At 43.8% G+C, this 1153433-nt stretch overlaps 4 protein-coding genes and 1 long non-coding RNA gene across 5 annotated transcripts; 1 reads left to right on the forward strand and 4 right to left on the reverse strand.

Moving 5' to 3' along the window:
• Window positions 1-37310: 37310 nt before the first annotated feature.
• On the forward strand, window positions 37311-764247 carry gmds (GDP-mannose 4,6-dehydratase). Its single transcript, XM_067995743.1, has 14 exons — window positions 37311-37398; window positions 41531-41658; window positions 79212-79292; window positions 198682-198726; window positions 211820-211907; window positions 214775-214884; window positions 341159-341351; window positions 344933-345037; window positions 373003-373130; window positions 644492-644617; window positions 645746-645864; window positions 688564-688660; window positions 763293-763361; window positions 763753-764247. Exons 1-14 carry the CDS (start codon window positions 37311-37313, stop codon window positions 763813-763815), a joined length of 1440 nt encoding a protein of 479 aa, XP_067851844.1. The 3' UTR covers window positions 763816-764247.
• On the reverse strand, window positions 424089-429160 carry LOC137335139 (uncharacterized). The gene is made up of 3 exons (XR_010966343.1): window positions 428962-429160; window positions 425197-425336; window positions 424089-424439 (listed from the first exon to the last, which is right to left on the reverse strand). It is a non-coding gene; the product is annotated as an uncharacterized lncRNA (long non-coding RNA).
• Window positions 764248-776488: 12241 nt separating the features above from the next.
• Window positions 776489-779216, reverse strand: LOC137332945 (forkhead box C1-A-like). The gene is made up of 2 exons (XM_067996995.1): window positions 777568-779216; window positions 776489-776735 (listed from the first exon to the last, which is right to left on the reverse strand). The coding sequence occupies exon 1, from the start codon at window positions 779148-779150 to the stop codon at window positions 777714-777716; it is 1437 nt and encodes a 478-aa protein (XP_067853096.1). The 5' UTR covers window positions 779151-779216; the 3' UTR covers window positions 776489-776735; window positions 777568-777713.
• A 158385-nt stretch (window positions 779217-937601) lies between these two features.
• Window positions 937602-942146, reverse strand: LOC137332956 (forkhead box protein F2-like). Its single transcript, XM_067997006.1, has 2 exons — window positions 941165-942146; window positions 937602-938294 (listed from the first exon to the last, which is right to left on the reverse strand). The coding sequence occupies exons 1-2, from the start codon at window positions 942144-942146 to the stop codon at window positions 938131-938133; spliced, it is 1146 nt and encodes a 381-aa protein (XP_067853107.1). The 3' UTR covers window positions 937602-938130.
• A 67030-nt stretch (window positions 942147-1009176) lies between these two features.
• On the reverse strand, window positions 1009177-1011097 carry foxq1b (forkhead box Q1b). Its single transcript, XM_067997018.1, has one exon. It carries the CDS (start codon window positions 1010794-1010796, stop codon window positions 1009819-1009821), a length of 978 nt encoding a protein of 325 aa, XP_067853119.1. The 5' UTR covers window positions 1010797-1011097; the 3' UTR covers window positions 1009177-1009818.
• Between the last annotated feature and the right edge of the window lie 142336 nt (window positions 1011098-1153433).

Consider the following 1153433-nt stretch of genomic DNA (forward strand, 5'->3'; position numbering starts at 1 on the left):
ACTCTCGGGCCTCCCACTCCCTCTCCTCCGCCTCATCCGCTCTCGGGCCTCCCACTCCCTCGCCTCCTCTCCTCCGCCTCATCCGCTCTCGGGCCTCCCATTCCCTCTCCTCTCCTCCGCCTCATCCACTCTCAGGCCTCCCACTCCCTCTCCTCCTCTCCTCTCCTCATCCACTCTCGGGCCTCCCACTCCCTCTCCTCCTCTCCTCCGCCTCTTCCGCTCTCGGGCCTCCCACTCCCTCTCCTCCTCTCCTCTTCTCATCCGCTCTCGGGCCTCCCACTCCCTCTCCTCCTCTCCTCTCCTCATCCACTCTCGGGCCTCCCACTCCCTCTCCTCCTCTCCTCCGCCTCTTCCGCTCTCGGGCCTCCCACTCCCTCTCCTCCTCTCCTCTTCTCATCCGCTCTCGGGCCTCCCACTCCCTCTCCTCCTCTCCTCCGCCTCATCCACTCTCAGGCCTCCCACTCCCTCTCCTCCTCTCCTCTCCTCATCCACTCTCGGGCCTCCCACTCCCTCTCCTCCTCTCCTCTTCTCATCCGCTCTCGGGCCTCCCACTCCCTCTCCTCCGCCTCATCCACTCTCGGGCCTCCCACTCCCTCTCCTCCGCCTCATCCGCTCTCGGGCCTCCCATTCCCTCTCCTCTCCTCCGCCTCATCCACTCTCAGGCCTCCCACTCCCTCTCCTCCTCTCCTCTCCTCATCCACTCTCGGGCCTCCCACTCCCTCTCCTCCTCTCCTCTCCTCATCCGCTCTCGGGCCTCCCACTCCCTCTCCTCCTCTCCTCTTCCCATCCGCTCTCGGGCCTCCCACTCCCTCTCCTCCTCTCCTCTCCTCATCCACTCTCGGGCCTCCCACTCCCTCTCCTCCTCTCCTCTCCTCATCCGCTCTCGGGCCTCCCACTCCCTCTCCTCCTCTCCTCTCCTCATCCACTCTCAGGCCTCCCACTCCCTCGCCTCCTCTCCTCTCCTCATCTGCTCTCGGGTCTCCCACTCCCTCTCCTCCTCTCCTCTCCTCATCCACTCTCGGGCCTCCCACTCCCTCTCCTCCTCTCCTCTCCTCATCCGCTCTCGGGCCTCCCACTCCCTCGCCTCCTCTCCTCTCCTCATCTGCTCTCGGGTCTCCCACTCCCTCTCCTCCTCTCCTCTCCTCATCCACTCTCGGGCCTCCCACTCCCTCTCCTCCTCTCCTCTCCTCATCTGCTCTCGGGCCTCCCACTCCCTCTCCTCCTCTCCTCTTCCCATCCGCTCTCGGGCCTCCTACACCCTCTCCTCTCCTCTCCTCATCCGCTCTCGGGCCTCCCACTCCCTCTCCTCCTCTCCTCTCCTCATCCACTCTCGGGCCTCCCACTCCCTCTCCTCCTCTCCTCTCCTCATCTGCTCTCGGGCCTCCCACTCCCTCTCCTCCTCTCCTCTTCCCATCCGCTCTCGGGCCTCCTACACCCTCTCCTCTCCTCTCCTCATCTGCTCTCGGGTCTCCCACTCCCTCTCCTCCTCTCCTCTTCCCATCCGCTCTCGGGCCTCCCAATCCCTCTCCTCTCCTCCGCCTCATCCGCTCTCGGGCCTCCTACACCCTCTCCTCCTCTTCCCATCCGCTCTCGGGCCTCCTACACCCTCTCCTCTCCTCTCCTCATCCGCTCTTGGGCCTCCCACTCCCTCTCCTCCTCTCCTCTTCCCATCCGCTCTCGGGCCTCCCACTCCCTCTCCTCTCCTCCGCCTCATCCACTCTCGGGCCTCCCACTCCCTCTCCTCCTCTCCTCTCCTCATCTGCTCTCGGGTCTCCCACTCCCTCTCCTCTCCTCCGCCTCATCCACTCTCGGGCCTCCTACACCCTCTCCTCTCCTCCGCCTCATCCACTCTCGGGCCTCCCACTCCCTCTCCTCCTCTCCTCTCCTCATCCGCTCTCGGGCCTCCTACACCCTCTCCTCCTCTCCTCTCCTCATCCGCTCTCGGGCCTCCCACTCCCTCTCCTCTCCTCCGCCTCATCCGCTCTCGGGCCTCCCACTCCCTCTCCTCTCCTCTCCTCATCCACTCTCGGGCCTCCCACTCCCTCGCCTCCTCTCCTCATCCACTCTCGGGCCTCCCACTCCCTCTCCTCTCCTCCGCCTCATCCACTCTCGGGCCTCCCACTCCCTCTCCTCCTCTCCTCTCCTCATCCACTCTCGGGCCTCCCACTCCCTCTCCTCCTCTCCTCTCCTCATCCACTCTCGGGCCTCCCACTCCCTCTCCTCTCCTCCGCCTCATCCACTCTCGGGCCTCCTACACCCTCTCCTCTCCACCGCCTCATCCACTCTCGGGCCTCCCACTCCCTCTCCTCCTCTCCTCCGCCTCATCCACTCTCGGGCCTCCCACTCCCTCTCCTCTCCTCCGCCTCATCCGCTCTCGGGCCTCCTACACCCTCTCCTCCTCTTCCCATCTGCTCTCGGGCCTCCTACACCCTCTCCTCTCCTCTCCTCTCCTCATCCACTCTCGGGCCTCCCACTCCCTCTCCTCCTCTCCTCTCCTCATCCACTCTCGGGCCTCCCACTCCCTCTCCTCCTCTCCTCTCCTCATCCACTCTCGGGCCTCCCACTCCCTCTCCTCCTCTCCTCCGCCTCATCCACTCTCGGGCCTCCTACACCCTCTCCTCTCCACCGCCTCATCCACTCTCGGGCCTCCCACTCCCTCTCCTCCTCTCCTCCGCCTCATCCACTCTCGGGCCTCCCACTCCCTCTCCTCTCCTCCGCCTCATCCACTCTCAGGCCTCCCACTCCCTCTCCTCCTCTCCTCTCCTCATCCACTCTCGGGTCTCCCACTCCCTCTCCTCCTCTCCTCTCCTCATCCACTCTCGGGCCTCCCACTCCCTCTCCTCCTCTCCTCTCCTCATCCACTCTCGGGCCTCCCACTCCCTCTCCTCCTCTCCTCTCCTCATCCACTCTCGGGCCTCCCACTCCCTCTCCTCCTCTCCTCCGCCTCATCCACTCTCGGGCCTCCCACTCCCTCTCCTCCTCTCCTCTCCTCATCCACTCTCGGGCCTCCCACTCCCTCTCCTCCTCTCCTCTCCTCATCCGCTCTCGGGCCTCCCACTCCCTCTCCTCCTCTCCTCTCCTCATCCACTCTCGGGTCTCCCACTCCCTCTCCTCCTCTCCTCTCCTCATCCACTCTCGGGCCTCCCACTCCCTCTCCTCTCCTCATCCACTCTCGGGCCTCCCACTCCCTCTCCTCTCCTCATCCACTCTCAGGCCTCCCTCTCCCTCTCCTCTCCTCTCCTCATCCACTCTCAGGCCTCCCTCTCCCTCTCCTCCTCTCCTCTCCTCATCCGCTCTCGGGCCTCCCACTCCCTCTCCTCCTCTCCTCTCCTCATCCACTCTCGGGCCTCCCTCTCCCTCTCCTCCTCTCCTCTCCTCATCCGCTCTCGGGTCTCCCACTCCCTCTCCTCCTCTCCTCTCCTCATCCGCTCTCGGGCCTCCCACTCCCTCTCCTCCTCTCCTCTCCTCATCCACTCTCGGGCCTCCCACTCCCTCTCCTCCTCTCCTCTCCTCATCCACTCTCGGGCCTCCCTCTCCCTCTCCTCCTCTCCTCTCCTCATCCACTCTCGGGCCTCCCACTCCCTCTCCTCCTCTCCTCTCCTCATCCGCTCTCGGGTCTCCCACTCCCTCTCCTCCTCTCCTCTCCTCATCCACTCTCGGGCCTCCCACTCCCTCTCCTCTCCTCTCCTCATCCACTCTCGGGTCTCCCACTCCCTCTCCTCCTCTCCTCTCCTCATCCACTCTCGGGCCTCCCACTCCCTCTCCTCCTCTCCTCTCCTCATCCGCTCTCGGGCCTCCCACTCCCTCGCCTCCTCTCCTCTCCTCATCCACTCTCGGGTCTCCCACTCCCTCTCCTCCTCTCCTCTCCTCATCCACTCTCGGGCCTCCCACTCCCTCTCCTCCTCTCCTCTCCTCATCCGCTCTCGGGTCTCCCACTCCCTCTCCTCCTCTCCTCTCCTCATCCACTCTCGGGCCTCCCACTCCCTCGCCTCCTCTCCTCTCCTCATCCGCTCTCGGGTCTCCCACTCCCTCTCGTTGGGTTTCCAATTTTTGACATTTTAACTCCCCCCCGCCCCCCCCCCGAATCCTCTCCCCCACATTCTGGGGCCATTAAAATTCCCCCTCAATAATGCTGTTCTACCATTTGACTCCAAACTTACATAAGGCATCTTGCAATGAAAGTTCGTTATTTTTCAAAATGAGTCCTTGCTGTGAGTTTGTGTTTTATCGTTACACTTTATATAATTTCACTTCATTTTAAAATGATCTTTGGATAAAACCCAACACTGACAACCAATATGACCTTATCAAGATAACTTTGAAACTGACCTGTTCCAATGTAATTAGCTATCAAATTGTTACTTTATTTATAACTGGATGACTGCAAGTATAAAATCTATTTTCTTGTGTCCCCAGTATCTCTGAATCTAATTTATTTGGACCATAACCAATTCTGTACAATCTTCAACCATGAATATCGACCTTCCTTTCGATGCAAACGTCTATATATAAAAGTCTTGCATCTAATACACGTTCACCACATCTCAAAGTGCCATATTGTAACACTTTATCATAGTATCATAATATGGTACAGCACAGAAGGAGGCCATTCGGCCCATCTTGCCTGTGCCGGCTCTTTGAAAGAGCTATCCAATTAGTCTCACCCCCTGCTCTTTCCCTATAGCCCTGTAAATTTTCTCCTTTCAAATATTTATCCAATTTCCCTTTGAAAGTTATAATTGAATCTGTTTCCACCACCCTTTCAGGCAGTGGATTCCAAATCATAACAAATCTCTGCTTAAAAAAAATGTTTCCTCGTGTCGCCTCTGTTTCTTTTGCCAATCACCTTAAATCTGTGTCCTCTGGTTACTGACCCTTCTGCCACTGGAAACAGTTTCTCCGTATTAACTCTGTCAAAACCTTTCATGATTTTGAGCACCTCTATCAAATCTCCTCTTAACTTACTCTGTTCTAAGGAGAACAATCCCAGCTTTTCCAGTCTCTCCACATAACTGAAGTCCCTCATCCCTGGCACCATTCTAGTAAATCTCTTCTGCACCCTCTCTAAGGCCTTGACATCCTTCCTAAAGTGTGGTGCCCAGAATTGGACACAATACTCCAGCTGAGGCCTAACCAGTGTTTTATAAAGGTTTAGCATAACTTCCTTGTTTTGTACTCTATGCCTCTATTTATATAGTCCAGGATCCCATATGTTTTTTTAACAGCCTTCTCAACTAGTCCTGCCACCTACAAAGATTTGTGTACATACACCCCCAGGTCTTTCTGTTCCTGTACCTCCTTTAAAATTGTACCATTTAGTTTATATTGCCTCTCCTCGTTCTTCCTACCAAAATATATCACTTCACACTTCTCTGCGTTCAATTTCATCTGCCATGTGTCCGCCCATTTCACCACTCTGTCTATGTCCTCCTGAAGTCTGTTACTATCCTCCACATTGTTTACTACATTCCCGAGTTTCGTGTCACTTGCATTCCTTGAAATTATACCCTCTATACCCAAATCCAGGTTTTTAATACATATCAAAAAGAGCAACGGTCCTAACACCTTAATGTGTGACATTTGAAAAGTGTCACACCTCAACATGTCACCCTGCAAACTGTTCGTCACACTTACACCGAAATGACTAAACACTGACAAATCACAACTGAAATGAAAAGGAACACTACCAATCAATAATTGGTAATTAACAAACAGCTACCCAAAGCAAGAAGCATCAGGGGTGGCTGTTATAACACTTCCACGTACTTGAGTGAAGTTGAACAACATTTTTATCTGAATGTACCAAAGTTCAGTCAGTTTTGAACTCGTCCTGTTCAAATCTATTCAGATTTGTACTCTATGTCTCTATTAATAAAGCCCAGGATCCCAGGTGTTTTTTTAACAACCTTCTCAACTTGATTTGAACACCTGGAATTGCCACTTGGAGTAATTGTCCTGTCCGATCCTTTCAGCACAGATATATTTTATTTAGCTGTGCTAAAGGAAGATTATAAAATCCAAATCTAAAAACATCGGGGGTGATTTTAAACCCCCAAGAACGGGTGGGTTGAGGGCGGGTGGGAGTTGAAAATAGTTGGGTTTTTTTGGGTCGTAACCGCAAAATTTTCGGACTTTGCGTTCCCAGTAGGAAGCCTGTACTTTTCCGGGCCGAAGTTAAACCCGGAAATAAAGACGGGTTGCGGTCGCGACCCAAAAAAACAACTATTTTCGACTCCCGCCCGCTCCCAACCCACCCGTTCTTGGGGTTTAAAATCACCCCCATTATCTCCCTCAATTTTTTCTTGTATGTTCCTGTGCTTGGGGCAATCTTGAAAGCATTTTGTTTGTGAAGTAACAATGCCGGCTATTAAAAACATCTATGACCAGCCCATTAATCTGCAACGACCGTCAATCACAAATTACTTTTACAGGTTGGTGGGGGGGAACGACAGGGGCTATAGTAGTCCCGTAGGCACTCATATCTTTGATTAAAAATCTTTTTCTCCACCCATTGTTCTTCCTTTCCCACCCGCCCTGCTCCAAAGGTTTTTGACATATTCCTGGTAAGATTCCACGATGCTGGGCTTCCCTCAGGTACCTCCCCCAAGTGGCATGTTATTTGTGTCTTGACAGTGAGCATCGGCAAGCTATTCAATCACAGTTGGGCGACACAGTTGAGCATTAATCCTGGTCCTTAACCAATGCCCACATGTCCCACTTCCAGCCTGAATTTCTGAGCAGAAATCAGGAGCAGGAACCTTGGCCAATTCCCCCCCCCTTCCTTACTCAGGGACACGGAGTGCTTCCCTTACCACCATCCAGGAAGAGATCAGGAAATTCAGCATGGATAAGGGATTAAATCTTGGTCCCTTCTGGTCCGTGTGGCTCAGGTGTTCAATGTATAAACTAATTGAGCTGAGCCGCTTCTGTCTTTAATATGTCAGCATTGTTGTCTTTCTATCAGTGAAATTATTGTTGCTATGTTCTTTGAAAATTTAATCATAGCATATCATAGAATCATAGAATCATAGAAGTTTACAACATGGAAACAGGCCCTTCGGCCCAACATGTCCATGTCGCCCAGTTTATACCACTAAGCTAGTCCCAATTGCCTGCACTTGGCCCATATCCCTCTATACCCATCTTACCCATGTAACTGTCCAAATGCTTTTTAAAAGACAAAATTGTACCCGCCTCTACTACTGCCTCTGGCAGCTCGTTCCAGACACTCACCACCCTTTGAGTGAAAAAATTGCCCCTCTGGACCCTTTTGTATCTCTCCCCTCTCACCTTAAATCTATGCCCCCTCGTTATAGACTCCCCTACCTTTGGGAAAAGATTTTGACTATCTACCTTATCTATATAGGACAATCCACTTGACTTCAGATAAAATTCTTCATGGTGGCAGTGGAAAAACTCACTTGCTGGGTCTTGTGGAGTCACAGTGGTAAGAAGCAGGATGCTCACAATTCCCCACATGTAGAATTACATCGAAATTGCAACATCGAAACAGGCCCCGTTTGGCCCAACCAGTCTGTGTTGGTGATTATTCTCACTGTTCTTCACACGAGACAGTGGTGCTAATCCCACGTGCCTGCCCTTTATCCCCCTTACTTTCATCCGCCTATCTAACCTATTTAGAATTTCCTTCAATTTTTTTTAACCCAAATGTACCACCTCACATTTACCGACATCGAATTGTACGTGCCACTTTTCAGCCCATTCCACCGCCTTATCAAATTCCCCTTGCAGCTCCCTTATCCATGCAGATTTGTAGTCCCGGGCCTCAGTCTGCCCAGATTAGGACGATTTTCTGCCATCCTGGCCACTGCCCACCTGATTCCTGCCCTGAGTTAAAATTGAGGCTACTATCCTCATAGTCCTGGCTTGCTTTCGTTAACCCTTTCTTAACCTCTTTCCTTATTTTTTTTGCCTTCTCTCTTATTTTTTTAAATAATTTTTATCATACCGATAGGCCCCACATGCCATCTGCTGCAATTTTAGTTTGTTTCTAATCTCTTTATTTAACCATAGCATTCTCAAATGTCTGAAGTAGTCTCCCTGTATTAATGGTATATGTTTTCTCTGCACCTTTGCAATCTCCTTTTTAAAAATTCCCATTGCTGCTCGAAAAATATAAGATAAATATATGGGGAAAAATAAAATCTTACAAAACATCATTTGCTTTTCCAAAAAAATAGGTTAGTTTGGTTCTGTTGATTTCTCTATAACTATGAAACTTTTGGCAGCACATTGCAAGTGTAAAGATATCTTTTTCCTGAATGTCCTACAATTTTCTTGGGAACATTTATTGGCGTAGCTTGAGTTTTTGGCTTGGCAAGTCCCATCATGTTAGACATTTGGCTCAGCTCAAACTTAAAACAGTCTGGGAGACCCTCCTTTGTTAATTCGTTGAGAACAAGGGATTGTGTTACAAGATGATGCATTTGTGATTCTTTTGCTGGTCAAAATGGGGCTGATTTCCTTATTTGGGCTCAAGATGGGTACAAAGGAGCCTGGTGTGTGCGTCTGCACCAATCTGCTATTTCACTGTGTATACGGCACTGGGATAAATTAGCCTGTTAATTGCCACAAAACGAGGGAGCCACCTAACGAGGACTGAGCGTTGGATCATAATCCAGACCTGAAGCCATCCAAATTCAGTCATTTCAAGTCTTTGAGAGGGCTCAAAATTGGCCAACTGCAGTTCACTTGAGTTCAGGTGGAATAAACCTGCCCAGAGGATTAAAACGTGCCTCAAAATCTGCACAGGAATTTTGTGTATTGCACTGCGGTTTCCTGTTCTCGGAGCAGATGGCGGGCATATGACTGCTGCTTTTGCCTGGAGGGCTGTTTTTTTTATAATTCCTATCACTACAATCAGGTCAGGGGGCTGATCCCGGCTTATCCAGCAGTAGAGTATGCCTTCATTTCATATGGGGCTGAGAATGGGAATTGGATCTAACATTCTGAATCTCTCGATGGTATTGATGAGCTGATCAAAGCAGGACAAGTAGCTGCATCCAAAACCCTGCCTGTTTGGAGATGTACCCAGGTTCATGTTGCAAGTCAGAAATTGAAACCATATAAAGGCTGACATTATGAATTTTCTTTTAAAACATCATCCCATAAAATCCAAAAGAGCACTTGATTCTGGTGGTGCACTGGCACACAGCACAATGGAACATCCATATATTATAGAATCATAGATCATGGAATGTTGCAGCATAGAAATAGCTATGTTTGGCTCATTGGGCTCAATTTTAAAACAGAAGTCCGGGTGCGTTGGGAGCGGGCAAAGAAAATCGTGGGGTTTTTTTAGAGCGGGCGGAATTCCCGGCTCCAACACGCTGAAGAACACGTACGACCCAGAGTCTGGGTGCACGCACCGTTGCCGAACCCGGAAGTCTCCCCGCTGGCAATTAAAGCCGGCGGGACGATATCTAAACCAACAATTCAAGTACTTAAAGTACTTGAAATGCGTATGAACGTAATTAATTATGCTGGCAAGCGATTTCAACGCTGCCTCAGCGTGTTTCCCGTGCTGTGGGAAACACGCCATGATGATGGAGTCGTGTTTCAGGCGGCAGCCACTTGGACATTGAAATGCCTGTTTGACAGATGGGGATAAAAGGTGAGTTAATGCAGCAGGGCACTCAGTTCTCTCAGACAAACTTTTGGCTGGGAGATCTTTGCGTTTAGACTGAAAATTCTTGGTTTCCACTCAGAATTGTTCTGTTGACACATATTTACCAACTTTTCGGACCCCCTCAAACTGACCATCAGGATGGGGGGCGCCATGGCTGCATTCACCACTACATCCGAGGACGAGCAACATCACCAGCCTCACCAGGTACGGCGTGCACCTCCGCCACGTGGAGCTCCACAACACAGTGCTGCGCCACAGGGACCTGCACAAGAGCACAGAGGGCAACAACAGAGAGAGCGACATTTCAGGAGGCACTACCCTCGCCACAGGGTCTACAGACCAAGGCTCAGCTTCCTGGACCTCTCTGAGGAGCAGTGCATACGAAGGCTCAGAGTCAGTCACCAGGTGGTCTCAGACATATGCAGCCTCCTTCATGCCGAGCTGCTCCCGGCTGGGGCTGGAGGCATCTCACTACCCGTCGCTGTTAAAATCACCACTGCCCTCAACTTCTTAGCCTCCAGATCATTCCACCAGTAACATTGCCGGGGTGTCTCAGTCATCTGCACACAAGTGCACAAGGCAGGTCACCGACGGCTTGTTTCGCAGGGCTTCGCAATATGTCAACTTCCCCATGGACGACCTCAGCCAGACGGAGAGGGCAGTGGGATTCCACGCTGTGGCTGGCTTCCCACGGGTGCAGGGTGTAATCGATTGCACCCATATAGCAATACGAGCACCTCCACACGGTCCAGGACTGTTCATCAACAGGAAGGGCTATCACTCCATCAAAGCTCAGCTCATCTGTGACCACCACAAGAGATTCCTTCACAACTGCGGCAGATTCCCTGGCAGCTGCCACGATTCGTTCATTCTGAGGGAATCTAACATCCTGGGCCTCTTCCACGTACCGAACACCCTTAAGGGCTGGCTCCTCGGGGACAAGGGACACCCCCTGCACACGTGGCTCATGACACCTCTGAGGAACCCCATCACCGAGCAACAGCGTCGATATAACGACAGCCACATCGCCACCAGGTCTACATTGGAACATGCGATAGGGTTGGTGAAGATGCGATTTCGATGCCTCGATCGTTCTGAGGGAGCGCTTCAATACGCACCAGACAGAGTGGGTCGCATTATAGTGATGTGTTGTGTCCTGCAAAAAGAGAGGCGTACCAGTTGAGGGGGCCCAATGCCCTTATCCATCATCCACATCTGCCACCCACATTGAGGAGGAGGAGGAGGAGGAGGAGGAGGATATATGTTAATGATTTGGACTTGAATGCAGTGGGCACGATTGGCAAAATTGCAGACGACTCAAAAATTGGCCATGAAGTTGAGAGTGAAGAGGATAGCTGTAGACTCCAAGAAGATATCAATGGGTTGGTGGAGTGGGCGGAAAAGTGGCAAATGGAGTTCAACCCGGAGAAGTGTGAGGTAATGCACTTAGAGAGGGCAATCAGTAAAAGGGAATACGCAGTAAACGGGAATATATTGAGAGGGGTAGAGGAAGTGAGAGACCTTGGAGTGCATGTGCACAGGTCCCTGAAGGTGGCAGTACAGGTAGATAAGATTGTGAAGAAGGCATACGGAATGCTCTCCGTTATTAGCCGAGGTATAGAATAAAAAGCAGGGATGTAATGATGGAACTGTATAAAACGCCGGTAAGGCCACAGCTGGAGTATTGTGCACAGTTCTGGTCACCATATTACAGGAAGGATGTAATTGCTCTGGAGAGAGTGCAGAGAAGATTTACAAGAATGTTGCCAGGGCTTGCAAAATTGCAGCTACAATGAGAGATTGGATAGGCTGGGGTTGTTTTCCTTGGAGCAGAGGAGGCTGAGGGGAGACTTGATTGAGGTGTACAAAATTATGAGAGTCCCAGATAGAGTAGACAGGAAGTACCTGTTTCCCCTGGTGGAGAGTTACAAAAGAACATAAGAACATAAGAAATAGGAGCAGGAGTAGGCCAATCGGCCCCTCGAGCCTGCTCCGCCATTCAATAAGATCATGGCTGATCTGATCCTAACCTCAAGTCTAAATTCATGTCCAATTTCCTGCCCGCTCCCCGTAACCCCCAATTCCCTTTACTTCTAGGAAACTGTCGATTTCTGTTTTAAATTTATTTAATGATGTAGCTTCCACAGCTTCGTGGGGCAGCAAATTCCACAGACCTACTACCCTCTGAGTGAAGAAGTTTCTCCTCATCTCAGTTTTGAAAGAGCAGCCCCTTATTCTAAGATTATGCCCCCTAGTTCTAGTTTCACCCATCCTTGGGAACATCCTTACCGCATCCACCCGATCAAGCCCCTTCACAATCTTATATGTTTCAATAAGATCGCCTCTCATTCTTCTGAACTCCAATGAGTAGAGTCCCAATCTACTCAACCTCTCCTCATATGTCCACCCCCTCATCCCCGGGATTAACCGAGTGAACCTTCTTTGTACTGCCTCGAGAGCAAGTATGTCTTTTCTTAAGTATGGAGACCAAAACTGTATGCAGTATTCCAGGTGCGGTCTCACCAATACCTTATATAACTGCAGCAATACCTCCCTGTTTTTATATTCTATCCCCCTAGCAATAAAAGCCAACATTCCGTTGGCCTTTTTGATCACCTGCTGCACCTGCATACTAACTTTTTGATTTTCTTGCACTAGGACCCCCGGATCCCTTTGTACTGCAGTACTTTCCAGTTTCTCGCCTTTAAGATAATAACTTGCTCTCTGATTTTTCCTGCCAAAGTGCATAACCTCACATTTTCCAATATTGTATTGCATCTGCCAAATCTCCGCCCACTCACCCAGCCTGTCTATATCCCCCTGTAGGTTTTTTATGTCCTCCTCACTCTCTACTTTCCCTCCCATCTTTGTATCATCTGCAAACTTTGATATGTTACACTCAGTCCCCTCCTCCAAATCGTTAATATAGATTGTAAAGAGTTGGGAACCCAGCACCGACCCCTGCGGAACACCACTGGCTACTGGTTGCCAGTCCGAGAATGAACCATTTATCCCAACTCTCTGCTTCCTGTGAGATAACCAATCCTCCACCCATGCCAGAATATTACTCCCAATCCAGTGATTCTTTATCTTGAGCAATAATCTTTTATGTGGCACCTTGTCGAATGCCTTCTGGAAGTGTAAATACACCACGTCCACTGGTTCCCCTTTATCCACCCTGTACGTTATGTCCTCAAAGAACTCAAGCAAATTTGTCAGACATGACTTCCCCCTCGTAAAGCCATGCTGACTTTGTCCTATTAAATTATGTTTATCCAAATGTTCCGCTACTGTCTCCTTAATAATAGACTCCAAAATTTTACCCACCACAGATGTTAGGCTAACTGGTCTATAATTTCCAGCCTTCTGCTTACTACCCTTTTTAAATAAGGGTGTTACATTAGCAGTTTTCCAATCTGCCGGGACCTTTGCCGAGTCCAGAGAATTTTGGAAAATTATTACCAAAGCATCCACAATCCCTACTGCCACTTCCCTCAAGACCCTCGGATGTAAGTCATCAGGTCCAGGGGATTTATCCGCCTTGAGTCCCATTAATTTACTGAGTACCAATTCCTTAGTGATTTTAATCGTATTTAGCTCCTCCCCGCCTCGAGCCCCCTGTTTGTCCAGTGTTGGGATATTCTTAGTGTCCTCTACCGTAAAGACTGAAACAAAATATTTGTTCAGCATTTTTGCCATCTCCATGTTTCCCACCATTAATTTCCCGGTCTCATCCTCTAAGGGACCTACGTTTGCCTTAGCCACCCTTTTTCTTTTTATATAACTATAGAAACTCTTGCTATCTGTTTTTATATTTTTTGCTAATTTATTTTCATAATCTATCTTCCCTTTCTTAATCAATCCTTTAGTTACTTTTTGCTGTCTTTTGAAGACTTCCCAATCTTCTATCCTCCCACTAAGTTTGGCTACCTTATATGTCCTTGTTTTTAGTCGGATACTATCCTTGATTTCTTTACTTAGCCACGGATGGCTGTCATTTCTTTTACACCCTTTTTTCCTCAGTGGAATATATTTTTTTGTAAGTTGTAAAATAACTCCTTGAATGAACACCACTGCTCATGTACCGTCTTACCCTTTAATCTATTTTCCCAGTCCACTTTAATCAATTCCGCTCTCATACCATCATAGTCTCCTTTATTCAAGCTCAGTACGCTTGTTTGAGAACCAACCCTCTCACCCTCTAATTGGATTTGGAATGTAACCATGTTATGGTCACTCATTCCAAGGGGATCCTTAACTAGGACATTATTAATTAATCCTGGCTCATTACACAGGACCAGGTCCAAGGTTGCTTGCCCCCTTGTTGGTTCAGTTACATACTGCTCAAGAAATCTATCCCTGATACACTCAATAAACTCTTCCTCAAGGCTGCCCTGCCCAATTTGATTTGTCCAGTTAATATGATAGTTAAAATCCCCCATAATTATAGCTGTTCAAGAATTAGAGGACATAGATTTAAGCTGATTGGCGGAAGGATTAGAGGGGACATGAGGATAAACTTTTTTACCCAGAGGGTGGTAGGTGTATGGAATTCGCTGCCCGAATTGGTGGTAGAAGCAGGGACCCTCAACTCTTTTAAAAAGTACCTGGACCTGCACCTAAAGTGCTGTAAGCTGCAGGGCTACAGACCGGGTGCTGGAAGGTGGGATTAGAATGGGCACCTGGTTGTTCTTCGAGCCGGCGCGGACACGATGGGCCGAATGGCCCCCTTCTGTGCTGTATCTTTTCTATGGTTCTATGGTTCTATAGGAGGAGGAGTAGGAGGACGAACCATGGGCAGAGCAGCGGCTCACTGGCTGCTCGTGAGGCAGGGAGTCACTCATATGTGAACAGTTCTCATAAAATCAGAAAGTGTGAAGAGTCCAGTCCACACACCACCTGGAAAGAGCAGCGCCCACACCAGCTCCCCCACCCTCTGCATAAAACAGTCCTGCAACTACACATACACCCACGGTAAAGTGACCCACTGGGTGGCATCAAGTGTCACTGTTCATGGTGAAGCTCATGAAAGGGCCCTACCACAAAAGCCAGTCAAGAATGGGCAAGACGTGGCAGTAGTGGTGAGAATGATAACATTTAATGTGACTTTAACATAAACCAAATATAAATGAAAAACATGACAGTCTGTCAGACACCCTTGTGCAAACCCTTCGTGATCACAAATCCTTCTCTTCCGACTACTCCTGCGTGGTGCACCCACTGTGGCTGCAGCAGAGGTAGTGGCAGGTTGCTCTTGTTCATGCCCTGACTGCTTATCTGCTTTCGGCTTACACCCTCTGGGTTTCGGTGCCCGTGAGGGCCCCTCCAAAGACTGCTCCACCTGCACCTGTGCAGGGGCAGACTCGGCCATCTGGAGAGGAGGCAGCATTGCGGGTACTGGTTGAGAGGGGGGCAACGGGTGAGACGTGGGAGCGCTTTGAGTGGCGTCCCCACTTCCATGTCCCCTTTGCCATCATCCCTCCCCTGGGCCAGGTCCACATCACTCCTACCACTCTGCTGGACAATAGTTCAGAGGACACTTGTAATGCCTTGGAAGGCAACTTCTAAAGTATCTGTCAATCTGTTTAAGGTGGCAGAATGTTGTTTACCCTGAGTCTGAACGGCCGTTGTTAGGGCCTGAATGGACTCATTTGTGAGCCACGCTTGAAGCTCAATGGAGGCTAGCCTTCTCTCCATCGCAGACACTCCCACACTTACCTGCAACACTATCTCAGACATTTCCACAGTTATGTGCAACACTATCTCAGGCAGTTGCTCACGTTCTTGTGACATTATCTCAGAGATTCCCTCCCGTACCTGTGCCATCATTCCACTCATGCAGGAATTGGACTCCTCCATCCTCTGTGGAGAGTGCGTGTGGCACCTGTTCCAGTACCTCGCAAATGTGCTGCTGTCCCTCGATCATTCTCCTTTTAAAGGATGGCCCCTGGGTTTCAGCATCTGCGTCCAGCTGACCAGAGCCTGGAGAGGAGTGCTCCCACTGATGCGGACTCTCCACAGCTGCCCCTGCCATCAGTGTTCACTTGTGTGTGGTGACTCACCAGGTGGCAACTCAACTAACTCAGTACTAGGACCCACCGAGGTGTATCTGCGCTGGTGGATGGCTCGCTAAGATGTGACTGTGCACCCTCAGAGGCCGGGAGCTCCTCTGAGGAATCACCCTCTGCCGTCACCGTGGTCATTGAATGGCCTGTCAGAGAACAGAAGGCAATATTAAGCATCATCACAGATATATCATGTTGCGATGAGCATACTGAGGTGTTCAACACACCAATCACTGTTAACATCAATTCATGTTGTGTGTGATGAATGTTAAAGTTGTGTCACCAGGCGTTTGTGGGATGCCAGTCTCAGCGTCCCCGATGGACAGGCACTCGAGGGTGTGGCTGATCTCCAGGACCTCCTCCTCCGCGTCTGTGAGGACCACTATTTGTTGTGGCCCCCCTCCAGTCCTCGCTCTTTCGCGTGCATTTTGCGTTCTCTTCTAGAAGGGGAGAAAGTACAGACGTGTGAGTGAGTGATGGTGAAATGGCCAACCAATGAATGCATTGGTTTGCATGAGGCTGACCGTGGAAGAGATACATCAGAGGGTGAGTATGAGACAGAGACATCACATTGGATGAGGATTGGGATGAGTGGTAGTGGTGGGGTGAGTAATGGGGAGGTGAGGAAGTGCTCAGGAAGTGCAGGTAAGTTGAGGATGAGCCTTAAGTGGGTGTGATGGAGTAGTGTTGGCAGTGCAGAATGAGTTGGGGGGGTGGGTGGGAGGGGGTGATGTGGAACACAGAATGCAGGAGAATCAATAAATGTACTCATTTTTGCTGAGCTAGTTAGGTCATTGAAGTGCTTCCTGCACTGGATCCAAGTGCCGCAGATGTTGCTGCTGCTGGTGACCTCCTCTGCTACCTCAGGCCAGGCCTTCTTGGTGGCAGAGGCAGGGCACTTCCTCCCGTCCGTGTGGTAAAACAGTTCCCTCCTCCTCCTCCTCACCCTGGCCAGTAGCTGCTGCAGAGAGGCATTGCTGAATCTTGGAGCAGCCTTGCCCCTGTGCTGCTCCATTGGGTCTTCTTGTTCTTTGGTCCAGCAAAATCTATTGGAGCAATGGCCCTTTAAACCCAGACACTCCAGCTGACAGCCCGTCATGTGGGTGCGCAGTCCACCCACTGCGAGGCTTTTGGACAGTAAACCCGGAAACAAGATTAATGGCCACCAATGAAGTCGTGATCGCGTGGGGAAAGGCAAGTTTTTATTATTTGGGTTTGCCGCGCGCCCATTGACCTCTGCCCACCTCCCCCCCACCGGCTGCCAACCCCCCACCCTTTTAAAATTGAGCCCACGCCCTTTTCCCATACCCTAATTTTTAAATTATTTATTTATCTACTTTCCTTTTAAAAGCTATTAAGGATTCTGCTTCCACCATTGTTTCTGGAAGGGTATTTCGGGGGTGAAACTGATTTACGCCATTGGCGTAATCGACAGCCTGTTTTACACAGCGGCCATTTTCTTTTCCATTGAAGTCAGTTGGAAAATAGAATGATTGGCTGCCAGCCCGTTTCGCGCCTCTTGTGCAAACCAGTTTCAGTTCCGTTGGCTCAAATAATGTATTCTTTCTAATCAGGGACGGCTAAACAAAAATCATCTCCATCTCAATCTCAGAGTAATTATCTTAATATGATGAAAGAAGCGTGGAAAATGAAATAAAAATATAGGCTGTTGAAATTCGACGTGGTGAGTTGTGCCGTAATTTACACCAATGGGAAATGATGACCTGTTTGCACCAGAATTTCATGGATCGGCTCATTGGAGCAGTCGTTAGCGTAAAATAGCAGTAATGCGCTGAGGTGCATGGAAATAAGGGTGCAGCCTTTAAAATGACAGTCCTGCTTGAAGATTGCGGCAGCAGCCTAGGGAGCAGCTGGTAAGGAGGAAAGATGTCCTCTTAGGTCAGGCAGCTCGCCCGTGGCATGGCCTTTGAAATGGACCGGGCCTCCAGCTCGCATGCTCTGCCGACCGGCCATCCGAGAGTTAAAATCTATCTTCTGGACTCATAAAGGAACGGGTGCTCGTTTTTGCGACCGACTTACTGGGGGTAATTTTCACATTCACCTCTTGGGCAGTGACATAGTGCCCTTGTTGCCCACATAGAAAGAGGACCTCCAAGTCATCATGGGCCATTTCTCGGCTGCTTGTAAGAAATTTGGCCGAAAGAAGTCGGGAGACGGAAGTCGTATACCAGCCTGCCCCTGGAAAACATGATGTGCCGCCCAATATTACCATCGAAGGGCACACACTGCCTGCAGTGTGGACAGGTTCACCGACCTAGGAAGCACCATGTCACGTGGCACACTCCTAGATGGTGAGGTGAACCACAGATTGCTTAAAGCCAGTCGTGCTTTGGAAGGCTCCATGTGAGGTTATGGGACAAAAGGGGCATTAAACTGACAACAAAACTTAAGGTCTACAAGGCAATAGTTGTAACATCCTTAATATATATGTGTGCAATGGCTGGACCACTTACAGTCGTCACATCAGAAAACTCAATCACTTCCATCTAGGTTGCCTCAGAAAGATCATGAAAATTCAATGGTGGTTCAAGATTCTGAACACTGAAGTCCTCTGAAGAGCAAATATGCCAGGCATAGAGGCAATAGTAAAGGCGAAGCTAACGTGGGCTGATAATCTAGCCCAAATGCCTGATATTAGACTACCCAAGAAGGTATTCTACGGTGAGCTGAAACTTGGTAAACTTGGTCTCGTGATTCAAACGATATAAGGATTGCCTAAAGGCCAATCTAAAAAAACGTGGCATCTCAACTTACACATGGGAGCATGATGCTTGTGACAGAGAAAAGTGGCAAAAGATGATTCACGACGGCACGACAAAGCTTGAAGAAAGTCACATCCAGCTAGCCGAAGAAAAGAGAGCCAAAGGAAATCAAGGAAAGATCAGCCCTCAGGTTAATCTGACATCCGGTGTCCTGTGTTTGGGGAAACGTTCCTCGAAAACTTGACATATTAGAACTCAGAACCTGTATTAACTGGAGATGAATCATCGACTGTCATCATCGACACCGATAAAGAAACTACCACCATCATCATCATCATTTCCTTGGTGCACTTGGTGCTGAATCACCTTTGTTGGCAAGAATCTGTCTAGTTTTTTTCTTGAAACCGATTCAGGTTTCTTGTTCCACCACCTGTGCTAATAATCTGTTCCACACACCACTATTTTAGTAAAAAAAAATTCCTCCTGCATTTGCTTTTTTTTGTGCTTAAATTCTGTACACAACAGGAAAGATTACTTGGATCCAATTTGTACAAACCTTTCCGATTTTAAACACTTCTATCATATCCCCTCTCAGTCTTCTCTTTTCAACAAAGAAGAGACCCGGGATAGACAACCTTTGCTCATACGTCATTCCCTTTAGTTCGAGGATCAACTGTGTAGCCATTCTTTGTACCCCCTCCTTAGGGAGACCAAAACTACACGCAGTACTCCAGATGTGGTTACATCGGGGTCAGATAAAATTTTAAAATGACCTCTCTGGATTTATATGTTATACCACTTACATCCCAACATTCCGTTTGCTTTTTTGACAGCCTGGGAACATTGTGCTGATGATTTTAGTGACCAGTCCACTAAAACCTCAAGATCTTTCTCCTGCTCCGATACCTCAAGTACATTCCCACTTAGCACACAATCCACATCAATCTTCCCTCTGTCAAATCTCATAACTTTACATTTCCATGTATTAAGCTACATCTGCCATTTCTGATTGGACTTGTTAAGATCCTTTTGAATTTGTGCGCATTGATATTCATCATTTGCCACTTCTCCCAATTTGGTATTGTCTGCAAATTCGGACACTTTGGACACAGTCGCTTCCTCTAAATCATTTATAAAAATTATAACCAACTGCGGCCCCAACTCTGAACCTTGTGGCACTCTGGCTTTAACCAGATACCTGCCCATGCACTACTACACATTGTTGTCAACCCACTCACCATTTGCCAATCCATTTTACTACGTTCCCATCTATCCCATGGACTTCAACCTTATATATTAGCCTATGAGGTGGAACAGTGTCAAATGCCTTCCTGAAATCCAAGTAGATAACATCCACCATCTCTCCCCCATCTACCAGATCTGTCATCGCGCCGGACAAGTGCCAGGCAATGACCATTTCCAATAAGAGAGAGTCTAACCACCTCCCCTTGACATTCAATGGCATTACCATCGCCGAATCCCCCACCATCAACATCCTGGGGGCCACCATTGACCAGAAACTTAACTGGACCAGCCACATAAATACTGTGGCTACAAGAGCAGGTCAGAGGCTGGGTATTCTGCAGCGAGTGACTCACCTCCTGACTCCACAAAGCCTTTCCAACATCTACAAGGCACAAGTCAGGAGTGTGATGGAATACCCTCCACTTGCCTGGATGAGTGCAGCTCCAACAACACTCAAGAAGCTCAACATCATCCAGGACAAAGCAGCCCACTTGATTGGCACCCCATCCACCACCTTAAACATTCACTCCCTTCACCACCGGCGCACAGTGGCTGCAGTGTGTACCATCCACAGGATGCACTGCAGCAACTCGCCAAGGCTTCTTCGACAGCACCTCCCAAACCCGTGACCTCTATCATCTAGAAGGGCAAGAGCAGCAGGCACATGGGAACAACACAACCTGACAACCTGCACGTTCCCCTCCAAGTCACACACCATCCCAACTTGGAAAAATATCACCGTTCCTTCATTGTCACTGGGTCAAAATCCTGGAACTCCCTTCCTAACAGCACAGTGGGAGAACCTTCACCACACGGACTGCAATGGTTTAAGAAGGCGGCTCACCACCACCTTCTCAAGGGCAATTAGGGATGGGCAATAAATGCCGGCCTCGCCAGTGATGCCCACATACCATGAATGAATTAAAAAAAAGATCTGTCATCTCCTCAAAGAAATCCAATGAATTAGTCACCTCCAATTGCTAAAACTGTCTCTGATTAGTTCATACCCCTCAAGATGTTCTCTTATATTATCCCTCGTAATACTTTCAAACACTTTCTCTGCAGTGGAAGCAAGGCTTACAAGTGCATAATTTGATGGTTCAGCCATTGCCCCTTTTTTGAAGACGTGAGTCACATTGTTATTTTCCAATCCTCTGGAACTTGACCCCAGTCCAATCAACTCTGCGAAATACTAGCAAGAGGACTCGCAATCGTTTGAGCAAATTGTCGCAGAACCCACCCAATTTTCATCCCATTGATTTTAATGGAATGAAAATCTGGCAGGTCCCACAAATGGCTGGGTGTTCTGCTCAGTCAGATCGCCACCCAGGCAGTGGAGGTGAAAATTACCCCCGTTGAGTTAGGTGACGATTTATGGCGAGGTCACGCAAGGACAAAGAGGGTTGATGTGTTGTAATAGTCTAGGGAACTTATTTGAAGGAATGGCTCTTTATCTGAAAGTGGGGGAAAAGTGGGGTCCAAAATCTCTCAGTGGACTCACATTCACTCAGAAGCGGTGAGAAGCAAGTCCAAGTCTCTTGTAGGCAAAATGCCAAACACATTGCTGCATAACGTCATTCTCAGCTGCAGAAACCGCTAGTGAAAGTCTCCACATGCTTCCAGCTTCACGAACTCCTCACTTCTGCCTGTTTCAGCTGATCCTGCCAACAGGTGCACCTTATAATACTCATTCTGACTGATCCTTAGTGCTTTGCAAGTGTGGAAGCAGGAAAATCAAAGCTGCAGCGCCGCTGGCTCTCATTATAAAAGGTGCACATGAGCTCACTTGGCACTCTGCGGGCAGATCATAGAAAGGCCAAAAAAACACAAGGGAATTCGAGGTGATCGATTTTGGGGCAGAAAACCAGCAGAAACAGCTGCCACTCCACCGTGCTCTGATTAGACACAGTACTATGCCAAAAACAACTTGGAATTTTGGGACCGTAAATTTTTAGTGAAGTTTTAAAATATCTTGAGGTAAATATTTCACCTAAATTGGTCCTAGTATTGGTATGAGTTTTACCACAAGGACATAATACATACAAAAGCAATTAGATAATGTGCCAGGATTTGCTGGCAAAAAAAACGGCGCGTTTAATGGCGCTCGCCGTTATTAATGTATAAATCATCCCGCAATTTGTGGTGAGGAAGAGATACCTCGTGAATTGCGAATCGCCACAAATTGCGGGACGATTTGCACCACTCCTCATTTATCCTCGCGAAAACAGCATCGCGCCATCAACCTCCCCGTGAGCTTTGAGAAATTGTTGCATTTGTGCATTAATTAGCAAATTAAACTCACCGCAGAAAGTTAGGGCCAGCACTTAACAATGTAAGGAACCTTTTAATGATGAGATTTATGTTCCTGCAGTGCCAATCAACCTCTCCGGCCCAGAAAGGGAACAATTGAAACTGTGGAGTCTCACTCCTACAGGTAGTAAATTGTTCCTAGAGTGTTTTAAAATTTTGCATTTTTATAAAAATGTTCTTCCCTTTCCTTTCTGTCTCTTTTTTCTCTCTCTCATAATCCAATCTTTCTTTCCCTCGTACCTGATTTGACTCTAATTCACCCTTCTTCCTTCTCTATCATTCCTCTGCTTCTTTCTCAATCCTTAAATTTCATTGGTGAAGGTCTGTTTGTCCTGTTGTTCACCACGGTCCCGATGTCCCATCCCCCTCACCGTGCTGTTATTAGCTCGCACTTCCAGAAACTTACAGGGCAACACATTTTCGAACTGAGGGGTGAGCAAAAAAGTTTAACTAACGGGGCACGAGATCCCCAGCTCCAGCAAATTCTGGGCCATTGTAAAAGTACAAACATGGCAATGCAACATGGCATGGTGGTGCAGTGGTTATGGTACTAAACTAGCAACCCTAGGAGTTCAAATCCTGCCATGACAAACTGAATTCATATAACTCTGGTAACTTATGGACTAGCACCAGAAAAATGACCATAAAAAAAATGAAGTTTCACTAATATCATTCAGGGAAGGGTGACTTGAACCCCCATTCAGTCTGGCCTACATGTGACTCCAATGCCACATTCAGGGCAATTAGGGATGATCAATAAATGCACCCTTTCCAGTGTCATCCACACCCTGAGTAAAAAATAATAGGAACACAGTTTCAGGTCTCTTGATGCCTATGACAAGCTATGAGTCATTAAAATGTAACTAAGATGATAATGGAAGTGGTACTGTTCTGACAAGGCCTATTCATCCTAAATTGCACACAATCTAAAAAAAGCCTTGCATTCCACTGGAATCCCTGGGATCTATCTGTTACAGTATATGGTTGTTTGACTACATATGTCCAAAAATACCGTGAATGATGCCCATATTTTGTAAAATGATTCCAGTTGGCCAAGAACATCGTTTTTGTCACTGTCTTAAAAAATTGTTAAGGGGAAGGGAGTTAGGAGACTTCCAATTTAATAGAATATATTCCTTGGCTTCAATGAATAATATATATTTTATCTATTAATTTTGCCGTGCATGCATCCAACTGGGGCTGAGACATGAGGGCCAGAAGGAAAACAGCTGGCTTAACTCTAAGTGTATAAGTGTATTTATGTGTTTTAAAATAGTTGAATTGTTAAGCAATTCCAAAGCAACAACATACATGCCAAAGTTAGCACCACACCAATAGCAACTGGATGGATACTGAGTACATATTTTATTTAAAATTGTTGTATATGGGCAAAGAATAAACTTAGTCAATCTTTCTCAGCTTTTTAACATTGCAGATAGATTTTCGAACAATTGTAGCCTAATGTCATATTCCTTCTATATCATTTTTCCTACACTGAATTAGTGACCAATAATTCAACACTAAAAGGGAGTGTCTTGAGCTTTCCTGCTGGTTAATGGGTAAATGTGCCTGATGTGGTGTTCAACCACCGAGAGTAGAGTTTCCCAGGTTTGATCCTTGGTCCTGCTGAGCTGGACAGCAATTCAGGTGCTATGGCCAGCCTCAATACTCCTAGTTACAGGCTGGGAAAATCTGCGAGGGTTCCTGCACCACCGTCTTGATCCTTGTGCAAAGTATTGTCATCTCAGGACAAGACCCGGCTTGGCTTTGATGCTCTCCGTCATTGAACAGCCTCATGGTCTAGCTCTCACGTGGGCCCTGAAATTCCTGGGGTTACGGTCCTGGGGGAGGTTATGCTGGAATTGGGTTCAACGGAGTCCTGCAGCACTGACCTTGACAGAGTTTGCAGGGTCAGTGGGAGAGCACCTCAGTTTTATGTGGGTCTATAAATCTATCACCAGGACAAGGGAACTGGACTTAGTTCTACAAACACAAGGGGGGAAATTTTAACCTAACCTACCTGGTGGGGAACAGATGGGTTTTGGATCAAAGTCAGTGGAATGTAAAATTGGGCAGAGTGTAAAACGAGCAGTCGATCCAACAGATCAGTTTCCCATTGGGCGGGTTAGGCTAACGTTACCCCCAAGAAACTTTGGAATCGACCTATAAAAGCACCAGTATAAAAGCAGCTGTCCATACCCTGGTAAACAACACAGCTTAGGTCAGTGCCTTCAGGAGAGCAGTGGAACATTGACAGGGCTGGGAGTAAGTAGAAACTTCTTGCTATAAACTTTGGATTTGAATCTTTTTTTCAAAAAACCCGAAAAGTTAATCTGTAAAAACATAGACAGGTGCACTGAAGATCAAGGGGTGCTAAATTGGGCCGTGTAGCGCCCGTTGTTTCCACCATGACGTGCGCCGGACGCCATCTTGGTATAGGTGTTAGCGCAGGCGCAGATAAGGACCACTGGAAGCATGTAAAGTAGGGACAAAATGGCTTCAATCAGTGTGCAACGCTGATTTAAAGTGATAGACACCATTTTGGGACTTAACGCTCAATTCAACGCATAGTCTGAACCACCTGAACATGTCTTAAAGTGCCTGGAGGACCCCAACCATGCTATTTAAAGGGACCATGCAGGATTTACAGGTTAATGGCTGGATTATTGCTTCTGGCTGCTGAGACTTTTGTAACTATTTTTCGAGGTCTCCTATACTTGAGTACTAGGACTAGGGGACTTTTTTTAAATTCGTTAATGGGATGTGGGCGTCGCTGGCAAGGCCGGCATTCATTGCCCATCCCTAATTGCCCTTGAGAAGGTGGTGGTGAGCCGCCTTCTTGAAGCGCTGCAGTCCGTGTGGTGAAGGTTCTCCCACAGTGCTGTTAGGAAGGGAGTTCCAGAATTTTGACCCAGCAACGATGAAGGAACGGCAATATATTTCCAAGTCGGGATGGTGTGTGACTTGGAGGGGAACGTGCAGGTGGTGTTGTTCCCATGTGCCTGCTGCCCTTGTCCTTCTAGGTGGTAGAGGTCACGGGTTTGGAAGGTGCTGTTGAAGAAGCCTTGGCGAGTTGCTGCAGTGCATCCTGTGGATGGTACACACTGCAGCCACAGTGCGCCGGTGGTAAAGGGAGTGAATGTTTAGGGTGGTGGATGGGGTGCCAATCAAGCGGGCTGCTTTGTCCTGGATGGTGTCGAGCTTCTTAAGTGTTGTTGGAGCTGCACTCATCCAGGCAAGTGGAGAGTATTCCATCACACTCCTGACTTGTGCCTTGTAGATGGTGGAAAGGCTTTGGGGAGTCAGGAGATGAGTCACTCGCCAAAGAATACCCAGCCTCTGGACTGCTCTTGTAGCCACAGTATTTATGTGGCTAGCCCAGTTAAGTTTCTGGTCAATGGTGACCTCCAGGATGTTGATGGTGGGGGAATTCGGCGATGGTAATACCGTTGAATGTCAAGGGAAGGTGGTTGGATCCTCTCTTGTTGGAGGTGGTCATTGCCTGGCACTTGTCTGACGCGAATGTTACTTGCCACTTATGAGCCCAAGCCTGGATGTTGTCCAGGTTTTGCTGCATGCGGGCACGGACTGCTTCATTATCTGAGGGGTTGCGAATGGAACTGAACACTGTGCAATCATCAGCGAACATTCCCATTTCTGACCTTATGATGGAGGGAAGGTCATTGATGAAGCAGCTGAAGATGGTTGGGCCGAGGACACTGCCCTTCAGCAAGCAGTTAGGAAGGTGAATGGTATGTTGGCGTTCATTGCAAGAGGATTTGAGTACAGGAGCAGGGATGTCTTACTGCAGTTATACAGGGCCTTGGTGAGACCACATCTGAAGTATTGTGTGCAGTTTTGGTCTCCTTATCTGAGGAAGGATGTCCTTGCCATGGAGGGAGTGCAACGAAGGTTTACCAGACTGATTCCTGGGATGGCAGGACTGACGTATGAGGAGAGATTGGGTCAACTAGGCCTATATTTACCAGAGTTTAAAAGAATGAGAGGTGATCTCATCGAAACATATAAAATTCTAACAGGACTTGGCAGACTAGATGCAGGGAGGATGTTCCCAATGGCTGGGGAGTCCAGAACGAGGGGTCACAGTCTCAGGATACGGGGTATGCCATTTAGAACCGAGATGAGGAGAAATTTCTTCACTCAGAGGGTGGTGAACCTGTGGAATTCTCTACCACAGAAGGCAGTGGAGGCCAAGTCATTAGATGTATTCAAGAAGGAGATAGGTATATTTCTTAATGCTAAAGGGATCAAGGGATATGGGGAAAAAGCGGGAACAGGGTACTGAGTTAGACGATCAGCCATGATCATTTTGAATGGCGGAGCAGGCCCGAATGGCCGAATGGCCTAATCTTGCTCCTATTTTCTATGTTTCTATTTTTTTATGCCCTGAGGAACTCCTGCAGCAATGTTCTGGGGATGAGATGATTGGCCTCCAACAATCACTTCCATCTTCCTTTGTAAGGAGTCGCACAACACCAGGTTATAGTTCAACAGCTTTATTTGAAAACACAAGCTTTCGGAGCTTTGCTCCTTCGTCAGGTGAAGTCTGACGAAGGAGCAAAGCTCCGAAAGCTTATGATTTCAAATAAAGCTGTTGGACTATAACCTGGTGTTGTGCGACTACTTACATTTGTCCACCCCAGTCCATCACCGGCATCTCCACATCACATCTTCCTTTGTGCTAGGTATGACTCCAGCCACTGGAGAGTTTTCCCCCTGATTCCCATTGACTTCAATTTTACTAGGGCTCCTTGGTGCCACACTCGGTCAAATGCTGTCTTGGTGTCAAGGGCAGTTACTCTCACCTCACCTCTGGAATTCTGCTCTTTTTGTCCATGTTTGGATCAAGGCCGTAATGAGGTCTGGAGCCGAGTGAAACTGAGCATCGGTGAGCAGGTTATTGGTGAGTAAGTGCCGCTCGATAGCACTGTTGACAACACTTTCATCATTTTGCTGATGATTGAGAGTCTAACATAGCCTAACATTTAGAGCCAGGATGTGCAGGAGTGAAGTTAGGAAATGCTTCTATATGCAAAGGGTGGGAGAAGTTTGGAACGCTCTTCTGCAAATGGTAGTTAATGCTAGCTCACTTGTGAATGTTAAATCTGAGATTGATAGATTTCTGTGAACCAAGGGTATTAAGGGATATGGGGCTAAGGTGGGTATATGGAGTTAGGTCACAGGTCCACCATGATCTAATTGAATGGTGGAACAGGCTCGAGGGACTAAATGCCACTATCACTTGCTACCTCTTGATATGCGCCAACTTCTCCTACAAGAAAGCGGGACGTGTGTCTGGGAGATGTGTCTGTCATGGTTGAATAGCTGCCAGTTTGTGTGGCCTGTAAGTTGTGGGTGGACGGCTTGAAACAGTGGTAATGTGTAAGGGTGAGAGGAAGCATCTGATTGGAAGAGTTGAGTTCTGATGGAAAGAGTTTATTGGTATGTGGGTGATGGGGGTGTAGTGAGTGGAGCAGTTGGTGGGAGACGCCACTTGACAGTTGACCTCACTCACCTTGACCACTCATGTCAAAGCATTGAACTTCTTCCTGCACTGCATCCATGTTCATGATGCTGTGCGCCTGGCATTGACTTCGTCTCCCGCTGCCTCCCACTGCCTTTTGGATATATGTCTGGAGGGCCTCTTATCCCCCCGCCTCCCCCACCCCCTGTGGATATAGGATGTCCCTCCTTCTGTCCCCCTCTTGCATCAAGGTTTCTCAGCATCACCAGAGAACCTTGGTTCACGCACTCTCACAGGCCTGGTACCAACACAGGTTGGCAGATTGGTGAGGTCTGGCATGCAGATTGGAGGATGTGGGATTTAGTAGTGCACAACCTTTATTCAATGTTTTAACATAACTCATTCGTGTGTAAACATAGGGATGGGACCTACATCTGTGCTTTACACGAGCGATGTCTGATCTCCGTTCAGACTCCGTGCAGATAGCAGACTGTTATTTTCAGCAAATAATAGGTACCAGCTACCTTTAAGAAATTTCTAAGAAATATCCACCCTTTAAGAGATTAGGCTCCCCCTGCTGGTGGAAAGTGCGAATTGCATTGATTCCACAGGCAAGGCCTGGAATGGAATGCTGATTGCAGGTTAGTACTCAGGCCGGCTGAAACATGCTTCCTGCCTGAGCAGGGGTCATTGGGCACAGGATAATCGCGCATCACACTACCCGTACCCAAAAATGGCCCGTATCCAATTTTCTCCCCCAAGATCTCCTGTTGTTATGTCATCAAGCTCTTCATTTGTAGAAAACAAGCAGAATGACCTGGGATTCAAACTGTAACCTCGATTCAAATTAGTGAAATGATTTTTTAAAATGCTTAATTTCAAATGTAATGTAAAACCTTACAAACCACATCTTAATAACAACACCACCGAAGAGATTAGGAAAGATCAGGTTCAGTGACGAAAGGGGCATGAGGGAACAATTTAAAACAAATTAAAAACATTGTCCTGGACGATTGCATGAAGCTGCACGTTGGAGAAGGATTTCCATGACTGAGCTGTGGGAGGTACAAGTTGATTTATAAAGGAATATATCTCTGGTTCTTTCCATGGAGTTTCTTTGGGACAAAGCTTTGAACTTATGTCTCGGTTTATTAATATTTTGAAAGATGTTTGGCTGTTGAGTTTTTGATGGGTATAATTTATTGACGTTTACTCCAGATTTCCCATCCAACCACCAGAATTGACTGTAGTCTAATTAATACCTGAGGTATATAACCAAGCACTCGCCAGCATTAGATGGAAGCACAAGTTGTCGAGCTTCTGCTGCATTTTATTAGAAAGAAAGAATTAGCGTTTACGTAGCACCTTTCATTACCTCAGGACATCCTGAAGCACTTTCCAGCCAATGGAGCGTTTTGAAGTGTAGTCACTGATCTAATTCCAGGGAAACGCGGCAGCCGCTTTTCACAGTGAAGTCCCTCAAACAGCAACAAGATAAATGTCCAGATAACCTGTTTTCAGTCATTTTGATTGAGGGATAAACATTGGCCAGGACACTGGGAGAACTTCCCTACTCTTCTTCAAATAGTGCCATCAGATTTTTTTACTTCCCCCTAAGAAAGCAGACAGGGCCTCGGTTTAATGTCTCATCCAACTGACAGTGTCAGCCAAGTGTCACGTTTTAAAGTGTCTGGAGTAGGGCTTAAACTCCTGACCTTCTGACTGAAGAGGTGAGAGTACTACCACTGAGCCAAGGCCGACAAATCATTAGCCTTCATTATCCCTGTTTCCAGTTGAATGGCTGAGTGCAAATGCTTTAGCAAAGTACAGCTAACTTTCTCTCATTTTATATTTGCTTCTGGCAAGGATAGTTCTGAATTCATAAAAGGTTTCTTTTTCATCTGCAACACCAATGTTGCTGTGTTTTGAGAAGAAATAACCATTTTTCTTCCATTGGGTCACAACAGAAGCAGCTGCCTTTGGGCATGGTGCAGTCACTGACTTGTAGCTGGAGAGAGAAAAGGGCTCCAATTATGCCTAAGTAGGCAAAATAAACTGATCTGTCTTACTTTCAACTTATGGGCAATATGCATCAGCAAAGGGGCCAAAATACATTAGCATCAGCCCAAAAAACATATGTGTTGCTGCTTGAAGGATGATTATTTATGTCAAGTTGGAGAACAGATTTCAAGACTGCAGTGACTTTCAAACATGCACAACATCAATATTAAAATAAAAGTTTATTGTGTTGGAGTGCAATTTGCCTTGGTCCCACAATCACCATGAAAGACAGAAACTAGGCACAAGTAGTTTCCACAAGAAGGAATGAAATAATATAAAACTGTTTACTCTCACACAACCCAGACCTGACTATTTGTGCCACTTGGGAATCATCTTACATAAGGAACTTGGATGTTGAGCTTAAAAATATACATACAAAATATTTTGTGTCAAGAAACCAGGCTGCATAGTGGCTTGGCATATTGTCCTTTCATCTCTGAGAGCTAGAATTAAATCCAGCCCTGCATTATCTGATGTAAGCCTTTCTGAGCTATTAGTTCTAACTTACAAGCACAAAACTGCGCATAATTCACATTAATCAGCATCAAGACGTCAGTCTCACTCAGAGAGGTTTCAAGGCGTCGGAAATTTTAAAATATCACACCGGTCAGTGCGAGGAGAGGAACATTATTATGAGGTTGGGCAGAGTGAGTTTTGTACTGCACCTAGCCCATGTTAACCTGACCTCAGAGCATTTGATACTGACATCTGCTAGAGAAAGGAGCAAAAGTTCCTTTCTCCAGCATTGATGTCTGTCATTTAATGAGCACTAAAATAAATGCAATAAAGCGTTATTTTACATCAGCGTACTTTGTAGTAATTAGCTGCATGAACCATATTTGCAAGACGAGCACTACTTCTAATGAATTGCCATTAAAGATAGGCTTACATGTCTCCAAGAAACCTCTCCAAGTGTCTCACATACTATGAGTTACATTGAAATGCAGTGACTATTATTATTTATGCAAACCCAGAGGTAGGTTTATGGAAAGCTTCCATTACAAAATCATTGACATCAACAACAAAAGAAGCTGCAAGACATTTTGTGCTGTTACAAAACATGCTGGGCTGGATGTTCCTCTGAATTGCTTCCCCTGGAGCCTTAGTGGCCTGAGGTGACTTTCCTCCCAGTGAAGCTGCTGCTCCTGATGGATCAGCTTCCAGCAGCCATTCTCTTGCAGTAGTAAGGGATGCTGGACCCATGTCTGAAGCTCCCTCTTGTACAGGCATTGGAGGGGATCTTAAGGAAGTTGGCTCAGTGCCACTCTCAGGAGAGACAGCAACATCCTTGTAGCCCACTGGTGCTGAGCACAGGCTCAGAGGTGCGACTGGCCAGCGTCATCACAGACCAAATAGTCCCATTGAGGTCTTGGGAAGCCTTGTGAAAGTGTCCTGTTCGGGGCATCTACTGAAGCACTGTCAGCTGTAACTCCAGAAACTACCAATGTCTTTCGCAGCTCTTCCTGATGCCACAGAAATCTCCCAGGCTATCACTTTCTTCAGGGTGTTCTGCAGGTTGTGAGAAACTTCTTGCAATGTACTTGTAATGTCCCACTTGTCCATCATCTCAGCCATGTGCATGGAAACCGTCTCCACTGTGTCTACATGAGATTGATGTTCTCTAATCACTTTTCTTTTGAAGACTGAGCCCCTAAGACCTGGGACCCTGACACTCCTTAGCCAAGGGCAGTCATCTCTCCACTCTCCGTGGAGCAACGGCACTCTCCCCCTTCCAGCTCCTCATGCTCACTAGTCCTCAGTGAAAACCCTTCCGATTCGCTAACTACTTCTTCCTGAGCTGGTGCTGAAGTCTCCGCTTTCCAAAAACACACGTGCCCCTTTAAATGGCTGCAGCACTGAATTTCCCTCCCTGCAGTGACAGCAAACCTGTCAAGGGTGGAATCATCACTCCAAACTCACCCTGCATTGCAAATGAGGACCCCAGACCCTGGGAAGAACACCCAGCTCATCACTGGTGGAGCCACATGAGTGGGCTGCAGACCAGCCCCATCACTAACCTGCCGATCGGAGAAAAATCCAGCCTACTACGTGTTTATTGATACATAAGAACATAAGAAATAGGAGCAGGAGTAGGCCAATCGGCCCTTCGAGCCTGCTCCGCCATTTAATAAGATCATGGCTGATCTGATCCTAACCTCAAATCTAAATTCATGTCCAATTTCCTGCCCGCTCCCCGTAACCCCTAATTCCCTTCACTTCTAGGAAACTGTCTATTTCTGTTTTAAATTTATTTAATGATGTAGCTTCCACAGCTTCCTGGGGCAGCAAATTCCACAGACCTACCAGCCTCTGAATGAAGAAGTTTCCCCTCATCTCAGTTTTGAAGGAGCAGCCCCTTATTCTAAGATTATGCCCCCTAGTTCTAGTTTCACCCATCCTTGGGAACATCCTTACCGCATCCACCCGATCAAGCCCCTTCACAATCTTCTATGTTTCAATAAGATCGCCTCTCATTCTTCTGAACTCCAATGAGTAGAGTCTTGCCTTAAACTGTTCGGCCATGTTACATTCATTTGGAACATCATTTATTAGCGGGCGTTAAAAAAGCTCCTATTTTTTTCACTGGTCTTCCCCACTTATATTCCAAGCCTATCATAAATCAAAATCATACAATATCCTTGTTCTCATACATCTTCTAATCTGTTCAAAACATTCCACGGAATTCTTTCAAAATAGTAATTACTGAGAAATTTATGGAATAATTATTCACTCTCCCCAAGGAGGAGAGATGCCAGCCAAGCATTTGCAGTAAATTCTTTAATGCTGTCATAATTTTTTGGAGATAGAACTTGTAGTAACTGGTGAAAAGTTAAAAGGACAGCTAAAGTTCATCAAAGTTACCACTGCGTCAATTTTATTCAAAACAGTTTGACAATATAGCCCGAGACAGACCTGCAGGAGATATGGTGGTGCTGACATTACTGTCAAAACCTGAGAAAATCACATCATTTTAACATACACTTAAATTGTGCAATTTTAACCAATGTAGAACAGGTATAATATTAAAAATTCACAAGGAACTTAAGTTTAGCACAATTTTTACTCGATATCCCTGAGTTTCTGGAATGCTTACAGTGTGTAAATGATTTACGAATTGAATTGGCCCTTATTGAAGATGTGGCTTATCATCTGATTCCAAAACCATTTTATGGGTCTGTACCTTTGCATGGCATCCAGATCCTGTGGGCGTTGTTTGTTATCTGCCTATGTACAGAGATTGCATTGTGCTGTGACATTTATTTGCAATCCGATAACACTTTCCAGCAAATTGCTTAGCATACAATTAGCAGAAGGGACCCAATGTCAATGTAAAACCTGTGTGAGCATCCCTTTGGCACAAAGGCAAGCAGGATGTGAGTGCCATTTGCAGTTTTGTGCTGGCGCAAAGATGAAAACTGACGGGAAATTAAAGTTTTTGTCTTTCTCTGCCTTTTTGCCACAAACAAACCTATTAGTGTTTTTTTTTAATATATGTAAACAATTTTACAACACCAAGTTATAGTCCAGCAATTTTATTTTAAATTCACAAGCTTTCGGAGGCTTCCCCCTTCGTCAGGTGAACGATGTGAATATATAAACAGGAATTTTGCTATTTAAAGTGTGCTCTTTCTACTGTTCTTAATTTTTTAAATAGAGGGACATCTCTACATTGGAACAAAACTAGTAAGATCTTGTATATCTTTAGATCACAGTATCCTGACAACATGACCTGATCATACTTTGCCTTTAATTTATGAATTGGAAATATAACAGCTATTTTAACTTTCAATGGATCTGAGAGACTATTAAGTTTAATATGAATCTGACTGTTGCTTATCCTCTGAATTATAGACTTACTTTTTTAAAATTACTTTTCTATGAAATGCCTTGGGATATTTTTCTGCGTTAAAAGCGTTACATAAATGCAAGACATTGTTGCCCTTGTTGCTAGGTGCTAACATATTTAAATACAAGATCAATGCTGATTTTTTTAATAGACAGTTCGGGTAATTTTCCAACTTCATGGTCTTGGCGGCGAGGTTTCCCACTGGAACTGGTATGTCCAAATCTTATGACTTTAAACAGATGATAAATTTTAGCGTAATCTTTGCATATAATATGACATTTTAGAGTACGAGCATAACAACTTAAATTTTCCGGAACAATTTTATTTTTCCTGCAATTTAAAGACCTATATTTTCCTCTCTTGTGCCACATTGTAATGGAAATTTTAAAAGTACATGAAAAAGTGAGCAGAAGTAGGTTTTTTTCAGCAAGACACTGTGGGCAGGGGCAGAAAATGCTGTAAATTCTAAGCTAATGGAAAATGAAACTTCTTTCTCTCTTTGTTTCAGAGCCTCTAAAATCTCATTTTCATCAACTTTAATCTCATCTTAAATATATTTTAAAGATATTTTTAAACAGCTATTATGGTTAAAATGCACTGAATTCAGCAGAGTGATCTAATGAATATCACTGTCTAGTCAATCAATGTCTAGCTCTTTAGAAGGAAAAATATTTCTGCTTTTTTTAAGAAAGTTTGTGGTGTTGTAAAATTGTTTACAATTGGTGTTGTAAAATTGTTGTTGTAAAATTGTTTACAATTTTTTAAGAAAGGACAAGTTGTGCAGCATACAGCTTTAAATCTCCTGAGTAAAACCTCGGACATTAAGTAGCAGGCAGGAAAGATAATGGGCAATTTATCTTTAACCGTTATAGGTATCCTGTGGCATGTTTTCTTTCTCTTTTCTGAAACATTATCAAAGCAAAAGACGTATAAAGTAGAAACTTGCATGCTCCCTTTTTTTAGTTGCTACATTATAAGTAATGCCCCATTTTTCTATTTCAAAAATGTTGTGACGTGTCTTGCCTTAGTTATGCTCATTTTATTATCCCACATCTGTCACACAGATAACATCTGAAAGGTCACTTGGAAGTAACTCATGACCTTCTTCATCACCAGAGCTTCCTCTGCTGGCACTTCCTGTCCAGACTATACAGAGAAAATTAGACTCTTACAGAAACTTCCAGCACCATGTCAGGAAAAGAAGATACCTCAGTTAGCCAATGTGTAAATACCTTAAGTCCTGTGCCTCCCAAGAGTGGCACAATGGACTGCTGATGAGGAAACAGGACGTGGCCTTATCGTGCAGACCCACTGACATTTATGCTTGTGGACTATAATAAAAGGATTGTTTGGGTGTCTGTGCGAGGAAGATTTTCTTGTATCTGTGGTGGGAAAAGAGCATCAGAAAGCTCTGAAAGTCATTCACACCCAGCCGGTTGATAAATGAAGTGCTGCACACAGAAGCTAATGTTAGCTGAAGAAATCTGACTCATAAACAAAAAATACTGGCACTGATTGTTTTAGTCATTTGGCTCTCATTCATTTAGATTGTTCTGACGTTGATGACTGAAAATTCACCAACACTTGTAATAATAATAATGTTAAGTTAAATGCATACACCAGTGAAACCTGAATTCTACACATGCTAAGCATAGTTTAAACAGGATATAAGCAGTTAATGCGGCCGACACCCATTAGTACCTCAAACCGGGTGCGATTCCAGCGGTACGCACCAGAACAGAGAGGCCCGACGACCTGAACTAAATTTGTCCTTGGGCCTCCCTCATCATAATTCAGGTGAGCAGCGGTGCCAATTAGATGCCCCGACACTGCTCGCCTGTCTGGGCCCAACCAATTTTGTTTAACGCCGAGGCCCACAGGTAAGTCCAGGAGGGGAGGCGATCGCGAGGGCAGGCTGACGGTGGCCTGCAGTTGTTTCATGGAGCCAGGAAGAGCATTCCTGCTCCTTCCACTCGACAAAAAAAAATCAATATTACGGAAGTTTTTCTCAGTTAGGTTTTTCTCAGTTTTCTCGCTAGTTAGGCAACTCAAGACCCGGAAATACAAGGTGGAGCTTGAACATCATGGCCCCGATATTACCAGGGAGGGGGGATGGCAGCGGGGGGGGGGAGACTGGGCGCGTGGGTAACCCGCCCAGTAAAATCGGTCCGTTCCCCACGCGATCGCGGGTAAATTGAAGCCACTTACCGTGGGTTTCCCGTCGACAACCTGCGCAGCGGGCGGACTGCGCACCCGCATCACAGGCTGTCAGCTGGAGGAGCCCTATTTAAAGGGGCAGTCCTCCAATGCTGCTCCTGCAGCAAAGAACCAAAATTATAGAATGGAGCAGACCAGGGGAAAGGCTGCTCCCAGATTCACTGATGCCTCACTCCAGGTCCGACTGGATGGGGTGAGGAGGAGGAGGGAGATTTTCTACCCGGCGGACGGGAGGAAGTGGCCTGCCTCTGCCATCAAGAAGGCCTGGCTCGAGGTGGCAGAGGAGGTCACCAGCAGCAGCAACGTCTCCCGCACCTGGATCCAGTGCAGGAAGTGCTTCAATGACCTAACTAGGTCAGCCAAAGTGGGTACACTTACTCATTCTCCTACACTCTATCTTCCACATCACCGCCTCCATCCGACATCTCCTTCTGTACTGCCAACACTGCTCTATCACATCACTCCTCACGCCCACTCAAAGCTCATCCTCAACTTACCTGTACTTACTCACCTCCCCAATACTCATCCCACCACTACCACTCAACCCAATCCTCATACAATGTGATGGCTCTGTCTCATACTCACCCTCTCATGCATCTCTTTCACGGTCAGCCTCACCCAAACCAATGCATTCAGTGGTTGGCCACGTCACCATCCCTCACTCACGCCTCTCTACTTTCTCCCCTTACAGGAGAAGAAAGCCCAGAATGCACGGGAGAGGGCGAAGCCCGGAGGGGGGCCGCAACATCTGGTCGTCCTCACAGACGCAGAGCAGGAGGAGCTGGAACTGAGCCGCACCCTCGAGTGCCTGTCTGTCGGGGACGCCGAGACTGGCACCCAACAAATGGCTGGTGACAGAACTTTAACATTCAGCACTCACAATAGCAAATGATGTTAACATGCCTTGCCATCTTCAACATCTGTCATCATGCTTAATATTGCTTTCTTACAGGGCCTTCAGCGACCACCATGACGGCAGAGGGCGATTCCTCAGAGGACCAGCCGGCCTCTGAAGGGGCACCGTCAGATCTGAGCCAGCCATCCACCAGCGCAGATACACACACCTCGGTGGGTCCCCGTCCTCACATTTTACATCATTAAATAAATTTATACATCATTAAATAAATTGAATACATCATTAAATAAATTTAAAACAGAAATCGACAGTTTCCTAGAAGTAAAGGGAATTAGGGGTTACGGGGAGCGGGCAGGAAATTGGACATGAATTTAGATTTGAGGTTAGGATCAGATCAGCCATGATCTTATTGAATGGCGGAGCAGGCTCGAGGGGCCGATTGGCCTACTCCTGCTCCTATTTCTTATGTTCTTATGTTCTCACTTGGCTGGGGTCGCTCGTGGTGAGTCACCACACACAAGTGAGCACGAGCAGACACTGGTGGCAGGGGCAGCTGTGGAGAGTCTGCGTCGGTGGGAGCACTCTTCTCCAGGCTTTGCTCAGCCGGACACAGATGCTGAACCCTGGGGGCCATCCATTAAAAGGAGAATGATCGAGGGGCAGCAGTACATTTGCGAGGTGCTGGAACAGGTGCCGCGCGCACTCTCCACAATTGCGCAGAGGATGGAGGAATCCAACTCCTGCATGAGTGCAATGGTGGCACAGGTACAGGAGGGAATCTCTGAGATACTGTCACAGGGACGTGAGGGCATCTCTGAGATAGTGTCGTGGGTATGTGCGGGAATGTTTGCGATGGAGAGAAGGCTAGCCTCCATGGAGCTTCAAGCACAGCTCACCAATGAGTCCATTCAGGCCCGGACAATTGTCCTTCAGACTCAGGGTGAGCAACATTCTGCCGCCTTAAGCAGGCAGGCAGATACTCTGGCACTAGCCTTACAAGGCTTCACACATGTCCTCCAAACTGTCGTCCAGTAGAGTGGTAGGAGTGGTGTGGGCCTGGCCCAGGGGAGGGATGATGACGAAAGGGGACATGGAAGTGGGGACGCCACTCAAAGCACCCCCACGTCTCACCCATTGCCCCCCCTCTCAACCAGTACCCACAATGCTGCCTCCTCTCCAGGTGGCCGAGTCTGCCCCTGCACAGGTGCAGGTGGAGCAGTCCTTGGAGCGGCCCTCACAGGCACCGAAACCCAGAGGGCATAGGCCCAAAGCATCTAATCGACCAGGGCATGAACAAGAGCAACCTGCCACTACCTCTGCTGCAGCCACAGGGGATGCACCACGTAGAAGTAGTCGGAAGCGAAAGGCGAAGGTTTTGTAAGCACAAAAGGGGATGCACAAGGGTGTTTGACGGTTTGTCATGTTTTTTATTTATATTTGCTTTTTGTTAATAGCACATTAAATATTATTATTGTCACCACTACGGCCACGTCTTGGCCATTTTTGACTGGCTTGTGTAATAAGTCCCTTTCACGAGGTTCTCCATGAACACCCACATTTGATGCCACCCATTGGGCCACCCTACAGTGGGTGTATGTGTAGTTGCACGACTATTTTGTGCAGGTGCCTGTGGTACAGCACCGTGTTGTGGAGCTCCACGTGGCGGAGGTGGACGACGTGCCTGGCGAGGCTGGTGATGTTGCTCGTCCTCGGATGAAGTGATGAATGCAGCCATGGTGCCCCCCCCATCCTGACGGTGTGAGTTTGAGGGGGTCCGCAAAGTAGGTAAATGTGTTTGCACAGCAGAGTTTAGGGTATAAATTAAGCATTTTGAGTGGAAAGACAAAGGTGTTGCAGTCAAAACTTTGTCTGAAGTGCCCTGCTGCAATAAATGAGGTTTTCCCCCCAACTATCAAATAATCCTTTGCATCTCCCACTGGCTGCTGGCTGAAACACGTCTGCTCCAACAGGGAGTGTTTCCCACAGCACGGGAAACATGCTGAGGATCCATGAAAATTGCATCCCTGCCAAAATCGCCACTCAATGAGGTCTCTCAAGTACCTCAAGTACGTAACTAACTATGTAAAGCAGCATCCCGCCGGCTTTAATTGACGGTGGGAGTCCCGCATTCGGGAACTGCGCTCGCACCCGAACGCATCACTGGGGAACCCGGAAGTCAGCGGGTTGGAGCCGGGCTCCGAACCCACTCCAGGATTCCGCCATTTTCAGAGCCCCCCCGCCCCCAACGCACCCTCTCGGCCATCCGAAAATCGGCTCCCATATGTCCCAACTAGTCTAAACGTATTTAGGAGTGCAGATCTGAAATGGGCGCAGGACCACAGGAAAATAGGAACAGGAGTAGGCCATTCAACCCTTCGAGCTTGTTCTGCCATTCAATTAAATCATGGCTGATCTGCTTCCTTACTGCATTCACCCATCTTGGTTCCATATCCCTTAATATCCTTGGCTAGCAAAAATCTATCGATCTGAGATTTAAAATTAATAATTGAACTAGCATCTCCTGCTTTTTGTGGGAGAGAGTTCCACTCTTCTACCACCCTTTGTGTGAAGAAGTGTTTCCTAACTTCTCTCCTGAGCGGCCTGACTCTGATTTTAAGGTTATGCCCCCTTGTCCTAGACTGCCCCCACCAGCAGAAAAAGTTTCTCTCTTATCAATTCCTTTCAAAATCCTAAAAACCTCAATCAAATCTTCCTGTAACCTTCTATATTCCAGGGAATACGAGCCTAGTTTATGTAATCGCTCCTCATAATTTAACTCTTGGAGCCCTGGTAACATTCTGGTGAATCTGCGCTGCGCTCCCTCCAAGGCCAATATATCCTTTCTAAAGTGCGGTGCCCAGAACTGTACACAGTACTCCAGATGGGGTCTAACCAGGGCTTTGGTACTGGCCTCTGATCTGCTAAATTGGTTATCGTTGCTCCCATTTTATGCCTGTCAAACAGGAGCAACAACGTTGAATTTAGGCCCGAATTAGTTTACAAATCAACATAGTATGAGGTACACTGAACTTCACAACGTTTCTACTGTTTCTGCTTTATGTCACACATTTGCTTGTGTAACAGAAGCAGTTCGGACACTATAATATACTTACACCCAATACTGCACACAGTTCCACTTTTCTTAGCTCTTCTTTGGGACCCCGTTCTTCCCCATATTTCCAACAGGAGACCGGACAGATCGCCCACCGGCCGATAGAATTTGGAGCAGTACCAGGTTCTGACTGGATCCCGTCCCATTTCTTAAATGCAGTCGTTTTTTGGAGGGGTTTCAAGTGGATCTTCCGCTTCAAGGGACGTTACTGGGACAGTCCCCCGATTACGCTGGGAATTCCATCCATTACGCCCTCATAAGGCCTCAGCAGATCTCTTGCCAGCTGAGAGTCAATATGAGCACAATTGAGGCCTTCTGAAAAGTGCCAAACCTTTACCAAGCAAGGGTAGTGAAACCCACATTAGATCAATTACCTTTAAAAAAATTACCTCTTAAAGTCAAAGACAAAAAAAACGAACCTATCATTAGGGGCTTCCCAGGCATCCTCATCCAACCTCAGAGCGGCATGGCACTGCTCCAGGTCCATATCAGGGCACACATGGACATAAGAGCTGAATTCCAGAGGTGCGGTGAGAGTGACTGCCCTTGATATCAAGGCAGCATTTGACCGAGTGTGGCACCAAGGAGCCCCAGTAAAATTGAAGTCAATGGGAATCTGGGGGAAAACTCTCCAGTGGCTGGAGACATAACTAGCACAAAGGAAGATGGTAGTGGTTGTTGGAGACCAACCATCTCAGCCCCAGGGCATCGCTGCAGGAGTTCCTCAGGGCAGTGTCCTAGGCCCAAACATCTTCAGCTGCTTCATCAATGACCTTCCCTCCATCATAAGGTCAGAAGTGGAGATGTTCGCTGATGATTGCACAGTGTTCAGTTCCATTCGCAACCCCTCAGATAATGAAGCAGTCCGAGCCTGCATGCAGCAAGACCTGGACAACATCCAGGCTTGGGCTCATAAGTGGCAAGTAACATTCGTGCCAGACAAGTGCCAGGCAATGACCATCTCCAACAAGAGAGAGTCTAACCATCTCCCCTTGACGTTCAACGACATTACCATCGCCGAATCCTCCACCATTGACATCCTGGGTCACCATTGACCAGAAACTTAACTGGACCAGCCATATAAATACTGTGGCTACAAGAGCAGGTCAGAGGCTGGGTATTCTACGGCAAGTGACTCACCTCCTGACTCCTCAAATTCTTTCCACCATCTACAAGGCACAAGTCAGGAGTGTGATGGAATACTCTCCACTTGCCTGGATGAGTGCAGCTCCAACAACACTCAAGAAGCTCGACACCATCCGGGACAAAGCAGCCCGCTTGATTGGCACCCCATCCACCACCCTAAACATTCACTCCCTTCACCATCGGCACACTGTGGCTGCAGTGTGCACCATCCACAGGATGCACTGCAGCAACTCGCCAAGGCTTCTTCGACAGCACACCCGCGACCTCTACCACCTAGAAGGACAAGGGCAGCAGGCACATGGGAACAGCACCACCTGCACGTTCCCCTCCAAGTCACACACCATCCCGAATTGGAAATATATCGCCATTCCTTCATCGTCACTGGGTCAAAATCCTGGAACTCTCTACCTAACAGCACTGTGGGAGAACCTTCACCACACGGACTGCAGCGGTTCAAGAAGGCGGCTCACCACCACCTTCTCAAGGGCAATTAGGGATGGGCAATAAATACTGACCTTGCCAGCGATGCCCACATCCTATGAATAATTTTTTTTAAATGCTACCAGTGAGCCCTTGCAGGTGCCACCATGCAGATAACTCCATCACATTGGCAGTATTTCATACAACAAGGCATTTACTGATATCTTGCTGCACAAGTAGACACTGTGTGGACACAGTGGTAATAAAACGCAATGTACTGCCCTATAAACCCTTTCTGCATGTTAGCTTAGTGTTATTTTTTACCCCGGTACTTCTCCTTTGGTGATGGTGGGTGTTTTGCATGTTCGACATCCTAATCTTGTTCTCCTTTTAGTTGTTCGCCTTTTAGCAGGATTAAGTGAGGTCGATGGCTTCGGGTGTCAATGGGAGCCTCTTGGGATAGTGCCTTTCCTCCTTATGCAAGGTCGCAAGATTGCATTGCAACTGGTGCCAACACATCTGGTATTGCATGGCTGGCTGGCATGCTTTTCAGCACATAGTGTCATTTGGGGTGGCGGGGGTGGTAAACTGGATGGGCCAGATGTGGCATTGCCCAGAGAGATAGCGGGTTCATAATGGCTAATCAAACCACAGCCTTGCTGCTGGGCACTGCCTCAGTATGGCCACTGACCTGCGTTGGGGCAGACATCTGGGCAGCCATGAGGGCAGTGGATCCCTGCATAATGGATCTTTCACCCAATTCCTCAGCATGTTGAGGCTGGATGAGAGAGCCTATTGTAGATTGGAGTCCAAGATCTCTATAGCAGAAGTCTGAGCAGGCACAGAGATAGTCTGACTGGGGTTAGCACTGAGGACTCCACTGCAGATGGCTCGTGCGTTACTGTACACTCCATGGTGGTTTTCAGTTATATTGAGCGATCATGTGCGACTGCACACATATATGGGAGGTGGATTCCTCCACACTTTGTGGGGTGCATTGCACACACTCGAATGACTGCAAAGAAAGTTGGTGCTCAGATTACAGCATTTATTTATATGCAGGCCTGGTGAAGTGCAAATCCCTAAGCTCTATAGCTGTAGAACAACATGAGCTGGGTCCTGCTCCTCCATTGCCACCACCACTGCTCCTGACCACTTGTGTTGAGTGATTCACCTGGTGCTCAGACTCATCATCCAACTCACCCAGGCGATAGAGCGAGTGAGTGATTCAGTGTGACAATCCTGCGGGACTGCACTGTAAGAAGGTTGAGTTGCAGCTCTTCTAACCCACGGAGAAGCTATGTACATAAGGGAAAACCAAGGAGGTGGGGGAGGAGAGAGGGAGGTGGAAGGTGAAGGGCAGTTGTATCATTGATGCCAGTTCGATATATTTAACCGTGTTTGGAGTTTTGTCTGGAAGAAGTCCAAGATCCTGTAATCTGCTGCTCATATCGACCTTCACAATTGGTGGGGAGAGCCTGAGGGCCATCAGTTTTCTACTTGTGAATTGGGACTGGGCAAGTGACATGTCAACTCACAAAGAAGCAGCAGGCAGAATATCATCTCATTGGGATTAGGAATCTGGGGAGGGGGACTTTTCTCTGTTATGTACATATTGCATTCATAGGTCTATCTCGAACTATTAAATCTCTCCAGCGTAGCAGTTTCACACATTTAGTACAAATATCGAATAAGGACAAATTTCTGTCAAATATCTAAAATCTTGCTTTATAACACCGTGGATTAGTGCTGGTGAAAATAATAAGCCATTGCAGACTATAACGTGCCAGTTAGTCAATTGGACATTGTAATTTTTAATGTACGGTGTGTACAAAATTTAATACAAGCCTCATAGAGTGGGGGAACGGGACAGTCAGTCCACCCCATTGATTGGATGTATTGAATCTTCGTTGTTTAGATTTAAATCTCAACTATCATGGTTATATAGAACAGAAGCTTGTTGTCACTCCTAGCAGATTCATAGAAAATCTCCGTAACTCTGAGAAGACTTTAAACGTATAATACCAAATTGCACCGAGGGCTGTAGGTTTGACAATCATGGTTGACGTAATGTCAGTTAACATAAAATTTGAATGTCGGTGGGAAAAATTCAGTCAGGATTGTCTATCAATTGAGAGTCTGTCAGTGTCTTTCCTGCTAGGCCGTGATTTCATTCATCAGTAGGGGATCACAATTTGGCTTGTATGACCGGGTGCAATTCGAAACAGATGCTGGATATTCCACAGTGAAAGAATAGCTCCTCAGAAACAGGTTTTAGTCAGACAGAAACCTGGGGATAAATCCATTGAACCACAGAAAGTAACAGCGCATAGCCCCTTGGTTATGTTTGGTCTGCATCAGAGAGGGGGGGGGTACAATTTAGAATAGCCAGATAATTACTTGGGGACACGACTTTACTCAAGAATGTTGAAGAACAATTTGAATTGATTGGTTAACCAGCCTCTGGCAATGTGTCAGAGATAAATGATTTGTTGAAACTCGGACATGAATTTTCCACTGTTTTCTGACAAACATGGACAGACTGATATGATTACACATTATATTGACACACAGGAGACTGTAGAGTTGCCAACTCTGGTTGAAAGTATTCCTGGAGGTTTCATCACATGACCTCCTGCCTCCAACCGCCCCGCCCCCACACTCCCGTCATTGGACACCCAACATGTCCATCCTCACAGCCTTCCCACGCCATTTGGAAAGTGAAAAGGTCTTCATTACTCAATTGGTTGATTCTTGACTGTCAAACAGCCTTTATTCCCATCTCCAATATTTTTATAACTAATAAACAGAAGTGTTGAAAGAAAATTTAAAAAAACACATCATTTTTTTTTAGTGCCTCAATGATTTTTCTCCAGGGCAGCTCACAGCAGCATCCTGGACATCAATCTTCAATTCCTGGAGACTCCAGGCCAAACCTGGAGGGTTGGCAACCCTAGGAGGCTGTCCCCGTTGCCTTAACCTTCTCTCGCAGGTCGCTGGCAAAAATGTATTGGGAGGCCGACATGTTGAGAAGATGCTAGCAGATGTTATTGAGCCAGTCTTGGTCCCATGGGTGTTTCCTGTGATCATAGTCCCAAATCTATCTAGGGAGTCCAGATTTTGCATTGACTATGGAAGATTGAACGAGGTGACCGTAAAGACAAATGACTGAGTAGATAACTCTTTAGACTTTCTATCAAAAGACAAGTATATTAGCACATTGGACATGGTTTCTGGACAGTAGCAGGTATCTGTACATCTTATCCGTACCATCACGAGAACTGGCTTATGCAATTAAAACTAATGACCGCAAAATCCAGCAACTCCAATCTACTATAATATACTATGGGATGGAGCGGCCAATAATGTTCGAAATGCCTTATTTAATGAAACGGGTAGAAACCCTGAAAAGCGGAGGAAAGGTTTCACGCAAAGGAGAGATTCGTGTTTTAAAAATCTACCGCCCGCTCCCCATTTAAAGTCACACCCGCTGAAACCATGCTTGGAGACTCCAGAAGTATCTTGGTTGCAAAGCTACTTGGGGGTTACCAGAACACTCTGAGGATTAAGAGACTCGGCAGGAATCAGAGCTCGCAAGACGTTGGACGAAGAATGTAAGGCACGTGATCGAACAGCTCTCGGGTTCACCAGAATGATAACGGGGCTAAAAGGCAGTAATCACCAGGCTTTGTTCTGTGATCTTAAAATGCAAAGGATTCGAAATTGTCTTTTCCACACCGCCTGAGGAAGGGGAAAGCCCCCGAAAGCTTGTGGGATTAAAAATAAAATCGTTGGACTATAACTTGGTGTTGTAAAATTGTTTACAATTGTTAACCCCAGTCCATCACCGGCATCTCCACATCGGGGCTAAAAGGGTTATGTTATTAGGACAGGTTGCATAGACTAGGCTTGTATTCCCTCGAGTATAGAAGATTAAGGGGTGATCTAATTGAGGTGTTTAAAATGATTAAAGGATTTGATAGGGTAGATGGAGAGAAACTACTTCCTCTGATGGGGGGAGGCGGTGCAGCAGCCTCAGGGCGTCCATCGGCTGCCCGATATACGGCCAAATCAACAGTTATCCCCATAATTCCTTGAAAGCGAGAGTGCCGGTAGATAAAGCCTTAGAAAAGGCCGGTAGCCTTTTCAATTTTATAAATAGGGGCATGGACTACAGAACAAAAAGTTAATGATAAATTTGTACAAGACAATAGTTAGGCCATAATTGGAAAGACTGGGACAATTTCCACTGGAGGATAAAAAGCTGAGGGAAGATACAGTAAGAGTTTTATAAAATTATGAAGGGTTTTGAGGGAGTGAATAGATAAAGATATCATTGCATCTTTTAAGGAAATAGTGGATGAAAATTTGAAGCAGCGGATAAAGCAGGGCTATGGGGAAGACTACAGCGCTCGAGCAAAGAGCTGGTACAGACACGATAGGAGGAAGTTTAACTCCAGCAAAAATCGGGCAGATCAGAAGTTAAAATCCAAGCGATACAGCTACCACTCGTCTCCCGCGCCGCAGTTATTTTAACGCCGCTGTTTTCCTGGGTGACGGAGGCATCCACCAGACCTAGGCGGGCGCCTCATGAAAATATCCAAACATATGTCTCACCACTTCGATAGGACTTTGACACTATTTTTAACTGCCTAACTTTCAAAGGGGAATTGGATAAATGCTTGATCGCTGGGTCAGTGGGCCAAGTGCCAGCCACAGGAGAATGGGTGCAAAGCGGTAACTGCATTTGATACCAAGCTGCCATTGAACTCAAGAGCTATCTATATCTATATCTCATCACCCTCTCTGGGTGCTGCACACCCATCTTTCGTTATGACACTTCTTCCACAGATCCAGCACAGCAAATGGGGTGGGGGGGGAGGGGAGGGGGGTGATGATGAGGAGGAGGAAGGGGAGGAGGAGGAAGAAGAACATCAAAACCTCTTGATCGATGAGGATGATGATAACGATGAGATCCTGCCCCAGTGACCACTGGCATCGCTGCATCCCCCATCAATTTCCCCCCTTTCACCATCCACCTTCTCTATCCCACGCACCAGCTCAGAGACTGTAACTTGTTGAGATCAATATCCCCACCGCAGAGGAAGCCGGAGGAGCGGGAAGTGGATGAGATCTCGCCCATTCCCCAGCAGACTCCGCATGGACAGCTTTCCTTGACTGAAATGGCGTCTGACTCAGATCTCCCGGGTCGTGCTATGAAAAGAAGAATGTTTGATGGACATCCCACCTCACGTGCAGGCACTGAGGTCACTTTCACAGGATGTGTGGCAGATGACATGGACCACAGTGGAGTGCATGTCCCTCATATGTGGTAAGATTGGGGTAGCTTTTGTCCTTATTGCAGACATCACTGGAGCGTTTAGCAGCTTCCTTAGAGTCTGCAACCGTCCACTCCGCAGCAGTGGCCCAGGTTAAGTCGATGTCTCTTCCTCACTGTAAGCGCAGACTGCAGCTCTGGACGTCTTGGGATGTCACGTGGGGCTTTCAGGAGCTGACGGGAGCTGCTATCCTGCTAAACCATCTTGAACCTGTCAGGCGTTGGGATATTTTCTGGGAGACAAGGTGTACCTCTTTCTTCCATGGCTCATAACCGCACTTTGACTACCAAACTCAGCAACAGAACATCACTTGCTCTGAGGCCCATTGATGAAGTAGACTGGTCGTTGAAAGGACAATAGAGATTGTGAGAGTGAAATTTTGTTGCCATGGTAGACCTGGAGGGTCGATGCAGTACGCTCCCAAGCATGTCTCTCGTACTTCCATTGCTTGCTATGCCCTGAGACAAATAGGGGGAGTTAGAGAGTGGGGGAGACAGTGACTGAGTGTTTTTCCTCAGCTTAATATGAGTTCTTTATTCAAATTTTTTAAATAATTGAGTTTAGTATTAAAAGTTGCAATTATCATGTTTTGTATATAGTTAATAATTAGAATGTTTACATTATGTTTGAGACAGACGCAGTGCCCCTGATATTAACAAAGAGGCGCGGAGGGGGGTGGGGGAGGGTGCAGGGGAGCCCGATAGCGGATGAAGAACTTGGCAAGGCCGGGGACGTGGAGGCCCTGCCGATCCTAATGGCAGGGCCTCAATTCTGTAAATCACATCAGACTCCTGCCCGACAGCAGGCCAGATTGATCGCCTGGCCGGCGAGTGGGAGCAGAAATTAAGGGGCAAGAGGCAGTCAGTAGGGAGGGAAGGCTCCGGGCCATGATTGGGCGGGGGTCGGGGGGGGGGGAGTGGGGAGCTTGAAACATCTGGACCACGATCGGGAGGGCGGGGAGCCTGAGATAATGGGGCCATGATTGGGATGGTGGTGGGCGGGGAGCCTGAGATAATGGGGCCATGATTGGGATGGTGGTGGGGGGAGCCTGAGATCAGAGCCATGATCGGGAAGCGTGAAAGATCGGGGCTGCGAGCGGGAAGGAGAAGGCCATAGGCTTTCTTGTGAGGCCTGGGAAAAGTACTCCTGCTCCTCCGGGCCCAAGAAGAGCTTAAAAAGAGGCAACATTTTAAAACTTGCCTGGGCCTCTTCTGGCTTTGTTGCTGTTGCCGGGTGCAGACAGCGTGGGACTTCCTTTGTGGTGAGTTTAAAAATAAGTCACGGCACCGATTACATCATCGGGCCATGACTTTTGCATGTTAATTAGGCCCCTGCCAGCTTTTAGCGGGAGACTCGTCCAGGGCCTCAATCGCCACCGTTAATAGTACAGCGGCTGGGAATGGGGATGGGTTGGGGTCGGCTTGCTCGATCCCAATATTTTAAACCCCACCCCCTCCCCTCCCGACCCTGTTCCGCTCGTCGGCGAAGGGGGAGGTTGTTAAAATCAAGGCCAGAGATACACTGCTAATAGGAACCGGGGGGGAGGGGGTTTTAATGGCCAAGAACTGGTGGGATGGGGGCAGGTCGGAGGTGAAAATACCTGCTTTTGCGATCGCGACTGCAACCCGGCTCCAACGCGCCCACTTCCGGGTTTAACGTGGGCGAGTTTGGATGCGCGCGGAGCCGAATTGCGGAGGTCGAATCCCCAATTAGTGCCGGCGGGCAAGTCGTTAGCGGGGCCATTAAAGTCGTTGAGATAATTGAGGTTGGAATTTTTTTCATTGATTCTGAAACAGATTCCAATTTAACTCCTCCAGCACGGGTTTCCTGGGACTTCTGAATCTCACCAGTGAAACGGAGGCGAGATTCAGCCGCAGTTAATTTTGGTTTTTGACCTTGTGATTGCTTTACCTGAATAAAAGGTCCGTTATTGCAGCTGGTCTCTCAGTTCTCGCAGGCAAATGTTTGGCTGAGAATTCTTGTGTTGAGGCAGCTTTAGCAAAACTTTGGAGCCTTTCAAACTGACAAGATGAGGATGTGGGGCGCAATGGTTGTATTGTAGAGGACATCTGAGGAGGAGGAAAATGACCATCCATGGCAGCCATGTCGTTCTGTGTTGGGATCTGCCGGTGCAAAAAAGAGAGGTGCACAACAAAGATCTGGAGAACGGCAGAGGGAATAGCTGAGTGGAGAACAGCTGAGAGGGGAGCAACAGAGGTCGCAGGAGGCTCTACCCATGTGAAAGGGTCTACAGACAGAGGCTGAGCTTCCTGGACCCCTCTGAGGAGCAGTGCCCATGCAGGCTGAGATTGAGTCGCCAGGTCACAGACACCTGCAGCCTCCTTGAGAAACAGCTGCTCCCTGCTGGACCTGGTGGCCTCGCAATGCCCGTCGCAGTAAAAGTTACCGCTGCCCTCAATTTCTTTGCCTCTGGGCCCTTCTGAGATCTCCAGGGTGTGCCAGTCATCTGCACATAAGTGTATAAGGCAGGTGATGGATGGGTTGTTTGCCCGAGTGTCCGATTACGTGACCTTCCCCCGCGACATCAGCCAGAATGAGCGGGCAGTGGGTTTCGCCTCTCTGGCAGACTTCCCACGGGTGCAGTGCACAATTGATTGCACACACGTGGCAATCCGAGGACCTCCACATGAGCCAGGAGTTTTCATAAACTGAAAGGGTTTCCACTCCATCAACATACAGCTGAAGTACGACCACAGGAAGAGATTTATGCAGGTGTGTGCCAGATTCCCTGGCAGCTGTCGTGATGTGTTTATACTGCGCTAGTCCAATATTCCAGGCCTCTTACAAACAGGAGACAGACTTAATGGCTGGCTCATTGGAGTTAAGAGATACCCCCTGCTCAGATACCTGCCCTGACTGCCGCGATGCTTTTGGCCCACGTCTTCGGGGGGGTGCGCAGGAGCAGATTCGGCCATCGGGAGAAGAGGCAGCATTTCGGGTACTGGTTGAGGGAGGGCAACGGGTGACACGTGGGAGCGCTCTGAGTGGAGTTCCCACTTCCATGTCCCCTTTCACCATCATCCCTCTCCTGGGCCAGGCCCATATCACTCCTACCGCTCTGCTGGGGAGCAGCTTGGTGCAGATCAGTGACACGTTGTAAGGCCACGGATAAGGTATCTGTTGTCCTGTTTAAGGCGGCAGACATGTTGGCATCCAAAGTCTGCACGGCCGAGGTCATGGCTTGCACAGACTCATTTGTGAGCCGTGCTTGAAGCTCGACGGAGGCCGCCACTCTCACCGTTGCAGACATTCTCACACTTACCTGGGCCATCAATCCTCTAACGTTGGAGTTGGACTCCTCCATCCTCTCTGTTATTGTGGAGAGTGTGTGTGGCACATTTTCCAGTACCTCGCAAAGTTGTAGCTGTACCTCAATCATTCTCAATCTCAACGATGGCCCCCGGGGTTCAGCATCTGTGTCCAGCTGAGCGGAGCTTGGAGAGGAGTGTGGCCCCTGACGCAGACTCTCCACAGCTGCCCCTGCCACTTGTGAGTTGTGAAAACCCAACTAACTGTCTAACTGGACTCACCAAAGTGCAATTATCTGTGCTGGTCGGTGGCTGTATGTCCTGTAACAGGTGCACCCTCAGAAGGAATGAGCTCCTCTGAGGAATCGATATCGTGCATCTCCGCACATTCCTTTTCTACGTGTGAAGGTCCTGGCAGACAAAAGAAAGCGATATGAATTGGTCATGGCAAAGTAACAATCTTGGCAATCATCATACTCAGGTTTCTCATGGTTGAGTCATTGATGGAGTAAAGTCATCATGTGTGTGAAAGATCTGTAAGGTCCTGTCATCAGGCATCTGTGGGTTCCCAGTCTCTCCATCTCCGATTGAGAGGGTTGCAGATGTCCAACTTATCTCCATGGCTTCCTTCTCTGCATCTAACAGCTGGACTATTTGTGGAGAATCATCTCCAGTCCTCGCCCTCCCCCTTGCATTTTGCACTCTCCTCTCCTACAAGGGGCAAAAGATCAGACCTATGAACGACTGAAGGTCACGTATTCACCAGATGGATGCAGTGCATTTGTGAGGGTGACTATCAGACAGATACATCGGAGGGTGACTATCAGACAGATGCATCAGTGGGTAACTATGAGACAGATGTATCAGAGGGTGACTATCAGACAGATACATCGGAGGGTGACTATCAGACAGATGCACCAGAGGGTGACTATCAGACAGATGCAGCGGAGGGTGACGATGAGACAGATGCAGCACATTGCATAAGGACTGGGGTGAGTGGCAGTGGAGAATGGATACATAGGGAGGTGAGGAAGTGCATAGAAAGTGAAGGATGGGTGCTGCTGAGACTTAAGTGGGTGTGACGAGTGAAGTGCTGGAGTAGGCTTGGCAAGACAGAGTGGGGGTGTTGGGGGGGGTGTTGTACCCCACAGGATGTAGGTGAATCAGCACGTTAATGACCTAGCCTGGTTAGGTCATTAAAGTGCTTCCTGCACTGCAGCCAAGACCTGGGCACCGTGCTCCCACTGCTCACCTCCTCAGACACGCCTTCTTGGTGACAGGTAAAGGTTTCTTCCTCCCATCACTGGGGTAAATTATCTCCCTCCTCGTTCTCACTGCACCCAGCAGTACTTCCAGCGAAGCATCAGTGAACCTGGGTGTTGGGAAAGTAAGCTGTGAGGAGGACACAAAGAGTCGGCAAAGGGATATAGACAGGTTCGGTGAGTGAGCAAGAAGGTGGCAGATGGAGTATAATGTGGGGAAATGTGAGGTTATTCACTTTGTTGGAAGAATAGAAAAACAGAATATTTTTTAAATGGTGAGAAACTATTAAATGTTGGTGTTCAGAGAGACTTGGGTGTCCTGATACAAGAAACATAAAAAGTTAGCATGCAGGTACAGCAAGCAATTAGGAAGGCAAATGGCATGATGGCCTTTATTGCAAGGGGGTTGGAGTACAAGAGTAGGGAAGTCTTACTGCAATTGTACAGGTCTTTGGTGAGATCTCACCTGGAGTACTGTGCACAGTTTTGGTCTCCTTATCTAAGTAAGGATATACTTGCCTTAGAGGCGGTGCAACGAAGGTTCATTAGATTAATTCCTGGGATGAGAGGGTTGTCCTATGAGGAGAGATTGAGTAGAATGGGCCTATATTCTCTGGAGTTTAGAAGAATGAGAGGTGATCTCATTGAAACATATAAAATTCTGAGGGAACTTGACAGGGTAGATGCTGAGAGGTTGATTCCCCTGGCTGGAGACTCTCGAACTAGGCTGTATAGTCTCAGGATATGGGGTCAGCCATTTAAGGCTGAGATGAGGAGGCATTTCTTCACTCAGAGGGTTGTGAATCTTTAGAATTTTCTACCCCAGAGGGCAGTGGATGCTGAGTCGTTGAGAATATTCAAGGCTGAGAGAGATAAATTTTTTGGACTCCAGGGGAATCAAGGGATATGGGGATCGGGCGGGAAAGTGGAGTTGAGGTCGAAGATCAGCCATGATCTGATTGAATGGCGGAGCAGGCTCATGGGACAGTATGTCCTACTCCTGCTCCTATTTCTTATGTTCTTATGCCTTTGCTCTCTTTGAATCCATTGGCGCTTTTCCTCCTTTCTCCTCCAAAATCCATTTTTGCATTGGCCCTTTAAATAGTAGACTTCAGATTGCGTTATTTGGGTGCGCAGTACGCCCACTGCATAGCTTGGAGACGCAAAGCCTGAAAGCAAAAATAATTGGCTTCAATTAAGTTGCGATTCCGAAGTGGTCACTTCACTTCCAGATTTCCTGCAGGAAAATCTACCCACCCGCATTCTCCGCGGCTCCAGGTAAAGATCGTGCCCAGAAATCTACCAGTCAGCCAATCTTCACATTCAACACCCAGTTATAGCAAATATTAGCTCCACTTTCCACAGTTCACCAAACCAACACAGATGCCAGATCAAAGTACTCCCCTCCGATGCTGCCAAACTCCAGCAGCCGTGCTCCAGTGTTGTCAATTCCATGACCCCACCCCAGTTCTGCCAAACCACAGGAGCATTTGCCAGGGCTACCAAAGCCCAGGAGTGTCCTCATTATAACCAAAGCCCAGGATTGTCCCCATTATAACCAAAGTCCAGGACGGTCCCCATTATAACCAAAGCCCAGGACTGTCCCCATTATAACCAAAGCCCAGGACTGTCCCCTTATAACCAAAGTCCAGGACGGTCCCCATTATAACCAAAGCCCAGGACTGTCCCCTTATAACCAAAGTCCAGGACGGTCCCCATTATAACCAAAGCCCAGGACTGTCCCCATTATAAACAAGGCGCAGGACTGTCCCCATTACAACCAAAGCCCAGGACTGTCCCCATTATAACCAAAGCCCAGGATTGTCCACATTATAAACAAGGCTGAGGACTGTCCCCAATATAACCAAAACCCAGGACTGTCCTCATTATAACCAAAGCCCAGGACTGTCCCCATTATAAACAAAGCCCAGGACTGTCCCCATTATAATCAAGACTCAGAACTGTCCCCATTATTACCAAAGCCCAGGAGTGTCCTCTTTATAACCAAAGCCCAGGACTGTCCTCATTATAAACAAAGCCCAGGACTGTCCCCATTATAACCAAAGCCCAGGACTGTCCCCATTATAACCAAAGCCCAGGACTGTCCCCATTATAACCAAAGCCCAGAATTGTCCCCATTATAATCAAGACTCATAACTGTCCCCATTATAACCAAAGCCCAGGAGTGTCCTCTTTATAACCAAAGCCCTGGACTGTCCCCATTATAACCAAAGCCCAGGACTGTCCCCATTATAACCAAAGCCCAGGAGTGTCCTCTTTATAACCAAAGCCCAGGATTGTCCCCATTATAACCAAAGCCCAGGACTGTCCCCATTATAACCAAAGCCCAGGAGTGTCCTCTTTATAACCAAAGCCCAGGACTGTCCCCATTATAACCAAAGCCCAGGACTGTCCCCATTATAACCAAAGCCCAGGACTGTCCCCATTATAACCAAAGCCCAGGATTGTCCCCATTATAATCAAGACTCAGAACTGTCCCCACTATAACCAAAGCCCAGGAGTGTCCTCTTTATAACCAAAGCCCAGGACTGTCCCCATTATAACCAAAGCCCAGGACTGTCCCCATTATAACCAAAGCCCAGGACTGCTCCCAAGTACACTTGAACCCAATTTCCCCTCCCCAGTACCGTTAAATACCAGATATCACTCTCCAATCCGCACATCTTGCATGCCAACTTGCGGTGTGCTCTCAGCTTTAAAAATGGTAAAAGAGATAAATAAATAAGCTGTATTCATATAGCACCTTTAATGTTCTCTGCTTCAAAGTCAAATAAATCAGTTTTGAAGTGTAGTCAATTGTTTTTTTAAGGAAATGCAACTGCCAATGTTTGCACAGGAAGATCCCACCAATGAAAATTGTGCAGGCTATGGCCACAGTCTTCCACTCCTCCTTAGGTGTGGGGACGGTGCCAGAGAAGTGGAGGATTGCAATTTTACACCCCTGTTTAAAAAAGGGGAGCGTGATAAACCCGGCAACTACAGGCCGTCGGCGGTGGGGAAACTTTTAGAGACAATAATCTGGGACAAAATTAATTTGCACTTGGAAAAGTATTGGCCAATAAATAAAAGTCAATATGGATTTATTAAAGGAAAATCACGTTTGACTAACTTAATTGATTGAGTTCTTTGATGAGGTAACGGAGAGGGTTGATGAGGGTAGTGCGGTTGATGTTGTGTACAAGGACTTTAAAAAGGCATTTGATAAAGTTCCACATAATAGAAATTAACATTAAAGCCCATGGGATTAAAGGGACAGTGACAGCGTGGATAAGAAATTGGCTAAGAGACAGAAAACAGAGAATAGTGGTGAACGGTTGTTTTTCAGACTGGTGGGACGTATACAATAGTGTCCACCCCGGAGTCGGTATTAGGACCACGGATCATTTTAATATATATTAATGACTTGGACTTGGGTATAGAGGGCATGATTTCAAAGTTTGCAGATGACACGAAACTCCGAAATGTAGTAAACAATGTGGAGGATAGTAACAGACTTCAGGAGGACATAGACAGATTGGTGAAATGGGCAGACACATGGCAGATGAAGTTTAAAGCAGAAAAATGTGAAGTAATACATTTTGGTAGGAAGAATGAGAAGAGGCAGTATAAACTAAATGGTACAATTTTTAAGGGAGTGCAGGAACAGAGATACCAGGGGTGTTTGTAAACTAATCTTTGAAGGTGGCAGGACAAGTTGAGAAGGCTGTTAAAAAAGCATATGGGATCCTGGGCTCTATTAATAGAGGCATAGAGTACAAAAGCAAGGAAGTTATGCTAAACCTTCATAAAACACTGGTTAGGCCCCAGCTGGAGTATTGTGTCCAATTCTGGGCACCACACTTTAGGAAGGATGTCAAGGCCTTAGAGAGGGTGCAGAAGAGATTTACTAGAATGATACCAGGAATGAGGGACTTCAGTTATGTGGAGAGATTGGAGAAGCTGGGGTTGTTCTCCTTAGAGCAGAGAAGGTTAAGAGGAGATTTGATAGAGGTGTTCAAAATCATGAAAAGCTTTGACAGAGTAAATAAGGAGAAACTGTTTCCAGTGGTAGAAGGGTCGGTAACCAGAGGACACAGATTTAAGGTGATCGGCAAAAGAACCAGAAGCAACATAAGGAAACATTTTTTTACACAGCAAGTTGTAATGATCTGGAATGCACTGCCTGAAAGGGTGGTGGAAGCAGATTTAATGGTAACTTTCAAAAGGGAATTGGATAAATACTTGAAGGGAAAAAATTTACAGGGTTATGGGGAAAGAGCAGGGGAGTGGGACTAATTGGATAGCTCTTTTAAAGAGCTGGCACAGGCCTCCTCCTGTGCTGTACCTACTATGATAATAGCAAATAAGATGAATGACCAGTTAATCTCTTTAAATGGTGTTGGTTGAGAGAGCAATGTTGGCTACAACAAAAATGGATAGGTAAAGGAATGTATATGAAACACAAAGGCCATTCATTTACAGTTTTATTCACATAATAATGGACAGAATTGTAGAATTCCACTCCCAAAATGCCAGATAAATCCCACAATACCATTTAATAAAAATAGAATTTATCTTATTCGGTCACTTTAAATCAGTGGCCCTGATCCCATCCGTCACATGGCATAAACATCCCTATCGTTATAAAACAGGAGATCTATTAAAAAGAAAGACAGTCTTGCACTTACATAGCACCTTTCATGACCTAAGGACAAGCAGTGAAGTACTTTTGAAGTTTAGTCACTGTTGTAATGTAGATACTATTAATAGTATCTGCATCCACTTCCTCTTTTTCATACTTACTTGCTGTGTCATGATCTGGTCATACCTGGTGTAACAAGTTTCTCATGACTGGGGTAACACCTGTCACTTATTTAAATGCCTAGTCACGTACTTACTTTGCAGTGCAGGCCTCCCGACAGTAGTTCACTGATGAGCCTCTTCTCCATCTCCCAACCTCCGATGCCAACTCCAAACCAATCCGTACCCTTGTTTGCGGCCTTGCTACCAAGCCTCCAACCTCACATTACCAAATCTTCAAGTGCCAAAATGGGTTTGAGAACAAAAACTGTGCAAAGAATCGTTGGAAGATCTTCTTAATTAGCATGAGTCAGTTTTAAGCTCTAACTCTCTTGCCTGCCGTTGTCATTATTTTCCAGGTGAATTTTTCTCTCCCTCTCATCTGCTTTGATTTCTTTAAATACAGCAGAGAAAAAGGGGGAAATTTTAAAGGGGGGTTAAACTGGTAAATATGGGACACCCGCCCCCAACCCGCCATTAACGCACCTACTCCCGGTTCAACCTTGGCGGGTTTGGGGGTGTCCGAGTAACTCGCTCTGGAGAGGCGGGTCAGTGATTATAATATGTTAATGAGGTTCCGTTCCTAAGATTTGGGGAGCCACTTGCATTTAACAGCTGAGACACCGGGCGATCGGAGAAATCGGCAGGAATGGGCCGGAGAGATCGGGAGGCTGGAGAAATAGGGGGGCCGGAGACATAGGGAGGGGGCAGAGACATCGGGGGGGGGGCAGAGACAGAGAGGGTGGGGGGAGACATCGGGAGCGGAGAAATCGGGGTTGGGGGGGGGGGAACGGAGAAATCAGCAGGAATGGGCCACAGAGATCGGAAGGCCAGAGACATGGGGGGCCGGAGACATGGCGGGGGCAGACCCATCGGGAGGGGCGGAGAGATCAGGGGAGTGGTCCGGAGATATGGGGGGGGTGGCGCCGCAGACATCGGGGAGGCCGGAGACATGGGGGGCCGGAGACATTGGGGAATCGAAGAGATCAGCGGGGATGGGCTGGAGAGATCGGAGTGGGGGTGCCAGAGAGATTGGCGGAAAGATTAGGGGAGGGGTGCGGGTGGACAGAACAGGGGATCCGGAGAGATCGGGGGGGGGGTGGAGACATCGCGGGGGGGAGGGTAGGGGCGCGTAGATAGATCGGGGGGGGGTCCAATCGCGGGGAGGGAAGCAGGTTTTCTTGGGGGGCCGGGGGAGAGGGGAATCACTCCTGCTCTTCCTGGCCCACGAGCAGCCCGTTCTCGCCTCCCTTCAGTTGCCGGGTTATCCGAGCCCTGGGAAACCCGGCCCTCAGGCGTTAAATTTAATAGAGAAGTCAAATTTGAGGAACGCAGCCTCATTAGAATATTTAAATGAGGGATTTGCCTCTGGAGAGCAGGTTAGTCGTCTGCAACCCCCAACCCACCTCCGTTAAAACCGGAAGTGGGAGTGTGGGAGGCGAGTTTTCCATTTTTGCGTTTTTTAACCTCCCCCTGCCCCCAGCCACTCTCCCGCCTGTACTGGGAGGTTAAAATTCCACACAGCCCTACCCCCATGACACAGACATTAGAAGGAAAGAGAGAGAGAGAGAGGGAGGGAGAAAGTGAGACAATGATCTCAGGGAGATAGAGATATCATAGAAGGGTAAGAGAGAAAAGAGAGAATGGGGAGAGAGAGTATAACAGAATGAGAGAAAGACAAAGATGAAAGGGTGAAAGAACTCACGCTTAGCAACACCATGGAGTTAAATAAAAATCAGAATTCCATTTGCCTTTTTTGTGGCCTTTTCTACCTCCACTTCCATCTTTAAAAATCAATGTACCTGCACCCTCAGCCTCCTTGTTCCTCCACTTTGCTAAGTGTCCTACTATTGACTATTTATTCCCCTCCATTGTTCCAAAATTTATTATTTCATATTTCTCTCGGTATCAGGTTTCTCATTTAATTTTTGTTTCGCTTCTTATAAAATGTGATTTACAAAAGAGCCAAAGGCGACATGAGGAAAATCTTTTTTCCGAGTAGTTATCATTTGGAATGCGCGGCCTGAAAGGGCGGTGGAAGCAGATTCAATTGTGGCTTTCAAAAAGGAATTGGATAAATACTTGAAGGGAAAAAATTTGCAGGGCTACAGGGAAAGAGCGGGGGAATGGGACTAACTGGATTGCTCTTACAAAGAGCCGGCATGGGCTCGATGGGCCGAATGTGGCCTCCTTCTGTGCTGTAACCATTCTATGATTCTATGGGTGCTACATTGGGCCGTGTAGCACCCATTGTTTCGGCGCTACACGGCCTCTCCAACATCGAAGATGGCGTCTTGGCTGCGCACGCACGTTTCCAGCGTGACATGCGCCGGATGCCATCTTGATATAGGAGTTAGCGCTTGCGCAAATAACGAACGCTGGAATCATGTAAAGTAAGGAGAAAATGGATACAATCAGTGTGCAATGCTGATTTAAAGTGATAGACACCATTTTGGGACTGAACGCTCAACTCAACGCACAGTCTTAACCCCGACCATCTGAATGTGTCTTAGAGTGCCTGGAGGACCCCAACCAGCACTATTTAAAGGGACCATGCAGGATTTACAGGTTAGTGGCTGGATTATTGCTTCTGGCTACCGAGACATTTGTAACTGTTTTTGGAGGTCTCCTACACTTGAATACTAGGACTAAGGGACATAGTCTAACATTTAGAGCCAGGAGTGAAGTTAGGAAACACTTCTACACGCAAAGGGTGGGAGAAGTTTGAAACGCTCTTCTGCAAACGGCAGTTGATGCTAGCTCAATTGTGAATTCCAAATCTGAGATTGATAGATTTCTGTGAACCAAGCTTTAAGGTTTATGGGGCTAAGGCGATTATATGGAGTTAGGTCACAGATCAACGATGATCTCATTGAATGGCGGAACAGGGCTGAGGGGCTAAATGCCACTGTCACTTGCTGCCTCCTGATACGCGCCACCTTTTCCTGTTGGTCCCAAGTTTGTCTGGGTGATGTGCCTGTCATGGTTGAATAGCTGCCAGTGTATGTGGCCTGTGAGTTGTGGGTGGGCAGCTTGCAACAGTGGTAATGTGTAAGGGTGAGAGGAAGCATCTGATTGGGAGAGTTGAGTACTGATGGAAAGAGTTTGTTGGTATGTGGGTGATGGGGGTGTAGTGAGTGGTGTAGTTGGTGGGAGACACCACTTGACAGTTGCCCTCACTCACCTTGACCACTCATGTCAAAGCATTGAACTTCTTCCTGCACTGCATCCATGTTCATGATGCTGTGCACCTGGCATTGACTTCGTCCCACGCTGCCTCCCACTGCCTTTTGGACATATGTCTGGAGGGCCTCTTGCCACCTCCCCCCATGCGGATATAGGATGTCCCTCCTTCTGTCCACCTCTTGCACCAAAGTCTCTAGTGCATCATCAAAGAACCTTGGTGCTTGCACTCTCACAGGCCTGGTACCAACTCAGATCAGCAGATTGGTGAGGTCTGGCGTGCAGATTGGAGGATGTGGGATTTAGTAGTGCGCAACCTTTATTCAATGTTTTAACATAACGCATTAGTTTGTAAATATTGGGACGGGAGCTGCATACGTGTTGTGCATGTACGATATCTGATCTCCGTGCAGACAGTAGACTGTTATTTTTAGCAAATTACAGGCACCAGGCCTGCCTTTAAGAGATCGGGGCTCCCCCTGCTGGTGGAAAGTGCGAAATGCATTGAATCCTTGCTCAACGCTGATCCGGAACACTGCTTGAAGGTGTTGGGATAAATGGTTCAGTTGGGATAAATGGTTCATTCTCGGACTGGCAACCAGTAGCCAGTGGTGTTCCGCAGGGGTCGGTGCTGGGTCCCCAACTCTTTACAATCTATATTAACGATTTGGAGGAGGGGACCGAGTGCAACATATCGAAGTTTGCAGATGATACAAAGATGGGAGGGAAAGTAGAGAGTGAGGAGGACATAAAAAACCTGCAGGGGGATATAGACAGGCTGGGTGAGTGGGCGGAGATTTGGCAGATGAAATACAATATTGGAAAATGTGAGGTTATGCACTTTGGCAGGAAAAACTAGAGAGCAAGTTATTTTCTTGATGGCAAGAGACTGGAAAGTACTGCAGTACAAAGGGATCTGGGGGTCCTAGTGCAAGAAAATCAAAAAGTTAGTATGCAGGTGCAGCAGGTGATCAAGAAGGCCAACGGAATGTTGGCTTTTATTGCTCAGGGGATAGAATATAAAAACAGGGAGGTATTGCTGCAGTTATATAAGGTATTGCTGAGACCGCACCTGGAATACTGCATACAGTTTTGGTGTCCATACTTAAGAAAAGACATACTTGCTCTCGAGGCAGTACAAAGAAGGTTCACTCGGTCAATCCCGGGGGTGAGGGGGCGGACATATGAGGAGAGGTTGAGTAGATTGGGACTCTACTCATTGGAGTTCAGAAGAATGAGAGGCGATCTTATTGAAACATATAAGATTGTGAAGGGGCTTGATCAGGTGGATGCGGTGAGGATGTTCCCAAGGATGGGTGAAACTAGAACTAGGGGGCATAATCTTAGAATAAGGGGCTGCTCTTTCAAAACTGAGATGAGGAGAAACTTCTTCACTCAGAGGGTGGTAGGTCTGTGGAATTTGCTGCCCCAGGAAGCTGTGGAAGCTACATCATTGAATAAATTTAAAACAGAAATAGACAGTTTCCTAGAAGTAAAGGGAATTAGGGGTTATGGGGAGCGGGCAGGAAATTGGACATGAATTTAGATTTGAGGTTAGGATCAGATCAGCCATGATCTTATTAAATGGCGGAGCAGGCTCGAAGGGCCGATTGGCCTACTCCTGCTCCTATTTCTTATGTTCTTATGCTCTTATGTTGAAGGTAAGTCCTCAGGCCTGATGAATGTCTAGTTCTGCCTGTGCAGGGGCCATTGGGCATGGGGTAATAGTGGATCGTGCTACCCCCGCCCAATAATAGGCCCTATCCAAATTTTTTTTCCCCGTATGCATTGGTCCCTCCATACCACACAGTTTTGTTTCCTGGCCTTTTTTAAACTTGTTCTTGGAGTGTGAGTGTCATTAATAAGGCAATATTTATGACCCATCCCTAGCTGCGCTTAGGGCATTAGGAGCCAACCACATATTGTGGGACTCGAGCCATATGGAGGGCAGACCAAGTAGGGGTGGCAGGTTCCCTTCTCTAAAGGGACACTTGATCCAGTTGAGTTTTTATGACAATCCAGCACCTTTCTGGTGCTAGCCCACAATTTACCAGATTTATTGAATTCAATTTAATAACTTACCTTAGGAGAATTTGAACTCACAACTGCTGCGTTACCAGTCCAGTACCACAAACATTAAGTCAAATGGGTGAGGGTGGGGGGGACGAGGGGGGGTGCGGGGGGCAGGAAGAGAGGGAAACTGGAATGCAATCTGCTCTGAGGCTGTGTCAATGCTGCTCTTCAGCAATCATTAGAATTGTACAAGAACAAACCAAGATGACTCACCCTCTGCTTCTCCGTCCCTCCCTTTGGAGAGGTACTAAACTTTCATTTGGTGGCTCACCCCACTTGAGATCAAGAACCTATAGAATGAGGAAGTGTGTCTTAAGAACCCACATTGTAACACTCTCTTTCAAAGTGTAATGCAACTATGTTTGTTTTGTAGAATTTTCTAAATTTTAGTATACTCAGTGTATTTTATATAGAAAATAATTCAGCAAGACAGCCAGAATACAGACTTTATTTCATGAGCAGAGGCGCCCAGTAACTCATGAGTCCTTTGGGGCTCGTGACTTACTGGGCTTTGACAAACGTGAAATAAACTCCGCATTCCTGCTGTCACGGTGAATTATCCTCCTTTCACCTTTCTCTTTTAATGTAAGCCTCAATTTTAAAACTGCAAATTCATTTTTAACAGGAATTGTGATAAAAAAAATCTGTATTGGCTTGCTTTAAAATATCATAAAATTTACAGCACCATTATGTGATGCAATTGGATGCGTGCCATGGTGTAACAGTTCTGAAATTTAATTCATGAAATATACAACGTATATTTTTATATATATATATATGTATGTACTGGATCTGTAAACAATGTAATATATCAGAGCATTAATCTTACATAAGTAAGTTGACAGCTCTAATTTATTACCAATAATTATAGTCACACCTAGCAGACTAAACATGGCATGGTAGTAATTCAGTGTAATTAGAGCCACCTGCTAGGGAGTGGAAGAGTTGAGCCAAACCATTTCCTATTCATTACCACGTGAAATATATTATATCCCAGTCATACATTTGAAGAATTGTCTTCTTTCATCGCATTTTTTTTTACTATTTTTTTCAAGCTCCAGGACTTGTTCTTGGAAGAAAATGGGAATATTTTTAAACGATATAATTTTAATACTAGATAGTGAATGCGAAGAAACAAAGGTCATGAAATTCCTCAGATTGTGGCCGACAATTGCCCTCCAGTGCTGCTCGTGCCTGATTTTGTGGGGTCAGTAGGCGGGCACCTCATTTGCATGGGTCAGGCAGGTGCATCTCTGATGCCCGCCTGCCCGTGCCTGCCAGAAGCTCTGGTGTGGACCCACCTGAGGTGAGGGGGCAGTGGGAGGGGGGGCGTCTGAATATCCCCCTGACCTGGCCATGATCCTTTCAGCCTTTTGGGCAAGGAGAGGCAATCTGCACCATTTAGTTTTAAAGTTATTTTATAGGGGGGGGGTCCAGGCTGCTTGCCTCGGCCTGGACCCCACCGGTGGGGCCCACTTACGCCCTGGTGGAGGCCAGTACGCTTGGCATGCTGACCACCACTACAACACTGGATGCTGACTTAGGCAAGGGAATTGGGAGTCCTGACTGTGGGAGTCTCTGCCCCTGGCTCCACCTCCTGGCCGTCATTTACCTTGTAAAAGGTGGGATGGCATTTAGGGAAAGGGCAGAGTCGCCACATAACTGACACTCTGCCACTTTCCTGAAGGTTCTGTCAGTCTCCCACCACAGTTACTGCAGACGAGCACTGGAAACCCTGTGGAATTTCAAGGCCAAATTTGCAAACTCAATTGACCCAATGTGTAGCTAGTAGTTCTTAAATTATTAGCATTTGACATGAGTTCCTTCACCCATTGTCAATTATAGTCTGTAGGGCTGAGGGTGGGACTGCTGCTCCTGGGCTGCTGCGTGTACCAACAGTGAAATGAATTGGCCTTGACAAGGTCAGCTCACTCACATTTTAGTGAGGCACTGACTACTGGGGTTCTTGTTTGAATTTGCTACTATCGCTAACATCTGCACTGGAAATGCATAAGGGCTGGGGATGGAATTTTAGGAGCAACAAGCTCTTAAAGGGCTGCTGCTCTGCAAATGAAGAAGTGTAGAAATGGCAGCAACAGCTCCCATGTAATGTGATAAAGGACAAGTACCAGAGAACATCACTCTAGCAGATCTGCAACACACACTGTTACGACCCATAAAAATGTGCGATCTCTGATAATGTCGTGTATGCTGACAGTTCTTTTGCTATGTGGCAAATTGAAATAGTTGGTGAGAAATGCTGTTGTATTCAGAGGTCCTGATGTAAGGCTGAGGGCAAAGAGGTTGATGCTTTATTTGGACATACATGAAAATGGCTGTTCTGCTTTATGATGGATTACTTAGAATTACATAGAATGTACAGCACAGAAGCAGACCCAAACTGGTGCTTATGCTCCACACAAGCTTCCTCCTTCCCTACTTCATCTAACCCCATCAGCATATCCTTCTATTCCTTTCTCCCTCATGTGTTTATCTAGCTTCCCCTTTAATGCATCTATGCTGGCCGCCTCAATTACTCCTTGTGGCAGCAAATTCCACATTCTAACCACTCTCTGGGTAAAGAGGCTTCTCCTGAGTTCCCTATTGGATTTATTAGTGACCATCTTATATTTATGGCCCTTAGTACGGATAACGCAGGACTATTGTGATGTGCTATAATATAGGCCATGATTTCGAGTGTTTAGATCCTGCAGATTTGCCATCTGTTATGTAGTGCTGGGCACTATAGTAAGCTCAAATTATTTTTGTTTTTTTGCTTCCTGCAGAGCTAAGCATTTCCAATTCATGGAGCATTACAAATAAACACAAAGTGGCTTACTATTGATTCTAACTCATTTCCTACTTAAGAAGTGGATTTAGCTGCCTTGGTGCCCTGGTAGGTTTTTATGGTGTTATGGTGCACGGTACACATTGCATACAGGCCTTTATTAATTATTTTCCAATAAAATACACTGAATGATATCAAAAATGGCAAGCTGCCGCTGAGGCAAAATCTGGAGTTCAAAGATTATGCCGGTCAGGTTTATGATCTTTGCATCTGTATTGTACCATATGAATCTCAAAGCAAGGCTTATTGTGCCAAGCATGTAGCACTAAGGAAGTGATTTATTTTTAATAAAACATATTCTTTTAATATCTAATTCATACTAAGTTAGGTATAAAGTGCTGTGAAAGGAGTTAATCTAATATTTTTTAAAGCCTCACTGACATTGCAAATGCCTTAGAATCAGAAATTTATGGCACGGAAGGAGGCTATTCGGCCCATCGTGCCTGTGCCAGACGAAGAAAAGCTATCCAGTTTAATCCCACTTTCTAGCTCTTGGTCCATAGCCCTGTAGGTTACGGCACTTCAAGTGCTCATCCAAGTAGTTTTTAAATGAGTTGGGGGTTTCTGCCTCTACCCCCCTTTCAGGCAGTGAATTCCAGACTCCCACCACCCAATGGGTGAAAAAAAATTTCCTGAGCTCCCCTCTAATCCTTCTACCAATTACTTTAAATCTATGCCCCCCTGGTTATTTACCTCACTGCTAAGGGAAATAGGTCCCTCCTATCCACACTATCTAGGCCCCTCATAATTTTATACACCTCATGTGGTCCATATGTGACCAATACCCTTTAATTGTTTAGCCATGTAACCATTGTTTTTTACTTAGTAAAAAGAAAGAAAGAATTTGCATTTATATAGCACCTTTCACAATTACAGGACGTCTCAAAGTGCTTTACAGCCAATGAAATACTTTTAACGTGTAGTGAACTGTTGTAATGTAGGAAACACGGCACAGCTCACAGCCAGCTCCTACAAACAGCAATGAGATCATCTATTTTAGTGATCTTGGTTGAGGGATAAATATTGGCCAGGACATCAGGAGAACGCCCCTGCTCTTCTTCAAATAGTGCCATGAGATCTTTTAGTCCACCTGAGAGGGCAGACTGGACCTCGGTTTAACATCTCATCTGAAAGACGCCACCTCCAACCTGCAGCATTCCCTTAGTTCTGCACTGAACTGTCAGCCTAGATTATGTACTCAAGTCCTGGAGTGAGGCTTGCACGCATAACCTTCTGAGGCAAGAGTGGTACAAAGTGAGCCAAGCTGACACATTGGGATACGGTTAGGTGTCATCACAGATCGCTGTAAATTCTACCATTGACTAAAAATGGATGTATAAGTGGGCAGGAAATTGTATTTTTGCCCACAGACTCTTGTATTGAAATTGATAGTGAATTGGTGAATGCTTACAGCAAGAGGCCCACACCTCTGCAATGTTGCCTGCCTCCACTCATACCTCACTCCCAACTTTACTGAGACCTTTATCCATACTTTACCTTGATTCATTTTCTCCAGTGCCCTTCCAAACTCCACCTTATGCAAACTCCAATTCTGTTGCCCACATCTGTCCCACTCCAAGTCCCACCATTGATCCCCTGGCCCCCAAATTCAAAATCTGTGACCTTGTTTCTAAATCGCACCATAGCCATGCCCCTCTGTATTTCTGCAACCTCGAGTGTTCTGCCCATGACCTTCTGTGTATTGCAGCCTCCCTTCGCTCCGCCATCAATGGCAGCTCCTCCAGCCGACCCTTTGGAACCCTCCTAAACCTCTCCAATCTGCTACTTCTCTCCCTTTCTGTAAATGCCTGCTCAAAGTCCGTTGCTTTCCTATGCTTTTGGTCATCTCTCCTAAACCTTCTATTGCTGCTTGGCATCCATTGCTCCTTTGTGAAGAGCCTTGGTAAATTCTAATACATTAAAGGTGCGATATAAATGCATGCTATTGTTTCTTTTCCTGCCTTTATCTGCTCCCGTTGTTTTGAATGGGAGAAGAAGGTGAATAGTTGACCAGTCTCCATACACTAATCCCAGGTAAAAGGTTTCTTACGGAAATATTAAAAAAAGTAGAATTAACGCAAAAAATTACAAATCAAGAACGTTTTAATCAAAGTATTACTAAAGTGAGATGCAGGGGGTGATTTTCCACTGGGTGGGTGGGTGGGCAGTTAAAATCATCCAGATTACTTACCCACCTAGAGCTTTGGGGAGTTGACCGTTTGGGATTTCAACTGGTCCCGATGACACGTGATTTTCCAACCAGTCAGTGTTCGAGACCCAACTGCAATTTTAACTCGGCAGCCTGAGAGGAAAGCTGCAGTGACTTTCCTGCCAGGCCAACCTGATGGTGAGGAGAATCGGGGTCAAAACAGATCCAAAAAGGTCTCTTTTTATTAAAAAAAATTTTTTTTGTTACTTGCTTGTGGGGAGAAGATGAGCAGGAGTTCCGTTCTGGGCCCACAAGTACAGCCTCGGCTTCCCCTGCCACAGACTCGCCCCCCCACCCACCCCCCGACTCCCCCCCTAATAATTGCGAGACCTCTGCGGGTGACCCAGGCAGCCGATCCCGCCACTTACCTGGTCTTGGCGGGCGGCGGCGGCCGATCTTCGTCCGCTTCCGGCTAGACTTCCTTCCAGGAACGGGTTAAATAGGGTTGCCAACTCTGGTTGAAGGTATTCCTGGAGATTTGACCATGTGACGTCTGACCATGTGACACCCAATCACGTGACATCTGATCACATGGCGTACGGTCATGAGATGTCTGCAACTGTTATAGCATTTAACTTAAAGGTCACGTCCGCTGTAGTTGAGTATCTTTGTTCATGGTTTCGTATCAGCAGCTGTTGTGAGAGAAATTCCAGGAACCAGGAGACAACCCGTGAGCAGGCGAAGAGGGGAAAGAAAGGGCAGGGAAGAGGGGGAAACCAAAGATAAGGGAGGAATTCGTAGAGCATAAACCAGATGTGGGAGGAACTAAGATTCCACCAGTAACTAATAGTAACTCACTGAATTTGCACCGATTAATAATAATATTGGTAACATTCAGATTCCCTTCATGACCGATGGTAATACAATAACTCACTGATAGTAAAAGGTGTAATGGCCCATATCCTACCTGTAACTAGTAATAATCCTACAACCTGCTGATTCTCACTCTGAAACCACAGCCAAAAATCTCACAAGGTCTGATCAGGCTCCTCAGTCGATGCCACTTTTAACTGGCCCGATCTCTCTCCCTATCTCCTTGGACTCTGGTTTGGACTCAGGTGAAGGTGACAACTCTGAACTGGGAGCCTCAGTCAGAGCTGATCCGTACTTGAATTTCACACCGTCAAAACCGGATGGCGCTGACCAAGAGATCGCACAAAGGGCAGTGGGCTCAGTGTTTGGGCCACTTCTCACAGGGCACATTGTCCTGAACTCAGCTCAGCACCGACATTTATAAACTACTCCCTGGGCTCGGACTCAATAAAGGAGAGTTTTCATAGATGATAGAAATTACAGTACAGGAGGAGGCCATTCGGCCCCAGTGCCTGTGCCGGTGCTGGGGCTCTCTCCTGTAACCGCATTCTCCCCAGATCCTTCATATTCCTCCTTTTCAAGTATTTATCCCATTCGCTTTTAAATGATGTTCTAGTCTCTGCCTTAATAGCCACTTGTAGTGAAACATCCTATGGTCTTAAACCTTACTTCTCCCTACCATCTTGGTTCTTCTGGTGACCATCCTCGGTCTTCATTTGAAGTGATGGAGGGGTTTACGTGTCTGATATGGAGTCAAGAGTTGATTTGTCATTTTTCTCTCTATGTTGTGATTTTTTTTTCAGTCTACTTTAGTTTTCTCTGTTCTGATTTTCTCGTTATCCCTCTGAAAAACTCAAGATGGCTCCTGGGCTGGCAGCTCCCTCGGGAGCTCCTTTGCTGTGCAACTCTATCCTTGGCCATCTGTTGCCACCCGCTGACCTTTCTCCCCCAACCTCCTCTCTTGCACTGTTAAAGTTCCCCATGCTCCAATAGTGGGTGCTTTTTAGCCCTAACTACAAGTTCAGGCTGCAAGTTTCAAATTACCTGGGTCCATTGCTCATCCCCCGACCATGCCTTGTTTTCAGCAGCGAGCCCTGGATCTTTGCTGAAATTTGCTGGACTTCTCTGCCATCAAGACCATTGCGTTCCACTGGACTACACTGTAAGACTCAGCTGTTGTGACTCTGATCTGCTATTCAGTTGCATAAGTTTTAAGGTGCCCCTCTGTGCCTCTCTTGGCAACCTCTGAAGGGCCCATCAAGGCACTCATCGATGCCTCCTTACGAGCAGCAGCCCCAACTGCCCCATCGTACTCTCTCACCGACTTTCCCACCCAGCGCGCCCGATGGGGGCTAATCTTGCCAATCTCCTTCCCGTCCCACTCACCCCTCCCAGCGATGACCCTGTGGACTCTGCCAGAGGATCAGCTATCACCGCCCCTCTCCACATCTCCCTCCAGAATGTCCGTTCACTTGTGAACAAGGCCCTTGCCATCCATGAGCTTATTGTGGATGATTGCATCGACATCATGGCCCTGACGGAAACCTGGCTGATGGGTGATGATACCTTCCCCCTTAATGAAGCCTCCCCCCCACCCCGGCTATATCTTCCACCACTTGCCCCGCCCAGACCACCGCGATGGCGGTGTGGCCCTTATCACCAAATCACACCTTGGTCTGTCCCCGTACTCCTCTGGCACCTTCTCTTCCTTTGAGCATCTCACCCTGTTCCACCTCTCTCAGCTCTCCTTTAAAATCCTCATTCACCACCGCCCACCCAATTACCATGTCCAGTTTCTCACCGAGATATCTTCACCGCTTTCCTCCCTCAGCCTCTGCACTGGGGGATTTCTCATCCTTAGTGATTTCAACCTCCACCTCAACACATCATGCTCTCTCTCCTCTGATTTCACTGCCCTCATTTCCTCCCTTAATTTCTCCCTCCATATAAACTCCCCGACCCATATTCACGGCCACCCCCTCGACCTTGCCACCTCACATGGCCTCTCCACCCCCATCATGTTATTCATGGATAAGGCCATCTCTGATCACTTCCTTGTATCCCTCTCCACCCACATTCCACTTCCCCCTCCCAATCCCACTTCCTCTGTGTCTACCCCTGGAAAAAAATTTCCGCCAAGTCATTGACCAAGTCCAGGATCATCCTGGAATGCAAAGATAACCCTCGGCTTTTCTTCTCCACTATAAACCGTCTTCTTAAACCCCTCTCCCCTGCCCCCTCTACCCTCACCTCCAACATGTGTGGGGAGCTCATGGACTTCTTTGTCACTAGGACTGAGACCATCCGTTCAGCTGCCTCTGCTGCTTCCCTTGCTTCCCCTAGCCCACCCAACTTCCCCTAAGGTTCCCCCCTGCCCTAACCCTCAACTCACATCTTTTTCTAGTTTCTCTCCCATCTCCCCTCATGCCCTCTCCAAGCTCATCTTGTTCGTGAGATCCACCTCCTGCTCACTCGACCCTATTCCCACCACTCTGCTGACCACCCATCTTCCTTTCCTGTTCCCTCCCCTTCAACTCTGCCGTCATCATCCCCCTCCTCAAAAAACTTACCCTAGACCCCTCTGTCCTTGTAAACTACCACCCCATCTCCAACCTCCCTTTCCTCTTCAAAGTCATTAAATGTGTTGTCGCTTCCCAAATCCGTGCCCATCATTCCTGCAACTCCATGTTTGAACCCCTTCAATCGGGTTTCCGCCCCGCCAGGGCACTGGAACGAACCTTATCAAAGTCACAAATGACATCCTATGTGATTGCGACATAAGAACATAAGAAATAGGAGCAGGAACAGGAGTAGGCCATATGGCTCCTCGAACCTGCTTCACCATTCGATAAGATCATGGCTGATCTTCTACCTCAACTCCATTTTCCCAACCTATCCCCATATCCCTTGATTCCCTTAGTGACCACGGTAAACTATCCTTCCTTATCCTTCTCGACTTGTCTGCAGCCTTTGACTTGGTTGACTATACCATCCTCCTCCAAAGCCTCTCTGTTAATTGTGTGATTTACATCAATGAGTGTTAATTGTATTCAGATGGTGGGTTTCAATTGGGGACTCTCTTGTACCCTTTTTATAGGAGAGCTTATCTAGGGTGTAGTATGTGTGTGTAATGTGGAGCTCTGTGAATAAAGGTTTGGAAGCAACTGAAGTGTAGTATTTTATCCTTCACTGCTGGGCTATCCAGCTTGTAACACTCTCCTCCATTGTCCAGTTGGGTGGGACTGTCCTCATCTGGTTCCATTCCTATCTATCCAGTTGTAACCAGAGAATCACCTGGAATGTCTTCTTTTCCCTCTCCCACACCATTACCTCTGGAGTCCCCCAAGGATCTATCTTTGACCCCCTCCCATTTCTCATTTACATGCTGCCCCTTGGCAACATCATTGGAAAACACGTCAGGTTCCACATGTTTGCTGACAACACACAGCTTTACCTCACCACCACCTCTCCTGACTCCTCCACTGCCTCTGATTTGTTACGTTGCTTGTCTGACATCCTGTATTGGATAAGCAGAAAGTTCCTCCAATTAAATATTGGGAAGACTGACGCTATTGTCTTCAGTCCCCACCACAACTCCGCTCCCTCGCCACTGACTCCTTCCCCCTCTCTGGCCACTGTCTGAGGCTGAACCAGACTGCTCGCAACCTTGGTGTTCCATTTGACCCTGAGCTGAGCTTCCAAACCCATATCCGCTCCATCACCACGACCGCCTACTTCCACCTCCGTAACATCGCCCGTCTCCACTCCTGCCTCATCAAACCTGTTGCTGAAACCTTCATCCCATGACATTGTTACCTCGAGACTTGACTATTCCAATGCTCTCCTGGCCGGCCTCCCACCTTGCACCCAGAGTAAACTGAACTCATCCAAAACTCTGCTCCCCGTCTCCTAACTCGCACCAAGTCCCGTTCACCCATCCCCCCTGTGCTCGCTGACCAACATTGGCTCCCAGTCCGGGAATGACTCAATTTTAAATTTCTCATCCTTGTTTTTAAATCCCTCCATGGCCTCACCACCTCCCTATCTCTGTAACCTGCTCCAGCCCTGCAACCCTCCGAGATCTCTGCGCTCCTCCAATTCTGGCCTCTTGCGCATCCCCGATTTTCTTCGCTCCACCATTGGCAGCCGTGCCTTCAGCTGCCTAGGCCCTAAGCTCTGGAATTCCCTCCCTAAACCTCTCCACCTCTCTACCTCTCTCTCCTCCTTTCAGACGCCCCTTAAAACCTACCGCTTTCGGTCACCTGGCCTAATATCTCCTTATGTGGCACGGTGTCAAATTTTGATTGATAACACTCCTGTGAAGCGCCTTGGAACGTTTTACTACGTTAAAGGCGCTATATAAATGCAAGTTGTTGTTGTAGGTTCACTTTATCACTCTAAACTGGAGACTCGATATCGTTGTTTTGGTAGCATGGCTCCTTTTGTGCCACGCTGACCCTAAAACACCAATGTTTTCCTGTACAACTCGAGACCATAATGGAGATTGAGAATGGATAGATGCCTATGGATTAGTGCAGCTCAAAACGGTATAAATGAAGTGAAATCATACCCACAGCTTTTGAGATAAAGAAGGGAGGCGTCTGGAGGGTTGAACTCACCCGACTGTAATGTGTGTATCTTCTACAGCAAAGCATCCTTTGTAACCTCAGGTGTTGGTCGTATGTTCAGCTTTATTTAACCTTTAATAAACATTCAAACGTTTGACTGCATCTTGAACTCATCCTTGGCCTATAGGCAAAGGACTGGAGCCTTTTGTCTATATTATTACAAAATTCGCATTCCTCATAATGTTGTGACGTGGTAGAATAAATCTGGTGGGTTGAAATAATATTTCGATAGGTATTGACAACGTTTCAAAATTACAAAATATCGACGTTCAGAAATAAGTTTGAAATGAATTGAACTGAAGGTTGCCTCGGTCTGTCATTTTTCCATGAACTTGCAGACAAATAGACCAGAGTTGTACCAAGGTTCAGTTAAACTGAGGAGAAATGCTGACTAATGGTTTGCTGAAATACAGGGACAGACAGGCTGGAACATAAGCAGAGACTGAAAGAAATTGCGTGGGAGAATTAGAAAGGAGAGGAGAAATGGAGACAGGCACAGGGAGAGGACTATTTCTTGGTATATTTTGCCACAGAGTATTTATAAATCTCAGTCTGCTCAGAAATAATCCACAAAGGCTGCAGTATTCCCAAATGGTTTCAAACATTTTCTAATATTGCACAGTTGTGAGATATTTATTTATTTTACATTATGTACTTTATCCAGCAAAGTCTCACAAGACTGGACTCCCTGTGGTTTAATTTCCCCCAGTACTAAAATCTATCTGCTCAGTGTGCATTGGGACATGTTTGTCCATTAGAAAATAATCATGTTAAATGTTCATAGCTGTAAGTGTTTACTTCTCCAGTATTATACTTCTGCTTTGATGCCTCGGGACTTATGAGAGAAACTAAGAGAAAATGTATTAAAATGTTATACATTAGTCGATCTCCCTTGGCCTTGCACACGGAGGGCAGCAATTCTCAACTGCCTCTCGCCTCTTTCTCACCTGAAAAACATACGGCTGGCAGTGGAAAACAGGGGAGCACTTCTGCTGCCCCTTGAGTGCCTGATGTAATTTTCAAGTGGGCCTATAAATGAGCGTTCAGCACCCCCATCTGAAACAGGCAGGAGGCTGTTTACTTTTGCAAAACAATTTTGCAATTTTCAGGTACAAATGGGCGGAGTGTACACTCTACCCATTTGCACGAGGCGGTGAGCGGCCTTCGAGGTCCTGCTGCAGGCTGCTCCAAAAAAGGCCCAGAAATTTTTGGGGAGGAATTTTTTGTGGAACAAGGAAGAGCAGGGTGGGGCCCCTGATCCACGGGTTTTCCCATCCAACCAGTGTAGCATTCTGCCTGCTTTCGGTCCACCCGGTGCTGGCTTCGAAAATCCTACTGGGGAGTCAAGACCAGGAGCATTTTTCAGGTCAAGCAGGGTTACAAGGCGGGGAGATAACTGAATCAAAGTGGGGGAGGGGAGAGGAGGGAAGGGAAGAAGGAGAAAGTGAAGGGGCAAGACAGAGGGAAAGGATGAGGAGAGGGGGGAAAGATTAGGGATCAGGTGAGAGGTAGAACTTAGGAGGGGGAGGGAAGGGGGACTGCACAGGAGGGGAGAGGAAAGTAGGGGAGAGGAGGGGGAGGCAGAAGGTGGGGAAGGGGGTTGGGCAAGAGGGAGGACAGGTGGAGGAAAGGAGAGGGGGTAAGGGGAAGACAGAATCGGGAGAGGGTGAGGATGCAGAGGGGCATGGTGCAAAAGTGGAGGAGGGATGAAGAAAGGGGAAGAGTGGAGTGGAGAGGAGAGGGGCAAGATGGAATGAGGGAGGGGAGGGGAGGAAAACGGGAAGAGGGGGGAGAGAGGAGAAGGAGGGAAGAGCAAGAGAGGGATGAAAGAAGAGAAGGACAAGGAGAGAACAGGAGGAAGGGAAGAGATGAGCTGGGGAGGAGAGGAAAGACAGAGAAAAGGAGGGGAGGGACGAGGTAAAGTGAGAAGGAAGAGGAATGAGAAGCAAAGAGGGGAGGGGGCAGAGAGGCAAGGGAGGGGTGTGGAAGAGGACAATAGCTGCAGAAAGGTGGAAAAGAAGAGGGCAAAGTGAGAAGCAGCAAAAGGAGGGGAGGGTGATGATGCAAGGGGAGAGGGAGGGGCTGAGAAGAGGGAAAAATGGGGGAACAACAGCTCAGTAGGGTGGAGTGTGCCAGAGGGATTGGTGTTGGCGAAGGGGTTTTGCCACAGTTCAATTTTTGATTCAGCGGGGAAAGGTTTTTTTCCCTCGGTGATGGAGGGAGCGGAAAACAATATCATTTTGCTGATTTTTTAAAAGCTCTTTTTTCCCCACTTCTTTTCAATAGTTGAGCAAAAGGGTGTAATTACAGTGTAATAGGTTTTCATACACAGTCTACATTATAAATGTGGACATAAGAATTTATAATACATAGAAATAAATAGAAACCACAACTACAGAAACAGGTCATTCGTCCCAACCAGTCCATGTCATGTTTACCCTCTTATGTAAGCAAATAATTCTAATCACATTTACCCATCCTGTTCCCATATCCCTTCAACCCTTTTTGTTCATTCACCTATCCAATCTAATCTTGAATGTTTTTGCCTCAACCACTAACCCTGGAAGTGAATTCCAGAGCCTCACAACTCACTCTGTGTGAAGAAGTTTCTCCTGCCGCCTGTTCTAAGTCCCTTATGTTTAATGTCAGCTGCGGCTCAGTGGTAGCACTCTTGCCTTCTGAGTCAGAAGGTTGTGCGTTCAAGAACCCAACTTGAGCACTTCATCTAGGCTGACACCCCACTGCAGTACCGAGGGAGTGCTGCACTGTTGGAGATCCTAACTTTTGGATGAGACTTTACACCGAGGCTTCACCTGCCCTCTCAGTTGGATGTAAAAGATCTCATGGCACTATTCGAAGAAAAGCAGGGGAGTTCTTCCCGGTGTCCTGGCCAATATTTATCCCTCAACCGACATCACAGATTATCTGGTCATTATGTCATTGCTGTTTGTGGGTCCTTGCTATGTGCAAATTGGCTGTCACGTTTCCTACATTACAACAGTGATTACACTTGAAAAAGTACTTTATTGGCTGTAAATCGGTTTGGGAATGCCCTGAGGTCGTGGAAGGCACTATATAAATGCAGGCTCTTTCTTCCTAAGCTTCTATCTATGGCTCCTGGTTCTTTATCTCTTAACTATGGAAACAGTCTACTTCTATCTACCCTGCCCCATCTTTTCATAATTTTAAACATTTCTATTATATTGCCCCGTAATCTGCATTGTTCTAATGAAAAAGGTCCCAATTTTTCAAGTCTTTCTTCCTATTTGTATTTCCTCATACCAGGCAGCCTCCTAGTGAATCTGCTTTGTACCCTCTCTAAAGCATCAATATCCTTCCTTAGTGTGGAAGCTAATATTACACAGTACTCTAATTGAGGCCTTATTAAAGTTATATGCAGGCTCATTATTACCGCTTGGCTTTTGTATTCTATCTCTCGCCTCTTGAGACGAAACCTAGAATTCTCTTGGCTTATTTTTACAGCCTTATGAACCTGAGTTGCTGCCTTTAATGTTCTTTGAACCAATATCCCCAAAATTGCAAATATGCATTTAAGGGGAAGCTAGATGAGTATGTGAGGGAGAAAGGAATAGAAGGATATGTTGATAGGGTGAGATGAAGTAAATAGAGTGGGAGGACGCTTGTGTGGAGCATAAACACTGGCATAGGGCCGAAAGGTCTGTTTCTGCTCTATTAATCTATGTAAATCCCTCTGCTCTTCCATGTTCTCTGTGGGAACTCCATACGTGGAAGTGATACGAGTTCTTCAATAATTGTCAAATATCTCTGCCTGAAAGTTAAAAAAACTGCATATAATTCAGGGGAATGACAAGTTATAAAAGGAGCAACAATAGACATTTGTTCATTAACCCAGCAGGAGGAGGAGGCAATTAAGATACTGGCATCCCACTCAGCTCAGGCAATGAGGGAAGGAAATGTTGGAAGTACTGTGCCCAGGGTTAGTTTGTGCAGAACAAGTACACAAGAATGGTAGTGGAAGTGGAGAAGGACGACTCTGAGCAGAGGCTAAGGAAATGTCAGCCTCTGGCTGAAAAGCATTCGGATGATGATCTCAGTGGTCTTGCCATGAAAGAAGAGAGCTAGCAAGAGGCACCGTAAAACCTCTCTGATGGCAAAGCTGGCGGCAGAGTCCAATGCCATCCTTGGTGACAACATCAGAGAGGGCTTCTCAACAAGGCACAGCAGCCTGGAGTGAGTGGCAGCTGCAGGAACCTCTACTTATATCCCACAGAACATAGAGGCCTATAGGCAAGTAATCACCTCCAATGTGCAGGCTTTGACTGGTGGCATTCAGACCTTGGGTGACAAATTGATGAGATAAATAAGTACCTGATTCCAACATTTCCAGGGCACCAATTTTGGAGAATTTACAAGATTTGGTTCACTCTTTCCCAGGGATTAATTCCATAAGGTCTGTTTTCACACAGATTTGTGGCAACCAGTATCCTGACCCATGACCCATGGGAGAGCAGATGGCTCAGAGGAATCTGCCTTCCTTTAGGACTGCAGAACCAGAGAGTTCTCTGCTCAGATGCCTTCACGGGTGGAAGAAAGCCAGCAGGCCAAGGCTGTGGCGATTCCAAGCTCAGAGAAGTAGTCCGTTACGGGTCAATCCCAGGACCCAACGGCTCTGACAGCAGGGCTACCTCCAAGTCACGGCCACTACTCAGGTCACAGAACCCTCAGTAGAAGTGTCAGAATGGGACTGAAGGAAAATTGAGAAGTCACATGTTGTCATGATGTTCATGATTTTTCTCTTGAAAACATGAAGTTGCACTGGACCTGAAAATGGTGGACTTGAAGGGCCCTCATGGGACATCTGCTTTGTTGAGTGTTTTGAATGGTTGTACATTTAGATAATGTGGAGTATTGAGGTTATTACAAATATATAGCTATAATATGATTAGATGTTAAGGAAAGTCTCTTTGATGAGTTTGTCTCGTAGCCTTCTCCTAGAAGCTGTCTGTGACCATGCTGTGTCCTCCTCATGTCTGACTTTTTCTGTCTCAGGGGATTCAGCTTCTGACTTTATCTCCTCCTCAGAAATCTCAATTTCTAGCTCTTTCTGAAGAGCAACATTGGAGAAGACGCTGCAGGTCACCACAATTCACAAGATAATATTAGGAGCATACAAGGAGGGATTCCTGGGCCTATCTAGATATCTGAATCTTCCCTTTAATTTGAGTGCAATTGTGATCTTTGTTATGGCAATCCTTTTCTTCATTGGTTGTCCTTCTCAATGGTTCTGGAAGCCATGGTGGTATTGGATATCCCTTGTCTCTAAGAAGCTAGCCAGCATCTTGTCTTTGATTCTGAGAGTACACGGATATTGGACTACCAAAGGATGAATGAACCATGGCAGCTCTCTGCATACTATGCACTAATGTGTAGAAACCTATGCCTGTAGTCACACATTAATTGGACATTAAGGAAGTGAAATTTCTTTTAGTTCACATAATGGCGTGGCATGGATCAGGAGCTTATATGGCCCCATGAGTGGGATCTATAGTACTCATAAAAACACTGCAATCAAATAAAAAAATTGGTCTACTCACCCAATTGTTTTGATCTTGCATCAAATGTAATGAAATGTACTGGGAAACAGGACATGAATTAGTTGCCTTATGCAAGAAGGAACTGACCTGGCAGAAACTACCTGTTGCCCCCAAAATGCTCCAGTTGCCAGGAGATTAAGCACTAAAGTAACTTTCTGAGCCACATTAATAGCTGTCATGTTTCTTGAGGAAGTTTGCAGATCTCCTCGCAAAGCTCTTTTGGGGCTTCTTGGCTGAACTTAACTTATGCAAACTTCAAGGGATGTATTCAAATAAGATCTTGTCAATCCCTACACCCTGAGGGCTGTGTATCTGTGAGATGATCTGGATTTCCTGCAGTGATGCCATATGAGTCTGGTCTCCTGGATTCTCTGCTCCTCCAACATATATATTGTAAAGAGGGGAATCCCAGTGGGAAAGCCATACTGCAGCCTAACAGTATGCTTTTGAGAACTTTCCCAAACAAAAAAGTCTTGAGGGAGACATGACGCTAGGAGCCTCAAAAAGTAAAGGGCAAAAAAAACAATTGATGAAAGTCCAATCCAAAATAAATTTACTAGTCTCTCCATAACAGCAGAATGAAACATGTAGGAAGGCCAAACCTCTAGGATTGTCCTGGAGTCTCCAGTAATTAAAGATTGATCTCCTGGACACTGCTGTGAGCAATCCAGGAGAAAAATCATAGGGGCATTAAGAAAAATTGTGTTTCCTTTCATTTTCTTTGAACACTTTTGTTTATGTTATAAAAATATAGGAGATGGGTCAAAAAGGCTGTATGACTTGGCAGGGTAGTTGGAGATGGAGGTCATGTGACAAAATTTCCAGGAATATATCCAACCATAGTTGGCAACTCTAGAAACACAGCATTTCACCTTTAAGATTCCTACATCAGTCTTCCACAGCTGCTGTTTTAAGATACTCCTGCTTTATAGGTGTCATATCTGAGATTGATAGATTTTTGTTAGGCAAGGGTATTAAAGGTTACTGAACCTAGGCGGGTAGATGGAGTTAAGATACAGATCAGCTATGATCTAATTGAATGGTGGAACAGGCTTGAGGGGCTGAATGGCCTACTCTTTTTTTTCATTTCTTTATTAAACATTTTTTTGTGTTTTAGGCCCCCCTTTTATAAGAGGTGGGGGGGGGGGGGCGGGGGTTAGGGTGTGTTTATGTGCAGAAAAAACAAAAAACCTAAAACAAGTATCAAATTAAAATTTTATTATATCGATCCAGGATGCACTCCAGCCCCTGCGGTGCCCACTGGTCGCGGAAAACCTCAACCGTACCGGCAGACACCGCGTGCTCCCTCTCCAGGGCCACCCGGGCGCGGAGAATTCCGCGGAAGAGAGGCAGAAAAGTCGGAGCGACCGCCCCCACGGGGCCGCGTCTCACCTGGACCTGTGGATAGCCACCTGGGACAGGCCCAAGAGGACGTCCACCGACTCCCCCCCCCCCCACTCCCCTCCCCCTCTCTTCCCCCTTCCTTCCCCCTTCCTCTCCCTCCCTTCCCCCTTCCTCTCCCCTCCCTTCCCCCTTCCTCTCCCTTCTCCCTCCCTTCTCCCTCCCTTCCCCCTCCCCCTCCCCCTCCCCCTCCCTTCCCCTTCCTCTCCCTCCCTTCCCCCTTCCTCTCCCTCCCTTCTCCCTCCCTCTCCCCCTCCCTCTCCCCTTCCCCTTCCCCTTCCCCCCTTCCCCTCCCCCTTCCCCCTTCCCCTCCCCTTCCCCTTCCTCTCCCCCCTGAATGTCCTACTCCTGCTCCCATGTTCACAGGTGGGAGAACAATAGCTGCACTGCCAGTCCGTGCACCTCCAGTCCTGCTGGTGTCGCTGCGGCTGGAGTAGAGCGGGAGTCGGAGGCGGGCAGTTGCTAGGGGGCGGGGTCTCAGTTGAGGCCGTTGCCACTGAGCGGCTGGCCCGCCTGGCGCTTCCTTCACAACACGGAAGTTGCGAGTCAGCACGTCCAGTGAGCAGGAGAAGGGAACCTCGAGTTATTGCGGTGTCAAAAGCGTGCCGAGAATAAAACTCGCCGGCGATGGAGCAGCTGAAGTGTGCGGGCGGCGGCGGCGGCGGGGGCGGTGACGGCAAGGCCACATCACCCGGAGACCCGAATGGAAAAGCGAGCTCAGGAAAGTGGCCATCGTCACCGGCATCACTGGACAGGTAGGCACCGGGCGGAGGGAGGAGACTCACAGGCACATGCCGGCATCCCCAGAGTGTGCGCATCAATCGCTTCATTGCAGTCAACTCTCTACCCTCTCCTCTCCCTCCTCCTCCTCCTCCCCTCCCTCCTCCTCCTCCCCCCCCCTCCTCCTCCTCCCCCCCCTCCCCTCCTCCCCTCCCCTCCCTCCCTCCTCCCCCTCCCCTCCCCTCCCCTCCCTCCTCCCCCTCCCCTCCCCTCCCTCCTCCCCCTCCCCTCCCTCCTCCTCCTCCCTCCCCTCCCTCCTCCTCCTCCTCCCCTCCCTCCTCCTCCTCCTCCTCCCCTCCCTCCTCTTCTCTCCCTCCTCCTCTTCTCTCCCCTCCTCCTCTTCTCTCCCCTCCCTCCTCTTCTCTCCCCTCCCTCCTCTTCTCTCCCCTCCCTCCTCTTCTCTCCCCTCCCTCCTCTTCTCTCCCCTCCCTCCTCTTCTCTCCCCTCCCTCCTCCTCTCTCCTCTCCTCCCCTCCAAATAACCTTTTAGATCGATGTTCTGCCGGTTGTGCACTTCCACGTTTTGCTTTCATTACTTTCGTTTCATCACTTCACACCTGAACCTTTAACCCCCATCCCTCTCGTTTCCCCCTAGTGCTGAATTACCGGCTTTGTGTTTCCAGCATTTTGCTTTTTAATTTAAATGTTATTTAATCTCACATTATGACAGCTTGAGTATCACCACCTAACCAGGCAGGTAAACTTTACAGGTAAGTAACGTGCACAAGGTTTGAGGTTATTGACCATTTACTTTGTTTCGGTTTGATGTGGAGATGCCGGTGATGGACTGGGGTGGACAAATGTAAGGAATCTTACAACACCAGGTTATAGTCCAACAATAAAACTGTTGGACTATAACCTGGTGTTGTAAGATTCCTTACATTTGTTTCGGTTTCACTGAGGTGGTCAGAAACCCAGTAGACTTGCTTTTTTGTTTCAGCAGACTATACATTAAACTTTGAATGGGATAGTTTTTTTCTCCCCCCACCCCCTCCCCCCCCCTCCCCAATTTATATCCCACAAATGAAGTTGGCTGAGCTGGTTAATAGTATGAGTCGTCATGTACTCTGTGCCATATGGTGGGTTAGTAATTAAAATTCGAAGAGTCAGATATAAACTTTAATTGCAAATGGGAATTAAATTGATGGAATGGTTCTGGTGATATTGCGTAAGACTATTGCCTGTTCTCAATTGAGATACCATCTCCATGAAATACAGAGATATTAGTGGAGATACTACATGTAGTATAATTAAAAGTTTTAAAAAGTTGATCTTTTAAATGCCAGGTTTTTGAAGTGGAGTTCAGTTTTTCTTATTCTGCATTCAGATTTGGCTCCAAGAGGTGATGGGAAATTAGATACCTGGGAACATCTGGAAGGCATAATCCACTTGAGGATAATATAAATTGCTAGAGCAATACGGTAGTTTATAGGTGCAATTGAATCATTTCCTGTTATCTGTTGTATACATGATGCACATTATTCACTTTATTGAGATCTGTTGTGGTGGTAACTTTCACTCACACTAATGAATCAGTGATCACTGACATGCACAATGGCACATTGGAAAATGAATGATTGTGACATTATTGAAAATTTATTAAGAAATAGTTGTCAGTGATTACCATGACATTCTTTGACTTGCATCATATAGAAAATGTAGGGAGGGAGAGGCTTGTGTAGAGCATAGACACTGGCATGGACCTGTTGGGCCGAATGGCCTGTTTCTGTGCTGTGCATTCTATGTAAATCTAAAAAAAAGAATAATAGCTTGTGGTGAATTATAGCACTGCAGTTAATCAAAAGCAAAGTTCAAGGCTGATTTATAGCCTTTCATTTGCTCTCCAAGGACTCTTATTTTGTATATATGCTACAATATAATACTTATATTATACCTTGATAATTCTGGTAAGCTTGTATTGAATATGTTGCAAACCCCAAAATTTGAGCGAGGATGTCATTGTTCGCCAACTGCATAAGAGTACCTTTGCTGTTGATGTCCCCCGCAAAGCCCACCAATCGACTGAGTGAAAGTAAAATAAGAACAGCTCCCACCAACTGCAGAGTAGATGGGAGCAATTTCCAGCTGGTAATCCCATTTTGGGATTCAGACGACATCTGAATCTCTTAGGAGGGTACAATACTCACAGTAGTGTGGTGATAATGAGTTCGACTCCTGTCACAGCAAGTTCTGAAATTGAATTCAATAAATCTGGTAACTTTTGGGATAGGACCAGAAAGAAAATGATCATCAAAGATTGTTGTAAAAACTGAACTCGTTCACTAATGTCCTTCAGGGAAGGGAATGGCCACCAGTACTCGGTCTGGCCTACACATAGTCCATACTACAAGGTTGACTCTTAATGTCCTCTGAAGTGACCTAGCTCCAAAAAGAAGACGCATGGTCATCACCATCTCCACAGGGCAACCTAGAGATGGGCAACAAATGTGGCTGTCACCCACAAGAACAAATATAAAACAAATCTCTTATTCTCTAGAATTGTTGGGAGTGTTTTTTTTAAATGAAATTGTTTTCTTACTATTATATCCAGGGGTTGGGGAGTAGGATTGTACAGGGTAAAGGTAAGAAAGTTGTTGGTGATATTGAACATTGAGGTATGTTGTAACATATAGCAGATTCAAATATAACATTTTGTAAAAAATGGCTAATTAGTTTGAGTACTGTTTTGTTTATATTGTATGAACGTTACTTGCAAGTAGGCTACTGACCGTGGACTTGTTCGTGCAAGTAAATGGGTTGAATAATAATGGGCCAAGCCAGTTATGCAAGTCCCACTCATGAATGGAATAAATTCTGGTTCACTGGCTTGCAATCAAGTACCTTGTACTATAGATGCAATATAAAGCCTAAAATGAAATACAGTGAGGTTCGTATTAATACCCTATTAAAAAAACAGCAGGTACCTGCATGCTTTACTGGTGGTATGCTTTCCCAAAGTCAGGGTGCTTTTAGATTGGATACAGCTTGTGAACCAATATTGCATTAAAATGAATCAAAAGCAGATGTTATGGTGGGACAAAATGGTTGGTCTCCGAGTGGGGCAAGATCTTTCCTTATCTTATGAGTTTGGGAAAATTCACCTTTCAGGAAGTGAGAAAATGGCTGTTGTCCAGCACTGCTACAGATCTGAGATGGAAATCTGTGGAGCAGTCACCCTTCCAGAAAAACTGGCAAGTTTACCTGTGCTGTAATGCAGCATGCTTTGTTGGCGGTGTTTTTTCCCAGGGTCAGGAGGATTGAAATTGGCTTCCAGGCTGATCCAAAATTGCCCTAATTGCAATGAATAGAGATATTAGGTAGATAGCTCTTCCCTATCAGTGGTAAGATAGTATGTTTTAAAAAAAAAAGCTTGTGACATTGCACCATGGGCTGTAATGATTGGAAAAGAAACCTGCTTAGTAGGTAATATATATCTGGTCAAAGAGTTACTTTTGCGTTAATACTTACGTGCATTTCATATTTGATTATACTTGCCTAGTTGAGTGTTGGGTTGCTGTAACACAATCCAGTTTGTCTAGTCGTAAGAACTATGAAATTATGTTACAGCTCATAATCATGCTCTCAGCCAACAGTAACGTAGAAGATAACACTCTGAAATGCTAAGTTACAGTACAGTGCTAGCAGTAATATTCATTGAACTTGGTGCATCTTCTTCCTCCCTCCCTCCCTCCACTGTCAGCTCTGTCAAGAGTTCATGACATTCTGAGATTTAACATCAAGCTTGCTTTCAGACTATTTTTGTTAACTAGATAACTATTTGTTTTGTTAACCATACAAACTACGTTGGTAGTGTGGGTGCTAAACACTGCAGATATTAAGCACTCTCCATACATTGTGAAAGCAGGTGTCATAGTGAATGTTTCATGCTTCAATGGTGGTATTGGTGGCTTGAGGGGAGGCCAGATATGATCTTGCTGCCAAATTGTGTTTCATAGAATCAAAAAGCCTAGAAGGGGGCCATTCGGCCCACCGTGTCTGTGCTGGCTCATTGAAAGAGGTGTCCAATTAGTCAAACTCCCTTGCTCGTTCCCCATAGCCCTGCAAATTTCTCTTTTTCAAGCATATACCCAATTCCTTTTTGAAAGTTACTATTGAATCCGCTTCCACCACACTTTCAGGTAGTACATTCCAGATTGTAATAACTCACTGCATTAAAAAATTCTCCTAGTTTCCTCCCTGGATTTTTTGCCAATTATCTTAAATCTGTGTCCTCTGGTTACTGACCCTCCTGCCAGTGGAAACAGTTTCTCTCTATCTACTCCATCAAAACTCCTCTTAATTTTGAACACCTCTATTTAAATCTCCCCTTAACTGTGTCTGCTCTAAGGAAAACAATCCCAGATTCTCTAGTCTGTCCACATAACTGAAGTCCCTCATCCCTGGTACCATTATGGTAAATCTTCTCTGCACCCTCTCCAAGGCCTTGACATCCTATCTAAAGTGTGGTGCCCGGAATTGGACACAATACTCTGGCTGAGGTCTAACCAGTGATTTATAAAAGTTTACCATAACTTTCAACATAATAAAATGTGTGGTTCACACATGTGTTAGCGCACATTTTCTGCTTTCAATGTGCTATTTCCTCCACACCTAACATATTTCACGCTATCTGTATTTGGTCTTCTATCGAATTGGTGTATGCAAGCATTTGTCATGGAAGCAGCTTGAGGATTTGTGAAAAAGTGTGAAGCGTTTAAGCTTGATGAGCATTCATGGTTTAAGTATGGGGACAATGTGGTCACATTTTCAAGTACATGATGCGATATAGTAATTGGGTAACAACATTTGAACTTTGGGAGCAGCCAACTGGATCAGAGTGGTCTTTTCGAATAACTCTACATTCCCTTTTCTTCAAGCAAAGATCATAGAAATGTGGTGCGTTGAAGGAGCAACAATAGCGGATTGCCTGTGATTTATTTCCCTTCTCTTAATATGTTAGGATTCTGATGTCAAATGTGTGAAGGTATTAAGTGGAGGCAAAGCACTTCTGTATAGGTAATCGGGTAAAAGGTGAAGGGAGTCACACGTTAGTGTCTCCTCCTCACTTTCCAGCAGCCAGCTTCAGATTCTGTATTGGCTGAGGGCTCCAAGTATTTGTCTGAATTTCTGCCTCCAATTTATGGGGGATTCAGCGATGGTACTGCCATTGAATGTCAAGGGGAGGTGGTTGCACTCTCTCTTGTTGGAGATGGTCATTGTCTGACACTTGTGGCAAGTAACATTTGCGCCACACTTATCAGCCCAAGCCTGGATATTGTCCAGCTCTTGCTGCAGATGTGGGCACGGTCTGCTTCGTTATCTAAAGAATTGCAAAAGGAGCTGAACACTGTGCAATTACCAGCGAACAGCCTCACTTCTGACCTTATGATGGAGATAAGGTAATTGATGAAGCAGCTGAAGATAGCTGGGCCTAGGACGCTGCCCTGAGGAACACCTGCAGCAATGTCCTTGGGCTTAGATGATTGGCCTCCAACAACCACAACCATTTTTTTTGTGCCAGGTATGAAACCATCTTTGTGCTAGGTATGACTCCAGCCACTGGAGACTTTTCCCCCCTGCTCCCCATTGACTTCATATTTACTAGGGCTCCTTGGTGCCTCACTTGGTCGAATGCTGCCTTGATATCAAGGGCAGTCACACTCTCCTCACCTCTGGAATTCAGCTCTTGTATCCATATTTGGACCAAGATTGTTTTGAGGTTTGGAGCTGAGCGGTCCTGGTGGAACCCAAACAGAGCATCGGTTTGCAGGTTATTGGTGAGTAAGTGCTGCTTGATATCACCTTCCATCACTTTGTTGATGATTGGGAGTGGGCTGATGGGGCAGTAATTGGCTGGGTTGGATTTCTCCTGCTTTTTGTGCATAGGACATAACTGGGCATTTTCCCACATTGTTGGGTAGATGCCTTGTTGTAGCTGCACTGGAACAGTTTTGCTAGAGGCATGGCTAGTACTGGAGCCCAGGTCCTCAGCACTACAGCCAGGATGTTGTTGGGACCCGTGACCTTTGCTGTGTTCAGTGCAGTCAGCCGTTTCTTGATAACACGTGGAATTAATCAAATTGGCTGAACGCTGGCATCTGTGATGGTTGGGACCTCAGGAGGAGGCCGAGATGGATCATCCACTCAGCACTTCTGGTTGAAGAAGGTTACGAACACTTCAGCCTTGCCTTTTGCACTCACGTGCTGGGCTCCGCCATCATTGAGGGTGAAAATGTTCATGGAGCCTGTTCTTCCCATTTGTTGCTTAAATTGTCCACCAATATTCCTGACTGGCTGTGGCAGGACTGCAGAGATTTGACCTGATCCATTGGTTGTGGGATCGCTTAGCTCTGTCTAAAGCTTGTTGCTTTCACTATTTAGCATGCATGTAGTCCTATATTATAGCTTCACCAGGTTGGTACCTTATTTTTAGGTACACCTGGTGCTGCTCCTGGCATGTTGGTCTTCACTCCTCATTGAACTGAGGCTAGCCACCTGGCTTGATGGTGATGGAGGAGTGAGGGATATGCCGGGCCGTGAAGTTTACAAATTGTGGTGGAATACAATTCTGCTGCTAGTTCTACACCATTCCTAAATATGCCAACCATTTTTTCCATTGTACAATTCTTTACACTAATCTGCATTAAATTTCAACTGTCACTCAGAGTTTATCTAACTCCTTTCTTAGTCCCTGGCTGTTCCCATGACTTGATTCCTTTCCCCCTCAAGCTTGGTACCTGCGAACATGACCACTTCACCTTGAATTTCTGAACCAAGTTGTTATTATAAATTGAAACATTCAAGGTCCCAACTCGATAACATCACCCCCCCCCCCCCCAAACTAATAATTACCTGTTGTTTCCTTCTTTTCTGCCATTTTTTAAATCCATTTCCAATTGTTAACTTTTTGTCATGATTGGTGCAGTCACTCTTGGGATTTTCCGGGGCAGAATGGAAAGCAACTTACCTTTAACATAGAAAACACCCCAAGATGCTTCAAGAAGACTACTTAGAATCATAGAAGTTCTTTTAAAATGATGTATCCTAATGCAACACATAATTTTATTTCAGTTGTATTGCTTGTTTTGAATTGTTGACACTCTTAACGTTTGGTCCCACTTGTTACGATATATGTAATTTGTTTTCTTGAAGACAGCAGGTACCATGGGCAAAGCAGCACCCCTGTATTGAAGCTTATGTTCCTGTAAGCTGAGCAGGCTAGATTACTGGTTTCAAACTTATGTTTGCCGTTCAGTTAGTATCTACCACCCATAGAATAACACAGAAACCGCCCATTGTGTCTATGCCGGGGTATTTCTTCACATGAGCCACCTCCTCTGAACCCACTCTCCTTATTCTTCACATTCTTTATTATTTCTCTTATTCAAGCAACGATTTTATTCCCTCTTAAAACAAATAAATTCTGGACTCTACTTCAGCAATGGTTTGTGGCAGTGTATTCCACATTTTAACTGCCCTCTGTATAAAGATTTTTTTTCTAACCTCCACTTCAACTCTTTTTATGATTTATCTTGAAGTTGTATCCTCTAGTTACTATCTCACTGATGAGTGGAAACAACTTCACACTATTTACCTTAGCATAACCCTTCACAATCTATTAGGTCACTCTTGAACCTACTCAGCTCTAGTGGAACAAAAAGCACACCTCTCAAGACTCATTTCATACATGCACGCTTTTACTTTTGCCCTTTGATTCATATAGGTCGATGATATCTAAATTTCAAAACCGGTGCAAACTGTGGCACCAAGTGTTCTGGTTACAGTACATTTATTTTCTGATTTTGCATGATTGCTTCCAAACATGCTTAGCAAGGCACATTACTTTGTACTTTCAGTGCAAAGTATTCCTCACAGAAAGATTGTTTAAAAATAATAATTTTGAAATATCTCCTCTCTAAGAGGTGACATCTAATACCCAGTACTGAACCCTTTGGTATGTCTATATATGCATTTGTATAATGTCATAATAATAATTAGGGTATTTAAAAATTGAGAGAAGCTTGGTTCTTACTAAAGACCATAGGTTGTACTATTTGTGGGTGGTCACTGTCAAGTGCTGGGTGGTGGTTAAGTAACCTGGCCACCTCCAGAAAGTGCTAGTGTCTTCAGGTGGATGAGCACCTGGAGGAGGGCTGCAGGACCCTTTTGGAGGAAATGCCACCAAAAGGCGGATGAGCTAATCCTTGAATTAGCCAACGGCATCCACAACTTGTAAGCCATGACGTAGCTGCAGTACGTAACAAGTCATTGAGAGAGCACCCAGAGACAGTCCAACACACAACATCAGGGTTCATGCCCTTGCCTTAAGTACAGGGTACAGAAATTCCCAGAGAAGAATTACCACCATGCATGATAAATAGAGCGTGGAGGACAGTCATAAAAGCTCTGCCGATTATCGACCAGTGATGATGATGATGAAATTAAGCTGAAAAATAGGCTTTCCTAGTTATGCAGTAAACCTTTTTCATGGAGCCTGAAGAGTTGAACTGTGAAAAGGAGCTATTGACTTACTTCTTTGGTTTATAAAGGTTTTGCTGTCCCATATTGTGGGTGTTGAAGTTCTTTATTGACTCTGGGGTGACTTTTTGAAAGACAATATTAAGGTTATGTTTGAAAATTGCAGTTTAAGTACAGAGGCTTTTGGGACACAGTTTGTTGGGTGAATAATGACCAGGCATGCTATAATGTTTAAATATTTGTAAATTTGAGTTCAGAATATCACACGTTTAACTTTATGAAGTAAGGTACAATATTTGTTTCATAGTTCTATTGAATTTAGAAACTTCTTAAATCACTCAGATTTGAAAGTTTTGCAAAGTTTTTTAATAAAATGCATAATTTGCAATTTTGTAAAAGTCATCTCCATGTTTTACCAGAAGCAAATAAGAGCCAGATTCATGGGTCACAAGAACTTGCATGAAATGTGACCTATGTACTAGATTTTACCATAAATGTCCTGTTCTATAGATTACGATAATATATGAAGTTTATTTTTTATATCAGTATTCTGAGTTACTAGTTTTAGGGCAATATTTAATGGCCTTATCCCCTTTGTGGTTGTGGAAAAATAGCCCTGTATTTAGTATATTTTTTAACAATAATGTTTAAATTAAGCTCACCAGGCAGTGGCTGTCCCCCACAGCAAGGCTGCATTCCTTGTTTGTAGCATTTTGGAGATATGGGGCATAAGCATGTTATTTAATTACAGTACTTAGCCTTGGTTCCCAGTTGCCATCAACTGTATTTCCCCACTGAAAGTAATTAGCTGCAGAGCGTACTAGGAAAAGGGCACCAAAAACCGTGGGAGGAAAACAAGATGGCAGCTGTACATAAGAACATAAGAAATAGGAGCAGGAGTAGGCCAATCGGCCCCTCGAGCCTGCTCCGCCATTCAATAAGATCATGGCTGATCTGATCCTAACCTCAAATCTAAAGAACACAAGAAGTAGGAGCAGGACCCGGCCACTCAGCCCCTAGGCCCGCTCCGCCACCCACAGGGCCTTGACCGATCCGAACTCAGCTTCATGTCCAATTTCCTGCCCGCTCCCCGTAACCCCTAATTCCCTTTACTTCTAGAAAACTGTCTATTTCTGTTTTAAATTTATCTAGTGATGTAGCTTCCACAGCTTCCTGGGGCAGCAAATTCCACAGACCTACCACCCTCTGAGTGAAGAAGTTTCTCCTCATCTCAGTTTTGAAAGAGCAGCCCCTTATTCTAAGATTATGCCCCCTCGTTCTAGTTTCACCCATCTTTGGGAACATCCTTACCGCATCCACCCGATCAAGCCCCTTCACAATCTTATATGTTTCAATAAGATCGCCCCTCATTCTTCTGAACTCCAATGAGTAGAGTCCCAATCTACTCAACCTCTCCTCATATGTCCACCCCCTCATCCCCGGGATTAACCGAGTGAACCTTCTTGTAGTTGGGAGGTCAGTCACCAAGTCATGAATTTAAAAAAAATAGGGAAGATTTTTCCCGCAGTTATTTAAAGATATAGCCACTGTATCTTGGAGTTAGCAAACTAGCCGTAGTAACTTAATGACAGTTTCAGGCAGGAGAAGACCTTTGGTCCATCAAGCCCACCATAGTGCATTTCTAATCCCATTTGTTGACAAGATTCTGTATAGTTCCTTCTTGAAACCCATTAAGGTTTCTAGTTTCACCACAGTGCTGATAATCTGTTCCACATACTTATCATCCCTTCAGTTTAAAAAAAAGTTCATCCTGCATTTCCTATTTTCTTTTGTTATCTGTAAATATGAACCCTTGTGCTTAAACTCTATACATGGCAGTAACGCTTACCTGGATCAAACTTGTTCAAGGAATGTTAAACTCTTTTATCATATCCCCTCTCAGTCTTTTCTTTTCAAAAGAGAAAAGACCTAGGGTAGTAATCTTTCCTCATAGTCATGAAGCCCAGGAAACTGATTACTATTTGTGCTTGTATTTCATACTTGCTGGTTTGTCATGTTTGAATTTCATTGGCCTGGAGATTCGGAAAAGATTGTTCTTAGCGTTCTTACCTCATTGGTGGATAAATCCTAAATCGGAACACCGATATCTGTTACTATGTGCAAATTAATGGGGTCAAGGCTTTATATGTGCATACACGCCAACCACTAACATTTCATGCTGGCAGTCAGCAGAATGGGGACTTGGTTAGTGTGCCAGTGTTTGCTGACAAAAATCAGCATTGACCAGACCCTTGCCCCTCATTCTCAGTCCTACCTTGGTCAGGTAACGAATAGACCTCTTCCCTCAATGTCATTCGTAGTGCTAATAGCACTTATTAAAGCCTCTGTGTACAATCACTGTAACCGCCAGTGCTACAACCCTCCCATAACTCTCCATTCTTCTGATTCTGGCCTCTTGGGCGTCCCCTCCCCCCCCCCCCCCCCCCCCCTTACCCCACTATTGTGCCTGCAGTCACCTAGGCGCCATGTTCTGGACTCCCCACCCTAAACCCCTCTGCTTCTCCACCTCCCTTTCCTCCTTTTAAGAGCTTCCTTAAAACCTAGCTCTTTGATCAAGCTTTTGGTCAACCCTCGAAATAGCTCCTTCAGCTCATTTTTTCCCATATGCTTCTGTGAAGCGCTGTGGGGCATATTATCTATGTTAAAAGTGCTATATAAATGCAAGTTGTTGTGTTGGTGCTACTGATATGAAATTTCTGCTTATAGTGTACAGAGGTTGTAAACACTACCATTAGTGTTAGGTGTGCTATTGAGGGCAGCGGGTCCAGCCAATTCAGTGGCACCAGGATTCAGGTAGCAGTGGGATGCGAGGAGGTGAGGGATGGGGGAAGGGGTTGCGATGGATGGATGGCAATAAAAGGGGGAGAGAAGGTTTCAATGAGGGGGAGAGGGGAATGAATGGTATGAAGGGAAGGGGGCAGGAGCTGAGAGTGGCACTTTGGTACGGGAAGGGTGGAAAATGCCAGCATTAACTGGTGGGGAGGAAGAATGCCAGCATGATCTGTGGGGGTTGGAGAGGGGAGGGGAGGGGAAGAAGAGCGCTGAGTTGGAGGAGGCGAAGAGTTCCAGGTTGAATTGCGGTGTGAGGGGAGGGTTAGAGAAGGAGAGGAGGTTGGAAGTTGGATGGTGTACACTGTCTGCATAAACGAGGCCTTCAAGCAGTAAAGTACAGTTGAACTGGGCTGTATGTGGGAGAATGACTGTTGAGTTAACTTTTGGGGAAACGATGGTCTGGTTGATCTGTTGAAAATCCAACTGTCACTTTGTCTTTCCTTTTTTGCAGAATAAAAATTCATTAGTTGTGAAGTAGAAAAGAGCTTAAACCCAAAATTCATAATTTTCAATGTAAAAATTCAAAATTGTGCATGGGAGCAGGTCTCTGAACTACTCCAGAAATGCACCACTAATTTTGGCACTTCTGCATTTTTGTGTGTTTATTTATGTTTTTATTTTTCCAACAGAAGTGAAGGAATGTTGTGTATACCTTTGCCTTAAGTTACAAAGCCCTTATTTCTACTTGGTTTCATATGTCATGGCCTTATAATCAAAAGCTTATAATCAGGGTTATTCTTTAGTTGTAACTTTTGCGGCTTCTCTCGCTTTTTTGAAACTGTCAGCTCTTGCTAGTTTCCTAGGAAACATGCATATTTGTGCCCTCTGAGACTCCATGGTATGCACCTAAGTGGCTCATGAAGGCAAAATGCTTGCATACCCTTGTTCTAATCCAAAAATACTGCATTCTGTGCTTGAGATCATGGGTGTAATTTTAATCCCCAAGAACGGCTGGACTGGTGGCGGATGGGTAGTAAAAATAGTTGATTTTTTGGAGCATCCGCATCCCGGCTCCAACACGCCCACTTCCAGGTTGAACGGAGCCACGTTTGCATGCGCTCGCGCGCGTCAGAAACCCGGAAGCCCCGTCCCCACTTAAAGCTGGCGGGCTGATACTTATAGGGGCAATGTACCACGTTGTGATGGTTGAGTGCTTCATTCAGGCCCAACAAGCTCATCCTGCGCGATTGGATCCCTTGATCGGCCGACCGTACCCTCCTCCCCGCACCTCCACCCCCCCCCTCCTCCTAGCCTGCAATGGCCAAGACCACCCTTCCATAGCTCCAACTCCTCCTATCTGGCGATGTCGTCCGATCACCTTCCGGCCTGTGATGTCCTCAATGGCCCCCCAACCTCTCCCCTACCACTCCCAAAGTCCTCCACGGCCTATGATCTCTCCCTCTCTCCTCTCTGATTCGTGCTAGCCTGATTGGCGTGAAACCCGGAAACAAAATTTATTGCCTTCATTAAGGTGGTGATCATGACCCGTTAACTTAACTTCCAGGTTTCGCGTCCGATTATCTCCCCCCCCCCCCCCCCGCCTCCATGTTAAAATCATGCCCCATGAGGCTAAAGTAAAACTGACTGGCTTTTTTTTTAAGAAAAGAAAAATATTGTGCTCTTTTAGGGCCTGTTATACTGTTGGTACAGGTCTTAAATTATTACCTGTACAGTGCATCACCAACCTGGAAGTCTCAAGTTATCTTGCTGGCTCCACATTGCTTTTTAGGCAGAGATAGCTTTGCACATATGCAAAGTGCTGCTTACTGGCATTTAAATGTTGGGATTCACTGATAGCTCAGTTGGTTAAGTTGAACCATTTGAAAACTAGGTAAATCCCAGGTTCAAATCACAGTTTCTGCTGAGTTACCTGACATCAGCTAACATGCTGGTTAGAGGCATGGCAGTTGGCCGTTCCGACCCTGGGTTAGGGAGGAGATAATTGGGCAAGGTCCCCACTCCTGATTGTTATCCAGTGACTGATGTTGGAAGTGCAGATGTGGACCAAATCAGACTAGATTGTCATGCATCTGTAGTTGAATGGCCTGCCAACATGCACTGTCTAGGCTATTATAGAGCAGCATCATAGAATGTTATAGTTTGGAAAAAGGCCATTAATCCCAATGTGTTCGCGCCGACTTCCTGAAGGAGCTATGAGCTTAGTCGAATTCTCTTATCCTTTCCTTACACCCTTTAAAATTTTTCTTTTTCAAATATTTACCCTCTCCCTCTTTAAATTCTGTTATGGATTCTTTTCTACCACTGTTTCTGGTAGGGCATTCCATGTCCTAATAACTCTGCATAAAAAATATTCTTCTAACCTCTCCGCTCTTTTAATGATAAATTTATAAGGGTAAATTTTCCTTCGTCCTATGCCTGCCCCCAGGCAGTGAGTCAGATATACGCCCTACCTGTGCTGCCCCAAGATTTCCTGAGGCCTCCCAGCAAGCATATCTATTCTAATGAGGTAGGAAGGGACATTTCCAGCCTCCTGCCTCATTCTCGGATCCCAACGTTCATTCAGTGAAAGGACATCTGTGGAAAGCTGGCACAGTGCATGGCCCCTGGACCCCCGTGGACCAAGGTTTCTTCAGACTTGAAAGTGTAACCTAAGGCAGACTTGGCCTTAAAACCTTGTTAGGTGACAGGATAGAGGAACTACATCCACTAAAGAACGATCTTGCATTCATATGAAGAGTCTGTGAGGTTTCTGGGGGTAGGCCAAAGAGTACGCAGGCAGGCAAGTATAAACATGTCTTGTTAACTCCTTTCTCACCAGTCCCCTTGGAGAGCAATAGCCAAAAGTCCTCAATCTCAGTGGCCAGAAGCACAGCTGTAGGCCTGAGGCATGCAGCTGCACTCACGTTTTCTCCCTTTTGTACGGGTGCATGGCCCAGCCCATGCCATGCAAAAACAGGGGCATCTGCCTCCTCACGTGCACAGTGCCCATGGTGGACTATCTCCCACTTACTCTGGTTACTGACTGCCAGTAGAATTAGCTTTTCCCCCTTTATCTTATCAAAACCTTTCATAATTTTGAACACCTCCATCTGATCCTCTCAATGTTCTCTTTTCTATTGAAAACAACCTCAATTTCTCTAGTCTTTCCTCATAACTGAAGTCCTCATCCCTGGCACATCTTATTAAATCTCTTCTGTAGGCTCGACACTCATCCTGAAGTAACTGTAGCCCAACCAATTATTTGTTTTGGTTTAGCATTACCTTCTTGTTCTTGCGCTCGATGCCTCTACTTATAAAACCTAGGATCATATGCTTTTCTACAGCTTTATCAATTTGTCATCCAACTTTTAAAGACCTGTATCTGAGCCTGATAGTTTCTCTTAGGAACATAGGAACAGGAGTAGGTCATTTAGCCCCCTCGTGCCTGCTCCACCATTCAGTTAGATCATGGCTGATCTGTACCTTAACTCCATTTACCTGCCATGGTTCTGTAACCCTTAACACCCTTGTCTTACAAAAATCTTTATCACTCTCAGTTTTGAAATTTTCAATTGACCTCGCTCAACAGCTTTTTGACTGAGAGTTCCAGATTTCCACTACCCTTTGTGTGAAGAAGTGCTTCCAGACATAGTTGCTGAACAGCCTAGCTCTAATTTTAAGGTTATGTCCCTTGTTCTGGGCACCTCCACCAGAGAAAATAGTTTCTCTCTATCTACCCTATCAAATTCTTTAATCACCTTAAACACCTCAATTATACCATCCCTCAATGTTCTATACAAGCCTAGTCTATGCAACCTGCCCTCCTAATGTAACCCTTTTAGCCCAGGTACCATTTTGATGAATCTGCGCTGCACCCCCTCCAGGGCCAATATATTTTTCCTGAGGTACGGTGCCCAGAACTGAACACAGTACTCCAGATGCGATCTAACCAGATCTTTATATAACTGTAGCCTAACTTCCATCCCTTTTGTATTCCAGCCGCCTTTATGAAGGCCAGCATTCCATTAGCCTTTTAAATTATTTTTTGTACCTGTCCACCAGTATTTAGTGATTTCTGTACATGGACCCCTAAAATCTCTTTGTTCATCCACAGTTCATAGCTTTTCACTATTTAGAAAATACTCTGATCTATCTTTTAGGTCCAAAATGGATGACCTCGCACTTCGCCACATTGAACTCTATCCGCCACAATTTTGCCCACTTGCTTAATCTATCAATGTTCCTTTGCAACTTTCTGCTCCCATCTACACTACTTACTGTCCCACCTAACTTAATGTCATCAGCAAACTTGGATATACAGAAAGAAACAAAGACTTGCATTTGTATAGCGCCTTTTGTGACCTCAGGACGTCCCTTTACAGCCAATGAATTATTTTTGAAGTATAGTCACTGTTGTAATGTAGGAATCGCGGCAGTCAATTTGTGCACAGCAAGGTCCCACGAACAACAATGTGACATCGACCAGATAATCTGTTTTAATGATGTTGGTTGAGCGATAAATATTGGCCAGGACACTGAGGAGAACTCCCCTGCTCTTCTTTGAAATAGTGGAGTGTAAGCCTAGATTTTGTGTTCAAGTCGCTGGAGTGGGAATTGAGCCCACAACCTTCTGACTCAGACGAGAATGCCACCACTGAGCCACAGCTTACAATAAAGCTTTCTATTCCTTCATCCAAGTCTTTTATAAAAAGCTGAGACCCCAGTACAGATTCCTGGAGGACATTACCAGCCACATTCTGCCAATTGGAGTACATACCCATTATCTCTATTCTGTCTCCTACCTCCTAACCAACTCCTTACCCATGTCAAAAGCTTGCCTCCAATTCCATGCGCTTCCATTTTTCCCAACAGTCTCTTGCCTTATTTAATAATATCGAATGCCTTCTGGTAGTCCATATAAATAATATCCTTAGACACTCCCTTATCTACCATATTAGTGACCTCAAAAAAAATTCAACTAGGTTAGTTAGAAATTACTTATCTGTTACAAATCCATGATGGCTGTCTCTGATCCGTTCATAAGAACATACACATAAGAAATAGGAGCAGGAGTAGGCAATATGGCCCCTTGAGCTTGCTCTGCCATTCAATAAGATCGTGGCTGATCTTCGACCTCAACTCCACTTTCCCGGCCGATCCTCATATCCCTTGATTCCCCTAGAGTCCAAAAATCTATCGATCCCAGCCGTGAACATATTCAACAACTCAGCATCCGCAGCCCTCTGGGGTAGAGAATTCCAAAGATTCACAACCTTCTGAGTGAAGAAATTCCTCCTCATCTTAGTCTTAAATGGCTGACCCCATATCCTGAGACTATGCCCCCTAGTTCTAGACTCTCCAGCCAGGGGAAACAAACTCTCAGCATCTGCCTTGTCAAGCCCCCTCAGAATCTTATGTTTCAATGAGATCACCTCTCATTCTTCTAAACTCCAGAGAGTATAGGCCCATTCTACTCGATCTCTGCTCACAGGGCTACCTTCTCATCCCAGGAATTAATCCAGTGAACCTTCGTTGCACCACCTCTAAGGCAAATATATCCTTCCTTATATAAGGAGACCCAAACTGTGCATAGCACTCCAGGTAAGGTCTCACTAGAGCCCTATACAATTGCAGTAAGACTTCCTTACTCTTGTACTCCAACCCACTTGCAATGAAGGCCAACATGCCACTTGCCATCCTAATTGCTTGGAGTACCTGCATGCTAACTTTGAGTTTCTTGTACCAAATCCCTCTGGACACCAACATTTAATAGTTTCTCACCATTTAAAAAATATTCTGTTTTTCTATTCTTCCTGCCAAAGTGAATAACTTCACATTTCCCCACATTATACTCCATTTGCCACCTTCTTGCCCACTCACCTAACCTGTCTATATCCCTTTGCAGACTCTTTGTGGCATCCTCATAGCTTACTTTCCCACCTAGCTTTGTATCGTCAGCGTATTTGCCCAAGTGCTCAGTCCCTAATAACAGATTATTGTAAACTTCCCCACAACAGACATTGGACTAATAGGTCTATAATTTCCTGGTTTATCTCACCCAACCTTCCTAAATAATGGAGTGACATTGACAATTTTCCAATGTAAGGGGACAATTCCTGAATCAAGAGAGTTTTAGAAGATCGTGTCTAAAGCATCTACAATTTTCTCACCTACTTCCTTTAATACCCTGGGGTGGAAGCCATCAGGTCCTGGAGATTTGTCTATCTTCAATCTCATTTTCTCCATTATCACATTTGTTTTACGTATATTAAATCGAGTAAGTTCCCCCCCCCCCCCCACTGTGATTTATTTTTATTTTTCCTCATATCTCTGGTACTTTATCCTCTTCCTATGCTGTGAAAAAGATAAAGTAATTATTTAACAAGTCTGCCATTTCCATTTTTTCAATTAATTGAGGCTGGATATTGCTGCAGAAATCATAGAATCATAGAAAATTTACAGCACAGAAGGAGGCCATTCTGCCCATTGTGTCAGCACCGGCTGAAAATGTGCCACCCAGCTTAATCCCACTTTCCAGCACTTGGTCCGTAGCCTTGTAGGTCACGGCACTTCAGGTGCACATCCAGGTATTTTTTAAATGAGTTGAGGGTTTCTGCCTCTACCATCCTTTCAAGCAGTGAGTTCCAGACCCCTACCACTCTCTGGGTGAAAATGTTTTTCCTCAGCTCCCTTCTAATCCTTCTATCGATAACTTTAAATTGATGCCTCCTGGTTATTGACCTCTCTGCTAAGGGAAGTAGGTCCCTCCTATCCACTCTATCTGGGCCCCTGATAATTTTGTACACCTCAATTAAATCACCCCTCAGCCTCCTCTGTTCCAAAGAGAACAACCCCAGCCTATCCAATCTTTCCTCATGGCTAAAATTCTCCAGTCCTAAGACCATAAGAGATAGGAGCAGGAGTAGGCCATTCGGCCCCTCGAGCCTGCTCCACCATTCAATGAGATCATGACTGATCTGATTTTTACCTCAACTTCACTTTCCCGCCTTTTCCCCATATCCTTTGACTCCCTTGCTGATCAAAAATTTGTCTAACTCAGCCTTGAATATATTCAATGACTCAGCCTCCACAGCTTTTTGGGATAAAGAATTCCAAAGATTCACGGCCCTCTGGGGGAAGTAATTCCTCCTCATTTCCGTCTTAAACGGGCGACCCCTTATTCTGAGACTATGCCCCCTAGTTTTAGATTCCCCCATGAGGGGTAACATCCTCTCAGCATCTACCTTATCGAGTCCCCTCAGAATCTTGTTTGTTTCAATAAGATCTCCTCTCATTCTTCTAAACTCCAGTGAGTATAGACCCAACCTGTTCAATCTTTCCTCATAAGACAACCCTTCCATACCCAGAATCAACCTAGTAAACCTTCTCTGAACTGCCTCCAATGCAAGTATGTCTTTCCTTAAATAAGAGCACCAGAACTGTACGCAGTACTCCAGGTGTGGTCTCACCAGCAGTTGTAGCATGACTTCCCTGCTTTTATACTCCATCCCCCTAGAAATAAAGGCCAATATTCTGTTTGCCTTCCGGATTACCTGCTGCACCTGTATGTTGACTTTTTGTGTTTCATGTACGATGACACCCAGATCCCTCTGTACCGCAGCATTTTGTAGTATTTCTCTATTGAAATAGTATTTTGCTTTTTTATTTTTCCTCCCAAAGTGGATGACTTCACATTTTCCCACATTATATTCCATCTGCCAAATTTTTGCCCATTCGCTTAACCTGTCAATATCCCTTTGCAGACACTTTGTGTCCTCATCGCAACTCGCTTTTCCACCTTTTTTTGTATCATCAGCAAATTTGGCCACAAGACACTCTGTTCCTTCATCCAAGTCATTGATATATATTGTAAATAGTTGAGGCCCCAGCACTGAGCCCTGCGGCACCCCATTAGTTACAGATTGCCATTTTGAAAATGACCCTTTTATCCCGACTCTTTGTTTTCTGTTAGTTAGCCAGTACATTATCCCCAACACAATGAGCTCTTATCTTGTGCAGTAATCTTTTATGTGGCACCTTATCGAATGCCTTTTGGAAATCCAAATATACTGCATCCATTGGTTCCCCTTTATCCACCCTGCCCGTTACTTCCTCAAAGAACTCTAATAAATTTGTCAGATACAATTTCCCCTTCATACAATCAAGGAGAGTCAACATGGTTTTATTATGAGTCTCCAAATGTCTTGCTACTACTTCCTTGATAATGGATTCTAGCATTTTCCCGATGACAGATGTTAGGCTAACTGGTCGAAAGTTACCTGCTTTCTGTCTCACTCCCTTCTTGAATAGGGATGTTATGTTTGCGGTTTTCCAATCCGCTGGGACCTTTCCTCCCTCCCCTTTGCCCCTTGATTTTCTACTATTATAGGTATATTATTAGTGTCTTCCACTGTGAAGACAGATACAAAATATCTGTTCAATTCCTCTGCCATTTCCTTGTTTTCCATTATTATTTCCCCAGTCTCATCCTCTAAGGGACCAATGTTTACTTTAGCTACCCTGTTCCTTTTTGTATACTTGTAGAAGCTTTTACTGTCAGTTTTTATATTTCTTGCTAATTTACTCTCATAATTTATTTTCTCCCTCTTTATTATTCTTTTAGTCATCCTTTGCTGTTTTTTAAAGTTTTCCCAATCTTTGGGCTTACCAGTAATCTTTGCCATGTTGTATGCTTTTACTTTTAACGTGATACCATCCTTGACTTCCTTAGTTAGCCATGGTTGGTTCACCCTTTTTGTGGAGTCTTTCCTTCTCACAGGGAAATATTCTTGTTGCGAGTCATAAAATATCTTTTTAAATGTTTGCCACTGCTTATCCACCATCATACCATCTAATCTGTTTACCCAGTCCACTTTAGCCAAATCCACCCTCATTCCTTTATAATTGCCCTTATTTAAGTTTAATACAGTAGTTTCAGACCCAAGATCCTCGCTCTCAAACTGGATGTGAAATTCTATCATGTTCTGATCACTGATTCCCAAGGGATACTTTACTTTGAGATCATTAATTAATCCTGTTTCGTTGCCCATTACCAGATCGAAAATGGCCTGTTCCCTGGTTGGTTCCCTGACGTATTGGTCTAAGAAACAGTCCCTAATACACTCTATGAACTCCTCCTCAGGGCTATTTTTGCCAATTTGATTTGTCCAATCTGTGTGAAAGTTAAAATCGCCCATGATTATTGCATTACCTTTTTTACAAGCCCCCCTTATTTTCTGATTAATGTTTTGCCCTACAGTGTAGCTACTGTTAGGGGGCCTATATATTACTCCCACCTGTGATTTCTTTCCCTTGCTATTTCTTACCTCCACCCAAATTGATTCGACATCTTGACCTTCTGAGCCAAGATCATTCCTCACTATTATACCAATTTCATCCTTTATTAACAGAGCTACCCCACCACCTTTACCTTTTTTCCTATCCTTCCGAAATGTTAAATAGCCCTGAATATTTAGCTCCCAACCTTGGTCACCTTGCAGCCACGTCTCCGTAATGGCTACGAGATCATACCCATTTGTTTCTATTTGTGCCGTCAATTCATCTATCTTATGAATGCTGCACGCATTCAGATAAAGAACCTTTAACTTTGTCTTTTTACCATTCTTTCCTACCCCTGCCCCATTTGCTCGTGCACTCTTATGTTTGTTCATTCTGTCCCTTTCAGACACACTCTATTTATCATTAGCCCCATCACTTTCCTGTGCTACTTCCTTGTCTTTTCTCTTTATCAATCTAAACTTCGCCCCAACTGAGCCCCCCCCCCCTATTTTTAGTTTAAAGCCTTCTCTCCCGCCCTAGTTATTCAGTTTGCCAGAACACTGCTCCCAGCATGGTTCAGGTGAAGCCTGTCCCAATGGAACAGCTCCCTCTTTCCCCAGTACTAGTGCCAGTGTCCCATGAATCAAAGCCACTTCTCCCACACCAATCTTTGAGCTACACATTCGTCTCTCTGATCTGATTTACCCTGTGCCAATTTGCTCGTGGCTCAGGTAATAATCCGGAGATTATCACCTTTGTGGTTCTGCTTTTTAATTTAGTCCCTGGCCGCTCAAACTCCCTCAGCAGAACCTCTTTCTTAGTCTTACCGATGTCGTTGGTACCTACGTGGACCACGACAACGCAATCCCCTCCCAGTCCAAGTTTCTCTCCAGCCCTGAGGAGATGTCCTTAACCCTGGCACCGGGTAGGCAACACAGCCTTCGGGACTCTTGCTCTTGGCTGCAGAGAACAGTATCTTTAACTATACTGTCGCCTACTACAACCACATTCCTCATAAAAATAACAGTATGTTAACGACGCACACCGTTATTAATATGCAAATCGGCCAGCAAGTTCAGGGGAATAAGAGATATGCAATGAGTTGCAAATCTCCAGAACTTGCTGGTCAATTTACGCCGCTCTGATGTTTTCTTTGCACAAATGGCATCTTGCCCTTAGCCTCCTCGTTATTTTTAGTAACTTGTTGGACTTGCACATTAATTGACCATTAAACTCACCGCAGAAAGTTAGGGCTGGAACTTAACAGTGTAAGTACCTTTTTAACAAAGCGATAATTGTTAATGCAATGCCAATCAACCCCTCTGGCCCCCGAAGTCTCATTCTTGCATGTAGTCAATTGTTGTTAGAGATTTGAAATTTTTTCATACTTTTCCTTTCTGTCTCTCTCAATCCAATCTTTCTTTCCCTCTCTTTATTTCTCTTTCTGTACCAGATTTGACTCTAATTCACTCTCCTCCGTCGTTCCTCGGTTTCTTTCTCAACCCTTAAATCTCGTTGGTTAAGGAGATGCACGTTTTCTCCCGCTGTTCGCTCAGGTCTCCGATGCTCCCGTTATCAGCTTGCACTTCCAGCAAATAGCGGCCCAGAAAACGTCAAGCTGAAGGGTGCAGAAAAAAGGGTCTAACTAACAGCATGCACTGCGAGATGCCCCACTCCAGCAAATTCCGGCCAAATGTTACCTGTGTCTATCTTTAAAAGGCTCATGTTACCTTACCTACCTTCTTTCTCTTAATACTTGTGAAAACCTTTAGTGCTGTCCTTGATATCCCTTGCAATTTTTTTTCTCGTATTCCCTTTTTGCAGCTCTTACTACTTTCTTTGTATCCCTTTGCTGTTCTTTATGTCTCTCTACTTTTCTTTGCATTTGTATTCTTCGCTTCTAAAATTTTACTATACACTACACATTTCCCATCCTTATTCCTCCCCCTCCCCAGCCCAGAATGTACCACTTCACATTTTTCTGCAATAAATTTCATCTGACATCTACCTGCCCAATTTGCTAACCTATCATGGCCTCCTGAAGTCATTGATGGGCCTCTTTATAGTTAAGCACAATCCCTATTTTTGTCTTCTGCAAATTTTGACATTGTGCACCACATTTGCGTGTATGTTTTATATCCCTCTAGTCTGAAAGACCTCCATTAACCACTGTTCTTTGTTTTCTGCGATTTAGCCAACTTCCCATCAATGCCACATTTCCTCACGTGAAGAATGGCCATTTGCTTGAAGTACTAGAGGGTGACTGGTGCCCTTGGAAGGAGTCAATCAATGCTTTTATCAGAAGAGATGGGGAGGGAACAAAATAAGGGGAGACTTTCCTGGGTCTGTGCCTAGGTGCACTGGGTCAACTTGATGCAGCGAGTATGAGAGAATCAGGTGGGTCGGAGAACACGGCAGTAAAGGAACCTGCCCAATTTTCCTTCCGTTCATTTAAATTGGATGGGTTCCATTGCAGATGTATGCTTCGACCTGCCGAATCTTTCAATGTTCATTGCACCCAGGCGATCCAGTACGCCCTCTATACAGACCAAGGAAAATCTCCCTGTTAACTTTTTACTAATGATAAATCAATTAAAATAAAGATTACATTTTTAAAGTCCTTAAAATTTAAATGCATTAGTATATCAGTGCAATAATCCAGCCTCTTAGAATTTTGCACCGCTACAAGACTAATTTCTGTGGCAACCAAATTCTGTGATAAGTCTGTCCTAGGTTGAATGTAAGGAATCTTACAACACCAGGTTATAGTCCAACAATTTTATTTTAAAATCTCAAGCTTTCGGAGATTATCTTCTTCGTCAGGTGAGTGAGTGAAAGGTTCTAAAATCGCATATCTTATATTAGGCTGGGACACCATCACACCAATCAAAGGTGTCGTTGGTGTTCAGACAGGTTAGCCACGGAAAACAGTAGGTCCCAGTATGCTGAATACACATTGTGTCAAATTACACAGACAGAGAGAAAGAGACCCAAAAGGCAGAGAGAGAGAGAGAGAGAATATATTAAAAACAGATAACTTTTTTTTCCCTTGCTGGTGGGGTTACGTGTAGCGTGACATGACCCCAAGATCCCGGTTGAGGCCGTCCTCATGGGTGCGGAACTTGGCTGTCAATTTCTGCTCGATGATTTTACGTTGTCATTTGTCTCGACGGGCCACAGCGAAGAATCGCATAGACCTCCTCAGAAGACAAACACGGGACGCAACCAACAGAGTACCCTTCGTCGTCCAGTACTTCCCCGGAGCGGAGAAACTACGCCATGTTCTCCGCAGCCTTCAACATGTCATCAATGACGACGAACACCTCACTAAGGCCATCCCCACGCCTCCACTAGTCGCCTTCAAACAGGCTCCCAACCTCAAACAGACCATCGTTCGCAGCAAATTACCCAGCTTTCAGGAGAACAGCGTCCACAACACCACACAACCCTGCCATGGCAACCTCTGCAAGACATGCCAGATCATCGACACAGATACCACCATCACACGAGAGGACACCACCCACCAGGTACGTTGTTCATACTCCTGTGACTCGGCCAACGTTGTCTACCTCATACGTTGCAGGAAAGGATGCCCCAGAGCATGGTACATTGGCGAGACCATGCAGACACTGCGACAACGGATGAACGGACACTGCGCAACAATCGCCAGACAGCAGGGTTCCCTCCCAGTCGGGGAACACTTTAGCAGTCAAGGACATTCAGCCACCGATCTTCGGGTAAGTGTTCTCCAAGGCGGCCTTCGAGACACACGACAACGCAAAATCGTCGAGCAGAAATTGATAGCCAAGTTCCACACCCATGAGGACGGCCTCAACCGGGATCTTGGGTTCATGTCACGCTACACGTAACCCCACCAGCAAGGGAAAAAAAAGTTATCTGTTTTTAATATATTCTCTCTCTCTCTCTCTCTCTCTCTCTCTCTCTCTCTCTCTGCCTTTTGGGTCTCTTTCTCTCTGTCTGTGTAATTTGACATAATGTGTATTCAGCATACTGGGACCTACTGTTTTCCGTGGCTAACCTGTCTGAACACCAACGACACCTTTGATTGGTGTGATGGTGTCCCAGCCTAATATAAGATATGCGATTTGAGAGCCTTTCACTCACTCACCTGACGAAGAAGATAATCTCCGAAAGCTTGAGATTTTAAAATAAAATTGTTGGACTATAACCTGGTGTTGTAAGATTCCTTACATTTTTCCACCCCAGTCCATCACCGGCATCTCCACATCATGTCCTAGGTTGGGGAGATCTCAGTGTAATATTTTTTAAAAATACTCTCTCTTCAATATAATAAATATTTTTAAATACGGTGTAAAAACTATGCTTTTGTTTAGGAAAAAATTAAACTATTTAAAAAGCTTTTTGTGATATTTAGCCTCTACACAGCATAGTTATTTACACCATAGCTCTCACTTAACACTGTTTCTTCACCTCACTTTTCACTGCTGCAGGCGATACAGCTGTGTGTTAAATGGCAACTGGTTAAACTGATGGCTTTTTTTGTTTGGCATGCTGGCATTTACAACATTGTAACGCATAGTATAGTTCACAGAATCTAAGCATTAAAATGGTTTTCGAACTATTTTTATCACTGCTAATTTCCTAGAATGTTTACAGTGACAATGAGTCTTGTGCTTGTTGATGGAATGATGCCGTAAAATTCAATAATGGAGATCCATGGTTGTAATTTTAAAACTGAACGCTGATGTGGTCGTCGTAGTAGGCGATAAATGCTGGCACTTTAAATACTTAGACCACAGAGCAAAAGATTGTGGGGAGAGGAAAGTGATGACCACAGCAATTTCATGCCTTGCACAATTCACTTGCTAGGCAAGTCGCTCAGTTATCTATCCCCATTGATTTTAGCTCCTTAATCACCTGATTTAACAGAAATCATTTGGACTCTCCGCTTCTGCAGAGTCCACTGACTAAGGAGCTGAGATCAATGGGGTTTTGATAACTGAATGGCTTATCTAGCAGGTGAAATATGTAAGGTATGAAATATATTAGGATTAACAAGGTGCAAATCAATGGGGAATGTCTGATTGGTGCCAATTGATACCGTTTAGATTGAGAACACCAGGGGTTCATTCAATTTCATTAAAATGGGGAAAAATGACAGGCAGGAACAAAAAATAGCAGGTAGAGATTCTGTAGCACTTTCTGTGACAGTAGAATCATGGAATATGGGGGACCCTGGCAGTAATTAGTTTTGATGAGGGAGAACTCCAATTTATGGGACTAAAAACCATTATTCCTTGTTGATGGTTAATAGAATTCTTTATTCTTTTGCCAAGCTCCAGCTGCAGGTTTTGCTTCTTGGACAACGGTACATTGATTTGGCATTATGAAATAATATAATGTGTCTAAAATCCCCTTGGACAATTAAGAATAAATGATTAAATCAGACTAGCAAAACATCAAATTCAATGGCAGGTGAATATGTTTCATACAAGAACAGGCAAGGAGAACAGAGTGGAAGAACTTATTGTGCTGAGATGAAAAGAAAAAAAACATTTCAAAAGCTGAAGTAAAAATACAACATTTTGGAAATACACAACTGATCCATCACCATTCAGAACCTGTATTTTACCACTTGTATGGCACATCAACTTAATTGGCTACAACAGCTAATGTATTCAGTATATTACTTCCTGGCAATCTACTGTTGATTATCACTCAATAAACTTGCAATTTTTACTCCACAATTATTAATCTTCAGTGTGGATACTTTCATGCAACAATGTGCACTGGCCAGGAGCTTCCATCAGCAAAGCAACTTTTGGCAACAATACAGGACCAAAATGGAATAAAATTATCTGCAAGAATTTCATATTATAAATTAAAAAGAATAATACATATCAGGATGTGATTTCAAGACTGAAATTTAATCCCATAGTTCATGTAATGACTATAAATCTCTCAGGTTTCTCTGTTACAGTTTATGATGTTTTTTGAGTCTCCTATATTAAACCTCGTGAGGTTCTTGCCTTGTAGTCTTTTCCAGATATCCATTGTTCTCTGCATCTATACCAGTATCAAATCTACAAATATACTTTCAGGCAGTGTGTAAAGACTCTGAAATATCTATAAGGAGTTCATTATCAAAAATTGTGAAGTGAGAGAATGACCAGTTTAATATATTAGGAATGGTTAATAAAGATAATTGTTCTAATATGAATTTTATTTTTCCTTGTACTATGGATCATCATGTGCTCCATGTGCAATGAATGGAGTACATTTTTCAGAAAGCACAGACATTTCTAACTTCATCCCTCCCCTCTTTTTGTGCGCATTTCAGTTCTAGAGGATGGAATACTTTTCAATTTTTCACATCTTGTCTCACTCGGTTCGATATCCTTCAGAACAGCTTGCTTGGCCTCATTTGGTTTCTTGTCTTCATCAATTACCTAGTAGGTGTCTTGAAAAGTTGTGTTTGCTATTGCTCAATGGCGTGATTACCACCTCCCTGTCTGAAAGATTATGGTTACTGAATCACTGAAGGAAAGCAAAAACAGAATTGGGTAATGGGATTGCAAATATGTTGTTAGAAGCAAAATACTGCGGATGCTGGAAACCTGAAATAAAAACAGAAAATGCTGGAGAAGCTCAGCAAGTCAGGCAGCATCTGTGGAGAGAGACAGAATTAATGTTTCAGGTTGAAGACATTTATTTTCTGGTGTTGTAGCCAATTAAATTGATGACTTGGCCAAACCTGTGCCACACAAGTAATAAAATGTTGTTAGCTTCAGCACTGAGAATAAGAAGTTGGTAATTCTGTTGGAAAAGACTGACAATGTTATTGCCTGGTCAGCTTTAAAGATGGTCATTTAGCTCCTTGTCTTTGTTAACATTCCTACAACATAAAAACAAATAATTGGTGAGTATAAATACCCTCAAATCTTTCCTCATAACTATAGTTTTTCATAGCTGGCATCATCCTAAGAGGAGATTGAATAGAGATTTTAAAAATTACTAAGGTTGTTGAAGGGTAAATATGAAAAGGCTAATTTCCCTGGTTGTGGAGATGGTGACAGAGTCGTCATTTTAAAATTGGCACTAAAAGAGTGAGGAAACAGAGGAGGTGAAATTCCTTGACATGTGTTGCTGAAGCATGGAATTCTTTGCCAAGGGAGCAGTTTAGGAAGAGACTATTTCATCTTTCAACAGAAGAGTGAATAAACATTTGAAGCAGATGGTACAGGGCCTTGGGGAGAAAGCAGAGCAGCTTGATTAGTTTTGAATTGCTACAGCATAGAGCTGGCACCAAAACGATGGGCTGAATGGCTCTCTTGTGTGCAGTAAACTTCTATGATTCATCTACGATCTACATTGGCTCCCCATCCCCCATCGTATTCAATTGAAAACTCTTGTCCTTGTTTATAAATCCCCCCATGGCCTTGGCCCATCCTATCTCATCAATTTCCTCCAGCTCTATATCCAGTCCTGAAATCTCCACTTCTCTGACTCTAGCTTTCTGTGCTTCTACCTTCCTGTCCTTTAGCCTACCATTGGTATCCATACCTTAAGCTGCCTCAGTCTTACTCTCTGGACCTCCCTTCCTAAACCTTTCCATGTTTTTTGTCCTCCCAGCTCCTGAGATTTGCAGCTCAATGGTTGGTAGTGCTGTGATGCTATATGAATAGGCGCTGAATTAATTAACGACTTAGATGACGGAATAGAGAGCCACATATCCAACTTTGCCACCGACACAAAGATAGGCAGCATTGTAAGCAGTGTAGATGGAAGCATAAAATTACAGAGATATTAATAGATCAAGTGAATGGGCAAAATTGTGGCAAGTGTGAGGTCATCCACTTTGGACTTAAGAAGGATAGATCAGAGTACTTTCTAAATGGTGAAAAACTCAAAACAGTGGCGGTCCAAAGAGACTTAGGGGGCCATGTACACCGATCATTAAAATGTCATGGACAGGTACAGAAAACAATCAAAAAGGCTAATGGAATGCTGGCCTTTATATCTAGAGGATTAGAATACAAGGGGTTAGAAGTTATGCTACAGCTACAGAAAGCCCTGGTTAGACCACAGCTGGAGTACTGTGTTCAGTTCTGGGCACCGCACCTTAGGAAGGATATATTGGCTTTGGAGGGATTTTTAAAAAATATTCGTTCATGGGATGTGGGCGTCGCTGGCGAGGCCAGCATTTATTGCCCATCCCTAATTGCCCTTGAGAAGGTGGTGGTGAGCCGCCTTCTTGAACCGCTGCAGTCCGTGTGGTGAAGGTTCTCCCACAGTGCTGTTAGGAAGGGAGTTCCAGGATTTTGCCCCAGCAATGATGAAGGAACGGCGATATATTTCCAAGTCGGGATGGTATGTATGCAGCGTAGATTTACTAGAATGATACCTGGACTCCAAGGATTAAATTACGAGGAGAGATTACACAAACTAGGGTTGTATTCCCTGGAATTTAGAAGATTAGGGGGTGATTTGATTGAAGTTTTCAAGATATTAAGGGAACTGATAGTTTCTCTCTACCCTATTTCTGCTGGTTGGGAGTCGAGGATTAGGGGACGTAGCCTAAAAATTAGAGCCAGGACTTTCAGGAGTGAAGTTAGGAAATACTTCTACACACTAAGGGTGGTAGAAGTTTGGAACTCTCTTCTGCAAATGGCAGTTGATGCGAGCTCAATTGTTAATTTTAAATCTGTGATTGGTTAACAAAAATCTATCGAAGGTATTAATGGATATGGAGTTAGGTCACAGATCAGCCATGATCTCATTGAATGGCGGAACAGGATTGAGGAGTAAAAGGCCTATTCCTGTTCCTATGCCACAGTACCATCTCCTTAATGTTGCTTTTCTTCCTCTGGCATGTTTGCATCCTGTCTTTGCCACATCCTTCCACAACAGCGCCCCATACCCACAACCAGAACATATAGCCTCCAGGCTCAATCCTTAGCGCACCCTCTTTATGGTCCCTAAGGCACTAGATTCACTGATCTGGAGCCCTGGACAGATCTCTTCCCACGCTGGTGTCCTCCACTCACCATCTGACAATAGGGCCTCTGTTCTCCAGCTGCCACCTGAGGCTTGAAAAGAATGTACCAGTTGCTAGCTAGCAGTCATGGCCATAACCATTGCCTGCACTTCCCACTGACGAGAGAGGAAAAAAAAGTAGATGAGGAAAGGGAGAGAGATCCAGCAATGCAAAGATGACTGAGAGTATATCTTGCAATCCACTGCCATGTTTTGTGCACCCACCAAAAGTAAAAAATCTACCACACAATTTTTATTTCCACTTGAAATGTGATAGTTATGTGGTTGAGTACTGTATTCAATGTATTACTGTTTTTCCCCAAAGTTAATCGGCTGCAGTAATGTAGGTAATAAGTTATTTCAGTTTCAGTGTAGAAAAATAAATGATTCAATTTCATGTGATCGTTTTAATTTCAGCTGTTGAATTGCTGATTGTAAAAGCTTAAAGTTGGACTGCTAAAAGTGGCTTGATGGTTTTGAAACATCTGCTTTGTGTATGTATGTGTGTCCATCTTGGGATCTCCCATAGAATTGCACACAATAAATCAGAAATTATGGCCTCTCTGTCTCTCTCTCTCTCATCTGTCCCTGTTGTCTTCATGTTGTCTTTTCTCTTCTGCTTCTCTTTTTTTTCTTTTCATTCAGTAAGATGATGGTGGGGTGATGTTGCAGAGAAAGCTGCTGGCTAAATTTTCCAGTAGGGGTTATGCAGATCATGTGGTCACCAGTTGCTCCTTTCTCATCCTATTACTCATGCTTACTCTCACCCCCTCACTCTCACTGTGCCTCCCACTTCCCCTCTTCTCCCTGCTATCCCCTTACTGTGCTTGCTACCCCACAGACTACCCCAGGCATGCCAGGGAAGATGATCGGTTGTTGGGGGGGGTGGTGGAGTGGGGGCAGGGAAGAAGATTGGTAGGGGGTGTGGGGAAATTGGGAGGGGGGGGAGGGGATTTTTGGAAGTTTTGAAGTTTAATTCAATAAGTCTGGTAATTTGTGGCCTGTTTTAAGGAAAATAAGAATGAAAATTTCTTTTTGGCAACCAAAGGTATTAAGGGATATGGGCCAAAGGCAGGTATATGGAGTTGGATCACAGATCAGCCATGATCTTATCAAATGGCGGAGCAGGCATGAGGGGCTGAATGGCCTACTCCTGTTCCTATGTTCCTATGCTTGATTGTTGTAAAAACCCAATTAGATCACAATTACCCCTCAGGGAAAGGAGCTTGCCACCTACATATGATTCTCATTCAACACTATGCAGTTGACTCTTAAAGCCCTCAGGGCAACTAGAGATGGGAAATAAATACTGCCTTGTCAGTGTCACCTACTTCCCAAGAACAAGTTTTTTAAAAAAAACTCAGGCGTTGTGAAATGATACTGAGAAGGATGACATGAGACGCATTAATATTCATTTAAGCAGCAGGAAAGTCAGCAATCATCCTAATTCCAGTCTTTCTCCTTTATGAACACCTAATTTCAGCCTGTTGCCCTTTCAATCCAGCTGATGATCCTCATAGTTTGGTACTTCCGGCTGTAATTTTAAAATAGTTCTTCACAAAACCTGCAATTCCTTCAATTCAATTCAGTCCAACACGTTCTGGAGTTTACTATCTTGTTTTCCACAGATAAATACAGAAACTAAATTATTGGCAATACATACCAGGCCCATCAGTATCTGAAAAGACTGTCAGAACACCTGAATTATTAACCTGTCCTTTCTGTGTTTATGCCAGATTTCCAACATTGGCATTTTTTACCTGTGCATTAATCAAATCTGTTGCTGTCCATTCCTTTTGCTTTTTGTGCTCTATATACATTATTTTGTACTGTTCTTTCAAATTGAGTACAATTTGAAGCTGACTAAAACTTTCTATTGCCTATTTTCTCAAACTGGCGTTATTTTAAATTTAGTGCAGAAGAGAGATATTTTTCTTATTTGTGAAGAATAAAGGTAAGACAAGGTAGTGTAGATGGAAGCATAAAATTATAGAGCGATATTAATAGATTAAGTGAATGGGCAAAACTGTGGCAAATAGGTTTCAATGTAGGCAAGTGTGAGGTCATCCACTTTGGATCTAAAAAGGATTGATCAGAGTACTTTCTAATTGGTGAAAAGCTCGAAACAGTGGAGGTCCAAAGAGACTTGGATACCTGTACATAGATCATTAAAATGTCATGGACAGGTACAGAAGATAATCAAAATAAAAAATAATAGAATGCTGGCCTGTTTTTTTAAATTAGTTCTTGGGATGTGGGCGTCACTGGCAACGCCAGCATTTATTGCCCATCCCTAATTGCCCTTGAGAAGGTGGTGGTGAGCCGCCGCCTTGAACCACTGCAGTCCGTGTGGTGAAGGTTCTCCCCACAGTGCTGTTAGGAAGGGAGTTCCAGGATTTTAACTCGGCGACGATGAAGGAACAACTATATATTTCCAAGTTGGGATGGTGCGTGACTTGGACGGGAACATGCAGGTGTTGTTCCCATGTACCTGCTAGGTGGTAGAGGACGCAGGTCTGGGAGGTGCTATTGAAGAAGCCTTGGCAAGTTGCTGCCGTACATCCTGTAGATGGTACACGCTGCAGCCACAGAGCGCTGGTGGTAAAGTGAGTGAATGTTTAGGGTGGTGGATGGGGTGCCAATCAAGCAGGCTGCTTTTCCCTGAATGGAGTCGAGCTTCTTGAGTGTTGTTGGAGCTGCACTCATCCACACTCCTGACTTGTGCCTTGCAGATGGTGGAAAAGCTTTGGGGAGTCAGGAGGTGAATCACTCACTGTAGAATATATGACCTGCTCTTGTAGCCAGAGTATTTATGTGGCTGGTCCAGTTAAGTTTCTGGTCAATGGTGACCCCCAGGACGTTGATGGTGGGGGATTCGGTGATTGTAATGCTGTTGAATGTCAAGGGGAGGTGGTCATTGCCTGGCACTTGTCTGGCTCGAATGTTACTTGCCACTTATCAGCTCAGAGCCTGGATGTTGTCCAGGTCTTGTTGCATGCGGGCACGGACTGTTTCATTGTCTGAGGGGTTGCGAATGGAACTGAACACTGTGCAATCGTCAGCGAACATCCCCATTTCTGACCTGATGATGGAGGGAAGGTCATTATTGAAGCAGCTGAAGATGGTTGGGCCTAGGACACTGCCCTGAGGAACTCCTGCAGTAATGTCCTGGGGATGAGATGATTGGCCTCCAACAACCACTATCATCTTCCTTTGTGCTAGGTATGACTCCAGCCACTGGAGAGTTTTCCCCTGATTCCCGTTGACTTCAATTTTACTAGGGCTCCTTGGTGCCATACTCTGTTAAATGCCGCCTTGATGTCAAGGCCAGTCACTCTCACCTCACCTCTGGAATTCAGCTCTTTTGTCCATGTTTGGACCAAGGCTGAAATGAGGTCTGGAGCCGAGTGGTCCTGGCGGAACCCAAACTGAGCATCGGTAAGCAGGTTGTTGGTGAGTAAGTGCCGCTTGATAGCACGGTCGATGACCCTTTCCATCACTTTGCTAATTGAGTGTAGACTTATGGGCAGTAATTGGCCAGATTGGATTTGTCCTGCTTTTTGTGGACAGGATATACCTGGGCAATTTTCCACACTGTCGTGTAGATGCCAGTGTTGTCGCTGTACTGGAGCAGCTTGGCTAGAAGCGTAGCTAATTCTGGAGCACAATTCTTCAGCACTACAGCCGGGGCCCACAGCCGTTGCTGTATCCAGTGCACTCAGCCATTTCTTGATATCACGTGGAGTGAATCGAATTGGCTGAAGACCGGCTTCTGTGATGGTGGGGATATCGGGAGCAGGCCGAAATGGATCATCCACTCGGCACCTTTGGCTGAAGATGGTTGGAAACACTTCAGCCTTGTCTTTTGCACTCACGTGCTGGGCTCTGCCATCATTGAGGATGGGGATGTTCACGGAGTCTCATCCTCCCGTTAGTTGTTTACTTGTCCACCACCATTCACGACTGGATGTGGCAGGACTGCAGAGTTTTGATCTGATCCGTTGGTTGTGCAATTGCTTATCTCGGTCTATAGCATGTTGCTTCTGCTGTTTAGCATGCTTGAGTCCTGTGTTGTTGCTTCACCAGGTTGGCACCTCATTTTTAGGTATGCCTGGTGCTGCTCCTGGCATGCTCTTCTACGCTCCTCGTTGAACTAGGGTTGATCCCCTGGCTTGTTGGTAATGGTAGAGTGAGGAATATGCTGGGCCATGAGATTACATATTGTGCTGGAATACAATTCTGCTGCTGCTGATGGCCCACAGCACCTCATGGATGCCCAGTTTTGAGCTGCTAGATCTGTTCTGAACCTATCCTATTTAGCACAGTGATAGTGCTACACAACATGTTGGATGGTGTCCTTAGTGTGAAGAGGGGACTGTGTCTCCACAAGGACTGTGCGGTGTCACTCCTACGAATACTGTCATGGCCAGATGCATCTGTGACGGGTAGATTAGTGAGGACGAAGTCAAGTAGGTTTTTTCCTCGTGTTGGTTTGCTCACCACCTGCCGCAGGCCCAGTCTGACAGCTATGTCCTTCAGGACTTGGCCAGCTTGGTCAGTAGTGGTGCTACCTCTTGGTGATGGACATTGAAGTTCCCCAACCAGTGTACATTCTGTGCCCTTGCTACCCTCAGTGCTTCCTCCAAGTGGTGTTCAACATGGAGGAGGACTGATTCATCAGCTGAGGGAGGGCGGTAGGTGGTAATTAGCAGGAGGTTTCCTTGCCACGTTTGACCTGGTGCCAATAGATTTCATGGGGTCCAGAGTCAATGTTGAGGACTCCCAGGGCCACTCCCTCCTGACTGTATATAACTGTATTGCCCCTTCTGGTGGTCCGTCCTGTTGGTGGGACAGGACATACCCAGGGATGGTGATGGAAGAGTCTGGGACGTTGGCTGAAAGGTATGATTCTTTGAGTATGGCTTTGTCAGGCTGTTACTTGACTAGTCTGTGGGACAGCTCTCCCAATTTTGGCACAAGTCCCCAGATATTATTGAGGACTTTGCTGGGTTGACTGGGCTTGGTTTGTCTTTGACGTGTCCGGTGCCTAGTGATCTGTCCGGTTTTATTCTTATTGTGACTTTCTGTAGCGAGATTGTACAACTGAGTGGCTTGCTAGGCCATTTCAGAATCAACCACATTGCTGTGGGTCTGAAGTCACATATAGGCCAGACCAGGTAAGGACGGCAGATGGGTTTTTACAGCAATCCGGTAGTTTCATGGCCACCATTACTGATGGTAGTTTTTTTAATTCCAGATTTTATTTAATTGAATTTAAATTCCCCAGCTGTCGTGGCAGGATTTGAACTCCGGATTACTAGTTCAGTAACATAACCACTATGCTACCGTACCCTTTATCTAGAAGGCTAGAATACAAGGGATTGGAAGTTGTGCTACAGCTATAGAAAACCTGGTTAGACCACAGCTGGAGTACTGAGTTCAATTCTGGGCACCGCACCTTAGGAAGGATATTTTGGCCTTGGAGGGAATGCAGTGTAGATTTACTAGAATGATACCTGGACTCCAAGGGTTAAATTACGAGGAGAAATTACACAAACTAGGGTTGTATTCTCTGGAATTTAGAAGATTAGGGAGTGATTTGATTGAAGTTTTCAAGATATTAAGGGGAACTGATAGGGTAGATAGAGAGAAACTATTTCTGCTGGTTGGAGAGTCTAGGACTAGGGGACATAGCGTAAAAATTAGAGCCAGGACTTTCAGGAGTGAAGTTAGGAAATACTTCTACACGCAAAGGTTGGTGGAAGTTTGGAATTCTCTTCTGCAAATGTCAGTTGATGCCAGCTCGATTGTTAATTTTAAATCTGAGATTGATAGATGTTTGTTAACCAAAGGTATTATATGATATGGGGCTAAGGCAGCCCTATGGAGTTAGGTCACAAATCAGCCATAATCTCATTGAATGGCGGAACAGGCTTGAGGGGCTAAATGGCCTACTCCTGTTCCTATGTTCCTACCTTCCGATGTGTATCCCCTTAGCCGATCAGATTGAAACATGTTAATAAGCTGCACAGAGACTGAACCAGGAAGTGTAAGTTACAATAGTGAATGTCAAATGTCAGTGTCAAATTTCAATGTCAAATCAGCTACAGAAAGTGAAATAAAGAGAGGGTCATAAATGTAGAATTAAGACACAGAGATAAAAGAGAAAAAGAAAAAGTAAAAAAAATGAAAAAATCTGGTGCAACAACTTCTGGATTTCCGCGTTTAACTGCGCAAGTGCGATCGCCAGAAATTGCTCTACTATTTCACAGAAATAACGTGAGCCCTGTTAGCCTCGCCTTTATTTCCACAGGAAAATCAGGCCCATTATTTGCCAAAGGTTGATTAGGGAAACATAAAATATGTATGAGGGACATTCTCAACTGTGCTCTGTGACAGGCAGCAATTCACAAACATATGTTCTTGGAAACCAATCAATTTTCATCGGCTACAGAAACAGTTGAATTTAACAAGTAATGTAATCTGGGACAAAACTGCACTTAATCAAAAAACGAGCAGTGTTTAATGTGCCAAGTCACAAACAATAATAGTTAAGATGGATATCACTGGCAATATTTTATGATGAATTTCAGAATCTGCAATACAATTTCACTTTTATCATTAATGGGACTTCACTTTACAATATTGCGTTAACATTGGGCCAAAATCTACTGTAGTCGGTGAATGAACGGCACCTGCTGTTCATTAGACTTGCCCTTGGCCATTTAATTTCAGTGAGACTTTGCACTGCAAGTTGCTGTAAGTGGGAGATGGAAATAGCACGGTGCCCTCTACAGGGCATCTGGGATCTGAGTGAACAGGGCAAGCAACTGTGTATCTCCTTAACCAATCAGATTGAAGGATTATGAAATAAACAGCGCAGTCTGAACCAGGAAGTGCAAGTTAGAATAGTGAATTCAATGTCATATCAGGTACAGAAAGCGAAATAGAGAGGGAAGGAAAGATTGGATTCAGAAAGAGAAAGAAAAAGTAAAAAAAAAATTAATTTAAATTAAAAAATAATCTCTAACAATTAAAACTTGAAAGAATGAGACTCCACACTTGTAATAGTTAATTTTCATGCCAGAGAGGTTGTTTGGCAGTAATTAAGACTTATCATGCTGTTAAAAAGGGTACTCGGACTGACGTGGATAAGCCCTAACTTTCTGTGACGCGTTTAGTTCGTATCTACCATGCAAATACAGGAACTTCACGCACTCGAATGGTGAGTCAGAGAACAAGACGCATTTTTCACAAAGCTAACGGTGGAGCAGCGCATCTCGGACAGCAATTTCTGGATTTTCGTGTTTAACCGCGCATCTATTCTCCTCTGAAGTTGCTGTATGATTTGCGCATAAATAGCGGCGAACGCTGTTAGCCTCACCGTTATTTTCACAGCAAATTCTGGGCCAATATTTATCACATAGTAGTATTGCTATTTATTTCATTCTCTTGTTTCTATCTTGTGTAATCTTTACATTTCACTTAATTGTTCCTTTGTTTTTACCTGTTGTGCTGCTTTTCTTTCTTATTCATCATCTGCCATTTGTTATTGATATATATTCTTTAACTTTTATTATGAGACGTATGCTACATGTATAAATATGGCACGACATGTGCAGGCAATTAATGTGCAAATGAACAGTACAACTTACAAATAAGGACCATATTTCTAAGCTGCTAGTTTGATTATCATACAAGTTTCTGAGGAGTGGTGGTAGCTGGAAGTAGGGGTGGGGGCACGGGCGAGTATATTTGATGTTGTGAGACTCTCCCAAGTGAATTAAGGATTGCGATAATGCTTTTAAGCACAGCATTATAAACAGTGTGCCCATAAGAACATAGGCCCTTCGAGCTTGCTCTGCCATTCAATAAGATTATGGCTGACCTTCTACCTCAACTCCACTTTTCTGCCCCATCCCCATATTCCCTGATTCCCTTAGTGTCCAAAAATCTGTCTATCTCAGTCTTGAATATACTCAACGACTGAGCACCGAAGCCCTTGGGGTAGAGAATTCCAAAGATTCCCAACCCTCTGAGTGAAGAAATTTTTCCTCATCTTGGTCCTAAATGCCTGATCTCTTATCTTGAGACTATGACCCCAAGTTCTAGACCCTCCAGCCAGGGGAAACAGCCTCTCAGCATCTACCCTGTCAAGCCCTTTAAGAATTTTATACGTTTCGATCACCTCTCATTCTTCTAAACTCCAGAAAATATAGGCCCATTTTACTCAATCTCTCCTCATAGGACATCGCCTCTAAGACAAGTATATCCTCCCTTTAGGTAAGGAGACCAAAACTGTACAGATAAGACAATACGGGGTAGATTTTAAACATTGGCGCCCCAGTGTAAAAGTGGTATTATGGATTGTCCACCCGGTTTTAAAAAAAGGCCCGTTTTTTTATTTCCATTGAAATGAAAAGCGGGCGGTCTCCAATGAGTGGCCGATCTGAAACGTCAGTTTTATTCCTGGGCGGCAAGTTGCAAATCCACCTTATGTGTTGATAGTTAGTATCCTGAGGAGCTAGTCCATTATTGGTTAGCTGGGAGTACATTAACACAAAATGGGAATATACCCTCCTGATTACCAGCACATATTCTTCATATTCTCTCCCAACAGTGCAATGGAAGATGTGTCAATGAATAATTTACTGAAATAGGTGTTAATTCACAGGTAATATAATGGAACCTGTGAAAAATCTTTTAAGTAACATTATCAGTTACAGGGTTCATTTGACAAAGTTGGTAGCACTTTCACCTGTGAGTCAAAGGTTTATGGATTCAAGTCCGATGCTAGAATTTGGGTACATAATTTAGGCTGGCACTGCAGTGCAATTCTCAGGGAGTCCATTGTCAGAAGTGCCATCCTTCGGATGCAATGTTATTTCTGTTGTTTAAAGAGGGCAGTAAATATCCAATGGCATTGTTTGCAAAAGAGGAGGGTGTTTTCCCATTCTCATGTCCAACATTGCTCCCTTAATCTGACACCACCAAAAAGAACAGCATAACCTGTCAGCCATGTCATTGCTATTTGTGGGATCCTGCTGTATGTGAAATAGCTGCCATGTTGCTTACATAGGAACACATAAATGGTGTGGAAAAGGTAAATATTGAAGATTACTTCAAATTAAACTGCAAGAGTATAACAAGGCGTCACAGGTTCAAATTAATAAATGGCAAATTTAGGGCTAGTACCAGGAATTTTTCCTTCATAGTGATCAACGTGTGAAATAGACTCTTGGACAGATTAATTAAGGTGAAAACCCTTTAAGAACCTATTGGTTGCTGCGGTACGATACTTCAGGTTCATTCTGGATGGATGAACTAAGAAGGACCTAATGGCCGCCTTCATCCATAATTATATTGTGATATAAATCCAAGTCTTTTAGTTTTGGTATAAAGGGACACCAAATCAGCTACACTTCAGAGCTCTCTCCTATTCCCATGTTGCTATCTATTACTCATTATTTGTGTCTTTGTTACCTTTCTGCAGTCAATTCTATTTAATAAGGAACTGAATAAGTAAGTGACAATGGAACGACATACTTTGTATTAGAGATGAGTGAGAGATAGATAGTTATGGTCGGACGATTTGATTTAGATAAATGATAGAACTGGGATTGAGTAAATACGAGGACAAATTACTGAGCAGAAACCGTTTCCACATTTTGCCAAGTCCACAAATTTGAGCAGGGTGTTTTCTCATTCTGCTGGCCAACATCCTGGCAGAGCTGGCGCACTGCCACTGGTGTGGCTTGGGAAAAAATATATTAAAGCACATTATTTCAACTATTGTGTGCCCTCAACATTTAGCTAGTATTGGGTGCCTTTCTTTTTCTCTCTCTCTCTCTCTTTGCAGTTTTCTGGCTCCTACCTTTTTGCTCGCTCCTTGTTTGGATGTGCATATTTAAATGCAGTCAACTCGTGCTTTTTTTTATTATTGTTTAATGCTTTTATTATGTTTTGTCTTTATTGAACCCAATTTTTATATTAGTTTCTGTATATATTTGGAGATATTTTCCTAGTTCCCAGTTCAAGTGTAAGTAATTCATTTGGTCTCTTTCTCATTCATTTATTATTTTTATAGCCAGGACCTGCTGGTTCTCTCCTTGCTGTTGGCAGTGAATTTCATTTTGAGACCCTGATGATTTTGCAGCCACTGGAGTGGTTCAGATCAGTCTGGTTTTGATATTTTGTTGTAAGGCCTGCAGTATTCGGTTTTTAAAAAAAAAAACCTCAAGACTGACAGAAACCTGGAAAATTAGACTTTTGCTGCCTGGTTTACATTAAAAATAAAAACATATAGCCTGCTCAATAAACTGGCTGGCCAAAAACAAGACTGGTGGCATCTCTAAAGGAGAAAGGAAAGATTGCTGCAACAGTCAGGTAGCTGAACTTTGCTAATTTAGCAAAGCTGAAACAATCTTTGTTATTCCTGTTGCATTTTTGGGTTATTTTGCCCTTTTTACTCTAGACATTTTTGGCTTCCTTATTTGACTACTCTCATAAGTGCCCAAGCTCTCTCAATCCTCAAGAGTGTTTCTACTTGCCCTGATATGTAGGTAGAACATCATAGAGCACCTAGCATTACAAACAGATAACTTTCTTTTTTGGATTACTTCAGCCTTTAGTTCTTTCCTGTGACTCCGCAGGATCCCATTTACCTTCAAAATTGCAGAATAATACTACTCTAGATTTTATTTTAGTATTTAACTTTGAAACAAAATTGCTAAAGCGTAAATAGAACAAACACATAGTAACAAAACCTATTTTAAGAGTAGCAGTTAAACTTTGAGCTCCTCGTATAGTAGAAAACAATGAATAGTACACAACTCTGGTAAAACTAGGCTATAATTAATTTTCTTACATTGGTTCTTTTCCATTTTTTATCAATTTACCTTTTTTATCTACTTCAACTAGCTCTCGGACAGACTTTTCCCTTTGAAGGTTCTAGATCAAACTTAGTGATTTGAAAAAGGCAGGCTAACAAATACTTAGTGCTTTATGAATTTAAATAACTGTCTTTTAAATTCAAATTCGAACATACATCTAAACAAATCACGCACCGTGCTTGTATTTGAGTTGATATGGCTTGGCTCCTTCCTCAAGCAAACTGCCTGGAGACCAACAATATATCAAGTTAAGCTTGGATACGATTTCTGTGAGTGAAGCTGGTTTTTAACTCCAGCATGAAAGTAGCCAGTACCAAGCTAAAGCGAAGACAAAAATGCTTCATTTTTGACGCATCTCTGTTATGAGCTGGTGTACAATGACAGCGTTTCTGCCTTACATTGGGTTGCTCTGTGCCTAACCACACAGGTCTAGCCTACATTGAAAATGCAGTGCAGGTCTTCAGAAGCATCGCTTTGCCTAAGTATTCAAAGTAATTTCTAGGAAGCACAAGCAGTAAATCTGGGAAGAGCATACTCCAGTTTATAATATGTCTATATTATTTCAGTAAAAATTATTATAAACTATATAAAATTATATTCTTTTTCCCTCTCAAAATGTATTGCTGCGTACACATTTGCAAGACTTTCAGGTTGCTAACATTCAAGCTATAACTGGCAAAATTTTGCAATTCTTAAATCTTCAAATGATTGAATTTGCTGTGTTAGGTATATAGTTTACAGCTTATTGAGTATAATGTGTAGTATTTAGTGAATGTTTAATTTGGAATTTAATACCATCAATATACTGACATGATGTCTGTGCAATGCTTGCGGAACTGTGAATTAACAGAAAGCATGAACCACTGGCAGCTTTTTGGACATTTTGAAAGAAAACACAACTATAAATTTACAACAAATGGTTCTCGTACAGTAATTTATTATAAAGATATCATTGCTTCAGTGCTGGTGGTTATAGTTGCCAACTGTCAGTTTAATTCTATAACCTCACCTTGTCAGACTAGGGCACTAAAATTGCTAGCCGGAAACCAGGGCATTTATGAGGGAGTTCCTGTTATTGACTTAGATTAGATGCCAAGTCTGGTGTGGGACTTTGTTCTCAAGTGCTGTTCTGACATACTGCATTCTTCAAAATTGTTTTTTTTAAAGAACCACTGTTTTAAATTACTTGAATTGACCATTGTAAATAAGTTTATATATGGCAGTACCTTGTGTGCCATGATATATTTACCACTTTTTGGACTATAGCAACCCTCTATGTGCCCTTTAAAATCTATCAGGTGATTTTTTGATCCCTAAAGGAAGAACCTGAATTCATGGAGACCAGTTTTCATGCACCCATTACCTTTTTTCATCAAGACAGCAGTCAATTGACAGGAGGTGGGTCAATGACTCCAGTGGTGAATGAACTGTGCCATACAGACCAGGAAGTTCCCATATTCAATTCTTGGTCTGGAATAAGTGTCCTGGGTTGAGGATAGGAGCACTGCAATAAACCTTAATTTCCCCTTCCTCGTCAGGGCATCTAATCAGCCAGGGTTTTCATTCGTTATTGCTTTCTAATGGCTCCTGGTTTGGAGGGGGGGGTGGTGGTGGTGGGGAGGGTGTTAGCATTGGGTGAGGACAAGATCAGGCTCAGCTGTAATGGCTCCTGTGGAAAAATAGCCTGCTGACGGTCAGCGTCTGGGCTCACATTTGAAGCTATTATTTTTCTGTGCACTTCAACCAGGGAATGCTGGAAATCAGGAATTGGAAGCCTGGCTGATTTTTCTTCTCCCTAATTTGGGAGCATTAATTAATTCAACAGCTGTTTGTATGAATTATAAACCCTGCTTTCATTTGCTTCTAACTATAGCAACCTGCCAAGTAATTTCTCCTATAGGATATTACAGTGGGAATACAAATTCATCTGAGATTTAGGTGATCTTGCAACCAGATATTTCCATAGCATGTTGTTTATTAATATACATAGTGATCAGACTTTTAGCCTTGTGTTCTGCTTAGCTGCACACCATGGAACTTTGGGCTCCATAAAATGTGTATATATAAAATGTAAATCTATGTCCCCATTAAGAAATAAGAAATGTGGGACAGCTTTGTGAAATCACTCTCTTGGCGTGAAGCCCCCGCAAAAGTGCACTTTGGGAATTTAGGTGTTGGTTCACCATAATTTTATGTCCTTTGATTTTAACGGGCATCTTGGGGGCACTTGCCCAAATTCCTTATACGCATTTTTGTTGGATGATGCTCAAAGCTGGAAGGGTGATTTTTAAAAATAAAATGACCCCTGATAAATGCAAATTGGCCACTTGGGTTGTTTGGCCAGGACTCAGGGTTGCCAGGGCTCTCGTGGAATTCATGGCCTATGTTGTGATTTTTTTTTTACCTTAAATTTTCTGGATGGAAATAAAAGTTGATTTGCCACAAGTTCAATCCAAATAGCACATAATATTTCACCCACAAGGTATTTAGTATCTGATACATCAGCTACATTTTACTTTTGTAAGTCTGTGCTTAAAGAAATTCATGCAGTTACAGGTTCTTTGTTAATTCTATAACTCTGTATTGAAATCGCTTCCTTCCCTGCATTAAGGATTGATATGCAATAGGAGAGCAGAAATATGTTGAAGGCTAAAAATTAGAAATGTTCCAATGCAAAATTTTGTAGGATCGAAAAATAAGTACTTTGAAGGGGAAAAACTTCAAATATTAATTTCCAAGATCCATTGCCACTCTTGGCAGCTCAATGAGTAAATGCACTGTGTGGTGAACTGAATCATACAGATCTGGAAGATCACAGGTTTGACCCCTGCTGTGTGCTGAGTTAGCTAATTTCAGCTGAGGTGTCAATGGGGTCGTTTCATTTGGCTTCAGCATCTGGGAAAAAGCTATTTATTTTAAATGCACGGTAATTTTAGAGGACTTCTCCAGGTTGTGTTGTACCTTGATACAATTAAAGTTGCTCGGGAGCTTTGCTGTTATTTTTGAAACACAGCACTTCTTTGTTTTGTTGGAATTCATGGCCCATGTTGTGGTTTTTCATTACATTTTTTGGATGGAAATAAAAGTTAATGAATTTGCTGCAACTTTAGGCCAAATGGCACAAGTCTTCCACCCACATGGTGTTCACTCCCTACAGAAACACTTTCACAGCTCAATTTAAATGCTGGTGAAGAGAATTATCCAGTTTTGTTAGTCGATATTTCAGCCTCAAGTAACCATTTGCTAACAAGGAACTGATTCTTGTGCACAAGTAGTGCATTTTCTTCATTTCAGTGCTCTGTCTTTAAATTGGATTCATTGTTGAGCCACTCCTTAGTCTAAGACATTAGCAAGTGACTTACTACTGAGATTGATTAGGTGCAAGGGGTACAAAGCAAGAGGCACTGACAGCACATCAACAGTAAAATGTGCAACAGGCGTTTTTGGATTTGATTCACAACATTGCAAAAATGTTAAATTGAGGACTTTTTTTGGGGAGGGAGTGAAATATTGAAGGTGATATTGATTCAGGAGCAAGGTGATGTAGCTAGTTACAGCTCCAACATACTGTGTCACAAAGTTATAGAATGTGGATTTCTGGCTGATATTCCCCACATGATTAGCACTTGGATTTACACTTAGTATTGTGGGAAAGTGCAATTGGTACTTTCTAACCGGAAGGGAGAAAACTCAGAGGGAGGGATCCTCTGAGCTGATCCTGTGCACTTCATAACCAGTTATGGATAAACGGAGAGCTGAGAACAGGCCTCCTGCCTGCTCTGTTGACTGGCTTGGAAAAACACAAAATTGCAAAAATAGGTCTTCAGAAGCAGATTAAATAGGCCTCAACGTAAAAATATTTTTACTCTTAATATTTGTGCAACATAATTAATGGGGTAGAAATTGCTCAGAGTGACGAACCAACAGAGCTCGCCGCTCCATAGATTTGTACTAACTGACTAACTTACTAATTTTTCTTCGGGCACTTCCTCGAATAGGAAGCGGAGAAGAGCCCGTGTCAGTTTATGCAAAGCTGGGACCCGAGGAGAAGGGAGAGGGTCGATCTCTCCCCTCGATCAATCAGATCGCAGCATTTTTGACCAGCTGCGTTAACTGTCTCTGCAGACTTGGAATGTTAAACCAGGAAGTGAAAGGTACGACATTAAAATCAATGTAAAAACAGTTATAGACAGCAAAAAAAGAAGGTAAGAAATAATTGAATTAAATAAAAGAGACAGAAGGGAAAAGTTTTTTAAAAATGTATTTTTAAAATAAGGAGTAATGAGACTCCACATTCTTAAAAGTAAATTTTTAGTTGTTTGACAGTCATTAAGACTTACCACGTTGTTAAAACTTAATTTAGTCCTGTATTTTTTAGTGTACCTGTTTTGTGGCATAATTAGTTACTTTCCAGCTGGGCAGATAACCAAGTCTGCACTTTTTCAATGATTTCCCTGATTGCAGCCAGCAATATCCCTTTAATTTGAAGCTGTCATATCGCCGGCGAACCAGCAGGAGCAAGTTCTGGATTTCCGCGTTTCACTGCGCATGTGCGACTAACTCACCGTTACTTCGCAATCAATTTCTGCCCCAATGCTTTGACATATCATCGGTTTAGTGCATATAGACCAATCAGTAAAAACTGGAGTGTCTGCTTCTCCACCTACATTTGGATTGATTTCAAATTGAATGTTTCAAATCCATCTGGAAATGTAATATTTGTTCAGATGGTATGTTGGTTTTGAATGCTTCTCACCTGTACTTAAAGTGGAAAAATAAAACGCTAGGACAAAACCAGCATAATTTTTAAAAATGAAAAATGTTTTTGGGTGACATAATTTCAGAGTGATTTAAATTTTTTAACGAATGTTTCCCTCTGTGCCTGGTTTGTATAATGTTTATAGTATGGCCAAAATAAACATTACAAATTATGAAATAATTAACGAAATAACAGGATTGTCACCAAATAGTCTAGACCAAATGCACCTGACATAATGTCGACAGTCTTCACAAGTAAATTTTTTTGGGTTCAAGGTGAGGAATGTTAGTGCTGAGGAATGGAACACTTGCTCACTGCAGGCATTCAGTGTTGGCATCAAAACGTCTCTGGTCAGTTATAGCACAGGATAGGTGCAGGTGAAGCCCCCTCTGCTTTACCCAGCAATGTGCAATAACCTCAATGACGTAAACATTTGCTTCTTTCCCGCATCATCCTTGCTTTGTCTCTGACTGAGATTGCTAGTTTAATGCTAAATGAGGAGCAGATTAATGCTGTGAGTCCAAAGCCACCAGGAGCTGGATTGAGGCTGCCGAAACTTCTTTCAAGTAAGAAATTTACATTCCATCAATCTAAACTGGAGTTAAACTTAGAGATGAAAGGACAGTGTCCGATCCAACTACACCAACCATTCGCCATAGAAATATGTTTAACATTAGACTTTTTTAATTGAAAAAAATATATCAAACAATTCTTTTCAAAGATAAACTGATATAGTTCCACTAATTAGTTGCAATGTGCTACCATAAAATGCAATGCCTTATCCAGAAATACCTGAGTTGGGGAGGGTGTATGTTGAGATTTGCATCTTTGCCAAGCCAGAAATTTCTGACTGACAGGTTGACTTTTTTTTATTATGGGCTCCTTGGTAGCCTGGCCCTGGAAAGGTGAAGGTTTGTGTGGGGATCTGATGGAGTGCCCCTTTGTGCTTCTGCTGTGAGGAACGCTGCCTCTGAGGCAGGTATACTCGCTTCGACTGGAAACAGGATTCAGCTTACCAATGATTGGGGGAGAACGAACGTCACGGAATCAGAAAAATAGGAATAGGAGGAGGCCATTCAGCCCCTCAAGCCTGTTCTGCCATTCAATTAGATCATGACTGATCTGTTCCTCAACTCCATTTACCTGCCATTGATCCATATTCCTTACATAATAAAAATCTATTCCAGATTTCCACTACTCTGTGAAAAAATGCTTCCTAATTCCACTCCTGAATGGCCTAGCTCTCATTTTGAGATCGTTTCCTCTTGATCTGGATTCCCCCGCCAGAGGAAATAGTGTCCCTGTATCTTCTCTATTGAATCCTTTTATCATTTAAGCACCTCAACTAGATCACCTCTCAACTGTCTAAATTCGAGGGAATATAAGCCAAGTTTATGCAACCTATCCTCATTATTTCACCCTTTAAGCCCTGGTATCAGTTTGGTGAATCTGTGCTGTGCTCTCTCCAAAGCCACATATCCTTCCTGAGATTCTGTGCCCAGAACTGAACACAGTACTCAAGATGAGGTCTGACCATAGCTCTCTACAACTGAAGCATATCTTCCTCCCCATTGTCTTCCAACCCCCTTGAGATAAAGGCCAACATTCCATTAGCCTTTTTACTTGCTTTTTGTACCTGTTCACTAGCTTTCAGTGATTTGTGAACCTGGACACTCAAATCCCTTTTTTCCTCCACAGTCCCTAGTCACTTGCCATTAGGAAAATATTCAAATTTGTCATTCTTGGATCCAAACTGGATGACCTCACACTTCCCCACATTGAACTCCATCTGCCGCATCCACTCACTTAATCTGTCCATGTCCCTTTGTAACTTTGTGCTCCCATTTACACAATTTACTGTGCCTCCTAACAGTGTCATCTGCAAATTTGGATATACAACTTTCTAATCCTTCATCCAAGTCATTGATATATATGGTGAAAAGCTGAGGCCCCACTACAGATCCCTGGAGCATACCACTTGTCACATCCTGCCAATTAGTGTACATTCCCTTTATCCCTACTCTCTGTCTCCTACCTCCCAACCGATTGCTGATCCATGTCACAAAGATCATTACATCCTTGGGATAGAGTCAGCTGAATATTCTTTAGTATGTTTGAGATGTTGCCCTCTGTACTTTACAATTCAATTGACAATAAAATTCAATTTTATGAAATTGAGATCTAGATCTCTTGGAATCACAATAGTTGATGCTTATTTTATCGTTCCAGCAATCGATCTTTATTTAATTTTATTTTGTTAATTGAAATCGTGCAAGTGGCCAATAGAGCAACAAGCAAATTGTAATTGACTGTGAAAATACTTAATATAAGGTTGAATGCCTTTTGTATTCCTTAAATAACAGATGTGTGCAAAAATATTTGCAATGTTTTATTCTAGCTGTATACAAGGTACCATATTTATGAATAATCACAACATAGTTACTCTTACAATAAACTTACTGGAAAAATATGCTTTAAAAATTGAGAATAGTGCACATGCAATGAGCACTTACATTTTCTTCCAGTCAATCATTTTATAATAATTTAATCTATGTTCCTATGTCTGCTTTCCAAGCCAGTTTGATTTTATTTTATTCCTTTTTTCCATCAAATTGACAAGTTATTCAACCACATTGGGCATCGCACCTGAGCCAGAAGCTGTCACCATAAAACATATACGCTTCCAGCAGGTTTTGCCGCATAGTGTTCAAGTGCCAATTTTTGGCCAATTTTTCATTTTCCTCTGCTTTTTGTTTTCCCCTTCCTAACCTATGGATTCTGAGGCCAATGCAGCACTCTGCTGCTGCCATGCTATGATCAGCTACCTCAGCAGAGTCTGGAGATTGATCTCGGGACATTATTAGTCTGTATGATTCAGCTACTCACTCTTTTATCCAGCTGACCCATCATGCTCTACCGGTTTGATTTTAGTGCAGTAAAAAGGTGAGAAATTTCTCTTCCTAGCAATACAGTGCAGAATAGGTAAAAGATGATTATGCTGTTTGCCATTTTTTCCTGTAATATAATTTAGAAATAATGATGCAGTGGGAGTCTAAATAATTCCTGAGTGTGAAAGTACTCCAATGCTTTTTCTTGCCAGTTTTATCCCTTCCCTATATCCCCTGTAGTTGTTTTTACTCTTTGCTGGGATGGGTGACCCTTGCCCAACTGGTCGTCATTTGTGTGTGTGACTTGATAGCGATGGGAGACTCTAGAACTGCAGGAGGCATCACTGCTGTGTCCACGCATACACTTTTTCAGCTGAATAGAGATCAGGGGCCCGATTTTAGCAGGGCTGCGGGTTCTCGGCGGATGGGCTAGCGGGCGCGTGGGTAACACGCCCGGTGAAATTAGTGGATTTCCCGCACAATCGTAGCAGGCAAACCACTAATTGGATCCACTTACCTGCTCCTCCGGGTTCCCCGCTGCTGATCTGGGCGTCAGGCGGGCTGCACATGCGCAGTAAGATCTGTCAGCTGGAGGCGCTCTATTTAAAGGGGCAGTCCTCCACTGACAGATGCTGCAACCAATAGCAAAGATGACTGCATGGAGCAGCCCAGGGGGAAGGCTGCTCCCAGTTTAATGATGCCTCACTCCAGGTATGAATACATGGGGTGAGGAGGAGGGGGAGGACAGAGATCTTCCCCCCGGCGGCCGGGAGGAAGCGGCCCGCCTCCGCCACCAGGAAGGCCTGGCTCGAGGTGGCAGAGGGGGTCACCTGCGCCACCAACATATCTCCCACCTGCACACAGTGCAGGAGGCGGTCCAATGACCTCAGTAGGTCAGCCACAGTGCGTACACGTAGTCCTTCCCCTACACTCCGTCTGCCACATCACCGCCCCCACCCCACATCTCCTTCGGCACTGCCAACACTACTCTGTCACATCACCCCTCATACCCACTCAAACCTCATCCTCATCTTACCTGCACCTACTCACCTCGCCAGTACTCACCCCGCCACTACCACACAACCCAATCCTCATACAATCTCATGGCTCTATCCCATACTCACCCTCTCGTGCATCTCTCTCTCGGCCAGCCTCACTCAACCTGCCACCACCTGTGCTGCAGCCACAGGGCATGCATCACATATGTGCAGTAGGCAGTGTAAGGCAAATGTGTCGTGAGCATGAAGGGGATGCACAAGGGTGTTTGAGGGTTTGTCATGGTTGTTACTTATATTGAATTTCAGAACAACTCACATCACACATTATATTGGCACCACTACTGCCATGTCTTCGCGAATCCTGTCCGGTTTGTGCAATAATGCCCGCTCCTGGGTATCACTGAGGACCCACCACTGATGCCACCCATTGTGTCAGTGCAGAGTGGGTGTAGGTGTATTTGCAGGGCTCTTCTGCGCAGACGACTGAGACACATCGGCGATGTCCCCGGTTGCACCCTGGAAGGCTGCGGAGGAGAAGTTCGGGGGGGCAGTGGTGACTTTGACAGCGACAGGTAAGAAGATGGTGCACGGGCCAGCCAGGAGCAGCTCGGCATGAAAGAGGCTGCAGATGTCCACGGCTACATGTGGAGTGACTCTGAGCCTCCGTGTGCACTGCTGCTCAGAGAGGTCCAGGAGGCTGAGCCTCGGTCTGTGGAACCTGTGGCGAGGGTAGTGCCCTCTGCGACGCATCTCTCTCTGCAGTAGCCCTCCCTCCTGCTGTACAGGTGGATGTGTCACAGCACTCTGTTGTGGAGCTCCACGTGTCAGAGGTGGATGGCATGGCCGGCGAGGCTGGTGATGCTGTTCGCCCTCCGAGGAGGTCATGACTGCAGCTACGGCGGCCCCCATCCACAAGATGTACATCTGAGGGGGTCCGCAAGGTAGGTACATGTCTCCGGACCCCGGGGTAAGTGTGCAGGTTGGTGACTTTGACCGTCAGGAGGAGGGTGGTGGAGGCCAAACTTTGTCCCAAGTGACAGAGTGGCCTCCTGCAATGGGTGAGGGTCTCCCCACCCCACCTGTCAAATGGACCTTTGCAGCTGCCACAGGCTGACAGCTGCAACACGTCCATTCGAGCTGGGAGTATTTCCCCCAGTGTGGGAAACAGTCCCATGTTGTTCAAAAATCCCACATAGTCCCTTAATCAGGTCAGTTAATAACCTGAAATACCTAACTAAATATTGTCAAGTGGCATCCCACTGGCTCTAATTGCCTGCGGGATTCCCACCAGCAGGGGCTGCGCGCGCACGCCGGCGCGTCAGCGGGGAACCCGGAAGTGGGCGGGATCGAGGCGGGATCCGTTCCCGCTCCTGGATTTCCCGATTTTTGGGGCCCCCCCACCGAGAACACACCCGATAGCGGGTGGTAAAATCGAGCCCCAGAAGTGGGAATCCTGGTCAATTTCCTTAACCTGGGGGCACTGAGGCCAATTGTAGTGTCCTTACCACCACACTGCCTGAGATTATTGAACTCCACACAGATTGGGGATTGAACCTGGAACTTCCTCATGGCTTGATGGATAAACTGGGGAAAGCTATTCGCGCTAAACTTTTTTTTAACCGAAGCAATTGCAATATTTCCAGCACTTATTTTTTGTTCGGCACTTCCTAGTAAATCAACAGTGCCTTGTTTTAAATCACAAAAGGCCTATAGCCACGTCATGCCAAAAACTACAAGCTTATATTGTTGTTCAGTGATGCAGAAAGATGTATGAGTTAATGTTTAATCTAACGGGAAGGTGTGTGCATGTGATTATAATTCCTACATTCTCTTTTTGTTTGTCACTCTTCCAATCTGGGTATATTTTAAGTGGGTTTTCATCTGGTGTGTAACAAAATATGATTCTTGTAGAGCAATCTGTATTCAGGGTGAAGCCGCTCAACACGCGTTGAAGATATGTGAATTCCTCAAGTTGTGTCCAGAATTGCTGTAAATGTGCTCATGTCTTGCATGCTTATCTGTCTCTAGATTCATTCCATCCCTAAGAGATAGTTGGAATTGCATGTAGCTTCTGCCAAGTTTTTTTAGGGCCACCAAGGGAGCTGTGAGAGCCCTCTGATGAAATAATATTAAAAATTTAAGCTGATTTACCCCTCTGTGGATAATGCACAGCCTTGTAGGTTTAGAAATTTGAGTTTTATTTGCAAAACTATTATTTTACCATTTTTCTCCTAAAGGTTGCACAACTAAAGTCATTCCTGGATCAATAGAAATTATATTGTTAACACTTCTATCATTTGTCTGAACAATTTTTAAAATAATATCTGTAAGAGCTTTAAATCCCAAGTTACAAAGGGGTGTGATGCAAGAAGAAATGTTGTTAAACATTGCAGACATTCTGATTGCAATGATTATATTCCTTTCATTTTTTGATGCATAAGCAAAATGTCAATGTCACAATGGGTAGCTATTTATAAAGTTTGAAAATAATTGATACTTGCTATTTTTTTTCTGATAGTTTTGATATTTTAGTATTTTTAAACAAGTAGTGAGGAATGGACTTGGAAATATGGTTCAGACAGTGTGAGAGTACCCAATTAACATTAGTAGCAATAAATTCATTCTCAGGGTGCTTTAATTTCAGTGATACACCTTAATGCCCACCCATCAAACTGCCGGGCTCTAAGTTTTTGCCAGTTACCTGAATTAGGACTTTGTGGTTCACTGCATAATTAAGACATTAAGAGAACATGGTTAAGGAGTGCTGTCTTTCTTAAAAAGTGATAAACCTCATTTCATTTGTTTACAAGCACAACACAGTTATACAAATCACATTGATATGCATCATTATATCACTTGTATAATGCCATCGTGATGAATTGTCTCAAACTTTAAAAAAAAACATGTTTTCCAGAAAGTTAGTGCCTGTTTTTTAATGATGACTTCCCTAGGGAGAAACAGTGGGTGCAAACAGATAGTGTTGATTCATCTAAATGCAAATTAGATAGACTTCTTTCAGAAAATAATATTTTGGGATATAGTATATGAGTAATTTGGGACGTGACCTATGGTAAGTGTAGCATGCTTGAGAGAAACAGGTGACTTTAGAAGAATGGTTCCCAAAGCTCTCCACCACTGGGGTTTTCCTTGCCTCCTGTCTGGCTGCTGTAGACTAATTGATAGAGATTGATTGACATGCTTAATCAACGACTCCATTATTATTGTATCATTCAACTACCAGGATGGTGGAAGACGAACTGGATGGACCTTGGTGTCTTATTTCGTCCAGCAATTCCTGTTCCTATGATTTGTAGTCTTGATTTTTGTTTTAATTGAGCACTGATTGTGACACTTTAACTTCTGAGGAACTATATTAATGCAGATGTATTAATCTGGAATATATGTTCAGAAAAGTTAATGATTTGAGTACTAAAAATACAGTGTGTTTGTCTTTTTAAAAAGTTGGTTGAGCACCCCCTGCTGTAACTTGACTGACATTTATCCTGTAATATTGCTCAAAGCCACCTGTTCACACAGCAGTCTGAGGATTTGCAGGTGTTTCTATTTGCTGTTCTGCAGGCGTGAGGCGAGATCGAAATCTCTGTTGCCATCTACAGGTAAATTTACTGAAATAGCAAACACAAAGAAAACTCAAGTTATTTCCTAAGAACTGCCGCAGGGGATGCTCGATACCATGTTAACTTTCTGTTTTCAAATCAACCGGTGCTGATAATAAGCTGCTATGTTCCATTTAGTAATTCTTTATTGTAGACTTTTGTAATTTTGATTTGTTCATTTTTTTTTTGTTTCTTTGCATTCCTGCATTTTTCCCTCCTGTCTTATCTTAATTTTTCTCCATTTGTTTTTATGCATCGTATCGCCTATTTGTGGACAGCTATCCACCTCAGTCTGCTGATCTATTCTTCACACTGATGTACCCGCCTTACCATTATTGGCTGGAGCATACCATGGTCTGTTTGCTTGTCAGAATAGTTTGAAATTTGCTTAGTCGAGCATTGGCGAGGAGTGCCACTGGTCTGAGGGAAGAACTGGAGCATGTGTTTTGGTTTTAATACTTGGAGTAAAATTGCTCAAAAGATTTCACCTTTCTTGTGTTTACAATATTTTAAGTTTGCAATTTTGGTGCTGTCATAAACAATCAGCTGTTGTGCAGTGAGATTTAATCCTTCAAAATCCCAAACCATTTACCGTTAGTTTGTAATGCCAACAGGTGGGATGATTTTGTAGAAAATTTATCTTAACCTTATCGATTTAGATTTTTCCAGAAATCATCCTGAATCAATTTTAGTCATCTAATCTAAACAATTTATATTTATTTTCTGAAAATGCCAACTTTTTTTCATACATTTGGAGGCAAAGATTCTTCCGTTAAATGTTGGCCAAAATAATTGGAAAAGCTCATTCTCCGTCACCTACAGACAAAACCCCTGTTTTGAAAATTGCCCACAGGCCAACATGTCAATTCCAGCCATGTTTTTCTGGCACCAGATTAACAAATAGTCCAGATTGTTGAGTTCGGCATGAAAATCCAAAAATTGTGCAACAAGGCATTGGAAAAAAAGTGACTCACTAATAACTGCCTGTAAATGACCTTAATTTCACCCTAATTTAACTTTTTTTCCAGGTGCCTTGCTAAATTAGCAATATTTACCTTTTGGCAAATCTGGACAAAATGATAGTTGCCGCTGCTTATAGCACTGAGCTGCATTCATCAAAAAGCAAGAAGCAGTTAAGTGGTTTCTGTTCAGCAGTTCATAAAGGACTCCTGCTGATCAAAGATTGTGTTGTGTCATAATGCACGGTACTGGTACTTCAATCCGCAAATTACTGTGGTTTTGACTCAGCCTTACCAAAATATTACATAACCAGTGTAGACAAGTTAATTTCTACAGAAAAACCATGCTCTTGCTTTGGATATTTTTATTTTATTCCAAGCAATATAATTTCATAGTAAAATTCCTCACTGAGTGCTGGGCAATGGAATGGTTACAAGGAACTTAACTCAGCAATGGCCTTTTTAAAAAAAAAACATTATAATAGTGTTTATATTTAATCTGCTGTATTATTCTAAGAGTATTTTTACTATACCTCCATTGCAATACACAAACACTAAACATAATGAAAATGTTAACGGTTCAAGGTGCATGACTAACTTTTTTCTTTTTACTCCAATGTACAGCATTAATGTACATCTCAACATCACCCCCCTTCCCACCCAAACACTTCGAGTGCCACATTGAATATTGTGACTGTATGCAGGATGACCATACAATTTTCTTTGTATTGTACCAGAAAATATGTTTTATTCTCTATCTTTAGGTTTGCACTAATGCTGATTTCTTAAGCCTTTATGTTAAACAATTATTTGATGTATATTTCTTTAATGAGGAAAAGAGATCCTTTTTTTTTGCATATAAAACCTCAAGTGACTTATATGACACATCTGTGATGTGAATGGGTGCACAATCAAGCAAAAGTTTTAAAAATTGGAGAATTGAGAAAAGATGAAATGCAGGGAAACAGTCTAAATAACTACTAAAGTGAATCAGTATGCTTTTCTTAAGGTGTGTTTTTCTTAAGGCTGTTATTTTTCAGTGTGTGCTTTTACTAAGGAAGGAGCAAGTTACACAGAGATTTAAAAAAAATACAGATGCCAACATTTATGGGAAATGTGTTTAGGTTGAAAGCTATCGTTCAGATTGAGCATAATTTTCCGCCTCATTAAATTGACCGAAGAAAAGTCTTGACTGATTGCATAGATCTTTCAAGATTGAAGCTATAGGATTCACTAAGTATTCCAATTAGAATGTACTGTTCTACGTAAGATGTATAAAATACACAATACCAAAGCAGTTTTAACTTAACCACCTGCCTCAAGAGGCTCGCAAGTGCCTTTGAGAAAAGTGTGTGGCACATTTTCAATGGTGCTATTTTCTTCTGTGAGATTGTTCCTGTTGCTTTATGCAGTGGTATTAAACTGTTGCATACTTTTTGTGCGTATGAATGGTCTCTGACAAAAATGTTTGGGAAGCCGTTTGACCCTTTGTACCTGTGCTGGCTCTTTCGTAGAGCAATCCAGAACTAATCCAGTACCCTACTTTCTCCCCATAATGCTGTATCTTCCTCTGCCTCAAATTATTATTCATTTTTCTTCTGAAAAATGCAATGTCCCTTGCTTCAGTGACTCCCTATGGCAAAGCATTCTATACTCCTGTAACTTTCTGTGTAACGAAATTTCTTTTTGATCTCTTGGGAACAAATTCCAATTGACAACCCTTTCTCACTGACTCCCCAACCAAAGGAAATAGTTTTCCCTATTCATCCTATCAAAACCCTTCAGAATTCTAAAAACCTCTATTAAATCTCTTTTCTCTGCTCCAGTGCAAATAACCCCAGTATCTCAAGTCTCTTCTCATAACTGTAGTTCCTATTCTTGCCATCAACCCGGTGAATCTACACTGTATGGCCTCCTTGACTTTAATGTCCTTTCAATAATGGGCCACCCAAAACTGCACACAGTACTGTAATTATGGCTTAACCATTGCCGTGTACAAATTTATCATTAACTCTTTGCTATTGTATTTTGTGCCTCCTATTTATAAAACCCAAAAAGCTGTTGGCCTTTCTTATGGTTTTATCGACCTGCCTTTTCAGGGAACTATGTCACATTTTCATTCCCAGTGAGTAGGTATTCTGAATAGGATAGGAGTGTAAGTATTTCTATGGTGTGTGATATAGATTGTGTATACTTTAACTTATTCTGCTGGTGTCTTAGCTTTGTTTGAATAAATTAGCACAATGCTTTCATAGCACTACAGGTTATGCTAACAGCAAATTTGTGCAGGCTTTGTTTCCCCCAAATTAATGGGGTGGATTTTACTGTGACTGTAACGGTGAGGCTAACAGTGCTCACCGTTATATGCAGTCTGAGATGCGCTGCTCCTCCGTAAGCTGCGCGAAAACAGCATCTTGCCGCCTGGCTCCCGGCGTGAAGTTCCTGTACTGATGTCGTAGATACAGAATATAACGCCACAGAAAGTTAGGGCTTGCCCATTCCAATCTAAGTACTCTGGTAAGTGTGGTAAATCTTAATTACTGCCAAAGAACATCTCCGGCACTGAATATTAACTTTTACAAGTGTGGAGTCTCATTCCTTCAGCTTTAGATTAGTGTTAGATTTTTAAAAAAATGTAACTTTTTATTTCTGTCTCTTTTTTTATTTTTCTCTCTTAATCCAATCTTTCTTCCCCTTTCATTATTTCATTTTCTGTATCTGATTTGACAATGAATTCACTATTCTAACTTGCACTTCCTGGTTCAGACTGTGCTATTATTAATGATTCATCAATCTGATTGATTAAGGAGATACACAGTTGCTTGCCCTGTTCACACAGGTCCCAGATGCACTGTAGAGGACGTTGCGCCGTTTGGGTGTCCTGCTGACAGGAACTTGCTGTGCAAAACCCCATAGGAAGTCTATGGGCAAGTGCAAGTCTAACGACCGACTGATGCCATGCGTTCGCCGCTCACAGCAATATCTGGTCCATTCTAATGTATCTTAGGCCATAAGAAAACATGTTGCCTATGTTCCCGTTCACTTTAGAAGCATTTTTGCAATAAAATATATTGTTTTTTTAAAAAAAAATACTCAGCTGAAGAACAGTATCAGTGAAATTATATCTTGCATTTTAATAAATTAGCAGTTTAATTCAGTAATGAAGATTATTGAAGTTATACAGAATGTGGTCTGATAGTGTAGTTAGAGAAACCATATACATAGCTTGAAAAGTGCAAAATACATTCAGCATTCCGAGGTAAATCAGTTTAGCATGTTGGCTATTTTTGAACAATTAAGTGTATTATTATGTTCCTAAATCAAAAAAGAATTACTCCCATGGTTTCATTCCATTTTTGAAACAGTTTGTGTTCACTTCTCTCAAACTACTTGGGCTGCACAAAGCATGTTCTATGTATTAATGTACAGCTGGGATCATATTTTTTGAGCTGAAGAAAATGGCCCTTTGTTCGTGACAAAATTTGTATGTAATTTTAAAAAAAATCAAAGTCAAAGTATATCTCAATATTCCACGATGTGTATTGGTGTTGTAAAGGTTATGATTAAGGGTTTCCTATGGAAGAATTACAGAAAGAGACACAAAAATCTATACTCCGTTCAAAAAAAGAGGTATTCAGTCACTATTTACGTCTGTGGGTTCTGTTTTTAAAAAAAAAATATTCAGTGCACTTCAAGATTTCCGAAGAGGACTTTCTGGGAACATATTATTAAATGCAGATAGCTACAGAGTTCTGTTATTTAAATTGAATGTCTAGACAGCAGATACACTTTACTCTTGTTACCGAAGAAATGACTGTGACAGGCCTCTAGATTAGTGATTTCTCAGGTGGGCTGAGTGCAAATCAGTTGCAATTAAACAAGTGAAGTCATTTTCTGATGATAAATGGCTTTGCTTCTTTAATGGCATAACTATGTCAGCCTGACATTCGTTTCCTGTGTTGTATTTTGCCATGGCTGCAGCCAGGAAGAAAAGTAAATTGTGGAACTTTTGGGAGATCAGAGATGCAGCTTCAAAAATATTCACAGTGTGTGCCTTTTGATATGTTGGGCTGACAGGGAAGCCAACTGTAATTCGACAGAAGAATGATTTTGGTTGTGGCGATCGGCAGTTGCTGTCTGGTAGTGGCAGGAATCGGGATGTGGTGTCGGAGACTAGTATCTAGAATGTTAATTACAATGTGATAGGGACTCTTGTTGAAAATATAAACAGTAGAGTGTGTCTAGATTTCTGGGACAGATGCAGTGATACAACTGCAAAGCTTTTGCTCCAGAAAATGCATAGGACAAATGTTATGTCTGCATCCCAAGGGTTTGATTACTCAGCCACTGATCAGGTCTACAGTCATATTATTTGCATTGAAACTGTGACAATATTAAAGCAAATAATAATAAGAAAAAAAACTGCAAATGCTGGCAACTGAAATAAAAGCAGAACATGCTGGAAGCATGTAGCAGAGAAAATACAGATTAATATTTTGGATGTACATTCTTCTTCAGACCAGGACCAGGTTCAGATATAGGGTCTAGATCAGAAACTTTAACCTGTCCTTTCTCTTTTGAGATGCTGACTGACTTGCTGTGTATTTTCAGCATTTTCTACTGAATTAGTGCTCTGGCCATGAGGTGTCACTCATTACATGCAGAATACTTGTCAGTGTACTAATTGTCCCTATGTGTTATCTGTTAACCTTGTAACTAAACAACACATTTAACCAGTGGTATTGATTCAAATAAGTGATGTGGAAACCCTGAGGAATGCAAAATGGTATGAGGATGAAGCCAATAGTCTGAACATGCAGGTTGGGATTCAAATCTGTTGACAGAATCTGTTTCTCTATGGTTAGAAAGTAACTTTTTAATTTTGAAATACTACTGGATCCTCTGCAGTGGTTTTCAAATTTTCTTGTATGGCACAAGCCCTGAAATGTTGACACACTGCTGGGGTCTCCTTTTTCCTAACTTCCAAAGGACAGCGTCAGTCAGGGAAAGTTTGGTGTTTGCAGAAAACATTATTTATTATTATATATTATTATGCCATTTTTTTATTTTATATACAATACGTATAAAACATGACAGTATTTCAACCAAACTAGAACGCACCAAAATCTACTGATCTCTGGTAACCCCTAGAATTGCCTCAGCTCCAGGGACCCCCAATTTGAAAATCAGTGATCTACTGTGGTGTTGCTTGTGGTGAGTTAGAGGATATGTTTTTTCTGAAGTATTGTTGAGGACATGATGGTTGTTGGAACCACATTTATGGATAAGTTTGTGACTTTGGTGATTATTTTTTGTGCATAACTTACTACATTTTATTTTTACCTGTATATAGCGAGGTGGGTGAGGAATTGTCTTGAGGTTGTAACAGTATTTTCTTTTGCTGAAATAATATTGGGTAGAATTTGTTTTAGGTAGAATGTCTTTGGAACAAAATTGAAATGGGAGGGAAACGTATTGCATAATATAGTCACTGAATAACAAAAGTAAAAAATAACTAATGAGAAAGGAGAAAACCATTTAATCAGTGAGGAAGAAGTAAATTGAGTTGTGGCTCAATGTCACAATATAGACAACAAATTCAATACACATCAGAAATGTTATGACCAAAATAAATATCCATGAGCTGCCTATTTCTGCCTCATTTGCCAATCTTGATATTGTGCCCCTTATATCAGAGAGAATATGGTCCTAAGACTGACCCCTGGGGGTCATCACTATTTACATCCCTCCGATCAGGAAAATGTTCATTAACCATAACTCTCTTATCTGTCCTTCAGCCAACTTTCTGTCCGTGCTCCCATGTTCCTTTTAAGACTGTGTATCTTAATTGTATCAACACACGACATCAAATACCTAACAAAAAACCATATACACAACATCCACTGAATTTATTTTATCAATACACTCTTATTTCCTCAAAGGTGTCCAACATGACTTCTCTTTTATAATTCTCAATTAGGTCATGCTATTCTAAGTGAGTATAACTTTAACCCCTTTTATGACCTCTGGAATCTTGCCCACTACCAATGTTAGGCTAACTGTTCTGCAGTAATCAGTTTATCCCTTTCTCCTTTCTTGAGCAAAGGGGCAATGTTGGAAAAACTGTGGTCAGCACCTCTGCTATTTGACCTCTTTCAGCATTCGAGGGTGTGTGACATCAGCGTATGGGGTCCTTTCCACTTTGAGTTCCACCAAATTCTTCAGTACTACTTCATTATCTATAGTTTTCCTATCTAACTGCTCCACCCCCTCCTCTTGTACCCTTCAGATCACGTTATCACAATCTCTATATAAACCAAGCCAAAGTACTTGGTTAGTATCTCTGTCATTTCTTCATTTTTCATGAAGATTTATTTTTTCATCTCTAATCACGCACTATCCTTTTTTTTAACTATTCTTTTTACTTTGTGTATTTATAAAATCCTTTTCTATTTCCCTTTATGTTGCCTTCTAAACTTTCTTTATACTCTCTCTTGGGTATTCCAATCCTCTATATTTTCCACATTCCACTTGATTTTCTGTGTTGGTGAGGCGGTCTCTACCGTTGGTGTTGACCTATTTCTTTTCTTTTATCAGGGTCTTGATGTTGGAACCTGCTGCATTCTGCCAGTTTTTCATGCTTCCATTTCTACGTGCATCATCCCCCACCTGCTTCAGTTATTTGCACGTTCTGAGTCTCATATGTCTTTTATTTCTTGGATTTCTCTCATTATTATGCCTTCTATTGTCTCATGCTGCCATTTAATCATCTCTTGTTTTCCATTTAAGCACTTTTACAAGTCATTCTGTTTCTTTTCTTGTGTGTGTATCCCCCCCCCCTTTCCCTTTGTTCTGGTTCTTTTTAAGTGTGGTTCATCTATAATATCTATCAGTTTTGACACAGGGTGCACATCAAAAACTTCAATTCCTCTGTTCTCTCTACAGATGCATCTTGACCTGCTAAGTGTTTCCAGCATTTTAGATTTTCAGCATTTGCAGTTTTTTGCTTTTTGTTTGTATTGGAGTAATTGTGTCCAGATAAGGCACAGATAAGGGTTTCAGCAACAAAGGGGTTGAGGTATGGTCTGTGTTGCAGAGGTGTAGCTAAGGGGTCTTTGTAATGGATGGGGTTAAAGTTCGAACAGGATACGAAGGTTGAGCATGTCTGGTTTGGACTGAGCTAGTGGCTGTGGAGGGGTATGGAATCAGTGGCAAGGGAGTGAAATTTGTGGTGGTGGTTGAAAATGATGGATTTGGTCTTCCCACTGTTTAGCTGGGGAAGTTGTGACTCATTCATGACTTGGTGTCGGACTGACAGCTTGGAGACAGTCGATAAGTGGTGGAGAGGTAGAACTGAGTGTTATCAGCATACATGTGGAAGCTGATTCCAGATGATGTCACTGAGGATTAGCATTAGATGAGGAAAAGGAGGGGGCCAAGGATAGTTTGTTGGGGGACTCTGGAGGTGACAGTGTGGGGAAGGGAAGAGAAGCCATTGCTGCAGATGCGCTGGCTGTGTTCAGATAGGTAGGAGCAGAACTATGCAAGTGCAGGCTCATGTAGCTGGATGACTCATGCGAGGGTTTGGTGGAGGATGGCATGGGTGAACGTGTTAAATGCTGCAGAAATACTGAGTAAATAAGGAAGGTTGGCGTACCACAATCACAGTCACCAAGGACTTTATTCTTTTCCAGTGAGACAGACGAAGCCTGTCTAACCTGTATAGGCCACTCCTCCTCCGTTAGTATGTGTAATGGGATGTTTTAAAGATTGATGTCTTTATTACAACACATGCATTGTCCTTTTAGAACATGATTCTTTGATTTTTATTTTATTCGTTCCTGGGATGTGGGCGTCACTGGCGAGGTGATCATTTATTGCCCATCCCTAATTGCCCTTGAGAAGGTGGTAGTGAGCCACCTTCTTGAACCGCTGCAGTCCGTGTGGTGAAGGTTCTCCCACAGTGCTGTTAGGAAGGGAGTTCCAGGATTTTGACCCAGCGACGATGAAGGAACGGCGATATATTTCCAAGTCAGGATGGTGTGTGACTTGGAGGGGAACGTGCAGGTGGTGTTGTTCCCATGTGCCTGTTGCCCTTGTCCTTCTAGGTGGTAGAGGTCACGGGTTTGGGAGGTGCTGTTGAAGAAGCCTTGGCAGTGCATCCTGTGGATGGTACACACTGCAGCCACAGTGCGCCGGTGGTGGATGGGGTACCAATCAAGTGGGCTGCTTTGTCCTGGATGGTGTTGAGCTTCTTGAGTATTGTTGGAGCTGCATTCATCCAGGCAAGTGGAGAGTATTCCGTCACACTCCTGACTTGTGCCTTGTAGATGGTGGAAAGGCCTATGGGGAGTCAGGAGGTGAGTCACTCGTGGGTCAATAGATGCACCCAGTGTTGATATTCTTCAGTGAGAATCATTGTTGCATGTGTCATCTACTATAATCACCTCCATTGCATTAAGGCCTGTAGTATTTCAGAAGTACTCCACAATGTGAAACCACAATTTGAGTATTTTAAGTATTGTATTTTAGGTGTGAGAAAAGGATGTGTCATCATTCTTCTGTTAAAGTTTTCCTTCATTGCAATATTGGGGCAAGTTTCTGGAGGTCAAAAATTTACCAGATGATCGAATGATATCTCAAAACAACAACAACTTGCTCTTATATAGTGCCTTTAATGTAGTAAAATGTCCCAAGGCGCTTCACAGCTAGCAAACAAAATTTGACACCCAGTCTCATAAGGAGATATTAGGACCAAAGCTTTGACCAAAAGCTTGGTCAAAGAAGTAGGTTTTAAGGAGCATCTTAAAGGAGGAGAGAGAGGTGGAGAGGTTTAGGGCCTAGGCAGCTGAAAGCACAGATGCCAATGGTGGAGCGATTAAAGCTGGGGATGCGCAAGAGGCCATAATTGGAGGAGTGCAGAGATCTCGGAGGGTTGTAGGGCTGGAGGAGGTCAGAGAGATCGGGAGTGGCGAGGCCATGGAGAGATTTGAAAACAAGGATGAGAATTTTAAAATCGAGGAGTTGCCAGACCGGGAGCCAATATAGGTCAGTGAGCACAGGGGTGAAGGGTGAACGGGACTTAGTGCGAGTTAGGATACAGGCAGCAGAGTTTTGGATGAGCTCAAGTTTATGGAAGGTGGAAGAAGGGAGGCCGGCCAACAGTGTATTGGAATAGTCAAGTCTAGAGGTAACAAATGCACGGATGAGGGTTTCGGCAGCAGAAGAGCTGAGGCAGGAGCAGAAATGGACAATGTTACGAAGATGGAAGTAGGCGGTCTTGGTGATGAAGCGAAAATGGTGTCAGAAGCTCATCTCAGAGTCAAATAGGACGCCAAAGTTGCGAACGATCTGGTTCACCCTCAGACAATGGCCGGGGGAGGGCTAGAGTTGGTCGCTAGGAAACGGAGTTTGTGGCGGGGAGCGAACATAATGGGCTCAATTTTCAAAGTAAGGTGGGGGGTGGGAGGTAATTGAAAATTGCCACCATTTTAGTCCCGCCTCCAACCTGCCCATTTCCAGTTTTCAAAGGGTTGGGATGAGGGGCGGGCGACCAATCTGCTTCCGGGAGGCGGGTCGGACTTCAAAACCTTCCAAGGGGGCTTGAGGCTTCCATTTTTCACTAATTCCTGATTTTAACCCTAGGGGGCTGGGAATCCCGGGCCTTCTGTTTTACGCCTCGTGAAAGGCGGCGAGAAGGCCCGAGAGCAATAGGTAGGTGCCGACACAGCTTCTGGGCCTGGAGGAGCAGGAGTGCTTCCCCCACGCCCAACAAGCCTCCCTGCCACCGCGCCCCACACCCCCCCCCACCTGGTCGCGCCCAACCCCTCCAATCGTGACACCCCCCCCCAACCCCCCCCCGGATCGCGACCCCCACTCTTTTTTCCCCCCCCCCCCCCCCCCCCCACCCCCCGATCGCGGACCATCGACCCTGATCCTCCTCTGATCCTCTTCCGGCCCTCCCCCTCAACGATCGTGGACCCCCGATCCCATCCCCCATGACTCGCGATCCCCATGCCCCTCCCCCCCCCATCCATACAAAGATTTACCTGCAGACTTAACTGAACGCGTCCTCTCCCTGGCTGGTCTCCCATCCGACTGAGACCAGCCTGTCAATCGGCCGATCAGTAGGACAGGAAACCAACAAATAAAAATAAAAGAAGTCCTTACTTCAAAATCGTAAGGACATCCGGGAAACCCGTACTAATGGGTTTCCTGACCTCCAATTGACATAAGAACATAAGAAATAGGAGCAGGAGTAGGCCAATCGGCCCCTCGAGCCTGCTCCGCCATTCAATAAGATCATGGCTGATCTGATCCTAACCTCAAATCTAAAGAACACAAGAAGTAGGAGCAGGACCCGGCCACTCAGCCCCTGGGCCCACTTTGCCACCCACAGGGCCTTGACCGATCCGAACTCAGCTTCATGTCCAATTTCCTGCCCGCTCCCCGTAACCCCTAATTCCCTTTACTTCTAGGAAACTGTCTATTTCTGTTTTAAATTTATTTAATGATGTAGCTTCCACAGCTTCCTGGGGCAGCAAATTCCACAGACCTACTACCCTCTGAGTGAAGACGTTTCTCCTCATCTTAGTTTTGAAGGAGCAGCCCCTTATTCTAAGATTATGCCCCCTAGTTCTAGTTTCACCCATCCTTGGGAACATCCTTACCGCATCCACCCGATCAAGCCCCTTCACAATCTTATATGTTTCAATAAGATCGCCTCTCATTCTTCTGAACTCCAATGAGTAGAGTCCCAATCTACTCAGCCTCTCCTCATATGTCCACCCCCTCATCCCCGGGATTAACCGAGTGAACCTTCTTTGTACTGCCTCGAGAGCAAGTATGTCTTTTCTTAAGTATGGAGACCAAAACTGTATGCAGTATTCCAGGTGCGGTCTCACCAATACCTTATATAACTGCAGCAATACCTCCCTTTTTTTATATTCTATCCCCTTAGCAATAAAAGCCAACATTCCGTTGGCCTTCTTGATCACCTGCTGCACCTGCATACTAACCTTTTGATTTTCTTGCACTAGGACCCCCAGATCCCTTTGTACTGCAGTACTTTCCAGTTTCTCGCCATTAAGATAATAACTTGCTCTCTGATTTTTCCTGCCAAAGTGCATAACCTCACATTTCCCAATATTGTATTGCATCTGCCAAATCTCCGCTCACTCACCCAGCCTGTCTATATCCCCTTGTAGGTTTTTTATGTCCTCCTCACTCTCTACTTTCCATCCCATCTTTGTATCATCTGCAAACTTTGATATGTTACACTCGGTCCCCTCCTCCAAATCGTTAATATAGATTGTAAAGAGTTGGGTACCCAGCACCGACCCCCTGCGGAACACCACTGGCTACTGGTTGCCAGTCCGAGAATGAACCATTTATCCCAACTCTCTGCTTCCTGTTAGATAACCAATCCTCCACCCATGCCAGAATATTACCCCCAATTCTTTATCTTGAGCAATAATCTTTTATGTGGCACCTTGTCGAATGCCTTCTGGAAGTCTAAATACACCACGTCCGTTATGTCCTCAAAGAACTCAAGCAAATTTGTCAGACATGACTTCCCCTTCGTAAAGCCATGCTGACTTTGTCCTATTAAATTATGTTTATCCAAATGTTCCACTACTGTCTCCTTAATAATGGACTCCAAAATTTTACCCACCACAGAAGGAGGCTAACTGGTCTATAATTTCCAGCCTTCTGCCTACTACTCTTTTTAAATAAGGGTGTTACATTAGCAGTTTTCCAATCTGCAGGGACCTTTGCCGAGCCCAGAGATTTTTGGAAAATTATTACCAAAGCATCCACCGTCCCTACTGCCACTTCCTTCAAGACGCTAGGATGTAAGCCATCAGGTCCAGGGGATTTATCCACCTTGAGTCCCATTAATTTACTGAGTACCAATTCCTTAGTGATTTTAATCGTATTTAGCTCCTCCCTCCCCTCGAGCCCCCTGTTTGTCCAGTGTTGGGATATTCTTAGTGTCCTCTGCCGTAAAGACTGAAACAAAATATTTGTTCAGCATTTTTGCCATCTCTGTTTCCCACCATTAATTTCCCGGTCTCATCCTCTAAAGGACCTACGTTTGCCTTAGCCACCCTTTTTCTTTTTATATAACTGTAGAAACTCTTGCTATCTGTTTTTATATTTTTTGCTAATTTATTTTCATAATCTATCTTCCCTTTCTTAATCAATCCTTTAGTTACTTTTTGCTGTCTTTTGAAGACTTCCCAATCTTCTATCCTCCCACTAAGTTTGGCTACCTTGTATGTCCTTGTTTTTAGTCGGATACTGTCCTTAATTTCTTTACTTAGCCACGGATGGCTGTCATTTCTTTTACACCCTTTTTTCCTCAGTGGAATATATATTTTTTGAAATTTGTAAAATAACTCCTTGAATGAACACCACTGTTCATGTACCGTCTTACCCTCTAATCTATTTTCCCAGTCCACTTTAATCAATTCCGCTCTCATACCATCATAGTCTCCTTTATTCAAGCTCAGTACGCTTGTTTGAGAACCAACCTTCTCACCCTCTAATTGGATATGGAATGTAACCATGTTATGGTCACTCATTCCAAGGGGATCCTTAACTAGGACATTATTAATTAATCCTGGCTCATTACACAGGACCAGGTCCAAGGTTGCTTGCTCCCTTGTAGGATCAGTTACATACTGCTCAAGAAATCCATCCCTAATACACTCAATAAATTCTTCCTCAAGGCTGCCCTGTCCAATTTGATTTGTCCAGTTAATATGATAGTTAAAATCCCCCATAATTATAGCTGTTCCCTTATTACATGCCCCGACTATTTCCTGATTAATACTTTTTCCAGCAGAGTTGCAACTATTAGGAGGCCTATATACTACGCCCACGAGTGTTTTTTTCCCCTTATTATTCCTTATCTCTACCCAAACTGTTTCATTATCCTGATCCTTTGTCCCAATATCTTTTCTCTGTATTCCAGTGATTCCTTCCCTTATTAACATAGCCACCCCACCTCCCCTTCCTTCCTGCCTGTCCTTCCTGATTGTTAAATACCCTGGCATATTTAATTCCCAGTCGTTGTCACCCTGCAGCCATGTTTCTGTAATGGCCACAAGATCATACCCATACGTAGTTATTTGTGCCGTTAACTCGTCCATTTTGTTACAAATGCTACGTGCATTCAGATAAAGAACTTTCAAATATGTTTTGTGACACTTAGTTCCTGCTTTTTCCTTTAACACTTTACCTTTTACTCCATACCTTCTGTCCCTTCCTGACACGCTTTCCTCTGTCTCCCTGCTCAGGTTCCCAACCCCCTGCCACAGCTTTGATGCTGGGTTAATCGCCTTACGCCTTCTAGTTTTTATTTTATCTGTCATGCCTGAAGTACACTTTCTTTCCGCTGCTCCATGCTTTTCCCTTTCACTTGTTCTTGAACAACTGTTTGTACTATTTGTATTGTAGATTTCCTCTGGGTCTTCCCCTCTCTTGCTGCTCTCAATTTTATTCCCTTCTGACTCCCCGCTCAGGTTCCCATCCCCCTGCCACTCTAGTTTAAACCTTCCCCAACAGCACTAGCAAACACCCCCGCGAGGACATTGGTCCCGGTCCTGCTCGGGTGTAACCTGTCACGCTTGTACAGGTCCCACCTTCCCCAGAACCGGTCCCAATGTCCCAGGAATCTAAATCCCTCCCTCCTACACCATCCCTGCAGCCACGCATTCATCCTGTCTATTCTCCTGTTCCTATACTCACTAGCACGTGACACTGGTAGTAATCCAGAGATCACTACCTTTGAAGTCCTGCTTTTTAATTTATCTCCTAACTCCTTAAATTCACCTTGCAGGACCCCATCCCTTTTTTTACCTATGTCGTTGGTACCAATATGGACCACGACTACTGGCTGTTCACCCTCCCCCTCCAGAATGCCCTGCAGCTGCTCCGTGACATCCTTGACCCTAGCACCAGGGGGGCAACATACCATCCTGGAGTCACATTTGCGGCCGCAGAAACGCCTATCTGTTCCCCTTACAATCGAATTCCCTATCACTATAGCCCTGCCACTCTTCTTCCTCCCCTCCTGTGCAGCAGAGCCACCCGTGGTGCCCCGAACCTGGCTCTTGCTGCTTTCCCCTGATAAGCCATCTCCCCCAACAGTATCTAAAGCAGAATATCTGTTTGAGAGGGAGATGGCCCCAGGGGACTCCTGCTCTACCTGCCTAGTCCTTTTACTCTGCCTGGCGGTCACCCATTTCCCCCGCCTCCTTCCCGGCTCCGTTTTAAAATCACCCCAGTGGGTTCTCTCTTCCCAATATTTAGTTGGAGGACATTTCTGCTCATCCAATACGGACAAGTAGCGTGACAAATCAGAAACAGTGGAGGGGTCGAGAGAGGTGATGGTTAGGTAAAGCTTGTGTGTCCTCAGCATACATGTGGAACCTGACAACAGAACAATGTACCACTAAACAGCTGTCTGGTCTATATAGAGGTTTCCAGTTTTTAAATATAAATTTAAAAGGTGTCTGATGCAGTTGCTTGGCTTGACATTGGGAAGAGCAAAGCTATTGTCTTTGGTCCCTGCTGCAAACTCTGTGCAGTCACCATTCCATCTACCTCCCTGGCCACTGTCTCTGGCTGAACCAGACTCTTTGCAACTTTGCATCAGAATTAAAATGTGGATGTGTATGAAATGCTGAATAGATTGCTGTATCCTATAGTCTATACTGAAGCAAAAATATGTACCGATAGAATTTTTAAAAATTACAGATTCACTTGCAGTGAACTGGTGTATTCAGTATGTGGAAAAATAAGTTTAATGTATTTAATCATTTTTGTACCATGCACGTTTGATAAACTTTTGATCTACTGCAGGTGTGAAGTTATTTCCTGTATGCTGTGAAATGTGTTTATACAGCATCAGTATCCAAAACAGGTATGAAATACAAAGCAAATTGCAGATTAAATGATGAGTGTATAAAGAGGAAGTTTGCTTTACTGAATCTGATGTAATGAGGAGGGGATGGGGAGTTGCTGTGTTTTAATTGTGTGGAATATGTCATTTTTCATGAGTAAACATGCAATTAACATGGTTTTTGGGCAGTGTCATGTTTTTACTGCAGTTACTATTTTCCAAACAGTTGTGAATTGTTTCTTTAATGTAAAGTTTACACATTAAATGTCAGACCTGTAGACCAGTTTGGATGGTCTCCAGTAAACTTTCCTTGCAGGTGAAGCTGTTCATCAAGAGACCGTTTGAAGTCTACGGTATCCTCTAAGGAAAACAGGTTAAATCATTATTTATTCTTAGGCTTGCTTTGTTTTTGGGTTGAACTGGTTAAAATGAGTTTAATCCTCCCCTTCCTTGATCAAAAACAGTTGACATTTATCTTTATTTTTCTTTATATTGAAAAATCACCCTAAACTGCATTCTTTAAATTTAATTATTTCATAATCAGTTGAATGATTTTACTTTTAATGATGTCAAATTAGGTTAGAGATTCCTTCATCTTGTTAGAAAGAGAAAAGTTGGCACAGGATTGCTATTTGCACAAGAATTAATGGAAGTTCAAAATTTGCAGATGACACAAAACTTGGAAGTGTAGTAAACAGTGAGGAGGATAGTGATAGACTTCAAAAGGACATAGACAGTCTGGTGGAATGGACGGACGTATGGCAGATAAAATTAAACGCAGAGAAATGCAAAGTGATACGTTTTGGCAGGAAGAACGAAGAGAGGCAATATAAATTAAAATGGTACAATTCTAAAGGATGCAAGAGACCTGGGGGTATATGTGCACAAATCTTTGAAAGTAGCAGGAAAGGTTGAGAAAGCAGTTAAAAAAGCACATGGGATCTACTAAAGCTGTTGGACTATAACCTGGTGTTGTACGATTCCTTACATTTGTCCACCCTAGTCCATCACTGGCATCTCCACATCATTTATAAATAGAGGCACAGAGTACAAAAGCAAGGAAGTTATGATGAACCTTCATAAAACACTGGTTCGGCCACAACTGGAGTATTCTGGGCACCACACTTTAGGAAGGATGCGAAGACCTTAGAGAGAGTGCAGAAAAGAATTACTAGAATGGTTCCAGGGATGAAGGACTTCAGTTACGTGGATAGACTGGAGAAGCTGGGGTTGTTCTCCTTCGAGCAGAGAAGGTTGAGAGGAGATTTGATAGAAGTGTTCAAAATCATGAAGGATTTAGATAAAGTAAATAGAGAATCTGCTCCCATTGGAGGAAGGGTCGAGAATCAGAGGACACAGTTGTAAGGTGATTGGCAAAAGAACCAAAGGCGACATGAGGAAAAACTTTTTTACGCAGAGAGTAGTTATGCTCTGGAATGTGCTGCCTGAAAGGATGGTGGAATCGTGGTTTTCAAAAAGGAATTGGATAAATACTCGAAGGGAAAAAATTTGCAGGGCTACGGAGAAAGAGCGGGGGAATGGGACTAACTGGATTGCTCTTACAAAGAGCCGACACAGGTTTAATGGGCCGAATGGCCTCCTTCTGTGTTGGAACCATTCTATGATTCTAAGTTAATCCATGTGTATTTGGACTGAACACAGCATTTCTACTGAGGTGAGAAAAGTTTTAAAAAAAAATTGGTTGCAATTTTAATTTTTTGAATGGAAAAAAAACCCAAGAAAATATAAATGGATAAAAAATGTCCAAAATAAGTGTTAAAATTGGTTTTAAAAAAACACTAAAACTGAAACTTTTATATATGGTAGCAGGATTTATTGACTAGTGCTATAACTGCACAACATGTAATCTTGAACAGTTGCACCTGGAAAACATTGGCAATAACATCTTGGGTGAGCTTTTTGTGTATCTTTTTCCTCCATAATAATTCCTCTGTTTAATGCAACCAGAGTTGAATAGGAATAGATTTAGTCACTCTTGGGGTGAAATTCTCTGTGGACAGCAGACCATGGAATGAAATTGTAACAATTTACAATGAATCCCCTGATAGCCCCTTGTGGAACTGAGGTATGTTGACCAACTTAGGTGAATGTGATGTGGAGATGCCGGTGATGGACTGGAGTTGACAATTGTAAACAATTTTGCAACACCAAGTTATAGTCCAACAATTTTATTTGAAATTCACAAGCTTTCGGAGGCTTCCTCCTTCCTCAGGTGAATGTGGAGGCTTCCTCCTTCCTCAGGTGAATTTCCACGTTCACCTGAGGAAGGAGGAAGCCTCCGAAAGCTTGTGAATTTCAAATAAAATTGTTGGACTATAACTTGGTGTTGTAAAATTGTTTACAACTTAGGTGAAGATCGATTTTCCTTGATTTGTGCTGGTTTAGCTGTTTTCAGCTTGGGCAGTCATTGGCGTGCTGTTGTTCACAGTGTCTGTATGCTAGCAAGAAGGAAAAAACTTCAATCAGTGTTCCGCAGTTTGCCGTTCAGTGATCCCTGCTAGAAAGTTTGCACGTGTGGATGTCAGATGTGAAGAGAAATAGACTCAACTGTGATGTTGTCCACAGTCAAATAGTCTACCAATGTTCACTGGGCCCACACATGAAGGATGGCCATTTAGGAGATGTTTTGGAGGGTGGGGGCTAGTGCCCTTGGAACAGTACCCTAAAGTAGTCAAGACATTCAGAAGAGGAGGGACGAAAATGGGGGGGGGGGAGATAATTTTCATTTTAGATTTTTAGAAACTTCTTTGCTTAGAATGAGTAAGACTTGCAATTCTTATTTATAATTGTGACACCTGATTCTGGTTAGAGGCAAACCACCTTGAGTGGATTTGAAGTAAGTAAAAGACCAATTACAGTCGGGAAGTTATGGGCTCATATGTAACATTAACATTTTTTTTTCCTCCTTCTGTTCTTTTGTAGTAATATGGAACCATATGCATCTTTGCTTTGGAGTGATTCCATTTGGAACAAGTTCGATCCTGCTCCTTGTCGTAGAGAAACTGCTTCAACAGTGGACAGGTTTTCCAAATTAAAAAGATTTTAAGTGTGGCCTAGAGTACTTGGCTGTAAAATACTGGCTCTGCTAAATTCCAGTGTTTTTAAAAAAAAGTACTCTTGGTTTTCACTTGATGTCATTTTAACCTGTCTGCCGTTAAAGTTTTAACCTGTCATTTTAAAGATTTTTAAAATTGTTTTCCTCACATCGCACACCTTTCATTGATTCAGCGTGTGACCGACCATGAAACCTGTTGCCACGTGACTGCTGATGTCACTCTGTCATCAGCTGCTGAGGCAACTCGCCTTCTGATGGTTTTCCCGCCCTGCCTCACATCCTTATTTTTCAAGCTTGTTAGTTTTGTGCTCTGGACTCGTGCCTGCCACAAACTGAATTGAGGTTGCCCAAACTTATTTCACTAAGACAACTGACAGAGTTTTCTGGATTTGAATCTTTGTACTAAGAGTGAAAGGGTAATGACACTAACATCCCGGACTCAAATATTTTGATAAATGATGAAATTCAGATTTATTATGTGCTGCTGGCTTCCATCATAAGCTGTCTGGCTCAAACTTTTGGATATAGTAAGTTGATGTTAAAGACCTGAATAGTTTCACAGTAACATATAGTGAGCATTCGAGCTCTGTCAGTTAATTTTGCTTGCCAATATCATGTGAGGATTGGATGCACCAAGTATTTCACAAAGATTGTAGTTTCACATTTGTCAAAACATGGTATGATGATAAGCGAGCACATTTACATTCAGCTCCTTTGACTGTAAAGTAGATGAACATACTTCTAGGTATATCTATTTACATGGGGCTCCACTACAAATCAGTTGACTTGTGGATGTTGAACATGTAGGGGGTAATTTTAATCCCAAAGAGCTGGTGGGGTGGTAAAAAAATTAGTTTTTTGAGGTGGGACTGGGTTTAACCCAGGCGCTTATGGATGCGTGTGCACATCCTATCCCGTCCCCACTTAATGCCGGCAGGCGGATTGTTAAAGGGGCATTGTACCTTATTACGATGGTTGAGGCACTTAATATTTTGTGTATTAAAAAGATAAAACCAATTCAACCTTACCTGCGTGAATTTCCCATTGCTTCTGATTCACGTGAGGTGAAAGCAGGCGAGGAGGGCTGGATCCATGAGACGAATGCTTTTGTTGCACTGCTTGTGGGCCGAACAAGCTCACCTGGAGCAATTGGACCCCTCCACATCCCCTTTCCGCCTCCCGAATGGGAGACTCCCCCGATCTGATCTTCTCCAAGGCCCTCCCAATGCCGTCCACGGCCCAAGATCACTCTCTCCCTCCTTCCCTCCTCTCCGATTCGCAGCTCCTTTCCATCCCGATAGGCAGCCAGCCTGTCAATCTGGCTGGCTGTTGCATGGGAAACCCGGAAGCACAAATACTTACCCTTTTAATGGAGTTGCGACCGCAGTACACGACGCACTCACTTGACTTCCGGGTTCCCCACGTGAACACCTGCCCACGTGCTGGGTTTCCGGCTCCAAGTAGAAATCATGCCCATACTGTCTGTTGTCCGTTACAATGTTTACATGAGCTATGGACCTAGCAGCAAACATTTACTCCACATTGACCACTGAAATTACCATTTTTCCAGGAGCAGTCCATTGATTGGAAATGTACTAGGCCAGTGACTTTGAAGCTATTGTGTGTGGGAATCCTCTACAAATATTGACATGTTCCTGGGGACTCCCCTCACCCTACTTCTGAAAGATAGTATTAGGTGCTCAAAGGAAAACAGTGTCATCATTGCAGAAAACATTTATTGTTAATATTTGGCAACAGAAATAATGCACTGGCAGGCCAACAAATACAGGAAAATACAAAAACTGATGGCAGATTAGCAGAAATCTGTAAACTTTGTGATTCCCTAGTGAATCTCACAGGGTTTAGGGCCCCAGATTGAAATTCAGAGCAGTAAATCATTGAGCAAAAAAGTTTGTAACCTCTTAACTACTGGACATTCACAGCCTGTATCAGAGACTCGCCCCCCCACCCCTGCCCCCCCCCCCCCCGACATCTAGTTTATAGTCCCTATAGATTGGGAATTTGTGCATATTGTGAAAAGGTAACCATTCACTCACACCTGATACTTTACTTTTGTGTAAACTCCTATGCAAGTGTACTGGATAAATTGTTTGCTATGTTTCTGCAACTTGGTGTCTTGCTTTCAGCTGCTAGCCTGCTGTGCTCTCCATCACGAGATACAATTTAGCGCAGGAATGCACAGGGCACTGGTGGAAGTACTGTAGCTGAGCATTTTCAACTGCTCAAGTTGTCTTGTCCCTTGGCTCAGCTTGGAAAATCCTTTTTCCATCTTTGCTCATCAGGCTGCCTCTGATCTAACTTATCCGTCTGATGTTAACTACATACCTGCTTTGCCCTCACCATTCAGCAGTCATCCTTGGATTTCCTTTCTGGATTCAGACTCTCCAGGCATCTCTGGTCATTGCCCGCTCATGGCATTTTCCTGGACATCCATCTTGTTTGCATTTTCTAGACTCTCACCCAACTGGGTTGTCTACAAACCATCTCTTCCTTTCTCCAAACGAATGGTATATATTTTCCTTCCCAAGATTATTTTATTTTCCTTTAATTTGTTCTGAGCCTCCTGCTAAACTAGTTTCCCTAATTATTAACATTATTATCCATTTTCATCTCCATGTGCAAAATGGATGCTACCCTGAATCCAGGCTTCTATACCTTTCAATTTGCTCCTTACCTACTTCTGCACCATCTTTTCTTCTTTGTCCCTAACTCTCAAATCTTATCCCATATTCAGTTTCTCTTCCATTAAATTCTTCTTGGGCCATTGTGATCAACCTGTAGCTGTTCTTTATTCCAGCTTGGGTATCCTCTGACTCAAGGAATATGCTGCTAGATTTATCTAATTAGACACCCTATTGCCCTATTTTCCACTCCCAGTACATTCTTTGCTGGCTGCACCCCTGCACGGTAAATTTCTCAGATCTTCTCATCTCCAACTTTTCTTTCCTTTTCAATGCTTTCTACATCTTCTACCTGCTCCTCACTGACCCATCACATGATTTCAAGTGATCCCTTCCCTTCATGTCACCCTCTAAAATATCTGCTCATAAGTTAACAAGTCTGTTATCATTCATGTAATGTTTCATTTTGTAACGGATAGTCCTTTGAATGCAGCACAGTATCCTATTTGCTTTAGCTATAGCTTTGCGGCATTAGTCGTGAATCGTTGGAGAATTATGAACTATGATACCAAGAGTCTTATCATTCACCACAGGCTTCAGTACTGTTCCTGGTAAGGTTAAGTATGCTTAGTGCTGGTCCTGCTCACATACATAACACTGCACTTCTCTAAGTTAAGTACCATTTGCCAAATGCAGGCCCATTCTCCCAAAACATCGAGATCTACTTGCAGTTGTTTCGTCTCCTCCGCAGTTTTAACATCTACACGCATCTTTGTATCATCTGCAAACTTGCGGATCATTCCCCCAACACTTTCATCTAGATCATTAATATACAGATGTAAAGTGCATAGGCCCGAACACCGATTCCTGTGGGACACCACTGGTAACCGGTCTCCAAGCAGATCCAAAGCCATTGATAACAATTTTCTGCCTATGGGCGTGCAGCGAATTCTTAATCCACTGTAGCAGTTTCCTATTAATTCCACAAGATTCTTTTTTTATTGAATAACCTGTTATGAGATACCTTATTAAATGCTTTCTGAAAATCCAGGTAGACAGTGTCTACCAGGCTACCTTGATCTACCATTTATATCAATGCGCTGGATGAAGGAATAGAGAGTTGTATATCCAAGTTTGCAGATGACACTAAGTTGTGTAGATGGGAGCAGGAATTTACAAAGGAGCATAGACAGATTAAGTGAGTGGGCAGGACTGTGGCAGGCGGAGTTCAATGTGGGGAAATGTAAGATAATTATTTTTCGTTCATGGGATGTGGGTGTCACTGGCAAGGCCAGCATTTATTGCCCATCCCGAATTGCCCTTGAGAAAGGTGGTGGTGAACAGCCGCCTTGAACCGCTGCAGTCCGTGTGGTGAAGGTTCTCCCACAGTGCTGTGAGGTAGGGAGTTCCAGAATTTTGAACCAGCGACGATGAAGGAACGGCGATATATTTCCAAGTCGGGATGGTGTGTGATTTGGAGGGGAATGTGCAGGTGGTGTTGTTACCATGTGCCTGCTGCCCTTGTCCTTCTAGGTGGTAGAGGTCTCGGGTTTGGGAGGTGCTGTCGAAGAAGCCTTGGCGAGTTGCTGCAGTGCATCCTGTGGATGGTACACACTGCAGCCAAGGTGTGCCGGTGGTGAAGGGAGTGAATGTTTAGGGTGGTGGATGGAGTGCCAATCAAGCGGGCTGCTTTGTCCTGGATGGTGTCAAGCTTCTTGAGTGTTGTTGGAGCTGCACTCATCCAGGCAATCACACTCCTGACTTGTACCTTGTAGATGGTGGAAAGGATTTGGGGAGTCAGGAGGTGAGTCACTCGCTGCAGAATACCCAGCCTCTGACCTGCTCTTGTAGCCACAGTATTTATGTGGCTGGTCCAGTTAAGTTTCTGGTCAGTGGTGACCCCCAGGATGTTGATGGTGGGGGATTCTGCAATGGTAATGACGTTGAATGTCAAGGGGAAGTGTTTAGACTCTCTCTTGTTGGAGATGGTCATTGCCTGGCACTTGTCTGGCGTGAATGTTACTTGCCATTTATCAGCCCAAGCCTGGATGTTGTCCAGGTGTTGCTGCATGCGGGCATGGACTGCTTCATTATCTGAGGTGTTGTGAATGGAACTGAACACTGTGCAATCATCAGCGAACATCCCCATTTCTGACTTTATGATGGAGGGAAGGTCATTGATGAAGCAGCTGAAGATGGTTGGGCCTAGGACGCTGCCCTGAGGAACTCCTGCAGCAATGTCCTGGGGCTGAGATGATTGGCCTCCAACAATCACTACCATCTTCCTTTTGTGCTAGGTATGACTCCAGCCACTGGAGAGATTGCCCCCTGATTCCCATTGACTTCAATTTTACTGGAGCTCCTTGGTGCCACACTTGGTCAAATGCTGCCTTGATGTCACACTCGGTCAAATGCTGCCTGATGTCGGGCAGTCGCTCTCACCTTACCTTTGGAATTCAGCTCTTTTGTCCATGTTTGGACCAAGGCTGTAATGAGGTCTGGAGCCGAGTGGTCCTGGCGGAACCGAACCTGAGCATCAGTGAGCAGGTTATTGGTGAGTAAGTGTCACTTGATAGCACTGTCGACAACACCTTCCATCACTTTGCTGATTGAGAGTAGACTGATGGGGTGGTAATTGACTGGATTGGATTTGTCCTGCTTTTTATGGACAGGACATACCTCGGCAATTTTCCACATTGTCGGATAGACGCGAGTGTTGTAGCTGTAGTGGAACAGTTTGGCTAGAGACGCTGCTAGTTCTGGAGCGCAAGCCTTCAGCACTACAGCCGTGTTGTTGTCGGGGCCCGTAGCCTTTGCTGTATCCAGTGCACTCAGCCGTTTCTTGATATCACGTGGGGTGAATCGAATTGGCTGAAGACTGGCTTCTGTGATGGTGGGGATATCGGGAGGTGGCCTAGATGGATCATCAACTCGGCACTTCTGGTTGAAGATAGTTGCAAATACTTCAGCCTTCTCTTTTGCAATCACGTGCTGGACTCCGCCATCATTGAGGATGGGGATGTTTACCGAGCCTCCTCCTCCAGTTAGTTGTTTAATTGTCCACCACCATTCACGACTGGATATGGCAGGACTGCAGAGCTTTGATCTGATCCGTTGGCTGTGAAATTGCTTAGCTCTGTCTATGGCATGTTGCTTCTGCTGTGTAGCATTCATGTAGTCCTGTGTTGTTGCTTCACCAGGTTGGCATCTCATTTTTAGGTACGCCTGGTGCTGCTCCTGGCATGCTCTTGTACACTCCTCATTGAACCAGGGTTGATCCCCTGGCTTTGTTGGTAATGGTAGAGTGAGGAATATTCTGGGCCATGAGGTTACAGATTGTGGTGGAATACAGTTCTGCTGCTGCTGATGGCCCACAGCGCCTCATGGATGCCCAGTTTTGAGCTGCTAGATCAGTTCTGAATCTATCTCATTTAACACGGTGATGGTGCCACACAACACGTCGGATGGTGTCCTCAGTGCGAAGACTGGACTTTGTCTCTACGAGGACTGTGCGGTGGTCACTCCTACCAATACTGTCATGGACAGATGCATCTCCAATGGGTAGATGGGTAAGGATGAAGTCAAGTAGGTTTTTCCTCGTGTGTTTGTTTGCTCACCACCTGCCGCAGGCCCAGTCTGGCAGCTATGTCCTTCAGGCCTCGGCCAGCTCGGTCAGTAGTGGTGCTACCGAGCCACTCTTGGTGATGGACATTGAAGTCCCCCACCCAGAGTACATTCTGTGCCTTTGTCTTTCCACTTTGGATCCAAGAAAGACAAATCAGAATATTCTGTAAATGAGGAGATACTAGAAACTGTGGAAGAGCAAAGGCATTTGTGGTAAAAGCTAGTGTGCAGGTTCAAAAAAACTAATGAAATGTTGGCCTTAATCGCAAGAAGGTTGGAATACAAAGGGTAAGATGTTATGCTTCAGTTGTACAGAGCCTTGGGCAGACCCCATCAGATTTGTACACTGAACCTCAGGAAAGATTAATGATACAAGGGCTTAAAGGGTTAATTTTGAGGACAGGTCGCATAAACTTAGGTTGTATTCCCTTGAGTTTGGAAGGTTGAGGGGTGATCTAATCAAGGAGTGTAAAATGATACAGGGATTTGATAGGGTAGACACAGAGAAACCATTTCCTCTGGTGGGGAATCCAAAACAAGATGGCATAATCTTAAAATTAGCACTATGCAATTGAGGAGTGAAATCAGGTAGCACTTTTTCCACACACAGGTTAGTGGAAATGTGGAAAACTCTCCCAAAAGGCTGCTGATACTGGGTCAGTTGAAATTTTTAAGACCGAGATCAACGGATTTTTATCAGATAAAAGGGTATCAAGGGACATGAATCAAAGGTAGGTAAATGGAGTTGAGGGACAGATCAGCCATGATATAATTGAATAGCAGAACAGGCTCGAGGGGCTGAATGGCCTACTCTTGTTCCCATGTTTCAATAACCTGGTGACTTTTTTAAAAAAAATTCATTCAAATTAGTAAGACAGGACCTTTTTTTTCCCAGAAGCTATGTTGGGTACCCTGATGACTCTTTCTATGTCTAGAGCATCTCTTATGATCCAGCTGTAACCCATCTTCCCTTCCCACTACTGCTCATACGTATCACTGACCAGCACCACCAGCTCCCACTAACAGGACAGGAGTAAACAGAGAACATGACATAAAAGGAATAGGGAAAAAAGACAGAGAGAAACAAGAGTGTACAGAGAGTGGTAAAACTGAATGTACCACTGAATTATCATCAACATCCTGGGGGTCACCATTGACCAGAAACTCAACTGGACTAGCCACATAAATGCAGATTGGAGGCTGGGTATTCTGCAGCGAGTGGCATAACTCTTGACTTCCCAAAGCCCAGTCCAGGTAGCGTAAATATTTTTGAGAAAGGCTCCAGTTCTGCATTTCATTCCAATTGTACAAAATTGAAATTGGCAAATTATATTCATGCTAAATAAGAGCCATGCTTAGCTCCACTCTATAAAATCAATTTGGATCAATATTTCATTTGGCTGCATTTGAATTAAGAATTTAGTGTTAGCAATGCTTGACTCTTTGAGAACAATACTAGCATTTCAGCAATGTTAGGATTTTTCTCGTGTAATTCTCATCATGCTGTGAATTATGTGATGTTCTTTGCTACTTTCTAACCTTTGTCACCAGAAAATAATTTTTGCAGATGTTTCTGTGAAGGACAAGACCTACCTATTTTGAAAGCGGAAAAGCGCTTCGATGTTTGAAAGCTTAAAACTACATGTGAATCAACGTGACCTCGTATGAATTTATTCCCAAATACCACATGGTTGCACTAACTGCAAAAAGCAAAAATCACCCACTGATCCTGTGGCTTTTGGCTGCCACGACTTTGTTTGATCTACGACTGTGCCTTCTGTTTAAAATGAAATCCTCGCTAGGCCACTACCTTCTTACAGAACTTCAGTTGTCTAGTTAACATACACAAAATTGCTATGGAACTCATTATCAAGCAGTTCTTCTGAATAAAGGTTTTTGAACTTATTTTTCTTTCCCCCTCCCTTGGAGGGCACATAATGCGGCAGACAAAATTTCCTCTGGCTAGTCATTTTATTTTACTGTCGTACCTATTCAAAATAGAATCAAACGTTAACCGTGATATGCCAGTTTTTAAGTGCTCCATAGTCCATTCTGGCATGAGGAGAAACTAAATGCTGAAAAGAACCCTATCCTGGTGTGATAACTTTTTCTTTCTTAGGCATGTAAACAACAACATTGTCTGTTAATCAGACTGGCCAAAGGTGGGAAGTGGTATTCCACAAGGATTGGTGCTGGGACCGCTCGTTGTCTGCCATTTACATAAACGATTTGGACTCTGGAATCGGAAGTACAATTTCAAAATTTGCAGACAACACGAAATTGGGGGTACAGTTATTACTGAGGAGAACTGCGACAAAATTACAGGAGGACATTAATAAACTTGCAGAATGGACATGTAATTGGCAAATGAATTTCAATGTTGATAAGTGTGAGGTGGTACATTTTGGTAGGAAGAATAAAGAGGCCACATACTCCTTGGAAAATAAGAGTCTAAATGGGGTAGAGGAGCAGAGCGATCTGGGGGTCCAGATACACTAAAAGTAGCAATGCAGTTAATAAGGCTATAAAAAAGCAAACAAAGCACTGAGGTTCATTTCTAGAGGGATAGAATTGAAAAGCAACGAAGTTATCTTAAACTTATTTAGAACCTTGGTTAGACCACACTTGGAGTACTGCGAATAGTTCTGGCCTCCATATTATAAAGAGGATATAGAGGCACTGGAGAAAGTGTAAAAAGATTTACTAGGATGATACCAGAACTGAGAGGTTACACTTATCAGGAAAGATTGATCAGGCTGGGGCTGTTTTCTCTAGGAAAGAGAAGACTGAGGGGTGACCTGATAGAAGTCTTTAAGATTATGAAAGGGTTTGATAAGGTCGACATAGAGAAGATGTTTCCACTTGCCAGAAAGATCAGAACTAGGGGCAATAAATATAAGATGGAATCATATCATATCATAGAATGATTACAGCACAGAAGGAGGTCATTCAGCCCTTCGAGCCTGTGCTGGCTCTCTGCAGCAGCAATCCAGCTAATCCCACTCCCCCGCCCTTTCCCCGTAGCCCTTCAAGTACTTATCCAATTCTTTTTTGAAAGCCATGATTGAATCTGCCTCCACCACCCCCTCAGGCAGTGCATTCCAAATCATAACCATTCGTTGTGTCAAAAAAAAAGTTTTTCCTCATGTTGCCTTTGGTTCTTTTGCCAATCACCTTAAATCTATGTCCTCTGGTTCTTGACCCTTCCATCAATGGGAGCAGTTTCTCTCTACTCTACTTCATGATTTTGAATACTTCTTTCAAATCTCCTCGCAACCTCCTCTGCTCTAAGGAGAACAACTCCTGGTAGGTCTGTGGAATTTGCTGCCCCAGGAAGCTGTGGAAGCTACATCATTAGATAAATTTAAAACAGAAATAGACAGTTTCCTAGAAGTAAAGGGAATTAGGGGTTATGGGGAGCGGGCAGGAAATTGGACATGAAGCTGAGTTCGGATCGGTCAATGCCCTGTGGGTGGCGGAGAGGGCCCAGGGGCTATGTGGCCGGGTCCTGCTCCGACTTCTTGTGTTCTTTAGATTTGTGGTTGGGATCAGATCAGCCATGATCTTATTGAATGGCGGAGCAGGCTCGAGGGGCCGATTGGCCTACTCCTGCTCCAATTTCTTATGTTCTTATGTTCACCCCTGGAACCATTCTAGTAAATCTCTTTTGCACCTTCCCTAAGGCCTTGACATCCTTCCTACAGTGCGGTGCCCAGAATTGGACACAATATTCTAGTTGTGGCCGAGCCAGCGTTTTATAAAGGTTCATCATAACTTCCTTGCTTTTGTACTCTATGCCTTTATTTATAAAGCCCAGGATCCCAAATGCTTTTTTAACTGGTTTCTTAACCTGCCCTGCCACCTTCAAAGATTTGTGCACCTATACCACCAGATCTCTGTTCCTGCACCCCTTTTAGAATTGTACCCTTTAGCTTATATTGACACTCCTTGTTCTTCCTACCAAAATGTATCACTTCGCACTTCTGAGTTAAATTTCATCTGCCATGTGTCTGCCCATTCCACCACCTGTCCACCATTCCACCACCTGTCCATGTCCTCTTGAAATCTATCCTCACTGTTCACTACCCTTCCAAATTTTAAAGCACAAATGAAAAATATAAACCGCTGTGCAAAAGCTCAAGATCCATTATGTAAGTTATTATACCACTTTGCTTCCTTGCTGGTCAAGTATATCTCCCAGGTAAATGGAAACTACATTTAGACTAACAATACTTTTCCCAAATAAAGGTGCTTCTGAACATTAAAGTTCAGTCACTAATAAATCCAATAGGGAATTCAGGTGAAACTTCTTCACCCAGAGAGTAATTAGAATGTAGAACTCGCTACCACAAGGAGTAGTTGAGACGACTGGCATAGATGCATTTAAGGGGAAGCTAGATAAGCACATGAGGGAGAAAGGAATAGAAGGATATGTTGATGGGGTTAGATGAAGAAGGGTGGGAGGAGGCTCGTGTGGAGCATAAAGACCGGCATGGACCTGTTGGGCCGAATGGCCTGTTTCTGTGCTGTACATTCTATGTAACGTGCACTTTTACTGATTTCCTTCCGCTTATAAAGGTTGCTGAACTGTACTAAATAGCTATCTTTCAAATAATGGAATATAACCTTTTCAGTTCTGAAAAGCCTCACACCATGGTCTTGAATTAAATTATTATTCATGAGAATGCGCGTTACTCAGTTGAACCTCTTGTGGATAGGGGCAGAGCACTGTACCAGGCTGATGATTCAGGCCAAAACCAAGTTGCCTGATTTAACCTGGGTGAACCTAATGTAAAATTTGGGAGTTTGGTTAAGACAAATATCAAAGCTTTTTTTAAATTTGAAATATGGATTGTATACTTTCCTGGTGGGAAAGTCGTATTTCCCACCAGGAACTGGGAAAGAATGGCAGAACTTCACTCGAATTATCACGTGGGTTTGATAGTTCATTCATTTGAGGTCAGGATGTGACGTACATAATCCCTATGTGCTCTGACATTTTTGTTAGTCAGAGGAGAGTTTGTAATGTTTGTCATTTTGGCTAAGTGACAATCCTGCTGCAGGTGCCCTGCATTGTTTACTGCTTGAGGATGGAGAACTATACATGTAATAAAAACATTGTCTGTATGTGTTTTATTTAAGAATGGGAGGATATGTAAATTGTTACAGAAGAACATGGAGTGTGGAATATTCTGGTCCCTGGTTCCCTTTTCTTTGTACTTTTGTTTCAACAAGAGTTTACACATTTTCTCAGGTCTTGATAGAATTCAAAATAATGAAGTACAAGCTGTTCTGTAGGTTACTTTTATTTGGGCTAATTTCCTTATTGAAATGTTTGTTTATTTTACCACTAACATAGGGTGTGCATTAAATTTGAGCCATTTAACGGTTGTTCCATAGTCAGTGGCAGATACAATGGGGCAGAAATCGCTCCCAAAATAACGATGAGCTCAACAGCACTCTGTTAGTGGTGAAATGATGGAGCAAGTTCTGGCGTTCACACATGTGCAGTGAAAAGTGAAAATTGTGACCTTGCTTCCAGTGGTTCGCCGGCCAGCTTCAAATTAAAGGAATATCGCCTGCTAGAATCAGAGAAATCATTGAATTCATTCTCTCATTCTATAGAAGGCTTGTGTGTACACATACATTCATTTCACACCCTCCAAAGATGACAAAAATTAAGCCATAAATGAGAACTGTAAGGAAATACCTTTTTCAGACATTTTTGATGTTTGTGACTTCATGGAGCCTATGTAACTTTCCCAGCAGCATATATAAAAGTTATCTATTTCAGGTATTTTTCATTTCCAGCTTCAGACAATCTTCTGTAGCTTATTTGTGTCAATAAAGAAGTAATTGTTTTATAATTTTGTTTCATCTGTTTGATCTTCAATATGCATTACATTCCAAGGTGATTAAGCCTGTGGATCATATCACTTGATTTACATAAGTGATCTGGGCTGGTAATTTCCTTGGAATCTGCCGCTGTCATTTTGTTGGAAGTGCAGTAGAATCCCCGTTTACGTGTGTAAATGGGATTTCTGATGGAGTTCTGACAAAGTTGCAGAGGCAGCTCCAAGGAGATTCCCAGTCTTGGATTCAGAAGTTCAAGACAAAGTGGTCAGATTTGCAGATGATAGCTAACGAGAAGGGCCAGTGGAACTGGATGCCGGAGCTCAGAAATTACAGAATAAGTGGCACAAAAATACGTAAATCAGCATAACAGTGGTGAATGCAGACAAGCGTAAACTGCTGCACATGGGAAGGAAAACCCGGTGACATACATCCTCCATGAATAGTGTCAAAGTATTTAATAATGAAACTGAAAGAGACCTAGGAATCTTAGTAGACTTGACACTAATCATTCCAACCATTGCAGCAATCAACAAGCCAATAGGATGTTGAAGAACATAACCAAAAGCAATAGAATAGAAGTCAAGGACCTAGACATTCGGCCGCTAATGGAGCTACTAAGCCTCCAATAGGGCGGGCACGAAGCGCAGACATATTTCCATCTGGAAGTGTGCCGCCCACCATGTTTGGTAAGGAGGTTGCGCTGGCAGATGAGCTCATGCAGGCAATGTTCAAAGGCAAGAATAATTTAGGTAAATTAGGGTTCTGTGCTTTGTGCAGGACCCATTCTAGATTTTCAATCGCCACTGAGCTATGTCACCAGCTGCAGCCACAACTCTAGCCTCAAACCAGGGCATGGACAGCACTGCCTGTAGCTATTAAGGTCACAACTGCCTGTAGCTATCAAGGTCACAGTCACTCTCAACTTTTGTACCACAGGCTGCAACAGCAACATCCCACAGTTCACTGTACTCAAATGTATCAGGGAGGTCATTGAGGCTCTCTAAGCCATGAGGAACATCTCCTTCCCTGTGGACAGAGCAAAGCAGGATGAGAGAGCACTAGGTCTTCCATATATGGCACCACACTTTAGGAAGAATGTCAAGGCCTTAGAGAGGATGCAGAAGAGATTTAATAGAATGGTACCAGGGATGAGGGACTTCAGTTATGTGGAGTGACTGGAGAAGCTGGGGTTGCTCTCCTTACAGCAGAGAGGGTTAAGAGGAGATTTGATAGGTGTTCAAAAACATAAATGATTTTGACAGTTTCTCCTTATTTACTATTTCCAGTGGCAGAAGGATTGGCAACCAGAGAACACAGATTTAAGGTGATTGGTAAAAGAACCAGAGGCGACATGAGGAAACATTTTTTTACGCAGCGAGTTACGATGATCTGGAATGCACTGCCTGAAAGGGTGGTGGAAGCAGATTCAGTAGTAACTTTCAAAAGGGAATTGAATAAATACTTGAAGGGAGAAAATTCACAGGGCTATGGGAAAGAGCAGGGGAGTGGAACTAATTGGATAGCTCTACCAGGCATGATGGGCCGAATGGCTGCCTTCTGTGCTGTGATACTATGGCAGGCTTCCTCAGGGTGCCACTGAATGCACATTGCCTTACGTGCTCCCTATAAACAGCCTGGCATCTTTATCAATCGAAAGGGATTCCACTCCCTCAACATACAGCTGGTTTGCGACCACAGGCAGCGCCTCATGGAGGTCTGTGCCCATTATCCCAGCAGCAAGCATTTCATCCTGCTTCAGTCCTCTGTACCACCTTTATTCCAACCAGGCTGCCATGTTACAGGCTAGCTATTGGGTGACAAGAGCTATCCCCTCCGAACATGGTTCATGACTCCTGTCAGAAAGCTGTGCACAGCTGCAGAGCATGCCTCCTATGAGAGCCATGCTGCCACAAGGAACATTGTTTGTTTGATAATCAGTGTGCTCAAGCATTGCTTCCACTACCTGGACTGTTCTGGAGGAGCTTTGCATTACACCCATGAATGGGTATCCAGATTTGTCGTCTTCTGCTGCATGCTCCACAACTTTGCCATCGTGAATATTGGGTGCTGCCTGCATATACATTAACCGGTGCGTGCAGTGCACGCCTTGCCCCTTGTGCGCCTGGTTCTGGGCGCGATCGGATTTCTAGGCCATTGGAGGTAGTGATCAAAACTGTAGGGTGCTCAGGTCAGATCGTACCTTTAACATTGTATCCAGTTCTGGTTACCAAGAAACAAGGGAGTTATTCAAGCACTGGAGGCAGTGCAGACAAGAACCAAGGCTGATTCCTAGAGCCAGGGTCTGAGTTATGAGGAAAGACTGGAGAAACTAGGACTTTGGCCTGGAAAGGAGGCATCTTGGAGTTGATTTTATGGAAATATATAAGATTGTTAAGGGAATGGAAAAAGTAAACCCAAAATATTACTTTAAACTAAATTGCAGGAATAGAATAAGAGGACACAGGTTCAAACTAGCAAAAGATAATTTTAAGAGTAATATCAGAAAATTATTCTTCAAACAAAGAACACTCAACTTTTGAATAGAGTTCCAGGTGGAGCAGCGGAGGCAAAAACCCTGGAATCACTAATAGTTGAATGGTACAGCGAGGGGACTTCATAATCTTTCTGGATGAATGAATTAAGAATGGCTTTTCTCATTGAGTTGATCAACTATAGTCAATGTAGAACTTGTCTTTCAAAGGGTCCTCTTTCCAGAGAGGTGAGAGCATACAGTTCCTACTATGACTCGAGAAGAATATGCCGCAGTTCAGAAGGGTTCAGAGGCCAGGATATAACCATAGAGTTAGCGGACACTATTCTATGGTGCTGTACGTAAGCTTCTTCATGTGCCCACTATAACTGAATCTCTTTGAAGATTGGTATCTAATACATTTTAGGGTTTCTTTTACCTTTTTACTCTTTATTTTTTGATTTCCATACTTTGGATTCTTCTCATAGGTGAGTCCTAGCTCTTTACATCCTCGAATGTTTTTACTTGCCTTGGTATCTAGGTAAGTTTCTTGGTGCATCTGGGACAATGAACAGAGAACCCTTTTTTAAATTACTTCAGCTTGGACAGAGTTGATTGGCCGCCTGTTCCTGAACCTGCCCGGTTTTCATTTATTTCAAAAGAAATGAAAATTACCCTCAATAGAACATAACATATATTTTAACAATAGCTGTTAATCAAAGCTGACTCCTTGTTGTAGTAGAAAATAAATAATTCACAACTTTCATACTAAGCTAAAATTTAATTATTGTATGTAATTATTCTTTTGTCCCTATTATTTCACCAACTCTGGAAGTGTCTGGCTTAGCTAACAGCTCTGAAACTTGCAGATCGATTCATTGCAAAGATTACCAATAGAGTCGTCTCTTTGAAAGCCCCAGGTAAATTCACTGAGATGAAACGGATAGGTTGATAAATACCTTTTGAAATGGTGACTGGAAGAAGCAGAATTTAAATAACTATCTGCTAAATTCAAAAAGCTACAATCAGACATGTATTTGAACAAATTATGCAGCATGTTTGTATTTGAAATGAGTGGCTTGGCCACCTCCCTTAAGCAACAGCCCAGTGACTAACTAATCTTTGCAACAATGTATCAAGTTAGGATATCATTTTGTGAATGAAGCTATTTTTCAACCTTTTATGTACCATGTCAGAATTAAGCCCATCCCAGCTGAGCCTTAGACAAACGTGGTTCATTTTTATCAGTCTTTACTATCTCAAGTTGCCATAGGTTAAAGTACATTCAACACCCAACAGTGGTGGGCACAGCAATATCATGTTGCCTGGCCTGTGGCAGCAGTCCCCGCTGCCTAGACTTAGTGACTAATACATTCATACACGATGGGAGCTGACTTTGAAAGTCTAACCACATGGAGTGTGGAATCTTCTTATCACTTTGCAGCATGTAAACAGACTCAAGCTTGTAGAAGTTTGGATGCCTTTCAATCACTTTGTGAATCCAACACACAGTGGAATCATGAAAGTCTGGGTGACAATATGATTGTGAACCATTGCATTTGAATACTGTGGAGGATTTAATCCTTGGACCTCTGCCATGACAGCATGCTGATGTGGCACTTATGCAAATGGAATTCTGCCTCCTTTCACAACAGATGCAGAGAACGAGGTGGCGAATATTCTCAGCATCCCACATGAATAGATCTTCCACTCAAAGGTGATCTGTGCTGCTTTTGACAAGTGGCGCTACCTCGAAGTAGGCCTCATGGTTACGTTCCAGAATGAGAGGCTACCAGAGTTCTGTTCAAATTTCCAGCTATCTGGGAAGTGGCCCTTTTCGGTCTGTCAGTCAACTGGCACGGAAGTTACTGTTGCTCCCCATAGCATAGGTTATTCACAAGATTCGGGAAGAGCAAATCAAACTGTTCTTCAGATCTCCTGACTCCTAGCTTTGACTGCCTCATTAGGATTTGGTACAGAAAGAACCTACTATCCCAGATCAGTAGTTGAATCTGGGACAGTGACCCCCGGAGTTTTCATTTGGATGGACTTTTGAAATAGTCTCTAATTTTCTTTCTGACTCAACACAGTTTGGAGCTATGGTACTGCTTGGAAAAATTCTGTTTTTTGCCCATTTTCTTTCATTCACCTTCCCCTCGTTCAGTGAGTTCAGTGAGTTGGTCACACCGCAGATAAAAATTACTGAGGGAGATCGTGAATGGGTGACCAACAGACAGAGGAAGAGTAGGAAGGCAGTGCAGGGGTCCCCTGCGGTCATCTCCCTCCAAAACAGGTATACCGTTTTGGATACTGTTGGGGGAGATGGCTCACCAGGGGAAGGTGGCAGCGGCCAGGTTCATGGCACCGTGGCTGTCTCTGCTGCACAGGAGGGCAGGAAAAAGAGTGGCAGAGCTATAGTGATAGGGGACTCGATTGTAAGGGGAATAGACAGGCGTTTCTGTGGATGCAACCGAGACTCCAGGATGGTATGTTGCCTCCCTGGTGCAAGGGTCAAGGATGTCTCGGAGCGGCTGCAGGACATTCTGGAGGGGGAGGGTGAACAGCCAGTTGTCGTGGTGCGTGTAGGCACCAACGATATAGGTAAAAAACAGGATGAGGTCCTACAAGCTGAATTTAGGGAGTTAGGAGTTAAACTAAAGAGTAGGACCTCAAAGGTAGTAATCTCAGGATTGCTACCAGTGCCACGGGCTAGTCAGAGTAGGAATGACAGGATAGCTAGGATGAATACGTGGCTTGAGAGATGGTGCAAGAGGGAGGGATTCAAATTCCTGGGCCATTGGAACCGGTTCTGGGGGAGGTGGGACCAGTACAAATTGGACGGTCTGCATCTGGACAGGACTGGAACCAATGTCCTAGGGGGAGTGTTTGCTAGTGCTGTTGGGGAGGGTTTAAACTAATGTGGCAGGGGGATGGGAACCGATGCAGGAAGTCAGTGGGAAATAAAGTGGTGACAGAAACAAAAGGCAGTAAGGGAGAGTGTACAGAACATAACCGGACAGATGGTCTGAGAAAGCAGGGCAAAGACCAAGGGAAGTCTAGATTAAACTGCATTTATTTCAATGCAAGAAGTCTGATGGGCAAGGCAGATGAACTCAGGGCATGGATGGGTACATGGGACTGGGATGTTATAGCTATTACTGAAACATGGCTAAGGGAGGGGCAGGACTGGCAGCTCAATGTTCCAGGGTACAGATGCTACAGGAAAGATATAGCAGGAGGTAAGAGAGGAGGGGGAGTTGCGTTCTTGATTAGGGAGAACATCACGGCAGTAGTGAGAGGGGATATATCCGAGGGTTCGCCCACTGAGTCTATATGGGTAGAACTGAAAAATAAGAAGGGAGAGATCACTTTGATAGGATTGTACTGCAGACCCCCAAATAGTCAACGGGAAATTGAGGAGCAAATATGTAAGGAGTTTACAGACAGCTGCAAGAAAAATAGGGTGGTAATAGTAGGGGACTTGAACTTTCCCAACATTGACTGGGACAGCCATAGCATTAGGGGCTTGGATGGAGAGAAATGTGTTGAGTGTATTCAGGAGGAATTTCTCATTCAGTATGTGGATGGCCTGACTAGAGAGGGGGCAAAACTTGACCTCTTCTTGGGAAATAAGGAAGGGCAGGTGACAGAGTGTTAGTGAGGGATCACTTTGGGACCAGTGATCATAATTCCATTAGTTTTAAGATAGCTATGGAGAAGGATAGGTCTGGCCCAAAAGTTAAAATTCTAAATTGGGGAAAGGCCAATTTTGATGGTATTAGACAGGAACTTTCAGAAGTTGATTGGGAGAGTCTGTTGGCAGGCAAAGGGACGTCTGTTAAGTGGGAGTCTTTCAAAAGTGTGTTAACCAGGGTTCAGGGTAAGCACATTCCTTATAAAGTGAAGGGCAAGGCTTGTAGAAGTAGGGAACCTTGGATGACTCGGGAGATTGAGGCCCTAGTCAAAAAGAAGAAGGAGGCATATGACATGCATAGGCAGCTGGGATCAAGTGGATCCCTTGAAGAGTATAGAGATTGCCGGAGTAGAGTTAAGAGAGAAATCAGGAGGGCAAAAAGGGGACATGAGATTGCTTTGGCAGATAAGGCAAAGGAGAATCCAAAGAGCTTCTACAAATACATAAAGGGCAAAAGAGTAACTAGGGAGAGAGTAGGGCCTCTTAAGGATCAACAAGGTCATCTATGTGCGGAACCACAAGAGATGGGTGAGATCCTGAATGAATATTTCACATCGATATTTACGGTTGAGAAAGGCATGGATGTTAGGGAACTTGGGGAAATAAATAGTGATGTCTTGAGGAGTGTATATATTACAGAGAGGGAGATGCTGGAAGTCTTAACGCGCATCAAGGTAGATAAATCTCCGGGACCTGATGAAATGTATCCCAGGACGTTATGGGAGGTTAGGGAGGAAATTGCGGGTCCCCCAGCAGAGATATTTGAATCATCCACCGCTACAGGTGAGGTGCCTGAAGATTGGAGGGTAGCAAATGTTGTGCCTTTGTTTAAGAAGGGAGGCAGGGAAAAGCCTGGGAACTACAGACCGGTGAGCCTGTCATCTGTGGTGGGTAAGTTGTTAGAGGGTATTCTGAGGGACAGGATCTACAGACATTTGGAGAGGCAGGGACAAATTAGGAACAGTCAGCATGGTTTTGTGAGAGGAAAATCATGTCTCACGAATTTGATTGAGTTTTTTGAAGGGGTAACCAAGGAGATAGATGAGGGCTGTGCAGTAGACATGGTCTACATGGACTTTAGCAAAGCCTTTGACAAGGTACCGCATGGTAGGTTGTTACATAAGGTTAAATCTCATGGGATCCAAGGTGAGGTAGCCAATTGGATACAAAATTGGATTGACGGCAGAAGACAGAGGGTGGTTGTAGAGGGTTGTTTTTCAAACTGGATGCCTGTGTCCAGCGGTGTGCCTCAGGGATCGGTGCTGGGTCCGCTGTTATTTGTTATTTATATTAATGATTTGGATGAGAATTTAGGAGGCATGGTTAGTAAGTTTGCAGATGACACCAAGATTGGTGGCATTGTGGACAGTGAAGAAGGTTATCTAGGATTGCAACGGGATCTTGATAAATTGGGCCAGTGGGCCGATGAATGGCAGATGGAGTTTAATTTAGATAAATGTGAGGTGATGCATTTTGGTAGATCGAATCGGGCCAGGACCTACTCCGTTAATGGTAGGGCGTTGGGGCGAGTTATAGAACAAAGAGATCTAGGAGTACAGGTTCATAGCTCCTTGAAAGTGGAGTCACAGGTGGATAGGGTGGTGAAGAAGGCATTCGGCATCCTTGGTTTCATTAGTCAGAACATTGAATGCAGGAGTTGGGATGTCTTGTTGAAGTTGTACAGGGCATTGGTGAGGCCACACTTGGAGTACTGTGTACAGTTCTGGTCATCCTATTATAGAAAGGATATTATTAAACTAGAAAGAATGCAGAAAAGATTTACTAGGATGCTACCAGGACTTGATGGTTTGACTTATAGGGAGAGGTTAGACAGACTGGGACTTTTTTCCCTGGAGAGTAGGAGGTTAAGGGGTGATCTTATGGAAGTCTATAAAATAATGAGGGGCATAGATAAGGTAGATAGTCAAAATCTTTTCCCAAAGGTAGGGGAGTCTATAACGAGGGGGCATAGATTTAAGGTGAGAGGGGAGAGATACAAAAGGGTCCAGAGGGGCAATTTTTTCACTCAAAGGGTGGTGAGTGTCTGGAGCGAGCTGCCAGAGGCAGTGGTCGAGGCGGGTACAATTTTGTCTTTTAAAAAGCATTTGGATAGTTACATGGGTAAGATGGGTATAGAGGGATATGGGCCAAGTGCAGGCAATTGGGACTAGCTTAGTGGTATAAACTGGGCGACATGGACATGTTGGGCCGAAGGGCCTGTTTCCATGTTGTAACTTCTATGATTCTTCTGAAGGCATCCGTTCCTTACTGAATATGGTTCCACAGATACCAACTGCCCTTTGGTTCCTCACCCAAGTGGGCCATTATTCATTTGTGAGCCTTGATGGTTAATAAGTTTGCAGATGACACCAAGATTGGTGGCATTGTGGACAGTGAAGAAGGTTATCTCGGATTGCAACGGGATCTTGATAAATTGGGCCAGTGGGCCGATGAATGGCAGATGGAGTTTAATTTAGATAAATGTGAGGTGTAGGCACGCTATTTGACTGCAGGTGGCATCATTGCAAATCCTGTCCTTGTCCAAGATCAATATAGGCACATTTCCAGCAGAGATTGTTCGATAACAAATTAGAAGCAGGAATACTGGCAGATTTTTTTTTTATCCTTCAGCCCAGGGGCTGCCTTAATGAGACAGAATCAACCCTGGGATGTGCCAGGTCTGTGTGGTTCAATTATTTGTACCTAAACCTGCTGAATCATTGGAGGATTTGTTGTTTTAAGTTTGTTTGATTCTAGTTACATTCTTTTATGTTAGTGCTTGCTGGTTACTGCTGAATTCTCTGGATAAACTGATGGTCTGCCTCAGAATGAGGATGTTGCACAGCTGATCCACGTGACTGCTCAAAGCATTAGTTTCCTAAAGGGGAAATTTTCATGGGCTCATGGCAATTCCTATTTCTCTATGCAGGTTGAACTCCTTGCAAGAAGTGAGGAGGACTGTCTTTAGTAAGTAATTAACAGTCCTGGGATAACCATTTGCCACCAGACTTACCAAAAGGCAGATGAACTGTATTTTGCAGTAGCATAGTGGAACAGAAACTGTTAAGAAATGTGATGTGACTTTCAACTTTCTTAGTAGATAGGCCTTAAGTTGACCTTGAGAAGGTTTCCTCACTTTTCCTGGGAAATAAACTTACAAAGCTGGGGGAAGTGACCTTTATACATGGTGCAGGATGGGAGAATCTCATGTATAATGTCAACAATATTCTAAGGAGGTATTTCCTATATGATTCTCCCTACTACTGACTTAGACTTTCTTCTAGTAATACATGGACAATATTTTCATTTGAAAAAGGAAGAAAACACTACAGGTTAAGTAGTTTCACTTTCTGAGCAATGCTGTAGAGACGTACCTGCACTTAATCTAATATGAGTTTATTTTAACCTCTTTAACAGGTGATCTGTTTTTGGCCATTTTTTTTTAAGAGTGCTGCCTTCAACTTGTAGGTCTATAGGACCTGCCTTTCTTGTTTTCTTTTCCCTGCTCACTCCCTAAAGGAAAAAAATCCTTTCATGCATTTTGTATCTCTCCAGAGGTTTTGGTGAGATTGAGAACCAGCTGTGTGGGAAATCATGAATGTAATCCATGTCTAACCACTAGCAGTGCAGCAAGTTAGTGCACGAATATCCTTGCCATCAGCCTGTGGAGAGTCACCCGGTGCAAGCTCTTCCTGCCACTTTGTGATGCACTGTATTAGTGTACCAACATTCTGTGCCACTAGGCTATTCCAGAAGCTTTTAATTAGAGAGTTGTCAATTAAGTTACTCGAAAGGGGAATGAAAGTCTAGATTAAGTACTACTTGTTCAAATTATTTCCCAACTTTATAGATTAAAAATAATACACTCAGCAGAATTTTTTTTTAAATTGCAAACATAAATGTTATTTGCATGGAGGCCTTTAAGTCTCTTCTAGAATGCTAGTGATGCTACCAACAGGGATTGTGCCTGTGCATTCTGGATTGTCTTTATAAAAAATGCTGAGGGTCATGATTTCAAACCTAGGAGCTGCTGTGGAGCCATGAGACCGCCAGAACCCATGCTATTGGCGGGTAATCTGCATCCCCAGCCAAAAGCATAGTTTCTTGGGATTCTGCAATTCTCAGGCTGGTTTGAAGTTATGACCCCTGCTGTTACTTATGGACCTCTCTGTCGGTGCCATCACCTGAATGACCCAGCACGGAGGGAGACCCAACTCTAGGACCTCCACGCTAGTAAGAAAATTGGTGATACATTTTAACTTTCACCACCGGATAGAAAACTGGTGGTAGCGGATTGGCCACCCAATATATTTCTCTTGAAATCAATGGAAAGGAAGGTCAGGCGAGGTTTATAACAGGTGGTGATCTGCTACCGGCAGTTTTCTGCCCGGCGATGAAAGTTAAAATCTGCTCCTTGATGTTTTTACAAAGGTGTCAAACAAAATTCTGCTGAGTCTTTTATTTAGTGCTATTAAATGGGAGGGTACTTGGAACAAAATGTATAAACTGTAGACTTTGCTTTTCCTTTTAATATGCAATTTCTTCTACTTTCAACAAAATTGATAAATTCCTTTCCCTGATGAATCTTATCTGTTTCAAAAAATAGAGCTGTTGGAAATTATCCCAACATCTGTAGGCACACCCAGAAATGCAAAACTGTCATGTGGGAGTTGGAGGAGTTACACAGGCAAATTAAAGGCAGCAAAAACTTCTAGTATTGAAGCTTAATAACAGTGTATTACATTTTTATTTGCTGCGTAGTAAAGTTGGTGGTCTTAGTCTGAATGTTGAAAGTGTAGAAGCATTAAACTGGTTTTCAGTAGCATTCTGAAGAGGTAACCTTTATTGAAAGAAACAATTCAAAGGTTTGAGTACAATTTCCCCAATGCTGTAGGTGATCCATTTATACTGACATTTGTGTGTCTCTGTGTACTCTTTTCTCATCAAATTTTTGACATTTTTGAATGATTTCTAAAACCTTTTCTATCAGCACACTTTTTGCTGGAGGCATTTTGTCAGCTTTGCTTGCTTTTCTAATTCTACAGATATCAAAAACTTCAGACTTTGAAGTCCGTGGCTGAGATTTTCAGTTTAAGTTGGGTGTCCTGTAGTTTTGAGAGGTTTGCATGCACTTTGAGAGGGAAAAATTGATTTATTTTCCTAATTTAATATCCTTTTGATAATTTATGCTCATATTGCGCCATAACATTTGGTATAGGACTATTCATAATTGTAATTCGTTAGCAATTTGAAAGTTCTTGAAACTGTTATTTTGTAGGTAGAACAGAAGTAAAATTATGTCACCAAAACCTGTAAAGGACTTCAAAATAAAAAGAAATTGCCTAGTGCCTAGTGCATTCATACAATGAATACAGATTCCTTATGTTGGAATTAGTTAATCCAAATCCTTTATAGGTTCCAGTGAATTTTTCAGCTGTGTTGTCATCATCTTGTACTGTGACGCGCATCCCCTCCCGCCCACCTCCACCTGCAAATTAGGGACGTTGGCTCTGACTTGGTAATATAAGAACATAAGAAATAGGAGCAGGAGTAGGCCAATCGGCCCCTCGAGCCTGCTCCGCCATTCAATAAGATCATGGCTGATCTGATCGTAATCTCAAATCTAAATTCATGTCCAATTTCCTGCCCGCTCCCCATAACCCCTAATTCCCTTTACTTCTAGGAAACTGTCTATTTCTGTTTTAAATTTATTTAATGATGTAGCTTCCACAGCTTCCTGGGGCAGCAAATTCCACAGACCTACTACCCTCTGAGTGAAGAAGTTTCTCCTCATCTCAGTTTTGAAAGAGCAGCCCCTTATTCTAAGATTATGCCCTCTAGTCCTAGTTTCACCCATCCTTGGGAACATCCTTACCGCATCCACCCGATCAAGCCCCTTCACAATCTTATATGTTTCAATAAGATCGCCTCTCATTCTTCTGAACTCCAATGAGTAGAGTCCCAATCTACTCAACCTCTCCTCATATGTCCACCCCCTCATCCCCAGGATTAACTGAGTGAACCTTCTTTGTACTGCCTCGAGAGCAAGTATGTCTTTTCTTAAGTATGGAGACCAAAACTGTATGCAGTATTCCAGGTGCGGTCTCACCAATACCTTATATAACTGCAGCAATACCTCCCTGTTTTTATATTCTATCCCCCGAGCAATAAAAGCCAACATTCCGTTGGCCTTCTTGATCACCTGCTGCACCTGCATACTAACTTTTTGATCTTCTTGCACTCGGACCCCCAGATCCCTTTGTACTGCAGTACTTTCCAGTTTCTCGCCTTTAAGATAATAACTTGCTCTCTGATTTTTCCTGCCAAAGTGCATAACCTCACATTTTCCAATATTGTATTGCATCTGCCAAATCTCCGCCCACTCACCCAGCCTGTCTATATCCCCTTGTAGGTTTTTTATGTCCTCCTCACTCTCCACTTTCCCTCCCATCTTTATATCATCTGCAAATTTTGATACGTTACACTCGGTCCCCTCCTCCAAATCGTTAATATAGATTGTAAAGAGTTGGGGACCCAACACCGACCCCTGCGGAACACCACTGGCCACTGGTTGCCAGTCCGAGAATGAACCATTTATCCCAACTCTCTGCTTCCTGTTAGATAACCAATCCTCCACCCATGCCAGAATATTACCCCAATCCAGTGATTCTTTATCTTGAGCAATAATCTTTTATGTGGCACCTTGTCGAATGCCTTCTGGAAGTCTAAATAAACTACGTCCACTGGTTTCCCTTTATCCACCCTGTACGATATGTCCTCAAAGAACTCAAGCAAATTTGTCAGACATGACTTCCCCTTCGTAAAGCCATGCTGACTTTGTCCTATTAAATTATGTTTATCCAAATGTTCCGCTACTGTCTCCTTAATAATAGATTCCAAAATTTTACCCACCACAGATGTTAGGCTAACTGGTCTATAATTTCCAGCCTTCTGCCTACTACCCTTTTTAAATAAGGGTGTTACATTAGCAGTTTTCCAATCTGCCGGGACCTTTGCCGAGTCCAGAGAATTTTGGAAAATTATTACCAAAGCATCCACAATCCCTACTGCCACTTCCCTCAAGACCCTCGGATGTAAGCCATCAGGTCCAAGGGATTTATCCGCCTTGAGTCCCATTATTTTACTGAGTACCAATTCCTTAGTGATTTTAATCGTATTTAGCTCCTCCCCCACTAGAGCCCCCTGTTTGTCCAGTGTTGGGATATTCTTAGTGTCCTCTACCGTAAAGACTGAAACAAAATATTTGTTCAGCATTTTTGCCATCTCCATGTTTCCCACCATTAATTTCCCGGTCTCATCCTCTAAAGGACCTACATTTGCCTTTTTCTTTTTATATAACTATAGAAACTCTTGCTATCTGTTTTTATATTTTTTGCTAATTTATTTTCATAATCTATCTTCCCTTTCTTAATCAATCCTTTAGTTACTTTTTGCTGTCTTTTGAAGACTTCCCAATCTTCTATCCTCCCACTAAATTTGGCTACCTTATATGACCAATAACAGTATTTTAAAGCTATTACACCACCTAATTTGTTTGCTGAAAGTTTTTTTTTTAATTTAACGTAATCTGTTGTAATGTTTGTTTGTAAAATTTTTAACCTGTCCCTTTTACTAACTATGTGGAATGCATCTTAATGTTTGCCTACAATATGCAAGAAGTTTCATCTTCATTTAAAATCACGCAATACATTACTATGAAGTTAAAAGCATTTTGCAGCAGACTTAAGTATTTGGTACATTTTTAAAAATCTGGGCAATTCTGAGGTGGATACTACTGTGATTGAGTAGGCAGTGCTGGGTCTCATAAATTGAATATTTATGTCTCAAGTCAGAAGTGTTGGGAACAATGATTCTAAACTAAACATTATTGAAACAATAATGGTTTTTCCAGCAATTATTTATTATTTAACGTTTTGTTGGCCAAATATATACTTGTGAGTGAGCACTACTAAAATAATATTGAAAAGTGACCACTGTGGGGCAGAGCAGCTAAATATATTTGGAATCTAAAGACTTTTAGTATTGAATTATTCCTTTAGAAAATACAATTGTGTGCCTAATGGAAATGCCTTAGTGTGAATTAAATATTTTCTATAACCAGTCGAATGAAAAAGTAAAGAATATAAACTACATAGGAGATTGAATTTGTTGGTTCAAGCGCTATAAAAAAAATGAAGAGGGTTTAATTTCACAGCTATGAGTAGGGCCAGGTGGCAGGTTGGGTCCTGTGATCATAAGGCAGATTAAAATGATTGTTCTAAGCCATAATCAAATATATACTGTTTCAATTTTTTTCAAGCGTTGAAAGGTTCTAAAAATATTTTTCTGATTTTTGTCTAATTGGGAATTTACAGTCAGTGCTAAATGGTAATTTTGCAATACAGAATTTATTCCAGGAAAGACCTGATGACTTCTGAGTGAAAAAGTCAAAATTAGCTGTCGGTGTTGATCTCATGAGTGGATTAAGTTCTATATTCTACAGTTGTTTAGAGTGTTCTGTTTGTTGGGAATCCAGAAGATAATTTCACGTTTTAATCAGAGTGGGGGCCTGAGTGTTTGTAGAGCTCTGCAGTCTTTTTTTAAAAAAAAATAATTTACTGTGTAAAAAACTTTGAGATGATTCAATGCCATGCCAAGGCAAGCTCCTTTCCTTCCATCTTTCCGGGTGTCCTTTTAACTCGAGATATTTGGCTGCTGCATTCAAAACTTTAAATGGGGATTTTAGTTAAACAGTTTGGGCTGTTACAGCTGCAAACATAACCTTGTTTTACGGTTGGTCATGTATCCAATGAAAACTTTTAGCCCCGTGACTGAATAGTGGGTCAGAAGTTTTGAGAGATCTTTGAAAATGAATTCTGCATGCCACAAAGCAATGCGGATGCTTTAAATATCCCGTTAAAGCGCACATGTTTTGCTCTGAAATGCAGAACTGATCTTGAAAGAAAATGTAAATTTCTGGACTATTATTCAGTTGTGGAATGAAAAATTATTATCTCCATGACCAACTATGAAACTATGTTTAACCTATACCCCTGTTCAGAAGATTTTAAGTGTGGTGGCGCAAGAACTCCTGTGGAAAGGAAGGGAATAATTCCAGTTGTGATGGTATTTTGTAACTTTAGAATTACATTTTTAAGTAAGAACAGTATTCAGCATGCCAATGGTATGAAGTTGGTTGTGACCAACAAAAGCTGAGGCTGTTATTGTCAAAGAAGGAAACCGAGAGCCCCCAATATGATTGATCAGGTAAATGTGTGGTGTGGTACCAGGGCATACTACCAAAAAGTCCCAGGTTTGACATCTGTTTTGTGTTGAATTAGCTCTCAGCCGAGGCAGCAATTGCGCTGCTACAACTCGGCCGTGGAGGGGGAAAAATAGATTAGCTGTGGTTCCTGTCCCAAATTGCTGCCCAATAGCTTGGCTGGAAAGTGTGCGCATGTGAATTGAGCTCATCTGTGATGCTTTCCAAGGTAAAATAACTGAACCGTACTGTCTGAACTCATGGATAACGGATGGTGACTTAGGTGAGGCAGTGTAGAGTGGTCAGTGCGTGGGGGTGGGTGGGGGCGGTGGTGTCAGACCGAAGGAAACTGCAGGTCTAGCTTTCACTTCGTTACAAACACATGCTCGAAGTTTAGTACATGCATTTCTGTGTATAAAAACATATTCTTCATTTGATTAAATGTCACATATCACTGATAAGGTTAGAAATGCAGCTGTGCAAGTGCAGGAAAGCCCGTTCCATGAAAAATAAAATATAACATTTGTATGTTTGTTTTTGTTGCTGAAATGTTAATTCCATGAAAATAAAATTCTGAAACTTTTTTCAGTAGTTTGCATTTGTATCCTTCAATTTATTTTAGGTCTTTTGCAGGGTACCTCTATGGCAGCTGTACCTTCAGCTGCCTAGGCCCTAAAGTCTGGAATTCCCTCTCTAAACCTCTCCACCTCTTTACCTCCCTCTCCTCCTTTAAGACTTCCTTAAAACCTACCTTGTCACCTGTCCTAATATCTCTTTATGTGGCTCGATGTCAAACTTTGTTCGCTAGTCGCTCCTGTGAAGTGCCTTGGGACTTTTCACTACGTTAAAGGCACTATGTAAATGCAAGTTGTTGTTGAAGGAAGAAGGCTGTGTATTCCTTTGTATTTAGCAACTACCTTTGGTAGTTTCCTAAACTAATGCAAAGTAACCAGTGTTCACATTCAACAGACATTCAGGATGACAGCAGCGAATTGGCATTTTCTGTTTCCCTCCAATCCTATCTTAGGAATTTTGTAAAATTCTGTTGCTGCAAACACAATGTTAGAAAATACACTGATGTTTGTTCTTAAATTGAGACATTTCCTGAATTTAAAAAAAAAATTGCATCGTATAATTTAGAACCCAAGCACATCACCATACTTGAGAGGTGACTCATTTAATTTTTGGGCATCGGAGTCATTCCAGCTTTGAAGTTTCATGCCAGGACTTCAGTGTTCATAACTCTGGATATTGTATTAAATCCCTACTGGGACTCCTGCTGTTTCTGATGTCCACTTTGAATATTTAGGACAGAATATTTATGAAGACTTTCATTACTTCCAAAGCAGGAGTTTAGCATGTATTATCAATCCAGAGAAGAGGCTAATGCAAGGCAGTGATTTAACTATTCTCGTTACTAAATATTTACATGTTCAACACTGACTTTGTGCCTTTTGATAATTTGCTTTACCCTGAGCTAGAATGAATAAATCATTTCTAAAAGTACTGACAGATGCAAGTGTGAAGCCATGATAATTATTCATTTTCAATACAATTATCTCACACATAAATTGAAAGTTCAGTAGATTTTATGAATAAAGTAATTAGTTGATTTCTGTTGAGAGGAGTTTCAATTTTGTAAGAAAAAAGACATGAGCACATTATATCAAAAACGCCTGATTAAAAAATTCACCTTTCTATTGTTGCTAGTTATTTCCAAAAACAAGACATGGGGTCAAACTTTTCCAAATTTCGTATGCTTAAGTGAAACATACGAACAATGACGGACAGGAAAAGCCCCTCTGGTCCACCCAGCCTGTCGCACACAATCGTGATACCTTGTGTATCACAATATATACACTGCCCACCCCACCTAAAACCATGAGATCTCCTGGGAGAGGCAAAAAAAAGATTAAAAATCCAGGCCAATATGGGGGAAAAGATCTGAGAAATTCCTCTCCGACCCCCACCCCCGAGATGTTCGAAACTAGTCCAGGAGAGCATTCTGGCCTGATAATTCTATGTATTAGCACCCCAGCGAGGAACAGGTCCAGCTCTCACTTGAAGGAATTCAGTGAATCACGTCCACTACACGAATTGGTAGCCTGTTCCAGAGGTCCACTATTCTCCGGGAAAAGAACTGCCTCCAAACATCTAACCTAGATCTGGCCTTATACAACTTAAAATTGTGACTCCTGGTCCTCCCTAACCTATATAATTGGAACAAATTGTCAACTCGTACATAATCTATTCCTTTCTTCATCTTATAAACCTCGATCAGATCGCTATTATTAGAGTCCCAGCTCTTTTAGCCTAAAAGGAGAATGTACGAAACTCAGCAAATTTCTAAAAACTGCAGCAAAATCCATATAATAGTTAGCAGTTCAATATCTCCTTCAGATAATCTAAACTTCTTTCTGCTCAGTTTCAGTACATTGGGACCTTTTATAAGAAGAATTGTTTTTGGTCCTGCCATAAACTGCATGCCCTTGCCAGTGACTCCTTTCCACTTCATGGCCATTCGCTCAAGCTCAATCTAACTGTGTGAAACCTTGGAATCCTATTTGATTGAAAGCTGAGCTTTAAACCACACATCCTGTCCAACAAAAGGATTGTTTGTTTCTCCATCCACCTCACTCCACCCAAAGCCAAGCCCTTATGCACGATTTTATCTCCCTTTTGACTCGATTTCTCGAACATTCTGTTTTTTGGCATGCCCATCCTCTACCTTTGGTGAACTCCAATTTGTCCAAAACTCAGCTGCCCTTTTCCTGTCCTGCATCAAGTCCCACTCACCCATCACATCATCACTGACCTGTACTAGCTCCATGACTCCCAATGCATTTAATTTGAAATCTTTGTCCACACCTTCAAAGCCCTCCATAACCTTGTCCCACCTTACCTCTGAAACTTCCTCCAGCCCCTTGACCCCTCCTCCACCAATTAGTTCTTCAGCTCTGTCCATTTGTGCATCCTTTACTCCATCTTTGGTGGTAGACCATTCAGCCTCCTTGACCCTACTTTCCAGACTTTTCTTCCTAAACCCCTTTTCCTTTCTACCCCTTTAAAAACCAAACTTTCAGATATTTCTTCTTAATCTCCCACCTTGTCTTGGCATCCATTCCTTTTTATATTTTTCCCTTCTGTAAAGTTCTCAGGATTTTTTTTACATTATAGGTCATACATATATATGACCCTTAATGTAAAAATGTAATATATATATATATATATGACCTTTAATGTTATTGTTCCTACAGGAAATTTAATGCCACTGAAATAACTGGGGAAAAAAATCTTTATTTGACATATAAACTTGCTGTTACCAAGATTGCTTGTAAATGGAATAGTCTTGAGTATATGCACTAATTATGTGGACCTTAATGCATTGCCAATTAAATGGAGCTTCGTGAGAATAGTCAAACTTAATTGCAAATGATACGTTTGGTGATGCAAATAACAGATTTATTTCTGACAAAAGGGGTTGTATACCATGCAAACTTGGCATTTTCTGCAGTGTTTTGTACAAAAATGTGGCGTGTTCAACCAATCTAGGCACAGGTAGGCTAATGCAATCAAACTGCAGTACAGCAGACTGGAATTGAGGAAGTAAGATGCTTCCTTTCAAATATTGTGGGAGTCGTTTAGGTGGAGTGTTGTAGAGTAAGTGGTAGACTCTGTGTCATAAGGTTTTGTAACACAGGACATCCACCCAACTTTTAATTACTCTCAAGTACAAATTGTGGAAGTTCAATCCTTGGTTGGATTTGATCCAATTTTGGGCTTCTTTATCAGATGCCAAATTAGTGGAAGGTCTGCCTGAAGTAGAGTTCCTCAGCTCCTCTAGTCCCTTCCTGTCCCTTAATGTAATCTAAGGGAAACAGAGTGGAGTTGCAGTTCAAATCACATTAGATAAGCCACAATATCTCGGTGCAGGTTCCATTCACAGTCTACGATTTTAGTCTTGGCTGCAACCTAGTGCGCCTGATATATAGTACTTAGTAAGAATGCAAAAATGTAGTCATGGCATCGGTTTTTAACACACTGACAGTATTTTTTCCCTCCTTGTGAAAGAGATCAGATATGAACAGTACATTTTAGCCAGCACTGTGATTAGTGGACTCTGTGCGTTGGTCCTGGAGATGTGCTTAATAACAGGTGCTTTCTTTTCCGTCTCAGTGCAAGGTTTCTCTGAATAGCATTACAGAATTTTATATAGTATATCAAGCTAAAGCACAAAGCAACAGTTCAGAGTTCTGAACTAATGGTTTTCATCACACAGTAGTCATTGTCCAATCCTGGGAAAGACAGTTGGTCAGTTTAGCACTGGCAACTCAGAGTTTTCTGTTACACAGTCTGTGATCATTAATAAGTACTGTGATCTGAAACTAGTCAATAACAGCCTTTTAGCTTCAATCCTTTAGTGTCGACTCCACAGGAGAATTTCAGTTTTGATTTATGACTTTATGTGGAAATTGTGCTCTTCCTTTACTTGTTTTTAAAATATGAAAGTGCCATTATGGGATTCTAGTTCTTCAATATCCAAAATGATAGAAAAACCAGATACAGCAACGTTTAAAATGTTATTTTGTTTCCTCCCCCGCGGCCCAGCAAATTAATGCAGTGAGCAGCTAAAACAAATCGGGTACATCCTGCGTCTGATCCCCAGTCTCTGCTGAATTAGTAGATCTTTGCTGGGGTGATGTTAGAGGCACAACAATTGGCCTCAGTGTCCGTGGATTAGGGTGGGAAAAATTGTCCAGAGTTCTGATTGCTATCCAGTGATCCCCTGCTGGAAGTGGGCATGTGTGGGTGTTGGGTGAGCATAGGATTGGGTTTGGCTGTGATTTCCCCATGTTGTCTAGGCTGACATGTTAATAATGGCCTCTCAGCTAAGTAAATGGAGGAGACCTGGTGCTCGAGGAACTGGACCCAGCAATGAATCAGCATTTTCAGGAAAGGAAGGGATCGGAGAAGATTGTGAAAAATAACTGAAATGCATTCTTGTATCCAGTTGTGAGGGATTTATAAGTACTGCATGCTCTCCAGCACAAACTGGTTGTATATCTTTTTTTTTGTGAAGATACGTTATTTTTTTCTTTGTGATTTTCTCTCATTCCTTTTATTTTCCTGTTGTCCCCAGGCCATACACTATGTGTGGCTGAAAGGGTGCTTGGGCAATCCACTGCTGCCTGTGCCATTATTGTTCTGGGCACCTTTGAGATGGGCAGCTGTGGCCTGGTGGCGGTCTCTGATTTTCTTCTCCCTTGTGGCATGGCTGCAACGGGCAACTCCATTGTGTGGAGAATTGTAGATATGAACACCCACTTGATCAAGAACTTCTCCCATTTGCCCAAAGCCGAATTGGTTAAGGCATTTTTAAATGCATTTATTATTTGCATTGGTCAGCCATTTATTAATAGTTCATTTAAATATTGAAGATTTTTAAAAATCTGGTAAACATGCACTTCTGGGGGTAAATTTTAACCCCCAAGAACGGGTGGGTTGGGGGCAGGCGGGCGGGTGGTAAAAATACTCCTTTTTTGACATGGGACCGCATCGCGGCTCCAACCTGTCTACTTCCGGGTTTGACCCAGATGGGTTAGGATGCGCGTGCACTTTCTGACACAGGGAAGTCCCGCCGGCACGTAAAGCCGGTGGGCCAATATTTAAAGGGCTAATTTAGGTCTTTAAAGTACTTAATCCTATTAACTTTTTGTGTATTGAGTTACACAAACCATTTTAACTTCTCTTGAACATGTCTCCCCTGACCTCTGAAACACGCCATGGAAACGGAGGCGGGTTGCAGCCGACCCCCATTTGGACCTTTAAACCAGTGATTGACAAGTGAAGAAAAGGTAAGTTTTTGCAGCAGGGCAATCATTTCTCTCAGACAAACCTTGGCTGGGAGTTCTTCGTGTTTAGACTCAGATTTGTTTGCTCATGCTCAGAATTTTTGTGTTCGGACATATTTACCTACATTTTGGACCCCCTCAAACTGACCACATCAGGATGGGGGGTGCAATGGATCTATTCCGTAGTTCATCTGGGGAGGAGGCACTCCCACAGCGTGCAGTTCTGGGAGTTGCAGGTCCACAAGACAGAGGTGCGCCACAAGGAGCTGCAGAAGAGCAGAGGGGGGGGACCAACAGAGGGGCCGAGGTCGCAGGAGGCACTACCCACATGAGAGGGTCTACAGACGGAAGCTGAGCTTCCTGGACCCCTCTGAGGAGCAGTGCCTACGCAGGCTGAGATTGAGTTGCCAGGTGGTCGCAGACACCTGCATGCTGCTTCGTGCAGAGCTGCTCCCGGCTGGGCCTGGTGGCCATGCTTTGCCCGTTGCACTCAAAGTAACCATTGCCCTCAATTTCTTTGCCTCAAAGATCCTTCCATGGTACCACTGATGACATCTCCAAGGTCTCTGTCGTCTGCACGTAAGCGTATACCACAGGTATTGTTTATTTTCCAGGGCATTCAACTATTTCAACTTCCCCAGCGACGACATCAGCCAGACTGAGAGGGTAATGGGTTTCAACTCTCTGGCTGGATTTCCACGGGTGCAGGGTACAATTGATTGCACACATGTAGCAATCCGAGGAGCTGCGCATGAGCCAGGACTGTTCATCAACCGAAAGGGATATCGGTCCATCAATGTGCAGCTGATTTGCAATCACTGGAAGAGGTTTCTGAAGATGTGTGCTAAATTCTCTGGCAGCTGCCATGATTCCTTCATTTTGTGCGAATCCAACATCCCGGCCCTCTTCCACACACAAGACAGACTTGAGGGCTGGCACCTTGGAGACAAGGGATATCCCCTGCAGACGTGACTCAAGACACCTCTGAGAAACGCCACCAATGAAGCACAGCAGCGGTACAACGACAGTCTCATCATCACCAGGTCTGCCATTGAACAAGCCATAAGAAAGCAGAATATGTGCTTCAGGTGCCTGAATTGATCTGGGGGAGCCCTTCAGTATTCACCAGAGAGGGTGTGCAGAATAATAGTCGTGTGTTGTGTCCTGCACAACATCGCTCAACAGAGAGGGTTACAGGTGGAGGATCTTGAATGTGCTCATGAAGCATCCGCACCTGCTGGTAGCATTGAAGAAGAGGAGGAGGGGGGAGATGGGAGACGAGGATGATGAACCTGTCAGAAGAGCAGTGGCACACATGGCTGCTCGTGATGCCAGGGAGTCACTCTTATCTAATAGGTTCTCATAAAGAGATGTACAAAATGAAGATAGTGAACGATTCGGACTGCCTGGAACAACCACCAATACCACCACCCACCACCCCCCCCCCCCCACCTCAAACTGCTTGCACAAAACAGTCCTTCAACTACGTGTACAGCCATTATAAACCCGCCCATTGGGTGGCATCATGTCTTGGCGTTCAAGATGAAGCTCATGAAAGGACACTTTCACAAAAGGGACTCAAGAATGGAGAAGACGTGGCGGTGGTGACGACAATTATAACATTTAATGTGCATGCAAGAAAAAACAAATACAAATGAAAAACACATTCCCTTGGCAATTACAAAACCTTAGCCTTCCTATTCCTACCACTTCTACGTGGTGCATCCCCTGTGGCTTCGGCAAAGGTAGTGGCAGGTTGCTCAGGACCCTGCCCTGACTGCTGAGATGCTCTTGGCTTTACGCCCTCTGGGCTTTGGAGTCTGTGAGGGCCCCGTCAAAGATTGCTCCACCTGCACCTGTGCAGGGGCAGACTCGGCCATCGGGAGAGGAGGCAGTATATCAAGTACTGGTTGAGGGGGGGGCAACGGGTGCGACTTGGGAGCGCTTATAATGCAGTCCCCACTTCCATGTCCCCTTTTGCTATCATCCCTCGCCAGGGCCAGGGCCACATCACTCTTACCACTCTGCTGGACAAAAAGTTTGGATCAAATCTGTGATGCTTTCTAAGGCTACGTCTAAAGTAGGTGTCTGCCTGTCTGCATCCTGAGTCCGCATGGCCGTTGTCATGACCTGAATGGACTAATTTGTGAGCTGTGCTTGAAGCTCAATGGAGGCTGCTATTCTCCCCATCAGACTTTCCCACACTTACATGTGCCACAATTCCACTAATGCTGAAGTTGGACTCCTCCATCCTCTCTGCTATTGTGGAGAGTGTGTGTGGCACGTTTTCCAGTACCTCGCAAAGCTGCAACTGTACCTCAATCATTCTAACCACCTCCCCTTAACATTCAACGGCATTACCATCGCTGAATCCCCCACCATCAACATCCTGGGGGTCACCATTGACCAGAAACTTAACTGGACCAGCCACATAAATACTGTGGCTACAAGAGCAGGTCAGAGGCTGGGTATTCTGCGGTGAGTGACTCACCTCCTGACTCCCCAAAGCCTTTCCACCATCTACAAGGCACAAGTCAGGAGTGTGATGGAATACTCTCCACTTGCTTGGATGAGTGCAGCTCCAACAACACTCAAGAAGCTCGACACCATCCAGGGCAAAGCAGCCCGCTTGATTGGCACCCCATCCACCACCCTAAATATTCACTCCCTTCATCGGCGCACAGTGGCTGCAGTGTGTACCATCCACAGGATGCACTGCAGCAACTCGCCAAGGCTTCTTCGACAGCACTTCCCAAACCCGCAACCTCTACCACCTAGAAGGACAAGAGCAGCAGGTACATGGGACAACACCACCTGCATGTTCCCCTCCAAGTCACACACCATCCCAACTTGGAAATATATCGCCGTTCCTTCATCGTCGCTGGGTCAAAGACCTGGAATTCCCTTCCTAACAGCATTGTGGGAGAACCTTCACCACACGGACTGCAGCGATTCAAGAAGGCGGCTCACCACCACCTTCTCAAGGGCAATTAGGGATGGGCAATAAATGCTGGCCTTGCCAGCGATGCCCACATCCCATGAACGAATAATAAAAAAAAAATTCTCAACCTCAACGATGGCCCCAGGGATTCAGCATCTGCGTCGAGTTGAGCAGTGCTTGGAGAGGAGTGCGCCTCCCGATGCAAACTGTCCACAGCTGCCCCTGCCACCAGTGCCTGCTTCTGCTCAATTGTGAGTGGTGAATCACCAGATGAAAACCCAACTATCTGCCTAACGGGACCCACTGAAGTGTGAGTATCTGCGCTGGTGCCTGGCTGGATGTACCATGGAGGAATGGAGCTCCTCTGAGGAATCACCCTTTTCCATGGCGCGCGCCCCCTCATCAATCCTTGAAGGCCCTGGAAACGAACATAAAGCAATATTAAGAAACATCACAGACGTTAGTTTGCAGTGAGCATACTGAGGTGTGCAACTGGTCAATCATTGACATCAATTCACGATGTGTATGAAGGATATTAAAGTTCTATCACCAGCCATTTGCAGGGTGCTAGTCTGGCCATCTCTGTGTGGCTGAGCTCCAACGTCTCCTCCTCTGCTTCTGCCGGGCACTATTTGTGGTGGCCCCCCTCCATCCTACTCTTCTCCTGGCATTTTGCGCTCTCTTCTCCTACAAGGGGAGAAAGAACAGATGTGTGAGTGAGTGAGTGAAGGTGACATTGTCACCCGATAGATGCATTGCTTTGGATGAGGCGGCCAATGAAACAGATGCATCAGAGGGCGAGTATCAGAGAGATTCATGATATTGCATCAGAATTGGGGTGAGTGGGAGTAGTGAGTTCACAAATGGGGAGATGAGTAAGTGCACAGAAAGTGAAGGTAAGTTGATAATGAGACTTAAGTGGGTGTGAGGGGTGATGTGATGGTGTAGGCTTGGCATAATAGTGAGTTGGGGGGGTAATGTACACCACAGGATGTCGGTGAATCAGTAATTGTATTCACTTTTCCTGACCTGGACATTAAAGCGCTTCCTGCATTGCATGCATGTCCTTGCCACACTGCTCCTGCTACTCAGCTCCTCTGCCACCTTGAGCCAGGCCTTCTTGGTTGCAGAGGCAGAGCACTTCCTCCTATCACCTGGGTACAGTATGTCCCTCCTGCTCCTCACACCGACCAGTAGCAACCCACGAGAAGAGTCGTTAAACCGACATGCTGGCTTGGTACTTGGTCCATATCTTCAAATTCCTCCTTTCTCCCTCAAAATCAATGGTTGCAATGGCCCTTTAAATACTCCAGGTCCCAGCACAAGATTCGGGTATGCAGTACGCCCGCTGCGCAGCTTGGAGACGCAAAACCTGAAAGTCTTATTAAGGGTCTTTAATTGAGTCGCAATCACTCGAGCTAACGCAAGCAAAATTTTTCGGTGTTTCCCACACGACTATTCACCTCCCTGCTGAGTTCCCACCGCCATATTAAAATTCTGCCCCTGATGTCAGCAGAATACTTTCTTGAATTGAGAAGCTAGCATTGAAATTATCCAAGTGCCTTTTGTTTCTAAATGTTTCTCCCATTGAATACATATTGGAAGCTGACATGTTTAAAGTATGCAGTATTATAGAGGTTGCTGCTACAATTTAAAATGTTGTACGGGTCACCACAGTGCTGCTCGAAAGCCGTGTTCTATCAAATAATAGTACTGTATGTGGATTAACGGCTTGTGATTTTTCCAACTGGTTTTAAACAAAGATTCACAGAAGCTAGGCACACACTTTGTCTTCAATTTTCCATAACCTACAAGGGAGGGATAATTGGAAAGCAAACCATTTTGGTTGTCACAGATCTTGCAGCAAGTCACCTGCCCTCCTGAACAAGACAATAAGTACATCATACTGGGGAGGCCGTTTTTAAGTGTTAATGTAAAGAGAAACTAAATTTTAAAAATAAATCTGTACTGTAACATAAAAACTCTATTTGTGAGAGCAAAAGGGCAGCAGTTGTTGTGTTCCAATTGTTTTGAATGGAATTGATGTGACTTTTCAATGTTTGATTACAGTAAATCAAAATAAATGTGGTAAGGATAAAGAAAGGTAATGGCTTATACAGTTTTTTAATGTCTAAGGCTAAAAATTTAAGTGATTCATCTTTAATATCCTTTTCATTTTGCGTGGGCATTTTCTTATCATTTTTTAATATGTGAAATGAATAATTTCTTCTGGCAAACAACATAATATGGAAATCTCATATCAAATTTGTTCATAAGCTGTTGGCGAGCTGCTGGTGAAGCGTTTGGGTATAGTCGTTGACCGATAGTTGAACAAGCCTTGTCTGAGCATGTGTGATTATATAATCTGGTAGCACACTGTCTGACGGACATCTAGCTCCACATGCAAATCTTTTAGGTGACCTTTTAGCCTGAATTTTAGAGCTGGTTATAACCGCCAAAAGCTTATGAAATTATATTTCCAGGTAATTTGTTTGTGAAATAATAATTAATAGTACCCATTTGCTTAATGCTATATATATATTTAGATCGCTATCATCTTCATTGCTTTTCATCTGTATTTTGCTATCTTTGGCACATATGTTGTGCTCCACATATAATTACAAGAAAGTGAAAATGGGCATAAAGAATAATAATGTCAGTGAGTAATTTAATTTAAACGCAGTAATTTAATTACTCAGTTACACTGTGTAATGGTGTGTGTGTGTGTGTGAAATTTTTAAACAATGCCTGCTTGAATTGTGAAAAAAATCCAGCAGCACAATTATAGGGTTTGCCTTTCTGAACTTGGGTGTGCCTGGAGAGAACGTTGCGAACTTACCTGCCCTCATTCAGCCTCACCCTGTACATTAAGTGCCCAACACACACCCACTTTGCCATATCTAACTGCTTGACCTCATCCTCACGAGTCATCACCGCCTTTGAGGTCTCAATTGCTGACGAAGCCATGTATCATCCTGTTCTCATCTTCCTCAACATCTTTATTCCACCTGATCACCCCAACCTTTCCATTCTTACCTTCCTCCCTGGAAAAATTTAGCCCTCTCAAGCTCTTGCCAGCATCCTGTCTAGCTCCCAACTCTGCCTCCTACGACCCATTACACGCCACAATATTGCTATCTCTGTAACCTCCTCCAGCCCTACAACCCCCTGAGATCTCTGCACTCCTCCAATTCTGGCTTCTTGCGCCTCCCCGATTTGAATCGCTCCACCGTTGGCAGCCATGGCCTAGGCCCTAAGCTCTGGAATTTCCTCCCAAAATCTCTCCGCCTCTCTACTTCTCTCTCCTCCTTTAAGACACTCCTTAATTCCTACTTCTTTGACCAAGCTTTTGATCACCTGTACTAATATCTTTTTATGTGGCTCGGTGTCAAATTTGTTAAAGGTGCTATATAAATGCATGTTGTTGTTGCTAAACAGCTGCCGTGCATCTGTTTTTGAGGATTCCTATCAGACCCCTTGTTATCTCTCACCCCGAAGCTCCCCCTGGTACTTGTAGCCCTCAAATTTGAGGATAATAAGTTTAAGTGTACTTGGCTTGGCCATCCCTACCAGATATTGCTTGACCATCTCAAGTACTAGCGTCTCCCCTTCTCTGCTGCCAGTTCCTCCTACTACTCCAAGATCATCCTGGATATGAAGACCACCCCAAAGCCAATTGCTTTGATTTTGCTCTGCCACCCTATACATCCTCATGTTTGGTGTGAGAAGCTCCTGGATTTTTTTTGTCTACAAAGTCCAGGCCATCCATTTGGCTGCCTCAGCCTTCTGCTGTTCTGCTGCCTCCTTAGTTCCTGAGCACCTCCTACTCCTAGCTTCCCCTGAACCAGCCCTGATTGCCTAATATTCTACATTTCCCACTCCCGTTAGCCCTTCCTGACAGAGCTTCTGACTGCACAATTGTCTGTCCTTGGCACAATGCTTGTGAATATCACCAGCTGTTCCCTTTCTTCAGGCACTGTTTCCCTCTTCTCTCCCCCACCATGCACCTTTAAAAAGCTCAGGTCAGACCTTCTAGAACTACAGTCCCATTTATACCTTTCCTTTTGTCTCTAAGTTATTGGAACACTGTGGCAAGTGACTCACCTCCCGATTCCCAAAGTCTCTCCGCTGCCCACAAGGTACAAGTCAGGAGTGTGGTGGAATACTCTTCACTTGCCTGGATGGGTACAGCTGCAACAACACTCAAGAAGTTCAGCACCATCCAGGACAAAGCTATCTGCTTAACTAGCACGTCATGCACTAGCCTAAACATTCACACCCATTCCACCACGTGTGGTTGCAGTGTGTACTATCTATGGGGTGCACTGCAACAATTCGCTAGGGCACACCATCCTGTCATGAACATATATTACCATTCCTTCATCGTCACTGTGTCAAAATCCTGGAACTCCCCACATAACAACACTGTGGGAGTACTATCTTTACACAAACTATAGCGGTTTAAGAAGAACACCCATCACCACCTTCTCAAGGGCAACTAGGGAGGGGCAATAAATTGTCCTTGTCAGCAATGCCCACATCCCAAGAATGAATAAAACAAAACTGTAGCCATCCTTATCAAAGTTATCAATGATATCCCGTACAATTGCAACCACAGTGCGTTATTCCTGTTAATCCTCCTTGACCTTTCTGCTGTTCAATATGGCTAACTACTTTGTCTAACACCTTTCCACTGTGGGCCACCTCCTTGCCATTGCCTGTTCAAAATTCTGTTCATACATGTCCCAAATTAGTTTGCTCACCAGCAATGGCTTCTTCTCCAGCACTGTACAATCACCTCTGTTCTCCAAGGTTCCATCCTTGGACCTCTCCTTTTCTTCACAAGCAGGCTGCCTCGCGGTCATCTTATGGGGTCAACTTTCATATGTTTGCGGCTGATAACTCTGCTTTATGTCACCACTACCACCCTCCACTCCATTACTTTTGATCTTCTACATTGTTCCAGTGAAGCTCCACACAAGCTTCAGGAACAGTATCTCATCTTTAAGCTCGGCACTCCAGCCCTTTGATCTTAATATTAACTTTAATAAGATCTAACTATTCCCTCCATTGTCCCCACAGCAATGGGTGTTTGTGATGTTGGGAGGCTATGTCAGGTTCCAGGGGAGGGAAGGCTTGTTGACATTTGTGTCAGACACACTTCTTCAAAGCACAGCATGAACCCACTGTGTGAACCTGTTCTATTTCTCTTCTTGCAATTAGTGGATCCATCGTACTCCCATTTTGCTTGCATTTTCTGATCTGATATCTGCTACATTTGCAACTTTTTGTTGTATTTATTCTACACGGACATATCATGTCTTGTCAAACTTCACCACGACTATTTGGACATTCTTTTGTCCCTTCTATATACCTACATTATCTCGCTGATGATCTTTTATATCACCTCACTGTTTACTATTAAGCAGTTTCCAAGTTATTTATCACATTGACTGCGTCTGCAATTGGTGTACCTGTTGGTTTTTTCACCCTCTTCCCCAGTTTTTTAAAACTTTTTTTTCCAATCTTAATCTCTTAACCTTTAATCTGATGAAGGTTACACACCCAAAACATGACTTTTCTCCTTGCAGATGCTGACTGACCTGAGCATTTTTTGTTTTTATTTCAGATTTCCAGCATTTGCAGTTTTTCCTTTTTATTTTCCTATTGCAGTGATATATTACTGCCTATCTAGCAATGTCATAAGTGAGTTACCACTCTTTGCAGCTAAACATTGTCAAGACCAAAGCCATGCTGTTTCGTTCTTGGTAGAAATCTTGCACCCTTAGTGTTAATTGTATCCATGTGATTTATATCAATTAATGTTAATTGTATTCAGGTGGTGGGTATCAATTAGGGACTCTCTTGTATCTATTTATAGGAGAGAGATTATCTAAGGGGTGCATGATGTGTAAGGGGGATCTCTGAGAATAAAGGCTTGGAAGCAACTGAAGAATAGGTTCTAGTAGTCTATCCTTCACCTTGCTATCCAATTTATAACACTTAGCCCCATAATTTTCCTAAACACTTCCATCTTGTCACATCTTTCCCCACCTTCAAAAACCTCCCAAAACCTAACTCTTTAAAACAAACTTCTTCAACCATGCTTTGGGACACCTCTTCTAACCTTCCAATTCCTGCTCAGTGTCTGTTCCCCCTTTGCGCAATACCTTAGGACATTTTGCTGTGTGAAAGGTACTATATAGTGTAATTGTTGTATTACATTAGGATGAAACACTGCTGGTCACAAGTCTGTAATGGGAGTGTATAGGGTTATAAATTATAGGTATCACACTAAAGTGCATTGCCTTAAGTGTGATTTAATTTTGTCTGATATTTTGGTAGCAATTGATTGGTTGTGAAGCGTTCTGAGATGTCCTGAGGATGTGAAAGGTGTCATGTAAATAGAAGTTCGTTTTAACTCGTCATTGTAACCATGAGATGCGATCATCGTGTTCATGCATTTGTTGTAATATATGAAGCAATATTAAAAAATGTGACCTGTTGTCATGTGGAGGGCATTTTTTCAGGCTCCAGTCCTCTATAGCTTACCATCAGGAATTATCTTCTAGTGGCTCAGGATAATTGTATCAGTGTCCTACCACTGCCTGGTGTACATACTACTTTCCAAATGTGTTCTTACTTCAATGGAAATTGTGTTCTGTAAATTCTTATGCTGAATTTTTTAAACTTCAGATTAGAGAAATGTGTAGATCCTATGGCATTATTCGAAGAAGACCAGACAGTTTCCCCAGTGAATATTTATACCTCAACGAACATCACTAGAACAGATTATCTGGTCATTATCTCATTGCTGTTTATGGGATCTTGTGCACAAATTAGCAACCACATTTCCCTATATTGCAACAGAGATTATACTTTAAAAGTACTTCATTGGCTGTAAGGTGCTTTGGGACGTCCTGAGGTCGTGAAAGGTGTTATATCAATGCAAGTTCTTCTCTTTTTTTCTTTCTTTTTCTACATCTATATCTATATCTACCTACCTATCTATATCTACCTACCTATCTATATCTACCTACCTATCTATCGATATATATCTATCTTCAGTAAAGAATGTCTGACAGAATTTTATTAGGAAGTGCCAAGGTCAAAAGTTCGATTGAGTTGTTCGGATAGTTCAGAATGGTGAAAGGGTCATGTTGTGCTCCATCAGATTGGGATTGGTCTCTGTTGCAGTTGGATGCCATGGTCAATTGCAAAATTATGCAATACACAATTTGAGAGCCTGGAGCATTCAGGGGCATACTGTTGCCCACCCCCCCCCCCCCCCAACAACCTGCTCAGGCATTACAATCTGGATTTTTACTTGCCATTGCTGTGCCCTGTAATGCCCCTCGTGGATGCGTGCACTTAATTATACTGTTCTCCTGTGAATCACCTGGGAAAGTGCACTAGTGTCCTGAGCCATGTTGGTTGTATCAAAGTATGTAGTAATGGAAATTGTAATATATGATGTCACTGTGTTGTTACATCTCATTTAAATGTTCAAGTTGTAAAGTGGGCAGGCACTTAGAATAGAATCATAGAAGTTTACAACATGGAAACAGTCCCTTCGGCCCAACATGTCCATGTCGCCCAGTTTATACCACTAAGCTAGTCCCAATTGCCTGCACTTGGCCCATATCCCTCTATACCCATCTTACCCATGTAACTGTCCAAATGCTTTTTAAAAGACAAAATTGTACCCGCCTCTACTACTGCCTCTGGCAGCTCGTTCCAGACACTCACCACCCTTTGAGTGAAAAAATTTATCCTCTGGACCCTTTTGTATCTCTCCCCTCTCACCTTAAATCTATGCCCCCTCGTTATAGACTCCCCTACCTATGGAAAAAGATTTTGACTATCTACCTTATCTATGCCCCTCATTATTTTATAGACTTCTATAAGATCACCCCTAAACCTCCTACTCTCCAGGGAAAAAAGTCTCAGTCTATCCAGCTTCTCCCTATAAGTCAAACCATCAAGTCCCGGTAGTATCCTAGTAAATCTTTTCTGCACTCTTTCTAGTTTAATAATATCCTTTCTATAATAGGGTGACCAGAACTGTACACAGTATTCCAAGTGTGGCCTTACTAATGTCTTGTACAACTTCAACAAGACATCCCAACTCCTGTATTCAATGTTCTGACCAATGAAACCAAGCATGCTGAATGCCTTCTTCACCACCCTATCCACCTGTGACTCCACTTTCAAGGAGCTATGAACTTGTACTCCTAGATCTCTTTGTTCTATAACTCTCCCCAACGCCCTACCATTTCTTGCATCACGAGCCAGTTAGACCAGAAAATTAAACAAAGGCAAAGATAGGTGGGGAGCAGCACATCATGTCCTTGTCCCAATTTCTGATGTGGGACTGCATGGGAAAATCTGGGCCATTGTGCCGGTAGGATCCTCTGATGGAGGTGATTCAGATTCCACTGTACATGTTTTGGCAAACTTAATTTGACTTTTATTGTAATAAAACCTCAATCTCCCGCAAGTGTGTTTGTCCTCCTCCAACTTGGTCTATATAAGGACAACACTAAACATGCACTATCTCAATACATCAGTGCATGTAATACTGTAACAGTGGAGTTACCGATTTAAAAAAAATTAAACTAACAATATTAACAAGAAATTAAGTACTTGTGATCATTTTCTACATGAGCATAGAGTCCATATTCTTGAAACAGAATTTTAGTTTCTTTGAAGAAGCGAGCATTTTTTTCAGGCACTTGCAAAAAATAAATGTAATTGCGATTATTGAGCAATGGCTGAGCACTTTAGAATTTGCACATTTTGCTTGTGTAGTTTGGAAGAGTTTTTTGTTCTCTGCTGCTCTTTCCCACTGTCTGCAAAGCAGTGCTCCTATCACTTGATAGACTAGGAAATGAAATGAAAAGGAGGTTGGTGCTATCGCTGTACCTCCATGTTCCAGTAAGAGTGGAAACTGCGAGACAGCCTGAGTGAAGGTGGGGGGAGGGAGAGACCAGGTTCATTTCTGATCTCTTTCACCAACTGTGTAAGGACTGTCCATTTTTGTACTTTATTTTAAATTGAGACGTGTGAATTTTTACCCCTCATGGATATTGTCAATTGTTAACATGAAACCGTTAAGTAGTATTTGCTAATTTAAAGAAAAAAAATCGCATTTTCCACTTGACTTTTGCCATTAGAGTTAGTTCTTATTCTGTACACTCCTTACAATACTTCTGGTTTTGTGGAAACTTGGCGAATTTAAACTTTTTTTTTAGCATTAATAGCCCATGATGTGTGGAGCCTTGAGATTTCTGAACTTTAAATTTCAGAAAACTAAAATGTATAGTGCTGTGCACTCTGTGGAGAACTAATTGTATAAACTCTTCCATATACAAGTTTTGGTTTCTGGCCTAGTAAGTGCAGTACATGATATATGTATTCTATATTGTCATTTCACAACTGTGATTCACAGGACTTTGGTTGCACATTTAGTACTAACAAGTATTTACGCCGCAAACTTCCAATATCTACCGCACACCAAAATCCAGTGTGCCTCCCGTGTGGACAGATTGTATGCCGTTGTTACAAGTGAGAGTGTAGATGGGATTATTCCAGATGCACTTTAGGTGGAAAAATAGGGAAGGGAGTAAAACTGAAATATATAATGTATAGTTCATTTTTAGACCTGTGATTATGTAGTGAAAATTAAAGATGAACATGTTATAGGGTGACTTAAGTAGTTGAGTCATTTCAGTCTTTTGACTGTTCTCAGCTAACTGAAGTGACTAAGGATAACTCATAACTGTTATTTGGCATAGCCGAGGCATAGAATATAAGAGCAGGGAGGTTATGCTAGAACTGTATAAAACACTGGTTAGGCCACAGCTTGAGTACTGCATACAGTTCAGGTCACCACATTACAGGAAAGATGTGATTGCACTCGAGAGGGTACAGAGGAGATTTACGAGGATGTTGCCAGGGCTGGAGAATTTTAGCTATGAGAAAAGATTGGATAGGCTGGAGTTGTTTTCTTTGGAACAAAGGAGGCTGAGGGGAGATTTAATTGAGGTATATAAAATTATGACGGGACTAGATAGAGTGGATAGGGAGGACCTGTTTCCCTTAGCAGAAGGGTCAGTGACCAGGGGGCACAGATTTAAAATAATTGGTAGAAGGATTAGAGGGGAGCTGAGGAGAAATTTTTTCACCCAGAGGGTGGTGGAGGTCTGGAACTCACTGCCTGAAAGGGTGGTAGAGGCAGAAACCCTCAACGCATTTGAAAAGTACCTGGATGTGCACTTGAAGTGCCGTAACCTACAGGGCTACGGTCTAAGTGCTGGAAAGTGGGATTAAGCTGGATCGCTCTTTTTCGGCAGGCACAGGCACGATGGGCCAAATGGCCTCCTTCTGTGCCGTAACTTTCTATGATTTTGGAAACTTAATGAACTTTCCATTGTACAAGGATTTTCATTCTGATCTATTAAATAGTTCATTGTTTTCCATATATGATCTATTCCTGATAATTCAGTGTTCTTGCACAAAACATTGAATTATGAGATCATTTGAATTAACATCAAATTAAAGGTGCATCTTTAACGTCCCAAGGCGCTTCACTGAGGTGTAATCAGAATAAAATGGATGCTGAGTAAAAGGAGGAGACTTAAGGAGAGGCGACTGGAAGCTTGGTCAAAGATATGGGTTTTAAGGAGGACCTTAAAGAAGGAGTGTGAGAGGTTTGGAGAGGGAATTCCAGAGTGTGGGGCCTAAACTGATGAAGGCACTGCTGCCAATGGTAGGGTGTAGGGAGGGATGGGATGCACAAAAGGTGCAGAGGAATGCAAAGTTCTGGGGAGGGGTTGTAGAGCTGAAGGAGGTTACAGAGATAGGGAGTTACTGTTTGGCTGATATGGAATATGCACATTCTCCCTGTAGGGTAAACCCCCCTTTGTTAAGTGCAAAGAGTTTGGGTGCAGCTTGACGAGAGCGACTTAGGAGCACGGGAGTACGGCTGGAATTGAATCAAGTGAAAGTATGCAGCCTACCAGCTGGTAATCTTCTTGCTGCTTGTTCACCAGGGTCACCCAACCCATCACATCTTTGGTTTGCAGGGTTATTTGGAGCTAGTGGGAAAAATCCCAGTGACAGGCATGCCGCTCTGGGTCCCATCAGTGAGACAGACTGGCTGGTCAATCATTATTTAACATTCATTGTAACAATACAAACCAGCCTGGGTGAAAATTTGTATTTTTTAACTAGCTCAACAATAAAAATTGGACATTAAACTTTAAATATATTGCAATACTTATTCATGTGTATATAATTTTGGACATGAGCAGTGAGTTTCTAACCTTTTTTCATTCTTTTTTGTCTCCTTTAGGATGGCTCGTATTTGGCAGAATTTCTGTTGCAAAAGGGCTATGAGGTGAGAATGCAGCTTTGACTGGCTGGTTTGACTGCATTTACCCAGTTTCCTGTGTTGCTGTACTCTGTGTGTATTTTCCAGTGAAGTCCAGATAAATAATCTCGGCTGTAGAAAGAATATGCAACACAGCAAACATTCTGTGCCCAGTCATGGTCTTTATTATCACTCAGATCTGTTGCTACATATGTCTATTCTTAGGGAAATGCTATATACGCTCTTTCCATACAGTCAACAACACCAAGTTGCATTTATATAGCGCCTTTAACATAGTAAAACATCCCAAGGCGCTTCATAGAAGTGTTATCAGGGTCTGCGAGATCATCAATTCTTCCCCTTACCCATTGTAAGAGAAAATAACATCATTTAACTCGAGTAGTGAATTTCTTTTTTTAGCTTCGAAGATGCACAACCATTTTTTCTGTGGTTTATCATCTGCAAAAGTATATTTCTAAAGTTTAAAGATTTTAGAAGAATTGCACATATGTATCAAACTAGTGACCATTTGTTAACAGGATTCCATTAATAAATTAAACACTAATCACATCTAGTAATTTATAGTGAAGGGAGAATTTATTGATATAGTCACGTAATCCAGTCTATCTAAGGTTGATCCCTAACTGATTTTGGACCAGATAGTCCAGTTTTTGAGTCAGTTATATATTAATTTCTACAATGTAAACTGGACACCAAAAGTATTTTCTAAATAAGTCTCAGCAGTATGGCCAGCTCTAGAACTCAAGCCATGATTCTTTCTTCTGCTATCCCTGTTTCCCTCAGCCAACTTCAGACAGTGAAATTTGGCCAACGACAACACAACAATTTATTTATAGTGCCTTTAATGTAATAAAATGCTCCTTTTAATGTAATAAAATGCTTCACAACAGCGTAAAGAAAAATATAGACATTGCACCAAAGAAGGTATTAGGAGGGGTGGCCAAAAGCTTGGTCAAAGAGGTGGATTTGAAGGAGGAAAGGGAGGTGGATGGGTTTTGTTAAGCAATTCCAGAGTGCAAAGCTTAGACAACTGAAGGCAAATCTCCCAGTGGTGGAATGAAGGGAAGTGGGTGCACAATAGGCCAAAATCAGAGGACGGAGCATTTTCGAGAGGAAGATTGTAGTGCTGGAGATGGGGAGGAGTGAGATTATGGAGAGATTTAAATATGAGGATAAGAATTTTAATTTGGCGGCATTGGAAAACCAAGATCCAATGTAGGTAAGCAAGGACAGGGGTAATGTGTAAGCAGGACCCAGTGCATGGGATGTGGGCGTCGCTGGCGAGGCCGGCATTTATTGCCCATCCCTAATTGCCCTTGAGAAGGTGGTGGTGAGCCGCCTTCTTGAAACGCTGCAGTCCGTGTGGTGAAGGTTCTCCCACAGTGCTGTTAGGAAGGGAGTTGAAGGATTTTGACCCAGCGACGATGAAGGAACGGCGATATATTTCCAAGTAGGGATGGTGTGTGACTTGGAGGGGACCGTGCAGGTGGTGGTGTTCCCATGTACCTGCTGCTCTTGTCCTTCTAGGTGGTAGAGGTCGCGGGTTTGGGAGTTGCTGTCGAAGAAGCCTTGGCGAGTTGCTGCAGTGCATCCTGTGGATGGTGCACACTGCAGCCACTGTGCACCGGTGGTGAAAGGAATGAATGTTTAGGGTGGTGGATGCGGTGCCAATCAAGCGGGCTGCTTTGTCCTGGATGGTGTCGAGCTTCTTGAGTGTTGTTGGAGATGCACTCATCCAGGCAAGTTGAGAGTATTCCATCACACTCCTGACTTGTGCCTTGTAGATGGTGGAAAGGCTTTGGGGAGTCAGGAGGTGAGTCACTCGCCGCAGAATACCCAGCCTCTGACCTGCTCTTGTAGCCACAGTATTTATATGGCTGGTCCAGTTAAGTTTCTGGTCAATGGTGACCCCCAGGATGTTGATGGTGGGGGATTCAGCGATGGTAATGCCGTTGAATGTCAAGGGGAGGTGGTTAGACACTCTCTTGTTGGAGATGGTCATTGCCTGGCACTTGTCTGGCGCGAATGTTACTTGCCACTTATGAGCCCAATGTTATCCAGGTCTTGCTGCATGTGGGTTCGGACTACTTCATTATTTGAGGGGTTGCGAATGGAACTGAACACTGCAATCATCAGCGAACATCCCCATTTCTGACCTTATGATGGAGGGAAGGTCATTGATGCCTAGGACACTGCCCTGAGGAACTCCTGCAGCAATGTCCTGGGGCTGAGATGATTGGCCTCCAACAACCACTACCATCTTCCTTTGTGCTAGGTATGACTCCAGCCACTGGAGAGTTTTCCCCCTGATTCCCATTGACTTCAATTTTACTGGAGCTCCTTGGTGCCACACTCGGTGATATGATGTGGGCAGCCGAGTTTTGAATGAAATCAAGTTTAAGGAGGGTGGATGTTGGGAGGCTGGCCAGAAGAGCATTGCAATTGTGAAGTTTGGAGGTGTCTAAGGAATGGATGAGGGTGTCAGTGGCTGTTTGGTTGAAGTGGACCGCAGTGGTTTAGGAGGGGGAGATGTTGCAAAGCGTAGCCAGACAGGGAAGCTTTGGTAAGGGGCTTCCTCTTATGCCCTCTCCAACCTTATCTTGTCCATGAGACCCCCCCCTCCAGCTCCCTTGACCCCATTCCCAATTAACTGAGGATCACCAAACTTCCCTTCCTGGCATGCTAGCTGATATTACATAGATTTGGATAGAATGTACAGCACAGAAACAGGCCATTCGGCCCAACAGGTCCATGCCAGTGTTTATGCTCTACACTAGCCTCCTGCCACCCTTCTTCATCTAACCCCATCAACATATCCTTCTATTCCTTTCTCCCTCATGTGTTTATCTAGCTTTCCCTTAAATGCATCTATGCTATTCACCTTAACTACTTCTAGTCGCGAGTTCCACATTCTAGCCACTCTCTAGGGAAAGAAGTTTCTTTTGAATTTTCTATTGCTTTTATTAGTGACTATCTTATATTTATGGCCCCTAGTTCTGGTCTCCCTCACAAGTGGAAACATCATCTCTATGTCTACCCTATCAAACCCTTTCATAATCTTAAAGATCTCTATCAGTCACCCCTCAGTCTTCTCTTTTCTAGAGAAAAAAGCCTCAACCTGTTCAATCTTTTCTGATAGGTATAACCTCTTAGTTCTGGTATCATCCTAGTAAATCTTTTCTGCACCTTCTCCAGTGCCCCTATCTCCTTTTTATAATATGGAGACCAGAACTGTTCACAGTACTCCAAGTGTGGTCTAACCACAAGTTTAACATAACCTATTGTAAATGATTCCCTCTTCTTGGGTACTGTCCCCCCTCCCTCTGAAAACCGCTGTCATCACCTCCTCAAAAAATCCACCCTTGAATCCTTGCAAGCTCTCCATCTCCAACTTCCCTTTCCTCTCAAGTCCTTGAGCATGTTGTCGCCTCCCAAATATGTGCCCATCTTTCCTCTAACTCTGTTTGAAACTCTCCAATCAGATTTCTGTCCCTGCCACAGCACTGAACTGGCTCTAATCAAATTCACAAATGACATCCTGTGTAACTGTGACCCTGGTGCATTTTCCCTCTTTGTCCTTTATCGATCTCTCTGCTGCCTTTGACACGATCGACCACACCATCTTCCTCCAAAGCCTCTCCTCTGTTATCCAGTTCAGTGAAGCCTCCCTTGCTTGATGCCACTCTTAACTAGACAGTTGTAGCAAGAGCATCTCCAGTAATGGCTTCTCTCCCCCCCCTTGTGTCATCATACGAAGACGTGTACACTGATGACACCCAGCTCTACTTCTCCATCACTTCACTCAACCCTTCCACTGCCTCTTGTCAGTAAATGAATTTAAAATGAAATTGTAACCACCAGACAGCTCCGCTTTATTTTATATACATGTGTGTTTAAGATAGAGGCGATTAGATTTTGAATTAAAATGCTATGCAGACCATCAAATTGTAGCTGATGTTACAACACTAGCAGCCTAATTAACCTTTTTACAAAAACAATCCTACAAGCCCAGTCCTGTGAAAGCAATGCAGTCAGGTGATAATGAGGTAACATTCCTTCAATTAGATGAAAGGCCTTTATTGGCCCACTAATGTTACCACTTGAGGTTGTTTGTTTTGTAACTTTCCTTCGGCACAATGTTATAATTGGCAGGTGTGCTGAAAGTCACATAGGCTGCAGCTTCAAGACTTCAATAGAGAGAGCTAGCAGCATGGTTGAGTTTGCACCCCCAGGGTAAGAAAGCTGATAGTTACAGTTAAGGTGGAACATCTTCTGGTGTCTCCCAAATTTGGTAATTATTAATCTGTTTAGTTCACAGATACAGCAATTTAAATGAAGAACTTTACTATATATCTGTAATATTGCATGAATGTTATAATATGTATTATTTGTAGAATCTTTTACATGATATATCTTTTGTATTCATTTAGTATATGAGTTGTAATACTGTGGGATCTACATTTCAAAAAATAATAAAGCCTGACTTCATGGGGGACTAAGGTGTGTAGAGTGTTTCATTGAAAGTCTCAAACCAAAAGCAGATAATAAGCAGATATTGCAACACTCTATGTTGTCAGCCATCATCTTTGATCCCTGCTCCAAATTCCGTATCCTTGCCACTGATTCCATTCTCCACCCCCCCCCCCCCCCCCCGCAAACCCAGCCACTGTCCACTGTCTCAGGTTGAACCTGACTGTTTACAATCTTGGCGTCCTATTTGATCCGGAGCTGAGCTTTCGACTCTATATACTCTCCATCACAAAGAACTGCCGACTTCCACTTCCGTAACGTACCCTGCCTCAGCCGACCTGCTGATGTAACCCCCAACCATGCCGTTGTCATCTCCAGAATCGGCTATTTTCAATGCTGTACCATCCTCCATGTTCCACCCTCCATAAACTCCAGCTCATCCAAAATGGATGCTGCCCGTATCCTATTTTGCACAAAGTTCTACTCACCCATCAACCCTGCGCTCCCCAACCTACATTGGCTCCTGGTCACCCAATGCCTCCAATTTAAAATTCTCCTCCTTATGTTTAAATGCTTTCATGGCCTCATTCCTCCTTATCTCTATAACTGCCTTCAACCTTCCAAGAAGTCTGCATTCCTCTGATTGTAGCCTCTTCCTTCACCCCATTGTTTGCGGGCATATCTTCTTTGCCTAAGCCTTACGCTCTGGAATTCCCTCTCTAAACTTATTCACCTCTTCTCCTTTAAAAGTCTCTTTGAAGCCCACCTCTTTGACCAAGCTTTTAGTTACCCCTCCTAATATCTCCTCCTTTGGCTTGACGCACATTTTTGCCTGATTACACTTCTGTTAAGTGCCGAGGGACATTGTTTGAATTAAAGATGCACTATAAATTCAAGTTGTTCTTGATGGAAAGTTTGGTATTGTAGTTGTCAGCCTTTCAAAATTTTATTTACTGCTGTCAAATATCTAAATATTTTCTGTAACGCCATCTTGTCAAAATTGGAAGATAAAATAGCTGGAAAGAATGCAAATAGGAACATTTAAGAAAAAGTGCAAAATTAATAAGAAGAGCACTTTAAGGCTTTTGAGTTGAGCTCAGTTGTGGTGGAAAGGATTATGAAAACGATTAGCTTAGTATTCAGTGTATTCTAAATATATACCTATACCTTCTCTCTCTAATCCTTTTTGAGAGTTGATAGAAAGTATCCTCTCACCAGAAAGCCATAAACCATATTGAAAGAGCACACCAATGAATTAACTACCATACTTTTCATAAACCATATGTGTTATATCCGAGACCGTGGAATATAACAAATAGCCGTCACAAAAAATCTTAATGTGAGGAGAGGTTTGCATTTTACTTTTTTCAGGAAATCTTCGGTTTTTCTCAATTTTAAAGTTTTTTTTCACCTCTCAAATGTTTTAGGGCTTCAAGAAGTCTTTTTAAAAAAAAAACTGCTCATCCTGCAATCTTAACCAGTTTATGGTGTTTTTGTGCACATTTTGTTATAGCATTAAACCGTATAACCACTTAAACTGGCATAATAACTTTTTTTTGTTGTTAAGGCAATAGTTGGTGTCGTGGATGAGTCCATAGGAACATAGGAACAGGAGTAGGCCATTCAGCCCCTCATGCCTGCTCCGCCATTTGATAAGATCATGGCTGATCTGTGATCTAACTCCATATTACCTGTCTTTGGCCCATATCCCTTAATACCTTTGGTTGCCAAAAAGCTATCTATCTCACATTTAAATTTAGCAATTGAGCTAGTATCAGTTGCCGTTTGCGGAAGAGTGTTCCAAACTTCTACCACCCTTTGTGTGTAGAAATGTTTTCTAATCTCACTCCTGAAAGGTCTGGCTCTAATTTTTAGACTGTGCCCCCTACTCCTAGAATCCCCAACCAGCGGAAATAGTTTCTCTCTATCCACCCCATCCGTTCCCCTTAATATCTTATAAACTTCGATCAGATCACCCCTTAACCTTCGAAACTCTAGGGAATACAACCCCAATTTGTGTAATCTCGCCTCGTGACTTAACCCTTGAAGTCCGGGTATCATTCTAGTAAACCTACGCTGCACTCCCTCCAAGGCCAATATGTCCTTCCGAAGGTGCGGTGCCCAGAACTGTTCACAGTACTCCAGGTGCGGTCTAACCAGGGTTTTGTATAGCTGCAGCATAACTTCTACCCCCTTGTACTCCAGTCCTCTAGATATAAAGGCCAGCATTCCATTAGCCTTATTGATTATTTTCTGCACCTGTCCCCGATTCAATATTAGTTTTCTTGGGATTTCCGGCATGCTATCCTCTTTTTCTACTATAAATACTGATGCAAAGTAATTATTCAACATGTCCGCCATTTCCCCATTGTCAATGACAATATCCCCACTTTCAGTTTTTAAGGGGCCAACACTGCTCCTGACCACCCTCTTTTTCCTAATATAACTATAAAAGTTCTTCGTATTGGTTTTGATATCCCTTGCGAGTTTCTTTTCATACTCTCTTTTTGTAGCCCTTACTATCTGTTTTGTGACCCCTTGTTGATCTTTGTATCTTTCCCATTCGCCAGGATCTGTGCCATTTTTTGCCTTTTTGTATGTCCTTTCCTTACGTCTGATACTGTCCCTTACCTGTTTAGTTGACCATGGCTGTTTTTTTTGGCAAGTAGAGTTCTTGCCCCTCAGGGGTATAAACCAGTTCTGTATCTCGTTCAATGTTTCTTTAAACATTTCCCACTGATCATCAGTCGTTTTACCCATTAACAGATTTGCCCAGTTTACTGTGGACAGTCTCTGTCTCATCCCATTGAAGTCGGCCTTACCCAAGTCTAGGATCTTAGCAGCTGATTCACTCTTTTCCCTTTCAAACACTACATTGAACTCGATCATGTTATGATCGCTATTGGATAGATGTTCGCGCACGGTTAAGCTGTTAACTAAATCTGGTTCATTACTCATTACTAAATCTAGTATGGCTTGCCCCCTTATTGCCTCTAGGACATACTGCTGTAGAAAACTATCCCGGACACTCAAGAAATTCACTACCTTTCTGACAGTTGCTACTCTGCTTTCCCCAATCTATGTGAAGGTTAAAGTCCCCCATTAAGACCACTATGCCTTTCTTACACGCTTGTCTAATCTCTGCATTTATACAATCTAGCACTTCAGAGCTGCTGCCAGGGGTCCAATACACAACTCCCACTATAGTCTTAGATCCTTTCCTATTTCTCAATTCAACCCATAAGGTCTCTGTTGACTGCTTACCTCTCGTTATATCCTCCTTTATCATTGAATTGAATTCATCTCTAATCACTAAGGCTACTCCTCCCCCTCTTCCATTTTCCCTATCTCTCCTGTAGACCTTATAACCCGGTATATTTAGTTCCCAATCCTGACCATCCTGCAGCCATTTCTAAGTAATAGCTATCATGTCATACCCTCCAATTTGAATTTGAACCTGTAGTTCATTTAATTTATTCCTTATACTCCGTGCATTTGTATATAGAACTCTTAGTTGGGCCACACCCTAGCCTGACCTTCAGCTTTGATGCTGGGATAATCGCCTTACGCCTTCTAGTTTTCACTTTATCTGTAGTGTCTAAAGTACACTTTCTCTCTGCTGCTCTACGCTTTTCCCTTTCACTTGTTCTTGAACAACTGTTTGTACTTTTGTATTGTAAATTTCCCCTGGGTCTTCCCCTCTCTTGCTGCTCTCAACTTTACTCCCTTCTGACTCCCCGCTCAGGTTCCCATCCCCCTGCCACTCTAGTTTAAACCTTCCCCAGCAGCACTAGCAAACACCCCCGCGAAGACATTGGTCCCGGTCCTGCTCGGGTGTAACCCGTCTCGCTTGTACAGGTCCCAACTTCCCCAGAACCGGTCCCAATGTCCCAGGAATCTAAATCCCTCCCTCCTACACCATGCCTGCAGCCACGCATTCATCCCGTCTATTCTCCTGTTCCTATACTCACTAGCATGTGGCACTGGTAGTAATCCTGAGATCACTACCTTTGAGGTCCTGCTTTTTAATTTATCTCCTAACTCCTTGAATTCACCTTGCAGGACCCCATCCCTTTTTTTACCTATGTCGTTGGTACCAATATGGACCACGACTACTGGCTGTTCACCCTCCCCCTCCAGAGTGCCCTGCAGCCGTTCCGTGACATCCTTGACCCTAGCACCAGGGAGGCAACATACCATCCTGGAGTCACGTTTACGGCCGCAGAAACGCCTATCTGTTCCCCTTACAATTGAATCCCCTATCACTATAGCCCTGCCACTCCTCTTCCTCCCCTCCTGTGCAGCAGAGCCACCCGTGGTGCCATGAGCTTGGCTTTTGCTGCTTTCCCCTGATAAGCCATCTCCCCCAACAGTATCCAAAGCAGAATATCTGTTTGAGAGGGAGATGGCCCCAGGGGACTCCTGCTCTACCTGCCTAGTCCTTTTACTCTGCCTGGCGGTCACCCATTTCCTTTCTACCTGCGTAATCTTTACCTGCGGTGTGACCACCTCACTGAACGTGCTATCCACGATAGTCTCAGCATCGTGGATGCTCCACAGTGAATCCACCCGCAGCTCCAGCTCCGAAATACGGTTAGCCAGTAGCTGCAGCTGGACACACTTCCTGCACACATGGTCGCTAGGGACACTGGTAGTGTCCATGACTTCCCACATAGTGCAGGAGGAGCATATCACGGGTGCGAGCTCTGCTGCCATGACTTGCCTTAGACTCTCAGACTCTCCTCCCGCTCTCGGTCTCTCCTTTTATACTGTCCTCACCTCTCAGACTCTCCTGCCTCACCTGCGACGTCGCACGGTAGTTGTCTCTTGTTGCAGGTCTGCTGCTGCTTCTATCCCCACTCAGTCTTCTGCTGCTCAGGTCTGCCGCCGCTCTGCGGAAAAAGTTAGGAAAAGCAAGACAAAGCAGCACCTCCTTCCCCCCACTTCACCGAACTCCCACTCTTACCAAACTCTGAGGTGTTCACTCTGTGCTCCGCTGCACTCCGTGCACGGTTAACACCAACAGGCCCCTGTTTTTCTACTGTTTGTGACTCAGATACGCCAGGCCTGCCCCACCTTCAGGAACTAGTTTAATCTAGCTAACCAATTAACTAACTATAGCAGCTCTCTCTGCTGAAGCCTGACAGAAACTTAAAAATTTAAACTTTAAAATTGAACTTACAATTGATAGCAATTTATACTAGATTTTAAAGAGATTAACCCTTATACTCCCACACTTACCAAACTCTGAAGTGTTCACTCTGTGCTCCGCTGCACTCCGTGTGAAAGATTTATTTATTGAAGTCACAGTAAAAGTTTTATGTATTGTCAGTCTTGGCTCAGTGATACCACTCTTATCTCTCAGTTAGAAGGTCATGGATTCAAAGCCCACTCCAGAGACTTGAGCACATAATCTTGACTGACACTTCAGTGCAGTACTGAAGGAGCGCTACACTGTCAGAAGTGCAGTCTTTCAGATGAGACGTTAAACCAAGGCCTTATCTGCCCCCTCAGGTAGATGTAAAAGATCCGAGGGTACTGTTCAAAGAAGATTAGGGTAGTTGTCCTCATGTCCTGGCTAACATTTATCCATCAACCAACACCACCAAAATATAGATTATCTGGTCCTTTTATCTCATTACTTTTTGTGGGACCTTGCTGTGTGTGTATTTGCTGTGTGTATATTTGCTGAGTGTTTCCCTACATTACAACAGTGACTCCACTTCAAAATTACTTCATTGGCTGCAAAGTGATTTTGGATGACCTGAGGCTGTGAAGGATGCTATATAAATGCATATTCTTTATTGTGTACTGGAATGTTACTGTACGTTCTACAATCCATGATCCAAATTACAATGGCTGAATGTGCAAGCTTTTTAAGATTTGTAAACTTGGACTCCCAAATCTCTTGCTCATCTACAGTTCCTTGTATCTCACCATTTGGAAAATACTCCGATTTATCTTTCTCAGTTCCCTACCTCCCAACCAATTTTCAACCCAAGCCAAAAGGCTACCTCCAATTCTGTGCATTCTCATTTTTGCTCATAATCTCTTGTGTGGAACCTTATCGAGTGCCTTCTGGAAGTCCATATGGATAACAACCATTGACACTCCCTTATCTACCTTATTAGTGACCTCCTCAAAAAATTCAATTAGATTAGTCACACCTGACATATCCTTAACAAAGCTATGTTGACTCTCGCTGATCAGCTCATATTTATTCAAGTTTTCAGTCACTCTGTCCCTAATGACACATTCTAGGAGCTTCCCCACAACTGATGTTAAACTGACAGTCCTGTAGTTACTGGGTTTCTCTCTCCCTTTATTGGTTTAGAGTCCTTTCTACAGCCCTGTTTATTTTTTCAGCTTACAGTGGTCCCAGCCTGGTTCAGGAGGAACCCGTCTCAGTGGTACAGTTCCTTCCTGTCCCAGTACTCGTGCCAGTGTCCCATGAATTGGAATACCTCTTTTCCACACCAGCCTTTCAGCCACGTGTTCACTTTCCTGATCTATTGGTCTCTATGCTAGTTAGCATGTGGCTCATGTAATAATACTGAGATTACCGTCGCATAACCATGAGGAATGTGTGGAGATTGACCAGCACTTTTTCTCTCAAAAGAAGAGTAAAACAAAGTTTTGCACTGGCATCCTTCCTATTCAATGTTTTCATCAAGGACATCTTGAATGGCATCATAAAGGCGGGCTGAGAATGTCTATTCCAAGCATTTGTAAAAGAATTGTGGTGTTTCTTTTCTCAGATGATTTGTTGTTGATGGGCTTGTCTGCTGCTTTGACCACTGGGTTTACCAGTTGCATATGGTTGTGAGTGCACCCATGTGCTGTTTTATGGCCTTTGATCTGAAGATAGTGATTGGAAGATTCATAAGTACCAGAGATTTTGGGGATGACAACTTTAGCTTTGTGACAGACTTTTGCGATCACACTGAGAAGGGACAAAGATTCTCATGGTCTTTCTCGTCTCTTCTAGAACTGTGAGGTAAAAAGGGAAAATGGTTACAGGAAAGAGAGGTTTGGAGTATGCTGACTTATCACTCAGCACCTTATAAGAGATGTTAATCCCCCAACAGATACATCTTTTTATCAAAGCCCCTTACGTGAGCACCTGGATTAAGCAGTTGGTGATGACTAAGCCTGGAACACAGCTTTGACCTTGGATGCCGAGTCTATCAAGGTGGCTGGCAGGTCAGAAACTTTCCTGTATAGCTCCTTCTGTCATGGTGAAGGAAGATAACCATCAAATAGTTGTTGAGGAAACTCTAGGGCTTGGGAAGACAGCAGGCGGAGACGTTACCTGGAGGCCAGGTATGCAAAGCCATGGTTGTATAACCAGGTTTCAATGCCTACCTTAATTGGAAAGAAGCAAGCATTTGCTGTTGAAGCTCTGCATCTCTAACTGGTGGAGCCACCATTCATTGGACTGCATTGTGTGTCATTGCTGTGGTCAGAAAAATGATGCATGCTCTCGTATTTTATGATGAGATGTGCTGGTCATTTTGCTGCTCAGGAGGAGTTCTTGGTCCTTGCTGTCTGCCTAACAAGAGCACAAATTAATACGAACAACTGACTGTCCTCCTTGGAGGGAGATAAGTGAAGCCTCTTTCGTGCCAAATTTGGCTCCAAAATGACGCATCAGTTAATAGGAGCTTGGAACCAAGTTGATCCTCTATGACATACTTGGTAGTCTAAACCAGGGAGGTCCACCACGCTCCAGGGCATTGTTGATGATTGACCAGCCAATGAGGCTCATTGAACAAACTTGGAGGGATAGACCATCCAGTTTGACACCAGATAACCCTGAAGTATCTACTTCAGGGTATCTGGTGTCAGACGGGAGAAGCACCAGGAAGCTTACCAATGCTCTGTGCTAGAAAGTTGCATGATTCTACCAGATTAAGCTTCAGCAATACCCCCGCATACACCTGGAGATACTCTTGTCAACTTGCGCCTCACTTCTCTGGGCTTAGATGTGTGGGATACAACCCTACAGGAAAGTAGTACACGCTCCATATCAACAACAACAACTTGCATTTATACAGTGCCTTTAATATAGTAAAATGTCCCAAGGCACTTCACAGGAGCATTAACAGACATAATTTGACACCGAGCCACATAGGTGACCAAAAGCTTGGTCAAAGAGGTAGGTTTTAAGGAGCGAGTTAAAGGAGAAGTAGAGAGGCGGAGAGATTTAGGGAGGGAATTCCAGACCAAGCAGAAGTTCTACTTATGATTTCTCAGTAGTTTGGTTTAGAGACTCTTGAGCATGATTAGGTTTCTGCGAGTGTCAGATACCTAGCTGACCAAAAAATTCTGTAATGGCTTATATGCCAACACATAATACCTGTGATACTGAAAACAACTTTGCGTTAGGAGATAAGCACTTACTTTTCATTGCTATTACTTTTTTGGGAAACCGATGAGTTATTTTAGGAACAGTGTTTATTTTAAGGGCACTCTGTGGCATTTATTGGTCAAGTAGAAGTTGTTGTGTTGCATTCCTCCTGCACATTTTGTCCTTTGAACTATAATTTATTTTTGGGTCTACTAATAAGACTCAATGAATGATGACTAGATTTAACATCTGTTTTTTTTGTTGTACATTTCTTCTCAGGTGCATGGCATTGTACGTCGATCCAGTTCTTTCAACACTGGGCGTATTGAGCATTTGTACAAGAATCCTTGCACGCACTTAGAAGGGAGTAAGTTCATGTTTGTACATGGTTGATGCTTTTTTTTTCTTTTACCATTTAAATTTTTCCCTTGCAGAATTTACTGCCCTTTTTGACTTTAGTTTCCTGTACGACTGTACTAAAACAAAACTCTCTTTTACTTGTTAATGTAACACAAAACCCAATTTGGTGGTATGACAGGTTTTGAACCAAGTTTTCATTTTGTCTTTTTATTTGTATTTATACACAGATTTGCCACCTCAGTCCATCTGTAAAACTGTAATAGCAGTTATTGGATGCATTTTATTAGGTTTTAAAATTACATCAGTCCTTTTTAGATAATATTGGTGGTGCAAAGCTATATACTGGCACAGATTCTGGTTGTTGCAAAGTTATGTTTTAATACTGTGATGAGTTTTCCTGTTAATTGTCAATTTTTTTTTTAAAAACCCTTTTTGTTGAGTTCTGTTTGGCTTGTGTGTTAAATTCACTCAGACTCACACTGATGTAGTAATATGTAATGCTTTGGGCAGGAGAAGTCTGTTGGTCCATCTTGCCTACCCGCCAAGCTTCCCATCAGATTCCTAACTGTGAGTCTGGTAAAAATAGCCCTGAATCCTATTTACTAACAGGAATTTGTCAAGTCCATTATTAAAATCTGTCATGATCATCTGTTCCACATTTCTACCATCCTTTTACTGAAAATTTGTTGCTTACATTTTTTTTTGACATCCATATCTTTTAAATAGTGATCCCTAGTCCTCAAATCCTGCACCTCGCAGAAGAACTTTTCTGGATCTAATTTCTTCATACTCCTTTTAAAAAAAATTTTTAAACCCTCTGTCAAATGCCTTTCTGTTCTCAAAAGAGTACGGTCCCAGGCTAAACGATCTGTCCTCATAAATCAGCTCTCCAAGTTCAGCAATCAGCCTCAAAGCCCTCCTCTGACCCTCTTCTGGTAGCTCTATATCCTTGTGAATACAGAGTCCAAAACTGGAGACTGTATCCAGATGCAGTCTCACCAATGCCAGATACAACTTTAAAATCACCTCCTTTGACTTATGTCAATATGAAATGTTATTAGTACAAAAATAATGCAACAGCAATATGGGTTAATCTTATTCTAAATACAGTTTGTTAAAACCTAAAAATTGAGTTGTCCTGGTGAAAGGGTTAAGATATAGATGAGCAGTTGAGACTGTGTGGGCCCTTCTTCAAGTAAGAAATTCTTAATTTAACCCAATTTGTTTGTAGAGCCCCACAATAAAGATATAAAATAACTACTAGTCCCTGTAATCAAATATATTGTTACAGGAATGTCCAGTTGATTAACTTACTCCGAGGAGCATATTTTGAAAAATTCTGATAACTCCTATTTCTAGAAATTGTTACGAGATATCATTTTTGGAAATAGGTATTGAAGTGTAGTGGTTTTCTCTACAATTATGTAAGCGTTTGCATTTATTTATTGTAATCGTCAAAACCATAGGCCGAAGTTAGCACTTAAAGAAAGTGTTCCCATCATCAAAAAGTATGAAGGAACCTATATTTGAGAGGGAATTACAAGGTTGTAACCTAATCAAAGGGTTCCAATGATGCTCTAAACTTGAAAAGCAATTTAGAAGCTTCTAGTTGACTTCTTCATATCAATGAGATTCATTTTATATATTTAATGTGGGAATTTGAGCTTGAAGTTCTTATGTATTTGTTTACTTTAGGCAGTAAAGCCTGTTGAATTATCATAGAATCAAAGAATAGAGCACAGCAGGGATTCATTTGGTCTATCATGCCTGTGCTGGCTCTCTGAAAGAGCTACCAATTAGTCCCACTCCTTTGCTTTCTCTCTATAGCCCTGCAAACATTTTCCTTTAATTTGTAATTAACTTACTATAAAGGATTCTGATTAAATGTTTTATTTTTCTTGTAATAACATTAAGAAACTTCTATATTTAGAATATACTTGAAAATCTACCATTGGGCTAATGCAGGTAATGCAAAAAGATGACATTTTAATTTGGTGATTCTTATTATCGCCAACATATTTAAAATGGACTGAGTATTTTAATTCTATAATTGTGGTGCCAAAAGGAGCTGTCACTGTGCCATCACTGTAGTAGTGTCCATTCAGTTAATGCAATTATATCCAATATGGAGAATGAATTGTGTTGTGGTTCATTTTTGGTCAATCGAACAGTAGTTCAAGGGCACCATTGAAGTCATACATGTAAGAAAGTGAAAATATGGAACTTTAGAACAATGGGATGGGTGAAGAGAAAGAGTTGTAAATTATAAACAGGAAGTGTGGAAACAAACCTAGCTGTGAACTGGCTCTGGTCCAGCCTTCTTTCTCCGAATCATTCTCAGTAGGAATATCGGACCACTGACTGACTGGGCTGAGGCATTAAATTATCTGTGCACTTAATTTTTTCCCATTTTCTCCAGTACTCTGTAATGTATTAAACTTTTGTTTTTCCAGCCTTGATTCTAGTTGGTGGTTATTGACTCGAAGTTTTGAATGCCTCATCATTAACTTTTTATTTTCATTAAAAACCTTCCATTCAAATTTTTTTGAATTATGCTAACATTAAAAAGACAACATCATTGTTTTGTCGACAGTTTTTCTGGATAATTAAGCTGTTTGGATATTTTGTAGCACTAATATAGTAGTTCCTCTCTAACGTTCTCGGATGGAACACTACTGTTCAATTAAGTGTTATCTTCTATTATTGTTTCATTAATAGAGAGACAATAAAAAAAATACCATGTCTGTAACACAACCTGAACTACTTTCAGTTTGACTGCAAAGACAATGGTTTGGAGAATTTTCATTGTGTTTGCATTGTTGATTTGGTAAATTCTAGACACTGTCTAAACTAACTTGGGCTTTCAATTTACAGATATGATGCTGCACTATGGGGACCTCACTGATAGCACGTGCCTAGTAAAGATTATCAACGAAGTGAAACCCACTGAAATCTATAACCTGGGTGCACAGAGCCATGTTAAAGTAAGTGATTTTGAGCAGAATATTGTATTGCCCTTCAGTTCATATCTAGAACATAAACTTAGTGGGACTTAAATGCAAAAACTCAGCCTGAGCGATCCACAGTGTTTTACAAGAATTAGGCAATTATCAAATTGTGCTGATTGACACAGCTAAAGAGCTAAAGTAAAATTCATTGGTGATAAAGACCCTGCAATATTAAAATGGTTACAAATCTAAACTGCAAAAAGAAGCACAGCACAGTACAGAGACAAATATAGAACCAAGAGCAATTTAGTCTCAATAAGTTTTTTTTTCTTTTTAAGATCTGGTTTTGTAATTTATGTAAGTGTAACATGATGTTTTGATCTGAACTTTATGGACACTAATCTGTAGTTTCTCCGGCAAAACAGTCCAATCTCAACTGAGATTGGGCTGTTTTGCCAGAGGGTAAATTTCTGCACATGGCAAACACGTCAGAGAAATAGTCATGGTCCGACATCTCTTTTCTCTGATCCACCTTACCCTGAAAAAAATTATTTGAGAGAAATGATTTCGATCATTGTTGAAAAGGGCATCCAATTAAGTTGTTGACCAGAAGATTGAAAAGTATTGAACCCTGATTATCCTGTGAAAAAAACAATCATTTGTTAGTTTATAGCTACAATGTTCCTGGAATAAAACCATGCTATTTTTTTTAAAAATGATAAATTGTTGCTTTTGATAGACATTTATTAGAGCTTAGTGGTCTAAAGGGTGGATTAACATGGTTACCAATTAAGGCTGAAGAATTTGGTTAGGTGGGATGACAGCAAGTGATGATTGGTGTATCAGACTGGATGTCACAAGGATGTCAGGAAGTGGGTTTGAGGGTGGCATAATAGCAGACAGATATTTTGGGTGTGACATGAGTCAGGAGAAGTTGCTATGAAAGTGCAGTAACTCCAACAGAACTGTGACAATTAATTTACATGAAAATAGAGTATAAGGGATTACTGATTCTGTTTAAATTGTACTTTATGATAAATAGAAATTCAGCACTAAACTCCCAGGTTGGTAGCTTAGTGCTGACCTGATCAACATTTAAACCCTGCTATTCTCAGTGAACAAATTGATGTGACACTCTGGCACAATGGTAGATGGAATGCAGTGGCGTGGAATGATAATCCTTCCATAGTGGCCTGAGGAGAGAATCTATATGAAACCAAAGGAACAGGAAAAAGGCCATTGGCCCATTAAGTCTGTTCCTTCCACAGACCAGCTATCATGGACTGTACCCAATTTTGTTTAATCTTCTGAGGAAAACTGTACCACATTTATCTTTGCCTTCCTCAAAGATAAATTGTGAAAAACCTCAAAGATCTTAACTAAACCTTACATCCTCCATTATTTATTCTTGACAGATTATCTTCATTGGCATGATATTTCCATGGTTCCAGCAACTCGTTATATAGGGCCTTCAGTTCCATTTCAAACCACACAGTCAACCAGCCCTTTTCAAAATAAATCTTTTGATACTCCTTTTGCTGGGAGTCTATTCTCTATAATCACTATTGTATATGGAAAACTATCCTTCCAATCTCAAACCTAGCTTTGAGCCAAATCCATTTTATGATCAAGGTCTCCGTTTCCATGTTGACGGGCAAAGTTAAATATCTCGTTTGCTTCTATACTATCCTTTCCTCTCAGCGTTTTATACATTTGGATTGCGCTTCATCAGTTCAGTTCCGTTATTTTCTCTTTGTAAATTAGGGTCTTAAGTTCTAGGTGGGGCCCACATCTGCCTTTCAAGCAAAAGTGCATCTGTTTCATAAGAACATAAGAAATAGGAGCAGGAGTAGGCCAATCGGCCCCTTGAGCCTGCTCCGCCATTTAATAAGATCATGGCTGATCTGATCCTAACCTCAAATCTAAAGAACACAAGAAGTAGGAGCAGGACCCGGCCACTCAGCCCCTGGGCCCACTTTGCCACCCACAGGGCCTTGACCGATCCGAACTCAGCTTCATGTCCAATTTCCTGCCCGCTCCCCGTAACCCCTAATTCCCTTTACTTCTAGGAAACTGTCGATTTCTGTTTTAAATTTATTTAATGATGTAGCTTCCACAGCTTCCTGGGGCAGCAAATTCCACAGACCGACTACCCTCTGAGTGAAGAAGTTTCTCCTCATCTCAGTTTTGAAAGAGCAGCCCCTTATTCTAAGATTGTGCCCCCTAGTTCTAGTTTCACCCATCCTTGGGAACATCCTTACCGCATCCACCCGATCAAGCCCCTTCACAATCTTATATGTTTCAATAAGATCGCCTCTCATTCTTCTGAACTCCAATGAGTAGAGTCCCAATCTACTCAACCTCTCCTCATATGTCCACCCCCTCATCCCCGGGATTAACCGAGTGAACCTTCTTTGTACTGCCTCGAGAGCAAGTATGTCTTTTCTTAAGTATGGAGACCAAAACTGTATGCAGTATTCCAGGTGCGGTCTCACCAATACCTTATATAACTGCAGCAATACCTCCCTGTTTTTATATTCTATCCCCTTAGCAATAAAAGCCAACATTCCGTTGGCCTTCTTGATCACCTGCTGCACCTGCATACTAACTTTTTGATCTTCTTGCACTCGGACCCCCAGATCCCTTTGTACTGCAGTACTTTCCAGTTTCTCGCCATTAAGATAATAACTTGCTCTCTGATTTTTCCTGCCAAAGTGCATAACCTTACATTTCCACATGGTACTGGCCCTCAACATTTAGATTTGAGCCTTATTCCTTTTTTTGAATATCACAATGACATTTACTGTCCTCTAGCCCTTAGGTTCAACTTGTATATTTAAGAAATTCCTAAAATACTAACCAGAGACTCTCCTATTTCCTTAAAGATTTTACGCTCTTATTTTAGAATAAGTGTTTATTGTAGGCATTTATGTGGTTTTAATTCCCTGTGCTTCTTTATAGCACATGATGAAATACCTTAGATTCTCGATGTAGTGCTTTATCATGTACTCAGGGCATCCTGTAACTCATCACACCCAATGAATTTCTAGTGAAGACAGGCAAACACAGCAGCCAATTAGTGCACATCATAGAATGATACAGCACAGAAGAAGGCTATTCGTCCATCGTGCCGGTGCCAGCTCATTGAAAAAGCTGTCCAATTAGTCCCACTTTCCTGCTCTTTCCCTGTAGCCCTACAGTTTGTTTCCCTTCAAGTATTTAACCAATTCCCTTTTGAAAGTTGCTGTTGAATCTGCTTCCATCACCCTTTCAGGCAGTGCATTCCAGATCACACCAACTTGCGTAAAAAAAAAATCCTCATGTTGCCTCTGGTTTTTTTGCCAATCACCTTAAATCTGTGTCCTCTGGTTACCAACCCTTCTGCCACTGGAAACAGTTTCTCCTTATTTACTCCTATCAAAACCTCATGATTTTGAACACCTCTATCAAATCTTTTCTTATCCTTCTCTGCTCTAAAGAGGGCAACCCCAGATTCTCTAGTCTCTCCACATAAGTGAAGTCCCTCATCCCTGGTACCATACCTGGGATGTGAGGGTTGTCCTTTGAGGAAAGATTGAGTAGAATGGGCCTGTACTCTCTGGAGTTTAGAAGAATGAGAGGTGATCTCATTGAAACACGTAAGATTCTGAGGGGGCTTGACCAGGGTAGAGGCTGAGAGGCTGTTTCCCTGGCTGGAGAGTCTAGAACTAGGGGACATAGTCTCAGGATAAGGGATCGGACATTTAGGACTGAGATGAGGAGGAATTTCTTCCGTCAGACAGGGTCATGAATATTTGGAATTCTCTACCCCAGAGGGCTGTGGATGCTCAGTTGTTGAGTTCCTTCAAGACTGAGATCGATAAATTTTTGGACTCTATGGGAACCAAGGGATATGGGGATTGGGCGGGAAAGTGGAGTTGAGGTCGAAAACCAGCCATGATCTTATTGAATGGTGGAGCAGGCTCGACGGGCCTTATGGCCTATTCCTGCTCCTATTTCTTATGTTCTTATGTTAGTTCCAGTAAATCTCTACTGCACCCTCTCGAAGGCTTTGACATCCTTCCTAAAGTGTGGTGCCTAGAATTGGACACAATACTCCAGCCGAGGCCTAATCACTATTTTATAAAAGGTTTAGCATAACTTTCTTGCTTTTGTACTCTATGCCGCAATTAATAAAACCAAGGATCTCAAATCAAAAGCATAATACTGTGGAAGCTAGAAATCTGAAATAAAAAGAGCAAATGCTGGAGCAGCTCAGCAAGTCAGGCAGCATCTGTGGAGAAAGAAACAGAGTTAATGTTTCAGGTCAAAGACCTTTCGTCAGAACTGGAAGATGTTAAAGAGTTAAAGTTTTTGAGCAAGTACAGAGCCGGGAAAAGTGGGGGGGGAGTGGAAGAAGGAACAAAATGGAGGGCCTGTGATTAAATGTCAAAAGGGATGATGGTGTAAGGCAAGGAATGTGGTAATGGGACAGGTTAAGAAACAAAAGATTGATCAGGAGTAGCTGTAAATGGCAGCAGCAGAACTGTAATCAGCACCTGCTGACCGAAAAAGTGGGAGCAGTGGTTATGATCTGAAGTTACTGAAATCAGTGTTGAGTCCGGAAGGTTGTAAAATGCCTAATCGATAGATGAGGTGCTGTTCCTCGAGCTTACATTGAGCTTCATTGGAACGGTGTAAGAGGCCGAGGTCAGAGTGGGAGTGGGACGGGGAATTAAAATGGCAAGCGACCGGAAGGTCAGGGTCACACTTGCGGACTGAGTGGAGTTGTTCAGCAAAGCGATCACTCAGTCTGTGTTTGGTCTCTCCAATGTAGAGGAGACCGCATTGTGAGCAGCAAATACACTATACTAAATTGAAAGAAGTACAAGTAAACCGCTGTTTCACCTGGAAAGAGTGTTTGGGGTCCTGGAGGGTGGGAAGGGAGGAGGTGAAGGGGCAGGTGTTGCATCTCCTGCGCTCGCACGGGAAGGTGCCATGGGGAGGAGAGCGGGTGTTGGGGGTGATGGAAGAGTGGACCAGGGTGTCGTGGAGGGAGCGGTCCCTTCGGAATTCTGAAAGGGGAGGGGTGGGGAAGATGTGTTTGGTGGTGGGATCGCACTGGAGGTGGCGGAAATGGCAGGGGATAATACGTTGAATGTGGAGGCTGGTCGGCTAAGGACTCTATTCCCTCCTCCCAGTTTCTCCGTCTCCGTCGCATCTGTTCTGACAATACCATCTTCCGCACCAGTGTTTCCGATATGTCTTCCTTTTTCCTCAACCGAGGATTCCCCTCCACTGTAGTTGACAGGGCCCTCGATTGCGTCCATCCTAATTCCCGTACTTCTGCCCTCACCCCTTTCCTTCCCTTCCAGAACCACGATAGGGTCCCCCTTATCCTCACCTTCCTCCCCACCAGCCTCCACTTTCTGCTTCAAATTTCATCTGCTATGTGTCTGCCCATTTCACCAGTCTGTCTATGCCCTCATGAAATCTGTCACTATCCTCCTCATTGTTTACTACATTTCTGAGTTTCGTGCCATCTGCAAATGTTGAAATTATGCCCTGTGTACCCAAGTCAAGGTCATTAATATATATCAAAAAGAGCAGTCATCCTGATACCAGCCCCTGGGCACACCGCTGTATACTTCCCTCCAGTCTGAAAACAACCGTTCACCACTACTCTCTGCTTTCTGTCCCTTAGCCAAATTTGTATCCACGCTGCCGCTGCTCCATTAATCCCATGGGCTTTAATTTTGCTAATAAGTCTATTATGTGGTACTTCATCAAATGCCTTTTGAAACTCCATATACACAACTTCAACTGCACTACCCTGACCAACCCTCTCCGTTACTTCATCAAAGAACTCAATCAAGTTAGTCAAACAGGATTTGCCTTTAACAAATCCGTGCACTAACTTTCATTTATTAGCCCATCAAAATCCTGTAAACTGTAAATTAAGTTAATCCGTTTTTGGTAGTGTTGGTTGAGGCAGGAATATTGTCCAGGATACAGGAGAATTCCATGTTCTTCGAACAATACCATGGGAACTTGGATGTCCATCTGACCAGGCAGATGGAGCATTGGATTAATGTTTCGCTGAAAGGCAGCACCTCCAGCAATGCACTGAAGTGTAAAGCTAGATTATGTGCTGAAGTGCATCTTGAACCACCAAATTCCTGACTCAGAGTGGAGAATGCTAACAACTGATCCAAACGGAGGATTGATGAAGAATTTGTCTAAAGCTTTTTTTTTTGTCCTAATATAATTCTTGGATCCATTTATTGTTATTGTCAATTTACCTCACTCTTGCTTTTTTTGGTTATCCTCAACTGACCTTCGCCTGTCACTTTTATTTGTTTGCTTGCATCTATCTGAATATTTCTTCTCAGGCTATTGGGTTATTTTGATTTCCTTATCCAGCCACTGTAGATATGTAATACTGTGAAATGAAACAGATATAATTTCTTTTCACATCCCTTGATGTCATCTTTTTCAAAAAAAAAATCAGTCTTTCTTCAAGTGTTTTTTTTTCCCCAATTTTCTCCGTCTTTCTAGAAGACGCTTGGGGCTTGAGTGCATGAGTGCGGCATGCGGGGGCTGGAGTGAGCAGCAAACTTGCACCATGGTATTGCATGTGGCCCGGAGAGATTTTATATCCCGGGACTCATTTAAAATTTGGCCATGACCATCCTGTCCATCAGAATGGATATTGCTACCTGACCGATTGGCGGGAACGGGATTACAGGTGGCAGAAGGCCACCGCTGGGGACCCAAGGGAACGTTACCCAGAATAAGGTAAGTGGTGAGGGAGTATTTGGAGGTGATCACGGTGTTGGGGGAGGGAAGCCCAGGGTACAGGAGGCCCAAGGTTTCCTGTTGGACCAGGAGGCGCACTCCTGCGCCACCTGGTTCACAAGGAAACCAAGAGAAAATGTAATTTGCTGACTTTTCTGGACCTCTTCTGGCCCTGCGCCTGTTTGCCGCCAGGTTTCACTGGCGATTCTGATACTCAGTGCGACTCGCATGATCTCGAGTTAACTGCATCATAGGACCTCCCCTTTGCTTGCCAGCAGTAAGTGCCTCGATGTCCTCTGACACCTGGGACTTAAAGTGGCGGCAGCCGGGGGCGTGCAGGGATGCAGAGGTAAGTACGCTGCCCCGGTTTCAACCACTTAGCAGCTCCTTTCTCGTCAGTTGCAGTGGGGTTAAAATTGGAGTTCCTGATTCGTACAGGGGTACTGTTCCACAGGTATCAGTGGACCTTCGGTACCTCACGCAAGTTTATATTGTGTGGATAGTGAGTGTTGGCAGTCTATTTGATTTTTTTTTTTATTCGTTCACGGGATGTGGGCATCGCTGGCAAGGCCGGCATTTATTGCCCATCCCTAATTGCCCTTGAGAAGGTGGTGGTGAGCCGCCTTCTTGAACCGCTGCAGTCCGTGTGGTGACGGTTCTCCCACAGTGCTGTTAGGAAGGGAGTTCCAGGATTTTGATTAAGGGGGTGATGACATCAAAGCCTGATCCTGTCCTCACTCAATAGACACGTATGGGGCAGAGTAATGGGCCGGAGGGGAATGCGAAGGGTGGCTGGGGGGAGGGAGGGAGGGAGTGTCGCGAGCCTTGTGGGGTGAAGAATGATTGGGGTGGGGGGGGGGCGAGATTCGTGGGCCTTGTGGGGTGAAGAGTGATTAGGGGGTGGGAGGGAGCAGCAGGCCTTGTGGGGCAGAGAGTGGCTGGGGGGAGAGCAGGGGGAGGGGAGGGGAAAAGATTGTGATTGGGGGGTAGTGAGCAATCGGTATGTGGGGGGTGGTGTCGGGGGAAGGGGGGAGGTGCAATCGGGGATCGCGGAGCCTGGAGATTGGAGCCGGGGGTGTGGGGTAGATTGGGGGTCGGGGAACCTGGAGGTCGGGGATCTCGGCTTGGAGTGGTGGTGATTGGGATGATGCTTTACAGGTAAGTGACTTAGTTTTTTTTTGCAGGCGATCTTTAGGCATGGCTTCCCTGGGTGCAGCTGGCACTGGCTGCCTCAAGGAACACCAATGTTGCAGTGGGGACCTAAAGCAGGCATTAGGCCCCCTTATTTGCAAATGCAAAGGGCAGAGCGCCAGCTTCTGGCGTGGATAAAGGTCATCTCTTGTTTGTCCTTACCCAATATAGGTCCGGCGCACTTCCAGTCGGAAGTATGCGCATGCTTCCTGCCTGACGTTTTGGGGCCTTGGGAGGCCGCGTAGCGCATGTAAAGCTGCCGCTATGCGACCCAATTTCTCGGCCCTAGAGACCATAACATAGGATGAAATTAGTAAACACTTAGAGAAGCATGGGCTAATCAGAGATAATAAGCATGGATTTGTAAAGGGCATGTTGTGATTGACTGATTTAATCTTGTAAGGAAATCAGAGTTTATAGCTAATGGGAATGTGGTGGATGTTTCAGAACGCATTTGGTAAGGTGCCACATAAGAGACTTGTCAGAAAAATTATGGCACGCGGTATTAAAGGGAATACATTTACATGGATAGAGAGAGAGAGCAGGAGCAGAGATTTAAATGGCGTATTGCTGTATACTAAACCTCGTATCCCATCTGCCCTAACTTACATGTTGCTTGAAGAAGCAGTGCCTTAAAGAAAAAAAGAAAGATTTGCATTTATATAATGCCTTCCATGACCTCAGGCCATTCCAAAGCGCTTTACAGCCAATGAAGCACTTTTGAAGTTTAGTCACTGTTGTAATGCAGGAAATGCGGCCGCCAATTTGCACACAGCAAGGTCTCACAAACAACAGCGAGATAAATGACCAGTTAATCTGTTTTAGAGATGTTGTTTGAGGGATAAGTATCGACCAGGACAATGGGGCTATCTCCCATGGTGGTCTTTGAAATAGTGCCATGGGATCATTTACATCCACTTGAGAGGGCAGACAGGGCCTTGGTTTAACATCTCATCCAAAAGACAGCACCACCGACAATGCATCATTCCCTCCATGTTGCATTGGAATGTCAGCCTGGATTTTGTGCTCAAGTCTCTAGAATGGGGCTTGAACCCACAACCTTCAGACTCGAGAGGCGAGAGTGCTACCACTGAGCCAAGGCTGACACTTATTACATCTATGGTGTTGCTTCATAATTTTACTCCTCTCTTTGGTTGTACTTTTAACCTCTGGGATATTGAAATCCCAAGTAATTATTATAATCAATTTCTGCTGCCACACTTACTTGTTTAAACAGTAATCCATCTACTTATTAATCATGAGCTGACAGTCAAAAGCAGTTGCTAGTCATTATTTGGTTGCCCTTATCATTACTAATTTCTGCCTAATCTGCTTCCTCCAGCTTTCAATGGGGCTATTCTATTTCCCAAACATGGCATATTGAAACAATACTGGAAATACCAGCAGGTTCATCAGCATCTGTAAAGAGAAAGGACGGGTTGATATTTCAGATGTGGACTCAGTCAGTACCTAATTACAGTTTGTGTTTTTTGTCTTCATGTTGGTGAGACTGGTCTATGTCCATTTTAACACTTGCCTACATGGTTAAAGGATAGTACTGTGATGAGTGGGAAAGCAACTCATAAAATGGAATAATTATTGCCATAATTAAACTTCAAAATAGAATTTAACATGTTTTTTGGACCTGTTAGAACCTACCAAGCATTGTCACACTAGATGAGCACAGCAGTACACGAGGACCCTTGTCACTGTGTGCAATCAGTTTCCACAAATTCAACCACTCAGTAAAACTTACTCATAACCACAGTATTTGTGCACTGTATATAATGAAAGTAACATATGAGAATGTATTGTAGCCAAGGAATAATTGCAATAAATATTTTTTTTAAAAAGGGAAGTGTTTAGATATAGAAGTTTGTAACGGAAGCTCTGCACTCAGAAGGGTAATATACAATAATTCTGTTTTGTGTCCCTCATTTTTATATTTTGTAAAAGCAACAGCTATAGCTATTCTTTAAAAATGCATTGCACACTGGCTTGTCTTCAGCATTCTTCTCATTTTCCTGTATCCTTTTAGCATCTTACCTATCCTTAATAGTGCCGAATGCAGATTGTTGTTGAAGGATAACCAGTATTAAAAAAAAAGTTCTTCCTATTTGGTGAAATCCTTTGTGTTGTTCTGATACAAAATGACTGCCTATTAATATTGTGTTTTTTTTCCCCCCATTGGCATTTGTATGTTTTGTATGTGATGTATGACTTCAGAGACATCTCATGTTTCAATAAATGGAATGTTCGTCTTCAATATTTTTACATGTATATATTTGTGTTGGCTGCTGCCTCCCAGAAACTACAGTCCTCTATATGTGTCTCACTTCCAGTTAATTAAAAATGGGTCATTCTGAAAGTAAGAAAAGAAAATAATAGGAAATTAGTCTGGTTTCCTATAGGAAACACATGAAGATAGAAGTGATTCTTACAATACAATTACAGTACTGTAGCAGCATAACTTGCATAGAAATATAAACACATGTCATAATGAAGTATGAAATTTGTCTCTCATAATGTATTTTTTTCAAAAACCTTGTGTACCAATGACAAGAATACTCAGCATCATGTTAAGAGGAAGTCCATTTTAATGTGTGTTACCAGTTACTTTGTTTAATTGAAGTGCTGAGATGAAATTTATATGGGGCATGTCTGGTTAATAAAACATTAAAAATAGGCCCATTTAGGGTGGGATGGTAGCACAGTGGTCCTGTATAATGGAGTGGTAAGACATGATTTTAACTAGTGATTGTGTATAAACTTGAGCTCATCCAAAACTTTGCTGCCCATATCCTGACTCACACCAAGTCCCGTTCGTCCATCACCCCCGTGCTTGCTGACCTACGTTGGTTCCTGGTCCAGGAACGTTTTGTTTTTAAAATTCTCTTCCTTGTTTTCAAATCTCTCCATGGCCTCACCCCCTCCTTATCTCTGTAATCTCCTCCAGCCCTACAACCCTCCGAGATCTCTGCGCTCCTCCAATTCTGGCCTCTTGCTCATCCCCAATTTTAATCGCTCCACTGTTGGTGGCTGTGCCTTCAGCTACCTAGGCCCTAAGCTCTGGAATTCCCTCCCTAAACCTCTCTACCTTTTCTCTCCTGTTTAAGATGCTCCTTAAAACCTACCTCTTAGACCAAGCTTTTGGTCACCTGTCCTAATGTCTCCTTATGTGGCTTGGTGTCAAATTTTGTTTGATAACACTCCTATAAAGCGCCTTGGGACGTTTTACTACGTTAAAGGCACTATATAAATGCAAGTTGTTGTTATTGTATTAGGATGGCCGCAGTCAGGAGGGCAGGGGCTGATCATAGGCTAAATGCTCCTCTGCAAGGGCAGAAGAAAAAATGACATGGTCACGTGGCGATCTTTTGATGGCTGTCTAAAGATTAGCCTTGCGAAAGGCCTAAAGCCAGGTCCCCTCCTGCCAATGAGATGGTGCATAGCATGGAGACACTTAAAGAAAAAATAAGGGAGAAAATTAAATGTAAAAATGGGAGTAGAGTAAAAAGAAACAGTCGTTAATGATAAATATATATTTTTTGATAATACATAGTGGTGAATAGTAACATAGTTGATTCCCAGTTGAGTAATACCTAATGTGCAGAATCAAGAAGGGCTCCTCACAAATGGAATATAATGGGCATTTCACCGTTTCTCCATTTTGTATTCTATCCATGTCACCAGCACTAAGACATTATGCTATTTCCATCCATTGACTATGAATGGGGCATGGGGGAAATCTGGCCCAATATTGTTTTCATACATACGTACTTAACAACCGCCAGAATTTTATGCAGACAGCATTTCAGACTTGAGTGTCCGTTTTTTTGTGGACAAAAATCAATGCCATTCTCCAGTTCTCCCCTGAGCCCAACCTAAAGCTGCTTCTCCATGGGATCAAAACTCTGCTGCTTGCTGTGGGTGGGAATTCCTGATCTTGTGAAACTACTGAAAAAATCAGGAATTCCTGCCCATATTATGCAGCAGAGTTTCGATCTCCGGAGCAGTAGCTTCAGGTCGGGCTCAGGAGAATCTGGAAAGAACGTTGCCAGAGTGAACTGAAGAAGAGTACCTGTTTTAACTGGGCAGTATATGGGGAGAATTGAAGAAGGGTGTAAGGGTAACTTTGTGAACTGGAGGGGGGAATAGTAAGGGGGGAAATTGGAGCAAAATGCTGGTGTGAACTAGAGGTTTGTACTCAATGAATGCCCCCGCAGAGGTCGCAACCAGAAGAAAGGTCTTAAAGTGAAACTATACCTGGACATTTCAACAAATTCTTACAGGAGCTCCAAAAAATCATAACTGGACCTTGAAAAACGTAGTTTAATTACAAAGGGTGTTTTATAGCAATGTTAAATTCTTTTTAGAAATTTGAACAGCTGTTTACAACGATAAACCTTTAATGAACATTAATCAATGTTAGGAGCCATTGGAAACCTGAGTTAAACTAATGTACACTTCAGCAAATGTTACAACATTGGCAAACTTTGACAAATTTAATTAAAGATTTAACCACTTTGAATGAATTTTTTTTTCCTCTCCTTACTGCCTCTAGGCACCTCACTTGGCCTCAGTGCCCTTTGGCCAGCTGCTGGGACCGGAAAGATGGGGCAGGGTCGATAGATGCCAGGCAGATGAATCATGGGCCTGTGGTCGGTCCATGCTGACGGCCGTGTGCTCCTGGACCACAGCTGCTCCTGCCTGCCATGTACAGCTGGCAACGTGTCCGCTGTTGGAAGGCTGAAGCCCAGATTGGTGCTGCCCTTCCACTGTAGTCTTGATCCCCAGCCACAGCCTGATGGGAAGTACGCTGGCAACCGTCAGATTCATCCCTCACCTTCAGCACTAATGTGCATCACCCTCCCCTACCGAGGGAACTGCTACTTGTCCCAATGCAGCAGTCACCTGCAGCCCTAACATCGCCTGTGCAACATTGGTGCTGAGCATCACAGCAGACTCGGAGGCCGTCCCCGCAAGAAGCTCCATGTTATGGCTGATGGAGCCCAGAGTCCTCATGCCCCTCTGATGCTCCACCTGTAGGTGCCACTTTCAGGCCTGCAGCTGTCAAGTCACACTCCACCAACTCAGCAGTCCGTGGCAACCTCTCTCCTCCACCTCCTCAGAGTCTCCCCGTTCCCCAAAACTGGATTGTGATGCTGGAGAGCTCACTTGGCGTTGCAGTGCTTGCTTGTCCCGGTGCTGGTAACCGGTTACGGGACAGCCGGTGACTCTGACTCTACTTGGGAATGGCCTGAAGGTGGGGAGGTTAGGTGCACTACCAGGAAAGAACAGAGGCTCTGGCTTTCCATCGACCCTTCATCTGGCAGCTCAGTGAAAACATGTTGCACGACATAGCCAGGGTCTGTGTGCTCCAACTCCTCCGGAAGCTGCTCCCCCTCCCTCTCCCCACTCTCACCTCCTCCTTCAACTCATCTTCCTCCTCCTCCTCCTCCTCCACAACGACTGCCTTCCAGTGTCTTGAATGATCTGCAGAAGGAAAAAATAGAGGGTTAAAATAGTTATCTTTGCCAGTGCTGAGATGCCCCATGGAGGGGAGGGGTTGGGGGGGGGGATGCGGATGGGTATGGGAAGCCTGAGCCCCTGTCCTGGAGCATTGAGAAATAGCAAGCGGACAGGTACCTGGCTCTGGACTGAGCCACTCAACAGTATAATTAATTTCAGGGCGCATTTCAAAGATGTATGATGATTAGAACAGACTATTTAGCACAGCATCAATTGCAGAAATTTACACGATAGGTACAAAGGATATGTTTCTTCCAGACTTGTGTCATTAGCTGTCAACCATTGCTCTCTGGTATCACACTCACCTCTTGATTCAGAAGATCATGGGTTCAAGGCCCACTCCAGAGACTTAAGCAAGTAATCTAGGCTGGGACTTCAGTACAGTATTGAGGGAGTGCTGCACTGTTGGAGGTGCCAAGACCCCGTCTGCAAGCCCCCCCCCTGCCCAGTGGAGGTAAAAGATCCCATGGCACTATTCGAAGAAGAGCAGGGGAGCTCTGCCGGTGTTCTGGCCAATATTAATCCCTCAACCAACACTAAAATCAGATTATCTGGTCATTCATCTGATTGCTGTTTGTGGGACCTTGCTGTATGTGCAAATTGGCTGCTGTGTTTCCCTACATTCCAACAGTGACTACAGTTGAAAAAACTACTTCATTTGCTGCGACGAGCTTTGGAATGTCCTGAGGTGGTGAAAGGTGCTACATAAATTCAAGTTATTTCTTATTCTCCAATTTTAATCATGAGTATGTTTTAAATATCTTTCACCTCATATTGTTTCAGGCTGGTTACTGTTAACAGCTGGTCTTACAGTTCGCAAGTGCTCAGCTCCTCTCTGTTCATTTAATTCAAACTGTAAGTTTAAACAGTGCCGGTGAGCGAAGTGGCACTCAGTGTTCACTGACTGCAAAATGTTTCTTATGTAAAAACAGATGTTACAGATTGAACTCAACATCAGTCCTTGGACCTGATCGTGGCCTGTTCAGGTCTATTACTCTGTGGCATGGGAAGAGTTTAAAAAAGATCAGATCTTAAGCCCAACCACAGTCCTTGACTACAGATCCCTGAAGGTAGCAGGGTAGGTAGATAAGGTGGTTAAAAAGGTATACGGGATACTTTCCTTTATTAGCCGAGGCATAGAATATAAGAGCAGGGAGGTTATGCTTGAACTGTATAAAACATTTGTAAGGAATCTTACAACACCAGGTTATAGTCCAACAGTTTTATTTGAAAATAACAAGCTTTCGGAGCTTTCCTCCTTTGACAGATGTGTGAAGGGTTTCCATAAAAGCACCGCATATATAGTCACAGAACAATGCCTGGTGATTACAGATAATCTTTCCAACTGCCCGTTATCATACCTCTGCATGGATGGTGTTCAGACAGGGGAACATTACACCCAAGACCACTGAATACGCAAGCGGTCAGATTACAAAGACACAGAGAGAGAGAGAGAGAGACACAAAGAATGGCCACTTGTATCAAAAACAGATAACTTTTTTTCCTCCCTGGTGGGGTTACATGTAGTGTAACATGAACCCAAGATCCCGGTTGAGGCCGTCCTCATGGGTGCGGAACTTGGCTATCAATTTCTGCTCGACAATTTTGCGTTGTCGTGTGTCTCGAAGGCCGCCTTGGAGAACGCTTACCCGAAGATCGGAGGCTGAGTGTCCTTGACTGCTGAAGTGTTCCCCGACTGGGAGGGAACCCTCCTGTCTGGCGATTGTTGTGTGGTGTCCGTTCATCCGTTGTCGCAGTGTCTGCATGGTCATTGGTTGGGCCACAGCTTGAGTACTGTGTACAGTTCTGGTCTCCACATTACAGGAAAGATGTGATTGTACTAGAGAGGGTACAGAGGAGATTTACGAGGATGTTGCCAGGGATGGAGAATTTTAGCTATGAGAAAAGATTGGATAGGTTGGGGTTGTTTTCTTTGGAACAAAGGAGGCTGAGGGGAGATTTAATTGAGGTATATAAAATTATGACGGGACTAGATAGAGTGGATAGGGAGGACCTATTTCCCTTAGCAGAGCGGTCAGAGGGCATAATTAATGTAATTAGTAGAAGGATTGGAGGGGAGCTGAGGAGAATTTTTTTTTACCCAGAGGGTGGTGGGGGTCTGGAACTCACTGCCTGAAAGGGAGTGAGAGGCAGAAACCCTCAACTCATTTAAGAAATACTTAGATGCACATTTGAAGTGCTGTAAGCTACAGGGCTACGGACCAAGTGCTGGAATGTGGGATTAAGCTGGATGGCTCTTTTTCGGCCGGCACGGACACGATGGGCTGAATGGCCTCCTTCTGTGCTGTAACTTTCTATGATTCTATGAGTTGGTGCTTACTGCTAGAGCCACGTTTACTGTGTGCTGTAAGAGTAGTAGTATTGTTTCTGGTCTTTAATATAAGAATCAACACAATTCTACTCCTGTCTGCATTTACAGAAGTTACTTGCATGAATATTTGCATTGTTTATATAAAGGGCAAATATTTAAGCTCTTTTTTTCTTAATTTAAAAAAGAAATTCGGGTGTTAAATTACATTGTGGATTACCAGCATACAAATGCTGCATGATTTTGTCTAAAGTAACACTATTCAAAGTAAATATATTCCATTACAGTTCCATTTGAAGGATAGAACATATTTTAAACAAATGTGATGAGAATATTCGAACACTACTTGTAATTAAAATATCCATAAGGAGCAAACCAAATTCCCTATTTACAATGAACTCAAATTTGTTTCATTATTTTTGCAATTTAAAGAAAATGTGCCTGGTCTAACCTGTGACAGTCAACAAGGGAAGGTCATGCTTTAATAATTTAATTTTGAGGAAATTACAGAATGTATAGGTCAAGGGAAATGCAGTGGATATCATACATATGGATTTTCAGAAGGCATTTCATCAAATGCTGTATGAGTCTTGTTAAGAAAGTTAAGGCGCATGGTATTAAAAGAAACGTAGCTGCAAGGATAGAAAGATGGCCGTGAAAGGAATGTGGGGATAAATGGATATTTTCAGATTGGTGGCGGTGTGTCCCAGAGATTTGTGCTGGGATCTTTCTTTTTTTAATTTATATAAATGATTTGCAATCAACGCAAGAGGACTCATTGAAGTTTGTTGATCACACCAAATTGGGGACATGGCAAACTCAGAAATGAAAATAGAGAAGTTTAAAGGGGGGCAAGGATAGAAGTTACCAAATTTCTAATATGGTTTTGAAGGGGTCAACAATCGAGACTCAGGATTATCACTAGAAGAATGAAAGGGAAGTTTGAAGAAATATTTTCACAGAGGGTTAATAGAATGTAGACTGCTTTGAGGAGACTGGAGTCTTTACCATCATTTAAAATAGAATTATTTGAAAAGAAGGAACATTAAATGATACAGATTAAGAACATGGAAATGCATTTAGAGTAGACAATTCCAACGTAGTAGCATCCGGAGAGACACGGAGGGTCAAATGGCCGGTTGCAATGTAAACTATTTGTCCTCATCAGTGTTTAGAGATGGGAATCCTGTTAGATGGAATTCATTTCCTCTGATGTTATTGATGATATCAAACATTTGAGTTTAGGTATACGCTATGTAACATAAAAACCAGCCCCTACTGCACTGCTGACTTTCCATTTTCTACAGTCTATCTTTACCTCAGCGTAACTTTCTGAACACTATTTTGTGCTTAAAGGGTATTTATTTTAATATGAACTCGTGGTTGGTAACTGATTAAGATTGCCCAGAATCATTTCACTTTGAACTGTTAATGGTCAAAGGTGATATTTAAGACATATTCTGTATGTCTAAGCTTGAGTGGAACACAGCAATGAAATAACCCACCTTCTAGCCATTCATGAGAGTTATTAAGGTGAACAAGAATGTATCAGGATTTTTTAAAAAGTGAATTTAATTGACAAAGGAATGATGTGATTTAAAAGAAAAATAATTTATCTTAACAGAAGCATGTGGTGGTAATCTTATTGGAGTCAGTTGTTAAAAGGCTTCACTTCATACTCACTTATTTTTATTTGCATGCCCGTGTAAAGTGACCTTTTTAACATGAAAGTAATATTTCTGTTTTTACAGTAAATTACATTTTTGTAGACTCGTAAGTTACTGTGGAAACAAAAGTATCACTTTTATCTGAACACAGTTAGTCATTTCCTTTTTGAATAGACAGATGGCAGCAGAGTGCCATGTATTGTTAAGAAGCTGGCTGCTGTGCATGTACTGTGCTGTGCTGAAACATCACACTGCACTTTTAGCCTATATCGATTGTACTCTGAATGTCTTCTACTCCTGGCACCAATTAAGTCAAGCAGGCTGGATTGATAATTAACACTGAAGATGAGGTGGAATAAAGAAAGCAGGTGGGATTCTGCTGTGTTGTGATGGTTCTATATTTAAGTCTCTGTTTTCTTTCTTCCCTCTCCTCAACTCTGCTTGGAGAACTGATGTTGGTTTATATAATTGAGCTTAACTGGGGGAAAAGTGCTAGTTTTTACAGGTCAAATTGGCAAGATAAAATATTTATAGGAAATAGTTGTGGAACGTTCTGTTACTGAAAACATAGGGCTGCCTCGGGTTACGGTATGGTTTGGCTAGTGTGCATAGCTTTCAGTCAAGCAAGTTTAAAAAGGAAATGTCAGCCCATGAATCAGGCAGGCATGTCTTGGGAATGTTCGCTTGTCTCGCACAAATCTCTGCCAGCATTTCAGAAAAGCTGCACTGCTGCCCTTTGTGTGTGACGACAAAAATGAGCAAAACTGGTTTTAGCTCTGTGTTCTGTAATTCATAAAGAATCTAATTAACTACTTGTTAAGAGTAAGAGCCTGACAGCGCAGAATGACTAGTTAGTAATCATGTATTGTATTATTCATATTTGTGTTTGTAGCATTAAAACTGTAACCATGGTTTCCCACAGGTGGTTTTATTGGCCTTTTCCGCACATTGAGCTGGGAACATGTATCTTGCTTCATGTGTCTGATTAAAACTGAATAGGATTATAGTTTTGAAATCATTTTTATTAGAAAACTCTATAGGGAAGAATTCAGCATTTTGTATGTTTTCTGTCTTGCAGATAAAGTGTAATTTTAGGGTAAGGTGAATTTTTGATACTTAAAAGTTGTCCACTGTTGAAAAAGGGGTGTTAAGAGGCACCTTTACACTTTCACCACTAATCATAATAACATGTAGCGCGTGTTTGGGAAACAACAGTTAATAAATAGACAAAAACAATTACATTTTTAACAGGTGAAATATGACTTCTGTTAGTGAATAACTTGGGTGACTAAGATAAAATAAAAACAATAGGTTAACCTTGTAAATACCATTACAATGACACATTATTCTATGACAATACAAATGTGCTTATGGGATTAGAAGTGATTATAAATTTAAAATTAAAATATTGAAGATGGCAATAAAGATGATTGCTTTTATAAAAAAAATCCATTGTTTACATTTTGTTTGTACTGGAGTGTTTTGAATATAAAAGTGAAAATGCAGTGCAGATTTTTGCAGGACAAAATCAAAAGCAGGTATGAACCATTGAGTAAAATTAATATGTTTGGAAAAAGGATTAAATTTCAGTTATATCATGTGGACCTTTTATATAGAGATTGAAATTGTTGTTAACTAGATTTGCCTCTAACCAAATGAATATACTGAGAGTTAAGACAGGAACAAATTAGGACTTAGTACAATGTACAGTGTACAAGTAGCCAGCAATAAGATGATATCAAGTTTATTTATAAAGGAAGCAGGTGTGATCCACATTTTGTATGTACTCACTACACTTCAGGTCAGCAGTTTATCCCAGTGCACCATTTGTAATCCAAAGCCCCTTTATTGGGGCAGAGAAGATTTTTTTTGCTATAAGTTCCACAATTTATTTTTTGTTTGAGTAAAATGGGAGATTTAATTTAAATGCAAATGTTTACAGACAAGTGATAATGTAATAAATTTTCAAAGGGTTTGCAAAACTCTTAATGATTCCTGGAAACTGACCTACGGCATTTTATACAATAATGGATTGCAATTGTTTTGAGTTGAACCTGCCAATAGACACTTGGCCCAGTGTGAAAGTTTACAACCGTATGTATGCAATCAATGCAGTGTTAGTGTTTTGGCACATGCATGAGCCTTTGGATTTTCTTATACGTAACTTAGTTAAACTATTTCTGGTTTAAATTATGTGATCTCTGTGTAACTCTTTACTTGCTGATTTTGTTTTTGAAAAGAATTTTATGTTCTTAAAATTGAGCAAGAATTTAAATGGGTGATTAAGTTTTTTTAAAATGGATATTAGAGTTTTAACTATTGATGATTATAGCAAGGCTTGATTGTGTAGGACTTTCTCTGCTAAAGTGTGCATTCCTTGTGCCTATATTTTGTGCTTTTTAAAAAAAATTGTTATAATGTTTAGCTGATCTTAATGTTGGTGAGGCTCAACCAACTTTTAAAAAATTATTTTAAATTTCATTTTAATTTTTTAAGTTTAAAAACTTGTCTTGTTACTTTTTGATACCATTAAGATTATGCAACTTAACTTTTTAAATTAATGTACGTGCATTTAATGTGAAGCTTGGCATTAAAAAAAAATTTGCTTTCCTTTTGGAACTCCAGCTGTATTTATACACTGTAGACATTATGGGTGGGTGGTAACACTGAAACCTGGTTCACACACTTCAGCAGAGAAAACCTCAGAACTAATCTGAACTGGCAGAAGTAACCTCCTGTAGTAGGTGAATATACTCAAGTACAACATAATGCAACGTAACAAATTGCTATCAGCACTGTTGTCATAAAGTGCATCACCATGTTCAGTAAAAGCCAGTCAATATTTGTCAAGTTAGTGTAGAAACTACCTGCTGTATCATTTCAAACATGCCTGTTTGTGCCCACATTTCCTGCCAGCTCCTCTTTCAGTTTTTCAAGTGATACAGAGTTGGCTCAGAGCTGTCAGGGGAAGCGGGCACAGTGTGCTGAGGCAACAGCCACAAAATGCAGTACTTGGAGCATTTGTTGATGCATTGCACAGAACTGTTGCAGTTACTATTCGAGCTCTGTAAATGTTTTGTCATTTGTTTATTGAAAAAGATAATAATTTACACATTCATAAGGTAAAAACATTACTATTTCCCATAAAGCGGGGGTGGGCACACCTAATTTAATTGCAGCACCATGCTGAAGCTATGGAGCAAAATATTATGTCAGCTTTTGCTCATGCCACATGCCCATCCTTGACCATAAGAATCATCAAAATCTATCTTATTCAGAAGTTGGCAAACTTTTTTGGATCAAGCCCCACTAAAAAAAAACTTTTAGCCCCCTATGTGTCTTTTATCTAAGGATATTGGTACTGGAAGTCTGCAAAACAATGTCTCTGCAGCATGCACTTATAATTGTTTGGGTACAGTGAACTCTGAAGGTAGATTTGCCTTGAGTTGGTACTAAGCTGATATGTGGGTTCTGTTCATGCACATTACAAGCCCAAGATTGATAAAGGACTACATACATTTTAGTAATCTATTTTAGCCCACCTGCTATTTGAATAATAGCTGGTATCACTTTATAATGAGTAGACTACACAGGTGAACTGGCTGTTTGTGATTACCTGCAATGGCCATATGTTGCTGGAGAAATAAAATTACAGCTTTATTCTGGTGCATGCTTAAAATCAAAATGTGAAAAAAGAGAAATTTGGTTTAGAAAAATCAAGGAGAATTTAATAAGCTGTATTTTTGTTTTAAGAAGATACCATAAGTAAGTTTTATTTGCCAAGATCAAGTAACTAAACTAAACTGTGTTTCTGGATTCTTACCTATGTCACATAACCATGAACAGCATTTTAGTATCGTCAACAAGGATAGGGAATACATTTCCTTTGACCCAACTGGATTCTGACTTTTTACAAAAATCTGTTTTTATTGCAGTGCAAATTAATTTTTGCCATAGTAATCTGCTAATTTAGGGAAAAACACATAAATATTGAAACTTTTAATCACTACAGAAATATTTTCCCAGGAAACGCTGCACTGTAAGGGTAATAAACACAGATTGAGGATCAAACCAACAGTTTATGCCGGTTTGTGAACGATGTTTAAAGTTCCTGTGAGTTTTAACTGCTGGTCTCTATGGTGTAAAATATTTATAAGGCTATAGTTTGTTTACGTTATTAGATTGAACTTCATTTTTTTCCCATTTAGAAAAATAATTTATATAACTGCTTGTAACTTCCCAAAATTCAGAAGTGTGTTTTTTTATCAAAACACTTTTAGATTTTCAAACTGACTGAATTTAATCAGATTAGTTTTGTAAGAGCAAATTTATTTGTGAAAGAATATTTTACAGTCATTTTTATGCGCTTTAATTTTTATAGTGGTTTAAATATAAATAATTTTATCAGTGACTTTATTAAAAAAGTATTTTCTGCTGAAGCTGGAATCCCTATGTTACTCAAGTAAAATGTGGTTTCTACAAGAGATGATGCCCTTTTGTTGGACTTTTAAATTTTAAAAGAACTAATGGTGAAATTCCATTTTTTATGTTCCAAATTAACTACATTATTTCTTTTCAAAGTTGCCAAATTTGAGCAGTTTGATAAGAAAACATACTTTCCTAAATTCATAACAAAACTTCCCAACTGTATTCGAAGTCTAAAAGCCCAGAAAATCTACTTCATGGCATACATGGTAGACTGCTTCATTTCGGATTTGTTATGTTAAATTTATAAATAAAGACTTTGTTTTAATCATGTTAGTACATGTTACTTTAGAAAAGATCTCTGTGGAATTGAATTGTAATTGTAACTTGTGTGCGTAATTGCACATAATGAGCTCTGGACATGAATGGTGTTGTTCATAGTCCTCTTTCCTTTCTTAACGTCACTTTTCTTTAGAGATGTTTAACTCCTAGATTACTCTTTAAAGGTACAGTTTTGTGATGAATGCAATACCATGTTACAAGTCTCAAAAATGGGAATTTCACCACTTCTTTTAAAAGATCAAACCATTACAATTTGTGACCTTTTTGTTTAGTTCGTTTTTTGGGCCAAGGAGAGGAGGAAGAATATTTTGACTTTAACAGTAAGTTTTGAAAAGGGAACATTTTCTGGCCTGACTCTCTGAAGGCTCTCAAGTAATATCACTAGAAATACTCTCAAACCCAGGATTATTCTTGTCCTTTTAGCTATTTATGTTCATTTATCTCATTATTTTCTTCCTAACCAGTATCCCTAATAATATAAGTACTCATTTTTTTTTAAAATGCAACAATAAAAAATAGAAAAGGGAGGTGGATGGAAACTATAGGATGAGAGTTAGTCCTAAATCCTTGCAACTCTTCATTTAAAAAGGATATTGAAGGTGATGTGCAGTTAGAAAAAGTTGCAAAATAAACTAAACAGTATAAACTGTAATATTTTCCTAAATTAATTTAAAATTGGCATTTTTGTCATTTCATAGAGCTATTGCAACCTCTCAAACCAGGTGAACGCATATGTATAAATAAAATTCCTAAAAATACATATTTTTAAATATTAAACTGGATTGACATAGGGAAGCATTGTTCAGTATTTACACTGGGTAAATAATTGGGTACAGTAGGTGCACTGTATCTCCTACTTTACATTTCATACCAATAAAAAAATGTATTCATTGCAACTGTAAATATGAAATCTTTTGGTTAGTGTAAGTTCCAGCATATGTGTAGAAGCCGGTGCATTACTGTAAAGGGCCAGTTGCAAGTTTGGTGTTCATTTACTTAAGTGGATTTTTAAATAGCTGAATAGAATTTAGTAATTTGATCATAAAATAGATTCATAGGCTTGCGCAAGTCAGGTGCATTGAAGGACATTGTAAAGGCCCCAGTTTCTTTGGTCCATTAAACACCAGTAGCTCTGTATTAACAAAATGATTATCCAGAATAGTTGTTATGAATTGTATCTCTGTAGTAGTTTTACAATTTGAATTGCTCTATGTAACTTAATTGTAAACTACATTTGTTGGGCAGATTTCAATATGCAAACTAATATTACTCTCAATGTTCTGGGGAAAATACAAATCTCTTTAATTTTTGAATTTATAACGAGTTCAATTTCAATGTTTATAAAGATAGACATTTGCAGTTCATTTATATTGGATCTGTAAGGCTAGCTGTCATTTGCAGAAAATGCATACGCACAGACACAAATGGACTAATGGTATTATTAGGAATCATTTATGATTGACAACAGTTCTCACAGACCTCATGTAAGCAATTAGTGAATGCTTTTATTTAGAATTTTTATTCATCATAACTTCGAAATAGAACTTTCTTGGGATCCTGTCATATTTTTGAATAATGTCAATTTGTACAATAACGTGTAGCTTTTGAGAGTGAGTTACATCATTGGTCACCTTAAAAAAAAAATTATTTACAAAGAGTTGTGACCAAATTTAACATCGTTTTGCTTATTTTCGTTAATTTTAGGCATATCAATATTAACTGTTAAAACAAATAACACTTGGAGACTGGCTTGGAGGGGTCACTGAGCCTGGAAATGCAGAGTAGCTGACAGAATTATTGGAAAGTACCTGGGTTGATGACTATCATTTCAACTGGATCTTGCTTTTAATTCAACTCTTTCAACAACAATAACTTGCATCTGTATAGTGCCTCCAACATAGTAAAATGCCCCAAGGCACTTCACAGGAACGTTATCAAACAAAATTTGAAACCGAGCCACATAGAGAGATATTAGGACAGGCGACCAGAAGCTTGGTCAAAGAGGTAGGTTTTAAGGAGGGTCTTCAAGAAGGAGAGCGATGTAGAGAGGCGGAGAGGTTTAGGGAGGGAATTCCAGAGCTTGGGGCCTAGGCAGCTGAAGGCACGGCCGCCACCGGTGAGTGATGAAAATCGAAGATGTGCAAGAAGCCAGAATTGGAGGAGCGTAGAGATCTCTGAGGGTTGTAGGGCTGGAGGAGGTTACAGAGATAGGGAGGCGTGAGGCCATGCTGGGATTTGAAAACAAGGATGAGAATTTTAAAATTGAGGCATTGCTGGACCAGGAGCCATGTAGGTCAGCGAGCACAGTGGTGATGGGTGAACGGGACTTGGTGCGAGTTAGGATACAGGCAGCAGAGTTTTGGATGAGCTCAAGTTTATGGAGGGTGCAAGCTGGGAGGCCGGCCAGGAGAACATTGGAATAGTCGAGTCTAGAGCTAACAAAGGCATAGATGAAGGTTTCAGCAGCAGGTTTCTTATTGATATACTCATTAACTCCTCCGAGCCATTTCTTTTGTTGTGCTGTTGATACTTGCTCTGCATATATATTTCAAGTGTTGGGAATAGACAAAAAAAATCCAAATTACTTTCTTTGTCTTAACTTTGATTTTTAAAAAGCAACAATAATAGTAAAACATATATATTTTTTTAAAAAACCCTAAATTGCTGGACCACAGTAACTCTCTAAGTAGAGAGAACTTGTTTCAGCAATTGTACTCCATTACTGCACTACAATTAATTTACCAGTCTTGAAGCCTACTTTATGAAGATTACCATATCTGGTTAGTTTTCAACATTTGTTTCAAGCCAGGAAATTTTCCATTTTTCTAAGGTTTCAATGTTTGTCAGGTAACTCAAGCAATTAAAAGTGTTAGGTTAGTTTACAATTCCAATGTAATCAGTGTTAATTAGTTAAAGGGATGCCGCTATTGCCTTTTAGGAATTGTCTTAGGTTGCTTTGACACTGGCACTGTTTCAGTTTCGATTCCAGCAAACCAGCCCCTGGATTTTAAACTGCTAAATCCGCTCCTTTCTCCTGGTTGAAGTCTCATAAATCCAGGAAAAACTGGATCTATGTGTTTACCATGAGAATGAGGGAGCTGGATTAGCAACATAAATGTCGAGAACTGGCTCACAAACGCTGGTCTCCTGGAATTTGAACTGAAACAATACCCGTTATAAAAGTAATTTTAAACTTTACCCAGTAAAAATGGGTTGTCCCAACAATGGACCTGGGCAAATCCTGGCTGGTTTACTTTTGGATTTCAGCTGGCTGCATGAGATATGCATCAGTAGCTGATACCATTAGCACAAGTATTGTGCAATGTAAACACAACTTTAACATGTTTTTTTATCGAATTCTGCCACAATGACCATCGGTGAACAATTCAAACTGGTACTATTCAAACTTTTGCTGATTTTTCTTTAGTTGCTTTATTTATGCTCACCCTTTATCTGTCTATCTGTCTAATTTGAAAATGTATCTTGGCAAGCATGATTTGTGATTCCTATCATCTGCACCCAGATATTACAAACCTGTACTAGGTCCTTGCAAGACAAATGATCCCGATGGCAGTGCTTTAAATATCTCTAGTGCAGCCTTTATTACAAAATTAAGTGATTTTTATTTTGCTCGTTGGAAATCAAAGGAATAGACTGAATAGAGGTGATGAACTGTTGGAGTGAATGTGAGCTCCCATGTATGATGTGTGCAGTTTGCCTTGGCATTGTATACTTTCTGCTGCAAAACTTACAATAATAGCTGCTGTGTGATAGAGGACGTAACTGCTGATGATGTATAATTCATCCTGCTTGTGTAGTGGGTGGGTATTATCAAAGGGTAAAATTTTGTTTCCCTGCGAATTTGATGGGTCCTAGTGCTTATAACTATTGAGGTTGAGAATGCATTCAGGGTAGTCTTTTGAGGGTGTTCAGAAGCTGATGTAAAGCTGCTCTACTTCAGTGAATTCTCAGTATGTGTTTATTTTATACATTTACATTTTTTGTTGTAGCTGTTTGTTTCTACTAGCCCCTTTGGGATAGGCTCAGCCTGTGATATGGGAGCAGTCTGCAGATTATGAGGTGGGAACATATGGTTCTAGTAAAATCCTTTAAACCTGTTCCAAAATATAACACTTTCAAGAGCAGAAAATGCTCCCCCTGTCCACCTCCCATCAAAAAGTCCAAGTTGAGAGAAAAGTTGTAAAGCAAATGCTTTCCTAGATGTGTTAACTTTTGCCACCTCTTATTGCCATGGAAAAGCAATAGTTCATCCTTGTATTTTATAATTTAATGATGTTAGTGACAGCTGATATATCACATTTAGTTTTGGTAGTAATGATGAATTCTTGACTTTTTACCGAATTGTGCTTTATAGATTTAATAAGTATTTTCATAATTTTTTTTAAAATACAATTCTGATTGTGTAGAAATTCTCAATACCACACTTAATTTCTGTTGTTGTTCCATTTTGTGTGTTAAATACTGACAATTATTTTAGAATTTTGCTTTAATTCCTGTTGGATTATCTCTTTTGGTATTGTACAAATGTTCTGGCTCTGAGTCACTTCCGCTTGTAGTAAAGTTTTCTAAATCTTGCTTGTGCATTAATTACTAATGTTTCTTAAAAATAATTTTGCTAAACTTCCTATTAAATTTTAATATATTACATTCCAACATGCAGCACGTTAAGCCCTGTTAGTGCCATGTGATGTGTTCTATGCCTCTGAAAGAGTTAAATTGTATCCCAACTGCAGAATGTTCCACAAATGTGAACATTTGAAGCAAAGATAAATTTGCAAAAAACCAACTGACGTAACATGCTAGTTCCATTCGGGATATATGACTTCAACCCGAAATATAGGTTTATGATTGTGAAAAGAATGACAGGAAGATGGTGTAGTAAAATGGTGCAGTTCCACAGACTACGGTACATTGTACTACATTTGTTATCTAGAACTTGCTGCATTTATGCCACTATGCACACAGACCCTGCTAATCTACAGTCTCTCACTTCAGTCAAGTCATTGTTTAGTCTGTTGCGTAAATGGAAATACTTGTAGGATTGTGTTCTTTCCCTCGTAAGAGAAAACTTTTCTGTTTTCATGGAGGAAACAACACATTATTATTTACATTACTTGCTGATGTACTGTAACTTGTTTGCATGTTTTGTAAGCTTTGCAGATAGGGAGCTGATTAAGAGTCACATGATGCTTTCAACTATTGGTCTAATATGATTTTTTAATTTGTTCTCCGGATGTGGACAAAGCTGGCATGGCCACTGTTATTGCTCAACCCTGGTTGCCCTGAGAAGGTAGCGTTGGGTCGACTTCTTGAACCGCTGCAGTCCTTGTGCTCTTGATGTTCCCAGGATGGTGTTAGGGAATTCAAGGAGTTTAACCCGGTGATAATGAAGGAACAACGGTATATGTCCAAGTCAGGACGGCGTGTGACTTGGAGTGGAATTCTGTGGAACTCGGAGGTGATGCTGTTCCCAAGAACTTGTTGCTCTTGTCCTTTCTGGTGATAGAAGTCGTGGGGCTGGGAAATACTGCTGCAGTAAGCTTAGCAAGTTGCTGCAGTACACGGTGTAGCTATACTGTGCCAGTGGTGGTGGGGGTGGATATTGAATCCTGTGACAGGGCAACTGATCAAATGAACTGCTTTGTCCTGGATGGTGTCGAGCTTCTTACGTGGTGTAGCTGCACCCAAACAGGTGAGTAGTGAGTATTCCATCACGCTCCTGACCAGCCTTGTCGATAGTGGAGAGGCTTTGAGGGGTCAGGAGCAGTTACTCATTGCGGAATATCCAGCTTCTGCCCTGTTTTTGTAACCATATTGTTAATATATCTGATGCAGTTAAGCTTCTGGTCAGTGGTGAGCCCCAGGATGTTGATGGTAGAGGAATCAGCAATGGTGATGCCGTTGAACATCAGGGAGAGATTGGACCTTTTCTTGTTGGAGATGGTCACTACCTGCCACTTATGCGATACGAATGTTATCTGCCACTTTCAGCCCAAGCCTGGATGTTACCTGCTGTAGACTGGCATGGGCTGTTTCTTTATTAGGAGTTGCGAATGGAGCTGAACACTGCAGAACTATCAACACAGTCCCACTCCTGACCTTATGATAGAGGGAAGGTTATTAATGAAGCAGCAGGAGATGTTAGGGTAGAGGATGTTTCCCTGAGGAATTCCTGCAACAAAATTCTTGTGGCTATGATGACTGGCCTCCAACAACCATGATCATCTTCCTTAGTGTAAAGTATGACTCCAGCCATTTGGAGAGTTTTCACATTGACCTCACCCCCCCTTGACCTCAGTTTTGTCAGGGATCCTTGGTGCCATACTGTCGAATGCTGACTTCTGTCAATGTTTGGATCGAGACTGTGATGAGCTCTGGAGTTGAATGGTTCTGGTGGAACCCAAACTGAGCATCAGTGAGCAGGCTATTGGTGAGTATGTGTCGCTTGAGGGCAGTATTGATGACTCTTTCTATCACTTCACTGATGACTGGGAGGAAGTTGATAGGGCGGTAACTGGCCATGTTAGATTTGCACTATTATTTTGTGGATAATTTTCCACATTGTCAGGTAGATGTCAGTTTTTACTACACTGGAAAAGCTTGCCAAGGAGGATGGCTAGTTCTGGTATGCAGGTCTTCTGCATTATGCCTGGATGTTGTCAGGGCCCATAGCCCTCACTGTTCTAGTGCACTGAGCCGCTTCTTAATGTCACATGGCGTGAACCGATTTCTCTGGACACTTACAACTTTGATAGTGGGGACTTAATGGGATCATCCACTTACTACTTTTGGCTGAAGGTGCTTGCAAAAGCTTCAGCCACCTTTTGCACTAATGCTGGGCTCCTCCACAGTTGAGATTGGGAATGTTCATGGAGTCTTCTCTCCTGAATAGTTGCCTGATTGTACACCACCATTTTTGACTGGGTTTGGCACAGCTGATCGGGTTGGTTATGAAACGGATTAGTTCTGTCTATTGGCCACCGATTTCTGTGTTTATCATGCAGGTTTTGTAGCTTCACAGGGTTGGTGTTTTATTCTAAAGTAAACCTGATGCTGTTCCTGGCATGCTCTTCACTCCCCATTGAACCAGGTTTGGTCTTCTGGCTTGATGGTGTTTGAAGAGAGAGATATGCTGAGCCATGATGTTACAGATTGTGGTGGTGTACATTTCTGCTGCTGATGGCCCACAGTGCTTCAAGGATGCCCTGTTTTGGGATGCTAGATCTGTCATTAGTCTGTCCCACTTAGCACAGTGGTAAGTGCCATACCATATGATAGAGGATGTCCTCGCTATCATTGTACCATTTATTTTGGGAAGCTATAAACATAATGAACATTAATAATTTACTATTGAATGTGATTTTTATTTCATATATGATTTTTCCTCAAACTCTTTTCATGTTTTGTTTGGTGCAATTAACATTTCCCATTATTTAAAAACAAGTCTGTAATTGATCCGTGAAGCAGCCAGATACACACTTTTAAACCATAACAATGTATAGTTTGTGTTTTTTTTAAATTCTGTATTAATGTTTGGTTTTTACATAATACAAGTGTAAAATATATTTTTCCACCTGAGGTCAAAGAAGAACAAAAATGAACTAAAGCAGCAAAAAGCAGCATAATAAATGGTGATGCCAAGGCAGTGATAGAGATGAAACTGGAATAATAAGGCTCACCTATGAAGGTAGATGTGGGAACCCTGTTTTTAGTGGATTAGGCTACATGTGTAAAGAAGAATGTAAATATAGAGGAGTTGGCCATAATGATCAAGTTTCTGTACAGTTAAGATTTTGATTGTCAGCACTATTTAAGCCATAAATTTTGGGAAGATTGATTGCACCCTCTTTGAGTACCTCTTTCTGTCTTTCTCATTTTTTTCTCACACGCACACACACGTGCACTCTATCTCACACGCACACATGTGGAATATAAGCTTGAGATCAATTATCACCCTAAAGTTAATTCATGGCATTGAGTTGATTTTTATGTTTTTTAATAATATACAAAGCATGTAATGGCATTGTTTTATTCCTTTTTTGTGCTGACAGCTGCAATCAGTATGATTGTCGATGAGTGATGCTGCTTACACTGAAGGAATGAGCATCTGATATCTCTAAGTTTACTAGGAATTAATTTGCAGCTTATTATGAGCATTTTATTATTCTATGTTTGTGTGTATGTATAATTGAGACAGATAATGGCTAAAGTACATTACCACAGGAATGACATTTGGCAGAAAAAAACATTCCAGGAACAAATTTTGTATTGATTCTCAAATCACTCTGTTTATGAAAGGTTAGCATGCGTGGGAGTAGCTTAAGCACACAGATGTTACATAGAGACACACGGCCTGTGCTTAAGCTTCACTCACACTATGTAATACCACAGGAGTGTTGTGCAGTTTATTTATTCTAATCTTTAATTTTGTACGCTTTAACATGACACTTACAAGGAATAATTTTCTTGGGTGCAGTGGATTGCTCGGGCGCAGAAAATATCAGAAAATTGCATGGCTCGGAGCACATACCTGGAATGGAACCTACTGGTTTTTCTGCTTTAGAGCCATGATCACCAATCTAGCTGATTTTCCAATACTCGCACCCAGGAGATGCAGTGCACCTGGGTGCAGACTCAAGAAAATCCCCCCAGGAGTGTCTTATAAAAATTATAACTTGAATGTAGTAACCACACATATTAAGAGCTTAAAATTAGAGCTTGCATCGTATTAGCACAGGTAGTGGAAAAAATATATGTTGAATGGTGGGAAACCTCAAAAAATACTTGAGGGCGTGGGGCCAGAGAGAAGGAACTAAATTTTGGTGGTAGCTTTAATCTTTTGAAGATGATAGTGACATTGAAACTCTTTTTTTAAAAAAACAATGCAGGACCAATATCTTGCTTTTCTGAGGCAATACTGCAAACAACAGTGTTGACTACTAAAGGTCCATATTGAAAAAAACTTGGAATATTTGGAAAAATCTGAAATTTGTTCCATTTCAGTTTGGTCTGTAAATAAAAAAAGCCTTCTTATTTGGTGTCGGTCGAAAATTGCGGTATTTACCTGTTTTGTGGTACTTGTAATGCCATTTGATGAGTAGTATGAAAAGTCTGCCTGTTTGGTTTCCATCAGCAGCTTGAAAGAGAGTGGTATATGTGATATTCTTTCTTTTGGTGGTGCGATATGTTGCTGTACCAGTGCTTCGTCAGAGAGGCAAGATGTGATTTTACACCTGTGATTCCTTACATGTTGAGTTCCTGGACTATCTCAATCCTTTGTGGGGGTGTAAGTGTTGAGTGGAGGCCAAGCACTACCTCACAGGGGTAGGGTTAAACTGGGTGATAGTTGCATACCTTCTGGCAGCTGGTTGCATCGGTGGAGGGTTTGGAGCAAGCCATTTGCCCTCATTCCCTCTCGTTTAGGAGTGTCGTAGTTTGTGTGCGTAAGGTTCATCCACAGCAACATGATACCACATCAGTGTGAAATAGCTGTTTTGATAATGTGAAGGATACATAAATTTAAAGAATAAAATTGTTTTAGATAAATGTTCTGTCAAAGGCATGTCTCTTAACTGTGTTCCTTTTTGTTATGAGACACTCTCATTTTAAGATATTCGTTTCTCTTCCCCTTGATTATCTCTGTGTCGGTTACCATCTCTGACATTGAGAGCAGGCAATAAATTGGCGTAACCTGGGCTGGGGTGGAAAATCAGGCGGCGTGCTATTCTGCAGCACCCCACCACCCAATACCTTTTCTGGGATTTCTGCCTGAAGTAACGTCAAGTTTAGAAATCCGTCCACCCAAATATGGCCAGGAATATTATAATGGAAGGCAAATGGCAGGATGATGTCATAAGACGTATTTCCTGTCATTTAATTCCCAACAGAGCTAACTGCAAGAGACTGTGGGCTAGAGGGTGGGCAGTTAACAATTAAATGCCTCGTTAACCTATTGCAATTGATCACTGAGCAGTAGGATGAAGTGTGAATTTTAAACACCTGAAAGACCCTTTCTGGAATCTTTTGCTGGCCAACCTACACTGTGCCAAGGCACTCCAGCGAATCACTCCTCCCCCACCTATGACAGATGTCTGGGCAGTGCCATAAATGGGTCCTGGTGCTTGTTCTCAATATGTAGATAACGCTGAACCTGGGAAATGGAGGTGGGAGAGATGTTGCAGAGTGACAGCAGGTCGTGGCTGAAATGGGCGAGGGGAAGAAAATGTCTGAGAGAACACATTTGATTGTAATAACCAAACAAAATGTGAAGCTCATAAAATTAGGAGGGGCAAGTAACATTTATTTTCAGTTCTTTGCTTTGATCTAAACCTCTGAAAAACAGTTAATTGCAATTGCAGTGGCCCATTCTATCTGCCTGCTCTTGTTAAAGCAATGAAAGTGAAATAACAAGAATGGCTTAACAGATCCTTCTCAAACCTTCTAGGAAAGATCCCCAGAGGAGCAGCTTGTTTCTTATCAAAATTAAGTTGTGTATCAGATTTTTTTTTAAAAACAAAATGATAAAATACCTCCCTCATTTTTATCAAAACAAGTGACTCAAGTAAACATGTGGAGAACAGTCTCACCGAATTTCACAGCTCAAGTCTTTATTGAATATATATATCTGTTCTTTTGGAGTCGACTTCACAAGGTGACAAAATAGATACAAATAAGTGTAGCCATTCAACCTACCCAAGCTTATCCAGAAAGAAAGAACCTCAGGTCCTCCCATCACCGCACCTGTTTCTCCAATGATTCTAAGAATTTTGTTTCAACTATCCTACCAGTAACCATAGAACCATAGAAAAGATACAGCACAGAAGGGGGCCATTCGGCCCATTGTGTCCGTGCTGGCTCGAAGAACAACCAGGTGCCCATTCTAATCCTACCTTCCACCTTCTAATGTGAAGAACTTTCTCGCATCAGTCCTTAATACATCTTCACTAGTTTGCACCTGTGCCCCCATTGTCCTACTGTCAGAGGAGAAAATAATTCAGCTCTTACACAGCTGGCAGCCTCGACTTCAGTGGCACTTCAGTAGATACCAAACTAGGAGAGGTGGTGGATTTGGAGGAAGCAGCGCAGACATTACAAAATGAGTTGGACAAAAATATATTAAGTGGGTAGAACAGTGGTAGGCGAAATTTAATGGACAAGTGTAAAGCACTACACATAGGAAGGAAAAATAAACAACACAGGTGCTGCATGGATGGTGTTGAAATGGCCAAGAATGAAGCTGAAGGAGACCTAGGAGCCTGGGTAGACTCAACATTAAATATGTCCAACAACACAGATAGGACATTGAACTACATAACCACAACAATAGAATACAAGTCAGAGGAGGTAATGATCAAACTTGTATAGTGCTCTGGCCAGACCGCACCTTGAACATTGGTCATCGAGGAACATTTGAGTGCTGGAGGCAGTGTAGAGAAGTGTCACAAGGCTGATCACTAGTGTCAACGGTCTGAGTTATGAGGAAAGACTGGAAAAACATGGCATTTCAGCCTAGAAAGGAGGTGTCTCACAAGTGATCTTAGAAGTATATAAGATCGTTAAGGCTATTGGATAAAGTTAATCTGCAGGATTATAACGAGTTCAAACAAGTAAAAACAATTTTAGGATTAGTATCAGGAAATTCTTCTTCACACAAAGAGTGATCAACATGTGGAATAAACTTCCAGGAGTAGTGGAGGCAAAAACCCTAGAATCATTCAAGAAACAATTTTGTGCTTTAATGGGACGGAGCGTAGGATTTCTTTGGAAAGACGAATTAAAGCAAGCTGAATGGCTTTCCTCATTCATTACTCTGTTGGGATCCAGAGAAAAATTCTCCAGAGTTGTGTCTCATTGAAGACAACTAGAATCTGTGTTTGTAACATGATGAAGATCCTTACAGCCCCATGACCCTGGAAGAAATGAGCAACTGATTTTAAGAGTGAATTCTTTTCTGTCTCATTTAGCTTCTCATGCTGCTAAATCAGATATCCATTTGGAGCGTAACAAATTATGATGTCCAGAACTCTCTTTGCTCTGTTTGGTTGAAGACCTTGACCAATTCAGAGTCTTGGGCACTAACAGGTGTCTGGGGATACAGTTATGCTCGGCACTTCTATAGTTTGGGTCACAAGAAAGCGCTGTTTACATTGATAAAACTATCTACTTAATGGTTGCAAAATTGCAGACCTACAAAAATGTTGCCATAAGGATGAGGGAGCTGATTTTAGCAATGTAAATAAATGCTTTTCTCACAATCTGAACTACAGAAGGAGAAAATATAAACGTGCTTTGGGATCCACTCCCAAATCCAGCACATCTCAAAGACTGCTGCTACCCATGACAGTTTTCAACATGTCTTAGCTGGTTTGCCCTCTTGTTTACTGCTTTACTTTCTATTCAGCTTTGTGTGGAGTAACTAAAAAATATAGAGGTCAAAAACCTCTTTTCTTTCAATAAACTGTACACATGTTTCATGCCTCCCCCCCCCCCCCTCCAGCTTCTTGTTTTCATTACTAACCGCCTGCTTAAACCCCTATCCCCTGACCCCCTTCGCTTATGGATGTGTGAGCAGCTCATGGATTTTTTTTTGTCACCAAGATGGAGACCATCTATTCAGGTACCTCAGCTGCTTCTCCCCTCTTGCCCATCAAGCCAAATCTGCCTCCAGGTCCTCCCACCCTTAGCCCTGAACTCCCATCTCTTTCTCTTTTCTCCCTCATCTTCCCCCACCCACCCCCCCCCCCCCCACTCATGCCCTTTTAGAGCCATTGATATTAATTTGATCATGCTACCCAGAGTCTCAGGAGGAGAGAGCTTCAAATCTGTTTGAAAGCATAAGTTGCTCTGCGTTATCCTGCTGTAATCTTTCCTTCCTGTCTTTTCCCACCCTTCAGATAGTCAACAATATTTCCACTGCCTGCTCCCTATCTCGCATTGGTGTGACTGTCCTCTCAAGCTCTCACTGTAAAAAATGCTCTCCTTTGATGTGTCAGATTGTCTCCATCTCTTTCTCAAGTTCTGAAATTTTGAGCTTGAGCAAATTGAATTGGTGATAGTCATTTAGAATCATAGACTATTACAGCACAGAAGGAGGCCATTCGTCTCATTGTGCCTGTGCCAGCTCTTTGAAAGAGCTATCCAATTAATCCTAATCCCCTGCACTTTCCCCATAGCCCTGCAAATTTCTCCTCTTCAAGTATTTATCCGTAGAATGTTTGTTGGAGTCAACGCTGTCCCACATAATGGGCTACTATTTGAAGTCCAAGCCCATGATATAGATGGGAATATATTAAAATGGATTGGCAAATGGTAGATTGGGTGGTGGACAACAATGAGTAGTAGTGCATGGGCAGGTATCTGGTTGGCAGCCAGTTGCCAATGGAGTGACACAAGTTTTGGAGCTGCTGTTGTTTATAATTTTTATAAATGAGTTAGAGTAAGGAATTATGTCCAAGGTGTCCAGATTTGCAGATGGTATCAAATTGGGAGCAATGGCAAATGATGGCTGTCAATGAGCACTAACTCAAAAGGATCTTGACGAGCTCAATCAGCAGGTGCAGTTTAATATATGGAAATGTAAGGTTGAGATTTGGCAACAGGAAGGTTAATGTGGATTATGTGCTAAATGGGAAAGTACTTGAGGTATTAGAGCAGGAGAGGTCACTAAAACCATCAACATCATGTCCACAGACTTTTTTTTAAAAAGTAACATGAAGAATGTTGGGTGCATTGCAAGGGGCACAACACATAAATCTAAAGAGGTCATTCTAAAACTTTGTGAAACCATATCGGGAAAACTGTGTATAGTTTTGGTCTCCTTATTTTCAAAAGGATATTCAGTCATTGGAGGGGGTACAGAGAAGAGAGTACACTTGATCCCAGACTTTAAGAGAATAACTTATGAGGAAAGGTTGACTTACCCTGGGTCTTTTCTCTCTTGAAAAGAGAAGACTGAGAGGGGATATGACAGAATTGTTTAAAATTAAGAAAGGTTTGGCCAAATTGGATTCAGGTAATCTTTTCTGTTATGTACAGAATTTAAGCACATAGGGTCATATTTACAAATTAAGAACAACAAAAGAAACTAGGAAATGCATGAGGAACTTTTTTTACTAAAAGGGTGGTAAGAATGTGGAGCAGATTACTGTCACAGGTAGTGGAACAAGAACCTTGATGGATTTCAGGAAGGAATTATATAGATTGTTGTCAACAAATGGGATTCAAGGTTATTAGAAAGCTGAGCTAGATGGACCAAAGGTTTTCTCCTGCATGAAACTGTTGCTCAAAAGACCCACATCTTACAGGAATGGCACATCACTGTTCCTCCCTGTGCTGCCATTTTCAGGTTTAGTTAGTTTTTTTCTACTTTTAAACTTAATATTACTTACTCCCACGCACCAAATTCCTGTTTTAGATCGCTTTACTCTCACGTTGTTCCCACCTCACTCAGTAATGTAATCTCGGCTCAACATTGTTCTATTCACTCTGATGCTACATTGGTTGGTTGTGTCTGAATTGCACATTGTACAAGCAATGTGTTGTAAGATATATTAAGACGGCAGTCAAAGTAGTATTATGGTATTAATACAGCTCCTGAGGTACTAAAGGCATAATCATAATAGCCATGCTAACTATATCTCCCGTAACATACATTATTCCACCTCCAAATGAAATCTAGTGGCACGTAGCTACAACATATTTTATGTTAGAAGTATTTTTCCAATAACATTAAAAGTTCTTTTGTTGCAGCATCTCAGTGAGGGAATGGCTTCCTTATTTTTGACTGTAATGTGTGATATAATTTCCTTCTAAAGTATCTCGATGTATTCCACTGCGCAAATGTAAATTGAGCCTAATAGTTATGTAAATTAAGTGATTAGCCTTTATTTGCTAGATCATACATAGTAACCATTTCAGAGCACTAATACAAACATAATTCCCTCAATGATCGAATACTCTTGGCGCTCATTATCCAGGCTTACATATTTCAAATTGCCCCATGGTTAATGGATTGAAAGGCTGTCAGCAACCAAGGTTCCCGATTCCCCGATCATTCAAAGTCATTGGTGAGAAAGCCTGATCCCACATCACAGTGTGAGTAACCACATTCAGCAGAGGAGGCAGGAAAACACGATGATTCGGGTGAAGAAAAGATTTTCCCCAAGGGAAAAAAGAGGCAAATGAACAAATGTACCACATAAAATTTCGCATAAATCTTTCAGGAGTGTACTGTTGCACGGAAAAATAAATTACATGCAATATAGAGGGACTAAATTGTTACAACTTAGCCTCTTCTACACCAGAATCAGTGCAGACGTATTGACATCCTGGAGTGGCACATGTGTGTGTCCTTTTACATGTGTTGTAAATGGCAAGTGCAAAGGATATGATTAGATAATCTCTACCTCTGCACCCTAGAAAGAAGGTACAAGAGGGATCATCTTGAGGTTTATAAAAATATTAAATTGTACAGATAAGGTCAACCTAGAATATTATTTCTAAGCAAGTCATAAATTTAAATTACTGAAAAATAAATTTAGAGCAGATAACAGAATTCTTTTATTCTAAAGAGGCATTAAATGTTTGGAATGATCTGCCAAGCAGGAAACCATTGGAAAAGTCATTAGGAATGTTGAATGTGTATTTTGGAGCTAGGCTGGGCAGGTTACTATGCTAGAAGGACACATTTGATGGGCTGAATGACCAGTCATGTCCTTAACAGTTCTCGCATTATGATTAGGTGAGCCTGATGGTAGCCTCAGCTGGAGCCAGCTAACTAGAATGCACTTTAGTGTTTCAATCATACGTGTCAGTCATTTATGTTTGTTTGCACTAAAACTAGAATTTTAAATTGCTATTTCTCAATCCGATAATTTAATGTCACTTTTACACAAGATTTTACCTGTTTAACCAAAAGACAATCATTTAATTTATGTGCTTTTCTTAAAAAAAAGGAAAGGTCAAAAGGTTCATGGAATTTTTTTTAAAAGCATAAACACATTGATGGATTTATGTCTAACAGTACTAAATAATGTACCTTTTCTGTCCTCAAACTTGCTGAATGCACTTTACAGTGGATGCTTTTTAAGATCATCTCTGATAGGGCCACCTCCTGGCTCCACATATTCTGTCTAGCTGAGAGGCTAATATCGGCTTAGTAAACCATAAAACCTTAGTCTGTGCAATTGAGCCTGCAAATTATACAATAAATCAATCACCACACATTGCTATAGAAAAGCTATTTCGCTAAAGGGTTTTCCGGTACATTTTACAGCACCAGGTAAAAGCTGTCACCTTACTCTGCCTAACTAGTAATCTGCAAATGCCTTTGTCAATGAGAAAAAGTTGGATGTGCAGTGTTCAGTTGCGCCTAGTTTTGCTTCACTGCACAAACTCAAAAGACAAAGTATTGGCACAACAAACACAGCAATGCTTAGCTGCTTAAATATGGAGCTAGAAATCATAGTTACTCATTCCAGTTGATAATTTTGAGTGCTTTATTCTCAGTCTTGGCTTGATGGTAGCACTCTCAGCTTTAAGTCAGAAGGCCGTGGGTTCAAGCCCTACTCCAGAGACTTGATCACATAATCTAAGCTGACACTTCAGTGCAGGACTGAGGGAGTGCTGTAATATCGGAGATGACGGGGGGAAAGAATTGGATAAGGGCTGTTTTTGGGCGCAGGTAGCGTGATGTGCTATTACCCTGCGCCCAATGACCCCTGCGCAGGAAGGACGCAAGCTTCGGCCCACCCGAGGACTTACCTGCAATCAGCGTTCCATTCCGAGCTTTACATGTGCAATCAATGCAGTTCGCACTTTCCACCACTAGGAGGAGCTCAATCTCTTAAAGGGAGGATGTTTCTCTTAAAGGTAGCTGGTACGTGTTATTTGCTGAAAATAACAGTCTACTGTCTGCACGGAGTCTGAATGGAGATCAGACATTGCATGCGTAAAGCACAGATGCAGGTCCCACTCCTATGCTTACACACTGATGAGTTATGTTAAAGCATTGAATAAAGGTTGCGCACTACTAAATCCCACATCCTCCAATCTGCACCCCAGACCTCACTATCTGCCAATCTGAGTTGTGCGCGCAGGCGACCCGAAGACGGAAGTCCTGCAGGCAATTAAAGCCGGTGGGTTGACAGTTAAAGAGCCAGATGTACCTCATTGAGGCATTTAAGGCACTTTACCTGTGACAGATTAAATAATTAGAACGATTTTTAACCTACCAGGCCGGCTTGCCCACCGCTTCTGATCCCCGCCCCCACACCCACCCGGCATTGCAGCTCCTGACGGCAGCCAGCCTGTCAATCAGACTTGCTGCCGGGCGCGAAACCTGTACAGGATGCCAATCACCAGCAGTCAAGATGCGATCGCGCCGGAAACGATAAGTTTTGTTCATGTGGGTTTGCCACGCGCGCATTCACCCCTCCGCTGCCAACCCGCCACCACTGTAAAATTGAGCCCAAAGAGAGAGAGAGTGAGACGCCATCCAGCGGGAATGGCAGATCGGTGCGGGGGGGTGGTGGGGAGAGAGTGGAAGATCGGGGGGGAGAGGGGGACAAGGGGGAGGTGAAGAGGGGGAGATCGGTGGGGACAAGGAGGGGGAGATCGGAGCAGGGTGGAAAGGGTAGGTTGGTTTTGTTTTTTAACTTTGTGCAATGGTTTGTTATTTATTTTGTTTCTTTTTGCCTGATCCGGTCCTACACGCTTGGTTGCACCAGGCATGAATCAGAAACCATGGAAAAGCAGCCCAGATAAGTTTAAAAATAGTTCTAACTACCTAATATGTCACAAGTAAAGTGCCACAAGTACCTCAATGCAGTGCATTTGGTTCTTCAACTTCTGGATTCGGGACGTCCGCATGCACGCGCGCACACACACACGTGCTTCTGTGGGGAACTCGGGAGTCGGCGGCTTGGAGCGGCTTCCAAACCCGCTCTGCATTTCTGCAATTCTCGCAGCCCCTCCCGCCCCTAAAGCACCCGCAATTTACGTTTAAAACCGAGCCCATATTCTTTTCTCATTCTAATTTGATTTTTTTTTGAAACAAGTTGAATTTTTAAAGCAAACAAAGCCTCTTTGAGGGAAATGGATCGGGAGGGAGGGAGGGTGTGGTGGAGGTAAACAGATTGAAGGTGAGACGGTGTCGGGCATCTCACCACCTGCCCTCGGGGGAGCAAATGGGAGGCGAGTGAATGAGGAGTTAAGGATGAGGTGAATGAGAGTAGATTGAGGGGGATGGGAGGGTACAGGGTTGAACAGGGAGTTCAAAGGGGGAAGAGATATGGGTAGTGTTGAGAGTGAGGGAGTGGTAGGAGTAGGAGGGAGTAATGGGAAGGTAAAAGGTTAGGGGCCACGTGATGGAAGTGTGTGGTGGAGGCAAAGCGAGGGGAGCCTTTGAAGGTCACGTTTTCCGCACGACTCCCCACCCTAAAATAGAACATAGTTGGTGACTCCTTTCTGTGCCACGCTACCCACCGCCTCCCACCCAAAAGGAGGGACGAAAAAGACAGAGTGAGAATCTAAAAGAGTTAGGGAGAGAAGCAGAAGAGAGTAGAAACGGAGGTAGAAGCGGAGAGAAACAGTGACACAAAGACAACAGAGCAGATAAGAGACCGTACTCTCCCAATAATATGTAACGCCACAGGAAATCAATTAGTATATATAATATATACTATATATACTCGTGGATCTCCAGTGATATTCCATAGAGAATAAAAACTAAATGTAGTAATTAGGTGAAGTGGAGTTTGCGGCTGAGGGACAATTGGATCAGGGTGCGCAGGTGTAATTTTATATAATATTTTGATATATATCGTTAATTAGCACAACTTATGACAATTTAGGATGTGGAGATGCCGGTGATGGACTGCGGTTGACAATTGTAAACAATTTTACAACACCAAGTTATAGTCCAGCAATTTTATTTTAAGTTCACAAGCTTTCGGAGGCTTCCTCCTTCCTCAGGTGAACGTTGTTGGAAATGAAATCCTCGAAATGAAATCGCATTTATATATCACAGAACAATGCTTGGTGATTACAGACAGTTTTTTCAACTGCCCGTTGCCAAGGCAATCAGTGTGCAGACAGACAGGTGTTACCTGCAAGGTCTCCGAATATACAAATCACCAAAAATCACGCTACACGTTACCCCACCAGCGAACAAATGTTATCTGTTTTTAATATAACAGGTCAGTTGCTGTCTTTTCTATGTTTCTACCTCTCTATCTCTGTTTTTTTTTGGGTTTTTTTTGGTGATGTAAATCGATGGAACACTGGTGTGAGGGTATAATTACTTTCTGAATATAAAATCTTACTTCCAGCTGTCACGATTTTGTCACACTTCTGCGTCATTCAATAGGCAGTTTGCATTATAAATGTGGACATAGGAATTTATAATGTAATGCTTGACGTAAAAGTATGACAACGGGAAGTAAAGTTTTATAGACAGGAAGTGTGTGCAGATGTAAGATTTTTAATGCAATACTGGTTGATCTCTTGTGGTGTTGCACACAGCGATTCAAAACCAAGGGTAATCTTCAGGTGAAACAGGATTATACATTTCTATGTCCACTTTTGATAATGGAAATTACTTAAGTGAGCTTGTCACAAAATAATTACACTGTCCTGCCAGTGATAACTCAGCACCACCAATGGCAGGAGGGTGTAATTACATGTAACAAGTTTACATAGGCAGTTTCCATTATCATAGCATCATAGAATCATACAGCACAGAAGGAAGCTATTCAGCCCATCGTGCCTGTGTCGGCTCTTTGAAAGACCACTCCCCTGCTCTTTCCCCATAGCAAATGTTATGTTATAAATGTGAACATATGAATTTATAATGGCAAAATAATATAGGTAGAGAAAGCATTGGGAAATGGAAATTTTCAGAAAATCAACCGCCGAATGGCATTGGACTGTGCAACTAGTTTTATGTTCCATTATACCGCATACGTGGACAGCATTTTTATGATTTGCCTGTGTTGGGGAACTTCTGAAACTGGTAGTTTTTTGACTCACGAAACCACTTCATGCAACGTGTGATACATGCGCGTACAAAATGATAGCCTTTTGGTTTTTCCTGTCCTTCCTGCTAACATTTTTGAATCAGTTACAGTTATTCAGTCTTTGCTACAACATCCAACTGTTGAAGATTACTGTGATTAGAAAAAGAACAATGATGGTTTTGTTCACTATTTTGTATCCCTCTATAATGTGAGTATCAGCATCACTTTCTCACCAACACTTGACCACATAATGCAATAATTCTTTCAGAAAGAAAGCACCAGGTTTCCTCTGTGGTGTGTCCCCATGAATAAAGTCATTTCATTGTTGTAATCTCTTAAAAAGTAACTTAACAATACTGACAAGGTAACAAGTAGCATAAGACCTACAAAAGTGCTTTATTTCAACATAATGACCACTGCACTACTTTTCACTAAATGACTCACAATTGTAATGTATTATTTATTAATTCCCCATTTTTCTGGAGTGTTTTGTTTATAACACAAGTCCTGTTATTTTTTTAAATGGTGCTGGTTGCTTTTCATTATCTTGAAGATTTTTACGCTTTCTTATGTTGCATAGAAGTGGGATAGCTGAGGAGTTGATAGCATTGATGCTGCGGTTCATCAGAGGTCAATGCTGTTGATAACGTGCCTTGCAATTCTGGACCCCTCACTTGACATTGGGGATTCAACGAAATAAACCTGAATGGGGCACTGTGGGCAGAAGGAGCACCAGGAATATAAATGAAGGGCTACGAATGAGGGAGAGGCAGACCAGAAGAAAAAGATGGTGGGGGGAGAGGAATAAACTGGGGAAAAAAGAGAGAATAACCAAGATGAAAGCGAATAAAAGTAAGTTGAAAGGATCAGCAGGAGGGGGTTGGAACATGTATGGCAGCATTGTAAGTTATTCCCAGAAAGCGACTCATGAGACCCATGAAGCACTGCCATTGCTATGGAGCATCCGCAAAAATATATTTGATACATTTTTAAAGTCGTTTGTGATTATGAATTAGAGAAATCCAAGAACTTTCTGAATCTATCACAAACTTGGCAGAAATATTTTTTTCAAAGTTGTTCCTATTTTAGTATATAAAAACATAAGAAAGGATGGAATGATCACATCTGCTCCTTCCACACACCCCATGCAATCTATCCTACCATTTAGCCCATCACACCTATTGAATCCCTCCTGAGAGAAAATTCCGACATAAAAAAGGCCCCTGTTTTCCAAAAGGTAAGCAAGTGAAACTTCAGAATATCTATCCATCCTTTACATTATTTTCTGTTCGACCTTGGTCCTACACAGATGACCGCCACTGTTTCACGTAGAGAATTTCATTATCTTAGTTTATACTTCAGTTACATATTTATGTAATTCTCTTTTTGACAGAATCAATTAACACAGCATCCTTTACTTTTGCTAGAATAAGTTCTTTACTCTTAGGAACAAACGTTCTGGTCTCTCTTCAAGTGGAAGGAAATTCTAGGAGGAATACCTTTTGTTACTCTGCCTTTTTATAGAAGAAAATAATAGACTGATGTGAATTTCTTCAATTTCTTTTACTTGTTCTTGGGATGTGGGTGATGCTTTCAAGGCTACATTTATTGCATGTCCGCAGTTGCTTGAGAAAGTGGTGGAGGGCTGCCTTCGTGAAACAGTACAGTCCTTGTGTTCGCACAAGGGTGTCAGGTAGGGAATTCTAAGACATTCAGATCTTGAGTCCAGCAGCAGGGACACCAGTGATCAGCACTGCTCTATGCTGATTGATGTCAAGCTTCTTGAGTGTTGCTGTGGCTGTACCCAATTCAGGCAAGTAAGTAATCCATCACACTCTTGATTTGAGCCTTATAGATGGAGAGGCTTTGAGGGTCAGGAAATGAGCTACTTGTTACAGTGTACCCAGCCTCTGCCCTACTCTTGTAGTTGCATTGTTGATATGACTAGTCCCATTAAGCTCCTGTTAATAGTGATGACCCCAAGATGTTGATGGTGGGAGACACAGCAATAGGAACATAGGAATTTCTAGACAGAAAAGACCAAGGTCCATCTAGCTTGCCGTCTTCCATTCTGGTAGTTGCATGATACAGTGATAATGGACTAATGACAGCAATCAGTCTCTATCAATGAATCTACAACAGATCCAGATATGATATGAGGAAGACTCCAGTGGTGGAGAGCTTTGGGAACCATAGGTCCAAAGTCACCTGTTCCTCCCAAACATGACACTCACCACGTGGCATGTCTCAAATTACTCATATGCTATATCCCAAAATGTTATTTTCTGAAAGAAATCTATGTAATTTGCATCAATACCAGCTGCTTTCACCGTCTCCCGAGAGAGCCTATTCCATAGTTTGACCACTCACTGAAATATTGTTTCCGCAGATTAGTTTTGAATTTACCCCTCTTCAAGTGTAGGCCGCGTCCCCTGATTCTACTGCTCTTGACAAGGTGAAATAGCTTGTCATGGGAATGGTGGTGCCGTTGAAGATCAGGGGAGGTAATTGGGCTTTTTGTTGTTGGAGTTGGTCATTACCTAGCATTTACGTGGCACAAATGTCACCTGCCACTTATCAACTCAAGTCTGGATGTTGTCCAGCTTTTGCTGTAGGCTGGCACGGACTGCTTAATTATTAGAGGATTTATAAATGGAGCTGAACACTGGAATCCTCAATTAAGAGGCCCACTCCTGATCTTATGGTGGAGGGTAGATCATTGATGAAGCAGATGAAGATGGTACGACTAAGGACACTTCCCTAAGGAAGTCCATTGAATCAGGGTTGATCTTCTGGCTTGATGGTGATCAAGACGTGAGGGATGTGTTGGGACATGAGGTTACAAATTGGGGTGATTTGCAATTCTAGAATGGTGAGGACGAGGTCAAGTAGGTCGCTCCTCACCTTCTGACACAGGCCCAATCTGGCTGCCATGTCCTTCAGGACCCGGTCAACTCAGTCAGTGGCGGTGCTACTGAACCACTCTTGGTGATGAATGCTGAAGCCCCCACTCAGAGTATGTTCTGTGCCCTTGCTTCTCTCAGTGCATCCTCCAGCACTGATGGAAAAGTGTCAGTTGAGGGGGAGGGTTTGGGTGATTGATGGTGATGAACAGGAAATTTCCTTGCCTTTGTTTGTCCTAAAGCTATGAGACTTCATGAGGCCTGGAGTTAATATTGAGTACTCTCAGTGCCACTTCCACCAGCCAGTGACACTTCCACTGTGCCCTCACCTCTGTTGGGTCTATCCCACTGATGCAATAGAACATATGAATGGATGTTGATGGAGGAGCCTGAAATATTGGCTACTCGATATGATTCTGTGAGTACAGTTGTGTCAGACTGTTGTTTGACTTGTCTGTGGGACCAGTCCTCAGATGTTAGTGAGGAGGTCTTTGCAGTATCACCTGGGCTGAGATTGCCTAAATTCTGATATGACGTCTAGGTCATTGCCAACAGATCCATCCAAATTTAAAGAAATATTTGACCTTTTGTAGCAGTTGCTAACAAATGAGTCACGTTCTAGGTCACTTAAGAGGACATTGAGAGTTAGCCACGTGGTGTGGGGCTGGAGTCATGTGTCGGCCAGATCAGGTAGGAGTAGGAGTGGCAGGCTCCCTTCACTGAAGGACATTAGTGAACCAGTTGGGTTTTCAACAGTTTGGCAGCTTTGACGGTTGTTCTTCTGATACTAGCCCCACAAATTACCAGATTTATTGAATTTAGCTTCAACAACTCTATGGTGGAGTTTGAACTCACAACCTCTGGCCCGGTCGGGAGGTAATGGTGGCGGGGGTGGTGGGAGCGGCGGAGATTGGGGGGGGAAGCGTCAGCCCGTGTTCTTTTACTGTGCGCTCGGGCAGAGCCTCAAATTAGGCCTCTTATTTTCATATGCAAAGGGCCTAACGCCTGTTTCAGGCATGGGCACTGAGGCTGATTTTTTTTGGCCTTTACCAATATGGCGGGTGGCGCACTTCCGGCTCGTAATGAAATGCGCTTCTGGCCAGCCATATTGGAGGCTTAGGAGGCCGTTTAGCGCCCGAAAAATGGGCGCTGCGCTGCCAAATTTCTAGGTCCATATCTTTTCTTTCCCCTTCCACGCAACTTAATTTAATTTTTTTCCTTTTATCCTGTATTCACGAGTGTAATAGCCTGTTTACCTCTACCTCTGTACCTTTCAGGATTTGGATGATCTGGATCATGTTGTTCCACCCCCTTACAAAAAAAAAAGAATCTTCTTTTCTTCTAGGAAGATGAGTCAAGATCTGTCAGTTGACCTAATAACTATGAGCCCTAAGATTCCTGGTCATCCTCGTTCTCTTTAAGGTGGTTGATATTAATTTGATAATTTATTGGACAAATGTGGCAGAAGCTGAAGCTACTTCTCCAGCACTCTCCACTATTTAGTTGGAATTATGAAATGGTTACAGCGCAGAAGGAGGCCATTCGGTCCATCGAGCCCGTGCCGCCTCTTTGTAAGAGCAATCCAGTTAGTCCCGTTCCCCCGTTCTTTTCCCTTAGCCCTGCAAATTTTTTCCCTTCAAGTATTTATCCAATTTCATTTTGAAAGCCACGATTGAACCCGTTCCACCACCCTTTCAGGCAGCGCATTCCAGATCATAAGCGCTCGCTGTGTAAAAAAGTTTTTCCTCATGTCACCTTTGGTTCTTTTGCCAATCTGTGTCCTCTGGCTCTCGACCCGCCAATGGGAACAGTTTCTCTTTATTTACTTTCTCTAAACCCTTCATGATTTTGAACACTTCTATCAAATCTCCTCTCAACCTTCTCTGCTCTAAGGAGAACAACCCCAGCTTAATTACCCAACATAATTACCCAACCTGGCAATATGGAGAAATCGGTAGGGTATGTCAACCTTTTTAAAGAGACATTTTTAAATTTGCTTCTTAACAAGCGTGTCCATTTACATTTGTGTGCATACATAATTTGAGATTAATTTATCATTGTTTATCGTTGGGGAGTGGATTTGTACTCTCATGAGTTTGTGTACCATATTTTTTTCCCCCTGTTTTGCACCCTGATGGCCTATTCCAGCCTGTGCACCTATCCAACAGGGCCTGACTGACCATTTCCAAGTCCATTGCTACTCTCAGTTAGCTGCTGGAGGCACAGAAAAACAATGCAGTGAGACCCCCAATACAATAAACTTTTTCTGCAAGGGGAAACATGTCCGTAGCTTGGCATCTCTTTGCACTCGGGGGCTAATATTTGGAAGTCGCAAACTGGGAAATCAAACCTGAAACCCTGCACGCTGTGGTGTTTTGCATTAGTGTACCTTGCTGTCCCAATATACTTAGACCTTCAGTGAAATTTTTGGAGTTATCATGAATATCTAGTACAGGAAAGCAATTTGTGAATTAAAATGTCAACTGTTTTGAAGTATTATTGGGCATTATTTTTTAAAACTATAAATCGTGCATACCATATACAAGACTGCAATTTTTTTAGGTTTGTTACTAATGTTCCGTTTGGATAATTCCTTTGGGTAATTGTTACTGAATACAGTACATTATGTTCTGGGAATAACCTCTGTTTTAAATATTTATTATGTAATGGAAAACATATGGCAAAATAAGCATGATCGCATTGGGCAAATTAGGGGTTGGTTCCTCCAGAACCTTTGACTAAAGATAGCATGAAAGGGCAGTGATTGTCACATTTTTGTACAATAGTCCTACTTAACATAATTATTCTTGTACCTTAATTATCTTGGAAGTTTAAAGTGTGGAAATGGTTGAGGTTGCTTTTCAGGAGAAATGCTGAGTCAGAAATTGCGCAGAGCTGCGAGGCCATGCTCACCGCAGCTCCTGCGAATTTAATTAATGAAAATACTTACTGCGGTTTCTGTGGCGTCGAATTTGAAGTTTAAACAAAATGTGCGCTAACAACCCAGCCTCTGAGCAGCGTGAGTTGCCGAGCGGCTGGAAGAGTCTGTGAGGGGGAGATACGCCCACAAAATCTGTCAGGAAGAGAAGTCACGCCCACAGATACAGGCTGCATTGCTCAAGCAGACAAGCAGACTAGCAGACTTCATTCATCGAAAGTTAGTATAATGGATATTATTGTAAATAAAAGTTTTATTTTTTTTTCTATAAAAAGGCCACAAAAAAATTGAATTAAAGAGACAGAGGCAAAAATAATTTAAAAATTTAATTGTTCAATTTTTTTAATGATCAAAAACGATTCAAATAAGGTGTAATATTTCACATTTTTAAAATTTAATTTGTAATTATTTGTAATCATTAAGACTTACCACGCTGTTAAAACTTAGTTTAGACCTGTATTTTTAAGCGTACCTGTTTGATGGCTAATTAGTTACTTTCCACCTGGGCACATTAGCGCTTCTTCAATGATTTCTCTGATTGCAGCGTGCGGTGTCCCTTTAATTCGAAGCTGTCATATCGCCGGCGAACCAGCAGGGAGCGAGTTCACAATTTCCGCGTTTCACTGCGCATGAGCAAACGCCGGAACTCGCTCCTTCAATTCGCCACTCAAAACGGAGAGTGCTGTTGAGCTCACCGTTATTTCAGGAGCAATTTCTGGCCCAGTGTGTCTATAATTACTGCCTGGGAACCTGTACCCACTCTCCTCTTGGGACTCATTAATCGTTCTCTTAGGACCAAGCCTCCCATTAATTTTAATATCTTAAGCAGTTCATATACATTTCACCACCCAATATTTAAATTCTAGAGAACAGCAAGTTTTACGGCATGAAAAATATGGAGTCGCATGGAATGAAACTTGTCTGACAGGAGAAAGGAAAAGAAGTGAAAATGGGATGTCGCATTTTTGATTGGAGCATTAAATAGAAATAAATGTAGAAAGTGCATTGTTTCTGCTTAAGGATAAAAAAAATGATCCAAAGCTCCATTTTTTAAAAAACTTTTTATAGCATTTTAACAAAAACCTGACAAAAATTACCACGATTACAGAAATAAAAGTTGGTCAAATGGGCATAATAATTCAGAAACAAGCATTTTTTTCTTTTTTTAAAAAGGCCTTATCTTTCAAAGAAATTATTTAATGGTAACTTGTGATATTCACATGCAAAGCTAAATGTGCTGGTGGAAGACAGTCTGATTTATGAGAGGTTGGTTCTTCTGAAGCACTTGCGATTTAATATTTGTGTCTTGAATCTTAAAGAACTAGATGTGCTGATAGGAGACATGCTGATTTATGGAGGCTCAGCTCTTGCTGAAATATTTGTGATTTACAATGATCAGCATACTCACCATTCCACGTGTCCTTTCTTCCTTTTAATATGAAGAACTCGCCCTCATTTGTCCTCTCCTCCTCCCCCTGTATTTCTGAAGATGTGGCTACTATACCAGTCTATACACCAATACAAAATAATAAATATTTAGTGATGCTAATGTCAACAATTTTAAGTTTTAGTATGAAGAGCACTGACCAGAATTAATTTAAAAAGGTGGAGGAAAATCTAGTGTGTGAAAATTGTGAACAATATTACCTTTTGTACTTTAGCAGACTGTCTAAATGTTATTTTTGGACTTCAGGGATTGAAGTAACGACTCATCACGTTTGCTATATTTAATTTTCTCTTTTAATTTTTTGTAGTTGTAAGTTACTTTCTGCAGGAAAAGTTTTAATTTTCGGTTGTGCAAAGCATAATTTGCCGTATAAACAAAGGTGACTTTTGTCTGGCTATGGAAACGAGCCAAGCTACTTGACATGATGACAGGTGTGATATTATTTAGAGCTGGTGAAATTTAGGGCTGTATGGGTGCTTTGTTTTCCCTAAGATTGTGTTTTGACTTGCATATTTTTAACTGCCATTGTGGTATTAACCTTTTTATTGAATGGAGAGCAAGGGATATGCCTGTGAGAGCCAGTCAAGAAATCAATGTCATTTTCTTTCTCCTGCTTTGTTCATCCTGTATAAATGTTTTGTGAAGAGGATTATTTTAACAGATTTTAGCATTTATTATGTTGCCTAGACATTGTTTTAAATTGATCTTTAGAAATAGACATGAGGGCCTAGAAATTCGTTCGTGCAGCGCCTGCTTTTTGGGCGCTGAACGGCCTCCTCAGCGCTCAATATGGCGGGCAGGGAGCACATGCTCTTTACGAGCCTGAAGTTCGCCGCCAGCCGTATTGGTAAAAGCCATTAATCGACCCGCAGTATCCATTGTCTGAAAGACGCGTTAGGCATAAAAGTTCGGGAGAGCGGCTGAGTGGAGCATACAGCTCGGGGGAAGCAACTGAGCGGAGCATACAGCTCGTGGGAGGCGGCTGAGCGGAGCATACAGCTCGAAGGAAGAGGCTGAGCGGAGCATACAGCTCGAAGGAAGAGGCTGAGCGGAGCATACAGCTCGAAGGAAGAGGCTGAGCGGAGCATACAGCTCGGGGGAAGCGGCTGAGCGGAGCATACAGCTCGGGGGAAGAGGCTGAGCGGAGCATACAGCTCGGGGGAAGCGGCTGAGCGGAGCATACAGCTCGGGGGAAGAGGCTGAGCGGAACATACAGCTCGGGGGAGGCGGCTGAGCGGAACATACAGCTCGGGGGAAGAGGCTGAGCGGAGCATACAGCTCGGGGGAAGCGGCTGAGCGGAGCATACAGCTCGGGGGAAGCGGCTGAGCGGAGCATACAGCTCGGGGGAAGAGGCTGAGCGGAGCATACAGCTCGGGGGAAGAGGCTGAGCGGAGCATACAGCTCGGGGGAAGAGGCTGAGCGGATCATACAGCTCGGGGGAAGAGACTGAGCAGAGCATACAGCTCGAAGGAAGAGGCTGAGCGGAGCATACAGCTCGGGGGAGGCGGCTGAGCGGAACATACAGCTCGGGGGAGGCGGCTGAGCGGAGCATACAGCTCGGGGGAAGAGGCTGAGCGGAGCATACAGCTCGGGGGAAGAGGCTGAGCGGAGCATACAGCTCGGGGGAAGAGGCTGAGCGGAGCATACAGCTCGGGGGAAGAGGCTGAGCGGAGCATACATCTCGGGGGAAGAGGCTGAGCGGAGCATACAGCTCGGGGGAAGAGGCTGAGCGGAACATACAGCTCGGGGGAGGCTGCTGAGCGGAGCATACAGCTCGGGGGAAGAGGCTGAGCGGAGCATACAGCTCGGGGGAAGAGGCTGAGCGGAGCATACAGCTCGGGGGAGGCGGCTGAGCGGAACATACAGCTCGGGGGAGGCGGCTGAGCGGAACATACAGCTCGGGGGAAGAGGCTGAGCGGAACATACAGCTCGGGGGAGGCGGCTGAGCGGAACATACAGCTCGGGGGAAGAGGCTGAGCGGAGCATACAGCTCGGGGGAAGAGGCTGAGCGGAGCATACAGCTCGGGGGAGGCGGCTGAGCGGAACATACAGCTCGGGGGAAGAGGCTGAGCGGAACATACAGCTCGGGGGAAGAGGCTGAGCAGAACATACAGCTTGGGGGAAGAGGCTGAGCGGATCATACAGCTCGGGGGAGGCGGCTGAGCGGAGCATACAGCTCGGGGGAAGAGGCTGAGCGGAGCATACAGCTCGGGGGAAGAGGCTGAGCGGAACATACAGCTCGGGGGAGGCGGCTGAGCGGAACATACAGCTCGGGGGAAGAGGCTGAGCGGAGCATACAGCTCGGGGGAAGAGGCTGAGCAGAGCATACAGCTCGGGGGAAGAGGCTGAGCGGAGCATACAGCTCGGGGGAAGAGGCTGAGCGGAGCATACAGCTCGGGGGAAGAGGCTGAGCGGAGCATACAGCTCGGAGGAAGAGGCTGAGCGGAGCATACAGCTCGGGGGAAGAGGCTGAGCGGAGCATACAGCTCGGGGGAAGAGGCTGAGCGGAGCATACAGCTCGGGGGAGGCGGCTGAGCGGAACATACAGCTCGGGGGAAGAGGCTGAGCGGAACATACAGCTCGGGGGAAGAGGCTGAGCGGAACATACAGCTCGGGGGAAGAGGCTGAGCGGAACATACAGCTCGGGGGAAGAGGCTGAGCGGAACATACAGCTCGGGGGAAGAGGCTGAGCGGAGCATACAGCTCGAAGGAAGAGGCTGAGCGGAGCATACAGCTCGGGGGAAGAGGCTGAGCGGAACATACAGCTCGGGGGAAGAGGCTGAGCGGAACATACAGCTCGGGGGAAGAGGTTGAGCGAAGCATACAGCTCGGGGGAAGAGGCTGAGCGGATCATACAGCTCGGGGGAGGCGGCTGAGCGGAACATACAGCTCGGGGGAAGAGGCTGAGCGGATCATACAGCTCGGGGGAAGAGGCTGAGCGGAGCATACAGCTCGGGGGAGGCGGCTGAGCGGAACATACAGCTCGGGGGAAGAGGCTGAGCGGAGCATACAGCTCGGGGGAAGAGGCTGAGCAGAGCATACAGCTCGGGGGAAGAGGCTGAGCGGAGCATACAGCTCGGGGGAGGCGGCTGAGCGGAGCATACAGCTCGGGGGAAGAGGCTGAGCGGAGCATACAGCTCGGGGGAAGAGGCTGAGCGGAGCATACAGCTCGGGGGAGGCGGCTGAGCGGAACATACAGCTCGAAGGAAGAGGCTGAGCGGAGCATACAGCTCGGGGGAAGAGGCTGAGCGGAGCATACAGCTCGAAGGAAGAGGCTGAGTGGAGCATACAGCTCGGGGGAAGAGGCTGAGCGGAACATACAGCTCGGGGGAAGAGGCTGAGTGGATCATACAGCTCGGGGGAAGAGACTGAGCGGAGCATACAGCTCGGGGGAAGAGGCTGAGAGGAGCATACAGCTCGGGGGAAGAGGCTGAGCGGAGCATACAGCTCGAAGGAAGAGGCTGAGCGGAGCATACAGCTCGGGGGAAGAGGCTGAGCGGAACATACAGCTCGAAGGAAGAGGCTGAGCGGAGCATACAGCTCGGGGGAAGAGGCTGAGCGGAGCATACAGCTCGAAGGAAGAGGCTGAGCGGAGCATACAGCTCGGGGGAAGAGGCTGAGCGGAACATACAGCTCGGGGGAAGAGGCTGAGCGGAGCATACAGCTCGGGGGAAGAGGCTGAGCGGAGCATACAGCTCGGGGGAAGAGGCTGAGCGGAGCATACAGCTCGGGGGAAGAGGCTGAGCGGAGCATACAGCTCGGGGGAAGAGGCTGAGCGGAGCATACAGCTCGGGGGAAGAGGCTGAGCGGAGCATACAGCTCGGGGGAAGAGGCTGAGCGGAGCATACAGCTCGGGGGAAGAGGCTGAGCGGAGCATACATCTCGAAGGAAGAGGCTGAGCAGAGCATACAGCTCGGGGGAAGAGGCTGAGCGGAGCATACAGCTCGGGGGAAGAGGCTGAGCGGAACATACAGCTCGGGGGAAGAGGCTGAGCAGAGCATACAGCTCGAAGGAAGAGGCTGAGCAGAGCATACAGCTCGGGGGAAGAGGCTGAGCAGAGCATACAGCTCGAAGGAAGAGGCTGAGCAGAGCATACAGCTCGGGGGAAGAGGCTGAGCGGAACATACAGCTCGGGGGAAGAGGCTGAGCGGAGCATAAAGGGAGCCACAAAAGGAATCTAATGATATTCCTATATTTAGAAAGGGAGATAGAATAAGTCCAGGGAACCACAGACAAATTAGAGGAGGCAGAGGGCATGGTTGAGGCACTAAATGAATACTTCACGTCGGTCTTCACTAGAGAAGAGGATGCTGCCAGTGTAGCAGTAAAGGAGGAGGTAGTAACGATATTGGAAAGGATAAGAATAGATAAAGAGGAGGAACTTAAAAGATTGGCAGTACTCAAAGTAAAAAGAAGTCATCCAGTCCAGATGAGATGCATCCTAGGTTACTGAGGGAAGTAAGGGTGCAAATCGCGGAGGATCTGGCCACAATCTTCCAATCCTCCTTAGGTTGTTGTCCATAGAGCAGAGAAGGTTGAGAGGAGATTTAATCAAAGTGTTCAAAATCGTGAAGGGTTTAGATAAAGTAAATAAAGAGAACCAGTGGACACAGATTTAAGGTGATTGGCAAAAGAGTCTTGGGGCCTCAATTATTCACAATATTTATTAACGACTTAGGTGAAGGCATAGAAAGTCTCATATCTAAGTTTGCCACTGACACAAAGATTGGTGGCATTGTAAGCAGTGGAGATGAAAACATAAAATTACAAAGGGATATTGATAGATTAGGTGAATGGGCAAAACTGTGGTAAATGGAATTCAATGTAGACAAATGTGAGGTCATCCACTTTGGATCAAAAAAGGATAGAACAGGGTACTTCCTAAATGGTAAAAAGTTAAAAACAGTGGATGTCCAAAAGGACTTAGGGGTACAGGTACATAGATCATTGAAGTGTCATGAATAGGTGCAGAAAATAATCAATAAGGCTAATGGAATGCTGGCCTTTATATCTAGAGGACTGGAGTACAAGGGGGCAGATGTTATGCTGCAGCTATACAAAACCCTGGTTAGATCGCACCTGTTGTACTGTGAGCAGTTCTGGGCACCGCACCTTCGGAAGGACATATTGGCCTTGCAGGGAGTGCAGCGTAGGTTTACTAGAATGATACTCGGACTTCAAGGGTTAAGTTACGAGGAGAGATTACACAAATTGGGGTTGTATTCTCTGGAATTTCGAAGGTTAAGGGGTGATCTGATCGAAGTTTATAAGATATTAAGGGGAACGGAAAGGGTGGATAGAGAGAAACTATTTCCGCTGGTTGAGGATTCTAGGAGTAGGGGGCACAGTCTAAAAATTAGAGCCAGACCTTTCAGGGGCGAGATTAGAAAACATTTCTACACACAAAGGGTGGTAGAAGTTTGGAACACTTCTTCCGCAAATGGCAATTGATGCTAGCTCAATTGCTAAATTTAAATCTGAGATAGATAGCTTTTTGGCAACCAAAGGTATTAAGGGATATGGGCCAAAGGCAGGTATATGGAGTTAGATCACAGATCAGCCATGATCTTATCAAATGGCGGAGCAGGCACGAGGGGCTGAATGGCCTACTCCTGTTCCTATGTTCCTGTGTTCCTAGAAACTGTTCCCAAAGGCAGAAGGGACGAGAACCAGAGGACACAGATTTAAGGTGACTGACAAAAGAGCCAAAACGACATGAGGAAAAGCTTTTTTACGCAGCGAGTAGTTATGATATGGAACGCGCTGCCTGAAAGGGTGGTGGAAGCAGATTCAGTCATGGCTTTCAAAAAGGAATTGGATAAATACTTGAAGGGAAAAAATTTGCAGGGCTACAGGGAAAGAACGGGGGAATGGGACTAACTGGATTGCTTTTACAAAGAGCCGGCACAGGCTCGATGGGCCAAATGGCCGCCTTCTGTGCTGTAACCATTCTATGAGTCTATAATAGACTTGTTAGCAAAATTAAAGCCCATGGTATTAAAGGGACACAAAATTGGCTAAGGGTCAGAAAGCAGAGAGTAGTGGTGAACGATTGTTTTTCAGACTGGAGGGAAGTATACAGTGGTGTTCCCCAGGGGTCAGTATTAGGACCACTGCTCTTTTTGATATATATTAACGACCCAGACTTGGGGAGTACAGGGTATAATTTCAAAGTTTGCAGATGACACAAAACTTGGGAATGTAGTAAACAATGAGGAGGATAGTACTTCAGGAGGACATAGACAGACTGGTGAAATGGGCAGACACATGGCAGATGAAAATTAACACAGATAAGTGTGAAGTGATGCATTTTGTTAGAAAAAATGAGTAGAGGCAATATGAACTAAATGGTACAATTTTGAAGGGGTGCAGGAACAGAGAGACCTGGGGTTGTATGTACACAAATCTTTGAAGGTGGCAGGACTAGTTGAGACGGCTGTTAAAAAAGCACATGGGGTCCTGGGCTTTATTAATAGAGGCACAGAGTACAAAAGCAAGGAAGTTATGTTCAACCTTTACAAAACACTGATTCGGCCTCAGCTGGAGTATTATGTTCAATTCTGGACACCATACTTTAGGAAGGATGTTAAGGCCCAGAGAGGGTGCAGAAGAGATTTATTAGAATGGTACCAGCCAGGGATGAGGGACTTCAGTTATGTGGAGAGACTGGAGAATCTGGGGTTGTTCTCCTTAGAGCAGAGAAGGTTAAAGGGAGTTTTGATAGAGGTGTTCAAAATCATAAACGGTTTTGATAGAGTAAATAAGGAGAAACTGTTTCCAGCAGCAGAAGGATTGATAACCAGAGGACACACCTTTAAGGTGATTGGCAAAAGAACCAAAGATGACATAAGGAAACATTTTTTTTACACAGTGAGTTACGATGATCTGGAATGCCCTGCCTGAAAGGGTGGTGGAAGCAGATTCAATAATAACTTTCAAAAGGGAATTGGATAAATACTTGAAGGGAAAAAAATTTACAGGGCTATGGGGAAAGAGCAGGGGAGTGGGACTAATTGGATAGCTCCTTCAAAGAGCTGGCACAGGCACGATGGTCCGAATGGCCTCCTCCTATGCTGGACCTACTATGATAGGTCCCTTATCTGCATGTGCAAAGAGACTAACACCTGCTTGAGGCTCCACTGCAAGATTGGTTTGCCAGCTGCATTCTGGAAAACCAGGTTTATATGCGGCCTTACAAGCGGTCCTTAAGGGACTGCATTGTAGGCTGCTACAAACAAGCTAAGTTTTAAAATATACTTACATGAACGTGGGGCCAGAAGGAGCAGCAGTGCTCCTCCCAACTCCACATTAAAAGAACGTGGCCGCAGTTGGCTGCTCCCCCCCCCTCCCCCGTCTCTGCTGCTCCTTCCCCCTGCTGACCACCGCTCCGTCCCCTCTGACCACCCCTCCCTCCCAACCTTCCTCGAGGCGCCCACAGTGAAGCCAGCAGCGGCCTGATCTTCAATGACTCTTCGCTGGTGAGCTGCCTGGCTACTTTCTGCAGCTCGCTCGCTTGGTGGAAATGAGCCCAATTTCTGGGGCGCCCCGTGCCTCATCATTCAGGCACAAGGGTCGTTTCCTGCGCACACGGAAATGGGAGCGTTTGAATTTCTAATCCGAGGTCTAATAGGAAGTGAAGTTATGATTATCTAGCTACATAACTTTTTTTATATTTATAGCCACTTTAAGTTGGTTTACGTTTGCTTAATTACCTGAAAATGAAATGATTGCCTTGAAATTACTCTCTGCAAATATTAGTATATGAGCTCTTAACATGTTTGTATGAAAATCTTTTGTCTATTTATTATTTTAGGAGCTTGTTTAAAATAAATGGCTCACTACATTATGTAGCATTACTTAGTATTTACAGCACAGAAACAGCCCAACAGGTCTATGCCGTGTTTATGTCCTCACACCTCACTTTATCTCAGCCTATCAACATATCCTTCTATTCCTTTCTCCCTCATGTACTTATCTAGCTTCCTCCGTTAAAGTAATCAACAAAGGAATTCAATACAGTTATGTTAAGTAGTTCTTCGGTGATATTTGCTCAGTATAATTGCAAGGCCTAAGATGCTACGAATTGTTTGATCTAATGTATACTTTGTATCAGGATACCCTAATTATTGTAGACACTCATGCATAGCTTCTACTAGTCTTGCTGGTGTATTCTGGAAATGGTTCTCTTCCTTGAGGAAACGTGAGTGATTCTGATAGAAAGAAGAGGAGCTTTCAGTATTGTGGTGTGATGTGTCTCTTCACTTCTAATGACGTACTATGTCCCAAAGCATAGCTTTCTGAATTAATTTATCAGTTAATACTTCAAAAGTGTTAGCTTGAATATGACTCCAGAAAAGTGATGCATTCCTCAAGTACAGACACCATTGTACTGACTAGTAGTCTATCAAAAGGGCTTGTCACATTTTTTTTGTTGAAAAAGGTTAAGTCTGGGGTATGCACACAAAACAATGCGGTGAAGTCCTCCCTGCATGCTTATCAATGTGTTTAGTGCTACATAAGTGTTGATGCAAGACTTATCAAGGCAGTTTTGGAAATATCACTGGCCATTCCAAGTATCACATGTCCACCCAAAACAGCTTCTATCTTGCCGGGATCACTGGTTCTGAAAAATACCTTTCAACTTTCCTAATGGTTGTGTTCAAAATAAAATACATTTATTAACCTGTTCATTCCCATCTTTACCTCACACGCTCTTCTGTCACATAGTGGGCAGGCAAGTGACTTGGTCCCAGGCCAATGTGACCACTAGGAGGTGCAGGAGATTGATCTGGCTGTCCTCCATCCTTGCACCCAGCCAGTGTCCAAGGCTGCAATCGTTACCTCTTTTTCACAGTTGTGAATTCATAAGTGTTCTTGAAATAAAGTATTACAAATTGTGCCGATAATCATAATATAATTTTTGACGTTGGTGTCAAAACGCTTGCAGCAGTACTTTGAGAGTGTTAAAAAAAAACAGCTAATTTCTAGAGTGGATGATTTATATGGCATCAAAGCGGTATTATTTGGGAAGCAGTTTCATAGAAATGTTGCTACAAAATTATTCACCAGCCTTTGTGCTTTTTATAATACAATTTAATATTTTGGGAAGAAAATTATGGCAAGTTTAACAACAAAAATAAGTAACTTATTTGCTGCTAGACATAGGGAGCAGAGTTCATGTGTTCTTACTTTATGGGCGTTTGGCTTCAAACCTGCCTGGTCATTGGCAACTACATTGCTAATTTGTGTAAGCTTTATCTTTAACTCCACATAATTATTGGCCTATCAAACAAAATTGTGAAGCTGTGAAAGTTGAATTGTATTCCTTCAGCACGTGTTTAAAGAATGTTTTTGTATTGTGGTTTTTAACGAATTGCAAAGATTTTAACCTAACATAATTTATTAAAAGGTTTAGAAATAAATAAAATTAGGGACCAAGAAAAATAAGCATAAAAGTGGTGTTATTCTAAAACAAATCAATCATATATATTATGTGCCGATATATTTATATATATATAATTTTTAAAAATTTAGGCCAGACTATTCTCAAAGCTGTATTGTAATCTTGGGTTTCATCTGGTGGTTATAAACTACACAAACTTCAATATTGCAGCTTATGATGTTAACTAAAATCCTCAGTTAGATTACTGCTTCCTAATCATTCCCAGTATTCAATATTCTCTTTTTAAATAACTTGCTTTACTTCTTTTTGGTTTAGTTGCTTCAGTTAAATGAGAAGTAAATCTAGGAGAGTCGAATCAGCACAAAATAACTCCCCGCCCCAACTGTACATTAGTAAAATTGAGGTTTCCTCAGTATTTTGAATCACTTTTCCTTTAGCAGAAGCTTGGAGGATAATTTTAACCCCCCACGACAGGCGGGAGAGGGGCGGGCGGGGGGGAGGGGTTAAATCGGTAAATATGTGATACCTGACCCCAAACCACCGTGACTTCCGGTTTAACCGCGGCAGGTTTTGGGGTGTCCGAGTAACCTGCTCTGGAGAGGCGGGTCAGTGATTGTAATATTTAAATAAGGCTCCGTTCCTCAGATTATGGGAGCCATTTGAATTTAACGGTTGTGGGCCGGGTTTCCCAGGGCTCGGGAAACCCGGCAACTGAAGGGAGGCGGGAGCTGCCGGCCCCAGCAGGTAAGTGCTTTTTCAGCGCTGCTTGTGGGCCAGGAGGAGCAGGCATGCTTCCTCTGATCCCCATCCCCCCAGCGATCGGCCTCCCTTCTACCGCAGGCTTTCGCAGCCGGCCAGCCCCTCAATCTGGCCGGCTGCCAGGTGGGAAACGGAGTAAAGAAAAATGATAATGAGGTCCTGCCGTTAAATTCGGCAGGACTTCCACATTGCCGGCGTTTCCGGATTTTCTGGCTGCAAACACATGCCCTCCCCCCTCCCACTCCCTCTCCGTCTCCCCGTAAATATCGTGGCCTTGATATTTCAAGTTTCCACTCATAGCTGCAGCTGTTCTACTGCACTGCCTGGCCAATAATAGCTATTCAAGTCTCTGGTACCTCTGGATTGCCAGTGAGGTAAGTCTGAAACCCCATCTTGCATTAAAGTGATTTTTCTTTTCCCTTATATTCCCAGTTTTTAAAGATGACCTCAACAAACCTTACTGCAAACTCAGGAAAGATCACCTTTTAAATTATTTTCAAAGCTGGCTCCTATATTTGTTGTTTTTTTCCCCCTGTTGCAAAATCGGTCCCAAAAACAAAACATTATAATAATTTAAAATGAAGAAAAAATAGTGGGGAAAAATACTCTGATCCCCAAATTCTTTTGAAGTATAACCTCTGAGCTACATAGATATTAGAAAGATAATGATGGAAATTATTTGCAGTGGTTTTTTTCTGCAGCGACATGCATTAAATGTGGTTTGTTACAAATTTTAACTTGACAAGTGTGTCTGAAACATCACATTTCATGTAAAAAATTGCCTATACCTGTTGCACAGGAACCTATTGTTCAAAACTATTTTTGGTGGGTAGAATGTGTATATAAGTAACTCTGGTGCGTAGTTATTGTGTGAATATACGATGATATATTTCAGAAAGTAGTGATATATAGAAATTAAACCACGAAGCGATGTTGATGTTTCTGAGACACGTACAACAGTAGCCCTGTTAGTGTCTCCCGTCTGAATTTTTTCCTCTGTGCTTGACTGAAGGCATTTGCTTTACAGAAGTCCATGGCACTCTGCAATCGTGCTCCTATTTGCAAATGTCAACCATGAATATTTTTGAACAGAATTCTAAAACAACATTTTGATGCAAAGTAATGGATAGACTATCTGATTCAAATTTAACAGTGCAGTGATATTTTATAACGGCTACACTTGCGCCACTCCAAAGACTTCAGCACATAATCTAGGTTGGCATTGTCGGAGGTGCCACCTTCCGGATGAGACATTAAAACCCTCTCAAGTGGATGTAAAAGATCCCATGGCACTAATTGAAGAAGAGCAGGGAATTTCAATATTTATCCCTCAACCAACACCTAAAAACAGATGATCTCATTTATTTCATTGTTGTTTGTAGGACCTCGCTGTATGTAAATTAGCTGCCACATTTCCTACATTACAGCAGTAACTACACTTCAAAAGTACTTCATTGGCTTTAAAGCGTGTGGGGAAGGATGTCAGTGAAAGACACTATATAAATTTTTTTTTCATAAAATATGCTTTATTCATAAAATTTGCAGCAAAACATACAATACAGTTGTCATATCACATTCCAAACGTACACAATACAGATTATACAATTTGCAGGTTACATCAAGTACAGACAGTATATAAATGCAAGTTCTTTCTATTTATAAAATAGTTGTGAAATTTATTTCCTTTATTTACAATTTTATTATATCTGCAAAGCATTGTCTGTTAATTCCTAATGGTGAATATTGCAATGTTGTGGATTCTATTTAGAAGATCTGTAAAGCAGGAAGCAGGGTTATATCGCAGGGCTTTACTTTTTAAAGTGATTTTATCTATGGCATACTGCAATTCTCAGTTCATATCCAGTGTGAATTTAACCTCAAAATTTGCAGCAATCATCGATGCTAATTGGCTAATTTACATGTGTACTAGGTGGACTATATTGGGTCTAATAGTCTAGGCTGAAATTTCCCCAGTACTTATAAACATATCGGCACCAGACAACTAAATACCAAGGAATTCCTTGATTGCCAGGGTTATAATTAACAAGGACATTTGGTAACTGAAGGTTTTATTTAGCAGAATACCTACTGATACTTCTGTCAGCTCTAAATAAATGCTGTATAACAAGCAATTTGTTACAATATGGTAAAGAAATAATGAGTTGTGGAAGTAGTGTGGTTAGTGTTTTCAGTTCATTTGGAATGAGAAGAAAATGTAATCTAACTTCCACTCATTTTATGCTTAATTGTATCGTAAACATAAAAGAAAAAACTGTGAGCACATCAGTAACATCTCTGCACCAGGAAAAGAACAATCGGCCAGACACATTGATAAATATTCATTTGAAATTAGATAGTTACAGAGCATTAACCAGCGGCAAAGATATAAAGGAAATGCTATGCTTTACAATTATCTTACAAAAAATGATGCAACTAAGGGTGCTTCGGATATTTATTAGCAATTAATTCGGAGTACCGAAGGAGGATTTTGGCACTGAAATTTTTTTGGAAAGTTTTTGTTCAACTTAATAGAAGAACTTAAAAAAAATGATTCCATACGTTTTCTTCTACTTTATGATCTACTCAAAAAGTGTCTCGGAAAGTATTTTTGCAGACATTTGACAGATGTGTGTGAAATTGAAAAGCTCAGTGTGACACTGGGTCCTTAAGGGGTTAAGATAAAAATAGGTGTTCTATTCTAATCCTTAGGAGCCAGATTACCCGTAAAATGATGAATTCCTTTCAATGGGAGCCCTCTTGGTACATTATTCAGAGACTTTGATTAGTGTGTTGAGTCTAGTCTCACATCGTAAAGGCACGCACTATAACACCTGTGAAGAATTAGCGATAGCTTTCAGTAACTCACACCGACACTGTGATATCGCATCACTGAGAAAGTACTTTATTTCTGATGACATGATGTCATTGCACTTGCATGAAATCGCATAGATTTAAAAAAAAACACTGCTTGGTTGAAAAACCTGTCATCCTTGAAGTAGGATTTTGAACAGTGTAAATACCAGAGTCATTATGCCCAGACATGACAGCATGCTGCAGGATTCTTCAGTGAAATCAGACATACAATACACAGAGAGCTGAAATGACAATAACATGATTGTTACATGGTGTGCAACTAAGAAATGGGCATGTCAGCTTAATACCTGGGGAAAAATGCCATATATATTTGAATTTAGAAAGGTGACAGACAAAGGGCCGGATTAGCTTGCAAATTATAGCCTAGTGATATTGTACTTATGTTGTAAACTGTTTGTATGTAAACGTGTCAAAACGATGTATTATGCTATGCTATTATGTATAAAAGGGGAATGTGTGCAAATCGAGTTCTCTTGGAGCAAGCAACGGATCCCAAACTATAACTTGGGGCTGAAAGGTCGGTTACTGTTATGGTGAGCTGTGGTTTGTGTGTAAGTGTCAGAAATTGCTGCAGACCACCTGGGTTTTTTTTGAGACTGGGCTATTGTCATTGCGCCTTGTTCTAGAGAGGTGGTGATGCTGATATGGAAAGAAGTTTCAAATCAGACACTAATTTGAAACATAAATTTGGAGGCAAATAACCAAAATGAAGTGCTTTTTTGGATTCTGAATGTTTTGTATCTAACGATCTAAGTTTTATTAAAGGAGAATGAAACTCTAGTACTCTATATGTTAACTCTCAGCCTAACACATGTAGCTTTCCACAGTGTATTCAAATGGAGACAGCTAAATAGCCTAGATCTCTCTCTCTCTCGTATTTTTAAAATAAGTTGTGTGCAAAATAATCACATTTGAAGGGATTCCCCGTGGACCTCAATTATTAGCCTGCATTTACTTGTCAAACAGTGTAGCACACGTATGGTTGGTCTGTTTTCAAACGTCTTTAATAAAATTGAGAGTCAGGTACAAAACATTCAAAGAGTCTTCCCGATTCCGCCCCCCCCCCCCCCGCCCCCCCCAAAAAAATGAGTGACTTGCCTTGAGCAGAATTGCTCAAACTGAAACTTGCTGTCGCATTAGAATGCAACTTTTAAAAACAAGACACTGGGGAAAATTTCCAATAGTCTGCAGCAATCTCTAGCACATAATAGCTTGCCCAGCTGTACAAAAACCACAGATAAGTGGGATAGACTTATAATTGAGCACCGAACATTCATTATACTTACTCTTAGGATTTCTTTCTCCCTTAAATAAAAGTATGCAAAATACTCAGAATCGCGGAAGTCTTGACCTCCCAATTGGTAAAGCTGTTAGTTCACACCCCAACTCTTGTATATTGATAGTATAATTCTCCTATCTTCAGTGAATGAGTTTGGTTCTCTGCTGGGCCACAGTGTGAGCACTATATTGCATTGGCGCATAGTATGCTAGATGGGAATGAGAAATGGATAGGACTATTCCTATTATGCACAAGCATCTTCACCTCTCACACAGCAGTATTACTGCCAACTGTAAGGCTTCATGCTCAGGGCAGGAAGTGGAGGATTAGTAAGATTTAAAGAAGTGCGTGTGGGTTGGGTGGGGTAACAGAAGAGATCCAAATAAAGATATACATGGCACACCTTTTAGTATGTGGCACAATGGTGCAATATGTTGGAACTTCAATGGACTGTGCCACAGAATGGTTGGACATGGATTCAGAACAGTATTGGTGGAGAACCAAAGCAAGTTGCCTGTTCACTTTCTTGGTCAGGAGTAGTGTGGGGGGGAACAAGGGGAATGGGGGAGAAAAAAACAAATGAAATAAAATCTGAGAAAGGCTGGGGACTATAAGGTTCGCAATAGCCAGCTTCTTTCCACAGCTATGCCGATCACTTGTAAACAGGGAAGTGTAATTAGCCATGGCTGGCTTGGAAGTGGGGTGAAAAACCTGAGTGCAGCCTGTACCATTTAGCTGACCTTGTCATAAAAATCCTTCCTACAAGTACAAATACCAAACAGCATTCATGAATTTTCCAGTAATACTTTTACAAATGCAGCTTCAGTCTATTCATTGGAATTTGCTGATTAACACAATAAAATTCCACCTATCAGATTGGACATGTTTTCTAAACTGAATAGTACTGACTATAGGTTGAGTGTCTCCCGCATTCATCCTTGATTCAACATTCTTTCTGAAGAAATATCTCTTCAATAATGTCAGTTTATATATACCATTTTCAGGCTTCCATAAATAAAGTGCCACCTATATTCACCTGGTATTAAAGATGAAAGGCATAAACAAAAGCAGAAGTGATGTAAACTTGCCGATGAAATTAAAGTGCTGTACAAAATCAAGTGTCTTCATTCCCCCTGACATTATGCAGACTGAAGTATATTTTATTTCCTGAATGACTACATGTTAAATCACTGCAGAAGAATTACTGACAAAACAAACTGACCTAAAAGTCCACTGTCTCAAATCTGACCAGGTTTGCTGTAATTAATGAACTTTCACATTCTTCCTTTCAGAATTTTGGTGTCTCGACCTGTTTTGAATGTGGCTGCAAAAGTGAACTGCCAAGCTCCTGTCACATCCAGTATAGTCTGTGCTTAACTGAAATATTCTCTGAGGCAGGTCCAGCTCGATCAGTATTGGTTGTATATAATTTACAGTGTTTTTGTCTCTTCATGGTTTATGGCCTGACATGGGGATTTTCAAGTCTGTCATTCTACTGTGATGGTAAAATAGTTCTGATTTTGAGTGGACCACCTACACCGTCTGTCTGTAATTTGAGCATTGATTGATTTAGTACCATCTCGAGAGCTTGGTGTCAGCAGGACAAGTTCTCAGAGAATGTTAAATGCCTGCAGTTACTGTATTTTACACCAAATAGAAGAGGTCAGTAATTGCAGGTACAGTATATCTTGTTCAGATTTTCCATTTTCAGATTAGTAGCTGCTGGAATATATGGTGTAAGTGTATCCTTTAAAGGCAGAGTTAAAATAGTTCAGACTTTGGTCACACATAACATGGTGTTCAATTTCAGTTTCTGAGCACTTCGTGTAATGGTTGCCATTGCAACGGCGTTAAAAAATCAGATCGAATTTCATACTTTGCTGTGAATGACATTTGTGAAGACATGGAATGGTTTAATTTTGATCATATCTCTTGGGTTAGAATCAGCCAAAAGCTATTAGCTATTTTTAACAAGAATAATAGGTGGTTGGGGGGGTGGGGGTGGTGGTGGAGGGAAGCAGGGGCTTAGCACTCATGTCAGAGGAGACCACAATGCCTATGTGTGACAGCCAGGAAATGACTGTGAATGTTCAGTGCTACAACTGCAGCATTCCTTCAAAATTACACAACCGCTAAAAGGTAACTTTCATTGATTAGCTTGCTATCCACAAACAAATGCTGATCATAGAATGGTTACAGCACGGAAAGAGGCCATTCGGCCCATCGAGTCCATGCCGGCTCTCTGCAAGAGCAATCCAGTTAGTCCCACTTCCCCACCCTATCCCCGTAGCCCTGCAAACTTTTTCCCTTCAAGTACTTATCCAGTTCCCTTTTGAAGGCCATGATTGAATCTGCCTCCACCGCCCCCTCGGGCAGCGCATTCCAGATCATAACCACTCGCTGTGTAAAAAAAGTTATCCCTCATGTCACCTTTGGTTCCTTTGCCAATCACCTTAAATCTATGTCCTCTGGTTCTTGACCCTTCCGCCAATGGGAACAATTTCTCTCTATCTACTCTGTCTAGACCCTTCATGATTTTGAATACCTCTATCAAATCTCCTCTCAACCTTCTCTGCTGTAAGGAGATCAACCCCACCTTTTCCAGTCTATCCATGTAACACAAGTCCCTCATCCCTGGAATCATTCTAGTAAATCTCTTCTGCACCCTCTCTAAGGCCTTCACATCTTTCCTAAAGTGTGGTGCCCAGAACTTGACACAATACTCCAGTTGTGGCCAAACCAGTGTTTTATAAAGGTTCATCATAACCTCCTTGCTTTTGTAGTCTATGCCTCTATATATAAAGCCCAGGATCCTGTATGCTTTCTTTACCGCTTTCTCAACCTGCCCTGCCACCTTCAACGATTTCTTCACATATCTCTCTGTTCCTGCACCCCCTTTTAGAAATGTACGCTTTAGTTTATATTGACTCTCCTTGTTCTTCCTACCAAAACGTATCACTTCACATTTTTCTGCGTTAAATTTCACCTGCCATGTGTCTGCCCATTCCACCAGCCTGTCTATGTCCTCTTGAAGTCTATCACTATCCTCCTCACTGTTCACTACCCTTCCAAGTTTTGCGAAGTGCTCAGGTTCTTTCCGTGTCTGCAATAGGGGTGAGTACGTTGCTGGAACAAAATTGAAGACTCTCACCTCCCTCTGGAAAAAATTATCAAGTAGGTTGTAACTGTGCAGAAAAAGAAGCTGATATTTTGCAATTTTTCTTTGAACCCAAATTATCCCCACTTGTTATACAGAGTATAGTGGTTACCAGGAAGTGATTTTAGTGAAGAGTTCTATCATAGCAGAGTTAGAGTGGCTTGCAGCAATCACCTGAACCCTGAGTTTAAATTACAGCCTCTCATTATCATGTTTATCATCTTTAGAACATTTGATCGCCTGTGGCATTGCTCACTGCCAAAAGACAAAATTGTCTCTTCCTGTGCTTTTGTCTTGGGCTCGGGCAGCAGCCACTGCCGACCACGTAAAAATAATATTTAGTCAAATACTGAACTTTGTTGCCTAAATGACAAGAATTACTTTTATTGGTTGGTTGTTTCATAGTTTCAGATAAAAGCTCAGCACACTTCAGTCATTCTGCTCTCAGACTTTTGAAATTTCACACCATTAATATTTTTAAATGTTCATTATAATTTATTTAGTTATTAAGGAAATGCAAGATTGTTTAAAAATGTGTTACAAGAAGACATTTCCATATATTTATTATTTATCTCTGCACTGCGGGAGCTGATGCTGAATGCAGGCCCAAGGCATGGGACATTGTGGGATAAATAGTTCCTGAATCCTAGGAAGGATTCAAGGCCCAGGTGAAGAATCAAAGCTCCAGTAATGGAGAAGACTAACTTGGCACTCCTGTTTGCACCCAGAGAGAGAAAAAATAACTCCTGTTCCTATTAGTGTCAGAACTTCAAGCTTGCTTTCAGGTTTCTGTGGGAAGTGAAAGGAAAAGCGAAGAGAAAGAAATAGAGACACACGTAGAAACGAGGGTGAGGAAATATATCAAGGCACGTGGAATGGAAGACCTACGGACAGAAAGAGAGAAACACAAAAAGAGAGACAAGCTGTCGGAGTCGTTCAGAGACAATGTGAGATATCCAGAAGAACGAGGAGACAGAGGAAAGGAGACGCTTGCAGAAAGGGTCAGAAAGAGAGAGCAGTGAGATAGAGAGTAAGAGTGGAGGCCAAACAAAGGAAAAGAAAGGGAAATGGAAAAGTTAGAGGATAGGGGCAAGTAGAAAGGCAGTTCTAGGAAGTGACACAATTTTTTTTTTGGATGTGAGCAATGCCACAGGATATCAACTAGTAATTATAAATGTTTTCCGGTTGCTCTTGAACTGAAGGAGGTAACGGCAGTATTACCTGGCTAGGCCATGTTCGACAGGCTTCTCTCAATTCAGATTGAATTTGGCTGTTGCACCTAAGTGTTTATGCAACCAAAGTTAAAACTCATGCTGGTATTTGTTATTCATTTGTGGTGGATGGCATGTTGGGACATGTTAAAACATTTCAAACAATATAATATGTTTCTTTTATCTACTGTATTTTTGGGGGATGAAGAAGTGGTTCGACATCCTCATGGCTCCCTGTTATTTATGAATGAGAAGCATGGATATGTGAACTTGACAGATGCTGGTATTACAACAGCTTACTTTGAGTACAAACCTACAAAATCATGCAGTATTATATGACAACAAAGACATCTGTTACACATGAATCACTTTTCATAATTGAAGAAACTGCCTTGTAAGCTGCCTTTCCCATTTTATGTGACTGGATTTAGTAAATATCAGGGGCCAAGGGGTAAATTTTAACCCCATGACCGGGTGGATTGGCGGCAGGTGGGAAGGGGAAAAGGTAAAACCCAACCCTAACTCTCCCCCAGCCCGCCCACTTCTGGTTTTAACAGAGGCAGGTCGGGGGTGAGCCTCCATTTTAAAAGCATTTTAATTTTTAACTCCTGGGGGCCGGGATGCCCGGGCCTTCGGATTCTTACCAAATAGCAGGAGGCGAGAAGGGCCTGATCAACTGGCCTTTATTGCACTGCTTGTGGATCAGCAGGAGTAGGAATGTTTCCCGCGCCCACCCCTCCGTGTCCGACCCCCCCCAGCCCATGTCCGACCCCTCCGCCCGTGTCCGACCCCCCCCCCCCCCGGCCCGTGTCCGACTCCCCCCACGCCCGTGACCGACCCCTCCCCGGCCCGTGTCCGACTCCCCCCACGCCCGTGACCGACCCCTCCCCGGCCCGTGACCGACCCCTCCCCGGCCCGTGTCCGACCTCCCCGCCCGTGTCCAACCCCCCGGCCCGACACCCCCACCCATGTCCGGCCCCCCTGACCCAAGTCCGCCCCCCCACTCCCGAGGCACGACCCGCCTCCCTTCGACAGTCTCTCAAACCCCCCCCTCATCCCCGTCAATCTGGTAGCCTACAGAAAAAATTTGAAAGACACCCCTATGTCAAAATTGTAAGGATTTCCGAGACACCCATACTTCCGCGTTTCTTTCCGGAAATCCCCCCCCCCCCCAGCTCTCGGGGCCTGTGTCCTTGAAACACGCAGTAAGGCATACTACATTTTTCAAGCAATGTTACATGACTATTTTGGATAGCTACATAGCTAATTGGGATTAATGAATGATTGATTGTAGAAGACCCAGTGTCTCCTGAAAATACCCTGAATTATGCAAGTCTTTTACAAGAATGTAGTATCAAGTTTTAAAAATGTTGACACAAAGTTAATTGCTTATTTTTCAAAGCAATAAATTAAGATGACAGGAGAAACAGGAGCTCATCTGGGCCAGCATGGATTTCTAAACTTTATAGAATTCTTTGAAAGAATAAAAGAGGTTAGATAAAGAAAATGCAATGGCTGTCGTTTATATGGATTGTCCAAAAGCTTTTGATACAATACTACATTAAAAAACTTGGGTAATGGCACATGGAATTGAGAGGAATGTAAACACAATTTTTTTGTTTGTTCTTGGGATGTGAGTGACACTGGCAAGGCAGCATTTATTGCCCATCACTAGTTGCCTTGAAGGCATTGTGTCAACCACACACTGTGGGGGTGCAGTCACATGCAGGCCAGATCAGGTAGGGATGGTAGTCCTTTTCCTGAAGGACATTCGTGAAGCAGTTGGGTTTTTACAACAGTTCAGCATCTTTCATGGTCATTATTTCTGCTGCCAGCTCACAAATTACCAGATTATTGGGATTTGGGCTCATGACCTCTGGGTTGTTATCATAACCAGTACGCTGCCATACCCGATTGAGAGATGGTTAGAGGAGAAAGCTACGGGTACAGGTCAAAGGAAATATCTTGGAATGGAAAGATGTGATGATCGATGTTCCACAGGGATAAATTATCTGGGTTTTGGAGTTGTGGGAAAAATATGGAAATTTGCTGTTAGTGCCAAATTGGAGGAATAGTACAAATTATGACTAAAATTATGAAGGACTGCAGGAGGACATAGGAACATAAGAACAGGAGTAGGCCATTCAGCCTCTCGAACCTGTTGTGCCATTCACTGAGATCATGGCTGATATGTATCTTAACTCCATCTCATTCCCTAACCATTAATACCCTTGCCTAACAAAAATCTATCAATCTCAGTTTTGAAATTTTCAATTGACCCCCAGCCTCAACAGCTTTCTGGGGGAGAGAGTTCCAGATTTCCACTACCCTTTGTGTGAAGGTTATGAGGATGGATAGAACGATGGCAGATGTTCAAAAAATGTAAACAGTGCATTTAGTGACTGAAGCAGGACCATGTCAACATTTGAAAATAGGTTAGATTGGTGGTTGAAGGAAAGAGGAATAAAGGGACATTGGAAAAGGGTGGGCACATGGGTTTAGGACCACTGTGGAAGATAAACACTAACAACTAACACAGACTGGTTGAGCCAAAAGGCCTGCTTCTGCGTTGTAATTTCTGTGTAATTCTATGTGAGGATATAACACAATATGCAAATAATGGAATGTCAAGGTACGTTATTTATAGAATTCATATTTCACATGTCAAATGCTTAGCCATCTGATTATTCACTAATGACACTTTCTTTTAAATAATGAAAGCCTCAGGGACCTTTGAGGCATGCTACAGACAAAGCTGCTATTTTCCAATCTTATTTTTGGGCCAATATGATTTACATTGATCCTTATTTTAAAATTCCAAATGTAACTTTTAAAAAAAATACTAAAGTAAACTACAAGAAGGAAATTGTTTAAAAAAATTAAATATTTTTAAAAAAATAATCTGTTATATACAAATTAGAGTGCTTCGCATTTTTGTTCCAGCTCGTTGTGTTGAAGAACACTTCAATTTTGTTTTTTTTCTGTATCAATTTTTACATCTTCTGGGGTAGTCAACAAAATGTTTGGCCCAAATAAACTCGGCACGTGACAACTATTCAGAGTAATTCAACAAAATACATTGCAAAAAAACCCACTTATTTTCAATCAGAGGTTAAAGTGCAATTCATTATTGTTTTTTGAATCCATTCAGTGTGATATTGCAATTTGTAGACTGGGGATGCTACCTTAGCTGCAGTGCAATGCTACTTTTTTACAAGACTACTTTTAACTATTGCAAGATGGATTCTGTGACCAAATATCACATTGTTATTGTCACTCTACTCCATTCGTATTTCTCTAAATCTCTGTTTACTTTTTCCATAGGGTTTTTCATGGCTTTCTACCTCCAATATGCACCCTCTGCTTACTGCTTGCTCGCTACTCCCTCCACTCTACCATATTGATCTTTCAGTCACTATGCCTCTGCCCTCTAGAATTTTCTCTTTGAATCGCTGTACCATGCCACTTATTTCACTCTCTTCAAAAGCCTTTTAAAAACCTTAAACGTGCTTTCGGTCCCTCTCATCTTAATCTACCCTCATCCACACTCGGTGTCCTCTTTCTCCGACTTGGGCTTTGGGATGTTTCCAATGTGAGAGGCACTATATGCAAATGTAAGTTGTTAACTTATTTTTTTCTTGCTCATTTGTTGCGTGTTTGAGTCCACCGGTTTAATGCCACCTATACTGAGACCGATGTGTTCTTTGTGACTGTATGTTATTTTTTTCCGTTGGTGTCTTAGTTTAATGCAGTGCCTGTGTCTTCAAAGAAATAACTTGCATTTATATAGCAATTTTCAGAACGTCCCAAAGAGTTTTACAGCCAATAAAGTACTTTTGAAGTACTTTATTAAGTATAGCTAAAATTTTTGCTTGAAAATCAAGAAATGGACAATAGCATCTCAGGAATCCTGCACAAAAGCACTGAGCTGCCAACACTAAAGTAAAATGCATTCCTGTTCAGCAACTTTTTTGGCCTCGGTTCTGCTGTCTGTTTTTAACTGTATGGCTTCCTTATCAAAGCACTTTATCAGAAGGGAGTGGATGTGGGTTAACCACCTCACTCAACTTTACTTCCCAACAAACCATTTATGAGCAATTGTCAGCCAACAGCATTGTATGCCAACTCTACATGCAGACTTTCTGGTGTTCTTCAGCTGCACGGCACACAGGTGTGGGTGAGTAAAAATTTTTAGTTCGCATTTTAAAGGAAAAGTATCCTTTCTGCTTGTAATGTTTGAACTTTAAGTCTCTTTAAAACAAAATCAACATGAATAGAAATATCTTTGGAGGACAATTTTCTACATGTGATGCAGGTGAAGAATGCAGTCCAATGAATGTGGAACTTTGAAGTGATAACAGATCATTCTGATTAATTTTAGCTGCTACTACTATGTTTCCAGAAGAACATTACCAAACATGATGGAATTTTAGTGATAAAGTTGATTGAAAATAGAGGAGCTGCTGTGTTGCTGGTTGCAGCTCTTACGCACATTACACTTGCTCTAATTTCCCCTCCCCCACTGTGATCGTGGAATCATAGAAAGGTTACAGCACAGAAGGAGGCCATTCGGCCCATCGAGTCCATGCAAGAGTAATCCCGCTGGTCCCATTCCCCCGCCCTATCCCCGTAACCCTGCAAATTTTTTCCTTTCAAGTACTTATCCAGTTCCCTTTTGAAGGCCATTATTGAATCTGCCTCCACCACCCCCTCGGGCAGTGCATTCCAGATCCTAACCACTCGCTGTGTAAAAAAAAGTTTTTCCTCATGTAACCTTTGGTTCTTTTGCCAATCACCTTAAATCTATGTCCTCTGGTTCTTGACCCTTCCACCAATGGGAACAGTTTCTCTCTCTCTACTTTGTCTAGACCCTTCATGATTTTGAACACCTCTATCAAATCTCCTCACAACCGTCTCTGTTCCAAGGAGAACAACCCCAGCTTCTCCAGTCTATCCATGTAACTAAAGTCCCTCATCCCTGGAATCATTCTAGTAAATCTCTTCTGCACCCTCTCTAAGGCTTTCACATCCTTCCTAAAGTGTGGTGCCCAGAACTTGACACAATACTCCAGTTGTGGCCAAACCAGTGTTTTATAAAGGTTCATCATGACTTCCATACTTTTGTACTCTATGCCTCTATTTATAAAGCCCAGGATCATGTATGCTTTTTTAACCGCTTTCTCAACCTGCCCTGCCACCTTCAACGATTTGTGCACATATGCCCCCAGATTTCTCTGTTCGTGTACCCTTTTTAGAGCTGTGCCCTCTAGTTTATATTGCTTCACCTCGTTCTTCCTAGCGAAATGTATCACTTCGCATTTTTCTGTGTTAAATTTCATCTGCCACATGTCCACCCATGCCACCAGCCTGTCTATATCCTCTTGAAGTCTATCACTATCCTCCTCACTGTTTACTAGCCTTCCAAGTTTTGTGTCATCTGCAAATTTTGAAACTGTGCCCTGTACATCCAAGTCCAAGTCATTAATATATATCAAGAAAAGCAGTGGTCCCAGCACTGACCCCTGGGGAACACCACACCTCCCTCCAGCTGAAAAACAACCGTTCGCCACTCCTCTCTGTTTCCTGTCATTTAGCCAATTCTGTATCCATGTTGCTACTACCCCCTTTATTCTGTGGGTCGCAATCTTGATGATAAGGCTACCAAGCGGCACTTTATCAAACACCTTTTGAAAGTCCGTATACACCATATCAACTGCATTGCCCTCATCTACCCTCTATGTTATCTCATCAAAAAACTCCCTCAGGTTAGTTAAACACGATTTGCCTTTAACAAATCTGTGCTGGTTTTCCCGAATCAATCCACACTAGTCCAAGTGACTGTTAATTCTGTCCCGGATTATTGTTTCTAAAAGTTTCCCCACCACTGAGGTTAAACTGACTGACCTATAGTTGCTGGGTTTATCCTTACACCTATTTTTGAACCAGAGTGTAACATTTACAATTCTCCAGTCCTCTGGCACTACCCCCATATCTGTGGATGGTTGGAAGATTATGGCCAGTACCATCGCAATTTCCACCCTTACTTCCCTCAGCAACCTAGGATGCACCCATCAGGACCGGGTGACTTATCTACTTTAAGTACACCTAGCCGTTCTCGTACCTCTTCTTTATCAATTTTTAGCCCATCCAGTATTTCAACTATATCTTCCTTTACTGAGACTCTGGCATTTTTTAAAATTCGTTCTCGGGATGTGGGCGTCGCTGGCGAGGCCGGCATTTATTGCCCATCCCTAATTGCCCTCGAGAAGGTGGTGGTGAGCCGCCTTCTTGAACCGCTGCAGTCCGTGTGGTGATCTTCTTCCTTGGTAAAGACAGATGCAAAGTACTCATTCAGTACCTTGGCCATGCCTTCTGTCTCCATGAGTAGATCTCCTTTATGGTCCCTAATCGGCCCCACCCCTCCTCTTACTACTCGTTCGCTGTTTACATGCCTGTAGAAGACTTTTGGATTCCCTTTTATGTTGGTAGCCAGTCTATTCTCACACTCTCTCTTTGTCCCTCTTATTTCCTTTTTCACTTCCCCTCTGAACTTTCTATATTCTGCCTGGTTCTCACTTGTGTTATCAACCTGACATCTGTCATATGCCCCTTTTTCCGTTTCATCTTACTCACTATCTCTTTTGTCATCCAGGGAGCTCTGGCTTTAGTTGCCCTACCTTTCTGCCTCGTGGGAATGTGCCATGACTGTACCCGAACCATCTCCTCTTTAAAGGCCGTCCACTGTTCAATTACAGTTTTGCCTGCCAATCTTTGATTCCAATTTAACCGGGCCAGATCTGTTCTCATCCCATTGAAATTGGCCCTCCTCCAATTGAGTATTTTTACTGTACAGTGGTCAGTGTCCTTTCCATAGCTATTCTAAACTTTATGATACTATGATCGCTGCTCCCTAAATGCTCCCCCACTGACACTTGCTCCACTTGGCCCACCTCATTCCCCAGAACCAAGTCCAGCAATGCCTCCTTCCTCGTTGGGCCGGAAACATACTGGTCAGTGATGTTACAAAACAAAATATGTCTAATGACTAGGAGTAAATGGGAAATCCAGTCTATATGTAAGAGTTTGTAGGTCAGGTCATGCAAATTTAGATGGGGCATTTTCTCACCAAGTTATCCCACTTGATCGATAGTCATGTTATGAAGTTAGATTTATTTTCCTGTACATATAGTAATTTTGATATGCGTTGCATTGCCTTAAATGTGCTTTCAGTTGGCATTTGATAAGATGACTTGCTGTATGCAAAGCTTGAGGCACATGGTATTAATGGTAATGCCGCCACATGTCTTACCTCAGTGGTGGGCAAACTATTAGAATCAATACTGAGAGATAGGATAAACTGTCACTTGGAAAGGCATGGTTTAATCAGGGATAGTCAGCATGGATTTGTTCAGGGGAGGTCATGCCTTACAAATCTGATTGAATTCATTGAGGAAGTGACAAGGAGGATTGATGAGGGTAGTGCAGTGGATGTTGTCTACATGGATTTTAGGAAGGCATTTGACAAGTTCCCACATGGCAGACTGGTCAGAAAGGTAAAAGCCCATGGGATACAAGGAAAAGTGGCGAATTGGATCCAAAATTGGCTCAGTAACAGGAAATAAAGGGTAAAAGTCGATGAATGTCTTTGCGAATGGAAATCCGTTTCCAGTGGTGTGCCACAGGGCTCAGTGTTGGGTCCCTTGCTGTTTGTGGTATATATTAATGATTTGGACTTGAATGTAAGGGGCACGATTGGCAAATTTGCAGATGACACAAAAATTGGCCGTGTAGTTGATAATGAAGAGGATAGCTGTAGACTCCAAGAAGATATCAATGGGCTGGTGGAGTGGGTGGAAAAGTGGCAAATGGAGTTCAACCCGGAGAAGTGTGAGGTAATGCACTTAGAGAGGGCAATCAGTAAAAGGGAATACGCAGTAAACGGGAATATATTGAGTGGTAGAGGAAGTGAGAGACCTTGGAGTGCATGTGCACAGGTCCCTGAAGGTGGCAGTACAGGTAGATAAGATTGTGAAGAAGGCATACGGAATGCTCTCCGTTATTAGCCGAGGTATAGAATACAAAAGCAGGGATGTAATGATGGAACTGTATAAAACGCTGGTAAGGCCACAGCTGGAGTATTGTGCGCAGTTCTGGTCACCACATTACAGGAAGGACGTAATTGTTCTGGAGAGAGTGCAGAGAAGATTTACAAGAATGTTGCCAGGGCTTGAAAATTGCAGCTACGAGGAGAGATTGGATAGGCTGTGGTTGTTTTCCTTGGAGCAGAGGAGGCTGAGGGGAGACTTGATTGAGGTGTACAAAATTATGAGGGGCCCAGATGGAGTAGACAGGAAGTACCTGTTTCCCCTAGCGGAGAGTTCAAGAACTAGAGGACACAGATTTAAGCTGATTGGCGGAAGGATTAGAGGGGACATGAGGAAAAACCTTTTTACCCAGAGGGTGGTGGGTGTATGGAATTCACTGGCCGAATTGGTGGTAGAGGCAGGGACCCTCAACTCTTTTAAAAAGTACCTGGACCTGCACCTAAAGTGCTGTAAGCTGCAGGGCTACGGACCGGGTGCTGGAAAGTGGGATTAAAATGGGCACCTGGTTGTTCTTCGAGCCGGCGCAGACATGATGGGCCAAATGGCCCCCTTCTGTGCTGTATCTTTTCTATGGTTCGATGGATGGAAAGATGGATTCGGGACACAAAGCAGTGTAAGGATAAATGGGTATTTTTAGGTTGGTGGAATGTGGGTAGTGGTGTTCCCAGTTGGGCTTCTCTTTTGGTTTCCACTATATAAATAATTTGTATATGAGCACAAGAGTTGGCTGATAATTCCAAATTGGGAGGCATGACAAACTGTGAGGAAGATTACAGGAGATGTAGACAGGTTAGTGAACTGAGGAGATAGGTGGCAGGTACAGGTCAATGTAGACCAATGTGAATCAGCACATTTTTGGGAAATAGAACTGTGAAAGCAAGCATAGTCTAAAGATGGTTCCACTTGGCGGGAGAACAGAACGAGGGGCCATAAATATAAGATAGTCACTAATAAATCCAAATAGGGAATTCAGGAGAAACTTCTTTACCCAGAGTGTGGTGAGACTATGGAACTTGCGACCAGAAGGAGTAGTTGAAGCGAATAGCAAAGATGAATTTAAGGCGATGTTGGATAAACACATGAGGGAGAAAGGAATAGAAGGATATGTTGATGGGGTTAGATGAAAAGGGTAGGAGGAGGCTCATGTGGAACATAAATATCGACATGGACCTGTTGGGCCGAATGGCCTGTTTCTGTGCTATACATTCTATGTAATTCCATTTAAATGGTAAGATTCTTAAGAGTGAGAGAACGGAGAGATCTATGGATATAGGCCGAGAAAAGTACGGTCCCTCTGCTTGATTAGTAAGGCCTTGAGCCTCATTTCCATCGAGCCAGTGAGCTGTGTGGAGAGTAAGAGGCAGCCTGTCAATTGGCAGTGTAATTGAAGATCGGGCTGCTGCGATGCTACCCGTGGCCCACAGGTAAGTGAGGAAGGGGGAGGGGTGACCGGATCAGGCCTGTGGGGTGGGGGCATGGTGGGGAGGGCCGATTGTGGCGGGGGGGAGATGGGGGGTTGCAGAGCAGTTGGCCGGCAGCGGCCTGTGATCTTTGAATGTTGGGGCAGGAGAGCTCCTCCCGGCTCCACACTCTGGTGAGTATATTTTAAAACCATACCTTGTTGGCTGTGGCCTAACAGGCAGTCCCCTTAAGGACCATCGGGTAGATGCATGTAGACCTGGCATGTAGACCAGGCAGCCTCAGGGCAACCCAATCTGGCAGTGGGGAACTCAAACAGGCGTTAGCCCCTTATTTGCATATCTACACAAAGGGCCCAACACCTGGTTCATCATGGAAACGGCACACCTTTACCAATATTACGGGCAGCGCACATCCGTCTCCGAATGAGTGTGCGCTTCTTGTCCGCCATATTGGAGGTCACGGATCCTAAAGGTGGGAGGGGAGTAGAGGTAGGAACGGATATTTAAAAAGAAGCCATACGGGATTCTGAGTTTTATACTACAAAAGCAAGAAAGTGATGTTGAATTTGTACAAGACATTTGTGATGTTGGTCAGGCCACAGTTGTAGTATTGCTTGCAGTTCTTGGCATCCCTTTAGGAAAGACATTAGAGTTGTGGAAAAGGTACAGTGAAGATTCACTGGAATGATACCAGGAACGAAGGATTACAGTTATGAAGAAAGGCTCAAACAACTGAGGCCTCTTTCTCTTGGAGCAGAGAATGTTAAGGGGATCAAAGTGAGCTTTTTAAAATGATGAAAGGTTTTGAGATGATAACCAGTGAAAGGTTGTTTCCATTAGTTGACGAATCAGAAAAACGGGGGCAGAGACTCAGGACTATCACTTGAAGAATGAAAGGGAATTACATAGAATTTACAGCATAAAAACAGTCCATTCGGCCCAAGTATTCTGTGCCGGTGTTTATGCTCCACGCGAAAATATTAAAATAAATGTTTTCACGCGCACAAGTTAAAGGAACATGGAATGCTTTACCACAAAGGATTATTGAGGCAAAGCCTATAACATCATTTAAAAGGGAATTGGATAATTATTTAAACAGGAAAAATATAAAAAGGTACAGAAAATAGGCAGAGAAATGGGATTACAGTCGATAGTTTATGCTGAATACCAACAACAACAAAAGCATGCAGGAATGAATGGCCTTCTGTGCTGTCATTTATGATAATTGATATTTGCAGAGCAAAGTAATAATGATTTTTTAAAGTTGGTCCTTGTAGTTTCTGGTGGTAGAGCTTTAAATTCAGAGGACCCAGTTAGTGGAGCTCTTCCAACTCCTGCTGGCGAGTTACTGCTGTAGGATACGTGGAAATCGCACAGCAACTTCAGGCGAGCGGCAGATGCGCAGTTAAACACTCAAAATCCGGAAGTTGCTGTCTGAGATGCGTCACTCTGCCGTTAGCTTCGCGGAAACGGGATCTCGCTGTCTGACTCACCGCTCAAATGCATTGAGCGGCGTGAAGTCGATGTATTTGCGCAGTAAATACGAACTAAACTCCCCACAGAAAGTTAGGGCTTCTCCATTTCAGTCTAAGTACCCTTTTAATGATGCGATAAATGTTAATTCCTGCCAGTCAATCTCTCTGGCACTGAAAATTAACAATTACAAGCGTGCAGTCTCATTCTTTCAGCTTTAAATTGTTGGAGATTTTTTTTTAAAAATGTAAAATAATTTTTTTTTCACTTTGTCTTTCTTTTCTGTCTCTTAATCCAATCTTTTCTCCCCTCTCTACTTCTCTTTCTGTACCTGATTTGACATTGAATTCACCATTCCAATTTACACTTCCTTCTCAGTCCTTGCGCTGTTAATTTCATAATCCTTCAATCTGATTGGTTAAGGAGATACCCAGTTGCTTGCCCTGTTCACTCAGATCCCAGATGCCCTGTAGGGGGCGCTGCGCTGTTTCCATCTCACACCTCCAGCAACTTGCAGCGCAAAATATCATGGAGTTAAACGAGCATGGGCAAGTCTAACTAACGGCGGGCGCTGGTCGCTGAGCGGTTACAGCAAATTCTGGGCCAGTAAATTTAAGATTTTCAAAAACATTTTTTTTATACAGGAGAAAAGTTGTGCAGTAGTTTTAGCACTGATATATTATTGGTGGGTATTCTCAGCACAGCATTTGCATGAGTGTACTATGATGGCCTAATTATGGTTATTTGCACTTTCATTAAACATATTTCAGGTCCTAGGCAGGCACAGAGTGAGGGCCCAGACAGACAGGAATGCACAGAAGATATCCCAACCTCCATGGGTTGTTTTGGGTTGGGTCACTTTTTCTGTACAGTGGGGGACCAATGGTGGTGTTTGTTCTCATTGGTGTTAACCCGTTTCTCCCTATGCAAGGGTGTGTTAACAGACTTATGAGAGGGCACTTGTGGTTTAGGTCTCCAGGAAAGGGAATCAGTCTGCTTGATAGTTCTCCAATTCTAGACGGAGCCAATATATCATGGGCTCTAACTGGCATATTCCCCGCATGTCCATAATCCTTAAGTTTCTGGTGGGATGCATAGAGTTGCACCACAGTGGGGCAGGGCGGGGGTTTATTCATCTCGCAGTGAGCTATGCTGCTTTTTGTATCTCAGGCAGATCTTCCACTCCTGGAGATGGGTGGTGTCCACAGGGGAGTGGGTCTACGGGGATAACTGAGTGGGTCATTGCCTTTGTGACACCCTGGATCACTTCCCAAAATGGTTGGATTTGGTGCACTATGGCCATATCCTCTCCAGCATTCATCTAACAGAGAAGGGCAGAATCTATGAAGTTTATGCAAGAAGTGTTGGGTGTATGAAATTTGAGTTGATCCTCGTGTGTTCCACTGCAAACAATGGTTGTGAGGTTTGTTCCCATATTCTGTTCCATTCTTTTTCTGTTATTTGGTGACTAGAACCTACTCCTATGCTCCTTTTAGACAGTCTGTTGGTTCTTCAAAGTGGAGGTGTAGGGTAGACATATATTTACCAACATATATTGGACAATGTACAGGGAAGACATATATTTAGAGGTATCGGGGGCTGAGATGGTGTAGTGTCATTGGCCTGTGAAGGAAGTACTTGATTTGGAAGTGCCTGAATACATGGGTGGATTTTTTCCATGTTTTGTTGAAAGGACAAGATTTTAACCTTTTGAAAAGCTGGCTGCTCCTGGTCTTGCCCTTTTCATGTCCGCTCTGAATCCACGTAGCTCGTAAATCTGGGACAATTTTGATGGCGATTGTAGGGAGGGCTGACAGACTCCGCAGATTCTTCAGTCTTGCAACTTAATTGAAATTAATTTTGGATGATTCTGATTTTTCTCATACTTTTACATTGGCTTTTACTCTATAGAATCATAGAATCATAGAAGTTACAACATGGAAACAGGCCCTTCGGCCCAACATGTCCATGTCGCCCAGTTTATACCACTAAGCTAGTCCCAATTGCCTGCACTTGGCCCATATCCCTCTATACCCATCTTACCCATGTAACTGTCCAAATGCTTTGGACATGGTGCCATCAGTGTAAGAGTTGAAATTTGATCAAATATCTGATACCATGTTTTAATTCTTAAATTCTAGATAACTGTGAAATCCTGGAGGAAGCCTTGGTGTGTGTTTTGCTGCAAAATTACAAATTTGTGAAGTGGCATGCCACGTTACTGTACAGAACAAATAGGGGCAAGGGATCAGGTTTGATCCCTGGTCTGTGTTTTCAATCTCAGTGGGACTGCATAATTGACTTCAGCGTATCTGAGCTGGGGTTGGAACATTAACGACGGTCCCTGTTCCTGATCAATATCCAGTGATCTCTGCTGGAAGAGTGAGTGTGTATATGTGTGTATATCAAGGTGACTGGATTGGGCTTGGCTCTGATGCCCTCATGTTGAGTAACAGAGACTCAGTGTGCAGTCTCTTACCTGAGGAACGACCACTCAGGTAAGGTACTCCAGCATGAATCAGCAGCTTAAAGAAGAAGACAGATAATTAGGAGAGAACATTGAATGAGAAAAAAAATAGACCTCTGAGTATGTATATAGATTTAAGCTCAATACAATAATTCGCAATAACTGACATTTACAATAAGTGCTTTACAGAGAACTAAACCACTAAATAATGTCAAACCGTCTGACCTCTAAGGTCAGAGGGCAAGTGCTTAATGTAGTCTAACATAAAGAAGTAATTTATTTTCCTGTAAATCACTCCTGGTTTGTTTTATTCCTACCTCACATTGTTTAGTTTAGCATTTTCTATTTAAAATGATATGTTTATCTTTATAAAGTAAGTGTTTGTTCTGTTTTGTGCAGACTCATTGGTCCAAAGAAGTCCGATGCTGAGCATTTCACAGGCTGATGTTGGGTGAGATGTGCATACAGTATTGTACTTTACATCAGTACTCAGCAGCTAGGCAGCAAAAAGCAGCACATTGGTCATGGTGAGAGCAGCAAAGTGGAAGAGGACAAGTTAAGCAGGCTTGATGTGGAGAGGTTTTTGTGGTGGTCTGGAAGGCAATGTAAACACATGTGGAAAGCTTATATTCTTTGCAGAAATAAACCATCAGCCCACGTGTAATAATAGGAGAGATGTGGCTTTTAAATTCTTGGTGTATAATCATTTTAAATGAAGGAAACTACGGCCTCGATTTTTACTCCGAGCTGTGGAGGACGGTGGGGTGGGGGGGAGGATTTCCGGACGGGTAAACCGGAAGTATGGGTCTCCCTGACGTTCTGGCGATTTTGACGTCAGGACGTCTTTTATTAAATTTTTTCATTAGGCTTCCCGCGCGACAGCCAGATTGAGAGGCTGGCTGCCTGTCGGATGGGAAAGCAGCTGGGGAGCAGCTGCAGGTAAATCGGACATCGGGAGGAGGGGAAGGTGGGAGTGGTGGTTGGGGCCGGACATCGGTGGTGGGGGTGGGGGTGTGTTGGGTTGGAGACATCGGGGGTGGAGACATGGTGGGGGTGGAGGCGGGTTGGAGAATCGGGGGGAGGGCGGAGACATCGGGGGGAGGGATCGGAGACATTGGTGGGGGGCAGACATGGGTTTGGCGGGGTTGTGGGAGGGAGGCAATGACATGTCGATTCGCAGCAGGTTGGCTTGTTGGACCTGGAGGAAACATTCCTGCTCCTGGTCCACATGCAATGAAATAAAAGCACTTTCCCGTTGATCCGGGCCTTCTCATCTCCTCTTCGGTGGCGAGAATCAGACGGCCCGGGAATCCTGGCCCCCCAGGAGTTAAAAATACAAAAGTCATTAAAGTGGATGCCCGCAGCTTCCTTAAAAGATTTTACTGACTGACCCACCTCCTGAGAGCGGATTGGTCACCCGCCCCGCCCCAACCCCCCTCTGTTAAAACCGGAAGTGGGCAGGTTGGAGGCGACTTGGCGTTGGGTATTACATTTTTACAATTTTTACTTCCCCCACCCCCCCACCCCCAACTCACCTGTCCTTGGGGATTAAAATTATCCCCTATCTCACTGAAGATGGTGGGATTTTTTTAGACTTTTCAAAAAAAAACCAAAATTTTAATTCTCAATATATGACTGTCTCTGGAGTGATTTTTTTTTGGATGGCGAGGAAGATAATGCTATGCCTAGACACCCACAATAGTTGTCTTCGTGAGCATACAGAGGCTTTTATTACAAAAAGAATATTTTTATGACTTTTTCATTAGGAAGGTTCCTGTAAGCAAAAGAACATAAGAAATAGGAGCAGGAGTAGGCCAATCGGCCCCTCGAGCCTGCTCCGCCATTCAATAAGATCATGGCTGATCTGATCCTAACCTCAAGTCTAAATTCATGTCCAATTTCCTGCCCGCTCCCCGTCACCCCTAATTCCCTTTACTTCTAGGAAACTGTCTATTTCTGTTTTAAATTTATTCAATGATGTAGCTTCCACAGCTTCCTGGGGCAGCAAATTCCACAGACCTACTACCCTCTGAGTGAAGAAGTTTCTCCTCATCTCAGTTTTGAAAGAGCAGCCCCTTATTCTAAGATTATGCCCCCTCGTTCTAGTTTCACCCATCCTTGGGAACATCCTTACCGCATCCACCCGATCAAGCCCCTTCACAATCTTATATGTTTCAATAAGATCGCCTCTCATTCTTCTGAACTCCAATGAGTAGAGTCCCAATCTACTCAACCTCTCCTCATATGTCCGCCCCCTCATCCCCGGGATTAACCGAGTGAACCTTCTTTGTACTGCCTCGAGAGCAAGTATGTCTTTTCTTAAGTATGGACACCAAAACTGTATGCAGTATTCCAGGTGCGGTCTCAGCAATACCTTATATAACTGCAGCAATACCTCCCTGTTTTTATATTCTATCCCCCGAGCAAAAGTACTTTGTAAGACTGGTATATCAGAGAGAAAAGACTCACATTCGGACAGCACCTTACAGCATCTCTCAGTAATGTCTCAAAGTGCTTTGCACATAATGAATTACTTTGAAGTGCACTGGCAAATGTAGGCAAATGCATAAATTATTCAGGTGCATAGTCACAAATAACCAAAATAGTCTTTTTTGATGTTTTGTAATTTAAAGAATTATGTCTGCCAGCAACTCAGGAAAAACATGACATTTTTTTCAGCCTTTTATCCCCCAAGGCAAGACTGCCCCTTTCAAGTTGGCATGTTCTGTGTTTTTACTGTTTCAATTCAAAGTTCTGATAGACCAGCTGATTCCAGTTTATAATCTCCAGCATTTATATTCAACATTTATACCGGGTTAAAACTATTCTCCAGTATTTATGGATTCATTTAATGCTATGTTTCTCCTGTATATGGCTTCAGAAATGGATTGAAAATAGAGGCTTAAAATAGCTATATGTTACTATGGTTACCAATCAACAAATCATAAATAACTTTAGGTCTACTGTAAATCATTTTTTGTTTCTGGCTTATCACTGTTTCATCAGTTGGTTGAGAACAGTAAGCAAAATCATGCGCAAGCTTAGAGATGTTGCCATTTTCGTAAGAATTTTGGAAAACAGAAATTTGTTGCCAGGTTTGGAAGGGAAATGAGAGTTTGTCACAGATATTGAAAAGGCCTCATTTTGTTCACGGTAATCCAACTACTGTACAGTGCTAGAGAATTATTTAAACTGATGGGAAACAATTCTGCTATAATGTTAACATATGTTTTGAGACCTTTTACACAGTACCTTTTTATTTACAAGTAAAACTACTAACTTTGTTTGTATCTTGCTGAAATGCACGCACATAATAAAAGTACATACAGGCAAGAATATATTTTTTTTCCCTTTTTTGCTGGTGGGGTTACGTGTAGCGTGACATGAACCCAAGATCTTTGTGGGGCCAGGAAACCCCACCAGCAAAAAAGGGAAAAAAATAAATAAATAAATTTATGTTTTTAATATTCTCTCTCTCTCTCTGCCATTTGGGTTTCTTTCTGTCTGTCTGTGTAATTGACACAATGTATATCCAGTGTACTGGGACGTGCTGTTCTCCGTGACTGGCCTGTTTGAATAACAACAACACCTTTTGATTGGTGTGATGGTGTCCCAGCCTAGTATAAGATATGCGATTTGAGAACCTTTTCACTCATTCACCTGATGAAGGGAATAATCTCCGAAAGCTTGTGATTTTAAAATAAATTTGTTGGACTATAACCTGGTGTTGTAAGATTCCTTACATTTATAAATATATTGTAAGATATCCTCCCATGTTTGGACCTGAGCACCCTGTGATTTAAGACCAATCTCGCCATCAAAACTCAATATAAAATTCAACAGTTGAAAGACTTACAACTAACTTTAATGCCCTTTTGCTTTCTTAATATTAATTTTGAGTACTATTTATTTTTAAAAACAATGAGGGCTTGTTTTTACATTCAGCGAGGTTTGGGTGTGAGGCGTTACAGGGTGAATGCAAAGCGCAGTCACAGGTACAGAGTTCAGGTGACAAGGGTGGAAAGCAGCAGCTGGCTGGCAGGAGTGAGCGAAAAATTGGGAGTCCAGAGGCTCCCTGACTAGCAGGTAAATCGCTGGAAAGGGGCTTTGACACGGTCGCACAGGACAGGAGAGAAGGGAAGGGAGTCCGGGGAGGAGGAGGCTGTGACGTTCCTTGTGGGGCCTGGAGGAGTACTCCTGGCTCCTCCTGGCCCCACAAAGAAAATATTTCAACTTACTTGGAGGGCCTCTTGGTCCTCCCGACAGCTGCTGACCTGCCTTCCCCTGGCGGGAAAGCGGCAGCAGCTTCCCCGCTCAGGCCTGAGTTAAAATCCGATGGGACCCTGGTTTGCATAAATGAATGAGGCTGCCACCTACCTCCGTCGATCTGCAGTGGTGGTTAGAGAGATTTCAGCGGGAATGAGGCAGTGTGGCTAAACACTTCATTGTAAAGCCCCTCCGTCTGGGTGGGCAGTGTTAAAATTGCCTCCTAAGTCTTGATGACACTGTTGGGGATAGACTTTGCAGGCGAGGCTACTGAGCCTGGTGATGCAAATGGAGTGAACTTACTTATCATGTGCATAGTTGAAATGATAGGATTCCTGAAGCACCATGAGTTAATAACTATCTATTGATTTGATTCGCAGCTTAATTGCACTGTCAAGCTGAATAACTCCTCTCAGCCCATTCTCCTGATAAGGTTGTCAGCACTCACTATCCAAACAAATACATATATTTTAAATTTTAAAAAATCAAGGAGTGTAAAAAGGAGTACTAATTGTAACAGTTCGGATAATTTTATTTCTGCTACTGTAAGTACTGGCGATCAGAATGTGTTGCAACTCAGATCTGTTACTTTGAGTTAGTATGTTGCATGCAAAGAATAGCTGAAAATGAATTTAACTTATTAATACATTATCTTAAAGATTACATTGATTGATGTGGTGGAACAAATCCAGCCATTCTTTCAGAAGAGCAGTTGGGTGAAGGCAAGTGATTGCAAATATCAATGGGAAATGGGCAACATTTGGAGCTGAATGCAATTATTCAGCAATGAATGTATTTCCTTTACAGAATAGTCGTGAAACAAATGTGTCTCTAGTTCAAAGTTAATACATTAGGATTTTGACTTTTATTTCAACAGTGTGGCCAAGGGGATGTAATACAGTGTGCTAAGGAGTGGCAGGACATAGATTCAGACCTGAGTTATGTATCTCAGCAGTGCAATTGTAAGCAGGTCGCCACAAGGAGGAAAGGAAAATCAAATGGAGAGTTGCACTGGGCTATTCTTCCATGTCCCTTAGCCAATTATCAGAGAGCAGCATTTATAGAGGCCTGGGGTGTGTGACTGACCATATCTACATCTAGGGATATATATGTAGTAAACCATGTTCTGTTTTTGAATTAGGGATGGGCAATAAATGCTGGCCTCGCCAGCGACGCCCACATCCCATGAACGAATAAAAAAAAAATTCCAAGGCCAGCCAGATGGACTGAATTTTTTCCTCTGGTTCTGTATATTCCTATGTTCCTAATTGTGTAATTAGTTACTAAAATAATGTGATATGAGAAACTATTTGGGGATAATTTTTTTCCATCGTAACTTCATATATTACCAATTCCATTTTGTTTCAAGTTATAGCTGATCAATGTACTTCGCTGTATATAGTGCAGAAAAGATTGTCTACGATATCAATGTATGAATGCTTAAAACATTTGTATGACATTCTTTAGTGTGCTAGGGGAGGCGTTAACCCATTTAAAATAAACATTCCTGCAATAAAATGGGAGACAGAGGAATGTTATACAAACATATTAAGTGTTCATCCACCAGGATATTCCTGATGGTAATTTCCAGGCTCATGTTCCTGCATGCATCCTACAACATTTTGTTTGGTTCAAGCTTAAATTAAATTGAAAAGATGGTAATCTGTGAGTATAAAAACCTAAATACATGAACATTGAAGAACATTGCTTTTATTCATTTTACATCAGACTGGCAAATATTTTTGCTGCTGTGTTCATGTTATTAATTTTTTTCTTAAATTATATAAATGTGTCTTGAATGTGTGCAGTAATATCTGCAAGATCAATTCATTAAAAGTTTGGCAAAGATATTAATTTAATTATCTTGTTAATTTTGTGTTTTTTTTAACTACAGATTTATAAGCCGTTCTAAAATAGGCATTCAGTTCACTATTTAATTAGATCTAGGCAATTGCTTTATTTGGAATGGTATGGGAGGTTTTGAAACGGGAGTGTTGCCTTGGTAAAATAAATAAAAAATTAACTACTTGTGTTTATTAGCTATTTAAATTGGGGAGTTGCTCATGCAGAAACTTGGAGCCTTGACCTCATTGATGTCTCGTTGGGAGCCAGTAACCATGGCCCTCGGATATGATGTAATAACTTGTGAAGCACTGAAAGCCATAAGTATCATGTACTATTCGTTATTGTGGAAGTCAGATGCCAAAAAAATTAATTTTAGCTAGCAATTATGGAACCAGGGAATTATTTGACATTTGCCAGTTGTGTGACACACTGCCAAAAACAATGAGTGGAATCATTAACGAGGATTGCGCAATTATGTGACGATAAGAGGCATGTGCCTATTTGGTGCATCTAGTCCTGTACTGCTTGTTGTTCTAACTGTGTTCATCATTAATAGAAAGCAGCGTGTACACATCCTGTAACCTTATTTCCTTATTTATTGTGGGTATCCTTCCTTTACTGAGATACACTTCCTTTGTAATAAAGCAGTGAAAACCCATCCTTCATGTAAACTTTATTTGGACAGTCTCTCACTTTGGTATCGTCACGTAAACCTTTGAGGTCGAGTACAGCATCAACTTCTCTGACTGCATTACTACACTTAATATTCACAAAAAACACTGAATATTATAGAAACTAGACAACTGAAAAACTGGTAATGATATATAATAATAAAATATATTTTGTATTTAATATGTGGATAACAACAGAAAGCAGTTTGACAGAACCGTAATAAGGGTGGATAAAATTAAACTTGGTGGTAATTGAGAGCATGAAAAACCTGGAGAGTATATACCGCAGAACCAACAAGCAAACCAGAGAATTCCTGTGTGCTAATGCATGTTTCAACAATGCTGGTTCAGCAAGTAGTGGTTTACGTTTGCATTTGAACCTCAGCAGAGAGGAGACAGAGTGTTTCCAGGTGATGAAACTGTCTGATGTGCGCTGCTAGTATTTGTATCAGAATTCATAGATTTATATTTAGAATCTTGAGGTAATACAGCTCTTGTACTCGAGCCAAATCATCATGCTCGCAATTCTTGCATCTGGGACTGGGTGGCACAGTGGGTTCGAACATTGTCCTTCCATCACTGGAATCTGTTTTGAAGCTAACACATATTGATGGAATGAAAGCCTTCTCTGCTGGCCAGCTATAATATTCCAAAATAAAATGAGTTAGGGCAATCTCAACCAAGTTTTATATGGGCACAATGCACAAAACTGTCTATAATTCAACACAAATTGGAACTAAAATTGACATCTCACTCACCATTGCCAAAAGAATAACTGTTGTGGGTAATGTAAATGCCATAATGGTGTTGTAGGTGGGGCTTTTCTATGATTAGTGTAGAGGAGCTTTACAGTGCATCTAGTTCATGTTTTACCTGACCTTGGAATGTTTGATGCTACCAGTAGGTGCCATCATCCAGTACGGCCATCTCACAAGAATTAACAATCAAAGAATCCAAGAAATTCTTGTGCTACTCTGACTATCTTGTAGAGGGCCGACAGCCTGAACACATTTCATGGATGTTGTCGAGGATGGACTCTGGCATAGAGTAGGCCAGTGTTATGAAGTACTCGCTGCCTTTGGCCTGCACCGAGTACAGGAGCAAGAGATTGGTTTTCTTTGCAGCTTGCCAAACGTAACTAATATTTTACCACGTCATTTTGTGCAGCGCTGAAGTTGGTGACTCTAGCAAACAGGACTTAATGGGGGTTAAATTGGACCGCGTAGCGCCAGTTTTTTAGGCGTTACGCGGCCACCTAAGGTTTCAAAATGGTGTCCAAGATGCGTGCACACACTTCCGATCGCACAGGAAACCATGTTGGTAAAGGGGTTTGCGTGCTCGCCTAACGACCGCCGGCAGTATGTAGAGCAGGCAGATCATGATGTGGATCAGTGAGCAACCCCATTTTGAAGCCACTGCTGCTATTTTGGAACTCCACTCTCCAGCCTACGCCTTAACCTCGCACAGCTGAACACGACGTTAAACGGCATGAAAGACTCCCCACCATCGCTATTGAAAGGGATCATGAAGTACTTACAGGTTAGTTGCTGGATTGTTTCTTCTGGCTGCTGGTCAACTTGTATGCGTTTTTGGAGGTTTCCTATACTCGGCTAAAGTTTCAGTATTCCACAGGGAGTGGTCTGGCTGGTCCTGCAGTCCTTTTTGTGCCATTTAAAATATTACGCTCAAAGAAGTTGCTTCCAGACATGGGTGGCCTGGTAGGGTTTCCTCTGGGTATTGAACATGACTGGGAAAATGGAGAGGGGCCACGCAGAGCAGGACAAGCTGCGAGAAGAGGGAGGAGGAGGAGCAGGGCACTCAGCAGGAGGCCATATCCGCAGAGCGTCTTCAAGGAGCAATTCTCTTACCTCAACTTCAGCGAGGACCAGTGTATGAGGCGTCTTCACTTCACAAAGGAGGCAGTCACTGAAATCTGTCAACTGCTGCAGCCGTAATTGCAGCCTCAAAGCAAGGTAAGGACAGCATTACCTGTGGCTGTCAAGGTCACCGTGGCTCTTAATTTTTATGCCTCTGGCTCCTTTCAGGCTGCTGCTGGAGATATAAGCAACATCTCACAGTTTGCAGTGCACTGCAGTATAAGGAAGGTCGCAGAAGCTCTCTATACAATGAGAAACACGTACATCCCTATTGCCAAAGACAAGTAGGAGGAGCAAGCACTGAGGTTTTGCATGGACTGCAGGCTTCCCCATGGTGCAGGTTGCCTTGCGTGTTCCTCATCTGAACTCTGCCATATTCATCAACAGAAAGGGATAGCACTCCCTCAACGTGCAACTGGTGTGCGACCACAGGCAGTGCATCATGCAGGTCAATGCCCACAATCCTGGCAGCCGTCATGATTCTTTGATTCTGCCACAATCCTCTGTTCTACCTGTATTCCAACCAGCACGGCAAGTCAAAGGCTGGCTAATGGGCGATAAGGGTTATCTCCTCATGACATGGCTCATGACTCCGGTCAGGTACCCACACACACCTGCACAGCAGGTCTACAGTGAGAGCCAGGCTGCCACACGGAACATCATAGAACAGACCACCAGAGTCCTCAAGCAACGCTTCCGCTGCCTGGACCACACTGGAGGAGCCCTGCAGTACTCAGCGACATGCTACACAACCCGGCCTTTATGAGGGAACAGCCCTTACCATCACCCATCAGGCGAAAAGCTGAGGAGGAGGAGGAGAAGGAAGGGGATGAGGAAGAGAGGCTACAACATGGACAGCCCCTTTCTGCCAGGGCTCTTTGTGATCAGATTATTCATGAGCGACACCAGTAACCTCAACCAGACGTCCCCATTCACCAACAATCCCACGCTCCTTACCTTTCCCCTCTCAATGACCGTCAAATCGTCCTCTTTCTGACAACACATATTGGTTCCTCCCTCAGTTTACCGCGGAAATAAAAGCCATCACCAAATTCAAATTCAAAGTCAAATCCAAATTCATCAAATCAATCACTAAATAATAAATACAAAATGAAAGTATTTACCCCTGTGCATTCCCTTAGTGCCTGTATTCTGTGTGCCTTTACCTTTCCTAGTGCTCCTATGAGGTGCTTCCCTAGTGGCTACAGCATGGGAGGTAGAAGGTTATTGACCTTCAATGGGGGAAGAGTGCAGATGGTCTTGGAGGACGACCTTGAGCAGTTCTGGGCCCGGAGGGCTCGGCTTCAGACGGCACCATCTCGGCCTGGGCTTCATCAGACTGGGACTGACAGGCAACAGCAAGGGCAATAGTGGAGTGGCAGGGGTGGGAGCAGGAATGCTCTCATCCTGAGAGGGGACAGCAGGAGCCACTGCCATTCTCCAGGGACGGTGCCTCAGCAATCCTGGTGATCTGTTGGAGAACAGGTTGCTGGACTGTTGTGATGCTTTGGAAGCTGCTCTCAACAGTGGCACCCAGATCCACGATGGAAACATTCTGAGCTTCCGTGGCAGCAGTCAGAGCTTCGATGGAAGCTGTTTGTGCTGCGATAGAAGCTGTGACCTCGGTCATCAGCTGCTCCATCATAGTGGGTTCCACAGGTGTGCTGATAGAGGTGACCACCCGTTCCACATGGGAAAGGATGGGCCCCAAGCTCTGTGCAAAGCTCTGTGCCAAGTTGCAGCTGGACTCCTCCATGCTCCTTGATGTTGTGCGCAGTCTTTCTGGCGGGCTTTCCAGTGCACCAAGCATTTGGTTGTGCCCATCAGCAGCCTTCTGCAGCCTGGGCCATTGAAGTCCTCATCTCCAGTGCGTGACCTCACCCTCCGGTGAACTGGCAACTGCGGCCTCCTTTCCCTCGTCCCGGCTCCTGCGCACTTGCGCCCGGTGTCTCACCACGTGCAGATCCCGTCTCTATCCCAGCCTCTAAAGTACGCGCAGTGATCGTCTCTGAGCTGGTGGCTGCGGGTGTAAGATCGAGTGACGGTGTGTCTTCATCATCATCATATCGTCGTCTTCCTCTGCCTCCTCTGACTGGGAAGGTTCCAGTTCTTGGGTATCTGAAACGAAAAAGGGTCAAGGATTGGGTTGTGTTGCGGGGAGAGGAGAAAGTCAGAAGTGCGTGCTTACACCATCTGCAGCTTGTGAGTCAGAAGAGATTGTGGGATGAGGGAGAAGTGGGAAGAAAGAAGGAGGATTAGGTACGCGTAGACCCTCATCATCGATGCTTCCAGCGCCGCCAGTGGCCACGGCCTCAGCAATGCCCCTTCCCATGATGGCCAGCACTGTCTCCTCCATGGGGGTTAAAATATGCCCAGAAACGTGTCCTCCTTCAGTTTCTTGCTGTTGCCAACTGTTATATTCCATCTTCTCCTGAAAGAAAGAGGAATTGTGTTTCAGTGAGTGTCCTGCAATATCTTTGTGTGAATTGGCTGTCATGGTTGAATAGCTGCCAGTGTGTGTGAGGGTGAGGTAGAGCATGAATTGAAGTATTGAGTTCTGATTGTTTGAGATTGTTGGTAGATGGGTGATGAGGGTGGAGGGTATTGAGTAGTTGATGTGGCTACTGGTGCAGCTCCTAGGATTTGCCATTTGAAGATTGCTTGTACCTCTCTCAACTCTTGTCAGATCATTAAACATCTTCCTGCACTGCATCCATGTTCATGGAGCTATACTCCTGGCATTTACCTCCTCCGCTACTTCCTCCCACTGGGTCCTGAACATTTATCTCGAGGGCCCCCTGCCCTCTTGTGGATACAGGCTGTCTCTCCTCCTCTCCACCTCCTGCACCAAGGCCTCCAGTGAATTATCAGAAATCCTTGGTGCACGCTCTCTCGCAAGTTGAGCCACCTTGACAAAATTCTTCAAAAATCAATTCACTTCCTGACACCACTTCTCACAGCCACAATGCACCTCCCCTTTGAGAGGTGCAGGCTGCCTTTAAATAGCGCTAGTCCCTTGTGATATCAGGCCCCCTGCTGATTCATGCAGCCAATGAACAGTGTGGGTAGCACTGGCCGCACGCAGCAGTCATGCAAATCAGCACGCAGCATCAATTTAACCTGCTGCCTGCAGCCCAATGAACGGGTGCGGGTTAATCACGGACCGCGATCCTCCCGCTCATTTTCGGGGGTTATACAATTTAATCCCCCAAGTCTTTAAGGATACCATTCCTAATGTTTTCTTTTACTTGTATGCTGGCAATAACTATCATCACAGCATATGGAGGATATTCAGCCCATCACATCTGTGTCACAGCTTGGTCTCCAAATGGAACCATGCATTCAAATCCCAGTTTGTTACCTATTTGGCAAGCGCACATGATTATTAAGTCGAGGAGCTGAAAGTTTGTTCCAAATTAAAACTTGGCATCCTTATAAAGAAAGAGAAAGATATATAGATCATGTTATGTCCTCCTTGTATCCCAAATCACTTCACATCCAAATAAATTACTTTTCGAAGTTTAGCTTCTGTTATGTAGGAAAACATGGCGGCCGATTTTGGTTGAGGGTAGGAACTGAGAACAGACAAGGCCAGCTCACTCTCCAAAATAGGCAGTACAGTCTACACTTAATTCAGTAGCTTAATTCAAATTATTTGATCATTCATTTTTTTCAGCATTAGATTCCCAGTTTGCTGTTACTTACTTTGCTTAATTCAAATTATTGACGATTCAATTTTTAAAATGCAAAAATGGCTAAATTATCGGGAGTAGATTGCCCTGTTTTACATCACCGAGTGAAAGTGAGGCAGTCTTGGTAGGGTGCTTGACGAGGAACATGCAGGTTACATGTCTCATCTGCTGTCCTAACCTAATGCCTGCTGTACTGCGATACTACTGTACTCTAGTCAACCAATTATGAACCCAAGGAATGCTATCAGCTTTCAGAGTGCTAATAAAGTGTTTTCATATGTTTGCACAGCGGTCACAACGTCATAGCATTATTATATGATTCCATATATCTTCAGCAAGAACGTTCAAGTCAGCATTATTCCGAATTCACTTGCACCCTAGTGCCTCCACTTTGCAATTATTCTTCACCTGTCCACCGTATATCATCAGAATTTAAAAGAAAAATTCTTTAATTGCCGTTCTCATTGACAAATGCAGCCTTTCGGTGCCAGGCTGTAATTTAGTATGTACGTCCTATGCCTAGAATCATAATTATGTTATGGCGCAGAAGGAGGCTATTTGGCTATTGATAACTGTGCTGGCTCACTGACACAGCTATTCACTTAATCCCATTTCCCTGCTCTTTTAGATTTTTCTTTTACAAATATTTATCCACTTCCCTTCTGAAAGTATTTCAGGTTCCACTTCCATCGCTCTCTCTTATTAGATCATTCCATGTCCGAACAACTCTGGAGAAAAAAAACACTCTCCTATCCTCTCCTTCCATTTTTTTGGTCGTCATCTTAAATCTATGCCCTCTAGTTACAAACTTACTGGTTGGTGGAAATTGTTTGATTGTCTAGTTCGATGATCAGGTCAGTAGTCAGCATCCATTGGAGCATCCTCAGTTTTACCCTGGACAGACGGCGTGGTAGAATTCATACAGAACATGTTCCAAAGTAGAATGACTGCTGCTGCTCAACATGTGTGAAGGAGAATGCTACAAAACTTTATGCCCAGTAGATATGTTTTACAGAAATGCATAACAATATAGATACAGGAATCTACTTACCTAAAATTACAGTGAAGTGTTTAGATTAAAGAACACAATGTTAAGTAGCATTTAGCAAAAGCAAAATGGTTATAATGGGAGATTTTAATTTTTACATTGATCGGGAGATGCAAAATAGTTTAAGTCGTAATGACATCGAATTTCTAGAGTGTATCCGGATCAGTTTTCTGAATCAATGGCTCCGATATTAACATGGAGACGGGATCTGAGTTGTGGGGGGCCTCCATGTTAATAAGATAGCAGGCAATTTTGTGGGATGCGTGCAAATGTCCGATTTCGACAGGGATGCCTCCTTATATTTTTATTTCCGGGTTTCGAGTCTCCGCTGCGTATGAACGGGTGTGATGCGGACCCTCATAATGCGATTTCACCTCGACTACTTAAAGGACCACTGCACAGATGAAATTTGGAGGAGTTGTGTGCATTGTATGACGTGAAGTAGAAGTTACTATGGGTTCAGGGAGGGGAAAGGCTGCGCCCCGATTTAATGAGGCGTCCCTTGAAGTACTGCTGGGTACAGTTTGGGCAAGGAAGGAGGTGCTCTTCTCTATTAACCTGGGGTGGGGGGGGGGGAAACCCTGTTGCCATAATGAAGAAGGTGTGGCTGGAAGTGGCTGAAGAGGTGAGCAGCAGGAGTGTTGTGATGAGGTCGTGGATCCAGTGTAGGAAGCGTTTCAATGACCTAACCAGGTCAGGAAAGGTGAGCAAAGTTGCCGATTTACCTACATCCTGTAATGCACCCCACCCACTCTGTTTTGTCACTCGTACTCCATTCACATCATTCCTGACACCCACTTCAGTTTCAGCAGCACCCATCGTTCCATTTCAATACACTTCCTCACCTCCCTTTCCTCCATCCACCTCTGCCACTCATCCCAATCCTTATGTAATCTGAAACCACCTCAGTCAGCTCCCCCCGATTCTCAACGCACGTCCTCAAATGCATGCCAGTGACACTCGTGATGCACCTGCCTGATTGTCACCCTCACCGAATGCACTGCATCCATCGGATGCACACGTGCCTTACAGACACTCGTAGGTCTGGTGTACCCCCTTGCAGGAGAAAAGAGTGCAAAATATAAGGGAGAGGTCCGAAGGTGCACCTCGACAGATCGTGCAGAGCAGAAGGCACTGGAGATAAGGGGTACGTCACTGTCCCTGAGCATCGGAGATTGAGAGACTTGAACTTCATTGCTCTGCTTCAGTGACAGAATTAGTCTCTTAGTCCCACATCTCCTACAAGACTAAGTCATGTTAACTTGAATTCAGCACCGAATGAAATATGGTCAGCATAATCAGGTGCATATCAACATTTTTACATTCCCATTATAAATCACCTCTGTCTCTTCTCTCCTCCAGGGCAGATGCTTCCACCTTGGTGGGTCCCATTAGACAGCTAGGTGGGATATCACTTGGTGAATCACACTTCACGTGAGCACGAGCAGGGCGTGGCGGCAGGGACAGCTGTGGAGAGTCCGAGTCGGAGGGCTCACTCCTTTCCAAACTCTGCTCAACTGGACAGAGATGGGGGCCCATCATTGAAAAGGAGAATGATAGAAAGTCAGCAGCAACTGTGCGAGGTACTGGGAGTCCTGCCAGGCAAACTGTCCGCAATGTCCCAGTGGATGGAGGAGTCCAGATCAAACATTTGTGGATTGACGTCGCAGGCCATTGCGAGACTGTCTTCCGTTGAGAGAGTGACCTCCTCTGTGGAAGTTGAATCATAGTCCACTAATCAGTCCCTGCAGGACCTGACCATGGCCGTGCAGAGTATGGATGCCAATATTTCTGCTCCCTTAAAACAGGATGACAGATGCATGAGTCGTGGCCTTAGAAGGTATCACTGATCTGCTCCAGGCTGGTCTTTCGCAGAGAGGCAGGAGCGATGTGCTACTGGCCCAGGAGATGAAAGAGGGAACTCCTCAAAGCGTTTCCACATCTCACCCGTTGCCCCCTCCCCCAACCCTAACCAGTACCCGCAATGCTACCTTGTCTCAAGTTCTCCCAGTCTGCCTCTGCACAGGTGCAGGTGGAGCAGTCTTTGGTGCGGCCCCCACGGGCTCCAGCACCCAGAGGTCATCGGCCGTGCACACCAAAGAAGTCAGAGCAGGGATCTGAGCCGCCTGCCTCTACCTCTGCTGAAGCCGCAGGGGTTGCACCAATTAGAAGCGGTAGGGAAAGGAAGAGAAAACCATTTGTAATTCACCGAGGGTGTACACATGGGTGTAATTGAAAATGTGTTTTACTATTTTTATTTTTTAAGTCACATGAAATTTATTACATTGTACCACTTTCCTGTGTTCACCATTTTTGCCTGTCGAGTGCCAACTCGGGTTTTCAGTTGTTTGATGATGAATGTGAAAACATGAATTGACTGAGACCAATTGGTGCATCTGGAATGAGTGGATGGTTGGTTACAGGACTACTTGTGTAAGGGGAGGGGAAAGAGGGGGCCAGGGATGTGATAGTTATTTTGGTCTAGCGAGACTAACTGAACCTTCGAGCTGTTAGACCATTCCTGGTATCCCGAGCTGCAATGTGATCGGCTGGTCTAGAGTTGGGGACCCCATCTTCATCATCATCCTCCTCCTCCTCCTCCTCTCCATTGGAATCCTCATCATATAAAGAGTGCTGAACGGCTTGTTCCTCCTCCACCTCTAGTCCTCGCTGCTGCGCTATGTTGTGCAGAACGCAGCTCACCGCGATTATCCCGGAGACCCTCACTGGTGAGTACTAAAGGGCACCTCCAGACCGGTCCAGACACCTGAAGCACATCTTGAACATGCCGATGGCTTGCTCAATGACACATCTGGTTGTCATATGGCTGGTGTTGTAGCGCTCCAGATGTTCATCGGTGGGGTTCCTCAGAGGTGTCACAGCCGGGTTTGAAGGGGGTATCCTTTGTCTCCGAGCAGCCATCCTTCAAGGCAGGTTCCAGGTCTGAACAGGTCGGGGATGTTGGACTGCCGCAGTATGAAAGCATCATTGCAGCTCCCAGGGAATCTGGCGCAGACCTGCAGGAACCTTTTCTTGTGGTTTCACACCAGCTGAACGTTGATGGAATGAAATCCCTTGTGGTTGACGAATGCTCCTGGTTGATCAGGTGGTGCTCGGATTGCCACGTGTGTGCAGTCGATGGCACCCTGTACCTGTGGGAAGACAGCCAGAGACGCGAATCCCAGTACCCACTCATTCTGACTATTGTCATCACAGGGGCAGTTTACATACCTCCTGGCCCTGGGAAACAATCCATCCATCACCTGCCTTATGCATTTATGTGCAGCCGACTGCGAGACCCTCGATATGTCTCCAGTAGCGAACTGGAAGGAACCAAAGGCAAAGAAATTGAGGGTGGTGGTGACTTTCACAGCGACTGGTAATGTGTGGCCACCAGGTCCAGCAGGCAGCACATCTCCTTCTAGGAGGCTGCAGATGTCTGCGACCACCTGAAGTGACAATCTCGGCCTTTGGAAGCACTGCTCCTCCGACAGGTCAAGGAAGCTGAGCCTCTGTCTATAGACCCTGTTAGGTGGGTGGTACCTCCTGCAACCTCGACCCCTCTGTTGCTCCCCTCTCTGTTGTCCACCTGCAGCTCCCTCCACAACACGCCCTTGCTGCTGATGATACTCATTCTCTTCCTCGCCCGAAGTCTAATCAAAGGCAACCGTGGCACCACCCATCATGATGTTCTCTGTGTGAACATCTCCGAACTCTACAAATAAGTCTCTCACATCAAGAACTCTCTGCAAACTGTGTCCCAGAGAGAACTGAGAAAGCAGCTGTGAGCACTGAGCACTGAGCCTTTATTCAGATCGAGCCTCCTGACCTTTAACCATCCCGATAAAGTGCCGCTCAATCTCGCCTCTGTTTCACTAACTAGTTTAATCCGTGCAGGAGGCATTAATTTCAAATCACTGCCAAAATCACATGAAAGAAGCTTCATTTAAATATCATAATGATGGACCCACCTCTCCAGAGCGGGTTACTCGGACGCCCCGATATCTGCCGCTGTAAAAACGAAAATGGGCGTGTGCGCGGCGGGTCGGGGTTGCTTCCTGCGAATTTGGTGATTGACCCCCACCGACCCCCTCTCGCCTGTCGCGGGATTTGATGGGGGGGGGTGGCGGGGTTGATATCAAACCTAATATGTTTTAGAACCAACATGGGAACAGGCCATATTAGATTGAAGAGCAAACATTCCACTTGTACAATCAAGCAACCATGTCAACGTATATGGTAAGACGCAGTATAAGCTAAAGGAAGTGACTTGCACGAATGCCAAGGGAAGTGGGAATCCAGTGGACTGGGAAAGGTATAGAAAACAACAGAGACACAAAGAAAATATTAAGAGCTGCAAAAAAGGAATAGGAAGGAAAACTTGCAAGTAATATAAAGGCTAATAGTAAAAGTTTTTATAAATATATTAAGACTAACAGAGTGGCTAAGGGAGGTATGGGCCCATTAAGGACAGACGCAGGTGATACAGTATTACATAAAAAATGAGAGGATATAATCTTAAAATTAGAGCTAGGAGTGAAATGAGGAAGGATTTTTTCACACACAGGGTGGTGGGGCACGCCACTCAGTGCATTGTCTCAGCCTAACATCATTCCCTTCTCATTTAAATTCCTTATCCAGATCCAAGTTTTGCCGAGGTCCCACTTCCATGGGTTTGTACAGGAGCTTACAAACTGGATCTTTATCAAAGGCTCTCTAGAAGTCTAGGTTTACTATATCATGGGCGCTTTCCAACATCCACTTGGGGTGTCACTTCCTCAAAAATGCCGCGGTGGTTGGTCAGACAGGACCTTCCCCCTTCTGAAACCATGACGATTACCGTTTACTAGGTTGTTTTCATATAGGTGCTCCTCAACTTTGTTTCTACGTGATGTAGTTAACTGAGTTTGTTTTATCACCTTGCTGGAATCAGGGTACCAACTTGCCTGATTTCCAAACCATTGGGCCATCCACCGACTCCTTCATGATGACTGTCAGCATCATGACCCTAGCCTGACTTAGGATCCTCGGTACGTACCACCTGTCCCTGGGGATTTATAGGTTTTAAGCCTGTCTGGGATATCCATGCAAGTGATATCAAAATCATTAGGTTTAGTGGTAGAACTTCTAATTGTTGTTGATATGCTATGAGTACTTTCTCTCGTGAGCACTTCCAGGAAATAATTATTTGGTATGTTAATTATTTCTGGGTCATTCTCAGCCTCAATGCTATTTGCATTCTTAACGAATCCAATTGTTCTTTGGTAACCCTCTTGTTGTTCGAATACCCAAACAATGTCTTACTATCACATTTTTACAGCTAGGCCTTTAAAAAATTGTCAGAAGACATAAAGAAGGGTAAATATGTTGCATATAAAATACTCACCGTTGTCTTGATTTTGCCAGAATATAACAGAACTGAACCAGATAACTGCATAGTCATAAAATTTGTAAATAGATTTTTTAAAGTAGAAAGGTACAGTTTATTTTATTTAAATTAAAATCAAAATACTGTGGATGCTGGAAATCTGAAATTAAAACAGAAAATGCTGGAGCAGCTCAGCAAGTGAGGCAGCATCTGTGGAGAAAGAAACAGAGTGAACGTTTTAGGTCAAAGACCTTTCGTCAGAACTGGAAGATGTTAAAGAGATAAAGTTTTTAAGCAAGAACAGAGCCAGGGAAAGGGAGGGAGGGAAGGAAAGAACAAAAGGGAAGGTCTGTGATAGTTTAGAGGGCAGGAGTGATTAAATGACAAAAGGGATGATGGTGCAAGGCAAGGAGGGTGGGAATGGGACAGGTAAAGAAACAAAAGATCGTCTAGAGGAGCTGTAAATGGCAACAGCAGAACCAAAACCAGCACCTGCTGTCCAATAAATTAAAAAAAATGGGAGCAGTGGTTATGATCTGAAGTTATTGAGTGTTGAGTCCGGAAGGTTGTAAAGTGCCATGACGTTCCTTCCCAGAACCATGATAGGGTCCCCCTTGTCCTCACCTTCCACCCCACCAGCCTCCACATTCAACGTATCATCCTCCACCATTTCCGCCACCTCCAGCGCGATGCCACCACCAAACACATCTTCCCCTCCCCTCCCCTTTCAGCATTCCGAAGGGACCGCTCCCTCTGCAACACCCTGGTCCAATCTGCCATCACCCCCAACACCCACTCTCCTCCCCACGGCACCTTCCCGTGCGAGCGCAGGAGATGCAACACCTGCCCTTTCACCTCCTCCGTTCCCACCGTCCAGGGCCCCAAACACTCCTTCCAGGTGAAACAGTGATTTACTTGTACTTCTTTCAATTTAGTAAACTGTATTTGCTGCTCACAATGCGGTCTCCTCTACATTGGGGAGACCAAACGCAGACTGGGTGATCGCTTTGCTAACACTTCCACTCAGTCCGTAAATGTGACCCTGACCTGCCGGTCACTTGCCATTTTAATTCCCCGTCCACTCCCACTCTGACCTCTCTGTCCTCGGCCTCCTACACTGTTCCAATGAAGCTCAACGGAAGTTTGAGGAACAGCACCTCATTTTTCGTTTAGGCACTTTACCAACTTTCCGGACTCAACACTGATTTCAATAACTTCAGACTGTAATCACTGCTCTCTTTTTTTTGTCGCACTGCAAGTACTGGTAATGGTTCTGCTGTTCCCATTTACAGCTCCTCTAGACGATCTTTTGTTCATTTACCTGTCCCATTACCATCCTCCTTGCCTTGCACCATCATTCCTTTAGTCATTTAATCACTCTTGCGCTCTAAACTATCACAGACCTTCCCTTTTGTTCTTTCATTCCCTCCCCCACCCACCCTTTCCCTGGCTCTGTACTTGCTTAAAAACTTTGGGGGAGAAATTGGATAGGGCCTGTTTTTGGGCGGGGGTCGCGTGATCCGCTATTACCCTGCGCCAAGTGGCCCCTGTGCAGGCAGGACGAGACTTTGGTCAGGCCTGAGGACTTAACCTGCAATCTGCGTTGGAAATCAGTGTGGATTCCATGCAATCTGCACTTTCCACCAGCAGGGGGAGCTCCAAGCTCTTAAAGGCAGGTTGTCTGTTCGAAATTTCTTAAAGGTAGCTGGTACCTGTTATTTGCTGACAATAACAGTCTGCTGTCTGCACGGAGTCTGAACGGAGATCAGACATCGCACACGTAAAACACAGATGCAGGTCCTGTCCCTATGTTTACACACTGATGAGTTATGTTAAAACATTGAATAAAGGTTGCGCACTACTAAATCCCACATCCTCCAATCTGCACGCCAGACCTCACCAATCTGCCGATCTGAGTTGGTACCAGGCCTGTGAGAGGGCATGCACCAAGGTTCTCTGCTGATGCACTAGAGACCTTGGTGCAAGAGGTGGACAGAAGGAGGGACATCCTTTTTCCAAGGGGAGAGGGGGCAAGAGGCCCTCCAGACATATACTCAAAAGGCAGTGGGAGGCAGTGGGGGATGAAGTCAATGCCAGGCGCTCAGCATCACGAACATGAATGCAATGCAGGAAGAAGTTCAATGCTTTGACGTAAGTGGTCAAGGTGAGTGAGGTCAACTGTCAAGTGGCGTCTCCTACCAACTGCACCACGTACTACACCCCCATCACCCACATACCAACAAACTCTATCTATCAGTACTCAACTCTTCCAACCAGATGCTTCCTCTCACCCTGACACATTACTGCTGTGCAAGCCACCCACCCACAACTCGCAGGCCACACACACTGGCAACTATTCAACCATGACAGGCACATCACCCAGACACACATTCTGCTTTCTTGCAGGAGAAGGTGGTACATATCAAGAGGCAGCAAGTGGCGGTGGTATTTAGCCCCTCAAGCCTGTTCTGCCATTCAGTGCGATCATGGTTGATCTGTGACCTAACTCCATATACCCGCCTTAGCCCCATATCCCTTAATACCCTTGGTTCACAGAAATCTATCAATCTCATATTTAGAATTCACAAGTGAGCTAGCATCAACTGCCATTTGTTGAAGAGCATTCCAAACGTCTCCCAGCCTTTGCGTGTAGAAGCATTTCCTAACCTCACTCCTGCACGTCCTGGCTCTAAATGTTGGACCATATCCCCGCGTCCGAGTATTCAAGTGTAGGAAACCTCCAAAAACACTTACAAATGTCTCCGCAGCCAGAAGCAATAATCCAGTCACTAACCTGTAGATCTTGCATGGTCCCTTTAAATAGCACTGGTTGGGGTCCTCCAGGCACTCTAAGGCACGTTCAGGTGGTCAGGGTTAAGAATGCGTTGAGTTGAGCGTTAAGGTCCAAAATGGTGTCTATCACTTTAAATCAGCGTTGCACACTGATTGTATTCATTTTTTCCTTACTCTACATGCTTCCGGCATTCATTATCTGCGCTAACTGCTATACCAAGATGGCGTCCGGTGCTCGTCACGCTGGAAACGTGCGTGCGCAGCCAAGACGCCATCTTGGCACTTCAGGAGGCCACATGGCGCCGAAACAACGGCCCAATTTAGCGCTTTTTATCTCTTTAACATCTTCCAGTTCTGACAAAAGGCCTTCGACCTGAAACGTTAACTCTGTTTCTTTTTCCACAGATGCTGCCTCACTTGCTGAGCTTCTCCAGCATTTTCTGTTTTTATTTGATTTAAAATTGGTTAAACAAACTAAATTAAAGAAGAGGCTACTGTAGTTAGTCATTTGATAAAGTTTAATCAACTGGTGCAATCAGTTCTCATCCACTTGTGCCACAAGTGAGCTCTGTCTATTAAAGTGCGTTATAAAGCTGCATTAACTTTGCATTTGAACGAGCCAACACAATTTTCATTCTCCAGTTCATTAAGCTCATAATGGCCCTATAATAAATTTGACTTGTCACATTTACTGTTCTGAAGATGTTTAGATTAAACTGGGAAAGTGGGCTCTCATGGTTGTGAGGGAACACAAACTATAAAATGTAGAACGTTTGGGCCAACTGTGTGTGAAAACAAAAGTTGACAAAAAGTCCTTTGGGATTGACTGGCACTTCTCCTAGCCCAGCGGAGAGCAGAGGAGGTGTTGGAAAGACACCCTGTAGGAGGCCTTGAGAAAGACCAGGTGGCAGGACCGTGATCTTCCTCCCATCCATTGTAGACAGCTGCAGCCAGTGTCATTAAGGAGGTGTGAATTAATTTCAGCAGTGAATAGGTGTATAATGAAAACTCATTAATAACAAAGTGTGACATTGCAAAATATATTCTTGAAAGTGTTTCGGCATAATCGCAAAAAACGTCCTCCATTTCAGACAATTCTTAGAAGGCAGACTATTTTGATAAAACTGGTATAACTAGTTTAAACAAAATAAAAACTGATGAATGTTCTCTTTATGTAACAACGGCCAATATATGATGGTGTCATTTTTGTGTGTAAAGGCACTTTTACTTTAGGTGAGTGCTGTCAATCTCAGACGTGCAGATCTATCACTATCGAAAATACCCTTCAATGTAAAAGAATTAACGTCTTGGATACCCGAAAGCATCAGAGCCTCATGTTTCATTAATCTTGCAAGTTGCTGTCTGGTTTCCTTTTAAAACTAAGCTCGTGGTGCTAGATTCCCTCCTTTTTGGCAGTGGGATTTATAGGTCTCCGGCCTAAACAAGTCTTGATTGGAGTGTTGGTACCAGCTAAAGTAAATATGGGAGAATGGCACATTGGAGGTGTTGGTCTCCATTTGAGTGCCACTGCACGCCATCCTTCTAAACAATGTAAAACCACCATAGTATGTATATAGAACAGTAGCACAGCATTGCGTATGCTGCTTCTATCTACCAGTTTGCAAAAAAATTATTTTAAAGCCATTCATATTGCAAGTTTGCTTCAGATCAGGGCAAAGGTGGCGAACATAAATAGCTGTCGCCAGACTGACGGTCTTGCTCTGCTTTGTACAGGAAATGAAGTGGGCCCCCCCTCCTCAAAAGCCACTGACAAAATTACTGGAGTGAAAGAAATACTTCTGAAACTTTTTTAAACACTGTGCAAATGACTGCTGCTTGTCTACACAGTTTCTAAAACTTTCTCCACAGTTGCAAGTTAACTACAGGGAGAATATAATCCTTGTCGGTGTTTTTACTTTTGTCCCAGGTCTACAAAGTCCAATGCCACTTTGTGATTTATAAGTGATGGTCTCAAGCAGCTAGTTCTGCTATATAATTGGATGATCGGTTTCAGTGAAAATTACTGTTACTTCTCATTCAAAAAGCACAATTCCGTGGATAAGTGAAATTCCAGTTAATTACAAAGAAACAAAAAAGCACTCTCGACATTCTTTGTCAGAAGCGTCCCAAAATGCTGCACATACAATGAATTAATTTGAGTGACTTGTTATGTAAGCAAATGTGTCAACCAATTTACCCATTGTAAGATCCCACAGGCAGAAATTGGATGAATGACCAGTTAATTGCATGGTGTTAACCAGGACACTGGGAGAACCTGCTTCTTTTCTTTGAATAGTGTAATGGGATCCTCAATGTCCACCGTAAACTACAGAAATGAGCAGAACAGGCATCAGTCCATTTCATCTAAAGGGCAGCACCTCTGACAATGCAGCACTCCCTTAGAACCACACTGAAATATCAGCCTAGTTTATATGCTCAAGTCCTGGAGTGGGACTTGAAGCCATGACCTTCTAACTCCAATAAGATTCCCACCAACTGAACCAAGTGGGCACACAGAGTAAGAGGATGTGAAGTTTGGTTAAACATTGGATTCCTATTCATTATGCTGAAGTTCAAATTCAAGTCTTGGTGGAAGTAGGAACTAGCCTCCTCCATTGGCATGCTTTGTTGGTTTTTAGCAGCACTGTAAGTGTACCTTACAGTAGAGTGGCCCATTCTGAGATGTTTGGAGAGGGCAGAAGGGAGAAGTAAGATGGTCAGGAAGACCTGTATCTGTATCAACAAGGACACCTTCCATCAGTGAATTACCTGCATCAATATTAGCACTTCCAAAACAAAAAGCAATTCACTGTGAAAAATGTTTTGAGCTGTTTTGATGTGAAAGACACTATGCAATTGCATTTATGTTATAGAGAATAAGAAAGATAATAGCCAGAGATAAGTCAATGTTCTAGTTTGTGCTGTCCTATGCCCTAGAGGAGGATGGGAGACAAGGAAAAAAAGCTAAAATTTTGGGGAGGGAGAAGATGGCTTGGTGATTCAAGTACCATGTTCCTCATTCCTCCATCGCCCATTGTATTGTCACAGAATGGCCTCGTCAAAGACCATGGAGATGTCCATGGTACCTGGGTTCCAGAATGCTCAACTTTTGGAGGCTGTAAGAGTGATTGGGAAAACGGTGACCAATTACATGAGTTTAAATTTTTGATTTAAAAAAAAATCTTGGGATGACCTTAAGTTGCCTTCATTCTGAATTTGGAGTTTTTGGTAGTCGTCATTTTTGTTAAGCAGTGGTAGGATGGTAACAATTTGTGGCTATCCAATTAGGTTTGAGTGATTTATAGGTGCTACACACACTAAGAATCATTTTGTTGCTTGTAAAACCACGTTATTAGAATCAGTCCAGAGAGAAATGGATTATATTTAGTTCTGAGCTAAGCTAAAAGCATAAGAGCTGAAGGTGACTCTTGGAGGAATTCATCTATCTGTACATTCTAATGTTATGGCTTATTTATGCAGTACCCCATATATTTGGTGTTTTTTGAAGTATAGATTGCTTGTACATAATTTGACCAAAAAGATATACTGCTTTTGAAGTTAAATTGATCTAAGATGCAGTATTAATTTGTGAGCATTTGAGCCATTTGCAGTCAAGGTAGTGGCTGTTAATGCTCTGTGGACTTGGAAACAAAGATTGCTTTCTCTTGTTGTTTTCTTCCAACTTGTTTTGAACCAAATGATTCATCAAATGGTGAAGATTAAGTGGAGGAATCTGCCAATTTGTAAAATTTGACTCCTCCTAATTAAAGCAAGGCAACAGGATGCAGAGTTCCTGCCCTGCACCTGATTAAAGCCAAATGCACTGAGAACAGCTGGATTTGGGAGGAAGCAGTGAGCTGTACTCAGCTGGGGGTGTAAGAGGACAAGGAAAAGGCCAGAGTAGGCTCAAGCAAGCTGATGATAGTTGCTTTGTTGTCACCTTCTTTTGAGTTTCCAGATAGCACTGTAGAAATCCTGCGCTGTTAAGAGATAACAGAAAGGACACATTGAAGCAGAACCTGAACACTGGCAAAACATTTAGCCGTCATCGAATTTCTTTTCATGTTTTAAAATATTTTGTAAAAGGACAAAATACCTGACATAGTATGAACTTCAATCTAGGTTTAAAACTCTTTTTGTACACTAATCTGATTTCCATTTTCATTGTTCATAGTGTAACTTTTAAAAAATAAAGTTTCATATGAAAATACGATCTTGTTCTTACATTGTCGCATCATGGATGTGATCTGCTTATATCACAGAATTATATATGGAATGTTTAGGTCTAATGACCCGCACAAATGTGTTTTAAATACTAATTAAAAACAAAAAAAGTATCTACTGCAGGCCATTGCTCAAAATGAAAGTTGTCAGGATTCATATTTAGGAGGAACCTGAATTTTTTTTTTGTTATTGATGTTGCTAACTGATGCTGTGCCTTAGTGATTGTAGATAAATAAAACTTTCCAAATTTCACTCACATACTCACAAAACCTGAGTGTGCTAGTGGCAAGTTAATAATGCACCCTAGCAGGAGCATGGTAAATGTTACCAGCCAGTAGGAGTAAAACCGTAAGCAACAGCAATGCTGATTGACAGTCTTGTGTGTACCACGAACAGACCTCTGGCGTTTGAAGCCTCCAGGTGGTGCTGTTGTTGAAGTCCCAAATTTAAAAATATACCAAATACTTTTATGGAAAACTGTTGAAATAAATATTTGAACCACAAATACTTTGTAAGCAGTGTGGAACTGTATATTTTGTTAATTTCATCCACCCCATTCATCGTAACCTAATGGTGTAGAAGTACACCAAAACTTCTGATTTTTACACATGCGGTACACTGGTCGAAATGTTGTCCTAATTGTTCCAGCCCATATCTCCATGTTGTTTTTGTATTGAATCTCTTTGCATCAGTACTAGGGAAGAAATTAATTCCCAGTATTAAACAAGATTTGTCACACTGGAATATTGAATTGTTTGTTAGTCAGAAATATAAATAAATATTGTTCTGTTGAAAGTCACATTGTGTCCTATCCCCACTGTTAAATTACAAATTCTTTCAATATTTAATGGGATAAATTAGTACAGCATATGTTTTGAGACGTGCAGTATGTGTTTGGAGCATTTATTTTGTTCAAATATTCGATGTGGTGTCTGCCAATACGACGTATGTGTATTGAGCTGGAAGATCTCAAACAAGATCCTCGGATACGCATTTTTATCTTCCCTGTCACCGCACCAAAATAGATTGGAGAGTACTCCAGTTTAATATTTAAACACTTAAGATGACATTTCTGAAAAATGAAGATAAATTTAGCTGAGTTTTGTTTTTAATTTGCACCACAACTATGAAAATGGATTATGTAAGCATTTAACTCTTGTTATTTTATTAGTATTTTAAGTCTCCATTGTATGACTAATAATATACTATAATTAGTACAAAGATAAAAACGAAGAAAGGCACCATGCAGTTTGTGTCTGTGCTGTGCAACAGTGAGGGGTTTTATTGTGTTAATAAAATGCTGAAATATTCCAAATGTCATTTAAAAAAAAAACTGAAAACCCTAGTTGAAGGTCCAAAGTCCATATTGCGATACACCACTAAGGTTGAAAAGAGTATAAGAAGACCAGGTAATTAAAGAAATGATGGCTACTCTTGACACCAAACTTTTTAAAAAAAAAGTTTGTAGATTATTGTAGCAATATTTTGCATTCAATTGAATCCATTCATATGGGGTGGGTGATGAAATAGCCGTGTTTGCTACTGCACACTCGGGCAAAGAAGGTGAAATAGGTACATGTAGTATGTTTGAAGTCTGGCAACTTACTCTTAACTACTGAATACAGGGTTGCCCATGCTGTAGCCTGCATTGGAATGTGCCTTACTGTTGGTAAACACTACCAGATTACAAATAGGTTAATTAGTTTATTCAAACAATACTTTGGGTTAAGAAATTCAGAGTAACTGCAGTGTCTTGTGGTCCCAGTGCTGTTTAGTATGAAGCAATAATATATTGCAAAGCTCTTTTGGACGTATGCATGTGTTGAATGCTGTTTTTCAAAAAAAAAATTATTAAAACAGGGCAAAGGAGAGTGCTTCGTTTTTTTAATTGTACAGAAGTTTCTGGTTGTTTCCAATATGTAATTTCACATGAAGAGTCATAAAGACATTGAATTAATTACTAGGGAATCGAATCGGCTGAATGGATTTAAAAGACAAAATATGTTTCTGGAGGAAGGGAGGATTGAGGGATAGGGTGAGAGGGATATGGTTAAAAAGGGATGAATTTGTTGGGCTAACCAGCCTTTTCCTGTTAAGATTTCCTATGTTGCTCGTTCTGCATTTGTTGACAAGGAAATTGCACTGCTTACATGGAAACCTGTTTAGTTCAGCTTCCTTCCCAATGAGACTTCCTTATTGGGGAAAAGAAAATCACTATATTTCAGAATTTATCAGTAAATTCTCCCAATTTATCGATGCATTCTAAAACTTAACACCAATGATGTTTGGTACAATTTAGAGAACGGGTTGGTGATACAACTTCCTAGAATAGGTGATATACAGCTACAAAGTCATAAAAATAGAGAAGTGAGACTTCAGGGCCAATGTGACTTTCTTAACAGAATTAATCCATTGCAATATCTGAGTTGTATTAAAATGAATAATTCGGTTTACTCTCAACAGAAGTACATATCCATTGTCTTCAGAGCACGAAATGTATATAAAAGGTGATTAATTATTACAGGATAATACTTTTTGTAGAATGGGACTCTTTATTTTAAGGTAAAGTTTGTTTCCTTCTCAGAAATGTCACTTTAACAGGAACCAACTTCGATGACTAGTTTGAAGAGTGGAGAGAGCTTCAGATTCAGCAAAAATTTAGACCTTGGTTCACCTCACCTTGGTGTTGCTCCTTTCAAAATATCTATTCAAAAAGTCTCTAATCCCATATTATGGCATTCTATGTTTCTATGCTGACGTTGCCAATGGGAATTTGCATCGAAATTTCTTAGTGAGCTCATTTGCTCACGCCAGAACGTATAAATCGGTGTAAAAGAAGCGCAAATGGAGGGTCACCAATAGGGGCGCCAAGAAACTCAGACGTACGCCATCCTGCAGAGGAAGGCTTGGGAGTCGAAGCTAAGTGTAAGATTATTTCCCCTTATTAAAAAGCCTCTTGACGTGCAGCTCTTCCAAGAGGTCTTGGTATGACCTGTGGTGGTGGCTAATGGCGAGTGGGCTTCTGTCTTCCGCCATGGTGCCCCACTTTCAGCCTCCTGCCTATGCTGCTACTCTTCCTCTCCATTATTATGCAGAACATGGGTACGCCCATTGGGAAGGTTATTCCAGCTGCTTAGTCCTACCGGATGTGTTAATTGGGAGTGGGGGGCGGGAGGAGAAGAGAGAGAGGGGTCCGGAATATTTCTGGTGCACTGAGACTGATGGCACTTTGGTTAAGTCTTGGGAAAAAAAATTAAAATCGCAATCACAGAAAGTCTGGGGCCTCTTCAAAGGCTGAAACTCCTCAGTTACACCGATGTCAAGTGATTTTGGTGCCGTATTGTGCCTAAACATATGGGCATAAAGCTATGCCAGCGCTTTTTTAAAATTCGTTCATGGGATGTGGGCATCACTGGCAAGGCCAGCATTTATTGCCCATCCCTAATTGCCCTTGAGAAGGTGGTGGTGAGCCGCCTTCTTGAACCGCTGCAGTCCGTGTGGTGAAGGTTCTCCCACAGTGCTGTTAGGTAGGGAGTTCCAGGATTTTGACCCAGCGACGATGAAGGAACAGCGATTTATGTCCAAGTCGGGATGGTGTGTGACTTGGAGGGGAACGTGCAGGTGGTGTTGTTCCCATGTGCCTGCTGCCCTTGTCCTTCTGGGTGGCAGAGATCACGGGTTTGGGAGGTGCTGTCGAAGAAGCCTTGGCGAGTTGCTGCAGTGCATCCTGTGGATGGTACACACTGCAGCCACTGTGCACCGGTGGTGAAGAGAGTGAATGTTTAGGGTGGTGGATGGGGTGCCAATCAAGCGGGCTGCTTTGTCCTGGATGGTGTCGAGCTTCTTGAGTGTTGTTGGAGCCGCACTCATCCAGGCAAGTGGAGAGAATTCCATCACACTCCTGACTTGTGCCTTGTAGACGGTGGAAAGGCTTTGGGGAGTCAGGAGATGATTCACTCGCTGCAGAATACCCAGCCTCTGACCTGCCCTAGGAACCAGAGTATTTATATGGCTGGTCCAGTTAAGTTTCTGGACAATGGTAACCCCCAGGATGTTGATGGTGGGGGATTTGGCAATGGTAATGCCGTTGAATGTGAAGGGGAGGTGGTTAGTCTCTCTCTTGTTGGAGGTGGTCATTGCCTGGCACTTAATGTACAGATGTAAATACAGGAAACTCCTGTGATCTGCTCTTTTTGCATGGGGCGGAGCTATGTTAATAAGCAGCAGAGGGTTTTGGTGGACATATTGCTGAAGCGGCAGAACAGATCAAGGAAACTCGCCCGGAACGATGGCCCCAATATTTACGGAAAGGCGGAGAGTGAGCACGGTTGCCGGGGGTGAGGGGGAAACCCGGAAATCCCAGGAAGGCGGAGGTCCTGCTGAATTTAACGGCCGGCTGCCAGGCAGGAAAGCCAGCGGCAGAAGCCCACAGCCGGGGATAGGCCCCAACATTTGGCAAAGATCGAGGATGGAGGGGGTGCGGCGGGGCGAGGTTTTGGAGCACGGAAATCGCGAGGGAAAGAGGGAAAGATCAGGGGTTTTGGGGGAGGGTCAGCCAATTGCGGCAGCGAGGAGAGGCCGTGATCAGCAGAGGGCTTCCTTGAGGGGCTGGGGGGAAGCACTCCTGCTCCTCCTAGCTCACAAGCAGTGCTGGAAAAGTACTTACCTGCTTGATCCAGCTGCTCCCGTCTCCATTTTGCTGCCGAGTTTCCTGAGCCCCGAGAAATCCGACCGGCCACCATTAAATTTAAATCAGGCTCCCAATTGCACAGTGGGAGCTTGATTTAAATATCATAATGAAGTGTCCTCCTCTCAAGAGTGGGGCACAGACACGTCACGCAATCCACCATTGTAAGAACGGCGACAGGTGCGTACACGACGGTTTGGGGGTAGCGTTTCGCGATTTTAAAATTTTTAACCCCCCCCCCCGACCTTCTCCCGCCAGTCGTGAGCGGGTTAATATCGACCCCGAAGTTTCAGCCTAAAACCGGCGCAAATCAATGATACCCGAAATTTCCTTGCTAAATATTGGCACTGTGCCACTCTTATGCTGTAGTTACGCAGAAAACTCTGAGAAAATTCTGGGCCATTGTTATCCTGAGATTGATCATTTCCTGCAGTTTTTAGAAAGTGTAATTAAGATAATTAGTCAATAATTCAGAATAGTTTAACGCACCAGTTTCCATTGATAAAGGATGTAAACCACTATTCCTTATGGACTATTAAGTGATGGAAGCTTTCTCTAAGATGAAATTCACTTGTAATCGTAAAATGTTCTGAAAGTAATAAGAAGGAGCAGAATAAATAGTGAAAATTGGAGTTAAATTTGCTTTGTTTTTCAAAACCATTTCTAAATGCATTTTTCTGATTTTGGTGTAAGATTGGTCACACTTTTTGCAATATATTTTGAATTAGGGGTGTATGGAGGGAGGGGGATGGGTCTAGCAAATGATTGAGAGGACTCTGACAAACATCAGAGCCAATGCATGCAGAGGAATTCCATCAAATAAAAAACTGCAAAGGAATATTGAACAGTGGATGTCTTGCCAGGCAGATACTCTGGGCTCTTGCCTACAGAGTCTGAAAAGAACACTTACTACTTAATTCATCACCACTTCAGAACACTTCAGCCTCACATACTTGAAAGGTTAAAGCATTAAATAGTTTCTCACCAGTGAAGGCTGTACTGCGTCTATCGCAGACTGGCTTCTCCAGTGTTGACATGCAGACCATTTATGATTTCAGTCCTGTACAAAGTCTCAGATTTATTGTGTCATTCTGATGGCTAAAACATTTTTGTCATGTTGAGCAGGTTAGTAGCTGATGGCAGCAACCAAGGGGGTGAGTTTTTAAATTTAATAATGAAAAAATTATTTTGTAACCGATTTCTAGTCAGTGTATAAAGCAAGACTGAATAAAAAGAAACATGGAATAAATGAAAGGTGACTCATCTTGAATGAATAAGTATTAAATTTAGCTGTATATAAAAATAAAGTGCTTATCCATGTATCTGCCCACAACGTTTGGTTTTAAACGAGGACCGACTACTTTATAGATCTTGGAACGAGTTCCTCGGTAGAGTCTCTCAGTTTAATGTTGTGGATTCAATGTGGATGGTGTAGCCCTGGGGAATTTACACACAGCATGTGTACTAGGCACTGCTGATTTTTATAGCAGCTTAGATTGTAAAATTTACAAAATAATTACAGCAACGAGGAAACGAGTTACAGAACAAAAGCATAGATTATGATCAGATTTTGCAGAATATAACAAAAAAAATCACTATCCATGGGACCCCAACCTCCCCCGCCGCCAAACCAAATGGCGGTGATGAATCTGCAGTATTGAAATGAGAGACTCTTGGAGTCTACAGAGGAGCTGTTGAGAGAGTCATTATAAAACAATACAGATGGCCATGTTTTTTAAAACCCACCAGTGTGGTCACAAACAGGGATGACTACTTTATATCTTACATAATTAGCACTTATCTCCACTCTGATGTCCTTGTCTTGGAGTACTCTTTTTTTTAAATAAAAAATAAATAAATTTTAAGGAGCTTGTCCAAAATACTTCCAGTATTAAAATATTTTGGCTTTGTCCCCTGTAAACTCACACCCTCCTATCCTCCCTAAACCTCTCGCTCCATATAAACTCCCCAGCACCTTATTCACGGCTATCCTTTTCTCCTCACCATTTCTCATGACTTATAAACTCCAGTGGTCTCAATCACTGCCAAAGTCATCTCCAGCCACTTCCTTGTATCCCTCGCCACCCATACCCTCCTTCAAACCCTCTCCCTTCAGCATCCGACCATGAAAAGTTTCTCCAACTTGCTTACAACCACATTTCTAACTCTCAACTGCCTAGCTTTTTGTCTTCTATGCGGCTTAATACCCTGATGCTGTTGACTTCCTCAAAAACTCTTTAGCCTTCAGCAAAACCTTCACTCTCTTTCGTTCCCTCCCAGTCCCCCTGGTACAGCACTCATTTCCTCTGCCTCAAATCACAGGGGAACAAACTTGAGGGAACCTGGTGTTTAGCCATTCACTGCCAGATGTGGCTTCTCCACATGAAGCTATATCCAGCCCTCCACTGTCAAAACTGCCCCCTATTCTAGGATTATCCTTGATGTGGAGATGCCGGTGATGGACTGGGGTGGACAAATGTAAGGAATCTTACAACACCAGGTTATAGTCCAACAGTTTTATTTGAAAATCACAAGCTTTCGGAGCTTTCTCCTTCGTCAGGTGAAGTGTGGGATTCCATGAAGGTTACCGCATATAGTCAGAGAACAATGCCTGGTGATTACAGATAATCTTTCCAACTGCCCGTTGTCAAGGCAATCAAAGTGTACAGACAGAGAGACATTACATACAGGACCACCGAATATACAAACGGCGAGAACAAAAGACACAGAGAGAGAGAGAGAGAAACATCCGAAAGGAAGAGAAAGAGAGAGAATGACCAGTTGTATTAAAAACAGATAACTTTTTTTCGCTGGTGGGGTTACATGTAGCGTGACATGAACCCAAGATCCCAGTTGAGGCCGTCCTCATGGGTGCGGAACTTGGCTATCAATTTCTGCTCGACGATTTTGCGTTCTCCAAGGCGTGCCTTCGAGACACACGACAACGCAAAATCGTCGAGCAGAAATTGATAGCCAAGTTCCGCACCCATGAGGACGGCCTCAACTGGGATCTTGGGTTCATGTCACGCTACACGTAACCCCACCAGCGAAAAAAAGTTATCTGTTTTTAATACAACGGGTCATTCTCTCTCTTTCTCTTCCTTTTGGATGTTTTTCTCTCTCTTTCTCTGTCTTTTGATCTGGCCGTTTGTATATTCGGTGGTCCTGTATGTAATGTCTCTCTGTCTGAACACTTTGATTGCCTTGACAACGGGCAGTTGGAAAGATTATCTGTAATCACCAGGCATTGTTCTCTGACTATATGCGGTAACCTTCAAGGAATCCCACACTTCACCTGACGAAGGAGAAAGCCTCCGAAAGCTTTTGATTTTCAAATAAAACTGTTGGAGTGAAGACATTCCTTTTCTCTTCCCCCTGCACCCTCACCTCTAACAAGGGCAAAGAATTTATGGATTTCTGCGTCACCAAGATAGATGCTGTCTATTCAGCTGCCTCTGCCGCTTTCTCCCTCCCCCATCACTTTCCCTTACCGACTAAGCCAGATGCCCCCCAATCCTCAACAACAACAACAACAACTACTACTTGCATTTTTATAAGGCCTTTAATGTAGTAAAACGTCCCAAGGCTCTTCTCAGGAGCGATTTTCAAACAAAATTTGACACCGAGCCACCTAAGGAGATATTAGGACATTGGTCAAAGAGGTAGTTTTTAAGGAGCATCTTAAAGGAGGATAGCGAGCCAGAGAGGTTTAGGAAGAGAATTCCAGAACTTAGGGCCTAAGCAGCTGGAGGTACAGCCGCCAATGGTAGAGTGATTAAAATCAGGGACGCTCAAGAGGCAAGAATGGAGGAGCGCAGAGTTCTCGGAGGGTTGTACGGCTGGAGGAGGTTACAAGACCGGGAGGACCGAGGCCATGGAGGGATTTGAAAACAAGGATGAGAATTTTAGAATCGAGGCATTCTTGGACTGGGAGCCATTGTGGGTCAGCGAGCACAGGGGTGATGGGTGAACAGGACTTGGTACAAGTTAGGATACGGGCAGTAGAGTTTTGGATGAGCTCAAGTTTATGGAGGGTGGAAGATGGGAGGCCGGCCAGGACAGCATTGGAATAGTTGAGTCTCGAGATAAGAAAGGCACGGATGAGGGTTTCAGCAGCAGATGAGCTGAGGCAGGGGCGGAGATGGGCGATGTTACAGAGGTGGAAGTAGGCGGTCTTGGCGATGGAGTGGATATGTTGTCGGAAGCTCATCTCAGGGTCACATAGGACGCCAAGGTTGCGAACGGTCTGGTTCAGCCTCAGACAATGGCCAGGGAGAGGGATGGAGTCAGTGGCTAGGGAATGGAGTTTGTGGCGGGGACCAAAGACATTGGCTTTGGTCTTCCCAATATTTTGTTGGAAGAAATTTTTGTACATCCGGACAAGCAGTGTGACAAATCAGAGACAGTGGAGGGTCGAGGGAGGTGATGGTGAGGTAGAGCTGGGTGTCGTCATCGTACATGTGGAACCTGATATTGTGTTTTCAGATGATGTCGCCAAGGGGCAGCATGTAGATGAGAAATAGGAGAGGGCCAAAGATAGATCCTTGGGGGACTCCAGAGGTAATGGTGCGGGAGTGGGAAGAGAAGCCATTGCAGGTGATTCTCTGGCTACGACTGGATAGATAGGAATGGAACCAGGCGAGGGCAGTCCCACCCAGCTGGACGACGGAGGAGAGGTGTTGGAGGAGGAGGGTGTGGTCAACTGTGTCAAAGGCTGCAGATAGGTCGAGAGGGATGAGGAGGGATAGTTCACCACGGTCACAGTCACATAGGATGTCATTTGTGACTTTGATAAGGGCCATTTCAGTTCTGTGGCAGTGTTGGAAACAAAATTGGAGGGATTCAAACATTGAGTTGCAGGAAAGATGGGCATGGATTTGGGAGGCGACAACACATTCACGGCCTTTGGAGAGGAAAGGGAGGTTGGAGATGGGGCCGTAGTTTGCAAAGACAGAGGGGTCAAGAGTGGGGTTTTTGAGGAGGGGGTTGATGGCAAATTTGAAGGGGAGGGGGATGGTACCTAAGGAGAGGGAACTGTTAACAATATCAACTGACATGGGAGCCAGGAATGGAAGTAGGATGGTCAGCAGTTTGGTGGGAATAGGGTTGAGGGAGCAGGAGGTGGGTCTCTTGGTCAAGATGAGCTCAGAGAGGGCATGAGGGGAGATAGGAGAGAAACTAGAGAAAGGTGCGAGTTCAGGGATAGGGCATGGGGGAACCACAGGGGAAGGGAGGGAAGCAGCAGCGGCTGCTGAATGGATGCTCTCAATCTTATTGACAAAGAATTCCATGGGCTCCTCGCACTTGTTGTTGGAGGTGAGGGTGGAGGGGGCGTGGGAGAGAGGTTTAAGAAGATGGATTATAGTGGAGAGGAGAAGCCGGTGGTTATCTTTGCATTCCAGGATGATCCTGGAATAGTGAGCTGTTTTGGCAGAGGAGAGCACAGCCTCCTACCACAGCCATGATCCCTCTCTATTTTCTCCCGTGCTCTTTTCTAAGCTCATCTCATCCATGAGGCTCACCTCTTGCTCCCTTGACCTCATTCTCACTAAAGGCCTGATACCCAACTTCCTCTTCTCATCCCCACACTACCCAACTCTGTAAATGGTTCCCTCTCACCTGATGCTATCATCGTCCCTTTCAAATCTTCCATCATCACACCCCTCCTCCAAAAAAAAAACCCACCCTTGACCCCTCTGTCCTTGCTGTTACCCCATCTCCGACCTTCCTTTCCTACCCAAGGTTATTGAACATGTTGCCTCTCAGCTCCATGCCTTTTTCTCTCACAATTCCCTGTTTGAATCCCTTCAATCTGGTTTCAACCCGGCCCACATCACCGAAACAGCCCTAACCAGAGTCACAAATGACATTTTTTGTGATGCCGACTGTGGTGCATTCTCTTTGTGTCCCCTTTGATATCTCTACAGCTTTCAAAACGATCGACCATAGCATTCTCTTGTCTATTTTGGCGGGACGGCTTTCGCTTGGTTTCACCCTGACCTATTCACTGCCTCTGTGCCGTCTGACTGATTGTCGGATATCCAGTTTTGGATGAGACTCAACATGCTCCAGCTAACTATGAAAAGACAAGCATCATCTTTGCCCCTTTCCACAGACTCTGCTCCCTCACCATTGACTCCACCAATCTCCTTAGCCACTGTCACAGACTTTACCAGACTGTTTGTCCCTACATTCTCTCCAACACAAATGCAGCCTATTTGCACCTCAGTAACATCACCCATCCTTGTCCCTACCTCAGCCCTTCATGCCTTTGTCACTTCTAGACTTGACTACTTGAATGCTCTCCTTTCCTTTTCGCCTCCTCGCTCCACAAACTATAGCTCATCTAAAACTCTTTTGCTCATATCCTATCTCAAAAATTGCAGATGAAATGAGACTCAAAGACAACAAACCAAACAGAATGATATAATCAACCATACTCTGCAACCGTTTACCCAGTGCTCCCATCCTTGCAGACCTAGATAAGTTCCTGGTCCACCAACATCTCAAACTTAAAATTCTTGTCCTTGTCTTTAAATCCCTCCTTACTCTTCCTTACCTCCCGAACCTCTTTCAGCATTAAAATTCCCTTCCTCGATCTCTGTTTCTCTTAACTCTGGGATGTTGTGCATCTCTTTCTCCTTTCATCCACCATTAGTAGCTGTGCATTTAGTCACCTCTGTTACAAATTGGATAGCCAAGTTGTGAAGGATAGAATACTAGAGCCTGATCTTCAGTTGCTTCCAATCCTTTATTCACAGATAACCATATTACAAGCTCCCCACCCTAGATCAGCTCTCATATATATGGATACCAGAGAGTCCCCAATTGATATGCACCACCTGAATGTAATTTAACACTAATTGATATAAATCATACAATTAACAACCTCACCACTTTCTGGAATTCCCTCCTCAAGCCCCGCTGTCTTTCCACCTCCCTCCTCTCTTTTAAGATCCTCCTTAAAGCCCATCTCTTTGATCAAGCCTTTGGTCACCCCTCCTGAACTCGCTTTCTTTGGCTCAGTGTCTATTTTTCCCAATACCTCTTTGAAGCACCTTGGGACATTTTCTACATTAAGGTACAATAGAAATGCTTAGGCCCCTTTGTCATCATCTTCCTCATTGTCTCTTCTTCCTCCACTGCCGCTGCGAATGGAAGAATAAATGATGAATAAAATTTTAATTGGGATTTATTTTTAAACAAGATTTACTTCAATTTAATTGGACTGTGCAAGGCAAAAGGTTGCAGAGTATGGTTGATTATATCATTCTGTTTGGTTTGTTGTCTTTGAGTCTCATTTCACCTGCAATTTTTGATATACAGTGTGATGAATTTGCTGAAAATAAGCAGGCAACCCAATGTCTTTCTCACCAACTTAAAGTCAAACAGCAAAAATAATTATTCAGTTTACAGGCATACAATTGTAAAGACGACTGAATAAGACATTACAAAACGTGCCATTTTTCACAATGTGGACTTCAAAAAAACTTTAACATGTGGATTAACAGCAAAAGGGGAGATAGGTTTCTGTAGAGTTGAATTAATTCATATATTCACTACAGTTTTTGAAAGGTTATCGTTATGAGGTCAATAAATTGTGGGTAGGGTTAGCTAATGGTTATAGCATTGGGTAAGCAACCCAGAGGTCATGAGTTCAAATCCCTCCATGTCAAGCAATGAAATCAAATTCAATAAATCTGACAATTTTTAGGACTGGTGCTGGAAAATGACCATGAAAATTGCCAGATTGTTGTAAAAGTCCAACTGGTTCATTAATGTCCTGCCACCCTACCCAGTGTGGCTTCCTCAGGGCAACTAGTGGGGGGGGAGGCCGGGGCAATAAATACTGTCTTGCCAGTATCAACCACATCTCGAGAGCAAAAGATTTGCTACGAAGTTGAACTGGATGTTTCATGTGCACTCCACACATTGACAGCCACACAATCATCAGATTGTATTGATTGCACTGGTGTAAGGTGATACAGTGAGCATTGGCTGTAATGTGTTCTGCATGGCATAAATCTTTAAACTTCAATGCTGTTGAAAGGGTGACGATACAGTCTGATTTATTTGCCAAGGGTGTGGAGAACTACATTGTAATTCAAAACAATACCCATGACAAATTTAAAATATTGTCCTTAACGTAGACTTTCATCTCCAACGGTGTATAAAAATATATAATTCGGTACATGTGCCTGACCTCTGTGTGCTAGGTATAGTCCTGACCATTGATAATGATCATTACTTTATTAATTAAAATGGAAGCTCATGTATGCTTTAACTTTATTACAGGTGTGGTTGAATTGGTTTATACTGAAGAGTTGTCAGTGACTTAAGGGCATCATTCTGTGAGACTTGCCAGCTTGGTCAATGAATTTTGAAAATCATAACTCTTTGCTGTGTTCCCAATGATTGTAGGCCATTCTACAGCAACAGCAGTGCCTACCACGTGTCACCAATTTTAGGACCAGGGAACTTTAAAGACACTTTGTTTTATTTTTATAAACAAATTAACTTTATTTTTAAATGAATATATTGTGTCCTCAACTCTCTAGAGGGCACTGAAAGCTTTGCAAGGGTTTTATTTTTCAAAAAATCCATTATCTCACCCTTAATGTACCTGGTCCTGAGTTCACACAAATCAGCTAGTATGACAATCATTGTATCTGCTATTACCTTTTTCATGGGGTAAGGGTAGTTTTCTCCCCTGATGTCTTGATCATGGTGATTCTCGTTGGGGTTTGTTGCACCAACTGTCCTCTTGTACCTTACTCAAATGATCATTCTTCACGTATGAGTTACACAGTGCATGTCATCAGGCTGTTCAACCGTGGAGTTCATCACACTTGAGCCCAATTCTGCCCTCACCCAGCATCCACACGCACGTACATCGAGCAAGGGGTCATTGGACAGCGATCAGAGGTGGGAACCCAGGCTAAATTTACCCCCTCTCTCCCCACTCCCGTTATTGAGACACTAAAACCATTTGTAGTGCCCCCATTTGGTATCTTGGCTGATATCAGCCAACTCAGCACGAACAAGGGATTAAACTTGAGATTTTCTTCAGTCTGAATAATTCAATACTATACCATGTGTGCATTTGTATATATCATGCTTTCACTGAGCTTAGTCTCTCCTCATTCACGTCTGCCTCTGTCAATATTGCTTTATGGCTAGAATGTCCAGTCTTTTGGAGCAGTGGGACAGATGCAGATATGTTGACTACCCAATTTATGTATTGTTTCTGGCAATCATTTGACCACTGCACTTCCCTGGGATTCAGGCAAGTGGGTAAGTTACAGGCAGCAATATCAGCATTGAGTTTGGTCAGTCAAGTTAGGCACAGTAGCATTGGTGGCCACTGCTTTTACAGCTTGCTGGAAAGAGACCCTGCAGATAGTGCCTTATGCTGAGGGGTGTCTGATAGACTGTTGTTACTGACTTTCTGTAGTGTCTTGGGGGAGTACAGACGCTGGCATTCTCGAGCTCAGCAGCTCTAACTGTGCCTTTTTAAGGGCTCTCCTCATTTGCTCCATAGTGGGCTGGTCAAGCTCCGCTTCCAGGAGAGAGTTGCACTGACTGAGGTGAGTGCTGTGAGTGAAAAGTGCTCACAGATAACACTGCCAACTCTCAGTGGGAACACAGCAGGCTTCCCGCCAGTCGGTGCTGGGAATGAAAGGTGAATATAGGACTGCTGTGGTCTCATTAGGAGAGCTATTTATTGGAAGCAGACCATAACTGGCCCAATGGCTGGGGTTGAACAGCCCCGCTTTACCCGATGAAACGATAGATGGAGAGAGCATGCAGCTACAAAACCTATGCAACCAACCTAGATTGAAAATGGCAGCACTGGCAGCGTTACCAGGGAATGCTATCACACTCGACATTTGTCAATTGCAATATATGCTTAATTGCCAGACTTCTGCCACAACTTCAATGCTAGAGAGTCTACTGCCAACAGTAAATCGAAGATGTGGAGATGCCGGTGATGGACTGGGGTGGACAAATGTAAGGACTTGCACAACACCAGGTTATAGTCCAACAGTTTTATTTTAAATCACAAGCTTTCGGAGCTTACCTCCTTCATCAGGTGAGTGAAGGGTTCTGAAAACCCAGCTATGCGTTTTCAGAACCCTTCACTCACCTGATGAAGGAGGTAAGCTCCGAAAGCTTGTGATTTAAAATAAAACTGTTGGACTATAACCTGGTGTTGTGCAAGTCCTTACAACAGTAAATCTAAATGTATGTTTTAATCATTTATTGTGAAAGCTTTGTTTTAAATAAGCATTTTGTATTTCTGCATTCAGTTGTTCACGTTTTCTTTCTGAATTCCTTGTATTAACAACCTGGGGGTTTAATTTCCTCTGATAGTGTACTGATTAGCGTTTTTAAGTAAAATTCCACTGTCTGCTATTTTAATGCACTCATTAACCCATCAAAATAAAAGGGTTAATGCAATGCTAAAATAGCATTAAATGGAATTTTACATGAACACATTAATCAGTGAACCTCCAGAGGAAATTAAACCCTCATAAGGTATCAGAGTCCTAATAACTGTTAAAGCTGCAGGGATATAAATTTATTGCCAGAGATTGCATAAAGGGAGGATGCTGAACTCCCAGTGACAATCTTGTTTTATGACTGACCTAATGAAGGTATTTGGAGGGAAGAAGTGTTGCACAGTCGAACAATTAAACTGAGAAGTAATGATGGCAGAAGCCATTTGGCTGATGTTTTTGTTTTCCTTTGTAAATGATATATAAAATATAATTTTAAATATTAATGCATATAGGTTAAATACTGTCTTTCTTCCCCAGCCCCAACTAATCCTCCTGTTTAGGTCCTTCTGTCATCAGCTATGAAGATGGGTGTTCTGGGCAATGTGCAACAGATAATGAAGATCAATGCTGCTGCCTAGATAAGGGGTAGATGAACGTAGTACAGGCCACACCTTGCTGTTTTGTCCTCCCTCTGCCAAGGTGGCGAGATGCTTCATCCATAGTGCTCTTAAGAACTGTCAGTTGTTGCCCAGTGGATGCAGGAAAGTTTGGTTTCATTTGAGATTGACACTAAAATTGTCCTTTGCAAAGTGAAATGCTTCTCAGATGTTCAAGTCTTGCTACGCAGAACGCGGTAGCCCAACAGCTACTTCCAGCTTTCAACCCAGAAATTACTGGTGCAAGCAACACCATCAGGGTCATTTTAACCTAAGCCACCCCGCGGGAAACTGAGGGAATTGGGTCGGCCACCCCTTGTATACCTCGCCTGATTTTACTGTCCACTGACTTCAATAGAAAGTAAATTAATGCAGGTTATAAAACGGGTGACCCAGCCAATCCCATTTGTCTTCCGCCAGGCAGGTTAGGTTCAAATTACCCCTTACATGTATGGCACTATCTAATATGGCTCCAACCTGCCATTCTGCAGCGCTGATTTCAATAACACTATTCTCGGCAAGGTTAGGTAGTTTTCACATCGAAGAACTTGACTGAGTGTCAGTTTGTTTGAAGCTGTTAACAAAATGTGCTATTGCAAAAAGCACTGTAGAGTTGCAATCTGCCACCATGTCGTATACTTCAGTTGTTGTCAGTAAACACTGAAGGTGTTCGAGTTACTGAGATTGCTCACTTCTCTGGTAGTGATGGTGGCGTTTCCAATTTAAGAAGATAGATGATGTTTTAATCAAGTAGTAATATTTGTTTTGATTTGTATGGCATACTCAATTCAGATGTGTTGTAAAAAATAAGTTCTCTGTAGTCAAGTACTGAAATGGTTAAATTAATATTCAATTAACTTTTTATCAACATCGTGTTTCTTAGTTCTTTTTTTCGATGGGAATAAGTTCAAAAAAATGTTAGAAAGCCAGAGTTGCTCACCTCCCACATTTTGCACTGAGTCTTCAACTCCCATGATGCATATAAAGAAAAATGAATTGGATATCGATTTACATCTCTGCACTGCTGTTCTCAAGTGACTGTGTGCTCTTTTGATTTTAGTTAAAAGCTTTGGACACAGCTTGAATTTTACCTCCTAGCCAAACTTTAAAGTTACAATAGTGTCACTAATCATAAAAATCACAGCATTTCCAACTAGAATGTTCATTTGTTCTTTCGTAACCCATTCCTTTGGTCAGTATGTATTCAAGCAGCCTGTGATCTTCAGTGCAAAGCCATAAGGAACTGACTGGTAACTTTTCTGCCATTTCAAAAACTGCAGAAATTGTGAACAGTAGGTTGAAGATTGTAATGAAAGATAAACAGCTTGTGCCATCGAGTCTTGACAGCTCCCCCACTCCATCAAATTAATAATGAATGGTTGAGAGATAAGGGGAAATGATGGGGAGGGTATACTTTCCTGACATAGTTTTATGGACAATCTGATTCTCATGTGCAGTTTTATCTCTCACAGTCCTCCATTTCATTCCCTTATCTGATGATCTGTACATTCCACTGATGAAGTCTAATAAAAGTGGGGGTAGACAGAGAGAATAGGTGCTAGCCCTAGCAAGCCATTTTACTGACTGCTGATGTCTATACGTGGCAGTAAAGCTCATTGGTGCCTTAGCCACTTCCTAAAAAAGAATTAAGATTGAAGACCTTGTTTAAGACCAAAAAAAGTTATCTAGCTTGAGGACAAATGGTTAGCCAAACAGATACTGGATTGTAAATTCTATGTCTGTCATTACAGCCTTAATGGAGGACCTAGACTGCGGCAGTAATTTTAGCTCTCAACAAAAATGAATACTAGGGGATTAGGTTGACATATTAATGCATTTAAAATGAGAAATCTAAATTCATAAGAGGTAAAATGGATGTTAAAATAAACTAAGCCAGTCAACTGCATATCTATATTGTCCGCTTGTTAAAATGATGAAGATGTTGATTATGATAGGTCTATCGTTCAGCAGAGGTAACGATACAGTAAAAGCTCCAGCTTTTTGATTTTTAAAACCATTTTTGAGCTATTTTTAATGCAGTTTTATTCTTTAGGTTCCTCCCATGCATTATTCTCAAGCTGAGCTGGCAGAGAACCTGCTTCCAGTCCTCTGCCAGTAGTGCTCTACAGCCGGTCAGTAAGAGGTGCATGAGAATGAACCAGGATGAATCTCTCTCTGCACCTGTGTGGGTTTTCTTTCTAATCTGTTTCTTTACCTTCTCTTTCTCCCTCCTCTCCCCAAACCAAAACTTCCTTCATTACAAGATGATGTTGATGGACTATTTTTGGGATTTTATGGAAATTGCGTATTATTTTCAAAAGAAAAAGTTTTACAATGGTTTATCATGTGCCCTGTACCTCCTGAAATTTGAGATTGGCTTTTAAAACAATGTTTAATTTTGGTTTTATTTATTGCTCCTGTCAATATTTGTTACATTAAGTAGAGATTTTTGGGATGTTTTACTATATTAAAGGTGCTATATAAATGCAAGTTGTTGTTGATTATGGATCTGCATTTGCACACGTGATTAATATGGTAAGAATAAATAAAGAACTTGTATTTATATAGTTCCTTTCACATCCTCAGGACACTCCAAAGCACTTTGCAGCCAATGAATTACTTTTGAAGTGTCACTGTTGTTTTGTAGGGAATCGCAGCAGCCAAACTTGTGCACAGCAAGGTCCCACAAAACAGCTGTGGGATAAATAAACAGTTAATTTGTTTTTGGTGGTGGTTGTTGAGGGATAAATATTGGCCAGGACGCCGGGAGAACTCCTGTGCTTTTTTTTCAAATAGTGCCGTGGAATCTTTTAAGTCCACCTGGGAGGGCAGACGGTGCCTCAGTTTAACATCTCATCTGAACGATGACACCTCAAGTGTCAGCCTAGATCGTGTGCTTAAGTCTTGGAGTGGGGTCTTGAACCCACAACCTTCTGAAGGGAATCTTTAATGACAAAATTAGCGATCCTTTTTGCTACCTAACTGATACACATTTTCTTTAATACTACTTCAACTGGACACTAATTTTTGCTTAATCCTAATGCTCTTGGACTCACTAGACTTATTTTGCAATAAATGCTCATTTTCCTTGTAAACAAGACTTATTTTGCAGTAAGTCTTTCTGCTGTCTGTGAGTGAACCTTTATTTTTGTATTTCCTTTAGATCTCCTTTGACCTAGCAGAGTACACTGCAGATGTTGATGGCGTTGGTACCCTGAGACTCCTGGATGCCATTAAAACCTGTGGCCTTATAAATACAGTGAAGTTCTATCAAGCCTCCACCAGCGAGCTCTTTGGCAAAGTACAGGAAATTCCACAGAAGGAGACTACGCCGTTTTACCCTCGGTCACCATATGGTAAGTACTGTAATGTATTTGTGTGCATTGAGTTCATGTTTTGAATAGAAGTCATTTGGATGGAAAATAAAGACTGAACAAAGTGATTGAACTTGTTGAGAGATATACCTTTATAAACTTGCCAAACAAAACTAATTTTCAGGTATAGCCTAAGGGATGGAAATTACAAGTCAGTTGGTCAGTTTTAAAAAATAAAACCTGTTCATTTCAAATATTAAATTTAGAACAGTTAAAACCGTGGTGCAGATGACAAATGTGGAGATATTTAGAAAATGATGAGATTCATACAAATTGTGTCTTGTGTGCACGAAAATTTGTCAGAATGTTAGCAATAAATTTATCTTCTATCTTAAGGACGCTGGCTGCTTTTTTTTTGAAGTTCTGTTCTCTCCAATTTTCTCCTTCTCTTCTGAAGCCATTGATTCATGCTGGGCTACAGTTCTGAAGGTTCTCTGTGGTGTTACATCAAAGTGGCTGTTCTTCATGTGTGAGCCTAAGCAGTGAATGCGGGCAGACTGTTTCACTGTGACTTTCACAACTCAGCCCAATCATGTCCTCGACCAAAGTCTACATGTGCACTTTCCGCAACTCAGGGGTCCCCTGTTGCTACCTTGGCTTAAATCAGCTAACTCAGCACAGACTGCGATCAAACTTCTTGCAGTAAAGGCTAAAACTGAGATTGTTTAAATTAAAGGTTAATACTGGGATTTTTCTGCATTTATTCTGGGAGTATCAAATCCCCCTTTTTTTACTTCTAGTTGCTAGTCACACCCCCCTGCAGCAGAGTGGTAGATGGGTGATCTCCCTATTAAGGTTGCTTTGAGCCAGTGCCTGAGAGTTGTGCAATAGTAGCTTGGTGAAAACCTCTGCCTCCATTGTTTTTGTCCCCCACAGCAATGCAGCTGAAACCAGCAATTCAATGCAGTAATAGGAGATGGCAGGTATACTGTGATGCCATAGCTGACACCTTTCAAACATCACAGTAATGTGCTTAAATTGAGCCTGGCAGAAAAGTTATAGATTTTAAAAGCAAAAGCAAGCTTCCCCGATGACACAAAGAGATTATGCAGTGAGTAACTTACTCATATAGACAAGGAAGGTCCTAGATGCAGTCTCTAGTTCATATTAAGTTAGCTGATCTCAGCTGAGTAGTAATAGAGATACTACCATTGGCCTTAGTCTCCCAGAGTTAGGACAGCGAAGTTAGCAAGGGATCCTGCTTTTGATTGCCGTCTGGCAATTCATGCTGGAAGTGGCCACGTATGGACATTAGACAACGACAGAATCAGGTTCAGCTGTGATTCTCCCTGCAGTTAGATAGCCTGCCGGCGCTTGGCTTCATGGCTTAGAATCATAGAATGGTTACAGCACAGAAGAAGGCTATTCGGCCCATTGTAAGAGCAATCCAGTTAATCCCATTCTCCCGTTCTTTCCCCATAGCCCTGCAAATTTTTTCCCTTCAAGTATCTGTCCAATTCCTTTTTAAAAGCCACGATTGAATCTGCTTGCACCAATCCAGATCATAACTATTCACTGCGTAAAAAAGTTTATCCTCATGTCGCCTTTGGTTCTTTTGCCAATCACCTTAAATCTGTGTCCTCTGGTTCTCGACCCTTCTGCCAATGGGAACAGTTTCTCTTTATTTGCTTTATCTAAACACTTCATGATTTTGAATACCTCTATCAAATCACCTCTCAACCTTCTCTGCCCTAAGGAGAACAACCCCAGCTTCTCCAGTCTATCCATGTAACTGAAGTCCCTCATCCCTGGAACCATTCTAGTAAATTTTTTCTGCACCCTCTCTAAGGCCTGCACATCCTTCCTAAAGTGCAGTGCCCAGAATTGGACACAATACTCCAGTTGTGGCCGAACCAGTGTTTTATAAAGGTTAAATATAATTTCCTTGCCCTTGTACTGAATGCCTCTATTTATATAGCCCAGGATCCTGTATGCTTTTTTAACCACTTTCTCAACCATCCCTCCCACCTTCAAAGATTTGTGCACATATGCTCCCAGGTCTCACAGTTCCTGCACCCACTTTAGAATTGTACCATTTAGTTTATATTGCCTCTCCTCATTCTTAAAATGTATCACTTCGCGCTTCTCTGTGTTAAATTTCATCTGCCATTTGTCCGCCCATTCCACCAGCCTGTCTATGTGCTCTTGACGTCTATCACTATCCTCCTCACTGTTTACTACACTTCAAAGTTTTGTGTCATCTACAAACTTTGAAACTGTGCCCTGTACACCCAAGTCCAAGTCATTAATATATATATAAAAAAAGCAATGGTCCTATTACTAACCCCTGGGGAACACCACTGTACACCTTCCTCCAGTCCGAAAAGCAACAGTTCACCGCTACTCTCTGTTTCCTGTCACTTAGCCAATTTCGTGTCCATGCTGCCACTGCCCCTTTTATTCCATGGGCTTCAATTTTGCTGACAAACCTATTATGTGGCACTTTATCAAACGCCTTTTAAAAGTCCATATACACCACATCAACCACATTGCCTTCATCAACCCTTTCTGTTACCTCATCAAAAAAACTCAATCACGTTAGTTAAACACAATTTGCCTTGAACAAATCTGTGCTGACTTTCCTTTATTAACCCACACTTGTCCAAGCGACTATTAATTCTGTCCCGGATTATCGTTTCTAAAAGTTTCCCCACCTCCGAGGTTAAACTGACTGGCCTGTAGTTGCCGAGTTTATCCTTGCACCCTTTTTTGAACAAGGGTGCATCATTTGCAATTCTCCAGTCCTCTGGCACCACCCCTGTACCTAGGGATGTTTGGAAGATTATGGCCAGCACTCATGCAATTTCCACCCTTACTTTCCTCAGCAACCTAGGATGCATCCCATCCGGACCGGGCGACTTATCTACTTTAAGTACAGCTAGCCTTTCTAGTACCCCCTCTTTCTCAATTTTTAGCCCATCCAGTATCTCAACTACCTCCTCTTTTACTGTGACTTCAGCAGCATCTTCTTCTTTGTATTATCAACCTGACATCTGTGATACGCCCCCTCTTTCTGCTTCATCTTACTCTCTATCTCCTTCGTCATCTATGGACCTCTGAGTTTGGTTGCCCTACCTTTCCCCCTCGTGGGAATATATCTAGACTGTACCCGAACCATCTCCTCTTTAAAGGCCGCCCATTATTTGATTGCAGTTTTACATAAATAATTTGTGTCTCAAATTCTGGCAGCGATGGGATTCGAACCCATGCCCCCTTAATCCAGCGCCTTACAGCGGCTACACTACCACTTATATGTGAATATAGTCATTAGGGCAAAGTGCCAGCGAACGCCTTGAAACTGTACTCCAGCAAGGTGGTAAGCCTTCAAGGAATGATATGAGAAAATTGACGAGGTGAAAACAATTAAAGAAAAAATGAAGGAAGCTTGAGTACTTCCTACAGGCTTTTCTCATTTGTATTTGGGTCAGGTCATCTGTTATTACTGGTGGATCTGTTAGTAGTGAATTATTACTGAGAGGTGCTATTTGTCAGATTTCAACTCATTTTACTTCAATTTTAGAAATGAACATTGCTGACTTGCAGGTTGTTTTCTTTTCCTACAGGGGTAGCCAAGCTTTACGCCTACTGGATAGTGGTGAACTTCAGGGAGGCTTACAACCTTTTCGCTGTCAATGGCATTCTTTTCAATCATGAAAGTCCAAGAAGAGGTTAGAAAAGCTAATGCATTTAATATTTTCCAATATATCTCTGTTCTTAGTGATCAAGAATTTGGGACATTGCTTCAGGTTTGGAATGAGTTAGGATTTTTAAATTACGACTGTAAAAGTGTGTGTTAATATAACCATTTAAAGTTGGAATCTTTAACATCTCAGCAGAAGCTTAGAACATAAGAACATAAGAAATAGGAGCAGGAGTAGGCCAATCAGCCCCTCGAGCCTGCTCCGTCATTCAATAAGATCATGGCTGATCTGATCCTAACCTCAAATCTAAATTCATGTCCAATTTCCTGCCCGCTCCCTGTAACCCCTAATTCCCTTTACTTCTAGGAAACTGCCTATTTCTGTTTTAAATTTATTTAATGATGTAGCTTCCTGGGGCAGCAAATTCCACAGACCCACTACCCTCTGAGTGAAGAAGTTTCTCCTCATCTCAGTTTTGAAGGAGCAGCCCCTTATTCTAAGATTATGCCCCCTAGTTCTAGTTTCACCCATCCTTGGGAACATCCTTACCGCATCCACCCGATCAAGCCCCTTCACAATCTTATATGTTTCAATAAGATTGCCTCTCATTCTTCTGAACTCCAATGAGTAGAGTCCCAATCTACTCAACCTCTCCTCATATGTCCACCCCCTCATCCCCGGGATTAACCGAGTGAACCTTCTTTGCACTGCCTCGAGAGCAAGTATGTCTTTTCTTAAGTATGGAGACCAAAGCTGTATGCAGTATTCCAGGTGTGGTCTCACCAATACCTTATATAACTGCAGCAATACCTCCCTGTTTTTATATTCTATCCCCCTAGCAATAAAAGCCAACATTCCGTTGGCCTTCTTGATCACCTGCTGCACCTGCATACTAACTTTTTGACTTTTAGATTCTCTATTAAATTATATTCTCACATAACACTCTCCAAGAGACTGAGCAGTAAAATAAATTCATTTTAATTTTCACTTCTGTTGATTTACCCAAATAATTCTTTTTTTAATGAAAGGATTACTCAATTTTTTTCCCATATATACAGATTGATTTATTCCTGCTCCAATAAATTCTGCTTGCACCCCAGGTTTAGGTCCATCACTGTTGGCTCCATGCTTCCTCCTTCAGGTGGGAGGATTATCTTTTAGCTTTATCATAGGAACATCAGAAGGATCATAGGAACAAGAGTAGGCCATTCAGCCCCGCGAGCCTGTTCCACCTTTCAATTAGATCATGGCTGATCTGTACCTCATCTCCGTTACCCGCCTTTGCTCCATATCCCTTAATACCCTTGCTTAACAACAATCTATCCATCTCAGTTTTGAAATCTTTCAATTGATCCCCAGCTTTTTGAGGGAGAGAGTTCCAGATTTCCACTACCCTTTGTGTGAAGAAATGCTTCCTAACATCACCCCTGAGCGGTCTAGTTCTAATTTTAAGGTTTTGCCCCCTTGTTCTGGACTCCCTGGCCAGAGGAAATAGTTTCTATCTACCCTATCAACTCCTTTAATTATCTTGAATACCTCAATTAGATCGCCTCTTAATCTTCTGCACTCAATCCTAGTCTATACAACCTGTCCTCATAATTTAATCATTTTATCCCTGGTATCATTCTGGTGAATCTGCGCTGCATCCTCTCCAAGACCAATATATCCTTCCTGAGGTGCGGTGCCCAGAACTGAATGCAGTGCTCCAGATGGAGTCTAATCAGAGCGCTGTACAGCTGTAACATAACTGCCGCCCCTGTGTATTCCAGCCCCCTTGAGATGAAGGCTAACATTCCATTAGCCTTTTAAATTATTTTTTGTACCTGTCCACTAGCTTTTAGTGATTTCTGTACTTGGATCCCTAAATCTCTCTGCTCCACAGTTCCTAGCTTCTTACCATTTAGAAGATGCTCTGCTCTATCTTTCTTAGGTCTAAAGAGGATGACGTCACACTTCCCCACAGTGAACTCCATCTGCCACAGTTTTACCCACTTATTTAATCTATGTTAATTAATGCACCTAATTAATGTTTCCTGCTCTCTTCTGCCTGTCTGTGGACTAATTGCTCATTTTACCGAAGCATAATGACCTACCCTGGCATCTGAGCTCAGCCCCACTTTATGTATAGCACATAACGTGAGAGAAAAACTGCAATAATGCAAAGCAAACAAAAATCTTTCCTAATTTTATTTCCAAGGTGTCAAACAATCTTGCATTGATCGTGCAGATAAATTTTGATAATCCCATGTATAGAGCTGATGTTGTCTTTATACGTTTGGGTAATACAGAATTATTGTAAGATATTTGCAAAGGCATCTTTGGTAAACATACTTGGTACTGTCTTGTATTTCATCATCAGTGCCTAGAATTGAAATAGGAAAATTTAATAAAAATACAAAAATAATCCATATGTTTCAAAATATTTGATGTGGCTATATGATCACTAACTCACAAATCTTTACTTGCTTCATTATCCCATTAATTGGTACTTTAAATTAGACGTATATATGTTTAGTATACACAAAAGTTACAAATTAGATAAAACATAGGTAAGGATTGTAATTTTAAGCATAACGTCATTCATAGAAATTGCTTGATCCATTTAAAACATCTTAAGCCTACCGTTTTTACCATTTTACCATTCCAAGTAGTGGGAAGAATTTACATTTATATAACACTTTATTAGGTCTCTCAGAAATGCTCCAAAGGGCTTCGTATATGGTGAAAGACTTCGAAACGGGTCACTGGTGGGTGGGTAAACGTGGCAGCTAATTTGTGCACAGCAAGGTCCAGCAAACAGCAATGAGATGAATGATCAGTTAATCTGTTTTTGTTTGAAAGAATAATGTTGGCCAGGACACAAAAAGAACTCCCTGCTCCTCTTTGATTACTGCCATGGGATCTTTACATGACTCACTGAAACAGGCCAACGGGAGTTTGGGTTAACGTGTCATCGAAAGGACAGTACCACTCAGAACTAGACTGAAGTGTCAGGCCTTGCTTTATATCTTAAAATCATAGTGTGGGGCTCAAACCTGTAATCTTCTGACTCCTGGGTGAGAGTGCTGCCGACTGAGCCAAGCTGATATGACAAGTTGAGTATACTTTAAAAGAATGAATTCAAAAAAATACATATTTATTTGCAAAAGAAGAATAACATGATTTGCTGTCTTATCAATTCAGTAATCATAGAATCATAGAAAGGTTACAGCACGGAAGGAGGCCATTCGGCCCATCGAGTCCGCGCCGGCTCTACGCAAGAGCAATCCAGCTAGTCCCACTCCCCCGCCCTATCCCTGTAGCCCTGCAATTTTTTTCCTTTCAAGTACTTATCCAGTTCCCTTTTGCAGGCCATGATTGAATCTGCCTCCACCACCCCCTCGGGCAGTGCATTCCAGATCCTAACCATTTGCTGTGTAAAAGAGTTTTTCCTCATGTCACCTTTGGTTCTTTTGCCAATCACCTTAAATCTATGCCCTCTGGTTCTTGACCATTCCGCCAATGGGAACAGTTTCTCTCTATCTACTCTGTCTAGACCCTTCGTGATTTTGAATGCCCCTATCAAATCTCCACTTTCTCAACCTGTCCTGCCACCTTCAACGATTTGTGTACATATACCCCCAGATCTCTCTGTTCCTTTACCCCTTTTAGAATTGTACCCTTTGGTTTATATTCCCTCTCCTCATTTTTCCTACCAGAATGCATCATTTCACATTTTTATGCGTTAAATTTCATCTGCCACGTGTCCGCCCATGCCACCAGCCTGTCTATATCCTTTTGAAGTCTATCACTATCTCCTCACTGTTTGCTACCCTTCCAAGTTTCGTGTCATCTGCAAATTTTGAAATTGTGCCCTGTACACCCAAGTCCAAGTCATTAATATACATCAAGAAAAGCAGTGGTCCCAACATCGACCCCTGGGGAACACCACTGTACACCTCCCTCCAGTCCGAAAAAAAAACATTCACCACTACTCTCTATTTCCTGTCACTTAGCCAATTTCGCATCCATGCTGCCACTGCCCCCTTTATTCCATGGGCCGCAATCTTGATGACAAACCTACCATGCGGCACTTTATCAAATGCCTTTTGAAAGTCCATGTACACCATATCAACTGCATTGCCCTCATCTACCCTTTCTGTTACCTCATCAAAAAGCTTTATCGGGTTAGTTAAACACCATTAGCCTTTAACAAATCTGTGCTGGCTTTCCTTAATCAATCCACACTTGTCCAAGTGATTGTTAATTTTGTCCTGGATTATCGTTTCTAAAAGTTTCCCCACCACCGAGGTAAAACTGACTGGCCTATAGTTGCTGGGTTTATCTTTACACCCTTTTTTGAACAAGGGTGTAACATTTGCAATTCTCCAATCCTCTGGCACCACCCCCGTATCTATGGATGTTTGGAAGATTATGGCCAGTACCTCTGCAATTTCCACCACCCCCTCAGGTCGTGCATTCCAGATCCTAACCATTTGCTGTGTAAAAGAGTTTTTCCTCATCCACTTGATGAGGTCATTGACTTTGGATCAAAAAAGGATAGAACAGGGTACTTTCTAAATCATAAAAAGTTAAAAACAGTGGATGTCCAAAGGAACTTAGGGTACAGGTACATAGATCATTGAAGTGTCATGAACAGGTGCAGAAAATAATCAATAAGGCTAATGGAACGCTGGTCTTTATATCTAGAGGACTAGAGTACAAGGGGGCAGAAGTTATGCTGCAGCTATAAAAAACCCTGGTTAGATCGCACCTGGAGTACTGTGAGCAGTTCTGGGCACCGCACTTTCGGAAGGACATATTGGCCTTGGAGGGAGTGCAGCGTAGGTTTACTAGAATGATACCCGGACTTCAAGGGTTAAGTTACGAGGAGAGATTACACAAATTGGGGTTGTATTCTCTGGAGTTTCGAAGGTTAAGGGGTGATCTGATCGAAGTTTATAAGATATTAAGGGGAACAGATAGGGTGGATAGAGAGAAACTATTTCCGCTGGTTGGGGATTCTAGGAGTAGGGGGCACAGTCTAAAAATTAGAGCCAGACCTTTCAGGAGCGAGATTAGAAAACATTTCTACACACAAAGGGTGGTAGAAGTTTGGAACTCTCTTCTGCAAACGGCAATTGATACTAGCTTAATTGCTAAATTTAAATCTGAGATAGATAGCTCTTTGGCAACCAAAGATATTAAGGGATATGGGCCAAAGGCAGGTATATGGAGTTAGATCACAGATCAGCCATGATCTTATCAAATGGCGGAGCAGGCACGAGGGGCTGAATGGCATACTCCTGTTCCTATGTTCCTACTTCCCTCAGCAACCTAGGATGCATCCCATCCGGACCGGGTGACTTATCTACTTTAAGTACAGCTAGCCTTTCTAGTACCTCTTCTTTATCAATTTTTAGCCATTCAATATCTCAACTATATCTTCCTTTACTGAGACTCTGGCAGTATCTTCTTCCCTGGTAAAGACAGATGCAAAGTACTCATTTAGTTCCACGGCCATGCCCTCTGCCTCCATGAGTAGATCTCCTTTACGGTCCCTAATCGGCCCCACCCCATCTCTTGCTACCTGTTTACTGTTTACATGCCTGTAGAAGATTTTTATGTTGGCCGCCAGTCTATTCTCATACTCTCTCTCTTTGCCCCTCTTATTTATTTTTTCACTTCCCCTCTGAACTTTCTGTATTCTGCCTTGTTCTCACTTGTGTAATCAACCTGACGCCTGTCATACACCCTTTTTTTCCGTTTGATCTCACTCTCTATCTCTTTTGTCATATCTAATCTGGTAAAATATTTGCCAGCATTAATTTTATCTCAAGGATCATGGACTGAGGTTTAATTGAGGAGATTTCATTGGTAAAATTGGCCCTGTAGAGCCTATAATAGGGGGTGAAGTCAGCCAACGCTTAGAAAGGCAAGGGCTATTCAGGGCTAGTCAGCATGGATTGGTAAAGGACTTGAATTTTAGTTGATTATTTTAAGGAAATTACAAGATTGTATAGACAAATACAACGTGATGGATGTTGTTTGTATAGATTTTCAGAAGATGTTTGATAAAGTACCATGTAAGAAACTCGTTACCATTCATAAGGTACATGGTATTAGAGAATGCAGCCACGTGAATAGTTAGTTAGCTTGAGGGAAGAAAGCAAAGAGCAGGGATAAGTAGACTGGCAGATTGTGGGTCATGATCTGTCCTGGGATGTTTGCTGGGACTCCTTATTTTTCATTTGAATAAATGATTTCGACACAGACACGAGAGGAACGATATTGTCATTTCTCAACTGTCCCAAATTTGGGGAATGGCAAACTATGAGGAAGAATGCAGGAGGGAATAGATCAGTGGAGAAGGAAGATGTAATTCTATTCAGAGAAGGGTGAAGTAATACTTTTTGGGAATGGTAATATTCTTAATAGAATGGAGGAACAGAGCTATCTAAGGGTAAATGTGTAAAGGTGGGAGTGCAACTGGAAAAGGCTATATAAAAGGCAAATTATTTTAGCCTTCTGGATTATAGATAAGGGCATTAAATATAAGCTATGATTCACTTGTAAATCATAGCCTTGGTCAAACCCCAACTGGAGTACTGTGTTCAGTTTTGGGCCCTGCACCTCAGGAAGGATATATTGGCTTTGGAGGGGGTGCAAGGCAGATTCACCAGAATGAGAAGGGGCTTAGAGGGTTAAATTGTGAGGACAGGTTGCATAAACGTGGCTTGTATTCCCTCGAGTATAGAAGATTATATAGAAGAAGGGTGATCTGATCAAGGTGTTTAAAATATTAAAAGGATCTGATGGGGTTGATACGGAGAAACCGTTACCTCAGATGGGGGAATCAAGATCAAAGGGACATAACCTTAAAATTAGAGCTAGGCCATTCAGGAGAGAAACCAGGAAGCACTTTTTCACATAAAGGGTGGTAGAAATTTGGAACTCTCCTCCTCCAAAGGCTGTGGATGCTAGGACAATTATAATATAAGATAGTCACTAATAAATCCAATAGGGAATTCAGGAGAAACTTCTTTACCCAGAGAATGGTTAGAACGTGGAACTCACTACCAAATAGAGTAGTTGAGGCGACTAGCATAAATGCATTTAAGGGGAAGCTGGATAAACACATGAGGGAGAAAGGAATCAAAGGTTATGCTGATAGGGTTAGATGAAGGGTGGGAGGAGGCTCGTATGGAGCATAAACACTGGCGTGGATCATTTGGGCCAAATGGCCTGTTTCTGTGCTGTAAATTCTGTGTAATTCTATAATGACTAGAATTGTCTGGGATTATTCTTTCCCACGAGGATAATCCTGGAGTAGTAGGAAGGACTTGGCTAAGTGGGGAGATCCAGATTTAGATGACCAGGCTGGTTATATGTCAAATGTGCTAGAGTTTGTAGCCCTCAAATTTGAGGCTGCAGAGGCATGAATTGTAACATGAGGAATGGCAGCTATCAGAGATTCAGGAACTTGAGATTCAGAGCTGGTTAAGGAAGCTGTTAAGCAGATCGACAGCATTGCCATGGCAGATGGAAGGATAAATAAGAGGAAATTGGGAGTTCTAGAATCTAATGGTGAAGGAGCAGGGGGTGGGAAAGCTTTTCCCAGAAGTGGAGAATGAGTATAGGGCGGATATAGATGTTGAGTAAGGTGAACTGGTCAGAGAGAAGCCTTCAATTATTGAAGTTCCAGTATTGGCGAGGCCTTGTCATTCTGAGTTTGATGAGGTCGCTGTGACTGGGGAAGTTGATTTACAGGTTGAGATTGAGTGAGGATGGGATGGTGAAGCAATCTGGGGAAAGGGGCCAGAGGAATTTAGGTGGTGAAGATTTAAATCTGCAAAAGCATTAAGAGGCTGGACGGAGAGCTCCCTGAATATGCAGACTGGCTCTCATTTCTGCCCACTGTGACTTGACATCGTGCATATTTGAAACTGGTGTTCATACAAGCTTAGAGTTCTCTTTGCTCGGCACTCACAGAATATCACAGGAGAGACTCTCAGCAGCAATGTCCACTTTCACAAATGGACTCCATAGCAAAACTACTCATTATCTGCAGCAAATGGGGTAAGCTGATAACTGGTGTCAAGGCAATGTTTCAGAACAAAGGTTACCGAGGTTACAGGAATGGTAGCTCTTATTGGCCTGTGAATTTTCTGGAAAAGAAAGTTTCTTTATGCTTTCCCTCCATTTCCTTTCGTACCCAAGAGTATCATACAATCCAAGAAGAACAAACCTCAATCACCTTCATATCTCCCCACTGGCTGAGGAAAACTAGTTTTTTGGATCTTCTCAATCTGAACAGTGCTGGTCATATCAAATCTTATTCACATGGGTGATAGATATGTGACAACACCCCTCAGTGCTACCATTCAATAGCCTGTCACTTGAGAGGTCTGCCCTAATGCAACAGGGTTCCCTTCCTTCAATGGGAAAGCCCTTTCTGGCATCCCAAAAAACTTGGATCTTAAAAGCCTGGAATGCCAATTGAAAAAAGGTTCATGCATTTAACAGAGGCGTTCAAAATCGTGAAGGGTTTTGACAGAGTAAATAAGAAGAAATTGTTTCCAATGGCAGAAGGGCACAGATTTAAGATAAGATGAGGAGAATTTTTTTTATGCAGCGAGTTGTTATGATCTGGAATGCACTGCCGGAAAGGGTGGTGGAAGCAGATTAAATAATAACTTTCTAAAGAGAATTGGATAAGTACTTGAAGGGGAGAACATTGCAGGGCTATGGGAAAGAGCAAGGGAGTGGGACTAATTGGACAGCTCTTTCAAAGAGATACATAGAGGTTCAAAGAGGTTCATGGACATGATGGGCCAAATGGCCTCCTTCTGTGCTGTAAGATGCTATGATTCTATTGGTACTAGAACTTGAATTCTGTGCAAAATCCATCCATTTCTGTTCATAAGAAAAGCAGTTCTGATTAATGATAGAGTTGCTTGTACCTCCAGGCTGTAGGTGGGTCTAGAATGAAAGTATTATTTTTATTAAATGTTTACAATTGGGTGTGACATTTCAGCTGTCTTGTATGTACTATTTAAAGATACTTTTCAATCATGGTTTGTTTCACAGGTTACTGAGAGTTCATGTGGCTGTCGTTGCACTCTATCACCTGACCTTGGTACAGAGTTTAATTGGTGAACACTTAATCATGTCCAGATTCACGAAGAGTGCCTGGAAAGTCAAAACTTTTATTAGCAATAACCTCCTGGGATTTGAGTCAAACCTTTCATCTAAAGTTTGTCACATTTAAGACTGTTACCTGGTTCATTCTTATTTCAGCATGTAGAGTTAATGAACTTCGTGGCTTGATGTTTCTGCCATCTTGTCTTAGAGCTTCCCTGGTGGCTTAGCTGGCACTAAGTCGTTGAGCAAAAGAAAGAAAGAGAAAAAGACTTGCATTTATATAGCGCCTTTCACAATCTCAGGACGTCCTAAAGTGCTTTACAGCCACTGAAGTATTTTTGAAGTGTAGTCACTGTTGTAATGTAGGAAATGCGGCCGCCAATTTGCGCATAGCAAGGTCCCACAAACAGCACTGAGATAATGACCAGATCATGTGTTCTTTTTTTAGTTGTTGGTTGAGGGATAAATAAATATTGGCCAGGACACTGGGGAGAACTCCCTTGCTCTTCTTCGAAATAGTGCCATGGGATCTTTTACATCCACCTGAGAGGGCACATGGGGCCTCAGTTTAACATCTCATCCGAAAGACGGAAAGACAAAGAGGAAGATCCTGTGTTTTATCTCCAGCCTATGTTTAAGCTAGCGGATCTCAGTCAGAGAGACAATGGGGGCTGGATTTTCCTGAATCCGTTCCAAAAGGGGTGGGACTTCCACCCACCATTAAAACCTTGTCATGACCCTGACGCAATTTACTCCTTGGACCTTATGCAGGGCAGACTCCTGGGGAGGAGGGCGTGGCAGTGCTGTAACTAATTTATCTGAGTTTCATTCATCTCGAGATACCAGTGAAAAATTTTATTCATCACTGCATGCCCCTTCTATTGAAAGGAAGTGCCTCTTGAGGATCACAGAGCTGTGATAATTTGTATGAACAGAACAAAAGGCATTCTGCAATCAGGACCCAACTAGGAGGACTCCCTTCTAGAGTGAAGTCCTTTACACTGACGCTACATTTTGTGTAAATGCAGCAGTAGGTAGACTCGTTCCACAACCCAAATCACTGAGAACATTTATATAGCATCTTTAATGTATTAAAACGTCCCATAGCTCTTCGCAAGAGCAAAAAAGGAGGAAAATGGAAGATGAGCAAAAGAAGGAGATATTAGGAGAGGTGACCAAAACCTCGGTCAAAGTGGTGGGTCCTAAGGAGGAGAGGGAGGCAGAGGGAATTTCAGAGCATGGGGCCTAGACGGCTGAAGAAGCGGCTCCCAATGGTGGACCAAAGAGAAGGGAGGATGTGCAAGACACCAAAGTCAGAGGAACGGAGAGTTCAAGTAAGTGGTTGTATGGCCGGGGAAGGTCACAGAGATTAGGGTGGGGACGAGGCAATGAAGGGATTTAAATATGAGGATGAGAATTTTAAATTGGAGGTTTTGAAGTACCAGGAGGCAACGTTGAGCACAGGGATGATGAGCGAGTGGGAGTTGGTGCGGGATAGGATACAGGCAGCACAGTTTTTGATAAGCTGAAATCTAAGAAGGCTGACCAGGACAGGATTGGAATAGTTGAGATGGGGAGGTGACAAAGTCATGGATGAGGGTTTCAGCAGCAGATGACTTGAGGTAGGGTTGGAAGTAGGTGATTTTCGTGGAGGTGTCGTGGTGAATGGAGGGTCAAAGGCTAGGCTGTGGACAGTTTGAAAATGCATCGTAAGGAACTTGGGGAAGAGTTCTTTCCAAAGACGGACACAGAAGGAGGTATAGGAATGTGGGTGGTGAGGGATACAAAGAAGTTGCCTGATCTGTGGTCAAGACTGTGGGAGTAGAGAAGCCATGTGAGATGGCAGTGTTGAAGGGTTGCCGTGAATGTGGTCGGAGAGTTTTCTGTGGAGGGAAAGGTTTAGAGAGGACAGTAGGGCAGGGAGATCAGAGGAGAGAGGGCAAGGGGAAATTGAAATCACTGTGAATGAGGAGTTCCACAGTCCAGACGCTGAGGGGGGAAAGGGGAGGAGGATATCGGTGAAAAACCTTGTCCAGAGCCCCACCAATGAGGATTTTAAAGGAGAGGCGAAAAGGGTGGAACAATGTGAGGTACTCAAAGGAGGAGAAGGTACTAAGATGGTTAGGAAGAGAGACCAAAGTGTGATAAGGGCCACACTGCCACTATGGTGGTGAAAGTATAGCCAGGAAGGGAGGCTTCAGTAACAGTCAAGGTGTCTCGCTATTATTGAGCCCAGTTTCTGTCAAAGCCAGAATGTCAATGCAATCATCCACAATAAGGTCGTAGGTGACAAGGGCCTTGTTAGTGAACGGACATTGTACATTGTGAAGGGTAATGTGAACAGAGTGTATACAGTGGTGACCCCCAGGGGTCAGTATTAGGGCCACAGCTCTTTTTGATATATATTAGTTACCCTGGATTGGGTATACGAGGCAAAATTTCAAAGTTTTCAGATGACACAAAACTTGGAAATGTAATTAACAGTGAGGAGGATAGTAGCAGATTTCCAAAGGAACTGGGCAGACGCATGGCATATGAAATTTAATGCATAGAAATGTGAAGTGATACATTTTGGAAGGAAGAATGAGGAGAGGCAATATAAACCACATGGTACAATCTTAAAGGAGTTGTAGGAACAGAGAGACCTGGGGGTGTATGTACACAAATCTTTGGTGGCTGTTAAAAAAAGCAAATGGGACCCTGAGCTTTATAAATAGAGGCATAGAGTACAAAAGCAAGTTATACTAAACCTTTATAAATCATTGGTAGGCCTCGGCTTAGAGTATTGTGTCCAATTCTGGGCACCGCACTTTAGAAAGGATGTCAAGGCCTTGGAGAGGGTGCAGATGAGATTTATTAGAATAGTACCAGGGATGAGGAACATCAGTTATGTGGAGAGACTAGAGAAGCTGGGATTGTTCTCCTTAGAACAGAGAAGATTAAGGGAAGATTTAGTAGAGGTGTTCAAAATTATGCAGGGTTTCGATAGAGTAGATCGGGAGAAACTGCTTCCACTGACAGGAGGGTCGGTAACCAGAGGCAAAAAAACCAGAGGGGAAATTCTTTTACGCAGTGAGTTGAAATGATCTGAAATACCCTACCTGAAAGTGTGGTGGAAGCAGATTCTATAGTAACTTTCAAAAGGGAATTGGATAAATATTTGAAAAGGAAAAATTTGCAGGGGTATGGGGAATGAGCAGAGGAGTGGGACTAATTGGATAGCTCTTTCAAAGAACTGCCACAGGCACGAATGGCCTCCCTCTTTTCTGTAAGATTCTATGATTCTATGAAAGGCGATGGCTGCTATTCAGTGGCAGTGTCCAGGAGAGTGGGATGGGAAGGAGGTTAGCCCCAGCGGGCGCTGGGCGGGACGGTCAACAAGTGAGGTATGATATGGCAGTTTGGGTCGCAGCCGCAGAGTAAATCTGAGAAGCCTGCAGTGCAAAACCTCTGTTCAGTATTGGGTTTCCCTAAAGTTTTGTTCCTGTAGGAAACTAAAAGATTGTACCCAGTTACAATGCTTTCCATAGCATGATTTTTCCTCTCTTGGATGTTTGGTGTAGAGTCTGAGCTACATTCACAGAATGAGGAAACTTATACTCGCAGGGAATAATCTAATATTTTTATCTGTATGTTTCTTTCATTTACTCCTGGAATTAAAAAAACCTAAGATTTCCAGGAACTTGCAACTTTCATTATTACACATTTTTCTTTTAAGTAGCAAACATTTACAATTAATTCTGCCACAAAATTTTATCTCGCAAAAGCTGGCCTCTTTAAAAGAAAAAGTTCACATTTTTTCCAATGAAATGTTCAGAAGAAGTTGTACAGTAATTTAACGATGAAACAAACTGAATCCTCAAGCTACCATTTAGTTTCTCTGTTCAGAGTTCAACAATTGCAGAGAATAAATTATTTAAAGAAAGCAGGAATCAGAAGTGACCTTCTAAGATGTGGATTACCATGGGAGTGATAAACACAGAATACAAAAGTTCAAGACTGGTGGATTTAAAAAGGGTAAAATCTGGTGGCTAAGTTTAGTCCAGTTTTTTTTTAAATGGGAAAAAATGTTCTTGAGATGCTTTGGTGGCACTTCACTCACAGTGACGATCCAATTCAACATACTCCTTTTATTTTGGTCTGCAATTAATCATGCAAAACTTTTGATGTAATTTAGGAAACCCAATGTGGATGTTGACTATAGTTAACAGTCTACTGCGTTTGCTAGTAAGGTTCATAGACAATGGTTCTGAGTATAACTACATTTATAAATATTGCAGGGAAAAAAACAAATACCTTCAAGGTAAAAAATTGTGAACAACAACAACAACTTTCATTCATATAGCGCCTTTAACGTAGTAAAACATCCCAAGGCACTTCACAGGAGCGTTACCAGTTTCTTTCAAAACTGAGATGAGGAGAAACTTCTTCACTCAGAGGGTAGTAGGTCTGTGGAATTTGCTGCCCCAGGAAGCTGTGGAAGCTACATCATTAAATAAATTTAAAACAGAAATAGACAGTTTCCTAGAAGTAAAGGGAATTAGGGGTTACGGGGAGCGGGCAGGAAATTGGACATGAATTTAGATTTGAGGTTAGGATCAGATCAGCCATGATCTTATTGAATGGCGGAGCAGGCTCGAGGGGCCCATTGGCCTACTCCTGCTCCTATTTCTTATGTTCTTACCAAACAAAAAAGATGGATTGTAAACATTTTGCAAAGAAGTACTGTGGTAGTTGAAAGTATCTCACTTTCATTCTGGACACACCTATAGCCTGGAAGTAGTACAAATAACACCATTAATCCGAACTGTTTTTCTCCTGGATGAAAAGATGCCTATTAGATATTTTCATATGGTATCGAGGTAAATACTTGCATCATAAACCAAGAGGTAATTTATTGCCACCATATTTAGGCACCATGAAGTGTTGCCATCTGTATTTGTGTTACTTGGTTGTCACAACAACCAAAAATGGAATGAATAAAATGTAACTGAAGTAAGTCAAAAGGCCTACGGTTGATTTCCAGGCCAACAGCCTTCCCAGGACCAGTTTCACTATACATAATTAAATCTTGTTGCAGTACTCTAGCTGTGACTTCAACATGTGATAATAAAATCCAAAATAAAGTTGATAAGCAAGTCTGTCATTATTTGCTCATTTAAAGAAAAAACTTATTTCAATCAGAGGAGAATGTATTTGAGAATAAAACATTGCATAATGCACACTGTTCATAGTAAATCATACTATAATACTGTTTTATCCTAATTGTAGCGTAGGGTTCTATTTTTATTTATTTATTTAGCATGTGCAGACTCTGCATATCATTCCAGCCATCTTTGAGCATTGTCATCACCAGCATACAAAGCACGTGGGCCATCAGATAGTTTAGTTAGTGGGTATGATTCAGTGATATGGGACATGGTTTGTATTGCTCCACAAGGATGTTTATTATCACGAAGGCTCTGTCGGTGAAGACTTGAAGCGCACTGTTCCTGTCCAACGGTTGAGAAGTGCCCAACTACAACGTGGCCAGTTGAATCCTGGTTGACAGTCTGTAGGGTCAGAGAAGATATGGTGATTTTTAGAAGTATCTGCTCCCAACTCTTCATGCCAATAAGAAAAAGCCAAAGGAATCAGAAAAGGTTGGCTATTTAGGGTGAGAGTCAACTGTTGGTGGAGAGAAGAAATCAAAGTGAACCAGCAGGTTTGGCGATTAGGTTAATTCAGGTTTTGACTTTCTGAACAGTTTTCAGTAGATTGTTTTGGTAGGTTTCTGGCCGGTCGAGCGTGACGCCCAAGTAAACAGGCTGAGTATCCTGTTTAAGAAGTTGACTATTTAGGATGATAGTGAGCGCCAGTATTGTGTAAGTTGGTTGAAGGTGCCATTTCAGGCAGTACTCCACCATATGTTTCATATCATTAGTGAGGCTGGTTTCGAGGGAGGTGAATTCACTAGCTTGAGTAGCAAAGGGACTGTCATCAGCATAGATGAGTTTCCGCGTTTATGTATAGGTTAAAGAAGAGTGGTACTAGAATTGATCGCTGAGGGAGGCCATTGATTTGGTATCAGCACGAGCCATGTGTACACTGACATGTTGGTCCTGTAGCAGTAAGTTAACCAAGCAGGTGGTCCAATATGGCAGGAGTCTCGATATTTTTGCCAGAAGACCAGTATGCCAGACAGTGTCATAGACTGCTGTTAGATTGAGGAAGACAATATCAGTCTTAAGACTTTTCTGAAAGGGTTCTATATAAAATCATTGATCTAGACCAGGTAAATGAATATATAGCATACTTTGATTGTTGTCACTTGACATCAGAACATTATTGAAAATGTGGTGTAGCTGTGTCCAAGATTTGTAAATCTGAACACAGTAATGTAGGATTTTTAAAAATCTCTTCTTAAAATGATTTTAAAAGTATTGAATTGCCTGTTGATGCCATTTTGGCTTTTTAAAGGACAGCTTTTTGGGTTAATGTTTTAAGTTCTTTCCATAAGTGGACCTTGACCACTAGGATCCAAAAGCTTTACCTTTTCAATCTGCCGTTAGCAGTAATGTGTACCCCAAGGATTAACAATTCATCTGTTTACTAGACTAAATGTAGTCTTGTGCTATCCTGCCAATACTGTTTGAATTGGCGGATATTAAACACAGAGCAGAGTTCCTATAGGATAAAACAACAAACTTATTTGTCTACAATTAAATTGTGATGGCAAGCAAATTCTAAAAGTACAGTTTATCTGAAGATGCATACAATGAAAAAAAATACATAATGAAAAAATATATAATGGGCCTAATACCCTTTCTAAGAATGACTTATGAAGAAATATGACAGTTTTGATGATTCATCACACAATCTGGCAGCTCTGAAGTTTTGACCTGTTGTGCCATTTGCCGTATCGGCGTATGGTATCATAATGTCGCATGTTGAACAGAATTCAAAACAGAGTCTTTTGGTAGCCTAACAGAATTCTAATAGAACTCTTTTATTTTGAAGTACAGATTTACAGTCAAACTTAAAGATATTACATTCAAATATACTATTGATGTACAAATATACAAAAGCATACAAATAAGTACATTATACAACAGGAGAGCAAAACAGAATTCACACTATATACAGAAGGCAAATACATTTCTGACTCTGGGGGGGTCGATTTTGAAATGGTGGTGGGTTGGTAGCAAACCTGCATGAACAAAACTTACCGTTTCCGACGCGATCGCGTGGTGATTGCTAATGATCAACGTCCTATCCGGGCTTTGACCCCGGCAGCCAGCCTGATTGACAGGTGGTGGGGGGGGCAAGAAAGAGAGAAAGCGAGACGTCATCCTGCACTGGAACGGAAGACCGGGGCGGGGGAGAGTAGAAGATCGGGGTGGGGGGGGGGGGGAAGAGGGGAAAATAGGGGGGGAGAGAAGATCGGGGTGATGAGAGAAGATTGGGGTGAAGAGGGGGACATCGGGAGAACATCCAGGGGGCGAAGAGGGGAGATTGGAGACGGAGACATCTCTCACCAGGCGTGAATCAGAAGTGGTGGGCAAGCCGCCCAGGTAAGTTAAAAATCGTTACAATCACTTAATCTGTCACAGGTATAATGCCTTAAGTATCTCAGTGAGGTACATTTGGCTCTTTAACTGTCATCCCGCCGGCTTTAATTGCTGGCTGGACTTCCGGTTTTGGGTCGTCCGCGCGCACACAGGTGTGTCCTTGGGAAACTCGGAAGTCGGCAGGTTGGAGCCAGCTTCCGAACCCAAACAGGATTTCCGCGATTTTTGGAGCCCCCCCGTCCCCAACGCACCTGCAATTTCCCCCTAAAATTGAGCCCAGGATGTCCAAACATGTCAATCAGTAATGAAGTAAACCACTCTGACCTTTGAGTCAAAAACCATCGTTTTTTTAATTAAAAATGTACCAAACAAATTCACACATTGGTGACCTTGTCAATAATGATTGTCTGGTTTTATGTCTTGTTTCTGGCGACTGTTCATTGGTCAACCAACATTGGGATTGGATTGCCATAATCAAAATTTCAATACCAGTTGCAATTTTTCATCTAGTGAGCAAGACAAGCAACTACTTATAGTTTTTGTTCATGTCAGTGAGATGTTTAATCAGTACTGCATCCTACAGATCTATTTTATAAGAAAAATAATTTATTAATCTTCATTTTGTGTTCTTTCTTGAAGTGACATTTTCATTCAAGGTCAAGGATGTTAGCACTGAGGAATGGAATGCTCTTTATTCTAGTATTAACATCAAGCATTCTCACCTCAGCAGTTGCACAACCATCTACAGGGCAAGCTCAGACTGCACCACTATTAACTTTTCCGGATCCCATACCTTCTTTATGACTTATCTGAGCATGATTACCAATTTGTTGCCAATTACTGTCAAATTATGGATATTTTTGTCCTACTAGAAACGTCTTTGCCTTCTGGCAATTTGCTGCACTTTTCTCCTTTCTTGACTCCTAGCTAGAGTACAGTTCCATGGATGTTAGCTGTCCCCCAATGCACCAAAGTGACCATTGCTTAAGTGTAAGATATGTTATTGAACTTCAAGGGGCATAACAGCCATGTCTGATCCTCTGCACAATGAACCGATGTCTTCACATAAAGCCCTTCCAGCAGGGATTGTTGGACAGGAAGCATGAATCTTGGCAGCTTTTTCCCCCTCCTCTCCCCTTCCATAATCTGTGGCACCAAAGCCATTTGTTGTGCCCCTACTGTTGTACTAGCTGAGATTAGCTAACTCAGCACAGTCTGAGGATTAAGGAACTTCAGTCCCATGAGACTTTTGTAGCAAAGAACAGCCAACCACCTCTTGAGATACTGGCCGTCAGATTGCACCTAGAAGAAAGAAAGGCACGCTAAGACGCCAAGGGGATGCACAGTGTCAGGAAAGAGTAGGTTGGCTTCTGGTCACTTTGGAGTTTGTACCAAAGGCGAATGCACAGTTATGTCATGCAGTGTTATTTATAAAGGTTAGAGTCATACAGTGATCATTTGTGCCCCTTGCAGCAGCCACTAAGGAGTCCTACAAGTGATGATCATCCCGATGCTCTCCTCCATGTACTTCTGCCTCCAAAGCTGCTAGGGTCGTCTCCTCGGGAATGATCATGTTGAGGTCATTTTATTTGGTGATGTTATGCAGGGCACAATTATGCTGAACACACAATGCTGCAGAGTCCTTCCTGATGTGTCAAGGCAGTGAAAATACCCCTTTAAGACACTGATGGTAGAGGCATGTGCCTCATTATCATATGCTCTTCCACTGTTGTTCATGCAGCTCTTAATGCATCATTATCCATGGGAAAAGAGGGTGCACCTTGTTGCCGACAAGTCATCCATTAACATGATTTTCTTATGTGAAGGACTCAGGGCCAAATTCCAAAGAATGAATGCATTGTGACAACTTCCAGCAAATCTCATGTTGGCATGGACGATTCTTTGCATGTTGACAGACGCAATCTAGACATTGAGTCCACAGGCAGTCAGAGGCAAGTTCGACATGGCCTAGGTTCAAAGCCACAAAAACACTCGTCGTCATCTGCACTAATTGGTACTCAAACTTTCAGGCTGAGAAACTCCTCACTTCTGCCAGGCTCAGCTGATCCTTGCAACAAGTGTGCCTTATCTTCCCATCCTAAATTACCCCTAGTGCATGACGAACATAACTTCTGGAAACTTGGAATGCCAGGCCTACTGGCCCTAATTTATGCATTGGGACTCAGTGAGCGGGTCACAGAAAGGTCCAAATTGCTATGGCAAATTCAACCACGTCATTTTTAGGGCAGAAAGTCAGTGGGAATGGCATCCACCCTAATTTCCAAGCCACAAAAAACATTTGCCCTTATTTTAGGCCAAAAATGACTTGGAACTTTGGAGTCATTAAGGTTTTTTTTAGAAAAATCACTAGCTACTTCCAGCATCTTGTCCCAAGCTCAACCTGATTCAGATGTTGCAAGTTTCTTTTGTTGTTTGCAAAGCTTGAGGAAAGAGTAAAGCTACTTTTGAACAAACACATAGACGGTATGCTGGCCGGTTATCTTTGAATGTGGTTGGAAGTCATTTAAATACAGGAAGTCCCAGTAACTCTGTTTTGGGGCTATTTAAGGAGCTGTTTGAATCTGGATCAGTTTGGAACGTCTGTGCATTAAGTTCAGACTAGCGTAGCTCCCGCAGCGATAATAAATACAAGAAAGGGAGCACTGTGTGTATAAAGTGACTTGCATCTCAAACAAGTTTCGAAAAGTGGTAGGTAAATAACATTAAAATATTACATCTGTAAGGCCTATATCTTTCAACAACAGTAAGCTGCATAACACTTTTATTTGTGTCAGTCAAGTAATGTATTGATTCAGTAAATCTGTTGTATCATATATCATAGCAGGTACAGCACAGTATGCTACCATTTGGCCAATTATGCCAGTGCCAGCCCTTTGAAGGAGCTATCTAATTACTCCCACTCCCCTGCTCTTTCCCCATAGCCCTGGAAATTTTTTCCCTTCAATTATTTATCTGATTCCCTTTTGAAAGTTAGTATTGAATCTGCTTCCACCACCCTTTCAGGCAGTGCATTCCAGATCATTACAACTCGCAGTGTAAAAAAAATGTTTCCTCATGTCGCCTCTGGCTCTTTTGCCGATCACCTTAAATCTGTGTCCTCTGGTTACTGACTGTTTTGCCACTGGAAACAGTTTCTCCCTATTTACTCTATCAAAACCCTTCATGATTTTGAACACCTCTATCAAATCTCCTCTTAACCTTCTCTGTTCACATTGTTCACCTGACGAAGGAGGTAGCCTCCGAAAGCTTGTGAATTTAAAATAAAATTGCTGGACTATAACTTGGTGTTGTAAAATTGTTTACAATTGTTCTAAGGAGAACAACCTCAGCTTTTCCGGTCTCTCCACATAATTGAAGTCCCTCATCCCTGGTACCATTCCAGCAAATCTCTTCTGCACCCTTTCTAAGGCCTTGACATCCTTCCCAAAGTGTGATGCCCAGAATTGAACACAATACTCCAGCTGAGGCCTAACCAGTGTTTTATAAAGGTATTACAGCAAAAAGGAAAGTTTTGTTTAGGCTGCAGCGGGACCCCAGTAAACATCAAAAACAACCATCCAACTCCCACAATACTTATAGCAATGCCACAGGAGATAATGTACTACATTAGGTCATTAAGTCCAATACCTGCTCGTGTTCTGTCATAGAAAACCCAAATTCTGTCTCCAAATTCTAATCTCTTGCTACTCCTGTAAATGCATATGGTCCTCAGTGTGTTTCTGAGCTTCATTCCTACTTGGTGTGGATGCTGGCTATCTGCCTTTGTACAGGCAACAACAAAGGAGGGGATGTGGGTCTGTAGATGACAGTTTTCAAATATGGGTTTGAATTAGAAATTGGTTGGAGACTGGACATCTGGTCTATTAGAACAAAACAATACCATTTTGCTTCTTTCTGCTGCTGCTAAGTTTACATAATGGACTGTTTGGTAAAATCTAGCAGACCGTAGCTTGACAAACCAGTGTGCCTAAAATTTTGTGACAACTCCTGACAAAATCAGGACAGCAAGACTTGAGGCTTTTATTGAAATTGTAACATCCTCGTCAATCTGGGATATCTGAGAGGTATGCTCCTGATAGATAAATGGGTGGTGAGTTTGCCAACTCCTATGGTGCATTATGGATATCAGATTTGGTTGCTGGCATTATGTCGACAACAACAGCATTATTAACAGCAGGGAGTAGCTCACCCATGTTGTCCCACCAAATAGTTGAACTGATTCTCATGACAAATTAATTTCACGAAAGGCTAGTTTTCCTCCAGTAATTTCTTTAAAAAAAAATTGAATCACAAATAATTTGCAATGGTCTAAGTCTGGGTGAAACTAATTTCCTCATACCAAGTCCCATGTACAAAACTGTATGTGCAGAAAAGTTCCAAGGCGCTTCACAGAGGCATAAGGAAAATCGCACGCGGATGGTGTCACCAAGGGGCAGCATATAGATGAGGAAGGAGAGAGGGCCAAGAAGGAATCTTTGGGGTATTGGTATGGTGGTGGGGAGACAAGCTATTGGTAGAATGGACAATGGAGCAAAGGCATTGGACACAAGGATAATATGATTGATCATGTTGAAGCTTTGAGAGAGGACAAGAAGGGATAGTGTCCCACAGTCACAGGGGATGTTGTTTGTGACTTTAATTAGGAAGTCTTGGTACTGTTGGAGGGGCAGAAACCTGATTGGCAAAATTGAATAGGGAGTTGGGCACAAGTCAAGAGATGACAACATGTTCAAGGACCTTGGAAAAGAAAGGGAGGTTGGAGATGGGGTGGTTGTTAACGAGGATAGAGGAGTTGAGGGTGGGCCTTTGGGGAGAGGGATGATAGCAGTTTTGCAAGAGAGGGGACAGTGGCTGAGGAGAGTGAATCATTTACGGTATCAGCTAGTATGGGGGTCAGAAAGGGAAATTGCATGGTGAGATGGATTGGTACTATTTTAGCGTTACAGATCAAGTCAAAACACAGGGCGGCATGCTTACTGCAAGCGACAATTGTGCGAGCATGAGCCAGTAAGACCATACCTGCAGAAAGGTTTGGGACTGCTAAGATACCCTAGGAAGACCAAGAGATATTGCAGGGCTCAAATTTTAAGATTAAATGCAACTCTGCATTTAGTCCAGTCTAGAGATGGCTGGAGTAGAGTCCAGGAGGGTCAAGCGTTAGCAGGGGATGTCCTTTCTAATAAAAATAATTGATCCTGTATCCCGCAACTGAAGTGGCAACACCTGTATCCTTTGAAGTTAGCAAATGGTTCCGAGGCATCTTTCAAGCCCTATCTAATTTAATCTGGATAAATACAGCCCTTTGTCCCTGTTGGTTTCTTATTAAGCAGCTTTGCCACCATTTTAACTACTTATCTACACTTCAGTGATGCAATTCTCCAACATTTGGTGCTAAATCCAGGGTCTTTTGTTGCATTTGCATCTTAAGTAGCAATGGGTACCTATACTAAGGTTGATTGATGAACTGTCTTAGTTATGAGTGATTTATGAAGCTTTTCTTCAGACATGCAAATCATAGAATCATACAGCACAGAAGGAGGCCATTTGGCCCGTCGTGCCTGTGCCCACTCTTTGAAGGAGCTGTCCAATTAGTTCCATTCCTCTGCTCTTTCCCTGTAGCCCTGCAATTTTTTTTCTTTTTCAGTATATATACACTTCCCTTTTGAAAGTTACTATTGAATCCACATCCACCATCCTTTCAGGCAGTTCATTCCAGATCATAACAATTCGCTGAGTTTAAAAAAAAATTCTCCTTATCTCCCCATTGGCTTTCTTGCCAATTGTCTTAAATCTGTGACCTCTGATTACCAACCCACCAGTTAGTGGAAACAGTTTCTCTTTATCTATTCTATCAAAACACTTCATAATTTTTAACACCTTTATTAAATCTCTCCTTAACCTTCTTTGCTCAAAGCAGAACAACCCCAGCTTCTCCAGTCTCTCCACATAACTGAAGTCCCTCATCCCTGGTACCATTCTAGTAAATCTCCTCTGCACCCTCTCTAAGGCCTTGACATCCTTCCTAAAGTGTGGTCGCCAGAATTGGCACAATACTCTAGCTGAGGTCTAACCAGAGTTTTATAAAGGTTTACCATCACTTCCTTGCTGTTGTACTCCAAGCCTCTATTTATAAAGCCCATGATACCATATGCTTTTTTGACAGCTTTATCAACTTGCTCTGCCATCTTCAAAGATTTGGTACGTAAACCCCCAGGTCTCTATGTTCCTGCACCCCTTTAAAACTGTTCCATTTAGTTTATACTGCCTTTCCTCATTTTTCCTTCCAAAATGCATCACTTCACACTTCTCTGCATTAAATTTCATCTTCAATGCATTGAAAGATTGCCCATTTCATGATTCTGTCCATGTCCTTCTGAAGTCTGCTACTATCCTCCTCATTGTTTGCTACATTTCCAAGCTTCGTGTCATCTGCAAACTTTGAAATTATACCCTCTATATCCAAATCCAGGTCATTAATATATATCAAAAAGAGCAGTGGTCCTAATACCATCTGGGGGACACCACTGTATACTTCCCTCCAGTCTGAAAAACAACCATTCACGATACTCTCTGCTTTCTGACACTTAGCCAATTCCCTATCCATGCTGCCGCTGCCCCTTTAATTTTATGGGCTTCAATTTTGCTAACAAGTCTATTATGTGGCATTTTATCAAATGCCTTTTAAAAGTCCATATACACAACATAAACTGCACTACCCTCATGAACCCTCTCCGCTACTTTGTCGAAGAACTCCATCAAGTTCGTCAGACACAATGGGCCTTGAACAAATCCTTGTTGGCTGTCATTCATTATCCCATGTTCTTTCAAGTGACAATGAATTTAGTCTCAGATTATTGTCTCTAGAATTCCCCACCGCCAACTTTAGGCTGCCTGGCCGGTAGTTCCCTGGTTTATATCTCTCCCCTTTTTTTGAACAGGGGTGTAACATTTGCAACCCTCTAGTCCTTTGGCACCATCCCCATATCCAAGGAGGATTGAAAGATTGTGGCCAGAGCCTCTGCAATTTCCACACTTACTTCCTTCCCTCAGTAACCTAGGATGCATCCCATCCGGACCGGGTGACTTTTCTACCTTGAGCACTGCCAATTGTTTTAGTAACTCCTCTTTATCTATTCTCATCCTGTCCAATTCCTCCTCCTTTACTGTAACATTGGCAGCATCCTCTTCTGTAGTGAAGACAGATGCAAAGTACTCATTCAGTACCTCAGCCATTCCATCTGCCTCCACAAGAAAATTTCGTTTTAGGTCCTTAATCGGCCACATGTATCCATTTTTTGTGAAAATGAAAATCAGTGGTCTTGTATATAATATACAAATGGGACTGTTTCTTATAACGAGGCACTGATTTACATTGACTGAATAAATTAGATTCTGTTTTATTGCATGGGATTCCTGGATTTTTACCAGTGTTTTAGGAATTGCTCATTATGTATTCTGCATTCACCACAGGTTGTCTAAGTGATTGATTAAAATTAAAAGTTAAATGTAAATTTTAATTGAAGACTGAATTAACATGCAATTGTGAAGCAATTTCAGCAGGATATTTTGTTTATTTACTTAATTGCCCAGCCATGAGGGCAGATGGGTCTCACTGTAAATGGCATTTGGGGGTAAGCAAGCATCCCCTGGGGTGACTTACTTTGCTGGTTTTCCTCTCCTCTGTGAGGAAATGCAGTCAGCATCAAACTGTGACACTAGAACTAAGATGAGGGAAATGTGAGGGAAATCACGTGCAAACTTGTATCATAAAATCACAGAATGATACAGCACAGGAGGCTATTCGGCCCATCATGCCTGTGCCAGTTCTTTGAAAGAGCTATCCAATTAGTCTCACTCTCCTGCTCTTTCCCCGTAGCCCTACAATTTTTTTTCTTTCAAGTATTTCCCGATTCCCTTTTGAAAGTTACTATTGAATCTGCTTCCACCACCCTTTCAGGCAGTGCATTCCAGATCACTTTGCCGATCACCTTAAATCTGTGTCCTCTGTTACCGACCCTTCTGCCACTGGAAACAATTTTTTCCTTATTCACTCTATCAAAACCGTTCATGATTTTGAACACTTCTATCAAATCTCCTCTTAACCGTCTTTGTTCTAAGGAGAACAACCCCAGATTCTCCAGTCTCTCCACATAACTGAAGTCCCTCATCCCTTGCACCATTCTGGTAAATCTCCTCTGCACCCTCTCCAAGGCCTTGACATCCTTCCTAAAATGTGATGCCCAGAATTGAACACAATACTCCAGCTGAGGCCTAACCAGTGTTTTATAACGGTTTACCATAACTTCCATGTTTGTGTACTCTCTGCCTCTATTAATAAAGCCAAGGATCTCATTTTTTTTAACAGCCTTTCATCTTGTCCTGGCACCTTCAAAGATTGGTGTACATACACCCCCAGGTCTCTCTGTTCCTGCACCCCCTTTAAATTTGTACCATTTAGTTTAAATTGCCTCTCCTCATTCTTCCTACCAAAATGTATCACTTCACACTTCTCTGCATTAAACTTCATCTGCCATCTGTCTGCCCATTTCACCAGTCTGTCTGTGTCCTCCTGAAGTACTATCCTCCTCATTGTTTACTACATTTCCGAGTTTTGTGTCATCTGCAAGCTTTAAAATTATGCCCTGTATAGACAAGACCAGATCATTAATAAATATCAATACTACTTAATTGCACCGCAGCACACTGAAGCACCAATGTAGTATGCCGCCAGATTTTCAGTTCTTTGAAGACCCAATTATTACAGTTGAGATGGTGGGGGAGGGGAGGGGTTGTCTTCTTGCTTGCAGATCTTTCATCATTAGTGCAGTGTTCGCTACAGTCTGAAATGGGAGAGTAAAACAACAGCAAAATTGTGTCATCAAGACAAAATAAAATATTTTAGCAGTCGGAAATCCACTTGGCTTGCTTTAGTATCATCTGTCTTGCATACATTAGCTGTCAAACTCGGGCTCAGATCAAAAGCCTTTGGAAGGTTTCTCTAGTTTACAATAAAAATGCACAAAGGACACATTTATGTTGTAAAATGCCTGCCTGCCAGTATTTTTTCAAACACAATTATAGTCTGGCTAATTGCCAGACTTTTGCTCTTATAAAAAAGAAAACAAATTTTGTTGACAACAGTGCTTCAGCAAATACTTTTTGTATAATTATCATAAATGTAAAAGGCTAAGGAAAATAAACACTCACCAAAAATGCACAATACAACGTAATTTTTTTACCTGAGAAATGAATACTTTTCAGAAAATGTACCTATAAGTTTTTGAGTACCTGCTGTTAAATAGTGTTGATTTTGGCAGTCCTTGGCAAGCAAATTAGGTGTAATCTCTCTGATCTCAGTAGTCTGTTCAGTCAGCCATGACATTCTCAGTGTCTGTCCTTTTTGCTTCTCGGCTGTGTAAAGCCATGGCTCAGGCAATTCTCTGCGGGAGTGTTGAAGATCACCCAGTTTAACAGCAGATGGCAGCTAGTGAAAAATGCAGCCACCAAGCTAGAGTTCAAATTGGGTTCAGGAACAAAGTTAACTTGCCTTCTGTTGATGAACCTATGTTATATTTTAATTGATTCCAATGCGACTTCCAATTAAATCCAAAATCCCAGTGATTACATTTCACCAATTCATATTTTTATTACAAGGCAGGTTTAATTGTTATGTTCACATATTTATAGTGGAGGAATTTTATGCCTTAAGTTCCAGTTTGTCATTAGGAATCTGATGACCAATTTATTATATGACTTGGTGGCTGAGGGAAAAAATTTAACCAGGCTTGGTGGTAAAAAAATAATTAAAACTCACCAGTCCGTAATATGATGTGGAGATGCCGGTGATGGACTGGGGTTGACAATTGTAAACAATTGTAAACAATTTTACAACACCAAGTTATAGTCCAACAAATTTATTTTAAATTCCACAAGCTTTAAAATAAATTTGTTGGACTATAACTCAGTCCGTAATAGACAGTAAGCGGGCAATTTTATACTTCTTTGCGTCAATATAGTTCGAGCACTTCACTAAATTTTAAAAAAGGCCTTGTGACCTTAGGTGGGTTGTATAATAATTTAAATGTATTTTGTACAGTCCCCACCACTTATACTGCCCATGGTTATTGCGGCCAGCTGTTTATACGGGTTACTAATGTTAACCATTTGCCATTCCCAGAGATGTCAGTGACAAAGGCACCGCTTATACCGTATTAAACTCGCTGGCTAAATTTGGGCAGACACAGCTGTTCAATCAGCTGTTCGCACCTAGTTAAGGTGCGATTACCTTGGCTACTTAATCCCCTGTCGTTAGTGTCGGGTTACAGTTTGCATTAATAGCACAGACTGCAGCAGTAAACATGGCTGGAAAGAGAAAAATGATGAGCCTCAGCACAAAAATGGGCCTAAACAAAATGGACGAGCTGCTGAAGACGAGCCAGCGAGTCCTATCGCAGCACCTCGGCCTACCTAAATCTGCTATCACTGGTTTAGAGACAGCATGAGCAGCTGTTCACTGAATGGCGTCCTTTCACTGTCCACCTCATATAGCGGGCAAATGGCGTTAACACGAGCGTACTCTATATAACGGGGACTGTATCTGCTTATAACAGGCTGCCTTTGTGTCGAATTAGTGACATTATCTGATATATTAGTCAACTTGCCTAAAAATATGAAATCACTTTTAGTACTTATGGAAATGAATGTTATGTCACATGTGTTGTTAGCTTTGTATTACTGGATTAGATATTGCTACACTAAACATAGTGCTGTAATGTTTCAACTGATATCATTGTTGGCAATATATTTGATCATTGGATCCATTTCATGTAATCCCTTTCACCCGTTGGTTCTGATAATTGTCGTTATATGGTACTGGCTGATGCTGACTAATATTTTGTTTTAAAATTGTTTGACGTTATCAATAATGGTGATTTTTTAAAAAAAAGTTAAAACTTACTTCTTTCTAATTTTTCCATTTTTAAACTTCAAAATTTGTGTGTTAGGTGTTTATAGGCTGTCAGTTGCATTGATTTTTATTGGCTTAGCTCTTGAATTGAAGATCTAAATAATAAATTAAAAATTATTAAGTACCTTCTAAAGCGGATTTATAAAGTCGTTAGCTGTGTAAATGGAGGTCTTGGGTTTCAAGCTTCTGGGTTTACTCAACTGACAAATGATACCATAATACTAAAACAAAACTAGTAACTCTTAAAATGTTAAATTCATTTTTGTTTCTATTTTCTTACAGTTAAACAGCCGGAATAACTATACTGATGTTATCTGTTATCTTTGTTTCAGGGTCTAATTTCGTAACTCGGAAAATTAGTCGGTCGGTGGCTAAGATTCACCTCAGACAGCTGGATTGTTTTAGTTTGGGCAATCTGGATGCCAAGAGAGATTGGGGTCATGCCAAGGACTACATTGAGGTAGGCCATTGGCCAGAGGCTGTTCATAAATAGTTCCCTGCCTGGATGATACGTTTCACGCATCATCTCAAAAAAATTGCTTGATCTGTATGGTGTATCTTGTGAACTTGTGCCAGAGGAGAGTTGCTAACACAGTGTACAGTCAATTACAGCCGAGGGAATTCAGTTCCATGGTGGGCTACCCCAGTCCTGACCTGACTAAAAAACAATCTTTCTCTTCATTCAGAACAGCTATAAGTTTACATTTCACTGGTAACAGACTGCCAGAGGGTCATTCTGAACCTTTGACAACATCTTAAGCTTTTTCTTCCCCGAGCCCTTTTTTTTTCCCCCTTTTCTTCTCCTTGGATACATGTATAAACGTACAAGGATGTTTGCATTTTAGAATATATTCAATTTCACTTTCCACTCTATAGTGTGGAGCAACTATGGAGACTGCATTTAGCTCTACTAGACAGCAGCAAAAAATAGTGTCTGGACTCGGCTAGCTTATTTCCCTCAGTTGGGTCCTGACAGGTTTCCTGTGCTTACAATGCTATTTCTGTCTTTTTGAATCATGCATCCCTGGGACACAGACACTGGTTTTCCAGAACTATTTACGTAATTTAAACAGAAGCTAGAAACCTACAAAGCAAGAAAATCTGACAGTTTAATAAGGGTGCGGCAACAAGTTTATGGTAACTGCCTCTGTGTGGGTTTACTTTCTATGTGAAAGAAAGCAGCGAATCCAGATGTCTGCTACTGGTAGTACAAACACCACAGAACTTTATACTGATGATATATTTGGTTCCTACTTAACTTTTAATGATAGACTTAAACTGTGCTTTTTGCAAATGGTATATAGTTAAACCAAATTTTTATCCTATTAGTAAGGTCAGTCTGCAATTACAGACGGAGGGAGAAAATTATAATTTTCTTATTTTATGCTGCCTCGTCAAAATGTTCCTGTGTTAAACCTTTCCTAGTACATGTAGTCTTTGGCATAAGTGTGCTTCGATGGAATTTTATGCAATCTGCATCTACCTCACAAGTTGAGGACGATTGAGCAATGAGCTGAGCAAATGTCTGCTTCAAAAGATTCTATTAAACTCACCAAAGGTCCAATTCATTAGATTTTATTAAATTCAGGTCTTTTGTTGTTATTGCTGCTGTTTCATAATCCTAATGAAAATCTAGCACTCGTAAAGATTGAATGAGTCTGGTTTAAGATAAATGCTGTGGTCGCTAACAAATAGCAGTGGAAGAAGCCAAAAAAAATACAAGAGCAACCATTTTTTTTTATTAAATTTGGCTAAAAGTCTAGGTTATTTAAAAAAAAAACTCAAGTCTGCACTGATCTTATCTGCAGTTTCTGCAGGATTAAGGCTGCCAGTGCTGTGCACATTTTACTACAGTGTGTCTGTTTCTTAGTGTTCATACTTTTGAAGTCCAGTGGAAAGGTAGGTGAATAAACAGCAAAATCTTTGTACTATTTTATTTATTGTTATACGGAGGCAAATTTTAAATATTGTGGCCGTTCTTACTGCTGCATTATTATAAAATCTATACATTTGAGATGATATATCTGGTTATAATGAACATTCACGGGCACTTCAGTATATATTTGGAATACAATTGTGCACACTCCATATCCATGTAGTTTCTGGAGGATGTAAGCTGGAGGATATATTGGACATCACCAAGAATGCCTACTCCCACCTCTGTAACATCGCCCGTATTCACCCCTGCCTCAACACATCTTCTGCTGAAACCCTCATCCAGGCCGTTGTTACCTCTGGACTCGCCTGTTCCACTGCTCTCCTGGCCGGCCTCCCACCTTGCACCCTCCGTAAACTTGAGCTCATCTGAAACTTCGCTGCCTGTATCCTAACTCGCACCCAAGTCCCATTCACCCACCATCCTTGTGCTCGCTGACCTACCAGCCCAGCAATTTTAAAATTCTCATCCTTGTTTTCAAGCCTCTCCCTATCTCTCTAGCCTCCTCCAGCCCTACAATACTCCGAGATCCCTGCGCTCCTCCAATTCTGGCCTCTTGTGCATCCCCGATATTCGTCGTTCCACCATTGGCGGCTGTGTCCTCAGCTGCCAAGGCCCTAAGCGCTGAAATTCCATTCCTAAACCTCTCCACATTGCATACCTCTCTCTCATTCTTTAAAATGCTCCTTTAAACCTACCTCTCATCTGTCCTAACATCTCCTTATGTGGCTCGGTGTCAAGTTTTGTCTGCTAATGCTCCTGTGAAGCGCCCTGGACGTTTTACTAATTTAAAGATGCTTTATTAATGCAAGTTGTTATTATATTTTGCATGTTCTTATTTCAGATTATGTACTGGAAGCTGTAGCCTTCAATACTTTTTGTAATTTTTTTTGCACCCTCAGTTTTCAACAACCATTGTTTTTCAGCTACTTATTCACCTATACCAACTGTCTGCTTTTAAGAACACAGTAAGGATAATAATTTTTGGAGTTATGTAACATCCAGAATAAGCAGGATGGCAGAGGTATAAGTGAATACAGATCTTCATTGGTCTGGGCTCAGAATTTACGATCATGGTTGTGTTACTTGTGTATACATTGGCTCCACATCAGCTTGGAACTTTATTCCTTTTGAAGTTCTGCTACTGCTACTTCCCATCACCCTTCAACTAGAGGGAGGATGACCTGAACCATGGTCCTCTCCTTAACTGTAGTCACATTAGCTGTAGTCAACACTGACTGGTTTTTGCCTGGGCTAGACTGGTTCTGCTTGTTTTTTGATCTCAAACCCTCCCCACTTCGAAATGGAACGCATGACTGGCACACATTGCCCCATTAGAAGTCTGGGAAAAGAATGGAGAATCTTTCCCTCATGTTGCCCCTGTAAATGCCCAATTTTGAAGGACAGTAAGAATATGGAATCAAACTCTCGACTTTTTAGTTGGGAGTGTAACAGATGCTGACCTGCTCTGACAACATGCGATTTTAAAAAAAAAATGTTTGTCCTTTTTTTTCTCCATTTTTCTCTCCTGAAGATTTTGGATGGAGGGCGCTGTCCTTTACTTCATCCAAACGACCATTCTCAATGTGTGAGCCTAAACAGTGTGGGCTAAAGAAAAGAAAGACTTGCATATATAGCACCTTTCACAACCTCAGGACGCCCCAAAATGCTTTACAACCAATAAAGTACTTTTTGAAGTGTAGTCACTGTTGTAATGTAGGAAACGCAGCAGCCAATTTGCACGTATCAAGGTTCCACAAACAGGAAGAGACAATGACCAGATAACCTGTTTTTTTTTTAGTGATGTTGGTTGAGGAATAATTATTGGCCAGGTTACCTGGGAGAAATCCCCTGCTCTTCTTCAAATAGTGTCATGGGATCTTTTATATCCCTGAGAGGGCAGACGGGGGCTCGGTTTAACGTCTCATCTGAAAGACAGCACTTCCGATAGTGAAGAACTCCCTCAGTACTATTAGCTAGCAGAGAGGCCCTGCAACTAATCCCAATCCTGTCCTCACTTGACATCTTCACACATAATTTCCAGAGGGGTCAGTGGCTCGTGTTCAGGAGTAGGAACCCTATCTGATCTCCCCTCCCTAACCCAGAGGTGTTGAGGATAGCATCCTTACGAAGGCCCCAGCTGAGAATAGCTAATTCAGCACAGATTGAACCGACTTAGGATCTTTCCAGTCTGCGTGGAACTTGCCTTAATTAGCGGAGCCACTGGGGGAGCTTCTGGATGCATCATTGAACACTCACTATTCAATGTAAAATCATTTTGCACATGTGGCTGTTTGATCACTTTTATTGCTGGTTAACTCCCAGACCTGCACTCTTCAATCTTTCTACATGAATTCTGTTTATTTATTTTGTTTTGACATAATTATTAATAAAGAGCATATTTTAAACTTTAAAAATACACCTATGAATGTATGGAATTTTTAATATAGATTCTGACTATATTTCATGTTATATGGTAGCCATAAATTTCAGTTTTTAATGCTCCTTGTGATGCTCCGAAGATGTATTTCACATCAATTTACATTAGTTGTGTTTGGGATTTTTATGGACGAGGCAATAAAATAAATTGTTTTAATCTGAACTTTTTAATTACTTTGGTAGAAATGGTGCTGCAGCTGTACATAAAGTGAATGAGGAATCAAATGGGGATAGACTTTTAGATGCTGTTCTATTAACAATGGACCATCATATTACAACCCATCTGATTCACTAATGTCCTTTAGGGAAGGAAACCTGCCGTCCTTACCCGGTCTGGCCTATATGTGACTCCAGACCCACAGCAAGGTGGTTGATTCTTAATCGCCCTCTGAAATGGCCGAGCAAACCACTCAGTTGTACAGTCTTGCTACAGAAAGTCGGACGGACCATCCGGCATCGGACCACTAGGCACCGGACACGACAAAGGCAAACCAAGCCCAGTCAACCCTGCAAAGTCCTCCTCACTAACATCTGGGGACATGTGCCAAAATTGGGAGAGCTGTCCCACAGACTAGTCAAGCAACAGCCTGACATAGCCATACTCACAGAATCATACCTTTCAGCCAACGTCCCAGACACTTCCATTACCATCCCTGGGTATGTCCTGTCCCACCGGCAGGACAGACCCACCAGAGATGGCGGTACAGTGGTATACAGTCAGGAGGGAGTGGCCCTGGGAGTCCTCAACATTGACTCCGGACCCCATGAAATCTCACAGCATCAGGTCAAACATGGGCAAGGAAACCTCCTGCTGATTACCACCGACCGCCCTCCCTCAGCTGATGAATCAGTCCTCCTCCATGTTGAGCACCACTTGGAGGAAGCACTGAGGGTAGCAAGGGCACAGAATGTACTCTGGGTGGGGGACTTCAATGTCCATCACCAAGATTGGCTTGATAGCACCACTACTGACTGAGCTGACCGAGTCCTGAAGGACAAAACTGCCAGACTGGGCTGCGACAGGTGGTGAGCGAACCAACATGAGGGAAAAACCTATTTGACCTCGTCCTCACCAATCTATCTGTCGCAGGTGCATCTGTCCACGACACAATTGTTAGGAGTGACCACCGCACAGTCCTCGTGGAGATGAAGTTCCATCTTCGCACTGAGGACACCATCCAACGTGTTGTGTGGCACTACCACCGTGCTAAATGGAATAGATTCAGAACAGATCTAGCAGCTCAAAACTGGGCATCCATGAGGCGCTGTGGGCCATCAGCAGCAGCAGAATTGTATTCCAGCACAATCTGTAACCTCATGGCCCGGCATATTCCTCACTCTACCATGACCAACAAGCCAGGGGATCAACCCTGGTTCAATGAGGAGTGTAGAAGAGCATGCCAGGAGCAGCACTGGGCGTACCTAAAAATGAGGTGCCAACCTGGTGAAGCAACAACGCAGGACCACATGCATGCTAAACAGCGGAAGCAACATGCTATAGACAGAGCTAAGCGATTCCACAACCAGCGGATCAGATCAAAGCTCTGCAGTCCTGCCACATCCAGTTGTGAATGGTGGTGGACAATTAAACAACTAACTGGAGGAGGAGGCTCCATGAACATCCCCATCCTCAATGATAGCAGAGTCCATCACGTGAATGCAGAAGACAAAGCTGAAGCTTCAGCCAGATGTGCCAAGTGGATGATCCATCTCGGCATCCTCCAGATATCCCCACCATCAAAGAAGCCAGTCTTCAGCCAATTCGATTCACTCCACGTGATAACAAGAAACGACTGAGTGCACTGGATACAGCAAAGGCTATGGGCCCCGACAACATCCCAGCTGTAGTGCTGAAGACTTGTGCTCCAGAACTAGCCGTTCCTCTAGCCAAGCTGTTCCAGTACAGCTACAACACTGGCATCTACCCGACAATGTGGAAAATTGCCCAATTATGTCCTGTCCACAGAAAGCAGGACAAATCCAATCCGGCCAATTACTGCCCCATCAGTCTACTCTCAATCATCAGCAAAGTGATGGAAGGTGTCGTTGACAGTGTTATCAAGCGACACTTACTCACCAATAATCTGCTCACCGATACTCAGTTTGGGTTCCGCCAGGACCACTCGGCTCCAGACCTCATTACAGCCTTGGTCCAAACATGGACAAAAGAACTGAATTCCAGAGGTGAGGTGAGAGTAGACTGATGGGGCAGTAATTGGCCGGATTGGATTTGTCCTGCTTTCTGTGGACAGGACATAACTGGGCAATTTTCCACATTGTCAGTTAGATGCCAGTGTTGTAGCTGTACTGGAACACCAAGGCAGCGTTTGACTGAGTGTGGCACCAAGGAACCCTAGTAAAATTGAAGTCAGGGGGAAAACTCTCCAGTGGCTGAAGTCATACCCAGCACAAAGGAAGATGGTAGTGGTTGTTGGAGGCCAATCATCTCAGCCCCAGGACAATTGCTAAAGGACTTCCTCAGGAAAGTGTTGTAGGCCCAACCATCTTCAGCTGCTTTATCAATGACCTTCCCTCCATCATAGGATCAGAAATGGGGATGATTGCTGATGACTGCACAGTGTTCAGTTCCATTCGCAACCCCTCAGATAATGAAGGCAGTCCGTGCCTGCGTGCAGCAAAACCTGGACAACATCCAGGCTTGGGCTGATAAGTGGCAAGTAACATTCGCGCCAGACAAGTGCCAGGCAATGACCATCTCCAACAAGAGAGAGTCCAGCCACCTCCCCTTGACATTCAACGGCATTACCATCGCCGAATCCCCCACCATCAACATCCTGGGGGTCACCATTGACCAGAAACTTAACTGGACCAGCCATATAAATAATGTGGCTGCAAGAGCAGGTCAAAGGTTGGGTATTCTGTGGCGAGTGACTCACCTCCTGATTCCCCAAAGCCTTTCCACCATCTACAAGGCACAAGTCAGGAGTGTGATGGCATACTCTCACTTGCCTAGATGAGTGCAGTTCCAACAACACTCAAGAAGCTCGACACCATCCAGGACAAAGCAGCCTGCTTGATTGGTACCCCATCCACCACCCTAAACATTCACTCCCTTCACCACTGGCGCACTGTCCACAGGATGCACTGCAGCAACTCGCCCAGGCTTCTTCGACAGCACCTCCCAAACCTGCGACCTCTACCACCTAGAAGTACAAGGGCAGCAGGCGCATGGGAACAACACCACCTGCACGTTCCCCTCCAAGTCACACACCATCCCGACTTGGAAATATATCGCTGTTCCTTCATCGTCGCTGGGTCAAAATCCTGGAACTCCCTTCCTAACAGCACTGTGGGAGAACCGTCACCACACGGACTGCAGCGGTTGAAGAAGGCGGCTCACCACCACCTTCTCGAGGGCAATTAGGGATGGGCAATAAATGCCGGCCTCGCCAGCGACGCCCACATCCCATGAACGAAAAAATATTAATTTAATTCCAATCATTACCTTGTTCTGTAAACCTTTCATTAATGGTGTTGAGTGTACCAATTCCTCTCTGTTAAATGTGATTACAAAACTCCATTACGAAACATCATGTAAGTAAATGACTAAGAGTGTAAGAGAGGTTTGTTGTTACAGTGTCATCACTCACCTGCAGGCTAGAATGGTTGTACTGTTGTAAACTGGTTACTAAGAGATTTAAAGAACAGTTTTCCTTTTGCTGGCTGTGCATATTTTAAAGGAACAGTGCTGTGATTTCACATGTGTCTTTGGCACCCAATTTACATTTAATTTTGGGCTTGTAAAGCAGATCTGATCTTCTTACAATGACCTATCCTCCTGCCCTTCATGATTACTTGAGGTACACGCAAAGGTTCCGTCTTTGAATCCCTCGTTTTGCTCATTTGCACGTTGCTCCTCAGCCACAGATCCAGGGACTTTGTGTCAGCTTTCACATGTTTGCTGCAGGCAGCCAGTTTTACTTCTCTGTTACAGCCCTTAACTCCACTGCTATCATTGGGCTGTCAGATTGCTTGTTCAACATGAAGTCATGGATGAGCCAGTTCTTACTTCAAATTAAAATCTGCAATCCTGAAGCCCAATCTGTTTGGCTTCTGCCAAAAATTCCATACAACTTTGGCCCGGAATCCATCCCTCTCCCTAGTTGTCCGATAAAGTATGATCTTAGTGTCTTGCTCGGTTAAGCTGAGCTTCAAACCCTATATCCAATGGCAAGACTACATGTGTTTCATATGTGGAATATCAGTCACCTCTATCTTTACCTCACCACCGCACCGACAATGAAACCCTTGCAACTGGGCTGAATTGTCTTCTGCCATCAGCCACTGCTGTATGTCCCCTGTGTGCTGGATACTTTCCTGGTGTGGGGAGAGAGGAAGGGCACACCAGGTAAAGGGGCAGGCTGCTAAGGTGAAAACAGCATGGGAGCCTGAATTTAAAAAAAAATTGAATGGTGTCCTTCCCTTTGGGAAGGGATGCTTATGCACGGGCTCCCAGCCTGCTTCACGCTCACTGCCCATATTGTTGTTCTTTGAGTTCCTTGGGTGCATTGTAGGATTCAGGCATCTGCACCCCATTTTCGGGGCTGTTCGCCATCATATTATCTGCCCAAAATGTATTTATTTGGAAAATGCTGGAAAAGCATGTTACATCAGTGGAGATGTATTCTCATTTTTAAAATCCATCCCCATTACCACTTGGTTAATTTAGTGTGTCTACCATTTTTCATCATTAAGCCCCTCTGTGTTCCATGTAAATGGCTTTACCTGTTCAGATTCAACACATTTCCAGCTGCCAAAAGCAGGCAACTGAAGTAACCGTAGGATCAGGTATTGGAGACAATCGTTGCGTTTCAGATTTCCAGCCTTTGAAAATGTGGTTATTCACAATGTACTGATCTACTGATTTTAAAGGAACAGGGTGCTGATCATCAAGGAATCAACATTTTCCCATTTTTGTGAGGCTGTGATGGTGACCAAATTGAGCCCTCCTCACACTTAAAGTTATGCAAATTAGACTCACACCTGATTTCACATCTCACTCACCTGACGAAGGAGAAAGCCTCCGAAAGCTTGTGATTTTCAAATAAAACTGTTGGACTATAACCTGGTGTTGTAAGATTCCTTACATTTGTCAACCCCAGTCCATCACCGGCATCTCCACATCACATTTTTCTCAGCAGCTTTTCCCTGTGGTGCTGAGCACTCATATAAAACAGACACAAGAGTGTTCAGCTGATTGTTGGTTACAAAGTTACATTTGTTTTCTCCTGACTCGTTAGTTCAAACTGCATTTTCCTTTGTCAGTGATTTCCTTTTGCTGTGGAAGGCAGATATTTTGCATCGCAAGGCTTTTAATACCACTTTTTTTTTTAGAGCAGCCTTACTTGCATCTGCAATTTCACTTGCAGCAAACCTTTCAGGATGGGAATTCCTTTGGCGTGGGTCCAATTATATTCCACAATTTGGATGAGCAAAATGAATTCATGAGGGGACAGCAAAGCTAAATGCGGCCAAAGTTCAGACATTATGCTCACCGTTATCCCAGGAACCACATTTATAGATCCCAGACAGGCCTACCTAAGCATGTCTTTGCTGCCTCTGCTTTCCGAGGGAGACTGTCGTTTAGCTATGTCATCTGCTGGTTTGCAGACAACTTCGACCTCTGCACATAACTGTGAAAATCACTGCATTAAGCTTTAATGCAATTTGCATCAAGCAAGTAACAGACGTCATGTTTGCAAGGGCAACATCTTCTTCACTTCCCCCATGGAAAAAAGGCATCAGCTTGACAAGGCACAACACTTTTTCCCAAGTGTCAACTTTCCCAAGAGTGTTGGGAAGTTTAGATGACATCCAAGTGGCTATCTGAGGTGGTATTACCGTCATGGCCTACATGAACAGAAACAGCTTCCATGACATTAGCTTGTAGGTGGTTTTGGGACCAAATGAACAGCGTTGCCTGATATCATGGAAGCTAGATAAGCACATGGGGGAGAAAGGAATAGAAAGCTATGCTGATGGGGTTAGATGAAGTAGAGAGGAAGCAGGCTCGTGTGGAGCATAAACACCAGCATTGAGCAGTTGGGCCGAATGGCCTGTTTCTGAGCTGTAGCCTTGATGTAACCTCTGATGCCACTAAGCTTGCACCAGTCCATCGTGCTTGTATTATTCAAAGGCACAGGGAGACTGGAGGGATGACTGCTAGGATATCAGGGCTACTTTCTTCAGCCTAGGCAGAACATAGGAACAGGAGTAGGCCATTCAGCCCCTCAAGCCTGTTCCGCCATTCAGTTCGATCCCGCGGCTAATCTGTATCGTAACTCCAACTACCTGTAACCCTTAATACCCTTGCCTAACAAAAATCTATCAATCTCAGTTTTGAAATTTTCAGTTGATCCCCAGCCTCAACAGCTTTTTGTGTGAAGAAGTGCTTCCCGACATCACCCCTGAACAGCCTAGCTCTAATTTTAAGGTTATGCCCTCTTGTTCTGGACTCCCCCACCAGAGGAATTTCTCACTACCTACCCTATCAAACCCTTTAATCATCTTAAACACCTCGATCTTAATCTTCTATACTCGAGGGAATATAAACCTAGTCTATGAAACCCGACCTCATAATTTAACCCTTTTAGCCCCGGTATCATTCTGGTGAATCTGCGCTGCGCCCCCTCCAAGGCCAATATATCCTTCCTGAGGTGCCGTTTCCAGAACTGAATGCAGTATCTCCAGATGGGGTCTAACCGGAACTCTGTACAGCTGTAACGTAACTTCCACCCTTTGTATTCCAGCCCCTTGAGATAAAGGCCAACAATCCATTAGCCTTTTTAATTATTTTTTGTACCTGTCCAGTAGCTTTTAGTGATAGAAGTCCCGAGTGTAGAACCGTTTCAACTAAGTACCCGTTCAGGCCCTGTACAAATAGCTCTGTCCAGTTTGTCAACATGGTGTGGCCCAATAACCACCATGCCATTCATTGCTCTACTTTAATTACCATGCTAGAGCATACTGCTACCTTAATATGGTTGTCTTAAAAACAGCACTCTGGTTGAAGGTAAAATAAAATTTGTTTACCTACAAGTGAAACAGGAGTGTTCCTAACCTCCTTTTGTATTTTTTACATAGAATTTCATAGAATTTACAGCACAGAAACAGGCCATTCGGCCCAACAGGTCAGTGTTTATGCTCCACATGAGCCTCCTCCTGCTCTGTTTACTTCATCTCACCCTATTGACATATCCTTCTATTCCTTTCTCCCTCATGTACTTATCTAGCTTCCCCTTAAATGCACCTATGCTGTTCGCTTCAACCGCACATTCTCACCGCTCTCTGGGTGAAGAAGTTTCTCCTGAATTCCTTATTGGATTTATCAGTGACTGTCTTATATTTATTCAGTGAACTCAATGGGGAAGATTTTCAACTTGCCGCCCGGGCATGAAACTGGCATCAAGGTTCGGGCGCCCGTTGTAGAAACTGCCCGATTCTCATTTCCGTTGATTTCAAATGAAAATGGAGGGTGGGGGAGGTGGCGGTTCTATAATGAGCAGTCGAACTGAGACATAAGAACATAGGAACAGGAGTAGGCCATTCAGCCCCTCGTGCCTGCTCCGCCATTTGATAAGATCATGGCTGATCTGTGATCTAACTCCATATACCTGCCTTTGGCCCATATCCCTTAATATCTTTGGTTGCCAAAAAGCTATCTATCTCACATTTAAATTTAGCAATTGAGCTAGTATCAATTGCCGTTTGCGGAAGAGAGTTCCAAACTTCCACCACCCTTTGTGTGTAGAAATGTTTTCTAATCTCACTCCTGAAAGGTCTGGCTCTAATTTTTAGACTGTGCCCCCTACTCCTAGAATCCCCAACCAGCGGAAATAGTTTCTCTCTATCCACCCTATCTGTTCCCCCGGGCAAGTTGAAAATGTACCCCAATAAATCTGATCATTGGTGAGCTGGAACTAGAAAATACAACTTAACTGGTTTTAAAGCAATTTTCACAAGATTGAAAGTCAGTTCACTAAGAGCCACAAGCTAAGAGGAAGTTTAACCGTAGAGTGACCAGTCATGAACCAAATGATTTGGATTTCAACTACCTGTAGATTGTAAAAGAGGGACGATTGAGGGAGGGACGAGCGAGGGATGGAAGGAGCTCCGCAGTTTTGAGCTCCAATGGAAAGGGAGGGATAGACAGAGCAGGAGATGGTGCAATCAGTCTTTTTTTAACACGGGTGAGGATGCAGGGAGGAATAATGTGTAATATCTTAGGGAATGTTTTGAGGGGCACAATTGTCAAAATAACTTGGAAGAATAAGTACGGTTAAACATGGCGGATGAGAAGTTGTGAATAGATTGGAGTGTTAGCAACGAGCATCCGTTTTTTCCTTATGCTTCCGCGAAGCGCCTTGGGACATTTTTTCTTTGTAAATGCAAGTTGATGTCGGTCAATGTGTGAAAGTGTAAGCTATTTCATTGCCACACACACTGTATTCTGCAGCTTCATTGTCCGCAAAAGCTGAAAGATTGTCTCTCTCGGTGCACCAGGTTACATTTCTGTTCGTGCTATGCACCAGTAGGAATAGTCTGTCCTGGTGTGGGTATGGAACTCCCCGGGTGTCAGCCTTAGCTCAGTGGTAATATTATTGCCTGTGAGTCAGAAGGTCGTAAGATCCAAGGCCCACTCCAGAGACTTGAGCACCTAATCTCAGCTGACATTCCAGTGCACTACGGAAGGAACGCTGTACTATCAAAAGTGCCATTTTTCGTATGAGACGTTAAAACCGAGGTCCTGTCGGCCCTCTGAAGTGGATGTAAACAATCTCATGGCATTATTTAAGGAAGACCAGGGGAGTTCTCCTGGTGCCCTGGCCAACATTTATCCCTCAGCCAACATCACTAAGACAGTTTAATTGGCCGTTTATCTAATTGCTGTTTGCGGGACCTTGCTGTCAGTATATTGGCTGTCACTTCAAAACTACTTAATTGGCTGTGGTACCTTGGGACATCCTGAGGTCAAGAAAGGTGCTATATAAATGCAGGTCCTTTCTTCTTTCCTTCTTTCCTTCCTTCCTTCCTTCCTCCATCCCTCACATGTCCTCCCAGGTTATATGCCAGATCTTCTGAGGTCAGACCCCCACACAAGTTTTAATAGGCTCCCTTGTGCATGTGAAATGAGTGCAGGAGGCATGTGATTGGCCAGTGCATTGAGAAGAGCAGGAAATCAGCAAGGCAGCAGCTCTTAAGGAGTTATTGTTCACCATTAAAGGTGAAAGGAATGCATTCATTCTCTTGGTGATCTCCATGTGCACAGCCCTTCATCTCCACAATGGGCACCATCCTTTGTAGCGTGACCTCTGAGACATTGTTACCACAAGCATGATTTGTTTTTCCATATTTCTGTTTCCCACCATTATTTTCTCAAATACATTTTGAGAAAGTGGGATTAGGCTGGGTGGCTCGTTTCCGGCCGGCGCGGACACGATGGGCCAAATGGCCTCCTTCTGTGCCATAAATTTTCTATGATTCTATGATTTAACATAATTATTTGGCTAAGAAAAATAATCCCCTTACCTTTAGTGGTGAACAACAGCCCATTAAGAGCTGCTGCCTTGCCGATTTTCTGTTCTCCCCCAACACACTGGCTAATCGTGTGCCTTCTGCACTCATTGCACAAAATTTGTGGGAGGGGCTGACCTTACAGGATCCGGCAAGTCGTGCTCTCTGTGCTCCACCCCCGAGCCGGCCCGTGCTCACCTTGCTTCCAGTACTGATTTTGATGGGATTTCAAAATTTGCATTGCATTGTATATCTTTACATTGACGTTATTTTCAATTTTGGCGGTCCTAAAATAGCCCAAACCTTATCAATTATGGTAATATATGGACTGCTTCATGAATAGTTACACAATTCTCAAAAGAATCATTTTATTCCTTTTCGATGTTGGTCATTCCTAGGCTATGAATTCGGTATTACACTTGAGAGGTGTACAGAGTTTCGTCTGTTTTGACGATCTGCTGTGGGTTGTAGCAGTTTGCCAAGAATAATATTTTAATTTAGCTTTTGTATTTGTACTGAAACTGTTGGTGATTACCTGTGCCGATTATAACAGGATGAGTTTTGATACCTTCATAAATATTCATTTTTTTTTCTTTACCCAAATAAGAAACCAAACTATTGGTTAGACACTGTTAATAGTGGTGGAACCCATAGTAATTATATAACATAAAAGAGGAAAATTGTTTGTCTGGACTTCTTCTTTTAAGAGTGACTGTCCAATGGAGTGATCATTTGCACTAAGAAAAAAATAATCCACATGAGGATTGAGATATGATTTGATAGTTGACATAAGATTCCACTGGAATTAATTTTAACACTGTGCTAATATTTCCAGATTTTTAGATTTTTGACTAATTGGCCTAGGAGGTATTTTTGGTTTAAATGATAATATGTTTTCAGAATCAGGATTCTAAGGATTATACCCAAAGGGCCAGCATCTTTTAACTTGACAGAGAAAAAAAGCTGGAAATGCTGGAATAAAAGAGGACTAGTATTTTAATAAGCTGTCCTAAAAGAGCTCGGCCAACCATCAAAACTGTTATCCATATCATGTTGAGACAATGGGAGGTCATTAACATATTCCAACATTTCTTAGTAATATTCATATATGTAGGCCTGGATTTTCCTTGCTGAAACCATCCTGGTTGGCTTCCATAGAGGTACTTTGGCGAGTAAAATGGAGCATAGAGGCTTTCCACTGAAAGTCCACCCCAAAAAATAAATGTCATGATCTCTCTCCTGTGCCGTAACCTTGAGCCGTCCGTCCCGATGCATGAAGATGACAGGGGGCGTGGGTTAGTCGTCCACGGAATTCCCCTTTCCATCCATTGACCACCCCTAGAAATCAACTGCATTATAAAGGTGGCGGTGTTTGGGCAGAATGGTGTCCCAGATGCGGGGAAACATTTGAATGTCATTGGTCACACGGTGTAGCAATCTTGCAACAGTGTTTTGGTTGGAAGCGACCTGCAACCTTCTGTACTGAAAGATACTTACTGAATTTTGCTGCCAATTTCAAGAGAGTTCCTTTGGCGAAGTAATGGATTTTCCTTTTGGGATACCCATTGTTCTTGTGCTTTAAAGAGAGGGATGATGAAGACATGGAGGAGGAGAGGATGGAAGCCTTGAGAGTGCACCATCATTGCACGCAGGCAACAACGACCTATAGGTATTCACACCACAGGGTCTAAAGACTACAGAGGTCCCATCTGGATTTTTCTTATAAGCAGTGTCTTAGAAAGCTATCTTTTCCCTCAGATACAATAACTGAGATATGGGAGTTGTTGGAACCTGACTTACGGCCTCTTCCCACCATGGGCATTGCCTTGTGAGTGGCTGTAAAGTGATAACAGCATTGAATTTTTGTGCATCCAGATGTTTCCAAGCAGCCTCTGGTGATATTAGTCACATCAGTTAATCAGCAGTGCATTGGTGCATTACACAGGTGATTGATGCTCTGTTCAGGCATGCCTCTGAGTTCATGGACCCAATTAAGGTGAGATACAAAGGGAAAGCAATCAACTTCTTCTGAGTGGCAGGGTACTCATGTGGCATTAAAGGCCCCGTTTGAAAATGTCATGAACAGAATGCGATTTTAGTCACTGAACAGTGAGTGATGTAAGCTGTCTCATTCTGTATGAAAATGCATGCTTTCCAAGAAGGAAGAATGATACTTAGACAATCCAGGAGACCTGCACTGCTCGGCCAGGGCAAAGTAAGGATTGTGATAGGAAACCAAAGGTACCCATTTCAGCCATGGCTGATCATCCCTTTCTGTTATCTGAGGACAGAGGTTAAAAACAGGTACAAAGAAGCATCGCATGCTACACGAACAATAGTTTAGCAGACCATCGGGATTCTCAAGTCATTGCCAGGATAGATCAGGGGGAGCCCAGTACAATCCAGCAAGAGTCTTCAGAAATGTAGTGGCTTGCTGCATCTTCCATAATTAGGCCATTACAAACAGATTTGGCCTCCCATTTGTGCCACATAAGTGCCAGGTAATGACCATCTCGAGCAAGAGGAAGCCCAACCATCTCCCCATGACTTTCCAGAGCAACACCATTGCCAAGCCCTCCACCATCAACCATTGACCAGAAGCTGAACTGGACCAGCCATATCAGCACCATGGCTACAAAAGCAGAGGCTGTGTATTCTGCGACAAGTGGCTTACCTCCTAACCCTTCAAAGCCTCTCCAGTGTAATGGAATGTTCACCACTCGCCTGGATAAGTGCTGTCACAGCAACACTCCAGAAGCTCGAGACCATCCAGGACAGAGCAGTTCACTTGATTAGTGACCCTCCCACTGGATTTGTAGTGGCTGTAGTATGTACGATTACAGGATACACTGCAACTCACCAAGTTAACTTCAACAACATCCCACCCTTGAGACCTCTACCACCAGGAAGGACAAAAGCTGCAATGTCATTGGAATATCGTCATCTCCAGGTTCCGCTCCACATCATACTCCATCTTGACTTGGACATATATCACCATTCCTTAATTGTTGCTGGGTTGAAATCCTGGAATTCTCTACGAAACACCATTGTGGGAGGACCATCACCACAAGGTCTGCAGTGGTTCAAGCAGAAGGTCCACCATCACCAACTAAGGATGGGTAATAAATGTGGCATTGCCAGCATTGTCTACATCGTGAGAACAATATATTTTTTTAAATGAAGAGGAAGAAGGTGGAGATAACCAATCCCCTGATCAGGATGAAAGCGCCCAGGAGAGAGAGGTGACACGGGACTACCTGCTGCCAGGAGCGCCCGTTGTCAGGCAGGACATAATCACCAACTTTCTTCACTGGAAAGTGTGCACTCCATCTGCATACCGCTAAAAGCCTTCGATTATCCCTTGCTTTGCTCTCAGATGGCCATTGTCCAACTTTGATACCTCTAATACCCTCTCAGGCAGAGGACATTTACAAATCTTAATCACCATTTAAGGAAGATAACAGGAGGCCTTTAATGAAATAATACACAAACACATTTACTTCATTATACCCTTCTTTTCCTCCTCCTCATCGCCCATACCTACCCCCCTGATCTTAAAACTCTCTTCACATGTGAATCTAACCTCATGCTCCTACATGGTGCTATCGCAATGTCAGGGGTTTGTGAGGGTTGTGGCTGGGACTGTACCAATAGAGACCTCAAGCACTGAGGTGGCACTCATCTCAGTGATGCCAATACCTTGCAGAATCTGCTTCAAGTGTCTTGTCGGCTGCGTGACCAATGTCTATCAGGCCCAGGTCAATAGCTCCCTCTTGTCATGTGCTGGCATTGGAGGGAGCTGGATTGATGCAGCTGCACTGTCACTATCATGAGAAATGGTGACATCTGCAACCACCCCTTGTAGCCCACTGGTGTTGGGCATGGGCTAATGTTCTGTAACAGCAGGCTGAACAATCCCAACTAAGTCCTTAAAGCTAAGGTGCTCTTCAGGTGCTATCTATGGAAACACTTGTCGGCTGCCCTTAGGACTTCCTCCTGATGTCTTGAGGCTTCAATTGGTCGCACTCACCAGGGTATTCTTGAGGCCTTGCTGTATCTTCCTCATGGTGTTGCAAATGTGATTGCTGAAGTCTTCCAACTTATCCACTGTCTGGAACACATGAGACGAGCCTGCCTGCACATGAAATCTACACTGCCAAGTCATAGATATTTTGAAGACCGGGCCCCTGAGATCTTCATCCTTAAGCTTCTCAGCAGAGGGTAGTCATTTCTGTACTCTCCAGGGAGAGACTGCCGTTTCATCACCATTCCCTCCCAGCTCCACCTGCTCCGCCATTCACCCTGTGATATAGCCTCTTTCTCACTATTTACCTCCTGAGTGGGTGTAGCTATGTTGGTTTTTTGAGTAAGTAAGTTGGAGTCAGTGAATCGGGTGCAGGTATGAGCACTGTGGAGCTGCCAGGCTGCTCATCAGTTCTTTCTTTGTGAGGGACGCGAAGGACATTCATTTTAGGCGGGTGCACTCTAATTTGTGAATCAGAAGATGTGACTGAACAATCATTGAAGTCTTTCAAGTAATCAGAATGTCTGAAGACAGAAAACACTCAATACTGTAAACAATGCATCCCATTACCAACCTGAACCTGGCAGGCCTCCTCCAACTTTTCCATCTCCCGCTGCTTCCCTGGTGTGAAGGCTGAGAATTGAAGAAGTTCCTCCTTGTGTCTGATAGTTGTCCTTTTTCCATCCAAGGCACTCATTTGCCTTTGGTTATGCACATGCTTTTTCTTTGCACATGGACATTCCATTGTGAGAATTTTTCAGGTATCGGCAATGTAGCAACCTCTTCCATTTTCATTCAATCGCTCAAGCGGGAATTGTAATATGGGTCAGTGGAACGGGAGGAGAGGGACGTGCGGCTGTGAGGAGGTGTGGTTGGCAAGGGTTTCTTGTGCTTAATAATTGTCTTATTTATTTCTTTGTTTACACTGTGTGGCCATGGAAAATGCGAAAATGAATCACGATTCCAGCATTATTTCAGCATCTGCATGTGCACTTGTGCCTGAGGAAGGAGAAAATCTCCGAAAGCTTGTGAATTTAAAATAAAATTGCTGGACTATAACTTGGTGTTGTAAAATTGTTTACAATTGTCAACCCCAGTCCATCACCGGCATCTCCACATCATCTCTTGCCTTGACCAACCTGGTGAGGTTATTAAAACATTTATGACATTGAATAACAGTTTATGCGGTGATTGAGGTGGCACTAGCTGTCTGAGCTGCCTTCCCCCCAAACTGCCTGAGCCTCCTTTTTCTGGGGCTTCCTTTTCTGAGTGCCAAAGTGTTTTTCTTGTCTTGCTCTTATCTCTGCCAGACCTCCCCCACAGATTCACAAAATCTTGGGCTTTGACCATTGTAGGCCCTCCCGAACTCACTCCACTTCCTGTCATTGGAATTGTTGCTTCAGCTCCAGCTCTGTCTCGCACTCACTCCGTCTCTCGTTCTCACTCTCTGTCTCTCTCCCTTTCCCTCTGTCTCTTTATCTGTCTGTCTGTCTGCAACCCCCCCCACCACCACCACCCCCCAATGGCTCTCTGTGCTTCTAGCCCTTTAAGCTGCAGTTAGACCCAATTTTCCTTCCTTCCTCCCTCCAGCAGCAGAATATCAGTCAGGTGTGGGATTCCAACTCTATACCTGACTTGCATACTACATTAGTCCCACCCTAATGAAAATGCAGTCAGGTGCCAGTGGAATCGCAAGAGTGCACAGGAATCCTGCTCCAGCATTTCGCCGATGGGCCCAGAAAGATTCGGGCCCGTGATGTTAGAATGGTTCCTTCTCACTCAGCACAACAGGGCTGGGCTGTATGTGGGGGAGGTTTTTGATCAGAGGTGGTCGGTCTGATTGGCAGCTCAACTGCCCACTTTTCAGACATGGGGAAACTGGGGAAGGGTCAGAGATCAAGCTTTAGGTTTCCTCTGCAGCTACGTAAGGACACACAGGGAGAGTCTGCAGAAAGTCTGCTGAGATCTGGGAAGGGAGTTCGACAAAGGTCTGTGAGGTGTCCCTACTTAAGCTTAGTGCCAACCAGTTTGAGAAATTACTGACCAGGAAAGTATATTTAAGTGATAGTGTGGCGTGCTTTGTTATTTCTATGTTACAAGGAGTGTTATGAAATAGGTTAGGGTTTATTATAATGTTACTCTTCTTATATTGTATGTAAGATAAATCAATCTGTTGGTTTCTAATTGGACTTGACTCACTAAAGTGTACATCTCTTCACCTTTTGGAAGATAACAGAAATGGACAGGGGGTGTATGCAAGATTACAGTATCCAGTTCATACGACAAGGAATTTTATTATTACAAACCCAGATTATATTATCCTGTAATTAGTTATGGGCCAGTAAATGTAAATTCTGAAGAGATGTTGAACCCAAGATTTGTAACATCAGGATTTGTTTTCTGTCTGAGTACACAGAATATCTCTTTGGTGATGGTGAGCTCAGGCATTTCTTCATTGTGTAAATGATTTTTGTAACACGAATGCTGCTGGTCATCTGTGATTGCCACTACTAAGATATGCTACTTTGACCAATAATGTGGGCTGGCAAACCCCAGTACAAGAATTTCTCTGCCGCATGTAATAATTAGTAACAACAATTTCTAAAATTTGTCACAACTTCCTTTGTACCTGATTCCAATTTTTTTTAGTACCTCATTCCATCCTTGCTCTCTAAGTACCTTTGACTATATTTTGCATGCTAATGATTTTTGACCACTACCTCCTCTTTGGCAAATGTGGCAAGCAGACATGTCCCTGATTCCATTTCCCTAAAGTCTCCAACCTTATTACGCATCCATACTTCATCCCCATCAACTAAAGAGGCATTTCGCCAATCACCTTTCTTACCATTCAGTTCTGACCTCTCTTTCCTATTCACTGACTTATTTTACCCGAACCTAACCATGCTATCTAATTGACCTTGATCCAATTCCCCAACTGGCCATCAACCTTATTCTCTTACAGGCCAATTTCCCATCTGTGCAATTCTGATCCTGCACTGTAACTTATCTGACCAGTAAAGTCTTTAAATCTTGCTTTAAATAAACTAATAGTTAAGTCACTCTTTAAAAATTTACAGATAATCTTATCTATCACAGTGCCATTCATATTAATAATTAGTGTTGCAATGACTGTGGTCACAGATAAGGGAAACAGCATCACTCAATAGAATTGCAGATTATAGATTTTTCTGTTTCTTAATCAGTGTAGGTAATTATTAGATTTAATAAAACATTCTGCTTGCCATTTTTGGCAAATGCTCATGTGAATTTTGTCCTGCGCATGTCGTATTATTTTATGGTTTCTTTTCTCACATGTGTTTTTCACAATTAGTGCACAGTTCTGAAAGGCCCTTGTCTCACTGCCTTTACTGCAGGAAATAATTTACTTTGAGTCGAACATTTTGGCCTGCCAAATTGTTGGCCCTAAATACTTCTGGTTCCGCTTCATAGCTTTCTCAGAATTTTTTAATGCGTGGTGCTGTCTTCTAGGCTGCTGTGCTTTGTGTCTTGGTATGTTTCTACCACATCCTTTTATGGATGAAAAGGAAAATAATACCAGTAAAGCTGCTTTTTCTCAGGAAGAAAAACAAGACAACACAATATCTGTTTAGCCTGTAAAGAAAATGTGTTGCAAGTTCTATCAGCTGCATGGTGCATAGTAGCACCTCACAAATTGCCTTAAAAATTAAGCAATTAATTATTTTATCACATCTAATGTGTTTTTTTCAGAATTATTATTTTAGGATTGGAAATTGCTCATATGAAAATTATAAAACTGAGGAGGTACCAGAGAGACTTAAGCAAGCAATATTAAATACATGTCCTAGCTCAAGATGAATAATATTTTTCTGAAGCTAAGTTGAAAATGCATTGAAGTCGGCTTTCCTGCGTAAAAAATAGTAAAGGTACAGGTGGTAAAAATTTAGTGTCCCATTGGGTAGAAAATGAGGCCCATATTCGGTTTTAAATTATATGTTGGTTAATCCCTGCAATGTGTAGAATGTCTGTACTGTATTTTTAGATTGCTATAAGCTCCTGCAAACTTGAGTTTTAATTTAGGTTCTGCACACTGGTCTCATTCACAATGAACCTTAGTCATTTTTTATAATTGCAGTAATCTAGGTCTGATAGTCCCCACAACTAAAATGGCCACGCACATGGAGCTCCCTAGTTGCTTGATCTCAAATGTAAGAAATTGACCTGAAACTGACAAGTAGATTATTGAAAAAGGGAGCACCGCAACTTTAAATCTTGTTAATGTAAAATCTCCAGAAGAATTAATTTAAGTGATCAAGTTGCATAAATTTACACGGCACTGAAAGCTGACTGCTGGGCAGAAGCTGAGGCTGCAGACATGGCAGGTATTAGCTTGAGATCAGTACCCACTTTAGGGCAGTGTGAGCAGGCAGCACTAAGTTATACTGCTAGTTCCGCACCACTGTTCTTGGAGCTCTGTTGATGTGTAGTTAAATATGTACAAAACTCTGCTCATCAGTATTGAGGTAAGGGGATAATTTTTTTTAGTTAGTGAAGAGCAGACTATACTCTTTTACTAATACTAAAAGCTCAAAGATCAATCCAGCAAACGTGTATTTAAAGTTTAGAACAATGGCTTCATGCTAGTTGCAGTCATATTGTAGCGGGGTGTGTAGCTGAAGGAGTGTGAGACTTACCTTCTCATGATAGTCCTACTCATTTCAGCAACTTCATCCCAGTGGCACAACAGATTTTGTGTTGATGTAGTGTGAAAATTGATTTTCCATAATGCAAAATCTACAATATCACTGCCTCTGTAGACACTTACTCAGCGGGATGGAAGGCTTTGTCGTCAATTACAGAGCTACAGAATGGACTTAAGTTTTACTAATCCTTACCTTTTGTTTTTAATCTTACTTTGTGTACTTTTTTTAAATTTTCATCTTTGTCCCTTCAGGTTGCCCTTGCTCCGGTGGGGTAACAGAATAAGTGTACTGCAGGTGTGTCTGTGGATATCATCAGTACAAATACATGAAGAGCTAATTCGTGCTGCGTATATTGATTGACAATATCAGTTCATCTGTGGTCTGATGGAATGTATTTTAACTGTGTGGTACAGTCCCCACCATTTATAACGGGTGTGTTCATGTGGATGTGATTTTCTCACTATTCGCGATGGCCAGTATAACTGGATATGGTGAAAAACCTGTAGTTTTAACAGGGAGTTTTCACTATTACCACAAATGTTGGAACAGGCACATCTTCATGGGGATTACCAACACAGTCCGTAATACAGGAGATTGCAGAAGGGGCGGGAGATGGTGATTACCATGTGAGACTCTCCGTGAATGTGGGAGAGTTGCTAGGCTTGCTATATATATAGTGCTATGCCCCAGTCTTTTTTTTAAAAACTGCTGATATGCATCCTTTCCTTTGGCAACCTGGAATCAGCATCTCAATTTAACCTGGAAATAAAGTGCTTCTGTGATTCTGAAGCATCTGTCTTATTACTTTGCCTATTCAATTAGGTGATGCACGACAATCCTTGCTTTTTATTCCCAGGTTGGGAAACGGGTGGAGAAGAAACACAAAGAAATCTGTTAACTGACAGGTTTCTATTGAAGTTGTCTCACATCCTTGTGACCTGTAGATCACTACTGAAGAAACCAAACGAGACTGCATGCAATGCGACTACTGGACCTTTATTTAAATCATTTACTTATGATTGTTCTTGCTTCAGTCGACCTTAAAGAGGTGCGAACATGAGTAAGGACAGCTGTTTCTGGACAAAATATACCGAGCGCTTAAGACACTATGACCAACAACTTTGAAATTGATTTTAATGCAAATAGTTGATGGTTTTCACTTTTTGGTCGATATAAGTGACTGCCTGTTTTAAACATAGACATTTTAAGTGGTGGGGACTGTACTTACTCTAACGACTTAGATGACCAATCATAGAATCTTACAGCACAGTAGGAGGCCATTCGGCCCATCGTGCCTGTGCCGGCTCTTTCAAAGAGCTATCCAATTAATGCCACTCCTCTGCTCTTTCACCTTAGCCCTGCAGTTTTCTCCCCTTCAAGTATTTATCCAATTCCATTTGAAAGTTACTATTGAATCTGCTTCCACCAGCCTTTCAGGCAGTGCATTCCAGATCATATCTAACACAATACAGGAAAAGGGAATTTAAATAATAGTCCGTTCTGGGGAATTGCAATTTTTTCATGGAGAAATAAACTCAAAACCTCTGAATTCCTAGTTATATTTTACATTTTTTATAAAATGGATTGGTGTCCATCATTAGTAACAGCTTTACCAATAAAATACACTGCTTGTTCAGATATCTATAAGTATAACGCCCTTTTTCCCATTTTACGAACCGCGCATGTACTGTTATTTTGTTACCTATGCAGTTCATGCATTTAGCTGCAGAGATCAATAGATTAAATCTTTGTAAATTATGTAGGAAAACAAGGATGTGAGAAAGTAGTTCCCATCAATCTTGTATTGTTCCATAACCACAGATTAACTCTCTGTTTTCATTTTGTGGATAATACTTTCCACTCAATACTTTCCTCCCAAATTATATAAAGATAGTCGTGAAAGCAGAATCCACAATAGCTCTTAAAAGGAAAATGGGTAAATATTTGAAGAAGAAAAATTTAAAAGGAGGCAAAAAAAAGGCAGGAGAATGCGATTAAATGGATAGCTCTTTCAAGAACTAGCATATGCGCAATAGGCAGAATGGCCTCCTTCAAAGCAGTGAAGTTCTATCGTTCTGTAGTCGTTACTGTGGAATCATTATTACTCACTACTAAAGACGACCACTCACGCCAACAAAGTTGGGATTGGTTCATGGTTAATTCTTACCAGTAGATACTTCATCATTGCATCTTACATTCATATTGAGTGTACACATTTTCATGTAAATAGGGATCAAACTACCACCTTAAGGTGACACAGTACTGCAGATCCAATGCATAAAATGCTATCCACATGCAGCTAACATCTTTCATTTAAATAAGTTTACATAAAAAAAACCCTTACCTAGATGCAAAAGGTAAATAGCTTGGTCGCACCACTTCATGATTATAAATGGATTGAGCCTGATTATTGCTCTAAGGGTCATAACTGTGTTACTCTACAGGAATTACAATGCTGCTTCGTTTATTCCAAATATATGGCACAGCCAGCATTATTATAGGTTTAATATGGTAAACAACCGACTGACACAGTTTTAAAAAAAACAAGCACTCTAGGTTCTTTTGGTTTTAATGTGTAATGTTATTGCTTTGTGGTACATGGAAACGATTTGGTTCCTAACTAAAATATAAATCAGTTTTAATCAAACTATAAATCAATTTTGTGAAGAGTGTGGCTAGTCATTTGAAATCTAAAGAAACCGGAAAATTCTCTTCTCTTGAGCATGTGTTATTCAGATCAGTTATCAGTGTCAGAGGCTCGTTTAAAAACTGGCTTTGAGACAGTATGTTGGATTACAACATTTGACTCACCTTGTCAACCCACATTTTCTTTTAAAAAGGTAGAATAATTTACTGCTGTTGCACTGGGCACTCACTCTAGGTCCCATATACTTATTGCATGCACCTCATTATAGGATTTTGTGGCGGGTTATGACTTACTTCCATGTTGGGAGTGTCTCCCCAAGCTAAGGTAGAATTGTTAGTTGAACTAAATCTAACACAAAGGAGGAGTTGAGAGAAGCATTCTCAACATCGGGGTGAGTGCCTATGTGTTACCATTTTACAGCTTTCAGAAGTTGTCCCTTTTTTTTTTACTGGTATTATGCACTTGGAAGAATGGAAGATGTTTTTCAAAGCATTTAAGAACACTGGAATCCAGCCCAGACCGTCAGGTCTGACCGTTGCCATGGAAAAAGAATGTGATATGCATGAGGGTGTATATTTCAGACATCTCAGAATTTCTCCTGAAATGGTAAATAGAGTTAGGAGTGCTGTGACAATGTCAAAACTTTACTTGGAAACTAAAGCCTCAATTTTAACCATGCCTACCCAGTGGGAACGTTGCAGACCCGAGGTTAAAATGATGCCTGGAGAGATCCCGCTGCACTCCTGCAGTGTTCACCCGCCCTCCCCCCACAATTTTAACTCCTGGGTTTTTGGGAGCGTGGAGGCCAGCCACCAAAGGCAGGTGGGGCCTCATTAATATTCAAATATCGGGGTCTGATGATGTAATTCGGACCCCAATGTAATTTTAACTCTGATATGCGCAAGCAGAAGGTGCAGGAGTGCTCCCCCTAGCCCAACAAGGGAACCTTAAGCCTCCACTGCCCGGGCTTCCCCCTCTTCTCTGGCTGCGATCAGCCCGGCCCCCCCTCCTTCCTGACTTACCTTGCCGAGGACTGTTTCCTTGGGTTCCTGATGTTGCCCTAATTCCCGCTCCTGCCCACCGGCATTAACGTCATTCCCGCTGGTTCCAGGTGGGAGACAGTTCAACACTATTTAAATGAGGCCCAGGAGTTAAAATGGCCCAGGTTTCATACTGAACACTCCGTGGGGGGGTTTCTGCCCGCACCTGAACCCTCTCCCCTCCCCCTTTCCCAGAAGTGCGACGGGTGCCAAATTGGAACCTTGCAATTTCCAAGTGTCCAGGGCATCCGCCTGAAACAACCATTAGGTACCTTGAATGTGCTAATCAAGGGCCTATTGCGTGTTTTAGGACCCTGCTCCCAAAGCCTACAGAAACTGGCTCTGCTCAGATTTTCTGGGTCTACTACGGCCGCCAATGAAGAGATAACTTTTTCGTTTACTCACCCTAATGTGAAGCCAGGAGGAGCAGAAGTGTTCCTTCTGGCTCCACAACAGTACTGTGGGCCGCTGCAGCCCAGGCTTGCCCCACTCCTGTTTTCCGCCCCCCACTTCCACCCCCCTCCGGCTCAATCCCCAACCTATGACCAGCTCAGTGTCAGCCATAATCAGTAAGCTGCACTGGGATGCCCAATTGGCATCTGCAGCTCGCCGATTTAATGGAAATGAGGCCCGAGGCCCAATCTGGAATGCCCCCCTCCCCCCAACTCCGACGTCTTCAGGCCCACTTTGCGCCGGTTGCCTGTGCATGACCAATTTCTCAGCCATGGTGTCCACAGAGGCTTCATGCTTCAGTGCGCCAATAAAGTGGAGAGATGGAAGTTTGACCCATCAACCCACTGAATTCTCAATCTGGTGCACAGTCATAGAGAGGGGCAGAGGAGGACAAGTGCCCAACTCCCTGCAAAGGGAGGGAAATTCAAAGAAGAGTCATCCAGGGTTCTGCTTGTGCATCACCTAGCAGCTGGCTCAGGCTGGGAACAGCTGTCCTGACCTCTCAGCCAATGTGTGACCGGCAGAGAAAATAATGATTTTGTAGTTTCAAAGGAAAAATTGTCCAGGATTCCTCAAAAAAAATGCAACATTAGTTTCATGTTTTTTATTTCAAGCTAAGTGACTCCTGATTTGGTTCTCGAGTAATTTAGTGGGTATTTGCACCACCTGTTATGTTATTGATTCATATAGACCAGGGACATCCCAGGTTTAATCTGCAGTCTGTGATGACTTAGCTGATTTCAACTAAGGAACAGTGCCATTAGCTTCAGCACCCCGGACTTGTAAAGGAGATAGAACTGGCCAAAGATTCTGCTCCTGATCGCTATCCAGTGGCCTCCCCTGGAAAACGCTGGTGGGTGGATGTCAGGTGAGGACTGGATCAGACCCATTGTGGTTGAATAAGCTGGCAAGATCACACCTGAGAAATAGCCACTTCGTAGTAATGTCATAATATCAGGGTATGGTACAGCACAGAAGGAGGCCATTTGGCCCATCGTGCCTGTGTTAGCTCTTTGAAAGAACTATCCAATTAGTCCACTCCCTTGCTCTTTCCCATAGCCTTGAAAATTTTTTCCCTTCAAGTATTTATCCCAATTCCCTTTTAAAAGTTACTGTTAAATCTGTTTCCACCAGCCCTTCAAGCATTCCAGATCATACCAACTCGCTGCGTAAAAAAATGTTTCCTCATGTCGCCTCTCGCTCTTTTGTCGATCACCTTAAATCTGTGTCCTCTGGTTACCGACCCTTCTGCCACTGGAAACAGTTTCTCCTTATTTACTCTATCAAAACTGTTCATGATTTTGTACACCTCTATCAAATCCCCTCTTCCTTCTCTGCTCCAAGGAGAACAATCCCAGCTTCTCCAGTCTCTCCACATAACTGAAGTCCCTCATCCCTGGTACCATTCTAGTAAATCTCCTCTGCACCCTCTCTAAGACCTTGACATCATTCCTAAAGTGTGGTGCCCAGAATTGACCTCAATATTCCAGCTGAGCCCTAACCAGTGTTTTATAAAGGTTTAGCATAACTTCCTTGCTTTTGTACTCTCTGCCTCTATTAATAAAGCCAAGTGCTTTTTAATGACCTTCTCAACTTGTCCTGGCAACTTCAAAGATTTGTGTATGTAAACCCCCAGGTCCCTCTGTTCCTACACTGCCTTTAAAATTGTACCATTTAGTTTATATTGCCTCCCCTCATTCTTCCTACCAAAATGTATCACTTCATCTGCCATGCGTCTGCCCATTTCACAGGTGAGGTATTGGATAGCTGCGATTGGGAAAAAACTGGGGGGGGGGGGGTTGTGGGGGGTGGGGGAAGTATTTAAAATGATTGATATGATTGTAGATGCTGCCATGTGTCTGTGTAGTACAGCTGAAGAAATACCTTTAGAAAGTAGTTTGTTTCAAAAGAATAATTCCTCAAAGTTATTCTCTCAAAGTGAAATGAGAATTTACTTGCCTAAAGCAAAAGGTTTAATATAGGGCCGGATTTGCCCCGCCATTCGTTAGACTTGCATTTGCCCATTGACTTTCTCTGAGCTTTTGCACAGCAACTTCTTCCTCTAAATTAGAGATCCAAACAGTGCGTCGCCCTCTACAGGGCATCTGGGACCTGAGTGAACAGGGCAAGCAACTGTGTATTGCCTTAATCAGATTGAAGCATTGAGAAATACACAGCGCAAGGACTGAGAAGGAAGTGTAAATTAGAGTGGGTGAATTCAATGTCAAAGCAGGTACAGAAAGAGAAATAAAGAGAGGGAAAGAAAGATTGGATGAAGAGAAAGAGAGAAAAAAGAGACTGGAAGGAAAAGTTAAAAAAAAATTTAAATTTCACATTTTTAAAATCTTCAAGAACAATTAAAACCCGAAGGAATGAGACTCCACACGTGTAATAGTTAATTTCCAGTGCCAGAGAGGTTGACTGGCAGTAATTAACACTTATCACATCGTTAAAAGGGGCCTTGGACTTGAAATGACAAGCCCTAACTTTCTGTGGTGCAAATACAGGAACTTCATTCCTTTCAGTGCATTTCAGTGGTGAGGCAGACAGCGAGATGCTGTTTTCGCAAAGCTAACGGTGGAGCGGGGAAACTCGGACAGCAACGTTTGGATTTCCCCATTTAACCTCGCATCGGCCCCTCGCCTGAAATTGCTGTAGCATTTGCGTATAAATAACGGCGAGTGCATTTAACCCCGCCATTATTTTGACAGCAAATTCTGGCCCATTGATGCAAGGGCAAAAAAATGATATCATTATGAAGCAACTGTGATCAAAAATCAACTTTACAGATCCAATACGAATGGAGGACTGGTGTTTCTATTTACCAGCATCGAAACTTCAACTCATTAGTTTAGAAAGGAACAGATTTAATTCTTGATTTAAACAAAACTCCTTAGACCTCAAATCTTGTGCTGTTGTTGTTCACAGTACAACTTGTGTGAGAATGCTTCTTTATACCGCACAATGTGGATTGGGAAGGGTGTTAGTTTTTTTTGCATCTGATTTTGTGGTACAAAAACATTAAAATGTTACAAAATTTTATTTAACAATCAGCTATCCACTCAGCATCCCGAGTACAGATCGTTACACACTATTTGCAACCTCATTCAATGACCATGACTTTGGGTTGGGACACTGGTGAGAAAATGGTTTCACCCTTCCTTTGTTGGAGAGTTAATTTTAAAAATAAACTGAAGTTGCATCAAGGCTATTGGGAACACCTAGGTGCACATACAATATATCAAAATGTCAACTCATCAATATTACCTCTGCTCCCCCTTATCCCCAAACATTGGGAAGACAAAATCTTCCTCATCTCCCACCAGAAGCTCCACCTCCTTCGCCCGCTGCTCACTCAGGCTATATAGCAGATGGCACGCAACCTCAGTCTCCTGTTCAGCCTGGAGCTGAGCTTCAAACCCTAAATCTTAATCATCACCAAGACAGCATGCTCTGTAATGTTGCCTGCCTTTGTCAGTACCTCGACAACCCTCCCGCCGTGGAAACCCTTTTTAACACCTCGACTCAAGTTCTCAAATTACTTCTGCGATCGCCTCCTGAGCTCCTCCACAATTGTGCAAAACTCTTGTCACCCACATACTCTCTCTTACTAAGTCCCATTCTCCGATCGCCCCTGTCCTTGCCAACCTGCCCCGACTTTCAGTCTTCCAATGCACTTGTCTTCGTTTACAGATCTCTCCAGGGTCCCTCTCATAACTCCACCTCTGTGACCTCTTCTAGACGTCAAACTCCTGAGTTTTGGGCAATCTTCCTCACGACATTCCTCACTTGGTGGCGGAGCTTTCAGCTGTGTAGGTTTCATCCTCTGGAACTCCCTCCCTAAACCTTTTCATCTTGCTAGTTTGTTCCCTATCCTTAAGAGCCTTTTCAAAACCTATCTTTTCGACCACGCTTTCAGTCAACTTGCTTAACACTTCTTCTACTGCTCGGTTTGTTCTCTTGTGTAAGGTGCCTTGGGATATTTTATTCTGTTAAAGTTGCTATACAAATGCAAGTTGTTGTTGTCATGCATTGTGGCAACGGGGGGAGTGGCACAGAATATGTTACTGCATATCTCCGCCGAGTTTGCCATAGTAGGTTGTTGCCAGCGTAACAGTCTAAAAGATTTTATTTATGCAGGTGAGGTACAAAGTGTCAGACTCAATTATACATGATCCAACTCAAACAAATAGATGAGTACTGAAGTTGTGAGTCTGAAGATTATTTTTACTTAATCATAGAATAATTACAGCACAGAAGGAGGCCATTCGGCCCATCGAGCCTGTGCCGGCTCTTTGTAAGAGCAATCCAGCTAGTCCCATTCCCCTGTAGCCCTGCACATTTTTTCCATTCAAGTATTTATCCAATTCCTTTTTGAAAGCCATCATTGCTTCCACCACCCTTTCAGGCAGCGCATTCCAGATCACGACTACTCGCTACGTAAAAAAGTTTCTCCTCATGTCGCCTTCGGTCCTTTTGTCAATCACCCGAAATCTGTCTCCTAATGGGGGATGTGACTATCATGTGACTTATTAGCATTGCTAACCAATCCCAGTTTGTGGAAAAAAGAAGAAAGTTGGCAGACAATTCAACAAAATAAAAGCGCGGGATCAGTGATAAAAGGAGGAGCAAGAGAGGAGAGAGAGAGAGCGGAGCGCGGGATCAGTGATAAAAGGAGGAGAGAGAGGAGCGCGGGATCAGTGATAAAAGGAGGAGCAAGAGAGAAGAGAGAGAGCGGAGCGCGGGATCAGTGATAAAAGGAGGAGCAAGAGAGAAGAGAGAGAGCAGAGCGCGGGATCAGCGATAAAAGGAGGAGCAAGAGAGGAGAGAGAGAGCAGAGCGCGGGATCAGCGATAAAAGGAGGAGCAAGAGAGAAGAGAGAGAGCGGAGCGCGGGATCAGTGATAAAAGGAGGAGCAAGAGAGAAGAGAGAGAGCAGAGTGCGGGATCAGTGATAAAAGGAGGAGCAAGAGAGAAGAGAGAGAGCGGAGCGCGGGATCAGTGATAAATGGAGGAGCAAGAGAGGAGAGAGAGAGGAGCGCGGGATCAGTGATAAAAGGAGGAGAGAGAGAGCGGAGCGCGGGATCAGTGATGAAAGGAGGAGAGAGAGAGCGGAGCGCGGGATCAGTGATAAAAGGAGGAGCAAGAGAGGAGAGAGAGAGAGCGGAGCGCGGGATCAGCGATAATAGGAGGAGAGAGAGAGCGGAGCGCGGGATCAGTGATAAAAGGAGGAGCAAGAGAGGAGAGAGAGAGAGCGGAGCGCGGGATCAGCGATAATAGGAGGAGAGAGAGAGAAGAGAGAGAGCAGAGCGTGGGATCAGTGATAAAAGGAGGAGAGCGAGAGCGGAGCGCGGGATCAGTGATGAAAGGAGGAGAGAGAGAGAAGAGAGAGAGCGGAGCGTGGGATCAGTGATAAAAGGAGGAGCAAGAGAGAAGAGAGAGAGCAGAGTGCGGGATCAGTGATAAAAGGAGGAGAGAGAGAGAGGAGCGTGGGATCAGAGATGAAAGGAGGAGAGAGCGGAGTGTGGGATCAGTGATAAAAGGAGGAGAGAGAGAGGAGTGTGGGATCAGTGATGAAAGGAGGAGAGAGAGAGCGGAGCGCGGGATCAGTGATGAAAGGAGGAGAGAGAGAGGAGCGCGGGATCAATGATGAAAGGAGGAGAGAGAGAGGAGTGTGGGATCAGTGAGGAAAGGAGGAGAGAGAGAGGAGCGTAGGATCAGTGATGAAAGGAGGAGAGAGAGAGGAGCGTAGGATCAGTGATGAAAGGAGGAGAGAGAGAGGAGCGTAGGATCAGTGATGAAAGGAGGAGAGAGAGAGAGGAGCGCGGGATCAGTGATAAAAGGAGGAGAGAGAGAGGAGCGTAGGATCAGTGATGAAAGGAGGAGAGAGAGAGAGGAGCGTAGGATCAGTGATAAAAGGAGGAGAGAGAGAGGAGCGTAGGATCAGTGATGAAAGGAGGAGATAGAGAGAGGAGCGTAGGATCAGTGATGAAAGGAGGAGAGAGAGAGGAGCATGGGATCAGTGAGGAAAGGAGGAGAGAGAGAGAGAGAGGAGCATGGGATCAGTGAGGAAAGGAGGAGAGAGAGAGAGGAGCATGGGATCAGTGAGGAAAGGAGGAGAGAGAGAGCGGAGCGCGGGATCAGTGATAAAAGGAGGAGAGAGAGAGGAGCGTAGGATCAGTGATGAAAGGAGGAGAGAGAGAGAGAGAGGAGCATGGGATCAGTGAGGAAAGGAGGAGAGAGAGAGAGAGAGGAGCATGGGATCAGTGAGGAAAGGAGGAGAGAGAGAGAGAGAGGAGCATGGGATCAGTGAGGAAAGGAGGAGAGAGAGAGAGGAGCATGGGATCAGTGAGGAAAGGAGGAGAGAGAGAGAGAGAGGAGCGCGGGATCAGTGAGGAAAGGAGGAGAGAGAGAGAGGAGCATGGGATCAGTGAGGAAAGGAGGAGAGAGAGAGAGAGAGAGGAGCGCGGGATCAGTGAGGAAAGGAGGAGAGAGAGAGAGGAGCATAGGATCAGTGAGGAAAGGAGGAGAGAGAGAGCGTTGAGAAAGCAACTAAAGTGACGTCAGCACAAGGGAAGGAGCTGATTGGTGAGTAGCTGGTGAGTTTTTTTTCCAGTGAGTGTTTTTTTTAAAGTCTAAATTTATTTTTACGTTTAGTTAATCTAATAAATCAAGGCATGGCAGGGCACCTCACTCCCGTGGAATGCAAGGCCTGTGTTATGTGGGAACTCCAGGACGCTTCCTGTGTCCTGAACAACCACAGGTGCAGGAAGTGTCATCAGCTGGAGGAGCTCGAGCTCCAGGTTTCGGACCTTGAACAGCAGCTGGTGTCACTGCAGTGTATCCGCGAGGCTGAAAGCTACGTGGATAGCACGTTTCAGGAGGTGGTCTCCCCAAAGATTAAGAGAGTGCAGGCAGAGAGGGACTGGGTGACCAGACAGACAAGGAGGACCAGGCAGGTAGTGCAGGAGTCCCCTGAGGGCATCTCACTCTCCAACCAGTATTCAGTTCTGAATATTGGTGAGGGAGAGGGTTCCTCTGGGGAGTGCAGCCAGAGCCAAGTCCACAGCACCATGGGTGGCTCAGTGTACAGGCGGGGGAAGGAGAAAGGTCAGGAGTGCGATAGTGATAGGGGATTCTATAGTTAGGGGAACAGACAGGCGTTTCTGCGGCCACAGATGTGATTCCAGGATGGTATATTGCCTCCCTGGTGTCAGGGTCAAGGATGTCACTGAGCGGCTGTAGAACATTCTGGTCGGGGGGGAGGGTGAACAGCCAGAGGCCGTGGTCCATATCAGTACCAACGGCATAGGTAGAAAGAGGGATGAGGTCCTGCAGACAGATTTTAAGGAGTTAGGAAAGAGATTAAGGAGCAGGACCTCAAAAGTAATAATCTCCGGATTACTCCCGATGCCATGCACTAGCGAGTATAGAAATAGGAGGATAGAGCAGATGAATCCGTGGATGGAGAGATGGTACAGGAGGGAGGGCTTTAGACTCCTGTGGCATTGGGACTAGTTCTGGGGGAGGTGGGACCTGTACAAGCCGGACGGGCTGCACCTCAACAGGACCGGGACCAATACCCTCGCGGGGAGGTTTGCTAGTGCTGTTGGGGAGGGTTTAAACTAGCTTGGCAGGGGGATGGTTGTAGATTCAGAAGGGAGAGAAGCAGAGCTGTAAATGGAAGGGAGAAAATTAGTAAGTGAGTTTGGAAGGCAGAGGAAACAAAGGTTAGAAACTAGACAACAAAGGAGTTTGACAGTGCTTAAAGGTATATACCTCAATACAAGGAGTATAGTGAATAAGGCAGATGAGCTAAGGGCACAGATAGCCACGTGGCAGTACAATATCTTAAGTATTACAGAAATATGGCTTAAACAGGGGCAGGAATGGCAGCTCAACGTTCCTGGTGTTACAGGGTTTTCAGATGAGATAGAGGGGGGGATAAAAAGGGAGGGGGGGTGACAATATTGATTTAAGAAACAATTACAGCTGTGAGGAGGGAGGATATGTTAGAAAGATCATCAAATGAGGCCATATGGATTGAGCTAAAGAACAAAAAAGAGAGTGTACTATAGGCCCCCAAACAGTCAGAGGGAGATAGAAGAGCAAATATGTCGGCAAATTTCTGAGAAGTGCAGAAACAATTGGGCCGTAATTGTAGAGGATTTCAACTACCCTAATATTAACTGGGATACAATCAATGCAAAAGGTATAGAGGGCGCAGAATTCTTAAATTGCATTCAGGAGAACTTTTTTAGCCAGTACGTAGCAAGCCCAACAAGAGGGGGAGCAGTTCTGGATTTAATTTTAGGGAATGAAACTGGGCAGGTGGAAGGAGTATCAGTGGGAGAGCATTTTGGTGGTAGTGATCATAATTCAGTTAGATTTAGCATAGTTATAGAAAAGGACAAAGATAGAACAGGAGTAAAAATTCTAAATTGGGGAAAGGACAATTTTACTAAGCTGAGAAGTGATTTAGTAAAAGTAAACTGGAAACAGCTACTACTTGAAGGTGAATCGGTGTCAGAGCAGTGGGAGGCATTCAAGGGGGAGATTCAAGGGGTTCAGAGTAGACATGTTCCCACAAAGAAAAGCTAGAGCCCCCTGGATGACGATGAGCCTACAGGGTAAGATAAGGCAAAAAAGGGACGCTTATGTCAGACACCGAGAGCTCAATATTTCAGAAAGCCTAGAGGAGTATAGAAAGTGCAGGGGTGAAATTAAAAAGGAAATTAGGAAAGCAAAGAGAGGGCATGAAAAAATACTGGCAAGTAAGATTAAGGAAAACCCAAAAATATTTTATAAATACATAAAGAGCAAGAGGATAACTAAGGAAAGAGTAGGGCCTATTAGGGACCAAAAATTGAGGAGGCGGAAGATGTGGGTATGGTTCTTAATAAATACTTTGCTTCTGTCTTCACAAAAAAGGGAACGATGCAGAGATTTTGGTTAAGGAAGAGGAGAAGCGTGGAATATTGGATGGGATAAACATAGTGAGATAGGAAATATTAAGGTGTTTAGCATCTTTGAAAGTAGATAAATCACCAGGCCCAGATGAAATGTATCCCAGGCTGCTAAAAGAAGCAAGGGAGGAAATAGCGGAGGCTCTGACTATCATTTTCCAATCCTCCCTGGCTACAGGTGTGGTGCTGGAGGATTGGAGGACTGCTAACATTGTACCATTGTTTAAAAAGGGAGAAAGAGATAGAACGAGTAATTATCGGCCAGTCAGTCTAACCTTGGTGGTGGGCAAATTATTCGAATCGATTCTGAGGGACAGCATAAATCATCATTTAGAAAGGCACGGGTTAATCAAGGACAGTCAAGGGAAGGTTGTGTGTGACGAACTTGATTGAATTTTTTGAGGAGGTAACAAGGAGGGTTGATGAGGGTAACACATTTGATGTAGTGACATGGATTTTAGCAAGGCTTTTGACAAGGTCCCACATGGCAGACTGGACAAAAAAGTAAAATCCCATGAGATCCAAGGGAAAGTGGCTACTTGGATCCAAAATTGGCTCCGTGGCAGGAAGCAAAGGGTAATGGTTGACGGGTGTTTTTGCGACCAGAAGGATGTTTCCAATGGGGTCCCTTGCTTTTTATAGTATATATTAATGATTTGGACTTGATCAAGCCCCCCACATTCAAGAAGTTTGCAGAAATTGGCCATGAGGTTGATAGTGAGGAGGAAAGCTGTAGACTGCAGGAAGATATCAGTGGACTGGTCAGGTGGGCAGAAAAGTGGAAAATGGAATTCAATCCAGAGAAGTGTGAGGTAATACATTTGGGGAGGGCAAACAAGGCAAGGGAGTGCACAATAAATGTGAGGATACTGCGAGGTGTAGAGGAACAAAGGGGCCTTGGAGTGCATGTCCACAGATCCCTGAAGGTAGCAGGACAGGTAGATAAGGTGGTTGTAAAGGCATATGGGATACTTTCCTTTATTAGCTGAGGCATAGAATATAAGAGCAGGGAGGTTATGCTAGAACTCAATGAAACACTGGTTAGGCCACAGCTTGAGTACTGTGTACAGTTCTGGTCACCACATTACAGGGAAGATGTGATTGCACTAGAGAGGGTACAGAGGAGATTTACGAGGATGTTGCCAGGGCTGGAGAATTTTAGCTGTGAGAAAAGATTGGATAGGCTGGGGTTGTTTTCTTTGGAACAAAGGAGGCTGAGGGGAGATTTAATTGAGGTATATAAAATTATGATGGGACTAGATAGAGTGGATAGGAAGGACCTATTTCCCTGAACAGAGGGGTCAGTGACCAGGTGGCATAGATTTAAAGTAATTGGTAGAAGGAATAGAGTGGAGCTGAGGAGAAATGTTTTCACCCAGAGGGAGCTGGGGGTCTGGAACTCACTGCCTGAAAGGGTGGTAGAGGCAGAAACCCTCAACTCATTTAAAAACTACTTGGATGTGCACTTGAAGTGCCGTAACCTACAGGGCTACAGACCAAATGCTGGAAAGTGGGATTAAGCTGGATAGCTCTTTTTTGGCCGGCACGGACACGATGGGCCTTCTGTGCCGTAACTTTCTATGATTCTATGATTCAGAAAACGCTGGAAGTACACAGCAAGTCAGCCAATATCGGTAAAGATACCAGAAAGGTTATAACGTTTCGGGTATGTACCCATCTTAAGAACTGGGTACACACCCATCATCTGTCTTTTCTCTTTACAGATGCTGACTGATCCGCTGCGTCTTTCCAGCATTTTTAGTTTTCCTTTTTTAGATTGGACATGTCAAATATGTCTTCTTCAAGACATATACTTCTTCAATCATTCTGATCCATAAGCAGCCAATGCATGGCTCCATTACAGTAAAATTTTCACTGGTCCACACAGGTCTGTAGGCAATATCCAAATGCAGTGCACAAATGTGATTGGTTGCTTAATGGTAGCCTACGGAGCAAATGAGGTAAGAAGAAAGACTTGCATTTATATTACGCATTTCAGGATCTCCCAAAGCGCTTTACAGCCACTGAAGTACTTTTGAAGTGTAGTAACCGTTGTAATGTAGGAAAATGCGGCAGCTAACTTGCTCACAGCAAGGTCCCACAAGCAGCAATGAGATAATGATCAGATAATCTGTTTTAGTGAAGTTGTGTTGAGGGATAAATATTGGCCAGAACACTGCGGAGAACTCTTCTTCGAAATAGTGTCATGGGATCTTTTACGTTCACTTGACCGGGCAGACAGGGCCTCAGTTTAACATCTCATCCGAAGGACAGCACCTCCAACAGTGCAGCAGTCCCTCAGTATTGCACTGGAGTGTCAGCCTGGATTATGTGATCAAGTCTCTAGAGTGGAACATGAACCTACAACTCTCTGACTCAGAGGCGAGAGTGCTACCACTGAGCCATGCCTGACACTTAATGGGTAGCAAGTTTGGTCACCATTTTCATCTTTGTTTAATGTTTAAATTGAAAACCATGAGGCAGTGGTGCCAGATAATGGAACATCAACATACAGCACCTTGGAGTAGGACATAGATTTGGTTCCCAATGCCACTGGGTTCGTAAGCTCCACTGCGCCAATGTAGATAGAGGCAAGTCTTTTGCATGGGTGGAGGGGAAGTCATCCTTGGGCTATTGGAACATTTCTTCATGACATTGATGAAGTTTTGGCAGCAGCTCACCCTTCCCCCCACTTGTATGGAACGGGAAGAAAAACAGAGGGAGTTTACTGTCGAATCAAGAAAAATAGAGAACGTTTACTATGACATAAAGATCTCAGTGCAACAGTGCTGAAACACAACTGAAGGCAAACAAATTTGTTCAACTTTGCAAAATGCAATGGTTTTACATTTTAGTAGCAACTTGACTGACTGCCATCTTGATTGAGATTACATATTGTTGCAATTTAACATTTGGGTCCTGAATGATGTTCACACTGAGCATGGTGGTGAATGTGTTATGCCTTTTATAATCAGACCCAGTGAACAAATAAAAATAGAAGAGTTTTTTTTTTAATTCTCTACTCGCCTCCTGAAAATGTGTGATTGGAAGAAAATAAAAATTGTGCAAAAGCAACGCACCCACAATTTTTCACTGGTTCTGCTTATGGGCTCATGACTCATTTTAGGTGCATCCAGTTACATCGCGTATTATTTGCATTGGATCTACACCACAGAAACAGGCCATTGGTCTATGCTGGTGTTTATGCTCCACACGAGCCTCCTCCCTCCCTACTTCATCTCTCCCTATCAGTATAACCTTCTATTCCTTTCTCCCTCATGTGCTTATCTAGCTTCCCCTCAAATGCATCTATATTATTTGCCTCAATTACTCCTTATAAGAACATAAGAAATAGGAGCAGGAGTAGGCCAATCGGCCCCTCGAGCCTGCTCCGCCATTCAATAAGATCATGGCTGATCTGATCCTAACCTCAAATCTAAATTCATGTCCAATTTCCTGCCCGCTCCCCGTAACCCCTAATTCCCTTTACTTCTAGGAAACTGTCGATTTCTGTTTTAAATTTATTTAATGATGTAGCTTCCACAGCTTCCTGGGGCAGCAAATTCCACAGACCCACTACCCTCTGAGTGAAGAAGTTTCTCCTCATCTCAGTTTTGAAAGAGCAGCCCCTTATTCTAAGATTATGCCCCCTAGTTCTAGTTTCACCCATCCTTGGGAACATCCTTACCGCATCCACCCGATCAAGCCCCTTCACAATCTTATATGTTTCAATAAGATCGCCTCTCATTCTTCTGAACTCCAATGAGTAGAGTCCCAATCTACTCAACCTCTCCTCATATGTCCACCCCCTCATCCCCAGGATTAACCGAGTGAACCTTCTTTGTACTGCCTCGAGAGCAAGTATGTCTTTTCTTAAGTATGGAGACCAAAACTGTATGCAGTATTCCAGGTGCGGTCTCACCAATACCTTATATAACTGCAGCAATACCTCCCTGTTTTTATATTCTATCCCCCGAGCAATAAAAGCCAACATTCCGTTGGCCTTCTTGATCACCTGCTGCACCTGCATACTAACTTTTTGATCTTCTTGCACGAGGACCCCCAGATCCCTTTGTACTGCAGTACTTTCCAGTTTCTCGCCTTTAAGATAATAACTTGCTCTCTGATTTTTCCTGCCAAAGTGCATAACCTCACATTTTCCAATATTGTATTGCATCTGCCAAATCTCCGCCCACTCACCCAGCCTGTCTATATCCCCCTGTAGGTTTTTTATGTCCTCCTCACTCTCTACTTTCCCTCCCATCTTTGTATCATCTGCAAACTTTGATATGTTACACTTGGTCCCCTCCTCCAAATCATTAATATAGATTGTAAAGAGTTGGGGACCCAGCACCGACCCCTGCGGAACACCACTGGCTACTGGTTGCCAGTCCGAGAATGAACCGTTTATCCCAACTCTCTGCTTCCTGTTAGATAACCAATCCTCCACCCATGCCAGAATATTACCCCCAATCCAGTGATTATTTATCTTGAGCAATAATCTTTTATGTGGCACCTTGTCGAATGCCTTCTGGAAGTCTAAATACACTACCTCCACTGGTTCCCCTTTATCCACCCTGTACGTTATGTCCTCAAAGAACTCAAGCAAATTTGTCAGACATGACTTCCCCTTCGTAAAGCCAAGCTATGGTAGCGCATTCCACATTCTTACCACTCTTTGGGTAAAGAGGTTTCTCCTGAATTCCCTATTGGATTGTACTCTCTGTCCCTCTCCCTTTCTCTGTCCCTCTCTCCTGGTTACTTTTCATCACCTTGTACTATATCATTTCTAATACAAGGTGAACAACATCTTGAGGACGATGATGATTTTCAGTTGTTGTTGACTTGGTATAATGCAAAAACGTACTCATTTCACAGACAAGACTAATTTCTAGGATTGTGTCGAAAACCCATTATCACTTTGAGGTTGGTAAGGATTCAACCAATTGATACGATTTTTCAAATCAATTGCCATGACGAAAATGGAGAGGGTAAGTACGGTCAGAAATGTTGAGGGTTTCGAAATGGCCAGTAAGTGTCTTTTAAATATCAAACAATAGTCGCTACCAAAATAAGGCTTTTAGTGAGGGTACAATGCAGATTCACTAGGATGCTGCCTGGTATGAAGAAAGACTTGGGCTTTGTTTGTTAGAACAACGCACATTATAGGGTGATATGATAGAAATGTTTAGAAGTATGAAAAGATGGAACAGGTTAGTTAGAAGCAGACTGTTTCCAGTAGCTCAAGGGTCTCAAGCAAAGGTCCATAGATACAAGAGTAATTGTAAGAGATTTAGAACTGAAAGTAAGAGAAACTTCTTTACACAGAGTTGTAAGGCTGCGGAATTCACTTCCAGGGTTAGTGGTTGATACAGAAGCAATGTCAACATTCAAGATTAGATTGGATAGGTGCATGAAGGAACAAGGGATACAGGAACAAGCATTTAGAAAATAAAGACATTCCTGATTTTAGAAGGAGTTGAAAGTCATTATACAGGCGTGATGCCAAGATGGAAGGGAGGGTATAACATTGTTAGGGTTCAGATAGTGTTCATGAGTTTCATTCTGAATCCTTTGAATCATGTTATACCTTTGTAGCATGCTCCTGCGTTCCATTCTTCATGCCTATGAAAGACCTGCCATAATTTGCTTTCTTGGTGAGGTAGCCTGTACTCATTAATTGAATTTTTACTATATATTTACACGATGAAATACCATTAGTTTCATTGTCATCTCACTGATGAATGGTTTTGTCTTGTCAGCTTATCTTAACTCATCATCAACCTGTGTTGAGGCCGATGGATGGTTGAAACGCTGCCTGGTTATCATGGTACAATAATAGTGTTATTTGGATGGAGGATTAACATTTTACAGGACAAAGCAGGCCTGGACACCATGCACACCTGCACTAATTTGAATTGATCTAAAATTTAGATTACTTACGAACATACAAAAATGACGGGCAAGAAAAGATCCACTGGTCCGTCTAGCCTGTCCCACATACTTGAGAGTCCAATGCATATGTTTCGTATCAATAAAGTAACAGCTCAATTAAGACCAACCGCAACCTGTACAGAATTGAAAATGAGAAGTGGTTCCACAATATGCATGCTGTTTTGGAGTTTGACTCGTTTACATTATGCGGTAGATTTCAGAACATCAGAAACAACATTAAAACAAGCATCATCACATATGAACAGTTATTCAAAAATCACAACAAGAACTTCTAGTCATGGACATTCCCCAGTGTCTGGTACAAGCCCTTACAGGCCAGAACAACAACAACAACAACAACTTGCATTTAATGTAGAAAAATATCCCAAGGCGCTTCACAGAAGCGTAATCAGACAAAAATTGATACCAAGCCAAAGGAGATATTCGAGGGGTGCCTAAAAGCTTGGTCAAAGAGGTAGTTTTTAAGGAGGGTCTTAAAGGAAGAGAGAGAGGTAGAGAGGCAGAGAGTTGAGGCAGGGAGTTCTAGAGCTAAGGTCCTTGACAGCTGAAGGGACTGGGGAAGCACATGAGGCCAGAGTAGGATGAACGCAGAGTTCTTGGAGGGTTACAGAGATAGGGAGGGACGGGGCCATGGAAGGATTTCAACACGAGGATAAGAATTTTGAAATACTGATTTTATAATTATGTAAATTACGTAGTTTTCTTAAGTCAGCTCAACGAACAAGGTTATGGGAAGGTTGTCTTTTGTACACTGAGAACTGCGGCCTTACTGGCACCAACCCACTCCATCCTGTTGCTGCAATCATCCCGGCCGCTCCTTCCCACAGGTGCTTTGGCCTCAGCTCACTCCATTCTGTTGCTGTTCAGGAGCCTGCCTTATTCCTAGGGAGAAATAACAGAATAGAGAGGTAAGAAATAGGGAAAGGAGAAAGAGCAGTGGGGAGAGATGGAGAGGACAGCCTGAATCAACCAGAGAAGCAAAGAAGAAATTTGAACATGAGCATTAGAATTGTAAATAGGAGGCGTTAGGGGACTGTAGGGCAGAGAGTACATGGATGATGGATAAGCAAGACTTGGTGGGATTAGGATACGGGCAGCAGAGTTTTGGATGAGCTCAAGATTTTGGAAGGTTGAGGATGCGAGGCCGGCCAGGAGAGCATTGGAATAGTCGAGTCTGGAGGTGACATGAGGTGTGGATCAAGATGTCGGCAGCAGATGGGCTGAGGCAGGGGCGGAGATGGGCGATGTTACATAGGTGGAAGCAGGCGGCCTTTGTGATGGGGAGGATTTAGATCAGAAGCTCAGCTCTGGATCAAATAGGACATCGAGGTTGCCAACAATTGGCTTCAACCTGAGACAGTGGCCAGAGAGGCAGATGGAATCAGTGGCGAGAGAAGGGTGATTCTAGCATCAGGGCTGACGCATTAATGAGAAAATACTATTAAAAACATAGTGCAGGTGTCATTATGAGGAATGTTGACAGTTAACGGGGCATACCAATTTTAATAATATAATAGAAGGAAAGAAAAGACTTGCATTTATGTAGCTAATGAAGTATTTTTGAAGTGTAGTCACTGGTGAAACTTTGGGAAACGTGGCAGTCAATTTTCACATTGTAAAGTCCCACAAATAGAAATGAAATAAATGACAAGATAATCTGTTTTAGCACTGTTGGTCGAGGGCTCAGTATTGGCCAGGACACCGGGAGAACTCCCCTGCTCTTCTTGAAATAGTTCCATTGATCTTTTATGTTCACCTGAGAGGGTAGACGGGCCTCAGATGATTTTATTGATGAATAAAACCAACTGGATCACAAATATAGGTGATGGGGTGGTAGTGACATCATGATGTCTTCAAAGATATCCAGAACTGTAGTTATTGCCATAGTTGTGATTGCAGTGACAGTTTTACTTTAGCATGTTCATTAGTGGCAGTGTAATTGCTCAGGGCATATTTGTGTTTGGCATGTGATATTCTGTGGTATGTGGATGAAGGGAGGAAAAACTGCTTTAAATTTTAAAAATTCCTGGAGTGGAAGAAATTCCTTGAAATCATTCTTGTTGGGTTTTATTTTAGATGCTGAATAATCCAATCCATGTTATGAAATAAATTGGGTTTTATAGTTTGTCCTATAAATCATATATGGTCTGGTGTAATAAAAAGTAGTATTTCAAAAGTTCAAGGCAGTACATTTTAGGCTGGAAGAGGTTTGGGGGAGGGAGTGGTAAATTCTTGGCTAACCCAGAAAATCCATCAGTCTGGGAAGGGATATTAAGGTGAATTTTACACTGGTATGGAAGACACATATGGAGGGGTGAATTTAACATTAGAGTAACATATAGGCGCTGGAGCACACATATTTACACTGGTTTTTATGCCGATCTTGTCGACGGGAACTTGCACTGAAATTTCCTGCGGAGCTGATTTGCCTACGCCAGAATGTAAAAATCGATATTAAGAGGCACAAATGCAGCGCCAGCAATGGGGTAACAGCGGGTGCGCTGCTGTCTTCTGCCATGGTGCCTCACTCTCAGCCGCTTGCCTCTGCTGCTGCTCCTCTTCTTCCATTATTATACAGAGCATGGGTACGCCCATTGGAAAGGCCATTCCAGCTGCTTAGTCCTTCTGAATGTGTGTTGGGGGGGTGGGGGGAGTGTCTGTGGTTTGAAAGATTTTGGGCGTGCTGAGCCTGACAGCACTTTGATTAAGTATAGTGCGGGTCTCAGTAAGAAAAAAAAATCAAAAAATATTGCAAAGAAAATTGCTACCAAACCAGAAATCTCAGTTACACCGATATCAAGTGACTTCGGGCCATGCTGCATCTATATTTTGGGGCATAAATCTGTGCCAGTGTATCGCTGGCGTAAATGTAGGAAATTTTGCACATGGTGGAGCTGTGTAAATAGCAGCAGAGGGTTTTAGCACACGCATCACAGAAGCCGTACAAATGATCGAGGTAATTCACGCATGCCGTGTTTCAGTGTAAAACCAGCGCAGATTTTCCCAGAAAAAAGTGGTGCAACACTGCTTTTACTTCATATTTACCCGGGAAAGTTCCAGGAAGTTTCGGGCCGTAGGGAATGAATTGGCTGTAAAATTGAATTCATACCGGAATGTAAGCTGATTTTAACAACTGGAAAGGACTTAACTGAAGCTGAGAATTTCAGTAAACCAAAACAAGATTTCTCTCATTTATCAGTGCATTGTATCCTTGTATCTGTGCCAATTTTCTCCTCCGGTGGATTCCTTGATGGACTATTCCACAAACATCAGTTATTTTCCGCTACCTTGCCCAAATGGCCATCATTCATATGTGAGCCTTGATGGTGAGCCTGAGCAGGCCACTCAGGCATGGGGCCGTCACAGCCAAGCTCAATCGTACCCTCGCACAAGATCCACACAGCACAATTCGAGCAGGCTCTGCTGGATAGCAATCAAGAGCAGGAGCCCTAGGCAATTTTCTTTTCCCTTTATTAACCTAAAGTTGCTGAGGATGCAACGCCCTTACAGCTCCTTGGCTGAGATTGCCTAACATAGCATATATATATAAGAGATTGAACCTGGGACCCTCCTAGTCTCTGTGTGTCAGTTACATGCTGTGTAAATCTTCAGAGCCATTGGGGTGGCCCAGACATGCTGTTTTTTTTTTAACCTCATGTTTTGTATGCCATATGCCATGTTACCTTACTTGTACTTGCACTTAATGGACTGATTTCAAAATTTAGTTGTTAAGATTCTACTGAGTAATTCCATTAAAGTTCTTCTAGGCAGAAAAGAAAACTTAACAAATTCTTCTTCCATGTTTTCATATAGCTTGAAGTGTAATTGAATCCCAGAGCTTTTCAATTTAAAAAAAAATCTAATTGCTTCTTCAATACAGATCAGATTCAGCCCTTGTTATGCCATAATGTTACCATGCTTTTGTTCTTGTTCATTTCTTAGCCTTCATTAAAGTACTTAGCATTTATAATTCCTACAGTTTTGTTTTCACCAAATGTAATATTTTAAGCTGCCACAGAATCATAATAGTTAACATCTCAATAATAATATTTCAATTGTATCTAAACTGTATTGATAGAATTGATGGCTTTTTCACAAAGCAGTCCTGAATCCTGGGGATCAACTTTTAGGAACATAGGAACAGGAGTCGGCCATTTAGCCCCTCGAGCCTGTTCCGTCATTCAGCGAGATCATGGCTGACCTAACTCCATATACCCGCCTTAGCCCCATATCCCAAAAATCTGTCAACCTCAGATTTAAAATTAACGATTGAACTAGCATCAACTGCAGTTTGCGGAAGAGAGTTCCAAACTTCTACCACCCTTTGCGTGTAGAAGTGTTTTCTAACTTCACTCCTGAAAGTCCTGGCTCTAATTTTTAGGCTATGTCCCCTAGTCCTAGACTCCCCAACCAGTGGAAATAGTTTCTATCTACCTTCTATCAGTTCCCCTTAATATCTTGAAAACTGGAGATACCTGGAGCTGCCTCCATTTACACGCATTTGTTACAGTAGCGTTGTGGGACCAGCTTTGAAGAAATTCACGTCCAATATATTTATTTTGTCACTCATTACTCCACAAGCTCCTTTTACGAAACTAGGTTAACTATAGCAAGCAATTCATTATATTTGAGATTGGACTTAGAATCTGAAACATGTTAAGGATATATGTTGAGAACCTACTAGATTCAGTGTGCAACAACACATCCAACAAGTGCAATTTATAAATAAGATGAGATGGATATTAAATGCACACATAAAGAAAAGTGTGAAAACCACATAGACATTGGAGGCATACAGGAGAGAGAGGAGACAGGGAGGAGGAGAGACTTGTAGAAAGAGTGATACTGACATAATGAAAAGAAGAGTCAGGCAGAGTGACATAGTCACCACACTGAGCAAAGTCTGTGATGGTTATACAGAGCGAGAGAGGTTAGAAGATGAAGACAGAGAAAGCAACGCAAAGAATTAGAGAGTAGGAAAGAATCATGCCCAGTGCTACATGAAAAGAGATTTTTTTTTTCATTTATGCATAAGCAATGCTACATGAGAACAACTATAGTACATTGTGTGTTACATGATATAATGCTACTGTCATTATAAAATATCATATTCTCCAACTCACTATGAGCAATGTCATTGGAGATCAACTGGTGATTTTTAAAGTTTACGGTTGAGGAATGCTATTTGAGAGGATTCTTTTAAACCTTTTTTTTCAAGTTGCCTCTCAATGCAAAGTATTATATTGCACAAATGATAGTTCCAATTCTATAACTCTAGTACCTTGAGAAATCAGACCTCAGGATTGTGAATTAGCATGCTGTTGCTAGTTAACTGTGGTAGTAAAATAAAAATCCCACTATTCTAGAACCAACACATGGGGGGGAGGGGGGCTGCAATTTTCAACTGCCTGAAAAACGGCGGGCGGCCAGCAGAGGAAGTTTGGAGAGGAACCTTGGCTGCCCTTTCGATGTCCAAGGCCCACATGTTGCAATTTTCAGGTAGGCCTGTAAATGAGTGCTCAGCACGCCCATCGGTTTCAGGTGGACCCCTATTTAAATATGCAAATTGGGGTCCTAAGCCCTTCCCCCTTTCCTCCAAGATCCAACCTACCAGTCGGTGCAATCCGATTTCCCGCCCGCTTGCAGCCGGTGAGCTGCAGCGGCGTGCCCGTTTGGCATCCTCAACCCGCTGACTGCATTCAAATGAGGCCCATGCCTGAAAATGGTTCAGGCCTCCCAATGCTGGCTTCGGGCGGGCGGCATGACTTGCCGTGACATGTAATTGATCAAAAGTGGAAATCATCTTTCTGTTGTTAAACTGCATTGTAAACATACTTGTTGATTATGGAATGTGCAGTCCTGTGTGTGTTAGATGTGTGAGGCTGGAAGTTGAGCAATCCGGGTGCACCTTGGGAGCAGCTCCTCTGGGATACCCCTCAGTTAGATTTGGTTTTAGAGCATTTTTTACTTCTTGAGAAAGACATGTTTTCATGCCATCTTTGAAGTAGATAAATAAACAGTTGGCAGCTGTGAGGCCAAAACCTATTTCTCCCCCATGTCACAGGCAGTAATGGCTTAGCAATTAATTGCAAGTGAAACCTTATACCTGAATGCACAGCACAAGTGTAATAAAGTTGGCGGTTAAATAGCCCCGTAAATGTGCTGTCTTGTCATTAAAAGTGTACTAAGCCTCAACTCCCAGCTCAGTGTGGTCCCTATCTCTGTTGGCTTATGAAAGTCACCCCTGTCGTTTTTTTTGAAATAAATATTGTGGTTATTTAAACAGCTTCATGGTGAGCTGTTGAAAGAAACCAAAATAATTACCACACAAACACTGGCTATAACATTGAAGAGCTTATAATTCATGTGGCACATTCTTTTTTCTTACCCTGAGCTCATTCTGTGTGAATGAATGTGTTGAGAAATGTTTTTCGTTAGAAAGTTTTTATCCTTACTCTTATACCAAAGATTGTTTTACTTAGGTGCCCCAAAGCAAGATGGTGTTCGTTAATGTGATTTCTTTGGGAGTGGTACATTGATCCCAACTTACCAAAAACATTTCCCACTCCTCCAGTGCAAGTTACATTATCTTGTACATAAAAGGGAAGATTTTTGTTGTGTAGCGTGTGTTTTCAAATAAAATATCGTAAGGATTATTTTCAGCATATTTGTTGAGATTTGGGAACTTGTGAATCTCTCCAATTATTCCAGCGGAACGAATGCACAATCATGCATATGTCACAAATACGTCGTGAAGCAGCTTGAGACGTTTCAAAGTGATGGGGTCCTTTATGAATGTAAGTGTTCGTACAGTTGAGGACCATTAGTGTCAGCCGCAGTATCACTTGGAGAAGATGGTGATGATGGGCCTGAAAACTGGTAGAATAGCAATTGGAGATCACAAATGGAAGAAATTTATTTAAAGTCCTGACTGGTATCACCCAGCAGGAAATTGCTAAGATGTTGACTTCAAAAAGATTCTCATCCCAGCCAATTAGACGAGTTTCAGACTTTGCTCAAGCCCAAGCATTGGACTTGCACAGCAGCCCTCCTTTGTTTGAAAAGACTATACGGCTCCTCCCTAACATTTTATCCATAAATGTAGGGTCTGCATAAAGACGGCCTTGAGTCGTTTCCTGTAGTTCAGCAGCTACAGTATGCACATGGTACTACTAAGACCACCCTTGGTGCAGCTGCAAGTGTCACAGGTGGTCCTTAAAATCAGACTAAGAAAAACAAAGCGGAGGCTGGGAGGGGGTGGGGTTGGCTGGCAAGCTGCATGGTGGTGGTCTTAGAATACAAGTGGTCAGACAGCAAGTTTCCTTGTGGTTTAGTTCATCTGTATCAGTGGAAATCTACAATTCACTGAATGTATTGTTAAGCAATTACTCACCTGCTGTAAGTCAGTGAGTCCTATATTTTAGGCAATGCCACTACAGTAGAATCACATAGAACAATAAAGCGCATTGTACAGTACTAGTGTGCTGATGTGGTATATTTCTATGTGGGAAGACTATTTATAATCTACATATTATTGCAGATAACAGCAATTACTGGGCATGCACAAATTCCTAGCTATTTACATAGGAAATCAGTTACATTTTTTCAATTGGGAAAATTCCCCAAACCCATAGGGTGCACTTAAAATGCCACTTTTGGTCTTAGATGGAATACTTGAGTTTTCAGCTGTAGGTGTTTTGGGATCTAGGTTGACCTAACAACCAACATTTAATGATCCAAAGTTAGACCTGCTGAACTTTTAAATCGGCTTTATTTGGCAGACATTAAACGAAATCTCCGAGGACATTTTGAGCTAGCTACCAGACTGAATTTATTGAGCAGACACCCATTCTGTTGACAGGGCCCTTCCAGCCGCTCTATTGTATTGTACACCAGTTTAGTTAAGTTACTGTGTTGCACTTCTACTGCACATAATTTCAAATGCCTTTCTGTAATCTAACACCATTATTTGCTAGAACCTTTAAAGTAATGCTAGTGAGAGTTCCTGAACCTTCCCTCTAGCTAAAATCTATATTTAGGTGTCAATACAATCCTGACTGAATGACATTAATCCGTTGAGGACTGTGACAATTTGGCTTTAAAATGTAACGTTTTTGTTCATTTAATGCTGTCATTCTGGTCTTTACATATGTAATAAATGTAGTAATTTTTAAAAACGTCCTTAATTAGCCCACATGAAATGCAAATGCATTGTCACGCTTCAGGGTGTCTGACTCTGCTGTTACAGAGGAACTTTGGTGTAATATATGTTAAAAATGCTACTATTGAGTTAAACTTAGCTCACAAAGGGTAAATTTTCAGAACACCAGGGCTGGGAGATGTAGGTTAATATTAAGATGGAGCGTCTAAACCAGCATGTTTCAGACATAGAAAGTTAGTTTGGACATTTCAGTGATTGTTCACACTGATTCTAGTTGCGAAGGCTTGCTTAATTTGCGCTCAGCAGGCCTAGTTGCTGGGTAGTGTGCTGAGATTCTGTTTCCTGGGCTCAGAATTAACAAAAATGAGAGAAAAACCCATGTTTGGGGTCAGTCAGGTCTAACAAAGGCTACGAGAAGACAAGTCAAAACATTGGTGGTGCAGAATGGCTGCCATGTTTGTTTACATAGAAAATGGAAAATGCAGTGGATTCTTAAATAGGACGAGTATATGAAATAGAACCCGACTGAGTATCACTTGACCATGTAAATATCTCTGTCAAAATCTATCCTTTATTTATTCAGAGAAAATATGCTTTTCGGTTTCATATTTTCACTTGTTTGTAGTTTACAATGTTCAGTATTCAAAGTAGACGAAGTGCCCATATTGTCAATGGTTCGTGCATTATGACTGTTGCTAGGGAAATCTTGCCTTCTGAAGGGAAACTTGCACTTAAATTAACGGTGCTAGCCTGCTTCTCCCTTGTAACATTTTTCACGTGCAGCTGATACAACAGAACACATTTATCAAACAAATCTACAAAAATAGGAAAATAAAGCGAACTGAAGCAAAGGTCATCAAGCTGAAAATTGCCCTTGTTGGAAATGAAACCGATGGCTCTTTCCAGACTCTACCCAAGTCTGACATGAAAATCGTGCCGCTGTTTGAAATGTGCAACATTTCCAGATTTATTCAAAGTCCCTCTCTTAAAATGTGTAATGTCGCAATGGTTTTGTCTATTGCATACAAGTTGTTACCTTCTTCCCTAAGGAATATTTCCCTTGGCTAATTGGACTTTGCTCACCTTCTTCAGGTGGCAGACATGTTATGGTGATAAACTGCATGTAAGGTGATAAACTACAATGTGCTATCTCAGCTAGCAAATTGTAAACAATTTTACAACACCAAGTTATAGTCCAACAAATTTATTTTAAATTCCACAAGCTTTCGGAGGCTCCCTCCTTCCTCAGGTGAACAGTGTGGAAACACCGTTCACCTGAGGAAGGAGGAAGCCTCCGAAAGCTTGTGGAATTTAAAATAAATTTGTTGGACTATAACTTGGTGTTGTAAAATTGTTTACAATTGTCAACCCCAGTCCATCACCGGCATCTCCACATCATCAGCTAGCAAAAGCAAGGAAAGCAAATAGCTGTAAAGCACAGGCGTGCCAAAAATCTGAAAGCCTTTAGTTAAATTGGAAGTAAACAAAATAGCGTGGAAATTGAATAGAGAAATCACAAAACCGGATGCAGACCCTTATCATATGCTGGTGAACAAATTTCCAGTCAATGACATTGTAATTAATTGTAATAAAATGATTTTTTTAATGGATTGAACATGCCTGGACAACTATTCCAGTCCTTCGGGAAGGCAGAAACATATTGAATCTTTAGTTCACTGGCAAGGCAGCTGACTTATAAATGTGATGTGAAAACATACAGGTTTCTTCAGCAGGACTGTTTGAGACCTGAATCCATGTTTAGCCAGTAATATCCCTGTTGTAGTCATTTATATTGAGCTTGTCTGAAATGCAGCACTAGAAGTATATCATAATTTCTTTCTCTGGCTTCCACGTTGCCATCCCATGCTTCTCAAAGCAGCTGGATTGAGACCTCCACAAAGTCTCAATTTCTTGGTGTTGTGGCAGCTTCCTGTAATACACAGACAAACTCAGTTGTATTGCTCCATCATGCATTGTACAACCTAACTGAATGACTCAATTTTAAACCTGCAGGAGGTATTTTCTGAGAGTCGGTCTGTAATGTAGTTAAATATAATAATCAACTCATTTCTCAAAATGAATGAAAGTTAATGAAACAAATATTTGACAAATGGACACCATAGTTTTAATAATGTTTATTTTTTTTAAATTCAGAAAGCTTGTGTATTTTTGAAAAGGTGCACAGAAGTGAATATCGTCATGAGCATTGTGCGAGTGGGACTGATCTATTTGAAAACTATAGCTTATGTTTTAGCTTGCTAACTATAAGGAGGCAGTCAGTAAAAGGAGGTAAATATTCATCATGTATCCATGGATGTGCAACCATGACGCAGTGCGTCAATAAAGTAAATAGTGACTTATTGAACCAGGTGAGATGTCAAGTAGGTTTGTCCCAAGGAAAGAAAATTTGTTGGTGAGTCAAACATGTTAGTCTTGTATGCTGCTTAGCAGTCACTGTAACAGCAGGATTGGCAGTGTGACAACAAGGTTACCTGTTTACCTGCCCCTCCCCCCCCCAAATCAGGGAAAAGATGAGAGATAATATCTTACAAAGTAAGAGGAGTGCAGAAAATAAGTGTTATATTTCAGTTATTCACAATAATCATTTTTTTTTACAAGTTCTTCAAAAATTGAAACAGATTGCCAAGTTTGTGCCATTTACACGAGACCCAAAGGTTATGACCTACATTTGACTGATTGCTTAATCAACCATTCAACTATTCACTCCGTTGAAATACAGCTTTGCCCAATTGATGGGTGATGGGGTTCCTGGGTGGGTCCAACAGACTCCAATGATTCATCTTGATGGTTTTCTTATCATTGTGATCTAAAGTTAGAGTACAGCAGCAGAACGATGAGCAGTTCGGACTATGATACGATTTATGAGCTTTTTAATTGAGAGATATCGTGCTGAAATTAAATGTATATTTAATGGAGCTGTATCATCTTGCAAGACAGAAACTCTATGAGGCCAAATCAGGGGTATTCATTGTGACAGTGTTCATGGAGCTTAAAATAATTTTGCTAATCTTTTGGAACGTGAATCTGCATGCTTTTGCAAGATGATGTACTCCTGGTAAACTTTTTAAAATCTTATATTAAGCTACCACAGAAGAATTTGCATGTAACTGCGTGACAGAATTATTAGTAATAAAGTCCTCTGAATCGGCACAGGCTGTGAGATAATGTTGAGGGATACCTGGTTAGTCTGTGCAGAAATCTAGCTTCCTCAGCCTCAGACAGTTCCTTATGTGCTTGTGAAGGTCAGTGAATTTCTTGTGGTTTTATCTGAAAGAGGTCGATAAGTAGTCTCTCTCTCTCTCTCTCTCTGATTCTGTCTGCTTAATGTCAGGACTGGCTTTTACAAACTTTCTGATAGCTATTGTGAAAATCGTTACCTCTCTGACTGTAAAGTGTGTTTAGATTTACTCTGGATTTATGAATCCGTTGATCTGACATTTAAAGACCAGCGCAGAGTGATCTGGGCATTCTAAAGTGGTTAAGTGTTTAAACTTTTCCTAGCTAATAATTGCTTCGTTATGTTGCTTGAAATACATATCAGCATCAGATCAGCAAGAGTGCACTGGCAGTGCCTTGTCCTCTTCGCCAACATCCATCATTATCAGGTGTCTTGATTTATGTGACATAGTTATGTATTCCGTATACTCTGGAATATCTTGATCACAATCAAAACCCAGTATACACCTTAGGCTACAGTAGTAATGCTGTTACTTTGCATAGCCTCCTTAGATAGGGGTCCTGTATGTTATTACTAAGAATATACAGTGTGTTTAGCCACATATTCAAGAGCCATGTTGTGGTTTCTCAGTGTTCCCACAGTCTGCATAACTGTGTAAAGAATCAACTTCACATATAGTAGCATGGACAGCATCGGCAAGTATTCCCATATGTCTTTTTACATAATGAATAAATGTATCTTTTTCAGTGGGATTGTTGCATCTCCCAAGTTAATCACTCAAAGAGGGTTGGTGCTGTTGAAGAGCAAAGGCCTATTAGTGGTGATCCACCCTTGATGGAATGGCAGATAATGAGGAACATCCTTTTCAAATGCAGTGGTTTAGCAGAAATCCTCAATCTGGCTTTCCTGTGGCTAACATAGTGGAGATGAGTGTCATGATTAGTCCTAATGAGTGACCAGGGATTTATTGTTTTGCAGGAGATAAGCCATGATGAGCTTCCTTGAATGACATATAGGGCTAAAATCTGAAATCTTTTTAAACCATTCTGTGTATCTTCCATTATTTATCCATTTGCATTCTTTCAGTCCTTAGGCCTGAAAACCTGTTTAAAACTAGTTATCTGGACTGTTTATTATTTGGTCATGCGTTTGAGCAGTGGAATCTGGAGGTGCTTCCTATGCTGACATCCACTGCATCCTATGGTGCCTTTCTGTTTACTGCTGAACCTCCCTCCCCAACGCTGAAATAAATCAAAGTTAGTTGAAACTCAGCCGCAATAAATCAAGACCTGTCCGAAATTGGAGCCTACCCAGTCAAACTGTCACAGCTTGGCTTTCACTGAGGATTAATTAAAGGACTGATATAAAGCCCAGATGTGCTTAGGCAGAATAGCAAACTGCCTGGTAGTGGCTGGGCTGGAAACTAGTCTCCCTGCTAATCTGCCCACCCAAGGAGGAGGATAAGAGCACTGAGTCAAACATGTTCTTACTGATTTTATGGAATTTGACTTCAAATGAAAAAAAAAAGCGACCCGGTAATAATTTAACAATAACAATAAATCCAATAAACTACTCCTAGAAAATTGTACGATTCCTCATAAATCGCTCCACTAGATGGAACAACCTATCTCTGAGCCAGAAAAACTGGGTCCCTCAGTTGGGTCTCAACTTAATGAATGGAAGAGTTTGAAGCATCACCACAGTTATATGCAGAACTTGCATAGAGTCCATTCTATTGGCGACAAATGGGCCACAGCACCTACTGTGGGGGAAGAGGGAAAAGAAGAAACCAAAGAAATAAAACAAAAAGTGTTAAATAAGCCAGTTAGTAAAATTGATGGCATTTCTATTCTACTCGGGAAATCATCCAGCTAGCACTGGCATTTCTGGAGAAGGCTGCAATCAGTCAAGCTGTAAGATTAATTTTCTAGGGAGCTTTTGTGACATGCTCTCCGCCTCCTTCCCCTCCTCCTCCTCTTCCTCACCTCCCCTCCCCCCGCAAAAAAAAATCATAATTTTTGACACCTTATTTGATACTTTTCCCAGTATTTTTGAATGCAAGGCATTTTCTCCCTAGTCAATCTGTTGCCTCCCAACGCAACAGCATCTACTACTGTTACTTTCTATTGAACTTCTATTGAACTATTTGCTTCACCTGTTTTTTTTATTTTGCAGAGAGATGTATGTGTTTTGTTCTTTTTACTTTTGGACAACTACCATTTTCTTTTTTGCACAATAAAAAATGACAGACTGAATTTTAATAAGTTGTGTGGTAGGATTGCTTATATCTGTTTAATGTGCATGCTGGCTCATTTGCTTCTTGTGTTTTGGGTCCTATTCCTTGCTTATTGTCCACATGCCCTACAACTGTATGTGTTTGTGGGTGCAGAAATAGCACTGGTGGATGGCTGCTTAGCCCACCGGCTAATTACAGGGGATATAGAAGTCTTCTACCTGTAACTGCAACTAACCCTATTGTAAATACTTAAACATAGAATTTTACAGCACAGAAGGGGAGGGCATTTGGCCCATCATGTGTGTGTCAGCTCTTTTCTTCTGCAATTGAAAACCATACCCAGTGGCTCTACTCTCCCTCCATTACCCTGTATCTTCCTCTCCTTCAACTATTTGCTCACTCTTCCCTTAAAAGATGTAATGGTCTCTGATTTTGGAATTTTCTACCCCAGAGGGCAGTGGAGGCTCAGTCATTGACTACATTCAAAACAGAGATCGATTGATTTCTAGATATTAAAGGCATCAAGGGATATGGGGATGGTGCAGGAAAATGGCGTTAAGATAGAAGATCAACCATAATCTTGTTGAATGGTGGAGCAGGCTCGAGGAGTCGGATGGCCTACTCCTGCTCCTATTTCTTATGTTCTTCCTGTGTCAAAGCATCACATGTTCTCACAATGTAAGATATTTATAGTTCAGAGGAGGTCACCCAAAGGGAAGATCAATCACAAACATAAGTCAACTTATTGGTTAAAATCAAACTTCTACCAATTATTCAATAATACTCTATTATTGTTTCTCCTATTTCTTTTGTTACACTAGCTGGAGAATCCTATTTATTCGTTGACTGATAACACCACTTCCAGGTCCCTTTTCAGGCGCCATAAATCTGTAGGGTGTTTCTTTTAACTATTAGCTCTTCAGAGGTAAGAATCAACCAAGGTTTATTACTTTTCTAACTAATTGGTTTTATTAACATTAAAATGCAACAAGTTTTACAGATAGAGATTCATACGACCTTAATCGGAATTACTCAGAATGACCAATTCTTCTGCTTCGGGAGACTGAGGTTAATTGTCCATCGACATCCTGCGTAATGTTTTCTGGTCGGTCTCCCCGAACTTACTAAAATGGCTGGTTTTATAACCTTCTTGCTGGTGCAAAACAAACTTCTAGTACTTTCCCACTCCCTTTCCCGTGGTTTAAAAGAAGTTGATACGACAGCATCAGATGTATAAAACAGCTTCTCACAGATTTTCAAGGCCTCGCAGCTGTCTTATCTTTAACCTTCTAGATAGTCTGCTGAATAAGACTTTTCCAATGTGGCCAACCTTCTCAGCATGCTGCCTTGAACAGTCAGTTTCAGGTAATTAATCCACATTTCTAGCCAATCCTTTTAGTTTCCTTAAAACTGGTATTTTGGTTTTATACTGAAGTCCAAAATCCTTCAACAACCCTCTGTGTAAAGAAATTTCTCCTAAGCCTTCTCTTCACTCTCAATGACAGCTTTAAAATTCGTACCCTCCTCACTGACTCCCCAACCTGACGAATTAGTTTCCCCCTATTGATCCTATAAAAAATCTTTAGAATTTTTAAAACCTCTATTAAATCCCTCTCAATCTTCTCTATTTCAGTGGAAATTGTCCCAGTACCTCAGGTCTTCCCTCCTAGCTTTGGTTTAACATCCTTGGTGAAACTATATTGTGTGCTATCAACGTTAACGTCCTTTCTGTTAATGAGTGCACTCATTATAACTACACATAGTACTCTAACTGTGGCCTAACATTTATCTTGAAAAACTTTATCATCTCTTTGCTGTTATACTCTTTGTCCCCATTTATAAAACCTAAAATGTTATTGGCCTTTTTTACGGCTTTATTTACCTGCATTTGCACTTTCAAGGAATTATGTTTTTGCACCTGTTCCTTAATCTTTTGGCAGCTTTCCATTGTGTATTCTCCCATTCCTTGTTGTTCCTCCCAAAATATATTAAATTGCAACTGCCGCCTGTCTGCCCATTCAGCTAACAACGCGTCTGTGTCCTCTTCAAGTATTTTACAATTGCTCATCAGCAGATTTTGATACTGTGCTCCCTATAACCAAGTCCAAATCATCTGTATAGATCCAGAACCAAGGAGGACCCAGCACTGATCCATGAAGTATACCACTTCCAACACTTCTCCAATCAGAGCAATACTCATTAACCCTAACCCTTTGTTTCCTGTCCATCAACCGACCTTCTATGCATGCTGCTACATTTTCTCTCATACCCATATCCTGATGTACCTGCGTCAATACCAGGATATCCTTGAGTAGACTGAGTGAGCTCATTGTTTTCGAGGTAGCACTCACTGTCACAGAACTGCTGCTGATGTGGAATAGCACAGCAGCAGTTGGAACTCCTGCTGATCATTCCATTGAGTATTTCCTCACCTTGCCCACTGATATGACTGAGTATAGAACAGTAGACATCTGAGATCTTGAAATCCTTCCCTAATGATTGCCTGTAATTATTCTCAAAATGATTTTCAGCCTGCCATTACAGATTCCTGGAGGTTCTAGCCCAAAGGTTTATATAGCAGCATTGGGAGCATTCATGAGAGATGCTCCTACTGTACTTATGGCTTCCGTAACCGGCGCGGACACGATGGGCCGAAGGGCCTCTATCCGTGCTGTATAACTCTATGAAATTGCTTTTGTGGGAATTGCAGGTTTAAATTTCTATGCATTCCTTTGATTTCATTAGCGGTCCCTTAATTTCAAACAAATTCACTCATTTATCATGTTTTTTGAGAAAATATTGATTTACACTCTCAGATGCCCACATATATGCACTTTAAGCAGGTTCCATTTGATAGCAGTAAAGAACAGGAACCGTAGTTATTTTAACTTGTCTACTTCCCTAGCCCAGGGGTACCGAGACCATTTCTAACTCCCAGCTGCTACTCTGGCTGAGATCATATAACTCAGCCCATTCCGGGAAATGAACCTGGGACCTTCTGACATGCATGGCTCAGTACCACAGCATGATATTTATCCACTGAGCCATAGAACAGGAATTTAATTGAAAGATTCTGAAATTTTTTAAATGTTGGTCAGATAATTGGGTAATAGGGGCCGATTTTCGGATGATGGAGCGGGGGGGGGGGCTCTGAGAATCGCTAAAATCCGGAGCGGATTCAGAGCCTGGCTCCAACCCGCTGACTTCCGTGTTCCCCAGTGACGCGTCCGGGTACGCCCGCGCCTCCCAAATGCGGAAGTCCCACCGGCAATTACAGCCGGCAGGATGATCATTTGCATAGTTTGTTAGATAGTTGAGTGAGTAGACATTTTGGCAGGGGTGCAATTTTGAAGGATCCTCAGCGTGTTTCCCGTGCTGTGGGAAACACTCCCTGTTGGAGCAGACGTGTTTCAGCCAGCAGCCAGTGGGAGACGCAAAGGATTATTTGACAGGTGGGGAGAAAACCTCATTTATTGCAGCAGGGAACTCTGTCACTTCAGACAAAGTTTTGGCTGCAAGACCTTTGTGTTTTCACTCAAAATTCTTACTTTCCACCCAAAACTCTGCTGTGCAAACATATTTACCTACTTTGCGGACCCCCCTCAAACTCAGACCATCAGGAGGGGGGCGCCAAGGCTGCATTCATCACTTCATCCGAGGACGAGCAACATCACCAGCCTCGCCAGGCACGCCGTCCACCTCCGCCACGTGGAGCTCCACAACACAGTGCTGCGCCACAGGCATCTGCACAAGAGCACGGAGGGCAACAGCAGAGAGAGCGACGTCGCAGGAGGTACTACCCTCGCCACAGGGTCTACAGACCGAGGCTCAGCTTCCTGGACCTCTCTGAGGAGCAGTGCATACGGAGGCTCAGAGTCAGTCGCCAGGTAGCTGCAGACATCTGCAGCCTCCTTCATGCTGAGCTGCTCCCGGCTGAGCCGAGCAGCATCTCCTTACCTGTCGCTGTCAAAGTCACCACTGCCCTCAACTTCTTCTTCACCTCCGGATCATTCCAGGGTGTCACCGGGGACATCGCTGGGGTCTCTCAGTCGTCTGCACACAAGTGCATAAGGCAGGTCACCGATGGCTTGTTTTGTAGGGCCTCACACAACATCAACTTCCCCATGGATGACCTCAGCCAGACGGAGAGGGCAATGGGATTCCACACTGTGGTTGGCTTCCCACGGGTGCAGGGTGCAATCGATTGCACCCACATAGCAATACGAGCATCTCCACATGAGCCAGGACTGTTCATCAACAGGAAGGGCTATCATTCCATCAACGCTCAGCTCGTTTGTGACCACCGCAAGAGATTCCTACACATGTGCGCCAGATTCCCTGGCAGCTGCCACGATACCTTCATTCTCCGGGAGTCCAACATCCCGCCCCCCTCCACGCACCGAACACCCGTAAGGGCTGGCTCCTCGGGGACAAGGGATACCCCCTGCACACGTGGCTCATGACACCTCTGAGGAACAGTGTTGATATAACGACAGCCACATCGCTACCAGGTCTACAATTGAGCATGCTCTAGGGCTGCTCAAGATGTGCTTCAGATGCCTTGATCGTTCTGGGGGAGCGCCTCAATACGCACCAGACAGAGTGGGACGCATTATAGTCGTGTGTTGTGCCCTGCACAACATGGCTCAACAGAGAGGGGTGCCGCTTGAGGAGGCCCCATCCACATCTGCCACCCACATTGAAAAGGAGGAGGAGGAGGAGGCAGAGGAGGAGGAGGAGCAACCCAAGGGCAGAACAGCAACTCACCTGGCTGCTCGTGAGGCCAGGGAATCACTGATACGTGAACGGTTCTCCTAACATCAGTGTGAAGAGTCCTGTCCTCACCACCTGGATAGAGCAGCACCCACACCAGCACCGCCCCCCTCCCTGCACAAAACAGTCCTGCAACTAGACATACACCCACTGTAGAGTGACCCAATGGGTGGCATCAAGTGTGGCCGTTCATGGTGAAGCTCATGAAAGGGCCTTATTATGGAAACCAGTCAAGCATGGGTTTTGGTGCCCGTGAGGGCCCCTCAAAAGACTGCTCCACCTGCACCTGTGCAGGGATAGACTCGGCCACCTGGAGAGGTGGCAGCATTGCGGGTACTGGTTGAGAGGGGGGCAACGGGTGAGACGTGGGGGCGCTTTGAGTGGTGTCCCCACTTCCATGTCCCCTTTCGCCATCATTCCTACCCTTGGCCAGGCCAACACCACTCCTACCAGTCTACTGGACGACAGTTTGGAGGACATGCATGAAGCCTTGTAAGGCCAGTGCCAGTGTATCTGCCTGCCTGTTTAAGGCGGCAGAATGTTGTTCACCCTGAGTCCGAAGGGCCGTTGTTAGGTGGACTCATTTGTGAGCCGTGCTTGAAGCTCCATGGAGGCTAGCCTTCCCTCCTTCGCAAATATTCCTGCACTTACCCGCGACACTATCTCAGAGATGGTCTCACGTCCCTGTGACAGCATCTCAGAGATTCCCTCCCGTACCTGTGACAGTATCTCAGAGATTCCCTCCTGTACCTGTACCACCATTCCACTTGTGCAGGAGTTGGACTCCTCCACCCTCTGCGCGATTGTGGAGAGTGCACGTGGCACCTGTTCCAGCATCTCGCAAATGTGCTGCTGCCCCTCGATCATTCTCCTTTTAAAGCTGAGCAGAGCCTGGAGAAGAGTGCTCCCACCGACGTGGACTCTCCACAGCTGCCCCTGCCACCAGTGTCTGCAGGTCCTCCGAGGAATCGTCCTCCACCGTCACAGCGGTCGTTGAAGCCCCTGTAAGGCAAGATTAAGCATGATCACAGATGTGTCCTGTTGCGATGAGCATACTGAGGTGCAGAAGATGGCAAGGCACATTAACATCAATTCATATTGTGCTGAATATTAAAGTTCTGTCACCAGCCGTTTGTCGGGTGCCAGTCTCAGTGTTCCTGACGGACAGGCGCTCGAGGGTGCGGCTCAGCTCCAGCGCCTCTTGCTCCGTGTCCATGAGGACGACTATCTGTTGCGGCCCCCCTCCGGTCCTCGCCCAGTCCCATTCATTCTGTGCTCTCTTCTCCTAAAGGGTAGAAAGTAGAGACGCGTGAGTGAGTGATGGTGACGTGGCCAACCGATGAATGCATTGGTTTGGGTACGGTTGACCGTGAAAGAGATGCATCAGAGGGTGAGTTTGAGACAGAGCCATGATGTTGTATGAGGATTAGATTGAGTGGTAGTGGTGGGGTGAGTAATGGGGAGGTGAGGAAGTGCAGGTGAGTTGAGGATGAGCTTTGAGTGGGTGGGTGAGGAGTGATGTGATGGAGTAGTGTTGGCAGTGCAGAATGAGTTGGGGGTTGGGGGCGGTGATGTGGAAGACGGAATGTCGGAGAATCAGTAAGTGTACTCACTTTTGCTGACCCAGTTAGGTCATTGAAGCGCTTCCTGCACTGGATCCAGGTGTGGGAGATGTTGCTGCTGGTGGTGACCTCCTCTGCCACCTCGAGCCAGGCCTTCTTGGTGGCAGAGGCAGGCCACTTCCTTCTGTCTGCTGGGTAGAAGACATCCCTCCTCCTCCTCACCCCATCCAGTAGCACCTGGAGTGAGGCATCAGTAAATCTAGGAGCAGCCTTTCCCCTGGGCTGCTCCATTGTGCTGTGTGGGTGTTTGCTCCAGGAGCAGCCATTGGAGGTCTGCCCCTTTAAATAGAGCTCCTCCAGCTGACAGCCTATGATGCGGGTGTGCAGTCCGCCCGCTGCGCAGGTTTCCGATGGCAAACCCGAAAGCCACGTTAAGTGGCCCCAACTGACCTGCGATCGCGTGGGGAACGGACAGATTTATTGGGCGGGTTACACAAACGCCCAATCGACCCCCGCTGCCATCCCTCCTCCCCGCTAATATTGGGGCCATAGTGTCTGAAAGTAGTTCCAATCATGATATCATTCCCTTGAAGTTGTTTATTTTTTTTCTGGGAAGTTCTGTGTCCACCTGTCAAGTGGGATAAACTGAATAACTTCATATGGGGTACAGTTAGTGCAGTAAACATTCTGACAAAAACAATTAGGAAAAAGTCCTTTTTGTGTGCAAGTTGCCTGGGCGTAAACTTGTTTGTATTTTTTTGTATATTTTTTGAAAGCTGTGATAGCAGATGTGAGTTGATCATATGATCCGCGTTCTGTATGTATGCATGTTGTACCCAGTCTGGAGTTGAAACACTCTAGAAAGGAAACATTCAGTCCTCACCTGAAACCTGAACCATAAACTTACAACTACCTGCACAGGAGCACTGAGCTTGCAAAGTGTTTGTCTTTCAGATTTGGGGTATAACAGCAGTAGAGCTGGAATATAAAGGTGGCATTCATGTTCAGACTGGACCCCGGACTATGTTTAAACATTACGTGAGGAATGTGCTTTATTTCTGTCGGTGGACTTCACAGTAATTAGGCATACTTTTGCGAGCCAACAATTATGCAAGGAAACCACTACTACTGAGGGGAATAGCAGTGATATAATTTTCAAAGCTTTTGCTTAATATAATTGAGTGTACTATATGTGTACTGAAAGTACATTTGGAAAGCATTTTGGAAAGTTAATGTTTGGCAGTCAAAGTTTTTAAAAAATAAATCTATCCTTTGCCACATGTCTAGCATTTTATCTAATAAATACGTCCAGCATGCACTCCTAAAACATGCCACAGGACTAGCAACTGTATGGAAATCCATGGTATGAAGAGCTTAAACATTTAGTCTCTTTTATTCTGACATGTGTGATGCTACAATTTGCCCTCTGTGGTTTCTAGACAACCACATAAGCATTTCCACGTAATTTATGAACCCTGTATAGTGAATAGAAAAAGACACACTGGACGTACAGTGCAAGATACTTGGATATAAAGTACTAACAGAGCAGGTCCCAGACATGTTCTATCATTGACATTTCTAATGCTTGTTGCTCTTACTGTACGTTCACCAACGTGTTTGTCTACTTTTTTGGAATCAACAGGCATGTAAGGATCTGCTATTTAGGGAGCACCTGTGGACTTTGTTTTTTTTTACAAAAGTACAACGTCTGGCAGGCTTGGAAGAGTTAATACTGCATGTTCATTTTGCATATGTAATTTTTTTTTTTGCAATTTGCTCTTGGTAAGGGCAGGACAAAGTAACCAAAGATTAGGATTTATATTCCTGTGAAAGAGACAATTAGGATGGTCCCTTACCAGTACCTTTAGCCATTTTACAGGCTCCTTCACAGAAACCAAATAACAATTTGTATTATCAGTGAAGGAGATGAGCGAGATATCACTGAGATGATTCATGCCAAAAAATGTACTTTACAAATAATGTAAGCGATTCTGTGCATAGCCATAATGTAATATGGCTCACGAACAGGAACAACTGAAGTTGTGTGCCAAAATAGTACTTCAAACCATTCAGGAGCTTTTCAACGTGATACAACAATATTCTGGCAGAGCAACTGTGGCAGTTCATTGCTTTTCATTCAGTAGAGACAAAACCTAATGATTACGTCTGCCAAATTAGAAATTTAAAATAATCCCAAAACAAACAGAGTGAATATCACCTTCATTATCTTTTTCTTAAAAAAAGATCAAAGCTTTATAAAAATCGTTAATGTCAACATCCCTTTGTTTGTTTTTGTCTTTGTTATTTTTGATTTATTTAATGAATATCATTGTTTAAACAGTCAGTTCTGATAAACTGGGGGAGGGGAGGGGGGGGATGGGTGAAGAAACTGGCAGTGTGAGGGAGCTGAGGTTACGTGCATATTTTAAAAGGGTATTTCTATTCTTGTAAAGTTATCGGGCAGAACTTTGGAGCGTGTACCTCACGTTCACACAGAGCCCGAGGCATCAACGATGGTAGAATAATGTTTTCTGAAATAATTTTTTTCCTGTGGTCCTTCTTCCCTCAATTTAACTAAGGGAGGGGAAGACTTGCATGCAGGCCTTACAGTATGTTAACAAATGCGATTTGAGGATTCCTGTAAACTTCTTCAACATAGATGTTTATGTGTGCTGTTTCATGTCAAGAAGCTCTCTTCAAACATTTTTTTTCTTTTGAGTCGATGGCCCCGATTTTCAAAGGAAATTTGCGGGTGTGTTGGGGGTGGAGAGGTTGCGAAAATCGGGGAAATCCCGAACGGGTGAGGAAGCCGGCCCCGACCCACCGACTTCCGGGTTTCCGACAGACGCGCCTATGCACAAGCGCACTTCCAAAATGCGGAAGGCAATTAAAATTAGTGAAAACAATTTTAAACTTACCTGGGCGGCTTTCCCACGGCTTTCGATTCAGGGCCGGATCAGGCAAAAATAAACAAAATAAATTAAATAAAAAACCGTTGCACAAAGTTAAAAAACAAAATAAACCGACCTTTCCACCTTGCTCCGATGTCCGATGTCTCCCACTCCCCCCGATGTCTCCCTCTCCGATGTCCCTCTCAGCCCCCGATGTCTCCCTCTCCGATCTCCCTCTCAGCCCCCGATGTCTTCCTCTCCGATCTCCCCCTCTCTCCTCCAATCTTCCCCTCTTACTCCCTAATCTTCCCCTCTTCCCCCGATCTTCCCCTCTTCCCCCGGTCTTCTTCTCTCCCCACCGATCTCCCCCCCCCCCGATCTCCCCGTCTCCCCCTCCCGATCTCCCCCTCTCCCCCCTCGATCTTCCCACTCTCCCCCCTCGATCTTCCCACTCTCCCCCCTCGATCTTCCCCTCTCCCCCCTCGATCTTCCCCTCTCCCTCCTCGATCTCCCACTCTCCCCCCTCGATCTTCCCACTCTCCCCCCTCGGATCTGCCCCTCTCCCCCCACCCCGATCTTCAGCGCCCTCCACTCTCTGTTCCAGAGCCGGATGACGTCTCTCCCTTTCTCTCCCCCCCCACCTCCCTCGGCCTTGCACACCTCCACCACCACCCCCCACCACCCCCCCTCCCACCAGCTGCCAACCCGCCACCATTTCAAAATTGAGCCCCATATGTTTAGCTTTATACAGTGAGCCCAAAGTGATACAGGTAGTTTTCAGTACTTTTATATGCTGTGAGTACCTCTTCAAATTCTCCCATTTTATACAGAGAAATGATGTTATAGCATGACTGCAGAAGAGTCCAAGAATCAATAGAAATTGTCTTACTAAAATTCTACAGTTGAACCTGCTGTTGTTTGGCCTCCCTCCCTTCTCCCCCACTCGCCCAGCAGCACAGGAACCTTTGTCTTTGAGTATTTGATCATCTTATTCTATACATTTGCCTAAATAACAATAGTGACTGCACAAATTAATTCCGTTAAATACTTTGAGACATTTTAATTACATGATAAAAGCAAATATTTTTCTTTCTATACCTATCCTTATAACCTTCACTTCATTCCCAATCAAATATTTATCCAATCCCTTTTTTTGACATCGCTAATTGACACCATACCAACCATTTTCACTTGGCGTCTGTTCAACACGTACATTAATCTGTGAAAGGGGGAGAAAATCTGCTCATCTCTCGTCTGAGTAGTAGGTAATCTTTGTCTACCTGACAGTGCCTGCATTTCAAAAAGTAATTTGTGAAGTACTTTGAGACATTTCTCAGAGACTTGACATAGCACCGTATGAATGAAAAGTCTGTCATCCATCCTTTCTCTCTCATTTTGAATCTATGTCCGCCAGTTCTGTTACATTCCAAGTGAAATAGGCTGAGAACGTTCACAGCATCCACGTTAAAATCCTGAATTAAGTCGCATATTGATTATTTTTTCAAAGGTAAAAAACAAATCAATCTCTGTTCACTTCTCTTGTAAGTTCAAGCCCCAGGTCGTGGAATCAATCTTGTCGTTGTTTTCTGGACCCTCTCTAGTGCATCAATGGGCAGCTGTTGCAGCAGGACTAAGCAAGGGCTGAGACAGCTGGGGAGCATGACAAATTTGCCTCAGTAACATTATGGACCCATTCAGCTCATCACGAGATAACTTGCTGTCAGATATATAAAAACAAACCTTCACAACGGTGATGAAAATTGAAAAAGTAAACGTGCAAACCATTTGGATTATTTTTACATGACTTTCAGTTTTGAAGTAAAAATGGAAGAACAATATGGAGTTTTGCTCTCCTCCTGTCTTTGAGAAGACCGTGCGATGGATTCAGATTGATAAAGTTGTGGGAAACAGTGCCAGTAAAAACTGGAGCCCAGGGGGAGCTGCTTTTTTCATATTGTGCAGACACACTTCAATACAGTTAAGATCTGGAGACAGCAGTGGCTGGGATCAGGGGCATAGCCAGGGATCCACATTGTATGAGATTCGGTGTACTTTTTACACCTCACAGTCGTAAATTGGCGAGCTTGCAATACGACAGCTGATTTGCTGCCTTCAGGGATCTGGTTGGAAAATGCTGCTGATCGCTTCTGGATAATATTCTCATTGCCAGTCCCAGTTGTAGCTAATACCTGATGCCTGATTTGTTACAGGAACAGGAATTCCTGCCTATGGCACAGAGTCGGATCAACAGCATCTGAGACTGGCAACGAGATCATCAAGGAAGGAGAATGTAGTTGGGAGAGGGGAGGGTGATTTACTGGGGGAAAGTCCTTCTGTGAAGAGGAACGTAACTGTTCAGTTAGTTTTTAGGGAAGTGATGGTCCAGTTAGTTTATTGAACGTGGGAAAACGGAAGTGCCACCATTTTTTAAAAAAAATTTAAATTAGAAATCTCATCATTTATGCAATTTTTTAAAAATGAAAATGTTTAAAATTAACCAGAATGCACAATTTTAATGCAAAAATTCAATATTTTCTTTGGGAGTATGGCCCCAAACCGCCCCTGGAAAGGAGTTGGTGAAGGGGAGAAGCAGGATTTGGAAGGAGTTAGTGCAGGGGAGAAGCAGGATTTGGAAGGAGATGGTGCAGGGGAGACGCAGGATTTGGAAGGAGTTGGTGCAGGGGACAAGCAGGATTTGGAACGAGTTAGTGCAGAGGACAAGCAGGATTTGGAACGAGTTAGTGCAGAGGAGAAGCAGGATTTGGGAGGAGTTAATGCAGGGGAGAAGCAGGATTTGGAAGGAGTTGGTGCAGAGGAGAAACAGGATTTGGGAGGAGTTAATGCAGGGGAGAAGCAGGATTTGGAAGGAGATGGTGCAGGGGAGACGCAGGATTTGGAAGGAGTTGGTGCAGGGGAGAAGCAGGATTTGGAAGGAGATGGTGCAGGGGAGACGCAGGATTTGGAAGGAGTTGGTGCAGGGGAGACGCAGGATTTGGAAGGAGTTGGTGCAGGGGAGACACAGGATTTGGAAGGAGTTGGTGCAGGGGAGACGCAGGATTTGGAAGGAGTTAGTGCAGGGGAGAAGCAGGATTTGGAAGGAGTTGGTGCAGGGGAGAAGCAGGATTTGGAAGGAGTTAGTGCAGGGGAGAAGCAGGATTTGGAAGCAGTTGGTGAAGGGGAGAAGCAGGATTTGGAAGGAGTTGGTGAAGGGGAGAAGCAGGATTTGGAAGGAGTTGGTGAAGGGGAGAAGCAGGATTTGGAAGGAGTTAGTGCAGGGGAGAAGCAGGATTTGGAAGGAGTTGGTGAAGGGGAGAAGCAGGATTTGAATGGAGTTGGTGCAGGGGAGAAGCAGGATTTGGAAGGAGTTGGTGCAGGGGAGAAGCAGGATTTGGAAGGAGTTGGTGAAGGGGAGAAGCAGGATTTGAATGGAGTTGGTGCAGGGAAGAAGCAGGATTTGGAAGGAGTTAGTGCAGGGGAGAAGCAGGATTTGGAAGGAGTTGGTGAAGGGGAGAAGAAGGATTTGAATGGAGTTGGTGCAGGGAAGAAGCAGGATTTGGAAGGAGTTAGTGCAGGGGAGAAGCAGGATTTGAATGGAGTTGGTGCAGGGAAGAAGCAGGATTTGGAAGGAGTTGGTGCAGGGGAGAAGCAGGATTTGGAAGGAGTTAGTGAAGGGGAGAAGAAGGATTTGAATGGAGTTGGTGCAGGGAAGAAGCAGGATTTGGAAGGAGTTGGTGCAGGGGAGAAGCAGGATTTGGAAGGAGTTGGTGCAGGGGAGAAGCAGGATTTGGAAGGAGATGGTGCATGGGAGAAGCAGGATTTGAATGGAGTTGGTGCAGGGAAGAAGCAGGATTTGGAAGGAGTTGGTGCAGGGGAGAAGCAGGATTTGGAAGGAGATGGTGCATGGGAGAAGCAGGATTTGAATGGAGTTGGTGCAGGGAAGAAGCAGGATTTGGAAGGAGTTGGTGCAGGGGAGAAGCAGGATTTAGAAGGAGTTGGTGCAGGGGAGAAGCAGGATTTGGAAGGAGATGGTGCATGGGAGAAGCAGGATTTGGAAGGAGATGGTGCAGGGGAGAAGCAGGATTTGGAAGGAGTTGGTGAAGGGGAGAAGCAGGATTCAGAAGGAGTTAATGCAGGGGAGAAGCAGGATTTGGAAGGAGTTGGTGCAGGGGAGAAGCAGGATTTGGAAGAAGATGGTGCAGGGGAGAAGCAGGATTTGGAAGGAGATGGTGCATGGGAGAAGCAGGATTTGGAAGGAGTTGGTGCAGGGGAGAAGCAGGATTTGGAAGGAGTTGGTGCAGGGGAGAAGCAGGATTTGGAAGGAGATGGTGCAGGGGAGAAGCAGGATTTGGAAGGAGTTGGTGAAGGGGAGAAGCAGGATTCAGAAGGAGTTAATGCAGGGGAGAAGCAGGATTTGGAAGGAGTTGGTGCAGGGGAGAAGCAGGATTTGGAAGGAGATGGTGCAGGGGAGAAGCAGGATTTGGAAGGAGTTGGTGAAGGGGAGAAGCAGGATTCAGAAGGAGTTAATGCAGGGGAGAAGCAGGATTTGGAAGGAGTTGGTGCAGGGGAGAAGCAGGATTTGGAAGGAGATGGTGCAGGGGAGAAGCAGGATTTGGAAGGAGTTGGTGCAGGGGTGAAGCAGGATTTGGAAGGAGTTGGTGCAGAGGAGAAGCAGGATTTGGAAGGAGTTGGTGCAGGGGAGAAGCAGGATTTGGAAGGAGTTGGTGCAGGGGAGAAGCAGGATTTGGAAGGAGTTGGTGCAGGGGAGAAGCATGATTTGGAAGGAGATGGTGCAGGGGAGAAGCAGGATTTGGAAGGAGTTGGTGCCGGGGAGAAGCAGGATTTGGAAGGAGTTGGTGCAGGGGAGACGCAGGATTTGAAAGGAGTTGGTGCAGGGGAGAAGCAGGATTTGGAAGGAGTTAATGCCGGGGAGAAGCAGGATTTGGAAGGAGTTGGTGCAGGGGAGAAGCAGGATTTGGAAGGAGTTGGTGCAGGGGAGAAGCAGGATTTGGAAGGAGTTGGTGCAGGGGAGAAGCAGGATTTGAATGGAGTTGGTGCAGGGAAGAAGCAGGATTTGGAATGAGTTGGTGCAGAGGAGAAGCAGGATTTGGAATGAGTTGGTGCAGGGGAGAAGCAGGATTTGGAAGGAGTTGGTGCAGAGGAGAAGCAGGATTTGGAAGGAGCTGGTGCAGGGGAGAAGCAGGATTTGGAATGAGTTGGTGCAGGGGAGAAGCAGGATTTGGAAGGAGTTGGTGCAGAGGAGAAGCAGGATTTGGAAGGAGTTGGTGCAGGGAAGAAGCAGGATTTGGAAGGAGTTGGTGAAGGGGAGAAGCAGGATTCAGAAGGAGTTGGTGCAGGGGAGAAGCAGGATTTGCAAGGAGATGGTGCAGGGGAGAAGCAGGATTTGGAAGGAGTTGGTGCAGGGGAGAAGCAGGATTTGGAACGAGTTCGTGCAGAGGAGAAGCAGGATTTGGGAGGAGTTAATGCAGGGGAGAAGCAGGATTTGGAAGGAGTTGGTGCAGGGGAGAAGCAGGATTTGGAAGGAGTTGGTGCAGGGGAGAAGCAGGATTTGGAAGGAGTTGGTGAAGGGGAGAAGCAGGATTTGGAAGCAGTTAGTGCAGGGGAAAAGCAGGATTTGGAAGGAGTTGGTGCAGGGGAGAAGCAGGATTTGGAAGGAGTTGGTGCAGGGGAGAAGCAGGATTTGGAAGCAGTTAGTGCAGGGGAAAAGCAGGATTTGGAAGGAGTTGGTGCAGGGGAGAAGCAGGATTTGGAAGGAGTTAGTGAAGGGGAGAAGCAGGATTTGGAAGGAGTTGGTGCAGGGGAGAAGCAGGATTTGGAAGGAGTTGGTGCAGGGGAGAAGCAGGATTTGGAAGGAGTTGGTGCAGGGGAGAAGCAGGATTTGGAAGGAATTGGTGCTGGGGAGAAGCAGGATTTGGAAGGAGTTGGTGCAGGGGAGAAGCAGGATTTGGAAGGAGTTGGTGCAGGGGAGAAGCAGGATTTGGAAGGAGTTGGTGCAGGGGAGAAGCAGGATTTGGAAGGAGTTGGTGCAGGGGAGAAGCAGGATTTGGAAGGAGATGGTGCAGGGGAGAAGCAGGATTTGGAAGGAGATGGTGCATGGGAGAAGCAGGATTTGGAAGGAATTGGTGCTGGGGAGAAGCAGGATTTGGAAGGAGTTGGTGCAGGGGAGAAGCAGGATTTGGAAGGAGTTGGTGCAGGGGAGAAGCAGGATTTGGAAGGAGTTGGTGCAGGGGAGAAGCAGGATTTGGAAGGAGTTGGTGCAGGGGAGAAGCAGGATTTGGAAGGAGTTGGTGCAGGGGAGAAGCAGGATTTGGAAGGAGTTGGTGCAGGGGAGAAGCAGGATTTGGAAGGAGTTGGTGCAGGGGATAAGCAGGATTTGGAAGGAATTGGTGCTGGGGAGAAGCAGGATTTGGAAGGAATTGGTGCAGGGGAGAAGCAGGATTTGGAAGGAATTGGTGCTGGGGAGAAGCAGGATTTGGAAGGAGTTGGTGCAGGGGAGAAGCAGGATTTGGAAGGAGTTGGTGCAGGGGAGAAGCAGGATTTGGAAGGAGTTGGTGCAGGGGAGAAGCAGGATTTGGAAGGAGTTGGTGCAGGGGAGAAGCAGGATTTGGAAGGAATTGGTGCTGGGGAGAAGCAGGATTTGGAAGGAGTTGGTGCAGGGGAGAAGCAGGATTTGGAAGGAGTTGGTGCAGGGGAGAAGCAGGATTTGGAAGGAGATGGTGCAGGGGAGAAGCAGGATTTGGAAGGAGATGGTGCATGGGAGAAGCAGGATTTGGAAGGAATTGGTGCTGGGGAGAAGCAGGATTTGGAAGGAGTTGGTGCAGGGGAGAAGCAGGATTTGGAAGGAGTTGGTGCAGGGGAGAAGCAGGATTTGGAAGGAGTTGGTGCAGGGGAGAAGCAGGATTTGGAAGGAGTTGGTGCAGGGGAGAAGCAGGATTTGGAAGGAGTTGGTGCAGGGGAGAAGCAGGATTTGGAAGGAGTTGGTGCAGGGGAGAAGCAGGATTTGGAAGGAGTTGGTGCAGGGGAGAAGCAGGATTTGGAAGGAGTTGGTGCAGGGGAGAAGCAGGATTTGGAAGGAATTGGTGCTGGGGAGAAGCAGGATTTGGAAGGAGTTGGTGCAGGGGAGAAGCAGGATTTGGAAGGAGTTGGTGCAGGGGAGAAGCAGGATTTGGAAGGAATTGGTGCAGGGGAGAAGCAGGATTTGGAAGGAATTGGTGCTGGGGAGAAGCAGGATTTGGAAGGAGTTGGTGCAGGGGAGAAGCAGGATTTGGAAGGAGTTGGTGCAGGGGAGAAGCAGGATTTGGAAGGAGTTGGTGCAGGGGAGAAGCAGGATTTGGAAGGAGTTGGTGCAGGGGAGAAGCAGGATTTGGAAGGAGTTGGTGCAGGGGAGAAGCAGGATTTGGAAGGAGTTGGTGCAGGGGAGAAGCAGGATTTGGAAGGAGTTGGTGCAGGGGAGAAGCAGGATTTGGAAGGAGTTGGTGCAGGGGAGAAGCAGGATTTGGAAGGAGTTGGTGCAGGGGAGACGCAGGATTTAGAAGGAGTTGGTGCAGGGGAGAAGCAGGATTTGGAAGGAGTTGGTGCAGAGGAGAAGCAGGATTTGGAAGGAGTTGGTGCAGGGGAGAAGCAGGATTTGGAAGGAGTTGGTGCAGGGGAGAAGCAGGATTTGGAAGGAGTTGGTGCAGGGGAGAAGCAGGATTTGGAAGGAGTGTGCACAATTCTATCTTTGCTCCATAATGCCAAGACTGCACCTGATGTTCCAAATGTAGCTTCATCAATGATCTCTGCAAAGTTAGAATAATTTAATCATCAGATTGTCTTGTGATTCGTGCTGCTGCATGTTTAGCCTTGTTGATGATATCTTCATATTGACTGAATACTACTTCTGCTTCAATTATGTGCCTTAATCCCAACCTTGGAGAAACATTCCCCTCCTCACACGAGCTATTCTCAGTTGAGCTCAATAAGTGTAGCACCAAACTGTGAGGGACGAGAAATTGGTTGCATCTCTATTTGGGAGTTCATGAACTGCCAGTAATCAAGATATCGGGCAGGGGGGAATCATTCTGTTCATTGGAGTTCAGGTCGTGGGGCATTGGACAACTATGAAAGTTAACAAAACGCTTAAAATTTTAAAAACTCAAGCATTTGCTAGCACTTTCAGGGATCTTTGAGATCAGTCATAAATTTTATGGGAGAGAAGACGATGGATAGAAGCAATATTGGGGAATGTATTCGCAACTTTATGCAAAGAATTCAATTTTTCTGGGCTGGTGGGAGAACGCAGTGCATGGAGAGGAGCCTTGTGGCCTTGAATGGGTCAAGATTCTATGAACTGGTCTTTTTGGCCTCCAATTTTGCGTTTGGGTCTGTGAACGAATGTATCATGTTCGTCAACATTACCATCCGCCCAGGTATCATTTAATGTGCAGTTTCGCAATCGCCGCAAATGTATAGTTTAAAAAAACTGAGAGGGGCAATGTTTTGCATATTTGAACAGAGCAAGATATATTAGTGCCATACTACCAGGGGGAGTAATTAACCCAAAATAAAGTGTGATAAAAATAAAGAGAAATATGATTTCTCTTCTTAATAGTACATTGTAATTTTAAATAGCAGCTATTAAACTATACATAGTAGCACTGGATTAAATACTAAGCTACGACAAGTGCCCTCAGTATTGGCTATCTGAAAAAATATCTTGTTACTATAAATATCACGGCATTTCTTTTTTTAAACTGATTTGAGAAACAGTTCAGTGATTTCGGTTCACACAAGTGTGGTTAGAATGTCTCCAGTCAAAGGCTGTAGTCAGCTGATCGGATTTCTGATAGGTTCACTTTTTTTCCAGTAACGTAAATGATCTGTCACACAAATTTAGTTTAATTTGTCTAGTCACACATTTTGTTGTGAAATAGCAATGAGGTTGTATGCCAGCCTTGGGCTATCATCTTTAACATTGGGAATGACTTCAGTCGAGTAAAACTTTGTGGTAGCTGATTTCGAAAAGTGATTCCGTTTTCTGGGATGTCCTGAAATGGCCACTGAAAAAGGGTCTGAAATTCAATTCACAACCATGCACTTTTGCCACCCTCTTTGGGACTTCCCTCTTTGGCCTGGGTTTAATTGCAGGACTGATAAAAACAAGGGGCTTAGTGTGAAACACTGCACAAGCAGCTGGAAGTGAACTGGCGGTACAGACAGGGATCGGGTTTAGAACTGAAGTAAAACAGTGTGGTTTTATCTCAGAGCAATATTCAAAAGTCCTGCAGCTGTGTAATGAGAATGCATATCTAATCACAGCATTCAGAGGAATATCAATCTTCATATTAACACGGCTAAAGGATGAAAGAAACCTATTTTTATCCCTCAAACTTCATTTATGTTTAATTTTACAGAAAAGACAAGAATTTACCTCTGAATTGCATGTGCAGCAGCCATTTGCATGTTCCCACAGAGAGCTGATTGACGAAGCTTTTCCTTGTGCATTTATAGAACACTTAAGCATGTCCTGAGGATTAAAGTGAAGCGAATCCTTTTTGTATTTGAGTGTTGAGAAAGTACCTGAACTCAGAAAATGGCCCTCATCCACTAATTGTTACCATAACACACTTTTTTTTAAAAAAAGGTACCACATTTCTTGACCCAAGCAGACTGGACATTTAAAAGACATTCCAGGTTTTTTTTTGCAATTACACTGCACTGTTCAGTTATATAGTGCCTTAAAACATCTTCAGGACTGTGTAGCATCCTTACATAGCAGCCTATCATTTTTCATAACTTTAATCACAGTAATTGCAGCAATTGAAATTGCTATAGTGTTTCAAACGCTGCTGTTATTCAGAGCAGCATTTCAACTGTTTACTTTTAAATATTAAGCAAACTTTTTCTTCATTTTGGAGTCTGCAGTTACCTGCATCTAACAACTATAAAATTCTATTTTGTTTCCAGACTGAAGGTCTCTGTAGAACCCCAGTGCAACTGTTATTACACTAACAGTACATAGCTCAACTGCAGTATAATTATAGCTTAGAGCTGTCATCACATAGTAACCCAAGACATTCAGCCCCTATGCTTTGTTGAGATACAATTATGTAGTATGAACTTTAATTGTACATAATATAACACTGGTTACTGGATAAAGTCTGTGCCTCTAGAGGAAATACTGTACACAGAATCCCAGAGCATTAAGCCTTCACATACTCACCCTTAAACCCATCACCATCACAAGGCTACAGTGACAAGAAACTAACACTTCAAAACAAACTTCCATTATGTAACTCCCTGCGGAGTGTGTTTAGTAGGCATATAAATAATTGCCTTGAATCCTCCTCCCACCAACCCCAACTTTGCTCCTGGTTTGCTCAAGGCAGCTGGTGAAGGCTACAATTGGCCTTGGCGCCCTCAGCTGAGTCAAGGAGAAACCATTCTGGGTTTTCCTTCCCCTGATCACTATTTAGTGATCCCTATGAGCAAGCACAGGTGCATGGACATCAGGATGGGGCTCAGGTATGATACCCCCTCCCCACCCCCCCATAATCAAGTAGCCTGCTGACACTCGCTTTCTTAGCTTTCACATGAAGAATAGCCACTCGGCCAAGGTACTGGAGGGCAGCTGGTACTTGTGAAAAGTTATCTTTAAAGTTTCCCCAGGCTGTGATGAGAGGACAGGCAAACAACCTGTTTCCAGGTCCTCTTTCTATGCACACATTTGAGCTAGTTACTAGGAGTTGTTTAGGAGTGACCCAGGACAACTTATCCAATAATACCAACAGCATGAACAAATCAGGAATTTGACAGGTGTGAGTCCCACTATTCCATAGCACAGTGCATTAATGTATTGCATCTGTGTTCCACGATACTGTTTAAGTACAGACGCTTTTAAAGCACTTCTGAGGTCTCTTCTGCAGGTAAACTCTCTGAAGACCCTCCCTCTACTTCAGTGTTACACCAGAAACAGCTTCACTGGGATTTCAGGTGCTGGCTCTCGAATATTGTTTACAGAGAGTGTCTGAATTTCCAGATAAATCTGCCATATGCTGTAACTAGATAGCAGTTTCTGCACAGATTTTACCGACCGCTTTACTCCTCATTATCCGTGATCAAAACAAAATCCTGTAAAATTGCAAAATTGCCCTAAAGGCTGTTATTAAATTTCATTAAAACCTGGCAAAAGTCCTGAGAGTTTAACCCCTTAACTGACATTAACAAGCATATGGTTTCATGTTAACAAATGAATAGTGAATGCTTTTCCAAGGAATGCTTGTATCATTTTATGAATGTGCTAACTTGGAATTTATTTCAAACTAAGGCTTCTGGAGCAATTTCTACCAAAATTATATCATCGAGTTACATCGGGTCTACAGCACAGAAACAGGCCATTCAGCCCAACTGGTCTATGCTGGTGTCTATGCTCCACACAAGCCTCCTCCCATCCCTCTTCATCTAACCCTATCAGCATACCCTTATATTCGTTGCTCCCTCGTGTGCTTATCTAGCTTCCCTTTAAATGCATCTATGCTATTTGCCTCAACCACTCCTTATGGTAGCACATTCTACATTCTAACCACTCTCTGGATAAAGAAGTTTCCCCTGAATTCCCTATTTGATTTATTAGTGACTATCTTATATTTATGACCTGTAGTTTTGGACTCCCTCACAAGTGGAAACATTTTCTCTATGTCACCCCTATCAAACCCTTTAATTGTCTTAAAGACCTCTATCAGGTCACCCCTCAGTCTTCTCTTTTCTAGAGAAAAGAGTCCCAGCCTGTTCAGCCTTTCCTGATAAGTATATCCTTTCAGTTCTGGTATCATCTGTATGAATCTTTTTTGCACTCTCTCTAATGCCTCTACTTCCTTTCTATAATATGGGGACGAAGTGTGGTCTAACCAAGGATCTATACAAGTTTAACATAACTTCTCTGCTTTTCAATTCTATCTCTCTATAATTGAAACCCAGTGCATGATTTGCTTTTTTTATGACCTTATTAACCTGCGTCGCTACTTTTAGTGATTTGTGTATCTGTACCCCCAGATCCCTTTGCTCCTCTGCCTCATTTAGACTCTTATTATCCAAGCAGTATGTGGTCTCCTTATTCTTCCTACCAAAATGCACCACCTCACACTTATCTATGTTGAAATTCATTTGCCGATTACTCGCCCATTCTGCTAGTTTGTTGATCTCTTTTTGCATTTTGACACTTCTTTCTTTGTATTAACTACACCCTCCAATTTGGTGTCGTCCCCAAATTTTAAATTGTACTTCCAGTTCCCGAGTGTAGATTATGAACAACAGTGGTCCCAGCACCGATCCCTGTGGAACACCACTTCCCACCTTTTGCCAGTCTGAGTAGCTACCCTTAACCGCTACCCTGTTTTCTGTTTTGTAGCCTGCTTGCTATCCATTCTGCTACCTGTCCCCTGACTCCACATGCTCTGACTTTAGTCATGAGTCTACTATGCGGTACCTTTTCGAAAACTTTTTAAAAATCCAAATACATTACATCTACTGCATATATTACATCTACTGCATTACCCGTTACTTCTTCAAAGAATTCAATAAGGTTGGTCAAGCATGACTTTCCCTTCTGAAATCGGTGCTGACTATTCTTTATTATATTCCATTAACTTTCCTGCCACCGACATTAAGCTAACTGGTCTGTAGTTCCCTGGACTTGTTCTATCACCCTTTTTAAATATAGGAATAACATTAGTCTACCAATCCTCTGCCACTATTCCCTTTTCTAATGAATTTTCTAATGAATGTAATAGTGTCTCTTCCTTTAATATGCGCGAATACAATCCATCCAGATCAGGGGATTTATCCTCTCTAAGTTTGATTAGTTTATCAATTATCTCCCCCCCCCCCCACTTTATATCTTAAATGTCTTTATATCTTTTTTAACTCTTCTTCTAATGTCATGCCCACCTTGTTAGTCTCCCTGGTAAATACTGAGGCAAAGTAACTATTCAATATTTCTGACTTTTCGCTGTCATTACCTGTGAGTTTATCTTGTGTATCCCTTAGTGGCCCTGTCCCTATCCCTATTCTGATTTTTCTTTTGTTATTTATGTGTCTGTAGAATACTTTATTATTTCTTTATATATTCCTTGACAATTTAATTTCATAATTCCTCTTTGCTTTCCTAATTGTTTTTTTTGACTTCTTCCCAACCTCTATGTGTCTATGTACATATTGTCTATGTACTTAGAGTATGCCTTTTTCCTTAGTTTCAATTTTACCCTTATCTCTTTATTCATCTATGACGTTTCATTATTGACTATTTTTTTCTTGTTTTTTTAGAGGAATATATTTCTTCTGAACTCTACTGATCACCATTTTAAATATGGTGTTGCACTATCTCTCTGTCAAATTTTTTTTCCAGTTTTCCTTCCATTCTCATCTCCTCAAAATTAGTTTTTTTCTAATCTATTACTTTAGTCTTTGTCTTACTCATGTCTTTCTCAATCATTGTTTTAAACCTTATTATGTTGTGATCGCTATTGCCTAGATGTTCCCCTACGCTTACTTCTCTTATCTGCTCCGGTTCATTTCCCATTTCTGGATCCAGCAGTGATTCCTCTCTTGTTGGGCTTCTCACATACTGGATAAGAAAGGAGTCCTGTATACACTGTAAAAACTCCATTCCCTTTTCCCTACCTCTTCTTGCCAGTTTATTTGGGGGTAGCTGAAATCTCCCATTTATTATTTATGATTATTATTCGATGTTTTTTACTCATTTCTTAGATCCAAAACATTGTTGAACGTGGTAAGCATGAGCATCCCATGATTACGCTCGTGATTTGCCACGCCTAAAAAATTCTAATCTCAACCAAGCCCATCCGGTGAAGTATTTTCCACAGAAAAGGCTGGGAAATCAGTAGTCGAGGCACTGTGGCCCACCTGCTAGCAGCTGGATACTCAGCAACAATGGCAGAGGTCTGGGAGAAAGATGCATGGACTCTCCTTAGATTGGAAATGTACATAGCACCTGTGGGATGGAGAATGCTTTTAAACGTTTTTAAGCTCATTAGTTCACACGTGCATTCCTCCATCAATAAGTACACAGGAATTGATGCTGGTAAGTGCGGGTGTTTGGACATTGTGTGAGAACAAGCTAGGTTTCAGCTGGGTTTCTACCCATGGTCAGGTAGCCTGCTGACACTTGTGCGGGGGGGGGGGTAATTTTAACCCCTAAGAACGGGTGGGCTGGGGACAGGTGGGTAGTAAAAATAGTTGAATTCTTCATTGGGATCGCATCCCGGCTCCAACACGCCCACTTCTGGGTTTAACCTGCACGCAGGCAACAGAAACCTCGAAGTCTCATCCCCACTTAAAACCGGCCAGCCAATATTTAAAGGAGCAATGTGCCTCACTGCAATAGCGGAGGCGTTTAATTTTTTGTGTGTTAGAAATGTAAAATGAATTTAACCTTACCTGTTCGGGTTTCCCATCGCTTCCAATTCACGTCAGGTGAAAGCAGGCGAGAAGGGTTCGATTCATGAGGTGAGTGCCTTTATTGCACTGCTTGTGGGCCCCGGACGAGCAGGAGTGCTTCATCCAGGCCCAACAAGCTCACCTGGCACGGCTGACTGACCCACCCGCTCCCCCCCGAGATGGTGGACCCCCACCCTCCGCTTTGATTTGCGGCTCCTTTTCCTCCCAACAGGCATCCAGACTGTCAGTCTGGCTGCCTAGCGCGTCAGAAACCCGGAAGCTCAAATACTTACCTTCAATTGAGTCACGATCACAGGATGTGATGCACTCACTCTACTTCCAGGTTTTCCACGTGAATATCCACACACGTGCTGGGTTCCCGGCTCCAAGCTAAAATCATGTCCTTGCTGTTTAGGCATTTATAGGTGGAGTGGTCATAAACGAAAGGTACTAGAGGACGGCCCGTGCCAGTGGAACCATACTCCAGCATTAGTCAGTGGCTTCAAAGAGGAGAAAGAAATTTGGAGCCATCATTGGTGTTAACAGATTTCTGCATTTGTCATCAGTATGATATATGCACAAGGTGAAAGCCATCACCAGTTGAGTCTTCTAGTTTTTTTAATCATTCAATTCAGTGCTTAAGCTCCATCTCTCTCTCAACAAGACCTCAGTTGTGAAATTTCCTTTTTTAAAAATGAAATAAGGTTCTTCATTGCTGTGCAGTTTTATTGATACAAATGATTTATATGTTTAAAACTAAATATGTCTTCAGAAATATGAAGGGACTTTGTTTGCATCTGAAATGTATTGATTGCAATTTAAGCATTGAATAGTCGATGATCTTTATCAGCTTTTTTTGGAAACATTAGTCCACTTAATCACTTTCATAGTAATGCTAGGATTATCTTTGCTTAAAGAGTCTTCGTGGAAAATGTGTTTATTTTGATTGCTTACAAGTATATGACTGAAATCACCCTCAATTGCAGCATAGTGTTACTTGCAAGCATTGAAAAGGACATACAGCTTCCCACCATTCATTCCCACCCCAGTGTCACTTAAGTTACTCACTATACAAATAGCTGGCCTTTGGATGCTTGAATTAAGGTCAAAAAGATTTCAAAGGTAGAATAGTGCCGCAGTGCACTTTGCCACAGAATGATAGGATGGGCTTCATGCCATAATTTTCCCCTCACCAACATGTTGTAAGTTCCTGACCTTGGCTGTGTAATCAAGATGGGAGGCAGCAACTGCGGCTTATCGCCTACTCACAAACCAGAAGGGAAAATTGGAGGCCAAATCACCACCGCCCCCACCCCCCTCCCATTTATTAGCCCGCTTGGATGCAACTCTTGGTGCCTTGCTCAAGAGTTACATTGGCAAAAGCTTGCAGGCCACATGACTGCCCTCTTGGCTAGTAAATGGCGTATAGTGCAGAAAGACTTAAGGAAAAAGGGAAGAAAATAAGTAACTGGTGTCGCTAGGATTTCAGTGGAGTGTGGTGGTGAGTGCGTGAAATTTCCATCCTATGTCTACTTAAAAAAAAAATGCACAGCGGTAAAATTACAGATTTTGACTGTCCAAACTTGAGTTGTGTCTGCAGGTAGCATTTTGATCTATATTTATCACTAGGGTCAAATACTGGTGGAGTTACAGGTCTGTCACTCGTGGTGGTACTAGTGGGAGCAATTTGAGGTGATAAATTAAAAGTACCACACAAGGGGGTAAATTTTAACCCCCAAGAATGGGTGGGTTGGGGGCAGGTGGGGAGTAAAAATCCCCCATTTTCAAAGCAGGACTGCATCCCGGCTCCAACACACCTGCTTCTGGGTTTAACCCAGGCAGGTTTGTATGAGTGTGGACAGCAGACACCAGGAAATCCCGCCCCCACTTAAAGCCTATGGGCCGATACTTAAAAGGGCAATGTACCTCATTGAGATACTTGAGATACTTAATATTTTGTATATTGGAATAATAAAACAAGTTCGAGTTTCCCATCGTTTCCTACTCACATCAGGTGAAAGCAGGCAGGAAGGGCCGGATCCATAAAGTAAGTGCTTTTGTTGCACAGCTTGTGGGCCCAGAGGAGCAGGAGTGCTTCATCCAGGCCCAACAAGCTCACCTGCCCATCGGGACCCCCGCGAACGGCCGACGCCCCCTCCCCCCCCCCCCACCGCCCATGGTGGACCCCCACCTACCTCGACTCTTCACCCAACCTCCAGCAACCTCTGATCTTCTTCCTTGGCCCCCCCAATCTTCTTCCCAGCCCCCGATCTTCTCCCCAGCCCATAATCCCTCCCTCCCTTCCTCCCTCTGATCCCAGCAGGCCTTCCTGCTCCACAGCCAGCCAGCCTGTCCATCAAGTTGGCTGCCGGGCGCGAAACCTGGAAGTGCCATTGATGGGCCTCGATAAGGTCACGATCGCAGATCTCGATCCGCCCACTTACCTTCCGGGTCTCGCACCCGAAAATCTTCCCTCCTTGCTCCCTTCCCGTCTCGCAGTCAAAATTTACCCCAGGATTTGTGTCACAATGTAATAATAAAAAAATAGTTTCAGGTGTAACTTTTCCTTTGGCATATAGAGTTTAATACACCTCCTGAAAACACTGAATTAATTTTTTTTAAACTTAAAAGGAAACCAAAGAGTTTCGAAAGTATATTATTGCTTGCCTATTTATAATTTTATACTGTCCAGATATTCCAAGACTGTGGTTGTCTCAATATTTTTGCAAAAGATCTGTGCTGAACAAAAAGAATTTTTGTGCCTTTCCATATCCCAATATGCTACGTGCAGATACTGGTGTTGCATCTGTAAGAAATGTAATAGAGAGCAATGTCAGGTATGAAGTGAGTACAAAAGTCAGGAGGGTTTTCCATTTGAAGAATTTTTTTGGCTTTGGCCTCCACACTATTGTAAATCCAAAGAAGGCCAGCTATTTATGCGATCAGTAACTAAAGGTTAGCATCACACGCGAAATAAGATCAGTACTGAAAGACACAACTATTTTTTTAAAAATTTCTCATGAAAACTAAGGCGATATGCCTGCCAAGTTTGCTGAAATCATGTAGTTGGACATTGCTCTGAAAGGAAAAGAAATGAAAAGTGTTTCACCTGAAATTGATGTAGCTAGTGAAATGAATGGAGTCTATGGAATTGCTGGGAATCTGATCATGTTAATTTTGTGTCAAAGATTAATCATGTCTCTGCAATGAAGTGTAACATTGTCCCAATGATTATTTGTTAAAACTAACATAAATTTGATTCACTATGTGGCAAGAACATGCTTTTTTAGTGTCTGGGGAGGCCGCATAACTATATTTCCATATTTCCTTTCTCTCTCCTGTCCCTCCCTCTATTTTGCAAGCATTGCAATATTCTTATGAATTCTTGATTTGTTTGAGCATTTTTGTCCTTTGGCGAATTTTGTGCAAATCAAGATAGATAATGTTAGTGCTGGGAAATGGAACACTTCCCCATTTCAAACATGAAACACTCTAAGGTCAAGTATGATTGGCCATAAGAGACCATAAGAGATAGGAGTAGGAGGAGGCCATTCGGCCCCTCGAGCCTGCTCCGCCATTTAATGAGATCATGGCTGATCTGATTTTTACCTCAACTCCACTTTCCCGCCCTTTCCCGATTTCCTTTGACTCCCTTGCTGATCAAAAATTTGTCTAACTCAGCCTTGAATGTATTCAATGACTCAGCCTCCACAGCTTTTTGGGGTAAAGAATTCCAAAGAATCACGAACCTCTGGGAGAAGAAATTCCTCCTCATTTCCGTCTTAAACGGGCGACCCCTTATTCTGAGACTATGCCCCCTAGTTTTAGATTCCCCCATGAGGGGTAATATTCTCTCAGCATCTACCCTATCGAGTCCCCTCAGAATCCTGTATGTTTCAATAAGGTCTCCTCTCATTCTTCTAAACTCCAGTGAGTATAGACCTAACCTGTTCAATCTTTCCTCATAAGACAACCCTTCCATACCCGGAATCAACCTGGTGAACCTTCTCTGAACTGCCTCCAATGCAAGTATGTCCTTCATATAATAAATAAGGGCACCAGAACTGTACGCAGTACTCCAGGTGTGGTCTCACCAGCACCCTGTACAGTTGTAGCATGACTTCCCTGCTTTTATACTCCATCCCCCTAGAAATAAAGGCCAATATTCCGTTTGCCTTCCGGATTACCTGCTGCACCTGTATGTTGATTGGATGCTGAGCCCCTGAGCCCCATTTGTTCTGTACCAAATTATGTTTTTCATTTTCCACTCTATGGCCTCTTTGAGTCAGATTGCCAGTTAGTGCTAAACTAGGGTTAGTGTTGCATTGCAGGCCCATGCTCACTAGGAACTGGATTGAGACAGCCCAAACGTGTTTTATGTAAGACCCTTACAGCTAGCAGAGAGAAGAGACTGCCAACTGATCATCCTCAGGTGGATTTGAAACCGGTAATGAAAGACTGGTGTCTAACCCACGGATCCCAACCTCCATTTTAGTGTCTTGACTTGTTTGATGGCTGTACTGAACATTCTAGAGTATTCACAGCTTCAATTACACCCCCCGCCTTGTGTTTTTAGTCTGCCCTGACCCTTTTGCCGCCTATCAAATGAAGCACAAAATCATAGAAATGTCAGCATAGAACAAGGTTATTTGGTTAATTCTGCCTGTTGTGGGGGAAAATGACCAGGAAGGAAAACAGCAAATTGTGGGAAGACCCAGTTTAAGGGGTTAAATGTCGAACCGTGAAGCAAAAAGTTTGAAACAGTGGTTACAAAAAGAAATTGTACCTCTCCTGGTGTAGCCACTTTACACTTGAGGTGTAAAAATTGTTAAATGCAATGTCAACCAATTAAAAGTGAATAGAACAGTCGTGAAACAAAACCTTTATACAGCTTCATGGAAAATCAAGTAAAGACTTTTCTAAAATGGCAATATTGTAACAGTCATTTTATTGTGGATGATTTCATTTCCTTTTAGTTTTAATGAGTTACGATTCACTTCCATGTTTTTTGGTTGATGGACCTAATATTACAAGTCTGTTGAGTTTATTTGACTCTGTTCCCTGCTTTGTGCATTTGTACATAGTTTTGACAATTGAGGGAGCATTTTAATTTTCAATCAGGAGTGATGCAAGGTTATTTAAACGTTATGCATAATATGCCTCGAAAGGTGTTGTACTGCACATTAGTCTCTATTTTATTCACACTACCGGTGGTTGTGCATTGCAGCCTGCATTGTAAAGGTTAATATTTTAGTGGGGGTGTCGACCCATTTTAACTTAAAATGGGGGGGCATATCGCTCCATCTGATGAATGGTGCTTAGTAACTAGTAACTTAAACAGATATTTTTGGACAGCTGCCAGCCAGCAAGTAAATGGCTAACTTCAATTTACACATTTAGCAGCAATCAGCCTCCTGGTCAGGTTACCCCTGGGCAGTCTTGTTTAATGTGTCATTGTTCAACAAGTAAATCAGTGCTGACTGCAGTTCTCATAATTTAACTTATTTGGATATATTTGTCATAGACTGTGCGTCACAGTAGTTGAGCAAAGCAATCCCACCCACAGGAGCTTGGGAACGTTAACAGATGGGCATGACACAAAATGTTGAACTTGTTCAGATTATTTGCATTTTTTCGCTCAAGTTATCACTTAATAGTCGTAGGACTGCGATGGCAAGACTGTGCGCTACGTTATGTTAGGCGCAGAATTGAATGCTAATATCTTGTGTGTTTTTAAATTCCCAGCCTTATTTGGCCACTTCAGTTACTTTCAGTCTCCTGAAGGTTGCCAAGAATCTCACTGGGTAAAATGCCACTTTGGTGAAGACATAAGTGGATTAGCTGCTGAAAAAAAGCCTTCCAGCTATTCCTGCTCAAGTTGCCATCATTACTTGAATCTTTCTGGAGGGGACGGGAGTCAAACAATCTTAAAAAAAACGTTACATTTAGCAAATTTGCAATACTGCTGTTTGGATTATTAGCTAATCCCTGTTTGCTAAGTAGAATTTTTGGACTGATATCCTCAGTCAGTGTTCATCATATTCACGGGGAGCAGTGCACTGTAGAAATAAAAATTCTGTTTGCACAGGTATGTTAAAGGTAAAGGATATATGATAGAGATAACATAGCATTACAAAGCAACGCCAACTGATTTTTCTTGAGCTATATAAGTACTCATTTGAATATTTTGTTCCTCATCGAAAACCTAACTTAGATCTTCTAAATAACATTTGTCTTTCGTGGCCGTACCCTCTGTTGCTTTTTTTCCCCATTTCATCCCCATTTCTCCTCTCCTCCACTGAAGGTGCTGACGTTCGCTGGACTATGATGTCACAAACTCCAGTTTCCCTCCGATATCTCAGCAAAGTGGCCATTTGTATGTGAACCCACACAATAAGTTGAGCAGGCTATTTGACTATGGAGGGCATTACAGCCAGTTCCTGTCTTCTTCCACTATCTACACTCGCACCTTCCAGTAAGGATGACTGGATAGCAATCAGGAATAAGAACCCTGACTGACCTTTCTCCTGACTGGCCCAAGGATGCAGAGACCAGCTGTAGCATCTCAACTGCTGCACTTGTTGAGATCTGCTAACTCATCTCAAACAAAGAATCAATCAAGGAACCTTCTTGGGCCATCAATTTATTTACCAATTGAGCCATCCAGAGAACTCCCGCTGTTACTTTTTTACTTCAGGAATCAAGAAATACAGCCAGCAAGTCCTCTTTTTTTGGCTGCTGATTCTGTCCTCAAACTGAAACTGCCATTTATTCTCTCACTCTTTTTTTTCTCTCTTCCTCTTTCTCCTCCCCCTCACCTCTTTCTCTTTCTCTCATGTCTTCTCTCTCCCTCTCTCCTTTCTCTCTCTCCCCCATTCCCTCACTCTCACAATCTCTCTCTCTTTCTCTTTCTCTCTCTCCCTCTCTCTCTTTCTCCCCCCACCACTTTCTGCCACTTCTTTTCCCCCTCTTGCTTTTTCACCTGCTAAGATAATGATAGATACAGAGTTCACACTGTGATACGTGAGCTATTTGTTTTCAGTTTAAACTCAGTGAGCTACTATTTGATCAAAGACTGATCTGTCCCATAAAAATCTGACCAATTTAATGAGTGGGGGGGTGGGGGGCGACAGGAAAATTCTTGTTTGGTAATGACCGAAACATAATCTGTATAGCAAATGTCAATAATTCTTCAAGCTATAGAAACTTACTATTATATTATACCACAAGATGTCATTGCAAGCTGATCACAGAGAGGCCCCATGACCAGTGTAAAATCTTTGGTATATGCCAGTGATTTTATTTTCTGAAATCTAAATATCCAATCCCTACACCTGAGTTTTTAATCTATGGGTTTCAGATTTCACATGAGTGAAAGCAGAAAACAGTAGTTCATGTGCGTGACAATTGTTTCTTAAAAAGAAATCTGTGCCATTTAACTAATGCAATGCCCATTACATACATTCTGTTACTGTTTTTTGCCTTAAATGCTCCCCAGGTAAGGGCAGACCCATTGGAAAAATATTTCTTCTTGTGAATTGATGCTATTCATTATTTCTACAAAATCTACTTAATTCCAACATTAATTTTTTAAGCAACAAGTGACACTTATTACCTGCATTCTGTATGTACATTGAATAGAATTCTAAATTAGCCACCAGTTCACCTGTGCTCTGTAATGTTTATTACATAGCTAAAATTGTTTTTTTTGCATGCCTTCACAAAGCAGAAACAAAAGCAAAATTCTGTCCTGTCTGCCAGTGATCATCGCAGTTCTAACGGCACTATTCCTGCCATTTGTATCAGCGTTTTGTTTAGAATACTCTGAAAATGACCTTTGTATGTACCACAGAAAATGTGAGTTGAACCAACAGAAAGAGAGTTGGTTTAGTCCTTCCAAAGTAATGGAGTTCTCTTACTAAAGTGTCCTACCAATCAATTTGGTGGGCAGAGGCTGACTTTTAGCATAATAATAGAGGCAATGTGGAAAACAGATTGTTGTATTGCATGAATACACTCGCGATGTATAGAGAATGCAAATGTATCATACATTCGTTTTTCCAAAAAAAATTTACTGCATCCTTCTTTTCATGTTCCTTCTCTCACTCAATGTTTACCAAATCATTTTTAAGAGGAGCACCTCAATATCCGTAAGTAACAAAGTTAAAAGTGGGTTATTAGGATCTTTTTTAATTGAGAAACCTGGCTGAAGGGTCAAGGCCTATAATGTAGTACACCACCAAAGTTTAAGAGAGGGTAACGTAAATCAAGATGTACTGGTTAGGTGATGCTAAGTTTGAGTGTTAAATTTTGAAGATTTTAGGTGGAAAGGGAAATTAAAGGAGATGCAAAGTTCTGAGGTCTTGGGAAAAGATTTGGGAGTCTGTGCAATAAATCTTAGTTGCAACGTAGTAAGGATTCACAAAAGGAAAATGCAAGTCAGCGCATTCAGAGTTTATGAAGAAGATGAAAGGGAAGCTGAGAAGAGCAATGGCAATAGTAATATCTATAACATAGAGACCAGAACGACTACAACAGTGGGTGGGTGATCTCTCTTTCATTTTTAGCCTCCCTCTGTGTCTTTCTTGTCTTTTTCTTGTATTCTGCAAGGATTGTGAGAGAGATCCTGGAAGGGCTTCTTCAGAAGTGGGAGTGTCTTGGATGAACTCGACTTATGGAGAGTTCGGAATTATTGAAGGGAAATGAAATGTTTGGCATCAAAGATGAAGACAAAATTCTTGGAGCTAACTTTAGCAATGGAGGAGATGCCCGAGACAATGGGGGTGGGGGAGGGGGTGTTTCCCGACTGTCCACTGTAACTTTCGTGGAAGTGTCACAAAAATCCCAGAAAAATGGCATAAACGCTGTTTGCACAATTTTTTCAGAGTGTGTGCGGCTGTTTTACCAAAGCTACGGCAGATGATCGGGAGGAAACCCCCCCCCCCCTCCCCTCCAACCGAGGTAGATCACCCCTAAGAATGTGAGTAGATAGATCAACAATGGAACCACAGTAGGCAAGAGGTGGAAGATGTTGGTTGGACTTGTAAGAGACCTTAAATATACAGCAAAAAGGGATTTTCAGCATTCTAATAAGTACCCTGACATGCTACCAAATCTCTGGAATGAATTGTTTTAACATTTAACGTATAAAATCTGTTCTTTCACTGTACTTGCTAAAAACTGAATCCAGTACAGTAAAGGAAATGTGTCATAATGAAGTGTTTTGTATCCTGTAGTTAGAATCCCACATGAATTTCTTTTAGAATGGATTTTCCTATACCGTTGTCATAAACACCTATAATAGAGAATAACTCACCTCGAATTGCTTAATGTGATGGTTCTATTCATAAGTGTGAAAGGCCTATTGTAACTCGAGGTAATAGAAAACGCTAGGAAATATCAGTAGGGTTTATAAAATCAAGTTTGAAAACAGTATTGGGAATCAGCAGGCTACAGTGCTTACAATCCATGTGGGGAGAGCTCCCAGTCGTCGTTCCCACCTCCTATTCTTAAAAAGATGATGGTCGCCCAATCCTACACCCTGGTACTCGATGGCACAGCAAGTTAAAGACCAGAGAGCAATAACACACCCGTACATTTTTCTAAAAAAAAAATATTGAAGAGGTGTACAGTTGGGATGAGCATTTAAATAAATTTGGGTTTTGGATTGGGGTTTTATTTCTATGAAATGAAGCTCAAAGTTAAAGTTGTCAGGTTTGTGAGACCTCACGGATTGGACACAAACTGCAACTGGACACCAGGACAGTCTACGCAGCACCCACCCCGCCCCCTAGTTTTCCACGGCTCGCACGCATGCCACCATTATTCAGATACAAGTCCTCAAGCCTCGAATGGAACTGGGGATCATTCCCAGACACTTTCTCCTTCCCCCTTGTCCCATCTCTCCCAGTTGTATTTTTAAGACATCCATTTTTATGCAGCCAGGGATGATGGTAACACGAAGCATCTTTTTTGTGCAATGTTGCATATTGTTGGCGTATTTGGAAGATACATGAAATAATGGGCATGATTTTATCGGGGGTGCGACGGTGAGGGGGGGGGGGGGGGGGGAATTCCTGTCATGAAACCCGGAAGAACATCCTTACGATTTTGACGTATGGACGTCTTTTATTTTTTTTCGACGGTTTCCCGCACGACAGGCCGGCCTGATTTGACAGGCTGGTCTCAGTAGAGTGGGAGAGGAAGAAGGCTTAGTGAACAGTGAAGTGATAGATGTGGGGAGGGTCGGGGGTCATTGGGAAGGGGGCTCAGTCATCAGGTGTCATTGAGGGGGGAGTCAGTCATCGGAAGGGGGGGGGGGGCCAGTCACCCGGGGGGGGGGTCACAATAAACAAATCAATATGGTGGTTGTGAGCCATTTTGCTGCCAAAGTTTGCACTCAGTCTGAATCTGTTAGTGTTAACTAAAGGAAATGGACTAATTAGGAGCCACCTGTGATCATGATACTTGTACACTCCACAAGCACCTAAGCTGGTGTGTGGCTGGTAAAAATGGCAAAGTAGAAAAGGCCAGTGAAGATGTTGTGAATCCTGTTTTACAGACCAGGACAGAGAAACCCTGTTAGATAGTGTTTAACAGGATCAGACTTAAAGGTGTCAAGACCATTTCTCCCTTATTAATCTGACCCCGACTGGTAACTCTGACCAGACTCCTGCTGGCAGCTCACACTGAAATGAATGAACTTGTGGTTGATTTTCGAGCTGTAAATTCATTCATTTGATTATGTGAATTGCCAGCAGGAGTCTGGTTGAATCAAGGCTGCCCGTGGGTGCCTAGTTAATTTGGGGCTAATAGTGGGAGTTGGCTTAGGTCATAGAAAGAAAGAAAGAAAGATTACAGCACGGAAGGAGGCCATTCGGCCCATCGAGTCCGCGCCGGCTCTATGCATGAGCAATCCAGCTAGTCCCACTCCCCTGCCCTTTCCCTTTAGCCCTGCAAATCTTTTACTTGCAAGTACTTATACAGTTCCCTTTTGAAGGCCATGATTGAATCTGCCTCCACCATCACCCCAGGCAGTGCATTCCAGATCCTAACCACTCGCTGTGTAAAAAGATTTTCCTCATATCACCGTTGGTTCTTTTGCCAATCACCTTAAATCTATGCTCTCTGGTTCTGACCCTTCTGCCAATGGGAACAGTTTCTCTCTATCTACTCTGTCTGGACCCTTCATGATTTTGAACACCTCTATCAAATCTCCTCGCAACCTTCTCTGTTCCAAGGAGAACAAACGCAGCTTCTCCAATCTACCCATGTAACTAAAGTCCCTCATCCCTGGAATCATTCCAGTAAATCTCTTCTGCACCCTCTCTAAGGCCTTCACATCTTTACTAAAGTGCGGTGCCCAGAACTGAACACAATACTCCAGCTGTGGCTGAACCAGTGTAAAGCCCAGGATCCCGTATGCTTTATTAACCACTTTCTCAACCTGCCCTGCCACCTTCAACAATTTGTGCACATACCCAGATCTCTCTGTTCCTGTACCCATTTTAGAATTGTGCCCTCTAGTTTATATTGCCTTTCTTTGTTCTTCCCACTGAAATGTATCACTTTGCATTTCTCTGCGTTAAATTTCATCTGCCACGTGTCCGCCCATGCCACCAGCCTTTCCATATCCTCTTGAAGTCTATCACTATCCTCCTCAATGTTCACTACCCTTCCAAGTTTTGTGTCATCTGCAAATTTTGAAATTGTGCCCTGTACACCCAAGTCCAAGTCATTAATATATATCAAGAAAAGCAGTGGTCCAGGTACTGACCCCTGGGGAACTCCACTGTACACCTCCCTCCAGTCCGCAAAACAACCGTTCACCACTACTCTCTGTCTCCTGTCACTTAGATGCATTTAAGGGAACATAGGAACAGGAGTAGGCCATTCAGCCCCTCGAGCCCGCTCCGCCATTTGATAAGATCATGGCTGATCTGTGATCTAACTCCATATACCTGCCTTTGGCCCATATCCCTTAGTACCTTTGGTTGCCAAAAAGCTATCTATCTCAGATTTAAACTTAGCAATTGAGCTAGTATCAATTGCCGTTTGCGGAAGAGAGTTCCAAACTTCTACCACCCTTTGTGTGTAGAAATGTTTTCTAATCTCACTCCTGAAAGGTCTGGCTCTAATTTTTAGACTGTGCCCCCTACTCCTAGAATCCCCAACCAGTGGAAATAGTTTCTCTCTATCCACCCTATCTTTTCCCCTTAATACCTTATAAACTTCGATCAGATCACCCCTTAACCTTCTAAACTCTAGAGAATACAATCCCAATTTGTGTAATCTCTCCTCGTAACTTAACCCTTGAAGTCCAGGTATCATTCTGGTAAACATACGCTGCACTCCCTCCAAGGCCAATATGTCCTTCCGAAGGTGCGGTGCCCAGAACTGCTCACAGTACTCCAGGTGCGGTCTAACCAGGGTTTTGTATAGCTGCAGCATAACATCTGCCCCCTTGTGCTCTAGTCCTCTAGATATAAAGGCCAGCATTCCATTTGCCTTATGTCAGCACTCCTTTGTGCCAGCTGGAGTCAAGTAGGAGCTGGCAGCTTAAATCAGGTCAATTAGGGGGATGTGGCCCCATCCCTAAATCTGCAACGGTGCCTGTTAGTTTTGTGTTTAAACTTTGACACCTCACACTTCCTTTCTAAAACTAATTCTCAGGTCTTAAGTTGGGATCAACCTTCATATTTATACCAAATCTATAGGAGTTTGTCTTCTTTTCCTTTTACCAAGAATTAAAGCAGGAATCTCCAAGTATCTTGCTTTCCTCCACTACCGGTACAGATCGTGAAGCCTCATGGGCTACCGACGAAGTCTTCACATCTTCACACAAAGGGTAATGGAAATCTGGAACACTCTCCCTCAAAAAGCTGTTGAGACCAAGTCAGTTGTTTGGGCGCTACACGGCCTCTCCAACATCCAAGATGGCGTCTTGGCTGCGCACGCACGTTTCCAGCGTGACATGCACCGGACGCCATCTTGGTATAGGAGTTAGCGCAGGCACAAATACCGAATGCTGGAAGCCATGTAAAGTAAGGAGAAAATGGATACAATCAGTGTGCAATGCCGATTTAAAGTGATAAGTCCCAAAATGGTGTCTAACATTCAACTCAACGCACAGTCTTAATCCCGATTATCTGAACGTGTTTTAGAGTGCCTGGAGGACCCCAACCAGCACTATTTAAAGGGACCATGCAGGATTTACAGGTTAGTGGCTGGATTATTGCTTCTGGCTACCGAGACATTTGTAACTGTTTTTGGAGGTCTCCTAGACTTGAATACGAGGACTAGGGGACATAGCCTAACATTTAGAGCCAGGACATGCAGGAGTGAAGTTAGGAATTGCTTCTACTCGCAAAGGGTGGGAGAAGTTTGGAACAATCTTCTGCAAACGGCAATTGATGCTAGCTCAGTTGTGAATTCTAAATCTGAGATTGATATATTTCTGTGAACCAAGGGTATTAAGGGATATGGGGCTAAGGTGGGTATATGGAGTAAGGTCACAGATTTAGAAACATAGGAACAGAAGTAGGCCATTCAGCTCCTCGAGCCTGTTCTGCTATTCAATTAGATCATAGCTTGGTTCTATGGGGGAAAAAAATTGGATAGGGCCTATTAAAGGGCGGGGGTAGTGCAATCCGCTACTACCCCGCGCCCAATGGCCCCTGCGCAGGCAGGACGAGACTTTCGTGAGGCCTGAGGACTTACCTTCAAGCAGCGTTCCGAATCAGCGTTGACATGAGGATTCAATGCAATTCGCACTTTCCACCAGCAGGGGGAGCCCAATCTCTTAAAGGCAGGCTCTTAAAAATAGCTCGTGCCTGTTATTTGTTGAAAATAACAGTCTACTGTCTGCACAGAGTCTGAACGGAGATCAGACATCGCACACGTAAAACACAGATGCAGCTCCCATCCCTCTGTTTACAAACTGATGAGTTACGTTAAAACATTGAATAAAGGTTGCGCACTACTAAATCCCACATCCTCCAATCTGCACGCCAGACCTCACCAATCTGCCGATCTGAGTTGGTACCAGGCCCGCGAGAGTACATGCACCAAGGTTCTCTGCTGATGCATTAGAGGCAAGAGGTGGACAGAAGGAGGGGCATCTATACCCTTGGGGGGTAGGGGGGCAAGAGGCTGTCCAGACATATACCCAAAAGGCAGCGGCAGGCAGCGGGGGATGAAGTCAATGCCAGACGCACAGCATCATGAACATGGATGCAGTGCAAGAAGAAGTTCAATGCTTTGACACGAGTGGTCAAGGTGAGTGAGGTCAACTGTCAAGTGGCGTCTCCTACCAACTGCACCACGCACTACACCCCCATCACCCACATACCAACAAACTCTTTCCATCAGTACTCAACTCTTCCAATCAGATGCTTCCTCCCACCCTTACACATTACCACTGTTGCAAGCCACCCACCCACAACTCACAGGCCACACACACTGGCAGCTATTCAACCATGTCAGGCACATCACCCAGACGAATGTCCCGCTTTCTTGCAGGAGAAGGTGGCGCATATCAGGAGGCAGCAAGTGGTAGTGGCATTTAGCCCCTCGAACCTGTTCCACCAGTTAATAAGATCTAATTGAATAGCAGAACAGGCTCGAGGAGCTGAATGGCCTACTTCTGTTCCTATGTTTCTAAATCTGAATTGATGTACCCATTAATTTGCATGTATCTAAAGTGGCATAATAGTTGATAATAACATGTCTTGATGTTCTGATCTTGGATTTATCTACCAATGGGGTAACAGTGCTAAAACAGTCCTTTGCAAACCTCCAGGTGCATGAAATTAAAACAGAACAAACCAGTGAACGAGAAATCTAGCTGCAAATAGAACAGAAATCCCTGATTTCCAATGCCTCGTGGACAACATGGCTTACGGTCATAGTCAGGGCACCACTGGACTAAGCAGTCCTTAGCAAGCAATTTTATTCCTGTGGGCTAACTTTCATAAACTTCCATAAACACGTTTAAGCACAGGATGTACGTGCAAACTTGTCTGCATTTGATGTTGGCGGTCACCGTTTTTGGGGGCCAGTCCATATGTCCGTGGTTGTGGGTGTAACTCAGACAGACTGCCTCTCCTCTCCCCTCTTTGCACCGCTTCAGGGCTCCGACCCCCTGCTACTGCAAGCCAAAGCAGTTGAATGTGGCTGCATACTGTGGGCAAGAACTCCTGCTTGCATATTGCAGCTGCTTTCAATCACTTAGGCTTTTACAGTAGCAGCAGCAGCAGCAGGACGCTGGGAGGAGAGGGGAGAATCAGAGTGATGGTGTGGGGTGAAGAGAATGGCAACATGAACTGGCGGGGTGGGGGGGTGGGGAAGAGTGCGAGCTTGGGCTACCTGGTAAAGGAAAGTGAAACACAACTTGGGGTAGAGGCGGAATAAAACATTATTGAGGGGAGAGGGAAAAGAGTTCCAGCATAAACTAGGAGGGTTGGAAGGGGAACGAGTGACTTTTTAAACAGAATGGGCATGTGGTTGAAGGGGGTTGGAATGTCTGAACTGTGGGAAGAGGGTGGAGGGAGAAAGTAAGTGTTGAGGAAATAATGGTCTGATTGGCCTGTTGAAAACCCAAAGATCACTTATTTGTCCTGTTTTTTCAGTTTGTTGTAGCCTGCAAAATATTAGGAAAAAGCATCCCAAAGTGTCAAAAGTCAAAATGTTCTGGGGGCAAGCTTCCAGATCCCTCCGGAAAATAAATCTTGTGCCTTCCACACTGGTATTCCTCTTCAAGGTTTTGTGTATTATAGTTTGTTTCCTCTGATACGAGTAAAGAAACGTTGGGTTTACCTACAGCTTAAGTTATAAGCCTTGTGTCCCCCTGCACTTTCCATTTAATTAATTTTTGAGCTGTCAGCCTTCTTGGAGATGTTAGTCAACTTTTATTGGTTTTCTAAGTCGGCGTGTGTGATGGGAACTAGAATGGGTCGCAGTATAAATGGAGAACTCCACTACCATTTGCTGCTTCTCTTAAACTTACTTTTGCGAAACTTTAGTGTGGAGGATAAAGTAGCCCTAAGGGAGTTCTATGATCTCGCTGTACGTGTGACAGAAATATGTCGGTAGGAATATATTTCATATTCTTCAATATCCCATTCCCTCTAAGTGTAGACAATTCCCCTTGCCCCATTAAAATTCTATTGATAGTGCTTCTAACACAAATGTTTTTATTAAAATCCTTTTTTTTCCATTTGTGCCTTCAGTGTGGAATTCAAATTGATTGAATCTGTGTTGTAACCAGTCTAAAGTAGAAGCAATCTACACTCACTTTCTGTGGGAGATTTCAATTATACACTGTTAATTGGATGGTCGTGTCAACATAAAATACTGGGAACCTTAAAGTTTTGTAGTCAAACAAAATGATCTATCCCCCGATGGCTCAGTGAGTTAATTCAGTTAGTAGCTGAGCCAAAAAAACAGTCCCAGGTCTGTATTGAATTAGCTTTTCTCAGCCAGGGTGACAGAAAAGGGCCTTGGAATTAGCCTCAATATTACTGGGTTAGGGAGAGGGTAAAATTTAGCCGGGGTTCCTACCCTTGATTGCTCTGCAGAATTTCACATTTGCGAAAGTCGGATAAGGACAGGATTGGGCCCGCTGTGATGCTCCCTCATCGTCAAAATAGTTTTCCAACACTCACTGGGTTCACAGATGAATATGGCAAATTAGAGAAGGTACTGAACGACAGCTGACACTTGTGGAATAGTACACCAGCAAGGAACCTGAACCTTCAAGAGGAGGGGAGAAAATTGGCAGTGAAAAATTAAGAAAAAAGAATTGGTACAGTCATTCACATAGTACGTACTCAAAATAAGGACGGTTTATCACTATTGCCTAAATAATTATATTAAAAATACGTGGGGCTGATTGAAAAGGACACTTTTGTATTTGAATTTTTAACGTAACTTTAGAGAATTGAAGGCTGATTTTTCATTGTAGCTATTTTGTGGGAGGGAAAGTTATTGTTGCATCTGATCATAGTTTTAATGGCAGAGGAAGTTATTCAAACTGAAATTTCACCTGCCGTCTAAGCAGAATTCAGGATCCATAGCACATGTTGGGGTGGTGTGTTTCCTTGCTGTCACCAGCTCATTGCTATTGATTAATCTTGTCTTTCGTCAGGCCCAACTTTAGTGTCTCCCCATAGCTTGGCTTTTAGTGCTAAGCTCTTACTACAGACCTCTATCTATTTCTCTCTCTCTCTCTCTTTCTGTCTCTCTCATGGACACACATTCGCTCTCTTTTCTCTCTTTTTCTTTCCACTTTTCACTGTCTCTCTTTTTCTCTCTCTGCCTCTGTTTATCCAATTTCTATACCAGTTCTTATCCTTCCACTCATAGCATGCAGGAGCAGGACAGCATCTGTTCAATATCACTCTTTAACACTGCTTGTCACCACACTTCCATTAATTTCTACACGCTCTGCTATCCATCCATCCAATAAACATTTTTTCATTAAAATATACTTTTTTTGAAATGGAGCTATGCATATGTCAACTCAGACGGTAAATTCATAGCTGCTGCTTGTACTCCACATTACTAGTGTCAAGTTAAATGAGTCATAGTACGGTTTCCAGCTGATGCTTTGAAGTTAGATGACAGTTTAAGAGCATCAATAAATTCCAGCATAAAGCTTTACATTGCCCTCATACTGTGCAAGCTAATTGCCTGATCTTTGACTTAATAGGAGTCACTGGGCTAAATAATTTGTCAAATTTGTAGTCCACAGTAAATATTCTGACTGCCCAGTTTATGAGTCCTTTTATTGTGAAGCTGTATTGGTCCCATTTGGATGCTGTCATTTGCAGTTAACAGCAACTATGTCAAGTGATGGCATTATTCTCCAGGGTAAGTTTATGTATATAGAGAGGTTCTTATTATGCACAGTTAAGTTCCACGTGATTTTGCATGTTCATTAAGACTGCGCATAGATGAAAACAAAGCAGGTCTTTTATTTACAGTAAGCGTTTTGAAGTACAAGAGCAATTGAAAGCATATGTTTAAATTCTCAGGGTAATGGACTAGCTCATGCTGCTAGAATACATTTCTCAAAGTTTAATTCTTTCAGAAGTTCCAATTTCCTTCATGAGTTTATTGTTACAATGAAAGTATTGTCACCATACGTTTACAACAGATCTGACTCGATAATACTCGGATGATTTCTGTGTCCAGCGGGACAGTTAGAAAAGCTTTGACATTTATTTTGGAATTGATTTTCAGGAATATCAGTTCACAACAATTCAAAATGCCTTGAGACTGGCGATGATATGGGAATCAGCTACTTGCTTGTAATATCCCTTAGTGTCTATGTGGAGTCGCTGGGCCTGTGACAGTGAATTAATAAACAAATGCTTCTCCATACGTGCTGCATGCAAAAGTTCTATTTCAGATTACCAACATTTCAGTTTACCTTTCTTTTTATCTCTACTCTTTGGAAGTGTGCAAGTATTTTCTGGCTCTTTAGTTATCGCCACAAGCTTTGCTGCATTCTATGTGGACTGTTGCCACCAGTTTGATAATACTATTCAATGTGGTTATATCATTAAATTTGTTAAGAGGAATATCCCGATTAATCCTCAGTTCTTTATTTGATTTAATTTAAACTTGCGTTAGCCATGTTAGTTTGATGTAAGAAAATAGCCCAAGGCCTTCCCTTCATCCCTCCCGTGACTTAAATAATAGGGTTGTTTTCCATTTAAAATGTTGCACATTCGTTTTTGGAAGTTGCTTTGGCCTGCCATTTTATTTTTAATTCTTTTGAGACAAGAAATTGTAAGCTGAAATACGAATGAAGATAAAGACTGAATTTCTCTTTTATGCCTCTTTTTTCTTTGCCAATTTATGTGCACTCATATATCATCACATATAGGCTGCACTGAAATGTTGTAAATTCAGACAACTGTAGTTGGAACAATCCAAAAAAACTGAACCAGGTTTTGTGTTCCCTGTGTCAAATGCAGGAGACAATGGCATCGTAGAAGTCCCGTGACTTCATGTTGTTTCAGAAAGCGTAAGTAAGTGGTGTATGGTTCCAGAAAATCTTGCTGAACTGTGGGTTCCATTTTAATGAATAGTAAATTAAAGTTCATTAACAAACAATGAATACTTACTCAAACCAAATTATCCATCCCATAAAATCTAATTGTCATCTTCCTCTGTAAAACAGTATAAATAGATGCATCCAATTAACTCTTCTGTAGAGCAGTATAAATAGCTGTAACAAATTGACCATCCTGTAAATTGATATAAATACCTGCGTTCAGTAGACCATCCCTGTGAAGTGATGCAAAAAGTTGCATTAAATGGCTTTCTTATAGTTATGAGATGAGCGAGCAAGTGTTATTGGAATTTAGGAAGCCTGCCTCACTAGTTCTGGCCTGGTTGTGTTGCCCCAATTTGTGACACCGGTTTTCTATGAAGCTCAGAGTGCTGCTGCACCTATTCTGGCATTCACTATACTGTGCATATGGAGTGGCACTCTGAGTTTCTGAGAAAACCAGAATGTCTGGTTTGCATGGCTGCTTTTACATGTTTGATCCTTTCCTTTTATACCTGCTAGTTGCAAATACCATATGCTATTTATAGAAATGCTTGATATTTCTTTTAATATTACTACCATCCAAACTTAATTTTCTATTTTGTTATCCTGCCCCGTTATACCTTATTTTTATTTTTGTCTTGGTCCACCATGCTGCCTGTAGCTTTATACTTTGAGAACAGTTTTTTTGTGAAATTCCCTGCATTATCTCCATTGTTCCCCCCATCGTTTTTTTCCCTCTTTTACATTTCTTCCCCAGTGCTATGTATCTGATCTGACCTATGGGTATAATATCTCTGAATATGATCATTTTCCTGCCATGATTTCCTCCTCTAACACTGCTTCCGGTCCAATTTCCTACTCCTCATCCCTTCAAAATCAGCCTTTCTAAAGTTGAACATTTCCATTGTACTCATCCTCTTTTCCATCATAAGCCTAATCTTAAAATCCACCTTATTGTGGTCTCAATTGCTAAGGCATTCTTTAACTCTGACCTACTCGACCATCTCCTGCATGCTGCTTAAAATCAGGTCCAGTAACACTGTTGGTCAGATGGCTGAAAATGTGTTCCATTTAGCAATCCAGTATTTATGTAATAAACTGGATAGCCAGGTGGTGTAGGATAGAATACTAGAGCCTGGTCTTCAGTTGCTTCCAAGCCTTTATTCACAGAGATCCACATTATACACACCACACCCTAGATAAGCTCGCTCATAAATGGATATGAGAGATCCCAATTGATACGCACCACCTGAATACAATTAACTCTAATTGATATAAATCATATGGATACAATTAACATTGTATCCAGGAATATGCGTTCACTCCTAGTGCATCATTTAAGAACATAAGAAATAGGAGCAGGAGTTGGCCATACAGCCCCTCGAGCCTGCTCCGCCACTCAATAAAATCATGGCTGACCTTCGACTTCAACTCCACTTTCCCGCCCGATCCCCATATCCCTTGATTCCCTTAGAGTCCAAAAACCTATCAGTCTCAGTCTTGAATATACTCAACGACTGAGCATCCATAGCACTCTGGGGTAGAGAATTCAAAATATTCACGACCCTCTGAGTGAAGAAATTCCTCCTCATCTCAGTCCTAAATGTCCAACCCTCTCCAGCCAGGGGAAACATCCTCTCAACATCTACCCTGTCAGGCCCTCTTAGAATATTATATGTTTCAATGACATCACCTCTCATTCTTCTATACTCCAGAGAGTATAGGTCCATTCTATTCAATCTTTCCTCATAGGACAACCCTCTCATCCCAGGAACCAATCTAGTGAACCTACGTTGCACCGCCTCTGAGGAAAGTATATTCCTCCTTAGATAAGGAGACTAAAACTGTACACAATACTCCAGGTATGGTCTCACCAAAGCCCTGTACAATTGCAGCAAGAAGTCCTTACTCTTGTACTCCAACCCCCTAGCAATAAAGGCCATCGTACCATTTGCCTTTCTAATTGCTTGCTGTACTTGTATGCTAACTTTCTGTGGTTCATGTACAAGGATGCCCAAATTCCTCTGAACACCAATATTTAATAGTTTCTCACCATTTAAAAAATATTCAGTTTTTCTATTGTTCCCACCAAAGTGAATAACCTCACATTTCCTCACTTAATCCACTTAATCTGTCTATATCCCTTTGCAGACTCTTTGCGTCCTCCTCACAGCTTACTTTCCCACCTAGCTTTGTATCGTCAGCAAACTTGGATACATTACACTCGGTCCCTTCATCTAAGTCGTTAATATAGATTGTAAATATCTGAGGCCCAAGCACCAACCCTTGCAGCACCCCACTAGTTACAGCCTGCCAACCCGAAAATGACCCGTTTATTCCTACTCTCTGTTTTCTGTCCGTTAACCAATCCTCAATCCATGCTAATATATTACCACCAAATCCATCTTGTGTAACAATCTCTTGGTGTGGCAGCTTATCGAATGCCTATTGAAAATCCAAATACGCCACATCTACTGGTTCCCCTTTATCTATCCTGCTGGTTACACCCTCAAAAAACTCTAATAGATTTGTCAAACATGATTTCCCTTTCATCATTTATAGATTTCCAATCTATCGCTGGTGCAGTGAAGTCACCGATAACAACTGCATCTTTTCATGTGCTCACTTCCCTTAATTGAGTGCAGAGTTCATGGTCCGATCCTCCTGGTGCCTATCTAAGATACCCATAGTTTCCTTCCTTCTCTTCACATCCCTCATCCTTATCTGTAAGGTTTCAACCTTATCTGCACCTGGGCCAGTTAGGTTCATCTGTTATAATCAAGTTTCTTTTCACATAAAAGGCTACATCCTCTCCCAGTTTGTTTTTCTACCTCTAAGTAACGTTATCCCTGTACGTTTACCCAATCAGTGCCATTGTCGAAGCAGATCTCTCATGCCTTTGATATCAAAGCTTCCCTTCTAGCAAGGATCTTCACATTTCCCATTTTATTTCTACGATTCCTAGCAATCATGTATAGGACTTTGAGGCTGATGTGGTTATTCACTTTGTCATTATTTCTCTGTGTGTTCATATCCTTAAATGCTGCACACTTACCTTCTATATCAGTATCTGCACTTGAGCCATCACCTACCAGCCCCTGCTCTGTACTACAACATATAGCTTCTCGTATCTTTTCCACCTTCATTCCTTTTTCCTAGTTGAGCTATGTTTGCCCCTCCCCCGCCATACTGGTTTAAATCTTCCCCATTGCCTTACTTGCCTTCTCTGTAAAGACATTGGTACCAGTCTGATTCAGGTGATGTTTGTCCCATCCATAGAGCTATCCTCTGCCCAGAACTTGTCCCTATGTCCTTGGAATCAGAAATCGTCTGTTCTACACATTTTGCTACTCACAAATTAAAGTATTTAATCCATTTCTCCCTAACGTATCCAGTACATGGCACCAGGAGTAGCTCTGATGTAACTGCTCTTGAAATCTTGCATTTTAATCTAGAACCTAGTTTCTCAAACTCTCCCGACAAGACATTTACCCTGCTCTTTCTTATGCAATCAGTTCCTATGTGAACTATGACTTCTGTTTGTTTTTTCTCCCTTTTCAGAAATTCCAATGTGTGCTTTGCCCTGAACCTGGGAGGCAACATCCCATTTGGTATTCCCAGTCATCGCTGCAAAACAGATTGTCTATCTCCATAATTATAGAATCTTTGCAGCTCCCACTCTCCTGTTCTCAAGGCTTGTGTCTCTCTTGTCTCAATGGTGAGAACCTTGCTCCATTGTGGCATGTTTTGTTCTGTCTTGTGCTTCCATCCTTGTACTCATCACATGTGTCGAGGGCTATTTGCCTATTAGATACATGCAGACCCACAGGTTTTTCCTGTACTGCTTCCTCCTCCTTCCCCTACAGGCAGTCACCTATGTCCCTTACTTTACTACTTCTGCCCACCTGTGGAACGACCAGCTTCTGGGACATATGTTGTCTACTGTTGACCCTCGAGCTCAGCATTTCGCTCCTCAGAACAGCACAACTCTCTGATACTTCATCCATATGTATCCCTGAATACTTTGGCGATCCAACATATCCCACATCAAGCATGCTTATACAGGAAAACTATACGGCATTTTCCCTCGAGAGTCGGTTGAGGGATCCAAGAGGGTGTTAGAGAAAGTAAGTACAGGCTCTCAGTATGCACAGTTGGATTATGGAAAAGTCCTTGTCCATTGATTTCAGTGGGACTTGGAGGGTGGGAATGTTGATTTCCCTTAATTATAGTGGACTAGGGAGGAAGAATGTTCATACCCATTGATTATAGTGGGATTGGTGCCAACCATGGAACATTTAGCAAGCAAATCATTGCTTGAGATTCTGGCCCTTAACTAAAATTAATGAGTACTTTCAGTGCATTTTCTGTTGATTCCTAGTTACTGAAAAAATTTCATTATAAGAGAGAAGAAGGTGGTATTAATCTTACATTGAAATGAGCTGCCTTGGCATTGCAGAGAGAACTTCAAGGTCATAACTCATTTGAATGATTGCTCTGAACCTCCTCGGTATTCTTATTTTATAAAATATCTAATTGAGAAGCCCAGGTGAAAAGCCAAAGCTCATAATGCAGGGCACCACCAAGGTTGAAAGCTAACTCAAATTAGATGAGACTAACCTTGGGTTTTAAAAACTTGTAGATTGTAGGAGAAGGGAAAGACTGGGACATAAGGATTTGAAAACAATGAGTCAGAGCAGGAGACATAGGCCTGATAGTTCAAGGACTGAAGTGATTGTAGCATCGTTAATGGGAACTCTGTACATCTGTTGGTGTCTTGCACTCATCCTTTGTTTCTGTGCTTTATCCTTGAAAAATGCTGGTCACAGCTAGCCGGAGAACAAGCATTTATCGAGAAATATCCTTTTCCTCTTCAATGACATCGCAAATGAAGAGCATCGCTTCCGACTATAGATTTGTATGTATTTTCTAGATTTACTTGGAGCCCCACCTTAAAGTTTCAGAAGCCACCAGTTGTAGATATAAAATGGCAATGGTCTGGAGGACAGTTTATACACAGTCCTTGCTTTCAGAGTCTGGCATTGCTCGCAGAATCTTACAGGATGAGGAGTCAGCGATCTAGTATATAAGCATAAATTCCCACTTAAGAAGCCACTTTTGTCAATGATACCAGAGCTTCCAGGCTGCCTCTGACCAGCAGTTTTAAAGAATAAACATGGAATCACAGTAATCCAAGAGACAGCAGAATAGTTTCCATTGTACTACAATTGATGGGTTTACAGTAGCAATTTATAGGTGTCACACGTTGCTGCCTTGTACTCCTTCTCCAAGCTTTCTCTTGTTATAGGCACTGACTATTATTTCTGCATTCCCTTTCTCACTCACTTAAAATTACTCAATACCCATTTTTCTTGTCTGTATCGCAGCCTGCCTATTATTCTGAAGAGTCTCAAAGGATTGCATCACGAGATTTATTAATCCCTACACCATCCGACCTTTGTAGGAAAAAAAATGACGATGTTACTTGCTTTTAAATCATGCAGGAAGTGACTTAAAAATATATTTCTTGAGGTAGACACGTAGCATTTGTGAGTCACATTCAGTGATTTACCACTCAGTGGTTATTCTACTTGAATTAACATGAATTCTGCATTTGTAACATTTACATTTTACTTAGCTCTCGGATGAATACAGTTCCCCTTTAACCCACAGGATAGCTAGGAAGAGTACTGCCATGTAGTCCCTGTTGCTATCAGCTGTTTTTCAAGTGAAGCCAATGTTTTTGAACATTGCATAACATTTCTTCCATTTATTTCATCCCAGCTGCAGAATCTTTTTGTTTCCAATAGCCTTCGTGATCCATTCCGTATTTAGATACCCAAGTGTGTGATACATGAGACCTACATGCTAAATTTCTAGCTGAAGTACCTCCTCCTGTTTGTCGAGTACCTTTATACTGGTTAATGGGAACCAAATTGACCTCAAAATGGGTAATTTAATTCCTTTCACTGTGTATTTGTGCACTACGATTGAATTTCCATGGCCTGCTTCTCAGTGATATAAAATAAAATAGGACATTAGGACATAGGAACATAGGGAAATAGGAACAGGAGTAGGCCATTTAGCCCCTTGAACCTGTTCCGCCATTCAGTGAGATCATGGCTGATTTGTGACCTAACTCCATATACCCGCCTTAGCCACATATCCCTTAATACCTTTGGTTAACAAAAATTTATCAATCTCAGATTTAAAATTAACAATTGAGCTAGCATCAACTGCCGTTTGCAGAAGGGAGTTCCAAACTTCTACCACCCTTTGCGTGTAGAAGTGTTTCCTAACTTCACTCCTGAAAGTCCTGGCTCTAATTTTTAGGTTATTTCCCATAGTCCTAGACTCCCAACCAGCGGAAATAGTTTCTCTCTATCTACCCTATCAGTTCCCCTTAATATCTTGAAAACTTCGATCAAATCACCCCTTAATCTTCTAAATTCCAGGGAATACAGCCATAGTTTGTGTAATCTCTCCTCATAATTTAACCCTTGGAATCCAGGTATCATTCTATTAAATCTACGCTGCATTCCCTCCAAGGCCAATATATCCTTCCTAAGGTGCGGTGCCCAGAACTGAACACAATACTCCAGCTGTGGTCTAACCAGGGCTTTCTATAGCTGTAGCATAACTTCTACCCCCTTGTATTCTAATCCTCTGGATATAAAGGCCAGCATTCCATTAACCTTTTTGATTATTTTCTGTACCTGTCCATGACATTTTAATGATCTATGTATGTGGACCCTTAAGTCTCTTTGGGCCTCCACTGTTTCGAGCTTTTCACCATTTAGAAAGTACTCTGATCTATCTTTTTAGGTCCAAAGTAGATGACCTCACACGTACATACATTGAAATCCATTTGCCTCAGTTTTGTCCATTCACTTAATCTATTAATATCTCTCTGTAATTTTATGCTTCCATCTACACTGCTTACAATGCTGCCTATCTTTGTGTCATCGGCAGACTTGGATATGTGGCTATCATCCAGCTTAAAATCCATTGTTCCATTCCATCTGTTGTACCATACTGCACTGGGTTCTGTTTAAGTATAACAAATAATCAGTGTGCAATATTTTATCTTGAGCCTTCACAACCTTGCGAATTATATCCTCTGAGCATTTAGAACAGAATCTCATACATTACTTTGATTTCTGCAGTGGTTCCAGTTTCATCAACATGGCGAATAAATATTATGAATTTGGAAGACAAAATCCACTTTTTGATTTCTTTTTTGTTGATCTAAATTTTCAAAATGTAGAGTTGTCACCAGAAACAACAAAAAAAACTGACAATGTTGAAAATCTAAAACATGAACAGAAAATGCTGGAAACATTTAACAGGTCAGGCAGTATCTGTGGATGAGTTAACATTTCAGGTGATCAAGCATCTACTGAAATGTCAACTCACTCATTCTCTCCACAGATGCTGAATGACCGGAGTTGTTGCCAGCATTTTCCGTCAGGGTTATCACCAGTTTAGTTTCTGGCAAGCTCTACATGTACATAGGACGTGTGTGGCGGTGTTTCCCGGGATAAGGATGGTGGCCAGGTGGGTGTTTGGGTTGGGAACCCCCTCCTGTCAGAACTCTGTGCTGATGGGGTGGTCTGCACCCTTGGTATCGACCTATTTTATTCTTCCTGATTCCTAGGCCGGTGCAGCCTGCCAGTTATTTATGCTTCCCATTCCACTTATCTATCCCTCTTTCGCTCTCTCACATTCATGGTCTTATAAATGTCTTTTATTTTTTTGATTTCCCTCATTCTGCCTCCTTTTGTCTCCTGCGCATATCACTCCTGCCCTTTGCCTGATTCTTGGTCCCCACCATAGCCCTTTGCAGGTCATTCTCAAATCCCTCAGATAATGAAGCAGTCCGTGCCCTCATGCAACAAGACCTGGACGACATCCAGGCTTGGACTGATAAGTGGCAAGTAACATTCGTGCCAGACAAGTGACAGGCAACGACCATCTGCAACAAGAGAGAGTCTAACCACCTCCCCTTGACATTCAAAGACATTACCGTCGCCGAATCCCCCACCATCAACATCCTGGGGGTCACCATTGACCAGAAACTTAACTGGACCAGCCACATAAATACTGTGGCTACAAAAGCAGGTCAGTGGCTGGGTATTCTGTGGTGAGTGACTCACCTCCTGACTCCCCAAAGCCTTTCCACCATCTACAAGGCACAAGTCAGGAGTGTGATGGAATATTCTCCACTTGCCTGGATGAGTGCAGCTCCAACAACACTCAAGAAGCTCGACACCATCCAGGACAAAGCAGCCCGCTTGATTGGCACCCCATCCACCAACTCAAACATTCACTCCCTTCACCACCGGGTGTACTGTGGCTGCAGTGTGTACCATCTACAGGATGCACTGCAGCAACTCACCAAGGCTTCTTCGACAGCACCTCCCAAACCCGCGACCTCTACCACCTAGAAGGACAAGAGCAGCAGGCACATGGGAACAACACCACCTGCACGTTCCCCTCCAAGTCACACACCATCCCGACTTGGAAATATATCACCGTTCCTTCATCGTCGTTGGGTCAAAATCCTGGAACTCCCTTCCTAACAGCACTGTGGGAGAACCTTCACCACATGGATTGCAGCGGTTCAAGAAGGCGGCTCACCACCACCTTCTCAAGGACGATTGGGGATGGGCAATAAATGCCGGCCTTGCCAGCGACGCCCACATCCCATGAATGAATTTTTTAAAAATTCTATGCCATTTCCTGTGTGTGTGGTTGTTGTGTGTTTTCTCCCCTTTCCCTTTTTCTATTCCATTTTAAAGGCTTTTCATCTGTAACATCTTTCAGTTCTGAGGAAGGATTTACACCTGAAACGTCAACAGATTTGTGCTCTCTCCATAGTTGCTGCCTGACCTGCTGAGTGTCTCCAGCATGTTCTGTTTTTGTTTCAGATTTTCAGTGCCTGCAGTATTTTGCTTTTTGTTCTACACATGAGCTGATAGCCATGGGCCTGTTGCTTCACAGCTGCAAGTAATGCTTACTCCCCATTTTACTTATTTTCTTCCAGTTGCTCTCAAAGCACTTTCAACACAAACCACTTGCTGTGGCACCTCTTGCTTTGATCAAAAATGAAGCTAAAATGTTGAGACAAATAAGTTTATAAAATAAATCAGCACTCAGTGTGGCTTCACGGTGTGTGTTTTTATTTTAAAAGATTTTTCATTTTTATTTTATTATCTTAGATTACACAAAGAAGAGCCACATTCAAGCTCAGCCCTGTGAATCATTGCTCAAAGGGTGGCAAAAGCAGACAATGGCCATTTTTTGGCGTCATTGCCATGTGTGCCTTCTGTTTGCGGGTGAAGTAGCCTGACAGTGGCTATGAAGCTGATGACTATGCAATTCCAGTTACTTTTAGATGTCTTCCAAGTTTCTTTGTAAGATATTTCTCTTTCCAGATATCTCAGCCTAGCTACACAATCTTTTTAATTCCAATAATCTGTATATATTTCTTTTTTAGTATCCACGAAACAGAAAGGTCATGTGAATGGGGCATCACCAATAAGAGGGAGTGCTCACAAACGATTCTCTGCAGCAAAACCTGGGTCGAAAAGCTGTGTGAGAAAGCTTGCAGAGAATCCAGTGGGTCTGCCTAATGGATGTTAGATCATCTGTTTTCCTCAGTCCGTGTGTTGCACCCAGTTTTCCATGATCTGCTTCTCTATGGTGTGAAGTCAAATTCCTACCATTCTGCTTAAAAATCCGCTATTTTGTTAATATTCTATATGGAGTTCCATTCAGCTGTGAGTGCTAGCTGCCGGCTTGTTATATTTACTGAAGGCCTTCACACCCTCATGAATTTCATTCACCTGAAGTGTTTAGAACAGATTCTCATTTCTTTCTTTTATTTCTGCAATGGTTCCTGTCTCATCAGGAGTATTTGTTGGCAATTTTCCAACAGAGGAATGCTGAGAGATGGTAGCGGAGTGTCCTGCCCCTGTGATTCCTTTTTTGATTTTGTTTTCAGGAACTCGGGCAACTTGATTCACTCCAGCAATTTCTCCATTCCCAGTCTCAGATGAAGACTACAATGATTCGGCCCTGATCCATTCAAACTGACATAATCATTAAAGGAGAGCCCAACAAGTTCTGAATTTAGGACTGGACTGCAAACCAGCGTGGAAGCAAAGGGGTCAGACATTGGACGTCAGAGTTTAGTAGTCTTGTCACATCTTTTTGATCAATGTCTCGTGGAGATTGATTAAATTACATTGTGATGACTTTGAGTAATGCAGTGGATAGATAGACTCTGCCATTTTAGTGAAGAACAACTAAGTGGTTAAAGGGTGACTTTATTTAGTTTCTTCTCCTCTGTAACTTGCCAGTACTTGAACAGAGCAGTGTATGAATGAAGGGCAGTAATTCATTGAAATATTTGAAAAGTGACTAATCCCTCAAACCATTCTCTCATCTACTACAATGCATGTGATTAAATCCTATTTCATTCTTTCGAAAGACATGCAATGCATAATCCTGTTTAATTCAGTGGTTTACCATGACAGTTTAGGATCCTGCATGATACTAAAACTTTAAAAAGGAAATTAAAGATCTCATGGCATTATTCAAAAGAATATTCCTGCCTCAACCAATACCATCAAAAGTTAACTAACTTTGAGAGAATGCTGTCCATAATTATAGACAATACTAAAACAGGAGGCATAACGAACAATTCTGAGGAACACAGGAAGCTGCAAGGGGATATTGATGAGATGCTGGAGTGGGCAAGAAAGTGGCAAGTTGAATTCAATGTCCGTAAATGTGATGCGGCACATTTTAGTAAAAAATTATACTTTGGAAAGAGCAGAGGGATTTGGGGGTTTGGTTTCACACACAAGCCAGGGTACGGTAGCTTTATGTTACTGGATTAGTAATCCGGTGGCCTGGATTAATAATCCAGAAAACGTGAGTTCAAAGGATTAATAATCCAGAAAACGTGAGTTCAAATCCCACCATGGCAGTTTGAGAATTTGAATTCAGTTTAAGGAATCTGGAAATAAAAGGCTGATTGCAGTAAAAGTGACCATAAAGATGTTGGATTGCTGTAAAAATCCAACTGGTTCACCAAAGCCCTTTAGGAAAGGAAACCTGCTGTCCTTACCCAGTCTGGCTTATATGTGAATCCAGACCCACACCAACATGGTTGACTCTTAACTGCCTTTTGATGTGGCTTAGCAAGCCATTCAATTGTTCAAGGGCAACTAAGGATGGACAATAAATGTCGGCCTTGCCAGCAATGCCCACATCCTGAGAATGAATTAAAAGCAGCCATCTTAAGTGGATAAAGCCATTAAAAAAACTCTTATGGCCACAGGTCTATAATATAAGAGTTGAGATGTGATGGTGAATCGATATAAAACTTCAGTAAGGCCACACCAAAGGAAGGACATATTAGACAATATCGTAGATTCACTCGCAGGCTGCCTGGTATGAGGAAATACAAATACGAAGAAAGACTTGAAAAATTGGGGCTGTTTTCGTTAGATTCTGAAGACATGGGGATGAATTTCATCTACATATATTTCAAGAATTTATTCGACAGAGAAAGCCTGGATGCCATAAAAACTGATTTTTCTTAAAATCAAGCAGTGTAACTTGTACAGTTATCCACTCCATTCAAACAAGGGCTAGAAACATTTTCCAGTGGTTGAGGGGTCTAAAATGAAGGGAAATAAACATAAGGTTACATGTAAAAGTTTTAGGACAGAGAACAGGAGAAACTTTTTTACACAGAGGGTTGCGAGACTGTTGAATGCACTAGTAATTGAAGCAACTTTTAAGAATAGGTTAGCTAGGTGGTTGAAGGAAAGAGAAATAAAGGGATATGGGAACAGGGCAGGCACAAGGGATCAGCACCACCGTTCGTGTGGAGGATTAAAGCCAACGTGGACTGATTGGCCTAAATGGCCAGTTTCCGTATCATAATTCTGGTAATTTATATCATTGCTGTTTGTTGGACCTTCCTGTGCTGCCACATTTGCTTTCTTAAAAACAATGACTGCTCTTCAAAAAGTAATTCATTGTATGAAATTCTTTGGGGTGTTTGAGAGAAATGATGAAGCACTGCAAGTCTTCTTTCTTTCCAAAGGGGAGTGGATGATTTCCTCTGTGTATTTGTAGCAAAACCGTAAGCATGTTCTTTATAAGGACATTTTCACTATATATAGCACACTGAGGAAGTCCTCCTCAGTTGTGAACAGCAATTTGCAGGGCTCCTCTGTGTTGAGCCATTTTGGAGGAGTAGATAAGCTGTCATATACCAGAGGTTTTCCTTGCATAACACTTGTGTCAATCTGCTTTTGAAAAATTCAGCCTCCACTGAAAGTGGTGGTGTATCGCCCAACACATTACACCACATAGTTGGTAGCGCATGGATTTATGTGTTCAGTGAGTTCCCGACCTCAGCCATGCTATCCAGGGGAGGCGTCAAGAGAATTTGGGCTCCTTCTCCCCCTCCGCCCTCAATTGGAAGAGAGGAGGCAACAATCAGGGAGCTCGTAACCTTTGGCCAGGCTGCTGCATTTTGTTGCAAGCGGCCACAAAGCTGGATTAGTAGAAGCTTGGAAACTGTTGTCCAGCCTGTCCACTTAGCTGTGAAATACAGAAAGACCAGGCAGAGTTAAAACAAAAAAAATACATTTAAATACAGAATCTGTCAAATGTTTGCCAAAATGTCACAAATATTTGGCAGAAATTATTTAGCGGGGGGAAAAAGAACAGGCCTGTTCCACCCGTGTGGTGGAAAAGTGCTTTAAAGAGATCCCCTAATCCTACTTTGCTCTGCCTTGTCTGCTTCATGAAATGGTTGAACACAGAGCTCCAGAGTCCCGCCTATAACTAGAATTATTTACACAGTGAGTAGTTATGGGTTGTTTATTGAAACTAATAGTTTCCACTTATCTAGGGGTAAGTGCTTAAGTTCCTCATACTTAACCCTACTCTGCAATTCCTTTTTGCTTCTCATCATGGCCTGCCAGGCCAGAGTACGGCAGGGGTCCCCATGCTGTACACTGCGATAGCGAAATAAAACTGATTTACTCATAAGAACCCTGGCGCCGTCACACTTGTCAAATCATTCAACTCCACTGTCGCTTCATGCGATGTAAAGAGGTGGGCAGTGGCAGTAGGACATAGGTTCATGGCAACAGTTCATGGCTGGCAAATTCCTGTTATCGCCCATGTGTTCGGGAAGACAGGGGATAGGTGCAGAGGTTATACCCAATGGGAATAGTAAAGAGAATCAGAAAGCATGTCACGAGGGCCCCGTTCCCATATTGCCTGTTGGCTAACTCAAGCAAGGCATTGGCAGAGGTTCAGAAGCAAGTCACCTGTTCACCTACTTGGCTGGTGTGTTGTGCTGGTACCTGAAGAGAGGGAAAAAATAATGGTGGGGGCTGGGGGGGGGGGTGGGCGGGCAGAGAATTAAAACATCTATATGGTGGTTAATTAGTTCACTTATATGTAAAAAAGAAAGACTTTAATTTATATAATGCCTTTCATGACCTCAGGATGTCCCAAAGTGCTTTACAGTGAAGAACTTTTCAAGTGTCGTCACTGTTGTAATGTAGGAAACATGGTAGCCAATGAGCTCGCAGCAAGGTCCCACCAACAGCAATGAGGTAATGACCAGATCATTTGTTTTTTTTGCATGATCTTGCTCCTCTTTGAAATAGTGCAATGGGATTTTTTTTGCATCCACCTGAGAAGGCAGATGGGGCTTCGGTTTAACTTCTTACCTGAAAGACAGCACTTCTGACAGTGCGGCACTCCCTCAATGCTACACTGCAGTGTCAGCCTAGATTTTACGCTCAAGTCTCTGGAGTGGGGACTTGAACCCACAACCTTCTGACTCAGCGGCAAGAGTGCGACCCACTGACCCACAGCTGACACTTCAGAGTGTTTGCTAGGCTGTGGGGTCCATTATTGTCCATTGGGACTGTACAGTCCAACATAATAGTCTTTTTAAAGATGGTGGTAATTTTATATCCTATGACAAGAAGGTGTTGTATTGAAATTTATGATGAAAGTCCTACGAACAGGAAGGATCATTGATTCAGGAGAAATTGTCACCATGCAAAAGTGAAAAATGAGCTGTGCCATATATATATTGCGTATTGGTACTTTGCTCGGAGCAATGTGTCGCTGCAAAATACACAGATTAATCTGGCATAAATCAAAGTTATTTATAAATTGTGCACTAACACAGCAGCCCTTATTGAACCCAAGTTTGTGTGTATAAGGTGTGGCAGTGTCTGATTTATTGCAACAAAGGAGGTTTTGAGCAGATTATGCTCCCTCGGCCCACTTCTAGTAGCTCTATGTGCCGAGTTTGTGGTGTGAGGAGATATGAAACAGCATGTTCTGACTTCCACGGCAAACAATGTAGCCTCTGTTGCCCAGACCTCTAGTTCCTGTCTTATTGGGTTGGAATGGTTAGTGAAGCCTAAGTTCAAAGCTCTTGGCGTGTACATATATCAGTTTTGAAGTTTTATGTATTTTGCTTTTCTTAAACATCTGCTTTTTTACTTTTACCTTCTGAGCTCCCATTGTTATTCCAGCTGATAGAATGAGTAATTTGATAACTAAATTTCAGTTAATCAAACGTGTACTTGAGAATTTTGGAATTTAAATTGAAAACGCCATTCAGCCACTGTTGTCAAACACAAGGTATTTTTATATTGAAAGGGATGGAGTCTCATTTTGGACTGCAAGAACTGTAAGGACAAGGGCAGCAGGCGCATGGGAACAACACCACCTGCACGTTCCCCTCCAAGTCACACACCATCCCGACTTGGAAATATATCGCCGTTCCTTCATTGTCGCTGGGTCAAAATCCTGGAACTCCCTTCCTAACAGCACTGTGGGAGAACCGTCACCACACGGACTGCAGCGGTTCAAGAAGGCGGCTCACCACCACCTTCTCAAGGGCAATTAGGGATGGGCAATAAATGCCGGCCTTGCCAGCGACGCCCACATCCCGTGAACGAATAAAAAAAAAGTTGCTCTATGAAAAATCATATCCATGTCAAGTATGTTCCCAAAAATATCCCTGCCCTTCTCAGTTTTGATTATTTTTTAAATATTTTAGTGACACAAGGAGTCATCTAACAGGCCTGTGTAATGAGAAACTGATAGATAAAGAACAAGACAACAGGTCCGAAATGCGTTTGTTGCAAAAGTGGGGTAATTACTGATGTAGGGGACCATAATATGGGGTGTACGTGAGATGCGGCAGGATTACACTTGTTCTAAAATACATGAGCAACTCTGATAGAATTGGCTACTGTCCTGTCATTTGTATGCAAATGATAGAATAATGAGGGCCAAAGCTTCTGTCCCAGAAATTCTGCCATTTACTCTAGAATCGCACATAACTTAAGCTTGTAGAAAGGAGGGGAGAGCTATCTGCAAACAAAGAAGTGATTGAGTTCACAGGCTTTGAATGTCCACAGACTTTGTCCGGATTATCAGCTTTGACTGATGCAATTAGAAAAATGTTTTCTCTGCGTTGTAGCTAAGAAAGGATTCTGCGGGCTGCCTTTCAGCGGTTTTAGGCAAGGAAATCTTTGGCTTCCCACCCTTTCTGTCATGAAGCCCTTATCATAGGGTTCACCATGGGCAGTCCCCATGTTTGTCCTTATAATGGAAGCAGAACAGGAACAGGGGGAAGAGGAAATGTGAGAGGATGAAGGATAATTACCTTGGAGAAGATGACCAACTATGAGGCACACTTCCGCCAGAGTCTACAGACCATGCTGTCCCTCGATAACGTCCTAGAACTAGTTTGCTTAGGGAGACAATGGTTCAGTGAGGAGGCATAGACCAAGCTCTCTCTCCTGTTGCAAAATGACCTCCAAACATCTTCTCAAACAACAAAAAAACAAAGAATAAACATAGTTCAGAACACTAGACTTTGTATCATAACTTGGCTTTACTGCACACATATATATTTACAGCATGCTTCTTATTACCATCAAGTCTCTCTGCGTTGCTCTTAACCCTATCTTGGTGCTCCGCCAAGATGATAAGTTAGGGCCAAAGACACCAGCAGTGTTTGGCTGCGCTGTGGTATCATGAGCTTCTCGAGCCCAGTAGGACTCTTCAGCATGCTGCATGGACATTGCAGCTTTGTGAGCAGCCTATTCCTGTATCCTGACACCTACATGAGCAGGCATCTGAGCGGGCTGGCTAGGAAGGTCACATGAGCTGCCACCTGGAGAGAGGATAGAATCCTGAAGGTGGATTTTGTACTGTGTTCTAGATCTGAATGCCATCTCATCAGCAGGGGCGAAGACCTGATGGTATCAGTTAGATCCTGCAGACCCTGAGAGATGTTGCCCTGAAGCTGTTGAAAGTCACTTTCCATCTTCGGCCTGGGGTTTCTGACATTAAGATCGGGATTCGGGGTGAGTGGAGGAGGGGGGCGGTGAGGGACATTGAGATCAGGACTCGGTGTTGGGACACTGAAATTGGAATGGGGGGGGTCGGGAATTTGGGACTGGGGGGGGGGGGGTCAGGAGACTGGGACTGGAGGGGGCGGTCAGGAGACTGGGACTGGGGGCGGTCAGGAGACTGGGACTGGGGGTGGTCAGGAGACTGGGACTGGGGGGGGAGGTCGGGAGACTGGGACTGGTGGGGAAGGTCAGGGGACTGGGACTGGTGGGGGGGGTCGGGAGACTGAGACTGGGTGGGAGGGAGGTCGGGAGTCTGGGACTGTGGGGGGAGGTTGGGAGTCTGGGACTGGGGGGGGGAGGTCGGGAGTCTGGGACTGGGGGGTGTCGGGAGTCTGGGTCTGGGGGGGGGATCGTGAGACTGGGACTGGGGAGGGGGGACGGGAGACTGGGACTGTCGGGGGAGGTCGGGAGTCTGGGACTGGGAGGGGAGGTGTTGGGAGTCTGGGACTTGGGGGGAGGTCGGGAGACTGGGACTGGGGGGGGGGAGGTCGGGAGTCTGGGACTGGGGGCGGGAGGTCGGGAGTCTGGGACTGGGAGGGGAAGTGTTGGGAGTCTGGGACTGGGGGGTGTCGGGAGACTGGGACTGGGTGGGGATTTGGGGGACTGGGGGGGTGATCGGGGGACGGGGTGGGCGTCGGGAGACTGGAACTCGGGGGGGGTCGGGGGACTGGGACTGGGGGGATGGGTCGGGAGACTGGGACTTGGCGGGGGGGTCGGGAGACCGGGACTGGGGGGGGGTCGGGAGACCGGGACTTGGGGGGGGGGTCGGGAGACCGGGACTGGGTGGGGTCGGGAAACAGGGACTGCGGGGGGTCGGGAGACTGGGACTGGGGGGGTCGGGAGACTGGGACAGGAGGAGGGTAGGGAGATTAGGACTGTGGGGGTGGGGTTGGGAGACTTGCACTGGTGGTGGGGGGGGGGATCGGGAGACTGGGCCTGGGGGGGGCGTCGGGAGAGTGGGACTGGGGTCCTGATCCATTGCTGATTTCAGGCAGCTGCCAGATCCGCCTAAAAACAGTGAGGGCCAACAGCGCAGATTAGGTGCAGGACCTTACGCCCAGGAATTGGTATGCATTGCGCCCGCTTTATGCCCGAAAAACGGGCCCCTGGCAAGTTCTACCCCTGGTGTGCCCAAATAACCTTTGCTGAATGTGCCCCATGCCAAGTGCCAGGATGTCAGATCAGGCCCACCATGTAAATTGAGTTTGACAGTCCTGGTGTAAAGGCAACACTTTCAGGACCCACCCCCCCACCCCTCTCTACGCATTAAGAAGGTGAAAGGATTGCAATGGCCTATCCACTGGGTATTTCCCTGTTCTTGATCATCATGAACGACCAGGAGGAGCAGCAGCAGAGGCAGGAGGCACGTGCGGTGTTTGAGACACCATGGCTGGAGACTGCACCGAACCTGCTTCTACAGCCCCCTGAGAGTGCACATGGAGCGCATGTCATTCAGGCGCTGTCAGAGAAGTTGTGCGTTCACCGACTGCGCATCACCTGGAAGACCTGAAGCGCAGGGTCCACCTCCCACAGGACCTTGTCGGCAGGAATAAAGGTGACGACAGCCCTCAACTTCTACGGCCCTGGCTCTTTCCAGACACGGTACTGGAGACCTGTAAGCCAGGGAGCTGTAAGGGCACGCATTCAACAGGTGACAGATGCCCTCTTTCACAGGGCGTTCAGCCTCATTAAATACGGCCAGTTTCATTTCTGCTTTACCTCAACAAAAAGGGGCCCGCAGGTCCTTATCCCCAAATCTTAGCCATTTTCTTCGCCTCTTCCTGTGCCATATCTGTGGAAAAGGGGATGTGCACACACTGGAAATTACTTCTTGCAGTGTTTACAACAGTTTTTAACTAAAATCAACTGCCATATGGTAGGTTTGCAGGGAAAGCCATTGGCCGCACCGCGAATGAGGTGTTGACATTGAGCGTGCCGCACATTGTCGAATTGATTTTCCAGGAAATTTTGGCATAACTATAGTGTGAAAGGATCAAAGTGCGCAACTGTCTGATTCACGGCATGCGTCGTATGTCGTGACGTTTCAGATAATTCTGAGCCATTGTCTCCAAATACTTCTTCAAAGCTTGAAGATCAGCAATCAGTGCATTCATTTTGGATGCAATGACGAGCCTGGACACCTCACAACCGAGCACGGATGCAGATATTCATGGTGCCACCACAAGTTCCAAGTTCACAGAATCTTACAAAAGAGAAGGAGGCCATTCGGCCCATTGTGCCTGTGCCAGCTCTTTGAAAGAGCTATCCAATTAGTCCAATTCCCCTGCTCCTTATCCATAGCCCTGTAAATTTTTGCCCTTCAAGTATTTATCCAATTTCCTTTTGAAAGTTACCACTGAATCCGCTCCCACCACCCTTTCAGGCAGTGCATTCAAGATCATTATAACTCGCTGCGTAAAAAAAAATTCTCCTCATCTCCCCTCTGCTTCTTTTGCCTTAAATCCGTGTCCTCTGGTTACCGACCCTTCTGCCACTGGAAACAGTTTCTCCTTATTTACTCAATCAAAACCCCTCATAATTTTGAATACCTCAATTAATTCTTCCCTTAACCTTCTCCGCTCTAAGGAGAACAACCCCAGATTCTCCAGTCTCTCCACATAACTCAATCCTCCTGGTACCAAGTGGCACTGCATTGTTTGAATCCTTCTTAGATATTGGCACTGAGGATGGCATTTATCTCCAGCATAACCCCTGCTATCTGTCTCAGGTCCTCGAGATGGTCCTCAGCACCCTATCCACTCTCCCCACCCCCACGTGCCCCTCACTCCCCCACTATGTGCCCCTCACTCCCCCCAAGTGCCCCTCATTCTCTCCCCCCCACGTGCCCCTCACTCTCTTTTTCCCCCATGTGCCCCTCACTCTCTCCCACACTACACGTGCCCCACTCTCTTCCCCCCCACGTGCTCCTCACTCTCCCCCTCCTCCCACCCCACGTGCCCCACTCTCTCCCCCCCCATGTGCCCTTCACTCTTTTCCCTCCCCACGTGCCCCTCACTCTTTCCCTCCCCACGTGCCCCTCACTCTCTCCCCCCCCACGTGCCCCTCACTCTCCCCCTACCCCCACCCCACGTGCCCCACTGTCTCGCCCCCACGTGCCCCTCACTATGTCCCCCACCACGGGCCCCTCACTCTCCCCCCCTCCCCCCACCCCACATGCCCCACTGTCTCCCCGCCACGTGCCCCCCACTCTCTCCTCCCCACGTGCCCCTCACTGTCCCCCACCCCACGTGCCCCTCACTGTCCCCCACCCCACGTGCCCCTCACAATCCTCCACCCCACGTGCCCCTCACTCTCCCCCACCCCACGTGCCCCCCACTGTCCCCCACCCCACGTGCCCCTCACTCTCCCCCACCCCACGTGCCCCTCACTCTCCCCCACCCCACGTGCCCCCCACTCTCTCCACCCCACATGCCCCTCACTCTCCCCCACCCCACGTGCCCCTCACTCTCTTTTCCCCTCACGTGCCCCTCACTCTCTTCCCCCCCCCAGGTGCCCGTCACTCTCTCCCCCCCCACCAGGTGCCCCTCACTCTCTCCCCCGCTAGGTGCCCCTCACTCTCTTCCCCCCACCCCCAAGGTGCACCTCACTCTCTATCCCCCCCCCCAGGTGCCCCTCACTCTCTTTCTCCCCCCCCCAGGTGCCCCTCACTCTCTCCCCCCTCCCCACGTGCCCCACACTCTCTTCCCCCCCCCAGGTGCCCCTCACTCTCTTTCTCCCCCCCCCCAGGTGCCCCTCACTCTCTCCCCCCTCCCCACGTGCCCCACACTCTCTTCCCCCCCCAGGTGCCCCTCACTCTCTTTCTCCCCCCCCCAGGTGCCCCTCACTCTCTCCCCCCTCCCCACGTGCCCCACACTCTCTTCCCCCCACAGGTGCCCCTCACTCTTTCCCCCCCCCAGGTGCCCCTCACTCTCTCCCCCCCCACCAGGTGCCCCTCACTCTCTCCCCCCCTCCCCACGTGCCCCTCACTCTCTCCCCCCTCCCCACCTGCCCCTCACTCTCTCCCCCCCACGTGCCCCTCACTCTCTCCCCCCCCACTCTCTCCCCCCCATGTGCCCCTCACTCTCTCCCCCCCACGTGCCCCTCACTCTCTCCCCCCTACGTGCCCCTCACTCTCTCCCCCCCACTCTCTCCCCCTCACGTGCCCCTCACTCTCTTCCCCCCCCCAGGTGCCCGTCACTCTCTCCCCCCCCCACCAGGTGCCCCTCACTCTCTCCCCCGCTAGGTGCCCCTCACTCTCTTCCCCCCACCCCCAAGGTGCACCTCACTCTCTATCCCCCCCCCCAGGTGCCCCTCACTCTCTTTCTCCCCCCCCCAGGTGCCCCTCACTCTCTCCCCCCTCCCCACGTGCCCCACACTCTCTTCCCCCCACAGGTGCCCCTCACTCTTTCTCCCCCCCCCCAGGTGCCCCTCACTCTCTCCCCCCTCCCCACGTGCCCCACACTCTCTTCCCCCCCCCAGGTGCCCCTCACTCTCTTTCTCCCCCCCCCCAGGTGCCCCTCACTCTCTCCCCCCTCCCCACGTGCCCCACACTCTCTTCCCCCCACAGGTGCCCCTCACTCTTTCCCCCCCCCCCAGGTGCCCCTCACTCTCTCCCCCCCCACCAGGTGCCCCTCACTCTCTCCCCCCTCCCCACGTGCCCCTCACTCTCTCCCCCCTCCCCACCTGCCCCTCACTCTCTCCCCCCCACGTGCCCCACACTCTCTTCCCCCCACAGGTGCCCCTCACTCTTTCTCCCCCCCCCAGGTGCCCCTCACTCTCTCCCCCCTCCCCACGTGCCCCACACTCTCTTCCCCCCACAGGTGCCCCTCACTCTTTCCCCCCCCCCCAGGTGCCCCTCACTCTCTCCCCCCCCACCAGGTGCCCCTCACTCTCTCCCCCCCTCCCCACGTGCCCCTCACTCTCTCCCCCCCTCCCCACCTGCCCCTCACTCTCTCCCCCCCCACGTGCCCCTCACTCTCTCCCCCCTACGTGCCCCTCACTCTCTCCCCCCCACTCTCTCCCCCCCACGTGCCCCTCACTCTCTCCCCCCCACGTGCCCCTCACTCTCTCCCCCCCACGTGCCCCTCACTCTCTCCCCCCACTCTCTCCCCCCCACGTGCCCCTCACTCTCTCCCCCCCACGTGCCCCTCACTCTCTCCCCCCCACGTGCCCCTCACTCTCTCCCCCCCACGTGCCCCTCACTCTCTCCCCCCCATGTGCCCCTCACTCTCTCCCCCCCACGTGCCACTCACCTCTCTCCCCCCACGTGCCCCTCACTCTCTCCCCCCCACGTGCCCCTCATGCGCTCTTCCCCCCACGTGCCCCTCACTCTCTCCCCCCCACGTGCCCCTCACTCTCTCCCCCCCACGTGCCCCTCACTCTCTCCCCCCCCACGTGCCCCTCACTCTCTCCCCCCCACGTGCCCCTCACTCTCTCCCCCCCACGTGCCCCTCACGCGCTCTTCCCCCCACGTGCCCCTCACGCGCTCTTCCCCCCATGTGCCCCTCACGCGCTCTTCCCCCCACGTGCCCCTCACTCCCTTTTCCCCCACGTGCCCCTCACTCTCTTCCCCCACGTTCCCCTCACTCCCTTTTCCCCCACGTGCCCCTCACTCTCTTTTCCCCCACGTGCCCCTCACTCTCTTTTCCCCCCACGTGCCCCTCATGCGCTCTTCCCCCCACGTGCCCCTCACTCTCTTCCCCACTTGTCCCTCACTCCACCCCCCCCCACCCTCCTCCCCCCCCCCGCCTCCTCTTGCCCCTCACTCTCTTGGACTTTATTAAAACTACCTTACATCATTTTACATCATTCTCCTGTCCCTACTCTGCCCATCTTTACATTTTTAACTGTCAGAAAAGAGTTCTTACATGAGTGTATCCAAGCATAAACAGAGTTCTCTCCTAAACAGGATAGTTGAAGTTCCATCTCGGTAGAAACTAAGCACTGTAAACAGGGTTCTACCTGGCTGGAGCCCAAACTGCAGCGTTCCTTCTCAGACCAGTAATTAAAACACAGTTTGACTTCAGTCAACAGCAATAACTTGAATATTTATAACACCTGTAATGTAGAAAAAAATAAAATAGTTGAAGGAAAGGATGCTTCGCCATAGAGGGAGAGTTAGGAGAAGTGACTGAAAGCTTGGACGAGAAAATGGATATTGAAAAGGAGTTAAAGGTGGAAGGAGATGTGGAGTGGCATAGGCGTTTAGGAAGGCAGTTTCAGAGGTCGAGGTAGCTGAAGGCTATGTCACCAGTGGTGGGGGAAAGCAAGGGGCAGGATGCAAAAAGAACAGAGTCAAAGAGGACCACTGGGTGAGGGAGGAGATAAAAGGCTGGAGGAGGTTGCAGAGATAGGTTGTGCTAAGACCATGGGGATTTAAAATTCAGGGTGTTAGGGACAAGGAGCCAATATAGGTCAGCGAGCACAGGGATGATGGTCGAGTGGAACTTAGTCTGCGACAGGATAGGGGCAGCTGAGTTTTGGATAAGTTGAATATACAAGACGGGAGGCCAGCGAGGCGCATGTTGCTGCAATTAAGTCTAGATGTAAGGGTTTCAGCGACGGTGAAGCTGTGATAGGGGAAGAGGAAGGCAATGTTACTGAGATGGAAACAAGCAGCCCTAGTAATGCATAGGATGTGGGGTTTGAAGATCATCGCTGGGTCCAACAGGATGCCAAAGTTTCCCATCGCCTGCTTCAGCTTGAGCAAGTGGCCAGGAGTGGGGTGGAGTCAGTTTAGCGAGGATGACAAACACAATGGCTTCTGTTCTATCATTGTTCAGTTGGTTGGCATTTTGATGTCAGAGAAGCAGTCTGATAGCACAAAGTTGATCATGGTATTGAGGGAAGTGGTGGAGGGGTAGAGCTGGGTATCATCAGAATGCACACTGAAGCAGATCCCGTACCTGTGGAAGATGTCACTGAGGGGTTGCATGTCGTTTAGGAAGAGGAGATTCCTGTGGGACTCCAGGGGGGATGAAGAGAAACCATTGCTGGAGGTACGCTGACTATGTACAGGCAAGGAGTAGTTGAACCACGTGAGGGCAGTCCCACAGAGTGGGACAATGGAAAAAGATGGTGTGGTCGACAGTGTCAACTGCTGCAGAAAGGTCGAGGAGGACAAAAAGAGATAATGTATAGAAGATGTCATTCCTGACTTTGGCCAGGGTGGTCCCTCTGCTGTGAATAGGGTAGAAGCTGGGCTGATAGGGATTCAAACAGCAAGTTTTGGAAGAGATGAGCATGGAGCTAGATGGCAATGACACATTTGATGACCTTGAAGAAAAGAAGGTTTGAGATGGGGCGATAGGTGAAAGGTGGGTTTTTTGGGGATAGCATGATGGCAGTTTTGGAATGTAGAAGAACAGTGCCCGTGCAAAGGGAGCCATGGAGAATGTCAACTAGCATAGGAGGGGGAGTTGAGCGAGGAGGGAATAGAGGGAGCAGGAGATGGGTCTCATGGGAGAGATAAACTTAGAAAGGGCAGATGGGGATATGGAAGAGAAACTGCAGAGCAACAGGAGATCAGAGCTAGATTGGGTGACGGGGGTGGGCAGGAGGAGGAGGCCAGAAGCCTGGGGGAGAGGAAGGGAAGATAGCAGCAAAGACATGGATGGTCCCAATCTTAGAAATGAAAAACATCTATGAGCTCTCTGCACTGGGTAATATGTACAGGGGCACGGGAAAGAGGTTTGAGGACGTGGTTAATCATGGAGAAAAGGAGCCTAGCATTGTTCTTGTTTTCCAGTTTAATCCTGGAGCAATCGCAGGATTTGCGCTGAGCAGTGTGAGGCACATTGTCAGGACACGTGTCAAGCCAAATCTGAAGATGAAAGGCTCGGTCATCTGTGTGCCAGGCTCACTCAAGTACAGCCCTCTGACTTATGGGAGTGAAGATAGGAACTGTTCCCAGGGGTGGGAGATGTTGAGTGGTTTCATGGGAATGAGGGCGTCAAAGGCAGAGGCAGCAGAGTATTGTGATGGGTATAGAGATTTAGAAGAGAGGGTTTGAGAGTGAATTAACGAGGAAACTGGAGGAGAGTTTTTCCCATGGGCAAAGACTAGTGGGATTAGGGAAAGTAGGGGAACGTGGGTGGTGAGGGAGATGAGGAAATGGTCAGAGCTAATCTTGTTGATGATCAGGACCTTGGAAGAGGAGAGGCCTTCGAGAGATGGTAAGATCAATGGGGTGGCCGTGGGTGTGGGAGGACGTTTTTTTGTGAAGGCTGAGATTGAGCAATGATAGGAGGACGGAGAATTCAGAGGAGACAGGGCTAGAGGATTTAAGGTATGGACTGAAGGCTGAGGAATCGCTATTTGAAGAAGCTGAAGGATGAGAGAAGGGAGGAGATCTTAGGGACGTTGGGATGGGACTTGACAAAGGAAGAAATTGCATTTATATAGCACCTTTTTTGTCCAAGGCTCTTAACAACCAATGGATTACTTTTTGAAGTGCAGTCCTTGTTACGTAGGCAAAAGTGACACCCAATTTACATACAGCATAGTCCCACAACCAGCAAATGAATGAATGACCAGACAATCTGTTTTTGGTGGTATCTATTGAGGGAAGGAATATTTGCCAGTGCACCAGGGAAATTCCCTGCTCATCTTCAAATAATAGCATTGGTTCTTTTACATCCACCTGAATTGGATGTAAAAGATTGCATGGCACCATTCAAAGAAGAGCATGGGAGTTTTCCCGGTGCCCTGACCAATATTTACCTCTCAACCAACACCACAAAAACAGTATAATTCATCATTTATCTCATTGCTGTTTGTGGACAATTTGGCTGCCCGTTTCCCTACATTACAACAGTGATTACACTTCAAAAATAATTAATTGGCTGTGAAGTGCTTTGGGATTCCCGGATTGTGAAGGCATTATATAAATGCAAATCCTTTCTTTTTTTTTAAAAGGCTTATTTTACCACCAATCACATGTAAGATTGAAATAATCACATGATTTGTGTAATTAGATCATTTTGGACGTGCCAAGACAAGAAGATACTGAAGATAAGTAAGCTCGAGAATGGTTCTTGGAGCCCAACCACGGTTGGACAAATAAACTTGTCTGTGGTGCTGAAAAGGTTAATGCCAAAGCTCCTATTTGTTTCAAACATGCCACATGTCAGATAGCTTTCCTGCTTTTCAACTGTACTCTTGCTATTTCAGCATCAGGTTTCTGAGGGGAGGGGAAAGAGATTGATTTTTGATTTTTATTCATTGTCACTCAATCATTGTCAGAAAGATCAAACCCATAATTTATCACTAAAGGATACAGAAATGCTAATTAGTATCCCAAATCAATTTCCCGGGTATGAGGTTGGAGCTGCAGGGTAGAAAGGTCAGCCTTCAGATAAGAAGCATCTCCCACCTTACTGCCTGAGGTCTGTTTTTCCAGTTTTCATTCTGTGTTAGCTGTTAGTGAGTAGTTTCAGCACTGTCAGAGAGCAGTCACCGTTTCTATACGTGCAAATCCTTGTCTCTGAGCCCTAAAAGAGTGTTACTATAAAAGAGTACGGTTTGATGCCAGTGCCTCCATCTACAGTTGCAAAAGACACAATCCTTGAACTACATAAATCTTTTTTAGCACTACATTAGGAGCAGTTGCATCTGAAAGTAGGTTGGTGCCCATTTTCCTCCCATATGCCGGGCTGACTGAGGTGAACGTTAAACAGAGTGGAAATGTGATTGCCTTTAGTGTAAGCAACTGTGTGTTGATGGTAGTTTGAGGGGGATGGGCTGGGGAGAATATTCCAATTCCCATGACATTGTCACACTGTGTACCATTTAAGTCAACAAAAAGACATTTGCATCTCTGTCACACATATGGATCAAATTCTCAGAGCATTAAGACTGATTTTACTGTGGGCACTAATCCAGTTAAATTAACCACCACAGGGATTTTCCACTGCTGCAGTAAGTCCCGATTTTATGTCTTCATATATTCCACTGACATTATTCTGATGTTTTTACACAGGAATGTGGGAATAGTGCTGGTGGAAATGTAGGAGTGGGATGTCTGGCACAACCAGTCCAGAGGGCCAGATGGGAAAACTAAAAATATCTTTTTACCCCCTCTCTTCTAAATCCCAGTTAAAACAGAACCAAAATCCTAACCATATTGAGAACAGAATTCTCAACTGTGCCTGATATGAAAGGGGCTATTTTGAAAAACTGTGTTGTGATAAAGTTGTCATTTTCAGGGGTGTTTTGGAAAAGAGTCAGAACACGGGAGTGAGTTGTGAATTTCTCCACCTCGTCCTGGAGGGAGAAATTAGATGAAAATGGAGAATTAACATGTAGCCAAGGGAATTGGGAGGAAGAAAAGTACAGTCGTGAAACCAAGGCAAGAGGAAAGTTACAAAGAAAAGTAGAAGTAACAGGTAAGCGGAAATAAAGAAAGAGAGAATAGGATAAGAGAGGTGGACAATAAGAGAGAAGAGGAAAGGAAGAGTCTGGAGGAATGAGGAAAGATTTTGAGGGTGAATTTTCTCAGGGCTTCTCCCACTGTGCTGCTTTAACTTTGATGGAACTTTAGCAGAAACCCTGTTTTTAGCGTGTAAACGGGGTTTCTGCCGAAGTTATGGCAACACAGCGGGCGAGGCCTTGAGGAAATTCACCCACTTTGTACGTATATGAGAGTAAGATTTAGATCCCGAGAAACAGTCCACACTATGAACTAGCACTGTTTCTAATTGTATAAGCATTCCTGCAATTTTACAATTTACCATAATGCTATTTGCAAATTCAGCAAAGAATGTGCAAAAGTATCTAACATTTGATATAAGATGCCTAATTTCTGTTCCAGTGAGAAGCAGCCTATACTTTATCCAGGAATTCAGGGCAGAATGAAAGACAGTTTAAAAAGTCAAGACTGTCAATCAACCTGATATCATTATTTCCCTGGTACAATTGGGGCAGAAAGAGCTACTACTATTTGATCATAGTGATTCAAACAGCTGCATAAATAATTCCATGTATCTGTTTAGCAGTGTTCACACAGAAATGTGTAAGCTCAGACAGTAGTACAGAGCTCTCCATTGACACCAACCATTGCGCTGAAGATTGTCAGTAGAAGTAAGTGGTTGGTACCTCTCCCATATTGGAGGACATCCTCAAATTGTATCTGACTGTCCTCAGTTGAGTTTGACCATGCAGTATTTAGCCAATCAGAATACATTTTTGTGGAAGATGCTCCAATACTTTGCTGAGTCACAAGTCCCTGAATCTTTTCTCTGCAGTTATGGGACTGCCTGCCTTTGCCTCTTCCTGCAAATGTTGTTACCACTATAGAACTATTGAAGTTTACAGCATAGAAAAAAGCATTCGGTCCATCATGTCTATACTAGCTCTTTGCTGGAGCAATACAAAAATAATCCCACTGCCCAGTCCTTTCCCCATCACCCTGTATCTTTCTCACCTTCAAATATTTAATCCAATTTTTTCTTAAAACATGGTCTAGTCTCTGCCTCAACCATTCCCTGTGACAACATCCATCTGCATAAAGAAATTTCTCCTAACGTCTCCTTTCACTGTTTTAGTGTCGATTTTAAATTGACTCCAGAGAAAATAGTCATTCCCTGTGCACTCTATCAAAACTCTTCATAGTTTTAAAAACCTCAATTAAATTTCCTCTTAGTCTTCTCTGCTGCAGTTTGAAATAGTCCCAGTATTTCAAGTCTCTCCTCATATCTATAATTTCCCATCCCTCGAATCATCCTAGTCAATCTACGTTGTACGTTTTCTATGACTTTAATGTCCTTTCTATAATGGGGTGGCCAAAACTGCACACAATACTCTTACTTAGGCCTAATTTAGCATTACTTTTTACTCATATATTTTATGCCCCATTTATAAAACTCAAAATGCTGTTGGCATTTTTTATGGCTTTATCTACCTGTACTCTCATTTTCAGGGAATTATATATTTGAACTCTGGTCTTTTTCTTCATCCAAACCCTTCAGCATCTTTCCATTTACTGTGTATTCCCACTCCTTATTTTTCTCCCAAAATGTATTACCTCACTTCTGCACACAAAATTGCATCTGCCACCTGTCTGCCCATTGTGCTAAGCTGTATCTCTTCCTGAAGTCTTTTGCAGTACTCCTTACTGCTTCCCAAACCCCCTACTTTTGTGTCATCAGCAAATTTCAAGATTGTGTTTCCTATACCCAAGTCCAAATCAACTATGCATATTGCAAAAGTGAATCCAGCACTGATCCCTGGGGTACACCACTTTCAATCCAAGCAACACCCATTTACATTAACTCTTTATTTCCTGTATGTCAGCTAACTTTTCATCCCTATTGCTGCACTTCCTCTTACAACATATGCCTGAATTTTTCTAACAAGTCTCATGAGACACCTTATTGAATACCTTCTGAAAATCTATATCCACTACATCTAATGCATTCCCTTTATCCAATTGGTCACTTCTGCAAAAAACTCTTCTTAAATTTGTCAAACATGAATTGCCTTTAACAAATCCATGCTGGCTATCCTTAATTAACTGTGCATTTTTAAATGCACACTAATTTTATCTACTTTACTTGAGTGTGTTGTCCTTGCACAGTGACAGACTCAAGTACCAGTGCAACCTGATACCCATTCACTCCTGCAGCAGATTGTTCAGCAAACATCAGAATTAATAGTTGCAGCAAATGTTAGCTTTGTATAATGTCATTGAAGCTTTCCAATGTAATAAACTTGACACATCAAGAATGTGCTCTAACTAGAGTGAAATTTTCACAGATGTTTTCAATAAGGTATCTGTAGTCCAATGTAACTTTTAACATATTGATGCTGGGAACACTGTTGCCTTTTATCCATCTAAATAGTGCAGCTTAACAAACTTAGGGTTTAGGGGCTTTCTCTGTGGTTTTGTGGGTGTCCCTGTCAAAACTTTCCATACCAAAAAACACTTCAGCCATCATGTACGTGTGTGTCTATATTGCTTGATTGTTGTGATTTACTTTTGAGTATCAAAGGATTTATTTTCTTTGAAGATGACTAACTGGATTTGTCATGTTAGAAAATCTTGAACAACAGATAATCAGTGATTATATATACGCTGATTGGGGTTAGGCAAATATGGAGGCATTTTTACAATTGCTGTGTATTTGCACTGAATTAGAGCTGCAGTTACATAATTGAAGAGATTACATTAGACGTTTTTTTTTATTCGTTCATGGGATGTGGGCGTCGCTGGCAAGGCCAGCATTTATTGCCCATCCCTAATTGCTCTTGAGAAGGTGGTGGTGAGCCACCTCCTTGCACCGCTGCAGTCCGTCTGGTGAAGGTTCTCCCACAGTACTGTTAGGAAGGGAGCTCCAGGATTTTGACCCAGCAACGATGAAGGAACGGCAATATATTTCCAAGTCGGGATGGTGCGTGACTTGGAGGGGAACGTGCAGGTGGTGTTGTTCCCATGTGCCTGTTGCCCTTGTCCTTCTAGGTGGTAGAGGTCGCGGGTTTGGGAAATGCTGTCGAAGAAGCCTTGGCAATTTGCTGCTGTTGGATTGTTATGGCTGTTGGATTGTTGGTTTTTCTCTACCTAGAGGGGATGGTTTTGCATCACTTGGGTTTCACAATGGCTGCACTACAACTGCAACTTTAACGTTTGGTTTTAAAGTTTAAAAAGTTCCTATAGGCTATGTTTCATTTTCAAATGTGAGGAAGGAACTATATTATAAAAATAAATGAGTAACTCTACAGACCTTCCATAAAACACCTGCAAAGATATTTAAGGACAATTACTGAAGAGCATGCAACATATTGTACTTAAGAACAAATCCAGGTTTATTTATTTTTAAAAATCCCCTTTCATTTCAATAGGACTGAGTTCCTGATGAGAGCATGAAATTCCTCTTATGAACAGTCTGTTTCTTTAATTACAGCGTGCAAACTGATGTTTGGAAAGGTTGGTTCATCAGTGAGATTCATAACTTTTCTCTGTTGTACATATTATGCTGTCAGCATGAGAAAGACACAGTACTCTGCTTTAAAGGTTTTTCCAATTAAAATTAAGGTTTACAAAGAAATTTATCTCAACACATCAATTTGTAACCATGAAAAGTGGAATTTCTCTCGTGTAAGTTTCTTTTTTTTCCTTCACAAATTAAACTTACTGCAAACAATATTTTTCAATATAAAAAGTCCTAAATTTGGTAGTGAAAAAATCAATGCTTCTGGTGCTGGAGTGGACTCTGGAGGACGACTGTCATCGAATGATATGGAATTTTGTTGTTCCATGTTCTGTTGGTGGGTGATTTCTCTGATCCTGGAGAGTCAAAAGAATCAGTGGTGGGGATCAAATCCCTTTTCTTCGTGCTCTGCTTAATAGAGTTGCTTATGCAGTCCCTTACCTCTCCCAGTTTGTAATAATGAGGTTCAACAGTAGATTGCTGCAATGAAACCTGAAACAAAACGTGAAATGAAATAGTTTGAAACTTGGGACCAGGATTTAATATAATTGCATATTTTTGTTGCTTTTAACGTAAACAAAAAGTGTCCCAGAATAAAAAGAGTCCCTGCAATTTAATTTTTTCCAGTCTTTCAGATTATTTTATGAAAAATAAATACTGCAGCAGTTATTCAGCTTGTATATTTGAAGAGTCAGATGAGAGGTCATATGATGCATTGAGGAATGTAATGAAAATTTAATTCGAGTACATTCTTTTTGAAAAACAAAACAGAATTTTTTTTGGGGGGGGATATTTTTGGCCCCCATTTTGTAATTATTGGTAGCTAGTCCTTAGCCGCACAGCTGTGTATAATCTTTGTCGGTCTGAACCATACTGGATCAGTTTCAAACATCCCTCAGGACACTTGAACATGCAGCAAAGTGTTTGCTAACCTGAATTTGAATTCTGTTATTGGCTGGCGAGCAGAGTCTCTGGTTGTTTGCTAATTTTCAAACCAATGTTCTGGTCAAGTTCTTATTTGAAGAAATGACTTAGAAAAACAATTTTGAAAATCATTGCCGAGCCACCATCACTCATACTCCCAGCATTTGTGAGACATACTTTGAATATTGCCACCTTTTTCAGATTATATTTTCATGATTTAAATGCACTGATGCATGCTGGGTTGTCTGTCAAATGATAAGGACTGGAAAATATTGGCCCAGAATTTGCTGGAGTGGGGCATCTGGGGGCGAGTGCCGTGAGTTCGAATTTTTTTCCTCAACCTTCAGCTCCAATTATTTTTGCGCTGCAAATTGCTGGAAGTGCGAGGTCAATGGGGCATCTGGGTGAACGTCGGGACCAACAGTCTACCTCCTTAACCAGCGAAATTTAAGGATAGGAAAAGCAACGGGGCGAACGACGGAGAAAGAAATAGTGTGAATTAGAGTCAAATCAGGTACTGAAAGAGAAATAGAGGGAAAGATTGATCTGGTTACGCGAGAGAGGAAAAGTAAGAATTTTTTTTTAAAAAACCTCCAGGAACAATTTACCACCTGCAGGAGCGAGACTCCTTACTTTAAATTGTTTCCTTTCTAGGCCTCCAAGGTTGAGTGGCAATGCAAGAACATAAATCACCCCATTAACAGAGTCCTTACAACGTGAAATATCAAGCCTAATTTTCTGTGGCGAGTTCAATTCCTATTTACGGCCCAAATCCAGCAATTTCTTGATACTCACGGGGAGATCGACGGCGAGATCCCTTTTTTTGCAAGGCTAACGGCGGAGCGGCGCAAATCGTCCAACAATTTGTGGTGATTCGCAAATCACACTGTATATCTTCCTCGCCACATAAGTACTGGGTCTTTTGCGCGTTAACAACAGCGAACACCGTGAACTCACCTTTATTTTCCTAGCAAATTCTAGGCCATTGTTTCACCATCAGAACAACTTTTGGAAATGAAATGTTTGCAAAGAATCAACTTCACATCCTTTGGTATTCTCTGTTTCTGTTTATTGCTATTATGGTTAAGTACTGCAAAATGAATCTGGTTGCTGGTGCATTTGAATTAGCAAGCCTGACAGCATGAAAGAGATAGATTAGCAAACATAGGTGAAGGGTCATTTTCATTGAAGCACACTAGGTAAATGTAGCTAACTAAAGTTAGTTTTGCTTCTTCATACTGGGGGCTCCAGAACTCCCCCAGGCCATATCCCCCAGTGATGTAATTAACACTCCATATTTAAACAACAACATTCCTCCTCTCAATAAAACCTTAATGGAAAGAAAACATTAAAATTAATCTTAATTATTTGCAACTGATTTTTAAAAGAAGCTATGAGAGCTAGATTTCCGCTTTAAAAAAGGGATGTATCAGTAGAATTATTACAAAATTATGAAAATGCCCCATTATTTTTTATAATTGCATTACATAATTGTGTTTTTGTTCTTTAGTTTCCTCCCCTCATGCTGGGATACATGCCCACGGACATCAGCAGCTCCCTGGTTCCTCACTTAAGTCACAGTCATTCAATTATGAGCCTGTACAATGAGTGGCAGTAGGCTTTTCTGAATGTTGGGGGTCCTCACACAGATGCTAAGGACACTGAGATCAGCAAACTCAATACAAACCAAGTACTGAAATAGGGGTTTTCTGATTTGTACGCTTAGTGCAACACCAATGCAATGTACTTACCTACGAGCCACCAGAGGTGTAATCATATTCTAATTTTCCTTCAAAGTACTTATAAAATTCCTGTTTCTGGTTCTCCCCACCACCCCCCACTCCCTCAGTTATGGGAAATAGTTTAATGTTGTTGTCATAGTTACTGGTTAAATTTAAAACCATTAAAATTTGTTATTTTCAAGGACCGTAGAACAGGCTGTCTTTTAACCACCATTAAAGACACTGGGCCAGATTTTGCCCCCGCCACTCATTAGACTTGGACTTCCCCATAAACTTTTCATGGGCTTTTGCGCTGCACGTTCCACTCACGGGGCCCTCAATCCAACATGGCGCCCTCTCCCGGGCATTTGGGACCTGTGTGAACGGGGCAAGCAGCTGTGTATCCCCTTAACCAATCAGATGTTAATAAGCAGCGCAGAGTCAAAACCAGGAAGTGTAAGTTGAAATAGTAAATTCAATCAGATACAGAAAGTGAAATAAAGAGAGGGAAAGAAAGATTGAATTGACAAAGAAAAAGTAAAAAAAAAATTTTTTAATTTTAAATATCCAACAACAATTAAAATGCGAAGAAATTATTCTCCATGTTTTTAAGAGTTAATTTTCAGTGCCAGAGAGGTTGTTTGGCAGTCATCAAGACTTACTACGCTGTTAAAATTTTGGTTCATTTGAAAAACTTGACGTACCTTTTTCTGGCGAGATTACTTTGTTTCCATCAGGGCAGTGCAGGAACTTTGCGTTGTTGCAGTCATTTCAATGGTGAGTCAGCCGACGAGGTGTCTTTCCCGGGAAGCTTCTAGAGGAGCAGGGCATCTGGTAGAGGAACTTCCGGATTTCCACGTTTAACTTGACACGTGCGGCCGCCAGAAGTTGCTGTACCATTTGCAATGGAATAATGGTGAGCGCCGTTAGACTCACTGTTATTTTTGGAGCAAAATGCAGCCCAATGTCTTTTTCACCAAGATCCTAAGTTTCAATACAGCGAAAAGGATAAATCATCAAATTTCTTACTAATGAGGATCAAGTTTAAAATCTCATCTGACAACATTAATCTAGCCCATAGCTGTGCTGGTTTGGCAGCGTTGAATTGCCCTTTCTTCAGCAATTACACTGATGAGAGATCTGGTTTAAATTGTACAGCAAATAATGGCATTTAATGAACAACTGAGTTTTGATGGGTTGGGACGCAGTATGGATTGCAACACTTTTGGCTTTTTCCCTACTTCTCTTGGGGTATAATCAGAATACAACAAGTCTTTAAGCTTCAGATCTGTCAACTCAAATATCACTAATTAAATAAAATTTGAAATTGTGTTAATGGAGATGTCACTGTACACTTTAGCATGTCTGTTGCTGATTATATACTGTAACTTGACTGTATATTAGTACAACAGCAACTTGCATTTATGTAGTGTCTTTAACATAGTAAAATGTCTCAAGGCGCTTCACAGGTGCGTCATCAAACAAAATTTGACACTGAGCCACATAAAGAGATATTAGGATACTGTATTCGCTGCTCACAATGTGGTCTCCTTTACATTGGAGAGACCAAACGCAGATTGGGTGATCGCTTTGCTGAACACCTACGCTCTGTCTGCAAGCATGACCCTGACCTTCCGGACGGTTGGCATTTTAATTCCACGACCCACTCCCACTCTGACCCCTCTGTCCTCGGCCTCTTACACTGTTCCAGTGAAGCTCGACGGAAACTCGAGGAACAGCACCTCATCTTTCATTCAGGCACTTTACAACCTTCCGGACTCAACACTGATTTCAATAACTTCAGATCATAACCACTGCTCCCATTTTTTTTTCCCACTTTTTTAATTATTTATTGGACTGCAGATGCTGGTAATGGTTCTGCTGTGGCCATGCACAGCTCCCCTAGACCAATCTTTTGTTTCTTCACTTGTCCCATTACACCCTCCTTGCCTGGCACCATCATCCCTTTTCTCATTTAATCACTCTTGCCCTCTATTCTATCACAGACCTTCCCTTATGTTCTTTCTTTCCCTCCCCTCCCTCTCCTCTTTTCCTGGCTCTGTACTTGCTTAAAAAACTTTAACTCTTTAACATCTTCCAGTTCTGATGAAAGGTCTTCGACCTGAAACGTTAACTCTATTTCTTTCTCCACAGATGCTGCCTGACTTGCTGAGCTTCTCCAGCATTTTCTGTTTTTATTATAGGAGATGTTAGGACAAGTGACCAAAAGCTTGGTCAAAGCTATAGGTTTTAAGGAGCATCTTAAAACAGGCAAGGGAGATAGCGAGGCAACGAGGTTTAGGGAGGGAATTCCAGAGTTTGGGACCTAGGCAGCTGAAGGCACAGCCGCCAATGGTGGAGCGAAGAAAATTGGGGATGTGCAAGAGGCCAGAATTGGAGGAGTGCAGAGATCTCGGAGGGTTGTAGGGCTGGAGGAGGTTACAGAGATAGGGAGGGGCGAGGCCATGAAGGGATTTGAAAACCAGGATGAGAATTTTAAAATCGAAGTGTTGCCAGACCAGGAGCGAAAGTAGGTCAGCGAGCACAGGGGTGATGGGTGAACGGGACTTGATCAGAATTAGGATACGGGCAGTAGTGATGTAAACGGGAGCAGCAGTTCCACCGCCCACTTGTATTGGTGTGGAGTGCGGAAAAGCATTTTTTTGCATACGTATCTTCAGACTGATGTATAGAAAGTTATTTACTAGCCTCTGTCTGAGGTTAGTCCTCATCAGTTGAGGTAAGATGGCACTGTTAGCTCCTTTCAATTGGTAGAATAGAATAAAAAATGGTATAATATATTGTAAGAGCTTTAGCAGGTTACTTTTAAAAAGGGGAGTTAGCATCAATGTCCATTCTACTGCTGCTGGTACAAATTGAAAACAGTGAGGCCATCTTCTGGAGATGTTCCCTTTTACCTGTACTTTGCACTGCCAACTTTGTCCTATTGTTTTGGCACCAAGTGACAAAAATCAGTGTGGCACTGCCACCAAAGGTGCAACATAAGTATGGCATAAAGCCACACGTGAATGCTGTTTCATTGAGATATATATTGTACATAAGAGAGGATAGAAGAATTTTGTTGTATCTTCTCACCATGCCCCCCTCCTCCTTTAATTTGAGGCGAAGATTATTCATCCAAAGAAACAGAAAATAGAGAAAGTGGTAATGGGGGGTTGGGAGAGGGGAGCAAAATCAAGAAAAAAGGAGGTAAAAACAAAGCATTACTAAAGACTATCTAAATAGCCACAATAACAATGGTAGGTCGAATCGGGCCAGGACCTACTCCGTTAATGGTAGGGTGTTGGGGAGAGTTATAGAACAAAGAGATCTAGGAGTACAGGTTCATAGCTCTTTGAAAGTGGAGTCACAGGTGGATGGGGTGGTGAAGAAGGCATTCAGCATGCTTGGTTTCATTGGTCAGAACATTGAATACAGGAGTTGGGATGTCTTGTTGAAGTTGTACAAGACATTAGTAAGGCCACACTTGGAATACTGTGTACAGTTCTGGTCACCCTATTATAGAAAGGATATTATTAAACTAGAAAGAGTGCAGAAAAGATTTACTAGGATGCTACCGGGACTTGATGGTTTGACTTATAGGGAGAGGTTGGATAGACTGAGACTTTTTTCCCTGGAGAGTAGGAGGTTTAGGGGTGATCTTATAGAAGTTTATAAAATAATGAGGGGCATAGATAAGGTAGATAGTCAAAATCTTTTCCCAAAGGTAGGGGAGTCTATAACGAGGAGGCATAGATTTAAGGTGAGAGGGGAGAGATACAAAAGGGTCCAGAGGGGCAATTTTTTCACTCAAAGGGTGGTGAGTGTCTGGAACGAGCTGCCAGAGGCAGTAGTAGAGGTGGGTACAATTTTGTCTTTTAAAAAGCATTTGGACAGTTACATGGGTAAGATGGGTATAGAGGGATATGGGCCAAGTGCAAGCAATTGGGACTAGCTTAGTGGTATAAACTGGGCGACATGGACATGTTGGGCCGAAGGGCCTGTTTCCATGTTGTAAACTTCTATGATTCTATTCTAAAACAATCTATTTATGAATTATATTGTGAGACCAGCAACTTTAACCAGTAGCCCAGAAAAATGTATTTTTAATCTGTTTGTTTTTGTTCAATGCTTCATTGTCTTATTTTTATTACTTCTTACCAACCAGACTCTGTGGGGTGGGGGGGATTTGCATGAGCAAATTCAATCAATCTTTAGTAAATCCGCTAATACAGTAGCTGGTGTCAATTGTGAAAGCTGTATTGTCTTTATTGAAGCATTCTTTATCTGTTATCTGCAAAAAGCTTCCTTTATCTACAATAGCTTCCTCTTTCTAAGATAGAGACTTTGATTAATGAGGAGTTAATAACACTTCTTAGCATTTGGCAGCCCTGACTGCTTATTGTATGTTTAGCTCAGTGTTTATCGCTGTTTACACTGGTGTAATCTGTGGGATTGTACTGTGCGCAGTACATTACTGAAATCCCACTGAGCACCATCAACCTGGGTGTTCTACCATTGGTGGTTACGCTTTATAATTTTGTGGTCGAGCGAGCATTTGGAATGGAAGAAAAAGGGAGAGACAAAATGCATTGCCAGCTCAGTTAAAGCACTCTCAGCAAACAGGTTTGAGCAATAACAGTGTTTCTGAGGGTAGGCTAATGACACTTAAGTGGGGTTGGTCCCAGTAATGTAATATATACAAAGCAGTTGCAGAGCTGGATCCAATAATGTATCATTTACCACGTCTGGAATAGATCGTCTGGGTGAATTAACTGAACTCTTGCCCTGCTGTGCGCTTTTGCTCCCTGCTCATTTGTTTGTTAGCCTTCTACCCTGTAACTTGACCTCTTTGCCCTCTTGCACGAATGCATCTCGACCTCAGAACCTTGAGATTCTGCTATCTCACATGTTTCTTCGTTTCCATATGATGTGGTTAGGAAATAGCTTGAAATTTTTAAATGTTTGCCCCAGGCAGAATTGACAGGTGCATTGGGGAGCTAAGGGAAAAAGTTCATTGCTTGCAGAGCATGGGCTCAGCCAGGTGAGCGGAGTGACCTGGTTGAAACTCAAAAGGATCATCAAATCTGTGCTCACGTGTCTGGAGGTGGAAGGAACAGGCGCTGACAGTTCAGTATTGTTAGCTGCAAAGGTCATGAGATCCTGTCTTCAGCTTGTTTCTTCTCTTTCTACATCACTCACGAAGAATGTTGAGGCACAAATGGTGGAAACTTGCAATAAATCAAATCGCAGCTTGAGGGTCATTTGACTGCTGCACACATTGTATGGGCACTTAGTAAATGAATTGTGTCAGAGAAAAGGCTACTTGTACTCAAGGCTGCGCTAGTCAATAAACCCAAATCAGCGCACTTTTCTTAATCCACGGGAAAGTTGCTTCCAAAAGCAAATCAATTTAACTGAACATTCAGCCAGTTTTATTTCAGTGTTTGCATTGAATGAACGCAGCCATCTTTAATCAGGAAATCATTCTCGCAGTAGACTATGAATTGCAGTACGCTGGTTTTAAGTAAGGGGGATGTTCACCTGTGGCTGGATTCCTTTGCATGTGCAAATCTAAGGCTGATTTCTCCCAATTTGATATGGAAACATCTTCTAGTAGTCTGTTACTCGTAACATACTCTCCAATTATTTTCAATGACAAGGTTATTTGTTTAAGGATGATAAAGAAGAATAAATTCAACAAGTTTTTTTTGTATGTCTGATACCCCATTTATGTTGAAAGCTCTTTGACAACAGCAGTACTTCAGTCAGACGCGACACACACCATTGAAGTCGATGGTGTTCAGCTGTACCTTTGATGACACCACTGCCTTAGCCTTCAATGTTAATGCCAAATAGCACTGCCCTTAGAGGCAAAGTGATCAAAAACATGGCGGCACTCTTGCCTCTGCTCAAGCAGTAAAATGGTTTTGCTACTGCTTGCCTGCAGATCTCTCCCAACCATTGGGATAGGTACAGGCACTAAAACATGCATAACACACAAATATTTAGTTCATGATCTGTTTGACACTCAAAAGCTCAGAAGTACTTCAGTTGTTGAAGGGTTAGTTTTCACAGTTAAAAGTGAAATGTTTAAAACCAGGATTTGTAATTGCACCCATTTTATTCAATATACCAATGGGTGATGTGTAATTTATGGGCAGTCTAAAGCCATTTTTTATACGGCCTTATGTGGGATGCTGGAACTACCCGCTGACATGCAAATCTGACGCAACTGCCGACATCCCCAGAATAAGGTTGCCAACCCTCCCTGATTGTCTGGGAGTCTCCCGGAATTGAGGATTGATCTGCTGTGAGCAACCCCCGAGAAGATAGGGAAGTACAGTTGATGGGCCAGCGCCGTGGGAGGAGGGCGAGCTGTGATGGGTGGATGCGGAGGCCAGTCCTCGGCAGCGTTTATTCAGTACGTATGAATGGACCAGTGAGCTGTGCGTGAGTGGCAGATAATCCAGCGAAATTGGAATTTAATGTAACCAAGCAGAGCAGCCCATCACTCACCACCCGGCAATGGATGGATGAGGAGGCAGATACTCACCGACTGTGAAAAGTCTGTGAAACTATCATGCAGGCGGGTAATGGTGCCAGCACTGCGGCCTGGCTTGAAGGACGGCAGCATGGCCGGTTTACATGGGTGTGTACAGGGGCTGGGTTGGGGCTTCGCTCGTGATGGGGATGAGTGTATGCAGCGCACAGAGCGGGGGCAGGTTTACGACAGCAAGTTAGACTGTGCTGGTGCATGCCTCAGCACAGTCGGCAGTAAAATTCCCAAATAATAGATGTTTGTATTTTGGCTGCAGTAGTAGCCACTATCCATTTGTTCCCTCCCACTCCTCCCCCCAACATTTGCTCCGTCTTTTCCCAAATCTGTAGCCTACCTGTGAGGGAATTATCAAGAAATTTTGGAAAGGAAGTGTTTGAAAACCAGTGCAGGACTTTTTTCCCGGTCTGAATAAACATTTCTTTTCCCTTTGTCATTTTTCATTGAAGTGGAGGGTGAAATGGCATTTAAATTCTCGCCCTTCAGCAACCAGTGCCTGTATATGTGGCGGGATTTCGAATGCTCCCAGATTACAGATGCTGCCCGATTTGCTGAGTGTTTTCAGCATTTTCTGCACTTGTTTCAGATAAAAAGAATTGACCACTTCCAGTTTCTTGAAGGTGATGGGGGATCAGAGACCCCAACTCTCAGGGTGATGGGGGATCAGAGACCCCAACTCTCGGGGTGATGGGGGATCAGAGACCCCAACTCTCAGGGTGATGGGGGATCAGAGAGCCCAACTCTCGGGGTGATGGGGGATCAGAGAGCCCAACTCTCGGGGTGATGGGGGATCAGAGAGCCCAACTCTCAGGGTGATGGGGGATCAGAGAGCCCAACTCTCGGGGTGATGGGGGATCAGAGAGCCCAACTCTCGGGGTGATGGGGGATCAGAGACCCCAACTCTTGGGACGATGGGGAATAGAGAGCCCAACTCTCGGGGTGATGGGGGATCAGAGAGCCCAACTCTCGGGGTGATGGGGGATCGGAGACCCCAACTCTCAGGGTGATGGGGGATGAGAGAGCCCAACTCTCGGGGTGATGGGGGATCAGAGAGCCCAACTCTCGGGGTGATAGGGAATCAGAGAGCCCAACTCTCGGGGTGATGGGGGATCAGAGACCCCAACTCTCGGGATGATGGGGGATGAGAGAGCCCAACTCTCGGGGTGATGGGGGATGAGAGAGCCCAACTCTCGGGGTGATGGGGTATCAGAGAGCCCAACTCTCGGGGTGATGGGGGATCGGAGACCCCAACTCTCGGGATGATGGGGGATCGGAGACCCCAACTCTCGGGGTGATGGGGGATCAGAGATCGCAATCTCGGGGTGTTGGGGGATCAGAGCCCAAATCATGGGGCACAGGGGATCAGAGAGCCCAATGTCGGGGTGATGGGGGATCAGAGACCCCAACTCTCGGGGTATTGGGGGATCAGAGCCCAAATCATGGGGCACAGAGAGCCCAACGCTTGGGCTCTCGATGTGGGAACCATCGTTTGGCAATTGGAAAATTTCCCGACAGCCAGTCCTACCCTGCTCGTGAGTTAAAACATTTTTTTATAGGCTCACAGGGAAATAAGACACTCAACTCCAGGGGACCAACCTTTATAAGGTAAATGGAATAACAGTTGCAAACTGCGGGCTGGTGTCACATGATCGAGTGTCATGTGATCAAACCTTCAGCAATACATTCACCAGAATTGGCAATTCTACCCCAGACTAACCTTGCCAGAGTTGCTAAGGCCGACCTCAGGGGAAACCTTTTTTTTCACCGGGCTTCACCAGGAAATCTAGAAGGTTTACTGTGAGGTTGCTACTGGCTGCACAACACCCGAATGTTGGGAGCCAGTGGCTCTACCACCTCAGTGCAATATAAAAACAGCTTAGGTTACTGCAAATGTTTTTTATTACTGTATAACATATGGTACTTGCATGCACCTATAGGCAACTGCTAAAGATTGTGACCATTTTACAAGGATTTATCTATGGACTTTTTTTCATTCATTCTTGGGAGGGCATCGCTGGCAAGGTCAGCATTAATTGCCCATCCCTAGTTGCCCTTGAGAAGGTGGTGGTATCACCTAGTAGACAATAGGCACTTTTATATTGATGGAGTGCTGTCGATAGTAGCTGCACCGCAGTATGCCATCGATAGCACTCCTTCAATATAACATAAAAGAGGACCTCTGCAATCTCAACACGTCTCTGCACATTCTCATGGGTCTCATAGGTCTCCACTTAACAGTAAATGCACGGAGCTTGATTCCATTGCTTGTTTCCCCCGAGGACGACAAGCCAGATATCTGAAAGAGAACTGATTTTGATGCATTATTTTATTTACTACAGCTTTGAAATGAACTCTGTCACAAAAGAGCGTTACAATTGCATTAACTACAATCAAGTGCAATATAGGGACATCTATACCTCCAGCTACATACTTGGGATTACCTTAAGGAGATTGTATTTTTTAAATCTATATTCTTAGTGGGTTGTAATGCACACCAGTAACAAATTACATTTGTATAGCATTTCAATATTACAAACGACAGCAATAACAAACTTTAACTATAGTTTCATTTGTTGAAGGACCTTTGATAAGCAATTGAGCCAAATGTCAAGCTCCAGGATCTAACTGACAGAGTGAATACTCCTTGTAACAAAGCACAGACAAATACCGTATTCAGAATAAACACAAAACAAAATACTGTAGATGCTGGAAATCTGAAAGAAAAACATAAAACGCTGGATACATTCAGCAGGTCAGTCAGCATCTGTGGAGAGAACAGATAGGTCAACATTTTAGTTATAGACCCTTTGTCAGAACTGGAAGAAATTACAGGTAAACAGTCTTTAAAAAGGAACAGAATAAAAAGAAGGGAGATAGAGGATGCACGCACACACACAAGAGAGAAGTAGGATGAGCTGAAAAGTGCTTAAATAAAAACCAGGAAACTGTTAAATGGCTGAAGTGATATTGACATGAGGCACTAGGAGACATAATGAAAAAAATTGAGGACATTTACCAGACACTGCTCTCTTAGCCGAGGAATAGCAGAGATGTTAAACAAATATTTTATATCTGTCTTCACAGTAGAAGACACAAAAAACATACCAGAAATAGTGGAGAACCAAGGGTCTAATGAGGGGGAGGAACTTAAACTAATTAAGATTAGTAAAGAAAAAGTTAATGGGACTAAAAGCCAACAAATCCCCTAGACCCGATGGCCTGCATTCTATGGTTTTAAAAGAGGGGGCAGCAGAGATACTAGATGCATTGGTTGTGATCTTACAGAATTCCCCAGATTGTAGAACTGTCCCAGCGGATTGGAAGGTAGCAAGTGTAACCCCGCTATTCAAGAAAGGAGGGAGAGAGAAAACAGGGAACTACAGGCCAGTTAGCCTGACATCAGTCGTCGGGAAAATGCTGGAATCCATTATTAAGGAAGTGGTAACAGGGCACTTAGAAAATCATTATATGATTAGGCACAGTCAACACGGTTTTATGAAAGGGAACTCATGTTTGACAAATTTATTAGTTTTTAGAGGATGTAACTAGCAGGGTAGATAAGGGGGAACCAGTAGATGTAGTATATTTGGATTTTCAAAAGGCATTCGATAAGGTGCCACATAAGAGGTTGTTACACAAGATTAGGGCTTGTGAGATTGGGGGTAATATATTAACATGGATTGAGGATTGGTTAATGGACAGAAAACAGAGAGTAGGAATAAACAGGTCATTTTCAGGTTGGCAGGCTGTAACTAGTGGGGTGCTGCAAGGATCAGTGCTGGGGCCTCAGCTATTTACAATTTATATTAATGACTTAGATGAAGGGACAAGTGTAATGTATCCAAGTTTGCTGACTATACAAAGCTAGGTGGGAAAGTAAGCTGTCAGGAGGACGCAAAGAGTCTGCAAAGGGATATAGACAGATTAAGTGAGCGGGCAAGAAGATGGCAGATGGAGTGTAATGTGGGGAAATGTGAGGTTATTCACTTTGGTCGGAAGAATAGAAAAACAGAATATTTTTTAAATGGTGAGAAACTATTAAATGTTGGTGTTCAGAGGGATTTGGGTGACCTTGCACATGAAACACAGAAAGTTAACATGCAGATACAGCAAGCAATTAGGAAGGCAAATGGTACTTTATTGCAAGGCAGTTCGAGTACAAGAGTAAGGAAGTCTTGCTACAATTGTACAGGACTCTAGTAAGAGTCCTGGAGGACTTGCAGTTTTGGACTCCTTACTTAAGAAAGGATATACTTGCCTTAGAGCCGGTGCAGTGAAGATTCCTGGGATGAGAGGGTTGTCATATGAGGAAAGATTGAGTAAATTGGGCCTATACTGTCTGGAGTTTAGAAGAATGAGAGGTGATCTCATTGAAACATATAAGATTGACAGGGTAGATGCTGAGAGGATGTAGAGTCTAGAGCTAGGGGACATAGTCTTAGGATAAGGGTTCGGACATTTAGGACTGAGATGAGGAGGAATTTCTTCACTCAGAGGGCTGTGTATATTTGGAATTCTTTACCCCAGAGGGCTGTGGATGCTCAGTTGTTGAGTATATTCAAGACTAAGATGGATGGATTTTTGGACTCTAGGGGAATCAAGGGATATGGGGAACGGGCGGGAAAGTGGAGTTGAGGCCGAAGAAAGAGCCATGATCTTATTAAATGGCGGAGCAAGTTTGAGGGGCCGAATGGCCTACTCCTGCTCCTATTTCTTACGTTCTTATAGTATGTGGCAGATAAGCCCCATAGAAGAAAAATAATTTTAAAATGAGGCCATGTCTCTTCTATAGTGGCTTTGCATACAGTAAGTCATTCTAAACATAAACTGACAAAATGGAATTGGCCGTTAACAGTGCAGTTGTTCCTTCTGAGTTGAAGTGAGGTTTTGAATGAATATTTTCCATATACTGAAGAGCTCCCAACTTTTTTGACGATAGGAATTTGCTTTGATTTAAAAAACATGTGTTCCTCAATAGGTTATTTGTTCCTCATTGAGCCCTGAATACATTCTGATTTTGTCTTACCAGCATGGGGGAAGCAATATTGGATGGTGGGGCATTTTAGTTGCGTCCATTCCACTTTTGGTGAGCATAAGCCTTGTGCCAGTTATCTATTGCTGGCCCACATTAGGGGAGAAAAGTCCTGGGTTACTGTTCCTGGTACAACTCCTTCATTTGTATCTGCATCTGTGGGGAAATGCAATTGATTTTCTCCGCCCATGAAGCTCCTGATATTTTGCGTGAGAAGACACAAAGCAGGCGTCAGGCAATTGCTCACAGTGAGAAAATCCGAGTGGTGAAAGCATCCATGCTGCTTTCATGCAGCTCCTAGCGGCTCCCTATAAAGCAGCATTGACGGAGGCCTGGGGTGAGATCTGGCCTTTAAGGCAACGTGAGAGAAAGGGAGAAAATGTTGTTTTTGAAAAAAGAAAGGGGATTGCACTGATAATGGGAAGTTGGTGACTGGAAGAATGCTGTGTGTGAGGATTCAGAGAACTGAAATGGCAGAGGGAGTCAGAGCCTGCAGTGTTATCTGGAGTGGGGTTTTATGATCTGACAGGTAATAAAAGCAAGCCTGCGAGCAGTGAGTGTATTTAGCAGGTCATACACAACTCTGACCATGGTAATGTTCAGCATTTAGAGCACTAAGTGTTTTGACATGCAGCGTTAGCCCCAGATTTATGATGTTGAGGTGTCATTGCTTGAATGCTATTGCTCAAACAGCCTGACCTCAGTCTCTAATGATCAAGATGTGGAGATGCCGGTGATGGACTGGGGTTGACAATTGTAAACAATTTTACAACACCAAGTTATAGTCCAGCAATTTTATTTTAAATTCACAAGCTTTCGGAGATTTTCTCCTTCCTCAGGCAAATGTTTCAGGAGCTCTTGAAACATTTGCCTGAGGAAGGAGAAAATCTCCGAAAGCTTGTGAATTTAAAATAAAATTGCTGGACTATAACTTGGTGTTGTAAAATTGTTTCTAATGATCAAAACATTGTAAATAGCTGGTTACTAAAGGAATAGCTAACCGTCTAACTCCCAATTGTCACATTTTCCTGCTTATGAAAAGTTTTTCTCTGTTTAATTAGAGCTAATGTTCCATAATCAATAATCAATGCACAGTAATAGCTTTCTGATTCAAATTAACGAGGTTTCACAATTAAAATCACAGTAACTTACGGGGAGCGGGCAGGAAAGTGGACATGAATTTAGATTTGAGGTTAGGATCAGATCAGCCATGATCTTATTAAATGGCAGAGCAGGCTCGAAGGGCCGATTGGCCTACTCCTGCACCTATTTCTTATGTTCTTATGTTCTTAACTTTATTTTTCCACCAGAGCCTTGTTCAAAATATAATCTTCCCTCCAATTGCTTGTCTCCTCAACAGAATGCATTAACCCCTGTTGAGAAACAGTTCCACTGCTACCTGCAGCCTCTAGTTCCGAGCCCAATACAAAATTTAATGATTTGCATCAAATTAAACAGTATTTAATAAAGATGGTATGATCCATCCTCTGTATTTTCAGAGTGATTTAAGTCTTAAAAAAAATCGAACTGGAACAGTTTCTCACTGAAAGCTTTGTTGGAATACTGTTTATTGCTGATGCTGTTGCTAGGTCAGCCAGAGTACACAGAGCCTACTGGTTGGTTCCTGCTGAATGTGAGGCGTTGATCTGAAATTTTCCAACAAAGACGATACAGCAGCTCAGTTGGGGGCAGTTTAATTTCTGACGATACAGCAATTTACAAAAAAAAAATGGATTTTAGCCATACTTGGTGGACACAACCAAATTCCAAGTTGGCAAGCCTCATGGAGTCATGGGTCAAAGGTCAAAGTTATACCAGGCGACATTTGAAGAACACTGTTCACAATTGAACCAAACATGTTGTTCGTCCAATTGAAATAAATTGGCAGCTGAGAGACAGATTTAGATTCTCGTCTTTTTGAGGTTAGGAGGGCATGCAGACGATTGCTCAAGGCATACAGTTGTTAACATAACTGGAAAATAATCCATTATTTTCAGTCAGTTTGATTGAGGTAGTAATGTATGATGGCAATTTGAGCTGATAAACTTTCAATGATTATGGAGCAAAGGTCTTGTTCAGTATGTCACCTATATCTGCTTCACTTTTATGTCTGGATTTGTTATTTGCCAGTGTGTGGTGTTAGAAAGAAGAACATTTTTTAACTATATATGGGCTCATGTCACTCAGGATTAGTAATGAAGGTAAAAATGGTATCTGCTTTAAAAAATAAATTCAGTTTAATATTTTTAACTTTGTTAACTTTAAAGTCAATAAAGAAAAGAAAAATAATCCAGTGCTTTCATAATTGCAACTAATCATAAAAATGTGAATGATTTATTTGTAGAACGATCTCCAAAGTGACCCTTTAGGATCCAGCGAGTCTTATATTTTTACAAAGTAATAGAAATTCCTGTATTCCTGTGTCATAAAACTCTGTGAAACAAATACAAGGGTAGATTAAGCTCAAGTATCGAGTTCTGTTTTTGCAGCCTATCATTTTAAAACCTATATTTTTTCTGGGAGGCCGTGTGGTGCAGCTGGCAAATGCAACGTTTACACAATGATCCGAGAATGAGTTTGCTCCACTTCATTCTCCGTCCTGGCAGACCATGGGTCTGGAACAACCTCATTCACTGTTTGTTCCCATTCAGAAGACACTGCTAAGTGTACTCCACCACCCCCCCCCCACACCACCACCTCGTCCGCCTCCACTTCCCAACCATCAAGTCCGCATGCATTCGCTCCTTGCACACTATAGGGTATCCCAAGTAAGCATGCTATGTTACATGAGTATGTGAGGTAATATGGTATGCTGGCAATCTGTTTAACAAAAAAAAAAGAAAAAACAGTCTGTCACATTGTTATTCTGCTAGCCTTTTGTACGAAGCAGAAAACACCCTTTTGCTTAATTCGTTCCATGGTTTTGGTATCAAGATAGGACGATGGGGCAGGACTCAGCTGGACTGACATAGAGTGATTGTCCCAGTTGCCTACATGCTCAGTTCTCAACTCAAGTGGAGGGGTGGAAAACTCAGAGAGAGAGAGAGAGAGAGAGAGAGAGCGAAAGAAAGAACGAGAATGTTCCCTGCACCTTCGGGGATACTTGACGAAGAGCATTTTTGGCAGAAGGCTGGCATCAAGTTGTTTCCCTGCTCTCCAAGCCAAGGCATGATGTGTGGTATTGAGAGAAATCTGGAATAGCGCACAATCTCCAGTGTGTTAAAGGAGGATTAAGTTGACATATCAGATCACAAAACAGGATTGTAGTTTCATCTTCTTGCAATGCACGTTATAGCCTTCAAACATACCCACAGTGGCTTTTTCTCTGGAATTATACAAAGACTTCGCAATTACTTACCACAGTGTCCATGTTTTCTGAGGGTTAAGTTCGGTGATATACTGTACATCTAAGAGGGTCTGGGGAATGCTTCCCTAGAAAATATTAATTTTTGACACTTCATTTGGTGCATTTTCCAGCATTTGGAGTGCAATTTATTATATTCTTTGTGTGAGATAACAGAATCCGCTAACCTGAAAAGTCAACTTTAATGATGGCTGAAGTACATTGTGGTGATTATTAGCAAAATACAGGTTTGCCACACACACCTTCACCCCCCACCCACGCTGCCAACCCGCCACCATTGAAAAATTGAGCCTTTTGTGTCCTCGCAGCTTACTTTCCCACCGAATTTTGTATCATCAACAAACTTGGATACATTACACTCTGTCCCTTCATCTATGTCATTAATATAGATTGTAAATAGCTGAGGCCCAAGCACTGATCCCTCCAGCACTCCACCAGTTACAGCCTGCCAACCTGAAAATGACCCATTTATCCCTACTCTTTTCTGTCCGTTAACCAATCCTCTATCCATGCAAATATATTACCGCCAATGCTATGAGCCTTTATTTTGCGTAGCAACATTTTATGTGGCTCTTCATCAAATGCCTATTGGAAATCCAAATATACTACATCCACTGGTTCCCCTTTATCTACCCTGCTAGTTACATCCTCAAAGAACTCTAAGAAATTTGTCAAACACGATTTCCCTTTCATAAAACCGTGTTGACTATGCCTAATCATATGATTTTCTAAAGTTAATTTTCAGAGCCAGCGAGGTTGTTTGGTAGCCATTAAGACTTTAACCACGCCTTTAAAGGTTAGTTTAGATCTAAAAAAAACCCAGCGTACCTTTTTTCTGTGCAGATTAGTTCATTTCCATCTGGGCCGTGCAGCAACTTCACGGGCTGGTCCATTCACTTCGCCGGCAAGCTGGCCTTCTTGCGCAGCTTTCGGAGGAGCAGGCCAAACGGTGGAGCAATTTCCAGATTTCCGCTTTGACTGAGCATGTGTGCTTGCCGGGACTTGCTCTTCCATTTGCCCTGAAATAACAGTGAGCCCTGTTCGCATCGCCGTTATTTTTTGAGCAACTTCTGGGTCATTGTTGTGAAGAATAATTAAAACTGGTCCCCTTACAAAGGAACTACTGGGGGAATTGAAAGCTTTTCTTTTGACGGGGGGGATATTCTGGGCACTCTACCTTAAGAAAGATGTCAATACCATGGAGAGTGTGCAGAAGAGTTTTGCCAAGGTAATAACACAGAGGCGTATAATAGGAGATCTGATACAGCAGTTCAAAATTCTAAAGAGTTTTGATATGGTAAATATGGAAAAATTATTTTCACAGGTCTGTGACTCTATAAGTAGCGGCATATCTTTAAGATGATGACCAAAAGAATGAAGAGCGAGGTCAAGAGAATTTTTTATACAGAATTGTTAGGACATGGAATGCCCTACCACTAATGGAAGCAGAATCTACAATAGCTTTTAAAGGAGAAATGAATAAATAGTTGACATTTCTTTTTAAAGAATTTGGGGAAAGGCAGGGAATGCGACTAAGTGGACAACTCTTTCAGAGAACCAGAACCAGCACAAGCACAGTGGGCCGAATGGCCTCGTGTTGTGCTGCAAGATTGTATGATTCTAGCAGTGGTGAACAAAAGCGAGATCAAAGAGATCCGTTTTGAGAAGGTGGTTTAAGGAGATTGTTCCAGGTGTGAGGCTGAAGCAGCTGAATGATCTACAGCCGAAGGTGAAACAGTGAAGGAGGATGTAAAGGAGGCTAGAATTGGAAGAGTACTAAGTAACACAAGTAAGAGCCGTACTGCTGCTATTCACCAGTCACACTACTAGTTTCACCATACTATTAGTGTCCAATGATTCAAATTAATGACCTTCTCTCTGATCCCACTTTCCAAACCAGACACACAGGATCAGTTAGACAAAAAAAGATTAAGGTCCATCTAGTCCGCCTTCTACCGTCCTGGTAGTCGCACGATAATGGAGTTGTTGACTAATCATGGCACTCAATCTCTATCAATTAGTCAACAACACACCCAGACATGAGACGAGGACGATCCATCTGTGGTAGAAAGCTTTGGGAACCATGGGTCCAGAGTCACCTGCTCCTCCGAGTCATGTTACACTTATCATGTATCATGTCTCAAATTACTCATATCCCAAAACATTATCTTCTTAAAAGATATCTATCAAATTTTCTTTTGAATTAATCAACATTTTCTGTTTCCACCATCAATTTAGGGAGCCTGTTCCAAAGATTTACCACTCGCTCACTGAAATAATGTTTCTGCAGATTAGTTTTGAATTTACCCCCCTTCAAGCGCAGGCCTTGTCCTCTGGTTCTACTGTTCTGGACAAAATGAAACAGCTTGTCATGGTCTACATTATCTAGTCCCTCGAGAATCCTAAAAACAATCATATCACACGTCAAACTTCTCTTTCCAGTGAGAAGAGCATGTAAAGAGTAAACGGGTAGTAAGAGGAGGGGTGGGGCTGATTGGGGACCAAAAGTGAGATCTACTCATGGAGGGGATGGCTGAGGTACTAAATGAGTACTTTGCATCTGTCTTTATCAAGGAAGAAGATGCTACTAGAGTCTCAGTAAAGGAAGATGTAGTTGAGATAGTGGATGGGCTAAAAATTGATAAAGAAGAGGTACTAGAAAGGCTAGCTGTACTTAAAGTAGATAAGTCACCTGGTCCGGATGGGATGCATCATAGGTTGCTGAGGGAAGTAAGGGGGGAAATTGCAGAGGTACTGGCCACAATCTTCCAAACATCCTTATATACGGGGGTGGTGCCAGAGGACTGGAGAATTGCAAATGTTACACCCTTGTTCAAAAAAGGGTGTAAGGATAAACCCAGCAACTATAGTCCAGTCAGTTTAATCTCGGTGGTGGGGAAACTTTTAGAAACAATAATCCGGGAGAGAATTAGCAGTCACTTGGACAAGTGTGGATTGATTAGAGAAAGCCAGCATGGATTTGTTAAAGGCAAATCGTGTTTAACTAACTTGATAGAGTTTTTTGATGAGTTAACAGAGAGGGTAGATGAGGACAATGCAGTCGATGTGGTGTATATGGACTTTCAAAAGGCGTTTGATGAAGTGCCGCATAATAGGCTTGTCATCAAGATTGAAGCCCATGGAATAAAAGGGGCAGTGGAAGCATGGATACAGAATTGGCTAAGTGACAGGACACAGTGAGTAGTGGTGAAGGTTGTTTTTCGGTCTAGAGGGAGGTGTACAGTGGTGTTCCCCAGGGGTCGGTGCTGGGACCACTCCTTTTCTTGATATATATTAATGACTTGGATTTGGCTGTACAGGGCACTGTTTCAAAATTTGCAGATGACACAAAACTTGGAAGTGTAGTGAACAGTGAGGAGGATAGTGATAGACTTCAAGAGGACATAGACAGACTGGTGGCATGGGTGGACATGTGGCAGATGAAATTTAACGCAGAAAAATGCGAGGTGATACATTTTGGTAGGAAGAATGAGGAGAGGCAATATAAACTCAGGGGCACAATTCTAAAAGGGGTACAGGAACAGAGATATCTGGGGGTATATGTACACAAATCGTTGAAGGTGGCAGGGCAGGTTGAGAAAGCGGTTAAAAAAGCATGCGGGATCCTGGGCTTTATAAATAGAGGCATAGAGTACAAAAGTAAGGAAGTCATGATGAACCTTTATAAAACACTGGTTCGGCCACAACTGGAGTATTGTGTCTAGTTCTGGGCACCGCACTTTAGGAAGCATGTGAAGGTCTTAGAGAGAGTGCAGAAAAGATTTACTAGATTGATTCCAGGGATGAGGGACTTCAGTTAAGTGAATAGAGTGGAGAAGCTTGGGTTGTTCTAGTTAGAGCAGGGAACGTTGAGAGGAGATTTGATAGAGGTATTCAAAATCATGAAGGGTCTAGACAGAATAGATAAAGAGAAACTGTTCCCGTTGGCAGAAGGGTCAAGAGCCGGAGGGCATAGATTTAAGGTGACAAGAACCAGAGGGCATAGATTTAAGGTGACATGAGGAAAAACTTTTTTACACAGTGAGTGGTTATGATCTGGAATGCACTGCCCGAGAGGGTGGTGGAGGCAGATTCAATCATGGCTTTCAAAAGGGAACTGGATAAGTACTTGCAAGGAAATAATTTGCAAGGCTACAGGTATAGGACGGGGAGTGGGACTAGCTGGATTACTCTTGCATAGAGCTGGCACGGACTCGATGGGCTGAATGGCCTCCTTCCGTGCTGTAACCTTTCTATGATTCTATGAGAACATGTTCAATTTATGTAGTCGCTCCTCATAATCCAATCCTTCCATCCGCTCGATCATTCTGGTTGCCCTCTTCTGAATCCTCTCAATATCTGCAATATCCTTTTTATACTGAGGTGACCAGAACTGTAGACAGTATTCTAAAAGCGGTCGAACCAATGGTTTATAAAGTGGCAGGATTACCCCACTATTTCAGCATTGTTGCGATAGCTTCAATATATTGTCAATCAAGACCCCCAGATCTTTTTCATTTTCTATACACATTATTTTCTTTCCATTTAAGTAATAGTCCATTTTTGGATTTTTTTTTGTCCCCATGTGATGCATTTTGCATTTCTTTACGTTGAATTTTATCTGCCTTCTGTCTGCCTAATTCCCAAGTATATTTAATCCTGTTCAGTTTTGCAATCTGCCACCTTCATTAGCTTAGTGTCATCTGCAAATTTATCCATTGTGCATATGACGCCTAACTCCAGATCATTTATGAAGATATTAAAAAGAAGTCCCAAAACAGACCCCTGGGGGACCCAGCTGGTAACATTTTCCCAGGTTGATGACAATCCCTGCAGCACCACCCTCTGGATTCAATTATGTATCCAATGTAAAATATTTCCACTGATTCCTACTTTCTTTATTTTCACTACCAGCCTTTCCAGAGGAACTGTATCAAAGTCCTTTCTGAAATCGATGTATACCACATCCATTGCCTTACCCTTATTAAGTTCCTTTGGCATACCCTCAAAGAAAACCAGTAAATTAAATTCTTCCCTTCGTGAACCCATATTGGCTATCTTTTATGATTTTATTTCTATCCAGATGCTCTTATCTTTAATAAAGGTTTCCACAACTTTACCCACAATGGGACGTCACACTCACTGGTCTGTAGTTTCCTGAGTCATTTTTGCTACCTTTTTAAAAATAGGAGTAACATCTGCCTTTCTCCAGTCCCCAGGCACCTCTCCAGTATTCAGTGATTTCTGGAAGATTTGTGCCAGAGTTCCTGCAATTTCCTCCCATGGTTCCTTAAGGATCCTTGGATGCATCTTATCTGGCCTCTGAGAATTATTTACCTTAAGTTTGCACAGCTGTTCAACAACCATGCCGGTAGTAATGTGAATAGTGCTACAACTAACCTCTACAACAACCTCTAGTTCCCTTTCAAGGTAAATAAGTTAACTGCCTCCTTGGTAAACACTGAGGCAAAAAAACGTATTTAGCACATTTGCAGCTTGTGCAGCATCAGTTGTCATACCCTCACCCGATCCCGCTTTCAGTGGCCCTCTTCCTCATTTTTCTTTTTCTCTTAATATAACTAAAAAATGCTTTATTACTATCCCTCACTTCTCTTGCCATATTAAATAAGAAATTTTTCTTCGCCATCTTGATGCCTTTTTTACAATCCTGGCATGCATTTTGGTCTTAATTCTGTGCCATTTTCCTTCATGGCCTTAAATGCCTTTTTATTTCTTTGAGTTGCTTGGTAGTTCCGCTCAACCAGGCAGGAGTGCTTTGCATGGGTGCACATTGGTCCATTGCAGTCGTAGTCATCTTCTTCAAGCAACTCCATAGTTCCTTCACTCCTCGAGCCATATTCCTACCTGCCAGGCCCACTCTGACCAGACTTCTCAAGCAAATAAAATTGGTCCTCTTAAATTTTTTATAACCTCACACCAGTCTTTGTAATATCAAATGTGATCACTGGTACTTAAAACCTCACCCAATTATAACTAAAACTTGCACCTTTAAGTTGTAAAATGTTCCGAGATGCTCCACAGGAGTGCAATCTGACAAAAATTGACACCGAGCCAAAGAAGGAGACATTAGGACAGGTGAACAAAAGCTTGGTCAAAGAGGTAGGTTTTAAGAAGCATCTTAAAGGAGGAGAGGGAGAGGGAGATGGAAAGGTTTAGGGAGGGAATTCCAAAGCTGGACAGCTGAAGACACGGCCAATGGTGGAGCAAAGGAAGTGGGGAATGCACAAGAGGACAGAATTAGAGGAACGCAGAGATCGTGGAAGGTTGTCGGGCTGGAAGAGGTTACAGGGTTGGGGGGGTTGGTGAGCCTACGGAGGGATTGGAACATAAGGATGAGAAGTTTAAAAACGAGACAAGATCGTCCATATTACTCAATCAAATCCAAGATGCTTTCTTCCCTTGTTGGCTTTTACTAACTGAGTCATAAAACAGTTTTCTATTAATTCCAGAATCTTCATCTGTTAATGCACACTCTAACTAGAGTGCTACAAAGTAGCCCCAACCAGGTAGGGGAAGAGGTTGGGACCAGGAAAAGGCCTGGGGGAGGGGGAGAGCTCAGGACCTGGATGAGGGTTGTGACCTTGAAACCTGGAGAAGGCTGGAGCAGAGCTTGAGACTTGAAGGAGGTCTGGCGGAGAGCTTGGGACCTGGAAATAGCCTGGGGGAGAATTTGAAGAATGGGACTTGGAAACTGCGGGATCAGGAATAGTCTGAACATGGAGCTGGAGGTCTCAGTGGAAAAGTCGAGAGCTGAAGCCTGCAGGGAGGAAATATCAGTACCTGAAGTTGGAGACTGCAGGAAGAATTTGATTCCCTTAACTGTGGAAGAAATTGAAATTAACTGCAGTAATTATTACACTGCAGCTTACCAGGAAGAAGGAAGCCTGGGGTTACAGAAATGGATTTCTAATGGTGAGAACAGCTTGCAGGACCAACCATTGGTTGTACACTACAACTCAATATGGCCCATGGAGAAGTACAGAGGTATTTCAATGCAAAGTTCTGGCTGTCAGAAGGGAAGAAACAGCTATGCCCCCAATTTCAAAACCTGTAATTGTGTGATAAAGGCATGCCACCGATTTTAGCAACTGAAAGGCAAGTGTATGTTTGTCTACAAAAATTAAAAGCGGATATACGCCGTGTACCCATGCACACCCTCTATTCCACTCCTGAATAGATCACTAGCCAGGGTATCATGGCAGACATCAGTAGGCAGGGGGCTACTTTAAGTGAATCATATGTTTTGACAAGGATTTATATTATACTATTTGACAAAGGAATGATATTAGAATTTAAGTGACTAAATATGAATATCATAATAACAAATGGGACCAAGGGAATGAGATGGGCGCAGAGAGTTCACAATGCTGTTGGGGTGCAACAAACTTGGGGGGTAATCAGGAGAGAGGGAGGGAGCAAAGCGGGAGTCAGCAATGATCTTTGACACTGCAGTGGCTCCGGGAGGAGTACTCTTGCTCCTCCGGGCTCCACGTTCAGATAAGTTTTTTTTTTATTGACCTTTTTGGCAGCGGCTTCCAGACGTCCCTTTAAGAAACTCCAGTTAGGCCGCATGTCGAGCGCATTTTACTGATCACAGCCAGCCTGGCGCCGGCTATGTCCAGGGCAGCCCAATTTTGCGAAGGGGGCCTCAAACAAGAGTCAGATCCCCTATTTGCATATACAGAGAGCCTGTTTTAGGTGTGGGCCCTGGACGTCTCTTTTCCTGCCTTTACAAAATATGGTGGGCAGCACACTTCTGGCGCGTAATGAGTGCATGCACCTCACTCACCATATTTGTTGCTTAGGCGCCCATTTTGCGCTTGAAAAATGGGGGCAAGGTGCCATCCAATTTCTAGGCCTGTGTCTTTATCCTTCACCTCCTCCCCACGATCATCAGGAACACAACGTGGGGAATTACAGTTGCAAGCCCACATCTGACTTGCACATGACCATTTACCATGATATATACTTGTGTTCTGTGTGAACTTACATAATTCAGTTTTCTATGTGGCCCACCAAAACATAACTGCAACATGGAAAGGTTTCTTGAAACAAAATGAATCATTTTTTTTAAGGGTGGAGCTTTGCAATAAGGTATGTTGAGAGGATTTGACGTCTGACAATTTTGAACAAACGCCTAGGTATGTTTAAAAAGGATACTGTCTTTCACACAGTAGTTCATTATTGAAATGAATGAGTCACCATCCTATGCTTGTCTGACTTTACCCAAGCAGCACATATTTAACGGTGGCATGAAAAGGTTCACCCAAATATGAAACCTGCACTCATAAAAGATGCACTGTTAAGAGCAATGATACATTGTATGAATAGATTTCCCCCTCCATAACTGCTGTAATACAGTTCCCAGGGTGAAATGCAGAAATGATCTGATGTGGATGTTCTTTGTGCCTTGACAGTCTATAAAATGCTGAAATGAAATGGTAGTTTCACTTAGTACTTGTCTGAGCTTCATCAGGAGTAGGTAGTGCAGTATTAATATTGTGAATGCATACATGTAATTAGTGTCGTCGCTGTACAGTTTTCTCACACTGTACTTGAAGGAGAATACATTGAAGTTGTCGGTAGGGTTCTGCACACCCTGCAAACAATGCATCTCCCAAAATGGTAAAATATGTCAACCTGGATTCAGGCCAGAAACTAATATATCTTCTAAAGCCTCACGAAGTGCAACAATGCAAGCTTGCAAAACCCCTCTATATGTAGGCAGGACACTTGATATCCTCTTGACCAAGGGACTAACATCAAATTATCTCAATTCCCTAATAGTGATTTTTTTCATTCTCTTTGTTCTCCTACCTGTGGCACATTATGCCCCAGTGGAGAGGGCTGGCAGGTCATCTGCTCCCCCACTCTGCCGACATCGTGGCAAGTGACCTGCTTATGATTTGACCATACATTTATTTTTTTCGCCCTCCCTGTGGGGGAACTGTTTTTCTTCGATTTGGCACGTGCCTACTGTTGAAGATCCATGTGGGAAATTGTGACCACAAATTCATGTCATAGCATTTCTTTATGCAACATATTGGTGCACAGCCTAGGCTTTCTTTTTCTTCTTAATTGCGAAATGACAAATTATACTTAGAAAGGGAGTACTGCCGCCAAGAAATACTGAATCGACCAAACCCTGCCAACCTTCATTCCATCAGAGCAATACCGAAACTATTCAGAAGCAGATATGCAATTCCAATATATTTCATACTTATCCTGTTTTCTGTCCTTCAGAATCATTTATACTAATGTAGTGTGCAGTTTTCTGCAACTGAATGACTATCCTTATCCTTATTGGGCTGTAACACATGATTGCAGGGCTGTTGCTGTTTCTTTTGCAGTGATGGAGAGCAACAATAACAACAACTTGTATTTATATAGCACCTTTAAAGTAGTAAAACGTCCCAAGGCGCTTCTTAGGAGCGTTATCAAACAAAATTTGGCACGGAGCCACATAAGGAGATATTATAGAATCATAGAATCATAGAAGTTTACAACATGGAAACAGGCCCTTCGGCCCAACATGTCCATGTCGCCCAGTTTATACCACTAAGCTAGTCCCAATTGCCTGCACTTGGCCCATATCCCTCTATACCCATCTTACCCATGTAACTGTCCAAATGCTTTTTAAAAGACAAAATTGTACCCGCCTCTACTACTGCCTCTGGCAGGTCGTTCCAGACACTCACCACCCTTTGAGTGAAAAAATTGCCCCTCTGGACCCTTTTGTATCTCTCCCCTCTCACCTTAAATCTATGCCCCCTCGTTATAGACTCCCCTACCTTTGGGAAAAGATTTTGACTATCTACCTTATCTATGCCCCTCATTATTTTATAAACTTCTATAAGATCACCCCTTAACCTCCTACTCTCCAGGGAAAAAAGTCTCAGTCTATCCAACCTCTCCCTATAAGTCAAACCATCAAGTCCCGGTAGCATCCTAGTAAATCTTTTCTGCACTCTTTCTAGTTTAATAATATCCTTTCTATAATAGGGTGACCAGATATTAGGACAGGTGAGCAAAAGCTTGGTCAAAGAGGTAGGTTTTATGGAGCGTCTTAAAGGAGGAGAGAGAAATAGAGAGGTTTAGGGAAGGAATTCCAGCACTTAGGATCTAGGCAGCTGAAGGCACGGCCGCCAATGGCGGAGTGATGAAAATCGGGAATGCACAAGAGGCCAGAATTGGAGGAGCGCAGAGATCTCGGAGGGTTGTAGGGATGGAGGAGGTTACAGAGATAGGGAGGGGCGAGGCCATGGAGGGATTTGAAAACAAGGATGAGAATTTCAAAATCGAGGCATTGCCGGACCGGCAGCCAGTGTAGGTCAGCGAGCACAGAGGGTGATGGGTGAACGGGACTTGGTGCGAGTTAGGATATGGGCAGCAGAGTTTTGGATGAGCTCAAATTTACGAAGGGTGCAAGGTGGGAGGCAGGCCAGGAGAGCATTGGAATAGTTGAGTCTAGAGGTAACAAAGGCTTAATAAGGGTTTCAGCAGCAAATGAGCTGAGGCAGGGGTGGAGACAGTCAAGCCATTAATGTAGTCGTATGATCTGTTGACACTGAGTATGTGGGGATTAGAATGAATCCTGTATAGTCTGTATTGACATACTAGTGTGTGGGGTGCCAGCTGATGCATTCTATAACAGTAAGCTGTTTGCAAAGAGTACTGTTTGTTTTTAAATTTCCTCCCTTCCTCTTTGGAAGAAGGAGACTCATACTGCAGTATAATTCCATGGGCAATGACAGCTCAAGTGACCAATCTTCAAATCGAGACAGTAAGCACCAAAAGACAGTTCGTTTGTAGGAGACACACAGCTGAGTCACATTATGTTGCCACCCTACATCTACAGGTGCATTTTTTCATGGGATAGTAATCACAAGCAGGAACCCTGGCTGACTTTTCCCTCCCTAGCCTGGGGACACTGAGGGCAATTGTAGCACTATCTACCGTCTACTTATCCTAGCTGAGATCGGTTCGTTCAATACCGACGAGGAATCAAACCTAGAACCATGAGTGCTATTTTCTCACATGTTCCTTTTATTTTTCAAACGTGGTTTATGGTAGTTGATGTAAAGATGATGTTTGACGGAATTCAGTGATTTGTTGAAAGTAAACCACTGAGCGAGTCACGTTTATGTAACTCTACCGGATGTCACTCTGTGACTTGTTTAAAAACAGATTTCTGTCATGTATCCTTTATAGATTACCTACAGTTGTCAGCTTCTCACAGTGAAACTGAAGGGCATACCTACTTTTTAGAATTCAGGACAAATATAAAACGTATGATAAGATCTCCCTGCTTTAAATATTAAAGACTTAGACCACTTTGTTTAGAGGAGAGCATTTTTTGTTTCACAAGGGACCAGAACACACTTGAAATCGATTTGACCTTTGATGTTTGAACCTACCCTTTCAAATCTGCCTTTGTCATATGTAAGGCTTATCCAGTTCATTACACAAGGAAAGGAAAACCATTCACTTGTGTCATTTTGTATATGTGCTGCATAATTCTTTAATTTCATTGGCTTCCTTATTACCTATTTTACTTACATTTCCATCATTATTGCATTTGGCTGTTCAATGACCAATCCATTCTGTTAAATGGAAATTCAATCCTATTTAAACATTGTGCAATTCAATCGTTTACTCACAAATAATATCCTCAGCCCAGTGTTCTAAACTGTGTGCAGCTGTGTTGTATGAAACACTGTTGCAATCAAGTACTTCAAATAATGTGACCCACCTGGGACCATTTTTACTGGGAAGCCTGTCCACAATTAAGTCAGTGAGCGAGCAGACAGAAGGCAAAAAGTCACCACCCATGTGGTGATAAAAATGCACTGTTAGGAACTGGCCTGCTCCACAGCACAACAGCAGGCAAAGGAGATTCACTGAGAATAAATGGCTGAAACTCATTCTGTAGGACTTGGTCAGATTTATACCATATGTGCAGTATACAGCGGTGGTTTATGGGCCTCACAACCCCTTTCTGCTTTTGAGTGAGCTGACAAGTTACTCATTTTCAGTGCCTGTTTCTTTCTCTCTCTCTCTCTCTCCTCTCTGCCTCTCGCTCCCTCCCTCTTCATTATGGTTTAATTTTATTGTTCAATGTGATAAAAGGCAAGATGATACTGACGGACCTCAGTATATCAGTTGTCAGCCCACACAACATAGAACACCACGTATTTTAAAATGCTGTTTAGCAACACAATAAATAATATCTTTTAAAGGAAGTTACCATTTGAGACACTAGGATTGTCTTCATGATTTTTAGTCTAGAAGGTGAAAAATCAATTAGAGTTTTCATTCCTATTTTCTATCCAGTGATCCACGCTAGGAAAGTGCACGTGTCAGCATCGGGCTCAGTTTTGATGCTCCCAATGGTTAAATGGTGTGTCAACATTTATTGTGGCTCATAAATTAAAACTGGCCATTTTGGTGAGAAATAGGGCTGGAGTCTATGGGTGCTCTTCGAACTGTCCCATCTTGAGTTAGCACTTTAGGGAGACGAGGACAGGAGAAAGTGGATGTAGGTAGGTAGGTGGGGCAGTAAAAGAACAGGCGCACCTCGCAATACATAAAACAAAAAGCAATATTGCAATATTCTGTGCACATTTACACCAAGGCCCTGAATTTCCGCTTCAGTTGTCCTGATTTCCTGCCGCAATGTTGGTGGGAGAGCGGCAGAACCCCCGTATATATGGCCGTTTTCAGCCATTGTCACCATTTCTCCGAGGGTTCCGCCAATCTACTGAGCTTATGGCAGGAGATCAGGACACTCCCTCCCTCCCTCCCTTCATGGAAACTCAGGGCCTACAAGTTTAGCATCAGTGCAAAACAGTTGGGCTTTGCACTGACACCAAATTTGTGCAGTGTAAATCCAGTGTTATGTCCTGCCTCAGCCTGCAGAAAAGTGGAGCAAGACTCCATTCTCCAGGAAGTCTCGTTCTGCTTTGCTCCCATGTTAGGTCAGGTGCCAGCTCCAGATTCATGCCGTATTTATACTACAACTAGCATTGGTGCAAAAACATATAAATCATTCTGAATGAATGACATTGATTATGCTAATGAGACATAATTTGCCTATGCAAATGAGGTATTTCCATATAATTTAAAGTTTGGGGCGGGGCAGCATCCGCTTAGATTGCTATTGGTTAGAGGTAATGGATGGAAAAATTTCCCCCATAGAAAACCACTGCTGTATATCCTAACAAATTTTTTATTTAAACTAAGTATTCAGTCCTTTATAAACCCAACCTCACGTTAAATTAAATACATACATATAATTGCAGCTCACTGTGTCGATCGGGAAGAAGGTGCATTAATGCCCGCTGCATCAGTGAAGTGTGAGTTTTGATTTTATTTCGGTTGAGTTACCCCATTAAATACTTCTCAAAAAATTTGACTGGCCTTTTAATTTTGCCTCAGTGTTTTGGGCCACACACAATTGGCTAAATGAAGCCTAGTAATTATACCGTTGTTTTGACCAGTGGTGAGCATGACGAAATACAACAACAACTTGCATTTATATAGCACCTTTAATATAGTAAAACATCCTGATATCTGAACTGTGTCACCTGAATGCATTTTGCCCATCTGAAACTTCACCTGGAGCACGGAAACCAAAGGGAGATCGCTTTAGTCGGTAAAAGGAAAGTATCGTTTGTGACGTTATCTGTGGTAAGTTAGCACGATGCAGTTCCCAATAAGAAGCTTGCAAATAAGAAAAATCAATTTATAAAAGGGGTCCATTTACCATGAATCTGAATGGAGTAAGATTCCTGTTACAGTGAAGTTACTACCCTCTTATAGTGAAAAGCTGAGCATTAATCTTCCATTGCTTAGACCATAAGCAGTAGTGGAATGTGTCTCACGGATCAATGGAAACCATTGGCTCCAGTCTGTGCACTGACTAAATCTTTTAATTACACATTTTGTAAGAGGTCATTCCAGTTCAACCCTACAAAGCAGTCAACCTCAGAATCATCTCCTCATTCAACTTGCAGTGTCTGTCTCAAGTCAAACTCACAACCTGAAGAAATGGGCAATTCTACACATTTTTTAATTATAGGCTCGTTAAATCATTCTTTCAATTGGTTTCTACGATTTAACACTTTCAGGTTGAGCTGTTTACTGTGCCAAAGCTTAAATTTGTTTTCTGCATTTTGTGAAATTCTCAGTCAGTAATGCTCAGTCAGTCAACTTCTGATATAGTGAAATGCCTAATACGAAAAGTATTTTTCTTCAAAAGGGTTTTAGTTTTTCAGGCCTGGACCACGAGGTGCGGGAGACAAATACTAGCAGGACTATTAAGCGGGAACAGTAAAAACTTGTCTATGTCCTTCCCTTCCACGTATATTTATGTCATCTGGGTCAAGTACTTGGGGATGCTTCCAAAGTTATTTTACATCGGCATGAAATGAAAAGTCTTTGCAAAAAAAAAAAATCCCGTAAACTAATTAAGTAGACATGTAAATATTTAGTAGACTTTGTGAGGAAGCTGGGGATCAGAACAAGTCCGCACCTAACTGGACCTATTTCTGAGAACATTGTGCTTCCTCTGCATGAGGCCCTGCGTTATTTCCACTGTGCTCTTAGGTTCAGGTCGCCTTTTCATAAGGCAGAGCTGATCTGGAGATCCTGTCCAGGCCTGTGGGAAAATGCAGCAAGGCAGCGGCTATTAATACTGTTCCTTTCCCACTCTTTCTCAAAGGAACTCCCAACAGGAAGATTTCAACACAATCTACTAATAATGGCCTCTAAGTTTTAACCCTTTCGTTGCTCAGTTTTTTTAGCTTTAGTAGTGGCTTTCTTTGGGTTAGAGTTCCCAATGCACAATAAGCATGTTTATTTTGTTCTGCTAGTACCACATTTGCTTTATCTTGACATGACTGTATACCACAAAATGAGAAATTATTAAATTAAATGATTGTGGTTCAAATGCCTTGAAAACAAAGTGATGTGTAACCCAAAGGAATCTTTTGAAATCTAAAAAATCAGAGGCGCAATGCTGCATAACACATTACTAGGACACTCTTGTTTATTTTCGAGGACAATTACAACTGAGGATGAGTAAAGAGCATTTGAGAGCAACTAACTCATCACGGTGGGGATAAACCCAGGACCGTCTTGGTCTGTTTGGCTCAATTCCACGTTAGTCAAAGCATTTACCAACTGAGCTGTTTTTTAATATAAAGAAATAGAAAGTAGATTAGCCTCCATTTTGCTTCAAGTAGAATCTCTTATTTGTGACTAATGGGACTAAATGATTTATCATGAATCATTGATTTTGACCCATTTGTTGATACAATGACAAATAACAAATGGTTCAACAAATACAAATAAAGTAAAAATTCTGGCTATTTGTTGCTTGGGTGTCTGGACTTTATGTTACAGCTGACGATTTCACTGTAAACAAAACCATTTACATTACTAGTAGATCTCCTTTGGCATTGCTCACGAGTAGTCTCGAGCATACTGTTCTGTTTAGCTGCTAACCTTGTCTGTCTCCTTAAGAATACCGCTCAAGTGCTCCCTGTGGGAATCTAAGAAATTGTAGATGCTTTAAATTCCTCAGCTCAATTAGAAGTCAGTAACTTTCTTGTAAATTTCAGGCTCCTGGATGAAATGCCCGCATTAGTTTTTTTTTTAAAAGATTGTTTTGCATTTGACAGTAAAAAATCTATTGATGTCAGGAGTTCAGTCATTGACGGAGCTTCACGTGACTGGAGCGCATGTCGGGAACTTGACCACAGACGTCAGCAGTGCCCTGCAGGATTTTCCATCCGCTGATTTCAATGGATGAAAAACCCTGCAGGACCCACTGGTCTTCATGCCCGAACTCTTGTCTGTGCTCCTGGGGCAAAAAGCTCCTCGCTAGGAGCTCACGTTCAGAACATCTATATTATTTTCTAAAAGTTGAAGGAAAAATTTAATTAATTCAGACAAAACACCAAAAATATGTTTTTATTCTAAACTGTAATTTGTTATAATTGTCGTGTTTAAAAATAAGTGTTGAAAATTTTTGAAATACATAAAATGGAAGTTGAATGCCTCTGAAGCTGTTTAATTCAGTTTTATTCCCCAACTAGTTTTTGTCATTTTGGCTTAAATGATTTACCCAGGGAGGTATTTTCTTTTCTAAATGGAAATACTGATTATTAATCTATGTTTCTCCTATAGACGGTGTTGGTTTCATTAATTACATCACTTAAAGGAGAAAGTAACTCTAGGGTAGGGTTGCCAACCCTCTGGGGAACAGGGTGGGAATCGGGACAGCTTTTCCCGCAGAGCTGGGAGCAGCAGCAGCAGCCGGAGCAACGTGGTGAGTGGGAGTGGTGCTGAGAGAGGAGCAGCCAGTAAAGGGGTGAGTGAAACCTGGGGTCTTTACTGTGGGTAAATAGTGAAAGATCGTCACCACTGGTGGGCGAATGGGGAACAAGGGAAAGGAAACCAAGGATTCACACTGGAAGAACCAAGGGGGAAGGGAAAAGGAAGGTTCGTGAACTGAGAGCTATTAGACCACGGGATACTTCACCACAAGTAGTTATTGAGGTGGAGACTAGAACATCATTTAAAAGGGAATGGGATGAATATTTGAAAAGCAGGAATATAAAAGTATTTGGGGGGGAATGGGGTTACAGGAGAGAGTGCCAGCACCAACACAGGCACTGGGGGCCGAATGGCCTCCTCCTCTGTAATTTCTATCATTCTCCTTTATTGAGTCCGAGCCCAGGGAATGGTTTAGAAATGTTGGTGCTGAGCTGAGTTTAGGATGAAGTGCCCTGTGAGAATTGCCCCAAGCACTGAGCCCACTGCCCCTTGTGCGATCATTCAGTTTGGTTCAGGTTGGTCTATGCCAGCCGATGTTGGTATGTAAAGTCCAAGTACAGATCAGCTCTGACTGAGGCTCCCAGTTCAGAGTTGTCAACTTCACATGGACTCTGAGTCCAAACCAGAGTCCAAGGAGATAGGGAGAGAGATCAGGCCTGTTAAAAGTGGCATCAACTGAGGAGCCTGATCAGACCTTGTGCAGTGCAGAGGGATTCTGGCTGTAGTTATTGGGTGAATATCAGCAGGTTATAGGATTACTACTAGTTACAGGTAGGATATCGGGGCATTACACTTATTACTACTAGTTGCATATAAGCTTATCAGTGAGTTATTGTACTACTGTTAGTAATGAGGAGAATCTGCATGTTACCAGTATTGCCATTAGATATTGGTGCAATTGCAGTGAGTTACTATTAGTTACTGGTGGAATTAAAGTTCCTCCCACCTCTGGTTCCCTCCTGCAAATCCCTCCCCACCTTCGTTTTCCCCTTCTTTGCCTGCTCACGGGTAGCCCCCTGGTTCTCTGAATTTCTCACACAACAGCTGCTGGCACAAAACTACGAGCAAATGGACTCAACTATGGGGGACCCAAAAAACATTTGCAAATGTCACGTGACCAGACGCCTTCATGTCACTTGATCAAACCTCCAAGAATGCCTCCAACCAGAGTTGGCAACCCTACTCTAGCGGTAAATACTGTGAAATAGCAAGAGTGTTCTCCAAAGTATGACCCAGGTATTTAAAAGAAAAAGATTCCATTAGTCCTCCATTACCTGTGTGAAAATAAAGTAAATAGCTTAAAGGTGACTATTACATAATATAAAAACAGCTCCTAAATTATACGAATTGGAAGAGATTGCCTTGGCTGCAGCATTCGCTCCGTGTTTAACTGTGCAGAATCGAGGACCAATCGTGACTTTAAAATGTAGTTAATTGAGTTTTAGAGAAAAAAAATTGCACCTAATGTTGCATTCTCCCTCAACATAGTTGCATAAGAGGTGTGGGATGAAAATGGATGTCTTCAGAAATGTAACCAAGTTGATCAATGCACCTTCTGTCAAATGATAGTGTAACAATGTGCGTTTTTCTATTTTTTTTACTGTCCCAAATTACTTGAGGCTTCATTCACTACAAATATCATTGATTCAAAAAGCCTCATTCAAGAGCTGGATTTCCCACAGACCATTTATTGATGGTTATCACGAAACAGAAAACATTTAAGGTAGCTCAAATGTCAACTAACCGGGACATTCCCTACAAAACCATTGGACAGAAGAAGGCACCCAGAGTTTAGTTGCCTTCTGTCCTCCAGTTGAGCTATCCATGCTTGTTCAAAAAAATAGACACGTGGGCAAACAGGTAAGGGGGGAGGGGGAAGTGAGAGGGAGCAGTAGCATTCTGTTTTTTTTTACATCTATATTTTGACAACTCATTTTCTTACTTTATAAGTAACACCAAAATTAAAATTGTATAAATTGTTCTGATTGTTCGGAGGTGTTCTGTGGCCGTGAAACATGAAGCTGCTGCATCGACAGACGATTTCTACCGGGGATTGTCGTTCATGCTCTTTATAAGTATTGATATTGGTTGCTGTACAAGCAATGGTTTTGTATGTTTTATAAATTTTAAATGAGACTTGTATCAATTATCTCTATCTATCTATTTCAAAGTATTCTCTAGGCTCAGGAACCACATACAAATTATTCAGAACTTCAGCCACTTTATTAATATATATATATATATATAGAACATTTTTATAAAAGTAGAATTTTATGGGAAACTTAGATGACAGAAAAATCTTGTTTGCCAAAGTACTTTACAGTTTTATGGTTGCAATGATTTTCAAAGTATGGTTCAATTTTTAGATTTTGCTTTGGTGTTTTTAAACAGAAATATCTTTATACTTCCTGCACATGTGCATTCTTCTGTGCCTTTTTCTGAATAGTCAGCATGAGATTACCGCATGCTGAGGTTTCATTATAGGCTTGGGAAAAGAGATTTTTGCCACCCACAATTTTCACTGCTGCTCTTTGTGTGTGTACACCATGGCAAGGCCAGATCATCTACCTCCTCCAATTTTTAAAAGAAATGTGTTGTTTTTTTTTTAAAAATTGATTTTATTTTTTTCACCCTACATAAGTTAAACTGAAAGATTAAACTGTGACTTAATGAAGTTCTTCCACTCAAAGAATGAATACAAAGATCTGTCCTGCCTCCCCCTTAAATTTTCCTTTGTCTTCTGAAGGTGGTTACTTTTGCTGCCATAATTGTTCCATAAATTTAAGACAGTGAGTGCCAGCAGACTATTTGACCATGCGGTGGGTGAAACCCTGGCTGATTTTTATTCATCTCCACTCTACCCCAGGCCGCAACATGTCATGCATTTACCAGCTGAGGCAGCCCACGAACTTTAAAAAAAATAAAAGCTTACATTTATGTAGCACTTTATCACGTCTCTCAGAAAGACCCCAAAGTGCTTTACAAGTATTAAATTACTTCGAAGTGCAGTGATTTTGTTATGGGGGCATGAGTCCAGGACTGAAAAGGCACGTTTGTTTTCTTGCAGTTCACTATAGGGAGAGATTTTCATCAAACTTTTTAAACGTGCCTACCAGTGTCAGTACGCCTAAGAACACAAGTGCAATTTGAAGAGCCTTCCCAAACCAGCACAATCAGCAGAATCTCGCAATTTCCACCTGGGATTGTGGGCAGGGCCTGATCCAGGCGCATTGGAACTTGAACCAGCATAAAGGATTGTGGAGAACACGAACGGAAGTGATTTTAGGCGTAACTCATTTACGTTTAAAATTCCCCGATCTTTTGCGCTGGTTCGGCCGATTCCGCCCGGTTTGCTCTGATATTATTTAACATGCGTAACATTAGTGATCTTTGTGAACTTTTCTAAGTTTAAGTTATTTTCAGAAGCTAAGCACTATGGGGTCGAGTTTCTGTTTGTTTACGCCAGTAATATCAGCGCAATCTGGGCGGAATCGGCCAAACCAGCGCAAAAGATCGGGGAATTTTAAACGTAAATGAGTTACGTCTAAAACCACTTCTGTTCGTGTTTTCCGCGATCTTTTATGCTGGTTCAAGATTCAACTGGCCTAGATCAGGCCCCGCCCACAAAACTAGCCACGACCCCAGGTGGAAATTGCGAGATTCCTCTGATTGTGCTGGTTTGGGAAGGCTGTTCAAATTGCATTTGTTTTCTTAGGCGCACAGGCACCAGTAGGCAAGCTTTAAAAGTTTTTAAATATCAAAAAATACTTACTTTACTAAAAAACTGACTAGTGTACACCAGTGAAACTATTAAATGGTTCAGTATAGTTTTTTTAAGTAATTTCCAGTGATTTTAACTCAGGTTACTCACAGTTGGAGGACTGGACACCCTGATTAAAACTTTTTGGTAGTAAACCCATTTTTAGCTGTATTAATAAAACCGCAACAGGTTACCACTCTTACATACATCCAGGAATGCTTTTAAATGGAAAGGGGGAAAAAAAAGAAACAATTATGTTCTATTACGCTGCCTGATTGCGCTGGTTCATGGAAGATTTTATGTTTGTGATTATGTAAATTAATTTTAGAGGAAACATGAAGCCCAGTCTAACCAGTGCAATTTCAGGCGCATTTTGGACACAATTTCCCGATTGCGCCTAAAGTGGAAACTCTACCCCAGTGTCGTTTTACAAGTTATTTTCCTCATTTCTTTTTCTTGGGTCACCCTGGCCAAGATTGAGGACAAACCTTCGCAAAAGCTACACTGAAACCTGTTGGTGGAAAGCACACTGCAGCCACTCATGAATGCTATTCACTTTGATTTTCTTTCTCTCCTGCAAGAAAATGCAGTGTCTCTTCAAAAAAGTAGGTTACTGCATTACTGTAACTGTTAATAACATATTACAGTAACCTATTTACATTTACTCCTAAATGAACACAGAAGATTAATTAAGTTTATGAAACTGACAGGTTCTTTTTTTAAAACTACAGCTTTAAAATGTACAGAAAAATAAAAATTGTTTTTATAAAACTTGACCAACCCTTGGATAAATTATGCTCTTAAATTTTATTTTAAACTTGGAAGCTATTTTCAACAGTCTATGATGGCTGCTAGCTCCCAAAAGATTGTGTGCAGGCTGGGGTTTGTGTTCTGCATGATCCCCAATGAAGTGTATTATTCTCTCAAACCTGGCCCTCGTGGGCTACGGAAGATCAACCCTTGAAGAGATGTTGCTGCCTCAATGCACATTTTTGGGGTTGACTCAGTTCCAGGAACAGACTGGTCTGGAAAATCTGTTGCTGTGCCACCATTTTAGCCTCTGGGGGAAAGTTGTGCTGCAGCAGATACTAAATCTACTGCAGCATGTATTTCCACAATTCAGCTTTTGTGTGTTTTTTTTATGAACGTTTTATAGTAGCCGAGATGAGTGACGATGTGATGCCACGTGTAACCAGTCATATCGTCGTGACCTTTTCTGTTTAGCTGTTTTCAAAGCAAATGTCAGTTTTGTGACTTCTATCTTATCCTGTGCGGAATGATCTTTATTTGTTAAATAATTATATATTTCCACTGACTGTGTGTTGCGTTAGCCAGTTGAGACTGTATCATTGCATGCAGGAGAGAGGATTAATCAGTCATGCAGAGCACAGATCTGCTGGTAAAGGAACTCCTGAAGTCAGTGGCAGATTCACAGTAAACAGCAGCAATGGCTTGAATTTATATAGCGCCTTTGCAATAGAAAAATATACCAACCCTGCTGTTCAGTGGGAGTTGGAGGCTGCGACTTCCACTCCCACCTTCAAAGGCACCACTGCTTGGACTTCAAAACTAATTGGTAGATACTGATTCTGCTGCTGAACAATGCAAGACATGCTGAAATGTAGTATCACCACAACAAAACAGCATGCTAGTGCTATTTTTGGTGAGGATGCCATGTTTTCAGGTACTCTCTATTTCTAAACAGCAGAGTAAACCATCTGAGTGGCACTCGTTTATTATTTGCAGCTGTGAGTTCAGTATTGTAAATGGGTATAAAACAGCAGAAAAATCAACTGCTTGGATAAAATACACTGTATGAATGGTACATTAATAATAGAATTCTTTCAGTTGTTAAAGACTATGCTGACTCTCCTCTTATATGGGAAGTGTATATGGAAGCAATAGATCTTTGGCAAAATATGAAAGTGCTAAAAGACTAAGGGATGAATTTCCTGCCTCTGCCTAAAAGTAGATGTGAGAAGAAATGTATTAAAGTTAATGATCTCAAATCATTGAATCCATAAATCCCTCTAGGCTTCACTGGTAAGTGAGTTTGGTTTAGGGTCAGTAGTCTCCTCGGGGCTGAATACTACTTTTACTCATGTCCACCATTTTGCTAAAGTTAGCGATGAGAACGATTTTGGCCCCTTAGTGTTTGTGCAGTAAAAAAACTATAATTTGTAGTCTAAAGGACCTTCCCCCCACCGTCAAACTGCTGTCAGCCTTCACAAACGATGGATCCCAACTGGAACAGGCTGACAGACATACATGGAAGTCATAACCTGCTGCCTCTGACATTAGGTTAACCCCTCCATCCCAAGGGAGTTGGCAGTTAAATTACCAAGAGTTACAGAAATGCAACACTGTGGGTCTGTGGATGTGCTGGGGGCTAGTTTGGGGGGAGGAAGGTGGGAGGAGGAACAAAAATAAATCACAAGCTCGAGTGCTGTCTTAATGCCTACACTATCATTAATCTAACTGGCTGTTAACTAGATAGATTAAAAATCTGATGTTCAAAAAAAAAATGTTGATAAAAATGAAATGTTCAAAGGAACAACATTCAGCAGTAACCCGGTCCTTACAATATCTTAAGCTGTCCGAGCAGAAATTGAAAGTTGATTGAAGTGTAGGGTTCATGAAGTATATTCGGCAGTTATGTATAACAGTAGTGTGCGTTAGTATTAAGCATTCAAATACATTTGAGTGAACTATGCTCAAGTTGTAGGTTTGAGCAACAGTGCTTGTAAGTGAAAGGAAATGTAATTGTAACTAAATGTTTTCCAGTGTGACGGCTAATGTTCTTTTATAGGGAAACTGCCTGGTTTTAACACGTTGTAGTCATGACGTTTTTTTAAAAAACTTTAGGAAATGTTATGGAGGTAGACGTTCGTCTGAGCCTGTTTTCAGGCCCAGAATCAGTGCTGCGCAGGTAGCGCACGCCTAATCAAGTGGACAGAACTAGGAAGTAAAATTGGTCAAGCTCCCTCGTTATCCTTAAATAGGCGGGGCTGCCAGCGCTAATCATGCTGTTCATTGGCAGCTCGCCTAATCTAGGGCGTGAATATCGGGCGTTCCTGACGCAACTTAAAGGCAGCCAGCACCTCTTAAAGGAGAGGTGCACGTTGGCTGCAGGCAATTGGAAGGCAATTTCTCAACATGGCAGGGCAAGGAAAAGCTTCAAGGGTCACCTGCTTCTTGGATGAACCATTGGAGGTCTTGTTGGAGGAGTTCGGCAGGAAGAGGGACGTCCTCTTCCCACCAGGTGGCAGGAAAGTATCCCGAAAAGCTGCTCAGCAGCAGTGGACAGAGGTGGCAGAGCGGGTCAGTGGCAGAAGCATTGCACCATGGACCTAGGTGCAATGCAGGAAAATGTCTAATGACCTGACCAGGGTTACTAAGGTAATACTCCTAACTCCTATCTCACATCACTCTCTGCTTAACCCTGCACTAACCTGAAGCCCCAGCACTCACAACTCTTCCCTCCCCCGATTATCAGCACTCTCCTCTATTCACTGCAGTACACCACTCTACTGCCTTCTGCCACACTCTGCACCTATTACTCTCCTCCTAATTGCTGCCTTCACCTCCTCACATCTCTGCCGGCATTCACACACCAGCATTACTATTCTACCTTGACATGCACAAGGGGATGGAGCAGCCAAGGAAGTAGCTTGCATTGTTGTTGGTCTTCATATTCTTAGTTATGTATGAGGTAGTAGTGTTGGAGGGTATTCAGAAGGTGGGTGGAAAGAGTGGGTCAGATGGTACGTGGGATTGTTGGTGTGATGGAGGGAGCGTTTGCTTAAGAGAATCTCTTCTTAATAATTAGTTGCCTGGCAGCTAGCAGCACTGTTTGACCTAGGTCTTCCTCATCATCCACTTCTTCCTCATCCCCTTCCTCAACTTGCTCCTGAACTTCTTTGTCCTGTGGGGGCTGCAAGGCTTAGCCCCTCTGAATTGCATAGTTGCGTAGCATGCAGCAAACTACTACACATAAGGAGACGTGCTGAGTGCTATACTTCAGGACTGCACCGGATCGGTCCAGGCACTGACCCTTTTGCTTGAGGACATCTGTGGTTTGCTCAGCGAGACCTCTGGTTTCTGTGTGGCTCTCACTGTATAGCGCTCTGCGTGTGCCCGAATTGCTGACCAGGATCATGAGCCAGGTGACACCCCTGTCTCCAAGGAATCAGCCTGCCACCCACTTGTCTGGGTGGATGACCGGGGATATTGAGGACTGGCATGTTATGAAGGCATCATGAGTACTGCCAGGAAATCGCTGCCTGTAGATCAGAGACCAGCTGAACACTCAGGGTTTGGAACTCCTTCCTGTCATAAAACATAGCTGCTTCTTGACAGGGACAATGCAAGGCAACGTGTGTGCAGTCAACAAGTCCTTGAACCTGGGGAAACCCAGCGATGCGGGCAAATCTGAGAGCTTTCTCCTGCTGATCAGCAGCCTGCATTGGCAAGGTCAGGTGTTGCTGTTTGCTTGTGAAAAGGGCATCCGTCACCTGCCCGATGGCTGTATGGACAGCAAACTGACTGATGTTGTTTATGTCACCTGTTCCAGCCTGGAATGAGCCTGTCGTGTAGAAGTTGAGAGCCAGCGTAATGTTGAGAGCCACAGGCAGAGCTGTGCGTGCCCTGATGCTCGGCTCCAATCCCTGTTGTAACAGGTTGACAGAGGTCAGTGACTGCCGGCCTGCTGAAGTGCAGCCTCCTGATGCACGGCTGCTGTGTCATGTTGAGGCAAGACATCATGTTGTGAAACACCCGCATGCTGTAAGGCCTTCTTTGCCCTTTTCCATGAGCCTCCACTGGTCTGTGCTGCTGCTGGTGTTCCTCCTGGCGTGGCAGCCTCAATGGCAATCCCAGCAACATTCATATCTTTCCCAGTATTGCAGCCAGTGGAGTGACACAGTACAGCTGCAGCCAAAAAAATCAGCTATTTAGTATTGAATACTTCCCAAACTCAGCCAAAGCAACCAAAAGGTGGCTCCAAAAATCTCCAGCAGCCAAAAAAACGACTATCCAGAGACTTACCTTAATGGACGTGGGGAACCCTTTAAATATTACTGCTGCAACCTGCTTCCTGAGTGTTCACCGCATGTTTTTCTTGGCGGGCTTGAGAACGATCAAATCAAACGCTCCCACGCACCAATTTCCCAAAAGCGTCTTAAAACAAGCGCAGAACCCCTACTTAAATATTTGAATGAGCCCAACATTCATGTTAAGGTGGTCGCCATGGAGCTGAGGAGCTCCTTACCCGTTATGGGCGGCCAGCGCAGGACGTCACACTGGGTGAAATGCAATCAAATTTCTACTCCATGTTACCTGTATATTTTAAAAATTAGCCCTGTGGAGGCAAGGGGTTAATGGGAGTTTCGATATTTATTGCCAGTAAAAATGATTCCTATGACTCTTCAGAATCTTTCCAGTACCATTTAATTTTTATTGCTACCTCTACCTTTCTTGGCCCATTCAATTGTGAATGGCTCTGCCTTGTCTCTAAGTGCTTCTACAGGTTTCACATTTCATCCTGTCACCTTCCAGATGAGCTTTCCATACTGCGTCAGGGAGGATATTTGATGCCTTTAATGTTATTCTGGTGCCTCCCTTTGACAAGACAATCTTTCTAGTAGCTTATACTGTGAAACCAGAGTTGTCAGCATGAGCCTGCCAGCGGCCTTTTGCCCCGGGTGATTAATGCACTCAGGGACTCATACCATCCCTCATCTTCCTCCAGTGCATTCGTTATCATGGCATAGCATTTCGTGGTTTCAGCAGTATGGTGACCCGGACTGAGGCCCAGTGGCGCCAGCAATTTTCCGTCCTTTGTACAAGTATCCAGAGATTGGTGCAGAGTAGCTGCCAATGATTTTACTCAGTACTGTTATGTCATCTTCACTAGCTAAAGACTTCCTTCCTTTAGTGAGCTTTACACTGAATATCAATGCAATTTAGCTGATAGCAGTAGAGCAGGACAGGGAGAGATTTCCCTGAATGTGTCATATTCTCAGTGTAAATATTTCCTTTGTAACCTAACTGACATACATTAAATATCATGTCTAAATCAGAAGTTCAGTTAATAACATGTTTTTAAATCTACTTTGACCTTTTGGCCACTGAGACAAAATTAAGATTTTTTTTTTAGTTGTTTTTGAATTAGAAATGAGGTAGTATATCATACTTTTGTTAGCCTAATAACAAAGCAAATATACAAGTGCCCAAATTAAACAGAACCTTTAAAGCCATCAACTTCCTTTGCTGGAGATACAGTGCCAAAATAGATGAAAATGGACCTACATTTTCCACTAGTAGAAAAAGCTATTCACAGCATGCTGTATAAATCCAGTGTGTTGAAGAACACTGGTTTTGTTTTAAAAATGATGTGGAGATGCTGGTGATGGACTGGGGTTGACAATTGTAAACAATTTTACAACACCAAGTTATAGTCCAACAAATTTATTTTAAATTCCACAAGCTTTCGGAGGCTTCCTCCTTCCTCAGGTGAATAGTGTGGAAACACCGTTCACCTGAGGAAGGAGGAAGCCTCCGAAAGCTTGTGGAATTTAAAATAAATTTGTTGGACTATAACTTGGTGTTGTAAAATTGTTTACAATTGTTTTAAAAATATTAACATTGTGCTATATAGTGAGTTTTTTAAAATCAGTATTGTGTTTGAAATAAATAATAGTGCACCTTTAATTCAACCAGCCCCATACTCCTCAGACCCCGTCCCTTGACAAACACAGTTGCTGTCCTTGCATTATTCAGCAATGGTTGTGAGGTGAAAGAAGCAATGAGCAGCTTTCAAGCCCCTCAACTATTGTGGAAGCAAAAAGGTAATTGTGTCGAAATTTCTATTAAAAATACACATTTCTTTAAATAAAGGGGAAAATATCTTTAATTGATAGTAGTATTGTGGAACGGCATGTTTATGCACAGTTACACTTTGCCTCTGATTAGTAGAGCACGGGCTTGTGGCGATCGAAAATCCACACAATGACTTCTAATGTCGGCCACATTGCCAGGAGGAAATGAAGAATGAAGATGCAGCACTTCACCAAAGAGATTAAAGAGTAATCGTTCTGAACAATTCTTGAGCTCCTCCTCGCAAGCAGTTACAGAGGAGCATTGATAGAAGCCTGAGAGCAGGTCCTGTGGCAGGAGCGATAACTGTTTTGTTGTGGGGGGCAAAGGGGTAACACAACAAGAAAAGATTTGATGAAGCTCCCTCTCCCTACCCTCACCCCCCCCCCCCCCCCCGCAAACAAAAAAGTATCTACATTAATATGTTAGCAGAGTAATCCCAACATAAATGGCATGTATTGCTCCTTTCACTGCTGGAAAAGGACACTTCTTCAAATAAATGAGATGCCTAATTTATGACAGGCCGTCAGCAATCAAGGTTCTTTTGAGTTTTCTACAGAACAAAGAGACCCAATAGCTGGAATGAAGCTCTACCAGTTCTCAGTAGTGGATAGATTTTGATGACAGTATTGCAAAGCTGTCAAGTTACAATTGTAGTGAGATTGAGCAATCTTGACCTCTTCATCACCCTACAGTGTTTCACTGTTGGAGGTGTTGGCTTCTGATATTGCTGTTTACATGATTTGGCAATATTTTTTAAGCAGTGAAGCAGTTGAATTTCATGCTATTTTAAAAAAAATACAGAAAAGGTAAAGTTGTAAAATTTGCACTGTTCATGGATATTGAGAGGGGAAAAAAAAAATCTGGAACAAGATTCAGATGCTGGGTATTGCTCAGAGTGAAAGTTGAATTACAACGTGGCCATTTTTTCTGGAACAAGCTGCTTTGCTACACGACCTATTGGGAACCCCAACCTCAATCATCGGGGCAGATTAACTCCAAGTGCAAAACTGCGTAGTTGCCGAGAGAAGAGTGAAGAAGCGTAACAGAAGGGCCCTGTTTTCGAAATGTTTCCAGGCGTGGAATGTCTTTCATAAAAGGGATGTTCTGCACAAGCTGTGCTTATGGAGGATTTTTCTTTATTTGTGGTACACTGTCTGCTAACTTATGAGTTCTCAACATATTTTCTGAATGCAAGGGGGGAAAAGACTATGGGTTTTTTGCATCAAGTTTTAGAATGTTCCTATACAAATATAAATATTGCTCGCAAAATTAAAACATTGATCTTTTATCATTCAATCAGAATGAAATATCTCATTGAAACATACAGGATTCTGAGGGGCCTTGACAGGGTAGATGCTGAGAGGTTGTTTCCCCTGGTTGGAGAGTCTAGAACTAGGGGGCATAGTCTCAGGATAAGGGGTTGGACATTTAAGACTGAGATGAGGAGGAATTTCTTCACTCAGAGGGTTGTGAATCTTTGGAATTCTCTACCCCAGAGGGCTGTGGATGTTGAGCCGTTGAATGTGTTCAAGACTGAGATCGATAGATTTTTGGACTCTAGGGGAATCAAGGGATATGAGGATCGGCCGGGAAAGTGGAGTTGAGGTCGAAGATCAGCCATGATCTTATTGAATGGCGGAGCAGGCTCGAAGGGCCGTGTGGCCCACTCCTGCTCCTGGTTCCTATGTTCTTATGTTCTTAACTAGACAAATAAATTTAAATTGTTCTAAATCCTGCAGCAAAAGAAGAAAAAATACATTCAAATAAATTGTATTTTTAAAAAAGTTTTGAAGTATTTGAAGATGGGTCCCACACACTCCCAAATAACAGTCTTTGGAAGTTAGACAATAAGCCACAGTGTGTCTTACATCAGCATTCAGAAAGCCTTTATTTCCTCACTAGTGGGTGACATAACAAGGTGTAGCTAGAGGCAAGTGCCGTAACGAGTACAGATGTCTCAAGTTTGATGCTGGTACTTGTTGGGAGCACAGAAAGACTGAAGTTATTTTGGGATATTGACAGACAAGTCACAAGTCTCCCATAGCCTAATGTCTATTCCAGGAAACCTAGTTTGGCAAAGTGAGGGCTAATTCATAAAGGAGTCGAATGAATATGAACATACAAGGAATAAGAACCACCCTTTTAAACAAGTTGTTTGACACTCCAGCATCAACTTGTAATCCATCAGAGTTAAAATATACAATGTTCTGTTTACACTTTGAATTGGAGCACCAACACACTGCGCCACACTTTCACACACCCCAAGTTTAAAAATGCCTGCACCTTTTAAAAATATCTATATTTTAACCACATGGTGCAGCACTGAGCCATGAACAGTAAGAAAGTGCCAGTTTTGATCTCCGGCCTATGCTGAGTTAATCAATCTCAGCTGCAAAGGCAGTAGGGGACAGTCCAGTTGCCTCTGTATTCCTGGGATCGGGCGAGGAAAGGTCAAAATTTTTACTCAATCATAATGTACTGATCCCTTCTAGAAGAGCACATAGTATCATAGTAGGTACAGCACAGGAGGAGGCCATTCAACCCATCGTGCCTGTGCCGGCTCTTTGAAAGAGCTATCCAATTAGTCCTATTCCCCTGCTCTTTCCCCATAGCCCTGTAAATTTTTTCCTTTCAAATATTTATCCAGTTCCCTTTTGAAAATTACCGTTGAACCTGCTTCCACCATCCTGTCAGACAGTGCATTCCAGATCATTACAGCTAGCTGCGTAAAAAAATGTTTCCTCATGTCGCCTCTGGCTCTTTTGGTGATCACCTTAAATCTGTGTCCTCTGGTTACCGACCCTTCTGCCACTGGAAAGTTTCTCCTTATTTACTCCATCCAAACCATTCATGATTTTGAACACCTCTATCAAATCTCCCCATAACTTTCTCTGTTCTAAGGAGAACAACCCCAGCTTCTCCGGTCTCTCCACATAACTGCAGTCCCTCATCTCTGGTACCATTCTAGTAAATCTCTTCTGCACCCTCTCTAAGGCCTTGACATCTTTCCTAAAGTGTGGTGCCCAGAATTGAACACAATATTCCAGCTGCAGCCTAACCAGTGTTTTATAAAGGTTTAGCATAACTTCCTTGCTTTTGTATTCTATGCCTCTATTAATAAAGCCCAGGATCCCATGTGTTTTTTCAACAGCCTTCTCAACTTGTCCTGCCACCTTCAAAGATTAGTGTACATACACCCACCACCCACCCCCCCACCCCCACTCAGGTCTCTCTGTTCCTGCTCTCCCTTTAAAATTGTACCATTTAGTTTATATTGCCTCTCCTCATTCTTCCTACTAAAGTATAGCATTCCACACTTCTCTGTCTTAAATTTCATCTGCCATGTGTCTGCCCATTTCACCAGTCTGGCTATAGCCTCCTGAAGTCTATTACTATCCTCTATATTTTTGAGTTTCGTGTCATCTGCATACTTTAAATTATGCCCTCTATACCCAAGTCCAGGCCATTAATATATTTCAAAAAGAGCAGTGGCCCTAATACTGACCCCTGGGGAACATCACTGTATACTTCCCTCCAGCCTGAAAAACAACCGTTCACCACTACTATCTGCTTTCTGTCCCTTAGCCAATATTGTATCCACACTGCCACTGTCCGTTTAATCCCATGGGTGGTAGTTTATCAAATGCTTTTTGAAAGTCCATACACATCACCAACCACACTACCCTCATCAACCCTCTCTGTTACTTCATCAAAGAGCTCAGTCAAGTTGGTCATAGACAACTTTCCTTTAACAAATCCATGTTGACTTTCATTTATTAGCCCATACTTTTCCAAGTGCCAATTAATTTTGTCCCGGATAATTGTCTCTAAAAGTTTCCACCACCGACATTAGGCTGATTGGCCTGTAATTGCCGGGTTTATCAAACTCCCCTTTTTTGAACAGGGATGTAACATTTGCAATCCTCCAGTTCCCTGTCCTCATATCTAAGGAGGATTGGACGATTGTGGCAGAACCTCTGCAATTTCCACCCTTACTTCCTTCATCGCATCTGGACCGGGTGACTTTTCTACTTTGAGTACTGCCAATCTTTTAAGTATCTCCTCTTTATCTATTTTTATCCTATCCAGTATCACTGCTACCTCCTCCTTTACTGCTACAGTGGTAGCATCCTCTTCTCTAGTGAAGACAGATGCGAAGATTCATTTAGTACCTCAGCCATGCCCTCTGCCTCCACAAGAAGATCTCCTTTTTTGTCCCGAATCGGTCCCACCATTCCTTTGACTACCCTGTCACTATTTATATGTTTATAAAAGACTTTTGGGTTCCCTTTTATGTTAGCCGCTAATCTATTCTCATACTCTCTCTTTGCCCCTCTTATTTTCATTTTTAGATCTCCTCTGTACTTTCTGTATTCAGCCTGGTTCTCTACTGTATTATGAACCTTACATTTGTCATAAGCCTCCTTTTCCTGCTTCATTTTAATATATAGACATCAAGTGAAGATATGTTTGGCTATGTTGTAATGGGCCCTGCAGTTCAATGATGCTCACTGCCCAGGTCCACTCATGAGGAATGGTTGCTTGGGCACAGTGTTGCAGGGCAGCCACCTGTCAAATTGTAGCAAGAGTAGCTAGCTACCTTCAGGAAAGGACAAATAAAAGGACGGGGGTTGAGGAATGAAGAAAAAGATACCAATTTTGAGCAAATTTTGCAGCACATTTGCAAGTTGCACAAAAGCAACCTTCAGGAAATGTGATTTAGCATGGTTTACTCCCATAATAATGTGAAAAGGTCAGAGATAACAATGGAGGAGGAACTATTTTATACTTCAGAAATACTTTTATCTTTACAATAACTCATTTGTGTTGTGTCATTTAAACAAAACAGTAATGCAGCCCGGTCTGGACTGACTGTTTTACCTCACTCTAGGAAATAAGTTATTCCAGTCTAGGTCACCCAGCAGGCTGAGGGAGAAATTATTTTCCTGCTCCACATCACTCAAGTGTACCTCCTGGTGGGTCAGCCAAGAAAGAGTTCACAAGACTGTTTCCAAGCACAATTGTCCCTTCATCCCGTGCAAGATGTCAACTTTGGGATGAGGCTACCTGAGAGCAAAAACTAGGAGAAAACATCGACAGTGCTATTTTTAAAATTTGAATTTGTTATATTTCTTACCCATGGAAACCAAAATTAACTAATGGTTGAAATGTCCCAAGATATTTTTCTGCCATCATTTTCAGTTTAATCTTCATAACAGCTCCACTGGACAAGGAAACAGTCCAATATGTTGTATTCAGTTCGATTTTTTTTTTCTTTTGAGACCTATGTATAAAATGATGAACAATTTTTACATCAACTTTGCATTCAACAAAAATGGAGGGCTGCACAACTGCCAAAGGAGTTTAAACTTAAATGCAAATGATAAAAGGTACCAAATGGGAATGAAGTATTTATTTCTGCTATACTCCCGATTGTGTCTTTAAGCATGTTTCAAGGACCTCGATAACATCTACTCAGTCCGCCTGTACCAAACCTCAAAGGTGCCATTAAGACCCACAGACGTTTGTTGTTTTGCACTGAATGCTGTGAGATCTATAGATTGTTTAGGCTTGTGTTGGATAATTACAGTTGCAACTCATTCCTCACATGTGTGCAGGCCACAGTTTCCCGCTCTTCTGTAATTTAGGCACCATTTATGACAGGCTTCTAGCCTTATTGAATCTGTGCATTCTCCAATTCTGGCACCTTAATTAAAGCGATCAGTAACAAATGAGCAGGACTGTAGTAGCTGTTTATTTATATATTTTATATATATACCACACACACACACACACACACACACACACACACACATATGTACTATACTATCAGCCCTGAGTAGAAAAACAAGTTGAGAGCACTGGCAAAACAATATTTTTCAGTCTGTCTTCTGCACACACTGCTTTTGGTGGGCCTCTTCTTTTTCTGTTGTCACTAAGTTACCTTTATTTCCGCTATTCTCCCAGCAGTAAAGAGAAGCTGCATGAGTATTGACGGCCTCATCAGAACAATACAGGTGGGTTTGGAGGAATCTTTGAGGCCAGCAGTGAGGTGAATTGCCGTGCCTGCTGAAGTGACATGATTGTTATGGTAGTTTAGAATATGTTCCTCCAAAAATCAAATTCAAATAGACAGGAAGCAAATGGATATTAATGTTAATCATACATGTTTTTATAACTCTTCAATTCTGCTACAAGTGATACTCCCTGTTTAATTTATGGAGGGCAGGATGCATTTAGTTCCCACCCAAGAAGTACTTACAAAATTTGGCTCAGCAAAACAAAATTATATACGACATTTATGAGAGTAGAAACAAAATGATGGATTGAGGCTCCCTGATGGCTCAATTAGGTAATGCACTGTGTGATGCAGTACTGATTTATAAAAAGCAGGAACAGGCTTGGATCAATCCTTGATCTGTACTGAGCTAATAGACTTCAGTTAGGGCAACCACGGAGCGCTACAGTTGGTCTCAATTAGGAAGAGCTAAAAAAAAAATCAGTAAGTGTTTGAACTCCTGATTGTTATCTGGTGATCCATCCTGTAAAAGTGCATGTGTGTGGATCTCGGGTAAGGAGAAGAATTGGATTAACTCTGATACCCCTCCTATGGTCAAATGCACTCCAGCACTGTCTGGGCTCACACATGTGGCCATGTAGGGGATACTGTATCTCAGCATGAACCCATTGCATTCAAGGAAGGAAGGGCAAAGGAAAAAAATGCCTCACTATCTCTGTTATCCTATAACTTGCTTAAGTTTATTAAATTTTGTTCAAAAAAGACAAAACCTGTTGAAAAAAATGTAAAGGGTATAATTTTCTTTTGAAAATATCTAGTATTAGCCATATATAAGGAATGCAGCTTCTTTTGTACTTATAGACAAAAATAATTGGAGAGGTGGGCTATTGAGGCCTGAAAAGTGGTGACGTCACATTAGAAATGAAGTAGAACAATTAGGTTAAGTTCAAACTTCACTCGTAAGTACATATGGCCGTGCATGTTCCTCTCCTTCCCCCCGCCCCCACCTCCTGTTTACGCGCATTGAGCAGCGGTCCTTAACAGGACTACAGCTAGCCGCTCAGGAAACGGCCACAAACAATTTTTCCTCGTCTTTTTATGGAGTCGAAAGGAGCAGGAGTGCTCCTCCTGGTTATACAAACATGTTGGCCCCGGCTGGCCAACATTTATGTGGCCCAAAACCGGCAACCTGCTTTGGGACACTCCTTTGGCATCTGCTGCTCGCTGGTTGGATTCAAATAAGGCCCAGACCTCAAAATTTCCTAAAATCGGCCATCCAAAAGTTAATATCAAGCCGGTTGTCCTTAATTTGTAAATATGGCCCGTTGTGCTTAAATTACTTCATTCTCTTAATTTCGTGGAGTCCCTTCTCTGTTCCCCTATCATTCTCTTAACTGTCCAATCTGCCCATGGCATAGTAAAACTGCTAACACAGCCGATTAAGACTAAAGAATCTCGCTGAGTGCCTGCAAGTTCCTGATTTTAATCTTGATCATTTCTAACATGGCAGCAGTATCATTGCAGTCACGCAAAAAACGAGAGAGTGCAATTTGGTGAGAGGATGATGGAGAGATTAGTCTGATCTTCTGATGTCACTGTATCAGCCAAAGAATGTCAGGAAGCATCTTCATAGAGGTCTGAATGCCTTTGACAGGAATGGGGGAGACATCATGAGGATATGGTAGTCGGGGAAAATATTATTGACCTAAGACCCGGGGCTGGATTTCCCTCCCACCCTACCCCACCCTAAATCAATCAGGATAGCAGCAGAAACTTTGGGACAATGGGATGGTGAAGCCTATCCAACAATGCTATAGCTCTTGCTGGCATGGGGTTGTTCTGTCCCTTTATGGTTCCTCGCCACTTCTTTTGCCTCTTTGGCTCCGGCAAGGTCCCTCTTGGGGGCGGGAATCCCACTGAGAGCTGCATGGCCAATGATCCCGACCAAAGAAAACGGGTTGGGGTTGTGACAGGGTCAGACGGGAGGGCGGAAATCTCACCCTGCCACTGGAACGAAAATCCAGCCCTTTAACAGTGACATCCCAAGCTTTGAACAATTTTGCTTTGCATTTCATTCAAGTAGCTACCCACCTGGTGGAGACCTGATTAAAGGCAGTCATAGAGTCATAGAGTTATACAGCACGGATAGAGGCCCTTCGGCCCATCGTGTCCGCGCCGGCCATCAAGCCCTGTCTACTCTAATCCCATATTCCAGCATTTGGTCCGTAGCCTTGTATGCTATGGCATTTCAAGTGCTCATCCAAATGCTTCTTGAATGTTGTGAGGGTTCCTGCCTCCACAACCCTTTCAGGCAGTGAGTTCCAGACTCCAACCACCCTCTGGGTGAAAAAGTTCTTTCTCAAATCCCCTCTAAACCTCCCGCCTTTTACCTTGAATCTATGTCCCCTTGTTATAGAACCCTCAACGAAGGGAAAAAGCTCCTTAGTATCCATCCTATCTGTGCCCCTCGTAATTTTGTACACCTCAATCATGTCCCCCCTCAGCCTCCTCTGCTCCAAGGAAAACAAACCCAATCTTCCCAGTCTCTCTTCATAGCTGAAGCGCTCCAGCCCTGGTAACATCCTGGTGAATCTCCTCTGCACCCTCTCCAAAGTGTCTTTAAGCTCTGTAAAATCTTTCCTTAAAGATGACTGCAATCCAGTGATTGCTTTGACAGGTCTTGGCAGTATTCAAGGTTGGTCCAGCTCTGATTTATAACATCAGTATCATAAGACTTGCAGAAGATTGGAATGTGATTGTCGTACTTAGCTTTCCTTGAGCTACCCCCTAATGATTGGCAAACTGGTATTTTTAAGTTTACTGGCAGTATTTATTTACTACTGTGTTGGATCCACAGCAGAATCTGAATGAAGGTACTGCATTCAAATGACTCTTAATACTTATATTTCAATTTTCAAACTACTGATAATTGGGCGCTGAAGTAATCTACCTTCTCTATTTGAAAGTCTTGGCCTTATTTAATCTGAATTAAATATTTGTCAAGTCTACTCCTGCCATAAAGAATTCCCCCAAGTAATGGAATATTTTTTAAAATTGTTTATTATTTAAATAATTTTATTTAACTGATTAACCCACCAGTTTAACCATGATATTACATAGAAATACATAGAATTTACAGCACAGAAACAGGTCATTCGGCCCAACTCTCCCTCCTGTACTTATCTAGCTTCACCTTAAATGCATCTATGCTATTCACCTCGACTACTCCTTGTGGTAACAAGTTCCACATTCTAACCACTCTCCGGGTAAAGAAGTTTCTCCTGAAATCCTTACTGGATTTATTAGTGACTATCTTACATTTATGACCCCTAGCTTTGGATTCCCCTACAAGTGGAAACTTGTCTTCTCTACATCTGCCCTATCAAGCCCCTTCATAATTTTAAAGATCTCTATTAGGTCACCCTTCAGCCTTCTATTTTCTAGAGAAAAAAGCCCATGATAGTTGTACCCTCTCAGTTCTGGTATCATCCTTATAAATATATTTTTTGCACTTTCCCCAGTGCCTCTATGTCCTTTTTATAAAATGGAGACCAGAACTGTACATGGTATTCTAAATATGGTCTAACCAAAGTTCCTTACGAGTTTAACATAATTTCGCTGCTTTTCAATTCTATTCCTCTAGAAATAAACCCCAGTGCTTTGTTGGCGTTTTTTATGGCCTTATTAACCTAAGTTACCAATTTTAGTGATTTGTGTATCTGTACCCCAAGATCCCTTTGCTCCTCTACACCTCCCCACCTCCCCCCTCCACCTGTCCTGGGGGGTTAAAATTACCCACTTATTTTCCAAAAAGTATGTGGCCTCCTTATACTGCCTATCAAAATGCACCACCTCACACTTACCTATGTTGAAATTCATTTGCCATTTACACGCCCATTCTGCAAGTTTATTAACGTGTTTAGTTTGTCGCAGTCTTCCTCAGTATTGACCATAACCCACAAATTGGTGTCATCCCCAAATTTTGGAATTGTACTTCTGTTTCCCAAGTCTAAGATCAATTTACATTTACACGAATGACCACGCTTGACAACAAGAATAATGTCACTCTAGAATAAAGGAGATTGATTTAGCTGTTATTAGTTAAATTATTGCTGTTATTGATAAATTGGTTGCTTTATTTAACGTCATCATTCACTCTATACCTTCAATATCCATCGCCGAAGAGCAATCTCCAAACCACTCTCTGTCTTGCGAACATGTCAGCCAGTTTGATGAACCCTTCATTTTGAGTAAAAAGTGCCTTGCAGGCTTAGCTATATGAATTGCCATTCACAAACATTTCAGCAATTCAACCTGTCCCATTCACTACTGTGGTGAGTACTGTTTGATAAAGTGCCACATGATAGATTTGTTAGCAAATTTGCAGCCCAGGAGATTAAAGGGGCAGTGGCAGCATGGACACAAAATTGGCTAAGAGACAGAAAGCAGAGACTAGTGGTGAACGGTTGTTTTTCAGACTGGAGGGAAGTATACTCGCAAGTAAAATTAAGGAAAACCCAAAAATGTTTTATAAATACATAAAGAGCAAGAGGATAACTAAGGAAAGAGTAGGGCCTATTAGAGACCAAAAAGGTAACCTATGTGTGGAGGAGGAAGATGTGGGTATGGTTCTTAATGAATACTTTGCGACTGTTTTCACAAAAGAGTGGGACGATGCAGAGATTGTAGGTGAGGAGGAGGAGTGTGAAATATTGGATGGGGTAAACATAGTGAGAGAGGAAGTATTAAAGGGTTTAGCTTCTTTGAAAGTAGAAAAATCGCCAGACCCAGATGAAATGTATCCCAGGCTGTTAAGAATCATAGAAAGGTGACAGCATGGAAGGAGGCCATTCGGCCCATCGAGTCCATGCCGGCTCCACGCAAGAGCAATCCAGCTAGTCTCACTCCCCCGCCCTTTCCCCGTAGCCCGGCAACTTCCCTCCTTTCAAGTACTTATCCAGTTCCCTTTACAGATGCTGACGGACCTGCTGTGTATTTTCAGCATGTGTAGAGCTTTTCCCCGTGTAATTGTACCGAGCTCACGGCCTTCCGCTGACTACAATAGCGGAGGCTCTGACCATCATTTTTCAATCCTCCCTGGCTACAGGCGTGGTGCCGGAGGATTGGAGGACTGCTAACATTGTACCATTGTTTAAAAAGGGAGAAAAAGATAGACCAAGTATTTATACGCCAGTCAGTCTAACCTCGGTGGCGGGCAAATTATTGGAATCGATTCTGAGGGACAGCATAAATCTTTATTTAGAAAGGCACGGGTTAATCAGCAGCAGCATGTCAGCATGGATTTGTTAAGGGAAGGTCGTGTCTGACTAACTTGATTGAATTTTTTGAGTTGGTAACAAGGAAGGTCGGTAACGCGTTTGATGTGTACATGGATTTTAGCAAGGCTTTTGACAAAGTCCCACATGGCAGACTGGTCGAAAAAGTAAAAGCCCATGGGATTCAAGGGAAAGTGGCTAGTTGGATCCAAAATTGGCTCAGTGGCAGGAAGCAAAGGGTAATGGTTGACGTGTTTTTTGAGACCGGAAAGCTGTTTCCAGTGGGGTTCCGTAAGGTTCAGTACTAGGTCCCTTGCTTTTTGTGGTATATATTAATGATTTGGACTTGAACCTGGAGGGGGCTTGATCAAGAAGTTTGCAGATGATACAAAAATTGGCCATGAGGTTGATAGTGAGGAGGAAAGCTGTAGACTGCAGGAAACTATCAAGGGACTGTCAGGTGGGCAGAAAAGTGCCAAATGGAATTCAATCCAGAGAAGTGCTAAATAATGCATTTGGGCAGGACAAACAAGGCAAGGGAGTATACAATAAATGGGAGGATACTGAGAGGTGTAGTGGAACAAAGGGACCTTGGAGTGCATGTCCACAGATCCCTGAAGGTAGCAGGACAGGTAGTTAAAAAGGCATAAGGGATACTTTCCTTTATTAGCCGAGGCATAGAATATAAGAGCAGGAAGATTATGCTATAACTATATAAAACACTGGTTAGGCCACAGCTTGAGTACTGTGTACAGTTCTGGTCACCACATTACAGGAAAGATGTGATTGCACTAGAGAGGGTACAGAGGAGATTTACATGGATGTTGCCAGGGCTGGAGAATTTTAGCTATGAGAAAAGATTGGATAGGCTGGGGTTGTTTTCTTTGGAACAAAGGAGGCTGAGGGGAGATTTAATTGAGGTATATAAAATTATGACGGGCCTAGATAGAGTGGATAGGGAGGACCTGTTTCATTTAGCAGAGGGGTCAGTGACCAGGGGGCACAGATTTAAAATAATTGGTAGAAGGATGAGAGGGGAGCTGAGGAGAAATGTTTTCAGCCAGAGGGTGGTGGGGGTCTGGAACTCACTTCCTGAAAGGGTGCTAGAGGCAGAAACCCTCAACTCATTTGAAAAGTACTTGGATGTGCACCTGAAGTGCTGTAACCTACGGGGCTACAGACCAAGTGCTGGAAAGTAGAATTAAACTGGATAGCTCTTTTTCGGCCGGCACAGACACGATGGGCCGAATAGCCTCCTTCAGTGCCGTAGCTTTTTATGATTCTATGATACAGTGGTGTTCCCCAGGGGTTGGTATTACGAACACTGCTCTTTTTGGTATATATTAATAACATGGACTAGGGGATTACAGGGCATAATTTCAAAGTTTTCAGATGACACGAAACTTGGAAAGGCACTGGTAAAATGGGCAGACACGTGGCAGATGAAATTTAATGCAGAACATTGTGAAGTGATGCATTTTGAGAGGAAGAATGAGGAGAGGCAATATAAACTAAATGGTACAACTTACACAATACGCAAATCTTTGCAGGTGGCAGGACAAGTTGAGAAGGCTGTTTAAAAAGGCATATGGGATCCCTGGCTTTATAACTAGAGGCAAAGAGTACGAAAGCAAGCTAGTTATGGTGAACCCTTACAAATCACTGGTTAGGCCTCAGCTGGAGTATTGTGTTCAATTCTGGGCGCCACACTTTAGGAACGATGTCAAGGCTTTGGAGATGGTGAAAAGCAGATTTACCATAATGATACCAGGGATGAAGGACTTCAGTTATGTGGAGGGACTAGATATCTGGGATTATTCTCCTTGGAGCAGAGAAGGTTAAGGGGAGATTTAATACAGGTGTTCAAAATTTTAAAGGGTTTTGTGAGAGTAAATAAAGAGAAGTTGTTTCCACTGGCAGGAGGGTCGGTAATCTGAGGTCACAGATTTAAGATAATTGGTAAAAGAACCAGAAGGAAGATGAGAATTTTTTTTACGCATGATGATCAAGAATGCACTGCCTGAAAGGGTGGTGGAAGCACATTCAATAAGAACTTTCAAAAGGGAATTGGATAAACACTTGAAAAAGAAAAAATTGCAAGGCTATGGGAAAAGGGCAGAGGAGTGGGACTAATTATATAGCTCTTTCAAAGAGTTGGCAGAGACGCAATGGGCTGAATGGCCTCCTTCTGTGCTGTAAGATTCTATGATTCTATACAGTGATAGGTGGAAGTGAGTTACAAACTTTGTCTTCAATGGAAAAGAAAATCAGGTGGGGTGTTAAACGAGCTGCCAATTTGTTATTGCCCATTTTGCGCTACTGCCGAACATTTCAAATACGATATCTGAACCCTGAGATTATGTCAGTGGCTTATAACTTGCTTATACCCATCTAGTCTTAGTTTTTGTTAATGTGCAATTTGAGGCTTTACGTGTGACTTATTAGAATGCAAATGGTCACGGTTTTTAAAAAAATTGAAAAGGAGGCTTCAAAACATTTTTTTTGGAGTTTTTAACTTTGTATTAATTTGTACTTAGTTGCCTCACAGAGATTACAATTTTACTTTATTTTTTTAAAATTTAGATAGATGGATAAACTCGCATTTACGTAGCACCTATCACATCCGCAGGGCGTACCAAAGTGTTTTGTAGCCAATAAATCACCTTTGAACTGTAGTAACTGTTGGCTATATAGTATCCAATTTTGCACACAGTAAGGCCCCAAAAACAGCAATGAGACAAATGGCCAGTTGAACTTGTTTGGTGGTGTTGGTTGAGGGATAAAACTTTGATTATTGCCACAGGATCTTTTATGTCCACCTGATGACCGGGCTACATCTGAAAGATAGCACCTCCAACAATACAGCACTCCCTCTGTATTGCACTGAAATATCAGCCTAGATTATGTACTGAAGGCTGATGTCTTTGTTTTTTAATGTGATGGAAGTTATATGTGTGTAAGTTTATTACAACCGTTCTTTTAATTGATCAAAATTCTCTGACATTATCAAGTACTTTTGTGGCTTCTGTTTGATTCATGAGAGAGTTACTTAATGGTATTTATAGCCATATGTACATCACTCAGCTGATGTTTTGACTGCTTGTGTTTAGGTGAAGACCAACTTCATTCAGTGTGCTGTTAAATAATCTTTAAGCTATCTGCCGTTCTAATTTCAGCCCATTTTCCCTTCTAATTCTTGAAAGTACTGGGTAGAAAGTTTGTGGAACAAATTCTTTTGCTGTTCCTGTTTTTTAAGTAAGGTGGCACTAAAGTAGCTGGTCTTACGAATGACAGTTTGAAGGAGAGTGGCATTTAACAGGCCTGTAATTATAACAAAATGGGAGGAATCCCTGGGATACAAAACCTTCCCATGTTTCTATATCATTCAACTATTATTAAATATTTCTTTTCTTGCATAGTTACGTATGTATGATGGAAGTGCAATAGTTGGTGCTTCCCTGTAGTGGGAAAAGGGAAGGAGAAACATAGCGGGTGATTTTAAACCCCAAGAACGGGTGGGTTGGGAGCGGGCGGGAAATATTGTTTTTTTTGGGTCGCGACCGCAGCCCGGCTTTATTTCCGGGGTGAACGTCGGCGCGGAAAAGTACAGGCTTCCCACTGGGAACGCAAAGTCCGAAAATTTAGAGGTTGCGACCCAAATAAACAACCATTTTCAACTCCCACCCGCCCCCAACCCACCTGTTCTTGGGGGTTAAAATCACCCGCTGAGTGTCTGAGAACTTGTTGGGGATTTCTATAGAGGCCTTTTCTTTAACAACAATACTTTTCTTTCCTAGCAACCTTTACAATCTCCAAAACATATGACAAATCACGATTCCTTAGAAAGTATCAGAAAGGATAGATCAAAAGTATTTTTTTTATCAACAATTCCATACATTCATTACATTGGGTGATTTTTAGGCTGTCAGCTAACAATGGGAAAGCTTCAATTTTGTTTGCAAGCAAAATATACCCTTTTTGTATCACAAACTTTCTTGTAAAGCAGAAGTGTTTGATGAGGCTGAAGTTTAATTAAGCACTTAGAAAGCTTCCTTTTTTCGCCCTTCTCTCCTGCAAACACTGATTCAGACTGCGTCACGTCAGGTGGTACATGTACCCATTAGTCCTAGTATCACATCAGATGGTGCCTTTTCTCACTAGTCCTAGTATCAAATCAGGTCAAGTCCTGGTACGACATCGGGTAGTACATTTACTCACTAGGTCATGGAGGGAACTTAATTCTTTAAAGAGTGAAGTCATGAATTAACTTCAGTCATTTTACTCAGACCTTAACCTCAAGGAAAAAGAGCAGCCAGTTTGGGCTTAAATGTCTGTTTTGCAAAAAGGTTTGCTACTTATGGGATCTTGCTATGCATAATTGGCTGCTACATTTTGCCTACACAACAACAGTGACGGTACTTGAAAAGTAATTGGTTGTGTTTAACGCTTCCTGAGCACATGATAAGCTTGTATATAAATGCAAGATTTTTTCTTTGATGCTCGATCTTAGTATGTGCATTTTGATCAGTGAACTGGGTAACTTCTGATCTATTGGTGGCTGATGTGGTCTATTTTATAGTGCACCACATTACATTGATTTAGAAAGCTATAGTAGTGTAAAAGCGGAAGGATTGTCTGTATGCCATCTCTTGTAAATATATTTTTTTAAATAGTTGGATTCTTTTAGGGAAGACGGTCTTCAGGAACAAAAAAAACCTATTTAGTTGAAATCATATTATGTAGAGGATGTTTTCCATGGATTCACTGTCAGTGAGGGATTCTTAAATGGGGCATGTTATATTTTTTTTTATTCATATTTTTTTTATTTTTTTCATTCCCAGGATATGCGCGTCGCAAGCAAGGCCAGCATTTATAAGTAGCAAGAATAAATTAAATGCTACCTTCAGCTGTGGCTAAGTGGGTAGCACTCTTGCCTCTGAGTCAGAAGGTTGTGGATTCAAGTCCCACTCCAGAGACTTGAGCATAAAATCTAGGCTGACACTGCAGTGCAGTACTGAGGGAGTCTGCACTGTCGGAGGTGCTGTCAGATGAGACGTTAAACCGAGTTCCCGTCTGCCCTCTCGGGTGCACGTAAAAGATCCCATGGCATTATTCGAAGGAGAGCAGGGGAGTTCTCCCCGGTGTCCTGGCCCTCAACCAACATCAATTTTAAAAATACAGTTTATCTGCTAATTATTTCATTACTGTTTGTGGGACCTTGCTGTGCGTAAATTAGCTACCGCATTTTCTACATTACAACAGTGCTTCATTGGCTGTAAAGTGCTTTGGGACGTCCTGAGGTCGTGAAAGGCATAATTTTTTTTTCTTTTTCATTTTTATTTTAATTATTTAATAATTTTAAAGCTATTTCCCCCAATGTTATCCCTGTATTAATCTGAATTAGGCATTTACTACAAAGTGCTATTGGTAGAGCTGCCTATATATTCTTCAAATACTTAAAGGAAACCCAGCCTCATCTATGTTGAGCGGCATGAAGTTAGACCCACCCTCCAAACAGGATAAATCCATATTTAGGTTGGCTATGAAATTTACTGAACCCTTATGGCTGTGAGATAATCTCTGACTAAGTTTGCACATATGAGATGAGCTGAAAATGATTTCAAAACTTTGACTGTTGTTGCAACACATTGGAACAGAATTCAAAGGGATTTCACAACCATTAAAATCCAGTGACGACAATAGGTCATTTAATAGCCCACTGTCAGTTACTTTGGGGAAGCTGAAGTACTTGAATGAAACCAGGAAAATGTAACCTAATCCTTTAAATGTGGAGCTCTATATATTTCAAGCTGCCATATGTTAGGATAAAGCATCAACGTGTTTCATTCTTCATGTGAAATGATTCTCTTATTCTGTTATTTAAAAGCAACAAATGTTAAAATCTATCCTCAGTCTGTGAAGGAGAAAAAGTAATGGCTGTGTGTTTAGACTGTCTCATTTGGTCCGTGAATTACACTGACTTGCGGGGTGTCATGTATGGTCCAGCAACAAAAGTAAACCTACAGGAATTGCTCGTGATACTGTAGAGTACTGTATCCCTGCAACTTCCAGACAGTGCTTGAAAATTGGTGCTTTCATGGATGATCATTTACAAATGATGTACCATATTGTGTGATGTATTGTGCTGGTATTGTTATTTTGTTTTAGCATTTAAAGAAGAAACAGTATAAAAGATGATTGTTATGCTGGAGGATCAAATGCTCATAAATTACGTCCTCCGACCGCCCAATTTGCAAGGCACCAAGACGACATGAAAGTACAAAATATTCACTGTATTTTAGTTATCTCTCTTTTCACCAACTTTAATTTAGCTCTTCTCTTAAGTTTCTCCCAATTATGTATCTTCCCTTTTCACCTAGAGTCACCAGGTATGTGAGCTTTCTGAGGTCACCCTCGTTTATTTTAATTAAGTATATATTTTTTAATTTAAGATTATTTTCCTCATCATCAGTTCCTAAGATTAGATGTGAATGGAGACTGGCCCTTGTTCTACCTGAGCTACAGGATTGATGTAGTAGGTCTGTCTGTAATTTTAGAGAACAAGTGATTCATTTCAAAATAAAATGATTTGTTATTATATATATTATTAAAGAATATGAGCACTATGAACAGAAAGCCCTGCAGTACAGATGAGCTTTTGTAGCATACTGGGAACCTATTAATCTCGTAAATTGCAGGAGTCTGATTGTAAATAAATCGCTTTTTTTCCATGCAGTGTAAAATAAGTATAGATTGTTGGGTAGGAACAGAAATTCAAATGCTGCACCTTTGTACACTATTTGCTAATACTAATTGTAAAATGGCATCTCCGTATCAGGATAATCTGAACATCTCCAATGCTTTAAACTAATTGGAAAACTGAGTTGTCGAAGCAGACTGAGAAATTGTAAAGTAATCTAAAGACTGGGTAGAAGAGATACATGAAATCAGCCTTTAACCCTTTCATCATCAAAACAACTTTACAGCTTTCAAAACACGCCAAGCTTTTATTTCACTTACCCTCAGCATTTTTTTTAACATATAATGATGACCACATAAAGTAATGGTGGAGAAATGTATAAAAACATAGGATGTTTCCCTGAGTTATTATCCTGGCCTTTGATTCTCAACCAGGTGGCTTAGTGGAGGGACTCATGCTGGAGATCATCGAGAAGGCCTCTGTTATAGCCTAGCCGGCCAATATAGAGTGGTATCAATGGCAACATGCCACCCAGATTGTTCCTAGCTGATGGAGAACAGGAATGAGAGGTGATATACAATAGCAGATTAACAATCATGTTTCCTAGTAGTTTGTGGTATTCTGTTTTACATTATTTTTCATCCATATCCCAAAACAATTGAATGCAAATTCACAGGCCTCTGGAAAGCAACTTGGCAAAAAGCGGCAAATCAAGAGGAAGATAGTTGAAATAATGACCGTGTCCAAAAGATTTAGTATTTTTTTTAAAAAATGGTTTAGACCTTCAATTGCCTGAAAACATACGAGGGGTGAAATTGGTCTTGGGCGATAGCATAAAACGATGATAACAAATTGGCAGCTTGTTTTACATCCTGCCCTATTTTCTTTTCCATTTACTTCAATGGAAAACAAAATCAGGCACGATTTACAATGGGCTGCCCATTGTATTCTCTCTCGCCCATGTAGCACCCAAAACCAATTTCACCCCCAGGATTTGTTACTGCACAAAAGTTTGCTATTTGCAAACCTCTGTTCCCAACAGTTTATTTGTATAAAGTGAGTACTTATGAATTCAAATTCCACACAATATAGATAGTTTGACTATTTCCCCTTCAACAGAAACTTTGTCTGTGATTTTATAGGTATTTCTACTATCAACACTCATCTATATCAGACCAGTGAAAGATAAGACAGACAGAAATGCTAATGCTGTTAAACTTGTGGTATCCTTTTCCTGAGCTTTCTTTCTAGGCCTGCGTTCAATTTTAAAAACAATAGAAGCAGTTCGCCCCCAATTGAATTTCTGTTAACATTTCATCCGTTATCTTTCTTTTGAAGGGTTTAACTCTCTCTCTGCTGTCTTTGTTTGCAGCTAATTGACCTAATGATCTTAAACATGTGGAATGATTCCCAGTTTCTTAGCTTACTCCCTCTTTTACATTTTCTCCTCTCCGTTCCCCCGCTCCCCGCCACAAAAAAAAATAACCCTGGCTGAATCAATCTCTCTCACTTCCAAATCATTGTAGTTTTCAAGTCGATAACTGGGTCCCAGTAAAGCCTTTGTTGAAACCAGTAGAGTCTAATAGAGGTGCAAGTCAGCAAGTTATCTGATCAGCTCTGCATTTTGTTCTGGTCATATAATGTGGCTCTCTACTTATATCTAGAAACATGCATGCACACATCTCTGTTTTGGTCAACCATGACATTTTCAACATTAACAAAGAGCCGATGGTAAGTCTACACTTTGTTAATACAAAAGTTTATCTTAAACAGATTGACCTTTTTTTTTATTTATTCGTTCATGGGATGTGGGTGTCGCTGGCGAGGCCGGCATTTATTGCCCATCCCTAATTGCCCTTGAGAAGGTGGTGGTGAGCCGCCTTCTTGAACCGCTGCAGTCCGTGTGGTGACGGTTCTCCCCACAGTGAGCGAGATTTTACAACTGAGTGGCTTGCTAGGCCATTTCAGAGGGCAATTAAGAATCAACCACATTGCTGTGGGTCTGGAGTCACATACAGGCCAGACCGGGTAAGGACGGCTGGTTTCCTTCCCTAAAGGACATTAGTGAACCAGATGGGTTTTTACGACAATCCGGTAGTTTTCATGGCCACCATTACTGATACTGGTATTTTAATTCCAGATTTTTACATAATTAATTGAATTTAAATTCGCCAGCTGCTGTGGTGGGATTTGAACTCATGACTCCGGATTTTAGTCCAGGCCTCTGGATTACGAGTCCAGTAACATAACCACTATGATACCGTACTGTAGTCAGGGTGAGGCTGAAGCAGTTAACAAGAGCACCAACACTTCCAGTAAATGAAGTTCACTGCAGTTATGTGCTACAACATCTGCAGTATTACCGGTTATTAAGAGTGAGAAGTCGGAGACAGACTTGGATCAAGAATAGGAGTAAAAAAAAAACAGATCAGGAAAGCTGGATTTGGAGGGAAAGTTTGAATTTCGTTATCTGTTCGCCAATGGGCCAGTTTTGAAACTGCTGGCATATATGATCATTTGGTGGAATAGATGATATTTCATATTCTAAACTTCAGACCAAAAGATCTGACTTGTTGGCTATGCAAAAATGTTTAATTTGCACATTCAGCGCCTAGCATGAAGAATTAAGTTATCAAAAGTGATTTTTTTTAAAAATCAATTTGCGCTTTAAAGATCATACAGTAAACTAAAACAGATTCATTCAGCAGTTGGGTACGATGCTTCGAAGGAAGTTGTCAAAGATGAGATTTGTTTACATTAATTTGCTGGCAACTCATCAGAAACCCAAACAAAACATAAGCGCCCATCTTTGCAGCCTGCTGAAAAGCACATACAGATTAGTTGTGATAGGGATGATACTTTGGCATCTAATGGATGATACATATCAAATATCTTGATGCACAAAGCTGATATAAGCCCTTGTGTGGTAAACATCATAAGTAGTTTTCTTTCTGTTGGTGTCCTTGCTTTCCACTTTGAGGAGCAGATTTCAGAGAGTAGATATTTTTACTTTATACATCCAGAATGTTTAACTTCCTAAATGAGTGAATTTAACTCTTGGACAGAAGTCTTGGTGCCAGTTCAGAGATGTAACCTGGTTAAATAATTCTGAACACCGACAAATTCCATTTTTTCTATTAGTAAAAATACTGTTCATCACATGTTTATTATTGGTGTGTGTTTCTCACTGTTGCTCATGGGTTGAGGAGGAGATTGAGACATTTATCTGGCAAGGTCAGGTGATGGGGGCAGAAGGATTTGGATGGAGGTCAACTTTAGAGTGTTGCGGTGCCAAATAGAAATTGGGAGCATCTGGGTAGCGGGACTGGGCTCGAATTCGAATAAGAAAATTAAATCTGAGAGTGAAGCACAGAATGGAGTGGAACGGGGCATAAGCTCCTTAAATTGAGACTTCGAGTTGTGGTGGTCCAAGCATCTCTACATTAATGTGCTGTAAATGGAATACAGGATTGTGCAGGTATTCTTTCTGTCATTTTAATCTTGGGATCATATGATAGTCCACGTGCCTCAAAATTCATGGCATTTAAAGGAATATTATTTTCAAAAGCTTTCCTCACGGTCGAAGTCTGGGTGGGGAGTATCTTGATGATTGTATCTTTTTTTTTACTGTCAAGAGATTGTGTACAATTTGGGATGGAGAAAATTGTTATTGGGAAGATAAGTTTTATATAATGTGATTGGTGAATAATGAAATGCAGCGACAACTTGGTTGCACTCATGCCTCTTATTCAGAAGGTTGCGCATTCGAGCCCCACATCAGAACCTGAGAACATTATCCAGGCAAAACAGAGGAAGTACTGCATTGTTAAATGTGCTGCCTGGTCTGATGGTTCAGGTACACAAGAAAGATCCCATTCAATGAGGAACAGGCAATTCTGGTATCTTGACTAACATTCCTCCCTCAATAGATTAACAAGGAAATCTTTTACACAAAATGGCAGCCAGGTTTGCTTGATCACTATTTCAATATCACTCATTTAACATGAAGCACTTCATGCAAAAAGTACAAATTGATTGCACAAGTAACATTTTACAAAGTATTTATTGTGTGGGGAAATTTTTAAAAATATATGAATTACAATTCTGTCACTGTATATTGTTACTGCAATTAATCTTCAGCTACAACATATTGTCATACACTATGTTGATGGTAAGCAATAGGCAAGGCACACTTTACATTTTACAGTGTGATGGTGAGTGAGCCTTGCATGAGACTTTGATTGTAGATAACCCAGTAGACTGTTTCTGAGGCAAGGCAGTAGTGTTAGGTGCACCGCTGCTCTCGCTCACTGAGTTAGTGTCTTCTGGATTTTGGTTGTGCTGTCACAGCTTTGTTTTAGTCTTTTCGCTCTGAAGTGTAAATGAACAGTATGTAAAAACAGAAAATGCTGGAAACACTCAGCAGGTCAGGCAGCATCTGTGTGGAGAGAGAAATATAGGGTTAACGTTTCAGGTCAATGACCTTTCGTCAAATCTAGTCGGATCTGAGACAGTTGCTAAGCAAAAAAGATGTGGCTGTGAAAGTGAGTTTTAACAAACACATGATCAAACACAAGAAGGGAAACAGATACCAATAAAGAGGAACAGGGTAAAAGAGACAAACGGAAATCTCGTAGAAGAGCAGAACTTCTCAAGGTGGGCATTCCTGGAAGAAAGGTGGCAGTGAGTTAAACAATAAAACAAAAAGCAAAATACTGCAGCTGCTGGAAATCTGAAATGAAAACAGAAATGAACAATAAGCGCAGGACTATGGGGTTCCTCTCACCACAATAAGCAAACTGAAGTGATGTTGTCCATTTTGTCTCCTTACTGAAGACAGTAAAAGACCTGGACCTCAAAAATCCACGGCTGTTTTGGCAGGCGCCTGCCGTAAGTTTAGCGGGAGTCCATCGAAGTGCCCATAAACATGTTTGGGGCCCAGATACGCTGGGATTCTGCGATGGCCTTGTAGGACCGTCGGCGGGGGATTGGGTGGGGATTGGTGGGGGGCACAGGCGGGGAGTTAAGAAGGCTGGAGTTCCTGTGCCCTGGCTCTCAGTCAAGAACTAGCATAGCTCCCTGGGGCCTACCGGAGGATCCAGGCCGGGGTAGAGGCCTGGACCCACCGAGGAGGAGGGCTCAAATTTTTGTTATATTTAAAAGCCTCCAAGGGCCAGCCGTACACCGCTTTGTGCAGCCTCCTCTGTGCCCAGGTGCACTCCAGGTATCAAAGGCTTCTCTTGGCCCTGGCCTGGGCCCCATCCCCTCACCTTGTGAATCGTGACGGGATGAATGGCAGTTACAGCAGGCAGGCTCACCCCAGCACTTTTTTTTTTATTCGTTCGTGGGATGTGGGCGTCGCAGGTGTGAGGCCAGCATTTATTGCCCATCCCTAATTGCCCTTGAGAAGGTGGTGGTGAGCCGCCTTCTTGAACCGCTGCAGTCCGTGTGGTGAAGGTTCTCCCACAGTGCTGTTAGGAAGGGAATTCCAGGATTTTGACCCAGCGACGATGAAGGAACGGCGATATATTTCCAAATCGGGATGGTATGTGACTTGGAGGGGAATGTGCAGGTGGTGTTGTTCCCATGGGCCTGCTGCTCTTGTCCTTCTAGGTGGTAGAGGTCGCGGGTTTGGGAGGTGCTGTCGAAGAAGCCTTGGCGAGTTGCTGCAGTGCATCCTGTGGATGGTACACACTGCAGCCACAGTGCGCCGGTGGTGAAGGGAGTGAATGTTTAGGGTGGTGGATGGGGTGCCAATCAAGCGGGCTGCTTTGTCCTGGATGGTGTCGGGCTTCTTGAGTGTTGTTGGAGCTGCATTCATCCAGGCAAGTGGAGAGTATTCCATCACACTCCTGACTTGTGCCTTGTAGATGGTGGAAAGGCTTTGGGGAGTCAGGAGGTGAGTCACTCGCCGCAGAATACCCAGCCTCTGACCTGCTCTTGTAGCTGGTCCAGTTAAGTTTCTGGTCAATGGTGACCCCCAGGATGTTGATGGTGGGGGATTCAGCGATGGTAATGCCATTGGATTTCAAGGGGAGATGGTTAGACTTATGCTGGGAAGCAGCCCTGCCCCCCCAAAGTGGCTCTTCAGGGTCCTGATCATCCATCTGTGATCATCCATTTTTCCCTTTATCTACAACACTAATCAATTCATTTTTACTTGTGTCCCAGGCAAGTATTGCTCACAGACTTTAATTATCATTTAATACACAGAAGATTTCATCCCACGCATGTACCCCTGCTTCCCCTGCATTCTGTAGTTTGTTGTTTTTTGATGAAACATCTTTTATTAATAGCAAAGGTCACATATTTGCAGGGTAAAAAGTGCAAGGAATTATAGAATAAGACCAAGTAGGTCAAGGAAGACATATTTTATTGGAGACAACTTACTCCTTCTCGCCCTGGTGAATGTTGCATTTTAGCATCACTTATAAAACAAAGTAATCAACACTCCTTTTTTAAAAAAAAATTATATATATTTTCCAAAGTCATTATCTGTGACAGATCTGATAGCATGAGAAAATTAGAACAGTATGTGGGATCGAACTGCCTTATGAAACTTCTGTAGAAAGCACGTTTGCCTCAGAAAACGTTTCTTCCATGCTGAACACATTACAATTAACATCCTGCAAACCTAGAATGGATTTAATGAAATTTTGTGGTTCAGAGTTGGTCACAGCAATGGAATTTTCATGCCAGGATTAGCATGAGCAGGAAGTTAAGTGGATTCTAGTGAAATGCTCTACACTTACTTAATAAAGTTGTCGTTCTTTTACAGAATTTAGTTGGGAATAAGATTTACAAGTTATGTGGAACGTAACATTCAAGTTCATTCTCATTAACTGACAGTAGCAAGCATCATTTGATACAAAAGTCTGATATATTTTTCATTAAGCTGATAGTATTTTTTTCCATGTCTCATTTTATATACCATACCTCTTTAGTGATTTTTGTAGGGAACCTGAGCTTGATTCTTCTTGCCCATTCATAGCCAATGGGAAGAAAATCTAACCCAAGACTGTAGAATCTCCTTGTAACACTCATTATACCACAAACTCTGATATTACATGTATTGCTTATGGTTTCTGCTCCAATACAGGAATCATATAAAACGTCCTCACTGTAAAAGTACTTGCATTTGTATGACACCTTTCACATCCTCAGGATGTCCCATAGCATTTCACAGCCAGTGAATTATGTTTGAAGTGTAGTCACTGATGTGATATAGGCAAACACAATAGCCAATTTATGCACAGCAAGGTCCCACAAACAGCAATAAGATAAATGACCGGTTAATCTGTTTTCGTGGTGTTGGTTGAGAGCAGAATGTTGGCCCGGACTCTGAGGGAGCTCCTTATTTTTCTTTGAAAAGGTTCATGGGATCTTTTATGCCCATCTGAACAGTCAGAAGAATACTCCATTTAAAGTCTCATCCAAAAGATTTGTAAGACTTGTATACCACAGCCTCTGAAATAACACATTTCTTTTTGTTCCCATTCTATATCTTTTAATATAGAAGCTCCGGTTTTCCTACAGATATGCTTGAACTCAAATTTCAAAATTCTGAGGGGTTTTGAATGAGTAGATAGGGAGAAACTGTTTCCACTGGCAGAAGGATTGGTAACCAGAGGACACAGATTTAAGATAATTGGCAAAAAAATCCAGGGGGGAAATTAGGAAATTTTTTTTACTGCTTGAAAGGGTGGTGGAAGCAGTTTCAGTAGTAGCTTATAAAAGGGAATTGGATATATATTTGAAAAGGAGAAATTTGCAGGGCCATGGGGAAAGAGCGGGGGACTGGGACTAATTATATAGCTCTTTCAAAGAGCCAGCACAGGCACGATGGGCCGAATGGCCGCCTCTTCTATGCTGTATGTTTCTACAGACTCCTCCCACTATGCACCGCAACACACCGCACACACCAATACCTGTACATCACACCTGTAGATACAGATGATGATAACACAGATGATCGGTGCAGTTGGAGGCTCTACTTCCTAAAGGAACCTGAGACAACAGGTGCAATAGCATCACTAAAGATATTTTTTAAAAATTCGTTCATGGGATGTGGGCGTCGCTGGCGAATGTCTGACTGTAATGCTGGATGCTTCCTTAGAAGCATCCCAATCACTATGTCATGCTTTCAATGGCACTGCATAAAAATAGGCATGCCAGGGTGATCAACAGACATCATAGCCTGATTGGGCACACTCACCAATATCCATTTCTGCGTACCCTGGCACACTTCCCTGATGATGATCATGAGAATCTACCTTCTCAGGGTTTCGGTCAGCAGAGAGGCAGAATATTACAGTAGCAAGGAGTCAACGCCATTAGGAGTGGAATGGAAGGGAGAAAAAAACATTTTGGCATGTGCAATTTTTCTTTTGGCATATTGGTACCAACATGCTGAATATACCTTTTATACAATGCCACACTAAACCACCCCCTCTCTGATCGCTAACAGCAATCACAGAAATTATATTCTCTTTAACTCTCCTCTCACTATAACGGTCTGCGATAACCAGGATGCAATCAAGGGCCCGTAGGAAGATTGGCACTAAGCTTCCCCCCCTTGCATAGTATCAACCCAAGAAGTCTGCATTTTATTCGGTTTTTTTTGTTTTTTCCTTAATTTTTGTACTTCTTATGCTCTTTAATGTGTTCTTTTTGTTTTATCTTTTTATTTTATTCTGTTGCTTTTCATTTTCTATCTGTTCTGTCTAAGGTTATTTAATGATCTAATCAGGTGAACAGATGGAATTTGTTGCCACTGTGGATAAATCCTAAGGTTGCCAGTAATTGCAGCCACAGAAGTACAGTGGCTGCTGATGAGGAAAACCTGCAAAATTCTTTTCACCCTTGCACCCCAGTCTGAGCTCCTCCTTTGTTTTATTGACCCTCTGTGCTGTCGAGTTTTATATAATTTTTTGTCTTGTGTTTTTTTTTTCAAATGATCCTGAGGCAGGATTTACCCACATCATTTTTTGTTACAATATGGATAATAGTCCTGACCTGATGGCCGGTATCGCAGCCATATTAATCATCAGGTGTACGTAGTATCACAGATGATTAATGAATACACCTGAAATCTGGTGAATGAAACAACTGTAACCCTGGCCTAGATTTTTCAATGTTGGCTTAGTTTGGACTGGAATGGTTATTGGTAGGATTTAGACACATTAAAATCAATATTGAAACGAAATGGCCACCTGTTGAGGTGGCATGGACACCATCACCGCTCCTCACCCCAGAAACTACATCACAGTGCGAAGAATGTGGAGTTCCAGTAGCACTAAACTCCCGCCCATTTTCTATGACCGGCCACCCGATTTATGCCATTCCAACAGTTGACTGGCAAAGGAAAACCCAGGCTTATAGCAGATACCATAAACCATAACTCACTTAATCAAGGACAACCTATGGAAAGGACTCCATCCCTCTCCCTGGCCGCTGTCTGAGGCTGAATCAGACCGTTTGCAACCTTGGCGTCCTATTTGACCCTGAGATGAGCTTCCGACCACATATCAGCTCCAACACCAAGAGCGCCTACTTTCATCTCTGTAACATCGCCCGTCTCCACCCTTGCCTCATCTGATGCTGACACCCTCATCCATGCATTTGTTACCTCTAGACTTGACCACTCCAATGCTCTCCTGGCCGGCCTCCCATCTTTCACCCTCCGTAAACATGAGCTCATCCAAAACTCTGCTGCCCGTATCCTAACTAACTCCAAGCCCAGTTCACCCATCACCCCTGGGCTCACTGACCTCACTGGATCCCGGTCTGGGATCGCCTCGATTTTTAAATTCTCATCCTTATTTTGAAATCCCTCCGTGGGCTCACCCCTCCCTATCTCTGTAACCTCCTCCAGCCTTACAGCCCTCCGAGATCTCTGCACTCCTCCAATTCTGGCCTCTTGCGCATCCCTGATTTTAATCACTCCACCATTGACGGCCGTGCCTTCAGCTGCCTGGGCCCTAATGCTGGAATTCCCTCCCTAAACCTCTCCGCCTCGCTACCTCTCTCTCCTCCTTTAAGACACTCCTTGAAACCTACCTCTTTGACCAAGTCACCTGTCCTAATATCTCCTTATGTGGCTTGGTGTCAAATTTTGTTTGATAATCGCTCCTGTGAAGCACCTTGGGACATTTTACCACATTAAAGGCGCTATATAAATGCAAGTTGTTGTTGTTGAAAGTGTCATTGTTTTTGTGGACCAACTGCTTGGACTACTACTAAGCTTTTGTGTCAGGAGTGAAATGCTTATTTAATATATTCAGTTATTTGAAACACAAACGTTCTTGTGCTCGACATCAAACAAGTTTAAAAGTAAATTGGTGCCTTCCATTGTGAATATCATGAGAAGATTAGCAAGTCAGAAGTAACTAAACGTATCTAAAGCTTTCAGCTACTTCATAGTCTCTTCTTTACAATTACAATGGCTAACAACACTCCTGTTAAAATGTGATTATTCATTAGTTATGCAAAACAGCAATGCAAATTTATCAAATGATCAAATCTTTAATGGTGCGGTTACACTTGTGGTACTGACATCATTACACTGCTTAATGTGGTGAAAAAATGGCATTACTGAGTTATACTGCTGCCCCACATCACAACCTGTCAAGGAAAAGTGGAGTTCTACACATGCTTGCTTGCAGTTGTGCAGAGTTTTGCTCACTAGCATTCAAATGCCAGTGAACCTTTTTAGTAAAGAGCTGTTGGGACAATCCAATCATCTCTTTATAAAGGTCATTGTTCTCCTACAGCTGATGCAAAGCCAAAGTAACCTGTCATTTCTTGACAGTATTTAATCAGCCAACATCAATCCCGAGTTGTGCGAACAGTGTGCATTGATACAAAGTTGGAACCAGTTCCAATTAGAGCAACATTTGTAGTATAACTATCCTGTAAATCTCATTGTTTTAGTACCTTCTGCCACGGTTGGTCTATACTTGATCATACCTGAGTGATAATCTTTGGAACAACATAGAGATATTGTTTGCTTTATGAAAAGATGCATAAAATATACATGCACTAAGCCATAACAACAATTTTGCACTTGGCATTATCACATAGCAAAATCTAAGGTGCTGTATTAAAAGTCAGAACTGCTTATTTTAATTACAGTTGTGTAGAGTGGTCTAAATTAGCAAGCGGCATTATTTTCAAGCAGAAAATAGAATTATTTAATCTTGGGTCTCTAACTCAACATTATTTTTAAGCCCTTTTGTTTTCGAAACCCTTAATTCATTTAGGTTCTGTAAGAAGCAATGTGCAGAGCAGAATTGATCCCAAGATATATTTTACAGCTTTATGTTGCATGGTAATTGACTAAGCAGCAAAGAAATTGGAGGCCAAAGTTCAAACAGAAACAAAGGAGTTTACGGTAGTCTTAGGAAAACATACAGGAGCTAATTTTAGCTTTTCAATCATATTGACCCAGTCTTTAACCCTGGCAAACATAACTGCAACATACATCCAATAGACAATAGTTTGCATACCAGCAGTACACTGGAAACAGATGTCAAAGAGGAGTTTATGACTATCAGAATTCCAGCAGAGATTGGCTGTGCTAGAACTATATTTTTTTCTAAATCTGGAGTTTTTGTGCGTGTGTGTGTGTCGTACTTGTTCTTGGAAATGACCAGGAATTTTTTATGTTAACGTAATGCATGTTACAGACATGCTACGAGACAATAATTGACAATTATCTGCAGCAAAAATTGCTTTTTGAGGGTGGCTATGTGTGCCTTGGAGAAAATTCACACATTGATGAATCAGGTGATATCCTTCAGTGGTTTCTTAACATTATTGCTCATTGACAAATACTCCCTTCACCCAGAGATGTGTTGCCAGCAGGAAATACAAGATTGAATATTTGTTAAATATTCGGTAAAATAATTGGGTCAGCAATAAGTTCCTAAATGTGCTGATTCACACAGAACAAATGCACCAAAATTAGTCCCAACATAATAGCGTCCCTGAGATTTGTGCTGTTTGTACTTTTTGGTTTTAAACAAAGCAGATCTATTTTATGATGAGGACCACCTCCTCATATGTGCGGCAGCAATTTACAATCTACTGGATGCAGCACAAGTGGAAAGGATGGCACTGCACCATAAAAGTAGAATAGGAATTTATAAATGAATGTTGGAGCTATGTTGGAACATTGTGAAAACAGATATCTTTGTGGAAAAAGTAACTTGCACACAGGTCAAGCAAAACAGGAAATTGTAGTCAAGGAAGAGTGGATAATATTGTGACCCTGTAGGTGCCAGAGAGACGATGGAATACTAAACTAAATAAATATGATGACAATTGGGTGGGGGTAATTAGCAAAATGGAAGGAGCTGTAGCATTGTCTAATGAGATCACTGGATGTATGTGTAGTGATATGAGATGGAATATTAGTTTTAGACCTTCAATGTTCCTCAACTGCATAATCATTGTAAATTGGGCATATTCTCACTGGAAAAGAGAAGGTTCACAGGTGTTTTTCGGATTCTCAAAAGTCTAGGTAATGTAGACCATGGCAACCTATTTCACCTGGTCCAGAACAGTAGAACCAGAGGACACAGCCTGCGCTTGAAGGGGGATAAATTCAAAACTAACCTGTGGAAACAATGGCCCCGATGTTACCATGGAGGCGGGTTGGCAGCGGGGGGTCGACTGGGCATGTGGGTAAAATCGGTGGGTTCCCCACGCGATCGCGGGTAAATTGAAGCCTTGGCTTCCGGGTTTCCCGTCGGAAACCTGCGCAGCGGGCGGACTGCGCACCCACATCAGAAGCTGTCAGCTGGAGGAGCCCTATTTAAAGGGGCAGTCCTCCAATGCTGCTTCTGCAGCAAACAGCCAAAATTACAGCACGGAGCAGCCCAGGGGAAAGGCTGCTCCCAGGTTTAAGGGTGCCTCGCTCCAGGTCTTACTGGATGGGGTGAGGAGGAGGAGAGAGATCTTCTACCCGGCAGACGGGAGGAAGTGGCCTTCCTCTGCCACCAAAAAGGCCTGGCTTGAGGTGGCAGAGGAGGTCACCAGCACCAGCAACATATCCCGCACTTGGATACAGTGCAGGAAGCTCTTCAATGATCTAACTAGGTCAGCCAAAGTGAGCACACTTACTCATTCTCCTACACTCCGTCTTCCACATCACCGCCCCCACCCCACAACTCCTTCTGCACTGCCGACACTACTCTATCACATCACTCCTCACACCCTCTCAAACCTCATTCTCAACTTACCTGCACTTACTCACTTCCCCAGTACTCATCCCACCACTACCACTCAACCCAATCCTCATACAATCTCATGGCTCTGTCTCATACTCACCCTCTGATGCATCTCTTTCACGGTCACCCTCACCCAACCTGCTACTACCTCTGCTGCAGCCACAGGGGATGCATCACGTATGAGTAGGAGGAAGCGTAAGGCAAAGGTTTTGTGAGCACAAAGGGGATGCACAAGGGTGTTTGATAGATTGTCATGTTTTTTATTTATATTTGATTTTGCTTCAACTCACATTAAATATTATGTTGTCACCACTACTGCCATATCTTGGCCATTCTTGACTGGCTTGTGCAATAAGTCCCTTTCATGAGGTTCTCCATGAACACCCACACTTGATGCCACCCACTGGGTCACCCTACAGTGGGTCTATGTGTAGTTGCACAACTATTTTGTGCAGGTGCCTGTGGTGCAGCACTGTGTTGTGGAGCTCCACGTGGCGGAGGTGGACGGCGTGCCTGACGAGGCTGGTGATGTTGTTCGTCCTCAGATGAAGTGATGAATGCAGCCATGGCGCCCCCCCCATCCTGACGGTGTGAGTTTGAGGGGGTCCGCAAAGTAGGTAAATGTGTTTGCACAGCAGAGTTTCAGGTATAAAATAATTTTGAGTGGAAAGACGAAGGTGTTGCAGCAAAAACTTTGTCTGAAGTGACGGAGTGCCCTGCTGCAATAAAAGAGGTATGTCCCCCAACTGTCTAAAAATCCCTTGCATCTCCCACTGGCTGCTGGGTGAAACACGTCTGCTCCAACAGGGAGTGTTTCCCACAGCACGGGAAACATGCTGAGGATCCATGAAGATTGCATCCCTGCCAAAATCTCCTGTCAATGAGGTCTGTCAAGTACCTCAACTAGGCAAGTAAGTATTTAAATTATCATCCCGCCGGCTTTAATTGCCGGTGGGAGTCCCGCATGTGGGAGCTGCGCGCGCACCCGAACGCGTCACTGGGGAATTCGGAAGTGGGCGGGTTGGAGCCGGGCTCCGGACCCACTCCGGGATTCCCCGATTTTACGAGCCCCCCCCCGCCCCTAATGCACCCGCTCGGCCATCCTAAAGTCGACCTCAATATTTCAGTGTGCGAATGGTCAAGCTATGGAACAGACTCCATAGGCAAACAGTTGAAGTAGGTATTATTGTTACATTCAAATTCTAATTGGATAAACTTCTTTCAGAAAATAACATTTTGGGATACAGTATATGAGTAAGTTGAGACATGACATGTGGTAACTGTAGCATGCTTGGGAGGAACAGGTGACTTTGGACCGATGGTTACCAAAGCTCTCCACCACTGGGGTTTTCCTAGTGTCATTTCTGGGTCAGTTGTAGACTGATTGATAGAGATTGATAGAGATTGATTGCTATGATTAGTCAACAACTGCGTTATCATTGCACCATGCAACTACCAGGGTGGTAGAAGATGAACTAGATGGAGCTTGGTCCTCTTTCGTCTAGCAATTCCTACATTCATTGGATATTATCCAATGTTTCCACTTTGTGAAGCATGTAACGTCTATTGCAGTCAGTAAAGCTATAATTAAAACAATACATTTGGATTCATTTTAGCGGCTGGTGCCGCTAATTTGACACTAACTGCACTGAATTGGCAACATCAGAAAAGCTGCAGGATGGCTGGTGTAGGAAATGAATAAAAATCGCAATAAGTAGGGCGTGATGTTCCGAACTTGGAGTTTAAAATACGTTGGGGCTGCAGAGAAGGTGTTTTACTTCGCTTTACCTTGGACTTGTTGCAGCTGATTCTTGATGCTGCCACTTCCAGCACCTTGGTGACCACAAATTGTTTTTTTGTTTGCTTTCATCTCGATTTTTCTCCTCATTTCCTGAGGGTGCTGGCTCTTTCTGCAGAGCAGTTTCATGGGTGCTAGCCACTCTCCAGTAGTTTGCCCACGTGGCACTTCTAGGCAATGGGTGTTGGCGCGGCATTCAACCTTGTGAGGGCACCATAGTCCATCTTGATCCTGTCCGTATTCCAGCAGGAGTGGCTCGATGGTGATCAGGAATGGGAATCCTGGGTGATTTTTTTTTCCCCTTATCCCTAGCTCAGGGATGTGAGGTCAATTTAAGCACTCTTACCACATCCCTGGCTGAGATCAGCCAGCTCATTACAGGCCAGGGATCAAACTAGAACATTTCCTGATTTTGTATGGTTCTGTTCCAGACATAGCCATCTGGAGAGCTAAATTTTATACAAGAAAAAGACCTACAGGGACTGAGTGGTGCAGTGGATTGGATATTGGCCTTTCACCTCTGGGACTGGGTTCAAATCTAGCCCAGACTGATAAAATGAGTCTCTTCTGTCTGCAAATTAGAAGGCTCCAATGTGAAATAAGTTTGGCAGTTTCAACCCAAAACTTAGTGAGCATGGAGCTGAGGATAAAGCAAGTCCTTAATTTGGCACTAACTGGCTGTAAGTTAGAGGGTTCTGTCTGAGATCAGGAGTGAGGCACAAAAACGATGTAAAGTAAAGGGAGAATTACTTTACATCTAACCATGCTATTCCTGATCTGGGCGTGTTTGATGCTGACACTGGGAGTCGAAAATGAAAAAGTGCATTCCCCAGCAGTGATATCTCTCAACTTGAGCAGAAAATTCACAAAAAGAAACAGGAAGGTACAGCACAGAAGGAGGCCATTTGGCCCATCGTGCCTTGCGCTGGCTCTTGGAAAGAGCTATCCAGTTAGTCCCACTAGCCCTGCTCTTTCCCCATAGCGCTGTAATTTTTTTCCTTTATTTCCACCACCCTTTCAGGCAGTACATTCCAGATCATAACAACTTGCTGCGTAAAAGAAAAATGTTGCCTCATGTCACCTCTGGTTCTTTTGCCGATCACCTTCAACCTGTGTCCTCTGGTTACCGACCCCTCTGCCATTGGAAACAGTTTTTCCTTATTTACTCCATCAACTCAATCAAATCTCCTCTTCACCTTCTATGCCTGATCTCCAAATATCCATCTATCTCATTCTTGAATATACGCAACGACTGAGCATCCACAGCCCTCTGGGGTAGATAATTCCAAAGATTCACAACCCTCTGAGTGAAGAAATCTTTCCTCATCTCTGTCCTAATAGCCAACTCCCTATCTTGAAACTATGACCCCTAGTTCTAGACTCTCCAGCCAGGGGAAACAGCCTCTTAGCATCTACCCTGTCAGGCCCTTTAAGAATTTTATACGTTTCAATGAGATCACCTCGCATTCTTCTAAACTCCAGAGAATATAGGCCCATTCTACCCCATCTCTCCTCATAGGACAACCCTCTCATCCCAGGAATCAATCCAGTGAACCTTCGTTGCAACCCCTCTGAGGCAAGTATATCCTTCCTTAGGTAAGGAGACCAAAACTGTACACTGTACTCCAGGTGTGGTCTCACCAGAGCCCTATATAATTGCAGCGAGACTTCCTTACTCTTGTACTCCAACACCTTGCAATAAAGGACGACATACCATTTGCCTTCCTAATTGCTTGTTGTGCCTGCATGTTAATGTTCTGTGATTAATGTAAAAGGACACCCAAATCCCTCTGACTACCAACATTTGTTAGTCTCTCACCTTTTAAAAAGTATTCTGCTTTTCTATTCTTCCTACCAAAGTGGATATTACACATTTCCCCACATTATACTCCATCTGCCACCTTCTCGGCCACTCACTTAACCTGTCTATATCCGTTTGCAGCCTCTTTACGTCCTCCTCACAGCTTACTTTCCCACCTAGCTTTGTATCGTCAGCAAACTTGGATACATTACACTCAGTCCCTTCATCTAAGTCATTAATATAGATTGTAAATAGCTGAGGCCCAAGCACCGATCCTTGCAGCACCCCACTAGTCACAGCCTGCCAATCTGAAAATGACCTGTTTATCACTACTCTCTGTTTTCTGTCCATTAACCAATCCTCAATCCATGCTAATATATTACCCCCAATCCCATGAGCCCTAATCTTGTGTGACAACCTCTTGTGTGGCACCTTATCGAATGCCTTTTGAAAATCCAAATATACCACATCCACTGGTTCCCCCTTATCTACCCTGCTAGTTACACCCTCAAAAAATTCTAATAGATTTGTCAAACACATTTCCCTTTCATAAAACTGTGTTGACTCTGCCTAATCACATTATGATTTTCTAAGTGCCCTGTTATTACGTTGTTAATAATAGAGCCTAGCACTTTCCCTACTACTGATGTCAGGCTAACTGTTTTGTCTCTTCCTCCTTTCTTGAATAGCGGGGTTACATTTGCTACCTTCCAATCCACAGGAACCATTCCACAGGAACCATTCTAGAATCTAGGGAATTCTGAAACATCAAAACCAATGCATCCACTATTTCTGCAGCCCCTTCTTTTAGAACTCTAGGATGTAGGCCATCAGGTCCAGGGGATTTTGTCGGCTTTTAGTCCCATTAATTTCTCCAGTACTTTTTCTTTACTAATCTTAGTTACTTTAAGTGCCTCACTCTCATTAGACTCTTGGTTCCCCACTCTTTCCAGTATGTTTTTTGTGTCTTCTACTATGAAGACAGATACAAAATATTTGTTTAATGTCTCTGCCATTTCCTTATTCCCGATTATAATTTCTCATGTCCCTGCCTCTAAGGGACCAACATTTACTTTCGCTAATCTCTTCCTTTTTACATACTTGTAGAAGTTCTTACAATCTGTTTTTATACTTCTTGCTGGTTTATTCTCATTCAATTTTCTCCCTTTTTATCAATTTCTTGGTCATCCTTTGCTGATTTCTAAAACCCTCCCTATCCTCAGGCGTATGACTTTTTTTTTAGCAACATTGTAAGCTCTTCTTTTAATCTAATACTATCCTTAACTTCTCTAGTTAGCCACGGTTGGATCACTTTTCCTGTGGAGTTTTTATTCCTCAAGGGAATGTTTATTAATTGAGAATTATGTATTATTTCTTTAAATATTCATCATTGCTTATCTACCGCCATATCTTTTAATCTAATTTCCCAATCTACCTTAGCCAACTCGCTCCTCATACCTACGAAATTGGCTTTGTTCAAATTTAAGATCCTAGTTTAGCACTTAACTACATCACTCTCAAACAGAGAATCCTTAACTATAAGATTATTAATTAATCCTGTCTCATTACGCAATACTAGATCTAAAATAGCCTGTTTCCTCATTGGTTCCTCGACATATTATTTCTAGAAAACTGTCTTGAATCCATTCCATGAACTCGTCCTCCAAACTACTTTTGCCAATTTGGTTTGCCCAGTCTATGAAGATTGAAGTCCTTCACGATAATTGCATTACCCTTCTTACATGCTGCTCTAAGTTCCTGATTTATACTCTGTCCAACACTGTAACTACTGTTACGGGGCCTATAAACTACTCCCACTAGTGTTTTCTGTCCCTTGTTATTTCTTAGCTCCACCCATACTGATTCTACATCCTGATTTTCTGAGCTAAGATCCTTTCTCACCACTGTCTTTATCTTATCCTTTATTATCAGGACTACCCATCCCCCTTTTCCAATTTGCCTCTTTTCTAAAAGTCAAGTACCCTGGAATATTTAGTTTCCAACCTTGGTCACCTTGCAACCACGTCTCAGTAATGACTACCAGATCAAATCATTTATCTCTATTTGTGCCATTAATTTATCTGTCTTGTTATGAATGCTTTGTGCATTTAGATATAGCGCCTTTAATTTTAACTTTTTAATATTTTTCCCTGATGTGACCTTAGTCACTAATGCCCTATTTCCGTTGTTAAACTCTCTGTCCCTTCCTGACACCTCTGCTTGTTTTTACCCAAATCGCTACTTTGCTCTACAGCCTTGACCTTCCTCTTTAGACTTATAAATTTACCGTTTACCTGAACCCTCTCCACCGCCCCCCCCCACCTCCTTATTAGTTTAAAGCTCTATCTACCGCCCTAATTATTGGATTCGCCAGGACACTGGTCCCAGCCTGGTTTAAGTGGAGCCTGTCCCAGCGGAACAGCTCCCTCTTTCCCCAGTACTGGTGCCAGTGCCCCGTGAATTGAAACCCCTGTCTCCCACACCACTCTTGCAGGCACGCATTTAACCAGTAATGAGTGTGCGCTTCCCGCCCGCCATATTGGAGGCTTATGAGGCTGATTTGCGCGCAGCTGAATTTCTAGGCCTGTCTATTTAGTAATGTTTAAATACTCAACAGACTGAGCCAGTTATACTTAATGCTGAGATTGTATTTTGATGCCACAACTTAATCTTTTCTCCATGGGATGAGTAAAAGTTGGATTTCTATTTCAAGCGCTAGAATTAATATCCACAGATTTACGAAGCATAACACTTTTTACTTGTGAATTAACTCTGGTGGCATCACATGATAACTGTACTCACTGACTCAAGCCATCTGCATTTATCAACGTCAGGCCTCACGTCTGCTGCAGATTGTCTTCTATCTTCAGTCCAACTTTTAACCAGCCTTTCCTGAATGCTTACGCTGGCTCCATCTGTGACCTTTCACCTTCTTCTGCTCTGCTCCAGCTGTGATCTTTCCCACTCATTTGACCCCACTCAAGCCTCAACCTTTTCCATTCATTCAACCCATTTTACTTGTGATCTCTTTGTGCCGACCTACATTTCCCTCAGTTATTTGGTATTGCTTACGCCGTAGCTTTTTTCCGGATTTTTAGGCCGGCTCCTACCTGGATCTCTTGTTCATTGACCCCTGGCTTTCTGATCGGAACTCTGCGCTGAGTTCGAATGAAAGCTCATCCTACAGACACAATAGATAAAAATACATGTACACCGTCTGAAGGTGGAATTATCACACACCCTGGCAGGCTGCTCAAATCTCGGGTACGGCTGCAGTGCCTCCTCCTTTAGATGTGGTGATACAATCTTGGTCGGCAATTTCCTATTCTGACCTCTTGGTGTGAGTAACAATTTCCTGCTGCAGGCAAATCGACTATCCCCAGTACAGGACGTGCTTGCAACAGGAAGTTTCTACCTATAGCAAATCCTTGTAACAGGAAGCTCATCCTCAGATTGCCAAGAGCAAATTAATCTACCATAAGTGGGATTCATTATTACTTTAAACATATATAAAAATGTATGTATATCCGTCATGTACAGTCTGTATCTATAGCCTTTACAGTGTGTGCCTGCATATATCCATTGCTTGTTTGTGCAGTTTCTGAGCATCTATATATAGTTTGTGTCGATATTCAGATATTTATATATGTTGGATATTGAATGTAAGTTTTCTCATGAAGAGCATCATATCACACTGAATTATCGCAGTGAGTTGTTTAGGCCCCTTCATTTTAGATTCATTTCATATAGAACATATATAACATTGTTCATATCCTCCATGACTTTATAAGGCACCTTCTCCAGTGTTTAACTGAAAAATTCACATAAAGTTGCAAATTGGGGAATCTGAAATTATTAGCATGGACCCATATTAAATATCCGTCTTTGTAATTCATTGTCACAGCGACATTGTAACAATGTGGGCATTGATAATCGCCACTAATGTGGATGGGCGCCACACGAGTTCCTTCCTTAACTTAATGAATGAGGAACTGAAGCAGTACTCCCTATTTCCAGTACGTAGAGGCCACAGCGTTGGTTTATTTATATATATATATATATATATATACCAGCAATTCTTGTTGTATTGCTCACATGTAATCCAGAACAGACCAGGGAGTGGAGCAGTTGGTGGGGATTAAAGGTCAGGTAGGTACCATGGAGCAAAGCAGCTGGGGAAAGTGGGAGCTGGAGCGGGGATGAGTGCAACACAAAGTTGAAGCAGAGATAGAACCGGCCTGTTTGCTGTGAATGGCAACTGTGAATGGAAATGTCCGTCACCTGAATTGGGGCAGAAGAATTCCTTATGTAGAGGCATGGCTGGGACAGGCATTCCTGACAGAGGCCGGGACGGAGGCGTTCCTGGGACAGAGGCCGGGACAGAGGCGTTCCTGGCACAGAGGCCGGGACAGAGGCGTTCCTGGGACAGAGGCCGGGACAGAGGCGTTCCTGGGACAGAGGCCGGGACAGAAGCGTTCCTGGGACAGAGGCCGGGACAGAGGCATTCCTGGGACAGGGCCGGGACAGAGGCGTTCCTGGGACAGGGCCGGGACAGAGGCGTTACTGGGACAGAGGCCGGGACAGAAGCGTTCCTGGGACAGAGGCCGGGACGGAGGCCGGGACAGAGGCGTTCCTGGGACAGAGGCCGGGACAGAGGCGTTCCTGGGACAGAGGCCGGGACAGAGGCGTTCCTGGGACAGAGGCCGGGACAGAGGCGTTCCTGGGACAGGGCCGGGACAGAGGCGTTCCTGGGACAGAGGCCGGGACAGAGGCGTTCCTGGGACAGAGGCCGGGACGGAGGCGTTCCTGGGACAGGGCCGGGACGGAGGCGTTCCTGGGACAGAGGCCGGGACAGAGGCGTTCCTGGGACAGGGCCGGGACGGAGGCGTTCCTGGGACAGGGCCGGGACAGAGGCGTTCCTGGGACAGGGCCGGGACGGAGGCGTTCCTGGGACAGGGCCGGGACAGAGGCGTTCCTGGGACAGAGGCGTTCCTGGGACAGAGGCCGGGACAGAGGCGTTCCTGGGACAGAGGCCGGGACAGAGGCGTTCCTGGGACAGAGGCCGGGACAGAGGCGTTCCTGGGACAGAGGCCGGGACAGAGGCGTTCCTGGGACAGAGGCCGGGACAGAGGCGTTCCTGGGACAGAGGCCGGGACAGAGGCGTTCCTGGGACAGGGCCGGGACGGAGGCGTTCCTGGGACAGAGGCCGGGACAGAGGCGTTCCTGGGACAGAGGCCGGGACAGAGGCGTTCCTGGGACAGAGGCCGGGACAGAGGCGTTCCTGGGACAGAGGCCGGGACAGAGGCGTTCCTGGGACAGAGGCCGGGACAGAGGCGTTCCTGGGACAGAGGCCGGGACAGAAGCGTTCCTGGGACAGAGGCCGGGACAGAGGCGTTCCTGGGACAGAGGCCGGGACAGAGGCGTTCCTGGGACAGGGGCCGGGACAGAGGCGTTCCTGGGACAGGGCCGGGACAGAAGCGTTCCTGGGACAGAGGCCGGGACGGAGGCGTTCCTGGGACAGAGGCCGGGACAGAGGCGTTCCTGGGACAGGGCCGGGACAGAAGCGTTCCTGGGACAGAGGCCGGGACAGAGGCGTTCCTGGGACAGAGGCGTTCCTGGGACAGAGGCCGGGACAGAGGCGTTCCTGGGACAGAGGCCGGGACAGAGGCGTTCCTGGGACAGAGGCTGGGACAGGCATTCCTGCCAGAGGCCGGAAATTAGGCTTTCTTGGTGCAGAGAAGGGAAGCAGAGACATCCAGCGGCTGAGGTGGAGGTGAGAGGAGAAGCTGACTCCGCACCCAGAACATGAGCCCATGCGTGAAAACATAGAGCAGAGGTGTTTCAGGCACTGTGGTTGGGAGCAGAAGCGTTTTTGGGATGGAGGCTGGTAACAGTATTAGCATCAGTCTATATAATGTGTGGTGTGTTTGCACTATTATTGTATTAATTGCAAGCCCTTGCAAATTGTTAGTTACATTGTGATCCTTTCAAACTTAGTTCAGATTTAGTTCAAAAGTTCATGCTTTACTCTGCAGGTTGCTGTTCAATTTTTTGGTAAAGAAACAGACCTAACAATAGCAACTCAAATTTTAATGGTGTTAGTCATTTTCCTTCACTGAACAGGGAGAGGGAGCTCACTACCGCCCTTCATTAACTCCAACCTATCCAGAACTCTCCCACCTGCAACCTGACCTGCAGGAGGTGGCACTTCCCCATCACTGTTGACCTGCACTGGGTCCCCAGCACATCAAAGCACATCAAATTTAAAATGTTCAACTGAATCCATCCATATCCTCACTCTGGCCTTCCCTCCACTCTATCATTGTATCACCCTCCCTCCACTTTATCATTGCCTTCAGCCGTCTCTCAAGCCCTCTTCCTTTGTACTTCTCTCTCTCTCTCTTCACATACATCCTTAAATCCCATCTCATTGACCAAGCTTTCGGTCGGCTCACTTACCTCCCTCACAAAGTTTGCAGCCATTCTTTTCTCCCAATGTGAAATGCCCTGGGATATTTTTCTATGTTAAAGGTGCTTTATAAATGCAAGTTTTTTCTTATTCTTTCATGGGATGTGGGCGTCGCTGGCGAGGTCGGCATTTATTGCCCATCCCTAATTGCCCTTGAGAAGGTGGTGGTGAGCCGCCTTCTTGAACCGCTGCAGTCCGTGTGGTGCAGGTTCTCCCACAGTGCTGTTAGGAAGGGAGTTCCAGGATTTTGACCCAGCGACGATGAAGGAACGGCGATATATTTCCAAGTCGGGATGGTGTATGACTTGGAGGGGAACGTGCAGGTGGTGTTGTTCCCATGTGCCTGCTGCCCTTGTCCTTCTAGGTGGTAGAGGTCACGGGTTTGAGAGGTGCTGTCGAAGAAGCCTTGGCGAGTTGCTGCAGTGCATCCTGTGGATGGTACACACTGCAGCCACTGTGCGCAGGTGGTGAAGGGAGTGAATGTTTAGGGTGGTGGATGGGGTGCCAATCAAGCGGGCTGCTTTGTCCTGGATGGTGTCGAGCTTCTTGAGTGTTGTTGGAGCTGCACTCATCCAGGCAAGTGGAGAGTATTCCATCACACTCCTGACTTGTGCCTTGTAGAGTTGTAGTTGTAAGACTTGGCACACTTTGTGAGTAGCCAGTCTTACTGCCAAACATAAAAAATGTGCCTCTACCCTGCTGCTTAACCTGATGATGGTATTAGACACAGAAGGGAGTTGTAGTCCTCAGTGCTTGCGCAGTGTTACGTTCTGGGTGGAGTTCTGTTATCTGGTTGAACTCCACGTGCAGTAATAGCTCTGAGAAGATGGGGAGCTCAAGTCCCAATTTCCTTGAAAATGGGCAGACCTCCAGATGACAATATTGTTGGTGAGATTTTGAATGCACGTTAGGCAACTGTATGGGTAAGTTATAACGATTTTGTTGGAAATTATGTATTTTTCAATGTGCTTATTATGAAAGAAACCTGAGCCCTGAGTTGCATTGCAACATATCAATGTATGAACACGTCTCATTTTCATCTGAAATTACTTTCTCCATAATTTTAGGAAAGGCATTATCCTGTTTATTTTAAACGTGTTAACGCCGCTGTTAAAATAGCAGAGAGAAATTAGCGTTTGCACACTAACACTCCATGGTGCAATTTCAAGGCCCTTACTTTAAGTACAATTTCCTAGGGTTACTGACAAAACAAGATGGCAGCCAAAAACATTTTTTTTTAAAAATTGTGTGTGCATTGAAATATTTTTTTTTACATACTGATCCACCGGCTGTCCAAGAGGTCGCATTTGCGCATCAAAAGAAATGGGATACTGGTGGAAAAAAATTTTTAGTCCACTAAGCACTTTGTTGCATCTAACTATCTGTCTACCTACCAAAAAAGAAAAAAGATTCATTTACTGTTGGGGTTTTTGGATATGTCTGCCTTCTGAAATCGTCCTGGAGGAGTAGTACAGTACTTTGAGTTACTTAGTACTGGATTACATGCGAACCATACAAACAATGACGTACAGGAAAAGATCCTCTGGTCCATCCTGCCTTTCCCATGCAATTGTGATACCTTGTGTATCAATATATACACTCTCCACTAGTCCAGGAGATCACTCTGGCCCTGATAATTCAATGCTTACCTTTTGTAAGAAATGATCTCCGCCCCAGCCATAAACAGGTCCAGCTCTCGTTTGAAGGAATTTAGCAAACTGGCGTCCACCACGCGAGTCGGCAGCCTGGTCCAGAGATCCATTATTTTCTGGGAAAAGAACCACCTCCTGACGTCAAACCTAGATCTGGCCTTATACAACTTAAAATGGTGACCCTGGTCCTCCCTAACCTATATAATTGGAACAAACTGTCACTTCGAACACAATCTATTCCTTTCATCATCTTATAAACCTCGATCAGATCACCCCCAAGTCTATGCTTCTCACTGGAATTTAAACTCCTTTAAAGAAGGCTGATTCTGCATTTCCTCAGCCATTACAGAGAAAAGTGAGTAAACACAGCAAACCTGTCACAATATAGGACAAAATTGTCATCTTCTCTAAAATGAATAGAGAACGCTGTAACGTTTGTTCACTTCTCATGAATCCAGATAGAATGTTTGGAAAACTCTTGTATTGCATACTCTCTTATGGATTTTAACTGTGAGAACACATTTCCCAAAGTGCAAGCTTTCATACTCTCAATTACTGCTATTTTTTTGTATTTTGTTGGCTGTCTATAATCTAATGTACATATTACATACATGATGTGGAGATGCCGGTGATGTACTGGGGTTGACAATTGTAAACAATTTTACAACACCAAGTTATAGTCCAGCAATTTTATTTTAAATTCACAAGCTTTCGGAGGCTTCCTCCTTCGTCAGGTAAATGTTCAGGAGCTCCTTGAAGTCTACGCATTTATACATCACAGAACAATACATGGTGTTTACAGACTGCCCCTGCAACTGCCCGTTGCCAAGGCAATCACCGTGTTCAGACAGAGAGGTGTCACCTGCAGAACCCCCGAATACACATTCAACAAAAAAACAAACAGGAAAAAAAACAGAGAGAGGCAGAAACATCCGGAAGGCAGAGAAAGCCAGCAAATGACCCATTATATTAAAAATAGATAACATTTGTTCACTGGTGGGGTAACGTGTAGCGTGACATGAACCCAAGATCCCGGTTGAGGCCGTCCTCATGGGTGCGGAACTTGGCTATCAATTTCTGCTCGACGATTTTGCGTTGTCGTGTGTCTCGAAGGCCGCCTTGGAGTACGCTTACCCGAAGGTCGGTGGATGAATGTCCATGACTGCTGAAGTGTTCCCCGACTGGGAGGGAACCCTCCTGTTTGGCGATTGTTGCGCGGTGTCCGTTCATCCGTTGTCGCAGCGTCTGCATGGTCTCGCCAATGTACCATGCTCTGGGGCATCCTTTCCTGCAACGTATGAGGTAGACAACGTTGGCCGAGTCACAGGAGTATGAACCATGCACCTGGTGGGTGGTGTCCTCTCGTGTGATGGTGGTATCTGTGTCGATGATCTGGCATGTCTTGCAGAGGTTACCGTGGCAGGGTTGTGTGGTGTCGTGGACGCTGTTCTCTTGAAAGCTATTACATACAAGTAGTTACATGTGTGTACTCTGCAATTTGACCTTTAAAAGTGGCAAAATGCACAACCTAGAAAGTAATATATTTAGTTAATGGATGTAGGTGCAAAATGGTTTCACATTTTCAACTTTTGGTCTCTTAACCAATTTGTTCACTTGACAGATATTCACTTACTATAAAATCCGGTATACTGGTTACAGTGGTTATTAGGCACACCCATGAATTTTGCACTGGAAGACTGGTGGAGCACCACTCCCACCAAGTTTTCAGGTTGCATGGTGCATGTTGTTTGAAGAGAATTCCAGTGTAAAATTTACCATAGCAACCTGTGTAAAAAGTATATGAAAATCAAATGTAGCTTATATTTCTTTAAATTGCCGTTGAATCTGCCAAGTCTGAATCCACTCGGGAAACGTTTCTTGTTGCTTAATGTCGTGTTCTTGATTTGAAAAAGTACAAAATGCTGTAGAGCTGTCAAAGAAAACAAGTTTCATATTGTTCTTCAATATTTCCATATTTTTTAAGAATAGTTTGCTTTCCTGTCACCAATTTTCTCCTTTCCTCCTGAAGACAGTGATTCCTTCCTAGGGTACTGTTTACAGGCTCCTCTCGGAGGCTAGTGAAGACCCATACATTGCAACCTGGAAAACCAGCAAAGGCTGACGCAGGCCTTATAAAAACTGACAATCAAATACAATCCTGAATATAGGCCGATGTTACGTTGTTACTCTGAAAATACAGTGGGTCAAGTATACCCAGTTCTGGGGGTGATTTTGAACTGCCGGCTGACTGCCTAAAAAACGCCAGCAGTTGAAAATTGGTGGGCGAGGGGGGGAAACTGAGGGGGATTTACCCCCATCTCTTGTGAAGAAATTGTGGGCTATTGTGGATATATATTGGCACTTTGTTGCCAAATCTGATTGTTAAATTGTTTTAAAGTTGGGTATATTGTTGCTACAGTAACATTGAGGCACTATTCTCACCCGTCCCGAAGTGGCAGGACATGAATTTTCATCTGTGGTTTCTCACACTGTTCCCAGCTAAGTGGAGGCCAGACTCCCAGAGGGAGGAAGGAAAATCAGTTACTCTGTGGCATTCTCACATGCCCCAAGTGACTGGCTATAGAGAATCATTGATTGAGGCATGGGAACGGGTCTCTAGCCTATTCTCTTTGCCTGAGAAGGTGCATTGTATTGAAGGCTATTGGAATTAAAAACAAGACAAGGTTCTGAAGAAAAATTAAATTCTAGCTTCAAACGTAATGTCATGTCGCGATACCTTACATTGCTGAAAGGGCTCACTACATCTCGTGGTGGAATATTGAATTCTGAAAGTTTGAGTTTAATTTACATCCTGACTCTCCAGGACAAGAGGCTTTTTTGTTGGATCATGAACACAATGCGATAGAACATTATACAATAGCAGAGCTGGGTGCCCCTTTTACAGTGTGAGCAGGAAGAGGGAAGGGGAAATGAGAAGCCAATCGTCAGGTCCACTCCTCCTGTGCAGAGGGGCGTTTTTGACTGACCAGTTGTGCAACTAACAAAATATAATGATTAAGTGGGGATGTGTATAGGATGAAAACTTTGGAAAATGCAAGTTACTTATTTATGATAATGTTTGATTATTTTTTATGCCCTGAAGCACTGGGACCATATTTTGGTGCCATAATGTCACTTTCGTGTGAACATTGTTTCACTTATTAGTTTACATTTCTGGTGGTAAGTGACTTGTCAGCAACTATTGTTACCAATAGCAGAAAGCTTGAAATGTTTAAGTTCAGCCAACAGGAAGTTTAAAAACACTTTAAAACAGAGTTGTGATTATCAACACAACATTGTGCTACTTGCTTCCCATTGCCTCCGCCCCTATAAACACACCGCCCAAAACAAGAAATGCCATTGGAAAAAATTCTGCAATTTGATTTGACCCAGAATAACTTATAATCAAGAGAAACTATTTAGCATAAAGAGAAATGTGTCCCCTGAGCATTTTCATTAGTTGTGCTGATTGATATGTAGATCTTGCATACTTATATAAGGACTGAATGCCACATGCATTCCATGTGCGAAATGAAGGTGTTGCTTTGCTGCACGCTGCCGTCTAGCACAGGATTCTGAAATCCAGGCTACGGCAAATCTGTTTTAATAAGGATTAATCTTCTGTTAAAAATGCACTGCTGTAAATTTTCCCATTTAGGAAAAATGTGGCTCGCTCTCTTTCCTTATCAGTTCAGCTAAGCCATTAATTGTTGCAGCTTTCAAGGCTTCTATCAGTCTCCGATCAGAACAGTTAGTGCATTTTACCTTCCAAGGAAGTGTACACTGAGCCAGATGGAGCTGCAAAAATGTAGGAGCTGGCGAAACTCATAATTGAAACAGGCGACTGCTCCACTACAGACAGGAAATAAAAGGAAGACTGGCTCTTCTATGGATTAAATTAGATGTTTCAGATTCAGACAGTATCAGGAAAAGAAGACTTATGTTATAAAAGGTAACAGTAAGTTCATTCCATTGAACCCCCACTGACATATGTTCTGTTGAACTCTCAGCGTAACGCACTGGTTTGCTTAAAAATGACTCCGGAATCTGTCTTGCAGACAAACCAGTGCAGTTGTATTGCTGTTTTTGGGACATGAAATTACATGAGCGACCTCTCGTATGTGGATCCTGCACAAAGCATTTAAAAGACCAAGCTTAGCCCTTCCCTGTCCCTAAATGTGAAGCTGTTTTACATGTTGTTTTTGCTCCATATTCCCTCTGTTTAAAAAAAAATGTTGAGTTGCATCTATGGAGTGCTAATAGAATGTCACACAGATGTGCAATTTGATGAATCATCTTAAAGGAAGGAGAACAGTAAAGTGGTGGGAAGGTTTATGCAGTTCATATCTTCTCTCTCTTACACACACACACACACACACACACACACAGTGAGATACTTCAGTTTTGACGAATACCACGAGGAGAGGGGAATCTGAGCCAACTCCTAGTGGCGATTGTATTGTTTAAATACAAATAAAACCCTTCTGGTTTTCAGTTGTTCCAACTTCTTAATTTGGAGTTTTGCAGCAATTTTTCCTCACCAAAACCAAATGTACCAAGATTGTACATTTATCATTTGATTTCATTCTCTTTGATTTTGTAGATTTCTTTCATCATCTCTACATAGGACTCATGTTTAGACATTTTCAAATGAGCAGTTTTGCAGCTGTTATATGAGAACAGAGGTATTTATTGTGAAACTTGAAAAAAAGCTTTGGAGTACTTCATTATACATATTAAACCATTGAGGTCTTGCATGTGTTTGATAAATCACAAACTCCAGTAACACAGTAGTTGTGACAAAGGCCATCCTGGTTTTGTGGTATTGTAATGCTGCACACATTTTCTGAACTGAAATGTAAAAAAGTTACAGATTTAGCTTGTTTTAATTAAAAGTCACTGACCACAATTATTTCCTCATTTTCTGCAATATATGTACAACAACAATATGTGTTTTCATAAATGACATGTGGATAGATTCATGCATATTTTTAAGTATAATCTGTACAGGGACCTGTTTGCCCTCCCCCTCCCCCAACTGTAACAATCTGATGGATTGCAATCTTTGAAAATTATGCATATTTATCTTAGCACCCAGATTAAGTAAGAATATATATAGTGGTCAATCAAGCAATACACTAGATATTCCATTATTACCAAATTACATAACCCGTGCATGACAAAATCACAAGTAGGTTGTGCTGAGGTCAAGTCATCATGAAATATTTTTTGGATTGGCTCATACCCCTCCACCATGGCTTTCATGCTCTGAAAATACTGTAAAAGGGATCCACTTAATACAATTAATCAAAAAAATAATTAAAAGTCGTTTCAATAAAAAATGCTGAGTAGAGTTTGGGAGCATAAGTGAATGTACCTCAGTGTGTGCGATCTGATTAGTTACAAGGAATGATTATGGTGCATTCCTGCTCCTCCATATCCTCATGGTATTTAAAAGATGATGTTGAGCAATTTGCAGGCTAATGTCATAGCATAAAGCATAAAAACACTCTCTGTAACATGGCTTTGTCACCCTTCTTGATGGTTTATTGCGTGCGTTGTGTCCTGCAATGTGTATTTATATATAATGCCCACAAGGGTGCTACAGCAACTAAGAGGCATTTCACCTGAATATCCTTTATATCAGGGAACAGCCTATGGCCCAGAAAAACTAAAGAGACAGTAATGAAGGGAACTACATACATAATTTTACTCTGCATATATTTCAAATTATATATTCAATGAACAATGTGCTGGTTAGTAATGGATAGCTGCAGGCATCTCTGATTTGATATTTTCATTTTAAATAAAGCGTATATTGATTGTTTATTTTATGTATTTTGTCCCAACTGGTATTTGCTTTTTGTTTCCTATAAAAAAAAATTCCTTTCCTTTTAAATCTCTCCGTGCCACACATCATTCCCTAGCCAATAAGGTGAGTGAGACTTAGATGAAGGGACTGAGTGTAATGTATCCAAGTTTGCTGACGATAAACAGCGAGGTGGGAAAGTAAGCTGTGAGGAGGATACATAAAGCCTGCAAAGGGATATAGACAGGTTAAGTGAGTGGGTAAAAAGGTGGCTGATGGAGTATAATGTGGAGAAATGTGAGGTTATTCACTTTGGTAGGAAAAATAGAGAAACTGAATATTTTTTAAATGGTGAGAAACTATTAAATGTTGGTGTTCAGAGGGATTTGGGTGACTTTGTACACGAAGCACAGAAAGTTAGCATGCAAGTACACCAAGCAATTAGGAAGGCAAATGGTATGTCGTCCTTTATTGCAAGGGGTTGGAGTACAAGAGTAAGGAAGTCTTGCTACAATTGTACAGGGCTTTGTTGAGACCACACCTGGAGTACTGTGTTTAGTTTTGGTCTCCTTATCTAAGGAAGGATATACTTGCTTTAGAGGCGGTGCAACGAAGGTTCACTAGATTAATTCCTGGGATGAGAGGGTTGTCCAATGAGGAGAGATTGAGTGGAATGGGCCTATATTTTCTGGAGTTTAGAAGAATGAGAGGTGATCTCATTGAAAAGTATAAGATTCTGAGAGGGCTTAACAGGGTAGATTGCGAGAGGCTGTTTCACCTTATTGGAGAGTCTAGAACTAGGGGGTATAGTCGCAGGATAAGGGGTCAGCCATTTAGGACTGAGATCAGGAGAAATTTCTTCACTCAGAGGTTTGTGAATCTTTGGAATTCTCTACCCCAGAGGACTGTGGATGCTGAGTCATTAAGTATATTCAAGGCTGGGATTGATAGATTTTTGGACTCTAAGGGAATCAAGGGATATGGGGATCAGGCGGGAAAGTGGAGTTGAGGTCGAAGATCAGCCATGATTTTATTGAATGGCGGAGCAGGGTCGAGGGGCCGTATGGCCTATTCCTGCTCCTATTTCTTATATTCTTATGTGAGGAACTTATCCCAGGCCTCTCCCTTTCCCACTCTGTAACCAACTAGCTACTGTGACATGTGTGAAAGGGATGTTTTTCCTGGCAGTTTTCCCTCCTAACTAATCGTCTAGGAATATAATAGCACAATTTTAGGTTAAAATGTCAATGATATTATATCCTATATGTCTCTGCAGCAGTTCTCTCTACCATCCATCATGGATTGATGCTACTCTAACTGCATTTCAACATTTCCACTATATACACATTCCTTACCATGAAGAATAAAAATAAGCATTAACTAGTTGTAAGACAGAAAAAACTAACACCTTATCGCATCCTCAGGATGCCCAAAAGCACTTTACAACCAATGAATTAATTTTGATGTACAGTCAGTGATGTGAAGGCAAAAATGGCAGCCAATTTGTGCACAGCAAGGTCCCACACGTAGCAAATGAATGAATGGCCAAATTATCTACCTTCAGTGTTGGGTGAGAAAGCAAAGTTGGCTGGGACACCAGATAAATCCTGTTCTTTGAATAGTACTGTGGGATTAGCCTCAGTTCAACCATCTCATCTGAAAGATGGTATCCCCAACTCCTTCAGTACTGCACTGAAGTGTTTGCCCAGATTATATGTTTAAATTCATAGTGTGGCTTGAACCCGTAACCTTCGAACTCAGGCAAGAGCGCTACCAACCGAGCCAAGCTTGCACGTGTAATGGAAAAAAGGTTTCAATCTCATACAATTGGGTACATTTTTTGCATCCAGTGGTGGTGATGTTTTACTGTGTCACCAAAATTGTGGTTTTAAATCTACCCTGGAGATTAAACCCTTATAGAACATAGAGAGCGGTGTGAGACGAGCAATACTGGGCATGAGTCACTCTCGAATTTCTCTCCCACCTCTGCAGAGCATTTCATCCATCCTGCTGTGGCCTTACAGTATAAAGAAATGGCTTAGCTTCTGTTTGGCACCTCCTCTAGCAGTAAAGGCAAGTCCAGGAGCTCCCATTGTAGGCAACTGAAGACCCAAGCCTTTATCCTACCGCACAGTACATGGCTATACTGGCGTGTTGCACCTTTTAGCTTGTCTTTACACCTTTATCCATAGAAGGTGCTGGAAAATTGCATTGTCCCCTAGAGGATCCTCCTTCCTTCCCTTGCTGATTTTGTCAAAATTGCTTGGTGGGAAACGGTGATTTTTTTTTTGTTTCAATTGATTTAAAAACCTCCGAGTACTGTAACAGATGCTTTTTGTTTCTTTGTGTGACTTGAACAGCAGTAGGTACAGTCCATATGAACGACATATATTCTAGTGGTAATAAATGAACATAGATAAAGTACCCAAACGTGCCCTACAGCCAGAAGCCACAGATTTTCTGCATGAGAGGCCACTTCTGTTGAGGTTATGCATGAATGCAGTAGTTTATGAGTTTACTCCTGATTCAAGTAGGCAGTTTAATGTCTTACGTACTGTATGCCAGGTCTTTTGTAGTGTGTTTTTTTGTATATTTTAAATAAGCTGACAGATTTCTCAAATGAGGAAATACTATAATCTAAGCAGTGTGCAATGATAAAACTTAAATCTGACTTGGGAGAACTTGGAACTTGGAAAATAAGAGTCTAATGGGGTAGAGGCGCAAAGGGATGTAGGGGTACTGATTCACAAATCATTAGAAGTAGCAACGCAGGTTAACAAAGCCATAAAAAATGCAAACAAAGCACTGGGGTTCATTTCTAGAGGAATAGAATTCAAAAGCAGAGAAGTTATGTTAAACTTATATAGAACCTTGGTTAGACCACATCTAGAGCACTGTACATAGTTCTGGTCTCCATATTAGAAAAAGGATATAGAAGCACTGGAGAAAGTGCAAAAAATATTTACAAGAATGGTTCCAGAACTGAGAGGGTACAACTATCAGGAAAAACTGAACAAGCTGGGGCTCTTTTCTCTAGAAAAGAGAAGACTGAGAGGTGACCTGATAGAGGTCTTTAAAATTATGAAGGGGCTCGATAGGGTAGATGTAAAGCGTAAGTTCTCACTTGTGGGGGAGTCCAAAACTTAGGGGCCATAAATATAAGATAGTCACTAATAAATCCAATAAGGAATTCAGGAGAAACTTCTTTACTCAGAGAGTGGTGAGAATGTAGATCTCGCTACCACAAGGAGTGGTTGAGGTGAATAGCGTAGATGCAGTTAAGGGGAAGCTGAATAAACACATGAAGGAGAAAGGAATAGAAGGGTATGTTGATAGGGTGAGATGAAGTAAGGAGGGAGGAGGCTCATGTGGAACATAAACACCGGCACAGACCTGTTGGTCTGAATGGCCTGTTTCTGGGCTGTAATTCTACGAACTAAGGGGTAAATTGGTCTTCGATCGGCAGCTCTTTTTACACCTCACCCAATTTTCTTTTCTATTGACTTGCTTCAGTTCAGACTTATGGGTCTTGCCTCTTGCCTTCATTTCACCGCAAATATTAACACCAAGACCAAATCCAGGACAAAAAAATTGTATCCTACAACTCAATTGTAGCAAATATTTAACAGAAATACTTAAGAATCACCCTTGTACAACCTCTTAGTGCCTGTGCTGTGTGCTCGTTTACCTATCCTAGATGCACGAAGTGTATCCCTAGAGGCTATAGCTTGGGAGGTGAAAGGCAGCTGAGCTTCCATTGAGGACACCAGACTGCAGCATCTCGGCGTGGGCCAGGGCAGTCTAGCCGTGCTGGCTGTGTGGCACTAACAAGGGCACTGGTGGAGTGGGTTGCAGGGGAGTAGGCATGCTGTCTTCCTGAGAGAGGACAGCAGGAGTTTCTCCCATGGAGCCAAGGCCACTCGCCTGGGGCTGCTCCTCAGCACTCGTAGGGCTGTGTGCAACAACAGAGGGCAGGAGTGCTGTGACGCTCTGGAAGCCCCTGTCAACACTGGCCCCTGGATTCTAGATGGCAGTTATCTGAGCTTTCATGGCAGCAGTGTAAGCAGGCATGGAAGCTGTCAGCAGAGATTCCATCGTGATAAGCGCCACTGTAGTGTTTGTGGAGCTTAGCACTCTCTCCATGTTGGACAAAATAGTCTCCATTCTCTGCGCAAAGGCCCGACACGAGTTGGAGCTGGACTCCCCCATAATCTGAGCCATTGTGTGCAAGCTCGCTGGCAGGCTGCCCAGTGCACCAATCATTTCCTGGTAGATGCCCATCAGCCTTCTTCGGTTATCTGGACTCTCAAAGTCAGTGTCTGAGTCCTCTGCAGCAGAGCTAGTGTGTGATCGCGCCCTCCTGCGAGCTGGCACCTGTGGCGTCCTATCCCCCTGCCCCAACTCCTCCTACACTTGTGGCCAGTGATTCACCACGTGAATCTAGCCTACCCTCTAAAATGCACATGATGCCAGTCTCCGAGCTGGTGCATGCGAGGGTCAGATCGAGTGACGTTGCATCTTCAGGAAGGCTGGCCTCCTCTTCCTGAAGTGGCAGCGGTATCTCCACATTTTCAGCACCTGAAATGAAAGAGAGGGACAAGGGTTCTCTATTAGTGTTAAGGGAGAGGAGAGATTCCTGGGGAGGTTGCCCCGGCTGCTTTGCAGGCAAAAGTAAATGGAGGAGAACATCAGAATGATCTTTGCTCTGAAGAGTCCTCAGGGACTGCTACAAAGGGCTTCAGAACACAACGCATGACTATAAATCCAGAATAACAAAGCACAACATAAGTGTACATTCTCCTTTAATACAACAAACTCCAAAGTGATCGTAAGCTAACATGCTCTTTCCTCTTTCATTGTGCTTCCCCAGGGTGTCTAAACATGCCCTTCTCTCTTCTATTCTACGCTTCTCTTAGGTGCGACATGAGGGCCAGTGTCATGAGAGGTGGTTGGCTCCTCCTGTGGTCCAAAAGGCTAATGGGATTGTGGCCCTCCTCTCAGAACAGCATGCCCCTCCTCTCAGAACAGCATGCCCCTGGGATAAAGCTACAACTGGCTGCATCCTTGGCGTTTGTGCCTGAACAGCCTGGTGTAGCATCCCATATTTGACTTGCATGGTGCTTTGAGGGGAAGGCCAGAGGCATGGTATGTGTCTCTGTCCTGAGAGACTGCAGATTTAAGCAGGGCATCCACAACCACGGCCTTTCCACTTGGCCCCAGATCTGTGTCCCAACTGATCAGTGGCTTGGCTGGTCTCATGGCAGCTATCAGGTCCTGAAAGCCTTGAGGGACAGCAGCCTGCATCCTAGCACCCAGGGTCTGAATGCTGGTACACCGAGTGCTGTCTAATCTAACCCCTGTCGCCACTAGGGCAGCAGTCTGTGCTTCCGTGGCGATGGAGGACACCAGCCCGTCCTAGGCTGCTTCCATGGGGTGGGGCGGGGGGGGGGGGGGGGGGGGGGGGGAGGCTGTGGCAGATTCTAATGAAGCAGCCACGTGTTTCATGGATTCCTGCTTCTTCACACGGAGATGCAGCTGTGGAATTTACTTCCAGGGTTAGTAGCTGAGGCGGAAACTATGTAAACATTCCAGATTAGATTGGATAGGTGGATGAAGGAAAAGGGATTGGAGGGATGTGGGAACAGGGAGGGTAAATGTGATTAGAAGTATTTGCTCGCGTGGAGGGTGAACGCTGACACGGACTGGTTAGGCGTGTGGCTTGTCTCGGTGTTGTAACTTCTGCGTATCGCTATGCAACAAAGAAACCGCTTCCCTGATGTTGCTGCAAATGAGGGCTGTGGACTGCAGAATCCCAACTGTCAGTCACCACATATTCTTGGAAGCTGACCTGACAGCCTACATGTGGCTGTGATGCTCCTTGAACACCATTTTTTTTTCAAATGAGCACCCTTGAGATCTGATTCCACAACTCTTGACGCCATGAGCAGTCTTCTCCACGGCCTCCACCATGGTGGGAGGTGGTACATCCTCACCCACTCCTCCAGCTCCAATGTGCTCTGTGAACACTCAGTATCACATCCTCACTAACACTATGTAAAAGTGTCTGCGCTAGTACGTGAGAGTGAGAAAGCAAGTGGCGTAGGGAGTAAGATCAAAGGGGTTGTGACAGGAACATGGGGCAGGATCTTGCTCCAGGGACTCCTGTGTGGCCTTATCTTCAGCATCCTCTCCTTCATCATTATCATCATAGTTGACGAGGGATAATGTTTTACCTTGTTCTCCTCATCATCTTCCTCGTTATCTTTCCCCTCTTCCTTGTCATCTTTCTCCTCTTCTTCGTCATCTTTCTCCTCTTCCTCGTTATCTTTCCCCTTCTTCCTCGTCATCTTTCTCCTCTTCTTCGTCATCTTTCCCCTCTTCCTCGTCATCCTTCCCCTCTTCCTCGTCATCCTTCCCCTCTTCCTCGTCATCTTCCTCCTCTCCATCATCCTCTGCCCCCCATTGTTGTGATGGATCTGCATGAAAGGAGGGCGTAATCTAATAATGGGTGAGCATAAACACCTTGGGATTAAGGAAACAGGTGTTTGTTGAAGGTCATAGAAGCTTGTGATTGCATAAATGCACAGGGCAACTGTCTTGGTGTGTACCCACTAACATGCTGCCTGGATTATCCCACCAATTTTACCATCTCCCACAGCTAGAGCAGAGTGCCTCCCCAGCAATTCCATAGCCTGCTCCTCTTAGGGGGGTCAGCTCTCTGATGTGCAGAACGCCCCTTGTGGTCCCTGCCTCTCACTGTGAAGGATTACTTGCGCAACTATTAGTTTTAAAGAGTGAGCAGTGTGTTGGTATCCATGATGCCCAAGGTAGGAAAAGAAGATTTGCCACTGTGTTACCTTGCTTACCATCGTCAGGTCATTGAACTTCTTCCAGCACCAGTCTGCCATTTTGGAGTAAGAGAGGTGGCAGTCAGTGCCACTGTCACCTCCCTCCATGTGACACGTGGAGAGATTTTTGCGGCTTCCTCCCATGGAGACGCTGCAGGCTTTCTCTTCTTTGTTGTATCTGCTCAAGGCACGTTTGTAAGTAGGCTTCATTGAAATTGTGTGCTTGACTTCTCTACTTCCTTCCAATGCCCTGCTGCTTCTTAGCTGCCTCTGCCAGATCCTCCACTTGAAGACATTTTGCAGAAGTGGCACAAAATTATGCTCAAGCTACTCAATACAGCTACCAAGCAGTCAACTCAGTTTGCCAAGCACTTTCTTACTTACCTGCTGCCACAATCTTCAGCCAGAATTGGCTTCTTAAAGGCTCCACTCCTAAGTTCCAAGCACACCCCCCACCCCCTTCCCAACCCAGTGCAGTACTCCCATTTTCATGGCATTTGTACTACTGAGCAACCAAGGGATAATTAAATGAGCTGACCCCACGAAATCTGGCCGGGTCAGCGCTACAGAGGATTGGCAGGCGCAAGTTCCAGCTCAACTGGTGTAAATGGCACCATGGAATTTCAGGACCCATTTCTTCTTGTTAAGCACCAATAAATTTTCTCCCTTTGAAAAGACCACCATGAAATAACGACAGACACTGCCCAAGTGAATATCTCCCGCCTAACTACTGTTACCCTTGCAACGTAGATTGCTCGTCACAGTATGCATTAACTTCAAACATTTCACACTTTCATTTTCAGTGGAGTTCCAACAAATAGTTCCTGCGGTTGTCAATTGAATTTTATTTTTCGCCTTAGTGGCTCGTAATAGAAATATCTTTTTAAATCTGTAATTAAAGCATTGATTTTATTTTTGGACAGCTGAATAAAATGTGATGGGGAGTGGAATCAAAATATGATCGATCATTCTAAAGGCTGTCGGTTGATTTTAATTTTGTTTTTAAACTTGGTTTCAGATGAATAATCTCTACACAATTCTACTTATTCTTATCCAAATACAAATCCAGCAGCCATTAAAGGAATTATCATTTTAGAGAAGGTGATAAATAGATTATAACAGGAAAGGGGAGTAATTGGGGGATATGCAGCACAACAGTGGGAATTAACTGCATTGTCACTTATTTCTGAAATAATTTTTAAAATATATATATTTAAAAACAGTTTATAAAGTGGTTATTTTCCCCCTGCTCTTACTCCTCTTTCTGAAAGCAGTGACTCATGCTGAGGTATAAATCAAGTATCATCTTTAATTTCTCATCAAAGCATATATTCATCAAATGTTTTGAGCATCAACAATGTCAGCGAGCTATTTGACTGTGGAAACCATCACGGCTTAGTCTGAGCCTGTTCTCACTTATCTCCACCCATGCAGACAGCTGTGGTGACTGGATAATCATCAGGAGCAGGAACTGTTTCTCTTTTTACTTTTGATTTCCTACCCTGGGGACACTTGGAAAACCCATAGCCTCTCCACAGCCTCCCCAACAAAGATTGGTTAACTCAGCATAGATCAGGGATTCAACCTTGGACTGTCTGGTTCAGTTCCACACCACTCAGTGGTCCTACTAACAGCCGTGACCTGATGTAGAGTTACACACGTAATAAGCTGTCTTCTCTCTTTACGAATGGTGACTGGCCTGCTTTGTATTTCCAATACCTTGGGGGTGATTTTAAACCCCCAAGAACGGGTGAGTTGAGGACGGGTGGGAGTTGAAAATAGTTGGGTTTTTTTGGGTCACAACCGCAAAATTTTCGGACTTTGCATTCCCAGTGGGAAGCCTGGACTTTTCCGGGCCGACGTTAAACCCGGAAATAAAGCCGGGTTGCGTTTGCGACCCGTAAAAACAACTATTTTCAACTCCCACCCGCTCCCAACCCACCCGTTCTTGGGGTTTAAAATCACCCCCGCCTTGTTTTTATTTCAGATTTCCAGCATTTACAGTGTTTTTTTTTATTCTCAAGGAAATGAACATGTCCATTTCTATATAATCATCCAGTTGTTGATGCAGATACTGCCCATTTAATAAAGGCCCATACACTCAATAGCCTTTACAACCAGACTTTTTTATTGTAATACTTTATTCTTTCAGGAACTAGTTGATTGAGTGTTACAGATTTACAGTTTAATAAACGAGACAAAGAAGTGAGATCAAGTTCAATTACAGTAAACCATCTCTTTGGATGGAGTATACAGTTCAGGGTTAGGATCATGTCCATGAACTTCATCAAAATATTTGAAGCTGAATGACTATTTCCTATAGATGAACTGGAATTAATGCTTTTACAAAAATAAGCAACAAGTATGCAGAGATTAAGTTCTTTATGACTCGAGGCACTGGTTTCCACTAAAATGTGAGGTGCATTCTACTGATATTTAAGGGCTAAACAGTGGAAGTTTACTGTTCAGAATGTCATCATAATAAGCAAGTAGTTGCTTAATTATTGTAGGTAAGTTGCTCTATTCAGTTACATAGCAAGTTCCCTGTACTCAGGATTTTTTATCAATATAGGCAGCTCATTTGTAAGCTAGTTCCTGGTACATGTTTGTCATTTGAGGAATTGGTCCATCCTGCATCTTTTCATTCTCTGCATTTGTTCAAGGGCATCCAAAACTTGGCTGTTAAAATGGTTTAACTTCAGATCGACGTATTCAGGTGCAGGTTCCATCATAAATTTAACCTGCGAGACTTCAGCCCCTCCATTGTAGGATTCTAAATGACTCCTTACCAGAAGAGAACCCAGAATACGTGAACAATGAGGAAATAAATCCACTCACGATACAGAAATTAGGGAATCTATAATTAGTAAACATACTATGCCCCACATTTTTTTCAAAGCAGCAACTCCAAAAGTTCTTCAGGTTCGACTCAACTTCAAAATTAAATGAAGTGCAGAAGCAGCAGGACCATAGCCCTTCAACTTCTTGTCAGTCTCTCAAAATCTCCCTAATTGTGTGAAAAAAACAGGCATTCCAGCAAAATAAATGAAACCTTCTCTCTCACAGTGAATTTTGATGCCAACAGTGCCTCTGTTATAATGAACTGGGCATTTCACACTACATGAAAGTATTCTCGACAACACTCAACAGATTTTAAGCCAATTAAATGCAGCTAATGATCATTACAAATGTACTACACCAAACCACTTTAACAGTTAGGAACATGTATAAGTGAACTTTGACAACCATGGAAAGATTGCTGCTGGTTAAATAACTACAAATGATTTTAGGAATACAAAAGACCAGATGTCCATATTAAATGTAAAGTCCCCTGAAGTGGTCAGTGGATGAAGCAAAAATATGTTCTCTCCACTTTGTACAAAAGTCCTTTTTGGTTAGACTAAGGGAATAGTGGTAATCCTCTTGCATTTACTTGCCACTTTCTTGGACATATTAAACTTACACAGTATCTTGATCATTTACTGGCTTGCATTGATTTTTACAAGACCTTATTTTGAGCAGTAGGGGAGATAATGTTTTAGTTTTTCACCCAGTGTAACAATTTAATAGCATTTGAAATTTATCAGAATTGCAGCTTGCATTCTAGGTATATATCAACTAACAGGTTAAAATTTTATATGCATTGTGGGAATTGAATATCCTCACACACTGAACCGCACAGATAGTTGCTGAGATTAAATGCAGGTCCCTGTGAGAATTCTGCTGTGCAGACATTCAAAGCAAAACATCATGAAAACTCATATGCTGCAGTTTTGTGAGTTCACATATGCTGCACAGTTGATTCCAGTGAAGAGGAAATTCAGTTAGTCAGGAAAAAAAACATATTTCAAGAATGGCTCTTACCAGAATTCATTTTTTCACTGTTACTAACTAATCTCATAATGGATACGTGAAGATAAATTGCCTCTAAATTTTTTTTTTACTTTAGAAACCTGTAACGGGTAGTACAGCAACTTTTTTCCCCAATGTGCTCCCTTATTCTCCTCTGATCTTCTGAATATAGTGACTTACTGCAATGCTGTTGTATGGGCACTGGCAGCTCTCTGGTACATCACCCAAATGACCATTCATTCTTAATGTGTGCACTGAGACAGAAGTGTCTCAGGACTATTCAACTTTGGGAGGCTTAACATCCAAATTAAATTCTGTCATTATCTGATGTATGTGAATATATATATGTATATATGTACTGTTCATAGTGTATATATCCACTGTGAACAGAGCTTAAATACACACATGCACACAGACAATAAATGGGAATTCTGGCTGACTTTTCCTCAAATGAGATCAGCTAGTCAGCAAAGAGCAGGGATCGAACCTGGGATCTTCCTGGTCCCTATGATTCAATACCACACTTAGGTGGTGTTTTATCTACTGATCCATTGGGGCCCTAAAAGTACCTTTGTGGCACTCAGTGTACAAATTGGTAACCGTTCACCAATAATCAAATATCTGGTAGGGCTACTGGGATAGGTTTGGCCTGGTTATCCTGAATTTTGCAAACTTTGACTGCATTATGATTTTGGTGGCATTAATTGAGTTTGAAAGTTGGACAGGACACTGGGAGGGCTCCCTGCTCTTCTCGGGATGGTCCCAATGCAATCTTTTACCTCCACTTGAACAGGCATATAGAGCCTCAGTTTAACATCACCTCCCTCAATGCAGTAGTCCCTCAGTACTGCACAAAAGTGTCAGCCTAGATTATATGCTTAGTAGGAGGGAGCTGCAAACCACGACCTTCTGATTCAGAGGCATGAGTGCTACCCCTGGGCCAGCCTGACACAAATCTTTATGGTTTGCGAAAAGTGGGGCATTAGAGGCAAAACTCATTCTTATCAGAAACTTAATTGCGCTGTGAACTTTGCAATTTAATGGAGCTTTTATGCTGTAGCAATATGATAATTTTGAAATTAAATGAATATTAAAATGTACAGGATAACAGAGTTGGGGTAAAATAAATTGTGCCTGCTTTCCATTTTCAATGGGATACATTATGTATAGGACCAAACCACTTGTCCTACATAGTACTGTACATAGTTGTAGAAAAATTGGTTAACTGACCATTAAATAATGGCTTATTTATTTTTATGTACCTTTATTCTTTAAGAATATTGTTTTTTAAAATAATCTTTTTTGTTTTGCTTTTAAAGTATTAGGGAGTGAATCGTTCCATCCAGTGCTTTTCAAACTTTTCTGTGTGGGGGACCCCTGCAAATACTGACACACTCCGAAGGACTCTCAGTCCAAACTTCCAAAAGATATTTCAACTACCCAAAGGAAAACGGTGCTATCATTGCAGAAAAAAAATCCACTAGTATGCAGCTTCAGAAATAATTTGTCGATGAGGCAAAAAAATGCAAAAAGATATCGAGTCTAAAATTCTTGAGCCATTGTGCTTACAGTGTGGCGCTAAATAGACATCTGATGACCTTGCAAACCCTTGGGATCCCCTTGCAGACCCCGGTTTAAAAAGCTTTGCCTTATTTCAGCCAGTACTGCCTACATGAATCCATCTTGCCTCCAGGTCAAGTATGATGATAGATAAGCCGTATGACACAGTCGCAGTTTCTCAGGCCCACCCACGTTGAAACAAGTGGCCTTGGCTGTGTAGCAAGAGTGCTATTCTGCTCCAAATTAAAAATATATAAGCACATTGTTTCAATACATATAACTATATATTGCAGATTATTTGTAGAATTTCAGTTTTAGCAATTCACCTGCCAAACTAAGAAATGTGACTCCTTTAATTTCCCATATAGATTTGTTACTGGGTGACATTTGATGTAGAAAAGCAGCTAAAACGTAGGACTGCAGTGCCGCAGATTCACTGAACTTTGGAGATTAGACTTCAAAATCAACCACAGTCTGACCTCCCGATGTGCAATATGACCCACCGTTCAACTGACTCTGCTGCTTTCCCGCTTACCCCCTTCTCCTTACCCACCTACCCGCAGGCTCCCACCTGCCCTAGCTCGAAACCTTTATCATTCTCTAGTTACCCTCCTATCTCCCCATATGCCCTCTCCAACTTTATCTTGTTCATGAGACCGAGCAGCTGCTCCCTTGACCCTATTCCCACTAAACTACTGATCACAAAACCTCACTTCCTGACCCTCATGCTAGCTGACATTGTAAATGGTTCCCTCTGTTCATATCCTGGTTTCTCCCTTTCAAAACTGTTGTTATCACCACCTCCTCAAAAAACACATCCTCGGCCATCTGTTCTTGCAAACTTCAGCCCCATCTCGAACCTCCCTTTCCTTTCCAAAGTCCTTGAACATGGTGTCGTCTCCCAAATCCATACCCATCTTTCCCAGAACTCCATTTTTGAATCTCTGCAATAAGGTTTCTGTCCCTGCCACAGGACTGAAACAGCTCTAAACAAAGTCATACATGTGGCTGTAACAGTGATGCACTATCCCTCCTCGTCCTCCCCCACGTCTCTGCAGCCTTTGACACGGTTGATAACACCATCCTTCTGCAACACCTATCCTCTGCTGTCCAGCTCAGTGGGACTGCCCTTGCTTGGTTCCATTCAGCTATTTAATCATAGCCACAGCATCTCCAGAAAGAGCATCTCTTCCCGCCCCTGCACCGTTAACTCTGGAATCTATTCTTGGCCCCCTCATCATCTTTATCCACTTGAACCTCTGTAACTCCACCTTCCTCCACCCCTACCTTGCCCCATCTGCTGCTGAAACCCTTATCCACGCCTCTGTCACCTCCAGACCCGACTATTCCAATTCTTTCCTGGGTGACCTCTCATCTTCCACACCCCATCCTGTCCCACTCACCCATCACCCCTACCCTCGCTGGCCTACATTGGCTTCCGGTGTCACAGTGCCCCAAATTTTAAATTCTCATCCTTGTGTTTAAATCCTCCTGCTTTCACCTGTCCCTACCTCTGCAACCTCCTGCAACCACCACTCCCAAATGCTCCGTTATCTGAATTTGGCCTCTTGTGCGTCCTCCTCCCTTCACCCCACCATTGGTGGCCGTGCCTTCGGCTACCTAAGCTCCACGTTCAGGAATTCCCTTCTTAAAATCCAGCTGCCTCGCCACAGTTCTATTCGGCTTTAAGACCTTCTTAAAACCTATCACTTTGACCAAGCTTTTAGTCACCACTGCTACTATCTCCTCCTTTGGCTTGGTATCCGTTTTGTTTTTGATTGCACCTCTGTGAAGCGCCTTGGAACGTTTTTCTATGTTAAAGGCAAATTGTAAATGCAATTTGTTGTTGCTGCACAAGGTGAAAGAATAAAAAGCCACCAAAACATTGCCATCTGTTTCGTTTAATTGGGTGACCGAACACCAGAACAGTTGGAGTTGACTGCAAACATGACAACTTTTCAAATGTTTGTCCCTAAAAGCTCTTAAAGACTTGGAGAAAGAGAACTGTGGTCCCAGTGGGGAAAATCCATTCTGATCACAGCACTGGATCTTAGCATGATTGAGGCTATAGATGAATGAAGACAGGCTAAAAATAAAGCAAACTACGAGTTTACTTGAGGCATTGTGCTGCATATGTCCCGGCCTGTACTAAAGACCCAGTTTGGTTTTCTCCTATTTTTGTTATCAGCAGGAGTACTAACCACAGTATTGCATGTTCTTCAGAATCCACCTCTGCAGGGCAGGCATTCCGTTGTTTATGCTTTGTTTTGGATCTTTTAACACTACCAGTAGAAATTGACAGATAATAGAGTGATTAACCTCAATAAGTAGTTAATTATCTGAAACAGCCAGTTAGCCACATTGTCACTTTTTCAGTTGATCTTTTGACCCCCAGGTTACTAAGGTCTAGAATAAGCGTATCCCATGACACTATCCCTTACCTGTCATATAAATAATTGCTCCACCACAACAAGGCCCGAGGGGGCTGTTGCTGGGGTGTTGAGTAGTACAGTACAGACTGAAGGAGAAACCCAGCATTTGACCCTCCCTGTTCTTCATTACTCATACAACTTTTCACTCAACACTGTCGATATTATACAGTAAACATACAGCCAGTAAAGCTGCAGATTCTATTTTATTTTGTAGTCCATATTTATCATCTATAAAATGTGAATAGATTTTGCTAATCCCAGGTTTTAGTTAAAGGTCTGTGTATTGTTTGTAAACAAAGTTAACGGAAAATGCCATGGCAAGTATAGACAAATAAGGCAGTGACTTTTCTCATGGGATGCAAATAGCTGTTTGGTAAGTACAAATGAGATCCCTATATTAAGCTTTGCCTGTGCACGGTCCTAAAAGCAAAGCACTGGCAGTAGAGTAGGATTCTAGATTGTCTCTCTGGCTGCCAAGTTGAACTTGTTTTTAATCATCATGTAAAGTCCTTAGTGGAAAAGATTAACTCTGTTGTAGTGAAGTCCATCATGGAGTCAAAACCAGACTGCATTGTTTAGACCTTACTTCTCTTGAGATCACCATTTTTTTCCTTCAATGCTCTTCCTCTCCCCCCCCCCCCTTCTCCTGAAGGTGCTGACTTGTGCTCGGTTTCAAATGCACTGGCTGCACTCCAGTGCCTTGCCCAAGCTGCCGCCGTTCATTGGTGAGTTTAGTCAGTGAATATCAATACACTATTCAAACACAGAGAACGTCGCTGCTGAACCTGATCACTTCCACATCCAGTGTTCACACATGCCCTCTCCCGTGTGAACTAAAGCCAGATTTAATACCCAGATCAGTAACAGCACAGGGATCAAATCTGGGACCATACCATAGCTCCACAGCACACCACATCCTCCACTACCAAATTCCGAAGCCCCATTTTATTCCCACTTAAGTTTAGGAGAGACTAACCTGATGAGAACCAATAACACCTTATCACACTGTTCCAATGATGTGATAAGTTTCACTGACTTAAACTGCACAAACTTGTTATTGTGCATCCAGATGTAAATATATGAACATCTTGCAGTTTTATTGCCACTCTAATAGGAATGGAAATTAATAAAGGTACTTTCTGAATTTTTTTTAATGTGCTTATAATCTACACAGCATACCCGAATAACTTACTGCACCTTTAAGTAGCTTGTAACTCCATAATGATGTAAAAGGCTACATGTATACTGGAAACATAATACAGAAACCATCATAAGTCTCAATTGTAAGTTTGTAAAATATTTTAAGTAAATAAGATGCAGCTGTAATGGTTCCTGCAGATTCTGAATATGGTCTAAAGAGGCATCCTGGGATAATAAGTAACTCAACTGTTCAGGTCCACCAAACTTCCCCTGACCCGCAGAAACATTAGGAGAGGCTTGCTGATCAGAGGAGTTTAGGTAACATTTTTAGACATTACTTCTGGTGGATATGAAACATGGTTACAGTTGACCATCCAACAGATTTAAGATTAACATTTTAATTAAGTTCAGAAGCATGGCTGGCTGGAACCTGCAAAATTTTGTTTGCACCATTATCTACAGGTAGAATTCAGTTTTCTGAATGCATGCAAATTATTTATCCTATTTTAGTCCATTTACAGCAGTGTGTCAGCTTGGTTCAGTTAATAGCAACCTCGGTAATGCACTGGATCAGCTTAAGCTCACAAAAGGTTGTGCATTGTCATTTTATTTCCTTCATTTTGCTCGTTTCTACTGCTTTTTATTACATTTTGATTTCATTTGCGTAAAGTGATTTATTTCAGTGAGTTAATACTTTTCCTTTCATTCAGTTATTTGTTTTCTTTCTTTGTATTCATTTCTACTGGTTCTTATCACTTTTTGATTTCTTTCAAGTGAAGTGATCTAAATGACGTTCGAACTGATCCAATGCAGTAGTGAGGGGGAATTGTATTATTGGAGGTTGTCTTTTGGATGACATTAATCTGAATCTTTGTCCACTTGGTTTGCTGGTTTGGGTGGACATTAAAGACATGACACTATTTGAAGAAGATACTGAGTTCTCCCAGTGTTTGACCAGCAATTCTTCCTCAAACAATATCAACAAAAAAGCAGATTTAATAGTCATTCATCTCATTGCTGTTTGAGTGATCTTGCTAAGTACATTTACCAACATACTGCACTTGACAGTAACTCATTGTATATTTGAGACATTTCTGAGATGCAGTGCAAATTCAAATCTTTCTAGTATGTGATGGTACTGATACGCCACAATGGAGGCAGTGTTTGTGTACGCTATGCGATGGTAGGAAAAGTTAACTTTACAGTCAGCTCCTGCTCCTCCTATCTGACATTTCCCATTCCAACATTCCCATTAGGAGCTATGCAAAAAATAAAAGAAGAACAAAAAGAAAAAAAAAATCAAGAATAAGAAACATTCAGCCCATCGAAGCTAGTCCCTCTTCTACTCCAACTCATCCAGCCTAGCATCCAACTCTATTTTGAATGTGGTAATGAATTTGACTCTATTACATTCCTTGATAGATTATTCCAAATAATTATCATCCTTTCAGGAAAGATTTTTTTTCCAATATATATATACTTATTTTAAGTTTACATCACACAAATTAATTATGTCCTACTGATCTGACTTACTTTAAAGAAATATCCCCAAAGCACCATCTCTGCAGACTGTTGACTTTAAAAATTAGATTTTCCATGTTGTACTGCTCGACTAATACTTGGCAAATGGGAGGTGAGGATTCTGTTCTGCTGGATCTCCACCCACTTCTGAACTTGCTACATTTTCAGCAGACAGAGGAAGTATCTGCCCTAAGATCAGATGGTAATGATATGTGACACTGTACATCCCATGTCTGCATCATTATCTTCTAAATTGCACCCAGTTATGTTCTCATCGATACAAAACACGCATCTAGGGTTATGAGGTGCTAAAGGAAAGGTAGAAGTGGATTTCAAGAGCCCAGCTGGTTCTTTCTAAGGATTTACACGATCTTATTCCTCAGGCAATTTGCTGATTTTTTTTGGGGTTTTTTTTTTGCCGTTGACAATTGTTTCACTGTCTACCATTGTGCCTGATTGATGATGTATCCTGACCCTTCAACCAGCAATAACATCCTCCATGTGACATCACCTGTTGCTCCTGCTCACTATTGCTCTTTGTGTCATGTGGTGCAGTCCTTCTTCCTCACTCTCTCATTCCCCCATGGTAGATGTCTCTGGGCTTGGTGCTTGAGAGAGATGGAGTGAATGACTATGCATGCTTGCACTGCCGGTTGATGAGGGGCCTGCATCTTGGTCATACACTACATCTCAAGGATGAAGAGAGGTTAGAGTGGTTTCCTGAAGAGCTGAGCTCATCTATCACTTTCAGTAGAAGGAGTAACATGAGGGACTCGTGGTATGGTTCACTGGCAATTAATGAAAGGCAGACGAGGAAGAAAAACAGTTGCCATGATGAGCCTTTAGCAGAGACAGGTGTCTTGTACATTTTTGTATTCCTTTACCCTCTTTCCTATCGATACTTTTGGTTTCCAAGTTTCAACCTACAAGTGAATCCCATCAACCTGCATCCTTGAATATATTGTCATTGCCCTGATAACTATGTAAAATATCAGTGTGCTCAGGATAGTAAACAAAGAACTCTGATTTAGATTACTTCAGTTGCTGGTTCTATCTCTTACTTCCTCTTTGGCTTTGAAAGACAGTAGAATAACACTATAATAGGCCCTGTAATATATTTTTTAGAGTAGTTAAACTTTATAACTGCCATATAGAATCGTAGAATGATACAGCATAGAAGGAGGCCATTCGGCCCATCGTGCCCGCGCCGGCTCGCTGAAAGAGCTAATAATTAGTCCCGCTGCTTTGCTCTTTCCCCATAGCCCTGCAAATTTTTCCCTTTTAAGTATATATCTAATTGCCTTTTGATAGTTACTATCGAATCTGCTTCCACCACCCTTTCAGGCAGTGCATTCCAGATCACAACAACTCACTGTGTAAAAGAATTTCTCCTCATCTCCCCCCTGGCTTTTTTGCCAATAATCTTAAAACTGTGTCCTCTGGTTACCGACCCTCCTGCCAGTGGAAATAGTTTCTCCCTATCTGCTCTATAAAAGTCCCATATAATTTTGAACACCTCTATTAAATCTCCCCTTAACCTTCGCTGCTCCTAAGGAGAACAATCCCAGATTCTCCCGTCTCTCCACATAATTGAAGACCCCTCATCCCTGGTATCATTATGGTAAATCTCCTCTGCCACCTCTGCAAGGCCTTGACACCCTTTGTAAAGTGTGGTGCCCAGAATCAGCCACAATATTCTAGCTGAGGTCCAACCAGTGTTTCACAAAGATTTAGCGTAACTTCCTTGCTTTTGGGGGGTAATATTAACCCGCAAGAATGGGTGGGTTGGGGGCAGGTGGGCAGTAAAAATAGTGGGATTTTTGGAGCGGGACTCTAGAACAAGACAGCATAGTCGCAGGATAATGTGTCGGCCACTTAAGACTGAGATGAGGAGGAATTTCTTCACTCAGAGGGTTGTGAATCTTTGGAATTCTCTACCCCAGAGGGCTGTGGAGGCTGAATCGTTGAGTATATTCAAGGCTGAGATCGATAGATTTTTGGACTCCAGGGGAATCGAGGGATATGGGGATCGGGCAGGAAAGTGGAGTTGAGGTTGAAGATCAGCCATGATCTTATTGAATGGCACAGCAGGCTTGACCGAGGTGCGTTTGGATGCGCACGCGCAACAGACACTCGGAAGTCCCGTCCCACTTAAAACGGGCAAGCCGATACTTAAAGGGGCAATGTACCTCATTGCAATAGTTGAGGCGCTTAATTTTTTGTGTATTATAAAAGTAAAACAACTTTAACCTTACATAAGAACATAAGAAATAGGAGCAGGAGTAGACCATACGACCCCTCAAGCCTGCAGTGCCATTCAATAAGATCATGGCTGATCTTCAACCTCAACTCCACTTTCCTGCCCGATCCCCATATCCCTCGATTCCCCTGGAGTCCAAAAATCTATCGATCTCAGCCTTGAATATACTCAACTATTCAGCCTCCACAGCCCTCTGGAGTAGAGAATTCCAAAGATTCACAACCCTCTGAGTGAAGAAATTCCCCTCATCTCAGTCTTAAGTGGCCGACACATTATCCTGCGAATATGCTGTCTTGTTCTAGAGTTGCCAGCCAGGGGAAACAACCTTTCACCACCTACCCTGTCAAGCTCCCTCAGAATCTTATATGTTTCAATGAGATCACCTCTCATTCTTCTAAACTCCTGAGAGTATAGATCATTTTACTCAACCTTTCCTCATAGGACAACCTTCTTGTCCCACAAATTAATCTAGTGAACCTTCGTTGCAACGCCTCTAAGGCAAGTATATCCTTTCTTAGATAACGAGACCAAAACTGTACGCGGTGCTCCAGGTGTGGTCTCACCAAAGCCCTGTACAATTGTAGCAAGATTTCCTTACTCTTGTACTCCAACCCCCTTTTAATAAAGGCCAACATGCCATTTGATTTCCTAATTGCTTGCGGTACCTGCATGCTAACTTTTAGTATTTCTTGTACGAGGACACCCAAGTCTCTGTGAATACCAACATTTACTAGTTTCTCACCATTTAAAAATATTCTGTTTTTCTATTCTTCCTACCAAAGTGAATACCACACATTTCCCCACAATATACTCCATCTGCCACCTTCTTGCCCACTCATTTAACCTGTCTATATTCCTTTGCAGACTCTTTGTGTCCTCCTCACAGCTTATTTTCCCACTTAGCTTTGTGTTGTCAGCAAACTTGGATACATTACACTCGGTCCCTTCATCTAAGTCATTAATATAGATTGTAAATAGCTGAGGCCCAAGCACCAATCCTTGCAGCACCCCACTAGTTACAGCCTGCTAACCTGAGAATGACCCGTTTACTCCTACTCTCTGTTTTCTGTCTGTTAACCAATCCTGTATCCATGCTAATATGTTACCCCCAACCCCATGAGCCCTTATCTTTTCTAGCAACCTTTTATGTGGCACCTTATCGAATGCCTTTTGAAAATCCAAATATACGATATCCACTGGTTCCCCTTTATCTACCCTGCTAGTTACATCCTCAAAAAAACTCTGATAAATTTGTCCAACATGATTTCCCTTTCATAAAACCATGTTGACTCTGCCTAATCATATTATAATGTTCTAAGTGCCCTGTTACCACTTCCTTAATAATGGATTCCAGCATTTTCCCAACGACTGATGTCAGGCTAACTGGCCTGTAGTTCCCTGTTTTCTCTCTCCCTCACTTCTTGAATAGCGGGGTAACATTTGCTACCTTCCAATCCACTGGGACCGTTCTAGAATGTAGGGAATTTTGGAAGATTATAACCAATGCATCCACTATCTCTGCAGCCCCTTCTTTAGAACCCTCGGATGTAGGCCATCAGGTCCAGGGAATTTGTTGGCTTTTAGTCTAATTGATTTCTCCAGTACTTTTTCTTTGCTAATATTAATTATTTTAAGTTCCTCACTCTCATTAGACCCTTGGTTCCCCTCTATTTCTGGTATGTTTTTTGTGTCCTCTACTATGAAGTCAGATACAAAATATTTGTTTAACGTCTCTGCCATTTCCTTATTCCCCATTATAATTTCTCCTGTCTCCACCTCTAAGGGACCAACGTTTACTTTTGCTACTTTCTTCTTTTTTCCATACTTGTAGAAGCTCTCACAATCTGTTTTTATATTTCTTGCTAGTTTACTTTCATATTCTATTTTCTCCCTTTTTATCAATTTTTTTGGTCATCCTTTCTGCTGGTTTCTAAACCCCTGCAATCCTCAGGTTATTACTCTTCTTGGCAACATTATAGGCCTCTTCTTTTAATCTAATATTATCCTCAACTTCTTTAGTTAGCCACGGATGGATCACTTTTCATGTGATGGTTTTATTTCTCAATGGAATGTGTATTTGTTGAGAATATTGAAATATTTCTTTAAATGTTTGCCATTGTTTTATCAACCGTCATACCCTTTAATCTAATTTCCCAATCTATTTTAGCCAACTCGCCCCTCATACCTATGTAATTGGCTTTATTTAAGTTTAAGACTCTAGTTTCTGACTTAAGTACGTGACTCTCAAACTCAATGTGAAATTCTATCATATTATGATCACTCTTCCCCAGAGGATCCTTTACTGTGAGATTACTAATTAACCCTGTCTCATTACACAATACAAGATGTAAAATAACATGTTCCCTGGTTGGTTCCGTGACGTATTGTTCTAGGAAACCGTCTCGAATGCATTCCATGAACTCGTCCTCCACTACCTTTGCCAATTTGATTTGCCCGGTCTATATGAAGATTAAAGTCTCCCACGATTACTGCATTATCTTTGTTAGAAGCTCCTATTATTTCATGATTAATACTCTGTCCAACTGTAGAGCTGCCATTAGGCAGCCGATTAAATACTCCCAGCAGAGTTTGCTGCCCCTTGTTATTTCTTATTTCCACCCACATAGATTCAATTTCCTGATCTTCCGAGCCAAGATCCTTTCTCACCACTGTCCTTATGTCATCCTTTATCATTTGGGCTACACCCCCTCATTTTCCATTCCGCCTGTCTTTTCTAAACGTCACGTACCCTGGAATATTTAGTTCCCAACCTTGGTCACTTTGCAACCATGTCTCTGTAATGGCTACTAGATCAAACCCATTTATCTCTATTTGTGCAACTAATTCGTCTATTACCTGTTTGGGAAGGGGTGAGTGCCTTTATTGCACTGCTTGTGTGCCAAGAGGAGCAGGAGTGCCCAACAAGCTTACCTGGCATGACATGACCCCGTGATCGGCTGATCCACCCACCCACCCCCCCTCCCAACCCCGATCTTCTCCAAGGCCCACCCGATGTCATCCACGTCCCCCCACCCCTCCGATTTCCTCCAGGGCCCACGATCGATCTCTCCCTCCCTCCCCCCTCTCCGATTCGCAGCTCCTTTCCCTCCCGACAGGCAGCTAGTCCGTCAATCTGGCTGCCTGGTGTGTGGGAAACCCAGAAACGCAAATACTCACCTTCAATTGAATTACGATCGCAGATTGCGACGCACTCATTTGGCTTCCGGGTCCTCCCCCCCCACCCCCCGAATATCTAAAGACGGTCTGGGTTCCTGGCTCCCAGCTAAAATCATGCCCTATGTCTCTATTTATAGAGCCATGGATCCCGTATGATTTGTGGTATATGGTTAAAAAAAAAGATAAATAATCAGCAACTCTTACGCTAAGGCTAAGTTTAGTTATTTTTTTATGCAGTAGTTCGCTATTACTCTCCTCACCAACTATAGGAAGTTGTCTGGCTCAGCTAATTCTCTTCAGAGGTTCTAGTCACACAGTCTCCTGTCAGAGGCTCCAAACGCACTGATTTGAAAAGTGTAGGCAGATATACACCTCAAAACATTGACCAAAGCTTCATGAATTTAAATAACTGTTCAATTAAAAAGAAGCTGCTGATCAAACACATTTAAACAGATTACACAGAATGTTTGTATTTGAATTGAGCAACTTGCCACCCCATCTCTCTCGGACACTTGTTTTTAGATAAACGGACAGATTATTGCAACAAAATATATCAAAATGAGCTGGAACCATCTGTGGGAGAAGCTGGTTTTTAACCCGTTGTGTACTGGGACAGAATTAAAGAATGCAATACCAAGCTAAATATTAGACATGTTAATGTTTAATTTTAGTCAAACATTCCTATTTCCCACCTCCAACACTTTTGATGGCCTCCTTTCCCAAGATGTGTAGCCTTCCCTCCTCACAAGGAGTTAAAGGTCTGAGCTTCAGGGTGCCCTTACCTATTGGTGATTTGTCCTAGCTGTTACGGGTTAAATTGTGGTTTTAAAAATAAGCTGGAAGAGCAAAGTTAATTTCAGTAACCTTGACATGTAGTAAAATCCAGTTGTCTTCATACAACAACAACAATGTGCATTTATATAGCACCTTTAACATAGTAAAATGCCCCAAGGTGCTTCACAGGAGCGTTATCAGACAGAATTTGACACCGAGCCACATAAGATAGTAGGACAGGTCAAAGAGGTAGGTTTTAAAGGAGCATCTTAAAGGAGGAGAGAGAGGTAGAGAGACGGAGAGGTTTAGGAAGGGAATTCCAGTGCTTGGGGCCCAGGCAGCTAAAGGCACGGCCGCCAATGGTGGGGCAAAGGAAATCGGGGATGCTCAAGAGGCCATAATTGGAGGAACACTGAGATCTCGGAGGGTTGTAGGGCTGGAGGATGTTATAGATTTGTGTGATGTCAGGTGCGTGCAACACGCAATCACATTCCATGTGAGGCTATTTGTTGGATAATTGCATGTAAAGATGTGAGCGAAGAAACTTTTCGAGGTGAAGGCTGGGGGTGTAAAGGTTATTGTGCTACCTTGGGTGTTGAGAGTAAGCGACGCAGGCATCTTAAGACAATAAAGAGGAAGTGATTATTATTCGCATATATGCTTAGTATAGTGCATACTTGGAAAATGTGGCTGACTCCTCATACCTTGCATAACACGTTGCGGTCATTAACCTTTTTGTGGCACTGGGCAGCCGTGTGTTGAATTTGCATTGAATGGCCTAAACATCATCTTCCACTAAAGTGCTTTCCTTGGGGTCCTCCTTTTGTCTGTTCCGTTGAGGGCCTCCCTCCTGAGCCTAACCTGAAGGATCACTTCAGTATCAGAACCTACAAAACTCTGTGCCTGTACTCGTCCTCTCGGACATTTTTTTTAGATGAACAAATTACTTTGGTGCAGCCAAAACAAAGTTTGGTATTGCGGCCCCTTTAAACTATTGCAGGGTTTTATATCCTGCAACAGCGCACTGCTTCCACCTCTACGTGGCTGCGCTCCCAATTACAGGCATTTAGAACGCAAATCATGCCGACCCCAGAAAATACAGAGGAGTCAGCACTTATGATGTCAGGCAGGTGGAATTCCCTTCCCACCCCACCCCACCCCACTTGCAAAAAAACCCGAGGATCGCCAGGAATCGTTCCTCGGGTGTCATCTACTTATTCTGGTTGCCAGCACCTGTTGCGCCTCTAGAGGCAGCTTGCCCCACGAGAAAAATCAATTGCGGGCCTCCTGCGTCGCAGGTCTCCACAGAGGCTTTTCTTTTGAAACAAGTATTAAACTAAAACTCGGGCCGCTGAAGAACCCTGAGCAGGGCAGGCCCGATGCCTGCCTCACTCATTGGTAACTAATTTTATTCAGGGATTCATCAACCGGTGTTAGGCCCCTAATTGACACTGTCAAGGGGCCTAATGCCTGTTTTTAGGTGGCTGCCTGGGACGCCTAAAAAAATGGGCCCCACGAATTTAGCAATCTGCCTGTGCGGATTTGCCGAAGCAGTCCCGTTGCTAAATTGGTATACTTTGCACCTGTTTTACGTCCGTAAAACGGGCGCAATGCATACCGGTTTGTCATTTCTTCACTCAGTTGTACGACCAATCTAAATCCTTCTACAAAATTTAACTCCAGTATTCGGCCTGGCTGCTTTCTCTATGTTAGTTTTCTTTGCAAATTTAACAAGCTTACAGTTGGCCTCTTATCCAGGTCATTTAAGCAGATAAAAAGCATGGTGTAGGCCCCTGTGGTACTCCTTTAAAAGCTCCCTGCACTTCAACACTATTGCCTCTCATGAGTGCTCTTTGTTTCTTACTTTTATTGAACTTTTTATTCAGTCCCAGGTTCTACCCTGGATTCCCATGCTTTTTAGTTTTATTAGGAGTTGTTCATGTGGGACCTTGTCGAAGGCTTTATGAAAGCCCAAATTAACAATATCATTTGGGAGTTCTACTTTATTTATAATATCTTCAAAGAAGTCAAGGAAATTTGTCAATCTTCTCCTTCTAAATGTATTCTGGCTGTTTCTTAATTAAGTTTCTGCTGTATATACTCCTCCAGCTAATTCCTTCGAATGGTTTCCGTTACTTTACCTGCTGTTGATAGCCTAATGGACTTGGCGTCGCATGTGTAGCTGTGTCCCTCTTTTTAAATAGAATTACTGCATTTGCTTGGATTCATTCTTGTGAAATCTCTCCAGTACCCAATGATTCTTTCATGGTTAAGGCTGTTGCCCCACAGATTTATTCCTGAGTCTCTTCCAGCACCCAAGAATATATTGTATCTGTACCAGGGGCTTTGTTAGACTTCATTCCCCTTAATTTATCAAGTACCTCCTCCACGTTAATTTCTGATTGTTGTCGGATTTTCTCGTTATCACAATAATTGGATAGCAAATCAGTATTTTCCCCCTAGTGAATAATTAGAAAATAACTATAAAGTAATTCTACTATTTTCCCTTCTTCTCAAGTTACTTCACCACTTTTATCCTTTAAAAGGAAAAACTTGTTATTTATCTAGTGTATTATTTATATAGTGTGTTATCACATCTTCAGTATTACACTGAACTGACTGCTCGCTGACCTACATTGGCTCCCGGTCCAGGAACGCCTCGATTTTTAAAATTCTCATCCTTGTTTTCAAATCCCTCATGGCCTCGCCCCTCCCTATCTTTGTAACCTCCTCCAGCCCTACAACCCTCCGAGATCTCTGTACTCCTCCAATTCTTGCCTCTTGCACATCCCCGATTTTAATCACTCCACTATTGGCGGCCATGCCTTCAGCTGCCTAGGCCCTAAGTTCTGGAATTCTGTCCCTAACTCTCCGCCTCTCTACCTCTCTCTCCTCCTTTAAGACGCTCCTTAAAACCTACCTCTTTAACCAAGCTTTTGGTCACCTGTCCTAATATCTCCTTATGTGGCTCGGTGTCAAATTTTGTTTGATAATCGCTCCTGTGAAGTGCCTTGGGATGTTTTACTATGGTAAAGACGCTATTTAAATACAAGTTGTAGTTGTAGATTATGTGCTCAGATCTGTAGTGAGGTGTGAACCCACAAGTTTAGAGTTATAACTTCCCCACCTTAGCACTCCGCTATGATATTGCTTAATAGAATAAAAGCAGTGCAATATAGCAAAAATATGAGAAATTAAAAAAAGAAATAAATACTTTAATTTTCTCAGTGGGGTCACAGTTTTCAATGGCCTAAATACCATTTTCTGTTTTGTTTATTGTTTTCATCCAAAGGCAGGGGATGGAGTTGGCTCTTTTAACTTTCCAGTGTCACGTGAAATTCTTCCCCCTGGGAACACTGACTTAACTTCAGTATGGCAAAGGCAGTACCAAAATTTATTTTAATTGGCTTGTGAATATTCAGTTGATGGAATAAAATGGTACCATCAAAGGGAAACAGATGTTTTGCATCACAACACTGATGGAACTGAGCTTTGCATTTGTGTCAACTGTCACTGTGCATTAAAATAATAAAACTCAGCTGAGGGTCTTATCTGAATATGCTTTAGGATGAATCGGAAATATTCATTAATGGTGTCTCACAACATCGAGTTTTAATGAGTTTATCTAATCAGAGTTGAGCTGAAGATGTGTCCATTGTAATTTGCTATTGGACTGATAACGTGAGGTCAACTCATTTAAATATTTCAGTGGCACTCCATTAATGCACGACACACTGGGAGCACCGCAGGGGGGGTGGGAGTACAGAATGTCAGTGACAGCAGCGATGGCTCCTTGCTGCTGGTAAAGTGCCGCCAAACTTTCTTTCTCGTAGTCTTGGGGCACAAAGTCCAAAGTGAAGAATTGTCCGTTGGTGACTGTTGCCAGAGTGCTGAAAGGAAGGGTGGCCATCTAACAAGGAGAGAACCACCCAGGATTAAAAATTGTTATTTTTCACATCAGTTCAGGCCACTGTATGGGGGGAGCCTCCTAATTTAAATAATTTCTGCGACTTTACGAGTCTGCACACCGTTGCCAGCAGTGACGGAAGGACGATAAAAAGCAATAGCATTTTATGAGCAGCCAGCAGCCCTTCTGTTGCTGCTGATGCCTGCCATTGTATTATTGGCCTCTGTGTCATCAGTGAATATGTATTATATTAAATAGATGTGTTAAAAACTACCTAATATAATGCAGATAATGCATCGGTCTGATACATTTTGATGAAACATGCAGTTCACTTAAACATTTGGCCCATCAATTCAACTGAAAAAACTAAAGTTGGCTCGACTGACTGTTGTGTGCACTGCTCCCTAAGACGGTAACAGAAGTGATGGTTCCTGTGGAAGTACACTGTGTGTTATTAAGGAAATGGCCCCTTTTCACAAGTCAAGGATGCAATTGACTTTCTAAAACTCTTACGACCATTCCATAATGATCTTCGATTTGCAGCCAGTTTTATGTTGTGGTCTCAGATTTTAGAAATGCCTTTAAATAAACAATCAAGGAAGTTTATTTCTGAATAGACTTCCATTCTTATTTTTGTGACTGTATTTTTTTAAAAAAAATTAGCTGAGAACATACCTCTAAGAATAGTTTGGTGCTGTCACGGAAAAGTATATGATTATTCCGTATGTTTTCCGTGTTGGAGATCAGTGTTTAGCCATGTGGGAAAGGGGAAAGAGTCAATAAGCTGGGAGGTGACAAGGACCATTAAAATTATTTTACAGAAGTCGCAGAAACTTCTTCCTGAAAATTCAGATAGTGTATTAAAGATACTATGTAAGGAAAAATATGAGGTAAATAGAACATTAGAGACCTGCTTAAACCAGGGCATCGACTGGGTAATCAAAATTCCAGGATATAAAGGCTACAATAGGATCAGCAAATCAGGCAGAAGGCGGTAACATTGTTAAGAGAAAACAATCCATCCACAGAAAGAGATGATATGTGCCTCGAGTGATTTGGAAGAGTGTAGTTTGAGGCTAGAGATAGAAAAGTAAAGATGGTTAATGTCGGATCTTATAAACCTTTTGGAGAGAAGATATAAAATGCTATTACAGGTGAAACAAACCTGGGAAAAGATCAGAACATTGATCATGGACAATTTCAGTTTCCCCTATCATTGACTGGGAAAACATGAGAAATAATTGAGGTGTTTCTCAATGTGGTGAAGGATTTTTTTTTTCCTTATTCAGTTCGTCAAGTAGCTAACATAGTTGACGGCTATTCTGGATCTCATCTTTAATAATCACCTCGGTATGGTAAATAGCACTTTATGGGCAGCCAGCAGCCCTTCTGTTGCTGCTGATGCCTGCCATTGTATTATTGGCCTCTATGTCGTCAGTGAATATGTATTATATTAAATATATGTGTTAAAAACTACCTAATATAATGCAGCTAATGCATCGCTCTGATATATTTTGATGAAACACGCAGTTCGCTTAAACATTTGGCCCATCAATTCAACTGAAAAAACTAAAGTTGGCTCGACTGACTGTTGTGTGCACTGCTCCCTAAGACAGTAACAGAAGTGATGGTTCCTGCGAAGTAGAGGACCATCTAGGATCATTATTCTAGAATTAGGGTGTGCAAAAAGGACGTTGGCACAAAGGAAATTCCTGGCCTCTGGTGACGTAAGTCACTGTTATCCAGTTGGGTGCCGGAGGAATTTGGGGTGGGACCCAGGTCCGTTAGGTCTCCGCCACTTTTCTATCCTTTGTGAAATTTCCAACAATGCTTCTTGCACCCATCCTTCCTTCCTCTCCCCATATTCACATCTGTAAACAATTTTACAACACCAAGTTATAGTCCAGCAATTTTATTTTAAATTCACAAGCTTTCGGAGATTTTCTCCTTCCTCAGGCAAATGTTTCAAGATCTCCTTCTCCTTCCTCAGTCACTATTCACATCAGAAGAGGTGGGATGACGTTAGCCACCAGAAATACCACCATTTTCCACCTGCTTTGCTCCCAATGGATGGTACGCCTACATGATGCAGGTGTACCGTCCTTGCCAGCAGTACATAATGGTCAAGATGAAACCCATGTTTCCATTTGGAAACCAGCAAATGTTATGTCAATTATATCCTTAAAAATAATCAGGATATTCAGCCTCGGTAATGGCATCTTTACATCTCCAGGCCAGTAATTTCTAGCCCCATTCTTTTGTGTCAGTGTCCTTTTTACATTCCTCATTCCTCACACCCCCACGGGACAGATACAGAGCACTGTAAATGTCATGGGTGCCCACCCCTTTTATGCTAATGTCATTGCTTATGGTGAATCAGAGGATATACTGTTTTATAAGGGATAAAATTTTACACCATGTAACACACTATGTATTTTCATGCAATAAAATGAACTCTTCCTTTTCCCAATGCACTTTGGATACATGTCACAGAACTGTTCGGAATGAATTTTTAAATACATCCCTACAAGTAAAAGTAGTACAGACCTGGGAATGGTTGGCCTATCTGCCGTCGAAGCCTGGAATAGTGTGTGTGTGTATTTCTGTCGTATCTCTGGGGAGGGTCCAAAAGAAGGAGTATAAGGGGAAAAAGAATCCTTGACATTTTAAATTTTCTTTTTAAAGAAGAAAAGTAACTTTTAAATATGTGTAAGGAGCTTGTGAATTTGTGTAATCCCAAAGCGAAAAGCTGGGCTTAATTTTTCTAGGGTGGCCATTTCTCCCAGGTGCTACCTTACAAAATAGAGGGTAGTATAGGGACAGAGGAAACTTAGGAACAGGAACAGGCCCTTCAGCCTCATGAGCCTGTTCCACCATTCAATTAGATCATTGCTAATCTGTACATCAACTCCATTTACCCGTCTTTGATTCATATCCCTTAATAACCTTACCTAATAAAAATCTGTCAATCTCAGTCAAATTTCAATTTATCCACCATCCACAGCCTTTTGGGGGAGTGAATTCCACATTTCCACTACCCTTTGTGTAAAAAAGTGCTTCCTGATTTCACTCCTGAATGGCCTTGCTCTCATTTTAAAATTGTGCCCCCTCGTTCTGTATTCCCCCACCAGAGGAAATAGCTTCTCTACATCTACTCTATCATTGGATTATAGAAAGGTTACAGCATGGAAGGAGGCCATTCAGCCCATTGAGTCCGTGCCGGCTCTATGCAAGAGCAATCCAGCCAGTCCCGCACCCCCGCCCTATCTCCATAGCCCTGCAATTTTTTTCTTTTCAAGTACTTATCCAGTTCTCTTTTGAAGGCGATGATTGAATCTGCCTCCACCACCCCCTCAGGCAGTGCATTCCAGATCCTAACCACTCGCTGTGTAAAAAAGTTTTTCCTCATGTAACCTTTGGTTTTTTTGCCAATCACCTTAAATCTATATCCTCTGGTTCTTGACGCTTCCGCCAATGGGAACAGTTTCTTTCTATCTATTCTGTCTCGACCCTTCATGATTTTGAATACCTCTATCAAATCTCCTCGCAACCTTCTCTGTTCCAAGGAGAACAACCCCAGCTTCTCCAGTCTATCCACGTAACTGAAGTCCCTCATCCCTGGAACCATTCTAGTAATTCTCTTTTGCACCCTCTCTAAGGCCTTCACACCTTTCCTAAAGTGCGGTGCCCAGAACTAGACACAATACTCCAGTTGTGGACAAACTGATGTTTTATAAAGGTTCATCATGACTTCCATACTTTTGTACTCTATGCCTCTATTTATAAAGCCCAGGATCCTGTATGGTTTCTTAACCGCTTTCTCAACCTGCCCTGCCACCTTCAAAGATTTGTGCACATATACCCCCAGATCTCTCTGTTCCTGTACCCCTTTTAGAGTTGTGCCCTGTGCTTTATATTGCCTCACCTCGTTCTTTCTACCAAAATGTATCACTTCACATTTTTCTGCGTTAAATTTCATCTCCCATGCCACCAGCCTGTCTATATCCTCTTGAACCCTGTTGCTATCCTCCTCACTACCCTTCCAAGTTTTGTGTCATCTGCAAATTTTGAAATTTGTGCCCTGTACACCCAAGTCCAAGTCATTAATATATATCAAGAAAAGCAGCGGTCCTAGTACCGACCACTGGGGAACACCACTGTACACCTCTCTCCAGTCCCAAAAACAACCGTTCACTGCTACTCTCTGTTTCCTGTCCCTCAGCCAATTCTGTATCCATGTTGCTACTGCCCCCTTTATTCCATGGGCCACAATCTTGATGATAAGCCTACCATGCGGCACTTTATCAAACGCCTTTTGAAAGTCCATATACACCACATCAACTGCATTGCCCTCATCCACCCTCTCTGTTGCCTCATCCAAAAACTCTATCAAGTTAGTTAAACACGATTTGCCTTTAACAAATCCGTGATGGCTTTCCCTAATCAATCCACCCTCGTCCAAGTGACTGTTAATTCTGTCCCGGATTATCGTTTCTAAAAGTTTCCCCACCACTGAGGTTAAACTGGCTGGCCTATAGTTGCTGGGTTTATCCTTACACCCTTTTTTGAACATTTGCAATTCTCCAGTCCTCTGGCACCGCTGCCCGTATCTACGGATGTTTGGAAGATTATGGCCAGTGCCTCCGCAATTTCCACCCTTATTCCCATCAAATCCTTTTATCGTTTTAAACACCTCAATTAGATCACCCTTCACCTTCCAAACTTAAGAATACAACCCAAGTTTATGCAACCTGGCCTCAATTTAACCACTTAAGCTCAAGTATAATTCTTGTGAATCCACGCTGTACCCCCTCCAAAGCCAATATATCCTTCCTGAGGTGCGGTGCCAAAAACTGAACGCAGTACTCCAGATTGGGTCTGACCAAGGCTTTATACAACTGAAGCATAACATCTACCCCTTTGTAAATAAAGGCCAACATTCCATTAGCCTTTTTGATTATTTTTCGTAGCAACACATACACTATCCAATAGTGTGTTTAGATTTGGATTATAATGTAATAATCTCATATTGCAATGTCTACATTGGCACAAATTAAAATGATAAGATACTGCACATTGGCTCTTGTCGCTACTTTATAATATCCAGTACAGCTGATCGGAGGAGACATTTGCAGATTTCCCAGAGACACAGTCGAATGTCAATGGATTATTTCTGTACACATGTCGAATAGGTATTATATTCATACATATTTGTATGTCTTGTAATCCTGAGGGTGATCTTGACAACTTATGCAGCAATATGATCTTGAGATTTTGCCAGTTGGCAAAAAAATCACAGATGTGACCTTCACACCAGAGTGATCATCAAACCAGATATTATGTTAAGTGTCATTGGAAGTCGACAGTGCATTATGAGCTACAGGTTGTTTTGTTTTGTACAAGCAGCATACAAACTGACCACAGCATGAAAGTAAATTAACTTTCTGTAAAAGCACCGAAATCATACAGAGACACAATTTCATTCCACATTTGTTAATTCAAGTTAAACATTTGCTGCTCCTAATCTGCATTCTGCTGTTTTTAATGCAAAGTAATATAATTCTATTGAAGAAAGCAAACACATGCCAAATAGTACTACTAACTTTGTCTTTCAAACTCCCCATTTTGATGACCTTCCAGTCTCGGCCACGTTGTCACAGGACACCATCAAACTGAGCCAGAGTTTCACCAGTGAAAGGTTACAGATCTAGAAATCCGGCTGCCTAGCCCCTGTTTTTTTGAGTGTTAAGTGGCCTACCATGTCCCCAATATGGCAGGCAGAAAGCGCGCACGCACTTCTGGCCAGAAGTGCGCCGCCCGCCATATTGGTACAGGAGGTCGCGCTGGCAGCAGCAACGCACGCCGGCAGCATTCTAAGTCAAGAATACGATATTTAAATGAGGGTCCTGCGCTTCTCGCAGGACCTGTTTTCCATTTTGGACCCACCCCAGCGCTTCACTCGCCACTTGCTGACCTCGCCTCAGCACAAACATCGCGCAAACTGGCAGGAAGACCCTCTCCCCAGCGATATTTAAAGGCATCATGCAGTACTTACAGGTTAACTGCTGCTTTATTATTTCTGGCTACTGCCTGACTTCTAGGTGATTTTGGTGTGTTGTATCACTCTGGAAAGTTCACTTTATCTGCACAGAGAGAGGTTTTGCTGGTCTCGCACTGTTGCTGCTCTTTGCTTCACAAATAGTCTGCCTGCAGACATGGGTGGTCTCATAGGGCTGCCTTTGGGAATAGAGGACGAGGGGGAGCAGCAAGGAAGACATCACAGAGCAGGAGAAGCTGCCAGAAGATGGAGGAGGAGGAGGGCACTTAAAGGAAGGCCATATCTACAGAGGGTCTTCAGGGAGCACTTCTCCGACCTCAACTTTACTGAGGAGCAATGTATGAGCCCTCGCTTCACCAAGGAGGCTGTCACCGAGCAATGTCACCTGCTGCCACAACTCCAGCCTCAAACCAGGGCATGGCCAGCACTGCCTGTGGCTGTCAAGGTCACCATCACTCTCATCTTTTATGCTACATGCTCTTTCAGGCTGCAACAGGTGATATTAGCAACATCTCAGTTCGCAATACACCGATGTATCAAGGAGGTCACCAAGGCTCTCCACACCAAGAGCACACCTACATCTCATTCCCTATCGACAGAGTGAAGCAGGAGGAGAAAGCATGAGGTTTCGCCCACATGGCAGGCTTCCCCCAGAGTGCCATTGACTGCACATTGCCTTGCATCTTTATCAATCGTAAGGGATTCCACTCCCTCAACGAATAGCTGGCTTGCGACCACAGGCAGCGCATCATGCAGGTCTGTGCCTGCTATCCCGGCAGCAGTTATGACTCTTTCATCCTTTGCCAGTCCTCTGTGTTGCCTTGATTCCAACCAGGCTGCCAAGTTGCAGACTGGCTTTTGGGCTCAAGGGCTATCCCCTCCAGACATGGCTCATGACTCCAGTCAGGAACCCGCACATAGCTACAAGGAACACCATTGAGTAAACATCAAGCGTGCTCAAGCAAAGCTTCCACTTCCTGGACCATTGCAGAGGAACTTTGCAGCACACCCATGAGCGGGTATCCAGATTTGTGATCATCTGCTGCATGCTCCACAACTTCGCCATCATGAGGGACAAGCCCTTACCATCACCTGGGCAGCAACAAGTGTATGAGGGGGAGCAGGAAGAGGAGGAGAAGAGGTAGTGACCACCAGAGCCCCTATCTGACCGAGCTCTCGGAGACCAGCTCTTCGAGGAGCATTTCAACTAAATCAGCCTTCCCATTCCCCGTTCACTAACAGTCCCACAATCCTGACCACTCTTCTTACAAACAACATCCGATTGCCTTTCTTCACTCCAAACTTATTGGTCTTGCCCTTGTTTCATTACAAAGACAAATACTAAAACCAAATTCAGATCCAAAAACAAATTTATCAAACAAATTATGTCAGTATTGACAAAAAAAATCTAATCACCCTTGTGCAAGTCCTCAGTGCCTGTCTTGTGTGCTCATTTTCCTATCCTAGTGCTCCTACGGGGTCCTTCCCCAATGGCTACAATGCACGAGATGGAAGGCTGCTGAACTTCTATTGAGGACACTTCAGATGGTCTTGGAGGACGACCTCGAGCAGCTCTGGGCCTAGAGGGAGGTTTAGTGAAATGTTGTTATTGATTACAGGAGAGTGCAGGGTGATGCGGGAGGGCAGTGTTGTGAGTGCTGTAAGTAATGAGGCTGTGAGTGGTGCAGTGTGGTCAGAAAGTATGAATAGTCTTCTTACCTTAACAACTCTAGGTAGATCATTGAATTTTTTTCCTGCACTGCAGCCATGTTCTTGGGGCAATGCTCCTTGCATTAACGTCCTCAGCAATCTCTTCCCACAGCCTCCTCATTAGATGCCTTGAGGGCTTCCTGCTCCCTGAGGGGAAAAGAATGCCCCATCTCCTCTCCACTGCCTGCACCAAGGCCTCCAATGCAGCATCGGAGAACTCATCAAGTTGTTCCTCAATCTTTGCAGCCAGAATGCGCCTCCTTTTTAAAAGGTGTTGGCTGCCTTTGAGTAGTGTCCTGGGCTCCTAATATCGGCACACGTCAATAGGCATGCAGCTGGCTGCCCGAATCATTGTAAGCGGCAGGCAGCATGGATATTGCGTGCTGCCCATATTGATTGTAACTGGCGCGGATAGTGCGCATCTCGCCTCGCCTCCTGCCCCTTCCCCCCCCCCCCCCCTCCCCTGCCGCGGGCGTCCGCCATCCAATTTCTAGGCCACAATTCGCTGCACTCATATGCCTTAAAGTGGCTATCAAAAGAATAGCATTGGGTGAGGCCAGAGAAATGGTCGAGTTTACCCAACACCCTCATCCTCTCTCAATCTATGTGCAACTGAAAGAATTTGGATAAAACTAACTTTTTAAAAAAAACCAGAAAGGACAGAAACAAAAAATAAACTAAAAGTCTTCAATTGTTCCTGTCCGAGACTAATGTGCCAAAGGAACTGATTCTCTCAGAGTCAGAAATTATTATCTGAAGTTGACTGAGGTCAAGTTATACGTTTTACATACTTTTTGTTTAAGCGCATTTATTGAACTAGACAACATTGCTTGGAGGGTTTTCACACAAAAATGAAGAGTTTCTCTACCGCAGTTTACTGATGGGATTAACTTGGATCACCCACCTCTCTGTGTTTAATGAAATTCTCTCCTGTATTTTCATGTTTGGATGAGAATCTAAACTTATCTCATGCTAATTTAGTTATCCAGTGCCCTCTAGGGATGTTAGATAGGCCCTAGTCCTCCTTCAGGGAAACATGGTAGGGATGTAGTGAATTAAACATTCCTGAGAAATTGCAAAGCCACAGCCCCCAGAGAATTTAGACATAAACTGGCTCCAGACTAGCTGCCAGAGACCTTAGTCACCTTTTCAGCACTTCTCTCACATAGTCACCAATCAAGGCCGGGCCTCCTTGGCCAACAGGGGAGGTAACAACGGGGGGGAAAAGGGGTGGAATTCTGGGAGGTCTGCAGGTTTCTCAATAATTCAGCCAAGTTTATACGTTGTAAAGGCCAAGCCCTTGTCAAGAGTTATGGGGCATGGGAGACGTTTCTGTCGCAAATTATGGCAAAATGTAATAAATTAATTCGATAGTGATAATTATAGCAACGTGAGTTCTAAAACTCAAAGTTCTAAAAGTAACAAAAATTGTGCAAAATAATAAGAAAACGTAATGAGTAAAGGGTAAAAGTACAACAATAAAAATGAGAAGGCTTTCATGAAAAGTCTTTTAAGTTTTTAAAAAAAGACAGAAAAAAATAGATCACCTCCCACTCAGCATACCATAGGGAGCATTATTTCCCTGATTCATAACTATAAGTGAATGTGCTTGTATTTAATATATATATAAATAAGATGAATGGAGGTAGCTGCCTAGCACGCACATTTAACATTCGTTGTGATGTGAGGGAATGAAGATATTTTAAATGGTTAAAATGCATCCTGTTTGCATTGAACGAGCCTATCTGTTTGATCTGAGACCTGGTTTGTATTTATTTTTTTAAATGAAATACATTTGTAAAAACAGTTACAAATAAACAAATGTTATTAGCACAATGAAAGTAATTTTCCCACAATGGCAATGATGATATTGGCTCCTTTTCAACTTTACATTGCGTTTAGACGCAACTACTGCATTATACAAAATTTCCTCAGGTTTCATTTAAAACATTTTCATTTATTATTTAATCTCTTTTGGATAACCCAGTAGGGCAGCAGTAAACAGCTGTTATACCCTATATGGTAAGTTCTCAATCTGAGCCAGACCTGTCTGAGAAAGATGCTGGTATGAACAATAACAGTTTTGCTTTTATACATATTGATTTTGCAAATGTGCTGGGCTATTGCACTTAAACTTTTGTTTACTGCCATTTTAAACAGTCATGTTGGAGTCATACAATTTTTGGACCAATGTAATATCATTTATTTCTTAGTAAAAACTGGTTAAAATCATTCCTAGAGTTAATTAAGGACTATTTAGTTCTAAGTGACCTAATGATGCTCAGAAGATTACATGCATGTTTTCATTTCTCTGTCCTCCTATTCCGCTTCAGGCTCTAACTGAGGGGTATATCGGCAATCCGCTCTCCCAGGCCTCTGCTATTACTTATTGTTGTTGCCTACTCCAGGGCCTCTATCATTGCTGCTCATTTTATCCTCCTCATTTGCTGTGGGAAGTACCAAGCCTCACTTAAATGATACAACTGCAATTGAAAACTCAGCATGTGAGGATCCAAGAAGATTTTTTTGGTGGCAGTGGTTTTTTTTTGCATCTTGTCAAACATTATTCTGACAACATTTTCTTCTGCCTGTCTAAATCAGGACTACTAGCTGACTTTTGGTCGAGGGTCACAATTCCAAGCAGTAACTTGCTTGAGGGCTACTCTCACAAACCCACCATAATGCAATGTGCTTCTTTTTAAAATTTTGGATTAGGATTTTGGTTTTGTTCATTATTGCCAATTTTGCTAACTTTCTCTGGTCCCCTTTTTTCAAGCAGCAGACAACATTGATGATGCTAACGGTACTAAAGAGCTGAGCAATCTTTTATTAGTGCTGAGGCCCTGTAACAACACAGGCACTGGCTGAACTCATTTCTAATTAACTGCATGAACTGTACACTCACCTCAATGCCTTAATCACAAAACCCTCCAGCAGTGTCACTTCATTCTCAGTGAAATAAGCAGTTAACTGAGCAACTCAAGGGAGGTTTACACTGCAGCTCTCTGCCAGCCTCCAGCTACCAATCCTACAAATTAACTTGAACGCTTTTCACACTGCAGTTTTAAAATGGGCTGATTAACGGGCTGACCGGTTAAAAACCAGACTGTCACCCATTTCAGAGCAAAGTGTGAGCAACAGCAGCGAGAGGCAGTACTCAGTGGAGCTGGGTTGGATTCTACAAAGGATCATAGCAAAAGGCTTATAAAGACCATAGTTAACCCACTGGCTGTATAATGAGCACCTCGGCCTAATGTTTGAGTCCGGGTGTCCAAATAGTGTACTTTTTATTGGCCATCGGTGTTTCCATTTCCAGTGTGTTTTGGAAAAGGATCAATTCAAGTTGCAGGGTTTTTAAGTTCATCTTGTCCGCTATCCAAAAACTGTGCAAATTTCTTTCATTGAAGGTGATTTTAAAATGTTTGGAAATCTATAATAAAGTTCTCCTTCAAAAATTACAGATTCTAATAAGAAAACAGTCAAGATTTTTTTTTAAATGGCCACTGCTTAACTCTTTCTGTGCATGGGGGCCAAGTCCTTAGAGAGTCCATCACAGAAACAAGGTTGTATTGGCTTCTTTTTTCATTTATCTCTGTAAGTGTAAGACCTTTTCCAGTATAAGATTTAAAATGATACATGCAACACTTCTGTTTAGATGGTGTTCTTTGTTTGACTTGCAGAAATTCTTTCAAAGATCTCTGAGGATGGTTGTGTTGGACTCATTTTACAATTGCATTCTATGTAGTGGACAGTAACATTCATGTAGTATAACACGCACAATTTCAGGTGGTGTGCTGCTTGACCTTAATATACTGAAATTATTTGCACAGCATATTGACTGGTTTCTGTGTCTGCTCCAAATAGGGAGGGAAACAATTATGTTATTTCATTGACATTAGAATCATTTATAGTGGAAATTCAGTTTTTAAAAATTTTATAAAAAAGTAAACCTGTTTAGAAATATTTTAAGATCCAATATATACATCTGCAGTGCACAGAAAATAGGGATTAATTTAGTGATACAAATATGATATTAAAGGTGATCGGAAGATGGTTTATTCCTCCCAGCTATATTGAAAGGGAGCTAAATCCAATGGTAAAGTTATTCCTGTCATCTGTTATATTGAACTGTTGCGAATCTTTCTAAATAACTTCTTATTCCTGTGCAAGTGTACACCGTCCTCACTTAGTTAAGCCACCAGAGGTGCCTTGAGTTTTTTTTACCACTGATATATCGGCCTCGATTTTAATTCCCCCCTCCCCCTCCCCCAAATGGGCGGGAGAGGGTTGGAGGGGTTGAGTTAAAACATTGAGATCGAGCAACGCAACCACATTCCTGCCCGTTTAAAATTTAACAAACACAAATCAGGTCATCGGCGAGGCTCCCACAAAAGGCAGGCGGGGGTCTAATTAACATTCAAAAGGGTCGCGACTTAATTTTAACAGTGAGTGAGGGGGAGGCCTGTGCTGTGGGATTCCCGGCAGCAGATCCGGGGCGGAAGGTGCCGACTGGCCAAGGACACTGCTAAAGATCAGGTCCTTTTAGCATTCCTTGTGGACCAGGAGGAGCAGGAGTGCTCTCCTCTTTTCTCCCCCCTCCCACCCCCACCCCCAACCAGATGACGGCCCTAACGTTCGCTCGATCACAGCCCTGTTGTCCTCGCCTCCCCCACTTCCTGATGACGGCTCCAATGCCCTCGCTCTCCACCCGCCGCCCCATGGGCTGTCAATCTGGCCGGCTGTCGGGCGGGGGTCTGCAGCAGATTATTTAAAAGAGACCCCGTCGTTAAGATCGGCAGAGCCTCCGTGTCCCCGGCCTTGAAGGGTTTTCCCCGTTCTACCGGGCTCCCCGCACCCTCCCCGCCTCCCCGTTAATATCGGGGCCAATGTTTCTGTGGATTCAGTTCCTGTGTCAATTCCCTCTCCTATAGTCTCATTCTGAACTGATGTTATAACAAGTACATTTTATGCATTCATGAATGTGAATCTACAACTGCATCACTTACCCACCGTTATCAGCAACGATAAAGATGCCATAGCACTTTGGGGCCTAAAGGAGAGAGCACAGAATACTTTGACCAGAGGAATAGTAAACGACTGAGAAAAAAAAAGTGTGCGACAAAGCATTTTACCATTGCATTGTGGCCACCTCTTAACAACTCGGTGATAGTTGTGAGCATTTCTGTACAATAGACCTAGGGACTACAGTGTTTCTGCACTGTGTGAGAAGCACCACTACAATTTGGAAGGAACCTTTTTTTTTTAAACCAGTGACTCATCATTGCCACTGCCAAGTGTTTTGCTGCTGTCCTCTGAAAGAAGGCCAGGCACCCGATCATGAAACTGACCAACTGAATCTACCCCCCACACACAAAATACCCCAAATCCCATCACATCACAACTCGTAACGAGTTGTTATGATCTGGAAAGCACTGCCTGAAAGGGCGGTGGAAACAGAGTCAATAAGGAAATTGGATAAATACTTGAAGGGGAGAAAATTGCAGGGGAGTGGGACTAATTGGTTAACTTTCTCAAAGAGCTGGCACAGGCACAATGGGCCGAATGGCCTCCTTCTGCGCTCTATGATTCTATGATCTGAGTTGAAACGAGTTGTAAAAATGAATGGTGTGTAATTTAAATCAGCTATCTTTTTGAAGAAATGCTTTTCATGGCTGACTGCACTAAGTTTACATAGGCGGGCAGTTTCCTTGGAGCTTCAACCGCCGTAACCTCGCCAGAATTGCACTGGAAACCCCGTCAACTTGCATAAATGGGGTTTCTGATGCACTTCCGACAAAGTTAGAAGGAGCAACTCAGCAGAAATCTCCCCCCCTCCCCCTCCCCCCCAATATTTGTGCTTTTTATTTACGTTTTTTTTTATTTATGGTGATTGTGGGAAGAAGCAAAGGTATAGAATACAATACTAGAATCTTTACTGAAAGCTACTTAATAAGATATCCAGAAACGGCGTGGTGGTTTGCATCGCATTGATAATGATGCTTCATTACAAAAAAAAAATTAAATCTCTGACATTAACTCTTGAGTATAAAGAATTTAAAACCGGCCAAGACATAAAATAAGCCCAGAATCTATCACCAATACTCTGTGAAAAGACAAAGGTGCACTTGAAATAGCAGTGCCCGAATGTCATGTGACACTGAGTAGGAGCAGGAAGGTGGGAATAAGTGAACTTTTGCCTCCGTTGTGCAGCCCATCAGAGAATAAATGGACCAAATCAACTGAGCAGATGTGTAAGGATGTGGAAGGTTGAATACCTTTCACACAGAGGCCTTTGTGTTCTGGGCATGATCTGGCATTATGATGGGATGCAATAGGCCTCAGCTTTGCAGCAATTACCAAGCCATTATCACGCTACAACACAAGATCGTTTTTCTTCTGATTTGGGCTGTCACCTGTTCTTCATTTACCAGTCAATAACCATTAATTATCCTCCGTAGAAGTTTAAACAAAGCGTCCCTCCTGTTAAAACCAGTAAACCATTCAGTAATGATAAATAAACTGAGAACTGCAGGGTCCCCCCCCTCCTTCCACCAGCAGCATTTACTGCCTGAAGTCCTATATGATGGGAACTACTAAAGGAAATACCTAGAAATTGGAAGGTCAAGGGCCTGATGAGGTCAAATTCTAGGCTGCAGAAGAAGCAAAATCAGAATTCTTACTTCAGCCGTGCAGTAACTTGTAAATTTGCCGCCAGAAGGCAGAAAATACACGTTGAGAATGTGCAAACCTGAAAAACTAGACTAAACTTTTACATTCTGACATTAAATAAAGACATTTGAAATTAATTTTTTAGAGAATGCATTTCTTTGAAAAATTGAATGATTCTACGTTTTTATCAGTCTTGCTCATCACATTGCCTACATTATTATTTGCTTTTACAGTTTTGTGTTTTTGACGACCGAAGGTATTAACTCTCATTGGGATATGATTCCACGGGCACTGGCAACCACCCAGTACCTCACCCAAGTGGCCATTCTTCATGTGAGTCTTGACAGTAACTGTTGGCAGGCAACTCAACTATGCAGGGCATCACAGCCAAGCCCAATCCTACCTCATCCCTGTGGCTCAGTGGTAGATCTCTTACCTCTGAGTCGGGAGGTTGTGAGTTCAAATCAAGGCTGACACTCCAGTGCAGTACTGAGGGGGTGATTGAAATATTTATATTGATATTTCTAACCATAGTTATTTAATGTAATTCACTCATATTTCAAACGCCTATGTTGATATCCTGTGAAAAGCCTGCATTATTGTACATGACACACTCATGGAATAAAGGACTGTGTGCAATAAATTAATTAGGTATAATAAATCAATGTTATATTAAATTTATATTTTTTAATTATCCAAGAGGTAATACATGTCGATAGATTCGGAAAATATTTATTTAATTAATGAATTTATTTGATAAAATGAGCTACATTATTTCAGAGGATAAAATGTTGCCCTGATGAGCTGGTTTCCAAGTTTGTCTATATTTTTGGTTCTTAGTTTTGAGCTTGTTTTTATTATTCAGTTGTTTCTTATTTAAGAATAATTAAATTCAAATGAAACACCGCAGCACAAATATATGTTGCATTTTGTGGATGAATATCAAAAGGCAGAAAAGGTTGTAAAGGAATTTAGCATTTTTTTAAAATGTTTTTTCTAGTTTTTTTTCCAATTTTATTCAGGTCAGTTGTCATTAAGAGGTTGGCCACAGATGAAGCAAGACCTCACTTTCACGTTCGCCTCTCTGACAGCTGTCGCAAGTGTCTGCCTCATTTCTCAGTTCTTGCTGTGCCCAGTATCATCTATCATTTGTGCTGGAGAAGAGAGGTGGAGATGATTGCAGGCAGATGAAGTACAAATTGTGCTTCTATAAGTTGTCACAAAACATTGGTGCAGAATCTCCAACTGAAATTCACAATGATTTCTCTAAACTAAGGACAAAGGATTGTGTAACAATTCCTTTCTATATCGTGATTCAGAGAGAAACATCCAAAGGATGCCTGGTTTAAAAAAATATCCTACCAATGCCAGTGTATTGTATGAGAGCTTTTGGGTGTATGGAGGACACTATTTAGAACATCGGAACAGGAGTAGGCCATTCAGCCCCTCAAGCCTGTTCCACCATTCAATTAGATCATGGCTGATTTGTATCTTAACTCCATAACCCTTAATACCCTTGCCTAACAAAAATCTATCAATCTCAGTTTTGAAATTTTTCAATTGACCTAACCTCAACAGCTTTTTGGGGGAGAGAATTCCAGATTTCCACTATCCTTTGTGTGAAGAAGTGCTTTCTGACACCACCCCTAAATGGCCTAGCTCTAATTTTAAGGTTATGTCCTCTTATTCTAGACTCTTCCACCAGAGGAAATAGTTTCTCCCTATCTACCCTATCAAATCCATTAATCATCTTAAACACTTCAATTAGATCACCTCTTAATCTTCTATATTCAAGGGAATACAAGCCTAGTCTATGCAACCTGACCTCATAATTTAACCCTTTTAGCCCGGTTTCATTCTGGTGAATCTGCGCTGCACCCTCTCTGAGCCCAATATATCCTTCCTGAAGTGCGGTGCCCAGAACTGAATGCAGTACTCCAGATGGGTTCTAACCAGAGCTCTGTACAGCTGCAACATAACTTCCATCCCTTTGTAGTCGAGCCCTGTAGAGATAAAGGCCAACATAACATTAGCCTTTTTAATTATTTTTTGTACCTGTCCGCTAGCTTTTAGTGATTTGTAATTTTTGTACTTGGACCCCTAAATCTCTCTGCTTATCCACAGTTCCTGGCTTCATGCCATTTGGAAAATACCCTGATCTATCTTTCTTAGGTCCAATGTGGATGACCTCACACTTACCCATATTGAACTCCATCTGCCACAGTTTTGCCCACTCACTTAATCTATCAATGTCCTTTTGCAACTTTCTGCTCCCATCTGCACTATTTACTGCGCCACCTAACTTAGTGTCATCAGCAATCTTAGATATACAGCTCTGTATTACTTCATCCAAGTCATTCATAAATATAGTGAAAAGTTTGAAGCCCCAGTACAGATTCCTGGGAGACACCATTGGTCACATCCTGCCAATTTTAGTATATGCCCATTATCCCTACTCTCTGTCTCCTACCATCTAACCAATTCCCTATCCAAGCCAATAGGTTGCCTCCAATTTCATGCACTCTCATTTTTGTTAACAGTCTCTTATGTGGAACCTTGTTGAATGCCTTCTGGAAGTCCATATAAATAACATCCAAAGAAACGCCCTAATCTACCATGTTAGTAACCTCCTCAAAAAATTCAACTAGGTTCGTTAGACATGACTTACAAATCCATGCTGGCTCTATCTGATCAGTTCATATTTGTCCAAATGCTCAGTCACTCTGTCCCTAATAATAGATTCTAGTAACTTTCCCACAACTGACGTTATACTAATAGGCCTATAATTTCCTGGTTTATCTCTCCTACCCTTCTTAAATAATGGAGTGACATTGGCAGTTTTCCAATCCAAGGGGGGTAATTCCTGAATCGAGAGAGTTTTGGAGTGTGTGAAATTTGAAAAGTGTTATTAGCAATGGATAGGCTTGGTAACTGTCACAGTTTTACACTCATTAAAGAGTGATTCTTCATAATTAAAAAAATGATTCATAGTTATTTTTCTTTGTAATGGTCTTTAACTTCAACTCTTCTGTGTACAGTGACAGAAATGTCATAATGGCTTGCATCAGAAGTGTACAAATATGGATAATATTTCAAGACTTATGACAACCCTGTACGTGACAAATAAAGGATACATTGCAAAGAACAGTGAGTTTATATTCCATAAATGAACTGACCTCATAATTCACAAGCTACAAAGTCATAAGTTAGTTAGGCCTGTGCCATGAGTAGGTTATGTAGAGGATATGTCACAGCAGCGGTGTGATGTGATGCATGTCTCCCAAGTGAGGCTGACTGGATAACTCACTGGGGAATAGGGAATAGGGAATAGGGAAAGAGCATTGGAGTAGTTCCCAACTAAACCAGTGCTTCTCGTGGATTTCAGAATCGTATGACACCTCTTAAGTCATTCCCTGGAACTTATGTGTGAAGATCAAATGAGTTTCAAAAGCAGATGTTGCATTTGATACTACAGTTCTTTTATCAGTTATACGATTCTCATTAATAGCGCCACAGTGATCTTACTTTTGGATGAAGAAAGGCTGTTACATGCTTGATTGAGAGAAATTATAGAGCGATAGCTTTATACACTGATTGCAACTCAGTAATTGACTCCACTTGCTTCTATGGCAACTAATGGCTTGTTTTTCTCTTCTGTGCTACAGATGGAAGAGTGATGTCTATTGTGATTGTCATCCCCAATGTCTTGTAGAACTAGAATTTCATTTTAAGATGTTAAACCAAGTCCCTTCTGTCTGTTCTGGTAGGTCAGGTGGATATTAAAGAATAGGGAGTTCTCCCAGTGTCCTTGTCTAAATTCCTCCTTCAGCTTGCACCACCAAAACAGGTTAACTATTCATCTCATTGCTGCTTATGCAATCTTGCTATATGTTAAATTGCATCCATGTTTACTTTCATAACAGCAGTGTTTGCACTCAAAAGTAATTCATTGTCTTTGAAGAACATTTTTGAGAGATTATAGAAACTGACAACGCAGGCCGTATGGGCCCAATTTTGAAGAGAAGTCAGTTGTATGAAGTACTGGAGGTTTACCCCCCTCCTCTTTGGTGCCACCTTCAAGAGGGGAAAAAATTGGAGGAAAAAAAATACCAACTTTGTGTGTATGCGGATATTTTGCTGTAGTGGTCTTTGACCAATCTCCAGTTCCTCCATTCTTGGACATAATTTTAAAATCCTTTCAGATTAGGGGTGTACCATGGGGGAACGTGAAGGTACCTCCACCTAACCTGAAATGTGTTATACCATTTTGAAGACTGAACTGAATCTAAAAATTATGAAATTCAACTTATGTCAAGCAATCTAAATTTCCCGAATAATGTATGCTGAGTGTAACATGACATGGTGAATGCAACTTATGTGACATTGCATACAAGGTGCTGATGTTCTTGCACAGAAAATGTAAAATTTGTCTCTGTAGGTGCCCCGGTTCAAAGAAGCTGTAATAGTGGGAAGAAGTAATATAATTAGCATCATAATGTAATTTTTTTTTAAAAAAAGATCAATAGAGCCTGTGGTCTAGGAGCTTAGTCAAATGTAAATATCAACATCTAAGATTAGATTGGATAGATGAATGAAGGAAAAGGGGATGAAGAGGTAAGGGAACAGGGTGGGTAAATGTGATTAGAACTATTTGCTTGTGGGGAGGTTAAACACTGGCATAAACTGGCTAGGCTGAATGGCCTGTTTCCTATCTGAAATTTTAATTTCTGGAACACCTTGCTAGTGGGCCCACCGTTCCAACACAATTTTGTGTACTACATTGTATTTCCACTCTAGGGCCTTCCATGATATTTATTTTGGTTTACAATATACAAAAGAAAGGAATAGCCAACATATTCCCCGCTGAACAAACTCTTCCACATAGGTCTAGATTGACCAGTCTGCAATAACCCAATTCTGTTTCACTCATGAAGAGGTCCAAACTCTGTGCATCAGGTTTTGTTGTTGGATAGGGATAAGGATTACTGCAGTAATGCCATTATAATTGTTGGAGTTGAAATTGTGAAAGATTTTAGTTCAGAATTGAGCTTTTAAATAAATTTTGTTTGAGCATAAGAAATAGGAGCAGGAGTAGGCCGTATGGCCCCTCGAGCCTGCTCCGCCATTCAATCAGATCATGGCTGATCTTCGACCTCAAATCCACTTTCCCACCCCATATCCCTTGATTCCCCTAGAGTCCAAAAATCTATCCATCTCAGCCTTGAATATATTCAGTGACTCAGCATCCAGAGCCCTCTGGGGTAGAGAATTCCAAAGATTCACAACTCTCTGCGTGAAGAAATTCCTCCTCATCTCAGTCTTGAATGTCGACCCCTTATCCTGTGATTATGCCCCCTAGTTCTAGTCTCTCTAGCCAGGGGAAACAATCTCTCAGCATCTACCCTGTCAAGCCCCCTAAATTTTGCCTTCAATCATGTCGAACTGAAGCACAGATGGGTCAACTGACTGTGGGACCATTGACTCATTCATCTCTGAATTATACAAGGTTAATTTAACAAGCAAACGTACACAAAATGAGCATGAATAGCAAAAATAGGGGAGAACTACTCTCCTACATATGCTATGGCTATATCCAAAGACTAAGAAATTTGAAGAGGTTTGGATAGGGTGCTGGAAGGGATGGCTATTTTGATGATTTAAACTTAGCAGTTGAATATCACAAGATGGATACAGACGAGGAAGGCCACTCTGCCCATTCTGGTTCATGTATTCAGAAAGATCCAACATTCCTGTTTCTCTACCCCCAACAGCCAGCCTCCTCCCCCCACACACACACCCCCCCCCCCCATACAGCATTCAACTATTTCTCAAGTGATTCCAGGGATTTTGCCTTCACTACCCTCCCGAGGAGTTCATTCAAAGTGTTGATCACTCTGTGTGAAAAAGAACTTCCTAACATCAGACTTAAATTTTTCTTTTAAAGAAAGAACATGCATTTACATAGCGCCTTTCGTGTTCTCCGAACATCCCAAACCATCGAGTGTCAAGCCTACTAAAATCTCCAGAATTCTTTCAACTTATTTCTTAGCTATTTCAAACCCAATCATGGAATACTTATGTCTCCAATGTTTTTTCTTCCTGTGTGTTGTACTTTATAATTTCCCATATTCAAATTTGTCTCTCGTTGTTATGCTCATTTACATGCTGGCGTTTATGCTCCACATGAGCCTCCTCCCATCCCTCTTTATCTAACCCTATTTGCTTTAACTCATAGTCTAGTTCCTGAGCTGTATCATTACATAAGAACATAAGAAATAGGAGCAGGAGTAGGCCAATCGGCCCCTCGAGCCTGCTCTGCCATTCAATAAGATCATGGCTGATCTGATCCTAACCTCAAATCTAAATTCATGCCCGCTCCCCGTAACCCCTAATTCCCTTTACTTCTAGGAAACTGTCTATTTCTGTTTTAAATTTATTTAATGATGTAGCTTCCACAGCTTCCTGGGGCAGCAAATTCCACAGACCTACCACCCTCTGAGTGAAGAAGTTTCTCCTCATCTCAGTTTTGAAAGAGCAGCCCCTTATTCTAAGATTATGCCCCCTAGTTCTAGTTTCACCCATCCTTGGGAACATCCTTACCACATCCACCCGATCAAGCCCCTTCACAATCTTATATGTTTCAATAAGATCGCCTCTCATTCTTCTGAACTCCAATGAGTAGAGTCCCAATCTACTCAACCTCTCCTCATATGTCCACCCCCTCATCCCCGGGATTAACCGAGCGAACCTTCTTTGTACTGCCTCGAGAGCAAGTATGTCTTTTCTTAAGTATGGAGACCAAAACTGTATGCAGTATTCTAGGTGCGGTCTCACCAATACCTTATATAACTGCAGCAATACCTCCCTGTTTTTATATTCTATCCCCCTAGCAATAAAAGCCAACATTCCGTTGGCCTTCTTGAATTACAAATTTAACCGGTTTGCATTGAGCTTCTGATTCCAAGTTGTTAGTGTAAATTAAAAACACGAGAGGTCCCATCACTGCAGCATTGCACTCGGCACTTCTCCCTCCCTGCACTGTCTTAACTCCTCTAAGAAGTACTCCACCACAAGCTCCATATCATGATTCCTCTCCAAACAAACCTGTTTATACACAATTTAGACGCAAGGAGTTTAGGAGACATTTAGTTAAGATGTGTCGGGCCAGTCAAGATAACCTTGATGTTCACCTTGTGATAATCAGTGTGAAGTTTGAAAAGGTTCGGAACCCAATTTAAAAGTGTGTGAAAAGTACTCGGAGTAATCTATCCTGCAATGATATATGTGCAATAGGCAAAGTAATTTACAATAGTTCGTCAAAAATTAGTGTTGCCTCACGTTTTCGTCACACATTAACATTTAAAAATGCTTGAGGTGGGTGGAAAAATGTGGTAGCACATCTTTCCAAATTGTATTTCATAAAACAAGTGATGGACCACATTATTCCATCCATCTCAAGCTTATGATCGCAGAGCCTTGGGACGGTTTACTGCGTTAAAGGCGCTATATAAATGCAAGTTGTTGTTGTTGTTCCCATTCATTTCAGTGGATTTTACAAAACTGAAAGCAAAGAATCAAAAAAATAAAAATTACTTTCTGTTTAAGCTAATTCATTAGCATTTTAAATTTCCTATCTATTCAGCGAAGATTTTTTAAAAAACCTTAACGAGTACAGCGTAACTATATCGATTTTCGGTACTCCATCATACAGATTAGGAAAGCATCGGGCTCGTGCTGAGTTAGCAGAACTCAGCCGGGGCAAGAGTTGCGAGGCACTACGGTTGGCCTCAGGTTGCCTGTGCTAGGGCCGGGGTAATCAGCCAGGGTTCCTACTATGATCTATCGAGCAACTCCTGCTGGAGCTGCACATGTGTGGGTGTTGGTTGAGGCCAGGGTTACATTCGATTGTGAAGCTACCGCGGTCGAACATTCACTGTCCAGACTTACTAAAAAGTCTTCAAGTGGCTGTGAAACCATTCCCCAGCGTGAATCAGTGTATCGAGCTTGGGGAGGGGGGTGGGGGAAGTAAATCGATTACTTTTTCTTCTTTCTGAAGAAATCAACAAAAACATAGACCTGTAAATGTGTGTGGTCTCATCAAATTTTGTTTTCTCTCTTTTGTAATAGACAGTAATTTGGATCTTCCTCATTTCAAGCATTCTGTCGTTCAACACTTGGAACTTTTGCATAACCTGTAATCTTGGAAAATCAAGGATTTCTTGTGCGCCCCAAACATCTGCTTATTATTCCAAGGTGTCATTCTAAAATATCTCTGTTCATTTCATGGTGGAACGAGTAGTCGAGATAATCTAGCTATGGAATTCCAGCTGGCAGTTACTGACAATGTGTAAACCTGCAAGTTTCACCTTGTAAATCTGAAATTTTACTTGAGTTATTACTTTTTTATGCCGTTATTTACCCCAGATTACCTGTACAGGAAATGAAAAGAGGGCAGAGAATTTTTGTTAAAAAAAAGCAAAAGTAGTTTTGGGCACTGAGTATTCGAAAACTGAATGGTAGCTTTTATACAGAAATAAACAAAGAGTACAGAATATACAAAGCAGTATTTTATGGAATTTTTGGCACCTGAATATTGGTTGCTCACTTCATTTTTGGGGTAAGGTCCATATGTGAAGCATTAAGAAGTATGGCTATACCTTATCCTTTTTCTACCAAGAATGCTGTTTCACTGTGGATGGGGAATGCTCGCATGAAGCAGCAGTAGCCTGGTTTGTCTGCCATTTTCAAATCCCTTTGTTTAATTTACAAACTCATTTGCAGTCATAGAGATGTTAATATGAAATGTAATGAGTGTTGCAATAAATATTTATTGCTCATAAATTCTGAAAATAAAATCACCATGTGCCGTGGATAAAAAGATAGCCCAGCTCTAGCTGCTACGACTTGTAATGAAAAACTCAAGTTGTTGCACACTTCTGGGATCTGAGTTTGCATCAGCTTTGATGAGCCCTCTCAGTTTCTCTTTCTCTTTCTTTCACTCAGAGTTCAGCCAAGTCACAGTGCACACGATACCAAGTACAAAATTTGCCTCCAATTAGTACCAGTAAAATGAAAATGAGATTTGTATAAACCTGTCAGTGCTGGCAAGTTAGAAGCAATGCATATGTTAGTAGCCAAAAAGCAAAGGGTTCTCAAGTGATCCCTGACAGATTGTGCATCTCTGTATACATCCATCACCAACACTTCTTAAAATAAGTCCATTTTACAGTCATTACAAACCATATGGTCTACTGGCCTTTTTGCGAGAAGTAGTATTGTGATCAGAAACAGTAAAATATTGTTTTAACTGAAATCATGAAGTAAGACTATGCTGAGGGAACCACAGATGATTCACTCCAGTCTCTTCTCAAATATTACTAGGCAATGTGGTTGATGGTGCAACAGGATGAACCAGAGGATTTTATCATAGCGACAGGAGAAGTGCACAGTGTTCGGGAGTTTGTGGAAAAAGCCTTCAAACACATTGGAAAAATCATTGTGTGAGTATCAAAATGTGCCACAAACGGCTTGGTTCATGGTCTGTTTTTATTATAATTTGATCTTCCTTTAATCTCACCATGTTTTGTTTCCATATTTTGCATTATGAAAAGGATCTAAGATCAACAAAAAAAAAAGGCTTTTAACAAATAAATAGTTTATAATCCATTGTGAGTTGCCAAGAAACTGCAAATATTGCAGGCTGATAGAGCAAGAAGAAAATTGTGTTAAAGATTCACACTTAGTGTAAAACTACACAGAAATAGAATGGATAAGAAATTGGAACATTATACAGGCTTACTTGGAGTTCACAAAATGTTGCTCCCATCATGTTACGGGGCCAAGCCTGTGTCAGTTCTTCAACTAATTAGGATACATTTATAATTGTTTGCATTATAATTCGATGTTGCATCCTTTTAGATTTGTGTTAACGGGGAGAGAACAAATCTTGAATGTGATCCAGTTCATGTATCCCATTCTGCAGCCTTGTGCATTGGCACAACAGTCTTAATACGACATCCTGGTCATTATGATATTTTCTGACTTTGACTTGATGTCTGTTTGCCTGCTGCTAATATCCGTTTTTTGATCTTTGTTTGATTTTCATGCAATTCACATGAAGCAAATCCTTGTAGTGTCATACAGGTCAATAATAGGTTGCTCAGAAGTAAAGGCAAGATGTTACACACACACTTCCTCAGATTTATTCTGTCTAAGAAGCATTGTGTTCAAATCGAATTAATAATCATTTTATCATTCCTATGCAGTCTCGAGTGTCGTTTTAATGTACAAGACAACCATATTTAAGCAATAAAAAATTCTCCCATGTACCATACTAGACAACTGAGTACAGTTAGTTGAATTGAAAGATGAGAACATCAGGTTGAGTCCTTCAGTTGAACTCCTTGCACTCAATTCCCCAGTACAGTGCACAGTGAGGCTCTTTATTGCTGTTCATTCACAGGTTTAAAAAAGAAGTTAAGTCTCAAGTTTGTATTTACTTTGGGGAAAATACTTTGAGTATAGGAGAGGCAGCAGATTTCTTTGAATTTCTGAGAGTTGTTTGATCAGTAATAGGGAAAGATCCATTCCCACCGTTGAGATATAGAGGGGGTTGAAAAATTAGCATCCCATTGAGTATGGCAACATCTCATGAGGCTGTATCCATTGTATATATTTTCACCAGAATTTCAGACGTGGGTACCTAGTTTCCTCTCAAATCATTCCATTTGTGTTATAGTGACGCTCTCATCAACTCAGGGGTCCTCATGGATCTTTCGCTGGTCAACTAAAATAAAATTCAACCTGAGTAAACCTCAATAGTACAGTCAATTAGAATGTTTTAACTCCAAATATTTTGATTATTTTTAAATACTGGTGGATATTGCATGTACCCTTTTGCATGACTGCATAGCAGCTATCAGACTGTACGAGCTACTTATATCTCACAGTATAGCAATTGTGCAATTTCATTTAAATGTATGTCGATGACTGACAAATAAAAAAACTGTGCAAAATGGTTGTTCCACAGGGATCGGTGCTGGGACCACTATTGTTCACAATTTACATTAACGATTTGGACTCAGAAATCGGAAGTACAATTTCAAAATTTGGGGACGACACCAAATTGGGGGTATAGTTAATACTGAGGAAGTATGCAACAAAATACAAGAAGGCATTAATAAACTTGCAGAATGGGCGTGTAATTGGCAAATGAATTTCAATATAGATAAGTGTGAAGTGCTGCATATTGGTAGGAAGAATAAGGAGGTCACAGACTGCTTGGATATTAAGGCCCCGATATTACCAGGAAGGCGGGTTGGCAGCGGGGGGGTCGACTGGGTGCGTGGGTAACCCGCCCAGTCAAATCGGTGGGTTCCCCACGCGATCGCGAGTAAATTGAAGCCACTTACCTTGGCTTCCGGGTTTGGCGTCTGAAACCCGCATCACGGGCTGTCAGCTGGAGGAGCCCTATTTAAAGGGGCAGTCCTCCAATGCTGCTCCTGCAGCAAACAGCCAAAATTACAGCATGGTGCAGCCCAGGGGAAAGGCTGCTCCCAGGTTTAATGATGCCTCACTCCAGGTCTTACTGGAGGGGGTGAGGAGGAGGCGAGAGATCTTCTACCCAGCAGACGGGAGGAAGTGGCCTCTGCCGCCAAGAAGGCCTGGCTCGAGGTAGCAGAGGAGGTCACCAGCACCAGCAACATCTCCCGCACTTGGATACAGTGCAGGAAGCGCTTCAATTATCTAACTAGGTCAGCCAAAGTGAGCACACTTACTCATTCTCCTACACTCCGTCTTCCACATCACTGCCCCCACCCCACAACTCCTTCTGCACTGCCAACACTACTCTATCACATCACTCCTCACACCCACTCAAAGCTCATCCTCATCTCACCTGCACTTACTCACCTCCCCAGTACTCATCCCACCACTACCACTCAACCCAATCCTCATACAATCTCATGGCTCTGTCTCATACTCACCCTCTGATGCATCTCTTTCACGGTCACCCTCACCCAACCTGCCACTACCTCTGCTGCAGCCACAGGGGATGCATCACGTATGAGTAGTAGGAAGCGTAAGGCAAAGGTTTTGTGAGCATAAAGGGGATGCTCAAGGGTGTTTGATGGTTTGTCATGTTTTTTATTTATATTTGATTTTGCTTCAACTCACATTAAATATTATATTGTCACCACTACTGCCACGTCTTGGCCATTCTTGACTGGCTTGTGCAATAAGTCCCTTTCATGAGGTTCTCCATGAACACCCACACTTGATGCCACCCATTGGGTCACCCTACAGTGGGTGTATGTGTAGTTGCACGACTATTTTGTACAGGTGCCTGTGGTGCAGCACTGTGTTGTGGAGCTCCACGTGGCGGAGGTGGACGGCGTGCCTGGCGAGGCTGGTGATGTTGTTCGTCCTCGGATGAAGTGATGAATGCAGCCATGGCGCCCCCCATCCTGATGGTGTGAGTTTGAGGGGGTCCGCAAAGTAGGTAAATGTGTTTACACAGCAGAGTTTAGGGTATAAATTAATAATTTTGAGTGTAAAGACAAAGGTGTTGCAGCCAAAATTTTGTCTGAAGTGACAGAGTGCCCTGCTGCAATAAATGAGATATTTCCCCCCAACTGTCAAATAATCCTTTGCATCTCCCACTGGCTGCTGACTGAAACACGTCTGCTCCAACAGGGAGTGTTTCCCACAGCACGGGAAACACGCTGAGGATCCATGAAAATTGCATCCCTGCCAAAATCTCCTGTCAATGAGGTCTGTCAAGTACCTCAACTAGATAAGTATTTAAATGGGAGTCCCGCATGCGGGAGCTGCGCCCGCACCCGAACGCGTTACTGAGGAACCCGGAAGTGGGCGGGTTGCAGCTGGGCTCCGGACCCGTTCCGGGATTCTGCCATTTTAGGAGTCCCCCCCGCCCCCAATGCACCCACTCGGCCATCCTAAAATCGACCCCTAAGAGTCGAAATGAGGTAGAGGAGCAGAGGGACCTGGGGGTACAGATACACAAATCATTAAAAGTAGCGACATCGGTTAATAAGGCCATAAAAAAAGGCAAACCTGGGGTTCATTTCTGGATGGATAGAATTGAAAAGCAGAGAAGTTATCTTAAACTTGTATAGAGCCTTGCTTAGACCACACTGGGAATATTGTGCACAGTTCTGGTCTCCATATTATAAAAAGGATATAGAGGCACTGGAGAGGGTGCAAAAAAGATTCACAAGGATGTTACCAGAACTGAGAGGATATACTTATCAGGAAAGGCTGAACAGGCTGGTACTCTTTTCTCTAGAAAAGAGAAGACTGAGGGGTGACCTGTTAGACGTCTTTAAGATTATGAAAGGGTTTGATAGGGTAGACATAGAGAAGATGTTTCCACTTGTGGGAGAGTCCAAAATTAGAAGTCATAAATATAAGATAGTCACTAATAAATCCAATAGGGAATTCAGGAGAAACTTCTTACCCAAAGAGTGGTTAGAATGTGGAACTCGCTACCACAAGGAGTAGTTGAGGCAAATAGCATAGATGCATTTAAGGGGAAGCTAGATAAGCACATAAGGGAGAAAGGTATAGAAGGATGTGCTGATAGGGTTAGATGAAGAGGAGTGGGAGGAGGCTCGTGTGGAGCATAAATGCCAGCATAGACCAGTTGAACCGAATGGCCTGTTTCTGAGCTGTAGACTCTATGAGGCGTAATTTTATGCCGGGAAGTGGGTTGGAGGGTCGAATTGGGGATGGGAAACCAGAAAGTACAGATTTCCCAGACGTCCTTACTATTTTGATGTAAGGACGTCTTTTTTTTTTACGGTTTTCCGGGAGAAGAGGAATGAAGAGGACGTGTTCAGGTAAGTGTTAGATGGGATAGATTGGGAGAGGGAGGGCATTGGCAGGCATGGGGGTCAGTCATTGGTTGGGGGAGGGTCAGTCATCGCAGGGGGACCAAGGGTCAGTCACCGAGAGGGTTGGCGATCGTTGGGGGGCGCCGGAGATTGTACGGGGGAGTCGGCGATCGTGGTGTGGGGGGGAGACGGCGATCGTTGGGCGTGGTTGCTGCAGGTAGGCTTGTCGGGCATGGGGGAAGCACTCCTGCTCCTCCGGGCCCACAAGCCGTGCTATAAAGGCACTTACCTGCAGCTTCGGGCCTTCTTGCCCCCTCTCATGTGGCGTGAAGGAGAAGGCCCGAGAATCCCGGCCCCCAGGGGCTAAAATCAAAAAAGCGTTGAAAATGGAGGCCCGAAGCCTCCTTAAAAGCTTTTAATGCCCGACCCGCCTCCTGAGAGCGGATTGGTTGCCCGCCCCTCGTCCCGCCCCCGTGAAAACCGGAAATGGGCGGGTTGGAGGCGGGTTTAAGACTTTTGCAATTTTTACAGTCCCCCCCCCGCCCCCAACTCCCTCGTTTTTCCAGGCTAAAATCATGCCCTATGTAACTCTGTAATTAAAGCTAAGGTTGAAAGTTTTAGTGTGTGTACTCAGAAAACTTTGCTTGATAGGTAGAAAGCAGTTCATTGTCACTTTACCTGCTTTTACGCTGGTACTTGTTTAGTTTCAGTCGTGGATGAGTGGTTTCCCATGTGCTGGCTCACCACTTCCACGATTCTCCAATTGCCTTCATTATCCAGACGACGGAATTGATGCCCTACATTTTCATGGGTCTACGATTCTGCCACTGAGATAAGGGAGCATATTTTCGCAATGTAAACGGAGGGAGCTAGCTCATGGACAACGTTGTCTTGTGACTGGAACTAAAGAAGCACCAGTATAAAATTGCTTTTACTGATGATTTACAGTCTAATAATTATGACGATGCACAGCCTTGCTTGGTCTGATGCTGCAAATGGTGGGTCACTTCAATGTAGTGATTATAAAGCTCAGCTCTATGACCGTGATTTGGTGATTTGATATTAACTAGCCTATTTAAAACTATTATATAAAACCATTGCAATACTGCATGATCCATAGATATAACACATTCCTATGTGCACTCCTATTGACACACAATGGGTTTGTGTGAGGACAGCAGAACTGCATCTTGCTCAAGGTAAAATGACTTATGCATGTACACTCACACGCACTTTTATTTTCATTGGGAACAGCCAGTACTGATACAAGCCCTTTCTGCAATCACTTTGATTAATGGCCAACATAGTTCTGTTTTTTTTAATTTATTCATTTATGGGATGTGGGCGTCGCTGGCGAGGCCGGCATTTATTGCCCATCCCTAATTGCCCTTGAGAAGGTGGTGGTGAGCCGCCTCCTTGAACCACTGCAGTCCATCTTTTTGTAGCGGGATTGTACAACTGAGTGGCTTGCTCGGCCATTTCAGAGGGCAATTAAGAATCAACAACATTGTTTACTTTGTGCACGGATTATATCAATTTTGTACAAGAAAGCTGTTTCATTTTAAAGTGGCTACACTGTCTTTTTAGTATACTGAGGATGTTATTGAACATATATAGCCTTTTTGTACTGGTTTATTACCATAAGCCACCGATACTGCTCAAACGCTGAACATTCCTTAGTGCACAGGGTATTTACCATTATTTCTATCAAACTGTGTGGTTTAATCCCGCGTGCAACAGGGGTAGACAGGTCTGCACAACATGTTTCTATGATGTCCTCATAGTACATGTAAGCACACAGTTGAACTCCTAATGCCCCCAAATCACTGTTGATGTTAAATTTAGTAGATTAGCCTCAGGACAGAATAGTATTGTTTCTACTTGTTTCATATTTGCTTTTCTCTTAACCTGTGACCCTCTGCGGTTCATGATAGCAGCCAGTTATGTTTTACCAGCAATAGTGGATGATCCAATGTGGTTCTTTCCCTAAAGCTCCTTACCTTTTTGATTTTTAGAAAAATCTTTCTTCAGCTGGCACTGTGCCATAGAGTGGTAGAGGCTGAGCTCACACCTGCATTTCCCAACTTGGTGACTCCCTGACTTTTTTTTTTGAGCTGTCTTGGGGAAGAGAAGTTGCCTGATGGAGGGGTGGCTTTTTCCTCAGATCAAGCGTGGCAGAAAGGGATGCTGAAAGGCAAATTAATCCACACTGCTAATGTGCATCCCTCAGAGGCTACCTCAAAAGCAGCAGTCGCAAAGGCCTTTCAGTTCACGATTCATCCTCTGACGAGACAGATGTAATGGGGGATTTTTAATTTTAAACTTCATCAGGTAGAAGGAAGGGTATTCTTTGGAGTTTAGATCGGTAAAATTAACAGATATTTAGGAAACAATTTAAAACCTAAATTATTCTAGCCTTATGAACTTGAAACAATGACATCATTAAACATTGCAGTCATGCTCTGATTCAGATGAATTTGCCTAATGTGTGATTTAAGCCTGAACATGATTTGGCAAATATCTTTATATTTATCTTAAGTATATGGGAAGGGAAAAACTTCTTTTGATTCATACAAGCTACATGTTGAAACTAATCCATTCTTGGCAACGAAGAAGACTGTAATACATGTATAAGTCTTTGTTGTAGTTTTTAACTGAATTGTTTATATTCATTTTAAATTAGCTAAAATGTCTGGAAGGCTTTGCTGGAATTGAGATCATTGTACAGTGGAGCCATGCTGTGATTGTTTTTAATTTGCCACCAGAAAAAAAACAAAAAATGATCTGGAGTAAGATTTGATCTTCTGAAATATGTTGACATTGATTACAAAAAATAAAAGTTTATTAGCAACACTGGTGTGAAAATCTCTTTGGCATAGCAACATCATAAATGCATTTGTGAAACTTTCCTCTGGTATTTCAAGCAAAATTGCAAATGTGTTCTTTTAGAATGGGCTTACAATATCAGTGGAAATACTGAACACCAGAAATCTTCACAAACACATTTACAATGTCACTACTCACTGCGACCAAAGGAATTCTTACTCCAATATTATTTCCACCATTAGACATAAAGAGTGTATAAATAATAAAATGATATAAATTGTATAAATACTAAGCTGTAAGCTATTTACAACTTCAGCGAAAAATGTAGTGGTCCAGTTGCCAAGGCCACTTACTTCCATCTCCAGAATATTGCCCACCTACACTCCTACCTCACTCCCATCAGTGCTGAAACCGTTATCCACGGTTTTGTCACCTCAAATGGCCCGCAAAAGGGAACTGGATAAGTACTTGAAAGGAAAAAATTTGCAGGGCTATAGGGAAAGGGTGGGGGAGTGGGACTAGCTGGATTGCTCTTGCATAGAGACGGCGCGGACTCGATGGGCCGAATGGCCTCCTTCCATGCTGTATCCTTTCTATGATTCTATAAATCTCAATTTTGCCAATGCTCTCGTCGTCAGCCTCCCCAGATCGACCCTGCACAGACGCCAACTCATCCAGAACTCTGCGACCCTTATCCTAGCCATCACAAAGTTCCTACCTCTGCTGGATCCCTGTCCCCGATTACACTGATATAAAAATCTTCATCCTGCTCTTCAAATCCCTCCGTAGTCTCAGTCCACCTTACCATTGCAATCTTCTCTGGCTCTATGACCCAATGTAAGGAATCTTACAACACCAGGTTATAGTCCAACAATTTTATTTTAAAATCACAAGCTTTCGGAGATTATCCCCTTCGTCAGGTGACCTGACGAAGGGGATAATCTCCGAAAGCTTGTGATTTTAAAATAAAATTGTTGGACTATAACCTGGTGTTGTAAGATTCCTTACATTTGTCCACCCCAGTCCATCACCGGCATCTCCACATCTATGACCCAACACACATCCTTTGCTCTTCTGAATATGGCCATCTGTGTATTCCCCATTCCTCACAGTCCACCCTCAGTGGTAGAGTTTTCAGAGATTACACCTGTGCACTCTGGAACTCTTTTCCAAAGTTTCTTTGGTTTGCTAGCTCTGTCTCAACTTTCAAAAAATACCTTCAATCATACTACTTGGGAGGTCTTATTATATGAAAAGTTCTATGTAAATATAAATTGTTGATGCTTTAGGTGACTTTCTGAAATATCCTTTTTCTACCATTACAACAAGAGGGGAAGCGTCTAAGTCAAATGTCAAGTTAGTAAAGTGAAATGAAAAGCAGTCGCATTCAATCCAACATGACCAGAGACTGAAAATACAAAAGGTTACAGTAAGTGGGGACTGTTCCTGTGAGAAAGCTACATTGTGTATATATTTGCTTTGTTGCCATTTACTGCCTACAGTTTAGCAGGGTCAATACTGCTTTCCAAATTCTAAGGATCAAACCACTTAGTCTTCATAATGTCAGGAGGGCGTTGAGAGCAATCAAATCGGATGTCATATCACCCAACAAGCACACCAAGTTTTAATTTATACATCTCTTTTTTTTGTGTTTGGAGTAGGTGTTTTGTGCTTCTCAAGGTCAGTGATTGTGCAAATAGTGGGCAATGCGAATGTTTCACTTTTTCCATGCAATGCTCATGTCAGTAAGCATAGGTTATAGCACAGGACTGATGCAGAGTAAGGCATGTGCATGCATACATACATACATACACTCCCGTATTCTTTTATATATATCATACAAAATATATATTTAAAACATTGTGAACAGCATGCACCTGTGTCTGTCACACTTCTGACGTTGCACCTTGAGGACTTGCACTTAGAAGTGCATGTCACACTTTCACCTATTGACTCAAATTTCATACCCAGAAAGCTATGACAGATCATAACTGAACATGTAGGGCACATGGTAATCAACTTCCAATCAAAAAGATGTCTGAAAGCAATCAGTCAACAGTGATTAGTCAGCAAGTTATCAATTTCAAAAAAAATGTGGAACCAACAAAATCACTCAATAATTTTTTGAAAATTTTTACTTTCTCCACAAAGCTGTGGATTTGTTACTGGAAATAAGGTTTATAACACATTAAAGACAAAATATACAAGAAAACGATTAAACTTACCTGTGCAATTGGGGAATCTGAGGCTTGAGTTCATGTTCATGGCCAAAACAATCACTGTCAACTAAAGGCACTCAACAAGGTCGTGCAATTCAACTCCTAGTGTAAATCTGTGCCTAGAATTCCCACAATTATTTTTATGATTGACAACAACACTGATTATTTACAGAGTATGCTGTTCGTAGGCCTCATCCCCTGCCCCACTGTGGTACATCGATGAAAAATTGCTGAGGACTGAAGTTGAAAAGCCCAAGGGGAATTATTTTTAAGAACAGTGACAGAGAGACAGAATTTTTTTTTGTATCAAAACATAGCAAAGCGTGAACTCTTCACCTTTTCTGAGGTAGCTTTGGTGAAAGAACTATGTGTGTTACTATTTTTACCGATTGTTTATTTTGCAAATATACGCCATGTTATGTGTATAACAAATGGCGCTTTGAAATTCAGCTATTGCTTCATTTTGACGTATATTTTATGAAGTATTCTAAATGATTATGACAGCTGCAGTTTTTAGTTATGTATGCTTGAAAGAAAACTCAAAGCAATCAACAAAACGAGTTTTCAAAGGTGTTCCAAATAAAATTCCTGAATTTAAACATGTTTATTTAAGCAGAACCTTTTTGTGACACTGAGCACTGTTGCAGAGGTGTCTGCTAAAGAAGGAAAGATACAAATTAACCTCAGTCTATTTTTTAGGTTTTGTATTTCTTGGCCCTCAATTTAACAAACCATTCCCTAAAAAGATGGGACAGAGTTCCCATTGGATAAACCAGGTGTGAGAGATCCACAGATTGATTGATTATTTAACTGTGGTATCTAAGAGGAAAAAATGCATTTATTTATCTACCTTTAATTTGTTTATCTACCCGCAGTGTATTTGTTTAAACTTTATTTTCCAGAGAATAATCAAGAAACATTTACTTTGATGTCCATGAGCAGAACTTGCATGAAAATCTTTAGAAATCCTTTCACATGAGATGTGTACAACAACCCCCACCCCGCCCAACAGCACCCACCCCGCCCAACAGCACCCACCCCACCTTGCAACACTGTAACTTCAGACTCACCACAAGCAACGCCAAGGGAGATCTGCTAGTTGAGACAAAAAAAAGAGCCGTATAAGTTAATACTTTGTGCTCTCGTTGAATGTTCTCACCTCTGATTTCATTGTATCTGCTCTCAACTTCCTCCTGACATTACAAAGTCAATGTGGTTAATGCTTCGCAATTTGGAAAGTTGGAGTCACTGTTGAACTGGAAACAGTATATGTCAACAAAACAATAATATGCGCAATGTAGTTATCACAAGGACAGCTGTCACTACAACACGCAGATTCTGCAGCTTATTTGGGTGGGGAACAGTAATGTTTATTCCCAGCCGTTTCTGGAAGGAATGCTCAAAAACCTGAGCCAGGAGGGCAGATTTTCCTGTCCCTGCACCTGGTTGGATTGGATTGCCTGGGGGGGCAGTGCACAGAGGAAACTCAGGAGGGGAGGATCATCTGCCCGAAAGAGAGCCCGCCCGATTTTCTGTCAGGAAAATCGGACGTATGCTCCCCCCACCCCCCCCCCCCCCCCCCCCGCTTGATTTTCCTCGGTGCGCTGTGCCCAGTCGATCAAATATGCCCAGATGCAGGGACAGGAAGATCTGCTGCCGGGAGTCTGAATTATTTAAGGGATTTGTGAGATGGAGAGTATCTGAAAAGCCACTGGTTGGGTTCTGTGCTCCAGTTCAAAAATTATAACAACCCTAATTGTCCAATTTGATTCTTTGTACTGTTGCTCCTTTTTTAGCCTGTCACCATTATGTAACATCAAACATCTATAAAATCACCTCTGCCTATTGAAGTATGCACATTTGTAGCAGTGAAACTACATAACATTCGTATGGATCACAGCCAATATCTTATTGCTGAACTATGGTTCCTGACATTTCAGATCCCCTTTCTCTGAACTCTAACAAATTGTAGCTGTAGGTGTCAGTGACTTGGATTGTCAACTGTCACCCAACCATGTATTTTTTTTTCTTCTAAAGTAATGATAACTTTCTACAGCAATGCCCTACGGCACCAGGTGGGCCTCCTTATGTACATTGCTTGAAATACATTCGATTGTTCGCTTCAGTGAATAAAGCTTATGGGCATAACTGAATGAAGTTTCACAAGATTTTTTCCTCAGAATTACTGTATTTATTACACCAATATATTATTACTAATATTTTCCTACATTCAAATTTCTGTAAGTAAATGATTTTGCATGAGGTATCGACAGCAAAAGTGCTGATCCCATCACATCAAACTGTGGTATCTCCCCACCTACCGCAATTCATGCTGAATCCTGCCCTGCAGTCAACATCCTCTTGACCCCTTCTAACCCAAGCAGGAAAGAAGGATCTCTAAAATCTTCAAAAAAGCATCTATGCAATTGATAATATTTGGAGGTAGGAGACAAAAGACTAGGGATTAAGTGAACGTACTCCGATTGGCGGGATGCATTTGTCATAATTTTCCAAAGCTCTCTAAATTCGGGATTTGTGCCGTTCGACTGGAAAATTGCAAATGTCACTCCATTTTTGTAAAGCGGGAGAAATCAGGATACTACAGACCTGTCAGTTTAATGTCAATTGTAGGGAAATTATTGGAATATATTATCAGGGACAGAGTGACTGAGCATTTGAACAAGTATGAGCTGATCAAAGAGAGTCGTGTGGATTTGTGATGGGTGGGTCATGTTTGACTAATCTCGTTGACTATTTTGAGGAGGTCACTAACAAGATGAACATGGATGTTGTCTATATGGGCTTCCAGAAAGCATTTGGCATGGTTCCGCACAAGAGATTATTAGCAAAAATGAGAGTGTATGGAGTTGGAGGTAACCTTAGGGCCTGGGTTGATAATTGGTTGGGAGGTAGGAGACCTTGAGCAGGAATAAATGGAAGGTTCTCTGATTGGCTGTTCTGTGATAATTGGGGTACCCCAAGGATCTGTACAGGGGCCTCAGCTTTTCATCATATATATTAATGACTTGGATGTAGGAATAGAGAGCTGTAAATCCAAGTTTGCAGATGACTCTAACTTAGGAGGCACGGTAAGTTGTATAGATGGAAGCAGGAAGATACAAAAGGACATAGACATATTGGACTCAATTTTCAAAGGGCAGCGGGATGGCAGTGGGGGGGGGGTCGATGGGCATGCGGCAAACCCGGATCGCAACTTAATTGGTGGCCCTTAACGTGGCTTCTGGGTTTGCCGTCCGAAAGCTGCACAGCGGGTGGGCTGCGCACCCGCATGACAGGCTGTCAGCTGGAGCATCTAGATTTAAAAGGTCATTGCTCCAATGGCTTTTGCTGGAGCAAAGGCCAAAAACACACAATGGAGCAGCACAGGGGCAAGACTGCTCCAAGATTTAATGATGCCTCACACCAGGTGCTATTGGTGGGGGTGAGGAGGAGGAGGAGGAGGAGGGAAATATTTTACCCATGGACGGGAGGAAGTGGCCTGCCTCCGCCACCAAGAAGGACTGGCTCGAGGTGGCAGAGGAGGTCACCAGCAGCAGCAACATCTCCTGCACCTGGATCCACTGCAAGAAGCGTTTCAATGACCTAACTAGCTCAGCAAAAGTGAGTACACTTATTGATTCTCCTACATTCCGTGTTCCACATCACCCCCCACCCCCAACTCATTCTGCACTGCCAACTACTACTCTATCACATCACTCCTCACACCCATTTAAGGCTCATCCTCAACTTACCTGCACTTCCTCAGCACTTCCTCACCTTCCCATTAGTCACCCCACCACTACCACTCACCCCAATCCTGATCCAATGGGATGTCTGTGTCTCATACTCACTCTCTGATGCACCTCTTTCATGGTCAGCCTCACCCAAACCAATGCATTCATTGGTTGGCCACTTCACCATCACTCACTCACACATCTGTACTTTCACCCCTTCTAGGAGAAGAGAGCCCAGAATGTACACGAGAGGGCGAGGACTGGAGGGGGGGCCACAACAAGTAATGGTACTCACAGACGCGGAGGAGGAGGTGCTGCAGATCAGCCGCACCCTCGAGTGCCTGTCCATCAGGGACATCGAGACTGGCATCCCACAAACACCTGGTGACACAACTTTAACATTCATCACACACAACATGAATTGATGTTAACAATGCTTGGCATGTTGAACACCTCAGTATGCTCATCGCAACATGATACATCTGTGATGATGCTTAATATTGCCTTCTGTTCTCTTACAGGCCATTCAATGACCGCAGTGATGGGAGAGGCTGATTCCTCAGAGGAGCTCCCAGCCTCTGAAGGGGCACCGTCACATCTTAGCGAGCCATCCACCAGCGCAGATACTCACACCTCGGTGGGTCCTAGTCCTCAGTTAGTTGGGTTGGCACCTGGTGAGTCACCACACACAAGTGAGCACGAGCAGACACTGGTGGCAGGGGCAGCTGTGGAGAGCCCGCGTCGGTGGCCGCTCTCCTTTCCAGGCTCTGCTCAGCTGGATGCAGATGCTGAACCCCGGGGGGCCATCCTTTAAAAGGAGAATGATCGAGGGACAGCAGCACATTTGCGAGGTACTGGAACAGGTGCCATACGCACTCTCCACAATGGCACAGAGAATGGAGGAGTCCAACTCCTGCATGAGTGGAATGGTGGCACAGGTACGGGAGCCATCGCGCGCCCCCCCCCATCCCGATGGTGTCAGTTTGAGTGGGTCCGGAAAGTTGGTCAATATGTGTAAACAGAAGAATTCAGGGTGGAAACCAAGAATCCTCAGTCTAAACACAAAGATCTCCCAGCCAAAAGTTTGCCTGAGAGAACTGAGTGCCCTGCTGCAATTAACTCACCTTTTATCCCCATCTGTCAAACAGGGATTTAAATGTCCAAATGGCTGCTGCCTGAAACACGACTCCTTCAACATGGAGTGTTCACACAGGATGGGAAACACGCAGAGGCAGAATTAAAATCCTTTCCCTGCCTCAATCACCATAAAATTAAGTACTTTAACAACTTTAACTATCTTAATGACTGCTTTAAATATCAGCCTGCCAGTTTTAATTGCCGGCGGGACTTCTGGATTCCTGAAGCACGTGCGCGCAAACAGATACATCCGTGTGAAATGCGGAAGTCAGCGGGTTGGGAGCCGTCTTCCTTTCCCGCTCCGGATTTTTCCAATTTTCGTTGTTCCAACACACCTGGACTTCCATTTGAAAATTGAGCCCATTAAGTGAGTGGGCAAAACTGGCAGATGGAGTTCAATGTGGGGAAGTGTGAGGTCATCAACTTTGGATCCAAGAAAGAGAAATCAGAGTATTTTCTCAATGGCGAGAGACTAGGAACTGTGGAGGAGCAGGGGGATTTAGGTGTCCATGTACACAGATCACTAAAACCCAGTGCATAGGTACAAAAAGTAACCAAAACGGCTAATGAAATGTTGGCCTTTATCTCAAAGGTCTGGAATACAAAGGTGAGGAAGTTATGCTTTAGTTGTACAGAGCCTTGGTCAGACCCCATCTGGAGACTGCATTCAATTTTGGGCACCGCACCTCAGAAAGGATACATTGACTTTAAAGGAGGCACAGCGCAGATTCACCAGAATGATACCGGGGCTAAAAGGGTTAAATTATGCAGACAGGTTACATAAGCGTGGCTTGTATTCCCTTGAGTTTAGAAAATTGGAGGGTTATCTGATTGAGGTGTTTAAAATGATAATAGAATTCAAAAGGGTAGATAGAGAGAAAGTTATTTCCTCTGGTGGGGAAATCCAGACAAGGGGTATCATCTTAAAATTACAGCCAGGCCATTCAGGAATGAAATCAGGAAGTACTTCTTCACACCAAGGATAGTGGAAATCTGGAATTCTCTCCCTCAAAAGGCTGTGGATGCTGGGCCAATTGAAATTTTCAAGACTGAGGTCGATAGATTTTTATTAGGTAAAAGTATCAAGGGGTATGGATCAAAAGCGCATAAATTGAGTTGAGATACAGATCAGCTATGATCTAATTGAATGGCAGAACAGACTTGAGGGCCTGAATGACCTACTCCTATTCCTATGAAACATTTACACACCTAGAACTTGACAGTTGATTGACTGCACACTGCCATTGCTAGAACCAAAGTCCCAATGATCAATTTTTCAGGACATTCAGTTCATGTTTTGGGAGGCTAGAATTCAAAGGGAAGAAAAAAAAGTGATGCAGTAACAATATTCCTATCTAGGAGTCTTCTGCATGTTGAATAAATATGATATAGTATAGTATATTTGTTAAGGAGATCACTAATTGGCAAACTTGGTTTCTATTATAACGGCTTAGGGGGGAATTTACTGGCCATGGCACTAAAGTGATGGGACCAGAGTGTGTTGCACTTTACACCTGATGCTTTGGCACACGCCAACTTTGCGGAATTTCCCTCTTTAAAGGGTTGATGATATTGCATTGGCTGGAAAATTAAAAGGGATGCATCCCTAAAGTTAAAGGGGTAGATTTTGACTTTGTACGATAGTGTAAAACGGTTGATTGCGAATTGGCAATCCTATTTACATCTGTCCATTGAAGTCAATGGAAATAACAGGGAGAGATGTAAAACAGGCTGCCAATTTGCTATCAACTGTTCTACAGTATCGTACAAAGTCAAAATCTACCCCAAGGGCAGCATAGATTCGGAAGTAAATTGGAAAAACCTTTTATAAAGGCTTTATAAAGAAAAAACAACAGCTGCCAAAACTTACATGCGGCACCCAATCTCTTGCTTGATAGCTGGCCAAATGGATGTGCTGTTGCATGAGGTGGATTTGAGGAGAGTTTTCCCGTTTGTCACTCCAGGCCGTGACCTCCAGAGGACAGCAGTGCAGCATGCTTGGCAGGAGGTGGCAAATAAGGAAAATGCTGTAAGTACTACATGCTAGATCTGTGAATAGATGTAGAAGAGATTGGCACAACTTAAGGAAGCTGCCAAGGTAAGTGTAGCCCACAGTACCATTTACCAGGTTACATGACTCTCGAGAGAAAGATGGCTAGCTGGTGTCCGATAGTTTGTCCCAGGTTCTTCAGAAATTTGGGGGATATGTTATCACGTCCATAGGCTTTACCTGTTTTCAGTGTTTTGATCGCCCTTTCTATTTCATCTGTGGTGCAAGGCTGGACGTCGTCTTCAGTTTTAGGTATGCACTCTTTGTGTTGTCGCCATTTTTTCTTCACCTCTCCTTCAAACTTTTTGTTCCTTATCCACCATTGCGACATTTATCAGATGGGTAGCAATGCTGTTTGGAGAGACTAGGTGATGGAGCTGTGCTGGAGGCATCTGAGCGGCACTGAGTTTTCTCATTAGCGCCTGGGCTTTGCAGCTGGATCGTGATCTGCTTAGTTCTGCTCTGATCTTGCTCTTCTAGAAGCGTTCAAGCTGTCTAAAAGATGTGGTGGGGATGTCCCGATCGCCACTTTCTTCATATTGCTTGAGGAGTTCTATTCACTCTTCCTCTAGTCAGGGAATAGAAATCTTATAACAACCTCTTAGAATCGACTTGGTGGCAACTTGATAAATGGCTCTCATGAACCACGTGCAAGCTTCTTCAGTAGAAATATTATGCAGGATACAAGTGACATTGAGAAAGGCCAATTTGCTTTCCAATAGTTCCAGCAAAGGCTCTTCTTTGTGCTCACAATAGGTATAGTTGCTCTAACTTTAGTAAGGATTGGACGATGTTGACTATGTGGAAAGTTTTTCAATACACAGCTTATAACTTGAACTGGATGAGTGCCTATGCTAGTTATCCAGATTATATCAGGAGAGTAGTCTTGATTCCATCAGGCAGAATGAAAAGTACCCAGTTGTTTAAGGTCATGGATGAGGTGAAAGTCAAATCACGAGGCCCAGTCCAAAAGGTCAACTTCATTTTGATCTGACGCTGTATCCCTAGGTGGTACGCCAGCCATTAAATTCTCCATTGCAGATGGCAGGGTTTGGGAGTTTACAAACAATATTTGTTATAGGCCAGGGTTGGCTAAGAGGCTTGCACACATTTGCCACTCTGAAATGACTCACTTTCACAATATTACAGAGATGCAAATTAGATGGAAGTATTTCCATGTCAGCAAGATCTGCTTGAACATAGGTAGCACGGCCATATTTGCTATGCAGAGAGTAACTCACAAGGTCATTACCTTTTATGTTGAGGCAGCTGGCCGGAAGGTGGGTGTTGTGTTTTTCCTAAAGGCAGATTATATCCATGTTACTTTGGAGGCTAGGGACTGAAAAGTGGAGAGTTTAGCAGCTTAGAGACCTTAATCGTTTTGCTGAAGGATTTTCAGGGATTGGTCAATGTCCAAAGTTTCTTAACCAGGGTTAAGATCGCTGAGATCGCTTAAGAGTCTATGCTGACCACGATCTGAAAGATTTTGCCAGCTGGTTGCAACTTTAGTTTTCCCTGCCGAAGCAGCGTACATTGTATCCCAGTTGTGCACGAATAGCCCTAGACTAATGGTATTATGTTTTAATGACAAAGAGCACACTGACTGTCATCGTGGTACTAATAGCAGAAAAGAGGCTCAAAACTGAATGATAAACACATAAAATGAAAATAGTACATATTGTTAAAAAATATTAGGAGTAATTTCCAGGCTGTAATGTAATCTGAGATTTCGAACGATTGTTCTAAACTAAGCTTCACTGTGGCGTAATCAGAAATAAAATGGACACTAAACCAAAGAAGGAGATATTAGGAAGTGACCAAAATACTTCCTGGCACCCATCCTAAACTTGCCCTTGACATCCTTGAAGCTGTAGATTATTGTCCTGCTGCCTGGAGTATCTGAAAGTATTGTTCCAAGTTTTCGCTATGCCATTAAATATCTTTTATAGCTCTGTATCAGGAATGTCCAAGCTTTTTGGGGACAACTTAGCATGGTGCCTCAGGGGCTACATTTGTGCATATATTTTCCAATCCAGTCCGATCACTCTGGCAAAGGAACCAATACGATGCAGGCTTTGTGCCCACCTGCTTTTGGAACGGCCGACCCCACTGAAACTTTCAGTGTCAGCCACATTATTAGAGCAAGTTCCTTCATCGAATGTACTTAACACTGGGAGCTTACTCATTGGTGGAACAGAATTCCCAGTGCTGCTGCAACCATGCAAACAGTCTACAGTATCCGTTTAAAGGGAAGGTTTAAGTCGCCTGAAGAGCAGTGGCCATTGTGGAGGTCAAAAAAATTCTGGCTCCCAAAGTTATTGAGGATAGCAAGAAGAAAGTGCCTGCACAACACTCTGGGCGGCAAAAAGTTTGTGGAGCTGGGAATCTCTGGCTAAGTGATAGAATGCCACAGCTCCCATTTGATAGATGGAGAAGTGAAGGTGCTGCTGAATAAAGTGAGTGTGAGAGAGGTACCCTGTTTGGCACACCAGGGAGTCCTCCACGGAGGGAGGCAGTGCCACATGCTTGGCAGGAAGTGGTGGTCATTTCAATGCTGTGTCCACTGTCTGCAGTGTCCACTACCTGCAGGATCTGACAACAGATGTGGAAGAAGATGGTAGACCTACATAGTAGATGGCCAAAGTATGCATGCCACAAAGTGTTGCCTGTCAAAACTGCTTCCCATACACCAGCAGGGCACATGTTCATACTGCAATTTACAACTGAAACCTGTCGCACGCTGACATCTAAAGGGCTTCACACAGCAAATCATTGCAACACAAGCTAGTTGCATGATGCATGGTCAGCTACTGAGGGGCTGCAGTTTGGGCACATTTCTATCACTGCATGTACTCCTTCAGCTTACAACATCTCAAGACTGCTTCTCTACTTGCGGGAAGCGTAGTGGTCACGTTACTGGACTAGTAACCCAGAGACCTGGACTAATAATCCGTCTGCTCATGGCAGGAGTGACCACTGCACAGTCCTTGTGGAGACCATGTCCCATCTTCACACTGAGGACACCCTCCATCATGTCATGTGGCACTACCATCCTGCCAAATGGTATAGATTAAGAACGGGTCTATGAACTCAAAACTGGGAATCCATGAGGCGCTGTGGGCCATCAGCAGCAGCAGGACTGTACACCACCACAATCTGTAACCTCATGGCCTGGCATATGGCCCAGATTAAGTGAGTGGTCAAAACTGTAGCAGTTGGAGTTCAATGTGGAGAAACATGAGATCATACAGTTTGGTCCTAAGAAAGATAGATCAGAGTATTTTCTAAATGGTGAGAAGCTAGGAACTGTGGAAGATCCAAGTACAGAAATCATTAAAACAAATAGTGGACAGGTACAAAAAATATTCAGAAAGCTAATGGAATGTTGGCCTTTATCTCAAGTGGGTTGGAATACAAAGAGGTAGAAGTTATGCTACAGTGGTATAAAGGTCTGGTTAGACCCCATCTGGAGTACTGCATTCAGTTCTGGGCACTTTGGCCTTGGAGGGGGTGCTACACAAATTCATCAGAATAACACCGGGGCTAAAAGGGTTAAATTATGAGGACAGGTTACGTGGACTAGGCTTGTATTCCCTTGAGTTTAGAAGATTAAGGGATGATCTAATTGAGGTGTGTAAGATGATTAAAGGATTTGGTAGGGTAGATAGAGATTTCCTCTGTTGGGGGAGTCCAGAACAAGGACCTTAAAATTAGAGCTAAGCCATTCAGGGGTGATGTCAGGAAGCACTTCTTCACACAAAGGGTAGTGGAAATCTGGAACTCTCTCCCCCAAAAAGCTGTTGAGACTAGGGGTCAACTGAAAATTCCAAAACAGAGATTGATAGATTTTTGTTAGGCATGGGTATTAAAGGTTATGGAACCAAGGCGGGTAGATGGAGGTAAGATATTGATCCACCCTGATCTAATTGAATGGTGGAACAGGCTCGAGGGGCAGAATGGCCTACTCCTGTTCCTATGTTCCTATATCCCTCACTCCTCCATCACCATCAAGCCAGATGACCAACCCCAGTTTAATGAGGAGTGTAGAGCAGCACCAGGCCTACCTGAAAATAAGGTACCAACCTGGTGAAGCTATAATGTAGGACTACGTGCATGCTAAACAGTGAAAGCAGCATCCTTTAGACCCCACAACCAACGGATCAGATCAAAGCTCTGCAATCCTGCCACATTCAGTTGTGAATGGAGGTGGACAGTTCAGCAACAAACGGGAGGAGTAGGCCCCATGAACATTCCCATCCTCAATGATGGCGGAGTCCAGCACGTGAGTGCAAAAGACAAGGCTGAAGTGCTCGCAACCATCTTCAGCCAGAAGTGCCGAGTGGATGATACATCTCGGCCTCCTCCCGATATCCCCACCATCACAGATTCCTGTCTTCAGTTAATTCGATTCACTCCACGTGATATCAAGAAACGGTTGAGTGCACTGGACACAGCAAAGGCTATGGTCCCCGACAACATCCCAGCTGTAGTGCGGAAGTCTTGTGCTCCAGAACTAGCCGTGCCTCCAGCCAAGCTGTTCCAATACAGCTACAACACTGGCATCTACCCGACAATGTGGAAAATTGCCCAGGTATGTCCTATCCACAAAACGCAGCACAAATCCAACCCGGCCAATTACTGTCTCTTCAGTCTACTCTCAATCATCAGGAAAATGATGGAAGGAGTCGTCAACAGTGCTATCAAGCAGCACTTGCTCATTAACTTGCTCACTGATGCTCAGTTTGGGTTCCGCCAGGACCACTCGGCTCCAGACCTCATTAAAGCCTTGGTCCAAACATGGACAAAAGAGCTGAATTCCAGAGGTGAGGTGGGAGTGACTGCCCTTGACATCAAGGCAGCATTTGACCGAGTGTGGCACCAAGGAGCCCCAGTAAAATTGAAGTCAATGGGAATCAGGGGGAAAACTCTCCAGTGCTTGGAGTCGTTCCTAGCACAAAGGAAGATGGTAGTGGTTGTTGGAGGCCAATCATCTCAACCCCTGGACATCGCTGCAGGAGTTCCTCAAAGCAGTGTCCTAGCTCCAACTATCTTCAGCTGCCCACCAATGACCTTCCCTCCATCATAAGGTCAGAATTTCAGTGTTCAGCTCCATTTGCAATACCTCAGATAATAAAGCAGTCCATGCCCGCATACAACAAGATCCGGACAACATCTAGGATCTGGACAACATCCAAGCTTGGGCTGATAAATGGCAAGTAACATTCACTCCACACAAGTGTCAGGAAATGACCATCTCCAACAAGAGAGAGCATAATAACCTCCTCTTGACATTCGGTGGCATTACCATTGCCGAATCCCCCACCATCAACTTCCTGGGGGTCACCATTGACCTGAAACTCAACTGGTCCAGCCACATAAATACTGTGGCTACAAGAGTAGGTCAGAGGCTTGGTATTCTGTGGCAAGTGACTCACCTCCTGACTCCACAAAGCCTCTCTACCATCTACAAGGCACAAGTCAGGAGTGTGATGGAATACTCTCCACTTGCCTGGATGGATGCAGCTCCAAGAATGCTCAAGAAACTCAACATTATGCAGGACAAAACAGTCCGCTTGATCGGCACCCCATCCATTGGCTTAAACGTCCGCTCCCTCCAGCATCGGCGCACTGTGGTTGCAGTGTGTACAGTCTACAGGGTATACTGCAGCAACTCACCAAGACTTCTTCGGCAACCCCAATCCATGACCTCCACCACCTAGAAGGACAAGGGCAGCAAGTGCGTGGGAACAACATCACCTCCAAGTTTCCCTCCGAGTCACACAACATCAAGTTAGTGAGCTTGAGGAGATGTAGCACCAGGTGAGAAGGAACATAGGAACAGGAGTAGGCCATTCAGCCCCTCGTGCCTGCTCCGCCATTTGATAAGATCATGGCTGATCTGTGATCTAACTCCATATACCTGCCTTTGGCCCATATCCCTTAATACCTTTGGTTGCCAAAAAGCTATCTATCTCAGATTTAAATTTAGCAATTGAGCTAGCATCAATTGCCGTTTACGGAAGAGAGTTCCAAACTTCTACCACCCTTTGTGTGTAGAAATGTTTTCTAATCTCGCTCCTGAAAGGTCTGGCTCTAATTATAGGAGCAAGTGATTGTGCCACATGAAGAGCAGGAACCTATTGTCAGAATGGCCACATGGATACTATCAATGACTCGCTGTATTTTAGGAAATGAGATGAAAGTGGGCAGGTATGTTGAATCTTCTGTTATTTAATAGGAAAGGAGCCACAAGTGCTGGCCCTGCTTAACGATCTATCAGTCATTGATACAGCTGCAAATAGCAAATTGGCTCATATTAAAAATGATCCCATTGCTAGCCTGGAAAGAGTCAGAACACAACAGTTGAGAGAGGTAGCCTTAACTGCCACTGGCAGTGTCATTCCGACGTTGGAGGTTGGTTGCAGATCTCCTTGCAGAAGATGTCAGTGTTGTGTAATTACCTCCATATTGACCTGGTGCCTCAGTTATTGCCAGGTGAGTGTACTGCTTATAGATACAGCTGGTAGCATAATTACAGGTGCAGACAGTCGCACTGATGCCAAGCGATCTTCCTGGCATGCCTTCTTCCATCTTGTACCACTTTAATCATGAAACGTAACCTCCATCATTAATTTCATATTCATTTGTCATAAGGCACTGGACTCTTTAGCTTACAATTCGATGTCCTGTTGCTCTGTGAGCTGGAGTGAAATTTTGTATTCTAGGAATCACTTGGCAGATCCCTTCTTTAAGGATCTTCCCGAACTCTCAAAAATGTTTCCTTTACAGGTAGTTTCCATTGATGTTGGAGACAATGATTCAGCTGATTTTTTACTAATATGAACATTTTATACATGTTCTGATCCAAATAGAAAATCAAACTTCATAAATAAAATCAACGAAAACAACAAAACATGCTTGTGTCCATTTAAGAGCTCCCTTTCACACACATCTTACCTTTAATACCCAGATTAAATGGACAAAATAACACTGGGCAGGATTCTGCTCAAAGGTCAGGAGATCCAGAGAATCCACTGGCGACCCCTTCCTTTGTATGTGGGATGAAGCTCTCATACAAATATGTAGCCCAATATAAAACCCAATTACAGAATAGCACATGAACATGGACTGGGTAAAATTGGTGGGGTGCTCAATTTTCTAGCGTGCCCGAATTCCACAAATTAATCCCACTGGTCAGAACATATACCACATTGTGATCTCATTACTTTGTACGCACGCTGTCCTTGGTGTCCTGATTTAAGATTTATTTACTAATGAGCCAAAAGTGCTATAAACTGCCCTTTCCAAATCTCTCGGCCCATGGAATTCAAACAGGGCAGTGACCAAAAAAGTACAAGTACAATCAGAATTGAATTGACAGGGCTGCTGCTTGGTCATTCCTGCCCTATACCTTCCTCCCAAAGATGTCTTTTTTCAAGGTTGAAGAGTTTGAGCTTAACCAGTTACTTCTCATAGCTCATCCACCAACACCAGAGAACTGTCGTCGTCTTCTCTGCATCCCCCCCCCACTCCCCCAGGGGATGTTTGTGGCCTTTTCCGTTGCAGCAGCCCAAGCTGTATTCAGTTCACGTGCCATAAGCCTAAGCATGACTCCGAGATTTGAACTCCATTCATTTGGCAACATTACCTATTTCCCTGTCAGCTTTGTTTATTGCTGCCTCGCACTGTTTAAACATGGTGATTCATAAGTCAACTGATATCCCCAGGTTGCTTTAAACTTCCCCATTGACAAGATCCACCGCACAATGGAGTACGTGAAAGATAGAGACGAGAGATGGGGCTAGATTTTGATGTCAAAATAACGGTGAGGTTAATGCCACTCGCCGTTATTTGTACGCAAACGGCACAGCAACTTCAGGTAAGGGACTGACGCGCGGTTAAAGGTGGAAATCCAAAACTTGCTGTCCGAGTTGTGCCACTCCGCCGTTAGCTTCGTGAAAACAGCATCTCGCTGTCTGCCTCCCCACTATCACGCATTGAATGGCGGGAAGTTGCTGTATTTGCACGGTAGATACAAACTAAACTTGTCGCAGAAAGTTAGGGCTGGTCTGAAGTGATGCAAGGAGCCTGCCTGTCTTGGAGCCATTTAAGGTCTGCGCATATTTAATTAAGCTTGAATTCAGACAAAGGGAGCTTTTTCGCTGTCAGAGATTCTTTTAACGACGTGGTAAGTGTTAATTGCTGCCAATCAACCTCTCTGGCCTTAAAGATTAACTATTACAAGTGTGGAGTCTCATTCCTTCAGGTTTTAATTGTTGTTGGAGATTTTACTTTTCCTTTCTGACTCATTTTTTTCTTTCTCTCTTAATCCAATTTTTCTTTCCCTCTCTTTCTGTACCTGATTTGACATTGAATTCACTCACTCTAATTTACACTTCCTTCTCAGTCCTTGCGCCGTTAATTTCACAATCCTCCAATCTGATTGGTTAAGGAGATACCCAGTTGCTTGCCCTGTTCACTCAGGTCCCAGATGCCCTGATTCCCTCGCTGCAACATTATCAGCTCACACTTGCCACGCAAAAAATGTTAAAACCCAAGGGCAAGTCTAACTAATGGCAGACGCTGTTAGATGACCTGCTACAGCAAAATTATGGCCCATAGAGTTTCTGCATTTGTGGGATCGAGTGAGACAATGTGGGAGTAGGCAAGTGAAGGACTGTGGGATTGTGTATAGGTGAGAGAGCATTTCTCTGAATGTGAGTGAAAGATTGTGAGACAGAATATTCAAAATGTATAAGAATTGCATTATTTTGGTTTTGAAGAGGTAGGAACTGAAGTAGACCATTCAGCCCCTCAAGCCTGTTCTATCATTTAATTGTTACTTTTAGTCAGACATGATCTACCCTTAACGAGTCCATGCTGACACTCTTTCATCAGCTCATATTTACTCGGGGCTGTGGAGAGGGCGGGGGAGGATTTCCTGACGGCAAACCCGGACGTTTCCCGGACTTCCTGATGATTTGGACGTCTTTTAAATTTTTTCAGCATGTTTCCCACCCGACAGGCATCCAGATTGACAGGCTGGCTGCCAGTTTGGACGGGAAAGCAGCCGGGAGGGGCGGATGCCATGTAAGTGGGAAATCGTGGGGGTTGGGGCCGGACCATCGGGGGGGGGTCAGAGATGGTAGGGGAGGGGGTTCAGCTGATCGTTGGGGGGGGGGGGGTCGGAGATCTTGGTGGGGGGAGGGGGGTGCGGACATGGGGGTGTCGGCCGATCGCGCGTGTGGGATCGTGGTAGGTGAGCTTGTTGGGTCTGGAGGAAACACTCCTGCTACTCCTGGCACACAAGCAGTGCGATAAAGGCACTTACCAGTTGATCCGGGCCTTCTCGCTTCATCTTACGTGGCGAGAATCAGAAGGCCCAGGAATCCCGGCCCCCAGGAATTAAAAATAAGAATACTTTTAAAATGGAGGCCCACAGCCGCCTCAAAAGGTTTTACTGACCACCCTGCCTCCTGAGAGCGGATTGGCCGCCCGCCGCCCCGCGACCCGCCTCCGTTAAAACCGGAAGGGGGCGAGTTGGCGGCAGGTTTTACATTTTTGCCTTTCCACCTGCCCCCAACCCACCCCTCCTTGGGGGTTAAAATTACCCCCTCTGTCTCTGATGATCGATTCCAGTAACTCCCCCACAACTGATGTTAAACTGATGGGTCTGTAGTTACCTGGTTTTTCCCTCTCTCCGTCCCTTCTTAAATAATGAAATGACATTTGCAATTTACCAATCCGAAAGCACAATTCCTGAATCTATAGAGCTTAGGAAAATTGTGACTAATGCAATTTCCTCACCTATTTCTTTTAATACTTTGGAGTGGAAACCATCAGGTCCTGGAGATTTGTCTATCTTAAGTCCCATTATTTTCGCCATTACCATTTTTGTAACTTATGTTAAATCCATTAAGTTCCTCCCCTTGACTTATTTTTAGGTTTCCTTGTACCGCTGGTATTTTGTCCTCTTCCTCCAGCGTGAAAATGGATAAAAAGTACTCTTTTAACAAGTCTGCCATTTCCTTGTTGTCCATTATAGTCTCGCCTTTATCGTCTTTAATGGGCCTTTGCCACTTTCTTTCTATTAATATATTGATAAAAATTTTGATAGCTTTGATATCCCTTCCAAGTTTTTTTCAGATTCCCTTTTTGCACCTCTTAGTTTCTTTGTATCCCTCTGTTGCATTTTATAGCTCTCCCAGTCTGCTGAATTTCCATTTTTCCTTGCATTTGTGTAAGCCTTTTCTTTTAGCTTGATACTGTCCCTTACCTCATTTGGTGACCTTTGTTGCTTAACTACACAAGTGGAGATTTTGCCGTTTCGGGTATGTACTGGTTTTGTATCGTACCAAATGTTTCTTTGAATACTTCTCACTGTTTGTCTGTTGGTTTACCCATTAACAGTTATTCCCTGTTTACTGTGGTCAGTTCATTTCTCATCCCTTTGAATTTTGCCTTACTTAAACTTAAAATCTTGGTTTGTGACCTACCTTTTTCCCTCTCAAACTTAATATCAAATTCAATCACATTATGGTCACTATTCCCTTAATGTCAGATTGTTATCTAATGCTGGTTTATTCATCATTGAATCCAGTATGGCCTGTTCCCTTGTCGGTTCTAAAACGTTTTGTTCAAGAATGCTGTCCCGAATACATTCTAGAAATGTGTTGCCTTTATTGTTTGAGCTGTTCTGCTTCTCCCAGTCGATGTGAAAATTAAAATGCAAGTATGTAATATTTTAATAAGTATTTAAGTTGGGCTGTAACTTCATCATTGTGTTACTGTTTATTGTCTTTACTTTGTTGTTAACATGTGGTAAACCCTTTTCATGTTGTGGTGTCTGCTGTGCTCAGAGAATGCAGTATTTTCCTTCTGCTTTGTTGAGGCTTCATGGTTTTTCTCAACGGGTGTGGCATACTGTTACAAAGTTTGAGAACCCCTGGTTTAATCTCGTGCAGCTAAATCATTCTCAGTTATAGCATATTTATTCATTGAAATTGATCAATAGCAGACCCTGCGCAAATCGCAGATTTAATGAGGTGTGACATGCTCTATTTAATCTCTGTAACTGCTCAGCTGCGAAGAAACTTTTGATTACCATTTTGAAGCTGAAAAACAGTGGAAACTGCATTGTAAAGGTGGAAGCCGAGTAAAGTGAGCATTCCATCCAAAATAGCGCTGTAAAATATTGTATTAAGAAGGTGCTGTACCTTATTTGCCTCTTTTACTTTAACCTAGCACTATGCTGATAATTTCATCGATTCATCCTCGATAGCCCTCTATTTCTCAAGAACGCAAGATAGATACAGATGAGGAATGCCACATGGAAAGGGACTTTGTTATGGAAACAACCCAGGGCACGATCTGCTGGCTGTAAAGCAGTGGGAGAAATGGGTTGCCTCGCGTTCCTTTAGGAATGGAAGAGAAGAAGCGAGAGAGAGAGAGAGAGAGAGAGACCAAACTAGCAGTGGTAGGTGAATGTTAGGAGCAAGCTTGAAACTACAAAATGAGTTAAACAAAATATGTAAGTTGGCTGATCAATGGCAGATGAAATTTAATACAGACAAGTGTAAAGTACGGCACAAAGGAAGAAAAATGGGCAAACCCTGTGAATGGTGTTAAAACAGCTAAGTATGAAGTTGAAAGATATCTACAGCTTTTAGTAGACTCAACAACAGCATGAATTTATATGTGCCTTTAATGTGGGTGAATGAGGCATGAGGCAAATGGATGCCAAGCCAAAGGAGAGATTGGGAAGGATGATGGAAATCTTGATCAATGAGGTGGGTTTTAAAGAATGTCTTTGGGGAGAGGGAGATAGAGAGGCAGTGGGGTTTAGTGAGGGAATTCCATAGATCGAGGCCTATGCAGCTAAATGATGTGCAAAAAGAAGGAGGAAATACAGAACAGGCCAGAGTCAGAGGAAGGGAGAAATCAGGCGGAGAAGGAGGGGTTATATGGCTGGAGGATGCTACAGAGATATAGGGTGGCAAAGCCATAGAGGGATTTAAAGACAATTATACTCATTTAAAATTTGATGCATTGGAGGGACTGGGATCCGATATGGGTCAATGATTATGGGGGTAACGGATGATTGGGGCGGTGCGGTATAGAATACAAGTAGCAGAGTTTTGGACAAGGAGAACATTAGTGTATTCGAGTCTGAAGGAGCCAACGGCATATATGAGTTTTTGTGCAGCAGATAGATTGAGGTAGGCAATGTCATGGAAGTGGAAGTAGGCAGTTTTTGTGATATGGGGTCAGAAACTCAGATCAACATTGAACAAGACACCAAGTGTATGAACAATCTGGTTCAGCATGAGACAGTGACTGGGACAAGGGAGTGAAGTTTATGGTGGGGACCGAAAACAGTGGGTTCAGTCTTCTCATTGTTTAGCTAGAGGAAGTTAATGCTCATCCAAGACTGAATGAAGTCTTGACAAGCAGCCTGAAAGTATAGGATCAGTGGAGGGATTGAGAGAGGAAGTTGAAAAGGTAGAGCTTGGTGTCATAGGTGTACATGCGAAAGCTGACCCCATGTCTGCAGATTATATCACTAAGGAGTAACATGAGATGAGGCTACAATGACAGAGCGGGGTGGAGAGGGTGCAGTCTCCTCTCATGGAACGTGAGTTCCCCCATTGGATGTCAACCCAGTATTCAGAGATCAAAACTCGGAAGTACAATTTCAAAATTTGCAGGGTATAGTTAATACTGAGGAGGACTGCGACAAAATACAGGCAGACATTAATAAACTTGCAGAATGGGCGTGTAATTGGCAAATGAATTCCAATATAGATAAGTGTGAGGTGGTACATTTTGGTCGAAAGAATAAGGAGGCCACATACTGCTTGGAAAATAAGATGGGATAGAGGAGCAGAGGGATCGGGGGGTACAGATACACAAATCACTAAAAGCAGTGATGCAGGTTAATAAGGCCAATTCTATCCCTCAATTCTAGAGGGATAGAATTGAAAAGCAGGGAAGTTATGTTAAACTTGTATAGAACCTTGGTTAGACCACACTTGGAGTACAGTGAACTGTTCTGGTCTCCAAATTATAAAGATGATATAGAGGCACTGGAGAAGGTGCAAAAAAGACTTACTAGGATGATACCAGAATTGAGAGGTTATACCTATCAGGAAAGATTGAACAGGCTGGATCTTTTTTCTAGAGAAGACTGAATGGTGACCTGATAGAGGTCTTTAAGATTATGAAAGGGTTTGATAGGGTAGACACAGAGAAGGTGTTTCTACTTGCGGGGGAGATCAGAACTAGGGACCATAAATGGAAGATAGTCACTAATAAATCCAATTGGGAATTCAGGAGAAACTTCTTTACCCAGAGAGTGGTTAGATTGTGGAACTCACTACTACAAGGAGTAGTTGAGACAACTAGCATAGATGCATTTAAGGGGAAGCTAGATAAACACATGAGGGAGAAAGGAATAGAAGGATATGTTGATGGGGTTAGATGAAGAAGCATGGGAGGAGGCTCGTGTGGAGTATAAACACCAGCATGTACCTGTTGGGCCGAATGGCCTATTTCTGTGCTGTATATTGAATGTAAAATTCTATGTTTCACAACTCATGGTGTGTCTCTTCCTCGCCACAAATTGCTGGATTTTTTTAAGCATTAATAATGGCGTGCACCACGAACTCGCCTTTATTTTCCCAGCAATTTCTGGGCCATTGTTCTTGCTTTGTTTAGGTGATGTGAGAACCGCTCTGTTTATATTGCAGGGCAGTTTCCACACCAGCTGGAACAACAGAAAACGCTGCACATGCAGAATCGTTTTGTTTCTGACTACTGTAACTTCCCCAGTGGCTGAGAAAGATACCTACAGGACGGTAAACGCAAAACCACTTCAACTGGCCAGTACAGGCAGCCTGAACTGCGCAGCCAGAGGAACCCATGTAAACCACCTCTTCTTATGAATCTGGGACTAAGGTTGCCAACCCTCCAGGATTGTCCTCGAGTCTCTAGGAATTGAAGATTAATCTCCTGAACACTGTTGCGAGCAACCCTGGAGGAAAATCATAGAAAAAAAAAATAATGGCCCAGATTTTGCTATTGCAGGCATCTGTCGTTAGTCATACTTGTCCTTGTATGTTTAGGTTTTTAAGTTTTTTGCGTGGCAAGTTGCTGGAAGTGTGAGCTGATAACGTCGCAGTGAGGGAAACGGCATCAGGGACCTGAGTGAACAGGGCAAACAACAGGGTATCTCCTTAATCAATCAGATTGAAGGATTGTGAAATTAGAGTGGATGAATCAATGGTCAAATCAAGAACAGAAAAAGAAATAAAGAGAGGGAAAGAAAGATTGGATTAAGAGAGAGAGAAAAAAGAAACAGAAAGGAAAAATTTATAAAAAATTTAAAATTTTGCATTTTTTAAATCTCCAACAATAATTAAAACCTGAAGGAATGAGACTCCACACTTGTAATGGTTACTTTCCAGTGCCAGAGAGGTTGACTGGCAGTAATTAACACTTATCACGTTGTTAAAAGGGTACTCAGACTGGAATGGACAAGCCCTAACTTTCTGTGGCGAGTTTAGTTCATATCGACCACACAAATACAGCAACTTCACACCGTTCAATGAATTTCAGTGGTGAGGCAGACAGCGAGATGCCGTTTTCGTGAAGCTAACAGTGGAGTGGCGCAACTTCTGTGGTAGAGAATTCCACAGGTTCACCACCCTCTGATTGAAGAAATTTCTCCTCATCTCGGTTCTAAATGGCATACCCCGTATCCTGAGACTGTGACCCCTGGTTATGAATTCCCCAGCCATCGGGAACGTCCTACCTGCATCTAAGTCTGTCTAGTCCTGTTAGAATTTTATATGTTTCGATGAGATCACCTCTCATTCTTCTAAACTCTAGTGAATACAGGCCTAGTCGACCCAATCTCTCCTCATACGTCAGTCCTGCCATCCCAGGAATCAGTCTGGTAAACCTTTGTTGCACTCCCTCTATGGCAAGAACATCCTTCCTCAGATAAGGAGACCAAAACTGCACACAATACTCCAGATGTGGTCTCACCAAGGCCCTGTACAACTGCAGTAAGACATCCCTGCTCCTGTACTCAAATCCTCTTGCAATGAACGCCAACATACCATTCGCCTTCCTAACTGCTTGCTGCACCTGAATACTCGCTTTCAGCGACTGGTGTACAAGGACACCCAGGTCTCGTTGCACCTCCCCTTTTCCCAATCTATCACCATTCAGATAATAATCTGCCTTTCTGTTTTTACAACCAAAGTGGATAACCTCACATTTATCCACGTTATACTGCATCTGCCATGTTCTTGCCCACTCACCCAACTTGTCTAAATCACATTGGAGCCTCTTTGCATCCTCCTCACAGCTCACATTCCACCCCAGCTTTGTGTCGTCTGCAAACTTGGAAATGTTACATTCAGTTCCCTCATCCAAATTATTGATATATATTGTGAATAGCTGGGGCCCAAGCACTGATCCCTGCGGTACCCCACTAGTCACTGCCTGCCAACCGGAAAAAGACTCGTTTATTCCTACTCTCTGTTTCCTGTCTGTCAACTAATTCTCAATCCATGCCAGTATATTCCCCCCAATCCCATGTGCTCTAATTTTGCACACTAACCTCTTAGTGGGACCTTATCAAAAGCCTTCTGAAAATCCAAGTACATCACACTCACTGGTTCTCCCCTATCTATTCTACTAGTTACATCCTCAAAAAAACTCCAGTAGATTTGTTAAGCATGATTTCCCTTTCATAAACCCATGCTGACTTTGTCCAATCACGTTAATGCCTTCCAAATGTTCTGTTATCACATCCTTTATAATAGACTCTAGCATTTTCCCCACTACTGATGTTAGGCTAACTGGTCTGTAATTCCCTGTTTTTTCTCTCCCTCCTTTTTTAAATAGTAAGGTTACATTTGCCACCCTCCAATCTGTAGGAACTGTTCCAGAGTCTTTCGAATTTTAGAAGATGATCACCAATGCATCCACTATTTCCAGGGCCACTTCCTTTAGTACTCTGAATAGAATAGGGCAGGCTGCATTCCATTCAGGCAGTAAATACAAAAATCTAACTCATTTACGACTGTTGAATCCTAAATGCTTCCCTACTTCTATCGTTTGCATTATATCTGGATCATTACCAAAGATTAGATCAAGAATAGTTGCTGACTGTACTACAAACTGAGTAAGGAAGTGACCCTGTACCATCTCTAGAAACATGCAATGCTCTTCAGTTTTGCTTCTGCTTTTTTCCCAGTCGATATCAAGGTAATTGAAGTCCCCAATGATTAACATTTTGGATGTTTTCAGACCTCCCTGAGCTGCAAAATATGTTTCCGTGGCTACCCTCTCCTGTCCAGGAAGTGTACAGCAACTATCAATTACCTTCTTTAACAGCAACTAATAATTACCTTCTTTCCTTTACTATTCTTGATGTCAGTCTACATCATCTCTGCCGCAGCAGCCAAGACACATTGGGCCAGAATTTGCTGTCAAAGTAACGCTGAATCTAATGGCGCTTGCCGTTATTTATGCACAATTGCTACAGCAACTTCAGGCGAGGAGCAGATGCGCGGTTAAACGCGGAAATCCAATAGTTGTCTGCCCAAGATGCGCCACTCCACTGTTAGCTTCCGCCATCAGCCTGCGAAATGGCATTTCGCAGGCTGATTCACCATTGACATGCATTGAATGGCATGCAGTTGCTGTACTTGCGCGATAGATACGAACTAAACTCCCCACAGAAATTTAAGTCTTGACCATTTCAGTCTAAGTATCCTTTTAACGAAGTGATAATTGTTAATTACTGCCAGTCAACCTCTCTGGCACTGAAAATTAACTATTGCAAGTGTGAAGTCTCATTCCTTCAGGTTTTAATTGTTGGAGATTTTTAAAATGTAAATTTTTTTTAAAATGTTTTATTTTTCTTTCCTGTCTCTTTTTATCTCTCCCTCTTAATCCAGTCTTTCTTTCCCTCTTTATTTCTCTTTCTGTACCTGATTTGACATTGAATTCACCCACTCTAATTTACACTTCCTTCTCAGTCCTTGCGTTGTTAATTTCACAATCCTTCAATCTGATTGGTTAAGGAGATACCCAGTTGCTTGCCCTGTTCACTCAGGACCCAGATGCCCTGTTTCCCTCCCGTTACCAGCTTGCACTTTCAGCAATTTGCCAAGCAAAAACTGTAAAAACCTAAACGTGCAAGGGCAAGTCTAACTAAGGACAAATACCGTTAGATGCCCCGCCTCAGCAAGTCATGACCCATCATTTTTTTCTTTATAGGTGTAGTGTCATATCTTAACCATATTTGCCACTCCTTTGGCTGCTTTGCTACCCCTACTGTAGGCTCTATAGCCTGGTGTTTTCAGCTCCCAGTCAATATCCACTTTAACCAGGTCTCTGTTATTTCTATTATATCACACTTTTACTTCAATGTTTTGTTTCCAAAGCCACAGTTGCTCCTGCGAATAATATTAATTACGCTTACCAAAGACTGGTAATAACCCAGAAAGCACATCCTTTTCCTTCAGTTACAAAACAGTCTTCTTTTGAGCAACTGTGACCTTACAAACTGGTATTAGTCAGCAGTTTGAACAAAATGTACACTCTGATTCTACTGTATGCAACAACATATCAGAATACAAGTTGATCTCCTTCGGCATTGCACATGGTAAGTTGGAGAGTATGGTCACTCTCTTACTTGTCTCTGATGTCTTTCTGTTGCTGTTTCTCTCTGTCTCTCCTCTTCTCTTTCTGTCAGTCTCTCTTCTCTTTGCTCTCTCCTTGTAACTATTATTTTTGTTACTCTTTGTCCTCTTCAGCTTCTGTCACTGTCTTTTCTTCTTCCCTTTTTTGTGGGAGGTGGTGGGCGTCGTGAGGCACGGAAAGGAGCCTCCAACAGCTATGGACTTCCAATTGGGATGGTGGTTTATGGAAAATGCCCTCAACGCCTCCTTCCCCGAATCACTCATGCTCCCCCCCCACTCTCTTGCTCGATTGCATCCCCATCCCTCACCTTCCCACTCCCCATTCTGCTTCCTACCAGCCTGTTATTCCCATCACTACGAAAAACACTCAGTATATATTTTACTTAAAAGAATCTTTTGAAATTTGTCCTCTTGTTTTTCAAAATTATTTGAAGAAAAGCAGCTTGGGATGAAAGTGCTTGAAGCTTTAAAGAATCCCATCAGCATTGTGGGAAATTAGGTCTACTGTACATGCTCAAACTGCACAATGCAAATTCAGCTCACTAATTCTCAGGTCTGGACAAAAATATCAAGTCCAAACCCAGAGAGGCTGAAAAGTAAAAATTTGAATGAATTTTTATACTTTAGTAAGATTTTTCACGTAAAAACTTGAATGAAAGCACTAAAAGACATAAAAGATAATTCAGTGGATAAATGTTGTGAAATATGTAATTTTTTTGAATATTTTACTTTATTTGGACCCTTTTTTTGGATAATAGAAATTTCAATTGTTGAGAAAAAAAACGACAACTGGAAACAATTTCAGAAAGCATTTTGAGAGATGGGAATCTGGTGGCCAGATTGTACGGTCGCAGGATGATATATTCTAACTATAAAGTAGCTGATATTGTGGCCTAGAAATTTGGTGTTTGTCGGGTGCTAACTGGCCTACTAAGCTGCCAATATGACAGGCAGGAAGTGCGCCACCCACCATATTGGAGACGGTAGACACGCTGGCGCCAGGAGCGCACGTCAGGAACATTTCAAGGCCAGGATAATTTATTCAAATTAGCACCCTGAGCATCTTGCAGGACCTGTTTATGATTTTAGAATGCTCCAGTGCTTCCCTCGCCATGCGCTGACCTCGTACAGCACAACGGGGGCACCAACCGACAGGAAGGGCCCCATACTTACCTGAAGGTGGAGCTGGGAGACGCAGGAGTGCTCCTGCCAACCTCACGTTAAAAGAACGCGGGGCACTCCCCTCGCGATCATCGCCCCCAGCCACCGATCGCTCCCCCTACCTCCCCCCGGCCCCTGCTTCTCCCACCCCACCCCCACCCCCCGGCCGATCCTGCTTCCAATCCTGCCCCCCTCCCACCCCGGCCCGAGGCCTGATCGGCCACCGTTCCTCACTTACCTGCGATGCTAGCGGCAGCCTGACCTTCACGATCTTGAATCACACTTCGCCTGCAGCTCGCCGGCTCCATGGAAATGCGGCTCGAGGCCCAATATGAGGGGAGCCTCGGGCCTCACCGTTCAGGTGCGAGGATTGTACCAAATATGGACGTGCCTGAATTTCTGGGCCTCTGTGTTACACAGTTTGACACCTTTAACAGTGACAATATTTGTCACAGTGCCACCTCCAGGACTAACAGGCAGTGTAGGTACTTAAAACGAGTTTTCAATGAAACGCTTGCGCCACGTTCTGAATTTAATATATAATGAGTCAATCACCATGACATTGCACGTGGGCAAGTAGTGCTAGTAGGTGAAGAAAAATATTCCATAAGAAAAGCTGACTAATGCACACTGAGAAATTAGACTGCACAATCCAGATGACACCAAGATTGGTGGCATTGTGGACAGTGAAGAAGGTTATCTAGGATTGCAACGGGATCTTGATAAATTGGGCCAGTGGGCCGATGAATGGCAGATGGAGTTTAATTTAGATAAATGTGAGGTGATGCATTTTGGTGGATCGAATCGGGCCAGGACCTACTCCGTTAATGGTAGGGCTTTGGGGAGAGTTATAGAACAAAGAGATCTAGGAGTACAGGTTCATAGCTCCTTGAAAGTGGAGTCACAGGTGGATAGGGTGGTGAAGAAGGCATTCAGCATGCTTGGTTTCATTGGTCAGAACATTGAATACAGGAGTTGGGATGTCTTGTTGAAGTTGTACAAGACATTAGTAAGGCCACACTTGGAATACTGTGTACAGTTCTGGTCACCCTATTATAGAAAGGATATTATTAAACTAGAAAGAGTGCAGAAAAGATTTACTTGGATGCTACCGGGACTTGATGGTTTGACTTATAGGGAGAGGTTAGGTAGACTGAGACTTTTTTCCCTGGAGAGTAGGAGGTTAAGGGTGATCTTTTCGAAGTCTATAAAATAATGAGGGGCATAGATAAGGTAGACAGTCAAAATCTTTTCCCAAAGGTAGGGGAGTCTATAACGAGGGGCATAGATTTAAGGTGAGAGGGGAGAGATACAAAAGGGTCCAGAGGGGCAATTTTTTCACTCAAAGGGTGGTGAGTGTCTGGAACGAGCTGCCAGAGGCAGTAGTAGAGGCGGGTACAATTTTGTCTTTTAAAAAGCATTTGGACAGTTACATGGGTAAGATGGGTATAGAGAGATATGGGCCAAGTGCAGGCAATTGGGACTAGCTTAGTGGTATAAACTGGGCGACATGGACATGTTGGGCCGAAGGGCCTGTTTCCATGTTGTAAACTTCTATGATTCTATGATTCTAATCCAATTTCAGCCCACAGAGTCTCTGATCTGAACAAAAATATCAAGTCTGAGCCGATGCTTTCCAGAGAGGCTAAAGCCTTCAAATAAAAATTTTAATAAAACTATTAAAAGACACAAAAGAAAATTCAGTGAATACATTTTGGGAATTTTATTATTTTTGAATGTTCTTGTTTTGTTTAGACCCTTATTTTGGACATTAGAAATTTCAGTTACTGAAGAGAAAAAAATGGCAGATGATAACATTTTTTTTTAGAAAGCATTTGAGTGATTTATGGGACTCTGGCCAGATTGTGTGATCTCAGGGTGATTTGCCCTAACTATAAAATAGCAGCTGTTGTGTGTGACACCTTTAAAATTGAAAATGCCTATCACAGAACCTACATACAAAAGTGACAGGCGCTACAGGCACTTAAAATGGGTTTTCAATTAAACTGCTTGCCCCACATATTGAATGTACTATATATTAGATATTTTAAAAAGTACGTCTAGCATGCACAGACTTCACACCCATTGTTACATGTGGAAAACAATCTTAAAATGTGGGTTTTTGTGCGATGCAGTCAGAAATTGACCAGCACATTCTAATCTGCAAAGTTCCCTGACCATAGAATAATTAAACTCTGGTTGACATGTGTCCTGGCCTGAGCAATCACACTTAAATAAAAAGGGGAAGAAACCCAATCTGAGCTGTTATCTCCTGAGCGTTGAGTTCATGAATGAGGAGCAATTCCATTTTAAATGGACACATGCCTGCCCTTCAGCAGCGGAATAGTGCATTATGCATTGCATGGTGTAATTGTCCTGTCCTTATGAAACAACATGTCATCTGACTTACAGTGCTGTAGAATTTCCGGCTTTTTTCCAATTTTAACAAGTTATTAAAAATTATATTGCGGACTTACAAAATAGTTCTCACGCTCAGAAATTGCCACCTCCTTCATCAAGAAGTTTGAAGTATTTGCCAATCAATCATGAATTTAGATTCAATATTTTTTTTTGTTGATGTTTTGTGGCGTCTTTGTCCTGTTTATTGCAGTCCACACTCCTCTCCCATCTCTTTTATGCCACTCACGGCAATCCTATAACTCTTAAATACCTTTAAAAAATTATGATCCAAGCCTTTCGTGGTTGGAAGAACAGTTTTTTTGGCCAAAAAAGCAGGTTTATGCCTAATAAGCTGTTTGACAAGAATAAGCAATGCAACCTTTGAAGAACACGGTTGTCATTTAGCTCCAGCTGCATTCACGCTCATTAGTAGAGGTGAAGTAAATCATTTCCATTCGCTGAGTGTAGATTCCAATATTATGTGGTGCCTCAACTTACTACCAAGATGTTGACTTCAGAATATGCAGTTTATACCGCTGAGCACTAATTGTATGCACATAACGTTCTGAAGTGCCTTGATGCCCAATGGTCTGAAAAAAGCCCTGTGGACATTTAACCTCATATATATCTACCAGAGCACCTGTGACATTGCTCACGGTGAGTTGGAGGATTCCCAGTTTTGCCGTTCCTGTGGCTATGTAAACAGAATTCCCTGGCAAATTTCACAGCAAATCGAACGGTAAGTTTTAAGAGTGTCTATATTGTCAGCCAATGAGTTCCACTGAGTCAGAAACCACAGCAAACCGTGTATTTTACAGCAAACAAAGTCTATTTACTCTGCAGTCTGATTAAACAGCGCACAACAGCAAACCATCTACAGTGTATTTAAAAAGAGTTTCCACGAGCTTCAACAACTGAACTCATGACCAAAACTGCAGCAAAGTCTCCCGATAAGAGCTGGGTGATTTCTCCAGCAAAATGCCGTGCGTGGCTGATGGTTACATACAAATTATGTGCGTAAAATCAATCCCAGCAGTGCGGTCTCCAGCCGCGATTGACAGAGGAACTACTCAATCATCTCCATTCTAGCCGGGAATAGTGGTGTCACTATATGCAGCCAAGTTTTTTTTAAAGAAAACTAAAAGCCTCTTTAAAATGACTGATGTTAAAAAAGAGGCTCTTAATTTTCAAAGACAGGTAAAGAGATAATAGGCTCAATTTTAACTGTGAAAAATGGGTGTTTTGGGGGCTGGGGGGCATTGAAAATTGCCACCATTTCAGACCCGCCCCCAACTCACCTCTAACCCGCTCATTTCCGGTTTTCACCGGGGCAGGAAGAGGGGCTCCATTTTTCTGGACTTCCCGATTTCAACCCCGGGGGGCCGGGATTCCCGGGCCTTCTGTTTTATGCCTCGTGAAAGAAGGCGAGAAGGCTTGAGACTAACAAGTAGGTGCCTAGAAAGGTACAGCTTGTGGGCCCGAAGGAGCAGGAGTGCTTCCCGCAGGCCCAACAAGCCTACCTGCACCGACCCCCCAATGTCGCGTACACCCGACTCCCGATCGCGGACCCCTTCTCCCCCCCTCAACCCGGATCCCCCGCCCCTAACCCTGATCCTCCCACCCCGATCCTCCCCCTCAACGATCGCAGACCCTCGCGATGACCCCCAATTCTGACACCCCCCCCCCCCCCCGTGACTGACCCCTCCCCCTATGACTCACGACCCCCATGCCAATCTATGCCTGCCCATGCCAACCTACGTCCACTCATACCAACCTATGCCCCGTGCCCACCTGTGCCCCCCCCCCCAATCCATACAAACAAAGACTTACCTGCAGACTTACCTGAACATGTCCTCTCCCTGGCTGGTCTCCCATCCAACTGAGACCAGCCTGTCAATCAGACCGTCAGTCGGACGGGAAACTGACAAAAAAAATAAAAGACGACCTTACGTCAAAATCGTTTGACCCCCACCGCCTCCTTCCCAGCTCGGTTTTAAAATCAAGCCCAATATTTCTATATATTTGTATAGTACAATCACTTTAAGCATATGGTCCCCCTGTGACGGATTTCATAGCTCCATCTGCAGTGACATATAAAGTAAGTTTAAAAAAAAACAGACAGGAGACAAGGAGTTTGTGTAAATGAATGTTCAGATTGGAGAGGGGTTGGAAGTGGGGTAACCCAGGAGTTTGTTTTTGGTATGTATAAATGATTTGCACTTGCGCATAAGGAGCGTAATCTCACAATTTGTGGATGACACATGAGTAGGGGTTTGATATACAGCAAGGAGAATAGTAAAAGACTTCAGGAGGACATAGGCAGGTTGGCAGAATGTCAGAGGTAATTTAATGTGGATAAATACTTGCAGGGAAAATATTTACTGGGCTGTGGGGAAAGAGCAGGGGAATGGGACTAATTGGATAGCTCTTTCAAAGAGCCAGCACAGGAATGATGACCTCCTCCTGTACTGCACCTATGATAAGCTTTGGGTAATAAATTGTGAGAGGAAAAACAAGGAATATATCTATGAGCTCAATGGAAAGATGCTGAAGGGTGTGGATGGAGTGACCTAGAGCTTTCTGCATAATCCCTGAAAGTACGAATGCAGATAAATAACTCCACAGAAAGGCATTTTGGGTTTTATAAACAGGGGCATAAAGTACAAGAGGAAGTAATGATAAGTTTGTACATGGTAATGGTTAGGCCACAGTTAGAGTACTATTTGCAGTTTTGGGCACTCGATATAGCAAGAACATTAAAGCCATAGAGAGCATTCAGCACAGATTCACCTTGCTGAAGCCAGGGATGGGAAACTATAGTCATGAGGAGAGACTTCAGATATTTGGACTATTTCCACTGAAGCAGAGAAGGAAGGCTAAGATGAGATTTAATAAAGGTTTTTTAAAATGATGAAGGGATTTGATAGATTAAATAGGGGAAGACTATGTTCTTTATTGAGGAGGCGCGACAGGAACACAGTAGGAGCACACAGCACTGTGGGAGAACCTTCACCACACACGGACTGCAGCGGTTCAAGAAGGCGGCTCACCACCACCTTCTCAAGGGCAATTAGGGATGGGCAATAAATGCCGGCCTTGCCCATGGCATCCACATCCCATGAACAAATAAAAAAAAAAGGAAGGATATCAATTATCACTGACTGTAAGGAGAGATGATAGGAGAAATTTCTTTATGCAAAGAGTTTTTGGAGCATGGATTGCTTTGTCATGGGTAGTAGTTGAGACAGAGACTGCTGCATCTTTTAAGAGAAAATAGACAAATATTTGAAACAAAGGAAGATACAGGGCTGTGTGAAAAGCATGGGACAGTGGGACTAGTTTTGGATTGCTCCAGCAAAAAGCCAACACGAGTACAATGGCCGTAAACTTTTTTGGTTCTATTTGCATGGTATAATATGTTTAAGTGCTTGTAAAAGAATGTGCCCTTTAAAAATTCAGTGGTGGCTTAGTAATGGAGCCAAGCATTGGGTGGGTGGGGGGGTCACAGTGGAGCCATGAAACATGATTTGGTGGGGCTGCAAGGCCCCTCGTGGTTGGTACAAGGTCAATCACTATATCACTAGGAAAAGCAAACATGACGGGTAGGATATGGCCCCAGGCCCAAAATTGAGTAGCCACAAATCAGTCGGGTTAGTGAGGGGCGCTTGCAAATGGGCAGGAGGGTCTCAGGTGCCCTGCTTATCAGGTGAAAAACTGAAAATCGGGTATTAAACAGGGGAAATGTACCTGAAAACTGAGTTTTTAAAAAAAATGGTGGGCAGATTTGGGCTACGCACACCACAGCATCACTAATGGTGGGAGGCCTGTAATCACCATCTTTGAGCACAGCACCAGCCCGCGTCTTGCACCACAGCACCACCTAGTAGTCAAAAAGCTGCAATTACAATATTACACAATGTTGACATAAAGATTTTCTATTTTAAAATTGCTAACACGTTACTAAGGGTTTTTTTTTCCATCATAAATGACATAAAAGGGTGACAGAAAATGGTGTCTACAGGAAGTAAGGTTTCTGGAAAGAAACATGTGCCACATGCATATATAATGTCAGCCTCGGCTCACTGGTAGCACTCTCGCCTCTGAGTCAGAAGATCATAGGTTTAAGCCCCACTCCAGAGACTTGAGCACATAATCTAGGCTGACACTCCAGTGCAGTACTGAGGGAGTCATTGTCAGAGGTGTGACTTAAGGGTAAATTGTAAAAAGATCCCATGGCATTATTCAAAGAAGAGCAGAGGAGTTCTCCCAGTGTCCTGGCCAGCATTTATCTAAATATAAATATACCTAAAACAGATGAACAGGTCATTTATCACATTGCTGTTTGTGGGAGCTTGCTGTGCGCAAATTGGCTACCGTGTTTCCTACATTGCAATAGTGACTACACTTCAAAAGTACTTAATTGGCTGCAAAGCGCTTTGGAACGTCCTATGGTCATGAAAGGTGCTACATAAATGCAAGTCTTTCTTTTGTTAATTTGTAGATAGATATCATTGTTTTATGCCATTGATATTAAGTTCATTGCATTTGGGCAAAAATTAGTTTCTGGACTTTGAAAAGTATTTTTCAGTCAGGATAGGCAGTAACTTCATAAACTATGTATGGGAATGTACACGCTTAGAAAATGTGTGTGATTGTACAGCGAAAGATCTCATAGAATATCTATAAGAACATAAGTAACCTAGTAACAATTTCAGGCAGGAGAAGACCTTCGGTTCATCTAGCCCACCTATCCACAGTATTCCCTTGATGCATTTCCAATAACACTGAATCCCATTTATTGACAAAAACCTGTCTTAATTCCTTCTTGAAACCCAGTAATGTTTCTTGTTGCACCACCTGTGCCGGTAATCTGTTCTGTATCCTTAATCATACAGTGGCTTCATAAGAAATACGTGAATAATCAGAAAATATGTGAATGTAAACCTATATGTGCAATAGCTTTACAAAATATATCAATGTATAATAGCTTCATAATATATATGTATAAATGTAAAAAAATAAAAGGGATGTACTGTCAGTTCCACAAATATGTTTTCTTTTAACAAAATACTCAAAACTATGTAATTGTCTTTTTCTAGATGGGAAGGTCAGGGTGAAAATGAAGTGGGGAGGTGTAAGGAAACAGGCCAAGCCCACATAAAGGTTGATCCCAAGTACTACCGACCCACTGAAGTGGTAAGAACATTTAAAAATTAATTGACAACTAACCTGGTTCTGTTCATGTGAATTGCTTCATTTGACTGTTTGTTTCTGAAATTACCTGTTAAGTCATCTAAGATTGTCATTTTGTTCCAGAAATCCTATGGGTCATTGGGTGGTGTTAGAAGCATTTCTAAAAGTTAGGAATATACCTTCATTAATACTCCCACTTCTAAAATATATTATTTGGCGATTTATTCTTGTTTCTGACTATTAAAGTTGTTGCAGCCCATTTCTTGCGCCTCTTTGGGTATGTATTGGTGGCACGATTGTCCCTTGTTTATGGTTCTGTTAATTCTTTGAGATCATTTCATCAAAATTTTGCATTGATCAATTTACTTTTCTGAGTTGAATTCCACAAGAGATTGCTGACTGGGTAACTTGAGCCATATTTATACTTTTTTGTATCAAGTCCACAAAAAGCTGGACAAATCCAATCTGGTCAACTATCTTCCCAACAACCTACTCCCAGTCATCAGCAAACTGATGGAAGGATTGATCAACAGTGCTATCAAGCGCCACTTGCCTGCACACTGATGCTCAGTTTATGTTCCACCACAACCACTCAGCTCCAAACCTCATTATAGTGTTGGTCCAAACATAGACGCAAGAGCTGAATTCCAAAGGTGAGGTGAGAATGACTGTCCTTAACATCAAGGCAGCATTTGACCGAGTGTGGCACCTCAGAGCCCTAGTAAAACTGAAGTCAATGGGGATTAGGAGAAAAACTCTCCAGTGGCTGGAGCCATACCTCGCACAAAGGAAGATAGTTGTGGTTGTTGGAAGCCAATCATCTCATTCCCAGGAGATTGCTTCATAATTTCCTCAGGGCAGCATCCTAGGCCCAACTACCTTCAGCTGCTTAATCAATGACCTTCCCTCCGTCATAAGGTCAGAGTGGGGCTTTTCGCTGTTGATCGCACAAATGTTCATCTTCATTCACAATTCCTCATAACTAAGCAGTCCATGCCCGCATGCAGCAAGACCTGGACAACATCCAGGTTTGGGCTGATAACATTTGCACTACACAAGTGTCAGGCAGTGACCAACTCCAAGAGGAGAGAGCCAGGACATGCTCTATATTCAGGATGGAACAGTAACATTAGGGAGAGAGCCAAGTGCATTCTGCCAGGCTTTGAACTTTCGATAGAAATGAAAACATTAGTTGTTATTGTAAGCGACACCTGACATCAGTTGCCAGCCTCAGTGCTCGCACTCCCAATGCAAGAATCTAAACTCAGCACTGCACTGTCAGTCTGGGTTCTTTGCCTGTGGGGAACTGCCCCAATATGATTATAATTTAGTGGTACTCACTTTTAGGTCTCTGCAGTGTACATCAACCTGCTGCCCCTCAGCCAAGAAAGCCAACAGGTGACTTGTTCCCAAACATTAGAGTGGCTAAGGTTACTCCAATGCCATTGTTGTATTTACCTGGCCAGCGTAAGTGAGGTTCACTGAACCATGCTGCTTCACTCAATAATAAGATTACTACAGATAAGAAAGACTATTCAGCCCATATTTGTTCATCCATCATGTCAGCCAGGTTGTACTCCTGCATACAAAAGAGCTCTGGTTTCCTTAAATTTAGAGGCCCTCTGCAATCTGTAGTCATGCATGTTACATTATGCATATGAGCTTAGGGTCTCTGTATTCTGGAGGCAACTGGGGCACCCAGTATGTGCACACTCTGTTTCACTTGGCTGCATATACTTTACAGCTATTTACTAGAGTCAGCCTACTGGCCTGAGGGGTTGAAGTGGTGCCAGTAAGTAGGTATAGGGTATTTCAATGTGAATCATGATCTTATGACTTGATTAGATCTTGAGGAATGTTCTCAGCTTGACATGTTGTACAGAACTGTGACAGCTACTCTTTACTATGCTTTTCATACCAAATTTATGCTACAGGGCATAAACCTATTGTGCAAATGATAGTTCAATATAGACATATGTAACTAGCTGCTGGGAGGCTGGTAGATATGATCCAAGCAACTCACCTGCTTTTTCTGCTTTGTTTTCCCTCTGCCACAACTTCTCACCCCCCGCCCCCCCCCACCACCCCTCCCCCACCACCAGAGGAACACCTAGGTTCCGCCAGTGACTGTTAACTGATAGCAAAAATATTCTTGTAAAGAAATCGTTGGTGCCAATCCATGTCCTCTGTAGCACAATAGATCGATAAACCAATGTGCTAAGAAACTTGAATGGAACCTGGTGAGTGATATAAATGGTGCTTTTGAAGTTGAACTGAATCATTAGAAAAGGAATGTTGCAATTGCAGTGCCAGAACATGGCGGGTCGGAGGTGGCAATAGCTCGAGTATCAGAGCAGTTATAGTGCAGTATAACTGCGGCCAAATCAGCATGAGTTCAGTATTTGTCATCTGCTTTGAGATTGTGATGAGGAAGTGGTCTCATATGTCTTTAGCTTCACGCTGGCTACCATCTGCAAAGCCATTTTGGGCCACTTAGAGTGTCTTTAAAAGCTGGTTTCATATTGATGTTTGGTCACTGGATTTCACATCCAGGGCCTCTCACAGCCAATGATCAGGTGAAGGTAAAACTGCTAGATCTTGTTACACAAGACCTGATTTTCACTGGATCTTAGTACCTATCAATTGCCATTAAAAGCGCTGTACTAGCAGAGTTTTGGAGGAACTCAGGTTTACAGAGGGTGGGAGATGGGAACCCGGCCAAGACAGCATTGGAATAGTTGAGTCTGAAGGTAACAAAGGCATGGATGAGGGTTTCAGCAACAGATGAGCTGAGGCAGGAGCGAAGATGGATGAAGTTATGGAGGTGCAAGTAGGAGGTGCCTGGTGATGGAGAGGTTATGGGGTTGGAAACTCAGCTCAGGGTCAATAGGATGCCAAGGTTACGAACAGTCTGTGTCAGCCTGAGACAGTGGCCAGGTAGGGGGATAAATCGGTGGTTTGTCGGAATGGAGTTTGTGGCAGGGGCCGAAGATAATGGCTTCGATTTTCTCAATGTTTAATTGGAGGAAATTAATCCAGGATTGGATGTCAGACAAGCAGTGTGACAACACAGAGGCACTGGAGGGGTCGAGAGAGGTAGAGTTGGGTATTGTCAGCATAAGTGTGGAACCTGAGGTCATGCCTTCGGATGATGTCGCCGAGGGGCAGCATGTAGATGGGAAATAGGAAGGGGTCACGGATAGATCCTCAGGAGGCTCCAGAGGTAATGGTGCAGGGGCAGGAAGAGAAGCCATTTCAGGAGATTTTCTGGCTACAGGTGGAAAGGTAAGGGTTAAACCAAGCGAGAGCAATGCCACTCAGCTGGACGATGGAGGAGAGGCGTTGGAGGAGGGTGGTGTGGTCAACCGTGTCAAAGGCTGTAGAGGGGTCGAGAAAGATGAGGAGGGATAGTTTACCACGGTCACAGTCACAGAGGATGTCATTTGTGAGTTTGATTAAGGCTGTAGCAGGGACGGAAACCTGATTGGAGTAGATCAAACATATGCGACAACACCCTCTACTGTCATCAATCTCTTTAGAAATTAGTAGTTATGATGTTTCTCTGTTCATTTAACAGAGAGATCACTGATAGTTTTAGCCCAAATATCTGTACATATTATGCAATGTGATATTGTTCTGAAATAACACGTAGGCTGACAACACCCTATCTATCTCAACCCCTCCACTGCCTCTGTGTTGTCAGACTGCTTGTCTGACGTGTTTTATGAATAGAGGCACAGAGTACAAAAGCAGGGAAGTTATGCTAAACCTTTATAAAACACTGGTTAGGCCTCAGCTGGATTATTATGTTCAATTCTGGGCACCGCACTTTAGGAAGGATGTCAAGGCCTTAGAGAGGGTGCAGAAGAGGTTTACTAGAATGGTACCAGGGATGAGGGATTTAAGTTATGTGGAAAGACTGGAGAAGCTGGGGTTGTTCTCCTTAGAACAGAGAAAATTAAGGGGAGATTTGATAGAGGTGTTCAAAATCATGAATGGTTTTGATAGAGTTAATAAGGAGAAACTGTTTCCAGTGGCAGAAGGGTCGGTAACCAGAGGACACAGATTTACGGTGATTGGCAAAAGAGCCAGAGGCGACATGAGGAAACATTTTTTTACCCAGCGAGTTATGATCTGGAATGCACTGCCTGAAAGTGTGGTGGAAGCAGATTCAATAGTAACTTTCAAAAGGGAATTGGATAAATACTTGAAGGGAAATAATTTACAGGGCTGTGGGGAAAAAAGCAGGGGAGTGGGACTAAATAGACAGCTCTTTCAAGAAGCCGGCACGGGCACAATGGGCCGAATGGCCTCCTTCCCTCCTTCTCTGCTGTACCATACTATGATACTATGAAAAGTCCCCATTGATTGATTGAAAGAGGTTAATTGAAACAGTTAATTATTTGGTGCAACACATAAAAATCTATTGTTACCTTTAATTATTCTTTTACTAACAATCAAAAACTCTTTGATTTGTGTTGAATTCCCTACCAATGATGTGTGTGTACGAGAGAGAAAAATAGAGTGGGTGAAAATTGGAGGTGGCAACAGCCCCTGTATTTCTTTTGTTTTGTGCTGCTGCTCACTGTACAGTATGTCAGGGTACACAATTACAATTTGATAGAGTTCACTAAGGAACAAGAGACTCCGTCTGGGTCCAAAAGTGTTCTGCACCACAACAGCATCGTACCAGCCGCTACTACGTTTCTCAAACACAATGAAATGCTGAATACAGGGACTAGATTACATTTTGAACAACAATTCAGGAACTATAAGGCTGTGTAAAATAGATGAAATGTAGAAGTAAATGGAAAGTTTGAGGTCAAGCCCACGCAAAGTTTCTACCTGTAGGAATTTGTAGATGGTCAGCCAAAACTAAAGACCCAGATTATAATCTGGGTTTATCATTCATGCAGGGTCCACCAACAGCAAACTAACAAAGAGTGTTGTTATGTATGCTTTTATACAGGGATGATAGATGTGATTTATTCTGCTGGCTCCCATGTCACTCGGCTCAAGAACAATGGAGCTCTGCGCATTGCAGCATCTGAATGTCAGTGCTCCTCGAATGTTAAAAAGTTAAGAGCTTCCACTGGCTATATGCAACCAGTGCAAAGTTGAATCATAGAATGATACAGCACAGAAGGAGGCCATTCAGTAGAGCTTGAAGTCGTGTGAAAGTACCTCCTAGAGGGGGTCTCAAATCTCCCGTATAAATACCCAAAATACATGACACAATTTCTTTTGGTGCGAAGCTGAAACCACTTTATATTGACAAACTGTGTCATATCACTGGCCTATTAATGTACATTTCCAATCTTTTCAATATCTAGAAGTCTAATAAATGATTCTTCCCCCTCTCCTCCGTTTGCTTGTTTAATTAAGTTTTATATTGATTCCAGTTGTTCTGCTGTGGATTTTTCATCTCTTTTTGCAGTGGTCATGTTTTTAATCTATTCACAAGAAAAACTGATGCTGATGTATGACAGGACAGTTCCAGTACCTTTGGCAGAAACTGAGGATGCATCGTCTGTTAAAAGTACAGTACTACTGCAATTAGAATTCAAGTTTTTAAAAAATCCAGTGTTGTCCAGACATACTTGTGGTTGTGTTGCAGTGTTATCGTTTTTGTTTCCAAGTCTATAAATTGTTTAAAAGGATTGTGCTTCTCAATCTTGTGCCTTCACTTACTGTTTAGATCCAATCGGCACTCACTTAAGCAGTGCAGTTGGTTTAAGGGGTTTCCATACTTGGGAATGTAATAATACTGTTTTACAGCCACAAATATGTCTGGCCAATGTTGCATTTTCAGAATGCAGTGTGTAATTGCAATAATAAATCTGGCACATGGCACAACTTTAGTGACCTCACAGACAGACAGTGCAGCTACTGTTTAATAAGAGATTTCTTATACTGAATGAGAGGCAGTCCATAGTTGGTTGTTTTTATTAGTGGATTGTATTTATCATTTCTGCTTATTTTTGGCCAAGTTTAGAGATTACCTGGTGAATAGTTGGGATGTCCAGTAGGGTCATTTTGCCATAATCACGAGAGCACGGGCAGGAAAAAGCCATGTTTGGTCAGGAGGGTGGAATTTTTCATATTTACTGCAGTTAATCGGCGCTGGAATTGCCCGATTAATTGAAACAGTAAAGTTTATGTTTTCAGTGATGCACGCTGTTGAAAGGTTGTTGGGGTGGGGGGGTAGTTAAGAGGTGGTTGTTGGGGTTTATTTTATGATGCAACAGAGATGATTATGTAAATTGCTCCCCCTGCAAAACAAGAATTGCTAGAAATAACTATAGTTATCAACAAAAAATACAGAATGTAAGAAATTTAACAAACTAAAACCTCCCAATTTATTTTCTCATCTATGCTACATACCATTCTTCAGTGAAGAGGGTGAGTAACAGATAATCCCATGCCTTTTCTCAACATAGAAAGGTTACAGCACGGAAGGAGGCCATTTGGCCCATCGAATCCGTGCTGATTGTATGCAAGAGCAATCCAGCTAGTCCCACTGCCCCGCCCTCTCCCCATAGCCCTGCAAATTTTTTCCTTTCAAGTACTTATCAAGTTACCTTTTGAAGGCCATGATTGAATCTGCCTCCACCACCCCCTCGGGCAGTGCATTCCAGATCCTAACCACTCGCTGTGTAAAAAGGTTTTTCCTCATTTCACCTTTGGTTCTTTTGCCAGTCACCTTAAACCTATGTCCTCTGGTCCTTGACCCTTCCGCCAATGGGAACAGTTTCACTCTATCTACTCTGTCTGGACCCATCATGATTTTGAATAACTCTATCAAATCTCCTCATAACTGTCTGTGCTCCAAGGAGAACAACCCCAGCTTCTCCAGTCTATCCACGCAACTAAAGTCTAAAGTCCCTCATCCCTGGAATGATTCTAGTACATCTCTTCTGCACCCTTTCTAAGGCCGTCACATCTTTCCTGAAGTGCGGTGCCCAGAACTGGACACAATACTCCAGTTGTGGCCGAACCTGTGTTTTATAAAGGTTCATCATGACTTCCATACTTTTGCACTCTATGCCTCTATTTATAAAGCCCAGGATCCCGTATGCTTTTTTAACCGCTTTCTCAACCTGCCCTGCCACCTTCGACGATTTGTGCACATATACCCCCAGATCTCTCTGTTCCTGTACCCCTTTTAGAATTGTGCCCTCTAGTTTATATTGCCTCTCCTCGTTCTTCCTACCAAATGCTGCTGTGTAATCATCCACAAGTAAGTGTGCAGCAGCAGCCATGACGATTTTACTTTTTATCCCTCCTCCATGGGAAGAAGTATCTGGCATCCTACTCAATGCTAACATCAGCTAAAATGTGGACAATTATGGGTGCCGAGGAGATGATCCAAGTCCTATGACCCCATGTTACCAACATGGAGCTCAAATAGTCAGTTTTGAAAGGGAGCAGAGCAAGAGGTTCATACCAAAATTAGAAGCTCATAGCATTCAACACAAAATTGGTTTCTAATGTGAAATCATTTTGTCAGTTTAATTTTTTTTTTCTTTTCATTTCTGGTAAGCTTCCTGTACTGTAGGCCTTGTTTATTCAAGAAGACAAGTCTACACCTGAGCCACGGCTGACACCTAAAATGTACCTTTTCATTCTAAAAAGAAACTTGCATTTCAATTCAGAATGCGCTACCAGAGCCGTGAAACTGGATGCAATCTGAATTTGCTCAGAATGAATACTGCATGATTCTCCCTGGGACAGGGGTGATAATGGGAATGATGCCAAAAATACTTTTGGTTAGCAATGAGTTAAGTCAGGTGGTGGAGGGTAGTTGTGACCATGTAAAAGGAGAATCGTGGTGAACTGCTCTTTATATCTGCATTTAAGGTTTGTAATGAAATCTTAAATATGTAGAGTATAAAGAACATTTGTGGTTCTGTTACAAATAGCAAACAGAGGAAGTCTCCTTATGATGAGATATTGAGTAGGAGTGGTAGGTGAGCACATAATCTAGGCTGACACTTTAATGCAGCATTGAGGGATTATTACACTGTCGTAGGTGCCACAGCCCACAGTCTGAACTCTGTAATCACTCACCTGAGCCTCTGCTATTACTTGACACATTCCCACTGTTTACAGCTAAAACCGCTTAAACACCGTTTAATCCCTGAACAAAGCAAAACTGAACATAGGATAAGGATAACCCCTGGAAGAGATTACAGTACAGCTTTTGTTCTGTTGCAAAGCTTGTTAGGTAAAGTCAATCTGAAAAGCTTTTTATAGTCAGCGAGCCGCTGTCATTAAGCCAGACAGGTTCAGGCAACATTCTACACTGTATTTTTATCCCTTCTAATTGTGCCAAATTGTATGTGTTTTGGTATTTTCAGAAATCTCTTTTTGTTCAGGAGGGAAAGTTATTGGCATAAGAACCTAGCACAACACGATTATGCCATTTTTTTTTTCCTTTCTGTAAAAGTTTCCAAAGTCCCAATTGATTCCCAACTTCCTCAGTGTAGACATGTCAACTCATTCCTTTAAAATGAATATTTGCAAGGTGTGCAGGTTCTTTCCTCGTACGTTTTTTTAAAAAATTCTGTTAGTTTAAGGAGTGCATAAAGGGAACAGTTGTCTTGTCCCTGGCATGTTAAGAAACTCCTATGATACCAGCGACATTCCTTAATATACAGAGCTGTATGTATGTTACATTCTTGTCTTCTGACCTATTCTACTCCGAAAGATTCTGCTGTATTTCCAACTTACAAAATGAGAATGAAGTTTTCTAAGCTATGTTCATCTATAACTTTGAATATAACTAAATATGAGATGATTATTTCTCAGAGGTCATTTGTTTTTTTCTGAAGGGTTCAATTTCCTTCCACTCTGGTAGAGAGCTATTACTCCCAAAGACTTTTGGCAGCTTTATGGAAATGACTATCTTCCTAAACAGGATGCTCTCCAGCTCATGTATAGACACTGAAAAAACACTAATCTACAGTAATAATGTTACTCAAATGTCAGGAGTAGCTTATCTGCTGTAATGGTAAACTTAAATGATGAAAACAATTTTAATTAAAGATAATTTTAAAATTCAGCTTGCTGCCTTGTCCTTTGCCATTCTTTCTCTATTTCTTTAAATGTGACTTTTTAACTTTATTTTTTTTTAACTATTCCAGCTTTTCCACCTTTAAAAGTAATTTTAAAGTCTTGTCCCAACCTGTATCCCATCACTTATTTTTTTAGGTGAGACCAACCGTAAAGAATAAATTGGCTATATTTGGCAAATGAAAATAGCTCTAAAATCCATTATAATAACATCAAGAAGTAGATGCATCAAAAGTGTGACCAGTCAGTCTCTGATGAGTTTTTACTCATCAAAATACGTGATTGGCAACAAACAAGCATGCTCATTCGTGCAGATTCCTTCGTCCCACCATTGTCAGCCATCCCTTCAGCTGCCTCGGCCCGAAGCTCTTGAATTCCCTCCTTAAACCTCTCCGCCTCTCTACCTCTCTCTCCTCCTTTAAGACGCTCCTTATAACCCACCTTTTTGACCAAGCTTTTGGTCACCTGGCCTAATATCTCCTTATGTGTTTTTTTTTGTCTGATAACGCTCCTGTGAAGCACCTTGGGATGTTTTACTATGTCAAAGGTGCTATATAAATGCAAGTTGTTGTTGTTGTCCCCAGTGTAATAGTGCAGTAGAATGAGTAAATTCATCAGTTGTTCCTTAAGAGTTAATAGCTAATCATGCAACCACGTGGACTGCATGGTAGTGCAACTGTAAGGTAGATATTGGCACATGCATGTGAATCCCCATACAGCGAGTTCTTAATCTCAACATGCTGCTGTGGGGAGGTGTGAATCAGAGTAAAAGGGGAGGGAAAATTGGAAGCCCTGGTTCATGTACCTCCTAATGTCCACTTAAATTCAGCAGGACCTCCATATCCCTCGGTTTTCTGCCGATCAGCAAGCTGCTTGGCAGCGCTCATTTAGTGCTGGCAGCTCGCCAATTTTATTTTACAGAGCCCCGACCATGAAAATGGCGCAGGTCTCTGGTGACCTACATCGGCCAGGCGATAGGCTTGACCCCTTTGTCTCTGATGTAGATATAAAAGTGCAGATCTTCTGCTGCTGGATATCGCTCGCGCATTTATCTATCATATTATGCAGAATATCATTGCTACGGGAACATTATCTATTATTTTGAATCCTTAAATTCAGTAGTGGACTCTTGAAAATTAGACACTGAATTCCAATTTTCAGATTTTTAAATCCAACATTGGATCTGTCCACATAAATGTAAACAGCTGACTCTATTTGCATAAGAGTCAACTGTAGGAAGGATGTGTCAATAGGTACTACAAGCATTATGGTGAACATTTGCCAGCTTTCTCAAATTCTGTAGAATGTCCCAAGTTGCATGCACCACCATCTAGAGGGGCACTGAGCTGAAACAGAGCATTCTTCATGAGGAAGACGAGGAATATTAGACTGACTCAGAGCAGAATTGTTTGTATTGGGCCAGAAATTGCTTTCAAAATAACGGCGCTCACCGTTATAAATGGCAAAATCGAAGAGCAAGTTCTGGCAATGACACATGCGCAGTCAAATGCGGAAATCTGGAACTTGCTCTTCCTGGTTTGCCGGCGATCTGACAGCTTCGCCTTGAGGGGATATCGCCAGCTGCAATCAATGGAATCAACGGACCAGCGCCAACTTGCTCTTCTGCCCAGCTGGAAACTAACTAATCTCGCCACAAAACAGATATGCTCAGTTTTTAAAGTCTAAACTAAGTTTTAACAGCACGGTAAGTCTTAATGACTGCCAAACAACCTCTCTGGCACTGGAAATTAACTTTTAAAAATGTGGAGTCTCGTTACATCTGATTTTAATAGTTTTTGGACATTGAAAAGAAATTTTTTTTAATTAAAAAATTATTTTTAAAATTTTTCCTTCTGTCTCTTTTATCTCAGTCTTTTACTCTCATCCTCTCTTTATTTTGCTTTCCCTATGTCATTTTGTAATACCTTATTGGGCGCATCCAGGTTTTTAGTTAGAGGTGTTTGTCTGTGAACTGCACTTCCTGGTTCTCACAGCGTAGCTTGCTTCAAGCTGATTGGTTGAGGGGCCTTAGCGATCCTTTCACCTCTCAGCCCGGGAAAGAACGCTGATGTTATTTGAACTCACAGTTCAAGGAAGTTGCCACCAAGAAGAACGCGGTAACATAGTGGGTGAATTTAAATCTAATGAATGACAAGCACTGCTGGTTCACCGCACAGAGCAATTTGCGGGCCATTGAGTTATTACTAAAGGCCCCTGAGGCGCTTCACTTGACCTTTTACAAAACACAAATATATAAATTTACATAAATCAAAGATGTTATTTGATTCAAATAACATTGTTAGAACCATCACCAAAATAAATATACAGTTACATTTGATGCAACTTTGACACCAGGGTTATAAAAGAGTTCTTTAGCCATTACCACTGAAAAACAGTAGTTTTCATAATGTACTAAGAACTTAAACACTCCTTGCAAACAATGCAGGTACAAGCAACACCTTGAGGTCAATCTATATCAAAAGAGACTGTGTCTGTCATAAAGACTCACTATTTTCTGGCCCCAATCGAACTTGTTCCACATACAGCACTATAATGACAGTTGTACATTGTACCATGCTTTAGCAGGAACACACCATTTTGGTGGAATTGTTAGAGTTATTTCTCTCTTTTAATAAATGTATCAAGAGATTGCACTGTTTGATATAGTGTTAGAACTAAACATTTCTTTATATTTAAAAAAAAAATCCCAAATCATTCTTTAGAGCTGCAGGAATCCATTCCATGGCGCATAAGCAATCTGCATGTGTTCTGTAGAACCTGAACCCTGTATGAGATTTTGGCACTCCACTGATTAATTATATTCATTAATCCAAACACTCTTGACAACAAGAAGAGGTTAGCCAGTAACGGATTGAAATTATCTCCAAATTCCACCATTTAGTGCTTCAGTCAGCATAAGGAGACTATGACTGGAAATGTGACCTGCATGAATGAATACTGTGCTTTTCCTCTGGCTCAAATTTCCTGAGAACTCTGACATGAAGTAACGTTTTTAGCTAAAGTAAGCATTTTATCCCATTGATAAAGTGAACTGACAAATTAGAGGCGGGGGACAGTCAGTAAACTTGCATGGCTGTTTACATGTAAAAAATTCTGTCAGGTGGGTGGTTGGTGTATGTTGAACTGGATTAACGTACGAAAGCAAAATACTGTGGATGCTGGAAATCTAAAATAAAAATAGGAAATGCTGGCAGGTCGGGCAGCAGCTGTGAAGAGAGAAACAGGGTTAACATTTCGGGACAGTGACCTTCTGATGCAGATCTTCTCCAGCATTTTCTATTTAATGTATGAGGAGTCATTCTTATCTTAACACTGTAATTGTAGTGTAGTCATTTATTAACCTATCTTTCCTATCAATATGAGTATTAAATACAATATGCAATATATCTCCACCACATCTAGTTTCGTATAGATGACACATGTCATTAATCTATATGTTATTTACAAGCTAAGTCATCTAGGGTGAAACCACTTTGGTAAATGTTTCATCGTGGACTTACGGTGCTGTCAATAAACTGAGTGAGTTTGTTCTTGTGGTGTCCATCTCAGTCCCCCATCATGTTACTGTGTGTGAAACACTACAGTGTGTGTGTTATCCTGTCACAATAAAAGAGATAATATCCATACACAAAATACCTCTATTACACGTATGTATAAGTGATGAATCCTTTCCACTTACTAGGCGGAGTATCGTAAATCGACCAGCAAGATCTGGAGATTTGCAACTCACAGCATATCTCTTGAACTTGCTGGCCGATTTGCACCTTAATAACGGCGCGCATTGTTAAAATGGCGTTGTTTTTCCACCAAGATCTGGCCACCAAGATCTCCCTCTCTTTCCCTCCTCTCCCTTGCTCCCTCTCTCTCTGAATCTGTGTGCATATGTCAATTTAAATGGGCTAGATTTCTCACCCATTCACTACGAATAGGCGGGAGATCCACCCCTTACTTTTGTGTCTGTGTGTGTTGAAAAACTTGCATATAGAACGTCCTCGCTGCATAACTTTTCGGCTCCCTTTTGGTAGGACCACCAGGTGAAACTGGACGATTGTGAATGGCACACGATCCGTCCAGTTGTGACCCAAAAGAGCAATCGGGATCCTATGGAGGTCAGAGGACCCCGATTTGCATTGTAAAAGGGCCTACCGACTGAATCAGGCGAGTGCTCCGGCCGCCCAGCAGTAGGACCTTCTGAAGATGGCGTTGGCCAGATCAGAAAAGGGGCAGTAAACTTTTCTCTACCATTTTTGGGGCACTACTGCCCCGTTTCTGCCCAATGGTGACAATGAAAATCTTGGTGACTGTCTAATTATTGTTGTTTTATGTTCAATGATCATTCTCCTTCATAAGGATAATAATCACTTGTCGGTTAACCATGCCCATTACCAGACAAACTGGTGCAGTGAGGTACACTGTTCCCCTACCTCCTGGAACTCAAATCCAGCCCAAACTTGCAGATGAGCTGTGGACCCCAGCCCGTTACTTCTTTCTCCCATTTTTTCCTTCTCTTGACCCCTCTCCTGTCTCCCCTCCTTCCTATCACCTAATCATGCCATCTTTCATTTGTCCTTTCTCAAGTATTTTGCCCCCGCTAATCCCTGCCCCCGCCCATCACTACTCTTCAAACCTTCCTGTTGCCATTCCAGGCTTGAATCTCCCTTGGATAAGCCCACAGCTTCTCTCTGCAAAGAGCCCATCAAGGCACCTGACACTGCCTCCTTACAAGCAGCAACCCCAACTGCCCTATCTTCCTAATTCACTGACCTTCCCACCCAGCGCACCTACTGGGAGCTAGTTTCGCTAATCTCCTTCCCGCCCATTCACCCACCCACCACTGTCCCCTTGGACTCTTGACAGTGGTTCAAGAATCACTGCCCCCCTGCATTTCTCTCTGAAATGTCTGTTCTCTCACAAACAAGAATCCTGCCATCCTCACAGGTGGCAACACCTTGCCCCTTACTGAAGATTCCCCACTCTGACTTTACTTGCCGCCATCTGTCCCACCCAAATTATCATGAGGCTAGTGTGGCTCTTATCACCAAATCACATCTTGGTCTCTCTTCCCTACCCCTGTGGTACCTTATTCTCCTTCACGCAGTCGGCAAGCAAACTGACCGTGGCACCATGGTACAGGAAGCCATTCAAGCGGGGGGAGTTAGTGGGAATGTAGTGGTAGTAGGAGACAGTACGGTCAGGGGGATAGACACAGTTCTCTGCAGCCGAGAACGAGAGTCCAGAAGGCTGTGTTGCCTGCCCAGTGCCAGGGTTCAGGACATCTGCTCTGGGCTGGAGAGGAACTTGCAGTGGGAGGGGAAGGATCCAGTTGTCATGGTCCACGTAGGTACCAACGACTTAGGTAGGACGAGGGAAGAGTTTCTGCTTAAGGAGTATGAGCAGCAAGGGGCTAAATTAAAAAGCAGAACCTCAAATGTAATAATCTCTGGATTATTACCTGAGCCACAAGCAAATTGACACAGGGTAAATAAGATTAGAGAGTTAAATTCGTGGCTCAAAGATTGGTGTGGGAGAAATGGGTTTCGATTCCTGGGGCACTGGCACCAGTACTGAGGAAAGTGGGAGCTGTACTGTTGGGACGGGCTTCACCTGAATCGTGTGGGGCCAGTGTTCTGGTGAATCCTATAACTAGGTCGGTAGAGAAGGCTTTAAACTAAATAGCGGGGGCGAGGGATCAAGCAAGGGAAGATGTGATAAATTAAAGAAAGAAGAGAAGGCAAGAGAACAAGGTAGCAATAAGGGAAATGATAATCAGAAAGTGGCAGGAAGGGACAGAGCATGCAAACTTAAGAGTGCGCCAGCAGATAAGGCTAGAAGTTGCAAAAATAGTACAAAGCCTTTAGTGCTGTCTTTTTATCTGAATGTGCATAGCATTCATAACAAAATGGATGAATTGACAGCTCAAATAGAAATAAATATGTACGCTCTGATAGCCATTACAGAGACATGGCTGCAAGATGACAAAGGCTGGAACCTGAATATTCCAGGGTACTTGACATTTCGGAAGGACAGGAAGCCAGGAAAAGGTGGAGGGGTAGCTCTGTTAATTAAGGCTGACATGAGTATAATAGAGAGAAATGACCTTAGTTCTAAAGACGAAGATGTAGAATCAGTTTGGGTAGAGATAAGAAATAGTAAAGGCAAGAAGTCACTTGTGGGAGTAGTTTATAGGCCCCCTAACAGTAACCACACTGTAGGACAGGGTATACAGGAAGAAATAATGGGGGCTTGTGAGGAAGGAACAGCGATAATCATGGGTGATTTTAATCTACATATAGATTGGAAGAATCTGATTGACAAAGGTAGCCTGGAAGATGAGTTCATAGAATGCTTTCGGGACAGTTTCTTAGAGCAGCACATTCTAGAGTCAACCAGAGAGCAGGCTATTCTAGATCTGGTAATGTGTAATGAGACAGGATTAATTAATGACCTCATTGTAAAGGAGCCTCTAGGTAGCAGTGATCACAATATGATTGAATTTCGCATTCAGTTTGAGGGAGAGAAAAGTGAGTCTAAGACTAGTGTTTTAAACTTAAATAAGGGCAATTATGAGGGCTTGAAGATAGAGCTGGCTAAAGTGAACTGGGAAAAGTAGGTTAAGGGATAGGTCAGTAGAGATGCAGTGGCAGACATTTCTAATGAGATATTTCATAACACTCAGCAAAGATACATTCCAGTGAGAAAGAAAGACTCTAGGGGAAGGATGTACCATCCGTGGCTAACTAAGGAAGTTAAAGATAGTATCAAATTGAAAGAAAAAGCATACAATTCCGCGAAGATTAGTGGCAGGTCAGAAGATTGGACAGAATATGAAAAACAGCAAAGAATGACTAAAAGAATAATAAGGATGGAGAAATTAGAGTACAAGAGAAAGCTAGCTAGAAATATAAAACCAGATAGTAAGAGTTTCTACGGGTATTTAAAAAGGAAAAGAGTAAGTAAAGTGAACGTTGGTCTCCAGAGAGTGAGTCTGGGAAATTAATAATGGAGAATAAGGAAATGGTGGATGAATTGAACAGATATTTTGCATCCATCTTCACTGTAGAGGATACAAATAACATGCCAGAAATAATTGTGAATCAAGAGGTGAAAGGGAGGGAGGAACTTAAAACATTTACAGTCACCAGGGAAACGGTTCTGAAAAAAATATTAGAACTAAAAGCTGACAAGTCCCCAGGTCCTGACGGACTTCATCCTAGGGTCTTAAAAGAAGTGGCTGCAGAGATAGTAGATGCATTGGTATTAATTTTCCAAAATTCCCTAGATTCTGGAAGGATCCCATCAGATTGGAAAATAGCAAATGTAACTCCTCTATTCAAGAAAGGAGGGAGACAGAAAGCAGGAAACTACAGGCCAGTTAGCTTAACATCTGTGATAGGGGAAATGCTAGAATCAATTATTAAGGAGTTTATAGCAGGGCACTTAGAAAATCTCCATGCAATCGGGCAGAGTCAACACAGCTTTGTGAGAGGGAAATCGTTTTTGACTAATTTATTAGAGTTCTTTGAGGAAGTAACAAGCAACGTGGATAAAGGGGATCCTGTGGATGTGGTGTACTTGGATTTCCAGAAGGCATTTGACAAGGTGCCACATCAAAGGCTACTACACAAAATAAGAGCTCATGGTGCAGGGGGTAACATATTAGCACGGATAAAGGATTGGTTAGCTAACAGGAAACAGAACGTAGGCATAAATGGGTCATTTTCAGGTTGGCAAGATGTAACGAGTGGAGTGCCACAGGGATCAGTGCTTGGGCCTCAACTATTTACAATCTATATCAATGACTTGGATGAAGGGACCGAATGTATGGTTGCTAAATTTGCTGATGACACAAAGGTAGGTAGGAAAGTAAGTTGTGAAGAGGACATAAGGAGTCTGCAAAGGAATATAGATAGGTTAAGATTAAATTTGTCAGATGGAGTATAATGTGGGAAAATGTGAACTTGTCCACTTTGGCAGGGGGAATAGAAAAGCAGTATATTATTTAAATGGAGAGAGATTGCAGAACTCTGAGGTACAGAGGGACCTAGGTGTTCCAGTACATGAATCACAAAAAGTTAGTACGCAGGTACAGCAAGTGATTAGGAAAGCAAATGGAATGTCGTCATTTATTGCAAGGGGAATGGAATATAAAAGTAGAGATGTTTTGCTACAGTTGTACAGGGCATTGGTGAGACCACATCTAGAATACTGTGTGTAGTTTTGGTCTCCTTATTTAAGAAAGGACATAATTGCTTTGGAGGCGGTTCAGAGAAGGTTCACTCGACTGATTCCTAGGATGAGGGTCTTATCTTATGAGGAAAGGTTGGACATGTTGGGCCTGTATACATTGGAGTTTAGAAGAATGAGAGATGATCTTATTGAAACATATAAGATCCTGAGGGGACTTGAAGGGGTAGATGTTGAGAGGATGTTTCCCCTTGTAGGAGAGACTGGAACTAGAGGCCACAGTTTAAAAATAAGTGGTCTCCCATTTAAGACGGAGATGAGGAGAATTTTTTTCTCTCAGAGGGTCGTGAGTCTGTGGAACTCCCTTCCCCAGAGAGCGGTGGAGGCAGGGTCATTGAAGATTTTTAAGACTGAGTTAGATAGATTGCTGGACCACATCAAGCACTATCTACCGAAACTGCTCACTACTCCAGGATCATCCCAGAGAGCAAACCGGCTTTTTTCTACCATCAACCTTCTCCTTTCATTCCCTCCCCAAGCTCATCTTGTCTATGAGACCCACCTCCCACTACCTTGATCCACACCCATTAAACTGCTGACCACCCAACGTCCCTTCCTGGCCTTCTTTCTAACTGACAATGTAAACTGCTCCCTCTCTTTAGGTACTAACCCCCTCCATTTCAAAACCACCATCATCAACCCCTCCTCAAAAAACACTCCCTCGACTCCACTGTTCTTTCAAACTAACACCACATCTCCAACCTCCCTTTCCTCTCCAGAGTCCTTGAGTGTATTTTCATCTCCCACATCTGTGTCCATCTTTCCCGTAAACCCATGTTTGAATCTCTGTAATCAGGTTTTTGCCTTTGCCACAGCCCTGCCCCTGAAATGGCCCTAATCAAAGTCACAGATGACATCTTTTGAGACTCGAACTATGCTGCACTATCCCTCCTCATCCCTCTCGACTTCTCTGCTGCCTTTGACATGGCCAACTACAGCATCCTCCTCCAATGCCCCTCCCCTGTTGTCCAGCTCAGTGGGTCTGCCCTTGCTTGGTTCCACTCTTATCTATCTGACCGTAGCCAGAGAATCTCCAGCAATGACTTATTTTCCCACCCTCACACAATTACATAGGAATTGCTAGATGAAAACAGACCACGGTCCATCTAGTTCGTCTTCTACCATCCTGGTAGTCACATGATACAATAATAATGGAGTTGTTGACTAATCATGGCAATCAGTCTCTATCAATTAGTCTACAACAGACCCAGACATGAAACGAGGAAAACCCCAGTGGTGGAGAGTTTTGGGAACCATAGTTCGAAAGTCACCTGTTCCTCCCAAGCATGCGACACTTACCACATGCCATGTCTCAAATTACTCATAAACTGTATCCCAAAATGTTATTTTCTGAATGCCCCCCTTCTCTCCCCGAAATAAGTTAAATATGCCCCAGAGACACCCTCCCCCCCACCCCCGGCGACTGGCGCACTATAAAAACACTTGCCCCTTTTTTCTTGAAGGGTATTGGTGTACTGTTCCGACCCTATGCTGGGTCCCTCTGAGAGTTGGGAATGTGGAACTTCCCACGTGGGCAGTCCCCAGCCCTGAAAGGAACTCAGCGTCTGTCTCTGACAAGGCCAAACAGAAATTCCTGTGCAAGACGAGTACATTCCCGCCCTCCTGGTGCACTCCTACCTAAATTTGGAAGTGTGCCAGAATTTATCTGCTCCATAAAGTTTCAATCAATGTACCTATTAATTTGCGCAAATCATCAGTAGCCGGTCGTGTTCTGATTTAGGATTTAGCCACCAATGAGACTAAGAACAGACCTTCCAAACCTCCAAGTCCACAAAGTTCAAATAGGAGAAAACTGCAAATAAGAAATAAACGCAAGCAGGACTGAGGTTCTTGGGTTTAGGATCCTCTCGGCAGCTGTTCGGACGCCCTGGTTGTAGGAGATGCTCTTTTGAGATTGAGGCAAATTTTTGGGGCAGGGTAAAGAGAGCTCCACCTTACATCTGGCAGTGTTTGATGCCTGAAATGGGAAGGTATATTATTCCCTAGCACTGACGAACTTCATCTGGATTAAATCAAAGTAAAAGGCTTGTTTAACATTATCTCTTGAATCTCCTCATAGTATGGTACAGCACAGGAGGAGGCCATTCGGCCCGTCCTGCCTGTGCTGGATCTTTGAAAGAGCTATCCAATTAGTCCCATTCCCCTGCTCTTTCCCCATACCCCTGTACATTTTTTTCCCTTCAAGTATTTATCCAATTCCCTTTTAAAAGTTACTATTGAATCTGCTTCCACCACCCTTTCAGGCAGTGCATTCCAGATCATTATATCTCACTGCGTAAAAAATGTTTCCTCATGTCGCCCCTGGTTCTTTTGCCAATCACCTTAAATCTGTGTCCTCTGGTTACCAACCCTTTTGCCACTGGAACATATTTTCCTTATTTACTCTATCAAAAAGGGGTCAAGGACAGAATCTATTTGGCTAGAGTTAAGGAATAATAGAGGTGCCATTACACCACTGGGAGTATTCTGTAGGCCACCGTCTAGTGGGAAGGATATAGAGGAGCAAATTTGCAGGGAAATTACAGAGAGGTGCAAAAGCCATAGAGTAGTGATAACCGGGGGATTTCAACTATCCTAATAGAGACTGGGTTAGTAATAATATAAGGGGCAAAGATGGGGAGGAATTTTTGAAATGTGTTCAGGATAACTTTCTCGACCAGTACGTTTCCGGCCCAACGAGGAAGGAGGCATTGCTGGACTTGGTTCCAGGGAATGAGACGGGCCAAGTGGAACAAGTGTCAGTGGGAGAGCATTTAGGGAGCAGCGATCATAGTATCATAAGGTTTAGAATAGCTATGGAAAAGGACACGGACCACTCTAAAGTAAAAATACTCAATTGGAGGAGGGCCAATTTCAGTGGGATGAGAACAGATCTGGCCCGGGTAAATTGGAATCAAAGATTGGCAGGCAAAACTGTAATTGAACAGTGGGCGGCCTTTAAAGAGGAGATGATTCAGGTACAGACAAGGTACATTCCTATGAGGGGGAAAGGTAGGGCAACTAAAGCCAGAGCTCCCTGGATGACAAAGGAGATAGAGAATAAGATGAAGCGGAAAAAAGCGGCATATGACAGGAGTCAGGTTGAAAACACAAGTGAGAACCAGGCAGAATATAGAAAGTTCAGAGGGGAAGTGAAAAAGGAAATAAGAGGGGCAAAGAGAGAGTATGAGAATAGACTAGCGACCAACATAAAAGGGAATCCAAAAGTCTTCTACAGACATGTTAACAGTAAACGGGTAATAAGAGGAGGGGTGCTGCTAATTAGGGACCATAAAGGAGATCTGCTCATAGAGGCAGTTGGCATGGCTGAGATAGTAAATGAGTACTTTGCATCGGTCTTTACCAACGAAGAAGATGCTGCCAGAGTCTCGGTAAAGGAAGATATAGTTAAGATACTGGATGGGCCAAAAATTGAGAAAGAAGAGGTACTAGAAAGACTAGCTGTACTTAAAATAGATAAGTCACCTGGTCCGGATGGGATGCACCCTAGGATGCTGAGGGAAGTAAGGGGGGAAATTGCGGAGGTACTGGTCACAATCTTCCAGACATCCTTAGATACAGGGGTGGTGCCAGAGGACTGGAGAATTGCAAATGTTGCAACCTTGTTCAAAAAAGGATTTGTTAAAGGCAAATCGTGTTTAACCAACTTGATAGAGTTTTTTGATGAGGTAACAGAGTGGGTGGATGAGGACAATGCAGTTGCTGTAGTGTATATGGATTTTAAAAAAGCGTTTAATAAAGTGCCACATGGCAGGCTTGCTATAAAGATTGCAGCCCATGGAATAAAGGGGACAATAGCAACATGGATACAGAATTGGCTAAATGACAGGAAACAGAGAGTAATGGTGAGCGGTTGTTTTTCAGACTGGAGGAAGATATGCAGTGGTGTTCCCCAGGGGCCGGTGCTGGGACCACTGCTTTTCTTGATATATATTGATGACTTGGACTTGGGAGTAAAGGGCACAATTTCAAAATTTGCGGATGACACAAAACTTGGAAGGGTAGTAAACAGTGAGGAGGATAGCGATAGACTTCAAGAGGATAAAAACACTCTGGTGGCATGGGCGGACACGTGGCATATGAAGTTTAGCGCAGAAAAATGCGAGGTGATGCATTTCGGTAGGAAAAATGAGGAGAGGCAATATAAACTAGAGGGCACAATTCTAAAAGAGGTGGAGGAACATAGGGATTTGGGGATGTATGTGCATAAATCATTGAAGGTGGCAGGGCAGGCTGAAGAAGTGGTTAAAAAACCATACGTGGTCCTGGGCTTTATAAATATAGAAGCATAGAGTACAAAAGCAAGGAAGTCATGATGAACCTTTATAAAACACTGGTTCGGCCACAACTGGAGTATTGTGTCCAGTTCTGGGCACCGCACTAGGAAGGATGTGAAGGCCTTAGAGAGGGTGCAGAGGAGATTTACTAGAATGATTTCAGGGATGAGGGACTTAAATTACGTGGATAGACTGGAGAGGCTGGGATTTTTCTGCTTGGAACAGAGAAGGTTGAGAGGAGATTTGATGGAGGTATTCAAAATCATGATGGGTCTAAACAGAGTAGATAGAGAGAAACTGTTCCCATTGGCAGAAGGGTCAAGAGCCAGAGGGCATAGAGTTACGGTGATTGACAAAAGAACCAAAGGTGACATGAAGAAAAACTTTTTACACAGCGAGTGGTTAGGATCTGGAATGCACTGCCTGAGGGGGTGGTGGAGGCAGATTCAATCATGGCCTTCAAAAGGGAACTGGATAAGTACTTGAAACGAAAAAATGTCAGAGCTAAGGGGATAGGGCGGGACAGTGGGACTAGCTGGATTGCTCATGCATAGAGCCGACAAGGACTCGATGGGCCGAATGGCCGCCTTCTGTGCTGTAACCTTCTATGATTCTAAAACCGTTCATAATTTTGAAAACTTCTATCAAATCTTACCTTAACCTTCTTTGTTCTAAGGAGAACAACTCAACTTCTCCAGTCTCTCCACATAACTGAAGTCCCTCATCCCTGGTACCATTCTGGTAAATCTCTTCTGCACCCTCTCTAAGGCCTTGACATCCTTCCTAAAGTGTGGTGCCCAGAATTGAACACAAAACTCCAACTGAGGCCTAACCAGTGTTTTATAAAAAAATAGCATTAAATCCTTACTTTTGTACTTAATGCCTATTATTAAAGCCCAGGATAACATATGCTTTAGTAACAGCCTTCTCAACTAGTCCTGCCACCTTCAAAGATTTGTGTACATACATCCCCAGGTCTCTCTGTTCCTGCACTGACTTTAAAATTGTACCATTTAGTTTATATTGGCTCTCCTCATTCTTCCTGCTAAAATGTATCACTTCACACTTCTATACGCTTAATTTCATCTACCACGTGTCTGCCCATTTCACCAGTCTGTCTATGTCCTCCTGAAGACCGTTACTATCCTCCACGTTGTTTACTACATATCCGCGTTTCATGTCGTCTGCAAACTTTGAAATTATACCCTTTATACCCAAGTCCAGATCATGAATATATTTCAAGAAGAGCAGTGATCCTAATACCTGTCCCTGGGGAACATCACTGTACACTTCCCACCAGTCTGAAAAACAACCGTTCACCACTACTCTGTCCCTTAGCCAATTTTGTATCCACTCTGCCACTGTCCCTTTAATCCCATAGGCTTTAATTTTGCTAACAAGTCTATTATGTGGTACTTTATCAAAATGCCTTTTGAAAGCCCATACACAAAAACATCAACTGCGCTACCCTCATCAACCCTCTCTGTTACTTCATCAAAGAACTCAATCAGGTTAGTCAAACATGATTTTCCTTTAACAAATCCGTGCTGACTTTCATTTATTAGCCCATACTTTCCCAAGTGCCAATTAATTTTGTCCTGGATTACTGTCTCTAAAGGTTCCCTCACCACCACCATTAGGCTAACTGACCTGTAATTGCTAGGTTTATCCCTCCCTCCTTTTTTTGAACAGGGGTTTAACATTTGCAACCCTCCAGTCCTCTGGTACTGTCCCCATATTTAAAGAGGATTGGAAGATTGTGGCCAGAGCATCCACAATTTCCACCCTTACTTCCCTCAGTAACCTCGGATACATCACACCTGGACCGGGTGATTTTTCTACTTTGAGTACTGCCAATCTTTTAAGTACCTCCTCTTTATGTATTTTATCCTATCCACTATCGTTGCTACCTCCTCCTTTACTGCTACACTGGCAGCATCCTCTTCTCTAGTGAAGACCGATGCGAAGTATTCATTTAGTGCCTTAGCCATGCCCTCTGCCTCCACAAGAGGATCGCCTTTTTTGTCCCTAATCAGTCATAAGAAATAGGAGCTGGAGAAGACCATACAATCCCTCAAGCTTGCACCACCACTCAACAAGATTATGGCTGATCTTCAACCTCAACTCCATTTTCCTGCCCGATCTCCATATCCCTTAATTCCTTGGTCCCACCCTTCCTTTGACTACCCTTTTACTAATTATATGTTTATAAAAGACTTTTGGGTTCCCTTTTATGTTAGCTGCTAATCTATTCTCATACTCTCTCTTTGCCCCTCTTATTTTCATTTTTAGATCTCCTCTGTACTTTCTGTATTTAGCTTCATTCTCTACTGTATTATGAATTTTACATTTGTCATAAGCCTCCTTTTTCTGTTTCATTTTAATCTCTATATCTTTCGTCATCCGTGGAGCTCTAACTTTGGATGTCCTTCCTTGCCCCCTCGTGGGAACGTGTCTGCTCTATACCCAAACCATCTGCTCCTTGAAAGCCTCCCATTGTTCAATTACTGTTTTGCCTACCAATTTTTGATTCCAATCCACCTGGGCAAGATCCCTTTTTAACTCAGTGAAATTTGCCATCCTCCAGTTGAGTATTTTCACATTTGATTGTTCCTTGTCCTTTTCCATAACTATTCTAAACCTATTCTGAAACACAATATAATAAACAACATATTCATATAGAATAAATTATAGAAGTTTATATTTTAAGCATAACATCCTTACTTTTGTACTCCAAGCCTCTATTAATAAAGCCCAGGATCCCATATGCTTTTTTAATAGCCTTCTCAACTTGTCCTGCCACCTTCAAAGATTTGTGTACATACACCCCCAGGTCTCTCTGCTCCTGCACACCATTGCCGTTTTAAAGCCAAGTTCCAGGGTGATAGTGTGCAGCTTCCACTCGGTGAGTTCCATATCTCGGCCATTCAATAAAGACAAGGTTCCAAGTGCAATCCTCTTCACAGGAAGGGAGGGAAGAGTTAGTGACCCTGGGCCCCATTACATAGACATCTAGTCACATTGGTAGATGCTTGGGAACAGTTTGCCTTCCTGGCCTCTGTTAAGAAGCAGCACGTGGAAAATTTATTTGGGGGGGTGTCTTGGAAAATACTAAAAAATATGGACATGTTCCAACAAAGTTATAATGTGAGCATTAAATACACATAAACTATAAGCTTTGGTTAGCCAGACAGAGTAACCCCTGTCCTTTTGAAAAAAATTACATAAATCTGAAGGAAGTAGCTGAACATTTTTTACAGTAAAAGTAACCAAATCAGTGTTATGCAAATGTCATGTGAAATTTGCATCAGATGGTTTTTGGAACTGTACAGAGTCTGCTATTGTAGTGTCAATTTTGATATTATTGGATAATATTTTGCATGAAATGTTAGTGTTTTTGAAGTGTATGCACAGTGACACTTAACTGCTTCAACAACCCTTCTTTGTCACTATTGCAAAAAAATACTGCAACAGCCACACTCTGTTTCTGTACCATTTGAAGCCATGCTGTTTCAAACAAGTTCAGCAATATTTTAAATGTTGGGGAGTTTAATCGACATGTTTGATTTTTTTTCTGCTGAAACTCAGTAACAGTACAAACTTTCACATCCCAAAACGTTTGCCATGTAAGGGAGAACAGGCTCATTAGATTCCGCTTTAAATTGCTGAGAACCTAGAGTGTGGAATTTATTTAATCTGCACTGCACTTTTATTCATGGATGTCTTTTTGTCAGGTGGCTGATAATCAACATTACCACCTTGTTTCTGGACTCTGGGAAAATCTAACACTGGAAGTGGGGACTCAAATTGGTTTAAAAATGCAAAATTTTAATAAAATTACAAGTGACAAGGAAAGCAGTAAAGATTCTTTAAAAATATCAAATGAGTAAAGTAACTCCATATGGCAGTTAAAATAAAAATCATAAAATGGATTGCTAATGGAGCTTTCTGTGTTTAATGGCTTTGTCACTTAATATTAGATTTAATATTCTGCTTGCACTATATAGAAAGCCACCTGGCAATCTTTGCAGAAGATTAAGGGGTCAAAAATGAAAAGTTGTTCAAAGAAATTTATATTGAGTCTGGGCTTTATAGTCTGAGTCTACCATTATGGTTCAGCTGACAGGTTAACTAAAATTAATTAAAACCAGTCTTTGGAGTTAAAACAATTTTGAAGATGTCAGCTCAATGAAAGAAATACTATGTAGTCATCTACAAGTTACTCTGATAAGTATACCCAAATATTTAGTTTTATTCCTTTTCTTTAGATAGTTATTTAAAGAAAAGTTTTGAAATACTGCATTGACAGGATTCCTTTTTCGAGTCCAGTTTAAGATCTGTCATTAATTCGAACTTTTGCTCTCATGAACTTTCTGTTTTAGACTGTTACTAATTAACAAAAGTTTTTTTTAAAAAAAAAATAATTGAAATTTGATAAAGCTGTCAACAAATTAATGAAGGTTGACATATTTGCTAGGACACCTTTTTGCTCCAGGGGATGTTCGGCAGCCTAATTGACACGACAGTGGTCTCGCTGAACCTTTCGGCTCTTGGCAGTTTGCTGTAGATTACAGGGAAGTGTCATCAATATGCAAAGTGATGGAGTGAAGGGAAGAAGCTAAAAGCCACAGTGTTTGTTGTGAAGAGCGTTACATGGAAACAGCATTTCTAGTGTAGAATTTCCATAAGCCCTGCAGCTGTGCTCTGACTGTCAACCTCCACACATACTCTTCCCCCAATCGCCCCCCCCCCAACCCCCCCCCCCGTCCTCCCCATCACTAAAGGCTGTTGGGAGTTCATGTCAGTGGAAACCCAACCTCACAGCAAGACGTTTTTCAAGTAGACGCTGTAAAGACAGAACAGAAAGAAATATGTTATTTTTTGAGAAGGGGGAGTAAGCTTATGCCCAGAGATGACATGACTGACATTTTCATAAATCCTCTGTTGTGAGGAGCTACAGTGCACAAAACATAACTGGTAGCTTGTGAAGTGAAACACTTCTTCTTATTGTTTCTTCAAATCCAAGAGTCTGTGTATTTTGACAGCCCCGGTGTTGTTTTTTTTCCCCTTTCCTGATCAAACAGTTATTTATATACAAAAAAATAATTTTGTTTGCGGATTTATTTTGTGAAATAACTTCAAGTGCCTGTTTCGGAAAGTGTTTTTGAAAGTTACTTTTGAAAGCGAAGGGTTTGAGGCAGTGTAGTTTATTTTCAATAGAGGGAGCTGGGACAGTGTACCAGGTAATGCTGAATATTTTCACTAATACGCTGTACAAAGAGTGCATTCATTGGCGCTGCCCTTTGGAGAAACTGCCTCCTTAGCTGCGGTTTGTAATAAAATGCTTTCCCGGCTGCCAAGCTGCTCTGCTCAGTGTACATACCAGCAGTGTTCCTATTAACTACTAAAAAAAATTGTTCCATTTGATTTAAAAGTATAATAATACGCATATGTTCTATGTGACACAGAATTTGCCTGGTGTACTTGTGACAAGCCAAATACTGTAGTGGTTTTGTTGGTCTTTTTGCTGTCGGCGATTATGAAATATTTCAGACTGTTGTGGGGCACAATATATATTTTACAACAAAAATCCAAACATTTCTGCCACTGCTGCAAGAACTATTTCTGCAGCTTTTGTAGTATGAGAGGTAAGGCACGGCAATAGCTCAAAGGCACTTAATTTGCGCTGATGCAATTTTCTTTATGTCAAGTCTCTTTTACACTTATATGTATAAACACACGCTAAATTGCATAATAAATATGACTGCGCTTTCAACTTTTACTGATTTACAAACTGTAGTTTTTAAAAAATTTCCGACTGATGTGTTACTGAATGGCACATAGGTGTCTGTAGCCGTGCAGAATGATGAAAAGATGGAATGTAATTTTGGGCCCGCACTGTATGCTTTCTCAAGTTCTTGAGCAGTGAGACAGTGAGCCCCTTCCTACCTTTTCTCCTACTGTCAAATGGATTTTTCACATTTCCACTGGTTTTTGGCATCAGCTACTATAACACTGCTTTTATTCTAAACTTTATTGCTCAATTTAAACAATGAAATGTCTTCTGAAAATTTTGTAGAACATGAAAGTTTACAAATAGAAAGGGCCACGTTAGCAATGACTTTGGTGTCCTGATTCTTTCATAAAGCAAGCATTTAACTTAATTGTATTTTATCGTTATAAATAGTTCTCCACTTATTGTCAGGGCCTCATTGCTACTTATAAGTACTTGGGATTAAAGCTTCAGTTTGTCCCTTTTCACCCTCGGCCTAGAGGGAGCCTGGGAAATGATGTTTATACTGAATGTAAATTGATTGGGCAAGTTTAATGTAATCAGGTCAAAGGTAAAACTGCTTAGCTAAGCTCATCAGCAACTCAGATTTCGCCAGCAATGTATTAAAAAACAGAAAGAAACCTAAAAAGCCCATGTTGATAACATCTGGCTGTGAGCACATGAACTTTTTGTGCTATGATTGAATGGAAGTTAATGGTGGGGAGGGGCAATCTGGAGCAGTTTCATTCCTGAATTATGATTGAGTACTGATAAGGTGGAATGCCAGACTTTGATCAATTGTGGTCCCATTATCAGGCCATCCATAGGGTAGTAGGTAGCTTTAGGACCTGACAGAGTGTTTCCTGTGCTGGCCTGAGGTCTTGCATGCATGAGGCTCTTCCTGGGTGTTAAGCAGCAGTCAGTCAGCCAATGCTTTGTGTGTGGGCAATACCGTGAACAAGCCAAGCAGAGAGCCAAGATTAGACATATTACACTTTACACCATGTTGCTGTGCACAACCCGAACTTCGCATGTCTAAGGCTGCGCCAGCTCTGGTCGTACACTCAGCGTGCAGATGGCCATCACAGCTTTCAACAGAAATAAAGACGGACGGCAGTATTTAAAGATGCTGCATGCTGTTTATTTACCAATCCAAGTCTCTTTTTTTTTTAATTGGTAGAATTCCATGGAGAGGTTTTTTCGAGTCAATCTGTGAACCTGCTTTAAATCATTCTTTCTGGGATTGTCTTTTTTGAAATTTCAAGACCATGAGAAGATTACCTGTGGCAAGGGCTAATTTATTATTTTTTTACAAATGAATATTGCAGTTTTAATATTTCAAGATGATCTTTAACTACTTACCTTAGTGACTAAGTAGATAAATGTACTCAAAAGCAAAATACTGCGGATGCTGGAAATCTGAAATGAAAACAGAAAATGCTAGAAATACTCAGCAAGGCAGGCAGCATCTGTGGAGAAAGAAACAGAGTTAACATTTCAGGTCAATGACCCTTCGTGAGAACTGGAAGAAGTTGAAGATTTAACAGTTTTTAAGCAAGACCAGAGCCAGGGGAAGGAAAGAACAAAAGGGAAGGTCTGTGATAGGGTGGAGGGAGGAGTGATTAAATGACAAAAGGGATGATGGTGCAAGGCAAGGAGGGTGGTAATGGGACAAGTAAAGAAACAAAAGATGGGTCCAGAGGAGCTGTAAATGGTAACAGCAGAACCATTACCAGCACCTGCTGTCTGAAAAAATGGGAGCAGTGATTGTGATCTGAAGTTATTGAAGTCAGAGTTGAGTCCGGAAGGTTGTAAAGTGCCTAATTGAAAGATGAGGTGCTGTTCCTCGAGCTTCCGTTGAGCTTCATTAGTACAGTGTAGGAGGCCGAGGACAGAGAGGTCAGAGTGGGAGTGGGACGGCGAATTAAAATGGCAAGCACGGGGAAGGAGAGCCGTTGTTGGGGGTAATGAAGGAGTGGACCAGGGTGTTGTGGAGGGAATGGTCCCTTCAGAATCCTGAAAGGGAGGGGAAGATGTGTTTGGTGTTGGCAGGTCAAGGTCATGCTTGAGGACTGAACAGAGGTGTTCAGTTTTAGTATACCAAAATGAAAGAAGTACAAGTAAATCGCTGTTTCACCTTTTTTTTTAATACATTCATGGGATGTGGGCCCATCCCTAATTGCCCTGGAGAAGATGGTGGTGAGCCGCCTTCTTGAACCGCTGCAGTCCATGCGGTGAAGGTGCTCCCACAGTGCTGTTAGGAAGGGAGTTCCAGGATTTTGACCCAGCGATGCTGAAGGAACGGCGATATATTTCCAAGTCGGGATGGTGTGTGACTTGGGGGGGAACGTGCAGGTGGTGGTGTTCCCACGTGCTTGCTGCCCTTGTCCTTCTAGGTGGTAGAGGTCGCAGGTTTGGGAGATGCTGTCAAAGAAGCCTTGGCGAATTGCTGCAATGCATCCTGTGGATGGTACACACTGCAGCCACGGTGTGCCAGTGGTGGAGGGAGTGAATGTTTAAGGTGGTGGATGGGGTGCCAATCAAGCGGGCTGCTTTGACCTGGATGATGTGGAGCTTCTTAAGTGTTGTTGGAGCTGCACTCATCCAGGCAATCACACTCCTGACTTGTGTCTTGTAGATGGCGGAAAGGTTTTGGGGAGTCAGGAGGTGAGTCACTCGCCACAGAATACCCAGCCTCTGACCTGCTCTTGTAGCCGCAGTGTTTATGTGGCTGGTCCAGTTAAGTTTCTGGTCAATGGTGACCCCCAGGATGTTGACGGTGGTGGATTTGGCGATGGTAATGCCGTTGAATGTGAAGGGGAGGTGGTTAGACTCTTGTTGGAGATGGTCATTGCCTGGCACTTGTGTGGCGCAAATGTTACTTGTCAGTTATCGGCCCAAGCCTGGATGTTGTCCAGGTCTTGCTGCATGCGGGCTTGGACTGCTTCATTATCTGAGGGGTTGCGAATGGAACTGAACACTGTGCAATCGTCAGCGAACATCCCCATTTCTGACCTTATGATGGAGGAAACATCATTGAAGAAGCAGCTGAAGATGGTTGGGCCTAGGACACTGCCCTGAGGAACTCCTGCAGTAATGTCTTGGGGCTGAGATGGTTGGCTTCCAACAACCACTACCGTCTTGCTCTATGCTAGGTATGATTCCAGCCACTGGAGAGTTTTCTTTCCAAGGCTTCAAACACTCCACCTGGAAGGAGCGTTTGGGGTCCTGGACGGTGAGAAGGAAGAAGGTGAAAGGGCAGATGTTGCATCTCCTGTGCTTGCACAGGAGGGTGCTGTGGGAAGGAGAGCTAGTGTTGGGGGTGATGAAAGAGTGGGCTAGGGTGTCGCGAAGGGAATGGTCCCTTCAGAATCCTGAAAGGGGAGGGGAAGATTTGATGTTGGCATCGTGCTGGAGCTGGCGGAAATGGCGGAGGATGATCAGTTGAATGTGGAGGCTGGTGGGGTGGAAGGTGAGGACAAGGGGAATCCTATCGTGGTTCTGGGAGTGAGAGAATGGGGTGAGGCCAGAAGTACGGGAAACGGAATGGACACAGTCGAGGGTCCTGTCAACCACAGTGGATGAGGAAAAAGAAAGACACATCCGAAGCACTAGTGTGGAAGGTGGCACTGTCGGAACAGACGCGACGGAGAAACTGGCAGAATGAAATAGATTCCTTACAGGAAGCGGGGTGAGACGAAGTGTAATCAAGGTAGCTGTGGGAGTTGGTGGGCTTATAGTAGATATTGGTTGACAGCCTACCCCCAGAAATGGAGATACAGAGGAAAGAGTCGGAGATGGACCGTGTGAAGGCGAGGGAGGGGTGGAACTTGGAAATTTTCCAGTTCAGTGTGAGAGCAGGAAGCAGGAAGAGGTGAGGGCACCTGAGTAGGACTGGAACAAAGAATGTTCCATGTATCCCACGAAAAGGCAGGCATAGCTGCCATAGGACCCATACGGATTCCCATAGCAACACCTTTTATTTGGAGGAAGTGACTGGAGTCAAAGGAGAAGTTGTTCAACATAAGAACAAGTTCAGCCAGGCGAAGGAGGGTGGTGGTGGATGAGGACTGGTTGGGCCTCCATTCAAGGAAGAAGCGGAGGGTCCGCAGACTGTCCTGGTGGGGGATGGAGTTGTAGATGGACTTGATGACCATGGCGGAAAAGAGACAGTTAGGGCCTGGAAACTGTTAAAGTGGCGGAGTGGGTCCAAAGAGTAGCAAATGTAGGTCAGAGGAGACTGGACGATGGAAGAAAAAATAGAGTCGAAATAGGAAGGAATGAGTTTTGTGGGGCAAGAACAGGCTGAAACGATGGGTCTACCAAGGCAGTCCAGTTTGTGGATCTTGGGAAGGAGGTAGAAGAGGGCTGTGGGGGGTTGGGGGACTGTGAAGTTGGAGACCATGAGGGGAAGATCTCCAGAGGAGATGAGGTCACTGATGGTCTGGGGAACAGTGGCGTGATGTTCAGCGGTGGGGTCGTGGTCCGGGGGTGGGGTAGGAGGAGGCGTCGGTGAGCTGGAGCTCAGCATCGTCTCGTGCTCGAAATTCATTGAGATGGAGATGAGTGGATGAAGCTGAGGCCTTAGCTGAGGACTGCCTGCTGTGCTAATGAGACAATAAGGGTAGATTGTAACTCTTGGGTGACCGGCCGGCACACCACGATCGTGCTGGTGGGAGGCCTGGTCCATTTTGAGAGGTTTTTTTTATTCGTTCACGGGATGTGGGCGTCGCTGGCGAGGCCGGCATTTATTGCCCATCCCTAATTGCCCTTGAGAAGGTGGTGGTGAGCCACCTTCTTGAACCGCTGCAGTCCGTGTGGTGAAGGTTCTCCCACAGTGCTGTTAGGAAGGGAGTTCCAGGATTTTGACCCAGCGACGATGAAGGAACGGCGATATATTTCCAAGTCGGGATGGTGAGTGACTTGGAGGGGAACGTGCAGGTGGTGTTGTTCCTCTGTGCCTGCTGCTCTTGTCCTTCTAGGTGGTAGAGGTCGCGGGTTTGGGAGGTGCTGTCGAAGAAGCCTTGGCGAGTTGCTGCAGTGCATCCTGTGGATGGCACACACTGTAGCCACTGTGCGCCGGTGGTGAAGGGAATGAATGTTTAGGGTGGTGGATGGGGTGCCAATCAAACGGGCTGCTTTATCTTTGGTGCTGGTGAGCTTCATACTCGAATGGATGTTCCGGTTGGCAGGAAGCTAGGTGGTGGGGGTGGGGTGGTGGGGAACTGATCATGAGCGGGGTGCCTGGAGTAGCAGCGGCTCACATTGTTCTTATGTAGCCTGGAGGAGCACCCCTGTTCCTTCTGGCCCCACAAAAATAATTTTTCCCTTATCTTTCTGGAGCCCTTTCCTCTTCACTGCCCGGTACGACTCGGTGGAGCGTGCGGAGTGGAGAGTGCATGGCGCACTCTCCTCCCGGTTGTCCCTCAAAATTGCTTTGGGGCCCTATTTACGTCATAAGACCCCAATCTGTGTACAGAAATGAGACGCCTGCCTAGTGTTGCCAACCCTCCAGGATTGCCCTGGAGTCTCCAGGAATTAAAGACTGCTGCAAGCAACCCTAGAAAAAAAATCATTTAAAAAAATTAAAATTTTCCTTGAACACTTTTGTTTACTAGTTATAAAAATAATGGGCATGGGAAAAACGGCTGTTTGACTGACCGTCAAGGAGCACCCAATCGAGTAATGAAGAGTCTATTCACTTTCCGATTGGCGTGGGAGGGCGGTGCACAGCGAGGACGAACATGTTGGGCGACCAATGGGAGGAGTGTGACAGCGGGGTGGTTGGAGGCAGCACCTCATGTGATAACACCTCCAGGAACATGTCCAACCAGAGTTGGCAACCCTACTCTCGCCTGACACAGGCGTGCGCCTGGACCACCCAGTGGAAGACCCCAGTAAAAAACAGGAAGGGGGCAATAAGTTCACCACAACCATTTTATCTTGACTACTAACCTGTTTCCGCTGGGCAGGCAGAGTTAAAATCAGCTCTGTGGAAACTAGCAATATCCCTGGTCTGTGCTGAGTTAGCTGATCTCAGCTGGAGAGAAAATAGGAGCACTGCAAATTCACCTCAGCGCTGCAGGAGTAGGGAGCGGGAATCAGCCAGTGGTTTGCGCTCCTGGTTGCTCTCCCCAATAACCCTGTCCATGTGTGGACAGGATAAAGCTCAGCTGTGATGTGGTGTCGATTAGCTGAAACTCACTCTCAAAGCTCATCCATTTGGTTAAGTACGGGAGGTTGGCTTGTATCCGTGGAACCGTACCCCAACTTAGTCCAATGCCTTCAGGAGAGGACAAGAGAAAATAATTATGGAAAAAATATTAGAGCAACTCAAAAAAATTGCAAGAAGTATCCCGAAAGGTTTTGGGTTTTATTTTTCCAGAGGGTTCAAATAGGGTACAAAATGCAACAACTGTGCCTTTAAGACGCAGAGTTCAAAGTAAATGTGAAAACTGAAACAGATGAAATGTTTTCGTATCTTCAATCACGTTTGTATAAAGGACTAGAGGGGAAATATTTTTCCAAATTTACATTTGCTGTGAAACTTTGGCTTCAAGGCAAGAGACTGTTTACCACAGCCTGTGTTTATAACTGACATTATGTCAGCCAGTCTGTACAACAGGATTTGTATCAGTAAAAAATCTATTAATTAAATGTAGGGCCATCTGAAAATAGGTTGAAGGAGCTGCAAGCTGAAATCCTGATGGGGTCGCTCTGTCCAAGACGACAGGGTCGTTCACATGGTCGGGGCAGGCAAAGCGTGCATCAGCTGCACCCGCCCCAACTGAGGCCAAAATATCAGAGGGACCTCACGCCACACTGACACAGCAGATGAGGCCCGCAAAGGGCCTCAAAGGAACTGAGTAGCCCCAAATCTGCAGCTTCCAAAGGAACTACCAGGTTGTCCCTCCAGAATCAGTTACCTGCTACCTCTGGCATTCTGGGTCCTGTACTAGACCCTTATGGAATCTGTGCCCGTTCTCAGGCAGAATAGTTTCCGCTGGACCTATCACGAGCTGTTCCGGGCCGAATTCCCCAGGAAAGCTCAGGAACTCCCGCCCCCCCCAGACAATGCCCCCTTAAAGTAGTAGGGGCCAGCGGTAGATCTGCCCATGGTCCCCCCTCCTCCCAAAATTTACTGGCCTCCTTTCCACGGAGCAGAATCTGACCCTGTTTTGTGATTCCCCCTCCAGTAGCAATGCCTGAGATGAGCCCAGCCGAAGGGCAGAGTATTAAGCCCGGTGTGTTATTCAATCAGTGGCTTGGTCTCACTGGCCTTGCCTGTTATTATAACTCATTCCGAAATTCACATAATACTGGCTAAGGGACAGAAAGCAAAGAGTAGTGATGAACGGTTGTTTTTCAGACTGGAGGGATGTATACAATGGTGTTCCTCAGGGGTCAGTATTAGGACCACTGCTCTTTCTGATATATGTTAATGACCTGGACTTGGGTATAGAGGGTATAATTTCAAAGTTTGCAGATGACATGAAACTTGGAAATGTAATAAACAGTGAGGAGGATAGTGGCAGACTTCAGGAGGACGTAGACAGATTGGTGAAATGGGCAGACACATGGCAGATAAAATTTAATGCAGAGAAGTGTGAAGTGATGCATTTTGGAAGGAAGAATGAGGAGAGGCAATGTAAACTAAATGGTACAATTTTAAAGCGGGTGCAAGAACAGAGAGACCTCAGGGTTTACATGCACAAATCTTTGAAGGTGCCAGGACAAGTTGATACGGTTTTTGAAAAAGCATATGGGATCCTTGGCTTTATAAAAAGAGGCATTGAGTACAAAAGCAAGAAAGTCATGCTAAACCTTTATACATCACTGGCTAGGCCACAGCTGGAGCATTGCGTACAATTCTGGGCACCACACTTTAGGAAGGATGTCTAGACCTTGGAGAAGGTGCAGAGGATATTAGTTTGGTACCAGGGATGTTGGACTTCAGTTATGTAGAGAGATTAGAGAAGCTGGGATTGGTCTCCTTAGACAGAGAAGGTTAGGGGGAGATTTAATAGAGGTGTTCAAAATTATGTCGGGTTTTGATAGAGTGAATAGGGGGAAACTGTTTCCACTGATGGGAGGGTCGGTAACCAGAGGACACAGATTTAAGGTAATTGGCAAAAGAACCAGAGGGGAGATGAGGAGAATTTTTTTTACGCAACGAGTTGTTATGATCTGGAATGCGCTGCCTGAAAGGACGGTGGAAGCAGATTCAATAGTAACTTTCAAAAGGGAATAGAATAAATACTTGAAAGGGAAAATTTACAAGGTAATGGGGAAGGAGCAGGAGAGTGGGACTAATTAGATAGCTCTTTCAAAGAGCCGGCAGAGCATGATGAACTGAATGGCCTCTTTCTGTGCTGTATGATTTTATGATACTGCATTGTTTCCTTAACTCATTGTCAAACAATTATAATCAATTAAATTATAGTGCAACAAACTTAAGAATTTTCTTTTTAATTGCAATAGGCAGGCACTGCTATATTGTACAATTTTTATAATCTTACCGTTGGGTCATGACTTATTAGCAGGACAAAGAGAGAGGGAGAGAGAGTGACTTTCCTCATCCTCAGTTGAGCTTTTTTTTTCCAAGGCAAAAACAAATGAAATAAATTTTGAAAGGTTTCATAGAATCATAGAAGGTTACAGCACGGAAGGAGGCCATTTGGCCCAACAAGTTCGCGCCAGCTCTATGCATGACCAATCCAGCTAGTCCTACTTCCCCGCCCTATCCCCGTAGCCCTGCACATTTTTTCGTTTCAAGTACTTATCCAGTTCCCTTTTGAAAGCCTCCACCACCCCTCCGCCCCCCCCCCCCGGACAGTGCATTCCAGATCATAACCATTTCATCTAACCATAAAGGGTTTGATTACCATCTCCTGTGTTTTTACTATAGTTAAAAAATGTAAACATTCAAATCAATCACAGCAGTGCTAGACAGACAATGTGGAAGGTTTTCGACTTTCGCCCAAAACGGGCATTAGGCCAGCATCGGAAGGCCTGGCACACACGGTCGGGGCGGGGCGCAGGAGAGAGGGCCTCGGAAGGGTAAGCATGGGCCGGCAGTGCACTGCAGTATTTTTTTGTAGCCAGGAGGTGCACAAAAATAAAAGAGAAAAGGTTGGGGCCCTTTTACGGTTCCTTTAAGGATCAAGTTAGGCTGCTCACCACTTGCTGCAGATGAGCATGCTCCACCCATTTGTACTTCGAAATTGCAACCGGAATCCAAACGGCATAGGATTCCGATCTTCATATTTGATCAGCGGCCTGCCCGAAACATGCAAGCGTACTGTTTGCCCATTTATAGGCCTGCCTCAAAAATTGCATCAGGCAAGCCTTGAGCTTCCATGGGCCGCTGCGGTAACCCCCCCGGCCCCCAATTTTCAACTGCCGGCCATCCATTTTTCAGGTGAGAAACGGGCAGCCGGTCGTTGGAAATCAACTGCACAGTGCCTTTCCTCATGCTAAATTGAGGTTTTATTTTCCTTTTTCAAATTAAATTGAATTTTGAAAACATTTCAAATAAAGAGAAAGGCTTTGATTACCATCACGTGTTTAGTTGCATTCTAATTCATCACAGTTGTTCTAACTATGTATCTCGGTACAGTATGTAAGCAAAAATATTCTGCTCCCTACCACTACCCACCAACCGAATGCCCACTGTCCCCTAAAGCCCATTATCAAGCTCTTAACTATTCACCTCCCAAGAGGAAACTAGCCTCATGTTCACCCTCAATACTGCTCACCCACCGCCCCAAATGCCCACTCTTCACCAACCTCAACTCACTAACTTCATATCCACTATCCTCTTTTCAGGTACTAACTATTTGTTTCCCATATACTCACTATGCACCAAATGTTGACTCATCTCAGCTACCAACCCATATTCTCATCACCTGATTCCTCACCAGCACAAGTACTCATTATCCCAAACCAACAAATAATCATTGTCACAATACACTCTACCCCTTCAATTACTCACTGTCCCTGCCTATACCTTCAATACTCACTCCTCTATTCATGGCACCATTACATCTCCACATCCTCACTGCTTTTCTCCCTCAGCCACTCACGACTGTCCCCAAACCAGTCATTACTCCCCCACAACTGCTCACTTCCCTAGTCCCTTTAACTGCTTGCACAACCCCTCCCAAATCCTACAACATAATCTCTCATTGACTATCAGCCATGTCGCAGGAATCCACTTCCTTAGAAAATTCAAGTTCAACTTCCTACGAGCAGTACCAGAGGCGATCAACTATACATAACTGCTAGCATATCTACTGTTGCATTGCTAGTCAGAGGATTGCCTGATTTATAACGAGTGGCCAGCCTCCCACCTTTCACCCTCCATAAACTTGAGCTCAGCCAAAGCTCTGCTGCCCATATCCTAACTCGCATCAAGTTCCGTTCATCCATCCACCCATGTGCGCGCTGACCTACATTGGCTCCCGGTCTGGCAATGCCTCAATTATAAAAATTCTCATCCTTGTTTCCCTCCATGGCCTCACCCTCCCTATCTCTGTAACCTCCTACAGCCCTACAACCCTCTGAGATGTCTGCGCTCCTCCAATTCTGGCCTCTTGCACATCCTCGATTTTCATTGCTCCACCATTGGCGGCTGTGCCTTCAGCTGCCTAGGCCCCTAGTTCTCAGATTCCCTCCTTAATTCTCTCCGTCTCTCTCTCCTTCTTTAAGATGCTCCTTAAAACCTATCTCTTTGACCAAGCTTTTGGTCACCTGTCCTAATATCTTCTTATGTGGCTCGGTGTCAAATTTTGTTTGATAACATTTTACTATTTTAAAGGCGCTATATAAATACAAGTTGTTATTGTTATGAACATAAGAAATAGGAGCAGGAGGAGGCCATACGGCCCCTCGAGCCTGCTCTGCCATGCAATCAGATCATGGCTGATTTTCAACCTCGACTCCACTTACCTGCCCATATCCCTTGATTCCCCTAGAGTCCAAAAATTTATCTATCACAGCCTTGAATATACTCAACGATTCAGCATCCACAGCCCTCTGGGGTAGAGGGTTCCAAAGATTCACAACCCTCTGAGGGAAGAAATGCCTCCTCATCTCCATCTTAAATGGCCGACCCCTTATCCTGCGACTGTCCCCTCTAATTCTCAACTCTCCAGCCAGGGGAAACAACCTCTCAGCATCTACCCTTTCAAGCCCCCTCAGAATCTTATATGTTTCAATGAGATCACCTCTCATTCTTCTAAACTCCAGAGAGTATAGGCCCATTCTACCAACCTTTCCTCATAGGACGACCCTCTCATCCCAGGAATTAATCTAGTGAACCTTCGTTGCACCGCCTCTAAAGCAAGTATATCCTTCCTTAGATAAAGAGACCAAAACTGTGTGCTGTACTCCAGGTAAGGTGTCACTAAAGCCTTGTACAATTGTAGTAAGACTTCCTGACTCTTGTACTCCAACCCCCTTGCAATAAAGGCCAAAATGCCATTTGCTTTCCTAATTGCCTGCTGCACCTGCATTTTTTGTGTTTCTTGTACTAGGACATCCAAGTCTCTCTGGACACCAACATTTAATAGTTTCTCACCTTTTAAAGAATGATCTGTTATGCCATGTAATGCACAATGAATGAGCCATTCAATTACAGTGACTGAATTATTGCATTTTTTTTACATGGCATTTTGGGACTTTTACCATTCTTTTCAAGATTGATTCCCACAACTGTCCATTTTTCCATGATAATTGTAAATGAGTTGCCTTTACCTAAGTATATAATTTTTAACTCCTTCCCTTTTGAAAGTAAGATCCACAGGAAATCGGTAGACAACATGTAGCAGATTGAAGGTGCATAGGTGGGATTTAGCAGTAGTGGGAAAAGGGTTGTGGGGTTGCTGTACTTTAGGATATGGCTCTGTGATGTGACAGTACTGCTGAGGGGAAGCTGGTATTTGACAGTGGTTAGGGGAGTCTGAAAGTGGACTTTGGTTACTGGCGAATTCTTGGGACCTGGTATAAGTAATGTGACATAGGGGACCTATTCCCCTTTGTATCCTTAGTCCGCCAAAGGCATGTTTTTTGCAGCCCCTTCCCATACCTCATGAACTTCAACGGTGAAAGCGGCGGAGATCATGGTTGGACACATCCCACCACTTATGCCAGTGTCATATTTCAGGATCTTTTGACCATTTTTTCCACAGAAAGGATTTGAAAATAGAATCACTTTAAATGTTGTGCTTTAAAGCATTATGTATTCATGCTAGTTTAAAAAACAGTGACCTGAGACAATAGGTAGTTAAGATGCTAATGAGTTATCTTTGATGTTGTTTCCTCATGGACTGTAAATAATAAGAAATTCATTAGCTTGTCTCGGTAGTTGATAAACACCTTGCACTCCTTGTCCTGCTACTAAAGCACAGTGTCCCTTTAGAGTTACAAAGTCTAATTAGTGTTGGGTAAACAATGGATGAATTCATACAACAGTATATTAAAAAGTTGTGGATATTACGACTCTGGCATTTTCTATTGCTGGAACGTTTGTAGGTTCATAAGATTACAAGACAATTATAAATAAAGACGACCATTCAGCTCATCTTAGGTGATCCGTCCAGTAAGACACTAAACTCCCCCATTGCAGCATCCAGTTGGTTCTTAAGTGATTCCAGGGTTTTGGGCTCCACTACTTTATCTGGGGGTCGATGTGTTAATTACTCTTTACGTGAAGAGGAATGTCTTGATATCAGTGCTCAATTTGCCTTTTATTGGTTTGAACCTGTGTCACCTTGTCCTCGCCCATGCCATCTTTTCCCTCGACCCCCCCCCCGTCCCACGATTCTGCCAGTCTCTTCGGCAAGGGGGTGGTTCTGTGCATTTTATTTTTTAAGTGACCTGTTTGGGATTCCAGGCCACCTGGCTGGCCTCATGCACCCTTGTAGAGGCCACTACGTCTCCACTCACTTGGCGTACTGGCTGCCACTACGACTCTGGGTCATGGCATGAAGCTCAGGAGTGGGAATTCCTGGCCTTGGCCATCTCTCAATGGAAAATAGAGATTGCAATTTTATAGATTTCAATAACAGAAGCCGAATCTCTTATTTGCCTTTAAAGGACAGTAAAGATTCTACTTTATTAGATATCAAACATGTGCAACACTTTATTTTGCAGTGCTCTATGTTGACAATTTGATGCTAGAAATGGAAAAGTATTCAGTTCCCCAGCACTGACAACCTTCATCTATTATGAGTACAATCATCGAAAAATACATAAACTAAATACTGCAGTCTAGTTTGGTCAGGACCATTTTCCAACTACTTTATCACACAACATCAATATAATCTAAAAAGTTGCTTTTGTGACCCACTGTAGATCCTGTAAATCTCCATTTTCATTCAGCAATGTTTCAGAAAATCTTGCAGCATTTTAACGTATGGGTAAGAATGAAAGGATATTCCCTTTGGGCAGGAGACCTGAGTACATGAATGCACTCGGGTCCCACACCAAATTAGCAGTCTTCTTCTGACAGACCACCAGAGAGGAAATGTTGAGAACTGTGATGGCTTGTTGGTGCGATATTGGACATTGAGAGGGAATTTTTGATGGTATTTTAAGGGCACCTTGGATTGCAATCGTTTCTTTTATCCTGTCATTCGGTGAAAGGAAAAATGGAAAAACTAAATTGCAGTTCACTGTTTTCTCGATGGATACAAGCATGTAGGTAAAATGAAAGCCACATGGATAGGGAAATCCATTGTGGCACAGGAAAAGCAGAGACCTAATTGTACTCTGGACCCATATTACTGAACTTGTACACAATGTTCAGTGTCAAATATTCCCACGGTATTGTAAGCAGTTCTGCACTTGTAAACGTTGGCCCCAAAGTTCTGAAATCATATTTCTCTAAAACAACACTGAAGTTGCACTGCTTTTTGATTTGGTGCTGTACAAAATCAAAGGTTCATGGGAGGTTAAACGTTTTTGTTGGCCTCCCAGAAGCTGGTGCAGTCAGTGAACTCTGCGGTTGTGAAATCATACTGATCTGAGCTTTTGAGGCAGATGAAAAGCTTTGCTAGCAGTGCTGAGGGATTGAGTGCTGCATTTAGTGGTCATGAAGTCAGCAGCTTTAGCCATCTTCTTATAATCCTTAGGTTTCAGAAGTTGGAACTACTGAGAAAAGGTTGCAATCTACAGTTCAAACTGCTTTTAATGCTCACCTAGTTTTGGCAATACAGTGTGCAGATAATTTAACCTCCTTTGTTACAGTGCCCCCTCACCCATCCATGTAGTCCTGCTAGAAAACTACACAATTATACTTAATAATGTGCTACTGGGACAATCAGTGGAACTTTGCTTCTGCTTTGGCTACCATTTTGCAGACTGTGTTAAGAGGAGAATTGGATGCAATTTTTCTCATCTTCCTGAATATTTTTTTGGAGGGATAGTTAAATTTCCTCTCGGGAATAGAGTTACATTTGTGCCTTCCAATGGCAAGGATTCTGTGTTTGAAAAATAACATTTTAAAATTTATAATTTTGTTAACATCATGAAACATACTTTCTGTCTTGAAAAATAACAGCTTTGGTGAGTTCATCTCTTTGTTGTGATAATTTGTCAGATGAAATTGGTATCAAAGATTGGCAGGCAAAACTGTAATCAAACAATGGCGGCCTTTAAAGAGGAGATGGGTCAGGTACAGTCTAAGTACATTCCAATGACGTGGAAAGGTAGGGAAACCAAAGCCAGAGCTCCCTGGACGACGATAGAGAGTCAGAGGAAGCAGAGAAAGTAGGTGTATGACAGATGTCAGGTTGATGATACAAGTGAGAACCAGAATGAATATAGAAAGTTCAGGGGGGAAGTGAAAAAGGAAATATGAGGGGCAAAGTGAGAGTATGAGAATAGACTGGCTACCAACAATAAAAGGGAATCCAAAAGTCTTCTATAGGTATATAAATAGTAAACAGGTAGAAAGAGAAGAGGTGGGGCTGTTTAGGGACCAAAAAGAAGACCTACACATGGAGGCAGAGGGCATGGCTGAGGTACTAAATGAGTACTTTGCATCTGTCTTTACCAAGGAAGAAGATGCTGCTGAAGTCACAGTAAAAGAGGAGCTAGTTGAGATACTGGATGGGCTAAAAATTGATAAAGAGGGGGTACTAGAAAGGCTGGTTGTACGTAAAGTAGATAAGTCGCCAGGTCTGGATGGGATGCATCCTAGGTTGCTGAGGGAAGTAAGGGTGGAAATTGCGGAGGTACTGGCCACAATCTTCCAATCATCCTTAGATACAGGGGTTGTGCCAGAGCACTGGAGAATTGGAAATGTTACACCGTTGTTCAAAAAAGGGTGTAAGGATAAACCCAGCAATTACATGTCAGTCAGTTTAACCTCGGTGGTGAGGAAACTTTTAGAAATGATAATCCGGGACAAAATTAATGGTCACTTGGACGAATGTGGATTAATTAAGGAAAGCCAGCACGGATTTGTTAAAGGCAAGTTGTGTTTAACTAATTTGATTGAGTTTTTTTGATGAGGTAACAGAGAGGGTAGGTGAGGGCAAAGCGGGTGATGTGGTGTGCATGGACTTCCGAAAGGCATTTGATAAAGTGCCACATAATAGGCTTGTCAGCAAAGTTGAAGCCCATGGAATAAAAGGGGCAGTGGCAGCATGGATACGTAATTGGCTATGTGACAGGAAACTGCAAGTAGTGGTGAATGGTTGTTTTTCGGACTGTAGGAAGGTATACAGTGGTGTTCCCCAGGGGTGGGTACTAGGACCACTGCTTTTCTTGATATGTTTAAATGACTTGGATTTGGGTGTACAGGGCGCAATTTCAAAATTTGCAGATGTCACAAATCTTGCAAGTGTAGTGAACAATGAGGAGGATAGTGATAGACATCAAGAGGACACAGACAGGCTGGTGGAATGGGTGGACGAGTGGCAGATGAAATTTAACGCAAAGAAGTGCAAAGTGATTCATTTCGGTAGGAAGAACGAGGAGAGGCAATATAAAGGGTACAATTCTAAAGGGGGTGCAGGAACAGAGAGACCTGGAGGTATATGTGCACAAATCGTTGAAGGTGGCAGGGCAGATTGAGAAAGCGGTTAAAAAAGCATACGGGATCCTGAGCTTTATAAATAGAGGCATAGAGTACAAAAGCAAGGAAGTTATGATGAACCTTTATAAAACACTGGTTCGGGCACAACTGGAGTATTGTGTCCAGTCTTGGGCACCGCACTTTAGGAAGGATGTGAAGGCCTTAAGAGGGAGTGCAGAAAAGATTTACTAGAATGGCTGCAGGGATGAGGGACTTCAGTTACGTGGATAGACTGGAGAAGTTGGGGTTGTTCTTCTTAGAGCAGAGAAGGTTGAGAGGAGATTTGATAGAGGTGTTCAAAGTCATGAAGGGTCTAAACAGAGGAGATAGAGAGAAACTGTTTCCATTGGCGAAAGGATCAAGAACCAGAGGACACAGATTTAAGGTGATTGGCAAGTGGACAAAAGGTGTCATGAGGAAAAACTTTTTTACACAGCGAGTGGTTATGATCTGGAATGCACTGCCTAAGGGGGTGGTGGAGGCAGATTCAATCGTGGCTTTCAAAAGGAAATTGGTTAATACTTGAAGGGAAAAAATTTGCAGGGTTACGGGGAAAGGGTGGGGGAGTGGGACTAACTGGATTGCTCTTGCAGAGAGCCGGCATGGGCTCGACGGTCCGAATGGCCACCTCTTGTGCTGTAATCATTCTATGATTCTATGAAAAGGATTAAAGCACAGAGGAAAGAAAACAATGGTCAAAATGTTGTATCATTAAAGAGTGGCCTGCAACTCTCTGCCTAACTGAAGCACAACTGCCATTGCCATTGGGAGGATGTTTCCCATGGCTGGGGAGTCTAGAACCAGGGGTCACAGTCTCAGACTAAGAGATCTCAGAATAAGGGGTAGGCCATTTAGGACTGAGATGAGGAGAAATTTCTTCACTGAGTGTGGTGAATCTTTGGAATTCTCTACCCCAGAGGTCTGTGGAGGCTCAGTCATTGAGTACATTCAAAACAGAGATCGATAGATTTCCAGATATTAAAGGCATCAAAGGATATGGGGATAGTGCAGGAAAATGGCGTTGAGGTAGAAGATCAGCCATGACCTTGTTGAATGGCGGAGCAAACTCGAGGGGCCGAATGGCCTACTCCTGCTCCTATTTCTTATGTCCTTATGCACCAGTACTTACAGAGTGGGGTTGAACTCTGTGACTGTTATTGATGCACTATTATTAATGTAGAAATGTTATAAATTTCTACCTGAAATAAATAGCTTAACATTAGCTCACACTGTCAGGAGATTGGACCCTTAACTCACTGAAGAAGACTGCATCCATTCACGAAAGCTATGTGCACCTGGTAAAATTTCTAACAAAGTTTGTTGTTGATCTATGAAATAATTTAATTCAATAAATTATTCTTGGAAGTCATCAGAACAAATTACTTGGGATTGAGTGGGGTTAACATGTAATCCTTTCACCTCTAGGACCTGCATTAAAATTCAAGCCAAATTGGGATGGGATGAAAGTTTCCTTCCTCTACTGATTGTAAGGGTCCTATGGGAAATGAGTCATTATTTGTCACAAACTCACAACATAAAACTGCCCAAAACTTGGCATTTAATTAGTAATATCACTGAGAGGCCATAAGGAGGCGGGAATGGGAAATGGAAAAATTCACACTGATGCAATAATGGGTGCTCTCCTAGTCTGGCATTAAAGCACATTGTTAGGACAGAATAGATGGACTTTTGCTCATCATCTACAGGTGACTATAGGTAAGGAAATAGTACTGAAAAAAATGTGGAACTCGAAGTGGATAAAACACTGGACCCTAATGACATTCATTCTACAATTCTGAGGAAAGTTAGAGAGCAAATAACACAGGCTTTGACCACAATCTTCCAAACATATGGACATTGTGTCAGAGGACTGGAGAGTTGTCAGTGTAATATCTCTGTTCAGGTCAGCCTTACATTGGTGGTGGGTAAGCTTCTGGAAGCCCATGAATTGTAGAAATGTGAGGTGATACATTTTGGGAGGAAGAATGAGAGGAAATGTACACTAAATAATAAATTTTAAATGGGGTAGAACAACAGAGAGACTTGAAGATTCAGGTACATTAATCTTGAAAAGTGGGAGGACAAGTTGATAAAGCTGTATATGGGATCCTAGATTTTATAAATAGGGGCATATAGAACAAAAGCAATGGGTTTGTGCTAAACGTATAGAAACCATTGGCTAGGCTGCATTTAGAAAATTATGTCCAGTTTTGAGCACAGTACTTTAGAAAGGATGTCAAGGCCAGAAAGAAAATACAGAACAGATTCAATAAGATGATATCTGGGTGAAAGGTTTTTAGTTATGAAAGGAAGTTAAAGAAACTGCAGTCCTTTTCACTACTAGAATACATAAGGTTTAAGAGGTGATGTAATAGAGGCGTTCAAAATTATGAAGGGCAGATAGGGAAAAACTATTCCCACTGAGTCAGTAGCTAGAGGGCATAAATTTAAGATCATCACCAAAAGAATAGAGAGGTGAGAAGATTTTTTTTAACAGGGGCATTTTAGGACATACCAGAAACAGTGGAGGAAACAACAACAACATGTATTTATATAGCGCCTTTAACATAGAAAAACACATAGGGCCCGATTTTATCAGGGGTGCGGGTTCCCGGCGGGTAACGCGCCCGGTGAAATTAGTGGGTTGCCCGCGCGATCGTAGCAGGCATCACACTAATTGGATCCATTTACCTGCTCCTCCGGGTTCCACTCTGCTGAGCTGCGCGTCGGGCGGGCTGCGCATGTGCAGTAAGATCTGTCAGCTGGAGGCGCTCTATTTAAAGGGGCAGTCCTCCACTGACAGATGCTGCCACAAACAGTAAAAATTACAGCATGGAGCAGCCCAGGGGGAAGGCTGCTCCCAGTTTAATGATGCCTCACTCCAGGTACCATTAGATGGGGTGAGGAGGAGGGGGAGGACAGAGATCTTCCCCCCGGCGGCCGGGAGGAAGCGGCCTGCCTCTGCCACCAAGAAGGCCTGGCTCGAGGTGGCATAGGGGGTCAGCTGCGCCACCAACATATCGCCCACCTGCATACAGTGCAGGAGGCGCTCCAATGACCTCAGTAGGTCAGCCACAGTGAGAACACGTAGTCTTTCCCCTACACTCCGCCTGCCACAACACTGCCCCCACCCCACATCTCCTTCGGCACTGCCAACACTACTCTGTCACATGACCCCTCATACCCACTCAAACCTCATCCTCATCTTACCTGCACCTACTCACCTCGCGAGTACTCACCCCGCCATTACCACGCAACCCAATCCTCATACAATCTCATGGCTCTATCCCATACTCACCCTCTCGTGCATCTCTCTCACGGCCAGCCTCACTCAACCTGTGCTGCAGCCACAGGGCATGCATCACATATGTGCAGTAGGCAACGTAAGGCAAACGTGTCGTGAGCATGAAGGGGATGCACAAGGGTGTTTGAGGGTTTGTCATGGTTCTTACTTCTATTGAATTAAAGAACAACTCACATCACACATTATATTGGCTCCACTACTGCCATGTCTTCGCGAATCCTGTCCGGTTTGTGCAATAATGCCCGCTCCTGGGTATCCCTATGAGGACCCACCACTGATGCCACCCAGTGTGTCACTGCAGGGCTCTTCTGCGCAGACGACTGAGAGACACCGGGGATGTCCCTGGCTGCAGCCTGGAAGGCTGTGGAGCAGAAGTTCGGGAGGGCAGTGGTGACTTTGACAGCGACAGGTAGGAAGATGGTGCACGGGCCAGCCAGGAGCAGCTCGGCATGAAAGAGGCTGCAGATGTCCACGGCTACATGTCGACTGACTCTGAGCCTCCGTGTGCACTGCTGCTCACAGAGGTCCAGGAGGCTGAGCCTCGGTCTGTGGAACGTGTGGCGAGGGTAGTGCCCTCTGCGACGCATCTCCCTCTGCGGTAGCCCTCCCTCCTGCTGTACAGGTGGATGTGTCACAGCACTCTGTTGTGGAGCTCCACGTGTCAGAGGTGGACGGCGTGGATGGCGAGGCTGGTGAGGCTGGTGATGCTGTTCGCCCTCCGAGGAGGTCATGACTGCAGCTACGGCGGCCCCCATCCGCAAGATGTACATCTGAGGGGGTCCGCAAGGTAGGTACATGTCTCCGGACCCCGGGGTAAGTGTGCAGGTTGGTGACTTCGAACGTCAGGAGGAGGGTGGTGGAGGCCAAACTTTGTCCCAAGTGACAGAGCGGCCTCCTGCAATGAGTGAGGGTCTCCCCCCCCACCTGTCAAATGGACCTTTGCAGCTGCCACAGGCTGACGGCTGCAACACGTCCATTTCAACTGGGAGTGTTTCCCCCAGTGTGTGAAACAGTCCCATGTTTATCCAAAATCACACACAGTCCCTTAATCAGGTCAGTTAATGACCTGAACACGCAAAGTAAATACTCTCAAGAGGCATCCCGCTGGCTTTAATTGCCTGCGGGATTCCCACCAGCGGGGGCTGCACACGCACCCCCGCACGTCAGCGCGGAACCCGGAAGTGGGCGGGATCGAGGCGCGATCCGGTCCCGCACCTGGATTTCGGGATTTTCGGGGCCCCCCCCGCCGAGAACGCACCCGGTAGCGGGTGCTAAAATCGGGCCCATAGTGCTTCACAGAGGCAAAATAAGTCAACAGTGGGAGTTGAGACAAAGAAGGAGATATTAGGAAGGGTGACTAAAAGCATGGTCAAAGAGGTGGGTTTTAAGAAGAATGTATAATAGCTTTCAAAAGGGAAGTAGCTAAATATTTGAAAAAGAAGAATTTAAAGAGGGTATGCTGAAAGGGCAGGGTAATAGAGTCATCCATTTGCTTCCTTCAGTTGAGTGTGAATGGCCTCCTTCTGTTCTGTAATATTCTAGGATTGCAGAGATCTGCACGTGCTATATCTGACCTGTGAGTGCTCATTGTTAATACTAGGTGCCAGCACTAACATCCCTCACCCTGATGGAGAGCACAAATTGACAATAATATATATTTTTTTAAACATCTCTATTGAAAGCCTCATTACACTGCAGCAAATAGCCAATACAAATTTAAATGTTAATCCTTTAATAGTCCTATTTGGTATTACTTGCGAAAACAAGCCACTTAAGTAATTGATAACCTCATTATATTGTAGTAATGTAATATTGTAATAAAAAGAAGTGCCCTCTGGGTTGTTACCTTGATGCCGAAATAAAAAGTGAAGTGTCTAAATATTAAGGAATAAGATACCATGATAATCAACATGGCCATGTGATAGGAGTGCAGCCTCGTATAGGACATTATCTATGTGTGCCAAAGAATACACCAAAAACAATAAAGCACAAAACCCTCGAAGCAAGGATTTGAATAAAATTTGTAATATGACGGATTGTGATTAGACTTGGGTAATTAGGTTGATGAGTGTATATTTCCATTCACATATCTGTTTCAACTTAGTCTGAAATTGCCATGAAGTCAGCAATTTGGCTCTTTACATTGCAGTAATCCCAATGTTCTAAGATCTTGTCACCTTTGGCTAATAATACAGCCAGATATTTTTTTCTGATTTCCAAGTCATTTGGAAGAATTGCAAGTCTCTGTATAGGAAACTTAAATATTCTGAGAGCCACAAGGAAGGATTGTGGGTACTCAAGTTATCTCGGATTTTACAAGTTGGCCGAGTGTGGCTGTGCCCCATAGTGGTAAATTAGGTGCAATTACAAGTTACAATATTTGTGGCATCAATGCATAATGGCAACAGATATAAATAAACATCAGTTTTCTATATGTTCTTGCAATACTGTCCAATGTGTGTATATTTTTCCTCTTCCTCTCCTGAAGGCGCTGATTCTTGCTGATTTTATGGCTCCATAGGCACCCGCTGACCTCCTGTACCTTAACCAAGGATGTGCGAGTCTAGACAGTGAGTGCCAGCAGACTGTTTGAGTGCAGAGCATCACAGCCGAGGATGCTTCTATTCTCACCCGATGTCTGTACAGCATGATGTAATATTCTAAAAGCTCCAACACCCTGTACCCCAAAGTGGCAGGATGGAAGTTTGTATCCACAGTTTCCCACATAATGGAATCTTCTTCTTGACTGCTACCAAGGCACACCAAGCAGAGGTCCTGAGAGCCAGTCACCATGGGCTGCTTTTGCACATCCTTAAGGTGTTAGACATGACATTAGAAGAAGAGATCAAAAAAGATGTAAAGATATTTAAGGTAGAAAGGGGGGTGACAATTGATAAATTAATCCAACTTGTCCGGATATGGGTTGGATCCGTGTATACTAAAAGAAGTTAGGGAAGAGATAACAGGCACTGTTACATATATATAAAAATTCATCAGGAAAGGGAATAATGCCAGAGGACTGACAGACAGTTAGCTTAATGTCAGTGGTAGGAAAGATAATGGAATCCATACTCAAAGATGTAACAGATCTAGAAATTGAAAATATAATAAAGAACAGTCAGCACGGATTTCAAAAGGGAAGGTCTTGCTTGACCAACCTTATTGAATTCTTTGTAATTTATTTGGATTTTCAAAAGGCCTTCGATAAGGTACCGCAAGCAGACTCATGACTAAGGTTAGAGCATGTGGAGTCAGGGGACATGTAGCAGAATGGATAGCAAGCTGGCGACAAAACAGAAAACAGAGAGTAGGGGTTAAAGGTAGTTACTGAAACTGGCAAAAGGTAAGAAGTGGTGTTCCACAGGGATCGCTGCTGGGACCACTGTTGCTCACCATTTACATAAACGATTTGGACTCGGGAATCGGAAGTACAATTTGAAAGTTTGCGGACAACACCAAATTGGGGGTATTGTTAATACCGAGGAGGATTGCGACAAAATACAGGAAGACATTAATAAACTTGCAGAATGGGCATGTAATTGGCAAATTAATTTCAATATAGATAAGTGTGAGGTGGTACATTTTGGTAGGAATAATAAGGAAGCCACATACTGCTTGGAAAATTACAGTCTACACCGGGTAGAGGAGCAGACGGATTTAGGGGTACAGATACACAAATCACTAAAAGTAGCGACGCAAGTTAATACGACCATAAAAAAAGCAAACTAAGCACTGGGGTTCATTTCTAGAGGGATAGAATTGAAAAGCAGGGAAGTTATGTTAAACTTGTATAGAACCTTGGTTAGACCACACTTGGAATACTGTGAACAGTTCTGTTCTCTATATTATAAAAGGGATATAGAGATACTGGAGAAGGTGCAAAAAGGATTTATTAGGATGATACCAGAAATGAGAGGTTATACCTATCAGGAGAGATTGAAAAGGCTGGGGCTTTTTTCTCTAGAAAAAAGACTGAGGGTGACCTGATTGAGGTCTTTAAGATTATGAAAGGGTTTGGTAGGGTAGACATAGAGAAGATGTTTCCACTTGCGGGGAAAACTAGAACTGGAGGCCATAAATATAAGATGGTCACTAACAAATCCAAAAGGGAATTCAGGAGAAACTTCTTCACCCAGAGAGTGGTAAGAATACGGAACTCGCTACCGCAACCACAAGGAGTAGTTGAGGCGACCAGCATAGGTGCATTTAAGGGGAAGCTCGATAAACACATGAGAGAGAGAAGGAAATAGAAGGATATGTTGATGGGGTTAGATGAAGAAGATAGGGAGGAGGCTCGTGTGGAGCATAAACACCAGCATGGACCTGTTGGGCCGAATGGCCTGTTACTGTGCTGTACATTCTTTGTTAGCTAACGGTGACATTTAACAGAGGCTGCAAACAGATCTCATTTCTCAAGCCCGGAGAAGTAAAATAAATTATAGAAAATCCAAAACTATGGCTAGTATCGAAAGGATATTAATTAAGAATGGTTAAAAAAAAGTGCACACATCAGGGCCACCTAACTCACTAAAACTGCTTCTATGATTTTTTTTTTGTTTGAAAAATATACTTTATTCATAAAATTTGTAAAGGTACATACAATACAATTGCAATATCACTTTTCTAACAAATAAATAATACAGGTCATACAATTTGCAAGATACATACAGTACAGTTTAAATATGATTCAAACAATAGGGTTACACATCGTACATGATAATTACAATTCATGACACTCTCGGGTGCCTCAGTGCTTTACAATCAATTCAGCTTATTCATTACAGATACAGTTCAGATATAGTACATTACGTTACATTCATTAGTTCTTACACATTCAGCCCGAGGGGGTTTTTCTCTGATTCCAGCCCCTCGGTACACAATGGTGGGAAGGCCCTGAACTGCGGCCTTTCCCCATAAAGCCTTTGCCGTGGCCGCACCACGCTTCAGTGCTTCCCTCAGCACATAGTCCTGGACCTTGGAATGTGCCAGTCTGGAAGACCAGCAAGTTTCTGGCAGACCAAAGGGCATCTTTCACTGAGTTGATGGCCTTCCAGCAGCAGTTGATGTCTGTCTCGGTGTGTGTCCCCGGGAACAGCTCATACAGCACAGAGTCCTGTGTTACGGAGCTGCTCGGGACGAACCTGGACAAATACCACTGCATCTCTCTCCAGACCTTCTTTGCAAAGGCACTTTCCAGAAGGAGATGGGTGACTGTCTCCTCCCCACCACAGCCTCCTCGAGGACAGCGTGCGACGGCACTGAGATGCCGGGTGTGCATGAAAGATCTGACGGGAAGGGCCCTTCTCACCACCAGCCAAGCTACGTCTTGGTCCTTGTTTGAAAGTTCTGGCGATGAGGCGTTCTGCCCAATGACTGACAGTCTGCTCGGGGAACCAACCGACAGGATCCACCATCTCCTTTTCCCGCAGGGTCTCGAACACATTACGTGTGGACCACTTCCTGATTGACTTGTGGTCAAAGGTGTTTTTCTGCACAAACTTTTCTACGAAGGGCAGGTAGGGCGGAAAGGTCCAACTGGATGGAATATTCCGTGGCATCGTGGCCAGACCCGTCCTTTGCAGCACTGGGGACAGATGGAACCTCAGTGCGTAGTGACACTTTGTGTTTGCGTACCGAGGGTCTATGCACAGCTTGATGCGGCCGCATACAAAGGTGGCCCTCAGGATGAGGGCCACGTTGGGTACGTTTTTTCCTCCTTTCTCTGGAGATTTGAACATCGTGTCCCTGCGGACACGGTCCATTTATGATCTCCAGATAAAGTGGAAGATGGCTCGGGTGACTGTCGCGGCGCAGGAGCGAGGTATGGGCCAGACCTGCGCCACGTACAGCAACACTGAGAGCACCTCGGTCCTGATGACCAGGTCCTTGCCCACGATCGAGAGGGATCGTCGATCCCACAGTCCCAGTTTCTGCATTACTTTAGCAATACGCTCCTCCCAGTTCTTGGTGCACGCCCCGGCCCCCCCGAACCAGATCCCCGGCACCTTCTAGTAATCTGACTTGATGGTGAAGGGGACAAAGGATCGGCCAGTCCAGTTCCCAAAGAACATGGCCTCGCTGCTATGTTGTTTTATGCTGAGCTAATATCACCAGCTCATGGCACTAGTGATAACAGCTCACATAGCCCACAGCAACCCCAAGGTAAACTCGTCAGGTTTGCTAAGGCCAGCAACCATTAAAATGCCACCAGCTCCCAACACACAAGTTCTATACAGGAGCAGCCAGTGGCACTAGCATGACACAAAATCAAAAAACAGAAGCTTTAGAGCTTTAGTTATCTATAGATCCAAGAAGAAACTTTCTGCCCCATTATAACCCACTATTTGCACAATATACATATTAAAGGGACACACCAGTCAGGGGTTTTTGAAACAACTGCTTCACAAATTCTGCTATTACACCATTAGCTTGCGAGCTAAGGTAAATCTGAGCTACAGAAGACCTATATCTCCCACACTTGTGGGGAGTCCAAAACTAGGGGCCAGAACATAAATATAAGATAGTCACTAATAAATCCAATAGGGAATTCAGGAGAAATTCCTTTACCCAGAGAGTGGTTGGGATGCGGAAATCACTACCGGAAGGAGTAGTTGAGGCGAATTGCGTAGATGCATTTAGGGGGAAGCTAGATAAACACATGAGGGAGAAAGAAATAGAAGGCTAGGCTTTTAGGGTTCGATGAAGAGAGTGGGAGGTGGCTCGTATGGAGCATAAACACACACATAGGCCACTTGGGGTCAATGGCCTGTTTCTGCGCTGTACATTCTATGTAATTCTATGTAACATAATCTTGATTACTTTCTAAAAATTAACTTTAAGATAAAACCGAGAGGTGCAGTGGGATGGCACATCCATGGTGATGGAACACAGGTTCGATTTCTCCCATTCAGCTGAATTCCTGTTCCTATTTACACTGATATGGAGAAATGCTGAGCGAAGGACAGACACTTGCTTACAGGGCAGAGAGAACATCGTCACCAGACACCCATAGCAGACTTCCTGACAGCCGATACACAGCAGCATTGGTGATGCACGAGAAAAGGTCAGCCCTCCACTCTTCCAGGAGCAGGAAACCTGGGGAGAAGAGCAGCGTGGAAAACATTTTGGGCCAGACGTTGCTTAAAAATAACTGTGTCTGAACGACACACGCCGTTATTAACACGCAAATCGGCCAACAACTTGTGGCGAGGAAGAGATACCCTGTGAATTGCGAATTGCCACAAGTTGCTGGCCGATTTGCGCCACTCCGCCGTTAGGTTCGCGAAAACGGCACCTCGCCCTCAATCTCCCCGTGATTTTCAGGAAGTTGCTGCGTTTGCGCATTGATTGCCCATTAAACTCGCCACAGAAAGTTAAGTCTAGTAATTACCCCTTCAACGATGTGATAATTGTTAATGACGGCCAATCATCCTCTCTTGCCCAGAAAGTAAACAATTACTAAACGTGGAGTCTCATTCCTTCAGGTTGTGAATTGTTTTCGGAGATTTTAAAAATGTCAAATTTTAAATATTTTTCTTACTTTTCCTTTCTGTCTCTTTTTTTTCTGTCTCTTATAATCCAATCTTTCTTTCCCTCTTTTTATTTCTCTTTCTGTACGTGATTTGACTTCGAATTCACCCACTCTGATTCACCCTCCTTCATAGTCCATCCACTGTTTATTTCTCAATCGTTAAATCTCATTAGTTAAGCGGACACTGTTTGTCCCGTTGTTCACCAAGGTCCCAGATCCCTGTTTCCCTCCCCGCACCGTTATCAGCTCGCACTTCCACCAACTTTGTGGACAAAAATTTTAAAACCTAAACGTGCACAAACAAGTCTATCGGGGCACGCCGCGAGATGCCCAGTTCCAGCAAAATCTGGCCGATTGAGAGTACCCTTTTTCACTCAAAGGGTGGTGAGTGTCTGGAACGAGCTGCCAGAGGCAATAGTAGAGGCGGGTACAATTTTGTCTTTTAAAAAGCATTTGGACAGTTACATGGGTAAGATGGGTATAGAGGGATATGGGCCAAGTGCAGGCAATTGGGACTAGCTTAGTGGTATAAACTGGGCGACATGGACATGTTGGGCCGAAGGGCCTGTTTCCATGTTGTAACTTCTATGATTCTATGATTCTATACCATACCCGTTCAAAGAAAACTACAATAAAATAATAAATTAGCAACAGCAGATGTGAGATTATTGCACCGTCCTCTGTATGTAAATATAAACATTTGCCTGAGGAAGGAGGAAATCTCCGAAAGCTTGTGAATTTAAAATAAAATTGCTGGACTATAACTTGGTGTTGTAAAATTGTTTACAATCGTCAACCCCAGTCCATCACCGGCATCTCCACATCATGTAAATATGAAGATAGAGGTGTTCAAAATCATGAAGGGTTTAGATAAAGTAAATAAAGAGAAACTGTTCCCATTGGCGGAAGGGTCGAGAACCAGAAGACACAGATTTAAGGTGATTGGCAAAAGAACCAAAGGCGACATGAGGAAGAAATTTTTTACGCAGCGAGTAGTTATGATCTGGAACGCGCTGCCTGAAAGGGTGGTGGAAGCAGATTCAATCGTGGCTTTCAAAAAGGAATTGGATAAATACTTGAAGGGAAAAAAATTGCAGGGCTACGGGTAAAGAGCAGGGGAATGGGACTAACTGGATTGCTCTTACAAAGACCCGGCCTGGGCTCGATGGGCCAAAAGGCCTCCTTCTGTGCTGTAACCATTCTATAATTCTATGCATCAAGAGCTGACAGGTAGATAGATGGATAGAAATTGCATTTGTATAAAATAATAAATTAGCAACAGCACATGTGAGATTATTGCACTGTCCTGTGTATGTATGTACGAAGTGTGTTACAAAACAAGTAGGTGTGAAGGGAGAATGTTAGAGCAGTTGATGGCATAAAAACTGCTTAGAGATGTACTTGGCGTAGTCTAGTTGTTGTAGAGATAAGACAGAATTCAGATATTGGAACAGCATGTGGGAAATTTCATTCATGTTTCATCTTAATATCTTTGTGAAATTTCAAAACTGGAAAGTAACAAATATATCCTATATATTTTTATAACCCATGTATGCTGTGACTAATCTTGGCACCCTGCTTCCTCATCAGCCTTGGCACCCCGCTCCCTCCATCCAGGTTCAGCTCCCTGATTTATACCAGCCGAGCCATGGCCCTCAGTTTCTCTCTCATAGGAGCATAGGAACAGGAGTAGGCCATTTAGCCCCTCGAGCCTGTTAGAAATTTAGAAAATAGGAGCAGGAGTAGGCCATTCGGCCCTTCGAGCCTGCTCCGCCGTTCAATATGATCATGGCTGATCCTCTATCTCAATACCATAGTCCTGCTCTCTCCCCATGCCCCTTAATGCCTTTTGTGTCTAGAAATCTATCTAGCTCCTTCTTAAATATATTCAGTGACTTGGCCTCCACAGCCTTCTGTGGTAAAGAATTCCACAGGTTCACCACCCCCTGAGTGAAGAAATTTCTCCTCATCTCAGCCCTAAATGACCTACCCTGTATCCTGAGACTGTGATCCCTTGTTCTGGACCTCCCCCCCAACCAGGGGAAACATCCTCCCTGCATCCAGTCTGTCTAGCCCTGTCAGAATTTAAATGTTTCAATGAGATCCCCTCTCATTCTTCTAAACTCAAGTGAATACAGGTTGAGTCGACCCAATCTCTCCCCATATGACAGTCCTGCCATCCCAGGGATCAGTCTGGTCAACCTTCGCTGCACTCCCTCTATGGCAAGTATATCCTTTCTTAGGTAAGGAGACCAAAACTGCACACAATACTCCAGGTATGGTCTCACCAAGGCCCTGTATAATTGCAGTAAGACATCCTTGCTCCTGTACTCAAATCCTCTTGCAATGAAGGCCAACATACCATTTGCCTTCCAAACTGCTTGCTGCACCTGCATGTTTGCTTTCAGTGACTGATGTACAAGGACACCCAGATCCCTTTGTACATCAACATTTCCCAATCTATCACCATTTAAATAATACTCTGCCTTTCTGTTTTTCCTTCCGAAGTGGATAACTTCACATTTATCCACATTATACTGCATCTGCCATGGATTTGCTCACTCCCTCAACTTGTCTAAATCGCCTTGAAGCCTCTTTGCATCCTTCTCACAACTCACGATCCCACCTAGTTTTGTGTCATCAGCAAACTTGGAAATATTATATTTGGTTCCCTCATCCAAATCATTGATATATATATTGTGAATAGCTGGGGCCCAAGTACTGATCCCTGCAGCAACCCACTAGTCACTGCCTGCCACCCCAAAAAAGACCCATTTATTCCTACTCTCTGTTTCCTGTCTGTTAACCAATTTTCAATCCATGCCAGTATATTACCACCAATCCCATGTGCTTTAATTTTGCACACTAACCTCTTAGAGGGACTTTATCAGAAGCCTTCTGAAAATCCAAATGAACCACATCCACTGTTTCTCCCTTATCTATTCTACCAGTTACATCCTCAAAAAACTCCATTAGGTTTGTCAAACACGATTTCCCTTTCATAAATCCGTGTTGACTTTGTTTAATCCCGTTGATATTTTCTAAGTGTCCTGTTATCACATCCTTTATAATAGACTCTAGCATTTTCCCTACTACTGATGTTCGGCTAACTGGTCTATAGTTCCCTGTGTTCTCTCTCCCTCCTTTTTTAAATGGTGGGGTTACATTTGCCACCCTCCAAACTGCAGGAACTGATCCATAATCTATAGAATTTTAGAAGATGACAACTAATGGATCCATTACTTCCATGGCTACCTCTTTTAGTACTCTGGGATGCAGATCATCAGGCCCTGGGGATTTATCGGCTTTCAGTCCCATTAATTTCTCCAGCACTATTTTTTTACGAACACTAATTTCCTTCAATTCCTCCTTCTCACTAGTCCCTTGGTTCCCTAGCATTTCTGGGAAGTTATTTGTGTCCTCTTCCGTGAAGACACAACCAAAGCATTTGTTTATTTGCTCTGCCATTTCCTTGTTCCCCATTATAAATTCTCCCGTATCTGACTGTAAGGGACCTACATTTGTCTTCACTAATCTTTTCCTTTTTACATACTCGTAGAAGCTTTTACAGTCCACTTTTATGTTCCTTGCAAGTTTACTCTCATACTCTATTTTTCCCCTCTTCATCAATCTCTTGATCCTTTTTTGCTGAATTCTAAACTGATCCCAATCCTCAGGCTTGCTACTTTTTCTGGCAACTTTATATGACTCCTCTTTGGATCTAATACTATCCTTAATTTCTTTCGTTAGCCATGGTTGGGCCGCTTTTCCTTTTGTGTTTTTGTGCCAGAAAGGAATGTATAATTGTTGCAATTCATGCATTTGTTCCTTAAAAGTTAGCCATTGCCTATCTACCGTCATGCCTTCGAATGAAACTTCCCAATCTATCGTAGCCAGCTCACTCCTCATACCTTCATAATTTCCTTTGTTTAAATTTAGGACTCTAGTTTCGGATTGGACTACTTCACTTTCCATCTTAATGAAGAATTCTATCATGTTTTGGTCAGTCTTCCCTAAAGGATCCCGCACAACAAGATTATTAATTAACCCCTTCTCATTGTACAGTACCCAATCTAGGATAGCCTGTTCCCTGGTTGGCTCCTCAACATACTGGCCTAACAAAACCATCTCGTACACACTCCAGGAATTCATCCTCCACAGTATTATTGCTAATTTGGTTTGGCCACTCTATATGTAGATTAAAGTCACCCATGATTACTGTAGTACCCTTGTTACATGCATCTCTAATTTCCTGTTTGATCCCATCCCCTACATTACCACTACTGTTTGGAGGCCAATAGACAACTCCCACCAGTGTTTTCTGCCCCTTGGTGCCTCTTAACTCCACCCAGACTGATTCTACATCTTGATTTTCTGAGCCAATATCCTTTCTCACTATTGCTCTGATTTCATCCTTTACTAACAAAGCCACCCCACCTCCTTTTCCTTTTTGCTTGTCCTTCCTAAATATCGAATGCCCTTGGATATTCAGCTCCCAGCCTTGGTCACCCTGCAGCCATGTCTCTGTAATTGCAATTATATCATATCCGTTTACAACTATTTGCGCTGTTAATTCGTCTACCTTATTACAAATGCTTCATGCATTCAGATACAGTGTCTTTAGATTTGCCTTTTTAACATTTTTAGACATCTTAACATATTTTTGTACTATGTACTTGTTCTGCCATTCAGTTCGATCATGGTTGATCTGTACCTCAACTCCATTCACGGGTCTTTGCACCATATCCCTTGATACGCTAACCTAATAAAAATCTATAGATCTCAGCCTTAAAAATTTCAACTGACACAGCATCCACAGCCATTTGGAGAGTAAGTTCCAGATTTCCACTACCCTTTGTGTGTGAAAACTGCTTCCTGATTTCACTCCTAAATGGCCTAGCTCAAATTTCAAGATTGTGTCCCCTTGTTCCAGATTCCCCTACCAGAGGAAATAGTTTCTCTTTATCCACCCTTTCCAATCCCTTTATCACTTCAAACACCTTGATTGGATCACTCCTCAACCTACTAAACGCAAGGGAATACAAACCAAGCTATGCAACCTGTCCAAATAATTTAACCCCAAAGTCCTGGTATCATTCTGGTGAATCTGTGCTATACCCTGTCTAATGTCAATGTATCTTTCCTGAGATGCGGTGCCCAGAACTGAACACAGTACTCCAGATGGGGGTCTATCCAAGGTTCTGTGCAACTGAAGCATAACTTCCTCAATTTTGTATTCCAATCCCTTGAGATAAAGGCCAATTTCCAGTTAGTCTTTTTGATTACTCTCTGTACCTGTGCACTATCTTTTAGTGATTTGTATACCTGGACACCTAAATCCCTTTGCTGCTCCCCAGCTCCTAGTCTCTCGCCATTTACGAAATATTCCGATTTGACTTTCTTAGATCCGAAATGGATGGCCTCACACTTCGGAACGACATCTGCCACAGTTTTGCCCACTCACTTAATCTAACAATGTCCCTTTGTAACTCCTGCTCTCATCCACATAACTTACTGTGCCTCCTAACTTAATGCCATCTGCAAACTTGGATATACAACTCTCCATTCCTTTATCCAAGTCAAATATATACATACATACATATATATATATATATATATATATATATATATGGTGAAAAGCCGAGGCCCCAGTACAGATCCCGGGGAACACCACTTGTCACATCCCATCTCTCAGAGAACATTCCCTTCATCCCTACACTCTGGCCCGATATTACCAGGGAGGCGGGTTGGCAGCAGGGGGGGTCGACTGGGCGCGTGGATAACCCGCCCAGTAAAATCGGTGGGTTCCCCACCCGATCGCGAGTAAATTGAAGCCACTTACCTTGGCTTCCAGGTTTCCCGTTGGAAACCTGCGCAGTGGGCGGACTGCGCACCCGCATCACGGGCTGTCAGCTGGAGGAGCCCTATTTAAAGGGGCAGTCCTCCAATGCTGCTCCTACGGCAAACAGCCAAAAGAGCAGCATGGTGCAGCCCAGGGGAAAGGCTGCTCCCAGGTTTAATGATGCCTCACTCCAGGTCTTACTGGATGGGGTGAGGAGGAGGAGAGAGACCTTCTACCCGGCGAATGGGAGGAAGTGGCCTGCCTCTGCCGCCAAGAAGGCCTGGCTCGAGGTAGCAGAGGAGGTCACCAGCACCAGCAACATCTCCCGCACTTGGATACACTGCAGGAAGTGCTTCAATGACCTAACTAGGTCAGCCAAAGTGAGCACACTTACTCATTCTCCTACACTCCGTCTTCCACATCACTGCCCCCACTCCACAACTCCTTCTGCACTGCCAACACTACTCTATCACATCACTCCTCACACCCACTCAAACCTCATTCTCAACTTACCTGCACTTACTCACCTCCCCAGTACTCATCCCACCACTACCACTCAACCCAATCCTTATACAATCTCATGGCTCTGTTTCATACTCACCCTCTGATGCATCTCTTTCACGGTCACCCTCACCCAACCTGCCACTACCTCTGCTGCAGCCACAGGGGATGCATCACGTATGAGTAGGAGGAAGCGTAAGGCAAAGGTTTTGTGAGCACAAAGGGGATGCACAAGGGTGTTTGACGGTTTGTCATGTTTTTTATTTATATTTGATTTTGGTTCAACTCACATTAAATATTATATTGTCACCACTACTGCCACGTCTTGGCCATTCTTGACTGGCTTGTGCAATAAGTCCCTTTCATGAAGTTCTCCATGAACACCCACACTTGATGCCACCCATTGGGTCACCCTACAGTGGGTGTATGTGTAGTTGCAGGACTATTTTGTGCAGGTGCCTGTGGCGCAGCACTGTGTTGTGGAGCTCCACGTGGCGGAGGTGGACGGCGTGCCTGGCGAGGCTGGTGATGTTGTTCGTCCTCGGATGAAGTGATGAATGCAGCCATGGCACCCCCCCATCCTGACGGTGTGAGTTTGAGGGGGTCCGCAAAGTAGATAAATGTGTTTACACAGCATAGTTTAGGGTATATATTAATAATTTTGATTGGAAAGACAAAGGTGTTGCAGCCAAAACTTTGTCTGAAGTGACAGAGTGCCCTGCTGCAATAAATGAGGTTTTCCCCCCAACTGTCAAATAATCCTTTGCATCTCCCACTGGCTGCTGACTGAAACACGTCTGCTACAACAGGGAGTGTTTCCCACAGCACGGGAAACATGCTGAGGATCCATGAAAATTGCATCCCTGCCAAAATCTCCTGTCAATGAGGTCTGTCAAGGACCTTAACTAGGTAAGTAAGTATTTAAATTGTCATCCGCCGGCTTTAATTGCGCGCGCACCCGAATGCGTCATTGGGGAACCCGGAAGTGGGCAGGTTGGAGCAGGGCTCCGAACCCGTTCCGGGATTCTCCCATTTTAGGAACCCCCCCCCTCCCCGAACGCACCCGCTCGGCCATCCTAAAATCGGCCCCTCTGCCTCCCACCTCCCAACCAATTACCAACCCATGTCAAAAGGTTACCTCCAATTCCGTGAGGTTTCATTTTTGCTTATAATTTCTTGTATAGAACCTTATGAAATGCTTTCTGGAATTCCATATAGACAACACCCATAAACACTCCCCTGTCCAACACCCATAAACACTTCCCTGTCCAACATCCATAAACACTCCCCTGTCCACCATGTTAGTGAGCTCCTCAAAAAATTCAATTACATTCGTCGGACATGACCTACCTTTCTCAAATCCATGCTGACTCTCTTTCATTCATACTTGTCCAAGTACTCAGTCACTCTCCCCTGTGCTTTTTGCAGCAGCTCCCAGACTCTTGTCTCTGCCTCATTTTTACCTGCCTGGACCTTCCACCCACCTCCAATCCAGTACTTATTGGCTGGTATTTTGTGTGTCAGACCTTTTTTTTTCAAAAAAAGTTTTTTAAAAATTAAATAAATCAGTTCAAGAGTATATGTGAGAAGCATAGGGAAAGAATCGGAGACATCCGGGAGAGAGAGGAGATGGGAAGAAAGACAAACTAACTGAAAGAGGCAGAGATAAAATGTGAAAGATAGAATTTCAATTCAGACAAATACAAAGATAACAGCGAAAGAAAATGTGCGAGGCACAGAAAGAGAGAGAAAGAAGGGAGAGAGCGTGAAAACTGAACAAAAAAACCCAAAGAATTACAGAGTGAGCAGGAAGCAGAGAGACAATTACAGGAAGAGAGAGATTTTTTAATCATTCTTGAGAGGCAGCTAAAGAAAGAGAGAAAAACTATTTTAAAATTCTTTTCTATGAGCAACGCCAGAGGAAATTAGCAAGTCTTTATAATAACATTTCTTTGGTCCATTGTGTATGTCGAGTTCGCCAAGACCACTGGACAGTTTTCTTCTCTCTGACTGGATAATTGTTTAAATGTTTCTGGGGGTGAAATTTCACTCTGCAGATATTTGTGACAGTGTTATCCCATTTGGATGAAATTCCTCCGTTCACAATTTCAACACTTTTGTTTTAACCTCATGTGTTTGTCTCCTTTCTGCTGGTTATTTTCTACTTTTGATATCCACCAATCAAAAACACAAAACTTTTCTCCCCAAATTCAACTTTCTCCCCAATCACATTCTACCAGAAAAAAAATCTACAACAGACAGCCGCCATGACAGTTCTTATGGGGAGGAAGCGCGGGGAGTCATGACAGCCGCCATGACTCCCCGCACTTCCTCCCCATAAAAATAAAATTTACAACGTAAAAACGTGTAAAAGCAAACAATTCAGGAAGAAGAATTGTAACTCACCCAGAAACTTACCTATTCAATCCCTCCAGCATTCAACCCCCAAATGACCCCATCCACTCAACTGGGACCCATGAATATCCTCCACTGACACTCCACAGCTCAGTCTGCACAGCTGATTCCCGATGTTCTAAGCCAAACAACTGTACTACGAATCCCATAAGCTACTGTCTGACCCAGCCTCCATCATAAGCTTTTTTTGCAAAGAGCGTAATTGTAACGTGAGACTGATGCAACATGTCCAAGGAATCAGACTGCAACTTCCAGGTGTCATGCCATGGCTGCAGACTCAGATTTCTCCGGTACTTCCTTCTCTTCTTCACAGAAGTCCGGCACTTCACCCTCCCAGCTTCAACCCCTACCTGACCGTCACCCGCTTCAAAGCCGGCTCAACCTAATTACTGGCCCAGCTTCCATCATTATCTCTCCCTGTAGTGAGCATCCCTGCCACTGCTGTCCCTCTCAATAATCTCCACCCTCCTGCTTATCCCTGTTTCAGCAATGCTGTTTGCTCCTGCTCGGGCCCCACTCCAACCATCCTCACTCCCTTCCCTACCTTGCATTTTTTAAAAATACAGTGGACACACTGATTGCTTTAGTTAAAAAAAAAAGTTGATGCTTTTAGGGATAAATACATGATTTTAAAACACATGAGGAAGAACAAATGTAATTTTGCACGAGTAAACACATTTTAAGCAAAAGAAGGAATCAGAAAAGAATGATAGCTGAGTACAAAAGTAAACTGAATAGGGCATTCCAAATATAAAAGAAGAAAAAATAAATTTTAAATATGTAAATTGACGTCAAGAGCAAGCAAAATACAAATAATTATGGGATAACATAGTAGATTAAATCTAATAGTCTGCCTGATGTTTTTGCCTAGGATCAACTTCACGGATAGCCAAGTAGCTTTGTTTAATTCCCTTGGCAGCCTTTGCTTCTTTAATAGATTTCAGAATCGTCCGGAAAGTGAGTCTTGCCTGTAGCATATTTATAAATCAGTTTTCAAAGAATTATCTTTAATATCCTTCAATTTTATACTGCCACTTTCTGATGATTTCACGGGGAGAGCTAGCTAGGGTGGGTTAATGAACTCATTATTGCCATAAAGTACAATGATTTATTCCAGAGTCAATTCATCTCCCTCTATCAGTTGTATCAAAATGGATTATCTCAAAGGAAATTAGGAGCATGAGTAGGCCATTCAGTCCCTCCAGCCTGTTCCACCATTCAGTTTACATTGTGGCTGGGGAGCACTGACATTGTCACATACCGTCAATCAGAGAATGAACCCTTTATCCCTGCCCTCTGTCTCTTACCTGCCGACCAATTACCGACCCATGTCACAACGTTACCTCCAATTCTGCGAGCTTCAGTTTTTACTAAAAATCTCTTGTGCGGAACCTTATCAAATATCTTCTGGAAGTCCATATAGACAACGTCCATAGACACTCCCTTATTCACCATGCTAATGACCGCCTCTTAGAAATTCAACTAGAACTATACCTACCCTTCACAAATCCGGGCTGACTCTCTTTGATCAGCTGATTCATGTCCAAGTGCTCAGTCACTCTGTCTCTGATGATAGATTCCAGTAACTTCCCCACAATTGATACTAAACTGACTGGTCTGTAGTTAACTGGTTTCTCCCACTCTCCCTTTTTATAAATAATGGAGAGACATTTGCAAATATTCCAATCCAAAGGCACAAATCCTGAACTATGTTGTTGGGCATAGTAACTCTCCCAAACCATTTCACCAGATGATTTAACCATCACTCACTGTTTAAACATTTTTTTTTAAAAATCAGCAGAAAATGTGAAAAAAAGGATCTGAAAGTTAATCCAGATTCTTCGAACAGTTTGATTTTTAAAAGGGGGCTTGATGATAACAGCCTTTAAAGACTCAAGCATATTGCTGGATATATCAGCTGCTCAATCAGACCAATTTCCTACTGTAAGATGCTGAACTAAACCAAACCTTTCCCAGAATGAGTGAACATGCCCAGAAGGCACATAACAGTCGCCACACATGTGGGTGGCCCGGTAAACAAAGTTGGTGGGAATTGAGTTTGTCCCTGCTGCTTTCTGTGCACTGAGTTCAGGGGTAGCATTGAGCAGTGGTAACTTGCTTCCCACAGGTGAGGAAAGACAAAATGGGGAGGGTGAGTCAGCCCTAGCTGTTGCCTCACACAACTTTAGCAGCCAGTTATAGGGCAAGACTGTCAAACACTTGTCAATTGATCATCTGACTGACCTCTTTGTCAGTAATGACAAGTGGCATGGGGGAAGGAGAGAACAGAAAAAAATAAGAGATTGAACGAGTGTTTCATGGTATGGTGAGGATTGTACATGATGAAATGGGTTTCGGCTCATTCCGGGAGTCTTCAGTGTTGTTTGGAGATTCTTCATTTCTACTCTGCCTCTTGAAATAACCTGGCAGCACTAAAGACCAGAATGAGGCAGAAAAACAATTTATCATCATATATATAATATATATAGTAAAGCCTTTATATTTATGTTTTAATGTAGATTTAATAAGGTAATAAAACAGAACTCCCAACTCAGCATGTAATAGCACAATTCATTATTTCCTGCGATGCTTTGCATCATTGAGAAGTCTGGATTTTATTAAATATGTGCAACCTAACAATGCCTTCTTCAGGTTTCTGATTACATTTTTATATGTGTTTTTTTAAATGAATTGTTAATAATATCCATCAGTAAGAAGATCCTACTGTATATTCCATTGCAGTAATTTCCTTTCAATATACCAGTTTTGAAGAAAAGAATAGTATTTTATGGACCATATGTTGGAACTGTCTCTGGTTTTACTGCTGGAGAGGAGGGGGAGCCACAGATGGAAATAATTTGTGGCTCTGGTACTTGAACTAACAAAACCTGCCCCCTGACCTGTGCCATGTACCTGTATTAGTGCAAGCCTGTTAATACTTGTATCCTTTTCATCAGCAGCATCTGCTTTCCTTTGTGATACACAAAACAATGTAGCTCTGTGCAAGACAGGAAGTTTTTTTTTTGTATTTACAGCACTTGCAGGCAGACTTTGACATAAAACCGGGTTCATTTTATTTTCTGAATGCGTTGGAGGTGAATACATTTTTCCCTCCAGTTTTCTAAAGGCTTTGACTCTTCTGGTGCAGTAGTTAAGGCTAACAGTTGCTCTCTGATACCTTGCTCAAGTTGGTTTTGGCAGTGTTGGCAGGCTAATTGACTATGGAGGACATCACAGCCAAGCCCTATCCTGTCTGCCTGGTGCCCATGTTTTCACTCTTCCAGCAACGGTCAGGCTGTAACAATCAGGTACAAGAACTCTGGCCAATAATAGCGTCCTTACCTCAGCCTCTGTTGAGATGAGATAACTCGGCCATCGATAGATTTGGGACCCATCCGCAGTCTGGGCCTCAGAGCTAAAGAGACTCTGAAAAATGCAGATTCATTCTTAAATTTTCTTAATTTTACGTCATGTGACATACATTATGGACAGGTGACCTTTCATTATTTTCTGGCTTCCCCTGGAGTTAAGATTGCCTTATAGATATTTGATGAGCTGGCTGACTTCAGTATGGAGCCTGTCACCAGTGATGGAGTTTAACAGCAAGCCAGAAGGGCCTTTTTCCATTTCTCTTGAATAGTTGTTGAAATACACTTGCACAAGTTTACAGTAACAGTGTCAGAAGTTGGACCTTGATACGGAAAGCTTTCGCTGAAGTAAATCTGATTATTTTCCACATGATTTTCCTGAAAGGATGTTATGATTTTCTCGATGTATGTTGGCCGGTGATAAATGAGGCTTTTATATGATGTAATGTGAAAGGTTGGTGCCTTGACTTCCTCCTTCGTGGAGCTTAGCGAAGAGAACACTCTGTGTAGGGTTAGCAACCTCAGTTTTACTTTTTCCCAGTATCTACCCATTATCTGGCTTCTAACTAACTGCTGCCAAGTGTAAGACATGAGGCACTTAAACCTGTGTTTTATGGGATTCCTCCAGCTGCTGCATACGATGAAGCAAAGGCCGCATTGTCTAGCATAACAGGCTGCTGTGTAATTGGCATTCTTTCGCAGTCCATATCCCAGTATCCCCTGTTTTGTCCTGTTTGTGGTTTATCTCCTTTGTCAGTGTGCTTGTCAAAGCCAGCGCTGACTGACTTCATTTCCCCAAAGTGGAGCTCAAGCATTGTTTGGGCACTGACGGCATTCTGTCAGCCCCCCTGATGGACAATACCACTGATTCGCAACTTCCTGAGTAGACCAGACAGCTAGCTGTGTATTTTGTTTTCCCCCCACTCATCTCTTATCACCCTCGGTCATTAAACAGGCTCTGTTTTCTAGCTCATTTTGTGCTTATATAGAGCCACAGAAAGAGTGAAATCACTTTTATTATGAGGTGGTATCCCTGTTTAGACTTGATGAAATGTGAGATTATTATGCTGATAAGATAAGAATGCTGCAGTAAACTTCCCTATGAAACTAGTGGGAAGGAAATCACTGCCCGATCTGAATCGAGTCACATTGATTTGTGACAGGCTTGAAGTAAATACAGATCTTTATTTTTAAGAGCTATTTATGGGTCAGTACTAAAAAAAATTAAATACTCAAAGTGAAGTTTAGGCCGTGTCCCCGCAGTCCGAGCGTGCCCACTCATGCCATGCTGATATAGATTTTGCTCACAAACCAAAAGAAAACATACACACCAGCATTCCTTCATTCCCTCGGTGCCTGGGTTGTTCCACTAGTCTGCCCTCATATGAAAGGAAGAAATTCAAAAGCAAATGCCTCTTGTGGCTGTTATCACAGAATTCCTGAATCATTTCTAGTCAGATGTATTTTTTTTTCAATTTATGACTTGGTCTTACAGATAACTCCTTTAATAAACTCCTTTTGGTGGCATGTCTATGTCTGTGTATTTTGAGCTCCCAGACTGATCATCTGTAGTTTGGTCATTTGAAGCTTGTGGCAATTGATTTGTTTCAGTCATCAAATAAATATAATATACAATTCTTATCACTTAACAATAATATTTTATTTATTTGCGAGACATTCAATCTACACAGAAATGCTGATTTGCAATTGCTAATGAATAATTGCACCAGTTATTTCGGTGCCTGTTCAGCTTTTTCTCGTGTGGAGAAACCATCCCATAAAAAGCAGTCAAAGACTTGGTACATTCTTGAAAGGTTAGGTGACTAGGTTCAAGGAGACTTCTCTAAAATGTGGAAGTTGGTGAACAGCCAGTGGTCCTATTTGATATAAATGTCTGACCAGATTAATGCTGACTATAATCTGCATAACTCAGTGACAAGTGTCTGCAGTGTTTTACAATTTTGAATTCAGAACTGGATGTGTATGTTCTTGAGAATTTAAATTTATTTTGAAAGTTTGGAATTTACAAAAAAAAATTGGCCAAAACCGTTTTGCATACAGCTGCTCTTTTAATATTGAAATTACTTCCACAAGCTGTAACTAGTGAGAAAACAGATCAGAGCAAATTTCATCTATTTGCCGTGTACTTTTTGATGAGGAGTTTAATCTTACTGTTAAGCTGCATTGTAACCCTTGGAGTACCAAACAATTTTTCACCTCTTCAGTAAATTCCTCAAAGTATATAAACTGCCTCAAGGATGATTTTCTATAAATTTCCGACAATGAATACTTTGAAGTGGAAACCAAGACAAGGTTAGGACCGAACAGTTCTTTTTAGTGTTCACTGAGTAAACATTTTTTTAAATCCTTTTTCTTCTTGTCTCTTTTTATCTTCTTTCTTCCTGCCCTTTTGGGTTCCCTCCTCTGTCATCCCAATGTTCCAAGCTGAGAGGGCAGGCAGGTGACACTTTACTAGATGGTTGGCAGTAACTCCTGAACCAGCTGCCAGAGGGTGGCATTTTATCCTAATTTCTATTTGCCACCTCCTGTGACAATGTGGCTTAAGATTTGTGCAATTCAACTGTGTACTTTTCAATGGTTTATGAATTTGCTCTGCATGCTAGTCATTGTTACCTCCACTTGGAAATTAAGTGGGTTTTCTTAGCACTCATTAATGCAATACAAATTAGTTGTATTCAAGTGTATTCAAAGTGCAAAATTGTGCCTCTTCAGTGCTCTTGCTGAGGAGGAGTGATGTATTGGTAGCACTGGGTAAAGTTGCCATTGACAGATTGTGGTTTATCAGATGATTAATTTCTCTATGCTCTGTGGCTGTGGCCAATTGAAACATTATGGGTTTGAGGAATAACAGATAGAATATACTGACTCCAACATGACAGTAAATCAAACATTGAGATACATAAAATAAAGAATTAACAACATCATTAGGAGTTATAAGATGATTATGTTGAGGAATATGAAATACAATATTTACTAAATAGCGACTGACAATGTGAAAAGTAAGATGTGCAGGAGAATGTTATGTACAATAGGTTGGAATAGAGAGAAAGCTGTTTGTACAAAGACCTGTATATAGTAGGACTAGTTATACGGACTTCCGAATGCTACAGTTACATTGCACGACTTGTAATAATACAAAGCAGTTTTTGCATCACGCCGTTGCAAAACACTGTAACTTGTAATGTATTCCTGCAGAACTCACACCAATTTGGCATTTTTCTGGGACTGCATGACCACATAGAAGACATGAGGGGATGAATTTGGTTGGTTGGTAGCGCAAAACTTGCGATGGCGAATCGGCAACCCATTTTGCACTTGATGTCAAAGGAAAAGAAAATCGGGTTGAGTGCAAAGCCGGCTGCTGATTGGCAGTAGTGCCCATTTTGCACTGCTGCTCAAGACGGATTTATACCCCGTGGTTTTGCAGCGCTTGTGTTATACATCAGCTGCTAGCAGAAATCAACCAGTGCAAAGCTGTTTTCTAAAAAAAAAATTTCCAATATTAAAAAAATTGCTCGAGCATTCTGACAAATCACTTTTAATTTTGTGCTTGGTCACCGATTGTCTTCTCTCTCCTCCTCCCCTTGCTGGCTCCACAGGTGCTGGCCACCTTCTGGTACCTTTTCCCAAGTGGCCCTTATTCATTTGTGACATGAATGAGTAAGTATTCATGCTGACTATTCAACCACAGGGAGCATCACAGCAGAGCCAATCCTGCGCTTGCTTGACATTCACACATGCTCATTGCCCACAGGGTCAAGAGTTAGTGATCAGGAGCAGGAATCTTGACAAATTTTTCCCTCCTCTAACATGGGAGCACTGAGGCTAGTTAGAAGCATCCTTACCACCACTGCAGCTGAGATCAACACAGGTAGGGGAGTGAATTTGGGACCTCCCTGGTCTGGATGACTGAGGTACTCACTATGTAAATCTACTGAGCCAATACAGGGAGCTCACTTTAATTTTGTAATGATAATAATGACCTCAATACCCCATTTGCTCTTATCTAAATGTACAAATTTTCTGGCCGTCTAACCGTTAAGTAGAGCTACATTTGTGCATTTACAAGCATAGAACTCCGCTCTCCCCAATTCAGGAGTGATGTGAACAGCCAGTATAACTTTGCACTGTCAGCTCACACCACACTAAAAATGGTAGTGGTATTGAACTATATCTGAGGCATATGTTAGGAGCAAAATTGGGATTTGATAATAATTTGGGTCAAGCCAGAACCACAGCGTGGTTTGCCAGCGCTGCACTGTACCACTTCACTAATGGATGGGCAGTGTTCTCACAAATTCACCATTATAATCTCCATGTAATACACTTATTTCTTTGACATTTTCTTGTACCACACAAAATATGACTTGAATATTTCCGCCTCTGAAGAGGTTACCAGTTAACCAAAAATTAGCCAGCTTGGAAGAATTACTGAGCCTGATGTTCTGAGGTAATTAAAACTGAAAGCTGATGCATTCTAGAATTAATAACTTTGGGATGAATTTTTCCAGCAAGCAGTATCAATACTGCTCAATTTTCTGATATGCATTCCTAGCCTCCACACTGCAAACTAATTTTCCGCTCATTTTTAAATGGGTGATGGACAAAATATGTTAATTAGGGCCTGGGCACTAGAAATTTCACCAGATCCCGATTTATTGCTATTCAAAACAAGTACAATGAATAAGACCAGCTTTTTAAAAAAAAAAATCCCTTTTCATCCCATCAGCTGATATTAAAACTTTGGAAGTTTTCTCCCAGGGCATGGCCCCAAATCGAACACTGTGAAATAATCGCAGTCATGGTAACGAGTAGTTTGGTGAATTTTTACTACTCTGGCCACTCCTGGACTGAATGGCTGTTTTCCCATTAATGCTGTTTGTGGGGCACATTTCAGGCATTGAAATGCCTGTATACTACCAGCAGAGGAAAATAACAATCCCAGCAATAAGCCCTACTGCTTCTTCACTATGAAACCCTATCCTCCATCTCTCCTCATGTTAACTTAGCACTCTTATACTATCAGGATCGGTAACTCCTTCATGCCAGTTTCCCCAATTATGTCATCAAGCGCTGTTTAAACGAAAGTAAACAGTCCATCTCTCTATTAAAAATTGCTTAATTTAAATTAGCTGATAATTCAGTTTTTAGCACTAAATCCTACTGTGCTGTGTTGGTTGCATTGCTTAATTTGAATTGTTGCAAAATTCAATGTTTTTCTCTGTTCAGTTGTCAATAGACATCTCAACATCTAAAACATCAACAAAATAAAGAAAATGTTGTTGAATGAGTGATTTTATGGCAATTCTGTTTTTAAAGAATTAATTAATGGTGGGACTTGCTTTTAAAGCTTCATATTTATAATATATGATTTTTCAAAGTGCTTTCTGTAAACTCTGACAGTGTGGTCAAAACTTCGCCAGCCATTCAGATGGAAGGAAGCTGCAACACTACACCGAAATACAGTTACCACTTACCAAAGCTAGCTGCCAGAGTCATCCGCAATCTACGCTGCCTGTCACACTATAGCATGTAGGCTGTGGACCATGAAGGCAATGTATGACAACATTCTGTAACTGAAAACAAATTGGAAATACTGGGGGGAGGAGGGGTTGGAGAGAGAGAGAGAGAAGTGATTTGTGGTGGAAATAGGGTTTGTGTTGTGCATCATGTCCATTGAGTAAAAAAATTCAAATCTGTGATTGGTCTTTGTAAAATGAGTGACTATATGTATTTAAGCAAAGCCTCCAACAAAATGCTGCTCCGTTATGGAACCCTGTAATGTGAAAAGGTAGCCAATATATGGTCTCTATATGCGTGGAACTAACACATCCACCATGGGGAAGCCTTACTTAGCCAAATGTAAAACCACAGTCCAAAGAACTTGGAGATACCTGTCAAGTTGTCACGTTTGTGCTCTGAGAGATTATTGTTTGGTACTTTGACAAGATCTTAAGCAGGCAAATCTCCATTTCACCCCACTGTCTTTACTGTTCCTATGCTCTATTCTCCAATCTTAAGTGGTTGGATTAAGTGTGCCTACCAACAGTGCCTGATTCTGTCAGTAGGTAATCCCGTGCACCCTGCGATAGGTGGAGGAACCTTGCAACAAATTCCTGTTTCCTTGAGATTCATGCATAACCAATTTTTAGCAATGCTTCCCAAATATTGGTAATCCAGCTCGGAGCCAATATTTAGGATGCATTATCAAAAGTTGACTTTGTATGATTCTCTCTCTCTTTCCCCCCCTCCCTTCCCCACTTTTGTGCTGAAATTATGCAGGCATGTGTTGTGAAATTTAGACTACAAATTATAATGCTTTTGTTAAGTTGAATCACTTAAAATGCATGTACATTCCTGCACAGTTCAGGAAGTGATACATGCAGATTTAAGCAGAAAAATTAACATTGCAACACAATTAAATTTGATATTGTGATCATACAGTGATAGTCACAATCCCATTTATTCAGAGAGCTGTGTAACTGCTTTTGGAAAACTGGATTTATTCTGTAGGCATTTTCACAGTGCTTGAATGTGCTATCTCACTCTGGCGAAGGTAGAAAATATTCTACTATTTAAGGTAAGCTGTAGCTAAACAGACTTCTTGCAAATGGTCAGCTGAAAGGATCGTCACTGATATATGACTGTGCTTTCATGTCTTTGATTTTAAATCATTGGCAATTAAACTAACAAACCAAAGGACAGATAAACATCCCCACATTAAAAAACATAGTAATGGATTCCACATAAACTAATTTGTTCAGAACAAATCAACTTTCACAGCAATGGGAAAGCAGCATAATATATTTCGACTGCTATTTATTTTAACATTGTAGATTGTTGAGTGATATTAGCTGATATTAAGGTATCCGCCAATGTACTTATTCTAATCACCTGGTGCCCAAAGATAAAGAGTGTCCATCACAGGTGAAGTGTTCTATCCCCACTCTCCCCTAAACACCAACCATTTAAACAGCCAATTCTGGGCCCTGATGGGAGGTAGCTTGGGGAATTTTTTGTTGTTAAAAAAGCTGATGGGAAAGTAAATTAGTACTTATAGAAAAAAAATACTAAATTGTTAAGAATTCAGATCATCAGACAGGAAATTCACCGGATTTAATTATTTACCCCTCAATAGTGTCATTTTTTGCGTCTGCATAAATTTGAAAAAAATATATACTTCAGCACATTTTGCAGATAGTAGGCACTTTTGGCAGTGATGAAAATCAGTTGACAATTTGATGAGCCCTTTTAACCTCCTATATTATTCTGCCCCAAAGTAGGAATGCATTTCTTGTAGTTAAAACATCAAATACAGCCAGAAAGGAAAATAAAGCCATAATTTTAATTAAACGCTTCCAGTATTCTGTAACGGGACTGTTTATTGGTATAAATACAACAGAATCCGTTGGGGATATTTTTCCAGGAAAGTTCAAGGTTAGCGCCGACTGAAAATGAGTGCAGAGTAAATCTGGAGTTCGAAAGTGTGGGAATAAATCCGATGGAAACCACTGGGTGCCTGTTTTCAGTACCGATGGTGCTGTTCTTTTTGCACTATTGTTAGTGTCGAAAATGAAATTAATTCCGATACTGGTCTGCATGATGAAAGCGACATATATTGGATGAACATTCGTTTTACTTTCTGGCTGGTTTTGAAGTGTTAAGTGGCTTCTGTTCAATCAAAAATCTTTGGGCAGTTAACTAAGACGGCCTCTGAAAATCTAATTACGAGTGAAATGTCAATTTGTGTTTAAAGCAACCGTATTTAGACTCGGATTAACACGCTGGGGAGAGAACTGATGTAACTAATTTAATGGCAGCTTTTCGGTTGGTCCCTGTTGATGGATTTTGCAAACGATAGCTTAGACAAAATAAAGTCGTGTACAGGATTTTTAAAAAAAACTCGACTGACTGTGCAAGTATGAACACCAGCGGGAACTCGTTCAGGGTGGTACCTGTCAGTAAATTGACCCCTAGGTTACCCCTGACCTTAAACCTGCAACATCCCAGAGAGACTGTGTGCTGCCACGGGGCTCAATTACCCCAGCGCTTTGTGGAGGTTTTTAAGCGAGAGAAGCGGCAATATAGCATTAAAATACAACACACTGTAAAACACATTAGTGTCAGTGACGTTGACGTGTAATTCTTCTTTTTAAAGGAGTTTCTGCAAGGAGACAGCACCAAAGCGCTGCAAAAGCTGGGATGGAAACCAAAAGTTGCGTTTGACGTAAGTTTTCTGGAGTGTTTCTGTCAGTCCATGTGTGCATATTGAGTGTCTGGGTGCCAACACAGATAACTCCCAGCTTCATCTTGTGTTAGAACATTTTTTAACGTTTGATTTTATTTCTCAATGGAACATGTGACAGAAGAATAAAACACTGTCGATGTCACAATCGGTAATGTTGGGTTAAAAGCTGCTGCTTCTTTTTTCATTTGCTTTTTTAAATATATATATGCTGTCGGTTAAATTTGCTCCCGCTTCCTCCTTCCTCTGGTCGGTCCCTGACTTGTGTGAAGTCCACAACGATTCCCAGTGCCGGTTCACGGTGTAGCTCGAACTGGTGACTTGGGCTGAACCGGCCTTCTTGCTGAGCTGATGGTGCTTTGCTTGTGTGCAGGAACTGGTGAAGGAGATGGTGGCAGCTGATATTGAGCTCATGAAGACCAATCCAAACGCCTAAGGCCGGATACTATTCCACACACCGGAGCCGCAAGACCTTCTTATGAAACAATGGGTGCAATGCAATAATTAGAAAGAATATAATCTACACATCAAATAAACAAGGGAATCAAACTTACAGCGTGATTGTTTCTTGAATTGTGTGTTAAGATTCGTACCGTTACTCCAAAACAGTACAAATGACCGGTTATTTATTAATTGGGACTGGTTGATGGGAACACTCTTTAATGATTCAGTTGTATTTCTGTTTTAAAATGCCTTTAATATTGGAATTACTACTTTGTAAACTGGGTGAATTCTGTGTGAGATTGAAGAGTAGCGATGCTTTTGTACGTGTTTCTGTATTTTAAAAAAAAGGTTCTGTTTTAAACCCGATATGTTGATGAGTATGATTTTTGCCCTATTAAAATATGATGGTGCCGATTTCTAACTATTCAAGGCTTCCTTTTTCTCTTTGTGTGTGTGTGTGTTTTATATAAATTCTAACCCGTGCAGCGTCCATTCCTGTGCGATCGGTTTCATGATTTTTTTTTTACACACATAATAGGGTTGATTTTTAATTTTAATGTACTTTGATGCAGACCCATAATCGCCGACTGACTTTAAAGAGTAGCTTTCACACAGTACGGAACTTTAGCTTCCAATGAACAAAACAGGCTTAGTTTTCTTAGGCACGGTAATGAAAAATTCCTTGGAAACCCTATGAAGGCTTGTGGACGTAAGTGGGAACAATTTTAGGGGTAGGGAAGGCAGTCTGGTTATAAAGGATCCCTCTGTATTTCACACCATACAACCTGCAGATCTGTGCCCTTCCAGTTCCGTTCCCTGCTTTCTATAATTAGACCCCAGTCTGACTCGGGGGGATGCTGGCGATTTTTTAAAAATACAGCACGCCCTCTGGTAGATATTTAACCTTTAAGGTAAGATCATTTAAAATCTTTGTTTTGAAACTTTTTCTTTCCCTTTTGGAAAATGATTTTTTTTCCCAAAAGGTACAGGACGCGGTTATGTTTCATGTCTATCCTCTTTCCCTATAAGCTTTCAATGTATGTTATCCATTGAATCTTACAGTTTATCCTGGGTCCGGAAATCCCCCCTCCCCCCCCCCTCAAAAAAAATCTCCTTCCTTCCACAGAAACCACCACAAGTACAGCTCTTCAGCCCTCTTACTGTTAGTCTCTGCTCTTAATGCAAAGTATTTTCGAATTGATTAAAAGTCAGTCAGTCCGACCATCTTTTTAAACATTACCGGAGCAAAATATATCTTCAGATTTTATCACACTGCGTAGGAAGAAGAGACCAGAGTGACGCTGCTCAAAATGAGTTTAAAGAAAAAATGATAAGTTGGGAATAAATTTGGGGCGATATTTATATAAGTGAAATACAGTAAGTCTTAATTGCTATATACAAAAAAAAGTTTCAGTCATTTCGTTTCCTGAATGTTTGCATAGGCAAAAACAAATCCACTTTAGTCATTGGGTGGTTAAGTATTAAAAGGAAAGTGTTGCAATCATTTGAATGGAAGAAGCCACCCAATAGATTTCCATGTGATGCACAGGGAACACAGTGTCTATGTGGGCTGGGTTTAAGAAGAGTGTTATTCAATGTGATTTGATTATAATAAAAGTCTGTACAAAAATTCGCATATTCTCATTGACCTTTCCTCGTCTAATTCCAATCCGTTCTCAGTTTGTTAAAACAAATGGTCAGTCCATTTTCCTGGCATCAAATTGATGATCTTATCGTGCAGGAGAAAGTGAAAATTCTATATGAATTATTGCGGCAACTAGGGAGTTGTATGCGATGCATTTAAAATGCACAGCACGTTTTTTTTTTCTTTTTTGAGAAAAGAGTTTATTAACAGAACACCTTATATAACAGGCTTCAGTTCCCAGTAGTCAGACAGTGGGCCTTATTGAGTTTAATTGGGAACATATGTCAGTAAGCATCGCCAAAGTCTGGGGAAAAAAAAGACACCAGCTTATATCGGGCTTGATACAGGTGCAAGCAACTCTTTCCCCTTCAAAACCTATTTATTTAAAAGTTGAAAGTAGGCGATCCAGGTACCTTCATAAATGAATGCATTCTTGGCATTTGTTCATCGGATTGTTCAAACAAAAACATTTCAAAAAATAATCGAGCGCAAGCGTAAGATTTGGAAAAATGTAGATTCGTGGTTCGATTCGTGCACCGCTCCTACTGCCTGGGAAACAGAATCGTGCCTCAAATTCTGACAGTTGCCCTCAGCTGCTGAAAGGAAGCCTTGTCCGCAGAGATTACGTTTATTATTTTTTTAGAAAGGGGGTATTGGTGTAGATTTTATTATAATCTCCCTTATAGCACTCTGCAATTCTTTGAATGTGACTTACGTTTTCGCTATTACTTTGGTTCTAACGATTTGCAAAGAAGTGCTACTGAAAAGTCAAAAACGAAATTATCATTTAGTTACTGGTACCTAGCCTGGACTGCTTTCTTTTGGAAATCTCAGACAGCGTATATATTAGCTTCAAAAATGCGTTTGTGTTTAAACAAAAGTGTAGAACTTCACATAATGTAGAAATGACGCAAAATTGGTATTGGGCGGATGACATTTTGTTCGGTGCAGAATCACATCCAAATCAGTATATACACCAGACACTATCTTATTAAACAATATTTCATATTTTACGCACACCTGTAAGTCAAAACTGATCACCGCTTCGGGAATTGCAAATTCAATGTTACTTTAATTTTAACAAGCGACCCGAAAATATTTTAACGCAGAAATTCGTTGAAATATTTTGTTAAAAAAATTGCTAAGTTATGAAGAGTCAATGATTTAAAATTATGAACCGTATTTTCGAGCAAACTGGTGAATTTTACTGTAATGGTTGTGTATTTCATGCAACGGTGCCACAAGAACAATCGTTAAAATTGGAGCATTAATAAATCCCAGATTGACGGATTAACGGCATATTTACAATTACTACTTTCAAATTAATTTACAATAGCGACAGGGACCTTTGAAAATCGATGTGTATTAATATACAATTAGTCGTACAATAATTTTTCAAAGGTCATTCTCAATATTAAATCAGAAAGACAAGTGAAATGTTGTCACCTCACCCTTGAATCATAACCATATGTAATATGTGTATGAAGGTTAATATATTTCTAGTGATTGGTGTTAATTTCCAGTCAATTGCTGCACCATCGAATACTCTTCAAGTACAAGTATACGGAGCCCAGGAAGGGCATACCTGAATTTTCAGTTTTCCTCGGATAGATGAAAAATACAGTTTGGTGCGAGTTTGCAGATTGAACTGCGTGTAAACTTGTAGAGCGAGGAGGGCACCCGCAGATGAGTGTTTAAAACAATATATAATTATCTCGCTTAATAGAGTGAAAAATGGAGATGTAGACTCTGTGTGTGTGTAAATACGTGTGTGTGTGTGTAAATATATAAACAGATGCCCGAACAGGTTCTACCCTGACCAGTAGTACTTGAACTCTTGCTAGGTTCAGCTGACATCAGGCGGTCAATCACTGCCAGTCTCTCGTGGACTTCCCGTCAATGGTTGGATGCTGCATCTTTTTCCAGTTTCTATCTAGTTAGACGTTTCTGACCATATCCATGACCAACTAATATCACAAATTACTTACAGTGCTGGCTTTACACAAGTACCTTTCAAGTAGTTCTGTTTTTCTTTTTAAAAAGAGTACAGTACGTTTCAGCTCTTGTGTTTTAAGACACCCGCTGTAGAGGTCGGGACAATTAGCATTCGTGCGAAAAATGTAGAGATTTATTCACAATTATGCGCCCAAAACTCAGCTCAATTTCAAGTATTTGTTCATTCCTACACTTTATATATTTAACGTTCTTACATTGTCATTAAAATTAGTACTTTAAGAAATAATCCCCGCAGGAACTTTGTGTTTAATTTTTTTTGCTTACACAATATAAATTCAATTAGTGTCTTGTGGCAAAATAATGTATTAAAATTAAAATAAGTATATATTATACAGAACTGTGAAAAATCACATGCAGTCTAAATTTTAATAACAGGCTTGTACGGTTACAATGTACTTAAGAAATCACAAAATAGTGCTCCAACACGGCGCCTTTATTATATTAATGTACCTGTATATTATATATACAATATGTATTGTATATAAATACTTACCCAGAAAATTGGTCCTAATTGTATTTATAAACTAAGGAATCAGATGTATATCTTGTGACCGGTCTATATAGTTGTGATAAAGAATTGTTTATGTCTATTCGTTACTGTACAGACTAGCTGTCATTTTACTAAACTGAAACACTTAACCTGAGTCTTAAATGTAAACCTATTGCATTCCTCATTACATTTACAATAATATTGCCATTTCGGCTTAAAGACGTAACTTAATTAACATATTGGGATACTTGTGATTTCATTACATGTATTATATTGCTTGAATAACCATTTAACTTCAAACATGTTCTGCAGTTAATTTCGCTACAGCTTTGTTCAACCAACCATCTTGTAAGTGACCGTAGCAAATGTTATCTTATAAAAGGTTTACCAAAAAAATCTTGGAGAAATAACAGGAATATAAATGAGTCTTCCAGCTGGCCTATGAAGATGGAGACGTTGCAAAATGCCATTGCTTTCTTTTGAAGAAATGTCATTTCAAATACAACAAATGTTTCTGAGGGTTATACAATGCTGAGATTACACCGTCTAGTTATTAAGCACCAGTGGGCCTGCAATTTCAAAAGATCCAGGACCTCTTTAATGTGTTCAATCTGCCCAGGTGCAGTGCTCCAACTTGAAGTTGCAGTTCTGTTATTCCGCCCCTGATACGATGCTGCCTTGTAGTCTGCCTGCTGGCATTGGTAGAGTTTCCCCAACCCCAGTCTTGTACTGAGAGGAAGTGAGCGCAACCGTGGCATCAGAAGAGTCTCGCAGTTACTGTTTTGTACCATCAACATTATTGGCCCCTGCAGATAGCAATCAAAGCCAGGCCACTCATCTCCACTCAGCCTTTTTATTCGGCGAAAATTAAAATTCAACCCATCCAACATATCTTTTAACCGCACTGAAAGTCATATCAAAGAATAAACGTATTTACAATGTAAATTATATTACGAGTTTACATAATATAAAATTCTGTAATACACCTGGAAACACTCCGAGGTCCCGTTCGGCTGATACCAACTGATTTCTCCAGTTTCTATAAAAGCTGTTTTTAAATTATTGTTAATTTCGGAATCATATTCAGTGAAAGAACAGTGTTTGATATTAGAGAATTTTGGATAGATCGGGTCTCTATTCGCAAAACATTGCCAAGGAAAAATTCAAACCTTCCATTTGTTGATATGGTGCAAGAACCGCTACTGCAATTCTCACAGGGTTAAGCAGATAGTGTCCAGTGGTGGCTGCAATTTTTCAACTCTGGTTATTCCACTGATTTTGGGCTGTAGTTCGGCAGAAGGTTTATGCAATTGGTAATGCGGATATGCTTTGTATTTTTACCTTCACTTTAAGATTTATCTCATCAAATATCACAATTGTAAATAGCAAAGTGTTTAATCATTATAATATTTGGCGGTTTATCTGCAAAGACCCGTTATTACCCTTCTATCTAATCTAAATTCACCGTCAGTGTTCAGCTAGGTATATGAGTTGAGTAGCGCTAACTAAAACTGTCGGTAACCTTTTAACGCAGCCCCGGCAGATCAGCAGGATGGGCACGTAATATTTCAACTTCAGTTGAACATAAGGTTCTACAACCAACTGCTGAACCAGGTAAATAAAATGTTTCACTTGTATTCTTGACTTGGTGGAAAAGTGAGTAAAGCGAAAAAGCCTTGCGGTCTGCCAGCCCAAAGACTGGGCGAATTGTGTGAAGTCTCACAACTACAAACTGGACGGGAGTCAAGACAGCGTCTCACTTCTCCACTGCTATAACCACAAGGAAACACCGCACAAATAACAATTATTTACTTTTTATATTTAAAAATAAAAATCACATTCCATCAAAATCTTCGTTTATGTCAAGACAATCGTTTAAAAGCCTCAGCAATCCTGTTTGGCGTCGGTTTGCTAATATGATGCAGCGAGTGGGAGGGGAAATCGCCGACACCTTTGTGATCCTTATCTCGGCTGAACTGTGAATTCTCACTGTTCTCAATTCTTAAGCACCCCCCACGCCCCCGCCTCCCCGAGTCGCAGTATAATGAATAAATCTCAAGTGCAATATTGTGTCCAGACTGCTCAATTAGCCAATGTTATTGGCGCGGTGCTGGATTTTCTGTCGAAGCCCCTGAAACCCCCACCCCCAGGTTTGGAGGAGGTGGGGGGAAGGTGGGAGCGAAGCTAAGGTTATGAAAGAGGCCATATCACTTTACACGTCTACTTTAAGGCTATATCTAAATAACTTGAGGGGGGGGGGAAACGAATCGTCGAGTGTCTAACAAAGCTTCTGATGGAACTTTTCCCAATACTGTCATTTATTTCAGAGAATACGCAACAGTCTGGTTGTCATCTCTGGGATGTGGGGACAATTTGAAAACGATACTCTTGAGCATTTGAAATAAATGAAAAGAGATAAGGGCAGATTCAACCGCCTAATGATACTGGGGTGAAGGTAAAGCTTTTGAGCTGGAGTTGAAATACAATCTGAGCCCAGACTACAAGTGGAGGCCATGGAAAGGGGAGAAAGTGTGTCTTTACCATTTGTATTTTCCATCTCCCTTACTGGCTCGTTCTACATTAAATGTACACAGTGAGCCCACAAGCAGAAAAAAAAACCCGCAAACGACTTTTTAATTCCCTTTTTTTAAAAAAAAACTATATTTTTCACAACCAGCATCTTGGTCTCGTAATGACGCCACGAAGTGGAATTTACAGCCCATTTTGTGGCTATTTAAAACCAAAGTTAAATGGCATGTATTTATAGCCATTTCTAGTTCATACTGTTAACCAGTCGCATTAAGATTTTAATTTGCCTTCTTTCCCCCACACTCGCTGAGAGAAGCGGTTTGCTGTTTAAATGAGTCACATTGTCCTGATTTCAGCGCTGAGTCTCTGGGGGCGCCAAGACTTGCCCTGAACTTTCCTGCTCGTTCAGATGTCTTTGTGCTGCAGCTTGCTTGCCTGTGTGCACTGGCGGTTTTCCGACTTAAGAGTTCCTATTTTCTCTTCATGTAGACCAATCTAAAAAGTGTCGGGGCTGCTGGTGTGTTTGTGGGGCTCACATACCCTTTCGCCATCTGTTGTTTCCCCCGACCCCCGCCCCCCCTTCTCCGAAAGTGTTTGTGAAAATTGGCCCGTTTGCCCACCCATGTTGAATCAAGCTGTGTTTATTTAGGGAAAAAAAATTGTCGGCCACCCAACCCTATAATCAGCTCTGACCTGAAGCTTTCCAGCGTGAGTTTGTTCTGACGCTTGGCTTACTACGGGAGTGAAAGTAAAAGCAGAGGAGCCAACTAGAGTCTGGAGCAGCTAAAATCGAAAGTAAAGAAAAGCCTGACCCTTTCACCCAAACTAGTCTGAAATCAGACGCATGCAAATCACTTCAGTTCAAGACAGTGTGGAACACACCACTGACTACACAGCAAAAATACACGGGGACAGTCTGTCCTGACCAAACGCCGCAAACTACCATAAAGACACTTAGTTAGACGGCGCTGAGCCCTGGGAGCTGCCAGTGGCCAGTTCCAACACCAGAACCAAGATATTTTTTTAAAAGCTTCAAAACTGTATCCTCTGCATAGAAAAAAAACTTTTTATTTTTTTAATTAATTATTTAAAATATATTTTATAACTTTTGGGCGGCAAGCTGCAATGAGATTGTCAGGGGGACATCAGATTTCAATTAGTTGGGGTAGAAATGTATGCAACATAAGCTTGCGTAGATTTTCTTTTGGAAATTCTAATTTTGGTCTCCACCTACAACACATTTTAAATAACCCGCCAGTTAAAAAAAAAAGGATTACAACTCGACAACATCTCAAAACTATGAAACCAAGAAACAGAAAACATTAACTGTAAATATATACATATATATTTAAAGATTTAGAGATAAAGTGGCCCAGCCAAAGCCCCGTGTTGATCTCATTTCTGTTGTGGAATTGTTAAATTGACATCCCCTGTACTGACCTCTGGCTGCATTTCGCTCTGTGCTTTTCCGTCTAATGAAAAATGATTCCGCACACTGATTGAATTTTATTTCTTCCTGGACTAGTCAGATTTAGTTCCATGTGTGCAATCAATCTTCTTACTAACGCGACGTTTGTTTATTAGACTGGGGAGAATTAATGGTTTTATAATTAAAGTTGGAAACCGAATTTCTAAATGTGCACACGCACCTTTGTATGTACATGTTTATGGAAGTATGTACATACAAAGATGTCGCTATTCTTAGGAATACACAGTCCTGTCTCTCCTGTTGTCTTTAATTTTTATAAATAGAATGATCCAGTGGGATAATATGTATGGAATAAATCCGAACAAAAATATACTAAAACCTCCATCTGCATTAGATAAGAATGTTTGTTTCTATCTTTAAACTGAAATTTTAGTTAATCGTGCTTACATAAAAGATTTCTGTATACGTGCATTTGTCTGATGCAGTATGTATTAAATTGTCCCATAAGCATTTAAAAAAAAAATCAGTATTAATACTGTCAAACGTAAAAAAAATAAATGTACGCATTATATACGTTAACATTTGTACGCATTCTAATTGGCTCATCTATCATTTATTTATCTATTTTTTTCTGAATGATTTCTTCATATTTGACGCTATACATTTACTACTGCTTCGTTAAGTAAGTGCGATCCAATTCTGGTTAGATGTACACGTTTTGATTAAATAGGATGTCTGGACCATGGATTGAACACTCACTAATGTACAGGTAGAGGGAGAATTGAAACGTCAGACACGCAGCTGTGTCCCTTGTTTTTTTTAAAAAAAAACTCCCACTGCTTTCGTTCTTTTGAATATTTTCTAAACAGGTTTTCGTGCAGCCAGAATACTCAAATGTTGTGTTTATAAATAAAAATCCGCGTGGATTGAGAAACTAGAAGTTCTTTAATCCTGGTAACTCGAGAGAGAAGGCTTTCTCATCTGGTGTTTGAAGATTAAAGAAGACGATATAGCCAAAACAAAAACAGATACTGCCGTAAAATTCCCCGACACTTAATCCATTCGCTTAATGTTTGGGCAGATGTAGAGCCAATGTATTCAGACAAGACAAATCACAATTATTAAAACAAGGTCTTAAATTTTAAGTACTGCACCATGTGTGTAATCTGTGGGGAGTTTTTTTCTATTTCCACATTTATATAATTAAACCCATAAATAGGTCTGCAATTCTACATTTTAAATCCGATATTTGAATGAAGTCAGTTATGAGTAGCAGTGGTATATAGCACTTCCACCCCTGAGACACTTACTACACCCCACTCTTTACTTTGTTACTGAGGAATTATCTTGTCACTCTCACTTGGTGAAATATTTATCATATATCATAGCTGGTACTGACTGCGGCGACCTCTAACTATCAGCGTGTTTATCTATACAGACGCACATTATTTATATATGTATTGTGTATATGTGTGGATAAATGGCAGGTAGATGGGGACACACATATAGATATATACATATATGCCCGTGCATTATATATATATATACACACATATAAACACACACATAAATAATAGAACCCTGTTATATGCAACAAGTTGGGATATTACTATAAGCAGACTTGCATTACAACCGACCTGACTATACTATTGTAGCAATGAAAAGGATAAAATTGATTCTTGGGAACAATTTGCAAACATGAAGAAATAGGTAGCGATTTTCTCATATTGAATGAGAATTACATTTCCACTATACATATTTTCTCTGTGTCCATATTGTGAAATATTGTATTATGATATAGTTCTGTCAATTTGTATACATTTAGGTCAAATCTCCTATTACTAATCTTAATCCCATATCCGATATTGTTTGATTAGGTAATATAAATTATTATACGAGTTGTTAAGTGTTTAACATTCATAAAATACAGATCATATTATAAAAATGCGATTAATAATACATTTTATACCACCATTATTCTGTACATTTTACAACACGTTCGCCATATTTTACATCTATCCTAGCATTCAATGTTCTCTGTTCCTACGCAATCAAATCATCCTCTGGGGAGTCTAAAACGTGCTTTTATTCTAGTACCTGGTGAGTTTGATTTTTTACATTTGCCAGCTATTCAACGGTTCACAAGTCATTAGTAATAGTCTTAATTTTTGAACTATCATTTGTCATTAGCTTCCTATAAGTTCATATCCTTAGGCAGAAATCGCGCACATCACCCATACGTTAACACAGCGCCTCTTGAGAGACGCGATTTAACAATGATCGTCTCATTGACTGCATATTTACAGTAAGTATCTGCACAAGCCCAATCCATTCGCTTACTCGAAATTGTCATCGGCTACACGCTCGCTGACATATTTCACTTGTGATTTCTGGTGTACAATCGTAAAAATAATTGGTACATTCGATAAACTGTGATAACCGCAGTTCTAAATATCGATACTTGTTTTTGATTGAAAGTTGATTAACCACATTCTCTATTCAACTTATACAATAATATACACAAAAATATTAATAATGAGATTCCTTGTAATTTTACTAAGACGTTATCTCCCTACCCCCTCTCCGCCTACACACATTTTGAAAACGATAGTGAATTACATATTCTAATTTTCGTACATTAGGTGAAGTTTTTTTTTGTAAAACTCAACTTTTAACCAAGAAGCCTATCGTATTTCAATATTCTCAAAAGTTGTTGGCATAACCCACTGAATTGAGTGATATTTACAACTGGAACCTTAACACGGGCAGATGGCAAATTACAAATGCACGGACCATAGTGCGAGCTGTATTAAAAGATAGTAAAACATTTTGCATTGATTAAAAATGCACTCAAAGCTGCTTTCCTGTGTACTGAGCAGTGCTATCTGTTACGGCCAATCTCTAGGGCGGCTTAGGGCGCAAATATATTTCTGTGTATATCCGCAATCGAACGTATCTGTGCTCACGTCTGTAATCTGTGTCTCGAACACTTATTTTTAAAACGTACCAAAATGTAAACGAACAAAATCATAATCGAACTAAAAGCGGAGCTGTGCGTTCCTCGCGGATAAAATAAGGCGGGTTGTAACATCGGGTCGTGTCTATCAACTGCCAAATGTCAGGAATGAAATCTGTTTAAACTCTACACCTATTCCGAGGTTCTCAAACACACGTGTGTATTCAAAACAAACTATAGGAATGGTGTGTAAACAGTTAATCACTGAGCGGCTCCGTGTCTAATAGAACTCGATTAGCCCAAAGTGAACACATTACACAGCTCTATCCCAGCTCTGACCAGTGACCTCAATCACGTTAGTTCAAGCAAATTAATTGCCATGCAAAAAGACAGTTGATTTTGTTTAAAAAAAACAATTTAAAATTTAAAAATGCAGATTAACTCTAAAGGAGATCACCCTTCTTTTTTTGCAGTGATAGTATTTAATAATAGTGACGATGGTATTCATTTGAAACATGTGTTTAATGGCGCAGGTTTTTGCGGGGCGAGGGAATTGTCTCCCAGGGTTTCTTCTTTAAATGTCTAGTCAACACTCAGTCAGCCCTAATAAGGCATAATATGCGCTCAATAAATCTTACTGCTGCCAATGCTCTTGTGTATTGTTTGGGAGGCCTGTTGGTTACTGTAATAGTCTCCTCTTATTTGCTGTACGGAGTTAAATAAATATTCCCAAGTATAATACAGTAGTATGATTTAAAGCAATGGCATTAATGTAATAAGCGCTCCCAAGTTCCAACTTCAAATGTTGGATAATTAAATGCCAAGCGGCAGTGCTTCAATCGGTTCAATGGTTGACGCTGGCTAAATGTCGGTTTTATTTTTTAGTGCAGTTTGGGCTGCTAGCTCGAAATTCTTCACACTGCCTTTGTAGGACGGTAGTATAAGTTTATTAGTTCCAGATTGGTTTCTGCCTAATCTTAAAGCGCAGGTTACTGGAGGTTAGAGGGGGACGCCTTTAGCTAGGCCCTACCTGGCTGCACTTCAATAAAGGATTAAAAAAAAGCCAATCCTCATAACACTATCAATCAATACAAGTACACAACATCCTCCACATCGGGCTTCTCTGAAACTTCCTTGGGACAGAAATGTAAATGAAGGAGCCTTGATCTTTAAACTTCTGTTAAAACGGCCTTGAGTTTTTGAAGTACAATATTACTACTCATGATCTCCATCTAAATGTACGTTAAAAATTCAGAAGTTAGTATAACGGAACGCAAGAGTTATTTGTATGCATTTCAATCCATCCCGTGTAGGCCGGCAAAAGCGAGCTGATCAATTTGACTTTTTTTGGGGGGGTGGAAAAAAGAGTGACTGAAGAACAAGCTACCGGTAAGTGGAATTTCAACACGGAGATAACTGAAAATATTCCGCATACAGTAACTTTAAAAGTACCAGTTTCCATAAACCATCGTAAGTCCCAGAGTGCACCTGAAATCGGCCAACTTTTGAAATAAGAACATGCGGTAAACTTCACATAAAGAGTTAAGAATGCTAATTAAAACAAACTTTTTATTTTTGCAGAAATGTTACTTTAAACAATCAGATATAAAAAGTTGAACGCAAGCAGCAAGCTTAGAAGTAAAAGAGTAATATTGTAGGGGTTCCTGTCTTTCCGCTGTACTTACATTCCTTTAATAAACATGCCAGATCAGATGGGTCGCAGAATTACTACTAAAATGTAAAGAAACAAATGGTAAACACCTCCTTCATCTTCACAGCAAGGTGGCTGGGGAATCAGCTTTGAGTGTTACAACATCACCTTTAAGAAGCGGTAGATTTATTGAGACCTGCGAGCATATCAAAATTGTCGTGTGAGTTTGATGTTGTCAGCTTTTATTAAATAATCCACAGGTGCCTTTAAATCACTGCCTGATTACTCTAATTTGGCAGCAATCAAGTAAGAAAGCAATTGCAATTATTGTCTAATTGTTGTCTTTAGATAGTAGGGTCGATAAGGGACAGTTTTATCCGAAATGTCAACTGTGCAAACATTTGGCATTCGCCACCGTTCTGTTTGCCACAGCGCATCGTTTGACTTATATAGCAGATAATAACGAAAGAAATCGCGACACATTTTGAGATTGGAAGGTTTGGGACGCCACGTGAACCAAATCCAAATCCTATTCATTAAACAAGTGGCTTATGTTGTCTTTATACCAGCGGCAGTATTTGGACGTACAGTTGTCCGCCAAGGACCGAACCCAGAAGTTGTAAAACAAAAGTTGACACACTGAAGACTCTAATTTCCAACAGACGTGGTTAGCACTCGAATCGAATTGTAATTTATTTATAAACAAACAATGCAATGCCTTCAGAATATTTTCAACAAGAGAGAGAAGAAAATCGCGGTATACAGTTTCCCTTTTTATAATGGAAGGTGTTAACATCAAGAGGAAAATAAAAAACATTCGAGGGAGCTTTAGGGTGAGCACTAGAACACTTTCGGGGAGTTTGGTCCATATTTAAAAAAGGATATCCTACTACAACTTAAAATAAATTACTATAAGACATTTACATTTTATAGCAAGTCCAAGTAAGTTTGCTATGAATTTTAATAGATTTGACACAAACTTTATAATATTTTAAACAACTTTTTTTTGCAAAATAAAAGCAACTTACGTTCCATTTGGAGTAACACTGTCCTTTTAACCAAATTTCAAATTGGATTTGTTTTCTGTTTATATACATATATGAAATATGTATCTAAACATGGGCTGTTGTTGCTTGTGTATTTAAAGAAAAATAATAGTTTGTAAACGTTTCTGTCAGTACTTGCTGCAGTCATAGACAAACGAACCTGAGGTACGGTAAAGTGACTGGGCCGCAGGAAAGGGCATTTGGCAGCTGCTATTCCCATTGACATGTGCAGAACTGACGGCGGAGTTACTGAGGCCGATTCTCTGCGATTCAAACATTTCTCGGACCGAGTGAAAGTTCTGCTGCTGTCCGGGATACGCGCTGCCAGTCAGATGACTCAGGTCGCCGGCCTGATTGAGGTACCAAGAGGCTAGGCGTCCTGCTCCAGGTCCCTCCTGGCCGTTGCTCAGACCGTGGGTTAAGGACGAAGTGGCAGTGGTGGTGGGGATGGAATAGTCTGGTAAAGCCTCGTCCACGGCGTTGGCGGTGGCCGGCATGTGAGCAGATCTGTCCCCGGAATAGAGGCTCATCGCCTGCATGTTGCAGTGGTAAGTCCCAGCACTGCCACCGCCGCCTCCGCTGGAACTCATGTTCTGGCTACAGGACGAGCTGTAGATGGAAGGCTGGCTGGTGGAATAGCTGAGGGATATAGAGGGAGTTATACCTGTCCTGGAAGAAGCGACCAGGCTTGGATTGAGTTCGCTTGAGTGGTGGGGCGATCCCCTGAGAGAGGTAATGATGTTCTCCACGCTGAAGACCTGACCAGGGGCCTGGGGGTGATGCTCGGGGTTGTCCAGGCTCATGGACCTGTTGGATGGGATGCTGTGAGGGCTGCTGCTGGACATGCTGCTGCTGCTGTCAGGGCTCTCAATCTTCGGTACCATGCCCATAGTGGGAGAAGCCTCCTGAGGAGGGGACGGAGCCCCATTCTCGATCTTGATCTCCTGGATCCTCATCGGCTGAGAGTTGGCGGCTTTCTCCGACTCTTGAGCCTGCTGCCTGGGCTGCGGGTCTTTGGTCTGCCGGTCCTTCTCCTCTTTCTCCCGGACGGCGTCCTTTTTCTTAAAGCGCCTCCTCCTCCTCAAGAAACTGCCATTCTCGAACATGTTATAGGAGTCGGGATCCAGAGTCCAGTAGCTGCCTTTGCCAGGTTTCTTGTCATCGCGGGGCACTTTGACAAAACATTCATTGAGAGACAGGTTGTGACGGATGCTGTTCTGCCAGCCTTGCTTGTTCTCCCGGTAGAAAGGGAATCGTTCCATAATAAACTGATAGATCCCGTTCAGCGTGATCTTCTTGTCAGGGGCGTTCTGGATGGCCATCGTGATAAGGGCGATGTAGCTGTACGGAGGTTTCACCATGTCCTTGGGTTGGGGCTGGGGAGTGTAGTGTCCATAGGATCTGGCCATGCCGGCGGCGTACTGTTCGTGGGCCGGATGCGAGTACATGCTCATTGGGGCCGGCATCCCCGTGTAACCCGGACCGGCTCGGTAGTAATTCTGATCGCTGATATACGGCACAACTCCCAAAGAGTTGGGACTCGATACTGAGTAGCGAGCTTGCATCGCTGCTTTTCCGCCTTTGGTGCTTGCAACAAAAAAAAACCTGACTTTTCTTTGGCCCCCCCACCCACCCCCCCCGCCGCCGAAATACCGACACACACACACACACACACACAACGCAAGAGAGAGAGAGAGAGAGAAAATCCAAACTTTTTCCAAGCTGCACAGAAGTTTAACTCTTCGCTCCAAACTTATATTTTCTTTTTCTTTCCGCGGGGTGGCAGACTGAATTGGAAAACTTCTGAACTTTGAGCATCCGTCACTTGACAAGACTTTTACGCAGTTAGTTTTTTTTCCCAGCTGCAGCCCCGCCCCGAGGTAACACTGTCCAATTGAAGTCGCTGCCGCCCCTCGACTGAACACCAGTTGCTGCTAGTTTCTGGCCACACACACACACAAACACACACACATATATATCGCAGAACCGAGGTGGCGTCTCATTTGCCCCATCCCACCTCGAACACCAGCCCCCAGTTCCAGTCCCAGAGGCACGGCACTTAAAAGGCATTGCCCCCTTTCTGGACATTTCCCCCTTTTTTTTTGCTTTCCTGTTTTTAACGCTCTAACTTAAGTTGGACTTTTAAAGGTTAGACTGCTGCTAACCTGGATTTGTAAAGTGTCAAAATAAATAAATGCGAAGATAGCTTTGAACTCTACTGAAGTAAACGTTTTCAGCTCTGTCGCTGTTAAAACGACAACAAAAAATGAAGATCTGTATTGTAGACAAAATAAACAAATAAATGCGCCAGACACAGCTACACACAAGTAAAACTTTAGAAGGAGATTTTGTTTCAAAAAGGCTATTACTAAAACATATATTTTCAACTCCTTTTTAATCTGCCGCTGTTTCAGTATTTCGAAGATGCACGCTCTCCCCAGTTAGAGTTTGTAGTCTCTTTCAAATTTTAATTGTGAAGAGGCAAAGCCGCCGTTTTAAAGAACAATTCCAGTGGGATGTGGGTCTCGCAATGTGGGAGCTTCCAGTTTAAAGTGTGGGACCTGCCTGCTCACTCAAGTGTGAGATAGGTCTGCACTATTGATTCTCCGGGGATTCTTCACACCACAGCATGAGAATGAATACAAAATTGCCAAATAATCGTCAAGTTTAGTGTAAAGTCCGCATCGCTTCACATTATAAATGGAAACAATTTAGGCCGTAACATCATTGTTTTTGAATAGAGGCATGAACTATTAAGATTCCCGTTCAAACATCTGGGCATGGTATAAATGGGATTCGGTGGCTACTTTAATTAAATCCATTTCTAAACTCCTGAGGTGTGACTCCATTTGCAGATGTGTAAAGGGGATTTGTTCTCTCCATCGTTGAGCCAAACGGGATTGTGACAGGCTGTGAGCGGAAAGTGTGATTCCCAGATTCAATGGTGTCCATCGCTGGACTCTTAACTCACACCTAGAATGTATTTGCGGCTCGTCTCATGGTTGTCAATTTCGTTAGATGTCAATCAACAGAGCCAGGATGCTGATTTGCACCTTTAATTTAATTAAGATTTTTATTTTAGACAATTCCGGTATTATAAAGCTCTATCATTTAATTTTCTCTATCAAATCACGGGTTGGTTTCTTCATGGAAAGCGAATTTGTGCGTATGAATTTATCAGTCAGAATTTCGCGCTTTATCTTTAAAATGTACTTTTAATTAATGTTTGGCGTCTGTGGGGAATGTATTATATCAAATACGCCATCATGAATTGTTATTACAAAACTGAAAAAAATACTTGTTCCTTGCAGAATTTTGCAAGAACCAAGACGATGATAGTGTTTAAGAGAATCGATGGTCCTTTTGAACTGTCCGTATTGTCATTTTTATACTAGACACGCCGGTTTTCTCGAATTGAATTTATATTCTGTAGCTGGAATCTGATGGCTTGATAATTGAGTGCTGGGATACCCCCCATTTGTAATCGATTAGTTACTGAGTGCTGAGATACCCCACACATTTAATCGATTAGTTACCAATAGCAATGAAGCCTGTACCAGTTTTGTAATTAATTTATTGCAAACTCCAGTTCATATCCCCAGAATTTCTTTGCAATTCATCGCATCAGGTGTCTACAAATTGCTTTGTACCAATCAGTGTAAAATACAGTATAAAAATAACGATACTTCTATTTTTTTTTAAATAGAGGCATCCACCACTTTACAATTGCAAATATGGTAAATTCAGAAAGTAAGTAAATAAAGAAATGTACTGTATATATAGACAGTATTTGTGTAGTGAGTAGTCTGAGTTCTGGTGCTTCATATGGATATATTTTGTAATAGTTTTGCCTGGAATGGTTTTAATTCCGCCCCTCGTTGAGTGCGGTTTTGCTTTCGAAGTGAATCTGCTGCGTGGGTACAATGTGTTTCATTGTATTCCTATCGGGACACTGCAGGTGGACCTGACATGTTCTTTGGGCCATTCTCCACACATGAAGACCCTCGAATGAACTTTGTTCTACCTCAGGCTATTTGTGCAGCAAGAGTTTAGCTTCATAATCCTGCCTCTACCTCACTCTCCCTACAATCAGAAATCTCATTTTGAACTAAACCCTCCTTGATTTTGTTTTATATATTTGAATTGTGTAGTTTGATATTTTCGGTATAACAGACCCTTATTTTAAAAAATGCAGCTGATCAAATCCAAGGGATTTAATACCAAACTGTCTGCACGTGATAGGGGTAATCTTTCAGAGGGCTGAATTGCTCTGCTCATTAAAGAATTGAGTACAGTCGAGGTTTAAAATATTCACTTGGTCTGTCTAATAACCTTATCAAGGAGAATCTACAGATTCCAGGTTATTCTGAAATACTTACAGTTCATCACTGCTAACAAATATTGTATTTTATATACCATTGGCTGGATATTTTTTACTAGTGTTATGGTTATATATAATTGTGTATTGTGATAAAATATTCGAAGGACAAGCTGCACTAATATAACTCTGCTGCAAATACAGACCTGTGTGTGACCAGACGGCATTAAGTTGTGTCGTATAGTAAATCACAAGTGAAAGTAAAGATTTCAAATTCCTGCTGTGTTTTGGTATCCGTGACGCTTTATTTGTATTTGATACGGTCTACCGGGGACGTCTAAACATGACATGAGTTCGACACTCAGCGACAATTTAAGTTTAATGGAGCAAACAGTTTAATTTCATGGAATTTATATTTAACCAATTCGGAGGTGAAACGAAAAGCGGAATCTCTCGTTAAAAAGATGTAAACGTTCAAAAGACATTGCTTCATTCTAACGGTTTAAATTTCTTTACACAACGTAAAACATGAGGTGTTTTTCTGTAGGTTAAATACAGAGGATTGAAATTGTATCAAAGGAAGATGACTGTTAATGGTAAATTATTGTAATGGACCGGATGAAACCGCCGAAGGTAGCGGCATCCTTCCTGTATCTCTACCGAGGTCTCTCTTCTGTAACATGTAATTCTAGTTCAGGACATTTACTGAAAAGTTCTGTACAAATACACAGAAATATTGAAACTCTCCTACTGTTTGACTGAGGGCAGCTGGCAATGATTTGCTGCTGCTTTAAGCGGTAGCCGCTGGATGGGAAAATTCCATACTCTAATATTTTTAATGATTGTTTATTCGCAGGGTTACAGACCGGGGGCTGGGGATTCAGACCACCGCTTCTACAGGTCATTGTACAAGACACTGGCTTTTTTTTCTTTTTAACAAGGTGTATAACAAATTATACCATTTAAATTTAGAAAGCTTTGTTCTCGGTATATTAGTCTGCCTGTCAAAATTTGGCCAATATTATCAAGTCAAATGCTGCATTTGTGTCATATGTGTGTGCATTATTTGGACATACTGTATAATACTTATTGCGCTTTGCATCGTTTTACATATTTATTATATAGTATTATAAAAGGACAGTCCTGGTCTATTAAATTCGCCACATTTTAACTAACAAGAGTATACACATGTTCAACTATAATAATGTTTCAGGATACTTTATACTCCCACAATTGTATACATTTATGCAAAATGTTCCTTGTGCGAAATATGGGGTAGCAGATGGTGGCATTTATTTACTTACACTTGGTTAGCCTCTTTGTTCCCATAACTCAGAACCTGATATAAAAAAGTCTAGGTTGGTTGTGTGAACTATATTTCGATGTACGTTAGGCATGCAAATGAGAGCTGATCCAATACTGTAAAAATAAACTTCAGTCTAAACTCAAGGAAAAAAAAAGCTGACCTGTAAAAGATCAAGTTAATTAGGAGTGCGCTGGGCACAGTGATACAGTATTTAAATGTAATGTATATGTGCAGTACTTACGCAAGTCATTTTTGAAGCAAAAATAAAAGGAACAAAGAAAGTCTTAAACTGCAAAAAAAAGTTCTCCTACTTTCTGTGAGAGTAAATGTAATATAAGAAGTTCCATATGATGCCAACAAACCTGATATTGTTGCGATTGAGACGCATAGAGTAACGCTACCTACGCTTTTATATTGCAATTCATTAAAGACGCCTACACATCTATTGCAGCAGCGCTTGCAGTCATTATCTTATATTTATTATTGTATGTATGGAACATGATTTAACAAGGGACTGCCCTTTCTGGAGAATGCCAATTTATTAATACACAGAAGCAAACCCATTCACAGAATTGGATTGTTGTAGCAGAACAGAAAAAAAAACAAAATACCTTGCACGAAATGCATGGGCAGTATATATGAAGACAGGAAAGACACCTGGAATCGCATGTGTGTGTGTTAGTGCAAATGTCCAGATCCAACAACTGCAGCGTGTATCCCTGGCGCCCTCTGCAGGACTCGGCGGTTTTCTGTGCCGTCCAAACACCCAATGCCTTTCAAACCCGCCGGTTCAGCAGCAACCTGCGTTAAGCCGCAGCTCAAACTCTCTCTCTCACACACGCACACACGGTATTTAAAAGCATAAAAAAATTGAATCATCTTGTATCACGAAGGTAATTATGATTAAAATGTATACCAATCATGAAACGTTGTACGATCTAATACAAAATAGACTTTAATGCCATCTTTGAAAACCACAAGGGCTCGATGCAACAAGAGTTGTACCACTTTTAAAAGATTAATTTATTCACTGAAACTTACACTCGTACAATAAACAGATTAAAATTAACAGTTCAATTTTGTTGCATTAGCATTTCATTTTCAATTCCAATTACATTTTACTCAATATTATCCGTCCAACTCTAGGGGTTAAGAGCTAATATTTATTTAAATGTGTCCAGGTTATTTCCGATAACAGAAGAGCTGCAACCAAGCTGAGGTGATCTGATAGACGTGTCGTTTACAGGATCTGTCGTGAATCTTCATCATTAACAATGAAAGTACAATCACAATTATGATACTTGCTTCGTATAGTATTGCTTCGAAACTCCTCAAAGAGCTTTACATGATGAATTACAATGACTATTAACAAGTTGACTACATATTAAATCAAACACTATAATGGGTGAAAACGGCACGACATAATGAAAAAAATTAAAAATAAATGTGACTTGACGGATGTAAATTCTGTATTTTTAAATTGCTCACAAAATTCGAAAAAAGGATTAACAAGAAGTTTCACAAGGAGTTATGCTACTTATTGGAGCATCAATGTAGAGACGGTTACATCTGAGCTAAGTGTTGCTTAGTTTATGATTTTGCACAAACAACTGTACAAAAACACGGGAACAATTAAATACATCACCACAATCTTGTCTCTACGCTCGCTCTCTCTAATGTTGCTGTATAAATCTTTACTGTGTGAGGAGACTCAGAAATTACTTCTGAACACCGCCACCCAAGGTTAAATAAATGCGCAATAATTACGAAACGAACGGTTAACAATAGAATATAAAGATAATAAAACGGCACAAATTTGTTGCTGCCTGGGATTCGATCGGTTATGAAAGCCATAAAACCCCAGCCCCGAATTTATGGACCCGAAACTCTGGTGTTGGAAGGAAATCCCCGCGTTTCTGGCGAATCGAGAGACAATGCTACATTTGTGTAATAAAGTGCTTTACAAACTCACACTGCAACCAACTGAGAAAAGACGAAGTGGCGAAAGGGGCTAACAGATTCCACTAATGTAGATCAAGAGGATTTGTCCATTAGATCATCTGCGGGAGCCGGGATGACTGCCTTCTGGTAGATTTCAAGCAGAACAAACAAATACTATAAAAAATACTTAAAATCAACGGGAAGGCTATACAAAGTAAATGGGCGTTTGGACTGAAGGGAAATACTTATGCTATATACGCAGGCAAATTAGACACGATATTTATTTTATACATTCTAACAACGAATTACTTATTTCAAGTTATATTTTACTATTTTTAATTTAAAATGAAACTAGTTTTGAGATATATCGACAGTTATTCCGCCTTCATATATATATTTCCAAACTGATATATTTTAAACGTGGACCTGTTTGCAATCCGATCCCTGAATTACAATGTTTTATAATAAGCCAAGGTGCCAGCTTCAGCAGTTCAAACTCCGAGAAACCCAACGAAAACTCGTTTCTTGGGATTCAGGGATTGTCTTATTTCATGTTGTAAATGTATTTTCAAGCATTTCCCCGTGCATATGAATAAAAAAACTATGGTGCGTTTCAAAATAACACCAACCAGTCAGTCAATAAACCGACCTGTCCCATCAGTTGCTGAACGCTGCATTTTACTATGAGTGATGGATGTATAGTTTGAATCAAGGGACGTGTCCACGTCTCCACTTAATGCATGAAAATACCGCTATAAACAGTTCTGAAAATCAAATCTGCGCTTTATTCATGATCACTTATGAGTACGACTGGGGTAGGGGGAAATAGGCTGTGCCCCAACATCTCTCCGAAAATACCACTCCAAAAATGCCTAGAATATACAATGCAACGTGTAATGTTTGTTACTCGGTGTCTTTATTGCGATTATTATCTCGGGGGGATTATCATGCCTTTAATTTGACTCCGGCCAAGCATTTGCAAACATCGCCGGCCTATTTGAACTCCTCAGGTTACATTTTTAAAAAAAAAATAAATGAGATGCTGTTAGGTATCCAAAATTCGCAAACAATCTAAATGTTAAAAATAAACAAAAGCGATTTAACATGTTTAGTGATTCAGCTCATCGATTGTCGATTTAGCATCGGGGTCGTGAACTTTCATAGTTCTGATGCAAAAACACCCAGTGGGTGGTTAACTGTCAACAATACCAGTGCGATCTCACATAGTGTCAGGGGAAGGCGTACAAATCCACCCGATTGCGCAAACAGCAGCACCGACACTGTCATTACTTACAACGTGAATGAAGTCATGTTGCCTTTTGATGAAGTTGCTGCTTCAGCTCTCTGAACCGCTAAATGGCACCATCTAGTGGAAGTCAGTCTACGGACAATGAGGAGCATGAATCCATGGTCAGGCTGGGCAGTCAGTACAGCAGGTGAACTAGCTTCTGTTCCCGCCTTTGCATTTTGTAGAGTTTGGTGAGGGGTGTTTACAGGTGCTAAGTTACTTTACGTCTGCTGAGAGAGGGGGGGCTGAGCTCACCGTCACTGCTCTTCCGTTCACCTACACTTTATTTTAAAGTAAACAATCTTACAACACCAAGTTATAGTCCAACAATTTTATTTGAAAATCACAAGCTTTCGGAGGCTTCCTCCTTCGTCAGGTATTTTAAAGCACACCGAACTGAACTTCAAGCGCCTACTCACATTGTAAGATGTTTCAATGCCAAAAGTTTCGAGATACGATCTCTTTTGATCGCCTACACGGGGGTGGAGATCAAAACCAGGATCTGAGAAGGAACGAACACATCATTTATTTCTATATTCCCAAGCCCCCGCATGAATTGAATAAGATCAACCTTTGAAAATACGTTTCATTTCGAAATCTGGCAAAAAAAAATTGAAACCTTGGGGTGGGCGCATGGGCGCCTACAGACACGTTTTGAAGTATTGAATCTAGTAAAATATGATGGGAATGGTTTGAAAAAAAGGTTTAAGCACGGCTGACGGTGTAATTTGAACTGTTATAGTCCAGGTATTGAAACGACCCCGTTTCTTCAATGTCTGAAATCAGGTCTCTTTATTCCCAGAACAGGAGCACCTCTAGTTTGCTAGGACACGTTCGCCTTCGATTGCGATTATGCCGGGATCAAGGCTTCTATGTAATCTGATTAAATTAAAATTGTGCATTCGAACCGTGTGATCTGATTTATAGTTTGAATCTAATATGTCTTTGCCCAGACTCGACAGTACTACGTGCAGCAGAATCGCCGTATAACGTTGGCAAATGATGAGAGACTTTGTTACTCTCGTTCACTTTTCGTTAACGCCACCCCTCTTAGGTGTATCTGAGAAGGCAGACATGATGTGGAGATGCCGGTGATGGACTGGGGTTGACAATTGTAAACAATTTTACAACACCAAGTTATAGTCCAGCAATTTTATTTTAAATTCACAAGCTTTCGGAGGCTACCTCCTTCCTCAGGCTACCTCTTTCCACATCGTTCACCTGAGGAAGGAGGTAGCCTCCGAAAGCTTGTGAATTTAAAATAAAATTGCTGGACTATAACTTGGTGTTGTAAAATTGTTTACAATTGAGAAGGCAGAGGCATTGTTGATTTTGGTTGCTTCCCCTTGTCCAATCTTGACACAGGGGAGTAGAACCGGTCCCTCCAACACCCGCCACTTGAACTGCATAAAGCAGGACTCGTCCCACGGTCCTTCCCATAGTGGGAGGCGGCCGTCAGAGGTTCGCTCACATCGAATGAATCTCAAGGAAAGCTCTTAGCCCCGGACAGGCAAAATATTGTGTGTTCCACATTCTGACGTGAACGTACATGGAACAGATGAATCACCCGGACCCGAGCTTGGAGAAACAAGGCCACCCCGAGACAGCGAGCGTTCTCGTCACTAACCAAATTTATTTTAGGAATGATGAAAAGGTCACTACATGAATGTACGGGGTGCGCCCACTTGTGAGAATTATATAATTCCCCACCCCGGCTGCGCTGCCGGGCTCCGCTAAACATCATAGCTGCAGTTCAGACCTGTGAGCAATGGCCAGGGGAGCTCGGTTAGCAGATATCTGTTTATTTGTTAATGTTATTTACTCTGATCTGTTGCTATCTCAAGTCAAGGGCTTAATGATATCCCCATCTCTTGTGTTTGGTAGATGGAGATAAAGTTTGCTGTAAATTGCATAGCATGGAATTATGAACCATGAGACATTTGCTGGCGTCTACGTTTTTAAATGCGTGAAAACATATTTTGAATACTGTATTGTCCTTTTTGAATGGTGCACCAAACACGAAACACTCAGCGACGGCCATTATAAAGGACCATCAGTCGTGTGCTAATATTCGCTGATGAAACCCTAAGGGAATACATAAAGATTGTTTCTTAAAGTGGAATGTTAAATGGTCTCTGCGTGGATAATGTCTTTCCAGATCACTCCAAAGTTCTGATACAAAATCTGCCGAGTAACATGTAAAGGAGTGGCTGCATCAGCAACTGTCCTAACAATTTTAACAGAGGAAACTGGTCCTCAGGGAAGGAACTGAAAGGAACATGGTGATCAAATAACGGTCTCATTACAAATGAAGCGACTGTTGATTAGTGCTGACCATAAACTATTGGATTATCCTCAGGTAATGTTTGGAATGCTGTTGTATCTGTCAATCGGAGGTGCCCAACATAGGGACTGAAGTAAGACACGCAGCTGCTCAAGCCTGTTCTGCCATTCAATTCATTCATGGCTGATATGTAACATGCCTCTCCTCTATAATCCCTTAATACACTTACCTAGCAAAAATCTATCAATCTCAGTCTTGAAAATTTCAACTGACCCAGAATCCACAGCTTTTTGGGGGGAGCGAGTTCCAGATTTTCACTGCTCTATGTGTGAAAAAGTGTTTCCTGATTTCACTGCTAAATGGCCCAGCTCTAATTTTAAGATTGTGCCCCCTCGTTCTGGATTCCCCCACCAGAGGAAATTGTTTCTCTCCATCTACTCTATAAAATCCTTTTATCATTTTAAAGACCTTGATTAGTTCACCCCTCAAACTTCTAAACTCAAGGGAATACAAGCCAAGTTCATGCAACCTGGTCCTCATAATTTAACCCTTTTAGCCCAGGTATCATTTTGCTGAATCTGCCCCCTCCAAGGCCAACATATCTTTCCTGAGGTGCGGTGCCCAAAACTGAATGCAGTACTCCAGATGGGGTCTGACCAAGGGACTGTACAACTGAAGTATAACTTCCCTTTGTATTCCAGACCCTTTGAGATAAAGGCCAACATTCCATGAGGCTTTTTGATTATTTTTTGTACCTGTTTACTAGCTTTTGATGATCTGTGTACCTGGACACCTCCTCCACCGTTCCTAGTTTCTGACCATTAAGAAAATATTCTGATTTGTCTTTCTTCAGTCCAAACTGGATGACCTCAGACTGCCTCACATTGAACTCCATCTGCCATGGTTTTGCCCACTCACTTAATCTGTTTATGTCCCTTTGTAACTTTCTGCTCTCATCCCCACAACTTACTGTGCCTCCTAACTTAGTGTCATCTGCAAACTTGGATATGCAACTCTCTACTTCTTCATTGATATATATGATGAATAGCTGAGGCCCAAGAACAGATCCCTGGGGAACACCACTTGTCACATCCCCCCAGTCAGATTACATTCCCTTTATCCTTACTTTCTGTCTCCTACCTCTCAACCAAGTACCAACCCATGTCACAAGGTTAACTCCAATTCTATGCACTTTCATTGTTGCTAATAATCATCTGTGCAGAACCTTATGAAATGCCTTCCGGTAGTCCGTATAGACAACATCCGTAGACGCTCCCTTTGCTCTCTTCCATTCTTATTCTTACATAAGAACATCAGAACATAAGAAATAGGAGCAGGAGTAGGCCATACGGCCCCTCGAGCCTGCTCCGCCATTCAATAGGATCATGGCTGATCTTCTGCCTCAACTCCACTTTCCTGCCCTATCCCCATATCCCTTGATTACCTTAGTGTCCAAAAATCTATCGATCTCAGTCTTGAATATACTCAACGACTGAGCATCTACAGCCCTCTGGTTATTATTAGGTTCAGATTATTATTATTTCTACCCGAACCTTCAAACCCCCTTTACTGGTTTAAAGCCCAATTTATCCTTTCCACTAGGACCTTGATCCCAGCCCGGTTCAGGTGCAGCCCATCCCAGTGGTGCAGATTCTTCCTATCCCAGTACTGATGCCAGCGTCCCATGAAATGGAACCCCTCCTTCCCACACTAGCCTTTCAGACATGCATTTACTTTCCTGATCTGTTTATTCCTGTGTCACTTAGCACGTGGCTCGGGAAGTAATCCGGAGATTACCAGCTTTGAGGTCCTGCTTTTTAATTTAGCGCCTGACACTCCCTTAGCAGGACCGGCTCCCTGTTCTTTCCCATGTCATTGGTTCTGACATGGAAGCAACAACTGGTTCCTCACCCTTCCCTTCCAAGTTCCGATCCAGCCGCTTCGCGATATCCCTTACCCTGGCAACACACTCTTCAGGACTGTCGGTTGCTATTGCAGAGGAAACCCTCTATCCCCCTAATTATCGAATCTCCTATAACTGCAACCTTTCTATTCTGCTCCTTCCCCCCTTGGACTGCCTCCTGCTCCATGGTGCCTTGGATAGCATTCTGGCCATTCTCTCTGCAGCCTCCTTCCTTATCTGCATAGGTAGCAAGTACATCGTACCTGTTCGACAGGACCAGATCCTGTGGTCGCTCCTCCCCTGCCTCCATTAGGTTCCCCCTGCCCTGCTAACTGTTAGTCACATACTCCTCATCCAGTACCGAACCACTATGTGGTCAGACTGTGTTCTGGAATAAAACTATCCAGATATTCCTTCCCCTCCCTTATGTGTCAGAGTGTCACTAACTCACACTTCAGCTTACCAACTCGGAGTGACTCAGAACGTAGACATTTCCCACGGGTGTTTTCATCCAGGACAGTCTCACTGTCTGCAAATTCCCACATTTTGCAGTCCCGTCACACTGGCTGTGCTGCCATTTTCTGCTTTATATTTATTTATTGTACAGCGGTTATTTATTTATCTCTCGTGCTGATTTGCCTTTAATACTAAATTATGATTATCAGATTTAATTTCTATTAGTTACTTCTATTGCTCAATTTAGTATATTTGACCTATTATGTCTTATTTACTTATTTAAAGCTAATAGTTAAGGTTATTACCCTTGCCCCTTATGTACTAATTCTTTAGTAGACCATTAATCTACTATACAGTTAAATATTAAAGCATGAATAAATAATTGAACACTTAGCTTTTATTCCTCAGGCTCTGCCGCTCCTCCCTCTGTTTTAGCTATGATGTCACTTTTTCAAACTCTTCACTCCATTTGTTTCAGTGTTGTCATCGATCAGATGGTCCCAGCTTTTTTTAAAGGCTCTCTCGGGGCCATTTCTGCAATCCTCTGCTCTATCACTGCACATGCTGTTTTTAACAGTTCCTGATTCATGGGTAAATGTCACTATGTACATAACTAAACAAGCTATTCTATGTTTTATGTCATAGAGGGTGCCTTGCAGGAAGAAGCCGGCCATTCAGATGACCACATGGGCATGTCCAGATCCACAACACCTGCCACTTCTTCACCAACACTGTCATGGCACCTTACTTGCACACAAAACTATTTGGGCTGTCATGATACCAACCGGTAGCATATCTGAGCCTGTGTCATGCACCCAGTGGTCTGCAGTAAATGGTCACAGATGTTGCTGACTCTCTAGAGAGTGGTATTTAGCCTGCTGCATTAAGGCTCCCTCAAATGCCTACACAACGAGGGACCTTCAGTTATGGGCACCCTTTGCCACTGCAACAAAGGCTGCCAGAAGCTGGTTCCTCTCGGATAGCTGCTTCCCTGCAATGAGAGTCATCTCAAATCAAGGGAGACCATCCCACCCACCCACCACTCAACCTCATCTCACTCAGGGAGTAGTAGATTAGGAGCAAGAGCAAGTTAGCTGGCACAAAGGGTAGACACGGTGTTAAGAAATAGTTATATTGGGTGATTGGAATTTTTGACATGTCTTTATTTTTCTTTACTTTACTTTGATTTATATTATTAGTTATAGTTAAATAGCAAAGCTTGTGAGGATTTTGGAAGCAGAGAAGTTGAGTTGGTTGGAGCATGGGTGATTCTCTGGAGTACGGACTGAAGAGCCACATCACCTTCACTGGCAGGAGGGTGAAATTACAGCATGTCATGTTTATATAGGAAGTTTCCATTATAAATGTGGACATAGGAATTTAGAATAGAACAAATTGTCACCAAAGTGTAACAAAATTTTGACAACAGTAAGTTAAGAGTTGTGCACACAAGTAAGTTTTTAATTTTTTTCTTATTTAGGCATTTGATAAAGTGCCACGTAATAGACTTATTAGCAAAATTGAAACCCATCTGATTAAAGGGGCAGTGGCAGTGTCGAAACTTAATATTACTTATTACTATACAAATGCATTAACACCCAAACAAGTAGTACAAAGAGAAACTTTATTGAACCTTAACTTGTATACAAGTGGAAGAACACCTCAAACAAAGGTTGAGGGTGTAGCTTCGCCGAGTTACAGAAACAGCTCACGTTTATACAATTTAGTAACAACGCCCACCTGTTACAGAATATGGGCGTACACGTACATTCTTTATTGGCTCAGGTAGTTGGTCAATCAAATAGTAAGCCCGCCCTCGAGTTCCCACAGCCATTTTGTTAACTCGCACGTAGGCTTGAGAAAGTGTTAGTCATCTGCTTTCTTTCCACATTCCTGTCTCTCATTATCAGTAGGGCTGTAGCTAGTCTCAAGGCCATATGGCCATTTATTCCTGAAGCTAGCTACATCCCTTATCTCGGGAGGTGGAGGGGGGGGGGGCGGGTGGGGAGGACAGACTGTCTGCTGTGCTAAGCGACTTGTTCAAGTAAAATTAATTATCAACGTGAGAAACTACACAATGGTGTTTCTCAGGTAGTTGTGGCGTGTTAGTCTATTATGTGAGTTAAGTGAATTAATAAAGAGTTAATATGGTCAAGTATCCCTTCATGCACTTCCACAGCAGCGTGGGTACGATATTGGCTAAGGGACAGAAAGCAGAGATTGGTAGTGAACGGTTGTTTTTCACACTGGTGGGACATATACAGTGGTGTCCCCCAGAGGTTGGTGATAGGACAACTGCTCATTTTGATATATGACATAGATTGGGCATAGGGGGCATAATTTCAAGTTTGCAGATGACACAAAGCTTTGAGAAGTAGTGAACAGTGAGGAGGATAGTAACAGACTTCAGGAGGACATAGGCAGACTGGTGAAATGGGCAGACACATGGCAGATGAAATTTAATGCAAAGAAGTGAGAAGTGATGCATTTTGGAGGGAAAAATATAGAAGCGATATAAATTAAATGGTTCAATTTTAAAAGGGGTGCAAGAACAGAGAGACCTGGGGGTTTACATACTCAAATCTTTGAAGGTGACAGAACAATTGATAAAGCTGTTAAAAAAGCCTACGGGACCCTTGGCATTATAAAAAGAGGCATAGTGTACAAAAGCAAGGAAGTTATGCTAAACCTTTATAAATCAATGGTTAGACCTCAGCTGGAGTATTGTGTCCAATTCTGGGCACCACACTTTAGGAAGGATGTCAAGGCCTTGGAGAGGGTGCAGAAGAGATTTACAAGAATGGTACCAGGAATGAGGGACTTCAGTTATGTGGAGAGACTGGAGAAGCTGGGATTGTTCTCCTTTGAGCAGAGAAGGTTAGGGGGAGATTTGATGGAGGTGTTCAAAATTATGAAGGGTTTTGATAGAGTAAATAGGGAGAAACTTTTCACTGGCAGGAGGGTCGGTAACCAGAGGACACAGATTTAAAATAATTGGCAAAAAAGCCAGGGGGGAATGAGGAGAATTTTTTTTACTTAGCAAGTTGTTATGACCTTGAATGCATTGCCTGAAAGGGCGGTGGAAGCAGATTCAATAGTAACTTTCAAAAGTGAATTGGACCTCTACTTAAAAAGGAAAAAATTGCAGGTCTATGGGAAAGAGCAGGGGAGTGGGACTAATTGGATAGCTCTTTCAGAGAGCTGGCACAGGTACAATGGGCTGAATGGCCTCCTTCTGTGCTGTATGGTTCTATGATTCTATTATTATTCTAATGATGTGGTAGCAAGGCTGTGTTTATTGCCCATCCCTAGTTGATCTGAGAAGGTGGTGGTAGGCTTTCTCCTGGAACCACTGCTGTCCCTGTTCCCATGATGGTGTTAAGTAGGGAATTCCAAGATATTGACCATGTGACAGCGAAGAAATTATGATATGTGTTGAAATCAGGATGGCGCGTGACTTGGAGGGAAACTTGGAGGTAATGAAGTTCCCATGGTGTTGTTGCTCTTGTCCCTCTTGGTAGTAGAGGTCACAGAGGAGAGAGGTGCTATCAAAATAAGCTTGGTCAGTTACTGCAGTGCATCCTGTAGTTAGCTACACACTGGAGCCACATCATGCCAGTGATGGAGGGAATGGATATTAAGTCAAGTAACATTGATGCCAATCAAGCTCTGTCCTGGATGTTTCAAGCTTCTTGATGGTAGTTGTGGCTACACCATCCAGGTGAGTGATGAACATTCTATCGCATTTGACCCTTGTAGATGGTGGAGAGGCGTTGAGGTGTCACAAGATGAGCCACTCACTGCAGGGTACCCTGCCTCTTCGCTGTTCTTATAGCCGCAGTGTTAATATGGCTGGTTAAGCGTCTATCGATATGGCTGGTCCAGTTAAGCTTCTATCGATATGGCTGGTCCAGTTAAGCTTCTATCGATATGGCTGGTCCAGTTAAGCTTCTATCGATATGGCTGGTCCAGTTAAGCTTCTATTGACATGGCTGGTCCAGTTAAGCTTCTATCGATCTGGCTGGTCCAGTTAAGCTTCTATTGATATGGCTGGTCCAGTTAAGCTTCTGTTGATATGGCTGGGCCAGTTAAAGTGATCCTAAAATGAAGGTCGGGGGAGATGGCTGGGCTTTCTCTTGTTGGAGATGGTCATAACCTGGCACTTATGTAGCATGAATGTCAGCTGTCACTTTCAGCCCAAGCCTGGATAGTGTCCAGATCCTGCTCTAGGCTGATATGGGTTGCTCCTTATTGGAGGAGTTGTGTATAAAGCTAATCATTATGAAACCCTCAGCAAACACTCCCACTTCTGACCTGATGATGAAGGGAAAATCATTGATTAAGCAGTTGGAGATGATTGGGGTGAGCTGAGACTGTATGATTTGCTGCTGACAATGGCCATCTTTCTTTGTGTCAAGTATGACACAGGTATGACTCCAACTACTGGATGATTTTCCCTTTGACTCCTGTTCACCTCAGTTATGCTAGCGCTCCTTGGTGCCATACTTGGTTGATTGCTGCCTTGAAGCTGAGCATTCAACTCTTATTTCCATGTCTGGATCAAGACTGTGATTGGGTATGGAGATAGATGATTCTGAAGGAACCTGGTCTGAGCATTGGTGAGCAGATTATTGGTCACTGGGTGCCATTTGATTACACTCCATCATCACTATTGATGGTTAGGAGGAGGCTGATAAATTGGTAATTGGCCTGGTTTGCCTTATCCTATTTTTTGTGTATGGGCATCTCTGGGCAATTTTCCATATTGTCAGCTAGATGTCAGTATCATAGCTGTACTAGACCAGCTTGGCTAGGGGAACGGCTTGCTCTGGTGTACTGTCTTCAGCACTACACCTGGGTGTACGGTCCGTAGGCTTTGCTGTATCCAGTACACTCAGCTGCTTCTTAATGTCATGTGGAGTGAACTGAATTGGCCGGACTCTAGCATCTATGCTGATGGGGACTACAAATAGGATCATCCATTCAGCCATTTTGGTTAAAGACGCTTGCAAACACTTTAGTTTTCTCTTGGACTCAAGCGCCGGGACCCACCATGGTTGGGTTTGAGGATGTGCATGGTGCCGACTCCACCCATTAATTGGCTGGTTGTCCACCATTATTCTTGACTGGATGTGGTAGGGCTAGAGAGCTTTGCTCTGATCCATTGGTTGTGGGACCACTTAGCTCTCACCATGGTGGCATAATCAGAAATCCTGAAATATTACAGTGGGCCTCCATTGGGGAAATTAAATAAACAAAGAACGGGCCTTCATCAGCAAAATAAATAAATAAAGAACAGGCCTTTAATTACCATTATTTACCTTTACCGTCATGGTCAATGGCTGATGCTACCCAGGCTCGGAGGCGTAGTCTGTTCCACAGCAACATTCAATGGTCAGAGCCTGCAACTACATGCAGACTCAACCAGTATTTTTTATTACTATAAAATGCCAGCATACTACAGCAGCTGCTGTTTTAGCAGCTAATTATATATGACATTTAATATTGAAAACCCCTATGATAGCACCTGCTACAGGCATAACAGGTACTGCAGGAAAATGCTGACACTCGAGAATGGGTTTTCCCATTGTCAAAGCCTAACAGGAATTCTCAATGTATTTTGAGATGAACTGTTGTGACCCACTCAGCAACATGGAATTACATAGAATGTACAGCACAAAACAGGCCATTCGGCCCAACAGGTCCATGCTGGTGTTTATGCTCCACACTAGCCTCCTCCCTCCCGACTTCATCTACCCCTATCAGCAGGTCCTTCTATTCCTTTCTCTCTCATTATATTTGTATACACACATACAAAAGAGACACATGTCTTCCCACTCAACACTAGACAACTCTACAAGCCAATGCCCTAATGTGTAAGGTGGTTCTAGCTGGATAAACAGTGAAAAACTTACCAACTTCACATGCTGGTAGGATATGTGATTTCAGCTGGTTAAACTCCAGAAGTACCTCTGTGTACATTTGGAGGTTTCCTAAATTTTGCTTCTTGCCACCTCCTCCTAAGTTCTCTGTATTTAAGTAAGCAAACAGCAAACATGGATTTTTCAGGCCCTTATATATGGCAATGGGTTTCCATGCATGACAGGGACTGCCCACAGTAAACTGGGCAAATCTGTAAGTGGGTAAAATGACAGAAGATCAGTGAGAGGTGTTCAAAAAAGAATTTAACGTGATACAGAACCTGTTTATACCCTTAAGGGGCAAGAGCTCTACTTGCCAAAAAAAAGCAGCCATGGACGACAAAAGAGGTAAGGAACAACATAAAACTGAAAGAAAAAGCATACAAAAATGCAAAAAATAGCAGATCCTGGTGACTGGGGGAGATACAAAGAACAGCAAAGGATGACAAAACAGATAGTAAGAACTACAAAAAAACTTGAAAAGGAACTTGTAAGAGATATCAAAATCAACACAAAACATTTTTACAATAATTATAGAAAAAAGAGGGTGGTCAAGAGCAATGTGGGCCTCTTAAAAACTGATAATGGTGAGATTGTAAATGAAAATAAGGAAATGGCGGACATGTTAAATAATTACTTTGTGTCAGTATTTACAGTAGAGGAAGAGGATAGCATGCCGGACACCCCAAGAAAACTAATTTTGAATCAGGAATGGGGCCTCACGATAATTAACGTAAGCAAATTAACAGTAATGAAGAAAATAATGGCACTAAAGAGTGATAAAGTCCCAGGACCAGATGGTTTCCATCCCAGGGTTTAAAGGAAGTAGATCAGAACATTGCAGACGCACTAACTATAATCTTCCAATCTCTCGATTCGGGACCCGTTCCTTTAGATTGGAAAATTGCACATGTCACTCCGCTATTTAAGAAAGGTGAGAGAGGGAAACCAGGGAATTAATGATCAGTTAGCCTAACATCTGTTGTTGGGAAATTACTAGAGTCTATAATTAAGGATAGAGTGACTGAACACCTTGACAATTTTCAGCTGATCAGGGAGAGCCAGCATGGATTTGTGAAAGGTAGGTCGTGCCTGACAAACCTGATTGAATTTTTTGAAGAGATGACTAAAGTAGTGGACAGGGGAACGTCTATGGGTGTTGTTCACATGGACTTCCAGAAGGCATTCGATAAAGTCCCTCATAAGAGACTGTTAGCTAAAGTTGAAGCTCATGGAACTGGGGGAAATTATTGACCTGGTTAGGAGACAGAGAGTAGAGATAATGGGCAGGTACTCAAATTAGCAGGATGTGACTAGTGGTGTCTCACAGGGATCTGCATTGGGGCCTCAACTATTCGCTGTATTTATTAACGACTTAGATGACAGGATAGAGAGCCACATATCCAAGTTTGCCGATGACACAAAGATAGGCAGCATTGTAAGCAGTGTAGATGGAAGCATAAAATTACAGAGAGATATTAATAGATTAAGTGAATGGGCAAAACTGTGGCAAATGGATTTCAATATAGGCAAGTGTGAGATCATCCAATTTGGACCTAAAAAGGATAGATCAGTGTACTTTCTAAATGGTGAAAAGCTTGAAATAGTGAAGATCCAAAGAGACTTAGTGGTCCATGTACATAGATCATTAAAATGTCATGGATAGGTGCAGAAAATAATAAAAAATAATGGAATGCTGGCCTTTTCTCTCGAGGACTAGAATACAATGGGGTAGAAGTTATGCTACAGCTATACAAAGCCCTGGTTAGACCATACCTGGAGTACTGTGTTCAGTTCTGGGTACCGCATCTTAGGAAGGATATATTGGCCTTGGAGGGAGTGCAGCGTCGATTTACTAGAATGATATCTGGACTCCAAGGGTTAAATTACGAGCAGAGATTACACAAACTAGAGTTGTATTGAGGTCCTCCCGAAACTTCCTCGCCGCAACTTACCTTCCCTGTGGAGAGCCTCCCTTTGGTGCCGGCCGGTGATCTGCTGCTGCTGAAATTTCCGCTGCCGCCCACCGGCTGATTGGCGGTGTGCAGATGAGGCCCAGGAGTTAAAATCGCTGCAGAGGCTGGTAGTGATTTGCCACATAACCCACCCCTTGCCCATCGAATCCTGCTCCAGGCTGAAATCATGTCTAATCCGGTAATTTTATTATTTTTCCCCCTTTATTTAAATCCTTACATATTCCATGCATGGAAGCTTCCTTTGAAAAGACTGGAGACCTGATTCCTGGCCGTTGCCATTTCTCGACAGCCAGCCTCCAGTTGGGTATACAAGAGTAGATTGGCCTGCTAAGTTTATCTCCTTCACTGTGACAAAGGGCTTCTTGGTACCTCCCAAAATCAATACTGGTGACTCACTAGTTTGGGAATCACAGGAAACAAAAATAATCTCCAATGACTCAGTAAAGCCGCAATGTCGAAGCTATAACACGATGCACTAGTGTACTCCTCTGAGCAGGTCTAATCTAAACTTTTCTTTTTTTATTGGCAAGGATGGCATTTATTGCCCATCAATAGTTGCCAAATAGCAGTTTGGTATAACTGAGTGGCTTGCTAAGCCACTTCAGAGGGCAGTTAAGAGTCAACCACATTGATGTGGGACTGGAGTCACATTTCGATGAGACTGGGTAAGGACGGCTGGTTTCCGTCCCTAAAGGATATTAATGAACCAGTTAGGTTATTACCCGATAGCTGTGTGGTCATTTTTACTGATACCAGCTTTTTATTTCCCAATTTTAAAAAACTGAATACAAAATTCTTAAACTAGGATTTGAACTTGCATTCTCAGAATTTATTAGTTCAGGCCTCTAGTTCATTAACGTCACCACTATGCTACCCTATCCCCAGAGCAAGAAAAAGGCCACACTGTGATTGAATGTTAACTTGGCTGGCTCTTTAACCAACTCTCGTTTGATTATGAAGCACATTAGCCAAGATCATTGCATGTAATTAACAAAAATTATTTCTTTCTTTAGTGAGAATATAAACAATTGGCTCCAAATTTACATCCTATACCAAATGGTATCTGAAAATAAGACTTTCAGGCTGATAATAGAACAATGTAAAACATCAAATATAACAAACAAGGGCAGACTGACACAACGGCCCAGAAATTACTGGAAAATAACAGTGAGTTCACGGTGCAGGCCATTATTAGTGCGTAAAAACCCCAGCAATTTGTGACGAAGAAGAGATACGCCATGAGTTCCGGTTCGCCACAAATTGCTGGACGATTTGAGCCACTGCACCGTTAGCCTCGCAAAAACTGAAAAAATTGGAACATCGCCGCGAGCCTCCCCATTGACATTTATTGCGTGTCAAGAAATTGCAGGATTTGCGTCGTAAATGCGAATTAATCTCGCCGCAGCCATTTAGGGCTGGTAATTTATATCGCAATGACCCTGTTAAAGGCATGATTTATGGCCCTTACATGACACTGAAGCCTGGAGGCGCAGAAAGGGAATATTCAAGCGCTGGAAATCACTACAGAAGGTACTACGATTGTCTGTAAAGGTCTCTGAAACCTAAATCCAATTTATCTGCCATCAACGCTCCTGCAGCTGCTTAAAGTTGATCTCCAGGACTCAAAGCTCTTTTGAGACTTAGAAGAGGGAGAAAAATGGCTTATCCACTAGGAATCCCATTGCTTCTGCTGCTCGTCAACGACCTGGAAGAGGAAAACAGGGAGCAGTCACGAACGGTCAAGCACCATGGACGAACTATTACACCCCCGCCCCCCAGAGAGTCTACAGATAGAGGATGTCTTTCGAGACGACATCGGAGGAGCTGTATGTGTGAGGAGGCTGCGCTTTAGTAAGGAGGCAATCAGCCACCTCTGTGACAAATTAAAGGAGGACCTACAGCCACGTTCTAACTCCTGCAGGGCCTTGTCAGTGGCCACGAAGGTAACTACAGCTCTCCACTTTTATGCATGCGGGTCATTTCAGGCAGGTACCGGTGACATGCGCAACATCACCCAGAGCACCATGAGAGGCTGCATTCAGCAGCTCACTAATGCCATATTCCGCAGGGCGTCCGACTTCATCAGCTGCGACATGTCCCCAGCGCAGCAAAGTGAGGGATCGTTTGCATTCCCCCGGATCGCTGGCTTCCCCAGAGCGCAGGGGGCCGTCGACGGAACCCACATGCCGTTGAAGGCAGAACATGGTGAACCCGTGACATTCATCAACAGGAAAGGTAACCATTCATTGAACGTGACGATCGTTTGCGATGTCCAACTGCGGATCATGAATGTTAATGTAGAGCATCGGGGAAGTGCTCATGATGCCTTCGTCCTTCAACACTCCAAGCATGCATGACTTGTTCACTAGGGAGGGAGAAGGATGCGGCTGGATCTTAGGTGATGAGACCTACCTGCTAAAGTCGTGGTTGATGACACCTTACCGCAGGACCAATAGTGCAGCGCAGGAGCGTTACAACCGTGCCCATGTGTGCATGCGCCAAGTAGTGGAGAAGACAACATGGGTGCTGAAATCACACTTCCGGTGCCTGGACAGGTCAGGGGGTGTTTTGCAGTACTCACCGAGCAAAGTGGAGAGGATTTTGTCGGTCTGCTGCGCATTGCACAACTTTGCCCAGCGGGGGCAGGGCTGACCTTTAACCCGGCAGACCAGACGCCGGTGGCTATGGACGATCTGGAGGATCCCAACCCAGGGTCATGGGTCGTGAGCAACCCCCCCCCCCCACCCCCCTCCAACCCTGAGGAAGGCACGGCTGCAGCGGGCAGGGTGGCAAGAGAGCAGCTGATGGCTCAGTCATTCGGGCAATGATAGTTGCAGTATACCTCCTCCCCTCCCCAGGACAGCACACAAAAGGAAGGTCAGGCAAGATTCAGAGTCAAACAGAGGAACTTTTATTCAGCGCAGCAGTTCAAACAAAAATTGAGGTAGTCAATTTAGAAGCAGTGCTAGATTTCTCCTTCGAACTACTGTTGCAAATGTAAACATGTTAAAATTATTATTGAAAGTTTCAGAAAGTTGCAAACAAAGTCTCGCAGAATTATTTAACAGCAGCAAGAACTATAATAGCATTAAGAGTAATAAATAAAAATAATTATCAATAAATAACAATAGATATCACAAACGTCAACAATAGAACAACAACAATAGCAACAAATGTAACAAACTATTTACAAGACTTGCCCCCTCACAGGCGCGCCTGAGTGAGTCTGAACGGGAAGAGGTGGATTCTGCACAAGGACTGACACCCTATTCTCTCCTTAACCTCGCCCCTCCGCAGGCACCAACTCTTGTGCCAAGGGCACAGCCCCTCGGTCGGGATGAGGGAGTTGGGAGCTGGGTTCCTGGAGCTGCTCCGAGGGGGGGCGTGGGGAGCAGGTGGGCTGCGACCACGGTCAGCGGCCTTCTGTGGAGGGGACGGCGGCTGGCTGCATCGCTGGAGGGTCAGCCTCAGCAAGCCGGGTTCTGCAAGGCCTGTGCTTCCGGCACTAATCCTGGGGTGTGTGTAAGGAAGTGCCCCCTGGCGCCTGCTGGTCAGCAGCACGTCCCTCGTGGGCCAGGACTGTCTCTGTAACAGGGTTTGCTGTGTGTGTTGGGGGGGTGTCGACTGCAGTGCAGTCGGACTTGCTGCAAAAATGGTGACTGCCCAAGCGGAGAGCTGGCAAAGGCTGCCCACGTTCTGATTAAGGCGCCTCATCTCCTGGTGCATGGACCCAAGACATTGCAGGTACCTGCCATGCTCTCCAAACAGCTTCCTTCGCATTTCTGGACTCCTGTAGTCCTCCTCCCAGTCGTCATCATGCTGGGCCTGAGGTCTACCCCGTCTTACAGGGGACCGGGGCGCAGCTCCCCCGTGGTCCCTCACCCCCCTCCCCCCCCGACAGGTCGGAGTCAGACTGCGAGTCCCCTCTCACAGGCCCGCCGACAGCAGCTTGGCAGCTGTCTGGGAGAGTGGAGCCGGAGAGTGTCTCGCGTAGAGCTAGAGGGGCCAGGGGTTGGAGAGGGGGGTGAGGTGAGGCTTGTCGCGGTCAAGCATTCCCCGCCCCACCCCGTCCCCCCAACATCAGCACCCTCAAGGTGTATCGTGGGGACAGGAGTGATGATGCCACTTCACCTGGCCCTCCCCTCCCGGGGATCATAGCCTCCTCTTCGTCCTGCAGGTCCCCGCGTTCCTCCTCCTCCCACTCAGTCACCGCACACAGTGCCCATTGCAGCCCCCACCTCAGTGCCCATTGCAGCCCCCACCTCAGTGCCCATTGCAGCTCCCACCTCAGTGCTCTCTGCAGCCCCCACCTCAGTGCCCTCTGCAGCCCCCACCTCAGTGCCCTCTGCAGCCCCCACCTCAGTGCCCTCTGCGGCCCCCACCTCAGTGCCCTCTGCAGCCCCCACCTCAGTGCCCTCTGCGGCCCCCACCTCAGTGCCCTCTGCGGCCCCCACCTCGGTGCCCATGCAGCCCCCACCTCAGTGCCCATGCAGCCCCCACCTCAGTGCCCATTGCAGCCCCTGACTCCGTGCTCTCTGCAGCCCCCACCTCAGTGCCCATTGAAGCCCCCACCTCAGCGCCCTCTGCAGCCCCCACCTCAGTGCCCTCGGCAGCCCCCACCTCAGTGCCCATGCAGCCCCCACCTCAGTGCCCATTGCAGCCCCTGACTCCGTGCTCTCTGCAGCCCCCACCTCAGTGCCCATTGAAGCCCCCACCTCAGCACCCTCTGCAGCCCCCACCTCAGTGCCCATTGCAGCCCCTGCCTCCGTGCTCTCTGCAGCCCCCACCTCAGTGCTCTCTGCAGCCCCTGCCTCCGTGCTCTCTGCAGCCCCCACCTCAGTGCCCATTGCAGCCCCTGCCTCCGTGCTCTCTGCAGCCCCCGCCTCAGTGCCCTCTGCAGCCCCCACCTCAGTGCCCTCTGCAGCCCCCACCTCAGTGCCCATTGCAGCCCCTGTCTCAGTGCCCTCTGCAGCCCCCACCTCAGTGCCCTCTGCAGCCCCCACCTCAGTGCCCATTGCAGCCCCTGTCTCAGTGCTCTCTGCAGCCCCCACCTCAGTGCCCTCTGCAGCCCCCACCTCAGTGCCCATTGCAGCCCCTGTCTCAGTGCTCTCTGCAGCCCCCACCTCAGTGCTCTCTGCAGCCCCCACCTCAGTGCCCTCTGCAGCCCCCACCTCCTCAGATTGCCGTGGACCCGTGGGAAGGAATGTTACAATGGTGCAGCATGTTCATTTGCCACATCACATAAGTTTAATCTTCACATTCAATGCAAACCACGGAAGAAGGCAATTCGCTCCAAGTGCTCACATGTTGTACGAGCATCCTTCCACTCTAATTTCCTTTCCCCACCCTGCAGCAACGCAAGAGGTTTTAAACATGCAGCTCATTGAACACATGCATTTCACAAATGTCACTTGTTTTTCTGTCTCAACCTTGGGTGTCTCCTGGCCAGGAGACAAAGCAAGAGGATATGACACTCACCTTGACGCACCACATTGACTCCAATGTCTGCTTGGGTCACAGCCGGCACTCTCTTGTAACCCTGCAACTGCAGAGCTCTGTCCTCATAAGAAGTAAGCTCCCTCAGGAAGGGTGTATCACCACCTGTCATCACCCACTCACGAGCATTGTGAGCCACCTTGCCCTGTACATACAGAAAAATATGAGAAAGAGAGAGTATCACATGGGTTGCTTACTGGGAGAGGGTTCTTTCCATGTGTTCAAATGTGCTCTCTCTGCGGTGGAGATAAAGATGTGAAATTCATCACTTTGGGAAGGCCGTCTCCCATGGCAACTAATTTTTACGACTCACTTGACTTTGGATTCAACCTTCCACAAACAACTTGGAAAAGCAAATTTAAAAAAGCTCACTGGCCTACATGAAGTAACACACAGACTGCAGTTTTTAAAAAAATTGATTTGTCTAATAATCTGTACCTTCCCTGCTCTGGTCAATTCATTATTTTTCTTCCTGCACTGGCCTGCTGTCTGTGGGACCGTGGATGTTGCAGTGAGGGTCTCTGTCACCTCCTTCTACGCCACCAATCTTATTTTGCTGGGAAGCCCTTGACCTCTCATCCCCCAGCATGCCTCATCTCTAGCTTGTCCAAGAGTGCCCGCAGGTCATCGTCTACAAAGCTGTGGGACCTCTTCTTCTCCTCTTGAGACTTCTCCTGAGACATTTTTCAAAACTTATTGATCTGTGAAAAAGTGCAAATGCAAATCGCTGTTAATTACATCCTACTGCTTTGCAAAAAGGTTTTAAAATGTTTTTAAAAATTTTTTAATAACTTTTTAAAAGTTAGATTATGGTTATTTCAGAAGTTACATATCACTCACCTCTCAATACAATTCACGTCGCTCTCCGCGAGATGTGCCCCTCCAGCAATTTCTGGGCCAATACTTTCCCTGAACAAGGTTCCAAGTAGGTAGTCTCCAATCACAGTATATCAACAGTCGGTCTAGCCTTGTCCATAATGGTAGCAGCAATTGTTTACTGGTATTACAGTAATTTCTCACACTTAGTAATAAGTACACAATGTCTTTGCACGGACTTTGTATGAGACAAAAAATAGCTTAGGAACTAGTTTCAGTTACTATGTCACCTTTGAGCAGTGACAAAATTCAAGACAACCTCACACCAAGGAGGTGCAAATCTGCAAATTTTTACCATACAATGATTGGTTGTTTTAGACTTGGATAGTGGAGCTTGCAAGTCATGATTTTAGGAACAATGGAACATAGGAACAGGAGTAGGCCATTCAGCCCCTCGAGCCTGCTCCACCATTTGATAAGATCATGGCTGATCTGTGATCTAACTCCATATACCTGCCTTTGGCCCATATCCCTTAATACCTTTGTTTTCCAAAAAGCTATCTATCTCAGATTTAAATTTAGCAATTGAGCTAGTATCAATTGCCGTTTGCGAAAGAGAGTTCCAAACTTCTACCACCCTTTGTGTGTAGAAATGTTTTCTAATCTCGCTCCTGAAAGGTCTGGCTCTGATTTTTAGACTGTGCCCCCTACTCCTAGAATCCCCAACCGACGGAAATAGTTTCTCTCTATCCACCTTATCTGTTCCTCTTAATATCTTATAAACTTCGATCAGATCACCCCTTAACCTTCGAAACGCTAGAGAATACAACCCCAAATTGTGTAATCTCTCCTCGTGACTTAACCCTTGAAGTCCGGGTATCATTCTAGTAAACCTATGCTGCACTCCCTCCAAAGCCAATATGTCCTTCCGAAGGTGCAGTGCCCAGAATTGCTCACAGTACTCCAGATTTTCTTAAAAGTTGAAAGACTTTGGTTTAAACATAAAAAAAGGTAAATCCAGGAAAGCAAATCCAAGGTCAAGTCAACCATATGGTCCTGGCCTGGTGTGAGATAATATAGTAAAACGTGTCAGAATCAAGACAATATAGAAGCCACTGTACAAATGGTTTTATCACCAGATGCTGCTGTTGTACTTTGTAATACAGTTCACTCCTGCTACAATATTGTCCACTGAACGGCGCCCGCCGCTTGCTCGGCTAGGACTTGCCCATAGACTTTTGATGGGCTTTTGCGCGGCAAGTTCCTCTCATCGGGCGCTCAGTCCAACGCGGACTGAAGCATGTTAATAGGCCACACAGAGTCAGAACCAGGAAGTGCAGGTACGAATAGTGGATTCATTGTCAAATCAGGTACAGAAAGCGAAATAGAGGGAACGAAATAAGAGACAGAGATAAAAGAGAGAGAAAGAAAAAGTAAAAAAATAAAAATTAAATTTAAAAAAAATGTCCAACAACAATTAAAATCAGAAGGAATGAGACTCCATATTTTTTAAAGTTAATTTTCAGTGCCAGAGAGGTTGTTCGGCAGTCATTAAGTCTTACCATGCCGTTAAAAGTTTGCTTAGACGTAAATGACATGGCGCACATATTTTTGGTGAGATTAGTTCGTATCCATCAGGTCAGTGCAGGAACTTCACACCGTTCCACTCATCTGAATGGTGAGCCAGCTGGCGAGATGTAGTTCTTGCGAAGTTGACGGAGGAGGGCAGCATCTGGTACTGCAACTTGCGGATTTCCGCGTTTAGCTGTGCACGTGCGGTCGCTGGAAGTTGCTTTGCCATTTGCACAGAAATAATGGTGAGCGCTGTTAGGCTCGCAGTTATTTTCATAGCAAAATCCGGCCCATTAATTATCTCAGTTGAAATGCTAGGCCAACTGGCAATCAAAGAAACCTAGCAATAATGTTACGACTGAGGGAATGCCCTATGGTTGTGCTCAATTTTCACTCAGCCAATCTAACTTCGCTTACAGTAAACATCTATGATTGAGTTCAGTAGGGTGTAAAGGAACACAAGAACTATTGTAGCTTTTCTTTAAGATATTCACATTAACAGCTGTTCTGTCTGTTAGTTCAACTATATAATAATGTATTCCTCTTTTCAGATTACTTTCACGAAGGTCCCTGCTTCCTTCACAACTGCTCTTTCCTGGCCTTGAGCTTTTCTGATCAGCACTCTCTTTCGCACATTACTCTCTTCTGGCTGTGTACTTCCCTGATGAGTATCTCTTTTTCTCACAGATTACTTTGTGTTTCCATGACTAACATTGCTGTCAACATCAGGGATATGTTAATAACGATGCTTATGATCCGCAAGAGTCTCACAAGTTGCAAATCCACTATGTTTATTTTTAAGAAAGTCATGTGTCAAAATTAGGTCACACTTTTAAATCAAAATGAACAAGATCGCATTTATAGTGAGTTATACATGCCAGCTCCGGCTTAGTATCACCCTCTCATAAATGAACTCCTTCCTACCTTTGCTTCCCTGATTTAAACCTTGCCTTTTTTCCTGATCAGGATTTCTTTTGCATAGATCACTTCATGCTAGAGTGTTATGTGCAATTTTGGAAGCTACCTTTACAAAGCCAATAATGCATTGCAGGTGGCTGAGAGAAGAGGAACTAAGATAAAAGGGGCAATTTTTCCGACATTAAACCACTGACAAGGAGCCTTGCCCTCCGAAAATGCTTATCAGAAATTCAGGCACACTCTGCACAATTTTCCAACCATTAATTTAAATGGTTGGAAAATTATATGCATCATACATCCAATTTTCCAATATGTGCTCCAAATGGGCAAGGCTCCCTGCTGAAAGCAAAAAAGTCTGAAAGTTACCCATAAAATCTTGAACTGTAGAGAGACGCACAGACCTGAACTTAATTTAGATCTTTAAAATGTTGGAAGACATGAGTAATGTCAAATATTTGGGGAGTGGAGGAAGTTTTTATGCTCATCAAATTGAGGATTTATAGTTCTAGCATTTTCTGATTTTAGCAGCCAGTGTTAGAATCAAGAACCTCCAGGTAATGTAGAACATAGCCAGCTGCAGCTGCAAAGTGCAGACCCTCTACTCTGACCCAATGTGTCTTACCCTATCTTCAAAAAACCAGCACTACTTCAATAGTATAACATCATTATTCCACACTAACCAACCATCCACTTGATTGGCACCCCATCCACCAGCCTGAACATTCACTCCCTTCACCATTGACATATCATAGCTGCAGTGTGTACTATCTACAGGATGTACTGCAGCAACGCACCATGGCTTCTTCGACAGCACCTCCCAAACCTGCGACCTAGAACAACAAGGGCAGCAGGTGCATGGGAACACCATCACCGCCAAGTTCCCCTTCAAGTCACACACCATCCTGACTTGGACATATATCGCCATTCTGCATCGTCGCCAGATCAAAATCCTGGAAGTCCTTACCTAATATCCCTGTGGGAGCACCTTCACCACACAGACTGCAGCAGTTCAAAGAGAAGGCCCACCTTCTCAGGGCAACTAGGGATGGGGCAGCAATTCTCACATCACAAGAATGAATATAAAAAAAAAGCTCACAACTAACTAAATTTGCACACCTCTGGCGAAACTAAAGTTTAGGCAATTTTTTTTAATCTCCCACTGGGTTGTGCTTATATGGAATAAAGCAATTACTGCTATGTTAATTAACTCCCTGTGAAAAAAAATAGTGAAATATCTGGTTAAGAATTGAAAGTTATAAGGAGACGCATACGCAGTAATGGTTAAATAATTTATGGTACATGATGCTTTGAGCCCCGCTGGAATCATGGAAATGCCATCAGTGGAATGTGACTAGTCAGGGTTGAATAATGTAGACTGTAATGCTAGACTGGTGTCCTGGAGTTTCACTAGGGGTTAGGGAAGAAGTTTCATAAAACTTTACTTTCTTGGAAGTTTGCCCTTACAGTCAGCAGAGAGAGGTAAGGATTCAAGACCAAATCCCACCAGTGAAAGGACAGAAACCCACTATTCCAGCTAATTTTATTAACATTTATACTCAGTGTGTTTTATTTATTTAGTTTTTTCTTGTTTCCCTGGTTTACGTTGGTAACTTTAGTGACCCTGCGTTCCCAATGGGGAATCTCGCTTGAAGGGAGCAAGTGCCAGAGATAAGGCTTCAACATTGTTTTGCTGATTCTACACTGGGAGCACAGGATCACCTAATTTACCGTAAAATCTGTTAGAATTGTCAACATTGAAATGCATTTATAAAATGATAAAAAATCTTCTACTGTCACGTGGCTCCACATTATAAGGGAAAAAGGCAGATATCGCAACAAGTTCTTGGACTGGGTTCCCATAAATGAAATTCAACCATACAAGTCCTTATAAGGTCAGAAACACCAACGGCTAGAAATTGGGCCATCCAGCGCCCGTTGTTTCGGCGCTAAGTGGCCTCCCAAAGTGCCAAGATGGCGTCTTGGCTGCGGATGCACGTTTCCAACGGGTCGTGCGCCGGACGCCATCTTGGTATAGGAGTTAGCACAGGCGCAGATTACGAATGCTGGAATCATGTAAAGTTGGGAGAAAATGAATACAACCAGTGTGCAATGCTGATTTAAAGTGAAAGACACATTTTGGGACTTAACGCTCAACTCAACGCACAGTCTTAACGTGTCTTAGAGTGCCTGCAGGACTCCCACAAGTGCTATTTAAAGGGACCATGCAGGATTTACAGGTTAGTGGCTGGTATTATTGCTTCTGGCTTTTGAAACAATTCTGTTTTTGGAGGTCTCCTATACTTGAATACCAGGACGCGGGGACATAGCCCAACATTTAGAGCCAGGACGTGCAGGAGTGAAGTTAGGAAATGCTTCTACACGCAAAGGGTGGGAAAAGCTTGGAACTCTCTTCTGCAAACGACAGTTGATGCTAGCTCAATTGTGAATTCAAAATCTGAGACCGATAGATTTCTGTGAACCAAGAGTATTAAGGGATTTGGGGGTACAGCGTACATATGGAGTTAAGTCACAGGTACACCAAGATCTCACTGAATGGCGGAACAGGCTCAAGGGGCTAAATGCCACTTCCACTTGCTGCCTTCTGATATGCGCCACTTACTCCTGTGTCTGGGTGATATGCCTGTCATGGTTGAATAGTTGCCAGTGTGTGTGGCCTGTGAGTTGTGGGTGGGTGGCTTGCAACAGTGGTAATGTGTAAGGGTGAGAGGAAGCATCTGGTTGGAAGAGTTGAGTACTGATAGAGAGAGTTTGTTGGTAGGTGGGTGATGGGGGGTGTAGTGCATGGGGCAGTGGATACGGCTAGTGGTGCAGTTGATAGGAGACGCCACTTGACAGTTGACCTCACTCACCTTGACCACTCATGTCAAAGCATTGAACTTCTTCCTGCACTGCCTCCATGTTCATGATGCTGTGCACCTGGCATTGACTTCATCCCCCGCTGCCTCCCAATGTCTGGACGGCTTCTTGCCCTCCCCCCCCGCGGATATAGGATGCCCCTCCTTCTGTCCACCTCTTGCACCAAGGCCTCTAGTGCATCAGCAGAGAACCTTGGTGCACGCACTCTTGCACACCTGGTAAAAACTCAGATCGGCAGATTGGTGAGGTCTGGCATGCAGATTGGAGGATGTGAGGTTTAGTAGTGCGCAACCTTTATTCAATGTTTTAACATAACTCATCAAGGTTTAAACATATGGATGGGAGCGTTTGCAACCATCTTCAGCCAGAAGTGCCGAGTGGATGATCCATCTCGGCCTCCTCCCGATATCCCCACCATCACAGAAGCCAGTCTTCGGCCAATTCGATTCACTCCACGTGATATCAAGAAACGGCTGAGTGCACTGGATACAGCAAAGGCTATGGGCCCCGACAACATCCCAGCTGTAGTGCTGAAGACTTGTGCTCCAGAACTAGCTGCGCCTCTAGCCAAGCTGTTCCAGTACAGCTACAACACTGGCATCTACCCGACAATGTGGAAAATTGCCCAGGTATGTCCTGTCCACAAAAAGCAGGACAAATCCAATCCGGCCAATTACCGCCCCATCAGTCTACTCTCAATCATCAGCAAAGTGATGGAAGGTGTCGTCGACAGTGCTATCAAGCGGCACTTACTCACCAATAACCTGCTCACCGATGCTCAGTTTGGGTTCCGCCAGGACCACTCGGCTCCAGACCTCATTACAGCCTTGGTCCAAACATGGACAAAAGAGCTGAATTCCAGAGGTGAGGTGAGAGTGCCTGCCCTTGACATCAAGGCAGCATTTGACCGAGTGTGGCACCAAGGAGCCCTAGTAAAATTGAAGTCAATGGGAATCAGGGGGAAAACTCTCCAGTGGCTGGAGTCATACCTAGCAAAAAGGAAGATGGTAGTGGTTGTTGGAGGCCAATCATCTCAGCCCCAGGACATTGCTGCAGGAGTTCCTCAGGGCAGTGTCCTAGGCCCAACCAACTTCAGCTGCTTCATCAATGACCTTCCCTCCATCATTAGGTCAGAAATGGGGATGTTCGCTGATGACTGCACAGTGTTCAGTTCCATTCGCAACCCCTCAAATAATGAAGCAGTCCGAGCCCGCATGCAGCAAGACCTGGACAACATCCAGGCTTGGGCTCAAAAGTGGCAAGTAACATTCGCACCAGATAAGTGCCAGGCAATGACCATCTTTTAAAAATTTTTTTTTTATTCGTTCACGGGATGTGGGCGTCGCTGGCAAGGCCGGCATTTATTGCCCATCTCTAATTGCCCTCGAGAAGGTGGTGGTGAGCCGCCTTCTTGAACCGCTGCAGTCCGTGTGGTGACGGTTCTCCCACAGTGCTGTTAGGAAGGGAGTTCCAGGATTTTGACCCAGCGACAATGAAGGAACGGCGATATATTTCCAAGTCGGGATGGTGTGTGACTTGGAGGGGAACGTGCAGGTGGTGTTGTTCCCATGCGCCTGCTGCCCTTGTCCTTCCAGGTGGTAGAGGTCGCGGGTTTGGGAGGTGCTGTCGAAGAAGCCTTGGCGAGTTGCTGCAGTGCATCCTGTGGATGGTACACACTGCAGCCACAGTGCGCCGGTGGTGAAGGGAGTGAATGTTTAGGGTGGTGGATGGGGTGCCAATCAAGCGGGCTGCTTTATCTTGGATGGTGTCGAGCTTCTTGAGTGTTGTTGGAGCTGCACTCATCCAGGCAAGTGGAGAGTATTCCATCACACTCCTGACTTGTGCCTTGTAGATGGTGGAAAGGCTTTGGGGAGTCAGGAGGTGAGTCACTCGCCGCAGAATACCCAGCCTCTGACCTGCTCTCGTAGCCATAGTATTTATATGGCTGGTCCAGTTAAGTTTCTGGTCAATGGTGACCCCCAGGATGTTGATGGTGGGGGATTCGGCGATGGTAATGCCGTTGAATGTCAAGGGGAGGTGGTTAGACTCTCTCTTGTTGGAGATGGTCATTGCCTGGCACTTATCTGGCGCGAATGTTACTTGCCACTTATGAGCCCAAGCCTGGATGTTGTCCAGGTCTTGCTGCATGCAGGCTCGGACTGCTTCATTATCTGAGGGGTTGCGAATGGAACTGAACACTGTGCAGTCATCAGCGAACATCCCCATTTCTGACCTTATGATGGAGGGAAGGTCATTGATGAAGCAGCTGAAGATGGTTGGGCCTAGGACACTGCCCTGAGGAACTCCTGCAGCAATGCCCTGGGGCTGAGATGATTGGCCTCCAACAACCACTACCATCTTCCTTTTTGCTAGGTATGACTCCAGCCACTGGAGAGTTTTCCCCCTGATTCCCATTGACTTCAATTTTACTCGGGCTCCTTGGTGCCACACTCGGTCAAATGCTGCCTTGATGTCAAGGGCAGTCACTCTCACCTCACCTCTGGAATTCAGCTCTTTTGTCCATGTTTGGACCAAGGCTGTAATGAGGTCTGGAGCCGAGTGGTCCTGGCGGAACCCAAACTGAGCATCGGTGAGCAGGTTATTGGTGAGTAAGTGCCGCTTGATAGCACTGTCGACGACACCTTCCATCACTTTGCTGATGATTGAGAGTAGACTGATGGGGCGGTAATTGGCCGGATTGGATTTGTCCTGCTTTTTGTGGACAGGACATACCTGGGCAATTTTCCACATTGTCGGGTGGATGCCAGTGTTGTAGCTGTACTGGAACAGCTTGGCGAGAGGCGCAGCTAGTTCTGGAGCACAAGCCTTCAGCACTACAGCTGGGATGTTGTCGGGGCCCATAGCCTTTGCTGTATCCAGTGCACTCAGCCGTTTCTTGATATCACGTGGAGTGAATCGAATTGGCCGAAGACTGGCTTCTGTGATGGTGGGGATATCGGGAGGAGGCTGAGATGGATTATCCACTCGGCACTTCTGGCTGAAGATGGTTGCAAACGCTTCATCCTTGTCTTTTGCACTCACGTGCTGGACTCCGCCATCATTGAGAATGGGGATGTTTGCAGAGCCTCCTCCTCCCGTTAGTTGTTTAATTGTCCACCACCATTCACGACTGGATGTGGCAGGACTGCAGAGCTTTGATCTGATCCGTTGGTTGTGGAATCGCTTAGCTCTGTCTATAGCATGTTGCTTCCGCTGTTTAGCATGCATGTAATCCTGAGTTGTAGCTTCACCAGGTTGGCACCTCATTTTTAGGTACGCCTGGTGCTGCTCCTGGCATGCTCTTCTACACTCCTCATTGAACCAGGGTTGATCCCCTGGCTTGTTGGTAATGGTAGAGTGAGGAATATGCCGGGCCATGAGGTTACAGATTGTGCTGGAATACAATTCTGCTGCTGCTGATGGCCCACAGCGCCTCATGGATGCCCAGTTTTGAGCTGCTAGATCTGTTCTGAATCTATCCCATTTAGCATGGTGGTAGTGCCACACAACACGTTGGATGGTGTCCTCAGTGCGAAGACGGGATTTCATCTCCACGAGGACTGTGCGGTGGTCACTCCTACCAATACTGTCATGGACAGATGCATTTGCGACAGGTAGATTGGTGAGGACGAGGTCAAGTAAGTTTTTCCCTCGTGTTGGTTCGCTCACCACCTGCCGCAGGCCCAGTCTGGCAGCTATGTCCTTCAGGACTCGGCCAGCTCGGTCAGTAGTGGTGCTACCGAGCCACTCTTGGTGATGGACATTGAAGTCCCCCACGCAGAGTACATTTTGTGCCCTTGCTGCCCTCAGTGCTTCCTCCAAGTGGTGTTCAACATGGAGGAGGACTGATTCATCAGCTGAGGGAGGACGGTAGGTGGTAATCAGCAGGAGGTTTCCTTGCCCATGTTTGACCTGATGCCATGAGATTTCATGGGGTCCAGAGTCAATGTTGAGGACTCCCAGGGCCACTCCCTCCTAACTGTATATCACTGTACCGCCACCTCTGGTGGGTCTGTCCTGTCGGTGGGACAGGACATACCCAGGGATGGTGATGGAAGAGTCTGGGACGTTGGCTGAAAGATATGATTCTGTGAGTATGGCTATGTCAGGCTGTTGCTTGACTAGTCTGTGGGACAGCTCTCCCAATTTTGGCACAAGTCCCCAGATGTTAGTAAGGAGGACCTTGCAGGGTCGACTGGGCTTGGTGTTTTGCCGTTGTCGTGTCCGGTGCCTAGTGGTCCGATGCCGGGTGGTCCGTCCGGTTTTATTCTTATTATGACTTTTCGTAGCGAGATTTTACAACTGAGTGGCTTGCTAGGCCATTTCAGAGGGCAATTAAGAATCAACCACATTGCTGTGGGTCTGGAGTCACATATAGGCCAGACCGGGTAAGGGCGGCAGGCTTCCTTCCCGAAAGGACATTAGTGAACCAGATGGGTTTTTACGACAATCCGGTAGTTTCATGGCCATCATTACTGATACTAGTATTTTAATTCCAGATTTTTATTTAATTAATTGAATTTAATTAATTAATTGAATTTAAATTCGCCAGCTGCCGTGGCGGGATTTGAACTCATGACTCTGGATTTAATCCAGGCCTCCAACAAGAGAGAGTCGAACCACCTCCCCCTGACATTCAACGGCATTACCATCACCGAATCCCCCACCATCAACATCCTGGGGGTCACCATTGACCAGAAACTTAACTGGACCAGCCATATAAATACTGTGGCTACGAGAGCAGGTCAGAGGCTGGGTATTCTGCGGCGAGTGACTCACCTCCTGACTCCCCAAAGCCTTTCCACCATCTACAAGGCACAAGTCAGGAGTGTGATGGAATACTCTCCACTTGCTTGGATGAGTGCAGCTCCAACAACACTCAAGAAGCTCGACACCATCCAAGATAAAGCAGCCCGCTTGATTGGCACCCCATCCACCACACTAAACATTCACTCCCTTCACCACCGGCGCACTGTGGCTGCAGTGTGCACCATCCACAGGATGCACTGCAGCAACTGGCCAAGGCTTCTTCGACAGCACCTCCCAAACCTGCGACCTCTACCACCTAGATGGACAAGAGCAGCAGGCACATGGGAACAACACCACCTGCACGTTCCCCTCCAAGTCACACACCATCCCTTCTTGGAATTATATCGCCGTTCCTTCATCGTCGCTGGGTCAAAATCCTGGAACTCCCTCCCTAACAGCACTGTGGGAGAACCGTCACCACACGGACTGCAGCGGTTCAAGAAGGCGGCTCACCACCACCTTCTCGAGGGCAATTAGGGATGGGCAATAAATGCTGGCCTCGCCAGCGACGCCCACATCCCGTGAACGAATAAAAAAAAAATAAAAAAATAATAGGCCCTATCCAATTTTTTATCCCCCCCCACAACAGTTCTACTGCTGGAATGAAATAATTGAAGTGGCTTCTGTGTAGGACCGAATAAGATTTGCAAAGTGTTCTGAAGATTTCTTGCACAAACACTATCTGCACAATCGTTACACAGACAATCAGTTAGAATCCCACTTTAGCGTACAGCTCACTGTGACATCCTATACCCTGAACAGCATGTGCTAGCAACGGTTGAGTGTACCATATAGTAGTAATTAGTGACAGTAAAATGATACTATAAGGATACATTATCAAGTTATCCATGTTAATGAAATCTTGACAGATGAATTACTGGTTATCCTCCAAAACATCAACTCACATTAATATTATGGCAATGATAACCAAAGGGGTCCGTGAGGTGTTGGAGGGGATCGAAGAGCTAAATAACTTTAATATAAATAATATTCATGCTGAGCATTAATAATCTTTTATTATTTCAGTTATACACTAAAGTTTCAGATAGCTGCTTTACACTAACATATGGGATGAGAAAAGATAATTTGCACATCAAACCCACTCTTTCAACAAACTGTACAATCTGCTCTACCGGAGACTCTGCTCCACCTACACTATTTAACCTCCTAAGGGTACACCTGATCACCAAAGGCAATCAAATACAACTGTAGAATATTCATCCGTCCCCTATTATTGAACCCTAGCCTGTTGTCCTCCGCAGACAACACAGATAGCCCAGCCCTGAACCCAGCAACACGAGAACTCTCATGTTCCATCTCAGCCTATATCTATTCCTATAACCTGAAACACGACTACTATCCAGATATTTATTGAGCCCCATTAAGAAGGGACTAAACAACTTGGTTTCAATGTTTCAACTACTTGTTCTTGGAGCCTGTGTCACAAATCCACCATATGTGGGGGGGGGGGGGAATGATTTGGAAAGATAATTAGCAGCTTTGCCTTAAACGACGATACTACACAACATGTTACTAGAATACTAGAAATAGCAATTTTTAAAAATTTACCAATTTCATAAAAATAGACTTTTACCCATGCTTTAACAGATATTGTGCCTAAAACTGATTCCTTACCCTGGTGAATCCTAAATCAGATTAAAAGATCTGATCATACCTTTGTAGGTTTATCCTTTAAACTCCACTCTTCCCGTAACCTTCCATTGAGAATTATGTTGCGTTTATGTGGGAGAAAGTGCACTCCAGTCCTTTCTAATCATGTATGACTACGCTGAAAAAGTGGCCAGGGACCAGTCAGTGCCACCACCTCCACAGAAGCACAGACTACAGCTCTGGAGTCACAGGGGACATAGGGACAGGAATAGGCCATTCAGCCCTTCGAGCCTGTTCTGCCGTTCAATCAGATCATGGCTGATCTGTATCTCAACTCCATTTACCCGCCTTTGTTCCGTATCCCTTGATGTCCTTACCTAACAAAAAGAGCAGTTTTGAATATTTCAATTGACCCAGAATCTGTAGCCTTTTGGGGGAGAGAGTTCCAGATTTCTACTACCCTTTGTGTGAAAGAGTGCTTCCTGATTTCACTCCTAAATGGTTCTAATTTTAAGATTATGCCCCCTTGACCTGGATTCCCCCACCAGAGGAACTAGTTTCTCTCAATCTGCCCGTACTGCGGCCTGGATGATATTGCACAGTTCCCCTGCGGCTGCCTGAAATTACACTGTGGCATAGAAGTTGAGGGTGGTGGTGATGCTCGTAGCCATTGAGAGAGCAGTGCAGGGAGATGAGCGTAGATACAGGCCTGCATGCAGCAGGTCACATCCCTATTGCTTCTTTGGTAAAGTGAAACTTTTCTTATGCAGAGCTCCTCGAAGGGGTCCTGATATGACCTGAGCTGCCTGTATATTCTTTCGGGAGGATAATACTTGAATAGTGCCTGACTCGCCTTAGCTCCATCCCACGCTCTTCCTCCTCCTCCTCCTCCTCCTCCTCCTCCTCCTCCATGATAAATGCATAGAGTGGTATGCCGAGAGGAAAAGCCATACCTGCTTCTGAGATGCCCTGGCTGCGGGTGGTGAGTGGTGAGATCCAAAAATCTTCCGGTGGGTTGACCCTGCACGAGGCAGTCAGAATCAAGTGGGGGTCTTTGTAGAAAAGAGTGCTACAAAAGTAATAGAGTTCAAAAGCAGGGCAGCCTTGACTAAGAGTTTATTGAGTGTATTAGGGATGGATTTCTTGAGCAGTATGTAACTGATCCTACAAGGGGGCAAGCAACCTCGGACCTGGTCCTGTGTAATGAGCCAGGATTAATTAATAATGTCCTAGTTAAGGATCCCCTTGGAATGAGTGATCATAACATGGTTACATTCCATATCCAATTAGAGGGTGAGAAGGTTGGATCTCAAACAAGCGTGCTGAGCTTGAATAAAGGAGACTATGATGGTATGAGAGCGGAATTGATTAAAGTGGACTGGGAAAATAGATTAAAGGGTAAGGCGGTACATGAGCAGTGGTGTTCATTCAAGGAGTTATTTTACAACTTTCAAAATAAATATATTCCACTGAGGAAAAAAGGGTGTAAAAGAAATGACAGCCATCCGTGGCTAAGTAAAGAAATTAAGGATAGTATCCGACTAAAAACAAGGACATATAAAGTAGCCAAACTTAGTGGGAGGATAGAAGATTGGGAAGTCTTCAAAAGACAGCAAAAAGTAACTACAGGATTGATTAAGAAAGGGAAGATAGATTATGAAAATAAATTAGCAAAAAATATAAAAACAGATAGCAAGAGTTTCTATAGTTATATAAAAAGAAAAAGGGTGGCTAAGGCAAACGTAGGTCCCTTAGAGGATGAGACCGGGAAATTAATGGTGGGAAACACGGAGATGGCAAAAACGCTGAACAAATATTTTGTTTCAGTCTTTACGGTAGAGGACACTAAGAATATCCCAACACTGGACAAACAGGGGGCTCTAGGGGGGGAGGAGCTAAATACGATTAAAATCACTAAGGAATTGGTACTCAGTAAATTAATGGGACTCAAGGCGGATAAATCCCCTGGACCTGATGGCTTACATCCGAGGGTCTTGAGGGAAGTGGCAGTAGGGATTGTGGATGCTTTGGTAAAACTTTCCAAAATTCTCTGGACTCGGCAAAGGTCCCGGCAGATTGGAAAACTGCTAACGTAACACCCTTATTTAGAAAGGGTAGTAGGCAGAAGGCTGGAAATTATAGACCAGTTAGCCTAACATCTGTGGTGGGTAAAATTTTGTAGTCTATTATTAAGGAGACAGTAGCAGAACATTTGGACAAACATAATTTAATAGGACAAAGTCAGCATGGCTTTATGAAGGGGAAGTCATATCTGACAAATTTGCTTTAGTTCTTTGAGGACATAACGTACAGGGTGGATAAAGGGGAACCAGTGGACGTGGTGTATTTACACTTCCAGAAGGCATTCGACAAGGTGCCACATAAAAGATTATTGCTCAAGATAAAGAATCACTGGATTGGGGGTAATATTCTGGCATGGGTGGAGGATTGGTTATCTCACAGGAAGCAGAGAGTTGGGATAAATGGTTCATTCTCGGACTGGCAACCAGTAGCCAGTGGTGTTCCACAAGGGTCGGTGCTGGGTCCCCAACTCTTTACAGTCTATATTAACGATTTGGAGGAGGGGACCGAGTGTAACCTATCAAAGTTTGCAGATGATACAAAGATGGGAGGGAAAGTGGAGAGTGAGGAGGACATAAAAAACCTACAGGGGGATATAGACAGGCTGGGTGAGTGGGCGGAGATTTGGCAGATGCAATACAATATTGGAAAATGTGAGGTTATGCACTTTGGCAGGAAAAATCAGAGAGCAAGTTATTATCTTAATGGCGAGAAACTGGAAAGTACTGCAGTACAAAGGGATCTGGGGGTCCTAGTGCAAGAAAATCAAAAGGTTAGTATGCAGGTGCAGCAGGTGATCAAGAAGGCCAACGGAATGTTGGCTTTTATTGCTAGGGGGATAGAACATAAAAACAGGGAGGTATTGCTGCAGTTATATAAGGTATTGGTGAGACTGCACCTGGAATACTGCATACAGTTTTGGTGTCCATACTTAAGAAAAGACATACTTGCTCTCGAGGCAGTACAAAGAAGGTTCACTCGGTTAATCCCGGGGATGAGGGGGCGGACATATGAGGAGAGGTTGAGTAGATTGGGACTCTACTCATTGGAGTTCAGAAGAATGAGAGGCGATCTTATTGAAACATATAAGATTGTGAAGGGGCTTGATCGGGTGGATGCGGTAAGGATGTTCCCAAGGATGGGTGAAACTAGAACTAGGGGGCATAATCTTAGAATAAGGGGCTACTCTTTCAAAACTGAGATGAGGAGAAACTTCTTCACTCAGAGGGTAGTGGGTCTGTGGAATTTGCTGCCCCAGGAAGCTGTGGAAGCTACATCATTAAATCAATTTAAAACAGAAATCGACAGTTTCCTAGAAGTAAAGGGAATTAGGGCTTACGGAGAGCGGGCCGGAAATTGGACATGAATTTAGATTTGAGGTTATGATCAGATCAGCCATGATCTTATTGAATGGCGGAGCAGGCTCGAGGGGCCGATTGGCCTACTCCTGCTCCTACTTCTTATGTTCTTATGTTCTTAAAAGACATTTCCGAGTTCCTGAAATCACTGTACAAAGTTTCCAGACTCTTCAAGCTCACCAACTCCTCACTGCCACCTTGATCGGATGCTCCTGGCACCCGCTGTGCCACACATATCTCAGTCTAAACTACTTGAGCGCAGTAGCATTGCAAACCCTGGAAACTTGGAGCTGCTGCTCCACTGGCTCTTACTCTGACATGTGCAAATGAGTCCACTGAACACTCAGTGGATAGATCACAGGGATGCTTAAAAAGCACGAGGAAACTCGGGGCAAGTGTTCTGAAGATACACAAGCGGTGGAAATGGCTTCCATACAAATTTCCTTGATAAAACATTTCCTGCATGGTAAATATGCTAAAAACGGTGAGGAAATTCACCCTCACATTGTTTTTTGCCTCAACAATGCAGGGTTGATTGATTGATGATGTATAAATGGATCATGGCAGCTTCCTGGGTGGCAGGTGTTGACATGTAAAATTAAATGATGGGAATCACACACTAGCTGCACATTAATTGATTGGATCTCCTTTTGGTTTATAAAATTGAGGGACTTCTCAAATGGGCCTCCGATGCCTTATGAGTACAGTTAATGGCGCCCTATTGCTAGGGAATCCTGCTCGCCTTTAAAAATTGAATGCTCGCTCTCTTTGCTTTGCAGGGTCAATTGAGCATTTGATGAATTGAGATGCCTGCCTGAGCAGAACATCCGCAACCTTCTTAATACAGTGGTGCTCAGCTGACTGAATGGCGTGACTAAGGTCACCTGAGGCAGCCCGGAATTTGCATAAAAATTCCAGGCTGCGGTCACGTTTACAGCCATTGATAAGGCTGTACTCCCTGTTGATGTGGCCTGCATGTCTTCAGCCAACACCTGCATAACTACCCAATAACCTCCATGAGGAAGCAAAGCCTTCTAATGCATTGTTGGTATGAGAAGTCAAGGAAGTCATCTATTTGTTGTTCCTCAGTGACAGGCACAGGGTCAGCATCCACATGTACGTTGATGGCACCCAACTTTAGTTCTCCCCCACTCCCCGTGACCTGTTAGGGAATGGATGCTCTTACTTATGTTTATAAGTAATTCCTCAAGATAATAGGGTTCAAAGGCATTTAATGGCTTTCATGGGAATTAAATGAACCATGATAAACATTATTACAAATAACTACACATATACAATGATAGCCATTATTATCAATAACTACACATATACAATGATAGCCATTATTATCAATAACTACACATATACAATGATAACCGTTGCCACCAATAATCACACATATACAATGATAACCGTTGCCACCAATAATCACACATATACAATGATAACCATTACCAATAACTACACATATACAATGGTAACCATTATTACCAATAGCTACACATATACAATGATAACTATTATTACTAATAACTACATATATACAATGATAACCATTATTACCAATAATCACACATGTACAATGATAACCATTATTACCAATAATCACACATATACAATGATAACCATTATTACCAATAATCACACATGTACAATGATAGCCATTGTTACCAATAATCACACATGTACAATGATAGCCATTATTACCAATAACTACATATATACAATGATAACTATTATTACCAATAACCACATATATACAATGATAACCATTACCAATCATCACACATATACAATGATAACCATTATTATCAATAACTACACATATACAATGAGAACTATTATTATTAATAATAATTACACATGTACTTAAGGTCACACTTAAAATAAAATGAATTACCGGAGAATTCACACGTTACAGTTCTCGAGTTAGAGGGGATCGGCTGGCCAAGCCTTGTGGGATTCTGAAGAATCTGTTCTAACATCCCCTCTTTACATATTTTTTCCTCTCGTGCAGATTCATTTGTTATCAAAGGATTACCTCATCATTCACTTGATGAATTTCAGTTTTAACAAGAAGGCCTCCCATACACTTTCTCAAGGCTTCATCTTGACTGAGTTGTCAATCAAACTGGAGACATCTACAGAGGCCCAATACTTTAGTTATCACTTGACCAAATTCCTCAACAATGTTCTCGGAGGAATTGACCATTCTAGCTACAATTTCTCAAACGAATGGCATAATTAATCTATCAACTATCTCACAGCTGCACGACTTATGGATGTTGATGCAGCCAACTACCAAAGGAAGTCTGTTTTTTGCCTCTGCTGAACACTAAAACACTGTCCTTGCTTTTCATTTCACTGGAAAGGAAACTGATATTTCCAGCCTTCTAACAGAAACCCACTCAGCAGGCAAAATAAATTAATATAAAATATATCAATATTAATCCATTTCTTACAGACCCATGACCATCTCTATACTGTCAGACTACCTGAGTGACATTAAGTCATGGATAAGTCAATATTTCCTCCAATTGAACATCAAAAAGACTAAAGCCATCATTTTCAACCCCTGCCATAATCTCTGCCCTTCAGCCACTCGCTCAGTTTGAATCAGGTCATGCAAAATCTTGACATCCTGTTTGATCCAGAGCTGGGTTTCAAATCCCACATCCTATCCATCCCCAAGATTGGTTACCCACCTCTGCTCCTATCTCACCTCCATTGCCAGGAAAACCATTATCCATTCTTTTATCATCTCTAGGCTTGGTTTCTCCAATATCATTCTCACTGGTCTCCCATTCTTAACCCTCTATAAACTCAAATTTTCCAAAGTTCAGCCACCCATATCCTATTCTGAGTCCAACTCGTCCATCACCCCCATCTTTGCAGATCTATGTTGGGCTTCCTGTCCCCCGGTGTATTAAATTTAAACGTTTTCATCCTGATCGTCAACTCATTCCATAGTCTCTCTTCGCCCTACCTCACAACCTCTTACAGCCTTATGTACACTCCCATATTCTTCAGTCCTCTTGTCCATTTTCCCCTCCCTTCACCCTTGCTATATTCTCTGGAACGCCCTCCTCAAACTCACCCACTGCTCAACTTCTCCTCCACCTTTAAAAACCTTCTTAAAAAAATCTTTTTGGTCACCTCTCCTAACTCTCCCATTGTGGTTTGGTGTCTTCCTTTTTATCTTTTCCTTCAGTAAAGTGCCCTGATGATGTTTTTCTACATCAAAGGTGTTTACATTTTTTGTTGTTGCAAGCATTAATTGGACAAGACATTAAACAGGGTGTGGTGACATCACTGCATAATTTCAAATTACCTGAAATATCTTAAGAATCTTTGGAAGTCTAAGATGTTCCAGGACTGCTTTGTAATCAAGACATGCATGTAAATACCGCAAGACCTTGTGAATGAACCACATATTCTGTTTTGACTTGAACAGCTGTGATCCTTTGTCTTAAATGTGGTTGGAATAAACACTTCCTAAACTTTAGTAACTCACTTCAGTAACTCATTGTGCATCTGGGATACCTAAAACAGTCTAAGAAGTCATTTGATTTGTTTTGACTGGATGATTGCCTATGACCACACGTCCTAATAGTGAGACATGGCATTTGCAAGCATATTTTAATCAGCTTAAATGCAAAATATATACAGTGATGTATTTTCCCTTTCCTGAAGAAAAATGTGGACCACCCGCGTAGACCAGTGAATTCTGATCCCCTTTCCTCTTTAGCAGAACAATTAGTGCAGTGTTCAGAGAGCTATGTTGTCAACGTGCAGAACGGAGGGTTAGAATTGGCGTTGGATCCTTCCAGAATACCAAAATCACCAATGTGCGAATTTAGTAAGCTCTCATACTGGGTGAACTTACTCCTTTCAACTTTTTTTTGTAGAAGTGCCTGTCTCCAAGCAAGAAGGAAATGGAAGTTGTAAAAGGATGTTAATTGAAATGCAAATAAATGCAAATTCATCCGTTGAATGGGCTATGCCATCACCATCAAAGTATCACTGTTTTTTGGTTCTATTAGGCTTGTAAAATCATTCTTAGGGGCCTTTCAAATTAGCTGTAGTACAAATTATATTAAAAGCTGAACTATACTGCCGGTGAATCAAAATTTGATATGGAGCTCCTGAATATGTCAACTTTAGATATACTTATGATCTAAAAATCTGTGTCTTTCACAGTATGGATCTCATGTTCCACAGCGCAAAATAAAACCTACTCAATCTTTGGTCAAAATATAATTCTCTGTTTTTTTCTCAAAATATCTTCGACCTTTTTGCCTAAGAATCTGTGCTGGGTCTTCAAATTTTCAAGTGCTTCCGGGATAGATTAGAATATTTGTGTGACCCCCTAAAATTTAGGTGTAGAAACACAAATTTATTTTCATGCAAGTAAAGTCATAGTGACCCAATGGATGGGTCCTCAGTATCTCTCAAAGTGCTTCACAGCCAATGGATTACTTTTTAAGTAATTGTTTTTGTTTTTGTTATTATGTAGGCAAAATGTAGCAGGCAAATGAGATAAATGGCTAGTTAATTGTCTTTGGTGGAGTTGTTTGAGGGATGAATGTTGCAAGACACTGGGACAACTCCCTGCTCTTCTTTTGAGTAGTTTGTTTATTATATCTTCACACTCTTTCCTCGGAGAACAATGTGAAGCGTTGGAACGATTTGCAGGCTGATTAGCAATCTCACAGGCCGCAACATGACCGCTCTTACCATGGCCGTAACTATCTTCATACCAGTCATGAATATGGGAGTGTTTTATGCTCTCTCCCACAACCCATAGGATGAGGGGAGGCCACCCACACCCACCGTACTCGAGCATCCCCGCTGGATGCCAAGACAGAATTCAGAGCCAAGCTCCGAGTCAAAAGTTTCAAGCCCTACTGCAGTTTACTGCAGTGTTTCAGTTCAGAGAAAAAGTCGTAAAATAATTTTTGTAACCCACAAAATAATTTGAATATTATATATAGGCTATTGAATGTCCTTTCTTGAAATATGTTTTTATGTGTACTTGGAAGTTTAGAGTTCACTCATGAAAGTAAAAAAATTGTCAACTTGGACCAGTGATAGTAATCTCATCATCATACTGACCCTTAGCTATCTGCCTGTTATTGTTGCTCCATTCAGGGCTACTTGTGCACAGTCCCAACATCCATATGGCTTTTTATAGTCCATGACCCATTCCATTGCTTTCTAAGGGCACCAATCTTAAGCCAAATGGCATGCATGGGCTGATTTTTGTAATTGTCCTGCCATATATTCCATTATCACATGGAAACCACATTTTCATTACTCCATCTGTGTTGGTCACTCTGCCATCCCAGCTGATATCAATTTCCTCCTTGCCTATGCTTGTAGACGTTTGTCAGTATCCAACTCTCAGCATCATTAAGAGTGTTGGATACTCACTAGACGTACATTTTCTTTTTTACATCAAGTGATAGATCTCTTCTCCTCCTGATTGGTTTACATAGTCTGTCTGAAATAATTCTAGCTAACATAACGGGCTCAATTTTCAAACGGAACCGGGAAGGGGGCAGGGCTCAATTTGAGGTCATTAGTCCGGGTTTCCCGGATGTCCTTACGATTTTGAAGTAAGGATGTCTTTTATTTTTATTTGTCGGTTTCCCATCCGACTGATCGGCTGATTGACAGGCTGGTCTCAGTTGGACGGGAGACCAGCCAGGGAGAGGACGTGTTCAGATAAGTCTGTAGGTAAATCTTTGTTTGCATGGATTGGAGGGGGGAGGGGGGGCATGGATGGGCATAGGTGGGCACGGGGGTCATGAGTCATGGGGGATGGGATCGGGGGTCAGCCACGGGGAGTGGGATCGGGGGTCATTATGGGGGCCCGTGATCTTTGAGGGGGAGGGCCAGGGGTTGGAGGATCGGGGTCAGGGTCGGAGGATCGGGGTCGCAGGGGAGGATTGGGGTAAGGGGTTGGGGGGTCGAGGGATTGGGGGTTGGGTGTGGAGGATCAGGGTCGGAGGGTCGGGGTCAGGGGATTGGGGGGTGGGGTCGTGAGATCGGGGGGTCCGGGTTCGGGGATCGGGAGTCAGGGTTGGGGAATTGAGGATCGGGGGTCGGAGGGTCGGGGTCAGGGGTCGGGGTCAGGGGTCCACGATCGGGGGTCGGGGATCCACGATTGGAGGGGGTTCCGCGATCGGGAGGGAGAGTCGGTGCAGGTAGGCTTGTTGGGCTTGGGGGAAGCACTCTTGCTCCTCCGGGCCCACACGCTGTGCCTTTCTAGGCACCTACCTGTTAGTCTCGGGCCTTCCTGCCTTCCCGCCTCCTTTGACGAGGTGTAATACAGATGGCCCGGGAATCCCGGACCCCCGGGGTTGAAATCAGGAATTAGTGAAAAATGGAGGCCTGAAGCCTCCTTGAAAGCTTTCAAGGCCCGATCCGCCTCCTGGGAGCAGGTTGGCCGCCCACCCCTCATCCCGCCCCTGTGAAAACTGGAAATGTGGGGGTTGGAGGTGGGTCTGAAACGGTGGCAATCTTTAATGCCCCCCCGTCCCCAACCCACCCATTCTTTACTTTTAAAATCGAGCCCAATATTTCTTTTCACCTCTTTCTCACACCCTGCCAGGAATACAATCTCCCAGGTGTGTTAACTTCCACCACCTCACCTTTAACATTCACTCCCTTCAATCCTTCTTCATCCTTCTGTGCTCTTTGAGAAGCTTCTTTCCATCATCACCCAGCTCCTGGGTGTTAACAATGGTAAATTAGCAAGCAGTGATTCAGCAAGACTGGTTACATCCCTAATATATTCCAGATCTTGGCAATGCCTTATCACTTACGGCTCTCCTGCAGTCATCCTTTTCAGAACGGTAGGACTGGGCCCACGTGCAATTTACCAAACCAGGCGTTGCGGCCAATCATCCAGTTTGGTAAATCGCCTGGCATCGGGCCAGTGTACGAAGTCACTCTTCCAGCCCTCTGGCCAGTGCCGGTGAAGAGTTCCCACAGCGCTCGGCTCTTTCGACCATCCAAGTTAGGTTTGTGATATCCTGATCTTAGCAACTCTTAAGTCTCCTGAAGCAACTTCTAAAAAGTGAATTCACTCAACTGATCAGAAGTTGTAAACAGTTTCCACATGTCTTGCATTTCAAATGTTGGTTCCTTATAGTTTAGATCATGTTGATTAACATAGCACCCTAAACTTAATGGCTTGGAAATTGGTTCACGCTAGTCCTCCGGCCCTCAGGTAGGTTCTGAGAGAAGGTTGGAGGCGAACAAGATGGAGGGGGTGACCAGTAGAGGGTGGTGGGTGGGTGGGGAGATGACGTGATCAGGAGGGAGGGAGAGAGGGAGGGGGGTTGGCAATGGTCTTCTGCACTGCAGTGGACCCCGGGAGGAGCACTCCTACACCTCATGGCTCCACAATCAGGTAAGTATTTATTTAAGGACCACTGGTTAGGCCGCATGTAGACCATGTTTTCCTGAACGCAACCGGCCTGGCCCCAACTGCATTCAGGGCAGCTCAATTTTGCTTCGAGGGCTTCAAACAGGCTCGAAGATCCCCATTTGCATTGGCAAAGGGACTAAAACCTGTTTCAGGCATGGACCTTGGATGTCTTTTTTTCTGCCTTCACCAATATGGCGGATGGCGCATTTCCAGCACGTAATCAGCGTGCGTGCCCCACCCACCATATTGGATGCCCGTTTTACTCCTGAAAATATGCGTGGCACCATCGAATTTCTAGGCCAATGCCTCTATGCTTCTGCAAAGAGGTTAAAGTGAGACAGAACTGTTTATCTCACTACGTCGTAATTTACACTCGACATGGAAATTACTCAGGAAAATGATGTAACTAGTTTGCCACTGACAGATGGTACCAGCTTCCCTGTCCATATTTCTTTGGCCAACATGTACTGGACCACTAAGAGTTCAAATCCTGTTAAGGAATTATCTACGTTGTTCCTGTCAGTTTAATTTGGAAGGTGTCTAAATTAACAAATTTACTGTGTACGGAATTACGGGCTAGTTATCCTGGAATCCCTCTCACTGGGGGTAATATTGACTTTGTGCGATTGTGCAAATGGGCTGCCCATGCGCTATCGCCCGTTTCGCACCATTGCACAAAGTTAAAATGACTCCCATATGGGTTTATAGTCACCAGGGGCAGTCATGTCACTATTATGCTGCTACCACCACTTCTTACCATCAGCCTCATGTCTGAGTAATTCCAACTAATGCTTGCGCCTGCTCTTTTCCTGCTGCGGTTTGCATATTTCCAACCCAACATGGGTTCCAGTTTGCACAGCTCACCCCGTTATTCCTCCTTCGCGCACTGCAGTGCCCCTTTTGTCTTTCTTGGACGGTGGCTTAGGCTGTGCCAGGTCTCTTTCTGCCTTTGTACTTTATTGTATTGGACTTTACTTTGTTTTTTTTAAACAACATGCCTGGTCTATGAGTAATATATCTCACCACCGATTGCTGCAGTTTTGAGGATTTTGCAGCCTTCTCTCGCAAAGGCTTGTCAGTGGTTCCGGGAAGCAGGCCTATTCCTCAATGATCTGGAAGCTACATCTTTTCTATGTTGTGCTGTGTTTTCTCACAAAGGGGCAAAGACATGTGGCTAACAATCATCCCATTTGCAGTCGTCTGTTTACTGGATTTAACATAGACTCACAGTAATCCACCAAATTTCTTGGAAGTGGAGGACATTACCACACAGAGCAGTGGTATACAGACTAGAGCAATAAAAACCTTTACTTAGATTTGAATAATAAGATGGGGCACAGCAACTAGCAAATACTAAAGGGTCAGCTTTATGGAATTGCGCTTCATGAAATCGACCCTTAAAAGTACACTATGTGTAAACAATGAGAAAACCTGCAATTAGTTAATCGCCCTTCATAAAACAGGCTTCTGATCTAATTCAATAATTAAAGCAACAAAGTTCTAGTTATGACATGGAGAAAACAGGCCCTCTTCATTTCCTGCTGTTCGACTCTTCTTTTGCCCTCAGGCAGGGCTTACTTCTGTCAGAACTCTCATTTGTTTAAAAATTCTATCGCAAGAACTCCTGTACTGTTTCACCACCCCCTGCTTTTAACCCCTTTGGGCATTAACCGCACATTTCTGTTAACTCCTTGGTGACGAGGTTCCCAGAATAACTCAACGATACTTTATACACATTGGAAGTCCTAAAGCCCTGCTTCGCTGGCATAAATGCGGCAGAGCAGAATGCCCACCCACCATCACCCGAGGCCGGAGAACCCATTCTCAAATTTTGAATAGCCACCCGCAGCTGCAAGGACGCATCAGTTGTGGGTGCCCTGGCCCAAGCCAATCTGCCCTTCTGAGGAAGAGCAGAGTCCTCCCCAGGCCCAAATGGATTGAAGAAATACATTTTTTTGGAAAAAAAAAACTAATCGGCTCCCACTGGAGCTGCTCCAACTAGGGAAAGCAATCAATTCGCTCCAAGAATGATTTCTTTACTCTAGTGAAGGTTTGGTGCCTTCAAAAGGCCTCAAAGGGACTCATGCCAAATCGCGATGGGCTGAGTTCCGCCGAGACCTTCCAAGGACGTAAGGGGAGAAATTTCCCAGGGAGCTTCCTCTGACGTACCCCCTGGATGCAGCGGGGCACAGGCGGAAGACCTGCCCATGGCCGAGGTGTGTAAAGGTCCGCTCCAAATGGAACAGAGTCCTGGTTAAGCTAAGATCCGGCCCATATTCCAGACACCCTGTCCCAGGCATTAACACAAACTACATTCTCTCCAGCCCCAGGAATCTCGGGACCTTTAACTCTAGGAAACGGAGGGCTGAGCTTCTCCTGCCCAGCTCCCAAATATCACCTAAAAAAATGGTTGTGAGGCAGAGGAAAAAGTGGGTGGTAATTTTTTGCTCTCATTATGCTCCTGAGTAGCACCGCATCTGAACTTCTCCCATCGTTTCTCTGGTGTCTGCATCTGAGTGTGCCTGAAGAGGGGTGCAGCAGTGTGAATTTGATGCGAATACCTGTCAGGAGACCAATGCACTCAAACTCCCTTTATTTGCACTGGCTGTAGTTCAGGGGTAAACGCTTCCAGAAAATCCTGGAATCGCGAATCCAGAGTTGCCATTTAGGTGCTATTCATCTTATGGGACAGGCTGGTATTGCCAAGAAAGATTGTTATTTTTGGCTTTTTGAATAAAAGATCGTTCTGCTGCCTCCGCACTTGCTGCAGGAAGCAGTCAGTATTTTATACTTAGTGATGGAGGCCCCGTTCAATACCACGCCCAATGTCACGTTTGGAGCCAGATGAGGGAAAGCAACCACAAGACCCTTGACGGCTGCTAAAGTCATTTGACCGGCCACCTCCTGAGCCGTAAACAGTGGTTTCCTTATCACCGACCAGGAATTCCCCATCTTCCTGACTGCACAACTGCTCCATGCACGTGGAACAAAAAGAGCAGTCTTAAAGTCTTCTTCATGCCCGCACTTGATACCCCTGTTCCTCTACCTAGTTTTTGGCACAATGGTGCCATCCCCCTTCGCAACTTCATCCAAGGCAGGCTGTAAAGGTGTTCAGGCTGTTGCATGGGGTGCTGCTGGCACCCCAACCATGGCACAATCGTACTTCATGGGAACGCTAGGGTAATGGTCATATTGTTGGACTGATAATCCAGAGAGCATAAATTCAAAATCCACCATGGCAGTTTGAGAATTTGAATTCAGTTTAAAAAATATGGAAATTAAAAAGCTGGTGCCGGTAAAAAGGGAAGCTGTTAGTGAGCCAGCTGGTTTTACTAATGTCCTTTGGGGTAGGAAGCCTGCTGTCGTTACCCGGTCTGACCGAAATATGACTCCAGTCGCACACCAACGTGGCTGGCTCTTAACTGCCCATTGAAATGGCCTAGCAAGTCACTCAGTTGTTAGGGAGAGGCAATAAATGCCAGCCTTGCCAGCGACACCCACATCGATGTATAAAGCACTCATTCACAGGGGAAAGGAACCTTTAAACAAACAAAAAGACCACCAACATGCTTCTGGCATACAGAAAACTTACCATTCTTCATCAGAATGTGTGCAGCTAATATTCCTATCCCTTTACCTGAAAAATAAGAATTCTTGTGGATCGCCCGTGGGGTTTTAACTGTGCCTGCTCCTTTAATGGTGCTGTAGCCTTTTTTTTTGATCCACTATGGAGACATTGGGTTGCCCCAGTGCCAAAATAAACTAACAAACGTGCCCCCTTTTTATAGGGGCACAACTAATAAAACTCAAATTATACAAAAGAGAAAGGAAGCTTATCAAATTAAATCAGAATATTATTGTCGCCACTCCAGTCCCCGCGGTGCCCATCGGTCGCGGAAGGCCTCCAGAGTATCGGAGGGCACCGCGTGCTCCTTCTCCAGGGCCACCCGGGTGTGGACAAAGCCGCGGAAGAGAAGCAGGCAGCCAAAGCGACCGCCCCCCATGGCCCGCGTCCAACCTTGACCCCCGTGGATGGGTACGTTAACCAGGCCCAGGAGCAGACCCACGAGGAGGTCCTCTGATTTGCCCGTTCCCCCCTCCGCACTGGGTGGCCAGGTGCTGCAGCCTTTAAGGCCCAGGATGCCCCCAGACTTCCTCTTCTCTTCCTGAAGCACCTCCAATTGAGTGTGCCTGATGTTCCAATTCTGCTCGACGGGAAGTTTAGCTATGTGGCCGTGTTCTGGATGCAGCACACATCTGGTGTACAGTGCTCATGGTGCTTCCGGTCAGGGAAAGGAAGGTCGGCCCTCATCTGTCACAAATAAAATGGTAAATACTCAGGAAAATATGAGCATTTTGCACATCTGTGTAGAACATGTGGATTTTCACAATGGAACAGGCCAGTTCTACTCGATTTAAAGGCATAACAATTAAATCAAAGGGCCATACCAATTTGATCTTCTGATCAGACACAATCTGACTTTTAAGTCAGATGTAACATAAACACATGTAGGAACACTAAAAATACTGGGCAATTTCAAGTGAAAGCATAAATTAGTCAGCCAAAACCCAGTTGAAAGCTGAATAAGTCTTGAAACTATCCATTGAACTGTCTTGATGGATTCTTCACACACCACTGAAAACCGGAATAAGGCAGAAAGCCAAATAATTGTTAGGCAATGTTTAAAATCTCAATAAAGAAGGAAAGACTTGCATTTCTATAGTAAACGTTCATGACCTCAGGACGTCCCAAAGCGCTTCACAGCCAATGAAGTACTTTTGAAGTGTAGTCACTGTTGTAATGTAGGAAACGCAGCAGCCAATTCAGCGCACAGCAAGGTCCCACAAACAGCAACGTGATAATGACCAGATAATCTGTTTTAGTGATGTTGGTTAAGGGACAAATATTGGCCAGGACATGGTGGAGTACTCCCCTGCTCTTCTTCGAAGTAGTGCCATAGGGTGTTTTGCGTCCACCTGAGTGGGTAGACGGGGCTTCGGTTTGACCTCTCATCCGAAAGATGGGACCTCCAGCTGTGCAGCACTCCCTCAGTACTGCACTGGAGTGTCAGCCTAGATTATGTGCTCAAGTCTCTGGAGAGGGGCCTTGAAGCCACAACCTTCTGACTCAGAGGTGAAAGTGCTACCACAGAGCCAAGGCTAACACGTCAAGTAAGTTTGCTGCTGTGGAGGAGATATAACCGCATGTACGTTGCTACTGTTGAAAGCATATAATGATTTTTGGAAACTACCGTCAGCGTCTAAATATAACCATTTTCTCCATGAGGAAATAGTATTTTTTTTGACACAGCCTTTACTGAGGCTACTCTTCTAGATATTCTTCTCCTTAGAAGTCATTCTATGTCATTATGATATTTTCTACAGTCCTTTTTGGTGATGGAGAGCTCTGGTTCATTTTTTGACAATTTTCGCTTTTGCTTCCTAATAACCAGCTGATGTTGGGATGTGGCTTTGCAGCAAATAATGACCTCTTATATGTTTACAGATTTTCTGTCCGCTACTTCCTTCCTAAAATGTGGCTGTGTGGATCAGTCAGTCTTTGCCTGCCGTTTGCAATTTCAACACCAGCGGAAATAATAACCAAAACAAAAGCAAAATACTGCAAGATGCTGGAACTCTGAAATAAAAACTGAAAACTCTCAGCAGGTCAGGCAGCATCTGTGGAGACAGAAAATCAGAGTTAACACTTCAGGTCGGTGATCTTTTGGACAGTTACATGGGTAAGATGGGTATAGAGGGATATGGGCCAAGTGCAGGCAATTGGGACTAGCTTAGTGGTATAAACTGGGCGAGATGGACATGTTGGGCCGAAGGGCCTGTTTCCATGTTGTAAACTTCCATGATTCTATGATTCTATTCTATCTTTCACCAGAACTGAGAAATAATAGCCAAATAACCTAGTGGCTAGTTTTAGAATCTCTGTTTGTTAACCCGACTTAATCGATGTTTGTGTTCATTGGCCCAGAATATGCTGTAGCAGGGTAATGGACGGCATCAGCCATGAGTTAGACCTGTCCTTACCCATTTAATCTCCAGCATATTTTGCACTGGAATTTGCTGGAAGTGGGAGATGGAAACGGTGCAGCGTCCTCTACAGGGCATCTGGGATCTGAGTGAACAGGGCAAGCAACTGTGTACCTCCTTAACCAATCAGATTGAAGGATTGTGAAATTAACAGCGCATGGACTGAGAAGGAAGTGTAAGTTAGGGGCCGATTTTCGGATGGCGGAGCGGGTGTGTTGGGGGCTCCTAAAATCGCTAAAATCCGGAGCGGTTTCGGAGCCCGGCTCCAACCCACTGACTTCCGTGTTCCCCAGTGACGCGTTCGGGTGCGCGCGCACCTCCCGAATGCGGGACTCCCACCGGCAATTAAAGCTGGCGGGATGATGATTTACATACCTTGAAAGATAGTTGAGGTACTTGAGATACCTGATTGAGTAGACATTTTGGCAGGGGTGCAATTTTGAAGGATCCTCAGTGTGTTTCCCGTGCTGTGGGAAACACTCCCTGTTGGAGCAGACGTGTTTCAGCCAGCAGCCAGTGGGAGATGCAAAGGATTATTTGACAGGTGGGGGGAAAGCCTCATTTATTGCAGCAGGGCACTCTGTCACTTCAGACAAAGTTTTGGCTGCCTTTGTGTTTCCACTCAAAATTCTTACCTTCCACCCAAAACTCTGCTGTGCAAACATATTTACCTACTTTGTGGACCCCCTCAAACTCACACCGTCAGAATGGGGGGGCGCCATAGCTGCATTCATCACTTCATCCGAGGACAAGCAACATCACCAGCCTCGCCAGGCACGCCGTCCACCTCCGCCACGTGGAGCTCCACAACACAGTGCTGCACCACAGGCACCTGCACAAGAGCACGGAGGGCAACAATAGAGTCGCAGGAGGCACTACCCTTGCAACAGGGTCTACAGACCAAGGCTCAGCTTCCTGGACCTCTCTGAGGAGCAGTGCATACGGAGGCTCAGAGAGAGTCGCCAGGTAGTCGCAGACATCTGCAGCCTCCTTCATGCCGAGCTGCTCCTGGCTGGGCCGAGCAGCATCTCCTTACCTGTCGCTGTCAAAGTCAACACTGCCCTCAACTTCTTCACCTCCGGATCATTCCAGGGTGCCACCGGGTACATCGCCGGGGTCTCTCAGTCGTCTGCACAAAAGTGCACAAGGCAGGCCATCGATGGCTTGTTTTGCAGGGCCTCTCACTATGTTAACTTCCCCATGGACGACCTCAGCCAGACAGAGAGGGCAGTGGGATTCCACGCTGGCTGGCTTCCCACAGGTGCATGGTGTAATCGATTGCACCCATATAGCAATACAAGCACCTTCACACGAGCCAGGACTGTTCATCAACAGGAACGGCTATCACTCCATCAACACTCAGGTCATTTGTGACCACCGCAAGAGATTCCTTCACGTGTTGGCCAGATACCCTGTGGGCTGCCACGATTCCTTCATCCTTCGGGAGTCCAACATCCCGCCCCTCTTCCATGCACCGAACACCCGCAAGGGCTGGCTCCCCTGTACATGTGGCTCATGACACCTCTGGGGAACACCACCGAGCATAAGCGTCGATATAACGACAGCCACATTGCTATCAGGTCTACAATTGAGCATGCTCTAGGGCTGCTCAAGATGCGCTTCAGGTGCCTTGATCGTTCTGGGGGAGCACTTCAATACGCACCAGACAGAGTGGGACGCATTATAGTCGTGTGTTGTGCCCTGCACAACATGGCACAACAGAGAGGGGTGCCGCTGGAGGAGGCCCCATCCACATCTGCCACCCACACTGAGGAGGGGGAGGAGGAGGAGGAGAAGGAGGAAGAGGAGGAGCAATCCATGGGCAGAACAGCGGCTCACCTGACTGCTCGTGAGGCCAGGGAGTCACTGATATGTGAACAGTTCTCCTAACATCAGACAACATGAAGAGTCCAGTCCTCAGACCACCTGGACAGAGAAGCGGCCACACCAGCCCCCTCCCCCGCCCCCTGCACAAAACAATCCTGCAACTACACATACACCCATTGTAGAGTGACCCAATGGGTGGCATCAAGTGTGGGCGTTCATGGTGAACCTCATGAAAGTGCCTTATTACAGAAGCCAGTCAAGAATGGCCAAGACGTGGCCGTAGTGGTGACAATAATAATACTTAATGTACGGATAACAAAAAGCAAATATAAATAAAAAACATGACCAACCATCAAACACCCTTATGCATCCCCTTTCTGCTTACAAAACCTTCGCCTTTCGCTTCCGACTACTTCTACGTGGTGCATCCCCTGTGGCTGCAGCAGAGGTGGTGGCAGGTTGCTCTTGTTCATGCCCTGACCGATTAGATGTTTTGGGCCGACGCCCTCTGGGTTTCGGTGCCCGTGAGGGCCCCTCCAAAAACTGCTCCACCTGCACCTGTGCAGGGACAGACTCGACCACCTGGAGAGGAAGCAGCATTGTGGGTACTGGTTGAGAGAGGGGCAACGGGTGAGACGTGGGGGCGCTTTGAGTGGCGTCCTCACTTCCATGTCCCCTTACGCCATCATCCCTCACCCTGGCCAGGCCCACACCACTCCTACCACTTTACTGGACATGTGTGAAGCCTTGTAAGGCCAGTGCTAGCGTATCTGCCTGCCTGTTTAAGGCAGCAGAATGTTGTTCGCCCTGAGTCTGAAGGACCGTTGTCAGGGCCTGAATGGACTCATTTGTGAGCCATGCTTGTTGCCCCATGGAGGCTAGCCTTCCCTCCATCGCAGACATTCCCGCACTTACCCACGATACTATCTCAGAGATGCCCTCACATCCTTGCGAGACTATCTCAGCAATGCCCTCCCTTACCTGTGCTACCATTCCACTCATGCAGGAGTTGGACTCCTCTCCCGTCCTCTCCCGTGCATTCTGGGCTTTCTTCTCCTATAAGGGGAGAAAGTACAGACGCGTGAGTGAGTGATGGTGACGTGGCCAACCGATGAATGCATTGGTTTGGGTGCGGCTGACTGTGAAAGAGATGCATCAGAGGGTGAGTATGAGACAGAGCCATGACATTGTATGAGGATTGGGTTGAGTGGTCGTGGTGGGGTGAGTACTGGGGAGGTGAGGAAGTGGTGAGGAAGTGCAGGTAAGTTGAGGATGAGGTTTGAGTGGGTGTGAGGAGTGATGTGATAGAGTAGTGTTGGCAGTGCAGAATGAGTTGGGGGGTGGGGGCGGTGATGTGGAAGATGGAATGTAGGAGAATCAGTAAGTGTACTCACTTTTGCTGACCTAGTTAGGTCATTGAAGCACTTTCTGCACTGGATCCATGTGCGGGAGATGTTGCTGCTGCTGGTGACCTCCTCTGCCATCTGGAGCCAGGTCTTCTTGGTGGCAGAGGCAGGCCACTTCCTCCTGTCCGCTGGGTAAAAGACATCCCTCCTCCTCCTCACCCCATCCAGTAGCACCTGGAGTGAGGCATCACTGAATCTAGGAGCAGCCTTTCCCCTGTGCTGCTCCATTGTGCTATTTGGGTGTTTGCTCCAGGAGCAGCCATTGGAGGACTGCCCCTTTAAATAGTGCTCCTCCTCCTGACAGCCTGTGATGCGGGTGCGCAGTCCGCCCGCTGCGCAGGTTTCGGACGGCAAACCCGGAAGCCAAGTGGCTCCAATTTACCCGCGATCGCGTGGGGAACGGACAGATTTTATTGGGCGGGTTACCCACACGCACAAACGCCCCCACCGCTGCCATCCCGCCTCCCTGCTTATACCAGGGCCTTAGTGTTGGGTGAATTCAATGTCAAATCAGGTACAGAAAGAGAGATAATGAGAGGGAAAGAAAGACGGGATTAAGAGAGAGAGAAAAAAGCGACAGAATGGAAAAATAAAAAAAATTAATTTAATATATAAATAAAAATCTCCAACAACAATTAAAACCTGAAGGAATGAGACTCCATACTTGTAATCATTAATTTTCAGTGCCAGAGAGGTTGACTGGTATTAATTAACACTTATCACATAGTTAAAAGGATACTTAGACTGAAATGACAAGACTTAACTTTCTATGGCGAGTTTAGTTCGTATCTACCGCACAAACACAGCAGCTTCACGCCGTTCAATGCATTTCAATGGGGAGGCAGACATCGAGATGCTGTTTTCGCGAAGCTAACGGTGGAGCAGGGCAACTCGGACAGCAACGTTTGGATTTCTGCGTTTAACCTCGCATCGGTCCCTCGCCTGAAGTTGCTATACCCGTTTACACATAAATAATGGAAAGCACCGTGAGCTTCCCTGTTATTTTGATAGCAAATTCTGAGCCATTATCTGCAGTATTACTTGGAAATGCAGCATTAGTACTTCAGCTCTGAATCAGTACGGTTACTAAATTATAACTCTTTAACCACGTTGGAAAATCAAAATCTGTAACTTTTAACCTGCAGGAAACAGTTGATGTATATAATCCTAAAGATAAGTGAATGGTCATGGCATGGAATCAAAGATGAAGTTGTTAATCTTTGGCTAGATAATAGCAAACAGAGGGTAGTTATCAATAGTAATAGTTCTAATTTGGCAGCTGTGACCAGTCGAGTCCTGCAGGGACCCCAGTTCTTAGTATTATTAATTAATGACTTGGCAAAGGTCAAAGGTATTACATGTCAAATGTATGTTTGCAATTGACATAAAGTTGTGCAGGAAATCAGAATATTTCACAGAGACATTATAGATCTGTAGATACTTACCAGCATAAATGCCATTTAGTATTGAGAAATGTAAGGCAATACATATATCGGTACTAAAAATACCAACTACAATTACACAGCAAGCAGTACATCATTACAACAACAGCTTGCATTACATAACACCATTAATGTAAATAAAATGTAGCAGGAAAATATATATGTTAGGGTATACTGGCACCTGCATCATTGCAAAGATTGGTGATTTGACACATTAGCACATTATGATAGGAGTGAAATCCTTAGCATTAGGGAGGTTCCAACCCAAATTTAAACTCACAAGTGGCAGTATAAAAATACTTAGAACCATAATTTTGCTGCAGCAGGGCATCTAATGCCATCTGCCGTTAGTTAGACTTGCCCTTGAGTTTTTACATTTTTTGCATTGCAAGTTGCTGAAAATGCGAGCTGATAACGTCACAGTGAGGGAAACAGGGCATCAGGGACCTGAGTGAACAGGGCAAACAACCGGGTAGCTCCTTAATCAATCAGATTGAAAGATTGAGAAATTAACAGCACAAGGACTGAGAAGGAAGTGTAAATTAGAGTGAGTGAATTCAATGTCAAATCAGGTACAGAAAGAGAAATAAAGAGGGAAAGAAAGATTGGATTAAGAGAGAGAGAGAAAAGAGACAGAAAATAAAAGTATAAAAACATTTAAAAGTTTAAAATTTTACATTTTTAAAATCACCAACAACAATTAAAACCTGAAGGAATGAGACTCCATACTTGTAATCGTTAATTTTCAGTGCCAGAGAGGTTGATTGGCAGTAATTAACACTTATCATGTCATTAAAAAGGTCCTTAAACTGAAATGGACAAGATGTAACTTTCTGTGGCGAGTTTAGTTCGTATCTACTGCATAAATGCAGCAACTTCCGCGTGTCTGCCTCTCGCCTGAAGTTGTGCATTTACACATAAATAACGGTGAGCGCCCCATTAGCCTCACCATTACTTTGACAGCAAAATCTGGCCCTTAGTGTTTGGGTGTATAACAAGATGTCAACTGGATGTGCTGTATCATAACTTCAGGACACGATGATGTTAGGACTACAATAATCACCACCTGACAAGTTCAAGTTGTTTGTTGCATGTTAAAAGTTCTTACTTCAATTCTCACTCTGGCTTTAAATGTTTTTGGCCTGATGTGCACATGTGTGTAATATATAGTTGTAAACAATTTTACAACACCAAGTTATAGTCCAGCAATTTTATTTGAAATTCACAAGCTTTCGGAGGCTTCCTCCTTCATCAGGTGAATGTGGAAATGAAATCCTCGAACCTATTGCATTTATAAATCACAGAACAATGCTTGATGATTACAGACAGTGTTTTCAACTGCCCGTTGCCAAGGCAATCAGTGTGCAGACAGACAGGTGTTACCTACAGATCCCCCGAATATACAAACAACCAATAAAAAAAGAGAGAGAGGCAGAAACATCGAAAAGACAGCAAATTACCCGTTGTATTAAAAACAGATAACATTTGTTCGCTGGTGGGGTAACGTGTAGCGTGACATGAACCCAAGATCCCGGTTGAGGCCGTCCTCATGGGTGCGGAACTTGGCTATCAATTTCTGCTCGACGATTTTGCGTTGTCGTGTGTCTCGAAGGCCGTCTTGGAGTATGTTTACCCGAAGGTCGGTGGCTGAATGTCCCTGACTGCTGAAGTGTTCCCCGACTGGGAGGGAACCCTCCTGTTTGGCGATTGTTGCGCGGTGTCCGTTCATCCGTTGTCGCAGTGTCTGCATGGTCTCGCCAATGTACCATGCTCTGGGGCATCCTTTCCTGCAACGTATGAGGTAGACAACATTGGCCGAGTCACAGGAGTATGAACCATGTACCTGGTGGGTGGTGTCCTCTCGTGTGATGGTGGTATCTGTGTCGATGATCTGGCATGTCTTGCAGAGGTTGCCTTTGCAGGGTTGTGTGGTGTCGTGGACGCTGTTCTCCTGAAAGCTAGGTAATTTGCTGCGAACGATGGTCTGTTTGAGGTTGGGTGGCTGTTTAAAGATGAGTAGTGGAGGTGTGGGGATGGCCATAGCGAGGTGTTCGTCGTCATTGATGACATGTTGAAGGCTGCGGAGAACATGGCGTAGTTTCTCCGCTCCGGGGAAGTACTGGACGACAAAGGGTACTCTGTTGGTTGCGTCCCGTGTTGGTCTCCTGAGGAGGTCTATGCGATTTTTCGCTGTAGCCCGTCGGAACTGTCGATCGATGAGTCGAGTGTCATATCCCATTCTTACTAGGGCATCTTTCTGCGTCTGTAGGTGTCCACCGCGTTCCTCCTCGTCTGAGCAGACCCTGTGTATTCGCAGGGCCTGTCCATAGGGGATGGCCTCTTTGACGTGGTTAGGGTGGAAGCTGGAAAAGTGGAGCATCGTGAGGTTGTCCGTGGGCTTGCGGTAGAGTGAGGTGCTGAGGTGCCCGTCTTTGATGGAGATTCGTGTGTCCAAGAAAGAAACTGATTCTGAGGAGTAGTCCATGGTGAGCTTGATGGTGGGATGGAACTTGTTGATGTTATCGTGTAGACTCTTTAGTGATTCCTCGCCGTGGGTCCAAAGAAAGAAAATGTCGTCGATGTATCTGGTGTATAGTGTTGGTTGGAGGTCCTGTACAGTGAAGAAGTCCTGCTCGAACTTGTGCATGAAAATGTTGGCGTATTGGGGTGCGAATTTGGTCCCCATGGCTGTTCCGTGTGTTTGGGTAAAGAACTGGTTATCGAAGGTGAAGACATTGTGATCCAGGATGAAGCGGATGAGTTGTAGGATGGCGTCTGGAGATTGGCTGTTGTTGGTGTTGAGTATTGATGCTGTCGCAGCGATGCCGTCATCGTGGGGGATACTGGTGTAGAGTGCCGAGACGTCCATCGTGGTGAGAAGTGTTCCGTGGGTACTGAGTTTTTGTAGGAAGTCTGTAGTGTCGCTGGGGGTTCCCTGCACGATGGGTTTCAGGATGCCCTCGATGTATCCAGAGAGGTTCTCACACAGGGTTCCGTTGCCTGATACGATAGGACGTCCGGGTGTGTTGGCTTTGTATATCTTTGGGAGGCAGTAGAAGTCTCCCACGCGGGGAGTACGTGGGATGAGAGTGTGTAGGATGCTTTGAAGGTCTGGATCGAAGGTCTTGATCAGTTTGTTGAGCTGGTGGGTGTGTTCTTTGGTCGGATCTGCGGGTAACCGTCTGTAGTGTTCCTGGTTGTCCAGTTGTCGGTATGCTTCTTTGCAATAGTCCGTTCTGTTCTGTATGACGATGGCTCCTCCTTTGTCCGCTGGTTTGATGACGATGTTGCGGTTGGTCTTGAGAGCGTTGATGGCGTTGCGTTGTGCTCGGGTGGCATTCTGGACTGTCTTCTGAGTGCGGCTGATTCGACCATGGTACATTGGCGAGACCATGCAGACACTGCGACAACGGATGAACGGACACCGCGCAACAATCGCCAAACAGGAGGGTTCCCTCCCAGTCGGGGAACACTTCAGCAGTCAGGGATATTCAGCCACCGACCTTTGGGTAAGCATACTCCAAGGCGGCCTTCGAGACACACGACAACGCAAAATCGTCGAGCAGAAATTGATAGCCAAGTTCCGCACCCATGTGGACGGCCTCAACCTGGATCTTGGGTTCATGTCACGCTACACGTTACCCCACCAGCGAACAAATGTTATCTGTTTTTATTACAACGGGTAATTTGCTGTCTTTTCGATGTTTCTGCCTCTCTCTCTTTTTTTTTTGGTGGTTTGTATATTCGGGGGATCTGTAGGTAACACCTGTCTGTCTGCACACTGATTGCCTTGGCAACGGGCAGTTGAAAACACTGTCTGTAATCACCAAGCATTGTTCTGTGATTTATAAATGCAATAGGTTCGAGGATTTCATTTCCACATTCACCTGATGAAGGAGGAAGCCTCCGAAAGCTTGTGAATTTCAAATAAAATTGCTGGACTACAACTTGGTGTTGTAAAATTGTTTACAATTGTCAACCCCAGTCCATCACCGGCATCTCCACATCGTAATATATAAGAGTGTGACATCAAGCCAACCATCCAGAAACTGGCAACTGGTTTTGGAATCAGTCAAAAACTGAATTCTCTGAGTGCAGGAAAACTGCACCTTAATCCACATGACAGCAATTCCCAAGGCAAGTACCACGTTAGGATGTCGAAGTAGATCTGTGAAGCATAAGGAGATTGTACTCAATTTATAGATAATTGGAAGAATTCACTTGGAGCATTCCACCCAGTTCTGCTCACGGTAACAAGGTGTAGAAGCCTTGAAATGAAATGAACTACAATCAATGCAGCAAAATCTGTTCTAATTGATAAAAAGAGGGGAGATGATTGAATTTTTTAAAATTCTTGATGTGACAATGCTCTTTATGCTGAAACAGAAGAAGGCAACCGGGGAATTTGATTATAAATTAAAGAAACCTTGAGCTAAATGTTTGCAACACCAGTGCTAATTTTCCAAAGCGTGAAAAATGATGTTTTCATATAAAATTAAAGATGTCTCAAAGATAATAGAATTCTTCATCATCAACATGTACCTCTTGCTGGATCAGTTACAAATCAGTCACAAAAGTCACAGTAGGAAATTATAGCTTAGAAATTACTATTTGCTATATTAACATATGAATGCTTAATATTTGTTTGAAAGTCCTCTGTTGACTATTTTGATGGATGCATTCACCAATTTATTTCAAACAGGCTAAGGCCCCTGTTAAAATAATGGACAGAGATGTCCTGTTGCATTTACATTTCAATATTGTAAACATAACTTTCTAGGCTTGTAACATTTTCCCAAAATGGACCCTCACACCATAACAGCAAAACTGTGTGTTGAACAAAGTTTAAAAGTATTGTCCTTATAAAATGTTTTGCTGAATTTGCTTGGTAGGGAGCTAGAGGAGCTATAGGTCATTGTCATACACCAGTGACATGATGATGCATTTAACTTATAAAATGTAATAACCACAGTCTTATTAGTGCACTGACACTTTACAACAGTGTGGTCTATAACTGTAATTCCACACAATCAGTTGAAGTGATGAGCACTTCCTGTGATAGGGGAAAATCAACCCTTTGCTGCAGTGCTCCTCTCACCACCTATGGCTGGGTTTCTCAGAACCCTGTGTCAAAATATACAGAAATGGACAATGTATGGTATTTTTATATTCATACGCAATAATCGATTCTAATATACAGCACAAATTATTTTTAAAAAATCCTTTTAAAATAATGATGGTATGTACTAGCTGTGAAGTATTGATGTGCTTGTTAATGTGGTGACATTTATTTTGGTTGTTTTCGTCATTTTTTTTGATATTCATATTACAGATGTGATATACTTTATCAGACCTGCACTTTCAGGACTATTCATAATGCAACAAATTACCCGTTGTACATTTTCATTATATGTACACTTTACATCTATACTTTAATTAATTCATACCTGACTGAAACAATATTACCAAGGATTCTTGTTAAATTTATTCTTTTGTAATTACAGTGGATTCAAAAAAGGTAATCTTGTCAAACAATTATATATAATGTACAATAGATGGCAGCACTGTGGCAAACTGGCTTCATACTTTTAGTGCCTCAATTAAGGTGTCCTAGAGAGTTGCACATAAAAAGTTTCACTGTAATTCCGATGACAAATTTGATTCTCCACATTGAAAGATCATTGTATGCCTTATGAAGATTACAAGAGAATTATCAACTTACACAACACTCAATAAGAAAACAATTTAATGTAACTTTAAGCTGTGCTGGAGTCTATCAGATAGATATTCTACATTTCCCCATTAGGCATTCAGCTCTGCTCCATGTACAAGGAACTTGGTAACAGACTAGATTTCCACAAAGTCACGCTGCTTGTCCAACATCCAGTACTGGATGAGCGGAAATTTCCTCCATCTAAATATTGAGAAAAACAAAGCCATTGTCTTCCATCCCCGCCACAAACTCCATTCCCTAGCCATTGACTCCATCCCTCTACCTGGCCGCTGTCTGAGGCTGAACCAGACCGTTCACAACTTTGGCGCCCTATTTGACCCTGAGATGAGCTTTCGACCTCATATCCGCTCCATCACCAAGACCGCCTATTTCCACCACCGTAAAATCTCCCGTCTCTACCCCGCCTCAGTTTGTATGCTGCTGAAACCCTCATCCATGCCTCTGTTACCTCTAGACTTGACTATTCCAATGCTCTCCTGTTCGGCCTCCCATCTTCCACCCTCCATAAACTTGATGTCATCTCAAACTCTGCTGCCCGTATCCTAACTCACTCTGAGTCCCGTTCACCCTCTGTGCTCGCTGACCTACATTGGCTCCCGGTCCGGCAATGCCTTGATTTTAAAATTCTCATCCTTGTTTTGAATTCCCTCCATGGTTTCATCCCTCCCTATCTCTGTAACCTCCTCCAGCCCTACAACCCTCCGAGTTCTCTGCGCTCCTCCAATTCTGGCGTCCTGTGCACCCCCAATTTTAATCGCTCCACCATTGACGGCCGTGCCTTCAGCTGCCTGGGCCCGAAGTTCTGGAATTCCCTCCCTGAACCTCTCCGCCTCTCTACCTCTCCTACTTCAAGGTGCTCTCCTTCAAACCTACCTCTTTGACCAAGCTTTTGGTCACCTGTCCTAATATCTCCTTATGTGGTTCAGTGTCAAATTTTGTTTGATAATCACTCCTGTGAAGCGCCTTGGAACGTTTTACTATGTTAAAGGCGCTATATAAATGCAAGTTGTTGTTGTTATATACTTACTTTCATGTAGAGCTGGGAGGGCCAAAAAACACTTCTCCTGGCTCCACAGCACACTGTGGACTGTTGCTGGCCCGCGCTAGCCCCTCTCCCATTCTCCTACCACCCTGCTCTCAGGGCTTAACTGAGGGCTGCTGCCGGAGAGGCAGCTGGTCCAGATTGGAGACCCCCAAACCGGTGAGCTTCCTCTGGATGCGCTACAGGCACCCGCAGCTCGCCGGTAATATTGAAATGAGGCCCGAGGCCAAATTTTAGGCCAGCACCTTGCCTGCACCTCCGGGCATCCTCAGAGACTGCGCCGGCCATTCTGTGCCCGAAAACGGGCCTAAGTGGATTTTTAGCTCGTTGGATGCAAGTAAGCTTCTCTGCCATGCGTAGAATTTAAGCACAAAGGGGTTGGTGTTGAGTGCCCTCGCCTGGCGTTAACGGGGCGGTAATGGCTTCAAAATGGGGTCGGTAGGCCTCACCGCCCCGCTAACGATGCGGCCGGCTCCATTTTGAAAGAGGCCTACTGCCAGGTGTCCAAAGCACCCGCCTGATTCAGGCCCCTTTTAATATGAACATCAGGCGTCCTAAGACGTCCCCGGTTGCCAATTTCTGGTAGGAACTGGTCGGAGCCTCCGCAGTGCAGGCTTCGATCAATTCCATGGGCGATGGAAGAGAAGGGACCTTCTAAAGGCAAGTCTTGAATTATTTTTTGTGGGCCCGGAGGAGCACAATTTTCAGGCTTCAAGCTGGCGAGCTGCAAAATGACGGGGGCCTCTTCGCCGGGGGACCGAACGGCCGACCAGTGCACTGCCCGTCAGCTGCCCGACAGTTAAAATCGACCCCAGGGGGTCATATTTACAAATTAAAGATAACAATGGAAAATAGGAAATACAGGAGAAACTTTTTTACTAAAGGGTGGTAAGTATGTGGAGTAGATTATTGGCATGGGTGGTGGAATTAGAAACCCTCATGGGTTTCAAGCAGATTCTTGTCAACAAATGGGATTCAGGGTTATTGGAAATGCATCAAGGGAATGCTGTGGATAGGTGGGCTAGATGGACCGAAGGTCTCCTCCCGCCTGAAACTGTTGCAAAAGTTCTTCATTGATCTGGACAGAAATGTTTTGGAATTCCATATCTGCATACAAGTTCAACAGCAACTTGCATTTATTTAGCGCCTTTAACGTAATAAAACGTCCCAAGGCTCTTCATAGGAGCAATGTAGGACTGGAGGAGGTTGCAGTGATAGGGAGGGGTGAGGTCATGGAGGAATTTGTAAACAAGGATGAGAATTTTAAAATCGAGGCTTTGCTGGACCGGGAGCCAATGTAGGTCAGCGAGCACAGGGGGTGATGGGTGAACGGGACTTGGTGCGAGTTAAGACACACGCAGCAGAGTTTTGGATGAGCTCAAGCTTATGGAGGGTGGAAGATGGGAGGCCGGCCAGGAGAGCATTGGAATAGTCAAGTCTAGAGGTAACAAAGGCACGGATGAGGGTTTCAGCAGCAGATGAGCTGAGGCAGGGGCGGAGATGGGCGATGTTACGGAGGTGGAAGTAGGCAGCCTGGGCGATGGAGAGGATATAGGGTTGGAAGCTCATCTCAGGGTCAGATAGGACGCCAAGGTTGTGAACAGTCTGGTTCAGCCTCAGACAGTGACCAGGGAGAGGGATGGAGTCAGTGGCTGGGGAATGGAGTTAATGATGGGGACCGAAGACAATGGCTTTGATCTTTCCAATATTTAGATGGAGGAAATTTCTGCTTATCCAGTACTGGGTGTCGGGCAAGCAGTGTGTCAAATCCGAGGCAGTGGAGGGGTCGAGGGAGGTGGTGGTGATGGTGAGGTAGAGCTGGGTATCATCAGTGTATATGTGGAAACTGATGTGTTTTTAGGTGATGTTGCCAAGGGGCAGCATGTAGATGAGAAAAAGGAGGGGTCCAAGGATAGATCCTTGGGGTACTCCAGATGTAATGGTGTGGGAGCAGAAAGAGAAGCCATTGCAGGTGATTCTCTGGCTATGACTAGATAGGTAGGAACGAAGCCAGGTGAACGCTGTCCCACCCAGCTGGACGTCAGAGGATACGCTTTGGAGGAGGATGGTGTGGTCAACCGTTTGAAAGGCTGCAGACAGGTTGAGAAGGATGAGGAGGGATAGTTTACCATGATCACAGTCACATAGGATGTCATTTGTGACTTTGATAAGGGCCGTTTCAATATTGTGGCAGGGGCTGAAACCTGATTGGGGTGCTTCAAACATGGAGTTGCGGAAAAGATGGGCACGGATTTGGGAGGCGACATCATGTTCAAGGACTTTGGAGAGGAAAGGGAGGTTGGAGATGGGGCGGTAGTTTGCAAGGACAGAGGTGTCAAGGGTGGGTTTTTTGAGGAGGCGGGTGATGAAGACAGATTTGAAGGAGAGGAGGACAGTACCTGAGGAGAGGGAACTGTTAACATTGTCAGCTAACATGGGAGCCAGGAAGGGGAGTTAGGTGGTTAGCAGTTTGGTGGGAATAGGGTCAAGGGAGCAGGAGATGGGTCTCATGGACCAGGTGAGCTCGGAGAGGACGTGAGGGGCGATAGGAGAGAAACTAGTGAAAGATGCGAGTTCAGGGCTAGGACAGAGGGGAACCGTAGGGGAATTTTGGCTTGGTGGGTTAGGGGAAAGGGAGGGAAGCAGCAGAGGCAGCTGCATGGATGGTCTCAATCTTAGTGACAAAGAAATCCATGAGCTCCCCGCACTTGTTGTTGGAGGTAAGGGTGGAGGGGGCAGAGGAGAGGGGTTTAAGAAGAAAGGTTTGTTGTGGAGAAGAGAAGCCAGGGGTTATCTTTGCATTCCAGGATCATCCTGGAATAGTGAGCAGTTTTGGCAGAGGAGAGCAGGACCCAACAGTGCTTTATGTTCTTGATTCAGACATAAACTTAAATTCAGTGAATGCGATAGTGTGGAATGATGTGATTGAAGGGGTCAATAACCAGTGTGCTCTGCGAGTCACCAAGGATCGTTTTGGAGTCCTGGCTGGGTTTGTCCTGCTAGTACCTATGGTGCACTGTTTACCAGAAAAATGATTGATCTGGGACTTTTTACAAAACTTCCACCTTTGGTCTTGCTGTCGTGCAGGACTAATACCAATCTTAACAACATTGTAAAAAGGATAGCAACATGGCAGCTTTTTGTACAGTTTTTGGATTCTTTAACACTGGCACCAACAGATCCACTGAAATTCAAATTGATTTGATTCATAGAATCATAGAATCATAGAAGTTTACAACATGGAAACAGGCCCTTCGGCCCAACATGTCCATGTCGCCCAGTTTATACCACTAAGCTAGTCCCAATTGCCTGCACTTGGCCCATATCCCTCTATACCCATCTTACCCATGTAACTGTCCAAATGCTTTTTAAAAGACAAAATTGTACCCGCCTCTACTACTGCCTCTGGCAGCTCGTTCCAGACACTCACCACCCTTTGAGTGAAAAAATTGCCCCTCTGGACCCTTTTGTATCTCTCCCCTCTCACCTTAAATCTATGTCCCCTCGTTATAGACTCCCCTACCTTTGGGAAAAGATTTTGACTATCTACCTTATCTATGCCCCTCATTATTTTATAGACTTCTATAAGATCATCCCTAAACCTCCTACTCTCCAGGGAAAAAAGTCTCAGTCTATCCAACCTCTCCCTATAAGTCAAACCATCAAGTCCCGGTAGCATCCTAGTAAATCTTTTCTGCACTCTTTCTAGTTTAATAATATCCTTTCTATAATAGGGTGACCAGAACTGTACACAGTATTCCAAGTGTGGCCTTACTAATGTCTTGTACAACTTCAACAAGACATCCCAACTCCTGTATTCAATGTTCTGACCAATGAAACCAAGCATGTTGAATGGTTGAATTCCTCAAGAGTTGTCTGAATACCACACCCTGACTAACACCACGGGCTCGATATTGCCAGGGCTGTAGGTTCGCGGCGGGGGTGGGGGGCGATTGGGCGCGTGGGTAACGCGCCCGGTGAAATCAGTCTGCCCCGCGCGCGATCGCAGCCTAATTGGATCCACTTACCTGGTCCTCCGGGTTCCCCACTGCTGAGCTGCACGTCGGGCGGGCTGCGCATGCGCAGTAAGGTCTGTCAGCTGGAGGAGCTCTATTTAAAGGGGCAGTCCTCCTCTGACAGATGATGCAACAAACAAAAAATTACAGCATGGAGCAGCCCAGTGGGAAGGCTGCTTCCAGGTTTATTGATGCCTCACTCCAGGTCCTACTGGATGGGTGTACAATTGTAAACAATTTTACAACACCAAGTTATAGTCCAGCAATTTTATTTTAAATTCACAAGCTTTCGGAGATTTTCTCCTTCCTCAGGCAAATGTTTCAAGAGCTCCTTGAAGCCTACGCATTTATACATATTGAACAATACATGGTGTTTACAGACTGCCCCTGCAACTGCCCGTTGCCAAGGCAATCACCGTGTTCAGACAGAGAGGTGTCACCTGCAGAACCTCCGAATACACATTCAACAAAAAAACAAACAGGGAAAAAAAACAGAGAAAAAAAAACAGAGAGAGAGGCAGAAACATCCGGAAGGCAGAGAGAGCCAGCAAATGACCCATTATATTAAAAACAGATAACATTTGTTCGCTGGTGGGGTAACGTGTAGCGTGACATGAACCCAAGATCCCGGTTGAGGCCGTCCTCATGGGTGCGGAACTTGGCTATCAATTTCTGCTCGACGATTTTGCGTTGTCGTGTGTCTCGAAGGCCGCCTTGGAGTACGCTTACCCGAAGGTCGGTGGATGAATGTCCATGACTGCTGAAGTGTTCCCCGACTGGGAGGGAACCCTCCTGTTTGGCGATTGTTGCGCGGTGTCCGTTCATCCGTTGTCGCAGCGTCTGCATGGTCTCGCCAATGTACCATGCTCTGGGGCATCCTTTCCTGCAACGTATGAGGTAGACAACGTTGGCCGAGTCACAGGAGTATGAACCATGCACCTGGTGGGTGGTGTCATCTCGTGTGATGGTGGTATCTGTGTCGATGATCTGGCATGTCTTGCAGAGGTTACCGTGGCAGGGTTGTGTGGCGTCGTGGACGCTGTTCTCTTGAAAGCTAGGTAGTTTGCTGCGAACGATGGTCTGTTTGAGGTTGGGTGGCTGTTTAAAGGCGAGTAGTGGAGGTGTGGGGATGGCCATAGCGAGGTGTTTGTCCTCATTGATGACATGTTGAAGGCTGCGGAGAACATGGCGTAGTTTCTCCGCTCCGGGGAAGTACTGGACGACAAAGGGTACTCTGTTGGTTGCGTCCCGTGTTAGTCTCCTGAGGAGGTCTATGCGATTTTTTGCTGTGGCCCGTCGGAACTGTCGATCGATGAGTCGAGCGTCATATCCCGTTCTTACTAGGGCGTCTTTCAGCGTCTGTAGGTGTCCATCGCGTTCCTCCTCGTCTGAGCAGACCCTGTGTATTCGCAGGGCCTGTCCATAGGGGATGGCCTCTTTGACGTGGTTAGGGTGGAAGCTGGAAAAGTGGAGCATCGTGAGGTTGTCCGTGGGCTTGCGGTAGAGTGAGGTGCTGAGGTGCCCGTCTTTGATGGAGATTCGTGTGTCCAAGAAAGAAACTGATTCTGAGGAGTAGTCCATGGTGAGCTTGATGGTGGATGGGGATGACTACTGGATGGGGTGAGGAGGTGGGGGAGGACAGAGATCTTCTCCCTGGCGGGCGGGAGGTAGCAGCCTGCCTCTGCCACCAAGAGCGCCTGGCTCAAGGTGGCAGAGGAGGTCACCTGCACCACCAACATATCGCCCACCTGCATACAGTGCAGGAGGCGCGCCAATGACCTCAGTAGGTCAGCCAAAGTGAGTGCACTTACTCATTCCCCTACACTCCATCTGCCACATCACCGGCCCCATCCCACACCTCCTTCTGCACTGCCAACACTACTCTGTCACATCACTCCTCATACCCACTCAAACCTCATCCTCATCTAACCTGCACTTACTCACCTCGCCAGTACTCATCCCACCACTACCACTCAACCCAATCCTCATACAATCTCATGGCTCTATCACATACTCACCCTCTCATGCATCTCTTTCACAGTCAGCCTCACTCAACCTGCCACTACCTGTGCTGCAGCCACAGGGCATGCATCATATATGTGCAGTAGGCGGTGTAATGCAAACGTGTTGTGAGCATGAAGGGGATGCACAAGGGTGTTTGAGGGTTTGTCATGGTTTTTACTTATATTTAATTTCTGACCAACTCACATCACATATTATATTGGCACCGCTACTGCCACGTCTGTGCGAATCTTGTCCGGTTCATGCAATAATGCCCTTTCCTGAGGATCACAATGAAGACCCACACCTGATGCCACCCATTGTGTCACTGCAGAGTGGGTGTAGGTGTATTTGCAGGGCTCTTTTGTGCAGACGACTGAGAGACGTTGGCGATGTCCCCGGTGGCACCCTGGAAGGATGCGGAGGAGAAGTTGTTGAGGGAAGTGGTGACTTTGACAGCGACAGGTAAGAAAGTGGTGCTCGGGCCAGCCGGGAGCAGCTCGGCATGAAGGAGGCTGCAGATGTCCATGACTACATGTCGAGTGACTCTGAGCCTCCGTGTGCACTGCTGCTCAGAGAGGTCCAGGAAGCTGAGCCTCGGTCTGTGGACCCTGTGGCGAGGGTAGTGCCCTCTGCGACGCATCTCTCTCTGCGGTTGCCCTCCCTCCTGCTGTGCAGGTGGATGTATCACAGCACTGTGTTGTGGAGCTCCACGTGTCAGAGGTAGACGGCGTGGCCGGCGAGGCCGGTGAGGCTGTTCGCCCTCCGAGGAGGTCATGACTGCAGCTACGGCGGCCCCCATCCGGAAGATGTACATCTGAGGGGGTCTGTAAGGTAGGTACATGTCTCTGGACCCTGGGGTTAGTGTGCAAGTTGGTTGGTAACAATTTGATTGTCAGGAGGAGGGTGGTGGAGGCCAAACTTTGTCCCAAGTGACAGAGTGGCCCCCTGCAATGAGCGAGGGTCTCCCCCACCACCTGTCAAATGGACCTTTGCAGCTGCCACAGGCTGATAGCTGCAACACATCCATTTCAACTGGGAGTGTTTCCCCCAGTACAGGAAACAGTCCCAGTTGTTTATAAAATCCCACCCCTCCTAATATAACAGGTCAATCAGGTCTGTTAACGACCTGAAATAGCAAGATAAATACTGTCAAGTGGCAGCCCGCTGGCTTTAATTGCCTGCGGGAGTCCCACATGCGGGGGCTGCGCGCGCACGCCGGCGCGTCTGTGGGGAACCCGGAAGTGGGCGGGTTGGAGCCGGGCTCCCGACCCGCTCCGGGATTCCCCGATTTTCGGAGCCCCCCCCCCCCCCCCCCCCGCCGCCAGGAACGCACCCGATAGCGGGTGCTAATATCGGGCCCCACATGTCCACTTCCGTTATGAATAGCAATGCTTCAGGCTTAGTCCTGTTCCAGAGTGATTTTATTTTCATTGGAAGCAGAGTGACTCTCACTTTTATTCATCTGTACTTCTCTTTATACCCTACTAACTGCGGGAAAAGATTTTCTTTGACCATTATATGTAGCAAAATGTGGTTTTATAAATAAGTGTATGGTTTTGTTGCACATCGTGAACTGAGATAGGCCCAGGTGTTCCTCGGGTCTGACTCTGTTGATGCAGGTGCGGTGGAGAGGAACCTCTGCCTAACCTTACCAAAAGCTGGAGACCCCATGATAGATCATTTGCATAACTGGGTCAGGCCGCCAACACCTGCAAGGCACGCCCTGGCCTTTTTTTTATTCGCTCACGGGATGTGGGCGTCGCTGGCGAGGCCGGCATTTATTGCCCATCCCTAATCGCCCTCGAGAAGGTGGTGGTGAGCCGCCTTCTTGAACTGCTGCAGTCCGTGTGGTGAAGGTTCTCCCACGGTGCTGTTAGGTAGGGAGTTCCAGGATTTTGACCCAGCGCCGATGAGGGAACGGCGATGTATTTCTAAGTCGGGATGGTGTGTGACTTGGAGGGGAACGTGCAGGTGGTGTTGTTCCCACGTGCCTGCTGCCCTTGTCCTTCTAGGTGGTAGAGGTCGCGGGTTTGGGAGGTGCTGTCGAAGAAGCCTTGGCGAGTTGCTGCAGTGCATCCTGTGGACGGTACACACAATGCGCCGGTGGTGAAGGGAGTGAATGTTTAGGGTGGTAGATGGGGTGCCAATCAAGCGGGCTGCTTTGTCCTGGATGGTGTCGAGCATCTTGAGTGTTTTTTTTTCTTTTTTCTTTTTGTGTTTTAGGCCCCCCTTTTATAAGCGGAGGGTGGGGGGGTGGAGGAGGTTAGGGTGTGTTTTATGTGCAGCAAATCAATAAAACCAAATAAGTGTCAAATAATAATTTTATTATATCGGTCCAGGATGCACTCCAGCCCCTGCGGTGCCCACCGGTCGCGGAAAGCCTCAACCGTACCGGCAGACACTACTTGCTCCCTCTCCAAAGCCACCTGAACGCGGAGAATGCCGCGGAAGAGAGGCAGACAGTCGGAGCGACCGCCCCCACGGACCGCGTCTAACATGGACCTGTGAGCTTCTTGAGTGTTGTTGGAGCTGCACTCATCCAGGCAAGTGGAGGGTATTCCATCACACTCCTGACTTGTGCCTTGTAGATGGTGGAAAGGCTTTGGGGAGTCAGGAGGTGAGTCACTCGCCGCAGAATACCCAGCCTCTGACCTGCTCTTATAGCCACAGTATTTATATGGCTGATCCAGTTAAGTTTCTGGTCAATGGTGACCCCCAGGATGTTGATGGTGGGGGATTCGGCGATGGTAATGCCGTTGAATGTCAAGGGGAGGTGGTTAGACTCTCTCTTATTGGAGGTGGTCATTGCCTGGCACTTATCTGGCGCGAATGTTACTTGCCACTTATCAGCCCAAGCCTGGATGTTGTCCAGGTCTTGCTGCATGCGGGCTCGGACTGCTTCATTATCTGAGGGGTGCGAATGGAACTGAACACTGTGCAATCATCAGTGAACATCCCCATTTCTGATCCTATGATGGAGGGAAGGTCATTGATGAAGCAGCTGAATATGGTTGGGCCTAGGACACTGCCCTGAGGAACTCCTGCAGCAATGTCCTGGGGTTGAGATGATTGGCCTCCAACAACCACTGCCATCTTCCTTTGTGCTAGGTATGACTCCAGCCACTGGAGAGTTTTCCCCCTGATTCCCATTGACTTCAATTTTACTAGGGCTTCTTGATGCCACACTCGGTCAAATGCTGCCTTAATGTCAAGGGCAGTCACTCTCACCTCACCTCTGGAATTCAGCTCTTTTGTCCATGTTTGGACCAAGGCTGTAATGAGGTCTGGAGCCGAGTGGTCCTGGCAGAACCCAAACTGTGCATCGGTGAGCAGGTTATTGGTGAGTAAATGCCGCTTGATCGCACTGTCAACGACACCTTCTATCACTTTGTTGATGATTGAGAGTAGACTGATGGGGCGGTAATTGGCCGGATTGGATTTGTCCTGCTTTTTGTGGACAGGACATACCTGGGCAATTTTCCACATTGTCGGGTAGATGCCAGTGTTGTAGCTGTACTGGAACAGCTTGGCTAGAGGGGCAGCTAGTTCTGGAGCACAAGTCTTCAGCACTACAGCTGGGATGTTGTTGAGGCCCATAGCCTTTGCTGTATCCAGTGCAATCAGCCGTTTCTTGGTATCACGTGGAGTGAATCAGCCTGGCCACCCTTCTAAAGTGGAGCAGTGCCTCATTACTTCAACTGAACAACGCCCCCCACCCAGGCCCAAATGGACTGACAAAAAGATTTAAAACAAAAAGTCCTTGGCTTCCATGGGAGCCACTGTGCCACTCCACGATCAATTACCGTATTCTAGTGAACATTTGGGGCCTTCAGCAGGCCTCAAAGGAACTCGCGCCAGGTGTTATCTGAAGTAAAGAGACTAATTTCCAGGGGAAGACCAGGAACTCCCCTCAAGGTGCCCCCTTGATGTAGGAGGGACGGGAAGAAGATCCACTCATGGCTCCCCTGACCAGGATTTAAAGGTCTGGCATATTGGTAGAGCCAAGTCTGGCTCATATTACGAACCCCCCTCCCCCCCCATCCCCCCCAACACCACTCGGTGGAACTGAGACTTATTTACTCTCCCAAACCATGAGTTTCGGGACCGTAAACTTCTCCCCATAATTCTTAGCTCTGGTTTAGGAGTTTCTGTCTGCGGAATATTCTGAATATTTGCTTGAAAATGATTGATGCCTCCCGTACATGATAGCCTTGAAATTCCACATGCGCATTGCGCTGGATTTGTGCCAATGCATCTAGAGTTGTGCCTGCCAATTCTCTACAGAGCTGATTCCTCCTGAATTTTATGGGTCAGCAATTTGCATATCCATTGGCAGATCTCCAGTCCAAATCTCATGTAATGGCAGTAATGTGCTGAAGGTACTTGGAAATTAGAGTGTTGCCATTTATAAAGCCAAGTCTGGCTGAAGATTGCAACAGCTGGCTGGGGGGACAGCAGGGAAGTAGGAAAGTGCATGGATCATTCGGTTGACTCTCAGGTAGCTGCGCTGGGTGAATTGTGTGATTTTGTCTTCCACTTTTCAAGAATGTCTTCCACTGGAGGATCTGGCATAGACAGCTGAAAAAGGCACGTCAAGGAGGAGGGGACGAAGAGCTCACACTTTCAGTGAGACTGACCTCCAAACAATTCTTGAGGGGATTGAGTAGAGGAGTGAAAGACGTTTGGGTCTGCGTGGGAGGAAACCTAAAAAAAAATGTCCCTTGCGCCATGTGGAGGTAGGTGGCACTGGCACAAAGTGCCAACTCTCTCACTCTCAGAACTGTGCACCAGTGGCATAAGAAGTTCAATGACCTGACCCGGGCAAACAAGGTAACAACACAGTTCTCCCTTTTCTTCCGTGGGTACCCTGTGCATCAACACTCTCCACCCTCTAAAATTAAGAACTGCACAACTAATCCTTCACATCGCACTCTGTTTAAAGAGGGCACCAACTCAGTATGTGTCACCATCTTCCCGAGCAACATATACTTGCATGCAAAACCTTAAACCTGATTCCTCCTCTTTAACAGGGTGATACCATTACATTGCTTACATCAGTTGTCTGATGCCACCTGGGAGACAGCCCTCAACTGCCGCCCTTCACCTAATTTACTCAACCTTGTCACAATCAGCTGTGCTCTGATGCCCTTGTAGTAGTCACTGAGGAGTTCTCTGAGTGATGGCCGTCCTGATGCACTCCTCATGCAGTTCTATCTCCAAAGTAGCTAGGGCCACTTCCCCCAGGAATGTCCACATCCAGGTCTTTTTGGGTGATGAAGTGGAGCAGGACACAGAAGGCTACAGCTATGCAGGCCACATGGCCAGGAGCACATTGCAGAGCACCTCCCAACCTGTCTAGGAAGCAAAAATACCCCCTTATGACCCTAATAGTCCTCTCCATAACCATACGTGGTAGTGACATGTGCTGCAGTTTGTGCAACTGTTAGCGGGATGATTATCCATGGGCGCAGGGGCTGTGCCTTATCACCCACAAGACAACCATTGACATGCTTTTCTTCCTTGAAAGATCAGAGGGAGCCAAAGTCTGAAGGATGAGTGCACCGTGACAACTTCCAGCAAATCTCACACTGACGTGGAGGATCCTTTTCATGTTGCCACGCACAGTCTGTACATCAGCAAGCAGGAGCCCTTCTGTTGAGGGGGTTTTCTGTAGCAGCTCGCACTGCAACATGGATGCCATCTATTGCACCCTGGACTTTGCAACCCCGTAAAACTGGACTGCCCTGTCTCACTGCTGCCTCACTGTGATACCAGAGTGGATGAATTCCCACCCTCTCCTGAAAAGCGTGTCGATCAGCTGATGAGTACATGTCTACACTGCACCGTGGTTGATATTACATAGCTCGCCTGGGGCTGCCTGAAAAGACCCTGTGCCCTAAGTTCTGAGTGCACTCATTGCTTTCATAGCCTCAGACAGAACAGTGCAGGCAGATGACTGTGGCTGCAGGTCCTCATGCTGAAAGCGGTAGATCTTCCCTCTTGCCCCTTTGGTGAAGCACACTCTTTGAATGCACATCTCCTTCCTAAGGTTCTCGTAGGAACTGTGTGGCCGTATATGCTTGAGGGGGTAATATCTGGTGGGATGCATCCTTTTCAAACGCTGCCGCCCTCTCCTTTGCTCCATCTCTGCTGCACCTCCTCCGTGACAGTCGCAGACAAAGGTATGCCTAAACGAATGCCGTACCTACACTTGATAAGCCCTCACTGTGGGTGGGAAGGGTTGGGCGAGGCTAAAATCTCCCAGTGGTCTCACACTCACACAGGCAGTCAGAAGCAAGTCCACAGGCTGTCTAGACTCCAAAAAGTTGTTCCCAGCTGCAGTAATTGCTACTCGAACTTTCAGCAATCGTCAGCTGTACCTGTTTCAAATGACCCTGTCGACAGCTACACCTAATGTTTCTCATTGTAACTTACTTCTAGTACAGTTCAAGTGTAGAACTAAGAAATCTGGGACCACTGCGCCGCTGGTCCTGGTTATAACACTTGCTAGTTAAATGGCTGGGGATCTGTGGGCCGGATCACAGGAAGGGTCAAGAAACATATGGAAATTCGGAAGGATTAATTGTGGGTGGAAAATGGGCGGAAACAGCTTCTGCCCCAATTTCCTGGTCATAAAAAGTACTTGCCCTGATTTTTTTTTTACTGAAGAAATGCTGAAAACAATATGGAATTTCAAGGCCAGTACCTTTATTTTTGCTCTATTTTTCTGACTGATACAGCATTATGTGGCTAAATTGGGTAAGCTGCTTCATCCACTAGGCTCCTGATACTTGTGCATCCATTTCTATGAGCAATTTTTCAAAAAGGAGCCTTTCATGAGATGGTGCCTCACTGACCTATTAAAGAAGATAAATGATAAAAGGTTATTTTATTCTTTGCAGGTTTGGTTATTATACTGCAAGAGACTTGGATCCAGTTCAGCTGACCTTATCTCCAAATCCATGAATGCTCTCTTCAGTTTCCCCCTCTCCGAGCATCTACAGAAACTCTCCTGACTCATGAAATTGGGCCAGAATTTGCTGTCAAATGGTGCAGCTAATGGCGCTCGCCGTTATTTATGCATAAATGGTACAGCAACTCCTGGCGAGGATCAGATGCCCAGTTAAATGTGAAGTCACTGTCCAGAAATGGCATGCCACACCATTGACATGCATTGAATGTCATGAAGTTGCTGTATTTTCGCAGTAGATACGAACTAAACCCGCCGCAGATATTTAGGGCTAGCAATTAGTAGCGTAAGTACTATTTTAACGACATGATAATTGCTAATTACTGCCACTCAACCTCTATGGCACTGAAAATTAACTATTACAAGTGTGGAGTCTCATTCCTTCAGGTTTTTAATTTTTCAGGGAGATTTTAAAAATGTCACATTTTAAATCTTTTTTCTTACTTCTCCTTTCTGTCTCTTTTTTCTACAATGCCTACTACAAATGTACACGGAGAAGCAAAAAATAACCCTGAACGGTCATAGGATTAGCGATTCTATATTTGCAAGGAAATCTCTCCTGGATATAACCTATGCAGTAGAAGAAAGGAATATCACTACAGGAATATGCAGGGCAAGATTCCTATGTCCACATTTCTGCAAAGCAGATGAGCCAAACAAGACTAGTCTGAGAAGATTTGTTTCAGATCTGCACACTGGAATTTAAATTGACTGATCAGGATTATATATTGTAAATACTGCTTGGAAAATAAAAGTCTAAATGGAGTAGTGGAGCAAAGAGATCGACAGTTACAGATACTCAAATCACTAAAAACTGCCACGCAGGTTAATAAGGCCATAAAAGAAGCAAACAAAGCACTGGGGTTCGTTTCTAGAATTGAAAAGCAGAGAAGTTATGTTAAACTTGTATACAATCTTGGTTAGACCACACTTTAGAATACTGTGCACAGTTTTGGTCTCCATATTATAAAAAGGATATAGCGGCACTGGAGAAGGTGCAAAAAAGATTCACAAGCATGATACTAGAACTGAGAAGATACACCTATCAGGAAAGGCTGAACAGGCTGGGGCTCTTTTCTCTAGAAAAGAGAAGACTGAGGGGTAACTTGATAGAGGTCTTTAAAATTATGAAAACGTTTGATAGGGTAGATGTGGAAAATATGTTTCCACTTGTGGGGCAGACAAAAATAAGGGCCATAAATATAAGATATTCACCAATAAATCCAATAGGCAATTCAGGAGAAACTTCTTTACCCAAACAGTGCTAAGAATGTGGAACTCACTACCACGAGGTGTAGATGAGGCGAATATAATCGATGAATTTAAGGGGACGTTAGATAAGCACATGAGGGAGAAAGGAATAGAAGGGTACGCTGATAGGTTTAGATGAAGAGGGGTGGAAAGAGGCTTGTGTGGAGCATAAATGCTGCCATAGACCAGCTGGGCCGAATGGCCTGTTTCTGTGCTGTAGATTCCATGTAATTTAATCTATGTAATTCTATGAATGTACCATCTAACCTCTTCTTCAGAGCCCCTCCATTTTGATGTCATAATCAAAAGGCAGCAACTTCTTCAAATAAAAAATGGAAAATGTTGGAAATACACAGCAGGTCCTCCAGCATCTGTAAAGAAAAAAAAATGTTAACATTTTGAGTATAAACCCTTCATTGGTAACATCTTCAATTGCTCGAGGAGCATGAAATTGACAAAGAGCTACCAACTAACAGAAGCAGAGTAGCTTATGTGCGGCATAAGCAAGGAAAGCTTATAGGATCATGGGCCGCACAGAGTCATAGAGTCATAGAGTTATACAGCGCGGATAGAGGCCCTTCGGCCCATCGTGTCCCCGCCGGCCATCAGCCCTGTCTACTCTAATCCCATATTCCAGCATTTGGTCCGTAGCCTTGTATGCTATGGCATTTCAAGTGCTCATCCAAATGCTTCTTGAATGTTGTGAGGGTTCCTGCCTCCACAACCCTTTCAGGCAGTGAGTTCCAGACTCCAACCACCCTCTGGGTGAAAAAGTTCTTTCTCAAATCCCCCCTCAGCCTCCTCTGCTCCAAGGAAAACAAACCCAATCTTCCCAGTCTCTCTTCATAGCTGAAGCGCTCCAGCCCTGGTAACATCCTGGTGAATCTCCTCTGCACCCTCTCCAAAGCGATCACATCCTTCCTGTAGTGTGGCGACCAGAACTGCACACAGTACTCCAGCTGTGGCCTAACCAGTGTTTTATACAGCTCCATCATAACCTCCTTGCTCTTATATTCTATGCCTCGGCTAATAAAGGCAAGTATCCCATATGCCTTCTTTACCACCTTATCTACCTGTTCCGCCGCCTTCAGGGATCTGTGAACTTGCACACCAAGATCCCTCTGACCCTCTGTCTTGCCTAGGGTCCTCCCATTCATTGTGTATTCCCTTGCCTTGTTAGTCCCTCCAAAGTGCATTACCTCGCACTTTTCGGGGTTAAATTCCATTTGCCACTGTTCCGCCCATCTGACCAACCCATCTATATCGTCCTGCAGACTGAGGCTATCCTCCTCGCTATTTACCACCCTACCAATCTTTGTATCATCAGTGAACTTACTGATCATACCTTTTACATTCATATCCAAGTCGTTAATGTAGACCACAAACAGCAAGGGACCCAGCACCGATCCCTGTGGTACCCCACTGGCCACAGGCTTCCAGTCACAAAAACAACCTTCGACCATCACCCTCTGCCTTCTGCCACTAAGCCAGTTTTGTATCCAAAGTGCCAAGGCACCCTGGATTCCATGGGCTCGTACCTTCTTGACCAGTCTCCTGTGGGGGACTTTATCGAAGGCCTTACTGAAATCCATGTATACCACATCCACTGCGTTACCCTCATCCACACGCCTAGTCACCCCCTCAAAAAATTCAATCAAATTAGTCAGACATGATCTTCCCTTGACAAAGCCATGTTGACTATCCCTGATTAATCCTTGCTTCTCCAAGTGGAGACTAATTTTGTCCTTCAGAATTTTTTCCAATAATTTTCCTACCACTGATGTTAGGCTCACTGGCCTGTAGTTCCCCGGTTTTTCCCTACTCCCCTTCTTGAATAATGGTATTACCAGTGCCAGTGAGGTGAAATACCAATCCCAAGAGGTGATAATGAGTCTGCACAAGGCACTGATGTGGCCATACCTGGAGCACAGTGTACAATTGTGGTTGCAGTACTACAGCAAGTATATCCAGACTTTGGAGGCAATGTAAAACTTATACCTAGCTTAAGGCATCTGAACTGTGAGGAGAGGTTGAAGGGTATGGGATCGTTCACTCTGAAGAAGAGAAAGCTCAGGAACCATCTTATTCAAGTATTAAGATCTGTTAGAGAATTGATAAGTTCAGTCTCAATAATATGTTCCAGATTTCCACAAACTCTAAAAGCAGGGGATATGAGCTAAAGCTTAGAAGAGAAAAGGTTCATAAACAGTTTAGCTTTAACTAGGGTGGTGAATGTGAGGAACAGACGGGCAGTGGAGGCAGATATTGTGATAAAATTAGATAGATATTTGATTGAATGGGCAATTGAGGCGTATTAGTTTTTAGGAATGACCAGTCCTGTACTTTCCTATGTTCCTATTAATAGCCTTTCTGTCTGCATAATTAGCTTAGAGTTATACAGCATGATAATAAATCAGAGTTGCTGTTGGGTTAATGAGTGCTAAGCAATCTAGTGCTGCAGGTATCATTTGAGAACAGTACCTGCTTTTAGAGTGGGGTGAGCCAGCAGCAATGAGTTCATTTGCTGCCTCGGCACGACCCTGTACTATTTTCAACACACAGGCAGAGCTCTGCTAACCGGCATCTAAGCGCTGGTGACATTCCTAACATTAGCAAAGAGCCAACTATCCTGTCAGCTTTGTGCTAGCATTAAAAATGTAAAGGTGGTCCAACAGTTTCGCTGACATTTAACAGATGACAACTATTTGTAGAAAGGAAATAACCATTGGAAACTTCACCATTACACATGGTATAAATAGAATATCCCTGGGGCCACATTGAATAAATAAAAGAGTCTCCTTGTGCGAAGTGACTCACACAATTCGTGAGCGACTTTGCCAGAGATCTATTAGGAACCCAACATTTTCAGATTCAATAGGACCTATGAAGGTATCCTTTATTTTCATAATAGTCCTTGTACAGGGGTTAACCAAGTCTCATCATTAACATAGGCACAGAGAAACACATTGAGGACTGGTGGTTTTACAGAAATTAAAGTGTTTCAGTGGAACGTCACAGGACTGAATGAGTTATATCGGCTATGGCAGCAGAGTGGTCCATTTTTAGTAGACTCTGAGTCCTGGCCTGTGCTCTGTTTATAGAATCATAGAACAGCTTTAAGTTTAAAATATCTTACAGACCTTTTCAATCAATTATTAAAACATAGGACGCTAAATTGGGCCACGCAGTGCCCGTTGTTTCGGCGCTACACGGCCTCTCAAACATCCAAGATGGCATCTTGGCTGCGTACGCGCGTTTCGTGTGCCGGACGCCATCTTGGTATAGGAGTTAGCGCAGGCGCAAATACCAAACGCTGGAAGCATGTAAAGTAAGGAGAAAATGGATACAATCAGTGTGCAACGCTGATTTAAAGTGATAGACACCATTTTGGGACCTAACACTCAACTCAACGCACAGTCTTAACCCCAACCATCTGAATGTGTCTGAGAGTGCCTGGTGCTATTTAAAGGGACCATGCAGGATTTACAGGTTAGTGGCTGGATTATTGCTTCTGGCTGCCGAGACATTTATAACTGTTTTGGGAGGTCTCCTATACTTGAATACTAGGGCGCGGGGACATAGCCCAACATTTAGTGCCATGACGTGCAGGAATGAAGTTCGGAAATGCTTCTACATGCAAAGGGTGGGAGAAGTTTGAAACGATCTTCTGCAAACAGCAGTTGATGCTAGCTCAATTGTGAATTCTAAATCTGAGATTGATAGATTTCTGTGAACCGAGGGTATTAAGGGATATGGGGCTAAGGCGGGTATATGGAGTTAGGTCACAGGTCCACCGTGATCTCATTGAATGGCAGAACAGGCTCAAGGGGCTAAATGCCACTGCCACTTGCCGGCTCCTGTTATGCGCCACCTTCTTCTGCAAGAAAGCAGGACGTGTATCTGGGTGATGTACCTGTCATGGTTGAATAGCTGTAGTGTGTAGCTTGTGTGGTGTGGGTGGGCGGCTTGCAACAATAGTAATGTGTGAAGTTGAGAGGAAGCATCCGATTGGGAGAGTTGAGTACTGATTGAAAGAGTTTGTTCGTATGGGGGCGATGGCTGGGTGGGGGGTGCATTGCGTGGTGCATGGATGCGGCTAGTGGTGCAGTTGGTAGGAGACTCCACTTGACAGTTGACCTCACTCACCTTGACCACTCATGTCAAAGCATTGAACTTCTTCCTGCACTGCATCCATGTCCATGATGCTGTGCACCTGGCATTGACTTTGTCCCCCGCTGCCTCCCACTGCCTTTTGGGCAAATGTCTGGTGGGCCTCTTGCCTCCCTCCCCCCCCGCCCCCCCCCCCCCGGATATAGGATGTCCCTCCTTCTGTCCCCCTCTTGCATCAAAACCTCTAGTGCATCAGCAGAGAACCTTGGTGCATGCACTCTCACAGGCCTGGTACCAACTCACATGGGCAGATTGGTGAGGTCTGGCGTGCAGATTGGAGGATGTGGGATTTAGTAGTGCGCAACCTTTATTCAATGTTTCAACATAACACATCAGTTTGTAAACATAGGGACGGGATTAGCACTTGTGTTTTACGTGTGGGATGTCTGATCTCCGTTCAGACTACGTGCAGACAGCATACTGTTATTTTTAGCAAATAACAGGTACCAGCTGCCCTTAAGAAATTTTAAGAGACATCCTCCCTTTAAGAGATTGGGGCTCCCCCTGCTGGTGGAAAGTGCGAATGGCATTGAATCGATGTGCAAGGCCTGGATTTCAATGCAGATTGACGGTGAGTGCTGAGGCCAGATGAAGTTCTCGTCCTGCCTGCGGAGTGGCCATTGGGCGTGGGTTAATAGTGGATCACGCTACCCACGCCCAATAATAGGCTGTATTGAATTTTTCCTCCTTGATGTTTCACTAATTTTGGGTAGATGTATTGGGCTGGGTACAGAGTATCACCTGTGGTGACATCGCATGAAGTGGCCTGAAACCAATGAAAAACTAAGGGTAAGAAAAATGCAAACTCACTCAAACAATTAGCTTTTTTTAGGTAATTTTTAAAAAAATGAACAGAACACACACCAAGACCAAAAATTACAAAAATTAAAATGTTCCTGTTGTGATAGCTTGGGAAAAAAAGAACTAGCACTGGCCAAATAACACTGAGTGTAACCTGCCAGGATAAACCGAACACCTGTAGAACCTAAATTAACAGGGTTAACCAAGCTCTTTTCGATGGCAGAATCCTATTTGTAATTATCAACATTTTTTAATCATAATTATTGAAAACTCTAAGAGAAGGGCCTTGTTGAAGGGCAGCATCAAGGCTGAACAGAGGCAGGAGAGAGGTTGAAATAAATCAGAAAGTTAAGGCTAGATGACAGCAAGCTTGGGTTTCTGAAGCCTGAAGATTGTAGGAGAAAGGAAGGACTGAGGAAGGTAAGGAGTGCCACAGTTTTGAGGACCTAGAAAAGAATGAGCTAGAGGATCACATACTGGAGGCAATTTTGACTTTGTGCGATGGTGTAAAACAGGTGATAGCGAGTCGGCAGCCCGATTTACATCCCTCCTGATTTGGAGTCGATGGAAATAAAAATCGGGAGAGATGTGCAACGGGCTGCCGGTTCGCGATCGCTCATTTTACACTGTCGCACAAAGTCAAAAATGACCCCCACTGAGATTAATGCAGTATGGAGCAATCCCACATATTGAGCAAGTATATCAGTAAAAAGAGAATTGTCAAAAGTGAGATGGGATCCCTGAGAGGAGAGAGATGATCAAAAAATAGCAGAGGTATTCGACTGATTCCTGGGATGAGGGGGTTATCTTATGAGGAAAGGTTGGACGAGTTGGGCCTGTATACACTGGAGTTTAGAAGAATGAGAGGTGATCTTATTGAAACATATAAGATCCTGAGGGGACTTGAAGGGGTAGATGCTGAGAGGATGTTTCCCCTTGTGGGAGAGCCAAAAAAAGGGGCCACAGTTTAAAAATAAGGGGTCTCCCATTTAAGACGGAGAGGAGGAGAAATTTTTTCTCTCAGAGGGTCGTGAGTCTGTGGAACTCCCTTCCCCAGAGGACGGTGGAGGCAGGGTCATTGAATATTTTTAAGGCTGAGTTAGATAGATTCCTGATTAACAAGGGAGTCAAAGGTTATAGTAGGTAGACGGGAAAGTAGGGTTGAGGTCAGGATCAGATCAGCCGTGATCTTATCAAATGTCAGAGCATGCTCGAGGGGCCGAATGGCCTACACCTGCTCTTAATTCGTATGTTCGTATGTTCGTATTTAATGAATACTTTACAATGATGTTTTCTAAGAGAAGGATATCGGAGAGGTGGTGAATCCTGAATTGGTTTCAGAGTGAGATAAGCGATATAATGATGGAGGAATGGGAAATTTTAGAGAAGGTAGTTAAACTAAATGAAGACAAAGCGTCAGGGCCTGACAGGAAACATCCTAGGATCCTGAGGAAGATGAGAGAGGAAATTGCAGAAGCCCTAGAAACGATATTTCAGGGCTCTGTCGAGTGTGGACGTGTGTCGGAGGACTGGGGAGTGGCCAATTTAGAACCCATTTTTTAAAAAGCTAACCCAGGTAATAACAGGCCTTTAAGCTCAACAGGGGAAAATTTTTAACTAAAGATGAAAATGATCACGGTACCGATTTTAATCTGGAGCTGGATTCGAGCGTGCAGGGAGCAGGTGAGAGTGCCAAACTCACCCGACTTGGGCAGCGTGAGGCCCAGGCGATTTTAGCGCCTGAGCCTCATCTACTTGCCGCTGGTTATTTGCCAGCTCAAAACAGGGAGGAAGTGGCAGCTCGCCAGCAGTGGTACAAGAATCTCGGGCAGCAGGGGGGCTGCCAGCTGGCACCACGCCGGCGAGAAGGTAAGTCGCAGGGTGGGGGTTTGGGGGGGGGGTCTGGTGGGAGGGAATGGGGGTAGTCCTGGGTAGGGAAGCCTAAACTTTCCTTGTTGGGCCTACTAGAACACTCATGTATCTAGATGAAGAAAAACGAGTTCAGAAGCAGCCAGCATGGATTTCAAAAGGGATGATCATGCTTGACAAACCTCATAGAATTCTTTGAGGAGGTAACAGACATGGTAGATGGGGAAAATGTAGTGGATGTAGTGTACATGGACTTTAGGAAAGCTTTTGACATGTTAGTATATTGGAGATTACTAGGGAAGATTGAAGGGCATGGAATTAGGGTGAGGATTAAAAATTGGTTAGAAGGGATAAAACAGAGAGTAGGAGATAAGGGCAGTTTTTCAGCATGGGTGGAAATGGGGAGTGGTGTCTCACAAGATTCAGTTCTGTGACCACTTCTGTTCACCGTGTATATCAATGATTTGGATGTAGACGTGGAGGTGTCGAAGTGTGCAGTGAGTGCCACTTCAACCACCCCACATATGGCAACACTGTGCCAGAAATGGTTTAATGTCCTCGGAAGATTGGCCAAGGTAAGTGAAGGCAAGCATACCCATGCACATGCTAAAAAAATGCTAGAAGCATGACTCACCTCCATATCTACCATGTTATCACAGTGTAAATGATGTGACACTTAATAATCACAGCCCGCACACACACTCCTTTCCCAACATTCTACTGTGTTAGACTCCAAAGAGAAGAGGTTGCTGCATAGCCTGCCACTGTGAGCAGATGGTATCAAAATAGGAGGTGCAGTTAATTCTTTAGAAGGCCTAAAGAATCTGCAAAGGGTTGTTGACAAGATAGAGGAATGGGTAAATAGTGGCAGATAGAATTCAATGTCAGTAAGTGTGAGGTGGTGCATTTTGGTAAAACAAATAAACACAAGTAACTATATTTGGTATGGAAGTGGGCTTGGTGCTGTGGAAGAGCAGAGGGATTTGGGGTACAGGTTCATTATCACAGAATCATAGAATTATGGAATGGTTACAGCATGGAAGGAAGCCATTCAGCCCATCGAGTCCGTGCCCTCTCCCTGCAAGAGCAATCCGGCTAGTCCCACTCCCCCGCCCTATGCCGTAGCCGTGCAATTTTTTTCCTTTCGAGTACTTATCCAATTCCCTTTTGAAAGCCATGATTGAATCTGCCTCCACCTCCCCCTCAGACAGTGCATTCCAGATCATAACCACTTGCTGTGTAAAAAAGTTTTTTCTCATGTCGCCTTTGGTTCTTTTGTCAATCACCTTAAATCTGTGTCCTCTGGTTCTTGACCCCTCTGCCAATGGGAATAGTTTCTCTCTATCTACACTGTCCAGACCCTTCATGATTTTGAATACCTCTATCAAATCTACTCTGAACCTTCTCTGCTTTAAGGAGAACAACCCCAGCTTCTCCAGTCTATCCACGTATCTGAAGTCCCTCATCCCTGAAATCCCTCTAAGGCCTTCACATCCTTCCTAAATTACGGTGCCCAGAACGGGACACAATACTCCAGTTGTGGCCGAACCAATGTTTTATAAAGATTCATCATAACTTCCTTGCTTTTGTACTCTATGCCTCTATTTATAAAGCCCAGGATCCCGTATGCTTTCTTAACTGCTTTCTCAACCTGCCCTGCCAACTTCAACGATTTCTTCACATTTACTCCCAGATCCCTCTGTTCCTCCACCCCTTTAAAATTGTACCAATAGTTTATATTGCCTCTCCTCGTTCTTCCTACCGAAATGTATCACTTCACACTTTTCTGCATTAAATCTCATCTTCCATGTGTCCGCCCATTCCACCAGCCTGTCTATATCCTCTTGAAGTCTATCACTATCCTCCTCACTGTTTACTACCCTTCCAAGTTTTGTGTCATCTGCAAATTTTGAAATTGTGCCCTGTACTCCCAAGTCCAAGTCATTAATATATATCAAGAAAAGCAGTGGTCCCAGCACTGACCACTGGGGAACACACAGCACACCTCTCTCAAGTCTGAAAAACAACTATTCACCACTACTCTCTGTTTCCTGTCACTTAGCCAATTTTGTATCCATGCTGCCACTGCCCCCTTTTATTCCATGGATTTAACTTTGATGACAAGCCTATTATGCGGCACTTTATTAAACGCCTTTTGGAAGTCCATTTACACAACATCAACTGCATTGCCCTCATCGACCCTCTCGATTACCTCATCAAAAAACTCAATCAAGTTAGTTAAACACAATTTGCCTTTAACAAATCCATGCTGGCTTTCCTTTATTAATCCACACTTATCCAAGTGAATGTTAATTCTGTCCTGGATTATCGTTTCTAAAAGTTTCCCCACCATCGAGGTTAAACTGACTGGCCTGTAGCTGCTGGGTTTATCCTTACACCCTTTTTTGAACAAGGGTGTAACATTTGCAATTCTCCACCTTCTGGCACCACCCCCATATCTAAGGATGTTTGGAAAATTATGGCCAGTACCTGCACAATTTCCACCCTTACTTCCCTCAGCAACCTAGGATGCATCCCATCCGGACCGGGTGACTTTTCTACTTTAAGTACAGCCAGCCTCTCTAGTACCTCGTCTTTATCAAATTTTAGCCCATCCAATACCTCAACTACCTCGTCACTTACTGTGACTTTGGCAGCATCTTCTTCCTTGGTAAAGACAGATGCAAAATACTCATTTAATACTTCAGCCTCCATGCATAGATCTCCTTTTTGGTCCCTAATCGGCCCCACCCCTCCTCTTACTACCCGTTTACTGTTTACATGCCTATAGAAGACTATTGGATTCCCTTTAATGTTGGTAGCCAGTCTATTCTCACACTCTCTCTTTGCCCCTCTTATTTCCTTTTTTCACTTCCCCTCTGAACTTTCTATATTCAGCCTGGTTCTCACTTGTATTATCAACCTGACATCTGTCATACGCCCCTTTTATCTGCTTCATCTTACTCTCCACCTCTTTTGTCATCCAGGGAGCTCTGGGTTTAGTTGCCCTACCTTTCTCCCTCGGGGGAATGTGCCTAGACTGTACCCGAACCATCTCCTCTTTAAAGGCCACCCGTTGTTCAATTACAGTATTGCTTTCCAATCTTTGATTCCGATTTAGCCGGGCCAGATCCGTTCTCATCCCATTGAAATTGGCCCTCCTCCAATTGAGTATTTTTACTTTAGAGTGGTCTGTGTCCTTTTCCATTGCTATTCTAAACCTTATGACACTATGATCGCTGCTCCCTAAATGCTCCCCCACTGACACTTGCTCCGCTTGGCCCACCTCATTTCCCAGAACCAAATCCAGAAATGCCTCCTTCTTCGTTGAGCCGGAAACGTACTGGTCAAGAAAGGCAGCACCTCAGGTAGATAGAGTTCTAGTTTTTATCACAAGAGGTATAGAATATAAAAGCCAAGAGGTAATGATGACCCTACATAAATCCTTAACAGGACTTCCATTTGTTTACTGTGTGCAGAATTGGGCTCCAGATTTTAGGAACTAAATTGAGGTTTTAGAGAGAGTACAACGCAGATGCACAAGGTTGTTGGCTGTATGGGAAAATGGAAACATGAAGAAAGGCTTGAAAAATTGGGGCTTATTTTGTTAGAACAGTGCAAATTATGGGGTGGAACATCGAAACAGGAGTAGGCCATTCAGCCCCTTGAGCTTGTTCCGCATTCAATCAGGTCATAGGAGATCTGTAGAATCATAGAATCATAGAAAGGCTACAGCCCGGAAGGAGGCCATTCGGCCCATCGAGTCTGCGACGGCTCTATGCAAGAGCAATCCAGCTAGTCCCACTCCCCTGCCCTATCACCGTAGTCCTGCAAATCTTTTTCTTTCAAGTACTTATCCAGTTCCCTTTTGAAGGCCATGATTGAATCTGCCTCCATCACCCACTCAGGCAGTGCATTCCAGATCCTAACCACTCGGTATGTAAAAAAGCTTTTCCTCATCTCACCTTTGGTTCTTTAGCTAATCACCTTACATCTACGTCCTCTGGTTCTTGACCCTTCCTCCAATGGGAACAGTTTCTCTCTATCTACTCTGTCTAGACCCTCCATGAATTTAAATACCTCTATCAAATCACCTCGCAACCGTCTCTGCTCCAAGGAGAACAACCCCAGCTTTTCCAGTCTATCCACGTAACTAAAGTCCCTCATTCCTGGAATCATTCTTGTCAATCTCTTCTGCACCCTCTCTAAGGCCTTCACATCTTTCCTAAAGTGTGGTGCCCAGAACTGGACACAACACTCCAGTTGTGGCTGAACCAGTGTTTTATAAAAGTTCATCATGGCTTCCATATTTTTGTACTCTATTTATAAAACCCAGGATCCCATATGCTTTTTTAACCACTTTCTCAACCTGTCCTGCCACCTTCAATGATTTGTGCACATATACCCCCAGATCTCTCTGTTCCTTCACCCCTTTTAGAATTGTGCCCTCTAGTTTATATTGCCTCTCCTCATTCTTCCTACTGAAATGTATCACTTTGCATTTTTCTGCGTTAAATTTCATCTCCCACGTGTCCGCCCATGCCACCAGCCTGTCTATATCCTCTTGAAGTCTGTACCTCAACTTCATTTACCCAATTTTGTTCCCTATCCCTTGATACCCTTACCCAACAAAAATATATTGATCTCAGTCTTGAAAATTTCAATTGATCCAGCCTTTTGGGGGGAGTGAGGTCCAGATTTCCTCTATTTTCTGTGTGAAAAAGTGTTTGCTGATTTCACTCCTAAATGGCCTAGCTCTAATTTTAAGATTATGCCCCCTCGTTCTGGACTCCCCCAACAAAGGAAATACATTCTAGAAAGTCATTGCTTTTATTACTTGAGCTGTTCTGCTTCTCCTAGTCTATGTGAGAATTGAAATCTCCCATTATAACCACATTGTTTTTGCTACATGCTTCCCTGATCGCTGTATTTATCCATCCCTCACATATACATAGACATCACTATAATAAGGAGGTCTTTACTTCACTGCTATCAGAGTCTTCCATCCTTTGTTGTTCCTCAATGCTACCCATTGGCCTAGAAATTGGTTTGCGCCAACCTTTAGGAATGGGGATGCCTGAAGCTCACCCGATATTGGGCCTTCAGACTCATTTACATCAGACCAACGAACTGTAGACACCTAATGGGCGTCCCCAGGCAGCTCACCGGTGAAGAAAATTTAAATTTGGGGCTGCTGTGTTGTGGATAGGTTAGGTAGGTCTTAGAACAAGGGGGGTGGGGGTGGTAGTGGGCGACCGGAAGAGGGAGGAGATCGAAAGGAGGGTGACCGGGAGGGGGCAATTGGGTGATGGGGTGACCAGGAGAGGGGAGCAAATGAAGGTAAACGATTGGGGCGAAGTGTGCGATCGGGAGTGGGAGGTGGGGGGGGTGGGGGAGCGAGTGGTGGCCGGCCATCAGATCGTGTTTTAACGTGGGGTCGGGAGGAGCACTCTAGCACCTCCCAGCTCCGCATTCAGTTAGTATTTTTAAAAAACGTACCTTGTTGGTGGCAGCCTGCAGCAATCCCTTTAAGGACTGCTGGTTAGGCTGCATGCATGAATCAATGCCGCCTGCATTCAGGACAAAGCAGTTTGGTAAAGAAGGCATCAAATCGGCATTAGGCCCTATATTTGCCTATGCAAAGAGCTAATGCCTGTTTCAGGCGTGGGCTCTGGACACCTTGTTTGATGTCTATACCAATATGATGGGTGGCACACTTCCGGCATGGAAGATACGGGTGCACGGGACCCGCCATATTGGACGCCTTGGGGGCCCATTTTACGCCAGTAAAATGGGCACAGCATCAATGAATTTCTAGGCCATATTGCTTCCACTGCCCAATCATTCTTTCTGAAATTTTTTCTTTCTATTACGATAATATTGGGGCAGAAATCGCTCAAAGCGGCCTCAAAGGGCTAGAGAGACTGGATGTGGGGAGGATGTTTCCCCTGGCTGGGGGGTCCAGAACGAAGGGTCACAGTCTCAGGCTCCGGGGTAGGACATTTAGGACTGAGATGAGGAGAAATTTCTTCACTCAGAGGGTGGTGAACCTGTGGAATTCTCTACCACAGAAGGCTGTGGAGGCCAAGTCACTGAATATATTTGAGATGGAGCTGGATAGATTTCTAGACACAAAAGGCATCAAGGGGTATGGGGAAAGAGCGGGAAATGGTATTGAGATAGAGGATCAGTCATGATCATATTGAATGGCGGAGCAGGCTCGAAGGGCCAAATGGCCTACTCCTGCTCCTAGTTTCTATGTTTCTATGTTTCTCCATAGATTTATACTAACCCACTAACTCCCTGCATCCAGTCTGTCTAACCCTTTTTGTAGGCCACTTCCTCGAATAGGAAGCGGAGGAGAGCCCGGCGTCAGTTCAGGTGAAGCTAGGACCCATGGGAGAAGCGAGAGGGTCGATCTCTCCCCTCGACCAATCAGATCGCATCATTTTTGACAAGCTGCGTTAACTGTCTCTGCAGACTTGAAATGTTAAACCAGGAAGTGAAAGATACAACATTAAAATCAATGTAAAAACAGCTATAGACAGTGTAAAAAGAGAAGGTAAGAAATAATCAAATTAAATAAAAGAGACAGATGGGAAAAGTAAAAAAAAAATTTTAAATTTTTTTAATTTTAAAAACTTTTTGTTTAATGACCAAAAACTATTAAAATAAGAAGTAATGAGACTCCACAGTTTTAAAAGTTAATTTTTAGTTGTCTGGCAGTCATTAAAGCTTGGTTTAGATTTTTAAGCGTACCTGTTATGTGGCGATATTAGTTAGTTTCCAGCTGGGAATAAGAGCAAGTTTGCCCTTTTACAATGATTTCCCAGATTCCAGCCGGCGATATCCCTTTAATTTGAAGCTCTCATATTGCCGGCGAACCAGTAGGAATGAGTTCCGGATTTCCACGTCTGACTGCACATGTGCGAACACCGGAACTTGCTCCTCCATTTCACCACTAACAACGGAGAGCGCTGTTGAGCTCGTCATTATTTTGCAAGCAATCTCTGCCCCATTGTCTTCTTTCAATATTGCGACTCCTCCTCATTTCCCTATTTCCCTGTCTTTTCTAAAGATCCAACAGGCTGGAATATTTAGCTCCCAATATGGTAAAACTGTTTAAAATTATGAAAGGATGGGATTGGGTAGATAGAAGCAGAGTGATTCCAATAGTTGAGGGGTCAAGAATTGATGGTCCTTAGATCCAAGATTAATTGTAAGAGATTTAGAACGGAGGGCAGGAGAAGCTTCTTTACACTGAGAGCTGTGAGGCTGTGAATATCATTCCCAGGGTTAGTGGATGAGGCAGAAACTATGTCAACATTCACGATTAGATTTGGACAGGTGAATGAAGGATAACGTGTTGACGGGATCTGGGAACAGGGTGGGCAAATGTGATTAACATTATTTGCTCTGTACAATTTTTCTCCTTTGTCTTTTTAGGGTCAGACAAGAAGGGACTATCAATCATAGACACAAGCCAATTCTCTTGGTAAACTTTAGCACTGCTTTTATTAATGTGATATTTTGGTCAACAAACAGTTAATCATAATACAACCTTTGTTTGGAGAGTTTCAGCGCTCAAGACAGAGGGCCCTTGCTCTTCGAGTGGTTTACTTCTTCACATCTTCTGTCTTCTTAGGTAGTAGCTTCTCACCGTCGACTGCAGCCCCGAGGAGAGCCAAACAGCCTCCTTATATTCACCTTTTACTGCATGCTTGGGGAATGAACACTTGCATGGACGTCTTCTCCTCCAATCCTAAGTCCTTGTTTACGTGTACAGTTTTTGGTGATTTGCTAACCTTGTTTAGGGTAGTAAATCATGACGTGCCTTACTCATAGTCCAGACTGTTAGTGTGGTCAGGGCCATCTGTTTTCCATGTTCCGTTAACTCCTTTCTTTCAGCTAATCCTAGGTTCCTTTTCCTTATCTGATGGTGACCTGATGATACGGTCATCTTCTTTACCGATAGACCAGTTCAGAGTGCAACAGTCCTTGCCATCAGTGACTTTATGTGTTAGGGTTCTTTCTTTTTATGTCAAGCAAACTTTTTCCAATAATCCTTCAGCTCGTGTGGAGAGAAAGCACTGACTGGTTGGGTCAAGTGAACTATTTCTATGTTGTAACTGCTATGTAGCTCTATACCTATCTTGGGAGTGCACTGACGTGCTGTGTAATGAAATTGTGACATGAGGGTCCCTTTTGCGATTCTTCATATGGTACATTTCTGGTCTTGACTGTCGAATGGCATTAAGTGAATGAAAAATCAATGGCACTGCTCTTGCTCACCTCCTGTAGGCTGGTTTTAGAGCACCAGGACCTAGGAACGTGGCAACAGCCTAGCCTCTCATTTGGGGAATCAAAATAGGTATGAGGAAACCGTAGGAATACATGGGACAGGGGGTGGGGGGGAAGAAATAGTTAAAATGTAATAAATAGCTCTTGCTGTTCTTTAAATGTTATTTTTCCACAGCGCGATCCTATAATCAATGGTGTCCAACACCTGCCGAAGGTTTTATCTGTTTTTTAATTGCCATATTTATGGAACAAGCATCTCCTCATCAGATATTTACGTTCATTTATATTTTATGGTAAGGACAATGGCTTACTTCCTGCATGTGTTAGATTGTTATTATATTATTTCAAAATGAAGTTAAATTATGGTCCTATCAGACACCCCTCCCCGGAAGCATTGCCACTGGGAGTGTAGCAGGCCATAACGCAGTGAATTATCCAGGCGCGGCTTACTTAACATAATGGAGGTATGGAGGCGACATCCCAGCAACATTCCTGACTTGAATTGGCAGCTTGCCACTGCGGGGCGTGGAGGGGGGGGGGGGAGAGGGGGAAATACCATGTGCTGCAGATGTTTAAAGTGCAGGAGTTCTGAAAGGGAGAAGAGGAGAGCAGCCCTGAAGAGTGAGTGAAAGGACAGCAACCGGGCACAGCACCCCAAAATTCTCTGGTGAATTCTCTTCTTTACGGAAGATTCCTCAGTAGGATTCAGGGGAGGAGGGTGAAACGGTGCAGGCGTAGTGCAAGGACATGGTTCTGGCAGTAAGTATCACCGCTAGAACTCCTTGCATGGCTACACAGTGCTGCATGACATTTAATGACCTTATCAGGTCAGCCACAGTGAGGAGGTGAGTCCTGCCTTCCAGCAATGTACTGAAAGGTGTGAAACTCATGGAGTTTAACTGCAAGGAATGAACTGCAAGGAGTTTTACATCTTTTCTATGTACATCCATCTTTCCTCACTACGTTGAGCTGTCGTTAAGAAGAGTCCGTGGGGGTAATTGTCAAATTACAGCCGGAGCATTGAACCGGCAGTGTGGGTCGGGTACACATTATAGAAACTGCTCGGTTTTCCTTGCTGCACTACCAGTGGTTAACATAATAACATAAGAAATAGGAGCAGGAGTAGGCCATACGGCCCCTCGAGCCTGCTCCGCCATTCAATAAGATCCTGGCTGATCTTCGATCTCAACTCCACTTTCCTGCCTGATCCCCATATCCCTTTATTCCCCTCGAGTCAAAAAATCTATCCATCTCAGTCTTGAATATATTCAATGACTGAGCATCCACCAGCCCTCTGGGGTAGAGAATTCTAAAGATTCACAACCCTCTGCATGAAGAAATTCCTCCTCATCTCAGTCTTGAATGGCCGACCCCTTATCCTGTGACTATGCCCCCTAGTTCTAGACTCTCCAGCCAGGGGAAACAATCTCTCAGCATTTACCCTGTCAAGCCCCTCAGAATCTTATATGTTTCAATGAAATCACCTCTCATTCTTCTAAACTCCAGAGAGTATAGGCTCATTCTACTCAACCTCTCCTCATAGGACAACCCTCTCATCCCAGGAACTAATCTAGTGAACCTTCGATGCACTGCCTCCAAGGCAGGTATACCCTTCCTTAGATAAGGAGACCAAAACTATATGCAGTACTCCAGGTGAGGTCTCACCAATGCCCTGTAAAACTGTAGTACGACTCCCTTACTCTTGTATTCCTACCTCCTTGCAATAAAGGCCAAAATGCCATTTGATTTCCTAATTGCCTGCTGTACTTTCATACTAAATTTTTGTGTTCCTTGTATGAGTACACCCAAGTCTCTCTGCACACCAACATTCAATAGTTTCTCATCATTTAAAAAATATTCAGTATTTCTATTCTTCCTACCAATGTGAATAACCTCTTATTTCCCCACATTATACTCCATCTTCTTGCCCGCTCACTTAATCTGTCTATAGCCCTTTGCAGACTCTTTGTGTCCTCCTCACAGCTTACTTTCCCACCTAGCTTTGTATCATCAACAAACTTGGATACATTACATTCAGTCCCTTCATCTAAGTCATTAATATAGATTGTAAATAGCTGAGGCCCAAGCACTGATCCTTGCAGCACCCCACTAGTTACAGCTTGCCAACCTGAGAATGACCCGTTTACTCCTACTCTCTGTTTTCTGTCCTTTAACCAATCCTCTATCCATGCTAATATATTACCCCCAACCCCATGAGCCCTTACGTTGTGTAACAACCTTTTATGTGACACCTTATTGAATGCCTTTCGAAAATCCAAATATACTACATCCACTGGTTCCCCTTTATCTACCCTGCTAGTTACATCCTCAAAAAACTTAATAAATTTGTCAAACATGATTTCCCTTTCATAAAACCGTATTGACTCTGCCTAATCATATTATGATTTTCTAAGTGCCCTGTTACCACTTCCTTAATAATGGATTCCAGCATTTTCCAGATGACCAATGTCAGGCTAACTGGCCTGTAGTTCCCTGTTTTCTCTCTCCCTCCCTTCTTGAATAGCAGGGTAACATTTGCTACCTTCCACCACTGGGACCGTTCCAGGAGTTTGGAAGATCATAACCAATGCATCCACTATCTCTGCAGCCATCTCTTTTAGAACCTGAGGATGTAGGCCATTTGTCAGCTTTTAGTCCCGTTAGTTTGTCCAGTACTTTTTCTCTACTGATATTAATTGTTTTAAGTTCCTCACTCTCATTTACCCCTTGGTTCCCCACTATTTTTGGTATGCTTTTTGCGTCTTCTACTGTGAAGACAGATACAAAATATTTGTTTAACGCATCTGCCATTTCCTGATTCCCCATTATAATTTCTCCTGTCTTATCCTCTAAGGGACCAACGTTTACTTTTGCTACTCTCTTCCCTTCTACATACTTGTAGAAGCTCTTACAACTTGTTTTTATATTTCTTGCTAGTTTACTTTCATATTCTGTTTTCTCCCTTTTTAGCAATTTTTTGGTTGTCCTTTGTTGGTTTCTAAAACTCTCCCAATCCTCAGGGTTATTACTCTTCTTGGCAACATTATAGGCCTCTTCTTTCAATCTAATACTTTCCTTAACTTCTTTAGTTTGCCATGGAGTTTTTATTTCTCAATGGAACGTATACTCGTTGAGAATATTGAAATATTTCTTTAAGTGTTTGCCATTGTTTTTCGACTGTCAAACCCTTTAATTTAATTTCCCAAGCTAGCTTTGACAACTCACTCCTCATACCTATGTAATTGGCTTTATTTAAGTTTAAGATTCTAGTTTCTGATTTAAGTACATTGCTTTCAAACTCAATGTGAAAGTCTATCATATTATGGTCACTCTTCCCTAGATGTTCTTTTACTGTGAGGTTACCAATTAACCCTATCTCATTACATACAAGATCTAAAATAGCCTGTTCCCTGGTTGGTTCCATGACATATTGCTCTAGGAAATGTTCTTGAATAACAAGGTCCTCATTGTGGCTCTTTCCTAGCCAACACTATAATATTAGACGTGTGTCAAACAGGTGACTGCTGTGTCAGTGTGGACTTTACCTTTATCTTCTTTCTCACTGAATAGCAGGACGCAGCTGCAGAATGTGACCACACTGGTGCATTTCCCAAAGCACAGCAGGTCTTGATAGTTACTACATGCCCAACATGAATCCCATCCCAAGAGTCATTAAGTGATTATGTTTGTATTAGAAGTTCTGATGTGTGAAGCCTTCGAAGATGAGAGTCTGGCAAAGCTTTCAATTTGTAACTTGAATGTGTCCCTTGCTGAAGAATGGGTATAGCTGAGGTGCTACGAAAAAGCTGTAAAATTTTCATATTTTGGGTTTCTACACTAATTATTGTCTCGGGTTCGGTATCACTGTCTACTCTCATAAGGAGACCTTGCATCCTCTACGATCCGGAGTGTGCCTTTTCTGCCCAATATCTGGGTAAATGAGAGTGAAACCCAGGGATATCCACGACAGAGAATCCATACCCTGGGGTACGCTGGCTACTGGAGTTCATCACACACCGGCATGTGATTCTGTTCTCCTTGAAAAGCAGACTCTACTATACATCTATCAGAATGAGACAGACTCTAAGCCAACTGATGGTTTATTTAAATCAACAGCATACAGTATAAAACAGGAGTCATACCCTTCACTATTCTCCTCAATAGATACAATAATAGATGCCACTCTCTCTCCGTAATTAGAATTTAAAACAGAAGCTCACTTCTTATGCTGTGAAACGTGTTGCTGTTTCAAAAAATGACTTAAAGAGGGTAATTTTAACCCATCGAGCCCGGCCGGATTGGGCAGCCTTGCAGTTCAAACTGCCTCCGAACATTTACGACCCCCGTTCCCGCTCCATTCCCACCCACTGCCGCTTTAAACGGGCCCTTTTTTAAGCGGCCATGGCATCTTCCTGACTCAAGCGGGAGCCTCATTAATACATGCAAATCGGGGTCCTTTGGTGGCTTTTTAACCGGCAATCGAGTGGGGCGCCCATCGCAGCTACTCTGCTCAGTAAAACCTGAGGGAGAAGTTTTAAACTAACCCATGAGAGGCCAGGAGGAGCAGGCGTGCGCCACAGGGAAATCTGGGTCTCTGTAGCCCTGGGTTCCCCCACCTTTTCCCATCCGCCAGACCCTGCTAAAAAAAAAAACCCTCCCCCCACCCCAACTTACCTGAGTGCTGGCCGGCGGCCTCTGAGTCACCCGATCCTTGCCTGACGTCCGTTTCGGGTTGGGTACCTTGGCGGCCGGATGTAAATAAGGCCCAGGAGTTAAAATAGCCCAGGCCTTAAATTGACGCTGTGGGCAGAGGGTTTGACGCTCGCTCCATCCCCTACCCTACCCAGCTGGTCACAGTTAAATTCCCAACCCCCCACTCTCCCACCACCCTCCACTCCTGCTTCTCTGCTGGCTGGCACGATCTGTGAGGTTATGCACTTTGGCAGGAAAAATCAGAGAGCAAGTTATTATCTTAATGGCGAGAAACTGGAAAGTACTGCAGTACAAAGGGATCTGGGGGTCCGAGTGCAAGAAAATCAAAAAGTTAGTATGCAGGTGCAGCAGGTGATCAAGAAGGCCAACAGAATGTTGGCTTTTATTGCTAGGGGGATAGAATATAAAAACAGGGAGGTATTGCTGCAGTTATATAAGGTATTAGTGAGACCGCACCTGGAATACTGCATACAGTTTTGGTGTCCATACTTAAGAAAAGACACACTTGCTCTCGAGGCAGTACAAAGAAGGTTCACTCGATTAATCCCGGGGATGAGGGGGCGGACATATGAGGAGAGGTTGAGTAGATTGGGACTCTACTCATTGGAGTTCAGAAGAATGAGAGGCGATCTTATTGAAACATATAAGATTGTGAAGGGGCTTGATCGGGTGGATGCGGTAAGGATGTTCCCAAGGATGGGTGAAACTAGAACTAGGGGGCATAATCTTAGAATAAGGGGCTGCTCTTTCAAAACTGAGATGAGGAGAAACTTCTTCACTCAGAGGGTAGTAGGTCTGTGGAATTTGCTGCCCCAGGAAGCTGTGGAAGCTACATCATTAAATAAATTTAAAACAGAAATCGACAGTTTCCTAGAAGTAAAGGGAATTAGGGGTTACGGGGAGCGGGCAGGAAATTGGACATGAATTTAGATTTGAGGTTAGGATCAGATCAGCCATGATCTTATTGAATGGCGGAGCAGGCTCGAGGGGCCGATTGGCCTACTCCTGCTCCTATTTCTTATGTTCTAAACATAGAACTCTTCCGCTGACTGAAAAGCTGACGCAAGAAGTCGGCCACAGCAGACGCTCCCCCTGGAAACCGACTCTCGACTGGCATAAAGTCAGAGCAGATATATCATTCAACATCCTTTGAAGGGATATTGAAACAAAAGGCAATGGACAGGTAAAACTCTCAGAATTACATTGGATCAACGGCCATTCACAGGTTATCCATCAGTTGGAATGCCAACTTACACAATACACTGGTGGTGGAGGGAGTAAGCTGAACTTATCTGTGTGTAATTAAGAATTCTTTAAAATATCACTAACGCAACCTGTCTGCTGACTTTTAGCGTGAAGAATTATTGGGCAGGGTTAAGAATTGGCGAATCAGGTACTCCCACAATTCAATTTGGGGAAAGGGTCCCTCAAAGGCGAAGGACCCTTATTCGAATATTTTAATAGGGCCAGCGCTCCTTACAGTTGGCCACCTGCGATGGCTAAAAGTCGCCTGAACCAATATAGCAGCCGCTGAGCGTCCGGGAGGTCGCGACCTGAAATTAGTCTTACCAATGCTCATTTTTCGCCCAAAGATCAGGCGCAACAATGCCCAATTTCTCCCCTAACATATCTGAAGTTACCCCTTTTGCATCCCAGACTGTAATGTAAATTCCCTCCATCTATTAGAAAATTAGCCAGCCGTAATTAACCTTAACCCTACACTTGATGTTTCTAGCAATAAAGAATCTAAATTAAAAATTTGATACCGACAAAAAATACATTTTGGTCACAGCCGTAATTATAATAACAAATACCTACACATCATAAGTGAAATGAACTTCTGTTTTCAAAAAATAAAACTTTTGCTGTGTGGTTTACACTTTAGGAATTCCCAGACAACCCACTGATAAACCAGAGTGATCAGTCCAAAAGCAGACAGGTGTCAACCCTAAGGGAATGTGGATCACATCAGTGTATGGCCTGTCAAGATCAGAGTCTTCATCTGTGTCACACAGCAGGTGTTTATCATGTGAAGTTCAGCCGTGGGCAAAATGTGCTAAACTAAAGCTGTCTCCTTGGAGAGCAATTGATTATTCCAGTGTAGAGCTGATTCATGTGGAAGTAAAATAAAAATAACAATACTCAGGTGCGAATGGACACAGGACAGATGGCAGCTGCAGACGGCGTCTTGGTCTTATTGTAAAAACAGCCTAAGATTTCATCCGTCCTCTCATTGGTGACAAAGTGTGTTAATCACCTAGAAGCAATTGATATTGATGAAGAGAAGAAATAAAATGGATTAGGGAATGCACAGTGTGAAAAAGCTGGGGAGGTGAACCAGAGACCTGATTATAAACTAAAAATAACACTAGCCAAACTTAACTCAAGGGCAAGGTTTCTTCATGCTTCGAACTGATGTCTTATGGAACAGACTGCCACCTAGTGCAGTAAATACTAGATCGGCTGAATCATCCAAGAGAGATTTGGAAGAACTCCTGCTTCAATATGGAGTAATGCAATATAGGTTTGGAATAGGAAAAAGATCGCTCCCGTTAGGGCCGATTTTCATTTTGGGTGGACTTTGGGCGAGCAGGGGGCGCGTTGCAATCGTGCCAGCTGCTGGATGCCATCGGTGAGATGCCCGAGCCATTTGATGGCTGGACCTCATCTGCATAGTATCGGTGAGCTGCGAGCGCTAAACCAGCGCTCACAGGCAGCTCGTCAATTGGAGATAGCGGGAAATCCTGCGGCTCCTGCGCGGAACCAAACTGGGAGTTCGGAGTTGTAGGGGGAGAGAAGGCAATTGCTTGGGAGGGGGTGGGGGGTGGGGGTGGTGGCGGGGTTTGGGCGAGCCAGCAGCGGGTGAGAAAGACTTTTGTGGGATGATTTCATACTCCTCCAGTCATCACAAAATTAATGCCGCTGGTAGTTTGCTTGATTTCTGAATGGCCTGCAGTGGTTCCCTTAAGGGCTGTTGGTTAGGCCTTTCTACACCTAGTGACAATAGGTAGAGTGTGCAAGCTCCACCCATGGGTACCTGAAAATTGCATTGGGGCCCCACATATGACATAAGACCCCAATTTGCATACTTCTCATGGGCTCCTGCCTGAAATAGGAAGCCACCATGGCCGTCCATTTCCATGGTGGGTCAGGAATGGGAGTGGAAACAGGGTGGTAAGTTTAGCGCAGGTCATGAAAACAGGACCTGGATGAGGGGGTGAACTGTTAACATTCTGTTTCATCCCATCTTTAGCATTATTCCATTTATTAGAGGATTTCCTGTCGTGCTGCCCATGGTGACGATGTGCCGTTTTATAAATCTAGGAGCATTATACCATATCTCACACAATTTATTATGTATGGGTTGGATGACTATAAAGTGTAGCAGTAACATAAGGAACCTACTACTCTGCAGCAAAATAAGGTGCTTTTACCCCATAAAGTAACTAATATTGCGATCCGGTCCTTCGAGAAGAGTAAGATTCCTGGAAACGACGGTTTACCGGTGGAGTTGTACTCGGCTCTGTGGGACTGGATAGGCCCAGACCTGCTGGAAGTGCACTGTGATATGCTTCTGACAGGCAGCATGTCAGACTCCATGAGGAAAAGGCATCATCACCCTCATTTACAAGCAGAAGGGGGAGAGGGAAGAAATCAAAAATTGGCGACCCATCTCGCTACTTAACGTGGACTACAAAATTCTGTCCAAGGTCATCGGCAATCGGGTCAAGTCAGCCCTGGAGGTGGTGATCCACCCCGATCAGACCTGCGCTGTACCGGCAGGAAGATTCCTGATAGCCTGGCGCTAACTGGGGACACGAACGCCTACGTTACAGGACAGGGGGATGAACACCTGCCTGATCAGCCTGGACCAGGAGAAGGCCTTTGACAGAATAGCCCACACGTACATGATGGACGTGCTCTCCAAAATAGGGATTGGGGAGGGAATCCGCAATTGGATCCGACTGCTCTGCACAGACATCAGTAGGGCAGTTTCAATCAACGGGTGGGAATCGGAAAGCTTTCCGATTAAATCTGGAGTCAGGCAGGGCTGTCCTCTCTCCTCCATCTTGTTTGTGTGTTGTATCAAACCCTTTGCCGAGTCCATCAGGAGGGATGCGGGCATAAGAGGGGTGACGATCCCAGGCAGCGGAGGCACTCAGGTCAAAGCCTCCCTGTACATGGATGACGTTGCCGTCCTCTGCTCAGATCAACTGTCGGTCCGCAGATTGATGAGCATCTGCGCCCAGTTCGAACTGGCCGCAGGGGCCAGGGTAAATCGTAACAAGAACGAGGCCATGTTCTTTGGGAACTGGACTGACCGATCCTTTGTCCCTTTCACCATCAAGTCAGGTTACCTGAAGGTGCTGGGGATCTGGTTCGGGGTGGCCGGGGCGTGCACCAAGAATTGGGAGGAGTGTATTGCCAAAGTCAAGCAGAAACTGGAATCCTCTCGATCATGGGCAAGAACCTGGTCATCAGGTGCGAGGTACTCTTGGTGTTACTGTACGTGGCGCAGGTCTGGCCCATACCTCGCTCCTGCGCCGCGACAGTCAACCAAGCCATTTTCCACTTTATCTGGAGATCATAAATGGACAGTGTCCACAGGGACATGATGTTCAAATCTCCAGAGAAAGGAGGAAAAAACGTACCCAACGTGGCCCTCATCCTGATGGCCACCTTTGTGTGCGGCCACATCAAGCTGTGTATAGACCCTCGGTACGTGCTGAGGTTCTATCTGTCTCCGGTGTTGAGAAGGATGGGCCTGTCCATACTGCCACGGAACGCTCCATCCAGTTGGACTGTTTCGCCCCACCTGCACCTTTGTGGAAAAGTTTGTGCAGAAAAACATCTTTGACCACAAGGCGATCAGCAAGTGGTCCACACATAACGTCCTTGAGACCCTGAGGGAAAAGGAGATGGTGGATCCAGTCGGTTGGTTCCCCGAGCAGACTGTCAAAGTCATTTGGCAGAACGCCTCATCGCCAGAGCTTTCAAACAAGCACCAAGACCTAGCTTGGCTGGTGGTGAGAAGGGCCCTGGTGGTGAGAAGGGTGGTGAACCTTCATGCACTCCTGGAGTCTCAGCGCCACCGCGTGCTGTCCCCGAGGGGACGAGACTGTCTCCCATCTCCTTCTGGAATGTGCCTTTGCAAAGAAGGTCTAGAGAGAGATGCAGTGGTATCTGTCCAGGTTTGTCCCGAGCAGTCCCGTAACACAGGACTCTGTGCTCTACGGGCTGTTCCCGGGGACGCACACCGAGACAGACATCAACTGCTGCTGGAAGACAATCAACTCGGTGAAAGACGCCCTTTTCTCTGCCCGAAACTTGCTGGTCCTCCAGTGCAAGGAGCTGTCCTCGACCGAGTGTTGCAGACTGGCACATTCCAAGGTCCAGGATTACGTGCTCAGAGACGCACTGAGGATGGGTGTGGCCGCCGCGAAGGCTCTGTGGGGAAAGGCAACCGTTTAGAGCCTTCCCGCCATTGTATACCGAGGGGCTGAAATCAGGGGAAAACCCCTTGGGCAGAATGTAAAATTCAAATTGATGTAATGTACCCGTAATGAATCTGTAATCAATAAGCTGTATTGATTGTAATGCAATGAGACAGCCTAGAGTGTTATGAACTGTAATTATGTACGATGTACAACTGCACTGTAGGAATTATATTTGAACTGCACTTTATTTATCTTGCAAATTGTATAATCTGTATTGTGTACGTTTGGAATGTGATATGACAACCGTATTGTATGTATTGTTGCAAATTTTATGAATAAAGTAAATTTTTTGAAAAAAAATATAGCGAGTACAGGTTCATAGCTCCTTGAAAGTGGAGTCACAGGTGGATAGGGTGGTGAAGACGGCATTCAGCATGCTTGGTTTCATTGGTCAGAACATTGAATACAGGAGTTGGGATGTCTTGTTGAAGTTGTACAAGATATTAGTAAGGCCACACTTGGAATACTGTGTACAGTTCTGGTCACCCTAAACATTCACTCCCTTCACCACCGGCGCACTGTGGCTGCAGTGTGCACCATCCACAGGATGCACTGCAGCAACTCGCCAAGGCTTCTTCGACAGCACCTCCCAAACCCACGACCTCTACCACCTAGAAGGACAAGGGCAGCAGGCGCATGGGAACAACACCACCTGCACGTTCCCCTCCAAGTCACACACCATCCCGACTTGGAAATATATCGCCGTTCCTTCATTGTCGCTGGGTCAAAATCCTGGAACTCCCTTCCTAACAGCACTGTGGGAGAACCATCACCACACGGACTGCAGCGGTTCAAGAAGGCGGCTCACCACCACCTTCTCGAGGGCAATTAGGGATGGGCAATAAATGCCGGCCTTGCCAGCGACGCCCACATCCCGTGAACGAATAAAAAAAAAAATAAAAAAAAATTATTAAACTAGAAAGAGTGCAGAAAAGATTTACTAGGATGCTACCGGGACTTGATGGTTTGACTTATAGGGAGAGGTTGGATAGACTGAGACTTTTTTCCCTGGAGAGTAGGGGGTTTAGGGGTGATCTTATAGAAGTCTATAAAATAATGAGGGGCATAGATAAGGTAGACAGTCAAAATCTTTTCCCAAAGGTAGGGGAGTCTATAATGAGGGGACATAGATTTAAGGTGAGAGGGGAGAGATACAAAAGGGTCCAGAGGGGCAATTTTTTCACTCAAAGGGTGGTGAGTGTCTGGAACGAGCTGCCAGAGGCAGTAGTAGAGGCGGGTACAATTTTGTCTTTTAAAAAGCATTTGGACAGTTACATGGGTAAGATGGGTATAGAGGGATATGGGCCAAGTGCAGGCAATTGGGACTAGCTTAGTGGTATAAACTGGGCGACATGGACATGTTGGGCCGAAGGGCCTGTTTCCATGTTGTAAACTTCTATGATTCTATGATCCCTTGTGGAGCCATTCCATGTAAGGGTGGGGCCAGAGGTCACGTGGGTACATGTGTCATGCATTTACAAGATGTGGAGTTGCCGGTGATGGACTGGGGTTGACAATTGTAAACAATTTTACAACACCAAGTTATAGTCCAACAAATTTATTTTAAATTCCACAAGCTTTCGGAGGCTTCCTCCTTCCTCAGGTGAATAGTGTGGAAATGAAATTTTCGAATCCTTTTTCATTTGAAAATCACAGAACAATGCCTGTTGATTACTGCCCGTTGCCAAGGCAATCACAGTGAGCAGACAGAAAGGTGTCACCTAAAAGGCCACCGAATATACAAACCCCCCAAAAAAAAAGAGAGAGAGAGAGAAAGAAGACAGTCAATGACCCGTTATATTAAAAACAGATAACATTTGTTCGTTGGTGGGGTTACATGTAGTGTGACATGAACCCAAGATCCTGGTTGAGGCCATCCTCATGGGTGCGGAACTTGGCTATCAATTTCTGCTCGACGATTTTGCGTTGTCGTGTGTCTCGAAGGCCGCCTTGGAGTATGCTTACCCGAAGGTCGGTGGCTGAATGTCCATGACTGCTTCCCCGGAGCGGAGAAACTACGCCATGTTCTCTGCAGCTTTCAACATGTCATCAATGATGACGAACACCTCGCTATGGCCATCCCCACACCTCCACTACTCGCCTTTAAACAGCCACCCAACCTCAAACAAACCATCGTTCGCAGCAAATTACCCAGCCTTCAGGAGAACAGCGTCCACGACACCACACAACCCTGCCACGGTAACCTCTGCAAGACGTGCCAGATCATCGACACAGATACCACCATCACACGAGAGGACACCACCCACCAGGTGCACGGTTCATACTCCTGTGACTCGGCCAACGTTGTCTACCTCATACGTTGTAGGAAAGGATGCCCCAGAGCATGGTACATTGGCGAGACCATGCAGACGCTGCGACAACGGATGAACGGACACCGCGCAACAATCGCCGAACAGGAGGGTTCTCTCCCTGTCGGGGAACACTTCAGCGTTCATGGACATTCAGCCACCGACCTTTGGGTAAGCATACTCCAAGGCGGCCTTCGAGACTCACGACAACGCAAAATCATCGAGCAGAAATTGATAGCCAAGTTCCGCACCCATGAGGACGGCCTCAACCGGGATCTTGGGTTCATGTCACGCTACACGTAACCCCACCAGCGAACAAATGTTATCTGTTTTTAATATAACGGGTCATTGACTGTCTTCCTTCTCTCTCTCTCTTTTTTTTTTGGGGGGTTTGTATATTCGGTGGCCTTTTAGGTGACACCTTTCTGTCTGCTCACTGTGATTACCTTGGCAACGGGCAGTAAACACCAGGCATTGTTCTGTGATTTTCAAATGCGAAGGATTCGAAAATTTCATTTCCACACCATTCACCTGATGAAGGAGGAAGCCTCCGAAAGCTTGTGGAATTTAAAATAAATTTGTTGGACTATAACTTGGTGTTGTAAAATTGTTTACAAATGCATTTACAATGCATGGGGTGGACGTAACTATTGTGAATAAAAAGGAAAATTCACAGGGAAATAACCATGGTAATTTTTAAAAAAGTTGTAATGTTCTCACAAAAAAAAGATTGGTAGAAAAGGCAACGTTCTCAAGCAATCAAAGCATGGATGCGCAAAAGGTGATCAGGTCTAGGTGCATGTGCAATTGGGCCCATTTCATATTTAAAAAACTTATAATTTTGGGGGGAAATTGAAACATAATAGTTGGTCAACAGTATAAGTCTATCAGAACAAAAGAATCCGCCCCAGAAATTCGGGCGCACCCATCTTTGGGTGCATGGGGGGCACAGGGTACATTCCCTGCGCCCGAATGGTGAGGCCCCAGGCTCCCCAGATATTGGGCATCGGGCCTTATTATAATGGAGCCGACACAGCGCAACAGCTCACTGGTGAAGAAAATCGGGCCGCTCAATCATTGCAGCGGCCCTCAGGTAAGTAGGTCCGCGGGTCGGGTCGGGGAGCATGGGGCCGAGAACTGGGGGGCAAGGGAACCCGGGGACAGGGATCGGGGGCCACGGGAATGTGGGGCCGGGGATTAGGGGGCCGGAGAATACAGGGTCAGGGATCGGGGGCCAGGGTTCGGGCTTCAGGGCCGGGAACGAGGGGGATCAGGGTTGGAGGGGGGTCAGGGATCGGGGCATGGGAAGGGCATCAGATATTGGGATCTGGGTCAGGGTGGGGCATGGGCAGGAGGTCGGGGTCGGTGTCCAGGTTCATGAGGGTCAATGTCAGGAGGTCGCTGTCGAGGATCATTGGGATTCGGTGTCGGAGATCACAGGGGTCGGGCCGGGGACAACGGCGATAGGGGATCGGGAGCGTCAGTGAAAGGAGGAGTCGGAGCAGCAATCGTGTCCTTCAATGTGGCGTCGTCAGGAGCAGTCTTGCTCCCGGTTTCCCATTCAGGTAAGTTACTTGCCTTCTTTATCGTAGGTGACCCCTAGGGCTTGGTTTCCCTGAGTGCAGCCCGCGATGACGTTGGCTGCCTCGGTACAGACCAGTCTTGGAGTGGGGACCTCATACAGGCATTAGGCCTCTTACTTGCATATGCAAAGGGCCTAACGCCTGGTTCAGGTGTGGGTAAAGGACGTCTCTTGTTTGTCCTTACCTGATATGGTGGGCGGTGTACTTCTGGCTGGAAATGTGTACACGCTTCCTGCCCGTCATATTGGGGCCTTATTGCCCAAGTAGTGCCCATTTCTCGGGCACTGCGGGGACCAATTTCTAGGCCGCCATTTAAAAAAAAAAAAATCGTGAAGCATGCATGCATGGAAAGTTAAGCCCAATGCTGCACGTGTGATCAGGCCTGATTTCATATCACAAAAATATATTTTTTTAAATTAGAGGCAACAAATATCATCAAGATCGTAACTGAAAGGAGGAGAATATCATTGCATACCAAAAAAAATCAGGGAGGGAAAATAACAAAGAATGTGAAGCAGTGTAAAAATATCGCACACGGGTGGAGAGCAAGTCCTGGGCAGAACTGAACTTGACTTTAAGAGGAACAGTCAGGAAAAAAATGTTGCTGAAGGATAGAAGCTGTGGGAATGAACGAAATCGAACCCCAGGCCCCTGGACAGGAGCGGGAAATAAGGAAATTTCAAACGTCACACATCCAATTGTGTAAGTTTAATGCTTTTGGAGCCGATTGTGTGGCTAATTCCGTAGATAGCGTGCAAGCAGCACCTTGCCTGAGCTTACAAGGTCGAGACATTTAATTCTTTTAAATACGCTCCCAGAGCAGAGAAAGTTGAAAAGAAACTCAATAGAGGATTTTAAAATTATGAGGAATAAGGGAAGTCTATTTCCCCCTGACTGGGGAGTCATTAACGAGGGATCATCAATTTAAAATTGCCACTGAGAGAGTGAGTTGGAAGTTTAGGAGCAGTTTCTTGCTCAGAGGGGTGTTGGAGCATGGAATGCTTTGCCACAGGGAGTGGTTGGGGCAGTGACCATTTTATCTTTTAAGTGAAAATTGGATAAATATTTGAAGAGAGGAAGATACAGGGCGATGGGGAGAACGTGAAGCAGTGGGATTACTTTTGGATATAAGAGACCACAAGACCGTAAGAGATAGGAGCAGGAGTAGGCCATTCGGCCCCTTGAGCCTGCTCCGCCATTTATTGAGATCATCGCTGATCTGATTTTTACCTCAACTCCACTTTCCCGCCTTTTCCCCATATCCTTTGACTCCCTCGCTGATCAAAAATGTGTCTAACTCAGCCTTGAATGTGTTCATTGACTCAGCCTCCACAGCTTTTTGGGGTAAAGAATTCCAAAGATTCACGACCCTCTGGGAGAAGAAATTCCTCCTCATTTCCGTCTTAAACGGGCGACCTCTTACTCTGAGACTACGCCCCCTAGTTTTAGATTCCCCCATGAGGGGTAACATCCTCTCAGCATCTACCCTATCGAGTCCCCTCAGAATCTTGTATGTTTCAATAAGATCTCCTCTCATCCTTCTAAACTCCAATGAGTATAGACCCAACCTGTTCAATCTGATTGCTCCAGCAATGAGCCAGCACAGTCACAGTGGTGGGGTAATTTTGACTTCAATGGAAGCGATAATCAGGAGAGGTGTTTAACGGGTGGTCGAGGTGAAATCGTGCGTTTTACACTATCGCCCAAAGTCACAATTACCCCCAATAGACCTAACGGACTCCCTCTGTGCTGTAAACTTATAATATTCTACAGTTCCCTGTCTGTTTTGGTCCAGGTGCAGTGAGCAAGACTGATGTGTGGACAGGACATGTGGTGCAACCCAACAGCCCCATTTTGCTCTATTTTCCCTTGGAATGAGAGTAAATGAAGATCCGTGGGTGCAGGACCTTTAAATAGCCGCAGCCTTGTTTGTGTTTCTTTTGCAATATTTACAGCAACTTTTGTGTTGTCTTTATTAGACATTTTTCCATATTCCTGAAATTTTTATTAATATTTTAGAGAATTTTTAGCTCATTTTCTTAAACTCCCTAAGTGAAGTTTGTTCTTAAAGTATCTCAAATGCAGTATTTTATGAATCAGGTCGGACTAAATGAAAGAAGGCAGCAAGCACCAGAGCATATTTTCAGACTTTGTCAATGACCAAGGAGAACATGCCTCAGGTTGCTTTGGGTCAGCAGGGAACGAGTTGCACAGTCTTGTAAGCTGTCTGGTTTTAGCTGGTTAAATTCCAGTAAAGAAACCTGCAACCAACTTGCAAAATACGCGCCGCACTTCAGTGGTGAGCAAGGTCCCCACCGTGGCTCATTCCTAGCCAGCATTGTAATATTACGTGTCATATTATGTCATCAGATGATTGCTGGGTCGGCGTGGACTTTACCTTTATCTCCTTTCCCACTGAATAGCAGGACACAATGTGACCACACTGGTGCATTTCCCAAAGTACAGCAGGCCTTGATAGCGACTACATGACCAACATGAAACCCATCCCAAGAGTCAGTACATGACCATGTTTGTGTTAGAATGGTTTGATGTGTGAAGATGAGAGTCTGGCAAAGCTTTCAAATTGTAACTTAAATATGTCCCTTATTGAAGTATGGATATGGATGAGATGCTGCGAAAAAGCTGTAAAGAGCTGTGTGAGGGCTTGGCATGGAGAAGCAGTAAATGTGGAACAGGTTGCCAGATGATGCTTGGTGGCATGCATACTTGGACCATCCACTTGGTGCATTTAAGTTTTGGGCAGGCAGGAACATGTTAAGTTCCTTCGAGTATGCTGTCTTTGTCAGCGTCTTTTCCCAGGTACTTCAGGTATTGTCACAGTACTGAACCTGGTCACCACCTCCTGCCAAGCATGGTGCATTGCTGCCATGTGGGGAAGATGCCCGAGAGTGTCAAACAGGGTAATATTTCTTGTGCCCATCTCATGCAGTAGCGCGTTGACTTTGCCAACCATCAAACAGTGAGACAGATGCTGCACCACTTTACCATTTGCCCGCAGACTCCACTTCATGCTTCTATCTTAGGTCTGTCGGCCCTTGCTTTTCGCCAGACACTACTTTCCCCCTTTTTGGAAAGGCCAACAAATGTTTAAAGAATGATTTGGCACCATTGTTTGATGGGGTATGGTACATGTCCATGTTATGGCCCGAAGGATGGTGCCATGTTTTATGGTGCTCGCCGTGGCACTTAAGAAAAACCCCTGGTACCTGCTGTCCACCTAATTTAATCCAATCTTGTATTTGTCTGTGGTCTAACAATTGATGAGTGATTTCACAGGAGGAGGAAGTAGAAGGGTTTTATTGGGGTTAAGGTTGTAGGGTATTTGTTTTTAGTCTCTTAACTCTTTAGGGTAATCATTTTTTTTTTATTCGTTCACGGGATGTGGGCGTCGCTGGCGAGGCCAGCATTTATTGCCCATCCCTAATTGCCCTTGAGAAGGTGGTGGTGAGCCGCCTTCTTGAACCGCTGCAGTCCGTGTGGTGACGGTTCTCCCACAGTGCTGTTAGGAAGGGAGCTCCAGGATTTTGACCCAGCGACAATGAAGGAACGGCGATATATTTCCAAGTCGGGATGGTGTGTGACTTGGAGGGGAACGTGCAGGTGGTGTTGTTCCCATGTGCCTGCTGCCCTTGTCCTTCTAGGTGGTAGAGGTCGCGGGTTTGGGAGGTGCTGTCGAAGAAGCCTTGGCGAGTTGCTGCAGTGCATCCTGTGGATGGTACACACTGCAGCCACAGTGCGCCGGTGGTGAAGGGAGTGAATGTTTAGGGTGGTGGATGGGGTGCCAATCAAGCGGGCTGCTTTATCTTGGATGGTGTTGAGCTTCTTGAGTGTTGTTGGAGCTGCACTCATCCAGGCAAGTGGAGAGTATTCCATCACACTCCTGACTTGTGCCTTGTAGATGGTGGAAAGGCTTTGGGGAGTCAGGAGGTGAGTCACTCGCCGCAGAATACACAGCCTCTGACCTGCTCTCGTAGCCACAGTATTTATATGGCTGGTCCAGTTAAGTTTCTGGTCAATGGTGACCCCCAGGATGTTGATGGTGGGGGATTCGGTGATGGTAATGCCGTTGAATGTCAAGGGGAGGTGGTTACACGCTCTCTTGTTGGAGATGGTCATTGCCTGGCACTTATCTGGCGCGAATGTTACTTGCCACTTATGAGCCCAAGCCTGGATGTTGTCCAGGTCTTGCTGCATGCGGGCTCGGACTGCTTCATTATTTGAGAGGTTGCGAATGGAACTGAACACTGTGCAGTCATCAGTGAACATCCCCATTTCTGACCTTATGATGGAGGGAAGGTCATTGATGAAGCAGCTGAAGATGGTTGGGCCTAGGACACTGCCCTGAGGAACTCCTGCAGCAATGTCCTGGGGCTGAGATGATTGGCCTCCAACAACCACTACCATCTTCCTTTGTGCTAGGTATGACTCCAGCCACTGGAGAGTTTTCCCCCTGATTCCCATTGACTTCAATTTTACTAGGGCTCCTTGATGCCACACTCGGTCAAATGCTGCCTTGATGTCAAGGGCAGTCACTCTCACCTCACCTCTGGAATTCAGCTCTTTTGTCCATGTTTGGACCAAGGCTGTAATGAGGTCTGGAGCCGAGTGGTCCTGGCGGAACCCAAACTGAGCATCGGTGAGCAGGTTATTGGTGAGTCAGTGCCGCTTGATAGCACTGTCGACGACACCTTCCATCACTTTGCTGATGATTGAGAGTAGACTGATGGGGTGGTAATTGGCCGGATTGGATTTGTCCTGCTTTTTGTGGACAGGACATACCTGGGCAATTTTCCACATTGTCGGGTAGATGCCAGTGTTGTAGCTGTACTGGAACAGCTTGGCTAGAGGTGCAGCTAGTTCTGGAGCACAAGTCTTCAGCACTGCAGCTGGGATGTTGTCGGGGCCCATAGCCTTTGCTGTATCCGGTGCACTCAGCCGTTTCTTGATATCACGTGAAGTGAATCGAATTGGCCGAAGACTGGCTTCCGTGATGGTGGGGATATCGGGAGGAGGCTGAGGTGGATCATCCACTCGGCACTTCTGGCTGAAGATGGTTGCAAACGCTTCAGCCTTGTCTTTTGCACTCACGTGCTGAACTCCGCCATCATTGAGGATGGGAATGTTTGCAGAGCCTCCTCCTCCCGTTAGTTTTTTAATTGTCCACCACCATTCACGACTGGATGTGGCAGGACTGCAGAGCTTTGATCTGATCCGTTGGTTGTGGAATCGCTTAGCTCTGTCTATAGCATGTTGCTTCCGCTGTTTAGCATTCATGGAGTCCTGAGTTGTTGCTTCACCAGGTTGGCACCTCATTTTTCGGTACGCCTGGTGCTGCTCCTGGCATGCTCTTCTGCACTCCTCATTGAACCAGGGTTGATCCCCTGGCTTGTTGGTAATGGTAGAGTGAGGAATATGCCGGGCCATGAGGTTACAGATTGTGCTGGAATACAATTCTGCTGCTGATGGCCCACAGCGCCTCATGGATGCCCAGTTTTGAGCTGCTCGATCTGTTCTGAATCTATCCCATTTAGCACGGTGGTAGTGCCATACAACACGTTGGATGGTGTCCTCAGTGCGAAGACAGGACTTCATCTCCACGAGGACTGTGCGGTGGTCACTCCTACCAATACTGTCATGGACAAATGCATTTGCGACAGGTAGATTGGTGAAGACCAGGTCAAGTAAGTTTTTCCCTCGTGTTGGTTTGCTCACCACCTGCCGCTAGGCCCAGTCTAGCAGCTATGTCCTTCAGGACTCGGCCAGCTCGGTCAGTCGTGGTGCTACCTGAGCCACTCTTGGTGATGGACATTGAAGTCCCCCACCCAGAGTACATTTTGTGCCCTTGCTACCCTCAGTGCTTCCTCCAAGTGGTGCTCAACATGGAGGAGGACTGATTCATCATCTGAGGGAGGACGGTAGGAGGTAATCAGCAGGAGGCTTCCTTGCCCATGTTTGACCTGATGCCATGAGATTTCATGGGGTCCAGAGTCATTGTTGAGGACTCCCAGGGCCACTCCCTCCTGACTGTATATCACTGTTCCACCACCTCTGGTGGGTCTGTCTTGCCAGTGGGACAGGACATACCCAGGGATGGTGATGGAAGAGTCTGGGACGTTGGCTGAAAGGTATGATTCTGTGAGTATGGCTATGTCAGGCTGTTGCTTGACTCGTCTGGGACAGCTCTCCCAATTTTGGCACAAGTCCCCAGATGTTGGTAAGGAGGACCTTGCAGGGTCGATTGGGCTTGGTTTGCCATTGTCGTGTCCGGTGCCTAGTGGCCCGTCCGGTTTTATTCTTATTATGACTTTTCGTAGCGAGATTTTACAACTGAGTGCCTTGCTAGGCCATTTCAGAATCAACCAGATGGGTTTTTACGATAATCCGGTAGTTTCATAGCCATCATTACTGATACTAGTATTTTAATCCCAGATTTTTTAATTTAATTAATTGAATTTTTAATTAATTAATTGAATTTAAATTCGCCAGCTGCCGTGGCGGGATTTGAAGTCATAACTCTGGATTTTAGTCCAGGCCTCTGGATTACTAGTCCAGTAACATAACCACTATGCTACCGTATCAGAGGTGAGATCAACCAAGACTTTAAGTTTTTCTAATTAATGGTTTTATTAACATTAAAACAGTAGAGCTTTACAGTTGCATCCAACCTTTAAATCAGTAATACAATTCGAAACTCAGAATGGCCAATTCTCCTGCTTTGTGAAGACTGAATGGTTAATTCTCTGCTGACACCCTGTGTGGTAAGAGGTTAATGATCCGCCGAATTCCTGCGTCGCGTTCTTGCTGACAAACTTTCCATCTCAGTAATTTTCCATTCTCTCTTTCCCATGGCTACACAGACTGATGCTACCAAACAGTACCTGGTATTTACCATGGTTTCCCACAGTCTCTCAAGGCTTCCTTATCTGTAGCCTTCCAGATAGTCTGCATTACACTTTTCGCGTTTAGACAACCTTCCCACCGTGCCCTCTTGAACAGTCAGTTTATCAGTTCTTTTAACCAAACTCCACCCCTTTAGCGAGCAATTAATCCAGGTGAAGTCTACAAATCCTTCAAGGTGGTAGAAGAAGACACCTGGTGATGGAAGGTCACAATTAAGACAACCCTCTGTAGTAGATTCACTAATGTAATATCTGAACCAGGAAGGTTCACAGTACTCTACTGATGCTTGACCAGTCAACCTGTCTTATTAATGGAACCATACGTGTCATGAGGATGGGATTTTTCCACTCAGCTCCAGATAACTGCAAACCAATGCCCAAATGGATAGAATGATTCTCGGTGAACAAGCAATGTGAAGCACTGGTGAGCTGTCCAGTTTTAGCTGGTTAAATTCCAGCATTATCCGTGTGCATACTTGGTGTTGCCTTAGTCTTGTCTCTGCCATCCTGAGCCTAAGCTCTCTGGACTTAGGTTATGGTATATGTTCCTATAGCAAGTGTGCACTACGTATTGGGCAAATGGAAATTTGACCTGTAGATGTCTCAGTAGCTTGGTTTGGAGGTCCTGCTGGGATCTTCCACTTTGGCAGAATCCCAACACATCTTGGTCAGGGCAGGAGTTCCACCGATTCCCTGGCCAATTTTCTGAGGACTGGCACCTGGAAATTCCACGGGGTCTCCCGACTGTCGGAACCCCCAGAGAAGAGGTGTGAAGAGCTAAAAATGGCCGTTTATACAGTTTCCCCAGGGTTCCTGCCAACGTTGCAGCGGGAGCCCAGGAGAACCCTGCAGAATTTCAGGGCCAGGCTATTATGCGTATTTTTACGCCCACAGAGAATAGCTACAGGCTGCCCAGAAATGAAGGAAACAATTTTTTACATTTTCTTTTAAAGTATCGCCTTAGCCTAGGGGGCCCTTGAATTTTTAAATTGCTCAGCCACCATAGCGACCCTGGATGCCAGAAATGTGTGTAGCAGCAGGAGTTGCTAGGGCCCAAGTGACAGGATGACATATTGGATGTCATTGGCATGCCACATTACAATACACCTGTCCTTATTTGGGTGGATGTATTGTTTGTCCTCCCGACGTCTGGTGGAAAATCCCAGAAGAGGTAGAGGACAGAGTGGATCTCACAGAGCAGGTCCCAAAGAATTTCCTACCTCCAGAATTTCTGGGCCAGTGTAACTCCAGAAGAAAATCCTGCCATCTGTGAGTGTCAAATACCTAAAATGACCAAAAAAAAGGTGTCCTTTTTAGCTCTTGTTTATGCCCCGGTGTGAACCCAACAAGTTCTATTCCAACATAAAAACAGAAAACACTAGAAACACACAGAGAAAAGGAACAGAGAGCAGAAATGTCACTAGGTAGATGTGGATGAGGCGGGCCAACCAGTCCATCCTTCTACACACAGAAGGAAAGAACCTACAGTCCCATCATTACAGTATTAACTGTTTCTTAAATGATTCCGGGGGTTTTTACCTTACCCAAAAGTCCATCCCTAATGTTGATTGCATTTCTCATTATGAGTTTGCTTTACGCTAGATTGACCCTGTGTTCGCTTAATCTACTGCTATGATTTAACTCAACGTGGTGTTGCAGAATAACTTTTAAAATATTTTTTAATACTATTTACTATTTTAGTCCTAGAAATTATGATTGCAAATATTCGTGGACAAATACTTAAAACATGTGTATGACATGCCTTTGATCACTATTTAAGCACAGATGTTGCCATGTTTATTTTAAATGGGTTATTGCCCTCACCAGATAATAAACAGAGGAATGTCATAGGAAAGGTGTTAAGCATTCGTCTGCCTTTATCATTCATTTCCAGCTTCTATATGGTTCCCTCCTGACACTCTGTTTTGAGGGCAGAAAAGTCTAAGTTTCTTTAGTCTTCCTGCATGACTCACTCCTCTGATGTTAGAAATCAGTTCTCTGCATTACCTCCAGGATTTGAATGGGTCGGATTTTGCTGTGACAATAACGGTGAGGCTAACAGCCCTCACTGTAATTTATGCACAAATCGGACAGTAACTTCCGGTGAGCCGAGATGCACAGTTAAACGTGAAAGTTCGGAAGGTGCTGTCCAAGATGCACTGCCCCTCCGTAAGCTGCGCGAAAACGGCATCTCGACATCTGGCTCCCAATTCAAATGTATTGAACGGAGTGAAGTTCATCTACTGGCTACACTCGCCACACAAAGTTAGGGCTTGTCCAGTCCAGTCTAAGTACCCTTTTAATGGCGTGGTAAGTCTTAATTACTGGCAAACAACCTCCCTGGCACTGAAAATTAACTTTTAAAAGTGTGGAGTCTCATTCCTTTTTAATTATTGTTCGAGGTTTAAAAAAATAATTTAAATGACACTTTTTAAAAACTTTTTCTTTCTGTCTCTTTTTCCTCTCTCTCTTAATCCAATGTTTCTTACCCTCTCTTTAATTCGCTTTCTCTACCTGATATGGTAAGTGCAATGTTTACTACTGCCCTTAGATTCAGCCGTAGCTCAGTCGGCAGCACCCTCTCCTCTGATGACAGAAAGTCGTGGCTTCAAACCCCACTCCAGAGACTAGAGTACATAATCTAGGCTGACGCTTCAGTGCTGCACTGTCGGACGTGCCGTCTTTTAGATGAGATGTTAAACCGAGGCCCCGTCTGCCCTCTCGTGGACGTAAAAGATCCCATGGCACTATTTCGAAGAGGAGCAGGAGAATTCTCCCCGGAGTCCTGGCCAACATTTATCCCTCAACGAACATCACTAATACAGATGATCTGGTCATTATCTCATTGCTGTTTGTGGGACCTTGCTGTGCGCCAATTAGCTGCCGTGTTTCCGACATTACAACTGTGGCTACACTTCAAAAGCACTTTGTTGGTTTTGGGACGTGGTGAGGTTGTGAAAGGCGCTATATAAATGTAAGCCTTTGTTTTTTTTAGATCTCTTTCAACTTCACCTTGAGCTTCAACAGCTTTCATCGAATATGTATGTTGCCCTTTCTTTCATCCAGCATACAATATATTCCACTGAGATTCAATACTCATCCCAATTGAATTTCATCTGCCACTGGGCTGCCCACTTATGTATTTTGTCTGCTTAATTTTGTAGGTCCAACCACACCCCTATCCTCAGTTTGTTATTACCTGTGAATCTGGCTAATTTACATTGAGCTTCTGAATCCAGTCGTTAATGTCAATTATAAACAGAAGAGGCCCCCAATATCAATCCCTGGGCCATTGCACTCAGTACTCCTCCACCCCCCCCCCTCCTCACCAACATCACTCCATTAGCCAGTATCTGCTGCTTGCTACATTTCATCCAATTTCCCATCCATTTCCAGGTTTTCCCTTGAGTTCCTGATGATTTAAGCTCAAGCAGTAGCTTTTCTTGCAAAACGTTGTCAAAGGTTTTATGAGGTCCAGCCCGCCACATCACACATGGCTGGGAATTTCCTTATTGCTACTCCCGTACTGTTACTCTGACTTTGCCAGGTAACATGGACGGGGTTTCCAGTCAAGTTACAGCGGCTGAACGGGAGCAGCTCCGAGGAAATCCCTGGTCCATGTTCCCATTGTACACTACACCTTTGATAGTTAAAACAAAAATGAGGAACATAGGAACATAGAAATTGCTGGACGATAAAAGACCAAGGTCCATCTAGTTTGTCTTCTACCATCCTGGTACAACGGTAATGGAGTTGTTGACTAATAATAGCAATGAGGTTAGATATAAGCCCGAGGTATATGCTGAAAGTAATGCTAGGGCTTCCCAACGTGTTCTTATATGTGAAATCATTTATTTGTATCGCCAGTCTTCAATCCATTGCTTATAAGAACATAAGAACATAAGAAATTGGAGCAGGAGTAGGCCAATCGGCCCCTCGAGCCTGCTCCGCCATTCAATAAGATCATGGCTGATCTGATCCCAACCACAAATCTAAAGAACACAAGAAGTCGGAGCAGGACCCGGCCACATAGCCCCTGGGCCCTCTCCGCCACCCACAGGGCATTGACCGATCCGAACTCAGCTTCATGTCCAATTTCCTGCCCGCTCCCCATAACCCCTAATTCCCTTTACTTCTAGGAAACTGTCTATTTCTGTTTTAAATTTATCTGATGATGTAGCTTCCACAGCTTCCTGGGGCAGCAAATTCCACAGACCTACCACCCTCTGAGTGAAGAAGTTTCTCCTCATCTCAGTTTTGAAAGAGCAGCCCCTTATTCTAAGATTATGCCCCCTAGTTCTAGTTTCACCCATCTTTGGGAACATCCTTACTGCATCCACCCGATCAAGACCCTTCACAATCTTATATGTTTCAATAAGATCGCCTCTCATTCTTCTGAACTCCAATGAGTAGAGTCCCAATCTACTCAACCTCTCCTCATATGTCCGCCCCCTCATCCCCGGGATTAAGCGAGTGAACCTTCTTTGTACTGCCTCGAGAGCAAGTATGTCTTTTCTTAAGTATGGAGACCAAAACTGTACGCAGTATTCCAGGTGCGGTCTCACCAATACCTTATATAACTGCAGCAATACCTCCTTGTTTTTATATTCTATCCCCCTAGCAATAAAAGCCAACATTCCGTTGGCTTTCTTGATCACCTGCTGCACCTGCATACCAACTTTTTGATTTTCTTGCACTAGGACCCCCAGATCCCTTTGTACTGCAGTACTTTCCAGTCTCTCGCCATTAAGAAAATAACTTGCTCTCTGATTTTTCCTGCCAAAGTGCATAACCTCACATTTTCCAATATTATATTGCATCTGCCAAATCTCCGCCCACTCACCCAGCCTGTCTATATCCCCTTGCAGGATTTTTATGTCCTCCTCACTCTCTACTTTCCCTCCCATCTTTGTATCATCTGCAAATTTTGATATGTTGCACTCGGTCCCCTCCTCCAAATCGTTAATATAGATTGTAAAGAGTTGGGGACCCAGCACCGACATATATATATTAAACAATGGCTACCAAATGGTTGTCTGTATAAAACTCACCAGTGGCAACTTTATGACAGAGTTATTCTGAAACTCATGAGTGATAAAATCCCTAAAACACATACTTTAATGTGATATATATTTTGTCGAGAGAATTGTTTTTCTTTCAGTTTTCTTTCTTTAGGGTGTGAAGTGAGAGAAATGTGAAGAAAATCTAACGTGGTTGAATGATGTCTCAAGTACAAGTAGAAGAAAAGCAGTAAATTTTCCAGAACTTTGGAGAAGCTCTTATTGTAGACATACTGGAGCTGACCACTGGGTGGCAAATGGGAATGGCGTCAATTGACCATGTATGGAATGGATGGCTGTAAATTAATAAGTCGGTAACATAATCTCAGCTGTGACCCTTGAATAGTTCATGTTCTTCATCTGACCCCAGAGATTGGATTACTGTCTTGTAATTCACTGATAGCTATTGGTATTACTGGAAATTGCTACTCTAACTAGTTTATTCCATGATGTGGAGATGCCGGTGATGGACTGGGGTTGACAATTGTAAACAATTTTACAACACCATGTTATAGTCCAACAAATTTATTTTAAATTCCACAAGCTTTCGGAGGCTTCCTCCTTCCTCAGGTGAATGGTGTGGAACATAGGAACATAGAAATTGCTAGACGATAAAAGACTAAGGTCCATCTAGTTTGTCTTCTACCATCCTGGTAGTCGCACGATACAACGGTAATGGAGTTGTTGACTAATAATAGCAATGAGGTTAGATATAGGCCCGAGGTATATGCCGTTCACCTGAGGAAGGAGGAAGCCTCCGAAAGCTTGTGGAATTTAAAATAAATTTGTTGGACTATAGTTTATTCCAATGGGAGGATTTATATATCTCACATATTACATTCCACTCATCTTGTAGTGTCCTTGTTTAAAAATCACATTCAACATACATTTCCAATGCAGCTGTAGACTAGTTGTGCTACATGATTAGATTACCTGAGAACTTAAAACAAAAGGCGGGCATTAATACAGCGGGTTAAATTGGTTAACCCCTGAAAACGGGCGCTGGGGTCGCGATGCGCTATTAACCCACGCCCATTGGTTGAGATGCAGGTAGCAAGTAACATTCCTGCTGCTTGATGATCTACATGATTGCTGCGTGCAGCCAGCGCTACCTGTGCTGGTGAGTGGCTGCACGCACCAGCAGGGGGCCCCAATATCGGGAGTGGCTGGGACAACTTAAAGGCAGCCTGTACCTCTTAAAGGGGAGGTGCACTGTGGCTGCAGGGAGAGCTGGAATTCGTTTGTCAACTAACTCTGTGCTACAGGATAGTGAGGAATGGCGGTGCCTGCAAGAGAGTGGGCACCAAGGTTCTCGGACGACGCACTAGAGGCCTTGGTGTAAGAGGTGGAGGCACGGAGGGACATCCTTTATCCACAAATGGGCAGGTGGCTCTCCAGACACGTGCTGAAGAGGCAGTGGGAGGAAGACGTGCACAAAGTAAATGCCAGGAGCATCACACCACACAGGAAGAAGTTGAATGATTTGACACGAGTGGGCAAGGTGAGTGAGTTCAACTGTCAGTTGGCACATCCTACCAACTGCACCACTAGCCTCATCCACTGCTCCACGCACTACACTCTCCGCCACCCATCTACCAACAAACTCTTTCCATCAGTACGCAACTCTTCAAATCAGATGCTGCATCTCACCCTCACACAGTACCATTCTTGCAAGCCCCACACCCACAACTCACAGGTCACACACACTGGTAGCTATTCAACCATGACAGCCACATCACCCAAACATCTTGCAGGACACTCACCGACACACTTCCCTCTTTCTTGGAGGAGAAGGTGGCGCATAACAGGAGGCAGCAGGAAAGACCTGGAGGAGGTCAGGCACGCCTACACGTCCTCACCCCCATGGAGGAGACAGTGCTGTCCATCATTGGGTGGGCCGTCGCTGGGGCCGTGGTCACTGGTGGTGCTGGAGGTATTGACGATGAGGGTCTCTACATACCTAATCCTCCTTCTCGCTTCCCATGTTTCCCTCATCCCACAATCTTCTCTGACTCACGTGCTGCAGATGGTGTCAGCATGCAAGTCTTACTTTCACCTCCCCCTGCTCCACAACACAACCCGTGTCCCTTTCTCATTTCATATACCCAAGAACTGGAACCGACACCATCAGAGGAGGCAGAGGAAGATGACAGTGATGATGCAGACTCACCGTCACTCGATCTTACACTCACAGCCACCAGCTCAGAGACAGACACTGTGCGTACTTTAGAGGCTGGGATAGAGGAGGGATCCACATGTGGTGAGACACTGGGCACAAGTGCACAGGAGTTGGGGCTGGGGGTACAGATTCGGCTGGTGCCAACTTGCCGGAGGACGAGGTCTCTCACTAGTTCCGCTGCAGAGGTGTCAGATGATTACTTCGATAGGCCAGGCTAAAGAAGAAGGCTGATGGCCGTACACAACCAAATGCACGGTGCACTGGAAAGCCTGCGCACAATGTCAAGGAGCATGGAGGACTCCAGCTCCAACTTGGCACAGGGCTTTGCACAGAGCTTGGAGCCCATTCTTTTTCACAGGGAATGGGTGGTCACCTCCATCAGCACATCTGTGGAACCCACCGTGATGCAGCATCTGATGACTGATGTCACAGTTTCTATTGCAGCACAAACATCTGCCATCCAAGTTCTGATGTTGCTTTGAAAGCTCAGACTGCTGCTATTGTGGCTTTAGGTTCCACTGTAGAACGGGGCTTCCAGGGCATCACATCAGTTCAGCAATCTGTTCTGCAGCAGATCACCAGGATTACCCCGGAGAGTGGCAGTGGCGCCATGGAAGACGAACCTGCTGTCCTCTCTCAGGATGACAGCATTCCTGCTCCCACCCTTGCCACTCCACCAGTGCCCTTGTTGTTTCCTGTCAGCCAGCCAGGCCAGACTGCTGCAGCCCAGGCTGAGATGGTGCAGTCCGAAGCCAGGTCCTCCCGGCCCAGAGCTGCTTGAGGTCGTCCTCCATGGCCACCTACACACACCTCAAATGAAGGTCAGCAGCCTCCCACCAACCATGCTCTAGCCACTGGGGATGCACCTTGTAGGAGCACTCGGAAAGTTAAAGGCACACGAACGACAGGCACTAAGGGAATGCACAGGGTGAATAGTGTAATGTTGTCGACATGATTTCATGTGTTGGTTTCTAAATTTGGATTTGAATTTGTATTTAGTGTTGGTTTTTATTTCTGCGATGAGCTGAGGGAGGAAGCAGAGGTACGGTAGCATAGTGGTTATGTTACTGGACTAATAATCCAAAGGCCCGGACTAATAATCCGGGAGTCATAAGTTCAAATCCCACCATGGCAGCTGGGGAATTTAAATTCAATTAATTAAATAAAATCTTGAATTAAAATACTAGTATCAGTAATGGTGGCCATGAAACTACCGGATTGTTGTAAAAACTCATCTGGTTCACTAATGCCCTTTAGGGAAGGAAACCTGCTGTCCTTACCCGGTCTGGCCTATATGTGACTCCACACCCACAGCAATGTGGTTGACTCTTAATCGCCCTCTGAAATGGCCTAGCAAGCCACTCAGTTGTAAAATCTCGCTAAAAAAAGTCATAATAAGAATAAAACCGGACGGACCACTAGGCACCGGACACGACAATGGCAAACCAAGCCTAGTCAACCCTGCAAAGTTCTTCTCACTAACATCTGGGAACTTGTGCAAAATTGGGAGAGCTGTCCCACAGACTGGTCAAGCAACAGCTTGACATAGCCATACTCACAGAATTATACCTCTCAGCCAACGTCCCAGAATCTTCCATTACCATCCCTGGGTATGTCCTGTCCCACCGGCAGGACAGACCCACCAGAGGTGGCGGTACAGTGATATACAATCAGGAGGCAGTGGCCCTGGGAGTCCTCAACATTGACTCTGGACCCCATGAAATCCCATGGCGTCAGGTCAAACATGGGCAAGGAAACCTCCTGCTGATTACCACCTACTGTCCTCCCTCAGCTGATGAATCAGTCCTCCTCCATGTTGAACATCACTTGGAGGAAGCACTGAGGGTAGCAAGGGCACAGAATTTACTCTGGGTGGGGGATTTCAATATCCATCACCAAGAGTGGCTCAGGTAGCACCACTACTGACCGAGCTGGCCGAGTCCTGAAGGACTGGGCCTGCAGCAGGTGGTGAGCGAACCAACACGAAGGAAAAACTTACTTGATCCTCGTCCTCACCAATCTACCTGTTACAGATGCATCTGTCCATGACAGTATTGGCAGGGAGTGACCACCGCACAGTCCTCGAGGAGACGAAGTCCCGTCTTCGCACTGAGGATACCATCCAACGTGTTGTGTAGCACTACCACCGTGCTAAATGGGATAGATTCAGAACAGATCTAGCAGCTCAAAACTGGGCATCCATGAAGTGCTGTGGCTATCAGCAGCAGAATTGTATTCCAGCACAATCTGTAACCTCATGGCCCGACATATTCCTCACTCTACCATTACCAACAAGCCAGGGGTTCAGGAGTGTAGAAGAGCATGCCAGGAGCAGTACCAGGCATACCTAAAAATGAGGTGCCAACCTGGTGAGGCTACATCTCAGGACTACGTGCATGCTAAACAGTGGAAGCAACGTGCTATAGACAGAGCTAAGCGATTCCAAAACAACGGATTAGATCAAAGCTCTGCAGTCCTGCCACATCCAGTCGTGAATGGTGGTGGACAATTAAACAACTAACGGAGGAGGAGGCTCTGTAAACATCCCCATCCTCCAATGATGGCGGAGTCCAGGACGTGAGTGCAAAAGACAAGGCGTTTGCAACCATCTTCAGCTGAAGACTTGTGCTCCAGAACTAGCTGCGCCTCTAGCCAAGCTGTTCCAGTACAGCTACAACACTGGCATCTACCCGACAATGTGGAAAATTGCCCAGGTATGTCCTGTCCACAAAAAGCAGGACAAATCCAATCCGGCCAATTACCGCCCTATCAGTCTACTCTCAATCATCAGCAAAGTGATGGAAGGTGTCATCGACAGTAATGTCCTGGGGCTAAGATGATTGGCCTCCAACAACCACTACCATCTTCCTTTGTGCTCGGTATGACTCCAGCCACTGGAGAGTTTTCCCCCTGATTCCCATTGACTTCAATTTTACTAGGGCTCCTTGGTGCCACACTTGGTCAAATGCTGCCTTGATGTCAAGGGCAGTCACTCTCACCTCACCTCTGGAATTCAGCTCTTTTGTCCATGTTTGGACCAAGGCTGTAATGAGGTCTGGAGCCGAGTGGTCCTGGCGGAACCCAAACCGAGCATCGGTGAGCAGGTTATTGGTGAGTAAGTGCCGCTTGATAGCACTGTTGACGACACCTTCCATCACTTTGCTGATGATTAAGAGTAGACTGATGGGGCGGTTACTTATCATAGAACAGGTACCTTCCTTATTTAGCTCTCTATCATTGGTCCATGTAATCTAAGGTCTCTTTCTGTCTCAAGCTTCAAGTGCACATTGGCTACCATTATGGTCCAACACCCCCCAGCCCGCCATTTTCTTGAACCACTTCCAACTCTCTCTCTGCTCTGCTCGCTCTTCTTCTTCATCTCCTCCCTTTGTGCCCCTTTTCACCTCATCTTCTCCAGCATTGTGTATCTCTCTCTCCACTCAACATTACTCAACAACAACTTGCATTTATATAGTGCCTTTAACGTAGTGAAACGTCCCAAGACACTTCACAGGAGCGATTATCAAACAAAATTTGATATCAAGCTACATAAGGAGATACTAGGACAGCTGACCAAAAGCTTGGTGAAAGAGGTAGGTTTTCTGGATCATCTTAAAGGAGGAGAGAGCGGTAGAGAGGCGGAGAGGTTTAGGGAGGGAATTCCAGAGCTTAGGGCCTGGGCAGCTGAAGGTACGGCCACCAATGGTGGAGCAATTAAAATCGGGGATGCGCAAGAGGCCAGAATTGCAGGAGCGCAGAGATCTTGGAGGGTTTTAGGGCTGGAGGAGATTACAGAGATAGGGAGGGGTGAGGCCACGGAGAGATTTGAAAACAAGGATGAGAATTTTAAAATCGTAGCGTTGCCGGACGGGAGGTCAGTAGGTCAGTGAGCAGCGGCGACAGGAAAACAGGACTTGGTGCGAGTTAGGATAGGGCAGCAGAGTTTCGGATGAGCTCAAGTTTATGGAAGGTGGAAAATGGTACGCCGGCCAAGAGAGCATTGGAATAGTCTTGCCTGCCTACCTCTTTTGCCTTACGATATGAGGCTCAAGTCCCCTTTGAACGTGCTCTGCTGCTCCCTCGATATTCCCTGGCATGCTTTTCGCTGACTCTTGGTGAGGCCACATTGGAGTACTGTGTACAGTTCTGGTCACCCTATTATAGAAAGGATATTATTAAACTAGAAAGAGTGCAGAAAAGATTTACTAGGATGCTACCGGGACTTGATGGTTTGACTTACAGGGAGAGGTTAGACAGACTGGGACTTTTTTCCCTGGAGAGTAGGAGGTTAAGGGGTGATCTTATAGAAGTCTATAAAATAATGAGGGGCATAGATAAGGTCGATAGTCAAAATCTTTTCCCAAAGGTAGGGGAGTCTATAACGAGGGGGCACAGATTTAAGGTGAGAGGGGAGAGATACAAAAGGATCCAGAGGGGCAATTTTTTCACTCAAAGGGTGGTGAGTGTCTGGAACGAGCTGCCAGAGGCAGTAGTAGAGGCGGGTACAATTTTGTCTTTTAAAAAGCATTTGGACAGTTACATGGGTAAGATGGGTATAGAGGGATATGGGCCAAGTGCAGGCAATTGGGACTAGCTTAGTGGTATAAACTGGGCGACATGGACATGTTGGGCCGAAGGGCCTGTTTCCATGTTGTAACTTCTATGATTCTATGATTCTATTCTATGACTCTCTCAGAGAAGCAAGCCCAACTATCTGAACCTCCATTCCTGGTGGCCACCCTCTTCAGGTTGCACCTCTCTTACCTCCGCTTCATCCCACTCCCCCACATTAATGACCCTGCTGGTGGGTCATTAACTATTGGCTCGCTCCGTATTGTCCTCCAGAGTTTTTACTTCTTTGCAATCAAGGTCATCCACAATCTATCTTGGATGAATCTATTGACATTCTGGCACTAATCAAAACCTGGCTTATAATCAACAATCCCTTCCCCTCACCAAAATCTTCCTGTCGCACTACATATTCCATCACTTACCCAACCAAAATCATCATGGCAGTGTCTTAGCTCTCATCACCAAGTCCCACTTTGATTTTTTTCCATACTTCTCTGTCACCTTCTCCTCCTTCAGTACCCCGCCCTCTCCCAACCACCGCACATCTCACTTAAAATCCTCATTGTCTACTGCGTCACTGAAATTCCTTCCCCTAGCCTCACCAAGGTAATTTCATCCTACAGCTGAACTCCCCTAGTCCCTTCTTCCCTGACTTCCCTGCCCTCCTATCCTCACTCCTCAAAAGGTGCCTCACCCGCCCTCATGACCACCCCTTCAGCCGTTCCATCTCATGTGGCCTTCTTTACCGAAAAGGCTATCTCTGATCATTTCCTCGTCTCTCTTACCATGCAAATCTCCCTGCCTTCCTCCAACACCACTACACTCACTCTCTGCCCCTAGAAAAAACTCTTTCCCATACCCTTCACAAATTTAATTTCAAACTCCCAACTCACTCTTCTCTGACCCTCCCCTGGTCACAACATATCTGTTGCTGCTGACCTGCTCATTTGCCCACTTGCCTCTGCCTTCAGTGCTCTTGTTTCCACCAAGCTACTCACTGTCTTCCACCTCTTCAGTAGCCCCAGTACAGTTCCCATCTTTGCTGTCTTAAATACACGGACTTCAAACTTGAGTGAACCTGGTACATGACTGGTCTAGTCATTCATCAGCAAATGTAGCTTAACCATGGTAAGCGTTACAATATTACTCTACCTTTATAACCTCCTCATGTCTTCAGTCTCTTCCCGCAGCCTTTGGTCCTCTGACCCTGGGCTTCTGTGCATCCTCCCCCCTCTTCACCCCACCATTGGGTGGGCACAGCCTCAGCCCTACTCCCCGGAACTTTCTCCCTAAACCCTTCTTACAATGTTGCCAAAAAGAGTAGTAAGCCTGAGGATTGGGAGGGTTTTAGAAATCAGCAAAGGATGACCAAGAAATTAATAAAGAGGGAGGAAATTGAACAAGGGAGTAAACTAGCAAGAAATATAAAAACAGGTTGTCAGAGCTTCTACAAGTATGCAAAAGGGAAGAAAGTAACGAAAATAAACTGAGTCTCTGAGAGGCAGGAGTAATTATAATGGGGACTAAGGAATTGGCAGAGACTTTAAACAAATATTTTGCATCTGTTGTCACAGTAGAAGACACAAAAAACATACCGGAAATAGTGGGGAACCAAGAGTCTAATGAGAGTGAGGAACTTAAAGTAATTAAGATTAGTGAAGAAAAAGTACGGGAGCAATTAATGGGACTAAAAGCTGACAAATCCCTGGATCTGATGGCCTACAACCTAGGGTTTTAAAGGAGGTGGCTGTAGAGATAATGGATGCGTTGGTTTTGATCTTCCAGAATTCCCTAGATTCTAGAACGGTCCCAGCGGATAGGAAGGTAGCAAATGTAACCCTGCTATTCAAGAAAGGAAGGAGAGAGAAAACAGGGAACTACAGGCCAGTTAGCCTGACATCAGTAGTAGGGAAAATGCTAGGATCTATTATTAAGGACATAGTAACAGGGCACTTAGAAAATCATAACATGATTAGGCAGAGTCAGCATGGTTTTATGAAAGGGAAATACTGTTTGAAAAACCTATTAGAATTTTTTGAGGGTTTAACTAGCAGGGTAGATAAAGAGGAACTAGTGGATGTAGTATATTTGGATTTTCAAAAGGCATTCGATAAGATGCCACACAAGAGGTTGTTACACAAGATTAGGGCTCATGGGATTGGGGGTAATATATTAGCATGGATTGAGGATTGGTTAATGGACAGAAAACAGAGAGTAGGAGTAAACGGGTCATTTTCAGGTCAGCAGGTTGTAACTAGTGGGGTGCTGCAAGGATCAGTGCTTGGGCCTCAGCTATTTACAATCTATATTAATGACTTAGATGAAGGGACTGAGTGTAATGTATCCAAGTTTGCTGATGATACAAAGCTGGGTGGGAAAGTAAACTTTGAGGAGGACACAAAGAGCCTGCAAAGGGATATCGACAGATTAAGTGAGTGGGCAAGAAGGTGGCAGATGGAGTATAATGTGGGGAAATGTGAAATTATCCACTTTGGTAGGAAGAATAGAAAAGCAGAATATTTTTTAAAAGGTGAGAGACTAAGAAATGTTGGTAGTCAGAGGGATTTGGGTGTCCTTGAACATGATCCTGTTGCAATTATATAGGGCTCTGGTGAGACCACACCTGGAGTATTGTGTACAGTTTTGGTCTCCTTACCTAAGGAAGGATATACTTGCCTTAGAGGGGGTGCAATGAAGGTTCACTAGATTGATTCCCGGGATGGGAGGATTGTCCTATGAGGAGAGATTGTGTAGCATGAGTCTATAATCTCTGGAGTTTAGAAGAATGAGAGGTGATCTCATTGAAACATATAAAGTTCTTAAAGGGCTTGACAGGGTAGATGCTGAGAGGCTGTTTCCCCTGGCTACAGAGTCTAAAACTAGGGGTCATAGTCTCAAGATAAGAGGTCGGCCATTTAGGATTGAGATGAGGAGGCATTTCTTCACTCAGAGGGTTGTGAATCTTTTGAATTCTCTACCCCAGAGGGCTGTGGATGCTCAGTCGTTGAGTATATTCAAGGCTGAGCTTGATAGATTTATTTTTGGACTCTAGGGGAATCAAGGGATATGGGGATAGGGTGGGAAAGTGGAGTTGAGGTCGAAGATCAGCCATGATTCTTATTGAATGGCGGAGCAGGCTCGAGGGGCCACTCCTGTTCCCATTTCTTATGTTCTCATGTTCCACCTCTCTACTTCTCGCTTCAGCTTTAAAAACCTTCTTCAACCCATCTTTTTGACCAAGCTTTTGGTCACCTAGTCTAACTCCCCCACCATATTTTAGCATCCTTTCCTTTTTATGTTTCCCTCTGTAAAGTGCCTTAGGATGTCTAACTATGTTAAAGATGCTTTATAAATGCAAGTTGTTGCATAAAGTTCTTCCAGTTCAATCATTGGCGATCACAGATGACAAACCAGAAGACTTAGAGTATAATGCAGAAATAAAAAGAAAAAGTGCTGCATGCATTACATGCTGAGAAGGCTGACTTCCAGAATGTCAGCAATGCCACTTTGAGGCGTGTGATCATGGTCGATGGCTGACTCAGTCACACAGCACTGTGGTGGAAATTGGCAAGTCAGCAACATGAGAGATTGAAGCTGTGTCACTTGCACTGCACTGCACATGTCACTGCAAGTTGGCACTCCGATTTAACAGGACCACCAGCATAACCAATATTACTTCCATTCTCAGATTTCAGGATAGAAATGAAGAGGAAATGAACGGAGGTAAATACAATAAATGAATGTGAGTGAGGGTGAACCGCAGCACATTGTTCAGGGATAGACTGTCATTGGAGCTTCGAGGTTGTGGTGTGTGCTGTAGTATTAGTGTACACCTACAATATTAATGTATAACGCCCTTGCAGCATCAATGCATTATGAAGCCGCAATTCAAGAGGTTCTGTGCCATATTGCCATTCTGAGAAAGACATTGTACTTAGTGGGGACTAAATAGGTCAGCAACAGATTTGAAGAATTTTTCAAGCTACAAACAAAAATGCTGGTTTGCTTTCTGTTACTACAGCAGTTGATCATGAGGATTATGTTGGAGTATGTTCCCCTCCTAGCTCTAGAGATTTCTTCCATCTATTGACAAGACCGCAAGGTTGACTTGAATTAAAATTTGTCTTAATTTAATTCTGTTTAATAAATGAAAAAATTCAAATTATACTTTGCATGACATACTTTGGAACCTGGATTTGAACCTAGCCCAGTTACATAAAATAAATGCCTCCATTCTCTATTGGCAGTAAGAGTCTTAAATAATATGAGTTTGGTGCATTTAGCCCCTAGGGAACACTGGACCACAGTACAAAATGCCCGTACTCTGACACGAATCATTGGTTTTACTAAGAGAGAGCAGAAGCATGGCTGGTGAGGGAAATGGAAATGTACTAACGTCACTAATCTTGATAAGCACAAAATTAATTTACCCTCTTAACAGCAGATAATTAAGGAAGATGTTGCACTACTATATTGATCTCTCTTGTTTACATGTATTTTTGAAATACACATAACTATAATTGTCTCTTATTTAATTATGCTAGTTTGTTTCCCACCACAGAAGAGATGTCTTTTTTTGGGCCACTTTATAAAAAGGTAGCAGTATGAGGTCAGAATATTCAACAATATTGGAGAATCCTTTCCCTCTCTGGGCCGATTTTTTACAGTAAATGAAACAACATGCACTGCTCTTTCCTTACAGCATGAAATGTCACGTGGCATGTATTTGATAGAAATTTCCCAGTGGTTATGTGGTCGGAGGCTCATGGGTGCGTTCTCTGTTCAATAAATTGTTGGTAATGAATATTAGATATTTTCCTTTAAGAAGCAGCCCTATATTTTAGCTCTTTCAAAGAGCAGGCACAGGCACAATGGGCCGAATGGCCTCCTTCGGTGCTGTATCATTCTATGATTCTATATTTATTGCCCCGTGGATCACAGTGACTCCCTTTCTACTGCTCCTGCTTAGGATCAGTATGAGCATGCAGCATTGACTTATACTGCTGGTTCTGCACTGCTATATGTTGAGGTAAAGTGTGCATGCGTGCTTAAACGTGAGCGTCCGGTCAGGACACTGCTGGAGAGCTGTTGGCTCTGTATTAACAATAAAAATGAAAGGTGGGACCTTTCAGTTTTATGTCGAAAAAATGGCTCAGGGGTGGTTCCAGTTGTACGGTATCAAGTGTGAAACGCAGAGAATGCAAGACCTCCTCCTGAAGGTGGTCTAACACCAGTTCCCAAAATTTGAAGCAGCCTGAAATTGGTGACTTCAAGCCACAGTCACACTGCAGTCTCTGCATCAATGTGAAATGAAAGCTGTGCTGCAAGAACTAGGGTATAACCAGGCCATTAAATTCCCAGAGGACGAAATGTTTGGTTGGATCCTTATCACATCATGTTTCATTCCGGAAGCCAACAAAGGAAATTCAGGTCCAGACTGCAGGGCTTGAGCACAAAGCTAGGTGACTGTATTATACAACTTACTGTTCAGATTTATAGGTCCAGATTTTGCTGGAGTGAGGCAGCTCGCGCCATGCTCTGTTAGTTAGACTTGTACGTGCACGTTTAGGTTTTAAATTTTTTTGCCCACAAAGTTGCTGGAAGTGTGAGCTGATAACGGGGATAGCGAGGGAATCAGGGCATCTGGGACCTTGGTGAACAAACAGTGCATCTCCTTAAACAATGAGACCTAGGATTGAGAAATAAATAGAGGAAGGACTGAGGAGGAGGGTGAATTAGAGTGGGTGAATTCAACATCAAAACAGGTATAAATAAAGAGAGGCAAAGAAAGATTGGATTAAGAGAGAGAGAGAGAAAAAAAAGACAGAAAGGAAAAGTAAGAAAAAAAAATTAACATTTAAAATTTGACATTTTTGAAATCTCAACCAACAATTCACAACCTGAAGGAATGAGACTCCATACTTTTAATTGTTCACTTTCTGGGCAAGAGAGGTAAATTCATGTCATTAAAAAAGGGTACTTACGCTGTTAATTACTAGACATAACTTTCTGTGGCGAGTTTAATGGGCAATGAATGTGCAAATGCAGCAACTTCATGAAAATCACGGGGAGATTAAGGGCGAGATGCTGGTATCTCTCCCTCGCCACAAGTTGCTGATCGATTTGCGCATTAATGACGGCGTGCGTCGTTCAAACACCGTTATTTTTTCAGCAAATTCTAGGCTATAGTGAGTCTAGTGTTGAGATTTTCAGCAAACCTGTCTGCTGCTCTGCCTGTCTGCTATCACACCACTAATCCTTTTAGTTCCTGCAGTTAGGATTTTCAAATGCTCAATCATACAGACAAGCACTAAGCGTCATAAGAACGGTTACAGTCACTTGATTGCCCTGCATCGTAAAAAGAAAACACACTCAAGATGCTCTTCAATAACCTATTGCCTAAATTTAAAGCAAAAAATTGCTGGAAATGTACAGCAGCTTGATCAGCATTGAAAAAAGATAGGTTCATGTTTTGAATGAGACCCTTCATCAGAACTGGCACGGTCAGGTTGGACTGATGAAACAACATTATGGAACAACACCACCTGCACGTTCCCCTCCAAGTCACGCACCATCCCGACTTGGAAATATATCGCCGTTCCTTCATCGTCGCTGGGTCAAAATCCTGGAACTCCCTTCCTAACAGCACTGTGGGAGAACAGTCACCACACGGACTGCAGCGGTTCAAGAAGGCGGCTCACCACCACCTTCTCAAGGGCAATTAGGGATGGGCAATAAATGCTGGCCTCGCCAGCGACGCCCACATCCCATGAATGAATAAAAAAAAGGGCTTCTCTGAGTGACTTTGTTGGTTCTGATGAAGGATTACACCTTAACTAATATTTTTTTCTCTTTTTGATGCTGTTTGCCCTACTGCTCACTTTTAACCTTTTTTCCTTTTATTACCGATTTGTGTTTTTTTTAAAATCAGTCACTAACTGTTTATTTAGATTATCAGGCAAAGGTATTATTAACTAGAATATTTTACAATGAAAAAGTAACTCATTTTAACTAGAACAACCACTAATAGTCGTCCCATTTTCAGTAAACCAGCAAGCCATTTTTTGCAGTATAATTTATTCTTTTTACTTTCTTTACATTTTTGTTGCTGCCTTCTCTTCTAGGTCTCCCTATCATGTGCCAGCTGAGGAGATGTGCAGGCAAACTACCCTCAAGCCTCTGCCAAAGCTGCTCAGAAATGAGCAAGAATGGTGTGGGACCGTAACTTTTCCTCTTATATGGAGAAGTGCCAGACTTCTGCTACCAACCAACAGAGTGCTTGGGAGTACGACTTGATACTGCGCAGAATTACAGATACAAATCTTTGTTCTGCCACTGCATGTTGCAGCACATTTGTGACCTAACATAGGGCTCTCACAGACTGCATTCCCTGTTAAACATTTCTGAGTTCTCCCTTAAACTATGTACTATTCCTTACCTGGGTGGGTGGATAGGTGACCTATTTTCAGGCTTCTGTCAATACTGCAGATACAAGCGTCCTAAAATAGCTTAACTAGCAATAGGCATCACAACTGTGTGGGACAGGCTGGATGGAGAAGTAGGTCTTTTCCTGTCCGTCATTTTCTTATGTTCGTATGTTAAATGTTGACATGGTCTCTGCTTCAATCACTTTAATCACAAAATGTGCATTCCACAGCCTCACAGCCCTCCATGTAAAAATGTTTATCCTGCTCTCTGCCCTAAATCTCTTACATTTTATCTTATATCTTTGCCCCCTTGTTCTACGTCCCTTAACTCTGTCCCATCCTATCATAACTTTAGCCCCTTCTATCAAATCACTCCATAAGCTCCTCTGTTGCAACAAAAACAGCCCAAATGTTTCAAGTCTTTTGTCATATATACATTTCCTCACATCAGACAGCATCCCAGTGAATCTGCACTGTACCCTCTCTATTGCCTCCACATCCTTCTTGTCATGTGGAGCGCAAAACTGCAGCTGTGCTCTTACTAAAGTTTTATACAGATTAACCATTATATCTTGACTTTTATATTCCATTATCTCTTGCTATAAAACCCAGTAATCCATTAGATTTTTTTTATGACTTGGTTTTCTCTTTTATACCAACTACTTTTTGTTTCCCCTAAATAACCCCCAATACCGTCCAAAGCCCAAGTCCATTCAAACTTGAATATTGCTTCCAAATTCTTGAAGGTTTTGTAGCACCTCACTCTTACTCCTCCACAGGATGCAACAACTGGCTTGAGTCACAACTTTTCTAGTCTTTCTTCTATTTTATTGATACCACAATGCTTGGTGCTTCTCTGAGCTTTCCTCTGCTGTTCCTCCTAACAGCAAATATATCGCCTATAGACCCACATGCTCTTCTTTCTCCCTACAATTTCACTGAGTTGAAATAATTCATTCTTTTCCAGAACATTGAAATTGTGGATCTCCATACCTCGTTCAGTCTTTCCTTCTTCCTACAACCTCCAGTCTTTTAAACGCAAGTTGCTAACACCTATCTATTACTTTCTGATTCACTTTGTCTCCTCTTTGATTCTGTAATACGGGCATGGCCTTTTGTCTCAGTTTTTCAATTTAAAAATCCTGTTTATGAGAAACCAGAGTGCTAACTCGCATTCAAATTGTTCTGTGATGCAGCACATTGTCAACAATGTTCTGTGCTACCAGGCTACCCTACTGTATACAGGATAATCAACCAGGATAGGCAGTCTGGGCAGCATGGCCCACAATGAATTGGGGTGTAGGCACTTGAGCATATACAGTCAAAAACCAACAAGGCACCTGTACATCTCTAATTCGTCGTAAACATGTATAATATACAGACAGTATTAGCGTAGACTTTCCAATTCCGAGCCTGTGTCAAGATGCCTAGCTCGCTGTGAACGCACATTGGAAAATCGCAAACAGCATTCCTGCAATTTTCCAATCAGCATTTACAGCAGCCCAGGTATTTTACCACAGGCTACAACTCAGAATATCCATCTTTATATATCCGTACAAGCTGTTTCTTTGAACAAAAAGCAAAATACCAGAGATGCTGAAAATCTGAAAGAAAAGCAGGAAACGCCGGAGACACTCAGCAGGTCAGGCAGCGCCTGTCGAGGGAGCACAAGTCAGCCAGTGTTTCGGGTGTAGAATCCTTCCTCAGAACATGTTTTTGTTTCAAGCTAATTGTTTTGCTTCTTTCTGTAAGTGTTTATCAATGGATCAGGGAGGGCTGACTGGACAGGTGAGAACAAACTGCATACAAAGTCATGGACACATCTGATGTTGGAAGTGTAAAATATACAGAAAGATCGTGTACATATTCCGCTGTGCAAACATGCAGCTCACAGGTAACTACAAGAGGAAGAAGTGGTTGGCATTTTCCAGACACCTGGAAAGGAAGCAAGATATAACATTATAAAGCGTGAGAGTAAAACTTTTTAACCATCGTGGGAACCTTAAGATGACTTTGTCGCCTCAAAATTCTGTCAATTTATGTGCTTGGTTCAGTATTTACAAAATGTGAATTTTATGGGGTGGTTTAATTTAATTCTGCCTCCTTTTTGAGCTGGTGGCAGGACAGCTCTAGTATTGACTCTGAAGGTGAGCATGCTGCACGTCAATGAGGAACTAGGCTCACATGGGAGGATTAATGTTGGTGAGATTATCACTGCAGACATGCTGAGAAATAGCTTGCAGTTGATGATCAGGAAATACTATGTCCATATATAGTTAGTCATTAGTCATTATACATTGAGGGGCACCAAGACTCTTCAGATTAAACTTTCCTGCAGTTTCCAGCTTCACATATCACCAACAACTCTAATTTTACATACATTTCTGCTATTGAATATTATTAAGTAGAAGCATATACTCAAACGCAATTGTATTTTCTATTATCGTGCATGTATATAGGTTTAGAGTCCATAAGAGGGTCGTGCCACTTCTTCCATTTTGAGTGAGAGATTGCCAAAGTGTACCGGCTCGATCTGGGGGTCGAGGAGGTCCAGGAACGAGGTCCAATCATCCTCCTCCCTATGAACCTCCACGTCCATCCCCGACAAATCAAAGATTGGACAAATTAATTGCATTATTGGCTGCTCAGCAATTAACAACTGAGACTGACCTCCCTCAGGTCCATTCGGTCCAGGCCCCAGCGCCAGCGTTGGAGGGCGAGCCAACTCCTCCGGGCTCACAGTGACGGGGTTCTGGCCCCCATAATTATCCTGTAGTAAGGTTCCAGAGGACATGTGATAATAGGCCTTTCGTTACTGCTGTGATCAAAGGGGGCCCACAGCAGACGTCATTAGCGGGCGCTGGTTCTAATGTCACTGCCTTACATACCTTACACCCCTCTGACTTTGCAGGGACCGCAGAGGTTAAAGCCACTGCAAGGCTTTAACGGCTCTGTACAGGAATCTTTGCAATTGACTCATGTTGATCTGAATAAGGATGGTATTCAGATGCGAGTACCTGATCCGGTCACGATGACTATGCCAATGAATAGGCGGCTATTGGGATCTGATGCATTAACCCGGTACGGGATATTGATTGATTATACTAACCAATGTTTGTGGAAGATGTAACGGGATAACAGCGTAATGTGTCTTCCACATTATATCTGATGTTTTTGCCGTGTATACAATTAAGAAACCTGAACTGCACCCTCACCCACTCATTCTGACCCAGGCATTCAAGCGATCTTGGACCAGATGGATGGGGTGACGGCTACTCGTAAATATGATTGTGGTAGGCTAGACAAGGAAATAGGGTTAACGGCCCACCGCACGGTAAATGCAAACAACATCCGATTCCCACTGAGAGCCGTCCTTATGTACAGGCTGCAATTGACTCCCTGTTAGAGCAGAATGTGATCCGTCAGGGACCAGTCACGGTGAATTCACCAATTTGGCCGGTAAAGAAACCAGATGGCGGTTGGCAATTGACAATTGATGACAGGAAATTGAACTCGGTCACACCTTCGTGCGCACTTGTGGTGAACGATTCACCCACGTTGCTGGCACAGGTCCCGAGGATGGCCGAGATCTTTCTGCCCCTCGATATCTCCAATGGATTCCGGAGTGTTCCAGTTCACCCGGAGGATCAGTATAAGTTCGCCTTTACTTTCAACGACCAAAAATATACCTCGACATGTTTGCCACGGGGTTCCATAACCCCCTACAATCTTCCACAAGTGGATGGTGTCTATACTGAAGGGATGTTCTCACTCGGTCTGTTCTACAATACGTGGATGGTATTTTGATTGGCACCAGGACGTGAGAACAACATCTTCTAGTACTTCGGGATGTCCCAGGCAGACTAAGGACGGTTGAGCTCAAGATCAATCCTGAGAAAGCTCAGCTACTACAATCAGAATTATCTTTTTGGGGATCACTTTATCGCACAACGGAAAGACGCCTGACACCCACAAGGTGGAGATTATACAGAGGCTACCATTGCCTGTGTTAAAGACAGCACTCCAAATGTTTTTGGGGCTGGTGGGGTACCAACGATCATTCATTCCACAGTTTGCAGAACTCGCTTAGCCATTGTACGACTTACTCAAGGGAAAGGATGATTCAGTTCGGCAGGATTGGACAGACAAACATACCGATGCAGTAACCGAGCTGAAGCAAGCGGTTGTGCAGGCTACGTGCTTGATCTCTCCAGACCCAAATCAGCCGTTTCACCTGGAAGTGGCGGCCACATCCGAAAGCCTAGCAGTTGTATTGTGCCAGGAGGTGCATGGCCGATTGACACCGATCGCTTATGCCCACATCGTGACCGGAGTTGAGAAGACGTTCGACCCATGTGAGCGGCACCTTCTAGCAAACTTCTGGGCATTTTACTTATATCACTGGGCTACAGACTCTGGTTTTGCATTCTCCCCACACCCCTCTGAACTTGCTACTAAAGCCAAGTAACACGTTGGTCTCGTCGCAACGACTGTACCACTGGACATTGCTGCTGACGGAACGTGATCTCCAGATCACCCCTAAAAAGACAATGCTCAATCCGCATCTTTTATTATACCAGGGGGAGTCACACTCGCGTCCCTTGCCCATCTTACAGTTTGATCACCACCCAGTCCTGAAGACCCCAATAGACGATGTGCAAAGCGTCCACATTGGCGGCTCATCCTACAACGTAAATGGGAAACCACATACTGGATTGGCGGTGATTACCCCTGAGAGGGTCTACCAGTATAAATGTAACACGTACTCTGCACAGTATGCTGGATGGGCGGCTTTACTAACGGCCGTTGATATCTCATCCGATGTGGCTACCAACATCTATTCAGACAGTGCCTATACCGTCAACACCGTACTATTGTTGCGGCTACTACCGGAATAACTTGTGTACCGCTAGACCGGAAACCGCTGGAACGGGCGGCAATGCTCTCCCAACTGTGGGTGGCGCTACAAGACAGGAAGGCGTGTATCTACCTCGGGAAAGTCAGGGCTCATAGCAAAACGGTGTCCCCACATAAACACGGAAACTCGCTGGCTGGTCAACAGGCTAAGGCGGCAGCACGGCACAGGGCACCGTGGGCACCTACTCCCATGCAGCAGGTGTCGGTGGTGAACTCGCCAACCCCTCCTGTTGGCCTGCACACCTTACAGAATGAGTATGAGCCCTACTGCCAGATTCACAAGTGGCACGGCCAAGGGAAACCGCTTCCACGACCCAGGCCGTATGCCCACCGCACGACTCTCCTGACCCACGAGTCACATTCGGTCCTCATGTACGAAGGGCCTGGGTGCCAATTCCCAGTTGTGTGTGTGTGAGCCACCCAGTTATGCAGAGGACTTCCTCCAAACGTTTCACTCATTAACCTATGGGCGGTCGTGCGTCATCAGAAACTACCATCTCTAAAATTAACGAATCAGCCTGGTGCCCCTCCTTTGAATCCGATATTGTTCCCAGAGTTAGTCGATGTTGAATTTGTCTGCAGCACATCCCAGGTGTTAGTGTGCACAGAGCGTTTTTAAGATCGGCACCTCCATCAGACGGTCCGTGGACCCACATTCAAATTGATTTTATTGGCCCACTACCACAAGCACCGGGTGGTTTCGTTCACTGTCTAGTCATTTTGGATAAATTTACTGAACCGATAGAGACTTTCCTGGTACGACCAACACAGCTTTAACCGCAGCTCACGTGTTACTGCGCGAGGCAATCTGCAGGTGGAGGTACCAATACAGGTGGACAGTGATCAGGGGTCAGTACCAATACAGGTGGACAGTGATCAGGGGTCAGTACCAATACAGGTGGACAGTGATCAGGGGTCAGTACCAATACAGGTGGACAGTGATCAGGGCTCAGTACCAATACAGGTGGACAGTGATCAGGGCTCAGTAACAATACAGGTGGACGGTGATCAGGGGTCAGTACCAATACAGGTGGACAGTGATCAGGGGTCAATACCAATACAGGTGGACAGTGATCTTGGGTCAGTACCAATACAGGTGGACAGTGATCAGGGGTCAGTACCAATACAGGTGGACAGTGATCAGGGGTCAGTACCAATACAGGTGGACAGTGATCAGGGCTCAGTAACAATACAGGTGGACAGTGATCAGGGGTCAGTACCAATACAGGTGGACAGTGATCAGGGGTCAGTACCAATACAGGTGGACAGTGATCAGGGGTCAGTACCAATACAGGTGGACAGTGATCAGGGGTCAGTACCAATACAGGTGGACAGTGATCAGGGCTCAGTACCAATACAGGTGGACAGTGATCAGGGGTCAGTAACAATACAGGTAGACAGTGATCAGGGGTCAGTACCAATACAGGTAGACAGTGATCAGGGGTCAGTACCACTACAGGTGGACAGTGATCAGGGGTCAGTACCAATACAGGTGGACAGTGATCAGGGGTCGCATTTCACAGTGAACATCTTCGCCGAGCTACAAACAACGATGGGAAACAAACAGAAGTTACACATTTCCCATCGCCCACAATCCTCAGGGGTGGTGGGAAGGGGTAGCCAAACCCTAAACACGATGCTCAGGAATTTATATGCAGATCACCCCACGCAATGAGGAAATATGCTTCCTATGTGTTTAATGGCTGTCAGAGCCACCCCACATTCTACAACTGGCATATCGCCATATCAGGCTAGGACCGGGAGTTTGATGAGGCCACCTGGTCACTTGTTAACCCCCACAGTTACACCAATGTTGCCAGGGAGCAGTTAATGAAAGTTGGGTACAAAAAATGAAAGAATCCATCAGGACCACAAGTGTGGACATGGCTAAACAATTGGGCAAATCAAAAAAACAGTTGAAAAGGTACTCTGACAAAAAGGTACGACCTTTTGAGTATCAGGTCGGTGACGTAGTATTGGTAATAGGTTATGCAAAAAAGGAACACCCCTTTGCACCTAGATGGAAGGGACCATTCCCCATAATCGATAAAGCCAGCCCGTCAGTGTACCTGATTCAGAGCACCGGGTAGAATAATGTCAAAAGTAACAGATGGTATCATGTTAACCAACTTAAAACAGCAGGTTAAAAATTATGTTTTAAACTGAGATAGTAACAGAAACTATGCTTGATAATGGACAGAGAAATACCATTTGTCTGAGCATTTGTCGGCCGAGATCGTGAACAGTCATTTCTGGGCTATATTTTTTTTAAATAGAATCATCGTGAAAACTTTAGATAGGTAACTCAAAGTATGAAAATCATTACTCTTACTAAATTAAATGTGTTTGTATTATCAGAGACACACTCAACAGTTCTAAGGATATGCAGTCATTTCATTAACTACCAGATGATGTAGGTGTCCCTGGTGTTAAACTTTTGAAAATTTGAAATTTCTTTACTGTCGCCTCTTGTAAAAGGCGGCATTGGCAAAGTCTTACTTTCTAAGTTTAAATATAATTTAAACTTAGAAAGTTTAAATTATATTTAAACTTATATACTGTACTGGATATCCAATTGATTACAATCATTAATATTACCAACAGTTGATATTTACTGCAATGGAATGGAATTTCTTGTATTTAATGGTATTCCTTAAGATATTTCAGTTTTTATCACTTTTATGAGTTTTGTGCCATAGTTATATATTTTTGAAAAAAAAATTGTGAATTGTCATAAGGTGCATTCTACAGTTTTCACACTAGGTGGTGCACTTGTCTTAGAACTGAAGGAAAGTTGGGATAAAACAGTGACTCATTGCCATTCTGATTTGTATGGAACAAGCTTGCAAGATTCCAACAACTATAATCTGTTCAACGTCATGTAAAGCACAGCTTCGAAAATAACAGTATAGTACATCTTTTTTTGTATGTATTCAAGTGTTACAAAAAAAGGACAGGATAACAGCAGTCATGTGATATAATGGGGCAGAAATCGCTTGCGAAATAACGGTGAGCTCAACAGCGCCGTCCGTTGTTAGTGGTGAAATGGATGAGCAAGTTCCGGCGTTCGCACATGCGCAGTGAAACGCGGAAATCCGGATCTCCCTCCTAGTAGTTCGCCAGCGATATGACAGCTTCGAATTAAAGGGACATCGCACACTGCAATCAGAGAAATCATTGAAAAAGGGCAAACTTGCTTATCTGACCCAGCTGGAATGTAACTAATTACACCACCAACCAGGTACGCTTAAAAATACCAGGTCTAAACTAAGTTTTAACAGTGACTGCCAAACAACTAAAAATTAACTTTTAAAAATGTGGAGTCTCATATTACTCCTTATTTTAATAGATTTTGGTCATTAAAAAAAAATTTTAAAATTAAAATTTTCGTTTTACTTTTCTCTTCTGTCTCTTTTATTTAATTCAATTATTTCTTACCCTCTCCTTTTCCGCGGTCTGTAACTATTTTTACAAAGATTTTAATGTTGTACCTTTCACTTCCTGGTTTTAAGCCTGCAGAGACAGTTAACGCAGCTTGTCAAAAATGCTGCGATCTGATCGGTCGAGGGGAGAGATCGATCCTCTCGCTTCTCCCATGGGTCCTAGCTTCACTTAAACTGACACGGGCTCTTCTCCGCTTCCTATTCGAGGAAGTGCCCGAAGAAAAGTTAGTAAGTTAGTCAGTTAGTACAAATCTATGGCGCGGCGAGCTCTGTTGGCTCGCTACTCCGAGCAATTTTTGCCCCAATAAGTGCCTCTATAAGGGAAACTGACCAAATAGTGTATGTGATAAAGTCATGGTTAAATTTTTGAGTGGATATGGGAAATGAAACATGCCAGAGACTGGATATTAAACCAATTAGAGCTGAACGGGTCAAAATTGCTGCAACATGTGGTTTATTTTGTGTTGTTCACTAGTCCAAAATGTATATCCTAATTAAACAACTCATTTGAATGAACCAAAATTGAAGACATTTTAAATGAATTTTACTATTTTTCCTCAATGATTTTCTCCCCATCTCTTTTGAAGGCATTGACTCCTTTCTGGGGTAAGTTCCATTTGCACCGATTACCCTCCAGTGCGTCACCCAAGTGGCCAATGTTTAATTCTCGAATGAATTTATCTGTAAAATATTTATTATGATCAGCTGGTTATCAGTATCCTCCTGCATGAGACCAACAGCGGAGCCCAACCATGGAATTTCTCATGGGTGTTAATGTGAAGAATCTCATTCCCTCATCCAGACAGTGACAGCTACTATTTGCTTTTCTAGAAGGGGAGCACGCAAATTACGAGGCACAGAAGGTACAAGAGGTGCCACGAGGAACATTGCTGATGGGTCATGTAACACACATGCTAGAAATTAGTTTTGATAATAATAGCAGAGATTCCACTGAGTGCTTTTGTATGACTTTCCTGTGTGCATTATTTTTAACAGAGGCATTAACTCATTTATTTTATTGCCAATTGTAATTTCCAGTCTTTGCAAAACACTATGGATAGAGATCTACAATCTTAGGATGCAGTTTCAGTTTCACATTAATGCTAAATTGGGCTGTGTAAATGGGCCTGAGCAGACGTCAGAGCGAAGCAGTGAGATTCCCTCCTCCGGGAAGTCTCTCTCCACTTAGATTTAGGGGGTGATTTTAAACCCCAAGAACCCCTTGGTTGTGTTTTTGGGTCACAACCACAAAATTTTCTGACTTTGCATTCCCAGTGGGAAGCCTGTACTTTTACGCGCTGACGTTAAACCCGGAAATAAAGCCGGGTTGCGGTCGTGACCCAAAAAACAACTATTTTCAACTCCCACCCGCCCCCAACCCACCCGTTCTTGGGGTTTAAAATCACCCCTTTAGTGTCAGGTTAGGACCCAATCTGGATGTAGACTGCATTTACTCTATAAGTTTCAAAAGGGATTTGGATATATACTTGAAAAGGAAAAATTTGCAGGTCTATGGGGAAAGAGCAGGGGAGTGGGACTAATTGGATAGCTCTTTCAAAGAGCTGGCACAGGCTCGATGGGCCGAATTTCAGACCTGCTTTACCCACCACCACGTCAGCTCTTCACACGTTCTCTGTGTCATATTAATATCACCTCAGCCGTTCAACCATCTCCTGTTTTCCATTTAAGCACTTTATCGACCTTTTCAATTCCTCTCTCTCCATAGTATGTGGTTGTGTTTTACCCCTCAACCTTCTCTTTGTTCTGTTCCTTTTTAAAAAAAATTATGTCCCGAGATGGTGTGCAGATTGAAGCTGAATGTGCATTTATGCCAATTCTGACAGTCTAATGTATGCAAGAGATCCTGCATTGGCCAAGGAATCAAACCCTGGCCTCCTCCAGCAGGGCAGGCGAGAATTCCACCCCTGAACCACCAATGCTAACGCAAATAATAATATGAACTCCTGACGGTCCATACAGGAATGGAACCCACAACTGTGGCATTAACTAGCAACACGCTCTAACCAACCGAACTAACTTGCCATATGCTGCTCAGGCGTAACTTTCTTCTGTCCTGCTGAAGGGCCCCACCTTACTCTCTCCACAGTTGCTGACTGACTTGCTGAGTGCTTTCAGCATTTTCTGTGTTTGTTTCTGATTTCCAGCATCTGCAGTACTTTGCTTTCTACCTAGGGCAGGCCAGTAGGCTATAGTGAAAGGATGCCTACGTCCTAGTGACATCGCCAATAGCCCATGGATATATTGAATTGTTATCTAGTCGAGGCTATTCTGATCTGGGAGGGGTTGGTGATCTTATTTGATTTGTGTTTGTGTAATTTGTTTCACGAATTTTTAGGCTTCGGGAGAAATTAAAATGCATTACAGGGGGAATATATATTCCTCCAGTTGTACAAATACAAATAAATAAAGAGGGGTGGAAATTCTTCAGGAGTTCTTCCAGTCTCCCGCTGTAACTTCGGTGGAACCAGCCATTACTCCGGAGTCTCTGCTGAAGTTATGGCAGGAGATCACGGTGCCCCCGCGGAAACTCTAACCTCAGGAAAAGCCAAGAGCTTGCATTTATATAGCACCTTTCATGACCTCAGGACGTCCTAAAGCTCTGACAAAGAATTACAAAGAATGTACAGCACAGAAACAGGCCATTCAGCCTGTGTTTATGTTCCATGTGAGACTCCTTCCACCCTTCTTCATCTAACCTTATCAGCATATCCTTCTATTCCTTTCTCCCTCATGTGTTTATCCAGTTTCCCCTTAAATGCATCTATACTAGTCGCCTCAACTACTCCTTGTGGTAGTGAGTTCCACGTTCTAACCACTCTCTGGGTGACGAAGTTTCTCCTGAATTCCCGATTGGATTTATTAGTGACTATCTTATATTTACGGCCCCTAGTTCTGATCTCCCCCACAAGTGGAAACACCTTCTCTGTGCCTACCCTATGTAACCCTTCCATAATTTTAAAGACCTCTATCAGGTCACCCCCTCAGTCTTCTCTTTTCGAGAGAAAAGAGCCCCAGCCTGTTCAATCTTTATGATGGGTATAACCTCTCAGTTCTGGTATCATCCTAGTAAATGTTTTTTGCACCTTCTCCAGTGTCTCTATATCCATTTTATAATATGGAGACCAGAACTGTTCACAATACTCCAAGTGTGGTCTAACCAAGGTTTTTATACAAGTTTAACATAACTTCGCTGCTTCTCAATTTTATCCCTTTAGAAATGAACCCCTTGTGCTTGATTAGCTTTTTTTATGGTCTTATTAATCTGTGTTGCTACTTTTAGTGACTCGTATATCTGTACCCCTAAATCCCTCTGTTCCTCTACCCTGTTTAGATTCTTATTTTCCAAGGATTATGTGGCCTCCTTATTATTCCTACCAAAATGTACACCTCACACTTCTCTATATTGAAATTAATTTGCCAATTACACACCTATTCTGCAAGTTTATTAATGTCTTCCTGTATTTTGTTGCAGTCCTCCTCAGTATTAACTATACCCCACAATTTGGTGTCGTCGGCAAATTTTGAAATTGTACTTCCGATTCCCGAGTCCAAATCGTTAATGTAAATGGTGAACAACAGTGGTCCCAGCACAGATCCCTGTGGAACACCACTTCCCACCTTTTGCCAGTCTGAGTAACTACCTTTAACCCCTACTCTCTGTTATCTGTTTTATAGCCAGCTTGCTGTCCATTCTGCTACTTTTCCCCCGACTCCACATGCTCTGACCTTAGTCATGAGTCTACTGTGCGGTACCTTATCGAAGGCCTTTTGAAAATCCAAATATATTACATCTACCACATTGCCCTTGTCTACACTTTCTGTTACTTCTTCAAAGAATTCAATAAGGATTGGTCAAGCATGATTTTCCCTTCTGAAATCCGTGCTGATTATTCTTTATTATATTTTTGGTTTTCTAGATGTTTTTCTATTACCTCTTTGAGTAAGGATTCCATTATCTTTCCTATCACCGACATTAAGCTAATTGGTCTATAGTTCCCTGGACTTGTTCTATCTCCCTTTTTAAATATAGGAATCATATTAGCTGTCCGCCAGTCCTCTGACACTATTCCCTTTTCTAATCAATTTTTATATATATGTAACAGTGTCTCTACTTTCTCTTCCCTAACTTCTTTTAATATGTGTGGATAGGATCCATCCGGACCAGGGGTTTTATCCTCTCTAAATTTCATTAGTTTATCAATTATCTCCCTCCTTTCTATCTTAAATGTCTATATATCTTTTTTGATCTCTTCCTCTAATATCATGCCCACCTTGTTAGTCTCCCTGATAAATACTGAGGCAAAGTAATTATTTAATATTTCTGCCATTTCACTGTCATTACCTGTGAGCTTATCGTGTGTATCCCTTAGTGGCCCTCTCCCAATCCTGATTTTTCTCCTTTTGTTATTTATGTGTCTGTAGATCACCTTACTATTTTTTTGATCCCTTAATGATTTAATTTTGTTGTTTCTTTTTGCCTTCCTAATTGTTTTTTATACTTCTTTCCTAACCTTTTCCTATTCTTTTTGTCATCCTCTCCTTTGTTCTCTATGTGCTTAGTGCATACCTTTTTCTTTAGTTTCAATTAGTTTCAATTTTACTCTTATTTCTTTATTCATCCATGGTGTGTCATCACTGTCTAGTTTGTTCTTGCTTTTTAGTGGGATATATTTCTCCTGGACTCTATTGATCACCATTTTAAATGTTTCCCACTGCTGTTCTATTTCTTTGTTTGTCAGTAATTTTTTCCAGTTTATTTTCCCAGTTCTGTTCACATCCCCTCAAAATCAGCTTTTTTCCAATTTATTACTTTGGCCTTTGTCTTACTTATGTCCTTCTCAATCTTTATCTTAAAACCTTATTATGTTGTGATCGCTATTGCCTAGATGCTCCCCTACACTTACTTCTCTTATCTGAACTGGTTCATTTCCCATTACTAGATACAGCAGTGCTTCCTCTCTTGTTGGGCTTTTTACATACTGGGTGAGAAATGAGTCGTGTAAAAACTCCATTCCCTGTGCCCCTTTACCTACCTCTTCTTGCCAGTTTATTTGGGGGTAGTTAAAATCTCCCATGATTATTATTCTATATCCTTTACTCATTTCACATATTTGCTTACATATCCATTCCTCTACTGCCTTTCCACTATTAGGTGGTCTGTAATATACGCCTATTTGCATGATTGATCCCTTCTTATCTTTTATTTCAATCCATATGGATTCTGTTTCTATCCTTCTGTTAGTTATGTCAATTTTTCTACTGTCATTATGCTATCCCTAATTAGTACAGTTACTCCACCTCCTTCTTCCTTCCCTATCCTTTCTGATTAAGTTATAACCTACAATATTTAGTTGCCGGTCCTGTTCTTTATGTAGCCATGTTTCAGTTTACAGCCAATGAAGTACTTTTGAACTGTTGTAATGTAGGAAACGTGGCAGCCAATTTGCACACAGCAAGATCCTACAGACAGCAATTAACTAAATAACCAGATGGGCCATTTTAAGCATTGGTTGAAAGATTAATGTTGGCCAGGACACCAGGAGAACTACTCTACTCTGCTTCGAGTAGTTTTTATGGGATCTTTTAGAAAGCACCTAAGAGGGCAGACAGGGCCTTGGTTCAATGTCGCATTCGAAAGACGGCACCTCCAACAGTGCAGCACCATCTCAGTGCTCCACTGAAATGTCAGCCTAGATTGTGTGCTCAAATCTCAGGAGTGGGACTTAAATCTACGACCTTCTGACTCGGAGGCAAGGGCCAAGGTCGACATCAAGGTCCAACAACTTCACGTTTGTTCAAGTTTACATTATCATATTGTTGCCATTGGTCAGTTTTGTCGGTTCAAAGGCCTACAAAGTGAACATGATAGAAATCTGCTTAATGTGTAACAGGGGCTACATTGCTACATTATCCAAAATGATGGATTCAATCAGAGCGGAAAATAGGAATGAGATGTAAATGGATAGAAACACACATAACCCAACCTTCCAAACCCTCTGTCAGCAGACTACTACCATCATTCCTTCCACCAGCTTGTGACCAAATATATCATCCATCCCATATAATATGCTATAAAATCTGGTATTGGTGATGCACCTTCATCCAGGTTTTTATGACCTGCAAATTTGAGAAGGTGTACATAGGAACAGGAGCAGGCCATTTAGCCCCTCGAGCCTGTTCCACCATTCAATGAGATCATGGCTGATCTGTGACCTAACTTCATATACCTGTCTTAGCCCCATATCCCTTACTACCTTTGGTTTACAAAAATCTATCAATCTCAGATTTAAAATGAGCAATTGAGCTAGCATCAACTGCCGTTTGTGGAAGAGAGTTCCAAACTTCTACCAACCTTTGCGTGTAGAAGTGTTTCCTAACTTCACTCCTGAAAGTCCTGGCTCTAATTTTTAGGCTATGTCCCCTAGTCCTAGACTCCCCAAACAGCGGAAATAGTTTCTCTCTATCTACCCTATCAGTTCCCCTTAATATCTTGAAAACTTTGATCAAATCACCTCTTAATCTTCTAAATTCCAGGGAATACAACCCTAGTTTGTGTAATCTCTCCTTGTAATTTAACCCTTGGAGTCCAGGTGTCATTCTAGTAAATCTACGCTGCATTCCCTCCAAGGCCAATATTTCCTTCCTAAGGTGCGGTGCCCAGAACTGAACACAGTACTCCAGGTGTGGTCTAACCAGGGCTTTGTATAGCTGTAGCATAACTTCTAATCCCTTGTATTCTAGTCCTCTAGATATAAAGGCCAGCAGTCCATTAGCCTTTTTGATTATTTTCTGTACCTGTCCATGACATTTTAATGATCTATGTACATGGACCCCTAAGTCTCTTTGGACGTCCACTGTTTTGAGCTTTTAATCAATTAGAAAGTACTCTGATCAATCATTTTTAGGTCCAAAGTGGATGACCTCACACTTACATACATTGAAATCCATTTGCCACAGTTTTGCCCATTCACTTAATCTATTAATAACTGTCTGTAATTTTATGCTTCCATCTACACTGCTTACAAAGCTGCCTATCTTTGTGTCATCGGCAAACTTGGATATGTGGCTCTCTATCCCGTCATCTAAATTGTTAATAAATACAGTGAATAGTTGAGGCCCCAACACAGATCCCTGTGGGACACCGCAAGTCATATCCTGCCAATTTGAGTACCTGCCCATTATCCCTACTCTCTGTCTCCTGTCGCTCAGACAATTTCCTAACCAGGTCAATAATTTGCCCTCAATTCCACAAGGTTCAACTTTAACTAACAGGCTCTTATGAGGGACTTTATTGAATGTTTTCTGGAAGTCCATATAAACAACATCACTTTGCTCTAATCTAATCTATATACAATCAAAGTACTCAGTCAACAGAATCTGCTGTTACCAGTGGCTGTTTTGTTTGTATTATTCATCTAGAAGCTTGTAAACTTGAACAAGCATGAAGTTGTTGGACACTTGGGGGTAGAGTTTCCACGGGGAATGAAAGCTGTTTGTGGACATATAGGTACACTTTCCATTGAGTGCAGCCTGGTTTTGTACAGAATGTAGTTTGTACCGCAGTTTCCAAGTGGACAATCTGTAATACAGAACAATTAGAGAAATGACAGGACAGGTGGAAATAACATCACGAACATACGACAAGTACTGGTTCATGTTTAGGTTGATGTGGGACTGAAAGGCACCAGCTCTGCGTCACGTAAGCCTGGGCAGGAAGATGAAGCTAACACGAAGTTACACTCGCCAACAAGTTGAACGGCTTGTCGGCTCACAGCTGGCATTAAAAAGATTTTAAAATCCTCACATAACCCATTGGACTGCTATGGCACTTCTTAAAATTCAAATGGGTTTCAGTGTGAAGCTCAAGTAAGCGGCCTCACGGCACTTCACTACATGAGATTCGGCCAATTCCACGTTGAAATTCCACGTTCAAAGTGAAACTGAAATTACTTTGCATTGACGCAAATGGTATATATATATATATCTATAGATAATGCAACACCTGTACAGGGCATCGCTCTCTTCCCTTGCCATTAATAGCGATATTTTAAAAGCAAATTATATTGTATACTACAACATTATGTATGCATTATGAAAAATATAACTCCTCCAGCGTTACCCTTATATCTAACGGAATGTGAAGCCTTTTTGGTGTGTCGGTTGGGACTGCTTCACCTTTTGTAGACAACAAGCCAGCTGAAGCTCACGCGGTGGCGCTCTTGTTCTTTGGACAAACCTAAGCACTCAGTGGTTAATAAAAGCAAATTGTGTGTGCTGACGGCTATGTGGGTGGCATTTTTCCCTGACCGCTATATTCCAAATTTTGCATTACTTTTATACCGCTTGACGTAAAAACAATTATCACTTCGGAGCATGGAACATTTCATCTGTCCAATATACGGAAAATTCCTTTAGGAATGAGTACAGGAGATTGCATTTATAATTGCACTATAAATTAAACGCACACAAACACTATCATAATAATGCTGCTGTTTTCGGAAAGAGTTTGAAGCCTTTATAAATTATAATCCCCATTTCATGCCTTGGGCTCCTATTATTGGATAATGCCGCCGTTGTTTAGGCCTGTTCTTATGCACAGTGACAGGTAGTATATGGAATTCATACACACAGACTGGGACATGAATACAATATATTTGACGCCTCTATTTCGGTACAATGGGTAATGATTGAGGTGGCCTTATTCTAGGCTAACAAGGACAAGTGATCTAAATAAATGCAAACGGCACAGAAAACAGCTGGCAAAATTTAAAGAGTGGCCACGAATGCATGTTTTCGATGATTATTTCATGGAATTGTGTCTTTGATTTAATTATACCAGGGGCAACATTCTAAATACAAAAACTGGACCGAAATTCTGACATTTGCCGCGGAGACAGGAAGAACATCACATCGGACCCAGCGCATTTCCTCTCTTGCACTTGAACAAAAGAGCTGCTACTTAAGGAATCAAATTTCACAAATCGTAGTTATAAAGGTGCTGGCCTATCTGTTACAAGTGATACTATCATAACCCTACAGTTCAAACCGGTCTCAGCAGAGCAGGGAGTCTGTGAATATACACTGACACATCAGTACCCAGTGAACAATCGCAGTGAGATTAGTAACGATTACTGTGACACCCTGAGCCATGTATATATATATATATATCAATGGCCGGATTCTAGCTACTTGCTGGAAGACCTGCGTTTGTCCAGTTTCTGGAAAATAACTTGATAATGCCACTGCTAAACTAGGCGGGTCAAATTCTGGTATAACGGAAACACCAGCAATCCAGAAGAGTGAGGGAGAAATACAACATTGCCAGCAAACATCAGGGGTCGTGCAGCCCAGTAGATCTGGATAACAACCGCTCCCAGTGATAAGCCGGAACAGCATTATCCAACCTTGCTGTTAGATTTGGTTTAACATTAGTAAGGTAGGGCTGAAAGATATTTCTGGTCTGTCAGTCCCCATTGCATTTGATCAACGCCTGGATGAACACAAGTTTAAAATTACTGCCATTAATCACTTATTGATTTCCACGCGTTCTCGAGCATCAGTAGCGAAACGCGGCTGTTAACGTGCTAAAGAATGTTTTAAAATCGAGAATCTTTTAAAATTTTAATCAGGCCACGAGACTGGGAGTTGGTTTTTTTTTTAGACCAGTCGGCGAGCAGGTTTTTTTTTACATTTATTTGTTGAGCAACTGGTAGTTTTTTTTAACCTGAATAAATGGGATGGATGGGACTAGATCGAGATCTGAACAATCTAGCAGCTGACAGTCTATCAGTACGATGTGTAATTCACAGTTAAAATTATATAATTTATTTTCATCAGCGGTTCATAGACATGTGCGGGTTTGGAGCAGTGAGCAGCCCAATATAACAGCACCTCAGTCACCGGTTTATGTGATTCGGGAATCTGCTTAAAATGATTAGATAATGAGGGCGAACAGCGATGACCTTCTCGGATCTAAATCGTATCCCAATTTCTCGGCTACGCCTGAAGAAGCCCATGCTGATTTTAAAGTTTCGGCATCAACTCATGCATCATTTTGAATACAAGTTATCAGCAAATGTAACCACCTCCCTGAATGATATGGCCATAAGTGAACGGGGTAACTGTCCTGTGAGTTTATCTCCGGCAAGTTATCTTATCACTCGGTCCCCCAGTTTTGTTTCCTTTCAGAAATCTAAATTTCGGCTTTGGTTTTTACATGTTATGACTGTGCCCCGGATTCTCAACCAGATTGCCAGCAAGAACTCGCTCTCTCACGCTTGTGTATTGTTAAAACTATTATTCAATGCACTTGTTTTTTAAAAAAGGTATTATTTAATAATTCCGCACCCGACCGGGGACTGGTCAGTTGGTGTTCAGGGTCTTTATCTAATAATTGCATCATCCTAATCACATTACAGGAATTGTCTCTATTTACTGGCGTCTCTTTCACCGCGGTTTGGGTCTATTTGCACCCTTACACCTAATGACAATAGTTTGTGTTGATTTTCTAATCTACAACAGGTCGATTGACCCTTGTTATTTATTTCCTAGAGGCGGATTTAGTTACGCATTGTAGAATGATTGAAGACGGCGAGTTACAAACGCTGATAGTTTGGTTATTTTCATGTGTAGTTTATAGAAATCTCGATTCATCCATAACCTCTGATCAAGTTTAGTAAATCTTGGTAACCTTTTTTTAAAAAAAAAATAATGCTCGAGATGTGGGCCTCTCGGACAAGGCCGGCATTTATTGCCCATCTCTAATTATCTTCTTCTGGCTGCAGTTATTCTTTGTAGCAGTTTAATATAATCGGGTGGCTTGCTAGGCCACTTCAGAGGGCAGTCGAGAGTCAACCACTTGGCTGTGGGTCTGGAGTCACATACAGGCCAAACCGGGGAAGGGGGCAGGTTTCCTTCCCTAAAGTGCATTTAGTGAAGCAGTTGGATTTTTAGGATAATCGGTCAGCTTCATGGTCACTTTTACTGATAGCAGATTTTTATTTCCAGATTTCTTTTAAGACTTACATTCTCTGGATTACTAGTCCAACAAGATAACCGCTACACTAACGTAACCATTACATTGTTAGAATTCGGCCCATCTATAATAATTGAGTAATTATTGATTGCCCTATTGATTGCGCTCAAAGTCATCACTGCTACAGCTGTGTTTAAATTGCAGGCAACGTGGAATATGACTTGTAAGGTATTCGTTAACGTACGAACATTCGTTATGGACCTTCATTTCAGTCGATCGATTACATCAAACGGTAGATTGTCTTGACATTGAGCGGGTAATAGGATTGTCCTGACGATGGTGACAGGGATCGTGTGAGTGAAGGGGAGATAGCGTGCAGGGGAACCAGAAAACAAGCAAAGGGAAGATTACGATCATAGAAAGGGGAGGACAATTAGATGACAAATCCACAGCGCAAAATGAAAAGGAATGACATGAAAAAGACTACACAAGAACACTCTAGACGGTCTTAACTGTATAGACCAGTTTTTAAAATATTTTCAATATTAAATAATTATGTTTGGGAGAAAATCCCAGCGACTTGTTGCGTTTGGAAATAGCGCTGAAGCGTTTCCTAGCTTGTTGTTAGATAGTTAGTACTTGGTGTGACCATCTAACACGCTGACCAGGGGGCGCTCTGACCGAATCCAGCAGCGTAAGCCATTTGGCTGGAATCTAACCCCGTGTCTGTAATTCAGGACTGATGGAGCGCTGTCCCTTTCCCGGCCAGCGTACATATAATAATCTAAATAAACTGCTTACATGTGCGGCAGATATAAATTTTGTGGAGCGGCTTAAGAATGTAAACTGAATCGTGGGACTCTGCCAAAAAAAAAAATTGAAAAATTCTTTGAGAAGTGACCACCTCACAATTTAAAGGAATGTTGGTAAACCTGATCTCAGGGTGTTGTTCATTTAGGATGGAGCGCGCCGATTTCACCATCAGCCTACGTTGGCATAGGGTGGGTACAGAATTGGACTCAAGAGGTTTATAAAATAGCTACAAAAACTGGAAATTTAAATCCACGTTACGTTAATTAAAACAGAACACCTTGAAAAGTTGGGGAATTTTGTATGGTAAATATTTATGCATAATCTCAGCTATAAGCACCCAAAATAGGCACTTATCGTCTTGTAGAGTAATTAGAATAAACTAAAAACGGGATTATTTAACATTCTAACCTCATTTATACATTTTTTAAAAATATCGGTGTAACCTAAGACTCTCAGTAAATATTATAATTCACCCAGTTGAGTTCTTTTTAAAGGAAATTAATTATTTGCAGGATTCTTGTTATGACCTTTGAGAACATTCATTTTATTACTGTAAATGTGCGACAGTTAGCGCCGCAGATCCGATGCTGGGTAAATATTTCAGCCGAGACATTGTAGGTTTTAAAGATGTAAAAAAAAAAGCAAGTGTCTCCATCTTTCTGTGTTTCAATCAATTTCATTTATTTCTCCCGATCTGCAATTATATTAGATTCTGAAATACAACATCTCAGAAATGCTAGCTACGTTTTCTGTGGTTATTTGGTAGTGACTGTTTCATGTTTACAATCAGGCATAACCAGGTAGAAACATTTGCCTGAGGAAGGAGAAAATCTCCGAAAGCTTGTGAATTTAAAATAAAATTGCTGGACTATAACTTGGTGTTGTAAAATTGTTTACAATTGTCAACCCCAGTCCATCACCGGCATCTCCACATCATGATAACCAAACACGTTCAGGAGCAGCTGTCTGAATATTTCTGAGTCCCCACTTTTCACTTTTTGAACGACGCGACTAAAGTATGTAGGGACACACAGACTTTTCAATATAAGATTGGAGCCGCAGTACAAATTGTCCTGGTTAAAAGCTCAAAGGCTGAATTGCCGCAGACATGCACATCGCCGCACATAATGATCACAGATGTGTTTCGTCCCGATGCTGCTGATTTTGAACGCTCATCAGAAGAAAGTTTTTGAAATATTGCGGAGGTGTGGTGAAGCTGGCGTGTAGAACTCTCGTGGACCGTGAGTACATACTCCTGGTGAGGATGGGAGTGGAAGGGAGGAGAGTCTGCAGGGTTTCCCGACCTCCTGTTGAAGAGGACACGTAACTGGTGCTAAATTTATCCACACCCGTGCCCTTTCTGCTTGGGGGTCACTGTCAAACGGCTGGTCTCAGCCCCTGGACTCGCCACCTGACCCACTTCTATTTTATAAAACAATATCGTCCTTCTCACCAGCATAATGTTTCCGGAGTTGTTGAGCTTATAAAAATTGTGAATTTAATCCCGTAAACTATAATTAGCAATTAAACAGATTCAATATTTTCAAACGTCTAAATCCGTCTTTGTCTTTTCGCTATTTCATTGAAAAACAGTCGTACGCAATGACTGTGGGGCTGTAACCCTATCTGGACTGAGAGCTGTAATTCTGTCTAAACTGTGCAGCTATTGTCAATTGTTTCTACTTGAGATGAATTCCAGGTGTCAATGATGGCAAAACATTCATCTTTAAGACTAAAATTAAAACAGATTCCCTCAAATTGTCAGGCTCAATACTAGTGATTTGGAAGTGCAATTTTAAGCAACTGGACGCTTTAAACAAGAAAACAATGACGACCTTAACACTACCTGACACTGAGCGGCTATTTCCGCTCTGCTTAAAATATTGGCTAAAAATCTGTCAACAGTGCTAGCCGATTCTTTAATCAGACCATCTAGAATATATTTCAATTGCTGATGCTGTTGAAGTCAGTTTTACTTAAATCAGTCCATTGTATAATTTGTATATTTTACATTTGACGTTTATAATGACAAGGCCTTAGAGTGTGCAGACAAATTCAGACAACTTGAATAGTAAATAGCAGTCACTCTAAAAATCCCATTAGATATAAATCAACGGCCTTATCCCAATGTGGGACCAGAGGCTCCTAGATTTTCATTGTGACGGTGTTAACTGTAAGAAAAGTATAATAAGCAACATTCCGAATTATATTTTTATTGAAATTAGTTTTAACATCAAAATGTTTTGACAAAGAATCATAAAGTATACATTTTTCAAGTGCAATTATATTCAAATGTATTTATTTATAAAAGCATAATGTGCGTGTATACATGTGCCTTATTATATTTTATGGCAAAGATTCGTATATTCCTCGCAAAAAATCTTTCGAATCAGTATCTGTAATACTGTCATGGTATCAAGTCTGACGATTGGATCTCAAAATTTATACATAAATACAGTACGCTAATGCTCATCACTAAACATCCTGCTCTTTAATACTGATATAGGAACTGAATGCTAACTGTTAAAATAATTAGGCTCTTGACATACGCACCAGCTCTTCCTTCTTAACTAACAGGAAGACTCAACCGGACAGTTTGTCGTATGTTAAACCGTTCCTTGTTTTGATTAGGAAGAACTCAAGCAAAGAAGGAGACAATTCATTTAAAAAAAAATCGGCAACAGCGTTGCAGATCTAGAAATACTGGTATGTCCCTGCAGCTTCTTTCTGTTGAAGAGCAATGGGTCGGCGTGAAACTCCCAACCCTACCCCGGGCCGAATCCTGGCTTGGATTTAATATTAATAAGAATAATCAAAAAAATAAAATATGCACTAGACGAGAGCTGATTTAAAGAGGGTGCTTGTTCTCACATAACACAAGGCTTGATGTCCTGGCACACGCTCTGATGGTGGTGATGGTAGTATGATCCACTGGCCGAGGGGTGGAAAGATGAAATCCCGTTGAAATTGAGCACAAAATCCTTTCTGTCACACACAGGCGAGGAGTGAGTCTGATAGCGAGGTAGCCCCACTGAAATGATAAAAAGAGCGGGTTATCACCTATTATGAATGAATGGCCAATTTACACAGGGCTCGCTATTATTTGTATTCCAATCATTTTCAGTTTACGTGTTTAATTAGGAAGAATGAGAGGTAAATACATATTGACTCTTATTTTACCAGGAGTTACATCCCTCTCTCTACATCAACTCTTTACATGTTAATTGATTATGTGTCATGCTATTTCGTGCAGGATAAAAATCAGGATTCCCAGGAACAATGACTTCTTTTGTGGGACACGGTCGCCTGTGTAAGGGATCGATTGTAGTTTACCAGATGTTAAATCCACATGTGTGTTTGTGGACACGGTAAAGTCTGCTCCATGTAACGCATACACACGGCGAGAGCATCCCCTCTCCAGTTTAAAAAAAGAGATAATACTCGCCCTTGTCTGTTTGTTCGGAGGTCTTATCTGCCAAGTGTAGAATACCAAGTTTTCAATTTGAGTCTAGAGTTGTCAAATTCGATAACCCCCGCCTCTATTACCATCAGCAACACTATTCTCTTTTCAATTTACAATATGCTAAAGTCTAGCTGAGGTAAATATCTCAACATTTTATTGCTTAAACATTGTTTGATTTGATGTGCTGCTCTAATCCCTTCAGTCCCAATAAACGTTTTTTTTAATTGAAAAAAATTCGTTTCGAGCTCCCAATTCATTGGGAGTTGTGATAACTATATTTTATGCTTTGTTTACAAAGAGACTGGAACCAGCCCGTTTTTAATGTGCAGCTGCCTTCTACACACTGAATGCTTAAGATAAACAGAGACCAGATAGTTCACCTAGTGCTGAGAAAAGATTCATGCCGCTGGCCAGCACTGTCAAATCTACCTCAACGCACGGTGTTGTGCTAAATGACAATCTTCATACAAGAACTGAATTAAACTTTTCTCCGAAACAAGTTATGAAATCGTACACCTCACATCAAACATCGGTATTTTTTCATTGGAGATTTGTATATTTTGTCAGCCAGTAGGTATATAATCAACTGGTACAGGAACGGAAACCCAGCTATTTTCTGTTTTAACCAGACATTTGGTTTCAAGGTGATATCTAGTTTCCGTGACATTTTAAAATAGTAATTCGGATTGCCATTAATTAATGAACCATCGGGAATGCGAATTATATCACAGGCTGCACCAGATCGGATCGCCCTGATGTTCTGTATTTAACTTTAAGAAAGGTTGTCAGTATTAATTGTAAAATGTTTTGGCAGCCATAATTTAAAAAATATAGTAAAACATGGAACTGCGACACTCGCAGTTATAATAGATATTTTTTATGAGCTTTCGGCTGTACTGTTGACCCCAAGAAATAAAAAAAATATTGATAGATCTCGGACAGGCGGGGACCTGTACGGATCCTGCCCTCTAACTCCGGGCATACTACAAGTTGCTCGTTGTGCCTTTTATTCGCCTCTGCTACTGTTGCCATATTGATCCGACACGTCGCTTTGCACTTTGCCTGCTATCATTTTAATTGCTCAAGGGATCGCGACTTCTTAAAATCAAAACGCATAAAAAAGGCAGCCCAACGTCTTTGCTCCGACGCGACGGGGCAGATCCAGATAGATGTCTTTTTTGTTGTTGGTCAGTTACAGACCAGCGGTTCCCAGCATCAGCTCTCTCATCTGGGTTAAGTCAAGCTAAAATCCTCTTCAGTGTGGTCCGGCCGCGACTGTCTTTGTTTAGTTAACCTCCCCCGACCCACATTTTCAGTGACTGGAGAGTTCTGCCTCAAGACTGCACGGTTTCTATATATCTTGTAGACGTGGGGATCGGGCGGGAAAGCGGAGCCGAGGTCGTAGATCAGCTATGATCTGATTGAACGGCGGAGCAGGCTCGAGGGTCCGTATGGTCCACTCCTGCTCCTGTTACTTATATTCTTCTTAACTTGGCTTTCTTCATTTCACCGGGACAGCAAACATTTAAAGGGAGGGGGGAGCGCAAAAACGATACGTGATAACCTCTGATAAGGGGATCTTTTTAACGTTTAAATCAATGTTACATATTGAGAAAAAATAATATTAAATAAAACATTTCTGCACGGCAGATGTACTATTTCTATTAGATTTAGTCTATAATTCTATCGAAAGAGGTGTTTTTAAAACGCCAACAAGATATGCCTTCTCTAAAAGATGCACGACATTGGTCTTCCGACGTTACTTTGTAATAAAGCAATCAAATATATTTTATCTTTAAAAATAAAATTGCAGTAACGCTGTGTAAGACCAGACATTTGTTTTTACTGATGTAGCACTGCACTGCTATTTTTAACCTACCCTCGGTTGCACTTACAACATTTACAGTTATTATTTGCATTATATTATTGTTAGTCGCGTTTACATATTGTCTCCTTAATGTTGTTCAGCTAAAGTGAAGACTTCAAAATCTGATTTGAAATAGCTATTTGCACGATCTCTCCTTAAACACATGCATGTCCTATTTCCGTTCGTACCCCTCGTATTTTAATAGAAACCCCCTTTATTAATTGCACCATAGCATTTTGACCGTTTGCTCTTCAGAAATCAGGCTGTAATATTTTAAAAGTTTCTGATAGAAAAAAAAACAGAGAAATAAGCAACGAAGTCCTTTGGCTGCGCTATCACTCTGTTGTAATAGAACACAATTCTCCAAATGCTGCTGTATTTTATTTTGTTGTTCTTGTTGATCTTTACCAGGTACGCTCAAATATTTTATTCTACTTCAGGAATTCAACATTGCATCAACAATTAAAGTTTAAAAAAAGACTGGTCACGGTCTGGGGTCGGTCATGTATCTGTTACGTGATACGTTAAATACGTGAAACAGAACACGGGGCGAGTCTCATAAATACTGTACCTGTAATGTCTGCGGGGTCTCTTGTATTTTGGTGCAGGTAAGTCTGCTCCAGCGAGTAGGAAGACATGCTGGAATGAAGGCTGGAAGGAACAGAGTTGATGGGGCCCAGGCTCTGCTGCTTAATGTACGGGGATCCTCCTGAGGATGACCACGGGGCGGCTGAGGCTGAGTACGGAGAATGGCATTCGAGGGCACTGGCCATGGCAGGAGAGGAAGGCACTGGGCTGCTGCTGCTGTCGGGACCGTACTCCCCACCTGAAGACACGGGGCAGCTGGCCATGTAAGTCGGGCCAGGGTTGGGGGACATGTGGGGGACGTGGTGACCACTGCCGAGTCCATCATAGTTCCCAGTTATAGAGTTGCTCATCATGCTGAGGCTATTCTCCAGGTTGTAACTGTTGGCATGGCATGAGATTGAAGCCGTGGGGCCCTGGAAGTCGAAGGTTTGGGGGATAATAGAGGGACCAAACCCCAAGCCATTCATCATCCTATACATAGGTTTGAGCGTCTGGCATTTCCTACGGAATCCTCTGGGTCTGCGGCGAAAGGATCCTTCCTCAAACATGAATTCACTGGCCGGGTCTATAGTCCAGTAATGTCCCTTCCCAGGTCTACCTAGCCCTTTTGGCAATTTGATGAAGCACTCGTTCAAGGAGAGGTTGTGGCGCACTGAGTTCTTCCATCCCTGGTAAGACCCTCGGAAAAAGGGGAACCTGGTCTGAAGGAACTGATAGATCTCGCTCAGAGTGAGCCGCTTGGTCGGGCAGCTCTGGATGGCCATCACAATCAGGGCGATGTAAGAATAAGGAGGCTTCTCGGGCCGCCGTAAGCCACCGTTGGTCTTCTTGACTTTGGCCAAGGCGGAGGTCTCCATGGCCGGGGACAGTTGACTGATCAAGGCCGATTTTAGCACTCCAGGAACCGGGCTGGATCTTATAGACGACGGAGGGTCCAGATGCTGTTGCGGGGTCTCGGTCGTCATCTCTTCTAAAGGGAAAAAAAAAACTTTATGAAATCCGGAGATTGGGGGAGGGGGGGGGGGGGGAAGAAGAAAAAAGCTTTTTTTTTCCTCTAATAATGATTCCTGTAGACGCTACGCCCTATTAAACTTAACTGGACCGCAGGACATCTATTGCACTGGAAATACGTCAAAACACAAGAGTCCTATTCAATCGGCTTTAGACAGTCGGTTCATTTTTAGAAGCCTCGCTCCTCACGCTCGGCCGACATGCAGATATGGACGATTCAACTCCAGATTGGTCTTATTTTCGAGGTATGCGTACAAGCTCCACACGGGCCTTTCTTTTTGGAGGTGGAGACTGGTTCATCTGCCGACGTTCGCTTATGTTCCCCTCTAGGAAATCGAAAAAAAAAAGTCCGCTCTGATTCCTGGCAGCAGTTCAGTGGCCCCGAGATCGCTGCTCCATCCTCCACCTGGTGGCCATCCCAACGCAAAGCCCTTTAAGAAGAGGAAGCGCAGAGAGGTCCCGCTGTACGTTTTTTTCTCCCCCCGCAATGGCTGATCCAGCCAAAGAAAACGTGGCCACCTATCACCGAGTAAATCTCTTTTCTGAGCCCCCTCCTCCCAGATGAAATCAGAATCCAGACTCCCTCCTTTTCCATTGATCGTACTCCAAACCAGCGAAGGTATTTATATATATATAAAAAAAATGTTATATACCAGATTCTCGTCACCAAGCATTCGATCAACGTAATTAGTGCATTAATCAATTTCATTTAAACATTTCAATCACGGCCGCCACATGTTAGAGAGAGAGAGAGTATCCCTTTCCATTGGCTGCGCGTCCAGGCTATCAAAATATATCCAAAATACCATTTGAAGTATCACAGACTTTCAAAAAAAAAAGCTGCGTATTTTCCTTTAGAAATAAAGCTTTAAAGCTGCAGCTTACTCGAATAAAACCAAATTGGAATCGTCAACAGAGTAGAGATATATTGCTGTCATCTTCGATTTCATTATCTTTATCTCCTGTAATTTCACTTGCTTAGTCACATTTTACTTTAAAAAAAATTAATTCAACACATTTCCTGCACTAGTCTACCTGCTAACTGGCCAAGGCTCGTGCAGCGGATCTGCGATTCACCTCGAGTTATCGAGTCAGGCAGTGAAACTGCGAATTGTCCACCGTGAACACTAAGAAATAATTTTACAGCCTTGTTTAAAAAAAAAGTTCGGGAGCGTCACTGCCATATTCTATGGTTGCATGAATTTAATATAATCTTAAAAGAAGGCACTTGCAATATATATATATATATATATATATGAAGGTCGCGAGCGTTTTAGCTTTGATATTTCTGACGACCTTCTGACGATAATCACATCACACCATTGTTTGGGCAAACATCAAATGCGATTTTCCGTTGATCTTAAGAAGCTGTTTTGTAGACGTACCTGATATGTACCTGATATACAAGACAGCTATCTGAGAAAGGCGCAATAAAGTACATTTCCACTGATTCCCAAACACTTTCTCAGACACTCACATATATTGACAATGCACAGGCGCAGTTGCACACAGCACGCACACACTGTCACACTTATACATTCACAAAGCACACTTACTGACGTACATTCAAACACACCAACATGCACACTAACCTACACTTTGCACACGCATTCATACCATTCACACACTGCATTCTATTGAAATTCAAAATGCATTCTCTTGAACTAAGTGCAAATTGGTAGTCGAAATGTATTTCTTAATTGATTTTAATTTCATAACTTCTTTTCAATATATTGCTTTTCACAAATGTTCGTTTTGTCATAAGCCCCGTGTATCAGTGCCAGTTTTTTTAAAAAGGGAGAATGACTAAAATAAAATTGGATTTTAAAACGAGGTGTAAGTATATTTACAAACATGCATATCTGCATTCCATACAAGTTTAACTAGTACATTTTATTGTATTACTGTTTGGATAAATGTAACTTTCAGGATTAAACGTGTGTAACATTCTGAATCGAAGCGATTATAAACATGCAATGTTGCACCATTACTCATTGGAAAAACTTATTTTTTTATTAAATGAAACTATGAACATAATTAGATAACGATATGATTAATTCACATTAATTAGTTTAAAAGAACTTTGTTTTCATTTAGCGCAATATCACGTGTCTCGCATTATCCCAAGAAAGAAGTTAAGATGAAATCACGGTAAAGAAAACAGATTTTTTAAAGTTTGTCTTCGTTTAAGAGTAACAGCTGGCGGTTAGAAGGAATGGATGAAAGCAAGGAGTGATGAAATGAGAGAGGACGAAAAGGCGAAAGGACGAAGAGATAAGAAGGGAGAGAGAGAGAGAGAGAATGAGAAAGGTGGTTAGAGAGAGAGGGGTGAAGTTGTGGTATTGGATGAGTCCTGTGTGTATGTGGTATTGTTCTGGATAACTAGCTTTGACGTGAGTGGAAGCAGGCCTTTTCCATCAAACCTTGCCTGTACCACACACGGAGAGTCGGTGTCAGTTTACTGCTCCAGTCCTGCAGGCAGCTTTCCACCCCCTGTGCGCTACAATAATTAGACAAAGAAAAGCAAAATTAACTTAGCAGGCGTCGACAGCTTCCCCTCGAGCCCAGCCAGCGTTTATAGGGATTTACACAAAGTGACTCGATTGTGTCGGAACTCAATCAACAAAACTCGCAAAAGCAGAAATAACACACCTTCCGGACTCTATATATTGTACTAAATGAGACTTCATTAATTACAAAAAGGAGTCGTCAAGCCGTTGTGTCCCTGCAGTTAATATTAAAATACATCACAATACATATGCTGTCTCTGCATTTTGGATAGTCATGTTGTGCGTTATTAGTAACAGTTTGGGTGTCCGTGTAAACGTAGACACGTGCATTAATTCCTCCATTCCATTTTTTTTGTTCTTGATCGATGTGGGTATATTTGACCTATGGGTGAGTTAGAGAGGATTAATTTTCCTTTAGTGATCCATTACAACGCTGTCACCGCACTGTTTCCCTAAATTTCTGGTAATACCACGACGCTTCCAAACATTTCAAATTCCACACTTCTAACAATGTGCTCATTTAAGGCCAAGCGCGTAACCCCATTGTTTATTTTCTCGTAATTCTTCCTTATTTGTTAGGATTCGGAAGACTCCTTGGACAGAAAATAACCGACGGATACAGTATAAAAATGGAACCAGCAACTCGCATCTCAATGTCAAAAAAACTTAAACTTTATGACCAGCTGTCATCATTCACAGCATTAGGCGGACCAGACAGAATAACTTTGTTTTGCTTAAGTAGAGATTAATGATGCACAATTGTGTGTAAGCTGCGTTGGGTTGATATGCTTGTTTTATTCAAAATTTGGTGGTCGCTCAGCTCTCTGTTTAACAAAGCTCACTAGCAAACACCATACTTCAGGCTAACAAAGTGTCAGAAAAATAACCCGTCTTCCCAATTGAATTGGGCATCTTAGAACTTTTTTTAATGCACTTGAAATTATATATTTTTATGCTATATTTAAATAGTTTTCACGATTTAAAGTCGAGGTCTTTGTCCAAATTAAACGAAGGGTCGTCTCATCTTGTTTGTGATCGTTGAGTATGCGTCTTGTGTTTCCTTTCGTTAGTATTGTTACATTTCAGCTTGAGTGGAACCCCAAACTGTTAAGATCAGATTCCGACCAGCACAAGTTAGACAAAACATAAACACGGACGTTTGCAAGCCGCATTGTCTGGGAAGAATTGCACTGAAATTATTTTGAATGCAAACAATAACGTCAATCTTCTGATGCTTATATAAGTAGTCACCATTAAAAAATCCGCAAATAATTTGACAAACACTGATTTATATTTTGCCCATAATTGTGCATCTAATTAATTGACTCGTTTGAAGTTAGTTTCAAATTGCCAGAAACAGCAGATTTGATTGCAAGTCGAGCAGGCAAGTGCAATGGTAACAAATCACTGCAAAAGACCTGACAAGCCCCATGAGCTGGAGAGGACAGTATCTGTACAAATTATTACATTCAATACCTTACAACTAGCTGAGCAGTATTTCAGAGCTGTCAGGCTTCAAATCTCCACACCTTCGCGACTTTTCGACACGTGTATGTCGTTTTACTGTTTGGTCTGCCTCGGTGTGTAAGCAAAGCAAAGGCACAATCTGAATTGTCCTGCACAAGGACTCGGTGGCGTTTCTGGGTGTCTTTTCACCCTAAAAAAAATTGGTGCTGACTGGTGCCTCTTTTGTATTAAAGGTGCACGGATTAATTACTCCATCGCGTAATTCTCTTCCCAACAGACGCCAGGAGCTTTCTTTTTGTAACAGACAAATTCGAGGAAATGAGTGTAATGATTTGTCTCATTCGTGAGAGCTGGCGGTGACTGTTATCAATAACAGGGCCCGACTACCCCGAGTTCATACCTGCTCCATCGATCACTGAATGGGTCCGCCAAAACACCGACTCCTACCTGACCACCTGCGTCCTTTTCGCCCCTCGTTTGCTCTTTCTAGTGAAAACGGAAAGGATTTGACAATAACAAGCATCTCATTTTGTTGCAATTGTCTCTCGCCAGCACCTAATGCGTTTTTATTTTTGGTTGGAGGCACCGTGTTGGTGACGTCTCAGGGAACGCGCATTGCAACGCAGTCCGGCATTGTTGCTGGTGTAATGGTAACAAGACGTGTTGGGATATCTTGGAAAAGTTTAAATTTTAACTCATTTCCTGGGAAAGGACAAAGACAAACAGACACACACACGTGCGTGCGCTTATACACTCCTCCGAATGGCATAAGGACATTGTTCTTTTTTTTTGCAAAAAGTAGTTTGGGAGTTAACCTGTGTCCCTCTCTAATCTGTTTCTTTTACATTCTCAAATGCATTAAACTTCCCTGGTTGATGATGGTGTGTGGGCGCTGACAGGCTACCAGGAAATCCTTGCACTGCCTCACCATAAGGCTTTTATACATCTCCAGTTAAAACGTAACCCTGTCACGCCTTGCTGTCAAAACAAAATAGAAAAATAAAATAAGACGAAATCTCATTCAGCAGATCAGAAGCTCCAATGCAAGCTTTCTCTTAACAACTCACATCTATTTTTAAAATATATATATATTTGTTCGAAGCTCCAATGTCCACTTCTACAGCCGCCTGCCCACGCCTCTCTCAAGCAGGTTAATGCGAATGGAGGAAGCACTCATTTCTAAATCACCCGGCTGGATGCGGGATGCGAGCTCGGTCATAAACATACGGATTGCCACGAAGAATCCGGTACCACGTGGAAAGCGCTTTTTGTAAAATATTATTGAGATCCCATCTTGTTTTCAAAAAGATCAAACAGGAATCTTTCAATGTTTGAATTCTGAAATAAGTACAGAGAATACTGGACATAAACAACAGGTCAGTCAGCGTCTGAAGGTAGAAAAGGCAGGCCCATGCTTGGGCATTGACCCCTTTATAGGAACAAATGTAAGGAGTCTTACAACACCAGGTTATAGTCCAACAGCTTTATTTGAAACCACCCCAGTCCATCACCGGCATCTCCACATCATTTATAGGACCAGTTCTCAATAAGAGGCTCCCTTCCAAACATTACCTGTCTTTCTCTTTCAGATGCTGGCTGACCTGTTGTGACTTTCGATCTATTTTTGTCTATTTTACAGGACATAGCTTAGGACAAAATATATTTTAAGAAACGAATCTTCTCAAAGATAAATCCAGGTAAACCCACAATGGATGCCCGGTCATTTTTTATCCTAGCCTCAAATCACAATGCAGGTCATTATTTCAAACACAACCCCCGATGCCCACAGTTCCTCCCACGAGCACCTTCCTGAGTTCGAGTTCATTTTTGTTTTTGCAAACTGTTTATGCGCTTCTCAGGATTCAAACAGGACCACCGAAAAACGGCGAGGAAGCGCGAATTCACTCAGTACCACTCGGCTTTCCTGTATGGAAATTGGTTCTTGTGCGTTTGAGTTATACTGAAAAGGGTAGGTTCTGACTGAGCCCCAGTGTTGTGTTTGAACAGCCTTTTGTGTTTATTATTTTTTCTACTTCCTCCAGGAATATATAGTTTTGACAACACAAGGGAAGAAATACAGAGCGGAAAAGTCCAGTCTAAAATGAAGTTTAAGCTTTCCATTCGTAGATAGTCATACAGCACGGATTAATAATTTAAAGCAGGATAGGGGAAGAAAAGCTTGAAAAAGGCTTGCTGTTTGTATTAGCTGGTAGTTGGTGTAAATAATTTGTGAAAGAGTAATGCAGTAGCGGTTTTATCTTCACTGGTGCTGGAATACTGATGAAGGGGATTATAACGCTAAAGGCTTTTTCAGTTATATGTGCTCCTAATAAGTCCAGGGAATGTACAGTCATCTGCTGGCAAGGTTGTCATTTTTGAGGATCTCCAATGGTCGTTCCCGCTGACCCTGATTATACCTGCTCGTTTGATATAAGGGAAATAAACCACTTAGATCAAATCATCGTTTAAAAAAAATAAAACGCGTTTGATGTTTGCAGGACAACAGAACAAAATTAAGAAAGGATATTACTGCATTCAGCGGTCTTAAATACATAAACCCCAATACACCTGTGCAGTACTTCCGTGTTTCTCTGCCAACTATTCTAGGGGTATCCAGTCAAGTGGTTCTTTAAAATACCGCTTAAATATTGTAAGGACTTTGCTTTTTTTTGTAACATACGCATGCATAAAATTACCCAAATCTAATTTTTATGTAATGGGTAAATTAAGCCCATGTTGCGTAAAACACAAATTCCGCTACAGTCGCGTTCATCGCTACTTTTGTTATCTCCGAAGCCACCTTAAGATTGTAACATTTTACGAATAGTATACCAGTTTTAAATTATTTTTGCGTTACATCAGCGTGATCTATATAAAAACGAATAACAGTGTAATAGATTCCGATTATAATTTGTCCTTCAGACCACTGGAGACGGTGCGAATTTAAAGTGCTTGTTGTATTTACTCATTGTAAGTGCAGTTAATTTACCCCATCGGCGTGTGTGTTCAGGTGATTTCGATTTACGGATGCTAAGTCTAACGGGAATGACAGTGGGAGATGATTTAGGTTTTGAAACTGTTCATCCTAACCTATTCATATGTACTTCAATTTAATTCTATAATCGCACCGGACTGGCTAATCTGGTTTGTAGAACCAGAATGGTATCTGTAATAAAACCTAGAATGAACAAATTAATAGATTAATCGAACATTGAAATCGCTGAAAAGTAAACTGTCATTTTTGTTTCTTACTGAAATGCTTCTAATAAAGTGCCGCACGGTAGGCTTATCATCAAGATTGCGGCCCATGGAATACAGGGGGCAGTAGCAACATGGATACAGAATTGGCTAAGGGACTGGAAACAGAGAGTAGTGGTGAACGGTTGTTTTTCGGAGGGAGGTGTACAGTGGTGTCCCCCAGGGGTCGGTGCTGGGACCACTGCTTTTCTTGATATATATTAATGACTTGGACTTGGGAGTACAGGGCACAATTTCAAAATTTGCAGATGACACAAAACTTGGAAGGGTAGTAAACAGTGAGGAGGATAGTGATAGACTTCAAGAGGATATAGACAGGCTGGTAGCATGGGTGGACATGTGGCAGATGAAATTTAACGGAGAAAAATGCAAAGTGATACTTTTCGGTAGGAAGCAGGAGAAGAGGCAATATAAACTAGAGGGCACAATTCTAAAAGGGGTGGAGGAACAGAGAGATCTGGGGGTATATGTGCACAAATCGTTGAAGGTGGCAGTGCAGGTTGAGAAAGCGTTTAAAAAAACATACGGGTTCCTGGGTTTTATAAATAGAGGCATAGATTACAAAAGTATGGAAGTCATGATGACCTTTTATAAAACACTGGTTCAGCCACAACTGGAGTATTGTGTCCAGTTCTGGGCACCGCACTTTAGGAAAGATGTGAAGGCCTTAGAGAGGGTGCAGAAGAGATTTACTAGAATGATTCCAGGGATGAGGGACTTCAGTTACGTGGATAGACTGGAGAAGCTGGGGTTGTTCTCCTTGGAACAGAGACGGTTGTGAGGAGATTTGATAGAGGTATTCAAAATCATGAAGGGTCCAGACAGAGTAGATAGAGAGAAACTGTTCCCATTGGCGGAAGGGTCAAGAACCAGAGGACATAGATTTAAGGTGATTGGCAAAAGAACCAAAGGTGACATGAGGAAAAACTTTGTTTACACAGTGAGTGGTTAGGATCTGGAATGCGCTGCCCGAGGGGGTGGTGGAGGCAGATTCAATCATGGCCTTCAAAAGGGAACTGGATAAGTACTTGAAAGGAAAAAAATTGCAGGACTACGGGAAAGGGCGGAGGAGTGGGACTAGCTGGATTGCTCTTGCATTGAGCTGGTGCGGACTCGATGGGCCGAATGGCCTCTTTCCGTGCTGTAACCTTTCTATGATTCTATGCTTAATAATAATAGTGGCCTTCGGGGATTGCCATATCCCAAGGGTATTAAGGCATATGGGACCAAGGCGGGTAGATGGAGTTAGGACACAGATCAGCCACGATGTTATTGAATGGCTGAACAGACTCGAGGGGCTCAATGGCCCTACTCCTGTTCTTATGTTCCAATGTCTTTTTTCTTTTAGCTTCAAGATCGTTTCAAAGGAATAAATGTTTTAGTTTGAAGCGCCTTGCTATTTGACAGAATCGTAGCCAGGTTTACAACAGTAAAATATTCAGACGAACAAAACATCTTTCTTGCATCGTAGTTATTCACTAAACGGGCCACTATTGAAGATTTAATCCCCCCCCCCCTTCTAAAAGACCTCCACTCCACACACGTCTTGGAGTACACTTCTCTGATCTTTTCCCCTTTCCCCACACTCTCCGACCTTGTGATTCCGCAGAATAAAATGGGACATCCTCTGAGAACTGGATTGAACCTGCCCTCAGCTCGTTGACAGCCGTCGGTGACAGAGCGGTACATTTGCTCCCTCACTCTGGGCTGGATTCAAACCCCGGTCCCAGAGGTGAAAGGGTAGTTTACTAACCACGGGGCAGTTACTCTCGCCCATTATTCGGAGGAGTTAAATAGTTAATATCTGCAACTGGCTGCAACTCACACAAGTGTACTGAAGTTGGCTGTTCAACGAATGAATATTTTTGTGAGGTGGATTAATGGGACAATGATCGGATTTAAGGTTTCCAGAACGGTAACAACTGATTTATGCATCAATCCATCAGCCAAATCCTCAGATTGTTACGGACACGCATATTGTCTGTACCTGAAAAAAACATTTCACCTGCTCTGTAAAAATCAGGGCTGACATTTAAGTTAATTTCATAGTAACTGGCGCACAGGAGCGGATAGCGAGTAAAATATGTTTATTATTTGGTTTACATTGGACATTTCCAATCTGACCTAACATTTTAAACGAAAAATTGTTTTTAGTTAAATACCGCGGAAACAAAATGGTTTCGAGAACACGTTCATAGATTTTAACCGTTTTTTTAAAAGTAACTGATACTGTCACTGCCAATGAACAAAGACAAAAGCAAAATCAAAAAAGCAAAATACTGCGGATGCTGGAAATCTGAAATAAAAACAGAAAATGGTGGAAAACACTCAGCAGGTCAGGCAGCATCTGTGGAGAGAGAAAGAGTTAACGTTTCAGGTCGATGACCTTTCATCAGAACTAAGGAACAAAGCTGTCATTCCTTCTTTTTTCAGTACGTTAAATATCTATGTCCTCAAATAAATACTGTGCAAGTAAAATTACACAATAAGTGAAACTGCTCATTTTCTGTTACACCTGTCTCAAAATCAAACGTTGGCTTAGATTAAATTGTCAATGAAAGTTGTCTTTAATTTTGCATTGGTACATAGTTTATGTGTAGAAAACTGCAAGAAATAATATTTAAAAAGTTAGAGAGGATAAAAGAAGATTGGACCCATCAAAGCTCACTTCTCCGATACCCTAAATTGTATTACAGCAAGAAGACTTATTCTGAACCTCCCTAAAATCTCTGCCTTAATTACCTCTCTTGGCAGATTATTACAACCATTTATCACCCGAGTGGAGAAATTATTCCGAAGATCTGTTTGAAAATTATTTTTCACCAAATTTAATTTTTTGCCCGTTGGTCTTACATTTCAGGTTTAATTTTCAATTTAGGGGTTATCCTATCTATAGCATTTAATACTTTATAAAAATCAACGAGCTCTCCTTTAACTTTCTCTCTAGATTTTTAGAATTATTTCCTGGTAATTCATCTGCTTTGCATTTGGTTCCGCTTCTCTAACCCTCTCCGCTGTTTTGTATATATTTTTGTGGTATGTACTTCGCGTGTTCTGCCCAGCACATTGTAATGCCCCCGTATAACCTCTGGAGGCTTGTACTTTATTAATTGGCGTGTCACTGTTTTACAGGAGTCATTTTGACTTGGACCCTTCTCCTTGTTGACATGCTATTACAGAAGTGTGTAGGTCCAGAATCATCTTTCACGGATTGACTCTACTCTATTAATAAAAATATCAACAGGCAGCAATTACTTGCATTAAAGTGTTAAAATAAATATGTTCACGTATCGCCTTTTTGCATATTAACTCTCACATTTATAAGGCTCAGAGGTTATTCAAATACATAAAATAGGCAGCTGCCATTGATTTTTAGAATACGATTGAGTGCATGCACCACTACTATACCCCCCACGCCCCCTCGCAGTGCTTCCACTACTGTTATAACCCGCCTGCTCTTCGGTTAAAAACGCTCCCACGATCTGCACGTATTTTCCACACAGCTGCACGGGGACGTGTGTGCTGCAGGCGCGAAGTCACCACTGGGGGGTGCACCTCTTGCTTGTTGACCGTGCACTGAGCTTGTGGGCGAATCTCTGCGGTGGATGCATTGGCTTCACCGTGTTTACGTGCGTAAACGTAATTCTGCATCTATAAACCCACTTGTTTCCGACCGCCTCCAGCCTTACCATATTCCAGAATTAAAAATAGACCCGACATCCCACGAGAACCGAACTGAATGTCTATCTATCCACCCGTCCGTCCATCCAACACCTAGCGCTTATGTTCCCTATTGCACGTTTCATTGTTACAGTAGAGATGTAGTTTAGATCAAAATGGATACGTACTAAGATGTGGAAGTGTAACTCTATATTCCCACACGCTTCGTGAATCGTTAAAACAAGGTGCTGAATGACGATCATATTAAACTGGTTCCATTTTCCTCTATTCTAGTGATGGCAGTAAATTCCCTCTCCACACACACAGTGACAAAACAAGAGAATGTGGGATTTTTTTGAAGAATCCTTCATTTCATCCGATCCAATCGGCTCAAAATTTTAGGCAAAGTCAGATTAAATTTACCAATCAATTATAAAAATACAAAAAAATATTGTGTGAGAGAGAGAGAGGGAGGGCGGCATGTACCAATTCCAGAGCACCTCAAATTCACAGTTCGCTCCATTTACCCTGACCATTTATTTGTTAATAACACTTATATTTATCTGATGCATTTCGTGCGAACAACAGCTTTCATTTGTGGAAATTGGCTGCCGCGTTTCCTACATAACAACAGTGACTACACTGCAAAAAAAAATACTTCAATTGGCAGTAAAGAGCTTTGGAATGTCCGGGGGTCGTGAAAGGCGCCATATAAATGCAAGTTCTTTCCTTTTATATTATTTTCATTGTGTAATTCCGATTACATAAAAGGTGTAGAACGATTGAGAGTTCTACATGTCGGACAAGACCAGTGTAAATAATTGAATCGTATCGCTCAACGCGTAGCACGCCCGTAAAATAGCGGATTTTTAAACCGTTTAAAACAATTTATGGGGGAGTATAATTTTTCCTTATAATTATCTGTAAATGTTTCTCGGAACATTTGGAATCAATGTTTGATTGTAATCCAGAGTTAGGGTTTCCAGTGTAAAGTGACTGGTGCAACAAGGACAGGATATGTGATGAGGCAGCGGTTTATTGTACAGTTGATAAAATCGGTATTGGGAGGGTCTCCGCAATAGCCAAGTAAAAATCTGCCCCCTCAAAAAAACACAGTCCCCACCGCTATTGTTGGGAGTCGCTGTATCTTCACATCATGGTTATGGGGTGTGTGGCGCCTTTTTGCCCGCACTTGATCCTGTTGCTCAGGAAAAGAAGAGGAACAATCTTTTACAGAGTAAAGAAAATCAAACCAGATTCCTAAGGGCAGCGACCAGAACAAAGAGGGGGGCTTCTCCGGCTAGTTTCCCGTGCGGTTCTTTTGGAAATATCACAATCAAAACGGCCGTTTGAAGTTTGTGCTTGGCTCTGGTTCTAGTGAGAGAGAAAGCCCCGACTCTTAACCGCTGTTATTGTTATTAAGGACAAGCTGCAGGTCAGGGCACGGTGAAGGTAACTGGTATTTTTTTTTGTCCGGGGGGAGAGTTTGAAACGTCTTTCCCCCTCACTGCGCTGCGATCGGAAAGCGCACATCAGGACTTGAAACGAGCTGTGGGCGCTCGGCTCGGAGCTCCGCTCACATTGAGCTGGAGTACATTTGGGAATCAAAGGTCAAACCCGAGCTGCTACGGATTTGGAACGTGAAGAGACACCCATCTTTCATGTTATTTATAGCCTCACTTCAAAATAGAAAAAAAAAAGCAGCACCAAAGAGCCAATCACGACTGTGCTCGGTTAACCAAAACTGCACCTACTGTAGAAATGTTAATTGTAAACAATTTTACAACACCAAGTTATAGTCCAGCAATTTTATTTTAAATTCACAAGCTTTCGGAGGCTACCTCCTTCGTCAGGTGAACAAGCTTTCGGAGGCTACCTCCTTCGTCAGGTGAACGTGTTCACCTGACGAAGGAGGAAGCCTCCGAAAGCTTGTGAATTTAAAATAAAATTGCTGGACTATAACTTGGTGTTGTAAAATTGTTTACAATTGTCAACCGCAGTCCATCACCGGCATCTCCACGTAGAAATGTTAAGTATGGTAGAATGGTAAATTTCAATCACATTTGCTAACAAGGTCTAAGGGCTGTATGATTCCTCTTTCCCCCCCCCCCCCCCCGAAAGAATGAATTAAATACCCTTTGCACAGATTTCTATGACCCAACAGCAGTGGCAGGTGCACAGGATTTTTGCAATGGGCACTTTAGTGGAATATAATTTGTCAGGGGATCAAAAGAAAACCAGAGAGTTATGATTGACCTGTACTAATGACCCTTTAGTACTTCTAAATATCACTTAGCCATGTACATGACAAAAACAATGTGAATCCAGATGCGAAGTGTGCACTAATTCCCCAACAGCAAGGTTATAAATCACTTAGCGCTGCACAAGTGATCACAGGCCTGGCTCTGAAGCTTGATGAGAGGAGACTTCCAGCACTGAGAAAACCCATATTAGGATTGGTCACAGATTGGCAACAGGTGCTCCATATCCCACGGAGTACATCAGTTGCTCGAGTAACCATCCACTTATTTAGCTAGGGGTCCGTTTAATTGCAGAGGGCACAAACAGAGCTTATGAAGAAGTTCATGAATCATTAGCACCGAATGCATGGAATATACACACGACCTGCATTGATTTCATGCACTCAAACGACGAATACAAATATTTCACTCTTAATATATCTCGCATTTTGTCAGTCTCATATCGTGCAGAAAACAGTCAATTGTCTAAAAGTAATTGTAAACAATTTTACAACACCAAGTTATAGTCCAGCAATTTTATTTTAAATTCACAAGCTTTCGGAGACTTCCTCCTTCCTCAGGTAAATGTTTCAGGAGCTCCTTGAAGCCTACGCATTTATACATATAGAACAATACATGGTGTTTACAGACTGCCCCTGCAACTGCCCGTTGCCAAGGCAATCACCGTGTTCAGACAGAGAGGTGTCACCTGCAGAACCCCCGAATACACATTCAACAAAAAAACAAACAGGGAAAAAAAACAGAGAAAAAAAACAGAGAGAGGCAGAAACATCCGGAAGGCAGAGAGAGCCAGCAAATGACCCATTATATTAAAAACAGATAACATTTGTTCGCTGGTGGGGTAACGTGTAGCGTGACATGAACCCAAGATCCCGGTTGAGGCCGTCCTCATGGGTGCGGAACTTGGCTATCAATTTCTGCTCGACGATTTTGCGTTGTCGTGTGTCTCGAAGGCCGCCTTGGAGTACGCTTACCCGAAGGTCGGTGGATGAATGTCCATGACTGCTGAAGTGTTCCCCGACTGGGAGGGAACCCTCCTGTTTGGCGATTGTTGCGCGGTGTCCGTTCATCCGTTGTCGCAGCGTCTGCATGGTCTCGCCAATGTACCATGCTCTGGGGCATCCTTTCCTGCAACGTATGAGGTAGACAACGTTGGCCGAGTCACAGGAGTATGAACCATGCACCTGGTGGGTGGTGTCCTCTCGTGTGATGGTGGTATCTGTGTCGATGATCTGGCATGTCTTGCAGAGCCAAGTTGATAGCCAAGTTCCGCACCCATGAGGACGGCCTCAACTGGGATCTTGGGTTCATGTCACGCTACACGTTACCCCACCAGCGAACAAATGTTATCTGTTTTTAATATAATGGGTCATTTGCTGGCTCTCTCTGCCTTCCGGATGTTTCTGCCTCTCTCTGTTTTTTTTCTCTGTTTTTTTTCCCTGTTTGTTTTTTTGTTGAATGTGTATTCGGGGGTTCTGCAGGTGACACCTCTCTGTCTGAACACGGTGATTGCCTTGGCAACGGGCAGTTGCAGGGGCAGTCTGTAAACACCATGTATTGTTCTATATGTATAAATGCGTAGGCTTCAAGGAGCTCCTGAAACATTTACCTGAGGAAGGAGGAAGTCTCCGAAAGCTTGTGAATTTAAAATAAAATTGCTGGACTATAACTTGGTGTTGTAAAATTGTTTACAATTGTCAACCCCAGTCCATCACCGGCATCTCCACATCATGTCTAAAAGTAAAACAAACCAAACATATTCAGCTCTTGGCGAGAAAAAAAACAAACAAACCTAGCAGTTTTGTGATTGCAAAATATGTCCAATAGAAAGTAATCGTGGCCAATTGGAGAGGTCATTGGAAAAACTCTCGTATACCCGTCTCCCTGTTGCGGTGGTTGGTTCATTGCTGGGGTCTGTTGTGCAGTATCGGCCTCCTGGGCTTCCATGGACTGCAGCCGCTTTTCAGTCGGAATCTGTGACAAAGCCTCTGTAGTCATATTGTGCAGCAGACTGTTGTAATTCTGCCGACCTTTTCTAAGACACATTAGAAGGCTCCCACCGTCCGCTCCAAGTGTCCGAGGCATTGCTTTATCACATCCCCCCCGAAATGTTTGTTCACTGGTCGCCCTGGTCCACCCACCCAGCTCCCTGCATCTGTTTTCTGCTGGGATGTGAGTGTTGTGCTGGGGTGTGATGGTTGTGCTGGGGTGTGATGGTTGTGCTGGGGTGTGCTGGGGTGTGAGTGTTGTGCTGGGGTGTGCTGGAGTGTGAGTGTTGTGCGGGAGTGTTGTGCTGGAGTGTGAGTGTTGTGCTGGAGTGTGAGTGTTGTGCTGGGGTGTGCTGGAGTGTGAGTGTTGTGCTGGAGTGTGAGTGTTGTGCTGGGGTGTGCTGGAGTGTGAGTGTTGTGCTGGGGTGTGCTGGAGTGTGAGTGTTGTGCTGGGGTGTGCTGGAGTGTGAGTGTTGTGCTGGGGTGTGCTGGAGTGTGTGTGTTGTGCTGGGGTGTGCTGGAGTGTGTGTGTTGTGCTGGGGTGTGCTGGAGTGTGTGTGTTGTGCTGGGGTGTGCTGGAGTGTGTGTGTTGTGCTGGGGTGTGCTGGAGTGTGTGTGTTGTGCTGGGGTGTGCTGGAGTGTGTGTGTTGTGCTGGGGTGTGCTGTAGTGTGTGTGTTGTGCTGGGGTGTGCTGGAGTGTGTGTGTTGTGCTGGGGTGTGAGCGTTGTGCTGGGGTGTGCTGGGGTGTGCTGGAGTGTGAGCGTTGCGCTGGGGTGTGAGCGTTGCGCTGGGGTGTGAGCGTTGCGCTGGGGTGTGAGCGTTGCGCTGGGGTGTGCTGGAGTGTGAGTGTTGTGCTGGGGTGTGAGTGTTGTGCTGGGGTGTGAGTGTTGTGTTGGGGTGTGATGGGGTGTGTTGGGGTGTGCTGGGGTGTGAGTATTGTGCTGGGGTGTTCTGGGTTGTGCTGGGGTGTGAGTATTGTGCTGGGGTGTGCTGGGTTGTGCTGGGGTGTGAGTGTTGTGCTGGGGTGTGCGTGTTGTGCTGGGGTGTGCTGGGGTGTGCGTGTTGCGCTGGGGTGTGAGTGTTGTGCTGGGGTGTGAGTGTTGTGCTGGGGTGTGAGTGTTGTGCTGGGGTGTGCTGGGGTGTGCTGGAGTGTGAGTGTTGTGCTGGAGTGTGAGTGTTGTGCTGGAGTGTGAGTGTTGTGCTGGGGTGTGAGTGTTGTGCTGGGGTGTGAGTGTTGTGCTGGGGTGTGAGTGTTGTGCTGGGGTGTGCTGGGGTGTGCGTGTTGTGCTGGGGTGTGAGTGTTGTGCTGGGGTGTGAGTGTTGTGCTGGGGTGTGAGTGTTGTGCTGGGGTGTGCTGGGGTGTGCTGGAGTGTGAGTGTTGTGCTGGAGTGTGAGTGTTGTGCTGGAGTGTGAGTGTTGTGCTGGTGTGTGAGTGTTGTGCTGGGGTGTGAGTGTTGTGCTGGGGTGTGCTGGGGTGTGAGTGTTGTGCTGGGGTGTGCTGGGGTGTGAGTGTTGTGCTGGGGTGTGAGTGTTGTGCTGGGGTGTGAGTGTTGTGCTGGAATGTGCTGGGGTGTGAGTGTTGTGCTGGAGTGTTCTGGGGTGTGTGTTGTGCTGGGGTGTGCTGGAGTGTGTGTTGTGCTGGGGTGTGCTGGAGTGTGTGTTGTGCTGGGGTGTGCTGGAGTGTGTGTTGTGCTGGGGTGTGCTGGAGTGTGTGTTGTGCTGGGGTGTGCTGGAGTGTGCGTGTTGTGCTGGGGTGTGCGTGTTGTGCTGGGGTGTGCTGGGGTGTGCGTGTTGTGATGGGGTGTGACTGTTGTGCTGGGGTGTGCTGGGGTGTGAGTGTTGTGCTGGAGTGTGAGTGTTGTGCTGGGGTGTGCTGGAGTGTGAGTGTTGTGCTGGGGTGTGCTGGAGTGTGAGTGTTGTGCTGGGCTGTGCTGGGGTGTGAGTGTTGTGCTGGGCTGTGCTGGGGTGTGAGTGTTGTGCTGGGGTGTGAGTGTTGTGCTGGGGTGTGAGTGTTGTGCTGGGGTGTGCTGGGGTGTGAGTGTTGTGCTGGGGTGTGCTGGGGTGTGAGTGTTGTGCTGGGGTGTGCTGGGGTGTGAGTGTTGTGCTGGGGTGTGCTGGGGTGTGAGTGTTGTGCTGGAGTGTGAGTGTTGTGCTGGAGTGTGAGTGTTGTGCTGGGGTGTGCTGGAGTGTGCGTGTCGTGCTGGGGTGTGAGTGTCGTGCTGGGGTGTGAGTGTCGTGCTGGGGTGTGAGTGTCGTGCTGGGGTGTGAGTGTCGTGCTGGGGTGTGAGTGTCGTGCTGGGGTGTGCTGGGGTGTGCTGGAGTGTGAGTGTTGTGCTGGGGTGTGCGTGTTGTGCTGGGGTGTGAGTGTCGTGCTGGAATGTGCTGGGATGTGAGTGTTGTGCTGGGGTGTGAGTGTCATGCTGGAATGTGCTGGGATGTGAGTGTTGTGCTGGGGTGTGCTGGGGTGTGCGTGTTGTGCTGGGGTGTGAGTGTCGTGCTGGGGTGTGAGTGTTGTGCTGGGGTGTGAGTGTCATGCTGGAATGTGCTGGGATGTGAGTGTTGTGCTGGGGTGTGCTGGGGTGTGAGTGTTGTGCTGGAGTGTGAGTGTTGTGCTGGAGTGTGAGTGTTGTGCTGGGGTGTGAGTGTTGTGCTGGGGTGTGAGTGTTGTGCTGGGGTGTGAGTGTTGTGCTGGGGTGTGCTGGAGTGTGAGTGTTGTGCTGGGGTGTGCGTGTTGTGCTGGGGTGTGCGTGTTGTGCTTGGGTGTGCTGGGGTGTGCGTGTTGCGCTGGGGTGTGCGTGTTGTGCTGGGGTGTGAGTGTTGTGCTGGAGTGTGCTGGGGTGTGAGTGTTGTGCTGGAGTGTGCTGGGGTGTGAGTGTTGTGCTGGGGTGTGCTGGGGTGTGAGTGTTGTGCTGGGGTGTGAGTGTCGTGCTGGAATGTGCTGGGGTGTGAGTGTCGTGCTGGGGTGTGAGTGTCGTGCTGGGGTGTGCTGGAGTGTGAGTGTTGTGCTGGAATGTGCTGGGTTGTGAGTGTTGTGATAGGGTGTGCTGGAGTGTGTGTGTTGTGCTGGAGTGTGTGTGTTGTGCTGGGGTGTGCTGGAGTGTGTGTGTTGTGCTGGGGTGTGCTGGAGTGTGTGTGTTGTGCTGGGGTGTGCTGGAGTGTGAGTGTTGTGCTGGAATGTGCTGGGTTGTGAGTGTTGTGATAGGGTGTACTCGGATCTGTTCCAATAATAAAGGATTGTAGGTATATAAATGGCTACATGTTCTGTACTTTGGGGAAGCCTGCAGTTTGGAGAACCTTTAGCTGGCCCTGCTCCTGTTAGTTGCTGCTGTGGTGTATCATAGGATAATAGACATGTAAGCACAGAAGGAGACCATTGAAACTGAGCCATTTTCCAGAGTTTTTGCGGCTCTTCCACCAAAGTTACTGAAAATTCACTGATGAGGAAAGGCCACCGAGCCCGTCAAGGTCCATCCCTCTAGTACACTGGGGCAATTTTGCCTGAGCCTTGATTGGAGAGTCAGGCAGGGAGGTCAATGCCCTTGACTTGTGGCACTACCGATTTTCTAGGTGTTGGTGACTGTGCCTGATTCTGTGATCTGCACTCACTCCTGTGAACCTCGCCTCACAAAGTTTATCCCATTCACTCCACCATCATAGCTTCAATGAAATCTTGAATACCCCAGTGCTTGTGTCTCTATTATTTTGCTTGGCAGATTTTCCAAACACCCATTGCTCTTTAAGCAGGGAAGTTTTTCCTGACAGAATGTTCTGGATTCACTTTTGACTCATTTCTATTGATATCCTCTGGTCTTACCTTCGTGGTAAATTTTGAAGTGATAATCTAGGTTTACCTTTTGGTTATTTTCCAGCTGATAGCAGCTGTCAGTGTAGATGCCAACTGCCTGTGTGAGGAGGGTTGTTGGTATGTAATAACACTTTGAAAGATTAATGATTGAGACACCATTGCTGATAGTTTTATGGAGGAAATAATTTGTAGCCAATTACTATGACAGTGTGTGGCCAGTGTAAAATGAAACACAATAAACAATGGGTGGTGAAACTATAGGACTCGTACTGACTGTCATAAAGTTAGTCTTGACATTATGATCCAAACGCTGCAGAGATGGATTTATACAAAGTGAAGATTAGGATAACCTGTGTCTGATCTCTGTAAGGAATTTTTAACACTGAGCTGTTGTGTACACAAAATTACATTGATTTTTATATTAATCCTGTTCAGTGTCTTAAATTCATATCTTTATGATCAGTTCACGTGGAGACAACACCGTGCATTTCCTAAAGCATAAAATATACTGTAATCATCAAATTATGTTCTGTAAATCAACCATTGATTATTACTTAATAAAAATGTACTGAACGCATCATGCAATGTGGATATGGTCATACATCAATTGTGGAGTGAGTTTTAGACTATAATTTCATCTTGGATTCAGATGTTGGTTATCAATCATCTGAGGTTTGCTTTCCCAGGTTAAGGCAGCATCTGAACTGTCCCAGTTGGGTCACAGTTTGACTATATTTACCAATCTCAAATCACTAGCTCCAGCATTGATTTATACTTGTAAACAATTTTACAACACCAAGTTATAGTCCAGCAATTTTATTTTAAATTCACAAGCTTTCGGAGACTTCCTCCTTCCTCAGGTAAATGTTTCAGGAGCTCCTTGAAGCCTACGCATTTATACATATAGAACAATACATGGTGTTTACAGACTGCCCCTGCAACTGCCCGTTGCCAAGGCAATCACCGTGTTCAGACAGAGAGGTGTCACCTGCAGAACCCCCGAATACACATTCAACAAAAAAACAAACAGGGAAAAAAAACAGAGAAAAAAAACAGAGAAAAAAAACAGAGAGAGGCAGAAACATCCAGAAGGCAGAGAGAGCCAGCAAATGACCCATTATATTAAAAACAGATAACATTTGTTCGCTGGTGGGGTAACGTGTAGCGTGACATGAACCCAAGATCCCGGTTGAGGCCGTCCTCATGGGTGCGGAACTTGGCTATCAATTTCTGCTCGACGATTTTGCGTTGTCGTGTGTCTCGAAGGCCGCCTTGGAGTACGCTTACCCGAAGGTCGGTGGATGAATGTCCATGACTGCTGAAGTGTTCCCCGACTGGGAGGGAACCCTCCTGTTTGGCGATTGTTGCGCGGTGTCCGTTCATCCGTTGTCGCAGCGTCTGCATGGTCTCGCCAATGTACCATGCTCTGGGGCATCCTTTCCTGCAACGTATGAGGTAGACAACGTTGGCCGAGTCACAGGAGTATGAACCATGCACCTGGTGGGTGGTGTCCTCTCGTGTGATGGTGGTATCTGTGTCCATGATCTGGCATGTCTTGCAGAGGTTACCGTGGCAGGGTTGTGTGGCGTCGTGGACGCTGTTCTCTTGAAAGCTAGGTAGTTTGCTGCGAACGATGGTCTGTTTGAGGTTGGGTGGCTGTTTAAAGGCGAGTAGTGGAGGTGTGGGGATGGCCATAGCGAGGTGTTTGTCCTCATTGATGACATGTTGAAGGCTGCGGAGAACATGGCGTAGTTTCTCCGCTCCGGGGAAGTACTGGACGACAAAGGGTACTCTGTTGGTTGCGTCCCGTGTTAGTCTCCTGAGGAGGTCTATGCGATTTTTTGCTGTGGCCCGTCGGAACTGTCGATCGATGAGTCGAGCGTCATATCCCGTTCTTACTAGGGCGTCTTTCAGCGTCTGTAGGTGTCCATCGCGTTCCTCCTCGTCTGAGCAGACCCTGTGTATTCGCAGGGCCTGTCCATAGGGGATGGCCTCTTTGACGTGGTTAGGGTGGAAGCTGGAAAAGTGGAGCATCGTGAGGTTGTCCGTGGGCTTGCGGTAGAGTGAGGTGCTGAGGTGCCCGTCTTTGATGGAGATTCGTGTGTCCAAGAAAGAAACTGATTCTGAGGAGTAGCCTCAACCGGGATCTTGGGTTCATGTCACGCTACACGTTACCCCACCAGCGAACAAATGTTATCTATTTTTAATATAATGGGTCATTTGCTGGCTCTCTCTGCCTTCCGGATGTTTCTGCCTCTCTCTGTTTTTCTTCTCTGTTTTTTTTCCCTGTTTGTTTTTTTGTTGAATGTGTATTCGGGGGTTCTGCAGGTGACACCTCTCTGTCTGAACACGGTGATTGCCTTGGCAACGGGCAGTTGCAGGGGCAGTCTGTAAACACCATGTATTGTTCTATATGTATAAATGCGTAGGCTTCAAGGAGATCCTGAACATTTACCTGAGGAAGGAGGAAGTCTCCGAAAGCTTGTGAATTTAAAATAAAATTGCTGGACTATAACTTGGTGTTGTAAAATTGTTTACAATTGTCAACCCCAGTCCATCACCGGCATCTCCACATCTTGATTTATACTGGCAGTGAATCCAACGGTCAGGAGAGAATTGAGCACACAAGCATTTACGAACTTGTGCAAATCTTTGCTCTGCTGGTAAATTTTAAATGTATTAAGATCACGGGGTGGAGAGAGAGAAAGAGAGATGAGCGTCTGCTTTCTGAAAAATATCTAAAATTAGCTCTGCTTCACAGTTTGAGTACCTAGGAGAGCCACTTGACTTGTGAGCACCAGTTAAACTCAGCTTGACACTGCACTAGAATTATACTCCCTGTGGTGTCAAACCTGAGAAGTGTCAGACTTACCTCCCTGAGGGAGTCTCACACGGCTGCATTCCAGACACTTGCAGGGACTTCAATCTGGAGTTATGTTGTCACAATAGTATGGTTGCAAAGCAGAAGTGGCAGCATAACTGCATCATTAGAGTGGCTGCAGTTTAGATTCCAATCGGGAAGAAATGTATTTCCATTGCTTGGTTCCTGTCTGGCTAGAAATGTAACTGTCCTGTTTAGGTGCAGGTGCCTGGAAACATGCATGGGCAGAACCCTCTTCTAGCAGTTAGAAATGTAAATGTCTCAGAGAGCTGGAAGGAAGAATCCCTGCTCTTGGCATTTGAATTAAGGTTAGGTGGCTTTACACAAAGTATCTGAGCATTTTGCCAACCATGTTTGATCTGCACTAGATTCACACTCCAGAGCGATGTCAGATTACCCCCTCCAGGGATTCTCACTCCACTTTGCTCCAGATGTAAATGAGGCCCTGACTCTGGATTTACACTGCCCATTGAAGTGGCAATCATTTCATACCAGTGTTAAACTGGCAAAGTAAAAGCACCAGCTTGTAATCAATTACAGGTAATCGTCCATCTCAGTATTCAATCTAATTTCATACTCTAATTTAAGGAGTCTTACAACACCAGGTTATAGTCCAACAGTTTTATTTGAAATCACAAGCTTTTGGAGGCCTCCTCCTTCGTCAGGTGAGTGTGGGATTCCATAAAAGCACAGCATATATCGTCAGAGAACAATGCCCAGCGATCACAGACAATCCCTCCAACTGCCCGTTATCAAAGCAATCAAAGGACTTGAATGGTGTTCAGACAGGGAAAACATCACATACAAGACCACCGAATACACAAACGGTCACAACACAAAGACAGAGAGAGAGAGACACACACACACTCGAAAGGCAGAGAAAGAGATAGAATGACCAGTTGTATCAAAAACAGACAACCTTTCTTCGCTGGTGGGGTTACATGTAGCGTGACATGAACCCATTAAGTACTCTAAGTGAACAGTATTTTCATTAACTGTATTCAGACTTTCAGAATGATAATTGACTATTGTGCAAAGCATTTGGTGTAACTGTGATCAACTGATGATATTCTTCATAAGTCATTGGGTTTATTAAAATGTCAACATCTAACGGTTTGAATTAATTTAAAGAAATACAGCTAGACACTGCTAACTTGGGACTGGATTTGAAATATACTAAATGTAGGAGGTTACAAATAGAGGCATGACGGCTATGCATTGTGCTGGTGAGAAACATTGTCAGCCAGGTGCATTAAGGTGTGGCAATGTCATCCAAATTTCTACCTGTAGGTTGCAGTATTGCTTTACCTAAACAGAATAGGTTTCACTCTTAAAGTCAGAGTTTGCTTGTTCTAATTATGTTAACACAACAAATTATGTTTCTCCAAAGACCAACATTTAAATGCGTGGATTTGGAACTGTGCACTTCTGAACAAGTTATCACCATACGGCCCATTTAAAAACTATCTTCACAGCATCTTTTACTCTTGCTCATCAACATGAACAAATTAGAACCAATGTATATTTTTTTGGTTTGAATTAGAATTGTGTGAATCATGTCAAATATTTTGTAATGTGTTTTTGATTTTGTTATTGAGAAAATGAAGAATGATTTCACAAACTATATGTTAAACCTCCTTTTGTAAAGCATGTGTTATTTATATTATAGAATCATAGAATCTTACAGTACAAAAGGAGGCCATTCAGCCCATCATGCCTGTGGTGGCTTTTTGAAAGAGCTATCCAATTAGTTCCACTCCCCTGCTCTTTCCCGTAGCCCTGCAATTTTCTCCCCTTCAAGTATTTATCCAATTCCATTTTGAAAGTTATTATTGAATCTGCTTCCACTAACCTTTCAGGCAGTGCATTCCAGATCATAATAACTCGCTGTGTTAAAAAAAAAATGCTCCTTAAATCTCCTCTGGCTCTTTTGCCAATTACCTTCAATCTGTGTCCTCGGTTACCGACCCTTCTGCCACTGGAAGCAGCTTCTTCTTATTTACTCTATCAAAACCCTTCATGATTTTGAATGCAGCTATTAAATTTCCCCTTAACCTTCTTTGCTCTAAGGAGAACAATCCAAGCTTCTCTAGTATCTCTACAGAACTGAAGTCCCTCATCCCCACTACATTCTAGTAAATCTCCTCTGCGCCGTCTCTGAGGCCTTGGCATCCTTCCTAAAGTGTGGTGCCCAGAATTGGACACAATCTTCCAGCTGAGGCCTAACAAGTGATTTATAAAAGTTTAGCATAACTTCCTTGCTTTTGTACTCTATGCCTCTATTTATAAACCCAGGATCCTGTATGCTTTTTTTTTTATCAGCCTAACTAATATTAAAAGGGATGCTGGTCAGGTTTTGCTTTCTAGTTTTCAAATTCATTCTTTTTTTACATACATAAACATCCTGGGGTTGATTTTCCGTGGGAGTTGTCCTGATCCTCCACCATAACTTCAGCAGAAGCTCAGCAGAAACCCCAGAGAGACGACATAGACACTGTTTGCGCCGTTTCTCTGGGGGTTCCACGGATCCTCTGCCGAAGTAATGGTAAATGATCAGGAGAACCCCCATGGAAATTCAACCCCCATGTTCATTACGCCATTTTAGCCAATGAACAACATTTGGGATTCTTAATTTCATTCTGTTTCTCACCTTTGACATTTTAGCACAATTGCTTATTGACGTAGACATTTCCAAAGCCTTTGCGTGGATTTGGAACTGTGCACTTCTGAACAAGTTATCACCATACGGCCCACATAAAAACTATCTTCACGGCATTCTGCTTACTTCTTAAATAACTGTGCTGTAGTTGATGCATCATCCTCTGACTCCTTTTTAATTAATTGTTATCTTTGCGGGCCTTTTGGGAGATACGTATATCAGGACGTATATCAGGGTGTCTCCCAGGCCAGGTATAAAGTTTTAATCAACAATCTCATTCATTTCTGAATTTTTCATACTGTGGTTACTAACAGATCTTGGTGATCTGATTTAGAATGTATTTGCCAATGAGGCAACAATGCTGGAACTGACCTCTCCCAACTTCAGGCCCATATCATTCAAGTAGATCAAACCAGGTAGTAAGAAATATGAGTGCAAATAGAACTGAGTTGCCAGAGCTTGTGGACCGCTGACTGCCCACACTCAGAGTTTGGACGCCCCTGTCTTTAATGATTTGTACAAAGCCATTGTAGTATGTTCCAATTTTGAAAAATTGGTGACTTTTTCAAAAAAAAAGTGTTTTAAGAACATAAGAAATAGGAGCAGGAGTAGGCCAATCGGCCCCTCGAGCCTGCTCCGCCATTCAATAAGATCATGGCTGATCTGATCCTAACCTCAAATCTAAAGAACACAAGAAGTAGGAGCAGGACCCGGCCACTCAGCCCCTGGGCCCGCTCCGCCACCCACAGGGCCTTGACCGATCCGAACTCAGCTTCATGTCCAATTGCCTGCCCGCTCCCCGTAACCCCTAATTCCCTTTACTTCTCGGAAACTGTCTATATACCGTTTAAAAGAATGCTTTGTATAATGTACCATTAAAGGTAATATGCTTTTTGTTATTTTTAAACTGATAATTTGTAGTAATTAAACATATTAATTTTGATCAACTTGGAATAGATTTCACCTCGCAGGGCATGAGCCCTGATAATCTGTGGGTCAGCGATCCTGGCAATTATACTGGGATTGCACCCACTTGGAGCATCCACCACTCACCCCAGCAGACCTTTGGGAGTCATGGCGAGATTCCCTAATTAGCCTGTACCACTAGGGACACATCTGGGTCACCTGTCATATTGGGAAGGCCTGAAAGTCCAGCGGAGGTAGCCCATCTGAGGGGTGGGGGGAGGTGCCGGTTCCCCCATCCATTATCAGAAACCATTTTGGTAAGGGGACCACATCGAATAATAAGTTAGAAAAAAAATTGGCTCCATTCAGGGGCTCAGGCTTCAATCCCCCCACCCTGGTCTGACCAGGCATCCCTCCTCTGACCATGGGCTGGGCCCCACTGAAGGTGTGGGGGGTAGGAAACTCCAATGTTTGTAATTGCCACCCTTAGGTGCTCACTTCCTTGTGATGGTGGTCATGTCCTGGCTGGGCAGAGGCCATCCCAACAGGCCAAAAAGGAGACTCTGGTGAAAGGCTGTGATCTAGAGTATAACCAAGTGCCAGTCTCACTTCCAACAATTCCGGTGGACTCACGCCAAAGTCAGGTTGGGGGCCCACCAAAACGGCTGTGGATTTTCAAGACCATAATATTCAAAAAATCTACTTTTAACGCCCGAGGTGTTTTTATCTTTGTGCTCATCAAGGTGTGAAATGTAAATATTATCCACTTTTGTCACCAACTGTCTTCATCAAGCACTTCCAGGTCAGGTCCAGCAAGGGTAGAGCAAAGCTTCCTCCACTCTGTGCCAAACAGTGTGCCTTACCTCAAACCTTAACCCTCTACTACACCTGTGTGAATTTACCCATTTCTCATACCGATCACCTTGAGATGTTTGAGCAAAATAACCACTGTAATGTCAATTTGTGCCAAAGTATAGGAGTCTTATATTGTGCTTAAAAGTGTTGTGTGAAAGTTTTTTTTAACATGGTAAGAGTTATACCATATTAGGTCAGTTAGGTGGTCTCCCCTATAGATGGCAATACTGGATTCCATTATTAGCTTCTGCTGCTTGTGCATCCATATAATTAGGAAGATTAGAGTTAAGTTGTTTGAGAAGTTCATGATGTGATTACGATGATTAAGTCACACTTGTCGTGGGTGAAAACTGATTAGGGTTCATGGGATTGGGGGTAATATATTATCATGGATAGAGGATTGGTTAACGTACTGAAAGCAGAGAGTAGGGATAAATGGGTCATTTTCGGGTTGACAGGTTGTAACTAGTGGGGTGCCACAAAGATCAGCTTTTTACAATCTATATCAATGACTCAGATGAGGGGACCGAGTGTAATGTATCCAAGTTTGCTGACGATACAAAGCTAGGTGGGAAAGTAAGCTGTGAGGAGGACACAAAGAGTCTGCAAAGAGATATAGACAGATTAAGTGTGTGATAAGGTGGCAGATGGAGTATATTGTGGGGAAATGTGAAATTATCCACTTTGTTGGAAGAATAGAAAAACAGAATATTTTTTAAAAGGTGAGAGACTATTAAATGTTGGTGTTCAGAGGGATTTGGGTGTCCTTGTACACGCATCACAGAAAGTTAGCATGCAGGTACAGCAAGCAATTAGGAAGGCAAATGATATGTTGGCCTTTATTGCAAGGGGGTTGGAGTATAAGAGTAAGGAGGTCTTGCTGCAATTATATGGGGCTCTGGTGAGACCACACCTGGAGTACTGTGTACAGTTTTGGTCACCTTACCTAAGGAAGGATATACTTGCCTTAGAGGCGGTGCAACGAAGATTCACTAGATTGATTCCTGGGATGAGAAGATTGTCGTATGAGGAGAGATTGTATAGAATGGGTCTTTATTCTATGGAGTTTAGAAGAATGAGAGGTGATCTCATTGAAATGTATAAAATTCTTAGGGGGCTTGACAGGTTAGAGGCTCAGAGGCTAGAATTAGGGTCATAGTCTCAAGATAAGGGGTCGGCCATTCAGGACCAAGATGAGGAAAAATCTCTTCACTTAGAGGGTTGTGAATCTTTTGAATTCTTCAGCCAAGAGGGCTGTGGATGCTCAGTCGTTGAGTATATTCAAGACTGAGATCGATAGATTTTTGGACTCTAGGGGATTCAAGGTGTACGGGAATCGGGCGGGAAAGTGGAGTTGAGGTCGAAGATCAGCCATGATCTTATTGAATGGCGGAGCAGGCTCCAAGGGCCATATGGCCTACTCCTTCTCCTATTTCTTATGCTTATAAGATGTTGATTTGGTTCACCTCTTTATTTTGTCTGTCGGTAAAATGTATTAATTGTGGAGAGGCTGTGAGCAAATGACCTATCCGCCATTTTGGTTTTGTGATCTTTTGGTTTTGGGCACCATCTTCCTTCGTTGTCAATATTTTTTGGGTGAACTTTATTCTATTGCAGAATTTCCATTTTTTTGCCAGCAATCAGGCTGTCTTCGTAGCCTGCCACTACCTGTCCACTTGCAATGTCCTGTTGATGGGTCTGGTGATCTATGCACCTCATTTTCTCCTGCTTTGACCATTTTCCTGTTTGTCGTAGTCTCATCCTGTCATGGCCCTGGTGGTCTGAGTTTCGCATTCGCTGTGTCTACTGCTTTCTTGTTTGTCTGTTTGTCTTCCTGTCCATGGTTACAGAAATTTGCAAAAGCTACTTCCTCTGTACTCATCCCTTAATTATTTCTCACCCTGTTTATAGCCATTTCTATCCGTCTACCCCATTCGCTGCATTTCCCCCTCCTGCTGGTGAACTCAATACAGCTCTGTTATTTCTGCCAATGTCTGCTGTTTGTTCCTCATTTGTGCCTGTGAATCATGTTTCTGATTCGCTTGTTTATTAAACTACTTACTTTGAACACTACCATTGGGGTTTAGTACTGAGACTATTTAATTTAATTACAATATTGCTGCAGTAGAAAGAATGTGATGATTTATATTGTTTATGTGATATACTTTTATGACTCATATTGTGTACACCATAACAACAATAACTTCCATTTATATAGTGCCATTAACGTAGTAAAATGTTCCAAAGCACTTCACAGGACCGTTATTAAACAAAATTTGACACCGAGCCACATAAGGAGATATTAGGACAGGTGACCAAAAGCTTGGTCAAAGAGGTAGGTTTTAAGAAGCACCTTAAAGGAGGAGAGAGTGGTAGAGAGGCGGAGAGGTTTAGGGAGGGACTTCCAGAGCTTAGGGCCTAGGAAGCTGAAGGCATGGCCACCAATTAAAATCGGGGATGCGCAAGAGGCAAGAATTGTAGGAGCGCAGAGATCTCAGAGGGTTATAGGGCTGGAGGAGGTTACAGAGATAGGGAGGGGCGAGGCCATGGAAGGATTTGAAAACAAGGATGAGAATTTTAAAATCGAGGCGTTCCTGGGCCGGGAGCCAATGTAGGTCAGTGAGCACAGGGGTGATGGGTGAACGGGACTTGATGCGAGTTAGGATACAGGCAGCAGAGTTTTGGATGAGTTCAAGTTTATGGAGGGTGGATGATGGGAGGCCGGCCAGGAGAGCATTGGAATAGTCCAGTCCAGAGATAAAGGCATGGATGAGGGTTTCAGAAGCAGATGAGCTGAGGCTGGGGCGGAGACTGGCGATGTTACGGAGGTGGAATTAGGCAGTCTTGGTGATGGAGAGGATATGTGGTTGGAAGCTCATCTTAGGGTCAAATAGGACGTCAAGGTTGCGAACGGAATGGTTTAGCCTCAGACAGTGACCAGGGAGAGGGATGGAGTCGATGGGTAGGGAACGCCATAGATTTGAAGTTATATGGGATCGACATCATACAACATGATAGACTTAACGTTATATGGGTTAAACAAGCCAAGGATTTTAATTATATATGTTTGGAAATTTGTATTGATGATATTATAATATAAACTCTTAATTCCTTTCTCCACTATTTTGAGTGGGCTAACACTTCAGTTAAAAAGAGGAGAGGGAGGAATTTGATACTGTACTATAACATTGGCAGAGGTAATTTTCAGTGCATAAAGCATAAATAGTCCTCTAATTTTATCTATAGTGTCTTTTGATTAAATGAAATGTAAGTATCATGAGATTGAACATAACATAAATAGAGATGCAATTTCAATAAAATAATGTGTATGCATTGTATCATATACTTCTTAAATAAGCCTGTGATTTTAAATATATATGGTGTAAATGGAATATGTAATTTGTAATATAAGTTGTAGAAAGAATATTTTAATTTCTACTATGCCATTTTAAAATTTTATAGGGTAAGTAGTTGTTTGATTTTATATTCTATGAATAGTGTTGTTGCTGTTATACTTAGTGATTTTTGTAGATATGTGATTTTATTTGCATTAATGATATTCACTCATAGTTCAAGTTACAACTGATTTCATGTACTAAAAATAAAGTATTAACTCTTAAACATTTGGCAGCTCCATGGCATGCCAGGCCCCCTGGGGCAGACATACTTTCCAGCTCCCACAATTATAAGGTTATTTGGATGTCAGTAATAGCTGTATTACTACAATATTAATTCTGTATCACTAAAAAAATGCTTAAAAGCTGGCTGTGAAACTTCGATGTGGACCGTGTTTTCAGTTCCTAGCAGGTGAATGTTCATCAAACCAAACTGTCCATAATTAAACACAAATTGTCATTAAATTGGTAATTCCTGAAATAGGTCCTAAGGTGTGGGAAATGGGAAAGTTCATCGAAGCAGTAGCCACCTGTAAGAGCTCTCCAAGTGTGATTGACAGTTTTGTGCTAATTTGTCTCTGAGTGTGGGTGATTTTGTGCTATGGATGAGCATTGAAATGAATTAATTTCACCCGTACTGTTCGCATCCAGCAGAGGGACAAGACTTTCATCCCATCAACTTGGGCTGAATTCCAATCCAGGAAGCATAGATGAAAAGACAAGCTATGACCCAGTTTCTCCTCCAATCTCCCCCTATTATATCTGCATTTTAATATTTCATCCTGGTTGCGTAAACACATATGTACAGAGCACGGAGTGAAAAATCCTACGCCATATTTCACACCCATCTGAATATTACCCCAGTATATTCTTGTAATGAAATTTAAGCATTACTATCACAACTAATCCATCCAAGTATATAATTGCAGACAAAATGTAAAAATAACCCACGGCAAATGCTAGAAAGGCACAGCAGGTGGACCAGCACCTGAACGAGAAAGATAGGTTAAATGTTTTAGAACCAATTCCGATAAAGGCATCCATTTGAAGTAGTAACCTAACTCTTTTAGACATTGTTTTGCTTACACTTTCAGTTATATCTGTGATTCAATACAAATCCTGATTTATTCTTTACGTGGCTTATCTGCAGCTTGATCCCCAGCGAGTCAACCAAGATTTTAGTAGAAGTCTACACTGTTTTATATTTAACTGATTTGTTGCTACTTGCTGTGATATACAGTTTATGTTTATAAAACACCGGCAGTCCATAAAGATGTGGTAACATGAACTGATGTGCCGATGTTGTTGGTACAATCTAAACATCAGTACTTGAGTTTAACAGTGAACACCCATCAGTTTATAATAGTTGTGTTGTGCTCACACTTGGAAGTTTTAATTATAACACCGAGTTAACTGTTCTGTGATTGCGGACTTAAAAAACCTTCAGGACATAAAGGTTCTGCCTTATTAAATACCAGACAGTAAATTAAAATAATGGCCCTACTAGTCCATGTTTTGGAACTATTCAATGACTTGCATCTAGGCTAATGTTTATTGATGAAAAGATATTTTCATTAAAATTTATCAATAGCTTCAATTTTTTAACCTTAGCTTTATGCATGAAGTTGGGTAAAATGATGATGAGTTTAAACAACATAAATAAATATCACAGTGTAGAATGATAAATTCTATCCGTGAATTTACAGATAAAGTCCCAATTTTGTCAACATAGCAACTACACATTTCTCATTAATAAGTCCCAAGCCCGATTTTCAGAATTTGTTGATGAGTTAATGATTAAACCTTTATATTAGAAACAGAAATTATTATTTTTAAAAATTAAAATACAACATGCATTCCAACAAACAGTCTAGCCAAAAAACAAGTCCATGTAAAAGTGATTAAGCCATTAGTGGGTTTGCAAGGATTCCTTGATGAGTGGGATAAACCTTGTATCCCACGATTTGCCATTTTGCACTCTGTTTGTACTGCTGCTGAAAATCTTGACAACATTTTTATGTTAATTTTGAAGTGACCTTTGAAAATAGTTAAATACTGAAAGTGATCTTAGGGTCATCTTCCACATGCTTCCACTGTTTCCACAGGCAGGAGGGTCGGTAACCAGAGGACTCAGGTTTATGGCAATTGGCAAAAGAACCAGAGGGGAGATGAGGGGAATTCCTTTTATGCAGCAAGTTGTTATGATCTGGAATGCACTGCCTGAAAGGCAGTTTCAATAGTAACTTTCAAAAGGGAATTGGATAAATACTTGAAAAGATAAATTTGAAGGGCTATGGTGAAAGTGCAGGGGAATGGGGTTAATTGGATCGCTCTTTCAAAGAGCCGGCACTGGCATGATGGGCTGAATGGCCTTGTTCTGTGCTTTATGATTCTATGATTCCATGATATGATATATGATTCTATGTCTGCTGATGACACCCAGCAGTACTTCACCCCCACCTGTCTCAACCCTTCAGTGCCTCTGTGCAGTCAAACTGCTTGTCCAATATGCAGTTTTGAATGAGCCGTAACTTCCTCCAGTTAAACCTTGGGAAGACCGAAGCCATTGTCTTTGACCCCCGGCACAAACTCCATACCTTCACCACCAACTCCACCTCCCTTCCTGGCCACCGTCTCAGGCTGAACCAGATTGTTTGTAACCTTGGCGTTCTGTTCAACCCTGAGCTGAGTTTCGGCTCCCATATTCTCTCCGTCACAAAGACCAACTACTTCCACCTCCATAAAATCACCCACCTCCACCCCTACATCAGTCCATCTGCCACGGAAACCCTCATTCATGCCTTTGGTGTCAGCCTAGGTTCAGTGGTAACACTCTCACCTCTGAATCAGAAGGTTGGGAGTTCAAAGCCCACTCCAGAAACTTGAGCACATAATCTAGGCTGGCACTTCAATGTAGTTCTGAGCGAGTGCTGCACTGACTGAAGTGCTTTCTTTTGGATGAGGCGTGAAACCGAACGCCTGTCTTCCCTCTCAGCTTGATTTCAAAAGATCCCGTGGCACTTTCTGAAGAAGCGCAGGGGATTTCTCCAGGTGTCCTGGCAACGCTTATCCCTCAACCAACACCACCAAAAACAGATTGGGGGGTGATTTTAAACCCCAAGAACGGGTGGGTTGGGGGTGGGTGGGAATTGAAAATAGTTGTTTTTTGGGTCGCGACCGCAACCCGGCTTTATTTCCGGGTTTAACTTCGGCACGGAAAAGTCCAGGCTTCCCACTGGGAACGCAAAGTCCGAAGATTTTGCGGTTGCGACCCAAAAAACCCCAACTATTTTCAACTCCCACCCGCTCCCAACCCACCCGTTCTTGGGGGTTTAAAATCACCCCCATTATCTTGCCATTTATCTCATTGCTGTTTGTGGGACCTTGCTGTGTGCAAATTGGCTGCCCTGTTTTCCCACATTAGAACAGTGACTACACTTCAAAAATACTTAATTGGCTCTGAAGTGGTTTGGGACATTTTGAGGATTTGAAAGTTGCTCTATGAATGCAAGTTTTTTCTTTTCTTTCTTTGTCACTTCCAGATTTGATTACTCCACTGCTTTCCTGGCTGATCTCCCATTCTCCATGCTCTGTAAACTTAAGCTCATCCAAAATTGTACTGCACATGTTCCATCTTGCACCAAGTCCTGCTCGCCCATCACCCCGATTTATATTGATTCTCGATCCCCCAAAGCCTCAGATTTAAAATGATCACCCTTGTGTTTAAGTTCACGGCCTTATTCCTCCCTATTTTGTAACGTGCTTCAGGCCTACATCCCCCACACTCTTTGTTCTCTGAAATTTGGCCTCTTGTGCATCCCATGTTCCTTTCATCCTACTATTGGCAGTCGTGCCTAGAGCTGCTTAGGCTCCATGCTCTGGAATTCCCGTCCTAAACCCTACCGCCTCTCCACCTTCTTCCATTGTCCTTTAAGTTTGGATACAGAGTAGACACATTCCCACAAGGGGGAAAGGAAGGGCATCCAAAGCTCGAGCTCCCCAGATGACTAAAGATATAGAGATTAAAATGGAACAGAAAAAGGAGGCTGTCATTATTCAATAGAGAACCAAGCTGAATACAGAAAGTACAGAGGAGAACAAGGAAAGAAGAGGGGCAAAGAGAGAGTATGAGAATAGATTAGCAGCTAACATAAAAAGGAACCCAACAGTCTTTTATAAACATATAAATAGTAAATGGGTAGTCAAAGGAAGGATGGGGCCGATTTAGGGACCAAAAAGGAGATCTTCTTGTAGAAGCAAAGGGCATCGTTGAGGCACTAAATGAATACTTCGCATCGATCTTCACTAAAGAAGAGGATGCTGCCAACGTCACAGTAAAGGAGGAGGTAGTAAGAAATTGGATAGGATAAAAATAGATAAAGAGGAGGTACTTAAAAGGTTGGCAGCGCTCAAAGTAGAAAAGTCACCCAGTCCAGATGGGTTGCATCCTAGATTACTGAGGGAAGTAAGGGTGGAAATAACGGAGGCTCTGGCCACAATCTTCCAATCCTCCTTAGATATGGGAGTGGTTCCAGAGGACTTGAGGATTGCAAATGTGACACCCCTGTTTAAAAAAGAGGAGAGGGATAAAGCTGCCAATTACAGGCCGGTCAGCCTAACGTCAGTGGTGGGTGAACTTTTATAGACAGTAATCTAGGACATAATTAATTGTCATTTGGAAAAATATGGCTTAATAAATAACAGCCAGCATGGCTCTGTTAAGGACAAATCGTGTTTAACTAACTTGATTAAGTTCTTTTGACGGAGAGGGTTGATGAGGGTAGTGTGGTTGATGTTGTGTATGTGGACTTTCAAAAGGAGTTTGATAAACTGCCACATAATAGACTTGTTAGCAAAATTGAAGTGGAATTAAAAGTGGCAGTGTGGATACGAACTTGGCTAAGAGACAGAAAGCTGAGAGTAGTGGTGAACGATTGTTTTTCAGACTGGAGGGAAGTATACAGTGGTGTTCCCCAGGGGTCAGTATTAGGACCACTGCTCTTTTTGATATATATTAATGACCTGGACTTGGGTGTTCAGGGCATAATTTCAAAGTTTGCAGGTGACACAAAACAATGAGGATGATAGTAATCGACTTCAGGAGGACATAGACAGACTGGTGAAATGGGCAGACACATGGCAGATGCAATTTAATGCAGAGAAGTGTGAAGTGATTCATTTTGGTTGGTAGAAGAATGAGGAGAGGCAATATAAACTAAATGGTACAATTTTAAAGCAGGAACAGATAGACCGGGGTGGGGGGGGGAAGCAAACAAATCTTTGAAGGTGGCAGGACAAGTTGAGAAGGCTGTTAAATATGCATATGGGATCCTTGGCTTTATAAATAAAGGCATAGAGTACAAAAGCAAGGAAGTTATGCTAAACCTTTATAAATCACTGGTTAGGCATCAGCTGGGGTATTGTGTCCAATTCTGGGCACCGAACTTTAGGAAGGATGTCAAGGCCTTAGAGAGGGTGCAGAGGAGATTTACTAGAATGGTACCAGCGATTAAAGGCTTCAGTTATGTGGAGAGACTGGAGAATCTGGGGTTGTTCTCCTTAGAGCAGAGAAGGTTAAAGGGAGACTTGATAGAGGTGTTCAAAATCATGAACGGTTTTGATAGAGTAAATATGGGGATTCCTTATTTCAATGGCAGAAGGGTCGATAATCAAAGGACACAGATTTAAGGTAATTGGCAAAAGAACCAGGGGCGAGATGAGGAGAAAATTTTTTACACAGCGAGTTGTTATGATCTGGAATGCACTTCCTGAAAGGGTGGGAGAAACAGATTCAATAATAACTTTCAAAAGGGAATTGGATCAATTCTTGAAGGAGAAAAATTTACAGAGCTATGGGGAAATGGCAGGGGGATGGGTCTAATTGGATAGCTCTTTCAAAGAGCCAGCAGAGGCACGATGGGCTGAATTGGCTTTTTCTGTCTTGTATCATTCTATGGCTATATGATTATAGACCGTCCTTGAAATTCACCTCTTTGACCAAGCTTTTGGTCACCTCTCCTAATGTTTCCTTCGTTGGCTCAGCCTCTGTCAAGTGCCTTGAGACATTTTTCTATGTTAATGGTGCTAAATGAACACAATTGTTTTTAATGCTATTATCTTAATTAATTTCCAGATGAATCCACCTTACCTACTTTCTGCAGACCGCCTGTCTCCCATCCTCCATTTTGAACCTTACCAAGGGAGGAGCACTTCCATTTTACATTTTAAAAATTGCATGAACTAAATATAGAAATGTGCTCATTTGTCTCAATCACCATAACATATTTTAAGTCTAGAAATGGAGAATAATGACAATGTGTGCCACAACGCTGATCACACCCAAGAGGTTCAGATTACATAGAATCTAAAGCACAGAAACAGGCCATTCGGCCCAACTGGTCTATGCTCGTGTTAATAATTCACCTGCCCTCGTATCCCTCTATTCATTCCTCCCTCATGTATGCAACAAGCCTCCCCTTGAATACATCTATGCTGTCAGCTTCGACCACTCCATGTGGCAGCTCTTAAAATCTTCATTTGATCTGCCTATGGCTATCTTATATTTATGTCCCCTTGTTCTGGACTCACCCATAAGTGGAAAAAGTTTCTCCATATCCACCCTATCGAACCCCTTCATAATGGTAAAGATCTCTATCAAGTCTCCTCTAAGTCTCTTTTCCAGAGAAATGGGGTCCAAACCTGCTCAATCTTTCCTGATAACTGCATCCTCTCAATTCTGGTAACATCGTTGAAAGTCTTTTCTGCCATAGACCACAAAAATGTGATTTATAAAGTAATCTGAAGCTTACACCTGTCTTCTAGGCTTGTGGTTATGTTATAATGACTCCCTCAGAATTTCTAAACTTCTAGTATATAGCTGTAGGGACAAAAGGCACAAAGTGATTTTATTCTTAAATTTGGACAAATGCCTTTTTATCTCCACATGGTTTAAATTTATATTTAACTTAATGGGGTCTTTTTTCCTAAAGAAACTTCAGGCATAAACCATGGCTTTGTAAAGAAAACAATCATTTATTATATACTAGAAAACCAACATTAGAATTAAACAACATCTTCAGTTCATGCACCATCTAGAATTGCTTTAATAACAATAAACAAAAACACGTCTAAATATCTTGATAGACACAATTTGTGTTGGAGCACAAGGTTTTCATTTGTAGTCAGGTCAGCTATTCCAGAAGCAATCTGTAAGCCTGCAACCAGGTAGAAAGCAGTGAGGAAGCAAACCCTTCCTTTGCATGGTTGGGTTTTTATTCATAGTCCTTTTAATTTTGAACCACACCTCTAGGGCGGTTGCTTGCCAACAGTAGGCTTCTTCAAGTACAACCCCAGGATCGATTGACACTCCATGTGTTTTCTTTCAGTGTCTTTCATGTCTTCAGCCGATCAGGAGCCAGGCTTTGCAAGTTGCTATGGTAATCTGTTCTTCTCTGTGCAGCCTTTAAACAGGTGTAATTTAACAACCTTTTTTGTTTTAGCCTGTTTGGAGCCAATTTGATTCTTTTATATAAAACTTTCTTCTATCATATGTATTTTCACTACATAGCACACACAGAGCAATGTCTAGTGGGCAGAATGAGGATTCGTAGAGCTGATGATTTCTTTTCTTGCCCTTCTTTTCATATGTCCGGATGATATATAAAAGCCTCTCACTCTAGGTTACTCCTCCATTCTTTTTGACCAAATATGCTTAACTAGTAGAAAAATACATCTATAACAAACACAAATGTAAATAAAAAAGATTTTTAAAACTCTTGAATGCAGATTAGATGATAGAGAAAGAAACTTAGGATCATTGGCTTTGAAGTGTAACACCATTCAGAGTATGAGGATGAAGTAATCCATCATCTTTAATAGTTATGCCCCAATCACCATAAAATGTTACCCAGGTAATGTCCTGTAAGAAATAGTGGATATCTAAATTCAGACTGTAAATTTCCATTGAAGAATAATCTAACAACAACCCTTTCTTACCAGAGAGATCTAAGTTATAGTCCAACAAATTTATTTTAAATTCCACAAGCTTTCGGAGGCCTCCTCCTTCTCCAAGTAACTGATGATAGATGCTGTCTAAGTTCAGATTGTTGAAAATGGCTCTAGTGTCGACTGTAGTGCTACTGAAGCAACCAGTTTATCAGTGGACCATCCCTGTTCGACTGAATTAATCAGTTTATCAGTGGAACATCCCTCCCTGCCAAGTAATAATATTCAGCAAATTATCTAGCTGATTTTCATACTCACAAATATTTTCCCATATTTGAGTTTTGTAAGTTTCATGTTTCACAAAAAGCTTCCTTGATGTATGAACTTTTTTAGTTGTATTGTCACAGGGCGGCAAAGCCATTAACACACTCAGCCACTGAAATGTGCATCTTCTCTGGAAGCTGAGTGCAAGGCAGAAAACAAGTTATTTTCTGAACTTTTGGATGATTTCAGGAAGGAATATAAAAGATTGGGGCTGAGAACATGCCTGTATTCAAGTCAAGTAGGTACTTCAGTAACAAAGGCATGAATCTACCAGCCCTTTTTGATGAAAGTAGTGTCACTGTAGTGGATGTTTTGGATTACAAGATTCTATAGGTCCAAATGATGGATACCCGAGTCATTGTAGCGCCATACAATGTTCCATGAAGCCATATTGACTTTGTTGAGGGCATGTTTTCTAAACTCCCTTTGTGAATGTTGAGAACAGTGGTGAAATTCCCACTCTGTAATTCTTCACTCGATTGTAATGGTCCAAGGTGGCTGGTGTATATACTATAACACAGCTGGGATGTAAATCTTAGTTTAATGAGTATTGCATGTCCTCTAGTAATAGTGATGCATACAAGATGGGATTTGTTCCTGTGTCAGAACACCACAAGGCAAATAAATATGTTCCACTTGGTATTAAAGTAAGTCCCTTCCTTGTGGATCTGGAATCCTGGAGGGGACTGATTGTCTCCAATGTCAATAATTTGCCTCCTGCAGCTTCTTTCTCTATCCTGAACTATCATGTCCAAAATTCTAATGTACAACCAGTATGATGAATAAAGCCAGCCATTATGAAATTCCTTGAGATATCTACACTTGGATCTGTGCTTCTGAATTAAAAGCAGAAACTAATGGAAATACATAACTGGTCTATCAGTATCTGTAAAGAGAAAAATGAAAAAGAAAAAGATTCTGACCAGTCTGTTTTGTGAGTTGTAATTCTGAGTTTTGTTCCATTCCCATTATTGTTCTAGTGTGATTGTCTCTGCTTTGTACACATTGCGATTTTTTTTTGTTTTGGTTGAAATTTATTAACAAGTAGTAAAAGTAAAATATGAATTTTTACCTTTTAATCTACAGACACAATTTTTTAAATACAAATTGCAGTTTTTTCCTATCAACCTGTTTAAGAAAGCCCTTATACTGTGCCCCACTGATTTACATAGTGGGTCCTCAGACTCGAGGGACGTGATTTTAGCCTGGAAAAACTGGTGGGTTGGGGGTGGGGTTGGGGGGGCAGTAACAATTGCAAAAATCTAAAACCTGCCCCCAACCCACCTCCAACCCACCCATTTCCAGTTTTCACGGGGGCAGGACGAGGGGTAGGAAACCAACCCGCTCTCAGGAGGCAGGTCGGGCATAAAAGCTTCTAAGGAGGCTGCGGGCCTCCGTTTTCAAAGCTTTTTTGATTTTAGTCCCTGGGCGCTGGGATTTCCGGCCCTTTTACTTCACGCCACGTCAGAGGAGGCGAGAAGGCCCGAAACGTGCAGGTACGTGCCTTTATACCACGGCTTGTGGGCCCAGAGGAGCAGGAGTGCTTCCCCCAGGCCCGACAAGCCTAACTGCAGCGACCACCCCCAACGATCGCTGACCACCCCCCCACGATCTCCGACCCCCCCACGAACACCGACCCTCCAACGATCTCCGAACCCCCACGAACTCCAACCTCCCCTACGATCTCCGAACCCCCTACGATCTCCGAACCCCTCCAAGAGCACCGGCCCCTCCACAATCTCCGACCCCACTACCTTCTCTGACTCCTCTACGATCTCCAATCCCCCGTGATCTCCGACCCCACGATGACTCTGACCCTAACTCCCCCGATGGCTGACCCCCCCATGACTGACAGCCCCCCCCGATGACTGAACCCCCATCAATGACTGAGCCCGCTGACGACTGACCCCACCAATGACTGACAGCCCCCCAATGACTGACCCCCCCCCCCCGCCGATGACTGACCCACCCCGATGACTGACCCCCCCCGCCGATGACTGACCCACCCCGATGACTGACCCCCCCCCCGCTGATGACTGACCCACCCCGATGACTGACTTCCCCCCTGCCGATGACTGACCCACCCCGATGACTGAGCATCCCGATGATTGACGCCCCCGGTGACTAAGCCCCCTGATGACTGATCCCCCCCAATGACTGACCCCCGTCCGTGACTGACCCCCCCACCCGGTGACCCCGACCCCCAGAATGCACCCCCTTCCCCCCATCTAACAAGTACCTGATCTTCTTCCTTCCTCTTCTCCCGTACAACCGAGAGCAGCCTGTCAATCAGGCTGGCCTGTCGGGCGCAAAACCGGCAAACAAAAAACGACGTCAAAATCATAAGGACGTCCGAGAAACCCGTACTTCTGGGTTTCCCATCAGGAATTCCACCACCCCGCCCCCCCCCCCCCCCCCCACCCCTTCCCGGCTCTGGGCTAAAATCATGCCCGAGGACACTGAGAGGCAATCTCAAAGTTCACGGGGTTTCTGTCCATCTATCATCAAATTTCTCTATTTGTTGGGCATTATTTCTGTTGCTTTATACTAATAAAAAGTGGATGGCCAGGGAAGTGGCCTGCACCCCTGAAGAAACCCGTGAGCCTTTTTGTTTACAATCATCAAGATCGGCCCCTTGCTCAGGGGGCCAAAGGGAAAATGGCTGGGGCCCGAGGTCATGGGGCGGGTGCTTGAGTTTCCGGTTGCATGGGGCAGGCGAGGCCAGAGATACGACCGTAGTGGTATTTGCGCTCGCCTGCCCCTCGCTAATTAGGTGCCATCCACTGACCGTGCAAACTCCTATGGGGTCAACCAGCTGGAAGGCACCAGCGGGCAGGATCCTGGTGTAACTGCTGGGATCGGGTCCCATGGAATTTCGGCCCTTTAATTTCAATGTTCCGGGAGTCAATCAGACCTTTTCTTTAGATATCGATGGGTAAACAGTCATGAATCTTAACACCTCATTCCAAGTGCACAGCAGAGCAACCACTGTGCAAAAATGTCAGAGTAACCATTCCATGAGGCTAATGGCACTCACTGTTATTTATGCGTAAATGGTACAGCAACTTCACAGGCAAGGGGCAGATGCGCGGTTAAATGCGGAAATCCAGAAGTTGCTGTCCGAGTTGCGCCACTCCACCGTTAGCTTTGCGAAAGCGGCATCTCGCTGTCTGCCTCACCATTGAAATGCACTGAATGGCGTGAGGTTGCTGTATTTGTGCAGTGTATACGAACTAAACTCACCACAGAAAGTTAAGTCTTATCATTTCAAGCGTAAGTACCCTTTTAATGACATGATAATTGTTAATTACTGCCAATCAACCTCCCTGGCACTGAAAATTAATGATTACAAGTGTGGAGTCTTGTTCCTTTGGGTGTTAATTGTTGGAGATTTAAAAAATGTAAAATGTAAAATTTTAATTTTTTTTTTGATTTTTCCTTCCTTCTCTCTCTCTCCTAATCCAATCTTTCTTTCCCTCTCTTTATTTCTCTTTCTGTACCTGATTTGACATTGAATTCACCCACTCTAATTTACACTTCCTTCTCAGTCCTTGCGCCGTTAATTTCCCAATCCTTCAATCTGATTGATTAAGGAGATACCCGGTTGCTTGCCCTGTTCACTCAGGTCCCAGATGCCCTGTTTCCCTCACTGCGACGTTATCAGCTCGCACTGTCAGCAACTTGCTACGCAGAAAATTTAAAAACCTAAACATGCAATGGCAAGTCTAACTAATGGCAGACACTGTTAGATACTCTGACACAGCAAATTATGGCCCAATGACCTTTCGCCAATGCCTGAAAACACTGCGATTTCTGTTTGAATATATTGTACCATATTGCCCTCGGCTTACAAAGGAGTTCACCTAATATTCTCAAGAGCAAACATTCGGGGTACACGTTCTTTTGTTTGCTGATTTCAGTAAAAATACACGTTCCCCACTGTATACTCACATCTACTTGGTCCCGAAATTTAGTAAATGGCATTAAAACTGAACACCACTATTTTGAGAAAGAATAAAGCACCAGGAGAGCTGATGCAGTGCAGCACAGAGAACAATGGGGCTGTTATTTTCTGTCCATTCATTTTAAATTCAGTTCTTATAAGTCCTTTAATTTTAGAGGGCAGAAAATAATGGGTTGTGGGCCTACGATTTCCTGATGGATGCATCCTGTGAGCGCCATTGCTCGCTGGGAGTTTCTGAGCATGAAATCAGCCTTGTAACATATTGTGACTCCATTCTGTCTTCTACTAATCAATTATTGATTATGACATTATAAATTCTCTATGACTGTGTCAGAATGATTAATTCTACAGTGTCAATGTCAAAAGGTACACCACACCAATCACATGAAGTTCGTTGGTAGTTGCCATCTGCTCTGAAAGCCATTGTCAGCCAAAGAACATATCTACAACTGAATAGAACCACACCCTTGCATCCACATACAGTCAGATAGATTTTACGAATTGCTGGAAAATCCTTTGGGGATTGCTGATCACCGCACCCAAATGTTTGATATGTGCTCTAGGGCAAAACTCCATGGTTAGTTACAGTGTAGGCCACTTGTGCACTTGCACGTAATATCATTGCAATTAAAAATCACACAATACTCTTCATCTCCAAACAAAAAGGTTTGTTGAACCCATGAAGATGGTCCTCCCATAATGATCATGTTTAACTGCACCAAGAGGCATCTTCACTTGCCATACCAGTCTCTCTGAGCGAGATTGTTGATTAATGTGAAATTAAGGACTGCCAGAGTCCTAGTTGAGACTGCCCAAACTCAAGACTCTTACTAACACCAAGAGAGAGGAGACGTGACAATTTTCTAACCCACTATTGCATTCAGTCCCCAACATTTTGTTGTAAAAACAATTTCAGAAGGGAAATTGCAGAAATTGTGAATCAATTAATTTCCATGTAACACTTCCATGCTATGTATTATCCTAGATGTATATCACACTGATGTTTTATGCTTCTCTCTATCTCTCATATATATTTATACATAATACAATAATATTGTGGCCTCCAAATTATTTTTACATTAACAGCCAATTATTATCCCACAGATGTACAACTGAACTTGCAGTGAGTTTTGTGAATGGTTCCTTTTAGTTAATAATACAACATGACATAATATGATTACAGCTGACCTGGTGACTAGAGAAGAAAGCATGAAACACAGGAAGTAAGAATCTTTTGAATCCAAAAAATGGGGGAAAAAGAACCATATAGTACATACACAACACACGGCTACTACTTGTACTGTTTATACCATTCATGAACCTAACTTGTATAACCAGTGTTGGAGTCCATCATCAGCTGGTTATAGGATAGGATTCCCTTGAGGTATAAAGGTCATATACCACAGTTGGAGCTGCATAGCTTGTACTTCAATGACACTCTGTGCACCTAAATGTCACCAAAATACATACAGATTTTGCTTCAATTTATACATTTTTAATGTACTCAGGATAAGAAACAGCGTTAATACAATTGCAGTACATGAATATTAACTTTGTACGTATCTGAAATTGACTCCACGCACTGATCTATTGAATGCAATTAGAAGTCTGGCAATTTGAGAGTTACAACTCAACACTTACTCACTGTCCAATGACAAGCAGTAACTTCCAGCATAATAGTCAACTTACATGACATTAAGAGTTTTAATATTGCAGCGCTGCATTCTGCTGAAAACTCATTTTCACACAATGCTACAGATAAATGTATTTGTCCTGTAATTCATAAAAGCTATGATATTCCCATTTGTTAGCCAGTAAAATAGTTCTCGATATCATATCAGATGGTCCACAGGCCAAAACTAAGAACTGTTCTTTCAGCCATGAGGCTCCAACAGCAGCTCGACAAGAAAAAGAAAAAATGAAAATGTCAGAATGTGTCACTTCTTTCAATAATAAAATTAATAACATGCTCGCTCTAAGGTAATAACATAGCTCAGACTTAGGATGATGTCAACAAACCATTTAATCTTTGTTTTCACGTGTACACCATACAGGGTTGCATGCTCAAGGTTGTTGAGTGGGAGAGAGAGCTGAGTGTTACAGTACATGAATGCCTGAAGGACCACAGACTGTGCCATGGGGCTATTGCAAAAACAAAAACAATGTGTAAAAATATAGGTATGTTTTTACATTATTCTAATACAGAACAAAGATGGAACAGCTAACGTAGACAGAATTGGTTTAAACTGTGTGATACTGGTAACATTGGAGAAGGATGAATTTCAGGTCCGAAGATATTATTAAATAGATTATTAAATAAATAAGCTACCTCTAGACTCGACTATTCCAATGCTCTCCTGGCCGGCCTCCCACCGACCACCCTTGGTAAACTTGAGCTCATCCAAAACTTTGCTGCCCGAATCCTAACTCGCATCAAGTCCCGTTTACCCATTGCCCCTGTGCTCACTGACCAACATTGGATCCCGGTCCAGCAATGCCTCGATTTTAAAATTCTCATCCTTGTTTTCAAATCCCTCATGGCCTCGCCCCTCCCTATCTCTGAAACCTCCTCCAGCCCTACGACCCTCCGAGATCTCTGCACTCCTCCAATTCTGGCCTCTTGCGCACCCCTGGTTTTATTCATTCCACCATTGGCAGTTGTGCCTTCAGCTGCTTAGGTCCAAAGCTCTGGAATTCCCTCTCTAAACCTCTCCAACTCTCTACCTCTCTCTCCTCCTTTAAGATGCTCCTTAAAACCTACCTCTTTGACCAAGCTTTTGGTCGCCTATCCTAATATCTCCTTATGTGGCTCGGTCTCAAATTTTGTTTCATAATTGCCCCTGTGAAGCACCTTGGGATGTTTTACTACGTTAAAGGTGCTATATAAGTGCAAGTAGTTATTGTTAGCATTAATTATATAATATGGAGCTAAAAGGGTTGTTTAGGTTCGAACACATTGACCTCGATATTAACCCCCCTCCCTCCCCCCAACGACGGATGGGAGAGGGTCGGGGGAGGGGGGTTAAAAGAGTAATGCGCGGAAGGCGCCTGCTGCCATTTTTACGGTGGCGGATGTAGGGATGTCTGAGTGTCCCACCATGTAGAAGTGGGATGCTTATTAACATATTTAAATCGCATGGATCGGTGCTTGGGCCTCAGCTATTTACAAGCTACATTAATGACGTGGATGAAGGGACCGAATGTAATGTGTCCAAGTTTAATGACAATACAAAGCCAGGTGGAAAAGTAAACAGTGAGGAGGACACAAAGAGTCTGCAAAGGGATATAGACAGATTAAGTGAGTGGGCAAGAAGGTGGCAGATGGAGTATAATGTGGGGAAATGTGAGGATATTCACTTTGTTGGAAGGATAGAAAAACAGAATATTTTTTAAATGGTGAGAAACTATTAAATGTTGGTGTCCAGAGAGACTTAGATGTCCTGGTACAAGAAACACAAAAAGGTAGCATGCAGGTACAGCAGGCAATTAGGAAAGCGAATGGAATGTTGGCCTTTATTGCAAGGGGGTTGGAATACAAGAATAGGGAAGTCTTACTGCAATTGTTACAGGGCTCTGGTGAGACCACACCTGGAGTACTGTGCACAGTTTTGGTCTCCTTATCTAAGGAAGGATATGCTTGCCTTAGAGGCGGTGCAGCGGAGGTTTACTAGATTAATTCCTGGGATGAGAGGGTTGTCCTATGAGGAGAGGTTGAGTAGAATGGACCTATACTCTCTGGAGTTTAGAAGAATGAGAGGTGATCTCATTGAATCATATAAGATTCTGAGGGGGCTTGACAGGGTAGAGGCTGAGAGGTTGTTTCCCCTGGCTGGAGAGTGTAGAACTAGGGGGCATAGTCACAGGATAAGGGGTCAGCCATTTAAGACTGAGATGAGGAGGAATTTCTTCACTCAGAGTGTTGTGAATCTTTGGAATTCTCTACCCCAGAGGGCTGTGGATGCTGAGTCGTTGAGTATATTCAAGGCTGAGATCGATAGATTTTTGGACTCTAGGGGAATCAAGGGATATGGGGATCGTGCAGGAAAGTGGAGTTGAGGTCGAAGATCAGCCATGATCTTATTGAATGGCGGAGCAGGCTCGAGGGGCCGGATGGCCTACTCCTGCTCCTATTTCTTATGTTCTTATCAATCAGGCTCCTTCAATGGAATTGGGAACCCGATTTGAAGTTAACTCGTGCTGCAGGGTTTTCCGGGAGGTCGGGACACTCGGCCGTGAAATGAAGGTGGGAGCCATCGACTCCCCAAGGTAAGTGGCTGTTTCAGCACTCCTTGTGGGCCAGGAGGAGCAGGAATGCTCCGCCAAGTACCCTGAAGAAAGCCTTCGGACTCCTCCGGCCCTGATCACAAGCCACCCCCCTCCTCCCCCTTCAATCACCAGCCCCCCCCTCATCAGCCTCCCCCCTCAATCTCCAGCCTCCCCTCCCCTCCCCTTCCCCCTCACAATCACGAGTCTCTCCCTCCCCCACCACCTCACCAGCCTCCCCCTCGCCTCTCAATCATCAGCCTCTCCCTCCCCTCTCAATGATCAGTCTCCCCCTCGCCCTCTCAATCACCAGCCTCCCTCCCCATCTCAATCACAAGCCTCCCCCTGCCTCTCACCAGCCTCTCCCCTCTCAATCTCCAGCCTCCCCCTCCCCCTCTCAATCACCAGGCTCTCCCTCCCCTCCCCCTCACCAGCTTCCCCCTCCCCCTCTCAATCACCAGTCTCCCGCTCCCCATCACCAGCCTCGCCCTACTCCTCCCAATCACCAGCATCCCCCCTCTCAATCACCAGCCCCCCCTCTCAATCACCAGCATCCCCCTCCCCCTCACCAGCATCCCCCTCCCCCTCACCAGCATCAGCCCCCCCTCTCAATCACCAACCTCCCCCTCCCCCTCACCAGCCTCCGCCTCCCCCTCTCAATCACCAGCCGCCCCTCCCCTCTCAATCACCAGCCTTCCCCTCCCCCTCACCAGCCTCTCCCTCCCCCTCACCAGCCTCTCCCTCCCCCTCACCAGCCACCATCCTCCCCCCTCAATCACCAGCCTCCCCTCTCAATCACTAGCCTCTCCCTCCCCCTCACCAGCCACCATCCTCCCCCCTCAATCACCAGCCTCCCCCCTCAATCACCAGCCTCCCCCTCCCCCTCTCAATCACCAGCATCCCCTCTCGATCACTAGCCTCACCCTCCCCCTCACCAGCCACCATCCTCCCCCCTCAATCACCAGCCTCCCCTCCCCCTCTCAATCACCAGCCTCCCCCTCACCAGCCTCCCCCTCTCAATCACCAGTCTCCCCTTCCCCCTCTCAATCACCAGCCTTCCCCTCCCCCTCACCAGCCTCTCCCTCTCAATCACCAGCCTTCCCCCTCCCCCTCTCAACCAACAGCCTCCCCCCTCCCCCTCTCCAGCCTTCCCTCGCCCCCTCTCAATCACCAGCCTCCCCCTCCCCCTCTCAATCACCAGCATCCCCCTCCCCCTCTCAATCACCAGCCTCCCCCTCCCCCTCTCAATCACCAGCATCCCCCTCCCCCTCTCAATCACCAGCCTCCCCCTCCCCCTCTCAATCACTAGCCTCCCCTCCCCCTCTCAATCACCAGCCTCCCCCTCCCCCTCTCAATCACCAGCCTCCCCCTCCCCCTCTCAATCACCAGCCTCCCCCTCCCCCTCTCAATCACTAGCCTCCCCTCCCCCTCTCAATCACCAGCCTCCCCCTCCCCCTCCAAATCACCAGCCTCCCACTCCCCCTCTCAATCACCAGCCTTCCCTTCCCCCTCTCAATCACCAGCCTCCCCCCACCCCCTCTCAATCACCAGCCTCCCCCTCTCAATCACCAGCCTCCCCCCTCAATCACCAGCCTCCCCCTCCCCCTCTCAATCACGAGCCTCCCCCTCCCCTCTCAATCACCAGCCTCCCCCTCCCCCTCTCAAGTTAAGCCTCCCCCTGCCCCTCTCAATCACCAGCCTCCCCCTCCCCCTCCCAATCACCAGCCTCCCCCGCCCCTCCTCCTCCCAATCACCAGCCTCCCCCTCCCCTCCCAATCACCAGCCTCCCCCTCCCACTCTCAATCACCAGCCTCTCCCTCCCCCTCCCCCTCCCAATCACCAGCCTCCCCCTCCCCTCCCAATCACCAGCCTCCCCCTCCCACTCTCAATCACCAGCCTCTCCCTCCCCCTACCCCTCCCAATCACCAGCCTCCCCCTCCCCTCCCAATCACCAGCCTCCCCCTCCCCCTCCCCTCCCAATCACCAGCCTCCCCCTCCCCTCCCAATCACCAGCCTCCCCCTCCCCCTCCCCCTCGTAATGCGCGGAAGACGCCTGCTGCCATTTTTACGGTGGCGGATGTAGGGATGTCTGAGTGTCCCACCATGTAGAAGTGGGATGCTTATTAACATATTTAAATCGCATGGATCGGTGCTTGGGCCTCAGCTATTTACAAGCTACATTAATGACGTGGATGAAGGGACCGAATGTAATGTGTCCAAGTTTACTGACAATACAAAGCCAGGTGGAAAAGTAAACAGTGAGGAGGACACAAAGAGTCTGCAAAGGGATATAGACAGGTTAAGTGAATGGGCAAGAAGGTGGCAGATGGAGCATAATGTGGGGAAATGTGAGGTTATTCACTTTGTTGGAAGGATAGAAAAACAGAATATTTTTTAAATGGTGAGAAACTATTAAATGTTGGTGTCCAGAGAGACTTAGATGTCCTGGTACAAGAAACACAAAAAGGTAGCATGCAGGTACAGCAGGCAATTAGGAAAGCGAATGGAATGTTGGCCTTTATTGCAAGGGGGTTGGAGTACAAGAATAGGGAAGTCTTACTGCAATTGTTACAGGGCTCTGGTGAGACCACACCTGGAGTACTGTGTACAGTTTTGGTCTCCTTATCTAAGGAAGGATATGCTTGCCTTAGAGGCGGTGCAGCGGAGGTATACTAGATTAATTCCTGGGATGAGAGGGTTGTCCTATGAGGAGAGGTTGAGTAGAATGGACCTATACTCTCTGGAGTTTAGAAGAATGAGAGGTGATCTCATTGAAACATATAAGATTCTGAGGGGGCTTGACAGGGTAGATGCTGAGAGGTTGTTTCCCCTGGCTGGAGAGTGTAGAACTAGGGGGCGTAGTCTCAGGATATGGGGTCAGCCATTTAAGACTGAGCTGAGGAGGAATTTCTTCACTCAGAGTGTTGTGAATCTTTGGAATTCTCTACCCCAGAGGGCTGTGGATGCTGAGTCATTGAGTATATTCAAGGCTGAGATCGATAGATTTTTGGACTCTAGGGGAATCAAGGGATATGGGGATCGTGCAGGAAAGTGGAGTTGAGGTCGAAGATCAGCCATGATCTTATTGAATGGCGGAGCAGGCTCGAGGGGCCGGATGGCCTACTCCTGCTCCTATTTCTTATGTTCTTATCAATCAGGCTCCTTCAATGGAATTGGAAACCCGATTTGAAGTTAACTCATGCTGCAGGGTTTTCCGGGAGGTCGGGACACTCGGCCGTGAAATGAAGGTGGGAGCCATCGACTCCCCAAGGTAAGTGGCTGTTTCAGCACTCCTTGTGGGCCAGGAGGAGCAGGAATGCTCCCCCAAGCCCCTGAAGAAAGCCTTCGGACTCCTCCGGCCCTGATCACAAGCCATCCCCCCTCATCCCCCTTCAATCACCAGCCACCCCCTCCCCCTCATCAGCTTCCCCCCCTCAATCTCCAGCCTCCCCTCCCCTCCCCTTCCCCCTCACAATCACGAGTCTTTCCCTCCCCCACCACCTCACCAGCCTCCCCCTCGCCTCTCAATCACCAGCCTCTCCCTCCCCTCTCAATGATCAGTCTCCCCCTCGCCCTCTCAATCACCAGCCTCTCCCTCCCCCTCACCAGCCGCTATCCTCCCCCCTCAATCACCAGCCTCCCGCTCCTCTCCCCCTCCCACTCCCTCACAGAAGCCTCCCCCTCCCCCTCTCAATCACGAGCCTCCCCTCTCAATCACTAGCCTCTCCCTTCCCCTCACCGGCCACCATCCTACCCCCTCAATCACCATCCTCCCCCCTCAATCACCAGCCTCCCCACTCAATCACTAGCCTCTCCCTCCCCCACACAGCCTCCTCTCCCCCTCTCAATCACCAGTCTCCCCCTCACCAACCTCCCCCTCCCCCTCTCAATCACCAGCCTCCCCCTCTCAATCACCAGCCTCCCCCTCTCAATCACCAGCCTCCCCCTCTCAATCACCAGCCTCCCCCTCCCCCTCTCAATCACCAGCTTCCCCTCCCCCTCTCAATCACCAGCTTCCCCTCCCCCTCTCAATCACCAGTCTCCCCCTCCTCCTCTCAATCACCAGCCTCCCCCTCCCCCTCTCAATCACCAGCCTCCCCCTCCCCCTCCCCCTCTCAATCACCTGCCTCCCCCTCCCCCTCTCAATCACCAGCCTCCCCCTCCCCTTCTCAACCACCAGCCTCCCCCTCCCCCTCTACATCCTTCCCCCTCCCCTCTCAATCACCAGCCTCCCCCTCCCCATCTCAATCACCAGTCTCCCCCTCCTCCTCTCAATCACCAGCCTCCCCCTCCCCCTCTCAATCACCAGCCTCCCCCTCCCCCTCTCAATCACCAGCCTCCCCCTCCCCTTCTCAACCACCAGCCTCCCCCTCCCCCTCTACATCCTTCCCCCTCCCCTCTCAATCACCAGCCTCCCCCTCCCCATCTCAATCACCAGCCTCCCCCTCGCCCTCCCAATCACCAGCCTCCCCCTCCTCCTCTCAATCACCAGCCTCCCCCTCGCCCTCCCAATCACCAGCCTCCTCCTCCCCTCTCAACCACCAGCCTCCCCCTCGCCCTCCCAATCACCAGCCTCCCCCTCCCCCTCCCAATCACCAGCCTCCCCCTCCCCCTCTCAATCACCAGCCTCCCCCTCCCCCTCCCCCTCCCCCTCTCAATCACTAGCCTCCCCCTCCCCCTCTCAATCACCAGCCTCCCCCTCCCCCTCTCAATCACCAGCCTCCCCCTCGCCCTCCCAATCACCAGCCTCCGACTCCCCCTCACCAGCCTCCCCCTCCCCCTCTCAATCACCAGCCTCCCCCTCCCCCTCCCCCTCTCAATCACTAGCCTCCCCCTCCCCCTCTCAATCACCAGCCTCCCCCTCCCCCTCTCAACCACCAGCCTCCCCCTCCCCCTCTCAATCACCAGCCTTCCCCTCCCCCTCACCAGCCTCCCCCCCCCTCTCAATCACCAGCCTTCCCCTCCCCCTCCCCCTCACCAGCCTTCCCCTCACCAGCCTTCCCCTCCCCCTCTCAATCACCAGCCTCCCCCTCCTCCTCTCAATCACCAGCCTCCCCCTCCCCCTCTCAATCACCAGCCTCCCCCTCCCCCTCTCAATCACCAGCCTCCCCCTCCTCCTCTCAATCACCAGCCTCCCCCTCCCCCTCTCAATCACCAGCCTTCCCCTCCCCCTCTCAATCACCAGCCTCCCCCTCCCCCTCTCAATCACCAGCCTCCCCCTCCCCCTCTCAATCACCAGCCTCCCCCTCCCAATCACCAGCCTCCCTCTCCCCCTCTCAAGCTTAGCCTCCCCCTCCCCCTCTCAATCACCAGCCTTCCCCTCCCCCTCCCCCTCACCAGCCTTCCCCTCCCCCTCTCAATCACCAGCCTCCCCCTCCCAATCACCAGCCTCTCCCTCCCCCTCTCCAGCCTTCCCCCTCCCCCTCTCAATCACCAGCTTTCCCCTCCCCATCCCCCTCCCCCTCACCAGCCTTCCCCTCCCCCTCCCCCTCACCAGCCTCCCCCTCCCCCTCTCAATCAGCAGCCTCCCCCTCCCCCTCTCAATCAGCAGCCTCCCCCCTCCCCTCTCAATCACCAGCCTCCCCCCTCCCCCTCTCAAACACCAGCCTCCCCCTTCCCCCTCCCAATCACCAGCCTCCCCCTCCTCCTCTCAATCACCAGCCTCCCCCTCCCTCTCTCAATCACCAGCCTCTCCCTCCCCCCTCCCCCTCCCCCTCCCAATCACCAGCCTCTCCCCCTCCTACCGATTGTCTACCTCCCCTTCCCGATTTCCGATCTTTCCCATCCCCGATTGCTAGTCTTTCTCCCCCCGGCCCCTGTTACCGACCTCCCCCCACCCCCCTCAGTTGCCGGGGACCAGTCCCATTGGTGCTTTGGATGAACGGTGCTCACGAATCCCACAGAGTTCTTTAAACGTGGGTTTTTAGATGCAGAGACTGCGTGTACTACTCTGCATGTAATCTTAAGATGAATGTTTTGAAACAATAATAAATTAAGTTAATTGTCAGACATATTACTGCCTCTAGCTTTTTGAATCTGTTATTAAAAAGGATAAGGAAGGAATTATCTCACATAATGTTAGGATGTATTGCCAGAAGATTAAATACAAAACAAAAAGTAATATGCTGTCTTTTGGAATACTGTGTCTGGTTTTGGTCCCCTTACATGGTGGATGATTTTGAGGCCCCCGAAAAAGTTCAGAGAGGGCCACTAGATTGATACCTAGTTTAAAGGCTCTTAGTTACCATTGATAGGCTCAGAGAGCTGGGGCATTTTACTCTCGAAAAGAATGGACTGCGAGGAAATTTGATTGACGGATTTAAAATATTGAAAGGATCGGACTTGGTCAATGTGGCTCGGCCACTTGAATTGGATAGGTTGGGGAGGACCGGGGTCATAATTATAAGTTACATAAACATAGAACTAGGTTAGATGCCCTGAGGTGTTTCTTTTCACGGAGAGTCAGTGACCTATGGAACAAGTTGCCAGCTCTTGCAATGAGGGCAGATTCAGTGCAAGCATTCAAAAAGGGAACTGGATGAGTTCCTGAACGTGGCCAACATAACTACTTGTAGTAGTGAAAAAAAAATGTATGGGGGATGTGTCTCCCAGTCACGCTGGTCTCTTGGAACTTGTTTGATTGTCTCAGGGGTTTGGAGTGGAATTTTCCAGAATTTGTTCCTATATTGGCCTAAGTTTTTTTTCTATGTTTTTTTTGCCTCTCCCAGGAGATTGTGTGGCTGCTGGGTTGCCGGGGGCGGGGCGGGGAGGGTGGGTGGGTGGAGAGGGCAGGCAGATGGGTGGCGTGGTGTGTATATGTTGCACCATGCCTGTATAGCATCAATGGGTCAGCTGGTCTATTTCTATCCTTCATTTTCGTATGATGTCACCTCAGCCTTCAATGTGTTATATTGCAGGCTGCGTTACCCTAGGTCTAACGGCAGAATGGGAAATTAAGTTTTGAATGACATTTCCCGGTTGTGTGTGGACCAATTTGACTTTTAACAGGTCAATTTTGGCCAGAGCCATGGGAGAAATTAAGTATGACACTCTCCCCATAGCTTAGTTGCTAAATGCCCACTTGTTACACATCATCAGCCAGCATTAATGCTGTTACCGTGCATGAACACGTAGTGATGACAGGATTGGACTTGGCAGTGATGCTCTCCACTGTCAAATAGCTTTGCAGCACTCACATGAAGAACTGCGATTTTGGTGAAGCACCAATGGGCATCTATAACTGCACCCCGGAAAGAATCAGGGGAGAGGGAGAGAAAATTGGTTGGGAAAATGTGTGGTAGGGGAGGGGGGAAGTAAATAAATAATGACTAGAAAAAGATGAAGGACATAAGAACCTAGGAACGGGAGTAGGCCATACATCACCTCGAGTCTGTCCCGCCATTCACTTAGATCATGGCTGATCTGTAATGTAACTCCATCTACCCGCCTTGGTTCTGGAACCCGTAATAATACCCTTGCCTAACAAAAATACCAAGTATTAATCAAAAGAAGATGTGCAGAGGAAGAAATGAAGGACAAACAAAATTCATGATGAGTACAAAAGCAGGAATAAGGAAGAGGAAAAGAAAGATGAGGAACAGAGTGGGACACACAAGTGACAAAAAGAGACAATTCTTTAGGTCAGCTCTACTCTTAGCTAGGAATTCAACCGCTGTGAGTAATGGAATAATTCTATTTATAGAGTCACTGTATTAAAGGTTATGATAGCTGTTTCTGGGGAATATAAATGGATGCAACGCAGCGTGACATCAGCAGTTTTGCCAGTCTCTACGTGGTATGCACTGACTCGAAGATTTACCCTCACAGCATGGGATAGACTGTGCACACCATATAAGCAGAGAGTGAATGCGTATGGAAAACTTACCCATACAGCTGTGTTGGACACCAAATGTAAAATCTTAAACTTTTCTGTTTTTATAAATACAGAACTTTACAACATATGTAGTACTCAGTGACCTTACTGTTGGAAAGGAACATATATGTTGGTGAAGCTTACACCTAATAGTTCAGCGTTGAAAAAAAGGTATTTGATTCCGAGGCACAAATCAGCATCTTGTTTTTTTTCACATAGATTTACATAGGGATTACAACACCGAAACAAACTTTTTCGGCCCAACCAGTCTGTGTTGGTGTTTATACTTCACATGACCAGTGGTTCTAATCCAGTATGTTCGCCCTGTTCCCTTATTGCTTTATTCCCTTGTCCTTCAACCAGCTATCGAACCTATTCTTAAATATTGACATGGGGCCAGATTTTCCTGTCAAAGTAACGATGAGGCTAATGGCGGTAGCCGTTATTTAAGCGTAAATGGTCTAGCAACATCAGGCGAGGGGCAGATGCGCGGTTAACCTCAAATATCCAAAAGCTGCTCTCCCAGTTGCGCCGTTCCACCGTTAGCTTCGTGAAAACAGCATGTCACTGTCTGACTCATCATTGAAATGCATTAAAAGCCATGAAGTTGCTGTATTTGTGCGGTAGATACAAACTAAACTCGCCACAGAGGGTTAAGTCATGTTTGTTTCAGTCTGAGTACCCTTTAACAACGTGATAAGTGTTAATTACTGCCAGTCAACCTCTCTGGCACTGGAAAGTAACCATTACAAGTGTGAAGTCTCATTCCTTCAGGTGTTAATTGTTGTCGGAGATTTTAGAACTGTAAAATTTATTTTTCCTTTCTGCCTCTTTTCTCTCTCTCTCTTAATCCAATCTTTCCCTCTCTTTATTTCTCTTTCTGTACTTGATTTGACATTGAATTCACCCACTCTAATTTACACTTCCTTCTCAGTCCTTGCGCTGTTAATTTCACAATCCATCAATCTGATTGATTAAGGAGATACCCAGTTGATTGCCCTGTTCACTCAGGTCCCTGATGCCCTGTTTCACTCGCTGCGACATTATCAGCTCGCACTTTCAGCAACTTGCCATGCAAAAAAATATAAAACCTAAACGGTTGAGCGCCCAGTCAACAACGGTGGAAGGGAATCTTCGGTTGAGGAAAAGGGAAGACACATCGGAAGCACTGGTGTGGAAGGCGGCATCATTGGAACAGATACGACAGAGACGGGGAAACTGGGAGGATAGAATAGAATCCTTACAGGAAGCAGGTGGGAAGAAGTGTAATCAAAGTAGCTATGGGAGTCGTGGGCTTATAGTAGATATTGCTTGACAGTCTATCTCTAGAAATGGAGACAGAGAAGTCGAGGAAGGGAAAGGAAGAGTCGGAGATGGACCATGTGAAGGTGAGAGAGGGACGAAAATTGGAAGCAAAGTTGATGAAATTTTTGAGTTTGGGGTGAGAGCAGGAAGCAGTACCGATACAGTCATCAGTGTAATGGAAAAAAAGGTGAGGGAGGGGACCTGAGTAGGACTGGAACAAAGAATGTTCCACGTATCCCATGAAAAGGCAGGCATAGCTGGGACCCACACTGGTTACCATAGTGACACCTTTTATTTGGAGGAAATGAGTGGAGTCAAAGGAGAAGTTGTTCAATGTAAGAACAAGTTCAGCCAGGCGGAGGAGGGTGGTGGTGGATGGGGACTGGTTGGGCATCTGTTCAAGGAAGAAACGGAGGGCCCGCAGGCCGTCCTGGTGGGGGATGGAGGTGTAGAGGGACTGGACATCATGGTGAAAAGGAGATGGTTAGGGCCGGGAAACTGTCAAAATGGCAGAGGGTATCGGAAGCATCGCGGATGTAGGCAGGGAGAGACTGGACAAGGGAAGGAAAAATAGAGTGGAGATGGGAAGAAATACTGTTGGGCAAGAATAGCCTGAAACGATGGGTCTACAGGGCAGTCCTATTTGTGGATCTTGGGAAGGAGGTAGAAGCGGGCTGTGCGGTGTTGGGGAACCATGAGATTGGAGGCCGTGGGGTGATGATCTCCAGAGGAGATGAGGTCAGTGATGGTCTGGGAAACTATGGCTTGTTGTTCGGCGGTGGGGTCGTGGTCCAGGGGGAGGTAGGAGGAGGTGTCGGAGAGTTGGCGGTTCAGCCTCTGCAAGGTAGAGGTCTGTTCTCCTCACAAGAACAGCGCCGCCCTTGTCAGCAGGTTTAATGACAATGTCAGGGTTGGACCTGAGAGAACGGAGTGCTGTGAGTTCAGAGGGAGGGAGGTTGGAGTGAGTGAGGGGAGTAGAGAAATTGAGACGGCCGATGTCACACCGGCAGTTCCCTGTGAAATGATCGAGAGAGGATGAGAGGCCAGAGGGAGGGGTCCAGGTGGAACGAGAATTCTGAAGACAGGAGAGAAGGTTCCGCTGTGCGGGGAGAAGACTCCTGACCAAAGAAGTGGGCGCGGAGGCGAAGGTGATGGGAGAAGAGTCCAGCATTGCATCAAGCTCGAAATTTATTGAGTTGGGGGCGTAAGAGGATGAAGCTGAGGCCTTTGCTGAGGACTGATCATTCAGGGTCAGAGAGGGGAAGGTCAGAGGTTATAGTGAAAACACGACAAAGGGTGAGATTGGAAGGAGGGATGGGGTCAGAGGAAAGTGAAGGGGGAGAAGGATCAGGAGGGGTGTTGGGTATCTAAGAGTTGCTGAAGCTTGCGATCCTTGACACCTGAAAGGAAGAAAAAAGTTTTTGTTGAAGTGCCGGATGGGGCGAAGGGTGAAATGGAACTGCGGACCAGGACAGCTCTGAAGTGGTGAATCGGTGCTGGTGAAGAGAGAGGTCGAGAGCGTGCATGTGGCAGGGTATGGCATTGAGCGTGGATCTCGGGAAGCGGCAAGAGCAGTGGTTCGAGGAACGCTGAATATCATGGAGATATCTGTAATCACGGGTGGATCCGAAACATGAAGGGTGGAATTTAAGTTGGAATCCATGTGGAATAAGTCAGAGCTGGAGACAGTTGCTGAGAAAAGAGCATTTCCCACCAATGCTTCTTTCTGTCCTCAAGTATGCAAAATGGCCCTCGGGTGAGTTAATGGATTATATCAGTGCTGTGTGTGCTATGATAGTCCTACCACCCACATCAGCAAAAAAAGAAAAGAAATTATTATAAGATTTCCATATATGATAAAGAACAGCACATTCTGGAGTGTAGTTCAAACCAGGAGCACATCTCAGGGTCCAAATAATATTGATAAACCACTCAAACATTTCTCAAATTCCTTACTTTGTTCCTGCCTTGTAACACACGGCAAGCTCTGTATGTTAAGTTAATGTGAAGATCACATCACATTATTACAGAAATTGCAGTATAACTGGTCTGTAAGCTTCTTTAAGATAATTATGTGATGCTACTAATATATGTAAAGAGGATACCTCTCAGTTAATAACAAGCCAGAAACAGATATTGGTCTCAGACCAGTACAATGTGTCGCCAGCAGATCCAAGTTATGTATTCTACACTGCCTTGGCAACAACAGATCTCTGAACATCCACACCTGCACATATGTGGAGATATGTGTTCATCAGCTCCTGAATGCCAATTTAATAGTATGAGCGTGGATGGGGCAGTCTCTAAAATCTTGAAGATTGAGTTTAAATGTTCAAAGTGGGGGGAGATGTACATTGAACCACCTGGGAATTGTTTTAAAAACTTGACTTTGCGCTAGATTGAATTATATTGCAGTTGCCATGAAGCTCACCTGGGTGTAAAAGTACTTCCTCTCAGCTTTAGTGCTGTCAGGAGTCAGATCACCAGCCTGGTATAAACTACTGCTTTTGTGTCAATGTGCATCCGAGATTATTTCACATAGATGCAAAAGCAGTAGCATAACTGGCTCATCAAACTGCTGGGACTTCACATTGTCAACAGTATCACTATAACTGGCGAGGATCTGTATTTTTAAACTTAATTAGTACTTGCAGTATAAAGGTGCCAGAAGGAATTGCTATGTCAACAAATATTTTCACTGGAATAATAACTGACATGTTGCCAAGTAGAGCATTACTTTTTGTACGTTTATTTTATTTAGATTTTACCATGTAATTTCTTTTTTAATCCTCTCTCTGTTTAGGCACCACCTGTCATCCTTACACGAAGGGGAAAAGCCAACAACTTGCTCCCAGGCGGGACTTTTTAAAAATTCGTTCATGGGATGTGGGCGTCGCTGGCGAGGCCAGCATTTATTGCCCATCCCTAATTGCCCTTGAGAAGGTGGCGGTGAGCCGCCTTCTTGAACCGCTGCAGTCCGTGTGGACCCCCATGGTGACCCCCAGGATGGTGAAGGTTCTCCCACAGTGCTGTTAGGAAGGGAGTTCCAGGATTTTGTCCCAGCGACGATGAAGGAACGGCGATATATTTCCAAGTCAGGATGGTGTGTGACTTGGAGGGGGACGTGCAGGTGATGTTGTTCCTATGTGCCTGCAGCCCTTGCCCTTCTAGGTGGTAGAGGTCGCGGGTTTGGGAGGTGCTGTCGAAGAAGCCTTGGCGAGTTGCTGCAGTGCATCCTGTGGATGGTACACACTGCAGCCATGGTGCGCCGGTGGTGAAGGGAGTGAATGTTTAGGGTGGTGGATGGGGTGCCAATCAAGCGGGCTGCTTTGTCCTGGATGGTGTTGAGCTTCTTGAGTGTTGTTGGAGCTGCACTCATCCAGGCAAGTGGAGAATATTCCATCACACTCCTGACTTGTGCCTTGTAGATGGTGGAAAGGCTTTGGGGAGTCAGGAGGTGAGTCACTTGCCTCAGAATACCCAGCCTCTGACCTGTTCGTGTGGCCACAGTATTTATATGGCTGGTCCAGTTAAGTTTCTGGTCAATGGTGACCCCCAGGATGTTGATGGTGGAGGATTCGGTGATGGTAATGCCGTTGAATGTCAAGGAGAGGTGGTTAGACTCTCTCTTGTTGGAGATGGTCTCCACGAGGACTGTGCGGTGGTCACTTCTACCAATACTGTCATGGACAGATGTATCATGGACTTGCTTCATAAATTATTATTGCAAGTAATGCACAATATCTACAGAATAACAAAACTTTGCAGTAGTGGCACATACAGCATAGTGTATACCTGGTGTGATTACAAGCTAGTACTACTAATTCTACTACTACAACATCAACCCGTACTTATATAGTGCCTTTAACATAGAAAAACATCCCAAGGTCCTTCACAGAGGCACAAGGAAGAAAGTAATCTCATTGAGAGCTTCAGATGACATCTTAAGTCATGACAGCAACGTTTAAGTGGTTTATTACGATCATCTGAGCCCTGAGATGAAATTACAGCCTTCAAACAACTCCAGGGTAACTATTATTTGTTACAATATATACATTGTCATTTTTTTTGTGGGTTCATGTATTTTGTTGACAGTGACTTATGATGAGCATTGACAGACAGAGCACTCTTGTTATTGATGTATGATGATACCCACATTGATGGATTAAAGACTGTGATATAACCACTGCAAGTTAGCATGTGATAATAGGCAGTTAATTACTGAGAGAAAAATAACACTCACAGTACATAATGGAGTGTTGTGCTGCTGATGTTGTAAAACTGAAAAGAAGCAAAGTGAGAACAGTTTATGCAGTAACCCAAACCTTGAAATTGAACTATGGTTTCATAACAAACACACTGCCAACTGTATTTCTTCCCCCCTTCCCCTGAAGGCATTGACTCATGCGGGAGTACAATTCTGCAGGTGCAGCCGCCCTCTGGTTCCTTACCCGGGTTACCATTCCTCCTATTGCAGCAACAGTCGGGCTGCGTTTCCCCCTCCACAGCCCAGGGACTCCAAAGTCAATTGTAGCACTCACAGTCCAACCCCAGCTGACATCAGTAAACTCAACGTGGACTGCTGATTAAAGCTGGGATCTCCCTGGTTTGTATTGTTCAGTAGCACATCAGACAGTACACTTGTAAACTGATCCGTCAAACTTTATTTTTAAAAATATACAGTTATCTGATATCCTGTTCATTTGTCTCTTCCATTGCTGCGGCTGTGCATTTCAATCCTATATTGCACTGATAATTTCTGTTGTATGGCTTCCAATCTTCAGCCACCACTATCACGTTTTTTGGAACTGATTTAAGCATTAAATGGCAGGAGTAACACGGAGAAATGTTTTGCTTATATTGTGTGTTATATTTGCTCTGGAATTTTCCCAGACGTTCTTCCGATCGGCCGCCGTAACTTTAGCTGCTGACTGGAGGAATCCCCGTTTGCGTGGCGTAAACAGAGTTTCCTTCTGCTGATCTCCCGCCAAAGTTACGGCAGCCGATCGGGAGAACCCCTGAGGAAATTCCTGGCAATGGTCTCCAACTGTCCAAGTGAGAAGAATGATAAACTAAAGGGATTTTGTTGTAAAGAAGAAAAAAAATTGCAAATGCTGAAGCACTGGAAATACACAGCAGGCCAGGCAGCATCTGTGGAGAGAATAGACAGAAAAAGAATAGTTTTGGGTGTAACCCTTCAACAGAACTGGATAAATTAGGTGTTAGCTGTGGCTCAGTAGTAGCACTCTTGTCTCTGGTGTTAGAAGGTTGTAGGTTCACATCTCACTCCAGAAATTTAAGCACAAAATCTAGGCTGACACTTCAGTGCAGTGCTGAGAGAGTGCTGCACTGTTGGAGGTGTCATCCTTTGTATTAAACTGAGGTCCTGTCTACCCTCTCAGGTGGTTGTAAAAGATCCCATTGCACTACTTTGAAGAAGAGCAGGAGGAGTTTTCCTCAGGGGCCAACATTCATCCCTCAACCAATATCACTAAAACAGATTATCATTATCTCATTGCTGTTTGTGGGACCTTGCTGTGTGCAAATTGGCTGCTGCGTTCCTTCATTACAACGGTGACTACACTTCAAAAGTAGTAAAATGCTTTGGGACGTCCTGAGGTTGTGAAAGGTGCTATATAAATGCAAGTTCTTTAAATGAAAAACAAACAACGCTTAAATAGGGTCAGCAGGAAGGGGAGGAAATAAACGAGAGAGGAAATATGTACGAGGTGACCTGTGATGTGCTTAAAAGAAAAAAACTGGAGATGGTAGGACAATGGTCGTACTTATATAAATTTATGGAAGCATAATAAAAGGAATTAAAGCCACAAGAGGGACAAAGAATGTGTGAATAGCTGAGGCAGTTATGCCCTCCCCAAAATACCGTCTTGTCAGGTCTTAACAACTCTAGCAGGTTTGGATAGCTAATGTCACTTCAGTTTTCTGTTTTCCACAATATCCCACAATTACCCAAACAGTGTTTTTCAAACTGGCCATGTAGTCAAATGCCATGGCCCTGGTTTAAATGATTGTCTTTCTTTTGCACAAATAACTTGCAACAAAAACAACTCTCAGAGGTGGCTTGATCGGGTGGATGCGGTAAGGATGTTCCCAAGGATGGGTGAAACTAGAACTAGGGGGCATAATCTTAGAATAAGGGGCTGCTCTTTCAAAACTGAGATGAGGAGAAACTTCTTCACTCAGAGGGTAGTAGGTCTGTGGAATTTGCTGCCCCAGGAAGCTATGGAAGCTACATCATTAAATAAATTGAAAACAGAAATAGACAGTTTCCGAGAAGTAAAGGGAATTAGGGGTTACGGGGAGCGGGCAGGAAATTGGACATGAATTTAGATTTGTGGTTAGGATCAGATCAGCCATGATCTTATTGAATGGCGGAGCAGGCTCGAGGGGCCGATTGGCCTACTCCTGCTCCTTTTTCTTATGTTCTTATGTTCTTATGTTCATAAATCACAGAAAACTTGAGTGCAATTATTCTAGTGATTGTCACTGTTGGAAACAGCACAAGGATCAGGGCTGAGAGGTTGTAACAGTAAAGAATTATCATCAGTACAGTCACCGCCCACCAGATCTTCTGTTTTTCTTAGGGAAACCATAATGCACAACACATAATATATTTTAATTATTTCCCCAGTTATTGTAAATTAAAACTTATCAAATTCAATTTGTAGCATAATGTGACGTTATCATATCATGTTACAACCATCTACTTGGAGTTTGGCTTTAAATATTCCACTGAAAAACCAATCCATTGCAAAGACCAAACTACTTTAGGGGGGAGAAAGTAATATTTTTGTTTAAACAGTGCCGATGATAGAGGTATTTCAGCTGTAAGGTTTTCCTCTCCAAGCCAATTTTGTTGATGAACTGGATTGACCTAACTATTGTGAATTGGGAATTGTAGCTTTAATTTTGTACCTAACCATTTTCATAATAAGTGTACTCGCGTTTAATTTTTGGATAATATAGCATGTAAAATCAGCAAAAATAAAGCCCAAGCACAAAATACAGAATTTACTGTATCTTGCTTTTTATTGTTTAAGCCTTTCTTTTGTCACTGAGAGAAACTAGTTTGGAGATTCTTGAGCTCAAATATAATAGTAATTCTTCATTACTTTAGGAAAATAAAAAAGTGATAATGACTCCCAGTTCAATTATAATTGTAGCAAGTTTGGGATGGGTTAAACATTTTGTTTAATGCCCCATTCACTTCATGATGCTACTGCTGCCGGTAAACCCACCTTTAGTAGCAGTGCTGTAAAGCGAGTGAGGTAGTTCTGCAGAGACCCACCTCGGTAAATGGTTTTCACTGGCTCCTCTGGAGGGAGCAGCATACCTGCTGGCATTAGAGACTGCCATCTTTTCAGTTCATCACTGAGCTGAATGACTCAGCCAATCCACACGGGCCAGAGGTATGATTCTTTTTTTCACTTGCTGGTCTTTATGTGTCTTTCCCAATCACTGACAAAATCCAGTTACCATCCATTTGAGGCTGTATTCACACTACTAATGAAGCATCTTGACTCGAGTGAGGCAGGGTGAGGCTCTCGAGGAGGAACTCTTGATTTGCTTTGCTCCAGAATTAGGTCAGGTCCTGCCTCTGGCTTTACATTTCAACTTCTTAGTGATGCTTTGCACCAATGCTACAAGTAGTGTAAATGTAGCCCAAAACTACCGCACATACACCTCTGTCATTCTGCTGTTACATTACTATAGAATCTGTTTTGGGTTTTACATAATTTTAAATTGAGATGGAGTTGTCTCTGTATTAGCCTTGTGGCTCTTTCCTGTACCATTTACAGTGTAAAATGTCATACTTCATTTGGAAAGGTACAGGAAAGAGCATGGAGACTGATGTCTAATGTAAAGAGGATGAACTACAAGGAAAGATCAGTGATGTTTGAGATTTATAGAGTCAGAAAGAAACGAATCAAGGAGTGGCCTGATAAAATATTAAATGGCACAGGAACAGTGACCCTAAAAAATACTTAAAAGTCAAATAAGTAAGACCAGAAAGCATAAACAGAGAGTGACTGAACTAATTTAGAACAGATATTGAATCAGGAAAAAATATATTTACTCAATGAGCGATGAATGTTTGGTATAATATATCATGTATAGTAATAGAGGCAAGAACATTGTGTTTATTTAAATGCAATTAAATTCCATGATGGGAGAATTACAGTGGATTTATACTGCAGCGACCAGTCTCAGACTACAGGAGTACACTATCTCCACCACCTACTGGAACTTCTGCTCTCTTGCGGGGAAAGAGTTCTGCACATGTGTTGTCATACCCATGCACAGGTCTCCTCTCCCAAGAATTCAAATTTAAACTTTTAGAGAGTGTAGTTAGCAGTCACCACGCCCTCGAAACATTTAAATGAAACGCAGATACGTTTTAAAATGTCCAGGAGCTCCAAGGGGGGACCGCGTGAGCACTTTTTAAAAAAACACTGGGATCGCACTCCTCTCTCAGGTCAGGTCAGCTGTTTACTCCAGATTTACACAGATGTAACCAGAGGGATGAGCTTGGGGCAGCCTGGCTACCCTCTCCTCATCCTTGATGTCTTACTTCTCTTTTAGAAGTCCCTCACTGAGCTAAATTTCTGTGAGGGTTGCTGGAATCGTTTGTGGCTCAATCTAAATAAAACTGTACATCAATTCACTGGTGGCAAGTCTTTGTGCAAGAAGGTTTCATGAATTCCAACCTTTATTTGATTCTGTAGGTGTGCATTCCTCGGTGCTCAGTTTTAATGCGGGCTGATCCATTTCAGTTAAATTGTTACGGTTGGAGTGACATCTCTGGTGATCAGTGCAATTTGACAGAACTCAGTCGCCACCGAATAGGTCAAAAAGTTCATGAACCAAAATCTGTTAAGATATTTCTGTCGACATTGTAAGGTCAAAGTGAAAAAAGTAAGGAGAGGTGACATTTTATTTATCGGTTGCAAACCTTATTAGACACCTTCGTTATTCAAATCTTCATCAAATTGGATTTTTTGAAAAAAAAATGCACGTTTCACTTAAAACATGTAAGTCACATTCTGCATGGACTGAGCTCCAATTCACTACATTCAGAGACGCTAAGATTTCGGAAAACCTCAGCGCAGGTCGACGCGGTAGCAATTAATTGCAAACTCCAAATTAAAAGTTGTCAACCACTTGGGTGACTCAAATCGAACAATTAAAGGAGAGCAATGCGAATAGTCAAAGGCGACCTTTTAAAAGGAGGCAGGTCAGGTAAATGGTCCAACTCAGGGTGGATTCTGACGAATGCCGTTTGGCTCACTCTGAAATTCTTTGTTGCCAGTTTAGTGCCAGGAATTACATCACTGGACCTCCCTGAGACTGCTTAAACATTCCTTTGGCGCCGAAAGGCTTTTTTTTTGTGAGAAAGTCACAGTAGAATAATAACTTTAAAAAAAATCTTCAGCTTCTCAATCACACATACTTTTCATACCTGCAGACAGACCATTCATCTAAACTGTGGTCAGGTTTACTGAACATGATGGTGAAAGGGGGACGTTTTAAAAATTGTGCTTGCTTTTTAATTGCCGTTTTTAATAAACAATCCGACCTGTCACAGAAGCGCAAGTATGAACATTTGCATGACATTTACTCATATTATGACACTTACTGAAAATTCGACGTGTTACACCCTAATTTTAATCATTCAAAACAGGTTGTACTGGAGAGTTTGTTAGCCAAACCTTGCTGCTGTCAAAAAGAACCTGTTTCGATCGCAATAGTGGCAGAATCCAGTCTCGAAATGCCAAGATTCCCTCCCGACCCCCGTTGTTTAACCCAACACCTTTGTAGTACAACACCCTAGTTCATTGTCGATTAACCTATCACCTGCGTACTACAACACTTATTTTATCTTCGTTTAATCCAACACCTGTGTATTGCAAATCTATCTCGTCGAAATACCAATCCTTTTGTTTGTTATTCCATGAACTGGATTTTTTTTGCAACAAAAAAAGGATAAAAATGAAGAGTTGAAATTGCATTATTTTAAATGGAAGAGCGATGGCTCTGTGCGAATACTACCGTTGACTCGCGGTACTTGCAATGGGAGTGTCCCAAAAGTGGTTGAACAAGATGGATTGGTATATGATTGGAGAAAGTTCAAGCGGCTGTGAACTAAAGGGCAGTGTGCAACTTGATGCACGGCTCAAAACGGACACTTCTGCCAAACACCACCTGTGCACGCTCGGGTATATAGTTTGTGTTTTTATATCTGTGCATGTATTTGTGTGTGTTATACACAGACCAGCGTGGCTTTCGAATACAAACGAAAGGCAGATAACCACACATACAGTTCTCTTGAAATGATTTTTGAAAAATTACACACCATGTCAGTCCAAATTCCCAATGCTACTGAAACAAAAGCTTCAGAATGGAGAATGAGTTAGTCAAACTTCACAGGCTTTCAAAACAAACGGGCGTTTTCTCTGAACAATAAAGTTTCTATCAACTGCATAAAAAATTGTCTGTCGGGCGCTCCATCACGCAAAGGACACGGTGGAGGTGTGGCGAGGCCGGAGGCCGCCAATGTTTACATCAAGATGTAGCAGCTCCAGACAATCTCCAAGTTCACGCGTGGTTGGTGTAAAAGCAGACGTACATACGTTGAAGTATGTGTGTCACCTGCACCAGAGGCTTTGATGTTGCGATAGGATTCAAACTTGTTTACATTTTTATCTCATTGGCTCGGAGTTCTTAGTGCGAATGGTTGAGAATGTATTGTTTGATTTGGAAAAATGAAATGTATCGGAAGCCCCTTTTATGTGCCAGGATTGTGAGCGAACAACCTGGAGGCCAGCATTCCCTCAAATCGTTTCCATGGCATTAGGTGTCCCCAACCTTCTCGCCCAGAAACTCACTAATCAGACACCCACACATCAAATTCACCACCTTGTACGCTCAAGGTAAGAGAACTCCGATGTTAAGATCTGATGTAATTACATTCGTTCTTAAAATATTTCCAGTATTCCGATTACCTGCGTGGGCGATTTCTTTTCAAGGCAAAAACAGAAACTCCCAGCTGATTCATTTTGTAGGCGCCCTGAGAAAGTTTCAGTGTTTGATGCGCCTCTTACTACTTCAGATTAACTAAATAACAGCCATTGATGTCATGTATTGTTTTGACATCGATCATAATAATAATTACGAAAAGAATTAAAACGAAACTTGCCTTAATGGCCACTGCTACGGAGAGTATAATTTGTGTTGTTGCCAGTCAGTGCTGTGATGTGAGTCTGTGAAAATGAATAGAAATGTGCATAAGACATCACTCGGAGCCCTTCAGTAAAGGCCAGATTTACTATTGAGTAATTATTGATTAAACTCACACACACACACGTGTTTAAAAAAAAAACAGAGCTGCGAATTCTTTTGAAATATTCGCTGGCTGAAAGACGGTAGTAAACAACCTGCACTTTGGCTCCGCCCCAAAGGTTTCAAGCCAGTCCTGTTTCATAATCTGATCTCTCTCATTTCAACACGCACAGGCGTTTTAAAATAATTTCTCACGCGAATCGGATTCCTGTTATTTAGCATTTCGATAAGATCGCCCCTTTCAAATGGCAAGAGATGAAACCAATCGATTGTCAAATCATTGCACGCCACACGCTAATAGGGTTTGTTATCAAAGCTTTTTATTCGAAAATATAAGGCTCATGCGTCATGTCATAAACAAAACGAAAACACACACAAAAAAAAATCACCTGCTTACATTGGCAGTGGTCCCGTCTTTAAGTAACAGTACTGAGATTTATCAAACTTATTCGCTCGATTCGAGCGTTGTCTTCAACATCCTACACAAGACTTTTTAAAACCACAAAATAAAAGCTCTCTAGCCCATCTGCTTACCTTTTTGTTTGGAAAACAAAGTTATAAATATTTACTTTTAATTAAAAAATCAAGATATCTACTTATTTGGCACACAACGATGCCATCGTTTGCGGCAGAAATGATCTGATACCCAGTTGATCTCACACTTTTACTATCTGTCCAGAAATGATTGATAACTTACTATAATCCCTGTAATATATTGGTCCTTTTGGTAACGGCCAGAACAACTGGTTTTGCCGATATACAGAAAAGCAGACAAATATTTGGGACGAATGATATTCGAACCAAAGCGTTTGTCAGGCCAATGGCGGTGCTCGGAGGGGGGGAGAAAAAAAAAACCACCATTCATCTCTTTCTATAAAGTTCTAAAAACAAAAGTGCACAAGAAAGGCTCCATTTCTCTCTCTCCCCTCGGAGTTTTTATTCATCTTCTAAACGATGAGCGATTCGATCTTGTAGGGATGGTAGGGGTGAGGGTGCATCGCCGTTGGCACTCCGATGCAGGAGAAAGCCTCCGAGTTCGGAATCTTGTCCTGAAAGCATTTTGTCGAGAAATGAGTCGCTCGGTGCTCCAGCAAGCCCTGCTCTGAGACCGGGAATCTGTAGGGCTGCAGCAAGGAGGTGATACCGGGGCTAAGGGAGAAGAGCGGTGGCACCGGGGCAGCGGGAGCGTAGGGGATGAGGGGATAAGGTATCAGAGGTCTGCTGGACCAGAAGAGTCTGCCAACATTGCAGGAGACTTTGCTTTCTGACATCTTGTCCTCTCGCCTCTGAAAAGGTGTGCTCAAGATGCTGTCAATGGCAAAAGAACTGGAAAATTTGGCGCTGGATCCTTCTTCCTTGGTGGATGCTGAGATGACGCTGGGCATTTCTTCCATGTGTTTGTTGCCCACCCCGGGTTCCTTGAGGATTTTGCGGCCAATGCGCTTTCTTCTGCGGCGGAAGACCCCGTCTGCGAATGTGTACTCGCTGTTCGGGTTCAGCATCCAGTAGTTGTCCTTGCCCCAGGGTCTGGATGGATCGCGGAGGACTTTGACGAAACAGTCGTTCAAGGAGAGGTTGTGGCGGACTGAGTTCCTCCAGCCGGTGTAAGTACCTCTGAAGAAGGGAAATTTCTTCATCAGGTAGTCGTTGATTTCAGCCAAGGTCAGGCGGCCGGTGTCAGAGTCCCGGATAGCCATGGCGATCAGGGCAATGTAGGAGTAGGGTGGCTTGGGTCGCCTGGTGTACGTTTTGGTTTTTCCTTCGGAGCCCGGGTTAGTAGGTGCCGGGCTGTTCGCCACACAGTCTCCATCGGATCCCAGCTCCTCTTCTACGGAGAGGGGCGAGGGGACACTGCCCTCAGAGTCACTGCAAACTTCGGCCGGTTTATCTTCAAATCCCCTCTCCGCGAAAACTTCCAAGTTCATGGTCGGTCCTGTGCTTTATTTCCCCCCCCCTTCGCGGTTACTTCCGCAAACCCGGTGAGTATCACAGGTTATCAGTGGCTTTGAAAGACTGAAACTCTTTGTATCCTGAACAGCAACCAGGATAAATTGCTTCTTTTTTTTTTCTTCTTTCTTCCAGGCAGCTGTTGTCCAAGGCAACTTTGTCTTGGTGAGTGATTGGAAAGCGGAGATCGCTTTCAGTTGAGGTTTGTTTTTTTTTTGGGTGAAGTTTCAGGCGCCCAGGTAGTTTGGTTTCTGTCAGGGACAAACCCCCCTCAGTCTCCAGAGACTCGCTCAGGGCTGTGGAATATCACTACTCGGATCCAGCCATCTCCACACCTCAGGAGGGGGGTGGGGGGAAGGAAGAAAATCATAGGGACACTCACACCAAATCACTACCACCCGCCACATAGCTGTTGATTGTCACTGGGAGAAGATTGAGATAAATCGCGAATGATTCAAAGCGGAGGAACTTAAATAAATGAGTGTTTTGAGATTTAATGATTACTATACCTATCTCTCTCTCTCCCCCCCCCCTACACCTGTTGCATGGACTCTCCCAGGGCTGATGTATGGTTTGAATACCGTGAAATTGACTCGGATTGTTTCTTGAACAATTTCAGTAAATAAAATAGGAGGCGGGGAGAAAGAGCTGCAACTCTCCAATAGCCGCAGTGAAACAGCCAACACAACACATGGAATACCATTACTCCTCTCACTTTTGTTATTAAACTACAAACTCCCGAGATTGTCGAATGAATTTACTTTTCCAAACACTGTTTTTCTTTTAATGAATCGTATTTTGGAGTCGCCAAGCAATCCACCTTGTGTGGGAAACAATTAGATTGTAAACACCCTGCGCGTCTATGTAATCATTCACTGGCTGCTATTAATGTTGTGTAAACCCGAGCAAATTAGAACACAAAGCTGCGATGACCTGCAAATAAACGACAACGATCGGGTATCGTTGGGCAGGTGCGTGTTGGCGTATCCGCCACTCAAGTTTGTTGCTAAAGTACGGTGACATTTTGCCCTCTCACGTTTTCGTGTAAGAATAACAAGTCTCTAAAACACGACAGATTATGGACTTGTGGGTTATTGTTTCATCCAGCGTGACACGGCAGGGTCGGATTAGATGCGATGCGCTACCCCTGTGTGTTAATTGATTTGATAATGTTAAGCTGTGAATGTACGTCTTCGGTTTACAGTCAGGTTATAAAACCAAATTTAACGGGACATTCATTTCCAGAAACTCGTTTGTGTCCAATTAGTTTGCCAACACTTTATACTATTTTAAAAATAAATATAAAGTGTTTATTTAAACACATGATGAAATCGAACAAGAATATTTCCTGATGTACTAGTTACAGTCATCAGGTTATTAAACTCCTCAGCAAAAGACGGTCATGTTCCAAATAACTATTAAGTAGTTGAACAGGTTTTTAACAGCACGGTTTGTGTGGCTATCACCATACAAATAAATGCATTGTCTACGGGACGCGGATAGGTTGTTTGTTCCCCTGAAAGTACTACACTCTGCGGGGACACATATTTCACATTGCCATCTCCGCGGATAAGTGATCTCCGGTGTATTTAGCCTGCGATTCCCTGGAGTATTCCTCCAGTGAGAGGAATCAAGTCTGCCCAGGGATGCAGATTCCCGACAGGTACTGAGCAGGCGTGCGGGGGGGGGGGGGGGGGGGGCGACAGATCCAGCAGTGGGATCGAGGAATTCAAAGCATTGAAAACAACATCGCACCCATAGATTCTGGAGGGGATAGTCTGTTAAAAAAAAACACGCGAGCACGCACACACATAAAACTATACAACGGAATGTGTGGCTCAGCGTGACATCAAGGGGACACACGAAACATCTATGTTCATCTCCACATCCCCAAGCAGATATCTATTTATGTAATATAGCATTTATCTCCAGATCTTTTTTTTTTTTGCTTAATCTCAAAGGAGGATGTAAATGTTACTTCTCAGAACAGTTACCTATTTCATGTAAAGTTCAAACTGAGATTTCGGCAACACAAGGAGAAGGAGGCTCCTCAATGTTTCCTAACTAAAATCATTTTACCAATAAGATTCCGTCTTTAATGCGTTCCTTCGTACCGCATGGGGCTGTGGGTGTGTCGCTATTACTTTTTAAAAAAAAACCTCTTGCCATTCGTGTTTTTGCTCGGGTATAACCCTTTCAATCCATTAATGGTGATGCTAGTCTTGCCCCATCTTCCGATTTAGCTGGTAACACACTAATAATCATCCCTGGAACTGCGTTGGAAATTTATTTTTTTCAGATTTGTAGCGAACGTTTTGGATGCGACGAATCCCGTATTTTCCCTCGGATGTTCACTAAACAGAACCTAAAGAAACAGGAGCAATATCGTGGTGCTAAACTCAAATGGGTGAAAATGCACAGTTTAAAAAAAAAACAATTTTAAACATCACTTACGCCAAATGATAAGACGTTTGAGGGCTAGATAAACATTTTGTGATTAGAGTAAGTGGAGCACAGATACTTTAGAAAAGTTACCTGAAATACTGTTATTATTCCAGGTATCATTGGGAGGGAGCGGTGCTGGATCTTCCTTTAAAGTGGAAGTAGCCAGCATCCAGTTATACTGCGCCTCAACACACGCACAATTGGGAAAAAAAAGCACTGTACACCTTCCCATTGCAGGCAAAACTTTTCGCATTGGTGAAGAGCAGGCTGTCATGTGAGCTCTCTACTGACAACGTAAAAGCAGTCAAGCACACTTCTTAAACTTTGAGGGCACATCTGCACTCTAAGTGTCAGTTTATTTCACTTGGAATCAATTTCACTTCCAAGTCGGAAGGTTGTGGATTTCAAATCCCACTCCAAAATTTGAGCACATAATCTGGCTGTAGTACCTGACTATGAACAGCTCATGGTGTGTGTTGATGATCCATGGTGTGCCCTATATTGCTGACCAATATGCCCAATTCTGCCCAGCGCCTTTCAGTACTTATGGGCACTTTTGACCACATCTGCCCTCTCAGGTGGACTCAAAAGATCCCAAGGCACTTTTGGAAGAAGAGCAGGGGAGTTCTCCCCGGTGAACTGGCTAATATTTATCTCTCACCCAACATCACTAAAGCAGATGATCTGCTCATTTATCTCATTGCTGTTTGTAGGACCTTGCTGTGCACACATTGGCTGCCTGGTTTCCTCCATTACAACAGTGACTACACTTCAAAAGTACTTCATTGGCTGTAAAGCACTTTGGGATGTGCTGAGGTGGTGAAAGGTGCTATATAAATGCAAGATCTTGCTTTCTTAAGCAGTTAATTAAATATTAGCTTAGCCTCTTTTCACTGACATGCTATTCAAAATGTTAGCACTATAAAAAGAATGCTAACACTTTTATTTTGGTTTATTGTTCCCAGCCCTAAACTGAGCCTTGCTCAGTTATTTAAAGTGCTGATTATGTTTGAGCACTATCACTCACCTATGAAGTCATTGAGTCATACTCAGGATCCTTCACAGTCACAGAAAGTGCTGGAAACACTCAGCAGGTCAGTCAGCATCTGTGGCGTGTTTGTGTTTCAGGCATGGACCCTTCATCGGGACTCGTCTGTTCTCTCCACAGATTACAACTGACCTGCTGAGCGCTGCCAGCATTTTCTATTTTTGCTTCAGATTTCCAGCATCTGCAGTGTTTTCAAACAAAAACAAGCAGTGATCAGAATAACAAGATTCCAGTGTACTACTTTCATATCAGTGTGGTGGTTTTGGGAGTATACAATTCAAAAGTGGCAGTATAACTCAGAAGTCAATTACATAGAATATACAGCACAGAAAAAGGCCATTTGGTCCAACAGGTCCATGCCAGTGTTAATGCTCCACAGGAGCCTCCTTCCTCCCTAATTCATCTAAACCGATCAGCATATCTTTCTAGTCCTTTCTTCCTCATGTATTTCTCTAGCTTCCCCTTAACTGCATCTATACTAGTCGCCTCAACTACTCCTTGTGATAGCGAGTTCCACATTCTAACCACTCTCTGGGTAAAGAAGTTTCTCCTGAATTACCTATTGGATTTGTTAGTGACCACCTTATATTTATGGTCCCTAGTTCTGGTCTCCCTCGCAAGGGGAAACATTTTCTCTACGTCTACCCTATCAAACCCTTTCATAATCTTAAAAACCTCTAGCAGGTGACCCCTCAGTTTTCTCTTTTCGCCTGTTCAATCTTTCCTGATAAGTATAACCTCTCAGTTCTGGTATCATCCTAGTAAGTCTTTTCTGCACCTTCTCCAGTGCCTTCATATCCTTTTTATAATATGCAGACCAGAACCAGAAGTCAAGTCAGCAATCTAACTCCTGAACTTACTAAGGAGGTACGAGAGCACTTCTAGTAGGTAGTCTCACACCAGTTGAACATCACGCTGCATAATTCCAGAGTGATGTGAAATTCCATTTCAAAAGTTGCCATGTGTCCTTTGGACCTCCTAGAAACTTTGCAAACTTATTTTTTAATGTTAGGAGAAAGTGGCCTCTCGCACCCATTCTCCCAGTAGTGAAAATGAGCCATCTTGGGAACAGAGCACTGCACATGTGCCCAGGCACACCTGCACAGTGTTCCTTTGTAGACCAACTGGCAGTCTGAGACCCGTATATGTCAGGGTATCTGGCTAGTATCACTGAGAGTTGGATTGTACATATACTGGTCTCAGACTGGTACGTATGCTATAACTGAAGCCTTAGTCTTGCTGGGGAGTTGAATAACCACAAACAACACTTTCGAGAAAATACAACTTGATAAAGCTACAGGGAAAGAGCGGGGGAATGGGACTAACTGGATTGCTCTTCCAAAGAGCCGGCACAGGCTCATTGGGCCGAATGGTCGCCTTTTGTGCGGTAACAATTCTATGATTCTATGATTCTAAGCTTCACTCTGATCTTGCCTCTCTCCTGGATAATCAAATAAAATTTCAGGCTATCAGTTCAACTTTAAAATCTCATTAATTAACAATGACCAGTTGTATTCTACACATGAAATTGACATTATCAAAGTAGTACAGAAACCATAATGTTCCCAAGAGTGAATGATCATGTATGCCTATATTTATCTTTATAACCATTAATCCCATTTTTAACCAGATAGTCACAATTTTTAAGGGGGTTCTTTAGTAGAGCAATAAATACTATTCCATGCTGTTAAATCAGCAACCAGACTGCAGAACACATTACAGTGAGTAATGTGAGACCACCTCTAACAGGTAGTCTTATTCCTCTTGTGTTTTACACATGATGCAGCAAAACTGCCGCTAAGTTTAAAAATCTTTAAAATGAATTTGGAGTCTTTTTAATGTAAGCAGAAAGCTGATGCTTCCATTAACTTCTGCGTCACATAATTTTTTTTAACTTGCACTTGGCCCATCAAGCAGAGTTGTGTACATGAGCACAAGAAAGCATGAGCAGAATTCTGTTGTTATTGTGCAGAGCATGATGCAGAAGCTGGCAGTATAACTTGGATGTATGTTTTCTGCATTACACTCCACATTTTGAGACCAGTGCTTGTAGTTTAACTGGCCTAGAAAAACATGGCAGCCAATTTTGTACACAGTAAGGTCCCACAAACAGCAATGAAGTAAATGACTAGATAATCTGTTTTAGTGGCTTTAGTTGAGGGATAAATGTTGGCCAGGATACTGGGAGAATACTCCTGCTCTTCTTTGAATAGTGTCACATTATCTTTTACATCCACCTGAGTGAGCACACAGGATCTCTGTCTAACTTCTCATCTGAAAGACAGCACCTCTGACAGTGCAACACACCCACAGTACTGCATCGAAGTGTCAGCCTGGATTACATGTGCAAGTCTGTGGAGTGGGGCTCGAACCCACGACCTTCAGACTCAGAGGTGAGAGTGTTACCAACTGAGCCAAGCCTGACACATTGTGCAACAAAATGGGAAGAAAAGTTTGTTTGCAAGGGGCAACGTGTTCATCTCATTACCTGTGAAAAGGAGGCATCAGCTTCACAGGACACAGAGCATTTCCCAGGTTCCAGGGTTACCAAGTATACAGGGCCTAAGAGATGTGGCACCCATGTACTGAACAGATCGTTGTGTACTAGCTACTGCACAATGTACTGACAGGTACCCACTCGTACCCATCTCGCACAGCAGCTCATCCACTTTGCCAACCATCAAATAGGGATTGCATGTTGAATCACTTTGTCACTTTCCCACAGATTCTGCTTCATGCCTCCACATTAAGTTTCTTTCACTTTTTGCTTGGCACTTTTTTCCCGTCTCGTCCCCCTGCCCTCTCCATTCTGACAAAGGCTGACAAATCTTTAAAATTAATTTTGAAGCTCTATAAAGGTGGAGACAATAGTTGAACTGCCACCTGCCTTTAAGTGCACATACCCCTATAAGCTTGAACTGCTGGCTCGATTTTGCATTTTGTACCAGCTACAGGTGCGAGGCTACCAGTGCTGGGAACCTATGCTAATTATTCAAATTAGATAAGTCCGCATAATTGAGCACGGCCACGCTACACTATGGGCTGGCAGGCTGCCATTCCTGGGAAAGATTTTGCAAGTCTTGCAAAATCAGGGCCATTATGTGTTGAGGGAGAATGAGGAGCTGACAGACATATTAAAGGATTTCTTGTCATTACTTTTTGTCAGTAAAGACTGCAGACAAGTTCCAGATCCAGACAATTTAATTTCACTCTCTGGGCTATAGGTAGAGCGTACATAAAGCATATACTATACATGCTCATACAGTTGAAGCAATAAGGGGCATTTTTTCCTCTTCGAAGAAAAAACAGGAGAAATGCTCACTTTTCATCATAATGTGTGACCTGTTAACAGATTGGAAGGAAAGTGAAGTTTTGAAGCATATGGCTCCTAAGAATGCAATGTTACTTTGGTAATGAAAATCTAGCAGCTAATTGCGATGCCACTGCAATAATGATCCATTAATACTTCTCAAGCATCTACTTAGCCACTTGCATGTCAGAAATGCTCCTTCATTTAGCTGTGGACTGTACAATTTTTGCACAAGAAGGTTTAGTGAAAATCGAGAAAAGCCTGATTTACTGTCAAGCATGTGCTTATAACATCTGTTCTGGAGAAATGTGAGCAGATTTTGATGAGGTACGTGGTGGGGAACAGCCCCCCAAATGTGGAAAAGAAGTGCCAAATGTGGCAGTACATCACTGAAATGTGGTTCAGCTACTTGGAACTGGGGAACAGGAGTTGGCCATTTAGCTTGTTCTATCATTCAATTAGATTATGGCTGATCTGTATCTCAACTCCATCTATCCACCTTGGTTTTGTAACCTTTAATAACCTTGCAAAAGAAAAATCTGTCAATCACAGTTTTCAAATTTTCAATTGACCCAGACTCAACAGCTTTTTGGGGGAGAGAGTTCAGCTTTTCACCATTGTCTGTGTGAAGAAGTGCTTCCTGACATCACCCCTGAATGGCCTAGCTCTAATCTTAAGGCCATGACCATTTGTTCTGAATTCCCCCACCAGAGGAAATAGTTTCTCTCTATCTACCCTATCAAATCCTTTAATCATCTTAAAAATCACAATTAGATCATCCCTTAATCTTCTATACTCAAAGGAGTACAAGCCTAATCCATGCACCTGCCCTCATAATTTAACCATTTTAGCTCCGGTATCATTCTGGTGAATCTACACTGCACCCCCACTAAGGCCAGTATATCCTTCCTGAGGTGCCGTGCCCAGAATTGAATGCAGTCCTCTAGATGGGGTCTGACCAGAACGTTATCCAACTGTAACATAACTTCCACCCCTTTGTATTCCAGGCCTCTTGAGATAAAGGCCAATATTTCATTAGCCTTTTCAATTATTTTTTGTGCCTGTCCACTAACATTTAGTAATTTCTATAATTGGAATCTTAAAATTCTCTGCTCCTCCACAGGTCCTAGCTTCTCGCCATTTAGAAAATACTCTGACCTATCTTTCTTAGGTCAAAAGAGGATGACCTCGCATTTCCCCACATCGAACTCCATCTGCCACAGTTTTGCCCACTCACTTAATCGATCAATGTTCCTTTGCAACTTTCTGCCCCCACCTACAAGCTCGGAAGGTCTAGCTGGAGACCCCGAAGAAGTACATAACTTAAGGTGAAGCACAAAGTTAAGGCTTGAATATTACTGTAAATTAGCAGCACAGAACACATAGGCACATGGAAAAAGAAATAGTTGTTAAAGGCATTCGTACAAAAAATGCTGTACTGACACACAAAAGCATCAGAAAGGATGTATCAATTAACGTAATAGAACTGAAACTAGATGGATCATGCAATTTATATTGTGCATGTTGTGATGAGACAGGGGATATACCACAGGAAGTAACTCCATGAGACAAATCATTTCTCAGTCCCTACTGCTTTAATGTTTAAAGGCAAGCTGCACACAAAACAGGAGGGCACATTATAGAACAGGTGATAGATGCACTAACATAAAACAAATCACTCCGTATGAGGTAGCAATAGTTAATATATTCGCAGGGAGAGGAAGGTGAAGGGACTGTGGAGATTGAAGAGGAGTGCAGAACTACTGGAATATACTACACTCTTAATTTATTCTATGATTTGCATAATACTACAGCAACATAAACATACATACGAATTGTGTATTAGCAGATCATTGTGCATGCCAAGATAATATAATACTGATCATAGAATCATAGAAATTTACAGCACAGAAGGAGGCCATTTGGCCCATCATGTCTGTGCCGACTGAAAAAGAACTATCTAGCTTAATCCCATTTTCCAGCTCTTGGTCCATAGCCCTGTAGGTTACGGCACTTCAAGTCCATATCCAAGTACCTTTTAAATGTAATGAGGGTTTCTGCCTCTACCGCCCTTTCAGGCAGTGAGTTCCAGACCCCACCACCCTCTGGGTGAAAAAAATTCTCCTCAGCTCCCCTCTAATTCTCCTATGAATTACTTTAAATCTATACCTCCTGGTTATTGACCCCTCTGCTAAGGGAAATATATCCTTCCTATCCTCTCTATCTAGGCCCCTCATAATTTTATACACCTCAATCAAATCACCCCTCAGCCTCCTCTGTTCCAAAGAAAACAACTCCAGCCTATCCAACCCTTTATTCATAGCTAAAATTCTCCAGTCCTGGCAACATCCTCGTAAATCTCCTCTCTAGTGCAATCACATCTTTCCTGTAATGTGGTGACCAGAAATGTATGCTGTACTCAAGCTGTGGCCTAACTAGTGTTTTATACAGATCTAGCATAACCTCCATGCTCTTATATTCTATGCCTTGGCTTATAAAGGAAAGTATCCCATATGCCTTCTTAACCACCTTATCTACCTGTCCTACTACCTTCAAGGATTGGTGGACATGCACTCCAAGGTCCCTCTGTTCCTTTACACGTCTCAGTATCCTCCCATTTATTGTGTACTCCCCTGCCTTGTTTGCCTTCCCTAAATGCATCACCTCACACTTCTCCGGATTGAATTCCATTTGCCACTTTTCTGCCCACCCAACCAGTCCATTGATATCTTCCTGCAGTCTACAGCTTTCCTCCTCACTATCAACCACACGGCAAATGTCTTAATTATGCCCCCTACATTTAAGTCTAAATCATTGATATATACCACAAAATAGATAAGTATTCTTATGTTCAATGAACATAATTTCATTGGACAGAAAATCATGGTCATTGCACCTACAATTTCCTGATATCCAACACCACACTCACAAACTACCCCCATATCCTCTCATATTCTCTTTTCATAGACCAAGGAGAACCATGGTTAGAGGTATTCTAACATCAATTGTTACCACAACCTCTTGAAGCAGGCACCAGCATAAACACACACTATGGGAGAAAATTGAAATGTTGTTTAAGAGGAGCACAGGATGAGACTGGTCATGAAGGGGTAGCAGTGGTTGTAGTTGATGACAGACTAGCTCGTACAGGGTAGGGGTTTGGCACACTCAATGTACCTTCCGAGCTACATGGGCTTCCAGACCTCAGTAGACTTGCTTTCCAATGGAAGCTGGTGGAGCACTGAAAGTCTATTGTGGCGTCACTTGCTCCTATGCCCACTCTATTGGAATGTGGTCTGGGTAGTGTGGTGCATCCAATATCCAGGTATTCACTGCCATCTCTCAGGCAATGACATTATGGAGCAAAGGTTGCATGCACTATGGTTTTCTAATGAGCATGTGGCAATGCCAATGTAATTTGTAGAGGAGATTCAATTACCCAGAGGTGATAGGCACAGTAAGACCATATCTCATGAATTTTCCCAATTCTGCCATAGAGCCTTTAGGGGTCCAAACTCCTAAAAGAAACCATGGACAGTTTTACTTGAAAAATAGTTACAGGCAGACAAAAAAGAGAGAGTCAGAGACTTCACAGAAGCCCGTTCTACAATGTTCAGACATATTAGTGGGATCATTAGGCATTGTCCACCAGCAATGGGATACATGCACTACATAAATTAAAATAATGAGACCAATGAGACTATACAAACAAGACCTCCGGTACAGATGCAGATCCATCAGGATTAGTTTCAGATACAGGTAGCAGGCCTTCTGGTAGCTGCCGATTGGCAACAAAGCTGTACACCAGTGCTACTCTCTGACTTAGGGAGGACTTATTAAAGCAAATGTGGAAACAAAACAGACGTCCGTGAGAAACAGAGGCAAACACGGTAGAAAAACATTATAAACACATGCACCATATATGCTGGAAAATGTTTTAGTTTTAACATATCATTGTGTGATTTTCTTTCATTGTGCAGGAAGGAAAGCACCCGTTATCCAAAAGGCAAACAAAGTGGTTGATCGCTGAGATGTTCCTAATACATGTCCAGAAGGTCCTGGTGGCATTAAAGTTGAAACAATAACAAGAGCCTCTTGCATTATCTCATTCCATTTCTTGAGGATCCTAATTTCTGGTCCAGCTCATAATCTGGACTGACACCCAGTGCAGTACTGATAAAGCTCCTGTGAATCTCCTTGGGACGTTTTACTATTTTAAAGGAATTATATAAATACAAGTTTTATTGTTGTTATCAGAGTCGCCATCCTTTGGGTGAGTTGTGCAGATGGACATTAAGGATGCCGTGGAATTATTCAAAGAAACACTTGGAGTTCTCCCAGTGTCCTGGGCAACAATTTCCCTCAACCAACATCACCAAAAATAGATGAACTGGTTGTTCATTTCCTTGCTTTTTTGGGACCACAGTTGTGCGAAAAATGTCTGCCACGTTCACTAAAATAGTGGATACATTACATATTCAGCACTTGAAGTTATTCAAGATAGACATATCATTGTGTGTTGAATGAAGCGGAAGATTTGGAAGTTTCACCACTGCAGTGAAAGAAATGAATAGGACAGAGGAGTTTTCTGTGAACGTGGGCCATTAGTGGGCGTATCGTCGTGGAGCAGATGGTGAGCTGGGAGCACACAGAGCACAGAAGGCAAAAAACTCACAGAACATATTACTGCAGTGGGTCTACTGCAACAGAGTCAGCTATCAGAGTTGTCTGGAGAAGCAGTTCAGGAGGAGGTTCAGCCTCACCATCAAGGTTGAGAGTGAAGTGTACCACCTGGTTCAAGTGAACCTGTAGGCACAGCTGAACGCCAGTGGCAGTAAAGATTGTTTTAATATTTTTATGACCTGTACTACATTGTACTGCAGTAGTATGGTATATCCTGTTGAATATACTATTGCATTATGATCATACATTACAGAACACAATACTGTGTAGTAGGATTTAAAGTACAAAACACTGTTATAATGAAAATATTAAAAATTGTGATATAAAATATAATTTTATTGCCAATTTAAAAACTCATTCTGTTAAGGTTAAAAAAAGGGAAAAATATCAGTGCGGAAATATTGAACCCAAGAAAAACTGGGTAAATTTGGAGAAAATCAATGAAAAATGTTTTTATTTTGAGTATCTCTCAAACTTAGCAGAATAAGCAAGGGACCTGAAAACAGGTGGAGTCACATCAAATGACAACCCACAGCTATGTTACATTATAAGGGTGGCAGGTTTCCATTCCTGAAGGACATTAGTCGCCCAGTTGGGTTTTTACAACAATCTGGCAGCTTTCATGGTCATTTTCTGGTGCTAGCCACAAATTACTTCAGGGAAGGGAACCTGCCACCCTTACCAGATCTGGTCTACATGTGACTCCAGTCCCACACTATGCGGTTGACTCTTAATGCCCTCAGGGCAACTAGGAGTGGGCAATAAATGCCTTGCTAATGTCACCCACATCCCAATAACAAATACAGAAAAAATAGTGAGGCATTTGTCTCTGCTATCTTTAAAAATGTGCCGTCCTCATATTTGAAATTTCAGATCCTCTTTACTGTTTGAAAAATCAGGGTCTATTTATTTAATTTTTAATTGGGGCTTGTTTAAAGTATCAAAAACTCCTGAATGGGCTTCCTCATTCACTGAAAAATCAGAGACAATTTAGTTTTGGAAAATTGGTACACTTTTCTCCCACCCACTGAGGTACTTTTCCAACCCTGCCCCGCACTGAAACATTTTTCCTCCTCCCCCTCAACTGTTGCAATCTCCCCTACCCCATATCCCACTACCGTCCCCCTCTCCTCCCATCCCCTCCTGCCCCTCACCCCTTCCTCTCCTGTCCTTTCCTCTCCTGTCCTTTCCTCTTCTCCCTTCCTGTTCCTCTCTTGCTGCTTTTTCAACTTTGCTTCTCCCACTTCCTCCCTCCTTCCCTCCCCCTTCCCTCCTTTCCTCCGCCTTGTTATTTCATCTGCCGTCCAACCTTACTTGACCTGAAGACAGCACTTGATCTGGATTGACACGTACATTGCCAATGGGAGATCGACTAATGTATGATTAGAGTCGTTGATTTATGGCGATAGAGTAAGTTAATTCTTATTTCATGGCAACTCGGCATTTTTAACGGTGTGTTGGGGATCAAATTCCACGATCTGTCCATTTTTCCATAAAATCAGTAATTCAGTGGCCCTGATTATTATTATGTTTCTTCACCTATGCACTCAATTTTCATCTCAAACCTTTTCTAAAGCTCCGGATGCACAGTAAGATGATAGACAACATGCACTAGGTTGGAGGCAGGTAAATGGTGTTTAAGAGCATGATGCGGGGGCAGTGGAACAGAGGTCGTAGGGTTGAGCTAGAACTAGGGAAAAGGTCTTTTGCTTTGATAGCACTGGTGGTGGGGGTGGGGGGGGGTGGGGGGAGTTGATACATTGGGGTGAGGATTCTAGGTTTGGGAGGACTGTGGAGTAATCTGGGTTTGTGACTACGAAGTGGGGCGTCCCGGGGTCTGAAGTTGGGAATGGGGCTAGAAAAGAAACATAGCAGCACTTGGACACACAGAAAAAAGTGAGCACTGGATCTGCTGTATGTTTGTCCCATCGAGAGACTAAACAGCAGAAAAGAGCAGCATGGAGGGTCTCGAACTAGAGTGGCAAGGCTGCAAAGAAATGTGATGGTTCATGTGGGGCCTGGTGATAGGGTTTGAGCAAAGCAGGAAGGCCAATTTGGGAAATACAATAAGTGGTGTTAGTACTTTCATAAGTTGAAAGCTGTCGTGTGGATTGGGCAAAGTCAAAAGGGAGTGGGCAAAGTCTGGGAGTGAGTTAATAACATTTGAGGACAGGAGCAGAGGCGGGGAGAGCAGGATTGTGTGAGCCAGATACAGGCACAGCAACAGGGCGGCCGCTGGGAGTACAGGAGTGGGTGGGCCAGAAGCTGTCAGAACAGGGAATGGGCCAGAGTGGCGAATGTTTTTTTAAATTTCATATCTCAGCAGGTGAGAGACGTGAAAAGGAAGGGCAGCGGTGGTTGCAGGTCTCAAACTACAACGTGACAGGCAGTTAGACTTTTCCCATTATAAAAATGTTGACATACCTTTTTGCCATTATAAAATGCTGACCTGCTGAGATAGGGTTTTGCTATTATAAAATGTTGATATGAAAAGAGGGACAGAATATCAGGACAACAGAAAAGAAGGTTTGCGGACAGATAGTGTGTGGCATATGGAAGACTTTTAATAATATGTGTGGAAGTTAGAGGTTGCCGGACCACTTCATTGCTTAAGGCATTTTTATGTAGATAGCATGTCATTGATGACAGATTCACAGCTCTCTCTCTATTGATGTCATTTTCTAGTACAAAGCTGGCAACCTCCAGAAACCTGATGGCATCGTATACCTACATATTGTGGATCCCTTGATCAGCTCTTAGTGGTATACTTTCAGGAGCAGCAGCACCATAAACAGGGGAGAGAGATACGGAGAGGTCACAGGTCTTCATACGAGTGCTGGTCTCCTGAATGAAGAAACGTAAAGAAATTGAGGCATGAATAATACAATAAAGTATAAAGTATAAAGGACACATGATACCAAAAATGTTCTTATCATGTTATCTCTCCTTGAAGGCATTGTTTTTAAGATTCATTAAAAATTTCTTTCCTTTTGTCTTCCTATAGGTTATTCCTGAGATGACGTGAGTGCAAGTGGAAGCACGGACCCAGGCATGACGCAGCAGCTTAAGTACTACTTAAACCCCAGCACCAACACATAACGTAGCACACCAGAGAATTTAGAGAGTGAGTTTGAAGAAAGTGCACTGGGTGCAACAGATGATATAATTCAACCATTACCTCTGTAGTGAAGTGGAAATGGTGACGATATATCCAGGTAAGAGTGAACAAGGTCTATTAACACCGGTCCTTGGGTATTAACAGGAACAGGAATGAGCTCCTGAGGCGTTTGTGGCACCTGAATATTTTGTGCCGTTATCATTTGTTCCTCCTTATCTGATTCTTGCAGCATCATAAAAACAGCCAAAGGGATTCCTATCACCAGAAATCTGTTAGGTGCAAGTTGTACTTCAGCTGTAATTGGCAAGACTGCAGGAAATTGTGGCTTAGCAAACCGAAGGCTTCAGCAAAATACAGAAGGAAATAAAAGGACACATGATGTTCAGCGCAGAAGCACGACCATAAACTAGATTTCAACAGCAACTGAAACAACAGCAACCTTGTATTAAAGGGCATGGATAATGGTGTTGCCTTTCAGGACAGCAGCACAACTGTTCGAGTACAGCTACAACAGTGGCATCTACCTGACAATGTGGAAAATTGCCCAGGTATGTCCTGTCCACAAAAAGCAGGACAAATCCAATCCGGCCAATTACCGCCCCATCAGTCTACTCTCGATAATCAGCAAAGTGATGGAAGGTGTCGTCAACAGTGCTATCAAGTGGCACTTACTCGCCAATAACCTGCTCACCGATGCTCAGTTTGGGTTCCGCCAGGACCACTCGGCTCCAGACCTCATTACAGCGTTGGTCCAAATATGGACAAAAGAGCTGAATTCCAGAGGTGAGGTGAGAGTGACTGCCCTTGACATCAAGGCAGCATTTGATCAAGTGTGGCACCAAGGAGCCTGAGTAAAATTGAAGTCAATGGGAATCAGGGGGAAAACTCTCCAGAGGCTGGAGTCATACCTAGCACAAAGGAAGATGGTAGTGGTTGTTGGAGGCCAATCATCTCAGCCCCAGGACATTGCTGCAGGAGTTCCTCAGGGCAGTGTCCTAGGCCCAACCATCTTCAGCTGCTTCATCAATGACCTTCCCTCCATCATAAGGTCAGAAATGGGGATGTTCGCTGATGATTGCACAGTGTTCAGTTCCATTCGCAACCCCTCAAATAATGAAGCAGTCCGATCCTGCATGCAGCAAGACCTGGACAACATCCAGGCTTGGGCTCATAAGTGGCAAGTAACATTCGCACCAGACAAGTGCCAGGCAATGACCATCTCCAACAAGAGAGAGTCTAACCACCTCCCCTTGACATTCAACGGCATTACCATCGCCGAATCCCCCACCATCAACATCGTGGGGGTCACCATTGACCAGAAACTTAACTGGACCAGCCATATAAACACTGTGGCTACAAGAGCAGGTCAGAAGCTGGGTATTCTGTGGCGAGTGACTCACCTCCTGACTCCCCAAAGCCTTTCCACCATCTACAAGGCACAAGTCAGGAGTGTGATGGAATACTCTCCACTTGCTTGAATGAATGCAGCTCCAACAACACTCAAGAAGCTCAACACCATCCAGGACAAAGCAGCCCACTTGATTGGCACCCCATCCACCACCCTAAACATTCACTTCCTTCACCACCGGCACACAGTGGCTGCAGTGTGTACCATCCACAGGATGCACTGCAGCAACTCGCCAAGGCTTCTTCGACAGCACCTCCCAAACCCGCGACCTCTACCACCTAGAAGGACAAGAGCAGCGGGCACATGGGAACAACACCACCTGCACGTTCCCCTCCAAGTCACACACCATCCCGACTTGGAAATATATCGCCGTTCCTTCATCAGGGTCAAAATCCTGGAACTCCCCTCCTAACAGCACTGTGGGAGAACCGTCACCACACGGACTGCAGCGGTTCAAGAAGGCGGCTCACCACCACCTTCTCAAAGGGCAATTAGGGATGGGCAATAAATGCCGGCCTCGCCAGCGATGCCCACATCCCGCGAACGAATTAAGAAAAAACATTTGGTCCTTCCTGCCTGCTCCCACTGACGACCAGGCTTGTGGCAGAAAGCACGCAAGGTCAGGCTGCCTATTCAGTTGGGGAGGTGGTGAATCCTGCAGCGGGCTCATCTCAGGAGGCATAGGCCTCCTCAATCCCAGGAGGTTCTCATGCACACACAGCAGCCAGCCATCTCACACAGTTCTGCCAATTAGATGGTACCTAGATGAAGCACAAGACTAGACTTAAAAGCATATACAGCGCACATGGGCTGATTTTCACTTGATTTACTTGGCACCAACGAGAGTGAAAATGGTGGAGCAGTACGTACTGCCCTGATCGTGCTTCCATAGTTTCCATCACCATTTTGAGTGCCGTGAGGACCTGAGTGGTCCATGTGTCCAGTGGTATCAGACAGCGACATTGTGTAAATATTTAAATAGGGGCCCCATCATGCAGATAAGAATCCGCTGCAATTTTCACAGGAACAGTTAGGACAGCCACTCAGTGAAGGACCCACCCACACTCAGGAAAGTGGGCGTTCGAGGAAGTATTTAAAGGGGCACTCACTGCAGTTTGCTTCATCATTCAATACATGTGTAAGTAAGCACTTGTTATTGCAGAGCCGTATATTCTGAAGAAGACAGGATTTTCCTGGCAGTTCTTAGTCTTTTCGGACTCAAACGAGTGAGTCTTCTTCAGCGTGGGAGTTGTTCTGGGAAACTGGAGGAGGAAGAGAAAGAGGAGAGAGGTGGAGGAATCTGCATGGGAGGCAGCTGTAAAAAGGCCAAGGATGGGGGTCAACAAAGGGGCCAATATCCTTGCAACAGAACCTGGATAATGTTCCTTATTTCACTGAGGAACAATGTGTTTGGAGGGTCTGGTTCAGCCACGGGGCTGTCATTGCTCTGTGCAAGGTGCTCCAGCCAGGCACTGAGAGGTGGCTATGCGTTGCCTGTGGCTATCAAGGGGTCATGACGGCTGTAAAGATTTTCACCTCTGGGTCCTTCCAGGCTCCAGTAGGTGACATGCCAGACATCAACCAGTCAGCTGTGAACTCCTGTATCAAGGGGGTTACGGATGCCATGTTCTGAAGGGCCAGCCGTTTCATCAGTTTCGCCATGGACAGCAGGAGCAAGCATGCTCTGCAGTCATTGCAGGCTTGCCCCAAGTGCAGGGAGTCATCGATTGCACACATGTCGCCAACACGGCATCTGCCCATGAGTCTGCGGCCTTCTTGACCAGGAAAGGTTTTCATTCACTAAACGTACAGGTAGTTGCAGATCATTCCCTGAGCATTTCTGCACTTTCTGCAGAAGTGTCCCTGAAAATTATGCATGTGTGTCTGTGCTTTCTGCGGAGGTGTCCCTGAAAATTATGCATGTGTGTCTGTGCTTTCTGCGGAGGTGTCCCTGAAAATTATGCATGTGTGTCTGTGCTTTCTGCAGAAGTGTCCCTGAAAATTATGCATGTGTGTCTGTGCTTTCTGCGGAGGTGTCCCTGAACATAATGCATATTTGTGCGCGCATTCTGCGGAGGTGTCCCTGACCATTATGCATGTGTGTACGCGCTTTCTGTTGAGGTGTCCCTGACCATTATACATGTGTGTACGTGCTTTCTGCTGAGATGCCGTGATGCTGCCGTACTGCGACAGTCCACATTGCCTGCACTTTTCGATCAAGACTAGCCAGTGCGTGGATGGCTCCTTCGCGACAAGGGCTACGCCCCATCAACCTAGCTCTTGGCGCCACTTCGAAATCCACAGTCTCCTGCAGAAGACCGCTACAACAACAGACATTGGAGAATCCCATGTCCTCACCGAGCAGGTCTTCGCAATACTGAGGCACTGCCTCAAGATACCTGAACTGGTCAGGGGGAATCCTGCAATTCAGTCCACCAGGAGGGTTGCACATTGTGGTGGCATGCTACACTACTTTGCAGTTAAACGTAGACAGATCCTGGACATGGATCCATGGGTAGTCTTACAGGACTCTGACCAGGAGGAGCTGGAAGAAGAAGAAGGGAAGCATGAAGACCAGCAACATCTTATTGTGCGAGCAGTCCGAGAACAGCGATTCCGTTGGACTGCAGCCCCACCCCTCACATCGAGTCCACTCCCCTCAAACCCTCCAAAACCACTGCTCCCCGACAACTAGTCCACTCCCCTCAAACCCCCCAAAACCACTGCTCCCCGACACCTAGTCCACTCCCCTCAAACCCCCCAACACCACTGCTCCCCGACACCGAGTCCACTCCCCTCAAACCCCCCAACACCACTGCTCCCCAACACCGAGTCCACTCCCCTCAAAACCCCCAAAACCACCGCTCCCCGACACCTAGTCCACTCCCCTCAAACCCCCAAAACCACTGCTCCCCGACACCAAGTCCACTCCCCTCAAACCCCCCAAAACCACCGCTCCCCAACACCGAGTCCACTCCCCTCAAACCCCCCAACACCACCGCTCCCCGACACCTAGTCCACTCCCCTCAAACCCCCCAACACCACCGCTCCCCGACACCTAGTCCACTCCCCTCAAACCCCCCAACACCACTGCTCCCCGACACCGAGTCCACTCCCCTCAAACCCCCCAACACCACTGCTCCCCAACACCGAGTCCACTCCCCTCAAACCCCCCAAAACCACTGCTCCCCGACACCTAGTCCACTCCCCTCAAACCCCCCAAAACCACCGCTCCCCGACACCTAGTCCACCCCCCTCAAACCCCCCAACACCACCGCTCCCCGACACCTAGTCCACTCCCCTCAAACCCCCCAAAACCACTGCTCCCCGACACCGAGTCCACTCCCCTCAAACCCCCCAAAACCACTGCTCCCCGACACCGAGTCCACTCCCCTCAAACCCCCCAACACCACCGCTCCCCGACACCTAGTCCACTCCCCTCAAACCCCCCAAAACCACCGCTCCCCGACACCGAGTCCACTCCCCTCAAACCCCCCAACACCACTGCTCCCCGACACCGAGTCCACTCCCCTCAAACCCCCCAAACACCACTGCTCCCCGACACCGAGTCCACCCCCCTCAAACCCCCCAACACCACTGCTCCCCGACACCTAGTGCACCCCCCAAATTCCCCAAAGTCATTGCTCCCCCAACTCTAGTCCAGGATTCCCACCTTAGCTGGACATGTGAACTCACTGCATGAGACATAGAATCACTACCTCGGAACAAAACTATTAATCAACTAATCTGTGCAAATTGACAGTGACCAAAGTCAGATTTTCTTTAATGAAGTGGACACATTCCAGCAGAATAAATATTCAGCCACGTACTGCCCAATCTCTTGTCTGCTTTTCCTAACTCTGGTGCTCCTACAATAATAAATAAAAACAGAAAATGCAGGAATCACTCAGGCAGCATCTGTGGAGAGAGAAACAGAATTAATGGCCTCGATAGTAAACCCCGCACTACAGGAGGGAGGGGGTCACAGAGGGGGAGGGGTTAATGATATAAAAACGGGGAACGTGTCCCCAACCCACTGCGTACCTGCCCGTTGCTGTTTTCACGGCAGTGTGTTTTATGGCGTGCGAGTTTCCCACCGTGGATAGGCGGACACTTCATCTACATATTTAAATCAGGCTCCAACAGCGCAGTTGGGAGCCCGATTTAAATTTAACAGTTGCCGCGTGGATTTCCCAGGGCTCGGGAAACCTGACAGTGAAAGGGAGGCGGACGCTGCTGGCTCAAGAAGGTAAGTGCTTTTTCCAGCACTCCTTGTGGGCCAGGAGGAGCAGGAGTGCTCCCTCCGGCCCCTCAAGGAAGCATTCGGCCTCCCCTATGCCGACCATATCCTTTCTCTCCCTCCAGCCGATCCCGGACGATCCCACTCCACCCCCAAGCCCCAATCGTTGACCTCTCCATGCCGCTATTGCGGCCGACCTTCCCCATCCCCAAGCCCCGATTGCCGACCTTCCCCCCTCCCGATTGCCAGCCAGCCCGACAGGCTGTCCATTTGTCTGGCTGCCAGGCGGGAAATGCACCAAAAAAATGATGATGAGGTCCTGCCATTATATAGGTCTATCAGCTGCTACTTAAGAAGGTAATGTAGAAAGTGAGGATGAGGAAGTTGATGGAGATGATGAAACAGAAGAGAACTTTGAGGAAGAAGGCTCCTTCCAATAAGCTGCACAATAACTATATTATTTGAGGAAAAGACACAATTTTCTCAAAGCTGGCACCCTCATGTATTTCTCGTTTGTTTGTTTAGTTTTGTGGTCTATTATAAGTTTTCGATGTCTTGACGTATCTTGAACAGTGGGAAGTGAACTTGAAACTTGCATGCATATATTTTCTTTTCTTTTGGTTTGATTTCAAGATAAGACCAAATATGATTAACATGATTAAATTTCAGTTCTAACAGTAACTGAAGATTAAATACAAAGATATATTTTGCGTGGTACTCACAATATACACAACAAATACAGAAGACAAGATACTGTACAATGCCTTAATATATGAATTGCATGGAAATTCATTACTTTTTCCTTAACTTTTCCTTTATTTTGATACAATAAATTGATTCAATCGATTTCCAGTCAAAAGTAGCAGTTGAATATTGAATCTTCTGGCATGTTAGCTGATAACATTTAATACTGTTTTTTTTAACATTACTTGCTTTTAAAAAGCACTACTTGTTTGCCATGTTATTTTCAGCGGGAACTGAGGGTTAATGTGCAACTTTTGAACGTGGGATCAGTTAAAATCTTGATTAGGCACACATTGCCTATACTTTTAACAACCTTTCATTCTCTGTCAAGGAGGGGACCACAAGAATGAATTTCTGAAGGGCTTTGAGTTGCTCGCCCTATAGTCTCTAAAGCTGGCACTTAAAGAATGTACGGCAAGTGACGGAGAGGTGAAGTAAGAGATGTGGGGGCGTGAGGGTGTTAAAGTGGGGAAAGGGGTTTTGGAGTTGTGCAAGGCAATTGTTGTGTGTTTGGGGAGCTGTATAACCATAGTGCAGGACGGAGAGTTGGAGGCACCCTTAACCAGAGAGCACTGTGAAAGGTTAGTTGTGGAAATGTCGCTTTAAGAGAGTGAAGTGTGTGATGGTGCCCAGCGTGTAAGGCCTTGCCTGCCCTGCCGAGGATGTAAAACTTCTTGTGGCCACTGTTCTGGGGTGAGGGAGTTGGCAGTCAGTGACAGTGGCACCTCCCTCCAGGTTGTACAAGTGATAATTCTGGGTGATTTAGTGGTACCCACACCCAGTAGTCCTGCCTTCAGTGCCCCTGGGTGGGCTTCAAGTTGTGCATCCTTCTTCTCTGGCTTGGTGCCAGGCCCTGCTCCCTTCTGGGCACGGGTGGCACTTTAATATTCAAATTTCTATCCAAGTGTAATGAAAATATTGGTAAGAAATGGAGTGAAGTAACTCGAGGGAGAGAAATGAAAGAGCCAAGCAGTGTTCCTGTCTTACCTTCTTGTCCCCCCCACCCAGTGCTCTGCTGAATAGTGCAGGCTGAACAGTGCATTTAAAATGCTGCATTAAAGTTTCCTGCTGGTTTAGCTGCTTACACTGGTTTTACACCAATTCTTGAACCAGTGGCTAGGCAATTAAGCAAGCCCAGGAAACCCTCACTAGAGGCCATGGTGGATGCTATACTTTATTTTAAAGGTGCGGGAGCAGTGTAAACCACACAGAGAAAATTCTGGGCGGCTGTGACATCACAACACCTGCATCAAACAGGTACATTTTGGAGGCAATAAAATTATTTTTTAACTTTGTGACAACCAACGAAGCAATGATTTCAGAAATTTTAAAAAAAAAACAACTTCCTCCCTCACGGTAAAAGGTTACATTTGTGCTGTGGTCTGAGATCCGCAGTTTGGTTCAGAAACCACCAGGTGATGGGGTTAGGCAGTCAGCTCTGCAAATTGCTTTGGTCTGCCATTGATCCTATTCATACACCACCTTCAGTGTCACTGTGAAGCAAGAAACGCTTTGCAGAGACACTAAAGACGGCGTGTGAATGTACTGTACAAATATGGTTGCACTGAAATTTTTGTGCTTGCGGCGGGCGTCCATGCAAAGGTTATCATAATATCATGGTATCATAGTATGTTACAGCGGAGAAGGAGGCCATTTGGCCCATCGTGCCTGTGCCAGCTCTTTGAAAGAGCTATCCAATTAGTCTCACTCCCCTGCTTTTTCCCCAAAGCCCTGCAAATTATTTCCCCGCAGGGAAAGAGAAGCAGGATCTCGGGGGTGGGGGGTGGGGCGGGGAGAGGCAGGAGCCCGGGATGGCGGGGGGGGAAGGAAAGGCAGGTATCCCCGTGGGGGGCTAAGGCAGGGGTACAGGTGGGGGGAATAGGCAGGAGTCCGGGGGTGGGAGGGGGAGGAGAGGCAGGAGCACGGGGAGGGGGGGGGGGAGGAGAGGCAGGAGCACGGGGAGGGGGGGGGGATAGGCAGGAGTCCGGGGTGGGGAGGGGGGAGGAGAGGCAGGAGCACGGGGAGTGGGGGGGGATAGGCAGGAGTCCGGGGTGGGGAGTGGGGAGGAGAGGCAGGAGCACGGGGAGGGGGGGGGGATAGGCAGGAGTCCGGGGTGGCGGGGGAGGGGGGAGGAGAGGCAGGAGCACGGGGAGAGGGGGGGGGGGATAGGCAGGAGTCCGGGGGGGGGAGGGGGGAGGAGAGGCAGGAGCACGGGGAGAGGGGGGGGGATAGGCAGGAGTCCGGGGTGGGGGAGGGGGGAGGAGAGGCAGGAGCACGGGGTGGGGAGGAGAGGCAGGAGCACACACGGTGAGAGGGAGGAGTATGGGGTTGGGGGAGAGGCAGGAGCCTGGGGTGGGGAGGCAGGAGCACAGAGGGGGAGGAGCCCGGGGTGGGGGGGGGTAGGAGGAGAGAACTAGGAGCCGGGGGGAGGGGGAGACGCAGAAGCACAGGGTGGGGGGAGAGGCAGGAGCCCGGTTGGGGGGAGGGGAGGAGAGGCAGGTGCCCCGGTGGGGGAGGAAGGCAGGAGCACGGGGAGTGGGGGGGGGGATAGGTAGGAGTCTGATGGGGGGAGGAGAGACAGGAGTATGGGGGTTGGGGGGACGAGTGGCAGGAGCCCAGGGGTGGGGGGGGGGGGGGAAGAGAGGCAGGAACGCGGGGTGGGGGGGGGGGGCGGGGGGAGAGGGAGGAGCCTGGGATTGGGGAGGCAGGTGCCTGAGGTGGGGAGGCAGGAGCACAGATGGGGAGAGGGAGGAGCCTGGGGGGGGGGGGGGGTGGAGGAGCCCGAGGGGGGGGGATGGCGGGAGAGGCAAGAGCACAGGGGGTTGGGGGGGGGGGGGAGAGGGAGGAGTCCGAGGTGGAGGTGAGGCAGGAGCCAGGGTCAGAATGTGATCCAGGTCTAAGGGGGGTGGGGGGTGAGAAGAGAGGGAGAACCTGGTCCAGACGTGGAGATGGATCACATTCTCCTCCCGCACTCCTGGTCAGACCTGGATCACACTCTTCATCAAGTTGATAGCTCAGCAAGTGACGTATTCGGATGGTGCAAAATCTGGAAGTAAAGACGCAGTGTCACTCTTCAATTTGTGATGGAAAAGGTGACCCTGCCCCCCGCCCACCCCCTGCCCCCACTTTCTACCCAATAAACCTGAAAACAATCCATGATCCACACACAATGCCTCATCACTCACCGCAACTCTGTCCCGCACTGTTTAGTTTGACGGAGGGATTAGCGACAGGTATTTCTGGTTTTCCGTCGACCCGTGACGTCCTTCTGCGCATGCGCTGGGCCACCTGACGACATCACTCTCAGCGCATGCTAAAAAGCTCCGGCTCCGGTAGTGACCTCACTTCCAATGAGGTCACCCTCACCCGTTCTCATTGGATGAAATGCGCCCTCACTAAACCAACCTTGCAGCTCAAATTATGTAAAATAGTCATTGCTGTGGATTTGTCAAATTCAGCCTCACAGAGAGACGGCTGCAGCCGCCCGCATGATCTTGCAGCGCCCGTTCATGGGGCCACATATTTGAAGGGGCCCACAAGTCAATTGCTGGGTTGGCCTGGTGTGGAGTGTTTTCAGAGTCAAAAGCGAGGTGAGCGGCTGCTCATTGTGGAGGCTGCACTCCTCCAGCAGACAAGGGAGTTTGGCGGGAGTTTTTACAGGTCACGCTGATAATGTGCCACGCCTGACTCCAGGCTCATAACGACTCAGCACAAATTGTTGCCATGCAGGCCTCTGTAGAGTGGGGCCCTGGCTTGCCAGACTGGCCAATCCTCATAGCTACTCAATTCACCTGCTAAACCAGTAAAGTAGCTGCTGAGCTGCTCCTCTGCCCGGCCACAGGACTAGTTTTGTGCCTCCTCACTGAGTTCTCTTAGTATCTTGGTGCCTGACACTTCAACGATTACCACCCAACGGCCAAAATTCTGTGAGAATCACAGTAAAGCCTTTACAATGTCAGCAGTCAGATCTCGAGGAGGTGCAGGGAAACACTGCCGTGCTGAAGAGCCTCACAACCTTATGACGCACAAGTCAGTCGATTGTCCTGTGCATCCCTCGAAGATGCTGAATGCTTAAAGGAGCATCTGAGCAGCCTGGTGCCCCCAGAAAGACCTTTCCTGCACCTGATCCACCCATTCTGTCATGGCATCTTGTTTACTCAAGCAACGGCTCAGATACACCCATTGAGAGAGGTGGTATCATTGACACAGAGCAGATATTATTGGGTGGATCCCAGAGCAGCAGTGAGCAGGAGGAGCTGGGAGGCAAATTTGAGGAGACATCCGTCTCTCCCCAGAGGTGACATAAGTAAGAGCCCTTAACTGAGGATTCCAAGACCAAGATCTCAGGGGTCTGGGCTGTTAAAGATCAATGATTCAGGAGCATTGGTCTCCTGTGCAGGCAGTGGGGACAGTCTCTTCTCTCGTGGTGCTGATGACGGGACAATTGGAGAAGTCCAGAACCCACATCTGCAATACAATGAGGGAGGCAGGACATGAAGTGCGGAAGACCCCGGTGACTGGCCGTCCAGGAGATCAATGGAGCCGCCAGTCGGACATTAAGAGGAGGATATAAGAGTGTAATCTGTAATGGCAACAGTTACTGCTTCCATAGATGGCAGTCTTACAAAGTAGCCTTGACTGCACAAAAATTACAGTTTCAACATAGTAGACTCCCGGTCAAATCTGTGTTCAAGAATCGCACCCCATTGTGCTTGAATTTAGGCATCCCCACACCACCACCCCCCCCACGCCCACCCGAGTTCATTTCATTTCGGTGGGTGTGCTGTCAGAAGAATGATCAGGGCCACAGAGAGGTCATGGGAGGGATATCAGGGCAGAAATCGAGATGGCCAGTTCTAGTGCGGAGTTTGGGCTGAGGTGCCCTGCCCCACTCCATTTGTCAGACCACCACCCAGAAGTGGGTGGTTTTCATAAGGAAAGTTCAGGTCTTTATGTCAGAGGAAATTGTGAACAGTCTGTTGCTCAGACCACACCTTGAATCCCTTGTGCACTGCTGGTCAATGAGGCACAAGAGAGCCACTGGTGTGCCATGGCCAGTGCAGAGAAAAGCCACAAGGAGGGTCGCTAGTATAGGAGAAAACAGCATAGATTCAAATGTAGGAATGATATCAAGAAATCATTCTTCACACAGAGAGATCAACACTTGATTTAACACGAGCCAAATGGCCTTGCTCATCCACAATTATCTTGTGATCTCTTTTTCTTGAATGAAGAAGAGAAGGAGCAATGGAAGGAGGATGAGCAGCATTTATGAATGCACATAACCCAACTGGCACGGCAGCTGTAGGAGTGAAGAGAAGCCATTGTGCAGTTTGTGTTGCCTGCAATTCTCAACAGTTATCACCTGTATTCCAAAAGACATTGTCCGTTATCTGTAGCTGTGGAGTAGAAGGCAATGCTGCAGTCCGCTGACCCCATACCTCTCTGCCATTTTTCCTGCAACTCCATGTTTGAACCTCTACAAGAGTAGCAAAAGTAAACGTTGGTCCCTTTGAGGCTGAGACAGGAGAAATTATAATGGGGAATAACGAAATGGCAGAGACGTTAAGCAAATATTTTGTATCTGTCTTCACAGTAGAAGACACAAAAAGCATACCAGAAATAGTGGGGAACTATGGGGCTAATGAGAGTGAGGAACTTAAAGTAATTGATATCAGTAGAGAAAAAGTACTGGAGAAACTAATGGGACTAGAAGCCAATAAATCCCCTGGACCTGATGGCCTACATCCTAGGGTTCTAAAAGAGGTGGCTGCAGAGATATTGGATGCATTGGTTATAATTTTCCAAAATTCCCTAGATTCTAGAATGGTCCCAGCAGATTGGAAAGTAGCAAATGTAACCCCGCTATTCAAGAAAGGAGGGAGAGAGAAAACAGGGAACTGCAGGCCAATTAGCCTGACATCAGTCGTTGGGAAAATGCTGGAATCCATTATTAAGGAAGTGGTAACAGGGCACTTAGAAAATCATAATATGATTAGGCAGAGTCAACAAGGTTTTATGAAAGGGAAATCATGTTTGACAAATTTGTTAGAGTTTTTTGAGAATGTAACTAGCAGGGTAGATAAAGGGGAACCAGTGGACGTAGTATATTTGGATTTTCAAAAGGCATTCGATGAGGTGCCACATAAAAGGTTGTTACGCAAAATAAGGGCTCATGGGGTTGTGGGTAATATATTAGCATGGATTGAGGATTGGTTAACGGACAGAAATCAGAGAGTAGGGATAAACAGGTCATTCTCAGGTTGGCAGGTTGTAACTAGTGGGGTGCTGCAAGGATCGGTGCTTGGGCCTCAGCTATTTACAATCTATATTAATGACTTAGATGAAGGGACCGAGTGTGATGTATCCAAATTTGCTGACGATATAAAGCTAGGTGGGAAAGTAAGCTGTGAGGAGGGCACAAAGTGTCTGCAAAGGGATAAAGGCAGATTAAATGAATGGGCAAGGAGGTGGCAGATGGAGTATAATGTGGGGAAATGTGAGGTTATTCAATTTGGTGGGAAGAATAGAAAAACAGAATATTTTTTAAATGGTGAGAAAGTATTAAATGTTGGTGTTCAGAGGGATTTGGGTGTCCTCGTACAAGAAACACAAAAAGTTAGCATGCAGGTACAGCAAGCAATTAGGAAGGCAAATGGCATGTTTTCCTTTATTGCAAGGGGGTTGGAGTACAAGAGCAAGGACGTCTTACTACAATTGTACAGGGCTTTGCTGAGACCTCACCTGGAGTACTGTGTACAGTTTTGGACTCCTTATCTAAGGAAGGATATACTTGCCTTAGAGGTGGTGCAACGGAGGTTCACCAGATTGATTCCTGGGATGAGAGGGTTGTCCTATGATGAAAGATTGAGTAGAATGGGCCTATACTCTCTGGAGTTTAGACGAATGAGAGGTGATCTCATTGAAACATACAAGGTTCTGAGGGGGTTTACAGGGTAGATGCTGAGAGGCTGTTTCCCCTGGCTGGAGAGTCTAGAACTAGGGGGTATAGTCGCAGGATAAGAGGTCAGCCATTTAAGACTGAAATGAGGAGAAATTTCTCACTCAAAGGGTTGTGAATCTTTTGAATTCTCTACCCCAGAGGGCTGTGGAAGCTGAGTCATTGAATATGTTCATGGCTGAGAGAGATAGATTTTTGGACTCTAAGGGAATCAAGGGATATGGGGATAGGGCGGGAAAATGGAGTTGAGGTCGAAGATCAGCCATGATCTTATTGAATGGCGGAGCAGGCTCGAGGGGCCATAGGGCCTACTCCTGCTCCTATTTCTTATGTTCAATAGTGACATCCTTTGTGACAGTGGCCGTGATGCACTATCCCTCCTCATCTTTATTTCAGGAGTTTTTAAACACGGTTAACCACACCATGCTTCTGCGACGCCACTCCTCCATTGTCCAGCTGAGTGGGAATGCCCTTGTTTTGTTCCATTATTACCTCTCCAGTCATAGCCAGTGAATCTCCTGCAATGCCTTCTCTTCCCACTCCCGCATCGTTACTTCTGAAGCCCCCCATCCTTCGCCTCATCCCATTCCTCAACTACATGCTGCCACTTGGTGACATCATCCAAAGATATGACGTCAGGTTCCACGTCGTATGCAACAACAACTTACATTTATGTAGGGCCTTTAACGTAGTAACATGTCCCAAGGTGCTTCACAGGAGCGTTATGAAACAAAATTTGAAATTATACTGAAAACACCCGGCTCTACCTCACCACTACCACCTCTCTCAACCCCTCCACTGCCTCCGTGTTGTCAGACTGCTTGTCCAACATCCAGTCTTGGATGAACTGCAAATTCCTCCAAATAAACATTGGGAAGACCAAAGACATTGTCTTCTGTCCCTGACACAAACTCTGTGTTCGTGCTACTAATTCCACCCCACACTCTGGTCACCGTCTCAGGCTCAAACCTCGGCATCCTATTTGAGCCTGAGCTGAGCTTCCGACCACATATCCGCTCCATCACCAAGACCACCTACTTCCACCTCCACCACATTGCCTGTCCCTGCCCCTGCCTCAGCCCATCGGCTGGTGAAAGCCTCATCCATGCCATTGTTACCTCCAGATTCGACTATTCCAATGGTCTTCTGATTGGCCTCCCATCTTCCACCCTCAATAAACCTAAGCTCATCCAAAACTCTGCTGCCCATATCCTAACTCGCAGCAAGTCTCGTTCACCCATCACCCCTGTGCTTGCTGACCTACATTGGCTCCCGTACAGCAACGCCTTGACTTTAAAATTCTCATCCTCATATCGAAATCCTTCCATGGCCTCACCCCTTCCTATCTGAACTCAGTAGTGTCAGCACTGTGCGTTCTCTGAACTCAGTATCATTAGGGCTGTGTGTTCTCCGAATGCAGTAGCATGAGTGCTGTGTGATCTGTGAACTCATTAGTGTCAGCACTGTGTGTTCTCTGAACTCGGTAGTGTTAGTTCTGTGCGTTCTCTGAACTCGGTAGTGTCAGGCTGTGTGTTCTCTGAACTCGGTAGTGTTAGCGCTGTGTGTTCTGTGAACTCGGTGGTGTTAGTGCTGTGTGTTCTCTGAACTCGGTAGTGTTAGTGCTGTGTGTTCTCTGAACTCGGTAGTGTTAGCGCTGTGTGTTCTCTGAACTCGGTAGTGTTAGTGCTGTGTGTTCTGTGAACTCGGTAGTGTTAGCGCTGTGTGTTCTGTGAACTCGGTAGTGTTAGTGCTGTGCGTTCTCTGAACTCGGTAGTGTTAGTGCTGTGCGTTCTGTGAACTCGGTAGTGTTAGTGCTGTGTGTTCTCTGAACTCGGTAGTGTTAGTGCTGTGCTTTCTCTGAACTCAGTAGTGTTAGTGCTGTGCGTTCTCTGAACTCGGTAGTGTTAGTGCTGTGCTTTCTCTGAACTCAGTAGTGTTAGTGCTGTGTGTTCTCTGAACTCGGTAGTGTTAGTGCTGTGCTTTCTCTGAACTCGGTAGTGTTAGTTCTGTGCGTTCTCTGAACTCGGTAGTGTTAGTTCTGTGTGTTCTCTGAACTCGGTAGTGTTAGCGCTGTGCGTTCTCTGAAGTTGGTAGTGTCAGTGCTGTGCATTCTCTGAACTCGGTAGTGTTAGTTCTGTGCGTTCTCTGAACTCGGTAGTGTTAGTTCTGTGTGTTCTCTGAACTCGGTAGTGTTAGCGCTGTGCGTTCTCTGAACTCGGTAGTGTTAGTTCTGTGCGTTCTCTGAACTCGGTAGTGTTAGTTCTGTGTGTTCTCTGAACTCGGTAGTGTTAGCGCTGTGTGTTCTGTGAACTCGGTAGTGTTAGTTCTGTGCGTTCTCTGAACTCGGTAGTGTTAGTTCTGTGTGTTCTCTGAACTCTGTAGTGTTAGTGCTGTGCATTCTCTGAACTCGGTAGTGTTAGTTCTGTGCGTTCTCTGAACTCGGTAGTGTTAGTTCTGTGTGTTCTCTGAACTCGGTAGTGTTAGCGCTGTGTGTTCTGTGAACTCGGTAGTGTTAGTTCTGTGTGTTCTCTGAACTCGGTAGTGTTAGCGCTGTGCATTCTCTGAACTCGGTAGCGTTAGTTCTGTGCGTTCTCTGAACTCGGTAGTGTTAGCGCTGTGTGTTCTGTGAACTCGGTAGTGTTAGTTCTGTGTGTTCTCTGAACTCGGTAGTGTTAGCGCTGTGCGTTCTCTGAACTCGGTAGTGTTAGTTCTGTGCGTTCTCTGAACTCTGTAGTGTTAGTGCTGTGCATTCTCTGAACTCGGTAGTGTTAGTTCTGTGCGTTCTCTGAACTCGGTAGTGTTAGTTCTGTGTGTTCTCTGAACTCTGTAGTGTTAGTGCTGTGCATTCTCTGAACTCGGTAGTGTTAGTTCTGTGCGTTTTCTGAACTCGGTAGTGTTAGTTCTGTGTGTTCTCTGAACTCGGTAGTGTTAGCGCTGTGTGTTCTGTGAACTCGGTAGTGTTAGTTCTGTGTGTTCTCTGAACTCGGTAGTGTTAGCGCTGTGCATTCTCTGAACTCGGTAGTGTTAGTTCTGTGCGTTCTCTGAACTCGGTAGTGTTAGTTCTGTGCGTTCTCTGAACTCGGTAGTGTTAGTGCTGTGTGTTCTGTGAACTCGGTAGTGTTAGTGCTGTGTGTTCTGTGAACTCGGTAGTGTTCGTGCTGTGTGTTCTGTGAACTCGGTAGTGTTAGTGCTGTGTGTTCTGTGAACTCGGTAGTGTTAGTGCTGTGTGTTCTCTGAACTCGGTAGTGTCAGTGCTGTGTGTTCTGTGAACTCGGTAGTGTTAGTGCTGTGTGTTCTGTGAACTCGGTAGTGTTAGTGCTGTGTGTTCTGTGAACTCGGTAGTGTTAGTGCTGTGCTTTCTCTGAACTCAGTAGTGTTAGTGCTGTGTGTTCTCTGAACTCGGTAGTGTTAGTTCTGTGTGTTCTCTGAACTCGGTAGTGTTAGCGCTGTGCGTTCTCTGAAGTTGGTAGTGTCAGTGCTGTGCATTCTCTGAACTCGGTAGTGTTAGTTCTGTGCGTTCTCTGAACTCGGTAGTGTTAGTTCTGTGTGTTCTCTGAACTCGGTAGTGTTAGCGCTGTGTGTTCTCTGAACTCGGTAGTGTTAGTTCTGTGCGTTCTCTGAACTCGGTAGTGTTAGTTCTGTGTGTTCTCTGAACTCGGTAGTGTTAGCGCTGTGTGTTCTGTGAACTCGGTAGTGTTAGTTCTGTGCGTTCTCTGAACTCGGTAGTGTTAGTTCTGTGCGTTCTCTGAACTCGGTAGTGTTAGTTCCGTGTGTTCTCTGAACTCGGTAGTGTTAGCGCTGTGTGTTCTGTGAACTCGGTAGTGTTAGTTCTGTGCGTTCTCTGAACTCGGTAGTGTGAGTTCTGTGTGTTCTCTGAACTCTGTAGTGTTAGTGCTGTGCATTCTCTGAACTCGGTAGTGTTAGTTCTGTGCGTTCTCTGAACTCGGTAGTGTTAGCGCTGTGTGTTCTGTGAACTCGGTAGTGTTAGTTCTGTGTGTTCTCTGAACTCGGTAGTGTTAGCGCTGTGCGTTCTCTGAACTCGGTAGTGTTAGTTCTGTGCGTTCTCTGAACTCTGTAGTGTTAGTGCTGTGCATTCTCTGAACTCGGTAGTGTTAGTTCTGTGCGTTCTCTGAACTCGGTAGTGTTAGTTCTGTGTGTTCTCTGAACTCTGTAGTGTTAGTGCTGTGCATTCTCTGAACTCGGTAGTGTTAGTTCTGTGCGTTCTCTGAACTCGGTAGTGTTCGTTCTGTGTGTTCTCTGAACTCGGTAGTGTTAGCGCTGTGTGTTCTGTGAACTCGGTAGTGTTAGTTCTGTGTGTTCTCTGAACTCGGTAGTGTTCGCGCTGTGCATTCTCTGAACTCGGTAGTGTTAGTTCTGTGCGTTCTCTGAACTCGGTAGTGTTAGTGCTGTGAGTTCTGTGAACTCTGTAGTGTTAGTTCTGTGTGTTCTCTGAACTCGGTAGTGTTCGCGCTGTGCATTCTCTGAACTCGGTAGTGTCAGTGCTGTGTGTTCTGTGAACTCGGTAGTGTTAGTGCTGTGCGTTCTCTGAACTCGGTAGTGTTAGTGCTGTGTGTTCTGTGAACTCGGTAGTGTTAGTGCTGTGTGTTCTCTGAACTCGGTAGTGTTAGTGCTGTGTGTTCTGTGAACTCGGTAGTGTTAGTGCTGTGTGTTCTGTGAACTCGGTAGTGTTAGTGCTGTGTGTTCTCTGAACTCGGTAGTGTTAGTGCTGTGTGTTCTGTGAACTCGGTAGTGTTAGTGCTGTGTGTTCTCTGAACTCGGTAGTGTCAGTGCTGTGTGTTCTGTGAACTCGGTAGTGTTAGTGCTGTGTGTTCTGTGAACTCGGTAGTGTTAGTGCTGTGTGTTCTGTGAACTCGGTAGTGTCAGTGCTGTGTGTTCTGTGAACTCGGTAGTGTTAGTGCTGTGTGTTCTGTGAACTCGGTAGTGTCAGTGCTGTGTGTTCTGTGAACTCGGTAGTGTCAGTGCTGTGTGTTCTGTGAACTCGGTAGTGTTAGTGCTGTGTGTTCTGTGAACTCGGTAGTGTTAGTGCTGTGCGTTCTGTGAACTCGGTAGTGTTAGTTCTATGTGTTCTGTGAACTCGGTAGTGTTAGTTCTGTGTGTTCTGTGAACTCGGTAGTGTTAGTTCTGTGCGTTCTGTGAACTCGGTAGTGTTAGTGCTGTGCGTTCTGTGAACTCGGTAGTGTTAGTGCTGTGCGTTCTGTGAACTCGGTAGTGTTAGTTCTGTGTGTTCTGTGAACTCGGTAGTGTTAGTTCTGTGCGTTCTGTGAACTCGGTAGTGTTAGTGCTGTGCGTTCTGTGAACTCGGTAGTGTTAGTTCTATGTGTTCTGTGAACTCGGTAGTGTTAGTTCTGTGTGTTCTGTGAACTCGGTAGTGTTAGTGCTGTGTGTTCTGTGAACTCGGTAGTGTTAGCGCTGTGTGTTCTCTGTACTCGGTAGTGTTAGTTCTGTGCGTTCTCTGAACTCGGTAGTGTTAGTGCTGTGTGTTCTGTGAACTCGGTAGTGTTAGTTCTGTGTGTTCTGTGAACTCGGTAGTGTTAGTGCTGTGTGTTCTGTGAACTCGGTAGTGTTAGTGCTGTGTGTTCTGTGAACTCGGTAGTGTTAGTGCTGTGTGTTCTCTGAACTCGGTAGTGTTAGTGCTGTGTGTTCTGTGAACTCGGTAGTGTTAGTGCTGTGCGTTCTCTGTACTCGGTAGTGTCAGTGCTGTGTGTTCTCTGTACTCGGTAGTGTTAGCGCTGTGTGTTCTGTGAACTCGGTAGTGTTAGTGCTGTGCGTTCTGTGAACTCGGTAGTGTTAGCGCTGTGTGTTCTGTGAACTCGGTAGTGTTAGTGCTGTGCGTTCTGTGAACTCGGTAGTGTTAGTGCTGTGTGTTCGGTGAACTCGGTAGTGTTAGCGCTGTGCGTTCTGTGAACTCGGTAGTGTTAGTGCTGTGTGTTCGGTGAACTCGGTAGTGTTAGTGCTGTGTGTTCTCTGAACTCGGTAGTGTTAGTTCTGTGTGTTCTGTGAACTCGGTAGTGTTAGTGCTGTGTGTTCTCTGAACTCGGTATTGTTAGCGCTGTGCGTTCTGTGAACTCGGTAGTGTTAGTTCTGTGCGTTCTCTGAACTCGGTAGTGTTAGTTCTGTGCGTTCTGTGAACTCGGTAGTGTTAGTGCTGTGTGTTCGGTGAACTCGGTAGTGTTAGTGCTGTGTGTTCTCTGAACTCGGTAGTGTTAGCGCTGTGCGTTCTCTGAACTCGGTAGTGTTAGTGCTGTGTGTTCGGTGAACTCGGTAGTGTTAGTGCTGTGTGTTCTCTGAACTCGGTAGTGTTAGCACTGTGCGTTCTCTGAACTCGGTAGTGTTAGTGCTGTGTGTTCTGTGAACTCAGTAGTGTTAGTGCTGTGCGTTCTCTGAACTCGGTAGTGTTAGCGCTGTGTGTTCTCTGAACTCGGTAGTGTTAGTGCTGTGTGTTCTCTGAACTCGGTAGTGTTAGTGCTGTGTGTTCTCTGAACTCGGTAGTGTTAGTGCTGTGTGTTCTGTGAACTCGGTAGTGTCAGTGCTGTGTGTTCTGTGAACTCGGTAGTGTTAGTGCTGTGTGTTCTCTGAACTCGGTAGTGTTAGTGCTGTGTGTTCTGTGAACTCGGTAGTGTTAGCGCTGTGTGTTCTGTGAACTCGGTAGTGTTAGTGCTGTGTGTTCGGTGAACTCGGTAGTGTTAGCGCTGTGTGTTCTGTGAACTCGGTAGTGTTAGTGCTGTGTGTTCTGTGAACTCGGTAGTGTTAGCGCTGTGTGTTCTGTGAACTCGGTAGTGTTAGTGCTGTGTGTTCGGTGAACTCGGTAGTGTTAGTGCTGTGTGTTCTCTGAACTCGGTAGTGTTAGTGCTGTGTGTTCTGTGAACTCAGTAGTGTTAGCGCTGTGTGTTCTGTGAACTCGGTAGTGTTAGCGCTGTGCGTTCTGTGAACTCGGTAGTGTTAGCGCTGTGTGTTCTGTGAACTCGGTCATGTTCGTGCTGTCTGTTCTCTGAACTCAGTAGTGTTAGCACTGTGCCTTGTCTGAACTCTGCAGCCTGCCTGACAATGACTGGATCTCATTACAAATGTAAGGAGTCTTACAACACCAGGTTATAGTCCAACAGCTTTATTGGAATCACAAGCTTTCGGAGCTTTGCTCCTTCGTCACCACCCCAGTCCATCACCGGCATCTCCACATCATGGCCTCATTACACATAGCAGAGAACTTGAATTACTCTGCAGCAGATTGGATCAAATGACACATTCCAGACAAAGGGTTGGATGAGTATTGTACTCTCACATCCTGTTAGTGGCAATAATAAATATGCATAATTGCAACACTGTGGTGTAAATAGACGCAGCCGAGAAAGTAGGGCAGCAGCATTTCAATTTATTGTCTTTTAAATCTTAGAAATGTGGAAATAACATTTTTAAAAGCTAAAATATATAGCCACTTGTCATAAAAACAGAAAATGCTGGAAACACTCAGCAGGTCAGGCATGTGGAGAAAGAAACATTTCAGGTCGATGATCTTTTGTTGGCCACTTGTCAGTTGACTTTTGGAAAACTCCTGAGATTATCGTGACCCGCTGTATATTTTCATTGGTACTGTTGCAATTGCTCATGTCAGTAATTTAGACTTCGGGGCAGAGGAACTTGAGCCTGACCCTCTAACTCTGCGCCAACCCTGACTCATTTTCCTGGGTCCGGAGTCATTGGATACGCAGTGGCTGATTCTCATCGAGCTACTTACCCGTTTACACCTGTAAACGAGGTGGAAGGACCAAAGCATGCAAAAGGAAAATACTAGTTTACCTTTGAAGGTCCACCTGTTCTGGTTTTTAGGTGGATCTTGATTTAGGCACCAATACTCCCACTGGAAACAGGCAGAAGCCTCGTAAAAATATGCAAATATGGTTCAACTGAGGTTGTCAGGAGCCCCCAATGCCATTTTCTTCTCAACCTGAAATGCCACCACTACTTCTTCAACCCACCCGCAAACCATGGGAGGTAGGGGTTGGGAGGTGGCCATTTCCAGGTGTATTTAAAGGCATCCTTAGCTACAGTCAGGGAAGCTTGTACGTCTGGCACTCATTTTTACCTTAGTGTCTTGAGTGTTTTGAGCCTTAAAGGGTACCTTAATTTCACTTCCCTGTTGCAGATAAAATTTCCCTGCTGCTGAAATCTGCTGCTCTGTTTCACTCCTGATGCTTCCACTCTCTCCCCTTTATGGAGGCCCACGATGAGCGTCTGTGCTGCCATATTTCCCACCCTCCTGGACGGCGAGCTGCCTATAAGCGGCATAATGCTGGCAGCTCACCTGCTCTGCGCAAATGAAGCCTGACCACGAAAATCGCCCGGGCCTCCCATCGATGTCATTGGGCAGGCGAACCAGTCACCCTGCCCACAGCCCACCGGATATGTGCCAGAGACAAAAATTGACACCTCACACTGGGGCCCTAGTGGAATTCCAACTGGCAAGAGGGAACAGTGGGACTGACACCGCACACACCAGAAGAGGTGGTCAGACATTTAAAAGGGCAGAAGAGCCCTGAAGATCAACAAAGCCTCAGCATTGTAGGCCTCAACAGAATCCAAGGCCTATGCAGGTAAACGAGTAAAGGCCTATCTGGAGGGGGGAGGAGACCTTGCCATCTCCATCCATTCTTTGACCTCGCGCCCTCCTACTTTTGCTCCTGGCACACTGCCAGCTTCTATACGGCTGTCCCAAAATGCGATGCTAACTGGGGCGAACGGGAAAGAAATGGGCCAGGAACTCAGACATAGAATCAGAGATGTTTGGGGGATTATGGCCAGTACCTCCGCAATTTCCACCCTTACTTCCCTCAGGTTGTCTTATGAGGAAAGATTGAACAGGTTGGGCCTATATTCATTGGAGTTTAGAAGAATGAGAGGAGATCTTATTGAAACATACAAGATTCTGAGGGGACTCGATAGGGTAGATGCTGAGTGGATGTTACCCCTCATGGGGGAATCTAAAACTAGGGGGCATAGTCTCAGAATAAGGGGTCGCCCGTTTAAGACGGAAATGAGGAGGAATTTCTTCTCCCAGAGGGTCGTGAATCTTTGGAATTCTTTACCCCAAAAAGCTGTGGAGGCTGAGTCATTGAATATATTCAAGGCTGAATTAGACAAATTTTTGATCAGCAAGGGAGTCAAAGGATATGGGGAAAAGGTGGGAAAGTAGAGTTGAGGTAAAAATCAGATCAGCCATGGTCTCACTGAATGGCGGAGTAGGCTCGAGGGGCCGAATGGCCTACTCCTGCTCCTATCTCTTATGGTCTTATGGTCACCCCATCCGGACCGGGTGACTTACCTACTTTAAATACAACTAGCCTTTCAAGTACCTCTTCTTTATGAATTTTTAGCCCATTCAGTATCTCAAGTATATCTTCCTTTACTGAGACTGTGGCATCATCTTCTTCCTTGGTAAAGACAGATGCAAAGTACTCATTTCGTACCTCAGCCATCCCCTCTGCCTCCATGAGTAGATCTCCTTTATGGTCCCTAATCGGCCTCACCCCTCCTCTCACTAACCGTTTACTGTTTACATGCATGTAGAAGACTTTTGGATTCCCTTTTATGTTGGCTGCCAGTCTATTCTCATACTCCCTCTTTGTCCCTCTTATTTCCTTTTTCACTTCCCCTCTGAACTTGCTACATTCTGCCTGGTTCTCACTTGTGTTATCAGCCTGACATCTGTCATACGCCCCTTTTTTCCGTTTCATCTTACTCACTATCTCTTTTGTCATCCAGGCAGCTCTGTCTTTAGTTGCCCTACCTTTCCCCCTCGTGGGAATGTGCCTAGACTGTACCCAAACCATCTTCTCCTAAAAGACCGCCCACTGTTCAATTACAGTTTTGCCTGCCAATCTTTGATTCCAATTTACCCGGGCCAGATCTGTTCTCATCCCATTGAAATTGGTCCTCATCCAATTCAGTATTTTTACCTCATAGTGGTCCGTGTCCTTTTCCATAGTTTTTCTAAACCTTACGATCGCTGCTCCCTAAATGCTCTCCCACTGACAATTGCTCCACTTGGCCCACCTCATTCTCTACAACCAAGTCCAGCAATGCTTCCTTCGTCATTGGGCCGGAAACGTACTGGTTAAGAAAGTTCTCCTGAACAAATTTCAAAAATTCCTCCCCCTCTGTGCTCCTTATATTATTGTTATCCCAGTCTATATTAGGATAGTTGAAGTCCCCCGTTATCTACTCACTCGCTGTGTGAAAAAGTTTTTCCTCATGTCACCTTTGGTTCTTTTGCCAATCACCTTAAATCTATGTCCTCTGGTCCTTGACCCTTCTGCCAATGGGAACAGTTTCTCTCTATCTATTCTGTCTAGACCCTTCATGATTTTGAATACCTCTATCAAATCTCCTCTCAACCTTCTCTGTTCCAAGGAGAACAACCCCAGCTTCTCCAGTCTATCCATGTAACTAAAGCCCCTCAACCCTGGAATCATTAGTAAATCTCTTCTGCACCCTCTCTAAGGCCTTTGCATCCTTCCTAAAGTGCGGTGCCCAGAACTGGACACAATACTCCAGTTGTGGCCGAACCAGTGTTTTATAAAGGTTCATCATGACTTCCTTGCTTTTGTACTTTATGTCTCTATTTATAAAGCCTAGGATCCCGTATGCTTTTATAACCGTTTTCTCAACCTGACCTGCCACCTTCAAAGATTTGTGTACAAATACCCCCAGATCTCTCTGTTCCTGTACCCCTTTTAGAATTGTGCTCTTTAGTTTATATTGCCTCTCCTCATTCTTCCAACCGAAATGTATCACTTTGCATTTATCTGCGTTAAATTTCATCTGCCTCGTGTCCGCCCATGCCACCAGCCTGTCTATATTCTCTTGAAGTCTATCACTATCCTCCTCACTGTTCACTACACTTTCAAGTTTTGTGTTATCTGTAAATTTTGAAATTATACCCTGTACACCCAAGTCCAAGTCATTAATATATATCAAGAAAAGCAGTAGTCCTAGTACCGATCCCTAGGGAACACCACTCTACGCCCCCATACAGTCCGAAAAATAGCCGTTCACCACTACTCTCTGTTTCCTGTTACTTAGCCAATTCTGTATCCATGCTGCTACCGCCCCTTTTATTCCACGGGCTTCAATCTTGATGACAAGCCTATCATGCGGCACTTTATCAAGCGCCTTTTGAAAGTTCATATACACCACATCAACTGCATTGCCCTCACCGACCCTCTCTGTTACCTCATCAAAAAACTCTATCAGGTTAATTAAACATGATTTGCCTTCAACAAATCTGTGCTGGCTTTCCCTAATCAACCAACATTTGTCCAAGTGACTGTTAATTCTGTCCCGGATTATCGTTTCTATAAGTTTCCCCACCACCGAGGTTAAACTGACTGGCCTATAGTTGCTGGGTTTATCCTTACACCCTTTTTTAAACAAGGGTGTAACAATTGCAATTCTCCACTCCTCTGGCACCACCCCCGTATCGAAGGATGTTTGGAAGATTGTGGCCAGTACCTCCGCAATTTCCACCCTTACTTCCCTCAGCAACCTAGGATGCATCCCATTTGAACGGGTGACTTATCTACTTTAAGTAGCAATCGAGGAAGGGGTGGCTGGCAATGGTCACTGTGGGGGCAGTGAGAAGAAAATTGAGAATGGGGCAGTGAGGCTGCAGTTCCCTCACCACTAGATTTTTTTTTATTCGTTCATGGGATGTGGGCGTCGCTGGCGAGGCCGGCATTTATTGCCCATCCCTAATTGCCCATGAGAAGGTGGCGGTGAGCCGCCTTCTTGAACCGTTGCAGTCCGTGTGGTGAAAGTTCTCCCACAGTGCTTTTAGGAAGGGAGTTCCAGGATTTTGACCCAGTGACGATGAAGGAACGGCGATATATTTCCAAGTCGGGATGGTGTGTGACTTGGAGGGGAACGTGCAGGTGGTGTTGTTCCCATGTGCCTGCTGCTCTTGTCCTTCTAGGTGGTAGAGGTCGCGGGTTTGGGAGGTGCTGTCGAAGAAGCCTTGGTGAGTCGCTGCAGTGCATCCTGTGGATGGTACACACTGCAGCCACGGTGCGCCGGTGGTGAAGGGAATGAATGTTTAGGGTGGTGGATAGGGTGCCAATCAAACGGGCTGCTTTGTCCTGGATGGTGTTGAGCTTCTTGAGTGTTGTTGGAGCTGCACTCATCCAGGCAAGTGGAGAGTATTCCATCACACTCCTGACTTGTGCCTTGTAGATGGTGGAAAGGCTTTGGGGAGTCAGGAGGTGAGTCACTCGCCGCAGAATACCCAGCCTCTGACCTGCTGTTGTAGCCACAGTATTTATATGGCTGGTCCAGTTAAGTTTCTGGTCAATGGTGACCCCCATGATGTTGATGGTGGGGAATTTGGCGATGGTAATGCTGTTGAATGTCAAGGGGAGGTGGTTACACTCTCTCTTGTTGGAGATGGTCATTGCCTGGCACTTGTCTGGCAATTTTGCCTAGTTTATGTAGGATCACAGGGGAGAATCTGTCCTATGTGGCTGTTTCTGATCAGACAGTCTTACTACAGCAGGTCATCTTTGTATTAAACCTTAAATGGCGTGCAATACAAAGCCTGCTGCCAGTTGAATTTTTAGTAGTTCAGGATGTTAGTTTGCTTTTGGTGGTCAAATTCTTATCTTTGCTTTGTTACAATTTCAATTCTGATCTTGGCCTGAAGTTATACCGCAGTTTCCAGTCTCAGATCTGTTTAGTGTAATGTGCAGCTGCAAAACTGGAGTTATATTGTCGACTGCACATTGCACAGTACATTGAGGTCAGCTCTGCACAGGAGTGCTTGGACATATGCACTGAACGCTGCTCCCTGGGTTGCTAATTTCCATTGCTGTGAGTGAACATGCGGGAGCGTCTGCTGTCTCCCAACATTTAAGATGATGTAATGGCACATCTACGATGCAAGGACCCTTGAATGGTGTAAAAGAAAGAGGAAATGATGGAGTAATGGAGCGCCATGAATGATGCCATTCCATATATTCCTGGGACTTTTGGGTCACTCCACCGTTACGCTCACTGAAAACACCGGGTACGGTAGCATAGTGGTTATGTTACTGGGCTAGAGGCCTGGACTAAAATCCAGAGTTATGAGTTCAAATCCCGTCACGGCAGCTGGCGAATTTAAATTCAATTAATTAATGAAATTCAATTAATTAAATAAGAATCTGGAATTAAAATACTAGTATCAGTAATGATGGCCATGAAACTACCGGATTGTCATAAAAACCCATCTGGTTCACTAATGTCCTTTTGGGAAGGAAGCCTGCTGCCCTTACCCGGTCTGGCCTACATGTGACTCCAGACCCACAGCAATGTGGTTGATTCTTAATTGCCCTCTGAAATGGCCCAGCAAGCCACTCAGTTGTAAAATCTCGCTACGAAAAGTCATAATAAGAATAAAACCGGACGGACCACCCGGCATCGGACCACTAGGCACCGGACACGACAACGGCAAAACACCAAGCCCAGTCGACCCTGCAAGGTCCTCCTGACTAACATCTGGGGACTTGTGCCAAAATTGGGAGAGCTGTCCCACAGACGAGTCAAGCAACAGCCTGACATAGCCATACTCACAGAATCATATCTTTCAGCCAACGTCCCAGACTCTTCCATCACCATCCCTGGGTATGTCCTGTCCCACCGGCAGGACAGACCCACCAGAGGTGGCGGTACAGAGATATACAGTCAGGAGGGAGTGGCCCTGGGAGTCCTCAACATTGACTCTGGACCCCATGAAATCTCATGGCATCAGGTCAAACATGGGCAAGGAAACCTCCTGCTGATTACCACCGACCGTCCTCCCTCAGCTGATGAATCAGTCCTCCTCCATGTTGAACACCACTTGGAGGAAGCACTGAGGGTAGCAAGGGCACAGAATGTACTCTGGGTGGGGGACTTCAATGTCCATCACCAAGAGTGGCTCGGTAGCACCACTATTGACCGAGCTGGCCGAGTCCTGAAGGATCGAGCTGCTAGACTGGGCCTGCGGCAGGTGGTGAGCGAACCAACACGAGGGAAAAACTTACTTGACCTCGTCCTCACCAATCTACCTGTCGCAAATGCATCTGTCCATGGCAGTATTGGTCGGAGTGACCACCGCACAGTCCTCGTGGAGATGAAATCCCGTCTTCGCACTGAGGACACCATCCAACGTGTTGTGTGGCACTACCACCGTGCTAAATGGGATAGATTCAGAACAGATCGAGCAGCTCAAAACTGGGCATCCATGAGGCGCTGTGGGCCATCAGCAGCAGCAGAATTGTATTCCAGCACAATCTGTAACCTCATGGCCCGGTATATTCCTCACTCTACCATTACCAACAAGCCAGGGGATCAACCCTGGTTCAATGAGGAGTGTAGAAGAGCATGCCAGGAGCAGCACCAGGCGTACCTAAAAATGAGGTACCAACCTGGTGAAGCTACAACTCAGGACTACATGCATGCTAAACAGCGGAAGCAACATGCTATAGACAGAGCTAAGCGATTCCACAACCAACGGATCAGATCAAAGCTCTGCAGTCCTGCCACATCCAGTTGTGAATGGTGGTGGACAATTAAACAACTAACGGGAGGAGGAGGCTCTGCAAACATCCCCGTTCTCAATGATGGCGGAGTCCAGCACGTGAGTGCAAAAGACAAGGCTGAAGCGTTTGCAACCATCTTCAGCCAGAAGTGCCGAGTGGATAATCCATCTCAGCCTCCTCCCGATATCCCCACCATCACGGAAGCCAGTCTTCAGCCAATTCGATTCACTCCACGTGATATCAAGAAACGGCTGAGTGCACTGGATACAGCAAAGGCTATGGGCCCTGACAACATCCCAGCTGTAGTGCTGAAGACTTGTGCTCCAGAACTAGCTGCGCCTCTAGCCAAGCTGTTCCAGTACAGCTACAACACTGGCATCCATCCGACAATGTGGAAAATTGCCCATGTTATGTCCTGTCCACAAAAAGCAGGACAAATTCAATCCGGCCAATTACCGCCCCATCAGTCTACTCTCAATCATCAGCAAAGTGATGGAAGGTGTCGTCGACAGTGCTATCAAGCGGCACTTACTCACCAATAACCTGCTCACCGATGCTCAGTTTGGGTTCCGCCAGGACCACTCGGCTCCAGACCTCATTACAGCCTTGGTCCAAACATGGACAAAAGAGCTGAATTCCAGAGGTGAGGTGAGAGTGACTGCCCTTGACATCAAGGCAGCATTTGACCGAGTGTGGCACCAAGGAGCCTGAGTATAATTGAAGTCAATGGGAATCAGGGGGAAAACTCTCCAGTGGCTGGAGTCATACTTAGCACAAAGGAAGATGGTAGTGGTTGTTGGAGGCCAATCATCTCAGCCCCAGGGCATTGCTGCAGGAGTTCCTCAGGGCAGTGTCCTAGGCCCAACCATCTTCAGCTGCTTCATCAATGACCTTCCCTCCATCATAAGGTCAGAAATGGGGATGTTCGCTGATGACTGCACAGTGTTCAGTTCCATTCGCAACCCCTCAGATAATGAAGCAGTCCGAGCCTGCATGCAGCAAGACCTGGACAACATCCAGGCTTGGGCTGATAAGTGGCAAGTAACATTCGTGCCAGATAAGTGCCAGGCAATGACCATCTCCAACAAGAGAGTGTCTAACCACCTCCCCTTGACATTCAATGGCATTACCATCGCCGAATCCCCCACCATCAACATCCTGGGGGTCACCATTGACCAGAAACTTAACTGGACCAGCCATATAAATACTGTGGCTACAAGAGCAGGTCAGAGTCTGGGTTTTCTGCGGCGAGTGACTCACCTCCTGACTCCCCAAAGCCTTTCCACCATCTACAAGGCACAAGTCAGGAGTGTGATGGAATACTCTCCACTTGCCTGGATGAGTGCAGCTCCAACAACACTCAAGAAGCTCGACACCATCCAAGATAAAGCAGCCCGCTTGATTGGCACCCCATCCACCACCCTAAACATTCACTCCCTTCACCACCGGCGCACTGTGGCTGCAGTGTGTACCATCTACAGGATGCACTGCAGCAACTCGCCAAGGCTTCTTCGACAGCACCTCCCAAACCCGCGACCTCTACCACCTAGAAGGACAAGGGCAGCAGGCGCATGGGAACAACACCACCTGCACGTTCCCCTCCAAGTCACACACCATCCCGACTTGGAAATATATCGCCGTTCCTTCATTGTCGCTGGGTCAAAATCCTGGAACTCCCTTCCTAACAGCACTGTGGGAGAACCGTCACCACACGGACTGCAGCGGTTCAAGAAGGTGGCTCACCACCACCTTCTCGAGGGCAATTAGGGATGGGCAATAAATGCCGGCCTTGCCAGCGACGCCCACATCCCGTGAACGAATTTTAAAAAAATTATCATAGCTCCGCCCCCAATTAAAATGAATGGTGATCCCAATTTATCTGCGTTTAAGCCAATTTTAACTCTATTGCCATTTGGACCGAAAAACAATGGTGTGGCAGCAGTATTATTGACCTTGCATTCACTGATTGCATTTAAATGATGTGTTATTGGGGCACAAATCGCTCCCAAAATAATGGTGAACTCAACAGTGCTCTCCATTGTTCGTGGCGCATTGAAGGAGCAAGTGAAACGCAGAAATCGGGAAGTCACTCCAGCTGGCTGTCCGATGATATGACAGCTTCGAATTAAAGGGCCATCGCACGCTGCAATCAGAGAAATCATTGAAAAAGCACCAACTTGCTTATCTGCCCAGCTGGGAAGTAACTAATTAGCCACCAAACAGGTAAAACAGCTTAAAAATACAGGTCTAATCTAAGTTATTGCAGCGCGGTAAGTCTTAATGACTGTCAAACAATTAAAAATTATCAATTAAAAATGTGGAGTCTCATATTACTTCTTATTTTAATAGATTTGGTCATTACATTATTTTTTAAATTAAAAATTTTTTAAAAAATTTACTTTTCCTTTCTGTCTCTTTTATTTAATTCAATCATTTCTTAGGCTTTTTATATTAAAAAATTAAAATTTTTATTTACAATAATATCCAGAATACTAACTTTAAATGAATGAAGTCTGCTTGTCTGCTTGAGCAATGCAGCCTTTATCTGTGGGCGTGACTTCTCATCCTGACAGATTTTGTGGGCGTATCTCCCCCTCACAGATTTTTCCAGCCGCTCGGCAACTCACGCTGCTCAGAGGCTGGGTTGATAGTGCACAATTTTTTTAATTCAAGCAATTTGACGCCACAATGCCCGCAGTAAGTATTTTCGTTAATTTAATTCGCAGGAGCGGCGGTGAGCGTGGCCTCACCGCTCGAACGCTTTCTGGTCCAATGTGTTTGTTGATCAGGTCTTGCTGAAAGGCAGGTACTTAGACCATCGCACTGTCACATCAATACAAATGCATCAATAACGATTCTTTTCCTTTCAGCTCTTTTGAACTGCGTTTCTTTTTAAGCATTGATTGTCGCAATGAAGGGTATAATTGTTTTGAAACAGCAGCAGAAACACTTGCGGAAATAAACGGGGCTGGAGGGTACAGCAAGTGCTGTTACAAAAAATATCAGTCCATAAAGTCAAGAAGTTGAAGGTCTCTTAAATGATGTTGGCCCCAACTCATCCCTCATATTTAGATAAAAATGTTCACTTCCTGTGTGAAATGCCAGTTTTATGGACCTGTTAATCAAATAAAATTTGCTTCACTTTTGCTCGACATTAAAAAAGGCCTGGAATTAATTGGAGCCCCAACCTGCCTCTATTAATATAGTCCAGGATCCCATATGTTTTTTTAACAGCCTTCTCAACTTCTCCTGCCACCTTCAAAGATTTGTGTATGTGCACCCCCAGGTTCCTCTGTTCCTGCACCCCTTTAAAATTGTACCATTTAGTTTATACTGCCTCTCCTCATTCTTCCTTCCAAAATATATCACTTCACACTTGTCTGCGTGAAATTTCATCTGCCATGTGTCTGCCCATTTCACCAGTCTGTCTATGTCCTCCTGAAGTCTGTTATTAACCTCCACATTGTTTACTACATTTCCAATTTTCGTGTCATCTGCAAACTTTGAAACTATACCCTCTATTCCCAAGTCTAGGTTTATATATCAAAAAGAGCAGTGGTCCTAATACTGACCTCTGGGGAATACCACTGTATACTTCCCTCCAGTTTGAAAAACAATCCTTCACCACTACTCTCTTTTCTGTTCCCTAGTCAATTTTATATCTACGCTGCCACTGTCCTTTTAATCCCCATGGGCTTTATTTTTGCTAACAAGTCTATAATGTGGTACTTTATCAAATGTCTTTTAAAGGTCCATATGCACAACATCAACTGCACTACCCTCATTAATCCTCTCCGTTACTTCATCAAAGAACTCAATGACGTTAGTCAAACATGACTTTCTTTTAACAAAACCGTGTTGACTTTTATTTATTAGCCCATACTTTTCCAAATGCCAATTAATTTTGTCCCGGATTATTGTCTCTAAAAGTTTCCCCACCACCTGTAATTACCGGGTTTATCCCTCTCCCCTTTTTTGAATAGGGGTGTAACATTTGCAATCCTCCAGTCCTCTGGCACCGTCCCCATATCTAAGGAGGATTCAAAAATTTTGGCCAGAAATCTACGCAATTTCCACCCTTACTTCCCTCAGTAACCTAGGACCATCTGGACCGGGAGACTTTTTTACTTTGAGTACTGCCAATCTTTTAAGTACCTCCTCTTTATCTATTTATATCCTATCTAATATTGCCAATACCTCCACCTTTACAGCTACAATGGCAACATCCTCTTCTGTAGTGAAGATGGATACGAAGTATTCATTTAGTACTTCAGCCTCCAAAAGAAGATCTCCTTTTTTGTCCCTAATCGGTCCCACCCTTCCTTTGACTACCTTTTTACTATTTATATATTTATAAAAGACTTTTGAGTTCCCTTTTATGTTAGCTGCTAATCTATTCTCATATTCTCTCTTTGCCCCTCTTATTCCCTTTTTAGATCTCCTTTGTAATTTCTGTATTCAACCTGGTTCTCTACTGTGAGAAACTATTAAATGTTGGTGTCCAGAGAGACTTGGGTGTCCTGGTACAAGAAACAAAAAAGTTAGCATGCAGGTACAGCAAGCAATTAGGAAGGCAAATGCCATGATAGCCTTTATTGCAAGGGGCTTGGAGTACAAGAGTAAGGAAGTCTTACTACAATTGCGCAGGGCTTTGGTGAGACCTCACCTGGAGTACTGTGCACAGTTTTGGTCTCCTTATCTAAGGAAGGATATACTTGCCTTAGAGGCAGTGCAACGAAGCTTTACTAGATTAATACCTGGGATGAGAGGGTTGTCCTATGAGGAGAGGTTGAGTAGAATGGACCTATACTCTCTGGAGTTTAGAAGAATGAGAGGTGATATCATTGAAACATATAAGATTCTGAGGGGGCTTGACAGGGTAGAGGCTGAGAGGTTGTTGCCCCTGGCTAGAGAGTCTAGAACTAGAGGGCACAGTCGCAGATAAGGGGTCGGCCATTTAAGACTGAGATGAGGAGGCATTTCTTCACTCAGAGGGTTGTGAATCTTTGGAATTCTCTACCCCAGAGGGCTGTGGATTCAGAGTCGTTGAATATATTCATGGCTGAGATGGATAGATTTTTGGACTTTAGGGGAATCAAGGGATATGGGGATCAGGCAGGAAAGTGGGATGAGGTTGAAGATCAGCCATGATTTTATTGAATGGCGGAGCAGGCTCAAGGGGCCCTATGGCCTACTTGTCCTTCTATTTCTGATGTCCTTATGTATAATGAACCTTACATTCGTCAAAAGCCTCCTTCTTCAGTTTCATTTTAATCTCTATATCTTTAGTCATCCAGGGAGCTCTAGCTTTGGATGCCCTTCCTTTCCCCCTTGTAGTGAATGTGTCTACTCTGTACCCAAACCAACTCCTTCTTGAAGGCCTCCCATTGTTCAATTACTGTTTTGCCTACCAATTTTTGATTCCAATCCACCAGGACAAGATCCCTTTTTAACTCACAGAAATTAGCCTCCTCCAGTTAAGCATTTTCACGTTTGATTGTTCCTTGTCCATTTCCATAACTATTCTAAATCTGATGATATTGTGATCACTGTTCCCCAAATGCTCCCCCCACTGAAACATACTCCACCTGCCCCACTTCATTCCCCAGAACTAGATCCAGTACTGTTTCCTTCCTGTTGGGCTGGAAACGCACTTCCAGAAAATTAGTTTCCCATTGCAGGAAAATCTAGGCTGTTGAAAATTAAGTGTATATGATTCCCGCAATGTTTTGCTGACTGCCTGGGCACCTTTAAAAGTTATATATTGTACCCAGTGCAAAGCCAGAATGCTGTCACACACCTGTGGGAGGAGGTTTCCACACTGCTTGGTTTTAGTGCACTTGAGAGTCAGGCCAGGAGCCGTCTCCTGAGTGCGAATGGCACTTTTGTGTTACTGCATACCAAGAATGCCTCAGATCAATGGAAAAGTGGCACCCTTATAGAATATGTTTCTGTGCACTCAGTGGTCCCAATATATAAGAGCACAGATTGCAATTGTTTCGTGCATTATGCAAAACAATGTTTTTCTTGTTGCTTCAGGCTTTCGGTGCAAAGCATGAGGAAATAAATAAAGCTCAAAATGGAAAGGGGTTGCACCGACTGTAAAAATAGCTACTTTTGGACTAGATCCATGTTAGTGAAATGCAAAATCTCACTGCTTGACTTTGAAAATCCAACAATTCAATGATCTGAAATAATTATACCTTAACTGATAGTTTCAAGTGGGGAAGTAGTGTGGGAAAGTTAATTAGGCATGGGGCGTGTCAAAACCCTTCGGATTTGTTTTGATCGATGTGCTGGGAAATCTTTGGAAATGGTAATTATAATTGTTTAGAGTCTTTAGAAGCACGCATTTGGTTTGCGTTCATTCCAATCTTTTAGAGATGACGATTCATTTGGCACCATTAAAGTGAGAAAAATGAATTGGGGAGTTTATTATGTGCTATAATAGCTCATCAATTAGATTAATGCATAGACTTTAACAAGCGCTTTGTAACATTGCAGCTTTAAATTTAACAACAACAACAACAACAACAACAACAACAACAACAACACCTCATATTTATATAGCGCCATTAACGTAGTAAAATGTCCCAAGGCGCTTCACAGGTGCGATTATCAAACATAATTTGACACTGAGTCACATAAGACGATATTAGGACAAGTGACCAAATTTATGGCAGAAGAATGTTGTCCACCCTGATACCTAGATTTTAAGGAGCGTCTTAAAGGAGGAGAGAGAGGTAGAGAGGCGGAGAGGTTTAGAGAGGGAATTCCAGAGCTTAGGGCCTAGGCGGCTGAAAGCACGGCCGCCATCGGTGGAGAGGTTAAAATTGGGAATGCGCAAGAGGCAAGATTTCGAGGAACGCAGAGATCTAGGAGGGTTGTAGGGTTGGAGGAGATTACAGAGATAGGGAGGGATCAGGCCATACCAGGGATTTGAAAACAAGAATGAGAATTTTAAAATCGAGTTGTTCCCGGACCGGCTCACAAATGAGTCCATTCAGGCCCTGACAATGATCGTTCGGACTCAGGGTGAACAACATTCTTCCGCCATAAACAGGCTGACAGATACTTTACAACTGGCCTTCCAACACATCACACATGTCCTCCAAACTGTTCTCCAGCAGGGTGGTAGGAGTGATGTGGGCCTGGCCCAGGGGAGGGATGGTGGCGAAAGGGGACATGGAAGTGGGGACGCCACTCAAAGCGCTCCCACGACTCACCCGTTGCCCCCCACTCAACCAGTACCCGCAATGCTGCCTCCTCTCCGGGTGGCCGAGTCTGCCCCTGCACAAGTGCAGGTGGAGCAGTCTTTGGAGGGGCCCTCACGGGCTCCAAATCCAGAGGGCGTAGGCCCAAAGCATCTAAGCAGTCAGGGCATGAACATAAGCAACCTGCCACCACCTCTGCTGCAGCCACAGGTGATGCAGTAGGAAGAGAAAGGCTGAGGATTTGTGATCGCGAAGGATATGCACAAGGGTGTCTGACAGACTGTCATGTTTTCCATTTATATTTAGTTTTTGTTATGTTCACATTAAATGTTATCATTCTCACCACTACTGCCACGTCTTGCCCACTGTTGACTGGCTTTTGTGGTAGGGCCCTTTCATGAGCTTCACCATGAACGCCGACACTTTATGCCACCCATTTGGTCACTCTACATTGGGTGTATGTGTAGTTGCAGGACTGTTTTGTGCAGGGAGGGGTGAGGGAGCTGGTGTGGGCACTGCTCTTTCCAGGTGGTCTGAGGACTGGACTCTTCAGACTTTCTGATGTTAGGAGAACCGTTCACATATCAGTGACTCCCTGGCCTCACTAGCAGCCAGGTGAGCCGCTGCTCTGCCTATGGGTTCATCCTCCTCCTCCTCCTCATCTTCCTCCTCCACCTCCTCCTCCTCAATGTGGATGGCAGATGTGGATGGGGCCTCCTCAAGCGGCACCCCTCTCTGTTGTGCCGTACACAACGCACTACTATAATGCGTCCAATTTTGCCTGGTGTGTATTGAAACGCTCCCCCAGAATGATCAAGGCACCTAAATCGCATCTTAAGCAGCCCTATTGCATGTTCAGTTTTAGACCTGGTGGCAATGTGGCTGTTGTTGTATCAACACTGTTGCTCGATGATGGGGTTCCTCAGAGGTGTCATGAGCCACGTGTGCAGGGGGTATCCCTTGTCCCCGAGGAGCCAGCCTTTAAGGGTGTTCGGTGCATGGAAGAGGGCCCTGTGAAACAAGCCGTCAGTGACCTGCCTTATGCACTTGTGTGCAGACGACTGAGAGACCCTGGCAATGTCCCCGGTGGCACCCTGGAATGATCCAGAGGCGAAGAAGTTGAGGACAGTTGTGACTTTGACAGCGATGGGTAATGAGATGCCGCTTGGCCCAGCCGGGAGCAGCTCGGCATGAAGGAGGCTGCAGATGTCTGCGACCACTTGGCGACTCACTCTCAGCCTCCGCATGCACTGCTCCTCAGAGAGGTCCAGGAAGCTGAGCCTCGGTCTGTAGACCCTGTGGCGAGGGTAGTGCCTCCTGCGACGTCGCTCTCTCTGTTGTTGCCCTCTGTGCTCTTGTGCAGGTCCCTGTGGCGCAGCACTGTGTTGTGGAGCTCCATATGGCGGAAGTGCACGCCGTGCCTGGTGAGGATGGTGATGTTGCTCGTCCTCGGATGTAGTGGTGAACACAACCATGGCGCCCCCCCCCACCATTGGTGTCACTTTGAGGGGGTCCGAAAAGTTGGTAAATATGTGTAAACAGAAGAATTCCGAGTGGAAACCAAGAATTTTCAGTCTAAACGCAAGAAACTCCCAGCCAAAAGTTTGAAAGAACTGAGTGCCCTGCTGCAATAACTCACCTTTTATCCCATCTGTCAAACAAGCATTTCAATGTCTAACTGGCTGTTGGCTGAAACACTTCTCCTAAAACATGGAGTGTTTCCCACAGCACGGGAAACACACTGAGGCTGAATGAAAATCGGCCCCCTGCCTCAATCACCATGAAATTAACTACTTCCAATACTTAAACTATCTAAATAACCGTGTTAACTATCATCCCACTGGCTTTAATTGCCGGTGGGACTTCCGCATTCGTGAGGCACGCGCGCACCCAAACATGTCTGTGGGGAACCCAGAAGTCGGTAGGTTGGAGCCGGCTTCCTCGCCTACTTGGGATTTCCCCGATTTTCGGAGCCCACCTCCCCCAAAGCACTCGCTTGAAATTCGAGCCCAATGGCTTCGGTCTTCCCAATATTTAGTTGGGGGAAATTTTTGCTTATCCAGTACTGGATGTCGGACAAGAAATGAGACAAATCAGTGACAGTGGTGGGGTTGAGAGAGGTGATGGTGAGGTACAGCTGGGTGTCGTCAGCGTACATGTGGAATCTGATGTGTTTTCGGATGATGTCGCCAAGGGGCAGCATGTAGATGAGAAATAGGAGGGGACCAAGGATAGATTCTTGGGGGACTCCAGAGGTAACGGTGTGGGAGCAGGAAGAGAAGCCATTGCAGGAGATTCTCTGGCTACGACTGGATAGATAAGAATGGAACCAGGAGAGAGCAGCCCCACCCAGCTGAACGTCGGAGGAGAGTCATTAGAATCATAGAATCATAGAAAGGTTACAGCGCGGAAGGAGGCCATTCGGCCCATCGAGTCCTCGCCGGCTCTATGCAATCCAGCTAGTCCCATTCCCTTGCCCTATCCCTGTAGCCCTGCAAATTTTTTTCCTTTCAAGTACTTATCCAGTTCCCTTTGGAAGGCCATGATTGAATCTGCCTCCACCACCCCCTCGGGCAGTGCATTCCAGACCATAACCACTCACTGTGTAAAAAAAGGTTTTTCCTCATGTCACCTTTGGTTCTTTTGCCAATCACCTTAAATCTATGCCCTCTGGTTCTTGTCCCTTCTGCCAATGGGAACAGTTTCTCTCTATCTACTCTGTCTAGATCCTTCATGATTTTGAATACCTCTATCAAATCTCCTCTCAACCTTCCCTGTTCCAGCTTCTCCAGTCTATCCACGTAACTAAAGCCCCTCATCCTAGAATCATTCTAGTAAATCTCTTCTGCACACTCTCTAAGGCCTTCACATCTTTCCTAAAGTGCGGTGCCCAGAACTGGACACAATACTCTAGTTGTGGCCGAACCAGTGTTTTATAAAGGTTCATGATGACTTCCATACTTTTGTACTCTATGCCCCTGTTAATAAAACCCAGGATCCCGTATGCTTTTTTAACCACTTTCTCAACCTGCCCTGCCACCTTCAACGATTTGTGCACATATACCCCCAGATCTCTCTGTTCCTGTACCCCTTTTAGAGTTGTGCCCTCTAGTTTACATTGGAGGGGGATGGTGTCGTCAACCATGTCAAAGGCTGCAGGTCGAGAAGGAAGAGGAGGGATAGTTTTACCATGATCACAGTCACATAGGATGTCATTTGTGACTTTGATAAGGGCTGTTTCAGTACTGAGACAGGGGCAGAAACCTGATTGGGGTGGATTCAAACGGGAAAAATGGGCACGGATTTGGGAGGCAACAACACATTCAAGGACTTTGGAGAGGAAAGGGAGGTTGGAGATGGGGTGATAGTTTGCAAGGGCAGAGGTGTCAAGGGTGGGTTTTTTGAGAAGGTGGGTGTTGACGGCAGATTTGAAGGGGAGGAGGACAGTACCGGAGGAGAGGGAACTGGAATAGTGAGCAGTTTTGGCAGAGACGAGCAGGACCTGATTGTGCTTTATGTGATCCAGCCAGATCTGGCGATGAATGGCTAAACCTGTTGTCCGCCATAAACGTTCAAGTCTGCGTCCCTTGGACTTAAGGGAGCAGAGATGAGGGCCGCACCAGGGGAATGACCAGGGTGAGAGAGAATAATGGTTTTAATGGGGACAAGGGCATCAAAGGTGGAGGTGAGGGTGCGATTGAGAAGATTGGTAGCTGCACAAATGTTGTGGTGAATGGAGGGCCAAAGGCTAGACAGTTGGGAATTTGAAAGTGCCGTTGTAAGTGACTTGGGGGAGAGTTTTCTCCAGGGGTGAACACAGAAGGAAGTGGGGTTGGGAGGGGGATGTGGGTGGAGAGGGTTACAAGGAAGCGTTCAGAGATGGCCTTATCCGTGATTGATACGATGGGAGTAGAGGCCACGTGAGATGGCAAGGTCGAGGGGTGGCCGTGAATATGGGTAGGTGAGTTTATATGGAGGGAGGGATTAAGGGAGGATAGGAGGTCAATGAACTCAAAGGAGAGAGAGCATGATGAGTTGAGATGGAGGTTGAAATCATCGAGGATGAGAAGTTGCTCGGTGCAGAGGCTGAGGGGAGGAAAGCAGTGAAGATATCTCGGTGAGAAACTGGACGTGGTACTTGGGTGGGGGGTAGGGATTGAGAATTTTAAAGGAGAGGTGAGAGGGGTGGAACAGGGTGAGATGATCAAAGGAGGAGAAGGTGCCAGAGGAGTAGGGGGACAGACCAAGGTGTGATTTGGTGATAAGGGCCACACAACCACCGCGGTGGTCTGGGCGGGGCAAGTGGTGGAAGATATAGCCGGGGTGGGGGGGAGGCCTCATTAAGGGGGAAGGTGTCATCACCCATCAGCCAGGTTTCCGTCAGGGCCATGATGTCGATGCAATCATCCACAATAAGCTCATGGATGGCAAGGGCTTTGTTCACAAGTGAACGGACATTCTGGAGGGAGATGTGGAGAGGGGCGGTGATAGCTGATCCTCTGGCAGAGTCCACAGGGTCAGTGCTGGGAGGGGTGAGTGGGACGGGAAGGACATTGGCAAGATTAGCCCCCATCGGGCGCGCTGGGTGGGAAAGTCGGTGAGAGAGTAGGATGGGGCAGTTGGGGTTGCAGTTCGGAAGGAGGCAGCGACGAGTGCCTCGATGGGCCCGTCGGAGGATGCCAAGAGAGGCACAGAGGGAAGCTGTAGGCTTATACAAGAGGGAGTGAAGCCTGAGACGGCGGCAGGAGAGTAGGAAAGTCGAGGAGTGCTGAATGGTTGTGGTAGGGATTTGGGGGGGGATGATTACCCGAGAGGGGATAAATGAAAGAAGGCATGAAGACAAGAGAGAGGGGTAAAGTGAACAGAAGAAAAAAAGGGAAATAGAAGCTATGGGCTCGGGTCTGGAGTGGCAGCCAAAACACGCAAGTGAATGGACACAGGGAAACTCAAGTTACATCGAGTTACATCGAAACTACAGCAGAGAAACAGGCCATTCGGCCCAACTGGTCTATGCCAGCGTTTATGCTCCACACGAGCCTCCACACGAGCCTCCACCCTCCCTACTTCATCTAATCTTATCAGCATATCCTTCTATTCCTTTATTCCTCATGTGTTTATTTAGCTTCCCCTTAAATGCATCTATGCTATTCACCTCAATTACTCCTTGTGGTAGTGGTTCCACATTCTAACCACTCTTTGGGTAAAGAAGTTTCTCCTGAATTCCCTATTGGATTTATTAGTGATTATTTTATATTCATGACCTCTAGTTTTGGATTCTCTCACAAGTGGAAATACATTTTCTCAATGTCTACCCCATCAATCCCTTTCATTATCTTAAAAACCTTTATCAGGTCACCCCTCATCCTTCTCTTTTCTAGAGAAAAGAGACCCAGCCTGTTCAGCCTTTCCTGATAAGGATATCCACTCAGTTCTGGTATCATCCTGGTGAATCTTTTTTGGACCCTCTCTATTGCCTCTATATCCTTTCTATAGTATGGAGACCAGAACTGTTCACAGTACTCCAAGTGTGGTCTAACCAAGGTTCTGTATAAGTTTAACGTAACTTCTCTGCTTTTTAATTTTATCCCTCTAGAAATGAACCACAGTGCTTAATTTGCTTTTTTTATGGCCTTATTAACCTGCGTCTCTACTTTTAGTGATTTGTGTATCTGTACTCCGAGATCCCTCTGTTCCTCTATCCCATTGAGACTCTTATTTTCCAAGCAGTATGTGGCCTCCTTATTTTTCCTACCGAAATGCACCACCTCACACTTATCTATATTGAAATTCATTTGCCAATTACAGACCCATTCTGCAAGCTTATTAATGTCCTCTTGCATTTTGACACATTCTTCCTTTGTTTTAATGACACCCCCCAATTTGGTGTCGTCTGTAAATTTTGAAATTGTATTTCCTGTTTCCAAATTGGAAGCACTGAGGGTAGCAAGGGCACAAAATGTACTCTGGGTGGGGGACTTCAATGTCCATCACCAAGGGTGGCTCGGTAGCACCACTACTGACCGAGCTGGCCAAGTCCTGAAGGACATAGCTGCTAGACTGGGCCTGCGGCAGGTGGTGAGCGAACCAACACGAGGGAAAAACTTACTTGACCTCGTCCTCACCAATCTACCTGTCGCAGATGCATCTGTCCATGACAGTATTGGTAGGAGTGACCACCGCACAGTCCTCATGGAGACGAAGTCCCGTCTTCGCACTGAGGACACCATCCAACGTGTTGTGTGGCACTACCACCGTGCTAAATGGGATAGATTCAGAACAGATCTAGCAGCTCAAAACTGGGCATCCATGAGGCGCTGTGGGCCATCAGCAGCAGCAGAATTGTATTCCAGCACAATCTGTAACCTCATGGCCCGGCATATTCCTCACTCTACCATTACCAACAAGCCAGGGGATCAACCCTGGTTCAATGAGGAGTGTAGAAGAGCATGCCAAGAGCAGCACTGGGCGTACCTAAAAATGAGGTGCCAACCTGGTGAAGCTACAACCAGGGCGGACAACAACAACAGCAACAGCAACAACAACAACAACAACAACAACAACAACGACAACAACTCGCATTTACATATCGCCTTTAACGTAGTAAAATGTCCCAAGGCGCTTCACAGGAGCGTTATCAAACAAAATTTGACACTGAGTCACATAAGGAGATATTAGGGCAGATTATCAAAAGTTTGGTGAAAGAGGTAGGTTTTAAGGAGCATCAAAGGAGGAAATAGAAGTAGAGAGGTGGAGAGGTTTAGGGAGGGAATTCCAGAGCTTTGAGCCTAGGCAGCTGAAGGCATAGTCACCAAAGGTGGAGTGATTAAAATTGGGGATGCTCAAGATGCTAACATTGGAGGAGTGCAGAGAACTCGGAGGGTTGTAGGGCTGGAGGAGGTTACAGAGGTAGGGAGGGGTGAGGCCATGGAGAGATTTGGAAACAAGGATGAGAATTTAAAATTGAGGCGTTGCCAGACCGGGAGCCAATGTAGGTCAGCGAGCACAGTGGTGATGGGTGAACAGGACTTGGTGCGAGTTAGGATATGGGCAGCAGAGTTTTGGATGAGCTCAAGTTTATGGAGGGAGAAGGTGGAAGGCCAGCCAGGAGACCATTGGAATAGTCGAATCTAGAGGTAACAAAGGCACGGATGAGGATTTCAGCAGCAGATGAACTGAGGCAGGGGTGGAGATGGGTGATGTTACACATGGATTGCTAATGGCTCATCACCACCTTCTCAAGGGCAACTACGGATGGGCAATAAATGCTGACCTTGCCAGCAGCGCCCATATGATGAGAATGAATAAAATAAAGCACTGCACATTTCTTCATTTCTTCCTCACCCACCCTGGGCACCAGCACTCTCTTCACCCTCTTAAAGCAACATTTCCACAACTGACCCTTCACACTCCACTCTGGTTAAGGGTGGCTTTAACTCGGCATCCTGCTCTATGGTTACCCAGCTCCCCTCACAGCAATTACTTATGCAAAACGCTAAAACCCCGTCCTCCATTTTAACAGCTTTATACCTCCACATCTCTTACTTCACTTCGCCCATACCACTTGGCACACACTCCTCAACTATTAACCTTGTCCTATTCACTCTATCTTTTTGCAGGACAAATTGGCAGACAATGCCTTTCAAAAGCAGGCCATCAGAGGGGGCATCACCACCTCTAAACCCCTGACCCCATCAAGGAAAAGACCATGGAGCTTGTGGGTACTTACTTGGCTCTTGCCATGGGAGCTGGTGAGGTCAGTAGCATCTTGCCGGCAACAGATTAGTCACTCGGGCATCCCTCTGAAGCACCATGACCGTCCAACCCCTCTCTCTGTCTCCTTAATCCTGAGGGGGTAACACTCACCCATTCTTACCAACCACCTTCCTTTCCTGCAGATCCACTATCGTAAAGGGCGGCACAGGAAGAGGAAGATAATGATGAGGAGTGACAATGGTGACAATGAGGAGGAAGAGGACCAGCCCCCCCCCCGCCAATTGCAGCTGTTTCATCCTGTCCTGTCTTCCTATGCCCCAATCCTCTTCAACTTCCCACCTGTGGAGGAGAGGAGGAGGAGCACACGATGCAGCAAAGGAGACACAGGCAGCATTTACTGCAAGAGCTATCACAGCACATTTCATTACTGAAGCCTTCTCTTCATGGCAGCTTGCTCTTGGCATGTGACTTGCTTACTCGCTCCCAGGCACCAGCTCAGAGACTTTCACCCGGGGGGAATTAGATGGTGTTAGTGATGATGTGGCACTGGGTGAACTGGAGGAGTAGGGAATGGGTGACCTCTTCCCAGCAGAGGCTGAGGAGACGGCTGCCAATGCCTTTGGAGTCATGGGACCAAAACTCATCAGGTACTCAACTGAAAGGAAGGATATTTGAGGAACATCAGACCTATGTACAAGTTCTGAGGTCAATCTCTGAGGGTATGTAACAGCTGACAGGTGTGACCCGCCAGTCTATAGCTATCCTTTGAAGCTTTGTTTTCCTTGCAGACATCAATGGAGGGAGCGTCATTGGAAGCTGCAGCAGATCTCCAGCCAACAAGTGGCCAAGGACCAGTCGGTGTCTCCACCTCCACCTCCAGCAATAGGGGACAGATTGGAGCACAGCATGAATGGTGGGTCCCAGATTGTGGTGATCACTGTGTCTCAGGGCTCTCGGGATCTGACAGCTGCCATTAGACCAGCCATCCCACCGATCAGTGGGCTACAGAGCCAGAAACCATTGGAATGGCGATGGCTAGAGAACACCTGCCTCAGGACAGCAGTACATGCCCGGCGTTTCCCCTCAGGGCATCACACCAGTGGAACATGGGAGGTGGGACCAGGTTGCCCAGGAGCAAGCTCCAGAGATTCAACCAGCAGTGCTTCCATGCCAGGAGCGAGCTGCCATGAGACAAGAGCCACCTCAGTCCTAAGAGACTTTTGTAGAGCATAAGCAGTCAACCACCTCCCACGATGCTGTCCCTCAGGGAGCACCCAAGAGAAGCACGAGAATAGATTGAAAGGGCAAGTGTAGGGAACCAGGAGACGCACGAGAAGGGATTGAAAAGGCACGTGTAGGGACACAGGAGAAGCACGATGTTAAGAAAGAGCAGGTTGATTATGTCCACGTTGGAATTCACTGTAATACAATAGAATGTTCCTTGTTATTGATGGAGGTTCGAGTCATACAGGAAAGGCCGCACTTATCTGTTGATGACATCTTCACACTGGTGATGATGATTGGCACAGTCATGTTATGGTAAAGAGGGCTGATATATTGTTATGTGGTAGGATGGGTCGCAGTTTGAGGGAATACCCCATCATTTGAAAGTGGGGGAGAAGGAGGTAAGGCTGTGGTACCAAAAGTAGGCTTTGCTCCATGGTAGAGAAGACTTCATTAAAGATATGTGCTGTGATATCTCTTGCAGTAAATGCTGGCCGTGTCTCCTTTGCTTCATCGTGTGCTCCTCCTCCTCTCTTCCATCCTGAAACCCATCGTACAGGGAACCCCCAGCTTCTGTCGTGACACTACAGACTTCCTACAAAAACTCAGTACCCACGGACCAGTTGAACCAGGAACACTTCTCACCACGATGGACGTCTCGGCACTATACACCAGTATCCCCCACGATGACGGCATCGCTGCGACAGCATCAATACTCAACACCAACAACAGCCAATCTCCGGAAGCCATCCTACAACTCATCCGCTTCATCCTGGATCACAATGTCTTCACCTTCGATAACCAGTTCTTTACCCAAACACACGGAACAGCCATGGGGACCAAATTCGCACCCCAATACGCCAACATTTTCATGCACAAGTTCGAGCAGGACTTCTTCACTGCACAAGACCTCCAACCAACACTATACACCAGATACATCGACGACATTTTCTTTCTATGGACCCACGGCAAGGAATCACTAAAGAGACTACACGATAACATCAACAAGTTCCATCCCACCATCAAGCTCACCATGGACTACTCCTCAGAATCAGTTTCTTTCTTGGACACACGAATCTCCATCAAAGACGGGCACCTCAGCACCTCACTCTACCGCAAGCCCACGGACAACCTCACGATGCTCCACTTTTCCAGCTTCCACCCTAACCACGTCAAAGAGGCCATCCCCTATGGACAGGCCCTGCGAATACACAGGGTCTGCTCAGACGAGGAGGAACGCGATGGACACCTACAGACGCTGAAAGACGCCCTAGTAAGAACGGGATATGACGCTCGACTCATCGATCGACAGTTCCGACGGGCCACAGCAAAAAATCGCATAGACCTCCTCAGGAGACTAACACGGGACGCAACCAACAGAGTACCCTTTGTCGTCCAGTACTTCCCCGGAGCGGAGAAACTACGCCATGTTCTCCGCAGCCTTCAACATGTCATCAATGAGGACAAACACCTCGCTATGGCCATCCCCACACCTCCACTACTCGCCTTTAAACAGCCACCCAACCTCAAACAGACCATCGTTCGCAGCAAACTACCTAGCTTTCAAGAGAACAGCGTCCACGACGCCACACAACCCTGCCACGGTAACCTCTGCAAGACATGCCAGATCATCGACACAGATACCACCATCACACGAGAGGACACCACCCACCAGGTGCATGGTTCATACTCCTGTGACTCGGCCAACGTTGTCTACCTCATACGTTGCAGGAAAGGATGCCCCAGAGCATGGTACATTGGCGAGACCATGCAGACGCTGCGACAACGGATGAACGGACACCGCGCAACAATCGCCAAACAGGAGGGTTCCCTCCCAGTCGGGGAACACTTCAGCAGTCATGGACATTCATCCACCGACCTTCGGGTAAGCGTACTCCAAGGCGGCCTTCGAGACACACGACAACGCAAAATCGTCGAGCAGAAATTGATAGCCAAGTTCCGCACCCATGAGGACGGCCTCAACCGGGATCTTGGGTTCATGTCACGCTACACGTTACCCCACCAGCGAACAAATGTTATCTGTTTTTAATATAATGGGTCATTTGCTGGCTCTCTCTGCCTTCCGGATGTTTCTGCCTCTCTCTGTTTTTTTTCTCTGTTTTTTTTCCCTGTTTGTTTTTTTGTTGAATGTGTATTCGGGGGTTCTGCAGGTGACACCTCTCTGTCTGAACACGGTGATTGCCTTGGCAACGGGCAGTTGCAGGGGCAGTCTGTAAACACCATGTATTGTTCTATATGTATAAATGCGTAGGCTTCAAGGAGCTCTTGAAACATTTGCCTGAGGAAGGAGAAAATCTCCGAAAGCTTGTGAATTTAAAATAAAATTGCTGGACTATAACTTGGTGTTGTAAAATTGTTTACAATTGTCAACCCCAGTCCATCACCGGCATCTCCACACCATTAAAATGGCACACCAGAGTATGCCCATAGGGAATGCCAATAGTCTGACTATGTGGGAAACAGTTCCAAGTGTCTGTAGACAGAATAGCAAAAAAATATAACACTTTAAAAAGCATTTCCCAGCTGCAGAAATCTGTATTCAAAATCTCCGGACTCTTCTGTGTCAGGAACTCTTCAGCTTTGCCTGTACCAGTCGATCCTTGCAGCTGCTACGCCTCATAAATCCCAGTCTAACTTACCCAGAGCGCATTAGCAGTGCAAACCCAGGAAAGTTGCAGATGCCAAGCCATTGGCTCTTACTCTGACAGATGCAAATGAAGCTAATGGGGTCTTGGCCGGTGAATTGCACGTAGGCTGAAAAAGCATGAGGAAACTTGGAGGAAACGTTTTCAAGGCGCATAAGGGAGGAAATATCTTCCACCCAAATTTCCTTGCTTTAAAATGTTCCTGCATTGTTAATATACCGCTGAAAACGGCCAGGGTATTCACCCCTACAATCTTTAATTATTAAAAATCCTTAACATAAAAGGAAATGTTTTATTTACTAAATTATACATTTATTGTAAGGAAAGGTTTGTGCACTGCCACCAGTTCCAGTGCATGACCCCATCTGCATACCAAACGCGGGTGCACAGATGTGCAAGAGCACAGGTACCATATTCTGAGGTGATTATAAGTGATAGGTACTTTTAATAGAGTTTTAAGTATAGGAAATATTTCATAACATTTCACTGGCATAAAGGACCCAGGATATAAGGTGGAGACTGATTAACCTTGGGAGAAGCAGCGTTCAGATTTTAAAAATGTAGAATTTATTTGAAAATCTGTACTAACTCAAACACAGAAGAGGTTGGTGTAGAAAATCCTTGCATCCATATTTTGTCTCAACCAATACTGTGATTTTCATATTACTATATTTACCAATATTTGAGGTGCCTGTATATTTGCCATTGTCATCTGAAGTTTTAGAAACTCTTTTTCTTTCTTCTGACAGGCAGAAATTTGAAAAACATGATGCCATGTCACTTAAAACAATAGATTTGTGACTCAGATGAAAAGTTTAAAGTTAATCATGCTCTGAAAACTGGCAATTCCCATCTAACCACAGATTGAGAAATTACCTTCAGTATTGGCAAACATTGTACTTCCTCATAGTCATTGTTTACAATTAAACACACCCTCAAGAAAAAAAGAGTAACGCAATTTTAACATAAATACATAGCATGTGGTCCAACTATTGATCAATTAAACACTGTTCTTAAGATACTTCATTAGAGGGTTCCATGAATGGTTTATTTGGTAATTACACTGTGTAGTGTGATACTGAGGCATAATGCTGAATTCTCCTCCTGTTCACGGGTTAGCGATTGAGCAGGAATAACGTCCGCCTACGTAAATCTGCGGCTAACCCAGTGCAATTTCCTCCTGTAGCCCTCGTTTAAAGTCAATGAAAACGAAAATCAAGAGAGGTGTACAACAGGCGGCCAATCCAATATAGTCCAGTTTACACTATCGCCTGAAGTTAAGTTATCGCCAGAAGTGTTGCTTCCACTGTGTGCGCAGCTAAACAAGCTCTTTTCATAGGTGGTGCCTTACAGGAAGAGGCCCACCCTCAAATGACTACTCCGGCACAACCCCATCCACAATTCCTGCCACTTCATTATGAACCCCATCATGGCATCTTACTTATGTAAGCACCAGCCCAGAGACACTCACTGAGATGGAAATACTTAATGAGTCAGAAGCACTGTCACTGGGTGAAGCAATGAGCTTTAGGGAAACCTGGGAGTGGAAGAGAGGGAGGTTGCCATTCCTCCCCAGAGGGTGGGGAGACAACTGCCCACAACCGAAGAGCCAAGGGACCCAGATCTCAAGGGTTTCAAGGGATTTGGTTGAGATGATGGACAACTGGGAGGAGTCTGCATCTTCAACAAATTGTAAGAAGTTTCCCATGGCCTGCAGGACACCCTGGAAATAGTGACAGCTTTGGAGAGTTTTGCAGTGTCAAGATGCCAGGTACAGCTTCTCAGGGCCTTGGTGGCTTCTGGAGTGGTAGCTACCATTGCTTCAGTGGATGCTTTGAGGATCTGCCTGAACGCTACACTAACACAGGGCTTCCAAGACCCGGTTGGGTCTATAATGCCACTGACCAATAGCACCTCTGAGCTTGTACCCAGAACCAATGCACTGCAAGGAATGGGTGCAAATATTGCTGTCTCTTTGGAGAATGGCATTGAGCCTCTTGCCTTAAGGCTCCCTTCCATGCCGGTATATGAGGGAGCTTCAGGCATAGGCCCAGTATCCCTAGCTAGAAGCTGGTCTCTCTGGGATGGCAGCTTCCCTGAGATGGGTGCCACCTCAGGCCTCTAAAGCTCCATTCAAACACAGCTCAATGTCATTTCACTCTGGGAGCACCTCATAGGAGTTGTGGATTAGGGTCTCAAGCAAGTAAATTAGCTGGAACAAAGGATAAACACAGTGTTAAGAAATACTTGCAGATAGAGTGATTGGAAGTTTTTGTGCTTTTTGATGAAAGTTGTGCCGTTAAGTAAATAAGACTTTGAGTTAATTTCTGCGTATGCCTTCAGCTTTTGGGGTTTGGATGATGACCCTGCAAACCTCTGTCTTATGAAGGAGCTTGGCAGAAGAATTTGATAGTGATGGACTTGGAGAAGGCGTGGTGGGACAACAGGCGGGTGTGAAGTGACTTTATTTGATGAATCAACCTTTATATGATGAAAGCACAGGGCTATCAGTTGTGACCGCCTATCTGTGGCTGTTGGCTGTCCTATCTTACATCTTCTTCCTGTTCATCCTTCTCATGCTGTGGGGAGGGAAGTCCTTCCATCCCCTCTTCATCACCAATGCCTTCAGCTCCTGGAAGCAATAAGCGTTTCTACATTGCAGATGATTCTTGAGACCTTCACTGGGCTATATTGCAGGGCTCCACCAGATTTACCCAGGCATCTAAAAACAAGACTTGGGAATTCATAAAGACTATTGAAGCACACTCCTTGTAGTGACATGGGCCTCAATATATCTGTTGTCCCTCTTTGTCTGTGGAAGTCTTACGGGAGTCATGAGCCATGATTGCAGGGGAAAGTCCTGACCACCATTGAACCATCTAGATACATGGCTCAGTCACCTGGCAGTTTCCTGGGTATCTGGCATTGACGTGCTGGATAAGGTGCTTGGCATCGTATACTAGTGGCATGTTAATCTAGCCTTTCCTGTTTCTAAAATTGAAGGGGTTGTCATACAGGGCTTTGATTGACACATGCATTCCACCAATTGCACCTTGCACCTGTGAGAACCCTGCCAGCTTCTTTGTTTGTCTGCTTCCATTGGGAAGAATATGAATTGTGTTGCCTCCTGAATAGAGCGTCAGTGACTTTCCTCATTAAGTGACGAGCAGCTACCTGACTAATGTGGCAAATGTCGTCTGATGCTGTCTGGAACAAAGAAATTCAAGGCAGTGAAGACCTTGACTGGTGGAAGTTGGCTGCAGGTCTTCAGTTCCCTAATAGTCTACTGAGGGAAGTGTAGTCTTCTGAGGCACTAATGGGCAAAAAAGTGTGAGTAAGACCTTCTTGATCTGTAGATTCTGCTAAGTGGTTATAAGCACATAGAGAAGAGAAGCCTTCTGCGAAGCATGACTCTAAGAACATTTAATCTAGCCTCTTCCATTTCCTCTTCTTCCTACTCTTCATAGGATAAAAATTCAAAGGTTACCCTTTGGGAAATCCATGCCTCCAGTGCAAAGAAGGACTGAGTAAAACTAACAGCAAAAGTCTTGACTAAACCTCCAAAAATTGATGTACAGCTAAAGTAACACCAATCTTCAGCACACAAAATGGCCTCCTCACTGTGGTATCTGCTTCAGAGATATCGTACTACAGCTCCTACCAGCAATTATATAGTGGCAGTAAATATTTGGGACAGGCTTGGGGTGGAAGTAGGAGGAAATGGATTGCAAGGGTTAGCCATGTCCCCTTGACCCCCACTTACATGCGCAGCCAGCAGGCCTTAAAGAGAACAGGCGATTTTTCAGAAGTGTAATTCTGGTGCAGTTTTTTCCGGCAGTTTTTAGGTGGTAGCCTCTAAGAATACATTTTACTCCATTTCATGTCCCAAACCTGCTTCAAAATGGGTGATAATTCGGAGGAGAATTCAGCACATACAGATGAGCAAGATCCCAGGTTTGATCTGTGGAATTAAATGATCTATGCTGGACTGGCTTTGGAAGTGTTGCAATTGTCAATGGCCATACAAATGCCAACTAAGATCGCTACTCCTGATCACTATCCTGCGACCCCTGCTAGAAAACTGCATGTCATGTTGACATTGGGCGAGGACAAGACCTGGCTTAGGTGTAATGTCTCCCCTCCACCCACACATTGGATGAATAGTTTGCTTACACTTACTATCGATAGTCACACATGAGAAATGGCCACATGGACAAAGCAGCACGGACCAGACAGAGCCTGATGAACTGTACCCCAGCATGAGGCATCGTCTTCAGGAGGAGAAAACATTTTGGAGGAAAGAAAAAATACTTGGGAATCTGGATAATTTTTATCCAATGCAAGTAGAATTCTGATTCAAATGTAGCATTTAAAGGGGTAAATTACCTACTTTGCACAATCCAGGAGTGCATTGCCCAATCATTTTCTGGTCATTTAAAGTAATGGTTGGAAAAGGATGCAGAGAGTGTGCTGAATTTCCAATGGTCACTCCGAATGGAGCACCCTTACCAGCAACGCAAAGTCGGAAAATCAAGGCATGGTGTATTCTCATTTTGTTTCATTATGTAAAAATTCTGATTCAACCCTAATGTCATTTGGAAAATTTCCTCAGGCCATATGAGGATCTGAGGATATGCAAAATGAGGGTTTGAAAAATTGCCAAAATATTTATGAGGTTATACTTCAGTCTAATACCCAAATACTGAAGGATAAACAACTATATAATTCCCGTAGTTAATCACTCAAGGATATAAGCACATGTGTGATGGCCACAAACCTGGCCTAGATTTGTGCGTAGAGGCACAATATAAACAGCTTTGCAAACAAGAGTGAGTCAGCAAGCATCCTTCCATGTCTAATTGTGTTGAATAATCCACCACTTAATCTGGGAGGGAAGAAAGTAGCAATTATTTGCCACTTATAACAGTCTCGTTAAACTGCCAATATTGCACAACGGGATTCTGTTTCATATATTGTCAGCAGGGGCTAAGTCATCAGTTCTATATTATGTGCTGTTCAACTCGATCACATTAGTACTAAAATCTTCCCAAACTGTGTTCCTCTCCCACCACTGTGGAAATCAGAGCGAGCGGTGCAAAGCCACCTTCAAGTAATCTGTGGGGCATTTGCAAACTAATCCATGAAAATCCATCACCAGCGTGAGGTTAAAACACAAGGGGGAGGGCAACAGGACCCACATGTCCTGCCACCCTGAGAGACAGCACCATCATATGTACTCATTCCAGCTATGCCACTTGTACTTGGCAATGCCTCTTGGTGTCTGCTGATCTGTAGGAAAGCAAACCTAATGGTATCAATAAGATCAGTGAAGCCCCATGTAATGCTGATGTACGAGTCACACCTAATCCTTTCAAGGTCGGATGAGAGAGAGGAGAAAAAAATAGGAATAGGTAAGGGAACGGGTGCCAAGCCATCCGATCTGTCACCTGACATGGTCCCCAGTGCCTGCAGTTACGTCTGATGTTCTGCAACAATCTTCTTTTAAAAGCAGGACCCATGAGATCTGGATCTCCAGCCTCCTCAGCCAAGGGGCAATCCATCGTGACCCTGCACTCTTCCTCCTCCTGTGCCATCACCAACTGCTCCTGCTCACTCATGTTCTGTGTGTCACCCAGTACACTCCTTTCTGGCTCACTCCCTACTTCCTCAGGGTGGATGTCTCTGAACTGGTGCTTGCAAAGAAGAGTGTGAGTGACAGCGTGTGCTCTGTAGTGCTGCAAATGCCCGATCCATTGCTGCCTGGTTTTTCTTCCTCTTGCACATCTGTAGGAATAAAGGAGAAAGACAGGTTGGAATAGATTTCTACGGAGAAGGGTTCGCCTTGTCACTTTCAGTAGGATTGATATGAAGGGTTTATGATATAATTTGTTGACAGGTAGTGCTGAGTAAAGTAGAATGAGAAGGAAGAGAACAATGTTATCACAAACCTGTAGCTGGCACCTGCCCATATACTTTCCCAGCTCTGATACCTTCTGTCACCTTCCTCTCCAGGATAAGGGGGGCTTCCTCATTGTAGGGGTTGAGAAGGCAGAGGTTTGGGGCTCTACCATCTGTTGCAATACTTTCCCTGATGTTATGGGCTGCCTTTTCCTTCAAAAATACAAAAAGTGAGGATTACCTATGAGTTTCATGACAATGCAGTTAAACCCACGCAATTGGCTTTGTGAAATTTTTAGTAGGGTGATTGCAGGCAATGCTATGAGTAAAAGAACACTTCCAGATGAAGGCTGTGTTGCAAAGGACACTGTGCTGCCACCTGGGCAATCGTTGTGGGCAATTTTTTTTTATTCGTTTATGGGATGTGGGCGTCGCTGGCGAGGCCAGCATTTATTGCCCATCCCTAATTGCCCTTGAGAAGGTGGTGGTGAGCCGCCTTCTTGAACCGCTGCAGTCCGTGCGGTGAAGGTTCTCCCACAGTGCTGTTAGGAAGAGAGTTCCAGAATTTTGACCCAGCAACGATGAAGGAACGGTGATATATTTCCAAGTCAGGATGGTGTGTGACTTGGAGGGGAACGTGCAGGTGGTGTTGTTCCCATGTACCTGCTGCCCTTGTCCTTCTAGGTGGTAAAGGTCGCGGGTTTGGGAGGTGCTGTTGAAGAAGCCTTGGCGAGTTGCTGCAGTGCATCCTGTGGATGGTACACACTGCAGCCACAGTGCGCCGGTGGTGAAGGGAGTGAATGTTTAGGGTGGTGGATGGGGTGCCAATCAAGTGGGCTGCTTTGTCCTGGATGGTGTTGAGCTTCTTGAGTGTTGTTGGAGCTGCACTCATCCAGGCAAGTGGAGAGTATTCCATCACACTCCTGACTTGTGCCTCGTAGATGGTGGAAAGGCTTTGGGGAGTCAGGAGGTGAGTCACTTGCCGCAGAATACCCAGCCTCTGATCTGTTCTTGTAGCCACAATATTTATGTGGCTGGTCTTGTTAAGTTTCTGGTCAATGGTAACCCCCATGATGTTGATGGTGGGGGATTCGGCAATGGTAATGCCATTGAATGTCAAGGGGATGTGGTTAGACTCTCTCTTGTTGGAGATGGTCATTTCCTGGCACTTGTCTGGCGCGAATGTTACTTGCCACTTATCAGCCCAAGCCTGGAAGTTGTCCAGGTCTTCCTGCATGTGGGCTCGGACTGCTTCATTAACTGAGGGGTTGCAAATGGAACTGAACACTGTGCAATCATCAGCGAACATCTCCATTTCTGACCTTATGATGGAGGGAAGGTCATTGATGAAGCAGCTGAAGATAGTTAGGCCTAGGACACTGCCCTGAGGAACTCCTGCAGCAATGTCCTGTGGCCGAGATGATTGGCCTCCAAAAAACCACTACCATCTTCCTTTGTGCTAGGTATGACTCCAGCCACTGGAGAGTTTTCCCCCTGATTCCTATTGACTTCAATTTTACTAGGGCTGCTTGGTTCCACACTTGGTCAAATGCTGCCTTGATGTCAAGGTCAGTCACTCTCACCTCACCTCTGGAATTCAGCTCTTTTGTCCATGTTTGGACCAAAGCTGTGATGAGGTCTGGAGCCGAGTGGTCCTGGCAGAACCCAAACTGAGCATTGGTGAGCAGGTTATTGGTGAATAAGTGCCGCTGGAAAGCACTGTCGATGACACCTTCCATCACTTTGCTGATGATTGAGAGTAGACTGATGAGGCGGTAATTGGCCAGATCGGATTTGTCCTGCTTTTTATGTACAGGACATACCTGGGTAATTTTCCACATTTTCGGGTGTTGTAGCTGTACTGGGAACAGCTTGACTAGAGGCGTGGCCTAGTTCTGGAGCACACATTTTCAGCACTACAGCTGGGATGTTGTCGGGGCCCATAGCCTTTGCTGTATCCAGTGCACTCAGCCGTTTCTTGATATCTTGTGGAGTGAATTGAATTGGCTGAAGACTGGCTTCTGTGATGGTGGGGATATCGGGAGGAGGCCGAAATGGATTATCCACATTGGCACTTCTAGCTGAAGATGGTTGCAAACACTTCAGCCTTGACTTTTGCACTCACGTGCTGGTCTCTGCCATCATTGAGGGTGGGGATGTTCACGGAGTCTCATCCTCCCGTTAGTTGTTTAATTGTCCACCACCATTCACGACTGGATGTGGCAGGACTGTAGAGCTTTGATCTGAACTGTTGGTTGTGGAATCGCGTAGCTCTGTCTATAGCATGTTGCTTCTGCTATTTAGCATGCGTGTAGTCCTGTATTGTACCTTCACCAGGTTGGCACCTCATTTTTAGGTTTGCCTGGTGCTGCTCCTGGCATGCTCTTCTACACTCCTCATTGAACCAGGGTTGATCCCCTGGCTTGTAGGTAATGGTAGAGTGAGGAATATGGCAGGCCATGAGGTTACAGATTGTGCTGGAATACAATTCTGCTGCTGTTGATGGCCCACAGCACCTCATGGATGCCCAGTTTTGAGCTGATAGATCTGTTCTGAATCTATCCTATTTAGCACGGTGGTAGTGCCACACAACACGTTGGATGGTGTCCTCAGTGCGAAGGTGGGACTTTGTCTCCACAAGGACTGTGCGGTGGTCACTCCTACCAATACTGTCATGGACAGATGCATCTGCGACAGGTAAATTGGTGAGGAAGTAGGTTTTTCCCTCGTGTTGGTTCTCTCACCACCTGCCGCAGTCCCGTTCTGGCAGCTATGTCCTTCAGGACTGGGCCAGCTCGGTCAGTAGTGGTGCTACCGAGCCACTCTTGGTGATGGACATTGAAGTCCCCCACCCAGAGTACATTCTGTGCTCTTGCAACCCTCAGTGCTTCCTCCAAGTGGTGCTCAACATGGAGGAGGACTGATTCATCAGCTGAGGGAGGACGGTAGGTGGTAATCAGCAGGAGGTTTTTTTGCCCATGTCTGACCTGAGGCCATGAGATTTCATGGAGTCCGGAGTCAATGTTGAGGACTCCCAGGGCCACTCCCTCCTGTATACCACTGTACTGCCACCTCTGGTGGGTCTGCCCTGCCGGTGGGACTGGATATACCCAGGGATGGTAATGGAAGAGTGGGACGTTGGCTGAAAGGTATGATTCTGTGAGTATGGCTATGTCAAGGCTGTTGCTTGACCAGTCTGTGGGACTGTGCAGCTGGCTCCTCATACATTGACTGAGTTGGTAAACCTTTTCTATCATTGACTGCCATGCATAGAATGTTGGCATGGGCAGTGACTTCCCAGGACACCTCCTCAAACTACCCCTAAACAGCTCTACTTGAGGGCTTGGATTGCACTTGTCAAACAAGGCATGTTACTTACTCCCCTTCATTACTTCATACAACAACTCTTTAACAGCTCTATCTGGGACTCTTTGTCCTCTTCACAAGCTATCTGTTTATTTGGATGACTGCCCTCTTAAGCTGCTGCAAACAAAAATTCCCAAAGAGTACCACTACAGAATTATGTTACACCATCCATCCTTCAGTTCATAACTGCATCAAACAGGTCACTGAGGCATTGTTTGCCAGGTTCAGTGATTTAATTCCTACACTGTCGCTGGGTCAAAATCCTGGAACACCCCTTCAGTATCTTCACCACACGGACTGCAGCGGTTTAAGATGGCTCAGCGCCATCGTCTCGAGGGCAACTAGGGACGGGCAATAAATGTTGGCCTTGCCAGCAATGCCCACATCCCGAGAATGAAAATAATAAAAAAAATACAAAAATGAAGGGGCAGGAAAAGACCAGCTGGTCCATCAAGCCTGCCCCCACACTCATGATGGCCGGCCATCTACTTGCATGACCTGTGCTGATACTTATACCATTTACGTGCACAGTTGTGCGGTGTGAAATAATTGATATTATTGCGGACGCCTTGTGATCGATCATTCTTCTGGCCAAAAAAATACAAATTCCTGTTTCATGAACTGCATGAGCAGAAAAGAATAGAGTCATCAGTTTCCTTTAGAAATCGGTACCGTTTAAAACAACTCGCATGATGAGTTTCCAATCTCAGTCGTGCTTCGTGGGGAGAATGAGGAGCAGAGGCAGAAGAGAGGAGAAGATTGATAGATGAATCAATCTGGACCACCCCTGCACATCTCTCACTGACCAACTACATAGCAAGACTTGAAGAGGTCAGCAGTTTTCAGCCTGTGAAAGAAATGTAGTGAAGAGAGATTTCTGAAGGAAATCAAGAGAGAAAAAAAATTAAAAACTTGTTTTAGTTACGTATTCCCATTTTAAAATAACTTCCCCTGTAATGAAGTACGGAAGCTCCATTCAGCATTCAGGTAACCAGGAATTTTCATTGATGTCTGACAATGGCACTACTGAAAGTCAGCAATGCAATTTGTGCACTAAATGACAGAAAGGGATTTTCAGATCTGCGATGTTTTAGAATCATAGAAGTTTACAACATGGAAACAGGCCCTTCGGCCCAACATGTCCATGTCGCCCAGTTTATACCACTAAGCTAGTCCCAATTGCCTGCACTTGGCCCATATCCCTCTATACCCATCTTACCCATGTAACTGTGAACGTTTAATGCACTTGCACCAAATTCCTGCAAGCATTATTTTAATGCAAGTGTTAGCCCAATTATATTATCGATCTGCACATATATAAAACCTGCAACCTGGTTCAGTAATGCCTGCCTTAAAATAATATTGGCAGAAATATGTAGAATAATTTTGCAAGGTGTGAAGCGTCACCATATGAGGTGCGGGTTGGCCCTATGGTGGCTTATCCCGATCTACGACCCACACTCCCATCTAGCAAGGCTCCACGCTGCAAATGGAGCATTGGAAAATTAACCCTTTGGTGTCAATGCATTAAGTGTTTGCGCTAAATCATGGATTAGAAAACTTAATCTAAATCTCTTCAAGATTGTGCACAAAGTCATTAGTGAACATGCAGTTCCTAAACATCAATGGTCCTTGGTAAGAGATCGCAATATCCGAAATGATTTGTAGTTTTCCAAAAGCTAACCAGAATTAAATTTTTTGATGTAATGAAAGCTTAGATACTTTCTCATTGTAGATCAATGTACTGATTACCTCTGTCTGAGAATAAATGTGCAACATTTAGTCTCAAGCCTCTAAGAAACAGAGATTTAGTGACACAGTCCTATGGGCTGTTAACTTTTCACTTCAGCTGGTCTTGAACAAAGAGATGAACAAAGAAATCGATCCACCCTGAAACTGTTCTGGTAATTCTTACGTCCGTTTGAATACCTTGTGTATGGAATTTCATCAGCTGCTCCTGTATTGAAACCATAACAATGGAATAAAGAGGATCTCCTTTGTGCCTCCAGCTATTAACAGAAATCATTCTTCCTGCTAAACACCTTCTGATTATATTTCCAAATGCAATGCCTAGTTGCTTTTTGGCTGAATGGAAATTAATCATTTTGTTGATTGTCAGTACAGAGTATCTGGAGAATGTACTCTGTGGTAGTGATTACAGGGCACAAACTAATCAAGCAATTTAGACGACAATATACATCATGGGCGTGAACCTTGAGCATTTTCTATCTGTCATCTGAATCTTGGGGACAGACACAGCTTTGAACTTACTGCTATGTACCTGTTGTTTTTAATAATATTTACGGTTATCTTTATGTGGTTATTGTTATTAAAATTACACTATACAGATTCATATAAAATGTGTTTGTCTACTACTGTTTAATGGTAGGCAAAGGTACATCATACAAAAGGGTGAAAGTGCCTGTACACCCGTCTTCAACGGGGTCATTTCAAGGCCATTGAACTTTGAGTTCAGTTTTGTGCAGATGTTGGGGTTAAGATTGAGGTCCTATCCCAAACCTCTTTACTCCTGCTCTCCACAAAAGGCAGCTTCCATAGGTAAGTCCAGGTGCAGGTCTCAGAGATAGCTGTGGCCAGAACGAATGCACCTGCATTGGTCTCTCATGAACCCCTCTCCCACATTTCAATTATGTAGCACATTCAAAACCTCCAGAGGGATATCCATCCTTACCTCTTTGTAAGGTGTAACATCAAAACAAATAGAAATCGAGAATAATGAAGCTAGGATGGGTCAAAAAAGCCCCAAAATGCAAAAAGCGGAAGTCTACCCATCAAAGCCAACCAGTTTAAGGAGCAATGTACAGCCAAGGGTACATAAAAGGCAAAAAACAAAATACTTCTCTAGACCCTTTAAGAAACCTACTTCAACAGGCAAACTCCCAAACAGTTCTGTGCACTCAGTTTTTATACATGAAGTCATAACATTTGGGTCCAAGGAGTTTATAAAGGAAATGTAATATGTTAATAAAGGCCTCTATGCCAGTGATGGTACATAATTTTTTTTGACAAATTGAGAGCCATAAAATTGAGCACCAATGATTGGCGCTCAAGGTTGGACAATTTGATTTAATGCCATTTAGTTCCATGTGAAACCACTGGTGGAGCAAACCCTTGCAAAATTTAACCTCTGCTGTTTTGTGATGGAAACGGTCACCTGGAATTTTAGAATGGGTTCCTCCGGTAGGAGACCACCAGAGCCCCTGGAGAAACAATGGAAACAGCTAAAAATAAATAGTTCTCCAGGGGTTCTGCGAATCTCTTGCCAAAGTTACAGCAGGAGATCGGAAGACCCTCGTGGAAATTCAGGACCTGTGTGTCTCTCTTAAATCAAATAAGCAACATTTTACTGGTATCTCTTTTTTTACATGCCTGTCGATAGACAGAGTAAATGTGAATTTAAAATGAATACGGTTAGGCTGACTGGAGACAGGACACTTTCTGCTTAAACTCTGAGCACAGCAGAAGCATTCAGAGCAGTGGTGGCTCATCCACAAAGAGTCACTTGGGACACAACTATTCAGGAAAGTCCGAGTGTGAGCTGAGCAGGATTGGTGGAAATTCAGGGCATTGACCATTACAAGGCACTGTGTGGAGGCAAGTGGAGAGCATTGACCTTGCAGTGCCCTTTTTAGTATGAGAATGTGCTATCTTTCAATCAGATATACCCAGCGTGATATGGGTACCAGGTCAATACCACATCTTGTCTGCGAGGAGGTTGCCTTGTGCTTCTTGCTTGGTTAAAAGGAGGTTACAGGGAGTTCATATTATTGGTTTATCTTGCGAAAGCAGAGTAAGTTCCATGGTTGGAAAGAGTTGTTGTAGCTAGGTAATAGTTTTATGGTCAAAGACAGCATAGAATCATAGAATCATACAGCACAGGAGGAGGCCATTCGGCCCATCATGCCTGTGCCAGCTCTATGAAAGAGCTATCCAATTAATCCCACGCTCCTGCTCTTTCCCCAAAGCCCTGCAAAATTTTCCTTTTCCGGTATTGATCCAATTTCATTTTGGAAGTTGCTATTGAATCTGCTTCCACCATCCTTTCAGGCAGTGCATTCCAGATCATTGCAACTCGCTGTGTTAAAGAAACTCTCCTCATCTTCCCTCTGGTTCTTGAAAGTAAGAATTTTAGACACACGGGATAGTCACAATGATAGGAAATTGGATGCAGCCAAATTGGCATTATCATGAGAAATAGTGACATCTGCAACCACTCCTTGCAACCCTCTTGTGCTGGGTATGGGCTCAGTTGAGCTAGTGGTCTACGTGAGAATAGATCGAATAGTTTCAATTAAGTCTTGACAGCCCTGAGCTTTTGAGAGGTTCTGAGAAAGCAGACATGGTTGCCACTCTGGAGGCAAGGATCGCCCTTAGGACCTCTTCCTGACGTCTTGTTGTCGCAGAAATCTTTGGACTGCTACATTTACCAGGGTGTTGCACATGCTCTGACATATCTACTTCATTGTGTGGCAGATGCAGGTTGTGGACTCCTCCGACTTATCCACTATCTACAAAGTGAGAGGAGACTGTCTCCACTGCCTGCTCCTGAATCATAGATCTTTTGGGTCCTGAGGGCCCAATAGTCTGTATTATTGATTTTCAAACTGGGATCCGCGAGGAGATCCATGGGGACCCAAATCTCAGGGGCCCTGAGATTTGGGTCCAGAGGCTCCTCCTCCCCCCCCCCCCACCCCTCAGAAAGAGCAGACTGGTTCCTCATCATTCCCTGCTCGGTCCTCCTGCTCATAGATGTTCTGTGATTCATCTGTGATATGCCTCTTGCTCACCGTGCTTCAGTAGGTAAGGAGTCGGGGAATTAAGTGCAGGAATGGGCTCTCTGAAGCTGCCGGGCTGCTTGTCAGATTTTTTTTTTTTGTAAAGGGTCAGTATCTGTGAGGCTTATGAAGGTTATTCATTTTAGGAGGGTGCATTCTCATTTGTGATTCACAAGAAGTGACTCAGCTATGATAGGAGGACTTTCAAATACTCAGAATATCTGAAGGCTGTGACCACTCACCATACCGCAGGCCAGCCATCCCATTACCAACTTCAACCCGGCAGACCTCCTCCAGCTTCTCCATCTCCCATCGTCACCCTGGTTCGCCTGTGCAGGTGGTTGCACAGCTTCTTCCAAGTTTCTGCTTAACGGTCTGATGGACGCCCCTCCTCATCCCATGATGATAATTGCCGCTGATTGTGGATAAACAGTTCCTTTGCAAAGAACAAGAAGTTGTGGAAAGGTTAGGTATTAATTCAAAATTCAGCCATCAGGGTGTCTGCACATTGTGATCATGCTTTCAGGTGCAGGCTATACAGCAATCTCTTCACTTTTCACTCAAGACACCATCGCCCTTGGTATTAGAAATTGGGATAAGGAATAGGGGAATGGTGGGACAGGAACGTGTGGGAAGGTGGGGTTGGTGAGGTCTTTGATGCATATTAACAGTCTCATTCATTTCTTCATTTCCACTGTGTGGACATGAATGGTGTGCAAGTGAGTCCTGCTTTCAGCATCATTTTAGGATGTGCATAGGTTTTCATGCCAACCTAGGGAGGCCATTGACATGTTCCTGGCACTGTATTGCCACATCTGGGGTGGTTGCTGTAATACTGACTGCGTGCATCATCTCCCTCCATTCCCTCCATATTGCCTGCACCACCCTTTTCTGGGACTTCCTGCCTTGGGTTCCAAATAGTCTTACCCTCCTTGCCCTTAACTCTGCCAATATTATGGCAGCTGCTGAGAATCTTGGACACAGCAGATAACACCTGATGCTGGTCCACCTTCTGCCATTCTCCTTTCACTGTGCTCTTGTTCTGTCTCTGCTTCCTTAAGACTTACAATGTCGTCTGGCATTTTAAGCTGCCGTACCCTTTTAACTGCCACAGCTAAACTGGATTTCCCACCCTCCCGGTGGCGGAGGGCCATTCAGCAGTGGGACTCCTGTCTTCAACCTGCCCTGCTTACGTAATTCGGGCCCCCACAGGAAAATGCAGTTGGCTGCTGGTGATACCACCTGAGTGGGTGGAGGTTATGCCCTGCCATATTTCCAACAGGCTATGGAAAATCCTGGCCTTACCGTCTACGTGAGCACCCAGATGTTGTTTGAGATAAAATTCAGCCAGGAAGCAGAAACTTTGTTCTAGGTGGTAATTGAATCAAGGATCCTTTGGAAGACTATGGGCATTAGATTTGTAAACTCCAACAACCGTTCATCAAGATCATTCATTGCTGACAAGTGTTGTTATATCAAGGATTGTACACTGGGGGAAGTAGATGAATTTAGTGGCTGATCCAATAGTGACATCTTGAGAGGAAGATAGTTAATAAATCAAGAGTAACACCTATGAAAGGAAAAGCTTCTTTTGCTGTAAGACACTGCCACAGCTACTCAAATAGTTCAGTGCTCAATAATACAGCTCAGTCCTCAGCTCCATTTCATTTTCTGGAGTTGTCCACTTGAGCTCAGGAATAAAGCATCACTCACATATAGTAATCACATTGGGAAGTTTACAAAATATGTTCCTTCATTATTGGGATGTGTAAGAATTATGCTGTCAAGAAACTATTTTAAACTCTTGTGAATTGATTCAATCTTTGTTGTTTTATAAGGATTTATAAGGTTTCATTGTACTATCAGTATCTTACTGTGTTTTTCAGCTTCTGTGTAATTGTACTGTAAATAAATCTGACTATTAGTTTTACCCTGAACACAATGGTTCATTGTTATAGTATCTATCACTTTTTAGAGTAGACAGGAAAGCACCCCATGTGATTTCCAATGCATTATAGCATAATTCAAGAATAATTGTGGACTAATGACTGGCATCAGCTGGAAGTGTTGAGAGTAAGTTTACTCATAATAGGGAATTCCACCTCAGTTGTGTAACAGAGTTTAAATTTAGAGGCCTCAATTTTCCTTTTCCTACTCCAAAAAGGTCGCTGAGACTCCTGCCAGTCACCCCAACCCCGCCATTCCCTAGGTCAGAGGTCATTAAATATGCAGCACCTGAAGTGGCAGGAGATTTAAAGGCAATAAAAAGCCCCAAAGACAAAGGAGGGACAACGAGTTTTTAGGCTTTGGTCTGGGCTGAGACCTAAAAAGGCGAGGATATGCTGTCTAATGGGAAGGAGAGGAGACCAGACGAGGCATTCCTCCCCATAAAAAAGGCATCAGGGGGCCTTCTGCCGCAGGGGTTTGCCGCCACTCCTCTCCTGATGGTCTCTGCGGGTGGCGAAAGAGCAGTGGAAGGCAGGGCACTTGTGCGCCCCCGCGCCCCCCGACGTAATTTACATGTGGCAGGCAGGGCCGGAGTGGCTTCCAACTGTTCTGGCGGTGGAAGGGGGAGGACAATCAAGGGCAGGGAGGCAGTGGTAAGCCTCACCGAGCTACTTTCTTCATTTCCACCGCTAGTACTGGCTGACCTGGGGCGGGATAGCGGAGGAAAATCCAGGCCAGGCTGTGAACAAACGCAACAGGTGCAAACTCAGTAGGTATTCGTGCCATTCAGCTGCCTTTACGTCAGGGGTCTGACTGGAATGCAAGTTCTCCACAGGCAGCCCAGCCAGATCACCATAATCTAGAAGTTTTCATTAACAGGAGAAAAATAACTAGAAATACCAGACAAACTGGAATAACCTATAAAAATATGCATTGCATTAATGTTTGATGTGTTTTTCTACGTTATTAGAATGATTGTTTCTTCAGTGGAAAGGTCACCTAAATACCAAAAAAGAACATCACCACACTCAGATATCCCTATGTATAGCTCAAGGCTTAGAATGACTTCTAACATATGTGAAAAATGTATTTGTATTGCCTGTACAAGTGGCTGATTATGAAAGGGAGTGATAGCGACCTGTGGGTAAAAAGTGAAAACTGTGCTCTTACTATATACATCTTCACGAGAAATTGGAACCAATTTATTTATAGTGAGGCAAACTATTTAAAAATAGCCATTAAGGAAGGTTTTGCTAAAAATGAAATATAAGGAACTGGAAGAGCCCGTGCCTCTAGGAGAGGGCTCATAAATTTCATTTTAGCTGCGGCCTGAAATTCCAATTTTTCTGCTGTAAAAATGGCGCAATTCTGATGTAGGGGATCAGAATTTGGGGCACAAGTCACATACGCCAGAGTTACACCTGTTCTCAAATATATTCTGGTCTTGAATTTCCACCCGTCGCATTTGTGCCAAGGTGGGATGAGTTGCACCCACTAATGGTCTGCACAGCTGTTTGCATCAGAGTTTCGTGGGTCAGCTCGTTTGCATATCCATTGGCGGAGTCATTGGTGTAACTCCTATATAAAACGGAAGTAATGTGCTGGAGTTCTTGGTTAAGAGAGCGTAGCCTTTAAAAAGCCGGTTCTCGCTAAAGATTGCAGTAGCAGGATGGGGGGAGCAGCAGGTAAGTACCGTACCAGTGTGTTTGGCTGTCAATTGACTGTCAGCTAGCTTGACTGAATGTCTCACGAGTGTTATTGTGCCACTTTTCAATGACGTTTGCCGCAGGAGCAGTTGGCAGAGGCAGGCAACGAAGGGCATAAAAAAAGAGCCCACAACTTCAATGAGTCGAGCCTGCAAACTCTCCTTGATAAAATAAATTGGAGGAGAAACAGACCGCTGGGTGTCCATGAGAGGAAGCCTCCATAAAGTGACTCTTATGTCATGTAGAGGAGGTGGCAATCACACGGAGTCAGAACTCCCTCACCCTCGGGACTACAGACCAGTGCTGCAAAAAGTTCAATAACCTGACCACACACTGTGACGCACTGGCCAATCTCCCTTTTTGTCTTTGGGTGTACTGGGCTCGAGCACAAGCTTCACCCTCTAAAGTTAACAGCTGTATAAAAAATCTTCACAATGCACTCTGGTTAACAAATGTAAGGAATCTTACAACACCAGGTTATAGTCCAACTGTTTTATTTGAAAATCACAAGCTTTCGGAGGCTTTCTCCTTCGTCAGGTGAGTGTGGGATTCCATGGAAGGTTACCGCATTTATAGTCAGAGAACAACACCTGGTGATTACAGATAATCTTTTCAACTGCCCGTTGTCAAGGCAATCAAAGTGTTCAGACAGAGAGATGTTACCTACAGGACCACCGAATATACAAACGGCCAGAACAAAAGACAGAGAGAGAGAGAGAGAAACATCCGAAAGGAAGAGAAAGACAGAGAATGACCCGTTGTATTAAAAACAGATAACTTTTTTTCACTGGTGGGGTTACGTGTAGCGTGACATGAACCCAAGATCCCGGTTGAGGCCGTCCTCATGGGTGCGGAACTTGGCTATGGTTAAGGGGGAGGGAGTACTAATTTGGGATCTTACACTATGGCTACCTATCTTCCTGAACAGCAATTGCTTTCATGCACAGTGGGAAAACCCCTTCCTCCATTTTGACAGGGTGCACCACCACATTTCTTACATTAGCCATGCCATCACACTTCTCAACTGCAAGCTTTCACCTAATTCACTCAACCTTGTTGCAGGACCATCTGGTTCACAATTCCTGTGAGAAGCAGGCTACCAGAGGGGGCCAAGCCTGACATTAAGGGGCTCACTCCCTACGGGGAGCATATCATCGAGCTTACAGGGAGGAACTCTACTCTTGCCATGGGAGATGAGAAGATCAGGGGCACTGGACACGGTCACCACGACATCCCAGTGAAGCACCACACAGCCACAATCTTTCATCCCCTTCTCTATGTCCCAAAAGGGTAATACTCACCAGATCCACCACAGCAATGAAAGGCAGAGAATGAAGAAGAGGACGAAGGTGATGAGGTGGAGCAGAAGGAGGAGGAGGAGGAGAGAGGAAGAACTTGTTCCTCATGGATTATGAGGACGATGAAGGTGAGGAGGATGAGGATGAAGAGGGAGAGGAAGTGAAACGACCTTCTGCCACAAACCCCTCAACCTATCCCAGCACCACTTGCTTTTCCCTACCACACATCAGCTCAGGTACGTTTCCAGAGGGGGAATTAGATAGTGTTAATGATATGGTGCCAGGTGATTCACAGAGCATGATGGGGAGTGCGGAATGGGTGAGGATGTGCCAACTTCCCAGCAGAGGCGGAGGAGAAGGTTGTCTGTGGTTTTAGAGTCATTGGTCCCACAACTCATGGGTACTCTCCTGAAAAGAAGGAAGTTGGAGGAACATCATACCTATCTGCAGGTTCTGAGGTCAGTCTCCGAGGACGTGCGGCAACTGACAGGTGTGACTCTGGCGACTACAGCTCTCATTTGCTGGAACATTAGGGAAGTTTTTTCCACATTGCAGACATCAATGGAGCACGTGGTAGCTACACTGGAATGTACAGCAGACCTCCCCACCTAACAAGTGACCAGGGATCAGTCAGTGCCTCTTCACTTCACAGAAGCACAGACTGCTTCCCTGGTGGCAGTGGGGAACAGAATAGACAGTACACTGTGTACTGGCTTCCAGACCCCAGGAGATGGGATGCACGCTGCTGTTTCTCAGATCTTTCAGGATCTGATAGCTGCCATTAGAACAGCCAGCCCGTTGATCAATGGGGGCACAAATCTAAGCCCAGTGGGATGCAAAGGGATTGCCTGAGGCTGTCTTCTTTCTGGGCAGCAGGTCTCTGACTCTCACCTCTCTGCACCACACCATTGCCATACAGGAGGTGATACCCAGGCTGCCCAGGAACAAGCTCCAGAGATACAACCAGCAGCGGCTCCATCCCAAGAGTAAATTGCCATGAGAGGAGGGCCACCTCAGTCCCTTGACCCTTTTGTAGAACAAGTCCAGCCAACCACTTCTTGCGATTCTGAGCCTCAGGTTTGCCCCGGGAGAAACACGAGAATAGGGGAAAGAAAGGCAAGCTTAGTCATCCACTAGAAGCAGAGTGTTTGGAAAGAGTCGGTTGTCTTGTATTCATTTTGGACTTGTTGTATTGAGATGAAATATAGACCTATGTTGTGCTTTGTTATTCACAGAGGTTATTCATACAGATAAGGGTGTACTTATTTGGTGCTGACTTAATTGGCGTGGTCACACAGGGGCAAAGAGGTCTGACTGTTGTCATGTTCTAGCGTGAGTATTGGATTGAAGGATTGGTCCTTTATTTGAAGGCGGGGAGAAAGAGTTAAGGCAGCGGTTAAAAAAAGTAATTGCGTTAAACAGGAGACAATTTCATTGATCAGCTGTGCTTTGATGCCCCTTGCAGGTGTCTTCTGAGTGATGCTCATCCTCCATTCAATTCTGCCTCCAAAGCTGCTACTGCAAAGCAACATGAGTGCCATTTATTGCACCCTGGGCCTTGGGAAAACAAGCAACCTCGTGAAACTCAATGACCCTATCTTACTGCTGACCGGCTATGATGCCAAAGCTGATGAATTCCCTATCTCTCCTGTTAAGTGCGTCAGTCGTCTGAGGAATGCAATGCCCATACTACATCCTAACTGATATTACAGATATCCCCCGTGGCTGACTGAAATTACTTTGTGCCATCAAAGTAGAGTGCTGTCGTCACATTCATAGCCACAACCGGAGCAGTGAGGGCAGTGTGGGAGCACATGCTGGTTGTATCTCTGGACCTTGTTCCTGGGCAGCCTGGGTGTCACCTCCTATATGGCAATGGTGTGGTGCAGTGTGGGCAGGGGAGTGGGACTAATTGGATAGCTCTTTCGAAGAGCCAGCACAGACACGATGGGCTGAATGGCCTTCTTTTGTACTGTAACACGCACTGATTATGAGTGTGGCTTTAGCTCCTAGGTGACAGAGCTCTCTTATTGCCTCTCTGGTGAAACACCCTAAGACAGATCTCCTCCCTAATGGTTCTTATAGGACCTGTGATGCCTGTAATATCTGATGGGATGCACTCTCCATAAGTGCTGCTTCACATTCCTTTCCTCCATCCTCTGCTGCTTCTCCCCATCCTCCATTATATGTCCTCAAGAAATGCCATACCTGCTCTCACTGTTGGAGGTGGGGGTAGGGGGAAAGTTTTTCCCTTTGGTGTCAGACTCCCAGAATCAGTGAGAAGGAAGTCAAAGGCTATATATATAGGCAGAATGCCAAAAAAATCACTCCAAACAGAAGTTCTCAGCTACAGTAATCTCTACTTGAACTCTCCACACTCTTCAGGCTCGGAAATTCTTTATTTTACATCTTTCATTCCAACTTATTCTGAGTGCAAGTAAGTGAAAAACCAGGAAATCCGGATTGGCTGTGCCCCTGGTGCTCATTAGCATATATTATAATGAGCTCATTTGGTACTTGGTTGGCAGATCACAGGAAGGGCCAAATCACAGTTAGCCCAGAAATTCTGTCCTTTACACCAAAATTGCACCAAACTTAAGTTAAGCTTAACATTTTAGGATATAGTATATGAGTAATTTGAGACATGACATATGGTAAACGTAGTATGCTTAGGAGGAACGGGTGATTTTGGTCCCCAAAGTTTCCCCAAAGTTTTCACCACTGGGGTTTTCCTTGTGTCTTTTCTGGGTCTGTTGTAGACTAATTGATGGAGACTGATTGCTATGATTAGTCAACAACTCCATTATTATTGTATTGTGCGATTACCAGGATGGTAGAAGGTGAAGTGGATGGACCATGGTCTTTTCTCATCTGGCAATTCCTGTTCCTATGTTCCTAAGCTTAGAGAAAAGATAGGCCAGTTACCAGCATGATTTATCAAACTAGGAAGTGATTGAGTTCACAGGCTTTAAATGTCCACAAACTTGGGCTGAAACATCAGCTTTGACTTAAGCAATTAGAAAAGTCAATTCTCAGCTGTGTAACTAAGAAAGGATTCTGCAAGCTGCCTTTCAGTAGAATCAGGCAGGGAAATCTTTTGCTTCCCTTCCTTATGTCACAATGCCCTCATGATGGGGTTCATTATGGGCATTCCCATATATATCCTGAAGGCAGAACAGACATAGGAATAAAAGGAACTGAGAGAGGCATAGAGGATAAGGTTACGTCAAAGGAGGAGAAGACCAGCCAGGAGACACCCTTCTACCAGTGTCTACAGACCACGGCACCCTCTCGATGATGTCTCAGAAGAGATCTGCTTAAGGAGGCAATGGCTCAGTAAGGAGGGGTAGAAGGAGCCATATGTCCCACTGCTAACTGACTGCCAAACATCTCCTCAAACTCAGAAACCAAAACAAAGAACAGACATACTTCAGAACACTGGACTTACATAGAATTACATTGAATGTACAGCACAGAAACCAGGCCAGTGTTAATGCTCCACATGAGCCTCCTTCCACCCTTCTTCATCTAATCCTATCAGCATATCCTTCTATTCCTTTCTCCCTTGTGTGTTTATCTAGCTTCCCCTTAAATGCATCTATGTTGGTCGCCTCAATTACTCCATGTGGTAGCAAATTCCACATTCTAACCACTCTCTGGGTAAAGAAGTTTCTCCTGAATTCCCTATTGGATTTATTAGTGACCATCTTATATTTACGGCCTCTAGTTGTGGTCTCCCCCGCAAGTGGAAACATCTTCTTTACGTCTACCCTATCAAACCCTTTCATAATCTTAAAGACCTCTATCAGGTCAGCCCCCTCAGTCTACTCTTTTCTAGAGAAAAGAGCCCCAGCCTGTTCAATCTTTCCAGATAGGTATAACCTCTCAGTTCTGGTATCATCCTAGTAAATCTTTTTTGCACCTTCTCCAATGCCTCTATATCCTTTTTATAATATGGAGACCAGAACTGTTCACAGTACTCCAAATGTGGTCTAACCAAGCTTCTATACAAGTTTAACATAACTTCACTTTTTCAATTCTATCCCTCTAGAAATGAACCCCAGTGCTTGGTTTGCCTTTTATGGCCTTATTAACCTGCGTCGCTACCATTAGTGATTTGTGTTTCTGTACCCCCAGATCCCTCTGTTCCTCTATCCCATTTAGACTCTTATTTTCCAAGCAGTATGTAGCCTCCTTATTCTTCCTACCAAAATGTACCACTTCACACTTATCTATATTGAAATTCATTTGCCAATTACACACCCATTCTGCAAGTTTATTAATGTCTTCCTGTATTTTGTTGCATTCTTCCTCAGTATTAACTATACCCCACAATTTGGTGTCGTCGGCAAATTTTGAAATTGTACTTCCGATTCCCGAGACCAAATCGTTAATGTAAATGGTGAACAACAGTGGTCCCAGCACCGATCCCTGTGGAACACCATTTCTTACCTTTTGCCAGTCTGAGTAACTACCTTTAACCCATACTCTCTGTTTTCTGTTTTGTAGCCAGCTTGCTATCCATTCTGCTACCTGTCCCCTGACTCCACATGCTCTGACCTTAGTCATGAGTCTACTATGCAGTACCTTATCGAAGGCCTTTTGAAAATCCAAATATTTTATATCTACAGCATGATCGTTACCGACCCTTTCTGTTAGTTCTTCAAAGAATTCAGTAAGGTTGGTCAAGCATGACCTTCCCTTTTGAAATCCGTGCTGACTATTCTTTATTATATTTTCAGTTTCTAGATGTTTTTCTATTACATCTTTGAGTAAGAATTCCATTATCTTTCCGACCACTGATGTTTAGCTAACTGGTCTATACTTCCCTGGAATTCATATCACTAAGTGGTTTTACTGTGCCCAAACACCTTTACAGCAAATTTACAGCTTCTTATTATCACCATGTCTAACCCTGATGCCTCTTTATGTTGTTCTTAAGTCTGACCTAGTACTGCCCCAGGATGATACCTGAGGACCAGGAATGCCAGTTATGCTTGGCTGTGGTATGGATCTGGTCTCAGGGTTTCTGAGTCCCAGGAGGACTCGTCAGCAGACTGTATCACCATTTCAGGTGCATGAGTAGTCAGCTTCTGTATCCTGACACCTACACGGGCAGACATCTGAGGAGGCTGGCTTGAAAAGTTACTTGAGCTGCTATTAGCAGAGTTACCTGCAGGGTGGCATCATAAGCAGACTCTCGTTGGGTCTTGGATCTGACTGTTCAGTATCTCTGTTATGATGATATTCAGGTGCAGCTCCTTGAAGTTTACCACTATATTTCTTTGATCTGGCTGCCATCCTTGACACCCAGGTTGCTTGCTCCCTCCAGTGCTGTCGTTGCCCCTTTAAGCAGCAGCAGGTTTTATGTAACCCTGCTGCACAAGGTCTCTGCCTGTCCTCCAGGTGTTTTTCAGCCCACCCTCTACTCCCCCTCCATCCTGCCTCTGCCCCTTCACTCCCACAATCCACTTCCCACTCCCCTCTCCTGGGGGGGAGAGGGGGAATTTTAACTGTCAAGAGCGGGGTGGGTTGGGGTGGGCTGGGAGATTAAAGTAGCTGCTTTTTGGAGTGCGACCGCATCCTGGCTCCAACATTCCCACTTCCTGGTTTAGCCCAGGTGCGTTTGGATACGCTTTGAGTGGAGCCCCCACTTCCATGTCCTCTTTCGTCATCATCCTTCTCCCGGGCCAGCTCAACATCACTCCCACCACTCTGCTGCCCAGAGGTTGGTGAGCAGATGTGCCGCATTGTAAGGCCATGGCTAACATATCTGTCTGTCCGTTTAAGGCGACAGACATGTTGGCATCCAGAGTCCGCACAGCCGTTGCCATAGCCTGCATGGACTCATTTGAGAGCCATGCTTGAAGCTCAATGGAGGCTTCCATTCTCTCCATCGCAGATACTCCAATCCACTAGAGATGGAGTTGGACTCCTCCATCCTCTCCGCTATTGTAAACAGTGCGCGTGGTACTCTTTCCATTACCTCACAAAGTTGCTGCTGCATCTCTGTCATTCTCCTTCTCAACAATGGGCTCCCGGGTTCAGCATCTGTGTCCAGCTGAGCAGAGCTTGGAGAGGAGTGCTCCCCTTGATGTGGACTCTCCTGCCACCAGTGTCTGCTCATGCTCACTTGTGAGAGGTGAATCATCAGGTGACAACCCATCTAACTGTCTAACAGGACCCACCAAAGTGCGAGTATCAGCGCTGGTGCATGGCTGTATGTACTGTGGCTGTGCATCTCAGAAGGAATGAGCTCCTCTGAGAAATCGCTTTCTTCCATTTCTGCTGATTCCTCATGATGGCGTGAAGGTTCTTTAAGACAACGGAAAGCGATATTAATGATTCATCGCAAAAGTGACAATCTTTTTAATGACCATATTGAGGTCTGGCACAGTTACATCATTGATAAAATCAATTCAGCATGGGTGTGAAAGATGTTAAAGTTCTGTAACCAGCCACCTGTGGGTTGCGCGTCTCTCCATCTCTGATGGATAGGCATGTGACGGTCTGACTTATTTCCATGGCCTCCTCCTCCACATCTGTCACCTCCACTATGTGGTGTGCCACCTCCAGTTCTGCCCCTTTCCCCTGCGTTTTGCACTCTCTTCTCCTACAATAGGAGAAAGAACAGACCTGCGGGTGACTGAAGGTGATATATTCACCCTATGAATGCATTGCTTTGGTGAAGCTGACCATGAAAGAGATGCATCAGAGGGAGACTATCAGACAGTTACATCACATTGTATCTGGATTGGGGTGAGTGGCAGTGGTGGGTGAATAAATGGGCAGTTGAGGAAGTCCATAGAAAGTGAAGGGTGGTTGCTGCTGTTGACACTTAAGTGGGCATGAAGAGTGATGTGGTGGGGTAGGTGAGCTAACACAGAGTGACGGGCGGGGGGGGGGGGGGGTGTTTAACAACACAGAATGTGGGTGAATCAGCAATGCGCTTGCTTTTCCTGATCTGGTCAGGTCATTAAAACGCTTCCTGCACTGAACCCAAGACCTGGGCACCGTGCTCCTGCTGCTCACCTCTTCTGCCACCTCCAGCCAAGCATTTTTGGTTACAGAGCCAGGTTTCTTCCTGCCATCCATTGGAAACATTACCACCCTCCTGGCTCTTACTGCAGTCAGCAGTACATCCAGGGAGGCATCATTAAATCTAGGGGCAGTCTTTGCTTTCCTGGACTCCATTCCTCCTTTCTCCTTCACAATCCATTCTTGGTCCGGCCCTTTAAATAATGGGCTTCCATTCGCGTTATTTGGGTGCATAGTCGGCCCGCTGCGCAGCTTGGAGACGCGAAACCCGGAAACAAAGATAATTGACTGCAATCGAGATACGATGGCAGATTTAAACACGCTCGCTTCTGGGTTCCCCACGCGAAAATCCACTCACCCGCTGACTTCCCACCCCCATGCTAAAATGGCCCAGGTATTTTCAGACCCCGCCCCTCCCCCCCACAGCTCCCCCACACCATTTCATGGCCTTTTTGGGGGCCAACCACCTCTCTTGAGCTATTTCCCTTCCCCCCAACTCCCCACAAACTTGAGGTGTTGCAGACTGTATTTACACAGCCTGCGTGCCTCTGACTATATAAATTGGCTGACCCCATAATTTACGGTGGGGTCAGTGCCACTACGGAAGGCGGGCCCGGGCCTTCGCAATTGTTAAGTTGTTATTGTGAGGAACATTTGGAAGTGCAGGTCTCAATCAAAAACATGCCACCTAAGAAATATTAAGAGTTCTGTACGTCCACCAAGCCTTCACCTGTTGGGTGCCCAGAAATATGAGACACCTTTGTAAATTAATGTTGTCCTCAGATAACATTTCAAGATAGCTCCATACTAATTTAGATCTTCAGATAATCGAGTATAATGTGTCAAAAATAGTTGTTTTTCTCCCACAGCAAAACAGGGAACCAGACTTAACTCGTTCATGAGCTCAAACCCTGTGGTTTGCAGGTCTGCCAAGTCTCACTCACTCGGAGTGATGATTATTTTGGTTTTAAAAGTCTGACTTATTTTGATGCACGTCACTCTAAAAACAAGATAGAAATCAGATCCCGGTGCAGTGCGTGCTACCTGCGCCTGGTGAGGCTGGCGACAGGACCATGGCAAATTGGACCACTGGCTTCATTAGGAGAGTACGGCTGCAGGCCTCAGTGGTGGTCCCGGAGGAAAATCGTTGGTCGTTGTGGCGGGGGCCTCGGCGGTGGGGGTGGGGGGGGGCTGCTGAGATTGGCCAGTTGGGACGCCGGACAAAGGCCTAAGGTACTCCGGGGGGGGTGGGGGCAACCAGGAGGGAAGCAGAGGTGGCTGGCAGCGACCTGCAGTTTTAACATGGAGCCGGGAGAAGCACTCCTGCTTTACTTTTTGGTGGCGGCCACCAGTGGCCCCTTTAAGGAGCGCTGATTAGGCCCCATGTACACCTGGTAATTCTAAACGGAGCCAGCCCAATGGTTTGGGTCCTAAGACAGGCGTTAGGCCCTTATGAGCGTATTCAAAGGGCCTATCGCCTGTTTTAGGCGGCCGCCAGGGATGCCACTACAGCACTCGAACCAATATGGTGTTGGACGTGTTTTCGACGCTGTTCGGGGGCGGGAGTTTGGTCCCCAAATTTGACCTCTTTGCACCTGTTTTTTCACCCTGAAAATGGGTGTAATGAGATCCAATTTCACATCGCATAGCTCCATATGCTTAAGTGGGTTTATACTCAGTAATTCTTGTTGATTGTAATAGGCCAGGGACTTCCCATCTTGGATAAAAGAATTACAGACCTAGGAGAGGACTGGTGCAGGATGAATGAATCACGACTGCTGCCAGGAAACCACTCACAGGCCTACCTGTGGTCGCAAAGCAGCTGGATGTTGAGCGAGTGGAATCCCTTGCTATTGAGAAAGATGCCAGGCTGGTGACAGGAAACACGCAAGGCAATATAGGTGCAGTCTAGGACACCTTGCACCATGGGGAAGTCAGTAATGTGGGCGAAGCCTCGTGCTCTCGTGTCTTGCTGCGCTCTGTCCATGGGGACAGTGATGTACCTGCTTCTCCTGGTGTAGAGAGCCATAGTGACCTCCCTGATACAGTGGTGGACTGCAAACTGTCATATTTAATTGAAGTAACCTGCTGCGACCTAGAAGGGGCCTGTTGCATAAAGATTAAAGGCCATGGTTACCTTGACAGCCACATAGCTCGGTGATATCCTCCTTTGTGAAGCGAAGGTGCCTGACGCAAAGCTCCTCAATGGCTAGGGGAAGTGGTCCCTGAAGACCAGCTATGGGTCTGGTCTCCTGCGCAGAGCCCTCCTTTTCCCTCTTCTGCGAGCTGCTCCTGCTCTCTGGTGCCTTCCTTGCTGCTCCCCCTCCTCCTCTAGCCCCAAAGGCAGCCCCACCAGACCACCCATGACTGCAGTAAAGTTGTTTAGAAGGCAGCCAAAAACAAAACAGCACCTGCAATATCTTCCCAGAAGTCAGAATTAAGTTTTCACAGTTAGAAAACAGGCCAAAAATTGCCCAGAAGTTAACCAGCACCCTCCAATGACAAACCAGAAACAAACTTGTATGTTGTGGAAGGGCCCTTTTATATAGCAGCTTCCGCTAATGATAACGATAATCCAGGACAGAATTAACGGTCACTTGGACGAGTGTGGATTGATTAGGGAAAGCCAGCACGGATTTGTTAAAGGCAAATCTTGTTTAACTAACCTGATAGAGTTTTTTCATGAGGTAACAGAGAGGGTAGATGAGGGCAATGCAGTTGATGTGGTGTATATGGACTTTTAAAAGGCGTTTGATAAAGTGCCTCATGGTAGGCTTATCATCAAGATTGCGGCCCATGGTATAAAGGGGGCGGTAGCAACATGGATACAGAATTGGCTAAGGGACAGGAAATAGAAAGTACTGGTGAACGGTTGTTTTTCGGACTGGAGAGAGGTGTACAGTGGTGTTCCCCAGGGGTCGGTACTAGGACTACTGCTTTTCTTGATATATATTAATGACTTGGACTTGGGTGTACAGGGCACAATTTCAAAATTTGCAGATGACAAAAAACTTGGAAGGGTAGTAAACAGTGAGGAGGGTAGTGATAGACTTCAAAAGGATATAGACAAGCTGGTGGCATGGGCAGACACGTAGCAGATGAAATTTAACGCAGAAAAATACGAAGAGATACATTTCGGTGGGAAGAACGAGGAGAGGCAATATAAACTAAAGGGCACAACTCTAAAAGGGGTACAGGAACAGAGAGATCTGGGGGTATATGTGCACAAATCGTTGAAGGTGGCAGGGCAGGTTGCGAAAGTGGTTGAAAAAGCATACGGGTTCCTGGGTTTTACAAATAGAGGCATAGAGTACAAAAGTGTGGAAGTCATGATGAACCTTTATAAAACACTGGTTCGGCCACAACTGGAGTATTGTGTCCAGTTCTGGGCACCACACTTCAGGAAAGATGTGAAGGCCTTAGAGAGGGTGCAGAAGAGATTTACTAGAATGATTTCAGGGATGAGGAACTTTAGTTACGTGGATAGACTGGAGAAGCTGGTGTTGTTCTCCTTGGAACAGAAACGGTTGAGAGGAGATTTGATAGAGGAATTTAAAATCACAAAGTAGATAGAGAGAAACCGTTCCAATTAGCAGAAGGGTCAAGAACCAGAGGGCATAGATTTAAGGTGATTGGCAAAAGAACCAAAGGTGACATGAGGAAAAACTTTTTTACACAGCGAGTGGTTAGGATCTGGAATGCACTGCCCGAGGGGGTGGTGGAGGCAGATTCAATCATGGCCTTCAAAAGGGAATTGGATAAGTACTTGAAAGGAAAAAATTTGCACGGCTATGGGGATAGGGTGGGGGAATGGGACTAGCTGAATTGCTCTTGCATAGAGCTGGCGCAGACTCAATGGGCCGAATGGCCTCCTTCCGTGCTGTAACCTTTCTATGATTCTATGATTCTATGATAGCACTTCAGAAGGGTGCTTTCTGCCTGTTAGCATCATGAATTGTTGGGTGAGCACCCTCTGTGAACTTGAGCTCACCCCAAACTCTGCTGCCCATATCCTAACTCGCACCAAGTCTCATCACCCCTGTGCTCACTGGTCTACATTGGTTCCCGGTCCGGCAACTCCTCGATTTTAAAATTTTCATCCTTGTTTTCAATTCCCTCCATAGGCCTCGCCCCTCCCTATCTCTGTAACCTCCTCCAGCCCTACAACCCTCTGAGATCTCTGCGCTTCTCCAATTCTGGCCTCTTGTGCATCCCCGATTTTCTTCACTCCACCATTGACGGCCGTGCCTTCAGCTGCCTAGGCCCTAAGCTCTGGAATTTCCTCCCTAAACCTCTCCGCCTCTCTACCTCTTTCTCCACCTTTAAGACTCCCCTGAAAACCTACCTCTTTGTCCAAGCTTTTGGTCACCTTTTGTAATTTGTAATTGTAATCAAACAAATTTTGTTTGTTAACGCCCTTGTGAAGCATCTTGGGATGTTTCGCTACTTTAAAGGCGCTATATAAATGCAAGTTGTTGCTGTCGTGTTTATCACGTGGCAAGTCAGGTTCTGGGGTTGCCTAATATTACAAAAGAGTCCTACCACAAGCTTAGGACCCTTATTTAAATATTATAATGAGCTTCTTGAATTGTTCTGCCGTGAGTCCTGGACACCTACGGAGCAGCCTGATCCAATATGTTGGGCAGCGCACTTACGGCATGTAATGAGCGCGTGCATCCAGCCCGCCGTATTGGATGCTTAAGCGCCCGTTTTGCCATATATATCAACAACTTTGATGAAGGGACAGAGAGTTGTATATCCATGTTTGCAGACGAGACTAAGTTAGGAGGCACAGTAAGTTTTGTGGATGGGAGCTGGAAGTTACATAGAGACATAGATGGATTAAGTGAGTGGACAAAACTGTGGCAGATGGAGTTCAGTGTGGGGAAGTGCGAGGTCATCAACTTTGGATCCAAGAATGACAAATCGGGATACTTTCTTAAATGGCAAGAGACTAGGAACTGTGGAGGAGCAAAGGGATTGAGGTGTCCAGGTACACAGATCAATTAAAGCTAGTGGACAGGCACAAAAAGTAATCAAAAAGGCTAATGGAATGTTCTTAAGGAGGCTAGAATACAAAGGGGAGGAAATTATGCTTCAGTTGAACAGAGCCTTGGTCAGACCCCACCTGGAGACTCCATTCAGTTCTGAGCACCGCACCTCTGAAGGATATATTAGCCTTAGAGGACAGATTCAGTAGAATGATACCTGGGCTTAAAGAGTTAAATTATGAGGACAGGTTGCATATACTTGGCTTGTATTCCGTTAAGATTAGAAGGTTGAGAGGTGATCTAATTGAGGTATTTAAAATGATTTAGGGATTCGATAGGGTAGAAACTATTTCCTTTGGTAGGGGATTCCAGAACATGGGGACACAATCTTAAAATTAGGGCTAGGCTATTTAGGAATGAAATCAGGAAGCACTTTTTCAGCAAAGGATAGTGGAAATCTGAAAAACTATTCCTCAAAAGACTGTGGATGCTGGATCAGTTGATTTTCATTACGTAAGGGTATCAAGGGATATGGAACAAAAGGGGGTAAATGGAGTTGAGGTATAGATCAGCCATGAATCTGGTGAATCTGTGCTGTGCTGGGTAGTTCCTGGTTGAACAGACAACAGGAAGCTTATGAATGCTCTGTGCTCATAGGCTGTGTGGTTTTAGCTGACAAAACGTCAGCTGTTCCCCTGCTCACAGTACTTGCTAAACATTGGCTCCTAAGTTCTTTGGAGTTAGGTAAGTGGGGTGTGTCCCTTAAGATAAAGTGTGTACACTCTGTAACAGGAAAACAGAAAATCTACCTGTGTGGAATTCTCAATAGCTTGGTTTGGAAATTCTTTGGATAACTTTTCGCTTGTGTCAGGTGACCAAAAAAAAACATTCCATATCCACTATTTGTATACATTTTAAAGAAAGAAAAAAAAGAACTTGCATTTATATAGTGCCTTTTATGACATCCCAAAGTGCTTTACAGCCAATGAAGTACTTTTGAAATGTAATCACTGTTGCAATGTAGGGAAACTCAGCAGCCAACTTGTGCACTGCAAGGTCCCACAAAGAGCAATGAGAATAAAGACCAGATAATCTGGTTTTGTCATGTTGGTTGAGAGATAAATATTGGCCAGGACACCTCCCCTGCTCTTCTTCAAATAATGCCATGCAATCTTTTAGATCCATTTGAGAGGGCGGATAGGGCATTGATTTAACATCTCATCTGAAAGACGTCACCTCCGACAGTGAGTACTCCCTCAGTACTACACTGCAGGGACAGCTTAGATTATGCACTTAAGTTGCTGAAGTGGGGCTTGAATCTTCAGTCTTTTGACTCAGAGGCAAGCATGCTACCGCTGAGCCACGGCTGCCATCTTAAGCCAGTGTTGCCTGGAATGGACTTTAAATCAAAGTTAGGTTAAAACATTCTCTCTCTATTATCCCCATCCTTATTTTCTTTCTCCCTCTCTTCAGGTATGTTCCATGCCATGGATCCCTCCCTGGTTGAGAAGGCAGACAGGCTTTCATTTCGAGGTTTCAAGACTGGCCTTGAGCGATTCGGTCATGTAAGGAACCACTTAACGTCTGCGTGGTTCATAGGAATTAGTGGGCCTGATCCTTTGCCCTGTCATTCTATGGCGCGTTACTTTGGACAAACAAGCTGCTCTCTGCCTCTTTCAAATTGACAACTTACCCATGAGACTATTGTCCATAGTTTACTGTCTCTGATGGTATCAATGTAATCTTTATAATACCATCACCATAACAGAAATTCAGTTGTGTGCATAGAAATTCTTACCACTTTATTAAGGATAATAATTCTATAACAATAGTTTCAGCCTATATTACTTCAGAGATGATGCTTTCCAACTATAATTTAATATTATTTCAATGGTTGTTTCCCAACATGAGGGATATCATTAAAAATATTGCATAAGCTTTGCGAGGCTTGGGGAGGAGGAGTCTACATATTTATATAATCATGCATGTATGAATAGTTGTTCAGAAATGACTCCAGTAGATGTTTATGTAGGCTGAATCTGAATTCATTTTAAACTGACATTCCAAACATGCTTTGAAATTCTCCTACATGTTCATCAGATAACATTTTTCTGCCGAATTTGATTATGCAACTCCTTGAAGTGACGTTTTACTGACGCAGTTGCAAACCTGTCAAGTAACAATCTCTCATGCGAGAATGTAGAATTAACAAGTTTCTCGCCCATTAAATGGCAACTAATGAAAATGTTTGGAATAATGCTGACTACTTTTTGTTTTATCCCACTTAAACATCCGTAAATGCTCTGATTGTAATTTTAGACTGTGCGCTTTGAACTTTTGCCTGAAGTTCACTTTTGTTTATTATTCATAATAATTAACCCTCTCTCACCCACTGATTTTACTGATAAGCTCCCCTAGGTTCCCAGTGAGGTCAGCACAATGTAACATTACCGCCAATGTCAAGTAACTACAAAACTCCCAAAATGTCTAGTTGTAACAAAGAATGAAAGATTACCATTAATTACGATAATGTAAGATTAACTAGCATAAAAATTACTGATTGGAAGAAAATATGCATTGATATATTTTAGAACCAACATGACTACTGGAAACTCTCCACAGACATTCTAGATTATAACTAAATGATTATTGTCAACTATTCTGACTGGTTGAGGGCTAATGATCAGTTTGTTTGGAAAACCTTCAGCAAAGTCTGGCATCTGTGACTTATTAATACAGTAACTCTCTGTCTCCCACTATCCAAACTGCTTTGTAAAAAAGTGTGGATTGCTGTCAGAATACCATAGGGTTTCACCAACAGTCAGTGAACAAGATACAAGGGTAATGTTTATTTCTGATTAAATATATTTGCCAAGTAGTGAACTGAATGTATTGTTTATTTTTCTCCTCATTCCATCTATTTCTCTCCTCTTTCAGACCCTCTTGCCCCAAATTGGCAGAGGAGACAATTCAGTGGAATTCTTCACACCCACTGTCAGTCGCTCTCCATAATTATCCACTATCAGTTGGTACAACATCAGTACAATGAGCGTGTGAGGGAACATCATTTACCAACACACCCTCCTACGATGGAACTTCTGCATTTCGCATGTTGCTGTCTTGGGGCAGCCTAAGTACAAAATGAGAAAACTCATCCAACCAAGGCAAGTGAATGAGTGATAGATAATCCTGGGACCTGAACCCATGACCTGATTGGGATCGAAGCACTTAACCACTTGACCTGTTGGTCTGTCGCTCAGTACTAAATTCAATTAAATCTCAATATCAAGATGTAGATGAAAGTGCTGTAGGTCAAACTGTCTTGTTGCACCATGGAAATCATACCATGACTCTGGAGACCACACATGCAGTTCTGTATATTTACAATAAAAGAGAATGCTCGCTGTCAGTGCTGGCTGTAGGTAGATTTATTTTAAGAGTCCATGATTCTTCAGTCCGTAATATAGCACACTTTCTGATCAGTGGGCCTGCCTTAACTTTTGTAAAAGCACAGGGTGGGATCACGTGTATCCAGGAATAAAAAGCAGCCCATTACACCACTTTTCACAGTTCAGTTACTGCATCAAAGCTGCTGTACACTTTGTTGCAAGTACTCACATTGCAAATCCCTCCATTGGCATTGATGCGCAAAGCATTACTGGAGCTGTGGTGAGCAAGTGGTACAAAGAAAGAAAGAAAGACTTGCCTTTATACAGTGCCTTTCATGACCTTAGGGTGTCCCAAAGCACTTTACAGCCAATGAAGTACTTTTGAAGTGTAGTCACTGTTGTAATATAGGAAATGCGGCAGCCAATTTACGCACAGCAAGCTCCCACAAACAGCAATGTGATAATGACCGGGTAATCTGCTTTTTATTTGTGCGGTGTTGGTTGAGGGATAAACGTTGGCCAGGATACCAGGGAGAACTCCCCTGCTCTTCTTCAAATAGTGACTTGGGATCTTTTATGTCCACCTGAGAGGACCGATGGGGCCTTGGTTTATCATCTCATCTGAATGACAGCACCTTCAATAGTAAAGCACTCCCTCAGTACTGCACTGGAGTGTTAGCTTAGAATTTGTGCTCAAGTCCCTTAGTCAACTAAGACTTAAAAGGATTTCTTCTCCATAGTCTCGAAAAGCAGATAACATGGTGCATTCAACTCCTTCAGACAGGAATATTAGCAATAGTATGCAATGCTGCTAACATTCACACAATACGTGCAGACTTGAGGAGTCTTTATAAATATGCAGTGAACTGGATGGTCATATCTTCTCAGACAGGTTTATGTAGATCTTCTGAATCTCATAAAGAAGCATTTTTGACTGTGATTGGTCAGATTATCTGAAGTGATCTTATTGCAGCAGAAAGTTTAAATGTTTGAAAATTCTTCTTCTGTGAAACAACTTGGGACATTTTCTATGTTAAAGTTGCCGTACATAAGCAAGTTGTTTTTATTGTTATCCCATGCTAGAAGGATTTAGCTAAAGGGTTCATTTAGAAAGCTTCATGAATAGAAGGAAGGAGAAGAATAAGAGAGTCCATCCAGCCTCCAGTGTCATTGCATGGATCCAGCCCCTCCCCCTTTAACTATGTATCAATATTTTTACGTGTGAACAATGTCATAGTTGATTCACTAGTATTGCTTTTTAAAAAAATGTACAGACCTCAAGTTACATTTTACCTCAATTTCTGTATTTAAAAAAAATTAGCATAGTATCAGATAGATTGAATTACTTTCATAGGTGTGTTCATAGGTGTCTCCCCTACCCCCACACCCAGGCAGGGCCTCTCTGCCCACTTGCTCTTTTGCTGTAGGTGAATCTATAGGCTCCAGTATTCCTCTCCTTTGTATTCAGTGAACTTTCAGTTCCCAGGCACAAAGTAGAAGTTGGGGTGAAGGCCTCTTCCCCCCGTAGGTTGTCCTGTGATTTTCTGGGGATTCCTGAGGGGGCTGGAGTACTTGCAGCTGGAACAGGCACAATCAAGGGGCAGCGATGTAAATGAGGTCGGGGGGCTGTGATATGGGTCTCTGCCTCATTTTTCTGAAGGCTTGCAGGATGGATGCTCTAAGGAAGCAATTTGTGTTAGGCCCTTCAGATTGGAGGATCAGAGAGAGAGAGGAGAGGCAGGCAGCAAGGCAAAGGAATTCTAAAAGGGTAAGTAAGCCTTTTTCTTTACAGGTGTTACATCAAAACTACAGCACAGAAACAGGCCATTCGGCCCAACTGGCCTATGCCGGTGTTTATGCGCCACACGAGCCTCCTCCCCCTCCCTACTTTATCTAACTCTATCAGGATACCTTTCTAATCCTTTCTCCCTCATGTTTTTATCTACCGTCCCCTTAAATGCATCTATGCTATTTGTCTCAACTACTCCTTGTGATAGCGCAATCCACATTCTTACCACTCTTTGGGTAAAGAAGTTTCTCCTGAATTCCCAGTTGGATTTATTAGCGACTATTTTATATTTATGACCTCTAGTTTTGGACTCCCCCACAAGTTGAAACATTTTCTCTATGTCTACCCTATCAAACCCTATCATTATCTTAAAGACTTCTGTCAGGCCACCCCTCAGCTTTCCCAGCCTGTTCAGCCTTTCTTGATAAGGATATCTTCTCAGTTCTGGTATTATCCTTGTGAATCTTCTTTGCGCCCTCTCCATGCGTCTGTATCCTTTCTATAATATGGAGATCAGAACTGTTCATGGTACTCCAAGTGTGGTCTAATTAAAGTTCTGTATAAGTTTCACATAACTTTGCTTTTCAATTCTATCCCTCTAAAAATGAACCCTTGTGCTTATTTTATGGCCTTATTAACCTGCGACGCTACTTTTAGTGATTTGTGTTTTTGTACCCTATGATCCCTTTGTTCCTCTATTCCATTTAGACTCTTATTATCCACGCAGTATGTGGCCTCCTTATTCTTCCTATGGAAATGTACCACCTCACTATCTATATTACATGCCCATTCTGCAAGTTTATTAATGTCCTCTTGCATTTTGGCGCATTTTTCCTTTTGTATTAACTACACCCCCCAATTTGGTGTCGTCTGCAAATTTTGAAATTGTGCTTCCAATTCCCAAATCCAAATTGTTTATGTAAATTGTGAACAACAGTGATCCCAGCACCGATCCCTGTGGAACACCACTCCCACCTTTTGCCAGTCCAGTCTGAGTAACTACCCTGTTTTTCTGTTTTCTGTTTTGTAGCCAGCTTGCTATCCATTCTGCTACCTGTCCCCTGACTCCACATGCTCCGACCTTAGCCATGAGTCTACAATGCGGTACCTTATCGAAGGCCTTTTGAAAATCCAAATATATTACATCTACTACATTACCCTTGTCTACTCTTCCTGTTACTTCTTCAAAGAATTCAATAAGGTTGATCAAGCATGACCTTCCCTTCTGAAATCCGTGCTGACTATTCTTTATTCTATTTTCATTCTCTAGATGTCTTTCTATTACATCTTTGAGTAAAGCTTCCATTATCTTTCCTACCACTGATGTTAAGCTAACTGGTCTATAGTTCACTGGATTTGTTTTATCTCCCTTTTTAAGTACAGGAATAATATTAGCTGTCCATTAGTCCTCTGCTACTATTCCCTTTTCTAATGAATTTTTATATATATGCAATAATGTCTCTGATATCTCCTCCCTAACTCCTTTTAATATTCACAGATGCAATACATCTGGACCAGGGGTCTTATCCTCCCTAAGTTTGATTAGTTTATCAATTATCTCCCACTTTTCTATCTTAAATGTTTTAATATCTTTTTCGATATCTTCTTCTAATGTTCTGTCCACTAATGTTAGTCTCCCTGGTAAGTATGGAGGAAAAGTAACTATTCAATATTTCTGCCATTTCTCTGTCATTACCTGTGAGTTTATCGTGTGCATCCCGTAGTGGCCCTATTCCTATTCTGATTTTTCTTTTGTTATTTCTGTGCCTGTAGAATACATGCCTATTGACTCATGTGTTCTTTATGTTGTTTTTGGACAGCAACTAAAAGGCCCCAAAGCTGCTGCTGGTGGGTCCATGTCATGGCAGGGGGAGTGCATTTCTCATGTTCTCCGTCTGACCAGGTGAGGGCTGGGGGAAATGGAGGCCACATTCTCCTGTGTTTGATCATTTTAGGGAAAAAGCAAATATGTGTAAAAAGTAATGCAACCTTGGTAAAAAAAAACACTAATGTTCCCCATGTTTAGTGCTGCTTTGAGGATTCCGACCCCTCAGTAAACAGATGACAGAATATTGGTGAAAGTGAGAGAAAAGGATGGCTTTTATTTGTTAAAGCTTGGTTAAGGTCATTCATGATAAACTCATGCAGCATTTTGCAACTGCAGAGTCAAATCTAAAAGTGAGTTTATATCTCCATTAATGAGCTTAACAAAGGGGAAGATTTTGACGTATCATCACGCCAATGATGTACAGTAGCCCAGAGGCACATGACTCTACTTTCCTCTGATTCTGGCCTCTTGTGCACCCCCCCCCCACTCCGCACCCATCCATTTGGCTACCATTGGCGGCTGTGCCTTCAGCCGTCTAGGCCCAATGCTAAGCAATTCCCTCCCTGAACCCCTCTGCCTCTCCATCTCCCTCTCCTACTTTAAAACCCTCCTTAAAGCCTACCCCTTTAAACCAAGCTTTTGGCCGCCCTTTCTAATATCTCCTTCTTGACTTGGTGTCCATTTTTGCCTCACTATGCCTCTGTGAAATGCCTTGGGATGTTTTTCTAAATTAAAGGCTTTATATAAATGCTAGTAGTTGTTGTTAACACACAGCGGTACTGCCCTAGGCAATGGCTGAGCAGAGTCAGATTCCTGAGCACAGTGGAGGCTCAGTTTCACAATGAAGACTATGAGTAAGGAATGCTACCTGGTCCATAAAGACCTGCAGCGAGAGTCACGCATCTGCAATGTACTAACAGTGTTAGGAAGGTCCCCATTGTACTCAACTTTAATGCTACAGATTTCTCAAGGCACCCACAGGAAGACAGCTTGAGACTCAGCCACTTTTCTGCGCAATGAAAGAATCACAGACTGGAAAATATAGTAAAAGTAAATTAGCTTTAGTCAGTATAGTGCTGCACATATTTATTGCGTTTTCAGGGGTGGGTTCACCTAATTTTGCTGAAAATTATTTTATTTTCACGTTTTCTAAGCATGTCCTCATCGCTTCAAAAGTATTTCAATGGCTGAAAAGTGCTTTGGGACTTCCAGATGTCCTGAAAGGCGCTATATAAATGCAAGTCTTCTTTCCTTTTCCTTTTCTTTCTGTGACCATAAATAACCAAAACCAATCTCTGGTCTTTGTGTATTTATGGTTCTTCTCTCTCTCTCTCACTCTTTGTCAAGTGACCAGATTGTTCGCAACGGTGGCGTTCCTATTTGACCCTGAGATGAGCTTATGACTACATATCCGCTCCATTACCAAGATCGCCTACTTCCACCTCCATAACATCGCCTGTCTCCACCTCTGCCTCAGCCCATCTGCTGCTGAAACCCTCATCCATGTATTTGTTACCTCTAGACTTGAATAGTCCAATGGTCTCCTGGCTGACCTCCCACCTTGTCCCTCCATCACCTTGAGCTCACCCAAAACTCTGCTGCCCGTATCCTAACTCTCACCAACTCCTGTTCTCCCATCACCCCTGTGCTCACTGACCTACATTGGCTCCCGGTCTGGGAACGCCTCGATTTTAAAATTCTCACCCTTGTTTTCAAATCCCTCCATGGCCTCGCCCCTCCCTATCTCTGTAACCTCCTCCAGCCCTGCAACCCTCCAAGATCTCTGTGCTTGTCCAATTATTGCCTCTTGCACATCCCCGATTTTAATTGCTCCACCATTGGCGGCCATGCCTTCAGCTGCCTAGACCCTAAGCTCTGGAATTCCCTCCCTAAACCTCTGCATCTCTACCTCTCTCTCCTCCTTTAAGACGCTCCTTAAAACCTACCTCTTTGACCAAGCTTTTTGTTCACCTGTCCTAATATCTCCTTATGTGGCTCGGTGTCAAATTTTGTTTAACAACACTCCTGTGAAGCGCCTTGGGATGTTTTACTACATTAAAGGCACCTCATAAATGCAAGTTGTTGTTGTTATTGTTTCAACTTGGCTCACTCTCGTCCCTGAGTCAGAAAGTTCTGGGTCCAAGCCCCACTCCAAGGCTTGAGCACATAAACTCGGCTGACATTTAGTGCGGAACAAAGGGAGTGCTGCATTGTCGGGGGTGCCATCTGTCAGATGAGATGTAATAAACCGAGGCCCCATGGCACTATTCGAAGGAGGGCAGGGAGTTCTCTTGGTGTCTTGGCCAAAATTTATCCCTCAACCAACACATCAGATTAACTAGTCATTCATCTCATTGCTGTTTGTGTAACCTTGCTATATGGAAATTGGCTGCTGCATTTGCTACATAACAACAGTGACAACACTTTGAAACAAATTCATTGGCTGAGAAGCATTTTAGGATGTCCTGAGGTTGTGAAAGGTGCATTAAATGCAGCTTTCTTTTCCTTCTCACCATTCTAACTTTTTACTCCTATGGGTGACCCCACTATAAGTTGCAAGAACCGCAGTGGCGGAACGCATCTGGCCACAGCCTGGGCATTCAGTGAGTGGTACCTATTTCTGTTAAGAAAGTCGAGGGGGTAGAATCTCTCAATGCAGTGTGGTGCCATCCAGTGCCCCCTGCATTTTGGGGATACAACTGGATGGTCTTTTCACACTGCTGTTTTGCCATCATGCCAAACTGGATGAATTCCGCAGCTCTCCTAAAAAGTGTCTCAGTTACCTGACGGTTGCAGGCCCACATGACCCCCCTGGGTGATGTTGAACAGATCCCTGTGGCTGGTTGAAACGAGCCTGCAGCATAATAGTTAAGTACAGTTGGCAGTTTCACAAGAGCATGCAGAGCTGTGCGGCCCAATGACCATGGCAACAGGTCTTCAAGCAATAGCTGGCAACAGCTCCCCTATTGCCTCTTTGGTAAAGTGCACTCTTCCAACACAGGGCTGCTCACAAATCATGTGGCAGTTTGTAAATACGTTAGCTTCACCTTGGCATTTATCCACCCCTGCTGGATACAATTCTATGATACGAGTCAAGCCGTGCTGATGGGTTAAGTCTAGCTATCACTTTAAAACATTTTTTGTTGTTGAAAAGTGTCAGCTGTTGGTGGGATGTAACCATGTTTTGCATCTTGTTTCCTACATATTCAACAAAAAAGACTGGAGGTACATTTGTGTAACACTGCACAAAGGAAATGCAGACCACCTATGAGTGTGGATGAGCTCATTTTTCTGAAGCTTGCTATTTTCCATTTAGTTCCTTTGATGTGTGCGTGTCACTTGATGCTATCTGATGGTTCTGCTGCTGCAGTGAAAGAGATTACACATCCTTTTCAAACTCAAAAGCCCTGTATACACTACAGCTGCAAATTTGCATTTGAATTCATAATGTAAACAGTGTAAAGTTTGTTTACTCTGTACTCAGTTTTGTGCTCAGCTCAAGAACCAGAACTTCAAATCAGATCTGCAAGAAACCAATGTGAATAGGTCCAGAACTTAAAAAAAGTTTGATTGGAAATCTAGAATTTCTGCAGCCTTGTAACACATCAGATAATAATTGATATTTTCCAATACTGTCCGGAGTCTCAATTTTGCTCTGACAAATTGGTGTGAAACTGCTATAATCTGATCAGGTTATGGCAGGTCCCCGCCCCTTTTCCCACCTGTCAGAATTTATGTTGTTGGGTCAAAATCCTGGAACTCCCTACCTAACAGTACTGTGATGTGGAGATGCCGGTGATGGACTGGGGTGGACAAATGTAAGGAATCTTACAACACCAGGTTATAGTCCAACAGTTTTATTTGAAAATCACAAGCTGTCGGAGCTTACCTCCTTCGTCAGGTGAGTGACTCACTCACCTGACGAAGGAGGTAAGCTCCGAAAGCTTGTGATTTTCAAATAAAACTGTTGGACTATAACCTGGTGTTGTAAGATTCCTTACATTTAACAGTACTGTGGGAGCACCTTCACCACACTGACTGCAGTGGTTCAAGAAGAAGGCCCACCACCACTTCTCAAGGGGAACTAGGGATGGGCAATAAATGCTGGCCATGCTAGCGATTCTCATATCCTGGGAATTAATAAAAAAAAGGTAACATTTGGAAGGGGTGGAGCACGATATGCATTTAAAATTAAAAAGGCTGGTTTCTCGACTCAATTCATTATGGAGTAAATAATTGCAGTAAGGAGACTGGCCTTTTAGATAAAACAGGTTCTTCTTTAATTTTTGAAGAATCCATGGGTGACACTGCTGGCCCACCTAGGCTGCTGGAAGGTGCTACAGTGAGTTTCCAATGCTGCCTGAGGCAAGCGCGCCCCAGCTGTGCTATAGGTGGCATGGGCACCCGTCCGATACATGCAAATACCAAATACTTAATGCTAAAGGGATCAAGGGATATGGGGAAAAAGCGGAAACAGGGTACTGAGTTAGACGATCAGCCATGAGGGGGAAAGATTTCCGGGTGCGAAACCCGGAAGGTAAGTCTGCGATCACGACCTTAATGAGGCCCATCAACTGTGTTTCCGGGTTTCACGCCCGGCTGTTAGCCTGCTGGACAGGACTGGCTGTCGGGCAGGAAGGCCTGCTGCAGCAGGCCGCAGCCGGGGATCAGAGGAAGGGAGGGAGGGAAGGAGGGAGGGAGGGAGGGAAGGAGGGAGGGATCATGAGCCGGGGAGGAGATCGGGGGGCCGGGGAAGAGATCGGTGGACCGGGAAGAAGATCGGGGCGGGGGCCGGGAAGAAGATCGAGGGGCCGGGAAGGAGATCGGGGTGGGGGGGGGGGGGGATGCCAGGAAGAAGATCGGGGGGGCCGGGAAGGAGATCAGAGGTCACTGGAGGTCAGGTGAAGAGTCAGAGGTAGGTGGTGGTCCACCATGGTGAGGGGAGGAAGGTCCACCCTTGGGGGTGGCCGTTTGCGGGGTTCCTGTCAGCAAGGTGAGCTTGTTGGGCCTGGATGAAGCACTCCTGCTCCTCCGGGCCCACAAGCAGTGCAATAAAGGGACTCACCTCATGAATCCAGCCCTTCCCGCCTGCTTTCACCTGTCGTGATTCGGAAGTGATGGAAAACCCGAACAGGTAAGGTTAAATTCATTTTAAATGTCCGATACACAAAATATTAAGCACCTCAAGTATCTCAGTGAGGTACATTGCCCTTTTAAGTGTCGGCCCGCCAGCTTTAAATGGGGGCAGGACTTCCTGGTGTCTGCTGTCCACACGCAGACAAACCTGCCCGGGTTAAACCCAGAAGTGGGTGAGTTGGAGCCGGGATGCGGTCCCACTTCAAAAACCTGTTATTTTAACCTCCCGCTCCCAACTCACCCGCTCTGGGGAGTTAAAATTTACCCGTGGTGTCTGATATCAAGTCAGCAGAAAGCAATTTTTTTCAAATTTATTTTTACCTCCTTTTTTGGCCATGGGTTTCTTGGTCTGTTTTTTTTGCCTCTCCCTGGAGATTACATGGACGGTGGGGATGGGAAGTGTCTAGACATGATGCTCTAGGCAATATGAATGTGGGGCAGGCTTGATGGACCAGCTAGTCTTTTCCTGCCCATCATTTTTGTACGTTCGTAATGTAAAGTAGTACTTATGCAAATCTTAATATTCAATAGATCTATAATATAAAGTTTGCTAGGTCATTGAGGAAGACATAATTCTGATATGCCACACTTCGATATTGTGGCACTCCCTCAGTACTGCACTGGAGTGTCAACAACAACAACTTGCATTTATATAGCACCTTTAACATAGTAAAACAGCCCAAGGCGCTTCACCGGAGTGTTAGCAAACAAAATTTAACACCGAGCCACACAAGGAGATATTAGGACAGGAGATATGGAGGGATTTGAAAACCAGGATAGGAGTTTTAAAATCGAGGCATTGTCGGACTGGGATCCAATGTGGGTCAGCGAGCACAGGGGTGATGGGTGAACGGGACTCGGTGCTAGTTCAGAAACGGGCAGCAGAGTTTTGGGTGAGCTCAAGTTTATGGAGGGTGGAAGATGCGAAGCCAGCAAGGAGAGCATTGGAATAGTCAAGTCTAGAATTAACAAAGGCTTGGATGAGGGTTTCAGCAGCGGATGAGCTGAGGCAGGGGCGGAGGCAGGCAAAGATCATGCAAAAAGTAAAGAATTGGGAAGGGAGAAGCAGTATGAGGATAAATATTAAATTAGAAATGCAAAAGTATAGCCATGTTTAGGTTGATATGAGTGAAAACGTCTAAAGAAGAGTATGGGAACAGTTTTGTTGCAAATACTGAAAAATTTGAGGAAAACCAAACAAATGTACAGACAAAGGAAAATGTGATTAGGACATGGAAAGACTTTAATCACTCCCAGACCATTGTACCTGTGGCGGCACTTTGAAAGAGCTATCCAATTAGTCCTATTCCCCTGACCTTTCCCCATGGCCCTGTAAATTTGTCCCCTTCAAGTATTTATCCAATTCCCTTTTGAAAGTTACTATTGAATCTTCTTCCACCGTCCTTTCAGGCAGTGCATTCCAGTTCATAACAACTCGCTGCGTAAAAAAAATTCTCCTCATCTCACCTCTGGTTCTTTTGCCAATTGCCTTAAATCTGTGTCCTCTGGTTACCGACCCTTCTGCCACTGGAAACAGTTTCTCCTTATTTACTCTATCAAAACCCTTCATGATTTTGAACACCTCTTTCAAATCTCCCCTTAACCTTCTCTGCTCTAAGGAGAACAACCCCAGCTTCTCCCCGTAACTGAAGTCCCTCATCCCTGGTACCATTCTAGTAAATCTCTTCTGCACTCTCTCCAAGGCCTTGACATCCTTCCTAATGTGTGGTGCCCAGAATTGGACACAATACTCCAGCTGAGGCCTAACCAGTAATTTATATACATTTAGCATAACTTTCTTGCTTTTGTACTCTAATTGGATTTTATCCAATCTAATCTTTAATATTACCATAGTTTCCGCCTCAACCAATAACCGAGAAGTGAATTCCACAGCCTCACAGCTCTCTGTATAAAGTTTTTCCTACCCTTGCATCTATGGCTTCTCATTCTAGACCCTTCATTTAATGGAAACAGTCTATTTCTATTTACCCTATCCGATGCTTTCATAATTTTAAAAACTTCTATCATGTTGGCCCTTAATCTGCGTTGTTTTAATGAAAAAAGTCCCAATTTTACAAGTCTCTCTTCATCTTCAAAAAGCGAAATAGTGCTCTCCTAGAGAACTTATAGACCATTTAGCTTAATGTCAGTGGCAGGAAAGATACTAGAATCTTTGTTAAAACATCATATGGAGTGAAGTGCAAGGTGCTTCATATTGGTTGGAGGAATAAAGAGGCCATTTATTTCTTGGAAAGCATAAAACTAAATGGGATAGAGGAGCAAAGATCTGGGAATGCGGATACATAAATCATTTACAGCAGCAACACAAGTTGATAAGGCCATAAAGAATACAAACAAAGTGCTGGGGTTCATTTCTAGAGGAATAGAAAACAAAGGCAGGGCGGTAATGTTAAATTTATCTAGAACCTTGGTTGACCACACCTGGAGTATTGTGTGCAGTTCTGGTCTCCATCCTACAAAAAGGATATTGAAGCACTGGAGAAAGTACAGAAAATATTTACAAGGATGTTACCAGAATTGAGAGGATGCAACTATCAGGAAAGATTAAGCAGACTGGGGCTCTTTTCCCTGGAAAAGAGAAGACTAAGAGGACACCCGATAGAGGTCTTTAAAATTATAAAGGGGTTCTATAGGGGTGGATGTGGAGAGATTGTTTCCACTTGTGGGTGAGTCCAGAACAAGGGGGCTTAAATGTAAGATAGTCACAACTGATCTAATAAAGAATTTAGGAGGAATTTCTTTACACAGGACATGATGGGAATGTGGAACTCGCTGCCACATGGAAGGGTTGAAGCAGACAGCATTGATGCATTTAAGGGGAGGCTTGATGCATACATGATGGGGAAGGGACTAGAGGGATATGAGGGCAGGGTGGGAAGAGATAATTAGAGTGGGAGGAGGCTCATGTGGAGTCTAACCACCAACATAGACCAGTTGGGCCAAACGGCATGTTTCTGTGCTGTAGATTCTATCTAATTCAATGCTTTTATATTTCCTCATACCAGGCGGCATCCTAGTGAATCTGCACTGTACTCTCTCGAAAGCCTCAATATCTTTCCTATGGTGTAGAGCCCAATACTGCACACAGTACCCTAACTTACTCCCTTTAAAGGTTTTACATAGGCTCATCATTACTTCTTGGCTTTCTATATTCCATACCTCTTGTGATTAAAAACCTAAAATTCCATTAGCATTTTTTACAGCCTTATCAATGCGAGGTGTTGCCTTTAATGTCCTGTGAACCTGTACCCCGAAATCTGTCTGCTCTTCCACAGCACTGCGCCTACTTCCATTCAGAGTATCATTACTGCGCTTATTTTTTTTAACCGAACTTCATCCTTTCCGACATTGAATTCAATCTGCCATTTTTTTAGCCCATTCCATCATCTTATGAATATCCGTTTGCAGCCTCCTTTGGTCTTCTAAAGAATGAACTATACCTTCTATTTTGGAATCATCTACAAATTTCGTCACCACTCCTTCTAGGCCTATATTCAAATCATTGATATAGACAGTGAACAGAATTGGCCCTGGAACTGAACGCAGTGGGACACTTTCAACCACTCTGAAAAACTGCCATTAACTTCTACTCTCTGTGTTCTCCTTTCTAACCAATTTTCAATCCAGTTTGCTATCCTCCTAAATACATAGCCCTTAATCTTCCCTAGTAATCTCCCATGTGGTACCTTATCAAAGGCTTCCCAAAGTTCATATATACAACATCCACTGCATTTCCCCCATCTACCATGTCTGTTACTGCCTTAAAGAATTCTATGATATTTATCAAGCACAGCTTCACATCAGTGCTTCATTATTGCACAAGGTCTGGTTTCAGTTCTTTGAAAGCACAGGCTTGTCCACGGGAGCTAATTAGCTAATTGCTGTGTTGAGCACAAGATGCTTGAATCATGACCAGGACATGCAAAAATATCAGCCCCCATCAAAACTCTCTTGGTTCCCCATGAAAAAAACAGTATGAGGATGTTAACCAGTGGCAACTGATAACTATACTGCATCACGACTATCATTACATGATATTATTTGTCAAACATCAGGCAGGTGACTTTCAGAATGACACTACATCTGGGTTATCAAGCATCCCTGTGTAAGTGACAGTAAATACAGCATAAACACCGGCATAGACCAGTTGGGCCGAATGGCCTGTTTCTGTGCTGTAAATTCTATGTAATTCTATGTAGCAGTATGCAGGACTAGGCAGCCAGGCACCACTGGATGTGGCTGACCTCGACTTAGGGCCATTGGATTCTATAGCACACTGAGCTCTTCTGCCACCACAATCCCAGCTGGATGGCAATGAAATTTTCCCACTGGGAATCACTGAGGAAAAGTAAGAGATTAAGAGAAGTAGCTGAGTGCAAAGGCGAAGAGACACGAGGGTGGGGAGCCAACCTCAGTGAAGAAAAAGGAAAGAATTTGCATTTATGCAGCACCTATCACATCCTCAGGATACACCAAAATGTTTTGCAGCCAATGGTATACTTTTGAAGTGTCGTCACTGTTATATGGGCATGTGTGGCAGCCAATTTGCTCACAGCAAGGTCCTACCAACAGCATCGAGATAGTTAATCAGTTGATCATAAATCACCCTGGGGTTTAGGAGGGAGGTAGATAACAAGAACTTTAAAAAAGAGGGAGGAGTGATAAAGGCGAATGAGAAGAGGAATGGGGAGAAGCCAAGGATGAGAGCCACACTGCCGCTGTGGCAATTAGGGTGGGGAAAATGTGGTGGAATGTGTAGCTGGGCAGGATGGCTTCAGTGCAGGACAAGGAATTACTGTCCATGAGCCAGGAATCAATCAGGCCCAGCATGTTAATTGACATGTTGATTGTCCAGGATAAAATCATTGAATGTGAAAGCATTGTTCGCAAGGGAATAAACATTCTGAAGGGTGATGTGAACAGGGATAGTGGTTGGAGGCCCGACAGCAGAGTTAGAAAGAAAGGGTGGGAGAGGAAAGGGGGTGGTTAAAGACTTTGGAGAACTCAGCCCATGGCAAATGCCCAGGATGTGAGAAACAGCCACCGATGCCACAGTCAGCGCTGTAGAAGATGCCCAGGGTGGAATAAAGGGGAATCATGGAAATGTTTGGGAGGAGTTTGAGCCTGGAGCAGCAGCGGAAGGGGAGGTCAGCAGGTGACTGAGAAGACATATTGCAAAGACTGGGGATACAGGTAATGGAAGGGGGAGCAGAATGAGCTGGGAGGTGGCAATCAGGTAACAGAAAGCAATAGAAAATTAAATGACTACATGTATAAAATGCAAGAGAAACTAAGCATGGTAAGGGAGTCCATTATCCATGGCCAGTGGAGTGTCTAGATCTTTCTGGCGTCAAGGTCCAGGGCCTAGATTATTGGTCAGAGAGAATGGGTCTGGTTGGAGGATGGAGGGCAGTACGAAATCAGAGAATATCCACTGGTCCAAGAGCTGGTGCCCTACTGGATTGCCCTTGATCGTTGACTATCCACCGGGCAGCTGTTGAATGATTAATATATAAGGCGTTTGGCAAGCAGTGATCTGGGTCTTCTATCTTCACTCCCATCATCAGCTGAGCCTTCAATGCAAAGCTCCTGAAGGGAGGCTTTGAAGTTTTTATCAATGGAATGGTCCAAGGGCTGGTCAAGAGTTGCCAGTCGGTCAGTCATCCATGGCAGCCTGTTGATCATTAGTCTGGGGCTAACTGATCTGGTACTGCCTGGCAATCAGGTGGTCCAGTACTGCCTGACTGTCGATGGGGCCTGGCTGTTTGATCAGAGGATGCTTGTCAATTGGTGGGCGGGATTGAATGGCGGTCTCAGTGAATTACAATATTGGCACAGAATTTGCTGACAAAATAACGACAAGTTTAATGACGCTCGCTGTTATTAGTGTGTAAATGGGCCAGCAACTTATGGTGAGGGAGAGATACCCAGTGAATTGAGAATTGCCACAAGTTGCTGGACGATTTGTGTCCCTCAGGCGTTAGCCTCACAAAAACGGCAGCTCGCCCTCAACCTCCCCGTTATTTTTAAGAACTTGTTGGATTTGCACCTAAAACTCGAATTAAACTCGTCACGGAAAGTTAGGGTTCATACTTAACAGCGTAACTACCCTTTTAACAATGTGATAATTGTTAATGCATTGCCAATCAACCTCTCCAGCCCAGAAAGGGAACAATTTAAACTCGTTCCTGCATGTAGTAAATTCTTCTTAGAGATTTAAAACATTTCAAATTTAAAATTTTAACATTTTTTTCTTACTTTTCCTTTCTGTCTCGTTTGTCTCTCTCTCTTAATCCAATCTTTCTTTCCCTCTCTTTATTTCTTCCTCTGTTCCTGACTTGAATCTAATTCACTCTCCATCTCCGTCCTTCCTCTGTTTATTTCTTGATCCTTAAATCTCATTAGTTAAGGAGATGGACTGTTTGTCCCATTGTTCACTGTTGACCGGAGGTCACCGGTTACGATTACTGGCTTAGTACAAAGAGGAGAAGAGTCAATTCTCTCTTAACTCTCAATTCACTTTATTCATGCCGTTAGATCATATACATATAGCTTATACATCTGGTTAGATATAGACATGCAGTTTGCACCAGGTTATACAGTTTTATACCCAAACTAGGATCTAAACGCACACCCACTAGGTTTCTCTGACACTCCCTGAGTGGTCACAGAATTTAAAGGCTAATACCCGAAAAGTAGAGCTGACGCTGGCCAGGCGTTCCATTCTCTCTCTCTCTTTCGATGTCGTCTCTACGTCCCTGACGTAGGTTCTTCCACTTCCGTGATGGTTGGTCTCCGGAGGCTTCGCTGGCTCCACGCCCGAGGTTCTTCATTCTTATTCCGAATCTTATCTCTTCAAGCTGTGCTGTCTCTCTCCCATTGGTTTAGGCTTGCTCGCCTAGTCTGTGTCTTCTCCTCATTGGCTCTGTCCCAAGGACTTAGGTAGCATTACCTCATTACTCCTTTTCTAAATAAGGACTTGTGTCTTATCACATCTCCTTTGTCTTTCATGAAACTTAGCTAATTCAAACCGGTTCCAGCCAGCTCAGGCCAGCGACTGAACTCAGGTTACTTCAGTTCAAAAGTTGCTTTTGCCTGTGTGTCAGCAGTTCGGAATAAACTCAGGAGTTTCTGCAGCCCCTGGCCAACATCACCAAGTTCCCAGATAACCCGTTGCCTTCGCCGCATCGTTATCAGCTCACACTTCCAGCAAGTCACAGGGCAGAAAAATTTGGAGCTAAAGGGTGAGGAAAAATGTCTAACTAACGGGGCACGCCGCGAGATGCAAAATCTGGGCCATTATATTTCTAAATGGTAAAAAGTTAAAAACTGTGGATGTCCAAAGGGACTTAGGGGTTCAGGTACATAGATCATTGAAGTGTCATGAACAGGTGCAGAAAATAATCAAGAAGGCAAATGGAATGCTGGCCTTTATATCTAGAGGACTGGAGCACAAGGGGGTAGAAGTTATGCTGCAGCTATACAAAACCCTGGTTAGACCGCACCTGGAGTACTATGAGCAGTCCTGGGCACCGCACCTTTGGAAGGACATATTGGCCTTGGAGGGACTGCAGCGTAAGTTTACTAGAATGATACCCGGACTTCAAGGGTTAAGTTACGAGGAGAGATTACACAAATTGGGGTTGTATTCTTTAGAGTTTCGAAGGTTAAGGGGTGATCTGATCGAAGTTTATAAGATATTAAGGGGAACAGATAGGGTGGATAGAGAGAAACTATTTCCGCTGGTTGGGGATTCTAGGAGTAGGGGGCACAGTCTAAAAATTAGAGCCAGACCTTTCAGGAGTGAGATTGGAAAACATTTCTACACACAAAGGGTGGTAGAAGTTTGGAACTCTCTTCCGCAAACGGCAATTGATACTAGCTCAATTGCTAAATTTAAATCTGAGATAGATAGCTTTTTGGCAACCAAAGGTATTAAGGGATATGGGCCAAAGGCAGGTATATGGAGCTAGATCACAGATCAGCCATGATCTTATCAAATGGCGGAGCAGGCACGAGGGGCTGAAGGCCTACTCCTGTTCCTATGTTTCTATGTTCCTACATAAATACCACGAGAAGATTGGAATTTAATCTACAATCGATCAGTGGGACTTTAACACTGCTTGATATATATTACAAAGATCCCTTTTAAAAATCAAACTGTTATATAAAATTATGATTAACGTTGATTCCTTTTGTTTTGTTTTCCCATTTTAGTTAATTGTTTTCAATAGTTAAACAAGGAGTGTCTATGACTCCGTCGGGTCAGCAGAGGGAGGGAGGGTGATGCTCCACAACAGTCAGACTCAGTAACTCAGGTTATGCCTGATGATTGTCATCGGCACTCACTGTTTCAAAAGGATTTAATGTTAATCATCATTCCCTCTCATCATAGTATCATGGTACGGTACAGCACAGGAGAAGGCCGTTCGGCCCATCGTGCCTATGCCAGCTCTTTGAAAGAGCTAGCCAATCAGTCCCACTCCCCTGCTCTATCCCCATTGCCCTGTAAATTTTTTCCCTTCATTAATAGCAAGAATGAGGAGAGGCACTATAAACTGAATGGTACAATTTTAAAGGGGGTGCAGGAACAGAGAGAACTGGGGGTGTATGTACACGAATCTTTGAAGGTGATAGGACAAGTTAAGAAGGCTGTTAAAAAAGCATTTGGGATCCTGGGCTTTATTAATAGAGGCATAGAGTACAAAAGCAAGGGAGTTATGGTAAACCTTTATAAAACACTGGTTAGGCCTCAGCTGAAGTATTGGCCCCGATATTAGCGGGGAGGCAGGATGGCAGCGGGGGTAACACGATTGGGCGTGTGGGTAACCCGCCCAATAAAATCTGTCCGTTCCCCACGCGATCGCGGGTAAATTGGAGCCACTTAACGTGGCTTCTGGGTTTGCCGTCGGAAACCTGCGCAGCGGGCGGACTCCGCACCCGCATCACAGGCCGTCAGCTGGAGGAGCCCTATTTAAAGGGGCAGTCCTCCAATGGCTGCTCCTGGAGCAAACACCCAAATTACACAATGGAGCAGCCAAGAAGGCCTGGCTCGAGGTGGCAGAGGAGGTCACCAGCAGCAGCAACATCTCCCGCACCTGGATCCAGTGCAGGAAGCTCTTCAATTACCTAACTAGGTCAGCCACTTACTGATTCTCCGACATTCCGTCTTCCACCTCACCGCCCCCAACCCCCAACTCATTCTGCACTGCCGACACTACTCCATCACATCACTCCCCACACCCACTCAAAGCTCATCCTCAACTTACCTGCACTTCCTCACCACTTCCTCACCTCCCCAATACTCACCCACCACTACCACTCAACCCAATCCTCATACAATGTCATGGCTCTGTCTCATACTCACCCTCTGATGCATCTCTTTCACGGTCAACCTCACCCAAACCAATGCATTCAGTGGTTGGCCACGTCACCATCCCTCACTCACGCCTCTCTACTTTCTCCCCTTATAGGAGAAGAGAGCCCAGAATGAACGGGACTGGGCGAGGACCGGAGGGGGGCCGCAACAGATCGTTGTTCACACAGACGCGGAGCAGGAGGCGCTGGAACTGAGCCGCACCCTCGAGTGCCTGTCCGTCAGGGACGCGAGACTGGCACCCGACAAATGGCTGGCGACAGAACTTTAACATTCAGCACACACAATAGCAATGATGTTAACATGCCTTGCCATCTTCAGCACCTCAACATCTGTCATCATGCTTAACATTGCCTTTTGTTCTCTTACAGGGCCTTCAGCGGCCGCTGTGATGGCGGAGGCCAGCAGGTCCTCTGAAGGGGCACCATCACATCTGAGCGAGCCATCCACCAGCACAGATACACACCTCGGTATGCCCCGTCCGCAGTTAGTTGGGGCACCGACACCCAGAGGGCGTAGGCCCAAAGCATCTAATCGGTCAGGGCATGAACAAGAGCAACCTGCCACTACCTCTGCTGCAGCCACAGGGTATGCACCACGTAGAAGTAGTCGGAAGCGAAAGGTGAAGGTTTTGAAAGCAGTAAGGGGACTCACAAGGGTGTTTGACGGTTGGTCATGTTTTTTATTTATATTTGCTTTTTGTTAACCGCACATTAAATATTATTATTGTCATAACTACTACCACGTCTTGGCCATGCTTGACTGGCTTGTGTAAGAAAGCCCTTTCATGAGGTACGAACGCCCACACTTGATGCCACCCATTGGGTCACTCTACAGTGAGTGTATGTGTAGTTACAGGACTGTTTTGTTCAGGTAGCGGGGGGTCACTGGTGTGGCCGCTGCTCTCTCCAGGTGGTGAGGACAGGAGTCTTCACACTGTCTGATGTTAGGAGAATCGTTCGCATATCAGTGACTCTCTGGCTTCATGAGCAGCCAGGTGAGTCGCTGTTCCGCCCATTCATTGCTCCTCCTCCTCCTCCGCCTCCTCAATGTGGGTGGCAGATGTGGATGGGCCCTCCTCCAGCGGCACCCCACTCCGTTGTGCCATGCTGTGCAAGGCATAACAGACGACTATAATGCGTCCCACTCTGTCTGGCGCGTATTGAAGTGCTCCCCCAGAATGATCAAGGCACCTGAAGCGCATCTTGAGCAGCCCTACAGCATGCTCAATTGTAACGATGTGGCTGTCGTTATATCGACGCTGTGGTTCGGTGGTGAGTTTCCTCAGAGGTGTCATGAGCCACGTGTGCAGGGGGTATCCCTTGTCCCCGAGGAGTCAGCCCTTGCGGGTGTTCGGTGCGTGGAAGAGGGGCAGGATGTTGGACTCCCGGAGGATGAAGGAATCGTGGCAGCTGCCAGGGTATCTGGCGCACACGTGAAGGAATCTCTTGCGGTGGTCACAAACGAGCTGAGTGTTGATGGAGTGATAACCCTTCCTGTTGATGAACAGTCCTGGCTCGTGTGGAGATGCTCGTATTGCTATATGGGTGGAATCGATTACACCATGCACCCGTGGGAAGCCAGTCACAGCGTGGAATCCCACTGCCCTCTCCGTCTGGCTGAGGTCGTCCATGGGGAAGTTGACGTAGTGTGAGGCCCTGCGAAACAAGCCGTCGGTGACCTGCCTTATGCACGTGTGTGCAGACAACTGAGAGACCCCAGCGATGTCCCCGGTGACACCCTGGAACAATCCGGAGGTGAAGAAGTTGAGGGCAGTGGTGACTTTGACAGCGACAGGTAAGAAGATGCTGCTCAGGCCAGCCGGAAGCAGCTCGGCAAGAAGGAGGCTGCAGATGTCCGCGACTACCTGGCGGCTGACTCTGTGCCTCCGTATGCACTGCTCCTCAGAGAGGTCCAGGAAGCTGAGCCTCGGTCTGTAGACCCTGTGGCGAGGGTAGTGCCTCCTGCGACGCCACTCTCTCTGTTGTTGCCCTCCGTGCTCTTGTGCAGGTGCCTGCGGCGCAGCACTGTGTTGTGGAGCTCCACGTGGCGGAGGTGGATGGCATGCCCGGCAAGGCTGGTGATGTTGCTCGTCCTCGGATGAAGTGATGAATGCAGCCATGGCGTCCCCATCCTGACGGTGTGAGTTTGAGGGGGTCCACAAAGTAGGTAAATGTGTTTGCACAGCAGAGTTTTGGGTGGAAAGTAAGAATTTTGAGTGAAAAGACAAAGGTCTTGCAGCCAAAACTTTGTCTGAAGTGACAGAGTGCCCTGCTGCAATAAAAGAGGTTTTCCCCCCACCTGTCAAATAATCCTTTGCATCTCCCACTGGCTGCTGGCTGAAACACGTCTGCTCCAACAGGGAGTGTTTCCCACAGCATGGGAAACACGCTGAGGATCCTTCAAAATTGCACCCCTGCCAAAATGTCTACTCAATCAGGTATCTCAAGTACTTTAACCATGTGTAAAAGTATGTAAACTATCATCCCGCCAGCTTTAATTGCCGGTGGGAGTCCCACATTCAGGAGGCGTGTGCACCCGAACACGTCACTGGAAAACCCGGAAGTCAGCGGGTTGGAGCCAACACACCCGCTTCGCCGTCCGAAAATCGGCCCATTGGATCCAATTCTGGGCACCACACTTTAGGAAGGATGTCAAGGCCTTAGAGGGGGTGCAGAGGACATTTATTAGAATGGTATTAGGGATGAGGGACTTCAGTTATGTGGAGAGACTGGAAAAGCTGGGGCAGATGGGTCGGTAACCAGAGGATGCAGATTTAAAAGCCCAGGATCCCATATTGCCTCTTCTCATTCTTCCTACCAAAATGAATCACTTCACACTTCTCTGCCGTATGTCTGTCCATTTCACCAGTCTGTCTGTGTCCTCCTGAAGTCTGTTACCATCCTCCACATTGTTTACTATATTGCCGAGTTTCGTCTCATCTGCAAACTTTGAAAGTCCATCTAAATTAATTAGGACCGATTGTCACGTGGAAAGCATTTTTTTCTCAGTGGCAGGTGTTGACTAACACTGAAGTACAGGACTCTCATTGTAACATCCTCATTAAAAGATTACACTTCTGATATAAACACCACAAGATTCCTGCAATTTAATCTACAGCACATCAGCGGGAAATAACACTGCTCAATATTTCATCGATTATTAATGCTGTTGGTGCCAGTGAATACCAGAATGATGATTTAATGGCATTGCATAACAACATTTTTTTGTTACTTTGGTTAAGTAACAGGCAAGTAACAGGAAGTAGCACAGTGATGTTGGATTAAAATTTGATATGTTAAAATAATTTAAAACGTAAGTCCTTTGCATGAAGTTTGAAGGGATTATTTGCCACACGTCTAGAGATAGCAAAGCAATCAATTATCCAAGTTGGACTATTTCTTGTATGTAATTTGAATAATTTTAAAATAGTCTTCTATGTTTATATTTTTGAGAGGGAGGTAATGGATTTCTATATTAGTTATTAAGGAACTGCAATAAATCTGAGCAAAACACCAAAAACAATAACTTGCATTTATATAGCGCCTTTAACGTAGAAAAATGCCTCATGGTGCTTCACAGAGGCGTAAGGAACAACCACATGAAATTCAAATGCCTGACTGAGATGGCATTTATCTAATATATAGTGAATTACACTTGTACCCAGCTTGCTACATCTCTTTGCACACTAGTAAACCCATGAGCTGGTTCTTTGTAAAAGCAGTCAGCAGATTTCACTGATTTTACTGTCTATTTCCAGTATTTTCTGTTTGTTTTATATACCAAACGAATTAGTTTTCCTTCCCAGCTGAATCAATGCACTGAGCACCATACTAACATTACCTCATCCCCTCGCTCAACTCTCAAGTTTTACACTGGAGCTCCTTTAGTTCAGATTTCTGGGACTGGTGTCCAGGAACCAGCTCCCCACATTTACACAGTTAAGTTCAGTTTCGTTGTCTCAATGGTAGAATCTTAGACTCACAAAGGACTTGGTGGGGGGTACATTTTCCACTGTTACAGTACATGCATTGGTTTTGATTTTCCAGAATTCCCTGGATCGTAGAACGGGCCCTGTGGATTGGAAGGTAGCAAATGTAACCCCGCTATTCAAGAAAGTAAGGAGAGAGAAAACAGGGAACTATAGGCCAGTTAGCCTGACATCAATAGTAGGGAAAATGCTGGAATCTATTATTAGGGACGTTGTAACAGGTCACTTAGAAAATCATTATATGATTAGGCAGAGTCAACACAGTTTTATGAAAGGGAAATCATGTTTGACAAATTTATTAGAATTTTTTGAAGGTGTAACTAGCAGGGTAGATAAGGGGGAACCAGTGGATATAGTATGTTTGGATTTTTAAAAGGCATTCGATAAGGTGCCACACAAGAGGTTGTCACACAAGATTAGGGCTCATGGGATTGGGGGTAATATATTAACATGGATTGAGGATTGGTTAATGGACAGAAAACAGAGAGTAGGAATAAACGGGTCATTTTCAGGTTGGCAGGCCGTAACTAATGGGGTGCTGCAAGGATCAGTGGTTGGGCCTCAGCTATTTACAATCTATGCTAATGACTTAGATGAAGGGACCGAATGTAATGTATCCAGGTTTGCTGACGATACAAAGCTAGGTGGGAAAGTAAGCTGTGAGGAGGATGCAACGAATCTGCAAAGGGATATAGATAGATTAAGTGAGTGGTCAAGATGGTGGCAGATGGAGTATAATGTGGGGAAATGTGAAATTATCAACTTTGTTGGAAGAATAGAAAAACAGAATATTTTTTAAATAGTGAGAGACTAAGAAATGTTGGTGTTCAGAGGGACTTGGGTGTCCTTGTACATGAAACACAGAAAGTTAACGTGCAGGTACAGCAAGCAATTAGGAAGGCAAACGGTTTGTTAGCCTTTATTTCAAGGGGGTTGAAGTATTAGAGTAAGGAGGTCTTGCTGCAATTATATAAGGCTTTGGTGAGACCACACCTGGAGTACTGGTCCAGGTGTGGTCTCCTTACCTAAAGAAGGAGATACAGTTTTGGTCTCCTGACCTAAGGAAGGAGATACTTGCCTTAGAGTGGGTGCAACAAAGGTTCACTAGATTGATTCCTGGGATGAGAGGGTTGTCCTATGAGGAGGGATTGAGTAGAATGGGCCTATACTCTCTGGACTATTTCTTGTATGTAATTTGAATAATTTTAAAATAGTCTTCTATGTTTATATTTTTGAGAGGGAGGTAATGGATTTCTATATTAGTTATTAAGAAACTGCAATGAATCTGAGCAAAATACCAAAAACAATAAGTTGCATTTATATCTCTGGAGTGTAGAAGAATGAGAGGTGATCTCATTGAAACATATAAGATTCTGAGGGGGCCTTGACAGGGTAGATGCTGAGAGGCTGTTTCCCCTGGCTGGAGAGTCTAGAACTTGGAGACATAATCCCAAGATAAGGGGTTGGCCATTTAGGACCGAGATTAGGAAAAATTTTTTCACTCAGAGGGTTGTAAATCTTTTGAATTCTCTACCCCAGAGGGCTGTGGATGCTGAGTCATTGAGTATATTCAAGACTGAGATCGATATATTTTTGGACACTAGGGGAATCAAGGGATATGGGGATCGGGAGGGAAAGTGGAGTTGAGGTCGAAGATCAGCCATGGTCTGATTGAATGGCGGAACAGGTTCGAGGGGCCGTATGGCCTCCTCCTGCTCCTGTTTCTTCTGTTCTTATGTTCTTATACCGTGCCAAATCAGGTGGTATAGAGGGGGAGGAAGAAGGAAAATGGGTTAGGAAGGCCGATAGCTGGATCCCTGCCCCAATTGAGTCTGTCCGTCTGTTGTGTTCTGTCCTAGGGCAGGTCCTAACTCAATCCTCACACATGAGATTCTTGAGCCACTTACCAGGGAAGAGTAGCTGTGTTGTCTGGAATGGTGCTTGAATCTTTCACCCTCTGATTCAGAGGCAAAATTGCTACCTCTAAGCCAAAGGCTCAAAAATTTGAACATACGAATTAAGAGCAGGAGTAGGCCATTCGGCCCCTCGAGGCTGCTCTGCCATTTGATAAGATCACGGCTGATCTGATCCTGACCTCAACCCTACTTTCCCATCTACCTACTATAACCTTTGACTCCCTTATTAATCAGGAATCTATCTAACTCGGCTTTAAAAATATTCAGTGACCCTGCCTCCACCGCTCTCTGGGGAAGGGAGTTCCACAGACTCACGACCCCCTGAGAGAAAAAATTTCTCCTCATCTCCGTCTTAAATGGGAGACCCCTTATTTTTAAACTGTGGCCCCTAGTTCTAGTCTCTCTCACAAGGCCCACTCCCCCATTGCGGGCCATCAGAAATTTTCCTCCCCCCCCCCACACCCCCCTCCCCGCCCCAGCAGGGAACTCAGCTGCCTGACCCTTGACGTCGGTGGTGAGGGAGAGAGAAACCAGTCAATTTCCCTGCCTTCTCACTGACCCCAAGTGCTGGCAGGGGAGGGCTGGTGGTATTATCCAGGGGAGCAACAGGAATCCATCCGTTGTCCATGCTGGATAGAAAGGATGTGGTACCCCACCCCTCCCTCGCTTCTACCCCTACACCTGCTCAAGAAGAATCTAAGGGCTGGACTTTCCTTAAACTGTCCCCATAGTGTCGGGATGAGCCTTCCGCCCCCTGCCATTATCCCGGCCTACTCTCCTGGGTCGGGGGATACATGTCCATGCATGGTGGGCTCCTAGCAGGATGCCTGCCAGCAAGCGGGAGGCTGCCAGCGACTCCCAGGAAAACCCAGGTGATGCTGCAGCACCAGAAGAGTTAAAGGTGCCGCAGGGCCCTGAAGACTGCAGAAAAACTGGCCATGACTGAGGCAGGTAGGGGATCTGGCCAAAATGGAAAGAAAGGGGGCCGCTACTGGGCCTTCTTCCTCCATCGGGAAACTTCAGGGCCTACCAGCCAATGAAGGAAAATCGCTCAGTGAAGGAAAATCCAGGCTCAAGGCTCGTGGCGAAACATCAGTTTAAATTTTTAAAAAAATCTTCAGGGCTCATGTGTCGCCATTAACGCGGGCTCTTCCTCTTCCTGGCGCTGCGGCTGGACACTTGCAGCAGTGCTGCCACATTTTGCTCCCGAAAGGCAGCATGATCCCTCTGTGCCCACCCATCATCATTAACGATCCTCAATCCAGGAAAGTGGGCTGGCGTCAAGGAGGGGTGGGTCACTGGGCAGAAGTCCTGCCCCAACACACCTCCGGCTTCGAACCCAACCCCAGAGGAATTCTAGCCCTGGGTCAATTATTCTGCTGCCGGGCTAAGAGAACCAGATTTAGCGGTGTAAAGCTGGAGAGCTGGTTCACAGGCTCTGGTCTCCTCGAACGTGAACTAAACTAACGCCATTGCAGGAGCGTCTTAAGGGTAGTAAAGTCTTATTTGTTCCATGGGATTATTAGAAGCAACTCGTCACATGATTTAGTTGAGGAAGATTGATAAAACGTAGATAATAGTAGGCACTAATTTGATTCATGTTTTACCTCCAAATAAACTATACTGTATAATTCAGATGTCACAGTGAAAATGATGGATGATAAATTATTGACATTCCACCCAATGCAAAACTGCTTGTACTGGAGGCACACAATTTAGTTTTCTAAGTAAGCACTCTGCTCCACAAACAAAACCAATTTCTCAGCTGGGTTTTATCAGTCCATTCAGGAAGCTCAGAACCTCTCATCCAAAAGCTAACATATACTGTATGCGCCCAGACCTGATACTTATCACTCTGAGCACAATGAGAAAACTTAGCCCCTGATCCTTCTGTTTTAAATGTTACCAGCAGATTGTCAATGATTCGTTCAGTGCGGGCTTGTCTGTCGATCTGCCACAGTCACTTCTCTCTTCACACGCTAGGATTCTCGGTTTGCATGCTATGTTCCCAGGGAAAAAAAAAGACTATCAATCTACTGACGCACACCAACCCGCTGTCACGCATTTTCTGGGAGTCTCACATTCTTTTCCTTTCTTTTGCTTGTTTTCTTCCAGGAGTTTTAACACAATGAATCATTATTGCCATTCACAATTGTGGTTTTGGGTTCCTTTTCAATCATGTTTATCATTGTATTCTAACAGTTTATAGTAATGCGATTGGAAATTTGCTTTTCCTGAGAAAAGAAGTTGAACCAGCACAACGTTTAGAAGAGAATGAGTGCTGAAAGCATGTTTGTTTTTGCATTTTTGCTCTGGATGTTTTAACATCATGACTAACTTTGCCCTAAGGAAAGGAATGGGGCTGTGGAAAATGATAGGGTGGTAATTCCTTTACAGGCCTGAAATGGGTGTTGCGCACAAAGTCAGTGGAAAAGAAAATCGGGCGGAGTGTTAAACAGGCGGCCGATTTGATATTGTCCTTTTTGCGCCAAGGTGAATTTCTAACCCATTGTGAATTAATCTGCAGCAGGTCTGAATCTTTGTGTTTCTTTACAAAGGGGAGGCAAAGGACTGCCTCAGGTGGGGGAATAGCAACGATCCCACCCTCAGCAGGCAGGAGGAGGAAGCTCTGGAACTTCCTGGGCAGATACACTGGGGAGCCTGTGGGAGATGCAGAAGTCAGAGGACAGCAGTCAGGTTCAGGTTGGTGATGGGATGGAGTGCTTACATAGCTGTGAGTGTTTGCTGTCTGCAGACATTCTGATGTCTTGAAAGGCCTCTTACTGTTGTTCAGTTACATCTCCTGATTCACAAGTCGGAGAGCACCTTCCTGAAATGATTGTCCTCTGTGTCCCTCACAGGTGCTGAACATTCACAGAAAGAAACATCTGGTGAGCAGCCTGGCATCTTCAGAGAGACACGTCCAATCCCAGATTCATCATGACTTCTTACTTATTCTAGCACCAGCCCAGATACACCCACTCAGGACAGGGGACACAGGGGGTATTACTGGGGGAATCAGAGAGCTGCGAGGGAATGACGAGGAAACAGACATCTCTCCCTGGAGGGAGCAGAAAAGGCTGCCCTTGGCTGAAGAGCCCAAGGACCAAGATCCCGGGGGCCCAGTCTTTAAAAGATCTCTGACTCGTGAGCACAGGTCTCGTGCAGGCAGGTGGAAAAGTTGGAGGAGTCTACAATTTGTACCTGGAATGCAATGCAGAAGGTATGGCATGAAGTGAGGAACCCCCGGGTGACTGCGGCTGCCCACGAGATGAATGTAGCTTCAAGACTTCAGGAATAGGCCCTAAGGGTATTTGTTGCTTCAGGAGTGGCAGCATTGGATGCTTCAACAGACAGACTGAACAGCACCCCTAGTTCAGGGCTTTCAGGACTTAATTGGAACTATTCAAACTGCTCTCATTTTAGATCATTAGTCCAACTGAGACCGTGCCCAGCACTAGTGGGCTGTAAGGAGTGGGCACAAATTTTGCTGCTTCTCATGGCAATGACAATGCATTGGTATCAATGCAACTCCCTCCAAAGCCATCCCAGGAGGGAGCTTCTGGCCTGGGCCTGGTAGGCATTGGACGTGCAGGTGACATGACACTGGAAACATGACATTGGCTTGTCTGAGACAAGTGCCAGATCGGTCCTCGAGGACTCAGGCCCGGCCACAAACCTCACAACCTCCTGACGCTGAAGTAGCACCACGTAGGAGTAAGAGGTTAGGGGCCTGAGTGAAAAGAGTTTTAGGGACAAGGGGTAGTCGCAGTGATAAAATGTAACAGTAGTAGTAGGGCACAATAGCAATTCAGTGTGTTTGTGCATATTTTCCAGGGAGGCCTCCTGTTATTCTTCTTATAATGCGAAATGATACATTTCGGTAGGAAGAACAAGAAGAGGCAATATAAACTAGAGGGCACGACTCTAAAAGGGGTACAGGAACAGAGAGATCTGGGGGTATAGGTGCACAAATCGTTGAAGGTGGCAGGGCAGGTTGAGAAAGTGGTTAAAAAAGCACACAGGATCCTGAGCTTTATAAATAGAGGCATAGAGTACAAAAGTATGGAAGTCATGATGAACCTTTATAAAACACTGGTTCAGCCACAACTGGAGTATTGTGTCCAGTTCTGGGCACCACACAGAAAGATGTGAAGGCCTTAGAGAGGGTGCAGAAGAGATTTACTAAAATGATTCCAGGGATGAGGGACTTTAGTTACGTGGATAGACTGGAGAAGCTGGGGTTGTTCTCCTTGGAACAGAGACGGTTGCGAGGAGATTTGATAGAGGTATCCAAAATCATGAAGGGTCTAGTCAGAGTAGATAGAGAGAAACTGTTCCCATTAGCAGAAGGGTCAAGAGCCAGAGGACATAGATTTAAGGTGATTGGCAAAAGAACCAAAGGTGACATGAGGATAAACGTTTTTTACACAGCGAGTGGTTAGGATCTGGAATGCACTGCCCGAGGGGGTGGTGGAGGCAAATTCAATCATGGCCTTCAAAAGGGAACTGGATAAGTACTTGAAAGGAAAAAATTTGTAGGGCTACGAGGAGAGGCCGGGGGAGTGGGACTAGCTGGATTGCTTTTGCACAGAGCTGGCGCGGACTCGATGGGCCTCCTTCCGTGCTGTTAACTTTCTATGATTCTGTGATTCTATATGGTGATTAATGTTTGTAACTGCCCCCTCTCAGAGAGGGTATTAGTGGTATTATAGATTAGCTGAATTGCTGTCTGAGAGTGAGGGACGGAATTATGAAAGGATTAATTGTGTCATGTAGACAGAGGCCACTCTCCTCATTGTGTCATGTAGACAGAGGTTACTCTCCTCATTGTGTCATGTAGACGGAGGGCACTCTCCTCATTGTGTCATGTAGACAGAGGGCACTCTCCTCATTGTGTCATGTAGACAGAGGGCACTCTCCACATTGTGTCATGTAGACAGAGGGCACTCTCCACATTGTGTCATGTAGACGGAGGGCACTCTCCTCATTGTGTCATGTAGATGGAGGGAACTCTCCACATTGTGTCATGTGGATGGAAGGCACTCTCCACATTGTGTCATGTAGATGGAAGGCACTCTCCACATTGTGTCATGTAGATGGAGGGCACTCTCCACATTGTGTCATGTAGACGGAGGGCACTCTCCTCATTGTGTCATGTAGATGGAAGGCACTCTCCACATTGTGTCATGTAGATGGAAGGCACTCTCCTCATTGTGTCATGTAGATGGAAGGCACTCTCCACATTGTGTCATGTAGATGGAAGGCACTCTCCTCATTGTGTCATGTAGATGGAGGGCACTCTCCTCATTGTGTCATGTAGATGGAGGGCACTCTCCTCATTGTGTCATGTAGATGGAAGGCACTCTCCTCATTGTGTCATGTAGATGGAAGGCACTCTCCACATTGTGTCATGTAGATGGAGGGCACTCTCCACATTGTGTCATGTAGATGGAGGGCACTCTCCTCATTGTGTCATGTAGATGGAAGGCACTCTCCTCATTGTGTCATGTAGATGGAAGGCACTCTCCACATTGTGTCATGTAGATGGAAGGCACTCTCCACATTGTGTCATGTAGATGGAGGGCACTCTGCTTATTGGAAGCAGTTGATGATGATCTTTCCTGATGACATGTGCTGCTGCCAGCGGGGTGTCTGGGCCTACCTCCTGGGCTTCTCTGTTGTGAGCAGAGGAGATTGTTCTCCAGCACCTTCTTCCTCTTCACCATCTTGGAAGGCCCAATCCCTTTATGATGACCAAATTATGGCGGTTGCAGCAAGGCACTACAATTCTGGAAAGACTTCCGGCACAGGAATGATGGGCCGAATGGCCTCCTTCTCTGCTGCATTATTGTTTCAATCTATGATTCTATGACTGTACAGCAGGGTTTCCCCTGACTTGTCCAGGCACTGGAAACGGAACTTGAGAATTCTGGTGGTCCGTTCCGCAATCATCCTGGTTGCATCAAGGCCTCACTGAACCTGCGTTCAACCTCTGACCATGGATTCCGAAAAGGAGTCATCAGTCAAGATTGAAGCAGGTATCCCTGGTCTCCCATCAGCCACCACATCACATTGCACTGGATGAGCAGTACAGGTATCCTGGATTGCCTGGGAATAAACAAATTATGGGTGTTCCTCGGGTAGCATGCATTAACATGCATAATGAGCTGGTTAGTTCACAAAGTTCATGTGTGGCTTTCAGATGGGGCCTCTATAGCTACCTGAGAAGCACTTATGGGAAATTATAGAATCATAGAATGGTTACAGCACAGAAGGAGGCCATTCAGCCCATTGAGCCCGTGCCGGCTCTTTGTAAGAGCAATCCAGTTCGTCCCATTCCCCACAGAGTTGATGGCTCTCTCGCTCTGCTTTTCTGGGTCTGTGTGGAACTGAAATAAACTCAGGTGCATACAGGGCATCTCTGATGCGTCGAATGCAGTGATGAACTACTAACAGACTAGTGTCAACAGAAGCCGCGTGGAAGCTTGCGCATGCTTAAAAGTCAAATGCTGTTGTCACCCCCACAGCTACAGGCAACTGGTGAAAAGAGGCTGCAAGTCAGGATCCAACAGCTGGCATATCTTTGTTTCAGTGTCAGTGGGAGAACTCAGCCTTCTCAGATGCTGGCTGTAAGAAAAAATCTAGACAGGACCTCTGTAGTCTGTAGACCCTGTGGCACGGACGCTGGCACATCGGCTGTCGCCTGCTTGCGTGATGCTGCATTATCCTGTCTTCCATCTGTCTCCTTCTCCATGTCCTCATCATCATCCTCCTCAAAGCACAGGAACAATGGAATCCCCAGAGGGAAATCCATTATTTAACTATGCCGAGCTCCCTTTAATCTCTCAGCAAGTTTCACAAAAATAACCTTAAACGCTCAAGAAATGCAACTTCAAAAATAGTGGAAGTGACTCCCGGCCAAAACATTGTCGCCAAATCGCACCCCATGTGTGACCTTTTACCTTCCTCATCTATTGCCACCACAGGCTCAGCACAGTGGCGGTGATTTTCAGGGGCGGCAAGTAGGTGGAAATGCAAGAAGAATTCAGAGAGCACTTAGCCACGGGTCATCACTTCATTTGAATGCAGTGGGGTGCGCTTCCGGTAGGCAGATTGGGGTCAGAGGAGGGAAATTGAGGTGGCCGTTTTCAGGGACGGAGGCTCGGTGGAGGGCCCCTCCACCCCATCTTACTTGTCGGACCACCTGGAAACGTTGCTTCTTTTTTTCAGGAAAATCCAGCTGGTTTCTGCCCCTTTTGATATTTTTAGGTGTTCGGAAAAATCCAGACTGAATTGTCATTATTTGGGTTTATCTTCTCGGATTGCTTGGCACACTTCCTTACGGAATGGGCGATGACACATAGTCCTAGAAATTTTATTGCACAGCGCCAGGGTTTCAGGCACTGAAGGGTCCAGATTGGTCAGGCAGCCCTGTTGTCATCCAGGTTGCCTGCCTGAAACAGCCATTAGACCCATTGCCTATGCAAATCGGGGGCCCAATGCATGTATCAGACCCCTTTGCCAAATTGGATTGTGACTGTCTGCAGCATGCTGTTGTCAATTTTCTCAGGTGCCCAGCAGCCAAACCAATGGCCCTTTAGGGGACCACTGGAGGCTGCTGCCAAAAGAAGCATAGAACCACAGCAAAGATACAGCACAGAAGGGGGCCATTCGGCCCATCGTGTCCGCGCCGGCTCGAAGAACAACCAGGTGCCCATTCTAATCCCACCTTCCAGCACCCGGTCCGTAGCCCTGCAGCTTACAGCACTTTGGGTGCAGGTCCAGGTACTTTTTAAAAGAGTTGAGGGTCCCTGCCCCTACCACCAATTCAGGCAGTGAATTCCATACACCCACCACCCTCTGGGTAAAAACGTTTTTCCTCATGTCCCCTCTAATCCTTCCGCCAATCAGCTTAAATCAAGTGCAAAATGTTATACTTACCTGAATATGGAGCCTGCGGCCTCTTTAGTCGCGTGTAGCGTGCACTGCACCCAGATCACACCCTGATTCGGGCGCGATCCAGTTTTCAGACCATAAACTTACAATAAAACATGTTTGTGACTATTTTTTCAACTCATATAACCCTAAAGGCAGCTTGTGGTTTGATTTATCACACAGCTGAGCTGTTAACAAGTTCACCCTACATGAACATTTTCTTGGTTCTCAAAATAAGACCAGGATTCTAAAAGGTTTCTTAAAGGGACATAATTCTTTTGAGGATCTCCACTCTTGCAATAAGGCTCTGCCCTGTAATGCCACTTTCCAATGTTACTTGGGCGTTATCTTTTTAAAAAAAATTTGGGCAAACTTTTATTAATTGTTTGGGAGGGACAAGAGCGACAAGAGCAGTGGGTCATTTTTTTAATAGCGATGTCCTACACAAATGAAAATAATGTGTTTCAACTCAAATTATCTCATGCGTTTTCAAAAAGATTTGGCAAACACTTTTTCATGAACCTCTATTGTTGGAAAACAATAATTTAAAATGGCATTTAAGGGAATAAGGTAGGACTCCCAACGTATAATTTGCGACCCAAATTTTAGTTCTACCCACTGTAAAAACAACCCCTTTTTACTTTTTAAAATTTTGATTCACTGCAAATTATGTTTTGTGACAGATATCAGAAAAATGAGGCTTATGCAGGACAAATTATTTGAGATATTTCATTGTTGATTATACCTCTGATAATAGTGTGCATTGTGGTTCATTCCAGGAATACGCTGGCTTTATTCAAGGTGGAAAAGAGCAACAAGTTGCTAAGACTTCAGTCAGTCAGCTGCCACAGACACCACCGCCTAGATTTCCCATTTATTTTAAATGGGTTAATGCTATCGTTCAAATAGCCCTGATTGGAAAATCTCAGCTCACAAGATATGGCCATCATGCCCTTCCCTCTGCCACTTTGCACAGTTGGGCACTCTTCCATTGATGTCTCAACTTGTGCAATAGTTTGGTTCCACAGGTGCTGGCAGCCCTCTTGTACCTTCCCCATTTTTTTTGATTCGTTCATGGGATGTGGGCGTCGCTGGCGAGGCCGGCATTTATTGCCCATCCCTAATTGCCCTTGAGAAGGTGGTGGTGAGCCGCCTTCTTGAACCGCTGCAGTCCATGTGGTGAAGGTTCTCCCACAGTGCTGTTAGGAAGGGAGTTCCAGGATTTTGACCCAGCGACGATGAAGGAACGGCGATATATTTCTAAGTCGGGATGGTGTGTGATTTGGCGGGGTACGCGCAGGTGGTGGTGTTCCCATGTGCCTGCTGCTCTTGTCCTTCTAGGTGGTAGAGGTCGCTTGTGGTCATTCATCATGTGTCAGACCAGATAGTCAGTGATTTCAACCAAGATCAACCATGTCCTTCGCCAACATCCTAACATCCAAACATCCATATTTTCCAACAGAGGTCACTAGCTAGAGATCAGGAGCAGCATCACTGGCAGATATTTTCCCTCCCTAACCCTAGAAAGCTAATGCTCTCCTGTCTGAAATTAATGAACTCAGCACAGGCCTGGGATCTTCCCGCTCTCATAGGAACAAAGGAACAAGAGTAGGCCATTCAGCTCTTTGAGCCTGTTCCGCCATTCAATTAGATCATGGTTGACCTGTAGCTCAATCTTATTTACCCCCCTTTGACCCATAACCTTTGATACCCATACCGAATAAAAATCGTTATATGTCTCAGTCTTGAAAATTTCAATCGACCCAGCATCCACAGCCTTTTGGGTGAGAGAATTCCAGATTTCTACTACCCTTTTTATAACAAAAGTCTGTCCTAATTCCATTCCTGAACAGCCTAGTTCTAATTTTAAAATTGTGCCCCTTTATTCTGGACTCTCCCACCAGAGGAAATAGTTTCTCTGTATCTACCCTGTCAAATCCTTTTATAATTTTAAACACCTCAATTAGATCACCCCTCGACCTTCGAAACTCAAGGGAATACAAGCCAAATTTATGCAACCTGGCCTCATAATTTAACCCTTTAAGCCCCTGGTATCATTCTGGTGAATCTGTAGTACTCTAGTCTGGCCAAGGCCCTGTACAACTGAAGCATAACTTCCTCCCCTTTATAGTCCAGCTCCATGAGATAAAGGCCAGAGTCCCATTAGCCTTTTTGATTACTTTGTGTACCTGTGTACTAGTCTTTAGTGATTTGTGTCTCTGGACCACTAAAAGATCAATATCACAAAAATTAATGTTTTTACCACTTAAGCCATTAAGCAAGCCAATATTACTTAAAAGGAAATTTGCAGCTAAAATGAGCAGTTTGGGTCAGTTTTGTGCCAATAGAAACACATTAGACTGACGCTGTAAAATATGACCTGCAGCGCATTAAAAAGGAACCAGGGAGACAGAAAAGCTGCAGCAATGGCCCACCATTTTCTTTGTAATAAAGTCAATAGCAAATGATGCAATGGTATTTTTATATAGTGAAGGCAAAGACATTTCAATGCGAGTTGGATCATCACATTGCAGTCTTTGGCAATGAGAAAAAAAAACATAACAAATGCTTTTTTCATGAAAATAGTCCCTGTTTAACAAGATTCTAAAAATAAGTGCACTAGTAAATAAACGTCAAATGTAATTGACTGACAGTCAACTCACATGTTTCATTTGTTTAGCTCCCACTGCATGTATTATCAACAGACACGGATGAGAGGATTGTTTTCATCAGGATTAAGCTAATCCAACTATTATATGGAATATTTTGATTTTATGAATATCTGTGGGAATCCTGCGTGACAAACAGAATCAACACCCATAATCCACTATTACACGATTTTAGATGCACACTGACTCACCAAGCAGATGTTTGAACAGGTACAGAATTTCAGGTTTCGGTAGAATATTCAATTGCTGAATAGCAACCAGTCAAAAAGTTTGGGGCCAATTTTGATGTCCGTTATTTCCTGAAAACAGGCACAGATGGGGGATAATTTGGATGGAAATCAGTTTCACCTGATTTCTGGCCATTTTGCGCCACTCCAAATTTTTGGGTTGGGTTTGGAGAATCTGAACTAGCTGGGAGATTTATGAATATTTAAATGCAGCCAAAGGGGATATTAACACGATTTCACATAATTTCCAAACCCATAATGTGCCATTCAGCCCCTCGAGCCTGTTCCGCTAGTTTTTTAGATCATGGCTGATCTGTATCTTAACTCCATTTACCCGCCTTTGATCCAGATCCCTTGATACCCTTACATAACAAAACTCTGTCGATCTCAGTCTTGAAAATTTCAATTGACCCCAGCATCCACAGCCTTCTGGGGAGAGAATTACAGATTTCCTCTACCCTTTGTGTGAAAAAGTGCTTCCTGGCTTCACTCCCGAAAGGCCTAGCTCTAATTTTAAGATTGTGCCCCCTTTGTTCTGGATTCCCCCACCAGAGGAATTAGCTTCTCTCTATCTACTCTATCGAATTCTCTTATCATTTTACACACCTCAATTAGATTACCCCTCAACCTTCCAAACTCATGTGACGACAAGCCAGGTTTATGTAACCTGTCCTCATAATTTAACCCTTTAAACCCTGGTTTCATTCTGGTGAATCTGCGCTGTATCCCCTCCAATGGTTGTTCAGATTCTGTTGTGGTTGTAGAGTCAGGCAGTGAATGAAGGAGTGAGGCATGAAAAAAGGATGGAGGAAAGTTGATTACACACCCACAGCTGGGACCACGCCTGTAACTTCTCCATCTCCTGCCTCCTCTATGGCATTTTTGTCCAGGATCTTTTGTGCTGCCCCTTTGAAAGAGGTACAAGGACACAGTTTTGGTGGTCCTCCTCCTATGCTGGTTCTCGCGCTCTTGCTATGGGTGTTCTTCTCCTGCAGAGTAGAAGGGAGTAAGTATTTTACCTTGCCAAGAGGACGTCCTGCCTTCCACATGAATTAGCCTGCTGCCGACAGTGTTTACGATGACAGGAGCAAGCATTAGGCTGTTACAGTAGATGGGGAGAGTTGTCAGGGGAATGACATTTTAGGGTGCAAGGAAAAGCTCAAGGAAGTTGCAATAAAGTCTTTCAAGCTGCCTACGGGCAACCATAGAAAGCTGCAAAAGAACTGAGAGATAAGATGGAGGCAATAGTATGAGTCATGCCCTTCACAGCTGAACCAATGAGGTATTTCATGCCTTGGTGCACCTGGTGAGATCATTACATTTTTTTCCAGCATTCCAGCCAAGTTCAGGCATTGACTTCCGACCAAGCTACTTCCCCAACTCACCATAGCACGTGTCAACTCGTCTGTCCACTGGGAAGAGGACACCTGTCCTGAGCTAAACTTGTTCTAGTAACATGTTAACTTCTCCATCAGGAAAACAAGGTGCTTTGCTGCTCCCTTGACTGCTCATGGACATTTTTCAAAAGCTCCAGACACTCATTGCACTTCTTCATGCAACAAAAGTGGACTGGCCCTTTAAGATTTACAGCAGCGCACAATTTCCAATCCCCAATGGGCGCGCTGACAACTCCAGAAGCTCCTTGCACCTGCAGCTCACCCGCCTTATGCAAAAGAAGCTGAACTCGGAAACATGGACAAGTTCAGAACATGTCCACTCAGGTGGGTACTAATCCCTCTGTGCCCGCCTCCCGCTGGCACACTAAAATCAGAGCTGAGCTTCAACCCAGACTCCAGCAAACGCACCTTTCTTGATTGGTCTGTGAATTCTAAAATGATTTGCTCTATAGCTTGTAATGAGTTAGCGTGTCTTAATACTGCATTTTAATTATCCCCCAGAGACAATGTACACAATGGCACCAGTATAATTTATAACTCTCCTGATTTATACTCAGGTTACTTGAATCAGCTGTGCAGGCAAACCTAATGTGCTGTACTCTTGCCAACTCTTTCAGTAAAGCAAACAAGGTAGTCCTGATTTTAACCCCCTCGCGCGTGATGAGAACGGGGCGAGTGCGGGCCAGCGTCCGTTCCTCCGCGATCGTGCCACGCTCCCGCCCGCTGCCATTTTAACCCCCAGGTTTCGGGAGGTGTCGGAGGTGTCGCTGCAGGCAGGCGCAGGCCTGTCAGGGCACTGTTACGCTGCCAACACCATTTTAACTCAGGATCACACAAGTCCGAAGGAGGTTCACCAACTCGATGCCTGGGTTTAGGAGGCCTAAGTGGCAGAGCCGCCAGTGAAATCTGGCATCAAACAGGCGCAGGGGCCAGAAGAGATCCTGAAAAGTTAGTAAAGTTAATATTTTCTTGGTTTCCTTTTTGGATCAGGTGGAGCAGGAATGAAACCTTGGGCCCGCCCCTGGCTTCCCCCCAACGACTGGAACTTCCTCCGGATCCCACCCTCACCACTTACCTTGTGCCGGGCACAATTCCCTCAGGTCCCCGACACTGGCCAACTGCTGCTTGAAATTCCTCTCCCGCCTGCTGTCTGGGGAGCGATTTTCGCGAGGTTCGGGTGGGAGACTCCTGACCAACATTTGGTTAAAATCTCTCTGGGCCTCACGCGGCCCCTTGATGCAAGCCTGCCGCTCGCCCCCAACCCCACACTCGCGCCCCGAGTTAAAACGGGCCCGAGGAATTTCAAGGAAGCTCATTCAAAAATCCGATGACAGTTAGCAATCTTAGATATGAACTAAATGAAGGTATGATGTGGAGATGCCGGTGATGGACTGGGGTGGACAAATGTAAGGAATCTTACAACACCAGGTTATAGTCCAACAGTTTTATTTGAAAATCACAAGCTTTCGGAGATTATCTCCTTCGTCAGGTGAGTGAGTGAAAGGTTCTCAAATCGCATATCTTATATTAGGCTGGGACACGATCACACCAATCAGGAAAAACCCCACCAGCAGGAGAAAAAAGTTATCTGTTTTTAATACAACTGGACATTCTCTCTCTCTCTGCCTTTCGGGTCTCTTTCTTTCTTTGTCTGTGTAATCTGACCCATTGTGTATTCAGTATACTGGGATGTACTGTTTTCCGTGGCTAACCTGTCTGAACACCAACGACACCTTTGATTGGTGTGATCGTGTCCCAGCCTAATATAAGATATGCGATTTGAGAACCTTTCACTCACTCACCTGACGAAGGAGATAATCTCCGAAAGCTTGTGATTTTCAAATAAAACTGTTGGACTATAACCTGGTGTTGTAAGATTCCTTACATAAATGAAGGTGGATAGAATGACAGAGCAACAATGGAAAGAGAGCTGAAGCAGAAAAAAAATACATTATGAAGGCCTGGAGAAAATGAATCTGAGTGGTTTATCAAAAAAGAGATTGGGGAAACAAAATTAACTGTGCCAGTTTTACAGGTGTAAAATGGGTGCCTTAGGGCCCAATATGATGGGCAGCTTGTGCGGGTTCATTGGCGAAAGTGCATCACCCGCCATATTGTATCGGGCTCCAGCGTAGGCGTCCAGGGCGCATGTCAGAAGTATTACAAACGTTCATTGTAATATTGAAATGAGGGTCTTATGCTTGTTGTAGGATCCTTTTGTGATATTGGGCTGCCCCAGCACTTGGCTCGTCACGTGATAAGCTCGCTCAGCAAGTCATGGCGCTAACAGGCAGGAAGGACCCTGTAGGAGTGCTATTTAAAGGGCTAATCCACTACGTACAGGTTCGTTGCTGATTTGTCCTTTTAGGCTGCTAATTAACCTCTGGGTGTCTTTTTTTGCCTAACTTCAGCAGTCAGCATTCTACAACTGAGTTGTGACATCTGCTAACGACTTTTTACTGGTGCTGGACTGCTTTTGTCTGCTTTATAATAACAGTTTTATTTCAGTCATGGGTGGTCTGGTAGGTTTGACTTTTGAGGCAGGAGGAGGCGGGGAAGCAGCGAAGAAGACAGGAGAGAGCAGGAGCAGCTGGGAGAAGAGAGAGGAGGAGGAGGAGGAGGAGGAGAAGGAGGAGGAGGGCACTGTGCAGGAGGCCATGCCCACAGTGGGTTTTCAGGGAGCACTTCTCATTCCTCAACATCACTGAGGAGCAATGTGCCGGTTGCCTTTGCTTCACAAAGGAGGATCTCACCGACCGGTGGGGGCTAAATTGGGCAGCGCCCCTAAAATGGCGTCCGAGATGCGCGCGCACAGACTTCCGGCGTGACGTGCGCAGGACGCCATCTTGGTAAAGGCGTTTGCGCACGCCCACCTCACGATCGGCTGGCAGCATGTAAAGTATGGAGATGATGACGTGAATCGGTGTGCAATGCTGATTTGAAGCAGCCGGCGGCATTTTCGAATTCCCCGCTCCAGCCAACACCATGCCCTAACTGTGCACAGCTGAACAGGAGTTAAAGGGCATGAAGGACCCCCCCACCAGTGCTATTTAAAGGGAGCACGCTGGAGTTACAGGTTAGTTGCTGGATTAGTTACTCTGGCTGCTGCTACAATTGTGGGTGTTTGTGGAAGTTTCCACACTTGGATAAAGTTGCAATAATATATAGAGAGTGGTCTGGCTGGTCATACAGTGCTGGTAGTGGCATTTAAAATATTATGCTGAACAAGGTTGCTTCCAGACATGGGTGGCCTGATAGGGCTTCCACTGGGAACTGAACATGACTGGGAGCATGCGGAGAGGCCACGCAGAGCAGGACAAGCTGCTAGAAGAGGGAGGAGGAGGAGTAGGAAGTGGAGGAAGAAGCAGGGAGGCAACAAGGTAGACAGGCCCTGTCTGCCAGGGCTCTGTGTGATCAGGTGATTAATGAGCGATATCAGTAACCTCAACAACACCTCCCCATTCACCAACAGTCCCACACTCCTTACCTTTCCTCTCCCACATGACCATCAGATTGTCCTCCTTATGATTACACATTGCTTCCTCCCTCAGCTCATCGCAGAAATAAAATCCACCACCAAATGCAAATTCGAATCCAAATTTATAAATTAACACATGAAATGATTGAAACAACCTGATTCTATTCACCCTGTGCATTCCCTTAGTGCCTGTTGTTCGTGTGCCTTTACCTTTCCTAGTGCTCCTTCGAGGTGTTTCCCCAGTGGCTGGAGCATGGGAGGTAGAAGGTTGTTGACCTTCAATTGAGGAAAGTGCAGATGGCCGTGGAGGACGACCTCGAGCAACTCTGGGTCGGGAGGACCCGTCTTCGGACTGCACCATTTCGGCTTGGGCTGCAGCAATCTGGCCTGGCTGCCTGACAAGGGCACTGGTGGAGTGGCAGGGGTGGGAGCAGGAATGCTGTCATCCTGAGAGAGGACAGCAGGTTCGTCTTCCATGGCGCCACTGCCACTCTCCCGGGGCGGCGCCTCAGCAATCCCAGTGATCTCCTGGAGATCAGATTGCTGGACTGCTGTGACACCCTGGAAGCCCCGTTCCACAGTGGAACCCAGATAGCAGCAGTCTGAGCTTTCAAAGCAGCAGTCAGACCTTGGATGGCAGATGTTTGTGCTGCAATGGAAGCTGTGACATTGGTCATCAGATGCTGTATCACGGTGGGTTCTACAGATGTGCTGATGGAGGTGACCACCCATTCCCTGTGAAAAAGGATGGGCTCCAAGCTCTGTGCAAAGCCCTGTGCCATGTTGGAGCTGGAATCCTCCATGCCCCTTGATATTGTGTGCAGGCTTTCTGGCAGACTTTCCAGTGCCCCAATCATTTGTTGGTGTACGTCCATCAGTCTTCTTCTGTAGCCTGGCCCATCGAAGTCATCATCTGACTCCTCAGCAGCAGAACTAGTGAGCGACCTCGTCCTCCGGTGAGCTGGCACCTGTGGTATCCGTTCCCCCAGCCCCAACTCTTGCACACTTGTGCCCGGTGTCTCACCATGTGCAGATCCCTCCTCTATCCCAGCCTCTAAAGTACGCACAGTGTCTGTCTCTGAGCTGGTGGCTGTGAGTGTAAGATCGAATGACGGTGTGTCTGCATCATCACTGTCGTCTTCCTCTGCCTCCTCTGACGGTGCCGGTTCCAGTTCTTGGGTATCTGAAATGAGAAAGGGACAGGGGTTGAGTTGTGGAGCGGGGGGAGGTGAAAGTAAGACTTGCATGCTGACACCATCTGCAGCACGTGAGTCAGAGAAGATTGTGGGATGAGGGAGAAATGGGAAGCGAGAAGGAGGATTGGTATGTAGAAACCCTCATCGTCAATACCTCCAGCACCACCAGTGGCCACGGCCCCAGCAACGGACCACCCAATGATGGACAGCACTGTCTCCTCCATGGGGGTGAGGACGTGTAGGCGTGCCTGTCCTCCTCCAGGTCTTTCCTGCTGCCTCCTGTTATATGCCACCTTCTCCTGCAAGAAAGAGGGAAGTGTGTCGGTGAATGTCCGGCAAGATGTTTGGGTGATGTGGCTGTCATGGTTGAATAGCTGCCAGTGTGTGTGACCTGTGAGTTGTGGGTGTGGGGCTTGCAAGAATGGTACTGAGTGAGGGTGAGATGCAGCATCTGATTTGAAGAGTTGCGTACTGATGGAAAGAGTTTGTTGGTAGATGGGTGGCGGAGAGTGTAGTGCGTGGAGCAGTGGGTGAGGCTAGTGGTGCAGTTGGTAGGATGTGCCAACTGACAGTTGAACTCACTGACCTTGACCACTCGTGTCAAATCATTCAACTTCTTCCTGCACTACATCCATGTGCGTGGTGTGATGCTCCTGGCATTTACTTTGTGCGCGACTTCCTCCCACTGCCTCTTCAGCACGTGTCTGGAAGGCCTCCTGCCCATTTGTGGATAAAGGATGTCCCCCCGTGCCTCCACCTCTTACACCAAGGCCTCTAGCGCGTCGTCCGAGAACCTTGGTGCCCACTCTCTTGCAGGCGCCGCCATTCCTCACTATCCTGCAGCACAGAGTTAGTTGACAAACGAATTCCAGCTCTCCCTGCAGCCACAGTGCACCTCCCCTTTAAGAGGTGCAGGCTGCCTTTAAGTAGTCTCGGCCACTCCCGATATCGGGGCCCCCTGCTGGTGCGTGCAGCCACTCAACAGCGACCCCAGTGCCCGTTTTCGGGGGGGTTAACCATTTTAACCCCCTATGTCACCTGCTGCAGCCACAACTCGAGCCTCAAACCAGGGCAGGGACAGCATTGCCTGTGGCCGTCAAGCTCACTGTGGCCCTTAACTTTTATTCAACAGATTCCTTCCAGGCTGCATCAGGTGACATTAGGAACATCTCACATTTAGTTTCATTATTTTTTCTTGATGATTTTAATGACATTTTCAAATGTTTAAATGAATGTGAGCATCTCCTTCTTTGTTTGTTTTTTCTGTCTAATAATTTAATATTTGTAGTTTTTCAAAGGGAGTTTGAATAAAAAATGAATAAGAGCAGTACAATAACTGGCCAAATGGTGCACTTGGTGATTGCTGAAAATAGATTTTCTGATAAACTGGCTTCAAATCATCTTTCTGGAGCATAGAACCTACAAAAATCATGATTTCCTTCTTCATGATGAAGACCTGCTGCTACTACTTTACAGAAAAATATATCTCCTGTGCTTTTGCGGTAGTTTGAGGTCTTGAACACAGTTGTGATGTTTAGCTATTCACTTGGCCTGTCCCTTTAAGGCTATTGCACTTAATAAGCAAATCCAGGTAATTGTAGCTACTTGTAACTTACTGATGTCAATCAGGCGGCAGTTGTAACCACCTGTAAATTTCACACTCTTAAGTCAATGACTGTCTTCCTCTGTTTTTGGAGATTACTTTGTATCTGTAACACTTTGAAGTATGATATGCGTTTATATATGCGAACTCTGATCTCTTTACTATACACCTATTTAGGGTGCGAGTTTTTATTATGATTGCCAAGAAATATATAAGACTTAAAAAAACAAATTTGTATCCTCCCTTCGTTACCAAATATTCCTGTAACGGTACTTAGTGTTCCCAAAAGGTGTGACTTAAAAAGTTAATGTTTGAATCATGATCCAGTCCTCGAACTTGATTCTGTTCATACATGTCCTGGTTGTTTTTGAGTTCTGAGATAAATGTGAATTTTAAAAAATGCCGCTGGTGTAATAATTTATAATTGATCAAAATGTAAAGACCTGCTCCAAGTTGTCCCAACCCAAGTCTTTCCCCATTTACTGGTTTTCTCCTCAAGCTATATCTGCGTTCGGCTCTCTTAAGGTACTTGCTGATTGTCGTCGAAGGAGTCAGCTGGCATATACAAGTTTCTCTTTCAAAGCTGCTTCAAAAAAACTTAAGTTCACGGTTTACTTTGTTTTTGAAGTTTTATACAAAAAAATTCGGAGGCTTTCCATCTGCAGGAATTCTCTATCAATACCCCACTACTTCCACCAATTGATCAGCAACTTACGTGCCTGACAAGTGTGAATACAACTTTATCACAGGTGGATCCACATTTGCTGGTTCATTTCTGCCAACACTGGCAGGTTCACAAATCACAGAGGCCACATAAAGCAAACTGATGCACAGCAACCATTTTAAAATTACTCCATTAAATTCTACAAGATAATTATTAACCCATAATCTACTAAAAGAGGAATATATATTTCTCAGTCTTTTAATTACCATGGAGAATCTTATAATCTATCTTGAGACGTTTCATTAATCCCATTAAACCTATGACATATTTTATATTTTAGGAACCCGGTGAAATGCCAGAACTGTCTCCTTTGTGTGCCTGGCTATGTAAATATTCTCATTTAACCCTCACAAAATGGGAAATGCAATTCAAAGCAGCGTGGCCTGTTAGTAGTTATCATACATTAGGCTTGTTGAAACGCAAAGCTGTTAGAAAACTACAAGCGAGTCCAGGGAAATTCCAGTCTCCCTCGGCCGACCATTTACAAAAAAAAAAGTTTTCAGCACACACACTGTGACGCTGCAGTGAGCATTACCATTACAAGGATGAAATGATTGAAATGTCAGAAATATCTTTATTAGGCAATATTAATCTTACAGAAGTAAAATAAACACTTAAAATATGTTGCAAAAAGGCAAATTAAACATATAAATGTCTTTTCTCCGTTTTTACTCGAATTGATTTTTTTCTAATATAACTTATTCTAGCTATTATGTAACTTTTTCATTCTTACATTTAAAAAAGCCCATGGCCCTGAATTTCTACAAGGTTCTCCCCATCTGCAGCTGCAAATTCAACGGGTGGTTGGTAGAATCCCTGGAGAAATGACATAAGCAGCCCTTTTTAGCCATTTACACTGTTTCTCTGGAGGCCCCCCCGGGGAACCTCAGTCTAATTTCCAGGCACACTTCTCTAAACTTTTGTTTTCCAGGTGCCACTGCTCAATTTGGAAATGCGAACGGTTTTGGAAACATTGGTTGGCAGGTGTGGTGCCACTTACGTAGAAAGAGTATCTTGCTCAGGTAAACTACCTAGAACAAAATTAATGGACTTGATTTTAACTCCCACCACCAACCGCTCCCCCCCACCCCGCCCCAAAACGGCCGGGATCGAGCTACTCGATCCCAATTCCTGCCCGTTTAAAATTTAACGAGGACAAATCAGGCCATCGACGAGGCTCCCGCAAAAGTCGCGGCCCTATGACATCATCGGCGCCACAACTAAAATTTAACAGTGAGCTGTGGGATTCCCGGCAGCAGATCCGGGGCGGAAGGTGCCGACTGGTCAAGGTAACTGCTGAAGGTCAGCTCCTTTTAGCATTCCTTGTGGATCAGGAGGAACGAGAATGCTCTTCACAATGAAGCCTTCAACCTCCTCCTCCCAAGGCTGTTAATTTGGCCGACTGTCGAGCGGGAGTCTGCAGCAGATTATTGAAATGGGGCCCTGCCGTTAAGATCGGCCTTGCTGGGTTTTCGACGCGCCACAGTGCTCTCCCGCACCCTCCCCGCCTCCCCGTTAATATCGGGGCCAACAAGTCTCTCTGGTTCCAGCACCCTGCAAGATACATAGGGAGCGCACAATTAAACTTCAGCAGGGAACCAAAATGGGCAGTAGCCGAGTGGCCGCCCATCTTATAACCTGCCCCGATTGAAGTCAATAGGAAGGAAAATCAAGCACGGTATATAACATGCAGCCGATCAGCTACCGCCCGTTTTACACCACTGCTGAGGTTGAATTTTACCCCCGTGGAGTTCTGCCTGAAAAGCATGCTTCGCACGCGCCCATTACTTCCTGCACATTATGTTCCCCACATCACGACAGTCAGCATGGATTTGTTAAGGGAAGGTCGTGTCTGACTAACTTGATTGAATTTTTTGAGGAAGTAACAAGAAGGGTCGATGAGGGTAACGCGCACATGGATTTTAGCAAGGCTTTTGACAAGATCCCACATGGCAGACTGCTCAAAAAAGTACAAGCCCATGGGATCCGAGGGAAAGTGGCTAGTTGGATCCAAAATTAGCTCAGTGGCAGGAAGTTAAGGGTCATGGTTGATGGGTGTTTTTGTGACTGGAAGGCTGTTTCCAGTGGGGTTCCACAAGGCTCAGTACTAGGTTCCTTGCTTTTTGTGGTGTATATTAATGATTTGGACTTGAACATGGGGGGCTTGTTCAAGAAGTTTGCAGATGATACAAAAATTGGCCGTGTGGTTGATAGTGAGGAGGAAAGCTGTAGACTGCAGGAAGATACCAATGGACTGGTCAGGTGGACAGAAAAGTGGCAAATGGAATTCAATCCAGAGAAGTGTGAGGTAATGCATTTGGGGAGGGCAAACATGGCAAGGGAGTGCACAATAAATGGGAGGATACTGAAAGGTATAAAGGAACAAAGGGACCTTGGAGTGCATGTCCACAGAACCCTGAAGGTAGCAGGACAGGTGGATAAGGCGATTAAAAAGGCATACGGGATACTTTCCTTTATTAGCCGAGGCATAGAATATAAGAGCAGGGAGGTTATGCTAGAACTGTATAAAACACTGGTTAGGTCACAGCTTGAGTACTGCGTACAGTTCTGGTCACCACATTACAGGAAAGATGTCATTGCACTAGAGAGAGTACAGAGGAGATTTACGAGGATGTTGCCAGGGCTGGAGAATTTTAGCTCTGAGGAAAGATTGGATAGGCTGGGGTTGTTTTCTTTGGAACAAAGGAGGCTGAGGGGAGATTTAATTGAGATGTATAAAATTATGACAGGACCAAATAGAGTGGATAGGAAGGACCTATTTCACTTAGCAGAGGAGTCAGTGACCAGGGGGCATAGATTTAAAGTAATTAGTAGAAGGATTAGAGGGGAGCTGAGGAGAATTTTTTCACCCAGAGGGTGGGGGGGTCTGGAACTCACTGCCTGAAAGGGTGGTAGAGGCAGAAACCCTCAACTCATTTAAAAAGTACTTGGATGTGCACTTGAAGTGCCGTAACCTACAGGGCTACGGACCAAGTGCTGGAAAGTGGGATTAAGCTGGATAGCTCTTTTTCGGCCAGCACGGACATGATGGGCCAAATGGCCTCCTTCTGTGCCGTAACTTTCTATGATTCTATGTTCGTCATGGTCTTGTGCAGTGGGTGGCGAGGGACTCGGGCATTGCCTGGCTGGCAACACCTTGCCTGAGTTTACCCTTTGGACAAGCCCCCTCACATAGCCAGGTCCCATCAGTGATCGTACCTCAAAAGCTTTGCAAGAGCGTCAGAGACGGCTTTTTCCGCTTGTACGACTACTGTCTAGTTCTGGCAGATGCACCTCCTGATGAGCTAGCTGTGTTTCCAGGTCAATTATGTGCCCACCACCTGCGCCCATCCATTGAGGAGGCAAGACACAGAAGGCTACTTAGTAGCAGGCGAGGCACGGTGCTGAATGGTTATCACACCCCATCATGTGCCCCTGATCAACTAATAAAATGTTGTCTGGATGAAGTGACCCTGACAGCTCTAACTATAGTACAAAGTCAGTGCTCTCTGCCTGGCTTCAGGCAGCATCCTGCGTAAGGTCAGTGTGCTGAATC

This window comes from Heptranchias perlo, chromosome 2 (genome assembly GCF_035084215.1).
Source record: "Heptranchias perlo isolate sHepPer1 chromosome 2, sHepPer1.hap1, whole genome shotgun sequence".
NCBI classification, from domain to species: Eukaryota; Metazoa; Chordata; class Chondrichthyes; order Hexanchiformes; family Hexanchidae; genus Heptranchias; species Heptranchias perlo.

What these genes read in the sequence shown, in the direction of transcription:
- foxq1b (XM_067997018.1), bottom strand. Translation starts at nt 1,010,796, where the DNA reads ATGAACTTGGAAGTTTTCGCGGAGAGGGGATTTGAAGATAAACCGGCC.
- LOC137332945 (XM_067996995.1), bottom strand. Translation starts at nt 779,150, where the DNA reads ATGCAAGCTCGCTACTCAGTATCGAGTCCCAACTCTTTGGGAGTTGTG.
- LOC137332956 (XM_067997006.1), bottom strand. Translation starts at nt 942,146, where the DNA reads ATGACGACCGAGACCCCGCAACAGCATCTGGACCCTCCGTCGTCTATA. An exon ending in AGACCCCGCAGACATTACAG is followed by an intron (nt 938,295 to 941,164) that starts GTACAGTATTTA and finishes TTATCATTTCAG; the next exon opens with TGGGGCTACCTCGCTATCAG.
- gmds (XM_067995743.1), top strand. Translation starts at nt 37,311, where the DNA reads ATGGAGAGAAGGCTAGCCTCCATGGAGCTTCAAGCACAGCTCACCAAT. An exon ending in CATCTGCTTATTATTCCAAG is followed by an intron (nt 644,618 to 645,745) that starts GTGTCATTCTAA and finishes AAATATTACTAG; the next exon opens with GCAATGTGGTTGATGGTGCA. An exon ending in AACCAAAAGTTGCGTTTGAC is followed by an intron (nt 763,362 to 763,752) that starts GTAAGTTTTCTG and finishes GCTTGTGTGCAG; the next exon opens with GAACTGGTGAAGGAGATGGT.